The 1153433-nt window shown below is 45.2% G+C and overlaps 4 protein-coding genes across 5 annotated transcripts; 3 read left to right on the top strand and 1 right to left on the bottom strand.

The window, feature by feature from the left end:
* The first annotated feature begins 89239 nt into the window (after positions 1-89239).
* Positions 89240-176938, top strand: AGO2 (argonaute RISC catalytic component 2). Of its 2 annotated transcripts, none has more exons than XM_069731976.1 (19): positions 89240-89452; positions 131006-131204; positions 132039-132159; positions 136337-136521; positions 136627-136763; positions 138375-138509; positions 143667-143754; positions 144037-144184; positions 146403-146522; positions 147561-147683; positions 150124-150257; positions 167883-168067; positions 168315-168474; positions 172004-172094; positions 173777-173971; positions 174076-174210; positions 174343-174444; positions 174549-174748; positions 175233-176938. In XM_069731976.1, the coding sequence occupies exons 1-19, from the start codon at positions 89431-89433 to the stop codon at positions 175339-175341; spliced, it is 2589 nt and encodes an 862-aa protein (XP_069588077.1). In that variant the 5' UTR covers positions 89240-89430; the 3' UTR covers positions 175342-176938. The 2 variants fall into 2 exon arrangements, with proteins under 2 accessions (XP_069588077.1, XP_069588076.1); XM_069731975.1 differs by having other exon boundaries at positions 147561-147710.
* Positions 176939-238575: 61637 nt separating this feature from the next.
* On the top strand, positions 238576-253067 carry CHRAC1 (chromatin accessibility complex subunit 1). Its single transcript, XM_069731954.1, has 3 exons — positions 238576-238732; positions 245913-246039; positions 252504-253067. The coding sequence occupies exons 1-3, from the start codon at positions 238610-238612 to the stop codon at positions 252758-252760; spliced, it is 507 nt and encodes a 168-aa protein (XP_069588055.1). The 5' UTR covers positions 238576-238609; the 3' UTR covers positions 252761-253067.
* A 42016-nt stretch (positions 253068-295083) lies between these two features.
* Positions 295084-940926, top strand: TRAPPC9 (trafficking protein particle complex subunit 9). The gene is made up of 23 exons (XM_069731953.1): positions 295084-295300; positions 337730-338330; positions 343608-343753; positions 351417-351545; positions 353761-353787; positions 354978-355099; positions 355342-355467; positions 358862-359078; positions 361643-361786; positions 413384-413510; positions 415006-415148; positions 425672-425757; positions 440676-440802; positions 447402-447534; positions 450602-450762; positions 465044-465196; positions 503283-503410; positions 571975-572117; positions 572408-572518; positions 632860-633013; positions 689452-689542; positions 937895-938118; positions 939783-940926. Exons 2-23 carry the CDS (start codon positions 337747-337749, stop codon positions 939960-939962), a joined length of 3456 nt encoding a protein of 1151 aa, XP_069588054.1. The 5' UTR covers positions 295084-295300; positions 337730-337746; the 3' UTR covers positions 939963-940926.
* LOC138643467 (high mobility group nucleosome-binding domain-containing protein 5-like) lies at positions 337013-337393 on the bottom strand. Its single transcript, XM_069732372.1, has one exon. The coding sequence runs from the start codon at positions 337391-337393 to the stop codon at positions 337013-337015; it is 381 nt and encodes a 126-aa protein (XP_069588473.1).
* Positions 940927-1153433: the final 212507 nt, after the last annotated feature.

Genomic DNA, 1153433 nt, shown 5'->3' with positions numbered 1-1153433 from the left:
AGTAGACAGGTCAGTGGAGGCCTAGTGGAAGGAGGGACCGCAGACAGGCTTAGAAGCCCTAACATAATAAATTGGGCTGGCTGTAGGCAATTTAAAATTGGTTCCAGGGGAACCCGGGCAGCAGTAGACAGGTCAGTGGAGGCCTAGTGGAAGGAGGGACCGCAGACAGGCTTCGAAGCCCTAACATAATAAATTGGGCTGGCTGTAGGCAATTTAAAATTGGTTCCAGGGGAACCCGGGCAGCAGTAGACAGGTCAGTGGAGGCCTAGTGGAAGGAGGGACCGCAGACAGGCTTCGAAGCCCTAACATAATAAATTGGCCTGGCTGTAGGCAATTTACAATTGGTTCCAGGGGAACCCGGGCGGCAGTAGACAGGTCAGTGGAGGCCTAGTGGAAGGAGGGACCGCAGACAGGCTTCGAAGCCCTAACATAATAAATTGGCCTGGCTGTAGGCAATTTACAATTGGTTCCAGGGGAACCCGGGCGGCAGTAGACAGGTCAGTGGAGGCCTAGTGGAAGGAGGGACCGCAGACAGGCTTCGAAGCCCTAACATAATAAATTGGCCTGGCTGTAGGCAATTTACAATTGGTTCCAGGGGAACACGGGTGGCAGTAGACAGGTCAGTGGAGGCCTAGTGGAAGGAGTGACCGCAGACAGGCTTCGAAGGCCTAACATAAGAAAAATGTCAATACAATGGTATTGACAGTGCCAGGCATTGAAGGATGTCAGCGCATAGACTAAACATTGGTGGAGCTGTGAGAGAAAATTTTGCAAGTGGTAGAGCACTGTTTGACCTGGGGGGGGGGGACTGTCTTGTGGCCGGCGGTACAGGCCCAGGGCCCCTCATATTACAACGGGGTGTCTGACGTTGGGTGCGCACCACCACCGCCAGACACTTTATTGTACTATGAGGGACCTAGTGGCAGTGCCGTCGACCAAAAGCGGGCACACCCACCTCTTCAGACAAACAGTACTCTCACGGGTGCTGGCGCCAAGTGGCGATACCACGGCCCCGTGTGGGGACTTTGGCCATTTAGGGAGGTGTTAACATGTCGGATGCTGAACAATCAGGTGCTGCAAATTACGAGATTGGAAAAGTCGTTCAGAATAGTCCACAGGCAAGACCTTTACATAGGAAAGCTAGGTGTCAGCCGGGCAAGGTGGGGCAAAAGATTTCGAAATCCAGTTGTGGTTCATTTTAATGAAGGTTAGATCATCTACATTTTGGGTAGCCAGACGAGTCCTTTTTTCTGTTAGTATTGAACCTGCAGCACTGAATACTCTTTCTGATAGGACACTAGCTGCCGGGCAAGCAAGCTCCTGCAATGCATATTCTGCCAATTCTGGCCAGGTGTCTAATTTTGATGCCCAGTAATCAAATGGGAATGACGGTTGAGGGAGAACGTCGATAAGGGATGAAAAATGGTTAGTAACCATACTGGACAAATGTTGTCTCCTGTCACTTTGAATTGATGCTGCAGTACCTGTCCTGTCTGCGGTCATAGCAAAATCACTCCACAACCTGGTCAGAAAACCCCTCTGGCCAACGACACTTCTGATTTCTGCCCCTCTAACACCTCTGGTCTGCTGGCCCCTGCAGCTCGTGTGAGAACGATCACGGGCGCTGTGTGCAGGGAATGCCAGAAGCCAACGGTCAACAAGAGTTGATTGTTTGGTTGCTAATATTAGTTCCAAGTTCTCATGTGGCATTATATTTTGCAATTTGCCTTTATAGCGAGGATCAAGGAGGCAGGCCAACCAGTAATCGTCATCGTTCATCATTTTTGTTATGCGTGTGTCCCTTTTGAGGATACGTAAGGCATAATCCGCCATGTGGGCCAAAGTTCCAGTTCTCAAATCTGTGGTTGTGCTTGGTTGAGGGGCAGTTTCAGGCAAATCCACGTCACTTGTGTCCCTCAAAAAACCAGAACCCGGCCGTGCCGCGCCAACAATTTCCACTGGCCCCGGAAAAGCTTCCTCATTAAAAATATAATCATCCCCATCATCCTCCTCGTCCTCCTCCTCCTCTTCGCCCGCTACCTCGTCCTGTACATTGCCCTGGCCAGACAATGGCTGACTGTCATCAAGGCTTTCCTCTTCCTCAGCTGCAGACGCCTGATCCTTTATGTGCGTCAAACTTTGCATCAGCAGACGCATTAGGGGGATGCTCATGCTTATTATGGCGTTGTCTGCACTAACCAGCCGTGTGCATTCCTCAAAACACTGAAGGACTTGACACATGTCTTGAATCTTCGACCACTGCACACCTGACAACTCCATGTCTGCCATCCTACTGCCTGCCCGTGTATGTTTATCCTCCCACAAAAACATAACAGCCCGCCTCTGTTCACACAGTCTCTGAAGCATGTGCAGTGTTGAGTTCCACCTTGTTGCAACGTCTATGATTAGGCGATGCTGGGGAAGGTTCAAAGAACGCTGATAGGTCTGCATACGGCTGGAGTGTACGGGCGAACGGCGGATATGTGAGCAAAGTCCACGCACTTTGAGGAGCAGGTCGGATAACCCCGGATAACTTTTCAGGAAGCACTGCACCACCAGGTTTAAGGTGTGAGCCAGGCGAGGAATGTGTTTCAGTTGGGAAAGGGAGATGGCAGCCATGAAATTCCTTCCGTTATCACTCACTACCTTGCCTGCCTCAAGATCTACAGTGCCCAGCCACGACTGCGTTTCTTTCTGCAAGAACTCGGACAGAACTTCAGCGGTGTGTCTGTTGTCGCCCAAACACTTCATAGCCAATACAGCCTGCTGACGTTTGCCAGTAGCTGCCCCATAATGGGAGACCTGGTGTGCAACAGTGGCAGCTGCGGATGGAGTGGTTGTGCGACTGCGGTCTGTGGACGAGGTCTCGCTTCTGCAGGAGGAGGAGGAGGAGGGGGTGCGAATGGCTACAGCCAACTGTTTCCTAGACCGTGGGCTAGGCAGAACTGTCCCAAACTTGCTGTCCCCTGTGGACCCTGCATCCACCACATTTAACCAGTGTGCCGTGATGGACACGTAACGTCCCTGGCCATGCCTACTGGTCCATGCATCTGTTGTCAGGTGCACCTTTGTGCTCACAGATTGCCTGAGTGCATGGACGATGCGCTCTTTAACATGCTGGTGGAGGGCTGGGATGGCTTTTCTGGAAAAAAAGTGTCGACTGGGTAGCTCGTAGCGTGGTACAGCGTAGTCCATCAGGGCTTTGAAAGCTTCGCTTTCAACTAACCGGTAGGGCATCATCTCTAACGAGATTAGTCTAGCTATGTGGGCGTTCAAACCCTGTGTACGCGGATGCGAGGCTAAGTACTTCCTTTTTCTAACCATAGTCTCATGTAGGGTGAGCTGGACTGGAGAGCTGGAGATCGTGGAACTAGCGGGGGTGCCGGTGGACATGGCAGACTGAGAGACGGTGGGAGATGGTATTGTTGCCGCCGGTGCCCTAGATGCAGTGTTTCCTACTACGAAACTGGTGATTCCCTGACCCTGACTTCTTTGGCCTGGCAAAGAAACCTGCACAGATACTGCAGGTGGTGCAGAAAATGGTGGCCCTACACTGCCGGAAGGGATGTTGCGTTGATGACTGGCTTCATTGGCCGAGGGTGCTACAACCTTAAGGGACGTTTGGTAGTTAGTCCAAGCTTGCAAATGCATGGTGGTTAAATGTCTATGCATGCAACTTGTATTGAGACTTTTCAGATTCTGCCCTCTGCTTAAGGTAGTTGAACATTTTTGACAGATGACTTTGCGCTGATCAATTGGATGTTGTTTAAAAAAATGCCAGACTGCATTCTTTCTAGCATCGGATACCTTTTCAGGCATTGCAGACTGAGCTTTAACCGGATGGCCACGCTGTCCTCCAACAGGTTTTGACTTTGCTACGCGTTTTGGGCAAGATACGGGCCCGGCAGATGGAACCTGTTGCGATGTTGATGCCTGCTGCGGCCCCTCCTCCTCCGCTTCAGAACTGCTGCCGCCTGCACCCTGTTCCCCCAATGGCTGCCAATCGGGGTCAAGAACTGGGTCATCTATTACCTCTTCTTGTAGCTCGTGTGCAACTTCGTCTGTGTCACCTTGTCGGTCGGTGGTATAGCGTTCGTGATGGGGCAACATAGTCTCATCAGGGTCTGATTCTTGATCAGCACCCTGCGAGGGCAATGTTGTGGTCTGAGTCAAAGGACCAGCATAGTAGTCTGGCTGTGGCTGTGCATCAGTGCACTCCATGTCAGATTCAACTTGTAATGGGCATGGACTGTTAACTGCTTCACTTTCTAAGCCAGGGACGGTATGTGTAAAGAGCTCCATGGAGTAACCCGTTGTGTCGCCTGCTGCATTCTTCTCTGTTGTTGTTTTTGCTGAAGAGGACAAGGAAGCGACTTGTCCCTGACCGTGAACATCCACCAACGACGCGCTGCTTTTACTTTTACCAGTTTCACGAGAGGAGGCAAGAGAGCTAGAGGCTGAGTCAGCAAGATAAGCCAAAACTTGCTCTTGCTGCTCCGGCTTTAAAAGCGGTTTTCCTACTCCCAGAAAAGGGAGCGTTCGAGGCCTTGTGTAGCCAGACGACGAACCTGGCTCCACAGCTCCAGACTTAGGTGCAATATTTTTTTTCCCACGACCACCTGATGCTCCACCACTACCACTACCCTCATTACCAGCTGACAATGAACGCCCCCGGCCACGACCTCTTCCACCAGACTTCCTCATTGTTTTAAAAACGTAAACAAACTAACGGTATTTGTTGCTGTCACACAACTTACACGGTGAGCTATAACTTCAGTATGATTTAGCTACCCCTTTACAGGTGGGTGAGACCACAACGAAAATCAGGCAGAATGTTACACACTCTGTTGTTGGTGGCAACAAATGAGAGAGATGCCACACACGCAGGACTGTCACTGAAGCACAAATGTAAATATTAATCTCCCACTGATTTGTGTTTTTTTTTTTTAAAAAGGAGACTTTAGAAAAAAAAAAAAAAAATGATTTTTTTAAGGAAGAATTTATAAACCAAATAAAATGAAATGATTTTTTTCAGGGAGAATTTAGAAAACAAATAAAACATAAAATAGCCTTTCTAGGGCCCAGTGAGTGAGAGAGGACGCACACAGGAGTCAGGAGTGGCACACAAGCCCAGAGGCCAATATTTATCTCCCACTGATTGATTTAGTGATTTTTTTCAGGTAGATTTTGGAACCCAAATCAAGCAAAAAAATAAATAGGCTTTCTATGGCCCACAATTGGAGAGAGAGAGATGGCACACCCAGGAGTCAAGACTGGCACACAAGCAGAAAGGCCAATATTAATCTCCCACTGATTGATTTATTGATTTTTTCAGGTAGAATTTAGAACCCAAATCAACCAAAAAAATAAATAGGCTTTCTATGGCCCACTATCTGAGAGAGAGAGATGGCACGCTTAGGACTGGCACACAAGCCCAAAGGCCAATATTAATCTCCCACTGATTGATTTATTGATTTTTTCAGGTAGATTTTGGAACCCAAATCAAGCAAAAAAATAAATAGGCTTTCTATGGCCCACTGAGTGAGAGATGACACAGACAGAGATGGCACTCTAGCAGAAATGTCAATCTTAATCTCCCACAAAAAAAAAAAAAAAAGGAACTGTCCTTCAATTACTATCTCCCTGCAGTAATCTCAGCCACGTATGGCAGGCAGCAATAAGGAGTGGACTGATGCACAAATTAAATAAAAAGTGTGGACAAACAAACAAGATAGCTGTGCAGAAAGGAAGGAACAAGAGGATTTGTGCTTTGAAAAAAGCAGTTTGTTTGCACAGCGGCGTACACACAGCAATGCAGCTATCAGGGAGCCTTCTAGGGCAGCCCAATGAGCTACAGCGCTGAGGGAAAAAAAAAAAAAAAATGTAGCTTCCACTGTCCCTGCACACCGAAGGTGGTGTTGGGCAGTGGAAATCGCTACAGCACAAGCGGTTTGGTGGTTAATGGACCCTGCCTAACGCTATCCCTGCTTCTGACGAAGCGGCAGCAACCTCTCCCTAGGCTCAGATCAGCAGCAGTAACATGGCGGTCGGCGGGAACGCCCCTTTATAGCCCCTGTGACGCCGCGGACAGCAAGCCAATCACTGCAATGCCCTTCTCTAAGATGGTGGGGACCAGGACCTATGTCATCACGCTGCCCACACTCTGCGTTTACCTTCATTGGCTGAGAAATGGCGCTTTTCACGTCATTGAAACGCGACTTTGGCGCGAAAGTCGCGTACCGCATGGCCGACCCCGCACAGGGGTCGGATCGGGTTTCATGAAACCCGACTTTGTCAAAAGTCGGCGACTTTTGAAAATGTTCGACCCGTTTCGCTCAACCCTGCCCTCCACACCTTTAGTCAGGTGTGGAGATTTTTTGTAAACTCTGCGTGGATTTTTGTTGTGTTTTATACTGACAGGACAGGATGGAATACTGTGCGATCTATTTAGTTAGACTGGCCTCCTGTGCTCATCCTGGTTTCATTCTGTGTATGTCTTTTCCCTCTCCACTCACAGTCATTATTTGTGGGGGGCTAATCTATCCTTTGGGGATTTTCTCTGAGGCAAGATAGCTTTCCTGCTTCTATCTTTAGGGGTAGTTAGCTCTTAGGCTGTGACGAGGTGCCTAGGGAGAGTTAGGAGCATTCCACAGCTACTTCTAGTGTTGTGTTGAGCTTAGGGACTGCGGTCAGTACAGTTACCTCTTCCTTCAGAGCTCGTTCCATGTTGCTCCTAGACCACCGTATCATAACAGCTGTGTATCTAGTCCTTTCCTGTGTGATACTGACTGCTGAGCCGTGTATCTAATCCTATCCTGTGTGATACTGACTGCTGAGCTGTGTATCTAATCCTTTCCTGTGTGATACTGACTGCTGAGCTGTGTATCTAATCTTATCCTGTGTGATACTGACTGCTGAGCCATGTGCCTAATCCTATCCTGTGTGGTGTGATGAGCTGTGTATCCAATCCTATCCTGTGTGATACTGACTGCTGATCTATGTATCTAATCCTATCCTGTGTGATACTGTCTGCGGAGCCGTGTATCTAATCCTATCCTGTGTGATACTGTCTGCTGAGTCATGTATCTAATCTTATCCTGTGTGATACTGTCTGCTGAGCCGTATATCTAATCCTGTCCTGTGTGATACTGTCTGCTGAGCAGTGTATCTAATCCTATCCTGTGTGATACTGTGTGCTGAGCTGTGTATCTAGTCCTCTCCTGTGTGATACTGTCTGATGAGCTGTGTATCTAATACTATCCTGTGTGATACTGTGTGCTGAGCTGTGTACCTAATCCTCTCCTGTGTGATACTGTCTGATGAGCTGTGTATCTAATCCTATCCTGTGTGATACTGTGTGCTGAGCTGTGTACCTAATCCTGTCCTGTGTTATACTGACTGCTGAGCTGTGTACCTAATCCTATCCTGTGTGATACTGTCTGCTGAGCCGTATATCTAATCCTATCCTGTGTGATACTGTCTGCTGAGCTCAGTATCGGCTTCTGTGTATCTAGTTAACAGACCTGTATTTTTTCAAGGAAACCTCCGGGAGCTGCTGCACTTTGCCTCAGTGCCACTTCCTTTGCTGTCTTAGGGTCCCCACTAGTCCTCCGTGGTGCCGCTCCTGGCTCCATGCACATCTGATCCACTGTCCTTTTCTGCACTTCATCTCTTTCTTAGGGCTCCAGCTTTTTACTTCTTGTGCAGTGACTGACAATGTGACGCTCCTCATACCGGTGGCTTCTTGCTATCCCTCCTAGCTTTGTGTCATCAGTAAATTTAATCAGTTTACCCTCAATTCCTTTATCTAAATCATTGATATTTATTTTGAACAATACAGGGCCCAGGACAGAGCGCTGTGGTACCCAACTTGAGACATTCTTCCAACTGGATGTGCAGCCATTTACAATTTTGTTATGGCTGGATGTGCAGCCATTACGATTTTCTTTGGGTCCGATTACTAAGCCAGTTATGAATCCACCTAACAGTTGCCTTGTCCATTCCATACTTAGTCATTTTTTCAATAAGGATTGTGTGAGACACTTTGTCAAATGTTTTGCTGAAGTCAAGGTATACTATATCTACAGCATTTCCCTGATCCACCTAGTCAGTGATTCTGTCATAGAAGGAATTTAAGTTAGTCTGACATGACTTATTAGTTACAGACCCATGCTGACTCTGGATAATCACTTCATACTCTTCCAGGTACTTGCATACATGTTGTTTAATAATTTGCTCAAAGATCCTTCCTGGAATAAACGTCAGGCTCACCGGCCTATAGTTCCCTGGGTCCATCTTATTCCCCTTTTTGAAGATTGGAACAACATTTGCTTTTCTCCAGTCTTCTGGACATCTGTTCTCCGAAAATTTTCAAAGATTATGGAGAGTGTTTCAAAAATGTCTTCTACTTTCTCCTTCAGTACTCTGGGGTGTGATTCATCTGGACCCCGGGACTTGAATTCATTTATGTTAGCTAAGTGTTTCCTCACTGTCTTTCTGTTTCTAGATATCCTGGATTCTTCTATTCTCTTAATAGGACAGTGAAGATCAGTTGATGTTACATTTCCTTTCTGAGAGAAAACAGATGCAAAATAGGAATTTAAAAGTTCGACTTCTCAACATCCTTTCTTACCATTTCATCATTTTCATCCTGTAAAAATCCTATAGCTTCTTTGACTTAACTTTTACTTTTGACATATCCCCAAAATCCTTTTTTATTGCGTCTCTTGCAAGCCTTAATTCATTGTCAGCTTTAGCTAATCTGATGTGTGCCCTGCAGGTTCTGCAAACATCATTATATTCTTCTTTAGATATGCCTCCCTCTTTCCATTAGATAAACATTTCTTTCTTCCTTTTTAGCATGTGTTTAAGTTCTGTGTTCATTCATCCTGGTTTCCTTAAATGCTTCCTATTCTTCCCTCTTTTTGGAATTGTTAATGATTGTGTTTTGAGAATCTCATTTTTCAAGATTTCAAAACCTTCCTGGACATTTTTGTCCTTAAGGATATCCAGCCATTGGATTCCTCTGATTCTCTTTCTGAGTCTTTTAAAATCTGCCTTTCTGAAATCTAACCTTGAAGTCTCAGTCTTCACATGTCTTTGTCTTCTAGTTATCCAAAGTTCTAAAATATCATGGTCTTTACCTCCTAGGGTCCCAGCAACTCTTAGGGTACCGTCACACAGTGGCATTTTGATCGCTACGACTGCACGATCCGTGACGCTCCAGCATCGTAACAATATCGCCCCAGCGTCGTAGACTGCTGTCACACTTTGCAATGTACGACGCTGGAGCGATAATTTCATGACGTATGTGCGATGTAGAAGCCGTTGGTCACTATGTGCACATCGTATACAATATCGTGCACACCTTTGTTACACCATGCGATCATGCCGCCACAGCGGGACACTAGACGACGAAAGAAAGTTTCAAACGATCTGCTACGATGTACGATTCTCAGCGGGGTCCCTGATCGCAGGAGCGTGTCAGACACTGCGAGATCGTAACTATATCGCTGGAACGTCACGAATCGTGCCGTCGTAGCGATCAAAATGCCACTGTGTGACGGTACCCTTACCTCCTCTACCATTTCCTCTCTGTTTATAAGGATTAGATCTAAGGTAGCAGATCCCCTTGTTTTCTCTCCTACCTTTTGGTAGATAAAATTGTTAGCAAGAGAGTATAAGAATTTGTTTGATCTGTTAGTTTTGCCTGAGATAGATTCCCAACAAATGCCTGGATAGTTGAATTATGTCATATTTTTTGGAGCACTTGGCCATTTGATGCATAAAGAGTTCATCCATATCTTCAGCTTGCACAGGCGGCCTGCAGTAAATGCCTTCAATGGTGTCCTTTCCGTTGTTCTCTCCTTGTATTCTTACCCAAACAGTTTCCACAGAACTCCCTGTCTCTGAAGCTTCAATCTCTGTGCAGATATATGCTTTTGTAACATACAATGCGACACCTCCTGCTCGTTTATCAAGTCTGTTTCTTGCAAATAAGTGGTATCCTTCTAGCCTTGTTTTCCAATCATGTGTATCGTCCCACCAAGTTTCAGTGATTCCAATGACATAATATTTCTTCTCCTGCGTTAGTAGTTCCAATTCTCCTTGTTTTTGCCCAGTGTTTGTGCATTTGTATAGAAACATTTTAGTTTGTGATTGTTTTCTCTTTCTCCAATATTTTTATTATTTAGATTTTTTTTGTCTTTGTTCTTCCCTTCCACTTCTAGTAGCAGAGTTCTCAATAGTATTTGTCATGTGTATGGCTTTTTCTGGCCTTTTGCTTCCCTTCCCACATTGCTCTAGTTTAAACCTTTCCTGATGAGTGTAGTAAGGCGACTTCCAAATACATGTTTTCCAGTTGTCGTAAGGTGCACCCCATCTCTAGCAAGCAGTCCATCGTATAGGTAATTCACTCCGTGTGACACGACCCAGCGGGTGGTCAGTCACAAAACGACAAGACTCACAAGGGAACACCGGGGATACAATAACAACGGTGGGCCCTGCGATAAGGAACAGGGAAATGGGCACCTCCTGCACTCTCCTAAGGATGTGCCCTAATCTTCCTGACGTCCCTATACCGGTTCTTTCAACCTGTCGCCGAGCAGGATACCTCAGCCCTTGCTCGCCCTGCACCTATCTCTTGATTGGGAATCAGCGAGTGAGAACACTGGTCCCACCGCTGCCCTAATAAAACACCAAGGGAAGGATAGACAGTCAAGGTAAAATAAAACAACACTTAGCTTTCTCTGCTGCAAAGCACCGAACAGCAGAGTAAGGCACCAGATAAGAATTCCGCTGAAGAAGCGCAGCACTCAGCAAGCTCCTTCTCCACCCAAGTTGGTCTCTAGAAGGACCTGCATAACCAACCGTAGGCTGATGCATCAGGTGACCTTAAGAAGGATGGTGGGGGTGTTCACCACCCACATCAGCTGATCCAGTAGCGATGCAATGCAATAACACCAGCGGCCACCCGGGGGAGGAAACTGCATTAACCCCCGATGACCAGAAAGGAAAAAAAGTTTTAATTAGTGATGAGCGAGTGTACTCGTTGCTCGGGTTTTACCGAGCACGCTCGGGTGACCTCCGAGTATTTATGACTGCTCGGAGATTTAGTTTTCATCGCCGCAGCTGAATGATTTACAGCTACTAGCCAGCCTGAGTACATGTGGGGATTGCCTAGCAACCAGGCAACCCCCACATGTACTCAGCCTAGCTAGTAGCTGTAAATCATTCAGCTGCCGTGGTGAAAACTAAATCTCCGAGCACTAAAAAATACTCGGAGGACACCCGAGTGTGCTCTGGAAAACCAGAGCAACGAGTACACTCGCTCATCACTAGTTTTCCAGTGATCCATAAATCCAAATCCTTGCTGATGGCACCATCGACGTAGCCAGTTGTTCACCTGCAGAATCTTACTCCACTTCCTCGCTCCATGGCCATCCACTGGGAGGGTGGAAGAGAAGACCACCTGCGCTCCCAGTTCTTTCACTTTCTTACCTAAGTTTTCAAAGTCACTGCAGATGCTTTCCAGGTCCTTTCTTGCGGTGTCATTTGTCCCCACATATATTAGCAGGAATGGGTGGTCGTCTGATATCCTATCAGACACATCTTTAATTTTTGGACCTGGAAGACAGCACATTTCTCTTAAGGTTATATCCGGTCTGCAGGTAGCGGCCTCTGTTCCTCTCAACAGGGAATCCACCATGACAACAACTGTCCGTTTCGTCTTCACAACACCTTTCTTTCTCCATCCAGGAGGACTCTGAGGGCGTCCAAGGTTGTTCTTTGTGGGCAAAGTCTTATCTTGATGTATTTCTTCGTCGTTCTCCTGCGTGAGAGCCCGGCACTGGTTCCTGAGCAGTATGGGTGCCGACTGCCTCCCGATCCTCCTGCTTCTCCGTGTCACATGCTTCCATTTCTCTGTTTCTTCAGGTGCACTTCGAATTTCTTCTGTTTCTGACACATGAAGAGATAATTCTGCTCTGTCTAAGAACTCTTCACCTTCCTTAATGGTTTTCAATGTAGCTAACCTCTCTTCTAGATTTTGCAGCTTTTTCTCCATCAGGGACACAAGCTTGCATTTCCGGTATGTGAAGTTTGGCTTTTCCACTGGTAAGTCTGTGAACATGTAGCAAGAAATGCAGCTCAGCAAATGGCTCCTGGCTTCTTCCATGTTCTTATTCTTAAAAAGATATGAAAGCGGTGAAAAATATGCCAAAATTGAAAATGAAAAATTTGATCTCGCGGAGACTCTTCACTTATCCCAGAAGGCGCTGGGAATATGCAAATTCTCTCCCCTGGTTTTGATGGTGCAAGGTGTTTTTTGTGCATAATAAAAAAACGCAACAATCATCTTGGGAACTTAGCCAAAGGCCCACGTTGCGGAATTGCCTGTGGAATTTTTTGTCTGGCTTTTGCATTTCTTGACAGAAAACGCAGGTGCGGATTTGATGCGTTTTTTTAATGCGGATTTTGTGCGGATTTGCTGTGGATTTACTGCGGATTTTGTGCGGATTTCTTGCGTTTTTTACCGCTGCGGATTTCTATAATGGAATGGGTACAAAGACACTGCAGAGCCGCAAAAAAGAAGTGACATGCTACTTCTTTTAATCCGCAGCGTTTCCGCACGGAATTTTCCGCACCATTAGCACAGTGTGTTTTTTTTCTCATTGATTTACATTGTACTGTAAATCACTTGTGGATCTGCAGCGTTTCTGCGCGGAAAAAAACGCTGCGGATCCGCAGGAAATCAACGTGTGCACATACCCTCACACTGCACTTGTAGAAATCACAGTACAGACATTTCAAGCAAGTTTATAAAACTGGTGCCAATACACGTGAAAGAAGTGTAAAATGCAAGGTTTTTAGTGCATAGATCTTCTAAATACAATACAGCATCGAAAATCTCCTGATGAAGCTGCGGTGAAACACACCGAGGAAAATTCCAGTTTCTGGTGCAGTGCCCAGGGTAGGATATGAAAGTTTTTATGATTGAATGTTACCCGCCTTGGTTACATTACTCAGCACTTGAATGCAGCCTATATAGGGTTAATTGCTATTTTTGTATCTATGTTTTTCATGGGTAAAAAAAAATATTAAATTTTTTTATTTTTCAGTCTGTAAAGCAGTGATTCTGTCGGCGGTTTCCACTCTGAAGACGTTCTGCACTTTACAATACAAGTGAATGGGAAATGTGAAAGAGACCTGGAAGACGACGGGACATTTTTTGCAGAGTTTTTCTATTGTTTTTGCTTACAAAAACACTAATGGTTTATTCACTATTCAATGGAGTGAAGAAAAAAAGAAACGACCAGAAAACAACAATAAAAAAAAAAGTCTCAAAAACCATGAAGATACCCTCCAAATAAATGCCGGCTGTAAAAAAAAAAACGTACTAAAAACGATCAGGAAACGGGCAAAAATATGCTTCAGGAAAAAAAGCTCCAGAGTTTCCTGAAGTGTCTTCTGATTGAAAAACTCTTCGGGTTCGCATGGGTTTAAAATATGTCATGTGCACATAGACAGTTTCTGCTCCTAAAGTTCTATAAAAAAAATGCACAAACTCTAAGGCTATGTGCCCACAGAGTTTTTTTTGCTGAACTTTCGGAGTCAATGGGAAATCCGAGCATTTTTTTGGCATACCCTACAATGAGGGTCTGGGGCCAGTGATAATATTGAAATGCATGGAAAAAATGCTGAATGGAAGGAGAACAGGATGGGGAAGACCCCTGGAATAGTATCACACTTTTACTCCACTTTAAGGACTGACAATAAAACATTCAAAATCGAAGAGAAATTCCATTTTATAGGAAAAAAATGTTAAGAAACTTTTCTCCTGTATAATAACTTTTATATTAGGCAAAATGTAAAAACGATTAAAATATATATATATATATATATAATTTAAGTAAACCAAAATTGATTTTTTTATTAAAATATTGGAAATGTCAGTGTAGTTTATGAAGAAAGCAAGAGCTGCCAAAAATTAGGGGCTCAGAGGGTCTTAGATACACCTGTATTAGACATAAAGGAGGGTGTCATACACATTCTGTTCAAATTAGTATGTATTGGTACTACTAGACTCATAAAGGCTATGAACTAAGTGCAAATGGTGCCAAAAATTACAAGCAGGGTCATCCATACACCCTTGATGGTACCAAATGTATTTCTTCAATCAAATATTGTAAACAAAGTGTAGTTGTGGTACTACTACACTCATAAAGGCTTTGCCTAAGCTGCAAAGCCAGGAAAAAATTATAAGTAGGGTCATCCATAGACTTTAGAAGACAACAACTGGTGAGCTTCATTTAAATATGGAACATTAAATACATTTTATGTGCTGCTATCATCTAGTGGTGTGTAAAAGACAGGTCTAAGTCAGGTTTTGTTCACTGCTATCAGAGTGAGCCTGTCAGCACTGTTGACAGGCGAAAGCGTCTGTCTGTTATGACCCCCCCAATGACACTAAAAATCTGCTCAGACAAGACGCTAGTCTCAGAGCAGCACAACAACTCCAAAGCATGCAGAGACAGCTCATGCCAAGTGTTCAGCTTTGAGACCCAATAGATGAAGGTTGCAGAGAAATTAGCGAGTACGCTGGTATGTACAGGTATTGCTTGACCATCTTTTAAAACTATTCCCTCCCTGTTAAAAATGCCCAGTCATGAGGACATGGATGTTGGGAGGGTGTCATGAAATTGGCCCAGGCCTTTGATAGTGTACCCCTGCCTCTGCTGTACCTGGTGCATGTCTCCTTCACCTCTCCTTCTTGGTTGGGCAAGGAAGTTTGCTCCCTGCCGATAGTGTTGTCTGATGGGAATTTTTTAAACATGTTTTCCACAATGACCTTCTGGTATAGAACCATTTTAGAAGTCCTCTCTGCCTCAGGAAGGAGAGATGCAAGGTTCTTCTTGCATCGTTGGTCTAGAAAGGTGAACAACCAGTACTCTTTTCTGTCCAAAATGAAAGTAGCGAGAGGGTCACGGGAAAGGCAGCGGTTCATAAAGTCTGCCATACGTGCCAACACTTCCCTGTCTCCACCATGATGAGGACTCTCCATCTGCTCCTCCTCCCTCTCTTCCTCCTCATTCACCTCCTCACTCCATACACATAGGAGAGAAGGGACGAAGGTTGTTCTCGCCACCAGATTCTGTTCCTTCACCTCTTCATTGATGCCCAATCTGCACTAAGCAGATGAGGCTGGGCTGGGTAGTATCTCCCTGTCTCATGTCTTCCTCATTCTCCACCTTGTCCACAAGCAAAGTTCCATGTTTAATTGTCAGCAGCGACTGTTTAAGTAGGCACAGAAGCGGGATTGTTTCGCTGATTAAGGCATCATCACCATTCACCATCTTTGTGGAGTCTTCAAAGTATTGGAGAACTGCGCAAATGTCAGACATCCATGCCCACTCTTCAGTTGTTATGTGTGGAGGCTGACCAGAATACCATGTTGGAGCTGGTACTCAACAACTGACCTCTGCTGTTCACAAACCCTTGCCAACATGTGCAGTGTGGAGCTCCAACGTGCACGTCGCACTCCGGTCAGTGAGCTGGCACTTGCATGCGCTGCCAGAGCACTGTCAGAGCGGTGGCAGCTGTAGTCGACTTGCGGAAATGGGCACTGATACAGCGCCCCAGAGATCTGGTCGTTGCAGTAAAGTCGCACTGCCACTAAGGGGAGTGATGGTACGTCTGATGGCACTAAAGGAGTTCTTCTGACCAGGTATCACCAGCACACATTACACTTCACACTCCGGCCACCAGGGGGAGAAAAAGGCTTTATTTATTGGGCCACTCCTCACACTGGTAAAACTAGGGGTTGGATAGTTAGTGAGATCAGAAGCTGACTGGGTTGGATTCAGGCAACATCCCGTGGTAGGGGTTGTTGAAGGGAGAAGATTCAGGGGGGGGTCCCTGTCAGGCGTGGGAACCTGGCAGGTACCTAGCGACCGGAATAGAACGTTACGGAACCGCGCCTGCACTACCTTGCGGCGATATCCTAAGAAAGAGACACGAAGCGAAGGATATTGTGGAACAGTGAGAAACGAGATCAAGCACAAAGGAAGAGCCAGTAGGAGTCGTGCCCCGAGAACGGCAACTTCCTACTGAGGCACGTAGCCGGTGGTCGGAACACCGAGGAAGTAACTGACTCTATGCCTTACTTCAAACTCCGCAGGTGTTATGTTTGCTAATGACAGGTGTTATGAAGGCAATCCAGAAACACAGTGTGCTTAGCGATCAGAGCGCACACAGTGATCTGACAAATACCCAAAAATACAAGAACGAGCTCTGAGACGTGGAAACTCTGTAGACTGCACACCTGATCCTATCCTAAACACAACTAAAAGCGGCTGTGGATTGCGCCTAACAACTACCTAGGCAACTCGGCACAGCCTAAGAAACTAGCTAGCCTGAAGATAGAAAAATAGGCCTGACTTGCCCCAGAGAAATTCCCCAAAGGAAAAGGCAGCCCCCCACATATAATGACTGTGAGTAAGATGAAAAGACAAAACGTAGGGATGAAATAGATTCAGCAAAGTGGGGCCCGATATTCTAAGACAGAGCGAGGACAGTAAAGCGAACTTTGCAGTCTACAAAAAACCCTAAAGCAAAACCACGCAAAGGGGGCAAAAAAAAACCACCGTGCCGAACTAACGGCACGGCGGTACACCCTTTGCGTCTCAGAGCTTCCAGCAAAACAAAAGACAAGCTGGACAGAAAAAAAGCAACAAAAAAGCAAAAAGCACTTAGCTATACAGAGCAGCAGGTCACAGGAACAATCAGGAGAAGCTCAGATCCAACACTGAAACATTGACAAGGAGCAAGGATAGCAGCATCAGGTGGAGTTAAGTAATGAAGCAGTTAACGAGCTCACCAGAACACCTGAGGGAGGAAGCTCAGAAGCTGCAGTACCACTTGTGACCACAGGAGTGAATTCAGCCACAGAATTCACAACAGTACCCCCCCCTTGAGGAGGGGTCACCGAACCCTCACCAGAGCCCCCAGGCCGACCAGGATGAGCCGCATGAAAGGCACGAACAACATCGGAAGCATGAACATCAGAGGCAAAAACCCAGGAATTATCTTCCTGAGCATAACCCTTCCATTTAACCAGATACTGGAGTTTCCGTCTAGAAACACGAGAATCCAAAATCTTCTCCACAATATACTCCAATTCCCCCTCCACCAAAACCGGGGCAGGAGGCTCAACAGATGGAACCATAGGTGCCACGTATCTCCGCAACAACGACCTATGGAATACATTATGTATGGAAAAGGAGTCTGGGAGGGTCAAACGAAAAGACACAGGATTGAGAACCTCAGAAATCCTATACGGACCAATAAAACGAGGTTTAAATTTAGGAGAGGAAACCTTCATAGGAATATGACGAGAAGATAACCAAACCAGATCCCCAACACGAAGTCGGGGACCCACACGGCGTCTGCGATTAGCGAAACGTTGAGCCTTCTCCTGGGACAAGATCAAATTGTCCACTACCTGAGTCCAGATCTGCTGCAACCTGTCCACCACAGAATCCACACCAGGACAGTCCGAAGACTCAACCTGTCCTGAAGAGAAACGAGGATGGAACCCAGAATTGCAAAAAAATGGAGAAACCAAGGTAGCCGAGCTGGCCCGATTATTAAGGGCGAACTCAGCCAACGGCAAAAAGGACACCCAATCATCCTGGTCTGCAGAAACAAAACATCTCAGATATGTTTCCAAGGTCTGATTGGTTCGTTCGGTCTGGCCATTAGTCTGAGGATGGAAAGCCGAGGAAAAGGATAGGTCAATGCCCATCCTACCACAAAAGGCTCGCCAAAACCTTGAAACAAACTGGGAACCTCTGTCAGAAACAATATTCTCAGGAATGCCATGCAACCGAACCACATGCTGAAAGAACAAAGGTACCAAATCAGAGGAGGAAGGCAATTTAGCTAAGGGCACCAGATGGACCATTTTAGAAAAGCGATCACAGACCACCCAAATGACTGACGTCTTTTGAGAAACGGGAAGGTCAGAAATGAAATCCATCGAAATATGTGTCCAAGGCCTCTTTGGGACCGGCAAGGGCAAAAGCAACCCACTGGCACGAGAACAGCAGGGCTTAGCCCTAGCACAAATCCCACAAGACTGCACAAAAGTACGTACATCCCGTGACAGAGATGGCCACCAGAAGGATCTAGCCACTAACTCTCTGGTACCAAAGATTCCAGGATGACCAGCCAACACCGAACAATGAAGTTCAGAGATAAGTTTATTAGTCCACCTATCAGGGACGAACAGTTTCTCTGCTGGACAACGATCAGGTTTATTCGCCTGAAATTTTTGCAGCACCCACCGCAAATCAGGGGAGATGGCAGACACAATGACTCCTTCCTTGAGGATACCCGCTGGCTCAGATAAACCCGGAGAGTCGGGCACAAAACTCCTAGACAGAGCATCCGCCTTCACATTTTTAGAGCCCGGAAGGTACGAAATCACAAAGTCGAAGCGGGCAAAAAATAACGACCAACGGGCCTGTCTAGGATTCAAGCGCTTGGCAGACTCGAGATAAGTCAAGTTCTTATGATCAGTCAATACCACCACGCGATGCTTAGCTCCTTCAAGCCAATGACGCCACTCCTCGAATGCCCACTTCATGGCCAGCAACTCTCGATTGCCCACATCATAATTACGCTCAGCGGGCGAAAACTTCCTGGAAAAGAAAGCACATGGTTTCATCACTGAGCAATCAGAACCTCTCTGTGACAAAACCGCCCCTGCTCCAATCTCAGAAGCATCAACCTCGACCTGGAACGGAAGAGAAACATCTGGCTGACACAACACAGGGGCAGAACAAAAACGACGCTTCAACTCCTGAAAAGCTTCCACAGCAGCAGAAGACCAATTAACCAAATCAGCACCCTTCTTGGTCAAATCGGTCAATGGTTTGGCAATGCTAGAAAAATTACAGATGAAGCGACGATAAAAATTAGCAAAGCCCAGGAACTTTTGCAGACTTTTCAGAGATGTCGGCTGAATCCAATCCTGGATGGCTTGGACCTTAACTGGATCCATCTCGATAGTAGAAGGGGTAAAGATGAACCCCAAAAATGAAACTTTCTGCACACCGAAGAGACACTTTGATCCCTTCACAAACAAAGAGTTAGCACGCAGGACCTGAAAAACCATTCTGACCTGCTTCACATGAGACTCCCAATCATCTGAGAAGATCAAAATGTCATCCAAGTAAACAATCAGGAATTTATCCAGATACTCACGGAAGATGTCATGCATAAAAGACTGAAACACAGATGGAGCATTGGCAAGTCCGAACGGCATCACTAGATACTCAAAATGACCCTCGGGCGTATTGAATGCAGTTTTCCATTCATCTCCTTGCCTGATTCTCACCAGATTATACGCACCACGAAGATCTATCTTAGTGAACCAACTAGCCCCCTTAATCCGAGCAAACAAGTCAGATAACAATGGCAAGGGATACTGAAATTTAACAGTGATCTTATTAAGAAGGCGGTAATCAATACACGGTCTCAGCGAACCATCCTTCTTGGCTACAAAGAAGAACCCTGCTCCCAGTGGTGATGACGATGGGCGAATATGTCCCTTCTCCAGGGATTCCTTCACATAACTGCGCATAGCGGCGTGTTCGGGCACGGATAAATTAAATAATCGACCTTTAGGGAATTTACTACCAGGAATCAAATTGATAGCACAATCACAATCCCTATGCGGAGGTAGAGCATCGGACTTGGGCTCTTCAAATACATCCTGATAATCAGACAAGAACTCTGGGACCTCAGAAGGGGTGGATGACGAAATCGACAAAAATGGAACATCACCATGTACCCCCTGACAACCCCAGCTGGATACCGACATGGAATTCCAATCCAATACTGGATTATGGGTTTGTAGCCATGGCAACCCCAACACGACCACATCATGCAGATTATGCAACACCAGAAAGCGAATAACTTCCTGATGTGCAGGAGCCATGCACATGGTCAGCTGGGCCCAGTATTGAGGTTTATTCTTGGCCAAAGGTGTAGCATCAATTCCTCTCAATGGAATAGGACACTGCAAAGGCTCCAAGAAAAACCCACAACGTTTAGCATAATCCAAATCCATCAGATTCAGGGCAGCGCCCGAATCCACAAACGCCATGACAGAAAACGACGACAAAGAGCATATCAAGGTAATGGACAGAAGGAATTTGGACTGTACAGTACCAATGACGGCAGACCTAGCGGACCGCTTAGTGCGCTTAGGACAATCAGAAATAGCATGAGTGGAATCACCACAGTAGAAACACAGACCATTCAGACGTCTGTATTCCTGCCGTTCAACTCTAGTCATAGTCCTATCGCACTGCATAGGCTCAGGTTTAACCTCAGGCAGTACCGCCAAATGGTGCACAGATTTACGCTCGCGCAAGCGTCGACCGATCTGAATGGCCAAAGACAAAGACTCATTCAAACCAGCAGGCATAGGAAATCCCACCATGACATCCTTAAGAGCCTCAGAGAGACCCTTTCTGAACAAAGCTGCCAGCGCAGATTCATTCCACTGAGTGAGTACTGACCATTTCCTAAATTTCTGACAATATACTTCTATATCATCCTGACCCTGGCACAAAGCCAGCAAATTTTTCTCAGCCTGATCCACTGAATTAGGCTCATCGTACAGCAATCCGAGCGCCAGGAAAAACGCATCGACACTACTCAATGCAGGGTCTCCTGGCGCAAGAGAAAATGCCCAGTCTTGAGGGTCGCCGCGCAAAAAAGAAATAATAATCAAAACCTGTTGAATAGGATTACCAGAAGAATGAGGTTTCAAGGCCAGAAATAGCTTACAATTATTTTTGAAACTTAGAAACTTAGTTCTATCTCCAAAAAACAAATCAGGAATAGGAATTCTTGGTTCTAACATAGATTTCTGATCAATAGTATCTTGAATTTTTTGTACATTTATAACGAGATTATCCATTGAAGAGCACAGACCCTGAATATCCATGTCCACACCTGTGTCCAGAATCACCCAAATGTCTAGGGGAAAAAAAAAAAGTGAACACAGAGCAGAAAAAAAAAAAATGATGTCAGAACTTTTTCTTTCCCTCTATTGAGAATCATTAGTTAGGCTCCTTGTACTGTTATGTTTGCTAATGACAGGTGTTATGAAGGCAATCCAGAAACACAGTGTGCTTAGCGATCAGAGCGCACACAGTGATCTGACAAATACCCAAAAATACAAGAACGAGCTCTGAGACGTGGAAACTCTGTAGACTGCACACCTGATCCTATCCTAAACACAACTAAAGGCGGCTGTGGATTGCGCCTAACAACTACCTAGGCAACTCGGCACAGCCTAAGAAACTAGCTAGCATGAAGATAGAAAAATAGGCCTGACTTGCCCCAGAGAAATTCCCCAAAGGAAAAGGCAGCCCCCCACATATAATGACTGTGAGTAAGATGAAAAGACAAAACGTAGGGATGAAATAGATTCAGCAAAGTGGGGCCCGATATTCTAAGACAGAGCGAGGACAGTAAAGCGAACTTTGCAGTCTACAAAAAACCCTAAAGCAAAACCACGCAAAGGGGGCAAAAAAAAACCACCGTGCCGAACTAACGGCACGGCGGTACACCCTTTGCGTCTCAGAGCTTCCAGCAAAACAAAAGACAAGCTGGACAGAAAAAAAGCAACAAAAAAGCAAAAAGCACTTAGCTATACAGAGCAGCAGGTCACAGGAACAATCAGGAGAAGCTCAGATCCAACACTGAAACATTGACAAGGAGCAAGGATAGCAGCATCAGGCGGAGTTAAGTAATGAAGCAGTTAACGAGCTCACCAGAACACCTGAGGGAGGAAGCTCAGAAGCTGCAGTACCACTTGTGACCACAGGAGTGAATTCAGCCACAGAATTCACAACACGCAGGACAGTTAATCATAGGTTGGCTGTCTACCTTACATCACCTAAGCAGACATAGGGGGCAACGCGTGGAGAGGGGCGTCTCTAGGGTCCCGGAAGAGCTCCGAGCCTACCCGTCAAACGGGTGCGTCCTAGCCATAACATACCTGGGGGACGGAGGACTAGAAAGAACTGGAACGAATTAGAAAGAACAAGAATAGAAGTTGTGAAGACTATCCCGAATGCTCAGCAGGGAAGCACTGCAACACACAGGCGCTAATGGTAGGCACTGATTTCCACCTGCAAAGAGAACTCTGGATGTGCCATCGGACCGGCCGGTCTCAGACAGCCCTGTTAACTGTGCTTTGCTCCGTCTCTGCTCTTGGCTCCACCTCCAGCGTCTCCGCTCTTGGCTCCGCCTCCAGCATCTCTGCTCTTGGCTCCGCCTCCAGCATCTCTGCTCTTGGCTCCGCCTCCAGCGTATTCGCTCTTGGCTCCGCCTCTAGCGTCTCCGCCCTTGGCTCCGCCTCTAGCGTCTCCGCTCTTGGCTCCGCCTCTAGCATCTCCGCTCTTGGCTCCGCCTCTAGCGTCTCCGCTCTTGGCTCCGCCTCCAGCGTATCCGCTCTTGGCTCCGCCTCCAGCGTCTCCGCTCTTGGCTCTGCCTCCAGCGTCTTCGCCCTTGGCTCTGCCTTCTCCTTCTCTTTTCTTAGTTCCACCTTCTACTTGTTACTTGGTCCTCCTGTGTGAACAGGTCCCTACCTGTTTCTTCATACCTCATTCCTTTCTGCTTGTTTCCTTTCCTGCACCTCCTGTGTGTACAGGTCCCTACCTGTTCCTTCATTCTCCTTTCCTTCTGGCTTGTTTCCGTACCTGCATCTTCTGTGTGTACAGGTCCCTACCTGTTCCTTCATCACACTCACAATAGGACTGCACTCGGGTGTCATCTGAGTGCAGCCTGATTCATACACCACATCAACCAGTCCTGTGTATCCTGTGTTCCTGCCAGTCCTGCCGTTCCTGCCCTGCCTTCCAGTCCTGTGTTCTCTGCAGTGCCTCCCAATCCTGTGTTCCTGCCAGTCCTGCCGTTCCTGCCCTGCCTTCCAGTCCTGTGTTCCTGCTGTCCTAGCCAGTCCTGTTTCCTGCCGTGTCTCTGCCAGCCCTGAGTTCTCTGCCGTGTCTCTGCCAGCCCTGTCTCAGCTGTGCCAGCCTACTCGTCTGTGTTCCAGCCGTGCTCTTCTGCCAGTCCTGCCTAATGCCCGCACCAATCCTGGCGTTCCTGTCTCCCAAGTGGGATCAGCAGCCAAAGCCAGACACCACCCTGGAGTAGCACCTGGCAGCTGCCTGCTGCACAAGCCTGTCCTCACCATCAGAGGCTCCAGTGAAAACCCAGGCAGCTGTCATAGTCACGCCCCTTCCAGGGTAGTCTGGTTTGTGGCACAGTGGGGCCACAAACCCCCCGAGCTCACGCCCACCAGTCTGGGCGCGTGCGTGACATCTATTTCATCTCTGTGTTTGTATTTTCATCTTACTCACAGTCATTATATGTGGGGGGCTGCCTTTTCCTTTGGGGAATTTCTCTGAGGCAAGGTAGGCTTATTTTTCTATCTTCAGGGCTAGTTAGTTTCTCAGGCTGTGCCGAGTTGCATAGGGAGCGTTAGGCGCAATCCACGGCTACCTCTAGTGTGGTGTGTTAGGATTAGGGATTGCGGTCAGCAGAGTTCCCACGTCTCAGAGCTCGTCCTTTGTTTTTGGTAATTGTCAGGTCACTTTGTGTGCTCTGAACTTCAATGTCCATTGTGATTCTGAATTACCTGATCATAACAGGCCCCAAGGTGAGTAGCGGTACATCTGATGGCACTAAAGAGTTCTCCTGACCAGGTATCACCAGAACACATTACACTTCACACTCCGGCCACTAGGGGGAGCAAAAGGCTTTATTTATTGGACCACTCCTCACACTGGTAAAACTAGGGGCTGGGGAGGAAGTTAGTCAGAAGCTGACTGGGTTGGAACCAGGCAACATCCCGTGGCAGGGGGTGTTGCGGGGAGAAGACACAGGGGGGTCCCTGTCAGGCGTGGGAACCTGGCAGGTGCCTAGCGACAGAGCAGAACGTTACGGAACCGCGCCTGCACACCTTGCGGCGGTATCCTAAAGAAGAGACAAGAGGGGAAGAATATTGTGGAACAGTGTAAACGAGATCAGCACAAAGGAGAGCCAGTAAGGGTCATGCCGAGAGAGGAAGGCAACATCTTACTGAGGCGCGTAGTCGGTGGCCGGATCACCGTAGGAGTAACTGACTTCAGGCCTTACTTCAAATTCCGCTGGACAGTTGATTATAGGTTGGCTGTCTACCTTTTACACCTACGAAGACATAGGGGGCAAAATTGGGAGAGGGGCGTCTCTAGGGTCCCGCAAGACCTCCAAGCCTTCCCTAAACGGGTGGCGTCCTAGCCATACTTTATCTGGGGGATGTTAGAAACTAGCAACATCTGGAACCAAAGAACGAGAAAAGTTGTGAGGACTATTCCGAATGCTCAGCAGGGTAGGACTACAACACACAGGCGCTATTGGTAGGCAACGATTTCCACCTGCGAGGGAAACTCTGGATGTGCCCATCGGACCGGCCGGTCTCTGATAGCCCGGTTGAACGTGCTCTGGACTGAGTGTACTGAAGCCTTCAGTAAAAGGTAAAGAGACTGCAACCCTGTGTCCTCGTTATTGCCTGCACCTCACACCATCACCATCCACCTTACTGGGAAGCCCTGGGGACATACTTCACCTGTGGGAAGGTATACCATCTGGCTGCCATTCCATCACCCCAGCGGACCCCACAGCAGCGTCGGTCGCCCTGACCGAACACCACAGCTGGCGTCACGAACTACTGACAGACTGTACTACCGTTCCCATTGGACGCCCCTTAGCAGGGTCACGACCGGGTCCAGCCACCGTGACAACCGCAGAACAGAAGGAGAAGGGACCGGTACCGAGTGACTTGTGGCCCTGTGTCTGGGGGCGCTCCACCTGCACCTCACACCATCACCAACCATCTTACTGGGAAGCCCTGGGGACATACTTCGCCTGTGGGAAGTTTCACCATCTAGCTGCCATCACATCACCCCAGTGGACCCCGAGCAGCGTCGGTCACCCTGACCGAACACCACAGGTGGCGTCACAAAACCTTGACAGACTCCCATCACCTTTCATTAAACGCCCCTTAGCAGGGTCACGGACCGGGTCCAGCCACTGTGACATCCCCAGAACTGAGCCAGCAGAGGACCGGTACCGAGTGACCCGCGGCCCTGCGTCTGGGGGCGCTCCACTGACGTGGCGTACCTTGACCAGAATCTCTGTCAAATCTGGGTAGGTTTTCAGAAACCACTGAACTACCAAATTGAACACATGTGCCAAGCATGGTACATGTGTGAGCTTGCCAAGCTTCACAACCGGCACCAGGTTACGCCCATTATCACACACGACTATGCCTGGTTAAAGGTTCAGCGGCAAAAAACACAGATCTGTCGGGTCTGTTATTCCTTTAAAGGGAACCTGTCACCCCCAAAATGGAAGTTGAGCTAAGCCCACCAGCATCAGGGGCTTATCTACAGCATTCTGTAATGCTGTAGATAAGCCCCAGATGTATCCTGAAAGATGAGAAAAAGAAGTTAGATTATACTCACCCAGGGGCGTTCCCGCTGCGGTCCGTCTGATGGGTGTCGCGGTCCGGGGGCCTCCCATCTTCTTACGATCACGTCCTCGTCTTGCATTCACGCTCCGGCGCAGGCATACTTTGTCTGCCCTGTTGAGGGCAGAGCAAAGTACTGCAGTGCGCAGGCGCCAGGAAAGGTCAGAGAGGCCCGGCGCCTGCGCACTGCAGTACTTTGCTCTGCCCTCAACAGGGCAGACAAAGTACGCCTGCGCCGGATCTGCGGCGTGAAGACAAGAAGAGGACGTGATCGTAAGAAGATGGGAGGCCCCGGACCAGACCGCGATGCCCATCGGATCTGACCGCCCACCCAGGTGAGTATAATCTAACATCTTTTTCTCATCTTTCAGGTTACATCGGGGGCTTATCTACAGCATTCCAGAATGCTGTAGATAAGCCCCTGATGCCGGTGGGCTTAACTCAACTTCCATTTTGGGGGTGACAGGTTCCCTTTAAGTAACTCTACTGCAGTGTTCGGTTTGTTTCCTAGACAAATTAGCTTCAGCAGAGCTGCTTCGCTGAGGCAGTGCTTCAGAGCTTCCAGCTGATGTGTGCGCTAAGCTAGGACGTCAGAGATAGAGGATGAGGAGGAGCAGGAGGGGCTGCAGGAACTCTTGTAGCAGGTGAAGGACACCATGATAGAAGTAGGAGTAGCAATCCTTGGCATCAGTAGAACATGTGCCTGCAAGGGTGGGACTCGGTCCCTGCCTCCACAACATTTACACAGTGTGTCGTCAAGGAAATGTAGCATCCCTGACCACAAGAGCTTGTCCATGTGTCCGTCGTTAAGTAGACAATACCAGTAACCGTGTTGGTAAGGGCTCAGGTGATGTTCCTGGACACGTGCTGGTACAAGGTGGGGACACCACAACGGGAGAAATAGTGGTGGCTGGGGACTGAGTACCGAGGGATCAAATTTCTACACCTGTACCAGGCCAAATTTTTTTTTAATTTGAAACAGACGAAATTTCACACAAACTACGTTCTAGAGTATACAGCTCTGGCAAAAATTAAGAGACCACTGCAAAATGTTCAGTTTGTCTGATTTTTCTCTTTATAGGTACCGTACTTTTTGAACTATAAGACGCACTTTGCTCCCCAAAAATTTGTCTTATATGCACTTACCAGGAGACCAGGCTGATGCGCGGCAGTTTTGCAGATGATTGGTGGTGCGGGGGCTCCGCAGTCATTAGTGAGAATCCCAGAGCCACCACACATCCATCCCAGGCTGGTACGCACACTTTTGTAGAGGCTCGGTGGTGCGGGGGCTCCGCCGACATTTTATGAATGGCTGGAGCCCCCGCACTTGTTCCATCGCTGTAATGAGTTGGTCTCCATGAAAATGGCCACTGGAGGTGGCGCATGCACAGAATGAGATCTCGGGAGACGATTTCCACAAATGCCGGTGGAGCCCCCCCACCACCGATCATCTGTGAAACTGCCGCGCATCAGCCTGGGTTGGATGTGTGGTGGCTTTCACAAAATGGTTGAGCCCCCGCACCACTGAACCCTCCTGCTCCAACCCAGGATGAGCCAGACCACCGAACACCTCCTGTGAACCCGCTCCACCAGCGCTCCCTATCACACCCTGCCCCCCAGGTAACCTGAATAATTCTGACTGTAAGACGGACCCTCGTTTGACGCATTCATTTTTTCCCCTATTTTTTTTCTGAAAAAATTGGGGTGCGTCTTATGGTCCAGTGTGTCTTATAGTCCAAAAAATATTGTATATTTTCACAAAAATGTAAATTGTTCTTTTATTCTATAAACTTCTGACAACATGTCTCCGAATTTCCAAGCAATACATTTTGTATTTTTTTCTGACAAAGAAAAATGGTCAAAATAAAAATTAATACAAAGAAAACAAGTTCATAATCATTTAGAAACAACAATACTAATGTTTTAACTCAGGAAGAGTTCAGAAATCATTATTTTGTGGAATAACCATGATTGTTAATCACAGCTTTCATGCGTCTTGGCATGCTTTCCACCAGTCTTTCACACTGCTTCTGGTGCAAAAATGTAAGCAGTTCTTCTTTGTTTTATGGCTTGTGACTATCCATCATCCTCTTGATTACTACAGAGGTTTTCAATGGAGTTCAGGTCTGGAGAATGGGCTGGCCATGACAGTGTTTTGGTGTGATGGTCTCTTAAGTTTTGCAAGAGCTGTTTATAAGAAAATACAATTTTGGAACAATCAAATTTCTACACCTGTATCAGGCCAATTTTGGATTTTATTTTAATCCAAAAAAAATCACACAAACCAAGTTGTAGAGAGTATATGTGAAAATAGTCAATTTTTGGAACACATTTTTTTTAAAGCGGTTTTTAAACATTTTAACACAACGCACATAAAACTGTATGGTCACTAACTGAATCAGGAATTTTTTTGGGGAAATGTTGTATACCACCTGTTATGGCTGGCAATCAGGCAACACAGCGTGCAGTAATCAGCGCACATACAGAGATCTGGCAATAACCAAAAACAATAGGACGAGCTCTGAGACGTGGAATCTCTGTAGACTGCAGTACCTGATCTATCCTCACACAACTATAAGCAGCAGTGGATTGCGCCTAACAACTACCTATGCAACTCGGCACTGCCTGAGGAGCTGACTAGCCTGAAGATAGAAATACAAGCCTGACTTACCTCAGAGAAATACCCCAAAGGAATAGGCAGCCCCCCACATATAATGACTGTTAGCAAGATGAAAAGACAAACGTAGGAATGAAATAGATTCAGCAAAGTGAGGCCCGATATTCTAGACAGAGCGAGGATAGCAAGAGAACTATGCAGTCTACAAAAAACCCTAAAACGAAAACCACGCAAAGGGGCAAAAAGACCCACCGTGCCGAACTAACAGCACGGCGGTGCACCCCTCTGCTTCTCAGAGCTTCCAGCAAAAGACAATAGCAAGCTGGACAGAAAAAAACAGAAAACAAACTAGAAGCACTTATCTAGCAGAGCAGCAGGCCCAAGGAAAGATGCAGTAGCTCAGATCCAACACTGGAACATTGACAAGGAGCAAGGAAGACAGACTCAGGTGGAGCTAAATAGCAAGGCAGCCAACGAGCTCACCAAAACACCTGAGGGAGGAAGCCCAGAGACTGCAATACCACTTGTGACCACAGAAGTGAACTCAGCCACAGAATTCACAACAGTACCCCCCCCTTGAGGAGGGGTCACCGAACCCTCACCAGAACCCCCAGGCCGACCAGGATGAGCCACATGAAAGGCACGAACAAGATCTGGGGCATGGACATCAGAGGCAAAAACCCAGGAATTATCTTCCTGAGCATAACCCTTCCATTTGACCAGATACTGGAGTTTCCGTCTAGAGACACGAGAATCCAAAATCTTCTCCACAATATACTCCAATTCCCCCTCCACCAAAACAGGGGCAGGAGGCTCCACAGATGGAACCATAGGTGCCACGTATCTCCTCAACAACGACCTATGGAATACATTATGTATGGAAAAGGAGTCTGGGAGGGTCAGACGAAAAGACACCGGATTGAGAATCTCAGAAATCCTATACGGACCAATAAAACGAGGTTTAAATTTAGGAGAGGAAACCTTCATAGGAATATGACGAGAAGATAACCAAACCAAATCCCCAACACGAAGTCGGGGTCCCACACGGCGTCTGCGATTAGCGAAAAGCTGAGCCTTCTCCTGGGACAAGGTCAAATTGTCCACTACCTGAGTCCAGATCTGCTGCAACCTGTCCACCACAGAATCCACACAGGACAGTCCGAAGACTCAACCTGTCCTGAAGAGAAACGAGGATGGAACCCAGAATTGCAGAAAAATGGAGAGACCAAGGTAGCCGAGCTGGCCCGATTATTAAGGGCGAACTCAGCCAACGGCAAAAATGACACCCAATCATCCTGGTCAGCGGAAACAAAACATCTCAGATATGTTTCCAAGGTCTGATTGGTTCGTTCGGTCTGGCCATTAGTCTGAGGATGGAAGGCCGAGGAGAAAGATAGGTCAATGCCCATCCTACCACAAAAGGCTCGCCAGAACCTCGAGACAAACTGGGAACCTCTGTCAGAAACAATATTCTCAGGAATGCCATGTAAACGAACCACATGCTGGAAGAACAAAGGCACCAAATCAGAGGAGGAAGGCAATTTAACCAAGGGCACCAGATGGACCATTTTAGAAAAGCGATCACAGACCACCCAAATGACCGACATTTTTTGAGAAACGGGAAGGTCAGAAATGAAATCCATCGAAATATGTGTCCAAGGCCTCTTCGGGACCGGCAAGGGCAAAAGCAACCCACTGGCACGTGAACAGCAGGGCTTAGCCCTAGCACAAATTCCACAGGACTGCACAAAAGCACGCACATCCCGTGACAGAGATGGCCACCAGAAGGATCTAGCAACCAACTCCCTGGTACCAAAGATTCCTGGATGACCGGCCAGCACCGAACAATGAAGTTCAGAGATAACTTTACTAGTCCACCTATCAGGGACGAACAGTTTCTCGGCCGGACAACGATCAGGTTTATTAGCCTGAAATTTCTGCAACACTCTCCGCAAATCAGGGGAGATGGCAGACACAATGACTCCTTCCTTGAGGATACTCGCCGGCTCAGATAACCCCGGAGAGTCGGGCACAAAACTCCTAGACAGAGCATCCGCCTTCACATTTTTAGAGCCCGGAAGGTATGAAATCACAAAATCAAAACGAGCAAAAAATAACGACCAACGGGCCTGTCTAGGATTCAAGCGCTTGGCAGACTCGAGATAAGTCAAGTTCTTATGATCAGTCAATACCACCACGCGATGCTTAGCACCCTCAAGCCAATGACGCCACTCCTCGAATGCCCACTTCATGGCCAGCAACTCTCGGTTGCCCACATCATAATTACGCTCAGCAGCAGAAAATTTCCTGGAAAAGAAAGCACATGGTTTGAACACTGAGCAACCAGAACCTCTCTGTGACAAAACCGCCCCTGCACCAATCTCAGAAGCATCAACCTCGACCTGGAACGGAAGAGAAACATCAGGTTGACACAACACAGGGGCACAGCAAAAACGATGCTTCAACTCCTGAAAAGCTTCCACGGCAGCAAAAGACCAATTAACCAAATCAGCACCCTTCTTGGTCAAATCGGTCAATGGTCTGGCAATGCTAGAAAAATTACAGATGAAGCGACGATAAAAATTAGCAAAGCCCAGGAATTTCTGCAGACTTTTTAGAGATGTCGGCTGAGTCCAATCCTGGATGGCCTGAACCTTAACCGGATCCATCTCGATAGTAGAAGGGGAAAAGATGAACCCCAAAAATGAAACTTTCTGCACACCGAAGAGACACTTTGATCCCTTCACGAACAAGGAATTAGCACGCAGTACCTGGAAAACCATTCTGACTTGCTTCACATGAGACTCCCAATCATCTGAGAAGATCAAAATGTCATCCAAGTAAACAATCAAGAATTTATCCAGATACTCACGGAAAATGTCATGCATAAAAGACTGAAAAACAGATGGAGCATTGGCAAGTCCGAACGGCATCACCAGATACTCAAAATGACCCTCGGGCGTATTAAATGCCGTTTTCCATTCATCTCCCTGCCTGATTCTCACCAGATTATACGCACCACGAAGATCAATCTTAGTAAACCAACTAGCCCCCTTAATCCGAGCAAACAAGTCAGAAATCAATGGCAAGGGATACTGAAACTTAACAGTGATCTTATTAAGAAGGCGGTAATCAATACACGGTCTTAGCGAACCATCCTTCTTGGCTACAAAAAAGAACCCTGCTCCCAATGGTGACGACGATGGGCGAATATGTCCCTTCTCCAGGGACTCCTTCACATAACTGCGCATAGCGGTGTGTTCAGGTACGGACAAATTAAATAAACGACCCTTAGGGAATTTACTACCAGGAATCAAATCGATAGCACAATCACAATTCCTATGCGGAGGTAGGGCATCAGACTTGGACTCTTCAAATACATCCTGAAAGTCCGACAAGAACTCTGGGATGTCAGAAGGAATGGATGACGAAATAGACAAAAATGGAACATCACCATGTACTCCCTGACAACCCCAGCTGGTTACCGACATAGAGTTCCAATCCAATACTGGATTATGGGTTTGTAGCCATGGCAACCCCAACACGACCACATCATGCAAATTATGCAGTACCAGAAAGCGAATAACTTCCTGATGTGCAGGAGCCATGCACATGGTCAGCTGGGCCCAGTACTGAGGCTTATTCTTGGCCAAAGGTGTAGCATCAATTCCTCTCAACGGAATAGGACACCGCAAAGGCTCCAAGAAAAATCCACAACGTTTAGCATAATCCAAATCCATCAGATTCAGGGCAGCGCCTGAATCCACAAACGCCATGACAGAATACGATGACAAAGAGCACATTAAGGTAATGGACAAAAGGAATTTGGACTGTACAGTACCAATAACGGCAGAGCTATCGAACCGCCTAGTGCGTTTAGGACAATTAGAAATAGCATGAGTAGAATCACCACAATAGAAACACAGTCTGTTCAGACGTCTGTGTTCTTGCCGTTCTACTTTAGTCATAGTCCTGTCGCACTGCATAGGCTCAGGTTTACTCTCAGGCAGTACCGCCAGATGGTGCACAGATTTACGCTCGCGCAAGCGACGACCGATCTGAATGGCCAAGGACATAGACTCATTCAAACCAGCAGGCATAGGAAATCCCACCATTACATCCTTAAGAGCTTCAGAGAGACCCTTTCTGAACAAAGCCGCTAGTGCAGATTCATTCCACAGAGTGAGTACTGACCATTTCCTAAATTTCTGACAATATACTTCTACATCATCCTGACCCTGGCATAAAGCCAGCAGATTTTTCTCAGCCTGATCCACTGAATTAGGCTCATCGTAAAGCAATCCGAGCGCCAGGAAAAATGCATCAACATTACTCAATGCAGAATCTCCTGGTGCAAGAGAAAACGCCCAGTCCTGTGGGTCGCCGCGCAAAAAAGAAATAATAATCAAAACCTGTTGAATAGGATTACCAGAAGAATGAGGTTTCAAGGCCAAAAATAGCTTACAATTATTTCTGAAGCTCAGGAACTTAGTTCTGTCACCAAAAAACAAATCAGGAATCGGAATTCTTGGTTCTAGCATCGATTTCTGATCAATAGTATCTTGAATCTTTTGTACATTTACAACGAGATTATCCATTGAGGAGCACAGAGCCTGAATATCCATGTCCACAGCTGTGTCCTGAAGCACTCTAATGTCTAGGGGAAAAAAAAGACTGAAGACAGAGCTAAGAAAAAAACATGATGTCAGGATTTCTTTTTTCCCTCTATTGGGAATCATTGGTGAGGCTCCTTGTACTGTTATGGCTGGCAATCAGGCAACACAGCGTGCAGTAATCAGCGCACATACAGAGATCTGGCAATAACCAAAAACAATAGGACGAGCTCTGAGACGTGGAATCTCTGTAGACTGCAGTACCTGATCTATCCTCACACAACTATAAGCAGCAGTGGATTGCGCCTAACAACTACCTATGCAACTCGGCACTGCCTGAGGAGCTGACTAGCCTGAAGATAGAAATACAAGCCTGACTTACCTCAGAGAAATACCCCAAAGGAATAGGCAGCCCCCCACATATAATGACTGTTAGCAAGATGAAAAGACAAACGTAGGAATGAAATAGATTCAGCAAAGTGAGGCCCGATATTCTAGACAGAGCGAGGATAGCAAGAGAACTATGCAGTCTACAAAAAACCCTAAAACGAAAACCACGCAAAGGGGCAAAAAGACCCACCGTGCCGAACTAACAGCACGGCGGTGCACCCCTCTGCTTCTCAGAGCTTCCAGCAAAAGACAATAGCAAGCTGGACAGAAAAAAACAGAAAACAAACTAGAAGCACTTATCTAGCAGAGCAGCAGGCCCAAGGAAAGATGCAGTAGCTCAGATCCAACACTGGAACATTGACAAGGAGCAAGGAAGACAGACTCAGGTGGAGCTAAATAGCAAGGCAGCCAACGAGCTCACCAAAACACCTGAGGGAGGAAGCCCAGAGACTGCAATACCACTTGTGACCACAGAAGTGAACTCAGCCACAGAATTCACAACAACCACCAAAATGTACCTGAGAACATGTAATACTGTATGAATGAGCAATATAATACCGATAACATTTTTGAAGAATTTTTGAGGCTTATATACCACTGAAATCTACCCCAGAGCACGTTATACCGTGTGAATGGGCAATATAATACCAATAAATTTTTTAACAAGTTTTCTTTTATTATTATTCATTCAAACCAGGGATTCAAGCTTGAGGAGGCTAATTTGCATATTCCAGGTGCCTTCTGGGAAAAGCGAAGAGTCTCCCTAAGCTAGAAGATCGTTGGGTACAGCCGGGACCAGCTGCTTGGAAAGAATCACCAAACCAGGGATTCAAGCTTGAGGAGGCTAATTTGCATATTCCAGGTGCTTTCTGGGAAAAGCGAAGAGTCTCCCTAAGCTAGAAGATCGTTGGGTACAGCCGGGACCAGCTGCTTGGAAAGAATCACCAAACCAGGGATTCAAGCTTGAGGAGGCTAATTTGCATATTCCAGGTGCCTTCTGGGAAAAGCGAAGAGTCTCCCTAAGCTAGAAGATCGTTGGGTACAGCCGGGACCAGCTGCTTGGAAAGAATCACCAAACCAGGGATTCAAGCTTGAGGAGGCTAATTTGCATATTCCAGGTGCCTTCTGGGAAAGCGAAGAGTCTCCCTAAGCTAGAAGATCGTTGGGTACAGCCGGGACCAGCTGCTTGGAAAGAATCACCAAACCAGGGATTCAAGCTTGAGGAGGCTAATTTGCATATTCCAGGTGCCTTCTGGGAAAAGCGAAGAGTCTCCCTAAGCTAGAAGATCGTTGGGTAGAGCCGGGACCAGCTGCTTGGAAAGAATCACCAAACCAGGGATTCAAGCTTGAGGAGGCTAATTTGCATATTCCAGGTGCCTTCTGGGGAAAGCGAAGAGTCTCCCTAAGCTAGAAGATCGTTGGGTACAGCCGGGACCAGCTGCTTGGAAAGAATCTGCAAGAGAAGTATGCTGCCTTCCAGGTGCGATGATCAAGGATGTGACCGATAGGATACCAAAGCTCTTTAACTCCAAGGACGTCCACCCATTTCTTCTGATACATGTTGGCACCAATGACACGGCAAGGAAGGACTTACCGACAATCTGCAAAGACTTTGAAGAGTTGGGGAAGAAAGTAAAGGAACTGGATGCACAGGTAGTTTTTTCTTCTATCCTTCCGGTAGACGGGCATGGCACCAGGAGATGGAACAGGATCCTTGATGCAAACAACTGGCTAAGACGATGGTGCAGACAACAAGGATTCGGATTCCTGGACCACGGTGTGAATTACTTGTACGATGGACTCCTCGCCAGAGACGGACTACACCTCAACAAACCTGGGAAACACACATTCGCCAGAAGACTCGCTACACTCATCAGGAGGGCGTTAAACTAGAAGAAGAGGGGACGGGAAGAAAAACATTAGACTTGAACAAAGAAGATCCAGGAAAACATACTCAGAAGGGAGGTAAGAACATTTCTAAAACAATCCACAGCGAGGAGATTGGAACAAAACAAAATCCTCTAAACTGCATGCTCGCAAACGCCAGAAGCCTGACAAACAAGATGGAAGAACTAGAAGCAGAAATATCTACAGGTAACTTTGACATAGTGGGAATAACCGAGACATGGTTAGATGAAAGCTATGACTGGGCAGTTAACTTACAGGGTTACAGTCTGTTTAGAAAGGATCGTAAAAATCGGAGAGGAGGAGGGGTTTGTCTCTATGTAAAGTCTTGTCTAAAGTCCACTTTAAGGGAGGATATTAGCGAAGGAAATGAGGATGTCGAGTCCATATGGGTCGAAATTCATGGAGGGAAAAATGGTAACAAAATTCTCATTGGGGTCTTTTACAAACCCCCAAATATAACAGAAACCATGGAAAGTCTACTTCTAAAGCAGCTAGATGAAGCTGCAACCCATAATGAGGTCCTGGTTATGGGGGACTTTAACTACCCGGATATTAACTGGGAAACAGAAACCTGTGAAACCCATAAAGGCAACAGGTTTCTGCTAATAACCAAGAAAAATTATCTTTCACAATTGGTGCAGAATCCAACCAGAGGAGCAGCACTTTTAGACCTAATACTATCTAATAGACCTGACAGAATAACAAATCTGCAGGTGGTTGGGCATCTAGGAAATAGCGACCACAATATTGTACAGTTTCACCTGTCTTTCACTAGGGGGACTTGTCAGGGAGTCACAAAAACACTGAACTTTAGGAAGGCAAAGTTTGACCAGCTTAGAGATGCCCTTAATCTGGTAGACTGGGACAATATCCTCAGAAATAAGAATACAGATAATAAATGGGAAATGTTTAAGAACATCCTAAATAGGCAGTGTAAGCGGTTTATACCTTGTGGGAATAAAAGGACTAGAAATAGGAAAAACCCAATGTGGCTAAACAAAGAAGTAAGACAGGCAATTAACAGTAAAAAGAAAGCATTTGCACTACTAAAGCAGGATGGCACCATTGAAGCTCTAAAAAACTATAGGGAGAAAAATACTTTATCTAAAAAACTAATTAAAGCTGCCAAAAAGGAAACAGAGAAGCACATTGCTAAGGAGAGTAAAACTAATCCCAAACTGTTCTTCAACTATATCAATAGTAAAAGAATAAAAACTGAAAATGTAGGCCCCTTAAAAAATAGTGAGGAAAGAATGGTTGTAGATGACGAGGAAAAAGCTAACATATTAAACACCTTCTTCTCCACGGTATTCACGGTGGAAAATGAAATGCTAGGTGAAATCCCAAGAAACAATGAAAACCCTATATTAAGGGTCACCAATCTAACCCAAGAAGAGGTGCGAAACCGGCTAAATAAGATTAAAATAGATAAATCTCCGGGTCCGGATGGCATACACCCACGAGTACTTAGAGAACTAAGTAATGTAATAGATAAACCATTATTTCTTATTTTTAGGGACTCTATAGCGACAGGGTCTGTTCCGCAGGATTGGCGCATAGCAAATGTGGTGCCAATATTCAAAAAGGGCTCTAAAAGTGAACCTGGAAATTATAGGCCAGTAAGTCTAACCTCTATTGTTGGTAAAATATTTGAAGGGTTTCTGAGGGATGTTATTCTGGATTATCTCAATGAGAATAACTGTTTAACTCCATATCAGCATGGGTTTATGAGAAATTGCTCCTGTCAAACCAATCTAATCAGTTTTTATGAAGAGGTAAGCTATAGGCTGGACCACGGGGAGTCATTGGACGTGGTATATCTCGATTTTTCCAAAGCGTTTGATACCGTTCCGCACAAGAGGTTGGTACACAAAATGAGAATGCTTGGTCTGGGGGAAAATGTGTGTAAATGGGTTAGTAACTGGCTTAGTGATAGAAAGCAGAGGGTGGTTATAAATGGTATAGTCTCTAACTGGGTCGCTGTGACCAGTGGGGTACCGCAGGGGTCGGTATTGGGACCTGTTCTCTTCAACATATTCATTAATGATCTGGTAGAAGGTTTACACAGTAAAATATCGATATTTGCAGATGATACAAAACTATGTAAAGCAGTTAATACAAGAGAAGATAGTATTCTGCTACAGATGGATCTGGATAAGTTGGAAACTTGGGCTGAAAGGTGGCAGATGAGGTTTAACAATGATAAATGTAAGGTTATACACATGGGAAGAAGGAATCAATGTCACCATTACACACTGAATGGGAAACCACTGGGTAAATCTGACAGGGAGAAGGACTTGGGGATCCTAGTTAATGATAAACTTACCTGGAGCAGCCAGTGCCAGGCAGCAGCTGCCAAGGCAAACAGGATCATGGGGTGCATTAAAAGAGGTCTGGATACACATGATGAGAGCATTATACTGCCTCTGTACAAATCCCTAGTTAGACCGCACATGGAGTACTGTGTCCAGTTTTGGGCACCGGTGCTCAGGAAGGATATAATGGAACTAGAGAGAGTACAAAGGAGGGCAACAAAATTAATAAAGGGGATGGGAGAACTACAATACCCAGATAGATTAGCGAAATTAGAATTATTTAGTCTAGAAAAAAGACGACTGAGGTGCGATCTAATAACCATGTATAAGTATATAAGGGGACAATACAAATATCTCGCTGAGGATCTGTTTATACCAAGGAAGGTGACGGGCACAAGGGGGCATTCTTTGCGTCTGGAGGAGAGAAGGTTTTTCCACCAACATAGAAGAGGATTCTTTACTGTTAGGGCGGTGAGAATCTGGAATTGCTTGCCTGAGGAGGTGGTGATGGCGAACTCAGTCGAGGGGTTCAAGAGAGGCCTGGATGTCTTCCTGGAGCAGAACAATATTGTATCATACAATTAGGTTCTGTAGAAGGACGTAGATCTGGGTATTTATTATGATGGAATATAGGCTGAACTGGATGGACAAATGTCTTTTTTTCGGCCTTACTAACTATGTTACTATATTTATATAACATTGATTCAATGGTGCTGTACATGACGAGGGGTACACACAAATTACATATATCACTTACAGTAAACAAACTGACAGTGATAGACTGATACAGAGGGAAGAAGTTGAGGCAGGAGATGATGAGAGCATGCACAAGCATTTTAGAAGATTGAAGGTTGAGGAAAAGACCGATTCTGGAAATATTTTTGAGGAGGAGGTGGCGAGAGCATGGATGTGCAGTCTGAAGGACAGGGCAGAGTCAAGAGTTACTCCAAGGCAGCGTATTTCCAGTACAGGGGAAAGGGTAATGTCATTTATTGTGATAGACACGAGGGGTGTTCATTAAAGATTGCCCCTGACCCACTTCCTGTGGACTGAGAGCAATGAAACTTGGCACAGTTATTAGTCCTTCTCTACATCGGTACCACCTAGGGACACATGATTCTCCCATCTCTTTAAGCAACTGTAAACACATCGCTTGTAGAAGTCGACAGGTTGCTCTAAAAGCCACGTTGGAAATCAGAGTCTCATCATCTGGAAAATGCTTGCCCTTCAAAAATAACTTCATTGTTGGGAAGAGGTGAAAGTTCGATGATGCAAGGTAAATTAAGGGGTTGCGGTAGAATTTCAAAGCCATAGGAGCATGCTTCCGTTTGGGCAACATGTGAGTTGTGAACTGGTGCATTGTCTTGCAGAAGGCGGACATCTTTGGAGAGCATGCCATGCCTCTTGGTTTTTATGGCCTCCCGCAATTTCCGCAGCAGTAAAGCAAATTATGCACCAGCGATCATGGTACCCTTTGCTAGGAAATCCATCAATACTACTCCATGCTGGTCCCAGAATACTGTGAGCATGACTTTGCCTGCCGTGGGTTGGGCACATGCCTTCTTTGGAGGCGGTGAGTCATGATGCTTCCATTGCATCGACTGGACTTTAGTCTCAGGATCACAGTGATGGACCCCAGCTTTCATCCTGTGTGATCAGTCTGTTGGAGAAGTCCTGGTTTCCGTGGCACATCGTCAATAGAGCCTGAAAGCATTCGACTCGTTCCTGATTCTGGAAAGGTGTGAGCAGCCGGGCAATCCAGTGAGCGGATACCTTGTGCTTGTGAAGATGGTGTTGGATGATTTTATCTTTACACTATGGGCTAGATGGAAGATGGTTACGTGGTGATTTTCCAAAGTGGCGACCTCCACTTGCTGGGTGGTGTGTTCATCAGTAGCAGAGTGGAGTCACCCTGGAATTGGAGCTGCTTGTACTGAAGTCCGACCACATTTGAATTGACTATGCCAGTTCTTGACTACATCATACAATGGGGAATCTGTTATGAACTGGTGGTTTAGGAGCAACATGGGACGAGCTCTGAAGGAGGTGGTACCTGTACTGACCGCAGTCCCTAAGCTCAACACAACACTAGAAGTAGCCGTGGGATGCTCCTGTCACTCCCTAGGCACCTCGTCACAGCCTGAGAACTAACTACCCCTAAAGATAGAAACAGGAAAACTATCTTGCCTCAAAGAAAATCCCCAAAGGATAGCCCCCCACAAGTAATGACTGTGAGTGGAGAGGGAAAAGACATACACAGAATGAAACCAGGATGTAGCACAGGAGGCCAGTCTAGCTAGATAGATAGGACAGGATAGAATACTGTGCGGTTAGTATTAAAAACTACAAAAATCCACACAGAGTTTACAAAAATCTCCACACCTGACTGTGGAGGGTAAATCTGCTTCCCAGAGCTTCCAGCTTAACTGAATTAATCCATACTGACAAGCTGGACAAAACATAGAATGCACAGATCGAATAAGTCCACAACATGTGGACAGAAAAGAGCAAAGCAAGGACTTAACTTTGCTGAACTGGTCAGGATATCAGGGAAATCCAAGAGAGATGTGAATCCAACCAGGAACCATTGACAAGTGGCACTGGCTGAAGGGAGGAGCCAGGCATAAATAGCCGAGCAGAAAGACAATCAGTGGAAGCAGCTGCAGACTGCTAAATCCAAGGAGCAGCCATACCACTTAAAACCACCGGAGGGAGCCCAAGAGCAGAACTCACAAAAGTGCCACTTACAACCACCGGAGGGAGCCCAAGAGCGGAATTCACAACAGGAATCATCACCATAAACCTCTTTCATCTCATCGAACGTCTCCTTTGGCGTGCGGCCTTTCAAGTAAAGGAACTTGATGACTGCTCTGTATTCCACTTGGTCCATTATCAAACCTCACACCACTTCAGCACCTGTGAAATCAAGACCATTATCAGTTCTGAGTTGCAAATTGGCAAGTAACCTATAGAGACTCATATCATTATACGTGCAGTTTCAGCGTCCTGTGATAAATAGAAGTAGATCAGGGGAGATCTTTAATGAACGCCCCTCGTAGATCAGATAGGGAAGATACATGAGATGGAGGAAAGATAATGGTTCAGAAATGTCCACATTGAGCTTGAGGAAGCCAGAGGAGTAGAAGGAGGATACGGCTGATAGACGGCTGATAGCCATTCCAGGATTCTGGACAGCAGAGAATTGACGTCTGGGCCAGAGAGGTAGATCTGAGTGTCATAAGAATTAAGATGGTACTGGAAGCCATGGAACTTCTTTGGAGCGAGTTATATGAGAGGTGGGAAGATAGTTCAGCGTGAACATACTGCTCAAGGAGTTTAGAAGCGAATGAGAGCAGCGATGTGGGGCGATAACTTGACATAGCGGTTGGGTTGAGGGATGGCTTTTTGAGGATAGGCATGACTGTGGGATGTTTGAAAGCAAAGGGGAAGGTACCAGAAGTTAGTGATCGGTTGATGAGATGGGTTCGAGATGGGATAAATGTGGTGGTAAGGTTGGGGAGGATGTGGGATGGTAACGCTTCCCACAGGTGAAGCGGGGTCCCCAGGGCTCCCAAGGTGTGTGGCAAGGATGGTGTATGCCGACGAATAAGTGGAGGACACAGAGTTTGCAGTCTTTTACCTGGTTTACTGATGGTAGCAGTCAGCCTCTGTCCAGGGTACCAAGTGCAAGGTAGCTGTGGTCTGGTCGGCTTGGAGGCAGTAAGGGATCCCACTTCCAGGTGAGGTCCGTAAGCCTTAAATACTTGCGCTACTTTAGCTGGCGAGGTCCCTGCTGCTTAAAGCTTGGTTGCAGAGTCCCCTCTCTCCTGTCCAAGGACAGTTGTCTGTACGATAGGCAGTGCAAGTCTGTTTATAGGATCTCTTAGATGACCCAGATCTCAGTTTACTGCTTCACTTCAGACTAGTTGCGGGCAATTGACATGTAGTCCTATGTCCTCCAGTTCTGTCACGCATCCTGGAGAACACGACCTCGGGCTCCCGGTCCCCGGTTTCTGCGCTCTGGCTCCTAGGGTGTCCTTCTACTGTTCCCCTCCTGAGCCTCTTCCTCCTCTGTGCTTCTTCCCTCTAAGCTCCTCTGCAGCGCCCCAGAGATCTGGTTGTTGCAGTTACGTCGCTCTGCCACTAAGGGGAGTGATGGTACGTCTGATGGCACTAAAGGAGTTCTTTGACCAGGTATCACCAGCACACATTACACTTCACACTCCGGCCACTAGGGGGAGAAAAAGGCTTTATTTATTGGGCCACTCCTCACACTGGTAAAACTAGGGGTTGGATAGGAAGTTAGTCAGAAGCTGACTGGGTTGGATTCAGGCAGCATCCCGCGGCAGGGGGTGATGCAGGAAGAAGATTCAGGGGGGTCCCTGTCAGGTGTGGGAACCTGGCAGGTACCTAGCGAACAGAACAGAACGTTACGGAACCGCGCCTGCACTACCTTGCGGCGGTATCCTAAGAAAGAGACACAAAGCGAAGGATATTGTGGAACAGTGAGAAAGGAGATAAGCACAAAGGAGATCCAGTAGGAGTCGTGCCCCGAGAACGGCAACATCCTACTGAGGCGCGTAGCCGGTGGCCGGAACACAGAGGAAGTAACTGACTCTATGCCTTACTTCAAACTCCGCAGGACAGTTAATTATAGGTTGGCTGTCTACCTTAAATTTCCTACGAAGACATAGGGGGCAACGCGTGGAGAGGGGCGTCTCTAGGGTCCTGGAAGAGCTCCGAGCCTTCCCGTCATACGGGTGCGTCCTAGCCATAACATACCTGGGGGACGAGAAACTAGTAACATCTGGAACGAAATAGAAAGAAAGAGAAAGAACTAGAAAGAACGAACGAACCAGAACAGAAGTTGTGAGGACTATACCGAATGCTCAGCAGGGTAGCACTACAACACACAGGCGCTATTGGTAGGCAACGATTTCCACCTGTAAAGGGAACTCTGGATGTGCCATCGGACCGGCCGTTCTCCGACAGCCCTGTTAATCGTGCTCTGGATTGAGGATCCTGAAGTCTTCAGTAAAGAGGTAAAGAGGTAAAGAGACTGCAACCCTGTGTCCTCGTTATTGCCTGCACCTTACACCATCACCATCTACCTTACTGGGAAGCCCTGGGGACATACTTCACTTGTGGGAAGGTTTACCATCTAGCTGCCATCACATCACTCCAGTGGACCCCAAGCAGCGTTGGTCACTCTGACCGAACACCACAGGTGGCGTCACGAAACCTTGACAGACTCCTATCACCTTTCATTGGGCGCCCCTTAGCTGGGTCACGGACCGGGTCCAGCCACCGTGACATCCCCAGAACTGAGCCAGCAGAGGACCGGTACCGAGTAACCCGCGGCCCTGCGTCTGGGGGCGATCCACCTCCACTATTCACCTACTTCAAGTTCTACCTCTTTCCAGAGGCGGCAGCTCCCTCGTGGCTGCTGGCCTCTGTCTGCTCTCAGTTCCAGACTTCCTTCGCCTCTCCTCACTCCTCTACAGCTGGCTGACTCCTCTGTTTTGAATTCTGTGGCAGAGCTCCCTCCTGTGGTCACAAGTGGTACTTCGGCTGGTTCTCTCTGTGAGCTTCCGTTGGTGGAGGAAAGTGGTACTGCGGCTTCTGAGTTTCCTTCCTCAGGTGATGTGGTGAAGTCGTTAGGTGCTTCTCTATTTAACTCCACCTAGTGCTTTGATCCTGGCTTCCAGTCAATGTTCTAGTATTGGACCTGTTTCCTCCTGGATCGTTCCTGTGGCCTGCTGCTCTGCATAGCTAAGTTCCTCTTTGCTATTTGTTTGCTGTTTTTTTCTGTCCAGCTTGTCAATTTGTTTTTTTCTGCTTGCTGGAAGCTCTGGGACGCAGAGGGTGTACCTCCGTGCCGTTAGTTCGGTACGGAGGGTCTTTTTGCCCCCTTTGCGTGGTTTTTGTAGGGTTTTGTGTTGACCGCAAAGTTACCTTTCCTATCCTCGCTCTGTTCAGAAAGTTGGGCCTCACTTTGCTAAATCTATTTCATCTCTATGTTTGTCTTTTCATCTTAACTCACAGTCATTATATGTGGGGGCTGCCTTTTCCTTTGGGGTATTTCTCTGAGGCAAGGTAGGCTTATTTTCTATCTTCAGGCTAGCTAGTTTCTCAGGCCGTGCCGAGTTGCATAGGCAGCGTTAGGTGCAATCCACGGCTGCCTTTAGTGTGGTTGGAGAGGATTAGGGATTGCGGTCAACAGAGTTCCCACATCTCAGAGCTCGTTCTTGTTTTTTGGGTTATTGCCAGGTCACTGTATGTGCGCTGACCTCTATGTCCATTGTGGTACTGAATTACCTTTCATAACAGTACTGGAGGCCCCAAGTACTAATGATTCTCAATAGAGGGAAAAAAGAAGTTCTGAGACCATTTTTTTTCTTTGCACTGTGTTTTGCCTTTTTTTTCCCCTAGACATTTGGGTGGTTCAGGACACAGGTGTAGCAATGGACATTAAAGGTCTGTCTTCATGTGTGGATCAGCTCACGGCAAGAGTGCAAAGTATTCAAGACTTTGTGGTTCAGAATTCTATGTTAGAACCGAGAATCCCTATTCCTGATTTGTTTTTTTGGAGATAGAACTAAATTTCTGAGTTTCAAAAATAATTGTAAGCTATTTCTGGCTTTGAAACCTCGCTCCTCTGGTGACCCAGTTCAACAAGTTAGGATCGTTATTTATTTTTTGCGTGGCGATCCTCAGGACTGGGCATTTTCCCTTGCGCCAGGGGATCCTGCATTAAGTAATATCGATGCATTTTTCCTGGCGCTCGGATTGCTGTACGATGAGCCTAATTCTGTGTGGCTCTGTGTCAGGGTCAGGATGAAATAGAGGTATATTGTCAGAAATTTAGAAAGTGGTCCGTGCTCACTCAATGGAATGAAGGTGCGCTCGCGGCTGTTTTCAGAAAAGGTCTCTCTGAAGCCCTTAAAGATGTCATGGTGGGATTTCCTATGCCTGCTGGTCTGAATGAGTCTATGTCTTTGGCCATTCAGATCGGTCGACGCTTGCGCGAGCGTAAATCTGTGCACCATTTGGCGGTATTACCTGAGCTTAAACCTGAGCCTATGCAGTGCGATAGGACTTTGACCAGAGTTGAACGGCAAGAACACAGACGTCTGAATGGGCTGTGTTTCTACTGTGGTGATTCCACTCATGCTATCTCTGATTGTCCTAAGCGCACTAAGCGGTTCGCTAGGTCTGCCACCATTGGTACGGTACAGTCAAAATTTCTTCTGTCCGTTACCTTGATCTGCTCTTTGTCATCGTATTCTGTCATGGCATTTGTGGATTCAGGCGCTGCCCTGAATTTGATGGACTTGGAGTATGCTAAGCATTGTGGGTTTTTCTTGGAGTCCTTGCAGTGTCCTATTCCATTGAGAGGAATTGATGCTACGCCTTTGGCCAAGAATAAGCCTCAGTACTGGATCCAGCTGACCATGTGCATGGCTCCTGCACATCAGGAGGTTATTCGCTTTCTGGTGTTGCATAATCTGCATGATGTGGTCGTGTTGGGGTTGCCATGGCTACAAGTCCATAATCCAGTTTTAGATTGGAAATCCATGTCTGTGTCCAGCTGGGGTTGTCAGGGGGTACATGGTGATGTCCCATTTCTGTCTATTTCGTCATCCACCCCTTCTGAGGTTCCTGAGTTCTTGTCTGATTACCGGGATTTATTTGATGAGCCCAAGTCCGATACCCTACCTCCGCATAGGGATTGTGATTGTGCTATCGATTTGATTCCTGGTAGTAAATTCCCAAAAGGTCGACTGTTTAATTTATCTGTGCCTGAGCACGCCGCTATGCGGAGTTATGTGAAGGAGTCTTTGGAGAAGGGGCATATTCGCCCGTCATCGTCGCCATTGGGAGCAGGGTTCTTTTTTGTAGCCAAGAAGGATGGTTCACTGAGACCTTGTATAGATTACCGCCTTCTAAATAAGATCACGGTTAAATTTCAGTACCCCTTGCCATTGTTATCTGATTTGTTTGCTCGGATTAAGGGGGCTAGTTGGTTCACCAAGATAGATCTTCGTGGTGCGTATAATCTTGTGCGTATTAAGCGAGGCGATGAGTGGAAAACTGCATTTAATACGCCCGAGGGCCATTTTGAGTATCTAGTAATGCCATTCGGACTTGCCAATGCTCCATCAGTGTTTCAGTCCTTTATGCATGACATCTTCCGAGAGTACCTGGATAAATTCCTGATTGTGTACTTAGATGACATTTTGATCTTCTCGGATGATTGGGAGTCTCATGTGAAGCAGGTCAGAACGGTATTTCAGGTCCTGCGTGCTAATTCTTTGTTTGTGAAGGGATCAAAGTGTCTCTTTGGTGTTCAGAAGGTTTCATTTTTGGGGTTCATCTTTTCCCCTTCTAATATCGAGATAGATCCTGTTAAGGTCCAAGCCATCCATAATTGGACTCAGCCGACATCTCTGAAGAGTCTGCAAAAGTTCCTGGGCTTTGCTAATTTTTATCGTCGCTTCATCTGCAATTTTTCTAGTATTGCTAAACCATTGACCGATTTGACCAAGAAGGGTGCTGATGTGGTCAATTGGTCTTCTGCTGCGGTGGAAGCTTTTCAAGAGTTGAAGCGTCGTTTTTCTTCTGCCCCTGTGTTGTGTCAACCAGATGTTTCGCTTCTGTTCCAGGTCGAAGTTGATGCTTCTGAGATTGGAGCAGGGGCTGTTTTGTCGCAGAGAAGTTCTGATTGCTCGGTGATGAAACCATGCGCCTTCTTTTCCAGGAAGTTTTCGCCTGCTGAGCGAAATTATGATGTTGGCAATCGAGAGTTGCTGGTCATGAAGTGGGCATTCGAGGAGTGGCGTCATTGGCTTGAAGGAGCTAAGCATCGCGTGGTGGTCTTGACTGATCATAAGAACTTGACTTATCTCGAGTCCGCCAAGCGGTTGAATCCTAGACAAGCTCGTTGGTCGTTGTTTTTTGCCCGTTTTGACTTTGTGATTTCATACCTTCCGGGCTCTAAAAATGTGAAGGCGGATGCTCTGTCTAGGAGTTTTGTGCCCGACTCTCCGGGTGTATCTGAGCCGGCGGGTATCCTCAAAGAGGGAGTAATTGTGTCTGCCATCTCTCCTGATTTGCGGCGGGTGCTGCAAAAATTTCAGGCTAATAAACCTGATTGTTGCCCAGCGGAGAAACTGTTTGTCCCTGATAGGTGGACGAATAAAGTTATCTCTGAGGTTCATTGTTCGGTGTTGGCTGGTCATCCTGGAATCTTTGGTACCAGAGAGTTGGTGGCTAGATCCTTTTGGTAGCCATCTCTGTCGCGGGATGTGCATACTTTTGTGCAGTCCTGTGGGATTTGTGCTCGGGCTAAGCCCTGCTGTTCTCGTGCCAGTGGGTTTCTTTTGCCCTTGCCGGTCCCGAAGAGGCCTTGGACACATATCTCTATGGATTTTATTTCAGATCTTCCCGTCTCTCAAAAGATGTCAGTCATTTGGGTGGTCTGTGATCGCTTCTCTAAGATGGTCCATTTGGTACCCTTGTCTAAATTGCCTTCCTCCTCTGATTTGGTGCCATTGTTTTTCCAGCATGTGGTTCGTTTGCATGGCATTCCGGAGAATATCGTTTCTGACAGAGGTTCCCAGTTTGTTTCGAGGTTTTGGCGAGCCTTTTGTGGTAGGATGGGCATTGACTTGTCTTTTTCCTCGGCTTTTCATCCTCAGACTAATGGCCAGACCGAACGAACCAATCAGACCTTGGAAACATATCTGAGATGCTTTGTTTCTGCTGATCAGGATGACTGGGTGTCCTTTTTGCCTTTGGCTGAGTTCGCCCTTAATAATCGGGCCAGCTCGGCTACCCTGGTTTCACCGTTTTTCTGCAACTCTGGGTTCCATCCTCGTTTCTCTTCAGGGCAGGTTGAGTCTTCGGACTGTCCTGGTGTGGATACTGTGGTGGACAGGTTGCAGCAGATTTGGACTCATGTGGTGGACAATTTGACTTTGTCCCAGGAGAAGGCTCAACGTTTCGCTAATCGCAGACGCTGTGTGGGTCCCCGACTTCGGGTTGGGGACTTGGTTTGGTTATCTTCTCGTCATATTCCTATGAAGGTATCCTCTTCTAAGTTTAAACCTCGTTTTATTGGTCCGTATAGGATTTCTGAGGTTCTTAATCCTGTGTCTTTTCGTTTGACCCTTCCAGATTCATTTTCCATACATAACGTATTCCATAGGTCATTGTTGCGGAGATACGTGGCACCTATGGTTCCATCTGTTGATCCTCCTGCCCCGGTTTTGGTGGAGGGGGAGTTGGAGTATATTGTGGAGAAGATTTTGGATTCTCGTGTTTCAAGGCGGAAACTCCAGTATCTGGTTAAGTGGAAGGGTTATGCTCAGGAAGATAATTCCTGGGTCTTTGCCTCTGATGTCCATGCTCCCGATCTTGTTCGTGCCTTTCATATGGCTCATCCTGGTCGTCCTGGGAGCTCTGGTGAGGGTTCGGTGACCCCTCCTCAAGGGGGGGGGTACTGTTGTGAATTCTGTGGCAGAACTCCCTCCTGTGGTCACAAGTGGTACTTCGGCTGGTTCTCTCTGTGAGCTTCCGTTGGTGGAGGAAAGTGGTACTGCGGCTTCTGAGTTTCCTTCCTCAGGTGATGTGGTGAAGTCGTTAGGTGCTTCTCTATTTAACTCCACCTAGTGCTTTGATCCTGGCTTCCAGTCAATGTTCTAGTATTGGACCTGTTTCCTCCTGGATCGTTCCTGTGGCCTGCTGCTCTGCATAGCTAAGTTCCTCTTTGCTATTTGTTTGCTGTTTTTTTCTGTCCAGCTTGTCAATTTGTTTTTTTCTGCTTGCTGGAAGCTCTGGGACGCAGAGGGTGTACCTCCGTGCCGTTAGTTCGGTACGGAGGGTCTTTTTGCCCCCTTTGCGTGGTTTTTGTAGGGTTTTGTGTTGACCGCAAAGTTACCTTTCCTATCCTCGCTCTGTTCAGAAAGTTGGGCCTCATTTTGCTAAATCGATTTCATCTCTACGTTTGTCTTTTCATCTTAACTCACAGTCATTATATGTGGGGGCTGCCTTTTCCTTTGGGGTATTTCTCTGAGGCAAGGTAGGCTTATTTTCTATCTTCAGGCTAGCTAGTTTCTCAGGCCGTGCCGAGTTGCATAGGCAGCATTAGGCGCAATCCACGGCTGCCTTTAGTGTGGTTGGAGAGGATTAGGGATTGCGGTCAACAGAGTTCCCACGTCTCAGAGCTCGTTCTTGTTTTTTAGGTTATTGCCAGGTCACTGTATGTGCGCTGACCTCTATGTCCATTGTGGTACTGAATTACCTTTCATAACACTCCTCCTCTAGACCAGGACACATAAAGTCTAAGGAAGCTCCCCTGAAACCGGGTCCTGAGCTCCCCCTCCTGGCCTAGATTCAGATGTGTTGAATGTGAGTGCCTTACCTGATAGAAAGAATCTCCTTTGCCTCCAAACGTGATATTACCCTCCCAAAAGGAAGGCAACATCACTGCAGCAACCGGTTACCTGGGGTGCTGCATAAGCTTTCCTCCAGTGATGTTGGAGAGGAAGGTTATGAGGTTAGGGCATTGGTCTGGTATACAAAGGGTTTGTGATGGTTGAACAATAAAGACTTGCCTTGTTTGCTCCATTTTATTTTTGAAGTATGTGGCAAAGTCCTCAGCAGAGATAAGGGAGTCGGAGGGGGAAGTGGAGGGCGGAGGGAGTTAAAAGTTTTGAATAACTGTTGTTCGGGGTTAAAAGATAAGGAAGATGCGAGGGTTGCGAAGTGGGCCTGCTTAGCAGAGGTGAGGGCTGATTTGAATGCGAGTGTTGCTTGTCTGAATGCGGTGTACTCGTCTTGCAAACATGTTTTTTTCCAATGCTGCTCCGCAACCCTCGACACTTGCCAAACCTCTTTAGTGAGGTTATTGTGCCAGGGTTGTCTATTGATTCGTCGCACTCTGCCTTGCAAGAGAGGTGCGACCGCATGAATAGCTGATGCGAGAGTGGCATTGTAGAAAGCAGTAGCACTGTCTGTCGTGGAATGAAGATATGGATGCCAGTGGTAGAATAGAGTCAGAGAGTGTCTGAGTGTCTAGGTGTGTGAGGTTTCTGCGGGGATGTGCTAGTAGCAGGACATGGGTGACAGTTGAGGAAGACAGGGATGAGAACGTGAGTGGATGGTGGTCAGATAGAGGGAAAGGTGAGGTTATGAGATTAGATAAGTAGCAGAGTTGGGTAATGATAATGTCTAATGTGTGTGGGTGGCTGAGGAGTACCACTGAGTAAGTCCAAAACACAAAGTTAGCGCAGGAGTTTGGAGGCTGCTGTCTGGCTGGTGTCAGTGGGAATGTTGAAGTCACCCATGATGATGATGGGAAGGTCAGCAGAGAAAAAGTTAAGCCAGGTTGAGAATTGGTCAATGAAGGCAGTGACCAGGCCTTTAGGTTGGTATATGATGGCCACTTGGAGGTTGGAGGGAGAGTGAGAGGACAGAGTGGACTTCAAAAGAAGGGAAGATAAGGGATGGTAGAGGTGGGAGAGGGTTAAAGGTGCAAATGGTATATAGAAGACCCATTCCCCCACCATGTCTGTTGCCAGGGTGAGGAGTGGGTAAAGTGAAGTCCATCCTAACATAGTACAGAAAGGGAGGCAGTGTCAGAGGATGTCAGCCATGTTTCGGTGAGGCCCAGGAAGTAAAACTTGCGAGATATAAAAATGTCATGAATCACATGGAGCTTATTACAGACTGAGCGGGCGATCCAGAGTGCTCCAGCGAGAGGTGTAAGGCGTTGGATGTGAGGGGCACGGGTTTTACATAGGAGAGATAACGGTGGTTGATATTAGGTTGGGAGCTATAAGAGGGGGAATTATTTGGAAGAATCAGCTGTGGGGGGCCAGGATTGGGAGATATGTCGCCGGCATGAGGGGAAGCAGAGAGAGGAAAAGCAGGTGGAAGAATGACAATGGCTGCCTGTATAATGTTTTAGTAGGAGAGATCTGAAGTTGAGGAGCAGGTCTGCAGTTGCGGTAAAGTTGGGAGGTAAGAGGGAAGGAGAGATAATTATTTGGTTAGAGGGTGCTGAGGTTTGGGGATAGCAAATGAGCGTGAAGACTAGTGGAGCAAAAATTGTAATGGCATAGGTAAGCATGGGGAAAGAGTAAGTGTGGGGGAAATAGAAAAGCAAAGTTCATTTAATAAACAGTGGTTAATAGCACCTACTGGATAATTTCTGGCATATTTTAGCTGTAAAGCTAACCCTAGACCCAACCGCTATGTTCAGCTATCGTCCAATATTATTATTATTATTATTATTATTTATTTATATAGCACCATTGATTCCATGGTGCTGTACATGAGAAGGGGTTACATAGAAATTACAGATATCACTTACAGTAAACAAACTAACAATGACAGACTGATACAGAGGGGTGAGGACTCCATTCTACAGGATGTTGGGGAAGGAGACAGCAGGTTTGGGGTTTGCAGCAGCTCCGGTGTTGTTGAGGCGGTATAGTGGTGAGGAGGCAGTGGGGTCAGTGCAGGCTGTAAGCTTTTCTGAAAAGGTGGGTTTTCAGGTTCTGTCTGAAGGATCCGAATATGGTTGATAGTCTAACATGTTGGGACAAAGAATTCCAGAGAATGGGATATTCGGGAGAAGTCTTGGAGGCAGCAAAGTGAGGAGCGAATAAGTGGGGAGGAGAGAAGGAGGTCTTGGGAGGACCAGAGATTACGTGAGGGAAGATATCGGGAGATTAGTTCGGAGATATATGGAGGAGACAGGTTATGGTTGGGTTTTTAGGTCAGTATTACTAATTTGAACTGGATACACTGAGAGAATGGGAGCCAATGAAGAGATTTGCGGAGGGGAGAAGCAGGGGAGTAGCGAGGAGAGAGATGAATTAGTCGGGCAGCAGAGTTACGGATGGACTGGAGAGGTGCAAGGGTGTTAACAGGTTAGGCCACGGAAAAGAATGTTGCAGTAGTCGAGGTGGGAGATGATGAGGGCACAAACATTTTAATAGATTGAGGGTTGAGGAAAGGACAGATTCTGGAGATATTTTTGAGCTGGAGGCGACAGGAGGTGGAAAGAGCTTGGATGTGTGGTTTGAAGGACAGGGCTGTTATGATCTGGTGGCCTAGGAGCAGCATGAGATGGACTCTGGAGAAGGTGGTCCCTGTACTGACCGCAAACCCTGAACCTAGCAGCGCAACTAGAAGTAGCCGTGGGGGGTACCTAACACTCCCTAGACCCCTCGGCACAGCCTAAGATCTAACTACCCCTAAAGACAGAAACAGGAAACCTATCTTGCCTCAGAGAAAATCCCCAAAGGATAGGTAGCCCCCCACAAATATTGACTGTGAGAAGAGAGGGAAATAACATACGCAGATATGAAATCAGATTTTAGCATAGGAGGCCATACTAGCTAAAAAGAAAGAAAAGAACAGAGTACTATGCGGTCAGTATAAAAACACTAGAAAATATCCACCGCAGAAAATACGGATCACCATATCTGACTAAAGACATGGGGGGTATATCTGCATCTCCAGAGAAATAGCTAGGCTGCAAAAAATCCTTCACAGACTAAGCTGGACAAGACAAAAACATGAAAAAGCACAGAACTATAAGGTCCACTGCAGGTGGACAGCAAAAACAAAGCCTGGACTTATCTTTGTAGAAAAGCACAGCAAACTGGAGAGACCAGCAGGGAAGTGAATCCTTCCAGAACAATGGACAACTGGCACTGACTAAAGGATCCTGCAAAGCTATATACCCCAGTCAGTTTTGCAATTAGTAGATACACCTGTCCATTCCTGCAGTCCAGGCACAACTGCATTACCCTCTACAACCACCGGAGGGAGCCCAAAAGCTGAATTCACAACAGTACCCCCCCTTGAGGAGGGGTCACCGAACCCTCACCAGAGCCCCCAGGCCGATCAGGATGAGCCCGATGAAAGGCACGAACCAAATCAACGGCATGGTCATCAGAGGCAGAAACCTAAGAATTATCCTCCTGGCCATAACCCTTCCACTTGACAAGGTACTGAAGCTTCCGCCTTGAAAAACGGGAATCCAAAATCTTCTCAACAACATATTCCAACTCCCCATCAACCAATACAGGGGCCGGAGGATCAACAGAGGGAACAACGGGCTCCACATATTTCCGCAACAAAGATCTATGGAAGACATTATGAATAGCAAAAGAGGCCGGAAGCGCCAGGCGAAAGGACACCGGATTAATAATCTCAGAAATCCTAGAAGGACCAATAAATCGAGGCTTAAACTTAGGGGAAGAAACCTTCATAGGAACATGACGGGAAGATAACCAAACCAGATCACCAACCCGAAGCCGGGAACCAACATACCGACGACAGTTAGCAAAACGCTGAGCCTCCTCCTGAGACAGCACCAAATTGTCCACCACATAAGCCCAAATCTGCTGCAACCTGTCGACCACAGAATCCACACCAGGAAGGTCAGAAGGCTCAACCTGCCCAGAAGAAAAACGAGCATGAAAACCAAAATTACAAAAAAAAGGCGAAACCAAAGTAGCCGAACTAGCCCGATTATTAAGGGCAAACTCGGCCAATGGCAAAAAAGCCACCCAATCATCCTGTTCAGCAGTCACAAAGCATCTCAAATAGGTCGCCAAGGTCTGATTGGTTCGCTTCGTCTGGCCATTTGTCTTAGGATGAAATGCAGAGGAAAAAGACAAATCAATGCCCAGCTTGGCACAAAAGGCCCGCCAAAACCTGGAAACAAATTGGGAACCTCTGTCGGACACAATATTCTCCGGAATAACATGCAAACGGACCACATGCTGAAAAAACAATGGAACCAAATCAGAAGAAGAAGGCAATTTAGGCAAAGGCACCAAATGAACCATCTTAGAAAATCGGTCACAGACAACCCAGATAACCGACATTCTTTGGGAAACAGGAAGATCGGAAATAAAATCCATAGAAATATGCGTCCAAGGTCTCTCAGGGACCAGCAATGGCAAAAGCAACCCAATAGCGGGGGAACAGCAAGGCTTAGCCCGTGCACAAATCCCACAGGACTGCACAAAAGAACGCACATCCCGTGACAAAGAAGGCCACCAAAAGGACCTACTAACAAAATCTCTGGTACCAAAAATCCCAGGATGGCCAGCCAACACAGAACAATGAACCTCAGAAATCACTTTACTAGTCCATCTATCAGGAACAAACAGTTTCCCCACAGGACAGCGATCAGGCTTATCAGCCTGAAATTCCTGAAGAACCCGTCGCAAATCAGGGGAGATGGCAGAAAGAATCACCCCTTCCTTCAAAATGCCGACCGGCTCAAGAACCCCAGGGGAATCAGGAAAAAGACTCCTAGAGAGGGCATCCGCCTTAACATTCTTAGTACCAGGAATGTACGAGACCACAAAATCAAAACGGGAGAAAAACAGGGACCATCGAGCCTGTCTAGGATTCAGCCGTTTGGCAGACTCGAGGTAAATCAGATTCTTATGATCGGTCAGGACCACAATACAGTGCTTGGCCCCCTCAAGCCAATGTCGCCACTCCTCAAATGCCCACTTCATAGCCAACAACTCCCGATTGCCGACATCATAATTGCGTTCCGCAGGCGAGAACTTCCGAGAAAAGAAGGCACACGGTTTCATCACGGAACCATCAGAATTCCTCTGAGACAAAACGGCCCCTGCCCCAATCTCAGACGCGTCAACCTCAACCTGAAATGGAAGAGAAACATCTGGCTGACGCAACACAGGGGCAGAAGTAAATCGGCGTTTAAGCTCCTGAAAGGCAGAAACAGCCGCCGAGAACCAATTCGTCACATCAGCGCCTTTCTTGGTCAAATCGGTTAGAGGTTTAACCACACTGGAGAAGTTGGCAATGAAACGACGATAAAAATTAGCAAAGCCCAAGAATTTCTGAAGGCTCTTCACAGATGTGGGCTGAATCCAATCATGAATGGCCTGAACCTTAACCGGATCCATTTCTATAGATGAGGGAGAAAAAATGAAACCCAAAAAAGAAACCTTCTGCACTCCAAAGAGGCACTTTGACCACTTCACAAATTAAGCATTATTACGGAGGATCTGAAATACCATCCTGACCTGTTTCACATGAGACTCCCAATTATTGGAAAAAATCAAAATATCATCCAAATATACAACCATTAATTTATACAAGATAACTCCGAAAGATATCATGCATGAAGGATTGGAACACAGATGGGGCATTAGAGAGTCCGAATGGCATCACAAGGTATTCAAAATGGCCTTCGGGCGTATTAAATGCAGTTTTCCATTCGTCACCCTGCTTGATACGAATAAGATTATATGCCCCTCGAAGGTCAATCTTAGTAAACCAGCTAGACCCCTTAATCCTAGCAAACAAATCAGTAAGCAAAGGCAAGGGGTATTGAAATTTAACCGTGATTTTATTCAAGAGGCGATAATCAATACAGGGTCTCAAGTAGTCATTCTTCTTGGCAACAAAAAAGAACCCCGCTCCCAACGGTGAAGAAGATGGCCGAATATGCCCTTTCTCCAAAGACTCCTTAATATAGCTCCGCATGGCGGTATGTTCAGGCACAGACAGGTTAAAAAGTCGGCCCTTAGGGAACTTACAACCTGGAATCAAGTTAATAGCACAATCACAGTCCCTATGCGGTGGAAGGGGACTGGATTTGGGCTCATCGAATACATCCTGGAAGTCAGACAAAAACTCAGGATCTTCAGAAGAGGGGGAAGAGGAAATTGACATCAAAGGAACCTGATCATGAACCCCCTGACAACCCCAACTAGTCACAGACATGGATTTCCAATCTAACACCGGATTATGTAGCTGCAACCATGGAAAACCCAGCACAATATCATCATGCAAATTATGCAACACCAGAAAACGACAATCTTCCTGATGGGCTGGCGCCATGCGCATGGCCAGCTGTGTCCAAAACAGAGGCTTATTTTTAGCCAACGGTGTAGCATCAATGCCCCTCAAAGGAATAGGGTTCTGCAAAGGCTGCAAGGGAAAACCACAACGTTTGGCAAATTCTAAGTCCATTAAGTTCAGAGCGGCGCCTGAATCCACAAATGCCATGACAGAAAATGATGATAATGAGCAGATCAAGGTCACGGATAACAGAAATTTAGGTTGTATAGTACTGATGGCAACAGAACTAGCGATTCCCTTAGTACGCTTAGGGCAATCAGAAATAACATGAGCAGAATCGCCGCAGTAAAAACACAACCTATTCTGACGCCTGAATGTTTGACGTTCAGCTCTAGACAAAATCCTATCACTCTGCATAGGCTCAGGGCTCCGCTCAGAGGGCAACGCCACAGTGTGCACAACTCTGCGCTCACGCAAGCGCCGATCAATCTGAATGGCCAGAGACATAGAATCACTCAGACCAGCAGGCGTAGTGAACCCCACCTTAACATCTTTAACGGATTCAGAAAGACCCTTTCTGAAAATTGCCGCCAAGGCATCCTCATTCCATTTAGTCAGTACAGACCATTTTCTAAATTTCTGGCAATACAATTCTGCCACTTCTTGACCTTGACACAGGGTAACAAGATTTTCTCAGCCTGATCCACAGAATTAGGCTCATCATTCAACAACCCCAATGCCTGAAAGAACGAATCAACATTAAGCAAAGCAGGATTGCCAGATTCCAGGGAAAATGCCCAATCCTGTGGGTCACCACGCAGCAGAGATATGATGATTTTAACCTGCTGAATAGGATCACCAGAAGATCGGGGTCTTAATGCAAAAAAACAGTTTTCAGTTATTTTTGAAACTCAAAAATTTGGATCTGTCACCAAAGAATAAAACTCCTGATTTATTCAGGAGTGGGAATCTTAGGTTCTAAGGCAGGAGTCTGAACAATGAAATCTGAAATACCCTGTACCCTAGCAGCAAGCTGATCCACCCGAGAAACTAACTCCTGAACATTCATGTTAATACTAGACTCCGTAGCCACCCAGAGGTAAAGAGGGAGGAAAATACCAAACAGGCTAAGGAAAAAAAATGGCTTAAAAGCTTCCCGCCCTTCTTCTGAGATGCAATTAACTAATTGTTGGCCAGTTGTACTGTTATGATCTGGTGGCCTAGGAGCAGCATGAGACGGACTCTGGAGAAGGTGGTCCCTGTACTGACCGCAAACCCTGAACCTAGCAGCGCAGCTAGAAGTAGCCGTGGGGGTACCTAACAGTCCCTAGACCCCTCGGCACAGCCTAAGAACTAACTACCCCTAAAGACAGAAACAGGAAACCTATCTTGCCTCAGAGAAAATCCCCAAAGGATAGATAGCCCCCACAAATATTGACTGTGAGAGGAGAGGGAAATAACATATGCAGATATGAAATCAGATTTTAGCATAGGAGGCCATACTAGCTAAAAAGAAAGAAAAGAACAGAGTACTATGCGGTCAGTATAAAAACACTAGAAAATATCCACCGCAGAAAATACGGATCACCACATCTGACTAAAGACATGGGGGGTATATCTGCATCTCCAGAGAAATAGCTAGGCTGCAAAAAATCCTTCACAGACTAAGCTGGACAAGACAAAAACATGAAAAAGCACAGAACTATAAGGTCCACTGCAGGTGGACAGCAAAAACAAAGCCTGGACTTATCTTTGTAGAAAAGCACAGCAAACTGGAGAGACCAGCAGGGAAGTGAATCCTTCCAGAACAATGGACAACTGGAACTGACTAAAGGATCCTGCAAAGCTATATACCCCAGTCAGTTTTGCAATTAGTAGATACACCTGTCCACTCCTGCAGTCCAGGCACAACTGCATTACCCTCTACAACCACCGGAGGGAGCCCAAAAGCTGAATTCACAACACAGGGCAGAGTCAGGGGTTACTCCGAGGCAGCAGACTTCCGGTACGGGGGAAAGCATGATGTAATTGATTGTGATAGATAGGTCAGGTAAGGAAGATCTGTGAGATGGAGGAAAGATGATGAGTTCAGATTTGTCCACATTGAGTTTGAGGAAGCGAGAGGAGAAGGAGGATATGGCTGATAGACAGTCTGGGATTCTGGACAGCAGAGCGGTGATGTCTGGGCCAGAGAGGTAGATCTGAGTGTCGTCAGTATAAAGGTGGTATTGGAATCCATGGGACTTTATGAGTTGTCCCAGGCCAAGTGTATAGATTGAGAAGTGTAGGGGTCCTAGAACAGAGCCTTTGGGGACTCCAACAGAGAGAGGGTGGGATGAGGAGGTAGTGTGGGAGTGGGAGATGCTGAATGTGTGGTTGGAAAGGTACGAGGCGATCCAGGATAGGGCGAGGTCTTTGATGCCAAAGGAGGAGAGGATCTGTAGCAGGAGGCAGTGGTAAACTGTGTCGAAAGCAGAGGACAGGTCTAGGAGGAGGACTATAGAGTATTGTCTTTTAGCTTTGGCTGTAAGTAGGTCATTAGTAATTTTGGTCAGGGCTGTCTCAGTGGAGTGATGGGGGCAGAAACCAATATCGCTGCTCCCTTTCGCTTCCAAACTCCTGGAGCAGCACGTCCATGCTGAATTTTCCTACCACCTCTCATCTAACTTGCTCTTTGACAATCTACAATCTGGTTTCCGTCCCCATCATTCCACTGAGACTGCCCTGACCAAAACTGCTAATGACCTACTTACAGCCAAAGCTAACAATATTCTATACTCCTCCTTCAGACCTGGTGTTCTCACTCCTTCCTCCTGCCGGTCTGTGTCAGCTTTGCATGTGCCTTAGGTCGCGGGCGCGCTCTCCTCTGTCCTCTTAACCCTCTCTGCACCTTCCCAGAGGCGTTAGCGCTCCTATCAGGTGTCAGCACAGGGTAAATCAGGCGGCTCCTCCATATTGTAGGCGCCTGATTACCGTGTGCTTACTGTATGCTTTTTTGGCCCTTTTCCTGACTACCTGTCCGGTCCTGACAACCTGTCCGCTCCTGACTACCTGCCCCCTCCTGACTACCTGTTCCGTCCTACTCCTCTGTTTCACCCTGTTACCTAGCCTGTACTTCCGTCTGAGTATTCCGTCTTGGTGGTTACGTCTCCCTAGCTCCGGTCCAGTCCAGTTTACTTTCTCTCCTTGGTCCGGTCTGCGGTCCTCCTGTCTTCTCTTGAGCCACCCCTCTTGGTGCCAGCTGTCGCGGTACTTGACTCCCTTGGGTCTGCCCCTAACGATCCCTGTATATAGGTCGGCTCTCCCAGGTCCGCTTGCTCGTGGGAGCTTTAGTGCCGCAACCCAGAGGTTCCACTCTCGTAGCACATCCCTCCTTAGACGTCACACCTTGCCCTATCCTGGATCTCCTCATACCTTTCCAACCACACATTTAGCGTCTCCCACTCCCACACTACCTCCTCATCCCACCCTCTCTCTGTAGGAGTCCTCCAAGGTTCTGTTCGAGGACCCTTACTCTTCTTAATCTATACACTTGGCCTGGGACAACTCATAAAGTCCCATGGAATCCAGTACCACCTGTATGCTGATGACACTCAGATATACCTCTCTGGCCTAGACATCACCTGTCTGCTGCCCAAAATCCCGGATTGTCTATCAGCCATATCCTCCTTCTTCTTCTCTCGCTTCCTCAAACTCAATATGGACAAATCTGAACTCATCATCTTTCCTCCATCTCATAGATCTTCCTTACCTGATCTATCTATCACCATTAATGACATCACACTTTCCCCAGTACCGAAAGTCCACTGTCAGAGTAACCTTTGACTCTGCCCTGTCCTTCAAACCGCACATCCAAGCTCTTTCCACCTCCTGTCGCCTCCAGCTCAAAAATATCTCCAGAATCCATTCTTTCCTCAACCTTCAATCTACTAAAATGCTTGTGCATGCCCTCATCATCTTCCGCCTTGACTACTGCAACATCCTTTTCTGCGGCCTCCCTGCTAACACCCTTGCACCTCTCCAGTCCATCCTTAACTCTGCTGCCCGACTATTCCATCTCTCTCCTACCTACTCCACCGCTTCTCCCCTCTCCAAATCTCTTCACTGGCTCCCATTCCCTCAGCGTATCCAGTTCAAATTACTAATACTAACCTACAAAGCCATCCACAACCTGTCTCCTCCATATATCTCTGAGCTAATCTCCCGATATCTTCCCTCACGTAATCTCCGGTCCTTCCAAGACCTCCTTCTCTCCTCTACACTTATTTGCTCCTCACCTAATCGCCTCCAAGACTTCTCCCGAATATCCCCCATCCTCTGGAATTCTTTGCCCCAACACGTCAGACTATCAACCACATTCGGATCCTTTAGACGGAACCTGAAAACCCACCTCTTCAAGAAAGCCTACAGCCTGCACTGACCCTGCTGCGTCCTCACCACCACCGGAGCTACCACCTCACCAACAATGGAGCTGCCGCAACCCACCAACACATTGTCTCCTTCCCCATCATCCTGTAGAATGTAAGCCCGCAAGGGCAGGGTCCTCTCCCCTCTGTATGAGTATGTGATTGTTAGTTTGCTTACTGTAAGTGATGTCTGTAATTTGTATGTAGCCCCTTCTCATGTACAGCACCATGGAATCAATGGTGCTATATAAATAATAATAATAATAATAATAAACTTAAAAAGCCACACTTAAGGTACTGTCACACTAGACGATATCGCTAGCGATCCGTGACGTTGCAGCGTCCTCGCTAGCGATATCGTCCAGTGTGACAGGCAGCAGCGATCAGGCCCCTGCTGGGAGATCGCTGGTCGGGGAAGAAAGTCCAGAACTTTATTTCGTCGCTGGACTCCCCGCAGACATCGCTGAATCGGTGTGTGTGACACCGATTCAGCGATGTCTTCACTGGTAACCAGGGTAAACATCGGGTAACTAAGCGCAGGGCCGCGCTTAGTAACCCGCTGTTTACCCTGGTTACCAGCGTAAAAAAACAAACAGTACATACTTACATTCAGCTGTCTGTCCCTTGCCGTCTGGTCCCTGCACTGACTGCTGGCCGCAAAGTGAAAGTGAAAGCACAGCACAGCGGTGAGTCACACAGCGGTGACTCACCGCTGTGGCTGTGCTCTGCTTTCACTTTACGGCCAGCAGTCAAGGCAGGAACCAGACGGCAAGGGACAGACAGCTGAATGTAAGTATGTACTGTTTGTTTTTTTACGCTGGTAACCAGGGTAAACATCGGGTTACTAAGCGCGGCCCTGCGCTTAGTTACCCGATGTTTACCCTGGTTACCGGGGACCTCGGGATCGTTGGTCGCTGGAGAGCTGTCTGTGTGACAGCTCTCCAGCGACCAAACAGCGACGCTGCAGCGATCCGGATCGTTGTCGGTATCGCTGCAGCGTCGCTTAGTGTGACGGTACCTTTATGGAGCCAGGCCACGGTCAGTCAGACATGGGACTCAAAATGTACACAACTTTGAATGCGCATAAAATAGGCCAGGTGTGAGCAGGAGGGAGAAATCTCAAGGAGACAGCTCACAGAAACACAGGAGGGGTTCATTAGGAGACAGGAGCTAAAATGCATTCAGGATTAATTGCTTTCAGGAAATAGACGTACCCATGTGAAAAGATCTAGACAAGTGTGTAATTGAGCTGATAAACATGCAGGAAGCCACATACCAGCAAAGGCAGATAAATACAGAGTGAAACAGATTCAGGGAATATGCATGATGATTGCGGTTTTTGATGGTTATATACAGGGCCGGTTTTAGGCAAAGTGGGGCCCTAGGCAAAGTTTAAAATGGGCCCCAAATGCTAACATATTGCACATCACACAGAAGCATTTCGGTTGTACTTACATGCGCTGATCTCAGGCCGCTAAACGAGTGTGATCGACAATACTGAAGTCGTTGGACGCTTGTTTCCCGGCTTCTTTCCACCGTCTAAGGAATAATGATGGGACAGAACCATCACTAATAGACCACTAACAGATCACCATACAGTATCATGTTATCAGCAGCACATCTACAGTTTACACCGGCGATGTGCTGCTGAGAACAAGGATTTTTATTCCGGCATAAACAATCCAATCACCCAATGAATATGCTGCATTTTGCTTGTTTGGTAAAATACACCCCATAGTCCTCCATATAGTATAATGTGCACCACAGTCCTCCATATTGTAAAATGTATAATACACTCCTCATAATCCTCCATATAGTATTATACACTTCCCATAGTCCTCCATATAGTATAATACACTCCTCATAGTCCTCCATATATTAAAATATACTCCTCAGTCCTCCATATAGCATAATACACTCCTCACAGTGCTCCATACAGTATAATGCACCGCCATAGTCATCCATGTAGGACAATTCACTTCCCATTGTATAATGCACCCCATAGTTCTTCATATAGTATAACGTATTCTCCATAGTCCTCGATACAGTATAATACAGCCCACATATAGTATAATGCAGCCCACATATAGTATAATGCAGCCACCACCCCACAGAGTATAATGCAGCCACCCCACAGAGTATAATGTAACCTCCCTATAGAATATAATGCAGCCCCCCACAGTAGGGGCAGAGGGACGCCGAGGTTTATCCCCATCTGGCTGACTATAAGGTATATCCTTAAATAATATGTATATTTACGTTTACTCATGAGGGTGCATAACTTACCGGGATATCAGGAGGATTAGCGTTTAGCTACCCAGTTATGGTAATGTTTAATAGCCAGGCAGGCATGTCCACCATTGGTATATTATATTGTATGGATTGTATTATATACTTTTGATACACCAAATGTATTCATTCCATTGAGTCAGTCAGTATTGTTGGAGGATTACTTATGGCAGAGTTGTCCCTTTCTTTGTGGTTCCAGTACTCTTGTCTTTTGTAAATTACAAGTTGTTTTTATGAAGATTATTTCAATAAATATGATTTTAATATAGTACCATGGTGAGGTCAGTTTATATTTTGTGGTCACACCTTTAGTGATATATTTAAGTGTTTATGGTACAGTGTTCCCCATATAGAGGGACGTTGAGAAATAGTATAGAGCAAATTTTGTGGATATATATAGCCCCCCACAGTAGTATACAGCAGAGCCCACAGTAGTATACAGCACTGCCCACAGTAGTTTATAACACAGCCCACAGTAGTATACAGCAGAGCCCACAGTAGTATACAGCAGAGCCCACAGTAGTGTACAGCACTGCCCACAGTAGTATACAGCACTGCCCACAGTAGTATACAGCACTGCCCACAGTAGTATACAGCAGAGCCCACAGTAGTATACAGCATAGCCCACAGTAGTGTACAGCACTGCCCACAGTAGTATACAGCACTGCCCACAGTAGTATACAGCAGAGCCCACAGTCGTATACAGCACTGCCCACAGTAGTATACAGCAGAGCCCACAGTAGTATACAGCATAGCCCACAGTAGTATACAGCAGAGCCCACAGTAGTATACAGCAGAGCCCACAGTAGTATACAGCAGAGCCCACAGTAGTATACAGCACTGCCCACAGTAGTATACAGCACTGCCCACAGTAGTATACAGCAGAGCCCACAGTCGTATACAGCACTGCCCACAGTAGTATACAGCAGAGCCCACAGTAGTATACAGCATAGCCCACAGTAGTATACAGCAGAGCCCACAGTAGTATACAGCAGAGCCCACAGTAGTATACAGCAGAGCCCACAGTAGTATACAGCACTGCCCACAGTAGTATACAGCACTGCCCACAGTAGTATACAGCAGAGCCCACAGTCGTATACAGCACTGCCCACAGTAGTATACAGCAGAGCCCACAGTAGTATACAGCATAGCCCACAGTAGTATACAGCAGAGACCACAGTAGTATACAGCAGAGCCCACAGTAGTATACAGCATAGCCCACAGTAGTATACAGCAGAGCCCACAGTAGTATACAGCAGAGCCCACAGTAGTATACAGCAGAGCCCAAGGTAGTATACAGCACTGCCCACAGTAGTATACAGCATAGCCCACAGTAGTATACAGCAGAGCCCACAGTAGTATACAGCAGAGCCCACAGTAGTATACAGCACAGCACACAGTAGTATACAGCAGAGCCCACAGTAGTATACAGCACTGCCCACAGTAGTATACAGCACTGCCCACAGTAGTATACAGCACCGCCCACAGTAGTATACAGCACTGCCCACAGTAGTATACAGCAGAGCCCACAGTAGTATACAGCAGAGCCCACAGTAGTATACAGCACAGCACACAGGAGTATACAGCACTGCCCACAGTAGTATACAGCAGAGCCCACAGTAGTATGCAGCAGAGCCCACAGGAGTATACAGCAGAGCCCACAGTAGTATACAGCAGAGCCCACAGTAGTATACAGCAGAGCCCACAGTAGTATACAGCACCGCCCACAGTAGTATACAGCAGAGCCCGCCGTAGTATACAGCACTGCCCACAGTAGTATACAGCACTGCCCACAGTAGTATACAGCAGAGCCCGCCGTAGTATACAGCAGAGCCCACAGTAGTATACAGCACAGCACACAGGAGTATACAGCACTGCCCACAGTAGTATACAGCAGAGCCCACAGTAGTATACAGCAGAGCCCACAGTAGTATACAGCACAGCACACAGGAGTATACAGCACTGCCCACAGTAGTATACAGCAGAGCCCACAGTAGTATGCAGCAGAGCACACAGGAGTATACAGCACAGCCCACAGTAGTATACAGCAGAGCCCACAGTAGTATGCAGCAGAGCACACAGGAGTATACAGCAGAGCCCACAGTAGTATACAGCAGAGCCCACAGTAGTATACAGCAGAGCACACATGAGTATACAGCAGAGCCCACAGTAGTATACAGCAGAGCCCACAGTAGTATACAGCAGAGCACACAGTAGTATACAGCAGAGCACACAGGAGTATACAGCAGAGCCCACAGTAGTATACAGCAGAGCACACAGGAGTATACAGCAGAGCCCACAGTAGTATACAGCAGAGCCCACAGTAGTATACAGCAGAGCCCACAGTAGTATACAGCAGAGCACACAGGAGTATACAGCAGAGCCCAGAGTAGTATACAGCAGAGCCCACAGTAGTATACAGCAGAGCACACAGTAGTATACAGCAGAGCACACAGGAGTATACAGCACAGCTCACATCCCCCCTTCCCTGCCCGCCTCTCTCCTCCCGAGAAAGGCCACACAGTCCAGTAAAAAAAAACACAAGCTCCTTACCTCTCCCCAAGCCCACGCTGCTCCCTGCTCCTGTGTCGGCGGCTGCCGCTGCCGTGCCTGGGTCACAGTGAGTGCGCGCGCACCCGCTGTGTCAGAGGCAGAGCGGGTAATGATGGGAGAGGGAGCATCAGGTGACGCTCTCTCCTCCATCATTGCTTTGAACTGTACAGGCAGACGCCGGTATAGTTCAATGCGGCGAGGGAGTCGGCGCTGTCTCACAGGGGCCCCATAGCGGCTGCGTGACTTGCCGCTAGCTGGGGGCCCCTGGGGGAGTGGGGGCCCCAGGCAGCTGCCTGGTCTGTCTGCCCCTAACGCCGGCCCTGGTTATATAGCAACAAAATTTACCCAAGAAGAAGTAATACCCTTTGGATGAGCAATATAATACCAATACATTTTTTAACAATTTTATTTAAGGTTATAGAGTGATGCTCAAAAGTTTACATACCCCAGCAGAATTTTTGCTTTCTTTGCATCTTGTTTCAGAGAATATGAATGATAACACCAAAACTTTTTCTCCACTCCTGTTTAGTGGTTGGGTGAAGCCATTTATTGACCAGCGATTTCTGATTTTTCCAACAAAATTTACAAAGCCATTTTCCCTGGGGACCACATTACATTTGAAGTGACTTTGCGGGGTCTATATGACATAAAGTACCCAAATGTTACACCATTCTAAAAACTGCACCCCTCAAAGTGCTCAAAACTACATTCAAGAAGTTTATTAACCCTTAAGGTGCATCACAGAAATTAATGCAATGTGGAAGGAAAAAATGAACATTTATTGTTTTTCACAAAAATTTTACTTTAGACCCAAACTTTTATATTTTCGCAAGGGTAACAGGAAAAAATGGACATCAAAATTTGTTGTGCACTTTCACCTGAGCATGCCGATACCCCATTTGTGGGGGAAATCTACTGTCTAGGTGCACGGCAGGGCTTGGAAGGGAAGGAGCGCCATTTGACTTTTTAAATGTAAAATTTGCTGGAATAATTAGCTGATGCCATGTCGCGTTTGGAGAGCCCCTGATGTGCCTAAACAGTGGAAACCCCCCACAAGTGACAACATTTTGGAAACAACACATGTCATGATTAAGGGAGCTTAGTCTCCAGAAACGCGTTGAGATTCTTACCCATATGGTTTGTGCTGAAGTTTGTATCCTCCACGTTTAAGTTTGTGAATAAAGAAAAAAAATTTTCACGGATTCGGTGAAGCTGGACATTTTTTTTCTTTTGGATTACTACAAGACGCAGAGCAAGATGGAGCATTACTATAGGATGAGGACTAGGATGGGCACATTACTACAATATGGGGACCGGGATGTGGCATTACTCCAAGAAGGGGATCAGAAAGGAGCATTACTACAAGATGCGGACCAGGATGGGGCATTACTATAGGATGAGGAGCAGGATGGGGCACATTACTACAAGATGAGGAGCAGGATGGGGAACATGGGCCCATCCATCTGGCCCATTAAGAGTCTCTCTCATCTCAACAGTCTATAAAACTTTTGAAAAATCTGTTTTGAGATACTTCTAGGCTCAATCTTGACGTTTCCACTTTTGTGACTTGTTTAGTGATGGTCGGGTTCAACCCCGTCACGTCAGCCGTGTCTCTGATCGCTGAACACCTTGCACTTCTGGGCATCCATGGAGGCTTCAGCTCTGGAATATGACATTTTTGCTAGTTCTGTGATCGCGCCACAATATCTTAGCAATTTCAAGAGTGCTGCATCCCCGTGCAAGACTTTTAGCAATTTTTTACTTTACTTTTCAGAATCTGTTAAATATTTTTCGACCCATTTTGCCTGAGGAAATTAAGCTGACTAAAAATTCTGTACACCTTTATAAAAGGGCGTTGTATCCTTAGGCTGGACACCCCTCATTACACAAATACATATAACCTGATCTGCTTCATCCAATAAACCTTCAAGTTTCTACAGCTCGGAGTTGGAAAATCTGCATAAAAATGATGATATGGTCAAAATACTCTCTGCCTAATAATTGTGCACACAGTGTACTAACCGCTAAATCTAATGACCACTACTCTTTTCTGATTCTTCTGGATCTCTCTGCTGCACTTGACACTGGATAACCAACTCACTATGCTCCTCTCTAACCGTCTCAAGTACAGATACAACCCTCTCTTGGTTCTTCTAAGGCTACTTTCAAACTAGCGTTAACTGCAATCCGTCACAATGCGTCGTTTTGCAGAAAAAACACATTCTGCAAAAGTGCTTGCAGGATGCGTTTTTTCCCCACAGACTTGTATTGACGACGCATTGCGATGGATTGCCACACGTTGCATCCGTCGTGCGACGGATGCGTCGGGCTTTGGTGGACCGTCGGGAGCAAAAAACACTACATGTAACGTTTTTTGCTCCTGACGGACCGCTTTTTCCGACCGCGCATGCGCGGCCGGAACTCCGCCCCCACCTTCCCGCACCTCACAATAGGGCAGCGGATGCGCCGGAGAAATGCATCCGCTGCCTCCGTTGCGCAGTGCGTTAAATGCTAGCGTTGGAATCTCTGCCCGACGCATTGCGACGGGGAGATTCCGACGCTAGTGTGAAAGTAGCCTTACTCTCACACTGCTCTTTTGGTGGATTTTTTGCTGGCTCGCCTTCCCAGACTTTTTTCCTTTTGGAGTTCCTCAAAGTTCAGTCGTTCATCGGCCCCTTTTTTCTCTATACGCCGCCCCTCGGACACATCAACAGATTTGGATTTCAGTACCATCTCTATGCTGATGACCTTTAATTTTACACATCTTCTCCTGACATCACTACTGCAATATACTAATAATTGTCCAATGTCTCTAATATCACGTACTCTCTGAATCTTAATCTTTCCAAATCTGAACTTGTTATGTTTTCCCCCTTTAATAGACTTAGATCTTTCCTTCACTCCCTAAGTGATCACATGTCTCTGCACCTCAAGAGCATCAGTCCTTTTGCTCAACTTTGAGATTTCGAAAACTCTAAAAGGTACCTTCACACTGAGCAACTTTAGAATGATAACGATAGCGATCCGTTACGTTGCAGCTTCCTGGATAGCGATATCGTTGTGTTTGACACGCAGCAGCGATCAGGATCCTGCTGTGAGATCGCTGGTCGGAGCTAGAAGGCCAGCACTTTATTTTGTCGCTGGATCACCCGCTGTCATCGCTGGATCGGCGTGTGTGACACCAATTCAGCGATGTCTTCACTTGTAACCAGGGTAAACATCGGGTTACTAAGCGCAGGGCCGCATTGTAAATGTAAAAAAAAAAAACCAGTACATACTTACATTCCAGTGTCTGTCGCGTCCCTCGCCGTCAGCTTCCCTGCACTGTCAGCGCCGGCCGGCCGTAAAGAGGAGCACAGCGGTGACGTCACCGCTCTGCTTTACGGCCGGCGCTTACACAGTGCAGGGAAGCTGAAGGCGGGGGACGCAATGTAAGTATGTAGTGTTTTTTTTTTTTACATTTACAATGGTAACCAGGGTAAACATTGGGTTACTAAGCGCGGCCCTGCGCTTAGTAACCCGATGTTTACCCTGGTTACCAGGGGACTTCGGCATCGTTGGTCGCTGGAGAGCTGTCTGTGTGACAGCTCTCCAGCGACCACACAACGACGAAACAGCGACGCTGCAGCGATCGGCATCGTTGTCTATATCGCTGCAGCGTCGCTTAATGTGACGGTACCTTTAGTGTTGCTCTTATTCATTCTCGTCTAAGCTATGACAACCGTCAGTTAATCAGTCTCCCTTTTATTAAACTCTCTCCTTTCCAATCCATCCTGAACGCAGCAGCCAGGTTTAAATATTTCTATCCAGCTGCTACACTGATGCCTCCACCCTGTGCCAGTCATTGCACTAGTTGCCCATCTGCTACAAAATACAATATGAACTTATCACTCTCACCCACAAAGTTGTCCACAGGTCTGCACCACCCTACATGTCCTCCCTCATCTCTGTCTACCACCCTACCTGTGGTCTCCCTTCTGCTAATGATCCTCTATAATTCGAACCTCACACTTTCATCTCTAAGATTTCGCTATGCACCTATCAGCACTTTATAGCTGTAGTTATAAAGATACTAGGTGATGAATGGTTCATGCAGCATTATTTATTATAATCATGACTGTGTGAGGGGTGTACCGGGACCGTGTAATGCTCCACTCCCTTTCTTCATATATTGCCTTATATGTATTATTGTATAGTTATTGCTGTATATAGCTATTTGTACATTATTAATAGGGAAAGTGCAGTACCTCATACACTAGATTGGGGTACATTAGTCAATATAGTTATTTAGGAGGAGACAACCGTGGATAAGAAAGAGGGTTTTTCCTGTTTATAGGAGTAGGGCCTTAGAGCCTGTACAGTGTGGTTGCCTCCGCAACATTCGAAGTAAGAAGCCCAGCCATCCAGGGCTAGTGGGCCAGAAGGGCAGCAGTGGGAAGAGAAGCTGTAGCCAAGGCCACAACAGTACAGGGACGCAGGTCGCTCAACATGTGGCAGCTTACTTCATGCGCAGATGCCCTCTTGTCTGGGGAAAAGTGGACGAAGGAACTCCTGAAAGTACTAAAGCTGAACAGGGAGTACGCTGCGGTACCGGATGTAATGGTACTACCCGGGCACCCACTGATAAGTGTAGGGAAGAGTACAGGGAAAGTGAAAGTCAAAGAAAGGAAAGAAGTAGTTATTTGTTTACAGTTGAAATTGGACTGTGTCTCTGTTTGTGAGCAATCGTATGGAGGGGGTCATCAGCAACAGAGGAGACCCTGAAGGTGCAGAGAGGCAAGTACATTGACAAAAGGACATTGTATGTGGTGGGAGACCAGGGTGCACAAGAGCCATTAGTCTCAGCCACAGCTACGGCCCTGGCACTCCCCCACAGCTGGACCATACCTGATGAGCATTTTTTTTACCTTTTGTGTCCCCTTCCCTTAGATTGTAAGCTTGGAAGCGGGCAACGTACTGCTATGTTAGGCCTTATATAATTTGTACATGTCTCCCCTTGTTTGTAAAGTGCTTCTCAATATTTTGATGTTATCTAAATAAAATTATTAATATACTGTACAATTGAAGTTAATGGGTATTCTCAAAAGAGGCCCAGGTATCTTTTTGAGAATTTTGCCAGCATTTTTGCTTAAAAAAATGCTAGCGGTTTCTTCTATGTTAAATGGCGTTTAAAAATACAGGTCCTAAAACACCAGTAAAAAATAAGCCTCAAAAATGGTGGGAAAAAAGCTTACAAAAATCACCGTCAACCAAAACTTTCAAAAAAGTGCTCAGAAGACAGCAACAATAAAAAAAACAAAAAAAAAACAACAACCAAAGGTTGAAAAAATGCTGATGTTTCCTGAAGCATTTTCCTCTTGAGAAACTTGGAAGGTTTTCCAACCAGAATGAAAAAGTTGTGTGCACATACCCTAAGGGTACTTGCCCACAATCAGGAATTGCGGTGGTTTTGCGGCCAGCTGTGACAGCATAGTGTACCCGTGGCATGGGTTTACGAGCCACAGCATGTCAATTTCTGTTGCGGAAACGCTAGTCTCCGCAAAAGAAATTTGATCAACAGAAAATATTGGATGCGGTAAATCCGCATGGTTCAATGAGCACAAGCAGACTTACCTGTGTTCAATACAGAACAATGTTTTGGACACAGCGAAATATGCTGCAACCAAAACGCTGCTACTACCAGATCGAGGGCACATACCCTTAAGGTCCCAGAAGAATCATATCACAAGGCACAACAGGTCAAGAAATACAGGTTCTGAAGTGGAGAACTTTAGCATAATTTTGCTAACATGACGCCACAGCTTTGACAAGCCATCACACTGCCCACCCAACAGATAAGTGAACAGAGAAAGAGAGACATATCAATATCATCTGTATACATACATAGTGTATTTTGTTCATTTTCATGCCTGTAAAAGACTACATGACAGCCGTTCCTCTTCCAGTGTACAATTGTTCGTGATTGTGCTGAAAGCCTTTGCATGAACTGCTGATTGATGCATATATTTCAGTGATACATACATATCAGTGAGTATAAATAGTTGCAAAAATCCTAAGAAGTTGTAAACCTATATGACTTATGTTTAAAGGGGTTGTCCAAAACTTTAACATTGATGGCCTATATTGGGACACAGCATTTTATCTTAATTAAACAGATGTCTATTTTCAGCCAGCCAGGAAGAATAGACTGTTATCTATATGTTAACTTTTGAATTTATGCGTTGTTGTTCAGTTAGGCAGAGTCTGAAATGTTGACTCTTCTTTCATGCAGGGTCATGGAACAATTATGTTTGCTGATATGCCAATTACACATTGTCAAGGCCAGCTAGTTTGTCCACGTTCAAAACAGAGAAGGAAAAACTATGGAAATAAGTCACCATTCTTTCTCTTTACCTGAGAGTGCTGGTTTGAGGTTTGAAGGACATTTGTTAACTATAAAAGGTGAAATACTTCCAGATATACAGAGAGAGACAGATATTTAGTCAAGACACCCAAACATCCAAAGGATCAGATACTCTTACAGGACAGCAGCCAAGACATCATGGCACCATCACGAGGGACACCGATTTGTCATTCTACAGGATGCAAGGTTAGAGGACCTTGGCCCCGTCTGGAAGAATACAGATATGCTCCATTGACCATCGTAAATCCATGGATATGTTTGGAGAAAGTAGGGATTGGGACCCGCCGATCGCCCAGCTCCATGGAGATGTTCGGAGAAGCCAGGTTCTGACCCTCTGGTCAACTGGCCTTGTACCCGAATGGACTGTCATCTTTCTAAGCTTGTCATTGCCTTCTCCGTGTGCGTGCCACAGGTGGAGCAGTCGGCTCTGGAAGCTGAAGCCAGGTTGTGACCCTCCGGTCAACTGGCCTTGTACCTGAATGGACTGTCATCTTCCTAAGCTTGTTGTTACCTTTTCGCTGTGCATGCCACAGGTGAGGTAGTCGGCCCTGGGAGCTGAAGTCAGGTTGTGACCCTCCGGTCAACTGTCTTTGTACATGAATGGGCTGCCATCTTCCTAAGCTTGTTTTTACTTCCTCTTTGTGCATGCCACAGGTGGGGTAGTCAGCTCTGGAAGCTCTGAAGTAACAGCTGCTCTTATCCCGGTGAGTCAGCGGAAGGGTGAGACTCTGTAGTGTGCACCATCTTGGGGTATTTTGCTGGGACTGTTCAACATGTTATCTGCCTGTTTTGTGGTTCAATAAAGTATTGCCACACTGTTTTACCCTCACCCTGTGTTGTCTGAGTAGCATTACACTCACAGTAAAAGGAAAGCGGGCGTTTGGTGGGATGATCCCTGGTCCATACTTTTTCGGCTATCGGACCAGGGCACTTGCTGACCCCCATGTCTCCACAGCCTATCCTTAGGATAGGTTGTCAAAGTCTGATCGTGGTGGTGCGACACCTGACATCTCGGCCGATCAACTGTTCCCGGTATCAGCCGGAACTGCTCAGTTGCAGAGCTGCGTAGCACAGCTCCGTCGACTGAATAGTAGCCGTGGCCGGGTACTGCACATCCCCACCTATTGAAAATACACCGGGAACAACTGATCTCTGGATAGGCCATTGATGCTAAAGTCTTGGACAATACCTTTAAAACACAATAGCTTTAAATCACTACAAATTATTTCATTTTAAGGTATTTTTTTCAGAATAAGCTGTCATGTAGAAGTATAGGAGTCATTGTGCAGGAGGAAGAGGAGGAAGAAGAGATCTGTGACATCACATATTGTGAATGGTCAATTGTGTGTTATCTACTGTATATACAGGTGTTATCAGTCATTGTACGGGAGGAGGAGGAGGTGAGCTGTGACATCAGCTATAGTGAATTGTGGATCCGATGTTATCTACTGTATATAGAGGTGTTATTAGTCATTGTACAGGAGGAGGAGGAGGTGAGCTGTGACATCACCTATTGTGAATGGTGGATTCTGTGTTATCTACTGTATATAAAGGTGTTATCAGTCATTGTACAGGAGGAGGAGGTGAGCTGTGACATCAGCTATTGTGAATGGTGGATTGTTGTGAATTCTGCTCTTGGGCTCCCTCCGGTGGTTGTTGATGGTAATGCAGTTATTCCTGAGCAGCAGTCTTGGACAGGTGTTTCTGCTAATTGCAATTCTGACTGGGGTATTTAGCTGTGCAGGACTCATAAGTCCTTGCCAGTTGTCAATGTTCCTTTGGAAGTGTTGGTCCTTTGCCTGGCCTCTCCTGCTTGCTGCCAATTCAGCTAAGATAAGTGTTTGCTTCATTTTTTTAGACACACTGCTGTGTGTTTATTTTTCTGTGCTGATCTTGTTTCTATTTTGTTCCTGCTAGACTGTGCCTGATGTTTTTCTCAGTCTAGTTGGACTCGCTGGAGTCGCAGATATACTCTCCACATCTTTAGTTAGGTGGTGGAGTTTTTGTATTTTTCTGCTGTGGATATTTTGTAGTGTTTTATGCTGACCGCATAGTATCCTGTACTATCCTTTCCTATCTAGGTAGAAGTGGCCTCCTTTACTTATCCCTGTTTTCTGTCTGCGTGTGTCTTTTCCTCTCCTTCTCACAGTCATTATTTGTGGGGAGCTACCTATCCTTTGGGGATCTACTCTGAGGCAAGAGAGTTTTCCTATTTCCATCTTTAGGGATATTTAGTCCTTAGGCTGTGTCGAGGTGTCTAGGTCTGGTTAGGCACACCCCACAGCTACTTCTAGTTGCGGTGATAGGCTCAGGGTTTGCGGTCAGTAAAGTTACCACTGCTCCAGCGAAGGTCTTTTCATGCTGCTCCAAGGCCACCTGATCATAACAGTACAACTGGCCAACAATGAGTTAATTGTATCTCAGAAGAAGGGAGGAAAGATCTTGAGCCATTTTTTTTTCTCCAGTCTGTTTTGTCTTCTCCTCCCTCTTTATCTCTGGGTGGCTGAAGAGCCTTGTGCTAGCATGAATGTTCAGGAATTAGTTTCTCGTATAGACCAGCTTGCTGCTAGAGTACAGGGTATTTCTGATTACATTGTTCAGACTCCTGCTTTAGAACTGAAGATACCTACTCCTGATTTGTTTTTTGGTGACAGGTCCAAATTTTTGAGTTTTGAAAACAACTGTAAACTGTTTTTTTGCATTGAAACCTCGATCCTCCGGTGATTCCATTCAACAAGTTAAAATCATCATTTCCCTGCTGCGTGGTGATCCACAGGATTGGGCATTTTCCCTGGAATCTGGGGATCCTGCTTTGCTTAATGTAGACTCCTTCTTTCAGGCGTTAGGATTACTGTATGATGAACCTAATTCGGTGGATCAAGCTGAGAAGACCTTGTTGGCCCTGTCTCAGGGTCAAGAGGCGGCAGAATTGTATTGTCAGAAATTCAGAAAATGGTCTGTATTGACTAAATGGAATAATGATGCTTTGGTGGCAATTTTCAGAAAGGGTCTTTCTGAATCCGTTAAAGATGTTATGGTGGGGTTTCCCACACCCTCCAATCTGAGTGATTCTATGTCTCTGGCCATTCAGATTGATCGGCGCTTGCGGGAGCGCAGAACTGTGCGCGCTATGGCGTTATCCTCAGAGCAAATTCCTGAGCTAATGCAATGTGATAGGATTCTGTCTAGAACGGAACGACAAGGTTTTAGACGTCAGAATAGGTTGTGTTATTATTGTGGCGATGCTTCACATGTCATTTCTGTCTGCCCTAAGCGGACCAAGAGGATCGCCAGTTCATTTACCATCAGTACTGTACAACCTAAATTTCTGTTATCTGTGTCCTTGATCTGTTCATTGTCATCATTTTCTGTCATGGGGTTTGTGGATTCAGGCGCCGCCTTGAACTTAATGGACTTTGAGTTTGCCAGGCGTTGTGGTTTTCCCTTGCAGCCTTTGCAGAACCCTATTCCTTTAAGGGGCATTGATGCTACACCCTTGGCTAAAAATAAGCCCCAGTTTTGGACACAGGTGACCATGCGCATGGCGCCAGCCCATCAGGAAGATTGTCAATTTCTGGTGTTGCATAATTTGCATGATGCTATCGTGCTGGGTTTTCCATGGTTGCAAGTACATAATCCTGTTTTGGATTGGAAGTCCATGTCTGTGACTAGTTGGGGTTGTCAGGGGGTTTATAATGATGTTCCTCTGATGTCTATCGCCCCTTCTCCCTCTTCTGAAATTCCGGAGTTTTTGTCTGATTTTCAGGATGTATTCGATGAGCCCAAGTCCAGTTTCCTTCCACCACACAGGGACTGCGATTGTGCTATTGACTTGATTCCAGGCTGTAAATTTCCTAAAGGCCGACTTTTCAACCTGTCTGTACCTGAACATATCGCCATGTGGAGCTATATTAAGGAGTCTTTGGAGAAAGGGCATATTCGGCCATCTTCTTCACCGTTGGGAGCGGGGTTCTTTTTTGTTGCTAAAAAAGATGGTTCCTTAAGACCCTGTATTGATTATCGCCTCTTGAATAAGATCACGGTCAAGTTTCAATATCCTTTACCTTTGCTTTCCGATTTGTTTGCTAGGATTAAGGGAGCTAGTTGGTTTACTAAGATTGACCTTCGGTGGGCTTATAATCTTGTTCATATTAAGCAGGGTGATGAATGGAAAACTGCGTTTAACACGCCCGAGGGCCATTTTGAATACCTTGTGATGCCATTCGGACTCTCTAATGCTCCATCTGTTTTTCAGTCCTTCATGCATGATATCTTCCGGGATTATCTTGATAAATTCCTGATTGTATATTGTTTATTTGGACGATATTTTGATTTTTTCCGATGATTGGGAGTCTCATGTGCAGCAGGTCAGGATGGTATTTCAGATCCTTCGTGACAATGCCTTGTTTGTGAAAGGGTCTAAGTGTCTTTTTGGGGTGCAGAAGGTTTCCTTTTTGGGCTTTATTTTTTCTCCCTCGTCTATAGAGATGGATCCGGTTAAGGTTCAGGCCATTCATGATTGGATTCAGCCCACATCCGTGAAGAGCCTTCAGAAATTTTTGGGTTTTGCTAATTTTTATCGCCGTTTCATTGCTAATTTTTCCAGCGTGGTTAAACCCTTGACTGATTTGACGAAGAAGGGCGCTGATGTGGCGAATTGGTCCCCTGTGTCTGTCTCTGCCTTTCAGGAACTTAAGCATCGTTTTACTTCTGCTCCTGTGTTGCGTCAACCGGATGTTTCTCTTCCGTTTCAGGTTGAGGTTGACGCTTCTGAGATTGGGGCAGGGGCTGTTTTGTCTCAGAGGTATCCTGTTGGTTCCTTAATGAAACCGTGTGCCTTCTTTTCCCGTAAGTTTTCGCCTGCTGAACGCAATTATGATGTCGGCAATCGGGAGTTGTTGGCTATGAAGTGGGCGTTTGAGGAGTGGCGACATTGGCTTGAGGGAGCTAAGCACCGTATTGTGGTCTTGACCGATCATAAGAATTTGATTTACCTCGAGTCTGCCAAACGGTTGAATCCTAGACAGGCTCGATGGTCCTTGTTTTTTTCTCGTTTTGATTTCGTGGTGTCGTACCTTCCGGGTTCTAAGAATATTAAGGCTGATGCCCTCTCTAGGAGCTTTTTGCCTGATTCTCCTGAGGTCTTGGAACCAGTCGGTATTTTGAAGGAAGGGGTGGTCCTTTCTGCCGTTTCTCCTGATTTACGACGGGTTCTTCAGAAATTTCAGGCTGACAAACCTGATCGTTGTCCTGTGGGGAAGCTGTTTGTTCCTGACAGATGGACTAGTAGAGTGATTTCTGAGGTTCACTATTCTGTGTTGGCTGGTCATCCTGGCATTTTTGGTACCAGAGATTTGGTTGGTAGGTCATTTTGGTGGCCTTCTTTATCGCGTGATGTGCGGTCTTTTGTGCAGTCCTGTGGGACTTGTGCGCGGGCCAAGCCTTGTTGCTCCCGTGCTAGTGGGTTGCTTTTGCCATTGCCGGTCCCTGAGAGGCCCTGGATGCATATTTCTATGGATTTTATTTCCGATCTTCCTGTTTCCCAGAGGATGTCTGTTATCTGGGTTGTTTGTGACCGATTCTCTAAGATGGTTCATTTGGTGCCTTTGCCTAAATTGCCTTCTTCTTCTGATTTGGTTCCGTTGTTTTTTCAGCATGTGGTCCGTTTGCATGGTATTCCTGAGAATATTGTGTCCGACAGAGGTTCCCAGTTTGTTTCTAGGTTTTGGCGGGCCTTTTGTGCTAGGCTGGGCATTGATTTGTCTTTTTCTTCTGCGTTTCATCCTCAGACAAATGGCCAGACAGAGCGTACTAATCAGACTTTGGAGACTTATTTGAGATGCTTTTTGTCTGCTGATCAGGATGATTGGGTGGCTTTTTTGCCATTGGCCGAGTTTGCCCTTAATAATCGGGCTAGTTCGGCTACTTTGGTTTCGCCTTTTTTTTTGTAATTTTGGTTTTCATCCTCGTTTTTCTTCTGGGCAGGTTGAGTCTTCTGACTTTCCTGGTGTGGATTCTGTGGTTGACAGGTTGCAGCAGATTTGGGCTCAGGTGGTGGACAATTTGGTGTTGTCTCAGGAGGAGGCTCAACGTTTTGCTAACCGACGTCGCTGTGTTGGTTCCCGGCTTCAGGTTGGGGATCTGGTTTGGTTATCTTCCCATCATGTTCCTATGAAGGTTTCTTCTCCTAAGTTTAAGCCTTGGTTTATTGGTCCTTATAGGATTTCTGAGATTATTAATCCGGTGTCTTTTCGATTGGCGCTTCCGGCCTCTTTTGCTATCCATAATGTCTTCCATAGATCTTTGTTGCAGAAATATGTGGAGCCCGTTGTTCCCTCTGTTGATCCTCCGGCCCCTGTGTTGGTCGATGGGGAGTTGGAATATGTGGTTGAGAAGATTTTGGATTCTCGTTTTTCGAGGCGGAAGCTTCAGTACCTTGTCAAATGGAAGGGTTATGGCCAGGAGGATAATTCTTGGGTTTCGGCCTCTGATGTCCATGCCGCTGATTTGGTTCGTGCCTTTCATCTTGCTCGTCCTGACCAGCCTGGGGGCTCTGGTGAGGGTTCGGTGACCCCTCCTCAAGGGGGGGTACTGTTGTGAATTCTGCTCTTGGGCTCCCTCCGGTGGTTGTTGATGGTAATGCAATTATTCCTGAGCAGCAGTCTTGGACAGGTGTTTCTGCTAATTGCAATTCTGACTGGGGTATTTAGCTGTGCAGGACTCATTAGTCCTTTCCAGTTGTCAATGTTCCTTTGGAAGTGTTGGTCCTCTGCCTGGCCTCTCCTGCTTGCTGCCAATTCAGCTAAGATAAGTGTTTGCTTCATTTTTTTAGACACACTGCTGTGTGTTTATTTTTCTGTGCTGATCTTGTTTCTATTTTGTTCCTGCTAGACTGTGCCTGATGTTTTTCTCAGTCTAGTTGGACTCGCTGGAGTCGCAGATATACTCTCCACATCTTTAGTTAGGTGGTGGAGTTTTTGTATTTTTCTGCTGTGGATATTTTGTAGTGTTTTATGCTGACCGCATAGTATCCTGTACTATCCTTTCCTATCTAGGTAGAAGTGGCCTCCTTTGCTTATCCCTGTTTTCTGTCTGCGTGTGTCTTTTCCTCTCCTTCTCACAGTCATTATTATGTGGGGGGCTACCTATCCTTTGGGGATCTACTCTGAGGCAAGAGAGTTTTCCTATTTCCATCTTTAGGGATATTTAGTCCTTAGGCTGTGTCGAGGTGTCTAAGTCTGGTTAGGCACACCCCACGGCTACTTCTAGTTGCGGTGATAGGATCAGGTTTTGCGGTCAGTAAAGTTACCACTGCTCCAGCGAAGGTCTTTTCATGCTGCTCCAAGGCCACCTGATCATAACAGTGGATCCTGTGTAATCTACTGTATATAGAGGTGTTATCAGTCATTGTACAGGAGGAGGAGGTGAGCTGTGAGATCACCTATTGTGAATGGTGGATCCTGTGTTATCTACTGTATATAGAGGTGTTATCAGTCATTGTACAGGAGGAGGAGGTGAGCTGTGACATCAGCTATTGTGAATGGTGGATCCTGTGTAATCTACTGTATATAGAGGTGTTATCAGTCATTGTACAGGAGGAGGAGGTGAGCTGTGACATCACCTATTGTGAATGGTGGATCCTGTGTTATTTACTGTATATAGAGGTGTTATCAGTCATTGTACAGGAGGAGGAGGTGAGCTGTGATATCACCTACTGTGAATGGTGGATCCTGTGTTATCTACTGTATATAGAGGTGTTATCAGTCATTGTACAGGAGGAGGAGGAGGTGAGCTGTGACATCACCTATTGTGAATGGTGGATCCTGTGTTATCTACTGTATATAGAGGTGTTATCAGTCATTGTACAGGAGGATGAGGTGAGCTGTGACATCACCTATTGTGAATGGTGGATCCTGTGTTATCTACTGTAGAGGTGATATCAGTCATTCTACAGGAGGAGGAGGAGGTGAGCTGTGACATCACCAATTGTGAATGGTCAATTGTGTCTTATCTACTGTATATACAGTTGTTATCAGTCACTGTACATGAGGAGGAGGAGGTGAGCTGTGACGTCACCTATTGTGAATGGTGGATCCAGTGTTATCTACTGTATATAGAGGTGTTATCAGTCATTGTACAGGAGGAAGAGGTGAGCTGTGATATCACCTATTGTGAATGGTGGACCCTTTGTTATCTACTGTATATAGAGATATTATCAGCCATTAAACATGAGGAGGAGGTGAGCTGTGACATCATCTACACACGTGGTCAAAATTGTTGGTACCCCTTGTTTAACTTGAATCTGACAAAAGTAATAATAAATAAAAAATCTATGAAAATGAACAAATTAAAGTCAGACATTGCTTTTCAGCCATGCTTACACAGAATAATAAAAAAAAAAAAACTAATGAAACCGGCTTGGACAGAAATTATGGTACCATTAACCCCTTTCTGCCATTAGACGTACTATTCCGTCCATGTGGGGTGGGCTTTACTTCCCAAGGACGGAATAGTACGTCATAGGCGATCGGCCGTGCTCACGGGGGGAGCGCGGCCGATCGCGGCCGGGTGTCAGCTGCTTATCGCAGCTGACATCCGGCACTATGCGCCAGGAGCGGTCACGGACCGCCCCCGGCACATTAACCCCCCGGCACACCGCGATCAAACATGATCGCGATGTGCCGGCGGTGCAGGGAAGCATCGCGCAGGGAGGGGGCTCCCTGCGTGCTTCCCTGAGACCCCCGGAGCAACGCGATGTGATCGCGTTGCTCCGGGGGTCTCCTACCTTCCTCCCTGCAGAAAGTCCCGGATCCAAGATGGCCGCGGATCCGGGTCCTGCAGGGAAGGAGGTGGCTTACCAAGTGCCTGCTCGGTGATCTGTCAGAGTGCTGTGCAAACTGGCAGATCACCGATCTGTATTGTCCCCCCCTGGGACAAAGTAAAAAAGTTAAAAAAAATTTTTACAAGTGTGTAAAAAAAAAAAAAAAATCCTAAATAATGAAAAAAAAAAAATTATTATTCCCATAAATACATTTCTTTATCTAAATAAAAAAAACCTAACAATAAAAGTACACATATTTAGTATCGCCGCGTCTGTAACGACCCGACCTATAAAACTGTCCCACTAGTTAACCCCTTCAGTAAACACCGTAAGAAAAAAAAAAAAAACACGAGACAAAAAACAATGCTCTATTATCATACCGCCGAACAAAAAGTGGAATAACACGTGATCAAAAAGACTGATATAAATAACCATGGTACCGCTGAAAGCGGCATCTTGTCCCGCAAAAAACGAGCCACCATACAGCAACATCAGCAAAAAAACAAAAAAGTTATAGTCCTCAGAATAAAGCGATGCAAAAATAATTATTTTTTCTATAAAATAGTTTTTATCGTATAAAAGCGCCAAAACATAAAAAAAATGATATAAATGAGGTGTCGCTGTAATCGTACTGACCCGAAGAATAAAACTGCTTTATCAATTTTACCAAACGCGGAATGGTATAAACGCCTCCCCCAAAAGAAATTCATGAATAGCTGGTTTTTGGTAATTCTGCCTCACAAAAATCGGAATAAAAAGCGATCAAAAAATGTCACGTGCCCGAAAATGTTACCAATAAAAACGTCAACTCATCCCGCAAAAAACAAGACCTCACATGACTCTGTGAACCAAAATATGGAAAAATTATAGCTCTCAAAATGTGGTAACGCAAAAAATATTTTTTGCAATAAAAAGCGTCTTTCAGTGTGTGACGGCTGCCAATAATAAAAATCCGCTAAAAAACCCGCTATAAAAGAAAATCAAACCCCCCTTCATCACCCCCTTGGTTAGGGAAAAATAAAAAAAATTAAAATAAATGTATTTATTTCCATTTTCCCATTAGGGTTAGGGCTAGGGTTAGGGCTAGGGTTAGGGTTAGGGCTAGGGTTAGGGCTAGGGCTAGGGCTAGGGTTAGGGCTAGGGTTAGGGCTAGGGTTAGGGTTAGGGCTAGGGCTAGGGTTAGGGCTAGGGCTAGGGCTAGGGTTAGGGCTAGGGTTAGGGTTAGGGTTAGGGTTAGGGCTAGGGCTAGGGTTAGGGCTAGGGTTAGGGCTAGGTTTAGGGTTAGGGCTAGGGTTAGGGCTAGGGTTAGAGCTAGGGTTAGGGCTAGGGTTAAGGCTACAGTTAGGGTTAAGGCTACAGTTAGGGTTGGGGCTAAAGTTAGGGTTAGGGTTTAGATTACATTTGCGGTTGGGAATAGGGTTGGGATTAGGGTTAGGGGTGTGTCTGGGTTAGAGGTGTGGTTAGGGTTACCGTTGGAATTAGGGTTAGGGGTGTGTTTGGATTAGGGTTTCAGTTATAATTGGGGGGTTGCCACTGTTTAGACACATCAGGGGCTCTCCAAACGCGACATGGCGTCCGATCTCAATTCCAGCCAATTCTGCGTTGAAAAAGAAAAACAGTGCTCCTTCCCTTCCGAGCTCTCCCGTTTTTCCAAACAGGAGTTTACCCCAACATATGGGTTATCAGCGTACTCAGGACAAATTGGACAACAACTTTTGGGGTCCAATTTCTCCTGTTACCCTTGGGAAAATACAAAACTGGGGGCTAAAAAATAATTTTTGTGGGAAAAAAAAAAGATTTTTTATTTTCACGGCTCTGCGTTATAAACTGTAGTGAAACACTTGGGAGTTCAAAGTTCTTACAACACATCTAGATGAGTTCCCTGGGGGGTCTAGTTTCCAATATGGGGTCACTTGTGGGGGGTTTCTACTGTTTAGGTACATTAGGGGCTCTGCAAACGCAATGTGACGCCTGCAGACCATTCCATCTAAGTCTGTATTCCAAATGGCGCTCCTTCCCTTCCGAGCCCTCCCATGCGCCCAAACGGTGGTTCCCCCCACATATGGGGTATCAGCGCAGTCAGGACAAATTGCACAACAACTTTTGGGGTCCAATTTCTCCTGTTACCCTTGGGAAAATACAAAACTGGGGACTAAAAAATAATTTTTGTGGGAAAAAATTTTTGTTTTATTTTTACGGCTCTGCATTATAAACTTCTGTGAAGCTCTTGGTGGGTCAAAGTGCTCACCACACATCTAGATAAGTTCCTTAGGGGATCTACTTTCCAAAATGGTGTCACTTGTGGGGGGTTTCAATGTTTAGGCACATCAGTGGCTCTCCAAACGCAACATGGCGTCTCCTCTCAATTCCTGTGAATTTTGGATTGAAAAGTCAAACGGCGCTCCTTCCCTTCCGAGCTCTCCCATGCGCCCAAACAGTGGTTTACCCCCACATATGGGGTATCAGTGTACTCAGGACAAATTGTACAACAACTTTTTGGTTCCAATTTCTTCTCTTACCATTGGGAAAATAAAAAATTGGGGGCGAAAAGATAATTTTTGTGAAAAAAAAATGATTTTTTATTTTTACGGTTCTGCATTATAAACTTCTGTGAAGCACTTGGTGGGTCAAAGTGCTCACCACACCTCTAGATAAGTTCCTTAGGGGGTCTACTTTCCAAAATGGTGTCACTTGTGGGGGGTTTCAATGTTTAGGCACATCAGTGGCTCTTCAAACGCAACATGGCGTCCCATCTCAATTCCAGTCAATTTTGCATTGAAAAGTCAAATGGCACTCCTTCGCTTCCAAGCTCTGTCATGCGCCCAAACAGTGGTTTACCTCCACTTATGGGATATTGGCGTACTCAGGACAAATTGTACAACAAGGTTTGGGGTCCGTTTTCTCCTGTTACCCTTGGTAAAATAAAACAAATTGGAGCTGAAATAAATTTTTTGTGAAAAAAAGTTAAATGTTAATTTTTATTTAAACATTCCAAAAATTGCTGTGAAACACCTGAAGGGTTAATAAACTTCTTGAATGTGGTTTTGAGCACCTTGAGGGGTGCAGTTTTTAGAATGGTGTCACACTTGGGTATTTTCTATCATATAGACCCCTCAAAATGACTTCAAATGAGATGTGGTCCCTAAAATAAAATGGTGTTGTAAAAATGAGAAATTGCTGGTCAACTTTTAACCCTTATAACTCCCTAACAAAAAAAAATTTTGGTCCTAAATTGTGCTGATGTAAAGTAGACATGTGGGAAATGTTACTTATTAAGTATTTTGTGTGACATATCTCTGTGATTTAATTGCATAAAAATTCAAAGTTGAAAAATTGCAAAATTTTCAAAATTTTCGCCATATTTCCATTTTTTTCACAAATAAACGCAGGTAATATCAAAGAAATTTTACCATTATCATGAAGTACAATATGTCACGAGAAAACAATGTCAGAATCACCGGGATCCGTTGAAGCGTTCCAGAGTTATAACCTCATAAAGGGACAGTGGTCAGAATTGTAAAAATTGGCCCGTCATTAACGTGCAAACCACCCTTGGGGGTAAAGAGGTTAACTTAATATTTTGTTGCACAACCTTTTGAGGAAATCACTGCAATCAAAGGATTCCTGTAACTGTTAATAAGACTTCTGCACCTCTCGACAGGTATTTTGGCCGACTCCTCAAGAGCAAACCGCTCCAGTTGTCTCGTGTGTGAAGGTCGCCTTTTCCAGACGGCAGGTTTCAGCTCTTTCCAAAGATGCTCAATAGGATTTAGGTCAGGGCTCATAGAAGGTCACTTCAGAATAGTCCAATGTTTTCCTCTTAGCCATTCTTGGGTGTTTTTAGCTGTGTGTTTTGGGTTATTATCCTGTTGTAAGACCCATGACCTTTGACTGAGACCAAGCATTCTGACATTAGGCAACACATTTCTCTCTAGAATCTCTTGATTGTCTTGAGATTTCATTGTACCCTGCACAGATTCTAGACACCCTGTGCCAGATGCAACAAAGCAGCCCCAGAACATAACAGAGCCTCCTCCATGTTTCACAGTAGGGACAGTGTTCTTTTCTTGATATGCTTCATTTTTCTGTCTGTGAACATAGAGCTGATGTGTCTTGCCAAATGTTCCATTTTTGTATCTTCTGTCCATAGGACATTCTCACAGAAGCTTTGTGGTTTGTCCACTCTGGCTTTTTTATGATTTTGTTTTTCAACAATGGTGTCCTCCTTTGTCGTCTCCCATGATATCCACTTTGGGTCATACAATGACGGATGGTGCGATCTGACACTGATGTTCCTTGAGCCTGAAGTTGACCTTTAATCTGTTTAGAAGTTTTTCTGGCTCTTTTGATACCATTCGTATTATCCGTCTCTTTGATTTGGCAATGTTCCTCCTGCGGCCACGTACAGGGAGGTCGGCTACAGTCCCATGGCTCTTACATTTCTGAATATTATGTGCAACTGTAGTCACAGGAACATCAAGCTGCTTGGAGATGGTATTATGACTTTTACCTTTAACATGTTTGACTATAATTTTCTGTTTAATCTCCTGAGACAACTCTTCCCTTCGCTTCCTCTGATCCATGCTGAGTGTGATACTCACCGTGTCACCACACAGCACAGTGAGTATCTGTAGCCCTATATACCGGCCACTCACTGATTCCAGGATTGTAGACCCCTGTGAGGCTAGTTAGTGGACACACCGCGATCTAACATGTCCCTTTTGTCACATTATTTTCAGGGGTCCCATCATTTCTGTCCAGGCCTATTTCATGAGTTTCATTTTTTTTTTTTTTTTATTCTGTGGAAGCATGGCTGAAAAGCAATGTCTGACTTTCATTTGTTCGTTTTCATGGATCTTTTATTTATTATTACTTTTGTCGGATTCAAGTTATTTCTGTAACCATTGTGGGTTAATCTGTCATTAAACGAGGGGGACCAACAATTTTGGCCGTGTGTGTACTGTTATTGGGAATGGTGGATTCTGTGTTATCTACTGTATATACGTATATACAGGTGTTATTGGTTATTGTACAGGAGGAGAAGGTGAGCTATGATATCACCTATTGTGAATCTTGTGTTATTTACTGTGTATAAGGGATTTTTGAGGGTATTTTTTAGCAAATTTCCTCTCCAAAATCCACCTCAAAAACGGCATAAAAAACTCTTGGAAACCTCTTAGGGTATGTGCACATGCTGTGGATTTCCTGCGGATCCACAGCTTTTTTTCCGCGCAGATTCCCTGCAGATCCGCAAGTGATTTACAGTACAATGTAAATCAATGGGAAAAAAATGCTGTGCTTATGGTGTGGAAAAATCCACACGGAAAACGCAGCAGATTAAAAAAAGGAGCATGTCAATTCTTTTTGCGGATCTGTGTTTCTGCACCCATTCCATAATAGAAATCCGCATGGGTAAAAAACGTATGAAATCCGCACAGAATCTGCAAAAAAACGCACAAAATCCACAAAAAAAGGCCGGATTCTGACCTGCGTTTTCTGCCAAGAAATGCAGAATCTGCACAGAAAATTCCACAGTCTAATCTGCAACGTGTGCATATAGCCTTAGGGACTAAGTGCACACGACATCCTTTAAACAAAGGTGAACTCAAAGAGATTTTCAAACAGAAGATACCTCAGGAAACTTTAAAGGTTTTTTTCCATGAGGAATCTTATGCGTTTTTACGTCACTTTACATTTGTTGTTTTTTTCATTCCATTGAATAATGAAGTAACTGCTAGTGGTTTTAGAAGCAAAAACGATGGCAAAACACTACAAAAAAAAAAGTTTGTTCTTCAGGATTACTTTTGAGCCTTCCCATTCACTTGTATTGCAAAGTATAGAATGTCTTCCTAGCGGAAAATGTCAAAAGAAAGCAGATAAAAGAAATACTCATTACTTCTCCTGATGGAATCCGTTCCAAACTAGGCACTGGCCAATCAAAAGTCTGCAAAAAATGCTCCATCAGTTCCATTACCTTTTTCCAGCTGTGCTACACTTTATTGCTACACCAAACTCAGCTTTGCTGCATTGGTTTCACTCCAGTGTCCCTGCTTTGCTGTACGGCCACTGATAATTTAGCTGTTCTGCATTGGTTCCACTCCACTGCTCCAACTCTGCTTTTTCAGTCACTGTTTTTCTAGATCTTCTACATCAGCGGCCTATCATGTTCCCTAATCAGTTATTTTGTTTGTGTGTAGCCCATTCACTACTTCCATCTATCCCCCACCCCCTGAAGATGGCCGGACCATCATTGTAAATACATAATTGTAAATACATACCTGTACATTGTATTTCCCCTCCTCATTGTAGATTGTAAGCTCTCAGGAGCAGGGGCGGCTTGTGTTGCTTTAATTATTGTATTGTTAACACTGTTACTTATGACTGTTGTGTTTGAAGCTGTTAAACTGTAAAGCGCTGCGGAATATGTTGGCGCTATATAAATAAAGATTATTATTATTATTATCAGCCACCACTGCAACAACTTCCCTAGTCCAATCACCATTGTTCTAGGACTGCTATATCATGCAACGCTGCTACAACACTGCTACTCCTATCATTGTTGTTCTAGCTTTGCTACAGTAGAATTCGCTGTTTCAGCTCAGAAACATTAGTCTCCACTGTTTCAACTTCAATACATCAGAAACCGTTGTTCCATTTCTGCTACATCAGACTCCATTGTTTTTGCTCCACTGTATTAGTATTAGTTTTTTTCTGTTCCAGATCCACGGTATCAGACTCCACTGTTCCAGCTCTGCCACAGTAATTTTCAGTGTTCCATCTTTGAAACATCAATCTATGCTATTTACCCTCCTCAACATCAGTCTCCATTTTCCAGCTCCCCATCAGTCTCCACTATTCCAGCTCAGCTACATCAGTCACCGATGTTCCATCCTTGCCACATAAGTCTCCACTGTTCCATCTCTGCCACATCATTCTCTGCTGTTCCATCCCTGCCACATCAGTCTCCTCTGTTCCATCAGTCTCTGCTGTTCCATCCCTGCCACATAAGTCTCCACTGTTCCATCTCTGCCACATCATTATCTGCTGTTCCATCCCTGCCACATCAGTCTCCCCTGTTCCATCAATCTCCTCTGTTCCATCCCAGCCACATCAGTCTCTTCTGAACCATCAGTCTCTGCTGTTCAATTCCTGCCACATCAGTCTCCACTGTTCCATCTCTGCCACATCAGTCTCCACTGTTCCATCCCTGTCACATCAGTCTCCTCTGTTCTATCAGTCTCTGCTGTTCCATCCCTGCCACATCAGTCTCTGCTGTTCCATCCCTGCAACATCAGTCTCCTCTGAACTATCAGTCTCTGCTGTTCCATTCCTGCCACATCAGTCTCCTCTGTTCCATCTCTGCCACATCAGTCTCCTTTATTCCATCTCTGCCACATCAGTCTCCTCGGTTCCATTCCTGCCACATCAGCCTCCACTCTTCCATCTCTGCCCCATCAGTCTCTACTGGTCCATCTCTGCCACATCAGTCTCCTCTGTTCCATCCCTACCACATCAGTCTCCTCTGTTCCATCCCTGCCACATCAGTCTCCTCTGTTCCATCCCTGCCACATCAGTCTCCACTGTTCCATCTCTGCCACATCAGTCTCCGCAGTTCCAACTCTGCCACATCAGTCTCCGCTGTTCCATTTCTGCCACATCAGTCTCCGCTGTTCCATTTCTGCCACATCAGTCTCGACTGTTCCATCTCTGCCACATCAGTCTCCTCTGTTCCATCCCTGCCTCATCAGTCTCCACTGTTCCATCTCTGCCACATCAGTCTCCACTGTTCCATCTCTGCCACATCAGCCTCCGCAGGTCCATCTCTGCCACATCAGTCTCCGCTGTTCCATTTCTGCCACATTAGTCTCTAATCTTCCATTTCTGTCACATCAGTCTCTACTGTTCCATTTCTGCCACATCATTCTCCACTGTTCCATCTCTGCCACATCAGTTTCCATTGTTCTATCTCTGCCACATCAATCTCCTCTGCTCTATCTCTACCACATCAGTCTCCTCTGCTCTATCTCTGCCATATCAGTCTCCTCTGTTCCATCTCTACTACATCAGTATCCTCTGTTCCACTATTCTAGCAGGGGCAGCACGGTGGCGCAGTGGATAGCACTGCAGCCTTGCAGCGCTGGAGTCCTGGGCTCAAACCCCACCAAGGACAACTTCTGCAAAGAGTTTGTATGTTCTCTCCGTGTTTGCGTGGGTTTCCTCCGGGCACTCCGGTTTCCTCCCACATTCCAAAGACATACTGATAGGGAATTTAGATTGTGAGCCCCATCAGGGACAGTGATGATAATGTGTGCAAAAATGTAAAGCGCTGCGGAATATGTTAGCGCTATATAAAAATAAAGATTATTATTATTCTAGCTCGGCAACATCAGTCTCCACTAATCCAGCTTGTCCCTTCTCCCCACCTTTACTGTAGTGCAAATAGAAAAATCTAAAAAAAAACAGAAATAGTATTGCCATGTATGTAAATTTCCAAACAAATAAAATATATAATATTTATTTTATACTGTGGACACAGAAAAAAAATATCAAAATAGCAGAATCATTTCCACAATGAAAATGGACTAAAAGGAGATCAGAAAGTCGTGTGGACTCGAAAATGGCACCAGTAAAAATGACAGCGCGAGCTACACCCCCTCAAAAAATACATAAAAAATACATAAAAAATACAAGCCTTCACACAACTCTATAGATGAAAAAAAAAATTGAACATGAAGCCTGAAAAAAGTATTTTGCACAGTTTTTATACTATAGTGGCTCGTAAAACAAAGTTACTGGGTCAAATTTACCCCAAAGTGAACATAAAAACAAAAAAAAAAACAATGGGATAATTGGTATTGTTTTACTTTAAATTTTTTTCACTGTTTTTCAAAGCAACGCCTAAAAAAACAAGTGATCGTACGGCGACCGGAAAAAGAAAATAGAGTTCCAAAAATGGAAAAATTGGCCGTGTCGTTACGGAGTTAACAATAAATGCGACACATCGGCTGCAAGAGGGATCCAACCGGTGGCCGAGGAGCGTTCCTGACATCGGTAGGGTCACGGTTTACGTCGGTAAGGGCATCTCCGGCACCGATTCCGTCATATCTGACAGGAAAAATTTGGCGGCACCAATTCTAAGCCATTGTTTTCTGTCACGGATTGAGGGGGCACTACACGGGGTAAGATTTCACGTTAATTTAAAGGCGATTATAAGCTCAGAAGTCTCTCAGGGGACAGTTTGCCCACATCAAAGATGGCGGCGAAGATCATCAACAGTTGTTGCTGCTGTTGACCGAGTAACCATAACCGCCTTTTTTTTTTTTTCACGCTTCCCTTTGGGTGACGTCATTGAGTCGGCGTCGTGACTCCGCCTCCAAAAAAAGAGACGTAGCCAATGGGAATCCGATCACTGCCCCCCCATGACGTCGTCGTCCCGCCCCCCGCCTTTCTCTCCTCAGTTCAGGTCGCTCACAGTCTAGAGGGAGACGACGGCGGCGGCGGCGGCGGAGGAGGAGGAGGAGTGCGCGGAGCTCGATGGAGACCTGACTGAGGAGAGTTTACCCGCCAGGAGCCGCCATTACTGCTCCGTCAGGAACTTTATCGCTTTCATTTCCTCCCTTCTGTGAGACTGTACTGGTGGAATCAAGATGTACGCCGGAGCCGGCCCTGGTGAGTCCAGTGTGAGGGGTTACGGGGGGCTGCTCCGGCACGCGGCTGCTCGGCTCCCGTTCTATCGCCCCCCTCTCCTTCCGTTACCGGAGACTTTCCGGCGCCATCTTGAATTTATTTATTTATTTTTACATCTTAACGGTCGCGGCGCGTAAAGTCCCGCTTGAGGAGATTTGGTCACGTGCCAGTCGTCCCGGGGCATTCTGGGTAAATCCATCTTAAAGGGCCAGAGGTGCTGCTTTTTAGGCCACTTTTTTTCCCCCCTGTTATTATCTTTTTGGCTCTTGTGTAATGGGAAATGTTATAGATTTTACCCTTTTTCTTGTCGGTTGGGGGAAGGGATTATGCTTTTTTGTCATCGTTGCTCACGTCATATTACAGTTACTGGTTATTTTAGGATGTTTTCTACAATGAGTCCATGCTGGTAAGAAATGCAGTATGTAACTGGAGGGTTGAGAAAAACTTGCTATCACAGGTTAGCACCGTTTTTTGCTTGGGTAATGCAGTTTACCCCTGTATTTACTGGATCAGTCGGGCACCATTGATCCATCAAATTGCTATTATTATTTATTTATATAGCACCATAAATTCCATGGTGCTGTACATAAGGGGGTTACATACAAAGTTATAGATATTGTTTATAGTAAACAAATTTACAATGATTGTAGAGTGCTGCGGAATATGTTGGCGCTATGTAAATAAAAATTATTACTATTATTATAACAAATGACAGACAGGTACAGAGGGGAGAGGACCCTGCCCTTGCAGACTTACATTCTATGGGATAGTGGGGAAGGGACAGAAGGGTGGTGAGGCGGCAGCTCTGGCGGTTGGTGAGGCGGCAGCTCTGGCGGTTGGTGAGGCGGCAGCATGGTTATTGCAGGCTGTAGGCTTTCCTGAAGAGATGGGTTTTCAGGTTCTTTCTGAAGGATCCGAGGGTGGTGGATAATCGGATGTGTTGAGGCGTGGAATTCCAGAAGATGAGGAATATTCGGGAGAAATCTTGGAGGCGCTTGTGTGAGGAACGAATAAGTGTGGAGGAGAGTAGGAGGTCTTGGGAGGATCGGAGGTTACATGAGGGAAGATAGTGGGAGATTAGTTCAGAGATATAGAGAGGGGACAGGTTGTGGATGGCTTTGTAGATCAGTGTTAATAGTTTGAACTGGATTCGCTGGGGAATTGGGAGCCAGTGGAGAGATTTGCAGAGGGGAGAAGCAGGGGAGTAGCGAGGAGAGAGGTGGATTAGCCGGGCAGCAGAGTTGAGGATGGACTGGAGCGTTGCGAGAGAGTTAGCGGGGAGGCCACAGAGGAGGGTGTTGCAGTAGTCGAGTCAGGAGATGATGAGGGCATGCACAAGAGTGTTAGTAGATTGTGGGCTGAGGAAGGGACGGATTCTGCAATATTTTTGAGTTGGAGACGACAGGAGGTGGCAAGAGTTTGGACGTGCGGTTTGAAGGACAGGGCAGAGTTGAGTTACCCCGAGGCAGCGGATATCAGGTGCGGGAGAGAGCGTGATGCCGTTTACCATAATAGATCGGGTAGGGGAGATACGTGACATGGGGGAATGATGATGAGTTTGGTTTTGTCTGCATTGAGTTTTAGGAAGCAAGAGGTGAAGGAGGATATGGCTGACAGACACTCCGGGATTCTGGACAGCAGAGAGTTGACATCTGGGCCAGAGAGGTATATCTAAGTGTCGTCCGCCTACAGGTGGTACTGGAAGCCATATGACTCTGAGTTGTCCTAGGCCAAGGGTATAGATGGAAAAAAAAGTTGGGGCCCCAGGACAGAGCCTTGAGGGACTCCAACAGAGAGAGGGCAGAATGAGGAGGTGGTGTGGGAGATGCTGAATGTGCGGTATCTTTAGCAGTAGTCGACTGTGTTAAAGGCAGAGGACAGGTCGAGGAGGATGGAGAACTGTCCAGCTTTGGCTGTAAGTCATTGGTAATTTTGGTCAGGACCGTTTCAGTGGAGTGGTGGGGGCGGAATCCATACTGGAGGTTGTCAAGGAGAGAGTTAGATGAGAGGTGGGATGAAATTTGACCATGGACGTGATGCTCAAGGAGTTTTGAAGCAAATGGGAGCAGTGATATGGGACGATAGCTGGGCATAGCAGTTTATTATTATTTGTATAGCACCATTAATTCCATGGTGCTGTACATGAGAAGGGGTTACAAATATACAAATATCACTTAAAGTAAACAAAACGAACAATGACAGACTGGTACAGAGGGAAGAGGACGCTGCCCTTGCGGGCTTACATTCTACAGGATGGTGGTTAAGGAGACAGTAGGTCGAGGGTTGCAGTAGCTCCAATGGTTTTGAGGTGGCCGTGTGGTCTTTACAGGCTGTAAGCTTCCTTGAGGAGGTGGGTTAAGGTTTGTTTTTTCAAGGATGGGTGTGATGGTGGCATGTTTAACCCCTTCCCGACCTGTGACACAGCGTATGCGTCATGAAAGTCGGTGCCAATCCGACCTGTGACGCATATGCTGTGTCACAGAAAGATCGCGTCCCTGCAGATCGGGTGAAAGGGTTAACTCCCATTTCACCCGATCTGCAGGGACAGGGGGAGTGGTAGTTTAGCCCAGGGGGGGTGGCTTCACCCCCTCGTGGCTACGATCGCTCTGATTGGCTGTTGAAAGTGAAACTGCCAATCAGAGCGATTTGTAATATTTCACCTAAAAAAATGGTGAAATATTACAATCCAGCCATGGCCGATGCTGCAATATCATCGGCCATGGCTGGAAATACTAATGTGCCCCCACCCCACCCCTCCGATCGCCCCCCCAGCCCCCCGATCTGTGGCCCGCTCCCCTCCGTCCTGTGCTCCGCTCCCCCGTCCTCCTGTCCGCTCCCCCGTGCTCCAATCACACCCCCCCGTGCTCCAATCAAACCCCCCCGCACTCCGATCCCCCCCCGTGCTCCGAACCACCCCCCCTGCACACCGATCCCCCCCCCCTGCACACCGATCCACCCGCCCGCACACCGATCACTCTCCCCCATGCTCCGATCCCTCCCCCCCCGTGCTCCGACGCCCCCCCGTGCCCTGATCTCCCCCCCCTGTGCCCTGATCTCCCCCCCTTATACTTACCGATCCTGGCGGGGTCCGTCAGTCTTCTTCCCCGAGCGCCGCCATGTTCCAAAATGGCGGGCGCATGCGCAGTGCGCCCGCCGAATCTGCCGGCCGGCAGATTCGTTCCAATGTGAATTTTGATCACTGTGATATAATCTATCACAGTGGTCAAAATAAAAAAACAGTAAATGACCCCCCCCATTTGTCCCCCATAGATAGGGACAATAATAAAATAAAGAATTTTTTTTTTTTTTTCACTAAGGTTGGAGTTAGAACTAGGGTTAGGGTTAGGGTTAGGGGTAGGGGTAGGGTTAGGGGTAGGGTTAGGGGTAGGGTTAGGGGTAGGGGTAGGGTTAGGGGTAGGGTTAGGGTTAGGGTTTCGGTATGTGCACACGTATTCTGGTCCTCTGCGGATTTTTCTGCAGCGGATTTGATAAATCCGCAGTGCTAAACCGCTGCGGATTTATGGCAGATTTACCGCGGTTTTTCTGCGCATTTCACTGCGGTTTTACAACTGCGATTTTCTATTGGAGCAGTTGTAAAACCGCTGTGGAATCCGCAGAAAGAAGTGACATGCTGCAGAATGTAAACCGCTGCGTTTCCGTGCAGTTTTTCCGCAGCATGTGTACAGCGATTTTTGTTTCCCATAGGTTTACATTGAAATGTAAACTCATGGGAAACTGCTGCGGATCCGCAGCGTTTTCCAAAGCGTGTGCACATACCTTTAGAATTAGGCTATGTGCACACGGTGCGGATTTGGCTGCGGATCCGCAGCGGATTGGCCGCTGCGGATCCGCAGCAGTGTTCCATCAGGTTTACAGTACCATGTAAACCTATGGAAAACCAAATCCGCTGTGCCCATGGTGCGGAAAATACCGCACGGAAACGCTGCGTTGTATTTTCCGCAGCATGTCAATTCTTTGTGCGGATTCCGCAGCGTTTTACACCTATTCCTCAATAGGAATCCGCAGGTGAAATCCGCAGGTAAAACGCAGTGCCTTTTACCCGCGGATTTTTCAAAAATGGTGCGGAAAAATCTCACACGAATCCGCAACGTGGGTACATAGCCTTAGGGTTAGGGTTGGGTTGGAATTAGGGTTGTGGTTAGGGTTAGGGGTGTGTTGGGGTTAGGGTTGTGGTTAGGGGTGTGTTGCGGTTAGGGTTGTGGTTAGGGTTACGGCTACAGTTGGGATAAGGGTTAGGGGTGTGTTGGCGTAAGAATTGAGGGGTTTCCACTGTTTAGGCACATCAGGGGGTCTCCAAACGCAACATGGCGCCACCATTGATTCCAGCCAATCTTTTATTCAAAAAGTCAAATGGTGCTCCTTCCCTTCCGAGCCCCGACGTGTGCCCAAACAGTGGTTTACCCCCACATATGGGGTATCAGTGTACTCAGGACAAACTGGGCAACAATTACTGGGGTCCAATTTCTCCTGTTACCCTTGAGAAAATAAAAAATTGCTTGCTAAAACATCATTTTTGAGGAAAGTAAAATGATTTTTTATTTTCACGGCTCTGCGTTGTAAACGTCTGTGAAGCACTTGGGGGTTCAAAGTGCTCACCACATATCTAGATAAGTTCCTTGGGGGGTCTAGTTTCCAAAATGGGGTCACTTGTGGGGGGTTTCTACTGTTTAGGCACACCAGGGGCTCTGCAAACGCAACGTGACGCCCGCAGACCATTCCATCAAAGTCTGCATTTCAAAACGTCACTACTTGACTTCCGAGCCCCGACATGTGCCCAAACAGTGGTTTACCCCCACATATGGGGTATCAGCGTACTCAGGACAAACTGGGCAACAATTACTGGGGTCCAATTTCTCCTGTTACCCTTGAGAAAATAAAAAATTGCTTGCTAAAACATCATTTTTGAGGAAAGTAAAATGATTTTTTATTTTCACGGCTCTGCGTTGTAAACGTCTGTGAAGCACTTGGGGGTTCAAAGTGCTCACCACATATCTAGATAAGTTCCTTGGGGGGTCTAGTTTCCAAAATGGGGTCACTTGTGGGGGGTTTCTACTGTTTAGGCACACCAGGGGCTCTGCAAACGCAACGTGACGCCCGCAGACCATTCCATCAAAGTCTGCATTTCAAAACGTCACTACTTGACTTCCGAGCCCCGACATGTGCCCAAACAGTGGTTTACCCCCACATATGGGGTATCAGCGTACTCAGGACAAACTGGGCAACAATTACTGGGGTCCAATTTCTCCTGTTACCCTTGAGAAAATAAAAAATTGCTTGCTAAAACATCATTTTTGAGGAAAGAAAAATGATTTTTTATTTTCACGGCTCTGCGTTGTAAACGTCTGTGAAGCACTTGGGGGTTCAAAGTGCTCACCACATATCTAGATAAGTTCCTTGGGGGGTCTAGTTTCCAAAATGGGGTCACTTGTGGGGGGTTTCTACTGTTTAGGCACACCAGGGGCTCTGCAAACGCAACGTGACGCCCGCAGACCATTCCATCAAAGTCTGCATTTCAAAAGTCACTACTTCCCTTCTGAGCCCCGACGTGTGCCCAAACAGTGGTTTACCCCCACATATGGGGTATCAGCGTACTCAGGAGAAACTGGACAACAACTTTTGGGGTCCAATTTCTCCTGTAACCCTTGGGAAAATAAAAAATTCTGGGCTAAAAAATTATTTTTGAGGAAAGAAAACGTATTTATTATTTTCACTGCTCTGTGTTATAAACTTCTGTGAAGCACTTGGGGGTTCAAAGTGCTCACCTCACATCTAGATAAGTTCCTTTCGGGGTCTAGTTTCTAAAATGGGGTCACTTGTGGGGGGTTTCTACTGTTTAGCCACATCAGGGGCTCTGCAAACGCAACGTAACGCCCGCAGAGCATTCCATCAAAGTCTGCATTTCAAAATGTCACTACTTGACTTTCGAGCCCCGACATGTGCCCAAACTGTGGTTTACCCCCACATATGGGGTATCAGCGTACTCAGGAGAAACTGTACAACAACTTTTGGGGTCAAATTTCTCCTGTTACCCTTGGGAAAATAATAAATTGCAGGCTAAAAGATCATTTTAGAGAAAATAAAATTTTTATTTTATTTTCATGGCTCTGCGTTATAAACTTCTGTGAAGCACTTGGAAGTTCAAAGTCCTCACCACACATCTAGATTAGTTCCTTTGGGGGTCTAGTTTCCAAAATGGGGTCATATGTGGGGGATCTCCAATGTTTAGGCACACAGGGGCTCTCCAAACGTGACATGGTGTCCGCTAATGATTGGAGCTAATTTTCCATTTAAAAAGCCAATTGGCGTGCCTTCCCTTCCGAGCCCTGCCGTGCGCCCAAACAGTGGTTTACCCCCACATATGGGGTATCAGCGTACTCAGGACAAACTGGACAACAACATTTGCGGTCCAATTTCTCCTATTACCCTTGGCAAAATAGGAAATTCCAGGCTAAAAATCATTTTTGAGGAAAGAAAAATTATTTTTTATTTTCATGGCTCTGCATTATAAACTTCTGTGAAGCACCTGGGGGTTTAAAGTGCTCAATATGCATCTAGATAAGTTCCTTGGGGGGTCTAGTTTCCAAAATGGGGTCACTTGTGGGGGAGCTCCAATGCATAGGCACACAGGGGCTCTCTAAACGCGACATGGTGTCCGCTAACAATTGGAGCTAATTTTCCATTCAAAAAGTCAAATGGCGCGCCTTCCCTTCCGAGCCCTGCCGTGTGCCCAAACAGTGGTTTACCCCCACATATGAGGTATCGGCGTACTCGGGAGAAATTGCCCAACAAATTTTAGGATTCATTTTATCCTATTGCCCATGTGAAAATGAAAAAAATTGAGGCTAAAAGAATTTTTTTGTGAAAAAAAAAGTACTTTTTCATTTTTACGGATCAATTTGTGAAGCCCCCGGGGGTTCAAAGTTCTCACTATGCATCTAGATAAGTTCCTTGGGGCGTCTAGTTTCCAAAATGGGGTCACGTGTGGGGGAGCTCCAATTTTTAGGCACACGGGGGCTCTCCAAACGTGACATGGTGTCCGCTAAAGAGTGGAGCCAATTTTTCATTCAAAAAGTCAAATGGCGCTCCTTCCCTTCCAAGCCCTGCCGTGCGCCCAAACATTGGTTTACCCCCACATATGAGGTATCAGCGTACTCAGGACAAATTGGACAACAACTTTCGTGGTTCAGTTTCTCCTTGTACCATTGGGAAAATAAAAAAAATGTTGCTAAAAGATAATTTTTGTGACTAAAAAGTTAAATGTTCATTTTTTCCTTCCATGTTGCTTCTGCTGCTGTGAAGCACCTGAAGGGTTAAAAAACTTCTGGAATGTGGGTTTGAGTACCTTGAGGGGTGCATTTTTTAGAATGGTGTCACTTTTGGGTATTTTCATCCATATAGACCCCTCAAACTGACTTCAAATGTGAGGTGGTCCCTAAAAAAAATGGTTTTGTAAATTTCGTTGTAAAAATGAGAAATCGCTGGTCAAATTTTAACTCTTATAACTTCCTAGCAAAAAAAAATGTTGTTTCCAAAATTGTGCTGGTGTAAAGTATACATGTGGGAAATGTTATTTATTAACTATTTTGTGTCACATAACTCTCTGGTTTAACAGAATAAAAATTCAAAATGTGAAAATTGCGAAATTTTCAAAATTTTCGCCAAATTTCCGTTTTTATCACAAATAAACGCAGAATTTATTGACCTAAATTTACCACTAACATGAAGCCCAATATGTCACGAAAAAACAATCTCAGAACCGCTAGGATCCGTTGAAGCGTTCCTGAGTTATTACCTCATAAAGGGACACTGGTCAGAATTGCAAAAAACGGCCAGGTCATTAAGGTCAAAATAGGCTGGGTCATGAAGGGGTTAAAGGCAGAGGCGAAGGTACCGGAAGATAGCCATAGGTTGAAGAGATGGGATAGGGCTGGAATGAGCATGTTAGTGAGGCTGGGGAGCAGGTGGGAAGGGATGGGGTCAAGTGCACAGGTGGTGAAGTGCGATTTGGAAAGAAGGTGAGTAAGCTCTCCTTTAGTGATGAAGTCCTCGGCAGAGATGAGGGAGGTGGCAGTGGTGGACAGAGGAGAGAGTTCAATGTGCCGATCAGTTGCTTTGGGTTGTAGGATAATGAAGATACAAAGTTTGTAAGATATGTCTGTTTGGCAGAGGTGGAAGGATAATTTGAAGGCAAGTGTAGCTCCGCAACCCTGGATGCTATTAACTACAGTATTAAAGTTGACATCCTCTGTAGTCCACCATAAAGTGTATAGATGACTGCTATCTTGCCCGACTTTCCCATACACAGGAGCCCTGAGTGTCCCTGATGGGCATCAAAAGGATTGGCAGTCAGAAATCAGACCTCCTTAGGCTGGGTTCACACTGAGTCTGTGGCTTCCGTTAGACGGACTACGTTACACCGTGGGGTAACGCAGTCCATTAACGCCGCCATTATGTCCTATGTCGGACGCATTGCTAGAGCACGCCGTCATTGAGTGACGGATCCTGAGACACGGGCTGCAGCGTTTCCGGGTCCGTCACCACTAGCGCAGATAGAGCTAGCAGATGCTCTATCTGCACTAGCGTGATGACACATTGGCACTTGTGTTAACAGCAGCCTGTTAACATATGTATTGAATGGACTGCTTTTAACGCAATGTGAACCCGGCCTTACAGATAAAGAATTTAGATTTTGAACCCCATTGGGGACAGCGATGATAATGTGTGCAAACTGTAAAGTGCTGCGGAATATGTTGGCGCTATGCAAGTAGAGATTATTATTATAGAAAGACACCGTGGAGGATCCTGAGAATCGTGACCCCTTGTAAAAGATACAAATAAAATTGAAGGGAATGTGGCTCACTGGGTAATACAGCCTAAAGACACGCCCCAGAGGGTCCTGAGAACAGTGGCCCCTTGAAAAAGATAAGACAAAAATGAAGTGGACATGGCTCACTGGGTAATATAAAACAGCCTGAAGACATGCCCCAGAGGATCATCTGAACATGCCCATTTTGAGAGAGATAAAGAATTAGTCAAGTAGTAAAGGGTAATAAAATATCATCACTTTGATTGGTAGGGGTCAATCTTTTGAACCGCCATTGAGCCTAGGAACTAAGGGATGTCCATACTTGCAGTCTGTGTGACTGCAGTCTTGAGAATTCTTCCAGCGCAAGCGCTGTGTGAGGATCTGCCGGTTTCTGAGCCCGAAACAGCAGTGATGTTTGCGATATTCATACTTGTGGGCAGAAGCCGTCTAGTGGGTGCGACCTCGCTCCATACAAGGAGCATATGGGACCATCACTCCTATAGTGGTCGAACATGCTCCATATACTCCATTCATACATAGGACTTTGGGAATTCCTTTCTTGGGTTCTAGACATCACTGTGGAGGGACAACGGTGAAGTACGGTAGATGCAGTGTTAAACCAGTGGTGTACCCGCTTCTTTACTTAGGTTTGTTGGCGCTCCTATGGTTCAAAACCCCTAGTTTCCCAGTGATAGTCCTTTTACGGGGTTGTCTAGGATTAGAGAAAGATGTCTGTTTTTTTCCAAATATCTGACTGGTTTATGTGAGCAACTTCAGCTCAGGTGCATTCACTAGAGTAGGGCTGAATTGCAAAGCAAGATACAAACCATGTTTCAATGTTGAGCAGACTTGTTCCTCAGGAAGCCAATCGGCTTTGTTGGTTCTCCTGAGGAAAGAGTTTGTTCAACTTTGAAACGTGTTGAGATTAAACTGCACTGATTTTAGCACCAGCAGCGCAGATTGCCAGCTTTCCTTCCAATGCTTGACTATCTTTTTACACAGTGTAATCTCAAAGGGGTTGTCCACTACTAGGACAACCCCTTCTTGATCAAAATGTTTGGCTCCCCAAAAAATACTAAAGCTGCTATGTTTGGGTGTCACATCAACGTTGGCGTCACTGTCCCTGCCTTCTGACTAATTGATCATGAAGAGGAAGTCCGGGTTGCAGCGGATTTCTGACTTCCTCTTCTCAATTTGACGGGAGGCGGGAACAGTGACGCTGAATGGGAGCCGAATTCTGACACTGCGGGAACGGTGTCGGTGTGGGAGGTGAGTTTGAGGACGAAGCGAGTGGTATGAGAGGTTGTCCAAGTAGTGGAGAACTTCTTTAAAGGAGTGTTTTTTTTTTTTTTTTAATTTTATCACTTTAGTGACTGTAATGTAAGATTTCTGACTCTAGTATTATACTTACCATCTGCTGTCTTCAAATCTTCCTGCCACCTCTCCAGTCACAATACTCCATCTTGTGACTTCTGACTGACCGGAAGTAAGAGGGTAAGGCTGGAATCACACCAGCGTATGGCATCGGATACAATCTGCTAATGACACTCGGCTCCTGCTCTGCTGAGAGAATCGTAGCACAGGTGTGGATGAGACAAGAGAAAGAAATTTCTCAATCTCCTCCATGGTCAGACTCTGCATACACTGCGTGCAGAATTATTAGGCAAGTTGTATTTTAGAGGATTATTCTTATTATTGATCAACAACTATGTTCTCAATCAACCCAAAACACTCAAATATCAAAGCTTAATATTTTTGGAAGTTGGAATGGTTTTGTTTTTTTTTAGATTTGGCTATCATAGGAGGATATCTGTTTGTGCAGGTAACTATTACTGTGCAGAATTATTAGGCAACTTAATAAAAACCAAATATATTAACATCTCGCTTGTTTATTTTCACCAGGTAAACCAATATAACTGCACAAAATATAGAAATAAATATTTCTGACATGCAAAGACAAAATCCCCAAAAAATTAGTGACCAATACAGCCACCTTTCTTTATAATGACACTCAGCAGCCTCCATCCATAGATTCTGTCAGTTGCTTGATCGGTTCACGATCAACATTGCGTGCAGCAGCCACCACAGCCTCCAGACACTGCTCCGAGAGGTGGACTGTTCTCCCTCCCTGTAGATCTCACATTTTATAAGGGACAGCAGGTTCTCTATGGGGTTCAGATCATGTGAACAAGGGGGCCATGTCATTATTTTTTCTTCTTTGAGACCTTGACTGGCCAGCCACGCTGTGGAGTAGTTGGAGGCATGTGATGGAGCATTGTCCTGCATGAAAATCATGTTTTTCTTGAACGATACCGACTTCTTCCTGTACCACTGCTTGAAGAAGTTGTCTTCCAGAAACTGGCAGTAGGTCTGGGAGTTGAGCTTCACTCCATCCTCAACCCGAAAAGGTCCCACAAGTTCATCTTTGATGATCCCAGCCCACACCAGTCCCCACCTCCACCTTGCTAGCGTCTGAGTCGGAGTGGAGCTCTCTGCCCTTTACTGATCCGGCCTCTGACCCATCAAGAGTCACTCTCACTTCATCAGTCCATAAAACCTTTGAAAAGTCAGTCTTAAGATATTTCTTGGCCCAGTCTTGACGTTTTATCTTATGTTTCTTGTTCAACGGTGGTCGTTTTTCAGCCTTCCTTACCTTGGCCATGTCCCTGAGAATTGCACACCTTGTGCTTTTTTTGTTACTCCAGTAACGTTGCAGCTCTGAAATATGGCAAAACTGATGGCATCTTGGCAGCTTCACGCTTGATTTTCCTCAATTCATGGGCAGTTATTTTGCGCCTTTTTTGCCCAACACGCTTCTTGCGACCCTGTTGGCTATTGGCCATGAAACACTTGATTGTTCGGTGATCACGCTTCAAAGGTTTTGCAATTTCAAGACTGCTGCATCCCTCTGCAAGACATCTCACAATTTTGGACTTTTCAGAGCCCGTCAAATCTCTCATCTGACCCATTTTGCCAAAGGAAAGGAAGTTGCCTAATAATTAAACACACCTTATATAGGGTGTTGATGTCATTAGACAACACCCCTCCTCATTAGAGAGATGCAAATCACCTAATTTCCTTCATTGGTAGTTGGCTCTCAATCCTGAACAGCTTGGGGTAGGACAACATGTATAAAAAGTATCATGTGATCAAAAATACAACTTGCCTAATAATTCTGCAAGCAGTGTATATCAGACTGTACTGGGATGACATAAGAGTGCAGTCTGATGTTTCACTCGCACCCATAGACTTGTATGAGTGCAAATGAGCAGAGTCCCGCTGCCAATCAGAGAAAATAATCGCAGATCTGAGCTGCCTCATATTATAACACTGGGTGGAGTACAATGCAATGTTTTATCACATAGCACTCGTCCATGTTATACGGTAGTGTGACCTCGACCTAACGCTCACAAGCTCTTCTGGCCTCATAGACCTGCGTTCAATAGGCTCGCCCATCAAAAACACTGGAGCAGTCCAGCGGGTCACAATCTACAGGAGACTTCTGGAGCAGCACTGATAACACAAGACAGAGGCTAAAAAAAAGAAAAAGCCAATCTGTATAAATATAAATAGTTAACCCAATCGGTAAGCACCACAAACAAACTTTAAGAATGCCAAAATAGTTTTTTTTTTTTTTTTGTCTCTTTATTACTACAAGAAAAGGTATAATAAGTGATCAAAATGTCACATCTGTGCTAAAATGGTATCAATAAAAATATTATTCCACCCCCCCTCCCCCGCAAAAAAATGAGCCAGAATACAGCTCCATGGATTGAAAAATGAAAATGTTATGGATCTCATAAAGTGGCAATAAACCCACACCATTTTTAATTTTTTTTTTAAAATGTGAAACTTTTATTTTATTTTTTTCACTAAAATAATAAAATAACCTTTACATGTTTGGTATCACCGTAATTGTCCTGATGAGCAGAATCCTATTGCAGTGTTACAATTCCTAAAAACATCTGAATTGCTACCCACTCTAGTTTTTTTTTTTTTTCATTTTTTTGGTACACTGACATGAATGGTGCCATTCAAAAGTACAAGTCCAACAAAAAAAAAAAACAAGCCCTCATATATCTGTGGACAGAAAAAAAAAAAGCTATGTCTACGGAAGGGAAAAAAACTGAAATAGGTTCACGAAGCGGCCTGTCAGCAGGATTTTGCTCAGTAAACTACAAATAATGTCAAGTTATCTCTGTTCTACTCCCTAAAATCGTCCCTGGGTTGTTGAAATCCGTCTTGTGGTTGTCGCTCTCTATTTTCAGTTGAGATTCTCGTGCTTCAGGGTGGCCTGTGGACGGGGATTTATGTGCGCCTTTGCTTAAATATTCATCCTTATGACAGCTCACTGATCCTTCAGTGACCGCCTCCTATTTTGCATACAACAAATAATATTGGTCAATTTATAATTTTTTTACATCCTGCAAAATGGCAGCGGTGCCTGACATTGTAGTTTACTGTTTATATATTCACAATGATTGCTCTCAAAATTTTAACACTCATACCTCCCGAACGGGAGGTGAAGTACCCACTAGCAATATATCTCTCACATACGGTGTGACCAGAATTATAAATTGATCCACACTATGGTACTGGATAAAAATTACAGTTTATTAAAGTCATATATAAAACATGTAAAATACATAACTACAAGTCAAGAAAGGTGCAGAAAATCCACAAAAAGAGGGACACAAATGCCATAGGCAAATACAAAACCAAAATATGCACTACCACCTACACTAATGATAACCATCTACAAAGGCCAATCTAGGTAAGTAAAAAATGCCCTATGGAAAGGGCTAAAAGAGCCCCAATATAAGGAGAAATATGTTAGTAATCCCAACGGACAATAGCCTATTGGTAATGGTGCTCCTTAACACAAGTGGCTAAGATGGAAGTAACAGCCTGTAGAGGTAGATATAAACTAATTACCTTGTGGTGTGTGCAGGGTGAATGCCCCGACGTCCCTCTGCCCCGACGCGCGTTTCGCGTTCGCTTCTTCTGGAGGCGTAAAAAAACCAAACACTACATATTTACATTCCGGTGTCTGTCGCGTCCCCCGGCGTTCTGCTTCCCTGCACTCTTGAGCGCCGGTCGGCCGTAAAGCACAGCGGTGACATCACCGCTGTGCTCTGCTTTACGGCTGGCGCTTACACAGTGCAGGGAAGCAGAACGCCGGGGGACAGACACCGGAATGTAAGTATGTAGTGTTTTGTTTTTTTTTTGTTTTTTTTTTTTTTTACATTTACACTGGTAACCAGGGTAAACATCGGGTTACTAAGCGCGGCCCTGCGCTTAGTAACCCGATGTTTACCCTGATTACCCGGGGACTTCGGCATCGTTGGTCGCTGGAGAGCTGTCTGTGTGACAGCTCTCCAGCGACCACACAGCGACGCTGCAGCGATCGGCATCGTTGTCTAGATCGCTGCAGCGTCGCTAAATGTGACGGTACCTTAAATGTTTGAGGCAGATAAAATAAAGCCTATTCTCGCCTCCCATGCCAGCAGTGTCTAATCAAAGTAGATCATGCTGTCTGACAAACTGTACATATCTTTCCACTGTAAATTTGCAGTATTTTAGCTCACTTTGATAACACTTTGGTTTTCTCTCGTTAGCCGCACTTCTAGTAAGTCGTCCAGGCAGCATTGTAACCATTTACCTGCAGATGTACCCTCCCCTATATGCAGGTAAATGACATTTTCCAAGGTGATGGGTTCCCTTCAGTGACTTTCTTGTGCAGCAGTAGTAATATATAAAAAAAAATGTCAAAATTGGTAATTGCTTTAATAGTTTCAACCTAGCTCAAGTTACCAGCAGCTCCATTATACTACAGGGTAATCTCTAAAAAATAAATCAAATATATAGGGGAGTCAAATTGGTCTGGCATTGTTTGCTTTCACACATATCACTGATTTAATTATCACCAAAGCACTAATTTAATTAGGCTATGCCTTGGAGTCCAGCGAAACAAGAGGATTGCAAGCTAAATTACAATAAGAAAAATTAATTTGCAAACCTGCCCGAGGAAGCAGTCGCTGTGTTCTGACAGCTTACAAGTACACGTTTCTCGTTAGCCAATAAAGGTTATCACGCTGAGAATACTTTTATTTTTGGCCATAACATTCATGCTCATGTGGTGATACCAAGACATTATGGTTTATACAAAAGTGGGTTTCGCATCCTGCTGTATCTGCGTTTTTTCACCAAAAATGCTGCAAATACTGATATCATTTTAGTGCATATTTGCACTTATTGCTTTCTATGGCTGCAAAAAACGCTGTGCAAATTGAAATGCTGCATTTTTTAAAAAACAGCAGTTTTCCACTTCAGTGAGGGGGAAAAATCAAACAAGTGTGTGCATGAGATTTCTGAAGCTTTTGGTGGTAATGTAAAGAGCAGCTTATATTTTGCATTGCAAAAAACGCAAGGTGTGAACAATAGCCTTGACAGGTTTCAATGTTTTCTGTGGCTTTTACATGTAAATAGAATGAGGTGAACATATCCTTGTCCCCAGTGCACACCTGGTGGCTTCCAGTCACATGCTGCCCCTGTGGCTTTTACCTTACAATGTCTTTGAGCAGGCTGCTTTGGAATATCTAAGCTGTGGTTGAGCTCCAAGTTTTCATATGTAGATTCTTTCAGGGACAGCTGATAATAAGATACAATAGCCTGCATTCAGCGGTACACCACTTTGAAGATAACATTAAGGTATCCAAGCACTTGAATCTTTTTAGTAGTTCAAATGCACACTGGGAACAGGAAAAGGTGTTTTTACAGAACTGTTGAAGTTCAGTATGCCCATACTTTTTTTTTTTTTTTTTTTTACTACTGTGGATAATCAAGTGTATATAAGATGGCCTGCTTGTTTAAGCTGCATGTGTATCGGCTGCTTTTCGTTTCATCAGCATTGTAATTTATTTCATTATGTAGTTTCATTACCAATAGCGGCTGTAACTTTTTCGATGTTTATAATGTGACTAGATGGTGGCCCGATTCTAATGTATCGGGTATTTTAGAATATGTAGGTAGTATATAGCACAGGCTATGTACTATATTGCACAGTGACGTAGTATATAACAGAGCTACGTAGTATGTAACACAGCGTACATAGTATATAGTAGAGCTACGTAGTATAAAACATAGCCACGTCGTATATCGTATATTGCACTGCCACGTAGTATATAACAGAGCCACGTAGTATATAACACGCCCCCTGAGGAAGTGTTACGAAACGCGCGTCGGGGTAAAGGAACGGAGACACGGATATCATACCTTATGTAAGTCATTTTCAGCTTGCCCATGCTCTCTACTGTGTGACCTGCAAGTGTTATGTTATAGGTGTGTCTTAAGAGGTGGTGAATGCTATTACATACATGCCAGTCGGCAGTAATGATTTGATTAATTTAGCCCCCTTATTGTATCACCTGAAATTCACTGAGCTTCTATTTTGGATTGGCTGTCACCTAGATGTCACCTAGATCAGCTAGATGTGGGTTCCTTCTTCATTATGTAGTTGTTATTGTGTGGGCATTTTAGGTATTGATTTTTCATATAGGTTTTCTCTGATGTTATGTGAATAAATCTGCTCCATTACATTTGGAGGTTATTCTCTTGGTGTATTATGTACCGTCCGTTGTTAATTCTACTATGTGAAATATTAATAAAAATTATTGAATTAAATATTACAGGACATTGTGTATTTAGTGTGGTTGAGTTGTATGGCAATTTAGTACTTAGTTTTGGATTTAAAATTTGGTATTATAACAGAATGATATTATAGGGATCAATAAGTGGTTGATTATATAGCACAGAGATGTAGTATATAACAGAGCCCACGCAGTATGTAACACAGCCCACGTAGTATATGGCATTGTGGGCACTATATACGTGGTTAAAAAAGACTTAAAATAAAAAAAATAAACATATACTCACCTTCCGAAGACCCCTTGAAGTCCTGGCACCTGTGTGCAGTGCACGCGGCAACTTCCGGTCCCAGGGTTGGTATGAGCGCAGGACCTGTGATGACGTCGCGGTCACATGATGTCATGGCAGGTCCTTCTCGCATAGCATCCGTTAACTCTGGCATTAACCCTGTGTGAGCGCTCAGCGCTGACTGCAGGGCAGTAAAGCAGCGGCCATTGCTGATTGGTCGTGGGAATGGTCGTAGGCATTTTGCCACGACCAATCAGTGACTTGGATTTCCATGACACAGATGCCGCGATCAATGAATATCCGTGACAGACGGAAGTGACCCTTAGACAATTACGAGTATATAGTAGATTTTTTAACTAATGCAGCAGTTCTCTGATGTCAATGTTCAGTGTTTCAACAATGGACATGATGGTTGCTGTATCAATAGCTTATAATGTATATGTATGTCAATCACAATATAGCAGCAGATGTATTGGGGCACCTCCACATTACACCTACAGGAGCTTTTTGCATCCCATTTTTAAATCCGTAGTCATTAATATATAATCACACATACACCTTTGTAGCTACCGTATGTTTGATTTTTGCGCCTTATTAAATTTGTGCCATTGCCATCATCAAAAGTCTGGTACTTTGGTTTGTTGGAGGAGATGCCCTCTCTGTATACAGGAGTGTGCAGGAGAAGTGCCATAACTGTTTGGACAAATTGATCCGGTTTTCTAGTGGCATAAACCGCCCTGTCTAGATGGGAGTTCTGAACAAAAGCGCCATAATACATACTCCTCTGTCCGTCTTGCTGTTCCTTGTCTTTTCGTTTCTTGCTACGGGTCATAACTTGATGAATGCACCACAGTTTCACCGAGCCGGTATTGTGTGATATGTGTAGCTAAAAACAGCACATCTGCCTCACATGCTGGTCAGGCCAGAGACTCTCCATTTGTAGCTTTATTGGCTTCTGTGTATATATATATATATATATATATATATATATATGCCTCACATGCTGGTCAGGCCAGAGACTCTCCATTTGTAGCTTTATTGGCTTCTGTGTATATATTATTATTATTATTATTATTATTATTTATTATTATAGCGCCATTTATTCCATGGCGCTTTACATGTGAGGAGGGGTATACATAATAAAACAAGTACAATAATCTTGAAAAATACAAGTCACAACTGGTACAGGAGGAGAGAGGACCCTGCCCGCGAGGGCTCACAATCTACAAGGGATGGATGTATATACATATACATATATACACACACACACACACACACACACACACACACACACACACACACACACACACACACACACACACACACACACACACACACACACACACACACATATATACATATACATATATATATACATATACATATACATATACATATACATATACATATACATATATATATATATATATATATATATATATATATATATATATATATAAATAATCTAATTGTCTAAGGGTCACTTCCGTCTTTCTGTCTGTCCTTCTGTCACGGTTATTCATTCGCTGATTTGTCTCGGCAGCTGCCTGTCATGGCTGCTGCGACCAATCAGCGACGGGCACAGTCCGGAAGAAAATGGCCGCTCCTTACTCCCCGCAGTCAGTGCCTGTCGCCTGCATACTCCTCTCCGGTCAGCGCTCACACAGGTTTAATGCCGGCGGTAACTGACCACGTTATGCTGCGGGTAACGTACTCCGTTACCGCCGCTATTAACCCTGTGTCCCCAACTTTTTACTATTTCAAAAACCTGACCTGCACATCCAAACATAGACTGAGTGTGAACAGGTGCTGAACCCAGAGTCGCCAACTCGTATATAGTTAAGTAAAAAGGGCAGCACACTGCAGCGCCAAAACATGCAAACTTGAAAACACGAAATTTGAACTGCATTACTGCACTAGAAATATGAAAAATGAGAGCTTTTAGCGCATAAAAATGGCCATATTTATGTGTACCTCGTAGCCACTTTACGGCATCTCTCTTATACGAGGTCCTACGCTTGACCTACTTCGCTGAGAATAAACGTCTCCATCTGAATGGGTACATGTGAAACCTCTTCTTGGACTCAAATTCTCTCTTTCTGTGGAGGGGTATTGGACCTACTATAATTAAAACACCTGTGGCTAGGAGGCGGGGAGTGCACGATCAGAAGGCTAAAGGCCCCTTCACATTTAGCGACGCTGCAGCGATACCGACAACGATCCGAATCGCTGCAGCGTCGCTGTTTGGTCGCTGGAGAGCTGTCACACAGACCGCTCTCCAGCGACCAACGATGCCGGTAACCAGGGTAAACATCGGGTAACTAAGCGCAGGGCCGCGCTTAGTAACCCGATGTTTACCCTGGTTACCATGCTAAAAGTAAAAAAAAACAAACAGTACATACTTACCTACAGCCGTCTGTCCTCCAGCGCTGCGCTCTGCTTCTCTGCTCTCCTCCTGTACTGTCTGGGAGCCGGAAAGCAGAGCGGTGACGTCACCGCTCTGCTTTCCGGCTCACAGCCAGTACAGGAGGAGTGCAGAGCGCAGCGCTGGAGGACAGACGGCGGTAGGTAAGTATGTACTGTTTTTTTTTTTTTTTACTTTTAGCATGGTAACCAGGGTAAACATCGGGTTACTAAGCGCGGCCCTGCGCTTAGTTACCCGATGTTTACCCTGGTTACCAGTGAAGACATCGCTGGATCGGTGTCACACACGCCGATCCAGCGATGTCTCCAGGGAGTCCAGCGACGAAATAAAGTTCTGGACTTTATTCAGCGACCAACGATCTCCCAGCAGGGGCCTGATCGTTGGTCGCTGTCACACATAACGATTTCATTAACGATATCGTTGCTACGTCACAAATAGCAACAATATCGTTAATAATATCGTTATGTGTGAAGGTACCTTAAAGAATACATTTCAAAAACCTGACCTGCACATCCAAACATAGACTGAGTGTGAACAGGTGCTGAACCCAGAGTCGCCAACTCGTATATAGTTAAGTAAAAAGTAGGTCCAATACCTACTAGGTCAAGCGTAGGACCTCGTATAAGAGAGATGCCGTAAAGTGGCTACGAGGAACACATAAATATGGCCATTTTTATGCGCTAAAAGCTCTCATTTTTCATATTTCTAGTGCAGTAATGCAGTTCAAATTTCGTGTTTTCAAGTTTGCATGTTTTGGCGCTGCAGTGTGCTGCCCTTTTTACTTAACTATATACGAGTTGGCGACTCTGGGTTCAGCACCTGTTCACACTCAGTCTATGTTTGGATGTGCAGGTCAGGTTTTTGAAATGTATTCTTTAGCCTTCTGATCGTGCACTCCCCGCCTCCTAGCCACAGGTGTTTTAATTATAGTAGGTCCAATACCCCTCCACAGAAAGAGAGAATTTGAGTCCAAGAAGAGGTTTCACATGTACCCATTCAGATGGAGACGTTTATTCTCAGCGAAGTAGGTCAAGCGTAGGACCTCGTATAAGAGAGATGCCGTAAAGTGGCTACGAGGTACACATAAATATGGCCATTTTTATGCGCTAAAAGCTCTCATTTTTCATATTTCTAGTGCAGTAATGCAGTTCAAATTTCGTGTTTTCAAGTTTGCATGTTTTGGCGCTGCAGTGTGCTGCCCTTTTTACTTTACTTTACCCAACTTTTTACTATTGACGCTGGCTATGCGGCATCAATAGTAAAAAATGTAATGTTAAAAATAATAATAATTAAAAAAAAAAACCTTCTATACTCACTCACCCTCCGTAGTCGCTCGCGCCGGCCGCCATCTTCCGTTGCAGGTTCTGGTGGCAGAGATGGTATGGGAGAGAGACCTGCCATGACGTCACGGTCATGTGACCGCGACGTCATCACAGGTCCTGCGCTCATACCAACCCTGGGACCGGAAGCTGCCGTGGACTACAAGGTGAAAAGGTGAGTATATGTTTATTTTTTAACCTGTGACAAACCTGGCTGGGCAATATACTACGTGGCTGGGCAACATACTACGTGGCTGGGCAACATACTACGTGGCTGGGCAACATACTACGTGGCTGGGCAACATACTACGTGGCTGGGCAACATACTACGTGGCTGGGCAATATGCTACGTGGCTGGGCAATATGCTACGTGGCTGGGCAACATGCTACGTGGCTGGGCAACATGCTACGTGGCTGGGCAACATACTACGTGGCTGGGCAACATACTACGTGGCTGGGCAATATACTACGTGGCTGGGCAACATACTACGTGGCTGGGCAATATACTACGTGGCTGGGCAATATACTACGTGGCTGGGCAATATACTACGTGGCTGGGCAACATACTACGTGGCTGGGCAATATACTACGTGGCTGGGCAATATACTACGTGGCTGGGCAATATACTACGTGGCTGGGCAATATACTACGTGGCTGGGCAATATGCTACGTGGCTGGGCAATATGCTACGTGGCTGGGCAACATGCTACGTGGCTGGGCAATATGCTACGTGGCTGGGCAATATGCTACGTGGCTGGACAATATGCTACGTGGCTAGGCAATATGCTACGTGGCTGGGCAATATGCTACGTGGCTGGGCAATATGCTACGTGGCTGGGCAATATGCTACGTGGCTGGGCAATATACTACGTGGCTCTGTGCTGTATACTACGTGGACATGCATATTCTAGAATAACCGATGCGTTAGAATATATATATAATTTCCAGTAGAATAAAGGGCCAGGCTTGTAGTCTTCATTCTAGTAAATGGATCCCAAAGGTGTTAGCTTAAGGTACCTTCACACTAACCGATATCGCTAGCGATCCGTGACGTTGCAGCGTCCTCGCTAGCAATATCGTTCAGTTTGACACGCAGCAGCGATCAGAATCCTGCTGTGATGTCGTTGGTCGGGGCTAGAGGGCCAGACCTTTCTTTGGTCGCTGGCTCTCCCGCTGACATCGCTGAATCGGCGTGTGTGACACCGATTCAGTGATGTCTTCGCTGGTAACCAGGGTAAACATCGGGTTATTAAGCGCAGGGCCGCGCTTAGTAACCCGATGTTTACCCTGGATACCATCCTAAAAGTAAAAAAAACAAACGCTTCATACTTACCTTCCGCTGTCTGTCCTCGGCGCTGTGCTTTCCTGCACTCACTGTGAGCACAGCGGCCGGAAAGCACAGCTGTGACGTCACCGCTCTGCTTTCCGGCCGCTGTGCTCACAGCGAGTACAGAGTAGCAGAGCTCCGAGGGACAGACAGGGGAAGGTAAGTATGAAGAGTTTGTTTTTTTTACTTTTAGGATGGTATCCAGGGTAAACATCGGGTTACTAAGCGCGGCCCTGCGCTTAGTAACCCGATGTTTACCCTGGTTACCGGCATCGTTGGTCGCTGGAGAGCGGTCTGTGTGACAGCTCTCCAGCGACCAAACAGCGACGCTGCAGCGATCCGGATCGTTGTCTGGATCGCTGCAGCGTCGTTTAGTGTGAAGGTACCTTTAGGTTAGGGTCTGTGCAGCCAGTCACGTTTTCCATGCCAACCTCTCCTGACCATGCCTTTATGGATCTTGTGCACTGGGACACAGTCATGCTGAAACTGAAAATTGCCTTCCCCAAAGCTGGAAGCTACAGTCATCCAAATTGTCTTGTGCAGAAGCATTAAAGATTTCCACTGACCTAAGTTACCACTTTTTTTGTGGGTTTGTGATTGCTTCTTCTAACTGGAATACTCTTTTAATGGCAGCAGTTATTCATGAAATGAAACTGCTTTTAGCAGGTTGAAAACCACGCTGTAAAATCATTTTTATTTTTTTTTGGTCATGGTTTGGTCATCACAACAAGTAATTGAAGCTTTAGGGTATGTTTCCACGTTCAGGAAACGCTGCGTTTTTGACGCTGCGTTGAGCCGCACCGTCAAAAACGCAGCGTCCAGATGTTGCAGCATAGTGGAGGGGATTTCATGAAATCCCGTCTCCACTATGCAATAAAATACACATGCGGAAGACCCGTGAAAACGCACATGCGGCGCGTCTTTTAGATCGCAGCATGTCCTTACATTGCAGAAAAAACGCAAGGACAATGCAGGTGACCTCAGGTGCAGATTTGGTCAGGATTTTACTTGCATAAAATCCTGATCAAATCCTGATGCAATCCTGAACGTGGACACATACCCTTAGGCTATGTGCACACGTCAGGATTTCTTGCAGAAAGTTCCTGAATAAAACCGGACATTTTCTGCAAGAAATCCGCATGCGTTTTTCTCCAGAGCTTCCCTATGCATTAAATAGCAGCAAAAACCTGAAAAATCCTGAACGTGTGCACATAGCCTAAAGGCCCCTTCACATTAAGCGACGCTGCAGCGATACCGACAACGATTCGGATCGCTGCAGCGTCGCTGTTTGGTCGCTGGAGAGCTGTCACACAGACAGCTCTCCAGCGACCAACGATGCCGGTAACCAGGGTAAACATCGGGTAACTAAGCGCAGGGCCGCGCTTAGTAACCCAATGTTTACCCTGGGTACCATGCTAAAAGTAAAAAAAACCAAACACTAGATACTTACCTACCGCTGTCTGTTTTCCAGCGCTGCGCTCTGCTTCTCTGCTCTCCTCCTGTACTGTCTGTGAGCCGGAAAGCAGAGCGGTGACGTCACCGCTCTGCTTTCCGGCTGACCGACGCTCACAGCCAGTACAGGAGGAGTGCAGAGCACAGCGCTGGAGGACAGACAGCGGTAGGTAAGTATGTAGTGTTTGTTTTTTTTCTACTTTTAGCATGGTAACCAGGGTAAACATCGGGTTACTAAGCGCGGCCCTGCGCTTAGTTACCCGATGTTTACCCTGGTTACCAGTGAAGACATCGCTGGATCGGTGTCACACGCCGATCCAGCGATGTCTCCAGGGAGTCCAGCGACGAAATAAAGTTCTGGACTTTGTTCAGCGACCAACGATCTCCCAGCAGGGGCCTGATCGTTGGTCGCTGTCACACAGAACGATTTCATTAACGGTATCGTTGCTACGTCACAAATAGCAACGATATCGTTAACAATATCGTTATGTGTGAAGGTACCTTTAGGCTACTTTCACACATCAGGTTTTCGCCGTCAGGCTCAATCCGGCTAATTTTGAATAAAACAGATCCGGCAAAAGATGCAGCAGGATCTGTTTTTTTTTGTTTTTTTTTTCTCTCATAGACTTGTATTAGCGCCGGATGGCCATATGTTTCGTGCTTTTTTTTGCCGGATCCGGAGAAAAAAAATGTTTTCCGGCGTTTGAAAAAATGTACACAGTAACGTTTTTTTTTTTTTTGTCTGCGGCGAAAAACCGGACAGCGCTGGAACTGATGCTTCTGGCTTTTTGCTAGAATGGAAAAGAAGCCCATGGGCGCCGGATTCGTCGCATGACAGATTCCGGCGCCGGATTCCGTTATTTTATTTATTTTTTAAATTTTACTGAGCATGCTCCAATTTGTTTTGGATCCAATTGTCTGGATATGCTAGTAGGATCCGTCGAAAAACAGTAGCAGTATTTGGTCAGTATTTTACATCAGTATTTGTAAGCCAAAACCAGGAGTGGAACAATTAGGCCTCTTTTCCACTTGCGAGAAAAACAGACGAGTGCAATCCAATAAAAATCGGATTGCACTCGGACCAATCTTATTCAATTGGTGACATTCCATTTGCCATTTTTTTTTTTTTCCTTTCTCAGCTGAAATCGGACTGAGAAAAAAATAGGAGCATGCTGCGAGTCTCAGACAAGACTCACCAATGCAAGTCAATGGGTGCGAGAAAAAACCTCAAGGAATACAGACCCTCCGTATTCCATCCGTTTTTTACGGATACCTTACCATTCTGTGGCATAGAGCACTGTAAATAGTCCTGTAAATGACTGTATAAAAATAGTTGCAGAGAAAAAAACGGATTGCATACGGATGTCATACGGATGTAAAACGGATGGTGCGATTAAAAAATCGCATTGAACTCGCATGACAAACGCATACTTTTCTCCCCTTTTTTTGGTCCAGATTACGGGCCGTTTTTTTTTCTCTAGTGAAAAAGAGGCCTTAGAGGAAAAGTATAATAGAAACATATGCACCTCTTCTGCATTTATCACCCCCTCCTGGTTTTGGCTTACAGATTCTGATGTAAAATACTGACCAAAATGCTAGTGTGACGGCAAAAACCTGATGTGTGAAAGTAGCCTTACAAGGTAGGTTTTGTGTAGAGAAGTGGCAATACTTTTAGCTGCTTATCCCTGTATCTACTGATGCTTGGCCTAGACTTGCGTGTTTATAATAAAAGACACCAAATAATATCCCTAACAGTACCATGAAGGAACCATAATGAAAATACCAATAAAAAAACCCTTCACAAAAAGGACCAAAAAGTATAACAAAGATATATAAATTTTATTGAATACACATAAATAGAATAAAAACAGGGCAGTAGCCACCAGTGCAGCAGCAATGGTGGGACTCACTCAGGGACAACCTCAGTATAACGGCATATACAGCAATGGTATAAAGATAACAAGTAATGGTGTCTTAGTTATATATGGAATGGCAATTGGTGAAATGCAAATAAATACATGTGGGGCAAATTAACAAAATTAAAAAATATTTAAGGTAGAATATACCAAGTGAGAACTAGTAAACGATAGCCATCCATTACGTATACATAAAAATATACTATCGTTTACTAGTTCTCACTTGGTATATTCTACCTTAAATATTTAATTTTGTTAACTTGTCCCACATGTATTTATTTGCATTTCACTAATTGCCATTCCATATATAACTAAGACACCATTACTTGTTTATAATAATAAGTTGTGTATACTCATCTACAGTCTAGTCTGCAGCGAGGCGCTAACGCTGTCTGCCTGGGATTTCACTGTGTTGGGATTTATGGTGTCTTTAGGATCTGAGAGGAGCTGGCCTTTTTAGCCTTGCTCATTACTCCAGTGATCTGTTTCCCCAGGAATATTTGCTGTGCTGTTTGTTGTGCCTTTCACATGGTGATTTGTATTGTGAGCGCCACTGCATTGCAGGAGTCATCTGAGGACGCGGGCCATATATGGAGGTAGATTTTCATTCACAAGACTCTCTATCTAGTGCAGAATGCTTTACATAACAATACCATCTGCTCTGCTAACAAACCAACCTGACTGGAGGAGATACTGCAGAGGGATCATTCCCGCCTCCCGTTATCTGCGTGTCTGTCCAGCTTCATGTGTATTGTGCATGAACCCTGATTTATCTAAAGAAAACCCATTCCATAGTGTAAATCTACACATAATGTTATCTTACTGCAGTGAACAGCGACGCTGCAGCGATCGGTATCGCTGCAGCGTCGCTTAATGTGAAGGTACCTTTTGTCATGACTGTAAGTGCTTGTGCACTTGTCTGGATGTATACGTGTTGTATATTGCTCTTTATTTCCCCAATTGCCAGCCATAACACTGACTTATCGCCCCTGACCTTAATAATGCGTGCTGTCTTTGCTTTTTAATTCGGAAGGTTGGAAGACCAAAACCACTGTAGTAATATAGAAATGCATTACAACAATATTCGGTGCCTGGTTCTCACAGGTCCTGAATAATGTAGTAATAATAATAATGTAGTCTATATGATTAGCCCCTTACATAGTTTTGCAACTTGACTGTTCAGATCTCACGAAGGAGAAACCTGAATTTTGTTTTGGATGTGAGTGGAGAATAAGGTTATGTGCACACGTTGTGGATTTTGCTGCGGATCCGCAGCGTTTCCGCAGCTGCGGATCTGCAGCAGTTTCCCAAGAGTTTACAGTACAATGTAAACCTATGGGAAATAGAAAACGCTGTGCCCATGCTGTGGAAAAAACCGTGCGGAAAGGCAGCGGATTATTTTCTGCAGCATGTCAATTCTTTTTGCGGAATCCACAGCGGTTTTACATCTGCTCCAATAGAAAACTGCAGCGGAATCCGCAATAGAAAACGTGGTAAATCCGCAGTAAAAACCGCAGCGGTTTTCCAATGCGGATTTATCAAATCCGCCGCGGAAAGATCCGCAGAGGATCATTCTACGTGTGCACATACCCTAAAACTACATACAGAACCAAATCCAAGCTGTGGATTAAGATTTTAACCCCCTAACCTTTTTTCATTTTTGCACATGGCTCTTTCCTCCCCTTCTTAGAATAGTCATAACTTTTTATTTTTTCCTAAGTGGAGATAAAAAATTCAGGAATTTAAACAAAAAAAATAAAAAATTTTGTCTCCATTTTCTGAGGGCCGTAACATCTCTCTTTTTTTCGAATGAGCTGTGTAACGGCTTGATTTTTGTAGTTCTGTGGAGTCGGGGAAATTGAGTAGTCGGAGGTTTGGCTTACCGACTCCACAGCCCTGGATACCTCTGCTCTGTAGTGATGAGCTAACCTGGTGGAATAAGGTGTTATCTGAGCATGCTTGTGTGCTAAGAGTGTGTTCATCGTGCTTGAAACACAAGAATTGCTGGTTTTTGTTTATTCTGCCTCACAAAAATCGGAATAAAAAGCGATCAAAAATGTCATGTGCCCGAAAACATCAACTCGTCCTGCAAAAAACAAGCCCTCAGATGACTGTGGGCCAAAATATAAAAAAATTATAGCTCTCATAATGTGGTGAATGCAAAAACTATTTTTTTTTAAATAAAGTCTGTGTGTGACAGCTGCCAATCATAAAAACCCACTATGAAAAGTAAATCAAACCCCCTTTATTACCCTTTTAGTTAGGGAAAAATAATAAAATTTAAAAAAAAATGTATTTATTTCAATTTTAAATTTTTTAATTAACATTTAAATGTTAGTTTTTTTAAACATTCCAAAAATTCCTGTGACGCACCTGAAATGTTAATCAACTTCTTGAATGTGTTTTTGAGCACCTTGAGGGGTGCAGTTTTTAGGATGGTGTCACTTTTGGGTATTTTCTATCATATAGACCCCTCAAAGTGACTTCAAATGTGATGTGGTCCCTTAAAAAAAAAAAAAAAATTTTTGTAAAATTTGTTGAGAAAATGAGAAATCGCTGGTCAACTTTTAACCCTTTTAAGTTCTCAAAAAAAAATTGTTACAAAATTGTGCTGCTGTAGACATGTGGGAAATGTTATTTATTAACTATTTTGTGCGATGTAACTGATTTAAGGGCGTAAAAATTTAAAGTTGGAAAATTGCGAAATTTTCGCCAAATTTCCTCCCCCCCACACACACAAAAAAAGCAAGTCATATCAAAGAAATATTTACTGCTATCATAAAGTACAGTATGTCATGAGAAAACAGTCTCAGAATCAGTGGGATCCATTGAAGCGTTCCGGAGTTATAACCTCATAAAGGGACAGTGATGAGAATTGTAAAAATTGGCCGGGTCAGAAAGGTGAAAACAGGCTGAGTCTTGAAGGGGTTAATACAACTGGACATGTGAACAGATCAGTCCTGATTTTGACAATAGTTTCTGTCCTTGCTTTATGTAGGAAATTGCCGCTACATTGTAAAGGCTTTGTGTTTCCTGAGCTCCTTGTTACAGTGCAGTTTGTACATTGTAGCAGCTCTGTCATCTTTATGACCGTTTTCCATGTCGGGAAATGTATATATTTTTTTAAAATATAAAATGCCTTTCCCCAGTTAGTCATTACTCATAGATTGTAAGCTTGCGAGCAGGGCCCTAATTCCTCCTGGTATCTGTTTTGATCTGTTTTTATTGTTATTCTGTAATGTCTATTGTCTGTACAAGTCCCCTCTATAATGTAAAGCACTGCGAACTGTTGGCGCTATATCAATAATATTATTATTATTATTATTACTTGGCCTGAGCACAGTCTTTTTGGGTAGTAAGCGTTCTAGAAATCATTCATGTTCGTAAGCTGGTGTCCAGTTATGAACAGAGTGAAGAAGTTTGTACTTTGACCCTTTTAATTATGTTGTGTTCTGTTTTTCCCTAAATACTATATAATAAGTGAAATTACAGGCAGGGGATGAATTTCAGTATACAGTGGTGCCAGACTATATCCCATAGGATTGGAGAATGAAATCTTGCAATTTTAGGTCTTGCTCCCAAATTAAGTCTCTATTTAAAGGGATTCTGTCACAAGGTTTTTGCCACCTAATCGGATAGCCACTCAGTCTTGTCCACTGGGTAGGTACCACATGATTGTTAAAAAGTGGGACCCTCTCGTTTTGGGTGACTATCATCCAAACAGCTTTTAACCACAAGATGCAAAGTACCGTAATATCGAGTGAACACAATTTGTTGTCTGGCAAACACTGTAATTTGTATTTTTGCAGGAGAGCTAGATTTGTTCGTTTTTCAACTAAAAATTAAAAACGAGTTCTTTTCCTTCATCAATTTCTTAGCCTACAGTTATAGGTTAGTCTGAAGTCTTCTGGTAGCAAAACCAGAGAGATGACTGGGTGAGCAAGAGGAAAAAAAATGGCAAATGCTAAACTGGGGCCATCCATTTCCAAAGCATTTCTACTTCTTTCTTTTTTATATATATATGGAGGACTCTAGAGTATTATGGATTTCCAATGTTTAGGCTATGCTCACAGGCAGCATTTATGCATTTAAAAAAAAAAAAAAAAAAAAAAATTTTTCAGCTAAAACCTGTCCCCTTAGGCTACTTTAACACATCAGGTTTTTTGCATTAGGCACAATCCGGCGAATGTTGGAAAAAACTGATCTGGTTAAGATTGTGAAAAACTGATGCGATGGATCCGACTAGCATATCCAGATAATTGGGTAAAAATAAAATAAAATTGGAGCATGCTCAGTTGAAAAACAAAAACCGGAATCCGTCATTTTCCGGATTCGGCACCTTCCGGCTCCCATAGGCTTTCATTCTAGCAAACAGCCAGAAGCGCCGGATACGGCGCTTCTGGCTTTTTTGCCAGAGACCAAAAAACGTTGCTATGGACATTTTTTCCAGAAACTGGAAACTGCAGATTTGCTGGATCCGGCAAAAACAGGACGAAACGCAAGATCATCTGGCACTAATACAAGTCTATGGGAAGGAAACAGATCCGGCGGCAACTTTTGCCGGATCCTTTTTTTTTATTTTTTTTTATTAGCTGGATTGAGCCTGACAGCGAAAACCTGATGTGTGAAAGTAGCCTTTGTAGTAAAACCACTTAGTTCAAAACGCACTTTTTGGGGGGTACGGATTACATGGGTGCCTTGCCTATAGTTACACGTTTATTAAAGATGCTAAACTTTTTTTGTTTTGTTTTTGCATTGTTTCTGCACACTCATTGCATTTTGTGGGTGAAAAAGCGCTGACATAATTGACGCTGTAGATTTAAAAAAACAAACAAAAAAAAACGTTGCAGTTCTCAAATTCTGTTAATAAAAAAAAATTGTGTGCATGAGATTTGTGAAATCTCACAGCTTTTTCTGGTACTGTGAAAAGCAGCTTTTAATTTGCCTTAAAACAAAAACAATCCTGCATGTGAACATGGCTTTTTTTTTTTTGCAGCATATTACAATGTTTATGTGCAATTTGCCTCACTGAAGGCGATTTAACAAGGTCAGCCCCCACAATCGCCGCGGCGTTGGGTTTTGTGCCCCTAAGTGTCATTGGAAGTAGTTTTGTTGATGTCTTGCAGCAGGTGTTTCTTCTTTTGACATTTGGACACTCTGTGATCACCGAGAAGATCTTTGGATTTATTGCTTGCTATAGAGCTTGTATCAGCCTCTAGTAGACAAGCTTTGGCTTACTGTATGTAGATGGTTTCTCTTCAGAGTCCCTGAGTTCTCAACTTATTTACTACAGACATTAAATTTAATGCATCGGTAGTTGTCGCACTTTAGGTGTTTGATTCTAGTCGTTCTGTCTACTTCAAGCACCATTTACATTTTTTTTTTTTTTTTTTTAATCTCCCCTTTGTCCATATTCACAAATTTATGGTCTGCTGTGCAATTTCATTGGAGAAAAGATTGAACATCAGATTGAGTTTTCTTTCAACTGCATTTAATTAGTTTTGCACAGGATTGATTGGATACATTTTTGCATGGGTGTGATTAAAAAAAAAACAAACAAAAAAAACAATGTGGCACGGTGCACGAACCCTTTCAGTGTGCAGAAGTCGTAGACCTTATACCCACACGCAAATTTTTCTGCACCAAAATATGCAATAACAATCTGCTATGGTTAGTTTTTTAATTTTTTTTAAACAATGATTTTTTTTTTTGTGTAGAAAGGCAAATACTTAAAAAGGTGTTTTCCCTTCTCCAAGATTATATCTCAATATGTGGTAGCTGTAGTAATATTAGCAAATACCTCCAATTAGAAATGTAATATAGTTATTCTGATTCACTTTTTCCTCATGTGCAGGACCTTGGGTATCCATGGTTACGACCACTGACGTAGTGACAGCTAGTTGTTAGTGGTCGTAACGATTGATAACTAAGGTCCTGCAATGTCTGCACATGAGGAAAGAGACATGGTGAATGAGAAAAACTGTCCTGCATTTCTAATTGGAGCTATTTGCTAATATTACACCTACTACATGTTGGGATAGGATCTTGGAGATGGCTTTTAAAGGAATGTCTCGCCCCCTTGGATGTACCTAATCTATTAATATGGGCATACAGGTTCTGGAATACCGAAAATGGTCACACCTGTGTCCCTCATCTGTGCTCTTATTCTTCAGAAATCATCTTTTAGTCCTTTGTTAATGTGTTCTTCTAGGCTCACATTAGATATGAGGGTTACAGGTGTGACCATTTTGGGTATTCCAGAACCTGTATGCCCATGTTAATAGATTAGGTACGTCCAAGGGGGTGAGATTCCTTTTAAAGCAATCTCCAAGATCCAATCCCAACATGTATTAGGTGTAATAATATTAGCAAATTGCTCCAATTAGAAATGCAATATGACTATTTTTTAAGTATTCTAGAACCTGAATGCCCATAGTAATAGGTTCGGCTCATACATGGGACAAATTCCCTTTAACGTGTGGACACACCTTTAAACAAAACAAATTTTAGACACAGAAAACGCTGCCAAAAAGTATGCTACTTTAAACCTAACCTAGCCAGTGGGTGAGGGAGCGTTCAGAACAATGCTTGTTCCCCATCATTGGCCTCTGTAAGCTCCCAGTCAGCTGTCCAATGAGTCATTGACCGTTTATGTAGGTGTAAAAAATCTTGTTGTCCTCCTCACATCGCCCCTGTGAATGGGAATGTGCATCGGGCAATATGCAGGCTACATGGGGACGGAACGACTCCATTAATTATATCATTCTGTCCTCCATGTGTATTGGCCTGAGCGATCGACCTTGCCAAATTGTCCTGTTTGAAAACCTTCCTCCACACAAAAGAATTTCTCAGACATAACTAATATGTGATCTAGCAAAGCTTCATTACAGTCCATTTACACCAGTGCTCTCCAACTGCTGCAAAACTAGGATTGCCTGCGTGCTTGGGCACTTGTTGGCATCGCATGCTGGGAGTTGTAGTTAAGCAACAACTGAATGACCAATAATGGTCTAACAATTATTCATTGCAACAATTGCTGAATTAGCGGGTGAGAAAAGTAACATTTGTATGCATTAGATATGAATTTGGTTGCAGAATTTACAGAAAATTCATGGTGAAACTTCCAGTGGATTTTTTTTCTTTTGGAAGTTCCAGCTCAGCCTTCGCAGTGAACCTCTGTTCTCCTACATCTAGCTCATAAAGGCATTGTAAATAGCCTAGTCCTGGATGTTTCCATGGCTTTACTGGCACCACTTGAGACTGTAGTCAAGGTGTTCCCAGTACATGACTCTGCCATAGATACCTTGCTGCTTAGGAGCCTCTTGGGATGAGAATATGTATTCTGGATGTGTGTACAGTCATGGCCAAAAGTATTGACACCCCTGCAATTCTGTCAGATAATACTCATTTTCTTCCTGAAAATTAATGCAAACACAAATTATTTGGTATTATTATCTTCATTTAATTTGTCTTAAATGAAAAAACACAAAAAGAATTGTCCTAAAGCCAAATTGGATATAATTCCACACCAAACATAAAAAAGGGGGTGGACAAAAGTATTGGCACTGTTCGAAAAATCATGTGATGCTTCTCTAATTAGTGTAATTAACAGCACCTGTAACTTACCTGTGGCACCTAACAGGTGTTGGCAATAACTAAATCACACTTGCAGCCGGTTGACATGGATTAAAGTTGACTCAACCTCTGTCCTGTGTCCTTGTGTGTACCACATTGAGCATGGAGAAAAGAAAGAAGACCAAAGAACTGTCTGAGGACTTGAGAAACCAAATTGTGAGGAAGCATGAGCAATCTCAAGGCTACAAGTCCATCTCCAAAGACCTGAATGTTCCCGTGTCTACCGTGCGCAGTGTCATCAAGAAGTGTAAAGCCCATGGCACTGTGGCTAACCTCCCTAGATGTGGACGGAAAAGGAAAATTGACCAGAGATTTCAACGCAAGATTGTGCGGATGTTGGATAAAGAACCTCGACTAACATCCAAACAAGTTCAAGCTGCCCTGCAGTCCGAGGGCACAACAGTGTCAACCCGTACTATCCGTCGGCATCTGAATGAAAAGGGGCTGTATGGTAGACCTAGGAAGACCCCACTTCTTACCCTGAGACATAAAAAAGCCAGGCTGGAGTTTGCCAAAACTTACCTGATAAAGCCTAAAACGTTTTGAAAGAATGTCCTCTGGTCAGATGAGACAAAAGTAGAGCTTTTTGGACAAAGGCATCAACATAGAGTTTACAGGAGTAAAAAAGAGGCATTCAAAGAAAAGCACACGTTCCCTATAACGAAACATGGCGGAGGTTCCCTGATGTTTTGGGGTTGCTTTGCTGCCTCTGGCACTGGACTGCTTGACCGTGTACATGGCGCTCTCTCTCTCTCTCTCTCTCTCTCTCTCGCAATGAGTCCAGACCTGAATCCCATAGATCACCTGTGGAGAGATCTAAAAAATGGCAGTTTGAAGAAGGCACCCTTCAAATATCAGGGACCTGGAGCAGTTTGCCAAAGAAGAATGGTCTAAAATTCCAGCAGAGCTTTGTAAGAAACTCACTGATGGTTACCGGAAGCGGTTGGTCGCAGTTATTTTGGCTAAAGGTTGTGCAACCAAGTATTAGGCTGAGGGTGCCAATACTTTTGTCTGGCCCATTTTTGGAGTTTTGTATGAAATGATTAATTTTTTGCTTCATTCTCTTTTGTGTTTTTTTTTTCATTTAAGACAAATTAAATGAAGATAATACTACCAAATAATTTGTGTTTGCAATCATTTTCAGGAAGAAAATGAGTATTATCTGACAGAATTGCAGGGGTGTCAATACTTTTGGCCATGACTGTATATAATCTCTCGGTTGGTTTGAATCCCCCTTCTTGTCACGTTCATGCGCAGCAGTATAGGTGGTTGCTTTCAGAGGTAAATCGCCACTCCAGCGTGTTTTTTTTCTTTTCTCCTTATTGCTCTGCGGGAGTGATGCAACTAACAGAAGGCCCTGCGTTTAGTCCTATGTTATCGACACCTCTCTGTTGTTCTCCAGCAGTTTGTGACCCGGCAGATTGCTCCAGTGTTTGCTTCAGCGAGCCGGAGGTCACTGTTCAGTTCAAGTCTATGGGAGCTTCATTCTGGCTGATAGAATTGCATTGAGAGCCTGTGACTATTACCTCTGACATCTGGTTACTCAGAAGTTGCAGTCACAAGATGGCGGTGCGGGATTGGAATGGCGCTAGGAATAGATGAAGAAAGCACGTGGTAAGTATATTAGGTGCAAAAAAAAAAAAAGTTAAAGCACAAATAAGGACTAACACAAGTATATAAAATTCTGTATATTATATAAATTGAAAGCGTGATGGAATATCTACCAATGTGGGATTGAAAGAAGACTCTCCAGAATGGCAACAACCCAAATTCTCAGTTTTGTAAAATGGCAAACATAAATGGGTCAAAACAAGCAACCTTTTAATTTATTTACAGTATATACTCGAGTATAAGCCGACCCGAGTATAAGCCGACCCCCCCCACCCCCTAATTTTGCCACAAAAACTGGAAAAACTTATTGACTCGAGTATAAGCCTAGGGTGGAAAATGTAGCAGCTACTGGTGAATTTCAAAAATAAAAATAGATGCTCCATACCGTTCATTATGGCCCCATAGATGCTCCATATAAAGCTGTGCCACATATAAGGCTCCATACATTTCATTATGGCCCCATAGATGCTCCACATAAAGCTGTGCCACATATAAGGCTCCATACATTTCATTATGGCCCCATAGATGCTCCACATAAAGCTGTGCCATATATAATGCTCTGCACCGTTGATTATTGCCCTATAGATGCTCCATATAAAGATGTGCAATATAGAATGCTCTGAACCATTCATTATGGCCCCATAGATGCTCCATATAAAGCTGTGCCATATATAATGCTGCTGCAATAAAAAAATAAAAATGACATGCTCACCTCTCTTGCTGCCCGCAGCTCCTCAGCGTCCCGTCTCGGCGTCTCTCCGCACTGACTGTTCAGGCAGAGGGCGGCGCGCACACTAATACGTCATCTCGCCCTCTGACCCGCACAGTCACTGCAAGAGGACGCGGAAGACGGAGCGGCGCCCGGCGGGTGGAACGTGGACAGGTGACTATGAAATACTCACCTGCTCCCGGCGTCCCTGGCTCCTTATCCCAGACAGATGGTCTCCGGGTGCCGCAGCTATTCCTCTGTCAGCGGTCACTGGCACCGCTCATTAGAGGAATGAATATGCGGCTCCACCCCTATGGGAGTGGAGTCCATATTCATAACTTTAATGAGCGGTCCCACGTGACCGCTGAACAGAGGAAGAGATGCGGCACGCGAAGACCATGGGACAGGCAGGGGGAGCACCGGGACTAGGCGAGTATGCAACAGTCCTCTCTCCCCCTCACCTGCCGACCCCACCGCCGATCATGACTCGAGTATAAGCCGAGAGGGGGCACTTTCAGCCCAAAAATTTGGGCTGAAAATCTCGGCTTATACTAGAGTATGTACGGTAATTAAAAATCCTTTGTCATTAAGAGCGGGAATTTTAATTTTGTGTGTTGCTCGTAGCCTAGGTTATGGCCACTGCTGCAGTGTTTCAGCAGTGGCCAGTCTCTTGGGTAATGACCTGAGAACACTGGTGTGCTTCTCGCACCCTTCCAGCTCCGCCAGTGCTGCAGAGGCGAAGATGTGTCCGCTAGAAACATCAGAGTTCAATGTTCGAGCCAGCGGGGCAACCATCTTGCTTGTCACCGTCCAACTCTTGACTATCTCCCTTTAGGCAGGTTGGGGATCGGCGTGCTTCTGATTGAGAACTTTGCATGGCTGCAAGTTCATCACTGAATAACGGGGGGTGCACAGTTTTCTGTGCGGAAGGGACTGCTGCACAAGCTAATAAGCGTTTTAGTGACCGCAACAATCCTGGCCACTTGCTATGCAGAAACACAGGAATGGCCTGGTCGCCATACAGCTGGACATGGAGACCACCCACCCCGTTCATAAAGTACTGATTGCAGGGTTGCCTTCTTTTCTGATAGCTGGCAGTATGGAGCAGTAGATATGTTTTCTGTCCCATGCTCACTGGATGTGTATATTTATCTATGTAGATAAGCACTGCAGGCTTTTAAGGTGTGACTTCCAAAGTGTTTTGCTTAGATAAGACACTGTCATGAAACTGCCCAAAACCGCAGCAATACAAGCTCCTGTATCTTGTGTTTTGTAGATTTTTAGGCCGCGGATGCATACTGGACATGGGATTTCCAGTAATCCCATCCTCTATGCTGTAACGTCTGGCCGCTGCACTGCGTCAAACCCACGGCGGTTCCTGATCATGGGCACATACCCTTAGTCAAGCGTACCAGGTGGGTGTGCAGAATGCCGACACCAAAGGATTGGACGTGTTTGGGTCTGTGTATTAGCGATTGGTGACCGGCAGCCTACAGACTGAGCGACCTGTAGCAGATGCACATAGGCCGCCATAGTTCTCTATTGTTTTATACTTGGCCATTGAATGTTTTTTTTTTTTTTTTCATTGCTTTGAGGAGCAAAATCTAAAAATGTAAGACCTTTTGCACAAATGATTTACATAACAACCTCCTTTGGCGTTATGGAGCCATATGGAGATGGAATGCATGGGGACTATAGGTCCTTATCTCATTCACAGCATTGGAGCCGCATTCACTCACAGCTGAAGACCACATTCGCACAACAATACATGGGGATGTATTCAGAAAACCGCTTTTGCTTGGCGCTCATGATGCAAATTTATTCTCAATTGCAATGCTCGAACATTGCATTTGCTTTTGTAGCAATTTCCCTAAAATGCAGCAAAACAGCAGTTTTGGAAATGTGGAGCAAAAATGCTAATTTTGCAGCAGATAAGTTAAAGGGAATAAGTTCCTCAGTCAAGAACTTCATTCATTTGCTTTAGCTGCGACAAACTTTGTTTCCATCTTGCGAGGTCCTAAAGGTACCGTCACACTAAGCGACGCTGCAGTGATACCGATAACTATGTTGATCGCTGCAGCGTTGCTGTGTGGTCGCTGGAGAGCTGTCACAGACAGCTCTCCAGCGACCAACGATCCCGAAGTCCCCGGGTAACCAGGGTAAACATCGGGTTACTAAGTGCAGGGCCGTGCTTAGTAACCCGATGTTTACCCTGGTTACCGTTGTAAATGTAAAAAAACAAACACTACATACTTACATTCCCGGTGTCTGGCCATGTCCCTCACCGTCAGCTTCCCGCACTGACTGAGCGCCGGCCGTAAAGTACAGCGGTGACGTCACCGCTGTGCTGTGCTTTACGGCTGGCCGGCGCTCACCAGTCAGTGCGGGAAGCTGAAGGCGGGGGACGTGACAGACACCGGGAATGTAGTGTTTGTTTTTTTACATTTACAACGGTAACCAGGGTAAACATCGGGTTACTAAGCACGGCTCTGCGCTTAGTAACCCGATGTTTACCCTGGTTACCACTGAAGACATGGCTGAATCGGCGTCACCCGCCGATTCAGCGGGAGATCCAGCAACAAAATAGTGTTGGACTTTCCCCATCTCCCAGCAGGGGCCTGATCGTTGGTCGCTGTCACACATAACGATTTCGTTAACGATATCGTTGCTACGTCACAAAATGCAACGATATCGTTAACAATATCGTTATGTGTGAAGGTACCTTTAGACCGAAAACTTCTTGATGATTGTACCTGAGCAACTTTGTATAGGCTTGGAAAGGAATTAATCACTTTGTGCGCCATGAGTACACAGGCTTTCATGTGTTTGCATACAAAACAAGATGGTAATCCACTCCAGTGGTCTATTGTGCTCCTCTAGGTCTTTCCTATTGTGTTATATTAACTTGTGTTCAAAAGATGTGTAATGTTTAGCAGTGACTGGCTCCTACTTATCCTATCCTTGTGACTGGACTTTCCTGCCTTTTACAGGGTCTTTTCATTGCATTTTGCTGCTAATGAGTCTGCTGAAATGTGTTTTATGTCAAAAGGTGGACTTGCAGCTTTTTCCCCACAGTTTTGGACCCACACACAGCTTTATAGCAACTCAGTTTTTTTTATTATTTTGCGATCACACAGCTTGGACGAGTGTTTAATCTGTCCATGTACCTGCAAGTATCTGTAGCGATAGAGGTTTGTGATGCAAAACACCGGATCTGCGCAAAACCTTTTATACTTTAGGGATTGGGGATCATTTATTGTCTTGGATATGTTTTCACGTTGCATTTTTTTCTGCAGTTTGTTTTATTTATTTTTTGCAAGTTAAAAGCTACCCAACAAAAGCAGTGAAATTTCAGAAATCTCATGCACACCGATTTTTTTTATTTTTTTATTTTTTCTTGTCCTGACTGAATTGGAAAACTGTAGCATGCCACTACTTTTTTATTTATTTTTATTTTTTTTGCAGAGTTTAATTTTTTTTTCCCCCTCAAGTTTAAACTAAAATGTCACACTAGACGATATCGCTAGCGATCCGTGACGTTGCAGCGTCCTCGCTAGCGATATCGTCCAGTGTGACAGACAGCAGCGACCAGGCCCCTGCTGGGAGATCGCTGGTCGGGGAAGAAAGTCCAGAACTTTATTTCGTCGCTGGACTCCCCGTACACATCGCTGAATCGGCGTGTGTGACACCGATTCAGCGATGTCTTCACTGGTAACCAGGGTAAACATCGGGTAACTAAGCGCAGGGCCGCGCTTAGTAACCCGCTGTTTACCCTGGTTACCAGCGTAAAAAAAACAAACAGTACATACTTACATTCAGCTGTCTGTCCCTTGCCGTCTGGTTCCTGCACTGACTGCTGGCCGTAAAGTGAAAGCAGAGCACAGCCACAGCGGTGAGTCACCGCTGTGTGACTCACCGCTGTGCTGTGCTTTCACTTTCACTTTACGGCCAGCAGTCAGTGCAGGAACCAGACGGCAAGGGACAGACAGCTGAATGTAAGTATGTACTGTTTGTTTTTTTATGCTGGTAACCAGGGTAAACAGCGGGTTACTAAGCGCGGCCCTGCGCTTAGTTACCCGATGTTTACCCTGGTTACCGGGGACCTCGGGATCGTTGGTCGCTGGAGAGCGGTCTGTGTGACAGCTCTCCAGCGACCAAACAGCGACGCTGCAGCGATCCGGATCGTTGTCGGTATCGCTGCAGCGTCGCTAAGTGTGACGGTACCTTGGGGTACCGTCGCACTATAACATTTTGATCGCTACGACGGTACGATTCGTGACGTTCCAGCGATATCGTTACGATATCGCTGTGTCTGACACGCAGCAGCGATCAGGGATCCTGCTGAGAATCGTACGTCGTAGCAGATCGTTTAGAACTTTCTTTCATCGCTGGATCTCCCGCTGTCATCGCTAGATCGGTGTGTGTGACACCGATCTAACGATCTAGCGATGCGATCCAGCGATGCGTTCGCTTGTAACCAGGGTAAACATCGGGTAACTAAGCGCAGGACCGATGTTTACCCTGGTTACAAGCGTTAAACTAAAAAAAAAACAAACAGCACATACTTAAATTCTGGTGTCCGTCAGGTCCCTTGCCGTCTGCTTCCCGCACTGTGACTGCCGGCCGTAAAGTGAAAGCAGAGCACAGCGGCTGTGCTTTCACTTTCACTTTACGGCCGGCAGTCACTGAGTGCGGGAAGCAGACTGCAAGGGACCTGACGGACACCAGAATGTAAGTATGTGCTTTGTTTTTTTTTAGTTTAACGCTTGTAACCAGGGTAAACATCGGGTAACTAAGCGCGGTCCTGCGCTTAGTTACCCGATGTTTACCCTGGTTACCCAGGGACCTCGGCATCTTGGTCGCTGGAGAGCGGTCTGTGTGACAGCTCCCCAGCGACCACACTACGATTTACCTACGATCACGGCCAGGTCATATCGCTGGTCGTGATCGTAGGTAAATCGTATAGTCTGACGGTACCCTTAGTCTCCTCACCTGAGAATGGCTTTTAGGATTAGTACAATTTAATTAAATTTGTGATATCGTAAAGTAAACATTGCCTGAGCAACTCAATGGCCGACCAAAGTGTGAAAGCAATGTCCGCCCTACAAAATGCACTGCCAACATCTTAGATAAACTATTCTCCACCAATTGAACATCTCTTCCCCCCCCCCTCCCACTGTTAAACTTGTAATTGTCGTTTTTTTTTTTTTTTATTAACTCAATTTTTGCTTGGAATAGTCACTTTTTTTTTTTTTTAGTTTTCAGACATGGTGTAAATCTTTTTACACTAAATAAATTGATCAATTTGCCCTTTTCCCCCCAAATGTTGTATGGTGTCATATACAACTTTGATTGGTGGCCTATCACCTTGCATTGTTCATGCTCGTATGGTGGAAACGAAGCTCAACTTTGGGATCCTGAATAACGCGGCAAAAAAGCAACATGTGATCATAGCCTTACATGAGTGCAGAGGGTTTTTTTTAACTCCTAAATGGTCCTGCTAGATTGGTTTTCTGTGGCATAGGAGGGAGAATTGCTGTGCCATAATGTTAGCAACCAACATTTAACTTTCTCTGTTTTATTGCTTCTCAAAGACGTTCAGAGAGAGGGCGGCGTTAGGAAAAGTGTTCTAATAACTCAAAATGTTCGGATTAATGTACTTCTTAGTGTGACACAGGGTAACGTAAGCGCCTTTATGAGGGGGCCGAGGAAGTGATGCAAAGGAAACAAGCGTGGGAATGAGCGGCTCAGAACTCAGGGCAGAGTTTGATGTGGAGAGGTGGGAGAAGAGCCGAGATGGGGGGCAGAGATTTTACTATGTGATGTGTGGGTTAATTACTGGGTATACAAAAAGAGACAGACCAAAACAAAAAGTGTACACACATTACATAAAGAGAAACCGCAGCTGCTGTATGTGTGTGTGTATTTGTGTATGTAAATATATACTTATTAAATATATAACATTTTTATCCGGCCAGCCATTCCTATGACTAGTCGATGAATTGTAAGGCGAGGGTCAAACACGACTTATTGACCCGCCTATAACAGACATAATATTCTGCATCACCTTAGTAGACACATCCTTTCTGTCCCATAGTTGAACCTGCATGACTATTTGCTTTTTAGTCTCCCATCTATTTCCCTGATTTTTCCTTGCAATCTGTAAGTTCTTGTCTTATATGAAGATGCATGTAGGCAGAGACCGGTCAGTCCAGGGCAGCGGCGGGGAGAAGCTGCCGGTGCCCCCTGTCTGACTACTCTCCAGTTCTGCTCAGGTCTTGTGTTTAGTTTTTTCTTTAACAATTACTGGTTTTTGTTGTTTTTTCTCTTGAAGTGAAGATTTTGACTGTTGTATTTTTTTTTTTTTTCCCTTTCCTAGTGCTTGCGCCTCCACCACCCGCGCCACCTCTCCCAATGCCAGCATATACCTTCAAACCGCCGCCAAGGCCAGATTTTGGCACCTCAGGAAGGACTATCAAGCTGCAGGCCAACTTTTTTGAAATGGACATTCCCAAAATAGAGATTTACCATTATGAAATAGATATCAAGCCGGAGAAATGCCCCAGAAGAGTGAACAGGTAAGAAGAATTTTATATGGACAGATGATGGAACTTAAGGCGTCTGTCTTTTCAGAGTACACCCAAAAACTATCTGGCAAGCAAGTATAATATTAGTGTAGCTAAACCAGGCAATCATTGGTGATGATTATCCAGTGGACAAAAAATTGTTGTCAAATACATAAGATGTCCCTCTCCTCCTAGTACTCTCCCATATTTCTCCATCAAGATTATGGTATGGAGTCTGACACATTGAGACCATTGTGCCGCACTCCTATACCAGTGTTTAGGACGGCTCCGCAGTTTTGCACACCCTGTGTTGCCCAGGAAGCTCCAAACCATTGTTTTAATGCTATTCCCATTCCTTTATAGTAATTCCATGCCTTCTAGGAACATCGTTCTGTGATCGATAAAGGTCTTGAACTCCTGATCTCAGTAATTAACCCTGACTTCTTGTTAATCAGCTTTGCACCATATCTGAAAAATGTTAACAACTTATTAAAAATGTTTACGACAACCATGCTGGTGATAAACCTTAGAGAGGTTGGATCGTACTTGCTAACTACTTTGTCCTCTGGATGTAGTCATTTAGTCAGTGCCAGACCCTTACTGTGTATGTCAAGGTGGTTACATTACCTGATGACCCCATGGCCAACATCAGCAGCGTTTATGGAGGCAGACGAGTGTCATTTTACTCTTAAAAGGAATCCTCTAATTGCAGAAACCCCTTTTTAATAACTTTGAAGGGGCGCACCTCAAATGTCGTGTGTATTGACCTTCTGTGCATGTATGATTCTCGTTGGTCTATTTAGGCTTTATTTTAATTTCCTTCTCTCTTTTTCTTTCTCTCCTCAGGGAAATAGTAGAACACATGGTATTGCATTTTAAGGGTCAAATCTTTGGAGATCGAAAGCCTGTGTTTGATGGAAGGAAAAACCTTTACACTGCAATGCCCCTCCCTATTACCAGGGAAAAAGTACGTATATAACATAGCCATAGTGTGTAGGACGAGAACGTTGCATATTTCCACAAGGTTATAGCTAAATTCACTCAATTTATTAGCCGGGTCTCACACATCCAGATTTGCAGATGCAAATTATTCATCTGAATTATGCTGTTAATTTATACCGGACAAGTTTGTGGCTTCTGCACTTTTAACTACTTTTTGCCATGGTATATAGCTCCACACCCACTTTCTCAGGAAGGTGTAATTAAAAGGGGTTGTCCACTACTAAATTTTGTTTAGCAAATTGGCATATGTTGGTCTTAAAGGGCAAATAAGGGGAAAAAAAACCAAAAAGCAAACTTACATACCGATATTCACCTTGTCTGGCCCTATTTCCCATGCATCAGCGGCTCCTGACTAGCTGAAACACATATGTGATGTCACCCCTCCAGAATAGGAAATGAGAGCACTTCCAGGGTGCATGACAATCGGGGGATAGTAGGCGACTGCTTGAAGATCTCGCTCTTTTACTAAATACTAGATGGTGACCCGATTCTAACACATCAGGAATTCTAGAATATGTATGTATATAGCAGCCACATAGTAGTATATAGCACAGGCCACGACATATTCTTGAATGCCTGATGCGTTAATACTGGCCACGCAGTATGGCACAGTGGCCACGCAGTATGGCACAGTGGCCACGCAGTATGGCGCAATGTGGGCACTATATGCGTGGTTAAAAAGACTTTAAATAAAAATAAACATATACTCACCTTCCGTAGGCCCTTTGTAGTCCTGGCGCCTGTGTGCGGTGCACGCGGCAGCTTCCGGTCCCAGGGTTGGTATGAGCGCAGGACCTGTGATGACCTGAGTCACATGACCGTGATGTCATGGCAGGTCCTTCTCGCATAGCATCCTTAGCACTGGAACCTGCCGCTGTCACCTGCTGTCCTCGGCAGTGCAGTCGGAGGGTGAGAATAACCTTTATTTTTAATTATTATTTGTAACATTAGATCTTTTTACTATTGATGCTGCATACACAGCATCAATAGTAAAAAAAAATTGGTCACACAGGGTTAATGGCTGCATTAATGGAGTGCGTTACACCGCGGTCCATTAACGCTGGCATTAACCCTGTGTGAGGGCTGACTGCGGGGAGGAAGGAGCGGCCATTCTGCAAGCAGACTGTGCCCGTCGCTGATTGGTCGTGGGCGTTTTGCCACGACCACGTGGGCGTTTTGCCACGACCAATCAGCGACTTGGATTTCCATGACACAGAGGCCGCGACCAATGAATATCCGTGACAGAAAGGACAGACAGAAAGACGGAAGTGACCCTTAGACAATTATATAGTAGATAGCTGAAGATCTGCCACTTTCTCATTTCTTCTTCTTTTACATAGCAACATACACTGCTCCAAAATATAAAGGGAACACTAAAATCCCACATCCTAGATATCACTGAATTAAATATGCTAGTTTCAAATCTTTTTTTTTCATCACGCAGATACATAGTGGAATATGTTAAGAACAACAAAACATAAAAATGATCAATGTAAATCAAAATTAAAGGGAACCTTTCACCCCCCCCCCCCCAGGCGTTTTTAACTAAAAGAGCCACTTTGTGCAGCAGTAATGCTGCATTCTGACAAGGTGGCTCTTTTAGTTCTGGGTGCTGTAAGTGCCGAAATAATCAGTTTTGTAATTGGTCCTAAATACCTTTTCTTCAGTCAAGGAGGCAGGCCTTTCCCCCTGCTGCAGATGCCACACAGCCGTCACTCAAATCTTCTTGGCGCCGGGCGCCGCCTCCTCGCCGCTGTTTTGAAATGAGCCAGCGCCTGCGCTCTTTTCTCCTGCCCTGGGCAGGCGCAGTGAGCGCTGCCCATCTGTCCTCATATGCAGTCCAGCTGACTGTGCCTGTGCGGACGCCCTGCCTGTGAATCCCAGCCCCGCAGTATGAATAAATAAGACGACAGGGCAGGAGAAAAGAGCGCAGGCGCCGGCTCATTTCAAAACAGGGCTGAGGAGGCGGCGCCAAGAAGATCTGAGTGACGGCTGTGTGGCGTCTGCAGCAGGGGGGAAAGGCCTGCCTCCTTGACTGAAGAAAAGGTATTTAGGACAAATTTACAAAACTGATTATTTCGGCAGTTACAGCTCCCAGAACTAAAAGAGCCACCTTGTCAGAATGCAGCATTACTGCTGCACAAGGTGTGTGTGTGTGTGTGGGGGGGGAGGGTGACAGGTTCCCTTAATATCTCACAGAGGTCTAGATTTGGAATGATACTCAAAATCAAAGGAGAAACTCAAATTCCAGGCTGATCCAGCTTCAGTGGAAATTCATCAAGACCAGTATATGATGCTCAGTAGTGTGTGTGGCCTCCACGTGCCTGTATGACCTCCCTACAACGCCTGGGCATACTCCTTATGAGGCGGCGGATGATCTCCTGAGGGATCTCTTCCCAGACCTGGATTAAAGCATCATTCAACTCCTGGACAATCTATGGTGCAACATGCCGTTGATGGATTGAACGAGACATGATGTCCCAGATGTGCTCTATTGGTTTCAGGTCTGGGGGACGGGCCAGTCCATAGCTTCAATGCCTTCATCTTTCAGGAACTGCTGACACACTTAAGCCACATGAGGTCTAGCATTGTCCTGCATTAGGAGGAACCCAGGGCCAACGGCACCAGCATATGGTCTCACAAGGGGTCTGAGGATCTCATCTCGGTACCCAATGGCAGTCAGGGTATCTCTGGCTAGCACATGGAGGGTTGTACGGTCTTGCAAAGAAATGCCACCCCACACCATTACTCACCTACTGTCAAACCGGTCATGCTGGAGGATGTTTTAGGCACCAGAACGTTCTCCACGGAGTTTCCAGACTCTCGTCACATGTCCACGGTGTGAACCGGCTCTCATCTGTGAAGAGCACAAGGCGCCAAGGTCAAAGCTGCCAATCTTTTGTGTTCACTGGAAAATGCCAGTCGCCCTACACGGTGTTGGGCAGTAAGCTGTCCACCCACTTGTGCAGGTCGGGCCCTCATACCAATCTCATGGAGTCTATTTCTGACAGTTCGAGCAGACACATGGATGTTAGTGGCCTGCTGGCAGTCTTTTTTGCAGGGCTCTGGCAGTGCTCCTCCTGTTCCTCCTTGCACAAAGGAGGAGGTAGCGGTCCTGCTGCTGGGTTGTGGCTCTTCTACGGCCCCCTCCACGTTTCCTGGTGTACTGGCCTGTTTTCTGGTATACTGGCCTGTCTCCTGGTATACAGCTCTGGCAAAAATTGAGAGACCACCACATCAAAACCTTGTCATGGGCAGCCCAATCTCCCAAGACCGGAACCCCATTTAAAAGCTCTGGAATGTAATCAAGAGGATGATGGATAGTCCTAAGCCATCAAACAAAGAACTGCTTACATTTTTGCACCAGAAGCAGTGAGAAAGACTGGTAGAAAGCATGCCAAGACGCATGAAAGCTGTGATTAACAATCATGGTTATTCCACAAAATATTGATTTCTGAACTCTTCCTGAGTTAAAACCTTAGTATTGTTTCTAAATGATTATGAACATGTTTTCTTTGCATTATTTGAGGTGTGAAAGCGCTTGATTTTTTTAATTTTTATTTTTGACCATTTCTCCTTTTCAGAAAAAAAACCCCAAAATTTATTGCTTGGAAATTGGGAGACATGTTGTCAGAAGTTTGTAAACTAAAAGAACAATTTGCATTTTACTCAAAAATATACCTTTTAAAGAGAAAAATCAGACAAAACTGAACATTTTGCAGTGGTCTCTTAATTTTTGCCAGAGCTGTATGTGCTTCATGCTCTGGACACTGTGCTGACACAGCTACCGTTGTTGCCACAGCTCACATTGATGTGCCATCCTGGATGAGCTGCACTACCTGAGTGTCTTCTGTGGGTTGCAGTGCCACTCCTCCTTTATAGGGGTTGTCTTGCTAATTACCGATCATTTCTTCCTGTTGCCTGTTCCATTTGCACAGCAGCAGGAGAAATTGTTCCACAATCAGTGCTGCTTCATAACTGGACAGGTTGATTTCCCAGAAGTGTGATTGACTCGTCGTTACATTGTGGTGTTTTGTTTCCTTTATTATTTTTTTTGAGCAGTGTACTTTTTCTTCTAGGAGTATAATGTGGAAGATACGTGAATAGAAACTGAACAATTTGCTTCTTGTTACACATTACAGGTGGTGGAGTTGGAAGTTACACTGCCGGGAGAAGGAAAGGATCGCATCTTCAAGGTAGCGATCAAATGGATGGCCTGCGTGAGCTTACAAGCGTTACACGATGCACTGTCTGGACGTCTTCCCAGCGTTCCTTTTGAGACTATCCAGGCCTTAGATGTAGTGATGAGACATTTGCCCTCTATGAGGTATGTAGAATATCATCTTTGAGCTCTGTAATAGATGTCATCGATCTTTAACATGCAGTCAGGTATCTCCTCGCCATTTAATTTCCTGACCTTTGCTCTCCTCAGGTACACGCCTGTGGGCCGCTCGTTCTTTACTGCATCCGAAGGATGTGCAAACCCTCTTGGTGGAGGTAGAGAAGTTTGGTTTGGCTTCCATCAGTCTGTAAGACCTTCCCTATGGAAAATGATGCTCAACATAGATGGTAAGTTTTTGATTCTCAGGATGAGATGAAATGAGTGAAATTAAATTTATGGTTATTAGTCCTCTAACCCGGGATGGGGGCTGTTATGTAAAATGCTATGGAGTTCTGGAGGTTTTGTGTTTGAGGGTTTCATGCTTTAACCCCTTCAAGTCGCGGCCCTTTTTTTCATTTTTGCGTTTTCGTTTTTCACTTCCCTCCTTCCCTGAGCCATAACTTTTTTATTTTGCCGTCAATATGGTCATGTGAGGGCTTATTTGTTGCGGGACAAGTTGTACTTTTGAACGACACCATTGGTTTTACCATGTCTTTTACTAGAAAACGGGAAAAAAATTCCAAGTGCGGTGAAATTGCAAAAAAAGTGCAATCCCACACTTGTTTTTTGTTTGGCTTTTTTGCTAGGTTCACTAAATGCTAAAACTAACCTGCCATTATGATTCTCTAGGTCATTACGAGTCCATAGACACCTAACATGACTAGGTTATTTTTTATCTAAGTGGTGAAAAAAAATTCCAAACTTTGCTAAAAAAAAAAAAAAAGTGCCATTTTCCGATACCCAAAGCGTCTCCATTTTTCGTGATCTGGGGTCGGGTGAGGGCTTATTTTTTGCGTGCCGAGCTGATGTTTTTAATGATACCATTTTTGCGCAGATACGCTCTTTTGATCGACCGTTATTGCATTTTAATGCAATGTCGCGGCGACCAAAAAAGCGTAATTCTGGCGTTTCGGATTTTTTTCTCGCTACGCAGTTTAGCGATCAGGTTAATGCATTTTTTTAATTGATAGATCGGGCGATTCTGAACACGGCGATACCAAATATGTGTATGTTTGATTTTTTTTTTTTTTTATTGTTTTATTTAGGATGGGGCGAAAGGGGGGTGATTTAAACTTTTATATTTTTTATATTTTTTTCATATTTTTAAAAACTTTTTTTTTTTTTACTTGTGCCATGCTTCAATAGCCTCCATGGGAGGCTAGAAGCTGGTATAGCCTGATCGGCTCTGCTACATAGCAGCGATCATCAGATCGCTGCTATGTAGCTGAAATGCAGGTGTGCTATGAGCGCCGACCACAGGGGGGCGCTCACAGCAGGCCGGCATCAGTAACCATAGAGGTCTCAAGGACCTCTATGGTTACCTTCCTGATGCATCGCCGACCCCCGATCATGTGACGGGGGTCGGCGATGACGTCATTTCCGGCCGCCCGGCCGGATGCTGTAGTTAAATGCCGCTGTCTGTGTTTGACAGCGGCATTTAACAGGTTAATGGTGGCAGGTGAATAGCGATTTCACCCGCCGCTATTGCGCGCACATGTCAGCTGTACAAAACAGCTGGCATGTCGCGACTTTGATGTGGGCTCACCGCCGGAGCCCACATCAAAGGGGGTGACACGGCATGCGCAGTACTAGTACGGCGCATGTCGTGAAGGGGTTAAAGTTTAGCATCACAATAAACTAGGTTGTCCAACGTTTTGGGGGAACAGTGCCGAGATAAGGACCTACAATGGCAGCCTCAGTGCCTAAATGGCCAAGCTTCATCCACTTTAGTTTTGGTTGAATGCATTAAAAGTGTAAAATGTTATTGACTAATAATGGATGTATTTTTTTCTCTCTAGTGTCTGCAACAGCGTTTTACAAAGCACAGCCAGTAATAGAGTTCATGTGTGAAGTTCTGGACTTCAAGAGCATTGAGGAGCAACAGAAACCTCTGACTGATTCCCAAAGGGTTAAGTTTACCAAAGAAATAAAAGGTACACAGGAGATTGGTGGCTGGAATTGGAATGAATGTCGGTTTTTACAAGAGGTTGCCTTCCTTAAAAAACAGAACTATCCTTGGCTACATTCTGCTTGGGTGATACACACGTTTCCTCTGTATTCATACATGCCGGGCTCTGCCAAGCACGTGGTTTTATCCCCTTCACAGCATATGACGTGTGTATATATATATATATATATATATATATATATATATATATATATATATATATATATATATATATATATATATATATATATATATATATATATATATATATATATATTATATATATATATATATATATACAGTGGGGCAAAAAAGTATTTAGTCAGTCAGCAATAGTGCAAGTTCCACCACTTAAAAAGATGAGAGGCGTCTGTAATTTACATCATAGGTAGACCTCAACTATGGAAGACAAACTGAGAAAAAAAAATCCAGAAAATCACATTGTCTTTTTTTTTAACATTTTATTTGCATATTATGGTGGAAAATAAGTATTTGGTCAGAAACAAAATTTCATCTGAATACTTTGTAATATATCCTTTGTTGGCAATGACAGAGGACAAACGTTTTCTGTAAGTCTTCACAAGGTTGCCACACACTGTTGTTGGTATGTTGGCCCATTTCTCCATGCAGATCTCCTCTAGAGCAGTGATGTTTTTGGCTTTTCGCTTGGCAACACGGACTTTCAACTCCCTCCAAAGGTTTTCTATAGGGTTGAGATCTGGAGACTGGCTAGGCCACTCCAGGACCTTGAAATGCTTCTTACGAAGCCACTCCTTCGTTGCCCTGGCGGTGTGCTTTGGATCATTGTCATGTTGAAAGACCCAGCCACGTTTCATCTTCAATGCCCTTGCTGATGGAAGGAGGTTTGCACTCAAAATCTCACGATACATGGCCCCATTCGTTCTTTCATGTACCCGGATCAGTCGTCCTGGCCCCTTTGCAGAGAAACAGCCCCAAAGCATGATGTTTCCACCACCATGCTTTACAGTAGGTATGGTGTTTGATGGATGCAACTCAGTATTCTTTTTCCTCCAAACACGACAAGTTGTGTTTCTACCAAACAGTTCCAGTTTGGTTTCATCAGACCATAGGACATTCTCCCAAAACTCCTCTGGATCATCCAAATGCTCTCTTGCAAACTTCAGACGGGCCCGGACATGTACTGGCTTAACCAGTGGGACACGTCTGGCACTGCAGGATCTGAGTCCATGGTGGCGTAGTGTGTTACTTATGGTAGGCCTTGTTACATTGGTCCCAGCTCTCTGCAGTTCATTCACTAGGTCCCCCCGCATGGTTCTGGGATTTTTGCTCACCGTTCTTGTGATCATTCTGACCCCACGGGGTGGGATTTTGCGTGGAGCCCCAGATCGAGGGAGATTATCAGTGGTCTTGTATGTCTTCCATTTTCTAATTATTGCTCCCACTGTTGATTTCTTCACTCCAAGCTGGTTGGCTATTGCAGATTCAGTCTTCCCAGCCTGGTGCAGGGCTACAACTTTGTTTCTGGTGTCCTTTGATAGCTCTTTGGTCTTCACCATAGTGTAGTTTGGAGTCAGACTGTTTGAGGGTGTGCACAGGTATCTTTTTATACTGATAACAAGTTTAACCCCTTAGTGACCGAGCCAAATTTTTGAAATCTGACCAGTGTCACTTTATGTGGTAATAACTCTGCAACGCTTCAACAAATCCCAGTGATTTTGAGATTGTTTTTTTCGTGACACATTATACTTTATGATAATGGTAAATTTTGTTCAACATTTTTGGTGTTTATTTATAAAAAATATCAAAAATTTGAGAAAAATGTTAAAAAATTAGCAATTTTCTAAATTTGAATGATTATCCCTTTAATCCAGATAGTCATACAACAGCAAACCATTAATAAATAACATTTCCCACATGTCTGCTTTACATCAGCACCATTTGTAAAATGTTATTTTATTTTGTTAGCATTTTAGGAGGTTTAAAAATGTAGCAGCAATTTTTCATTTTTTCAAAGAAATTTACAAAATTTATTTTTTTAGGGACTTATCCATGTTTTAAGTGACTTTAGGGGTCCCATATATTGGGAAACCCACAAACGTGATACCATTTTAAAAACAGCACCCCTAAACATATTGAAAACTGCTGTCAGGTAGTTTATTAACCCTTCAGGTGCTTTACAGGAATTAATGCAAAGTGGTATGACAGAAATGAAAATGTGCATTTTTACCACCTAAATGTTGCTAACTTCTAAACAGATTACTACAGCAGGCAGACTCTAAGGCCACTATTTGGTCATGAATTGCCATCGCAAACATCAGGACAACAAAATCATGATCTGAGGGCACCAATTGGGATAAAGAAGAAGCCCCCACACTCTGTTAACCATTTATAATGATGTAGTCACTATTGACAGCAGCATCTAAGGGGTTAAACAGATTTAGATGGTGCAAATACTGATCGTGGCTGGTACAGCAAGTTGTCAGCTATAGTGTACAACCGACAGATGCTGGATTGTCATCTGTATGGGGAGGCCATTCTCCTATATCTCAGGTCAGTTAAAAGACGTATTGGCGGTCATTAAGGGGTTAAACAGGTGCCATTACTACAGGTAATGAGTGGAGGAAAGAGGAGACTCTTAAAGAAGAAGTTACAGGTCTGTGAGAGCCAGAAATCTTGATTGTTTGTTTCTGACCAAATACTTATTTTCCACCATAAAATGCAAAAAAAAGTTAAAAAAACAGACAATGTGATTTTCTGGATTTTTTTTTCTCAGTTTGTCTCCCATAGTTGAGGTCTACCTATGATGTAAATTACAGACGCCTCTCATTTTTTTAAGTGGTGGAACTTGCACTATTGCTGACTGACTAAATACTTTTTTGCCCCACTGTATATGTATATATATATATATATATATATATGTGTATGTATATGTATATATATATATATATATATATGTATATATATGTATATATATGTATATATATATATATATATATATATATATATATATATATATATATATATATATATATATATATATATATATATATATGTGTATATATGTATATATATATATATATATATATGCATCATATCTCCCTCATCCCCCGCATGTTTTTCCAGCACATGACAGCTGATCTGGTCAACTGACATGTGTGTGCCCCTAATAGCCACTGAAGGAATCGCCATCCATCCACAGCTGTTAACATGTTAAATGCCACTGTCAATCTGACAACGGCATTTAGCACGTTTGCATTGGAAGTACGTCATTGGCATCCGCAGTCATGAGATGAGCACCGATGGGTTGGCATGACAACCTATATCTGCATTCACAAACGCCCAATGTATTAAAATATGTTAATCTGATAAACAGTGTAGCGAGAAATGATAAAACTCCAGAATTACGTTTTTTGGGTCTCTGCAACATGGCAACAAAAGATACTGTATGTACCCCAAAATGGTATCAATAAAGTCAGCTCGTTACATAATAAAAAGCCCTCACCCGGACTCAAATTCTGAAAAAATAGAGACTCTACGGGTCTTGGAAAATGGTACTTTCTTTTTTTTTTTTTTATTAACCAGCTATGGATTTTTTTTTCTTCCCATCAATAACCTATACCGTATTTTTCCGACTATAAGACGCACTTTTCCCCCCAAATAATTGTGAGGAAAATGGGGGGTGCGTCTTATAGTTGGAACGCAGGCTTACCGGCATTTTGGCGGCGACAGAGGTGTGGGGATGATGTGGCGCGGTGAGCCTTATGGCGTGAGCAGGGTCCCGTCCACATTTGAGGTGAATCCGTGGTCCGGTATTGAAGGAGAGCAGCAGAGCTGGGTGAGTTACGGTTTTCCCGGTGGCGGCGGCCATCTTCCTGAGGCCGCACGTGCGCAGATTGAGTTTTCTGCTTCCTGGGGCTTCAGGAAAATGGCCGCGGGAGGCCGCGCGTGCGCAGATGGAGATCGTGGCGGCCATTTTCCTGAAGCAGAGTTCGCAGATTGAGATCTTGGCTTCAGGAAAATGGCCACCGCGATCTCCATCTGCGCCCGCGCGGCCTCCCGCGGCCATTTTTCTGAAGCCCTGGGAAGCAGAGTACTGAATCTGCGCACGCGCAGCCTCAGAAAGATGGCCGCCGCCACCGGGAAAACCGTAACTCACCCAGCTCTGCTGCTCTCCTTTAATACCGGGCCGCGGATTCACCTCAAATGTGGAAGGGACCCTGGCCGCCGCCACAGCACTGCCGCAACCTCCCCATGGACACCAGGCCATGGCGTCGCCCACCTAAGCAGGATGGGACCCTGCTCGGGTGCACGCCGTTCCGCCCACCGCACCTCAGCATCACCTCACCTCTGCCACCACCATGCCTCCTGTAACCCTGCTCTGCCGTTGCTTGCCCTCAGGTAAGAGATCTTAAATTCGGACAGTAAGACGAACCCCCATCTTATAAAAAAATCCTTTTTTCTGCAATTTTCACCCCAAATTTGGGGTGCGTCTTATGGTACGGTGCGTCTTATAGTCCGAAAAATACGGTACATGTTTGGTATCTGCAGACTTGTACCATAGTGAACATAGTAAAAAAACAAACAAAAATAAGACAGTTGTGGAATTGCACTCTTTTTTGTTTTGTTTGTTTTTTTGCAATTATGACCGCACTTCAAATTTTTCCCATATTTTTTATTTTTTTTGCCAGGGCAAAATATGGTAAAATCAGCGGTGTTGTTCAAAAGTACATTTCATCCCGCAAAAAAACAAGCCCTCCTAGCCATAATTACTGGAAAATTAAAAAGTTATGGCTCTGGGAGGTAGTGGAGCAAAAAACTGAAAATGGCCCAGCACTTAAATGGTTACAAAGGTTGCATCGTTTTCCACTCCCAAGCATCCTGGCTTCGGTGTGCTGGGATGTGTTGTCCTGACTGGCAGTTTGGACCATCAGCATAGGTGGCGCCTCCTAGTCCAGTGCGCTATCCTCTGCAGCTTGGGGTGGCGGGGGAGGGGAACCTGTGTGGGGGGAGCCTGTGTGGTAAAGTAACAGGCAGGTTTCGGGGCTTGGAAACACAGTAGAGGGACACTTAGGTTGTATTGCTGCTGTTTCCATAATGATGGGATGTGTATAGTAAATTAAAAGGAGAGATTATTTAGGTATATCTGCTTTGCTTATCCTAGGCCTAAAAGTAGAAATTACACACTGTGGACAAATGAAAAGAAAATATCGAGTGTGCAATGTGACGAGACGACCAGCAAGTCATCAAACGTGAGTATTTTTATTGTTTTATGGCAGAATGCAAAATTTCCAGAAGTTTGTGAACTTCCTATACAAAATGTGTAGTATGAGGAATAACCTTGTACATTGCAGCCATTGGCTTAAATTGCCCTCTTTTCTTCTTTTTTTATTTCTTTTTCCAATTAAAAATAATAATTTTTTTTTAGACTTTATTTGTTTTATGCAATTTTGCTTAAATAGTATGTCCTTAAGCTTATTAATCCGAAAAGGAAATTTCCTCTGATTTTTACAATTTTTCTTCCTGTTTTGCAGATTCCCTCTCCAACAAGAGAGCGGGCAGACGGTGGAGTGCACCGTCGCACAGTACTTCAAGGATCGACACAAGCTAGTATTACGTTACTCCCATCTTCCATGTTTACAGGTCGGGCAGGAGCAGAAACATACGTACCTTCCTCTGGAGGTAAGTGCAGCAATTATTGTCTTGTATATATCTGCAACACATGATGTGACTAATCTGTCTGTTGCTAATGGCAAACTTCCTTCTTATATGTGGATTTAACGATTTGCCTTGTACAAGCTCAGGGTATTCTAAATTGACACTATGGATCTAAAATATCCCAATATTTGCCGTTTTTAATCCAATGCAGCACAACTTTTAAAAGGAATCTGTCATCCCAAAAATCGTATATGTGCTAAGGCCACCGGCATCAGGGGCTTATCTACAGCATTCTATAATGCTGCAGAAAAGCCCCCGATGTAACCTGAAAGGTAAGAAAAACAGGTTATATTACACTCACCGAGGGGCGGTCCCGGTTTGTTCCGGGTCCGATGGGCATCGCGGTCCGGCGCCTCCCATCTTCATCAGATGACGTCCTCTTCTTGTCTTCCTCCCGCGTCTCTGGCGCAGGTGTACTTTGTCTGCCCTGTTGAAGGCAGGGCAAAGTACTGCAGTGCACAGGCGCCGGGAAAGGTCAGAGAGGCCAGGCGCCTGCGCACTGCAGTACTTTGCTCTGCCTTCAACAGGGCAGACAAAGTATGCCAGAGCCGCAGCTTATAGGTAAGAAGAGGACGTCATCGTATGCAGATAGGAGGCGCCGAACCGGGACCGCCCCTGGGTGAGTATAATCCTGTTTTTCTTAGGGTACCGTCACACTATAACATTTCGATCGCTACGACGGTACGATTCGTGACGTTCCAGCGATATCGTTACGATATCGCTGTGTCTGACACGCAGCAGCGATCAGGGATCCTGCTGAGAATCGTACGTCGTAGCAGATCGTATGGAACTTTCTTTCATTGCTGGATCTCCCGCTGTCATCGCTAGATCGGTGTGTGTGACACCGATCTAGCGATGCGTTCGCTTGTAACCAGGGTAAACATCGGGTAACTAAGCGCAGGACCGCGCTTAGTTACCCGATGTTTACCCTGGTTACAAGCGTTAAACTAAAAAAAATAAACAGCACATACTTACATTCTGGTGTCCGTCAGGTCCCTTGCCGTCTCTGCTTCCCGCACTGTGACTGCCGGCCGTAAAGTGAAAGCAGAGCACAGCGGCTGTGCTTTCACTTTCACTTTACGGCCGGCAGTCACTGAGTGCGGGAAGCAGACTGCAAGGGACCTGACGGACACCAGAATGTAAGTATGTGCTGTTTTTTTTTTTTTTTTTTTTTTAGTTTAACGCTTGTAACCAGGGTAAACATCGGGTAACTAAGCGCGGTCCTGCGCTTAGTTACCCGATGTTTACCCTGGTTACCCAGGGACCTCGGCATCGTTGGTCGCTGGAGAGCTGTCTGTGTGACAGCTCCCCAGCGACCACACTACGATTTACCTACGATCACGGCCAGGTCATATCGCTGGTCGTGATCGTAGGTAAATCGTATAGTGTGACGGTACCCTTACCTTTCAGGTTACATCGGGGGCTTATCTGCAGCATTACAGAATGCTGGAGATAAGCCCCTGATGCTGGTGGCCTTAGCTCATATACTATTTTTGGGGTGACAGATTCCCTTTAAAAGAATCTGTTTTCAGGATTTTATGCCCACACTAATGACCTGTAAAGGAGCTTTCAACTGTGAATTTCCCAAAACGCAATATGGATTAAGCTCCCCATACACATTACTGTCAGCAAAACCCACCTATATTGATGGGTTTTGCAGACAGTTGAATGTTTGGGAGCCACAAACTTTTTATTGTCGTGGAAACTATCGATTCAGCATGTCTGATTTGGCATGACCGATCGCATTGTCTTCAGAGATAAGCCTCCAGCAGAGATGTCCAACAGTGGCTCGCTCACATGTATTATAAGGGAGCCACTGTGTATGGGAAAACTGTCAACCATTGTTAACCCGACAGCCCTCTAATGTGTACGGGATTGGCAGCAGCTTTACCCGCATGCCACTTTTCTGGGATATGAAATCCTGAGGACAGGTTCTCTTTAAATCTGTTCTGCTTTATTTAACACCTTCCCTTAAATAATAAATTTAGGATGAATTAACACTGGTGCTGGTTTGTGTTAGATTCTTTGTGGAGGACTATTTTAAAAGTAAGCTCCCGGGGCTGCAGCAAATCTGTCTTGTGCGTTCTATGTCCGCTTGTCGATCAACACATCTCAAGTCTTTTCGCTCTGTCCTTATTGTGAGTTGGCCATGTCTAATACCTTTCCTTTTTCTTCCCATTAGGTATGCAACATAGTGGCGGGACAAAGGTGCATTAAAAAACTGACAGACAATCAGACCTCCACTATGATTCGAGCGACTGCCCGATCAGCTCCCGATCGCCAAGAAGAGATCAGTAAACTGGTAAGAAGTTCATTTGTTAGTTTTTTGTTGTTTTTTTTCCCTTACCAAAATTAAAAGTTGGTCTTAATATTTTCAAGATTATGTAGCCAAAAAAACGTAAATCTTATGTCAAACCCCTTATGTATTGATTTTCACATATATGAAGATCTTGCTGTGACTGGCAATTCTTTACTACGTGGATTAGCCGTCTTGACTTTTAACCATGTTGCAAACTTTTAATAAATGGGTTTGATAGTCACTCCTGACTATGAACTCATTAAGGATAGTATCTCGTGCAGTTTTATCTAAACCCTTTTTTTAACATACTTTTATTTATTTTCAAAAAAAATTCTAGGTAAACTTTGGATTTATGAATAGGAATAAATTTAACACACTAGACATGGTAATTTTTTTTTTTTTTTATTTCTTTTTGTTTTTGTGAGGGGTGGGGGATTGAAAGTCAATTGTTTAAAGGGGGAAACTCCCATTTGATCTTGCCACAGTGTGTTGTGACAATGATGATCAAAGGATTTAAGGGGTTGTCCTCTTTCAGCAAATGTCTACTTGCAAGTTCAATTAGGTATATATATATATATATATATATATATATATATATAAAAAAAACACACCCCTGAGTTTTTTCCTTTCCCTCCGTGCCCAGCGTTTTGTCTTCACCAGTGCCCTGGACTTTGTTTGCATGCAGCAGCGGCGTAACATTGACGCTGCTTCCGATTAATGAACTCATCGGCTATGTTGATGGCACAAGACAATGAGCACAGTGATTGGCTGCAGCGCTGTCAATGTGATTTCACCGCCGTAGCAGACTATAGAGATCAGAGTAGTTGCAGAGACATACAGCGGGACCCGGTAAAGGCAGGAAAGCTCGGTTGGTGTATTTTTTTACACTTTGCCATTGCCTGCGTTTACTAGGCCGTGCACAAGAGGAATGTAGAGATTTACGCTGATTTAGCTGTAAATTGAATCGGGGTCTTTGCCGAATGTTTTGTTTGTTTATAAACATGTGCAGAAATGTGATACATCTAACTTTGTTTCCTTCAGATGCGTAGTGCCAGCTTCAATACTGATCCCTTTGTTCGTGAATTTGGCATTATGGTGAAAGACGACATGACCGATGTCACTGGCAGAGTCCTTCAACCTCCTTCAATTCTTTATGGAGGCAGGGTATGGGAAGAGCCAAATGCTCCCTTGGTAGACATCTCCATGGTTCTTGATCTCTTTTTTCTGTGTCTTGTGGTGTTTGTCTTGGCTGCGCTTTGCTTATTAGATTTATGTGTTGTAGAAAATATGACGCTTGTGTGAAAGGAAAACCTCTCATTGCTTTTATTGAACGGTCCATACTGGGTGATGAGGGATTCTCGTGGGAGAATTGTTTGGCATATGGTGTTACGGCTCTAGGGGAAACTTTGCTGTCCCCCGTCCTAATGGCAATTGCTTTACTCCATGGAACGAAGCCAAGCTTTCAGAGGAACCATCACATCCCTTAACCCTATCTGTTAAATTAAAAAAAAAAAAAAAGAAAAATCTATAATTTTTCAAAATAATCATATACATAATTGAGGAGGACAAAAATAAACTTTTATGTTCTGATTTTCATTATGTAAGTTGCCCGACTCACGTCAGGACTTCTACAGCACAGCAAGTTGGCTCTACGAGCGCTGCGTATAGTATTTATTCAGTAGTTGTTGGTGAATATGGACATACAGTTCTATATACATCAACAACTGCTGAATAAATGCTGTATGGGAGTGACATGTATAGTAGTTATTGGGATATGCATATATACAATGATTAATTCTATATCCGGTAAATACTTTTATAACATTCTTTTAGTCAGATTACTGGCCAGGCGCCGGGATGATGCGGGACCAGCGCTATGGATACCTAGATCCTAGACTGAAAGTAAGATCATTAAAAGGAATTGAAAGAAACAAGAGTTTAATGTTTTAATTGTATAAAATATGATAAGTTTTTTTCTATATTCAACTTGTAAACATTATGGGGAGGAGCTGATGAAATTTACCATGAAAACCTAGTGTACTACTAGCTTGTACCACGACTGTAGTAAATGCAGGCAGAATCTGCTCACATGCGTCTCATGTCACTCCTTCCCTCCCCTCCTGGGCATTTAAAGGGAGAACTAAGTTCAGTATCACGCTGCAGGTACATTTTCGTCAAGCGACTGCAAAGTCATACAGAGATTTGGACAGTGTCACTGTGGCAGCTCTGATGACTGGAATTTACAGAGATCTGAGTCCAGCAGTCATATCACTTCAGCAGCGCTCAGATAACAGGAGTTACACAGCTCAGCAGACAGTATCACACATGACAGGATTAAATGCAGTTCAGCAAACTGTATCTCACATGATTAGATGCGTGGCTCAGTGGACAATAGCTATCATCTAAGTGCTGCAGTTATGGCATTGTGGCTCTCAGATCACTGTAATAACTGGTGAACATACACTAGGTCCGGGGACCTGGTGTTCGGAGACGAGCACTCAGGTTATTACTGTGATTTGAGCACAGCAGCTGTAATATCATCATGACTATGGTCAGGTCAGTGGTATTACCAGTGAGTGCTCATTGGGTCCAGGCACCAGGACTGCCATGAGGACTTCATGCCGCGGTGAGTACATGTTTCTGGGTGAAATAGCCGCTGTTGGTGTTCACCGATTATTACTGTAATCTGAGCTCCGCTGCATCTGTCATTCACCCAATACTCCTGTAAAGTATAGACATCCACACTTAGGAGCTTACCAGCAGCTCAGCCCGACGTGCTGCCTTTAGAGGGAAGATAATGGCCGAATCTGTGTCTGCTGACAATGATGCACGCCCCGCTCCTAAACTAGGATCAAAGGGGACATGACAATATATAGTATGTCATAAGTCGGGAAGGGGTTAAACATATTGGGTCAGATTTAGATTACGGGTGAACTACTGCTCACCGATACATTGTGCATCCAGTCTCTGCACACAGCTGCAGTGTAAAGCATAAGGGAGAGACAGAAGCCTGAGCTACGTCACATTGATGTGCAAGTTGCATGTTCATGGCTGACGCCTTACTGAGGCAGAGCAAAATTCCATGGACACAATAAAACTCCTCATGGGTGACTGATGCCTATTAAAAGAAATCCGTCACCAGGTTTTTGCTGTGTAATACGACAGCAGCATAATGTAGGGGCAGAAGCCCTGATTCCAGCTATGTGTAACTTACTGGGCTGCTTGCTAAGTTTTGATAAAAATAGTGTTTTCTGAGCAGGAGAGATGATCACCGGGAGACTAGTAAGGCTGCCAGGTAGATTCCTTCCAACACGGGCTAGACTTGGACGCATTCACTTCTATGTGCACCTACAATGGTGGAAACAGAAAATACCTCAATGAGAATGTCGTTATATTAATGAGTGACGATTAAAAATAAAACCTAAAGGGATTTGATAGTCTAACCGGTGTACGGTTCTCTTCTGGTTTCCTTTCACACGTACGCATTTTGCTTTTGCAGTGTTGTCTGTGTGTTGAATACCGTTGCTTTTTTTTTTTAATTTATTTATTTTTTTCCTCTGTGTCCATAAATATGCATTTAATCAATTTGTTATATAATTTTCAGAATAAGGCCATTGCTACCCCAGTGCAAGGTGTATGGGATATGAGGAACAAGCAGTTTCACACCGGTATTGAAATAAAAGTGTGGGCCATTGCTTGCTTTGCTCCTCAGCGGCAGTGTACAGAACTTCACCTGAAGTAAGTCTTTACTGTACCCAAGTGACTGGTTTTATCTATTTGCTGTAATTTTTATTTTCTGATGTATATACATTGTGTGATCTCACTGCAGTGTCAGCTAAGCAGAACATTTTTTTAAATGAATTGCCCAGAAGAGGAAAATAATTTTTAAATTAACTCCACTTACAACAAAAATAATGCTTGCCCATATCGTGAATGATCCTCAAATGCAAGAGGACTGCAGCACGGATTAGGATCGTGACCTAGCGATCCAGCTATGAGGGGGGCTAGAATGCAGCCCCTTTAACATTGTGAAGATCACCAGTAGGAATGCGCAAACCTGAAATGTAAAGTTTAGGTTTGTACCGGACACATAGTCGAACTCTGAACACTATTTTTTTTTCTTTCTTTCTCATAAGTCCGTTTTACTATTTGGTGCCGAATAAAGTTTGTTGAAAGGCAATCAACAAGTCTTGGGTATTTCCAGAGCAATCACAGCCATGCCAAGAATTGGCAGGCACAACACGTGACCTGGCCCGTATAAATGCCAGATCTCTGGTGGGGCCACCATTGTGCTCTGACTAGCGTAGGGACAAGGACACTGCTTGAGTGAAAGGACACGGTAAAGTCAATATTTAAAAAAAAAAAATTTGATCTGGGGTCCCCCTTATTTTTAATAACCAGCAAAGGGAAGGCAGACAGCTGGGAGCTGATAATCATAGGCTGGAAATGGCCGTTAATATTGGCCCAAACCCAGCCTAATAAGACCAGCCCTCAGCCACCCCTGAAATAGCGCCTCTATTAGATGTGTCAATTTCGGCACTCAACCGTGGCTCTTTCTGATTGCCTTGGTACGATTTATAATTGGGATATTTGTTGTGGTTGAGGTCAGCTGTAAAGTATCAGGCTGCTCTATCTCAATTTTCAGTGGGATACTGCTAATCTGGAACACTAGCTAAGAGATTGCATCCCAGAGTTGCTTTACCTCATGGCAATTTTTCCAGACATGCATCATATCTATGTTATGATCTCCGCGCCTCCATCACACATCTGGGGAGTTGCGGTAGATCAGGGACAATCTGTATGGTGTGAGGTACCACCTATATAGCAGGTGGTTGGTGTCCCCATCATTGAGACGGACATCCGCCATTGCCCTGGGGTGATCACACATTGTAGATCCCTCTCCCATTTGTGGAGGTGCAGGTCTAGAGAGGGGAACGTCTCCTCCAGCATTACGGACAGCACTGTCCTCTGCCGCGCTGGGGTGAGGACTATTGTATATAGTTTTGGAAGGTTGAGAGAGTATTATTTATTTTTCTTCCCCTGTAGAAAATATCTTAATTATAAATATTTATAATAATCTTTTTGTGGAATGTGGTATCTCTCTCTGATCAGAGAGAAGTAGGATAATATTCCCTCCTCATACATGTCCCCGATCAGTAGGACTCCCAGGGATTTCCAGTTTTGGATCTGGAGGTCTGGAATACACAGCTCCAAAGTCTCTATGGGGGCTTTAGATAGCACCAATTTAATAGTGTGTGTGTGTGGTTTGTTAATTAGTATGCTCCATACCCCGGCGCCGCCTCCACAATTACTGGCAGACACAATTTCCTATCATCGCTGGGGTTAGTCCCGACAATGATATGCGACTCAAAAAATAATGCAATATTGGGGGACTTGGAGACGTTTCTTGATTTTTCTATCCAATCTCTGTTATCCTTATCATTCCACATCAATCTTAATTGTTCAAATATGTCTGCTCTATAATATCTCACCACTGAGGGGCAGCCCAGTCCTCCCTCTGTTATTGGAATGTATAATATGTCTGCTCTATAATATCTCACCACTGAGGGGCAGCCCAGTCCTCCCTCTGTTATTGGGGTGTATAATATGGCTGCTCTATAATATCTCACCACTGAGGGGCAGCCCTGTCCTCTCTCTGATATTGGGATGTAAAATATGTCTGCTCTATAATATCTCACCACTGAGGGGCAGCCCAGTCCTTCTTCTGTTATTGGGATGTATAATATGTCTGCTCTATAATATCTCACCACTGAGGGGCAGCCCAGTCCTCCCTCTGTTATTGGGATGTATTATATGGCTGCTCTATAATATCTCACCACAGAGGGGCAGCCCAGTCCTCCCTCTGTCATTGGGATGTATAATATGGCTGCTCTATAATATCTCACCACTGAGGGGCAGCCCAGTCCTCTCTCTGATATTGGGATGTAAAATATGTCTGCTCTATAATATCTCACCACTGAGGGGCAGCCCAGTCCTCCCTCTGTTATTGGGATGTATAATATGTCTGCTCTATAGTATCTCACCACTGAGGGGCAGCCCAGTCCTCCCTCTGTTATTGTGATGTATAATATGTCTGCTCTATAATATCTCACCACTGAGGGGCAGCCCAGTCCTCCTTCTGTTATTGGGATGTATAATATGGCTGCTCTATAGTATCTAACCACTGAGGGGCAGCCCAGTCCTTCTTCTGTTATTGGGATGTATAATATGGCTGCTCTATAGTATCTAACCACTGAGGGGCAGCCCAGTCCTCCCTCTGTTATTGGGATGTATAATATGTCTGCTCTATAATATCTCACCACTGAGGGGCAGCCCAGTCCTCCCTCTGTTATTGGGATGTATAATATGGCTGCTCTATAATCTCACCACTGAGGGGCAGCCCAGTCATCCTTCTGTTATTGGGATGTATAATATGGCTGCTCTATAGTATCTCACCACTGAGGTGCAGCCCAGTCCTTCTTCTGTTATTGGGATGTATAATATGTCTGCTCTATAGTATCTCACCACTGAGGGGCAGCCCTGTCCTCCTGTTATTGGGATGTATAATATGGCTGCTCTATAATCTCACCACTGAGGAGCAGCCCAGTCCTCCCTCTGTTATTGGGATGTATAATATGTCTGCTCTATAATATCTCACCACTGAGGAGCAGCCCAGTCCTCCCTCTGTTATTGGGATGTATAATATGGCTGCTCTATAATCTCACCACTGAGGGGCAGCCCAGTCATCCTTCTGTTATTGGGATGTATAATATGGCTGCTCTATAGTATCTCACCACTGAGGTGCAGCCCAGTCCTTCTTCTGTTATTGGGATGTATAATATGTCTGCTCTATAGTATCTCACCACTGAGGGGCAGCCCTGTCCTCCTGTTATTGGGATGTATAATATGGCTGCTCTATAATCTCACCACTGAGGAGCAGCCCAGTCCTCCCTCTGTTATTGGGATGTATAATATGTCTGCTCTATAATATCTCACCACTGAGGAGCAGCCCAGTCCTCCCTCTGTTATTGGGATGTATAATATGGCTGCTCTATAATATCTCACCACTGAAGGGCAGCCCAGTCCTTCTTCTGTTATTGGGATGTATAATATGGCTGCTCTATAATATCTCACCACTGAGGGGCAGCCCAGTCCTTCTTCTGTTATTGGGATGTATAATATGGCTGCTCTATAATATCTCACCACTGAGGAGCAGCCCAGTCCTCCTTCTGTTATTGGGATGTATAATATGTCTGCTCTATAATATCTCACCACTGAAGGGCAGCCCAGTCCTCCTTCTGTTATTGGGATGTATAATATGGCTGCTCTATAGTATCTCACCACTGAGGGGCAGCCCAGTCCTCCCTCTGTTATTGGGATGTATAATATGGCTGCTCTATAATCTCACCACTGAGGTGCAGCCCAGTCCTTCTTCTGTTATTGGGATGTATAATATGTCTGCTCTATAATATCTCACCACTGAAGGGCAGCCCAGTCCTCCCTCTGTTATTGGGATGTATAATATGTCTGCTCTATAGTATCTCACCACTGAGGGGCAGCCCAGTCCTTCTTCTGTTATTGGGATGTATAATATGTCTGCTCTATAATATCTCACCACTGAGGTGCAGCCCAGTCCTTCTTCTGTTATTGGGATGTATAATATGTCTGCTCTATAATATCTCACCACTGAAGGGCAGCCCAGTCCTCCCTCTGTTATTGGGATGTATAATATGTCTGCTCTATAGTATCTCACCACTGAGGTGCAGCCCAGTCCTCCTTCTGTTATTGGGATGTATAATATGTCTGCTCTATAATATCTCACCACTGAGGGGCAGCCCAGTCCTTCTTCTGTTATTGGGATGTATAATATGTCTGCTTTATAATATCTCACCACTGAGGGGCAGCCCTGTCCTCCTGTTATTGGGATGTATAATATGTCTGCTCTATAGTATCTCACCACTGAGGGGCAGCCCAGTCCTTCTGTTATTGGGATGTATAATATGTCTGCTCTATAGTATCTCACCACTGAGGGGCAGCCCTGTCCTCCTGTTATTGAGATGTATAATATGGCTGCTCTATAATATCTCACCACTGAGGGGCAGCCCTGTCCTCCTGTTATTGAGATGTATAATATGGCTGCTCTATAATATCTCACCACTGAGGGGCAGCCCTGTCCTCCCTCTGTTATTGGGATGTATAATATGTCTGCTCTATAGTATCTCACCACTGAGGGGCAGCCCTGTCCTCCTTCTGTTATTGGGATGTATAATATGGCTGCTCTATAATATCTCACCACTGAGGGGCAGCCCAGTCCTCCCTCTGATATTGGGATGTATAATATGTCTGCTCTATAGTATCTCACCACTGAGGGGCAGCCCAGTCCTCCCTCTGTTATTGGGATGTATAATATGGCTGCTCTATAATATCTCACCACTGAGGGGCAGCCCAGTCCTCCCTCTGATATTGGGATGTATAATATGTCTGCTCTATAGTATCTCACCACTGAGGGGCAGCCCAGTCCTCCCTCTGTTATTGGGATGTATAATATGTCTGCTCTATAATATCTCGCCACTGAGGTGCAGCCCAGTCCTTCTTCTGTTATTGGGATGTATAATATGGCTGCTCTATAGTATCTCGCCACTGAGGTGCAGCCCAGTCCTTCTTCTGTTATTGGGATGTATAATATGTCTGCTCTATAGTATCTCACCACTGAGGTGCAGCCCAGTCCTTCTTCTGTTATTGGGATGTATAATATGTCTGCTCTATAATATCTCACCACTGAAGGGCAGCCCAGTCCTCCCTCTGTTATTGGGATGTATAATATGTCTGCTCTATAGTATCTCACCACTGAGGTGCAGCCCAGTCCTTCTTCTGTTATTGGGATGTATAATATGTCTGCTCTATAATATCTCACCACTGAGGGGCAGCCCAGTCCTTCTTCTGTTATTGGGATGTATAATATGTCTGCTCTATAGTATCTCACCACTGAGGGGCAGCCCAGTCCTTCTGTTATTGGGATGTATAATATGTCTGCTCTATAGTATCTCACCACTGAGGGGCAGCCCTGTCCTCCTGTTATTGAGATGTATAATATGGCTGCTCTATAATATCTCACCACTGAGGGGCAGCCCTGTCCTCCTGTTATTGAGATGTATAATATGGCTGCTCTATAATATCTCACCACTGAGGGGCAGCCCTGTCCTCCCTCTGTTATTGGGATGTATAATATGTCTGCTCTATAGTATCTCACCACTGAGGGGCAGCCCTGTCCTCCTTCTGTTATTGGGATATATAATATTGCTGCTCTATAATATCTCACCACTGAGGGGCAGCCCAGTCCTCCCTCTGATATTGGGATGTATAATATGTCTGCTCTATAGTATCTCACCACTGAGGGGCAGCCCTGTCCTCCTTCTGTTATTGGGATATATAATATTGCTGCTCTATAGTATCTCACCACTGAGGGGCAGCCCAGTCCTCCCTCTGTTATTGGGATGTATAATATGGCTGCTCTATAATATCTCACCACTGAGGGGCAGCCCAGTCCTCCCTCTGATATTGGGATGTATAATATGTCTGCTCTATAGTATCTCACCACTGAGGGGCAGCCCAGTCCTCCCTCTGTTATTGGGATGTATAATATGTCTGCTCTATAGTATCTCACCACTGAGGGGCAGCCCAGTCCTCCCTCTGTTATTGGGATGTATAATATGGCTGCTCTATAATATCTCACCACTGAGGGGCAGCCCAGTCCTCCCTCTGATATTGGGATGTATAATATGTCTGCTCTATAGTATCTCACCACTGAGGGGCAGCCCAGTCCTCCCTCTGTTATTGGGATGTATAATATGTCTGCTCTATAATATCTCGCCACTGAGGTGCAGCCCAGTCCTCCTCCTGTTATTGGGATGTATAATATGGCTGCTCTATAATATCTCACCACTGAGGGGCAGCCCAGTCCTTCTTCTGTTACTGGGATGTATAATATGGCTGCTCTATAGTATCTCACCACTGAGGGGCAGCCCAGTCCTCCCTCTGTTATTGGGATGTATAATATGTCTGCTCTATAGTATCTCACCACTGAGGGGCAGCCCTGTCCTCCTGTTATTGGGATGTATAATATGTCTGCTCTATAGTATCTCACCACTGAGGTGCAGCCCAGTCCTCCCTCTGTTATTGGGATGTATAATATGTCTGCTCTATAGTATCTCACCACTGAGGTGCAGCCCAGTCCTTCTTCTGTTATTGGGATATATAATATTGCTGCTCTATAGTATCTCACCACTGAGGTGCAGCCCAGTCCTTCTTCTGTTATTGGGATATATAATATTGCTGCTCTATAGTATCTCACCACTGAGGGGCAGCCCAGTCCTTCTGTTATTGGGATGTATAATATGTCTGCTCTATAGTATCTCACCACTGAGGTGCAGCCCAGTCCTTCTTCTGTTATTGGGATGTATAATATGTCTGCTCTATAGTATCTCACCACTGAGGGGCAGCCCAGTCCTCCTTCTGTTATTGGGATATATAATATTGCTGCTCTATAGTATCTCACCACTGAGGGGCAGCCCAGTCCTTCTGTTATTGGGATGTATAATATGTCTGCTCTATAGTATCTCACCACTGAGGGGCAGCCCAGTCCTCCCTCTGTTATTGGGATGTATAATATGTCTGCTCTATAATATCTCACCACTGAGGTGCAGCCCAGTCCTCCTTCTGTTATTGGGATGTATAATATGTCTGCTCTATAGTATCTCACCACTGAGGGGCAGCCCTGTCCTCCCTCTGTTATTGGGATGTATAATATGTCTGCTCTATAATATCTCACCACTGAGGTGCAGCCCAGTCCTCCTTCTGTTATTGGGATGTATAATATGGCTGCTCTATAATATCTCACCACTGAGGGGCAGCCCAGTCCTCCTTCTGTTATTGGGATGTATAATATGTCTGCTCTATAGTATCTCACCACTGAGGGGCAGCCCAGTCCTCCCTCTGTTATTGGGATGTATAATATGTCTGCTCTATAATATCTCACCACTGAGGTGCAGCCCAGTCCTCCTTCTGTTATTGGGATGTATAATATGTCTGCTCTATAGTATCTCACCACTGAGGGGCAGCCCAGTCCTCCCTCTGTTATTGGGATGTATAATATGTCTGCTCTATAGTATCTCACCACTGAGGGGCAGCCCAGTCCTCCTTCTGTTATTGGGATGTATAATATGGCTGCTCTATAATATCTCACCACTGAGGGGCAGCCCAGTCCTCCCTCTGTTATTGGGATGTATAATATGGCTGCTCTATAGTATCTCACCACTGAGGGGCAGCCCAGTCCTCCCTCTGTTATTGGGATGTATAATATGGCTGCTCTATAGTATCTCACCTCGTGCCATCAGTGATATTAAATGTCTCTGACGTCATTCCCGACCTGAGGCTGATGGGTTATAGTACAGAGGAGTAATCGCTCAGATAATGTTACTGCCAAAAAGCCAAATCTGGACAATACTTCAAACAGAAACCTCATTGCACCCGATCGAACACCTTCTCGGCATCCAAAGAAAATAGCATAGAGGGGTCCGACCACCAGGATATATGGATGATATCGATCCTCCTCGTACAATCCAAGGGCTGTCTAGATTTAACAAAACCCACTTTATCTTTTTGCACTAAGGCCGTAATTATTTCTGAGATCCTATTATCTAGGATTTTGGTCGATTTTTAGGTCTGTATTCAAGAATATCGGCCTAAAATTGACGGTCCGATCAGAGGTTTTCCTTGGTACCCCGATTTTCAAGGGGTGTAATTGTTGCCTGGATCAATTTCTTTCTGTATTTTCCCGGTCTGCGTACAATTTTGGAAAATTGATGTAATGTGAGGGATTAGTAGGTCTTGAAATGTTTTGAAGTATTCGCACATTAGTCCCGTCTGGGCCGGGGGACTTATTTTTTCATTTCTCTAATTGTTTGCTGTATTTCTGCCTGGGATATTGGTTGGCTTTATATGTAAAATGTCCTCTGGTATTTTGGGGAGTTGTACGGTCTAAGAATTGGTTTGTCAGTTGTTTTGATGTGGTATTGATGTTTTCCTTTAGATTGTAGAGGGATGAGTAGTCATTTGAGAAAATATTGGCGATCACATTAGGGTTATATATGTTTTTTTTTTTTTTTTTGTCATTCTGTATGTGGGATAACCTTTGTTTAGTCATTTTGGCTGTGATTTTGTTGGCTAATATTTTGCCCACTTAGTTTCCCTGCCAGTAATAGTTGGCTTTTCCATAGATTGTGTTCGTATTTGTGTTGAAGCAGTTGGTATCAGTTATACCTTAGTTTCTGTAATTATTGGAGAATTGTGTTTGTGCGTATCTTCTAGTGCGGCTATGTTCTGATCAATTTCCTCTTTGGCGTAATCTTCTTTTTTTTTTATTATTATTATTATTTTGGGACGCTATTTGAAGTAGCTTACCCCGGATGTCGTCCTTGTGAGTGCACCATACTGTTGGTAAGGACACATCAGGTGTGGTGTTGATTGTGAAATATTTTGCTAATATTTCCTGTAATTGGGGCTTAATTTTGTGGGATGTGATTAATTACTCTCCATGGGGAATATGTCGGGTAGTTGTATCCCTCCGTAATTTGGCAGAAGATGGGGGCGTGATCCGACCAGGTGACGTTCCCTATTGTGGCTGTTTGGATATCCTGTAATAACCGTTAGATCAGAGGTGGCAGAACCCGCCAGACATCCGCGTTCCTTCTCCAGGAGGGTCTGAAAGAGTGATCGGTATTGTCTGTCTTTCGAGGGTGTACTGATTTGTCTGAGGCAGGAGGTGATATTAACCCCTTCAAGACCCAGCCTATTTTCACCTTTCTGACCGGGCCAATTTTTTACAATTCTGACCACTGTCCCTTTATGAGGTTATAACTCTGGAACTCTTCAACGGATCCCACTGATTCTTAGTTTGTTTTCTCGTGTCATACTGTACTTTATGATAGTAGTAATTTCCTCGATATGACTTGCGTTTTTTGTGGGGAAAAAAAATGGAAATTTGGTGACAATCTTGAAAATTTCGCCGTTTTCCAACTTTTAATTTTTATGCTCTTAAATCAGTTATATCGCACAAAATAGTTAATACATGTTTTTGTTAGGAATTTGTAAGGCTTAAAAGTTGACTTTTTTTTTTTTCAACAAATTTTACAAAACCATTTTTTTAGGGACCACATCACATTTCAAGTCACTTTGAGGGGTCTATATGATAGGAAATGCTCAACTGTGAGGCTACGTTCACACTAGCGTTGCGCCGCCCTGCGTTGGCGACGCACGAAAAAACGCGCGCGTCTTGCGACGCGTGCGTCGTTTTTTGACCAAAATCGGACGCACAGAAAATGCAACTTGTTGCATTTTCTTGCGTCCGACGCTAGCGTCGGAAACGACGCAAGTGTCGAAAAACGCCACCCTAAAAACGCACGCGTCCGCTATGTTAAACATAGGGGCGCGTCGCCGGCGCAACAGCGACGCACATTGGCGGAACGCCAATGTGAACGTAGCCTGACACCATTCTAAAAACTGCACCCCTCAAGGTGCTCAAAACCACATTCAAGAAGTGTTAATACACTTTTAGGGTTAGCACCCTTCAGGTGCTTCACAGGAACTTTTGGAATGTTTGAAAAAAAAAAAAAAAAAAAAATTAACCCCTTTCTGCCATTAGACGTACTATTGCGTCCATGTGGGGTGGGCTTTACTTCCCAAGGACGCAATAGTACGTCATATGCGATCGGCAGCGCTCACGGGGGGAGCGCCGCCGATCGCGGCCGGGTGTCAGCTGTTTATCGCAGCTGACATCCGGCACTATGTGCCAGGAGCGGTCACGGACCGCCCCCGGCACATTAACCCCCGGCACACCGCGATCAAGATGATCGCGATGTGCCGGCGGTACAGGGAAGCACCGCGCAGGGAGGGGGCTCCCTGCGGGCTTCCCTGAGCCCCCCGCAGCAACGCGATGTGATCGCGTTGCTGCGAGGGTCTCACCTCCCTCCCTGCTCCCTCCAGCCCCGGATCCAAGATGGCCGCGGATCCGGGTCCTGCAGGGAGGGAGGTGGCTTCACAGAGCCTGCTCAGAGCAGGCACTGTGAAGGCTGCAGCGCTGCATGTCAGATCAGTGATCTGACAGAGTGCTGTGCAAACTGTCAGATCACTGATCTGTGATGTCCCCCCCTGGGACAAAGTAAAAAAGTAAAAAAAAAAAAAATTTCAAATGTGTAAAAAAAAAAAAAAAATATTCCAAAATAATGAAAAAAAATAATAAAAATATTATTCCCATAAATACATTTCTTTATCTAAATAATAATAAAAAAACAATAAAAGTACACATATTTAGTATCGCCGCGTCCGTAACGGCCCGACCTATAAAACTGGCCCACTAGTTAACCCCTTCAGTAAACACCGTAAGAAAAAAAAAAAAACGAGGCAAAAAACAACGCTTTATTATCATACCGCCGAACAAAAAGTGGAATAACACGCGATCAAAAAGACAGATATAACTAACCATGGTACCGCTGAAAACATCATCTTGTCCCGCAAAAAACGAGCCGCCATACAGCATCATCAGCAAAAAAATAAAAAAGTTATATTCCTGAGAATAAAGCGATGCAAAAATAATTATTTTTTCTATAAAATAGTTTTTATCATATAAAAGCGCCAAAACATAAAAAAATGATATAAATGAGGTGTCGCTGTAATCGTACTGACCCGAAGAATAAAACTGCTTCATCAATTTTACCAAACGCGGAACGGTATAAACGCCTCCCCCAAAAGAAATTCATGAATAGCTGGTTTTTGGTCATTCTGCCTCACAAAAATCGGAATAAAAAGCGATCAAAAAATGTCACGTGCCCGAAAATGTTACCAATAAAAACATCAACTCGTCCCGCAAAAAACAAGACCTCACATGACTCTGTGGACCAAAATATAGAAAAATTATAGCTCTCAAAATGTGGTAACGCAAAAAATATTTTTTGCAATAAAAAGCGTCTTTCAGTGTGTGACGGCTGCCAATCATAAAAATCCGCTAAAAAACCCGCTATAAAAGTAAATCAAACCCCCCTTCATCACCCCCTTAGTTAGGGAAAAATTAAAAAAATGTATTTATTTCCATTTTCCCATTAGGGTTAGGGCTAGGGTTAGGGCTAGGGTTAGGGCTAGGGTTAGGGCTAGGGTTAGGGCTAGGGTTAGGGCTAGGGTTAGGGCTAGGGTTAGGGCTAGGGTTAGGGCTAGGGTTAGGGTTAGGGCTACAGTTTGGGTTGGGGCTAAAGTTACAGTTAGGGTTTAGATTACATTTACGGTTGGGAATAGGGTTGGGATTGAGGTTAGGGGTGTGTCAGGGTTAGAGGTGTGGTTAGGGTTACTGTTGGGATTAGGGTTAGGGATGTGTTTGGATTAGGGTTTCAGTTATAATTGGGGGGTTTCCACTGTTTAGGCACATCAGGGGCTCTCCAAACGCGACAATCTCAATTCCAGCCAATTCTGCGTTGAAAAAGTAAAACAGTGCTTCTTCCCTTCCGAGCTCTACCGTGTGCCCAAACAGGGGTTTACCCCAACATATGGGGTATCAGCGTACTCAGGACAAATAGGACAACAACTTTTGGGGTCCAATTTCTCCTGCTACCCTTGGGAAAATACAAAACTCGGGGCTAAAACATATTTTTTGTGGGAAAAAAAGATTTTTTATTTTCACGGCTCTGCGTTATAAACTGTAGTGAAACACTTGGGGGTTCAAAGTTCTCACAACACATCTAGATTAGTTCCCTGGGGGGTCTAGTTTCCAATATGGGGTCACTTGTGGGGGGTTTCTACTGTTTAGGTACATTAGGGGTTCTGCAAACGCAATGTGACGTCTGCAGACCATTCCATCTAAGTCTGCATTCCAAATGGCGCTCCTTCCCTTCCGAGCTCTGCCATGCGCTCAAACGTTGGTTTCCCCCAACATACGGGGTATCAGCGTACTCAGGACAAATTGGACAACAACTTTTGGGGTCGAATTTCTCCTCTTACCCTCGGGAAAATACAAAGCTTGGGGCTAAAAAATAATTTTGGGGGGAAAGATTTTTTTTTTTTAATTTTCACGGCTCTGCGTTACAAACTGTAGTGAAACACTTGGGGGTTCAAAGCTATCACAACACATCTAGATGAGTTCCTTAGGGGGTCTAGTTTCCAAAATGGTGTCACTTGTGGGAGGATTCTACTGTTTAGGTACATTACCATTCCAACTAAGTCCTCATTCCAAATGGAGCTCCTTCCCTTCCGAGCCCTCCCATGCGCCCAAACAGTGGTTCCCCCCCACATATGGGGTATCAGCGCACTCAGGACAAATTGGACAACAAATTGTGGGGTCTAATTTCTCCTGTTACCCTCGGGAAAATACAAAACTGGGGGCTAAAAAATAATTTTTGTGGGAAAAAATTTTTGTTTTATTTTTACGGCTCTCCATTATAAACTTCTGTGAAGCCCTTGGTGGGTCAAAGCGCTCAGCACACATCTAGATAAGTTCCTAAGGGGGTCTACTTTCCAAAATGGTGTCACTTGTGGGGGGTTTCTACTGTTTAGGTACATTAGGGGCTCTGCAAACGCAATGTGACACCTGCAGACCATTCCATCTAAGTCCTCATTCCAAATGGAGCTCCTTCCCTTCCGAGCCCTCCCATGCGCCCAAACAGTGGTTCCCCCCACATATGGTGTATCATCGCACTCAGGACAAATTGGGCAACAAATTTTGGGGTCCAATTTCTCCTGTTACCCTCAGGAAAATACAAAACTGGGGGCTAAAAAAATAATTTTTGTGGGAAAAAAATTTTGTTTTATTTTTACGGCTCTGCATTATAAACTTCTGTGAAGCACTTGGTGGGTCAAAGTGCTCACCACACCTCTAGATAAGTTCCTTAGGGGGTCTACTTTCCAAAATGGTGTCATTTGTGGGGGGTTTCAATGTTTAGGCACATCAGTGGCTCTTCAAACGCAACATGGCGTCCCATCTCAATTCCGGTCAATTTTGCTTTGAAAAGTCAAACGGCGCTCCTTCCCTTCCGAGCTCTCCCATCCACCCAAACAGTGGTTTACCCCCACATATGGGGTATCAGCGTACTCAGGACAAATTGTACAACAACTTTTGGGGTCCAATTTCTTCTCTTACCCTTGGGAAAATAAAAAATTGGGGGCAAAAAGATAATTTTTGTGAAATATGATTTTTTATTTTTACGGTTCTACATTATAAACTTCTGTGAAGCACTTGTTGGGTCAAAGTGCTCACCACACCTCTAGATAAGTTCCTTAGGGGGTCTACTTTCCAAAATGGTGTCACTTGTGGGGGGTTTCAATGTTTAGCCACATCAGGGGCTCTCCAAACGAAACATGGCGTCCCATCTCAATTCCAGTCAATTTTGCATTGAAAAGTCAAATGGCACTCCTTCGCTTCCGAGCTCTGCCATGCGCCCAAACAGTGGTTTACCCCCACATGTGGGGTATTGGCATACTCAGGACAAATTGTACAACAATGTTTGGGGTCCATTTTCTCCTGTTACCCTTGGTAAAATAAAACAAATTGGAGCTGAATTAAATTTTTTGTGAAAAAAAAGTTAAATGTTCATTTTTATTTAAACATTCAAAAAATTCCTGTGAAGCACCAGAAGGGTTAATAAACTTCTTGAATATGGTTTTGAGCACCTTGAGGGGTGTAGTTTTTAGAATGGTGTCACACTTGGGTATTTTCTATCATATAGACCCCTCAAAATTACTTCAAATGAGATGTGGTCCCTAAAATAAAATGGTGTTGTAGAAATGAGAAATTGCTGGTCAACTTTTAACCCTTATAACTCCCTAACAAAAAAAAAAATTTTGGTTCCAAAATTGTGTTGATGTAAAGTAGACATGTGGGAAATGTTACTTATTAAGTATTTTGTGTGACATATCTCTGTGATTTAATTGCATAAAAATTCAAAGTTGGAAAATTGCAAAATTTTCATAATTTTCGCCAAATTTCCGTTTTTTCCACAAATAAACGCAGGTACTATCAAATAATTTTTACCATTGTCATGAAGTACAATATGTCACGAGAAAACAATGTCAGAATCACCAGGATCCATTGAAGCGTTCCAGAGTTATAACCTCATAACGGGACAGTGGTCAGAATTGTAAAAATTGGCCCGGTCATTAACGTGCAAACCACCCTTGGGGGTAAAGGGGTTAAACATTTTAATTTTTTTTCCACAAAAAATTAACTTCAGATCCAATTTGTTTTATTTTACCAAGGGTAACAGGAGAAATTGGATCCCAAAAGTTGTTGTACAATTGTCCTGAGTACACAGACACCCCGTATGTGGGGGGGACCACTGTTTGGGCGGACGGCAGAGCTCGGAAGTGAAGGAGCGCCGTTTCAAAATTTGCAGGAATTGAGATCGGACGCCATGTTGCGTTTGGAGAACTCATGATGTGCCTAAACAGTGGAAACCCCCCACAAGTGACACCATTTTGGAAAGACCCCCTAAGGAACTTATCTATGTGTGGTGAGCACTTTGAACTTCACAGACGTTTATAATGTAGAGCCATGGAGACCACAGGAACAATGCGTTGTTCCGGTGGGAGCGTGCAGGGAGCACCCGTCCTGCGCGATGCCCCTCTGTCGCGGTCAGTACTGACAGCGGCATCAGAGGGGTTAAATGCCCACCGATCGTGGGCGTTGCTGCGGGGTGTGAGCTGTCACATACAGCGGACACCCGATCACCGTGTGGTGCTCAGTGTGATCGTGCCGCCGTACCAGTACGGCTCCTGGCAGGAATGCCGTTCCCGCAGCGCAGTACTAGTATGACTGAGGTCGGGAAGGGGTTAAAGTCCCCGCAGACTATAGGGCACCTTTTTTAACCTTTGCTATTAACCCCAGGGTGTCTTTAATAAATAAAACCTGCCTAGAATTAGGGGCGTAAATAGAGACAATTGTGTAGGTCTTGTTGTTTATGCTGCAGACTTGGGATGACGTATTTGCACCCATCGTCCACTGCGCTGCTGATTAGCTGGAAGGCGACCGTGTCAATTACTACTCAATTGCATGGGAGTGAAATACATTAGGGGGGATTTCTATTCTGCAGTCTGTGGGAGTCGGAGCTATTTAGGTGGGTTTCCTGAAGGCATAATACGTCTGCTTTTAGGGATTGGGTATCTTTCCATAGAAGGGATCTTTTGAATGGACTATTCAGCCCTTTTACATTAATGCTGGAGATGTGAAGAAACGTATACAAATTACAGATAATGTCCCCGCTAGACAATTAGGAAAAATGGGGGGAATAGCAAAGAAAAAAAAACAAAAAACCTTAAATTTGTGAAAAACTGGTACAGTTTCAAAAATAGAGTTGGGTTCCAAGTGACCCCCTTGGATATGCTCCGGTATCCAGTACATATGGGGGGTTATTGAGGGAAACGAAAATGTTCCTCTTGTACCTCCTGTAGGCCATTATGAAAAAAATTTTGTATTCTTCTTTGTTGTTCATGTCCACCCCTTCCTCAGAGTAGACGTCGTCTTCAGCGGGGAGCTGGCCTCTCCGTCCACAGTCGCCAGCGACCACTTCTGCGGCAGAGTTATGGCCTCTCGGGGAAGATGTCATGACCGGTGTGTTTCCGTTCTTGGTGACGGTACGCGGTCTTGGTGACTGTGGAGAACTCCCGCCTCCTGTTCAGGGTGACAGCGGAGAGGTCGGTGAACACCAGGATGCCCCTAAACCTCTCCAGGAGCTCTGTTCCGCCAGCTGCTGTTTACTGATGGCTTCTGTGAAGTGGAAAAAGTGAAGTCCTGCAATTACGTCCCTGGGTGCAGAGGCGGGTGTACTCTTGGGTTTGGGGATTCTGTGCGCTTTGTCTATTATGAAGTCTTGTTGCCCGCCTTGGGGACTAGTGCAGTAAAAAAAAAAAAATCTATTAGGAACTCTTTTAATGTGTCTACAGCAACACTTTGTGGTATCCCCCTGAAGCGCAGATTGTTGCGTCTGGAGCGGTCTTCCAGGTCTGGCAGCTTCAGTTTTAGAGCGGTGATCGCCCCATTGTGAGCGTCCACTAAGTGGTTGTGGTGACTCCTCCAGCTTCTCCTCAATGTGGGCTGTTCTGTCCCCTATGTGCACAATAAGGCTGAGATAATGTCACTATGCCTGTTTAGCTCGCCCGCCAGGGGCTGTGTCGGGTACATATACTTGCAGTTTGCTGCCTGATGATTTCTCCGAGCTCCTGGATGGTGGTCTTCCTAGCTCTTGTGCTTGCTCCAGACCGCCGATGCTCCTCTCCGGTGAGGTCTGACCCAATAGCAGGGGATCAGAGCGCTCCACAGTGCTGGCGGCCGCATGTAGAGTACCGCTGCGACCATCTTGCTTTTTCCCGGGCATCGGCATAAAGACCTCGATCCTGCCCTACGCTGTGCTCCTGCTCCTGGTATGGCGACCGGAGTGTGCCCGAGGCTGTGGTAGGTGTTTTATTCTGGCTTTCCCGCTATTATATTCTGCTGTGAGCCGCTGGTGGTTTATGTGATCATGGAGCTAGCGCTGCCTGCGACCGCTCAGCTCCTTATCCGGACACGACCCCTTGAAATGGGTGTTTCAGCAGGACAATGACCCCCCCCTAACGCACCAGCAAGCGGGCAACATCCTTGTTCCATATCAACAAGATTGATGTTGTGAAGTGTCCGCCCGATCCCCAGACCTCAATCCGATTGTGGAGCAATAAAATAAAATACTGTTACTGATACAAAGCCTAAGAATGCAAACGACGTGTGGTCTGTAGTGCAGTCAGCGGGGGCTGGAGTATGCGTCCGCAGGGTCCGATGCCGCACAGATGGAAAGCACTTACCAGAAATAAAGCCGAGACAACTAGATATTAGTCCAGGGATTAACAGAAAAGCCAAGTCTGTGAACAGGTTTCCATTTATACTGGAAATATTCTACTTTCTAAATGAAAATGCAGACCCCGCTATTCCAGCAGCCTTTTGTTTCATTTTCGGTTTAGAAATTGATCGTGTTGATGATTTCATTTGGCTCTGAATGTGCAGCTCCCAGCACCTCTGTGTATGTGGTAATAAATGCTATTATGAGGATTGGGCATTTTCTCTGCAGCTGTAAACCTGCTGCTCTTATTTTGCACATCTTGCACACGTCCTGACAGATATGTAGAGGCAATGTCCTTCCACCACTCTCCTCCAGATGCCGCAGTGGCACGGACGACCCCTGTTAAGGAGAAGCACCGTTATCTAAAATGTTTTGGCTTTTTTTGCCATCTGCATTCACTGGACTGTTGAGATTACGCCAGACCTTGTATTAATCGTTTTTCTTTCTTTCTGTTCTTGTTTAGGACTTTCACTGAACAGTTGCGTAAAATCTCTCGTGACGCCGGCATGCCCATTCAGGGACAGCCATGTTTCTGCAAATACGCCCAAGGAGCGGATAGCGTGGAACCGATGTTCAGACATCTGAAGAACACATACACTGGTCTACAGCTGATCGTCGTCATCCTCCCCGGGAAGACACCTGTCTACGGTCAGTCTTGCGCCTGGAATTAGCTGCTGAACATTGTCTCCTCTGTATCCCTCCGTATGGTGACTGTTTTCATGCCGACCCATTGCGTCCTTTCTGCAATGTAGAAGCGAGGTTACTGATGTTACGGTTTACGTGAGATCCTCATACATGGTGATAAGGCCGTCTTGGCGTGTTATGTAATATGTAAGATATAGCAGTCATCGTATTTCTTACATAAAATTAATTTTTATTATTTTTGGCTTTTCAGCCGAGGTGAAGCGTGTTGGGGACACTGTGTTGGGCATGGCGACGCAGTGTGTACAGATGAAGAACGTACAGAGGACCACGCCGCAAACACTGTCAAACCTCTGCCTGAAGATAAACGTCAAATTAGGGGGAGTGAATAACATCCTGTTACCCCAGGGCAGGTAAGGTCCAAGTGCTGGGGACAATGTGAGCTAGCAACCTATGGTCTGTCTGATTTCCTATGGTTTTTCACTGTAGTGCTATGTCCGATAGTTTGCCAGCGATCCAACCTATCAATTCAGCATCACGTACCAAGACAGCCACATGTTATCTGTAGCGCAGTGGCTTTATTTTCAGCACTATATAATGTCATTTCTATTTTAGGCTAAGTTCACACTAGGCATTTTTGCATTTGTTTTTTTCTTACGCTTTTTTTTTTTTTATGCAAACTTTCAGCTGCATTTTACAGTACCAGCAGCAAAGTCCGAGATTTCAGAAATCTCAATCACACATTTTATTTTTTTTTTAATCAGGCTTTTGTGCTTTGCATGTTTTTCTTTTATCGCTTTATTGGGGGACACAGGTAGCCATGGGTGTATGTTGCTGTCGCTAGGAGGGTGACGCAAGGAGGAAAAAAAAAGGAAGATGGCTCCTCCGCAGTATACACCTACCAGCTGGCACCATGCTCATCAGTTTTAGCTTAGTGTCAGTAGGAGGCAGACCTGGATCTGATCCCAGATCCATCATTTCCTTTTCAGGTCACCTGTTGTCTTTTTTATATTAATCTTTTTCCTTCTACAGGGTATTTTCTCACCCTGTTTTCCCCACAATTGTGCAACTGAGAGCGTAGTGTGGTGTCACCCACATCGCCCACACTTAAACTCGCAAGGCAGGACCTAATCCTGTGTCGCCTCATGGTGCTTCAGGGTAATTGATGACTGCGGTTCACCAGTGGTAGCTTTTCCCCTTCCTTTAAGGGGTTGACAGTCTTCTGCACCGTCCAGGCCCACGACGGTGCAGGAAAGAGGATGTCATGTCCCAGTGACCCTCATCCACCCGGGGGCTTCTGACTTGGATTCGGGACTCACTATTGAGGTATGTCCATGTCCTCCCCATTGTCCCCTTCAGGAACCTTCCGTGTGCTCCCCATGGTCCCCCTTTACAAACATTCCGCCTGCAGTACCTCCATGCAGGTCCGGTCGCAGCGGCTCCGATGTGCTGTGATGTCCTCCGGCCCTCTTCTTCTAATTTAGTCCCCGGCTTGGTCCTTCTCTCTGCACAGCCACCATCTTGTTTTTTTTAGTCATGTACCCCTTCCCGGCTTTCTGGTGAGCGCGCTGTTCTTAATCCAATGAGAGGTCTATTCTCCTCTCTCACTGGGTCACATCCCAGTCATTGTCACTGTTTAGGAGCATTATAATCGCGCGTTATAATCGCACGCTTTTCAAGCCTGTCATAGGGCTTCTTCCTTCAGTACAAATCCACGCCGTCGGCGGGACCCTCGCCCGTATGCTACCTGGCCCGTGCAACTGCCGGCTTACCTACCTCCGGGTGTGACAGTCAGCGCCAGTCCCTGCTGCTCTCATCAGACAGCCTGCACTCAGCTCTTTCGCATCAAAGGATCCAGGGGACCCAACACTTAGTTACAGCTGTACAGTCACTGGTTTCGTGTAGGTCCTCTCATATCTGATCCTACCCTCTTAACCATTATTAACCATTCACAGCAGTACCTTCATTTAAAGGAGGGTCCTGTCCGCACTGCTTCTATTTTAGTACTCTTGGCCTGTGCCCTCTGCATCAATAGGTGCCTTCTATCATCCCTGCATCACAGGAGCCCCCTGCAGCCTGGAGTGAGAGCTGTGGGTGGGCTGTTGCTACGTCACAATCAGTTCTTTCTGACCTGACCACAGTGTTAGTCCCTGATCCAGGTTCGCTTAACAAGTCGCCCACTGCCACCAGTGCTCCAAACGCCTCCCACGGTGATTTGCATGCATCTGACAATCACACTCGGAAGGGCAGATTAAGGACTACTTCCAGTATGCTGACCACACTCCAGCTCTTCGTCCAGCGCTCCGGGTCCCTCTAGATCCTCCAGGATGCCTTCGTTATCCAATGCTTCCTCTTCCGAGGTGACTCTGGGGTCCAACTCTGATTCCCAGTCATTCTCCGATCTCGAAGGGAAACTCCAAAACTACAGGATACGGACGACAATTTTTATATGGTCTTTGAAACAGACGTTTAATATTAGGGACGATGAGGTCTCCCCCAGGGCCTCTACATCTCATTCAAGAAGGAAAGACGTCCTTCCCGGAGAAAAAAAATGACCAGCCACAAGGAATTTCAGGAAATATTTGTCAACGATTGGGAACATCCAGAGAAACCTTTCCCCAGTAGGAAACATCTGGATATTTACCTGGGTAGAACTCCTACAGCAAGGTATTTTATCAGCAACGCCTTCTGTGGGATAACTGACCTTGCGGAACAGGTCGCGCATGCTGGCAAATATTTTCGGACAGTGTCTTTGGTCGCCGCCAGTTCTGCTACAGTTTCCATCAATATCGTTGCCATACAGAGGTTTTCTCTTTGGCTGAGGGTCTAGAATCTGTATTCATCTTCCAAGAAGTCCCTTGCCTATCTCTCTTTCCAGGGTTTTAGGTTTTGGACAAGGGTAATTGTGCCTGTTCCCTCTCATGAAACCCTCCAGGGTTTTATTGCAGCCAGACTTTTAAGTCTTTGGATACCATCTGGTGTTTTTGGGCATGCTGTTCGACACAGCTCGTGCCAAGGACCTTCTTCCAGAAGAAAGAATTTCATCTTTGTCTAAGGATCTGTTCCTTGAGACTGTCGTCTCGACATCGCCTGCTTTTCTGCATGAGTACTGCGAAAGATGATTGCCACCATGAAAGTTGTACCTTTGCTCAGTTCCATGCCCTTTTCTTTCATCAGGCTCTCCCTCGGGGTGTAAGGGCTCGTTCCACCCAGGTGGTTGGGGGCTTCCTGGGCTGTTTGCCACTAAAAAAGAGGGATTTTTGGTACTCAGCATAAAATCTTTCTTGGAGCCTTCATTGGGGGACAACCTCCCTAGTTTTGTGCCTTGGTTGGGCTCCATGCCTTTACTGTAGGTTTTTTACATAGATTTTTCTGTTATCATTGCTTCTCCTACTGTTTTACTACTGACTAGCTTTGTGAAAGTCGGTGCATGTACACTGCGGAGCAGGAGCTATTTTCCTTTTTTTGCATAGTGTCAGCCTCCTAGCAGCAGCAGCGTTCACCTATTGTTACCTGTGTTCCCCAATGAAGTCTCCAATAAAGAGATTTTACTGTGAGTACCACAAATCCCTCTTTTTGCACAATGGAGAATTTTTTTTTAAGTTTTTCACCCATTGAGATGAATGGGTGGTGAAAAAACGTAGTTATCAGTTTTGCTGCGGTTTTTTGTGCCGAAACCGGATTCTATGGAATAGGATTTCTTTTTTCAACACTAAACTTTATTGGCATGCACAAGAGACAAATCATGCCCAAACCACAGCAAAAAAAAAAAGCTAGAAAAAACAAGGAAAACATGCTCTTTTTTTTTTTTTTTTCTTTCCTCTGCAGCTTCTTTTCTGCCAAGAGATCAGGTTTTGTTGCAGAAAAAAAAATGTTGAAAAAACACGTAGTGTGAGCTTGCCCTTAGTCTGTAACAATCCTTTATTTATTTTTTTACCCTAGACCACCAGTGTTTCAGCAACCTGTGATATTCCTTGGAGCAGATGTCACCCATCCTCCTGCAGGAGATGGAAAAAAGCCTTCAATCGCTGCGGTAAGAGACCACGTTTAACTTTTTAGATATTGTTTTGCTTGTATCTAAAATCCACACATTATACCAGTGTACAAAATACTAGCAGTCCAATATGAATTACCAGATTTAATCTGTTTTTGGTATAAATTATATTACCACATGTCAAACAATTTACCAGTTGGTGCAGTAGATTCTAAAAAACCCACCAGGCTCGGCGTTCATGATCTGCAGGTTTCTGAGTCTGTGTATTAGAATGATAAATTAAAAGGGCGAGTATTCATAATAATATCCGTGTGTATTCACAATAATATCCGTGTAGGGATCGATTAGTGCGGTCAATTATTCTGTGAGGTGTGAATCCAGTGGCCCTTATCTAAGGGTGGAGCCAGGACATGTTGTCCATGCATTTCTTCTTGAAAGCCTGGAAATATGGGGCGTTCAAGACATTGTTCAGAAGAACAGCGTACACTGGTTGAAAAGTTGATTGGATCGGGAAAAACTTATAAAGAAGTGCAGACAGTGACCGGCCGTTCAGCTAAAATGGTCTCCAATGCTTTATAATGGAAAAACAAACCAGAGAGACAAGGAAGAAAGTGGAAGACGACCATTCTAATGGATGGAAGAATGGCCAGAATGGCAAAAGCTGAGCCAATGATCGGCTCCAGGATGATCAGACAATCTCACGTTACCTGAGATGGCTGTGACAGAAGATGCCTGTGTGACGCTCATCTCTTAGCTAGAAGTCCCCCCAAAGTCCCACTGTAAAAAGAAAGACGTACTGAAGAGAGTACAATGTGCCAAAGAACACATCACCTAGCCTAAAGTGATGTGGAGAATCATTTTGTGGACTGATGAAAATAAAATTGATCTTTCTCAGTCTAAGGGCCGTAGAGTTCATCAGACGACCCCAAAAGTCTCCATTCAGGCCACAGTACACCCTGCACACAGTGAAGCATGGTGGTGATGCATCAGGTTATGGGCAGGTTTCTCTTACAGTGGTGCCTAGACCTATTTACCGCACAGCACGGATCATGGACCAGTCTGTAGATACTTGATGAGGTCAGATTGTCTTAAGCTGAAGAGGATATGCCCTTGAAATGGGGGTTTCAACAAGACAACGACTCTAAACACAATAGTAAACTAGCAAAATCGTGGTTCCAGGCCAAGAAAAGTGAAGTTATGACGCGGCCGGCCCAAACCCCAGACCTTCATCCGATAGGACACTTATGGGGTCACGTCAAAAATGCTGTTACTGAGGCAAAGGCAACAAATGCCAAAAAATCATGGGATGTAGTCCGAGCATCCTGGGCTGCAACAACCGGTGACAGCGGTCAGATGTTGGTGACTCCGTGCAACATAGATGTGAAGCCGTTCTAAAAATTGTGGCTAACAACTAAATATTAGGTCAGTGATTCACAGAAATGAGAGACCGTTATAAAAAAATAGTAAAGACAAATGCAGACAGTATTTATGAGAACAGCAATGTTCAATTTTTGTTTTCTGTAAAGTAGGTAAAATTCTATACATTTCTCTTCATGAATTAGAGAACAGTGTGCAGTGCCCCAATGCTGGAAACAAAAACTAGTATAAAGATTGTGTGATGACTCCAGTTTCTGAACACACTATTATTTTGAACACTACTGTATGTAAGTGCAGTCTGCAGATTACATAATTGTGATCCAGCTCTTTGGTGTTGTTCATAGGTTGTAGGCAGCATGGATGCTCATCCCAACCGCTACTGTGCCACGGTGAGAGTGCAGCAGCACCGGCAGGAGATCATCCAGGACCTGGCCGCCATGGTCCGCGAGCTGCTCATCCAGTTCTACAAGTCGACTCGTTTCAAGCCCACGAGGATCATTTTCTATAGGGATGGTGTTTCGGAGGGGCAGTTTCAGCAGGTTGGCTTCTTTTTTTTTTATGTATGAGTTTGTAGACTGCTGCATTTCTTCAGATGGTTTAATTGATATTCTGAATATATCTTGTTTTTCTTTTGCTCATACAGGTTTTGCATCACGAGCTTCTTGCAATTAGAGAAGCCTGCATTAAATTGGAGAAGGATTATCAGCCAGGTATTACCTTCATTGTTGTACAGAAAAGGCATCACACCAGACTGTTCTGTACAGACCGGAACGAGCGGGTAAGGTGTCCGTGTGGTGAACCTCTGCCATTTCCCTCTTTCCATTACCCACCACTTGTTCTCATGTCATTGCCAACATCATCTTAGCAAGTGAGAAATTCACGGTGTCTAAATATTGTTCTGTCCACACAGGTTGGAAAAAGTGGAAATATTCCTGCAGGTACCACTGTGGACACCAAGATCACGCACCCGTCAGAGTTCGATTTTTACCTGTGTAGTCACGCTGGTATACAGGTCGGTCATTGATGAGTTGTTCCAATATCCACTTTGTTGGCTCAGAGTGACACAATTTATGGCTGCGATCTAATTTCTTTTATATTTTTTTTCTTACAATGCAGGGAACAAGCCGACCTTCGCACTATCATGTCCTCTGGGACGATAACAGATTCTCCTCGGATGAGCTGCAAATTCTCACTTACCAGCTGTGCCACACTTATGTCCGCTGCACTCGCTCTGTGTCTATCCCCGCTCCTGCGTACTACGCACACTTAGTGGCTTTCCGAGCCAGATATCACCTGGTGGATAAAGAACATGACAGGTACAGTACTTAGAATTATTATTGGGATCACTTCTAAATCCGCTCCTCTACCCTTTTGCCACACATTCAAGACACAAGTTTAGATGCACGGCCACTTTCCAAGTAGTAAACATCAGCTGATTTGTTATCCTTTAGATGTTCTGCCCCCGCCCTTTCTCGGGCGCCCTGCCCCCGCCCTTTCTCGGGCGCCCTGCCCCCGCCCTTTCTCGGGCGCCCTTTCTTGGGCGCCCTGCCCCCGCCCTTTCTCGGGCGCCCTGCCCCCGATATTTTTACACAGCAATTGCTTGCCAGAGGCCACATTTTGATCGGCCCTCACTAGCCTGAATGTTCAGAGTCTCTATTATTTAATGACTAATGCCTTGATTCCCGTGCATTTTATACGGGCGGTGATGGTTTTTGCACTTGAGTTTCTTGCATGGTGTTTGCCTTTATTTTTCTCCCCACATCTTGCAATGATCTAAATGTTGTGTCCTTCTGTTTTTAGTGCTGAGGGCAGCCACACTTCTGGTCAGAGTAACGGCAGAGACCACCAAGCACTTGCTAAGGCCGTACAGGTTCATCAGGACACACTGCGGACAATGTACTTTGCTTAACCAGTGCTAGAACCCAACGATGGCGGCACTATATCCGAAGGAGCATTCACCCAGACCAGCTGCACTTACCTGTACCGTAGCCCCAGCGGCATCCAGCAGAAGTGCCCTCTACCCACAGCCCTGCCAGTGTCATCAGGCCTCAGGATCCCACCAGCCTTCCGTCCACACCCAGAATATTCTTTTAATCATTGAACTTCTTCATCCCCACAATGAATCCATGGGAGGTTTGTGACAATACACACACATAATGAAAGCGTTTACACAAATTACCCTTTTTAAACAAAAAAAAAAAAAAAAAAAAGGTTCAACTTAACCGTTCTCTCAGGGCTCACAAAAAACAAACGCTATGAAATAAATACTGTGTGGGAAAAATTATCAGATAAATGATACGACCTAGGCAAAAAAAAAATCTGAGGAAGGATCTTGACGTTTTTAAAGCCTTAAAGATTTTAACTGAATTTATCAAGATGTTTTATTAAGAATAAAACTTTTTTTTTCTTTTCTTTTTTTATTGACCTTCCTCTGACATTTGTGTCAAATACTCCAGTACGTAAAATGATTCAGCGATTTACTCTTGAGGTCAGGTTTGACCAAAGATGAATTTAATAGTATTTTTAATTTAATTTTTTTTTTTTTTTTTTTTAAATGTGCCATTCAGAAAAAGGTAAAACTGAGACATAGTTTTTAATTGTTGCATTCGTCTGGCTGCACTCGTACTATATATATATTTTTTTTCTCTTCCCCCGAGGTTGCTGACTAATACGGGTCTGTGGCAATGTGGACAGTACAATCATGTTAAGCTAATGTACAGAAAATAATCTATTTTAGCAGTATTAATGTGAGATGACGTGCTATTTATTTTATTTACACAGATCACCCCCTATTTCTATGAAACCTATGTTATGTACTCGGGCTTAAATGGTGTCCTGTTTAACCCTTGCACTGACAATGCGACCTGTATATAGAGCCTTTTTACAGGACCACCGGCAGTGAATGGATTAAGAATCAAAAAAAAAAAATGTAAAAAAAAAAAACAAACAAAAAACCCTAAATAAAACAAAACCTCGTTTTTATGGAACTGCTTCACCCTCAGTGGGCTCGTAATACATTGCAATGCAATAAGAAGCAATGTCTGGCTGATCCCTCTGATTGCAAACAGGGTTATTGTGAGGAGCGACCCCCCCCCCCCAAGGGTTTAAAAATAAATAAATAAATAAATAAAAAAAATTGAAATAACAAAAATAACTTTTTTTTTTTTTTTTTAATTCTTTGATGCAAGCTATTTTCTAAGTACAGATGCTGCACTTTTTCCCCGCAGCGAAGGTCTGACACTTGTGGCCGCACGTACTGACGCTCCTCTCTCTGTACTCCAGTCTTTGCGGCCCCCCGCACTGTGCTTTCTGATTTTTAATGCCCCTGTCGGTAGGGGGTATCCTCATGCTGTCAGGCCTCAGAGACTTACATATGCAACCTGTATTATTGTCTCTTTTTTTTTTCTTTTTTCGCTCTACACTTAATCTTTTCCTGCTCCTCCTACTTTTTAAGGAATATGCAATTCTGTAATGAGATTAAATACAAGAACTCGGTTTTTAAGCAATATCGTGATTTTCTTTTGTACTGCGGCCCTGCGGTTTTATTTCACGCGGTGGCCGTTCTTGCAAGATTGTCGACTTATTGAGCCTTTTCGCTCCGTGTCGGCGGTTCTCACAAGCCGTTGCAGAAACTACAACTCCCAGCATTCCTGGACCGCCATAGCTTGGAGATCACGGCTTTATGAAGTGGTTTCTGACTCGTGGATCTCACGCTGTTAGAGAACTACTCCTGGCATGCTGGGAGTTCTAGTTCTGCAAGTACTGGAGAGCAATACGCTGGGAACCGCTGGATGGTAAATCCTGGAGATAAGACTTGGGGGTTTCTCTTGTCATTTTACCGTTCAGGTAGAAGATCCGAGGGGTGTGATTGTGTCTGATACTTAGGAAGGGGGCACTTGTAAGGTTTTAATGGATTTTTCTAGACTATTCTTCCCTGGATGATCAACCTGCGATGATTTAGGTGCTAAATTTGCAGAGGGTTTTTCGTGACAATGAATGATTGAAATCTGTTTTGTACTTGTATGTGTTCGGGATTAGGAGAACGCGGCGGCTTTAGTCCACAGTATTGTAGCTCGGCGCCATTCACTCCTGCAATGTAGCGGAGCTGCGATATCAGACGCAGTTTTGGGGGGAAAGCAGCCGCATTCTCGAACCCTGGACCCCCTTTAATAGCTCATGAGGGTGTGATGATTTTTTTTTTCTTTTGGTCCGTGTTGTAATTCAGATCATCTTGGTTGTTATATGGATCTATGCACAGGTTGTGTCGGCTTTTCTTTTAATATAGAGAGGTTTTAGATACAGACTCACTGTCCTGTCAAAAAAAATAAAACTATATATTTCTATTAAAAAAAATCCCCCTCATCAGCAAGTCCCAGCACAACGTCCGATCCCAGTCAGCTAGAAAGACCCTTATCGGACCTGATCTCTGAAGTCCGGCGGACCCCCCCCGTGTCATTCACTACATGGTATAAAGGCAGTCATATTTGTGATTGAAAGCCGTGGAACGCCAGTCTTGGGTTTCGCCCCATTAATTAGCTGGATTTTTCATTAGTGGATTTTGTGCGTCTTTGTCGTCCTACAAGCCGTAGGTTCTGTCGGACAGTCCTTTCCTTTCCCATCTTGTGTTCATTGCCAGCTTCAAGGGCTTGTCCACTTGGGTCCGTATATCTAAGCATAGTGTAGTCCGTTAATACAGGCTTTTGGATCATCGTCCCCCAATTAGAGGCTAAGAGAGAGAGTTTTTACGGTGAGTACACAAAAATCTCCTTTTTCCATATCTTTGTACCAGATCTCCTCGTTAAAGTCCAATGCAGGCAGCGACCAAGAAAAAAAAAACCCTCAATAGACAAGTCCTTTACAATTTTTACTAGGAGTTTAGTGCTTTAATTTTTTTTTAACTTTCCTTGTGTATCATTTACCAAGAATCTATGCATTGTACCGTGTTATCGGGGTAGTGATCGGGATTTGTATCCTCCTCTGTTTATTTTTTTTTGGTGTCAGTAGGCAGAATTGCTTCTGTTGAAAAAGTTTGCACACAAATCATTAATGGCAGATATTGTATACATGTATTATATCGTTGCACTAAGTCGGTAAGAAAACTTCTTATTTCAGTTCTTTAATGCAAAGGAGCCGCGTACAACTGTAACGTTTTATAATCGGATCGAATGTTTTCACTATTTATTTTACACCCCAAGTTCTCCGATGAACGGCTGTAATGGTAATAAACTTTATTTAGCTGGAGACTGTAGTTCATTCTGGTGTGTGTAAACGTCTGTGCGGTTTGTTCCCCCCCCCCACTGGCTCAGATAATGGTAGCGCTAATATAGAGGGATGGTTAATGTCTTGGTCTATAGAATATATTTAAAGAGCATTTACACTTTCCCCCCTCCCTAACACCAAAAAATAAACTTTTTCCAAGTTAATGTGTTTTTTTCAGCCCCTACTTGCTAGGATAAGCAGATCATAAAGTTTAGTAAGTGTTTGACTTTCCTGCACTGCCCCCACAGGGGAGATAAAGCATTACAGACAGGTCCTCCAGAGCCACAAATGCTCATAATTAATGCCACCACTGCAGCTAAGGGATGGGTATCCTGAATTACAAGATCCTACAAAAAAAGGCTGCTTTGGGGATTTATTAAAAATGTAGCTCACAAAAAAACACCTTAAACTCTCCACTTCATCATTGCTGCTCCAGTGGTGGCTGCTGTCCCCCGCTTACCTCCTGCAGTGAGCAGCACTGACCTGTACAGTGCCACCGCCGTTGATTGGCTGCAGCGGTCATATAAATCATTATATGAAGTCAGCGGAACACTTGAGCCCCAGAGCTTGTTCTTTACCGCTCACACTCCTCCTTTTTATATTATCACTAGTCCATTAAAATTGCTCTAGGAAATCGTCCTGCTGTGATTTATTTTGGGTGGGCTCCTGCGGTGTTTTTTTTTTTTTTTTGGGTGGGCTCCTGCGGTGGGTTTTTTTTGGGTGGGCTCCTGCAGTGTTTTATTTTGGGTGGGCTCCTGCGGTGTTTTTTTTTTTTGGGTGGGCTCCTGCGGTGTTTTATTTTGGGTGGGCTCCTGCGGTGTTTTATTTTGGGTGGGCTCCTGCTGTGTTTTATTTTGGGTGGGCTCCTGCGGTGGGTTTTTTTTGGGTGGGCTCCTGCGGTGTTTTATTTTGGGTGGGCTCCTGCGGTGTTTTATTTTGGGTGGGCTCCTGCTGTGTTTTATTTTGGGTGGGCTCCTGTGGTGGTTTTTTTTTGGGTGGGCTCCTGCGGTGTTTTATTTTGGGTGGGCTCCTGCTGTGTTTTATTTTGGGTGGGCTCCTGCGGTGTTTTATTTTGGGTGGGCTCCTGCTGTGTTTTATTTTGGGTGGGCTCCTGCGGTGTTTTATTTTGGGTGGGCTCCTGCGGTGTTTTTGTTTGGGTGGGCTCCTGCGGTGTTTTATTTTGGGTGGGGTGGTGAACATGTTTCTGCAGTTTTTCTTTAGAGGTCACTAGTTTGCAGGTAGCTTCAGATTGTCGGACCCCGGCATCTGTTACTGCAGCCCACTGATCTCGCAGAATAGGGGACCCAATATCCATGTGATGGTGATGAGTGGAAACGTGCGTTTCTTACCTGCAAGGTGATTTCTAAATGAAATTCCCAGGTATTTCCATATTTCCAAGCGTCAGATTTTTTTTTTTTAGACAAATACTCCAATACATTTCATATGCTGCCCCCAATCCGGGGTGATTCTCCGTAGTGAGAGCCCCTCGGTAGCCGGGGTCACGTGCCGCACAGTCAGGGTGAACTCCACGTCACTGCTTCACATGAACCCTCTGTATCGTAAAGTTTACTTAAAATATGGAAGTTTGTAGGCTCAATACAAATAAGAATTTGGGTTAAGTCAAGGAAAATTCATTTTGTAGCGAACAGAAAAAAATCTATATATATTTGGCTCTCGTCATCAATATTCATACAATGAATGCAAATAATTATTGAGAAATATTTGCTACTTTTTTTCTTTCCATTTTGGTAATTTTTTGCTGACAATAAGCAGGATATCACTACTTACAATTTTTAATCTGCACTGAAAAAAGAATGATCTGATTCCAACAGGCGGCACTTCACACGTTCCTAATATTTGGTCCTATTGAGTAACGTTGTGGTTGAATTAGGGCCGTTCATGTAGTTCCTATAACTTGTTCTGCAATATGGAAACCATCAGACTTGTTTTTTTTTTTTCCTTAAATGCTTGTGTTTGGGGTTCAAAATAGAAATTTTGCAACTGTTTCAATTAGGGCAGTCTCACAAGTCCAGATAATTCCGGTACTGGAAAAATCGGTACCGGAATTGTCCGTGTGCTTACGCTGAACATCAGTGTGGCACACGTGCGGCAGCCGTGTGCCGACTGAGGACCACACGGACCGTGCAGGAGACAACGCTAGAGTTGAGCGCTGTCCCCTGCATCTGGTGCTGAAGCTGCTAATCATTTCTTCTCTCCAGCATCGTTCGCTGGAGAGAAGATATGAAAACTTTTTTTTTTTTTTTTGTTTAAAAAAAAAAAAAAATTCCTGTCCCCAACCCCCTCCCACCCCGCTGTTAATAAAATACCCGGCTCCCTCGCTGCTTCCTGTCCTCGCCGCAGCTTCTCCTGTATGAGCGGTCACGTGGTGCCGCCTATTACAGTGATGAATATGCGGCTCCACCTCCCATAGGCGAATGATGCTGGAGAGAAGAAATGATTAGCAGCTTCAGCACCACGCGGGGGGGACAGCGCTTACAGTAGCGCTGTCTCCTGCACGGCACACGGACAACATCCGTGTGAGGTACGTGTTTTGCACGGACCCATTGACTTTAATGGTTTCATGTAATACGTGCGCTCCCATGAACACTGACATGTCTCCGTGTTTTCAAAACGGATTTTAATGTGTCTACGTGAGTCAGTGTCTCCTGTACGCGAGGAAACTGTCACCTCACGTACCGGAGCCACTGACATGTGAAACCGGCCTAACAATGTCACCGTTTTACCTTCTGGTTGTGATGCGCGACATTTTGATGTTTGCAGAATGAGTTAACTAGGAAACGATCAGTGAGCTCCTTCTGATGTGACCTTTGTAACTTATCTCTCCTGAGCTCCTAATGGCCGATTAGAGGATTATTCTATGTTTTTGCTCAACTCTTGAGTATAAATCACACGGTCGTCTATTCTTTCAGGTGAGAGAATCCGTCCGATTAACTCTAGACAGAGATTGAGCCGAACATGAGAAAATCGCAGCATCGGTACAGAGAACGTAATGTCTCCATTGTCTCTGCTCGTACATCGGACGGCACTCGGATGACATCCATTATAGTCAGATGTCTCACGCACCCATAGACTTGTACTGGTGCGCACGGTCCGAATATCAGAGACACATGCAACATACTTCACGCCAGAACCAGCTCACTGATGAACTCTCTGTGGACTCATTCTGCAGTCAGCAATGAGCAGGACATTAAAAAAAAATAAAAATATATATATATATATAGTTTTATTTAGATCTAAATTGAAGAAAAAATTTTTTCTTTGTTTCCCTATATATTCATTTTTGTAAAAGAAACAAAAAAAATAGTTTTCAATACTTTTTTCTTTAAAGCAAAGAAGCGTTTTCTGTTGACAAATGTCTGGTCGGACTTACAGAAATGCTAGACAAGGTGTCTAAGTTGTGTCTTCTGCCTTTCGTGTAGAACTAGATCACTGTGATCGTCATTTTGGTAAAAGTCCAGTGAAGACAATCGTGATTGGTGATTAAAGCCATATTTTCTTTGAAAAATAAATAAGTTTTTCTATGGTTGGGGGAGGGGGAATCTCGTGTTTTCACCAATAGACCATATCTGTATTATGTCTCGGTGGGGTTCGCAGTCCTTTGACGTTTTGAGTCTTTGCTGTAAGTGACATTTTGTCGCTCCTTTTTTGGAATCCGGCTGCTGTAACCTGTAGTAGATACTAATGGCCGCCTCCTAACAGAAGGGACAAAGACTTGAGTTTTAGCCAAAACTTAGCAGCCAAAAGCATCGCCTGCAGACCCCGAGCTGAGGCTGGCCGTGCCACTTTACTACATGGCGGAGTGGCGCCACTTGTTCCTATAGGAATGCCAATCCCCCCTTATCCGGGCAGTCGGTGGTCTTCGCGTGCCGGCCTCCAGCGGGGCTCACTCTGTAGGAAGTCCTGACCGATTCTTCCAGTTCCTTTCCTTGCTGCCGTGTTCTCTCCACATGTGACAATCGCTGCTTTGTCTTCTGATGACGCTGGTGACACTATTAATGGTGCTAATCTTTGATATTCCGTGTGCGTCGTTACTGTCGTTGTGTGTGATAGTGATAGGAATGGCGTCGGAGGGGGCGCGTGGACTATAAACAATCGCTGCTGCCAGCATTTAATATTTAGGATATTTCTGTATTTTTAGGCTCTGACTATTTCTAGACTCATTGACGATCCCGGCTTGTATGTTTTGTTTTTGTGTTAATAGGATGTAAAGAAATGTGTCGGCTTTTGCTGTGACGTTATGGGGGCTCCACTGTCCAGAATGAAGGGTTGTGTTTCTGAGATCAATTCATATTCTGTTCTAATCAGCTGTGAATTATACAGAACGTCACTCTTGTCGGTGTCCTCAGATAATTTTTTTTTTTTTTTTTTAACTTTTGATGTCTGATCGTTTGTCAAATATTGGGCAATACTTCACGTAATATTAAGTAGTGATGGGAATGCAAAATTCACATTGACAAGTATATTCGTTAGTCCCATGGATACCCTAACGTGGTGACTTGCAAGCTTCAGTTATTTGGAAATCCTTCAAGACATCAACCATTGCAATTGGTGGATCCTGTGTCATCAGCTGTACATAGAAATGTTACCCATTATTGTAATCCTGACTCTGGTGATAATGAGCCTGCTGAAAACACTTCCAGAAAGGACAGGAAGAGCAAAAAAAAAACAACAACCAAGTGCCAGTGTGAAAATTACAAGACTATGACACATTGGCTGCGGAATGAGTTAACGGAGAATCTATGAACTGAAGACAAATTAATCTGTCACTGTCCGTTCCTGGGCTAATTTACGACTATTACATTACTCGGCTAAAACTGTGGTCATAAATCCGCACACGGAGTTAAATATTACATAAGGGTTACAAACCATCAGAATGAGCTCACTATATGATTCTCAGTTAACTCATTCTCCAAAATTAGTCCAATATACATAAATTTAGTAAAAAAAAAAAAAAATCCTACATCGCCTCTAAATGTGTCCATCTCCTTTAAAGTGGCGACTTGGCATAAACACTAAAGGGGTATTTTGTTCTCAACAAGTTAGATCAATTTGGATCCATTGATGTGACCTCAACCCCCCCAAAATCAGCAGAATCGGAAACTTGTGCCCCCTTTATCCATCTGGCTGCAGAACCATGGATGGCGGGGGCTGAATGGAATATCGGGTTGTGGTCCCGCGCCGAGGGGAGGACGGGGGAGACTAGGTCCTCACTCTAGGGAGAGATTCGGGTTCATTTGGACAACTTTATAGAAGATGTTCTACAATGCAGGGGCCTCTCTGGCTCGGGGGGGCTCTCGGGGGCCTCTCTGGCTCGGGGGGGGGGGGGGGGGGGGCTCTTGGGGGGCCCCTCTGGCAGGGGGGGGGGGGGGTTTGGGGCCTCTGGCTCGGGGGGCTCTCGTCTCACGGGCTCTCACATGGTGCGTAAGAGATTCATTTGTTACCACTCTACAGAGTTATGCCTAAATGACAGATTCTCCCTCAGCCATTTTTACGGGAGATTAAAACCTATCCGAAATAATAAAATCCTAGTTGTGTAGAATCTGCGGCACAGGAAAAAGGGCGACGGGTCAGCTGGTGTCCGTCCGGGCATTGTAGGCCTCGGGCTCTTTTTTTCTGACCACTTGCTTTGTGTTTCTTGCAGATTGCCGGGGGTCTGACCACTGGGGGACCCGCCCGAGATTGGGTGTAGCAGAGGTGCACAGGCTCCTCATTCACAGCCGTCATTGTCTATGGGACTGCTGGAGAGAGTCCCGCGCTCCGCACTTCTGTAGCAGTCTTATAGAGAATGTATGGAGCCTATGCTCGGCTCAGGATGGGGGGCTTCAGTTCACGATGGCATGATCGCAGACCCGGCAGTCAGAAAGCTGGGGGTGACGTCTGACGGACGCTCCTGAGCTACAGACTCGCAGTTTTTAGTTATCGGATTACAATATTTTTGGGGATCCTGCAGAAAAGCTTCAGACTTTATCATGTGAAATCCAGAGCTTCCCTGATGGAAATGTGCGGAATATGCCGGATGTTAGACGGGACCGTCTGCCGTATCCGCTTCTGGGCGGGATATTCGCTAGCGGGGACGGTCCGAGGAGAGGCCGGCGCTGGGTCTGGACATTGCTTAAACTTGTCACCCTTTAAAAAAGGAAAAAGTTCAGTAATCTTTTGTTTTTATTTGTAAGATTTTTTTTTTCCCCAGGAGTTTAACATCTTGGAAGTTTTCTGGCGCGATAGTAAAGGAATTGTCTGGTTGTAGAGGATTGGAGTAGGGCCGAGTGTGGTCTGTGCCCATGATAATGAAGATTTGCACATTGGGACGTGTGCGGCTCCGGCAGGGTCTTGCTCCAGGGCCAGACGGGGGGCATCTGAACTTAGAAGACCCCTTCATATTTGCCGCTCTGCCAGTAGGTGACGTGATGGCCCCAGTTCCTTCCAGATCTAGCCTACCTCAGTTATAGATCCCCGCCGACTGTGGGGGGCCGGGTGTAACAGGAGAGCGCAGCGGCGGCTCACTGCCGGCTACAGGCTGAACACACGGACCCTTTACTACACAATTCAACATTTTTACTTTTTTTTTTTTTCCTTCAAACCCTTGATGAATCTGGGAGAGGAGTTACTGTTGTCCCCTTTGTGCCTTTTGTGTTGAACCCTATAAACTATTGATGTCGCTGCAAATTTTACTGACAATTTTTGTTACAAGCCGGTAAATTGCATTTAATCTTGTACCCAGGACTATAAAAATAGAACAAAAACAAACTTTCACCGGGCAAAATGGATAAAGAAAATTCACGTCTTCCTTAAGGCTTTTTTTTTTTTTTTTTTTTTTTTTTAACTTGAAACCGTCGTATATATTATGGTAAAACTCACCTTGAAAAACCTTAAACCTGAATTAGTTTGTAAACAGTAAGAAAAAATACAAACATTCCTTAACAAAGCGAACTTTAAAGGCATTTTACATTACTTACTAACCTATAAACATTTCTTGAAGATATTCTTTTGTTTTTTAAGGCTGTGATGCTGCACCGTTTGCTCCGTGTAAGCTCTCCGGTGATAAATATCGATTATTACAGGACTTTAATCAGGCATTAAATGCTGCATATCGTAACTTATCCGCATCATTGCACTTTCTCAATGTATGCCCTAGACGGCTTCACGCGTGAGGTTTTTATTTTATTTTTTATTTCAAGTCGGAGCGATCATATTTTGGGCGGAAAAAAAAAAAAATAGTTTATGGAAATTTTAGGTACCTCAAAAAAAAAAAAAAATCCTGAAAATGCTGCATAGTGTTTCCTTATCAGTTTTTTTTTTTTCCTCTAAGAGTTTGCAATCTTGTCTTTTTATAAAATAATGTTTTTACTGGTTTTCGTTTATTATATATGTAGTGTGTGTGTGTATAAAGCGTAGCTGTGTTCTTAGTCTGCTATAATCCGATCGTACTGCCTTTTTACCTGTATTTTTTATTTTTTCAATGTTTTTTTTTTCTGAATCTTACCATTGTATTCTTCTTTCCCAACTACTTTTTTTGACCTAATTTGTTACATTGTTTAAAAAATTCCGTATTAAAAAAAATAGCTCAAAGCCAGTCCAAAAATTCTAAGTCCCTCCTCCAGAGTCGTGTGTGTGTATATATATATATATTCATTCTCCCACACTGGCGCCGTTCCTGCATGGTTCTCGGCAGTCTCAGATGTTCTTCTTTGCTCACACTTCCCTCGGATGAAGCCCCAGTCGTCCATCGTAGGTGTTAGCGCTGCTGTCAGTCATCAGCGGTTGATTGGCTGCAGCGCTCACATGACTTAATAATGTCACACGAGCGCCAGCAGACCCAACGTAACCGGATCGGCGCCAGTTTTAGTCGATAGAGTAGAGCTTTTAGGAAGGGGTTGTCAAAGCCGTGCTCAGCCCCTTTAACTGTGGCAATGGCCTCTGTTCATTTGATCATTATGGCTTCCATTCTTAAAGGGGTTGTCCCATAAAAAAAAAAAAACTGGGCCAGCTACTGATCCTAAATCGGTGTGATCTGTTTCCAAATGGATCCTGATGACTTACAATGGGGTCCATCCTACATTTTAGTTCCTAGAGCAAGGAGCCATGTATCCAATACTATTCTTGACTTCAGGCCCCCAAATGCCAATATTAGGAGTTAGAGAAAAATCCTATTGGGCCATGTAAAGTGGAAGCCATGATGGCAGTGTGACCAGATCCATACGTCCGCTATGCCTTCCCGTCTCCATAGGGGGCAGTGTACTAAGACTAATACTACCTGATGGAAGACAAAGCTGACGAGTAAAATGGCTTATTTGTGCCATCTGAAAGCATTTAGGGTTAGAATGGCGGCTGGCATTCAGAAACAGCGCCACCACTAGTCTGCAGGCTGTGTGAGGTACTGCAGCTCATTTCACGTTAATGAAGCGGAGTTGCAGTGTCAGACACAATCCTGAGACGAGGTGTGGCGCTGTCTGTAGATGAAAGCCGCCCCAGCGTTGTTAGTGCGCTGTTCTACCATTGGCTCTACCCCCGGCGCTGCTGTCCGTGTGCTCAGTCCTATAGGGGGTTAGATTGTGTTCTTCAATCCTTAATATCTATTTTGCAGCAGACCCCAAAGCAAATGAAGGGTTGTTGGAAGCTTCCTAGCTCATAGACTTTGCACTATTACTTTTTTCTTTGCAATAAACTGACTCCTCCATGTTTTACTCCATGTATCCGATTACTAAGAGCTTTACATTCAATGTGGTTTTATCTTCTCCGAATGCTGTAAACTCCTGGAAGAGTGATGTGAATGAAGCGCTCATTTATTTCTATGTTGTCAATATTGTCTCTTTTTCCCTTTGCAAAAAGCTGATGAAAATAAATATCTTACATCTTTAGTTCTTGTTATGGCGTTTTATTTCATGCATGACTATATACAAGAAGAAACATAACTTATACCAGCTGCACATGTAATATACAGAAGATGCCCAGGTTATACCAGCTGCACATGTAATATACAGAAGATGCCCAGGTTATACCAGCTGTGTATATATATGTAATATACAGAAGATGCCCAGGTTATACCAGCGGTATATATGTAATATACAGAAAATGCCCAGGTTATACCAGCTACACATGTAATATACAGACGATGCCCAGGTTATACCAGCTGTGTATATACATAATATACAGAAGATGCCCAGGTTATACCAGCTGCACATGTAATATACAGAAGATGCCCAGGTTATACCAGCTGTGTATATACATAATATACAGAAGATGCTCAGGTTATACCAGCTGCACATGTAATATACAGAAGATGCCCAGGTTATACCAGCTGTGTATATATATGTAATATACAGAAGATGCCCAGGTTATACCAGCTGTACATGTAATATACAGAAGATGCCCAGGTTATACCAGCTGCACATGTAATATACAGAATATCCCCAGGTTATACCAGCTGTGTATATACATAATATACAGAAGATGCTCAGGTTATACCAGCTGTACATGTAATATACAGAAGATGCCCAGGTTATACCAGCTGTGTATATATATGTAATATACAGAAGATGCTCAGGTTATACCAGCTGTACATGTAATATACAGAAGATGCCCAGGTTATACCAGCTGCACATGTAATATACAGAATATCCCCAGGTTATACCAGCTGTGTATATACATAATATACAGAAGATGCTCAGGTTATACCAGCTGCACATGTAATATACAGAAGATGCCCAGGTTATACCAGCTGTGTATATATATGTAATATACAGAAGATGCCCAGGTTATACCAACTGTACATGTAATATACAGAAGATGCCCATGTTATACCAGCTGTACATGTAATATTCGGAAGATGCCCAGGTTATACCAGCTGTGTATATATGTAATATACAGAATATGCCCAGGTTATACCAGCTGTACATGTATCTAATATACAGGAGATGCCCAGGTTATACCAGCTGTACATGTAATATACAGAAGATGCCTAGGTTATACCAGCTGTGTATATATGTAATATACAGAAGATGACCAGGTTATACCAGCTGTACATGTAATATACAGAATATGCACAGGTTACACCAGCTGTACATGTAATATACAGAATATGCCCAGGTTATACCAGCTGTACATGTATCCAATATACAGGAGATGCCTAGGTTATTCTGTTGAGGGAGGATCTAAAGTGATCCTTCACGGTTGACTCAGTGATTTCCAAATTAATCTAAAGGGCGTTGCCGGCAACTGAAAATGACCAGACGGAGACTCGTGCCTCTGTGTGGGGGATCGAGCAGATCTCTGGGCCCCCGTTTATTGTGTATGAGTTTTCATAGTCATAGAAATTATACTTCAACCAATCCGCATAAGAATACGCTCACAGTTCTTAACCTATAAGAATACAGGAAAAACTTAACCCATGAGGATAAAGGAAAAATGGAAACTACAGATATGGTCGTGTCTTTTTGGCATAAAAAAACATATTAGCAGATGCCTCAGTCTTGTATAGCGATACACCCACGAGTCTCTTATCTGGCTCACTCGAGTTAGAATACTCAAGGTCTTTATACCAATTATGAACCATAGACTAGCTGAATAACAAAATGTTATCTTCGTGAGAAACAGGACAGAGTTATTTCATAGCAGCTGTAACCTTCTACCTAAGTAAATAACAGAATTTATCTTTAACCAACAACAAAATGGAGTCAAAGCACAAAATGGAGAATCCTTCTTAATTTGTTCCTTCACATTCCCCCCTAGATAAATTTTGTTAATGTCCAGCATCAGAGGTACTATCCCAAGCTATAAGCTCGAGGGGTACTGTTCTTCACATGACTGGTGCCATGTTACCAGCCATGGCTGTTGCGGCGTACCCGTCCCCCCTGTATACTAGAATTTATGAATAACAATTGTTGATAACGGTGGTGGGGATCTTTTGAAGATAGCCATGCGCTTGGCTTCAACATCTTCATCTGGTAACTTTGTGAAATCGGTGTAGAGAAGAGCAGGGGTGGCAACGCTTTTGGTTTCATCATTAGTTGTCCTAGTGCAGAATTTCCTAATACATACAGAAATATACCAAAGAACAAGTTTTAGTATTACATACATGACAAGGATAAAGGCAGCGATGTGTAACAAACTTTACAAGATTCCAGCTATCCAGCTCCCAAGTCCCTCAAACCAATTGGCTGGATTAAGAAAAGAGAAGGTGTCTGCCCACCAACTGTCCTTATTACGGTCATTGTCTTTATCATATTGATCTCTAAATCTTTGAATATCCTCTAACTTTAACTTTATTGTACTATTGGGATCTATATAATGACAGCATGCGGGTCCAATAATCTGACACATACCACCCTGTGCTGCTGTTAAGTAATCCAGTACTACAGTGTGTTGATTAGTGACTATGATAAGTTGGTTTTGGACAGCGACAGTAGTATTAAGTATATTCAATATATCCCCACATTTGATCATCTGGATAATCTGTGGCCCTAAGCAATTTATCCCACATTTGTGTAATCATAGGGTAAATGAAAATAGAACTGACAATTTTATTGGCTATACTCATCTGTACTATTAATCTTTCATGATATTGTACAAACTTATTATTCAAGGATGTTGGAGAATTTAGGCTGTCCCATTCGGTTATCAATATTATATGGAAATACGAAAAACCAAAACCTCATGTCCCCTTATTTGCCCCTAGTCTGTTTGACCAGCTTGCAGTGCGATACGTGGATCCACGTCGGCCTTCCTTCCAGCTTTACCGACATAGGAATAATGAGGAGGACTTGGTAGGGACCATCATACAAGGGTTCTAGTCCGTGTTTTCTGACATAGCTTTTCACGACCATAAAACCACCAGGCTTCAAATTGTGACAAGTGTCGGTTTCTGCTGAATCTGGAAGGAAAGAAGAAACTAAAACATGGGTGTTGGCAACATTTTTACTAAGCTGAATAACATATTGAACAGCACGGTAAGTTTCTTCTGACAACTACTGAGACTGGAAATTTGCAACTGAGAACCTAGCACCAAACAATATCTCATATGGGGACAGGCCATGTTTTGCAATAGGGGTAGTACGAATGTGTAAGAGCCCTGGCCATGGAGCCGTAGTCTCCTGCATCATTTTGGTCAATTGTCCCTTCAGTGTGCCGTTCAGCCTCTTAACTTTCCCACTGGATTGTGGATGGTACAGAGTATGGAAGGCTACCGTGGATCCAAGCATTGTCAGAACCTCCTGATACACATGAGTAGAAAAGTCCGGGCCTTGGTCACTTTCATCAACTTCTGGAACACCATATCTGCATATAACTTCCATCACCAGTTTCTTTGCTGTGGTCTTTGCAGTCATGTTGGTAACGGGGAATGCTTCTGGCCAACTGGAGAACATAGTAACATAGTAAGGCCGAAAAAAGACATTTGTCCATCCAGTTCAGCTTATATTCCATCATAATAAATCCCCAGATCTACGTCCTTCTACAGAACCTAATAATTGTATGATACAATATTGTTCTGCTCCAGGAAGACATCCAGGCCTCTCTTGAACCCCTCGAATGAGTTCGCCATCACCACCTCCTCAGGCAAGCAATTCCAGATTCTCACTGCCCTAACAGTAAAGAATCCTCTTCTATGTTGGTGGAAAAACCTTCTCTCCTCCAGACGCAAAGAATGCCCCCTTGTGCCCGTCACCTTCCTTGGTATAAACAGATCCTCAGCGAGATATTTGTATTGTCCCCTTATATACTTATACATGGTTATTAGATCGCCCCTCAGTCGTCTTTTTTCTAGACTAAATAATCCTAATTTCGCTAATCTATCTGGGTATTGTAGTTCTCCCATCCCCTTTATTAATTTTGTTGCCCTCCTTTGTACTCTCTCTAGTTCCATTATATCCTTCCTGAGCACCGGTGCCCAAAACTGGACACAGTACTCCATGTGCGGTCTAACTAGGGATTTGTACAGAGGCAGTATAATGCTCTCATCATGTGTATCCAGACCTCTTTTAATGCACCCCATGATCCTGTTTGCCTTGGCAGCTGCTGCCTGGCACTGGCTGCTCCAGGTAAGTTTATCATTAACTAGGATCCCCAAGTCCTTCTCCCTGTCAGATTTACCCAGTGGTTTCCCGTTCAGTGTGTAATGGTGATATTGATTCCTCCTTCCCATGTGTATAACCTTACATTTATCATTGTTAAACCTCATCTGCCACCTTTCAGCCCAAGTTTCCAACTTATCCAGATCCATCTGTAGCAGAATACTATCTTCTCTTGTATTAACTGCTTTACATAGTTTTGTATCATCTGCAAATATCGATATTTTACTGTGTAAACCTTCTACCAGATCATTAATGAATATGTTGAAGAGAACAGGTCCCAATACTGACCCCTGCGGTACCCCACTGGTCACAGCGACCCAGTTAGAGACTATACCATTTATAACCACCCTCTGCTTTCTATCACTAAGCCAGTTACTAACCCATTTACACACATTTTCCCCCAGACCAAGCATTCTCATTTTGTGTACCAACCTCTTGTGCGGCACGGTATCAAACGCTTTGGAAAAATCGAGATATACCACGTCCAATGACTCACCGTGGTCCAGCCTATAGCTTACCTCTTCATAAAAACTGATTAGATTGGTTTGACAGGAGCGATTTCTCATAAACCCATGCTGATATGGAGTTAAACAGTTATTCTCATTGAGATAATCCAGAATAACATCCCTCAGAAACCCTTCAAATATTTTACCAACAATAGAGGTTAGACTTACTGGCCTATAATTTCCAGGTTCACTTTTAGAGCCCTTTTTGAATATTGGCACCACATTTGCTATGCGCCAGTCCTGCGGAACAGACCCTGTCGCTATAGAGTCCCTAAAAATAAGAAATAATGGTTTATCTATTACATTACTTAGTTCTCTTAGTACTCGTGGGTGTATGCCATCCGGACCCGGAGATTTATCTATTTTAATCTTATTTAGCCGGTTTCGCACCTCTTCTTGGGTTAGATTGGTGACCCTTAATATAGGGTTTTCATTGTTTCTTGGGATTTCACCTAGCATTTCATTTTCCACCGTGAATACCGTGGAGAAGGTGTTTAATATGTTAGCTTTTTCCTCGTCATCTACAACCATTCTTTCCTCACTATTTTTTAAGGGGCCTATATTTTCAGTTTTTATTCTTTTACTATTGATATAGTTGAAGAACAGTTTGGGATTAGTTTTACTCTCCTTAGCAATGTGCTTCTCTGTTTCCTTTTTGGCAGCTTTAATTAGTTTTTTAGATAAAGTATTTTTCTCCCTATAGTTTTTTAGAGCTTCAATGGTGCCATCCTGCTTTAGTAGTGCAAATGCTTTCTTTTTACTGTTAATTGCCTGTCTTACTTCTTTGTTTAGCCACATTGGGTTTTTCCTATTTCTAGTCCTTTTATTCCCACAAGGTATAAACCGCTTACACTGCCTATTTAGGATGTTCTTAAACATTTCCCATTTATTATCTGTATTCTTATTTCTGAGGATATTGTCCCAGTCTACCAGATTAAGGGCATCTCTAAGCTGGTCAAACTTTGCCTTCCTAAAGTTCAGTGTTTTTGTGACTCCCTGACAAGTCCCCCTAGTGAAAGACAGGTGAAACTGCACAATATTGTGGTCGCTGTTTCTTAGATGCCCGACCACCTGCAGATTTGTTATTCTGTCAGGTCTATTAGATAGTATTAGGTCTAAAAGTGCTGCTCCTCTGGTTGGATTCTGCACCAATTGTGAAAGATAATTTTTCTTGGTTATTAGCAGAAACCTGTTGCCTTTATGGGTTTCACAGGTTTCTGTTTCCCAGTTAATATCCGGGTAGTTAAAGTCCCCCATAACCAGGACCTCATTATGGGTTGCAGCTTCATCTATCTGCTTTAGAAGTAGACTTTCCATGGTTTCTGTTATATTTGGGGGTTTGTAACAGACCCCAATGAGAATTTTGTTACCATTTTTCCCTCCATGAATTTCGACCCATATGGACTCGACATCCTCATTCCCTTCGCTAATATCCTCCCTTAAAGTGGACTTTAGACAAGACTTTACATAGAGACAAACCCCTCCTCCTCTCCGATTTTTACGATCCTTTCTAAACAGACTGTAACCCTGTAAGTTAACTGCCCAGTCATAGCTTTCATCTAACCATGTCTCGGTTATTCCCACTATGTCAAAGTTACCTGTAGATATTTCTGCTTCTAGTTCTTCCATCTTGTTTGTCAGGCTTCTGGCGTTTGCGAGCATGCAGTTTAGAGGATTTTGTTTTGTTCCAATCTCCTCGCTGTGGATTGTTTTAGAAATGTTCTTACCTCCCTTCTGAGTATGTTTTCCTGGGTCTTCTTTGTTCAAGTCTAATGTTTTTCTTCCCGTCCCCTCTTCTTCTAGTTTAACGCCCTCCTGATGAGTGTAGCGAGTCTTCTGGCGAATGTGTGTTTCCCAGGTTTGTTGAGGTGTAGTCCGTCTCTGGCGAGGAGTCCATCGTACAAGTAATTCACACCGTGGTCCAGGAATCCGAATCCTTGTTGTCTGCACCATCGTCTTAGCCAGTTGTTTGCATCAAGGATCCTGTTCCATCTCCTGGTGCCATGCCCGTCTACTGGAAGGATAGAAGAAAAAACTACCTGTGCATCCAGTTCCTTTACTTTCTTCCCCAACTCTTCAAAGTCCTTGCAGATTGTTGGTAGTTCCTTCCTTGCCGTGTCATTGGTGCCAACATGTATCAGAAGAAATGGGTGGACGTCCTTGGAGCTGAAGAGCTTTGGTATCCTATCGGTCACATCCTTGATCATCGCACCTGGAAGGCAGCATACTTCTCTTGCAGTTATGTCCGGTCTGCAGATGGCTGCTTCTGTGCCTCTCAGTAGTGAGTCTCCCACCACCACCACTCTTCGTTGCTTCTTGGCTGTACTTTTTGCTGTCACTTGTTGCTGTGTGCCCTTTTGTTTTTTGCTTGCTGGTATTGCTTCATCCTTAGGTGTGCCATCTTCATCCTCTACAAAGATTTGATATCGGTTCTTCAGTGGTGTGGTTGGTGATTTCTCCATGGTCTTCTTGCTTCTTTTGGTCACATGCTTCCACTCATCTGCTTTTGGAGGTTCTCTGACACTTTTTTCACCTTCTGTGACCAGTAGAGATGCTTCTGTTCTGTCTAGAAAGTCTTCATTCTCTTTGATGAGTTTCAAAGTTGCTATTGTTTCTTCCAGACCCCGCACCTTTTCTTCTAAAAGGGCCACTAGTCTACACTTCTGACAGGTAAAATTTGATTCTTCTTCTGATCGATCTGTGAACATGTAGCACATGCTGCAGCTCACCATGTAGGTTGTCACATCTGCCATGTTGCTCCTAGATCCTGCTGACTTGCTGTGTGTTTTCCTTCTTGTGTAATCTACTCAGCCAAGCTCTCTTGCAATAATGTCCTACAGGCAAAAATTCGCGCGCCGTAAGGCGCGTGGTTTGGTGATGCTTTCCAAGCAGCTGGTCCCGGCTGTACCCAACGATCTTCTAGCTTAGGGAGACTCCTTGCTTTTCCCAGAAGGCACCTGGAATATGCAAATTAGCCTCCTCTAGCTTGAATCCCTGGTTTGGTGATGCTTTCCAAGCAGCTGGTCCCGGCTGTACCCAACGATCTTTTAGCTTAGGGAGACTCCTTGCTTTTCCCAGAAGGCACCTGGAATATGCAAATTAGCCTCCTCTAGCTTGAATCCCTGGTTTGGTGATGCTTTCCAAGCAGCTGGTCCCGGCTGTACCCAACGATCTTCTAGCTTAGGGAGACTCCTTGCTTTTCCCAGAAGGCACCTGGAATATGCAAATTAGCCTCCTCTAGCTTGAATCCCTGGTTTGGTGATGCTTTCCAAGCAGCTGGTCCCGGCTGTACCCAACGATCTTTTAGCTTAGGGAGACTCCTTGCTTTTCCCAGAAGGCACCTGGAATATGCAAATTAGCCTCCTCTAGCTTGAATCCCTGGTTTGGTGATGCTTTCCAAGCAGCTGGTCCCGGCTGTACCCAACAATCTTCTAGCTTAGGGAGACTTCTTGCTTTTCCCAGAAGGCACCTGGAATATGCAAATTAGCCTCCTCTAGCTTGAATCCCTGGTTTGGTGATGCTTTCCAAGCAGCGGGTCCCGGCAGTACCCAACGATCTTCTAGCTTAGGGAGACTCCTTGCTTTTCCCAGAAGGCACCTGGAATATGCAAATTAGCCTCCTCTAGCTTGAATCCCTGGTTTGGTGATGCTTTCCAAGCAGCTGGTCCCGGCTGTACCCAACGATCTTCTAGCTTAGGGAGACTCCTTGCTTTTCCCAGAAGGCACCTGGAATATGCAAATTAGCCTCCTCTAGCTTGAATCCCTGGTTTCCTCTAGCTTGAATCCCTGTCGACAACCACCAGACAATATTCATAACTTCCAGACTTAGGCAACGTGATGAGGTCCACCTGGAGCCTTTGGAAAGGATAGTCAGGCTTAGCAAGGTGCTTCGGGGGTACACGTTGAAGTTGACCGGGATTGCAGGTCTGACAGATATTACATATACGGTTGAGTGCTGTCAGAACTGTAGAAATACCTGGAGCCCAGTAGAATTTTTGTACCAGGGCTAGGGCCTGTTTTTTTTTTTTTTTTCGATATGTGGGCCCATGTGCCCACGTGGCAATAGCAGGGTACATCCGCTTAGGGAGACACACAAGTTGGTCCTTTTTCCAGAGACCATTGTCCATACATGCTCCATCAGCCTTCCACTGCTTTCCCTCTTCCTTTGGAGATATTCTCTGCATCGTCATTAAGCGGTCTCGCGGGGTCCGGCTGAAAACCTCAGTCTGGCATAGATCATCAGGTTCCTGTAGAGTCAGTGTTTCTTGTAACTGTTTACGCTGAGAGCGTGTGGTCACCATAGCTGGTATGGGCGGTTCAACGGGTAGAAGAGCAGCAGCTTTTGCTTGCATATCCGCAAAGGTGTTTCCACCAGTCTGTGGACTGTTCCTAGGACCGTGCTCCTTAACTTTGATAATGGCCACAAGAGTAGGAAATTTGATTGAGTCCATGAGGGTTTTAACAGCTTCAGCATTCTTCACTGGAGTCCCGGCAGTAGTAACAAATCCTCGATTGGCCCATAGGGCTCCGAAATCATGAGCAATACCAACTGCATACTGTGAGTCCGTGTATATATTAGCCCGCCTGTCTTTGGCCAGAACACATGCAGTAGACAGAGCCTGAAGTTCTACTTGTCCTGACAGGGAGGGAGGGAGTGCAGCTCCGGGCAACACAGTATCTTCCGTAGTAACAGCGTATCCGGTGTGGAATCTGCTAAAATCATATCTTGAACCGTCTTTCAGGGCATTGTAGAGAGGCTGCATTATGCGGGATGCGTCCGGTATTCACTGACAACAATAAGTACATAGTCCAAGAAAACGCTGGAGTGCAGTCTCATCTTTTGGGAAAGGAAGGGAGCTGACTGCTATTTTTCTTTCTTCTGTGAGGTGTCTGGCATCCTGAAGGAGACAGTGACCCAAAAATATCACTTGACCAAGGCAGAACCGAAGTTTCGAGGCCGAAACCCGACAGTTCAGATCTGCCAGATACTTGAGAAGGCGAACAGTGGCAACAATGGCTTCCTGCTCTGTCTGTGCACACAACAAAAGGTTACCCACATACTGAAGCAGCGTGACATAAGGATATTCTAACTGCCAGGGTAAAAGACATTGGCCCATATTTTTTGCAAACTGATTGGGACTGTTTTGGGCCCCTTGTGGCATAACTGTCCACATCAATTGTCATCCCTGATAAGTGAATGCAAACAGAAACTGGCAATCTGGGTGTAATGGAATGCTGAAGAAGGCATTGGCAAGGTCGATAACTGTGAACCAAGCAGCGTCTTGAGGTATCTGGGACAAGAGTATGTGGATTAGGCACCCCTGGAGTTTCTAGAACAGTAGCTGCATTAACTGCCCGTAGGTCTTGTACCAGCCGGTACACAGGGGGTTGGCCGGGTGGGGTCTTTTTCTTAACGGGAAACAAGGGCGTGTTACATGGAGAAACACAGGGTACCAGGGCACCATTATCGACTAACGTTTGTATTTGCCCCTTGAGGCCCTGCTCCTGATCATATTTCAAAAAATACTGATGGACTTTGGGGAAAGGGGCACCAGGTTTGAGAAACACTTTTACTGGTTTTACAGGCATTGGGGGTGGATCTGGGCCTATCAGGGCCATCATAACCGTGGGAAGGGCGTGTAAGTTATACATCTCATTATGTTCATCTGCATAGGGGTTATATAACGTAAATACCATTTGACCATCATCTTGGAATTATATTCTGGAGCGGAACTGTGATAATAAATCTGCCCCCAGTAAATTTACCGGACATGAGGGAGAGATTACAAACTGAGCAGTAACTTCAGGGAAAGGTCCCACAGGGATGGGTTTTGTGAGAGTATATTTATTGGGTCTGCCATCTACTCTAATTAAAACAAGCTCTCGATCTGAGAATTGACATGGCGAGGCTTGGGAGGGAGATTCCCAGACATAGGGTTAAAATGGATATTGGAGTATGGGACTGGATTTGTGTAAGGTGGGAGGAGGGCAGGAGCTGGAGTCTGGTGGGCCACTGATAGGGAACCAGCTGCGTCTTGTCTCTTATCTGGCTCACTCGAGTGAAACCAGGGATTCAATCTTGAAGAGGCTAATTTGCATATTCCAGGTGCCTTCTGGGAAGAGCGAAGAGTCTCCCTAAGCTAGAAGATCGTTGGGTACAGCCGGGAACAGCTGCTTGGAAAGCATCACCAAACCAGGGATTCAAGCTTGAGGAGGCTAATTTGCATATTCCAGGTGCCTTCTGGGAAGAGCAAGGAGTCTCCCTAAGCTAGAAGATCGTTGGGTACAGCCGGGACCAGCTGCTTGGAAAACATCACCAAACCGCGCGCCTTACGGCGTGCAAATTTTTGCCTGTAGGACATTATTGCAAGAGAGCTTGGCTGAGTAGATTACACAAGAAGGAAAACACACAGCAAGTCAGCAGGATCTAGGAGCAACATGGCAGATGTGACAACCTACATGGTGAGCTGCAGCATGTGCTACATGTTCACAGATCGACCAGAAGAAGAATCAAATTTCACCTGTCAGAAGTGTAGACTAGTGGCCCTTTTAGAAGAAAAGGTGCGGGGTCTGGAAGAAAGAATAGCAACTTTGAAACTCATCAAAGAGAATGAAGACTTTCTAGACAGAACAGAAGCATCTCTACTGGTCATAGAAGGTGAAAAAAGTGTCAGAGAACCTCCAAAAGCAGATGAGTGGAAGCATGTGACCAAAAGAAGCAAGAAGACCATGGAGAAATCACCAACCACACAACTGAAGAACCGATATCAAATCTTTGTAGAGGATGAAGATGGCACACCTAAGAATGAAGCAATACCAGCAAGCAAAAAAGAAAAGGGCACACAGCAACAAGTGACAGCAAAAAGTACAGCCAAGAAGCAACGAAGAGTGGTGGTGGTGGGAGACTCACTACTGAGAGGCACAGAAGCAGCCATCTGCAGACCGGACATAACTGCAAGAGAAGTATGCTGCCTTCCAGGTGCGATGATCAAGGATGTGACCGATAGGATACCAAAGCTCTTCAGCTCCAAGGACGTCCACCCATTTCTTCTGATACATATTGGCACCAATGACACGGCAAGAAAGGACCTACCGACAATCTGCAAAGACTTTGAAGAGTTGGGGAAGAAAGTAAAGGTACTGGATGCACAGGTAGTTTTTTCTTCTATTCTTCCAGTAGACGGGCATGGCACCAGGAGATGGAACAGGATCCTTGATGCAAACAACTGGCTAAGACGATGGTGCAGACAACAAGGATTCGGATTCCTGGACCACGGTGTGAATTACTTGTACGATGGACTCCTCGCCAGAGACGGACTACACCTCAACAAACCTGGGAAACACACATTCGCCAGAAGACTCGCTACACTCATCAGGAGGGCGTTAAACTAGAAGAAGAGGGGACGGGAAGAAAAACATTAGACTTGAACAAAGAAGATCCAGGAAAACATACTCAGATGGGAGGTAAGAACATTTCTAAAGCAATCCACAGCGAGGAGATTGGAACAAAACAAAATCCTCTAAACTGCATGCTCGCAAACGCCAGAAGCCTGACAAACAAGATGGAAGAACTAGAAGCAGAAATATCTACAGGTAACTTTGACATAGTGGGAATAACCGAGACATGGTTAGATGAAAGCTATGACTGGGCAGTTAACTTACAGGGTTACAGTCTGTTTAGGAAGGATCGTAAAAATCGGAGAGGAGGAGGGGTTTGTCTCTATGTAAAGTCTTGTCTAAAGTCCACTTTAAGGGAGGATATTAGCGAAGGGAATGAGGATGTCGAGTCCATATGGGTCGAAATTCATGGAGGGAAAAATGGTAACAAAATTCTCATTGGGGTCTGTTACAAACCCCCAAATATAACAGAAAGCATGGAAAGTCTACTTCTAAAGCAGATAGATGAAGCTGCAACCCATAATGAGGTCCTGGTTATGGGGGACTTTAACTACCCGGATATTAACTGGGAAACAGAAACCTGTGAAACCCATAAAGGCAACAGGTTTCTGCTAATAACCAAGAAAAATTATCTTTCACAATTGGTGCAGAATCCAACCAGAGGAGCAGCACTTTTAGACCTAATACTATCTAATAGACCTGACAGAATAACAAATCTGCAGGTGGTCGGGCATCTAGGAAATAGCGACCACAATATTGTGCAGTTTCACCTGTCTTTCACTAGGGGGACTTGTCAGGGAGTCACAAAAACATTGAACTTTAGGAAGGCAAAGTTTGACCAGCTTAGAGATGCCCTTAATCTGGTAGACTGGGACAATATCCTCAGAAATAAGAATACAGATAATAATTGGGAAATGTTTAACCCCTTACCGGCATCGGACGTACTATACCGTCCGATGCCGGCTCCCCTGCTTTGATGCAGGGCTCCGCGGTGAGCCCGCACCAAAGCCGGGACATGTCAGCTGTTTTGAACAGCTGACATGTGCCCGTAATAGGCGCGGGCAGAATCGCGATCTGCCCGCACCTATTAACTAGTTAAATGCCGCTGTCAAACGCAGACAGCGGCATTTAACTACCGCTTCCGGCCGGGCGGCCGGAAATGACGTCATCGTCGACCCCCGTCACATGATCGGGGGTCGGCGATGCTTGTGAATGGTAACCATAGAGGTCCTTGAGACCTCTATGGTTACTGATTGCCCGTCGCTGTGAGCGCCACCCTGTGGTCGGCGCTCACAGCACACGTGCAATTCTGCTACATAGCAGCGATCAGCAGATCGCTGCTATGTAGCAGAGCCGATCGGGTTGTGGCTGCTTCTAGCCTCTCATGGAGGCTATTGAAGCATGGCAAAAGTTAAAAAAAAAAAGTTTAAAAAAATGTGAAAAAAATAAAAAAAACATAAAAGTTTAAATCACCCCCCTTTCGCCCCAATCAAAATAAATCAATAAAAAAAATATCAAATCTACGCATATTTGGTATCGCCGCGCTCAGAAACGCCCGATCTATCAATTAAAAAAAAGTATTAACCTGATCGCTAAACAGCGTAGCGGGAAAAAAACTCGAAACGCCAGAATTACGTTTTTTTGGTCGCCGCGACATTGCATTAAAATGCAATAACGGGCGATCAAAAGAACGTATCTGCACCGAAATGCTATCATTAAAAACGTCATCTCGGCACGCAAAAAATAAGCCCTCAACTGACCCCAGATGATGAAAAATGGAGACGCTACGAGTATCGGAAAATGGCGCAATTTTTTTTTATTTTTTTTTGCAAAGTTTGGAATTTTTTTTCACCACTTAGATAAAAAATAACCTAGTCATGTTTGGTGTCTATGAACTCGTAATGACCTGGAGAATCATAATGGCAGGTCAGTTTTAGCATTTAGTGAACCTAGCAAAAAAGCCAAACAAAAAACCAATGTGGGATTGCACTTTTTTTGCAATTTCACCGCACTTGGAATTTTTTTCCCGTTTTCTAGTACACGACATGCTAAAACCAATGATGTCATTCAAAAGTACAACTCGTCCCGCAAAAAATAAGCCCTCAAATGGCCAAATTGAATAAAAAAGTTATGGCTCTGGGAAGGAGGGGAGCGAAAAACGAACACGGAAAAACGAAAAATCCCCTGGTCATGAAGGGGTTAAGAACATCCTAAATAGGCAGTGTAAGCGGTTTATACCTTGTGGGAATAAAAGGACTAGAAATAGGAAAAACCCAATGTGGCTAAACAAAGAAGTAAGACAGGCAATTAACAGTAAAAAGAAAGCATTTGCACTACTAAAGCAGGATGGCACCATTGAAGCTCTAAAAAACTATAGGGAGAAAAATACTTTATCTAAAAAACTAATTAAAGCTGCCAAAAAGGAAACAGAGAAGCACATTGCTAAGGAGAGTAAAACTAATCCCAAACTGTTCTTCAACTATATCAATAGTAAAAGAATAAAAACTGAAAATATAGGCCCCTTAAAAAATAGTGAGGAAAGAATGGTTGTAGATGACGAGGAAAAAGCTAACATATTAAACACCTTCTCCACGGTATTCACGGTGGAAAATGAAATGCTAGGTGAAATCCCAAGAAACAATGAAAACCCTATATTAAGGGTCACCAATCTAACCCAAGAAGAGGTGCGAAACCGGCTAAATAAGATTAAAATAGATAAATCTCCGGGTCCGGATGGCATACACCCACGAGTACTAAGAGAACTAAGTAATGTAATAGATAAACCATTATTTCTTATTTTTAGGGACTCTATAGCGACAGGGTCTGTTCCGCAGGATTGGCGCATAGCAAATGTGGTGCCAATATTCAAAAAGGGCTCTAAAAGTGAACCTGGAAATTATAGGCCAGTAAGTCTAACCTCTATTGTTGGTAAAATATTTGAAGGGTTTCTGAGGGATGTTATTCTGGATTATCTCAATGAGAATAACTGTTTAACTCCATATCAGCATGGGTTTATGAGAAATCGCTCCTGTCAAACCAATCTAATCAGTTTTTATGAAGAGGTAAGCTATAGGCTGGACCACGGTGAGTCATTGGACGTGGTATATCTCGATTTTTCCAAAGCGTTTGATACCGTGCCGCACAAGAGGTTGGTACACAAAATGAGAATGCTTGGTCTGGGGGAAAATGTGTGTAAATGGGTTAGTAACTGGCTTAGTGATAGAAAGCAGAGGGTGGTTATAAATGGTATAGTCTCTAACTGGGTCGCTGTGACCAGTGGGGTACCGCAGGGGTCAGTATTGGGACCTGTTCTCTTCAACATATTCATTAATGATCTGGTAGAAGGTTTACACAGTAAAATATCGATATTTGCAGATGATACAAAACTATGTAAAGCAGTTAATACAAGAGAAGATAGTATTCTGCTACAGATGGATCTGGATAAGTTGGAAACTTGGGCTGAAAGGTGGCAGATGAGGTTTAACAATGATAAATGTAAGGTTATACACATGGGAAGAAGGAATCAATATCACCATTACACACTGAACGGGAAACCACTGGGTAAATCTGACAGGGAGAAGGACTTGGGGATCCTAGTTAATGATAAACTTACCTGGAGCAGCCAGTGCCAGGCAGCAGCTGCCAAGGCAAACAGGATCATGGGGTGCATTAAAAGAGGTCTGGATACACATGATGAGAGCATTATACTGCCTCTGTACAAATCCCTAGTTAGACCGCACATGGAGTACTGTGTCCAGTTTTGGGCACCGGTGCTCAGGAAGGATATAATGGAACTAGAGAGAGTACAAAGGAGGGCAACAAAATTAATAAAGGGGATGGGAGAACTACAATACCCAGATAGAATAGCGAAATTAGGATTATTTAGTCTAGAAAAAAGACGACTGAGGGGCGATCTAATAACCATGTATAAGTATATAAGGGGACAATACAAATATCTCGCTGAGGATCTGTTTATACCAAGGACGGTGACGGGCACAAGGGGGCATTCTTTGCGTCTGGAGGAGAGAAGGTTTTTCCACCAACATAGAAGAGGATTCTTTACTGTTAGGGCAGTGAGAATCTGGAATTGCTTGCCTGAGGAGGTGGTGATGGCGAACTCAGTCGAGGGGTTCAAGAGAGGCCTGGATGTCTTCCTGGAGCAGAACAATATTGTATCATACAATTAGGTTCTGTAGAAGGACGTAGATCTGGGGATTTATTATGATGGAATATAGGCTGAACTGGATGGACAAATGTCTTTTTTCGGCCTTACTAACTATGTTACTATGCGTTAGAATACTCAAGGTCTTTATACCAATTATGAACCATAGACTAGCTGAATAACAAAATGTTATCTTCGTGAGAAACAGGACTGAGTTATATCATAGCAGCTGTAACCTACCTAAGTAAATAACAGAATTTATCTTTAACCAACAACAAAATGGAGTCAAAGCACAAAATGGAGAATCTTTAATAATTTGTTCCTTCACAATTCCAGCTGTGTATATATATCGTATGTAATATACAGAATATGCCCAGGTTATACCAGCTGTACCTGTATCTAATATACAGAAGATGCCCAGGTTATACCAGCTTTACGTGCAATATACAGACGATTCCCAGGTTATACCAGCTGTACATGTATCTAATATACAGAAGATGCCCAGGTTATACCAGCTTACATGTATGTAATATACAGAAGATGCCCAGGTTATACCAGCTGCACATGTATGTAATATACAGAAGATGCCCAGGTTATACCAGCTGCACATGTAATATACAGATGATGCCCAGGTTATACCACCTGTACATGTATCTAATATACAGAAGATGCCCAGGTTATACCAGTTGTACATGTATCTAATATACAGAAGATGCCCAGTTTATACCAGCTGTACATGTATGTAATATACATAAGATGACCAGGTTATTCCATCTCTACATTTAATATACAGAGGATGCCCAGGTTATACCAGCTGTACAGGCATGTAATATAGAGAAGAAGCCCAGGTTATACCAGCTGTACATATAATTACATACAGGAGATGCCCATGTTATACGAGCTGTACATATAATTACATACAGGAGATGCCCAGGTTATACCAGCTGTATAGGTATGTAATATAGAGAAGATGCCCAGGTTATAGTAGCTGTACATATAATTACCGTATTTTTTCAGATTATAAGATGCACTTTTCCCCAAAAAATTTTGGGGCAAAATGGGGGTGCGTCTTATAATGCGGATATACCTTACCGTCGGCAGGATGGGATAAGGGGGTGTTCGGATGTAAAGTGCCGGTGTCCGGTGCTGTGGGGGCTCTGCCGACATCATGTGAAAGCCCAAAACCCCCGCAGTGACATGGTTTCCTATGACATGGACTGGGCTCCGGAAAAATGGCTGCCGGTCTGGGGCGGCGCATGCGCAGATGGAGATCTCAGCACCGAAATCCCAGCGCTGGGATCTCCTCTCCTGAGATCTTGGTGCAGAGTTCTCCATCTGCAAATGCGCCACCCCCAGTCAGCAGTCCAGTCCACAGCATAGGAAACCATGTCGCTGCAGTGACTCTGGACTTTCACAAGAAGTCGGCAGAGACCCCGCAGCATCGGACTCCCACAGCGGCGCGCCGCACCCCCTCATCCTTGCAGCAATGTCTCCACTCCTGCCTCCTCCAGCGGTGACCCTGGCACCCCGCTTCACCGCAGCCACCATCCCCGGTAAGCAAGAAGGTGCATGGATTCTAAGACGCACCACCATTTTATTAAAGGTTTTCTTTCCTATTTTTCTTACAATTTTGGGGTGCGTCTTATAATCCGTAAAATACGGTATATACAGAAGATGCCGATGTTATACCAGCTCTACATATATGACTATATGTACAATATATGAAAAAGGTTGCAATCAATCGTGCTAAAGCATGTCAATAGGAATAGCAAAATGGCTAGTGAATATTAGAAAAAAATATTTGCGACACTTTGCACAAAATTTTACCAAGTAATGTCTGCCCATCAACCAATGTCAGTTGCCATATATTACATATTGACATGCTTTAACCCCTTAGCGACCGCCGATACGCCTTTTAACGGCGGCCGCTAAGGGTACTTAAACCACAGCGCCATTAATTAACGGCGCTGTGGAAAAAGTGAATAGCGCCCCCCAGAGTCGGATTTTCTCCGGGGTCTCGGCTGCCGAGGGTAGCCGAGACCCCAGAGAACATGATTCGGGGGTTTTTTAACCCACCCCACATTTGCGATCGCCGGTAATTAACCGTTTACCGGCGATCGCAAAAAAAAAACAAAACGCGATCTCTTTTTAATTTTTCTGTCCTCCGATGTGATTGCACATCGGAGGACAGAGAAAGGGGGTCCCAGATAGCCCCCCGATACTCACCTATCTCCCCCGATGCTCCTCGTGTCTCCCGGTGGGCGCCGCCATCTTCAAAATGGCGGGCGCATGCGCAGTGCGCCCGCCGGCCGGCCCCGCGAGATTCTTTGGTGTCTCGGCTGCCGGGGGTAGCCGAGACCCCAAAGAGCATGATCGGGGTCAGTTTTACCGACCCCTGTTTTGCGATCGCCGGTAATTAACTGTTTACCGGCGACCGCAAAAAAAAAAAAAAGTAAAGTGTAATTCTCTGTCCTCTGATGTGATCGCACATCAGAGGACAGAGAAATAGGGGGATTCGGGGACCCTACAATACTCACCTGTGTCCCTGGATCCTCTTGCTGCTCCTCCTGGCCGCCGGCAGAAGAAAATGGCGGGCACATGCGTAGTGCGCCTGCCCTCTGTCTCCATCTGCCGGCCGGCAGGAGAACAGCAGTTGGGGCTAAAATTAGGGTTAGGGTTAGGGCTAGGGTTGGGGCTAAATTTAGGGTTAGGGTTGGGGCTACATTTAGGGTTAGGCTTCTTTCACACTTACGTCTGTACGGGGCCGTCGCAATGTGTCGGCCCGACATACCGACGCACGTTGTGAAAATTGTGCACAACGTGGGCAGCAGCTGTAGTTTTTCAACGCATCCGCTGCCCAATCTATGTCCTGGGGCGGAGGGAGCGGAGTTACGGCCACGCATGCGCGGTCAGAAATGGCGGATGCGACGTACAAAAAAACGTTTCATTGAACGTTTTTTTTGCGCCGACGGTCCGCCAAAACACAACTGATCCAGTGCACGACGGACGCGACGTGTGGCCATCCGTCACGATCCGTCGGCAATACAAGTCTATGGGCAAAAAACGCATCCTGCGGGCACATTTGCAGGATCCGTTTCTTGTCCAAAACGACGGATTGCGACGGAATGCCAAACGACGCAAGTGTGAAAGTAGCCTTAGGGCTAGGGTTAGGGTTGGGGCTAAAGTTAGGGCTAGGGTTGGGGCTAAAGTTAGGGCTAGAGCTGGGATTAGGGTTAGGGTTTGGATTAGGGTTGGTGTTAGGGTTGGCATTAGGGTTACGCTTGGGATTAGGGTTAGGTTTGGGATTAGGGTAAAGGTTAGGGTTGTGATTAGGGGTGTATTGGGATTAGGGTTAGGTTTGAGGTTAGGGTTGAGCTTAGGATTAGGGGTGTGTTGGATTTAGGGTTTTGATTAGGGTTATGGTTAGGGTTGACATTAGGGTTGTTTTGGGGTAAGGGTTGTGATTATGGTTAGGGTTAGTGATTAGGATTATGGATCAGGTTGGGATTAGGGTTAGGGGTGTGTTGGGGTTAGGGTTGGAGCTAGAATTGGGGGGTTTCCACTGTTTAGGTACATCAGGGGGTCTCCAAACACGACAGACAATTTTGCGCTCAAAAAGTCAAATGGTGCTCCCTCCCTTCTGAGCTCTGCCGTGCGCCCAAACAGTGGGTTACCCCCACATATGGGGCATCAGCGTACTCGGGATAAATTGGACAACAACTTCTGGGGTCCAATTTCTCTTGTTACCCTTGTGAAAATAAAAACTTGGGGGCTACAATATCTTTTTTGTGAAAAAAAAAATATTTTTTATTTTCACGACTCTGCATTCTAAACTTCTGTGAAGCACTTGGGCATTCAAAGTTCTCACCACACATCTAGATAGGTTCCTTGGGGGGTCTAGTTTCCAAAATGGGGTCACTTGTGGGGGGTTACTACAGTTTAGGTACATCAGGGGCTCTGCAATCGCAACATAATGCCCACAGACCATTCTATCAAAGTCTGCATTCCAAAAAGGCGCTCCTTCCCTTCCGAGCTCTGCCGTGCGCCCAAACAGTGGTTTATTCCCACATATGGCGCATCAGCGTACTCGGGATAAATTGGACAACAAATATTGCAGTCCAATTTCTCCTGTTACCCTTGTGAAAATAAAAACTTGGGGGCTACAATATCTTTTTTGTGGAAAAAAAAATATTTTTTATTTTCACGACTCTGCATTCTAAACTTCTGTGAAGCACTTGGGCATTCAAAGTTCTCACCACACATCTAGATAAGTTCCTTGGGGGGTCTAGTTTCCAAAATTGGGTCACTTGTGTAGGGTTTCAACTGGTTAGGTACATCAGGGGCTCTGCAAACGCAACATAATACCCGCAGACCATTCTATCAAAGTCTGCATTCCAAAACGGCGCTCCTTCCTTCCGAGCTCTGCCGTGCACCCAAACAGTGGTTTACCCCCACATATGGGGTACCAGCATACTCAGGACAAATTGGACAACAACTTTTGGGGTCCAATTTCTCTTGTTACCCTTGTGAAAATAATAACTTGGGGGCTAAAAAAAATCTTTTTTTGTGGAAAAAAAAATATTTTTTATTTTCACGGCTCTGCATTATAATCTTCTGTGAAGCACTTGGGCATTCAAGGTTCTCACCACACATCTAGATAAGTTCCATGGGGGGTCTAGTTTCCAAAATGGGGTCACTTGTGGGGGATTTCTACTGTTTAGGCACATCAGGGGCTCTCCAAACGCGACATAGCGTCCGATCTCAATTCCAGCCTATTCTACATTGAAAAAGTAAAACGGCACTCTTTCTCTTCCAAGCTCTGCGGTGCGCCCAAACAGTGGTTTACCCCCACATATTGGGTATCGACGTACTCAGGAGAAATTGCACAACAACTTTAGTGGTCTAATTTCTCCTGTTACCCTTGTGAAAATAAAAATTTGTGGGCAAAAAGATCATTTTTGTAGAAAAAATGCAATTTTTTTTTTCACGGCTCTACGTTATAAACTTCTGTGAAGCACATGGGGGTTCAAAGTGCACGCCACACATCTAGATAAGTTCCTTAAGGGGTCTAATTTCCAAAATGGTGTCACTTGTGGGGGGTTTCCACTGTTTAGGCACATCAGGGGCTCTCCAAACGCGACATGGCGTCCAATCTCAATTCCAGCCTATTCTACATTGAAAAAGTAAAACGGCACTCCTTCTCTTCCAAGCTCTGCGGTGCGCCCTAACAGTGGTTTACCCCCACATATTGGGTATCAGCGTACTCAGGAGAAAATGCACAACAACTTTTGTGGTCTAATTTATCCTGTTACCCTTGTGAAAATAAAAATTTGTGGGCGAAAAGATCATTTTTGTGTAAACAAAAGCGATTTTTTATATTCACGGCTCTACGTTATAAACTTCTGTGAAGCACTTGGGGGTTCAAAGTGCTCACCACACATCTAGATAAGTTCCTTAAGGGGTCTAGTTTCCAAAATGGTGTCACTTGTGGGGAGTTTCCACTGTTTAGGCACATCAGGGGCTCTCTAAACGTGACATGGCGTCCGATCTCAATTCCAGCCAATTCTGCATTGAAAAAGTCAAACGGCGCTCCTTCACTTCTAAGTTCTGCGGTGCGCCCAAAAAGTGGTTAACCCCCACATATGGGGTATTGGCGTATTCAGGAGAAATTGCATAACAAAATTTATGGTTACATTTCTGTTTTTACACTTGTGAAAATAAAAAAAATGGTTCTGAATTAAGATGTTTGCAAAAAAAAGTTAAATGTTCATTTTTTCCTTCCACATTGTTTCAGTTCCTGTGAAGCACGTAAAGGGTTAATAAACTTCTTGAATGTGGTTTTGAGAACCTTGAGGGGTGTAGTTTTTAGAATGGTGTCACAATTCATTATTTTCTATCATATAGACCCCTCAAAATGACTTCAAATGTGATGTGGTCCCTAAAAAAAAATGGTGTTGTAAAAATGAGAAATTGCTGGTCAACTTTTAACCCTTATAACTCCCTAACAAAAAAAAATTTTGTTTCCAAAATTGTGCTGATGTAAAGTAGACATGTGGGAAATGTTATTTATTAACTATTTTTTTGTGACATATCTCTCTGATTTAAGGGCATAAAAATACAAAGTTTGAAAATTGCTAAATTTTAAAAATTTTCGCCATATTTCCGTTTTTTTCATAAATAATCGCAAGTAATATCGAAGAAATGTTACCACTAACATGAAGTACAATATGTCACGAAAAAACAATCTCAGAATCAGCGGGATCCGTTGTAGCGTTCCAGAGTTATAACCTCATAAAATGACAGTGGTCAGAATTGCAAATATTGGCCTGGTCATTAAGTACCAAATTGGCTCTGTCACTAAGGGGTTAAAGCCATTGACTGTCAAACTAATGTGTTTTCTCTTTTTTAAATCATAATTACAGCCCAAAACATCCAAATTACTCTGATCAAAAGTTCACATACCCCATTTCTTAATACCGTGTATTGCCCCCTCTAACATCAATGACAGCTTGAAGTCTTTTGTGGTAGTTGTGGATGAGGTTCTTTATTTTCTCAGATGGTAAAGCTGCCCATTCTTCTTGGCAAAAAGCTTCCAGTTCCTGTAAGTTCCTGGGCTGTCTAGCATGAACTGTGCGCTTGAGATCTCCCCAGAGTGGCGCAATGGTATTGAGGTCAGGAGACTGAGATGGCCACTCCAGAACCTTCACTTTGTTCTGCTATAGCCAATGACAGATCGACTTTCCTATCTGTCATTAAATGCCCCTGGGGTCTGTTATATATCGGTGAGACTACACAACATGTCGGACAGGATCACCCATCATAAATCTACCATCAGATGCAAAAATATATATAGTGTATAATATAAAGGTAATACAGTGATCACTCGTGACATTGTACAGAGGACCTCTATAAAGTATACAGCATATAGTGTTAGTGTACAGGTAACACACTGACTCACCAGTGACATCTCTAGGTGAAGTCTTTCATCTTTGCTTTTAATCTTCATCCAGCACAGACCGTCGTAACTTCATCCAGCCACGGCTCACCTCTGCAGCAAATAAGTTATCTAGAGCACCGATTGCAGAACACATTAGTTATTTTTTTCCCAAATTCTAAACTACACCAGATGAAGAAAAAAGAGTGTTGCTCTGCACAGTAATAGGACCGCCCCCCCATTTAAAACCGTATTCTCAAAAAATAAAATAAATACATATGATCTCTCCATCCTGCTTCACCTGTGCTATCCTGCCCATATGATCTCCCCATCCTACCCCATCTGTGCCATGATCCTGCCCCAGCTGTATCCATCCTACCCCATGATCATACACCATCTGTCTCCATCCTGCCCCATGTATTCAATCATGTCCCAGTGTCTCCAATCCTGACCTTACGGCGGCAATGTGTGCACCTACCCTAAGTAAGTTCTTGCAGCGCCCCAGAGTCCTGGTCGTTGCAGTAATGTTGCTCTGCCACTAAGGGGAGTGATGGTACGTCTGATGGCACTGAAGGAGTTCTTCTGACCAGGTATCACAGTCACACATTACACTTCACACTCCGGCCACTAGGGGGAGCAAAAGGCTCTATGTATTAGGCCACTCCTCACACTCTGGTAAAACTGGGGGTTGTGTTGTGAATTCTGTTGTCAGGCTCCCTCCTGTGGTCATGAATGGTACTTCGGCTGGTTCTGTCCATGGACTTTCTCTGGTGCCTGTGGGTGTTTCTGAGGTTCCTTCCACAGGTGATGAGGCTAATTCGTTAGTGGGCTGCTCTATTTAACTCCACTTAGATCTTTGCCCCATGCCAGCTGTCAATGTTGTACTATGGCTCTAGTTCGCTCCTGGATCGTTCTGAGTTCCTGTTGCTCCAGCAGAAGCTAAGTTCCTCTGTGCTATTTTGCTTGTTTGCTATTTTTTCTGTCCAGCTTGCTTTTGTCAATATTGCCTTGCTTGCTGGAAGCTCTGGGACGCAGAGGGGCGCCTCCCGCACCGTGAGTCGGTGCGGAAGGTATTTTTCCCTGCACTCTCTGCGTGGTCTTTTGTAGGTTTTTGTGCTGACCGCAAAGTAACCTTTTCTATCCTCGGTCTGTTCAGTAAGTCGGGCCTCTCTTTGCTAAATCTATTTCATCTCTGTGTTTGTATTTTCATCTTTACTCACAGTCATTATATGTGGGGGGCTGCCTTTTCCTTTGGGGAATTTCTCTGAGGCAAGGTAGGCTTTATTTTTCTATCTTCAGGGCTAGCTAGTTTCTTAGGCTGTGCCGAGTTGCATAGGGAGCGTTAGGCGCAATCCACGGCTATTTCTAGTGTGTTTTGATAGGTTTAGGGATTGCGGTCAGCAGAGTTCCCACGTCCCAGAGCTCGTCCTTATTATCAGTAACAATCAGGTCCATTATTTGTCCAAACCACCGGATCATAACAGTACAGCTGGCCAAAAGTATTGATGCATCTCAATAGAGGGATAAGTGAAGCTCTGAGACCATTTTTTTTTCTTTGCAGCGTGTTCTGTCTCACTTTTCCCCTTTACCTCTGGGTGGTTCAGAACACAGGTGTAGACATGGACATTCAAGGTCTGTCCTCTTGGATGGATAATCTCACTACAAGGGTACAAAACATTCAAGATTTTGTGGTTCAGAATCCGATGTCAGAGCCTAGGATTCCAATTCCTGATTTATTTTTTGGTGATAGATCTAAGTTCTTGAATTTCAAAAATAATTGTAAATTGTTTCTAGCTTTGAAACCTTGCTCCTCAGGTGATCCTGTTCAATAGGTAAGGATCGTTATTTCCTTGTTGCGCGGCGACCCTCAAGACTGGGCATTTTCTCTTGCGCCAGGAGACCCGGCATTGCGTGATGTAGATGCGTTTTTCCTGGCGCTCGGATTGCTTTATGACGAACCTAATTCAGTGGATCAGGCAGAGAAAATCTTGCTGGCTCTATGTCATCTCTGTGTTTGTATTTTCATCTTTACTCACAGTCATTATATGTGGGGGGCTGCCTTTTCCTTTGGGGAATTTCTCTGAGGCAAGGTAGGCTTTATTTTTCTATCTTCAGGGCTAGCTAGTTTCTTAGGCTGTGCCGAGTTGCATAGGGAGCGTTAGGCGCAATCCACGGCTATTTCTAGTGTGTTTTGATAGGTTTAGGGATTGCGGTCAGCAGAGTTCCCACGTCCCAGAGCTCGTCCTTATTATCAGTAACAATCAGGTCCATTATTTGTCCAAACCACCGGATCATTACAGGGTTGGATAGGAAGTTAGTCAGAAAGCAGCCTAGGAGAGCTCCAGGGAGGACCTGTCAGAGGTGGGTTCCTGACAGTTACGGAGCCGCACCTGCACTGTCTTGCGGCGGCATCTTAAGAAAGGACACGAAGCGAAGTATATTGTGGAGAAGTGAGAAACGAGATCACCGCACAAAGGAGATAGAACCAGTAGGAGTCGTGCCCCAAGATCGGCAACATCCTACTGAGGTGCGTAGCCGGTGGCCGGAACGCCGAGGAAGTAACTGACTTCAAGCATTACTTCAAACAGCAGCAGGACAGTTGATTATAGGTTGGCTGTCTACCTTACATCACCTAAGCAGACATAGGGGGCAAACGTGGAGAGGGGCGTCTCTAGGGTCCCAGAATAGCTCCGAGCCTACCCGTCATACGGGTGCGTCCTAGCCAGATAAACTTGGGGGACGGAGAGAGAAAGAACGAATACGAAAGTTGTGAGGACTATCCCGAATGCTCAGCAGGGAAGGACTACAACACACAGGCGCTAGTGGTAGGCACTGATTTCCACCTACAAAGGGAACTCTGGATGTGCCTTCGGACCGGCCGGTCTGTGCGCGGCGACCCTCAAGACTGGGCATTTTCTCTTGCGCCAGGAGACCCGGCATTGCGTGATGTAGATGCGTTTTTCCTGGCGCTCGGATTGCTTTATGACGAACCTAATTCAGTGGATCAGGCAGAGAAAATCTTGCTGGCTCTATGTCAGGGTCAGGATGAAGCAGAGATATATTGTCAGAAGTTTAGAAAGTGGTCTGTGCTCACTCAGTGGAATGAATGTGCCCTGGCAGCAATCTTCAGAAAGGGTCTCTCTGAAGCCCTTAAAGATGTCATGGTGGGATTTCCCATGCCTGCTGGTCTGAATGAGTCTATGTCTCTGGCTAATCAGATCGATCGGCGCTTGCGTGAGCGTAAAACTGTGCACCATTTGGCGGTATTATCTGAGCATGGGCCTGAGCCTATGCAGTGTGATGGGACTTTGACCAGAGCTGAACGGCAGGAACACAGACGTCAGAATGGGCTATGTTTTTACTGTGGTGATTCCACTCATGCTATCTCCGATTGTCCTAAGCGCACTAAGCGGTTCGCTAGGTTTGCCACCATTGGTACGGTACAGTCTAAATTTCTTTTGTCCGTTACTCTAATTTGCTCTTTGTCGTCCTATTCTGTTATGGCATTTGTGGATTCAGGCGCTGCCCTGAATTTGATGGACTTGGAGTATGCTAGGCGCTGTGGTTTTTTCTTGGAGCCCTTGCAGTATCATAGTAACATAGTAACATAGTTAGTAAGGCCGAAAAAAAGACATTTGTCCATCCAGTTCAGCCTATATTCCATCATAATAAATCCCCAGATCTACGTCCTTCTACAGAACCTAATAATTGTATGATACAATATTGTTCTGCTCCAGGAAGACATCCAGGCCTCTCTTGAACCCCTCGACTGAGTTCGCCATCACCACCTCCTCAGGCAAGCAATTCCAGATTCTCACTGCCCTAACAGTAAAGAATCCTCTTCTATGTTGGTGGAAAAACCTTCTCTCCTCCAGACGCAAAGAATGCCCCCTTGTGCCCGTCACCTTCCTTGGTATAAACAGATCCTCAGCGAGATATTTGTATTGTCCCCTTATATACTTATACATGGTTATTAGATCGCCCCTCAGTCGTCTTTTTTCTAGACTAAATAATCCTAATTTCGCTAATCTATCTGGGTATTGTAGTTCTCCCATCCCCTTTATTAATTTTGTTGCCCTCCTTTGTACTCTCTCTAGTTCCATTATATCCTTCCTGAGCACCGGTGCCCAAAACTGGACACAGTACTCCATGTGCGGTCTAACTAGGGATTTGTACAGAGGCAGTATAATGCTCTCATCATGTGTATCCAGACCTCTTTTAATGCACCCCATGATCCTGTTTGCCTTGGCAGCTGCTGCCTGGCACTGGCTGCTCCAGGTAAGTTTATCATTAACTAGGATCCCCAAGTCCTTCTCCCTGTCAGATTTACCCAGTGGTTTCCCATTCAGTGTGTAATGGTGATATTGATTCCCTCTTCCCATGTGTATAACCTTACATTTATCATTGTTAAACCTCATCTGCCACCTTTCAGCCCAAGTTTCCAACTTATCCAGATCCATCTGTAGCAGAATACTATCTTCTCTTGTATTAACTGCTTTACATAGTTTTGTATCATCTGCAAATATCGATATTTTACTGTGTAAACCTTCTACCAGATCATTAATGAATATGTTGAAGAGAACAGGTCCCAATACTGACCCCTGCGGTACCCCACTGGTCACAGCGACCCAGTTAGAGACTATACCATTTATAACCACCCTCTGCTTTCTATCACTAAGCCAGTTACTAACCCATTTACACACATTTTCCCCCAGACCAAGCATTCTCATTTTGTGTACCAACCTCTTGTGCGGCACGGTATCAAACGCTTTGGAAAAATCGAGATATACCACGTCCAATGACTCACCGTGGTCCAGTCTATAGCTTACCTCTTCATAAAAACTGATTAGATTGGTTTGACAGGAGCGATTTCTCATAAACCCATGCTGATATGGAGTTAAACAGTTATTCTCATTGAGATAATCCAGAATAACATCCCTCAGAAACCCTTCAAATATTTTACCAACAATAGAGGTTAGACTTACTGGCCTATAATTTCCAGGTTCACTTTTAGAGCCCTTTTTGAATATTGGCACCACATTTGCTATGCGCCAGTCCTGCGGAACAAACCCTGTCGCTATAGAGTCACTAAAAATAAGAAATAATGGTTTATCTATTACATTACTTAGTTCTCTTAGTACTCGTGGGTGTATGCCATCCGGACCCGGAGATTTATCTATTTTAATCTTATTTAGCCGGTTTCGCACCTCTTCTTGGGTTAGATTGGTGACCCTTAATATAGGGTTTTCATTGTTTCTTGGGATTTCACCTAGCATTTCATTTTCCACCGTGAATACCGTGGAGAAGAAGGTGTTTAATATGTTAGCTTTTTCCTCGTCATCTACAACCATTCTTTCCTCACTATTTTTTAAGGGGCCTACATTTTCAGTTTTTATTCTTTTACTATTGATATAGTTGAAGAACAGTTTGGGATTAGTTTTACTCTCCTTAGCAATGTGCTTCTCTGTTTCCTTTTTGGCAGCTTTAATTAGTTTTTTAGATAAAGTATTTTTCTCCCTATAGTTTTTTAGAGCTTCAATGGTGCCATCCTGCTTTAGTAGTGCAAATGCTTTCTTTTTACTGTTAATTGCCTGTCTTACTTCTTTGTTTAGCCACATTGGGTTTTTCCTATTTCTATTCCTTTTATTCCCACAAGGTATAAACCGCTTACACTGCCTATTTAGGATGTTCTTAAACATTTTCCATTTATTATCTGTATTCTCATTTCTGAGGATATTGTCCCAGTCTACCAGATTAAGGGCATCTATCCTATTCCATTGAGAGGAATTGATGCTATGCCTTTGGCCAAGAATAAGCCACAGTACTAGACCCAATTGACCATGTGCATGGCTCCTGCACATCAGGAGGATATCCGTTTTTTGGTGTTACATAATCTGCATGATGTGGTCGTTTTAGGGTTACCATGGCTACAGGTCCATAATCCAGTATTGGACTGGAAATCTATGTCTGTGTCCAGCTGGGGTTGTCAGGGGGTACATGGTGATGTTCCATTTTTGTCAATTTCATCTTCCACTCCTTCTGAAGTTCCAGAGTTTTTGTCGGATTATCGGGATGTATTTGATGAGCCCAAAGCCAGTGCCCTACCTCCTCATAGGGATTGCGATTGTGCAATTAATTTGATTCCTGGTAGTAAGTTTCCTAAGGGCCGATTGTTCAATTTATCTGTGCCAGAGCACGCCGCTATGCGGAGTTATATAAAGGAGTCCTTGGAGAAGGGTCATATTCGCCCGTCGTCGTCACCATTGGGAGCAGGGTTCTTTTTTGTGGCCAAGAAGGATGGTTCTTTGAGACCTTGTATTGATTACCGCCTTCTTAATAAAATTACAGTCAAATTTTAGTATCCTTTGCCGTTGCTGTCAGACTTGTTTGCTCGTATTAAAGGGGCTAGTTGGTTTACCAAGATAGACCTTCGAGGGGCGTATAATCTTGTGCGTATTAAATGGGGCGATGAATGGAAAACAGCATTTAATACGCCCGAGGGCCATTTTGAGTACCTGGTGATGCCATTCGGGCTTTCCAATGCTCCATCAGTATTTCAGTCTTTTATGCATGACATCTTCCGAGAGTACCTGGATAAATTCCTGATTGTGTATTTGGATGATATTTTGGTCTTTTCGGATGATTGGGAGTCTCATGTGAAGCAGGTCAGAATGGTGTTCCAGGTCCTTCGTGCTAATTCCTTGTTTGTGAAGGGGTCAAAGTGTCTCTTTGGAGTTCAGAAGGTTTCATTTTTGGGGTTCATTTTTTCCCCTTCTACTGTCGAGATGGACCCTGTTAAATTCCAGGCCATTCATGATTGGACTCAGCCGACATCTGTGAAGAGCCTGCAGAAGTTCCTGGGCTTTGCTAATTTTTATCGTCGCTTCATCGCTAGTTTTTCTAGTGTTGCTAAACCGTTGACTGATTTGACCAAGAAGGGTGCTGATGTGGTCAATTGGTCTTCTGCGGCCGTGGATGCTTTTCAGGAATTGAAGCGTCGTTTTTCTTCTGCCCCTGTGTTGTCCCAGCCAGATGTTTCGCTCCCGTTTCAGGTCGAGGTTGATGCTTCTGAGATTGGGGCAGGGGCTGTTTTGTCGCAAAAAAGTTCTGATGGCTCGGTGATGAAGCCATGTGCTTTCTTTTCTAGAAAGTTTTCGCCTGCTGAGCGCAATTATGATGTTGGTAATCGAGAATTGTTGGCCATGAAGTGGGCATTCGAGGAGTGGCGTCATTGGCTTGAAGGAGCCAAGCATCGCGTGGTGGTCTTGACAGATCACAAAAATTTGACTTATCTTGAGTCTGCCAAACGGTTGAATCCTAGACAGGCTCGTTGGTCGCTGTTTTTCTCCTGTTTTGATTTTGTGGTTTCGTACCTTCCGGGCTCTAAGAATGTGAAGGCTGATGCCCTGTCAAGGTGTTTTGTGCCTGACTCTCCGGGTGTTTCTGAGCCGGCAGGTATTCTCAAAGAGGGGATAATTTTGTCTGCCATCTCCCCTGATTTGCGGCGGGTGCTGCAAAAATTTCAGGCTGATAGACCTGACCGTTGCCCAGCAGAGAAACTGTTTGTCCCTGATAAATGGACTAGTAGAGTTATCTCTGAGGTTCATTGTTCGGTGTTGGCTGGGCATCCTGGAATCTTTGGTACCAGAGATTTGGTGGCTAGATCCTTTTGGTGGCCGTCTTTGTCACGGGATGTGCGTTCTTTTGTGCAGTCCTGTGGGACTTGTGCTCGGGCTAAGCCCTGCTGTTCTCGTGCTAGTAGGTTGCTTTTGCCCTTGCCGGTCCCGAAGAGGCCCTGAACGCATATTTCTATGGATTTTATTTCGGATCTCCCCGTCTCTCAAAAGATGTCAGTCATTTGGGTGGTTTGTGATCGCTTTTCTAAGATGGTCCATTTGGTACCCTTGTCTAAATTGCCTTCCTCCTCTGATTTGGTGCCATTGTTTTTCCAGCACGTGGTTCGTTTACATGGCATCCCGCAGAACATCGTTTCGGACAGAGGTTTCCAGTTTGTTTCGAGGTTTTGGCGATCCTTTTGTGCTAGGATGGGCATTGATTTGTCTTTTTCCTCGGCTTTCTATCCTCAGACAAATGGCCAAACCGAACGAACTAATCAGACGTTGGAAACATATCTGAGATGCTTTGTTTCTGCTGATCAGGATGATTGGGTGTCCTTTTTGCCGTTGGCTGAGTTTGCCCTTAATAATCGGGCCAGCTCGGCTACTTTGGTTTCGCCGTTTTTCTGCAATTCTTGTTTCCATCTTCGTTTCTCTTCAGGGCAGGTTGAGTCTTCGGACTGTCCTGGTGTAGATACTGTGGTGGATAGGTTGCAGCAGATTTGGACTCATGTGGTGGACAATTTGACATTGTCCCAGGAGAGGGCTCAACGTTTCGCTAACCGCCGGCGCTGTGTGGGTCCCCGACTTCGTGTTGGGGATTTAGTTTGGTTGTCGTCTCGTTATGTTCCTATGAAGGTTTCCTCTCCTAAGTTTAAGCCTCGTTTCATTGGTCCGTATAAAATTTCTGAGGTTATCAATCCTGTGTCATTTCGTTTGGCCCTTCCAGATTCTTTTGCCATCCATAATGTGTTCCATAGGTCGTTATTGCGGAGATACGTGGCGCCTGTGGTTCCATCCGTTGACCCTCCTGCTCTGGTGTTGGTTGAGGGGGAGTTGGAGTATGTGGTGGAGAAGATTTTGGATTCTCGTATTTCGAGACGGAAACTCCAGTACTTGGTCAAGTGGAAGGGTTATGGTCAGGAGGATAATTCCTGGGTTTTTGCCTCTGATGTTCATGCGGCCAATCTGTTTCGTGCCTTTCATTTGGCTCATCCTGGTCGGCCTGGGGGTTCACGTGAGGGTTCGGTGACCCCTCCTCAAGGGGGGGGGGGGTACTGTTGTGAATTCTGTTGTCAGGCTCCCTCCTGTGGTCATGAATGGTACTTCGGCTGGTTTTGTCCATGGACTTTCTCTGGTGCCTGTGGGTGTTTCTGAGGTTCCTTCCACAGGTGACTAGGCTAATTCGTTAGTGGGCTTCTCTATTTAACTCCACTTAGATCTTTGCCCCATGCCAGCTGTCAATGTTGTACTATGGCTCTAGTTCGCTCCTGGATCGTTCTGAGTTCCTGTTGCTCCAGCAGAAGCTAAGTTCCTCTGTGCTATTTTGCTTGTTTGCTATTTTTTCTGTCCAGCTTGCTTTTGTCAATATTGCCTTGCTTGCTGGAAGCTCTGGGACGCAGAGGGGCGCCTCCCGCACCGTGAGTCGGTGCGGAACGTATTTTTCCCTGCACTCTCTGCGTGTTCTTTTGTAGGTTTTTGTGCTGACCGCAAAGTAACCTTTTCTATCCTCGGTCTGTTCAGTAAGTCGGGCCTCACTTTGCTAAATCTATTTCATCTCTGTGTTTGTATTTTCGTCTTTACTCACAGTCATTATATGTGGGGGGCTGCCTTTTCCTTTGGGGAATTTCTCTGAGGCAAGGTAGGCTTTATTTTTCTATCTTCAGGGCTAGCTAGTTTCTTAGGCTGTGCCAAGTTGCATAGGGAGCGTTAGGCGCAATCCACGGCTATTTCTAGTGTGTTTTGATAGGTTTAGGGATTGCGGTCAGCAGAGTTCCCACGTCCCAGAGCTCGTCCTTATTATCAGTAACAATCAGGTCCATTATTTGTCCAAACCACCGGATCATTACAGGGTTGGATAGGAAGTTAGTCAGAAAGCAGCCTAGGAGAGCTCCAGGGAGGACCTGTCAGAGGTGGGTTCCTGACAGTTACGGAGCCGCACCTGCACTGTCTTGCGGCGGCATCTTAAGGAAGGACACGAAGCGAAGTATATTGTGGAGAAGTGAGAAACGAGATCACCGCACAAAGGAGATAGAACCAGTAGGAGTCGTGCCCCAAGATCGGCAACATCCTACTGAGGTGCGTAGCCGGTGGCCGGAACGCCGAGGAAGTAACTGACTTCAAGCATTACTTCAAACAGCAGCAGGACAGTTGATTATAGGTTGGCTGTCTACCTTACATCACCTAAGCAGACATAGGGGGCAAACGTGGAGAGGGGCGTCTCTAGGGTCCCAGAATAGCTCCGAGCCTACCCGTCATACGGGTGCGTCCTAGCCAGATAAACTTGGGGGACGGAGAGAGAAAGAACGAATACGAAAGTTGTGAGGACTATCCCGAATGCTCAGCAGGGAAGGACTACAACACACAGGCGCTAGTGGTAGGCACTGATTTCCACCTACAAAGGGAACTCTGGATGTGCCTTCGGACCGGCCGGTCTGTGCTAGCCCGGTTGAACGTGCTCTGGATTGCGGATCCCGAAGTCTTCAGTAAAAGGTAAAGAGACTGCAACCCTGTGTCCTCTTTATTAACCGCGCCTCACATCATCACCACCTACACTACTGGAAAGCCCTGGGGACATACTTCACCTGTGGGAAGGTATTCCATCTAGCTGCCATTCCATCACCCCAGTGGACCCCAAGCAGCGTCGGTCACCCTGACTGAACACCACAGGTGGCGTCACGAACCCTTGACAAACTTTCATCACCTTTTATTGGACGCCCCTTAGCAGGGTCACGGACCGGGTCCAGCCACCGTGACAGCCCCAGGACCGAGATAGAGAGGACCGGTACCGAGTAACCCGCGGCCCTGCGTCTGGGGGCGCTCCATTCTGATCACAGATGTATATTACTCTGCAGGTCTCCTCACCTAGGAAAATCACTGCTCATGTTACATTTAGAAAAAAGCAAAAAAAAAGACCGATCACAAGTCCAACAATACACTGAATGAAAATATTTATTGGGAATATCCAACAACGTCTGTGTGTGTGTGTGTGGGGGGGGGAAACCAAAGTAAACGCTATGCCAGGGGACAGAAGACATCATCAGGTACAAAAATAGATGTGGCAATAAATAATTATAATATATTAAATAGAATAAACTGGCAAATTTATATAGCCAAATATTTCATATATATTATTATGCAAATACCACACACCAGCAAGGTAGTATAGCAGGTATATATATATATATATATATGCCAGAGAAAATAGAAAATAAAGTGCAGGTGCAAATACCATAAGTGGCCAAAAGATGGCGCTATATAAATAGTAGAAGTAGACACTAATTATGTGCAAAGGAATGATTCCTGACTAAGGGCCATATAGTAATTACCTGATGCTGGAGTAAAGAGAAGTCCCCTGGATGCGCCAAGCGCCGACGCGCGTTTTGGCGTCTGCCTTCGTCAGGGGGGTGGCGTCATCCAGAGGTGGGGAAGTATTTATGCTAGGAGCAGCCGATGAGAACAGGAGCGGATGTATGGCGACGCGCACTAACCATTGGAGGCAACCATGGAGTTCACCGCCGCCAGCCCACGTGATCCCAGGCGTCGCGATCTGCTGACGCGGCACCCAGGGGCGTATGGCCGGCAGGCGGGAACACCTGGAACACAATGGCAATGTGCGTTCCAACCGGCCCGCTGTTATTGGTAGGAAAAGGTCATGTGGTAAAAAGGTCCTGGAAGGTAAATAAAGAGAAAGAGAAAAACCGGAAGGTCCTTGTATTTGTAAAAAAAAAAAGGGTACTGCGAAATACAGCATAAGAATAAAAATAAAAAGGACAAAGAAATATATATGAAGGACAAAAGAATATATATATGAATTGGACTAAGACGAAAAATGAAAAAATATATGGAAAAAAAGGATGCATGAAAAAATGAATAAGTGCAAACATAATGGAATAAGATTGAAACATAATAATTAATAATAAATAAATGGATGAGTGCACAAAAATACAGCATATGCCTATGAATATATATATATAGGTGCTAAATGGTGAAAAAAGGGGGGGGGGAGTGTATGAATAATATGAAATGTAATGTATAAAATTGAAATTAATTGTGGTAAAAAAAATTAATTACCAACAAGTATGGAAAGATACATATAGTGGCAAAACATTGCATGTGTATATAGACGTATGTACAGACGAATATAATAGTTATCCGTAATATTTATGTAAACATAGAAGGAAATAGTGATGAAATAAAAAATAAATAAAAAATACTAGAATAAGAAATTAATAATAATAATTAAATGATAAATAAAAATAATAAAGAAAATAAATGAATGCTACATACTTAGGCAGTTAACTGGTTCATGCAGCTTTACATGAACACCCGAGCCTTACACTATGGCTGGTCCGAATAACTAAAGCAATTGTTACCATCCACCTCTCGTGTCTCCCCTTTTCCTCATAGTTTGTAAGCTTGCGAGCAGGGCCCTCACTCCTCCTGGTATCTGTTTTGAACTGTGATTTCTGTTATGCTGTAATGTCTATTGTCTGTACAAGTCCCCTCTATAATTTGTAAAGCGCTGCGGAATATGTTGGCGCTATATAAATAAAAATTATTATTATAGTATTGGGGTATCAGGTGCAGTAATAAGGACACACGGCAGCAGCGGCTCAGTATTGGGGTATCAGATGCAGTAATAGGGACACATACGGCAGCAGCGGCTCAGTATTGGTTGGGGTATCAGATGCAGTAATAGGGACACATACGGCAGCAGCGGCTCAGTATTGGGGTATCAGGTGCAGTAATAGGGACACATAAGGCAGCAGCGGCTCAGTATTGGGGTATCGGGTGCAGTAATAGGGACACATACGGCAGCAGCGGCTCAGTATTGGGATATTAGGGGCAGTAATAGGGACACATACGGTAGCAGCAGCTCAGTATTGGGGTATCAGGTACAGTAATGTGGACACATACGGCAGCAGCGGCTCAGTATTGGGGTATCAGGTGTAGTAATAGGGTCACATACGGCAGCAGCAGCTCAGTATTGGGGTATCAGATGCAGTAGTAGGGTCACATACAGCAGCAGCAGCTCAGTATTGGGGTATCAGATGCAGTAGTAGGGTCACATACGGCAGCAGCAGCTCAGTATTGGGGTATCAGGTGCAGTAATAGGGACACATACGGCAGCAGAGGCTCAGTATTGGGGTATCAGGTGCAGTAATAGGGACACATACGGCAGCAGCAGCTCAGTATTGGGGTATCAGGTGCAGTAATAGGGACACATACGGCAGCAGCGGCTCAGTATTGGGGTATCAGGTGCAGTAATAGGGACACATACGGCAGCAGCAGCTCAGTATTGGGGTATCAGGTGCAGTAATAGGGACACATACGGCAGCAGCGGCTCAGTATTGGGGTATCAGGTGCAGTAATAGGGACACATACGGCAGCAGCGGCTCAGTATTGGGGTATCAGGTGCAGTAATAGGGACACATACGGCAGCAGCTGCTCAGTACTGGGGTATCAGGTGCAGTAATAAGGACACATACGGCAGCAGAGGCTCAGTATTGGGGTATCAGGTGCAGTAATAGGGACACATAGGGCAGCAGCGGCTCAGTATTGGGGTATCAGGTGCAGTAATAGGGACACATACGGCAGCAGCTGCTCAGTATTGGGGTATCAGGTGCAGTAATGTGGACACATACGGCAGCAGCGGCTCAGTATTGGGGTATCAGGTGCAGTAATAGGGACACATACGGCAGCAGCGGCTCAGTATTGGGGTATCAGGTGCAGTAATAGGGACACATACGGCAGCAGCAGCTCAGTATTGGGGTATCGGGTGCAGTAATAGGGACACATACGGCAGCAGCGGCTCAGTATTGGGATATTAGGGGCAGTAATAGGGACACATACGGTAGCAGCAGCTCAGTATTGGGGTATCAGGTACAGTAATGTGGACACATACGGCAGCAGCGGCTCAGTATTGGGGTATCAGGTGTAGTAATAGGGTCACATACGGCAGCAGCAGCTCAGTATTGGGGTATCAGATGCAGTAGTAGGGTCACATACGGCAGCAGCAGCTCAGTATTGGGGTATCAGATGCAGTAGTAGGGTCACATACGGCAGCAGCAGCTCAGTATTGGGGTATCAGGTGCAGTAATAGGGACACATACGGCAGCAGAGGCTCAGTATTGGGGTATCAGGTGCAGTAATAAGGACACATACGGCAGCAGCGGCTCAGTATTGGGGTATCAGGTGTAGTAATAGGGACACATATGGCAGCAGAGGCTCAGTATTGGGGTATCAGGTGCAGTAATAGGGACACATACGGCAGCAGCTGCTCAGTAGTTGGGTATCAGGTGCAGTAATAGGGACACATACGGCAGCAGCGGCTCAGTATTGGGATATCAGGTGCAGTAATATGGACACATACGGCAGCAGAGGCTCAGTATTGGGGTATGAGGAGCAGTAATAGGGACACATACGGCAGCAGCGGCTCAGTATTGGGGTATCAGGTGCAGTAATAAGGACACATACGGCAGCAGAGGCTCAGTATTGGGGTATCAGGTGCAGTAATAGGGACACATACGGCAGCAGAGGCTCAGTATTGGGGTATCAGGGGCAGTAATAAGGACACATACGGCAGCAGCGGCTCAGTATTGGGGTATCAGGTGTAGTAATAGGGACACATATGGCAGCAGAGGCTCAGTATTGGGGTATCAGGTGCAGTAATAGGGACACATACGGCAGCAGCGGCTCAGTATTGGGGTATCAGGTGCAGTAATAGGGACACATACGGCAGCAGTGGCTCAGTATTGGGGTATCAGGTGCAGTAATAGGGACACATACGGCAGCAGCTGCTCAGTATTGGGGTATCAGGTGCAGTAATAAGGACACATACGGCAGCAGAGGCTCAGTATTGGGGTATCAGGTGCAGTAATAGGGACACATACGGCAGCAGTGGCTCAGTATTGGGGTATCAGGTGCAGTAATAGGGACACATACGGCAGCAGTGGCTCAGTATTGGGGTATCAGGGGCAGTAATAGGGACACATACGGCAGCAGCTGCTCAGTATTGGGGTATCAGGTGCAGTAAAAAGGACACATACGGCAGCAGAGGCTCAGTATTGGGGTATCAGGTGCAGTAATAGGGACACATACGGCAGCAGTGGCTCAGTATTGGGGTATCAGGTGCAGTAATAGGGACACATACGGCAGCAGTGGCTCAGTATTGGGGTATCAGGTGCAGTAATAGGGACACATACGGCAGCAGCGGCTCAGTATTGGGGTATCAGGTGCAGTAATAGGGACACATACGGCAGCAGTGGCTCAGTATTGGGGTATCAGGTGCAGTAATAGGGACACATACGGCAGCAGTGGCTCAGTATTGGGGTATCAGGTGCAGTAATAGGGACACATACGGCAGCAGCGGCTCAGTATTGGGGTATCAGGGGCAGTAATAGGGACACATACGGCAGCAGCGGCTCAGTATTGTGCTATCAGGTGCAGTAATAGGGACACATACGGCAGCAGTGGCTCAGTATTGGGGTATCAGGGGCAGTAATAGTGACACATACGGCAGCGGCTCAGTATTGGGGTATCATGTGCAGTAATAGGGACACATACGGCAGCAGCTGCTCAGTAGTTGGGTATCAGGTGCAGTAATAGGGACACATACGGCAGCAGCGGCTCAGTATTGGGGTATCAGGTGCAGTAATAGGGACACATACGGCAGCAGCGGCTCAGTATTGGGGTATCAGGTGCAGTAATAGGGACACATACGGCAGCAGTGGCTCAGTATTGGGGTATCAGGTGTAGTAATAGGGACACATACGGCAGCAGCGGCTCAGTATTGGGGTATCAGGGGCAGTAATAGGGTCACATACGGCAGCAGCGGCTCAGTATTGGGGTATCAGGGGCAGTAATAGGGTCACATACGGCAGCAGCGGCTCAGTATTGGGGTATCAGGAGCAGTAATAGGGACACATACGGCAGCAGCGGCTCAGTATTGGGGTATCAGGTGTAGTAATAGGGACACATACGGCAGCAGCGGCTCAGTATTGGGGTATCAGGTGCAGTAATAGGGACACATACGGCAGCAGCGGCTCAGTATTGGGGTATCAGGGGCAGTAATAAGGACACATACGGCAGCAGCGGCTCAGTATTGGGGTATCAGGTGCAGTAATAGGGACACATATGGCAGCAGCGGCTCAGTATTGGGGTATCAGGAGCAGTAATAGGGACACATACGGCAGCAGCGGCTCAGTATTGGGGTATCAGGTGCAGTAATAGGGTCACATACGGCAGCAGCGGCTCAGTATTGGGGTATCAGGTGTAGTAATAGGGACACATACGGCAGCAGCGGCTCAGTATTGGGGTATCAGGTGCAGTAATAGGGACACATATGGCAGCAGCGGCTCAGTATTGGGGTATCAGGAGCAGTAATAGGGACACATACGGCAGCAGCGGCTCAGTATTGGGGTATCAGGAGCAGTAATAGGGACACATACGGCAGCAGCTGCTCAGTATTGGGGTATCAGGTGTAGTAATAGGGACACATACGGCAGCAGCGGCTCAGTATTGGGGTATCAGGAGCAGTAATAGGGACACATACGGCAGCAGCGGCTCAGTATTGGGGTATCAGGTGCAGTAATAGGGACACATACGGCAGCAGTGGCTCAGTTTTGGGTATCAGGTGCAGTAATAGGGACACATACGGCAGCAGCGGCTCAGTATTGGGGTATCAGGTGCAGTAATAGGGACACATTCGGCAGCAGCGGCTCAGTATTGGGGTATCAGGAGCAGTAATAGGGACACATACGGCAGCAGCGGCTCAGTATTGGGGTATCAGGAGCAGTAATAGGGACACATACGGCAGCAGCGGCTCAGTATTGGGGTATCAGGGGCAGTAATAGGGACACATACGGCAGCAGCGGCTCAGTATTGGGGTATCAGGTGCAGTAATAGGGACACATACGGCAGCAGTGGCTCAGTATTGCGGTATCAGGTGCAGTAATAGGGACACATACGGCAGCAGAGGCTCAGTATTGGGGTATCAGGTGCAGTAATAGGGACACATACGGCAGCAGTGGCTCAGTATTGGGGTATCAGGAGCAGTAATAGGGACACATACGGCAGCAGCGGCTCACTATTGGGGTATCAGGTGCAGTAATAGGGACACATATGGCAGCAGTGGCTCAGTATTGGGGTATCAGGAGCAGTAATAGGGACACATACGGCAGCAGCGGCTCAGTATTGAGGTATCAGGTGCAGTAATAGGGACACATACGGCAGCAGCTGCTCAGTATTGGGGTATCAGGTGTAGTAATAAGGACACATACGGCAGCAGCGGCTCAGTATTGGGGTATCAGGGGCAGTAATAGGGACACATACGGCAGCAGCGGCTCAGTATTGAGGTATCAGGTGTAGTAATAGGGACACATACGGCAGCAGCGGCTCAGTATTGGGGTATCAGGTGCAGTAATAGGGACACATACGGCAGCAGCGGCTCAGTATTGGGGTATCAGGAGCAGTAATAGGGACACATACGGCAGCAGCGGCTCAGTATTGGGGTATCAGGAGCAGTAATAGGGACACATACGGCAGCAGCAGCTCAGTATTGGGGTATCAGGGGCAGTAATAGGGACACATACGGCAGCAGCGGCTCAGTATTGGGGTATCAGGTGCAGTAATAGCGACACATACGGCAGCAGTGGCTCAGTATTGCGGTATCAGGTGCAGTAATAGGGACACATACGGCAGCAGAGGCTCAGTATTGGGGTATCAGGTGCAGTAATAGGGACACATACGGCAGCAGTGGCTCAGTATTGGGGTATCAGGAGCAGTAATAGGGACACATACGGCAGCAGCGGCTCACTATTGGGGTATCAGGTGCAGTAATAGGGACACATATGGCAGCAGTGGCTCAGTATTTGGGTATCAGGAGCAGTAATAGGGACACATACGGCAGCAGCAGCTCAGTATTGGGGTATCGGGCAGTAATAGGGACACATACGGCAGCAGCGGCTCAGTATTGGGGTATCAGGTGCAGTAATAGCGACACATACGGCAGCAGTGGCTCAGTATTGCGGTATCAGGTGCAGTAATAGGGACACATACGGCAGCAGAGGCTCAGTATTGGGGTATCAGGTGCAGTAATAGGGACACATATGGCAGCAGCGGCTCAGTATTGGGGTATCAGGTGCAGTAATAGGGACACATACGGCAGCAGCGGCTCAGTATTGGGGTATCAGGTGCAGTAATAGGGACACATACGGCAGCAGCGGCTCAGTATTGGGGTATCAGGTGCAGTAATAGGGACACATACGGCAGCAGCGGCTCAGTATTGAGGTATCAGGTGCAGTAATAGGGACACATGCGGCAGCAGCGGCTCAGTATTGGGGTATCAGGTGCAGTAATAGGGACACATACGGCAGCAGCTGCTCAGTATTGGGGTATCAGGTGTAGTAATAAGGACACATACGGCAGCAGCGGCTCAGTATTGGGGTATCAGGGGCAGTAATAGGGACACATACGGCAGCAGCGGCTCAGTATTGGGGTATCAGGTGTAGTAATAAGGACACATACGGCAGCAGCGGCTCAGTATTGGGGTATCAGGGGCAGTAATAGGGACACATACGGCAGCAGGAGCTCAGTATTGGGGTATCAGCAGGATGAAGAGTTTGTGCAGGTTGGGAATAGATGGTGATGGGGCTGGAATATGAGAAGTGAAATGTGTCTTTGTTGGATTCTCTGCAGGTGAGTTGTTGCTGGATGAAGTTGTCATGTCGGTCTGGGCCAGATGGAAAAGACATGAAAAGTGAACGATTCCATCATAAAGAACGTCAGCGGTAAGTCATTATCTGTAACTGTGCTGTGATCTCTTACATGTTCTGTAGGACTTGTATCTACCACTGACCATATGGCGGTAATATCCATGTTGGTCTTTATACAGAGATTATCTTCAGTAACAGCGCGGTCATCTGCTGAAGTTCTCCACTATTAGGGTGCGTCACCCAGTTATAATCAAAGTTACCTGGTTAGAGGCCCGCTCAGAAGCTTCGCCCCCCCTGAACCAAAACCCTAGCTACGCCTCTGGTGTGGGGACTACTGTGGGGTCATTATACAGTGTGGGAGCTACTATGGAGGCCATTATACAGTGTGGGGACTACTGTGGGGGCCATTATACAGTGTGGGGACTACTGTGAGGGCCATTATACAGTGTGGGGACTACTGTGAGGGTTGTTATGGCTGGCAATCAGGCAACACAGCGTGCAGTAATCAGCGCACATACAGAGATCTGGCAATAACCAAAAACAATAGGACGAGCTCTGAGACGTGGAATCTCTGTAGACTGCAGTACCTGATCTATCCTCACACAACTATAAGCAGCAGTGGATTGCGCCTATCACTACCTATGCAACTCGGCACTGCCTGAGGAGCTGACTAGCCTGAAGATAGAAATACAAGCCTGACTTACCTCAGAGAAATACCCCAAAGGAATAGGCAGCCCCCCACATATAATGACTGTTAGCAAGATGAAAAGACAAACGTAGGAATGAAATAGATTCAGCAAAGTGAGGCCCGATATTCTAGACAGAGCGAGGATAGCAAAGAGAACTATGCAGTCTACAAAAAACCCTAAAACGAAAACCACGCAAAGGGGCAAAAAGACCCACCGTGCCGAACTAACAGCACGGCGGTGCACCCCTTTGCTTCTCAGAGCTTCCAGCAAAAGTTAATAGCAAGCTGGACAGAAAAAACAGAAAACAAACTAGAAGCACTTATCTAGCAGAGCAGCAGGCCCAAGGAAAGATGCAGTAGCTCAGATCCAACACTGGAACATTGACAAGGAGCAAGGAAGACAGACTCAGGTGGAGCTAAATAGCAAGGCAGCCAACGAGCTCACCAAAACACCTGAGGGAGGAAGCCCAGAGACTGCAATACCACTTGTGACCACAGAAGTGAATTCAGCCACAGAATTCACAACAGTACCCCCCCCTTGAGGAGGGGTCACCGAACCCTCACCAGAACCCCCAGGCCGACCAGGATGAGCCACATGAAAGGCACGAACAAGATCTGGGGCATGGACATCAGAGGCAAAAACCCAGGAATTATCTTCCTGAGCATAACCCTTCCATTTGACCAGATACTGGAGTTTCCGTCTAGAGACACGAGAATCCAAAATCTTCTCCACAATATACTCCAATTCCCCCTCCACCAAAACAGGGGCAGGAGGCTCCACAGATGGAACCATAGGTGCCACGTATCTCCTCAACAACGACCTATGGAATACATTATGTATGGAAAAGGAGTCTGGGAGGATCAGACGAAAAGACACCGGATTGAGAATCTCAGAAATCCTATACGGACCAATAAAACGAGGTTTAAACTTAGGAGAGGAAACCTTCATAGGAATATGACGAGAAGATAACCAAACCAGATCCCCAACACGAAGTCGGGGTCCCACACGGCGTCTACGATTAGCGAAAAGCTAAGCCTTCTCCTGGGACAAGGTCAAATTGTCCACTACCTGAGTCCAGATCCGCTGCAACCTGTCCACCACAGAATCCACACCAGGACAGTCCGAAGACTCAACCTGTCCTGAAGAGAAACGAGGATGGAACCCAGAATTGCAGAAAAATGGAGAGACCAAGGTAGCCGAGCTGGCCCGATTATTAAGGGCGAACTCAGCCAACGGCAAAAATGACACCCAATCATCCTGGTCAGCGGAAACAAAACATCTCAGATATGTTTCCAAGGTCTGATTGGTTCGTTCGGTCTGGCCATTAGTCTGAGGATGGAAGGCCGAGGAGAAAGATAGGTCAATGCCCATCCTACCACAAAAGGCTCGCCAGAACCTCGAGACAAACTGGGAACCTCTGTCAGAAACAATATTCTCAGGAATGCCATGTAAACGAACCACATGCTGGAAGAACAAAGGCACCAAATCAGAGGAGGAAGGCAATTTAACCAAGGGCACCAGATGGACCATTTTAGAAAAGCGATCACAGACCACCCAAATGACCGACATTTTTTGAGAAACGGGAAGGTCAGAAATGAAATCCATCGAAATATGTGTCCAAGGCCTCTTCGGGACCGGCAAGGGCAAAAGCAACCCACTGGCACGTGAACAGCAGGGCTTAGCCCTAGCACAAATTCCACAGGACTGCACAAAAGCACGCACATCCCGCGACAGAGATGGCCACCAGAAGGATCTAGCCACTAACTCTCTGGTACCAAAGATTCCTGGATGACCGGCCAGCACCGAACAATGAAGTTCAGAGATAACTTTACTAGTCCACCTATCAGGGACGAACAGTTTCTCGGCCGGACAACGATCAGGTTTATTAGCCTGAAATTTCTGCAACACTCTCCGCAAATCAGGGGAGATGGCAGACACAATGACTCCTTCCTTGAGGATACTCGCCGGCTCAGATAACCCCGGAGAGTCGGGCACAAAACTCCTAGACAGAGCATCCGCCTTCACATTTTTAGAGCCCGGAAGGTATGAAATCACAAAATCAAAACGAGCAAAAAATAATGACCAACGGGCCTGTCTAGGATTCAAGCGCTTGGCAGACTCAAGATAAGTAAGGTTCTTATGATCAGTCAAAACCACCACGCGATGCCTAGCACCCTCAAGCCAATGACGCCACTCCTCGAATGCCCACTTCATGGCCAGCAACTCTCGGTTGCCCACATCATAATTACGCTCAGCAGCAGAAAATTTCCTGGAAAAGAAAGCACATGGTTTGAACACTGAGCAACCAGAACCTCTCTGTGACAAAACCGCCCCTGCACCAATCTCAGAAGCATCAACCTCGACCTGGAACGGAAGAGAAACATCAGGTTGACACAACACAGGGGCACAGCAAAAACGACGCTTCAACTCCTGAAAAGCTTCCACGGCAGCAGAAGACCAATTAACCAAATCAGCACCCTTCTTGGTCAAATCGGTCAATGGTCTGGCAATGCTAGAAAAATTACAGATGAAGCGACGATAAAAATTAGCAAAGCCCAGGAATTTCTGCAGACTTTTTAGAGATGTCGGCTGAGTCCAATCCTGGATGGCTTGGACCTTAACTGGATCCATCTCGATAGTAGAAGGGGTAAAGATGAACCCCAAAAATGAAACTTTCTGCACACCGAAGAGACACTTTGATCCCTTCACGAACAAGGAATTAGCACGCAGTACCTGGAAAACCATTCTGACTTGCTTCACATGAGACTCCCAATCATCTGAGAAGATCAAAATGTCATCCAAGTAAACAATCAAGAATTTATCCAGATACTCACGGAAAATGTCATGCATAAAAGACTGAAAAACAGATGGAGCATTGGCAAGTCCGAACGGCATCACCAGATACTCAAAATGACCCTCGGGCGTATTAAATGCTGTTTTCCATTCATCTCCCTGCCTGATTCTCACCAGATTATACGCACCACGAAGATCAATCTTAGTAAACCAACTAGCCCCCTTAATCCGAGCAAACAAGTCAGAAATCAATGGCAAGGGATACTGAAACTTAACAGTGATCTTATTAAGAAGGCGGTAATCAATACACGGTCTTAGCGAACCATCCTTCTTGGCTACAAAAAAGAACCCTGCTCCCAATGGTGACGACGATGGGCGAATATGTCCCTTCTCCAGGGACTCCTTCACATAACTGCGCATAGCGGTGTGTTCAGGTACGGACAAATTAAATAAACGACCCTTAGGGAATTTACTACCAGGAATCAAATCGATAGCACAATCACAATTCCTATGCGGAGGTAGGGCATCAGACTTGGACTCTTCAAATACATCCTGAAAGTCCGACAAGAACTCTGGGATGTCAGAAGGAATGGATGACGAAATAGACAAAAATGGAACATCACCATGTACTCCCTGACAACCCCAGCTGGTTACCGACATAGAGTTCCAATCCAATACTGGATTATGGGTTTGTAGCCATGGCAACCCCAACACGACCACATCATGCAAATTATGCAGTACCAGAAAGCGAATAACTTCCTGATGTGCAGGAGCCATGCACATGGTCAGCTGGGCCCAGTACTGAGGCTTATTCTTGGCCAAAGGTGTAGCATCAATTCCTCTCAACGGAATAGGACACCGCAAAGGCTCCAAGAAAAATCCACAACGTTTAGCATAATCCAAATCCATCAGATTCAGGGCAGCGCCTGAATCCACAAACGCCATGACAGAATACGATGACAAAGAGCACATTAAGGTAATGGACAAAAGGAATTTGGACTGTACAGTACCAATAACGGCAGAGCTATCGAACCGCCTAGTGCGTTTAGGACAATTAGAAATAGCATGAGTAGAATCACCACAATAGAAACACAGTCTGTTCAGACGTCTGTGTTCTTGCCGTTCTACTTTAGTCATAGTCCTGTCGCACTGCATAGGCTCAGGTTTACTCTCAGACAATACCGCCAGATGGTGCACAGATTTACGCTCGCGCAAGCGACGACCGATCTGAATGGCCAAGGACATAGACTCATTCAAACCAGCAGGCATAGGAAATCCCACCATTACATCCTTAAGAGCTTCAGAGAGACCCTTTCTGAACAAAGCCGCTAGTGCAGATTCATTCCACAGAGTGAGTACTGACCACTTCCTAAATTTCTGACAATATACTTCTACATCATCCTGACCCTGGCATAAAGCCAGCAGATTTTTCTCAGCCTGATCCACTGAATTAGGCTCATCGTAAAGCAATCCCAGCGCCTGGAAAAATGCATCAACATTACTCAATGCAGAATCTCCTGGTGCAAGAGAAAACGCCCAGTCCTGTGGGTCGCCGCGCAAAAAAGAAATAATAATCAAAACCTGTTGAATAGGATTACCAGAAGAATGAGGTTTCAAGGCCAAAAATAGCTTACAATTATTTCTGAAGCTCAGGAACTTAGTTCTGTCACCAAAAAACAAATCAGGAATCGGAATTCTTGGTTCTAGCATCGATTTCTGATCAATAGTATCTTGAATCTTTTGTACATTTACAACGAGATTATCCATTGAGGAGCACAGAGCCTGAATATCCATGTCCACAGCTGTGTCCTGAAGCACTCTAATGTCTAGGGGAAAAAAAAGACTGAAGACAGAGCTAAGAAAAAAAAATGATGTCAGGATTTCTTTTTTCCCTCTATTGGGAATCATTGGTGTGGCTCCTTGTACTGTTATGGCTGGCAATCAGGCAACACAGCGTGCAGTAATCAGCGCACATACAGAGATCTGGCAATAACCAAAAACAATAAGACGAGCTCTGAGACGTGGAATCTCTGTAGACTGCAGTACCTGATCTATCCTCACACAACTATAAGCAGCAGTGGATTGCGCCTATCAACTACCTATGCAACTCGACACTGCCTGAGGAGCTGACTAGCCTGAAGATAGAAATACAAGCCTGACTTACCTCAGAGAAATACCCCAAAGGAATAGGCAGCCCCCCACATATAATGACTGTTAGCAAGATGAAAAGACAAACGTAGGAATGAAATAGATTCAGCAAAGTGAGGCCCGATATTCTAGACAGAGCGAGGATAGCAAAGAGAACTATGCAGTCTACAAAAAACCCTAAAACGAAAACCACGCAAAGGGGCAAAAAGACCCACCGTGCCGAACTAACAGCACGGCGGTGCACCCCTTTGCTTCTCAGAGCTTCCAGCAAAAGTTAATAGCAAGCTGGACAGAAAAAACAGAAAACAAACTAGAAGCACTTATCTAGCAGAGCAGCAGGCCCAAGGAAAGATGCAGTAGCTCAGATCCAACACTGGAACATAGACAAGGAGCAAGGAAGACAGACTCAGGTGGAGCTAAATAGCAAGGCAGCCAACGAGCTCACCAAAACACCTGAGGGAGGAAGCCCAGAGACTGCAATACCACTTGTGACCACAGGAGTGAACTCAGCCACAGAATTCACAACAGAGGGTCATTATACAGTGTGGGAACTACTGTGAGGGTCATTATACAGTGTGGGGACTACTGTGGGGGCCATTATACAGTGTGGGGACTACTGTGGGGGCCATTATACAGTGTGGGGACTACTGTGGGGGCCATTATACAGTGTGGGGACTACTGTGGGGGCCATTATACAGTGTGGGGACTACTGTGAGGGCCATTATACAGTGTGGGAACTACTGTGGGGGCCATTATACAGTGTGGGGACTACTGTGGGGGCCATTATACAGTGTGGGGACTACTGTGGGGGCCATTATACAGTGTGGGGACTACTGTGGGGGCCATTATAGTGTGGGGACTACTGTGGGGGCCATTATACAGTGTGGGGACTACTGTGGGGGCCATTATACAGTGTGGGGACTACTGTGGGGGCCATTATACAGTGTGGGGACTACTGTGAGGGCCATTATACAGTGTGGGAACTACTGTGGGGGCCATTATACAGTGTGGGGACTACTGTGGGGGCCATTATACAGTGTGGGGACTACTGTGGGGGCCATTATACAGTGTGGGGACTACTGTGGGGGCCATTATAGTGTGGGGACTACTGTGGGGGCCATTATACAGTGTGGGGACTACTGTGGGGGCCATTATACAGTGTGGGGACTACTGTGGGGGCCATTATACAGTGTGGGGACTACTGTGAGGGCCATTATACAGTGTGGGAACTACTGTGGGGGCCATTATACAGTGTGGGGACTACTGTGGGGGCCATTATACAGTGTGGGGACTACTGTGAGGGCCATTATACAGTGTGGGGACTACTGTGAGGGTCATTATACAGTGTGGGGACTACTGTGAGGGTCATTATACAGTGTGGGGACTACTGTGGGGGCCTGTAAACAGTTTGGGGCTAATGTGAGGGCACAAAGGAGATATTTTACTATGTAAGGGCACCGTGGTATGCAGCAGTATGCGGGGCATTGCTTTTGTACCACATAGCAGGAGCAGTAATAGGGACACAGCAGCAGCGGCTCAGTATTGGGCTACAGGAAGGATAAGGAGTTTCCCCTTGAAAAAGTTGCATTTGTGCCAGCGAAACGCGCGTCGGGGCTGACATCCTTCCTTGGGTCATCACCTCTTCAATTCACAGGCCTTGGTAAGTTTGTCCCCTCGTATTTTCATGTGTTACCTTGTGTGATTCGCGGCCACTTTATTTGCTGTGGGCACTCTTTTCCGTGGTCTTCTATGCACTATGGCTATGCATTAATGCTTGATATTCGGCATTGCTGAGGTGATGACCTCTTTCCCTGTTTATATCTTCTTGGAGTATGTGTTACCTTATATATTGTGATTTATCTGATCTTTTGATATTTAATAAAGGTTTATACTGTTTTTTATTAAAAATATCACCTAGTACTCCTTTTTCTCCTACTTTGCTAGGATAAGGAGTTTGTGCAGGTCGGGGATAGATATAGACAGTGCGGGAAATGTGAGAAGTCAGATGTATTTTGTTGTAATCTCTGCAGAGGAGTCCTGGCTGGAGAAGTTGTCATGTCGGTCTGGGCCAGATGGAAAAGTGAACGATTCCATCAGAAAGAACGTCCTCTGTAAGTCACCACCCATAACTGTGCTGTAATCACTTGTATGTCCTGTAGGACTGGTATCTACCACCATTTGGTCACGGCGGCATTTAACATGCACGCACAGCAAGCGCGGCATTTCCTCCTCCCTTTGGCGCCCGTGTCACATGACCGCGGGTCACCGATGGGTTGTCATGACAACCAGGGGTCAGCAGGAGACCTCTGTGGTTGTCATTGCTGGATCGCTATGAGCGCCGCCTGGTGGCACATCTGCTACATAGAGGAGGGCTGCAGGACAGCTCTGTGTAACCGCGGTGATCGGACACCTGCAGCTTCTACTCTGCCATGGAGACTATTGAAGCAAGTGAAAAAAACATAATTGTGGCGTTTCGATTTTTTTTCTCGCTACGCCGTTTACCGGTTGGATTAATTCTTTTTATATATTGATAGATCGGGCGATTCTGAAAGCGGCGATACCAAATATTTTTATATTTGATTTTTTTATTGTTTTATTTTGACTGGGGCGAAAGGGGGTGATTTAAACTTTTATACTATTTTTTAAAATATTTTTAAAAACATTTTTTTGGTCGCTGCAAAATTGCAATAAAGGGCGATCAAAAGATCGTATACACGCATAATTGGTATCAATAAAAACCTCAGATCGGTGCGCAAAAAATAAGTCCTCATCCAACCCCAGGTCCCGAAAAATGGAGACGCTACAGGTCTCGGAAAATGGCTTTTTTTTTTTTTTTTTTTCAAGTTTGGAATTTTATTTCATCACTTAGATAAAAAATAACCTAGACATGTTAGGTGTCTGTGAACTAAAAATAAGCCCTCACATGGCCATAGTGACGGAAAAATAAAAAACTGGTCAAGAAGGGGTTAAAGGACAGCTCTCCCACACTGGCTGCAGCCTGTCAACAAGCTTTATTAGTAGCCAGCCGCACACACAGTAAAGCGCCCGTGCTCGGTGTCCGCTCCCTGAACTCTCCGGCTTCCTCCTCCCCAGTAATCCGCCATCTACACGGGGCTGAGGCCTCATTGTGGCCCCTCCGCTCTACACGGTCAGAATGGAGGGGGCTGAGGACCTCACTACAGCAGCTCCATCCTAGTCATGCACCGTGTGACCGGAGCCAGCGGTGAGACCCTCAGAAGACCACCTCCATTGTGGCCGCAGCCCCGCGCTGCTATCATGCCCCCGGATGGAAGAGGCCCCGCCCTCTCCGGTGACATCATCTCTTCACAGGAGCCACTCCATTCTAGACGCTACCCAACTAAGCAGCCGGCACAGGAAGAACTACAACTCCCGTGATGCCAAGCGCTGATGGCTGATAGAGCAGCGCTGTCTGACTCTCCGGCCGCTGCTACTTATCATTTGTGTCAGTGGTGAATGCACGTCGGCACCCGGCTTGGCCTCTATAAGCGCGCCTGGGCGGCTAGTGACTGTGCCCAGCTGTAACTGCCGCCGCAATGCCTCATGGGAGATGTAGTTTCTGCCTTTTGCACGTTGTCTTTGTTGTTTTGAATGCGGGAAACTTTATTGTTCCCGCTCCCACTAGCAGACATGGCGGTGAATGAGACCCGGCTGGTGTCTTTGCCTCTGTCCCGGATCCGAGTGATCATGAAGAGTTCCCCTGATGTGTCCTGCATCAACCAGGACGCGCTGCTCATCACGGCCAAAGCCACGGTACAGGGGTGACGTCAGAGCACGGGGGGCAGTCATGACGTCATGGGACATGTGATGTCAGAGGGGTCATGCTGTGGGCTAATAGTGGAGGGTGAAGGGTCACTGCGGACAGGTGATGGTGATTCCCACAAAGGGGAGGAAAGAGAACCACTCTACAACACTGCACACCACAATATGCAATCAAGAAGGCAAACTTTATTGATGCATAGATAAAAACATTTAAAACCAATGAGAAAAACACCAAATATCCCCACAATGATCCATCAAAGTAATAGTAGCCAGGCAGGGGCATGTACCCTGCAAATAATGCATATAATGGTAAGACAATATAATAAACATAGTTAAGTAAATAAGGCAGCACACTGCAGCGCTAAAACATGTAAGCTTGAAAACACGAAATTTGAACTGCATCACTGCACTAGAAATATGAAAAATGAGAGCTTTTAGCGCATAAAAATGGCCAATTTTATGTGTACCTGGTAGCCCCTTTACGGCATCTCTCTTATACTAGGTCCTACGCTTGCCTTACCTCGCTGAGAATAAACGTCTCCATCTGAATAGGCACATGTGAAAACCTCTTCTTAGGCCGGCTTCACACTCAGCGTATGAAAATACAGTCCGTTTTTTATGGCCGTAATACGCTGAAAAGTCCCGAAAATAGTGGTCCGTAGCTCCTCCGTAGGCAGGATGTTTCAGCGTTTTTTGCGCATGGCATCCTCCGTATGTAATCCGTATGTCATCCGTACTGCGTGGTTTTATCGCAGGCTTGCAAAACCGACATACGGCTATACAAGGGATCCATGTGTAAAAAACAAACAAACAAAAAAAACATATATACTGTCTATATATATATAGTAGTAGAAAAAAACGGAACAGCACAACGCTTTACTTATCTTCTGGGTGCAAAGCCTCCAGGAAGCCCGTCCACCGGCTATCCTTAGTCCATAGATTCAAGCAAAAAACAGGCAGCACTCCATTATATCTTGGTCAACTGTGCAGAGTTTAATCAGACCCACATGTCTTTACCACGACGTTTCGGCTCCAAATGAGCCTTTCTCAAGCCTTGAGAAAGGCTCATTTGGAGCCGAAACGTCGTGGTAAAGACATGTGGGTCTGATTAAACTCTGCACAGTTGACCAAGATATAATGGAGTGCTGCCTGTTTTTTGCTTGAATATATATATATATATATATATATATATATATATAATGTCAGTAGACACATATATGTATATATATTAATATTTCATCCAGCGCGATATAGCAGAAAGCCGGTAATTCAATTGCCGGCTTTTCATTTCTCCTTCCTAAACCCGACATGATATGAGACCTGGTTACATACAGTAAACCATCTCATATCACCTTTTTTTTTTTTGCATATTCCATACTACTAATGTTAGTAGTGTGTCTATGCAAAATTTGGCCGTTCTAGCTAGTAAATTAAAGGGTTAAATGGCGGAAAAAATTGGCGTGGGCTGCCGCGCAATTTTCTCCGCCAGAGTAGTAAAGCCAGTGACTGAGGGCAGATATTAATAGCCTGGAGAGGGTCCATGGTTATTGCCCCCCCTGGCTAAAAACACCTGCCCCCAGCCACCCCAGAAAAGGCACATCTGGAAGATGCGCCTATTCTGGCACTTGGCCACTCTCTTCCCACTCCCGTGTAGCGGTGGGATATGGGGTAATGAAGGGTTAATGCCACCTTGCTATTGTAAGATGACATTAAGCCAGATTAATAATGGAGAGGCGTCAATTATGACACCTATCCATTATTAATCCAATACTAGTAAAGGGTTAAAAAAACACACACACACACACATTATTAAAAATAAATTTAATGATAAAGTCACAAAGGTTGTTGTATTAATTTATTCTACTCTCAATCCACTCACTGAAGACCCTCGATCTGTAAATAAATAAAAAAATAATAAACCAACAATATACATACCTTCCGAGGATCTGTCACGTCCAACGATGTAAATCCATCTGAAGGGGTTAAAATATTTTGCAGCCACGAGCTCCGCTAATGCAGCTGCTCATGTCTGCAAAACCCCGGAGAATGTAGGTAAAGTAGGTCAATGACCTATATTTACCTTCATTTGCAGTGAGGCGCCCTCTGCTGGCTGTTCCTAGATCGTGGGAACTTTCCTAGAAAGCTCCCTGGCTCGAGATCATAAGAGGTCGCCCTCTGCTGGTTGTCCTCATATGAACTCGAGCCAGGGAACTTTCTAGGAAAGTTCCCACGATCTAGGAACAGCCAGCAGAGGGCACCTCACCGCAAAGGAAGCTAAATATAGGTCATTGACCTACTTTACCTACATTCTCCGGGGTTTTGCAGACATGAGCAGCTGCATTAGCGGAGCTCGTGGCTGCAAAATATTTTAACCCCTTCAGATGGATTTACATCGTTGGACGTGACAGATCCTCGGAAGGTATGTATATTGTTGGTTTATTATTTTTTTATTTATTTACAGATCGAGGGTCTTCAGTGAGTGGATTGAGAGTAGAATAAATTAATACAACAACCTTTGTGACTTTATCATTAAATTTATTTTTAATAATGTGTGTGTGTGTGTTTTTTTTAACCCTTTACTAGTATTGGATTAATAATGGATAGGTGTCATAATTGACGCCTCTCCATTATTAATGTGGCTTAATGTCATCTTACAATAGCAAGGTGGCATTAACCCTTCATTACCCCATATCCCACCGCTACAGGGGAGTGGGAAGAGAGTGGCCAAGTGCCAGAATAGGCGCATCTTCCAGATGTGCCTTTTCTGGGGTGGCTGGGGGCAGATGTTTTTAGCCAGGGGGGGGCCAATAACCGTGGACCCTCTCCAGGCTATTAATATCTGCCCTCAGTCACTGGCTTTACTACTCTGGCGGAGAAAATTGTGCGGGAGCCCACGCCAATTTTTTCCGCCATTTAACCCTTTAATTTACTAGCTAGAACGGCCAAATTTTGCACATACACACTACTAACATTAGTAGTGTGGAATATGCAAAAAAAAGGGGGATATGAGATGGTTTACTGTATGTAACCAGGTCTCATATCATGTCGGGTTTAGGAAGGAGAAAGAAAAAGCCGGCAATTGAATTACCGGCTTTCTGCTATATCGCGCTGGATGAAATAATAATATATATACCGTACATATATGTGTCTCACTGACATATATATATATATATATATATATATATATATATATATATATATATATATATATATATATATATATATATATATATATATATATATATACCTATTCTATGTGTACACATTTATTCTACCTATTCTACTGGAAGCTGTCAGTGTGATTTTACTGTGATTTTACTGTACACCGCACTGAATTGCCGGCTTTTCTCTCTAACACCGCTGCGTATTTCTCACAAGTCACACTGCTGGTCCGTGTGTAATCCGTATTTTTGGGGCTTCCATAGACTTTCATTGACGTTTTATTTGCGCAATACGGTGACATACGCAGCATGCTGCGATTTTCTACGGCCGTAGAAAGCTGTATAATACTGATCAGGAAAATACGGCAGATAGGAGCAGGGGCATAGAGAATAATTGGGACGTATTTTCTGCGAGTTTTACGGACGTATTTTCTGCGCTCTTACGTCCGTAAAACTCGCTAGTGTGAGGCCGGCCTTAGACTAAAATTCTCTTTCTCTATGGAGGGGTATTGGACCTGCTGTAATTAAAACACCTGAAGCTAGGAGGCGGAGTGCACGATCAGAAGGCTAGAGAATACATTTCAAAAACCTGACCGGCACATCCAAACATAGACTAAGTGTGAACAGGTGCTGAACCTAGAGTCGCCAACTCGTATATAGTTAAGTGAAAAGGGCAGCACACTGCAGCGCTAAAACATGAAAACTTGAAAACACGAAATTTGAACTGCATTACTGCACTAGAAATATGAAAAATGAGAGCTTTTAGCGCATAAAAATGGCCAATTTTATGTGTACCTGGTAGCCCCTTTACGGCATCTCTCTTATACCAGGTCCTAAACTTGCCTTACCTTACTGTATAGTGTACAACGAATCTGCAGGAGGGGGGCGGTAACCTTGTAGTAGATTCGTTGTACACTATACACAATGCGCTGCGCTGAAATATTCGGGCGCATGCGCATTGTGCAGTTCTGGCAGAGACGTTTGCCGTACATACCTTTCCGCCCTCACAAGCGTCACTTCCGATTCCGGCCCTCGGCATTATGCGCTCATGTCCTGACCTAATTAGAAGGTATTTAAACTGATTTTGATGGCTTGCACAGCACCCTTCCCCTGACGAAGCCGTCCTTGTAACGGCGATACGCGTGGGGTCTTTCCCCACTCTGATCCTTGCCTCCCCACTTTCTGCCTTTCTTACGGCTCTGCTCTTATTGCTCCATATGGCTGGACCTGGAACCTTCATACATATCTTTGGTATACGAGCATTGCAGCTCCATATGTAGAGCGCTGGGCGCATCCACTTTTGTGTTTTGACCCTTATCTGGCGCTGTCCCATCTAGGTGGCTATATAGCTTACTGACATACAGGTACTCACTAGTGTTGGTCACCTTCTTCTACACCTTGGGACAGGGTCTGTTTTCTTGCCCTTATTTTTACATATATTAGTTACTAGCTGAAGAGCCCGGCGTTGCCTGGGCATAGTAAATATCTGTGGTTAGTTATAGCACCTCACTTGTCTTATTTTCCCATCACGCCTCTCATTTTCCCAATCACATCTTTCATTTTCCCCCTCACATCTCTCATTTTCTCCCTCACACCTCTCATTTTCTCCCTCACTCCTCTCATTCCCCCCTAACACTTGTCATTTCAACCTGACATCTGTCATTTTCTGATCACTCCACTATTTTTCCTAACTTCTCTCATTTTGCACTCACACCTTTTCATTTTCACCTCACACCTCTCATTTTCACCTCATCACCTCAGTATATACATGTTTGTCATCTCCCTTATATATAGTATACATCTGTATGTCATCTCCTGTATATAGTATATACCTGTATGTCATCTCCCCTGTATATAGTATATACCTGCTGTGTGTCATCTCCCCTATATATAGTATATACCTGAATGCCATCTCCTTCTATATATAGTATATACCTGTATGTCATCTCCTCCTGTATATAGTATATACCTGTGTGTCATCTCCCCTGTATATAGTATATATCTGAGTGTCATCTCCTCCTGCATATAGTATATACCTGCATGTCATCTTCTATATATAGCATATACCTGTATGTCATCTCCTCCTGTATATAGTATATACCTGTGTGTCATCTCCCCTGTATACAGTATATATCTGAGTGTCATCTCCTCCTGCATATAGTATATACCTGCATGTCATCTTCTATATATAGCATATACCTGTATGTCATCTCCTGTATATAGTATATACCTGTATGTCATCTCCTCCTGTATATATATGTACCTATATGTCATCTCCTCCTCTATATAGTATATACCTGTGTGTCATCTCTCCTGTAGATAGTATATACCTGTGTGTCATCTCTCCTGTATATAGTATATATCTGTATGTCATCTCCTCCTGTATATAGTATATATCTGTGTGTCATCTCCTCCTGTATTAGACCTCGTTCACACGTTATTTGCTCAGTATTTTTACCTCCGTATTTGTAAGCTAAATTGGCACCCTGATAAATCCCCTCCCCCTGGCAGTATATATTAGCTCACACATACACATAATAGACAGATCATGTGACTGACAGCTGCCGTATTTCCTATATGGTGCAATTGTTGTAGTTTGTCTGCTTATTAATCAGATTTTTATTTTTGAAGGATAATACCAGACTTGTGTGTGTTTTAGGGGAGTTTCGTTTGTCAAGTTGTGTGTGTTGAGTTGCGTGTGGCGACATGCATGTAGCGACTTTTGTGAGATGAGTTTTGTGTGGCAACATGCGTGTAGCAACTTTTTGTGTGTCGAGTTGCATGTGACAGGTTAGTGTAGCAAGTTGTGTGCAGCAAGTTTTGCGCATGGCGAGTTTTGCGCGTTGCGAGTATTATGTGTGGTGCCTTTTGAGTATGTGCAAGTTTTGTGTGAGGCAACTTTTGCATGTGTTGCATCTTTTGTGCATGTGGCAATTTTTCCGCGTGTGCAAGTTTTGCGTGTGGCGAGTTTTTCATGAGGAGAATTTTGCACTTGTGGCGAGTTTTGCAAGAGCCTAGTTTTTGCATATGGCGAGTTCTGCGCGTGGCGAGTTTTGAGCGGCGACTTTTGTGTTTCGACTTTTATGTGGCGAGGTTGGTGTATGTGTGGTGAAATGTGTGCTGAGGGTAATATGTGTTCAAGCACGTGGTAGTGTGTGGCGCATTTTGTGTGTGTTCATATCCCCGTGTGTGGTGAGTATCCCATGTCGGGGCCCCACCTTAGCAACTGTACGGTATATACTCTTTGGCGCCATCGCTCTCATTCTTTAAGTCCCCCTTGTTCACATCTGGCAGCTGTCAATTTGCCTCCTACACTTTTCCTTTCATTTTTTCCATTATGTAGATAGGGGCAAAATTGTTTGGTGAATTGGAAAGCGCGGGGTTAAAATTTCACCTCACAACGTAGCCTATGACGCTCTCGGGGTCCAGACGTGTGACTGTGCAAAATTTTGTGGCTGTAGCTGCGACGGTGCAGATGCCAATCTCGGACATACACACATACACACACACACACACACACACACACACACACACACACACACACACACACACACACACACACACACACACACACACACTCAGCTTTATATAGTAGATATATTGTCATCTTGCGGCAGTCTGTGTATATGTAGGAGGCGCTGCCATACAGGGCTACCTTTTATGCGCTGTATTCAGTGTATGTTTATTATATTGTCTTACCATTATATGCATTATTTGCAGGGTACATGCCCTTGCCTGGCTACTATTACTTTGATGGATCATTGTGGGGATATTTGGTGTTTTTCTCATTGGTTTTAAATGTTTTTATCTATGCATCAATAAAGTTTGCCTTCTTGATTGCATATTGTGGTGTGCAGTGTTGTAGAGTGGTTCTCTTTCCTCCCCTTTTTTTTGTTATATTATACCACTCTCCTGCATCCCTTCTATTTCAGCATATAGTACTTGGTAGTGCGCTGGTATTTTTCTCTTTTTACTAGTGATGGTGATTCCCGTCTCCCTTCTCCCGGCAGGAGCTGTTTGTGAAGTACCTGGCGTCTTACTCCTACCGCCACGGCGGCGGCAAAGACACCAACACGCTGACGTACGACGACCTCTCCAGCGCCGCCCAGCGCTCCGACACCTTCCAGTTTCTTTCCGGTGCGTGGATTTTATCTCCCTGCACATCGCTGACTGCAGAAGGAGTCACCAGAGAATCCACCAGTGAGCTCGTCCGGACCGGAGGCCGCGGCTCCTCTGTGTTTCTGGAGTCCTCCGGGCTCAATGGAGAGATCTGTGCTCATAAACCAGAGGAGAGCAGCTGCGCACTGACGGCGGGTCACAGGGGGACATAACCGTCCTGGTGACCACTGACCGTGGGGCAAATGGCGGGACGGTCACCAACATGTGGTGTGGTGGTCACTGACTGCAGGAGGAAATAACAACCGTCCACAGTAACCTCAGGCCTATTACATCTACTCACTTCATCTACTGCTGCTGTATTATACTCCAGAGCTGCACTCACTATTCTGCTGGTGCAGTCACTGTGTACATACATTACATTACTGATCCTGAGTTACATCCTGTATTATACTCCAGAGCTGCACTCACTATTCTGCTGGAGAAGTCACTGTGTACATACATTACATTACTGATCCTGAGTTACATCCTGTATTATACCCCAGAGCTGCACTCACTATTCTGCTGGTGCAGTCACTGTGTACATACATTACATTACTGATCCTGAGTTACCTCCTGTATTATACTCCAGAGCTGCACTCACTATTCTGCTGGTGCAGTTGCTGTGTGCATACATTACATTACTGATCCTGAGTTACATCCTGTATTATACTCCAGAGCTGCACTCACTATTCTGCTGGTGCAGTCACTTAGTACATACATTACATTACTGATCCTGAGTTACATCCTGTATTATACTCCAGAGCTGCACTCACTATTCTGCTGGTGCAGTCACTGTGTACATACATTACATTACTGATCCTGAGTTACATCCTGTATTATACTACAGAGCTGCACTCACTATTCTGCTGGTGCAGTCACTGTGTACATACATTACTGATCCTGAGTTACATCCTGTATTATACCCCAGAGCTGCACTCACTATTCTGCTGGTGCAGTCACTGTGTACATACATTACATTACTGATCCTGAGTTACATCCTGTATTATACTCCAGAGCTGCACTCACTATTCTTCTGGTGCAGTCACTGTGTACATACATTACATTACTGATCCTGAGTTACATCCTGTATTATACTCCAGAGCTGCACTCACTATTCTGCTGGTGCAGTCACTGTGTACATACATTACATTACTGATCCTGAGTTACATCCTGTATTATACCCCAGAGCTGCACTCACTATTCTGCTGGTGCAGTCACTGTGTACATACATTACATTACTGATTCTGAGTTACATCCTGTATTATATTCCAGAGCTGCGCTCACTATTCTGCTGGAGCTGTCACTGTGTACATACATTACATTACTGATCCTGAGTTATATCCTGTATTATACCCCAGAGCTGCACTCACTATTCTGCTGGTGCAGTCACTGTGTACATACATTACATTACTGATCCTGAGTTACATCCTGTATTATACCACAGAGCTGCACTCACTATTCTGCTGGTGCAGTCACTGTGTACATACATTACATTACTGATCCTGAGTTATATCCTGTATTATACCCCAGAGCTTCACTCACTATTCTGCTGGTGCAGTCACTGTGTACATACATTCCATTACTGATCCTGAGTTACATCCTGTATTATATTCCACAGCTGCACTCACTATTCTACTGGTGCAGTCACTGTGTACATACATTACATTATTGATCCTCAGTTACATCCTGTATTATACCCCAGAGCTGCACTCACTATTCTGCTGGTGCAGTCTCTGTGTACATACATTACTGATCCTGAGTTACATCCTATATTATATTCCAGAGCTGCGCTCACTATTCTGCTGGAGCAGTCACTGTGTACATACACTACATTACTGATCCTGAGTTAAATCCTATATTATACCCCAGAGCTGCACGCACTATTCTGCTGGAGCAGTCACTGTGTACATACATTACTGATCCTGAGTTACATCCTGTATTATATTCCAGAGCTGCGCTCACTATTCTGCTGGAGCAGTCACTGTGTACATACACTACATTACTGATCCTGAGTTAAATCCTATATTATACCCCAGAGCTGCGCTCACTATTCTGCTGGTGCAGTCACTGTGTACATACACTACATTACTGATCCTGAGTTACCTCCTGTATTATACCCCAGAGCTGCATTCATTATTCTGCTGGTGCAGTCACTGTGTACATACACTACATTACTGATCCTGAGTTACATCCTGTATTATATTCCAGAGCTGTGCTCACTATTCTGCTGGAGCAGTCACTGTGTACATACACTACATTACTGATCCTGAGTTACATCCTATATTATACCCCAGAGCTGCGCTCACTATTCTGCTGGTGCAGTCACTGTGTATATACATCACATTACTGATCCTGAGTTACATCCTGTATTATACTCCAGAGCTGCACTCACTATTCTTCTGGTGCAGTCACTGTGTACATACATTACATTACTGATCCTGAGTTACATCCTGTATTATACCCCAGAGCTGCACTCACTATTCTGCTGGTGCAGTCACTGTGTACATACATTACTGATCCTGAGTTGCATCCTGTATTATACTCCAGAGCTGCACTCACTATTCTGCTGGTGCAGTCACTGTGTACATACATTACATTACTGATCCTGAGTTACATACTGTATTATACTCCAGAGCTGCACTCACTATTCTGCTGGTGCAGTCACTGTGTACATACATTACATTACTGATCCTGATTTACATCCTGTATTATACCCTAGAGCTGCACTCTTTATTCTGCTGGTGCAGTCACTGTGTACATACATTACATTACTGATCCTGAGTTACATCCTGTATTATACTACAGAGCTGCACTCACTATTCTGCTGGTGCAGTCGCTGTGTGCATACATTACATTACTGATCCTGAGTTACCTCCTGTATTATACCCCAGAGCTGCACTCACTATTCTGCTGGTGCAGTCACTGTGTACATACATTACATTACTGATCCTGAGCTATCTCCTGTATTATACTCCAGAGCTGCACTCACTATTCTGCTGGTGCAGTCACAGTGTACATACATTACATTACTGATCCTGAGTTACATCCTGTATTATACTACAGAGCTGCACTCACTATTCTGCTGGTGCAGTCACTGTGTACATACATTACTGATCCTGAGTTACATCCTGTATTATACCCCAGAGCTGCACTCACTATTCTGCTGGTGCAGTCACTGTGTACATACATTACATTTCTGATCCTGAGTTACATCCTGTATTATACTCCAGAGCTGCACTCACTATTCTGCTGGTACAGTCACTGTGTACATACATTACATTACTGATCCTGAGTTACATCCTGTATTATATTCCAGAGCTGCACTCACTATTCTGCTGGTGCAGTCACTGTGTACATACATTACATTACTGATCCTGAGTTACCTCCTGTATTATACCCCAGAGCTGCACTCACTATTCTGCTTGTGCAGTCACTGTGTACATACATTACATTACTGATCCTGAGTTACCTCCTGTATTATACCCCAGAGCTGCACTCACTATTCTGCTGGTGCAGTCACTGTGTACATACATTACATTACTGATCCTGAGCTATCTCCTGTATTATACTCCAGAGCTGCACTCACTATTCTGCTGGTGCAGTCACAGTGTACATACATTACATTACTGATCCTGAGTTACATCCTGTATTATACTACAGAGCTGCACTCACTATTCTGCTGGTGCAGTCACTGTGTACATACATTACTGATCCTGAGTTACATCCTGTATTATACCCCAGAGCTGCACTCACTATTCTGCTGGTGCAGTCACTGTGTACATACATTACATTTCTGATCCTGAGTTACATCCTGTATTGTACTCCAGAGCTGCACTCACTATTCTGCTGGTGCAGTCACAGTGTACATACATTACATTACTGATCCTGAGTTACATCCTGTATTATACTACAGAGCTGCACTCACTATTCTGCTGGTGCAGTCACTGTGTACATACATTACTGATCCTGAGTTACATCCTGTATTATACCCCAGAGCTGCACTCACTATTCTGCTGGTGCAGTCACTGTGTACATACATTACATTACTGATCCTGAGTTACATCCTGTATTATACCCCAGAGCTGCACTCACTATTCTGCTGGTACAGTCACTGTGTACATACATTACATTACTGATCCTGAGTTACATCCTGTATTATATTCCAGAGCTGCACTCACTATTCTGCTGGTGCAGTCACTGTGTACATACATTACATTACTGATCCTGAGTTACATCCTGTATTATATTCCAGAGCTGCACTCACTATTCTGCTGGTGCAATCACTGTGTACATACATTACATTACTGATCCTGAGTTACATCCTGTATTATACTCCAGAGCTGCACTCACTATTCTGCTGGTGCAGTCACTGTGTATATACATTATATTACTGATCCTCAGTTACATCCTGTATTATACCCCAGAGCTGCACTCACTATTCTGCTGGTGCAGTCACTGTGTACATACATTACTGATCCTGAGTTACATCCTGTATTATATTCCAGAGCTGCGCTCACTATTCTGCTGGAGCAGTCACTGTGTACATACACTACATTACTGATCCTGAGTTAAATCCTAAATTATACCCCAGAGCTGCGCTCACTATTCTGCTGGTGCAGTCACTGTGTACATGCACTATATTACTGATCCTGAGTTACCTCCTGTATTATACCCCAGAGCTGCATTCAATATTCTGCTGGTGCAGTCACTGTGTACATACACTACATTACTGATCCTGAGTTACATCCTATATTATATTCCAGAGCTGCGCTCACTATTCTGCTGGTGCAGTCACTGTGTACATACATTACATTACTGATCCTGAGTTACATCCTGTATTATACCCCAGAGCTGCGCTCACTATTCTGCTGGAGCAGTCACTGTGTACATACACTACATTACTGATCCTGAGTTACATCCTATATTATACCCCAGAGCTGCGCTCACTATTCTGCTGGTGCAGTCACTGTGTATATACATCACATTACTGATCCTGAGTTACATCCTGTATTATACTCCAGAGCTGCACTCACTATTCTGCTGGTGCAGTCACTGTGTACATACATTACATTACTGATCCTGAGTTACATCCTGTATTATACCCCAGAGCTGCACTCACTATTCTGCTGGTGCAGTCACTGTGTACATACATTACTGATCCTGAGTTACATCCTGTATTATACCCCAGAGCTGCACTCACTATTCTGCTGGTGCAGTCACTGTGTACATACATTACATTACTGATCCTGAGTTACATCCTGTATTATACCCCAGAGCTGCACTCACTATTCTGCTGGTGCAGTCACTGTGTACATACATTACATTACTGATCCTGAGTTACATCCTGTATTATACTCCAGAGCTGCACTCACTATTCTGCTGGTGCAGTCACTGTGTACATACATTACATTACTGATCCTGAGTTACATCCTGTATTATACTCCAGAGCTGCACTCACTATTCTGCTGGTGCAGTCACTGTGTACATACATTACATTACTGATCCTGAGTTACCTCCTGTATTATACTCCAGAGCTGCACTCACTATTCTGCTGGTGCAGTCACTGTGTACATACATTACATTACTGATCCTGAGTTACATCCTGTATTATACTCCAGAGCTGCACTCACTATTCTGCTGGTGCAGTCACTGTGTACATACATTACATTACTGATCCTGAGTTACATCCTGTATTATACCCCAGAGCTGCTCTCACTATTCTGCTGGTGCAGTCACTGTGTACATACATTACATTACTGATCCTGAGTTACATCCTGTATTATACTCCAGAGCTGCACTCACTATTCTGCTGGTGCAGTCACTGTGTACATACATTACTGATCATGTGTTACCTCCTGAGCTGTATTAATAATTCTCCACTCTTCAGAGCTCATAGCTCCATATATACCCCGGTCCATTTGTCTGGCCTTATTCACACTGAGGTCAGCTCTGACACATGGTAAGGTGTTTAATATTAGACAGTGTAGGTTCCGTCCCGATCAGAGTCGCCTTGTCGTGGTGAGATGGCTTTTATGTGTTTTTTTTAATGACAATCAGTATTACTGAGAGCCCTGTGTTATTTAGATGCACTTTTGCTTTTTATGTCTTTATTACTGCAGGGTTTTTGCTTATTTTGTTTCTTGTAGGTTTTATTTGCTTTATGGCCAGTGTGAACATGCGTTTATGCGCCTCATGTATACCAGCTTAAACCAAGGTCAATTTTTGTGTTTTTTCTTCTTTCTGCACGGAGATGTCACTGGTGATTTACACTCTAGACAGTGTCCTGTGTAAAGTTACCTGCTGTAGAAGAAGATAACCCGTTCCCCTGTATTGTTGGAGCTAAGCTCGGGGCGTCGGACTTCAGACTTGCTGACTGTTTCCGAAAACAACCATCAGAATCACTGAGGCTTTGTAAGATTATATGTCGTCTGTTTAATTCACAGATATTTTGCCCAAGAAAATCCTGGCCAGTGACTACTTAAAAATATTGGAGAAGGAAGAAGAAGGTGTCCATGATGATAACGATGATGAGGAGGAGGAGGAGGAGCAGGAGGAAGAAGAAGATGAGGATGAAGAGGAGGAGGAGGAGGAAGAAGAGGAAGTGCAGGAAGTGGAGGAGGATGAAGAGGAGAGTGATGAGTGCGATGAAGATGCAGATTACGAGCAGGATGATAACGAGGATGATGAGGATGATCAGTGATGGCGGACGTTCCCTCCGTGTTGTGGACGGTTTATTCTTCATGTTTTTTTGTGGATTTATTTTCTACCTTGGATCCGAGCGACTTTCCATCATTCCCAATAAACTTTCTGAGGTGTTTCTTGTAAGACGTTTTTGTGTGCGCCCCTGACGCCCCCCATCCTCGTGAAGCTCGGGGGCCACATTCAAGTTTATCAGATACTGAGCCGCGGTAAAGACTTGTTTTAAGAGATTGTACATGTTGTAGGACGGTTCCCGCGTTCATGGGAACTGCTGTCATTTATATAAAAATCAATGCGAAACAAGGAAACACTGGCCGCCTATTTCTTCTTCCTTTGTTTTATCCTCTTCACGATTCACAGTAAATAACCGTTTTTAGTTTTTTTCATAAATTAACACTTATTTTTAATTGTAGTTTATATTGGTACCCTGAAGATAATCGCCCCAGGTCAGATCACGTACCCTCACTTTCCGACACCTTGGGTTGTTCTGCCGAGGACGTTGGAGTTTGTCTTCGCAGTTATAGGAAGTTTGGGCGGCTCTTATATTTTCGCTCCTGCATACAGTTGAGCTTTCACGTCCGGGTAGACAAGGGATTGGACAATAGCAGGAGCAATGTATGCAGGGAATGGATTTTCCAGCACCTATTGTACAGGCAGAAATCTGACACCCAATTGAAAAGCGTGTGAAGACAAGTTACAGAGAATGAGCGTCGGGACAGTTCCTGGACACATTCTGATTTGTGCACCAAAAGCAGATTTAAGTTGAGGGAGATGAGGGCAGCGAGACCAAAGGTTTTTACCTATTTTCTGTGAAAGTACAGGTTCATGCTCAGACCCAGCCCCTCTAATGTGCTAGCGCGACAATCAACGTTTACATAGTCGCCGGGTCCAATAACCGCAGGATCATTAACACTTCATCCAGACAGACATCATCTTGCCATGGAAAGGCAAAACAGAACACGGCCGAATGGGAGAGTGCAAGACTCGGAATGAAAGAAAACCAAAGAGGGAATTTTGTATCTCTGTGATTTCGCATCAGTTTCTCAGTCTCGGTGCCTCCTATGTGATGTATATGGCAGTCTCGGTGCCTCCTCTGTAATGTGTATCAGGCAGTCTCGGTGGCTCCTATGTGATGTATACGGCAGTCTCGGTGCCTCCTATGTAATGTATATGGCAGTCTCGGTGTCTCCTCTGAAATGTGTATACGGCAGTCTCGGTAGCTCCTATGTGATGTATATGGCAGTCTCGGTGTCTCCTCTGTAATGTGTATACAGCAGTCTCTGTGCCTCCTATGTGATGTATATGGCAGTATCAGTGTCTCCTCTGTAATGTGTATCCGGCAGTCTCGGTGGCTCCTATGTGATGTATACGGCAGTCTCGGTGTCTCCTCTGTAATGTGTATCCGGCAGTCTCGGTGGCTCCTATGTGATGTATACGGCAGTCTCGGTGTCTCCTCTGTAATGGGTATCCGGCAGTCTCGGTGGCTCCTATGTGATGTATACGGCAGTCTCGGTGTCTCCTCTGTAATGGGTATACGGCAGTCTCGGTGGCTCCTATGTGATGTATACGGCAGTCTCGGTGGCTCCTATGTGATGTATATGGCAGTCTCGGTGTCTCCTCTGTAATGTGTATCCGGCAGTCTCGGTGCCTCCTATGTGATGTATACAGCAGTCTTGGTGCCTCCTATGTGATGTATATGGCAGTCTTGGTGTCTCCTCTGTAATGTGTATCCGGCAGTCTCGGTGGCTCCTATGTGATGTATATGGCAGTCTCGGTGTCTCCTCTGTAATGTGTATCCGGCAGTCTCGGTGCCTCCTATGTGATGTATACAGCAGTCTTGGTGCCTCCTATGTGATGTATATGGCAGTCTTGGTGTCTCCTCTGTAATGTGTATCCGGCAGTCTCGGTGGCTCCTATGTGATGTATATGGCAGTCTCGGTGTCTCCTCTGTAATGTGTATCCGGCAGTCTCGGTGCCTCCTATGTGATGTATACAGCAGTCTTGGTGCCTCCTATGTGTTGTATATGGCAGTCTTGGTGTCTCCTCTGTAATGTGTATCCGGCAGTCTCGGTGGCTCCTATGTGATGTATACGGCAGTCTCGGTGGCTCCTATGTGATGTATACTGCAGACCTCCCTTTGCTTGAGTTATATTAATGTAATGTCAGCAGTGATTGAATTTTCCACTGTGAGGAGAACTGCATTGTAATATACATCTATGTTCGGTACACCTTACTCCTGCGAGTTAAACTTTTGACTAAATATAATAGTGTAATTTTCAAGTTGCTCATTTTCTTTGGCCCCTGAATGATGGTATAAATGTCAAAATGGCCATTGGCAGAAAAAAAGGTTCCCCACCCCTGCTATAAACCAATAAACTTATAAGTACTTGGTGAGTTTATAGACGGTATGTATTACCTAAGAAACATGCCATAAAAAGAGAGACTGCATCTGATTCAGGACCTCAGGACTCCGACGTACGTTTCGCCTTTGGCTTTCTCAAGAAGTTACGCTCCTTGAGAAAGCCAAGGGCAAAACAAATGTCGGTTTCACATAGTAACGAGGGACTGTGGGAACCTACCTGATCCCTCGTATTATGATAATCCTAGTCTATCGCTGTTCCATGAATGGTGGAGGCTCTGGGGTCCTGTATCTTCCTACGCTCCTAACTTAAACCGTATCTGATCCCTCTCCCATCCAGGAAGGTGAGGGGCTGAAGTGTATAGGAAAACACTAACCAAACAGACTGGAATAAAAGAAAACTACAATCATACAAATACACTCACAAAACAACCTAGTGGGAAACCTGGAAATAGAGAGGGGAAAAATAATGTGAGAGGATATGGATAAATACGCAAACAAGTCCACTCGGCAATCTCTAGAAAAGCTCGCCACCTGCCAACTCCAAACACTGAACTTTTTCCTTGGTCTACAGGGAATCTGCAAAGGTGGAAGACCGTCGTATGAGTATGATGGGTCTTAGAATGCGCACAAGTACTGCAGGCAACCACCTACTTCCGAACATCCTGGTGCACAGTAGACCACCAAAAATGAGTAAGAGGGTCTGTGGTGGCTTTACTACCAGGATGTCCAGCCACGACCGAATCATGATGTTCACTCAAACTCTTAAAACTGAGGTTTACAGGAAAAAAACAGTTTACATTAAGGATAGGCAGCAGGGGAATCCCCAGCGCCTCTACGACCTCCTTCTCCAGGTCCGAACATATGCAGTGGGGGAAATAAGTATATGATCCCTTGCTGATTTTGTAAGTTTGCCCACTGACAAAGACATAAACAGTCTGTAATTTTAAGGGTAGGATAATTTTAACATTGAGAGATAGAATATCAAAAATACAATCCAGAAAATAACATTATATAAATGATAAAAATGTATTTGTATTTTGCAGTGAGAAATAAGTATTTGATCCCCTACCAACCATTAAGCGTTCAGGCTCCTACGGACCAGTTAGACTCTCCTAATCAACTGCATTAAAGACAGCTGTTTTACATAGTCACCTTTATGAAAGACTCCTGCCACAGACTCAATTAATCAGTCAGATTCTAACCTCTACAACATGGGCAAGACCAAAGAGCTTTATAAGGATGTCAGGGACAAGATCATAGACCTGCACAAAGCTGGAATGGGCTACAAAACCATATGTAAGACGCTGGGTGAGAAGGAGAAAACTTGGTGCAATAGTAAGAAAAAGGAAGAAATACAAAATGACTGTCAATCGACATCGATCTAGGGCACCATGCAAAATCTCACCTCGTGGGGTATCCTTGATCATGAGGAAGGTGAGAGATCAGCCTAAAACTACACAGAAGGGAACTTTTAATGATCTCAAGGCAGCTTGGACCACAGTCACCAAGAAAACCATTTGTAACACATTACGCCGTAAATGTCTAAAATCCTGCAGTGCCCGCAAGGTCCCCCTGCTCAAGAAGACACATGTGCAGGCCCGTCTGATGTTTGCCAATGAACATCTGGATGATTCTGTCAGTGATTGGGAGAAGGTGCTGTGGTTAGATGAGACAAAAATTGAGATCTTTGGCATTAACTCAACTTGCCGTCTTTGGAGGAAGAGAAATGCTGCCTATGACCCAAAGAACACCGTCCCCACTGTCAAGCATGGAGGTGGAAACATTGTTTTGTGTGTGTTTCTCTGCTAAGGGCACAGGACAACTTCACCACATCAATGAGAGAATGGATGGCGCCATGTACCATAAAATCCTGAGTGACAACTTCCTTCTTTCCACCAGAACATTAAAAATGGGTTGTGGCTGAGTCTTCAAAGGAGTAGTTCAAAAAGAAGCACATTAAGGTCATGGAGTGGTCTAACCAAGCGACAGCGTCAAAATCTTAATGATTTAGAGATGATCTTCAAAGAGGAGTGGACCAAAATTCCTCCTTACATGTTCGCAAACCTCATCATCAACTGCAAGAAACATCTGACTGCTGAGCTTGCCAACAAGGGTTTTGCCACCAAATATTAAGTCTTGTTTGCCAGAGGGATCAAATACTTATTTCTTAGTGCAAAATGCAAATACATTTATATTTTTTATACAATGTGATTTTCTGGATTTTATTTTTGATATTCCATCTCTCAATGTTAAAATTAACATACCCTTAGAATTATAGACTATTCATGCCTTTGTCAGCGGGCAAACTTACAAAATCGGCAAGGGATCAAATACTTATTTCCCCCACTGTACTTGTACAGGTTCCCAGACCTAGACGCGGAGGAAACCATATAAAACCATTGAGAGAGAATCTTTCTGGATTTACACACTACAGACCCTCAAGTCTAAAGGTCTGAATATGATATTGGACTTTTTAACCCATTGACATTTTTTACTTCTTTCTAGCGAAGCTCCTGGTGTGGTGACTATTTAAAATAAAATTTTTCACTTTTTGCATATACCCATGAGTGCAGCTGTTCTTCCTATTGTCACGCTGGACTAAGTCCTGTTCAGCCGGCACCAACCCTCCTTGCTGAGTGCGCACCTTCTGTATTCCGCAAGATAAATAGACATGCGGTCTGGAAATACGTGCCACATGTTCGTCTCCGTGGGAGAGCCGCAGGTGTCTCAATGCATAGTGGGCTTGGGACTTCTTGAAACATCTGAATGCTGCGGGTTGGATGCTGCTCAAGTACGCGCAGCGTCCAACCCGCAGCGTTTGCTGATCATGTGCACCTACCCTAAGTAAGTTCTGATCACAGATGTATATTACTCTGCAGGTCTCCTCACCTGGGAAAATCACTGCTCATGTTACATTTATAGAGGTCCAGCAGTGGGGGAGGGGGCTGCAATACATGCATCATATTTGAAACACATGAGACACCGAGACTTATATATATATATATATATATATATATATATATATATCACATAAGAGATACCGAGACTGCTGTGTATACATCAGATAAGGTAAAGCAAGACTGCTGTATACATCACGTAGGAGATACAGAGACTGCTGCTTTTACATCCCATAAAATACACTGAGGCACATACATCACAGGAGACGCTGGGGCACATATATCACATGATATGCTGGGTACACATACATGAGACAGTGGGGGCACATACATCACAGGAGATGCTGGGACTGGGGAATATACATCACAGAAGATGCTATGGCATATAAATCGCAGAATGGGGGCATGTATTTCACAAGAGGGATTGGTGCATATTGTCACAAGTGTGTCACGTCCTCCTGGGAGATCTGGGGGTAGAAGATCACTACTTGTGAATAGCAGATCTTCCATTTAGCCTGTGTGTTTGCAGAAGTGTGCATAGGTGCTTCACCTGTGCCCACTTCGCAAGTGTGATTTGCACCACGTCTGGACTAATGTTGGCCCAGACTATGCAAAAGCACATAATGCACCAGGGTGGGCACTGCAACATGTGTAGAGTGGATTTCCACTCTGTCAAAGCATCGCATGTCAAACGGTTAACCGGTAGGCCGAAAGACCTATGTAGTGATGCAAGCTGATGACCTGAGGGGTGCGATCGGCGGACGTTGGCACACAGCGACTGTGCTTTCTGCAGCAGCGCATCCAGGCTAGGATAGTGGCGAAGATATTGCTGTACTACCAGGTTGAGGATGTGAGCAATGCCAGGCACGTGTGCGAAGTTGCCCCAACGTAGGGACTCCATCAGGTTTGCACCGTTATCGCACACGACCTTCTCTGGCTCCAGGTTCAGTGGAGACAGCCATTGCTTTATCTCCGTCTGTATAGCTGTCCACAACGCTTGAGCAGTGTGATTGCGATCTCCAAGGCATATTAATTTATACACTGCCTGATTGCCATGAGCCCTGTCTGCGCAGTATGGTAGTGGAGGGATTCTCTCTGCACTGTTGCAACGCGTGTCTCATTAAGGGAGAGGTTGAGGGCGCATGTGGAGGCCCTAGAGGAGGTGGAGGAGTCATAAGCAGTGGAGGAAGTTTTAGATACAGAGGTTTGTCGCCCAAGCTTTGGGAATGCAAAGACTTGTGAAGCAGCCCCTTGACCGCATGCCCACACAGTCACCAGTCACCCAGTGCCCAGTCAGCGAGATGTAACCAGTGAAATGCACCCTGGCAGATATAGATTTTTTCAGGGAATGGGTGTTGTCTGCAACAGGCTGGTGTAGCGCAGGCACAACTTTCTTAGAGAAGTAATGGCGACTGGTACTGGGGAACTTAGACAGCCATCAACTTTTGGAAACCATCTGTATCCACCAGGTGGAAAGGCAGCATTTCTGTGGCCAACAGAATGGAGATGGTGGATTTGAAGCTGTTAGCTTTGGCATGTGTAGGAGGAAACATTCATTTACGTGACCACAACTGCGGGACCGAGGGCTAGCTGCTGTGCTGAGAGAGGGTGGAGTAGGATGAACAGGACACACTGCTGGACTGTGAGTGAGGTGCAGGTGGATATCTTATGGTGGATTGAGAAAGATGTGTTTGCAGGCATGTCCACTTTCGCAACAGCTGACAGGCTCTCACTCACCCCGACTGTATAGGGTAAACAAGTGGACGTTCTGTGGGTTGAGACCTTTGTGAGAACACTTGGCATGGTGACAGAGGAGGAAACAGCAGATGCGGTTGATGGAAGGCATTTTAGCACAGTGTGATTCCCAGATTAAGGGCTCATACTCATATGCGAGAAATTCGGACGAGTCTCGCACTTCAATACCTGGCACAGCCACCGGCACTCGGATCGGAGCACTCAGCTGCATGTATTTCTATGTAGCTGAATGCTCCGACCCGAGTGCTGGCGGCAGTGCCAGGTATTGACGTGCAAGACTCGTCCAAGTTGCTCGCATGTGAGTATGAGCCCTAAGGCATGTTTATCGCGTATGTGCCGGTTCATTCATGTAGTAGTCAAATTATTGCAATCTTTGCCTCTAATAGTCTTTTTTTTGCAAACTTGGCAGATAACGTGAGTTGCGTCATCCTTTACGGTCTCAAAAAAGGCCCAGGCTAAGCAACCATTGTCGCTCCTGCGAACTGCAGACTTGCGAATGGTGGTGGCCACAGCCACCATTGTGGCTGAGGATGCAGTGTTTGTCATGGTTGTATCACTCCGTGACTGCGGCAAGCTGAAACGTAACCTCCTTGTCTTCCTCCTCCACCCCCTCTGCTGAGCTACTGAGCTGCATGCCTCTAAGTTCACACCAAATGGGATCTACAACCTCAGAGGTGGCACCCCAATCACCCTTGTTTCCTCGCACTTGACAAACTTCCAACCGCCAAACTGTGGGGAACCACAGATGGACCATTCTGCAGAGCCATTCACACAGTCTATTGCATAGGCATCAGAGGTCTTCTCCAAAGATTCACAGAAACCAGATGAGGAAGCATCTGTAACGATGTCCAAAATTTTTCCCTGTTGGATCCGGGGCCAACCCCTGAGGGTGGAGATGATGCTGATGAGACTCAGATACCAGAGGCGCATGCAGACTGTACTGTGCTGTCAGGGTAGAAAGAGGTGGAGGGTGACTCTCAGGGAAATGAGTGGGAGAACAGAGAGGATACCCATGAGGATTGTACTGTGTGTGGTGTTATGGTGGAGGAAGACAAGGAGAGGCCACTTGAAGCAGCGCTTTCCGGAGTCGAGCAGTCCGTCCAGGAACAGATGTTGATAGTTGTCTTTGGATAGGATGAGACAGTGTTTGCACACTGCATGGGCTGTGTATTATACTATATGTAAGATATGGGCTGTGTATTATATTATATGGAAGATATGGGCTGTGCATTATACTATATGTAAGATATGGGCTGTGTATTATATTATATGGAAGATATGGGCTGTGCATTATACTATATGGAAGATATGGGCTGTGTATTATATAGAAGATATGGGCTGTGCATTATACTATATGTAAGATATGCGCTGTGTATTGTATTATATGGAAGATATGGGCTGTGCATTATACTATATGGAAGATATGGGCTGTGCATTATACTATATGGAAGATACTGGCTGTGTATTATATTATATGGAAGATATGGGCTGTGTATTATACTATATGTAAGATATGGGCTGTGCATTATACTATGTAAGATATGGTCTGTGTATTATACTATATGTAAGATATGGGCTGTGTATTGTATTATATGGAAGATATGGGCTGTGTATTATATTATATGGAAGATATGGGCTGTGTATTATATTATATGGAAGATATGGGCTGTGTATTATATTATATGGAAGATATGGGCTGTGTATTATACTATATGTAAGATATGGGCTGTGCATTATATTATATCGAAGATATGGGCTGTGTATTGTATTATATGGAAGATATGGGCTGTGTATTATATTATATGGAAGATATGGGCTGTGTATTATACTATATGTAAGATATGGGCTGTGTATTATACTATATGTAAGATATGGGCTGTGCATTATACTATATGGAAGATATGGGCTGTGTATTATACTATATGTAAGATATGGGCTGTGTATTGTATTATATGGAAGATATGGGCTGTGCATTATACTATATGTAAGATATGGGCTGTGTATTATATGGAAGATATGGGCTGTGCATTATACTATATGTAAGATATGGGCTGTGCAGTATACTATATGAAGGACTGTGGGCTGTGTATTATATTATATGGAAGATATGGGCTGTGCATTATACTATATGGAAGATATGGGCTGTGCATTATACTATATGGAAGATATGGGATGTGCATGATACTATATGGAAGATATGGGCTGTGCATTATACTATATGTAACATATGGGCTGTGTATTGTATTATATGGAAGATATGGGCTGTGCATTATACTATATGGAAGATATGGGCTGTGCATTATACTATATGGAAGATATGGGCTGTTCATTATACTATATGGAAGATATGGGCTGTGTATTATATTATATGGAAGATATGGGCTGTACATTATACTATATGGAAGATATGGGCTGTGTATTATACTATATGTAAGATATGGGCTGTGTATTGTATTATATGGAAGATATGGGCTGTGCATTATACTATATGGAAGATATGGGCTGTGCATTATACTATATGGAAGATATGGGCTGTGCATTATACTATATGTAAGATATGGGCTGTGTATTGTATTATATGGAAGATATGGGCTGTGCATTATACTATATGTAAGATATGGGCTGTGTATTATATTATATGGAAGATATGGGCTGTGCATTATACTATATGTAAGATATGGGCTGTGCAGTATACTATATGAAGGACTGTGGGCTGTGTATTATATTATATGGAAGATATGGGCTGTGCATTATACTATATGGAAGATATGGGCTGTGCATTATACTATATGGAAGATATGGGCTGTGCATGATACTATATGGAAGATATGGGCTGTGCATGATACTATATGGAAGATATGGGCTGTGCATTATACTATATGTAAGATATGGGCTGTGCATTATACTATATGTAAGATATGGGCTGTGTATTGTATTATATGGAAGATATGGGCTGTGTATTATATTATATGGAAGATATGGGCTGTGCATTATACTATATGTAAGATATGGGCTGTGCAGTATACTATATGAAGGACTGTGGGCTGTGTATTATATTATATGGAAGATATGGGCTGTGCATTATACTATATGGATGATATGGGCTGTGCATTATACTATATGGAAGATATGGGCTGTGCATTATACTATATGTAACATATGGGCTGTGTATTGTATTATTTGGAAGATATGGGCTGTGCATTATACTATATGGATGATATGGGCTGTGCATTATACTATATGGATGATATGGGCTGTGCATTATACTATATGGAAGATATGGGCTGTGCATTATACTATATGGAAGATATGGGCTGTGCATTATACTATATGTAAGATATGGCAGCACGGTGGCGCAGTGGTTAGCACAGCAGCCTTGCAGCGCTGGAGTTCAAGCCCCATTAAGGACAACATCTGCAAAGAGTTTGTATGTTCTCTCCGTGTTTGCGTGGGTTTCCTCCGGGTTCTCCGGTTTCCTCCCACATTCCAAAGACATACGAATTGGGAATTTAGATTGTGAGCTCCAACCGGGACAGCGACGATAATGTGTGCAACCTGTAAAGCGCTGCGGAATATGTTAGCGCTATATAAAAATAAAGATTATTATTATTATTATTATGGGCTGTGCATTATACTATATGTAAGATATGGGCTGTGCATTATACTATATGTAAGATATGGGCTGTGCATTATACTATATGTAAGATATGGGCTGTGCATTATACTATACTAGAAACCAAAGAGAGACAGCACTACAAGAACCAAGTAAAATGTAATTAATTTTTATTAAGGTATAAGTACAAAAACAGTAGAAAGGCAATTAAAAGACAAGGGAAGGGGACAGGAAAGGACAATGGTCACCAAACTCAGGCAGTGCGGTATCCACAGGTAGTAACTGCATTAAAGACTATTGTGATGAAATACCATGTACTGAGTACTATCACATATCGTAACACCAGAGCTTGGCACAGTGCAAAAGTGCATACCAACTAAGTGTTAAATAACGTCAGTGCCATGTATAGCACCCAACCATGCACAGCAAAGCCAGTGGTGATAGAAACCAAAAGAAATTTTTACATCACCAAAGAATTAGTCCGTCATATTACCTGAGGAGGAGACCACACTGCCAGGAACCCCAATGCGCGTTTCGGCGCGGTGCCTTCTTCCGGGGGCGTGGCATAATACAAACATGAGGAATATTTAAGGGGAATGTCGACCAATCAAATCACCCCTAACAAAAGGATGCAAGCTAGAGAGAACCTACACGCATGCGCAAATAGTAATGTCGGCTGTCCCAATAGTCCGAAGCCACCAATCAAAGCCCAAAATACATAAAAACGAGGGGAGGGAAACTGTGCCTCAGCCGTGCATGCGCAATATCCAAATAGGGTAGGAAAAAAAACAACATTGAGTGATGCAGGACATAGACAGGCAGCGGTGATTACGCCATAGGGGGAGGGAAAGAACCCCAACCAATCCTATCATATAAGACTAAAAATGAACGTGAGTCGGCCGCGCACGCGCAGAGACGGGCAAAACCAGCCCGACTACGCATGCGCACCTAAGTACAAGAAATAATAGTGGTATGTGCGTCCAGAGTGGTAAGAGCGTCACCGGAGGAGGAGACCTAAACCCAACGGGGGACGCAGTGCCACCGCGTCATGCGCAAGGCTGGACTAAAATAGCCCAACCGCGCATGCGCGGGTGATTGCCAAGGTAGCGGTGTAAGCGTCCGGGGAGGCGAAGCCGGGATACCAACCAGGTCACGCCCACCGGTAAGGCGTGAGCCGGAAAGTAAATAATCCCGAACTCATCTCCCAAAAAGAACAAAAACATCGCCCTCCAAACTAAAAATACAAATAAATACACACAGCAAAAACGCTGAAGAGAAAAAGGTAAGGTGACATAGAATGATTGCAATTGTGCAAAACATATGCGGACATAAATCCTGAAAAAAACAGGAAAACGGGGGCCATATTGGCATAATATCATAATTAAGATATAGAAATTAACATAAAAAAACAGAATAATCATAGCATAAATATATATGTATAAATACACAAACAATAGTGACCAATATAAATATACATGCTAAAGTGCAAGTGTGCATGAGGAAGTAAATGGAGATCGCAGCTGCATCAGGAAATGTGCCTTTATGAAGATAAACGGTTCCATATGTCAGAAGATAGGGTTGCCAAAGACAGAGAACTCCGAATCAGCATCAATGTTGCAGCATCCAAATAAGAAAAAGGGAGGTAACTAAAGAAAGGTAGACAAAAAATTAAAACCAATACAAACACAAATTAAAAGCCAACTAAAAAACATTGACTGATGATTCATAGGAATGGGGAGAAACTAAGTGTTTCGTTGAGACCTTGAGGTTGAAGCGTTTTCAGTCGCCAAATCCACCGTGATTCTTTTTGTGCAAGATGGCGGCTAAGATTGCCGCCACGTTGGGTTGTAATTAGATGATCAATGCCTATAATTCTAAAGCCTGAGGGGTCACAATGATGATGGCGTTTAAAGTGGCGGGGAACTGTCTTTAAACTTTCCAAATTGTCTACTTTTTGGGCTGCCAAGATGTCACGGACATGTTCCCGTACACGTACTTTCAAAGCACGTGTTGTAAGGCCGATGTAAATCTTGCCACATGGGCAAGTACCATGGTAGACCACCATAGTAGTAGAACAATTGATCGAATGTGTAATAACAAACTTACATCCATCCGAAGATACAAAATGAGTGGCACTATCGATGTTCTGACAGGCAATGCATTTACCACATGGTTTGCAGCCCCACCGAGGGGGTTTGGGTGGAGTGATAGGTGGAAAATAACTCCGTACAAGATGGTCCCCTAAATTTTTGGATCTACGGGCAACAACGGATGGATATGATGGCAGATATTGTTTAAGAATTGGATCCGCTAAAAGTATAGGCCAATGTTTGGCCAATACCTGTGACATCTCCTTCCACCGAGAATGGTACTGGGTAATCATTCTTACCTGTTGGTTCAACTTGACTTGTGGATTTGAAAATAACAGTTGCTGCCGCTTCGTGTTCCTAGCCCTGTTGTATGCCCTCTTCACGCTCCTTCTGCTGTAACCTCGTGCCAAAAAACGTTGTTTTAGGTCTTCAGCTTGCGATTCAAATGTTTCAACCGATGTACAGATTCTTTTCAGACGAAGAAATTGCCCAACTGGGACTGCATTGATCACATGAGGTGGGTGGGAGGATGAGGCGTGGAGAACAGAGTTCACAGCCGTATCCTTACGAAAAACACTGGCACTCAGAAGACCGTCTGCCTCTCTCTCAACTAGGACATCCAAGAAATCTATATGAAAAAAATCAAATTTGTAAGTAAGACGTATGTTTAAATTATTATTATTAAGCTCCTCAAAAAAAAGATTTTAACTCAAGAGCATTACCCCGCCAGATCAGGAAAATGTCGTCGATGTAGCGGGCCCACAATAGGACCCGCTCCATCGACGAACCCCGATCCGACGAGAACAGCCCCAGGAACAGATTGGCATATGAAGGCGCACATGCCGCCCCCATTGCTGTTCCCTGGAGCTGCAGGAAGAAGGATCCGTTGAAAAGAAAAAAATTGTGTGTAAGAAGAAAATGTAAAAGAACAATCAAAAAATTAGTGTCCCTAGGTGAGAGAGAGGTCATAGACAGAAACTGTGAAACCGCCCCCAAGCCATCCTGGTGTCGAATACTTGTATACAATGACTCAACGTCACATGTGACAAGGAGAGTGTCCTCCTCAACATGGACGGAGTCAATTTTTTTCAAAAAATCAGAAGTGTCTTTAAGATAAGATGGTAAAGTCTCCACCAGGGGCTTGAGGAAGGAATCGATGTACTTGCCAATGCTTTCCGTAAGTCCCCCCACCCCAGAAACAATGGGTCTGCCATGAGGTGTAACTGAGTTTTTGTGTACCTTCGGTAGCAGGTACAGCGTTGGAATGCAGTGATCCTTGCTCAACAGGATATCTCGAACCTGGATAGTAATAATTTCATCCAGAAGTGCTTGTTGTAAAATTTTAGACAACTCTTCTCTAAATGAAATCAGAGGATTATACGTGAGCTTTTTGTAACATGTCGCATCTCCTAATTGGCGATATGCTTCCGCCAAATACAGTTTGTTAGGCCAAATAACAATGTTCCCCCCCTTGTCAGCCGGCTTAAATACTACATCTTTTAATTGTTTGAGTTTTTTCAAACTCTTTTGTTCAACAGTAGACAAATTATTGTGATTTATAGATGTAGAAATAGAGTCAAAATCGTTAGATACAAGTTTTACAAAGATGTCTATATTCGAGCACAGCGACAAGGGGGGGAACTTTTTAGATCTTGGATACAGTGTAGAGGGTACCTTACCCAAAGAGGGGTTTACATGTTCCCGGGCTAATTCCTCCAAGGTTTGAAGAGCCAATTGTTCCTCCGGTAAGGGGAACATCTGTTGCAAATCTTCATTATGATGCCATTTCTTGAAAATCAAAGAGCGTGCAAAAAAGTGTAGGTCCTTCAAGGCCAAAAACGGATCAAACTGCATGTTGGGTGAAAAGGTAAGACCTTTGGTGAGAAGAGAGATTTCATCAGCATTAAATGAGTGTTCCGACAAATTAATTACCTTCGGGGTATCCTTATGTGCCAACTGGTTGGCACTGCGCTTATTCTGAAACGTTTTACGTTCCCATTTCCTTTTGCCCGCATTACCAAAGCGGGTCTGTATAGAATGTTGCGAGGTGTCAGATACATCCCCGGAGGACGATGCTGAAGAGACAGACAGAGATCTACGCTCCTTCACTAAGTACCCAGTACGTCTCCATCTGTAGGCAGTCTTTTTCTGAAAGTCCATCGTGTCACGGGTTAGTTTTTTGGCTTGTGTAGTCTTAATTTGTGATAACCATTCGGTTGAACTTTTGTCCATTGATGTATTGAAAGCTGAAAGTGTATCTCCACTAGCCACTTTCTTAAATTTAGAATATAAATCATCGATCTCACCTTCTATTATGACCAAGGCTTTTTTGTCATAGTCGATCAATAGCTCCATAAATTGTGTGGATGCTTTATTACAAACCTCTTCCCAATTGCCTATAAATTGATCATCCGCAATAGGAAAAGAGGGAAATATTTGGATGCGTAGACCACGTGGAACGAGCCTCTTCTTGATATAATTTTCCAAGAAGGCTTTGTTCCACCATAATTTGGTGCGTCTATGAAGTAACCTCTTAATCTGGGTCTGTAAAGTACTTAGATTCCCTGAATCATCAATCAACATGGGCTGTGCATTATACTATATGGAAGATATGGGCTGTGCATTATACTATATGTAAGATATGGGCTGTGCATTATACTATATGGAAGATATGGGCTGTGCATTATACTATATGGAAGATATGGGCTGTGCATTATACTATATGTAAGATATGGGCTGTGCATTATACTATATGGAAGATATGGGCTGTGCATTATACTATATGGAAGATATGGGCTGTGCATTATACTATATGTAAGATATGGGCTGTGCATTATACTATATGGAAGATATGGGCTGTGCATTATACTATATGGAAGATATGGGCTGTGCATTATACTATATGTAAGATATGGGCTGTGCATTATACTATATGTAAGATATGGGCTGTGCATTATACTATATGGAAGATATGGGCTGTGCATTATACTATATGTAAGATATGGGCTGTGCATTATACTATATGTAAGATATGGGCTGTGCATTATACTATATGTAAGATATGGGCTGTGCATTATACTATACTAGCTGAAGAGCCCGGCGTTGCCTGGGCATAGTAAATATCTGTGGTTAGGTAACGTTCACACTAGCGTTATGCTAGTGTGCGTCGGGTTAGCGTCGGGCGACGCAGCGGCGACGCACGCGTCATGCGCCCCTATATTTAACATGGGGGACGCATGCGTTTTTGTTTGTTGCATTGTGCGACGCATGCGTCTTTTTTGCCGCAAGCGTCGGACCAAGAAAACGCAACAAGTTGCATTTTTCTTGCGTCCGATTTTCAGCAAAAAACGACGCATGCGTCGCAAAACGCAGCGTTTTTGCGTGCGTTTTGCCGCGTTTTTGCGTGCGTTGTGCGTTGCGTCGCCGACGCAGCGGCGCACAACGCTAGTGTGAACGTAGCCTTAGTTATAGCACCTCACTTGTCTTATTTTCCCATCACGCCTCTCATTTTCCCAATCACATCTTTCATTTTCCCCCTCCCACCTCTCATTCCCCCCTAACACTTGTCATTTCAACCTGACATCTGTCATTTTCTGATCACTCCACTATTTTTCCTCACTCCTCTCATTTTGCACTCACACCTTTTCATTTTCACCTCACACCTCTCATTTTCACCTCATCACCTCAGTATATACATGTTTGTCATCTCCCTTATATATAGTATACATCTGTATGTCATCTCCTGTATATAGTATATACCTGTATGTCATCTCCCCTGTATATAGTATATACCTGCTGTCTCATCTCCCCTATATATAGTATATACCTGAATGTCATCTCCTTCTATATATAGTATATACTTGTATGTCATCTTCTCCTGTATATAGTATATACCTGTGTGTCATCTCCCATGTATATAGTATATATCTGTGTCATCTCCTCCTGTATATAGTATATACCTGCATGTCATCTTCTATATATAGCATATACCTGTATGTCATCTCCTCCTGTATATAGTATATACCTGTAGGTCATCTGCTCCTGTATATAGTATATACCTGTGTGTCATCTCCTCCTGTATATAGTATATACCTGTATGTCATCTCCTCCTGTATATATATGTACCTGTATGTCATCTCCTCCTCTATATAGTATATACCTGTGTGTCATCTCTCCTGTATATGGTATATACAGTGGGGCAAAAAAGTATTTAGTCAGTCAGCAATAGTGCAAGTTCCACCACTTAAAAAGATGAGAGGCGTCTGTAATTTACATCATAGGTAGACCTCAACTATGGGAGACAAACTGAGAAAAAAAAATCCAGAAAATCACATTGTCTGTTTTTTTAACAATTTATTTGCATATTATGGTGGAAAATAAGTATTTGGTCAGAAACAAACAATCAAGATTTCTGGCTCTCACAGACCTATAACTTCTTCTTTAAGAGTCTCCTCTTTCCTCCACTCATTACCTGTAGTAATGGCACCTGTTTAAACTTGTTATCAGTATAAAAAGACACCTGTGCACACCCTCAAACAGTCTGACTCCAAACTCCACTATGGTGAAGACCAAAGAGCTGTCAAAGGACACCAGAAACAAAATTGTAGCCCTGCACCAGGCTGGGAAGACTGAATCTGCAATAGCCAACCAGCTTGGAGTGAAGAAATCAACAGTGGGAGCAATAATTAGAAAATGGAAGACATACAAGACCACTGATAATCTCCCTCGATCTGGGGCTCCACGCAAAATCCCACCCCGTGGGGTCAGAATGATCACAAGAACGGTGAGCAAAAATCCCAGAAGCACGCGGGGGGACCTAGTGAATGAACTGCAGAGAGCTGGGACCAATGTAACAAGGCCTACCATAGGTAACACACTACGCCACCATGGACTCAGATCCTGCAGTGCCAGACGTGTCCCACTGCTTAAGCCAGTACATGTCCGGGCCCGTCTGAAGTTTGCTAGAGAGCATTTGGATGATCCAGAGGAGTTTTGGGAGAATGTCCTATGGTCTGATGAAACCAAACTGGAACTGTTTGGTAGAAACACAACTTGTCGTGTTTGGAGGAAAAAGAATACTGAGTTGCATCCATCAAACACCATACCTACTGTAAAGCATGGTGGTGGAAACATCATGCTTTGGGGCTGTTTCTCTGCAAAGGGGCCAGGACGACTGATCCGGGTACATGAAAGAATGAATGGGGCCATGTATCGTGAGATTTTGAGTGCAAACCTCCTTCCATCAGCAAGGGCATTGAAGATGAAACGTGGCTGGGTCTTTCAACATGACAATGATCCAAAGCACACCGCCAGGGCAACGAAGGAGTGGCTTCGTAAGAAGCATTTCAAGGTCCTGGAGTGGCCTAGCCAGTCTCCAGATCTCAACCCTATAGAAAACCTTTGGAGGGAGTTGAAAGTCCGTGTTGCCAAGCGAAAAGCCCAAAACATCACTGCTCTAGAGGAGATCTGCATGGAGGAATGGGCCAACATACCAACAACAGTGTGTGGCAACCTTGTGAAGACTTACAGAAAACGTTTGACCTCTGTCATTGCCAACAAAGGATATATTACAAAGTATTGAGATGAAATTTTGTTTCTGACCAAATACTTATTTTCCACCATAATATGCAAATAAAATGTTAAAAAAACAGACAATGTGATTTTCTGGATTTTTTTCTCTCAGTTTGTCTCCCATAGTTGAGGTCTACTTATGATGTAAATTACAGACGCCTCTCATCTTTTTAAGTGGTGGAACTTGCACTATTGCTGACTGACTAAATACTTTTTTGCCCCACTGTATCTGTGTGTCATCTCCCCTGTATATAGTATATACCTGTGTGTCATCTCCTCCTGTATTAGACCTCATTCACACGTTATTTGCTCAGTATTTTTACCTCAGTATTTGTAAGCTAAATTGGCAGCCTGATAAATCCCCAGCCAACAGGAAGCCCTGCCCCTGGCAGTATATATTAGCTCACACATACACATAATAGACAGATCATGTGACTGACAGCTGCCGTATTTCCTATATGGTACATTTGTTGTAGTTTGTCTGCTTATTAATCAGATTTTTATTTTTGAAGGATAATACCAGACTTGTGTGTGTTTTAGGGCGAGTTTAGTTTGTCAAGTTGTGTGTGTTGAGTTGTGTGTGGCGACATGCATGTAGCGACTTTTGTGAGATGAGTTTTGTGTGGCAACATGCGTGTAGCAACTTTTTGTGTGTCGAGTTGCATGTGACAGGTTAGTGTAGCAAGTTGTGTGCAGCAAGTTTTGCGCATGGCGAGTTTTGCGCGTGGCGAGTTTTATGTGTGGTGCCTTTTGAGTATGTGAAAGTTTTGTGTGAGGCAACTTTTGCATGTGTTGCAACTTTTGTGCATGTGGCAATTTTTCCGCGTGTGCAAGTTTTGCGTGTGGCGAGTTTTCCATGAGGTGAGTTTTGCACTTGTGGCGAGTTTTGCAAGAGCCTAGTTTTTGCATGTGGCGAGTTCTGCGCGTGGCGAGTTTTGAGCGGCGACTTTTGTGTTTCGACTTTTATGTGGCGAGGTTGGTGTATGTGTGGTGAAATGTGTGCTGAGGGTAATATGTGTTCAAGCACGTGGTAGTGTGTGGCGCATTTTCTGTGTGTGTTCATATCCCCGTGTGTGGTGAGTATCCCATGTCGGGGCCCCACCTTAGCAACTGATCGGTATATACTCTTTGGCGCCATCGCTCTCATTCTTTAAGTCCCCCTTGTTCACATCTGGCCGCTGTCAATTTGCCTCCTACACTTTTCCTTTCAATTTTTCGCATTGTGTAGATAGGAGCAAAATTGTTTGGTGAATTGGAAAGCGCGGGGTTAAAATTTCACCTCACAACATAGCCTATGACGCTCTAGGGGTCCAGACGTGTGACTGTGCAAAATTTTGTAGATGTAGCTGCGACGCCTCCAACACTTTTCCTTTCACTTTTTTCCCCATTATGTAGATAGGGGCAAAATAGTTTGGTGAATTGGAACGCGCGGGGTTAAAATTTCGCCTCACAACGTAGCCTATGACGCTCTCGGGGTCCAGACGTGTGACTGTGCAAAATTTTGTGGCTGTAGCTGCGACGGTGCAGATGCCAATCCCTGACATACACACATACACACACACACACATTCAGCTTTATATATTAGATGTAAGATATGGGCTGTGCATTATACTATATGGAAGATATGGGTTGTGTATTATATTGTGTGGAAGATATGGGCTGTGCATTATATTATATGGAAGATATGGGCTGTGCATTATACTATATGTAAGATATGGGCTGTGCATTATACTATATGGAAGATATGGGCTGTGCATTATATTATATGGAAGATATGGGCTGTGCATTATACTATATGTAAGATATGGGCTGTGCATTATACTATATGTAAGATATGGGCTGTGCATTATACTATATGGAAGATATGGGCTGTGCATTATATTATATGGAAGATATGGGCTGTGCATTATATTATATGGAAGATATGGGCTGTGCGTTATACTATATGTAAGATATGGGCTGTGCATTATACTATATGGAAGATATGGGCTGTGCATTATATTATATGGAAGATATGGGCTGTGCATTATATTATATGGAAGATATGGGCTGTACATTATACTATATGTAAGATATGGGCTGTGCATTATACTATATGGAAGATATGGGCTGTGCATTATACTATATGGAAGATATGGGCTGTGCATTATATTATATGGAAGATATGGGCTGTGCATTATACTATATGTAAGATATGGGCTGTGCATTATACTATATGTAAGATATGGGCTGTGCATTATACTATATGGAAGATATGGGCTGTGCATTATATTATATGGAAGATATGGGCTGTGCATTATATTATATGGAAGATATGGGCTGTACATTATACTATATGTAAGATATGGGCTGTGCATTATACTATATGGAAGATATGGGCTGTGCATTATACTATATGGAAGATATGGGCTGTGCATTATATTATATGGAAGATATGGGCTGTGCATTATACTATATGTAAGATATGGGCTGTGCATTATACTATATGTAAGATATGGGCTGTGCATTATACTATATGGAAGATACGGGCTGTGTATTATATTATATGGAAGATATGGGCTGTACATTATACTATATGGAAGATATGGGCTGTGTATTATATTATATGGAAGATATGGGCTGTGCATTATATTATATGGAAGATATGGGCTATACATTATACTATATGGAAGATATGGGCTGTGCATTATACTATATGGAAGATATGGGCTGTGCATTATACTATATGGAAGATATGGGCTGTGCATTATATTATATGGAAGATATGGGCTGTGCATTATATTATATGGAAGATATGGGCTGTACATTATACTATATGTAAGATATGGGCTGTGCATTATACTATATGTAAGATATGGGCTGTGCATTATACTATATGGAAGATATGGGCTGTGCATTATATTATATGGAAGATATGGGCTGTGCATTATACTATATGTAAGATATGGGCTGTGCATTATACTATATGTAAGATATGGGCTGTGCATTATACTATATGGAAGATATGGGCTGTGCATTATTTTATATGGAAGATATGGGCTGTGCATTATATTATATGGAAGATATGGGCTGTGCATTATACTATATGTAAGATATGGGCTGTGCATTATACTATATGGAAGATATGGGCTGTGCATTATACTATATGGAAGATATGGGCTGTGCATTATATTATATGGAAGATATGGGCTGTGCATTATACTATATGTAAGATATGGGCTGTGCATTATACTATATGTAAGATATGGGCTGTGCATTATACTATATGGAAGATATGGGCTGTGCATTATACTATATGGAAGATATGGGCTGTGTATTATATTATATGGAAGATATGGGCCGTACATTATACTATATGGAAGATATGGGCTGTGTATTATATTATATGGAAGATATGGGCTGTGCATTATATTATATGGAAGATATGGGCTGTGCATTATATTATATGTAAGATATGGGCTGTGCATTATACTATATGGAAGATATGGGCTGTGCATTATACTATATGGAAGATATGGGCTGTGTATTATACTATATGGAAGATATGGGATGTGCATTATACTATATGGAAGATATGGGCTGTGCATTATATTATATGGAAGATATGGGCTGTGCATTATACTATATGAAGGACTGTGGATTATACTATATGTAAGATATGGGCTGTGCATTATACTATATGAAGGACTGTGGACTATACTATATGTAAGATATGGGCTGTGCATTATACTATATGGAAGATATGGGCTGTGCATTATACTATATGGAAGATATGGGCTGTGCATTATATTATATGGAAGATATGGGCTGTGCATTATACTATATGTAAGATATGGGCTGTGCATTATACTATATGTAAGATATGGGCTGTGCATTATACTATATGGAAGATATGGGCTGTGCATTATACTATGTGGAAGATATGGGCTGTGTATTATATTATATGGAAGATATGGGCTGTGCATTATACTATATGTAAGATATGGGCTGTGCATTATATTATATGAAGGACTGTGGGCTGTGCATTATACTATATGTAAGATATGGGCTGTGCATTATACTATATGAAGGACTGTGGGCTGTGCATTATACTATATGTAAGATATGGGCTGTGCATTATATTATATGAAGGACTGTGGGCTGTGCATTATATTATATGGAAGATATGGGCTGTGCATTATACTATATGAAGGACTGTGGGCTGTGCATTATACTATATGTAAGATATGGGCTGTGCATTATACTATATGAAGGACTGTGGGCTGTGCATTATACTATATGTAAGATATGGGCTGTGCATTATACTATATGAAGGACTGTGGGCTGTGCATTATACTATATGTAAGATATGGGCTGTGCATTATATTATATGAAGGACTGTGGGCTGTGCATTATATTATATGGAAGATATGGGCTGTGCATTATACTATATGAAGGACTGTGGGCTGTGCATTATACTATATGTAAGATATGGGCTGTGCATTATACTATATGAAGGACTGTGGGCTGTGCATTATACTATATGAAGGACTGTGGGCTGTGCATTATACTATATGTAAGATATGGGCTGTGCATTATACTATATGAAGGACTGTGGGCTGTGCATTATATTATATGGAAGATATGGGCTGTGCATTATACTATATGAAGGACTGTGGGCTGTGCATTACACTATATGTAAGATATGGGCTGTGCATTATATTATATGAAGGACTGTGGGCTGTGCATTATATTATATGGAAGATATGGGCTGTGCATTATACTATATGAAGGACTGTGGGCTGTGCATTATATTATATGGAAGATATGGGCTGTGCATTATACTATATGAAGGACTGTGGGCTGTGTATTATACTATATGAAGGACTGTGGGCTGTGCATTATACTATATGAAGGACTGTGGGCTGTGCATTATACTATATGTAAGATATGGGCTGTGCATTATATTATATGAAGGACTGTGGGCTGTGCATTATATTATATGGAAGATATGGGCTGTGCATTATACTATATGAAGGACTGTGGGCTGTGCATTATACTATATGTAAGATATGGGCTGTGCATTATACTATATGAAGGACTGTGGGCTGTGCATTATACTATATGTAAGATATGGGCTGTGCATTATACTATATGAAGGACTGTGGGCTGTGCATTATACTATATGTAAGATATGGGCTGTGCATTATATTATATGAAGGACTGTGGGCTGTGCATTATATTATATGGAAGATATGGGCTGTGCATTATACTATATGAAGGACTGTGGGCTGTGCATTATACTATATGTAAGATATGGGCTGTGCATTATACTATATGAAGGACTGTGGGCTGTGCATTATACTATATGTAAGATATGGGCTGTGCATTATATTATATGAAGGACTGTGGGCTGTGCATTATATTATATGGAAGATATGGGCTGTGCATTATACTATATGAAGGACTGTGGGCTGTGCATTATATTATATGGAAGATATGGGCTGTGCATTATACTATATGAAGGACTGTGGGCTGTGCATTATACTATATGAAGGACTGTGGGTTGTGCATTATACTATATGGAAGATATGGGCTGTGCATTATACTATATGAAGGACTGTTGGCTGTGCATTATACTATGTGTAAGATATGGGCTGTGCATTATATTATATGAAGGACTGTGGGCTGTGCATTATATTATATGGAAGATATGGGCTGTGCATTATACTATATGAAGGACTGTGGGCTGTGCATTATATTATATGGAAGATATGGGCTGTGCATTATACTATATGAAGGACTGTGGGCTGTGAATTATACTATATGAAGGACTGTGGGCTGTGCATTATACTATATGAAGGACTGTGGGTTGTGCATTATACTATATGGAAGATATGGGCTGTGCATTATACTATATGAAGGACTGTGGGCTGTGCATTATACTATATGAAGGACTGTGGGCTGTGCATTATACTATATGAAGGACTGTGGGCTGTGCATTATACTATATGAAGGACTGTGGGCTGTGCATTATACTATATGAAGGACTGTGGGCTGTGCATTATACTATATGAAGGACTGTGGGCTGTGCATTATACTATATGTAAGATATGGGCTGTGTATTATACTATATGAAGGACTGTGGGCTGTGCATTATATTATATGGAAGATATGGGCTGTGCATTATACTATATGAAGGACTGTGGGCTGTGCATTATACTATATGAAGGACTGTGGGCTGTGCATTATACTATATGAAGGACTGTGGGCTGTGCATTATACTATATGGAAGATATGGGCTGTGCATTATACTATGTGGAAGATGTGGGCTGTGTATTATATTATATGGAAGATATGGGCTGTACATTATACTATATGGAAGATATGGGCTGTGTATTATATTATATGTAAGATATGGGCTGTGCATTATACTATATGGAAGATATGGGCTGTGCATTATACTATATGGAAGATATGGGCTGTGCATTATATTATATGGAAGATATGGGCTGTGCATTATACTATATGAAGGACTGTGGACTATACTATATGAAAGATATGGGCTGTGCATTATACTATATGGAAGATATGGGCTGTGCATTATACTATATGGAAGATATGGGCTGTGCATTATATTATATGGAAGATATGGGCTGTGCATTATATTATATGGAAGATATGGGCTGTGCATTATACTATATGGAAGATATGGGCTGTACATTATACTATATGGAAGATATGGGCTGTACATTATACTATATGGAAGATATGGGCTGTACATTATACTATATGGAAGATATGGGCTGTGCATTATATTATATGGAAGATATGGGCTGTACATTATACTATATGGAAGATATGGGCTGTGCATTATACTATATGGAAGATATGGGCTGTGCATTATACTATATGGAAGATATGGGCTGTGCATTATATTATATGGAAGATATGGGCTGTGTATTATATTATATGGAAGATATGGGCTGTACATTATACTATATGGAAGATATGGGCTGTGTATTATATTATATGGAAGATATGGGCTGTACATTAATACTATATGGAAGATATGGGCTGTGTATTATATTATATGGAAGATATGGGCTGTGTATTATATTATATGGAAGATATGGGCTGTGCATTATACTATATGAAGGACTGTGGGCTGTGCATTATATTATATGGAAGATATGGGCTGTGCATTATACTATATGGAAGATATGGGCTGTGCATTATACTATATGAAGGACTGTGGGCTGTGTATTATATTATATGGAAGATATGGGCTGTGTATTGTATTATATGGAAGATATGGGCTGTACATTAATACTATATGGAAGATATGGGCTGTATATTATATTATATGGAAGATATGGGCTGTACATTAATACTATATGGAAGATATGGGCTGTGTATTATATTATATGGAAGATATGGGCTGTGTATTATACTATATGGAAGATATGGGCTGTGCATTATACTATATGAAGGACTGTGGGCTGTGTATTATACTATATGAAGGACTGTGGGCTGTGCATTATATTATATGGAAGATATGGGCTGTGCATTATACTATATGGAAGATATGGGCTGTGCATTATACTATATGAAGGACTGTGGGCTGTGCATTATATTATATGGAAGATATGGGCTGTGCATTATACTATATGAAGGACTGTGGGCTGTGCATTATATTATATGGAAGATATGGGCTGTGCATTATACTATATGAAGGACTGTGGGCTGTGCATTATATTATATGGAAGATATGGGCTGTGCATTATACTATATGGAAGATATGGGCTGTGCATTATACTATATGTAAGATATGGGCTGTGTATTATATGTAAGATATGGGCTGTGCATTATATTATATGGAAGATATGGGCTGTGCATTTGCATTATACTATATGAAGGACTGTGGGCTGTGCATTATATTATATGGAAGATATGGGCTGTGCATTATACTATATGAAGGACTGTGGGCTGTGCATTATACTATATGAAGGACTGTGGGCTGTGCATTATGCTATATGTAAGATATGGGCTGTGTATTATACTATATGAAGGACTGTGGGCTGTGCATTATATTATATGGAAGATATGGGCTGTGCATTATACTATATGGAAGATATGGGCTGTGTATTATACTATATGGAAGATATGGGCTGTACATTAATACTATATGGAAGATATGGGCTGTGTATTATATTATATGGAAGATATGGGCTGTGTATTATATTATATGGAAGATATGGGCTGTGCATTATACTATATGGAAGATATGGGCTGTGCATTATACTATATGGAAGATATGGGCTGTGTATTATATTATATGGAAGATATGGGCTGTACATTATACTATATGGAAGATATGGGCTGTGTATTATATTATATGGAAGATATGGGCTGTACATTAATACTATATGGAAGATATGGGCTGTGTATTATATTATATGGAAGATATGGGCTGTGTATTTTATTATATGGAAGATATGGGCTGTGCATTATACTATATGGAAGATATGGGCTGTGCATTATACTATATGGAAGATATGGGCTGTGTATTATATTATATGGAAGATATGGGCTGTACATTATACTATATGGAAGATATGGGCTGTGTATTATATTATATGGAAGATATGGGCTGTACATTAATACTATATGGAAGATATGGGCTGTGTATTATATTATATGGAAGATATGGGCTGTGTATTATATTATATGGAAGATATGGGCTGTGCATTATACTATATGGAAGATATGGGCTGTGCATTATACTATATGAAGGACTGTGGGCTGTGCATTATATTATATGGAAGATATGGGCTGTGCATTATATTATATGGAAGATATGGGCTGTGCATTATACTATATGTAAGATATGGGCTGTGCATTATACTATATGTAAGATATGGGCTGTGCATTATACTATATGGAAGATACGGGCTGTGTATTATATTATATGGAAGATATGGGCTGTACATTATACTATATGGAAGATATGGGCTGTGTATTATATTATATGGAAGATATGGGCTGTGCATTATATTATATGGAAGATATGGGCTATACATTATACTATATGGAAGATATGGGCTGTGCATTATACTATATGGAAGATATGGGCTGTGCATTATACTATATGGAAGATATGGGCTGTGCATTATATTATATGGAAGATATGGGCTGTGCATTATATTATATGGAAGATATGGGCTGTACATTATACTATATGTAAGATATGGGCTGTGCATTATACTATATGTAAGATATGGGCTGTGCATTATACTATATGGAAGATATGGGCTGTGCATTATATTATATGGAAGATATGGGCTGTGCATTATACTATATGTAAGATATGGGCTGTGCATTATACTATATGTAAGATATGGGCTGTGCATTATACTATATGGAAGATATGGGCTGTGCATTATTTTATATGGAAGATATGGGCTGTGCATTATATTATATGGAAGATATGGGCTGTGCATTATACTATATGTAAGATATGGGCTGTGCATTATACTATATGGAAGATATGGGCTGTGCATTATACTATATGGAAGATATGGGCTGTGCATTATATTATATGGAAGATATGGGCTGTGCATTATACTATATGTAAGATATGGGCTGTGCATTATACTATATGTAAGATATGGGCTGTGCATTATACTATATGGAAGATATGGGCTGTGCATTATACTATATGGAAGATATGGGCTGTGTATTATATTATATGGAAGATATGGGCCGTACATTATACTATATGGAAGATATGGGCTGTGTATTATATTATATGGAAGATATGGGCTGTGCATTATATTATATGGAAGATATGGGCTGTGCATTATATTATATGTAAGATATGGGCTGTGCATTATACTATATGGAAGATATGGGCTGTGCATTATACTATATGGAAGATATGGGCTGTGCATTATACTATATGGAAGATATGGGATGTGCATTATACTATATGGAAGATATGGGCTGTGCATTATATTATATGGAAGATATGGGCTGTGCATTATACTATATGAAGGACTGTGGATTATACTATATGTAAGATATGGGCTGTGCATTATACTATATGAAGGACTGTGGACTATACTATATGTAAGATATGGGCTGTGCATTATACTATATGGAAGATATGGGCTGTGCATTATACTATATGGAAGATATGGGCTGTGCATTATATTATATGGAAGATATGGGCTGTGCATTATACTATATGTAAGATATGGGCTGTGCATTATACTATATGTAAGATATGGGCTGTGCATTATACTATATGGAAGATATGGGCTGTGCATTATACTATGTGGAAGATATGGGCTGTGTATTATATTATATGGAAGATATGGGCTGTGCATTATACTATATGTAAGATATGGGCTGTGCATTATATTATATGAAGGACTGTGGGCTGTGCATTATACTATATGTAAGATATGGGCTGTGCATTATACTATATGAAGGACTGTGGGCTGTGCATTATACTATATGTAAGATATGGGCTGTGCATTATATTATATGAAGGACTGTGGGCTGTGCATTATATTATATGGAAGATATGGGCTGTGCATTATACTATATGAAGGACTGTGGGCTGTGCATTATACTATATGTAAGATATGGGCTGTGCATTATACTATATGAAGGACTGTGGGCTGTGCATTATACTATATGTAAGATATGGGCTGTGCATTATACTATATGAAGGACTGTGGGCTGTGCATTATACTATATGTAAGATATGGGCTGTGCATTATATTATATGAAGGACTGTGGGCTGTGCATTATATTATATGTAAGATATGGGCTGTGCATTATACTATATGAAGGACTGTGGGCTGTGCATTATACTATATGTAAGATATGGGCTGTGCATTATACTATATGAAGGACTGTGGGCTGTGCATTATACTATATGAAGGACTGTGGGCTGTGCATTATACTATATGTAAGATATGGGCTGTGCATTATACTATATGAAGGACTGTGGGCTGTGCATTATATTATATGGAAGATATGGGCTGTGCATTATACTATATGAAGGACTGTGGGCTGTGCATTACACTATATGTAAGATATGGGCTGTGCATTATATTATATGAAGGACTGTGGGCTGTGCATTATATTATATGGAAGATATGGGCTGTGCATTATACTATATGAAGGACTGTGGGCTGTGCATTATATTATATGGAAGATATGGGCTGTGCATTATACTATATGAAGGACTGTGGGCTGTGTATTATACTATATGAAGGACTGTGGGCTGTGCATTATACTATATGAAGGACTGTGGGCTGTGCATTATACTATATGTAAGATATGGGCTGTGCATTATATTATATGAAGGACTGTGGGCTGTGCATTATATTATATGGAAGATATGGGCTGTGCATTATACTATATGAAGGACTGTGGGCTGTGCATTATACTATATGTAAGATATGGGCTGTGCATTATACTATATGAAGGACTGTGGGCTGTGCATTATACTATATGTAAGATATGGGCTGTGCATTATACTATATGAAGGACTGTGGGCTGTGCATTATACTATATGTAAGATATGGGCTGTGCATTATATTATATGAAGGACTGTGGGCTGTGCATTATATTATATGGAAGATATGGGCTGTGCATTATACTATATGAAGGACTGTGGGCTGTGCATTATACTATATGTAAGATATGGGCTGTGCATTATACTATATGAAGGACTGTGGGCTGTGCATTATACTATATGTAAGATATGGGCTGTGCATTATATTATATGAAGGACTGTGGGCTGTGCATTATATTATATGGAAGATATGGGCTGTGCATTATACTATATGAAGGACTGTGGGCTGTGCATTATATTATATGGAAGATATGGGCTGTGCATTATACTATATGAAGGACTGTGGGCTGTGCATTATACTATATGAAGGACTGTGGGTTGTGCATTATACTATATGGAAGATATGGGCTGTGCATTATACTATATGAAGGACTGTTGGCTGTGCATTATACTATGTGTAAGATATGGGCTGTGCATTATATTATATGAAGGACTGTGGGCTGTGCATTATATTATATGGAAGATATGGGCTGTGCATTATACTATATGAAGGACTGTGGGCTGTGCATTATATTATATGGAAGATATGGGCTGTGCATTATACTATATGAAGGACTGTGGGCTGTGAATTATACTATATGAAGGACTGTGGGCTGTGCATTATACTATATGAAGGACTGTGGGTTGTGCATTATACTATATGGAAGATATGGGCTGTGCATTATACTATATGAAGGACTGTGGGCTGTGCATTATACTATATGAAGGACTGTGGGCTGTGCATTATACTATATGAAGGACTGTGGGCTGTGCATTATACTATATGAAGGACTGTGGGCTGTGCATTATACTATATGAAGGACTGTGGGCTGTGCATTATACTATATGAAGGACTGTGGGCTGTGCATTATACTATATGTAAGATATGGGCTGTGTATTATACTATATGAAGGACTGTGGGCTGTGCATTATATTATATGGAAGATATGGGCTGTGCATTATACTATATGAAGGACTGTGGGCTGTGCATTATACTATATGAAGGACTGTGGGCTGTGCATTATACTATATGAAGGACTGTGGGCTGTGCATTATACTATATGGAAGATATGGGCTGTGCATTATACTATGTGGAAGATATGGGCTGTGTATTATATTATATGGAAGATATGGGCTGTACATTATACTATATGGAAGATATGGGCTGTGTATTATATTATATGTAAGATATGGGCTGTGCATTATACTATATGGAAGATATGGGCTGTGCATTATACTATATGGAAGATATGGGCTGTGCATTATATTATATGGAAGATATGGGCTGTGCATTATACTATATGAAGGACTGTGGACTATACTATATGAAAGATATGGGCTGTGCATTATACTATATGGAAGATATGGGCTGTGCATTATACTATATGGAAGATATGGGCTGTGCATTATATTATATGGAAGATATGGGCTGTGCATTATATTATATGGAAGATATGGGCTGTGCATTATACTATATGGAAGATATGGGCTGTACATTATACTATATGGAAGATATGGGCTGTACATTATACTATATGGAAGATATGGGCTGTACATTATACTATATGGAAGATATGGGCTGTGCATTATATTATATGGAAGATATGGGCTGTACATTATACTATATGGAAGATATGGGCTGTGCATTATACTATATGGAAGATATGGGCTGTGCATTATACTATATGGAAGATATGGGCTGTGCATTATATTATATGGAAGATATGGGCTGTGTATTATATTATATGGAAGATATGGGCTGTACATTATACTATATGGAAGATATGGGCTGTGTATTATATTATATGGAAGATATGGGCTGTACATTAATACTATATGGAAGATATGGGCTGTGTATTATATTATATGGAAGATATGGGCTGTGTATTATATTATATGGAAGATATGGGCTGTGCATTATACTATATGAAGGACTGTGGGCTGTGCATTATATTATATGGAAGATATGGGCTGTGCATTATACTATATGGAAGATATGGGCTGTGCATTATACTATATGAAGGACTGTGGGCTGTGTATTATATTATATGGAAGATATGGGCTGTGTATTGTATTATATGGAAGATATGGGCTGTACATTAATACTATATGGAAGATATGGGCTGTATATTATATTATATGGAAGATATGGGCTGTACATTAATACTATATGGAAGATATGGGCTGTGTATTATATTATATGGAAGATATGGGCTGTGTATTATACTATATGGAAGATATGGGCTGTGCATTATACTATATGAAGGACTGTGGGCTGTGTATTATACTATATGAAGGACTGTGGGCTGTGCATTATATTATATGGAAGATATGGGCTGTGCATTATACTATATGGAAGATATGGGCTGTGCATTATACTATATGAAGGACTGTGGGCTGTGCATTATATTATATGGAAGATATGGGCTGTGCATTATACTATATGAAGGACTGTGGGCTGTGCATTATATTATATGGAAGATATGGGCTGTGCATTATACTATATGAAGGACTGTGGGCTGTGCATTATATTATATGGAAGATATGGGCTGTGCATTATACTATATGAAGGACTGTGGGCTGTGCATTATATTATATGGAAGATATGGGCTGTGCATTATACTATATGGAAGATATGGGCTGTGCATTATACTATATGTAAGATATGGGCTGTGTATTATATGTAAGATATGGGCTGTGCATTATATTATATGGAAGATATGGGCTGTGCATTTGCATTATACTATATGAAGGACTGTGGGCTGTGCATTATATTATATGGAAGATATGGGCTGTGCATTATACTATATGAAGGACTGTGGGCTGTGCATTATACTATATGAAGGACTGTGGGCTGTGCATTATGCTATATGTAAGATATGGGCTGTGTATTATACTATATGAAGGACTGTGGGCTGTGCATTATATTATATGGAAGATATGGGCTGTGCATTATACTATATGGAAGATATGGGCTGTGTATTATACTATATGGAAGATATGGGCTGTACATTAATACTATATGGAAGATATGGGCTGTGTATTATATTATATGGAAGATATGGGCTGTGTATTATATTATATGGAAGATATGGGCTGTGCATTATACTATATGGAAGATATGGGCTGTGCATTATACTATATGGAAGATATGGGCTGTGTATTATATTATATGGAAGATATGGGCTGTACATTATACTATATGGAAGATATGGGCTGTGTATTATATTATATGGAAGATATGGGCTGTACATTAATACTATATGGAAGATATGGGCTGTGTATTATATTATATGGAAGATATGGGCTGTGTATTTTATTATATGGAAGATATGGGCTGTGCATTATACTATATGGAAGATATGGGCTGTGCATTATACTATATGGAAGATATGGGCTGTGTATTATATTATATGGAAGATATGGGCTGTACATTATACTATATGGAAGATATGGGCTGTGTATTATATTATATGGAAGATATGGGCTGTACATTAATACTATATGGAAGATATGGGCTGTGTATTATATTATATGGAAGATATGGGCTGTGTATTATATTATATGGAAGATATGGGCTGTGCATTATACTATATGGAAGATATGGGCTGTGCATTATACTATATGAAGGACTGTGGGCTGTGCATTATATTATATGGAAGATATGGGCTGTGCATTATACTATATGAAGGACTGTGGGCTGTGCATTATATTATATGGAAGATATGGGCTGTGCATTATACTATAAGAAGGACTGTGGGCTGTGCATTATATTATATGGAAGATATGGGCTGTGCATTATACTATATGAAGGACTGTGGGCTGTGCATTATACTATATGAAGGACTGTGGGCTGTGCATTATACTATATGAAGGACTGTGGGCTGTGCATTATATTATATGTAAGATATGGGCTGTGCATTATACTATATGGAAGATATGGGCTGTGCATTATACTATGTGGAAGATATGGGCTGTGTATTATATTATATGGAAGATATGGGCTGTACATTAATACTATATGGAAGATATGGGCTGTGTATTATATTATATGGAAGATATGGGCTGTGCATTATACTATATGAAGGGCTGTGCATTATATTATATGGAAGATATGGGCTGTGTATTATATTATATGGAAGATATGGGCTGTGCATTATACTATATGGAAGATATGGGCTGTGCATTATACTATATGAAGGACTGTGGGCTGTGCATTATATTATATGGAAGATATGGGCTGTGCATTATACTATATGAAGGACTGTGGGCTGTGCATTATACTATATGAAGGACTGTGGGCTGTGCATTATACTATATGTAAGATATGGGCTGTGCATTATACTATATGAAGGACTGTGGGCTGTGCATTATATTATATGGAAGATATGGGCTGTGCATTATACTATATGAAGGACTGTGGGCTGTGCATTATACTATATGAAGGACTGTGGGCTGTGCATTATACTATATGTAAGATATGGGCTGTGCATTATATTATATGAAGGACTGTGGGCTGTGCATTATACTATATGTAAGATATGGGCTGTGCATTATATTATATGAAGGACTGTGGGCTGTGCATTATATTATATGGAAGATATGGGCTGTGCATTATACTATATGAAGGACTGTGGGCTGTGCATTATACTATATGTAAGATATGGGCTGTGCATTATATTATATGAAGGACTGTGGGCTGTGCATTATACTATATGTAAGATATGGGCTGTGCATTATACTATATGAAGGACTGTGGGCTGTGCATTATACTATATGTAAGATATGGGCTGTGCATTATATTATATGAAGGACTGTGGGCTGTGCATTATATTATATGGAAGATATGGGCTGTGCATTATACTATATGAAGGACTGTGGGCTGTGCATTATACTATATGTAAGATATGGGCTGTGCATTATACTATATGAAGGACTGTGGGCTGTGCATTATACTATATGTAAGATATGGGCTGTGCATTATACTATATGAAGGACTGTGGGCTGTGCATTATACTATATGTAAGATATGGGCTGTGCATTATATTATATGAAGGACTGTGGGCTGTGCATTATATTATATGGAAGATATGGGCTGTGCATTATACTATATGAAGGACTGTGGGCTGTGCATTATACTATATGTAAGATATGGGCTGTGCATTATACTATATGAAGGACTGTGGGCTGTGCATTATACTATATGAAGGACTGTGGGCTGTGCATTATACTATATGTAAGATATGGGCTGTGCATTATACTATATGAAGGACTGTGGGCTGTGCATTATATTATATGGAAGATATGGGCTGTGCATTATACTATATGAAGGACTGTGGGCTGTGCATTACACTATATGTAAGATATGGGCTGTGCATTATATTATATGAAGGACTGTGGGCTGTGCATTATATTATATGGAAGATATGGGCTGTGCATTATACTATATGAAGGACTGTGGGCTGTGCATTATATTATATGGAAGATATGGGCTGTGCATTATACTATATGAAGGACTGTGGGCTGTGTATTATACTATATGAAGGACTGTGGGCTGTGCATTATACTATATGAAGGACTGTGGGCTGTGCATTATACTATATGTAAGATATGGGCTGTGCATTATATTATATGAAGGACTGTGGGCTGTGCATTATATTATATGGAAGATATGGGCTGTGCATTATACTATATGAAGGACTGTGGGCTGTGCATTATACTATATGTAAGATATGGGCTGTGCATTATACTATATGAAGGACTGTGGGCTGTGCATTATACTATATGTAAGATATGGGCTGTGCATTATACTATATGAAGGACTGTGGGCTGTGCATTATACTATATGTAAGATATGGGCTGTGCATTATATTATATGAAGGACTGTGGGCTGTGCATTATATTATATGGAAGATATGGGCTGTGCATTATACTATATGAAGGACTGTGGGCTGTGCATTATACTATATGTAAGATATGGGCTGTGCATTATACTATATGAAGGACTGTGGGCTGTGCATTATACTATATGTAAGATATGGGCTGTGCATTATATTATATGAAGGACTGTGGGCTGTGCATTATATTATATGGAAGATATGGGCTGTGCATTATACTATATGAAGGACTGTGGGCTGTGCATTATATTATTTGGAAGATATGGGCTGTGCATTATACTATATGAAGGACTGTGGGCTGTGCATTATACTATATGAAGGACTGTGGGTTGTGCATTATACTATATGGAAGATATGGGCTGTGCATTATACTATATGAAGGACTGTTGGCTGTGCATTATACTATGTGTAAGATATGGGCTGTGCATTATATTATATGAAGGACTGTGGGCTGTGCATTATATTATATGGAAGATATGGGCTGTGCATTATACTATATGAAGGACTGTGGGCTGTGCATTATATTATATGGAAGATATGGGCTGTGCATTATACTATATGAAGGACTGTGGGCTGTGAATTATACTATATGAAGAACTGTGGGCTGTGCATTATACTATATGAAGGACTGTGGGTTGTGCATTATACTATATGGAAGATATGGGCTGTGCATTATACTATATGAAGGACTGTGGGCTGTGCATTATACTATATGAAGGACTGTGGGCTGTGCATTATACTATATGAAGGACTGTGGGCTGTGCATTATACTATATGAAGGACTGTGGGCTGTGCATTATACTATATGAAGGACTGTGGGCTGTGCATTATACTATATGAAGGACTGTGGGCTGTGCATTATACTATATGAAGGACTGTGGGCTGTGCATTATACTATATGTAAGATATGGGCTGTGTATTATACTATATGAAGGACTGTGGGCTGTGCATTATATTATATGGAAGATATGGGCTGTGCATTATACTATATGAAGGACTGTGGGCTGTGCATTATACTATATGAAGGACTGTGGGCTGTGCATTATACTATATGAAGGACTGTGGGCTGTGCATTATACTATATGGAAGATATGGGCTGTGCATTATACTATATGGAAGATATGGGCTGTGCATTATATTATATGGAAGATATGGGCTGTGCATTATACTATATGTAAGATATGGGCTGTGCATTATACTATATGTAAGATATGGGCTGTGCATTATACTATATGAAGGACTGTGGGCTGTGCATTATATTATATGAAGGACTGTGGGCTGTGCATTATACTATATGGAAGATATGGGCTGTGCATTATACTATATGAAGGACTGTGGGCTGTGTGTATTATATTATATGGAAGATATGGGCTGTGCATTATACTATATGAAGGACTGTGGGCTGTGCATTACACTATATGTAAGATATGGGCTGTGCATTATATTATATGAAGGACTGTGGGCTGTGCATTATACTATATGAAGGACTGTGGGCTGTGCATTATACTATATGGAAGATATGGGCTGTGCATTATACTATATGGAAGATATGGGCTGTGCATTATATTATATGGAAGATATGGGCTGTGCATTATACTATATGTAAGATATGGGCTGTGCATTATACTATATGTAAGATATGGGCTGTGCATTATACTATATGGAAGATATGGGCTGTGCATTATATTATTTGGAAGATATGGGCTGTGCATTATACTATATGAAGGACTGTGGGCTGTGCATTATATTATATGAAGGACTGTGGGCTGTGCATTATACTATATGAAGGACTGTGGGCTGTGCATTATACTATATGAAGGACTGTGGGCTGTGCATTATATTATATGAAGGACTGTGGGCTGTGCATTATACTATATGGAAGATATGGGCTGTGCGTTATACTATATGGAAGATATGGGCTGTGCATTATATTATATGGAAGATATGGGCTGTGCATTATACTATATGTAAGATATGGGCTGTGCATTATACTATATGTAAGATATGGGCTGTGCATTATACTATATGAAGGACTGTGGGCTGTGCATTATATTATATGAAGGACTGTGGGCTGTGCATTATACTATATGAAGGACTGTGGGCTGTGCATTATATTATATGAAGGACTGTGGGCTGTGCATTATACTATATGAAGGACTGTGGGCTGTGCATTATATGGAAGATATGGGCTGTGCATTATATTATATGGAAGATATGGGCTGTGCATTATACTATATGGAAGATATGGGCTGTGCATTATACTATATGAAGGACTGTGGGCTGTGCATTATACTATATGTAAGATATGGGCTGTGCATTATACTATATGAAGGACTGTGGGCTGTGCATTATATTATATGAAGGACTGTGGGCTGTGCATTATATTATATGAAGGACTGTGGGCTGTGCATTATACTATATGAAGGACTGTGGGCTGTGTATTATATTATATGAAGGACTGTGGGCTGTGCATTATACTATATGAAGGACTGTGGGCTGTGCATTATATTATATGAAGGACTGTGGGCTGTGCATTATACTATATGAAGGACTGTGGGCTGTGCATTATCCTATATGAAGGACTGTGGGCTGTGCATTATCCTATATGAAGGACTGTGGGCTGTGCATTATCCTATATGAAGGACTGTGGGCTGTGCATTATACTATATGAAGGACTGTGGGCTGTGCATTATACTATATGAAGGACTGTGGGCTGTGCATTATACTATATGTAAGATATGGGCTGTGCATTATACTATATGAAGGACTGTGGGCTGTGCATTATACTATATGTAAGATATGGGCTGTGCATTATATTATATGAAGGACTGTGGGCTGTGCATTATATTATATGGAAGATATGGGCTGTGCATTATACTATATGAAGGACTGTGGGCTGTGCATTATACTATATGTAAGATATGGGCTGTGCATTATACTATATGAAGGACTGTGGGCTGTGCATTATACTATATGTAAGATATGGGCTGTGCATTATATTATATGAAGGACTGTGGGCTGTGCATTATATTATATGGAAGATATGGGCTGTGCATTATACTATATGAAGGACTGTGGGCTGTGCATTATATTATTTGGAAGATATGGGCTGTGCATTATACTATATGAAGGACTGTGGGCTGTGCATTATACTATATGAAGGACTGTGGGTTGTGCATTATACTATATGGAAGATATGGGCTGTGCATTATACTATATGAAGGACTGTTGGCTGTGCATTATACTATGTGTAAGATATGGGCTGTGCATTATATTATATGAAGGACTGTGGGCTGTGCATTATATTATATGGAAGATATGGGCTGTGCATTATACTATATGAAGGACTGTGGGCTGTGCATTATATTATATGGAAGATATGGGCTGTGCATTATACTATATGAAGGACTGTGGGCTGTGAATTATACTATATGAAGAACTGTGGGCTGTGCATTATACTATATGAAGGACTGTGGGTTGTGCATTATACTATATGGAAGATATGGGCTGTGCATTATACTATATGAAGGACTGTGGGCTGTGCATTATACTATATGAAGGACTGTGGGCTGTGCATTATACTATATGAAGGACTGTGGGCTGTGCATTATACTATATGAAGGACTGTGGGCTGTGCATTATACTATATGAAGGACTGTGGGCTGTGCATTATACTATATGAAGGACTGTGGGCTGTGCATTATACTATATGAAGGACTGTGGGCTGTGCATTATACTATATGTAAGATATGGGCTGTGTATTATACTATATGAAGGACTGTGGGCTGTGCATTATATTATATGGAAGATATGGGCTGTGCATTATACTATATGAAGGACTGTGGGCTGTGCATTATACTATATGAAGGACTGTGGGCTGTGCATTATACTATATGAAGGACTGTGGGCTGTGCATTATACTATATGGAAGATATGGGCTGTGCATTATACTATATGGAAGATATGGGCTGTGCATTATATTATATGGAAGATATGGGCTGTGCATTATACTATATGTAAGATATGGGCTGTGCATTATACTATATGTAAGATATGGGCTGTGCATTATACTATATGAAGGACTGTGGGCTGTGCATTATATTATATGAAGGACTGTGGGCTGTGCATTATACTATATGGAAGATATGGGCTGTGCATTATACTATATGAAGGACTGTGGGCTGTGTGTATTATATTATATGGAAGATATGGGCTGTGCATTATACTATATGAAGGACTGTGGGCTGTGCATTACACTATATGTAAGATATGGGCTGTGCATTATATTATATGAAGGACTGTGGGCTGTGCATTATACTATATGAAGGACTGTGGGCTGTGCATTATACTATATGGAAGATATGGGCTGTGCATTATACTATATGGAAGATATGGGCTGTGCATTATATTATATGGAAGATATGGGCTGTGCATTATACTATATGTAAGATATGGGCTGTGCATTATACTATATGTAAGATATGGGCTGTGCATTATACTATATGAAGGACTGTGGGCTGTGCATTATATTATATGAAGGACTGTGGGCTGTGCATTATACTATATGAAGGACTGTGGGCTGTGCATTATATTATATGAAGGACTGTGGGCTGTGCATTATACTATATGAAGGACTGTGGGCTGTGCATTATACTATATGAAGGACTGTGGGCTGTGCATTATATTATATGAAGGACTGTGGGCTGTGCATTATACTATATGGAAGATATGGGCTGTGCGTTATACTATATGGAAGATATGGGCTGTGCATTATATTATATGGAAGATATGGGCTGTGCATTATACTATATGTAAGATATGGGCTGTGCATTATACTATATGTAAGATATGGGCTGTGCATTATACTATATGAAGGACTGTGGGCTGTGCATTATATTATATGAAGGACTGTGGGCTGTGCATTATACTATATGAAGGACTGTGGGCTGTGCATTATATTATATGAAGGACTGTGGGCTGTGCATTATACTATATGAAGGACTGTGGGCTGTGCATTATATGGAAGATATGGGCTGTGCATTATATTATATGGAAGATATGGGCTGTGCATTATACTATATGGAAGATATGGGCTGTGCATTATACTATATGAAGGACTGTGGGCTGTGCATTATACTATATGTAAGATATGGGCTGTGCATTATACTATATGAAGGACTGTGGGCTGTGCATTATATTATATGAAGGACTGTGGGCTGTGCATTATATTATATGAAGGACTGTGGGCTGTGCATTATACTATATGAAGGACTGTGGGCTGTGTATTATATTATATGAAGGACTGTGGGCTGTGCATTATACTATATGAAGGACTGTGGGCTGTGCATTATATTATATGAAGGACTGTGGGCTGTGCATTATACTATATGAAGGACTGTGGGCTGTGCATTATCCTATATGAAGGACTGTGGGCTGTGCATTATCCTATATGAAGGACTGTGGGCTGTGCATTATCCTATATGAAGGACTGTGGGCTGTGCATTATCCTATATGAAGGACTGTGGGCTGTGCATTATACTATATGAAGGACTGTGGGCTGTGCATTATACTATATGAAGGACTGTGGGCTGTGCATTATACTATATGAAGGACTGTGGGCTGTGCATTATACTATATGAAGGACTGTGGGCTGTGCATTATATTATATGAAGGACTGTGGGCTGTGCATTATATTATATGAAGGACTGTGGGCTGTGCATTATACTATATGAAGGACTGTGGGCTGTGCATTATATTATATGAAGGACTGTGGGCTGTGTATTGTATTATATGGAGGGGAAAGACCAATGCATATGGGATTTAAAGTAACAATTTTAATGATATCAAACCAAAACAAAGTAAAACCATTTACAAACATGGGAAGAAGAATGTTCCTCCCTGAGATAAACGTGACAGTAAATGTTCGCTGCAGATGCCAGAAACGTCTGAAGAGAAATAATAGACAAAACGTACGGAAATCACTGAGGCACAAAATGGACAAAAATCAACATCGGGCGTCCAGAGTCGGTATCGAGACCAAAAACGATGGAAAGCGCCTTGTAGAGCAGCCGGTGCAGCCGGAGCACGTGTGAGACGGGGTAATAAGACGGGGCCGTACCTCAGGGGCGGACACTGACAGCTCGGGACCCCGCTGCACCGGCTGCCTCGCGGTACGTCCGCCCCTGGGACCTGACATCAGTGCTATTCACAAGGGGCTGCAGCGGGGAGAGCACAGAACACGTCAGGATCCGCCATGTGTCACCGTCCGCACAGATCCGCGGTCACACCGAAACGGACGACATTTCAGCAAGTAAACGGCGCAGTCCGTCCTGTGCTCATCTACAGCGCCATCTGGTGGCTGATCAGCGCCGCATCAGCTCAACCTGCTCTGCTCGTTTTCGTCTTAGTAACTGATGACGCGTCAACCGGCTAAAATATTATTGGTTCCCAGTCAAAATACAATTCTGGGAGCCGGCTGCTTTGCCCCAATCGTAGCACTTTGGAAGATACCAACTTTTTATAGACCTCAGGGGGAGCTGAGGAGAATAACTTCTTAGTGACTGTAAAATTGCAGCTATTTAATGAAGCGATGGGTGAAATATAGACGCGGCTGCGATCAGTGACGGGACAGAGTGGGAGCAGGTTGTGTAGTTCCCCCCCCCCCGCTCGAAGGATGGTGACTCCTCCTCCGCCCTCCGAAGCCGGAAGTGGCGGGCAGTGTTGTGAGAGAGGAGCAGAGAGACAGGTGGGTGATTGTCTGCTGTGTATGCTGCCCCCTGCTGGTCGCATCACCGCAGTGCAGGCTGTTATGGGCTCATCAGGGGCCCCTGTGCCGCTCTCCGTGGTGGGGCCCAAAATGCTGAGTCCTGGGGTCTGTGCCCGACCCTCACACCCGGTCTGTGAGCTGAGTAACCAGGGGCCCCGATACCGTCACTATGTGGCCCCGATACCGTCACTATGTGGCCCCGATACCGTCACTATGTGGCCCCGATACCGTCACTATGTGGCCCCGATACCGTCACTATGTGGCCCTTACACCTGATATATAGGAGCTGAGTACAGGCGGCTGCTGGGGCCCCTGATACCATCACTATGTGGCCCTTACACCTGATATATAGGAGCTGAGTACAGGCGGCTGCTGGGGCCCCTGATACCATCACTATGTGGCCCTTACACCTGATATATAGGAGCTGAGTACAGGCTGCTGGGGCCCCTGATACCGTCACTATGTGGCCCTTACACCTGATATATAGGAGCTGAGTACAGGCGGCTGCTGGGGCCCCTGATACCATCACTATGTGGCCCTTACACCTGATATATAGGAGCTGAGTGCAGGCTGCTGCTGGGGCCACTGATACCGTCACTATGTGGCCCTTACACCTGATATATAGGAGCTGAGTACAGGCGGCTGGGGCCCTGATACCGTCACTATGTGGCTCTTACATCTGATGTATAGGAGCTGAGTACAGGCTGCTGCTGGGGCCCCTGATACCATCACTATGTGGCCCTTACACCTGATATATAGGAGCTGAGTACAGGCGGCTGCTGGGGCCCCTGATACCGTCACTATGTGGCCCTTACATCTGATATATAGGAGCTGAGTACAGGCTGCTGCTGGGGCCCCTGATACCATCACTATGTGGCCCTTACACCTGATATATAGGAGCTGAGTACAGGCTGCTGGGGCCCCTGATACCGTCACTATGTGGCCCTTACACCTGATATATAGGAGCTGAGTACAGGCGGCTGCTGGGGCCCCTGATACCATCACTATGTGGCCCTTACACCTGATATATAGGAGCTGAGTACACGCGGCTGCTGGGGCCCCTGATACCATCACTATGTGGCCCTTACACCTGATATATAGGAGCTGAGTACAGGCTGCTGCTGGGGCCCCTGATACCATCACTATGTGGCCCTTACACCTGATATATAGGAGCTGAGTACAGGCGGCTGCTGGGGCTCCTGATACCGTCACTATGTGGCCCTTACATCTGATATATAGGAGCTGAGTACAGGCGGCTGCTGGGGCCCCTGATACCGTCACTATGTGGCCCTTACATCTGATATATAGGAGCTGAGTACAGGCGGCTGCTGGGGCCCCTGATACCATCACTATGTGGCCCTTACATCTGATATATAGGAGCTGAGTACAGGCGGCTGCTGGGGCCCCTGATACCATCACTATGTGGCCCTTACATCTGATATATAGGAGCTGAGTACAGGCTGCTGGGGCCCCGATACTGTCACTATGTGGCCCTTACACCTGATATATAGGAGCTGAGTACAGGCGGCTGCTGGGGCCCCTGATACCATCACTATGTGGCCCTTACATCTGATATATAGGAGCTGAGTACGGGCTGCTGGGGCCCTGATACCGTCACTATGTGGCCCTTACACCTGATATATAGGAGCTGAGTACAGGCGGCTGGGGCCCTGATACCGTCACTATGTGGCCCTTACATCTGATATATAGGAGCTGAGTACAGGCTGCTGCTGGGGCCCCTGATACCATCACTATGTGGCCCTTACACCTGATATATAGGAGCTGAGTACAGGCTGCTGGGGCCCCTGATACCGTCACTATGTGGCCCTTACACCTGATATATAGGAGCTGAGTACAGGCGGCTGCTGGGGCCCCTGATACCATCACTATGTGGCCCTTACACCTGATATATAGGAGCTGAGTACACGCGGCTGCTGGGGCCCCTGATACCATCACTATGTGGCCCTTACACCTGATATATAGGAGCTGAGTACAGGCTGCTGCTGGGGCCCCTGATACCATCACTATGTGGCCCTTACACCTGATATATAGGAGCTGAGTACAGGCGGCTGCTGGGGCTCCTGATACCGTCACTATGTGGCCCTTACATCTGATATATAGGAGCTGAGTACAGGCGGCTGCTGGGGCCCCTGATACCGTCACTATGTGGCCCTTACATCTGATATATAGGAGCTGAGTACAGGCGGCTGCTGGGGCCCCTGATACCATCACTATGTGGCCCTTACATCTGATATATAGGAGCTGAGTACAGGCGGCTGCTGGGGCCCCTGATACCATCACTATGTGGCCCTTACATCTGATATATAGGAGCTGAGTACAGGCTGCTGGGGCCCCGATACTGTCACTATGTGGCCCTTACACCTGATATATAGGAGCTGAGTACAGGCGGCTGCTGGGGCCCCTGATACCATCACTATGTGGCCCTTACATCTGATATATAGGAGCTGAGTACGGGCTGCTGGGGCCCTGATACCGTCACTATGTGGCCCTTACACCTGATATATAGGAGCTGAGTACAGGCTGCTGGGGCCCCTGATACCATCACTATGTGGCCCTTACACCTGATATATAGGAGCTGAGTACAGGCGGCTGCTGGGGCCCCTGATACCATCACTATGTGGCCCTTACACCTGATATATAGGAGCTGAGTACAGGCGGCTGCTGGGGCCCCTGATACCATCACTATGTGGCCCTTACATCTGATATATAGGAGCTGAGTACAGGCGGCTGCTGGGGCCCCTGATACCATCACTATGTGGCCCTTACACCTGATATATAGGAGCTGAGTACAGGCTGCTGCTGGGGCCACTGATACCGTCACTATGTGGCCCTTACACCTGATATATAGGAGCTGAGTACAGGCGGCTGCTGGGGCCCCTGATACCATCACTATGTGGCCCTTACACCTGATATATAGGAGCTGAGTACAGACGGCTGCTGGGGCCCCGATACTGTCACTATGTGGCCCTTACACCTGATATATAGGAGCTGAGTACAGGCGGCTGCTGGGGCTCCTGATACCGTCACTATGTGGCCCTTACACCTGATATATAGGAGCTGAGTACAGGCGGCTGCTGGGGCCCCTGATACCATCACTATGTGGCCCTTACACCTGATATATAGGAGCTGAGTACAGGCGGCTGCTGGGGCTCCTGATACCGTCACTATGTGGCCCTTACATCTGATATATAGGAGCTGAGTACAGGCGGCTGCTGGGGCCCCTGATACCGTCACTATGTGGCCCTTACATCTGATATATAGGAGCTGAGTACAGGCGGCTGCTGGGGCCCCTGATACCATCACTATGTGGCCCTTACATCTGATATATAGGAGCTGAGTACAGGCGGCTGCTGGGGCCCCTGATACCATCACTATGTGGCCCTTACATCTGATATATAGGAGCTGAGTACAGGCTGCTGGGGCCCCGATACTGTCACTATGTGGCCCTTACACCTGATATATAGGAGCTGAGTACAGGCGGCTGCTGGGGCCCCTGATACCATCACTATGTGGCCCTTACATCTGATATATAGGAGCTGAGTACGGGCTGCTGGGGCCCTGATACCGTCACTATGTGGCCCTTACACCTGATATATAGGAGCTGAGTACAGGCTGCTGGGGCCCCTGATACCATCACTATGTGGCCCTTACACCTGATATATAGGAGCTGAGTACAGGCTGCTGGGGCCCCTGATACCGTCACTATGTGGCCCTTACACCTGATATATAGGAGCTGATTACAGGCGGCTGCTGGAGCCCCTGATACCGTCACTATGTGGCCCTTACACCTGATATATAGGAGCTGAGTGCAGGCGGCTGCTGGGGCCCCTGATACCGTCACTATGTGGCCCTTACACCTGATATATAGGAGCTGAGTACAGGCGGCTGCTGGGGCCCCTGATACCGTCACTATGTGGCCCTTACACCTGATATATAGGAGCTGAGTACAGGCTACTGGGGCCCCTGATACCGTCACTATGTGGCCCTTACACCTGATATATAGGAGCTGATTACAGGCGGCTGCTGGGGCCCCTGATACCGTCACTATGTGGCCCTTACACCTGATATATAGGAGCTGAGTACAGGCGGCTGCTGGGGCCCCTGATACCATCACTATGTGGCCCTTACATCTGATATATAGGAGCTGAGTACAGGCGGCGGCTGGGGCCCCTGATACCGTCACTATGTGGCCCTTACACCTGATATATAGGAGCTGAGTACAGGCGGCTGCTGGGGCCCCTGATACCATCACTATGTGGCCCTTACACCTGATATATAGGAGCTGAGTACAGGCGGCTGGGGCCCTGATACCGTCACTATGTGGCCCTTACACCTGATATATAGGAGCTGAGTACAGGCGGCTGCTGGGGCTCCTGATACCATCACTATGTGGCCCTTACACCTGATATATAGGAGCTGAGTACACGCTGCTGGGGCCCCTGATACCATCACTATGTGGCCCTTACACCTGATATATAGGAGCTGAGTACAGGCGGCTGCTGGGGCCCCTGATACCGTCACTATGTGGCCCTTACACCTGATATATAGGAGCTGAGTGCAGGCGGCTGCTGGGGCCCCTGATACCGTCACTATGTGGCCCTTACACCTGATATATTGGAGCTGAGTACAGGCGGCTGCTGGGGCCCCTGATACCGTCACTATGTGGCCCTTACACCTGATATATAGGAGCTGAGTACAGGCTGCTGCTGGGGCCCCTGATACCGTCACTATGTGGCCCTTACATCTTATATATAGGAGCTGAGTACAGGCTGCTGGAGCCCTGATACCATCACTATGTGGCCCTTACACCTGATATATAGGAGCTGAGTACAGGCGGCTGCTGGGGCCCCTGATACCGTCACTATGTGGCCCTTACACCTGATATATAGGAGCTGAGTACAGGCTACTGGGGCCCCTGATACCGTCACTATGTGGCCCTTACACCTGATATATAGGAGCTGATTACAGGCGGCTGCTGGGGCCCCTGATACCGTCACTATGTGGCCCTTACACCTGATATATAGGAGCTGAGTACAGGCGGCTGCTGGGGCCCCTGATACCATCACTATGTGGCCCTTACATCTGATATATAGGAGCTGAGTACAGGCGGCGGCTGGGGCCCCTGATACCGTCACTATGTGGCCCTTACACCTGATATATAGGAGCTGAGTACAGGCGGCTGCTGGGGCCCCTGATACCATCACTATGTGGCCCTTACACCTGATATATAGGAGCTGAGTACAGGCGGCTGGGGCCCTGATACCGTCACTATGTGGCCCTTACACCTGATATATAGGAGCTGAGTACAGGCGGCTGCTGGGGCTCCTGATACCATCACTATGTGGCCCTTACACCTGATATATAGGAGCTGAGTACACGCTGCTGGGGCCCCTGATACCATCACTATGTGGCCCTTACACCTGATATATAGGAGCTGAGTACAGGCGGCTGCTGGGGCCCCTGATACCGTCACTATGTGGCCCTTACACCTGATATATAGGAGCTGAGTGCAGGCGGCTGCTGGGGCCCCTGATACCGTCACTATGTGGCCCTTACACCTGATATATAGGAGCTGAGTACAGGCGGCTGCTGGGGCCCCTGATACCGTCACTATGTGGCCCTTACACCTGATATATAGGAGCTGAGTACAGGCTGCTGCTGGGGCCCCTGATACCGTCACTATGTGGCCCTTACATCTTATATATAGGAGCTGAGTACAGGCTGCTGGAGCCCTGATACCATCACTATGTGGCCCTTACACCTGATATATAGGAGCTGAGTACAGGCGGCTGCTGGGGCTCCTGATACCGTCACTATGTGGCCCTTACATCTTATATATAGGAGCTGAGTACAGGCTGCTGGAGCCCTGATACCATCACTATGTGGCCCTTACACCTGATATATAGGAGCTGAGTACAGGTGGCTGCTGGGGCCCCTGATACCGTCACTATGTGGCCCTTACACCTGATATATAGGAGCTGAGTACAGGCGGCTGCTGGGGCCCCTGATACCATCACTATGTGGCCCTTACACCTGATATATAGGAGCTGAGTACAGGCTGCTGGGGCCCCTGATACCATCACTATGTGGCCCTTACACCTGATATATAGGAGCTGAGTACAGGCGGCTGCTGGGGCCCCTGATACCGTCACTATGTGGCCCTTACACCTGATATATAGGAGCTGAGTACAGGCTGCTGGGGCCCTGATACCGTCACTATGTGGCCCTTACACCTGATATATAGGAGCTGAGTACAGGCGGCTGCTGGGGCCCCTGATACCATCACTATGTGGCCCTTACACCTGATATATAGGAGCTGAGTACACGCTGCTGGGGCCCCTGATACCATCACTATGTGGCCCTTACACCTGATATATAGGAGCTGAGTACAGGCGGCTGCTGGGGCCCCTGATACCGTCACTATGTGGCCCTTACACCTGATATATAGGAGCTGAGTACAGGCGGCTGCTGGGGCCCCTGATACCGTCACTATGTGGCCCTTACACCTGATATATAGGAGCTGAGTACAGACGGCTGCTGGGGCCCCTGATACCGTCACTATGTGGCCCTTACACCTGATATATAGGAGCTAAGTACAGGCGGCTGCTGGGGCCCCTGATACCGTCACTATGTGGCCCTTACACCTGATATATAGGAGCTGAGTACAGGCGGCTGCTGGGGCTCCTGATACCGTCACTATGTGGCCCTTACACCTGATATATAGGAGCTGAGTACAGGCGGCTGCTGGGGCCCCTGATACCGTCACTATGTGGCCCTTACACCTGATATATAGGAGCTGAGTACAGACGGCTGCTGGGGCCCCTGATACCGTCACTATGTGGCCCTTACACCTGATATATAGGAGCTGAGTACAGACGGCTGCTGGGGCCCCTGATACCGTCACTATGTGGCCCTTACACCTGATATATAGGAGCTGAGTACAGGCGGCTGCTGGGGCCCCTGATACCATCACTATGTGGCCCTTACACCTGATATATAGGAGCTGAGTACAGGCGGCTGCTGGGGCCCCTGATACCGTCACTATGTGGCCCTTACACCTGATATATAGGAGCTGAGTACAGACGGCTGCTGGGGCCCCTGATACCGTCACTATGTGGCCCTTACACCTGATATATAGGAGCTAAGTACAGGCGGCTGCTGGGGCCCCTGATACCATCACTATGTGGCCCTTACACCTGATATATAGGAGCTGAGTACAGGCTGCTGGGGCCCCTGATACCGTCACTATGTGGCCCTTACACCTGATATATAGGAGCTGAGTACAGGCTGCTGCTGGGGCCCCTGATACCGTCACTATGTGGCCCTTACACCTGATATATAGGAGCTGAGTGCAGGCGGCTGCTGGGGCCCCTGATACCGTCACTATGTGGCCCTTACATCTGATATATAGGAGCTGAGTGCAGGCTACTGGGGCCCCTGATACCATCACTATGTGGCCCTCACACCTGATATATAGGAGCTGAGTACAGGCTGCTGGGGCCCCTGATACCATCACTATGTGGCCCTTACACCTGATATATAGGAGCTGAGTACAGGCGGCTGCTGGGGCCCCTGATACCGTCACTATGTGGCCCTTACACCTGATATATAGGAGCTGAGTGCAGGCGGCTGCTGGGGCCCCTGATACCGTCACTATGTGGCCCTTTACATCTTATATATAGGAGCTGAGTACAGGCTGCTGGGGCCCCTGATACCGTCACTATGTGGCCCTTACACCTGATATATAGGAGCTGAGTACAGGCGGCTGCTGGGGCCCCTGATACCGTCACTATGTGGCCCTTACACCTGATATATAGGAGCTGAGTACAGGCGGCTGCTGGGGCCCCTGATACCGTCACTATGTGGCCCTTACACCTGATATATAGGAGCTGAGTACAGGCGGCTGCTGGGGCCCCTGATACCATCACTATGTGGCCCTTACACCTGATATATAGGAGCTGAGTGCAGGCGGCTGCTGGGGCCCCTGATACCATCACTATGTGGCCCTTACACCTGATATATAGGAGCTGAGTACAGGCGGCTGCTGGGGCCCCTGATACCATCACTATGTGGCCCTTACACCTGATATATAGGAGCTGAGTACAGGCTGCTGCTGGGGCCCCTGATACCGTCACTATGTGGCCCTTACACCTGATATATAGGAGCTGAGTACAGGCTGCTGCTGGGGCCCCTGATACCGTCACTATGTGGCCCTTACACCTGATATATAGGAGCTGAGTACAGGCGGCTGCTGGGGCCCCTGATACCATCACTATGTGGCCCTTACACCTGATATATAGGAGCTGAGTACAGGCGGCTGCTGGGGCCCCTGATATCGTCACTATGTGGCCCTCACACCTGATATATAGGAGCTGAGTACAGGCGGCTGCTGGGGCTCCTGATAGCGTCACTATGTGGCCCTTACACCTGATATATAGGAGCTGAGTACAGGCTGCTGGGGCCCCTGATACCATCACTATGTGGTCCTTACACCTGATATATAGGAGCTGAGTACAGGCGGCTGCTGGGGCCCCTGATACCGTCACTATGTGGCCCTTACACCTGATATATAGGAGCTGAGTACAGGCGGCTGCTGGGGCCCCTGATATCGTCACTATGTGGCCCTCACACCTGATATATAGGAGCTGAGTACAGGCGGCTGCTGGGGCCCCTGATACTGTCACTATGTGGCCCTTACACCTGATATAAAGGAGCTGAGTACACGCGGCTGCTGGGGCCCCTGATACCGTCACTATGTGGCCCTCACACCTGACATATAGGAGCTGAGTGCAGGCGGCTGCTGGGGCCCCTGATACTGTCACTATGTGGCCCTTACACCTGATATAAAGGAGCTGAGTACACGCGGCTGCTGGGGCCCCTGATACCGTCACTATGTGGCCCTCACACCTGACATATAGGAGCTGAGTACAGACGGCTGCTGGGGCCCCTGATACCGTCACTATGTGGCCCTTACACCTGACATATAGGAGCTGAGTGCAGGCGGCTGCTGGGGCCCCTGATACCGTCACTATGTGGCCCTTACACCTGATATATAGGAGCTGAGTACAGGCTGCTGGGGCCCCTGATACCATCACTATGTGGCCCTTACACCTGATATATAGGAGCTGAGTACAGGCGGCTGCTGGGGCCCCTGATACCGTTACTATGTGGCCCTTACACCTGATATATAGGAGCTGAGTACAGGCGGCTGCTGGGGCCCTGATACCATCACTATGTGGCCCTTACATCTGATATATAGGAGCTGAGTACAGGCGGCTGCTGGGGCCCTGATACCATCACTATGTGGCCCTTACACCTGATATATAGGAGCTGAGTGCAGGCGGCTGCTGGGGCCCCTGATACCGTCACTATGTGGCCCTTACACCTGACATATAGGAGCTGAGTGCAGGCTGCTGGGGCCCCTGATACCGTCACTATGTGGCCCTTACACCTGATATATAGGAGCTGAGTACAGACGGCTGCTGGGGCCCCTGATACCGTCACTATGTGGCCCTTACACCTGATATATAGGAGCTGAGTACAGGCTGCTGCTGGGGCCCCTGATACCGTCACTATGTGGCCCTTACACCTGATATATAGGAGCTGAGTGCAGGCTGCTTGGGCCCCTGATACCGTCACTATGTGGCCCTTACACCTGATATATAGGATCTGAGTACAGGCTGCTGTTGGGGCCCCTGATACCGTCACTATGTGGCCCTTACACCTGATATATAGGAGCTGAGTGCAGGCGGCTGCTGGGGCCCCTGATACCGTCACTATGTGGCCCTTACACCTGATATATAGGAGCTGAGCACAGGCGGCTGCTGGGGCCCCTGATACCGTCACTATGTGGCTCTTACACCTGATATATAGGAGCTGAGTACAGGCTGCTGCTGGGGCCCCTGATACCGTCACTATGTGGCCCTTACACCTGATATATAGGAGCTGAGCACAGGCGGCTGCTGGGGCCCCTGATACCGTCACTATGTGGCTCTTACACCTGATATATAGGAGCTGAGTACAGGCTGCTGCTGGGCCCCTGATACCATCACTATGTGGCCCTCACACCTGATATATAGGAGCTGAGTACAGTTGGCTGCTGGGGCCCCTGATACCGTCACTATGTGGCTCTTACACCTGATATATAGGAGCTGAGTGCAGGCGGCTGCTGGGGCCCCTGATACCATCACTATGTGGCCCTTACACCTGATATATAGGAGCTGAGTACAGGCTGCTGGGGCCCCTGATATGTCACTATGTGGCCCTTACACCTGATATATAGGAGCTGAGTGCAGGCTGCTGGGGCCCCTGATACCGTCACTATGTGGCCCTTACACCTGATATATAGGAGCTGAGTACAGGCTGCTGCTGGAGCCCCTGATACCGTCACTATGTGGCCCTTACACCTGATATATAGGAGCTGAGCACAGGCGGCTGCTGGGGCCCCTGATACCGTCACTATGTGGCCCTCACACCTGATATATAGGAGCTGAGTACAGGCTGCTGCTGGAGCCCTGATACCGTCACTATGTGGCTCTTACACCTGATATAGAGGAGCTGAGTACAGGCGGCTGCTGGGGCCCTGATACCGTCACTATGTGGCCCTTACACCTGATATATAGGAGCTGAGTACAGGCGGCTGCTGGAGCCCTGATACCGTCACTATGTGGCTCTTACACCTGATATATAGGAGCTGAGTACAGGCTGCTGGGGCCCCTGATACCATCACTATGTGGCCCTTACACCTGATATATAGGAGCTGAGTACAGGCGGCTGCTGGGGCCCCTGATACCGTCACTATGTGGCCCTTACATCTGATATATAGGAGCTGAGTACAGGCTGCTGCTGGGGCCCCTGATACCATCACTATGTGGCCCTTACACCTGATATATAGGAGCTGAGTACAGGCGGCTGCTGGGGCCCCTGATACCGTCACTATGTGGCTCTTACACCTGATATATAGGAGCTGAGTACAGGCGGCTGCTGGGGCCCCTGATACCGTCACTATGTGGCCCTTACACCTGATATATAGGAGCTGAGTACAGGCTGCTGCTGGGGCCCCTGATACCGTCACTATGTGGCCCTTACACCTGACATATAGGAGCTGAGTACAGGCGGCTGCTGGGGCCCCTGATACTGTCACTATGTGGCTCTTACACCTGATATATAGGAGCTGAGTACAGGCTGCTGCTGGGGCCCCTGATACCGTCACTATGTGGCCCTTACATCTGATATATAGGAGCTGAGTACAGGCGGCTGCTGGGGCCCCTGATACCGTCACTATGTGGCCCTTACATCTGATATATAGGAGCTGAGTACAGGCTGCTGCTGGGGCCCCTGATACCGTCACTATGTGGCCCTTACATCTGATATATAGGAGCTGAGTACAGGCTGCTGGGGCCCCGATACTGTCACTATGTGGCCCTTACACCTGATATATAGGAGCTGAGTACAGGCGGCTGCTGGGGCCCCTGATACCATCACTATGTGGCCCTTACACCTGATATATAGGAGCTGAGTACAGGCGGCTGCTGGGGCCCCTGATACCGTCACTATGTGGCCCTTACACCTGATATATAGGAGCTGAGTGCAGGCGGCTGCTGGGGCCCCTGATACCATCACTATGTGGCCCTTACACCTGATATATAGGAGCTGAGTACAGGCGGCTGCTGGGGCCCTGATACCATCACTATGTGGCCCTTACACCTGATATATAGGAGCTGAGTACAGGCTACTGGGGCCCCTGATACCATCACTATGTGGCCCTTACACCTGATATATAGGAGCTGAGTACAGGCGGCTGCTGGGGCCCCTGATACCGTCACTATGTGGCTCTTACACCTGATATATAGGAGCTGAGTACAGGCTGCTGCTGGGGCCCCTGATACCATCACTATGTGGCCCTTACACCTGATATATAGGAGCTGAGTACAGGCGGCTGCTGGGGCCCCTGATACCGTCACTATGTGGCTCTTACACCTGATATATAGGAGCTGAGTACAGGCTGCTGCTGGGGCCCCTGATACCATCACTATGTGGCCCTTACACCTGATATATAGGAGCTGAGTACAGGCTGCTGGGGCCCCTGATACCGTCACTATGTGGCCCTTACATCTGATATATAGGAGCTGAGTACAGGCTGCTGCTGGGGCCCCTGATACCATCACTATGTGGCCCTTACATCTGATATATAGGAGCTGAGTACAGGCTGCTGCTGGGGCCCCTGATACCGTCACTATGTGGCTCTTACACCTGATATATAGGAGCTGAGTACAGGCTGCTGCTGGGGCCCCTGATACCGTCACTATGTGGCTCTTACACCTGATATATAGGAGCTGAGTACACGCGGCTGCTGGGGCCCCTGATACCGTCACTATGTGGCCCTTACACCTGATATATAGGAGCTGAGTACAGGCTGCTGCTGGGGCCCCTGATACCATCACTATGTGGCCCTTACACCTGATATATAGGAGCTGAGTACAGGCGGCTGCTGGGGCCCCTGATACCGTCACTATGTGGCTCTTACACCTGATATATAGGAGCTGAGTGCAGGCTGCTGCTGGGGCTCCTGATACCGTCACTATGTGGCCCTTACACCTGATATATAGGAGCTGAGTACAGGCTGCTGCTGGGGCCCCTGATACCATCACTATGTGGCCCTTAAACCTGATATATAGGAGCTGAGTACAGGCTGCTGCTGGGGCCCCTGATACCATCACTATGTGGCCCTTAAACCTGATATATAGGAGCTGAGTGCAGGCTGCTGCTGGGGCTCCTGATACCGTCACTATGTGGCCCTTAAACCTGATATATAGGAGCTGAGTACAGGCTGCTGCTGGGGCCCCTGATACCATCACTATGTGGCCCTTACACCTGATATATAGGAGCTGAGTACACGCGGCTGCTGGGGCCCCTGATACCGTCACTATGTGGCCCTTACACCTGATATATAGGAGCTGAGTACAGGCGGCTGCTGGGGCCCCTGATACCGTCACTATGTGGCTCTTACACCTGATATATAGGAGCTGAGTACACGCGGCTGCTGGGGCTCCTGATACCGTCACTATGTGGCCCTTACACCTGATATATAGGAGCTGAGTACACGCGGCTGCTGGGGCTCCTGATACTGTCACTATGTGGCCCTTACACCTGATATATAGGAGCTGAGTACAGGCGGCTGCTGGGGCCCCTGATACCGTCACTATGTGGCTCTTACACCTGATATATAGGAGCTGAGTACAGGCTGCTGCTGGGGCCCCTGATACCATCACTATGTGGCCCTTACACCTGATATATAGGAGCTGAGTACAGGTGGCTGCTGGGGCCCCTGATACCGTCACTATGTGGCTCTTACACCTGATATATAGGAGCTGAGTACAGGCTGCTGCTGGGGCCCCTGATACCATCACTATGTGGCCCTTACACCTGATATATAGGAGGTGAGTACAGGCGGCTGCTGGGGCCCCTGATACCATCACTATGTGGCCCTTACATCTGATATATAGGAGCTGAGTACAGGCTGCTGCTGGGGCCCCTGATACCATCACTATGTGGCCCTTACATCTGATATATAGGAGCTGAGTACAGACGGCTGCTGGGGCCCCTGATACCGTCACTATGTGGCCCTTACACCTGATATATAGGAGCTGAGTACAGGCGGCTGCTGGGGCTCCTGATACCATCACTATGTGGCCCTTACACCTGATATATAGGAGCTGAGTACAGGCTGCTGCTGGGGCCTCTGATACCGTCACTATGTGGCTCTTACACCTGATATATAGGAGGTGAGTACAGGCGGCTGCTGGGGCCCCTGATACCATCACTATGTGGCCCTTACACCTGATATATAGGAGCTAAGTACAGGCGGCTGCTGGGGCTCCTGATACCGTCACTATGTGGCCCTTACACCTGATATATAGGAGCTGAGTACAGGTGGCTGCTGGGGCCCCTGATACCGTCACTATGTGGCTCTTACACCTGATATATAGGAGCTGAGTACAGGCTGCTGCTGGGGCCCCTGATACCGTCACTATGTGGCTCTTACACCTGATATATAGGAGCTGAGTACAGGCGGCTGCTGGGGCCCCTGATACCGTCACTATGTGGCCCTTACACCTGATATATAGGAGCTGAGTACAGGCGGCTGCTGGGGCTCCTGATACCGTCACTATGTGGCCCTTACACCTGATATATAGGAGCTGAGTACACGCGGCTGCTGGGGCCCCTGATACCATCACTATGTGGCCCTTACATCTGATATATAGGAGCCGAGTACAGGCGGCTACTGGGGCCCCGATACCGTCACTATGTGGCCCTTACACCTGATATATAGGAGCTGAGTACAGGCTGCTGGGGCCCCTGATACCGTCACTATGTGGCCCTTACACCTGATATATAGGAGCTGAGTACAGGCTGCTGGGGCCCCTGATACCGTCACTATGTGGCCCTTACACCTGATATATAGGAGCTGAGTACAGGCGGCTGCTGGGGCCCCTGATACCGTCACTATGTGGCCCTTACATCTGATATATAGGAGCTGAGTACAGACGGCTGCTGGGGCCCCTGATACCATCACTATGTGGCCCTTACACCTGATATATAGGAGCTGAGTACAGGCTGCTGGGGCCCCTGATACCGTCACTATGTGGCTCTTACACCTGATATATAGGAGCTGAGTACAGGCGGCTGCTGGGGCCCTGATACCATCACTATGTGGCCCTTACACCTGATATATAGGAGCTGAGTACAGGCGGCTGCTGGGGCCCCTGATACAGTCACTATGTGGCCCTTACACCTGATATATAGGAGCTGAGTACAGGCGGCTGCTGGGGCTCCTGATACCGTCACTATGTGGCCCTTACACCTGATATATAGGAGCTGAGTACAGGCTGCTGCTGGGGCCCCTGATACCGTCATTATGTGGCCCTTACACCTGATATATAGGAGCTGAGTACAGGCTGCTGGGGCCCCTGATACCATCACTATGTGGCCCTTACACCTGATATATAGGAGCTGAGTACAGGTGGCTGCTGGGGCCCCTGATACCGTCACTATGTGGCCCTTACATCTGATATATAGGAGCTGAGTACAGGCGGCTGCTGGGGCCCCTGATACCATCACTATGTGGCCCTTACACCTGATATATAGGAGCTGAGTACAGGCGGCTGCTGGGGCCCCTGATACCATCACTATGTGGCCCTTACACCTGATATATAGGAGCTGAGTACAGGCGGCTGCTGGGGCCCCTGATACCATCACTATGTGGCCCTTACACCTGATATATAGGAGCTGAGTACACGCGGCTGCTGGGGCCCCTGATACCGTCACTATGTGGCCCTTACACCTGATATATAGGAGCTGAGTACAGGCGGCTGCTGGGGCCCCTGATACCATCAATATGTGGCCCTTACACCTGATATATAGGAGCTGAGTACAGGCGGCTGCTGGGGCCCTGATACCATCACTATGTGGCCCTTACACCTGATATATAGGAGCTGAGTGCAGGCGGCTGCTGGGGCCCCTGATACCATCACTATGTGGCCCTCACACCTGATATATAGGAGCTGAGTACAGGCTGCTGCTGGGGCCCCTGATACCATCACTATGTGGCCCTTACACCTGATATATAGGAGCTGAGTACAGGCGGCTGCTGGGGCCCCTGATACCGTCACTATGTGGCCCTTACACCTGATATATAGGAGCTGAGTACAGGCGGCTGCTGGGGCCCCTGATACCGTCACTATGTGGCCCTTACACCTGATATATAGGAGCTGAGTACAGGCTGCTGCTGGGGCCCCTGATACCGTCACTCTATGGCCCTTACACCTGACATATAGGAGCTGAGTACAGGCGGCTGCTGGGGCCCCTGATACTGTCACTATGTGGCTCTTACACCTGATATATAGGAGCTGAGTACAGGCTGCTGCTGGGGCCCCTGATACCGTCACTATGTGGCCCTTACATCTGATATATAGGAGCTGAGTACAGGCGGCTGCTGGGGCCCCTGATACCGTCACTATGTGGCCCTTACATCTGATATATAGGAGCTGAGTACAGGCTGCTGCTGGGGCCCCTGATACCATCACTATGTGGCCCTTACACCTGATATATAGGAGCTGAGTACAGGCTGCTGCTGGGGCCCCTGATACCGTCACTATGTGGCTCTTACACCTGATATATAGGAGCTGAGTACAGGCTGCTGCTGGGGCCCCTGATACCGTCACTATGTGGCCCTTACACCTGATATATAGGAGCTGAGTACACGCGGCTGCTGGGGCTCCTGATACCGTCACTATGTGGCCCTTACACCTGATATATAGGAGCTGAGTACAGGCTGCTGGGGCCCCTGATACCGTCACTATGTGGCCCTTACACCTGATATATAGGAGCTGAGTACAGGCTGCTGGGGCCCCTGATACCGTCACTATGTGGCCCTTACACCTGATATATAGGAGCTGAGTACAGGCTGCTGCTGGGGCCCCTGATACCATCACTATGTGGCCCTTACACCTGATATATAGGAGCTGAGTACAGGCTGCTGGGGCCCCTGATACCGTCACTATGTGGCTCTTACACCTGATATATAGGAGCTGAGTACAGGCTGCTGGGGCTCCTGATACCGTCACTATGTGGCCCTTACACCTGATATATAGGAGCTGAGTACAGGCTGCTGGGGCTCCTGATACCGTCACTATGTGGCCCTTACACCTGATATATAGGAGCTGAGTACAGGCGGCTGCTGGGGCCCCTGATACCGTCACTATGTGGCCCTTACACCTGATATATAGGAGCTGAGTACAGGCGGCTGCTGGGGCCCTGATACCATCACTATGTGGCCCTTACACCTGATATATAGGAGCTGAGTACAGGCGGCTGCTGGGGCCCCTGATACCGTCACTATGTGGCCCTTACACCTGATATATAGGAGCTGAGTACAGGCGGCTGCTGGGGCTCCTGATACCGTCACTATGTGGCCCTTACACCTGATATATAGGAGCTGAGTACAGGCTGCTGCTGGGGCCCCTGATACCGTCATTATGTGGCCCTTACACCTGATATATAGGAGCTGAGTACAGGCTGCTGGGGCCCCTGATACCATCACTATGTGGCCCTTACACCTGATATATAGGAGCTGAGTACAGGTGGCTGCTGGGGCCCCTGATACCGTCACTATGTGGCCCTTACACCTGATATATAGGAGCTGAGTACAGGCGGCTGCTGGGGCCCCTGATACCATCACTATGTGGCCCTTACACCTGATATATAGGAGCTGAGTACAGGTGGCTGCTGGGGCCCCTGATACCGTCACTATGTGGCCCTTACACCTGATATATAGGAGCTGAGTACAGGCGGCTGCTGGGGCCCCTGATACCATCAATATGTGGCCCTTACATCTGATATATAGGAGCTGAGTACAGGCTGCTGCTGGGGCCCCTGATACCATCACTATGTGGCCCTTACACCCGATATATAGGAGCTGAGTACAGGCGGCTGCTGGGGCCCCTGATACCATCACTATGTGGCCCTTACACCTGATATATAGGAGCTGAGTACAGGCGGCTGCTGGGGCTCCTGATACCGTCACTATGTGGCCCTTACACCTGATATATAGGAGCTGAGTACAGGCTGCTGGGGCCCCTGATACCGTCACTATGTGGCCCTTACATCTGATATATAGGAGCTGAGTACAGGCGGCTGCTGGGGCCCCTGATACCGTCACTATGTGGCCCTTACACCTGATATATAGGAGCTGAGTACAGGCTGCTGGGGCCCCGATACCATCACTATGTGGCCCTTACACCTGATATATAGGAGCTGAGTACAGGCGGCTGCTGGGGCCCCTGATACCATCACTATGTGGCCCTTACACCTGATATATAGGAGCTGAGTACAGGCTGCTGGGGCCCCGATACCATCACTATGTGGCCCTTACATCTGATATATAGGAGCTGAGTACAGGCTGCTGGGGCCCCTGATACCATCACTATGTGGCCCTTACATCTGATATATAGGAGCTGAGTACAGGCTGCTGCTGGGGCCCCTGATACCGTCACTATGTGGCCCTTACACCTGATATATAGGAGCTGAGTACAGGCTGCTGCTGGGGCCCCTGATACCGTCACTATGTGGCCCTTACACCTGATATATAGGAGCTGAGTACAGGCTGCTGCTGGGGCCACTGATACCGTCACTATGTGGCCCTTACACCTGATATATAGGAGCTGAGTACAGGCGGCTGCTGGGGCCCCGATACCGTCACTATGTGGCCCTTACATCTGATATATAGGAGCTGAGTACACGCGGCTGCTGGGGCCCCTGATACCGTCACTATGTGGCCCTTACATCTGATATATAGGAGCTGAGTACAGGCTGCTGCTGGGGCCCCTGATACCGTCACTATGTGGCCCTTACACCTGATATATAGGAGCTGAGTACAGGCTACTGGGGCCCCTGATACCATCACTATGTGGCCCTTACACCTGATATATAGGAGCTGAGTACAGGCTGCTGGGGCCCCTGATACCATCACTATGTGGCCCTTACACCTGATATATAGGAGCTGAGTACAGGCGGCTGCTGGGGCCCCTGATACCGTCACTATGTGGCCCTTAAATCTGATATATAGGAGCTGAGTACAGGCTGCTGCTGGGGCCCCTGATACCGTCACTATGTGGCACTTACACCTGATGTATAGGAGCTGAGTACAGGCGGCTGCTGGGGCCCCTGATACCATCACTATGTGGCCCTTACACCTGATATATAGGAGCTGAGTACAGGCTGCTGCTGGGGCCCCTGATACCGACACTATGTGGCACTTACACCTGATGTATAGGAGCTGAGTACAGGCTGCTGCTGGGGCCCCTGATACCGTCACTATGTGGCCCTTACATCTGATATATAGGAGCTGAGTACAGGCTGCTGCTGGGCCCCTGATACCATCACTATGTGGCCCTTACACCTGATATATAGGAGCTGAGTACAGGCTGCTGGGGCCCCTGATACCGTCACTATGTGGCCCTTACATCTGATATATAGGAGCTGAGTACAGGCGGCTGCTGGGGCCCCTGATACCGTCACTATGTGGCCCTTACACCTGATATATAGGAGCTGAGTACAGGCGGCTGCTGGGGCCCCTGATACCGTCACTATGTGGCCCTTACATCTGATATATAGGAGCTGAGTACAGGCGGCTGCTGGGGCCCCTGATACCATCACTATGTGGCCCTTACATCTGATATATAGGAGCTGAGTACAGGCGGCTGCTGGGGCCCCTGATACCATCACTATGTGGCCCTTACACCTGATATATAGGAGCTGAATACAGGCTGCTGGGGCCCCTGATACCGTCACTATGTGGCCCTTACACCTGATATATAGGAGCTGAGTACAGGCTGCTGCTGGGGCCCCTGATACCGTCACTATGTGGCCCTTACACCTGATATATAGGAGCTGAGTACAGGCTGCTGGGGCCCTGATACCGTCACTATGTGGCCCTTACACCTGACATATAGGAGCTGAGTACAGGCTGCTGGGGCCCTGATACCATCACTATGTGGCCCTTACATCTGATATATAGGAGCTGAGTACAGGCGGCTGCTGGGGCCCTGATACCGTCACTATGTGGCCCTTACACCTGATATATAGGAGCTGAGTACAGGCTGCTGGGGCCCTGATACCGTCACTATGTGGCCCTTACACCTGACATATAGGAGCTGAGTACAGGCGGCTGCTGGGGCCCCTGATACCATCACTATGTGGCCCTTACATCTGATATATAGGAGCTGAGTGCAGGCTGCTGCTGGGGCCCTGATACCGTCACTATGTGGCCCTTACACCTGATATATAGGAGCTGAGTACAGGCTGCTGGGGCCCCTGATACCGTCACTATGTGGCCCTTACATCTGATATATAGGAGCTGAGTACAGGCGGCTGCTGGGGCCCCTGATACCGTCACTATGTGGCCCTTACACCTGATATATAGGAGCTGAGTACAGGCTGCTGGGGCCCCTGATACCGTCACTATGTGGCCCTTACACCTGATATATAGGAGCTGAGTACACGCGGCTGCTGGGGCCCCTGATACCGTCACTATGTGGCCCTTACACCTGATATATAGGAGCTGAGTACAGGCTGCTGGGGCCCCTGATACCGTCACTATGTGGCCCTTACACCTGATATATAGGAGCTGAGTACAGGCTGCTGGGGTTCCTGATACCGTCACTATGTGGCCCTTACACCTGATATATAGGAGCTGAGTACAGGCTGCTGCTGGGGCCCCTGATACCATCACTATGTGGCCCTTACATCTGATATATAGGAGCTGAGTACAGGCTGCTGCTGGGGCCCCGATACCATCACTATGTGGCCCTTACATCTGATATATAGGAGCTGAGTACAGGCGGCTGCTGGGGCTCCTGATACCGTCACTATGTGGCCCTTACACCTGATATATAGGAGCTGAGTACAGGCTGCTGGGGCCCCGATACCATCACTATGTGGCCCTTACACCTGATATATAGGAGCTGAGTACAGGCTGCTGCTGGGGCCCCTGATACCATCACTATGTGGCCCTTACACCTGATATATAGGAGCTGAGTACAGGCGGCTGCTGGAGCCCCTGATACCATCACTATGTGGCCCTTACACCTGATATATAGGAGCTGAGTACAGGCTGCTGGGGCCCCGATACCATCACTATGTGGCCCTTACATCTGATATATAGGAGCTGAGTACAGGCGGCTGCTGGGGCCCCTGATACCATCACTATGTGGCCCTTACACCTGATATATAGGAGCTGAGTACAGGCGGCAGCTGGGGCCCCTGATACCATCACTATGTGGCCCTTACACCTGATATATAGGAGCTGAGTACAGGCTGCTGGGGCCCCGATACCATCACTATGTGGCCCTTACATCTGATATATAGGAGTTGAGTACAGGCTGCTGCTGGGGCCCCTGATACCGTCACTATGTGGCTCTTACACCTGATATATAGGAGCTGAGTACAGGCTGCTGCTGGGGCCCCTGATACCGTCACTATGTGGCCCTTACACCTGATATATAGGAGCTGAGTACAGGCGGCTGGGGCCCCTGATACCGTCACTATGTGGCCCTTACAACTGATATATAGGAGCTGAGTACAGGCGGCTGGGGCCCCTGATACCATCACTATGTGGCCCTTACATCTGATATATAGGAGCTGAGTACAGGCTGCTGCTGGGGCCCCTGATACCGTCACTGTGTGGCCCTTACACCTGATATATAGGAGCTGAGTACAGGCGGCTGGGGCCCCTGATACCGTCACTATGTGGCCCTTACACCTGATATATAGGAGCTGAGTACAGGCGGCTGCTGGGGCCCCTGATACCATCACTATGTGGCCCTTACACCTGATATATAGGAGCTGAGTACAGGCGGCTGCTGGGGCCCCTGATACCATCACTATGTGGCCCTTACACCTGATATATAGGAGCTGAATACAGGCTGCTGGGGCCCCTGATACCATCACTATGTGGCCCTTACACCTGATATATAGGAGCTGAGTACAGGCTGCTGCTGGGGCCCCTGATACCGTCACTATGTGGACCTTACACCTGATATATAGGAGCTGAGTACAGGCTGCTGGGGCCCCTGATACCATCACTATGTGGCCCTTACATCTGATATATAGGAGCTGAGTACAGGCGGCTGCTGGGGCCCCTGATACCGTCACTATGTGGCCCTTACACCTGATATATAGGAGCTGAGTACAGGCTGCTGCTGGGGCCCCGATACCATCACTATGTGGCCCTTACATCTGATTATAGGAGCTGAGTACAGGCGGCTGCTGGGGCCCCTGATACCATCACTATGTGGCCCTTACACCTGATATATAGGAGCTGAGTACAGGCTGCTGCTGGGGCCCCGATACCATCACTATGTGGCCCTTACATCTGATTATAGGAGCTGAGTACAGGCGGCTGCTGGGGCCCCGATACCATCACTATGTGGCCCTTACATCTGATTATAGGAGCTGAGTACAGACGGCTGCTGGGGCCCCGATACCATCACTATGTGGCCCTTACATCTGATTATAGGAGCTGAGTACAGGCGGCTGCTGGGGCTCCTGATACCGTCACTATGTGGCCCTTACATCTGATATATAGGAGCTGAGTACAGGCTGCTGCTGGGGCTCCTGATACCGTCACTATGTGGCCCTTACATCTGATATATAGGAGCTGAGTACAGGCGGCTGCTGGGGCCCCTGATACCATCACTATGTGGCCCTTACATCTGACATATAGGAGCTGAGTACAGGCTGCTGCTGGGGCCCCTGATACCGTCACTATGTGGCCCTTACACCTGATATATAGGAGCTGAGTACAGGCGGCTGGGGCCCCTGATACCGTCACTATGTGGCCCTTACACCTGATATATAGGAGCTGAGTACAGGCTGCTGCTGGGGCCCCTGATACCGTCACTGTGTGGCCCTTACACCTGATATATAGGAGCTGAGTACAGGCGGCTGGGGCCCCTGATACCGTCACTATGTGGCCCTTACACCTGATATATAGGAGCTGAGTACAGGCGGCTGCTGGGGCCCCTGATACCATCACTATGTGGCCCTTACACCTGATATATAGGAGCTGAGTACAGGCGGCTGCTGGGGCCCCTGATACCATCACTATGTGGCCCTTTACATCTTATATATAGGAGCTGAGTACAGGCTGCTGCTGGGGCCCCTGATACCATCAATATGTGGCCCTTACACCTGATATATAGGAGCTGAGTACAGGCGGCTGCTGGGGCCCCTGATACCATCACTATGTGGCCCTTTACATCTTATATATAGGAGCTGAGTACAGGCTGCTGGGGCCCCTGATACCGTCACTATGTGGCCCTTACACCTGATATATAGGAGCTGAGTACAGGCGGCTGCTGGGGCCCCTGATACCGTCAATATGTGGCCCTTACACCTGATATATAGGAGCTGAGTACAGGCTGCTGCTGGGGCCCCTGATACCATCACTATGTGGCCCTTACACCTGATATATAGGAGCTGAGTACAGGCGGCTGCTGGGGCCCTGATACCATCACTATGTGGCCCTTACACCTGATATATAGGAGCTGAGCACAGGCTGCTGGGGCCCCTGATACCGTCACTATGTGGCCCTTACACCTGATATATAGGAGCTGAGTACAGGCGGCTGCTGGGGCCCCTGATACCGTCACTATGTGGCCCTTACATCTGATATATAGGAGCTGAGTACAGGCTGCTGCTGGGGCCCCTGATACCGTCACTATGTGGCCCTTACACCTGATATATAGGAGCTGAGTACAGGCGGCTGCTGGGGCCCTGATATCGTCACTATGTGGCCCTTACACCTGATATATAGGAGCTGAGTACAGGCGGCTGCTGGGGCCCCTGATACCATCACTATGTGGCCCTTACACCTGATATATAGGAGCTGAGTACAGGCTGCTGGGGCCCCTGATACCATCACTATGTGGCCCTTACACCTGATATATAGGAGCTGAGTACACGCGGCTGCTGGGGCCCTGATACCATCACTATGTGGCCCTTACACCTGATATATAGGAGCTGAGTACAGGCTGCTGGGGCCCCTGATACCGTCACTATGTGGCCCTTACACCTGATATATAGGAGCTGAGTACAGGCTGCTGGGGCCCCTGATACCGTCACTATGTGGCCCTTACATCTGATATATAGGAGCTGAGTACAGGCGGCTGCTGGGGCCCCCGATACCATCACTATGTGGCCCTTACACCTGATATATAGGAGCTGAGTACAGGCGGCTGCTGGGGCCCCTGATACCATCACTATGTGGCCCTTACACCTGATATATAGGAGCTGAGTGCAGGCTACTGCTGGGGCCCCTGATACCATCACTATGTGGCCCTTACATCTGATATATAGGAGCTGAGTACAGGCGGCTGCTGGGGCCCCTGATACCATCACTATGTGGCCCTTACATCTGATATATAGGAGCTGAGTACAGGCGGCTGCTGGGGCCCTTGATACCGTCACTATGTGGCCCTTACATCTGATATATAGGAGCTGAGTACAGACGGCTGCTGGGGCCCCTGATACCATCACTATGTGGCCCTTACACCTCATATATAGGAGCTGAGTACAGGCTGCTGGGGCTCCTGATACCGTCACTATGTGGCCCTTACACCTGATATATAGGAGCTGAGTACAGGCTGCTGGGGCCCCTGATAACGTCACTATGTGGCCCTTACACCTGATATATAGGAGCTGAGTACAGGCTGCTGGGGCCCCTGATACCATCACTATGTGGCCCTTACATCTGATATATAGGAGCTGAGTACAGACGGCTGCTGGGGCCCCTGATACCATCACTATGTGGCCCTTACACCTCATATATAGGAGCTGAGTACAGGCTGCTGGGGCCCCTGATACCGTCACTATGTGGCCCTTACACCTGATATATAGGAGCTGAGTGCAGGCGGCTGCTAGGGCCACTGATACCATCACTATGTGGCCCTTACACCTGATATATAGGAGCTGAGTAGAGGCTGCTGGGGCCCCTGATACCGTCACTATGTGGCCCTTACACCTGATATATAGGAGCTGAGTACAGGCTGCTGGGGCCCTTGATACCATCATTATGTGGCCCTTACACCTGATATATAGGAGCTGAGTACAGGCTGCTGGGGCCCCTGATACCGTCACTATGTGGCCCTTACACCTGATATATAGGAGCTGAGTACAGGCTGCTGGGGCCCTTGATACCATCACTATGTGGCCCTTACACCTGATATATAGGAGCTGAGTACAGGCGGCTGCTGGGGCCCCTGATAACGTCACTATGTGGCCCTTACACCTGATATATAGGAGCTGAGTACAGGCGGCTGCTGGGGCCCCTGATACCATCACTATGTGGCCCTTACACCTGATATATAGGAGCTGAGTACAGGCGGCTGCTGGGGCCCCGATACCATCACTATGTGGCCCTTACACCTCATATATAGGAGCTGAGTACAGGCTGCTGGGGCCCCTGATACCGTCACTATGTGGCCCTTACACCTGATATATAGGTGCTGAGTACAGGCGGCTGCTGGGGCCCCTGATAACGTCACTATGTGGCCCTTACACCTGATATATAGGAGCTGAGTACAGGCTGCTGGGGCCCCTGATACCATCACTATGTGGCCCTTACATCTGATATATAGGAGCTGAGTACAGACGGCTGCTGGGGCCCCGATACCATCACTATGTGGCCCTTACACCTCATATATAGGAGCTGAGTACAGGCGGCTGCTGGGGCCCCTGATACGTCACTATGTGGCCCTTACACCTGATATAGAGGAGCTGAGTACAGGCGGCTGCTGGGGCCCCTGATACCGTCACTATGTGGCCCTTACACCTGATATATAGGAGCTGAGTACAGGCTGCTACTGGGGCCCTGATACCGTCACTATGTGGCCCTTACACCTGATATATAGGAGCTGAGTAGAGGCTGCTGGGGCCCCTGATACCGTCACTATGTGGCCCTTACACCTGATATATAGGAGCTGAGTACAGGCTGCTGGGGCCCCTGATACCGTCACTATGTGGCCCTTACACCTGATATATAGGTGCTGAGTACAGGCGGCTGCTGGGGCCCCTGATAACGTCACTATGTGGCCCTTACACCTGATATATAGGAGCTGAGTACAGGCTGCTGGGGCCCCTGATACCATCACTATGTGGCCCTTACATCTGATATATAGGAGCTGAGTACAGACGGCTGCTGGGGCCCCGATACCGTCACTATGTGGCCCTTACACCTCATATATAGGAGCTGAGTACAGGCGGCTGCTGGGGCCCCTGATACGTCACTATGTGGCCCTTACACCTGATATAGAGGAGCTGAGTACAGGCGGCTGCTGGGGCCCCTGATACCGTCACTATGTGGCCCTTACACCTGATATATAGGAGCTGAGTACAGGCTGCTACTGGGGCCCTGATACCGTCACTATGTGGCCCTTACACCTGATATATAGGAGCTGAGTACAGGCTGCTGCTGGGGCCCCTGATACCATCACTATGTGGCCCTTACACCTGATATATAGGAGCTGAGTAGAGGCTGCTGGGGCCCCTGATACCGTCACTATGTGGCCCTTACACCTGATATATAGGAGCTGAGTACAGGCTGCTGGGGCCCCTGATACCGTCACTATGTGGCCCTTACACCTGATATATAGGAGCTGAGTACAGGCTGCTGGGGCCCTGATACCATCACTATGTGGCCCTTACACCTGATATATAGGAGCTGAGTAGAGGCTGCTGGGGCCCCTGATACCGTCACTATGTGGCCCTTACACCTGATATATAGGAGCTGAGTACAGGCTGCTGGGGCCCCTGATACCGTCACTATGTGGCCCTTACACCTGATATATAGGAGCTGAGTACAGGCTGCTGGGGCCCCTGATACCGTCACTATGTGGCCCTTACACCTGATATATAGGAGCTGAGTACAGGCTGCTGGGGCCCCTGATACCGTCACTATGTGGCCCTTACACCTGATATATAGGAGCTGAGTACAGGCTGCTGGGGCCCCTGATACCGTCACTATGTGGCCCTTACATCTGATATATAGGAGCTGAGTACAGGCTGCTGCTGGGGCCCCTGATACCATCACTATGTGGCCCTTACACCTGATATATAGGAGCTGAGTACAGGCGGCTGCTGGGGCCCCTGATACCGTCACTATGTGGCCCTTACACCTGATATATAGGAGCTGAGTACAGGTGGCTGCTGGGGCCCCTGATACCGTCACTATGTGGCCCTTACACCTGATATATAGGAGCTGAGTACAGGCGGCTGCTGAGGCCCCTGATAACGTCACTATGTGGCCCTTACACCTGATATATAGGAGCTGAGTACAGGCGGCTGCTGGGGCCCCTGATACCATCACTATGTGGCCCTTACATCTGATATATAGGAGCTGAGTACAGACGGCTGCTGGGGCCCCGATACCGTCACTATGTGGCCCTTACACCTGATATATAGGAGCTGAGTACAGGCTGCTGGGGCCCCTGATACCATCACTATGTGGCCCTTACATCTGATATATAGGAGCTGAGTACAGACGGCTGCTGGGGCCCCGATACCGTCACTATGTGGCCCTTACACCTGATATATAGGAGCTGAGTACAGGCTGCTGGGGCCCCTGATACCATCACTATGTGGCCCTTACACCTGATATATAGGTGCTGAGTACAGGCGGCTGCTGGGGCCCCTGATAACGTCACTATGTGGCCCTTACACCTGATATATAGGAGCTGAGTACAGGCTGCTGGGGCCCCTGATACCATCACTATGTGGCCCTTACATCTGATATATAGGAGCTGAGTACAGACGGCTGCTGGGGCCCCGATACCGTCACTATGTGGCCCTTACACCTCATATATAGGAGCTGAGTACAGGCGGCTGCTGGGGCCCCTGATACGTCACTATGTGGCCCTTACACCTGATATAGAGGAGCTGAGTACAGGCGGCTGCTGGGGCCCCTGATACCGTCACTATGTGGCCCTTACACCTGATATATAGGAGCTGAGTACAGGCTGCTACTGGGGCCCTGATACCGTCACTATGTGGCCCTTACACCTGATATATAGGAGCTGAGTACAGGCTGCTGCTGGGGCCCCTGATACCATCACTATGTGGCCCTTACACCTGATATATAGGAGCTGAGTAGAGGCTGCTGGGGCCCCTGATACCGTCACTATGTGGCCCTTACACCTGATATATAGGAGCTGAGTACAGGCTGCTGGGGCCCCTGATACCGTCACTATGTGGCCCTTACACCTGATATATAGGAGCTGAGTACAGGCTGCTGGGGCCCTGATACCATCACTATGTGGCCCTTACACCTGATATATAGGAGCTGAGTAGAGGCTGCTGGGGCCCCTGATACCGTCACTATGTGGCCCTTACACCTGATATATAGGAGCTGAGTACAGGCTGCTGGGGCCCCTGATACCGTCACTATGTGGCCCTTACACCTGATATATAGGAGCTGAGTACAGGCTGCTGGGGCCCCTGATACCGTCACTATGTGGCCCTTACACCTGATATATAGGAGCTGAGTACAGGCTGCTGGGGCCCCTGATACCGTCACTATGTGGCCCTTACACCTGATATATAGGAGCTGAGTACAGGCTGCTGGGGCCCCTGATACCGTCACTATGTGGCCCTTACATCTGATATATAGGAGCTGAGTACAGGCTGCTGCTGGGGCCCCTGATACCATCACTATGTGGCCCTTACACCTGATATATAGGAGCTGAGTACAGGCGGCTGCTGGGGCCCCTGATACCGTCACTATGTGGCCCTTACACCTGATATATAGGAGCTGAGTACAGGTGGCTGCTGGGGCCCCTGATACCGTCACTATGTGGCCCTTACACCTGATATATAGGAGCTGAGTACAGGCGGCTGCTGAGGCCCCTGATAACGTCACTATGTGGCCCTTACACCTGATATATAGGAGCTGAGTACAGGCGGCTGCTGGGGCCCCTGATACCATCACTATGTGGCCCTTACACCTGATATATAGGAGCTGAGTACAGGCTGCTGGGGCCCCTGATACCATCACTATGTGGCCCTTACATCTGATATATAGGAGCTGAGTACAGACGGCTGCTGGGGCCCCGATACCGTCACTATGTGGCCCTTACACCTCATATATAGGAGCTGAGTACAGGCGGCTGCTGGGGCCCCTGATACCGTCACTATGTGGCCCTTACACCTGATATATAGGAGCTGAGTACAGGCTGCTACTGGGGCCCTGATACCGTCACTATGTGGCCCTTACACCTGATATATAGGAGCTGAGTACAGGCTGCTGCTGGGGCCCCTGATACCATCACTATGTGGCCCTTACACCTGATATATAGGAGCTGAGTAGAGGCTGCTGGGGCCCCTGATACCGTCACTATGTGGCCCTTACACCTGATATATAGGAGCTGAGTACAGGCTGCTGGGGCCCCTGATACCGTCACTATGTGGCCCTTACACCTGATATATAGGAGCTGAGTAGAGGCTGCTGGGGCCCCTGATACCGTCACTATGTGGCCCTTACACCTGATATATAGGAGCTGAGTACAGGCTGCTGGGGCCCCTGATACCGTCACTATGTGGCCCTTACACCTGATATATAGGAGCTGAGTACAGGCTGCTGGGGCCCCTGATACCGTCACTATGTGGCCCTTACACCTGATATATAGGAGCTGAGTACAGGCTGCTGGGGCCCCTGATACCGTCACTATGTGGCCCTTACACCTGATATATAGGAGCTGAGTACAGGCTGCTGGGGCCCCTGATACCATGACTATGTGGCCCTTACACCTGATATATAGGAGCTGAGTACACGCGGCTGCTGGGGCCCCTGATACCGTCACTATGTGGCCCTTACACCTGATATATAGGAGCTGAGTACAGGCTGCTGGGGCCCCTGATACCATCACTATGTGGCCCTTACACCTGACATATAGGAGCTGAGTACAGGCGGCTGCTGGGGCCCCTGATACCATCACTGTGTGGCCCTTACACCTGATATATAGGAGCTGAGTACAGGCTGCTGCTGGGGCCCCTGATACCATCACTATGTGGCCCTTACACCTGATATATAGGAGCTGAGTACAGGCGGCTGCTGGGGCCCCTGATACCATCACTATGTGGCCCTTACACCTGATATATAGGAGCTGAGTACAGGCGGCTGCTGAGGCCCCTGATAACGTCACTATGTGGCCCTTACACCTTATATATAGGAGCTGAGTACAGGCTGCTGCTGGGGCCCCTGATACCATCACTATGTGGCCCTTACACCTGATATATAGGAGCTGAGTACAGGCTGCTGCTGGGGCCCCTGATACCGTCACTATGTGGCCCTTACACCTGATATATAGGTGCTGAGTACAGGCGGCTGCTGGGGCCCCTGATAACGTCACTATGTGGCCCTTACACCTGATATATAGGAGCTGAGTACAGGCTGCTGGGGCCCCTGATACCATCACTATGTGGCCCTTACATCTGATATATAGGAGCTGAGTACAGACGGCTGCTGGGGCCCCGATACCGTCACTATGTGGCCCTTACACCTGATATATAGGAGCTGAGTACAGGCTGCTGGGGCCCCTGATACCATCACTATGTGGCCCTTACACCTCATATATAGGAGCTGAGTACAGGCGGCTGCTGGGGCCCCTGATACGTCACTATGTGGCCCTTACACCTGATATAGAGGAGCTGAGTACAGGCGGCTGCTGGGGCCCCTGATACCGTCACTATGTGGCCCTTACACCTGATATATAGGAGCTGAGTACAGGCTGCTACTGGGGCCCTGATACCGTCACTATGTGGCCCTTACACCTGATATATAGGAGCTGAGTACAGGCTGCTGCTGGGGCCCCTGATACCATCACTATGTGGCCCTTACACCTGATATATAGGAGCTGAGTAGAGGCTGCTGGGGCCCTGATACCATCACTATGTGGCCCTTACACCTGATATATAGGAGCTGAGTAGAGGCTGCTGCTGGGGCCCCTGATACCATCACTATGTGGCCCTTACACCTGATATATAGGAGCTGAGTAGAGGCTGCTGGGGCCCTGATACCATCACTATGTGGCCCTTACACCTGATATATAGGAGCTGAGTAGAGGCTGCTGCTGGGGCCCCTGATACCGTCACTATGTGGCCCTTACATCTGATATATAGGAGCTGAGTACAGGCGGCTGCTGGGGCCCCTGATACCGTCACTATGTGGCCCTTACACCTGATATATAGGAGCTGAGTACAGGCTGCTGGGGCCCCTGATACCGTCACTATGTGGCCCTTACACCTGATATATAGGAGCTGAGTACAGGCTGCTGGGGCCCCTGATACCGTCACTATGTGGCCCTTACACCTGATATATAGGAGCTGAGTACAGGCTGCTGGGGCCCCTGATACCGTCACTATGTGGCCCTTACACCTGATATATAGGAGCTGAGTACAGGCTGCTGGGGCCCCTGATACCGTCACTATGTGGCCCTTACATCTGATATATAGGAGCTGAGTACAGGCTGCTGCTGGGGCCCCTGATACCATCACTATGTGGCCCTTACACCTGATATATAGGAGCTGAGTACAGGCGGCTGCTGGGGCCCCTGATACCGTCACTATGTGGCCCTTACACCTGATATATAGGAGCTGAGTACAGGCTGCTGGGGCCCCTGATACCGTCACTATGTGGCCCTTACACCTGATATATAGGAGCTGAGTACAGGCTGCTGGGGCCCTGATACCATCACTATGTGGCCCTTACACCTGATATATAGGAGCTGAGTAGAGGCTGCTGGGGCCCCTGATACCGTCACTATGTGGCCCTTACACCTGATATATAGGAGCTGAGTACAGGCTGCTGGGGCCCCTGATACCGTCACTATGTGGCCCTTACACCTGATATATAGGAGCTGAGTACAGGCTGCTGGGGCCCCTGATACCGTCACTATGTGGCCCTTACACCTGATATATAGGAGCTGAGTACAGGCTGCTGGGGCCCCTGATACCGTCACTATGTGGCCCTTACACCTGATATATAGGAGCTGAGTACAGGCTGCTGGGGCCCCTGATACCGTCACTATGTGGCCCTTACACCTGATATATAGGAGCTGAGTACAGGCTGCTGGGGCCCCTGATACCGTCACTATGTGGCCCTTACACCTGATATATAGGAGCTGAGTACAGGCTGCTGCTGGGGCCCCTGATACCATCACTATGTGGCCCTTACACCTGATATATAGGAGCTGAGTACAGGCTGCTGCTGGGGCCCCTGATACCATCACTATGTGGCCCTTACACCTGATATATAGGAGCTGAGTACAGGCGGCTGCTGGGGCCCCTGATACCATCACTATGTGGCCCTTACACCTGATATATAGGAGCTGAGTACAGGCGGCTGCTGAGGCCCCTGATAACGTCACTATGTGGCCCTTACACCTGATATATAGGAGCTGAGTACAGGCTGCTGCTGGGGCCCCTGATACCGTCACTATGTGGCCCTTACACCTGATATATAGGAGCTGAGTACAGGCTGCTGCTGGGGCCCCTGATACCATCACTATGTGGCCCTTACACCTGATATATAGGAGCTGAGTACAGGCGGCTGCTGGGGCCCCTGATACCATCACTATGTGGCCCTTACACCTGATATATAGGAGCTGAGTACAGGCGGCTGCTGGGGCCCTGATACCATCAATATGTGGCCCTTACACCTGATATATAGGAGCTGAGTGCAGGCTGCTGGGGCCCCTGATACCGTCACTATGTGGCCCTTACACCTGATATATAGGAGCTGAGTACAGGCGGCTGCTGGGGCCCTGATACCATCACTATGTGGCCCTTACACCTGATATATAGGAGCTGAGTGCAGGCGGCTGCTGGGGCCCCTGATACCATCACTATGTGGCCCTTACACCTGATATATAGGAGCTGAGTACAGGCTGCTGGGGCCCCTGATACCATCACTATGTGGCCCTTACACCTGATATATAGGAGCTGAGTACAGGCTGCTGGGGCCCCTGATACCGTCACTATGTGGCCCTTACACCTGATATATAGGAGCTGAGTACAGGCGGCTGCTGGGGCCCCTGATACCGTCACTATGTGGCCCTTACACCTGATATATAGGAGCTGATTACAGGCTGCTGGGGCCCCTGATACCATCACTATGTGGCCCTTACACCTGATATATAGGAGCTGAGTACAGGCTGCTGGGGCCCCTGATACCGTCACTATGTGGCCCTTACACCTGATATATAGGAGCTGAGTACAGGCGGCTGCTGGGCCCCTGATACCATCACTATGTGGCCCTTACACCTGATATATAGGAGGTGAGTACAGGCGGCTGCTGGGGCCCCTGATACCGTCACTATGTGGCCCTTACACCTGATATATAGGAGCTGAGTACAGGCGGCTGCTGGGGCCCCTGATACCATCACTATGTGGCCCTTACACCTGATATATAGGAGGTGAGTACAGGCGGCTGCTGGGGCCCCTGATACCGTCACTATGTGGCCCTTACACCTGATATATAGGAGGTGAGTACAGGCGGCTGCTGGGGCCCCTGATACCGTCACTATGTGGCCCTTACACCTGATATATAGGAGCTGAGTACAGGCGCCTGCTGGGGCTCCTGATACCGTCACTATGTGGCCCTTACACCTGATATATAGGAGCTGAGTACAGGCTGCTGCTGGGGCCCCTGATACCATCACTATGTGGCCCTTACATCTGATATATAGGAGCTGAGTACAGGTGGCTGCTGGGGCCCCTGATACTGTCACTATGTCGCCCTTACACCTGATATATAGGAGCTGAGTACAGGCGGCTGCTGGGGCCCCTGATACCGTCACTATGTGGCCCTTACACCTGATATATAGGAGCTGAGTGCAGGTGGCTGCTGGGGCCCCTGATACCGTCACTATGTGGCCCTTACACCTGATATATAGGAGCTGAGTACAGGCTGCTGGGGCCCCTGATACCATCACTATGTGGCCCTTACACCTGATATATAGGAGCTGAGTACAGGCGGCTGCTGGGGCCCCTGATACCGTCACTATGTGGCCCTTACACCTGATATATAGGAGCTGAGTACAGACGGCTGCTGGGGCCCCTGATACCATCACTATGTGGCCCTTACACCTGATATATAGGAGCTGAGTACAGGCTGCTGGGGCCCTGATACCATCACTATGTGGCTCTTACATCTGATGTATAGGAGCTGAGTACAGGCGGCTGCTGGAGCCCTGATACCATCACTATGTGGCCCTTACACCTGATATATAGGAGCTGAGTACAGGCGGCTGCTGGGGCCCCTGATACCGTCACTATGTGGCCCTTACATCTCATATATAGGAGCTGAGTACAGGCGGCTGCTGGGGCCCCTGATACCGTCACTATGTGGCCCTTACATCTCATATATAGGAGCTGAGTACAGGCGGCTGCTGGGGCCCCTGATACCATCACTATGTGGCCCTTACACCTGATATATAGGAGCTGAGTACAGGCTGCTGGGGCCCTGATACCATCACTATGTGGCTCTTACATCTGATGTATAGGAGCTGAGTACAGGCGGCTGCTGGAGCCCTGATACCATCACTATGTGGCCCTTACACCTGATATATAGGAGCTGAGTGCAGGTGGCTGCTGGGGCCCCTGATACCGTCACTATGTGGCTCTTACATCTGATATATAGGAGCTGAGTACAGGCGGCTGCTGGGGCCCCTGATACCGTCACTATGTGGCCCTTACACCTGATATATAGGAGCTGAGTACAGACGGCTGCTGGGGCCCCTGATACCATCACTATGTGGCCCTTACACCTGATATATAGGAGCTGAGTACAGGCGGCTGCTGGGGCCCCTGATACCATCACTATGTGGCCCTTACACCTGATATATAGGAGCTGAGTACAGACGGCTGCTGGGGCCCCTGATACCATCACTATGTGGCCCTTACACCTGATATATAGGAGCTGAGTACAGGCGGCTGCTGGGGCCCCTGATACCATCACTATGTGGCCCTTACACCTGATATATAGGAGCTGAGTACAGGCTGCTGGGGCCCTGATACCATCACTATGTGGCTCTTACATCTGATGTATAGGAGCTGAGTACAGGCGGCTGCTGGAGCCCTGATACCATCACTATGTGGCCCTTACATCTCATATATAGGAGCTGAGTACAGGCGGCTGCTGGAGCCCTGATACCATCACTATGTGGCCCTTACATCTCATATATAGGAGCTGAGTACAGGCGGCTGCTGGAGCCCTGATACCATCACTATGTGGCCCTTACACCTGATATATAGGAGCTGAGTACAGGCTGCTGCTGGGGCCCCTGATACCGTCACTATGTGGCCCTTACATCTCATATATAGGAGCTGAGTACAGGCGGCTGCTGGGGCCCCTGATACCGTCACTATGTGGCCCTTACACCTGATATATAGGAGCTGAGTACAGGCGGCTGCTGGGGCCCCTGATACCGTCACTATGTGGCCCTTACATCTCATATATAGGAGCTGAGTACAGGCGGCTGCTGGGGCCCCTGATACCGTCACTATGTGGCCCTTACACCTGATATATAGGAGCTGAGTACAGGCGGCTGCTGGGGCCCCTGATACCGTCACTATGTGGCTCTTATACCGGTAACTTGTAATAATGCCCGTTTCATTATAAATCTTAGTATCCATCACTGTTGTGCTCTGCTGGGACTCTGTATCCCTCTTGCATTGTAGGGCCCCTGAATACTCTGCACATAAGGGCCCATATCACCAATTATATCATTTGCAATAGTTGCCCTCCTACTGCCCTGTAATGACAGGTCCCTGCATGGTGTGGATCCTAAAGCTATGTTCACATGTGGGAAGGGGGCTGCGGGTTTTCCCGCAGCGGATTTGATAAATCTGCAGGGCAAACCCGCTGCGGTTATCCCTGCAGATTTGTCGCGGTTTGAGCTGCGGGTTCCGCTGCGTGTTTATCCTGAACTGGTTTACTATTGATGCTGCATATGCAGCATCAATAGTAATGTTAAAAATAATGATATACTCACCCTCTGACGTCCCGATCTCCTCAACGCTGCACGCGGCGGTCCGGTTCCAGAGATGCTATGCGAGAAGGACCTTCGTGACGTCACGGTCATGTGACCGCGACGTCACCGCAGGTCCTGCTCGCATAGCAAACCTGAGACCGGACGGCCGCGTGCAGCGTTGGGAGGTGAGTATAGCATTATTTTTTATTTTAATTCTTTTTTTTTTTTTTTTTTTTTTACACAAATACGGTTCCCAGGGCCTGGAGGAGAGGAGAGTCTCCTCTCCTCCACCCCGGGTACCACGCGCACATTATCCGCACAACCCCATGTAGGAAGTAAGCAGATCAATGCATTCCTATGGGTGCAGAACCACCGCGATTCTGCACAAAGAAGTGACATGCTGCGGGTTGTAAACCGCTGCGTTCCCTCGCGTTTTTTCCTGCACAGCGGTTTGCGGTTTCCATATTTACATATTACTGTAAACGCAATGGAAGCTGCATCGGACCCGCAGCTGCAAAATCGCTGCGGTTCCGCGGTAAAAACCGCTAAGTGTGAACATGGCCTAAGACTTAAGGACCCCCCCTGTAGGTGCTGCACACCAGTTATCTGTCTGTACGGCTATCTTGGTGCCGACACAGTGAACGTGTACTCTGCCGTTCATAATTTTCGGCCATCTTTTCCTACTGGAGGCGTACACGCAAATACGCCCGAAAAGGGTGCACAGCAGAGCGTTCTCTGTACACACAATTATAATTTATGTGGGGCTTTTGGACGTTAGCCCCTATGTGACCGAGGAACCCTTATTTTATAACTACTTGTGTGCAGTCTGTGATCTATTAGTATACCCAAGTCTTTTTCACACGTGCTGTTACTTAGTTCTATTCCTCCCATTCTGTATATGCTATTTTTCATTTTTCTTACCCAGATGTTGTACTTTGCATTTTCCCCTGTTAAAAAACATTCTGTTAGTTGCTGCCCACTGCTCCAGTTTATTTACATCTTTTTGATTCCTTTCTCTCTCTCTTCTTTAACCCCTTAATGACCGCCAATACGTCTTTTAACTGACCTGAGATATAGGAGAATAGCCTCCCCATACAGGTGACAATCCATCATCTGTCGGCTGTACACTATAGCTGACAACTTGCTGCACCAGCCACGATCAGTATTTGCACCTTCTAAATCTGTTTAACCCCTTAGATGCTGCTGTCAATAGTGACTATATCATTATAAATGGTTAACAGAGTGTGGGGGCTTCCTCTTTATCCCAATTGGTGCCCTCAGATCATGATTTTGTGTTCCTGATGTTTGCCATGGCAATTCATGACCAAATAGTGGCCTTAGAGTCTGACGGCTGTAGTAATCTGTTTAGAAGTTAGCAACATTTAGGTGGTAAAAATACACATTTTCATTTCTGTCATACCACTTTGCATTAATTCCTGTAAAGCACCTGAAGGGTTAATAAAGTACCTGACAGCAGTTTTCAATATGTTTAGGGGTGCTGTTTTTAAAATGGTATCACGTTTGGGGGTTTCCCAATATATGGGACCGCTAAAGTCCCTTCAAACATGGATAAGTCCCTAAAAAAATAAATTTTGTAAATTTCTTTGAAAAAATGAAAAATTGCTGCTACATTTTTAAACCTCCTAAAATGCTAACAAAATAAAATAACATTTTACAAATGGTCCTGATGTAAAGCAGACATGTGGGAAATGTTATTTATTAATGGTTTGCTGTTATATGACTATCTGGATTAAAGGGATAATCATTCAAATTTAGAAAATTGCTAATTTTTTAACATTTTTCTCAAATTTTTGATTTTTTTTATAAATAAACACAAAAAATGTTGAACTAAATTTACCATTATCATAAAGTAGAATGTGTCACGAAAAAACAATCTCAAAATCACTGGGATTTGTTGAAGCGTTGCAGAGTTATTACCACATAAAGTGACACTGGTCAGATTTCAAAAATTTGGCTCGGTCACTAAGGGGTTAATATTCGCTTTCCCTCCTAGCTTTGTGTTATCAGCAAATTTACTCAGTTTATCCTCAATTCCTTCATCTAAATCATTGATAAAAATGTTGAACAGAGTTGCCCTGTGGTACCCCATTTGAGACATTCTTCCAACTGGATGTGCAGCCATTTATGACCACTCTTTGGGTCCAATCACTGAGCCAGTTATGAATCCACCTAACAGTTGCCCTGTCCATTCCGTAGTTGATCATTTTTTTCGATAAGGAAAGTATGAGATACTTTATCAAATGCTTTCCTGAAGTCAAGATATAGTATATGTACCGCTTTTCTCTGATCCACCCAGTCAGTGATTCCATCATAGAAGGAAATTAAGTTAGTCTGACATGACTCATTAGTTACAATCCCATACTGGCTCTGGTTAAGCACTTCATTCTCATCCAGGTACTTGCTTACATGCTGGTTAACAGTTTGCTGAAAGATCTTTCCTGGTATAAAAGTAAGGCTCACTGGCCTGTAATTTCCTGGGACCACCTCTTCTCCAATTTTCTGGGACTTCTCCTGGTCTCCAAGAATTTTCAAACATTGTTGAGATTGATTCAATAATTTCCTCGGCTAACTCTTTCCGTACCCTAGGATGTAACTCATCTGTCCCTGGAGACTTGAATTCTTTTATGTTAGCTCCGTGATTCCTCACCATCTCTCTGTTTATGGATAGTGTGGATTTTTCTATTCCTTCGGTAGTCCAGTGAAAATCAGTTGATGTTACAATTACTTTCTGAGAGAAAACTGAAAATAAGACTTTAAGGCCATGTTCACACAGTGCGTTTTTTACTGCGGAACCGCAGCGGTATTGCCGCTGCGGTTCCGCAGCAGTTTTCCATGCAGGGTACATAACAATGTAACCCTATGGAAAACAGTCACTGCTGTGCACATGGTCCGTAATTTCGTTTAAAAAGCCGCGCAGAATAGCTGCGGCAAAAAAGAAGGAGCATGTCACTTCTTTTTCCTGAACCGCAGCGGTTCTGCACCCATAGACCTCCATTGTGAGGTCAAAATCGCAGTAAAACCCGCAGATCAAAAATATATCTGCGGGTTTTACTGCGATTTGATGTGCAGAACCGCTGCAGCAGGAAGTGCGGGGGAGCGGGCGGAAGTGCGTGGGCGGAGTGTGGCTGCCCCCCCGTGCTCCGATCCCGCCCCCCCGTGCTCCGATGCCCCCCTCCGTGCTCCGATGCCCCCCCCCAGTGCTCCGATGCCCCCCCCGTGCCCTAATCTCCCCCCCTTATACTTACCCGGTGTCCGTCCGGCCGTCTTCTCCCTGGGCGCCGCCATCTTGCAAAATGGCGGGCGCATGCGCAGTGCGCCCTCCGAATCTGCCGGCCGGCAGATTCGCTCCAAAGTGCATTTTGATCACTGAGATATAACCTATCTCAGTGATCAAAATAAAAAAATAGTAAATGACACCCCCCCCACTTTGTCACCCCCATTGGTAGGGACAATAAAAAAATTAAGAATTTTTTTTTTTTCTTTTCACTAAGGTTAGAATAGGGGTAGGGTTAGGGGTAGGGGTAGGGTTAGGGTTAGGGTATTTTCAGCCATTTTAGCCCTAAAAAGCTTCCTAGGAAACACACAGTCTCTGCATAGAAAACTGCATAAAAAAAGGATAAAAAAACGCATCAAAAAACGCATCAAAAAAGGACAAAAAAAGGACCTGCGTTTTCTGCCAAGAGCTGCAGTTTTTAAAAAAAACTGTCCTGAAAAAAAAAGGATGGAAATCCTGAACGTGTGAACATACCCTTAAAGTTCTGCTCCTCAACATACCGTAATTTTTTACCATTTCACCATATTCATCCTGTAAAAATCCTAGAGCATCTTTGACTTTTCTTTTAGTTTTGACATAACCCTCAAATCATTTTGTTTATTGCTTTTATCTCTTGTAAGTCTAAAAGGGGATATCCGTGAAGTAACAAAAAATGTATCTAAGCACTAACAGGCAGGTAATTGCCACTTACCTGTTTGTTGTGCCCGGCGCAGAGATGTCACAGACCGCTCCTGCCGGAGATTCAGAAACCTCTGCTGACATCAGTTCTACAGAGCAGAGGCTTCTTTTCTGGTCCGCTCTATCGACGGGGCGAAACTTCCAATGTCATTCTGATTGATAGCCGGATTCCGCTGTCTAATCAGAATGCCCTCGGAAGTTTCGCCCCGGCATGTCAGCACATGCAGCTGAATCCCCGGCAGGAGCGTTCTGTGACAGCTGTATGCTGGAGAAAAACAGCACCGTGCACAAGAGGCAGGTAAGTAACAACCACCTGCCTGTTAGAGCTTAGCTGGCTAGCAGCCGCAAATCATGCCGCTACAGCGACAGAAACTAAATCTATGTGCACATCCAAATACTCGGAGACCACCCGAGCTTGTCCGGGAAATCTCGAGTAACGAGTATACTCTCTCATCACTAAGCATGGCAAAAGTAAAAAAAAAAAAAATATATATATAAATTAAAAAAAAAAATGAAAAAAAAAAATATATATAAAAGTTCAAATCACCCCCTTTCGCCCCATTCAAACTAAAACAAAACAATAAAAAAAACAAACCTACACATGTTTGGTATCGCCGTATTCAGAACTGCCCGATCTATCAATAAAAAAAAGGATTAACTTGATCACTAAACGGCGTAGCGAGAAAAAAAAATCCAAACGCCAGAATTACTTTTTTTTTTTTAGTCGCCGCAACATTGCATTAAAATGCAATAACGGGCGATCAAAAGAACATATCTGCACCAAAATGGTATCATTAAAAATGTCAGCTCGGCACGCAAAAAAAATAAGCCCTCGCTCAACCCCAGATAATGAAAAATGGAGACGCTACCGGTATCAGAAAACTGTGCAATTATTGTTTGTTTTTTTTTTTAAAGCAAAGTTTGGATTTTTTTTTTTTTTACCACTTGGATAAAGAAGAACCTAGACATGTTTTGGTGTTTATGAACTCGTAATGACCTGGATAATCATAATGGCAGGAGGTCAGTTTTAGAATTTAGTAAACCTAGCAAAAAAGCCAAACGAAAAACAAGTGTGGGATTGCACTTTTTTTTTGCAATTTCACCGAATTTGGAATTATTTTCCTGTTTTCTAGTACACGACATGGTAAAACCAATTGTGTCGTTCAAAAGTACAACTTGTCCCGCAAAAAATAAGCCGTCACATGGCCATATTGACGGAAATATAAAAAAGTTATGGCTCTGGGAAGGAGGGGAGCGAAAAACGCAAAACCAAAAAAAGCTCTGAGGGTTAAGGGGTTAAATCTCTGGAGATATATAATGCGACGCCTCCTGCCCATTTATCAAGTCTGTTTCTTGCAAATAAGTGGTATCCTTCTAGCCTTGTATTCCAATCATGTGTATCATCCCACCAAGTCTCAGTGATGCCAATGACATCATATTTCTTCTCCCACTTTAGTAGCTCCAATTTTCCTTGTTTGTTGCCCATGCTCTGTGTGTTCGTATAGAAAGTTCTTAGTTTGTGGTCGATTTTCTTTCTCCAATATTTTTATTCTGTTTTCTTTTCTTTGCCATTAGAAGTGGAAAGGAAGAACAAAGTTCTCAATAGTATTTTCCGTCCTTCCACCCCTCGCTCTTTTCCCTTCCTTCCTTCTGTTCCTCCTCCCCTCTCTCCTTTCCCTTCTTCTTCCGTCCCTCCTCCCCTCTCTCCTTTCCCTTCCTTTCTTCCGTCCCTCCTAACCTTGCTCCTTTCCCTTGCTTTCTTCTGTCCCTCCTCCCCTTTCTCCTTTCCTTTCCTTCCCTCCTCCCCTCGCTCCTTTCCCTTGTTTTCTTCTGTTCCTACTCCCCTCTCTCCTTTCCCTTCTTTCCCTCCATCCATCCTCCCCTCTCTTCTTTCCCTTCCTTCCATCCCTCCTCCCCTCGCTCCTTTCCCTTTCTTCCTTCTGTCCCTCCTCCCCTCGCTCCTTTCCCTTCCTTTCTTCTGTTCCTTCTCCCCTCTTTCCTTTCCCTTCCTTTCTTTTGTCCCTCCTCCCCTCTTTCCTTTCCCTTCCTTCCCTCCGTCCCTCCTCCCCTCTTTCCTTTCCCTTCCTTCCCTCCATCCATCCTCCCCTTGCTCCTTTACCTTGCTTTCTTCGGTCCGTCCTCCCCACGCTCCTTTACCTTGCTTTCTTCGGTCCCTCCTCCCCTCGCTCCTTTCCCTTCCTTCCGTCCATCCCTCCCCTCGCTCCTTACCCTTTCTTCTCTCTGTCCCTCCTCCTCTCGCACCTTTCCCTTCCATTCTTCCTTTCTTCCTTCCATCCATCCCTCCACCCCACCTTTTACCTTCCTTCCTTCTGTCCCTCCTCCCCTCACTCCTTTCCCTTCCTTCCGTTCCTCCTTCCCTCGCTCCTTCCTTCCTTCCTTCCTTCCTTCCTTCCCTCCTTCCCTCCTTCCTTCCCTCCTTTCCTTTTCTTCCTTCTGTCTCTCCTCCCCTCGCTCCTTTTCCTTCCTTCTCTCCATCCCTCCTCCCCTCCTTTACCTTCCTTCCGTCCGTCCCTCCTCCCCTCGCTCCTTTCCCTTTCTTCCCTCTGTCCCTCTTCCTCTCGCACCTTTTCTTTCCTTCCTTCCTTCCATCCATCCATCCATTCATCCTCCTCTCCCTTCCTTCTATCCCTCCCATCCTTCCTTCCTTCCCCTCATTCGGTCATTACTTACTGTGCTGGTCCTTGGCTTCCTTCTCCCTCCTCCGCGGAGCGTCCACAGATCTTGCTCGCACCTTTGTAGAAATTCCCTTTCATCAGGCGACATGTTCCGGGTCTTTCAGTTTCCATCATGTCTTGCTTTTCATCTTCCCAGGATCTTCAGGTGGCAGAATGAGTGTCCCAGACTACATGCAATGTGCCGAGGACCACCAGACCCTCCTTGTGGTGGTCCAGTTTGTGGGCGTCTTAAAAAGTGACAATTTCTTCAAGATCTACAAACGCATCTCCTCAGTGTCTCAGGTGAATGTCAGCAACTCCCAGCGCGCCCTGTACATCCGCTACCGCCATCAATATCCGGTGGAGAACAACGACTGGGGAGATTTCCAGACCCATCGGAAGGTGGTGGGCCTCATCTGTGTGGCAGAGTGCGGCCTCCTGAACGAGCTGTCCCCCATCCTGCGCAAATACGAGCAGAACAAGGAAGTCTACAGCTCCACCCTGTACGACTCCCGACTCTTTGTGTTTGGGCTGAAGGAAGAGCTGCAGGACCAGTCCCGGACTGATGTAGCCGTCTACCCCAGCTACGAAGACTGTGAATCCCTGGAGAAATGGGTGGAGGATTTTGTCCAGTCCTTGTTCATTGTATTGGAAAGTAAAAGGCTGGACCGGACGAGCGAGAAGTCCGGGGAAAAAATCCCTCTGCTCTATGTGCCCTATGAGAAGAAAGATTTTGTGGGGCTGGATCCGGACAGCAGGTAGGTCTCACTCCAATGTAATCCAAGATACCCTGCATTGTGGGTTCTCAGTGACGCCATCCCCAAAATATTTTGCTAGGCAGCTGCAGTCACTGTCTACATAAATTACATGTCCTGTATTATACTCCAGAGCTGCACTCACTATTCTGCTGGTGCAGTCACTGTGTACATACATTACATTACTGATCCTGAGTTACATCCTGTATTATACTCCAGAGCTGCACTCACTATTCTGCTGGTGCAGTCACTGTGTACATACATTACATTACTGATCCTGAGTTACATCCTGTATTATACCCCAGAGCTGCACTCACTATTCTGCTGGTGCAGTCACTGTGTACATACATTACATTACTGATCCTGAGTTACATCCTGCATTATCCTCCAGAGCTGCACTCACTATTCTGCTGGTGCAGTCACTGTGTACATATGTTACATTACTGATCCTGAGTTACATCCTGTATTATACTCCAGTGCTGCACTCACTATTCTGCTGGTGCAGTCACTGTGTACATACATTACATTACTGATCCTGAGTTACATCCTGTATTATACCCCAGAGCTGCACTCACTATTCTGCTGGTGCAGTCACTGTGTACATATATTACATTACTGGTCCTGAGTTACATCCTGTATTATACTCCAGAGCTGCACTCACTATTCTGCTGGTGCAGTCACTGTGTACATACATTACATTACTGATCCTGAGTTACATCCTGTATTATACTCCAGAGCTGCACTCACTATTCTGCTGGTGCAGTCACTGTGTACATACATTACATTACTGATCCTGAGTTACATCCTGTATTATACCCCAGAGCTGCACTCACTATTCTGCTGGTGCAGTCACTGTGTACATACATTACATTACTGATCCTGAGTTACATCCTGTATTATACTCCAGAGCTGCACTCACTATTCTGCTGGTGCAGTCACTGTGTACATACATTACATTACTGATCCTGAGTTACATCCTGTATTATACCCCAGAGCTGCACTCACTATTCTGCTGGTGCAGTCACTGTGTACATACATTACATTACTGATCCTGAGTTACATCCTGTATTATACCCCAGAGCTGCACTCACTATTCTGCTTGTTGCCATTGAAAACAGCCAGCAAGCAGAATTATAAAAGCAGTTGTGCACTGTCACACTTCCGATTAGGGATATGTGCACACAGTGCCTTTTTGGTGCCTTTTTCGCAGCGTTTTTTTTTTCTACGCGGAAATGGGCCAAAACCGCAATTGAATCCTTATGGAAGGTTATTGGATAACAATCCTGAAGTGTTTTGCACATGATCAGTAAATTTCCGTGCATACTTGCAGTGTTTGTTTGTTTTTTTCCACAGCATGTCAGTTCTTTGTGATTTGTGCAGCGTTTTTCACCCATTGACTTCAATTGAGTCAGTCAAATCCGCAGGTATACAAATGGATTTTTGTTTCCGTTTTTACCGGCTTCCTATGGTATTTTTCACGCTGTCATCTGTGTGGCAGCGTGGGAAATACCGGCGCGGTGGTTCTTATCAGCGGTAACGCTACTGCCGATAAGACAGTCTGTCAGCGCTGCGGGGTCATGCTGGCAGATGTCAGCGTGACCCACAGGCATGGGCTGAGGAGACTACTGCTCTCATCCTCATGTCTGGTTACTGCTGATGGGAGATGTAGTATCATCTGCTGGCACCTCTGCTCACAGTTAAAATAATTACTAATCCACATAAAGCTATAGAATGGGACGGCACTAGAACGATACCATATACAGCAGTCAGGACTTGAGATGGGATCCAGAGTATTAGGCGTCACGCTTACTCCGGGGTATGAGGTGCTCAGCAGCTGAAAACTAATAGTTCATTTGTACTCATAAGTAAGAAAATATGCGGCACTCACCCCAAATTCTGCAGTGGAAAGCGTGAATTTTAATGGAAAACTTCAACAGATAAACATCCGTTACAACATAAGGTAAGCAGGAGGGTGCGGTGTTGGAGCTTGGACCAAGCTCCAACACCGCACCCTCCTGCTTACCTTATGTTGTAACGGATGTTTATCTGTTGAAGTTTTCCATTAAAATTCACGCTTTCCACTGCAGAATTTGGGGTGAGTGCCGCATATTTTCTTACTTATGAGTTAAAATAATTACATACACATTCAAATAAAAATAAAAACTCATTATACTCACCTTAACGTCCAATCCCTGATGCCCTCGTCTCCTAGAAATAATTTGAAATAGTGTCCCATGGCGATCTCACTTGTAGAACAGTCACATCGGGAGATGTGACTGCTCTGCCCGGTTGCTGACGATACACTGACAGGAGGTAATCGCTCCCACAGTATATTACTGATCTGCCATGAGAGGTCATCAGCTCCGGTGATCTCACTTACGTCACCGCTGCGTGCGAACCTTCCTCCACAGCATTAGTGTCGTAAGGGAGATCACCGGAGCTGATCAGCTGATGAACTCCGGCGAACTCTCTCACGGCAGCTCAGTGATACACTGCGGGAGCGCTTACCTCCTGTCAGTGTATCGCCGTCTGTCTTATAAGTGATCAGGATCGTCGTGGGACATTATGGATTATCTTCTCTGCAGACAGTTGAGGAATATTGTGGTTTATTTTTGTTGCAGGAGACATTGGCTTTGGTGGATTAGGCGTTCTGTAAGTATGGTTTAATTAAGATTATTAAAGGAGTCTGTGTCATTATTTCAAATAAAGGACTTTATACTGGGTGTCTGTTTTTACACTATCACTATTGGGTTACTAATGGATAGGTGTCTTAGATGCCTTTACTTTACATTACTATCCTGTGGTCTTGATGTCACCTGACAATACAAAGGTGACCTCAACCCCACAAATATAAACCCCACTTGCCACCATTACAGGGCAAGTGGGGAGAACGAGGCTAAGCGCCAGATTTGTCACATCTTATAGTTGCGCCTTTCCTGGGGTGGTTGAGAGCTGATGTTTTTAGTCTGGGAGGGTTTAATATCCATGGCCCCTTCCTAGGCTATTAATATCAGCCTGCAGCTATCTGCCTATCCTTTGCTGGTTAGATTTTATAGGGGGACCCTATGTTAATTTTTTTTTTCTGTAAACTAGCCAGTAAAGTCTAAGCAAACAGCTGTGAGCTGATATTAATAGCCTGAGAACATTTATGGCTATTGGCTCTTCCCAGAATATTAACATCAGCCATCGGCTTTCCCTCTGCTGGTTATTAAAATTATGCAGGAGCCCACGCAATTTTTTTCTTTCCTTTTTTTTAAGTTAACAGTTCGTGTCTGGTTACAACCCATGTATGTTCCTCCTGTTAATGCAAATACATAGGCTGATGACTATAATATTGTATCATACAATTAGGTTCTGTAGAATGACGTAGATCTGGGGATTTATTATGATGGAATATAGGCTGAACTGGATGGACAAATGTCTTTTTTCGGCCTTACTAACTATGTTACTATGTTACTATGTTATGTGTGGGTTTGTGTTTTCTTATCGGCTTAGTAATGTGGGGCTGACACCTTTTCATTACTTAGCCTGCAGCTAGGTGTCAATGACAGCTGCTGACACCAACCCCTACTAAATGCATCAGCATGAAAAAGGTGGTGATGAACCAATAAATTACATCACAAAACTTTTTTTCAAATATCTTTATTTAGCTCAAAAAAGCATTCAGTGCTGTATAAAAACGCACCAAAAATGCGGCAAAAATGTGCGTCTTTTTTCCACAGCGTTTTTCCTGCCATGAGATGCAGAAATTTCTGCAAGCAAATACTCAACGTGCGCACACAGTCTAAGGCTAGGTTCACATTGCGTTAGTGGGTATCCGCTAACGGAATCCGTTACATAGCGCCACTAACGCAATGTAAAGGATCCGTTAGCACACCCATTGACCGCAATGTATGTAACGCATCCCTAATGCATGCCATTTTTGGCATGCGTTAGCGATGTTCCGTTATTTTGTGATGGACCTCAAACGCTGTCTGCAGCGTTTTTGGGTCCGTTCTCGCTAGCACAGATCGGGCATCTGCGCTAGCGCGTTCGCTAAACACGATCCCTTTTTGGACATTGCGTTAAAGCAGTCCGTTAGTGCAGTCCGTTTAGCACATACGCTAATGCAATGTGAACCTAGCCTAAGAAGGGAATGGGAACAAGCTGTTCCTTTTGTGATTTATAGATGGACTTTCTCCATATCGCTCTGTCAAGGATAACAGAGAGATCCCGCAGATCCCACCACTGCCACCAATTTGTCAAACAACGAACAGGGTAAATCAAGGGCCACCGCCAGTCGTCTATCCGTGCCTGTTGGACACCCGTTACAGGTATTGTATTGCTTCAGGGATGCGGTGTCTAGAGCAATAGAAGGAGCCATTTTATATATTTAATCCACAAAGTAAGCAGTGTTTATAAAAAAAAAATATACAAAACGGACAAAACAATACGATATATGCAATTACATCAAATACAAAGGCTAAACAGAAGAAATGTACTAAAGCTGATGTCGCTGGGTTGCCTTTGGCTTTTATGAAGTGGAACTCTTCTTTTTTGGGGGGTCGATGGACAGATCTAAAGTAAACTGAATCTCTCAGGACTGATAAAGATTATAATTTGGCATTTGTTTTTAATGAACACAAGTAACACACACATGCCTCCCTTCTGGTGACTCGTAACATGGCGGCTCATGCCATGGGGCTCAGTCTCTAACAAATTATGGGATTTCCAAATTCCACGATAACTTCGCCCCTGGAGGTCCCAGGTGGGAGATATTACTGTCATAATTCCTATCGGGATTTTACCTTTTTATATAGATAGGAAACCTGGCATGGATAGCATCATCCATCTGGAGCGTTATTAACTTGAAAGGTGCTGTCTCAACCGCCCAGTGACGTAAGACAATGCATTGTTTGTCACAACCTCGAAAAATATGACAGATATGAAAGTCGTATCTATGCCGTTCATAAAAACCTCAATTCAGAATTTCTATAAGGAGGAAAAGGATTTTAAGGTAATCTACTTGCTTTTCTGTTCAATCATAGGTTATCTCTCTGCCATAAATCGATCGGATTCCAAAAACGCCTATTTCTGGCTACAATCCATCAGATAATCCACTTTAATTACCTGTTCCATGCAAGGGGTCACATAGAGTTTAATAGAGTGCTAGCCTTGGTTCAGTATTCACTATGAGAACTTGATAGATTTTTACAATTCTATCTACTACACCCTCGTTTCTTCAGACTCTTGCGTACCGTATCTTATTAGTGACCCGTCTCGTTCTTCATTCATCCACAGGCATTACAAGAAGCGCTGTCAGGGCCGCATGCGGAAACACGTGGGGGATTTAAGCCTGCAGGCTGGGATGCTGCAGGACGCCCTGGTCCATTATCACATGGCTGTGGAGCTGCTACGAGCCGTCAACGACTTTGTGTGGTTGGGAGGTAAGAGATGGTTTATCACCGATATCCTGGGGTCAATCACAACTGCGCACGTGGGAGGATTATCCCAAGTTTTCGTTTTTTCACAACTTCATGTAATGTATTAAAATATAGGAAAACCCACATATTAGAATATTTATTAAAATTATTTTAGCAAAAAAAGATAAAAAAAAAAATTAAAAATTAAATTCACATCAATCTTTTAAAAAGGAGCAAAAAATATAGAAGTAAAATAAAATACAAATTTAAAAAAATGGTTTTTAGTAAAAGTCCAGGAAAAAATAAACACATTGCTACTGGTTGAAATAGTTTAACTGCACAGGGACATTTTTTTTCTTCTAAATATTAAGAAAACAAATCAATTAAATCCTATTTAATATGTCCAAAAATCTATTAAAAAAAGAACAGATGGCAAAAATAAGGAATGTTAACACATAAAGAATAGCTCCTGCCCTGCAGTATACACCCTCCTGCTGGCTCTAAGTGACCCAGTTCTTGCTTAGTGTCTGTAGGAGGCACTTGGGTCTGCTTTCAGACCCCACCGTTTTTTTTATTTATTTATTTATTTTTTTAATTTTTACTTTTTTATTCTATTTTTTCCCTTAACGGAGCGAATGGGGGCGACGGATCCTTTCTAGGTTCCAATCTCCCCTGAATCATCAACAGGCGAGTACTTGGAGCGTCCCTCCCGTATCCTTTCCTGCAACGTTGGATGCCAGCCCTGATCTCGCCCTACAGGCGACGGTTCCTTCGCGTTCCGATCTTTCCCCTCCATAGCAGGCGACCACATGGAGTAGCCCTCCATCTACCTCTCCTGGAGCCAGGTCATATTATGTATGGCGTTCGTGCAGCCCCCCACTGCATCACCACTGATATAGCGGAAGACGCAAGGCGGCAGAAGCTCTCCACCCCTTCTCTGACTATGGCGACGGTGGATTGAGCATCGGCCCACCGCATCTACTGTGAGTACACTGCGGGGGCCGAGGCGCTGGGGGGTCCTGGTCCCCGGGGTATGGAAGGTCCGCACCTCTAGCAGGGCATAAAGCCCAGGTGCGTGGGTGGTCCGCAGTGCAGCTTTGCTATGAAGGAGCGCGGCTCAGGATGGCACGAATAGCGGTCGCGACGGGGCTGGCCGCAACCGCAAGTTTTTCAAATTTAGTCCCCGACTTTTCCCCTTCATACAGGCCACGCCCACCGGCAATTGCCGCCGCCCATCTTTTCTAGCGCTTCTCGTTCCCTGATAAGCGCTCTCACAGATCTCGGTGGCCATCTTGGGACATCCACAGCGCTGATGCTGCAGCGCTGCTCCAGCCTTCCTAATCTCTGGATCCGGGGTCACAACCGATATACAGCCTTCAGGACCATACATTGCGGACCTCCCCCGGGGACTCAAGACACAGGACCTGTGTAAGCTGCAGATACATAGCTTAACCCTTCCCCTGCTAGTAAGCGCTCTCCTCAAGGCTACTATGTCTCAATCAAGGCCTCACAAAAAGTCTGGGAAAACCCACACTGTATTCTTCGCTGCATGTACCTCTTGTAAGGTCTCATTACCCCGAGGTCACAATACTGCGTTATGCTCAGCTTGTGAACCGGAGACTGCTCAGGAACCACCTGTTACTGATACCGAACCTAGTGAGCCTGGTCCCACTGGGTGGGCTACCTCTCTTACCAGGTCTATGGCATCCCTGGAAAAAGCGTTAGAATCGTTCCGAGACCCCTCCTCTAACCAGGGCACTCTTGTTCGGACGACGCTTCCGATCCTCAAAACCCCTCGTACTCTAGGCGTCGTACTTTGCTAAGGAGCTCTCGCTCCTTCAGGAAAAGGACTCATGCCATATCCCCAGACCATCGCCGAGTTTCAGTTTCACAGGATCCGTCCCGATAAACGATTCACAGGGCAGAAGCCTATGGAATCAAAATATCCCTTTCCCCAGGATCTAAGAAAAGATTGGTCGCCATCTCCCCCGGTAGATCCTCCGGTATCACGCCTGGCTACTAAATCTATTTTCTCTTCGGAGGGCGCCTCTATTAAAAACCCAACCGATCGTCACATCGACAATATGGCGCGTTCAGCCTTTGAAGCCTCAGCAGCCGGACTCTTCCCATCTTTTGCCGCTACGTGTGTGGCTAAGGCTATGACCCACTGGGCTGAGGTCTTGTCTGCAGCGGTGCTGGATACCGATCTCCCTCCCAAGGTAGCAGACCTCGCTACTCAGATAGCTGGAGATTTTGTAGTTACCGCATCCCTGGACGGTGCTAACTGTGCTTCGCAAGCAGCAGCAAACGCCATCACCATCCGAAGGTCCTTATGGCTCAGGGACTGGTGTGTGGATTCGGCTTCCAAAAAGTCATTGACTTCTCTTCCATATCAGAGCGGTGGCCTTTTTGGCGAAAAGCTCGACCAATTAATTTCCGACACCACTGAAGGGAAGAGTAAATTTCTTCCACAACAGAGACCCTTTCGAAACCAGCAGCAGCAGGCTCTGTCCCTATTATTATTATTATTATTATTATATTTTTTTTTTTTTCCCGCTTCAACTCAAATTGGTCCTCTCCTTCCACATCCTCAGGACCTGGCCGGGCATAACGTAGGGATAGGGAATAGAGGTCCTCAGACCTCTTACAAACCTTCCCCTTCTTGGAGAGGCAGGCCTAGGCAGTCAGGGTCCAAGGGATCCAGACCTGGCAGGTCTCCCACACAATGACTCCCTGCGGTATCCGGAGGACCCCCTCAAAGTAGGCGGCCGTCTGCTTTCCTTCAGCGACGCGTGGCTCTCGGTCGTTCACGACGAATGGGTCCGTGGCCTAGTGTCCTCCGGATACATGATAGAATTTTCCTCTCTTCCACCAAATCGCTTTTTCCTGTCTTCTCCTCCTAGGGCAAGGGCATCAGAGTTCTTCCAGGCCATAAGCTCTCTAAAGAAGACGGGGTTATTATCCAGGTTCCTCAAAGTGAAAGGTTTCAAGGTTTTTATTCAAACCTGTTCATTGTTCCAAAGAAGGACGGGACGGTACAGTCCTGCCCATACTGGACCTAAAACTGCTGAACAAGTTCATCAGGGTGCGACGGTTCGGATGGAATCGCTTCGTTCTGTCATCGCCTCCATGGAGTAAGGCGAGTTCCTGGCGTCCAAAGACATCCAGGACGCGTACCTCCACATTCCTATTTTACCTTCTCACCAAAGGTTTCTTCGCTTCGCAGTTCAGGAAGATCACTTTCAGTTTGCTGCTCTGCCCTTTGGCCTCGCCACTGCTCCCAGGGTATTCACCAAGGTCATGGTGGCCGCCGTGGCCATCCTTCATACCCGAAGTGTGGTGGTGTTACCGTAACTAGACGATATCCTCATCAAAGGCCCCTCTTTCCGCACCTGCAAGGAGGCAGTGACCATCACAATAGATACTCTTTCTCGTCTGGGTTGGAAGATAAACTTCCAAAAATCTTCCCCAGTACCGGCTCAGCGAATTTCCTTTCTAGGAATGATACTGGACACGTCCCAGCAGTTGGTACTTCTTCCCCCAGAAAAGATCTGTCTTACAGCGGGAAGCTCAGAAGCTCTCCCAACCTCATACTCTTCAGTATGAGAGTCCTTGGCAGGATGGTAGCAGCTATGGAGGCGGTCCCATTCGCTCAACTACACCTCCGCCCCTTACAAAATGCTCTCCTGGCTGTGTGGAACAGGAACCCGTCCTCTCTCGATCGTTGTTTCCTCCTTCCCCAGCGAGTCAGACAGTCTTTCAGATGGTGGACTTTGAAGTCCTCCCTGAATCAAGGAAAGTCTTTTCTCCCAGTACATTGGCTAGTTGTGACAACAGATGCCAGTCTTCTGGGCTGGGGAGCAGTGTTCCACCATCACGCTGCTCAGGGCCGCAAGTCTCTTCAGGAAGCACGACTGCCCATCAACATCCTGGAAATACAAGCAATCAGGTTGGCTCTTCTCCAATTCCATCCCTTCCTGGTGGGTCGTCCCATCAGGATTCAGTCCGACAATGCAACGGCAGTGGCATACATCAACCGGCAGGGAGGAACACGCAGCAAGGCAGCCATGACCGAGGTAGGCCAAATTCTCCGTTGGGCCGAGGAAAACCGCTCAATGATCTCAGCGGTTCACATTCCGGGAGTGGAAAATTGGGAGGCAGACTTCCTCAGCCATCAAGGTCTCGACTCCGCAGAGTGGTCTCTCCATCCGGAGATCTTCCACCAGATCTGCTGTCGTTGGGGAACCCCGGACGTGGATCTGATGGCCTCACGGCTAAATTCCAAGGTTCCCATTCATAGCTCGGTCCCACAATCCAGCAGCCATCGGGGTAGATGCACTCGTTCACTCGTGGCCTCAGTTCCAGCTTCTGTACATATTTCCATATTTCCCCCTGCTTCCTTTACTGCCGAGAGTCATCAAGAATCAGAGCGGAGGGGATACCAGTAATCCTGATTGCGCCAGATTGGCCGTGCAGGGCCTGGTACGCCGAACTAGTTCAACTAGTCGCCGATGTCCCCTGGCGATTACCGAATCGTTGTCCCAGGGCCCGATTTACCACCAGAACTCTGAGGCCCTGTGTTTGACGGCATGGCCGTTGAGTCCTGGGTGCTAACACAGGCAGGCTTCTCTCAGAAAGTAATTTCTACCATGATCAGTGCTAGAAAGCCTACGTCTATGCATATATATCATCGCATTTGGAAGATCTTCTTCTCATGGTGCAAGGACAGAGGACGCTCTCCTCTTGAATTTTCCATTCCTTCCATCCTCAAATTCCTTCAATTAGGTTTGGACTTGGGTCTCGCCTTTAGTTCTCTCAAAGGGCAGATTTCAGCCTTGTCAGTCCTGTTCCAACGTAGAATTGCCAACAGATTACAGGTGAAGACGTTCATTCAGTGAGTCTCCCATGTGATGCCGCCCTATAAGATGCCGTTGGAATCATGGGGCCTTAATTTGGTCCTCGGAGTCTTGCAGGAGGCCCCTTTTGAACCTCTGCAGAACGTTCCCCTGTCTTTTCTGTCATGGAAAGTTGCCTTCCTGGTTGCGGTCACATCCATCCGACGAGTCTCAGAGCTTGCGGCTTTGTCTTGTCAAGTTCCTTTCCTCATTTTTTCATCAGGATAAGGTGGTTTTGAGAACATCCCCGTCTTTTCTACCAAAAGTTGTCTCATCTTTCCACCTCAATGAGGAAATTGTCTTGCCTTCACTTTGCCCGGCACCAGTACATCGCACCGAGAAGGCTCTTCACACACTGGACTTGGTGAGAGTTCTTAGGAGATGCGTCTCGAGGACGGCGTCTTTCTGCAGGTCAGATACCCTGTTTGTGCTCCTGGAAGGGCCAAGGAAAGGTCTAGCCACTTCCAAGCTACGATAGCCAAGTGGATTCGTTCAGCTATCCAGGAGTCCTACTGAATCAAAGGTCACTCCGTCCCAGCAGGGATTAAGGCTCATTCTACTCGGTCAGTGGGTGCATCTTGAGCCATCCGGCACCAGGAGTCGGCAGCACGTCTGCAGAGCTGCGACTTGGTCCAGCCTGCATATGTTTACGAAGCATCACCATGTCCATTCTCAGGCCTCAGCAGATGTCGGTCGGCAGACGAATTTTGCAGGTGGCAGTGCAGCATCTGTAACTTGTGGGTACACGGAGCAATTGCAGTGGATTGTTTCCCACGAAGGGACTGCTTTAGCACGTCCCATGGTCCTGTGTCCCCCAATGAGGCGTAAAAGAAATAGGGATTTTTGTGTACTCACCGTAAAATCCTTTTCTCCGAGCCAATCATTGGGGGTCACAGCACCCACCCTGTTAGCCTATTGGCTTTAGTTTTTTCTGTGTTGACTTGGTTTTGACAGTTCTTTCTGGTGAAATGTTAAACTCCTACTGCTTTGTTACCGAACTGGTTCACTTAGAGCCAGCAGGAGGGTGTATACTGCAGGGAGGAGTTATTCTTTATGTGTTAACTTCGTGTCCTCCTAGTGACAGCAGCAAAACACCCATGGTCCTGTGTCCCCCAATGATTGGCTCGGAGAAAAGGATTTTACGGTGAGTACACAAAAATCCCTATTTCTTTTTTGTATATGGAATGTAGTCTGGCAAAAAATGAAAAAATAGGCAGAATATTTTATTGCAATAATATATTAAAGGGGTTGTCCACTACTTGGACATTCCCCTTCTTGATCTAAATGTTTGGCCTCCATTAAATAAAAAAAAAAGCCTATATTCACCTTCCGTGCTGGCGCCATCCCAGAGCTCTCATGTGGTTGTTGTTACATGTGACTTTTTCTGGGGCGGCTGAGAAATGATGTTTTTAGTCTGGGAGGGGCCAATATCCATGGCCCCTTCCTAGGTTATTAATATCATCCCACAGCTGTCTGCCTAGCCTTTGCTGGTTAGATTTTATAGGGGGACCCTATGTCAATTTTTTTCTGGTGCCAACCCAGAGCTCTCATGCGGTTGTTATGACATGTGACTCTGGCGCCCAGTCGGCTGATTGGACGCTTGGGTCAAGTGTCACAACAACAGCACGGGAGCCTCGGGCAGAAAGAGTGCCAGCACTGCGGGAACTGCGCTAGCACGGGAGGCGAGTATAGGCTTTTTTATCTTATCGGGGGCAAAGCGTGAGATATGAGAAGGGTTTGTCCTAGTAGTGGATAACTTCTTAGAACTTAAAAAAAAAAAAAAAAAAGTAAATTCAAATAAATCGGTGAAAAATAAAAAAAAGTATGTAAGGTAAGAGTAAAGAAAACTTTTAGAAGATTATTAAAATGTTTTTATTTAGTAAACGTCAAGAAAAATATACATATTGGTATCTCTTTAATTATTTTAACTATAAATGGATACATTTTTTCTTTTTTTCTAAATAGACCCCCCTATTGCTAGTATAAATTAAGTATCACTTAAGATGTCCCAAAAACAATGCAATAAAAACAAGACCAACACATACAAAAACATTGCTTTTATCTTAGTTTTGTATTTAGAGTGTTGTGAAGCAAAAATGGACCTCCAGTTTGAAATGTTGTACAGTTCTGTTCTTCTGATTAGCTATGTTGCTTGCCTCATGTACAGGACATTGCAGTAGCTTAGGTATCCATGGTTATGACCACTCGTACAGTGACAGTTGTTAGTGGTCGTAACCATGGACGCCTAAGCTACTGCGATGCCCTGCACATGGGATGAGCAACGAAGTAAATCAGAAGAACTATACTACATTTCAAATTGGAGGTATTTGCTAATATTTATTATTTTTACCCCTACTGCATTTTGGGATAGGATTTTGGAGATGCAAAAAGTATGGTCTAGACTGAATACATTTGTAGCAAACCCTCAGCAGTGAGACCTATTGGGTCTGTAGGGATTTTGAGCTAAAATAGAATATTCTCATTTGCTGACAGCATGCAGAGCGCTTGGATACAAGGTGTAGACTGCAACTCCGAAGAAGTTTATTACATGGAGAAAAGTTCTAAAAAGTTTTGACTTGTTTTAGTAGTTTTGATCCAGTGTTGGTGGGGGGGTCCAGATCCTGAGAGATCCTCCAGGGGGTCAAATGAAGGACAGATGCGCTCAGCAAAGTGCTGTAAGGGCTGATTTAGTTCTCTTAAAGGTTCCCTGACAGAACAGTGAGGATGTCGCGTGGGAAACTAAGTGCCCCCCATACTCCCTGGACATTGTGATATGTTACTTTTTGTTGCAGCTGCGCTGGAAGGACTGTGCTCTGCGTCTGTGATCCATCACTATCCGACAGGTACGGGAGGAAAGGTGGGCACGCGCCGGACGCAGAACGTGGTGCTATCTGCTGATGCCGGCAAAAGGCACAGACCAGGTATGACGAAGGATCGTAGAGTTTACTCTTTCCAGTCTCCAGCTTTTAAAGGGTTATTCTCATTTCCATAAAGGTGTCCTGTCGGATAGAGCTTGTAAATACAAGTGCTTTCTAAATTTACTGTATGTTCAAATTTTCAGCCATTCTTAAGATATTAACACTTTTGCTTTTGTTTCTATCTCGTTGTCTAGGAGACCGACCACCGCTACAGTCTAGCTGCGGTGGCCAAACATGTGCAGCGTTTACTAGCTCTTTTGTGTTGAGCTTGTAAGTGCTGTTTTGATCGCCGGAACGCACTGTTACCTCCTAATCCTGGGCAGCGTCAGCACAGAGCCTACAGGATAGACAGCAGAGATGGTCGGTCTCCAAGGCAACGAGCTGGAAACAAACAAACAAAAAAGTAAAAGCGATAATATCTCAAGAATGGCTGCAAATTTTATTGAACAGTAAATTGCAAAAGTTCTTATTTTTACAAGTGCTATCAAACAATATGGACCTACGAAGATGGAAAAACCCTTTAAAACCAACACTGGTCGTTGCTCTGTTAAGCTACGTTCACATTAGCGTTTTGCGTGTTTGCGTCAGGCGACGCAGCGGCGACGCATGCGTCATGCGCCCCTATATTTAACATGGGGGACGCATGGACATGCGTTGTGCTGCGTTGTGTGACGCATGCGTTTTTTTTGCCGCAAGCGTCGGGACGCAGTAAACGCAACAAGTTTCATTTTTCTTGCGTCAAAATTTCGGCAAAAAAGGACGCATGCGTCGCAAAACGCAGCGTTTTTGCGTGCGTTTTGGTGCATTTTTATTTGCATTGTGCGTTGCGTTGCCGACGCAGCGGCGCACAACGCAAATGTGAACGTAGCCTTACCTGTATCATGGGCTGATAACCTGGAGATGTTCACACGTCCTCGGCCCTTTTCTAACATGTGAGATATTGGTTCGTCTCATGTTGGGGAAAGGACTTGTCCCTCGGTGTTAAGGGTTTATTCCCATCTTCATAGGTGGCCGTTATCGGATAGTGCTCGGAAAAAAAAAACTTTTTGTAATTTGCTGCCTATTAAAATTTTCATCCGTTCTTGAGATATAAACACTTTAGTTTACAGCTTGTTGCCCAGGAGACCGACCACCGCTGCTATTTAACTTGTAATCACAGCGCTGAAGCTGGAAGGGTTTAGGAGCGAATAACGCGCTCAAATGATCCTGGCCACCCTCCGAGCAGCTCGTAAATGCCCCAAATAAAAAAAAAAAAAGCTTGTAAGCACCGCACATGTTTGTCCAACGCTTCTAGACAGCAGGGGCGGTCGGTCTCCTAGGCAACGAGTGTTGAAAGAAAAGTGGCGATATCTCAAGAACAGCTTCAAATTTTAACAAGCAATAAATTGTAAAAGTGTTTGTTTTTACCAGCTCCATCAGACAATACTTATGTGAGGACAGGAGTAACCCTTTAATGAGGTTAGTGATGAGCGAATAGGATTGTTGCTCGGGTCTCCCCCTCGGGTGGTCTCCGAGTATTTGTAAGTGCTCGGACATGTAGTTTTCCTCACCTCGGCTGCATGATTTATGGCTGCTGGACAGCCTGAATACCTGTGGGAATTCCCCAACAAACAGGCAACCCCCACATGTACTCAGCCTGGCTAGCAGCCGTAAATCATGCAGCTGAGAGGATGAAAACTACATGTCCCAGCAGAACGAAATACTCCATCACCCGAGCAGCAATGCTATTCGCTCATCACTAATAGAGATGTATATAAAAATAAATAATTTTTTTTTTGTTTTTTGTTTTGTTTTTTTAATGTATGTATGTAAAATCCACTGCCAGAAAAGTTTAAATCAACCCTCTTCTCCCATTCTAAAAATAAAAAATTAAAAAATGCGCCCCCAGGTGGTAGGGGTGTACCGTCCTTAGTGGGCATATGGACATGTAAAAAAAAAAAAAAAATACAAAGGTCCCTTTGTCATTAATTAAGAATTATATCAAGCACTCGTCTGTTGGTGTTAGCTGACTTCAAGAGCAGCATGCTTTACACTGCAGCGCTGCTTTTTCAGATTAGCAGTTATATGGCCGGTCAAAGCTGATTATTTTATTTTTTACAGAAATGATTATTAGACCAGATCACCTAAAGATAAACTAACCGTGTATAATCTTTATACCCATGTGGTGTGTATTGTGAGTGGCACTAAATCTGTCTCTTCTTGCTTTTCATGGATCCAGGAGCTCAGGAGGTTCTCATAGATCCAGGTGGGTACAAAAAAATAAATCCTGCACCCCCTGCCGTGTAATGTATGGGCAGCCTAGAAGCAGCTTGTCAATACAAGCCCTTTCTCAATTTACTGCTTCTTAAGTTTTTCAGTCGATCTTGAGATATTAGATTCGTTTTTTTGTTTGTTCCCAACATTAAAAGTCATCACCTATTTATCGTCAGGTTAGGTGATCACTCTGATCGGTGGGGTCAGAACATTAAATCTTTCACCAATCCTTAAACATGGCCCCTCGGATAGAGTGATGGCTGCACAGTCTCTGTGGGACTGCTGGAGACAGATGAGTGTAGTGTTCGGCCTTTTCCAGCAGTAACATAGACAATGAATGGAGCGGCGGTTTGCAAGCACGGCCATCACTTCATTCCGTCACTGCCATTCACTCTCCCCTTCCGTTGACATTATTGACATCCGGAGGTAGCGAGAGATCAACTGCAGTTCTGGCTTCCTTCAGCTATCTGATTGGTCCATAAGAGAGAACTGGAAGCCAGCGCTGATTCGCAGTTTGCCTGTCATAATAATGTCACGGGAGAGCCAGACCCTGCTGAAGCGGCACCGGAGGGGAGAATCATGTCTTTATTTTACTGGGATTGAGAAGGGGTTGTCCAAGTAGTGGACAACCCCTTTAAGCAGCCCCATACACATTAGACTAATGTCAGTTGCACTCTCTGATATTGGGTTCGGACTGATTGTCAGGGGAGATACCCACTAGGCACGTTCAATTTCTGACTACGGATCACATTGTTGTCCAGGAGAAAAACCATTGGTGGAGACCAAAAAAAAAAAAAATAAAATAATAGGCGCGCGTGGCCGAACTGTGTATGGGAACGATCGGCTGCAGCATGATTCAACCGACAGCCATCTGATGTGTATGGAGGCCTTTAACATGCCTGACATCACTAATCTTGGTATATGGAATTGCAGTTAAAGGGATTGTCCACAGCTGTGGGTCCTGCATCCTGCAGCAGCCCTCAGCCCCTCCGGCTATTGCCGCCATATACCCACATACAACGTTCACTGCCCCACTAAACCCTCGGCCTGTAACTGCGTATATAAGGGGGCTCCTTCCACTCCGAACCCCCCAGTCAGCCTTCCCTGAGCAATGGCTGATAACGGAGAGCAATAGATAACACTGATGACGACACGTGCCGTTAATAATCTACGTTTTTCCAGGCGCTCTTTCCACCAGCGGGATAAACATGGACGCCAGCACCGAGATCGGACGCGCAAAGAACTGCCTGAGCCCCGACGATATCATCGAGAAGTACAAGGAGGCCATCTCCTACTACGGGAAGGTGGGCTGCCCTGCCGGGAGGTTTCATTAGAACTCTGGGGGTCCGGGGTTTATCCAGCGCCTCTCACGGCCGTGGGGAGGTGGAGAGACGAGCAGACATGGCGCCCGCCAGATGCTCTGCGCCCTATGGGCACCTCTCCGCTCCCGACACTCTCACAAGGGGCGCTGGATTGCCCCTATATGTTGGGGAGGGGAAGATCTCTGCTATCGGCGACTCTATTCTTAACCGAGTGTTGTGTTCAGTCCAAGGCGGCCGGAGTGATTGAGCTGGAGACCTGCGTGAAGGCCGTCCGGGTCCTGGCCATACAGAAGAGGAGCATGGAGGCTTCAGAGTTTCTCCAGAATGTGGTTTACATAAATCTGCGCCAGGTGGGCCGATATCTCGACAATTTTGCTTGTGAATCTTAATCCGTCACTTTCTGACATTTTCTTGACTGTTTGCAGATGTCGCCTTTTGCAGCTGCAGTGTTAACAGTTGGCCATGAGGTGGCGCCAGAGCTTTATATATTGTGAATTATTATGTAGGGACTATGCTCTGATGTAGGTGCCGATACCTTAACCCCTTGACTGCTGCCTGTATGTGCATTTATGGCAGCTGAATTAAGGGGTCTACAGAATAAGCCATGCATGGGTGTCCCGGTTACCCCAAAGCGGGTGTTCGGCTTTTTTATGACCACCTGCTGCTGTTGTAACTCTTAGAGCATTATAGTTTAGACGGACGGCAGCATGTTTAACCCCTTAGCACATATGGATATAACGGTACGTCTCTTCCTTGGTCAGTGCTGGAGCCCCCTGCATGTGCGGCAGATGCCATCTGTGTTACCCGGCCAGCACACGCCCCTATTAGCAGTGAGTGGAGCTTCATTAATCATTTAGGTGCTGCTGTCAATCACTGATACTGACACATGGATCAGCTTCCATTGCCCCCCCACCATCTCGACATGATCGTGGCGTGCGGAGGGGTCATCATGGCAGCTGAAGGCCCACATGACTGCTAACCTGCGAAGGTCAGCCACTGGCTGGACTTCATAGGAGACAGTGATTTGTCCTATATATTGCCAATACTGCGGTATTTCAGTACAAAGAACCAAGCAATAAAATATCGGGGGCTTAAGGAGACTAAAAAAATAAAGTGTAAATTAAAACAAAAAAAGTTTGAGGAATTATGAAAGAAAAAAATATAAAAATATGAATTGCCCCTGTTTTCATCTGCTGAAAATAAATCAATTAAAAAAAATTATATATTTGATTCAGTAAAAGTCCGTTCTGTCAAAATGTAAAATTAATTAACCCGATCGGTAAACATCATAAAGAGAGGGAAAAAAAACAAAATTCCAGAATTGCATTTTTTCTGTCCCTACAAACTTGCAATTTTTTTTTAACACCACATAGCATAAAAAAATTAAAATGGGAAAATGAAAATTATGGCTCTTGGTCTTAGAAGAGGGGGGAAGAAAAATCAAAATGAAAAAAATAAAAATAAAAATATCGCCTGGGAGTGAAGTTAAAGGGAACACCCTCTCACTATGGGGACCCTGTGCTGTCACCCTGGCTACTTATAACGGCCCCCAGGACTTCCTGTATGTATAGCCGATTATTAGGGTACAGCTGCCATATGGCTAGGGCCGGGAGTGATTGTCGTGGTTTTCAGTCACATGACTGCTGAGCCCTGTGATTAGCTGCAGCGGTCACATGACTGAAGGATGAAGTTACCAGATGCACGCTCCTGTTGCGTCTCGTTCCAGCTTGTGATTAGCTGCAGCGGTCACATGACTGAAGGATGAGGTTACCAGATGCAAGCTCCTATTGCGTCCTGTTCCAGCTTGTGATTGGCAGCAGCGGTCACATGACTGAAATGTGACGTTACCAGATGCACGCTCCTGTTATGTCTTGCTCCAGCTTGTGATTGGCTGCAGCGGTTAGATGACTCGAGCATAAGTCATCATCATTTCTGGGTGGGCGCACAGGGGTTTACCCTGATAATAATTTTGTACACCCCCTCCCTGCATGAAGCGGAGCTTTATACTGCTGCCTCTTATAGATATATCCTTCCTTAAGACCTCGCTGCGGTGCTTGTTACAGTGTGTCAGTGCTCTGCATTGTGAGCTGGACGCCGCCACTAATGCTCTTCAGCCTCCGGATGTAAACATGAAGGATCTCATTCACTGACAGCAAGCAGAGAACATGGCAGATTAGCGAGCATGCTGTCCAGTCATTGTCCTGTTCAGGTGACGAGACCCCCACATCCGGACATTTGAAAGGACAGGACTCCTGCAGTCATTACTGGAAATATAACCTATTGTTCTCTGTTATCAGCAATCTCAAGCCGATGAGAGGTTAATGAATTCCTGTTTTCCACATTGGTGGCTATTTCAGTCAGGGCAATGGTTGGAGGAGGTGTCCGTCAAGGGGATGTTCCATGATCCTGAGCTATGACTATTGTTCCCTGTTATCAGCCAAACCATATCCCAATATACATCAAAATGTCTATTACTAAGACTGTACTGGTTACCCATAGCAACCAATCAGAGCTCAGCTTTCATTTACAAAAAGGCTCTGAAAATATGAAAGCTGAGCTCTGATTGGTTGCTAAGGACAACAGTGAGACTGCCTTGAGAAACGAGGCCTACTGTAAACGGTCTCAAAGATTCACAGTCACTTTCTTTTTTCTTTCTTTTTTACCTTTCTGTCACTTCTCAGCTACTTTGGATGCCAGAGAGGAGGAATAAAAGTACTGTAACTAATAATAAGCTAATATTAATATTAACCTCAGTTCTTACGGCCATCGGACCCCCTGTGAGATGCAGTCAGAGGGTACCGATGGGTTGCCATGGCAGTGGGGGCCCTACCGAAGGCCCCCACGTCAGCCGAGCTGGTGTAGATTTCAGAATACACAACAATACAAAAAAAAAAAAATAGTAATGACAGAATTGCTATATATTTTTGTCACGTCATCTCCCAAAAAAATAGAATAAAAAAAAATCAGAAAGACATCTGGACCCCAAAATGTAAAAAAAAAAAAAAAAAGCCATGATTCTGGCTTCCAGAATATAACACCTGGAGTAATTAAAAAAAAATTTTTTTTTTTGGGGGGAGAAATTTTGTATTAAGTAAAACACAAATAAATTTGGTCTCGCCATAATACTAGACTCCTGTAGTGCTAAGCTACCATAAAGGCAACCTCATAAAAAAAACAAAACCCAAAAAACCAAAATGGCAGGATTATATTTTTTTAAAATTCTTTTTTATTTTTCTCCTCTTTGTGGAATTTTTTTTTTTTTTGTGCCATTTTTCACTACATTATATGGTGAAGTAAATGGTGCAGTTCAAAACTTCAATTCGCCTCCCCCCCCATCCTAAAAAAAAAAAAAAAAAAAAAACACAACAAAAAACAAGCCGCCTTATGGCTATGTACACTGAAGAATAAAAAAAAGTTTTGCCTCTTGGAAGAAAAAGAGAAAAAAAAACAAAAGCACAGGAATTAAAAAATAAATAAATAATTGCCCAGCCATTGAAGGGTTAAAATGGATTTTCTTGTGGGATCCACACTTAAAACCTGCAGAAGTTGTGTGAAACGTACCCTTATTATTCCGTCTGCCTAGGTGCGTTCAGTGTGGAGACAGCGTCTGCTGTGGAAATGTACATTGCTATAGGAAAGAGATGCAGCAGTGTAAAGCATGGAGGAGAAATTAGAAATGGGGAATATCAGACCGGTAGCCATAGTCCTGTAATGATTAATCCCAGTGTTTTGGCTTTTTTGTAGCTTTCGGAGGAGGAGAAGATTCAGCGATACGGTGTTCTCTCCGAGCTTTACGAGCTCATCGGCTTCCACCGAAAATCTGCTTTTTTCAAGAGGGTGGCTGCAATGCAGTGCGTCGCCCCTACGATCCCGGAGCCGGGCTGGAAGGCTTGCTACAAGCTGCTCCTAGAGACGTTACCCGGCTACAGTTTATCGCTGGACCCAAAAGATTTCAGCAAAGGTAATACGCTCATCCAGTCACATCCAGAGTTGCTTCCCAAACAATATACCGCAGCGTTGTTGCAATGCTCCATTTGTGGTCCTTTTGAAAGTTGCTTTCAACTGCTGCTCAGCATGAATCCATTCAGTATATTGAAATAATTGGCATATGGGACTTTCTCTGTCTGAGCCACTCTAAACCCCTCTACCACAGTACAGGCAAATTGCAGTACTTGATCTATTTGAATATTGTTAAGGATTTCTGCTGAGCAGCAATTGAAAGCGGCTATTAAAGGAGAACTGTGCATTGAACCTCCACTGCAGCAGAGTACAGCATCCACCTAAGCAACAACAACTTTTTAGATTAGGTTGCTAAGAAAGCAGTGATATCAACTTTAAACTGTCTTTTTTTCAGTTATGCATAATAAAGCATAAGGAAAAAGTATTTTATTTCCTTATTTTTTATATTTTGAAACATTTAATTGAAAAAAAAGATTTTTGTTCTATTTTCCTCCAAGCATTGCAAGCGTTGAAACTTTTATAATATACTTAATTGCCTTATTTTAGTTTCTTCTCTCCGAAACACTATGCTGTAATTCTGTTTTAATTCTCATTAAAGGCTGCACTTAACTGCTGCTCAGCAAAGTTATCTACACTGTAATCAAACTGTCTGTTTTTGGAATTGCTCTGTCTAATTATGGGGTGGGGATCAGAGAGGCTCAGACATGGAAAGACTCTTCTACTGACCGAATACAATGCATGGATGCATGCTGAGCAACAACTAAAAGCAGCTTCTAAAGGAGCATGAACTTGGCATTGAAACAGCAAGGGGTTTTCCAGGTTTGGGGTTCAAGTTTTCAGTTACTCTATGTGGCTCCAGAATTGTGAATCGAGGATTCTCCATTGTCAGAGACCCTGACACTGAGACTACTGTATATACAAAACAGGAGACATGGGGCTGCGGTATATACATCACATAGGAGACACCGAGACTGCTGTATAGATCACATATGAGACACCGAGACTACTGTATACTCACAATAGGAGACATGGGGCTGCGGTATATACATCACATAGGAGACATCGAGACTGCTGTATACATCACATAGGAAACACAGAGACTACTGTATACATCACATAGGAGACACCGAGACTACTGTATACTCACAACAGGAGACATGGGGCTGCAGTATATACATCACATAGGAGACATTGAGACTGCCGTATACATCACATAGGAGACACCGAGACTACTGTATACTCACAACAGGAGACATGGGGCTGCGGTATATACATCACATAGGAGGCATAAACAAGCAGGAGATGTGGGACTGCGGCACAGACACCACGGCACACATGGGGTTGCGGCACAGAGATCAGGAGGAGATGCTGTAACTATTGTCCCCAGGAACCTGCCCGGGGACCAGGGAAAAGGTCATTGAGGCCTTGGGCCTGAGTTTCCCCACCCCTGTGTTATATGGTCAATGTCAAATATGAAATATGTATATATAAAAAAAATTGTTACCCTAAAGGAGTTGTTCAGGACTATTCTGGTAGGATAGGGCGTAAATATCAGAACAGTCGGGGGTCCCATACCAGGAACCACCACTGATCAGCTGTTATTGAGTCAGTGTGCGGAGTTATAACTCTACAGCGCCGTGCAGTGGACGTTCCTGGGTAATGCAGTTCACTTCTGTAACTATAAAAAGGAAAAAAAAAAGCTACAAAAAAAATAGAAATAAAAAATTGACAAAAAATTAAAAGTAAAAATAAGGAATGGTCTTCTTGTCTCGGTAATTTGTTTTCTGCCTGTAGACACCATGTTTTCCATAGAAACTTGCGCACACAGATATTTCGGCAGCTTTTCTCCGCTCCCTATAATTTCACTTAGGAGCGTTTAATGTTCTTCTTTTGTCAGCGACATGAAAGCCTTCGCCTCGGTTGCTTTCTCATTTTTTTTTTTTTTTTCATTTTTTTTTTATTTTTTTTATTTTTATTTTAAAGGCAGGAGTTGCTGAAGTATAAAAGCTTTTATAAATCTGCGTTTAATATTTTAATTTCATTTTGTGGTCGCCGGCAGCAAAGCGCGGCTCCTAATCTGTTTAAGAAGCAAAACAAAAGCGAGAGCGAGAAGAAAAGCAAAATCATCTCTGGTGTGACTCTGCCCGAGAGAGAGCGCAGCTCCGGAGAAAATTAATTCTGGATTATTGGGGTAGAGAAGCCGGATTGATGATAGAATTTATTAAGACGTTCAGCACGGTGGAACGGAGCCAAGGCGCGGGGTACCGCGGGAGTCGACTCATAAACACAAATGTGAGGAATAAATTGTAATAGATTTTAATTTACCTTTCCTCCTGCCAAAGATGAGTTGACTGTGATGGCAGCTAGCAGCCACTAGGGGGAGCTCATGGTTTCCATTGGTTTATTAGGTGCTGTAGGATACATGTGTTGAGAGCTCCCCCTAGTGGTGGCTACAGGAAGGATTTTTATCATTGCACAAGCTGCTTGATTGGCCCTATTTATGTGCGACCCACTGGGTTCTCCTCATCTTGTCTGATAACAGAGGTTTTTATGCCCCCTCTCCAGGTGCTCACCGAGGATGGGCAGCCGTGCAGATGCGGTTACTGCATGAGCTTGTGTACGCCTCCCGGAGGATGGGCAACCCGGCCCTGTGTGTTCGCCATCTGTCCTTCCTATTGCAGACCATGCTGGACTTCTTGTCGGATCAGGGTAAGTGTCACCATCACAAACACCCTGATGGTAGAGAATGTAGAGAGTCCATAGCCCAGGAGTCGTCACCCTGCAGTATTTCTGCCAGCTAATTTTTTTTTTAAGCCCCAATAAAACTTCAAAAATAAATTCTAACCTTACATCCTGTATTATACCTCAGAGCTGCACTCACTATTCTGCTGCTGGTGTCACAGGCTGTAACTCAGAGTCAGTACAGGATCAGTAATGTATGTACACAGTGCCTGCACCAGCAGAATAGTGAGTGCAGCTCTGGAGTATAATACAGGATGTAACTCAGGGTCAGTAATGTAATGTATGTACACAGTGACTGCACCAGCAGAATAGTGAGTGCAGCTCTGGGGTATAATACAGGATGTAACTCAGGATCAGTAATGTATGTACACAGTGACTGCACCAGCAGAATAGTGAGTGCAGCTCTGGGGTATAATATAGGATGTAACTCAGGATCAGTAATGTAATGTATGTACACAGTGACTGCACCAGCAGAATAGTGAGTGCAGCTCTGGGGTATAATACAGGATGTAACTCAGGATCAGTAATGTAATGTCTGTACACAGTGATTGCACCAGCAGAATAGTGAGTACAGCTCTGGGGTATAATAAAGGATGTAACTCAGGGTCAGTAATGTAATGTGTGTACACAGTGACTGCACCAGCAGAATAGTGAGTGCAGCTCTGGAGTATAATACAGGATGTAACTCGGGGTCAGTAATGTAATATATGTACACAGTGACTGCACCAGCAGAATAGTGAGTGCAGCTCTGGGGTATAATACAGGATGTAACTCAGGATCAGTAATGTAATGTATGTACACAGTGACTGCTCCAGCAGAATAGTGAATGCAGCTCTGGAGTATAATACAGGATGTAACTGAGGATCAGTATTGTAATGTATGTACACAGTGACTGCACCAGCAGAATAGTGAGTGCAGCTCTGGAGTATAATAGAGGATGTAACTCAGGATCAGTAATGTAATGTATGTACACAGTGACTGCACCAGCAGAATAGTGAGTGCAGCTCTGGAGTATAATACAGGATGTAACTCAGGATCAGTAATGTAATGTATGTACACAGTGACTGCTCCAGCAGAATAGTGAATGCAGCTCTGGAGTATAATACAGGATGTAACTGAGGATCAGTATTGTAATGTATGTACACAGTGACTGCACCAGCAGAATAGTGAGTGCAGCTCTGGAGTATAATACAGGATGCATCTCAGGATCAGTAATGTAATGTATGTACACAGTGACTGCTCCAGCAGAATAGTGAGTGCAGCTCTGGAGTATAATACAGGATGTAACTCAGGATCAGTAATGTATGTACACAGTGACTGCACCAGCAGAATAGTGAGTCCAGCTCTGGAGTATAATACAGGATGTAACTCAGGATCAGTAATGTAATGTATGTACACAGTGACTGCACCAGCAGAATAGTGAGTGCAGCTCTGGAGTATAATACAGGATGTAACTCAGGATCAGTAATGTAATGTATGTACACAGTGACTGCACCAGCAGAATAGTGAGTGCAGCTCTGGGGTATAATACAGGATGTAACTCAGGATCAAGTAATGTATGTACACAGTGACTGCACCAGCAGAATAGTGAGCGCAGCTCTGGAGTATAATACAGGATGTAACTCAGAATCAGTAATGTAATGTATGTACACAGTGACTGCACCAGCACAATAGTGAGTGCAGCTCTGGAGTATAATACAGGATGTAACTCAGGATCAGTAATGTAATGTATGTACACAGTGACTGCACCAGCACAATAGTGAGTGCAGCTCTGGGGTATAATACAGGATGTAACTCAGGATCAGTAATGTAATGTATGTACACAGTGACTGCACCAGCAGAATAGTGAGCGCAGCTCTGGAGTATAATACAGGATGTAACTCAGGATCAGTAATGTAATGTATGTACACAGTGACTGCACCAGCACAATAGTGAGTGCAGCTCTGGAGTATAATACAGGATGTAACTCCGGATCAGTAATGTAATGTATGTACACAGTGACTGCACCAGCAGAATAGTGAGTGCAGCTCTGGGGTATAATTCAGGATGTAACTCAGGATCAGTAATGTAATGTATGTACACAGTGACTGCATCAGCAGAATAGTGAGTGCAGCTCTGGAGTATAATACTAGATTTTTGATGGACTAAATGCTATAATATGCTGATAGACCCGTTAAGATGAGGATTTCCTTGGTCTCGTGCTCCTGTATTCCTCAGGTTGGGTGTATTTTATGTAGTATGGCATTGTGAGGATTTGGTGCATGGAATGATGGCTTTCAGTCTCGCCATGGCCGTGATTCAGTAGCCACGCCGTCTCTTATTGACAGGGCTGAGAATTGTTCACATCATGATAAATGAAGTCTCCCATCCCTCATGTTAAATGAAAAGGATAATCACAATTGGGCGATGTTGAGCTTCCCCGTCGCTTCATGTGTGACGTTACCGGCAGAGATCTTCAGCTCCAGTCTCGGGGTTTGTAGGCCGCCGGCCTCGCTTATGTGTTAGATAATCGCCTAAGTAACAATTCCTCAGTGTGTAATATAAGCCGCCCTGGTGAAGTGATTGGTGACGGGTGAGGCTCACGGTGCTGATCGCAGGGCCGGCCGCCCTCTTTTGTCTGCTCTCTGGACCGCCATGTCCCACATCGCTGCCTCCTGATGTCGCTCCTCATATTTTTTGGTGTGACCCCCCCATCTTACACCCGCACATTAACATGGAGTCGCCCCTCTGCAGATCTGACGGCTCTGCTCTTCTGGGGGAGATGTCGGAGGCACATTGTGGGGATTTTTGCCCCTTCATCCAGAAGATGATTTGTGGGGTCAGACCCTGATGTTGGGGGAGGCCGGGGTCACACTCTACAGGATAGGTGTTGGCTGAGGTCCGGGCTCGGTGCGGCCGCTCATGTTCCCCTCCATGTCTGCATGGAGTTGTGCACTGGGCACAGTCATGGGGGGCAGATAAGGGTCTTCCCCAAACTGTTCCCACAAAGATGAAGCTACAAGTGTTCACAATGTCTTGTGCTGAAGATGAAGATTTCCCATCACTGAAACTAAGAACTGGAGGCCGCCCCCTGATAACATCCCCCATAGCATTATCCTCCTCCATTGTATGTACAGGGGGCACAATGCAGTGGGGGGGTAAAGACCACTAAAGCCAGACTCCTCCATCAGATGCAGATAGAGTGCGATCCGTCACTGCACAGAACGCTATTATGGGGCTGTCTCTCCATGTATCTCTATTATCGGGGCTGTCTCTCCATGTATCTATTATCGGGGGCTGTCTCTCCATGTATCTCTATTATCAGGGCTGTCTCTCCATGTATCTCTATTATCGGGGATGTCTCTCCATGTATCTCTATTATCGGGGATGTCTCTCCATGTATCTCTATTATCGGGGATGTCTCTCCATGTATCTCTATTATCGGGGATGTCTCTCCATGTATCTCTATTATCGGGGATGTCTCTCCATGTATCTATTATCGGGGCTGTCTCTCCATGTATCTCTATTATCGGGGCTGTCTCTCCATGTATCTCTATTATCGGGGATGTCTCTCCATGTATCTCTATTATCGGGGATGTCTCTCCATGTATCTCTATTATCGGGGCTGTCTCTCCATGTATCTCTATTATCGGGGATGTCTCTCCATGTATCTCTATTATCGGGGCTGTCTCTCCATGTATCTCTATTATCGGGGATGTCTCTCCATGTATCTCCATTATCGGGGGCTGTCTCCCCATGTATCTCCATTATCGGGGGCTGTCTCTCCATGTATCTCTATTATCGGGGCTGTCTCTCCATGTATCTCTATTATCGGGGGCTGTCTCTCCATGTATCTCTATTATCGGGGATGTCTCTCCATGTATCTCTATTATCGGGGATGTCTCTCCATGTATCTCTATTATCGGGGATGTCTCTCCATGTATCTCTATTATCGGGGATGTCTCTCCATGTATCTATTATCGGGGCTGTCTCTCCATGTATCTCTATTATCGGGGCTGTCTCTCCATGTATCTCTATTATCGGGGATGTCTCTCCATGTATCTCTATTATCGGGGATGTCTCTCCATGTATCTCTATTATCGGGGCTGTCTCTCCATGTATCTCTATTATCGGGGATGTCTCTCCATGTATCTCTATTATCGGGGCTGTCTCTCCATGTATCTCTATTATCGGGGATGTCTCTCCATGTATCTCCATTATCGGGGGCTGTATCCCCATGTATCTCCATTATCGGGGGCTGTCTCTCCATGTATCTCTATTATCGGGGCTGTCTCTCCATGTATCTCTATTATCGGGGATGTCTCTCCATGTATCTATTATTGGGGGCTGTCTCTCCATGTATCTCTATTATCGGGGCTGTCTCTCCATGTATCTCTATTATCGGGGCCGTCTCTCCATGTATCTCTATTATCGGGGCTGTCTCTCCATGTATCTCTATTATCGGGGATGTCTCTCCATGTATCTCCATTATCGGGGGCTGTCTCCCCATGTATCTCCATTATCGGGGGCTGTCTCTCCATGTATCTCTATTATCGGGGCTGTCTCTCCATGTATCTCTATTATCAGGGGCTGTCTCTCCATGTATCTCTATTATCGGGGCTGTCTCTCCATGTATCTCTATTATCGGGGCTGTCTCTCCATGTATCTCTATTATCGGGGCTGTCTCTCCATGTATCTCTATTATCGGGGATGTCTCTCCATGTATCTCTATTATCGGGGGCTGTCTCTCCATGTATCTCTATTATCGGGGCTGTCTCTCCATGTATCTCTATTATCGGGGCTGTCTCTCCATGTATCTCTATTATCGGGGCCGTCTCTCCATGTATCTCTATTATGGGGCTGTCTCTCCATGTATCTCTATTATCGGGGGCTGTCTCTCCATGTATCTCTATTATCGGGGATGTCTCTCCATGTATCTCTATTATCGGGGCTGTCTCTCCATGTATCTCTATTATCGGGGGCTGTCTCTCCATGTATCTCTATTATCGGGGATGTCTCTCCATGTATCTCTATTATCGGGGATGTCTCTCCATGTATCTCTATTATCGGGGGATGTCTCTCCATGTATCTCTATTATCGGGGATGTCTCTCCATGTATCTCTATTATCGGGGCTGTCTCTCCATGTATCTCTATTATCGGGGCCGTCTCTCCATGTATCTCTATTATCGGGGCTGTCTCTCCATGTATCTCTATTATCGGGGCTGTCTCTACATGTATCTCTATTATCGGGGCTGTCTCTCCATGTATCTCTATTATCGGGGCTGTCTCTCCATGTATCTCTATTATCGGGGCTGTCTCTCCATGTATCTCTATTATCGGGGCTGTCTCTCCATGTATCTCTATTATCGGGGCTGTCTCTCCATTTATCTATTATCGGGGCTGTCTCTCCATGTATCTCTATTATCGGGGCTGTCTCTCCATGTATCTCTATTATCGGGGATGTCTCTCCATGTATCTCTATTATCGGGGATGTCTCTCCATGTATCTCCATTATCGGGGCCGTCTCTCCATGTATCTCTATTATCGGGGATGTCTCTCCATGTATCTCTATTATCGGGGATGTCTCTCCATGTATCTCTATTATCGGGGCTGTCTCTCCATGTATCTCTATTATCGGGGCTGTCTCTCCATGTATCTCCATTATCGGGGGCTGTCTCTCCATGTATCTCTATTATCGGGGCTGTCTCTCCATGTATCTCTATTATCGGGGCTGTCTCTCCATGTATCTCTATTATCGGGGCTGTCTCTCCATGTATCTCTATTATCGGGGATGTCTCTCCATGTATCTCTATTATCGGGGGATGTCTCTCCATGTATCTCTATTATTGGGGCTGTCTCTCCATGTATCTCTATTATCAGGGGCCGTCTTCCCCATGTATCTCTATTATCGGGGCTGTCTCTCCATGTATCTCTATTATCGGGGCTGTCTCTCCATGTATCTCTATTATCGGGGGATGTCTCTCCATGTATCTATTATCGGGGCTGTCTCTCCATGTATCTCTATTATCAGGGGCTGTCTCTCCATGTATCTCTATTATCGGGGCTGTCTCTCCATGTATCTCTATTATCGGGGCTGTCTCTCCATGTATCTCTATTATCGGGGCTGTCTCTCCATGTATCTCTATTATCAGGGGCCGTCTCTCCATGTATCTATTATCGGGGCTGTCTCTCCATGTATCTCTATTATCGGGGCTGTCTCTCCATGTATCTCTATTATCAGGGGCCGTCTTCCCCATGTATCTCTATTATCGGGGCTGTCTCTCCATGTATCTCTATTATCGGGGCTGTCTCTCCATGTATCTCTATTATCGGGGCTGTCTCTCCATGTATCTCCATTATCGGGGATGTCTCTTCATGTATCTCTATTATCGGGGGCTGTCTCCATGTATCTCTATTATCGGGGGCTGTCTCTCCATGTATCTCTATTATCGGGGATGTCTCTCCATGTATCTCTATTATCTGGGATGTCTCTCCATGTATCTCTATTATCGGGGCCGTCTCTCCATGTATCTCTATTATCGGGGCCGTCTCTCCATGTATCTATTATCGGGGGCTGTCTCTCCATGTATCTCTATTATCGGGGATGTCTCTCCATGTATCTCTATTATCGGGGCTGTCTCTCCATGTATCTCTATTATCGGGGATGTCTCTCCATGTATCTCTATTATCGGGGATGTCTCTCCATGTATCTCTATTATCGGGGCTGTCTCTCCATGTATCTCTATTATCGGGGCCGTCTCTCCATGTATCTCCATTATCGGGGGCTGTCTCTCCATGTATCTCTATTATCGGGGGCTGTCTCTCCATGTATCTCTATTATCGGGGATGTCTCTCCATGTATCTCTATTATCGGGGATGTCTCTCCATGTATCTCTATTATCGGGGCTGTCTCCATGTATCTCTATTATCGGGGATGTCGCTCCATGTATCTCTATTATCGGGGCTGTCTCTCCATGTATCTCTATTATCGGGGGCTGTCTCTCCATGTATCTCTATTATCGGGGCTGTCTCTCCATGTATCTCCATTATCGGGGGCTGTCTCTCCATGTATCTCTATTATCGGGGATGTCTCTCCATGTATCTCTATTATCGGGGATGTCTCTCCATGTATCTCTATTATCGGGGCTGTCTCTCCATGTATCTCTATTATCGGGGCCGTCTCTCCATGTATCTCCATTATCGGGGGCTGTCTCTCCATGTATCTCTATTATCGGGGGCTGTCTCTCCATGTATCTCTATTATCGGGGATGTCTCTCCATGTATCTCTATTATCGGGGATGTCTCTCCATGTATCTCTATTATCGGGGATGTCTCTCCATGTATCTCTATTATCGGGGCTGTCTCCATGTATCTCTATTATCGGGGATGTCGCTCCATGTATCTCTATTATCGGGGCTGTCTCTCCATGTATCTCTATTATCGGGGGCTGTCTCTCCATGTATCTCTATTATCGGGGCTGTCTCTCCATGTATCTCCATTATCGGGGGCTGTCTCTCCATGTATCTCTATTATCGGGGATGTCTCTCCATGTATCTCTATTATCGGGGATGTCTCTCCATGTATCTCTATTATCGGGGCTGTCTCTCCATGTATCTCTATTATCGGGGCCGTCTCTCCATGTATCTCCATTATCGGGGGCTGTCTCTCCATGTATCTCTATTATCGGGGGCTGTCTCTCCATGTATCTCTATTATCGGGGATGTCTCTCCATGTATCTCTATTATCGGGGATGTCTCTCCATGTATCTCTATTATCGGGGCTGTCTCCATGTATCTCTATTATCGGGGATGTCGCTCCATGTATCTCTATTATCGGGGCTGTCTCTCCATGTATCTCTATTATCGGGGATGTCTCTCCATGTATCTCTATTATCGGGGCTGTCTCTCCATGTATCTCTATTATCGGGGCTGTCTCTCCATGTATCTCTATTATCGGGGATGTCGCTCCATGTATCTCTATTATCGGGGCTGTCTCTCCATGTATCTCTATTATCGGGGATGTCTCTCCATGTATCTCTATTATCGGGGCTGTCTCCATGTATCTCTATTATCGGGGATGTCGCTCCATGTATCTCTATTATCGGGGCTGTCTCTCCATGTATCTCTATTATCGGGGATGTCTCTCCATGTATCTCTATTATCGGGGCTGTCTCTCCATGTATCTCTATTATCGGGGCTGTCTCTCCATGTATCTCTATTATCGGGGATGTCTCTCCATGTATCTCTATTATCGGGGATGTCTCTCCATGTATCTCTATTATCGGGGGCTGTCTCTCCATGTATCTCCATTATCGGGGATGTCTCTCCATGTATCTCCATTATCGGGGGCTGTCTCTCCATGTATCTCTATTATCGGGGCTGTCTCTCCATGTATCTCTATTATCGGGGATGTCTCTCCATGTATCTCTATTATCGGGGATGTCTCTCCATGTATCTCTATTATCGGGGCTGTCTCTCCATGTATCTCTATTATCGGGGCTGTCTCTCCATGTATCTCTATTATCAGGGGCTGTCTCCATGTATCTCTATTATCGGGGCTGTCTCCATGTATCTCTATTATCGGGGATGTCTCTCCATGTATCTCTATTATCGGGGCTGTCTCTCCATGTATCTCTATTATCGGGGCCGTGTCTCCATGTATCTCTATTATCGGGGCTGTCTCTCCATGTATCTCTATTATCGGGGCTGTCTCTCCATGTATCTCTATTATCGGGGCCGTCTCTCCATGTATCTCTATTATCGGGGCTGTCTCTCCATGTATCTCTATTATCGGGGCCGTCTCTCCATGTATCTCCATTATCGGGGATGTCTCTCCATGTATCTCTATTATCGGGGGCTGTCTCTCCATGTATCTCTATTATCGGGGCCGTCTCTCCATGTATCTCCATTATCGGGGCTGTCTCTCCATGTATCTCTATTATCGGGGCCGTCTCTCCATGTATCTCCATTATCGGGGATGTCTCTCCATGTATCTCTATTATCGGGGATGTCTCTCCATGTATCTCCATTATCGGGGATGTCTCTCCATGTATCTCTATTATCGGGGATGTCTCTCCATGTATCTATTATCGGGGGCTGTCTCTCCATGTATCTCTATTATCGGGGGCTGTCTCTCCATGTATCTCTATTATCGGGGATGTCTCTCCATGTATCTCTATTATCGGGGGCTGTCTCTCCATGTATCTATTATCGGGGCCGTCTCTCCATGTATCTCTATTATCGGGGATGTCTCTCCATGTATCTCTATTATCGGGGATGTCTCTCCATGTATCTCTATTATCGGGGATGTCTCTCCATGTATCTATTATCGGGGGCTGTCTCTCCATGTATCTATTATCGGGGGCTGTCTCTCCATGTATCTATTATCGGGGCCGTCTCTCCATGTATCTCTATTATCGGGGCTGTCTCCATGTATCTCTATTATCGGGGGCTGTCTCTCCATGTATCTCTATTATCGGGGCCGTCTCTCCATGTATCTCTATTATCGGGGATGTCTCTCCATGTATCTCTATTATCGGGGCCGTCTCTCCATGTATCTCTATTATCGGGGGCTGTCTCTCCATGTATCTCTATTATCGGGGCCGTCTCTCCATGTATCTCTATTATCGGGGATGTCTCTCCATGTATCTCTATTATCGGGGCCGTCTCTCCATGTATCTCTATTATCGGGGCTGTCTCTCCATGTATCTCTATTATCGGGGCCGTCTCTCCATGTATCTCTATTATCAGGGGCTGTCTCTCCATGTATCTCCATTATCGGGGATGTCTCTCCATGTATCTCTATTATCGGGGGCTGTCTCTCCATGTATCTCTATTATCGCGGCCGTCTCTCCATGTATCTCTATTATCGGGGATGTCTCTCCATGTATCTATTATCGGGGGCTGTCTCTCCATGTATCTCTATTATCGCGGCCGTCTCTCCATGTATCTCTATTATCGGGGGCTGTCTCTCCATGTATCTCTATTATCGGGGATGTCTCTCCATGTATCTCTATTATCGGGGCTGTCTCTCCATGTATCTCTATTATCGGGGGCTGTCTCTCCATGTATCTCTATTATCGGGGGCTGTCTCTCCATGTATCTCTATTATCGGGGCTGTCTCTCCATGTATCTCTATTATCGGGGCCGTCTCTCCATGTATCTCTATTTTTGGGGGCTGTCTCTCCATGTATCTCTATTATCGGGGCTGTCTCTCCATGTATCTCTATTATCGGGGCTGTCTCTCCATTTATCTATTATCGGGGGCTGTCTCTCCATGTATCTCTATTATCGGGGCTGTCTCTCCATGTATCTCTATTATCGGGGCTGTCTCTCCATGTATCTCTATTATCGGGGATGTCTCTCCATGTATCTCTATTATCGGGGCTGTCTCTCCATGTATCTCTATTATCGGGGCTGTCTCTCCATGTATCTCTATTATCGGGGGCTGTCTCTCCATGTATCTCTATTATCGGGGGCTGTCTCTCCATGTATCTCTATTATCGGGGGCTGTCTCTCCATGTATCTCTATTATCGGGGGCTGTCTCTCCATGTATCTCTATTATCGGGGATGTCTCTCCATGTATCTGTATTATCGGGGCTGTCTCTCCATGTATCTCTATTATCGCGGCCGTCTCTCCATGTATCTCTATTATCGGGGATGTCTCTCCATGTATCTCTATTATCGGGGGCTGTCTCTCCATGTATCTCTATTATCGGGGATGTCTCTCCATGTATCTCTATTATCGGGGGCTGTCTCTCCATGTATCTCTATTATCGGGGGCTGTCTCTCCATGTATCTCTATTATCGCGGCCGTCTCTCCATGTATCTCTATTATCGGGGGCTGTCTCTCCATGTATCTCTATTATCGGGGCTGTCTCTCCATGTATCTCTATTATCGGGGGCTGTCTCTCCATGTATCTCTATTATCGGGGGCTGTCTCTCCATGTATCTCTATTATCGGGGCTGTCTCTCCATGTATCTCTATTATCGGGGCCGTCTCTCCATGTATCTCTATTTTTGGGGGCTGTCTCTCCATGTATCTCTATTATCGGGGCTGTCTCTCCATGTATCTCTATTATCGGGGCTGTCTCTCCATGTATCTCTATTATCGGGGCTGTCTCTCCATGTATCTCTATTATCGGGGCTGTCTCTCCATGTATCTCTATTATCGGGGGCTGTCTCTCCATGTATCTCTATTATCGGGGCTGTCTCCATGTATCTCTATTATCGGGGCTGTCTCTCCATGTATCTCTATTATCGGGGGCTGTCTCTCCATGTATCTCTATTATCGGGGGCTGTCTCTCCATGTATCTCTATTATCGGGGCTGTCTCTCCATGTATCTCTATTATCGGGGCTGTCTCTCCATGTATCTCCATTATCGGGGATGTCTCTCCATGTATCTCTATTATCGGGGCTGTCTCCATGTATCTCTATTATCGGGGGCTGTCTCTCCATGTATCTCTATTATCGGGGGCTGTCTCTCCATGTATCTCTATTATCGGGGATGTCTCTCCATGTATCTCTATTATCGGGGGCTGTCTCCATGTATCTCTATTATCGGGGGCTGTCTCTCCATGTATCTCCATTATCGGGGATGTCTCTCCATGTATCTCTATTATCGGGGGCTGTCTCCATGTATCTCTATTATCGGGGGCTGTCTCTCCATGTATCTCTATTATCGGGGGCTGTCTCTCCATGTATCTCTATTATCGGGGATGTCTCTCCATGTATCTCTATTATCGGGGGCTGTCTCTCCATGTATCTCTATTATCGGGGGCTGTCTCTCCATGTATCTCTATTATCGGGGGCTGTCTCTCCATGTATCTCTATTATCGGGGATGTCTCTCCATGTATCTCTATTATCGGGGGCTGTCTCTCCATGTATCTCTATTATCGGGGCCGTGTCTCCATGTATCTCTATTATCGGGGATGTCTCTCCATGTATCTCTATTATCGGGGCTGTCTCCATGTATCTCCATTATCGGGGATGTCTCTCCATGTATCTCTATTATCGGGGGCTGTCTCTCCATGTATCTCCATTATCGGGGCTGTCTCTCCATGTATCTCTATTATCGGGGATGTCTCTCCATGTATCTATTATCGGGGCCGTGTCTCCATGTATCTCTATTATCGGGGCCGTCTCTCCATGTATCTCTATTATCGGGGCTGTCTCTCCATGTATCTCTATTATCGGGGATGTCTCTCCATGTATCTCTATTATCGGGGATGTCTCTCCATGTATCTCTATTATCGGGGATGTCTCTCCATGTATCTCTATTATCGGGGATGTCTCCATGTATCTCTATTATCGGGGCTGTCTCTCCATGTATCTCTATTATCGGGGGCTGTCTCTCCATGTATCTCTATTATCGGGGATGTCTCTCCATGTATCTCTATTATCGGGGGCTGTCTCTCCATGTATCTCTATTATCGGGGATGTCTCTCCATGTATCTCTATTATCGGGGATGTCTCTCCATGTATCTCTATTATCGGGGATGTCTCCATGTATCTCTATTATCGGGGCTGTCTCTCCATGTATCTCTATTATCGGGGGCTGTCTCTCCATGTATCTCTATTATCGGGGATGTCTCTCCATGTATCTCTATTATCGGGGGCTGTCTCCATGTATCTCTATTATCGGGGGCTGTCTCTCCATGTATCTCTATTATCGGGGATGTCTCTCCATGTATCTCTATTATCGGGGGCTGTCTCCATGTATCTCTATTATCGGGGCTGTCTCTCCATGTATCTCTATTATCGGGGGCTGTCTCTCCATGTATCTCCATTATCGGGGATGTCTCTCCATGTATCTCTATTATCGGGGCCGTGTCTCCATGTATCTCTATTATCGGGGGCTGTCTCCATGTATCTCTATTATCGGGGCTGTCTCTCCATGTATCTCTATTATCGGGGATGTCTCTCCATGTATCTCTATTATCGGGGGATGTCTCTCCATGTATCTCTATTATCGGGGATGTCTCTCCATGTATCTCTATTATCGGGGCTGTCTCTCCATGTATCTCTATTATCGGGGCCGTCTCTCCATGTATCTCTATTATGGGGCTGTCTCTCCATGTATCTCTATTATCGGGGCTGTCTCTACATGTATCTCTATTATCGGGGCTGTCTCTCCATGTATCTCTATTATCGGGGCTGTCTCTCCATGTATCTCTATTATCGGGGCTGTCTCTCCATGTATCTCTATTATCGGGGCTGTCTCTCCATGTATCTCTATTATCGGGGCTGTCTCTCCATTTATCTATTATCGGGGGCTGTCTCTCCATGTATCTCTATTATCGGGGATGTCTCTCCATGTATCTCTATTATCGGGGGCTGTCTCTCCATGTATCTCTATTATCGGGGCTGTCTCTCCATGTATCTCTATTATCGGGGCTGTCTCTCCATGTATCTCTATTATCAGGGGCCGTCTCTCCATGTATCTCTATTATCGGGGATGTCTCTCCATGTATCTCTATTATCGGGGGCTGTCTCTCCATGTATCTCTATTATCGGGGATGTCTCTCCATGTATCTCTATTATCGGGGCTGTCTCTCCATGTATCTCTATTATCGGGGCCGTCTCTCCATGTATCTCTATTATCGGGGCTGTCTCTACATGTATCTCTATTATCGGGGCTGTCTCTCCATGTATCTCTATTATCGGGGCTGTCTCCATGTATCTCTATTATCGGGGATGTCTCTCCATGTATCTCTATTATCGGGGGCTGTCTCTCCATGTATCTCTATTATCGGGGCTGTCTCTCCATGTATCTCTATTATCGGGGATGTCTCTCCATGTATCTCTATTATCGGGGATGTCTCTCCATGTATCTCTATTATCGGGGCCGTCTCTCCATGTATCTCTATTATCGGGGCTGTCTCTACATGTATCTCTATTATCGGGGCTGTCTCTCCATGTATCTCTATTATCGGGGCTGTCTCCATGTATCTCTATTATCGGGGATGTCTCTCCATGTATCTCTATTATCGGGGGCTGTCTCTCCATGTATCTCTATTATCGGGGCTGTCTCTCCATATATCTCTATTATCGGGGATGTCTCTCCATGTATCTCTATTATCGGGGCTGTCTCTCCATGTATCTCTATTATCGGGGCTGTCTCTCCATGTATCTCTATTATCGGGGATGTCTCTCCATGTATCTCCATTATCGGGGATGTCTCTCCATGTATCTCCATTATCGGGGCTGTCTCTCCATGTATCTCCATTATCGGGGATGTCTCTCCATGTATCTCTATTATCGGGGCTGTCTCTCCATGTATCTCTATTATCGGGGATGTCTCTCCATGTATCTCCATTATCGGGGCTGTCTCTCCATGTATCTCCATTATCGGGGATGTCTCTCCATGTATCTCTATTATCAGGGGCCGTCTCTCCATGTATCTCTATTATCGGGGATGTCTCTCCATGTATCTCTATTATCGGGGCTGTCTCTCCATGTATCTCTATTATCGGGGGCTGTCTCTCCATGTATCTCTATTATCGGGGATGTCTCTCCATGTATCTCTATTATCGGGGATGTCTCTCCATGTATCTCTATTATCGGGGGCTGTCTCTCCATGTATCTCTATTATCGGGGGCTGTCTCTCCATGTATCTCTATTATCGGGGATGTCTCTCCATGTATCTCTATTATCGGGGCTGTCTCTCCATGTATCTCTATTATCGGGGCCGTCTCTCCATGTATCTCTATTATCGGGGCTGTCTCTACATGTATCTCTATTATCGGGGCTGTCTCTCCATGTATCTCTATTATCGGGGCTGTCTCTCCATGTATCTCTATTATCGGGGCTGTCTCCATGTATCTCTATTATCGGGGATGTCTCTCCATGTATCTCTATTATCGGGGGCTGTCTCTCCATGTATCTCTATTATCGGGGCTGTCTCTCCATGTATCTCTATTATCGGGGATGTCTCTCCATGTATCTCTATTATCGGGGCTGTCTCTCCATGTATCTCTATTATCGGGGCTGTCTCTCCATGTATCTCTATTATCGGGGATGTCTCTCCATGTATCTCCATTATCGGGGATGTCTCTCCATGTATCTCCATTATCGGGGCTGTCTCTCCATGTATCTCCATTATCGGGGATGTCTCTCCATGTATCTCTATTATCGGGGCTGTCTCTCCATGTATCTCTATTATCGGGGATGTCTCTCCATGTATCTCCATTATCGGGGCTGTCTCTCCATGTATCTCCATTATCGGGGATGTCTCTCCATGTATCTCTATTATCAGGGGCCGTCTCTCCATGTATCTCTATTATCGGGGATGTCTCTCCATGTATCTCTATTATCGGGGCTGTCTCTCCATGTATCTCTATTATCGGGGCTGTCTCTCCATGTATCTCTATTATCGGGGCTGTCTCTCCATGTATCTCTATTATCGGGGCTGTCTCCATGTATCTCTATTATTGGGGGCTGTCTCTCCATGTATCTCTATTATCGGGGATGTCTCTCCATGTATCTCTATTATCGGGGCTGTCTCTCCATGTATCTCTATTATGGGGCTGTCTCTCCATGTATCTCTATTATCGGGGCTGTCTCTACATGTATCTCTATTATCGGGGCTGTCTCTCCATGTATCTCTATTATCGGGGCTGTCTCCATGTATCTCTATTATCGGGGATGTCTCTCCATGTATCTCTATTATCGGGGGCTGTCTCTCCATGTATCTCTATTATCGGGGCTGTCTCTCCATGTATCTCTATTATCGGGGATGTCTCTCCATGTATCTCTATTATCGGGGCCGTCTCTCCATGTATCTCTATTATCAGGGGCCGTCTCTCCATGTATCTCTATTATCGGGGATGTCTCTCCATGTATCTCTATTATCGGGGCTGTCTCTCCATGTATCTCTATTATCGGGGCTGTCTCTCCATGTATCTCTATTATCGGGGGCTGTCTCTCCATGTATCTCTATTATCGGGGCTGTCTCTCCATGTATCTCTATTATCAGGGGCCGTCTCTCCATGTATCTCTATTATCGGGGATGTCTCTCCATGTATCTCTATTATCGGGGCTGTCTCCATGTATCTCTATTATCGGGGATGTCTCTCCATGTATCTCTATTATCGGGGGCTGTCTCTCCATGTATCTCTATTATCGGGGGCTGTCTCTCCATGTATCTCTATTATCGGGGATGTCTCTCCATGTATCTCTATTATCGGGGCTGTCTCCATGTATCTCTATTATCGGGGATGTCTCTCCATGTATCTCTATTATCGGGGGCTGTCTCTCCATGTATCTCCATTATCGGGGCTGTCTCTCCATGTATCTCTATTATCGGGGATGTCTCTCCATGTATCTCCATTATCGGGGATGTCTCTCCATGTATCTCCATTATCGGGGATGTCTCTCCATGTATCTCTATTATCGGGGATGTCTCTCCATGTATCTCTATTATCGGGGATGTCTCTCCATGTATCTCTATTATCGGGGGCTGTCTCTCCATGTATCTCTATTATCGGGGATGTCTCTCCATGTATCTCCATTATCGGGGATGTCTCTCCATGTATCTCTATTATCGGGGATGTCTCTCCATGTATCTCTATTATCGGGGATGTCTCTCCATGTATCTCTATTATCGGGGGCTGTCTCTCCATGTATCTCTATTATCGGGGCTGTCTCTCCATGTATCTCCATTATCGGGGCTGTCTCTCCATGTATCTCTATTATCGGGGATGTCTCTCCATGTATCTCCATTATCGGGGCTGTCTCTCCATGTATCTCTATTATCGGGGATGTCTCTCCATGTATCTATTATCGGGGCTGTCTCTCCATGTATCTCTATTATCGGGGCTGTCTCTCCATGTATCTCCATTATCGGGGATGTCTCTCCATGTATCTCTATTATCGGGGCTGTCTCTCCATGTATCTCTATTATCGGGGCTGTCTCCATGTATCTCTATTATCGGGGGCTGTCTCTCCATGTATCTCTATTATCGGGGGCTGTCTCTCCATGTATCTCTATTATCGGGGATGTCTCTCCATGTATCTCTATTATCGGGGGCTGTCTCCATGTATCTCTATTATCGGGGGCTGTCTCTCCATGTATCTCTATTATCGGGGCCGTGTCTCCATGTATCTCTATTATCGGGGATGTCTCTCCATGTATCTCTATTATCGGGGATGTCTCCATGTATCTCTATTATCGGGGCTGTCTCTCCATGTATCTCTATTATCGGGGGCTGTCTCTCCATGTATCTCTATTATCGGGGATGTCTCTCCATGTATCTCTATTATCGGGGGCTGTCTCCATGTATCTCTATTATCGGGGGCTGTCTCTCCATGTATCTCTATTATCGGGGATGTCTCTCCATGTATCTCTATTATCGGGGGCTGTCTCCATGTATCTCTATTATCGGGGCTGTCTCTCCATGTATCTCTATTATCGGGGGCTGTCTCTCCATGTATCTCTATTATCGGGGCTGTCTCTCCATGTATCTCTATTATCGGGGATGTCTCTCCATGTATCTCTATTATCGGGGCTGTCTCTCCATGTATCTCTATTATCAGGGGCCGTCTCTCCATGTATCTCTATTATCGGGGCTGTCTCTCCATGTATCTCTATTATCGGGGATGTCTCTCCATGTATCTCCATTATCGGGGATGTCTCTCCATGTATCTCCATTATCGGGGCTGTCTCTCCATGTATCTCCATTATCGGGGATGTCTCTCCATGTATCTCTATTATCGGGGCTGTCTCTCCATGTATCTCTATTATCGGGGATGTCTCTCCATGTATCTCCATTATCGGGGATGTCTCTCCATGTATCTCTATTATCGGGGCTGTCTCTCCATGTATCTCTATTATCGGGGCTGTCTCTCCATGTATCTCTATTATCGGGGCTGTCTCCATGTATCTCTATTATCGGGGGCTGTCTCTCCATGTATCTCTATTATCGGGGATGTCTCTCCATGTATCTCTATTATCGGGGCTGTCTCTCCATGTATCTCTATTATGGGGCTGTCTCTCCATGTATCTCTATTATCGGGGCTGTCTCTACATGTATCTCTATTATCGGGGGCTGTCTCTCCATGTATCTCTATTATCGGGGCTGTCTCTCCATGTATCTCTATTATCGGGGCTGTCTCCATGTATCTCTATTATCGGGGATGTCTCTCCATGTATCTCTATTATCGGGGGCTGTCTCTCCATGTATCTCTATTATCGGGGCTGTCTCTCCATGTATCTCTATTATCGGGGATGTCTCTCCATGTATCTCTATTATCGGGGCCGTCTCTCCATGTATCTCTATTATCAGGGGCCGTCTCTCCATGTATCTCTATTATCGGGGATGTCTCTCCATGTATCTCTATTATCGGGGCTGTCTCTCCATGTATCTCTATTATCGGGGCTGTCTCTCCATGTATCTCTATTATCGGGGGCTGTCTCTCCATGTATCTCTATTATCGGGGCTGTCTCTCCATGTATCTCTATTATCAGGGGCCGTCTCTCCATGTATCTCTATTATCGGGGCTGTCTCTCCATGTATCTCTATTATCGGGGCTGTCTCCATGTATCTCTATTATCAGGGGCCGTCTCTCCATGTATCTCTATTATCAGGGGCCGTCTCTCCATGTATCTCTATTATCGGGGATGTCTCTCCATGTATCTCTATTATCGGGGCTGTCTCTCCATGTATCTCTATTATCGGGGGCTGTCTCTCCATGTATCTCTATTATCGGGGCTGTCTCTCCATGTATCTCTATTATCAGGGGCCGTCTCTCCATGTATCTCTATTATCGGGGCTGTCTCTCCATGTATCTCTATTATCGGGGCTGTCTCTCCATGTATCTCTATTATCAGGGGCCGTCTCTCCATGTATCTCTATTATCGGGGCTGTCTCTCCATGTATCTCTATTATCGGGGCTGTCTCTCCATGTATCTCTATTATCGGGGCTGTCTCCATGTATCTCTATTATCGGGGATGTCTCTCCATGTATCTCTATTATCGGGGGCTGTCTCTCCATGTATCTCTATTATCGGGGGCTGTCTCTCCATGTATCTCTATTATCGGGGATGTCTCTCCATGTATCTCTATTATCGGGGCTGTCTCCATGTATCTCTATTATCGGGGATGTCTCTCCATGTATCTCCATTATCGGGGCTGTCTCTCCATGTATCTCTATTATCGGGGATGTCTCTCCATGTATCTCCATTATCGGGGATGTCTCTCCATGTATCTCCATTATCGGGGATGTCTCTCCATGTATCTCTATTATCGGGGATGTCTCTCCATGTATCTCTATTATCGGGGATGTCTCTCCATGTATCTCTATTATCGGGGGCTGTCTCTCCATGTATCTCTATTATCGGGGATGTCTCTCCATGTATCTCCATTATCGGGGATGTCTCTCCATGTATCTCTATTATCGGGGATGTCTCTCCATGTATCTCTATTATCGGGGATGTCTCTCCATGTATCTCTATTATCGGGGGCTGTCTCTCCATGTATCTCTATTATCGGGGCTGTCTCTCCATGTATCTCCATTATCGGGGCTGTCTCTCCATGTATCTCTATTATCGGGGATGTCTCTCCATGTATCTCCATTATCGGGGCTGTCTCTCCATGTATCTCTATTATCGGGGATGTCTCTCCATGTATCTCTATTATCGGGGATGTCTCTCCATGTATCTCTATTATCGGGGATGTCTCTCCATGTATCTCTATTATCGGGGATGTCTCTCCATGTATCTCTATTATCAGGGGCTGTCTCTCCATGTATCTCTATTATCGGGGATGTCTCTCCATGTATCTCTATTATCGGGGATGTCTCTCCATGTATCTCTATTATCGGGGATGTCTCTCCATGTATCTCTATTATCGGGGGCTGTCTCTCCATGTATCTCTATTATCGGGGCTGTCTCTCCATGTATCTCCATTATCGGGGCTGTCTCTCCATGTATCTCTATTATCGGGGATGTCTCTCCATGTATCTCCATTATCGGGGGCTGTCTCTCCATGTATCTCTATTATCGGGGCTGTCTCTCCATGTATCTCTATTATCGGGGATGTCTCTCCATGTATCTCTATTATCGGGAATGTCTCTCCATGTATCTATTATCGGGGCTGTCTCTCCATGTATCTCTATTATCGGGGCTGTCTCTCCATGTATCTCTATTATCGGGGATGTCTCTCCATGTATCTCTATTATCGGGGATGTCTCTCCATGTATCTATTATCGGGGCTGTCTCTCCATGTATCTCCATTATCGGGGCTGTCTCTCCATGTATCTCTATTATCGGGGATGTCTCTCCATGTATCTCTATTATCGGGGATGTCTCTCCATGTATCTATTATCGGGGCTGTCTCTCCATGTATCTCTATTATCGGGGCTGTCTCTCCATGTATCTCCATTATCGGGGATGTCTCTCCATGTATCTCTATTATCGGGGCTGTCTCCATGTATCTCTATTATCGGGGGCTGTCTCTCCATGTATCTCTATTATCGGGGGCTGTCTCTCCATGTATCTCTATTATCGGGGATGTCTCTCCATGTATCTCTATTATCGGGGGCTGTCTCCATGTATCTCTATTATCGGGGGCTGTCTCTCCATGTATCTCCATTATCGGGGATGTCTCTCCATGTATCTCTATTATCGGGGGCTGTCTCCATGTATCTCTATTATCGGGGGCTGTCTCTCCATGTATCTCTATTATCGGGGGCTGTCTCTCCATGTATCTCTATTATCGGGGATGTCTCTCCATGTATCTCTATTATCGGGGGCTGTCTCCATGTATCTCTATTATCGGGGGCTGTCTCTCCATGTATCTCTATTATCGGGGGCTGTCTCTCCATGTATCTCCATTATCGGGGATGTCTCTCCATGTATCTCTATTATCGGGGGCTGTCTCCATGTATCTCTATTATCGGGGGCTGTCTCTCCATGTATCTCTATTATCGGGGGCTGTCTCTCCATGTATCTCTATTATCGGGGCTGTCTCTCCATGTATCTCTATTATCGGGGCCGTGTCTCCATGTATCTCTATTATCGGGGATGTCTCTCCATGTATCTCTATTATCGGGGCTGTCTCCATGTATCTCCATTATCGGGGATGTCTCTCCATGTATCTCTATTATCGGGGCTGTCTCTCCATGTATCTCTATTATCGGGGCTGTCTCTCCATGTATCTCTATTATCGGGGCTGTCTCTCCATGTATCTCTATTATCGGGGGCTGTCTCTCCATGTATCTCCATTATCGGGGCTGTCTCTCCATGTATCTCTATTATCGGGGATGTCTCTCCATGTATCTCTATTATCGGGGCTGTCTCTCCATGTATCTCTATTATCGGGGATGTCTCTCCATGTATCTCTATTATCGGGGATGTCTCTCCATGTATCTATTATCGGGGCCGTGTCTCCATGTATCTCTATTATCGGGGCTGTCTCTCCATGTATCTCTATTATCGGGGATGTCTCTCCATGTATCTCTATTATCGGGGATGTCTCCATGTATCTCTATTATCGGGGCTGTCTCTCCATGTATCTCTATTATCGGGGGCTGTCTCTCCATGTATCTCTATTATCGGGGATGTCTCTCCATGTATCTCTATTATCGGGGGCTGTCTCCATGTATCTCTATTATCGGGGGCTGTCTCTCCATGTATCTCTATTATCGGGGATGTCTCTCCATGTATCTCTATTATCGGGGGCTGTCTCCATGTATCTCTATTATCGGGGCTGTCTCTCCATGTATCTCTATTATCGGGGGCTGTCTCTCCATGTATCTCCATTATCGGGGATGTCTCTCCATGTATCTCTATTATCGGGGCCGTGTCTCCATGTATCTCTATTATCGGGGGCTGTCTCCATGTATCTCTATTATCGGGGCTGTCTCTCCATGTATCTCTATTATCGGGGATGTCTCTCCATGTATCTCTATTATCGGGGCTGTCTCTCCATGTATCTCTATTATCGGGGCTGTCTCTCCATGTATCTCTATTATCGGGGATGTCTCTCCATGTATCTCTATTATCGGGGGCTGTCTCTCCATGTATCTCTATTATCGGGGATGTCTCTCCATGTATCTCCATTATCGGGGCTGTCTCTCCATGTATCTCTATTATCGGGGGCCGTCTCTCCATGTATCTATTATCGGGGCTGTCTCTCCATGTATCTCTATTATCGGGGCTGTCTCTCCATGTATCTCTATTATCGGGGCTGTCTCCATGTATCTCCATTATCGGGGCCGTCTCTCCATGTATCTATTATCGGGGGCTGTCTCTCCATGTATCTATTATCGGGGCCGTCTCTCCATGTATCTCTATTATCGGGGGCTGTCTCTCCATGTATCTCTATTATCGGGGATGTCTCTCCATGTATCTCTATTATCGGGGATGTCTCTCCATGTATCTATTATCGGGGGCTGTCTCTCCATGTATCTATTATCGGGGGCTGTCTCTCCATGTATCTATTATCGGGGCCGTCTCTCCATGTATCTCTATTATCGGGGCTGTCTCCATGTATCTCTATTATCGGGGGCTGTCTCTCCATGTATCTCTATTATCGGGGCCGTCTCTCCATGTATCTCTATTATCGGGGATGTCTCTCCATGTATCTCTATTATCGGGGCCGTCTCTCCATGTATCTCTATTATCGGGGCTGTCTCTCCATGTATCTCTATTATCGGGGCCGTCTCTCCATGTATCTCTATTATCAGGGGCTGTCTCTCCATGTATCTCCATTATCGGGGATGTCTCTCCATGTATCTCTATTATCGGGGGCTGTCTCTCCATGTATCTCTATTATCGCGGCCGTCTCTCCATGTATCTCTATTATCGGGGATGTCTCTCCATGTATCTATTATCGGGGGCTGTCTCTCCATGTATCTCTATTATCGCGGCCGTCTCTCCATGTATCTCTATTATCGGGGGCTGTCTCTCCATGTATCTCTATTATCGGGGCTGTCTCTCCATGTATCTCTATTATCGGGGCTGTCTCTCCATGTATCTCTATTATCGGGGGCTGTCTCTCCATGTATCTCTATTATCGGGGGCTGTCTCTCCATGTATCTCTATTATCGGGGCTGTCTCTCCATGTATCTCTATTATCGGGGCCGTCTCTCCATGTATCTCTATTATCGGGGGCTGTCTCCATGTATCTCCATTATCGGGGGCTGTCTCTCCATGTATCTCCATTATCGGGGATGTCTCTCCATGTATCTCTATTTTTGGGGGCTGTCTCTCCATGTATCTCTATTATCGGGGCTGTCTCTCCATGTATCTCTATTATCGGGGCTGTCTCTCCATGTATCTCTATTATCGGGGCTGTCTCTCCATGTATCTCTATTATCGGGGATGTCTCTCCATGTATCTCTATTATCGGGGGCTGTCTCTCCATGTATCTCTATTATCGGGGCTGTCTCTCCATGTATCTCTATTATCGGGGCCGTCTCTCCATGTATCTCTATTATCGGGGGCTGTCTCCATGTATCTCCATTATCGGGGGCTGTCTCTCCATGTATCTCCATTATCGGGGATGTCTCTCCATGTATCTCTATTTTTGGGGGCTGTCTCTCCATGTATCTCTATTATCGGGGCTGTCTCTCCATGTATCTCTATTATCGGGGCTGTCTCTCCATGTATCTCTATTATCGGGGCTGTCTCTCCATTTATCTATTATCGGGGATGTCTCTCCATGTATCTCTATTATCGGGGCTGTCTCTCCATGTATCTCTATTATCGGGGATGTCTCTCCATGTATCTCTATTATCGGGGCTGTCTCTCCATGTATCTCTATTATCGGGGCTGTCTCTCCATGTATCTCTATTATCGGGGGCTGTCTCTCCATGTATCTCTATTATCGGGGGCTGTCTCTCCATGTATCTCTATTATCGGGGGCTGTCTCTCCATGTATCTCTATTATCGGGGGCTGTCTCTCCATGTATCTCTATTATCGGGGATGTCTCTCCATGTATCTCTATTATCGGGGCTGTCTCTCCATGTATCTCTATTATCGCGGCCGTCTCTCCATGTATCTCTATTATCGGGGATGTCTCTCCATGTATCTCTATTATCGGGGGCTGTCTCTCCATGTATCTCTATTATCGGGGATGTCTCTCCATGTATCTCTATTATCGGGGGCTGTCTCTCCATGTATCTCTATTATCGGGGGCTGTCTCTCCATGTATCTCTATTATCGCGGCCGTCTCTCCATGTATCTCTATTATCGGGGGCTGTCTCTCCATGTATCTCTATTATCGGGGCTGTCTCTCCATGTATCTCTATTATCGGGGGCTGTCTCTCCATGTATCTCTATTATCGGGGGCTGTCTCTCCATGTATCTCTATTATCAGGGGCTGTCTCTCCATGTATCTCTATTATCAGGGGCTGTCTCTCCATGTATCTCTATTATCGGGGGCTGTCTCTCCATGTATCTCTATTATCGGGGCCGTCTCTCCATGTATCTCTATTATCGGGGCCGTCTCTCCATGTATCTCTATTTTTGGGGGCTGTCTCTCCATGTATCTCTATTATCGGGGCTGTCTCTCCATGTATCTCTATTATCGGGGCTGTCTCTCCATGTATCTCTATTATCGGGGCTGTCTCTCCATGTATCTCTATTATCGGGGCTGTCTCTCCATGTATCTCTATTATCGGGGGCTGTCTCTCCATGTATCTCTATTATCGGGGCTGTCTCCATGTATCTCTATTATCGGGGCTGTCTCTCCATGTATCTCTATTATCGGGGGCTGTCTCTCCATGTATCTCTATTATCGGGGGCTGTCTCTCCATGTATCTCTATTATCGGGGGCTGTCTCTCCATGTATCTCTATTATCGGGGCCGTGTCTCCATGTATCTCTATTATCGCGGCCGTCTCTCCATGTATCTCTATTATCGGGGATGTCTCTCCATGTATCTCTATTATCGGGGCTGTCTCTCCATGTATCTCTATTATCGGGGATGTCTCTCCATGTATCTCTATTATCGGGGGCTGTCTCTCCATGTATCTCCATTATCGGGGCTGTCTCTCCATGTATCTCTATTATCGGGGGCTGTTTCTCCATGTATCTCTATTATCGGGGCTGTCTCTCCATGTATCTCTATTATCGGGGCTGTCTCTCCATGTATCTCTATTATCGGGGGCTGTCTCTCCATGTATCTCTATTATCGGGGGCTGTCTCTCCATGTATCTCTATTATCGGGGCTGTCTCTCCATGTATCTCTATTATCGGGGCCGTCTCTCCATGTATCTCTATTTTTGGGGGCTGTCTCTCCATGTATCTCTATTATCGGGGCTGTCTCTCCATGTATCTCTATTATCGGGGCTGTCTCTCCATGTATCTCTATTATCGGGGCTGTCTCTCCATGTATCTCTATTATCGGGGGCTGTCTCTCCATGTATCTCTATTATCGGGGGCTGTCTCTCCATGTATCTCTATTATCGGGGGCTGTCTCTCCATGTATCTCTATTATTGGGGCTGTCTCTTCATGTATCTCTATTATCGGGGGCTGTCTTCCCCATGTATCTCTATTATCGGGGCTGTCTCTTCATGTATCTCTATTATCAGGGGCCGTCTTCCCCATGTATCTCTATTATCGGGGATGTCTCTCCATGTATCTCTATTATCGGGGCTGTCTCTCCATGTATCTCTATTATCGGGGCCGTCTCTCCATGTATCTCCATTATCGGGGCCGTCTCTCCATGTATCTCCATTATCGGGGATGTCTCTCCATGTATCTCCATTATCGGGGCTGTCTCTCCATGTATCTCTATTATCGGGGCTGTCTCCATGTATCTCTATTATCGGGGCTGTCTCTCCATTTATCTATTATCGGGGCTGTCTCTCCATGTATCTCTATTATCAGGGGCCGTCTTCCCCATGTATCTCTATTATCGGGGGCTGTCTCTCCATGTATCTTATCGGGGGCTGTCTCTCCATGTATCTCTATTATCGGGGATGTCTCTCCATGTATCTTATCGGGGGCTGTCTCTCCATGTATCTCTATTATCGGGGCTGTCTCTCCATGTATCTCTATTATCAGGGGCCGTCTTCCCCATGTATCTCTATTATCGGGGATGTCTCTCCATGTATCTATTATCGGGGGCTGTCTCTCCATGTATCTCCATTATCGGGGCTGTCTCTCCATGTATCTCCATTATCGGGGCTGTCTCTCCATGTATCTCTATTATCAGGGGCCGTCTTCCCCATGTATCTCTATTATCGGGGATGTCTCTCCATGTATCTATTATCGGGGGCTGTCTCTCCATGTATCTCTATTATCGGGGCCGTCTCTCCATGTATCTATTATCGGGGGCTGTCTCTCCATGTATCCATTATCGGGGGCTGTCTCTCCATGTATCTCTATTATTGGGGCTGTCTCTCCATGTATCTATTATCGGGGGCTGTCTCTTCATGTATCTCTATTATCGGGGCCGTCTCTCCATGTATCTATTATCGGGGGCTGTCTCTCCATGTATCTATTATCGGGGGCTGTCTCTCCATGTATCTCTATTATTGGGGCTGTCTCTCCATGTATCTATTATCAGGGGCTGTCTCTCCATGTATTTCTATTATCGGGGCTGTCTCTCCATGTATCTATTATCGGGGGCTGTCTCTCCATGTATCTCTATTATTGGGGGCTGTCTCTCCATTTATCTATTATCGGGGGCTGTCTCTCCATGTATCTCTATTATCGGGGCTGTCTCTCCATGTATTTCTATTATCGGGGATGTCTCTCCATGTATCTCTATTATCGGGGGATGTCTCTCCATGTATCTCTATTATTGGGGGCTGTCTCTCCATGTATCTCTATTATCAGGGGCCGTCTTCCCCATGTATCTCTATTATCGGGGCTGTCTCTCCATGTATCTCTATTATCAGGGGCCGTCTTCCCCATGTATCTCTATTATCGGGGCTGTCTCTCCATGTATCTCTATTATTGGGGCTGTCTCTCCATGTATCTCTTATCGGGGGATGTCTCTCCATGTATCTCTATTATCAGGGGCTGTCTCTCCATGTATCTCTATTATCGGGGCTGTCTCTCCATGTTTCTCTATTATCGGGGCCGTCTTCCCCATGTATCTCTATTATCGGGGCTGTCTCTCCATGTATCTCTATTATCAGGGGCCGTCTTCCCCATGTATCTCTATTATCGGGGCTGTCTCTCCATGTATCTCTATTATTGGGGATGTCTCTCCATGTATCTCTTATCGGGGGATGTCTCTCCATGTATCTCTATTATCAGGGGCTGTCTCTCCATGTATCTCTATTATCGGGGCTGTCTCTCCATGTTTCTCTATTATCGGGGCCGTCTTCCCCATGTATCTCTATTATCAGGGGCTGTCTCTCCATGTATCTACTATCGGGGGCTGTCTCTTCATGTATCGCTATTATCGAGGCCGTCTATTTACGTCTATTATTGGGGTGTCTATTTTCGACGTTCTCGGCTGTTGCAGCTGCTTGTCGGTGTCTGGCTCATGCGGTGAACGTGTCCGCTGCCTGTCGTGTTGCTGCCTATTTTGGGCAGGTAGCTATCCTCTGTGCTGTGCGCAGCCGGCCGTTCTCTGCTGCCTGTGATCCCTTCCTCGCTCTTTGCTTTCGTGGAGCCGCTCTCTGCTACTGCCGGTGATCCCTTCCTCGCTCTTTGCTTTCGTGGAGCCGCTCTCTGCTGCTTCCTGTGATCCCTTCCTCGCTCTTTACTCTCGAGGAGCCGCTCTCTGCTGCCTGTGAACCTTTTCTCGCTCTTTGCTTTCGTGGAGCCGCTCTCTGCTGTTGCCTGTGATCCCTTCCTTGCTCTTTGCTCTCGTGGAGCCGCTCTCTGCTGCCTGTGATCTCTTCCTTGCTCTTTGCTCTCATGGAGCCTCTCTCTGCTGCTGCCTGTGATCTCTTCCTTGCTCTTTGCTCTCGTGGAGCCGCTCTCTGCTGCTGCCTGTGATCTCTTCCTTGCTCTTTGCTCTCGTGGAGCCGCTCTCTGCTGCTGCCTGTGATTTCTTCCTTGCTCTTTGCTCTCATGGAGCCGCTCTCTGCTGCTGCCTGTGATCTCTTCTTTGCTCTCATGGAGCCGCTCTCTGCTGCTGCCTGTGATCTCTTCCTTGCTGTTTGCTCTCATGGAGCCGCTCTCTGCTGCTGCCTGTGATCTCTTCTTTGCTCTCATGGAGCCGCTCTCTGCCGCTGTCTGTGATCTCTTCCTTGCTCTTCGCTCTCGTGGAGCCGCTCTCTGCTGCTGCCTGTGATCTCTTCTTTGCTCTCATGGAGCCGCTCTCTGCCGCTGTCTGTGATCTCTTCCTTGCTCTTCGCTCTCGTGGAGCCGCTCTCTGCTGCTGCCTGTGATCTCTTCTTTGCTCTCATGGAGCCGCTCTCTGCCGCTGTCTGTGATCTCTTCCTTGCTCTTCGCTCTCATGGAGCCTCTCTCTGCTGCTGCCTGTGATCTCTTCCTTGCTCTTTGCTCTCGTGGAGCCGCTCTCTGCTGCTGCCTGTGATCTCTTCCTTGCTCTTTGCTCTCATGGAGCCTCTCTCTGCTGCTGCCTGTGATCTCTTCCTTGCTCTTTGCTCTCGTGGAGCCGCTCTCTGCTGCTGCCTGTGATCTCTTCCTTGCTCTTTGCTCTCGTGGAGCCGCTCTCTGCTGCTGCCTGTGATCTCTTCCTTGCTCTTCGCTCTCGTGGAGCCGCTCTCTGCTGCTGCCTGTGATCTCTTCTTTGCTCTCATGGAGCCGCTCTCTGCCGCTGTCTGTGATCTCTTCCTTGCTCTTCGCTCTCATGGAGCCTCTCTCTGCTGCTGCCTGTGATCTCTTCCTTGCTCTTTGCTCTCGTGGAGCCGCTCTCTGCTGCTGCCTGTGATCTCTTCCTTGCTCTTTGCTCTCGTGGAGCCGCTCTCTGCTGCTGCCTGTGATCTCTTCCTTGCTCTTTGCTCTCGTGGAGCCGCTCTCTGCTGCTGCCTGTGATCTCTTCCTTGCTGTTTGCTCTCATGGAGCCGCTCTCTGCTACTGCCTGTGATCTCTTCCTTGCTTTTTGCTCTCATGGAGCCGCTCTCTGCTGCTGCCTGTGATCTCTTCTTTGCTCTCATGGAGCCGCTCTCTGCCGCTGTCTGTGATCTCTTCCTTGCTCTTCGCTCTCGTGGAGCCGCTCTCTGCTGCTGCCTGTGATCTCTTCTTTGCTCTCATGGAGCCGCTCTCTGCCGCTGCCTGTGATCTCTTCCTTGCTCTTCGCTCTCGTGGAGCCGCTCTCTGCTGCTGCCTGTGATCTCTTCTTTGCTCTCATGGAGCCGCTCTCTGCCGCTGTCTGTGATCTCTTCCTTGCTCTTCGCTCTCATGGAGCCTCTCTCTGTTGCTGCCTGTGATCTCTTCCTTGCTCTTTGCTCTCGTGGAGCCGCTCTCTGCTGCTGCCTGTGATCTCTTCCTTGCTCTTTGCTCTCGTGGAGCCGCTCTCTGCTGCTGCCTGTGATCTCTTCCTTGCTCTTTGCTCTCGTGGAGCCGCTCTCTGCTGCTGCCTGCTATCCATTCTTTGCTTTTCGCTCTCATGGAGCCGCTCTCTGCGCGCAGATAAAACCTTTTTGTGGAGAGAAGAATCTTCTTGTATCGTTTTTCGTCTCTTTTATGTTTTCCCTCCAGAGATAAGTTGTGTTTGTTTCCAGCCGCTGACGTTAGGACGATCTCATCGTGTCCCGGGCGGATGATTCATAGATCGGGCCGTAGAATGTTCTAACTCCTTTTTGTTTTTCGGTCCTTCCTCAATTTCAGTATCTCTGCGTGCTGTCCATGTAATGCAGAGAAGGTCTTGTAGTCAGGATTGTCCTGTACCTTGTCGTAGATTCTTAGTGCAGTTTCTGCACAAGCTCTGCTTTACTTAATCCTGGCCTAATACTTCTGACAGCTGAGGATTTGTTACACTGTATCCAAGCCAATAAATCATTCTAATAAACTATCAAGACAAAATAAAGCCACTGCCAAAGGTCATGCCCTAAAAGTTGCCGTGCCTTCGTGACCGTGCATTCATTAAGGTCCAATATGGCATCGCAGTACTACGGGACACATTTTGTAGCAAACCTTCAGCTGTGAAAAGAACTGGAGCTGTACAGATTTCTAATCTGTGGATGTAAACAAAATATTTTCATGGCTAACATCAAGCAGAGATTTTAACCCCTTCTCTCATTGCCAGTTCATCAGTTTTTTCACTTCCCCTCTTTCAAAATGGGGAACTTTTTTATTTACTTAAAATCTTTTTTTTTTTTTTTTACTTTATTTTTATTTTATCTTTATTTACTTTATTTTTTATGTTTACAATTTATTTTATTTTTACTTTTAATTTTTTTTACTTTTTTATTTTAAATCTTTTTTTATTTTTTATTTCTCCTTTGCCTCATTGGGGCACACAGCCCGTGGGTGTATGCTGCTGCTGCTGCCACTAGGAGGCGACACTACGTGATACACAGAAAGTTCGCTCCTCCCCTGCAGTATACACCTCCTGCTGGCTCTCAGCTCCTCCCCTGCAGTATACACCCTCCTGCTGGCTCTCAGCTCCTCCCCTGCAGTATACACCGTCCTGCTGGCTCTCAGCTCCTCCCCTGCAGTATACACCGTCCTGCTGGCTCTCAGGTCCTCCCCTGCAGTATACACCCTCCTGCTGGCTCTCAGCTCCTCCCCTGCAGTATACACCCTCCTGCTGGCTCTCAGCTCCTCCCCTGCAGTATACACCCTCCTGCTGGCTCTCGGCTCCTCCCCTGCAGTATACACCCTCCTGCTGGCTCTCAGCTCCTCCCCTGCAGTATACACCCTCCTGCTGGCTCTCAGGTCCTCCCCTGCAGTATACACCTCCTGCTGGCTCTCAGGTCCTCCCCTGCAGTATACGCCCTCCTGCTGGCTCTTAGCTCCTCCCCTGCAGTATACACCTTCCTGCTGGCTCTCAGCTCCTCCCCTGCAGTATACACCCTCCTGCTGGCTCTCAGCTCCTCCCCTGCAGTATACACCTCCTGCTGGCTCTCAGGTCCTCCCCTGCAGTATACGCCCTCCTGCTGGCTCTTAGCTCCTCCCCTGCAGTATACACCTTCCTGCTGGCTCTTAGCTCCTCCCCTGCAGTATACACCTTCCTGCTGGCTCTTAGCTCCTCCCCTGCAGTATACAGCTTCCTGCTGGCTCTCAGCTCCTGCCCTGCAGTATACACCCTCCTGCTGGCTCTCAGCTCCTCCCCTGCAGTATACACCTTCCTGCTGGCTCTTAGCTCCTCCCCTGCAGTATACACCCTCCTGCTGGCTCTCAGCTCCTCCCCTGCAGTATACACCCTCCTGCTGGCTCTCAGCTCCTCCCCTGCAGTATACACCTTCCTGCTGGCTCTTAGCTCCTCCCCTGCAGTATACACCTTCCTGCTGGCTCTTAGCTCCTCCCCTGCAGTATACGCCCTCCTGCTGGCTCTCAGCTCCTCCCCTGCAGTATACGCCCTCCTGCTGGCTCTTAGCTCCTCCCCTGCAGTATACACCTTCCTGCTGGCTCTCAGCTCCTCCCCTGCAGTATACACCCTCCTGCTGGCTCTCAGCTCCTCCCCTGCAGTATACACCTCCTGCTGGCTCTCAGCTCCTCCCCTGCAGTATACACCTCCTGCTGGCTCTCAGGTCCTCCCCTGCAGTATATACCCTCCTGCTGGCTCTCAGGTCCTCCCCTGCAGTATACACCTCCTGCTGGCTCTCAGCTCCTCCCCTGCAGTATACACCCTCCTGCTGGCTCTCAGCTCCTCCCCTGCAGTATACACCCTCCTGCTGGCTCTCAGCTCCTCCCCTGCAGTATACACCCTCCTGCTGGCTCTCGGCTCCTCCCCTGCAGTATACACCTCCTGCTGGCTATCGGCTCCTCCCCTGCAGTATACACTCTCCTGCTGGCTCTCAGGTCCTCCCCTGCAGTATACACCTCCTGCTGGCTCTTAGCTCCTCCCCTGCAGTATACACCCTCCTGCTGGCTCTCAGCTCCTCCCCTGCAGTATACACCTTCCTGCTGGCTCTTAGCTCCTCCCCTGCAGTATACACCCTCCTGCTGGCTCTCAGCTCCTCCCCTGCAGTATACACTCTCCTGCTGGCTCTCAGGTCCTCCCCTGCAGTATACACCTCCTGCTGGCTCTCAGCTCCTCCCCTGCAGTATACACCCTCCTGCTGGCTCTCAGCTCCTCCCCTGCAGTATACACCCTCCTGCTGGCTCTCAGCTCCTCCCCTGCAGTATACACCTCCTGCTGGCTCTCAGGTCCTCCCCTGCAGTATACGCCCTCCTGCTGGCTCTTAGCTCCTCCCCTGCAGTATACACCCTCCTGCTGGCTCTCAGCTCCTCCCCTGCAGTATACACTCTCCTGCTGGCTCTCAGGTCCTCCCCTGCAGTATACACCCTCCTGCTGGCTCTCAGCTCCTCCCCTGCAGTATACACCTTCCTGCTGGCTCTCAGCTCCTCCCCTGCAGTATACACTCTCCTGCTGGCTCTCAGGTCCTCCCCTGCAGTATACACCTCCTGCTGGCTCTCAGCTCCTCCCCTGCAGTATACACCTTCCTGCTGGCTCTCAGCTCCTCCCCTGCAGTATACACCTCCTGCTGGCTCTCAGCTCCTCCCCTGCAGTATACACCCTCCTGCTGGCTCTTAGCTCCTCCCCTGCAGTATACACCTTCCTGCTGGCTCTTAGCTCCTCCCCTGCAGTATACACCCTCCTGCTGGCTCTCAGCTCCTCCCCTGCAGTATACACCTTCCTGCTGGCTCTTAGCTCCTCCCCTGCAGTATACACCTTCCTGCTGGCTCTTAGCTCCTCCCCTGCAGTATACAGCTTCCTGCTGGCTCTCAGCTCCTGCCCTGCAGTATACACCCTCCTGCTGGCTCTCAGCTCCTCCCCTGCAGTATACACCTTCCTGCTGGCTCTTAGCTCCTCCCCTGCAGTATACACCCTCCTGCTGGCTCTCAGCTCCTCCCCTGCAGTATACACCCTCCTGCTGGCTCTCAGCTCCTCCCCTGCAGTATACACCTTCCTGCTGGCTCTTAGCTCCTCCCCTGCAGTATACACCTTCCTGCTGGCTCTTAGCTCCTCCCCTGCAGTATACACCCTCCTGCTGGCTCTCAGCTCCTCCCCTGCAGTATACACCCTCCTGCTGGCTCTCAGCTCCTCCCCTGCAGTATACACCCTCCTGCTGGCTCTCAGCTCCTCCCCTGCAGTATACACCTCCTGCTGGCTCTCAGCTCCTCCCCTGCAGTATACACCTCCTGCTGGCTCTCAGGTCCTCCCCTGCAGTATATACCCTCCTGCTGGCTCTCAGGTCCTCCCCTGCAGTATACACCTCCTGCTGGCTCTCAGCTCCTCCCCTGCAGTATACACCCTCCTGCTGGCTCTCAGCTCCTCCCCTGCAGTATACACCCTCCTGCTGGCTCTCAGCTCCTCCCCTGCAGTATACACCCTCCTGCTGGCTCTCGGCTCCTCCCCTGCAGTATACACCTCCTGCTGGCTATCGGCTCCTCCCCTGCAGTATACACTCTCCTGCTGGCTCTCAGGTCCTCCCCTGCAGTATACACCTCCTGCTGGCTCTTAGCTCCTCCCCTGCAGTATACACCCTCCTGCTGGCTCTCAGCTCCTCCCCTGCAGTATACACCCTCCTGCTGGCTCTCAGCTCCTCCCCTGCAGTATACACCTTCCTGCTGGCTCTTAGCTCCTCCCCTGCAGTATACACCCTCCTGCTGGCTCTCAGCTCCTCCCCTGCAGTATACACTCTCCTGCTGGCTCTCAGGTCCTCCCCTGCAGTATACACCTCCTGCTGGCTCTCAGCTCCTCCCCTGCAGTATACACCCTCCTGCTGGCTCTCAGCTCCTCCCCTGCAGTATACACCCTCCTGCTGGCTCTCAGCTCCTCCCCTGCAGTATACACCCTCCTGCTGGCTCTCAGCTCCTCCCCTGCAGTATACACCTCCTGCTGGCTCTCAGCTCCTCCCCTGCAGTATACACCTTCCTGCTGGCTCTCAGCTCCTCCCCTGCAGTATACACCCTCCTGCTGGCTCTCAGCTCCTCCCCTGCAGTATACACCCTCCTGCTGGCTCTCAGCTCCTCCCCTGCAGTATACACCTCCTGCTGGCTCTCAGGTCCTCCCCTGCAGTATACACCCTCCTGCTGGCTCTCAGCTCCTCCCCTGCAGTATACACCTCCTGCTGGCTCTCAGCTCCTCCCCTGCAGTATACACCTCCTGCTGGCTCTCAGGTCCTCCCCTGCAGTATATACCCTCCTGCTGGCTCTCAGGTCCTCCCCTGCAGTATACACCTCCTGCTGGCTCTCAGCTCCTCCCCTGCAGTATACACCCTCCTGCTGGCTCTTAGCTCCTCCCCTGCAGTATACACCTCCTGCTGGCTCTCAGGTCCTCCCCTGCAGTATACACCCTCCTGCTGGCTCTCGGCTCCTCCCCTGCAGTATACACCTCCTGCTGGCTCTCAGCTCCTCCCCTGCAGTATACACCTTCCTGCTGGCTCTCAGCTCCTCCCCTGCAGTATACGCCCTCCTGCTGGCTCTCAGCTCCTCCCCTGCAGTATACACCCTCCTGCTGGCTCTCAGCTCCTCCCCTGCAGTATACACCCTCCTGCTGGCTCTCAGCTCCTCCCCTGCAGTATACACCCTCCTGCTGGCTCTCAGCTCCTCCCCTGCAGTATACACCTTCTGCTGGCTCTCAGCTCCTCCCCTGCAGTATACACCCTCCTGCTGGCTCTCGGCTCCTCCCCTGCAGTATACACCCTCCTGCTGGCTCTCAGCTCCTCCCCTGCAGTATACACCCTCCTGCTGGCTCTCAGCTAACCAGTTCTTGCTTGGTGTCTGTAGGAGGCACATGGGTCTGGTTCAGACCCCAATGTTTTTATTTTATTTTTTACTTGTCTGTAAATTTTTATTCTTTAATTAATGGAGTGAAGGGGACGACGGATCCTTTCAAGGTTCCGATCTCCCCCGAATCATCAACAGGCGAGAACGTGAAGAGTGCCTCCCCGTACCCTCTCCTGCGACGTGGGAAGCCATGCCTGAGCTCACTTCAGGGGCGATGGTTCCTTCGAGTCCTGATCTCCCCACACCAGCAGCAGGCGACCACATGGAGTGTCGCCTCCATGTATCCTCTCCTGGAGCCAGGCCTAATGCCGGACAACTGGCCCTGTCCACCCGGACTGAACTCTGTGGCTGTACAGAGGCCCCTCTCTATGGCGTCCGAGCAGCCCCCACTGTCCCACCACTGTGAAGGCGGATGGCACAAGGAGGCGGACGGTTCCTCTCCACGTCCCTAACAAAGGGATGATGGATTGAGGTGTATCCCTGTATCTCTGCACCTGCAGCAGAACAATAGTGCGTGCGCTTTCCTCGGTGCTGAAACTCCGTCATCGCGGCGGTTCCATGCCGGGACACGCACCGATGGTGAGTGGATCCTGTCAGCGATGGGCCTCCGCAGTGGAATATTCACATGCTGATAGGTTCCCTGTGGCCCACCTCCCTGAGGTAACGCTTCGACCGGCTGCGAAAATTTAGCCCCCGGCTTCGGCCGATGTGTGTGCCGCATTCCGGGAGCCGCGCCCGCACTATGGCGCTTCTTCCCTGACACTGGAGCGATCGCTTCCCTCAGCAACGCTTGTTTTGCTCACGCTGGCTGCAGAAATTTAGGCCCCGGCTTGGGCCTATTCATGGAAGTCACGAGGCTCCGCCCGCATCACGTCTGTGGCCCCGTCCCCCGAATTGGCGCCTGTAACGGAGTACCACCCCCGCCCTGATTTTGTAGACAATACTTCATTAACATTTCCTACCCTGCTTCTGGTGGGGGACATTGTGTTCCTTTGTTGCTCTCTGCAGGAGGCTTCTCAGACTGGCTGGGACTGGACATCTGGACATTTTTACTTTCAGCTCCAGGTAACAAATGTTTGAGGGTGGGTGTGAGCCCCTCCACCCATCCAAGGGGCTGATCCCTAGAGGCTGGAACAATAAGCCCATGGGTATACTATCATTCTTCTGGGACCTGTGTGGTGTGAGGAGCTAGGATCTGCTGCTGCGGCCAGATCCTGGTGCCTGTCTATGAACTAGTGTTTTGTTTTCCCAGGAGTCGGATTATCGGGTGTCGCCCCGGATTTGTTATTTTGTTGCGGCCTTATTGTAAGTGGAAGAACCTGATCACGGTTTGCCGGAATATTCTCTCAGTTGCAATAAAGGTCTCTTGGATTATTCATCGGTCTGCTGTCCCTGCTTGCTCTGTCGCACACCCCGTCACAGCGCCTCTCGCTCTCTGCGAGACTTTACCACATGACCATTATTCGCATAACCAGTATTCCCTGGTCTTAAAGGCACATGACCAGCATTCACTGGTCTTAAAGGCATATGACCAGTCTGAAGCCGGTCACCCTAAATGAGCTCAGGAGCCCTCCGCCGCCAATCCCAGCTTATCCCCAGAGTACCTAGTTCCTTCATTTGACTTTGTCACTGCCGCAACCCATGGATTCTCTGACAAGAGATTGAATCCCTCCGTGAACCCTCTGTGGCTCGGAGTGCTCGCAGGACCAATATAGATGGTCTCTTTCCTTCAGGCTAGCAGGGGCCACAAGTATTCTAGAAACGTACACGCGCCTAGAAAAGGGAAGTTTCCTGATTTGCTGAGAACAAGTCTCTGAATATGGATCGAATATTGCCTTGGTTTTGGACTTCAGAACTTCAGAAAAGGATGGATTCGCCTATTTATATCATCAACCAATCTCTGTAGATTGATGAGGACTTTGGTTCTGCTCTAGATCACGCAGCGTCCCTCATGAGGAAGCTAAACTATCTCGCAGAGCATTTGCCATGCAGTCCGGATAAGCGATGCACTGGACAGAAACCTCTGCAAGCGCTGTATACTTTTCCAGCCAATATGCAAACGCGTGGTATTCCCACCACGTATTCCCACCTAAGACATGAGATGCCATGCCTGGTCTGATTCTGAAGGGCGACGGGTCCTTTTAAAGGACACCGATCTCCCCACACCAGCAATAGATGAGCACATGGAGTGTCGCCTCCATGTATCCTCTTCTACAGCCAGACCTAACGCCGGACAACAAGCCCTGTCCACCCAGGGACCTTAACTCTGTAGATGTAAAGAGGCTCCTTTTTTTGGCATCCGAACACCCCCTCTGCATCTCCACTATTTAGCAGATGATGCAAGAAGGCGGACGATGCCTTTCCACTTCCCTGTTAAGAGGATGGTGGATCGAGGGTTCATCATTTTAACTCCACACAGTCAAAAGAGCGGCAATAGTAAGAGACGGTTTTTCCTATCCTTCTGCATGCAGCCGCGTATTCTGCTACTTGGCATTTTAGCTAGGTAGAATCTCCTGTGGTATACCTACCAGCATCCCTACCCGATGGGTCATCAATTAAAAATACAACCGACTGTCGGGTAGCAAATCTAGTTTGTTCCGTCTTGCGGCCTCCAGTTCAGCGCTCTACCATTCCTTAGCCGCCACATGTGTTGCTAGAGCAATGGTCTCTTGGTTAGAGACCTTAACTATTTTGATTTCCTATAGACCCAACCAGCAGTGGATCAGTTGTCCAGGACGGTCTAGATCTAAGGGATCTTGGTTCCAAAATGGGGACTGAAAAGTAAGACCAACCCTGAACCTAAAACTTCTACCAAGCTTGACAAGGTCCCCCTTCTTCGGATGGAGTTCCCCCAATCAACCATTACTTCAACGGAAAAAGGGGGAGTTTCTGGCATCCACCGACATTCGGGATGCTTACCTTCACATTCCTATGTTTTTCCCCTCTTCAAAATTCCTTCGCTTTCCCTTTCGCGAGCAGCATTTTCAAATCACAACCTTGTCCTTCGGCCTCACTACCGCACCCAGAGTGTTCACAAGGCTTATGGAGCTGTCATGTTCCTCTTGCACCTTAGAGGCGTGGTCGTCCTGCCCTCTCTGGTCGACTTTCTAGCCGCTCTTTCAGCCCGGCACTGAGTCGTCTATATCTCTTGGGATGCCCTCTTTCTCTTGGGCTGGCATCTAAACTTACACAAGTTTTTTGCTCATTTCCAGCCTAGCAGATATCCTTTTTGAGGATGATCGTGGAATATTCCAGAAGTTTGGTGATTCTCCCTTGAGACAAGGCCGTGGCCATTCAACAGGGAGCTCGCGCACTTGTTCACTCATCCCCTCATTCCATTCGATTTGCTAGGAGTGTTCTGAGGTAAATTGGTGACGACAATGGGAGTGGTTTCCTTCACTCCTCTCGTTTTCTGCAGGTCAATCAGGCTTTCACAGGGTAGTCTCTGAGCTCCTTCCTCATCCAGGGAAGATCCTTTCTCCCAGTTTTTAGTGACTACCGATGCCTGTCCTCTCCTCTTGATCATTGTTCTGGGGATCCGAACGGTACAGCTAGTTCTACAGCAGGTCCACTGCCTTCTGGGGGGGTCACCCCATCCGATTCAATCGGACAATCCCATGTCTGTGCCATACGTCAATCATCTAGCAGGTACCCACGGTCAGGCGTCCTGGCCGAGGTACCTCACATTCTCTGTTGGGCCACGATCTATCATTTGGTGATCTTGGCACTACACATCTCAGGTGTAGAACTCTGGGAGGCGGACGCTGTCTGGGTCCCACCTCATGTGAGTGGGAACTTCACCCGGAAGTCTTCCATCAGATCTGTCTTCTCTGGAGCACTCCAGATGTAGGTCGGATGGCATCCAGACTGAACGCCAATGTACTCGAAGTTCATTGTTCGGCCTCCAGGGCCAAAAGCCATCGCAGTGCATGCTCTGGTTATTCCATGGTACTAGCTTCCTTCACCTCTCTCCCAGTACTTCCGAGATCTTTTCGGAAGCAGGAAGGGCCTCAGGGATCCTGGGAGACCCGCACTGACCATGTCAGCTTTTTTCTCGTTTGCTGAACTAGTATTTTTCCGTCTAATTGCAACAAAACTACAAATATGGACTTCCTTGCAGGGAGTATTCACATGTGGTTCTTCCCTATCGCATACCATTAGATCTTTGGGACCTTAATGATCCTGGGAGTCTTATAGTAGACTCCTTTTGATCCGGACAGACTTTACTATTAAGGAACATCGCCCTTTTTTCTCTGCGATCTCCTCATCCTGACGAGTCTTCGGAGCTAGCCGCTCTGTTCTTTCAGACCTTTTTCCCTTATTACCATCAAGGCAAGGTTGTCTACAGGCAATCCCCGTCCCTTGTTACCTAGGTGTATTGTATTAACACAGTTATGAGGGCATCATTCTTTCCTCATCTCTTTCGGCACCAGTCCACATAACGGAATGGGTTCCCCATATTCTGGACGTGGTGAGTGCTCTGAGTAGGTACGTCTCGAGAACGGCGTCCTTTCGAAGGTTGGACACTTTATTTGGGCTACCTCACTGTAAGAGGAAGGCTTCCTGACGGTTACAGGAAAGGTTTAGCCGTTTCATCGGCCATATTAGCTTGGTGGATTTGTTGCACCATCCAGGAATCCTTCCGTGTTAGATGTCAGCCTTTCTCCCTGTCTACCGAGGGTTCTTGGATTCTAGGCACCAGGCATTGGCACAGCATGACTGCAAGCTTGCGGGTTCGTCCAGTCCGCATGCATTCTTGAAGCACTATAATTCCCAGACTTTCACATATGTGAGTCTGGGCAGGTGGACTCTGCAGGCCGCGGTGTCGCACTTGTAAGTAGCGGTTACACAGGGCGTGATCTGATGTTGTTCCCACCCAGAGACTGCTTTGGGACGTCCCATGGTCTGTGTCCCCCAATGAGTGAGGCGTAGGAGAAATAGGGATTTTTGTGTACTCACCGTAAAAGCCTTTTCTCCGAGCCAATCATTGGAGGACACAGCTCCCACCCTGTTATTAGCTTGTGCTTGTTTTATAATCTGACATGCTATACTCTCATATATATAACTAGCTATTGAACCCGTTCTATGCTCGGGTGGCGAGCATTTCTATTGGTATATGGTCTCGATCCTGTCATGTGCTGCTCCATCCTGCGTCCTCATCCTGTCATGTGCTGCTCCATACTGCGCCCCCATCCTGTCATGTGCTGCTCCCATCCTGCGCCCCCATCCTGTCATGTGCTGCTCCCATCCTGCGCCCCCATTCTGACATGTGCTGCACCCATCCTGCGCCTCCATTCTGACATATGCTGCACCCATCCTGCGCCCACATCCTGTCATGTGCTGCTCCCATCCTGCGCCCCCGTTCTGTCATGTGCTGCTCCCATCCTGCGCCCCCGTTCTGTCATGTGCTGCTCCCATCCTGCGCCCCCGTTCTGTCATGTGTTGCTTCCATCCTGCGCCCCCGTTCTGTCATGTGTTGCTTCCATCCTGCACCCCCGTTCTGTCATGTGCTGCTGCCATCCTGCACCCCCGTTCTGTCATGTGCTGCCCTATTCTGTCATGTGCTGCTCCCATCCTGCGCCCCCGTTCTGTCATGTGCTGCTCCCATCCTGCGCATTCTTTAATTTGCTGCTCCCATCCATATACCCCATACACTGCTCCATAAAGGTTTATGGCCCCCATAAGATGCTCCATAGTATATTCCCTCATACACTGCTCCATTATGGTTGATGGCCCCATAAGATGCTCCATAGTGTATGCCCCGTACACTGCTCCATAAAGGTTTATGGCCCCCATAAGATGCTCCATGGTATATGCCCCCATACACTGCTCCATTATGGTTTATGGCCCCCATAAGATGCTCCATGGTATATGCCCCCGTACACTGCTCCATAAAGGTTTATTGCCCCCATAAGCTGCTCCATGGTATGTGCCCCCGTACACTGCTCCATAAAGGTTTATTGCCCCCATAAGATGCTCCATGGTATGTGCCCCCGTACACTGCTCCATAAAGGTTTATGGCCCCCATAAGATGCTCCATTGTATATGCCCCGTATGCTGCTGCAATATATATATATATAAAAAAAAAAAAACCATACTCGCCTATCGTCGCTGGGGGGCCTGAGCAAGCGGGGACACCGGCGCGCGGTGGGGGTCAGGTGCCCGTATCGCCGCTAGCTCAGGCCCCCGACACTTGCTATATTCACCTGGCCCCGTTCCACCGCTGTGCCAGCTCCTCTGGCTGTGACTGGTCAGTCAGAGGGCGGCGCGCGTCATCGCGCCCTCTGAACTGAACGTCACAGGCAGAGGACCGGGAGACGGAGCCGCACGCAGCGCTGGAACGGGGGACAGGTGAATATAGCCGATACTTACCCTCCTGGCGGTCCCTGCCTCTCCGTTGGAGATCGCGGTGTGCGTTCAGTGTTTACGCATACTGCGATCTCCTGGGAGCATCACTCTGTGGGGTCCAGACTGCGCCGGCGCTTGCGCAGTCTATAAAGGCTTCGGACAGAGTGACGCTCCCAGCGTTATAGATGTGACATGCTATTTGCTCATATGTTGTTATTGATCTCCTACTGCTTTTGCACCGAACTGGTTAGCTGAGAGCCAGCAGGAAGGTGTATACTGCAGGGGAGGAGCTGAGAGCCAGCAGGAGGGTGTATACTGCAGGGGAGGAGCCGAGAGCCAGCAGGAGGGTGTATACTGCAGGGGAGGAGCCGAGAGCCAGCAGGAGGGTGTATACTGCAGGGGAGGAGCTAACTTTCTTTGTATCACTTAGTGTTAGCCTCCTAGTGGCAGCAGCATACACCCACGGTCTGTGTCCCCCAATGATTGGCTCGGAGAAAAGGATTTTACAGTGAGTACACAAAAATCCCTATTTTTCCATCAACACAGCCATGCAAGGGTTTATTTGTGAGAAGTCATAGTTTTCAATGACACCATCCACTTTATTTAATTAATGTATGGTGGCATGAAATGGGGGAAAAAATAAAGCAATTCCCAAATTGTTTATTTTTTTCTTTTCGGTGCACTGTTCATGGTGTCCATTAAGTGTTAAAAATAATTCTTCAGCTCAACACGATTACGGTGATACCAAACTTTTTTTTTATTAATAAAAAATGTGAAAGTTTTTTCTTATTTTTTTCCTCCATGTTTTGATTGATAACCTTGTTATTTTTCTGCTGCTGAAGCTTTGTGAGTCTTAGCTCTGATCACTTCTGTTTGCTGTGCACACAGGTTTTAAAACGTGGGGCGGCTCGGGTCTTGAGCCCGCTTCATACACCTGCACCCGACATTGTGTAATGCTGCATCCTAAGTCGCGTCCAGATAAAATCATGGCTGCAGTTCCCTGACACTGCGCCTAGCATCGAATTGAGCAGCCATTTATACATACTCTTTAAGTATTAAGGGGTTAGAAAAAGGATTTCTATAAAATTTAGCAACCTAATACTTTAGAAAGGAAATGTGCTAATCTGAAAAAGAAGAGCTGCTCTGTAAAGTACTTGAAGATCAAGGCGTTGCAGACACAGAGCTCAGCCCACCTTATATTATAATAGACGGTGCAGCGAATCTGGAGTCACAGATCACAGCCAATCCTTATTACACAAGAGCTGAAGATCAGCAGATGAGGATCGACCCCCCAAGGTGGGGATCATGTAACTATAAAAATTACCTGTGCGCCACTCTTACCCTGTACACTCCCTATCTATGAACCAGCAGGCGCAGGATGAGCGTCGCTGTAACTTGCTGTCAGCCTGTGTATCTTGGGTTGTCTCTTTTCATCCTGGATCGCCTGTACAGAGGATTTTTCTATGCGTAGTACAATTGTCTTTTGTTTGGAAACACTTGACATTTGACTGCCGCCTCTCTCATACAAAATTTACGAGATTTTGTTATTTTTCTGTTTTTGCCTTTTTTTTTTTTTTAAGCTGCTAGATCATATTGTGCTCTGAATCGAGTTGCACTGATTTATCCAGCATAAAGGAAACTCTGTACACTCTGTGGAATGAAAAAAATAAAATAAAAGGGATTGTTGCCACTGCGAGCCAGCAGCGAGTCAGGCAGGCGTTCAGCGTTAACTATAGATTGTCTACATATCCAGAAATCTGTTCATTAGGACGTAACGTGCGTCGGGGGGGAGGGGAGGATCTTTGGGGATCCAAGTGGTTGGACCCATCCCCCGCGATCAAGAAGTTATCCACATCTTGGTGTCTAATCTCGGCGTGTCCAGAGTTACTGATTGTTTGATTCCTCTTGCAGATTCTGATTCAGATTCATGGGTCCTCTCCTCTCTCTTTATGCTGCATCTATTTATTTATTTGCTTCCTCTTCCTCCTGCAGATTCTAAAAATGTTGCTTTTTTGTAGCCTCCCCCACTCCATATTAGAAAGCTATTGTCAACATCTCTTTTGAATAATAGTAGATGATGATAGATGGGATGAGAGTATATGTGATTAGCCCCAAAGTCTGCCATCAACAGGTTTGCACAGCTTGGGGTTAAACGTGTCCCCATCGCGGTACCTTTACATTGTAGAAAACTGAAAGCATTGTTGTTTAGATTGAATTGCATACCCCTGTGGTCTGAGACCTGTTCATCTTTTATGTGGGGATTACTTTCTAGATAATGTTATGGGTTCCTGTCCTGATGTAGGTTTTAAATTGTTGTATAGCTATGAGACGTCTATGGTGATAAATAGCAGGATTTCAGTCTGGGAGTAAATTTGCACTTCTGTAATCAGCTGTGTGGAGTGTTAGAGTTACCGTAACCTGGTAAGGTGCTGATATATTTTTGGAACAGAGATCCAAATAGTGCGATAAATGAATTGTTGGTGAGTGGATGTCAGAGATCAGGGGGTGACTTGAAAGGTTATTGAGTCACTTGTGTATGTTGTATAAATGGTAGAAAAATGGATTCCTTCAGTCAGAGATTGATCAGTCAGTGATGACTCTGGCTGCTGCTATTACAGGACGATGCACAGCCTCCATCTTCCTGGTATTGTGTGGGCTCTGCGCCTGATCCTATTCCGTGCACCAGCACCACACATGTGACTTACGATTATTGCATATCAGGAAACAGGAATAGAAAAACATGGCTGCGTTCTTCCAGAAACACTGCCACCCCTTTCCACAGGCCTTGAGCGGTATTGCTGCTCAGCGGAATTAAATGAAGCCTAACTGCAATACCAGACACGGCCATGTTCAGGTGTGGCGCTGTTCTGGAACAACATCCAGCTTGAAGCTTTTATGGAGTCATTCTTGGAGTGATTGATCTCCTCTGCTCCCTCGTCAGCTCCGATTGCCCGGACATGAGGCTTCCAGTTTCTGTGCCGTCTCCCTTACACTCATCTGCCTTCCTAATTATCCGCAATTAGATCCAATCTCCGCCGCGCGTCACATGACACTTTACTTCCTTGGCTCCTGTCGCTTAAATCAATGGAGCCCATTAGGCGTCTACCAAGTGTCCTTCGGAGCCATCCTCTGACTGTCGTCCAAATGGGATTTTTATTTTTAGGCGTTAATTAATCCTCATGTGGGACACTTGATAAATCCTTCCGGGGGTCGCGGCGCAAAGCGCCCGTCTCATCCCCAACCCTAATATCATGGACCGTGAAGATGTAATGACCTATAAAAAGTGATGTCATTGTGAGAAACTCAGAGGCAATGTTGTTATTGCTCCAGTCTGAGGCCTCACAGCAGCACAGAGTATTTCAGGAGATGACTTTGCCGATGTTATAACTTCAGATGCCGTTTGTGAGAACATGGCTGCATGTGATTGGAGCAGCGGCACCGAGCATTGCTATTGCTATGGAGGTAGAGGTAGTAGATGGGTTCCTGCAGCACAGAGTATTTCAGGAGAAGAGTGTGCTGATCTGGGGGTGGGAGTTATCGTGATGATGCTAATCGGAATACAAGGACATGAGTCAGCCGAAAATAGAGGGGAGGCCACAAGGGTCCCAGCGGCACAGAGTATTTCAGATAAGGAGTGTTTTGATCTCATGGGACGTTACATGGTAGAAAGAGCCCCAGCAGCGCAGAGTATTTCAGAAGAGGAGTGTGTGATCCTGTATGATGTATATCCAATTTGGCTTTAGGACAATTTTTTTTTGTGTTTTTTTTCATTTAAGACAAATTAAATGAAGATAATAATACCAAAGAATTTGTGATTGCAATCATTTTCAGGAAGAAACTAAGTATTATCTGACAGAATTGCAGGGGTGTCAATACTTTTAGCCACAACTGTAAGAAGATGAGACACTTGTGTTTATTACTGATGGCCTATCCTTAGAATAGTTGCAAGGTCTGCAGGAGCACAGAGGATTTCAGGAGCGTGCCAACTTTTTAGGAGGCTGAACGATGCATAGAGGAAGGAGAAGATTGTCCCAGCAGCACAGAGGAATTCAGGAGACGAATGTAATGACTGTAATGAGGACAGAGATGCACGGAGCAGGGGCGAGGTCATGGGAGGAAAGCACGTATGGGCAGGGTCTTCAGCAGCACAGAGGAGATCAGGTGGGGAGTGTGAATGAGATTTACATGGCGGATGAAGCATAGATCCCCGCAGCGCAAAGTATTTCAGGCGAGGAAAGTGCTGATATTGTTATGTCAGTCTGGGGGTTACATGGTTAGGAGGATTGGGATCCCCAGCAGCACAGAGCATTTCAGGACTGGAATGTGGGGTGCAGTGATTGGTCCATTCATATGATGGTCAGGGCTGTATGTGATGGGCGGGGTCATAATGTGAAGAAGGGAATGGACACAGGGTCCCCAGCAGCTCAGAGCATTTCAGGACTGGAGTGTGGGGTTCAGTGATTGGTCCACTCGTATGATGGTCAGGGCTGTATGCGATGGGCAGGGCATGTTGTGAAGAGTGGAATGGACATGGGGTCCCCAGCAGCACAGAGCATTTCAGAAGGGGAGTGTGACTGCTTCATCTGCCATGTAAATCTCAGAGATCCCCGCAGCACAAAGTATTTCAGGCGAGGAAAGTGCTGATCTTGTTTTTGCTCAGTCTGGGGGTTACATGGTTAGGAGGATCAGGGTCGCCAGCAGCACAGAGCATTTCGGGACTGGAGTGTGGGGTGTAGTGATTGGTCCACTCATGTAATGGTCAGGACTGTATGTGACAGGCGGGGTCGTAATGTGAAGAAGGGACTGGACTCGGTTACCTAATGGAAGGAGCAGGGTCCCCAGCAGCACAGAACATTTCAGGCGAGGAAAATGCTGATCATGTGTTAGCTCAGTCTGGGGGTTACATGGTTAGGAGGATCAGGGTCCCCAGCAGCACAGAGCATTTCAGAATTGAAGAATGATGATTTCTATGTTCTATTTTGGGGGTCTGCCCCCTGATGTAATGATGTCAGAGCTTGTGATCGGCACCCAGAGGAGGTTGGGCACTTTATCCTTCTCTCCAGTGTTTTCAGTTACTGCTGTTGATGGATCCCTGTAATGTCTGCTCCTGTGCGGATATTCCGGCCCCGGGATCATTAGATAATGTCATTAATCCCGGATCCCCTTTGCCCCTGATATCTGCAGCTTCCATTATTGCGATGTGTCACCCGCTGATGGCTCCGATGGTTGGTGACATTGACACCCCGCGGTCACTGCTCCTTGACGTTGCCGACACAGGGCTAGCTGATTTATTACTGCCACCCCACGTCTTGTCCTTTACTATTCACCATTGTCCTACTTAGCTGCGGCGAGTATCCGGAGCCGCTCCACCAGGGATGAAGTTATTAATTCCCAGTCCTGTCCGTCCTGCTCCAGACGTTGGGACAATATAGATAAATGCGACTTCATTCCTCTAATTAAATATAGCTGTTTAATGCAGCGGCGCCTGTGTGGAGTCCGGAGCACCCGGCTGCATGCCGCTCCGCCACCCCAGCAATGTCCGCTTATCTGCTGAGCTTGCAGACTGCACAACCTTTGTTCTCGCAGATACATAAAAGGCGTGCAATTTACTTTTGCCGAGCAAATCCATCACACAAGGCGACTCGGGCTCAGATAGGAGAGGTAGATGGAGCGGGCGGCGATTTCGGCAGGAGAGGTAGATGGAGCGGTAGCGATTCCGGCAGGAGAGGTAGATGGAGCGGTGGCGATTCCGGCAGGAAAGGTAGATGGAGCGGGCGGCGATTCCGGCAGTAGAGGTAGATGGAGCTGGCGGCGATTCCAGCAGGAGAGGTAGATGGAGCTGGCGGCGATTCCGGCAGGAGAGGTAGATGGAGCGAGCGGCGATTCCAGCAGGAGAGGTAGATGGAGCGGGCGGCGATTCCGGCAGGAGAGGTAGATGGAGCGGGCGGTGATTCCAGCAGGAGAGATAGATGGAGCAGGCGGCGATTCCAGCAGGAGAGGTAGATGGAGCGGGCGGCGATTCCAGCAGGAGAGGTAGATGGAGCGGCGGCGATTCCGGCAGGAGAGGTAGATGGAGCGAGCGGCGATTCCAGCAGGAGAGGTAGATGGAGCGGGCGGCGATTCCGGCAGGAGAGGTAGATGGAGCGGGCGGTGATTCCAGCAGGAGAGATAGATGGAGCAGGCGGCGATTCCAGCAGGAGAGGTAGATGGAGCGGGCGGCGATTCCAGCAGGAGAGGTAGATGGAGCGGCGGCGATTCCGGCAGGAGAGGTAGATGGAGTGGCGGCGATTCCAGCAGGAGAGGTAGATGGAGCGGGCGGCGATTCCAGCAGGAGAGGTAGATGGAGCTGGCGGCGATTCCAGCAGGAGAGGTAGATGGAGCGGGCGGCGATTCCAGCAGGAGAGGTAGATGGAGCTGGCGGCGATTCCAGCAGGAGAGGTAGATGGAGCGGCGGCGATTCCGGCAGGAGAGGTAGATGGAGTGGCGGCGATTCCGGCAGGTCCATTCACAGTGTGTGACAGTGCAGGAAGAGAGATCGATAAGCCCTTCATCAGGAACAGCCGGGGAAGAGGACGAGATCTGCAGCCCTAACACGGGCCGCGCTGACGGGGACATCATTCAAGGTCACCCAGTAGCTGATTTGCCCTTAAAGGGATTGTTCCATAAACACTGATCAAGGATAGGCGATATATGCGTGATTCGTGAGAGTCCAGCTGCTGGGGTCCCAGAATTCAGTGTGAATGGAGCTGTAGAGTGCATGTACGACCAAGGCTTCATTTACTAATTATATAGGAATGGTGGACGCACACGCTAACTATGCTCCACTCACTGTCTATAGGACTGGTGGTCTCACGCGCTCACTATGCTCCTCTCACTGCCTATAGGACTGGTCATCTCACACACTCACTATGCTGTATCTATAGGACTGGTGGTCTCACATGCTCACTACCGCTCCATTCACTTTCTTATAGGAGTGATGGTCTCACATGCTCACTGTGCTCTACTCTCTGTCTATAGGACTGGTGGTCTCACACGCTCACTACCGCTTCATTCACCATGTACAGGACTGGTGGTCGCACACGCTCACTACCGCTCCATTTACCGCCTATAGGACTGTGGTCTCACATGCTCACTACCACTCCATTCACTTCCTTATAGGGGTGGTGGTCTCACACACTCACTATGCTCCACTCACTGTTTATTGGACTGGTGGTCTCACACGCTCCCTATGCTCCACTCACTGTCTATAGGACTGGTGGTCTCACACACTCACTATGCTCCACTCACTGTCTATAGGACTGGTGGTCTCACGCTCACTATGCTCCACTCACTGTCTATAGGACTGGTGGTCGCACACGCTCACTATGCTCCACTCACTGTCTATAGGACTGGTGGTCTCACGCTCACTATGCTCCACTCACTGTCTATAGGACTGGTGGTCGCACACGCTCACTACTGCTCCATTTACCGCCTTTAGGACTGGTGTTCGCACAGGCTCACTACTAACTCTTCACACTCTATAGGAGTGGTGGTCATATACGCTCACTACCACTTCATTCACCATCTATAGGACTGATGATCGCACACATTCACTATGCTCCACTCACTGTCTATAGGATTGGTGGTCTCACACTCTCACTACCGCTCTATTCACTATCTATAGGATTGGTGGTCTCACACGCTCACTATTCTCCATTCACTGCCTATAGGACTGGTGGTCTCACATGCTTACTACCACTACATTTACAGCCTTTAGGACTGGTGGTCGCACAGGCTCACTACTAACCCTTCACTGTCTATAGGAGTTGTGGTCACACACGTGCACTACCCCTCCAGTCACCGTCTATAGGACTGGTGATCGCACATGCTCACTATGCTCCAATCACCTCCTTTAGTACTCGTAATCTCATATGCTCAGTACTGCTCTAGGGGGAATTGGCCCCTGTTCTCGGGATCATTGGGGGGTTCCTGTAGCCGGGACCCTCAGCAATTATACATTTATCCTATCTGAAGATGGGTGATGATTATTTATGGGACAATCCTGTTTAGTGGCCACAGTTGAGGAATAAGTCAAAGCTCTCTCAATGCACAACTTATAATACCGCCCTGTCTCTCCCCCAACATCATGTGCTGTTTATAATACTGTGGTCTTATTATGTGGCTGAGGATCAGACGAGGGGTTGTTTGGCCAGTAAGTGGAATTTGTAAGGGCTCGGAGTGGAAAAATAAATAAATAGTATTCCCCTCCACCCATCCACAAAACACTCCCATACACTCTGCCTACTTTCCTGCCCATCTACTTTCTATCCAGCCTCCACATACAGGACATGCCCTCTCCTCCACTCACTGGTCGCAACGTTGACCCGCCTGAATGCCTGAGCGGCATTTGTTGTGTGTAAACCGAGAGATGAAAATGAGCCCCGCGACGAAGGAGCACAGGGAAGATCCCGGCAGGGCTCTACATAGACACCACCTAGGTCCCGGCAGGGCTCTACATAGACACCACCTAGGTCCCGGCAGGGCTCTACATAGACACCACCTAGGTCCCGGCAGGGCTCTACATAGACACCACCTAGGTCCCGGCCGGGCTCTACATAGACACCTCCTAGGTCCCGGCAGGGCTGTACGTAAACACCTCCTAGGTCCCGGCAGGGCTCTACATAGAGACCTCCTAGGTCCCGGCAGGGCTCTACATAGACACCACCTAGGTCCCGGAAGGGCTCTACATAGAGACCTCCTAGGTCCCGACAGGGCTCTACATAGACACCTCCTAGGTCCCGGCAGGGCTCTACATAGAGACCTCCTAGGTCCCGACAGGGCTCTACATAGACACCTCCTAGGTCGCTGCAGGGCTCTACATAGACACCTCCTAGACCCCGGCTGGGCTCTACATAGACACCTCCTAGGTTCCGGCAGGGCTCTACATAGACACCTCCTAGGCCCCGGCAGGGCTCTATATATAGACACCTCCTAGGTCCCGGCAGGGCTCTATATAGACACCTCCTAGATCCCGGCAGGGCTCTACATAGACACCTCCTAGGTCCCGGCAGGGCTCTACATGGACACCTCCTAGGTCCCGGCAGGGCTCTATATAGATACCTCCTAGGTCCCGGCAGGGCTCTATATAGACACCTCCTAGGTCCCGGCAGGGCTCTATATAGACACCTCCTAGGTCCCGGCAGGGCTCTACATAGACACCTCCTAGGTTTCGGCAGGGCTCTACATAGACACCTCCTAGGTCTCGGCAGGGCTCTATATATAGACACCTCCTAGGTCCCGGCAGGGCTCTATATAGACACCTCCTAGGTCCCGGCAGGGCTCTACATGGACACCACCTAGGTCCCGGCAGGGCTCTACATGGACACCACCTAGGTCCCGGCTGGGCTCTACATAGACAACACCTAGGTCCCGGCTGGGCTCTACATGGACACATCCTAGGTCCCGGCTGGGCTCTACATGGACACATCCTAGGTCCCGGCAGGGTTCTACATGGACACCTCCTAGGTCCCGGCAGGGCTCTACATGGACACCACCTAGGTCCCGGCAGGGCTCTACATAGACACCACCTAGGTCCCGGCAGGGCTCTACATAGACACCACCTAGGTCCCGGCAGGGCTCTACATGGACACCACCTAGGTCCCGGCAGGGCTCTACATAGACACCTCCTAGGTTCTGGCAAGGCTCTACATAGACACCTCCTAGGTCCCGGCAGGGCTCTACATGGACACCTCCTAGGTCCCGGCAGGGCTCTACATGGACACCACCTAGGTCCCGGCAGGGCTCTACATAGACACCTCCTAGGTCCCGGCAGGGCTCTACATGGACACCACCTAGGTCCCGGCAGGGCTCTACATGGACACCACCTAGGTCCTGGCAGGGCTCTACATAGACACCTCCTAGGTTCTGGCAAGGCTCTACATAGACACCTCCTAGGTCCCGGCAGGGCTCTACATGGACACCACCTAGGTCCCGGCAGGGCTCTACATGGACACCACCTAGGTCCCGGCAGGGCTCTACATAGACACCTCCTAGGTCCCGGCAGGGCTCTACATGGACACCACCTAGGTCCCGGCAGGGCTCTACATGGACACCACCTAGGTCCCGGCAGGGCTCTACATAGACACCTCCTAGGTTCTGGCAAGGCTCTACATAGACACCTCCTAGGTCCCGGCAGGGCTCTACATGGACACCTCCTAGGTCCCGGCAGGGCTCTACATGGACACCACCTAGGTCCCGGCAGGGCTCTACATAGACACCTCCTAGGTCCCGGCAGGGCTCTATATAGACACCTCCAAGGTCCAGAAGAATAAAGCCCCAGGATTTTCTCCAGACAGCAGTTTTCTTATATACCCAGCTCTTTTATTACTCGAATGACTTGACTTTTGCTCACTTGGCTCATTTGATAAGATATATTGAACCTTTTTTACTTTTTTCATTGTTTTCTCCTCCCGTTTTTCAGAGAAGAAGGACGTGGCGCAGAGTCTGGAAAGTTACACTTCGAAATGTGCAGGAACCATGGAACCGATCCAGTTACCCGAAGGCCTGACGCTGCCGCCCGTGCCCTTCACTAAACTGCCCATTGTCAGGTTTGTGCCATTTTTTTAACCTTTTTCTTGGTACTTTTTTTTCAAAACCAGATAACTTTATACAAAGAATTGCCTGATGGTTCTGGACAAAACACTCATCCCCTCCAGAGACCCGGGGCAGCAATACAACAAGAACGGTACAACGGATACCGCTCAGTGCCAGACGACAGGAGGGTTAACGCCATCATAGCTGCCAGGCGGCTCCGCGTCCCATAAGCCGGATCTTTGATCTGCTCATACACAACATTTCTGGAATGGGGTCACCTCTGCAGCGTGTCACCCCCTCTCTGCCTCTCATCGTCACAACAAAGGGGGAAGCTTCGGGAAAGGTGACAGTACCATGTGCAGGCGGCTGCTCCACTTTCCCAGTGTTACCCATTATACGAACAATACGAAATAAAGCCAAGAAGAATGGCCGCAATAAGATGGCCCATCCCCCGACAGTGCGGGTGATCACTGAGAAAAAAGCACATTGGTGCTTAGGGATTCCAACACCTTCAAAGTGAACACCCTGCCGTGAAAATGGGTGCAGAATTCTGTGCCCATTCATTGCCCAATATGTCATTATGGTGGTGATGGCTTTGTGTTACGGATACAAATTCATGTGACATCACTGTGTGTATGATCCCTGTACTGTGACATCACTGTGTGTATTAACCATGTACTGTGACATCACTTTGTGTATTATCCCTGTACTGTGACATCACTATGTATTATCCCTGTACTGTGACATCACTGTGTGTATTATCCCTGTACTGTGACATCACTATGTGTATTATCCATGTACTGTGACATCACTGTGTGTATTATCCCTGTACTGTGACATCACTATGTGTATTATCCATGTACTGTGACATCACTGTGTGTATTATCCCTGTACTGTGACATCACTGTGTGTATTATCCTTGTACTGTGACATCACTGTGTATTATCCCTGTACTGTGACATCACTGTGTATTATCCCTGCACTGTGACAACACTGTGTATTATCCCTGTACTGTGACATCACTGTGTGTATTATCTCTGTTCTGTGACATCACTGTGTGTATTATCCCTGTACTGTGACATCACTGTGTGTATCATCCCTGTGCTGTGACATCACTGTGTGTATTGTCCCTGTGCTGTGACATCACTGTGTGTATTGTCCCTGTGCTGTGACATCACTGTGTATTATCCCTGTGCTGTGACGTCACTGTGTGTATTATCCCTGTGCTGTGACGTCACTGTGTGCATTATCCCTGCGCTGTGACGTCACTGTGTGTATTATGAGTGGCCACAGTAAAGTGGCCCTAGTCCACGTTTTTCCGCGGGGCCCTGTGGTTACTGTCACTGAATCCGGATACTAAATATGAACCTAAATCGCTCAGTTATATCAGTGTTTGCGGCTCCGGACTCCCCATATTACCGGGACTGTCACTGGATTATCAGATGATGGATTACCGGTAGTTCTTGGTTCCGGCATACTGATGATGCCATTATTTCTGTTTTTCTCCAGGTCGATGAAGCTTCTCAATCTGCCGATTATCTTACGGCCTCAGAAGGTGAAGAATTTACTGGGACAGAAACTTTCCACAAAAAGCCCCTTCATCTACTCCCCAATCATCGCCCACAACCGCAGCGAGGAGAAGAATAAGATCGGTGAGTGTCCTGGTTGTATCGTAGATTCCGGCACCTCCTGCTGGTTCAGGGTCTGCTCCAGCCGTGTCCTGCAGCGGTGCATGGGGAGACGGGGAGGTCTTCAGAGTTCTTTTCACTCAGTAGTCCCCTCCATGCATGCAGGGTGGGATACAACGGCCGGGACCTCTCGGCTCCACTATTCTATCTGTTAACCAAAATCAGACAAGACTTTGCAATTCCGATTTAGCAGCACTTAGAAATGGAGGTGTCCTTTACCTAAACCTCTACCATTTGTGGTGAGGGACGAGACAACTTCTTCTCCCCGAGACCTGTTTTCTGCCTCGAAGAACATGACGGAGCAGCGCAATCTTCCCCTCCAGTTAAACGCTCTGCCGCTTTGTATTTTACTTTAACGAGCCTACGACACCTTAATCTGAGCAGAGTTGTAGTGGTGTCGGCGCTTTCATTAAAAGCCGGTACGATGGGATCAATATGGCGGCTGGGGAGCTTGTAGATTGATTTAGCTCTGATTCTGGGATCTCTCTCCAAGAAACCTGTTGATATACATTACACAGGGGGAGAAGGAGAGAAATCACCGCCTGATAGGGATGTAGTCCCAGCGCTTGTTACCTTGCTTCCTAGCAGACTTTATTACCGTCAGATGAAATGATTTACATGGGGGTATAAAGCATCTGGTGGGGACGCAGGATAATTTACCGCACTCCATGATGAGTCCCCGGCTTCTTCTGGGGCAGGGGCTAATCATCTTCTCCAGATTTCACATCCTTCTTATTAAAGGTATAGTGGTTGCTTTCCCACCCTCCCGGGACTGTAGTGGACGCCTCGCCGGGACTGTAGCGTGTGCCATCGGGACTGTGGTGCATTTGGGATTCCAGAGGTGATGTCTTAGTTCCTGTGGCTAGAAATGACTCGACAGGGTTCATTATTTAAAAAAAAAAAAAAAAATGCACACACACACACATACATATATATATATATATATATATATATATATATATATATATATATATATATATATCTATAATATAACGCTGGGAGCGTCACTCCGAAGCCTCTATAGACTGCGCAAGCGCCGGCGCAGTCTGGGCCTCACAGAGCGACGCTCCCGGGAGATCGCGGTGTGCGTTCACACTGAACACACACCGCGATCTCCACCGCAGAAGCAGGGACCGCCAGGAGGGTGAGTATCGGCCTATATTCACCTGTCCCCGTTCCATCGCTGAGCGGCGCCATCTTCCCGGTCTTCGGTCTGTGGCCTTCAGTTCAGAGGGCGTGATGACGCGCTTAATGCGCGCCGGCGCCGCCCTCTGACTGAATAGTCACGGCCAGGAGACCGGGAAGATGGCGGCGCTCAGAGATGGAACGTGGAAAGGTGAGTATAGTAAGTGCTGGGGGGGCCTGAGCTGGCGGCGATACCGGCACCTGACACCCACAGCGCGCCGGTGTCCCCGCCTGCTCAGGCCCCCCAGCACTCGGCGCCGAGCGGGTCAGAGGCAGTATGGGGACGCAGGATGGAGCAGCACATAAGGATGGGGACGCAGGATGGAGCAGCACATAAGGATGGGGACGCAGGATGGAGCAGCACATAAGGATGGGGACGCAGGATGCAGCAGCACATAAGGATGGGGACGCAGGATGGAGCAGCACATAACAGGATGGGGACGCAGGATGGAGCAGCACATAAGGATGGGGACGCAGGATGGAGCAGCACATAAGGATGGGGACGCAGGATGGAGCAGCACATAAGGATGGGGACGCAGGATGGAGCAGCACATAAGGATGGGGACGCAGGATGGGAGCAGCACATAAGGATGGGGACGCAGGATGCAGCAGCACATAAGGATGGGGACGCAGGATGGAGCAGCACATAAGGATGGGGACGCAGGATGGAGCAGCACATAAGGATGGGGACGCAGGATGGAGCAGCACATAAGGATGGGGACGCAGGATGCAGCAGCACATAAGGATGGGGACGCAGGATGGAGCAGGACATAAGGATGGGGACGCAGGATGGAGCAGCACATAAGGATGGGGACGCAGGATGGAGCAGCACATAAGGATGGGGACGCAGGATGGAGCAGCACATAAGGATGGGGACGCAGGATGGAGCAGCACATAAGGATGGGGACGCAGGGTGGAGCAGCACATAAGGATGGGGACGCAGGATGCAGCAGCACATAAGGATGGGGACGCAGGATGGAGCAGCACATAAGGATGGGGGCGCAGGATGCAGCAGCACATAAGGATGGGGACGCAGGATGGAGCAGCACATAAGGATGGGGACGCAGGATGGAGCAGCACATAAGGATGGGGACGCAGGATGCAGCAGCACATAAGGATGGGGACGCAGGATGGAGCAGCACATAAGGATGGGGACGCAGGATGGAGCAGGACATAAGGATGGGGACGCAGGATGGGAGCAGCACATAAGGATGGGGACGCAGGATGGAGCAGCACATAAGGATGGGGACGCAGGATGGAGCAGCACATAAGGATGGGGACGCAGGATGGAGCAGCACATAAGGATGGGGACGCAGGATGGAGCAGCACATGACAGGATGGGGACGCAGGATGGAGCAGCACATAAGGATGGGGACGCAGGATGGAGCAGCACATAAGTATGGGGACGCAGGATGGAGCAGCACATAAGGATGGGGACGCAGGATGGAGCAGCACATAAGGATGGGGACGCAGGATGCAGCAGCACATAAGGATGGGGACGCAGGATGCAGCAGCACATAAGGATGGGGACGCAGGATGCAGCAGCGCATGACAGGATGGGGACGCAGGATGCAGCAGCACATAAGGATGGGGACGCAGGATGCAGCAGCGCATGACAGGATGGGGACGCATGATGGAGCAGCGTATGACAGGATGGGGACGCAGGATGGGAGCAGCGCATCACAGGATGGGAGCAGCGCATCACAGGATGGGGACGCAGGATGGGAGCAGCGCATGACAGGATGGGGACGCAGGATGGGAGCAGCGCATGACAGGAAAGGGAACGCAGGATGGAGCAGCGCATGACAGGATGGGGACGCAGGATGGAGCAGCGCATGACAGGATGGGGACGCAGGATGGAGCAGCACATACCATGATGGAGACAATATACCAATATAAATGCTCGCCACCCGGGCGTAGAACGGGCTCAATAGCTAGTGTATATATATATATATATATATATATATATATATATATATATATATATATATATATATATATATATATATATATATATATATATACATATATATATATATGTGTATGTATGTATGTATGTATGTATATATATATATACACATTTCTTTTCAGTTCCTCAAAGTTGTCAAGCTCGCTCCTTGTGATCAGTGAATGGAAAATTTTCTCCTTGACCTCACAAATGCTAAAGGCCCATTCAGAACTAAAGCAGTTGAGGGGAGTCCTTAGAGTTGTATCCAGTGATTAATACTTTTTTTTTTTTTTTCCCTACATAAAAAAATGCATGCTATGGCCAGAAAATTGCTGCGTAGATTGCAAGCATTTTTTAAATGTATTGTCATGCGTTTTTGATGAGTTATTTTGGTGCTTTGCCATTGCAATTTCAGCTTTTTCCCCATAGATAGATAGGTTTGTGAGCGTAGGTAGGGATATTGAGTGACCAGGGATGGGGCTGTGAGTTAACATGGAGCTGTGAGTGAGCAGTGGTGGGGCTATCAGTGACCATAGGTGGGGCTGTGATTGAAGATGGAGCTGTGAGTGAGCATAGGTGGGGCTGTGAGTGAGCAGGGGTAGGGCTATGAGTGAGCATAGGTGGGGCTGTGAGTGGAGATGGAGCTGTGAGTGACCATAGGTGGGGCTGTGAGTGGAGATGGAGCTGTGAGTGAGCAGGGGTGGGGCTGTGAGTGGAGATGGAGCTTGAGTGAGCATAGGTGGGGCTGTGAGTGAAGATGGAGCTGAGAGTGAGCATAGGTGGGGCTGTGAGTGGAGATGGAGCTGTGAGTGAGCAGGGGTGGGGCTGTGAGTGGAGATGGAGCTGTGAGTGAGCAGGGGTGGGGCTGTGAGTGGAGATGGAGCTTGAGTGAGCATAGGTGGGGCTGTGAGTGAGCAGGGGTGAGGCTGCGAGTGAAGATGGAGCTGAGAGTGAGCAGGGGTGAGGTTATGATTGGAGTGGTGGGAATGGAGCTATGAGTCGGCAGGTGTCCTGCCTTCAAATTAGTGACTGATACTCATAGGCATATATGAGGCTGTAAGGTTAGGGCAGGAGACCTGCGGTCAGTGGATTCATATATGGACTGAGAAATTTGGCCATCTGAACGCAGCCTTAAGCAGTGTTCACACGTTGCATGTTTGTTGCAGATTTTTCCGTAGCATAATTATGGGCTTACCTGGTGAGCTGGATTCTCTGCTTTGTATTTTGGGGTGAGCAACACGGACCAAAGGCATACATACCCGTATGTGGATGGCAGACAAACATGCAGAGTAGGAATCGCCAGAAACCTGGTCAGTCCAGAACTTGCAGCAAATGAAGGGTTAAAGACGGAGTTGGATGTTATCAGCAGACAGGTGGCCCTTGAGAGTAAAGTAGGCAGCAGTGATGAATTGTTGCTTATAGAGAATATATTTTCAGTGAAGCAGTGTTTGCAGCGTGAACAGCACTGGAGAAGAGTTCTTTATGCTTACAGCAGACGAAGGATTAATCAGCAGGTCTGTGCCAGGAATTATATACAGATAAGCAGGAGCTTGCTGAAGAGATGATTAACAACTAAAGGTACTGTCACATTTAGCGACGCTGCAGCGATATAGACAACGATGCCGATCGCTGCAGCGTCGCTGTTTAGTCGTTGTGTGGTCGCTGGAGAGCTGTCACACAGACAGCTCTCCAGCGACCAACGATGCTGAAGTCCCCGGGTAACCAGGGTAAACATCGGGTTACTAAGCGCAGGGCCGCCCTTAGTAACCCGATGTTTACCCTGGTTACCATTGTAAAAGTAAAAAAAAAAAAACAGTACATACTCACATTCCGGTGTCTGTCACGTCCCCTGGCGTCAGCTTCCCTGCACTGTGTCAGCGCCGGCCGGCCGTAAAGCAGAGCACAGCGGTGACGTCACCGCTGTGCTCTGCTTTACGACCGGCCGGCGCTGACAGTCAGTGCGGGAAGCTGATGCCGGGGGACGTGACAGACACCGGAATGTGAGTGTGTACTGTTTTTTTTTTTTTTTAACTTTTACAATGGTAACCAGGGTAAATATCGGGTTACTAAGCGCGGCCTTGCGCTTAGTAACCCGATATTTACCCTGGTTACCAGTGAACACATCGCTGGATCGGCGTCACACGCCGATCCAGCAATGAGAGCGGGTGATCAGCGACCAAAAAAGAGGTCCTGATCATTCCCCAGCGACCAACGATCTCCCAGCAGGGGCCTGATCATTGGTCGCTGTCACACATAACGATTTTGTTAACGATATCGTTGCTACGTCACAAAAAGCAACGATATCGTTAACGAAATCGTTATGTGTGCTACCTTTAGACACACAACGTCTGTCTAGATCAGCCTTAAAAGACCTTGGGTGATGACGGCACAGGAGTATACCTGGCTATCTGAAAAACTGGGCGTGGAGCACAGCAAAGGGCAGCGGCCGTGGGGAAGGGAGCAGAGCCCAACATTTAATCTGAGACACCTCAGTAACCATAATCTGTAGCAAAATCCATGTGTTTTACTCTAAGAACTTGGTGTAAATTTCACCATTTGGGCGAAACCTCTACAAAGAAAAGTTTTTGTCCTGTATCATGGTCGCCGACCTCTCGCCTTACAACCACTGCTGCTTTCCAGACCCTTCCTGGCACTCTGCAGCTACATCGCACCCTGCGGCGACCTTTCTTTATAAATTTTACTTTTTCTTTTTTGTAACATAGTAACATAGTAACATAGTTAGTAAGGCCGAAAAAAGACATTTGTCCATCCAGTTCAGCCTATATTCCATCATAATAAATACCCAGATCTACGTCCTTCTACAGAACCTAATAATTGTATGATACAATATTGTTCTGCTCCAGGAAGACATCCAGGCCTCTCTTGAACCCCTCGACTGAGTTTGCCATCACCACCTCCTCAGGCAAGCAATTCCAGATTCTCACTGCCCTAACAGTAAAGAATCCTCTTCTATGTTGGTGGAAAAACCTTCTCTCCTCCAGACGCAAAGAATGCCCCCTTGTGCCCGTCACCTTCCTTGGTATAAACAGATCCTCAGCGAGATATTTGTATTGTCCCCTTATATACTTATACATGGTTATTAGATCGCCCCTCAGTCGTCTTTTTTCTAGACTAAATAATCCTAATTTCGCTAATCTATCTGGGTATTGTAGTTCTCCCATCCCCTTTATTAATTTTGTTGCCCTCCTTTGTACTCTTTCTAGTTCCATTATATCCTTCCTGAGCACCGGTGCCCAAAACTGGACACAGTACTCCATGTGCGGTCTAACTAGGGATTTGTACAGAGGCAGTATAATGCTCTCATCATGTGTATCCAGACCTCTTTTAATGCACCCCATGATCCTGTTTGCCTTGGCAGCTGCTGCCTGGCACTGGCTGCTCCAGGTAAGTTTATCATTAACTAGGATCCCCAAGTCCTTCTCCCTGTCAGATTTACCCAGTGGTTTCCCGTTCAGTGTGTAATGGTGATATTGATTCCTTCTTCCCATGTGTATAACCTTACATTTATCATTGTTAAACCTCATCTGCCACCTTTCAGCCCAAGTTTCCAACTTATCCAGATCCATCTGTAGCAGAATACTATCTTCTCTTGTATTAACTGCTTTACATAGTTTTGTATCATCTGCAAATATCGATATTTTACTGTGTAAACCTTCTACCAGATCATTAATGAATATGTTGAAGAGAACAGGTCCCAATACTGACCCCTGCGGTACCCCACTGGTCACAGCGACCCAGTTAGAGACTATACCATTTATAACCACCCTCTGCTTTCTATCACTAAGCCAGTTACTAACCCATTTACACACATTTTCCCCCAGACCAAGCATTCTCATTTTGTGTACCAACCTCTTGTGCGGCACGGTATCAAACGCTTTGGAAAAATCGAGATATACCACGTCCAATGACTCACCGTGGTCCAGCCTATAGCTTACCTCTTCATAAAAACTGATTAGATTGGTTTGACAGGAGCGATTTCTCATAAACCCATGCTGATATGGAGTTAAACAGTTATTCTCATTGAGATAATCCAGAATAACATCCCTCAGAAACCCTTCAAATATTTTACCAACAATAGAGGTTAGACTTACTGGCCTATAATTTCCAGGTTCACTTTTAGAGCCCTTTTTGAATATTGGCACCACATTTGCTATGCGCCAGTCCTGCGGAACACACTTCTAATTGGATACAATCTACAATCCTGATGTCATGACTTTTTTCTATTTTTTTGTTGTTCCGTTGTAATTACCCGCCATCGTTTCACCTTTCATCCAGAGAGTAATTTACTCGTTAGCGATATTTTCAGAGTCGTTAATTATTTACGGTATGGCTCTCTCGGCCGCCCTTAGAACAGGAGAAATATGTTGCTACAAACAGGCTTTTTTTATTTTGGTCATAAAAGGCCTCCGCGCTCGGCGGACCGGATCTCCGGCCGTGCCGGGGTAATATCACTCCAGAGTTTTCCTTCTCCGCGGTCAGGAATGGCGCTTCTTCTCTGGAAATAGGTTCACGTGTGACACAGAAGGCGACCCTTCGGCCTCCTGGCCGTCTCTTGTTTAATTCCTTGTCTGAACACGAGGCATTGACGGCTGAGGGGACCTTGGAGAGCCGAGAGCGGCGGCCGCAGCCCCAGGAGCATGTCTTTTTTTTTTTTTTAATCAAACATGCCAGATTTTAAACCCCCTAACAATCTCATATTGATGACTTATCCTAAAAAAGAGGTCATCAATATAAAAGTATTGTAAAAAAAAAATACCTTAAATAGACCTGATGGGACCAGTGTACTTACTTAGAAAATCCATATCTAAGTGGTTTTATCATCCTGATATTAATAGGAGCATTTTGTGAGTCCATGTATATAGTGAGAGAGGTCACGAGACCAGGCGTATTCCTTCTCCACCTGCCCAGCGTGACTTACAGGTACAGCTTGTACTAAGCAGTGAGAGATCTCCGCAGCAGCAGGAAGGTGGGACACTGAGAAACTGTCATAGACTAAGTGGGATGAGACAAAAATATTGAGGAGGGATCCCGAGGAGCTGTCAACCAGGCTAAATGGAGAGAGATTTGGGTGCAGCACAGAGGAGGGACAGTGAGGAGCTGTTAGGTATGTGGAGATTCATCTGCAGCAGGGAGGAGGGACACTAAGGAATTCTCACATATGCAAGCAGATTTCCGTCAGCAGCATGGAGGATGGATGCTGAGGACTACAGCAGGAAGGAGGGACGGACACTAAGAAACTTTCAGCTATGTGGGCAGAGTTCCAGCATTAGCAGGGAGGAGGGTCACTGAGGAGCTGTTAGGATATGTATAGGGAGATTCAGCTGCAGCAGGGAGGAGGGACACTAAGGAATTCTCAGCTACGTAGGCAGAGTTCCAACGTTAGCAGGGAGGCTGAGGAGCTGTTAAAATAGATATGTGGAGATTCAACTGCAGCAGGGAGGAGGGACACTGAGGACCTTTTAGGATAGATATATGGAGATTTAGCTGCAGCAGGGAGGAGGGACCCTCAGCATTTCTCAGCTGTGTAGGCAGAGTTCCAGCGTTAGCAGAGAAGAGGGAGGCCGAGGAGATGTTGGGATAGCTATGTGGAGATTCAGCTGCAGCAGGGAGGAGGGACACTAAGGAATTCTAAGCTATGTAGGCAGAGTTCCAGCATTATCAGGGAGGACAGATGCTGAGTATCTGTTAGGATATGTATGTGGAGTTCCATTATCCGCATGGAGGAGGGATGCTGAGTATTGAACTGGTTACTTAGATGGAGGCTCAACAGCAGTAGAGACAATGGGCACTGATGAGCTGACAGTCAGGCCAGGTAAGCTGAAGTTGATCTGTAGCAGAGAGGAGTGGCACTGAGAGACTGCCAGGTGTGTGGAGGTTCCCACTTTAGCAAGGAAGATGGACATTACAAAACTATTGTGATAAATGAAGCTGGGGGGAGATTCAGCAGCAGGAAGGAGGGTGCTGAGGAGCGGTTAGGATAGGTTTGTGGAGATTCAGCTGCAGCAGGGAGGAGGGACACTGAGGAGCTGTCAGTCTGGGTAATTGGCTGGTTATATAGCAGCAACAACAGGGAAGATGGTCCTAGTCCTAGAATGTTAGAGTTGGAAGGGACCTCCATAGTCGTCGTGTCCAACACCCTGCTCAGTGCAGGATTCACTGAAGAGCTGTCATTGTGGCTCGGTGGGTGGACATTGAGTGTAAATTTATAACAAAACTCTATATCAGAATTGCTATGTAAGTACACCAGCATCATCAGGTCTGAAAGTTCTATGATATTTTATTCCATGTAGTTTGTGTTTAGCATTGTGAACTCTGGTAACGGTTCCGCTTTAACATCCATAATTTAATCACTTCTCGGTGCCACCTCCGGCAGCTTCTGCTTATATCCCCTACTGGTCTGTGCAAAAAATATATTATTCTGCTACTTATTTAGCAAGGACATAACCGGGAATAGTATGGAGAATTGTGTGACCTCCAGAAAGCAGGGCTGGTGTATCTAATCCTATCCTGTGTGATACTGCAGAGCTGGTGTACCTAATCCTATCCTGTGGTACTGTCTGCTGAGCTGTGTATCTAATCTATCCTGTGTGGTACTGTCTGCTGAGTTGTGTATCTAATCCTATCCTGTGTCATACTGTCTGCTGAGCTGTGTATCTAATCTATCCTGTGTGATACTGTCTGCTGAGCTGTGTATCTAATCCTATCCTGTGTGGTACTGTGTGCTGAGCTGTGTATCTAATCCTATCCTGTGTGATACTGTCTGCTGAGCTGTGTATCTAATCCTATCCTGTGATACTGTCTGCTGAGCTGTGTATCTAATCCTATCCTGTGTGATACTGCCTCCTGAGCTGTGTATCTAATCCTATCCTGTGGTACTGTCTGCTGAGCAGTGTATCTAATCCTATCCTGTGATACTGTCTGCTGAGCTGTGTATCTAATCCTATCCTGTGGTACGGTCTGCTGAGCTGTGTATCTAATCCTCTCCTGTGATACTGTCTGCTGAGCTGTGTATCTAATCCTATCCTGTGTGATACTGCCTCCTGAGCTGTGTATCTAATCCTATCCTGTGGTACTGTCTGCTGAGCTGTGTATCTAATCCTATCCTGTGGTACTGTCTGCTGAGCTGTGTATCTAATCCTATCCTGTGTGATACTGACTTCTGAGCTGTGTATCTAGTCCTCTTCTGTGTGATACTGCCTCCTGAGCTGTGTATCTAGTCCTCTCCTGTGTGATACTGCCTCCTGAGCTGTGTATCTAATCCTCTCCTGTGTGATACTTTCTCGGAGTATAGCAGTATAATCCATTTGTGACGTTGCTTTTCCCCTGTTTGCAGACTTCCGGTGGGTGCAGGGGGACGTGTGCGAGGTGCAGCTGATGGTCTACAACCCGATGCCCTTTGAGCTGAGAGTGGAGACCATGGTGAGTCCGTCTGTTACAGCTGATGATAAAAGGTGAAGGAGAACTTATTTAATCCGCGCCTGTGACACTTTTTTTTAAATATATAACATAATGGTGCTTTCCACCTGTGACGTGGTGTACGGCAGAGCAAGAAGGGACAACAGACCAAGGGATGATTCCACAGATTTATTATAAAGAACGCTGGAACAACACATGCAGGTAGATCTACAGAGTCCACAATTAGTCCAACGGAACAGGTTCAGGGCACCTCCCGATAATCCTTGTGCCAGGTAACAAAGCAATAGTCCACAATTAGTCCAATGGATCCCAAAACAATCTCACGAACGACGAGATATGTCCTCAGCTCAAGTCTCGCCCCGTTCGCTTCCACAGTCCTAGATGGACATGGGGTCTTGCCTCAGCTAAGAATCCCCACTCCTTCTCCTTCAATGACCAACTCACATCTGATCTCAAAATAAGAATGGATTGTCTGAGCTCCTGGGATCCGCCCAAGAAGGGGGGTAGGGGTCACACCTTCTATTCAATGGTTGGGTCCACCAGAAGATTCTAGACTGGTGGGCTCCACGTAGTCTATGTAATATGTACATTTGACTAGCCACCTGCTGTGAGGAAGAATGGCTATTCCTCCACTAGTGATGTTGACAAAGCTTAATTACATTAGAGCTGAGGGCTGCAAGTATTGGGGGAAGGAGACATATTGTTACAGGTGATCTCCCAGCACAAGAAAATACATAAATTACAGCTAATAGAAACCAGAGAACAGTTACATACATCAAATGGCATATTATTCAAATACAGGGCAAAAGTACAGATCATGACAATCCCTTCCCCTCCCAATTTGTGTACGTACCAGGGACCTCTACAGGTCGCTGGTTAAGTACACACAGGCAGAGCGTAACTTACATGTGGCTTCATGCAGCCACGAATTGGCATCGTAGCTCTCCCACATCATTGCCCAGGAGAACATCTGCAGGCAGACCACCCATCACCCCAACCACACATCGCCTGACCCCAAAACCAAAGTTCAGATCAACAGTGGCTGTGGGAATAGTCCTCCATTGTCCACCAGCCAGTTCAATGACAATCCCAGGTCCTCGATGGATTGCCTCAGGCCGAACCACTCGGGGATCAGCCAGTGTGAGGAAAGCCCCTGAGTCACAAAATCCAATAAGTCTCTGTCCATCCAGCACGACCTCCTGCAAGTGCTTACCTCGATGAGCAGAAGTCGTCATAGCTGCAGGTCGTACACCATAAACTCCTAGTGGTGCAACATGGGTGGGTGAGGCACAAGGCCAGTCCTCACGTAGTGGTGACACGTCATCCTCCATGGCACTTGGCTGTACATAATTAATAATACGACTGGGTACAGGATTAATCCTCATTTGAACAGCTGGGCAGGAGGCTTGCAGATGCCCTGGCTGTCCACATCGATAGCATCTGTGCTGGGTCTCACTCCATCCAAGGCGTTCTCTTGGGCGAGGGGTAAGGGAACCTGGAGGCCGGCCCCCACCTGAAGGTGCTGTAGGGTTTTGAGGACGACTCCTCCATGGGCTGGCTGGGGATGAGGCCTGCAGATGCCCCAGATGCCCACAACCATAACACCTGCGCTCTGCTACTTCCTCTCCTCGTCGTATTCCAGAAAACGCAGTAGAAGCAACTGGAGGCACATTTACATGGGTATCAGCATGAGGTGGTGGCTTAGAGGAACGGGGAACAATGGGGACAGAAGAACAGGGGGCCACCGGTGTTGTGGAGCTGGTAGGCCTCTCTCCATCCTCCAATAGAACCCTCCACTGAGGCTTGATGGTGAGAGCCTCATCAGCTAGAGCTGCAGCTTCCTCCACAGTGGCTGGTCTCCTCTCACGCACCCATTCCCGGATCTCAGCAGGGCACTTGAAGTAAAACTGCTCTTTTAGGATAACCTGGAGGAAGGTCTCCCAGGTTAAGGCCTCCTCTGCCTCCAGCCAGCGATGACATATTTGTTTGAGTCTGTGGGCATACATCTTGAAAGACACTTCCTCATCACAGGCTAAAGTACAGAACTGAGTCCTGTAAGTGTCTGGGGTAACAGCATAATGTTCTAGAATAGTCCGTTTAATCTCCGCATACTCACAGTTCCCCTGAGGGTCCATAGCTCTATAGGCTGCGGCAGCTCCACCCTCTAAGAGCCCCACCAGATGTCGGACTCGGTCCCTTTCCGGGACTTCCATTAATCGACACTGATGCTCAAAGTCCTGGAAGAAGCCCTCAATGTCGCCTGCAGCCTCATTAAAGGGCTTGAAGTCTTTGCGGGACACTCTGGGGAGTTCCCTCATGGTGGGTGCTGGGGTTAGAGTCTGGAGCTTCTAGCTGCTTCCAAAGCGATCTGCCTCTCCAGCAATGCCATCTCCTGAGCTCTGTCCTCTGCTCTGTGAATGACCTCCCTCTCCCTCTCCTCGGCTCTGTGAATGGCCTCCCTCTCCTCGGCTCTGTGGATGGCCTCCCTCTCCTGAGCTCTGTGAATGGCCTCCCTCTTATCGTCCATGGTGGCCTCTTCTTCCAGCAATGCCAACTCCTCCTCGTACCACATAACCCACTGACTTTTTTGGGTATTTACCTCCGGCTGCAGTCTTTCCTCCATTTGCTGTGAGGATCCTTCCTCAGCGTCATCTTGCAGGCGAACTCCTTCCAAAGCCTCAATAAGCTGCTCCTTGGAGAGTCCCTTAAAACGGACTCCTACTTCACGGGCCTTTGATTGTAGGCTCCCCAAAGTCCAGTTCTTGTACTCTGCGGTGTTGGTTCCCGATGTTGATGGGCCTTTGTCCTCCATTCCTTCTGCTCTGATCCCACTGCTGCCACCAGTTTGTGACGTGGTGTACGGCAGAGCAAGAAGGGACAACAGGCCAAGGGATGATTCCACAGATTTATTATCAAGAATGCTGGAACAACACATGCAGGTAGATCTACAGAGTCCACAATTAGTCCAACGGAACAGGTTCGGGGCACCTCCCGATAATCCTTGTGCCAGGTAACAAAGCAATAGTCCACAATTAGTCCAATGGAACAGGTTCGGGGGCACCTCCCGATAATCCTTGTGCCAGGTAACAAAGCAATAGTCCACAATTAGTCCAATGGATCCCAAAACAATCTCACGAACGACGAGATATGTCCTCAGCTCAAGTCTCGCCCCGTTCGTTTCCGCAGTCCCAGATGGGCGTGGGGTCTTGCCTCAGCTAAGAATCCCCACTCCTTCTCCTTCAAGGATCAACTCACATCTGATCTCAAAATAAGAATGGATTGTCTGAGCTCCTGGGATCCGCCCATGAAGGGGGGTAGGGGTTACACCTTCTATTCAATGGTTGGGTCCACCAGAAGATTCTAGACTGGTGGGCTCCACGTAGTCTATCTAGTATGTACATTTGACTAGCCACCTGCTGTGAGGAAGAATGGCTATTCCTCCACTAGTGATGTTGACAAAGCTTAATTACATTATAGCTTAGGGCTGCAAGTATTGGGGGAAGGAGACATATTGTTACAGGTGAACTCCCAGCCCAAGAAAATACATAAATTACAGCTAATAGAAACCAGAGAACAGTTACATACATCAAATGGCATATTATTCAAATACAGGACAGGGCAAAAGTACATATCATGACACCACCACTGTCTAATAATTCACATATGGTCTGGTGCGTAGCCGCCCGTGGATCCCCATCATTGCTGGTCTTTCCTCCGCTCTTTCCTCCGCTCTTTCCTCCGCTCTTTCCTCCGCTCTTTCCTCCTCCTCGTTCAGCCTGGTCGGAGTGGAGGCTGCTGCTTTAACATGTTAGTGATCGTCTGCAGAAGTCCCCCGCCGATCAGGCCATAAGACAACAGTGAAAGGCATGGTGGAGTACCCGGCCAGCGAGCTGGAGTAGCACAGGGGTCCATAAGCGAATGTCCTACATGGTTCTGACTTGCTCACGTTACCACCAGACAGGGTTTTGTCAATCACAGGATTTAGCACTTCATCCAATATTGAGGTGCACAAATATAGATGACTAGTGGTGAGTACTTCAAAATGGCGCCAACGTGGGCCTGGGCTGACTGTTATGGGGTAGTCCCTCATCACTGGGTATATGAGCGCTCCTTGCGTCACCCGCTCTCTAGGATGGCACCAGTAGGCACTTGGTGCTAAGCTGCAGCTTGAGTCCAGGTAGGAGGACCAGTTGGGCTTTGGAGGGCCATTCAGAGAAGACGCCAATCTAGGTAGATTGCCTTAAAGAATTCCATGTAGAAGACTGCTGGGAAAGTCTGTCCAAGCTTGTTTTCTAATTGGTGGAGTGTTGCCATAGCAAGATGGCTACTCTTAGATTAGGGGCAGTTTTTGGAGGTAACGATCCTTGGGAGGAATAGAAAGGAACCTCACGGTTGCAGAGAAGGGGTCCAATTAGTTGGATTTTACGCAGGATGTAATAGACAGGAGCTCTTCGGAGGCGGGTCTAGCTCCTTCATTTGCTTGGCTCCACCCTCGAGGAAACCAGATGGAGTCCCTGCTTAACCCCCTTGCGCCTGTGGGTGGTGCAGCGTGGAGGGGGCTGAGGAGCGGAGTTCCCTCCACAGTCGGCTGTTGTCTCACTAGTGTCGATGTTACTGGACGATCGGGGGCCCGCTGAAGTCCCGGTTACTGCCGTTTTGGTATCCCTTGGACACTCTGGTACATGCTGACCATGATTTACACTGTATACATCAATGCTGTGGTATTACACAGTATAATAAGCAGGACAATTGCAGGTTCATGGCCCCCAAGTGGAGAAACAAATATGGTAAAAAATACAATAAAAGGCAATAAAAACGTCACATGGACCCCAAGATGGTATCAAGGAAAACGGCTCACTACGCAAAAACCAAGCCCTCGCCCGGCTCCAACGACGGAACAGTAAGGGTATGTTCACACGTTCCTGATTTCCATCCTTTTTTTTTCAGGACTGAAACCGCAGCTCTTGGCAGAAAACGCAGGTCCTTTTTTTGGTCCTTTTTTTGGTCGCTTTTTTGGTGCGTTTTTTGATGCGTTTTTTGATCCTTTTTTTATGCAGTTTTCTATGCAGAGTCTGTGTGTTTTCTAGGAAGTTTTTTTAGGGTTAAAATGGCTGAAAATACCCTACCCCTAACCCTACCCCTAACCCTAACCCTAACCTTACCCCTAACCCTGCCCCTACCCCTACCCCTAACCCTATTCTAACCTTAGTGGAAAAAAAAAAAAATTCTTAATTTTTTTATTGTCCCTACCTATGGGGGTGACAAAGGGGGGGGGTGTCATTTACTATTTTTTTATTTTGATCACTGAGATAGGTTATATCTCAGTGATCAAAATGCACTTTGGAACGAATCTGCCGGCCGGCAGATTCGGCGGGCGCACTGCGCATGCGCCCGCCATTTTGCAAGATGGCGGCGCCCAGGGAGAAGGCGGCCGGACGGACACCGGGAGGCCGGGTAAGTATAAGGGGGGGAGATTAGGGCACGGGGGGGGGCATCGGAGCACGGGGGAAAAACGCACTGTGTGAACATGGCCTAAGAATGTTACGGGTCTCGGGAAAATGGAGGCACAAATCCCTCGTAAGGCCATGTTAGCCTGAAAAATAAAAAAACACACACAAAAAAAATAAGAGCGATTAACAGGAGCTGATGAAGGAGTTGGGCATTTGGCTCCCATGATCCGATTTTATGGGGGAAAGCATCTCCTAGATATTTGCCTCGAGAAGATGACCCTCTTTCATGATGCACATACGCCCTATTAAAAGGAATACGCAGCACTTTTTTTGCTATGTATTGTGAGAGAGGCATAATGTAGGGGCTGAGCTCCTCGTTCCAGCGACGTGTCACTTGCTCATCAGCTTGCTGTGGTTTTAATACAATCATTGTTTTATCAGCAGGAGATTATCACTTCAGGACTAGTTGTCGTGTATCAGGCAGTTCAGCTAATCTGAGTAACCGCTTCTTCCTGTGTACACTGTGTAAGCTGCCAATTAGGGGCGTGGGCGGGGTTATACGCAGCTCAGCAGTCACAGCACTGTCGCATCCAAGGCAGGAAAAACTGTGATTCTATCAAAAGTACAGCAAGCAGCTCAGCAAGTGACACATCGCTGGAATCGGTGTCTCTGCCCCTACACAGCAAAAACACAAACTCTTACACTTTTTTTTTTTTGGGCACAGGTAATAAAAAATAAAAGAAGGTAATCGGCCTGGGGACGGGGACAGGAAGTGTTGTCTGAGGGACACAGGGAACCTGCAACTTGATTTCCAGTATTCTTATCACACTTTTCCAGTTGTCCTTTAAGGCGACGTCCTCCGCTGCCTGACATGGGACTGCTGACGGGATACAATTAGGAGGATAATAGATTTCTCACTTTACAATGAGAGAAGGAAAAAAAAACCCCTTAGTAAGTAGAACAGCGAGCGCCGCTGGTTAATAGGGTGACAAAAAAGCGCAGCGGCGACGTAAACCCAATAATAACGAATGGTCTCGGAGAAGCTTCTCTATGAGGAAGGTTAATTTCAAGCTCCGAGTCCCCCATGATAAAGCCGCCTGTCAGGTTTTTATGGTTCTAATGATCAGAGCAGAACAAGAGCCGTCCCTGGCCGAGGGTATATATATATCTACATGTGTATATAGAGGGCAGGGGAGCCGTTAATGTGATCCTGAGCATGGCCGCCTTTATTGGCCTCCTCTGATCCCGCCGCAACCTCCTCTCTTTTCCTAGAACTCATAAAAAATTTAAAGTAACGCTCCGCAAAACGGATTATCTGCAGCGAGGCCGCGGTAGAGCTGCCGGTCACAGGCCCCCCAGGGGCCAAGTGCAGGGCTTCAGATCGCGGACGTCACCGGCGTTAATGGGCCTGTAATGGATGTCAGCCCCCCGCCCTCCTCGCCTCGCTATCCCCTTACAACACACATATAGAAGCGCTTGACTTCCAGGCAAATAGAAATTACCGCGACGGTCACCGTGACCACCCAGCCGCTCGCCGGCTGATGTGACAATGTCACCAGAGTCCTTCTGCAGCTATTTTTGTTACTTTGTGTCATCTGTAGTATTTATTGCCCAGAGGAAGGAGAGTTTTTTTTTTTTTTTTAATTCCCCTTCCATCCTCGTTTATCTTTGGTTGTTTTAATGTCCAGCCGAGTGATCGGTCCCGCTGCCGACGAGTGGAGAGAAAATCAAAATTAATAAAAAAAAAAAACAAAAAAAAAACATCTTTTGTCACTTTCTAATCTGGGAAAAAATAAATGGGAACATTTTGGGGGCCGCATACATTTTTTTATTATTCAGCCCCTGTAACTTAATACTTTGTTGCGCCACCTTTTGCTGCGATTACAAGTCGCTTGGGGTTTGTCTCTATCAGTTTTGTACATGGAGAGACTGAAATTCTTGCCCGTTCTTCCTTGGCAAACAGCTCGAGCTCAGTGAGGTTTGATGGAGATCGTTTGTGAACAGCAGTTTTCAGCTCTTTCCACAGATTCTCGATTGGATTGAGGTCTGGACTTTGACTCGGCCATTCTAACACCTGGATACGTTTATTTGTGAACCACTCCATTGTAGATTTTGCTTATGTTTGGGATCATTGTCTTGTTGGAAGACAAATCTCCGTCCCAGTCTCAGGTCTTTTGCAGACTCCAACAGGTTTTCTTCAAGAATGGTCCTGTATTTGGCTCCATCCATCTTCCCATCAATTTTAGCAATTTTCCCTGTCCCTGCTGAAGAAAAGCAGGCCCAAACCATGATGCTGCCACCACCATGTTTGACAGTGGGGATGGTGTGTTAAGGGTGATGAGCTGTGTTGCCTTTACGCCAAACATATTTTTTGGCATTGTTGCCCCAAAGTTTGATTTTGGTTTCATCTGACCAGAGCACCTTCTCCCACATGTTTGGTGTCTCCCAGGTGGCTTGTTGCAAACTTTAAACAACACTTTTTATGGATATCTTTGAGAAATGGCTTTCTTCTTGCCACTTTTCCATAAAGTCCAGATTTGTGCAGTGTACGGCTGATTGTTGTCCTATGGACAGACTGTCCCACCTCAGCTGTAGATCTCTGCCGTTCATCCAGAGTGATCATGGGCCTCTTGGCTGCATCTCTGATCAGTCTTCTCCTTGTTTGAGATGAAAGTTTAGAGGGACGGCCGGGTCTTGGTAGATTTGCAGTGGTATGATTCTCCTTCCATTTCAATATGATCGCTTGCACAGTGCTCCTTAGGATGTTTAAAGTTTTGGAAATCATTTTGTATCCAAATCCGGCTTTAACCTTCACCACCACAGTATCACGGACCTGCCTGTTGTGTTCCTTGGTCTTCATGATGCTTTCTGGGCTACACACAGACCCCTGAGACTATCACAGAGCAGGTGCATTTATACGGAGACTTAATTACACGCAGGTGGATTATATTTATCATCATTAGGCATTTAGGACAACATTGGATCATTCAGAGATCCACAATGAACTTCTGGACTAAAAGTAAAGGGGCCGAATAATATTGCACGCCCAACTTTTCAGTTTTTGAATTTCTACAAAAATTTAAAATAACCAATAAATTTCGTTCAACTTCACAATTGTGTTCCACTTGTTGTTGATTCTTCACCAAAAATTTACATTTGGTATCTTTATGTTTTGAAGCATGATATGTGGGAAAAGGTTGAAAAGATCCAGGGAGCAGGATACTTTCGCAAGGCACTATGTATATGTATATGTATGTGTGTATATATATATATATATATATATATATATATATATATATATATATATATATATATATATATATATATATATATATATATATACACACACATAATTGTCTAAGGGGTACTTCCGTCTGTCTGTCTGTCCTTCTGTCACGGTTATTCGTTCGCTGATTGGTCTCAGCAGCTGCCTGTCATGGCTGCCGCGACCAATCCGAGGCCAGGACCAATGAATATCCGTGACAGAAGGACAGACAGACGGAAGTACCCCTTAGACAATTATGTATATAGATATATATTGTATGTATGTATCATGTGCTATTACAGAATGTCATCGAAAACCATGTTCTTGTCCCCGCGGTTGCATGTCTTGACTTGTCGACAGCTGTAACCCGTGCAGATTGCCTAATATTCAGGCCGCGAGACATGCAGATGTCGGGACTCGAACATAGTTTGCGAACACGCCAAAGACACTCGGATAGCGCCTTATCTGAGCAGTATTTACTTTGTTCCCTTTTTAAAAAAAAAACAAGCGAAAAAAACTAAGAAATTAAAAATACAATTAAACATGGATGTGGGCGCAGAGTGATTTATTTCTATAGTTCTCATTAAGCAGACAATAGACACGTGAAATATACAAACACGGAGCGAAGGCGCCGATGATTAGAGGAGACTGAAATATCAGTAATTAGTCATTTGTAACCATCGTGATGAATAAAACATGGGCGAGAAATCTACTCATCAGTTATTTACATGAAGATGAGGGGTGTAGGATAAGGGACCCCTTTAGTCTTAGAATTGGTGCGGTGTAGTGGGGGAGAGGCCCAGATTAGCAGATACATACAAAGTTCTGAATGGTTTTGAGCCTTACTCAGCTGCAGTCTGTTACATTCTTCCAGGGTATATGGAGTTACCGTTACATTATATCAGAGTAGACAATCCTGTGTAAACTTTGTGCAATAGCGGCTCAGTCTCCTGTGTAAACTTTGTGCAATAGCGGCTCAGTCTCCTGTGTAAACTTTGTGCAATTGCGGCTTAGTCTCCTGTGTAAACTTTGTGCAATAGCGGCTCAGTCTCCTGTGTAAACTTTGTGCAATAGCGTCTCCGTTTCCTGGCTGATACCTTTTATCCACAATCATGGAGGGTAGATTCTTTCATACATGAAAGTAATTTTTTATTTGATTTTTTTAGTATTTTCAAAATTTCTGCATGCTGTCATTGTGATCATTTTTGTTATTTCTGAGCACATGGCTCAGGAAAGTGAGAGCTGTGATTATGAGATCTGTTCTGGAAATTGCCATCTGGAGTTTTGAAAACAATTTGGACTTGAAGGTTTTTTTCTAAAGTTGTTGGTGCTCTCACTTACAGCACCGCTGCGTGAGAACTTTCCCACGCAGCAGTGGTGCCATAAGGGAGATAACCTGAGCTGATCAGCTGCTCTCAAAGTGATCAGAATCATCGTGGGACATTATGGATTATGTTATCGGCGGACAGGTGAGGAATATTTTTTTTTTTTTTTTGTAACAAGAGACATTGGCTTCAGTGGATTAGGCGTTCGGTGAGTATTGTTTAATTAAGATTATTAAAGGAGCTTGTGTCATTTTTTCAAATAAAGGACTTTATTCTTTGTATCTGTGTTTTTATACACTATCAATATGGGGTTAGTAATGGAAAGGTGTCTTTATAGATGCCTTTACTTTACATTACTAACCTGTGGTCTTGATGTCACCTGACAATACAAAAGTGACATCAACCCCACAAATATGAACCCCACTTGCCACCGCTATAGGGCAAGTGGGAAGAGCGAGGCTAAGCGCCAGAATTGGTGCATCTTATAGATATGCCTTTTCTGGGGCGGCTGAGAGCTGATGTTTTTAGTCTGGAGGTGGCCAAAATCCATGGCCTCTTCCTAGGCTATTAATATTAGCCCACAGCTGTCTGCATAGCCTTTTCTGGTTATTATAGGGGTACCCTACATCTTTTTTGGGGGGGTTCCCCTTTTTAATGGCCAGTAAAGGCTAAGTATACAACTGTGAATGGATATTTATAACCTGTGAAGCTCCATGGGTATTACCCCCTTCCCAGGCTATAAACATCTGCCTCCAGCTGTCGGCTTTCCCTCTGCTGGTTATTAAAATTATGCGGGAGCCCACAACATTTTTTTTTCTTTAAAATGAACAGTTGCTGTCTGGTTAAGGTACCTTCACACATAACGATATTGTTAACGATATCGTTGCTTTTTGTGACGTAGCAACGATATCGTTAATAAAATCGTTATGTGTGACAGCGACCAACGATCAGGCCCCTGCTGGGAGATCGTTGGTCGCTGAAGAAAGTCCAGAACTTTATTTGGTCGCTGGATCTCCCGTGGACATCGCTGGATCGGCGTGTGTGACACCGATCCAGCGATGTCTTCACTGGTAACCAGGGTAAACATCGGGTAACTAAGCGCAGGGCCACGCTTAGTAACCCGATGTTTACCCTGGTTACCATGCTAAAAGTAAAAAAAAACACACACTAGATACTTACCTACAGCCGTCTGTCCTCCAGCGCTGTGCTCTGCTCTCCTCCTGCACTGGCTGTGAGCCGGAAAGCAGAGCGGTGACGTCACCGCTCTGCTTTCCGGCTCACAGCCAGTACAGGAGGAGAGCAGAGAAGCAGAGCGCAGCGCTGGAGGACAGACAGCGGTAGGTAAGTATCTAGTGTTTGTTTTTTTTTACTTTTAGCATGGTAACCAGGGTAAACATCGGGTTACTAAGCGCGGCCCTGCGCTTAGTTACCCGATGTTTACCCTGGTTACCGGCATCGTTGGTCGCTGGAGAGCGGTCTGTGTGACAGCTCTCCAGCGACGCTGCAGCGATCCGGATCGTTGTCGGTATCGCTGCAGCGTCGCTTAATGTGAAGGGGCCTTTAGTAATGAGTGTCGGGCTGACACCTTTTCATTAATAAGCCCAGAGGTAGATGTTAATAACAGCTGATGACACCAAGCCCTAATCCCATTATTCTGTTGCTACTGCATCAGCATAAAAGGTGGTGTTGAACCAATAAATTACATCGCATAACTTTGTTTTAAATATCTTTATTTATCTATAAAAAAGCATTCATTGCTGTACAAAAAACGCATGTAAAAACGCATACAAAAACGTGAGTTTTTGCCACAGCGTTTTTCCTGCCAAGAGATGGAGAAACCTTACAGAAATTTCTGCAAGCTAATGCTCAATGTAGCCTAAAGGTACCTTCACACATAACGATATCGTTAACGATATCGTTGCTTTTGGTGACGTTGCAATGATATCGTTAAGGAAATCGCTCTGTGTGACAGCGACCAACGATCAGGCCCCTGCTGGGAGATCGTTGGTCGCTGAGGAAAGTCCAGAACTTTATTTCGTCGCTGGATCTCCCTGCTGACATCGCTGGATCGGCGTGTGTGACACCGATCCAGTGATGTCTTCACTGGTAACCAGGGTAAACATCGGGTTACTAAGCGCGGCCCTGCACTTAGTTACCCGATGTTTACCCTGGTTACTGGCATCGTTGGTCGCTGGAGAGCGGTCTGTGTGACAGCTCTCCAGCGACCAAACAGCGACGCTGCAGCGATCCGGATTGTTGTCGGTATCGCTGCAGCGTCGCTAAATGTGAAGGGGCCTTAAGTGACAATTCTGGTCAGGAGCTCTGTCTTGTTAAGTGTGTCAGTGTTTGTTCTAAATCTACACTGTTCTCACAATATTTGCATAGAGATATAACAGGGATTTTAATCAATCACTGGGCTCAGGCAGGTGCAAGCCATGATTAGGAAAACTGCTCTGGAAACTGCCATGTTGGAGGCCAAGGAATTGTAATTATACAGGACTGAAATTGGCACATTTGTCAGGAGTTGAAAAGGAAGTGAGTAGATAACTGTTTAAAAAAAAAAAAGATGGTAAGCTGGAGAGAGCTGACTGGTATCCTATGAATTAACTCATCAGCCTAAAATGTACCTACTGCACACACTGGGCTGGACTCTGATGATTGAGATTTTAGGAAACAAGCTGTACACTATGTAAGACAAAAGCTCTTATTGCAGGAGAAAGATGGCAGGTAGAATAAGCAAGTCAATTGCAAACTTGCTTATTTATCTAAATAACTAAAGCAATTTAATAACTTGAGAACACCCCTTTAAAGGGGTGGTGCTCCTTCTGAAAATGTTTTCCTATCTGCATAGTTTATTAAAAAAAAAAAAATTACAAAAAATCCTGCACTTTACTTATCTTCCCTGGGCCCAAGGCTGTGTCTCCGCCATTGCCCCAGTCTCTGTTTTTTACCCGTTTTACCCGTTTTGGTGTCGTCGTATCGACACCGCTGCAATCAATCGCTGAACTCAGTTGCTCTGTTGATTTGGTCTGCTCGAGCTGCTGAGTTCATCTTTGTCATTTTTTGTTCTTTTTGACCCATTGAATATTTGTCATTTGATTCGTACAGTTTCTGAGCTCTTGTTACATTGTAACAGGAGGTAAAACATCGGATCTCGATTCTGTTCATATAAATCCCCGTGGCATCTTCTCTTCTTTGACATATACATTCGCTGCTCACATCCTGCGCTGTTTTTCTATACTTCTGCTGTGCAGTGACAAGCCTCTGAACGATTGCCGGATCTCACCGAACCCTCGTCTCACCCCCTTATTGATTGTCAGACGCAAGTGAAGTTTTATCTTCTATTTTTTTTTTTATGTTTAATTAGAAGGAATAATCTGTCTTGTTCCCGAACAAGAGACATTGTATTAATAACCATCTCACAATCTCTGCTGGGACAGGTAAAAAATACAGAGACGGCAGAGTGAACTGTACAAGACAAGAATTCAGACGAGAGCAAAACACTTACTTTGTAATAGAAGTGAAGGAATTGTATCAGTCTGTCCATTGTTATAGTAGCTATATTCTTGTACATAGGAGCAGTATTATAGTAGTTATATTCTTGTACATAGGGGCAGTATTATAGTAGTTATATTCTTGTACATAGGAGCAGTATTATAGTAGTTATATTCTTGTACATAGGGAGCAGTATTATAGTAGTTATATTCTTGTACATAGGGGCAGTATTATAGTGGTTATATTCTTGTACATAGAAGCAGTATTATAGTAGTTATAATCTTGTACATAGGATCAGTATTATAGTAGTTATATTCTTGTACATAGGATCAGTATTATAGTAGTTATATTCTTGTACATAGGAGCAGTATTATAGTAGTTATATTCTTGTATATAGGAGGCAGTATTATAGTAGTTATATTCCTGTGCATAGGAGGAGTATTATAGTAGTTATATTCCTGTACATAGGGAGCAGTATGATAGTAGTTATATTCTTGAACATAGGAGCAGTATTATAGTAGTTATATTCCTGTACATAGAGGGCAGTATTATAGTAGTTATATTCTTGTATATAGGGGCAGTATTATAGTAGTTATATCCTTGTACATAAGTGTTATTAGTAAAAATAATTTTGCACAACGAGTTATCAGTTTTTCAGTGGAGGCTGCAGCTGCCAAGGCAAACAGGATCATGGGGTGCATTAAAAGAGGTCTGGATACACATGATGAGAGCATTATACTGCCTCTGTACAAATCCCTAGTTAGACCGCACATGGAGTACTGTGTCCAGTTTTGGGCACCGGTGCTCAGGAAGGATATAATGGAACTAGAGAGAGTACAAAGGAGGGCAACAAAATTAATAAAGGGGATGGGAGAACTACAATACCCAGATAGATTAGCGAAATTAGGATTATTTAGTCTAGAAAAAAGACGACTGAGGGGCGATCTAATAACCATGTATAAGTATATAAGGGGACAATACAAATATCTCGCTGAGGATCTGTTTATACCAAGGAAGGTGACGGGCACAAGGGGGCATTCTTTGCGTCTGGAGGAGAGAAGGTTTTTCCACCAACATAGAAGAGGATTCTTTACTGTTAGGGCAGTGAGAATCTGGAATTGCTTGCCTGAGGAGGTGGTGATGGCGAACTCAGTCGAGGGGTTCAAGAGAGGCCTGGATGTCTTCCTGGAGCAGAACAATATTGTATCATACAATTATTAGGTTCTGTAGAAGGACGTAGATCTGGGGATTTATTATCATGGAATATAGGCTGAACTGGATGGACAAAGTCTTTTTTCGGCCTTACTAACTATGTTACTATGTTACTATGTTAACCAACACAATGTGTCTTTTTATGCATTGTACAGTTGTGCTTTGTGATTGCAGGGACTGCTGACCAGCGGAGTGGAGTTTGAGTCTCTTCCAGCAGCTCTGTCTCTTCCTGCGGAATCCGGTCTTTATCCCGTCACTTTAGTTGGTGTTCCCAGAACCACCGGGCAGATATCAGTCAACGGTAAGCCCCGAGCATGTTTAGTGTGTGTTGTCTATTCAGCAAAGATTTTATTTAGATGCTGTATCTGGGATCTTTCGATGGCGAGTGTGACGACACAGCATTTTTTTCTTAATTAGGCCAGGCATATTTTTCTTCGGTGGGTCAAGAGATATAGGCCATTGTTCATATGATCCTTAACTGTGACTCTTGAATTGATGTGTTTTTCTTTAGTTGGTCATAGCCATTGTTCATATGAGCCTAAATGTTGACTCTTGAATTGATTTTGTTGCTATCCTTGGAGGAAATGGACACTGGATAATTGAACAATTGATGTTTGATAATATGTTGATTAAACATTGTGCCAGGGCATGCATTTTGTTGACTTGCAGTGAAGGGCAAACTATGCATTTGATTAAATACTCAAACAATGAGAATTTACCTCATCCCACCTTTCCCTTGACCTGTCGATGACCTGAAGGCTAAAAAAAGACCTTTAGCCTTCTGCAAAGAGAATCTACAGAACAGCAGCCAACAACAGCAGACACCGTAGCTCCAAACAGAGGGATAAAGATTTGAGACACTCCACAGGAAATCAGCTTAAGGGACCACGGCCCAGTTGGAAGAATACAAATCCGTTCTATTGACCATCACTGAACCCATGGACAGATTCGGAAAAGCCAGTTTTGGACCATCCAGTCACCTCGCCCCATGGAGATGTTCAGAGGTACCTGGTTGGGATTATCTGGTCACCTGGCCCCATGGAGACGTTTGAAGAAGCCAAGTTGGGACCATTCGGTTACTTGGCCCCATGGTGATGTTTGGAAAAACGAGATTGGGACCATCTGGTCACCTGGTCTCAGACTTTGGAGAAGCCAGGTTGGGATCATCCTGTCACCTGGACCCATTGAGACGTTCAGAAAAGTCAGGGTGGGACAATCAGGTCACCTGGCCACGTACGTCTATGGACTCTCAGCTTCTTAAGCTTGTCGTTACCTCCTCTCTATGGGTACCCTTGAAAACCAGGATGTCACTGGTTGGGGTAATCGGCCCTGAAAGCCCCGAAGTCACAGCTGCTCTAATCTCGACGAGCCAGCGTAAGGTGAGACGGTAGTTTCCACCATCTTGTGTTCTTGCTTGGACTTTACTATATGTTATTGACTGTTGGTGGTTCAGTAAAGTATTGTCGCACTGTTTTACCCTCATCCTGTGTTGACTGAGTGGTATTCTGCCCATGTAGAGGGAGAGCGGGCGTTCAGTGGGATGAGCTTTGGTCAATGAGGTCTTTCTAACAACCGGGCCAGCGGACGAGAGCACCCACTGAGCCACGTGTCTCCACAGGGAGTATGGAAAAAAAAAAAATGTTTGTACCCGGTCTGTAGGGAATTCGGGGCTGGATGCGGTGGATGTGAACGCCTGTCAAATTCATGTAAAGTGTCAGCATTTCTTATGACAGAAATGTTTCATAGAGTGACTGCAGGGTTGTACCCTTAAGCCAAACATCCCTTTTAGGGGTAGGTTCTAGATCCAGTGAACCTTTAATAATGATGAAATATATTCTTCTGTCCTTATATATAATCAATAAAAAAAAAGTTTTTTCTCTTATAAAAATAATGATTTGTGGAATAGAATTGTTATAGTTTAAGTTGTGCAGAGCATGGGGTTACAAAAGATTGACCTTAATTGTCAAATTTCCACCACCTTTTCCTCAAAAATATATAAATAAAGTGATTCAATGTATTATATGTACACTAAAGCTACAAGCTATGAAAGCTATTAGTCTCTGAATTTAAAGCCCCCTCCCATACACATCCACACCTGCCAAAATCGACAGGTTCGACGGTCCGACGTATCGACAGGTCCGACGTATCGACAGGTCCGACGTATCGACAGGTCCGACGTATCGACAGGTCCGGCGTATCGACAGGTCCGGCGTATCGACAGGTCCGGCGTATCGACAGGTCCGGCGTATCGACAGGTCCGGCGTATCGACAGGTCCGGCGTATCGACAGGTCAGGCGTATCGACAGGTCCGGCGTATCGACAGGTCCGGCGTATCGACAGGTCCGACGTATCGACAGGTCCGACGTATCGACAGGTCCGACGTATCGACAGGTCCGACGTATCGACAGGTCCGACGTATCGACAGGGCCGACGTATCGACAGGTCCGACGTATCGACAGGTCCGACCTATAACTCTGTGTATGGGGCCACCAGCCGACTGATTGTTGGAGGAGATGTTAATCGGGCATGTCTGATTTCGGATGGCCGATTGGTTTGTTCTCTCGGAGATAAGTCACCATTTGAGGTGTCTGTTGGCCTCTTTCTCATGGGAGAAACTGCAGAGATGGCTGTCATCAGCATAAGCATCGTTTTGCCAAGGGACATCTAATTTATTTGACCGGCTTTATTTTTTTATCATTGTATAGACCTGTATAATAAAAACTGAATTCAGTTTGTTTTGTTTTTGCATCTTCTGCTAAAAAATAATTAATACTATCTTACCGATTAAACTATATGTATCCCAAAATACTTTCAATAACAAAAATTATTTTCCTGAAAAAACTGCCTAATCACCAGGAAAAAAAATGTCATGGTTCTTAGAAAAAAAAAATCTTGGTCCTTAAAGGGAACCTGTCACCCCCAAAATCGAAGGTGAGGTAAGCCCATTGGCATCAGGGGCTTATCTACAGCATTCTGTAATGTTTTAGATAAGCCCCCAATGTATCCTGAAAGATGAGAAAAAGAGGTTAGATTATACTCACCCAGGGGTGGTCCCACTGCGGTCTGGTCCGATGGGCGTCGCAATCCGATCCGGGGCCTCCCATCTTCTTACGATGACGTCCTCTTCTTATCTTCACGCTGCAGCTCTGGCGCAGGCGTATTTTGTCTGCCCTGTTGAGGGCAGAGCAAAGTACTGCAGTGCGCAGGCGCCAGGAATGGTCAGAGATGCCCAGCACCTGCGCACTGCAGTACTTTGCTCTGCCCTCAACAGGGCAGACAAAATACGCCTGCGCCAGAGCTGCAGCGTGAAGATAAGAAGAGGACGTCATCCTATGAAGATGGGAGGCCCAGGACCGGACCGCAACGCCCATCGGATGGGACGGCCTGCCCAGGTGAGTTTAATCTGACCTCTTTTTCTCATCTTTCAGGTTATATCGGGGGCTTATCTACAGAATTCCAGAATGCTGTAGATAAGCCCCTGATGGCGGTGGGCTTATCTCAACTTCCATTTTGGGGGTAACAAGTTCCCTTTAAAACCCAAAATGGACCGTGTGAAGTGTGACTGCCCATACATAAGATTGTAATGAGCTACTATGACCATTTGGACCAACTCTCGTTTTAAAGTTCTCAGAGAACAGACCCCTAAACAGTGATTTATGATGGTGAAAGTTTGAAATCTGAAGACCCTAATGGAGCACAGGTTTTAGGCTCACCAGGTGAGGTGGATTCTTTAAGCCCCTAGTCCTAGTGGGAAGACTGACCTCAGCATGTGGGCAGCGAGCTCTCTGGAACGTCGGGAACAACAGGACAGATCAAGTGGAACCTAACATGTCTGAAAGCAAGTGGATCAAACCAAACCTAGGACTAGAGTCTTAATCCTGAGACACACTTATGTGTCTTATTGGAACGTAAATAGGTCTAAGGAGATTGTCATTGGCGGTCGGCAAAACCTAATGTGGAGCACCACAGAGAGCAGCGGACCCAGGGGAAGGGAATGGAGTCAGGGATACCCAGGGCAGGTGTGTCACAGCAGGACATTCTGATCTGGAGATCACTCAAGTAGGATGGCACATACTTCAGGTCTGATGAGGTCTTACGGTCCATAGAAGTCCCAATGGACATGGCTTATATTGATCACCATTTGGGCTATTTTTTTTAAACCACTGTCTCCATGTGATATATAGCTCCAGATATTTAAACATTTCTTTTATTCACATTTCGAGGTTTCCACCTTCTCTGATCAAGACTCGTAACGAAAATGTCATTTCCCTTTCACACTTGTCTACCGTAAGAGCTGGGTTGGACGAAACCCAATTGTGGACATGTCCAAGCTTAGGAGCGTCACTGTGATCTCTGACTTTTCCTTCTAAGAAGGGAGTGAGGGTTCTCTCCTCTTGCGTGTCCCTGAAAATTTTCCTTAGGCTTCCACCCAGCCGTGAACGGGTGGTTTATCGTTAGCATTTTCTCCCCACGTTGGGTTTGTAGCATCTAAGGAGCAGAACTTCCTGCACTCACACACGTCCCAGCATCTCAATAAATTAATTACAGAGAATAAGATGCAAATTTATGGCCGGAGAACGGATCACAGCTTGGAGACCCAACTATCGGGGAGACGTAATGAGCTGTGCTTCGCGTGAGAGCTTCATGTCCCTTCTATTTAAAGCCGTGTTCACATCACTGAGCAAGACTGGTATTAAAGTATTCAGTCAGCGAAGGATCTCAAGGAGCAGAATTAACTTTTACACCTGGATATATACGTTTTTGCAGATGAAAGATTTTAATGGACTCCTGCAACCATGCAATACTGGGCAATTAATTTTTGTTTGCCTAAGCTTTGGGGTTGTCTTTTTGAAAGGTAACTTTACAAACGAGTGTGCGTGTGGTATTGCAGCTCAGTCCTATTTACTTAAAGGGGTTTTCCAGTACTTGACATAAATTCACAAAAAGTATTTCCTTTTTCTCTAAATGCTTCCCTGCTGCATCTGTCACCGCTTTACCCATTTTATTTTTAAAGGGAGTCTTTTCTGGTGTGGGACTTATTTGGTCCCCTACTCGGGCACATGCCCAAACGCAGGTTGCTCACTTGCTCAGTGGAGACCGTTTCTCCTTGAGCTCATTTTCAAAGGAAAAAGTTCTCATTGGGCGCATGGGGAGAAAAAATATGCTTCTTCATCAGGTCATGAGCAGAGGAAGCAAAGTTTCTCGTTGGGTACATGGGCAGAGGAAACCTGCTGGATGCATGAGTAGAGCAAGCCAAGTTTCTCATCAGACTCATAGGCAGAGAAAAACGAGTTATTCAGTAGGTGCATGTGCCAAGGAAACAAGGTTTCTCATTGGGTGCATGGACAGAGAAAACCAGGCTTGTCTTTGGGTTCATGCGCAGAGGAAGCCAGGTTTTTAATTTGGTTCATGCGCAGAGGAAGCCAGGTTTTTAATTTGGTTCATGCGCAGAGGAAGCCAGGTTTCTCTTTGGGTTCATGTTCAGAGCAAACCAGGCTTGTCTTTGGGTTCATGAACTGAGAAAGCCAAATTTTTCTTTGGCTTCATGTGCAAAAGAAGCCAGGTTTCTTGCTGTGTTCATGGGCAGAAGAAAACAGGTTTGACTTGGGAATAGTGTGCAGAAAAAGCAGTTTTTGGTTTCTCCTTGAAATCATGCACAAAAGAAATCATGCACCAAGGTTTCTCCTTGGGAGCATGGTCAAAGGAAGCTTGTTTCTCCCTGGGAGCATACGCAGAGGAAGACGGTTTTTCCCTGGGAGCATGCGCAAAGGGAGCAGGTTTCTCCTTGGGAGCATGCGCAAAGGAAGCCGTTTTCTCCCTGTGAGCATGCATAAAGGAAGCCGTTTTTTTTCCTGGGAGCATGCAAAAGGAAGCCATTTTCTCCCTGGGAACATGCTTAAAGGAAGCCGTTTTTTTTCCTGGGAGCATGCAAAAGGAAGTCATTTTCCCCCTGGGAGTATGCAGAAAGGAAGCCGTTTTTTCCCTGGGAGCCTGCAGAAAGGAAGCTGTTTTTTCCCTGGGAGCATGCAGAAAGGAAGCCGGTTTCTCTGTGGGAGCATGCAGAAAGGAAGACGTTTTTTCCCTGTGAGCATGCAGAAAGGAAGCCGGTTTCTCCCTGGGAGCATGTAGAAAGGAAGCCGGTTTCTCCCTGGGAGCATGCAGAAAGGAAGCCGGTTTCTCCCTGGGAGCATGCAGAAAGGAAGCCGGTTTCTCCCTGGGAGCATGCAGAAAGGAAGCCGGTTTCTCCCTGAGAGCATGCTCATTCTCACAGGGCGCATTCTCACAGGAATCCAGGTTTCCTGTTGGGTGCATGCACTGAGGAAGCCAGGTTTTTTGTTTGGCTCATGTGCAGATGAGGCTTCTCCAGGGGCTCATACCCATCTCCCTTCCCAAGGGAGAAAAAGGAGCAGAAGAATGTACACAACATAACAGGATCACATGTGAAACTGCTTTGTACAGGGAACTCAACCCCAGGACATGTTAAAAGTATAGATGCTTATGCAATGCCCAGTCAAAGCGAAGCTAGGGGTGCCGCCCTTTTTTAACCTCATTGAGCCAAAATGGTGCAAATTTCACTCAGTCATGCTTGACTCAGGTGGACCATTGCACTTGTCCTTGCCCTGCCAGTTTGTAGCTATAATAAAAAATGATGTTGTCTGACAAGACTTTCCCCTTCCTCTCTTTTCTGGGGATGTGACTTGTGGAGCAGTTATGATCTGGGAGTCTAAATCTATTCATGTGACCAGTGCGTTATGGGGTCACCTGCTCAGGACCACCCTTGTGTATTGGACACCCTCTCTTTAATCCTCATAGGGGAGAACTTTAGCTGATGCATCTGCTGACCATTCATTGTGTTCGCCTTATTCTGATATCCCACCATTCTCTCCTCTGGGGTTACAGGTTATCACACATCTGTATTTGGGGTGTACAGCGACTGTCTTCTCGACAACCTCCCTGGCCTCAAAAACAATGGCTGTACGGTGGACGTAATTCCCGCTTTGCCAAGATTACAGATCAGCACCTCTCTACCCAGGCAAGTATTTACAGCGCTAAAACACTCAGATGCATGCTCCTGCTTCAGTGGTTTTGTCTGGGCTTGGCTGTGCACGCTGGGGTCCTGGGCTCAACAGTGCGTTTCTTCGGGTCCTGGGCTCAACAGGGTGTGTCTTCGGGTCCTGGGCTCGACAAGGCGTGTCTTCGGGTCCTGGGCTCGACAAGGCGTGTCTTCGGGTCCTGGGCTCGATAGCGTGTCTTCGGGTCTTGGGCTTAACAGTGAGTGTCTTCGGGTCCTGGGCTCAACAGGGCGTGTCTTCGGGTCCTGGGCTCGACAGTGTGTGTTTTCGGGTCCTGGGCTCGACAGTGCGTGTCTTCGGGTCCTGGGCTCAACAGTGTGTGTCTTCGGGTCCTGGGCTCGACAGTGCATGGCCTCGGGTCCTGGGCTCGATGGCGTGTGTCTTCGGGTCCTGGGCTTAACAGTGCGTGTCTTCGGGTCCTGGGCTCAACAGGGCGTGTCTTCGGGTCCTGGGCTCAACAGGGTGTGTCTTCGGGTCCTGAGCTCAACAGGGCGTGTCTTTGGGTCCTGGGCTAAACAGTGCATGTCTTTGGGTCCTGGGCTCAACAGTGCGTGTCTTTGGGTCCTGGGCTAAACAGTGCGTGTCTTCGGGTCCTGGGCTAAACAGTGCGTGTCTTCGGGTCCTGGGCTAAACGGTGCGTGTCTTCGGGTCCTGGGCTCCATAGCGTGCACTGGGGTCCTGGGTGTGACAGCGTGCACTGGGGTTCTGGGTACAAATCTGATGTTCTCCTGGGTTTACGCTGGATGCTTCCAAACACTCCACCGTGGAAGAACAGTTTGTGGCTTTTTACTGCATTAAATGCAGTGTCATCAGAAAATGACCCATTATCTAAATCACGCTTTTATTGTTAAGTCATTTTTAGAGATGAATCCTAATATTTTTTTTAAACTTTCCATATCAATATCTTAACAGAAAAATCACAAAATCTTTACATTTTCACTCTGGCCACTAGATCTAATATCAGACTCCTGCTTATTGTTTTGCTCAACTGGCTTTTCAGCAGACTCATTATCATCATATCAAAAAGAGATAACCTTTGGCACTCAAGTAGTCCACGATATATTTGCTTCAAACAAGTGGTTTTTATTGACAATCAGCCGACATTATATAACAGACTATAATAGTATCCAACGTTTCGGCAAAACCTGCCTTTTTCAAGGAAGTCTATAATATTAGAAAAAATATATACCGAATGCCAACAAAATTGAATGGATGAAAACAACGGAAAAAGAAAAATCCCATACAGAGTATGTCAATAAATACGTTGACCCCAACAGTGACACGTCATGTCCAGATGAGTAGTTCAAGAAAAGCACATCCAGCCCATGAATGGCAGCGCTTCCCAGGACTCACATTCAAAGATGATATTTCATATTTTTTTATTTCATAACTTAAAATAGAAGAGATACTAGGTATCTCTTCTATTTTAAGTTATGAAATAAAAAAATATGAAATATCATCTTTGAATGTGAGTCCTGGGAAGCGCTGCCATTCATGGGCTGGATGTGCTTTTCTTGAACTACTCATCCTGTGTGAGCCTTACTCTGGCTCTCTCACTTGGATCCACCCGAGGCAAGCTGCAAGCCCTGTATATTGAAAAGTATCTCAGAGGGAATTTGGAGGATACACGATCTAAAGCCATTTTAGTCTTTTATCAGGTGAGTGCATAAAATTGTGCACCCTTTAAAGACTATAATATTGTGTTTACGCACTTAGGGCGCCGCGATTTGTCTGTTCTTCTCTCCCAAACAGGGTTTTTTTGTATACGTCATGTCCAGAGAAAGAAAGAAAATTTATTTTTTCTTTTTCCGTTTTTTTCATCCTCCTTCCTATGACCTTTATGGATTTATGGCACATGGTTGTGGGAACATTGCTGTCCCTTTTTCCTTTTAGCTTCCTATTTACTTGCATATTTTACATTGGGTTTCGGGTCTATCCTTACTTTACCATTTCACTGGTTATGTCCCTGCCATTGACTTTCATTCAGCCGCATGTCATTTTCTTCATTATGATAACACAGGATCCACCATTCACAATAGATGATGTCACAGCTCACCTCCTCCTCCTGTACAATGACTGATAACACCTCTATATACAGTAGATAACACAGGATCCAACATTCACAATAGGTGATGTCACAACTCACCTCCTCCTCCTCCTGTACATTGACTGATAACACCTCTATATACAGTAGATAACACAGGATCCACCATTCACAATAGATGTCACAGCTCACCTCCTCCTCCTGTACAATGACTGATAACACCTCTATATACAGTAGATAACACAGGATCCACCATTCACAATAGGTGATGTCACAGCTCACCTCCTCCTCCTGTACAATGACTGATAACACCTCTATATACAGTAGATAACACAGGATCCACCATTCACAATAGATGTCACAGCTCACCTCCTCCTCCTGTACAATGACTGATAACACCTCTATATACAGTAGATAACACAGGATCCGCCATTCACAATAGGTGATGTCACAGCTCACCTCCTCCTCCTGTACAATGACTGATAACACCTCTATATACAGTAGATAACACAGGATCCGCCATTCACAATAGGTGATGTCACAGCTCACCTCCTCCTCCTGTACAATGACTGATAACACCTCTATATACAGTAGATAACACAGGATCCACCATTCACAATAGGTGATGTCACAGCTCACCTCCTCCTCCTGTACAATGACTGATAACCCTTTAAAATATTTATGTCAATTGGAATCTGGCCCTCAATAATGAATGCTAGTTATTTACTCCATGAACTGTGTAGAAACAGATTTTTGGCATTTCGATCTCACTGACCTTCATCAGATGTACACATTTCAGTATGTAGATGAAGGAACCTGTTAGTAAACAAGAAGCTAATGATCAGGAGCGCATTGCAAAAACAAGTCTGTGCAGCAGTGTGTGTGCAGTTTCTTGTATAGCAGGTAAAATAACAGTTATGTGTATTAAAATAGGAAGTCGATGGTTGAACGGGCAGTAACATGACTGACTTGTGCCATTCCAGATCGGCGCACTCTTTGCAGCCATCCAATGACGATGTCTCTACCCATGTGTCTGTTCAGCTTTTCAATGGAGAGACCCAAAAGCTTTTGATTAAGCTGGAGAACATTGGAACAGAGCCCCTCGAAACGTTAGAAGTGTCCTCCAAGACGATCAACAACAAAGGTTGGTGACTCTAAAATACGGAATGCGTTTTTTTTCTGTTTCTTATTTTTTCCCCCCTACTTCCTCATTGTTGCTATTTCGATACCCCTTGGATCCCCATTAGGATACTCAGTTTTTTTAGTGGATGACTGTAATTGGGACCATCATTATTTAGTTGGAGCCAAGAGCCGCTACAAAGAGTGTTTGTGGCTTTAGAGGACCCAGTCTTTCCTTACATATCATAAACCGTAGTCCCAACTTGAGTGTTCAGCAGCTATGTAGTCTCCTTATTTGATTTTTGGTCGGGTGGGCTTCCTTCCTTGAGTGACTGTTCTGGTAAGTAGGAGAACTGTAGCAGAACTTGTGCTGAGCTTTATAGTTCTACTGTAAGACATTCATCTATCCGTGGTTTGGTACGGAGCGCACACTGCTATCACTGTCTTTACTTCTAGCGATAACGGGGCATTTAAGCAAGCACACATCTCAGGAAAGTGAGAGCCTTGATTAGGAGAATTGCTTTGGAAACTGCTGTTGCTTTGGGAGTGTGCCGAGCGGCTGGTGTCGTTACAGGATTAATAATTAAATATGGGATAGATGGATAAACAAATACTAGATGGGTATTAGAAATGTAGAAAAATAATCAGATAAATATTATAAAGATACATGTGAGATTGATAGAAACAATGATAAATACTAAATGTAAATAGAGCCTAAAGAGGACCTGTCACAAGGTCAAGAGTGCCCAGGTTATTCCCTTATTTTATTGACGCTTCTCCTCTAAGTATTCCACTTTTCCTTTTTTTGTAAATCTACCATACGGTTCCAGTAATACAGGCTTTTTTATTTTGAGGTCTTGGCTCAATGGATCCTCTGGGGTGTGTCTGTAAGCTGTTCTGTAATACCCTGTGAGCCATGCCCTCTTGTAAAGAGCATACAAATCAGCATAAAATAAAAAGGACCAAATCTCTGGATCCGTTTGGCAGATTTACAAGAAAAAAAAGCAAAAAAGCTGCTGGATTAACTGTAGAACAGTTTAACAGCTCAGGAGCTGAAGCGGAGGGAGGTGAGCAGCTAACTGCTGAATAGAAATCAATGGGCTGGAGAGAGGTGCCTGGGATGTTAGGAGTTAACTCCTTTCTTAGAATGTAACCACTGATCACACAAGGTCTGGTGGTTAAGCCGATTAGAAACCGGCTGTGCACTATGTAAGATCAAAGTAGGAGAAAGACGGCAGATAGAAAAAGTAGCTGTACACTATGTAAGATCAAAGTAGGAAAATTACAGCAGATAGAAAAAGTAAGTTTATTGCTATCCTGCATATTTTCATGCTATCGTACTAACTAAATCAATTTAATATGAACATTTCCCCTATATCTTTTTGGAGGAAACGGAACACTTGCTGTCAGGATGGGTTTTTTTTTTTTTTTTTTTTACATTATTTTAGTCGAAACTGATGGGACCTGGCTCATCTCTGAAATTGCCCAATGGTAAATGTTTGATTAAAAAAGTAGCATTTCCAGTGGTAATAAATTCTGCATCTAGCGGCCAGACCAGATTCTGGATTAGTAAGTTATATTCGATCGTATTTTTTTATTTTTTTTTTTACTTGAATACTGCTAATACTATTAAAACGATAAAATCCTTTTTTTTCTTCTGTATTTTTCAGAATTTTCTATTCCAACCTGATAAACATTAATTTTATGTAGATTGATATGTAGCTTGGACCTTATTACATTTGCGTTCCTGGTGTTGGGCTGAATTTTAATGCTCCGCCAGCCTCTAATTGCTCCTTGTAGCCGGCGTCAGGCCGCGGGAGTCACTTTTTCAGATTTCTTAGTCGATGGCTGTTTTAATTCTCGAAATCTTTATAAAGCTCCCGGCTTTGCGCGCTCTTATATCTTGCAGCTAATTCCTGGCTCCTCGTGTAACTCATGGCTTTTGGAGAGAGGATAGGAGGTTTATAAGTGAAATTAATCCCCGGTGACTTCTCCACTTACCTGATCCGAGAGCTTTGGAAGGCGGAATCCCTAAAGACGTCTGCGGAGATTGATGGGAGGCAACGTCTTATTTTTTTTTTTTCCTCTTTTCCCTGGGTAATGGTCTGCACACATTAAGCTAACATTTCTTAGGCAAAAACTTAGACGGAAACTCTTTTCCTGGAGGAATTGCTGCCTGGTAATAAGGCACCAGACCCTGTGTTTAGTAAAGAGATTTTTTTTAGCAAGTAAGAAGCAAAGATAATTTCTTCTCTTGTGACATTGTTAGATTAGTAACTGGTTTTACCATTTGTGCGTCCATTTTTACTATCGGCGTCATCCGTGTCCGTTTTTACCATCAGTATGTCCATTGTGAGGCAGCGACAGGTGTTATATGCGAGGGTCACTGTGTGTCCCCCAGGCTGCGCACAGAAACATATTGAAACCGCTGGAGTGCATTGCAGTCACAGGCATAGCTGTGATTGCAATCCAAAATAAAAGTAAATTTTGTCCTGGGCAACCTGTTTGCCCAAGGCAGATTTAAGAAAACCCGGCATGGGTTTTTATTTTTGGATCAAACTACAGGATAGTAGTGGGTTTCAGTACGCTCCCTCCAGGCTGGATCTTACAAGTGGCCCGTGGCCACAAATTCCATTTAAAAACACTGCAGTAAAGGGTTTGGGTGTGTCAGTCTTGGTTTTCAAGTTGCAGAACAGGTGGCTCTGCAAAGCTCCACCTGTGTGTAGTAACACAGAGCCATGCAAAGCCGAAAGGCCTGGCACCCCTCAGCGTAGCACGGTGGGGCAGTCGCCCACGGCAACCAGTCTTGGATACGAACTGTCTTGATTCCTGGCTGCGATCCGTAGGATACTATTTGTTTTTCCATTTGTGAGTACGTTAAATATTAAAGAGACTTTGTTTTTTTTTTTTTTTACTTTTCCTGTGGTCACTGCCTGTCTTCCACACAGCACCAACCCGGCTGCACAACATATGGTTGGAGAATGCGGGCACTGTGAACTGAGGCATACCCCAGGGCGTGCTGCATGTCAGTGATTGGGCTTGCAACGCTATAGCCCAAGCCTGCAAACAAAAAGTTTTTGAAGCAGTTGGTCCTCACTCAGCAGCGGAAACAGGAGCAGATACAGTTTCAATGGAAGGAGCAAGAGCAACTGCAGTATCAGCGGCTGGAGCAGCAGCAACAGTAGCAGACAAGCTGTTGATGCTTTAGATTGCAACTATGCGAGAGGTGGCCCCATCAGCAACCTCAATCAGTTAGGAGGCTCGCTATAAAGTTTGGTCAGCCTATAAGAAGATGAGTCCTGTAGATGATTTGGAGGCGTTCCTCACCGTGTTTGAGCGCACAGCCGAGCAGGAGAGTTTGCCGTTGTCCCAGCGGGATGAAGTGGTGGCCCCCTTCCTGAAGGGAGAAGCCCAGAAAAACTACTTGGATCTCAGTCTGGAGGATTCCCTGGACTATGAGAAACTTAAGAGGTGACATCCTTGCCTGACTGGGGGTTAATACATATATGCGGGCTCAGCAAGTGTACCAGTGGTCCTTTGCGGAGTCTCGCCCTGCCAGGACTCAGTCATATGACTTGCTGCAGCTAGTAAAAAAAAATTGCCTTCAGCCTGAAACCTTAACCTCGTTCCAGATGGTAGAGACGGTGGTGGTAGACCGGCTAGTGAGGGCTCTGCCAGGAGCCATACAGCGTTGGGTGGGGCAAGGGGACACGGGCACTCTGGACCAGGTGGTTGAACTGGTTGACCTATATAAGGCCACTCATGACTTTGTACGAGACACTGCTCCACTTCGGCTGTCACGTCGTGCACTGTCAGCCCAGGAGCGCTTGAAAGGTCCTCGACCCTCTGATGTGGCCAACCAGGGCTGAGTCCGTACTGAGGGGGGGGTACCCCGAAGTGAGGGTGACAAAAGTCCCATTTCCCCTAAACTGGTCCTGAGGTCCAGTCGTGCCACCATTATTAGGTGTTGGTGGTGCCAAGGGCCTGGACATGTGGCTGCCAACTGCTTCCTGACGGCTGAACCTATGGACTGTGGGTTTATGCTCATAGTCTCTGTACGCCAAGCCAGTCTGCACCGCAACTACAGGCACTGCCGGTAGCGAACCCCAACTGTGCCAGGTACTCGTCAACGGGTACAAAACGGAGGCTCTTTTGAACTTGGGGAGCTTAGTGTCTCTGATCCATGGGTTACTTGTTGCTGGGGAGAACCCCAATGGACCGAAAATGTTGGTGGTGTGTATCCTTGGGGGACTCCGAGAGTACCCGACCACAGAGGTTACTTTTTCCACACCGTGTGGAGAAATAAAATGTCATGGGAGTGGTTAAGACTCTTCTCTATGGTACTGTGTTGTGAAGAGACTTGCGCCTGTTCTGGTCCCTGTGGGAGACCTAGATTAACCCTCCCAGGGTAAATGTTATTCCGGGCGCGGAACTTGAAGATCCCAAGTCGGGGGTCCCTGCTGTAGGGGTCGCCAACCTAGGGACAGAGTGTATCCCCGATAGGTTTCCCCTAGAGGTATTGGCAGGAGAGGTTGAGGAGACCCCACCGATTCCTGAGCTGGAAGTATCCCCTGATAAATTTGGGACAGCTCAGCTCCAGGATCCCACTCTGGCCTGGGCACGAGAAAGGGTGATGGAAATAAATGGAGTGGCACAGCAACTGGGTGCTGAGGCAGTTTTCCCCTGCACTGCTATCCACCAGGATTTGCTATACAGGGTGGATAAAATCCGGAATGAATTGGTGGAACAACTGGTAGTGCCCCAATCCTACCTTCGGGTGGTTCTCGAATGGCTCACACCCACATGCTAGAAGGGCACTTGGGTGCCATAAAGATGCAGGAGTGCATACTGCAGCATTTTTTTGTGTGGGATTTATGCTGAGGTTCGGAGGTATTGTGAGTCCTGTCCTGAGTGCCAACTTGCCACAGCCACTGCGCATTTCCAGAGTCCATTGGTGCCTCTGCCCATTATAGAGGTGCCATTTGAGTAGATGGCAATGGATCTGGTGGGGCTAATAGTGAAATCCACCCGTGGCCATCAACATATTTTGGTCATAGTGCACTACGTCACGCGGTACCCAGAGGTGATACCTTTCTGCCACACCCTGGCAAAACTAATAGCCCGCGAGCTGTTTGTAGTGTTTTGTCGCCTTGGGCTACCAAAGGAGATCCTTACCGATCAGGGGACTCCTTTTATGTCCAAGGTGACCCGGGAGCTATGTAAGCTGCTCTGGATCCAACAGCTCCGCGCATCAGTATACCAACCACAAACCGACGGGTTAGTAGAGAGGTTTAACAAGACCCTTAAGTCCATGCTTAAAAAGGTGGTCTCCAAGGATTGGAGGGATTGGAACAGGTTATTGCCCTGTCTAATGTTCGCAATCCGCGAGGTACCACAGGCGTCCACAGGTTTCTCCCCGTTTGAGCTATAGTATGGCAGGCATCCGAGGGGAATGCTGTACGTAGCTGAGGAGACGTGGGAACAGGAGCCCACTCCGCGTTGGAGTGTAATAAGAGCACGTGGCGAGCATGCAGGACCGGATTGCGGCAGTACGGCCCATGATAAAGGAGCATCTGATGGATGCCCAGGCCACGCTGAGCCGCACGTGTAATAACTAGTACTAGTGCCCCCCACCAAGAGTAAACTCATGGCCAAGTGCCAAGGACCATATGAGATACGGGGGAAGGTAGGAGAGGTGAATTGTAGGAAGGACCGGGAGTGTCTGGTCACGGAGGCAACTCCGGTCGTGCCAACATGAACCCTCGGTCACCGGCCAAGGACGTGGTCAGGGGTCAGGTTAAGATAAATTACGGTCTCACAACACAGCAGAGACGGGAGGCTCCGGTTCTGGTGCAACAGAATACGGACGTATTCTCAGCTGCCGGGGCGGACCTCGGAGATCCAGCATGACAGTCACCGAGCCCTGGGTAAGGGTGCGGATGAAACCTTACCGACAGCCAGCAGCCCGGAGGCAGGCCATCGCGGCCGAAGTAAAGCCAATGCTTCAGTCGTGAGTCGTCGAGGAATCCCGGAGTGAGTGGGCCAGCCCCATTGTGTATGAATTCCAAAGCCAGGCGGGTCGTTACGCTTTTGTAACGACTTCAGAAAATGAAACATATAACACACGTGTGTAATGTATGTACATACTCTGTATGTAACCCCTTTCTCATGGACAGCACCATGGAATTAATGGTGCTATATAAATGAATAATAATAATAATAATAATGAGGATGCACTTGCAGGGAGCTGGGGGTCTCCCGTCACTGTGGGGTTGCAGTACAGTGCACAAGCGGCTGCAGGATCAAGTCCCTTATAGGACGTATAACAAATATAAAAAAAATTGCCATAAAAAAATAAAGTAATTTAAAAAATAAAAATATTTGCTATCTTCGTGCCTGTAGAAATCCGATCAATCAAAATATATAGTTAATTTATCCATAAAGGGGAAACACTGTTAATGAAAAATCTCCACCTCCCCCAAAGAATGCACTAAAAACCATCAGTAAAAAAAGCTAAACATGCGAAAAAAAATAGCAAAAAAGCAAGCTTCTTACAGCTCCAGAGTCGGGAAAGGAAAAATATAACTAAAAATAAGTTTGTTTCTGAATATTTTATCACAAATTAGAAAATTATTACAATAATAAGGTTTACAGAAAAAATTTATAGGACATAATACAAAGTGTTTCATGGGAATCTGTCAGCAGCTTTAGGCTATGTAATCTGAGAGCAGCGTGATGTAGGGACTGAGACACTGATTCCAGCGATGTGTCACTTACTAGGCGCTGTGTTGCGGTTTCAATAAAATAAAGTGTTTTATCAGCATGAGATTATCACTACAGGACTAGGTGTGTCGTGCCTCCTGGTCCAATTCCGCTTACACTGCTGATTGGCAGTTAAATAGAAAGCACATCTGCCAGTCAGTGGTGTGGGCGGGGTTGTACAGAGATCTGCCAGTCAGTGGTGTGGGCGGGCTTATACAGAGAGATCTGCCAGTCAGTGGTGTGGGCGAGGTTATACAGAGAGATCTGCCAGTCAGTGGTGTGGGCGAGGTTATACAGAGAGATCTGCCAGTCAGCGGTGTGGGCGGGGTTATACAGAGAGATCTGCCAGTCAGCGGTGTGGGCGGGGTTATACAGAGATCTGCCAGTCAGCGGTGTGGGCGGGATTATACAGAGAGATCTGCCAGTCAGTGGTGTGGGCGAGGTTATACAGAGAGATCTGCCAGTCAGCGGTGTGGGCGGGGTTATACAGAGAGATCTGCCAGTCAGCGGTGTGGGCGGGGTTATACAGAGATCTGCCAGTCAGCGGTGTGGGCGGGATTATACAGAGAGATCTGCCAGTCAGTGGTGTGGGCGAGGTTATACAGAGAGATCTGCCAGTCAGCGGTGTGGGCGGGGTTATACAGAGAGATCTGCCAGTCAGCGGTGTGGGCGGGGTTATACAGAGATCTGCCAGTCAGTGGTGTGGGCGGGGTTATACAGAGAGATCTGCCAGTCAGTGGTGTGGGCGGGGTTATACAGAGATCTGCCAGTCAGCGGTGTGGGCGGGGTTATACAGAGAGATCTGCCAGTCAGTGGTGTGGGCGGGGTTATACAGAGATCTGCCAGTCAGTGGTGTGGGCGGGCTTATACAGAGAGATCTGCCAGTCAGTGGTGTGGGCGAGGTTATACAGAGAGATCTGCCAGTCAGTGGTGTGGGCGAGGTTATACAGAGAGATCTGCCAGTCAGCGGTGTGGGCGAGGTTATACAGAGAGATCTGCCAGTCAGCGGTGTGGGCGGGGTTATACAGAGAGATCTGCCAGTCAGTGGTGTGGGCGGGCTTATACAGAGAGATCTGCCAGTCAGTGGTGTGGGCGAGGTTATACAGAGAGATCTGCCAGTCAGTGGTGTGGGCAGGGTTATACAGAGAGATCTGCCAGTCAGTGGTGTGGGCGGGGTTATACATAAATCTGCCAGTCAGCGGTGTGGGCGGGGTTATACAGAGAGATCTGCCAGTCAGTGGTGTGGGTGGGGTTATACATAAATCTGCCAGTCAGCGGTGTGGGCGGGGTTATACAGAGAGATCTGCCAGTCAGCGGTGTGGGCGGTTTTATACAGAGAGATCTGCCAGTCAGCGGTGTGGGCGGGGTTATACAGAGAGATCTGCCAGTCAGTGGTGTGGGCGGGGTTATACAGAGAGATCTGCCAGTCAGCGGTGTGGGCGGGGTTATACAGAGAGATCTGCCAGTCAGTGGTGTGGGCAGGGTTATACATAAATCTGCCAGTCAGTGGTGTGGGCGGGGTTATACAGAGATCTGCCAGTCAGCGGTGTGGGCGGGGTTATACAGAGATCTGCCAGTCAGTGGTGTGGGCGGGGTTATACAGAGATCTGCCAGTCAGCGGTGTGGGTGGGGATATACAGAGAGATCTGCCAGTCAGCGGTGTGGGCGGGGTTATACAGAGAGATCTGCCAGTCAGCGGTGTGGGCGGGGTTATACAGAGAGATCTGCCAGTCAGCGGTGTGGGCGGGGTTATACAGAGATCTGCCAGTCAGCGGTGTGGGCGGGGTTATACAGAGAGATCTGCCAGTCAGCGGTGTGGGCGGGGTTATACAGAGAGATCTGCCAGTCAGCGGTGTGGGCGGGGTTATACAGAGATCTGCCAGTCAGCGGTGTGGGCGGGGTTATACAGAGATCTGCCAGTCAGTGGTGTGGGCGGGGTTATACAGAGAAATCTGCCAGTCAGCGGTGTGGGTGGGGTTATACAGAGAAATCGGCCAGTCAGCGGTGTGGGCGGGGTTATACACTGCTCAGCATTCCAAGCTCTGCTAAATCTGTAGAATAGAAAACCCAGATCCAATCACAACTGCTGCACCCAGAAAGTTAAGTGATACATTGCTGGAATCAGGGTCTTTTCTCCCTCATCATGCTGCTGTCAGATTATACAGTAAAAACCTGCTGACACCTTCCCTTTAAGGTTGAAAAGTAGTCAAGGAATATTTTAAAAATAAAATTATAATTGCAGTTAATCGTAAACAGACAAAAATAAATGGTGCATTAAAATCTGATGTCCCCTGGTGTGGAGCGCGGTGTCCCCGGGTCCTTGTGTGTTATTTCCCAGTGAGCTGATTATGGCGCCGGCCGGTGGACTGTGCTGATAACAATGGCCGCTGCCGTGTCTCCCCAGCTGTAAGGGGACGTCCTGCGGGGCGCTGATAACGCCGCCATCAGCCGCACACCGCTCCGCTCACTGTGGACACAATTTCTAATTTTTTTCCCTACTTTTTTTTTTTTTTTTTAGCTTCTTAGTTGACGTAAATCCTGTGATCGCTTGTTCTCTATACATGACATATCAGGAACATATTTCAGGGAGGTAATGCTTTGCTGCCCTGTACTTTACACCTATCTGTCCATTCACACAAAACTGTTAGAAACATGGGGTCTTGCTGCCATTCTCAAATCTGTTTTTGGTTCACAAACAAGAATAATATAGCCAATAGCTGTAAGTTGCAATCCATTGTGTTTTTTTTTTTTTAAATATCTTAAGTTCTTTCACATGCATTCTGCCAGCACTATAGGTACTGGAACTCCCTTTCACTCTCTTTTCAGCATGTATTGCTCATGTCTATTGCTTTGCCTGCCCTAAACTGAAAGCCTGCCCCTCTGTTATGACTCTATGCAGTTTCAGAGAGCGAAGAGTAGGAACAGATAGTCACAGTCTTCTCCACTTTCTGTAGAGGGACATTCCTGCCCCCATTTTCTGTAGAGAAACAAACACCAGCCCGCACATTATGACAACAAGCATTAAATTAGACAGAAGGAAGTGGAATGATTTTTCATGGATCTATTTCTCCCATGAAATAGAATTTATATTTTCGTAAATAAAACAGCACCACACGTGGTCATATCTGGTATTGCAGCTCCGCTTCATTGAAGTTAACGGGGCTGAGCCGCCGTACCAGACACAAACCTGGCACCGTATCATAAGAAAACATGTATTTTTTATTTTTTTTTCAATTTCTGACCAATCCATTGAATACATTGCAGGCGACATTTTTTTTAACCTCCGATTGAAAACTGGAATAGTTTTATTCTTATTTACATATTATTTGCATCTAAAACTGAATCGATAGACAAGTGGTTTCTGGACAATGTCTATCTGTCTAGGGGCATCATTTACTTACAAGCTGTGAAATGGTGGAATAATAATCTATCCGCTTTACATTACACTGCCTTTTTTATATTGCACAGACTTGTTTTCGATTCGTCTCAATAAGGTAAAACGGGAAGCAGAGAGAAAATGTGAGTTAGTTTCTGGCCGTCTTTGTAGATGGGTGAATAGAGGGAACGTCTGGGAAGGTTTAGCATTTCTCGGCGGTGACTTGATTATCTGGCTCAGCTTTCTCGGAGCAGCGGCGACATCGCTCTCGAGGGTCCCTGCAGTGTATGAATATGACATGAGCTCTCCAGCAGAGCTGTTTGCGGGTTGTGTATGATAGATCGTTATAAGAAGGGACATTTTATCAGCCAGCCACTTCTCTTCCAGTATTATCTAGCACCATGCATACAGTTACACCTGGTTTGCAGGAGACAGATAAAATACCGTAAATCTGCCAAACCGACGGATTTCCATAGAGAGCGGCGCACTCTTCTCTAATGGATGCATTACCGAACAGCTGCTCACCGAATGGATGCACTCTTAAACAATTTACATGATACGCCTGGACAATGTGTCCCTCCAAGGCGATGTCATACGGACATTTTCACAAATTCAGAAGCTTAAAAAAAAAAAAAAGTTATCTCCGTCAGAAAAACCTTTGTCTTTGAGCAGATGTCTGTACCCGTGCAGTAAAATCTGCCTCTTAAGTAAACCTGCAGCTTTGTAGGAAGCGGTCGCACCAGAAGAATGAGAATAATTGGAGAGATTTACAGTAATTTTACACTGGAACAGAAGATCCGAGTTGGAGACCAAATCTTTAGTTTTTCTTTTGTAAAAGATAGAAAGAAAGAAGAAAAAAAACAACTTTGTAATGGAAATAAGTTAACATTAATATTTTGGAAAAACGAGCAGAAATTGATCTCCAGTGGGTGCTTATATTTTATTGTTCTGTTTTTGTTGTAAAGTATTTATATAATTATTTGATAATTTATTCGCATGTAATACGGGCTTAAGAGTAGATATGGTCTAGCCTTTTAGCAGTGGGGTTTCTATAAATGCTTAAAAACCTTTTAAAGAAAAACCACACAGTAAATAGAAGGTAGTTGAGGAGGGAGATGGAGCTGCAGATGGTTTAGTCTATGCACGCTGTGAGAGGGGAGGAAGAGCAGCTAGAAGCTTTCAGAGATAGATCAATAGTTACCGTAATAGTTTATTTTTTTATCAATTTACAAAATAAAAAGTGGAGAAAACTAAATCTCATTAATATTTGGCGGCCGCCGGTCGCCTTCATCAATTTCTTAGATACTTGTCTCCTGTACACAGTTTATGAAGGATGTCAGCCGGAGGTTGTCCCAAACATCTGACCCCAGATCTTCTGTGGATGAGGCTTGTGCAGAAACTTCCAGACAGGCTGGATGATGTGAGATCAGGGCTCTGGGAGGTCGGATCATCACCCCTAGGACTCCTTGTCCTTAATGACATTGGCTGGATGTTGGGGGTCATTGTATGGCTGTAGAATAAATTTGGAACCAGTCAGTCACCTCTCTACAGAATGGATAAGTATCTGCCTGGGTTTCTCAGTATTGAGGGCACCATTAATCCTGACCAACACAAACTTGCAGGACCCTCCACCGAGCGTCACTGTAGACCCTCATTATTGTGCCGCTATGCAGTAAACAAACTGACTTCTGTTGCAGTCAGATATTTCACGTTTTGACCCCTGCTGCCTTTTTCTGCATACAAGTACTTATGTTTATCTGCAAAGGAAAGTCACTTACCTTTGTTGCCATGTTGTAGGCTTGGCTTTTTGACTTCAATTCTTCCATGAAGACCACTAATGGCCAGACATTTGATGGTTGTGGTTAGGTCCCACTGATTGCTGCCAGTTCTGAGCTGATGGCACTGCTGGACATCTTCCAATTTCAATGGAAAGTAACATTATGCATCTTTCATCTGCTGCACTAAGTTTTTATGGCCGACCAGTGCATCAACTTTCTTCAACGTTGCTCATTTCTTGGTGTCCTCAATGCTGAGAAATACGGGTGGATACTTAACCCATCATGTAATACCATCAGGAAGGCTTCTGATTGGCTCCAAATGTATTCTTCAGCCGGACAAAAAAAAACCCAACATCCAGCCAATGTCATTAAGAACAATCTCCAGTGTAATGAAGAGTGATGTGGTGATCCGAGCCGACAAAGCCCTGATCTCACATCATCCATGTGTCTGAGATCACATGAAGAAACACAAGGATCCACTGAAGATCTGGGGTCAAGTCTCCAAGATGTTTGGCACAACCTCCTGCCGAGACCCTCCATAAACTGTGTACAGCGAAAAGTATTGACACCCCTGCAATACTGTCAGATAATTCTCAGTTTCTTCCTGAAAATGATTGCGATCACAAATTATTTGGTATTATCTTCATTTAATTTGTCTTAAATGAAAAAAACACTAAAGAGAATGAAGCAAAAAGCAAAACATTGATCTTTTCACACAAAACTCCAAAAATGGGCCAGACAAAAGTATTGGCACCCTCAGCCTAATACTTGGTTGCACAACCTTTAGCCAAAATAACTGCGACCAACCGCTTCCGGTAACCATCAATGAGTTTCTTACAATGCTCTGCTGGCATTTTAGACCATTCTTCTTTGACAAACTGCTCCAGGTCCCTGATATTTGAAGGCTGCCTTCTCCAAACTGCCATTTTTAGATCTCTCCACAGTTGTTCTATGGGATTCAGGTCTGGACTCATTGCTAGCCACCTTAGAAGTCTCCAGTGCTTTCTCTCAAACCATTTTCTAGTGCTTTTGAAGTGTGTTTTGGGTCATTGTCCTGCTGGAAGACCCATGACCTCTGAGGGAGACCCAGCTTTCTCACACTGGGCCCTACATTATGCTGCAAAATTTGTTGGTAGTCGTCAGACTTCATAATGCCATGCACACGGTCGAGCAGTCCAGTGCCAGAGGCAGCAAAGCAACCCCAAAACATCAGGGAACCTCCGCCATGTTTGACTGTAGGAACCGTGTTCTTTTCTTTGAATGCCTCTTTTTTTTTTTCTTCTGTAAACTCTATATTGATGCCTTTGCCCAAAAAGCTCTACTTTTGTCTCATCTGACCAGAGAACATTCTTCCAAAACGTTTTAGGCTTTTTCAGGTAAGAAGTGGGGTCTTCCTGGGTCTCCTACCATACAGTCCCTTTTCATTCAGACGCCGATGGATAGTACAGGTTGACACTGTTGTTCCCTCGGACTTCAGGACAGCTTGAACTTGTTTGGATGTTAGTCGAGGTTCTTTATCCAACATCCGCACAATCTTGCGTTGAAATCTCTTGTCAATTTTTCTTTTTCGTCCACATCTAGGGAGGTTAGCCACAGTGCCATGGGCTTTACACTTCTTGATGACACTGCGCACGGTAGACACAGGAACATTCAGGTCTTTGGAGATGGACTTGTAGCCTTGAGATTGCTCATGCTTCCTCACAATTTGGTTTCTCAAGTCCTCAGACAGTTCTTTGTTCTTTCTTTTCTCCATGCTCAATGTGATACACACAAGGACACAGGACAGAGGTTGAGTCAACTTTAATCCATGTCAACTGGCTGCAAGTGTGATTTAGTTATTGCCAACACACTTTAGGTGCCACAGGTAAGTTACAGGTGCTGTTAATTACACTAATTACAGAAGCATCACATGATTTTTTGAACAGTGCCAATACTTTTGTCCACCCCCTTTTTTATGTTTGGTGTGGAATTATATCCAATTTGGCTTTAGGACAATTCTTTTTGTGTTTATTCATTTAAGACAAATTAAATGAAGATAATACTACCAAATAATTTGTGTTTGCAATCATTTTCAGGAAGAAACTGAGTATTATCTGACAGAATTGCAGGGGTGTCAATACTTTTGGCCATGACTGTACAAGTGACTAAGAAGAACTAACGAAAGCAAAGTGCGGTCACCAGATAATAATGGGAAATTTAGATTTTTCCTCTGTTCATTCACTTTGCTTTTAAAAATAGTAATGTTGATAATTTATTTTTATCAACTAATAAAATTCATTACTTTGCAGCATTTGTTCCACACATGTCCAAAACTTTCTTCACAGTGTCGTATGTCTCTGTGTGAATGTACCGTATATTTTTTTAGTGACACAGGATCTGGTTATTTGCAGAAAAGCTCTACGGTGACTTCATGATATGGGAGTTAGAGGAGGCTCTCTCCCAGCTGCCGCTGAAACCTGGAAAAACGGCGACTTTCACAGTCTATATCAAGGTGAAGCTAGACTTCTCCTGCCAAGAGAACCTCCTGCAAGATCTGAATGATGGTGAGAGACCAAACTATATCCCATATATTGCATGAACGTGATTTAGACACATGTATATGTGTTAATGACTTATAATATTACTAGATGGTGGCCCGATTCTAACGCATCGGGTATTCTAGAATATGAAAGTATTTTATTTATGAAGTTTTCAGAATAATGCAATTTATACACAGGATTCGGCCGGCCGCGACCAATTAGCGAAGCGTGGTTCAAATTCCGCACCAATTCGTGGGTGGACTGCGCCTGTCGCTGATTGTTCGCGGCCTGGCGTGACCAATCAGTGAAGCCAGGGCCGGCTCCACGTTTTTGAGGGCCCCGGGCGAAAGAATCTCAGTGGGCCCCCCCTCTTTAACACATACCACGATTCATGATGCAGATACAGCAGAGAAATATAGCACAGCCAAGTAGTGTATAACACAGCACACGTAGTAAATAGCACACACGTAGTATTTTGCGCAGCCACGTAATATATTGCGCAACCACGTAATATATTGCGCAGCCACGTAATATATTGCCCAGCCACGTAGTATATTGCCCAGACACGTAGTATATTGCCCAGCCACGTAGTATATTTCCCAGCCACGTAGTATATTGCCCAGCCACACAGTATATTGCCCAGCCACGTAGTATATTGCCCAGCCACACAGTATATTGCCCAGCCACGTAGTATATTGCCCAGCCACGTAGTATATTTCCCAGCCACGTAGTATATTGCCCAGCCACACAGTATATTGCCCAGCCACGTAGTATATTGCCCAGCCACGTAGTATAATGCTCAGCCACGTAGTATATTGCCCAGCCACGTAGTATATTGCCCAGCCACGTAATATATTGCCCAGCCACGTAGTATATTGCCCAGCCACATAGTATATTTCCCAGCCACGTAGTATATTGCACAGCCACGTAGTATATTGCCCAGCCACGTAATATATAGCACAGACACGTAGTATATTGCCCAGCCACATAATATATTGCCCAGACACGTAGTATATTGCCCAGCCACGTAATATATAGCACAGCCACGTAGTATATTGCCCAGCCACGTAATATATAGCACAGACACGTAGTATATTGCCCAGCCACGTAATATATTGCACAGACATGTAGTGTATTGCCCAGCGACGTAGTATATTGCACAGCCAAGTAATATATTGCACAGCCACGTAGTACAGAGACGTAGTATATTGCTCAGCTATGTAATATATACCACAGCCACGCAGTATCTAACACAGCCCACGTAGTATATAGCAATGTGGGCACCATATCCCTGTTAAAAAAAAAATAATTAAAATAAAAAATAGCTATATACTCACCCTCGGTCGACCCCCGGATCCAGCCCAGGCGTTTACCGATGCTACTAGCAATGCTGCGGTCCCAAGCGTGCATTGCGGTCTCGCGAGATAACGTAGCGGTCTCGCGAGACCGCTACGTCATCATCTCGCAAGACTGTAATGCATGGACCAGTCACTGGAGCGTCGTGAGGAGCGGGAAAGGCCTGGGCTGGAACGGGAAAGTGAGAATATAATGATTTTTTTTAAATTATTTTTAACATTAGATCTTTTTACTATTGATGCTGCATAGGTAGCATCAATAGTAAAAAGTTGGTCACACAGGGTTAATAGCAGCGTTAACGGACTGCGTTACACCGCGGCATAAGGCGGTCCGTTAACGCTGCCGTTAATGCTGCCATTAACCCTGCGTGAGCGCTGACTGGAGGGGAGTATGGAGCGGGCACTGACTGCAGCTGAGTAGGGAGCGGCCATTTTGCCGCCGGACTGTGCCCTGTTATGATAAGGTAATTCAGTACCACAATGGACATAGAGGTCAGAGCACATACGGTGACCTGACTATAACCCAAAAACATAGAACGAGCTCTGAGACGTGGGAACTCTGCTGACCGCAATCCCTAATCCTCTCCAACCACACTAGAGGCAGCCGTGGATTGCGCCTAACGCTCCCTATGCAACTCGGCACAGCTGTTGTGAATTCTGTGGCAGAGCTCCCTCCTGTGGTCACAAGTGGTACTTCGGCTGATTCTCTCTGTGAGCTTCTGTTTGTGGAGGGAAGTGGTACTGCGGCTTCTGAGTTTCCTCCCTCAGGTGATCTGGTGAGGTCGTTAGGTGCTTCTCTACTTAACTCCACCTAATGCTTTGATCCTGGCTTCCTGTCAATGTTCCAGTGTTGGACTTGTTTTTCCCTGGATCATTCCTGTGGCCTGCTGCTCTGCATAGCTAAGTTCTTCTTTGCTATTTGTTTGCTATTTTTTCTGTCCAGCTTGTCTAATTGTTTTGCTGGAAGCTCTGGGACGCAAAGGGTGTACCTCCGTGCCGTTAGTTCGGTACGGAGGGTCTTTTTGCCCCCTTTGCGTGGTATTCTTTAGGGTTTTGTGTAGACCGCAAAGTTATCTTTCCTATCCTCGCTCTGTTAAGAAAGTCGGGCCTCACTTTGCTGAATCTATTTCATCCCTACGTTTGTCTTTTCATCTTACTCACAGTCATTATATGTGGGGGGCTGCCTTTTCCTTTGGGGTATTTCTCTGAGGCAAGGTAGGCTTATTTTCTATCTTCAGGCTAGTTAGTTTCTCAGGCTGTGCCGAGTTGCATAGGCAGAGTTAGGCGCAATCCACGGCTGCCTCTGGTGTTGTTTGGAGAGGATTAGGGATTGCGGTCTGCAGAGTTCCCACGTCTCAGAGCTCGTTCTATGATTTTGAGTTATTGTCAGATCACTGTATGTGCTCTGACCGCTATGTCCATTGTGGTACTGAATTGCCTTTCATAACACACAGCCTGAGAAACTAGCTAGCCTGAAGATCGAAAATAAGCCTACCTTGCCTCAGAGAAATACCCCAAAGGAAAAGGCAGCCCCCACATATAATGACTGTGAGTTAAGATGAAAAGACAAACGTAGAGATGAAATAGATTTAGCAAAGTGAGGCACGACTTTCTGAACAGAGCGAGGATAGGAAAGGTAACTTTGCGGTCAACACAAAACCCTACAAAAACCACGCAAAGGGGGCAAAAAGACCCTCCGTACCGAACTAACGGCACGGAGGTACACCCTCTGCGTCCCAGAGCTTCCAGCAAGCTGGGAAAAACAAATTGAGAAGCTGGACAGAAAAAAACAGCAAACAAAATAGCAAAGCGGAACTTAGCTATGCAGAGCAGCAGGCCACAGGAACGATCCAGGAGGAAACAGGTCCAATACTAGAACATTGACTGGAGGTCAGGATCAAAGCACTAGGTGGAGTTAAATAGAGCAGCACCTAACGACTTCACCACATCACCTGAGGAAGGAAACTCAGAAGCCGCAGTACCACTTTCCTCCACCAACGGAAGCTCACAGAGAGAATCAGCCGAAGTACCACTTGTGACCACAGGAGGGAGCTCTGCCACAGAATTCACAACAGTACCCCCCCCCCCTTGAGGAGGGGTCACCGAACCCTCACCAGAGCCCCCAGGACGACCAGGATGAGCCATATGAAAGGCACGAACAAGATCGGGAGCATGGACATCAGAGGCAAAGACCCAGGAATTATCTTCCTGAGCATAACCCTTCCACTTAACCGGATACTGGAGTTTCCGTCTTGAAACACGAGAATCCAAAATCTTCTCCACAATATACTCCAACTCCCCCTCCACCAAAACCGGGGCAGGAGAATCAACAGATGGAACCATAGGTGCCACGTATCTTCGCAACAATGACCTATGGAATACGTTAAGTATGGAAAAAGAATCTGGAAGGGTCAGACGAAAAGACACAGGATTAAGAACCTCAGAAATCCTATACGGACCAATGAAACGAGGTTTAAACTTAGGAGAGGAAACCTTCATAGGAATATGACGAGAAGATAACCAAACCAAATCCCCAACACGAAGTCGGGGACCCACACAGCGTCTGCGATTAGCGAAACGTTGAGCCTTCTCCTGGGACAAGGTCAAATTGTCCACTACATGAGTCCAAATCTGCTGCAACCTGTCCACCACAGTATCCACACCAGGACAGTCCGAAGACTCAACCTGCCCTGAAGAGAAACGAGGATGGAACCCAGAGTTGCAGAAAAACGGCGAAACCAAGGTAGCCGAGCTGGCCCGATTATTAAGGGCGAACTCAGCCAAAGGCAAAAAGGACACCCAGTCATCCTGATCGGCAGAAACAAAGCATCTCAGATATGTTTCCAAGGTCTGATTGGTTCGTTCGGTCTGGCCATTAGTCTGAGGATGGAAAGCCGAGGAAAAAGACAAGTCAATGCCCATCCTACCACAAAAGGCTCGCCAAAACCTCGAAACAAACTGGGAACCTCTGTCAAAAACGATATTCTCTGGAATGCCATGTAAACGAACCACATGCTGGAAGAACAATGGCACCAAATCAGAGGAGGAAGGTAATTTAGACAAGGGTACCAAATGAACCATCTTAGAGAAGCGATCACAGACCACCCAAATGACTGACATCTTTTGAGAGACGGGAAGATCTGAAATAAAATCCATAGAGATATGTGTCCAAGGCCTCTTCGGGACCGGCAAGGGCAAAAGCAACCCACTGGCACGAGAACAGCAGGGCTTAGCCCGAGCACAAATCCCACAGGACTGCACAAAAGAACGCACATCCCGCGACAGAGATGGCCACCAAAAGGATCTAGCCACTAACTCTCTGGTACCAAAGATTCCAGGATGACCAGCCAAGACCGAACAATGAACCTCAGAGATAACTTTATTCGTCCACCTATCAGGGACAAACAGTTTCTCCGCTGGGCAACGATCAGGTTTATTAGCCTGAAATTTTTGCAGCACCCGCCGCAAATCAGGGGAGATGGCAGACACAATTACTCCCTCTTTGAGGATACCCGCCGGCTCAGATAAACCCGGAGAGTCTGGCACAAAACTCCTAGACAGAGCATCCGCCTTCACATTTTTAGAGCCCGGAAGGTACGAAATCACAAAGTCAAAACGGGCAAAAAACAGCGACCAACGAGCCTGTCTAGGATTCAACCGCTTGGCAGACTCGAGATAAGTCAAGTTCTTATGATCAGTCAAGACCACCACGCGATGCTTAGCTCCTTCAAGCCAATGACGCCACTCCTCGAATGCCCACTTCATGGCCAGCAACTCTCGATTGCCCACATCATAATTTCGCTCAGCAGGAGAAAACTTCCTGGAAAAGAAGGCGCATGGTTTCATCACCGAGCAATCAGAACTTCTCTGCGACAAAACAGCCCCTGCTCCAATCTCAGAAGCATCAACCTCGACCTGGAATGGAAGCAAAACATCTGGTTGACACAACACAGGGGCAGAAGAAAAACGACGCTTCAACTCCTGAAAAGCCTCCACAGCAGCAGAAGACCAATTGACCACATCAGCACCCTTCTTGGTCAAATCGGTCAATGGTTTAGCAATACTAGAAAAATTGCAGATGAAACGACGATAAAAATTAGCAAAGCCCAGGAACTTTTGCAGACTTTTCAGAGATGTCGGCCGAGTCCAATCATGGATGGCTTGGACCTTAACAGGATCCATCTCGATAGTAGAAGGGGAAAAGATTAACCCCAAAAATGAAACCTTCTGAACACCAAAGAGACACTTTGATCCCTTCACAAACAAAGAATTAGCACGCAGGACCTGAAACACCGTTCTGACCTGCTTCACATGAGACTCCCAATCATCCGAGAAGATCAAAATGTCATCCAAGTACACAATCAGGAATTTATCCAGGTACTCTCGGAAGATGTCATGCATAAAGGACTGAAACACTGATGGAGCATTGGCAAGTCCGAATGGCATAACTAGGTACTCAAAATGGCCCTCGGGCGTATTAAATGCAGTTTTCCATTCATCGCCTCGCTTAATACGCACAAGATTATACGCACCACGAAGATCTATCTTGGTGAACCAACTAGCCCCCTTAATCCGAGCAAACAAATCAGATAACAACGGCAAGGGGTACTGAAATTTAACCGTGATCTTATTTAGAAGGCGGTAATCTATACAAGGTCTCAGCGAACCATCCTTCTTGGCTACAAAAAAGAACCCTGCTCCTAATGGCGACGATGACGGGCGAATATGCCCCTTCTCCAAGGACTCCTTCACATAACTCCGCATAGCGGCGTGCTCAGGCACAGATAAATTAAACAGTCGACCTTTTGGGAATTTACTACCAGAAATCAAATCGATAGCACAATCACAATCCCTATGCGGAGGTAGGGTATCGGACTTGGGCTCATCAAATACATCCCGGTAATCAGACAAGAACTCTGGAACCTCAGAAGGGGTGGATGACGAAATAGTCAGAAATGGAACATCACCATGTACACCCTGACAACCCCAGCTGGACACAGACATGGATTTCCAATCTAATACTGGATTATGGACTTGTAGCCATGGCAACCCCAACACGACCACATCATGCAGATTATGTAACACCAGAAAGCGAATAACCTCCTGATGTGCAGGAGCCATGCACATGGTCAGCTGGGTCCAGTACTGAGGCTTATTCTTGGCCAAAGGCGTAGCATCAATTCCTCTCAATGGAATAGGACACTGCAAGGGCTCCAAGAAAAACCCACAACGCCTAGCATACTCCAAGTCCATCAAATTCAGGGCAGCGCCTGAATCCACAAATGCCATGACAGAATACGATGACAAAGAGCAGATCAAGGTAACGGATAGAAGAAATTTTGACTGTACCGTACCAATGGTGGCAGACCTAGCGAACCGCTTAGTGCGCTTAGGACAATCAGAGATAGCATGAGTGGAATCACCACAGTAGAAACACAGCCCATTCAGACGTCTGTGTTCTTGCCGTTCAACTCTGGTCAAAGTCCTATCGCACTGCATAGGCTCAGGTTTAAGCTCAGGTAATACCGCCAAATGGTGCACAGATTTACGCTCACGCAAGCGTCGACCGATCTGAATGGCCAAAGACATAGACTCATTCAGACCAGCAGGCATAGGAAATCCCACCATGACATCCTTAAGGGCTTCAGAGAGACCCTTTCTGAAAATAGCTGCGAGCGCAGCTTCATTCCATTGAGTGAGTACGGACCACTTTCTAAATTTCTGACAATATACCTCTATCTCATCCTGACCCTGACACAGATCCAGCAAATTTTTCTCTGCCTGATCCACTGAATTAGGTTCATCGTACAGCAATCCGAGCGCCAGGAAAAACGCATCGATATTACTCAATGCAGGATCTCCTGGCGCAAGAGAAAATGCCCGTCCTGAGGGTCGCCACGTAAAAAAGAAATAATGATCCTAACTTGTTGAACTGGGTCACCAGAGGAGCGAGGTTTCAAAGCCAGAAATAGTTTACAATTATTTTTGAAACTCAGAAATTTAGTTCTATCTCCAAAAAACAAATCAGGAATAGGAATTCTCGGTTCTAACATAGAATTCTGAACCACAAAGTCTTGAATATTTTGTACTCTTGCCATGAGCTGATCCACACATGAAGACAGACCTTTAATGTCCATCGCTACACCTGTGTCCTGAACCACCCAAATGTCTAGGGGAAAAAAAAGGCAAAACACAGTGCAGAGAAAAAAAAATGGTCTCAGAACTTCTTTTTTCCCTCCTATTGAGAATCATTAGTACTTTGGGCCTCCAGTACTGTTATGATAAGGTAATTCAGTACCACAATGGACATAGAAGTCAGAGCACATACAGTGACCTGACAATAACACAAAAACATAGAACGAGCTCCGAGACGTGGGAACTCTGCTGACCGCAATCCCTAATCCTCTCCAACCACACTAGAGGCAGCCGTGGATTGCGCCTAACGCTCCCTATGCAACTCGGCACAGCCTGAGAAACTAGCTAGCCTGAAGATAGAAAATAAGCCTACCTTGCCTCAGAGAAATACCCCAAAGGAAAAGGCAGCCCCCACATATAATGACTGTGAGTTAAGATGAAAAGACAAACGTAGAGATGAAATAGATTTAGCAAAGTGAGGCCCGACTTTCTGAACAGAGCGAGGATAGGAAAGTTAACTTTGCGGTCAACACAAAACCCTACAAAAACCACGCAAAGGGGGCAAAAAGACCCTCCGTACCGAACTAACGGCACGGAGGTACACCTTCTGCATCCCAGAGCTTCCAGCAAGCTGGGAAAAACAAATTGACAAGCTGGACAGAAAAAAACAGCAAACAAAATAGCAAAGCGGAACTTAGCTATGCAGAGCAGCAGTCCACAGGAACGATCCAGGAGGAAACAGGTCCAATACTAGAACATTGACTGGAGGCCAGGATCGAAGCACTAGGTGGAGTTAAATAGAGCAGCACCTAACGACTTCACCACATTACCTGAGGAAGGAAACTCAGAAGCCGCAGTACCACTTTCCTCCACCAACGGAAGCTCACAGAGAGAATCAGCCGAAGTACCACTTGTGACCACAGGAGGGAGCTCTGCCACAGAATTCACAACAGTGCCCATCGCTGATTGGTCGTGGCAGTTGCCGTTTTGCCGCGACCAATCAGCGACTTGGGATTTCCGTGACAGACAGACGAAAGTGACCCTTAGACAATTATATAGTAGACTATACTACTACCTTAATACTCCTATCTACAGGAATATAACTGCTATAATACTGCCCCTATGTGCAAGAATAGAACTACTATAATACTGCCCCTATATACAAGAATGTAACTACTATAATACTGCTCCTATGTACAAGAATGTAAGTACTATAATACTGCCCCTATATACAAGAATATAACTACTATAATACTGCCCCTATATACAAGAATATAACTACTATAATACTGCCCCTATATACAAGAATATAACTACTATAATACTGCCCCTATGTACAAGAATATAACTACTATAATACTGCTCCTATGTGAAAGAATATAACTACTATAATACTGCTCCTATGTGCAAGAATATAACTACTATAATACTGCCCCTATGTACAAGAATGTAACTACTATAATACTGCCCCTATGTACAAGAATGTAACTACTATAATACTGCCCCTATATACAAGAATATAACTACTATAATACTGCCCCTATATACAAGAATATAACTACTATAATACTGCCCCTATGTACAAGAATATAACTACTATAATACTGCCCCCTATGTACAAGAATATAACTACTACTAGATTGTGGCCTGATTCTAACGCATCAGGTATTCTAGAATATACATGTCCCCGTAGTATATGGACAATGATGATTCCAGAATTCGCGGCAGACTGTGCCCGTCGCTGATTGGTCGAGGCAACCTTTATGACATAATCGTCGCCATGGCAACCATTATGACATCTACGTCGATACTGTGCCCGTCGCTGATTGGTCGAGGCGAATTCGCGGCAGACTGTGCCCGTCGCTGATTGTTCGAGGCAACCTTTATGACATCATCGTCGCCATGGTGTGCCCGTCGCTGATTGGTCGAGGCCTGGCGGCCTCGACCAATCAGAGACGCGGGATTTCCAGGACAGACAGACAGACAGACGGAAAAACCCTTAGACAATTATATATATATATATATATATAGATAATACTGCTCCTATGTACAAGAATATAACTACTATAATACTGCCCCTATGTACAAGAATATAACTACTATAATTCTGCCCCTATGTACAAGAATATAACTACTCTAATACTGCCCCTATGTGCAAGAATATAACTACTATAATACTGCTCCTATGTGCAAGAATATAACTACTATAATACTGCTCCTCTGTACAGGAATATAACTACTAAATACCGCCCCCTCTGTACAAGAATATAACTACTATAATACTGCCCCTATATACAAGAATATAACTACTATAATACTGCCGCTATTTACAAGAATATAACTACTGTAATACTGCCCCTCTGTACAGGAATATAACTACTATAATACTGCCCCCTCTGTACAAGAATATAACTACTATAATACTGCTCCTATGTACAAGAATATAACTACTATAATACTGCTCCTATGTGCAAGAATATAACTACTATAATACTGCCCTTCTGTACAGGAATATAACTACTATAACACTGCCCCTATATACAAGAATATAACTACTATAATACTGCCGCTATGTACAAGAATATAACTACTATAATACCGCCCCCTCTGTTCAAGAATATAACTACTATAACACTGCCCCTATATACAAGAATATAACCACTATAATACTGCCGCTATGTACAAGAATATAACTACTATAATTCTGCCCCTATGTACAAGAATATAACTACTATAATTCTGCCCCTATGTACAAGAATATAACTACTCTAATACTGCCCCTCTGTACAGGAATATAACTACTATAATACTGCCCCTATGTACAAGAATATAACTACTATAATACTGCTCCTATGTACAAGAATATAACTACTATAATACTGCTCTTATGTGCAAGAATATAACTACTATAATACTGCCCCTATGTACAAGAATATAACTACTATAATACTGCCCCTCTGTACAAGAATATAACTACTACTAGATTGTGGCCCGATTCTAACGCATCGGGTATTCTAGAATATGCATGTCCCCGTAGTATATGGACAATGATGATTCCAGAAATTGCGGCAGACTGTGCCCGACGCTGATTGGTCGAGGCAACCTTTATGACATCATCGTCGCCATGGCAACCATTATGACGTCTACGTCGATACTGTGCCCGTCGCTGAATCAGAGACGCGGGATGTCTACGTCCTTTATGACATCGTCTCTGTGCCCCTCGCTGATTGGTCGAGGCCTGGCGGCCTCGACCAATCAGAGATTCGGGATTTCTACGTCGATGCTGTGCCCGTCGCTGATTGGTCGAGGCCTGGCGGCATCGACCAATCAGAGACGTGGGATTTCCAAGACAGACAGACAGACAGACAGAAAAACCCTTAGACAATTATATATATAGATAATACTGCTCCTATGTACAAGAATATAACTACTATAATACTGCTCCTATATGCAAGAATATAACTACTATAATACTGCCCCTATGTACAAGAATATAACTACTATAATACTGCCCCTATGTACAAGAATATAACTACTATAATACTGCTCTTATGTGCAAGAATTTAACTACTATAATACTGCCCCTATGTACAAGAATATAACTACTATAATACTGCCCATATGTACAAGAATATAACTACTATAATACTGCCCCTATGTACAAGAATATAACTACTATAATACTGCCCCTATGTACAAGAATAGAACTACTATAATACTGCCCATATGTACAAGAATATAACTACTATAATACTGCCCCTCTGTACAGGAATATAACTACTATAATACTGCTCCTATCTGCAAGAATATAACTACTATAATACTGCCCCATGTGCAAGAATAGAACTACTATAATACTGCTCCTATGTATAAGAATATAACTACTATAATACTGCCTCTATGTACAAGAATATAACTACTATAATACTGCCCCTATGTACAAGAATAGAACTGCTATAATACTGCTCCTATATACAAGAATATAACTACTATAATACTACCCCTATGTACAAGAGTATAACTACTATAATACTGCCCCTATGTACAAGTATAGAACTGCTATAATACTGTTCCTATATACAAGAATATAACTACTATAATACTGCCCCTATGTACAAGAATAGAACTGCTATAATACTGCTCCTACATACAAGAATATAACTACTATAATACTGGTCCTATGTACAAGAATATAACTGCTATAATACTGCCTCTATGTACAAGAATATAACTACTATAATACTGCCCCTATGTACAAGAATATAACTACTATAATACTGCTCCTTTATACAAGAATATAACTACTATAATACTGCTCCTATGTAAATGAATATAACTACTACTAGATGGTGGCCCGATTCGAACGCATCGGGTATTCTAGAATATGCATGTTCACGTAGTATATTGCCCAGTCACGTATTGCCCAGCCACATAGTATATTGCCCAGTCACGTAGTATATTGCCCAGCCACGTAGTATATTGCCCAGCCACATAGTATATTGCCGAGCCACATAGTATATTTCCCAGCCACGTAGTATATTGCACAGCCACGTAGTATATTGCCCAGCCACATAGTATATTGCCCAGCCACATAGTATATTGCCGAGCCACATAGTATATTTCCCAGCCACGTAGTATATTGCCCAGCCAGCGTGGCGACAAGCGGCAAAGGCGGCGGATGGTGAGTATAGCAGTTTTTTTTTTTTTTATTATTCTTTTTAACATGACATATTTTTATTATTGATGCCGCATAGGCAGCATCAATAGTATTTAGTTGGGGACACACAGGGTTAATAGCAGCGGTAACGGAGTGCGTTACACCGCGGGCCGTTACCGCTGCCATTAACCCTGTGTGAGCGGTGAGTGGAGGGGATTACGGAGCGGGCGCCGGGCAGTGAGTGCTTGGGAGTAGGGGAGGGACTAAACGGACTGTGCCCGTCACTGATTGGTTGCGGCAGCCATGACAGGCAGCTGCTGAGACCAGTCAGCGAATGAATAACTGTGACAGAAGGACAGACAGACAGACGGAAGTACCCCTTAGACAATTATGTATATAGATAATACTACCCCTATGTACAAGAATATAACTACTATAATACTGCCCTCTATGTACAGGAATATGACTACTATAATACTGCTCCTATGTACAAGAATATAACTACTATAATACTGCCCTTATGTACAAGAATATAACTACTATAATACTGCTCATATGGACAAGAATATAACTACTATAATACTGCCCTCTATGTACAGGAATAGAACTACTATAATACTGCTCCTATGTACAAGAATATAACTACTATAATACTGCCCTTATGTACAAGAATATAACTACTATAATACTGCTCCTATGTACAAGAATATAACTACTATAATACTGTCCCCTATGTACAAGAATATAACTACTATAATACTGCTCCTATGTACAAGAATATAACTACTATAATACTGCCCTCTATGTACAGGAATATAACTACTATAATACTGCTCCTATATACAAGAATATAACTACTATAATACTGCTCCTATGTACAAGAATATAACTACTATAATACTGCTCCTATGTACAAGAATATAACTACTATAATACTGCCCTTATGTACAAGAATATAACTACTATAATACTGCTTTTATGTACAAGAATATAACTACTATAATATTGCTCCTATGTACAAGAATATAACTACTATAATACTGCCCCTATGTACAAGAATATAACTACTATAATACTGCCCCTATGTACAAGAATATAACTACTATAATACTGCCCCCTATGTACAAGAATATAACTACTATAATACTGCCCCCTATGTACAAGAATATAGCTACTATATAGGTAAAAGTACAGTGTGGTCCAAAAGTAGGTGGACAGTATGTGTAATACGGTTATGAAGGGGAGATTTATCAAACATGGTTTTTGTGGTTCAAAGTTCTCACCAAACATCTAGATAAGATCCTTGGGGGGGTTTAGTTTCAAAATGGGGTCACTTGTGGGGGTGGGTTCTACTGTTTAGGTACATCGGGGGCTCTGCAAACATAACGTGACGTCCGCCGACCATTCCATTAAAGTCTGCATTCCAAAACGTCACTACTTCTCTTCCGAGCTCTGCCATGCGCCCAATCAGTGGTTTCCCCCCACCTAAGGGGTATCGGCGTACTTAAGACAAATTGTACAATAACTTTCGTGGTTCACTTTCTCCTTTTACCCTTGGGAAAATAAAAAAAATTGTTGCTAAAAGATCATTTTTGTGCGTAAAAAGTTAAATGTTGATTTTTTTTTTTCGTTCCATGTTGCTTCTGCTCCTGTGAAGCACCTGAAGGGTTAATAAACTTCTTGAATGTGGTTTTGAGCACCTTGAGGGGTGCAGTTTTTAGAATTGTGTCACTTTTGGGTATTTTCAGCCATATAGACCCCTCAAACTGACTTCAAATATGAGGTGGTCCCTAAAATATGGTTTTGTAAATTTTGTTGTAAAAATTAGAAATTGCTGGTCAACTTTTAACCCTTATAATTTCATAGCAAAAACATATTGTTTCCAAAATTGTGCTGCTGTAAAGTAGACATGTGGGAAATGTTATTTATTAACTATTTTGTGTCACACAACTCTCTGGTTTAACCCCTTAGCGACCGCCGATACGCCTTTTAACGGCGGTCGCTAAGGGTACTTAAACCACAGCGCCGTTAATTAACGGCGCTGTGGAAAAAGTAGATAGCGCCCCCCAGAGACGGATTTTCTCCGGGGTCTCGGCTGCCGAGGGTAGCCGAGACCCCAGAGAACATGATTCGGGGGTTTTTTAACCCACCCCGCATTTGCGATCGCCGGTAATTAACCGTTTACCGGCGATCGCAAAAGAAAAAAAAAAAAAACCGCGATCTCTTTTTAATTTCTCTGTCCTCCGATGTGATCGCACATCGGAGGACAGAGAAAAGGGGTCCCAGGTAGCCCCCCAATACTCACCTATCTCCCCCGATGCTCCTCGTGTCTCCCGGTGGGCGCCGCCATCTTCAAAATGGCGGGCGCATGCGCAGTGTGCCCGCCGGCCAGCCCCGCGAGAATCTTTGGGGTCTTGGCTGCCGGGGGTAGCCGAGACCCCAAAGAGCATGATCGGGGTCGGTTTTACCGACCCCTGTTTTGCGATCGCCGGTAATTAACTGTTTACCGGCGACCGCAAAAAAAAAAAAAAAAAAAAAAAGTCAAAGTGTAATTCTCTGTCCTCTGATGTGATCGCACATCAGAGGACAGAGAAATAGGGGGATTCGGGGACCCTACAATACTCACCTGCGTCCCTGGATCCTCCTGCTGCTCCTCCTGGCCGCCGGCAAAAGAAAATGGCGGGCGCATGAGCAGTGCGCCCGCCATCTGTCTCCATCTGCCGGCCGGCAGGAGAAGAGCAGTTGGGGCTAAAATTAGGGTTAGGGGTAGGGATAGGGGTAGGTTTAGGGGTAGGGGTAGGGTTGGGGTTAGGGTTGGGGTTAGGGGTAGGGTTAGGGGTAGGGTTAGGGGTAGGGTTGGGGGTAGGGTTAGGGGTAGGGTTAGGGCTAGGGGTAGGGTTGGGGCTAGGGGTAGGGTTAGGGCTAGGGTTAGGGTTAGGGCTAGGGTTAGGGTTAGGGCTAAATTTAGGGTTAGGGTTGGGGCTAAATTTAGGGTTAGGGTTGGGGCTAAATTTAGGGTTAGGGTTGGGGCTAAATTTAGAGTTAGGGTTGGCGCTAAATTTAGGGTTAGGCTTCTTTCACACTTAAGTCGGTACGGGGCCGTCGCAATGCTTCGGCCCGACATACCGACGCACGTTGTGAAAATTGTGCACAACGTGGGCAGCGGATGAAGTTTTTCAACGCATCCGCTGCCCAATCTATGTCCTGGGGAGGAGGGGGCGGAGTTACGGCCACGCATGCGCGGACAGAAATGGCGGATGCGACGTACAAAAAAACGTTACATTGAACTTTTTTTGTGCTGACGTTCCGCCAAAACACTGATCCAGTGCACGATGGACGCGACGTGTGGCCATCCGTCACGATCCGTCGGCAATACAAGTCTATGGGCAAAAAACGCATCCTGCGGGCACATTTGCAGGATCCGTTTCTTGTCCAAAACGACGGATTGCGACGGATGCCAAACAACGCAAGTGTGAAAGTAGCCTTAGGGCTAGGGTTAGGGTTGGGGCTAAAGTTAGGGTTAGGGTTGTGATTAGGGGTGTATTGGGATTAGGGTTAGGGTTGAGATTAGGATTAGGGGTGTATTGGATTTAGGGTTTTGATTAGGGTTATGGTTAGGGTTGACATTAGGGTTGTTTTGGGGTAAGGGTTGTGATTATGGTTAGGGTTAGTGATTAGGATTATGGATCAGGTTGGGATTAGGGTTAGGGGTGTGTTGGGGTTAGGGTTGGAGCTAGAATTGGGGGGTTTCCACTGTTTAGGTACATCAGGGGGTCTCCAAACACGATAGCCAATTTTGCGCTCAAAAAGTCAAATGGTGCTCCCTCCCTTCTGAGCTCTGCCGTGCGCCCAAACAGTGGGTTACCCCCACATATGGGGCATCAGCATACTCGGGATAAATTGGACATCAACTTCTGGGGTCCAATTTCTCTTGTTACCCTTGTGAAAATAAAAACTTGGGGGCTACAAAATCCTTTTTGTGGAAAAATATATATATATATTTTTTTATGACTCTGCATTATAAACTTCTGTGAAGCACTTGGGCATTCAAAGTTCTCACCACACATCTAGATAAGTTCCTTTGGGGGGTCTAGTTTCCAAAATGGGGTCACTTGTGGGGGGTTACTACAGTTTAGGTACATCAGGGGCTCTGCAAACGCAACATAACGCCCACAGATCATTCTATCTAAGTCTGCATTCCAAAACGGCGCTCCTTCCCTTCCGAGCTCTGCCGTGCGCCCAAACAGTGGTTTACCCCCACATATGGGGCATCAGCATACTCAGGATAAATTGGACAACAACTTTAGTGGTCCAATTTCTCTTGTTATTCTTGTGAAAATAAAAACTTGGGGGCTAAAAAATCTTTTTTGTGGAAAAAAAAAATATTTTTTATTTTCACGACTCTGCATTATAATCTTCTGTGAAGCACTTGGGCATTCAAAGTTCTCACCACACATCTAGATAAGTTCCATGGGGGGTCTAGTTTCCAAAATGGGGTCACTTGTGGGGGATTTCTACTGTTTAGGCACATCAGGGGCTCTCCAAACGCGACATGGCGTCCGATCTCAATTCCAGACAATTCTACATTGAAAAAGTAAAACGGCACTCCTTCTCTTCCAAGCTCTGCGGTGCACCCTAACAGTTGTTTACCCCCACATATTGGGTATCGACGTACTCAGGAGACATTGCACAACAACTTTAGTGGTCTAATTTCTCCTGTTACCCTTGTGAAAATAAGAATTTGTGGGCGAAAATATCATTTTTGTGTAAACAAAAGCGATTTTTTTATTTTCACGGCTCTACGTTATAAACTTCTGTGAAGCACTTGGGGGTTCAAAGTGCTCACCACACATCTAGATAAGTTCCTTAAGGGGTCTAGTTTCCAAAATGGTGTCACTTGTGGGGGGTTTCCACTGTTTAGGCACATCAGGGGCTTTCTAAACGTGACATGGTGTCCCATCTCAATTCCAGCCAATTCTGCATTGAAAAAGTCAAACGGCGCTCCTTCACTTCTAAGTTCTGCGGTGCGCCCTAACAGTGGTTTACCCCCACATATGGGGTATTGGCTAATTCAGGAGAAATTGCATAACAAAATTTATGGTTACATTTCTGTTTTTACACTTGTGAAAATAAAAAAAATGGTTCTGAATTAAGATGTTTGCAAAAAAAAAGTTAACCCTGCTGTTCTGTTCGGTCTGGGGAGACCTATTTTGAACTTTGGTATTTTTTGGGGTGTTCAAGATGCGGTTCTGAAACTTGTGGTTGATTGACTTAAATGAGGATGGGTCGGTCGGCCACGGGTTTCAGAGCCGCATCTTGAATATTTTAAAGAATATTGAAGTTCAAAGTCGGTCATTTTTGACCAACAGAACAGCAGGGTTAAATGTTCATTTTTTCCTTCCACATTGTTTCAGTTCCTGTGAAGCACGTAAAGGGTTAATAAACTTCTTGAATGTGGTTTTGAGAACCTTGAGGGGTGTAGTTTTTAGAATGGTGTCACACTTCATTATTTTCTATCATATAGACCCCTCAAAATGACTTCAAATGTGATGTGGTCCCTAAAAAAAAATGGTGTTGTAAAAATGAGAAATTGCTGGTCAACTTTTAACCCTTATAACTCCCTAACAAAAAAAAATTTTGTTTCCAAAATTATGCTGATGTAAAGTAGACATGTGAGAAATGTTACTTATTAAGTATTTTTCATGACATATCTCTCTGATATAAGGGCATAAAAATACAAAGTTTGAAAATTGCAAAATTTTAAAAATTTTCGCCATATTTCCGTTTTTTTCATAAATAATCGCAAGTAATATCGAAGAAATGTTACCACTAACATGAAGTACAATATGTCACGAAAAAACAGTCTCAGAATCAGCGGGATCCGTTGAAGCGTTCCAGAGTTATAACCTCATAAAGTGACAGTGGTCAGAATTGCAAAAATTGGCTCGGTCATTAAGTACCAAATTGGCTCTGTCACTAAGGGGTTAACAGAATACAAATTCAAAATAAATAATAATAATAAGTCAAAATAAATGTTATTTTCTGTCCACCTACTTTTGGACCACCCTGTATATTGTGTTCCTGCTGTATAGTGTCGCGCTCTTCTCGTCAGTTGCTGTGTACAGTTTACTGGTAGTTGCGTCTGCTAATATCCATGATATGCTGAGCTCTGTAGTGCGGCCGTACATTGTGTCCTCTGTACCTTTGTTGTATTCGCCGTCTCTTTTTTTGCAGTCTGGCTGCAGTCACATTCTCAGTAATGCATTGTGTCTGCTTTCCCCGCTCTCGTACATCGTCAGTGTTATTATCTCGTGTTATTGCAGCCACTTAATGTTCCCATTGTGTCTGACGTTGTGACGATGGTGAGATTCCAGCTTTTGTTTTGGCTCCTTTCCGGCACTGAAAATTGATGCGTTTTTGCGTTCTGTCTCCTCCTGATCTATACCTGCTGGAGGACGTAGAGTTCTACTCATAGTATCCGGAGTGTCCATGTCAGCAACCCCTTATCTATATGGTAAGTTGTGTGCAGACTGCACCAGCAGAATAGTGAGTGCAGCTCTGGGGTATAATACAGGAGGTAACTCAGGATCAGTAATGTAATGTATGTACACAGTGACTGCACCAGCAGAATAGTGAGTGCAGCTCTGGAGTATAATACAAGTTGTAACTCAGGATCAGTAATGTATGTACACTGTGACTGCACCAGCAGAATAGTGGGTGCAGCTCTGGGGTATAATACAGGATGTAACTCAGGATCAGTAATGTATGTACACAGTGATTGCACCAGCAGAATAGTGAGTGCAGCTCTGGGGTATAATACATGATGTAACTCAGGATCAGTAATGTAATGTATGTACACAGTGACTGCACCAGCAGAATAGTGAGTGCAGCTCTGGGGTATAATACATGATGTAACTCAGGATCAGTAATGTAATGTATGTACACAGTGACTGCACCAGCAGAATAGTGAGTGCAGCTCTGGGGTATAATACAGGATGTAACTCAGGATCAGTAATGTACTGTATGTACACAGTGACTGCACCAGCAGAATAGTGAATGCAGCTCTGGAGTATAATACAGGATGTAACTCAGGATCAGTAATGTATGTACACAGTGATTGCACCAGCAGAATAGTGAGTGCAGCTCTGGGGTATAATACAGGATGTAACTCAGGATCAGTAATGTAATGTATGTACACAGTGACTGCACCAGCAGAATAGTGAGTGCAGCTCTGGGGTATAATACAGGATGTAACTCCGGATCAGTAATGTAATGTATGTACACAGTGACTGCACCAGCAGAATAGTGAGTGCAGCTCTGGGGTATAATACAGGATGTAACTCAGGATCAGTAATGTAATGTATGTACACAGTGACTGCACCAGCAGAATAGTGAGTGCAGCTCTGGAGTATAATACAGGATGTAACTCACGATCAGTAATGTAACGTAATGTACACAGTGACTGCACCAGCAGAATAGTGAGTGCAGCTCTGGGGTATAATATAGGATGTAACTCAGGATCAGTAATGTAATGTATGTACACAGTGACTGCACCAGCAGAATAGTGAGTGCAGCTCTGGAGTATAATACAGGATGTAACTCAGGATCAGTAATGTAATGAAGGTACACAATGACTGCACCAACAGAATAATGAGTGCAGCTCTGGGGTATAATACAGGATGTAACTCAGGATCAGTAATGTAATGTATGTACACAGTGACTGCAGCAGCAGAATAGTGAGTGCAGCTCTGGGGTATAATACAGGATGTAACTCAGGATCAGTAATGTAATGTATGTACACAGTGACTGCACCAGTAGAATAGTGAGTGCAGCTCTGGAGTATAATACAGGATGTAACTCCAGATCAGTAATGTAATGTATGTACACAGTGACTGCACCAGCAGAATAGTGAGTGCAGCTCTGGGGTATAATACAGGATGTAACTCAGGATCAGTAATGTATGTACACAGTGACTGCACTGGTAGAATAGTGAGTGCAGCTCTGGAGTATAATACAGGATGTAACTTAGGATCAGTAATGTAATGTATGTACACAGTGACTGCACCAGCAGAATAGTGAGTGCAGCTCTGGGGTATAATACAGGATGTAACTCAGGATCAGTAATGTAATGTATGTACACAGTGACTGCACCAGCAGAATAGTGAGTGCAGCTCTTGGGTATAATACAGGATGTAACTCAGGATCAGTAATGTAATGTATGTACACAGTGACTGCACCAGCAGAATAGTGAGTGCAGCTCTGGGGTATAATACAGGATATAACTCAGGATCAGTAATGTAATGTATGTACACAGTGACTGCACCAGCAGAATAGTGAGTGCAGCTCTGGGGTATAATACAGGATGTAACTCAGGATCAGTAATGTAATGTATGTACACAGTGACTGCACCAGCAGAATAGTGAGTGCAGCTGTGGAGTATAATACAGGACGTGGCTCGGTATCGGTGCAGTGTCGGTGTGTGACTCGCCATCTCTTTTAGTAATGCCTCCTGTTTGCATTAGGCCCCTTTCACACATCAGTTTTTTGCCATCAATCACAATCCGTTTGCTCAATGGATCCGTCGCAGATTGTGAAAAACTTTTGCGATGGATCCGTTTTTTCGACGGATCCGACTAGCGGATCTGGCGAATAAAATCGTAAATAAATCGGAGCATGCTCAGTTTAAAAAAATAAAATAAAAAATATGGAATCCGTCGCTGGATTCTGTTGTTTGGCGGATCTGGTGCCCATAGGCTTTCATTTAAGCAAACGATGGACAGTAACGGATCCGGCGAACGACTGATGAGACGTGTGGCCAACCGTCGCTAATTCAAGTCTATGAGAAAAAAAACTGATCTGGCGGCATCAGTCGCTGGATTCGGTTTTTTTTCAAAATTTGCCGGATTGCGACTGATAGCAAAAAAACTGATGTGTGAAAGGGGCTTAGATGGGTTTTGTCGGAGCTCTGCGTCCGCAGGTCAGTAGTGAGGGGATCGTGTGTGCATGGTGGGGAAGTGTAGAGAGCGCCCGGCTGTGACGGGCACAGTCATTAGCCGCAGGGTCGTTCCCGCTTTCCCGGATCCTTGCACCGTGTAGTATTATCGCGGCTGTGAATTTCCTTTTCTAGTGTATCTTGTGTGGCAGAGAACAGGTGGGACCGCGGCTTTCATCTCCCAAACTCACAAGGCAACGTTTGATCATCTTGTATGGTCCAATTTGTGCGCTGTCGGGATTAATTGGCAAGCGGGATCAGTACAGCCGCCGGGGCGGACGCGCAGAGCGACTGGACCGTGTGTAGCAGGAGGAAGGGAGGGATGGGGTTAAGTAACAGGCGAGAGCGGCGCCCCTCATTGATTGTCTGCAGTAATTGCATCTGATTGGTGTATTCTGCGCATCTCTTCTGCGGCTCATCGCTGGCGATCACCAGGAGACATGGCGGTTTGTACCACATAATACGGGCACCTCATCCGACTGCTGCCCTTTTTTTTGTTTTTTTCCTGCGTTATTGATTTTTGCATTTGACTTATGGAAATAGACGTATTTTGTACTGAAACTTTCTGCAATTTGGTAATTTAATCTGCGTTTCTGGATGGAAGAGCGGAGCCCGCAGTGTAGAAGGAGGAAGGTGCAGTAATGTCCGAGCAGACAGGGAAGTGGTGGGGAGCTAAGGAGAGGGCAGAAGGTTTCTTCATGGCATTTATTGGGTCAGCGTCCATTACTATAAAAGTTGCTCAAAACGGAGAAAAGTGTCCGACTTTTCATTCTCATCAGTCATTTCTTGGTTTTTATTCAGTCTCTTCACCCTCGACGTATCACCTCCGATCGCCCATCCCCGGTGTATAACCTCTGTGCCTCCTGTGTATCATCTCTGGTCCCCCTGCCCCCAGTATATAACCTCCGGTCCCCCTGTCTCCGATGTGTAAAATCCGGTCCCCCTGCCCCCAGTATATATCCTTCGGTCCCCCTGCCCACTGTGTATAGCCTCCGGTCCCCCTGTCTCCGGTGTGTAACTTCCTTTCCACCTGTCCCCGGTGTCTAACCTCCTTTCCACCTGCTCCCGGTGTGTAGCCTCCGGTCCCCCTGCCTCCCCGGTGTGTAACCTCCAGTCTTCCTGCTCCCTTTGTATAACCTCCTTTCCACCTGCCCCCGTGTGTAGCCTCCGGTCCCCTTGCCCCTGGTGTGTAACCTCCGGTCCCCCTGCCTCCCAGTGTATAACCTCCGGTCCCCCTGCCTCCCAGTGCGTAACCTCCGGTCCCCCTGCCTCCCGGTGCGTAGCCTCCGGTCCCCCTGCCTCCCGGTGTGTAGCCTCCGGTCCCCCTGCCTCCCGGTGTGTAGCCTCCGGTCCCCCTGCCTCCCGGTGTGTAGCCTCCGGTCCCCCTGCCTCCCGGTGTGTAGCCTCTGGTCCCCCTGCCTCCCAGTGTATAACCTCCGGTCCCCCTGCCTCCCGGTGTGTAGCCTCAGGTCCCCCTGCCTCCCGGTGTGTAGCCTCCGGTCCCCCTGCCTCCCGGTGTGTAGCCTCCGGTCCCCCTGCCTCCCGGTGTGTAGCCTCCGGTCCCCCTGCCTCCCGGTGTGTAGCCTCCGGTCCCCCTGCCTCCCGGTGTGTAGCCTCCGGTCCCCCTGCCTCCCGGTGTGTAGCCTCCGGTCCCCCTGCCTCCCGGTGTGTAGCCTCCGGTCCCCCTGCCTCCCGGTGTGTAGCCTCCGGTCCCCCTGCCTCCCGGTGTGTAGCCTCCGGTCCCCCTGCCTCCCGGTGTGTAGCCTCCGGTCCCCCTGCCTCCCGGTGTGTAGCCTCCGGTCCCCCTGCCTCCCGGTGTGTAGCCTCCGGTCCCCCTGCCTCCCGGTGTGTAGCCTCCGGTCCCCCTGCCTCCCGGTGTGTAGCCTCCGGTCCCCCTGCCTCCCGGTGTGTAGCCTCCGGTCCCCCTGCCTCCCGGTGTGTAGCCTCCGGTCCCCCTGCCTCCCGGTGTGTAGCCTCCGGTCCCCCTGCCTCCCGGTGTGTAGCCTCCGGTCCCCCTGCCTCCCGGTGTGTAGCCTCCGGTCCCCCTGCCTCCCGGTGTGTAGCCTCCGGTCCCCCTGCCTCCCGGTGTGTAGCCTCCGGTCCCCCTGCCTCCATGGTGTGTAGCCTCCGGTCCCCCTGCCTCCCGGTGTGTAGCCTCCGGTCCCCCTGCCTCCCGGTGTGTAGCCTCCGGTCCCCCTGCCTCCATGGTGTGTAGCCTCCGGTCCCCCTGCCTCCCGGTGTGTAGCCTCCGGTCCCCCTGCCTCCCGGTGTGTAGCCTCCGGTCCCCCTGCCTCCCGGTGTGTAGCCTCCGGTCCCCCTGCCTCCCGGTGTGTAGCCTCCGGTCCCCCTGTCCCGGTGTGTAGCCTCCGGTCCCCCTGCCCCCGGTGTGTAACCTCTGGTCCCTACGGGATAGGTGTTTTGTACTTGTGTACGGGACAGGTGTTGTGTACTGGGGCAGGTGTTGTGTACTTGTGTACGGGGCAGGTGTTGTGCACTTGTGTACGGGGGCAGGTGTTGTGTACGGGGGCAGGTGTTGTGTACGGGGGCAGGTGTGTACAGGGGCAGTTGTGTACGGGGCCGGTGTGTACTTGTGTTCAAGACTGGTGTTGTATACGGGGCAGGTGTTGTGTACTGGGGCAGGTGTTGTGTACTGGGGCAGGTGTGTACTTGTGTTGAAGACTGGTGTTGTATACGGGGCAGGTGTTGTGTACTGGGGCAGGTGTTGTGTACTGGGGCAGGTGTGTACTTGTGTACAAGACTGGTGTGTACGGGACAGGTGTTCTGTACTTGTGTACAGGGCAGGTTTTGTGTATAGGGGCATTTGTTGTGTATGGACACAGGTGTTGTCTATATCAGGGGTGTCAAACTGCATTCCTCGAGGGTTGCAAACAGGTCATGTTTTCAGGATTTCCTTGTACTGCACAGGTGATAATTTATTCACTAACTCATTATCTGTGTAGGAATGCAGTTTGACACCCCTGGTGTATGGGACAGGTGTAGTGTACTAGTGTACGGGTCAGGTGTTGTGTACTTGTGTACGGGGCAGGTGTTGTGTACTTGTGTATGAGACTGGTGTTGTGTACCGGGACAGGTGTGTACTTGTGTACAGGGGCAGGTTTTGTGTATAGGGTCATTTGTTGTGTACGGGCACAGGTGTAGTGTAGGGGGGCAGGTGTTGTGTAATTGTGTACAGGGGTAGGTGTTGTGTACGGGGGCAGGTGTAGTCTACTTGTCTATGGGGGCAGGTGTAGTATACTTGTCTATGGGGACAGGTGTTGTGTACTTGTATACAGGGGCAGGTTTTGTGTATAGGGGTATTTGTTGTGTACGGGCACAGGTGTAGTGTACAGGGACAGACACAGTGTACGGGTGCAAGTTTAGTGTAGGTGGGCAGGTGTAGTGTACTTGTCTACGGGGGCAGGTGTAGTGTACAGGGGCAGGTGTGTACGGGGGCAGGTGTTGTGTACTTGTGTACGGGGCCGGTGTGTACTTGTGTGCAAGACTGGTGTTGTGTACGGGGCAGGTGTTGTGTACAGGGGCAGGTGTTGTGTACGGGACAGGTGTGTACAGGGGCAGGTGTTGTGTACTTGTGTACGGGGCAGGTGTGTATGGGACAGGTGTTGTGTACTTGTGTACAGGGGCAGGTTTTGTGTATAGGGGCATTTGTTGTGTATGGACACAGGTGTTGTGTACGGGGCAGGTGTTGTGTACTTGTGTATGGGGCAGGTGTAGTGTACTAGTGTACGGGGCAGGTGTTGTGTACGGGGGCAGGTGTTGTGTATGGGGGCAGGTGTTGTGTATGGGGGCAGGTGTTGTGTATGGGGGCAGGTGTTGTGTACTTGTGTATGGGGACAGGTGTTGTGTACTTGTGTATGGGGGCATGTGTTGTGTAATTGTGTGCGGGGGCAGGTGTAGTGTACTTGTGTATGGGGAAGGTGTGTACTTGTGTATGGTGGCAGGTGTTGTGTACGGGGCAGGTGTAGTGTAGTGGTCTATGGGGACAGGTGTAGTGTACTTGTGTACGGCGGCAGGTGTTGTGTACTTGTGTATGGGAGCAGGTGTTGTGTACTTGTGTATGGCACAGGTGTTGTGTACGGGGGCAGGTGTTGTGTACTTGTGTACGGGCACAGGTGTAGTGTACAGGGACAGACGCAGTGTACGGGTGCAAGTGTAGTGTAGGTGGGCAGGTGTTGCGTACTGGTGTGCGGGGACAGTTTTTATGTATGTGTGTACAGGGGCAGGTGTTGTGTAAAGGTGTCACAGGTATAATGCAACAGAAAGGAGCCAGAAGACTGCAGTGTCTGATTTCTCCTACTCCTGCATGGATTAGAATAAAAAAAAGGGAAGAAGCCAGCACTGCTTATGGTCAGAACGCAATAACTGAAGTGCAATTGCACATAAATTCTAACTGTATTTCAAATATGAGACATTTAGCAAACAATTGATCAATTCTTTGAGCCACCCCGCCACTTCACGGCATTCTCATACTGGGGCAGTCCTACTCTACGTATTTTATTTACGTTGTGCCATTATGGCCTCCTGAATGTATAAAGAGTATATATAAAAAATAAAAAAAAAGGACCACATTACATGCGAACTGTACCTGGAGCATTTTCAGAATCACTCCCTTGGTGCCAGGAAAGGCAAGCGCAGGTAAAGGCCGATCAGGTCCAGTGCGGACATTTCAGATCTGGCTTCCACACTAACAAACCCGCACCAAAGATGCGGAGGCCATAATGGCACAACGTAAATAAAATACGTAGATTAGGACTGCCCCATTATGAGATTGCCGTGAAGTGGCGGGGTAGCTCAAAGAATTGATCAATTGTTTGCTAAATGTCTCATATTTGAAATACAGTTAGAATTTATGTGCAATTGCACTTCAGTTATTGCGTTCTGACCATAAGCAATGCTGGCTTCTTCCCTTTTTTTTAATATGGATTAGAATCACTTTACCTTCTTATTAAAGGATGTAAATTTATTTTGTCAGTTCAGGGGTTAATCTGCTCAGTTGAGAGCTCCTGGAGTGTTAAGGCTCTCAGCTGTGCACTGTTAGTCCCTCCTATCTTTTATATAATTTGGACCCTGGCTAGCACTCATTGTCAGAGTTAGCTTATGCTGCATGGCTGGAGGTTGTTGGTGGTTATTATTGGAGAAGGCGTTTGGAGGATTTATCTGTGACTTGCTAGATTTTGAGTGTGTGATAATTCCCTTTCTTCTCTTACTTTGGTTTAACCCCATCTCCCCACTACTTGGTTTATTCTTCTGATATATGTGTTGAGTATATTTGTATGTTTGATATTTTTCTTTACCCCTGTTCGTATAACCTTTTTTGTCGGGATGGTGATTTACGGTATACTACTAGTGATGAGCGAGTGTTCTCGTTGCTCGGGTTTTCCAGAGCACACTCGGGTGATCTCCGAGTATTTGATAGTGTTCGGAGATTTGGTTTTCATTGCGGCAGCTGAATGATTTACAGCTATTAGCCAGCCTGAGTACATGTGGGGGATGCCTAGTTGCTAGCGAATCCCAACATGTGTTCAAGCTGTCTAGTAGCCGCAAATCATGCTGCTGAGGCGATGAAAATTTAATCTCCGAGCAGTCATACTGTAAGTACTCGGAGGTCACCCGAGCGTGCTCTGGAAAACCCGAGCAACGAGTACACTCACTCATCACTATATACTACTACTCCTCTCTTCCCTGGGTTGGGGAGGATAAAGACTGAGGGCGGATTCAGGAGCTAAGACAAGGTACGTGGTCCTGGCGTCTTCACCATCAGAAGTAATCCTGTGAACAAGGCAAGCTAGAGCATTAGGGACAGGAAAGGAGCACCTGGTCCCAGTGTAACAGGCCAGATTAACCCCCCCCCCCCCGCCCAGAATATACCCGGGGTATAAATTGGACTAGTCCAGATTATACCCCTCCAGGTCACAATATACCCCAGCTGCTGTAGATCAGGCAGCACACAGGGCCCCAGGCAGCACACGGGACCCCAGGCAGCGCACGGGGCCCCAGGCAGCGCAAGGGGCCCCAGGCAGCGCACGGGGCCCCAGGCAGCGCACAGGGGCCCCAGGCAGCGCACAGGGGCCCCAGGCAGCGCACAGGGGCCCCAGGCAGCGCACAGGGGCCCCATGCAGCGCACGGGGCCCAAGGCAGCGCACAAGGGGCCTCAGGCAGCGCACAGCGGCCCCAGGCAGCGCACAAGGGGCTCCAGGCAGCGCACAGGGGCCCCAGGCAGCGCACAGGGGGCCCCAGGCAGCGCACAGGGACCCCAGGCAGCACACAGGGACCCCAGGCAGCACACAGGGACCCCAGGCAACGCAGGGGACCCCAGGCAACGCAGGGGACCCCAGGCAACGCACGAGGTGCCAGGCAACGCACAGGGGGCCCAGGCAGCGCACGGGGCCCCAGGCAGCGCACAGGGGGGCAGAGACAGTGAATGGGGCTCCAGGCAGCGCACAGGGGCCCTAGACATCTTAGGCTAGTTTCACATTTGCGCACGGCTGTGTACGCTCTCAGTGAAGCCCCGTCCATTGTCGCGCCCGCCAATTGAGCTCCGTCCAGGTGCGCATGCGGCCGCATGCGGCCTGCGTACCCTATCTTTATCATTGGGTACGCAGGCCCTGCGGATGTTTTCGTTTGCGTCCGCATGCGTTGTTTTGACGATTCGGTGAACGCAAGAAAATTCAGCTTGTTGCCTTAGCCGCGGGTTGCAGCACCGTCAAAAGAACGTCGGCGGAGCTTAACCGGCGGGGTGCAGCAGTGGTCAAGGCTTCACTGAGAGCGTACGCATGCGCACGGCTGTACGCAAATGTGAAACTAGGATTGAGTGATATACTCAAGAGCAGGGTCCCAGACAATGTACAGTGGGCTCCAGATAGCGCACAGGGGTGATGCGCTCTATTTCCCCCCCTTGCATGCTATATCTTACCCCCTTGCTCACTGTGCCCCCCTGTGCGCTATCTGGGACCCCTGCGGGCTGCCTGGGGTCCCTGCGGGCTGCCTGGGGTCCCTGCGGGCTGCCTGGGGTCCCTGCGGGGGCTGCCTGGGGTCCCTGCGGGGGCTGCCTGGGGTCCTGTGCACTGCCTGGGGCCCCTGTGCGCTGCCTGGGGCCCCTGTGTGCTGCCTGGGGTCCTGTGCACTGCCTGGGGCACCGTGCGCTGTTTGGGGCTCCGTGCACTGCCTGGGGCCCCTGTGTGCTGCCTGGGGTATAGTTTGGGCTAGGCCAGAGTATACCCGGGGTATATGCTGCCCCAGAGGGGTATAAACTGGACTAGTCCAATTTATACCCCGGGGTATAGTTTGGGCTAGGCCAGAATATACCCGGGGTATAATCTGGCCTAGGCCACTTTAACCCCGGGTATATTCTGGGCGGGGGGTTAAACTGGCCTGTTACACCGGGACACCCGACAACAGTCATGACCACGGGTGTATAGGGGCAGGTGTTTCATTTGGGGGTTCAGAGCTGAGCAGTTGCTGCGCTCGTGGGTACAGAGAGGAGTCTGTGCCACCAGGTGATTTGCCCTATGGGGTCATGTCCCCCTGTAAGGAGGCAGGATGCAATATACGCTCATATATATCATGTCTTGAGCCGGCGCTGTATGCAGGAGGAGGGTGATATTGTCCTGCGCTGCAGCGCTCATTATCTCCACCTCTGATATCTGCAATACTCAGGACATTTACACACCGTTCTTTTTGTGCTTGTTATATCCCTAGCTGGACCTGCTTCTGCCACTTCTGCCATTATTGCCTGGTGCCGCCAAATTCACTGTATGGGCAGAGCTGGTAATGGGGGAGGCCACATTCCAGGTATTGCTTGGTAGTGCAGCTAAGAGTACTGGTGTGGCTGTGACTTATAGTGCCCCCCAGCAATCTCCCTGCAGTACCACACCCTATGTAAACCACGCCCTACCATGCCCAATTTATACCATGCCCTATGTACACCACCCACATGTACACCACGCCCTATTTATACCACATTCTTCTTTTCACACTCTTTATACCATGCCCTATTTATAACATGCCCTATTTATACCACACCCTATTTATAACATGCCCGATTTATACCACACCCTATTTATAACATGCCCGATTTATACCACACCCTATTTATAACATGCCCTATTTATACCACGCCCTATTTATACCACACCCTATTTATACCACACCCTATTTATACCACACCCTATTTATACCACACCCTATTTATAACATGCCCTATTTATACCACACCCTATTTATAACATGCCCTATTTATACCACACCCTATTTATAACATGCCCTATTTATGCCACACCCTATTTATAACATGCCCTATTTATACCACACCCTATTTATACCACACCCTATTTATAACATGCCCTATTTATACCACGCCCTACCATGCCCAATTTATACCATGCCCTATGTACACCACCCACATGTACACTATGCCCTATTTATACCACATTCTTCTTTTCACACTCTTTATACCATGACCTACTTATACCACGCCCTATTTATACCACACCCTATTTATAACATGCCCTGTTTATGCCACGCCCTTCGTTTCACACCCTATTTATACCACATCCTTCTATTCCACACCTTGTTTATACCACACCCTATTTATACCAGGCAAAATTTATGCTACATCCTTCTTTTCATGCCCTCTCTATATCACGCCCTATTTATTCCACACCCTGTTTATTCCACATTGTATTTAACCCCCTAGCAGTCTACTCGCTGTTGTTCTTGTTCACTCCCTGATAACTGCTGTTACTTCTGTTATCACCCATTTTTGCTCCTTGCGCGCACAGTTTTCCGTTCTGTTTGGTGCTGGGAAGGTAGCTGAATTTTGAATGCTGCTCTGGATCTTTATTTGCTCCAGTTACTCCATTGGCTGTATTCACATTGCTTCCAATTAGCCTTAGTGTGGGATTATCAGGGATCTAACACTGACGTCGTCAAATGATCTCTAACAATGGCTTTCTCTTTATTACTGATGGGCAGCAGAAGTGTGAATGCAGCTCTGCAGGTCAATGTGCTCCATCCACACCCGTTCTGCAATCACAGTTCTTCTGATTGGCTTTCAAACATCGATTCCCCTCTGTGGTTAGACCTGGCAGCATGTTTGTCCCCCGCGGTCCCATTTTTGCCCTGCTCTTTGGTAATAGGAAGCCAGTAAAGTTTTAGTTGCCGCCTTGTGCCGCCTCCTCGCGTCTTTTCGCTTTTCCTTACATCTCCGCTCATGTAAGTCAGCAGCGTCTTATTTCTGCCGCGTCGGGTTTTCATTTCATACAAGTTTTTCTTCTGATAATTCTCCTTTATTGCTTTCCCCACTTAACCACACGGCGCCTGTAATTACCGCACGGGACACAATGGGCTTTATATAGTGTCCGCTCCCTCGCTGCCATTCATTGCAGGCGTCTTCTGTTCACCGGATCATGCTGAGGCCGAGGGCGGCCGTAACCCTGGTCATAAGCGGGCAACCATACCCCCCCAGAGCAGGGCAAGTCCTCTGCGGGCAGGTCTGTGTCATAACTGGCATCATCCAGCTTTTCCTGGGCACTGAGCGACCGGTTACTGCAGATCGCCACCAAGAGGATCAGGATGAGCAAAAATATATGCACCAGGAGGATGAGCAAAAGTATAGACACCAGGAGGATGAGCAAAGTATAGGCACCGGGAGGATGAGCAAAAGTATAGGCACCAGGAGGATGAGCAAAAGTATAGACACCAGGAGGATGAGCAAAGTATAGGCACCGGGAGGATGAGCAAAAGTATAGGCACCAGGAGGGTGAGCAAAAGTATAGGCATCGGGAGAATCAGGATGAGCAAAAGTATAGGCACCAGGAGGGTGAGCAAAAGTATAGGCACCGGGAGGATGAGGATGACCAAAAGTATAGACACCAGGAGGATGAGCAAAAGTATAGGCACCGGGAGGATGAGCAAAAGTATAGGCACCGGGAGGATGAGGATGACCAAAAGTATAGACACCAGGAGGATGAGCAAAAGTATAGACACCATGAGGATGAGCAAAAGTATAGGCACCAGGAGGGTGAGCAAAAGTATAGGCACCGGGAGGATGAGGATGACCAAAAGTATAGACACCAGGAGGATGAGCAAAAGTATAGACACCATGAGGATGAGCAAAAGTATAGGCACCAGGAGGATGAGCAAAAGTATAGGCAGCGGGAGGATGAGCAAAAGTATAGACACCAGGAGGATGAGGATGAGCAAAAGTATAGGCACCAGGAGGATGAGCAAAAGTATAGGCAGCGGGAGGATGAGCAAAAGTATAGACACCAGGAGGATGAGGATGAGCAAAAGTATAGGCAGCGGGAGGATGAGCAAACGTATAGGCACCGGGAGGATGAGCAAAAGTATAGACACCAGGAGGATGAGGATGAGCAAAAGTATAGACACCAGGAGGATGAGCAAAAGTATAGGCACCAGGAGGATGAGGATGACCAAAAGTATAGACACCAGGAGGATGAGGATGAGAAAAAGTATAGACACCAGGCGGATGAGCAAAAGTATAGGCACCAGGTGGATGAGGATGAGCAAAAGTATAGGCACCAGGAGGATGAGCAAAAGTGTAGGCACCAGGTGGATGAGGATGAGCAAAAGTATAGGCACCAGGAGGATGAGCAAAAGTATAGGCACCGGGAGGATGAGGATGAGCAAAAGTATAGGCACCGGGAGGATGAGCAAACGTATAGGCACCGGGAGGATGAGCAAAAGTATAGACACCAGGAGGATGAGGATGACCAAAAGTATAGACACCAGGAGGATGAGGATGAGCAAAAGTATAGGCACCAGGAGGATGAGCAAAAGTATAGGCACCAGGTGGATGAGGATGAGCAAAAGTATAGGCACCAGGAGGATGAGCAAAAGTATAGACACCAGGAGGATGAGGATGAGCAAAAGTATAGGCACCAGGAGGATGAGCAAAAGTATAGGCACCAGGTGGATGAGGATGAGCAAAAGTATAGGCACCGGGAGGATGAGCAAAAGTATAGACACCAGGAGGATGAGGATGACCAAAAGTATAGACACCAGGAGGATGAGGATGAGCAAAAGTATAGGCACCAGGTGGATGAGGATGAGCAAAAGTATAGGCACCAGGTGGATGAGGATGAGCAAAAGTATAGACACCAGGAGGATGAGCAAAAGTATAGGCACCAGGTGGATGAGGATGAGCAAAAGTATAGGCTCCAGGAGGATGAGCAAAAGTATAGGCACCAGGTGGATGAGGATGAGCAAAAGTATAGACACCAGGAGGATGAGGATGAGCAAAAGTATAGGCACCGGGAGGATGAGGATGAGCAAAAGTATAGACACCAGGCGGATGAGCAAAAGTATAGGCACCAGGTGGATGAGGATGAGCAAAAGTATAGACACCAGGATATTCAGGCTGAAGGGAGATATATGCACTAGAATGAGCAGGATGAACGCAGGTATAGGGAGTAGGACAAGGATGATCAGGCTGAGTAGAGGTATAGGCACCAGGAGAGCAGGCTGAATGGAAGTATAGTCACCAGGATGATCAGGCAGAGTAGAGGTATAGTCACCAGGATGAACAGGCTGAACAGAGACATAGACACCAGGAGGATCAGGCTTAATTGAAGTATAGGCGCCATTATGAGCAGGCTGAAAAGAGGTATAGGCACCAGGGGGACCAGGCTGGACAAAAGTATCATCCTGGTGCTTATAACATGCCCTGTTTGTGCCACACCCTTCTTTTCACACCCTATTTATACCACATCCTTCTATTATTCCACACCTTGTTTATACCACACCCTATTTATACCAGGCAATATTTATGCTACATCCTTCTTTTCACGCCCTCTCTGTATCACGCCCTATTTATTCCACACCCTGTTTATTCCACATTGTATTTAACCCCCTAGCACAGAGGTCCCCAACTCCAGTCCTCAAGGCCCACCAACAGGTCATGTTTTCAGGATTTCCTTTGCATTGCACAGGTGATGCAATTATTACCTGGGCAAGACTAAGGAAATCCTGAAAACATGACCTGTTGGTGGGCCTTGAGGACTGGAGTTGGGGACCTCTGCCCTAGCAGTCTACTCGCCGTTGTTCTTGTTCACTCCCTGATAACTGCTGTTACTTCTGGGTTACTAAGCTGGACAAAAGTATCATCCTGGTGGTTATACTTTTGTCCAGCCTGGTCCTCCTGGTGCCTATACCTCTTTTCAGCCTGCTCAAAATGGCGCCTATACTTCAATTAAGCCTGATCCTCGTGGTGTCTATGTCTCTGTTTAGCTTGATCACCTGGTGCCTATATTTTGGTTCAGCCTGTTCATCCTGGTGCCTATACCTCTGTTCAGCCTGATCATCCTGGTGACTATACCTCTACTCTGCCTGATCATCCTGGTGACTATACTTCCATTCAGCCTGCTCTCCTGGTGCCTATACCTCTGCTCAGCCTGATCATCCTTGTCCTACTCCCTATACCTGCGTTCATCCTGCTCATTCTAGTGCCTATGTCTCCCTTCAGCCTGAATATCCTGGTGCATATACCTTTGTTCAGCCTGGTCCTCCTAGTGCCTATACCTCTTTTCAGCCCGCTCATTGTGGTGCCTATACTTCTATTCAGCCTTATCCGCCTGGTTCCTATACCTCTGTTCAACCTGATCATCCTGGTCCCTATACCTCTGTTCATCCAGCTCGTCCTATAGGCACTAGGAGTATCAGGCTGAGCAGAAGTGTAGGCACCCAAATAATAAGGCTGAAAAGACGTATAACCACCAGGATGATCAGGCTGAACAGAGGCATAGGCACCAGGAGGATCAGGTTGAACAGAGGCATAGGAAGCAGGTTGATCAGGCTGAACAGAGGTATAGGCACCAGGATGAGGAGTCTGAATGGAGGTATAGGCACCAGGTTGATCAGGCTGAGAAGTGGTATGTGCACCAGGAGAACAGGCTGAACAGACGTGTAACCACCAGGTTGATCAGGCTGAACAGAGGCATAGGTGCCAGGATGAGCAGGCTGAATGGAGGTATAGGCACCAGGATGAGCAGGCTGAACAGAGGTATAGGCCCCAGAATGACCAGGCTGAGCAGTGGTATGTGCACCAGGAGAACAGGCTGAACAGTGGTACATGCACCAGGATGAACAGGCTGAACAGTGGTATAGGCACCAGGATGACCAGGCTGAGCAGTGATATGTGCACCAGGAGAACAGGCTGAACAGACGTGTAACCACCAGGCTGAACAGAGGCATAGGTGCCAGGATGAGCAGGCTGAAGAGAGGTATAGGCCCCAGAATGACCAGGCTGAGAAGTGGTATGTGCACCAGGAGAACAGGCTGAACAGACGTGTAACCACCAGGTTGATCAGGCTGAAAAGAGGCATAGGTGCCAGAATGACCAGGCTGAGCAGTGGTATGTGCACCAGGAGAACAGGCTGAACAGTGGTACATGCACCAGGATGAACAGGCTGAACAGTGGTATAGGCACCAGAACCCAGGCTGAGCAGTGATATGTGCACCAGGAGAACAGGCTGAACAGACGTGTAACCACCAGGCTGAACAGAGGCATAGGTGCCAGGATGAGCAGGCTGAAGAAAGGTATAGGCCCCAGAATGACCAGGCTGAACACAGGTATAGGAACCAGGAAGATAAGGAAGATTGTGCTGATGACCTGGCCTCCCGCTTTATAGAGAAAATAGACAATATCCGTCAGGAAATCCGCTCCCAATCACCAAGTTCAGTGACTCCCATCCCTCCCTGCATCTCCCCTGGCTCACTCTCCGCATTTGATCCCATCACAGAACAAGTCGTCTCCAGGCTCCTCTCCTCTTCTCGTCCGACTACATGCACCACCGACCCCATTCCCTCACATCTCCTCCAGTCTCTCTCTCCAGTTGTCACTACTCACCTAACTACAATCTTTAATCTCTCCCTCTCCTCTGGCATTTTCCCCTCCTCCTTAAAACACTCTATCATTACTCAGTTACTAAAGAATCCCACCCTCGACCCATCCTGCACAAACAACTACAGACCAGTCTCCAATCTCCCCTTCATCTCTAAACTCTTGTAGCGTCTAGTCTACTGCCGCCTTACCCGTTACCTCTCCATTGACTCCCTCCTAGACCCTTCACAGTCCAGTTTCCGCCCCCTACATTCGACAGAATCTGCACTCATCAAGATGACCAACGACCTCCTGACAGCAAAATGTAACGGTGACCACTCTCTGCTCATTCTCCTCGACCTCTCTGCAGCTTTCGACACTGTTGACCACCCTCTCCTTCTCTCTAGGCTCCAGTCACTTGGCATTAAGGACACTGCTCTCTCCTGGTTCTCCTCCTATCTTTCTGACCGCTCCTTCAGTGTTCTGTTCTCTGGCTCCACTTCATCTCCTCTTCCTCTCACTGTCGGGGTACCTCAGGACTCAGTCCTTGGCCCCTTCTCTTCTCCCTCTACACGGCCCCAATTGGACAGACCATCAGCAGATTTGGCTTTCAGTACCATCTTTATGCTGCTGACACACAACTATACACGTCATCCCCTGACCTTACCCCCGCTGTACTACAGAATGCCACTGACTGTCTGTCCGCAGTCTCCGACATCATGTCCGCTCTCTATCTGAAACTCAACCTCTCCAAAACTGAACTTCTTCTGCTCCCACCATCTACTAACCTCCCTAAATCTGACATTTCCCTCTCCGTGGGTGGCACCATAATAACACCACCTTCACCTCCCATATACAATCTCTTGCCCACTCGTGTCGCTTACACCTAAAGAACATCTCTAGAATCCGCCCTTTTCTCACCATAGAAACAACAAAAACCCTCACTGTCGCCCTGATCTATTCCCGCCTGGACTACTGTAATGCTCTATTAATTGGCCTCCCTCTCACGCGACTTTCCCCTCTCCAGTCTATCCTTAATGCGGCAGCCAGGGTCGTCCATCTGGCTAATCGTTACTCAGACGCGTCCGCTCTTCGCAAGTCGTTACACTGGCTGCCCATTTATTACAGGATACAATTCAAAGTACTTGTTCTCACCCACAAAGCTCTCCACAGTGCGGCACCCCCTTAGGCTACGTTCACATTTGCGTTGTGCGGTGCAGCGTCGGCGACACAACGCAAATGTAAACGCATGCACAACGCAGCGTTTTGTGACGCATGCGTCCACTTTTGCATGGTTTTTGGCGCAGAAAAAACTGCATCATGCAGCGTCCTCTGCACCCTGACGCATGCGCCACAGTGACGAAACGCAAGTGCAACGCATGTCCATGCGCCCCCCATGTTAAATATAGGGGCGCATGACGCATGCGTCGCCGCGGCTGCGCCCGACGCAACGCTAATGTGAACATAGCCTTACATCTTCTCCCTCATTTCTGTCTATCGGCCTAGCCGTCCGCTGCGCTCTGCAAATGACTTTCGACTAACCTCTGCAACTAATCCGTACCTCCCACTCCTGAATCCAAGACTTGTCCTGTGCTGCGCCAATCCTCTGGAGTGCTCTACCCCAAGATATTAGGACCATCCATAATTTGCATAGTTTTGGGCGCTCACTCAAAACACGTTTGTTCAGAGCGGCCTATCACATTCACTAATCAAAGTCATTTCATGTTTGTGTGTGTGTGTAGCCCATTCACCATCTCCATCTATCCCCCACCCCCTGAAGATGGCTGGACCATCATCAATATACCCAAAAACATAGACCAATAAATACATGTGGGGTACCACCAGAAAAATATTGTATATCCAAAAAAGGGGGGAGTACCAACCAAATATAAAACGAAGATTATTTTATTGATAACAATTAAAATACATACAATGCAGGGAAAAAATGGGGACAAGGCAGAGTAACCCCAAAGCAATCCGTATACAGGTTAAATAACCAAGTATATGTACAAAAAGGAGACAATATGATGGAGCTATATAAACACTTGCACACATATACATATACACACATACTACCTCATTGTGTTTATAATTACTACCAATCCTGAGCCTGCTGATGCATGAGCATTTATTTATTGTCTCCTTTTTGTACATATACTTGGTTATTTAACCTGTATACGGATTGCTTTGGGGTTACTCTGCCTTGTCCCCATTTTTTCCCTGCATTGTATGTATTTTAATTGTTATCAATAAAATAATCTTCGTTTTATATTTGGTTGGTACTCCCCCCCCCTTTTTTGGATATATATATTGTAAATACATCATTGTAAATACATCATTGTAAATACACACCTGTGCTTTGTATCTCCCACCTCATTGTAGATTGTAAGCTCTCACGAGCAGGGGCGGCTTGTGTTGCTTTAATTATTGTATTGTTAACGTTGTTACCTATGGCTGTTGTGTTTGAAGCTGTTAAACTGTAAAGCGCTGCGGAATATGTTGGCGCTATATAAATAAAGATTATTATTATTATGATAATATGAGCAGCTTTGTGCCAAGACATACAGCGCCCCCCACAGGTCAGCGTCTGAACATTTGAGTTGTGTTGGGGTAGCACTGTGTTCCCCATCTCCGGTCCTCAAGAGCCACCAACAGGTCATGTTTTCAGGATTTCCTTAGTATTGCACAGGTGATAATTGCATCACCTGGACAGGCAAGCATTCAATCGCCTGGGCAATACTAGGGAAATCCGGAAAACATGACCTGTTGGTGGCTCTTGAGGACCGGAGTTGGGGAGCACTGGGGTAGCAGCAGGCGGCAGAGCACAATCCGCTGCACATTTTCACGCCTGCACTATAGAAGGGGCGCCCGTGGATTGCGCGGACATGTCAGGATGTAAGACACTCTGCTGTTGCACGTATGGGCTCTTTACTGCCAACCTCAGCGCCTCCATTGCCCGCGGTCGTGTCTACTGTGGTCTGCAGTAAATGGAGCTGGAGATGTGGTTTTCATGTGTCGGCTTAGGAACCGCTCCTGTGAACAGCGCCCTCTACAAAGAAAAGAACAGGATATTCCTCTGCTGATGGTAACCTTTTCTTCACGGTATTTTCCAGACGGCATCAGTGTCAGCGGCCTGCCGGTGTCCAGTCCCTTCCGACACATTGTCAAACCCAGAATGGAAAGCAACAAACCCATCCTACCCCTGGACAGCAAGCGGAGCAGCGACTTCACCCACATCAAGGTCAGTGGTGTTAGGAAAAATCACAAAATGTCCAGGACCCTGAATCCAAGCAAGGGGACGTCTGCCTGATGCTCCTCCTGCCCATTCATGGCTGCTCCTCCTGCCTGCTGCTGCTCCTCCTGCCTGCTGCTGCTCCTCCTGCCTCCTCCTCCTGCTGCTCCTCCTGCCTCCTCCTCCTGCTGCTCCTCCTGCCTCCTCCTCCTGCTGCTCCTCCTGCCTCCTCCTCCTGCTGCTCCTCCTGCTGCTCCTCCTGCCTGCTGCTGTTCTTCCTGTCTACTGCTTGCTGCCCCTACTGCTGCTCCTACTGCCTGCTGCTGCTCCTCCTGCTCCTGTTGCCTGCTGCTCCTCCTACCTCCTCCTCCTGCCTCCTCCTGCTGCTCCTCCTGTCTGCTGCTGCTCTTCCTGCCTCCTGCCTGCTGCTCCTCCTACCTCCTCCTGCTGCTCCTCCTGCCTCCTCCTGCTGCTCCTCCTGCCTCCTCCTGCTGCTCCTCCTGTCTGCTGCTGCTCTTCCTGCCTGCTGCTCCTCCTGCCTGCTGCTACTCCTGCCTGCTGCTACTCCTGCCTGCTGCTCCTGCTGCCTCTTCCTCCTGCTGCTCCTCCTGTGTGGTGCTGCTGCTCTTCCTGCCTGCTGCTCCCCGTGTCTGCTCCCCGTGTCTGCTGCTCCTCCTCCTGCCTGCTGCTCCTCCATCAGCAGCACAGAGTGTTTCAGGAGAGGAGTGTGCTGATCCTATAGGAGGGTACATTGTGGAAGGTGCAGATTCCTCCAGCAGCACAGAGTGTTTCAGGAGAGGAGTGTGCTGATCCTATAGGAGGGCACATTGTGGAAGGTGCAGATTCCACCAGCAGCACAGAGTGTTTCAGGAGAGGAGTGTGCTGATCCTATAGGAGGGTACATTGTGGATGGTGCAGATTCCACCAGCAGCACAGAGTGTTTCAGGAGAGGAGTGTGCTGATCCTATAGGAGGGCACATTGTGGAAGGTACAGATTCCTCAAGCAGCACAGAGTGTTTCAGGAGAGGAGTGTGCTGATCCTATAGGAGGGTACAGTGTAGAAGGTGCAGATTCCACCAGCAGCACAGAGTATTTCAGGAGAGGAGTGTGCTGATCCTATAGGAGGGTACATTGTGGAAGGTGCAGATTCCACCAGCAGCACAGAGTGTTTCAGGAGAGGAGTGCGCTGATCCTATAGGAGGGCACATTGTGGAAGGTGCAGATTCCTCCAGCAGCACAGAGTGTTTCAGGAGAGGAGTGTGCTGATCCTATAGGAGGGTACAGTGTAGAAGGTGCAGATTCCTCTAGCAGCGCAGAGTGTTTCAGGAGAGGAGTGTGCTGATCCTATAGGAGGGTACATTGTGGAAGGTGCAGATTCCACCAGCAGCACAGAGTGTTTCAGGAGAGGAGTGTGCTGATCCTATAGGAGGGTACATTGTGGAAGGTGCAGATTCCTCCAGCAGCACAGAGTGTTTCAGGAGAGGAGTGTGCTGATCCTATAGGAGGGTACATTGTGGAAGGTGCAGATTCCTCAAGCAGCACAGAGTGTTTCAGGAGAGGAGTGGGCTGATCCTATAGGAGGGCACATTGTGGAAGGTGCAGATTCCTCTAGCAGCGCAGAGTGTTTCAGGAGAGGAGTGTGCTGATCCTATAGGAGGATACATTGTGGAAGGTGCAGATTCCTCCAGCAGCACAGAGTGTTTCAGGAGAGGAGTGTGCTGATCCTATAGGAGGGTACATTGTGGAAGGTGCAGATTCCTCCAGCAGCACAGAGTGTTTCAGGAGAGGAGTGTGCTGATCCTATAGGAGGGTACATTGTGGAAGGTGCAGATTCCTCAAGCAGCACAGAGTGTTTCAGGAGAGGAGTGGGCTGATCCTATAGGAGGGCACATTGTGGAAGGTGCAGATTCCTCTAGCAGCGCAGAGTGTTTCAGGAGAGGAGTGTGCTGATCCTATAGGAGGGGACATTGTGGAAGGTGCAGATTCCACCAGCAGCACAGAGTGTTTCAGGAGAGGAGTGTGCTGATCCTATAGGAGGGCACATTGTGGAAGGTGCAGATTCCTCCAGCAGCACAGAGTGTTTCAGGAGAGGAGTGTGCTGATCCTATAGGAGGGCACATTGTGGAAGGTGCAGATTCCACCAGCAGCACAGAGTGTTTCAGGAGAGGAGTGTGCTGATCCTATAGGAGGGCACATTGTGGAAGGTACAGATTCCTCCAGCAGCACAGAGTGTTTCAGGAGAGGAGTGTGCTGATCCTATAGGAGGGCACATTGTGGAAGGTGCAGATTCCTCCAGCAGCACAGAGTGTTTCAGGAGAGGAGTGTGCTGATCCTATAGGAGGGCACATTGTGGAAGGTGCAGATTCCACCAGCAGCACAGAGTGTTTCAGGAGAGGAGTGTGCTGATCCTATAGGAGGGCACATTGTGGAAGGTGCAGATTCCTCCAGCAGCACAGAGTGTTTCAGGAGAGGAGTGTGCTGATTCTATAGGAGGATACATTGTGGAAGGTGCAGATTCCACCAGCAGCGCAGAGTGTTTCAGGAGAGGAGTGTGCTGATCCTATAAGAGGGCACATTGTGGAAGGTGCAGATTCCTCCAGCAGCACAGAGTGTTTCAGGAGAGGAGTGCGCTGATCCTATAGGAGGGTACATTGTGGAAGGTGCAGATTCCACCAGCAGCACAGAGTGTTTCAGGAGAGGAGTGTGCTGATCCTATAGGAGGATACATTGTGGAAGGTGCAGATTCCCCCAGCAGCACAGAGTGTTTCAGGAGAGGAGTGTGCTGATCCTATAGGGGGGTACATTGTGGAAGGTGCAGATTCCCCCAGCAGCACAGAGTGTTTCAGGAGAGGAGTGTGCTGATCCTATAGGAGGGTACATTGTGGAAGGTGGAAATTCCACCAGCAGCACAGAGTGTTTCAGGAGAGGAGTGTGCTGATCCTATAGGAGGATACATTGTGGAAGGTGCAGATTCCTCCAGCAGCACAGAGTGTTTCAGGAGAGGAGTGTGCTGATCCTATAGGAGGGTATATTGTGGATGGTGCAGATTCCTCCAGCAGCACAGAGTGTTTCAGGAGAGGAGTGTGCTGATCCTATAGGAGGGTACAGTGTAGAAGGTGCAGATTCCTCCAGCAGCACAGAGTGTTTCAGGAGAGGAGTGTGCTGATCCTATAGGAGGGTACATTGTGGAAGGTGCAGATTCCTCCAGCAGCACAGAGTGTTTCAGGAGAGGAGTATGCTGATCCTATAGGAGGGCACATTGTGGAAGGTGCAGATTCCACCAGCAGCACAGAGTGTTTCAGGGGAGGAGTGTGCTGATCCTATAGGAGGATACATTGTGGAAGGTGCAGATTCCTCCAGCAGCACAGAGTGTTTCAGGAGAGGAGTGTGCTGATCCTATAGGAGGGCACATTGTGGAAGGTGCAGATTCCTCCAGCAGCACAGAGTGTTTCAGGAGAGGAGTGTGCTGATCCTATAGGGGGGTACATTGTGGAAGGTACAGATTCCCCCAGCAGCACAGAGTGTTTCAGGAGGGGAGTGTGCTGATCCTATAGGAGGGTACATTGTGGAAGGTGCAGATTCCACCAGCAGCACAGAGTGTTTCAGGAGAGGAGTGTGCTGATCCTATAGGAGTATATATTGTGGAAGGTGCAGATTCCCCCAGCAGCACAGAGTGTTTCAGGAGAGGAGTGTGCTGATCCTATAGAAGGATACATTGTGGAAGGTGCAGATTCCTCCAGCAGCACAGAGTGTTTCAGGAGAGGAGTGTGCTGATCCTATAGGAGGATACATTGTGGAAGGTGCAGATTCCACCAGCAGCACAGAGTGTTTCAGGAGAGGAGTGTGCTGATCCTATAGGGGGGTACATTGTGGAAGGTGCAGATTCCTCCAGCAGCACAGAGTGTTTCAGGAGAGGAGTGTGCTGATCCTATAGGAGGGCACATTGTGGAAGGTGGAAATTCCACCAGCAGCACAGAGTGTTTCAGGAGAGGAGTGTGCTGATCCTATAGGAGGGCACATTGTGGAAGGTGCAGATTCCTCCAGCAGCACAGAGTGTTTCAGGAGAGGAGTGTGCTGATCCTATAGGAGGGTACATTGTGGAAGGTGCAGATTCCTCCAGCAGCACAGAGTGTTTCAGGAGAGGAGTGTGCTGATCCTATAGGAGGGTACATTGTGGATGGTGCAGATTCCTCCAGCAGCACAGAGTGTTTCAGGAGAGGAGTGTGCTGATCCTATAGGAGGGTACAGTGTAGAAGGTGCAGATTCCTTCAGCAGCACAGAGTGTTTCAGGAGAGGAGTGCGCTGATCCTATAGAAGGATACATTGTGGAAGGTGCAGATTCCTCCAGCAGCACAGAGTGTTTCAGGAGAGGAGTGTGCTGATCCTATAGGAGGATACATTGTGGAAGGTGCAGATTCCTCCAGCAGCACAGAGTGTTTCAGGAGAGGAGTGTGCTGATCCTATAGGAGGATACATTGTGGAAGGTGCAGATTCCTCCAGCAGCACAGAGTGTTTCAGGAGAGGAGTGTGCTGATCCTATAGGAGGGCACATTGTGGAAGGTGCAGATTCCTCCAGCAGCACAGAGTGTTTCAGGAGAGGAGTGGGCTGATCCTATAGGAGGATACATTGTGGAAGGTGCAGATTCCTCCAGCAGCACAGAGTGTTTCAGGAGAGGAGTGGGCTGATCCTATAGGAGGATACATTGTAAAAAGGTGCAGATTCCACCAGCAGCACAGAGTGTTTCAGGAGAGGAGTGTGCTGATCCTATAGGAGGGCACATTGTGGAAGGTGCAGATTCCTCCAGCAGCACAGAGTGTTTCAGGAGAGGAGTGTGCTGATCCTATAGGAGGATACATTGTGGAAGGTGCAGATTCCATCAGCAGCACAGAGTGTTTCAGGAGAGGAGTGTGCTGATCCTATAGGGGGGTACAGTGTAGAAGGTGCAGATTCCTCCAGCAGCACAGAGTGTTTCAGGAGAGGAGTGTGCTGATCCTATAGGAGGGTACATTGTGGAAGGTGCAGATTCCTCCAGCAGCACAGAGTGTTTCAGGAGAGGAGTGTGCTGATCCTATAGGAGGGGACATTGTGGAAGGTGCAGATTCCTCCAGCAGCACAGAGTGTTTCAGGAGAGGAGTGTGCTGATCCTATAGGAGGGTACATTGTAGAAGGTGCAGATTCCTCCAGCAGCACAGAGTGTTTCAGGAGAGGAGTGTGCTGATCCTATAGGAGGATACATTGTGGAAGGTGCAGATTCCACCAGCAGCACAGAGTGTTTCAGGAGAGGAGTGTGCTGATCCTATAGGAGGATACATTGTGGAAGGTGCAGATTCCTCCAGCAGCACAGAGTGTTTCAGGAGAGGAGTGTGCTGATCCTATAGGGGGGTACATTGTGGAAGGTGCAGATTCCACCAGCAGCACAGAGTGTTTCAGGAGAGGAGTGTGCTGATCCTATAGGAGGGCACATTGTGGAAGGTGCAGATTCCCCCAGCAGCACAGAGTGTTTCAGGAGAGGAGTGTGCTGATCCTATAGGAGGGCACATTGTGGAAGGTGCAGATTCCCCCAGCAGCACAGAGTGTTTCAGGAGAGGAGTGTGCTGATCCTATAGGAGGATACATTGTGGAAGGTGCAGATTCCACCAGCAGCACAGAGTGTTTCAGGAGAGGAGTGTGCTGATCCTATAGGAGGGTACATTGTAGAAGGTGCAGATTCCTCCAGCAGCACAGAGTGTTTCAGGAGAGGAGTGTGCTGATCCTATAGGAGGATACATTGTGGAAGGTGCAGATTCCACCAGCAGCACAGAGTGTTTCAGGAGAGGAGTGTGCTGATCCTATAGGAGGGTACATTGTAGAAGGTGCAGATTCCTCCAGCAGCACAGAGTGTTTCAGGAGAGGAGTGTGCTGATCCTATAGGAGGGTACATTGTAGAAGGTGCAGATTCCTCCAGCAGCACAGAGTGTTTCAGGAGAGGAGTGTGCTGATCCTATAGGAGGGCACATTGTAGAAGGTGCAGATTCCTCCAGCAGCACAGAGTGTTTCAGGAGAGGAGTGTGCTGATCCTATAGGAGGGTACATTGTAGAAGGTGCAGATTCCTCCAGCAGCACAGAGTGTTTCAGGAGAGGAGTGTGCTGATCCTATAGGAGGATACATTGTGGAAGGTACAGATTCCTCCAGCAGCACAGAGTGTTTCAGGAGAGGAGTGTGCTGATCCTATAGGAGGGTACATTGTGGAAGGTGCAGATTCCACCAGCAGCACAGAGTGTTTCAGGAGAGGAGTGTGCTGATCCTATAGGAGGGCACATTGTGGAAGGTGCAGATTCCTCCAGCAGCACAGAGTGTTTCAGGAGAGGAGTGTGCTGATCCTATAGGAGGATACATTGTGGATGGTGCAGATTCCTCCAGCAGCACAGAGTGTTTCAGGAGAGGAGTGCGCTGATCCTATAGGAGGGTACATTGTGGAAGGTGCAGATTCCACCAGCAGCACAGAGTGTTTCAGGAGAGGAGTATGCTGATCCTATAGGGGGGTACATTGTGGAAGGTGCAGATTCCTCCAGCAGCACAGAGTGTTTCAGGAGAGGAGTGTGCTGATCCTATAGGAGGATATATTGTGGATGGTGCAGATTCCACCAGCAGCACAGAGTGTTTCAGGAGAGGAGTGTGCTGATCCTATAGGAGGGCACATTGTGGAAGGTGCAGATTCCTCCAGCAGCACAGAGTGTTTCAGGAGAGGAGTATGCTGATCCTATAGGGGGGTACATTGTGGAAGGTGCAGATTCCTCCAGCAGCACAGAGTGTTTCAGGAGAGGAGTGTGCTGATCCTATAGGAGGATATATTGTGGATGGTGCAGATTCCACCAGCAGCACAGAGTGTTTCAGGAGAGGAGTGTGCTGATCCTATAGGAGGATACATTGTGGAAGGTGCAGATTCCTCCAGCAGCACAGAGTGTTTCAGGAGAGGAGTGTGCTGATCCTATAGGGGGGTACATTGTGGAAGGTGCAGATTCCTCCAGCAGCACAGAGTGTTTCAGGAGAGGAGTGTGCTGATCCTATAGGAGGATATATTGTGGATGGTGCAGATTCCACCAGCAGCACAGAGTGTTTCAGGAGAGGAGTGTGCTGATCCTATAGGAGGATACATTGTGGAAGGTGCAGATTCCTCCAGCAGCACAGAGTGTTTCAGGAGAGGAGTGTGCTGATCCTATAGGAGGGCACATTGTGGAAGGTACAGATTCCACCAGCAGCACAGAGTGTTTCAGGAGAGGAGTGTGCTGATCCTATAGGAGGGGACATTGTGGAAGGTGCAAATTCCACCAGCAGCACAGAGTGTTTCAGGAGAGGAGTGTGCTGATCCTATAGGAGGGCACATTGTGGAAGGTGCAGATTCCTCCAGCAGCACAGAGTGTTTCAGGAGAGGAGTGTGCTGATCCTATAGGAGGATACATTGTGGAAGGTGCAGATTCCTCCAGCAGCACAGAGTGTTTCAGGAGAGGAGTGTGCTGATCCTATAGGAGGGCACATTGTGGAAGGTACAGATTCCACCAGCAGCACAGAGTGTTTCAGGAGAGGAGTGTGCTGATCCTATAGGAGGGGACATTGTGGAAGGTGCAAATTCCACCAGCAGCACAGAGTGTTTCAGGAGAGGAGTGTGCTGATCCTATAGGAGGGCACATTGTGGAAGGTGCAGATTCCTCCAGCAGCACAGAGTGTTTCAGGAGAGGAGTGTGCTGATCCTATAGGGGGGTACATTGTGGAAGGTGCAGATTCCTCCAGCAGCACAGAGTGTTTCAGGAGAGGAGTGTGCTGATCCTATAGGAGGATATATTGTGGATGGTGCAGATTCCACCAGCAGCACAGAGTGTTTCAGGAGAGGAGTGTGCTGATCCTATAGGAGGATACATTGTGGAAGGTGCAGATTCCTCCAGCAGCACAGAGTGTTTCAGGAGAGGAGTGTGCTGATCCTATAGGAGGGCACATTGTGGAAGGTACAGATTCCACCAGCAGCACAGAGTGTTTCAGGAGAGGAGTGTGCTGATCCTATAGGAGGGGACATTGTGGAAGGTGCAAATTCCACCAGCAGCACAGAGTGTTTCAGGAGAGGAGTGTGCTGATCCTATAGGAGGGCACATTGTGGAAGGTGCAGATTCCTCCAGCAGCACAGAGTGTTTCAGGAGAGGAGTGCGCTGATCCTATAGGAGGGCACATTGTGGAAGGTGCAGATTCCACCAGCAGCACAGAGTGTTTCAGGAGAGGAGTGTGCTGATCCTATAGGAGGATACATTGTGGAAGGTGCAGATTCCTCCAGCAGCACAGAGTGTTTCAGGAGAGGAGTGTGCTGATCCTATAGGAGGGTACATTGTGGAAGGTGCAGATTCCTCCAGCAGCACAGAGTGTTTCAGGAGAGGAGTGTGCTGATCCTATAGGAGGGTACATTGTGGAAGGTGCAGATTCCTCCAGCAGCACAGAGTGTTTCAGGAGAGGAGTGCGCTGATCCTATAGGAGGGCACATTGTGGAAGGTGCAGATTCCACCAGCAGCACAGAGTGTTTCAGGAGAGGAGTGTGCTGATCCTATAGGAGGATACATTGTGGAAGGTGCAGATTCCTCCAGCAGCACAGAGTGTTTCAGGAGAGGAGTGTGCTGATCCTATAGGAGGGTACATTGTGGAAGGTGCAGATTCCACCAGCAGCACAGAGTGTTTCAGGAGAGGAGTGTGCTGATCCTATAGGAGGGCACATTGTGGAAGGTGCAGATTCCTCCAGCAGCACAGAGTGTTTCAGGAGAGGAGTGTGCTGATCCTATAGGAGGATACATTGTGGAAGGTGCAGATTCCACCAGCAGCACAGAGTGTTTCAGGAGAGGAGTGTGCTGATCCTATAGGAGGATACATTGTGGAAGGTGCAGATTCCACCAGCAGCGCAGAGTGTTTCAGGAGAGGAGTGTGCTGATCCTATAGGAGGATACATTGTGGAAGGTGCAGATTCCTCCAGCAGCACAGAGTGTTTCAGGAGAGGAGTGTGCTGATCCTATAGGAGGGCACATTGTGGAAGGTGCAGATTCCACCAGCAGCACAGAGTGTTTCAGGAGAGGAGTGTGCTGATCCTATAGGAGGATACATTGTGGAAGGTGCAGATTCCTCCAGCAGCACAGAGTGTTTCAGGAGAGGTGTGTGCTGATCCTATAGGGAGGCACATTGTGGAAGGTGCAGATTCCTCCAGCAGCACAGAGTGTTTCAGGAGAGGATTGTGCTGATCCTATAGGAGGGCACATTGTGGAAGGTGCAGATTCCTCCAGCAGCACAGAGTGTTTCAGGAGAGGAGTGTGCTGATCCTATAGGAGGGCACATTGTGGAAGGTACAGATTCCACCAGCAGCACAGAGTGTTTCAGGAGAGGAGTGTGCTGATCCTATAGGAGGGTACATTGTGGAAGGTGCAGATTCCTCCAGCAGCACAGAGTGTTTCAGGAGAGGAGTGTGCTGATCCTATAGGAGGGCACATTGTGGAAGGTGCAGATTCCACCAGCAGCACAGAGTGTTTCAGGAGAGGAGTGTGCTGATCCTATAGGAGGGTACATTGTGGAAGGTGCAGATTCCACCAGCAGCACAGAGTGTTTCAGGAGAGGAGTGCGCTGATCCTATAGGAGGGTACATTGTGGAAGGTGCAGATTCCACCAGCAGCACAGAGTGTTTCAGGAGAGGAGTGTGCTGATCCTATAGGAGGGGACATTGTGGAAGTTGCAGATTCCCCCAGCAGCACAGAGTGTTTCAGGAGAGGAGTGCGCTGATCCTATAGGAGGATACATTGTGGAAGGTGCAGATTCCACCAGCAGCACAGAGTGTTTCAGGAGAGGAGTGTGCTGATCCTATAGGAGGGCACATTGTGGAAGGTGCAGATTCCTCCAGCAGCACAGAGTGTTTCAGGAGAGGAGTGTGCTGATCCTATAGGAGAGTACATTGTGGAAGGTACAGATTCCACCAGCAGCACAGAGTGTTTCAGGAGAGGAGTGTGCTGATCCTATAGGAGGATACATTGTGGAAGGTGCAGATTCCTCCAGCAGCACAGAGTGTTTCAGGAGAGGAGTGTGCTGATCCTATAGGAGGGTACATTGTGGATGGTGCAGATTCCCCCAGCAGCACAGAGTGTTTCAGGAGAGGAGTGTGCTGATCCTATAGGAGAGTACATTGTGGAAGGTACAGATTCCACCAGCAGCACAGAGTGTTTCAGGGGAGGAGTGTGCTGATCCTATAGGAGGATACATTGTGGAAGGTGCAGATTCCTCCAGCAGCACAGAGTGTTTCAGGAGAGGAGTATGCTGATCCTATAGGAGGGCACATTGTGGATGGTGCAGATTCCCCCAGCAGCACAGAGTGTTTCAGGAGAGGAGTGTGCTGATCCTATAGGAGAGTACATTGTGGAAGGTACAGATTCCACCAGCAGCACAGAGTGTTTCAGGGGAGGAGTGTGCTGATCCTATAGGAGGGCACATTGTGGATGGTGCAGATTCCTCCAGCAGCACAGAGTGTTTCAGGAGAGGAGTGTGCTGATCCTATAGGAGAGTACATTGTGGAAGGTACAGATTCCACCAGCAGCACAGAGTGTTTCAGGGGAGGAGTGTGCTGATCCTATAGGAGGATACATTGTGGAAGGTGCAGATTCCACCAGCAGCACAGAGTGTTTCAGGAGAGGAGTGTGCTGATCTTATAGGGAGGGCACATTGTGGAAGGTGCAGATTCCACCAGCAGCACAGAGTGTTTCAGGAGAGGAGTGTGCTGATCCTATAGGAGGATACATTGTGGAAGGTGCAGATTCCTCCAGCAGCACAGAGTGTTTCAGGAGAGGATTGTGCTGATCCTATAGGAGGGCACATTGTGGAAGGTGCAGATTCCACCAGCAGCACAGAGTGTTTCAGGAGAGGAGTGTGCTGATCCTATAGGAGGGTACATTGTGGAAGGTGCAGATTCCTCCAGCAGCACAGAGTGTTTCAGGAGAGGAGTGCGCTGATCCTATAGGAGGGCACATTGTGGAAGGTGCAGATTCCTCCAGCAGCACAGAGTGTTTCAGGAGAGGAGTGTGCTGATCCTATAGGAGGGTACATTGTGGAAGGTGCAGATTCCTCCAGCAGCACAGAGTGTTTCAGGAGAGGAGTGTGCTGATCCTATAGGAGGGTACATTGTGGAAGGTGCAGATTCCTCCAGCAGCACAGAGTGTTTCAGGAGAGGAGTGTGCTGATCCTATAGGAGGGCACATTGTGGAAGGTGCAGATTCCACCAGCAGCACAGAGTGTTTCAGGAGAGGAGTGTGCTGATCCTATAGGAGGGTACATTGTGGAAGGTGCAGATTCCACCAGCAGCACAGAGTGTTTCAGGAGAGGAGTGTGCTGATCCTATAGAAGGGTACATTGTGGAAGGTGCAGATTCCACCAGCAGCACAGAGTGTTTCAGGAGAGGAGTGTGCTGATCCTATAGGAGGATACATTGTGGAAGGTGCAGATTCCTCCAGCAGCACAGAGTGTTTCAGGAGAGGAGTGTGCTGATCCTATAGAAGGGTACATTGTGGAAGGTGCAGATTCCTCTAGCAGCGCAGAGTGTTTCAGGAGAGGAGTGTGCTGATCCTATAGGAGGATACATTGTGGAAGGTGCAGATTCCTCCAGCAGCACAGAGTGTTTCAGGAGAGAAGTGCGCTGATCCTATAGGAGGATACATTGTGGAAGGTGCAGATTCCACCAGCAGCACAGAGTGTTTCAGGAGAGGAGTGTGCTGATCCTATAGGAGGGTACATTGTGGAAGGTACAGATTCCCCCAGCAGCACAGAGTGTTTCAGGAGAGGAGTGTGCTGATCCTATAGGAGGGCACATTGTGGAAGGTGCAGATTCCACCAGCAGCACAGAGTGTTTCAGGAGAGGAGTGTGCTGATCCTATAGGAGGGTACATTGTGGAAGGTGCAGATTCCACCAGCAGCACAGAGTGTTTCAGGAGAGGAGTGTGCTGATCCTATAGGAGGATACATTGTGGAAGGTGCAGATTCCTTCAGCAGCACAGAGTGTTTCAGGAGAGGAGTGTGCTGATCCTATAGGAGGGCACATTGTGGAAGGTGCAGATTCCTCCAGCAGCACAGAGTGTTTCAGGAGAGGAGTGTGCTGATCCTATAGGAGGATACATTGTGGAAGGTGCAGATTCCACCAGCAGCACAGAGTGTTTCAGGAGAGGAGTGTGCTGATCCTATAGGAGGATACATTGTGGAAGGTGCAGATTCCACCAGCAGCACAGAGTGTTTCAGGAGAGGAGTGTGCTGATCCTATAGGAGGATACATTGTGGAAGGTGCAGATTCCACCAGCAGCACAGAGTGTTTCAGGAGAGGAGTGTGCTGATCCTATAGGAGGATACATTGTGGAAGGTGCAGATTCCTCCAGCAGCACAGAGTGTTTCAGGAGAGGAGTGTGCTGATCCTATAGGAGGATACATTGTGGAAGGTGCAGATTCCACCAGCAGCACAGAGTGTTTCAGGAGGGGAGTGTGCTGATCCTATAGGAGGGCACATTGTGGAAGGTGCAGATTCCTCCAGCAGCACAGAGTGTTTCAGGAGAGGAGTGTGCTGATCCTATAGGAGGGTACATTGTGGAAGGTGCAGATTCCACCAGCAGCACAGAGTGTTTCAGGAGAGGAGTGTGCTGATCCTATAGGAGGATACATTGTGGAAGGTGCAGATTCCTTCAGCAGCACAGAGTGTTTCAGGAGAGGAGTGTGCTGATCCTATAGGAGGGCACATTGTGGAAGGTGCAGATTCCTCCAGCAGCACAGAGTGTTTCAGGAGAGGAGTGTGCTGATCCTATAGGAGGGTACATTGTGGAAGGTGCAGATTCCACCAGCAGCACAGAGTGTTTCAGGAGAGGAGTGTGCTGATCCTATAGGAGGATACATTGTGGAAGGTGCAGATTCCTTCAGCAGCACAGAGTGTTTCAGGAGAGGAGTGCGCTGATCCTATAGGAGGGGACATTGTGGAAGGTGCAGATTCCTCCAGCAGCACAGAGTGTTTCAGGAGAGGAGTGTGCTGATCCTATAGGAGGGGACATTGTGGAAGGTGCAGATTCCTCCAGCAGCACAGAGTGTTTCAGGAGAGGAGTGTGCTGATCCTATAGGAGGGTACATTGTGGAAGGTGCAGATTCCTCCAGCAGCACAGAGTGTTTCAGGAGAGGAGTGCGCTGATCCTATAGGAGGGTACATTGTGGAAGGTGCAGATTCCTCCAGCAGCACAGAGTGTTTCAGGAGAGGAGTGCGCTGATCCTATAGGAGGGTACATTGTGGAAGGTGCAGATTCCTCCAGCAGCACAGAGTGTTTCAGGAGAGGAGTGTGCTGATCCTATAGGAGGGTACATTGTGGAAGGTGCAGATTCCTCCAGCAGCACAGAGTGTTTCAGGAGAGGAGTGTGCTGATCCTATAGGAGGATAAATTGTGGAAGGTGCAGATTCCTCCAGCAGCACAGAGTGTTTCAGGAGAGGAGTGCGCTGATCCTATAGGAGGATACATTGTGGAAGGTACAGATTCCCCCAGCAGCACAGAGTGTTTCAGGAGAGGAGTGTGCTGATCCTATAGGAGGGTACATTGTGGAAGGTGCAGATTCCTCCAGCAGCACAGAGTGTTTCAGGAGAGGAGTGCGCTGATCCTATAGGAGGATACATTGTGGAAGGTGCAGATTCCTTCAGCAGCACAGAGTGTTTCAGGAGAGGAGTGTGCTGATCCTATAGGAGGGGACATTGTGGAAGGTGCAGATTCCTCCAGCAGCACAGAGTGTTTCAGGAGAGGAGTGTGCTGATCCTATAGGAGGGCACATTGTGGAAGGTGCAGATTCCCCCAGCAGCACAGAGTGTTTCAGGAGAGGAGTGTGCTGATCCTATAGGAGGGCACATTGTGGATGGTGCAGATTCCCCCAGCAGCACAGAGTGTTTCAGGAGAGGAGTGTGCTGATCCTATAGGAGGATAAATTGTGGAAGGTGCAGATTCCACCAGCAGCACAGAGTGTTTCAGGAGAGGAGTGTGCTGATCCTATAGGAGGGCACATTGTGGAAGGTGCAGATTCCCCCAGCAGCACAGAGTGTTTCAGGAGAGGAGTGTGCTGATCCTATAGGAGGGCACATTGTGGAAGGTGCAGATTCCTCCAGCAGCACAGAGTGTTTCAGGAGAGGAGTGCGCTGATCCTATAGGAGGGTACATTGTGGAAGGTGCAGATTCCTCCAGCAGCACAGAGTGTTTCAGGAGAGGAGTGTGCTGATCCTATAGGAGGGGACATTGTGGAAGGTGCAGATTCCTCCAGCAGCACAGAGTGTTTCAGGAGAGGAGTGTGCTGATCCTATAGGAGGGTACATTGTGGAAGGTGCAGATTCCACCAGCAGCACAGAGTGTTTCAGGAGAGGAGTGTGCTGATCCTATAGGAGGGCACATTGTGGAAGGTGCAGATTCCCCCAGCAGCACAGAGTGTTTCAGGAGAGGAGTGTGCTGATCCTATAGGAGGGCACATTGTGGAAGGTGCAGATTCCTCCAGCAGCACAGAGTGTTTCAGGAGAGGAGTGCGCTGATCCTATAGGAGGGTACATTGTGGAAGGTACAGATTCCTCCAGCAGCACAGAGTGTTTCAGGAGAGGAGTGTGCTGATCCTATAGGAGGGCACATTGTGGAAGGTGCAGATTCCTCCAGCAGCACAGAGTGTTTCAGGAGAGGAGTGCGCTGATCCTATAGGAGGGTACATTGTGGAAGGTGCAGATTCCTCCAGCAGCACAGAGTGTTTCAGGAGAGGAGTGTGCTGATCCTATAGGAGGGTACATTGTGGAAGGTGCAGATTCCTCCAGCAGCACAGAGTGTTTCAGGAGAGGAGTGTGCTGATCCTATAGGAGGGGACATTGTGGAAGGTGCAGATTCCTCCAGCAGCACAGAGTGTTTCAGGAGAGGAGTGTGCTGATCCTATAGGAGGGTACATTGTGGAAGGTGCAGATTCCACCAGCAGCACAGAGTGTTTCAGGAGAGGAGTGTGCTGATCCTATAGGAGGGCACATTGTGGAAGGTGCAGATTCCCCCAGCAGCACAGAGTGTTTCAGGAGAGGAGTGTGCTGATCCTATAGGAGGGCACATTGTGGAAGGTGCAGATTCCTCCAGCAGCACAGAGTGTTTCAGGAGAGGAGTGCGCTGATCCTATAGGAGGGTACATTGTGGAAGGTGCAGATTCCTCCAGCAGCACAGAGTGTTTCAGGAGAGGAGTGTGCTGATCCTATAGGAGGGTACATTGTGGAAGGTGCAGATTCCTCCAGCAGCACAGAGTGTTTCAGGAGAGGAGTGCGCTGATCCTATAGGAGGGTACATTGTGGAAGGTACAGATTCCTCCAGCAGCACAGAGTGTTTCAGGAGAGGAGTGTGCTGATCCTATAGGAGGGTACATTGTGGATGGTGCAGATTCCCCCAGCAGCACAGAGTGTTTCAGGAGAGGAGTGTGCTGATCCTATAGGAGGGCACATTGTGGATGGTGCAGATTCCCCCAGCAGCACAGAGTGTTTCAGGAGAGGAGTGTGCTGATCCTATAGGAGGGTACATTGTGGAAGGTGCAGATTCCACCAGCAGCACAGAGTGTTTCAGGAGAGGAGTGTGCTGATCCTATAGGAGGATACATTGTGGAAGGTACAGATTCCTCCAGCAGCACAGAGTGTTTCAGGAGATGAGTGTGCTGATCCTATAGGAGGATACATTGTGGAAGGTGCAGATTCCACCAGCAGCACAGAGTGTTTCAGGAGAGGAGTGTGCTGATCCTATAGGAGGATACATTGTGGAAGGTGCAGATTCCCCCAGCAGCACAGAGTGTTTCAGGAGAGGAGTGTGCTGATCCTATAGGAGGGTACATTGTGGAAGGTGCAGATTCCTCCAGCAGCACAGAGTGTTTCAGGAGAGGAGTGTGCTGATCCTATAGGAGGGTACATTGTGGAAGGTACAGATTCCTCCAGCAGCACAGAGTGTTTCAGGAGAGGAGTGTGCTGATCCTATAGGAGGGTACATTGTGGAAGGTACAGATTCCTCCAGCAGCACAGAGTGTTTCAGGAGAGGAGTGTGCTGATCCTATAGGAGGGTACATTGTGGAAGGTACAGATTCCTCCAGCAGCACAGAGTGTTTCAGGAGATGAGTGTGCTGATCCTATAGGAGGATACATTGTGGAAGGTGCAGATTCCACCAGCAGCACAGAGTGTTTCAGGAGAGGAGTGCGCTGATCCTATAGGAGGATACATTGTGGAAGGTGCAGATTCCCCCAGCAGCACAGAGTGTTTCAGGAGAGGAGTGTGCTGATCCTATAGGAGGGTACATTGTGGAAGGTGCAGATTCCTCCAGCAGCACAGAGTGTTTCAGGAGAGGAGTGCGCTGATCCTATAGGAGGGTACATTGTGGAAGGTGCAGATTCCTCCAGCAGCACAGAGTGTTTCAGGAGAGGAGTGTGCTGATCCTATAGGAGGGTACATTGTGGAAGGTACAGATTCCTCCAGCAGCACAGAGTGTTTCAGGAGATGAGTGTGCTGATCCTATAGGAGGATACATTGTGGAAGGTGCAGATTCCACCAGCAGCACAGAGTGTTTCAGGAGAGGAGTGTGCTGATCCTATAGGAGGATACATTGTGGAAGGTGCAGATTCCACCAGCAGCACAGAGTGTTTCAGGAGAGGAGTGTGCTGATCCTATAGGAGGGTACATTGTGGAAGGTGCAGATTCCTCCAGCAGCACAGAGTGTTTCAGGAGAGGAGTGCGCTGATCCTATAGGAGGGTACATTGTGGAAGGTGCAGATTCCTCCAGCAGCACAGAGTGTTTCAGGAGAGGAGTGTGCTGATCCTATAGGAGGGTACATTGTGGAAGGTGCAGATTCCCCCAGCAGCACAGAGTGTTTCAGGAGAGGAGTGTGCTGATCCTATAGGAGGATACATTGTGGAAGGTGCAGATTCCTCCAGCAGCACAGAGTGTTTCAGGAGAGGAGTGTGCTGATCCTATAGGAGGGTACATTGTGGAAGGTGCAGATTCCTCCAGCAGCACAGAGTGTTTCAGGAGAGGAGTGTGCTGATCCTATAGGAGGGTACATTGTGGAAGGTACAGATTCCTCCAGCAGCACAGAGTGTTTCAGGAGAGGAGTGTGCTGATCCTATAGGAGGGTACATTGTGGAAGGTGCAGATTCCTCCAGCAGCACAGAGTGTTTCAGGAGAGGAGTGTGCTGATCCTATAGGAGGGTACATTGTGGATGGTGCAGATTCCCCCAGCAGCACAGAGTGTTTCAGGAGAGGAGTGTGCTGATCCTATAGGAGGGCACATTGTGGATGGTGCAGATTCCCCCAGCAGCACAGAGTGTTTCAGGAGAGGAGTGTGCTGATCCTATAGGAGGGCACATTGTGGAAGGTGCAGATTCCTCCAGCAGCACAGAGTGTTTCAGGAGAGGAGTGTGCTGATCCTATAGGAGGATACATTGTGGAAGGTGCAGATTCCACCAGCAGCACAGAGTGTTTCAGGAGAGGAGTGTGCTGATCCTATAGGAGGATACATTGTGGAAGGTGCAGATTCCACCAGCAGCACAGAGTGTTTCAGGAGAGGAGTGCGCTGATCCTATAGGAGGGCACATTGTGGAAGGTGCAGATTCCTCCAGCAGCACAGAGTGTTTCAGGAGAGGAGTGTGCTGATCCTATAGGAGGGTACATTGTGGAAGGTGCAGATTCCTCCAGCAGCACAGAGTGTTTCAGGAGAGGAGTGTGCTGATCCTATAGGAGGGCACATTGTGGAAGGTGCAGATTCCACCAGCAGCACAGAGTGTTTCAGGAGAGGAGTGTGCTGATCCTATAGGAGGGCACATTGTGGAAGGTACAGATTCCACCAGCAGCACAGAGTGTTTCAGGAGAGGAGTGTGCTGATCCTATAGGAGGGCACATTGTGGAAGGTGCAGATTCCACCAGCAGCACAGAGTGTTTCAGGAGAGGAGTGTGCTGATCCTATAGGAGGATACATTGTGGAAGGTACAGATTCCTCCAGCAGCACAGAGTGTTTCAGGAGAGGAGTGTGCTGATCCTATAGGAGGATACATTGTGGAAGGTGCAGATTCCACCAGCAGCACAGAGTGTTTCAGGAGAGGAGTGTGCTGATCCTATAGGAGGATACATTGTGGAAGGTGCAGATTCCTCCAGCAGCACAGAGTGTTTCAGGAGAGGAGTGTGCTGATCCTATAGGAGGGTACATTGTGGAAGGTGCAGATTCCTCCAGCAGAACAGAGTGTTTCAGGAGAGGAGTGTGCTGATCCTATAGGAGGGCACATTGTGGAAGGTGCAGATTCCACCAGCAGCACAGAGTGTTTCAGGAGAGGAGTGTGCTGATCCTATAGGAGGATACATTGTGGAAGGTACAGATTCCTCCAGCAGCACAGAGTGTTTCAGGAGAGGAGTGTGCTGATCCTATAGGAGGATACATTGTGGAAGGTGCAGATTCCTCCAGCAGCACAGAGTGTTTCAGGAGAGGAGTGTGCTGATCCTATAGGAGGGTACATTGTGGAAGGTGCAGATTCCTCCAGCAGCACAGAGTGTTTCAGGAGAGGAGTGTGCTGATCCTATAGGAGGGCACATTGTGGAAGGTGCAGATTCCTCCAGCAGCACAGAGTGTTTCAGGAGAGGAGTGTGCTGATCCTATAGGAGGGCACATTGTGGAAGGTACAGATTCCACCAGCAGCACAGAGTGTTTCAGGAGAGGAGTGTGCTGATCCTATAGGAGGGCACATTGTGGAAGGTGCAGATTCCCCCAGCAGCACAGAGTGTTTCAGGAGAGGAGTGTGCTGATCCTATAGGAGGATACATTGTGGAAGGTGCAGATTCCTCCAGCAGCACAGAGTGTTTCAGGAGAGGAGTGCGCTGATCCTATAGGAGGATACATTGTGGAAGGTGCAGATTCCTCCAGCAGAACAGAGTGTTTCAGGAGAGGAGTGTGCTGATCCTATAGGAGGATACATTGTGGAAGGTGCAGATTCCACCAGCAGCACAGAGTGTTTCAGGAGAGGAGTGTGCTGATCCTATAGGAGGATACATTGTGGAAGGTGCAGATTCCTCCAGCAGCACAGAGTGTTTCAGGAGAGGAGTGTGCTGATCCTATAGGAGGATACATTGTGGAAGGTGCAGATTCCACCAGCAGCACAGAGTGTTTCAGGAGAGGAGTGTGCTGATCCTATAGGAGGATACATTGTGGAAGGTGCAGATTCCCCCAGCAGCACAGAGTGTTTCAGGAGAGGAGTGTGCTGATCCTATAGGAGGATACATTGTGGAAGGTGCAGATTCCTCCAGCAGCACAGAGTGTTTCAGGAGAGGAGTGTGCTGATCCTATAGGAGGGCACATTGTGGAAGGTGCAGATTCCTCCAGCAGCACAGAGTGTTTCAGGAGAGGAGTGTGCTGATCCTATAGGAGGGTACATTGTGGAAGGTGCAGATTCCTCCAGCAGAACAGAGTGTTTCAGGAGAGGAGTGTGCTGATCCTATAGGAGGGCACATTGTGGAAGGTGCAGATTCCTCCAGCAGCACAGAGTGTTTCAGGAGATGAGTGTGCTGATCCTATAGGAGGGTACATTGTGGAAGGTGCAGATTCCTCCAGCAGAACAGAGTGTTTCAGGAGAGGAGTGTGCTGATCCTATAGGAGGATACATTGTGGAAGGTGCAGATTCCACCAGCAGCACAGAGTGTTTCAGGAGAGGAGTGCGCTGATCCTATAGGAGGATACATTGTGGAAGGTGCAGATTCCTCCAGCAGCACAGAGTGTTTCAGGAGAGGAGTGTGCTGATCCTATAGGAGGATACATTGTGGAAGGTGCAGATTCCTCCAGCAGCACAGAGTGTTTCAGGAGAGGAGTGTGCTGATCCTATAGGAGGATACATTGTGGAAGGTACAGATTCCTCCAGCAGCACAGAGTGTTTCAGGAGATGAGTGCGCTGATCCTATAGGAGGGCACATTGTGGAAGGTGCAGATTCCACCAGCAGCACAGAGTGTTTCAGGAGAGGAGTGTGCTGATCCTATAGGAGGATACATTGTGGAAGGTACAGATTCCTCCAGCAGCACAGAGTGTTTCAGGAGATGAGTGCGCTGATCCTATAGGAGGGTACATTGTGGAAGGTGCAGATTCCTCCAGCAGCACAGAGTGTTTCAGGAGATGAGTGCGCTGATCCTATAGGAGGGTACATTGTGGAAGGTGCAGATTCCCCCAGCAGCACAGAGTGTTTCAGGAGAGGAGTGCGCTGATCCTATAGGAGGGCACATTGTGGAAGGTACAGATTCCTCCAGCAGCACAGAGTGTTTCAGGAGATGAGTGTGCTGATCCTATAGGAGGATACATTGTGGAAGGTGCAGATTCCTCCAGCAGCACAGAGTGTTTCAGGAGAGGAGTGTGCTGATCCTATAGGAGGATACATTGTGGAAGGTGCAGATTCCACCAGCAGCACAGAGTGTTTCAGGAGAGGAGTGTGCTGATCCTATAGGAGGATACATTGTGGAAGGTGCAGATTCCCCCAGCAGCACAGAGTGTTTCAGGAGAGGAGTGCGCTGATCCTATAGGAGGATACATTGTGGAAGGTGCAGATTCCCCCAGCAGCACAGAGTGTTTCAGGAGAGGAGTGTGCTGATCCTATAGGAGGATACATTGTGGAAGGTGCAGATTCCTCCAGCAGCACAGAGTGTTTCAGGAGAGGAGTGCGCTGATCCTATAGGAGGATACATTGTGGAAGGTGCAGATTCCTCCAGCAGCACAGAGTGTTTCAGGAGAGGAGTGCGCTGATCCTATAGGAGGATACATTGTGGAAGGTGCAGATTCCCCCAGCAGCACAGAGTGTTTCAGGAGAGGAGTGTGCTGATCCTATAGGAGGATACATTGTGGAAGGTGCAGATTCCTCCAGCAGCACAGATTGCTTATGGAGGATATTATATAGAAGTACTGAGCAGTGTAGCTGTGGATCTATCTCATGGCAGACAATATATAGCAGTGTAGAGAAGCAATGAAGTGAGAGAAAACACCTGAAAGTGGCAGCTGGGACTGTGGGTCTGTCTCACTAGGCTTTCCCGACCCTTTCCATAGACTTTAATAGGAATCAGTCACTTCTCTATAGACTTCTGTAGGCCGCATTATTAATTTGATCCTTTACTGAAGACAGATCTGTGGACAGATTTGAGCAGGTTGCTGCGAATGATAAATATAGCAGACACAAAGTGACGAAGAAAGTGGCAATAAATGTGGTTCCTATTTAACATGTTGTGTCTGTGTTAATATGACGTTGAGCCAGTATCGCTGTAAACTGTTGCTGGACTCCTCATATAGAACGATATATAAAACCAGCAGTAATGGAAAAGGGAAGACAAAATATCGTCTATTTTAGTGTAGTTAATGCTCTTTTGTAGTCCTAGAAGAAATGTGAAGAACAGACTTGTTTAATTTTCTTCCTTTACATTTTCCCCCTCACTCCCAGTATCGGTAAAAATATAAAAACATAAATAACCTTTTTTTTGCAATTCAATTTTTATTTAGTATTTTTCACTGTTTTGATTTTCCCTGCTTTCTGTAAAACTGTGAGCTCAGAAAAAGACAAAATAAACAATTGCAAACTTCCAGACATCCAACCTGCACGGGCTCACTGACAGATTATCAGTTAACTCATTCTACCGTATCAGCCAGCAATAGACAATGTCGCCACTGAAAATGGGAAATGGTTCAAAATTTTTAATGACACTCAAATATATATATATATTTTAACCTAAATTAAAAAAAAAAAAAAAAAAAAGTAACCAAAAGTGGACAACCCCTTTAAATGATTTGGTTACAGCTTTAACCCCGCAGTACCCAGGATCATGTCTGTTTCGGATGGAAGCTCTTAGCCATCACTGTTCCCTATAACCAAGGTGTTTGCTCCACTGCAGTATTCCACATGATCACATTTTAGTTCAGCTTTGGATTTAATTTTGCAGTAAATGTCAGCCATTAATTATGTGAGTGCGTGTTTAGGTGGACGGCAGACAGTGATGGATGCACGGCCCGAGGTTGTCAGCGACTCGGAGATCCACGAAGATGAGTCTTGACAGAATGAATACACAGGGCCATGTGCGTTAGCCTCCCAAATAACATCCAGTCACATAAAGGGCAACTCCAGTCACAGGTGATACCCCGCTCAACCGATCAGTTAATAATCCGGCTATAAGGTGTATATCCCATAGGTAAGGGGAAATGTACCTGCTGTAATACTGCTCCTATGTACAAGAATATAACTACTATAATACTGCTCCCTATACACAAGAATATAACTACTATATACTGCTCCTATGTACAAGAATATAACTACTATAATACTGTCCCCCTATGTACAAGAATATAACTACTATAATACTGCTCTTATGTACAAGAATATAACTACTATAATACTGCCCCTATGTACAAGAATATAACTACTATATACTGCTCCTATGTACAAGAATATAACTACTATAATACTGTCCCCCTATGTACAAGAATATAACTACTATAATACTGCTCCTATGTACAAGAATATAACTACTATAATACTGCTCCTATGTACAAGAATATAACTACTATAATACTGCTCCTATGTACAGGGATATTACTGCTATAATACTGCCACTATGTACAGGAATATTACTGCTATAATACTGCCACTATGTACAGGAATATTACTGCTATAATGCTGCTCCTATGTACAGGAATATTACTACTATAATACTGCTCCCCCTATGTACAAGAATATAACTGCTATAATACTGCTCCCTATACACAAGAATATAACTACTATAATACTGCCCCTATGTACAAGAATATAACTACTATAATACTGCCCCTATGTACAAGAATATAACTATTATAATACTGCTCCTATGTACAAGAATATAACTACTATAATACTGCCCCTATGTACAAGAATATAACTACTATAATACTGCCCCTATGTACAGGGATATTACTGCTATAATACTGCCACTATGTACAGGAATATTACTGCTATAATACTGCCACTATGTACAGGAATATTACTGCTATAATGCTGCTCCTATGTACAGGAATATTACTACTATAATACTGCTCCCCCTATGTACAAGAATATAACTGCTATAATACTGCTCCCTATACACAAGAATATAACTACTATAATACTGCTCCTATGTACAAGAATATAACTACTATAATACTGCCCCTATGTACAAGAATATAACTACTATAATACTGTTCCCTATGTACAAGAATATAACTACTATAATACTGCCCCTATGTACAAGAATATAACTACTATAATACTGCCCCTATGTACAAGAGTATAACTACTATAATACTGCTCCTATGTACAAGAATATAACTACTATAATACTGCCCCTATGTACAGGGATATTACTGCTATAATACTGCCACTATGTACAGGAATATTACTGCTATAATACTGCCACTATGTACAGGAATATTACTGCTATAATGCTGCCCCGATGTACAAGAATATAACTACTATAATACTGCTCCCCCTATGTACAAGAATATAACTGCTATAATACTGCCCCTATGTACAAGAATATAACTACTATAATATTGCCCCTATGTACAGGGATATTACTGCTATAATACTGCCACTATGTACAGGAATATAACTACTATAATACTGCCCCTATGTACAAGAATATAGCTACTATAATACTGCCCCTATATACAAGAATATAACTACTATAATACTGCTCCTATATACAAGAATATAACTGCTATAATACTGCCCCTATGTACAAGAATATAATTACTATAATACTGCCCCTATGTACAAGAATATAACTACTATAATACTGCCCCTATGTACAGGGATATTACTGCTATAATATTGCCACTATGTGCAGGAATATTACTGCTATAATACTGCCCCCTATGTACAGGGATATAACTAATACAGCCCCTATGTACAAGAATATATCTACTATAATACTGCTCCTATGTACAGGAATATTATTGCTATAATACTGCCCCTATGTACAAGAATATAACTACTATAATACTGCCCCTATGTACAAGAATATAACTACTATAATGCTGCCCCTATGTACAAGAATATAACTACTATAATACTGCCCCTATGTACAAGAATATAACTACTATAATACTGCCCCTATGTACAAGAATAGAACTACTATAATACTGCCCCTATGTACAAGAATATAACTACTATAATACTGCCCCTATGTACAAGAATAGAACTACTATAATACTGCCCCTATGTACAAGAATATAACTACTATAATACTGCCCCTATGTACAGGGATATTACTGCTATAATACTGCCACTATGTACAGGAATATTACTGCTATAATACTGCCCCCTATGTACAGGGATATAACTACTATAATACTGCTCCTATGTACAAGAATATAACTTCTATAATACAGCCCCTATGTACAAGAATATAACCACTATAATACTGACCCCTATGTACAGGAATATTACTGCTATAATACTGCCCCCTATGTACAGGGATATAACTACTATAATACTGCTCCTATGTACAAGAATATAACTACTATAATACAGCCCCTATGTACAAGAATATAACCACTATAATACTGCCCCCTATGTACAGGGATATTACTGCTATAATACTGCCCCCTATGTACAGGGATATAACTACTATAATACAGCCCCTATGTACAAGAATATATCTACTATAATACTGCTCCTATGTACAAGAATATAACTACTATAATACTGCCCCTATGTACAAGAATATAACTACTATAATACTGCCCCTATGTACAAGAATAGAACTACTATAATACTGCCCCTATGTACAAGAATATAACTACTATAATACTGCCCCTATGTACAGGGATATTACTGCTATAATACTGCCACTATGTACAGGAATATTACTGCTATAATACTGCCCCCTATGTACAGGAATATTACTGCTATAATACTGCCCCCTATGTACAAGAATATAACTACTATAATACAGCCCCTATGTACAAGAATATAACCACTATAATACTGCCCCCTATGTACAGGGATATTACTGCTATAATACTGCCCCCTATGTACAGGGATATAACTACTATAATACAGCCCCTATGTACAAGAATATATCTACTATAATACTGCTCCTATGTACAAGAATATAACCACTATAATACTGCCCCCTATGTACAGGGATATTACTGCTATAATACTTCCCCCTATGTACAGGGATATAACTACTATAATACAGCCCCTATGTACAAGAATATATCTACTATAATACTGCCCCTATGTACAAGAATATAACTACTATAATACTGCCCCTATGTACAGGGATATTACTGCTATAATACTGCCACTATGTACAGGAATATTACTGCTATAATACTGCCCCCTATGTACAGGGATATAACTACTATAATACTGCTCCTATGTACAAGAATATAACTACTATAATACTGCCCCCTATGTACAGGGATATTACTGCTATAATACTACCCCCTATGTACAGGAATATAACTGCTATATTACTGCCCCTATGTACAGGGATATAACTACTATAATACTGCTCCTATGTACAAGAATATAACTACTATAATACTGCCCCTATATACAAGAATATAACTACTATAATACTACTCCTATGTACAGGGATATAACTACTATAATACTGCTCCTATGTACAAGAATATAACCACTATAATACTGCCCCTATATACAAGAATATAACTACTATAATACTACTCCTATGTACAGGGATATAACTACTATAATACTGCTCCTATGTCCAAGAATATAACCACTATAATACTGCTCCTATGTACAAGAATATAACTACTATAATACTGCCCCTATGTACAAGAATATAACTACTATAATACTGCTCCTATGTACAAGAATATAACCACTATAATACTGCCCCTATATGCAAGAATATAACTGCTATAATACTGCCCCTATGTACAGGGATATAACTACTATAATAATGCTCCTATGTACAAGAATATAACTACTATAATACTGCTCCTGTATACAAGAATATAACTACTATAATACTGCTCCTATGTACAAGAATATAACTACTATAATACTGCTCCTATGTACAGGAATATTACTGCTATAATACTGCCCCTATGTACAAGAATATAACTACTATAATACTGCTCCTATGTACAAGAATATAACTACTATAATACTGCCCCTATGTACAAGAATATAACTACTATAATACTGCCCCTATGTACAAGAATATAACTACTATAATACTGCCCCTATGTACAAGAATATAACTACTATAATACTGCTCCTATGTACAAGAATATTACTGCTATAATACTGCCCCTATGTACAGGAATATTACTGCTATAATACTGCCCCTATAGATACATGTGTCAGGTTATCCTGTGTCCTGCTGCAGTCTTGCTGCCGGTCATACAGGACAGGCTGCGGAGCGATGCCGGTGATGTAATGGCCTCTCAGGATATAGTGACTGTAGCGGGTGAGGATCATCTGGCCTCTCTGATCTGTGACTGAAGTGGATGAGATTTATCAGTGATCCATATGACGGTACTTCACCCCTCAGAGCTGGAGGTCCGTGCTCTCCCACCTGTCACCATTGCCTCATTCTGTTGTACGTCGCCCTGCCGTGATTTTGTTGGCTGCAGTAAGTCTGTAATAATACAACTTGCTGAATGAGTTCACACCGGAGGGCGCACTGGTGCTGAGCGGAGTTTTGTGACGGCATCAGTAAATATGAAGGGTGAAAACCCCAAACCGCTGTGTCAGCATCGGCCTTCTATAGTTACTAAATCACTCGTTGGCACCACAAGGGGCAGTAGTGAGCCCTGTTAGTTTTTAAATGTTTATTACTGACCTTTTACTGTAAACAAGATCCATATGATGAAAACTTACATTAGGATGAACATAGGGATAAGGGCTAGCAGTGAACGTACAGAAAGTATTCACACCCTTTGGTTTTTTATCTATTTTGTTACTTTACAACCTAAGTGTAAATATTTTTGTAATCTGATTTGTGCGTGATGCATCAGCACTGAATAGTCTAAGTTGGTGAAATGAAGTGAGAAAAATGTATGCAAAAATTCAATTAATGGGATCAAATAACTAGAAGTAGGCATGTGCATATGTATTCACCCCTTTTGCTATGAAGCCCTAAAAATGTGTAGTGCGTGCAATTCCCTTCGTAAGTCCCATGCTTAGATTGCACACAGGGGACGTCATGTTGCTAAGTGTCATATGTCTGTCAATATACACACTTTACCTTTTCTGAAAGGCCACAACAGCATTAACAATAGGCGCCACTAACCAAACCCCACCATGAAGACCAAGGAGATCTCCAAACAACACTATGAAGACCAAGGAGATCTCCAAACAACACTATGAAGACCAAGGAGATCTCCAAACCCCACCATGAAGACCAAGGAGATCTCCAAACCCCACCATGAAGACCAAGGAGATCTCCAAACAACACTATGAAGACCAAGGAGATCTCCAAACTACACCATGAAGACCAAGGAGATCTCCAAACCCCACCATGAAGACCAAGGAGATCTCCAAACAACACTATGAAGACCAAGGAGATTTCCAAACTACACCATGAAGACCAATGAGATCTCCAAACACCATGAAGATCAGGGAGATCTCCTAAGAAGATCATGAAGAACAGGGAGGTCTCCAAACAACACCATGAAGATCAGGGAGATCTCCTAAGAAGATCATGAAGAACAGGGAGGTCTTCAAACAACACCATGAAGAACAGGGAGATCTCCAAACAACACCTTGAAGAACAGGGAGATCTCCAAACAACACCTTGAAGAACAGGGAGATCTTCAAACACCACCACGAAGAACTCGGAGATCTCCAAAGTACACCATGAAGATCAGGGAGATTTCCAAACACCATGAAGAACAGGAAGATCTCCTAAGAATATCGTGAAGAGCAAGGAGATTTCTAAACTACACCATGAAGACCAAGGAGATCTCCAAACAACACTATGAAGACCAAGGAGATATCCAAACTACACCATGAAGACCAATGAGATCTCCAAACACCATGAAGATCAGGGAGATCTCCTAAGAAGATCATGAAGAACAGGGAGGTCTCCAAACACCATGAAAAACAAGGGAGATCTCCAAACAACACCATGAAGAACAGGGAGATCTCCAAAGAATACCATGAAGAACAGGGAGATCTCCAAAGAATACCATGAAGAACAGGGAGATCTCCAAAGAATACCATGAAGAACAGGGAGATCTCCAAAGAATACCATGAAGAACAGGGAGATCTCCAAACAACACCATGAAGAACAGGGAGATCTTCAAACACCACCACGAAGAACTCGGAGATCTCCAAAGTACACCATGAAGATCAGGGAGATTTCCAAACACCATGAAGAACAGGAAGATCTCCTAAGAATATCGTGAAGACCAAGGATATCTCCAAACACCATGACACCTTGAAGAACAGGGAGATCTTCAAACAAGATCATGAAGACAAAGGAGATCTCCAAAGATATTAGGGACAAAGCTGTTGAGAAGTACAAGTTAGGGTTGGGTTATTAAAATAAATAAATATATATATATATATATATATATATATATATAATAATATATAATCTCTATCTATCCCAGTCTCTGATGATCCCCTTCCCTCAGAACCCCATGAAATCCGTTATCATTGAATGGAAAGAACATGGTACGACAACAAACCTGACGATAGAGGGCGCCCACCATAACTCTTCGCTCGGGGCAAGGAGGACATTAATCAGATAGGCAGCACAGAAACTAAAGGTAACTATGAAAGGAGCAAGAGAGATCCCTAGCAGACTGGAGTATCTGTCCATACGACCACAATAAGCTGTACATTCCATAGAGGTGGCCATGTGGAAGAGTGGGCAGAAAAAAGCCTTTACTTACATACAAAAATTGTAAGGCTCAATTTTGCCAAAAGACATGAGGGAGTCTCCACAAATGTATGGAGGAAGGTGCTGTGGTTACAAGACCAAAATTGAACTTTTTGGCCACGAAGGTAAACACTGTCTGGTTTCAAGCCAACACACTTCATCACCCCAAGAACACCATCCCCACAGTGAAGCATGCTGGTGGCAGCATCATTCTAAAGGGATGCTTTTTGGGCAGCAGGGACAGGTAAAATGATCTGAGTCAAGGGGAAGTTGGATGGTGAAAAATACGGGGATATTCTTGAGAACAACCAGTTTGTCAGTGATTTGAGATTGGGACGAAGCTTCACCTTCCAATAAGACAATGACCCAAAGCATACTGGTAAAGCAACGCTCCAGTGATTTAAGGGGACACATGTAAATGTTCTGGAGTGGCCGAGTCACAGCCCGGACCTTAATCCAATGGAGAATCTGCGGTGAGACTAGAAGATCGCTGTTCACCAGAGGAAACCATCTAACTTCATGGAGCTGGAGCAGTTTTGCTTTGAAGAATGGACAAAAATCCAAGAGGCAAGACGTGAAAAGCTCATAGAGAATTATCCAAAGGGACTTGCAGCTGTAATTGCTGCAAAAAGAGGCTCTACAAAGTACTGACTTTAGGGGGGTGAACAGTTTTGCACACTGAAGTTTTCAGTTATTTTGCCCGATTTGTTATTTGTTTCACAATAAAAATAAAGCCCAATGTTCCCAGTTGTAGACATGTTCTGTACATGAACTGATGCCAACCCTCAAAAAACCGTGAGACTCCAGGTTGTGAGATAGCAGAGCATGAAGTATGCCAAGGGGGGGTGAGTACTTTTGCAAGCGGCTGCACTCGTTCCTGTAGATGGAGGCCAGTGATGCAGATTCCCGTGCGGCGGGTGGAGCGTGGGGAAAGGTTTTCCTGAGGACAGCGTTGCTTCCTGCGCGCAGTTTATTTTTAGCCTCGGTTCGCTCCCGTTGCGCTGGTTAATAGGTGTATTTATAACCGCTCTGTCACCGGCGGAGTCGGTGCGCGGCCCTGATGGATGGCGGCTCTGCGCTTGGGACTGGCTGGTTAACCCTTTATCTGCCGCTCGCAGATTTGATAGCCGTCACCGCAGCCTGCGCAGCGCCTCATCCGGCCAACTGTCCCGAGCAAATGTGCAATCATCTCCTTCCACCATGTCTTTGTGCTTTCTGGTTCTCTTTCTCCAAGATTTCATTTCTTGGAGGAGGAGCGGCATCCAAAAAAAACGCAATTCGTAAATTATTACTATTTTTTTTTTTTACTTTTTAAACCAGTTTCCATGTAGGTGAAATAATGGAATATTTTGAGCGATCCGACCTGCAGAAGCCGCGATACCAAATAAATTATTTTATTTTTTTTTGTTTTCTTTACGAATGCGGAGAAGAGGCTGATTTGTATTTTGTTGTTTTTATTTAAAAACATTTTTTTTAACTTTATTTTTTTCTCACTTTACATTATAATTTTTTTTTATTTTTGATAGTTCGATCGCTTGTTTTATACGCTGCGATACTTTAGTATTTAGTTAAAAAATAATGGTTTCCTATTGAGAAGTAGAAGTTTCCCTTTTTCACTTGCATCGTAGGAAACATATCCGTCCTGTGACACAGCGGGCTCCAGACGGAGGAGAACACCTTTGGTTCGGCGACCATCAATGTAACAGTAATAAAAAAAAATATATAAAATTTAAAAAAAAAATAAAAAAAATAAAAAAATGATGTAGCAGACTCCAACACACGTGTGAACTTTGCCCTATCTGCATCCATACATTGTAGCAGGAGCGGATGATGATGGTTTCAGACTGTTGTCCAGACTGGATACAATTGTAGCAAAGTCTCAGACGTGTGATGGTCCAGATCTTTATGGCTATACAGCTTGTAGATCCAAAGAAGACGATTCACCCTCAGCAATCACGGTTTGTATTCACTGACAGCAAGTGTAGATCTAGGAAAACATAAGAAAGTCTGCGAAAAACTTTCAGGACTTTTTATAATAGAATTCCACTTTACAGCATCACCAATTCTCTAAGTATGTTCCTAAAGATGCCGTTGACATGAAATTCTCACCAGATGTCGGTAACAGCCCATCCAATCCAGTCAGGCAAAGAATTCAAACCATAGATGTCCATAAATTGTGTGATAATGAGAAATGACAGAGGGAATAAGTATTGAAGACGCTTACCGAAATGTAATTAATACTTTTCACAAAAGCCATTCTTGGTGATGAGGCTTCCAGGCGTCTGGTGTATAGAGAAACTAGTCGCAGGCATTGCTCAGGTGTGACACTCTTCACATCCTGAAGCTACGATGGTCTCCTATACATTCTGGAGCCCATCCGAAGCTATGCTTCGCAGCCTGATGCAATTAATGCAGGGAAACACAATCTCCCTGTTCTAAGTCCCTTTGTTCTGTAGACCGCAGATTGCTTTAAGCTTGCGGTCTGCAGGACGATCGAGGAGCCATTAAGTCTTCTAGGTCTGGAATGAACAAGTTGGCAACATCAAGAATGCGCTTTTCTACAGCCTGGATGCTGGATAGAGAGTGGTGACACCTTGTGTCTTCAGTATTCCCCATAGATGTTCGGATGGGGTCAGATTAGGAGACACATGGCCACTGAATAACTGACACTATTCTTCTTCAGGATCGCAGCGGTGGCCTTAATATGTGTGTGTATGGATCATTGCCATGTTGGAAAGTTCACATCTACCAAGGGCACGGACTGACGGCCGCATCTTTTTTAACAATTGAGCTGTATATATACCTTTGTAATACTATCAATGATATGTAGCCTCCGACACTAGCAGCTCATGTGCCCCTACATAAGGACACAGCCTCCACCATGTCTCACTGTAGGCAGCAGGCATATTTCTTTGTTCTCCTCTCCTCACCTTTTTTGATGCTATATAGAATCCATCAGTGCGAAAAACATTTCTTTTGGTCTCCTCACTCTAGATTAGACAGTCCTCGTAGCTTCATATTTCTTCATCTTGAGCCCTGGCAAATTGTTGGCAGCTTTTTTTGTGCATGGCCTTTAGGAGAGTCTTCATTCATGAATGACCCTCATGCTTGTCGTTCCTCTGTAGTTTATACCATATTGTGTCACAGGGAACGCTCGCCCCCATTTGGCTTTCTATTTTTTTTAAATACCTGAATTGAACTTGCTTGCCGATTTTTTTTTTTTTTTTTTTTTTTTAAATTTATTTATTTATTTATTTTCCCCCTCAACTCTTCTCATCAGAAACCGCTTCTGTTTAGGTGGTAACTTCTGTGGTTGGCCTGGACATCTCGCTAAGATGCTGCAGTTCCATCTTTGTTCAATTTTGCTGCAATATTCTCACTGATGAGTAAAGCTTTGCTGATCTTGTTGCCTTCACCTTTTCTTCCTCAGTTATCGTGTCATTTCTCTTCCGTGTGGTACCATTGCTGACAGCATGAAATGGGAAGGGGTTTTATTTAAGTAACACCCTTGTTTAGGACACCTGTGTATGAAAGATTACACTTTGCTGTACCTATAGTTGAATTCTTACTAATTCGAATTTTGTAGTTTAAACTTTAACTTTTGCTCCCTGCTGTTCTGTTCGGTCTGGGGAGACCTATTTTGAACTTTGGTATTTTTTGGGGTGTTCAAGATGCGGTTCTGAAACTTGTGGTTGATTGACTTAAATGAGGATGGGTCGGTCGGCCACGGGTTTCAGAGCCGCATCTTGAATATTTTAAAGAATATTGAAGTTCAAAGTCGGTCATTTTTGACCAACAGAACAGCAGGGTTAAGGTTTTCCTTGGGTTGTACTCATTTTTTACAACTAGATCCTGAATTAATTTGTTAGGAAAATAACTTTTTTTTTTTTTTGCTGTGCAAACTAGAAAATCTTGTTTGCAATCAATGGACCATATTTCTGGGAACATTTTACAATACGGTATCCCATATAAAATGCGGATTGTGAAAAGGAAACAAAAGGTTTTCTGACAAATCTGTTGGGGTGTACTCATTTATTCTAAGCACTGTAGAGAGGTAGAAAGAAAAGGAAACAGACCGAAAATACATAATTAGATGTGAGGTACATAAATAAACATCAGGCTAATGGCTAAGGATTTTATATATATATATATATATATATATATATATATATATATATATATATATATATATATATACATATATATACATATATATATGAGAGAGAGAGTGAGAGATACAGATATATATTTATAGATATGTGTATATATATATATATATATATATATATATATTATATATAATATGGGACAGGCAGAATATAAAAATGAAAGGCGAGAAATTACTAGAAATATCAATATGAGATAAGCGACGTGTTCGAGATAGATATATATATATATATATATATATATATTATACAAAAAAATAAAGAGATGAGAGATGTCATAGGAATAGATATTTAGATAAATCTGCGATACAGATCCATAAATATTAACTAGTGGATGGTAGACAGGTGGATATATGCGAGATACATTCATAACTAGATTTAGAGAACCTGATCGATATTCGATCCATGGATTTGACAGATAAATGAGATTTGGGATAGATGGATCGATAAATACCAGATAGTTATTAGAAATGTAGGAAGATAATCAGATAGATATTAGAAAGATACATGAGATAGAAATAAAGGTAGAAACAAAAAATAAATGAAGCCTAAAGAAGACCAGTCACCTAGTCAAGTGTCCAGTTTATTCTCGTATTTTATTGACGCTTCTTGTCTGAGTATTCCATTGTTTCTTTTTTGCACATCCGCCATACAGTTCCAGAGATCTGGGTCTTTTTATGTAAAGTTCGTGGCTCTCCGGATCCTCTGGGGCGTGTCTTTAGGCTGTTCTGTATGAACCACGCCCCCTTGTATAAGCCAGAAAAATCAGACCTTTGCAACCGTATGGTGGATTTACAAGAAAGAAAAAAAAAGAGAGCTGCAAGAATAAAATATAAAAAAAAAGGCCACTTTTGACCTGGTGACTGGTCCTCATTATTTAGTAAGAACCCTCCTCCTATTTGTAATCTGCTTTGTGTCTCAGTTCCTCACTATTTCTGCTTGGAGTCTGTGCGGTCACATTTTTGTTACTGCACGAAAACAGCAGAAAGAAAGCTCAAATACAGTATATACTTATAATGAATGGTTGGTGTGTCAGGACAAGCACGAGCCTGTGTTCTGCCTGACACACGTGAAGGGTTAATCCCGTGCTGCTCTCGCTGTGATCTTTGCAGCCTTCGGTCAGGACATCGGTATCAGCAATTGGGTATTGAATGCAATCTAAGGCTCAGGAAAATAGATTTGTTTTTTGTTTATTAATTTTTCCCACCCGCAGCCCCTGTGTGACCAGAGCGCTGATATCAGACGATGTAGCGGTATAAGAGCTTCAGGGAGCGCACACCCGACTCTGCAGCCGTCACTCACACCGTCAATATTCTGTTGACACTTGTGAACGTCAGAGTATCGAGAAAAGTCCATTATTCACCGCACGAGAGAAAGGCGCTAATAAAAACATCTGTTATACTGCACTGAGGGGTCGTATTATTTGGGTTAGATCTTAGTAATCATTTTCTTGTACGTAGGGGCAGTATTATAGTAGTTATATTCTTGTACATAGGAGCAGTATTATAGTAGTTATATTCTTGTACATAAGAGCAGTATTATAGCAGTTATATTCTTGTACATAGGAGCAGTATTATAGTAGTTATATTCTTGTACATAGGAGCAGTATTATAGTAGTTATATTCTTGTACATAGGGGCAGTATTATAGTAGTTATATTCTTGTACATAGGGGCAGTATTATAGTAGTTATATTCTTGTACATAGGAGCAGTATTATAGTAGTTATATTCTTGTACACAGGGGCAGTATTATAGTAGTTATATTCTTGTACATAGGAGCAGTATTATAGTAGTTATATTCTTGTACATAGGGACAGTATTATAGTAGTTATATTCTTGTACATAGGGGCAGTATTATAGTAGTTATATTCTTGTACATAGGAGCAGTATTATAGTAGTTATATTCTTGTACGTAGGAGCAGTATTATAGTAGTTATATTCTTGTACATAGGGGCAGTATTATAGTAGTTATATTCTTGTACACAGGGGCAGTATTATAGTAGTTATATTCTTGTACATAGGAGCAGTATTATAGTAGTTATATTCTTGTACATAGGGGCAGTATTATAGTAGTTATATTCTTGTACGTAGGAGCAGTATTATAGTAGTTATATTCTTGTACGTAGGAGCAGTATTATAGTAGTTATATTCTTGTACGTAGGAGCAGTATTATAGTAGTTATATTCTTGTACATAGGGGCAGTATTATAGTAGTTATATTCTTGTACATAGGAGCAGTATTATAGTAGTTATATTCTTGTACATAGGGGCAGTATTATAGTAGTTATATTCTTGTACATAGGGGCAGTATTATAGTAGTTATATTCTTGTACATAGGGGCAGTATATAGTAGTTATATTCTTGTACATAGGAGCAGTATTATAGTAGTTATATTCTTGTACATAGGAGCAGTATTATAGTAGTTATATTCTTGTACATAGGGGGCAGTATTATAGTAGTTATATTCTTGTACATTGGAGCAGTATTATAGTAGTTATATTCTTGTACGTAGGAGCAGTATTATAGTAGTTATATTCTTGTACGTAGGAGCAGTATTATAGTAGTTATATTCTTGTACATAGGGGCAGTATTATAGTAGTTATATTCTTGTACATAGGAGCAGTATTATAGTAGTTATATTCTTGTTCATAGGGGCAGAATTATAGTAGTTATATTCTTGTACATAGGAGCAGTATTATAGTAGTTATATTCTTGTACATAGGGGCAGTATTATAATAGTTATATTCTTGTACATAGGAGCAGTATTATAGTAGCTATATTCTTGTATATAGGGGCAGTATTATAGTGGTTATATTCCTGTACATAGGGGCAGTATTATAGTGGTTATATTCTTGTACATAGGAGCAGTATTATAGTAGTTATATTCTTGTACATAGGGGCAGTATTATAGTAGTTATATTCTTGTACATAGGGGCAGTATTATAGTGGCTATATTCTTGTACATAGGGGCAGTATTATAGTAGTTATATTCTTGTACATAAGAGCAGTATTATAGTAGTTATATTCTGGTACGTAGGGGCAGTATTATAGTGGTTATATTCCTGTACATAGGGGCAGTATTATAGTAGTTATATTCTTGTGCATAGGAGCAGTATTATAGTAGTTATATTCTTGTACATAGGGGCAGTATTATAGTAGTTATATTCTGGTACATAGGGGCAGTATTATAGTGGTTATATTCCTGTACATAGGGGCAGTATTATAGTAGTTATATTCTTGTGCATAGGAGCAGTATTATAGTAGTTATATTCTTGTACATAGGAGCAGTATTATAGTAGTTATATTCTGGTACATAGGGGCAGTATTATAGTGGTTATATTCCTGTGCATAGGGGCAGTATTATAGTAGTTATATTCTTGTGCATAGGAGCAGTATTATAGTAGTTATATTCTTGTGCATAGGAGCAGTATTATAGTAGTTATATTCTTGTGCATAGGAGCAGTATTATAGTAGTTATATTCTTGTACATAGGGAGCAGTATTATAATAGCTATATTCTTGTACATAGGAGCAGTATTATAGTAGCTATATTCTTGTACATAGGGGCAGTATTATAGTGGTTATATTCTTGTACATAGGGGCAGTATTATAGTGGTTATATTCCTGTACATAGGGGCAGTATTATAGTAGTTATATTCTTGTACATAGGAGCAGTATTATAGTGGTTATATTCCTGTACATAGGGGCAGTATTATAGTAGTTATATTCTTGTACATAGGAGCAGTATTATAGTAGTTATATTCTTATACATAGGAGCAGTATTATAGTGGTTATATTCCTGTACATAGGGGCAGTATTATAGTAGTTATATTCTTGTACATAGGAGCAGTATTATAGTAGTTATATTCTTGTACATAGGAGCAGTATTATAGTAGTTATATTCTTGTACATAGGAGCAGTATTATAGTAGTTATATTCTTGTATATAGGGGCAGTATTATAGTAGTTATATTCTTGTACATAGGGAATAGTATTATAGTAGTTATATTCTTGTACATAGGAGCAGTATTATAGTAGTTATATTCTTGTACATAGGGGCAGTATTATAGTAGTTATATTCTTGTACATAGGAGCAGTATTATAGTAGTTATATTCTTGTACATAGGGGCAGTATTATAGTAGTTATATTCTTGTACATAGGAGCAATATTATAGTAGTTATATACTTGTACATAGGAGCAATATTATAGTAGTTATATTCCTGCACATAGGGGCAATATTATAGTAGTTATATTCTTGTACATAGGAGCAGTATTATAGTACTTATATTCTTGTACATAGGGAATAGTATTATAGTAGTTATATTCTTGTACATAGGGGCAGTATTATAGTAGTTATATTCTTGTACACAGGAGCAGTATTATAGTAGTTATATTCTTGTACATAGGGAGCAGTATTATAGTAGTTATATTCTTGTACACAGGAGCAGTATTATAGTAGTTATATTCTTGTACATAGGGGCAGTATTATAGTAGTTATATTCTTGTACATAGGGGCAGTATTATAGTAGTTATATTCTTGTACATAGGGGCAGTATTATAGTAGTTATATTCTTGTACATAGGAGCAGTATTATAGTAGTTATATTCCTGCACATAGGGGCAGTATTATAGTAGTTATATTCCTGTACATGGGGCAGTATTATAGTAACTGTGAGCTTGTACATAGCAGGTTAGTTGTAGCACTAATGCTCAGAATATACAGTAATTTTCATATATACAGTATGTGTTATCTTGCTGAGATTTGTAGTGCCTTTGCAGTGCTCCTCTGTTGCTGTCCAGTGATCCTGGTACTTGTAGTGCTTGCCGCTCTGTCCCGTATGTACGTCGGGTGCCTGTTTCGCCTGTAGTCGGTGTTTTCTCGGTAATGTAGATGCTGTTGTGGTACCGTCTCGCCCCGTTCTTCATTAATCTTTGAATTTTAAGCCTTCTCTTAAAGGGCAGGGAAATAAAGAGTTTCCCAGAGAGAAATATTGTAAAATGTCATGAATTTTAAAAATGTTTCAAATGTTCTTTGACTTGTATAAATTTTTCATTACTGAGCCGTCGCCCTGGGACTCGGCTCCGTGCGATTTCGGCTCTATCCCCCAGATCAAAGTCACACGAACAAAAGTTTAATTTGACGTTTTTCTTTCGTGATCCCTATGTGGCGCTTACATTTTGGTTAAAAAAGGGAATAATGAAGCTCTCTTTCTAAGCTATAAAGGTTAATGGACGGCCGGCACTCACGCACTCACATTTTGCCTGACTTAATATCTGTAACTTCTACCAAAGTTGTGTTTTTGGCTAGAAAACATTTTGGGTATTTGTTTTTTAATGCGTTATGTTATTTTCTTGTGTAACAATTAGTATTGGGTTACTAAGGGCTAACTTACTTGTGAAAACCCATTTAACTCCTCTTTTTTATTTTCGGGTGCATACAACGTTTTTATCAACTTTTTGTCGTAAATGTTTTACAAAAATTCTGCGATAAATATGAAAAAAAACATTTTTTTCTGTCTATTTTTTTTCTTTTTTAAGTACAGCGTGGCAGTCCCATAGAGAATGACTTGAGTAAAGTCGAGTATGCTAAACTCTGCTCCGTTCATTTTCTATGGGACTGTTGGAGAAATTCAAGTACAGTGTGGCAATCTCATAGAGGATGATTGGTGTTGAGATGCACATGCTCGACCTTCATTTCATTAATGGTCTGTTGGAGGAAGACAGTACAGCGTGGCAGTCCCATAGAAGATGATTGGTGTTGAGATGCACATGCTCGACCTTCATTTCATTATTTATCTGTTGGAGAAAGCCAATACAGCGTGGCAGTCCCATAGAGGATGATTGGTGTTGAGATGCACATGCTCGACCTTCATTTCATTAATGGTCTGTTGGAGGAAGCCAGTACAGCGTGGTAGTCCCATAGAAGATGATTGGTGTTGAGATGCACATGCTCGACCTTCATTTCATTATTTGTCTGTTGGAGAAAGCCAATACAGCGTGGCAGTCCCATAGAGGATGATTGGTGTTGAGAAGCGAATGCTAGACCATCATTTCATTATTTGTTGGAGAAAGCCAATACAGCGTGGCAGTCCCATAGAGGATGATTGGTGTTGAGATGCGCATGCTCGACCTTCATTTCATTATTTGTCTGTTGGAGAAAGCCAACACAGCGTGGCAGTCCCATAGAGAATGATTGGTGTTGAGATGCGCATGCTCGACCTTCATTTCATTAATTGTCTGTTGGAGAATGCCAAGTACAACTTTGCAGTCCCATAGAAAATGATTGGTGTTGAGATGCGCATGCTCGACCTTTGCTTTATTTATTGTCTATTGGTCTCTTGGAGAAAGCGAAGTACAGTGTGGCCATCCAATAGAGAATGATTGGCATCAAGATGCACATGCTCGACCTTTGTTTCATTTATTGTCTATTGGTGTCTTGGAGAAAACCAAGTACAGAATGGCAGTCCCATAGAGAATGATTGGCATCGTGATGCACATGCTCGACTTTCCCTTCATCTATTCTTTATGGGTCTATTGGAGACAGTCAAGTACAGCGTGGCAGTCCCATAGAGAGTGATTGGCGTTGAGATGGACATGCTCAACCTTCTCTTCATTTACTGTATTGTCTATCGGTCCGTGCGAGAAAGTCAAATGGTAGTCCCATAAAGAATGAACGGAGTGAAGTTGCTCATGCTCAGTTTTTTGCTCCATTCCTTGTCTATTGGTTGAAAGCGGAATGCAGCGTGGCAGTCCACTAGAGAATGAACGGAGTGGAGATGCACATGCTCAACCTTTGTTTCATTCATTGTCTATGGTACTGTTGGAGAAACTGAAGTACAACGCAGCAGTCCCGCATAGAAGTAATGGAGCAGATGTCGAGCATTCTCACCTCTGCTCCATTCAAGATGTCTTCAGAGTCTCATGATGTCAGGACGTGATAGAAATCGGAACACCTCCAGCAATCAGTAAGTTATCCCCACTTTTTTTTTTCACGGATTGTGTCTATTGTTACAGTACAGACCCATCACTTCATTGGAGCTAGAGCTGCAATATCAGGCACAGCCTATAAACAGGGGAGGCGCTGTGTCCTATGCTTTGTATCATGTGTGGATCATGAGCACACGTGATTGCGTTTGCCAGTCTTATAACATTAGTATGGTAATTCTTGTTTAACGATAAAAGTAAAAAAAAAAAGTTGCAGCCTTGTGAGCCGAGCGTGTCGTTACGAGGGAGCAGGACCTGTTGATTGCAGCGTTAATTACATTTCATTAGGACGTCTCGCTGCTTCTTGTGTACATTGTCTTTAATTATCCTCCACCACCGCGCTCATTTTATTAAGGTTTTTTCATTAAGTTTCTTCATGGGAGCTGAAAGAGCGGACGCCTCATGTATCTGCATTTATGGAGGGATTTTATATCCTTTCCCCAATTTATGACGTCCTGTTCAATAATTTATCTCTTTAATCGTCTCTGGTAATATAAGATGTGAGCGGGCTGGGGTGATGTGCCGCCACGTGACTGCCATGGTATACAGCTCGCTGGGAAAGTCTCATGTTTTCCTCTAAGAAATATTTTTGAGTTTAATTAACCTTTGCTCCAAAATTAGAAGTTTCCTAAGAAACCCTTCATTACATCTCCAGCAGGCCATGCACTTTACAGAGATATTCCCCCTGATTCCCCCCGTATAAATGTGCTGTCAGCTGTTCCTCCTGATCCCTCCATACACATACACGGTCAGCGACGGCTATTTCTCCTGATTCCTCCCTACACATGCACGGTCAGCGACGGCTATTTCTCCTGATCCCTCCATACACATACACGGTCAGTGACAGCTATTTCTCCTGATCCCTCCATACACATGGACGGTCAGCGACGGCTATTTCTCCTGATCCCTCCATACACATGCACGGTCAGTGACAGTTATTTCTCCTGATCCCTCCATACTCATGCACGGTCAGCGACGGCTATTTCTCCTGATCCCTCCATACACATACACGGTCAGTGACAGCTATTCCTCCTGATCCCTCCATACACATACACGGTCAGTGACAGCTATTTCTCCTGATCCCTCCATACACATGGACGGTCAGCGACGGCTATTTCTCCTGATCCCTCCATACACATGCACGGTCAGTGACAGTTATTTCTCCTGATCCCTCCATACTCATGCACGGTCAGCGACGGCTATTTCTCCTGATCCCTCCATACACATACACGGTCAGTGACAGCTATTCCTCCTGATCCCTCCATACACATACACGGTCAGTGACAGCTATTTCTCCTGATCCCTCCATACACATGGACGGTCAGCGACGGCTATTTCTCCTGATCCCTCCATACACATGCACGGTCAGTGACAGTTATTTCTCCTGATCCCTCCATACTCATGCACGGTCAGCGACGGCTATTTCTCCTGATTCCTCCATACACATGCACGGTCAGTGACAGCTATTCCTACTAATCGCTCCATACATATGAACGGTCAGTGACTGCTATTCCTACTAATCCCTCCATACACATGCACAGTCAGTGACTGCTATTCCTCCTGATACCTCCATTCACATACACGGTTAGTGACAGCTATTCCTACTAATCCCTCCATACACATGCATGGTCAGTGACAGCTATTCCTCCTGATCCCTCCATTGACATGCACGGTTAGTGACAGCTATTCCTACTAATCCCTCCATACACATGCATGGTCAGTGACAGCTATTCCTACTGATCCCCCTCATGCACATGTACAGTCAGTGACAGCTATTCTTCCTGATCCCTCCATACACATTTACAGTCAGTGACAGCTATTCCTCCTGATCCCCCTCATGCACATGTACAGTCAGTGACAGCTATTCCTCCTGATCCCCCTCATGCATATGTACAGTCAGTGACAGCTATTCCTCCTGATCCCCCTCATACACATGTACAGTCAGTGACAGCTATTCCTACTGATCCCCCTCATGCACATGTACAGTCAGTGACAGCTATTCCTCCTGATCCCCCTCATACATTTTTTGCAAAAAACGTATCAACCAAATACCCTGTTTTTTACACCTTTTACTAGCACTTGCGGATTACTGCAACATTTTTTCAAACTGAGTGTTTTTGGTTTTACTATTCTCTTTTGTGTCTTCAGGTTTCTTGGTGGTGTGTGAACATGATCATACAGACTTGTTCACTGTGCAAGTAGCCCATGTGTTCCTGATCCCCCTCATGCACAGTCAGTGACAGCTATTCCTCCTGATCCCGCTCATGCATATGTACAGTCAGTGACAGCTATTCCTCCTGATCTCCCTCATACACATGCACAGTCAGTGACAGCTATTCCTCCTGATCCCTCCATACACATGCACGGTCAGCGACGGCTATTTCTCCTGATTCCTCCATACACATGCACAGTCAGCGACGGCTATTTCTCCTGATTCCTCCATACACATGCACGGTCAGTGACAGCTATTCCTACTAATCGCTCCATACACATGAACGGTCAGTGACTGCTATTCCTACTAATCCCTCCATACACATGCACAGTCAGTGACTGCTATTCCTCCTGATCCCTCCATTCACATGCACGGTTAGTGACAGCTATTCCTACTAATCCCTCCATACACATGCATGGTCAGTGACAGCTATTCCTCCTGATCCCTCCATTCACATGCACGGTTAGTGACAGCTATTCCTACTAATCCCTCCATACACATGCATGGTCAGTGACAGCTATTCCTCCTGATCCCTCCATTCACATGTACAGTCAGTGACAGCTATTCCTCCTGATCCCCCTCATACACATGTACAGTCAGTGACAGCTATTCCTCCTGATCCCCCTCATGCACATGTACAGTCAGTGACAGCTATTCCTACTGATCCCCCCATACACATGTACCGTCAGTGACAGCTATTCCTCCTGATCCCCCTCATGCACAGTCAGTGACAGCTATTCCTCCTGATCCCGCTCATGCATATGTACAGTCAGTGACAGCTATTCCTCCTGATCCCCCTCATACACATGCACAGTCAGTGACAGCTATTCCTCGTGATCCCTCCATACACATGCACGGTCAGCGACGGCTATTTCTCCTGATTCCTCCATACACATGCACGGTCAGTGACAGCTATTCCTACTAATCGCTCCATATACATGAACGGTCAGTGACTGCTATTCCTACTAATCCCTCCATACACATGCACAGTCAGTGACTGCTATTCCTCCTGATCCCTCCATTCACATGCACGGTTAGTGACAGCTATTCCTACTAATCCCTCCATACACATGCATGGTCAGTGACAGCTATTCCTACTGATCCCCCTCATGCACATGTACAGTCAGTGACAGCTATTCTTCCTGATCCCTCCATACACATTTACAGTCAGTGACAGCTATTCCTCCTGATCCCCCTCAAGCATATGCACAGTCAGTGACAGCTATTCCTCCTGATCCCCCTCATACACATGTACAGTCAGGCCCAGCTATTCCTACTGATCCCCCTCATACACATGTACCGTCAGTGACAGCTATTCCTCCTGATCCCGCTCATGCATATGTACAGTCAGTGACAGCTATTCCTCCTGATCCCCCTCATACACATGTACAGTCAGTGACAGCTATTCCTACTGATCCCCCTCATACACATGTACCGTCAGTGACAGCTATTCCTCCTGATCCCCCTCATACACATGTACAGTCAGTGACAGCTATTCCTCCTGATCCCCCTCATGCACATGCACAGTCAGTGACAGCTATTCCTCCTGATCCCCCTCATACACATGTACAGTCAGTGACAGCTATTCCTACTGATCCCCCTCATACACATGTACCGTCAGTGACAGCTATTCCTCCTGATCCCCCTCATACACATGTACAGTCAGTGACAGCTATTCCTCCTGATCCCCCTCATACACATGTACAGTCAGTGACAGCTATTCCTCCTGATCCCCCTCATGCATATGTACAGTCAGTGACAGCTATTCCTCCTGATCCCCCTCATACACATGTACAGTCAGTGACAGCTATTCCTACTGATCCCCCTCATACACATGTACCGTCAGTGACAGCTATTCCTCCTGATCCCGCTCATGCATATGTACAGTCAGTGACAGCTATTCCTCCTGATCCCCCTCATACACATGTACAGTCAGTGACAGCTATTCCTCCTGATCCCCCTCATGCACATGCACAGTCAGTGACAGCTATTCCTCCTGATCCCGCTCATGCATATGTACAGTCAGTGACAGCTATTCCTCCTGATCCCCCTCATACACATGTACAGTCAGTGACAGCTATTCCTCCTGATCCCCCTCATGCACATGTACAGTCAGTGACAGCTATTCCTACTGATCCCCCTCATACACATGTACAGTCAGTGACAGCTATTCCTACTGATCCCCCTCATACACATGTACCGTCAGTGACAGCTATTCCTCCTGATCCCCCTCATACACATGCACATTCATTGACAGCTATTTCTACTGATCCCTCCATACACATGTACAGTCAGTGACAGCTATTCCTCCTGATCCCCCTCATACACATGTACAGTCAGTGACAGCTATTCCTCCTGATCCCCCTCATACACATGTACAGTCAGTGACAGCTATTCCTCCTGATCCCCCTCATGCACATGTACAGTCAGTGACAGCTATTCCTCCTGATCCCCCTCATACACATGTACAGTCAGTGACAGCTATTCCTACTGATCCCCCTCATACACATGTACAGTCAGTGACAGCTATCCCTCCTGATCCCCCTCATGCACATGCACAGTCAGTGACAGCTATTCCTCCTGATCCCCCTCATGCACATGTACAGTCAGTGACAGCTATTCCTCCTGATCCCCCTCATGCACATGTACAGTCAGTGACAGCTATTCCTCCTGATCCCCCTCATGCACATGTACAGTCAGTGACAGCTATTCCTCCTGATCCCCCTCATGCATATGTACCGTCAGTGACAGCTATTCCTCCTGATCCCCCTCATGCACATGTACAGTCAGTGACAGCTATTCCTCCTGATCCCCCTCATGCACATGTACAGTCAGTGACAGCTATTCCTCCTGATCCCCCTCATGCATATGTACCGTCAGTGACAGCTATTCCTCCTGATCCCGCTCATGCACGTGCACGGTCTGCCACCAGTTACTCCTCCCATTCCCGCCATACATGTGAATGTTGAGCTTGGAGATAATCCTTCCGATCCCAACCATACTGGTGCACAGACTGCTGACCGATATTTTCCCCGGTTCACCCTTATACACATGGATACTTGGGTCACTCCTGATGTCCTCCTATACATGTGCACACTTGTCTCAGTTGGGGTTTTATGGCGATAAGCTGTCAGATAGACTCTTCTGACAACTCTTTATCTCCAATGAGAACACTAGCATCGGGCACGCTAAAATCCAACATGTTTCAACTGTTATTGGTGAATAATCCGGAGCCCCCTGTACACATAAGATAGCTGGGTGGTCTTGTCATAGGTCTGGCTATCATTAATTTAATGTAAATGAACACCTTATCGGATAGTCTTCTACATGGAGTCCTAACACCCCTAACTGATACTTGGTGGCATCATTAATGATCAATGCAGGATTATAGACCCAGTTTCCCTGTTTTTCACAGACCTTGTTACCCTTTCCAAACACATTAATTTCCTTGTTTGCTCTCCTTCCTGCTCTATTATGACCCTTAGGCAAATTTGAGAAATATCTCCCAATCCCAAACCTGAAGATTTTGAGTCCACAACATTCCAATATCTCCTTCATTCCAAATAGGTGTCACATCTCATCTGTCTGTGGGTATAATAATTGGGATGCCTAAAGGTGTCGACACCAGATGTCAGTAACAACCCATCCAATCCACATAGGCAACTAAATTAAGCCATAGATGTCCATAAATTGTGTAATAATGAGACATGACACAGGAAAAAAAGTATTGAACATGCTTACCAAAATGTAATTAATGCTTCGTACAAAATCCTTTGTTGATAATGACAGCTTCAAAGTGGTCTCTTGGACAACTCTTCTAATAATTCTATGGACTTCTCTGTCTGATATCTTGAAGGGAGTACCTGGTTGTGGTCGATTTATGGTGAAATGTGGTTCTTTCCACTTCCGAATTATAGTCTCAACAGTGGTCACTGGATCCTTCAGTAGTTTACAAATTCTTCTGTAACCAATACCATCAGTATGTTTTGCAACAATAAGGTTGTGAAGGTCTTGAAATAGCTCACTGGTTTTGCCCATCATGAGATGTTTCTTGCGTGGCACCTTGGTAATGATACAATTTTTTTTTATAGGCCGTCAGGTGAACCAGCTGATATTATTTGTCACTAACTGGCAGTATTGCTTTCTATTTACCGATAGATTTCAGCTGGTGTCATGACATTCCATGGCTCTTTATTCATGTGTTCAATACTTTTTTCCTGTGTCATTTTTTATTATTACACATAAGTTAATTTATGGATCTCTATGGTTTGATTTCTTCATGTGGATTGGATGGGTTGATATCAACATCTGGTAAAAAAAATCATGTCAATAGCTCCTTTAGAAATAGATTTACTTAGAAAATTGGTGACGTGTTCAATACTGATTTCACCCACTGTGTATATATACATATATATATATATATATATATATATATATATATATATATATATATATATATATATATATATATATATATATGTATATATACACAGTGCTAAAAAAAAAATAATGGGAAAACTAAAATGCTACATCCTAAATATCCGTGAATGAAAGATTACATTTGTAAATCTTTAGTCCTAACATTGTGGAATTAGTGGAGCGGCCCTCCAAAGAAATGCCTCCTCACTCCATTACTGACCCACTTCCAGACTGGTCATGTTGCAGGCAGCAGAACGTTCTCCACTGCGTCTCCAGACTGTCACGTCTGTCACATGTGTTCAGCGTGAACCTGCTTTCATCCGTGAAGAGCACACGGCACCAATGTTGAATCTGCCAATCTTTGTGTTCTATTGCAGATGCCAATTGTCCTACATGGTTTGGGGCTGTAAGAGCAAAACCCACTTGTGGATGTCTGGCCCTCATACCCTTCATGGAGTTTGGTTTGTTTCTGACAGTTTGAGCAGAAACATGACTATTAGTAGCCTGCTGGAAGTCATTTTGCAGGGCTCTGGCACTGCTCCCTCCTGTTACTCCTTGCACAAAGGAATAGGTAGCGGTCCTGCTGCTGGGTTGCTGCCCTCCTTCGGCCCTCTCCACGTCTCCTGGTGTACTGACCTGTCTCCGGGTATCTGTTCCATGCTCTGGACACTAAGCTGACAGACACGGCTATCCTTCTTGCTACAGCTCGCATTGATGTGCCATCCTGGATGAGCTTCACTACCTGAGCAACTTCTGTGTTGTAGACACCACCTCATGCTACTGTACAGAACCTCTAGGGGTCAGAGCAAAACGCAAAAGTGACCAAAACAGTCATAAAGGATGAGATCAGAGAAATGGTCTGTGGTCACCACCATTTAGAACCGCTCCTTTATAGGGATTGTTTTGCTGATTGCCGATCATTTCTACCTGTTTACACAACCGCAGGAGAAATTGATTCACAATGAGTGTTACTTCATTACTGGACAGATTGGTTTTACAGGAGTGTGATTGACTTGGAGTTACATTGCGGTGTGGAAGTGATCCCTTTATTTGTTTTGAACAGTGTATATGTATGAATGTGTATGTGTGTGTATATGTATATATATATATATATGTGTGTGTGTGTGTGATCAGTATGTAAAGCATGAGATTTAAATAAAACAATACATAGATACATTTTGTCGCTCTGTCTTCTAATATCCGTGTGTGGTCCTTGTGTTGGGATTTATATTGAGGATATGTTTGCAGCATTTGGTGATCAGTAATTGATGAGCCTCTTCGCCTTACGCTTATATCCCCATCTCTGAGGCCTACTCTATAGGAGAGACCATGAAAGGTCACTCTGTGACGCTCGGCAGTGACCGCGCATAGGAGAGAAGAAGCCGCTGTGTAAATGTGAATACATTGGACGTAGCAGGAGGGAACACAATGATGGATGCATTCAGGCCAGGTGTATTTGTTAAAGGGTGACCTTATAATAGACTCTGATCCCCCCATAGGCGGCCGCGGACCTCACCACATTGCAGCAGTAAAATGTGCAGAAGAGCTTTCATTTCAAGTTTTTTTATTAAGCGTTACGTTTTCTTTGTCTTTATTCTCACTGCTCCCTTCGAGGCGCGAGTGGAGGAAGTAAAAAAACAAACAAAAACAGTCTTGGTTCTGAGTCGAAATTGGTGCATCTTAAAGTAGCCGTAATAAATTATCCCTTGGAAATAACTTATCGAAGCCATTAATCTTACTGTCGGCCGTGCAGTCAGTCTCAATTACGTTTTACTCGCAGGCTTTGGGGACAATACGGTGCGCGGTGAGGGGCCTTCTCATCCAAGCTTCATTGCTTGGCAGAATATTTCAAGGAGAGGATGTGAGTGATAATTATCTAAGGAACATTTGGTAATTTTTGCCAAAATTATTGGATTTTGTCAAATTTTATTTAAATTAATACTAGTTCTTAGGAAATAGTTTAATGCTATAAATACACAGAATACACATCACAATTTCAAAATCTTGCCATGTACGGGACTGGTGATTTGCAATTGCCCACCGCAAAAATAATACATAAAAAAATGAAATATATATATATAGTAGTAAAGGGGCAAGGGAAAGAGCCTGATGAGTAGGATGGGCGAACCCAAACAGTAAAGTTTGGGGGCCTTACTGAGCACATACTGTTCGGGCACGGACACCGAACATTGATTTTGCTAGGCAGTCCGTGTTACTGTTTGGGTTCAGCCCCCCATACACCGGGTGTTTCTGACACTGTCATGTACATGGCAGCGCAGCAAACATTTGCCTCTGATCGGCGGTACAATTATAATCAGTCAGCCACGGTTCCCACGCTGTCAGATGACAGCGAAAAGTTTACCTCCGGTAACTGCCATAGGCTGATGGGACTACTTCTCCCATCAGCCTATGCCTGTCGCTGCTAATAACAGCGAGAGCAGGCGGCGACTAATGGGAGTATTCATCAGCCTGCGCTCTAAATAATTTTAAAAAAACTGTGTGGGTTCCTCTGTATTTTTGATAACCAGCCAGGCAAAACTGACAGCTGCGAGCTGCAACCCTCAGCTGTCAGATTCAGCAAGGTTGGATATCAAGAATAGAGCGGTCCCACACTATTTTTTTTATCGTTAATTATTTATTATTTAAATAATTTAAAAGAAAAGTTGTGGGGTCTCCCCATTTTTGACAACCAGCCTTGCTAAAGCAGACAGCTGGTGGGCTGGTATTTTCTGGCTGGTAAAGGGCCATGGATATTGACCTCCTGCAGCCTAAAAATAGCAGCCTGGTGACATCAATCCCACGGATTAATAATGGAGAGGCGTCTATAAGAGACTTATCATTACTAATCCTATAGTAGTATGTTAAACAAAGATACAGCCAGTATAAAGTCCTTTATTTGGAATAAAAAAACACACCTTTCCTTTCTTATTTAGCAATATCAAGCACAGTTATACTCACCTAACGCCTAATTCCATTGAAACCCTCGTTTTCTGTAATAAAATATAAAACCACAATATCCTCCATCTGTCCGTTGTTCTGTCCCACGCCGTAATCCCTGTCTGGGGATAAACAGTTTTCAACCTGGACGGTGCCAAGATGCGACCGTTCAGGCCGAGAACCACTGAGGAAAGCGCTGCTGCGAGTGCAGCTTCAGTGACCAGCGGTGATGTCATTGAGGTTACCGCCGGTCACTGAGGCTGCATTCCCAGCTGGGAATTTAACTGCGGTGACCTCTGTGAGATCCCCGCTAGCACCGTGAGAAAATGTCCCGGTGCAGAGGCGAGTTCACCAGGAGAAATTTCTCATTTGTCCCCGTGAACTCTGAGCTCAGGACAGCGTGGTAAACACTGGACGTTCGGTGCCCCCATTCATGTGAATGGGGTTCGGGTACTGTTCTGGTAACCAAACCCGAACTTTTTTTTTTTTTAACTGTTCTGCCGGACCCAAACATCCAGGGGTCCGCCCATCTATACTGATGAGGTGTCTGGTTTTTTTTTTCTGGGGGAAAAAATGCTATTTTTTTCCAATAAAATGGTGAACGCGATTTCATCTTATTTCTGTTTTGCACCTACAGACTCAGACAAGGGTTATTACCTTTCCCCCACCAGTGGTGCTCTGGGAATTGCTGCACAGCCCCATTCAAGCAAATGCTTCATTTAAATGATGCGCAGGAACGCTGCGGTCCAAAGGGGGGTACACATACTCATGATTTTTAGGATTAGTGAGGGACCCATAGATCGGAGCTAGTGATGTTCTCTTTGCACCAATGACTTTTGTTACCGAAAGTAACAGCGATGAATAATCACAAATAAGACGTGCAGAACACCAAGCAGAAGATTAATGACTGCTAAACCACTTGCAAAACTTTCGCAGGTTCTAATAGGACTGAGCCCCCCAGAGACTTTCATTACAGACCGCGGCACCCGGCAAATTCATTACCAATGGAGAATCTGATGACTCGGCCCGGACCGTGCCAAGGGTGTACGAGAAAGCCAGAAACATCAGTGCAGAGTAACACTATAACAGACCATTGTACTCACATTGAACGTCAGGATCAGTGTTTCTAAAGGGACTGGAGGCTTCATAACGGCAGCAGAGAATATAGGTTCCTGGCGCACAACATTTGAGGCTCTTGGGCATCAATTACCAAATCTGGAACCATCATCTACCATTTGTCTTCATATGTAGCAGAAGGACCTGGAACGTCAGAGCACAAGGGCAGCTGCTACCACTGCGCCCCTATAGCTGCTCCCCTGTATCTGCACCCCTGTATCTGCACCCCTGTAGCTACGCCCCTATAGCTGCGCCCCTGTAGCTGCGCCCCTGTAGCTGCGCCCCTGTAGCTGCGCCCCTGTAGCTGCACCCCTGTAGCTGCGCCCCTATAGCTGCGCCCCTATAGCTGCACCTCTGTAGCTGCGCCCCTAATAGCTGCGCCCCTATAGCTGCACCCCTGTAGCTGCGCCCCTAATAGCTGCGCCCCTAATAGCTGCGCCCCTAATAGCTGCGCCCCTAATAGCTGCACCCCTATGACTGCGCCCCTATAGCTACACCCCTGTAGCTGCGCCCCTATAGCTGCGCCCCTGTAGCTGCGCCCCTATAGCTGCACCCCTAATAGCTGCGCCCCTATAACTGCGCCCCTAATAGCTGCACCCCTAATAGCTGCGCCCCTATAGCTGCACCCCTATGACTGCGCCCCTATAACTGCACCCCTGTAGCTGCGCCCCTATAGCTGCGCCCCTGTAGCTGCTCCCCTATAGCTGCACCCCTAATAGCTGCACCCCTAATAGCTGCGCCCCTATAGCTGCGCCCCTATAACTGCGCCCCTAATAGCTGCACCCCTAATAGCTGCGCCCCTATAGCTGCACCCCTATAGCTGCACCCCTATGACTGCGCCCCTAATAGCTGCACCCCTAATAGCTGCGCCCCTATAGCTGCACCCCTATGACTGCGCCCCTATAGCTGCACCCCTGTAGCTGCGCCCCTGTAGCTGCTCCCTATAGCTGCACCCCTAATAGCTGCACCCCTATAACTGCGCCACTAATAGCTGCACCCCTAATATCTGCACCCCTAATAGCTGCGCCCCTATAACTGCGCCCCTAATAGCTGCACCCCTAATAGCTGCACCCCTAATATCTGCGCCCCTATAGCTGCACCCCTTTGACTGCGCCCCTATAGCTGCACCCCTGTAGCTGCGCCCCTAATAGCAGCACCCCTGTAGCTGCGCCCCTGTAGCTGCGCCCCTGTAGCTGCGCCCCTATAGCTGCACCCCTATAGCTGCGCCCTTAATAGCTGAGCCCCTAATAGCTGCGCCCCTGTAGCTGCGCCCCTATAGTTGCGCCCCTAATAGCAGCACCCCTGTAGCTGCGCCCCTGTAGCTGCGCCCCTAATAGCTGCGCCCCTATAGCTGCACCCCTATAACTGCGCCCCTAATAGCTGCACCCCTAATATCTGCGCCCCTATAGCTGCACCCCTTTGACTGCGCCCCTATAGCTGCACCCCTGTAGCTGCGCCCCTAATAGCAGCACCCCTGTAGCTGCGCCCCTGTAGCTGCGCCCCTGTAGCTGCGGCCCTGTAGCTGCGCCCCTATAGCTGCACCCCTATAGCTGCGCCCTTAATAGCTGAGCCCCTAATAGCTGCGCCCCTGTAGCTGCGCCCCTATAGCTGCGCCCCTATAGCTGCGCCCCTAATAGCTGCGCCCCTGTAGCTGCGCCCCTAATAGCTGCGCCCCTGTAGCTGCGCCCCTGTAGCTGCGCCCCTGTAGCTGCACCCCTATAGCTGAGCCCCTAATAGCTGAGCCCCTAATAGCTGCGCCCCTGTAGCTGCGCCCCTGTAGCTGCACCCCTATAGCTGCACCCCTTTGACTGCGCCCCTATAGCTGCACCCCTGTAGCTGCGCCCCTAATAGCTGCGCCCCTGTAGCTGCGCCCCTAATAGCTGCGCCCCTGTAGCTGCGCCCCTGTAGCTGCACCCCTATAGCTGAGCCCCTAATAGCTGAGCCCCTAATAGCTGCGCCCCTGTAGCTGCGCCCCTATAGCTGCACCCCTTTGACTGCGCCCCTATAGCTGCACCCCTGTAGCTGCGCCCCTAATAGCAGCACCCCTGTAGCTGCGCCCCTGTAGCTGCGCCCCTATAGCTGCACCCCTATAGCTGCGCCCTTAATAGCTGAGCCCCTAATAGCTGCGCCCCTGTAGCTGCGCCCCTATAGCTGCGCCCCTAATAGCTGCGCCCCTGTAGCTGCGCCCCTAATAGCTGCGCCCCTGTAGCTGCGCCCCTGTAGCTGCGCCCCTGTAGCTGCACCCCTATAGCTGAGCCCCTAATAGCTGCGCCCCTGTAGCTGCGCCCCTAATAGCTGCGCCCCTGTAGCTGCGCCCCTGTAGCTGCGCCCCTGTAGCTGCACCCCTATAGCTGAGCCCCTAATAGCTGAGCCCCTAATAGCTGCGCCCCTGTAGCTGCGCCCCTGTAGCTGCGCCCCTAATAGCTGCGCCCCTCCTCGCTTACCCATGTCTATGTGTCACATAGTGCGTAATTTAGAGAGCGCTCGGTTATAATTCTTATCCTAAATTCTAGAAGGTTTTGCCATGAGAAGGGACTGGGCTGTAAGGAGGCCTACACTGAGTGTCTGCGACTACTCCATGTTGTTATAGTTGGGTGTCCCACTAGAACTATCCCTGGCCATATACCCCATATATGAGGTTAGGAAGAAAATGGCAAACTGTCATGCCGTTGCTGCCGCCGCCTCTCCCCACTGCAGCTCGCCGGGTGCGCGCGCGCGTCGCATTCAGCTCTGCGCGTGCGCACATCTGATTCCTCTGTTGGCGCTCTTTCCTGTCCTCTCCGTCATCCTGGAGGACTGTAACCCGGAAGTAGCTCCCATGCTGCTATGTAAACTGCTTCCTGCTGCTTCTCTGTGCCTGATGTTCATTTGTGTTTACAAGTGCTTCTGGCTACCTGTGGTCTCTGAGCGCTCCTAGCTCTCTGACTTTGGGTCTCCTCCGCCCTCTGCAGTGCCTGCCTGTTTCCTGTGTTCCTGCCTTGTTCCTTCAGTTCCTTTCCCTCTGCAGTGCCTGCCTGTTTCCTGTGTTCCTGCCTTGTTCCTTCAGTTCCTTTCCCTCTGCTGTGCCTGCCTGTTTCCTGTGTTCCTGCCTTGTTCCTTCAGTTCCTTTCCCTCTGCTGTGCCTGCCTGTTTCCTGTGTTCCTGCCTTGTTCCTTCAGTTCCTTTCCCTCTGCTGTGCCTGCCTGTTTCCTGTGTTCCTGCCTTGTTCCTTCAGTTCCTTTCCCTCTGCTGTGCCTGCCTGTTTCCTGTGTTCCTGCCTTGTTCCTTCAGTTCCTTTCCCTCTGCTGTGCCTGCCTGTTTCCTGTGTTCCTGCCTTGTTCCTTCAGTTCCTTTTCCTCTGCGGTACCTGCCCGGCTCCTATATCTTTTCCTTGCTCCCGTCAGCCTCGGTGTCTCCATATTGTCCTGCCAGCCTCCGTGCCTCCGTAGCGTTCCCATCTTCTCCCTTGTCTCAGTAGTTCCTCTCTGTGCCCTCTTTCCCTTTGTGCCTGCTGTGTTCCCATCTGTTCTCAGTCGACCCTCCAGCTTCCGTGGCGATAGTCCCTCACGGGCCTGCCCCTAACTCTCCCTGTATAGGGGGCGGTCCACCTGGTCAGCTCGTCCGAGAGGGGTTCGTCATCACGGTCCAGTGGGTCCACTCTCCGTTTTTCACTGTTTGAATCTACATGCTCTAATAGGACTGCACTCGGGTGACATCCAAGTGCAGCCAGATTCTTACAGCGTCACACAAACAATGGACCTTTTTGACTTTCGACCAATTCAGTTAGCGGTGGGGTGGGTGGTAGAGAGTAGTAAAATAAACATTGAAAATGGTTAGTTGTCTATATGTCGCGCTTCTCATCCATGTGCTGTACTACCTACCTAGCAGCCCCCTCCTCTGGCTGATTGACAGCGCAGCGGCCAGCATAGAGGAGCAAACGACCGGTAAAGAGCTTTACAATCATCTTAATGGTTTGGAGAGGTGTTAGATTCTGACAGGTTCCTATTGAAGGTTATGGAAAACTTCAACATGTAAAAAAAAATTTTTTACGGAATTTAGCGATTACTTTTAATTAATATAGTTGTACTTATTATCATTTTGCGATCTTCATTCATTTTCAGACCCCCTGATATGGTTTACATCCTGATCCAAGTTTCAGATTTTTCTCTGTTGTGAGTGTCCCTATCAGTAATATAGGCTGAATGTGAAGTGTGTGTGTGTCTACCAGAAGTATAGGTTGGATCTGAGGTCTTTGTGTCTCTCCTAGTAATATTAGCTGGATTTTAGGTCTGGGTGTCTCTCCCAGTAATATAGGCTGTATGTGAGATCTGTTTGTCTCATCCAGTAATAAAGGGTGAATGTGAGGTCTGTGTTTCTCTCTCTTAGTAATTTAGGCTGGGTATGAGGTCTGTGTATCTCCCCCTGTGATATTGGCTGGATGTGAGCTCTGTGTGTCTCTCCCAGTAACATAGGTTGGTTGTGAGGTCTGTGTGTCTCTCCCAGTAATATAGGCTGGATGTGAGGTCTGTGTCTCTCTCAGTAATATAGGATGGTTGTGAGGTCTGTGTCTTTCCCAGTAATATAGGCTGGATGTGAGGTTTGTGTATCTCCCAGTTATATAGGCTGCATGTGAGGTCAGTGTGTCTCTCCCAGTAAGGCCGGTTTCACACGTCAGTGGCTTCGGTACGTGAGGTGACAGTTTCCTCACGTACCGGAGACACTGACTCACGTAGACACATTAAAATCAATGTGTCTCTGCACATGTCAGCGTGTTTTCACAGACCGTGTGTCCGTTTGAAAAACACGGAGACATGTCAGTGTTACGGATCACACGGACCCATTAAAGTCAATGGGTCCGTGTAAAACACGTACTGCACACGGATGCTGTCCGTGTGCAGTCCATGTGCCGTGAAGGAGACAGCGCTTACAGTAAGCGCTGTCCCCCCAGCTTGTGGTGCTGAAGCCCCATTCATTTCTTCTCTCCAGCAGCGTTCGCTGGAGCGAAGGAATGAAGAATCAGGGTTTTTTTTATTTTTTTTCCGGTGTAAATAAAGTTCCTGGTAAACTCCCCCCTCCCTCCTCCTGTGCGCCCGCCTGCTGGCATTAAAATACTTACCCAGCTCCGTCGGCGCATCCTCTCAGCGTCGCAGCTCTTCCTGTATGAGCGGTCACGTGGTGCCGCACATTACTGTGATGAATATGCGGCACCACCTCCCATAGGGGTGGAGCCGCATATTCATCACTATAATAAGCGGCACCACGTGACCGTTCATATAGGAACAGCTGCGACGCTGAGAGGATGCGCCGAGGGAGCTGGGTAAATATTTTAATGCCAGCATGCGGGCGTACAGGAGGAGGGAGGGGGGAGATTACCGGGAACTTTATTTACACCGCATAAAAAAATAAAAAAAAACCTGATTTTTCATTCCTTCGCTCCAGCGAACGCTGCTGGAGAGAAGAAATTAATTCTGGATTCAGCACCCAAAGCAGGGGACAGCGCTTAACTGTAGCGCTGTCTCCTGCACGGTGCGTGTGGTACCCAGTCGGCACACGGCTGCCGCACGTGTCCCACACTGATGTGCCACGTGAGCACACGGACACGGATAACTCCGGTACCGGAATAATCTGGACGTGTGGGACAGGCTTAATATAGGCTGGATGTGGGCTCTTTGTGTCTCTCCCAGTAATATAGGCTGGATGTGAGGTCTGTGTGTCTCCCCCAGTAATATAAGTTGGATGTGAGGTCTGTGTCTCTCTCAGTAATATAGGCTGGATGTGAGCTCTGTGTGTCTCTCCAAGTAATATAGGTTGGATGTGAGGTCTGTGTCTTTCCCAGTAATATAGGCTGGATGTGAGGTCTGTGTCTTTCCCAGTAATATAGGCTGCATGTGAGCTCTGTGTCTCTCCCAGTAATAAAGGTTGGATGTGAGGTCTGTGTGTCTCTCCCAGTAATATAGGTTGGATGTGAGGTCTGTGTCTTTCCCAGTAATATAGGCTGGATGTGAGGTCTGTGTGTCTCTGCCAGTAATATAGGCTGGATGTGAGGTCTGTGTGTCTCTCCCAGTAATATAGGCTGTATGTGAGGTCTGTGTGTCTCTCCCAGTAATATAGACTGGATGTGAGGTCTGTCTATCCCTGTTATATAGGCTGCGTGTGAAGTCTGTGTCTTTCCAAGTAATACAGGCTGGATATGGGCTCTTTGTGTCTTTCCCTGTAATATAGGTTGGATGTGAGGTCTGTGTCTTTCCCAGTTATATAGGCAGGATGTGAGGTCTGTGTGTCTCTCCCAGTAATATAGACTGGATGTGAGCTCTGTGTCTCTCCAGTAATATAGGCTGGATGTAAGGTCTGTGTGTCTCCCAGTAATATAGGCTAAATGTGAGGTATGTGTCTCTCCCAGTAATATAGGTTGGATGTGAGGTCTGTGTGTCTCTCCCAGTAATATAGGTTGGATGTGAGGTCTGTGTGTCTTTCCCAGTAATATAGGCTGAATGTGAGGTCTGTGTGTCTTTCCCAGTAATATAGGCTGGATGTGAGGTCTGTGTGTCTCTCCCAGTAATATAGGCTGGATTTGAGGTCTGTGTGTCTCTCCCAGTAATATAGGCTGGATGTGAGGTCTGTGTCTCTCCCAGTAATATAGGCTGGATGTGAGGTCTGTGTCTTTCCCAGTAATATAGGCTGGATGTGAGCTCTGTGTGTCTCTCCCAGTAATATAGGCTGGATGTGAGGTCTGTGTCTCTCCCAGTAATATAGGCTGGATGTGAGCTCTGTGTGTCTCTCCCAGTATTATAGGCTGGATGTGAGGTCTGTGTGTCTCTTCCAGTAATATAGGCTGGATGTAAGGTCTGTGTGTCTCCCAGTAATATAGGCTAGGTGTGAGGTCTGTGTCTCTCCCAGTAATATAGGTTGGATGTGAGGTCTGTGTGTCTCTCCCAGTAATATAGGTTGGATGTGAGGTCTGTGTGTCTTTCCCAGTAATATAGGCTGGATGTGAGGTCTGTGTGTCTTTCCCAGTAATATAGGCTGGATGGTGAGGTCTGTGTGTCTCTCCCAGTAATATAGGCTGGATGTGAGTTCTGTGTGTCTCTCCCAGTAATATAGGCTGGATGTGATGTCTGTGTCTTTCCCAGTAATATAGGCTGGATGTGAGGTCTGTGTGTCTCTCCCAGTAATATAGGCTGGATTTGAGGTCTGTGTGTCTCTCCCAGTAATATAGGCTGGATGTGAGGTCTGTGTCTCTCCCAGTAATATAGGCTGGATGTGAGGTCTGTGTCTTTCCCAGTAATATAGGCTGGATGTGAGCTCTGTGTGTCTCTCCCAGTAATATACGCTGGATGTGAGGTCTGTGTCTCTCCCAGTAATATAGGCTGGATGTGAGCTCTGTGTGTCTCTCCCAGTATTATAGGCTGGATGTGAGGTCTGTGTGTCTCTTCCAGTAATATAGGCTGGATGTAAGGTCTGTTCGTCGCCCAGTAATATAGGCTAGGTGTGAGGTCTGTGTCTCTCCCAGTAATATAGGTTGGATGTGAGGTCTGTGTGTCTCTCCCAGTAATATAGGTTGGATGTGAGGTCTGTGTGTCTCTCCCAGTAATATAGGCTGGATGGTGAGGTCTGTGTGTCTCTCCCAGTAATATAGGCTGGATGTGAGGTCTGTGTGTCTTTCCCAGTAATATAGGCTGGATGTGAGCTCTGTGTGTCTCTCCCAGTAATATAGGCTGGGTTTGAGGTCTGTGTGTCTCTCCCAGTAATATAGGCTGGATGTGATGTCTGTGTCTTTCCCAGTAATATAGGCTGGATGTGAGCTCTGTGTGTCTCTCCCAGTAATATAGGCTGGATGTGATGTCTGTGTCTTTCCCAGTAGTATAGGCTGGATGTGAGCTCTGTGTGTCTCTCCCAGTAATATAGGCTGGATGTGAGGTCTGTGTCTCTCCCAGTAATATAGGCTGGATGGTGAGGTCTGTGTGTCTCTCCCAGTAATATAGGCTGGATGTGAGGTCTGTGTGTCTCTCAGTAATATAGGCTGGATGTGAGCTCTGTGTGTCTCTCCCAGTAATATAGGCTGGATGTGAGGTCTGTGTGTCTCTCCCAGTAATATAGGTTGGATGTGAGGTCTGTGTGTCTCCCAGTAATATAGGCTGGATGGTGAGGTCTGTGTGTCTCTCCCAGTAATATAGGCTGGATGTGAGTTCTGTGTGTCTTTTCCAGTAATATAGGCTGGATGTGAGGTCTGTGTGTCTTTCCCAGTAATATAGGCTGGATGTGAGGTCTGTGTGTCTCTCCCAGTAATATAGGTTGGATGTGAGGTCTGTGTGTCTCCCAGTAATATAGGCTGGATGGTGAGGTCTGTGTGTCTCTCCCAGTAATATAGGCTGGATGTGAGTTCTGTGTGTCTCTCCCAGTAATATAGGCTGGATGTGATGTCTGTGTCTTTCCCAGTAATATAGGCTGGATGTGAGGTCTGTGTGTCTCTCCCAGTAATATAGGCTGGATTTGAGGTCTGTGTGTCTCTCCCAGTAATATAGGCTGGATGTGAGGTCTGTGTCTCTCCCAGTAATATAGGCTGGATGTGAGGTCTGTGTCTTTCCCAGTAATATAGGCTGGATGTGAGCTCTGTGTGTCTCTCCCAGTAATATACGCTGGATGTGAGGTCTGTGTCTCTCCCAGTAATATAGGCTGGATGTGAGCTCTGTGTGTCTCTCCCAGTATTATAGGCTGGATGTGAGGTCTGTGTGTCTCTTCCAGTAATATAGGCTGGATGTAAGGTCTGTTCGTCGCCCAGTAATATAGGCTAGGTGTGAGGTCTGTGTCTCTCCCAGTAATATAGGTTGGATGTGAGGTCTGTGTGTCTCTCCCAGTAATATAGGTTGGATGTGAGGTCTGTGTGTCTCTCCCAGTAATATAGGCTGGATGGTGAGGTCTGTGTGTCTCTCCCAGTAATATAGGCTGGATGTGAGGTCTGTGTGTCTTTCCCAGTAATATAGGCTGGATGTGAGCTCTGTGTGTCTCTCCCAGTAATATAGGCTGGGTTTGAGGTCTGTGTGTCTCTCCCAGTAATATAGGCTGGATGTGATGTCTGTGTCTTTCCCAGTAATATAGGCTGGATGTGAGCTCTGTGTGTCTCTCCCAGTAATATAGGCTGGATGTGATGTCTGTGTCTTTCCCAGTAGTATAGGCTGGATGTGAGCTCTGTGTGTCTCTCCCAGTAATATAGGCTGGATGTGAGGTCTGTGTCTCTCCCAGTAATATAGGCTGGATGGTGAGGTCTGTGTGTCTCTCCCAGTAATATAGGCTGGATGTGAGGTCTGTGTGTCTCTCAGTAATATAGGCTGGATGTGAGCTCTGTGTGTCTCTCCCAGTAATATAGGCTGGATGTGAGGTCTGTGTGTCTCTCCCAGTAATATAGGTTGGATGTGAGGTCTGTGTGTCTCCCAGTAATATAGGCTGGATGGTGAGGTCTGTGTGTCTCTCCCAGTAATATAGGCTGGATGTGAGTTCTGTGTGTCTTTTCCAGTAATATAGGCTGGATGTGAGGTCTGTGTGTCTTTCCCAGTAATATAGGCTGGATGTGAGGTCTGTGTGTCTCTCCCAGTAATATAGGTTGGATGTGAGGTCTGTGTGTCTCCCAGTAATATAGGCTGGATGGTGAGGTCTGTGTGTCTCTCCCAGTAATATAGGCTGGATGTGAGTTCTGTGTGTCTCTCCCAGTAATATAGGCTGGATGTGAGATCTGGGTGTCTCTCCCAGTAATATAGGCTGGATGTGAGATCTGGGTGTCTCTCCCAGTAATATAGGCTGGATGTGAGGTCTGTGTGTCTCTCCCAGTAATATAGGTTGGATATTTCACTGCACCTGGAATTATTTTCCATTACACTATATGGTAAAATCAATGGTGCCACAAAAAAAACAAGCCCTCATACAGCTATAGTGTTGGGGGAAAAAAAAAAAATGGTTTCGGCTCTGGGAAGAAGGGGAGCGAAAAATGAAAGCGCGAGAATGTAAAATGTCAGTGTGGTGAAGGGGTTAAGCCTGGCTGTGCTCTGCACTAAACTCTTCATACAATCAGATAGAATCCGATACAAGGTTCCGCGTGTTTTTCTAGTGTTTGTCGTGCAGCGATTCTCCGGGGATCCATAATAAATGGCTCCGTCTCCTTTGTCTTCCCGCAGTTTGTAGACACAGAAGCTTTCAGGACGTTGGCGGTAAATAAACTCCGCTTTAACAAGCCACATTTAATCTCCGCTAACCTCCCGGGGAATATCTATTAGTGAAAAAGCGAATAATCTGCGCTCGTCGTCGTCCTTCCCTGGAGACCGCGAGTAAACAATGTTTGCAATACAAGTGATTTATTTAATTTTTTTTAACATTTTTATTGTATTTTTTGGCTACAAGTATGGATACCCGGGCGGCGGCTTTATCACCCCGCGGTCATCTACGTGTTTCGCCGTCTGCCGCTGAACTGATTCCGATCACATCTCCTCTTCCATTACACGGCGGCTATTTTTAGCTTTACAATCCGCCTCCTAATCTCTCCTGAATTTATTGAACGCCTTTTTTTTTTTTCCTCTCGTTCAGAATTGTTCCGCTGAGTGGACGGACTCGGAGAAAAAAAAAAGCGAAAGCCCTGCTGCATTATTCATGTCCTCGGCTCCGGCACGGTCTATTCTTAGCCACGACTGCATGTTACTGTCACCGCATTGCTGTCGTGTGATGTTACTTAGCAATTTCACCGCTCGCTGACTCGCGGCCGCGCCGGACGCCGCGGCTTTACAGGGCCGAACCCAACACCAGAAAGTGCATTTATTTCATTTATTTTCATACAATATCCGCCCCACGTCTCCGTCTATTATTATTGGTTATGGGGCGGTACGGTGGAGACATTTTTATTTTAGTTTTTCCTACCGGCGGAATCTATGGTGGAAAAAAAAATTGCGGCATCGTCTAGTTCCTTAAGTAAATCAGAGTATACTCGCCCAATTAAGTCTATGGGTCCCAAAACAATACGGATTCGGCACGTGCAGCTTCCGATTTTTACGCTTATTCTTAAATGTAAATGGTCTGATGAATTATTAATAGCGGATTGTGCACGGAGTGATGAGAAAATAATGGGCCGAGTTTTCTGGATGATTTTTTTTTATGTGAACCTGTCCTAAGGCTACGTACATAGCCACGGGCAACCCAGGCTAGGTGATCGGATGAGAAGAAAGACGCATGATGTAGAACTAATGGCCAGAAGGAAAGATGTTCTGCAGCAGCCAGTGTTTCATTCGGGGCCCCAGTATCTCACAGAAGTGATATAAATCCGCCCTTCCCTCCTCTCGAAGATGTTCTGCAGCAGCCAGTGTCTCATTCGGGGCCCCAGGATCTCACAGAAGTCATATAAATCCGCCCTTCCCTCCTCCCGAAGATGTTCTGCAGCAGCCAGTGTCTCATTCGGTGCCCCAGGATCTCACAGAAGTGATATAAATCCGCCCTTCCCTCCTCCCGAAGATGTTCTGCAGAAGCCAATGTCTCATTCGGGGCTCCAGTATCTCACAGAAGTGATATAAATCCGCCCTTCCCTCCTCCCGAAGATGTTCTGCAGCAGCCAGTGTCTCATTCGGGGCCCCAGGATCTCACAGAAGTGATATAAATCCGCCCTTCCCTCCTCCCGAAGATGTTCTGCAGCAGCCAGTGTCTCATTCGGGGCCCCAGAATCTCACAGAAGTGATATAAATCCGCCCTTCCCTCTTCCCGAAGATGTTCTGCAGCAGCCAGTGTCTCAATCGGGGCCCCAGAATCTCACAGAAGTGATATAAATCCGCCCTTCCCTCTTCCCGAAGATGTTCTGCAGCAGCCAGTGTCTCATTCGGGGCCCCAGGATCTCACAGAAGTGATATAAATCCACCCTTCCCTTATCCCGAAGATGTTCTGCAGCAGCCAGTGTCTCATTCGTGGCCCCAGGATCTCACAGAAGTGATATAAATCCACCCTTCCCTCCTCCCGAAGATGTTCTGCAGCAGCCAGTGTCTCATACAGCGCTCCAGTATTTCACAGATGTGACATAAATCTGCCCTTCCCTCTTCCCGAAGATGTTCTGCAGCAGTCAGTGTCTCATTCGTGGCCCCAGGATCTCACAGAAGTTATATAAATCCGCTCTTCCCTCCTCCCAAAAATGTTCTGCAGCAGCCAGTGTCTCAAACGGGGCCCCAGGATCTCACAGAAGTGACATAAATCTGCCCTTCCCTCCTCCAGAAGATGTTCTGCAGCAGCCATACTGTGCATTATATGGGAAAAAAATGTCTGTTCCACATTCCCAGACGCGGCATTAATGTCTGTAATTGGCGCTCGTCGGGTTTTTCTATTTTGGGTGGCATTTTGTGATCTTCTTTTTTCTGCCTGTGGCTGGGGCGAGCTGCGTTGCGGCGCTCAGGTTCCTTTCTGCTCGGCTACATCTATATAATCAGATATTCTCCACCCAGCGCAAATTACAGGGACACATGAGCGCAGATGGCTGCGGGGGGCTGCGCTGATGGATGCGGGGGGCTGCGCTGCTTTTTGCTGAGTTTCCAGCTAATTTCGATTCCCCATTACAGCTCTTTATTATAATGCAAAGCTCTCTGCGTAATGAGAGGCTGGAGACGGACGCACCGTCCTGCTGCTCCAATCACGGGCCCACCGCACCCGATGTGTTATGCTATAATGGATGTCACAGTGAGTCCCCAGCCAGTACTCCGTTACCTGTCCCCGGGTGCTCCGGGATCCATCATCACCTCTGTCGCCTTCATCATCACCATACTCATCAGTCTTGATAAATTCCCCCCAATGGGTAATTTATGGAGTATTCCGAAAGGATAAAAAAATTGGTACTTATATCTTCCAACTCGTTTTTGTTTATCTGCATCAGTGACCTCATCGAGCACGATCCTCCGTTCCCAATAGATGGTCACAGCTCACCTCCTCCTCCTGTACAATGACTGATAACACCTCTATATACAGTAGATAACACAGGATCCAACATTCGCAATAGGTGATGTCACAGCTCACCTCCTCCTCCTGTACAATGACTGATAACACCTCTATATACAGTAGATAACACAGGATCCACCATTCACAATAGGTGACATCACAGCTCACCTCCTCCTCCTCCTGTACAATGTCTGATAACACCTCTATATACAGTAGATAACACAGGATCCACCATTCACAATAGGTGACATCACAGCTCACCTCCTCCTTCTGTACAATGACTGATAACACCTCTATATACAGTAGATAACACAGGATCCACCATTCACAATAGGTGACATCACAGCTCACCTCCTCCTCCTCCTGTACAATGACTGATAACACCTCTATATACAGTAGATAACACAGGATCCACCATTCACAATAGGTGATGTCACAGCTCACCTCCTCCTCCTGTACAATGACTGATAACACCTCTATATACAGCAGATAACACAGGATCCACCATTCACAATAGGTGACATCACAGCTCACCTCCTCCTCCTCCTGTACAATGACTGATAACACCTCTATATACAGTAGATAACACAGGATCCACCATTCACAATAGGTGATGTCACAGCTCACCTCCTCCTCCTGTACAATGACTGATAACACCTCTATATACAGTAGATAACACAGGATCCACCATTCACAATAGGTGACATCACAGCTCACCTCCTCCTCCTCCTGTACAATGACTGATAACACCTGTAGGAATAAAGTTCAACTGACAAGATTAGCGGAACAGAAGTGTTTTACAAGATTGGAAACCTATAGCTGTGCTCTTGTACATTGGCCATACGTGGTATTGTAGCTCCGTCCCAATCTCAGTAATTAGGGTCGAGCTTCAACACCAGACTAATCAGTACTGATGAGAAGAGGTCTCCTGCGGTGGATATGACAGGTGACACATCGCAGGGCCATAGAAGAGTCCACATGGTGCAGAGCCGTCTGTGTGGTCAGGAGCCGGTGGTTCGGGATGTTTTTCATCGGAGCCTTCGCTTTGATAACAAATTGAGTTTTTGCTTGTATTGATATTTTAGAAACAAAGAAACAAGGACATTGATTTCCTCCTGATAAATGACCGAGTCAGTGACGCTCTCCGGCCGCCGAGCGGGAATAGCAAAGCGAAGCAAATTAATCCCAGCGGGAATTCCACATTCTCGGGTGTTTTATTTTCCAGTGGATTCCATTAGTCTTAATTAAGTGCAGGGGGAGTTATGTATGGGATCCATTACGAGTCGACATCGGGATTGAGGCCTCATGCTGGAGACTAATTTCTGGAATTGTCTCGTAAGTTAGGCTTCTTTCACACTTGCGTCGGTACGGGTCCGTCGCTAAGCGTTGGCGCGACGTACCAACACACGTTGTGAAAATTATGCACGACGTGGGCAGCGGATGCAGTTTTTCGACGCATCTGCTGCCCATTCTAAAGTCCCAGGGCGGAGTTCCGGCCACGCATGCGCGGTAGTTAATGGCGGATGCGACGTACGAAAAAAAGTTCCCTTGAACGTTTTTTCGTGAGGACGGTACGCCAAAACACAACGCATCCAGTGCACTATCGACACGACGTATGGCCATACGTCGCGAACCGTCGGCAATACAAATCTATGGGAAAAACACGCATCCAGCGGGCACATTTGCAGGATGCGGTTTTTTCCCCCAAAACGACGCATTGTGACGGAGGCCAAACGGCGCAAGTGTGAAAGTAGCGTTAGTTCTCTCGTAAGTTACCCGGCTCCATAACTTGTGACTTATGACAGCCGCAGACTTTTGTTTCCGATAACTGGAGGTGATCCATGACGTTTTTATAGTGTCAGAGGGTCGGTCGGCATTATCATACATGGTGTATTATGTTACATTTTATATACTGTTATATACCTAAATGATGAGCGAGTTAGAGTCTTGGCACCCTGAAGTTGTTTAAGAAAATTAAAATTATTGCAATTACACACTTTTTTTTAATTTTTATTTGCATGTATTGGAAAAACACAAAAAAGAGAAAAAAGGGCAAATTGGACAGCATTTTACACAAAAACCCCAAAATGGGCTGAACAAAATTGTTGGCGCCTTTCCAAAATGGTCTGTAAACAACTAGTGGTGGTCACACGTGCTCAGTGCTGCTCTCTTCACTGTCCATACTAGTGGTGGTCACACGTGCTCAGTGCCTCTCTATTCACTGTCCATACTAGTGGTGGTCCCACATGATCAGTACTTCTCTATTCGCTGTACATACTAGTGGTGGTCACACGTGCTCAGTGCCGCTCTCTTCACTGTCCATACTAGTGGTGGTCACACGTGCTCAGTGCCTCTCTATTCACTGTCCATACTAGTGGTGGTCACACATGATCAGTGCCGCTCTCTTCACTGTCCATACTAGTGGTGGTCACACGTGCTCAGTGCCTCTCTATTCACTGTCCATACAAGTAGTGGTCCCACATGATCAGTACTTCTCTATTCGCTGTACATACTAGTGGTGGTCACACGTGCTCAGTGCCGCTCTCTTCACTGTCCATACTAGTGGTGGTCACACGTGCTCAGTGCCTCTCTATTCACTGTCCATACAAGTAGTGGTCCCACATGATCAGTACTTCTCTATTCGCTGTACATACTAGTGGTGGTCACACGTGCTCAGTGCCGCTCTCTTCACTGTCCATACTAGTGGTGGTCACACATGATCAGTACTTCTCTATTCGCTGTACATACTAGTGGTGGTCACACGTGCTCAGTGCCGCTCTCTTCACTGTCCATACTAGTGGTGGTCACATGTGCTCAGTGCTGCTCTCTTCACTGTCTATACTAGTGGTGGTCACACGTGCTCAGTGCTGCTCTCTTCACTGTCTATACTAGTGGTGGTCACACGTGATCAGTGCCGCTCCCTTCACTGTCCATACTAGTGGTGGTCACACGTGCTCAGTGCCTCTCTATTCACTGTCCATACTAGTGGTGGTCACACGTGCTCAGTGCCTCTCTATTCACTGTCCATACTAGTGGTGGTCCCACGTGATCAGTGCCGCTCTCTTCACTGTCCATACTAGTGGTGGTCACACATGATCAGTGCCGCTCTCTTCACTGTCCATACTAGTGGTGGTCCCACGTGATCAGTGCCGCTCTCTTCACTGTCTATACTAGTGGTGGTCACATGTGCTCAGTGCTGCTCTCTTCTCTGTCCATACTAGTGGTGGTCACACGTGATCAGTGCCACTCTATTCACTGTCCATACTAGTGGTGGTCACACGTGATCAGTGCTGCTCCCTTCACTGTCCATACTAGTGGTGGTCACACGTGATCAGTGCCGCTCCCTTCACTGTCTATACTAGTGGTGGTCACACGTGATCAGTGCCGCTCTACTTACTGTTCATAATAGTGGTGGTCACACATGATCAGTACTGCACTCTTCACTGTCCATACTAGTGGTGGTCACTCGGGCTCAGTGCCTCTCTATTCACTGTCCATACTAGTGGTGGTCACACATGATCAGTACCTCTCTATTTACTGTCCATACTAGTGGTGGTCACACATGATCAGTAGCTCTCTATTCACTGTCCATACTAGTGGTGGTCACACATGATCAGTACCTCTCTATTCACTGTCCATACTAGTAGTGGTCACACATGATCAGTACCGCACTCTTCACTGTCCATACTAGTGGTGGTCACTCGGGCTCAGTGCCGCTCTCTTCACTGTCCATACTAGTGGTGGTCACACGTGATCAGTGCCTCTCTATTCACTGTCCATACTAGTGGTGGTCACACATGATCAGTACCTCTCTATTCACTGTCCATACTAGTGGTGGTCACACATGATCAGTACCGCACTCTTCACTGTCCATACTAGTGGTGGTCACTCGGGCTCAGTGCCTCTCTATTCACTGTCCATACTAGTGGTGGTCACACATGATCAGTAGCTCTCTATTCACTGTCCATACTAGTGGTGGTCACACATGATCAGTACCTCTCTATTCACTGTCCATACTAGTGGTGGTCACACATGATCAGTACCGCACTCTTCACTGTCCATACTAGTGGTGGTCACTCGGGCTCAGTGCCGCTCTCTTCACTGTCCATATTAGTGGTGGTCACACGTGATCAGTGCCTCTCTATTCACTGTCCATACTAGTGGTGGTCACACATGATCAGTACCTCTCTATTCACTGTCCATACTAGTGGTGGTCACACATGATCAGTACCGCACTCTTCACTGTCCATACTAGTGGTGGTCACTCGGGCTCAGTGCCTCTCTATTCACTGTCCATACTAGTGGTGGTCACACATGATCAGTACCTCTCTATTTACTGTCCATACTAGTGGTGGTCACATGATCAGTGCCGCACTCTTCACTGTCCATACTAGTGGTGGTCACGTGATCAGTGCCACTCCATTCACTGTCCATACTAGTAGCTGTAGCTCTATTCACACAGGGGACTTTGACTTTTTATCTTCAGTTTCAGAATAATTGGGGTCTCAGACGCCAGACCCCCAAGATCACACATTAACCAGAGAAGATCAGGCTTCACAAGGAAGGATTGTGTGGGCTTTTCCTTCCTGACCTCATGTAGTATTGTTTGATTCCCATTACATTATTTCCCTTTGATCATCAGTGACCTTAATCTATTGTTTATGTGATGAGCAGTCCTGTAGAAACCTCTTCCACAGTCACATTACTTTTACTATAAAGAATCCTTTCCGCTTTTGGAGATAAAACAATGAACATTCACTTCAGTTATTTTGTATGAAAATATGATGACTCAAAATGTAAGAATCGCACATGGCCCCAAAATACAAGGCAGCGATGCCCCCCGCCCTACGGCCAATTAATGGAAGGTGACGTTACTCTCTACCCTTCCCTCCACAGACCCTTGAAGGAGTTTTGAACTTCAAGTACTCGGGAGGATCGGGTCACGCCGAGGGTTACTACAGGAACATCTCCCTCGGCCTCCACGTGGACGTAGAGCCTTCCGTGTTCTTCACCCGTGTCAGCACACTCCCGGCAACCAGGTGAGGCTCGAGGCGTTCAGGTGTCCACGTTTGAGTTAAAGGGATCGTCCATTCTTTTGTTTATTATACGTCGTGTCACATTATATTGTTGTAGAAATGGCCCATGGTGGTCCTGAAAAATCAAAACCCCACAGATTTCAGGAATGTACTGTAAGAAGTGGCGTGGATGCCCATGGCTGCTGGGTGTAGGTGCCCACGGGCTGCTGCTAGGTGTCGGTGCCCGGTTGGCATTGTTGCTTTTGCCATCCTTCGCTAAGCCATTGGTTCTCACTTCCCTCTTTATCCCCCAGCACAAGACAATGTCATCTGCTCCTCGATGTCTTCAACTCCACAGAACACGAGCTCGCCATCAGCGCCAAAGACAACGAGGACCTGATCCTGCACGCCGGAGAATGCCAGCGGTAAGTGCTGGGCACGCCGTCCTCTGCGGATTACAGTGGTCCCTTATCGTCTTCACCTAATGGCGCCTGCTGCTTATTACTGTGCTGTCACTGGTCATAGAGGGCAGCGTGCTGTCACTGGTTATAGAGGGCAGCGTCCTGTCACTGGTTATAGAGGGCAGTGTCCTGTCACTGGTTATAGAGGGCAGCGTACTGTCACTGGTTATAGAGGGCAGTGTCCTGTCACTGGTTATAGAGGGCAGCGTGCTGTCACTGGTTATAGAGGGCAGCGTGCTGTCACTGGTTATAGAGGGCAGTGTGCTGTCACTGGTTATAGAGGGCAGTGTGCTGTCACTGGTTATAGAGGGCAGCGTGCTGTCACTGGTTATAGAGGGCAGCGTGCTGTCACTGGTTATAGAGGGCAGCGTCCTGTCACTGGTTATAGAGGGCAGTGTGCTGTCACTGGTTATAGAGGGCAGTGTCCTGTCACTGGTTATAGAGGGCAGTGTGCTGTCACTGGTTATAGAGGGCAGCGTCCTGTCACTGGTTATAGAGGGCAGTGTGCTGTCACTGGTTATAGAGGGCAGTGTCCTGTCACTGGTTATAGAGGGCAGTGTCCTGTCACTGGTTATAGAGGACAGTGTCCTGTCACTGGTTATAGAGGGCAGCGTCCTGTCACTGGTTATAGAGGGCAGTGTGCTGTCACTGGTTATAGAGGGCAGTGTCCTGTCACTGGTTATAGAGGGCAGTGTGCTGTCACTGGTTATAGAGGGCAGTGTCCTGTCACTGGTTATAGAGGGCAGTGTGCTGTCACTGGTTATAGAGGGCAGCGTGCTGTCACTGGTTATAGAGGGCAGCGTACTGTCACTGGTTATAGAGGGCAGCGTGCTGTCACTGGTTATAGAGGGCAGTGTGCTGTCACTGGTTATAGAGGGCAGTGTGCTGTAACTGGTTATAGAGGGCAGCGTCCTGTCACTGGTTATAGAGGGCAGCGTCCTGTCACTGGTTATAGAGGGCAGCGTACTGTCACTGGTTATAGAGGGCAGTGTGCTGTCACTGGTTATAGAGGGCAGTGTGCTGTCACTGGTTATAGAGGGCAGTGTGCTGTCACTGGTTATAGAGGGCAGTGTCCTGTCACTGGTTATAGAGGGCAGTGTCCTGTCACTGGTTATAGAGGGCAGTGTCCTGTCACTGGTTATAGAGGGCAGTGTCCTGTCACTGGTTATAGAGGGCAGTGTCCTGTCACTGGTTATAGAGGGCAGCGTGCTGTCACTGGTTATAGAGGGCAGTGTGCTGTCACTGGTTATAGAGGGCAGTGTACTGTCACTGGTTATAGAGGGCAGCGTACTGTCACTGGTTATAGAGGGCAGTGTCCTGTCACTGGTTATAGAGGGCAGCGTACTGTCACTGGTTATAGAGGGCAGTGTCCTGTCACTGGTTATAGAGGGCAGTGTCCTGTCACTGGTTATAGAGGGCAGTGTGCTGTAACTGGTTATAGAGGGCAGTGTCCTGTCACTGGTTATAGAGGGCAGTGTGCTGTCACTGGTTATAGAGGGCAGTGTCCTGTCACTGGTTATAGAGGGCAGTGTGCTGTCACTGGTTATAGAGGGCAGTGTCCTGTCACTGGTTATAGAGGGCAGTGTCCTGTCACTGGTTATAGAGGACAGTGTCCTGTCACTGGTTATAGAGGGCAGCGTCCTGTCACTGGTTATAGAGGGCAGTGTGCTGTAACTGGTTATAGAGGGCAGCGTCCTGTCACTGGTTATAGAGGGCAGCGTCCTGTCACTGGTTATAGAGGGCAGCGTACTGTCACTGGTTATAGAGGGCAGTGTGCTGTCACTGGTTATAGAGGGCAGTGTGCTGTCACTGGTTATAGAGGGCAGTGTGCTGTCACTGGTTATAGAGGGCAGTGTCCTGTCACTGGTTATAGAGGGCAGTGTCCTGTCACTGGTTATAGAGGGCAGTGTCCTGTCACTGGTTATAGAGGGCAGTGTCCTGTCACTGGTTATAGAGGGCAGTGTCCTGTCACTGGTTATAGAGGGCAGCGTACTGTCACTGGTTATAGAGGGCAGTGTGCTGTCACTGGTTATAGAGGGCAGTGTCCTGTCACTGGTTATAGAGGACAGTGTCCTGTCACTGGTTATAGAGGGCAGCGTGCTGTCACTGGTTATAGAGGGCAGTGTGCTGTCACTGGTTATAGAGGGCAGTGTGCTGTCACTGGTTATAGAGGGCAGCGTGCTGTCACTGGTTATAGAGGGCAGCGTGCTGTCACTGGTTATAGAGGGCAGTGTCCTGTCACTGGTTATAGAGGGCAGTGTGCTGTCACTGGTTATAGAGGGCAGCGTCCTGTCACTGGTTATAGAGGGCAGTGTCCTGTCACTGGTTATAGAGGGCAGCGTCCTGTCACTGGTTATAGAGGGCAGCGTCCTGTCACTGGTTATAGAGGGCAGTGTGCTGTCACTGGTTATAGAGGGCAGCGTCCTGTCACTGGTTATAGAGGGCAGTGTCCTGTCACTGGTTATAGAGGGCAGCGTCCTGTCACTGGTTATAGAGGGCAGTGTCCTGTCACTGGTTATAGAGGGCAGCGTACTGTCACTGGTTATAGAGGGCAGTGTGCTGTCACTGGTTATAGAGGGCAGTGTCCTGTCACTGGTTATAGAGGACAGTGTCCTGTCACTGGTTATAGAGGGCAGCGTGCTGTCACTGGTTATAGAGGGCAGTGTGCTGTCACTGGTTATAGAGGGCAGTGTGCTGTCACTGGTTATAGAGGGCAGCGTGCTGTCACTGGTTATAGAGGGCAGCGTGCTGTCACTGGTTATAGAGGGCAGTGTCCTGTCACTGGTTATAGAGGGCAGTGTGCTGTCACTGGTTATAGAGGGCAGTGTCCTGTCACTGGTTATAGAGGGCAGTGTCCTGTCACTGGTTATAGAGGGCAGCGTGCTGTCACTGGTTATAGAGGGCAGCGTGCTGTCACTGGTTATAGAGGGCAGCGTCCTGTCACTGGTTATAGAGGGCAGCGTGCTGTCACTGGTTATAGAGGGCAGTGTGCTGTCACTGGTTATAGAGGGCAGCGTGCTGTCACTGGTTATAGAGGGCAGTGTCCTGTCACTGCTTATAGAGGGCAGCGTGCTGTCACTGGTTATAGAGGGCAGCGTGCTGTCACTGGTTATAGAGGGCAGCGTCCTGTCACTGGTTATAGAGGGCAGCGTGCTGTCACTGGTTATAGAGGGCAGTGTGCTGTCACTGGTTATAGAGGGCAGCGTGCTGTCACTGGTTATAGAGGGCAGTGTCCTGTCACTGCTTATAGAGGGCAGCGTGCTGTCACTGGTTATAGAGGGCAGCGTGCTGTCACTGGTTATAGAGGGCAGCGTGCTGTCACTGGTTATAGAGGGCAGCGTGCTGTCACTGGTTATAGAGGGCAGTGTCCTGTCACTGGTTATAGAGGGCAGTGTGCTGTCACTGGTTATAGAGGGCAGCGTCCTGTCACTGGTTATAGAGGGCAGTGTCCTGTCACTGGTTATAGAGGGCAGCGTCCTGTCACTGGTTATAGAGGGCAGTGTCCTGTCACTGGTTATAGAGGGCAGTGTGCTGTCACTGGTTATAGAGGGCAGCGTCCTGTCACTGGTTATAGAGGGCAGTGTCCTGTCACTGGTTATAGAGGGCAGCGTCCTGTCACTGGTTATAGAGGGCAGTGTCCTGTCACTGGTTATAGAGGGCAGCGTACTGTCACTGGTTATAGAGGGCAGTGTGCTGTCACTGGTTATAGAGGGCAGTGTCCTGTCACTGGTTATAGAGGACAGTGTCCTGTCACTGGTTATAGAGGGCAGCGTGCTGTCACTGGTTATAGAGGGCAGTGTGCTGTCACTGGTTATAGAGGGCAGTGTGCTGTCACTGGTTATAGAGGGCAGCGTGCTGTCACTGGTTATAGAGGGCAGCGTGCTGTCACTGGTTATAGAGGGCAGTGTCCTGTCACTGGTTATAGAGGGCAGTGTGCTGTCACTGGTTATAGAGGGCAGTGTCCTGTCACTGGTTATAGAGGGCAGTGTGCTGTCACTGGTTATAGAGGGCAGTGTCCTGTCACTGGTTATAGAGGGCAGCGTCCTGTCACTGGTTATAGAGGGCAGTGTCCTGTCACTGGTTATAGAGGGCAGTGTGCTGTCACTGGTTATAGAGGGCAGCGTCCTGTCACTGGTTATAGAGGGCAGTGTCCTGTCACTGGTTATAGAGGGCAGCGTCCTGTCACTGGTTATAGAGGGCAGTGTCCTGTCACTGGTTATAGAGGGCAGCGTACTGTCACTGGTTATAGAGGGCAGTGTGCTGTCACTGGTTATAGAGGGCAGTGTCCTGTCACTGGTTATAGAGGACAGTGTCCTGTCACTGGTTATAGAGGGCAGCGTGCTGTCACTGGTTATAGAGGGCAGTGTGCTGTCACTGGTTATAGAGGGCAGTGTGCTGTCACTGGTTATAGAGGGCAGCGTGCTGTCACTGGTTATAGAGGGCAGCGTGCTGTCACTGGTTATAGAGGGCAGTGTCCTGTCACTGGTTATAGAGGGCAGTGTGCTGTCACTGGTTATAGAGGGCAGTGTCCTGTCACTGGTTATAGAGGGCAGTGTCCTGTCACTGGTTATAGAGGGCAGCGTGCTGTCACTGGTTATAGAGGGCAGCGTGCTGTCACTGGTTATAGAGGGCAGCGTCCTGTCACTGGTTATAGAGGGCAGCGTGCTGTCACTGGTTATAGAGGGCAGTGTGCTGTCACTGGTTATAGAGGGCAGCGTGCTGTCACTGGTTATAGAGGGCAGTGTCCTGTCACTGCTTATAGAGGGCAGCGTGCTGTCACTGGTTATAGAGGGCAGCGTGCTGTCACTGGTTATAGAGGGCAGCGTGCTGTCACTGGTTATAGAGGGCAGCGTGCGGCCACTGGTTATAGAGGGCAGCGTGCGGCCACTGGTTATAGAGGGCAGCGTGCTGTCACTGGTTATAGAGGGCAGCGTGCTGTCACTGGTTATAGAGGGCAGCGTGCTGTCACTGGTTATAGAGGGCAGTGTCCTGTCACTGGTTATAGAGGTCGGCGTCCTGTCACTGGTTATAGAGGGCAGCGTGCTGTCACTGGTCATGGAGGGCGGTGTCCTGTCACTGGTTATAGAGGGCAGTGTGCTGTCACTGGTTATAGAGGTCGGCGTCCTGTCACTGGTTATAGAGGGCAGTGTGCTGTCACTGGTTATAGAGGGCAGCGTCCTGTCACTGGTTATAAAGGGCAGCGTCCTGTCACTGGTTATAGAGGGCAGTGTGCTGTCACTGGTTATAGAGGACGGCGTGCTGTCACTGGTTATAGAGGGCAGTGTCCTGTCACTGGTTATAGAGGGCAGCGTGCTATCACTGGTTATAAAGGGCAGTGTGCTGTCACTGGTTATAGAGGGCAGCGTCCTGTCACTGGTTATAAAGGGCAGCGTGCTGTCACTGGTTATCGAGGGCAGTGTCCTGTCACTGGTTATCGAGGGCAGTGTCCTGTCACTGGTCATGGAGGGCGGTGTCCTGTCACTGGTCATGGAGGGCGGTGGGCTGTCACTGGTTATATAGGGCGGTGGGCTGTCACTGGTTATAGAGGGCAGCGTGCTGTCACTGGTTATAGAGGTCAGTGTCCTGTCACTGGTTATAAAGGGCAGCGTGCTGTCACTGGTTATCGAGGGCAGTGTCCTGTCACTGGTTATCGAGGGCGGTGTCCTGTCACTGGTCATGGAGGGCGGTGGGCTGTCACTGGTTATATAGGGCGGTGGGCTGTCACTGGTTATAGAGGACGGCGTGCTGTCACTGGTTATAATGGTCAGTCTTCTGGCACTGTTTGTAGAGGGCAGAGACCAAGCACTGGTTATAGTGACCAGTCTGACACTGTTAACGGGTGTGGTCCGCTAGCTTGTGTATTGGGACACTTTTTCTTGTGAGCTCTGACTGCTTTTTCCTATCCTGCAGTAACTTCTGCAGCGACATTGCAACCAACTTGCAGCTTTGTGAATAGGGCTGAACTTTTTTCACTACCTGAATTTTCTGTTCACTGGCAGCAAGCTGAGATATTTATCAGTGGTGAGGAGCTGAAAATAGAGAACTTCTCCTGGGTGCAGTTGGATTTCTGCTCCGTCCTCACTGTATGCACTTTTCAGCGTCGTTCTTGCACATCATGGCCCAAGATCTTATAATTGACTCCTAATTGCCGCCATCTGCATGTAGTCAATTAGTACATAATGCAAACAGCACCATGTGTGCGCCGGCTCCATAAACACGGGCGAGGCGCTGGGGCATGGCGCATACACGTGTTTCCCTGGAAGAGAGCAATAAAGGAACTTGTTGACCGACGCAGGGTAAATATGGAGTAAAACCAGGAGTAATAAGGCTGTGACCCTGCAGTGTACAAACATCACCTGGGAGATGGGCGACACACCCAACCGTGCACAGTGATAAATGTATTACTGCAGCCGCCATGAGCGCAGCTCTGGAGTATAATGCAGGATGTACCTCAGGACCACTACAGGATCAGTAATGTAATATATGTACACAGTGACTGCACCAGCAGAATAGTGAGTGCAGCTCTGGAGTATAATACAGAATGTAACTCAGGATCAAAAATTTAATGAATGTACATAGTGACTGCAAAAGCAGAATAGTGAGTGCAGCTCTGGAGTTTAATACAGGATGTAACTCAGGATCAGTAATGTAATGTATGTACACAGTGACTGCACCAGCAGAATAGTGAGTGCAGCTCTGGAGTATAATACAGGATGTAACTCAGGATCAGTAATGTAATGTATGTACACAGTGACTGCACCAGCAGAATAGTGAGTGCAGCTCTGGAGTATAATACAGGATGTAACTCAGGATCAGTAATGTAATGTATGTACACAGTGACTGCACCAGCAGAATAGTGAGTGCAGCTCTGGAGTATAATACAGGATGTAACTCAGGATCAGTAATGTAATGTATGTACACAGTGACTGCACCAGCAGAATAGTGAGTGCAGCTCTGGAGTATAATGCAGGATGTAACTCAGGATCAAAAATTTAATGAATGTACATAGTGACTGCAAAAGCAGAATAGTGAGTGCAGCTCTGGAGGATAATGCAGGATGTACCTCAGGACCACTACAGGATCAGTAATGTAATGTATGTACATAGTGACTGCACCAGCCGAATAGCGAGTGCAGCTCAGGAGTATAATACAGGATGTAACTCAGGATCAAAAATGTAATGAATGTACATAGTGACTGCACCAGCAGAATAGTGAGTGCAGCTCTGGAGTATAATACAGGATGTAACTCAGGATCAGTAATGTAATGTATGTACACAGTGACTGCACCAGCAGAATAGTGAGTGCAGCTCTGTAGTATAATGCAGGATGTAGCTTAGGATCAGTAATGTAATGTATGCACACAGTGACTGCACCAGCAGAATAGTGAGTGCAGCTCTGGAGTATAATGCAGGATGTAACTCAGGATCAGTAATGTGATGTATGTACACAGTGACTGCACCAGCAGAATAGTGAGTACAGCTCTGGGGTATAATACAGGATGTAACTCAGGATCAGTAATGTATGTACACAGTGACTGCACCAGCAGAATAATGAGTGCAGCTCTGGGGTATAATACAGGATGTAACTCAGGATCAGTAATGTAATGTATGTACACAGTGACTGCACCAGCAGAATAGTGAGTGCAGCTCTTGAGTATAATACAGGATGTAACTCAGAATCAGTAATGTAATGTATGTACACAGTGACTGCACCAGCAGAATAGTGAGTGCAGCTCTGGAGTATAATACAGGCTGTAACTCAGGATCAGTAATGTATGTACACAGTAACTGCACTAGCAGAATAGTGAGTGCAGCTCTGGAGTATAATACAGGATGTAACTAAGGATTAGTACAGGATCAATAATGTAATGTAGGTACACAGTGACTGCACCAGCAGAATAGTGAGTGCAGCTCTGGAGAATAATACAGGATGTAACTCTGGATCAGTAATGTAATGTATGTACACAGTGACTGCACCAGCAGAATAGTGAGTGCAGCTCTGGAGAATAATACAGGATGTAACTCTGGATCAGTAATGTATGTACACAGTGACTGCACCAGCAGAATAGTGAGTGCAGCTCTGGGGTATAATACTGGATCTAACTCGGATCAGTACAGGATCAGTAATGTAATGTATGTACACAGTGACTGCACCAGCAGAATAGTGAGTGCAGCTCTGGGGTATAATACAGGATGTAACTCAGGATCAGTAATGTAATGTATGTACACAGTGACTGCACCAGCAGAATAGTGAGTGCAGCTCTGGAGTATAATACAGGCTGTAACTCAGGATCAGTAATGTATGTACACAGTGACTGCACCAGCAGAATAGTGAGTGCAGCTCTGGAGTATAATACAGGCTGTAACTCAGGATCAGTAATGTATGTACACAGTGACTGCACCAGCAGAATAATGAGTGCAGCTCTGGGGTATAATACAGGATGTAACTCAGGATCAGTAATGTAATGTATGTACACAGTAACTGCACCAGCAGAATAGTGAGTGCAGCTCTGGAGTATAATACAGGCTGTAACTCAGGATCAGTAATGTATGTACACAGTGACTGCACCAGCAGAATAATGAGTGCAGCTCTGGGGTATAATACAGGATGTAACTCAGGATCAGTAATGTAATGTATGTACACAGTAACTGCACCAGCAGAATAGTGAGTGCAGCTCTGGAGTATAATACAGGCTGTAACTCAGGATCAGTAATGTATGTACACAGTAACTGCACTAGCAGAATAGTGAGTGCAGCTCTGGAGAATAATACAGGATGTAACTCTGGATCAGTAATGTAATGTATGTACACAGTGACTGCACCAGCAGAATAGTGAGTGCAGCTCTGGAGAATAATACAGGATGTAACTCTGGATCAGTAATGTAATGTATGTACACAGTGACTGCACCAGCAGAATAGTGAGTGCAGCTCTGGGGTATAATACTGGATCTAACTCGGATCAGTACAGGATCAGTAATGTAATGTATGTACACAGTGACTGCACCAGCAGAATAGTGAGTGCAGCTCTGGGGTATAATACAGGATGTAACTCAGGATCAGTAATGTATGTACACAGTGACTGCACCAGCAGAATAGTGAGTGCAGCTCTGGAGTATAATACAGGATGTAACTCAGGATCAGTAATGTAATGTATGTACACAGTGACTGCACCAGCAGAATAGTGAGTGCAGCTCTGGGGTATAATACAGGATGTAACTCAGGATCAGTAATGTATGTACACAGTGACTGCACCAGCAGAATAGTGAGTGCAGCTCTGGAGTATAATACAGGATGTAACTCAGGATCAGTAATGTATGTACACAGTGACTGCACCAGCAGAATAGTGAGTGCAGCTCTGGGGTATAATACAGGAAGTAACATAGGTTCATTAACCCCTTGTTTACCATAGTCTGTTAGTCCTGGTGTCTGATCTGCTGGGTCCTGTGAAGTGTTATTGGTGCCTGTGGGTATAATACATCTCTGCGCTTCCGGCTGTCAGGATCACAGATTGATTTAGCAGTTAACCTTTTCAGTGCCGTGATCATAGACCGAGATGTTACGGCCCACCTGTATATCAGAGGTGCCTGTGTATACTTCTATGTATGTCTCTTACATGTGATCACGTTGTGGATTCTCCTCCCTCCTCGTAGTAGATATTTATACTGTAAAAGTCAGTTTTATTTCCCTCTTTCTTTAATAATCTTTACATTAAGCAGCCGAGCTCCGGCACTAATCCATTAAAAGCAATTCCTCTCGCCAGCACTAAAAATAGAAGGGCTTTAAATTGAGGAGGTAAAGTGTGTCACCCTGTTATAGAGAGGCGACGTCTCATTATGGCAGGCGACGCAGAGGTCACACTCCTTAAACAGCCGCTTTGGTCGTGAGTGCCCACAGAGGAGCCATTACAGCGTGTACAATAAGGCCGTCGTCCTCTGCTCATTCGGCCCCCGGTGTCTGTGTTATTCTTAATCCTAACGAGCAGAAATCCTACAGATATCATCTGTGTTAGTATGAGCAGCGCCCCCATCAGGCTTTAAAGTTTTCACGTGGTTTCAGGTGACTTTTCTGAATAAGCTGTCATGTATGTACATGAAGAATATCACCATTTACTATTTGTGACCATTATGACTTGTTTTCTTCATTTTTCACCAGTTTTGCCCCTCTGCAGGCTTTAGTTTTGATTTTCAGTTGTCTCTGAGCTAGTGTGGGGAGACGAGTTGCTGTGATGTCTCTTATACACAACCTCTTCACAGAGGAAAAGAGCAGGATCTCCAGCGCCACCTATTGGAAGCAGGAATCGCTGTGCAACATGACATGATGTACAGCCAATCCAGAACACCCATTTGCAGTCACATGTTTTGGGGATTCTGTGCAAAATGGGAGATCAAGTAGGGTGTGTGAGATGCCCATACACAGCACACCCAGACATAAGTGGTTCCTGCTCTTCTATCTCTTTGTAGAAAATTTTGACAAGCACCCATGTTGGCGAAGACATTATCCAACAGTTTTGTACAGTGTAGTTGTGATTCCAGCTTTGGGGTGAGAGGAAACATTTTTCAGAAGCAGCTGCATGGATGACATTAAACAGTAGTACGGAGCAGTCTAGCTATGAATCCAGTTCTGAGCTGAGGCAGAACACTTATAGAAAGGATCAACATCATGTATCTAATACACTAGTACTGAGAATTGTTGCTGTGAATCCAGTTCTGGGGTGACATAAAACACTTAACAAAAGCTGCATGGAATGACATTATATAGCAGTTCTGAGCAGTGTTGCCGTGAATACAGTTCTGGGTTGCGATAAAACACTTAAATTAACACTTGATGCAGCAGTACTGAGAATTGTAGCTGTGACTCCAGCTCTGGGGAGAGATAAAACATTTAACCGAATCAGCTGCTTTGATGACATTACACAGTAGGACTGAGCATTGTAGTTATGAATCCACTTCTAGAGTAAGACAAAAGACTTACAGAATGGTGCATCATGGATCTGATACAGCAGCACTGAGAATTGTTGCAGTGAATCCAGCTCTGGGGTGACACACTAACCTAAAGTAGCATGCAAGGATGTTATATATCAGTACTGAGCAGTGTAGCCTGTGAGTACATTTCTGGGATGAGATAAAACAGTTAAATTAAAAGACTGATACAACAGTACTCAGAATTGTAACTGTGATTTCAGCTCTGGGGTGAGATAAAACATTTTGCATAAGCCGCAATAGGGAGGACATTATACAGCATTGTGCCTGTGACGCCAACGCTGGGGTGAACACAGCTGCACCATTAGGGTATGTATTTTTTCCTCTCCCTTTCATTTTACTCCAACTTATCCTCCCTTCCCCAGACACTTCAATAGGAGGCTGTAGTCTGATCACTCAGTGAGCGGACACTAAGATTCTGAAGGAATCTTCACACTGCATTCATCATTACCATCTAAATTCCTCAATAAATGAGCTCAGACATGCCTCCGACAGCCAGTAAGGTTAATGAGACAAGCCGAGTTTACTTTGGACTCCACTTTGCTCCTTTCTTTCTGGCACTGTCTGTTTTTTAATGTATGTAATGTAATGTAGTAGATACAGATCATGCTGGTTTGGGTAAAGACTTGGATGCAGAAGACCACTTAACACACTGGAAATACTGGAAATCTGCTGAGTCTGAATAGTCTTCATGTCTTCTGCACTCGAGATCAGAATTTGGCATAAAGCAGATGATTGTTAGCCTACTGGACCACAGTGCACAGCCTACTGGACCACAGTGCACAGCCTACTGGACCACAGTGCGCAGCCTACTGGACCACAGTGCACAGCCTACTGGACCACAGTGCACAGCCTACTGGACCACAGTGCGCAGCCTACTGGACCACAGTGCACAGCCTACTGGACCACAGTGCCCAGCCTACTGGACCACAGTGCGCAGCCTACTGGACCACAGTGCGCAGCCTACTGGACGACAGTGCGCAGCCTACTGGACGACAGTGCGCAGCCTACGGGACCACAGTGCGCAGCCCACTGGACGACAGTGCACAGCGTACAGACCACAGTGCGCAGCCTACTGGACCACAGTGCACAGCCTACGGGACGACAGTGCACAGCCTACAGACCACAGTGCACAGCCTACTGGACCACAGTGCACAGCCTACTGGACCACAGTGCACAACCTACTGGACCACAGTGCACAGCCTACTGGACCACAGTACACAGTCTACGGGACCACAGTGCACAGCCTACTGGACCACAGTGCGCAGCCTACTGGACCACAGTGCACAGCCTACTGGACCACAGTGCACAGCCTACTGGACCACAGTGCACAGCCTACTGGACCACAGTGCACAACCTACTGGACCACAGTGCACAGCCTACTGGACCACAGTACACAGTCTACGGGACCACAGTGCACAGCCTACTGGACCACAGTGCGCAGCCTACTGGACCACAGTGCACAGCCTACTGGACCACAGTGCACAGCCTACTGGACCACAGTGCACAGCCTACTGGACCACAGTGCACAACCTACTGGACCACAGTGCACAGCCTACTGGACCACAGTGCACAGGCTACTGGACCACAGTGCACAGCCTACTGGACCACAGTACACAGTCTACGGGACCACAGTGCGCAGCCTACTGGACCACAGTGCGCAGCCTACTGGACCACAGTGCGCAGCCTACGGGACGACAGTGCACAGCCTACTGGACCACAGTGCACAGCCTACTGGACCACAGTGCACAGCCTACTGGACCACAGTGCACAACCTACTGGACCACAGTGCACAGCCTACTGGACCACAGTACACAGTCTACGGGACCACAGTGCACAGCCTACTGGACCAGAGGGCACAGCCTACGGGACCACAGTGCGCAGCCTACTGGACCAGAGGGCACAGCCTACGGGACGACAGTGCGCAGCCTACGGGACCACAGTGCGCAGCCTACTGGACCACAGTGCGCAGCCTACTGGATCACAGTGCACAGCCTATGAGACCACAGTGCACAGCCTACTGGACCACAGTGCGCAGCCTACTGGACCACAGTGCGCAGCCTACAGACCACAGCGCGTAGCCTACTGGACCACAGCGCGTAGCCTACGGGGCCACAGTTCTTCAGCTCATAATGCAATGACTGAGTGTAGGCTCCCGTGTGCGAGTCCCCCTCCCCCATGGCTTTTTTGCTCTCCTGCTGTTATTCAGCGCTCCTTCAGACCATCTCCCTGTGATTTATATATTGTGATAATGGTAGAATAGTAATTATATCATGTTCATTTCTATGCGGCTAATTTTTTTACCGCTCTCATTACGACGTAATGTAAGAATTAATCACATATTGTTCTGAGACGATTGGAGCCATTCACTGCGCAGCTCTCAGTGACATGAAGTCCTCTCCATTACTGACACTTCCATCTTCTGCTAGATCCTTGTCTGATTCAGGAGTGTTACAGAAAGTTCTACAAAACTGAAGTTAGTAAGAATTAAGGACGAGCAAAGTCAGAGATGTCCTCCCTACACAAGGGGTTAACAAGTAGGACCCCGGGGCCCCAGAGATCAGGAGTGGGAACATCTGTGGTGATTGTGGTCTTCACTCTCCACTTTCTTCTCGTCATTGTAGATGTTTTCCATTTTGCCCTAATCATCTTTCACCTATATAAGTAAGGGTACCGTCACACAGTGCAATTTTGATCGCTACGACGGCACGATTCGTGACGTTCGAGCGATATAGTTACGATATCGCAGTGTCTGACACGCTCCTGCGATCAGGGACCCCGCTGAGAATCGCACGTCGTAGCAGATCGTTTGAAACTTTCTTTCGTCGTCTAGTGTCCCGCTGTGGCGGCATGATCGCATGGTGTAACATATATCGTATACGATGTGCGCATAGTAACCAACGGCTTCTACATCGCACATACGTCATGAAATTATCGCTCCAACGTCGTAGATTGCAAAGTGTGACAGCAGTCTACGACGCTGGAGCGATATTGTTACGATGCTGGAGCGTCACGGATCGTACCGTTGTAGCGATGAAAATTGCACTGTGTGACGGTACCCTTAGGCTCGGTTCACACCAGTGCGAGAACTATCACCTTCCAACAAGACAATGACCCTAAGCACACAGCTAAAATAACAAAGGAGCGGCTTCAGAACAACTCTGTGACCATTCATGACCGGCCCAGCCAGAGCCCTGACCTAAACCCAATGGAGCATCTATCGAGAAACCTGAAAATGGCGTCCACCAACGTTCACCATCCAACCTGATGGAACTGGAGAGGATCTGCAAGGAAGAATGGCCGAGGATCCCCAAATCCAGGTGTGAAAAACTTGTTACATCGTTCCCAAGAAGACTCATGGCTGTACGAGCTCAAAAGGGGCTTCTACTCAATACTGAGCAAAGAGGCTGAAGACTTATGACCATGTGAGATTTCTGTTTAGTTTTTTTTTTTAAACAAATTAGCCAAAATTTCTACATTTGTTTTTTTTCAGTCAGGGGTGCAGAGTGTACATTAATGAGAAAAAATGAACTTTTTTGAATTTACCAAATGGCTGCAATGAAAGAGTGAAAAATTTAAAGTCGTCTGAATACTTTCCGTACCCACTGTAGACCCTGCTCTTCACGTGTTCATTGTTTGACATATGCCCGTCACCTTCATTTGTTGATTTACCGTTGCGCATGCATTCATGGATACTTAAAGGGAACCTGTCACCCCGTTTTTTCAGTAGGAGATAAAAATACCGTTAAATAGGGCCTGAGCTGTGCTTTACAATAGGGTATTTTTTGTCCCCTGATTCCCTACCTATGCTGCCGAAATACCTTACAAAAGTGGCCTTTTTCGCCTGTCAATCAGGCTGGTCAGGTCGGATGGGCGTGGTCACAGCGCTGTTTCTCCCCCACATCTTGCTTATGTTCCCGTTGGTGGCGTAGTGCTTCTCGCATGCGCAAGTGCCGAATGCACTGCGCAGCTGTAGAAAAAGAGCGCCCTAGCCGCTATTCAGCGGTTTCTCGGTGGGCGCGGCCATCTTCCTGAGGCCGCGCGTGCGCAGATGGAGTCTCCTGTTTCCCGGGGCTTCAGGAAAATGGCCGCGGGATGCCGCGCGTGCGCAGGTGGACATCGCGGCGGCCATTTTCCTGAAGCCGAGTTCGAATCTCGGCTTCAGGAAAATGGCCGCCGCGATGTCCATTTGCGCACGCGCGGCATCCCGCGGCCATTTTCCTGAAGCCCCGGGAAACAGGAGACTCCATCTGCGCACGCGCGGCCTCAGGAAGATGGCCGCGCCCACCGAGAAACCGCTGAATAGCGGCGAGGGCGCTCTTTTTCTACAGCTGCGCAGTGCATTCGGCACTTGCGCATGCGAGAAGCACTACGCCACCAACGGGAACATAAGCAAGATGTGGGGGAGAAACAGCGCTGTGACCACGCCCATCCGACCTGACCAGCCTGATTGACAGGCGAAAAAGGCCACTTTTGTAAGGTATTTCGGCAGCATAGGTAGGGAATCAGGGGACAAAAAATACCCTATTGTAAAGCACAGCTCAGGCCCTATTTAACGGTATTTTTATCTCCTACTGAAAAAACGGGGTGACAGGTTCCCTTTAAGGTCCTGCAATGCCTGCACATGGGGAAAGAGACATAGCAAATCAAAATACTACATTTCTAATTGGAGCTATTTGCTAATATTAGTTTTACACATAATACATACTGGGATAGGATCTTGGAGATGGGAATATCCCTTCAAGTTCCTCGATCTTCTCAGACTGGAATACTGAGTAGTGGAAATTAATGGAGAAGTCAGTTGCGCTTGCATCTTGCCCCTTCATTCATTCATTGTCTGACAGTTGTGCCTGCATCTTGCCCCTTCATTCATAAATTGTTTGACAGTTGCACCTGCCCCTTCATTGTATCACAGTTGCGTCTGCACCCTGCCCCTTAATTAATTCATGTCTTAGTTGCGCCTGCACCCTGCCCATTCATTCATTCTTACAGTTGCGTCTGCACACTGCCCCTTAATTCATGTCTTAGTTGCGCCTGCACCCTGCCCATTCATTCATTGTCTTATAGTTGCGTCTGCACCCTGCCCCTTCATTCATTCATTGTCTGACAGTTGTGCCTGCACCCTGCCCCTTCATTCATTCATTCATTGTCTGACAGTTGTGTCTGCACCCTGCCCCTTCATGCATTCATTGTCTGACAGTTGTGCCTGCAACCTGCACCTTCATTCATTCATTGTCTGACAGTTGCGCCTGCACCTTCATTCATTCATTGTCTGACAGTTGCGCCTGTACCCTGCCCCTTCATTCATTGTGTGACTGTTGCGCCTGGATCCTGCCCCTTCATTCATTGTCTGACAGTTGCGCCTGCAGCCTGCCCCTTCATTCATTGTCTGACAGTTGTGCCTGCTCCCTGCCCCTTCATTCATTGTCTGACAGTTGTGCCTGCACCCTGCCCCTTCATCCATTCATTGTCTGACAGTTGTGCCTGCAACCTGCACCTTCATTCATTCATTGTCTGACAGTTGCGCCTGCACCTTCATTCATTCATTGTCTGACAGTTGTGCCTGCTCCCTGCCCCTTCATTCATTGTCTGACAGTTGTGCCTGCACCCTGCCCCTTCATCCATTCATTGTCTGACAGTTGCGCCTGCACCCTGCCCCTTCATTCATTGTCTGACTGTTGCACCTGCATCCTGCCCCTTCATTCATTGTCTGACCGTTGCGCCTACACCCTGCCCTTTCATTCATTGTCTGACAGTTGTGCCTGCATCCTGCCCTTTCATCCATTCATTGTCTGACAGTTGCGCCTGCACCCTGCCCCTTCATCCATTCATTGTCTGACAGTTGCGCCTGCACCCTGCCCCTTCATTCATTGTCTGACTGTTGCACCTGCATCCTGCCCCTTCATTCATTGTCTGACCGTTGCGCCTACACCCTGCCCTTTCATTCATTGTCTGACAGTTGTGCCTGCATCTTGCCCCTTCATCCATTCATTGTCTGACAGTTGTGCCTGCATCCTGCCCCTTCATCCATTCATTGTCTGACAGTTGTGCCTGCATCCTGCCCCTTCATCCATTCATTGTCTGACAGTTGCGCCTGCACCCTGCCCCTTCATTCATTGTCTGACAGTTGCTGCACCCTGCAGCTTCATTAATTATTTGTCTGACAGTTGCGCCTGCACCTTGCCGCTTCATTAATTGTCTGACAGTTGCGCCTGCACCCTGCCCCTTCATTCATTCATTGTCTGACAGTTGCGCCTGCACCCTGCCCCTTCATTCATTAATTGTCTGACAGTTGCGCCTGCACCCTGCCCCTTCATTCATTCATTGTCTGACAGTTGCGCCTGCACCATGCACCTTTATTCATTTTCTACGAGAGTTACGATGATAGGTGCAGTACTCGGCACACCGGGTCGCATGTGCAACCTGCCGCTCTACTCAGCACCTAACCACTGTCTTTCAGCCAGAGTAGAATTGAGAACTTGCCTCCTGGCTGCTTTTCGGAGCTGGAGGAGAACAAATGACATACCGTAACTCTCCAGCTTTGGTGACAGATGGGGTGCCAGTGGTAAGACTATCTCCGATGTAACAGATGTCATCTTCACGGTGGATCGGTGATGATTTTTTTCATTTTTTGACTAGCACTTGCTTATTTACTGTGACTTTTTTACAACAGAGTATTTTTGACCTCTCTGTGCGTTTTTGTGTCTTCAAGTTCTTTGGTGGTGTGAACAGGTTTCTACAGACTTGTTCACTATGCAAGTAGCCCATGTGTTTTTGGTTCTATAATAGGGACGGTCAGCAGACCGCCATCGACAGGTTAGGTGAACTTTACTCTTAGAATTCTTCCCTTTCTCAGAAACGGTACCACAGCCATTGTTATCGACTCCTTCCATCAGAGAAGCGTGTAACGGTAGAGGTTGGGCCCCATACCGGCTCCTTAGCCTTTGTATCTAAAACTGACGTCCTTGGACAACTAAACCGCCGGTGGGATGGAGACCGTGACTAATAATGTGACCCGAGACTCGCTGGATTCTCTGCGGTTAGTGCGGCTCGGCACGGTGTCATTGATCTTTACGAGCCTTGTTCTTGTGTGGACAGTGGCTCCGAGGACTCGCTTACTTGGGTCTTAGCAGCTTGAGGTTCTTCTATTCAGCCGTCAGATATTTTGACATCTTTTATGTCCTATTGATCTTGGAGTTTCCATTCCTCCGTTGACAGCAGCGTGAGATGGAGCGACGGCGCCAGTGACAGGTGTTTGTTTCTTGATAGTCTTGTGAGGGTTCTTTCGTCATTTGACATGAAGGCGACCTGTGTGTCTCATGAGCTGGTGCTTAAGATTCGGTGTACGCGGCTCCGAGGTTTTTGGTTATTCATTGGCTTCACACCAAGCATATAAAAAGTTATCAATAACATCAGAGAACAGCTTTAATGATGATTTCAGAGCCTTTTATAAATACTGGGTGACTTCACATTTTGCAGTTTACTTATTATACAGATTATGTGCGGATTCAGATATAGACTACGTTTTTTGTATACGCTGTGCCACTACGGCCTCCTAATACGTTGGCAGTGTGGATGTCAGATCTGAAATGTCCGGACCTGGTCGGCATCTATCTGCGCTTGCCCTTTTGGCTCCTTGGGAGTGATTCAGAAATGCTTCAGGTACGGTTTGCATTTAATATAGTCTTGCTTTTAATACATTTAGGAGGCCGTAATGGCACAGCGAATATAAAAAAACGTAGAGTTAGGACTGCCCCTATCTGAGAATGCTGTGACGTGGCGGGGTGGCGCAAAGAATTGATCAATTGTTTGCTAAATGTCTCAGTTTAAAGTACAGATAGAAATCAATATGTGCATATGCACTTCATGTATTGCGTCCTGACCATAGGCAGCGCTGGCTTCTTGTTTTTTGTGTACTGTAATACTGCGCCTATGTACAAGAATATAACTACTATAATACTGCCCTTATATACAAGAATATAACTGCTATAATACTGCTCCTATGTACAAGAATATAACTACTATAATACTGCCCTTATATACAAGAATATAACTACTATAATACTGCCCTTATATACAAGAATATAACTACTATAATACTGCCCTTATATACAAGAATATAACTGCTATAATACTGCGCCTATGTACAAGAATATAACTACTATAATACTGCCCTTATATACAAGAATATAACTACTATAATACTGCCCCTATGTACAAGAATATAACTACTATAATACTGCCCTTATATACAAGAATATAACTACTATAATACTGCTCCTATGTACAAGAATATAACTACTATAATACTGCTCCTATGTACAAGAATATAACTACTATAATACTGCCCCTATGTACAAGAATATAACTACTATAATACTGCCCCTATGTACAAGAATATAACTACTATAATACTGACCTTATATACAAGAATATAACTGCTATAATACTGCGCCTATGTACAAGAATATAACTACTATAATACTGCCCTTATATACAAGAATATAACTACTATAATACTGCCCCTATGTACAAGAATATAACTACTATAATACTGCCCTTATATACAAGAATATAACTACTATAATACTGCTCCTATGTACAAGAATATAACTACTATAATACTGCCCCTATGTACAAGAATATAACTACTATAATACTGCCCCTATGTACAAGAATATAACTACTATAATACTGCGCCTATGTACAAGAATATAACTACTATAATACTGACCTCTATGTACAAGAATATAACTACTATAATACTGCTCCTATGTACAAGAATATAACTACTATAATACTGCTCCTATGTACAAGAATATAACTACTATAATACAGCTCCTATGTACAAGAATATAACTACTATAATACTGACCTCTATGTACAAGAATATAACTACTATAATACTACTCCCTATGTACAAGAATGTAACTACTATAATACTGCTCCTATGTACAAGAATATAACTGCTATAATACTGCTCCTATGTACAAGAATATAACTACTATAATACTACTCCCTATGTACAAGAATGTAACTACTATAATACTGCTCCTATGTACAAGAATATAACTACTATAATACTGCCCTTATATACAAGAATATAACTACTATAATACTGCTCCTATGTACAAGAATATAAATACTATAATACTGCCCCTATGTACAAGAATATAACTACTATAATACTGCCCCTATGTACAAGAATATAACTACTATAATACTGCCCCTATGTACAAGAATATAACTACTATAATACTACTCCCTATGTACAAGAATGTAACTACTATAATACTGCTCCTATGTACAAGAATATAACTACTATAATACTGCCCCTATGTATAAGAATATAACTACTATAATACTACTCCCTATGTACAAGAATGTAACTACTATAATACTGCTCCTATGTACAAGAATATAACTACTATAATACTGCTCCTATGTACAAGAATATAACTACTATAATACTACTCCCTATGTACAAGAATGTAACTACTATAATACTGCTCCTATGTACAAGAATATAACTACTATAATACTGCCCCTATGTATAAGAATATAACTACTATAATACTACTCCCTATGTACAAGAATGTAACTACTATAATACTGCTCCTATGTACAAGAATATAACTACTATAATACTGATCCCTGTGTACAAGAATATAACTACTATAATACTGCCCCTATGTACAAGAATATAACTACTATAATACTGCCCCTATGTACAAGAATATAACTACTATAATACTGTTCCTATGTACAAGAATATAGGTACTATTATACTGCCCCCTATGTACAGGAATATAACTACTATGATACTGCCCCTATGTACAAGAATATAACTACTATAATACTGCTCCTATGTACAGGAATATAACTACTATAATACTGCCCCTATGTACAAGAATATAACTACTATAATACTGCCCCTATGTACAAGAATATAACTACTATAATACTGCTCCTATGTACAAGAATATAACTACTATAATACTGCCCCTATGTACAAGAATATAACTACTATAATACTGCCTCTATCTACAAGAATATAACTACTATTATACTGCACCTATGTACAAGAATATAACTACTATAATACTGCCCCTATGTACAAGAATATAACTACTATAATACTGCTCCTATGTACAAGAATGTAACTACTATAATACTGCTCCTATGTACAAGAATATAATTACTATAATACTGATCCCTGTGTACAATAATATAACTACTATAATACTGCTTCTATGTACAAGAATATAACTACTATAATACTACTCCCTATGTACAAGAATATAACTACTATAATACTGCTTCTATGTACAAGAATATAACTACTATAATACTGCTCCTATGTACAATAATATGACTACTATAATACTGCCCCTATGTACAAGAATATAACTACTATAATACTGCTCCTATGTACAAGAATATAACTACTATAATACTGCTTCTATGTACAAGAATATAACTACTATAATACTGCTCCTATGTACAATAATATGACTACTATAATACTGCCCCTATGTACAAGAATATAACTATTATAATACTGCTCCTATGTACAAGAATATAACTACTATAATACTGCCCCTATGTACAATAATATAACTACTATAATACTCCCCCTATGTACAAGAATATAACTACTATAATACTGCTCCTATGTACAAGAATATAGGTACTATTATACTGCCCCCTATGTACAGGAATATAACTACTATAATACTGCCCCTATGTACAAGAATATAACTACTATAATACTGCTCCTATGTACAGGAATATAACTACTATAATACTGCCCCTATGTACAAGAATATAACTACTATAATACTGCCCCTATGTACAAGAATATAACTACTATAATACTGCTCCTATGTACAAGAATATAACTACTATAATACTGCCTCTATCTACAAGAATATAACTACTATTATACTGCACCTATGTACAAGAATATAACTACTATAATACTGCCCCTATGTACAAGAATATAACTACTATAATACTGCTCCTATGTACAAGAATGTAACTACTATAATACTGCTCCTATGTACAAGAATGTAATTACTATAATACTGATCCCTGTGTACAAGAATATAACTACTATAATACTGCCCCTATGTACAAGAATATAACTACTATAATACTGCCCCTATGTACAAGAATATAACTACTATAATACTGCCCCTATGTACAAGAATATAACTACTATAATACTACTCCCTATGTACAAGAATGTAACTACTATAATACTGCTCCTATGTACAAGAATATAACTACTATAATACTGCCCCTATGTATAAGAATATAACTACTATAATACTACTCCCTATGTACAAGAATGTAACTACTATAATACTGCTCCTATGTACAAGAATATAACTACTATAATACTGCTCCTATGTACAAGAATATAACTACTATAATACTACTCCCTATGTACAAGAATGTAACTACTATAATACTGCTCCTATGTACAAGAATATAACTACTATAATACTGCCCCTATGTATAAGAATATAACTACTATAATACTACTCCCTATGTACAAGAATGTAACTACTATAATACTGCTCCTATGTACAAGAATATAACTACTATAATACTGATCCCTGTGTACAAGAATATAACTACTATAATACTGCCCCTATGTACAAGAATATAACTACTATAATACTGCCCCTATGTACAAGAATATAACTACTATAATACTGTTCCTATGTACAAGAATATAGGTACTATTATACTGCCCCCTATGTACAGGAATATAACTACTATGATACTGCCCCTATGTACAAGAATATAACTACTATAATACTGCTCCTATGTACAGGAATATAACTACTATAATACTGCCCCTATGTACAAGAATATAACTACTATAATACTGCCCCTATGTACAAGAATATAACTACTATAATACTGCTCCTATGTACAAGAATATAACTACTATAATACTGCCCCTATGTACAAGAATATAACTACTATAATACTGCCTCTATCTACAAGAATATAACTACTATTATACTGCACCTATGTACAAGAATATAACTACTATAATACTGCCCCTATGTACAAGAATATAACTACTATAATACTGCTCCTATGTACAAGAATGTAACTACTATAATACTGCTCCTATGTACAAGAATATAATTACTATAATACTGATCCCTGTGTACAAGAATATAACTACTATAATACTGCTTCTATGTACAAGAATATAACTACTATAATACTACTCCCTATGTACAAGAATATAACTACTATAATACTGCTTCTATGTACAAGAATATAACTACTATAATACTGCTCCTATGTACAATAATATGACTACTATAATACTGCCCCTATGTACAAGAATATAACTACTATAATACTGCTCCTATGTACAAGAATATAACTACTATAATACTGCTTCTATGTACAAGAATATAACTACTATAATACTGCTCCTATGTACAATAATATGACTACTATAATACTGCCCCTATGTACAAGAATATAACTATTATAATACTGCTCCTATGTACAAGAATATAACTACTATAATACTGCCCCTATGTACAATAATATAACTACTATAATACTCCCCCTATGTACAAGAATATAACTACTATAATACTGCTCCTATGTACAAGAATATAGGTACTATTATACTGCCCCCTATGTACAGGAATATAACTACTATAATACTGCCCCTATGTACAAGAATATAACTACTATAATACTGCTCCTATGTACAGGAATATAACTACTATAATACTGCCCCTATGTACAAGAATATAACTACTATAATACTGCCCCTATGTACAAGAATATAACTACTATAATACTGCTCCTATGTACAAGAATATAACTACTATAATACTGCCTCTATCTACAAGAATATAACTACTATTATACTGCACCTATGTACAAGAATATAACTACTATAATACTGCCCCTATGTACAAGAATATAACTACTATAATACTGCTCCTATGTACAAGAATGTAACTACTATAATACTGCTCCTATGTACAAGAATGTAATTACTATAATACTGATCCCTGTGTACAAGAATATAACTACTATAATACTGCCCCTATGTACAAGAATATAACTACTATAATACTGCCCCTATGTACAAGAATATAACTACTATAATACTGCGCCTATGTACAAGAATATAACTACTATAATACTGACCTCTATGTACAAGAATATAACTAATATAATACTGCTCCTATGTACAAGAATATAACTACTATAATACTGCTCCTATGTACAAGAATATAACTACTATAATACTGCTCCTATGTACAAGAATATAACTACTATAATACAGCTCCTATGTACAAGAATATAACTACTATAATACTGACCTCTATGTACAAGAATATAACTACTATAATACTACTCCCTATGTACAAGAATGTAACTACTATAATACTGCTCCTATGTACAAGAATATAACTGCTATAATACTGCTCCTATGTACAAGAATATAACTACTATAATACTACTCCCTATGTACAAGAATGTAACTACTATAATACTGCTCCTATGTACAAGAATATAACTACTATAATACTGCCCTTATATACAAGAATATAACTACTATAATACTGCTCCTATGTACAAGAATATAAATACTATAATACTGCCCCTATGTACAAGAATATAACTACTATAATACTGCCCCTATGTACAAGAATATAACTACTATAATACTGCCCCTATGTACAAGAATATAACTACTATAATACTGCTCCTATGTACAAGAATATAACTACTATAATACTGCTCCTATGTACAAGAATATAACTACTATAATACTGCTCCTATGTACAAGAATATAACTACTATAATACTGCCCCTATATACAAGAATATAACTACTATAATACTGCCCCTATGTACAAGAATATGACTACTATAATACTGCTCCTATGTACAAGAATATACCATATATACTCGAGTATAAGCCGAGATTTTCAGCCCAAATTTTTGGGCTGAAAGTGCCCCTCTCGGCTTATACTCGAGTCACGGTCGGCGGCAGGGTCGGCGGGTGAGGGGGAGAGGGCGCTGAGGCATACTTACCTGTTATGGCAGGCAATCAGGCAACACAGCGTGCAGTAATCAGCGCACATACAGAGATCTGGCAATAACCAAAAACAATAGGACGAGCTCTGAGACGTGGAATCTCTGTAGACTGCAGTACCTGATCTATCCTCACACAACTATAAGCAGCAGTGGATTGCGCCTATCAACTACCTATGCAACTCGGCACTGCCTGAGGAGCTGACTAGCCTGAAGATAGAAATACAAGCCTGACTTACCTCAGAGAAATACCCCAAAGGAATAGGCAGCCCCCCACATATAATGACTGTTAGCAAGATGAAAAGACAAACGTAGGAATGAAATAGATTCAGCAAAGAGAGGCCCGATATTCTAGACAGAGCGAGGATAGCAAAGAGAACTATGCAGTCTACAAAAAACCCTAAAACGAAAACCACGCAAAGGGGCAAAAAGACCCACCGTGCCGAACTAACAGCACGGCGGTGCACCCCTTTGCTTCTCAGAGCTTCCAACAAAAGTTAATAGCAAGCTGGACAGAAAAAAACAGAAAACAAACTAGAAGCACTTATCTAGCAGAGCAGCAGGCCCAAGGAAAGATGCAGTAGCTCAGATCCAACACTGGAACATTGACAAGGAGCAAGGAAGACAGACTCAGGTGGAGCTAAATAGCAAGGCAGCCAACGAGCTCACCAAAACACCTGAGGGAGGAAGCCCAGAGACTGCAATACCACTTGTGACCACAGAAGTGAACTCAGCCACAGAATTCACAACAGTACCCCCCCCTTGAGGAGGGGTCACCGAACCCTCACCAGAACCCCCAGGCCGACCAGGATGAGCCACATGAAAGGCACGAACAAGATCTGGGGCATGGACATCAGAGGCAAAAACCCAGGAATTATCTTCCTGAGCATAACCCTTCCATTTGACCAGATACTGGAGTTTCCGTCTAGAGACACGAGAATCCAAAATCTTCCCCACAATATACTCCAATTCCCCCTCCACCAAAACAGGGGCAGGAGGCTCCACAGATGGAACCATAGGTGCCACGTATCTCCTCAACAACGACCTATGGAATACATTATGTATGGAAAAGGAGTCTGGGAGGGTCAGACGAAAAGACACCGGATTGAGAATCTCAGAAATCCTATACGGACCAATAAAACGAGGTTTAAATTTAGGAGAGGAAACCTTCATAGGAATATGACGAGAAGATAACCAAACCAGATCCCCAACACGAAGTCGGGGTCCCACACGGCGTCTGCGATTAGCGAAAAGCTGAGCCTTCTCCTGGGACAAGGTCAAATTGTCCACCACCTGAGTCCAGATCTGCTGCAACCTGTCCACCACATAATCCACACCAGGACAGTCCGAAGACTCAACCTGTCCTGAAGAGAAACGAGGATGGAACCCAGAATTGCAGAAAAATGGAGAGACCAAGGTAGCCGAGCTGGCCCGATTATTAAGGGCGAACTCAGCCAACGGCAAAAATGACACCCAATCATCCTGGTCAGCGGAAACAAAACATCTCAGATATGTTTCCAAGGTCTGATTGGTTCGTTCGGTCTGGCCATTAGTCTGAGGATGGAAGGCCGAGGAAAAAGATAGGTCAATGCCCATCCTACCACAAAAGGCTCGCCAGAACCTCGAGACAAACTGGGAACCTCTGTCAGAAACAATATTCTCAGGAATGCCATGTAAACGAACCACATGCTGGAAGAACAAAGGCACCAAATCAGAGGAGGAAGGCAATTTAACCAAGGGCACCAGATGGACCATTTTAGAAAAGCGATCACAGACCACCCAAATGACCGACATTTTTTGAGAAACGGGAAGGTCAGAAATGAAATCCATCGAAATATGTGTCCAAGGCCTCTTCGGGACCGGCAAGGGCAAAAGCAACCCACTGGCACGTGAACAGCAGGGCTTAGCCCTAGCACAAATTCCACAGGACTGCACAAAAGCACGCACATCCCGTGACAGAGATGGCCACCAGAAGGATCTAGCAACCAACTCCCTGGTACCAAAGATTCCTGGATGACCGGCCAGCACCGAACAATGAAGTTCAGAGATAACTTTACTAGTCCACCTATCAGGGACGAACAGTTTCTCGGCCGGACAACGATCAGGTTTATTAGCCTGAAATTTCTGCAACACTCTCCGCAAATCAGGGGAGATGGCAGACACAATGACTCCTTCCTTGAGGATACTCGCCGGCTCAGATAACCCCGGAGAGTCGGGCACAAAACTCCTAGACAGAGCATCCGCCTTCACATTTTTAGAGCCCGGAAGGTATGAAATCACAAAATCAAAACGAGCAAAAAACAACGACCAACGGGCCTGTCTAGGATTCAAGCGCTTGGCAGACTCAAGATAAGTAAGGTTCTTATGATCAGTCAAAACCACCACGCGATGCCTAGCACCCTCAAGCCAATGACGCCACTCCTCGAATGCCCACTTCATGGCCAGCAACTCTCGGTTGCCCACATCATAATTACGCTCAGCAGCAGAAAATTTCCTGGAAAAGAAAGCACATGGTTTGAACACTGAGCAACCAGAACCTCTCTGTGACAAAACCGCCCCTGCACCAATCTCAGAAGCATCAACCTCGACCTGGAACGGAAGAGAAACATCAGGTTGACACAACACAGGGGCACAGCAAAAACGACGCTTCAACTCCTGAAAAGCTTCCACGGCAGCAGAAGACCAATTAACCAAATCAGCACCCTTCTTGGTCAAATCGGTCAATGGTCTGGCAATGCTAGAAAAATTACAGATGAAGCGACGATAAAAATTAGCAAAGCCCAGGAATTTCTGCAGACTTTTTAGAGATGTTGGCTGAGTCCAATCCTGGATGGCCTGAACCTTAACCGGATCCATCTCGATAGTAGAAGGGGAAAAGATGAACCCCAAAAATGAAACTTTCTGCACACCGAAGAGACACTTTGATCCCTTCACGAACAAGGAATTAGCACGCAGTACCTGGAAAACCATTCTGACTTGCTTCACATGAGACTCCCAATCATCTGAGAAGATCAAAATGTCATACAAGTAAACAATCAAGAATTTATCCAGATACTCACGGAAAATGTCATGCATAAAAGACTGAAAAACAGATGGAGCATTGGCAAGTCCGAACGGCATCACCAGATACTCAAAATGACCCTCGGGCGTATTAAATGCCGTTTTCCATTCATCTCCCTGCCTGATTCTCACCAGATTATACGCACCACGAAGATCAATCTTAGTAAACCAACTAGCCCCCTTAATCCGAGCAAACAAGTCAGAAATCAATGGCAAGGGATACTGAAACTTAACAGTGATCTTATTAAGAAGGCGGTAATCAATACACGGTCTTAGCGAACCATCCTTCTTGGCTACAAAAAAGAACCCTGCTCCCAATGGTGACGACGATGGGCGAATATGTCCCTTCTCCAGGGACTCCTTCACATAACTGCGCATAGCGGTGTGTTCAGGTACGGACAAATTAAATAAACGATCCTTAGGGAATTTACTACCAGGAATCAAATCGATAGCACAATCACAATTCCTATGCGGAGGTAGGGCATCAGACTTGGACTCTTCAAATACATCCTGAAAGTCCGACAAGAACTCTGGGATGTCAGAAGGAATGGATGACGAAATAGACAAAAATGGAACATCACCATGTACTCCCTGACAACCCCAGCTGGTTACCGACATAGAGTTCCAATCCAATACTGGATTATGGGTTTGTAGCCATGGCAACCCCAACACGACCACATCATGCAAATTATGCAGTACCAGAAAGCGAATAACTTCCTGATGTGCAGGAGCCATGCACATGGTCAGCTGGGCCCAGTACTGAGGCTTATTCTTGGCCAAAGGTGTAGCATCAATTCCTCTCAACGGAATAGGACACCGCAAAGGCTCCAAGAAAAATCCACAACGTTTAGCATAATCCAAATCCATCAGATTCAGGGCAGCGCCTGAATCCACAAACGCCATGACAGAATACGATGACAAAGAGCACATTAAGGTAATGGACAAAAGGAATTTGGACTGTACAGTACCAATAACGGCAGAGCTATCGAACCGCCTAGTGCGTTTAGGACAATTAGAAATAGCATGAGTAGAATCACCACAATAGAAACACAGTCTGTTCAGACGTCTGTGTTCGTGCCGTTCTACTTTAGTCATAGTCCTGTCGCACTGCATAGGCTCAGGCTTACTCTCAGACAATACCGCCAGATGGTGCACAGATTTACGCTCGCGCAAGCGACGACCGATCTGAATGGCCAAGGACATAGACTCATTCAAACCAGCAGGCATAGGAAATCCCACCATTACATCCTTAAGAGCTTCAGAGAGACCCTTTCTGAACAAAGCCGCTAGTGCAGATTCATTCCACAGAGTGAGTACTGACCATTTCCTAAATTTCTGACAATATACTTCTACATCATCCTGACCCTGGCATAAAGCCAGCAGATTTTTCTCAGCTTGATCCACTGAATTAGGCTCATCGTAAAGCAATCCCAGCGCCTGGAAAAATGCATCAACATTACTCAATGCAGAATCTCCTGGTGCAAGAGAAAACGCCCAGTCCTGTGGGTCGCCGCGCAAAAAAGAAATAATAATCAAAACCTGTTGAATAGGATTACCAGAAGAATGAGGTTTCAAGGCCAAAAATAGCTTACAATTATTTCTGAAGCTCAGGAACTTAGTTCTGTCACCAAAAAACAAATCAGGAATCGGAATTCTTGGTTCTAGCATCGATTTCTGATCAATAGTATCTTGAATCTTTTGTACATTTACAACGAGATTATCCATTGAGGAGCACAGAGCCTGAATATCCATGTCCACAGCTGTGTCCTGAAGCACTCTAATGTCTAGGGGAAAAAAAAGACTGAAGACAGAGCTAAGAAAAAAAAATGATGTCAGGATTTCTTTTTTCCCTCTATTGGAAATCATTGGAGGGCTCCTTGTACTGTTATGGCAGGCAATCAGGCAACACAGCGTGCAGTAATCAGCGCACATACAGAGATCTGGCAATAACCAAAAACAATAGGACGAGCTCTGAGACGTGGAATCTCTGTAGACTGCAGTACCTGATCTATCCTCACACAACTATAAGCAGCAGTGGATTGCGCCTAACAACTACCTATGCAACTCGGCACTGCCTGAGGAGCTGACTAGCCTGAAGATAGAAATACAAGCCTGACTTACCTCAGAGAAATACCCCAAAGGAATAGGCAGCCCCCCACATATAATGACTGTTAGCAAGATGAAAAGACAAACGTAGGAATGAAATAGATTCAGCAAAGAGAGGCCCGATATTCTAGACAGAGCGAGGATAGCAAAGAGAACTATGCAGTCTACAAAAAACCCTAAAACGAAAACCACGCAAAGGGGCAAAAAGACCCACCGTGCCGAACTAACAGCACGGCGGTGCACCCCTCTGCTTCTCAGAGCTTCCAGCAAAAGTTAATAGCAAGCTGGACAGAAAAAAACAGAAAACAAACTAGAAGCACTTATCTAGCAGAGCAGCAGGCCCAAGGAAAGATGCAGTAGCTCAGATCCAACACTGGAACATTGACAAGGAGCAAGGAAGACAGACTCAGGTGGAGCTAAATAGCAAGGCAGCCAACGAGCTCACCAAAACACCTGAGGGAGGAAGCCCAGAGACTGCAATACCACTTGTGACCACAGAAGTGAACTCAGCCACAGAATTCACAACACTTACCTGCTTCCGGGGCTCCTGGCGCTCCCCCTGCCCGTCCCACAGTCTTCGGGTGCTGCAGCTCTTCCCATGTTCAGCGGTCACCGTTACCGCTCATTAAACTTATGAATATGGACTCCACTCCCATAGGGGTGGAGCCGCATATTCATTTCTCTAATGAGCGGTAACGGTGACCGCTGATAGAGGAAGAAGCTGCGACACCAAAGACCAGCTGTCCGGGGGAAGGAGCGGCACGCCGGGAGCAGGTAAGTATTACATATTCACCTGTCCGCGTTCCACCCGCCGGGCGCCGCTCTGTCTTCCGCGTCCTCTTGCACTGACTGTGCAGGTCAGAGGGCGCGATGACGCATATAGTGTGCGCGGCGCCCTCTGCCTGATCAGTCAGTGCGGGGAGACGCCGGGACGGGACACTGAGGAGCTGCAAGCAAGAGAGGTGAGTATGGCATTTTTTTTTTATTGCAGCAGCAGCAATGGCACAGCTTTCTATGCTACATCAATGGGGCAATAATGAACGGTGCAGAGCACTATATGGCACAGCTATGGGGCAATAATGAACGGTGCAGAGCACTATATGGCACAGCTATGGGGCAATAATGAACGGTGCAGAGCACTATATGGCACAGCTATGGGGCAATAATGAACGGTGCAGAGCACTATATGGCACAACTATGGGGCAAGAATGAACGGTGCAGAGCACTATATGGCACAGCTATGGGGCAATAATGAACGGTGCAGAGCACTATATGGCACAGCTATGGGGCAAGAATGAACGGTGCAGAGCACTATATGGCACAGCTATGGGGCAATAATGAACGGTGCAGAGCACTATATGGCAGAGCTATGGGGCAATAATGAACGGTGCAGAGCACTATATGGCACAGCTATGGGGCAATAATGAACGGTGCAGAGCACTATATGGCACAGCTATGGGGCAATAATGAACGGTGCAGAGCACTATATGGCACAACTATGGAGCAAGAATGAACGGTGCAGAGCACTATATGGCACAGCTATGGGGCAATAATGAACGGTGCAGAGCACTATATGGCACAGCTATGGGGCAAGAATGAACGGTGCAGAGCACTATATGGCACAGCTATGGGGCAATAATGAACGGTGCAGAGCACTATATGGCAGAGCTATGGGGCAAGAATGAACGGTGCAGAGCACTATATGGCTCAGCTATGGGGCAAGAATGAACGGTGCAGAGCACTATATGGCACAGCTATGGGGCAAGAATGAACGGTGCAGAGCACTATATGGCACAGCTATGGGGCAATAATGAACGGTGCAGAGCACTATATGGCAGAGCTATGGGGCAAGAATGAACGGTGCAGAGCACTATATGGCTCAGCTATGGGGCCATAATGAACGATATGGAGCATCTATTTTTATTTTTGAAATTCACCGGTAGCTGCTGCATTTTCCACCCTAGGCTTATACTCGAGTCAATAAGTTTTCCCAGTTTTTTATGGCAAAATTAGGGGGGGTCGGCTTATACTCGAGTATATACGGTAACTACTATAATACTGCCCCTATGTATAATAATATGACTGCTATAATACTGTCTGTATCTTGTCCATTTTTTGCGTTAAGTTTCACCCTCCAGTGATGATGTACCTAGGATAATATATAGCGGTATATCCTTTTCTCGCCCCGTTCTGCTGTCCTAGCTGTGAATTATTTTAATGCTCTCACAATACAGATATATATATATATATATATATATATATATACACACATACATACATACGTAGATGTATCGGAGACTGATTCTGTTTTTCATTTTTTCTAATTTCAGAATTATTTTTTCTTTTTCACTTTTTTTTGTCGCGTTTTGAACAACATTTTATTTATTTTTACTCCTATAAAAGAAGTAATCATGTGAAGCCTGTCACCCCCCAATGCTTCCGTCCTCCAGACCTTCAGCTGCTTATCGTCTGGACTCCGGTTCTGGCCTTGATGGCGGGCTGGCGTCCTGTTCGGTTTTGGCAGCGTTGAGGCGGCGCGAGCTGCTGGATGTGACAGGCGGCACAGGATGATTTATAGCAGCGTTTGTGTATCAGGGCTGGAGATGGATTGCGGAGAAGCCTTAGTGGAGCTCGGGATTCTTGCTGCGCACGTTCTGCATTCAGCCGGTTGATTTTTTTTTTTTTTTTGTGTATTTTCACTCGTCCCTGGGGACCTGACAACGGCTTCACTCTATTTTCGTAAAACATTTGGCTTTGAAACATCACCGATGTTTTATTCTGACCCCCTGAATCCACCCTGTAGATCCAACACCTTCTCATTCCGCTTCATAGGAGCCTTGGCTCCCGCTGTCTTCTGCGTTTTTTTACGGCACAGGCATTCGCTGTCCGTGGATGTCATGGTACTTAAAGTTCCTATAGGACCTGGCCATATTCAGACTAGACAATGCCGTGCCAGCGAGTATATAGTGTATATCTTATCTCTTCTGTTTTATCTAGGCCTCTCATGATACAGAGCTGTCATCTATTTTCTGATGATCATGAGATGACTCTGCTCATTCTGTCCCAGTCTATACAGTAAAGCTGATACATTTGTTATTTTCTGATATACCATAAAAAATGAAGTGTAACCAGATAGGGTTGGGTCCATCTGTGCTTGGTATGTAATATACCCAGTATATATACCAGGAAGCCCCTCGTTTCTTCTCCTCTGTATCAATCAACTTCGTAATAGAAGGGGCCAAAAAGATGTGGTTAGAGCTTTTTTTTACATGTAACATCCAGGTTATGGTTTCGGCTGTGTGTATTACACTTATTGCTGTGCTCTTGATGATAATACAGGCGCCAACTTCAAGGGTATGAATACTTGCGCAACAGAGTTTGTTTACTAAAAGCAACTTCTTTTAAAGGGGTTTTCTGAGCAAAATAAAACTTGACCCAAACTAGATATGTAAAACATAACATAATAAGTCGTACCCCCCTAAGGTACCTACCTGGATCAAGCGCAGGCCTCTCTGCGGTCTGATCAAAGACATAAAGTGATGATGTCATTGTAATCCCGGCCGCTGGACCTCTGCGTCCTGTGATTGGCTGCAGCGGTCAGGTGATTTAAGCAGTGCATCAGCTGACGTTTTGTGCAGGGCTGTGGAGTTGGTGTCATGGAAATTGAAGAGAAGGCTGGAGAAGCAAATGTTTAATGAAACCCATCGCACTAATGATTTCTGGCCTAACATGTATTTTCAAGTAAGAAAAATAAAATTGCTTCCCAAAAATGGACTGCCCCTTTAAGGAGAAACGGCTTCCCCTTCAACAAAGAGGCATCGAGATATATGAATTGTTGCTAAATTGTGCAACCTTTACCAATTGTTGAGAAGATTCCTCATTAGCGCGGCTATGAAATCCTGTTGAAATGTCAAGTTACCACCATAATTCTTAAATAAGTTTTCTGTTCTCCGGGGAGCGAACCTTCGTCAGTCCAGACAAATGGATTGTGAAACTTCCTGCGATCCAGGAGTTTTATTGCTAAGAAGCCGTTTAGAGTTTTATCACGACACCTCTCTGCATGTGTCCTGTCTGCATACCCCACCTGGTGATTATACTTCATATATTTGGGGGAGCGGGATGCATGGAGCCTAATTCTCTCTCCTCGGACCCATCTACCTTATTACATGCCCCTCTCCTCATAACCATACTTTTACCCATCTCTGGCCTCATAGCCAGCCCCTTTATTCAATACCAGCCCCCTCTTATAAGAAGCCCCTCTCCTCATACAAGCTCCCCTCTTTATAACCTTTAATTATACCAATACTCCAAAAAAATGCATTATCGGGAAATCTAATAAGTCTTTCAATACAAATTTATTCATAACGTTCATGGCCAGCCCCTCTCTTCATGGCCAGCCCCTCTCTTCATGGCCAGCCCCTCTCTTCATGGCCAGCCCCTCTCTTCATGGCCTGACCCTCTCTTCATGGCCTGACCCTCTCTTCATGGCCTGACCCTCTCTTCATGGCCTGACGCTCTCCATGGTCTGACCCTCTCTTCATAGCCTGACCCTCTCTTCATGGCCAGTCCCTCTCTTCATGGCCTGTCCCTCTCTTCATGGCCAGCAACTTTCTTCATGATCAGCCCCTCTCTTTATGGCCTGCCCCTCTCTTCATGGCCAGCCCCTCTCTTCATGGCCAGCCCCTCTCTTCATGGCCAGCCCCTCTCTTCATGGCCAGCCCCTCTCTTCATGGCCAGCCCCTCTCTTCATGGCAAGCCCCTCTCTTCATGGTCTGCCCCTCTCTTCATGGCCAGCCCCTCTCTTCATGGCCAGCCCCTCTCTTCATGGCCAGCCCCTCTCTTCATGGCCAGCCCCTCTCTTCATGGCCAACCCCTCTCTTCATGGCCAGCCCCTCTCTTCATGGCCAGCCCCTCTCTTCATGGCCTGACCCTCTCTTCATGGCCTGACCCTCTCTTCATGGCCTGACCCTCTCTTCATGGCCTGACCCTCTCTTCATGGCCAGCCCCTCTCTTCATGGCCAGCCCCTCTCTTCATGGCCTGCCCCTATCTTCATGGCCTGCCCCTCTCTTCATGGCCTGCTCCTCTCTTCATGGCCAGCCTCTCTTCATGGCCAGCCCCTCTCCATGGCCAGCAACTTTCTTCATGATCAGCCCCTCTCTACATGGCCTGCCCCTCTCTACATGGCCAGCCCCTCTCTTCATGGCCAGCCCCTCTCCTCATGGCCAGCCCCTCTCTTCATGGCCAGCCCCTCTCTTCATGGCCAGCAACTTTCTTCATGATCAGCCCCTCTTCATGGCCTGCCCCTCTCTTCATGACCATCTCTCTATAACAAACTCAATACTTCATAACCAGCTCCCCCCCTCATATTCAACCACTCCCCTCATAACTAGCCCTTCTTTTATTGACTAGTCCTTTTCCCCTTGACCAGCCCCCTCACCATATTCGGCCCCTCTCCTCATAATCGTCTCTCTCCTTATATCCAGCCCCCTCATAACGATTTTGCTTGGCTTAACTATCTCACTCCTCATCCCAGGTCGCTCCTCGTAACGATTCATTACACCAATGCTCCAGAAAATGTCATGTTAATTATCAGGAAATCTAATTAGTCTCTGCTCCAATACATGTGTCTAGGAGTATTTACAGTGCAGCCTGGTGGCCGACGCACATGACGGTCATGGTTTCCTCAGAGCATGTCTGAGGTGGAGAGATCAGCTGTGAGGGGAACCTCGAGGATATAATGGTCTTCCCTGTGATAATATAGAGTTTTCTCCCTTGAGCTGCAGGAATATTCATTGATAATTTTACTATCTGAGCGTCCTACAAGTCCATCACGGCTGCTTTATCCTACCCAACTATAATAAAGTGGATCCTTACATTTCTCTGACTCCAGTTTAGCTGCATTGTCTTTTGAAGTTCAGAGGTTGTCTGGAGGCCGCCTTCAGGTATAGGCTAAGGGTGATTTCAGACTGAGGTTTGTTACTGAGTTTTTGGAGTGGAAACTGAGCAAAAACTCTCCAAATCTTTATCACTATGGGTGAAGGATAAGTAAGTGCACAACAACAGGAAGAGGGAAGGTGGAGCTCAAACACTGGGGAAGAGGGAAGTGGAGACCCCTATGCAGATCTAAAATCGCCCTGTCTGCCCTAAAAGTCCATAAATAGGTTCTGTACCTATCACCGAGCAGGAACCTAATTCCTGCTTGACCCTAGTGATAGGCCCTACAGGGAGGGGACAGGGTATGCACTAGTCAGTCCCCACTAGCACTAAAGACAAAGGGTAGACGGATGGAGAGAAACACTTGGCTTGAGAAGACAACCGAGACGTCACGCCAGCGATCCTCCATGGGTCCTTAGGGAAGACACTAACTGACTCCTAGAACTTCCAACAAGAATGAGGCAAGTATGATCTAATCCCCGCTCCATGCAGCACAATTGAATTTATTTAAACCTTCAGCACAGGTGTGTGATTAGCAGCCAGAAGGTGGAGGTAACTGTTGGGTCCTAGAGGGTGAAGGATATCACTCCTTATCAGACATGCAAAAATCAAGAAGGTACTTGAGCTAAACGCAAAGACCTTCTGCAACTGGATCCAGGATGACTGTCTATCATACCTGACATACCTGTGTCAATCCTCCTTTAAAAGCAGAAATGTCCTCAAAATATTGGAGCTCCTGCTCCAAAAAACTCAGCGTAAAAATCCATGTCTGTGTGCAATTTGCATTCTTCCAGCCACTTACTCACTAGACGTGATTGGCCTTGCTCAATGGAAGAAAATTCCAGTGAATCCTGACAGCCGACATATTAGTCACCATTCTCTCTCAATACCATTGAATACCGGAGAATCCTGACAATGTGCGCAACACAGGCCTTCAGGATCCAGCAGTCACGTAGCGTCTAAACAACCCTTTTAAGCTTTTCCTTTACTCATCATTATATAGCGATATTATTTAGACCCTTGGTATTTTTGCCTGTTTTGTATATGCGCCTTATTCTTTTAATTTGCGCTTTTTTTTTTTTAAAGTTTATTTTATGTGTTTGCTTATTTTTTTCTTTTACGTTCATCACTGTTGGCGAGGATTGGCATTTACAGATGTTTTTTGGCCGATTCATCAATTTCAACTCTTTAAAAAGTCACAAAATTTTGGCTTTGCGCAAAATTCTGGAATCATGAAGAACTTGGCTCAAAATCGTTAAAGTATGCCACAAGACAAAGAGCAAAAGTGAATTAAAAAAAAAAATTACATGAGGAATAGGGCCCTGAATATTTTATTTGGGTTATCCAAAAAGTAAGAAAAAGCAGCACGTTATATATACATATATATATGTACCATATATATATATATATATATATATATATATATATATATATATATATATATTTATCGTACAGACCAAAAGTTTGGACACACCTTCTCATTTACAGGTTTTTCTGCATTTTCAGGACTATGAAAATTGTACATTCCCACTGAAGGAATCAAAACTATGAATTAAAACATGTGGAATTACATACTTTACAAAAAAGTGTGAAACAACTGAAATTATGTCTTATATTGTCGGTTCTTCAAAGTAGCCACCTTTTGCTTTGATGACTGCTTTGCACACTCTTGGCATTCTCTTGATGAGCTTCAAGAGGTAGTCACCGAATAATGGTCTTCCAACAATCTTGAAGGAGTTCCCAGAGATGCTTAGCACTTGTTGGCCCTTTTGCCTTCACTCTGTGGTCCAGCTCACCCCAAACCATCTCAATTGGGTTCAGGTCTGGTGACTGTGGAGGCCAGGTCATCTGACGTAGCACCGCATCACTCTCCTTCTTGGTCAAATAGTCCTTACACAGCCTGGAGGTGTGTTTGGGGTCATTGTCCTGTTGAAAAATAAATGGTGGTCCAACTAAACGCAAACCGGATGGAATAGCATGCGGCTGCAAGATGCTGTGGTAGCCATGCTGGTTCAGTATGCCTTCAATTTTGAATAAATCCCAAACAGTGTCACCAGCAAAGCCCCCCCCACACCATCACACCTCCTCCTCCATGCTTCACGGTGGGAACCAGGCATGTAGAGTCCATCCGTTCAATTTTTCTGCTTCGCACAAAGACATCGTGGTTGGAACCAAAGATCTCAAATTTGGTCTCATCAGACCAAAGCACAGATTTCCACCGGTCCAATGTCCATTCCTTGTGTTCTTTAGCCCAAACAAGTCTCTTCTGCTTGTTGCCTGTCCTTAGCAGTGGTTTCCTAGCAGCTATTTTACCATGAAGGCCTGCTGCACAAAGTCTCCTCTTAACAGTTGTTGTAGAGATCTGTGTGCTGCTAGAACTCTGTGTGGCATTGACCTGGTCTCTAATCTGAGCTGCTTTTAACCTGCGATTTCTGAGGCTGGTGACTCTGATAAACTTATCCTCAGAAGCAGAGGTGACTCTTGGTCTTCCTTCCCTGGGGCGGTCCTCATGTGAGTCAGTTTCTTTGTAGCGCTTGATGGTTTTTGCCTCTGCACTTGGGGACACTTTCAAAGTTTTCCCAATTTTTCAGACTGCTTGACCTTCATTTCTTAAAGTAATGATGGCCACTCGTTTTTCTTTACTTAGCTGCTTTTTTTCTTGCCATAATACAAATTCTAACAGTCTATTCAGTAGGACTATCAGCTGTGTATCCTCCAGACTTCTGCACGACACAACTGATGGTCCCAACACCATTTATAAGGCAAGAAATCCCACTTATTAAACCTGACAGGGCACACCTGTGAAGTGAAAACCATTCCCGGTGACTACCTCTTGAAGCTCATCAAGAGTGTGCAAAGCAGTCATCAAAGCAAAAGGTGGCTACTTTGAAGAACCTAGAATATAAGACATAATTTCTGTTGTTTCACACTTTTTTGTTAAGTATATAATTCCACATGTGTTAATTCATAGGTTTGATGCCTTCAGTGTGAATGTACAATTTTCATAGTCATGAAAATAAAGAAAAATCTTTAAATGAGAAGGTGTTGCATGATGTAACATACCATATTGCATGTGACGGCTGCATCGATCACTGGCCTGAGCAGTCACATGCTGGAATCACTCACCATCACATCATTGCCGGCAGTGTCTTAGGAAAAGCCCACCGGACCATCGTTGGATTGGTTGGAGATTCTAGGGATAATATTGATTGTTTTGTAATTTTATCACATGCCATATTCTTTATTATTTTTTTTTCGCTTTTCCAAACTTTTTGAAAATCCCTTTTAAGTAAACTTTTTCTTTTTTTAATATATATAAAGTTTTTTTAGTATAAGCAATTTCCTTAACCTGATGCACAGGCTGAAAAATACGAGGAAAGACACGGGATAAAACAAATAGAGGAAACCATTACGGTTTCTAATAGGTTAATCAGCCTCATAAACTTTTATCTCATCCGGTTTGATTAGTGCATATCCCGTCTACACACGGTCCCCGGTCTAGCCGCATTTTCCACCATTCAGTCCAGCAATCCCCTTTCTGTTTGACGTAGTCCAATTTGCTTCATTACTTTTATCCACTGCACTTCCCCCATTTTCCGTTTTATTAAAAGCTCAATTTTCTTGAACATGACCGGAATGATTATGGGTAATTTTGGGATAGAGCTTCTTGTCTTTCATCTGAGAGTCCCGCCAGATGCAGCTTTTTCATGTGCGACCAGTTCCGGGACGCGGTGACAGCCACCATTACTGGTTTATGCTTCCACTTTACTTAGGACCGTCTGATCCTCGCTCATTAATCCTGACCCGCTCTTTTCTTCTCTAAAGCTCTTTAGGACGGGTAATAGATACATTTCTTTCTGGCTTTCAAAACCAAAATAGTGCCGGCGAGATCATTGGTTGCCCATTTCAGTATCCCCCCTCAAAAATCTCGGCTGATATTTTCTTGTTTTCTGTAGTACCGTACTTATAATTTGCCTAGTAGTTGCCAGCTGTAATACTGGAAAAGTATTGTGTACGATCTCGAAGACCGTGCCTAATGTCCGATGAGTAGTTACCCGTGGGCTTAACTTTTATGTAAGTCTATGGTCCCCCATGGATCTGAACTGATCTTATACAGTTTTGTCTTGACTGTCCTAATTCACCAGTAAGGTCCAAGGATGTCACAGAAGGAATCCGCCACTCACGGTCCACTCTGTAAGCCACAGTACAAAGCTGTTCTGCAAGGGCTACTCTTTTTAGTCAAATGTTTGCCTAGTTGGACTTTCTCCAAAACCTAATGGTGTGTTTTCAGTTCTTTCCAGTGGTTGATTGCATGCGGTTAAATAGACAAAGATGAAAGAGCAATCGACCAGGAATTCGTCCAGTAAGTAGAGATCATGTATGTGTTGATTTCTACTTTGTTTTATGACTGCCTGGAGGCTCAAAAGTTGCAACCATTCTGAACGAGAAGACACTCTGCATGGCGAAAGGAGTCCGAACTAAGGTTCTTCTGTTTCCATTGGTAAACAAGGCTCTGATCCTTCATGAAAATCACCGACTTTGAAAGTAAAGATAGGAGAGATGAACCTGAATATCATCAGTCTATTCCCGTCAACCAGAGATGATCCAATGGTAAAGAAATACCCAACTGTCCAGTTTTTTGGTATGAACCAGCACTGGGAGGATGCACCACTTTATTTTGTGCACGTATAGGTGAAGGACATCTCGCTGATTGGTGATCTATGAATAAAGCATTCAATGACTTAGACCTAAAACCATTGTGGTCCAGAGTGTAAGTTATACAAGCCAATGTGGATTCATTGTGCACACCGTTCACCAGTGTGCAGCTATTGTGCACACCTGTCGCCATTGTGTACACCGGTCGCCAATGTGCATCCATTGTGCCTACCGATCGCCAATGTGCTTACTAGTCGCTAATGTGCAGCCATTGTGCTTACCGGTTGCCGATGTGCAGCCATTGTGCCTACCGGTCGCCAATGTGCCTACCGGTCGCCGATCGATGTGCAGCCAATGTGCAGCCATTGTGCCTACCTGTCGCCAGTGTGCTGCCATTGTGTCTACCGGTCGCCAGTGTGCAGCCATTGTGCATACCGGTCGCCAGTATGCAGCCATTGTGCCTACCGGTCGCCAGTGTGCAGCCATTGTGCCTACCGATCGCCAATATGGAGCTATTGTGCACACTGGTCGTGGATTGTACACATGGCCCACTTATGGGATTCGGGCACGGGGTTTTTCTGAAAACTCATTGCAAGCACTGAAAGAATAGCTATTACCACTCTCTGAATGAAATCATAGCCATTCGAGCAAGAAAAATGTATGTAAGAAGGTTGCCAGAAAAACACAAGGGGGAGAGCGTATGAGCCAAGTAAATTAAGGCTGGAGCACATTATACGAGACGCTCAGGTGGCCAGTCTTTGCATGCAACCAAGTGTTACACAGAGAGGCCCGAGGTTGGTGGAACGTCAGTGAGATGTGAAGGCTTTGACCTTCTTAACCCATAAGTTTCCTTATGTTTTACCATTTAGGCTACTTTCACACTAGTGTCGTGCACTGCAGGTCGCAATGCGTCGTTTTGCAGAAAAAACGCATCCTGCAAAGTTGTCTGCAGGATTAGTTTTTTCTCCATAGGCGTGTATAAGCGACGCATTGCCACACGTCGCAACCGTCGTGCGACGGTTGCGTCGTGTTGTGACGGACCGTCCGAACAAAAAAACGTCGTGTCCGCATGCGTGGCCGGAACTCCGCCCCCACCTCCCCGCAACTCACAATGGGGCAGCGGATGCGCTGGAAAAATGCATCCGCTGCCCCCGTTGTGCAGCACTTCCACAGTATGCGTCGGTACGTTGGCCCGACGCACTGCGACGGGCCGAGTACGACGCTAGTATGAAAGTAGCCTAAGATTCCTGGTCGATGTATACCGGTACATCTGGGTGCAAGTACAAAAAAAAAGCCCCATTTCAAGAGGGGGTCACAACAATGTCTTGCAGACCTTTTTTGTTTTAATGTAGAGAAAAGTATTTGAATGATGAAAACTTCTTCAACTTTTTAGTAATGCATTGTGGAGACATCTGTCCACTCCATCACCTGGTATTATTATTTACGATGCCAGAGTTGGTATTTTCTCATCCGTTGTTTTCAGACTTTGCCAGTCGCTCCTTTTTTTCCCGTTGCCCCCTAAGTTTGATTTACTGACCATAAGAGCCTCTTGCTGTTCCTGCCTCCTCCACAGTCAGTTCCTCCCGTGTTCATCATAAGTTCTGACATTACGCATTCGCACTAGAGCCGAAAATAAGGAAACAGAATAAACAACCCCTGGTGAGAGCTCGCTGAAAAACATTATTTTGGAGATGCTCTGAGGCAGTGGTGGCTCTCGCCTCTTTGTTAGTCCTCCTGACTGAATGCTTGGTGCACACGATGATGAGTACTGCTGTCCTAAGGTATGAGTATACAAGTTTGATCCAGCCAAAGACTTGTAAAAACAATTCACATCTCTCAGAATTTTAACACTTGAACTACAGTGTTACTGATATTATAAAAGGCTGTCCACCTATGGGGACAATTTATTCTCTCCCTTAAATGTATGTATTTTTGTACTCCTAGTAAGCCTGATGAAGAGACCTGAGTAGTCTTGAAAGTTTGCTATTTATTGCCATCTTTTCAATTAGCCATGAAAAGGCATCAACCTTTTAAAATTGTAATATTTTTCTATCTACTGGCTAACACAAAGATATGTTTTTTACCTGTATTTATTGGCGATGAAGCTTCAAGACTCCTCAGTTATGGAGAAACTAGTCGCAGGCATTGATCAGGTGTGATTTTGACCCATTCTTCCATGGGTTCCTTTGAGTTTTAGTTCCTTCCATACATTTTGTGTTGGATTCAGGCCAGGTGATCGGCTCGGCCATTCTAGCAGCTTTATTTTCTTTATCTGATGCCAACTGAGAGTTTGCTTGGCTGTGTGTTTGGGATCATTGTCTTGCCGAAATGTCCACCCTCATTTCATCTTCATCCTGGTAGATGGCAGTAGGTTTTTATTGAGAATTAGTGATGAGCGAGTGTACTCGTTGCTCGGGTTTTCCCGAGCACGCTCGGGTCACCTCCGAGTATTTGTTAGTGTTCAGAGATTTAGTTTTCATCACGGCAGCTGGATGATTTACAGCTATTAGCCAGGCTGAGTACATGTGGCTGGTTGCTAGGTAATCCCCACATGTAATCAGCCTGGCTAATAGCTGTAAATCATGCTGCTGAGGCGATGAAAACTTAATCTCCGAGCAGCTATAAATACTCGGAGATCAACCGAGCAACGAGTACACTCGCTAATCACTATTGAGAATGTCTCAGTACATTTGTTCATTCATCCTTCCTTCAATTACATGAAGTTTGCCAGTGCCGTATGCAGAAAAACAGCCTCGCACTATGATGCTCCTACCTTCAAACTTCACTGTTGGTATGGTGTTTTTGGGGTGATATGCAGTGCCCTTTTTTTTTCCTCCAAACATTGTGTGTATTATGGCATCCAACCCTAATCTTTTCAAGTTACCACAAGTCTGCATGGCCAACTGTGTTAAAGAGGTTGTCCTATGAAAGGGGGTTATTTCCAAATAACAAAATTGGTAATAACTGGTGGGGGTCCGACCGCTGAAGACACGCACTAATCGGCAGAATTTTTATCCCCGTTAGAGTGGCAGTTCACTCTTCATTATGAGGCTGATGAGCGCGTTGCTCAGCTTTTTCTGACAACCCCGTAGAGAATGAATACATTTGCAGTCGGGTGTCCAACCTTCAACCTATTTGTAACCGGGATACAAAAAATTCCTATTGATCGGTGCTGGTCCCAGCTCTCAATGCCCCCACCGTTGAGTAAGCTGTGGTTTATTAGCTGCTTGTTTTTAAGTCTTTTTTTCCATTACTTCGGAGGTTGAACGCTCGCTACTAAGAATGGTGCAGTACTTTACTTCCCCTGAGGTGGTGCTTCAGAAACGCTGATGAACAGATCACAGCCGATCGCTTTGGATCCAGTCAGAACGACGTCCTATTATTGGGCAGCCTCACGTCACGTGCGTGCTGTGCTGACACTGTATGTGAACGCACCCCAGGACTAACGTGTTTGCTGCAGGGTGTGAATAATTTATCATGGATACAAATTACAGCCAATATCTTGCCGCGTACGGTTTATCTGGATTCAGCAGCGGTAAAGCACTCGCCACTTATCCTTCCTAAATCCTCCCGGATCACTATTGCTTTGCCATTTGGGTCATTGATCGCGGAGCCTGTGACTGATCGATAATGAGCAGCTATTATAAATCTCATGCTTTATTTAGCGTCCATTGGGAGAGTCCGGAGTCTGCCCATTAAATGAGAAATCACTCACACTTCCACCAGCGGCTTCCTAACCGGCACAGTAGGCGATGCGGCGGTACAAAGCCAGAACTGTCACATCTAGATGCCGTCTGTAGCTGCGGTACATATTATTTTACATTTTCCATGCAAGTCGGTGGTACATGGATGAGGTTGGCAGTGCCTGGCTCTTTGGTTGGCGGCACTATGTAGTAAAGTTTAGGCACTAGCTGCACTCATTTTTTGTGTATTATTCAGTATTGGCCATTTTTGTGTGCTTTATGGTAATTTATACTGTGGGCACTGTAGGACAGTATTTGCACAAAGTGCGGCACTCTGAGCAGGGTGGAATGCTTTTTGTGTTTTGGTGGTAAGTGAACACTGTAAATCTCATTGACACCGTCACTCTGTAAAGTGTGCATTATTTATCTGGGCACCGTGACACTGTTAGCACTGTATTTGTGTACTTTGTGGTGTAAATGGGTTCCCCCTTCTATCTGGGGTCCATTACTAAGTTAATTTGTGCTATTTATCTGGGCACTATATAAGGTAGCATTACCTGTATTTCTTGGCAACGCATGACAAGATGTATGTATTGCAATTGTCCACTATGTGTATTAATATATTGCTCCAAAACTTTGACTGAGCTCTTCAGCATTATCCATCGGTAATATGTACATTATTTATCTGGGCGCTGTATGCCCTGGTAGCATGCTGTATGTCTCTTGGCAACCTATGGCATTACATGGCATTTTATTTACGCACTCTGTCATATATGAGTTCTCCATAACACTCTCTGGGCACCACACTTCTGTCTCTAAGAAATGTTTGCATTATTTATCTGGGCACGGTATGCCTGGGTAGCATGCCATATGTCTCTTGGCATCTTATGACACTACATGAGAATTTTATTTACGCACTCTGTCATATATGGGTTCTCCATAACACTGTCTGGGCACCACACTTCTATCTCTAGGTAATAAAAAACCCCACAAAATTGAGCTTTAAATTGAGTTGGTACACATGCAGAGGTTAAACGCATGTTCACATTGGCCACAAAACATTGAAACCTACAAGAGAAAAAAGTAAACAAAAACCCTGATGTAACTAAGTAAAAAAGCAAAAGTGCATTTAAATAATACAGAGTTTTTAGTAATACTGTTTTTTTATAAAAAAAAAATAGCACAAAAGCCATCCCACCTCGTCACGGTAACTCTGATTGACACAGTCCTACACTACCTCTAGGTAATGTGTACATTATTTATCTGGGCACTGTATGCCTGGGTAGAATGCTCTGACTCTTGGCAACCTATGGCACTATATGAGCTTTTTATTTACGCACTCTGACTCTGTCATATATGGGTTCTCCATAACACTGTCTGGGCACCACACTTCTATCTTTAGGTAATGTGTGCATTATTTATCTGGGCACTGTATGCCAGGGTAGCATGCCATATGTCTCTTGGCAACTTATGGCACTACATGAGCATTTTATTTACGCATTCTGTCATATGAGTTCTCCATAACACTCTCTGGGCACCACACTTCTGTCTCTAAGAAATGTTTGCGTTATTTATCTGGGCACTGTATGCCTGGGTAGCATGCCATATGTCTCTTGGCAACTTATGGCACTACATGAACATTTTATTTACGCACTCTGTCATATATATGGGTTCTCCATAACACTGTCTGGGCACCACACTTCTACCTCTAGGTAATGTGTACATTATTTATCTGGGCACTGTATGCCTGGGTAGAATGCTCTGACTCTTGGCAACCTATGGCACTACATGAGCATTTTATTTACGCACTCTGACTCTGTCATATATGGGTTCTCCATAACACTGTCTGGGCATCACACGTCTATCTCTAGGTAATGTGTGCATTATTTATCTGGGCACTGTATGCCAGGGTAGCATGCCATATGTCTCTTGGCAACTTATGACACTACATGAGAATTTTATTTACGCACTCTGTCATATATGGTTCTCTATAACACTCTCTAGGCACCACACTTTTATCTCTAGGTAGTTTGTGCATTATTTATCTGGGCACTGTATGCCAGGGTAGCATGCCATATGTCTCTTGGCAACTTACATAGTAACATAGTAACATAGTTAGTAAGGCCGAAAAAAGACATTTGTCCATCCAGTTCAGCCTATATTCCATCATAATAAATACCCAGATCTACGTCCTTCTACAGAACCTAATAGTTGTATGATACAATATTGTTCTGCTCCAGGAAGACATCCAGGCCTCTCTTGAACCCCTCGACTGAGTTCGCCATCACCACCTCCTCAGGCAAGCAATTCCAGATTCTCACTGCCCTAACAGTAAAGAATCCTCTTCTATGTTGGTGGAAAAACCTTCTCTCCTCCAGACGCAAAGAATGCCCCCTTGTGCCCGTCACCTTCCTTGGTATAAACAGATCCTCAGCGAGATATTTGTATTGTCCCCTTATATACTTATACATGGTTATTAGATCGCCCCTCAGTCGTCTTTTTTCTAGACTAAATAATCCTAATTTCGCTAATCTATCTGGGTATTGTAGTTCTCCCATCCCCTTTATTAATTTTGTTGCCCTCCTTTGTACTCTCTCTAGTTCCATTATATCCTTCCTGAGCACCGGTGCCCAAAACTGGACACAGTACTCCATGTGCGGTCTAACTAGGGATTTGTACAGAGGCAGTATAATGCTCTCATCATGTGTATCCAGACCTCTTTTAATGCACCCCATGATCCTGTTTGCCTTGGCAGCTGCTGCCTGGCACTGGCTGCTCCAGGTAAGTTTATCATTAACTAGGATCCCCAAGTCCTTCTCCCTGTCAGATTTACCCAGTGGTTTCCCGTTCAGTGTGTAATGGTGATATTGATTCCCTCTTCCCATGTGTATAACCTTACATTTATCATTGTTAAACCTCATCTGCCACCTTTCAGCCCAAGTTTCCAACTTATCCAGATCCATCTGTAGCAGAATACTATCTTCTCTTGTATTAACTGCTTTACATAGTTTTGTATCATCTGCAAATATCGATATTTTACTGTGTAAACCTTCTACCAGATCATTAATGAATATGTTGAAGAGAACAGGTCCCAATACTGACCCCTGCGGTACCCCACTGGTCACAGCGACCCAGTTAGAGACTATACCATTTATAACCACCCTCTGCTTTCTATCACTAAGCCAGTTACTAACCCATTTACACACATTTTCCCCAGGCCAAGCATTCTCATTTTGTGTACCAACCTCTGGTGTGGCACGGTATCAAACGCTTTGGAAAAATCGAGATATACCACGTCCAATGACTCACCGTGGTCCAGCCTATAGCTTACCTCTTCATAAAAACTGATTAGATTGGTTTGACAGGAGCGATTTCTCATAAACCCATGCTGATATGGAGTTAAACAGTTATTCTCATTGAGATAATCCAGAATAACATCCCTCAGAAACCCTTCAAATATTTTACCAACAATAGAGGTTAGACTTACTGGCCTATAATTTCCAGGTTCACTTTTAGAGCCCTTTTTGAATATTGGCACCACATTTGCTATGCGCCAGTCCTGCGGAACAGACCCTGTCGCTATAGAGTCACTAAAAATAAGAAATAATGGTTTATCTATTACATTACTTAGTTCTCTTAGTACTCGTGGGTGTATGCCATCCGGACCCGGAGATTTATCTATTTTAATCTTATTTAGCCGGTTTCGCACCTCTTCTTGGGTTAGATTGGTGACCCTTAATATAGGGTTTTCATTGTTTCTTGGGATTTCACCTAGCATTTCATTTTCCACCGTGAATACCGTGGAGAAGAAGGTGTTTAATATGTTAGCTTTTTCCTCGTCATCTACAACCATTCTTTCCTCACTATTTTTTAAGGGGCCTACATTTTCAGTTTTTATTCTTTTACTATTGATATAGTTGAAGAACAGTTTGGGATTAGTTTTACTCTCCTTAGCAATGTGCTTCTCTGTTTCCTTTTTGGCAGCTTTAATTAGTTTTTTAGATAAAGTATTTTTCTCCCTATAGTTTTTTAGAGCTTCAATGGTGCCATCCTGCTTTAGTAGTGCAAATGCTTTCTTTTTACTGTTAATTGCCTGTCTTACTTCTTTGTTTAGCCACATTGGGTTTTTCCTATTTCTAGTCCTTTTATTCCCACAAGGTATAAACCGCTTACACTGCCTATTTAGGATGTTCTTAAACATTTCCCATTTATTATCTGTATTCTCATTTCTGAGGATATTGTCCCAGTCTACCAGATTAAGGGCATCTCTAAGCTGTTCAAACTTTGCCTTCCTAAAGTTCAATGTTTTTGTGACTCCCTGACAAGTCCCCCTAGTGAAAGACAGGTGAAACTGCACAATATTGTGGTCGCTATTTCCTAGATGCCCAACCACCTGCAGATTTGTTATTCTGTCAGGTCTATTAGATAGTATTAGGTCTAAAAGTGCTGCTCCTCTGGTTGGATTCTGCACCAATTGTGAAAGATAATTTTTCTTGGTTATTAGCAGAAACCTGTTGCCTTTATGGGTTTCACAGGTTTCTGTTTCCCAGTTAATATCCGGGTAGTTAAAGTCCCCCATAACCAGGACCTCATTATGGGTTGCAGCTTCATCTATCTGCTTTAGAAGTAGACTTTCCATGCTTTCTGTTATATTTGGGGGTTTGTAACAGACCCCAATGAGAATTTTGTTACCATTTTTCCCTCCATGAATTTCAACCCATATGGACTCGACATCCTCATTCCCTTCGCTAATATCCTCCCTTAAAGTGGACTTTAGACAAGACTTTACATAGAGACAAACCCCTCCTCCTCTCCGATTTTTACGATCCTTTCTAAACAGACTGTAACCCTGTAAGTTAACTGCCCAGTCATAGCTTTCATCTAACCATGTCTCGGTTATTCCCACTATGTCAAAGTTACCTGTAGATATTTCTGCTTCTAGTTCTTCCATCTTGTTTGTCAGGCTTCTGGCGTTTGCGAGCATGCAGTTTAGAGGATTTTGTTTTGTTCCAATCTCCTCACTGTGGATTGTTTTAGAAATGTTCTTACCTCCCTTCTGAGTATGTTTTCCTGGGTCGTCTTTGTTCGAGTCTAATGTTTTTCTTCCCGTCCCCTCTTCTTCTAGTTTAACGCCCTCCTGATGAGTGTAGCGAGTCTTCTGGCGAATGTGTGTTTCCCAGGTTTGTTGAGGTGTAGTCCGTCTCTGGCGAGGAGTCCATCATACCAGTAATTCACACCGTGGTCCAGGAATCCAAATCCTTGTTGTCTGCACCATCGTCTTAGCCAGTTGTTTGCATCAAGGATCCTGTTCCATCTCCTGGTGCCATGCCCGTCTACTGGAAGGATAGAAGAAAAAACTACCTGTGCATCCAGTTCCTTTACTTTCTTCCCCAACTCTTCAAAGTCCTTGCAGATTGTCGGTAGGTCCTTCCTTGCCGTGTCATTGGTGCCAACATGTATCAGAAGAAATGGGTGGACGTCCTTGGAGCTGAAGAGCTTTGGTATCCTATCGGTCACATCCTTGATCATCGCACCTGGAAGGCAGCATACTTCTCTTGCAGTTATGTCCGGTCTGCAGATGGCTGCTTCTGTGCCTCTCAGTAGTGAGTCTCCCACCACCACCACTCTTCGTTGCTTCTTGGCTGTACTTTTTGCTGTCACTTGTTGCTGTGTGCCCTTTTCTTTTTTGCTCGCTGGTATTGCTTCATTCTTAGGTGTGCCATCTTCATCCTCTACAAAGATTTGATATCGGTTCTTCAGTTGTGTGGTTGGTGATTTCTCCATGGTCTTCTTGCTTCTTTTGGTCACATGCTTCCACTCATCTGCTTTTGGAGGTTCTCTGACACTTTTTTCACCTTCTGTGACCAGTAGAGATGCTTCTGTTCTGTCTAGAAAGTCTTCATTCTCTTTGATGAGTTTCAAAGTTGCTATTCTTTCTTCCAGACCCCGCACCTTTTCTTCTAAAAGGGCCACTAGTCTACACTTCTGACAGGTGAAATTGGATTCTTCTTCTGGTCGATCTGTGAACATGTAGCACATGCTGCAGCTCACCATGTAGGTTGTCACATCTGCCATGTTGCTCCTAGATCCTGCTGACCTGCTGTGTGTTTTCCTTCTTGTGTAATCTACTCAGCCAAGCTCTCTTGCAATAATGTCCTACAGGTTTGGTGATGCTTTCGAAGCAGCTGGTCCCGGCTGTACCCAACGATCTTCTAGCTTAGGGAGACTTCGCTTCTCCCAGAAGGCACCTGGAATATGCAAATTAGCCTCCTGAAGCTTGAATCCTTGGTTTGGTGATGCTTTCGAAGCAGCTGGTCCCGGCTGTACCCAACGATCTTCTAGCTTAGGGAGACTTCGCTTCTCCCAGAAGGCACCTGGAATATGCAAATTAGCCTCCTGAAGCTTGAATCCTTGGTTTGGTGATGCTTTCGAAGCAGCTGGTCCCGGCTGTACCCAACGATCTTCTAGCTTAGGGAGACTTCGCTTCTCCCAGAAGGCACCTGGAATATGCAAATTAGCCTCCTGAAGCTTGAATCCTTGGTTTGGTGATGCTTTCGAAGCAGCTGGTCCCGGCTGTACCCAACGATCTTCTAGCTTAGGGAGACTTCGCTTCTCCCAGAAGGCACCTGGAATATGCAAATTAGCCTCCTGAAGCTTGAATCCTTGGTTTGGTGATGCTTTCGAAGCAGCTGGTCCCGGCTGTACCCAACGATCTTCTAGCTTAGGGAGACTTCGCTTCTCCCAGAAGGCACCTGGAATATGCAAATTAGCCTCCTGAAGCTTGAATCCTTGGAAACTTATGACACTACATGAGAATTTTATTTACGCACTCTGTCATATATAGTTCTCCATAACACTCTCTAGGCACCACACTTCTGTCTCTAAGAAATGTGTGCATTATTTATCTGGGCACTGTATTCCAAAATAGCATTCTCTGTCTCTTGGCAACTTATGGCACTACATGGGCATTTTATTTATGCACTCTGTGCAATATATGAATTCTCCATGACACTGTCTGGGCACCACACTTCTATCTCTAGGTAATGTGTGCATTATTTATCTGGGCACTGTATGCCACGATAGCATGCCCTATGTTCATTGGAAACATATGAAAGTACCTGAGCACTGTATCTAGTGAATGATGCTCCTTTGCTTGAGCTCTGCAAGGACTACTCTTGGTAACCTGTGCACTGTTTATCTGGGCACTAAATGCCTCAGTCCTAACCCTGTTTGCAATGCACAGTGCTAAACGAGCACGGAAAGCATTGATTTTATGCAGTATATTGTGCCGTGAGATATTGTAGGAGCTCTGCGAGGATAACACCATGTAAAATGTGCACTATTTATCTGGGCAATATATGCCTCCCAATTTCGAAGCTCCCCCTCTTTTTTATTGTGACTTATGATAAAGTTCTAAACCCTGTATCACTTCAAAGCTTAGTGATCATTTAGGAGACAAGAGAATATTTCTGTGGTGGGAAGAAGAGGAGAGATTTTTCCTTACTATAGGTCATTGATATCAGATTAAGGAGGGGTCCAATATCCGGTAGAGGCCACACTGTAGCCCCATTCGTCTCTCCACACAACTGTGCCACACATAGAAGAACCTCATGCCCACCCGCACAACCGTCAAGGCTAGCTCCCCACCACACAAGACACAACTTCTTGTGAGACCAGACATGCCGCCTATCTCCCAGTTGCTGTAGACAGTTAGAACGCTCTGTGACGGAGAAGGAGGCGCATGACCATCAACTACCTTACTGGTAGCCCTAATGCATATACCAAGTAGTAAGTAAATAATAATAGAACATGTGAATATCATAGGGGACGTAGTTAACGTGCGTAAAAGCCATCCCACCACGACAAGGTGAACCTGAACCAAGACAATCCTATCCTGTCTCTAGTATTAATACCTCACCTTGTGTCAGACGACCACCCTGTACAAACGTGATCATGGCCCCTCTCTGAGCTAGGCATTTCATCTACCGTATATAGCTGAACAGTCGGGCTCCGGTCCTGCAAGGCCCTTATCTACACTGAGGTCCGCTGACAGGAGGGGAGGTTTTAATACTAGAGATAGGATAGGACCATCCCCATTGGGTACACCTTGTCACAGTGGGATATCTTTTAGGGTTTTATTTTTTCAAAATGGCGTTAACCAGGTACCTAATAGTACATGTAAATAACATAACTATATACGTACCACATGGTATATGCTCATTTTTATTTTCGTCTGTGAGATGTCCGCAGTGTGAACATGTTCCTACACATTGCACGTTATACCACCTTATGCTCTGGGCTCATTCCTTTAGCTTCATTGTATGGAATATTCATTGAGTCCTAGTCATTGAGGTGGAGAAGCATACAGTAGTCCAGCTGGCCCTGCCCTAGACCTCCCATATCAGTTTTGATTGACCTCCCTGAGGCTTTTGATTTTCTGTTGAGCTGGTGGCTTCAAGGTACATGGTGAGGTGATAGTCTCCCTGCTGCATACTCGCCAGAAGCCAGGAGGTCACCAGAAGAGGACTAGAACTTGGAGATGACAACGGCGCATGCGCACAACTTCAGATCTGCTTTGGATGACGTACCATGTCCGCCATTATGTCAGTTATGGTGTCTCGGAGATTTGGAACTGTGCCATTTTCTTATATTGAATCGGCCCTTTATTTGTCCTGAGTGCTTCCCTTAAAGGGATCTCTTGACAATACATACACCAAAGCTCAAATTAACGGTGGTCCATCCACAAATTCCAATACCAATTGGTTCCCTTGCCTGTTGAACTGGAGTCAGTCACCTACCAGTAAGAGAAACAAAATTGACAATTCTTTTTTTTTGTTATAGTTAATAGTGATGAGCGAACGTGCTCGGATAAGGTGTTATCAGAGTATGTTCTTGTGCTAATAGTGTCTTTTGCGCTCTCGAATAATATTTTCGAGTCCCCACGTCTGTTCGACGCCCGCAACACATGTAGGGATTCCCTAACAAACAGACAGTCTCTGTATGTGTTGCGGCTGTCGAACAACCAAGAGACATGCAGGTGCAGGGACTCGGACATATTATTCGAGCACGCCGAAGACACTCTGTTAGCACTCGAGCATGCTCGTGTAATGCCTTATCCGAGCACGTTCGTTCATCACTAATAGTTAATAAACTTGGGAATTTATGTTGCACTTTCCCTTTTATTTATTTTTTTTATTAAGCTTTTTGTAAGTTGTAGAAATTTTATACCATTAACCTATAATAAAAGACCGTAATCTGTGGGGAAAAAAATAAGCGCCTCACCGAGTCCTACATTTTATATTAATTTTTAATTTCTTTATTATCTCGTTCTCTACGTTTTCTGTTTGCAGAAGGCAGTCCAGAAGCAAACATTATCTTGCGCAGTTTAATTAGCTTTTAATTGCTTGTTAAACATCGCCGGGACGGACAATATCACTTTTTTCACATCCATCGGCCGCGCTCTGTGCCTCATCTGCCTTAATTATTATCCAAATATACACCTTTATGATTTTTAATACAGTTCATTTATTACGTCGCGCTCCTGTAATTTTTACATTTTTTTTTTTTAATCCTGAGGGCAGTACTTTTAATGATAACGAATGGCAGTATTTATTTATATGATAGCCAGAGAATGATCCAACTGGAATGCAAAATTTCGAGTCTAGCTAAAACCTTTTCCCATAACTGTTTAGGGTTGAGGTACACTCGGCTGGTCACAGGTGTTACAATGGTTGTCACATCTTGGACATTTATGGTTCATGAACAGATTAATGCCTAATAAATGCAAGTTGGACGGATTGGACCTGCATTTGTCTGAGCTACCTCTCCATATGTGCGGCTCACTTTACTCATCTCTACGAGAAAAATGCCAAACCTTACTCATCTCCATTCCTGAAAACAGGTGACCGGGTGTGACGACACAGCATTTGATCTTAATTATCCAGATGTAAATTCAGGAGGCCCACAGACATAGGCTTCTATCTTTATGTCGACTTTTGAATTTGTGTTTTTGTTTGATCATGAATCAGACTATTGCGCTTAATGAGCCTTTAACGTTGATGTTTCTTGTAACTTATTTTCTTTTATCTTAGATGACAGGGATGCAGGGTAATTGAACAGTAGATGTTTGTTAATATGTTGATTACACATTGTCCAAGCCAGCTAGTTTGTTGACCTGCAAAACAGTGAAGAACGCACTATGCAGACTGATTAAATACTCAAACAATGAATTAAACTGATAATGACGAACCTAATACTCTCTAAATAAGGTCAAGAAGACCTACAGTCGTCAACAAGTTGTGATGCATAAATGCGGTTGGGTAATAATAATAATAATCTTTATTTATATAGTGCCAACATATTCCAAAGCGCTTTACAGTTTAACAGCTTCAAACACAACAGTCATAAGTAACAATGTTAACAATACAATAATTAAAGCAACACAAGACGACCCTGCTCGTGAGAGCTTACAATCTACAATGAGGTGGGGAGATACAAAGTACAGGTGTGTATTTACAATGATGTATTTACGATGATGGTCCAGCCATCTTCAGGGAGTGGGGGATAGATGGAAGTAGTGAATGGGCTACTGTCACGATTCACACCGTGACCGTCACCCCTACGTCACGGATCGGGGTGACTTTAGGCCAACAGACGACTAACACATGTGCAGGGGGCTTATCTTAGTTACCCCACCACTGCTACAATGTGATGAAAAAACACACACAAGGCTATTGACCTCTTAGTTTACAGCAGGGGCTTATTTTAGGTATCCCACTGCTCTTCAATATACCACGAACTGCAGGGATTTATGTATATCCCGCTTTACAGTTCCGCTTGAACTTGCAGCTCTCTGGCGCCCTCTTACCCTCAGGTCAGATTAGGTACTGCACTTAGGGTAATTAGTCGCCAGAAAGGCTGCCTGCTATGTACTGGCTATTGGGCACGCTGCAGCGAGGCGATTTAACTACTCCCACTCAGGCAGGAACAATAATTATCAACACCGCAGTAACTACAACGACTCCCAAAGGCACAGCACACGGTATGCTGCCACCAGCTTCGATTAAACGGGTCCGAAGCTAACCCAAAACAGTAGCATAATTCCCTTCAGAAGACTTAGGGTACGTTTTAGAGCAGGAAGAACGAAAACTAGTAATTTATATATTTTACTCCGAAAGAAGGCAGTGTTTGTAAAAAGGCATATAAAGATGTTACAATATGAGACAATTGAAAATATGTACAAGGTAAATTATAAAATAAACAGGGATTAAATAAGAAAAGGTACAACTCACATGTTCTCAGTTTATTTCAGGCAAAACCATGCTGGCGGGCAGAGCTCCCAAATGTCTCAATGCATCAAGTCTGGCAGTGAGGGCTCCTCTGGTAAAGCTCAGACTCAGACTGAAGGCTGGGTTAAGGGTAGAGACTTTTAAACCCCAGCCTTGTGACATCACTAAAGGGGTTGGTTTCCTCGGACCCTCCCATCTCCTCAAACATACCAAATTTAACAAAGTTTTATAATGCTCGTATCTCCGCTCCAGAACATGCCAGAATCCCAGCACACCCCTCATTCAGCTTATTTTAAAATTGGCTTCCTAATGAAACCAAATTTTGGCTATTTGGGACATACAGTTCCAGAGAAATCCATACTTTTTTACCTGGAGGAATTAGAGGCTCGGGTTTCCAGTGGCTGATAGATCCACCGATGGAGGTTAGCAATATGTACTTATTATTTTTCTAGCCCAAATCTGTGGCCCAATATCTTACTATAACAGAACAAAGAGCTGCATGTCTGATCAGACCAGCTTCAGCTGAAGGGAGAATTGTGCCGCCACAAGCGCAATAGACCTTCCTGGGCTTGGGGGCAGGGCAGAGCATTGAGAAGAATAGTTTCACACACACACAGAAACAAAGAGAGACAGAGAGAGAAAGGGTTTTTTTTTAGCCCGCAGCATGGGTCTAACAGGCAAGCTACAAAATCATATCACATTTCATACAATATCATGACAGCTACACACAAACAAAATAACTGATTAGGGAACATGATAGGCCGCTCTGAACACATGTGTTTTAAGGGAGCGCCTAAAACTATGCAAATTGTGGATGGTCCTAATTTCTTGGGGTAGAGCATTCCAGAGGATTGGCGCAGCACGGGAGAAGTCTTGAAGTCGGGAGTGGGAGGTACGGATTAGTTGCAGAGGTTAGTCGAAAGTCATTTGCAGAGTGCAGAGGTCGGTTTGGCCGATAGACAGAAATGAGGGAGGAGATGTAAGGGGGTGCCGCACTGTGAAGAGCTTTGTGGGTGACAACAAGTACTTTGAATTGTATCCTGTAATGAATGGGCAGCCAGTGTAATGACTGGTGAAGAGTGGACGCGTTTGAGTAACGATTAGCTAGATAGACAACCCTGGCTGCTGCATTGAGGATAGACTGGAGAGGGAAAAGTCGAGTGAGGGGGGGGGCCAATTAATAGAGCGTTGCAGTAGTCCAGGCGGGAGCGGATCAGGGCGACAGTGATGGTTTTTTGTTGTTTCTATAGTGCTGAGAAAAGGGCGGATTTTAGAGATGTTCTTTAGGTGTAAGCAGCATGAGCGGGCAAGAGATTGTATATGGGATGTGAAGGAGAGATCGGAGTCAAACGTAACACCCAGACAGCACGCCTGCTGCCGGGGTGTTATTATGGTGCCATCCACGCAGAGGGAAACGTCAGGTTTAGAGAGGTTAGTAGAAAGTTTAGAGAGGTTAGTAGATGGTGGGAGCATAAGAAGTTCAGTTTTGGAGAGGTTGAGTTTCAGATGGAGAGCGGACATGATGTCGGAGACTGCGGACAGACAGTCAGTGGTGGTCTGTAGTACAGCAGGAGTAAGGCCAGGGGATGACGTGTATAGTTGTGTGTCGTCAGCATAAAGATGGTTCTGAAAGCCAAATCTGCTGATGGTCTGTCCAATTGGGGCCGTGTAGAGGGAGAAGAGAAGGGGGCCAAGGACTGAGCCCTGGGGTAACCCGACAGTGAGAGGAAGAGGAGATGAAGTGGAGCCAGCGAACAGAACACTGAAGGAGCGGTCAGAAAGATAGGAGGAGAACCAGGAGAGAGCAGTGTCCTTAATGCCAAGTGACTGGAGCCTAGAGAGTAAGAGAGGGTAGTCAATAGTGTCGAAAGCTGCAGAGAGATCGAGAAGAAAGAGCAGAGAGTGGTCACCATTACATTTTGCTGTCAGAAGGTCATTGGTCACTTTGATGAGTGCAGTTTCTGTCGAGTGTAGGGGGCGGAAGCCGGACTGTGAAGGGTCTAGGAGGGAGTGAATGGAGAGGTAACGGGTAAAGCGGGAGTAGACTAGGCGCTCCAAGAGTTTAGGGATGAAGGGAAGGTTGGAGACCGGTCTGTAGTTATTTGTGCAGGATGGGTCGAGGGCGGGTTTCTTTAGTAATGGAGTAATGATAGTGTGTTTGAAGGAAGACGGGAAGATGCCTGAGGGGAGTGAGAGATTAAAGATTGTAGTTAGGTGAATAGTGACGACTGGAGAGAGAGACTGGAGGAGATGAGAGGGAATGGGGTCGGTAGTGCATGTAGTCGGACGAGAAGAAGAGAGGAGCCTGGAGACTTCTTCTGTGATGGGATCAAATGCGGAGAGTGAGCCAGGGGAGATGCAGGGCTGTTTCACTCTGTGTTTGGAGGTTCTGAGGGTGAGGGGGAGCTACTTGGTCAAGGGTGCTTCTAAGAGTGTCATTGTAGTGATGAGTGTAGGGAGTCTGAAAGTGTGTGAGGGTTAATGGCTTGTAGATTTCTGACTGAATGATAGGTTGGAGGGTGGTGGGGTGAGCGAGGATTTGTGAGCATGAAGGAGAGAATGTTGTGGTCAGAGAGGGGAAGCGGTGAGTTATTTAGGTAGGAGATTGAGCATAGCCGGACAAAGACCAGGTCAAGGGTGTTACCGTCCTTGTGTGTCTCAGAGGTTGAGAGCTGTGAGGCCGAGCAAAGTGGTCAGTGATAGAAGCTGGGATGCAGATGTGGAAGTGAGGCTGTTAGTCGGGATGTTGAAGTCTCCCAGGATAAGGGTTGGGAGTTCTGAGGACATGAAGTGCGGCAGCCAGGCAGAGAAATGGTCCAGGAAGTGGGTGGGTGAGCCTGGGGGTCGGTATATGACCGCTACTCTGAGGGAGAGGGGACGGAAGAGCCTGATGGTGTGGACCTCAAAAGAAGGGAATGAGAGTGATGGAGTTGGTGGGATGACCTGGAAGGTGCATTGTGGGGAGAGGAGTATACCGACTCCACCACCAGGTCTGTTTGTGGGTCTCGGGGAATGGGAGAATTGTAGGCCACCATGGGAAATGTCAACAGGGGAGACAGTGTCAAAATCCTGGATCCAGGTTTCAGTGAGGGCCAATAGATTTAGAGAGTTGTTCAGAAAGTAGTTGTACAGGAAAGGAAGCTTGTTACATAGGAAGGAGATGAGGGAGTGCAAGTAATATTAATAAGGTTAGAATGGTTTTGATGTGAGGTCGGGTAGCTGTTGAGGTTGTGGGATGGTGGACCAGGGTTGGGGGAGATGTCTCCCGAAATCAGTAGGAGTAGGAAGATAAAAAGCAAGAAGTTTTTGGAATTGTAAGAATTTTTTTTGTGCAGTGAGTTTTGGCAAGACGGTCTGAGGTTTTTCAAGAAGGTGAGAAGTGCATGGGGAGCTGTACATGGGAGAGGGAAGGAGAGAGGAGCTGATGTATGAGTCGTGATGGAGGGGGGATTGGGCAGTGGATGTGGATTGCAAGGGAAGAAAGGAGGATAGGAATATAGCACATGGATAGAAGGGAGAGCAGAGTGTATGTTACCTGACTCCTGCCCTGACTAACTGCTATGGAATAACTGCTATAACTTGATGCTTAGCTAATGCGATGCTTTGCTGAATGTGTGCGACCCCACACATGCGTGCACCCCTAAGAATGAATCTTAATTTATAGGCCCCCAGTGCAGGGAGAGGACAGCAGGATTATGAGAGCTGGTTAGTTATAAATTAGGGACAGCTGCTCAACACATCCTGGTGTGGTTAGATGATCAAAGATGCAGTCCTGATAACATCTCTGTACTAACACCTCTCCTGTGATATGCATTTACAGAGACCCCCCCTGGAGCTACAACAGTGAATACTGAAAACCATGTAACTGATGATGAATTCTAGCAAAGGAGTTAAATGACATGAAGTTACCATTCAGGGTGCTTGCTGACACACAGAAAATCATTGCAAAATACAAAGGCATTCGGTATCCAGGGAGAGCTGGGGATATTCACTGCATACCATTCACGGTGCTTGCTGACACACAGAAAATCATTGTAAAATACAAAGATATTCAGGATCCAGGGAGAACTGGGGATATTCACTGCATACCATTCATGGTGCTTGACGACACACAGAAAATCATTGCAAAATACAAAGATATTCAGGATCCAGGGAGAGCTGGGGATAGTCACTGCATATCTGTGTGAGGAGAGAATATGGATATTAGTTCTTTGCCATGGAATAACTGCTATAACTTGATGCTTAGCTAATGCGATGCTTTGCTGAATGCGTGCGACCCAACAGATGCGTAGCCAGCAGCTGCAGAGCACTGGATTTGGTGGGTAGCGGTGACAGAAAGCACCCCCTTGAGCACCTCTTTTTACATTGACCATTTGGTCTTTCTGTCGCCTGTTCTTTTCTTCAGCAAGGAAAAATTAACTGAAAAGTAAAAAAAAAAAAAAGTTGATAGAATTTACATCTGTGTCTTCTAGTCCACATTTCCTCCTGTGTGTTTCTCCTCAGGATGGCCATCCAGGTGGACAAGTTCAACTTTGAGAACATCTCGGAGCCTTTAGAGGACAACACGCAGTTTGCCAATCCGAAGGAGGTGGAAGAAGAGCGACAGCAAGCCAAGGGTTTGGAGATCAACAACAAGCTGGACATCCGCTGGAAGATCATATCCTTTCCTAAATCCATGTCACTGCACTGGATTAAGGTTTGTGTTTTTGAAACTCAAGTATCTGCCCAGGGCCGGACTGGGACTAAAATTCAGCCCTGGCATTTGAAGTTAATATCTTTGCCTAAAACCGGCCCTGCCTACAAGTGTACAAAGTGGGGCCCTAGGCAAAGTTTAAAATGGGGCCCCAAATGCTAACATATTGCCCATCACACAAAAGCATTTTGGTTGTACTTACATGCACTGAGTTCAGGCCGCTAAATGAGTTTGATCAACAATACTGAAGTTGTTCAACACTTGTTTCCCGGCCTCTTTCCACCAGCTGAGGAATAATGATGGGACAGAAAGATCACTAATAGATCACGAACAGATCACCATACAGTATCATGTTATCAGCAGCACATCTACAGTTTACACCGGCGATGTGCTGCTGAGAACAATTATTTTTGTTCCAGCAAAAACAATCTGAATATGCAGCATTTTACTTGTTTAGTAAAATACACCCCATAGTCCTCCACATATTATAATGTGCACCACAGTCCTCCATATAGTATAATACACTCCCTATAGTCCTCCATATATTAAAATACACTGCTCAGTCCTCCATATAGCATAATACACTCCTCATAGTGCTCCATATAGTATAATGCACCGCCATAGTCATCCATGTAGGACAATTCACTTCCCATAGTATACTGCACCCCATAGTTCTTCATATAGTAGAACGTATTCTCCATAGTCCTCGATACAGTATAATGCAGCCCACATATAGTATAATGCAGCTACCACCCTACAGAATATAGACGCCGGTATAGTTGAATGCGGCGGCGGCACTGCTGGGGGGGTGAGTAGGCGTTCAGCGGCCCACTACTGGCACCGGCCCTTCTGGCATTTGCCAGAAGTGCCCGATGGCCAGTCCGGCCCTGTATCTGACCAAAAACCACATTAAGAATCACTACATTTTTAATGGTATCTGTCGCTGTATTTATATATTTTTAATAACGTTCAGCTTTTCAACCAAATTTTTATTCATAAAAAAAAGAAAAAAATATAAGATTTTAATTTGAAAGACTTTGTCATTTTGTGTCATTGACTCCTGTGCAAAACTAGGTATCTCCATGGCTACAGACTACAAACAAACTATGTAGTCAGATTCTAATGTCACATTATCATCTTTGTATTTTTTTACTTTTATGAAGGGATCTTGGTAGAAGATTTGACTTTATTAAGCTTCTCATAATGCAGTATTGGTGATGAGGTGGGCAGTTGAAACAAATCTAAGTGCCAGATCATGCAGGTTGCCTGACTGATGAATCTTAGTTTTATCCCTCTTGCGCTGTGGTCACAAGTCGCCAGTGGGCAGCCTCTTCATTTGAGGTCTCCTGGCTCACTAGGCTAGCCAGTTCCTTCCATTTGCCCTCAGTATGCGATAGGGTGGACCATTACAACTATCAATCAAGACCAGAAGAGAGTAGTCTAAGAGCATTCAGCGCAGAGAGTGGAAAGAGACCACCCATCGGACTCTTGTAATCTCAGTGCGAGTAGAGTGAACATTTGGATTCCTCGGGTATGCAACCTGCATGACCAAGGGCATAGGCATGTCTCAGCTGCTTACATGGACAATACTGCTGACTGATCTAGATTAACAAATTTAGATTTGTTAGGTTATCCACCAATAGTCTGTACCCATGGAGACACATTGTTTAGCTTCTACAGTACATATCCAATGCAGACCTACAGTGTGTGTCTGGAGAATCTGAAGCCTGTAAATCATGCGAGTCCGGTAATGTTGCCTTAAGGTAAGATGATATATTATTTCTGCTTTGTACTGTTTTTAGGCTATTGATAGAGAAATCCGCCATTTTCCAATCTAGCCCATATCTGCTAGAGAAATCTGCCATGTGCCAATCCAGCCTGTATCGGCTAAAGAAATCCGCTATTTACCAATCCAGCCCATATTGTCTAGAGAAATTTGCCATTTGCCAGTCGAGTCCATATTGGCAGAAGAAATCCACCATGTGCCAATCCAACCCCTATTGGCTAGAGAAATCCGCTATTTACCAATCCAGCCCGTATTGACTAGAGAGAAATCTGCCATGTGCCAATCTATCCTGTATCGGCTAGAGAAATCTGCCATTTACCAATCCAGCCCGTGTCAGCTAGAAAAATCCACCATTTGCCAATCCAGCATGAATCGGCTAGAGAAATCCGTCATTTGCCAATCCAGCCAATATTGGCTAGAGATATCCACCATGTGCCCATCCAGCCTGTATTGGCTTGAGAAATCCACCATGTGCTCATCCAGCCTGTATCGGCTAGAGAAATCCGCCATGTGCCCATCCAGCCTGTATCGGCTAGAGAAATCCGCCATGTGCCTATCCATCCCGTATTGGCTAGAGAAATACACCATGTGCCAATCCAGCCCATATAGGCTAGAGAAGTCCGCCATGTGCCAATCCAGCCCATATTGTGAGAGAAATCTGCCATGTGCCAATCCAGCCCATATTGTGAGAGAAATTCGCCATGTGCCAATCCAGCCCATATTGTCAGAGAAATTCGCCATGTGCCAATCCAGCCCATATTGTCAGAGAAATCCGCCATGTGCCAATCCAGCCCGTATCGGCTAGAGAAATCCGCCATGTGCCTATCCATCCCGTATTGGCTAGAGAAATACACCATGTGCCTATCCATCCCGTATAGGCTAGAGAAGTCCGCCATGTGCCAATCCAGCCCATATTGTCAGAGAAATCTGCCATGTGCCAATCCAGCCCATATTGTGAGAGAAATTCGCCATGTGCCAATCCAGCCCATATTGTCAGAGAAATCCGCCATGTGCCAATCCAGCCCATATTGTCAGAGAAATCCGCCATGTGCCAATCCAGCCCGTATCGGCTAGAGAAATCCGCCATGTGCCAATCCAGCCCATGTTGTCAGAGAAATCCGCCATGTGCCAATTCAGCCCATATTGTCGGAGAAATCCGCCATGTGCCAATCCAGCCCATATCGGCTAGAGAAATCCACCATGTGCCAATCCATCCCGTATCGGCTAGAGAAATCCGCTATTTACCAATCCAGCCCATATCGGCTAGAGAAATATCATTTCATATACAATGTATCATTAAACTTTCTTGTTATTCTCCAGTCTGCGCTGCTGGTAACTCGCCCCGTATGACGCCCGCTGAGAAAAACACATCCCTGCCGCACCAAATGGGTTTATTACAGAACAACAGACCCTGAATTGCATCTGGTGAGCGGAGCGCTGAAAGGGCATCATCCTCTCCACCGAGTCCTCCATTCACAGTCTAATCAGTTTAGTCTGCCCTGCGAGTCCTTCCCGGAACGTCACCGTTTGCGGTTCTTTCCCTCAACACTTCTTTTGAGCGATTTAAAGTGTGTGTGTGGGGGGGGGAATAAGAAGCAAACGAAAAATAAAAATCTCATCCTTTTAGTTTTCTGGTGCTGTACAGGCAGCGGCACACTGTTCTGTTCTGTCGTCGGCTGGGTCAGTTCGGCATAGTAAAGGCGCAGTCTCGTTGACATACATTTCCACACCGTTCAGGATTTGACACTAACCCGTTTAAGCAAGTTCCGAAGAGAAGAAACTTTTCAGGATAGGAAAACAAAAGAAGCGTTCTATTTATTTTTCTTCTAGTTTAGGTAAATCCTAAAGGAATAGTGTAAGCAAAGCAAAGAACTGCTTTAAACATACCTGTCATTTTTAGATGACTTTTTTGGAATAAGCTGTTGTGAGTGAGTACAGCAGTTTTGCTAATTTCAGATTTTTTTTAGCAATTTTTCAGTTGTCTCTAAGCTAGTGGGTGTAAACTAGCTGCTATGTTGTCTCCCATACACAGCACATATGAGAGTGGTTCCTGCTCTCCTACCTTAAAGGGACTCTGTCACCTGAATTTGGCGGGACTGGTTTTGGGTCATATGGGCGGAGTTTTCGGGTGTTTGATTCACCCTTTCTTTACCCGCTGGCTGCATGCTGGCTGCAATATTGGATTGAAGTTCATTCTCTGTCCTCCATAGTACACGCCTGCGCAAAGCAATCTTGCCTTGTGCAGGCATGTACTACGGAGGACAGAGAATGAACTTCAATCCAATATTGCAACCAGCATGCAGCCAGCGGGTAAGGAAAGGGTGAATCAAACACCCGAAAACTCCGCCCATATGACCCAAAACCAGTCCCGCCAAATTCAGGTGACAGGTTCCCTTTAATGTCGTACACGTTCAGAAGCCGCATGGAGGACATTATTCAGAATTACTAAGCAGTGTAGCTGTGAATCTAGATGTGGGGTGAGATAAACACTTACTATAAAGCAGCACCATGTGTGTGTCTCTGCTTCTGTTTTTTACGCTACTGTCTCTATGGAGCGCCCTTCAGCCCCAATGATTTGTTTTTCTCATACACCCTCCGCCCCCCGTGAAACTGTTAAAATTAATGATTCTTGATGAAGGTTTTTTTCCATGACTCAAACCATCGTCTTAATATACTGCAATTTGAGTGATTTCCGGCCACATATTGTATGGCTCTCAAATGTAGTCACTATGGTAAAATGTATCTCTCAGTTCATGAGGAATAACACTATTTCTGGCTATTGGATGATTTGCATCCTGTATTTTTCACCAGTTTTTCCCAGTTTTGACTTTCAGTTTTTCCCCTTGTAGGATCTATCTTTTTTTTTTCAGTTGTCTCTGAGCTAGTGGGTTTAGACAAACTGCTTAGATGTCTCCCATACACAGCACACACGGACACAAGGGAGTCCTACTCTCCTGTCTCTATGTAGGGAAGAGAGTGGCCAAGTGCCAAAATAGGCACATCTTCCAGATGTGCCTTTTCTGGGGTGGCTGGGGGCAGATGTTTTTAGCCAGGGGGGGGCCAATAACCCTGGACCCTCTCCAGGCTATTAATATCTGCCCTCAGTCACTGGCTTTCCCACTCTGGCGGAGAAAATTGCGCGGAAGCCCACGCCAATTTTTTTCCGTGATTTAACCCTTTATTTTAACAGCTAGAGCCCCCAAATTTTGCACACAAGACACTTGGAACATCCCCACTTCCTGTAGAAAAAACAAAACAAAACAAAAAACAAAGATCCAAAGAAATTAACCCCTTAGTGACAGAGCCAATTTGGTACTTAATGACCAGGCCAATTTTTGCAATTCTGACCACTGTCACTTTATGAGGTTATAACTCTGGAACGCTTCAACGGATCCCGCTGATTCTGAGATTGTTTTTTCGTGACATATTGTACTTCATGTTAGTGGTAACATTTCTTCGATATTACTTGCGATTATTTATGAAAAAAACGGAAATATGGCGAAAATTTTTAAAATTTTGCAATTTTCAAACTTTGTATTTTTATGCCCTTAAATCAGAGAGATATGTCATGAAAAATAGTTAATAAATAACATTTCCCACATGTCTACTTTACATCAGCACAATTTTGGAAACAAAATTTTTTTTTGTTAGGGAGTTATAAGGGTTAAAAGTTGACCAGCAATTTCTCATTTTTACAACACCATTTTTTTTTAGGGACCACATCACATTTGAAGTCATTTTGAGGGGTCTATATGATAGAAAATAATGAAGTGTGACACCATTCTAAAAACTACACCCCTCAAGGTTCTCAAAACCACATTCAAGAAGTTTATTAACCCTTTACGTGCTTCACAGGAACTGAAACAATGTGGAAGGAAAAAATGAACATTTAACTTTTTTTTGCAAACATCTTAATTCAGAACCATTTTTTTTATTTTCACAAGTGTAAAAACAGAAATGTAACCATAAATTTTGTTATGCAATTTCTCCTGAATACGCCAATACCCCATATGTGGGGGTAAACCACTGTTAGGGCGCACCGCAGAACTTAGAAGTGAAGGAGCGCCGTTTGACTTTTTCAATGCAGAATTGGCTGGAATTGAGATCGGACACCATGTCACATTTAGAGAGCCCCTGATGTACCTAAACAGTGGAAACTCCCCACAAGTGACACCATTTTGGAAACTAGACCCCTTAAGGAACTTATCTAGATGTGTGGTGAGCACTTTGAACCCCCAAGTGCTTCACAGAAGTTTATAACGTAGAGCCGTGAAAAAAAAAAATTGCATTTTTTCTACAAAAATGATCTTTTTGCCCACAAATTTTTATTTTCACAAGGGTAACAGGAGAAATTAGACCACTAAAGTTGTTGTGCAATTTCTCCTGAGTACGTCGATACCCAATATGTGGGGGTAAACCACTGTTTGGGCGCACCGCAGAGCTTGGAAGAGAAAGAGTGCCGTTTTACTTTTTCAATGTAGAATTGGCTGGAATTGAGATCGGACGCCATGTCGCGTTTGAAGAGCCCCTGATGTGCCTAAACAGTAGAAATCCCCCACAAGTGACCCCATTTTGGAAACTAGACCCCCCATGGAACTTATCTAGATGTGTGGTGAGAACCTTGAATGCCCAAGTGCTTCACAGAAGTTTATAATGCAGAGCCATGAAAATAAAAAATATTTTTTTTTCCACAAAAAAGATTTTTTAGCCACCAAATTTTTATTTTCACAAGGGTAACAAGAGAAATTGGACCCCAAAAGTTGTTGTCCAATTTGTCCTGAGTATGCTGGTACCCCATATGTGGGGGTAAACCACTGTTTGGGCGCACGGCAGAGCTCGGAAGGAAGGAGCGCCGTTTTGGAATGCAGACTTTGATAGAATGGTCTGCGGGTATTATGTTGCGTTTGCAGAGCCCCTGATGTACCTAACCAGTAGAAACCCTCCACAAGTGACCCCATTTTGGACACTAGACCCCCCAAGGAACTTATCTAGATGTGTGGTGAGAACTTTGAATGCCCAAGTGCTTCGCAGAAGTTTAGAATGCAGAGTCGTGAAAATAAAAAATATTTTTTTTTCCACAAAAAAGATATTGTAGCCCCCAAGTTTTTATTTTCACAAGGGTAACAGGAGAAATTGGACTGCAATAGTTGTTGTCCAATTTATCCCGAGTACGCTGATGCGCCATATGTGGGGGTAAACCACTGTTTGGGCGCACGGCAGAGCTCGGAAGGGAAGGAGCGCCTTTTTGGAATGCAGACTTTGATAGAATGGTCTGTGGGCATTATGTTGCGATTGCAGAGCCCCTGATGTACCTAAACTGTAGTAACCCCCCACAAGTGACCCCATTTTGGAAACTAGACCCCTCAAGGAACTTATCTAGATGTGTGGTGAGAACTTTGAATGCCCAAGTGCTTCACAGAAGTTTAGAATGCAGAGTCGTGAAAATAAAAAATATTTTTTTTTTCACAAAAAAGATTTTGTAGCCCCCAAGTTTTTATTTTCACAAGGGTAACAAGAGAAATTGGACCCCAGAAGTTGTTGTCCAATTTATCCCGAGTACGCTGATGCCCCATATGTGGGGGTAACCCACTGTTTGGGCGCACGGCAGAGCTCAGAAGGGAGGGAGCACCATTTGACTTTTTGAGCGCAAAATTGGCTGTCGTGTTTGGAGACCCCCTGATGTACCTAAACAGTGGAAACCCCCCAATTCTAGCTCCAACCCTAACCCCAACACACCCCTAACCCTAATCCCAACCTCATCCATAATCCTAATCACTAACCCTAACCATAATCACAACCCTTACCCCAAAACAACCCTAATGTCAACCCTAACCATAACCCTAATCAAAACCCTAAATCCAACACACCCCTAATCCTAATCTCAACCCTAACCTCAAACCTAACCCTAATCCCAATACACCCCTAATCACAACCCTAACCTTAACCCTAATCCCAAACCTAACCCTAATCCCAAGCGTAACCCTAATGCCAACCCTAACCCTAATACCAACCCTAATCCAAACCCTAACCCTAATCCCAGCTCTAACCCTAACTTTAGCCCCAACCCTAGCCCTAGGGCTACTTTCACACTTGCGTCGTTTGGCATTCCGTCGCAATCCGTCGTTTTGGACAAGAAACGGATCCTGCAAATGTGCCCGCAGGATGCGTTTTTTGCCCATAGACTTGTATTGCCGACGGATCGTGACGGATGGCCACACGTCGCGTCCGTCGTGCACTGGATCAGTTGTGTTTTGGCGGAGCGTCGGCACAAAAAAACGTTCAATGAAACATTTTTTTGTACGTCGCATCCGCCATTTCTGACCGCGCATGCGTGGCCGTAACTCCGCCCCCTCCTCCCCAGGACATAGATTGGGCAGCGGATGTGTTGAAAAACTACAGCTGCTGCCCACGTTGTGCACAATTTTCACAACGTGCGTCGGTATGTCGGGCCGACGCATTGCGACGGCTCCGTACCGACGTAAGTGTGAAAGAAGCCTAACCCTAAGTTTAGCCCCAACTCTAACCCTAAATTTAGCCCCAACCCTAACCCTAAATTTAGCCCCAACCCTAGCCCTAACCCTAGCCCTACCCCTAACCTAACCCTACCCCTAACCCTACCCCTAACCTAACCCTACCCCTAACCCTAACCTAACCCTACCCCTAACCCTACCCCTAACCTAACCCTAACCTAACCCTACCCCTAACCCTACCCCTAACCCTACCCCTAACCCTACCCCTAACCCTAATTTTAGCCCCAACTGCTGTTCTCCTGCCGGCCGGCAGATGGAGACAGATGGCGGGCGCACTGGGCATGCGTCCGCCATGTTCTGCTGCCGGCGGCCAGGAGGAGCAGCAAGAGGATCCAGGGACCTAGGTGAGTATGCTAGGGTCCCCGAATCCCCCTATTTCTCTGTCCTCTGATGTGCGATCACATCAGAGGACAGAGAATTACACTTTACTTTTTTTTTTTGCGGTCGCCGGTAAACAGTTAATTACCGGCGATCGCAAAACAGGGGTCGGTAATACCGACCCCGATCGTGCTCTTTGGGGTCTCGGCTACCCCCGGCAGCCGAGACCCCAAAGATTCTCCCGGTGCCGGCCGGCGGGCGCACTGCGCATGCGCCCGCCATTTTGAAGATGGCGGCGCCCACCGGGAGACACGAGGAGCATCGGGGGAGCTAGGTGAGTATTGGGGGGCCACCTGGGACCCCTTTTCTCTGTCCTCCGATGTGCGATCACATCGGAGGACAGAGAAATTAAAAAGAGATCGCTTTTTTTTTTTTTGCGATCGCCGGTAAACGGTTAATTACCGGCGATCGCAAATGCGGGGTGGGTTAAAAACCCCCCAAATCATGTTCTCTGGGGTCTCGGCTACCCTCGGCAGCCGAGACCCCGGAGAAAATCGGCCTCTGGGGGGCGCTATGGACTTTTTCCACAGCGCCGTTAATTAACGGCGCTGTGGTTTAAGTACCCTTAGCGGCCGCCGTTAAAAGGCGTATCGGCGGTCGCTAAGGGGTTAAGACTTGCCTTCACTTACTGTAAATAAATCAAAACCCACCCTCACCATAAAGAGATGAAACCCCCCCACTTACTGTAAAGGGATAGACTCACCCCCACTTACTGTAAAGGGATAGACCCACCCCCACTTACTGTAAAGGGATAGACCCACCCCCACTTACTGTAGCATGACAAAGACCTGCCCCCACTGTAAGGAGATAAAGACCAGCCCCCACTTACTATAGAGAAACAAAGACCCACCCCCACTTAATGTAGAGAGCTAAAGTCCTGCCCCACTTACTGTAGTGACAGACCCACCCCCACTTACTGCAGAGCGACAAAGACCTGCCCCCACTTGCTGTAGAGCGACAAAGACCTGCTCCCACTAACTGTGGAGCGACAAAGACCTGCTGCCACTTACTGTAGAGCATTGAAGTCCTGCCCCACTTACTGTAGAGTGACCGACCCACCACCACTTACTGTAGAGGGACAGACCTGCCCCCAATTACTGTGGAGTGACAGACCCACTGCCACTTACTATAGAGTGACAGACCCACACCCACTTAATGTAGTGTGAAAAAGACCCACCCCCACTTACTGCAGAGAGACAAAGACCTACCTAACTTTCTGTATAGCGACAAAGTGCTCCCACTGTAAGGAGATAAAGACCTGCCCCACTTAATATAGAGCAATAAAGACCTGCCACCACTTACTATGGAGCAATAAAGACCCACCCCCACTTACTGTAGAGTGACAAAGACCTGCCCCCACTGTAAGGAGATAAAGACCAGCCCCCACTTACTATAGAGAAACAAAGACCCACCGCCACTTACTGTAGAGTGACAAAGACCTGCCCCTATTTACTATAAAGCAACAGACCTGCTCCCACTTACTGTAGAGCACTAAAGTCCTGCCCCACTTACTGTAGAGTGACAGACCTGCCCCCACTTACTGTGGAGTGAAAAACCCACTGCCACTTACTGTGGAGTGACAGACCCACCCCCACTCGCTGTAGTGTGAAAAAGACCCATCCTCACTTACTGTAGAGCGACAAAGACCTGCTCCTGCTGCAAGGAGATGAAGACCCTCCCCACTTACTGTAGAGCGCTGAAGTCCTGCCCCACTTACTGTAGAGTGACAGACCTGCCCCCACTTACTGTGGAGTGACCGACCCACCACCCCTTACTGTAGAGTGACAGACCCACCCCCACTTGCTGTAGTGTGAAAATGACCCACCCTCACTTACTGTAGAGTGACAGACCTGCCCCCACTTACTGTGGAGTGACCGACCCACCGCCACTTACTGTAGAGTGACAGACCCACCCCCACTTACTGTAGTGACAGACCTGCCCCCACTTGCTGTAGTGTGAAAAAGACCCACCCTCACTTACTGTAGAGTGACAGACCTGCCCCCACTTACTGTAGAGTGACAGACCCACCCCCACTTACTGTAGAGTGACAGACCCGCCCCACTTACTGTAGAGTGACAGACCTGCCCCCACTTACTGTAGAGTGACAGACCCACCCCACTTACTGTAGAGTGACAGACCCGCCCCACTTACTGTAGAGTGACAGACCTGCCCCACTTACTGTAGAGTGACAGACCTGCCCCACTTACTGTAGAGTGACAGACCTGCCCCACTTACTGTAGAGTGACAGACCTGCCCCACTTACTGTAGAGTGACAGACCTGCCCCACTTACTGTAGAGTGACAGACCTGCCCCACTTACTGTAGAGTGACAGACCTGCCCCACTTACTGTAGAGTGACAGACCTGCCCCACTTACTGTAGAGTGACAGACCTGCCCCACTTACTGTAGAGTGACAGACCTGCCCCACTTACTGTAGAGTGACAGACCTGCCCCACTTACTGTAGAGTGACAGACCTGCCCCACTTACTGTAGAGTGACAGACCCACCCCCACTTACTGTAGAGTGACAGACCTGCCCCACTTACTGTAGAGTGACAGACCTGCCCCACTTACTGTAGAGTGACAGACCTGCCCCACTTACTGTAGAGTGACAGACCTGCCCCACTTACTGTAGAGTGACAGACCTGCCCCACTTACTGTAGAGTGACAGACCTGCCCCACTTACTGTAGAGTGACAGACCTGCCCCACTTACTGTAGAGTGACAGACCTGCCCCCACTTACTGTAGAGTGACAGACCTGCCCCCACTTACTGTAGAGTGACAGACCTGCCCCCACTTACTGTAAAGCGACAGACCTGCCCCCACTTACTGTAGATCGACAGACCCGCCCTCACTTACTGTAGTGACAGACCCGCCCCCACTTGCTGTAGAGTGACAGACCCGCCCCCACTTACTGTAGAGTGAAAGACCTGCCCCCACTTACTGTAGAGTGAAAGACCCGCCCCCACTTACTGTAGAGCGACAGACCCGCCCCCACTTACTGTAGTGACAGACCCGCCCCCACTTGCTTTAGAGTGACAGACCTGCCCCCACTTACTGAAGAGTGAAAGACCCGCCCCCACTTACTGTAACATAGTAACATAGTAACATAGTTAGTAAGGCCGAAAAAAGACATTTGTCCATCCAGTTCAGCCTATATTCCATCATAATAAGTACCCAGATCTACGTCCTTCTACAGAACCTAATAATTGTATGATACAATATTGTTCTGCTCCAGGAAGACATCCAGGCCTCTCTTGAACCCCTCGACTGAGTTCGCCATCACCACCTCCTCAGGCAAGCAATTCCAGATTCTCACTGCCCTAACAGTAAAGAATCCTCTTCTATGTTGGTGGAAAAACCTTCTCTCCTCCAGACGCAAAGAATGCCCCCTTGTGCCCGTCACCTTCCTTGGTATAAACAGATCCTCAGCGAGATATTTGTATTGTCCCCTTATATACTTATACATGGTTATTAGATCGCCCCTCAGTCGTCTTTTTTCTAGACTAAATAATCCTAATTTCGCTAATCTATCTGGGTATTGTAGTTCTCCCATCCCCTTTATTAATTTTGTTGCCCTCCTTTGTACTCTCTCTAGTTCCATTATATCCATTATATACTGTAGAGTGACAGACCTGCCCCCACTTACTGTAGATGGTTGTAGATGACGAGGAAAAAGCTAACATATTAAACACCTTCTTCTCCACGGTATTCACGGTGGAAAATGAAATGCTAGGTGAAATCCCAAGAAACAATGAAAGCCCTATATTAAGAGTCACCAATCTAACCCAAGAAGAGGTGCGAAACCGGCTAAATAAGATTAAAATAGATAAATCTCCGGGTCCGGATGGCATACACCCACGAGTACTAAGAGAACTAAGTAATGTAATAGATAAACCATTATTTCTTATTTTTAGTGACTCTATAGCGACAGGGTCTGTTCCGCAGGACTGGCGCATAGCAAATGTGGTGCCAATATTCAAAAAGGGCTCTAAAAGTGAACCTGGAAATTATAGGCCAGTAAGTCTAACCTCTATTGTTGGTAAAATATTTGAAGGGTTTCTGAGGGATGTTATTCTGGATTATCTCAATGAGAATAACTGTTTAACTCCATATCAGCATGGGTTTATGAGAAATCGCTCCTGTCAAACCAATCTAATCAGTTTTTATGAAGAGGTAAGCTATAGACTGGACCACGGTGAGTCATTGGACGTGGTATATCTCGATTTTTCCAAAGCGTTTGATACCGTGCCGCACAAGAGGTTGGTACACAAAATGAGAATGCTTGGTCTGGGGGAAAATGTGTGTAAATGGGTTAGTAACTGGCTTAGTGATAGAAAGCAGAGGGTGGTTATAAATGGTATAGTCTCTAACTGGGTCGCTGTGACCAGTGGGGTACCGCAGGGGTCAGTATTGGGACCTGTTCTCTTCAACATATTCATTAATGATCTGGTAGAAGGTTTACACAGTAAAATATCGATATTTGCAGATGATACAAAACTATGTAAAGCAGTTAATACAAGAGAAGATAGTATTCTGCTACAGATGGATCTGGATAAGTTGGAAACTTGGGCTGAAAGGTGGCAGATGAGGTTTAACAATGATAAATGTAAGGTTATACACATGGGAAGAGGGAATCAATATCACCATTACACACTGAACGGGAAACCACTGGGTAAATCTGACAGGGAGAAGGACTTGGGGATCCTAGTTAATGATAAACTTACCTGGAGCAGCCAGTGCCAGGCAGCAGCTGCCAAGGCAAACAGGATCATGGGGTGCATTAAAAGAGGTCTGGATACACATGATGAGAGCATTATACTGCCTCTGTACAAATCCCTAGTTAGACCGCACATGGAGTACTGTGTCCAGTTTTGGGCACCGGTGCTCAGGAAGGATATAATGGAACTAGAGAGAGTACAAAGGAGGGCAACAAAATTAATAAAGGGGATGGGAGAACTACAATACCCAGATAGATTAGCGAAATTAGGATTATTTAGTCTAGAAAAAAGACGACTGAGGGGCGATCTAATAACCATGTATAAGTATATAAGGGGACAATACAAATATCTCGCTGAGGATCTGTTTATACCAAGGAAGGTGACGGGCACAAGGGGGCATTCTTTGCGTCTGGAGGAGAGAAGGTTTTTCCACCAACATAGAAGAGGATTCTTTACTGTTAGGGCAGTGAGAATCTGGAATTGCTTGCCTGAGGAGGTGGTGATGGCGAACTCAGTCGAGGGGTTCAAGAGAGGCCTGGATGTCTTCCTGGAGCAGAACAATATTGTATCATACAATTATTAGGTTCTGTAGAAGGACGTAGATCTGGGTATTTATTATGATGGAATATAGGCTGAACTGGATGGACAAATGTCTTTTTTCGGCCTTACTAACTATGTTACTATGTTACTATGTTACATTGCTAAGGAGAGTAAAACTAATCCCAAACTGTTCTTCAACTATATCAATAGTAAAAGAATAAAAACTGAAAATGTAGGCCCCTTAAAAAATAGTGAGGAAAGAATGGTTGTAGATGACGAGGAAAAAGCTAACATATTAAACACCTTCTTCTCCACGGTATTCACGGTGGAAAATGAAATGCTAGGTGAAATCCCAAGAAACAATGAAAACCCTATATTAAGGGTCACCAATCTAACCCAAGAAGAGGTGCGAAACCGGCTAAATAAGATTAAAATAGATAAATCTCCGGGTCCGGATGGCATACACCCACGAGTACTAAGAGAACTAAGTAATGTAATAGATAAACCATTATTTCTTATTTTTAGTGACTCTATAGCGACAGGGTCTGTTCCGCAGGACTGGCGCATAGCAAATGTGGTGCCAATATTCAAAAAGGGCTCTAAAAGTGAACCTGGAAATTATAGGCCAGTAAGTCTAACCTCTATTGTTGGTAAAATATTTGAAGGGTTTCTGAGGGATGTTATTCTGGATTATCTCAATGAGAATAACTGTTTAACTCCATATCAGCATGGGTTTATGAGAAATCGCTCCTGTCAAACCAATCTAATCAGTTTTTATGAAGAGGTAAGCTATAGGCTGGACCACGGTGAGTCATTGGACGTGGTATATCTCGATTTTTCCAAAGCGTTTGATACCGTGCCGCACAAGAGGTTGGTACACAAAATGAGAATGCTTGGTCTGGGGGAAAATGTGTGTAAATGGGTTAGTAACTGGCTTAGTGATAGAAAGCAGAGGGTGGTTATAAATGGTATAGTCTCTAACTGGGTCGCTGTGACCAGTGGGGTACCGCAGGGGTCAGTATTGGGACCTGTTCTCTTCAACATATTCATTAATGATCTGGTAGAAGGTTTACACAGTAAAATATCGATATTTGCAGATGATACAAAACTATGTAAAGCAGTTAATACAAGAGAAGATAGTATTCTGCTACAGATGGATCTGGATAAGTTGGAAACTTGGGCTGAAAGGTGGCAGATGAGGTTTAACAATGATAAATGTAAGGTTATACACATGGGAAGAGGGAATCAATATCACCATTACACACTGAACGGGAAACCACTGGGTAAATCTGACAGGGAGAAGGACTTGGGGATCCTAGTTAATGATAAACTTACCTGGAGCAGCCAGTGCCAGGCAGCAGCTGCCAAGGCAAACAGGATCATGGGGTGCATTAAAAGAGGTCTGGATACACATGATGAGAGCATTATACTGCCTCTGTACAAATCCCTAGTTAGACCGCACATGGAGTACTGTGTCCAGTTTTGGGCACCGGTGCTCAGGAAGGATATAATGGAACTAGAGAGAGTACAAAGGAGGGCAACAAAATTAATAAAGGGGATGGGAGAACTACAATACCCAGATAGATTAGCGAAATTAGGATTATTTAGTCTAGAAAAAAGACGACTGAGGGGCGATCTAATAACCATGTATAAGTATATAAGGGGACAATACAAATATCTCGCTGAGGATCTGTTTATACCAAGGAAGGTGACGGGCACAAGGGGGCATTCTTTGCGTCTGGAGGAGAGAAGGTTTTTCCACCAACATAGAAGAGGATTCTTTACTGTTAGGGCAGTGAGAATCTGGAATTGCTTGCCTGAGGAGGTGGTGATGGCGAACTCAGTCGAGGGGTTCAAGAGAGGCCTGGATGTCTTCCTGGAGCAGAACAATATTGTATCATACAATTGGGTTCTGTAGAAGGACGTAGATCTGGGGATTTATTATAATGGAATATAGGCTGAACTGGATGGACAAATGTCTTTTTTCGGCCTTACTAACTATGTTACTATGTTACTATGTTAGAGTGACAGACCTGCCCCCACTTACTGTAGTGACAGACCTGCCCCCACTTACTGTAGAGTGACAGACCTGCCCCCACTTACTGTAGAGTGACAGACCTGCCCCCACTTACTGTAGAGTGACAGACCTGCCCCCACTTACTGTAGAGTGACAGACCTGTCCCCACTTACTATAGAGCGCTAAAGACCCACCGCCACTTACTGTTGAGTGACATACCTGCCCCCACTTACTGTAGAGCGACAAAGGCCCTCCCCCACTTACTGTAGAGTGACAAAGGCCCTCCCCCACTTACTGTAGTGACAAAGGCCCTCCCCCACTTACTGTAGAGTGACAAAGGCCCTCCCCCACTTACTGTAGAGTGACAAAGGCCCTCCCCCACTTACTGTAGTGACAAAGGCCCTCCCCCACTTACTGTAGTGACAAAGGCCCTCCCCCACTTACTGTAGTGACAAAGGCCCTCCCCCACTTATTGTAGTGACAAAGGCCCTCCCCCACTTACTGTAGTGACAAAGGCCCTCCCCCACTTACTGTGATCCTCATTGGTGGCACTGCTGAGCTAGACATATTACACTTGACAACAGATGCAGAAAGTGAGACACCGGGTGATGAAAGTGCCTGAAAGTGTAGCCCCCTTTAAGACCCGTGGCTGTACAACATGCTCACGGTGGAGTGGCTGTGATTGAAAGCTGCACACTTTAGCTGCCTGGTTGGGAAGGGGTTGTCAAAAGAAACTAATACCTTAAATAAAAAAAATTAAAAAAATAAAACATTTCTTTCTGTCCTATACGCAAAAAATATTTGGGTTGGAAAGAGTTAACATATTGCAAAATAAAAAAAATAACATCTGCACAAAATAAAATTCTGCTATTTAAATTATTCAAATGGCGACTTATCAGGGCGCCCTCAAGAACAAAAATGAAGCCGGAGCAGTGTGGAAATCCCCGTTTATATCCGGTAATGTCGTTCTCTGCTGTGCGCAGCGCAGATTATCTTGAAAGCAGAGCAGCTTTTTTTTTCCTGCAAATAATTGGTTTGGAGTCTGAAAATATCTATTTGTAACGCAGAAAAGCAAATGCCAGTTACAGATGATATTAGCAACGGAGAGAAGCAAAGGGACAGATTTTTCCTTCACTTCATCTGACTATCTGCTAACTTGGAGATAAGAATGGAATAGAAACAAGGGAAGATCCGCTGCAGCGTGGAAAGCAGAACTCACTGCTGGGGTTACCGGAGAAGGCTCCTCCACAGCACAGACTCTGACTACTCTGGGGATTATTGTATTCTCTAAAATGGTTGTCAGGCATTATCAGAGAGATAAGTGATGTACAGTATGTACACAGGACTGCACCAGCAGAATAGTGAGTGCAGCTCTGGGGTATAATACAGGATGTAACTCAGGATCAGTAATGTAATGTATGTACACAGTGACTGCACCAGCAGAATAGTGAGTGCAGCTCTGGGGTATAATACAGGATGTAACTCAGGATCAGTAATGTAATGTATGTACACAGTGACTGCACCAGCAGAATAGTGAGTGCAGCTCTGGAGTATAATACAGGATGTAACTCAGGATCAGTAATGTAATGTATGTACACAGTGACTGCACCAGCAGAATAGTGAGTGCAGCTCTGGAGGATAATACAGGATGTAACTCAGGATCAGTAATGTAACGTATGTACACAGTGACTGCACCAGCAGAATAGTGAGTGCAGCTCTGGAGTATAATACAGGATGTAACTCAGGATCAGTAATGTAATGTATGTACACAGTGACTGCACCAGCAGAATAGAGAGTGCAGCTCTGGAGTATAATACAGGATGTAACTCAGTATCAGTAATGTAATGTATGTACACAGTGACTGCACCAGCAGAATAGTGAGTGCAGCTCTGGGGTATAATACAGGATGTAACTCAGGATCAGTAATATAATGTATGTACACAGTGACTGCACCAGCAGAATAGTGAGTGCAGCTCTGGAGTATAATACAGGATGTAACTCAGGATCAGTAATGTAATGTATGTACACAGTGACTGCACCAGCAGAATAGTGAGTGCAGCTCTGGAGTATAATACAGGATGTAACTCAGTATCAGTAATGTAATGTATGTACACAGTGACTGCACCAGCAGAATAGTGAGTGCAGCTCTGGGGTATAATACAGGATGTAACTCAGGGTCAGTAATGTAATGTATGTACACAGTGACTGCACCAGCAGAATAGTGAGTGCAGCTCTGGAGGATAATACAGGAGGTAACTCAGGATCAGTAATGTAATGTATGTACACAGTGACTGCACCAGCAGAATAGTGAGTGCAGCTCTGGGGTATAATACAGGATGTAACTCAGGATCAGTAATGTAATGTATGTACACAGTGACTGCACCAGCAGAATAGTGAGTGCAGCTCTGGGGTATAATACAGGATGTAACTCAGGATCAGTAATGTAATGTATGTACACAGTGACTGCACCAGCAGAATAGTGAGTGCAGCTCTGGAGTATAATACAGGATGTAACTCAGGATCAGTAATGTAATGTATGTACACAGTGACTGCACCAGCAGAATAGTGAGTGCAGCTCTGGAGGATAATACAGGATGTAACTCAGGATCAGTAATGTAACGTATGTACACAGTGACTGCACCAGCAGAATAGTGAGTGCAGCTCTGGAGTATAATACAGGATGTAACTCAGGATCAGTAACGTAATGTATGTACACAGTGACTGCACCAGCAGAATAGTGAGTGCAGCTCTGGAAGATAATACAGGAGGTAACTCAGGATCAGTAATGTAATGTATGTACACAGTGTCTGCACCAGCAGAATAGTGAGTGCAGCTCTGGGGTATAATACAGGATGTAACTCAGGATCAGTAATGTAATGTATGTACACAGTGACTGCACCAGCAGAATAGTGAGTGCAGCTCTGGGGTATAATACAGGATGTAACTCAGGATCAGTAATGTAATGTATGTACACAGTGACTGCACCAGCAGAATAGTGAGTGCAGCTCTGGAGTATAATACAGGATGTAACTCAGGATCAGTAATGTAATGTATGTACACAGTGACTGCACCAGCAGAATAGTGAGTGCAGCTCTGGAGGATAATACAGGATGTAACTCAGGATCAGTAATGTAACGTATGTACACAGTGACTGCACCAGCAGAATAGTGAGTGCAGCTCTGGGGTATAATACAGGAGGTAACTCAGGATCAGTAATGTAATGTATGTACACAGTGACTGCACCAGCAGAATAGTGAGTGCAGCTCTGGAGTATAATACAGGATGTAACTCAGGATCAGTGATGTAATGTATGTACACAGTGACTGCACCAGCAGAATAGTGAGTGCAGCTCTGGAGGATAATACAGGAGGTAACTCAGGATCAGTAATGTAATGTATGTACACAGTGACTGCACCAGCAGAATAGTGAGTGCAGCTCTGGGGTATAATACAGGATGTAACTCAGGGTCAGTAATGTAATGTATGTACACAGTGACTGCACCAGCAGAATAGTGAGTGCAGCTCTGGAGGATAATACAGGAGGTAACTCAGGATCAGTAATGTAATGTATGTACACAGTGACTGCACCAGCAGAATAGTGAGTGCAGCTCTGGGGTATAATACAGGATGTAACTCAGGATCAGTAATGTAATGTATGTACACAGTGACTGCACCAGCAGAATAGTGAGTGCAGCTCTGGGGTATAATACAGGATGTAACTCAGGATCAGTAATGTATGTACACAGTGACTGCACCAGCAGAATAGTGAGTGCAGCTCTGGAGTATAATACAGGATGTAACTCAGGATCAGTAGTGTAATGTATGTACACAGTGACTGCACCAGCAGAATAGTGAGTGCAGCTCTGGAGTATAATATTGGATGTAACTCCGGATCAGTAATGTATGTACACAGTGACTGCACCAGCAGAATAGTGAGTGCAGCTCTGGAATATAATACAGGCTGTAACTCAGGATCAGTAATGTATGTACACAGTGACTGCACCAGCAGAATAGTGAGTGCAGCTCTGGGGTATAATACAGGATGTAACTCAGGATCAGTAATGTATGTACACAGTGACTGCACCAGCAGAATAGTGAGTGCAGCTCTGGGGTATAATACAGGATGTAACTCAGGATCAGTAATGTAATGTATGTACACAGTGACTGCACCAGCAGAATAGAGAGTGCAGCTCTGGGGTATAATACAGGATGTAACTCAGGATCAGTAATGTAATGTATGTACACAGTGACTGCACCAGCAGAATAGTGAGTGCAGCTCTGGGGTATAATACAGGAGGTAACTCAGGATCAGTAATGTAATGTATGTACACAGTGACTGCACCAGCAGAATAGTGAGTGCAGCTCTGGGGTATAATACAGGATGTAACTCAGGATCAGTAATGTAATGTATGTACACAGTGACTGCACCAGCAGAATAGTGAGTGCAGCTCTGGGGTATAATACAGGATGTAACTCAGGATCAGTAATGTAATGTATGTACACAGTGACTGCACCAGCAGAATAGTGAGTGCAGCTCTGGAGGATAATACAGGATGTAACTCAGGATCAGTAATGTAAAGTATGTACACAGTGACTGCACCAGCAGAATAGTGAGTGCAGCTCTGGAGTATAATACAGGATGTAACTCAGGATCAGTAATGTAATGTATGTACACAGTGACTGCACCAGCAGAATAGTGAGTGCAGCTCTGGAAGATAATACAGGAGGTAACTCAGGATCAGTAATGTAATGTATGTACACAGTGTCTGCACCAGCAGAATAGTGAGTGCAGCTCTGGGGTATAATACAGGATGTAACTCAGGATCAGTAATGTAATGTATGTACACAGTGACTGCACCAGCAGAATAGTGAGTGCAGCTCTGGGGTATAATACAGGATGTAACTCAGGATCAGTAATGTAATGTATGTACACAGTGACTGCACCAGCAGAATAGTGAGTGCAGCTCTGGAGTATAATACAGGATGTAACTCAGGATCAGTAATGTAATGTATGTACACAGTGACTGCACCAGCAGAATAGTGAGTGCAGCTCTGGAGGATAATACAGGATGTAACTCAGGATCAGTAATGTAACGTATGTACACAGTGACTGCACCAGCAGAATAGTGAGTGCAGCTCTGGGGTATAATACAGGAGGTAACTCAGGATCAGTAATGTAATGTATGTACACAGTGACTGCACCAGCAGAATAGTGAGTGCAGCTCTGGAGTATAATACAGGATGTAACTCAGGATCAGTAATGTAATGTATGTACACAGTGACTGCACCAGCAGAATAGTGAGTACAGCTCTGGAGGATAATACAGGAGGTAACTCAGGATCAGTAATGTAATGTATGTACACAGTGACTGCACCAGCAGAATAGTGAGTGCAGCTCTGGGGTATAATACAGGATGTAACTCAGGGTCAGTAATGTAATGTATGTACACAGTGACTGCACCAGCAGAATAGTGAGTGCAGCTCTGGAGGATAATACAGGAGGTAACTCAGGATCAGTAATGTAATGTATGTACACAGTGACTGCGCCAGCAGAATAGTGAGTGCAGCTCTGGGGTATAATACAGGATGTAACTCAGGATCAGTAATCTAATGTATGTACACAGTGACTGCACCAGCAGAATAGTGAGTGCAGCTCTGGGGTATAATACAGGATGTAACTCAGGATCAGTAATGTATGTACACAGTGACTGCACCAGCAGAATAGTGAGTGCAGCTCTGGAGTATAATACAGGATGTAACTCAGGATCAGTAGTGTAATGTATGTACACAGTGACTGCACCAGCAGAATAGTGAGTGCAGCTCTGGAGTATAATATTGGATGTAACTCCGGATCAGTAATGTATGTACACAGTGACTGCACCAGCAGAATAGTGAGTGCAGCTCTGGAATATAATACAGGCTGTAACTCAGGATCAGTAATGTATGTACACAGTGACTGCACCAGCAGAATAGTGAGTGCAGCTCTGGGGTATAATACAGGATGTAACTCGGGATCAGTAATGTATGTACACAGTGACTGCACCAGCAGAATAGTGAGTGCAGCTCTGGGGTATAATACAGGATGTAACTCAGGATCAGTAATGTAATGTATGTACACAGTGACTGCACCAGCAGAATAGTGAGTGCAGCTCTGGGGTATAATACAGGATGTAACTCAGGATCAGTAATGTAATGTATGTACACAGTGACTGCACCAGCAGAATAGAGAGTGCAGCTCTGGGGTATAATACAGGATGTAACTCAGGATCAGTAATGTAATGTATGTACACAGTGACTGCACCAGCAGAATAGTGAGTGCAGCTCTGGGGTATAATACAGGAGGTAACTCAGGATCAGTAATGTAATGTATGTACACAGGACTGCACCAGCAGAATAGTGAGTGCAGCTCTGGAGTATAATATAGGATGTAACTCCGGATCAGTAATGTAATGTATGTACACAGTGACTGCACCAGCAGAATAGTGAGTGCAGCTCTGGGGTATAATATTGCGCATGCTGAGACAATTCTGTGTTATTCCCATAGTTCATAGTTCTGCTGACTTTTGTCTCAAGCCCGGACAACACTGCAACTTTTTCTACTATATGTGTCATGTGACAAGTGACAGTATCCTTAAAAAATAAATAAAATACAATGATAAAATAACTAGAAAAATAAAATAAAGAAAAATTCCTGAAAATATAAAGTCGCAAAGACATACGTGGCCCCATAAGGTCATCAGTTATCAATATTTCTGTGTTGCAGTTTAAAAAAAAAAAAAAAAAAAACACCTATATACATGTCCTAACTAAAGGCCATAATATTGAATCATAAACACCTACAAGTAATGGCAACGCCAGAGAGAACAATATCATAAAAGATATAAGTTTATTGAAAAACAGAAAAAATAATATTAAAATACAAAAGTACAATACAGGTGCGGGTCACATGAACAGAAAAAGAAAAGGTGGAAAACGCCTGGAACAAATCTATATATAATATAATCTACAGCTGACCTGCCATCTGTGCAAGCAAGAAGCTACAACCAATAAGAACCAAGTAAAAAGGGACCTTATGTCTAATAAGCCTGTATATGTATGGAGGAATATAGCCAATACATATACACATAAAGGCCGACAAGGGTCCTATAAGCTAGTAAAGTAGCATGTTACAAATGGCAACAACATTACATAGTACACATATTTACCAGGTCAGGTGCAGGATAACCAGGCGTCCACCACACCCGACGCGCGTTTCGCATTGAAATGCTTCGTCCAGGGGTTTCAATGCGAAACGCGCGTCGGGTGTGGTGGACGCCTGGTTATCCTGCACCTGACCTGGTAAATATGTGTACTATGTAATGTTGTTGCCATTTGTAACATGCTACTTTACTAGCTTATAGGACCCTTGTCGGCCTTTATGTGTATATGTATTGGCTATATTCCTCCATACATATACAGGCTTATTAGACATAAGGTCCCTTTTTACTTGGTTCTTATTGGTTGTAGCTTCTTGCTTGCACAGATGGCAGGTCAGCTGTAGATTATATTATATATAGATTTGTTCCTTTTCTTTTTCCTGTTCATGTGACCCGCACCTGTATTGTACTTTTGTATTTTAATATTATTTTTTCTGTTTTATTTCTGTTTTTCAATAAACTTATATCTTTTATGATATTGTTCTCTCTGGCGTTGCCATTACTTGTAGGTGTTTGTGTTGCAGTTTTGTAAAACCCCTGTGCAGATTGTATAAAAAAAAAACAAACACACTGTGTTTTACTCACCCTCCCTGAGTCTGCGCCACTAGTCCTGGTATATCTCATTGTCTACATCATTGTTGACATATCTACAGCGCTGCAGCCAATCATTGAGCTCAGCAGCTAAGCCTGAGTTGATGGCACAAGCCGCTGAGCTCATTAATTGTCTGCAGCGCTGTCACCATGATGCCAGGTCTACAGACTGTATCAGACATTGTGTGCAGCAGCAGAAATCAGCAATGGACCGGGGGAAGAGGAGTAAAGCGCATTTTTTTTTTTTTTTTTTTTTACATGTTTCATTTGGTCGACAGGGTTTTTTTAAACTATAAAACTCTTTTAAGCATTGCTCCTTTGGGTACTATGTTGCTGCAGAGTCAGGTGACCAGTGACATCACTGATTTCAGGTAAAAATTGGACAGTTTGTTCTTTTTTATTCATATATTTTTTATTTCCACCATTCCTGTGAGTTTTAATTTTTTTTAAATCTTATGTACGGTTCCATAGATAGGGGCTTTTTTATAGTCTTTAATAAGAGGGCGGGGCTCGTGTGACTCCTCAGAGGCGTGTCTTAGGATTTCTATGAGCCACGCCCCCTCGGTACAGAGTATAAAACTGAGCACTGATTAAAAAGCCCCATATCTCTGGAACCATATGGCGGATTTAAAGAAAAAAAAATCTGAATACTCTGTGGATCCACCGTAATAAAACTAGAGCAAACACCGTCCACGTTTAACTTGTTGACAACTCCTCTTTAAGTTGCCACATGCTTTGCCCTTATCCTGTAGAACATCTGTCGTCCATGTTTGATGCAGTCCCGCACTACTACACATTTCTGCATGGATCATTGTGTTCCTGGTCAGTGTTCTTTGTTGTGTATTGGACTTTTGCTGACTTGCTCATAAACTTATGTAATAACCTTGCTGCTGTGTTGCTTCGTTCGGCATAATCTGATTGCATTAATAATGCATCACCGCCATGTTTGCGGGCAGACTGCACTGCTACTGTCATTTCCTTACGTGCGAGAAACAAAGACTTGTGGCGCCAAAGCACTTAATGGGTCTAAATTTAGAAATTCTGATGGAAGTGGTTTTATTTTGATGACAGGTTAACACTGGATGTTGCTATTTACAGAATTTGGCCCTTGTGGCTGCACAGCTCACGTGGCCTTATTCTATTTTAATCGGTCACTTTATGAAGCTCTTAAGGTTTCTGACTTGTTAACCACAATTCAAATGTACAAAGTATTAAACAACTGCCCTATATAGAGGAAAATATCACTGCTATACGGTAATAATGAACTGCTTGTACTAGAGTATAACGAATATTATACTGTCCCCTATGTACAAGAATATAACTACTATAATACTGCACCTATATACAAGAATATAACTACTATAATACTGCTCCTATGTACAGGAATATAACTGTTGTAATACTGCTCCTATGAACAAGAATATAACTGCTATAATACTGCTCCTATGTACAAGAGTATAACTACTATAATACTGCTCATATGTACAAGACTATAGCTACTATAATACTGTCCCTTTGTGCAAGAATATAACTACTATAATACTGCCCCTATGTACAAGAATATAACTACTATAATACTGCCCCTTTGTGCAAGAATATAACTACTATAATAATGCCCCTATGTACAAGAATATAACTACTATAATACTGCTCCTATATACAAGAATATAACTACTATAATACTGCCCCCTATGTACAAGAATATAACTACTATACTACTGCTCCTATGTACAAGAATATAATTACTATAATACTGCTCCTATGTACAAGAATATAACTACTATAATACTGCCCCTATGTACAAGAATATAACTACTATAATACTGCTCCTAAGTACAAGAATATAACTACTTTAATACTGCTCCCTATGTACAAGAATATAACTACTATAATACTGCCCCTATGTACAAGAATATAACTACTATAATACTGCCCCTATGTACAAGAATATAACTACTATAATACTGCCCCTTTGTGCAAGAATATAACTACTATAATACTGCTCCTATGTACAAGAATATAACTACTATAATACTGCTCCTATGTACAAAAATATAACTACTATAATACTGCTCATATGTACAAGACTATAACTACTATAATACTGCCCCTTTGTGCAAGAATATAACTACTATAATACTGCTCCTATGTACAAGAATATAACTACTATAATACTGCTCCTATATACAAGAATATAACTACTATAATACTGTCCCTATATACAAGAATATAACTACTATAATACTGCCCCTATGTACAAGAATATAACTACTATAATACTGCTCCTATGTACAAGACTAGAACTACTATAATACTGCCCCTATATACAAGAATATAACTACTATAATACTGTCCCTATATACAAGAATATAACTACTATAATACTGCCCCTATGTACAAGAATATAACTACTATAATACTGCTCCTATGTACAAGAATATAACTACTATAATACTGCTCCTATGTACAAGAATATAACTACTATAATACTGCTCCTATGTACAAGAATATAACTACTATAATACTGCTCCTATGTACAAGAATATAACTACTATAATACTGCCCCATGTACAAGAATATAACTACTATAATACTGCCCCTTTGTGCAAGAATATAACTACTATAATACTGCTCCTATGTACAAGAATGTAACTACTATAATACTGCTCCTATGTACAAGAATGTAACTACTATAATACTGCTCCTATGTACAGGAATATAACTGTTGTAATACTGCTCCTATGAACAAGAATATAACTGCTATAATACTGCTCCTATGTACAAGAGTATAACTACTATAATACTGCTCATATGTACAAGACTATAGCTACTATAATACTGTCCCTTTGTGCAAGAATATAACTACTATAATACTGCCCCTATGTACAAGAATATAACTACTATAATACTGCCCCTATGTACAAGAATATAACTACTATAATACTGCCCCATGTACAAAAATATAACTACTATAATACTGCTCCTATGTACAGGAATATAACTACTATAATACTGCTCCTATGTACAAGAATATAACTACTATAATACTGCTCCTATGTACAAGAATATAACTACTATAATACTGCTCCTATGTACAAGAATATAACTACTATAATACTGCTCCTATGTACAAGAATATAACTGCTATAATACGGCCCCTATGTACAAGAATATAACTGCTATAATACTGCTCCTATGTACAAGAATATAACTACTATAATTTGTGCCCTATGTACAAGAATATAGCTACTATAATACGGCCCCTATGTACAATTATATAACTGCTATAATACTGCTCCTATGTACAAGAATATAACTACTATAATACTGCCCCTATGTACAAGAATATAACTACTATAATACTGCCCCATGTACAAAAATATAACTACTATAATACTGCCCCTATATACAAGAATATTACTACTATAATACTCCCCTTATGCAGAACAATATAACTACTGTAATACTGTTACTATGTACAAGAATATAACTACTATAATACTGCCCCTTTGTGCAAGAATATAACTACTATAATAATGCCCCTATGTACAAGAATATAACTACTATAATACTGCTCCTATATACAAGAATATAACTACTATAATACTGCCCCCTATGTACAAGAATATAACTACTATAATACTGCTCCTATGTACAAGAATATAATTACTATAATACTGCTCCCTATGTACAAGAATATAACTACTATAATACTGCCCCTATGTACAAGAATATAACTACTATAATACTGCCCCTATGTACAAGAATATAACTACTATAATACTGCCCCTTTGTGCAAGAATATAACTACTATAATACTGCTCCTATGTACAAGAATATAACTACTATAATACTGCTCCTATGTACAAAAATATAACTACTATAATACTGCTCATATGTACAAGACTATAACTACTATAATACTGCCCCTATGTACATGAATATAACTACTATAATACTGCTCCTATGTACAAGACTATAACTACTATAATACTGCCCCTATGTACAAGAATATAACTACTATAATACTGTCCCTATATACAAGAATATAACTACTATAATACTGCTCCTATGTACAAGAATGTAACTACTATAATACTGCCCCTATGTACAAGAATATAACTACTATAATACTGCTCCTATGTACAAGACTATAACTACTATAATACTGCCCCTATATACAAGAATATAACTACTATAATACTGTCCCTATATACAAGAATATAACTACTATAATACTGCCCCTATGTACAAGAATATAATTACTATAATACTGCTCCTATGTACAAGAATATAACTACTATAATACTGCTCCTATATACAAGAATATAACTACTATAATACTGTCCCTATATACAAGAATATAACTACTATAATACTGCCCCTATGTACAAGAATATAACTACTATAATACTGCTCCTATGTGCAAGAATATAACTACTTTAATACTGCTCCTATGTACAAGAATATAACTACTATAATACTGCCCCTATGTACAAGAATATAACTACTATAATACTGCCCCTTTGTGCAAGAATATAACTACTATAATACTGCTCCTATGTACAAGAATATAACTACTATAATACTGCTCCTATGTACAAGAATATAACTACTATAATACTGCCCCTATGTACAAGAATATAACTACTATAATACTGCTCCTATGTACAAGAATATAACTACTTTAATACTGCTCCTATGTACAAGAATATAACTACTATAATACTGCTCCTATGTACAAGAATATAACTACTTTAGTACTGCTCCTATGTACAAGAATATAACTACTATAATACTGCCCCTATGTACAAGAATATAACTACTATAATACTGCCCCTATGTACAAGAATATAACTACTATAATACTGCCCCTTTGTGCAAGAATATAACTACTATAATACTGCTCCTATGTACAAGAATATAACTACTATAATACTGCCCCTATGTACAAGAATATAACTACTATAATACTGCCCCTTTGTGCAAGAATATAACTACTATAATACTGCTCCTATGTACAAGAATATAACTACTATAATACTGCTCCTATGTACAAGAATATAACTACTATAATACTGCTCCTATGTACAAGAATATAACTACTATAATACTGCTCCTATGTACAAGAATATAACTACTTTAATACTGCTCCTATGTACAAGAATATAACTACTATAATACTGCTCCTATGTACAAGAATATAACTACTTTAGTACTGCTCCTATGTACAAGAATATAACTACTATAATACTGCCCCTATGTACAAGAATATAACTACTATAATACTGCCCCTATGTACAAGAATATAACTACTATAATACTGCCCCTTTGTGCAAGAATATAACTACTATAATACTGCTCCTATGTACAAGAATATAACTACTATAATACTGCTCCTATGTACAAGAATATAACTACTATAATACTGCCCCTATGTACAAGAATATAACTACTATAATACCGCTCCTATGTACAAGAATATAACTACTTTAGTACTGCTCCTATGTACAAGAATATAACTACTATAATACTGCCCCCATGTACAAGAATATAACTACTATAATACTGCCCCTATGTACAAGAATATAACTACTATAATACTGCCCCTTTGTGCAAGAATATAACTACTATAATACTGCTCCTATGTACAAGAATATAACTACTATAATACTGCTCCTATGTACAAGAATATAACTACTATAATACTGCCCCTATGTACAAGAATATAACTACTATAATACCGCTCCTATGTACAAGAATATAACTACTTTAATACTGTTCCTATGTACAAGAATATAACTACTATAATACTGCTCCTATGTATAAGAATATAACTACTATAATACTGCTCCTATGTACAAGAATATAACTACTATAATACTGTCCCTATGTACAAGAATATAACTACTATAATACTGCTCCTATATACAGGAATATAACTACTATAATACTGCCCCCTATGTACAAGAATATAACTACTATAATACTGCCTCTATGTACAAGAATAGAACTACTATAATACCGCTCCTATGTACAAGAATATAACTACTTTAATACTGCTCCTATGTACAAGAATATAACTACTATAATACCGCTCCTATGTACAAGAATATAACTACTATAATACTGCTCCTATGTACAAGAATATAACTACTATAATACTGCCCTTATGCACAACAATATAACTACTATAATACTTTGACTGCGATGCTGGGACTTGTAATTTTGTAATAGATTTGTGGCTACCATATACATCCACTTAGTGAACATATATACGGTATATTATTATGTATGCAGAGTGTTTTATTCCTCCTCGGAGGGAAAAGTGTTACTCCGCTCGCACAGAACTCATGGCGTCACACAGCTGGCTAGGCAGCACTTGAGATCTGAGCACAATTATGCATGTTTGGAAAATTGGACTAATAAAATAAGCCGAGAGAAATCAGAGCAATTATAATTACGATATTCGGAGGATTTTATTTTTAGCTCGGATTGTCTTTGCCGTTCAAATTTACATCAGTTAAATGGTCGCATTGTAATCTTCACCTGCAGAGAGATGATTTATTCACAAAGCTGCAGCCGTTTCTATGCCTCCCTTTTATTCTCCAGTGATTAATCTTAACGTGAGCAGTGACCTTAGTTTAGGGCAAATTTATATATTGCTTTTTTATGCGATTTTGAAATCTGCCTCCTTTTTGCCTTTTTTTCACAGAATTCTTAGCAGCGTGTTTTTTTTAATCCACCTCAATAATATCTGATAATTAATTTATACTAGATATTATAGTTGAGGAATCAGCAGGTAGAGTAGTCAGGAATAGCCAGAGGTCGGTACACGGGAGCAGCAGTATAGTCGAGGGATCAGCAGGTTGCGTATTCCAGAATAGAAGAACAAAGAACCAACACAGAAAAAATACAGTGAAAAATAGTCCAGATACATATACAGTGGGGCAAAAAAGTATTTAGTCAGTCAGCAATAGTGCAAGTTCCACCACTTAAAAAGATGAGGCGTCTGTAATTTACATCATAGGTAGACCTCAACTATGGGAGACAAACTGAGAAAAAAAAATCCAGAAAATCACATTGTCTGTATTTTTAACATTTTATTTGCATATTATGGTGGAAAATAAGTATTTGGTCAGAAACAAAATTTCATCTCAATACTTTGCAATATATCCTTTGTTGGCAATGACAGAGGTCAAACGTTTTCTGTAAGTCTTCACAAGGTTGCCACACACTGTTGTTGGTATGTTGGCCCATTCCTCCATGCAGATCTCCTCTAGAGCAGTGATGTTTTTGGCTTTTCGCTTGGCAACACGGACTTTCAACTCCCTCCAAAGGTTTTCTATAGGGTTGAGATCTGGAGACTGGCTAGGCCACTCCAGGACCTTGAAATGCTTCTTATGAAGCCACTCCTTCGTTGCCCTGGCGGTGTGCTTTGGATCATTGTCAGCCACGTTTCATCTTCAATGCCCTTGCTGATGGAAGGAGGTTTGCACTCAAAATCTCACGATACATGGCCCCATTCATTCTTTCATGTACCCGGATCAGTCTTCCTGGCCCCTTTGCAGAGAAACAGCCCCAAAGCATGATGTTTTCACCACCATGCTTTACAGTAGGTATGGTGTTTGATGGATGCAACTCAGTATTCTTTTTCCTCCAAACACGACAAGTTGTGTTTCTACCAAACAGTTACAGTTTGGTTTCATCAGACCATAGGACATTCTCCCAAAACTCCTCTGGATCATCCAAATGCTCTCTAGCAAACTTCAGACGGGCCCGGACATGTACTGGCTTAAGCAGTGGGACACGTCTGGCACTGCAGGATCTGAGTCCATGGTGGCGTAGTGTGTTACTTATGGTAGGCCTTGTTACATTGGTCCCAGCTCTCTGCAGTTCATTCACTAGGTCCCCCCGCGTGGTTCTGGGATTTTTGCTCACCGTTCTTGTGATCATTCTGACCCCACGGGGTGGGATTTTGCGTGGAGCCCCAGATCGAGGGAGATTATCAGTGGTCTTGTATGTCTTCCATTTTCTAATTATTGCTCCCACTGTTGATTTCTTCACTCCAAGCTGGTTGGCTATTGCAGATTCAGTCTTCCCAGCCTGGTGCAGGGCTACAATTTTGTTTCTGGTGTCCTTTGACAGCTCTTTGGTCTTCACCATAGTGGAGTTTGGAGTCAGACTGTTTGAGGGTGTGCACAGGTGTCTTTTTATACTGATAACAAGTTTAAACAGGTGCCATTACTACAGGTAATGAGTGGAGGAAAGAGGAGACTCTTAAAGAAGAAGTTACAGGTCTGTGAGAGCCAGAAATCTTGATTGTTTGTTTCTGACCAAATACTTATTTTCCACCATAATATGCAAATAAAATGTTAAAAAAACAGACAATGTGATTTTCTGGATTTTTTTTTCTCAGTTTGTCTCCCATAGTTGAGGTCTACCTATGATGTAAATTACAGACGCCTCTCATCTTTTTAAGTGGTGGAACTTGCACTATTGCTGGCTGACTAAATACTTTTTTGCCCCACTGTATATATATATATATATGTGTATGTACCAGTACAGACCAAAAGTTTGGACACACCTTCTCATTTAAAGATTTTTCTGTATTTTCATGACTATGAAAATTGCACATTCACACTGAAGGCATCAAAACTATGAATTAACACATGTGGAATTATATACTTAACAAAAAAGTGTGAAACAACTGAAATTATATCTTATATTCTAGGTTCTTCAAAGTAGCCACCTTTTGCTTTGATGATTGCTTTGCACACTCCTGGCATTCTCTTGATGAGCTTCAAGAGGCAGTCCCTGGGAAAGGTCTTCCAACAATCTTGAAGGAGTTCCCAGAGATGTTTAGCACTTGTTGGCCCTTTTGCCTTCACTCTGCGGTCCAGCTCACCCCAAACCATCTCGATTGGGTTCAGCTCTGGTGACTGTGGAGGTCAGGTCATCTGGCGTAGCACCCCATCACACTCCTTCTTGGCCAAATAGCCCCTACACAGCCTGGAGGTGTGTTTGGGGTCATTGTCCCATTGAAAAATAAATGATGGTCGAACTAAGCGCAAACCGGATGGAATAGCATGCCGCTGCAAGATGCTGTGGTAGCCATGCTGGTTCAGTATGCCTTCAATTTTGAATTAATCCCCAACATTGTGACCAGCAAAGCACCCCCACCCCATCACACCTCCTCCTCCATGCTTCACGGTGGGAACCAGGCATGTAGAGTCCATCCGTTCACCTTTTCTGCCTCGCACAAAGACACGGTGGTTGGAACCAAAGATCCCAAATTTGAACTCATCAGACCAAAGCACAGATTTCCACTGGTCTAATGTCCATTCCTTGTGTTCTTTAGCCCAAACAAGTCTCTTCTGCTTGTTGCCTGTCCTTAGCAGTGGTTTCCTAGCAGCTATTTTACCATGAAGGTCTGCTGCACAAAGTCTCCTCTTAACAGTTGCTGTAGAGATGTGTCTGCTACAAGAACTCTGTGTGGCATTGACCTGATCTCTAATCTGAGCTGCTGTTAACCTGCGATTTCTGAGGCTGGTGACTCGGATAAACTTATCCTCAGAAGCAGAGGTGACTCTTGGTCTTCCTTCCCTGGGGCGGTCCTCATGTGAGCCAGGTTCTTTGTAGCGCTTGATGGTTTTTGCCTCTGCACTTGGGGACACTTTCAAAGTTTTCCCAATTTTTCGGACTGACTGACCTTCATTTCTTAAAGTAATGATGGCCACTCGTTTTTGTTTACTTAGCTGCTTTTTTCATCCCATAATACAAATTCTAACAGTCTATTCAGTAGGACTATCAGCTGTGTATCCACCAGACTTCTGCACAACACAACTGATAGTCCCAACCCCATTTATAAGGCAAGAAATCCCACTTATTAAACCTGACAGGGCACACCTGTGAAGTGAAAACCATTCCCGGTGACTACCTCTTGAAGCACATCAAGAGAATGCCAAGAGTGTGCAAAGCAGTCATCAAAGCAAAAGGTGGCTACTTTGAAGAATCTAGAATATGACATATTTTCAGTTGTTTCACACTTTTTTGTTAAGTATATAAATCCACATGTGTTAATTCATCGTTTTGATGCCTTCAGTGTGAGTGTAAAATTTTCATAGTCATGAAAATACAGAAAAATCTTTAAATGAGAAGCTGTGTCCAAACTTTTGGTCTGTGTATGTATGTATATATATATATATATATATATATATATATATATATATATATATATATATATATATATATATATATATATATATATATAGTTGCCTAGAATACTACCTCCTGCAATTTGTGCCAACTTCCGTGGCTTTGTCCGGAGCTAATGTCCGGAGCTAATGTCCGGAGATAAGTGACGTCAACAGTGTCCAGTGTCTGATTGGTTGCCGCCTGCTGCGAGCGACCAATCAGAAACGTGCCGTACTGTGACACACTCCGCCCGCCATTTTGGTGTGATTTTTGAATTTTTACCTCACAGCAAGTTTCTACTGCGTGCAGGCGGGCCCAGTGACGTTGCTCTTCAAGCTCCTGCCGAATTTCAAGTATATATGGATTCTAGACTCCCGATTCTTTAGAATCGGGCTGCCATCTAGTATATATATATATATTGCAAAAATGAATTTATTAGTAATACAGGTAAATGACAAACCACAAAGCTAAAAAGTGACAGACAATGCCGCATAAGTAAAGACGGTAGTTACAGCGTGGAAATCCCTAGATGTTCCAGAAAATGCAGGCTTAGAAATACATCCTGAAAAATGATTTTAGTAACAGTATATGCACAAGTAATGGAGATCAAGCAAACATACCACGGTATGAAAGTGAGGGGATCCCACGCTGTATCCCGCCCACCCCCAGAATAGCCAAAGGTCAGTACACGGGAGCAGCAGTATAGTTGAGGGATCAGCAGGTAGAGTAGTCAGTAATACCCAGAGGTCGGTGCACGGGAGCAGCAGTATAGTTGAGGGTTCATCAGGTAGAGTAGTCAGAAATAGCCAGAGGTCGGTACACGAGAGCAGCAGTATAGTTGAATGATCAGCAGGTACAGTAGTCCAGAATAGCCAGAGGTCAGTACATGGGAGCAGCAGTATAGTTGAGGGTTCATCAGGTAGAGTAGTCAGAAATAGCCAGAGGTCGGTACACGAGAGCAGCAGTATAGTTGAATGATCAGCAGGTACAGTAGTCCAGAATAGCCAGAGGTCAGTACATGGGAGCAGCAGTATAGTTGAATGATCAGCAGGTACAGTAGTCCAGAATAGCCAGAGGTCAGTACATGGGAGCAGCAGTATAGTTGAGGGATCAGCAGGTAGAGTAGTCAGGAATAGCCAGAGGTCGGTGCATGGGAGCAGCAGTATAGTTGAAGGATCAGCAGGTAGAGTAGTCAGGAATAGCCAGAGGTCGGTACACGAGAGCAGCAGTATAGTTGAAGGATCAGCAGGTAGAGTAGTCCGGAACAGCCAGAGGTCAGTACACGGGAGCAGCAGTATAGTTGAGGGATCAGCAGGTAGAGTAGTCCGGAATAGCCAGAGGTCAGTACACGGGAGCAGCAGTATAGTTGAGGGATCAGCAGGTAGAGTAGTCCGGAATAGCCAGAGGTCGGTACATGGGAGCAGCAGTATAGTTGAGGGATCAGCAGGTAGAGTAGTCCGGAATAGCCAGAGGTCAGTACATGGGAGCAGCAGTATAGTTGAATGATCAGCAGGTACAGTAGTCCGGAATAGCCAGAGGTCAGTACATGGGAGCAGCAGTATAGTTGAGGGATCAGCAGGTAGAGTAGTCAGGAATAGCCAGAGGTCGGTGCATGGGAGCAGCAGTATAGTTGAGGGTTCATCAGGTAGAGTAGTCCGGAATAGCCAGAGGTCAGTACATGGGAGCAGCAGTATAGTTGAATGATCAGCAGGTACAGTAGTCCGGAATAGCCAGAGGTCAGTACATGGGAGCAGCAGTATAGTTGAAGGATCAGCAGGTAGAGTAGTCAGGAATAGCCAGAGGTCGGTGCATGGGAGCAGCAGTATAGTTGAAGGATCAGCAGGTAGAGTAGTCAGGAATAGCCAGAGGTCAGTACACGAGAGCAGCAGTATAGTTGAATGATCAGCAGGTACAGTAGTCCGGAACAGCCAGAGGTCAGTACATGGGAGCAGCAGTATAGTTGAGGGATCAGCAGGTAGAGTAGTCCGGAATAGCCAGAGGTCAGTACACGGGAGCAGCAGTATAGTTGAGGGATCAGCAGGTAGAGTAGTCCGGAATAGCCAGAGGTCAGTACACGGGAGCAGCAGTATAGTTGAAGGATTAGCAGGTAGAGTAGTCAGGAATAGCCTGATGTTGGTACACAGGAGCAGCAGTATAGTTGAGGGATCAGCAGGTAGAGTAGTCAGGAATAGCCAGAGTTCGGTACATGGGAGCAGCAGTATAGTTGAGGGATCAGGGGGTACAGTAGTCAGGAATAGCCAGAGGTCGGTACACGGGAGTAGCAGAAGATTTGAGGGATCAGCGGGTACAGTAGTCAGGAATAGGCTTGAGCGAAACGGATCGGACAAATTCAAAAGTCGCCGACTTTTTCATGAAACCCGACCCGATCCTAGTGTGGGATCGGCCATGCGGTCGGCGATCTTCGCGCCAAAGTCACGTTTCGTATGATGTTTTTGGCGCCATTTTTTCAGCCAATGAAGGAGCATGGGCAGAGTGATGACACAGGTCTTAGGGGCGTGCACGCCTATCGCCATCTTCTCGCTTGTGCGCTGTAGCGATTTGAGAGAGCGAGAGAGACTTTTTGCGATAATCGGCCGATTTCACTCGACTCGACTTTTGAGATAGTCGGGTTTCGCGAAACCCGACTCGACCCTAAAAATGTTAAAGTCGCTCAACCCTAGTCAGGAATAGCCAGAGGTCGGTACACGGGAGTAGCAGTATAGTTGAGCGATCAGCAGGTACCGTAGACAGGAATAGCCAGTACATGGGAGCAGCAGTATATTTGAGGGATCAGCGGGTACAGTAGTCAGAAATAGCCAGAAGTCGGTACATTTGAGCAGCAGTATACTTGAGGGATCAGCAGGTACAGTAGTCGGGAATAGCCAGAGGTCTGTACACGGGAGCAGCAGTATAATCTTGAGGATAAGCAGCAGGTGGAAAGAGAGCTTGACTAAAGGCTTGGGAGCTCAATAATCTTACAAGGAAGGAATGCAATTCCAGATTTAAGGAGGGTGCTCAATCAGGAGATCACAGGGTGGAGACAATCAGGAATAACACATATTAGTGTCTGGGTTAGCATGGAACTGTCCAGCGAGCTGAATAGCTCCCAGAGAAGAGCTGCTGCCTGTTGCACAATAGCTGCTAGGTTCGAGTCCTGACATCCTATGTAGACAACTGTGTCTCCTTGGTTACAGACTACATACAACCTCTGTGTAGTCTGATGCTGCAGTCGCATCACTCTCTTCTGTCCGTCTTCTCTTCTTCTGTTTGTGGGTTGTAAAGCAGGGCTGTGGAGTCGGTAGGCCAAACCTCCGACTCCTCAATTTCCATGACTCCTACTTCACCAAAATGGGCTCCAACTCCACAGCGGGCTGTAGAGTCGGTTAACCAAACCTCCGACTCTGACTCCTGAGTTTCCATGACATCGACTCCTACTCCCCCAAAATAGGCTCCTGCTCCACGACTCCGACTTCAAAGCCCTGTTGTAAAGAAGAGGGAGTCTGGGATCCGACTACACAAGCCTTGTTTGTAGTCTGTAACCAAGGAGACAGATTTGTACGCATAGGAGCTGAGAACAGAGAAAGTTAGAAGAATTGTGATCTGCAAAAGCTTTTCCGTTCTGCTCATTGGGAAAAATGCAGAGCCTCTGAAGTAATTTGGCAGTACAGCAGAGAAAAAACTTTTTTGAGGAGGAAGAGAGAAGGGGTTATATTTTCAGCTGCCAGAGGGAGAATTAAGAAAGGGCTATATTGTAAGCTGCCAGAGGGAGAAGGAGACTGATTCTGTCATTTACATGCTACAGACCCTACAAATGATGTAATATAGCTACATGATTTTTTTGAGAAATGTATTAATGTGATAACCTGTTTCAAGAATAATAAAATATGGCTGTTTACTTCTAGTAACTGCGACACCTCTCCATTGTTTGTGCCTGGTATTGCATCTAAGCCCTTTGAAGGTAATAAGGTTGAGCTTTAATAGTACACACCACATGTAGGGGATATGGTGCTGTTTTTAGAAGAAAGTGGCCATGTTTTTTCTATATCCATAAAACTCCTAACTACGGGATAGGTGTTCACTTGCTGATCATTGGGGGGTCCGACCACTTATGTTGAGTACGGGGCTCTGATAGAATGGAGCTGCTCTTAGTAACCTGGCATCAGAGAGTTAAATCAGTACTCCGTGACGTTCCGCGGCACCACATGCGAGGTCGGATGCTCGGCCGTACTCCTCGGGTAGTTGACTCGCCATCGATCAGCGCGGTGTCCACATGGAGGGGTGCAGGTCAGAAATGTAATTGAGTCAGATCTATCTCCACTGTCACAGTCATTTGCAGCCCTCGTCCTGACTCTGGAGCTTCACATCAATGCCTGCTGTCTATAGACTCCAGGAGGTCACCCCCGGCCCTCGGGGCCGCCGTGTGCGGGCAAGGAAGGGTCGGCCGGTATATTGAGTTACTTTTTCATCATTACATGACGGGCCTCCAGCAGCTCGCTTCCATTTACTGTGCTGAGATGAGCACGAGAGGAGCCGAGCGCGACCGATAAATATTTCATGTAATCCCTGATACAGCCGTGATAAATATCAGATCGTTACAGGTCATATCAGTCCCCCGCATGCAGACCACCGGCTTCATATATCAATCTGTGGCACAAACTACCCACCGCTACTAGCATAATGCGCCTTTCGTCATCTTATTTTTGTGTTTATTTTTTATATATTTTTCTGTTTTTTTTTTTGTTATTTTTGTATTTATTTTATATTTTTCAGTTTGATTTTTATTTTTGCATTTATTTTTTATTTTTCTATTTTTTTGTTATTTTTGTGTTTGTATATTTTTCTCTTCTTTTATTTTTGTATTTTTATACTGTATTTTTCTATTCTTTTTTGTTATTTTTGCATTTATTTTATATTTTTCTATTTTTTTTTTATTTTATATTTTTCTATTCTTTTATTTTTTGCATTTTATATTTTTTCTATTCTTTTGTGTTATTTTTCCATTTGTTTTATATTTTTCTATTCTTTTTTTGTTTATTTTATATTTTTCTATTTTTAGTTGTTTTTGTATTTATTTTATATTTTTCTGTTCTTTTTTATTTTTGTATTTATTTTACATTTTTGAGTTTGATTTTTATTTTTGTGTTTTTTCTATGTTTCTGTTGTTTTTTTTTAACTTTTATATTTTTCTGGTTTTTTTTTTTTGCTATTTTTGTGTATTTTATATTTTTCAGTTCACTTTTTATTTGGTTTTTGTTTTATATTTTTCTATTTTTTTATTTTTTTTTTGTTTCCGATCTTTCAAAATCAGTTTTTGTGACCAATTAAGAAGTAACTGACATTTTAATTTTTGTGTTATAAATTAATATCACACATGATAATAAGCAACTTTTTAATATATTTCATCAGAGGAATCCGCTTCTTTCTGCTCCTGTGTTGATTTTTCATTCTCATTTCAGGGGTATAATCAGTATTTCGTGAAGACAGATTTTCCCATTCCTGAGATAGGACATGGCAGTTGGTGTTTTTAGACATTGTTGGAGGGAGCTGGAGACAACACACATTGTGCTGCAAGCTCCATAGAACTTTATAAGAACCAACTGTCATCTCCTATCTCAGTAACGGTAAAGTCCGTATTCACGGAAGACACATTTTACTTGCGAGTTGACAACGACAGATCAGTCCAGGAGGAGAAAGAAGCAGATTTCTCTGATGATATATTACAAAATGTCTTATTTTCACAAGTGCTATTGAAAAAAAAAAACTTTCATTGACTGTTACTCTTTAAGTTGGGTAATTTAAGGGTCACATTATACGTTTGTGCCACATAAAGGGGAGACAAAAAATGTTAAATATGTATTTCCCCCTCGATGTTAACCAGCCACAAACCTATGAAAGTACCATTCACTTACTGCTCTGTTATAACCGTTCTACCCTCGCAGGGCCCCACTATAACAGAACCATTTACACCCTGCCTCTTTATGATGGTACCACACAGTTTGCCCCTATAACAGTGACGGCCTATCTACAAACGCACAAGCTTCAGAATACAATGACTCTCCTTAAGGCTACTTTCACACTTCCGCAAAAAAAAACGGATCCTGCAAAGTTGCCCGCAGGATGCGTTTTTTTGCCATTCACTTTTATTGACGACGGATTGCGACGAATGGGCACACGTCAATGTAACGTTTTTCTTCGTCCGTCGAAACCACCATTTCCGACCGCACATGCGTGGCCGGAACTCCGCCCCCTCCTCCCCGGAACTCATATAGGGCAGCGGATGCGTCTCAAAACTGCATCCGCTGCCCACGTTGTGCACTATTTGCACAATGTCCGTCGGGCCGACGGTTTGCGACGGCCCCGTACCGATGGAAATGTGAAAGAGGCCTAAACAGGCCTAGCCAAACAGTGTCCATGGCCACCATGACAATACTTCCATATTACAGTGCCTTATTAAAGTAGTAACCTTACAACGTCCTACAGTGCTGGCCACACACTGCCCCACCGTAACAGTACCAACCACACACTGCCCCACCATAACAGTGCCAACCACACACTGCCCCACTGTAACAATGCCAGCCACTCACTGTCCCAGCATAACCGTGCCAGCCACACACTGTCACAGCATAACAGTGCCAGCCACACACTGTCACAGCATAACAGTGCCAGCCACACACTGCCCCACCGTAACAGTGCCAGCCACACACTGCCCCACTGTAACAATGCCAGCCACACACTGTCCCAGCATAACAGTGCCAGCCACACACTGCCCCACCGTAACAGTACCAACCACACACTGCCCCACCATAACAGTGCCAGCCACACACTTCCCCACTGTTACAGGTCCAGCCACACACTGCCCCACTGTAACAATGCCAGCCACTCACTGTCCCAGCATAACCGTGCCAGCCACACACCGTCACAGCATAACCGTGCCAGCCACACACTGTCACAGCATAACAGTGCCAGCCACACACTGCCCCACTGTAACAATGCCAGCCACACACTGTCCCAGCATAACAGTGCCAGCCACACACTGTCCCACCATAACAGTGCCAGCCACACACTGCCCCACTGTAACAGTGCCAGCCACACACTGCCCCACCATAACAGTGCCAGACACACACTGCCCCACCATAAGTGCCAGCCACACACTGCCCCACCATAACAGTGCCAGCAACACACTGCCCCACCGTAACAGTGCCAGCCACACACTGCCCCACCGTAACAGTGCCAGCCACACACTGCCCCACCATAACAGTGCCAGCCACACACTGCCCCACTGTAACAGTGCCAGCCAAACACTGCCCCACCATTACAATGCCAGCCACACACTGCCCCACCATAACAGTGCCAGCAACACACTGCCCCACCGTAACAGTACCAGCCACACACTGCCCCACCGTAACAGTGCCAGCCACACACTGTCCCAGCATAACAGTGCCAGCAACACACTGCCCCACCGTAACAGTGCCAGCCAAACACTGCCCCACTGTAACAGTGCCAGCCACACACTGCCCCACTGTAACAGTGCCAGCCACACACTGCCCCACTGTAACAGTGCCAGCCACACACTGCCCCACTGTAACAGTGCCAGCCACACACTGCCCCACTGTAACAGTGCCAGCCACACGCTGCCCCACTGTAACAGTGCCAGCCACACGCTGCCCCACTGTAACAGTGCCAGCCAAACACTGCCCCACCATTACAGTGCCAGCCACACACTGCCCCACCGTAACAGTGCCAGCCAAACACTGCCCCACCGTAACAGTGCCAGCCACACGCTGCCCCACTGTAACAGTGCCAGCCACACACTGCCCCACTGTAACAGTGCCAGCCACACACTGCCCCACTAACAGTGCCAGCCACACACTGCCCCACTGTAACAGTGCCAGCCACACACTGCCCCACTAACAGTGCCAGCCACACACTGCCCCACTAACAGTGCCAGCCACACACTGCCCCACTAACAGTGCCAGCCACACACTGTCCCAGCATAACCGTGCCAGCCACACACTGCCCCACTGTAACAGTGCCAGCCACACACTGCCCCACTAACAGTGCCAGCCACACACTGCCCCACTAACAGTGCCAGCCACACACTGCCCCACTAACAGTGCCAGCCACACATTGCCCCACCATAACAGTGCCAGCCACACACTGCCCCACCGTAACAGTGCCAACCACACACTGCCCCACCGTAACAGTGCCAACCACACACTGCCCCACCGTAACAGTGCCAGCCACACACTGCCCCACCGTAACAGTGCCAGCCACACACTGTCCCACCGTAACAGTGCCAGCCACACACTGTCCCACCGTAACAGTGCCAGCCACACACTGCCCCACTGTAACAGTGCCAGCCACACACTGCCCCACCGTAACAGTGCCAGCCACACACTGCCCCACCATAACAGTGCCAGCCACACACTGCCCCACTGTAACAGTGCCAGCCACACACTGTCCCACCGTAACAGTGCCACTTACATGTCTGGCTACAGAGCAATAAGCAGAGTCGATGTCTAGGAACTGCCCCTATTCTGAATCCTCAGGATGGTACATGTGCCGTTCAGAGATTTCATCTTGCCAAGTCCCCTAGTACCGCGGGGCCATCCTCTTACGTCCTCCTGTTATGGCAGTAGTATGACTCCAGCCTGCAGCCACTTCACGGCTGATTCGGTCACATCTTGGTTCCCATTTTCCACAGTTTCTCTCCTTTTTTAAGATTGACAGTTGCACTTTTGGCACAACCTGGCCCCCATGAAGCAAAGCTAAATCGTAATTACAGCAGTTACTTCTGAATGCAATACATCATTTTTTTTGGCTCCTTCCTGTTACTCGTCCCCTCCTTCCCTATTTTTAATTGCCGTACTTTCCATTCTCCGATCCCTCTCCTCCATCAGCTCCTCCACCCCACCTGCCGTGCCGGGAGGCCGCTATTAAAGGTTCTGAGCAACATCTGTTTATTTTTCCATCTCCATCCTCGTGCGCCGGACTCCCCAGCCCATCTGCTCCGTACACATTATAGGAAGGTGTAATGAGCCCTGAGCGCGAGGAGACAAGTCACCGCTATATGGTCCAGAATCGCCGCATACTATTTGTATCAGTCTCACATCCTTACATTTGGTGAATGGGAATCGGAATGATTGATGTAGCGAGGGAAATATTGGAATATGGTTTCCTCGCTGCCTTCCAGATTTTAAATTTAAGGGGAAAGAATACAATTTCCCCCTAAATTAACCAAGCAAGATTGTAAAAGTAGTCCTAATTTTTTTTTCTGTCTTTTTGCATCTTCCTCTTCTATCCATTTATGCTGGGAGATGGCGACTTTGGCTGCGACGCAGGTCATCTCACAGTTAAATGGTCTGTGTAGTAGTATTGGTTGTGCCGATTTGACTACCAGGAGCCACGGAAAACTGGGTGGTGACTCCAGCAATGTCTCCTTTGTCATGTGTCCGCGCTCCGGCAATGTCTCCTCTGTCATGTGTCCGTGCTCCGGCAATGTCTCCTCTGTCATGTGTCCGCGCTCCAGCAATGTCTCCTCTGTCATGTGTCCGCGCTCCGGCAATGTCTCCTCTGTCATGTGTCCGCGCTCCGGCAATGTCTCCTCTGTCATGTGTCTGTGCTCCGGCAATGTCTCCTCTGTCATGTGTCTGCGCTCCGGCAATGTCTCCTCTGTCATGTGTCTGTGCTCCGGCAATGTCTCCTCTGTCATGTGTCTGCGCTCCGGCAATGTCTCCTCTTTCATGTGTCCGCCCTCCGGCAATGTCTCCTCTGTCATGTGTCTGTGCTCCAGCAATGTCTCCTCTGTCATGTGTCTGTGCTCCGGCATTGTCTCCTCTGTCATGTGTCCGCGCTCCGGCAATGTCTCCTCTGTCATGTGTCCGCGCTCCGGCAATGTCTCCTCTGTCATGTGTCTGTGCTCCGGCAATGTCTCCTCTGTCATGTGTCTGCGCTCCGGCAATGTCTCCTCTGTCATGTGTCTGTGCTCCGGCATTGTCTCCTCTGTCATGTGTCCGCGCTCCGGCAATGTCTCCTCTGTCATGTGTCTGTGCTCCGGCAATGTCTCCTCTGTCATGTGTCTGTTCTTCGGCAATGTCTCCTTTGTCATGTGTCCGCCCTCCGGCAATGTCTCCTCTGTCATGTGTCCGCCCTCCGGCAATGTCTCCTCTGTCATGTGTCCGCCCTCCGGCAATGTCTCCTCTGTCATGTGTCTGCGCTCCGGCAATGTCTCCTCTGTCATGTGTCTGTGCTCCGGCATTGTCTCCTCTGTCATGTGTCCGCGCTCCGGCAATGTCTCCTCTGTCATGTGTCCGCGCTCCGGCAATGTCTCCTCTGTCATGTGTCTGTGCTCCGGCAATGTCTCCTCTGTCATGTGTCTGCGCTCCGGCAATGTCTCCTCTGTCATGTGTCCGCGCTCCGGCAATGTCTCCTCTGTCATGTGTCTGTGCTCCGGCAATGTCTCCTCTGTCATGTGTCTGTGCTCCGGCAATGTCTCCTCTGTCATGTGTCCGTGCTCCGGCAATGTCTCCTCTGTCATGTGTCTGCTCTCCGACAATGTCTCCTCTGTCATGTGTCTGCGCTCCGGCAATGTCTCCTCTGTCATGTGTCTGTGCTCCGGCATTGTCTCCTCTGTCATGTGTCCGTGCTCCGGCAATGTCTCCTCTGTCATGTGTCTGCTCTCCGGCAATGTCTCCTCTGTCATGTGTCCGCGCTCCGGCAATGTCTCCTCTATCATGTGTCTGCGTTCCGGCAATGTCTCCTCTGTCATGTGTCTGTTCTCCGGCAATGCCTCCTCTGTCATGTGTCTGTGCTCCGGCAATGTCTCCTCTGTCATGTGTCCGCGCTCCGGCAATGTCTCCTCTGTCATGTGTCTGCGCTCCGGCAATGTCTCCTCTGTCATGTGTCCGTGCTCCGGCAATGTCTCCTATGTCATGTGTCTGTGCTCCGGCAATGTCTCCTCTGTCATGTGTCTGTGCTCCGGCAATGTCTCCTCTGTCATGTGTCTGTGCTCCGGCAATGTCTCCTCTGTCATGTGTCCGCGCTCCGGCAATGTCTCCTCTGTCATGTGTCCGCGCTCCGGCAATGTCTCCTCTGTCATGTGTCTGTGCTCCGGCAATGTCTCCTCTGTCATGTGTCCGTGCTCCGGCAATGTCTCCTCTGTCATGTGTCCGTGCTCCGGCAATGTCTCCTCTGTCATGTGTCCGTGCTCCGGCAATGTCTCCTCTGTCATGTGTCTGTGCTCCGGCAATGTCTCCTCTGTCATGTGTCCGTGCTCCGGCAATGTCTCCTCTGTCATGTGTCTGCGCTCCGGCAATGTCTCCTCTGTCATGTGTCCGTGCTCCGGCAATGTCTCCTCTGTCATGTGTCCGTGCTCCGGCAATGTCTCCTCTGTCATGTGTCTGCGCTTCGGCAATGTCTCCTCTGTCATGTGTCCGCGCTCTGGCAATGTCTCCTCTGTCATGTGTCTGCTCTCCGGCAATGTCTCCTCTGTCATGTGTCTGCTCTCCGGCAATGTCTCCTCTGTCATGTGTCTGCTCTCCGGCAATGTCTCCTCTGTCATGTGTCCGCGCTCCGGCAATGTCTCCTCTGTCATGTGTCTGCTCTCCGGCAATGTCTCCTCTGTCATGTGTCTGCTCTCCGGCAATGTCTCCTCTGTCATGTGTCTGCTCTCCGGCAATGTCTCCTCTGTCATGTGTCCGCGCTCCGGCAATGTCTCCTCTGTCATGTGTCTGTGCTCCGGCAATGTCTCCTCTGTCATGTGTCCGCGCTCCGGCAATGTCTCCTCTGTCATGTGTCCGTGCTCCGGCAATGTCTCCTCTGTCATGTGTCTGTGCTCCGGCAATGTCTCCTCTGTCATGTGTCCGCGCTCCGGCAATGTCTCCTCTGTCATGTGTCCGTGCTCCGGCAATGTCTCCTCTGTCATGTGTCTGTGCTCCGGCAATGTCTCCTCTGTCATGTGTCTGTGCTCCGGCAATGTCTCCTCTGTCATGTGTCTGTGCTCCGGCAATGTCTCCTCTGTCATGTGTCTGAGCTCCGGCAATGTCTCCTCTGTCATGTGTCTGCGCTCCGGCAATGTCTCCTCTGTCATGTGTCTGCGCTCCGGCAATGTCTCCTCTGTCATGTGTCCGTGCTCCGGCAATGTCTCCTATGTCATATGTCTGTGCTCCGGCAATGTCTCCTCTGTCATGTGTCTGTGCTCCGGCAATGTCTCCTCTGTCATGTGTCTGCTCTCCGGCAATGTCTCCTCTGTCATGTGTCTGCTCTCCGACAATGTCTCCTCTGTCATGTGTCTGCGCTCCGGCAATGTCTCCTCTGTCATGTGTCCGTGCTCCGGCAATGTCTCCTCTGTCATGTGTCCGTGCTCCGGCAATGTCTCCTCTGTCATGTGTCCGTGCTCCGGCAATGTCTCCTCTGTCATGTGTCTGTGCTCCGGCAATGTCTCCTCTGTCATGTGTCTGTGCTCCGGCAATGTCTCCTCTGTCATGTGTCTGTGCTCCGGCAATGTCTCCTCTGTCATGTGTCTGAGCTCCGGCAATGTCTCCTCTGTCATGTGTCTGTGCTCCGGCAATGTCTCCTCTGTCATGTGTCTGCGCTCCGGCAATGTTTCCTCTGTCATGTGTCCGTGCTCCGGCAATGTCTCCTCTGTCATGTGTCCGTGCTCCGGCAATGTCTCCTCTGTCATGTGTCTGTGCTCCGGCAATGTCTCCTCTGTCATGTGTCCGTGCTCCGGCAATGTCTCCTCTGTTATGTGTCTGTTCTCCGGCAATGTCTCCTCTGTCATGTGTCCGTGCTCCGGCAATGTCTCCTCTGTCATGTGTCTGTGCTCCGGCAATGTCTCCTCTGTCATGTGTCCGTGCTCCGGCAATGTCTCCTCTGTCATGTGTCCGTGCTCCGGCAATGTCTCCTCTGTCATGTGTCTGTGCTCCGGCAATGTCTCCTCTGTCATGTGTCTGTGCTCCGGCAATGTCTCCTCTGTCATGTGTCCGCGCTCCGGCAATGTTTCCTCTGTCATGTGTCCGTGCTCCGGCAATGTCTCCTCTGTCATGTGTCCGTGCTCCGGCAATGTCTCCTCTGTCATGTGTCCGTGCTCCGGCAATGTCTCCTCTGTCATGTGTCTGCGCTCCGGCAATGTCTCCTCTGTCATGTGTCCGTGCTCCGGCAATGTCTCCTCTGTCATGTGTCTGTGCTCCGGCAATGTCTCCTCTGTCATGTGTCTGCTCTCCGGCAATGTCTCCTCTGTCATGTGTCTGTGCTCCGGCAATGTCTCCTCTGTCATGTGTCTGCGCTCCGACAATGTCTCCTCTGTCATGTGTCTGCGCTCCGGCAATGTCTCCTCTGTCATGTGTCCGCGCTCCGGCAATGTCTCCTCTGTCATGTGTCTGTGCTCCGGCAATGTCTCCTCTGTCATGTGTCTGCGCTCCGGCAATGTCTCCTCTGTCATGTGTCTGGGCTCCGGCAATGTCTCCTCTGTCATGTGTCTGCGCTCCGACAATGTCTCCTCTGTCATGTGTCTGCGCTCCGGCAATGTCTCCTCTGTCATGTGTCCGCGCTCCGGCAATGTCTCCTCTGTCATGTGTCTGTGCTCCGGCAATGTCTCCTCTGTCATGTGTCTGCGCTCCGGCAATGTCTCCTCTGTCATGTGTCTGTGCTCCGGCAATGTCTCCTCTGTCATGTGTCTGCGCTCCGGCAATGTCTCCTCTGTCATGTGTCTGTTCTCCGGCAATGTCTCCTCTGTCATGTGTCTGTGCTCCGGCATTGTCTCCTCTGTCATGTGTCTGTGCTCCGGCAATGTCTCCTCTGTCATGTGTCCGTGCTCCGGCAATGTCTCCTCTGTCATGTGTCCGTGCTCCGGCAATGTCTCCTCTGTTATGTGTCTGTTCTCCGGCAATGTCTCCTCTGTCATGTGTCTGCGCTCCGGCATTGTCTCCTCTGTCATGTGTCTGTGCTCCGGCATTGTCTCCTCTGTCATGTGTCCGTGCTCCGGCAATGTCTCCTCTGTCATGTGTCCGCGCTCCGGCAATGTCTCCTCTGTCATGTGTCCGTGCTCCGGCAATGTCTCCTCTGTCATGTGTCCGTGCTCCGGCAATGTCTCCTCTGTCATGTGTCCGTGCTCCGGCAATGTCTCCTCTGTCATGTGTCTGTTCTCCGGCAATGTCTCCTCTGTCATGTGTCTGTGCTCCGGCATTGTCTCCTCTGTCATGTGTCTGTGCTCCGGCAATGTCTCCTCTGTCATGTGTCCGTGCTCCGGCAATGTCTCCTCTGTCATGTGTCTGTGCTCCGGCAATGTCTCCTCTGTCATGTGTCTGTGCTCCGGCAATGTCTCCTCTGTCATGTGTCTGTGCTCCGGCAATGTCTCCTCTGTCATGTGTCTGCACTCCGGCAATGTCTCCTCTGTCATGTGTCCGTGCTCCGGCAATGTCTCCTCTGTCATGTGTCTGTGCTCCGGCAATGTCTCCTCTGTCATGTGTCTGTGCTCCGGCAATGTCTCCTCTGTCATGTGTCTGTGCTCCGGCATTGTCTCCTCTGTCATGTGTCTGTGCTCCGGCAATGTCTCTGTCATGTGTCCGTGCTCCGGCAATGTCTCCTCTGTCATGTGTCCGTGCTCCGGCAATGTCTCCTCTGTCATGTGTCCGTGGTCCGGCAATGTCTCCTCTGTCATGTGTCTGTGCTCCGGCAATGTCTCCTCTGTCATGTGTCTGTGCTCCGGCAATGTCTCCTCTGTCATGTGTCTGTGCTCCGGCAATGTCTCCTCTGTCATGTGTCCGCGCTTTGGCAATGTCTCCTCTGTCATGTGTCTGTGCTCCGGCAATGTCTCCTCTGTCATGTGTCCGTGCTCCGGCAATGTCTCCTCTGTCATGTGTCTGTGCTCCGGCATTGTCTCCTCTGTCATGTGTCTGTGCTCCGGCAATGTCTCCTCTGTCATGTGTCCGTGCTCCGGCAATGTCTCCTCTGTCATGTGTCTGTGCTCCGGCATTGTCTCCTCTGTCATGTGTCTGTGCTCCGGCATTGTCTCCTCTGTCATGTGTCTGTGCTCCGGCAATGTCTCCTCTGTCATGTGTCTGTGCTCCGGCAATGTCTCCTCTGTCATGTGTCTGTGCTCCGGCAATGTCTCCTCTGTCATGTGTCTGTGCTCCGGCAATGTCTCCTCTGTCATGTGTCTGTGCTCCGGCAATGTCTCCTCTGTCATGTGTCTGCGCTCCGGCAATGTCTCCTCTGTCATGTGTCCGTGCTCCGGCAATGTCTCCTCTGTCATGTGTCTGCGCTCCGGCAATGTCTCCTCTGTCATGTGTCTGTTCTCCGGCAGTGTCTCCTCTGTCATGTGTCTGTGCTCCGGCATTGTCTCCTCTGTCATGTGTCTGTGCTCCGGCAATGTCTCTGTCATGTGTCCGCGCTTTGGCAATGTCTCCTCTGTCATGTGTCTGTGCTCCGGCAATGTCTCCTCTGTCATGTGTCTGTGCTCCGGCAATGTCTCCTCTGTCATGTGTCTGTGCTCCGGCAATGTCTCCTCTGTCATGTGTCTGTGCTCCGGCAATGTCTCCTCTGTCATGTGTCTGTGCTCCGGCAATGTCTCCTCTGTCATGTGTCCGCGCTTTGGCAATGTCTCCTCTGTCATGTGTCCGTGCTCCGGCAATGTCTCCTCTGTCATGTGTCCGTGCTCCGGCAATGTCTCCTCTGTCATGTGTCTGTGCTCCGGCAATGTCTCCTCTGTCATGTGTCTGTGCTCCAGCAATGTCTCCTCTGTCATGTGTCCGTGCTCCGGCAATGTCTCTTCTGTCATGTGTCTGCGCTCCGGCAATGTCTCCTCTGTCATGTGTCTGCGCTCCGGCAATGTCTCCTCTGTCATGTGTCTGTGCTCCGGCAATGTCTCCTATGTCATGTGTCTGTGCTCCGGCAATGTCTCCTCTGTCATGTGTCCGTGCTCCGGCAATGTCTCCTCTGTCATGTGTCCGCGCTCCGGCAATGTCTCCTCTGTCATGTGTCCGTGCTCCGGCAATGTCTCCTCTGTCATTTGTCCGTGCTCCGGCAATGTCTCCTCTGTCATGTGTCCGCGCTCCGGCAATGTCTCCTCTGTCATGTGTCTGTGCTCCGGCAATGTCTCCTCTGTCATGTGTCTGTGCTCCGGCAATGTCTCCTCTGTCATGTGTCCGTGATCCGGCAATGTCTCCTCTGTCATGTGTCCGTGCTCCGGCAATGTCTCCTCTGTCATGTGTCTGTGCTCCGGCAATGTCTCCTCTGTCATGTGTCTGTGCTCCGGCAATGTCTCCTCTGTCATGTGTCTGTGCTCCGGCAGTGTCTCCTCTGTCATGTGTCCGTGCTCCGGCAATGTCTCCTCTGTCATGTGTCCGCGCTTTGGCAATGTCTCTTCTCAGTGATAATCTCCTGCTGATAAAACACTGATTGTATTGAATCTACAACAAACGGCTGAACAAGTGTCATGTTGGTGCAATCAGGGTCTCCGCCTCCACATTATGGTTCTCACAAACACCTTCTGTCAGATTCGCTTTAAAGGGGATATCCATGATTAATAAAAAGATGACGTCTTGATATCAGACCCAATAGAACAACCCAGGCCATGACTCGCGTGTGGTGTTGCAGCTCCGCTCCATTCTCTTCAGTTGGGGTTGAGTTGCAGTGCCACACACGAGCCATGGTGAGGGGGGCAGTATTTCTTAGGTACTGGACAGCCCCCTTAAATGTGATTTTTCTCACTAATGGATGCAGCTCTGGTGTGGGGTCGCATTTGCTGCTTTTGGGGGGCTTTTTAGCGCACTGACGCCCCATTTAAATAAATGCAGCTATGAAGGGAAAATTAAAAGTAGATGTGGCACAGAGCTGCCTTTCCTTATATCCAGAGTTGTGAGGCCCAGGGACGTGGGACGCTCGGATTTTCTTTCATGCTTTTACTTGTTGTGTTTTCAACAAGGCAGAGTAAGGGTTAAGGACGGTGGCGTATTTAGCCATAGCAACGCGGTGTAATGGGTATATTTAGCAGCCGCAGGAGGGTGCACGGCAGGCCGGCAGGTATAAGGTCCACCACACGGGCCCAGCTAGTGTGTTACCATAGATACACATTGCTTCGCTGGAGAGCATTATGGTCAGCACCAGGGAAACTGCAGCGTCTGACACTACTGAGCCTTTGTGCTTAGTTTCTGAACTGGAAATAAGCCGCCCCCTCCACAACCACCACAACACCAAAATAACAAGCTGCCTATGCCGGAGCGCTCTGCACAACGCCGGCGGAACCGGTCCACATGGAGCCGGGATGTGCTGAGAGCAAGCTCCATGCCCAGTCATGTCCTGAGTGAGGTATAAGCCTGACGCTGTAGGCAGCTGGGAGGTACAGGACACTGGTCTGACATCTAGACATGTCATCACCAAGTTACATCACTATGCAAATGTATTACATTACTGATCCTGTATTATACTCCAGAGCTGCACTCACTATTCTGCTGGTGCAGTCACTCTGTACATACATTACATTACTGATCCTGAGTTCCATCCTGTATTATACTCCAGAGCTGCACTCGCTATTCTGCTGGTGCAGTCACTGTGTACATACATTACATTACTGATCCTGAGTTACATCCTATATTATACCCCAGACCTGCGCTCACTATTCTGCTGGTGCAGTCACTGTGTACATACATTACATTACTGATCCTGAGTTACATCCTATATTATACCCCAGACCTGCACTCGCTATTCTGCTGGTGCAGTCACTGTGTACATACATTACATTACTGATCCTGAGTTACATCCTATATTATACCCCAGACCTGCACTCGCTATTCTGCTGGTGCAGTCACTGTGTACATACATTACATTACTGATCCTGAGTTACATCCTGTATTATACCCCAGAGCTACGCTCACTATTCTGCTGGTGCAGTCACTGTGTACATACATTACATTACTGTCCCTGAGTTGCCTCCTATATTATACTCCAGAGCTGCACTCACTATTCTGCTGGTGCAGTCATTGTGTACATACATTACATTACTGACCCTGAGTTGCCTCCTGTATTATACTCCAGAGCTGCACTCACTATTCTGCTGGTGCAGTCACTGTGTGCATACATTACATTACTGATCCTAAGTTACATCCTGTATTATACCCCAGAGCTGCACTCACTATTCTGCTGGTGCAGTCACTGTGTACATACATTACATTACTGATCCTGAGTTACATCCTGTATTATACTCCAGAGCTGCTCTCACTATTCTGCTAGTGCAGTCACTGTGTACATATACAGTGGGTATGGAAAGTATTCTGACCCCTTAAATTTTTCACTATGTTTTATTGCAGCCATTTGGTAAATTCAAAAAAGTTATTTTTTTTTCTCATTAATGTACACTCTGAACCCCATCTTGACTGAAAAAAACCCAGAAATGTAGAAATGTTTGGAAATTTAATAAATAAGGACATCTAAAATATCACATGGTCACAAGTATTTAGGCCCTTTGCTCAGACACTCTTATTTAAGTCACATGCTGTCCATTTCCTTGTGATCCTCCTTGAGATGGTTCTACTCCTTCATTGAAGTCCAGCTGTGTTTAACTAAACTGATGGGACTGGCCAAGGAGCTCAGAGACAGAATTTTGGCAGGGCACAGATCTGGCAAAGGTTGCAACAGAATTTCTGCAGTACTTAAGGTTCCTAAGAGCACAGTGGCCTCCATAATCCTCAAATGGACGAAGATTGAGACCACCAGGAGTCTTCGTAGACCTGGCCGTCCAGCCAAACTGAGCAATCGTGGGACAAGAACCTTGGTGAGAGAGGTAAAGAAGAACCCCAAGATCACTGTGGCTGAGCTCCAGAGATGCAGTAGGAAGATGGGAGAAAGTTCCACAAAGTCAACTATCAATGCAGCCTCCACCAGTCGGGCCTTTATGGCAAGAGTGGCCCAATGGAAGCCTCTCCTCAGTGCAAGGCATATGAAAGCCCGCGTAGAGTTTGCTAAGAAACACATGAAGAACTCCCAGACTATGATAAATAAGATTCTCTGGTCTGATGAGATGAAGATAGACCTTTTTGGTGACAATTCTAAGCGTTATGTGTGGAGAAAACCAGGCACTGCTCATCACCTGCCCAATACAATCCCAACAGTGAAACATGGTGGAGGCGGCATCATGCTATGGGGGTGTTTTTCAGCTGTAGGGACAGGACGACTGGTTGCCATTGAAGGAAACATGAATGCGGCCCAGTACAGAGATATTCTAGATGAAAACCTCTTCCAGAGTTCTCTGGACCTCAGACTTGGCCGAAGGTTCACCTTCCTACAAGACAATGACCCTAAGCACACAGCTAAATTAACAAAGGAGTAGCTTCAGAACAACTTTGTGACCATTCTTGACCGGCCCAGCCAGAGCCCTGACCTAAACCCAACTGAGCATCTCTGGAGAGACCTGGAAATGGCGTCCACCAACGTTCACCATCCTGTTGTGAATTCTGTTGGCAAGCTCCCTCCTGTGGTCATGAATGGTACTTCGGCTGGTTCTGTCCATGGGCTTCCTCTGGTGGTTGTGAGTGGAGCTGCGGCTTCTGAGTTTCCTTCCACAGGTGACGAGGTTAATTCGTTAGCTGGCTGCTCTATTTAACTCCACTTAGATCTTTGCTCCATGCCACCTGTCAATGTTCCAGTATTGGTCTAGTTCTCTCCTGGATCGTTCTTGTGACCTGTCTTCCCAGCAGAAGCTAAGTTCCTGCTTGTTTTTCTCTCGTTTGCTATTTTTCTGTCCAGCTTGCTATTTTGATTTTTGGTCTTGCTTGCTGGAAGCTCTGGGACGCAGAGGGAGCGCCTCCACACCGTGAGTCGGTGCGGAGGGTCTTTTTGCGCCCTCTGCGTGGTCTTTTTGTAGTTTTTGTGCTGACCACAAAGTTACCTTTCCTATCCTCTGTCTGTTCAGTAAGTCGGGCCTCACTTTGCTAAATCTATTTCATCTCTGTGTTTGTGATTTTCATCTTTACTCACAGTCATTATATGTGGGGGGCTGCCTTTTCCTTTGGGGAATTTCTCTGAGGCAAGGTAGGCTTTATTTTTCTTTCTCTAGGGCTAGCTAGTTTCTTAGGCTGTGTCGAGTTGCATAGGGAGCGTTAGGAGCAATCCACTGCTATTTCTAGTGTGTGTGATAGGATTAGTGATTGCGGTCAGCAGAGTTCTCACGTCTCAGAGCTCGTCCTATATTATTAGTAACTATCAGGTCATTCCGTGTGCTCTTAACCACCAGGTCCATTATTGTCCTTACCACCAGGTCATAACACCATCCAACCTGACGGATCTGGAGAGGATCTGCAAGGAAGAATGGCCGAGGATCCCCAAATCCAGGGGTGAAAAACTTGTTACATCATTCCCAAGAAGACTCATGGCTGTTCTGGCTCAAAAGGGGCTTCTACTCAATACTGAGAAAAGGGTCTGAGATTTCAGTTTTTCTTGTTTAAATAAATTAGCAAAAATTTCTGCATTTCTGTTTTTTTTCAATCAAGGTGGGGTGCAGAGTGTACCTTAATGAGAAAAAATGAACTTTTTTGAATTTTCCAAATGTCTGCAATAAAACAGAGTGAAAAATTTAAAGGGGTCTGAATACTTTCCGTACCCACTGTTCATTACATTGCTGATCCTGTACTGATCCTGAGTTACATCCTCTATTATATATTGCTCAAAAAATAAAGGGAACACTTAAATAACAGAATATAACTCCAAGTAAATGAAACTTCTCTGAAATCAAACTGTCCACTGAGGAAGCGACACTGATTGACAATCAATTTCACATGCTGATGTGCAAATGGAATAGACAACAGATGGAAATTATCATCAATTATCAAGACACCCTCAATAAAGGAGTGGTTCTGCAGGTGGGGACCACAGACCACATCTCAGTACCAATGCTTTCTGGCTGATGTTTTGGTCACTTTTGAATGTTGGTTGTGCCTTCACACTCGTGGTAGCATTAGATGGACTCTACAACCCACACAAGTGGCTCAGGTAGTGCAGCTCATTCAGGGTGGCACATCAATGCGAGCTTTGGCAAGGTATTTTTTTCTGTGTCTGTCAGCGTAGTGTCCAGAGGTTGGAGGTGCTACCAGGAGTCAGGCCAGTACACAGGGAGACGTGGTGGGGGCCATAGGAGGGCAACAACCCAGCAGCAGGACCACTACCTCAACCTTTGTGCAAGGAGGAACAGGAGGAGTGCTGCCAGAGCCCTGCAAAATGACCTCCAGCAGGCCACAAATGTGCATGTGTCTGCACAAACTGTTAGAAACCGACTTCATGAGGATGGTCTGATGGCGCGACATCCACAGATGGGGGTTGTGCTCACAGCCTAACACTGTGCAGAACGCTTGGCATTTGTCACAGAACACCAGGATTGGCAAATTCGCCACTGGCGCCCTGTGCTCTTCACAGATGAAAGCAGGTTCACACTGAGCACATGTGACAGACGTGGAGAGCGATCTGCTGCCTGCAACATCCTTTAGTATGACTATTTGGCAGTGGGTCAGTAATGGTGTGGGGTGGCATTTCTTTGGAGGGCCGCACAGTCCTCCATGTGCTCGCCAGGGGTAGCCTGACTGCCATTAGGTACCAAGATGAGATCCTCAGACCCCTTGTGAGAGTATTTGCTGGTACATTTGGCCCTGGGTTCCTCCTAATGCAGGACAATGCCAGACCTCATGTGGCTGGAGTGTGTCAGCAGTTCCTGCAAGATGAAGGCATTGAAGCTATAGACTGGCCCGCCCGTTCCCCAGACCTAAATCTGATTGACCACATCTGGGACATCATGTCTCGCTCCATCCACCAACGTCACGTTGCACCACAGACTGTCCAGGAGGTGGCGGATGCTTTAGTCCAGGTCTGGGAGGAGATCCCTCAGGAGACCATCCACCGCCTCATCAGGACCATGCCCAGGCATTGTATGGAGGTCATACAGGCACGTGGAGGCCACACACTACTGAGCATCATTTCCTTGTCACGAGCCATTTCCACTGAAGTTGGATCTGCCTGTAATTTGATTTTCCACTTTGATTTTGAGTATCATTCCAATTCCACACCTCCGTGGGATATTCATTTTGATTTACAGTGACAATTATGTTTTATTATTATGAACACATTCCACTATGCAATGAATAACAATTTGCAGCTGGAATATTTCATTCAGAGATATCTAGGATGTGGTATTTTCGTGTTCCCTTTATTTTTTTGAGCAGTTTACTTCAGAGCTGCACTTCTCAAAAGTAGTTTTGATCTTTCTTCAATGGAGATGGTTTGTCAGAGTTCAGACCAGAACCAATCACGCTTTTTTTTTATACATTTTCTTTTTGTCATAAATACAGTGATATCACTCATTCTTGATGCTTTTTACTCCTATGGAGTCAGATATGTTTAGTCTTTTGGAATAAATGTTTTTCTTTTTAGATTTTCATATTATTTCTATTAAACCTTAACTTCTTTTCACCCGTCCTTGAAGCGAGATGGAGAGGCGAGCGTGGAGGGGGTGTTGAATCAGCTCGTCCTGGAACACTTGCAGCTGGCTCCTCTACAGTGGGGTGAGTGACATTTGCATGGCTCTATTTACATTCATGAATGTTATAAAGCACATGAAATAATCTGAGCCTGGATTATATAATGCGGTAAGCCTAACCTATAGTTTAAGTTTTGCGTTTTGAATGAGCTTTGTTTCTAGGATCTTTTCAATCGACACAAACTCCTCAATGGAAAGCAAACAACCTTCACCCATGTGTGCTGAAGGAGTTTAGTTCGTAAATCTGTTTTTCTGTGTTGTTTTCTTAGTTTAAATTTTAACTGGATTAATGTGGCGGGCTTTCTTAATGTAAATGTACTTTCTGTGAATGACATGCAATATTCTAGATCACCTGTAGTTTTCTATGAGTCACTGAAGTGTTGTTGTCGCCCTCGGCACATTGCCTGTTGTGAGAGATCCAGTTCGGCCATTATGATACAATATTAATATGTTATGCTAATCTTTATCTCCCTGGGTGGAAGGCGAGGCCAAGTAGATAATTTGATGAGTCTTTGGGACTCTCAGATCATTGACTCGAAATTGCGATTTGAATCACTGTTGATAGAATCGAGCAAAATAATGTACAGGACAGTGGCCCAGCGACCTCGTCAGCAGATTGTGATGGCTGGACATGAGCCCTGTAAGACTCCTCCTCCGGGGTTGACAGTGCGACATCATGCGGGAAGACTGCTTCCATAGTAAGGGAAGAATAGAGTCCGGCTCACCCACATGCACTGTTAGAAGATCTGGAAGGTAGAATCTGCCACTGCTTCCATAGTCAGGGAAGAATAGAGTCCGGCTCACCCACATGCACTGTTAGAAGATCTGGAAGGTAGAATCTGCCACTGCTTCCATAGTCAGGGAAGAATAGAGTCCGGCTCACCCACATGCACTGCTAGAAGATCTGGAAGGTAGAATCTGCCACTGCTTCCATAGTCAGGGAAGAATAGAGTCCTGCTCACCCACATGCGATGTTAGAAGATCTGGAGCAGAGGATCTTCCACTGCTTCCATAGTCAGGGAAGAATAGAGTCCGGCTCACCCACATGCACTGTTAGAAGTTCTGGAGGGGAGGATCTGCCACTGCTTCCATAGTCAAAGATGAATAGAGTCCGGCTCACCCACATGCACTGTTAGAAGATCCGGAACAGAGGATCTGCCACTGCTTCCATAGTCAGGGAAGAATAGAGTCTGGCTCACCCACGTGCGATGTTAGAAGATCTGGAGCGGAGGAGCTGCCACTGCTTCCATAGTCAGGGAAGATTAGAGTACAGCTCACCCACATGCACTGTTAGAAGATCCGGAACGGAGGATCTGCCACTGCTTCTATAGTCAGGGAAGAATAGAGTCCGGCTCACCCACATGCACTGTTAGAAGTTCTGGAGCGGAGGAACTGCCACTGCTTCCATAGTCAGGGAAGAAGAGTCCGGCTCACCCACATGCACTGTTAGAAGATCGGGAGCAGAGGATCTGCCACTGCTTCCATAGTCAGGGAAGAATAGAGTCCGGTTCACCCACATGCACTGTTAAAAGATCGGGAGCAGAGGATCTGCCACTGCTTCCATAGTCAGGGAAGAATAGAGTCCGGCTCACCCACATGCACTGTTAGAAGATCTGGAGTGGAGGATCTGCCACTGCTTCCATAGTCAGGGAAGAATAGAGTCCGGCTCACCCACATGCACTGTTAGAAGATCGGGAGCGGAGGATCTGCCACTGCTTCCATAGTCAGGGAAGAATAGAGTCTGGCTCACCCACATGCGATGTTAGAAGATCTGGAGCGGAGGAGCTGCCACTGCTTCCATAGTCAGGGATGAATAGAGTACAGCTCACCCACATGCACTGTTAGAAGATCCGGAACGGAGGATCTGCCACTGCTTCTATAGTCAGGGAAGAATAGAGTCCGGCTCACCCACATGCACTGTTAGAAGATCGGGAGCGGAGGATCTGCCACTGCTTCCATAGTCAGGGAAGAATAGAGTCCGGCTCACCCACATGCACTGTTAGAAGATCGGGAGCAGAGGATCTGCCACTGCTTCCATAGTCAGGGAAGAATAGAGTCCGGCTCACCCACATGCACTGTTATAAGATCTGGAGTGGAGGATCTGCCACTGCTTCCATAGTCAGGGAAGAATAGAGTCCGGCTCACCCACATGCACTGTTAGAAGATCGGGAGCGGAGGATCTGCCACTGCTTCCATAGTCAGGGAAGAATAGAGTCCGGCTCACCCACATGCACTGTTATAAGATCTGGAGCGGAGGATCTGCCACTGCTTCCATAGTCAGGGAAGAATAGAGTCCGGCTCACCCACATGCACTGTTAGAAGATCTGGAGTGGAGGATCTGCCACTAGTTCCATAGTCAGGGAAGAATAGAGTCCGGCTCACCCACATGCACTGTTATAAGATCTGGAGTGGAGGATCTGCCACTAGTTCCACAGTCAGGGAAGAATAGAGTCCGGCTCACCCACATGCACTGTTAGAAGATCTGGAGCGGATAATCTGCCACTGCTTCCATAGTCTTTTTCTTTTTCGGTTTCTTAATTGATTGATTTTTGTTTTTCTATTTCTGGCAATCACTTACACCTCAATCTCGAAATCCACTGCTGGTGAAAAGAGTCCATTATTATTATTGCTGAACTTTCAGTACAACTGGCATAGTCCAGAAGTGATGCACATTACATGGAGCAATTCGTCTCGTTCCTCACCCTCACTTTGGACAGGAAAAGTCACACTTTTAACATTCTGCTCACAAGCATACCCTGGCCCCCGGCCTCATCCACAATGGAGCTTCAGAGCCCATTAGTATTAGAAGTAGTGTCTGGGATTCTCACTGCCGAGTTCAAGTCATAATGTATGGCTTTGATGTTTGCTGCTTGGTATGTGTCCATACCAGGACTATGGGTGGTGGGGACAGGAGAGGTTCATATTCATCAGCCATTACTTTCATTATGAACAGGTGATCACATCCTTACGCCAGCCTTGTATGTTTCCACTGTGGATCTAAAAGATCCAGCAGTCCACTGACTCATAAAGTGGTTTTCATTAGATCATCCACAATGCTCCGTTGACTGGAAGACCAGTTATAAAGTTCACAATACTTGGTTGACCCCATGACAGTTTGCATTACCTTGTGCCACAATAGAGTTGACCGGAATTTGCTACAAACAGAATTCCCATTCTTATAAACTTGAAGATTGTTTTCAAATACTTGATTTTGGAATCAGATCCCATCCCCTTTGCATATACCACACTAATCTTCTGAATTATAATCTCTATCTAAGGTAAAATAAGATTTACAGGTCTCAGATGATTGTGGCACAACTCAAATTCCTTTGGCAATGTTCAAAAAATTTTTAACCACGAAGCTAGAAAAATTTTAAAAAAATCTGTCCAGGTTTTGGCATTGCCGAAAACATACAAACTCGGAGACTTATGTTGTGGGGTCATGTTTACCATAGAATGAGCTGTTTAAGAATTAAACCAAAAAAATACTGGTGGAATTCTCTTTTTTGTTTTCCATTTCAATCCACATGGTTTTTTTTTGTGAGTTGCGCAATTTTTCCAGAGGAGCATTGCAAGGCTTTAAAGTCTCCTCACCTTCTTTTGTCAGTCCTGACATGTGAGTGTCCGCATGGAGAAACGTTATCCCTTGTATCCCTTTGTGATTCATATCATTCAAAACCAGTTCCTCCCCGTAAACCCCTTAAGATTCTTGGAAGGAAGGTAGCAAAAAAGTAAAACGAAATATTGAAAAATCGGGAAGGGGTTAATAGGCTGGAATCCGGGTGGATACATTTAATAAAATGTATCAGTTCAGGTATTAATTGAACTAACTGATGGCATTATTAAAGTTTTACTTTGTAAGTGGATGAAGGGGCTTTTTCGTTAGTTATACACGGCAAAACAGGTAGAAGCAGCGGCATATGTTGGTGATACTCACACCACAAATAGCTGAAGTAGGTAATTAGAGGCGGACATGCCAGCTGCGAGCAATTTGTGCAGAGCGGAGGAATCTGCTATATGGTCACAGAATCCTCGTTACCACCTATTATTCATGTGACCTTTATGGAAATGTTAGTGCGCGTTTGGTATGGAACATGGCATGTCACACAATGCCTCTTATACCTGTATAATTGGCTCCACGTCACCTCCTGCTTCGTCCTACTGGAGGACAAGGATTAGTAGGGAACGGAAAGACTTATTGCGCAAAGGCAGATGAACCGACCACAAATTCTACTTTTCTTTGCAGTTTGTGCCAGGGCCAAACTTGAAGACATTGCTTCTATCGCAACCTATGGTCTTAAAGAGAACGTGTAAGGAGGATCTTACTGCAGAAACTAGCAGTACGGTTGTATAGGTTATAGCATAACAATTAAAATGACACCTGTCTTGTAGTAATCCGATGTGCCAGTGCCGAGATATCAAGCTTAGAGGATGTATGCAGATTGTATCTGCACGCCCCTAATGCACTTCCTGGTAATTTGCATGTAGCTTCAAAGCCTGATTTCTCAGCAATACTACATCGGATTACTACAAGGCAGGTATCATTTTTATCGTAGCAGTAGAACCTATGCAGCCATACCGATAGTTTTAGTAGTAAAATTGTAATGAATGATTCCCTCTAAGATGGCTGTGCATGTCTGTACTGTAAAGATGCACTGTCGGCCTTTTGTTGTTTCTTGCATGTCTTCCCTTAATGAAATAGGTGAGCTTGATATTCTAACCGATGCCATTTCTGCCCCTTTACCTCCCGTCATAAGTTCTTGGAGCAAAGTTCATTCTATTCTCAGCGTGGAGGAATGAGGCTACCCCTGTTTTTAGCTGATCTGGCCTGATCCGCCACATGTCCTAGAATCCTCCGCTAACCACATCCTAATTATTGCCTTGATGATTATATCCTTGCAAAGCATTAGCAGCGGTTTGTAATCCTGAACTCCATTATGAAGCGATTATGAATAATTAACCATACAGTAAAGAAACGCTTGATGTGGAAACCGCCAAGTGCGCCGCCGCTGTATCCAAAGGAAAAGTGTATTTTTAATGTGCAAGTGTTCATGAAAAGCGTACAAGCTCCAGAACATCCAAACTTGCTACACAGTGCAGTCCTCCACTCAAGGATAGCTACATGCATGTGTTGTGGCTGTCAATTAGGCGTAAGACATGCAGCCGCGGGGACTTGAACATAGTATTTTGAGCACTCTGAAGACCATCGGTTAGCACCTGAGCATGCGCTCATCACTAGTCATAAGCACTCCCCTCCCCATGGGCAAGTAAATAGCACCAGACAATCCCTTTCAATTATCTGCTACATCAGATCACTTTGGTCGTGCTTGGCCTCGGACACCACTGATTTCTATATGTGCAGAGATTTCCTTCCAAATTCTCTTACTCTGCACAGTAAGAAGAGGATCTTCCAGATTAATGGTGTCTTATCAGTGGTTGTTGCTACGGGAGGCCCAAAAAGTTATTAGGTTTAGGGGGCAATCTTTTTCCCACAGGACCCTGTAGGTTTGTATTTCTTTAACCTTTAACAATAAAAACCTTTAATTTATAAACAGGATTTTTTGGCTACTTGTGTAATCCTTGTCTAATATTTACATTTGCTTGGTGATCGGAAACATTTAAGTCCGACAAACACTAAATAGGAAATCAGGAAGGGAGCAAACACTTTTTCCACACTGAGAACAAGGATGAACTCTCATCGCCATACAATAAGAGAAAAAAAAGAATGGATCTACCTGTGGCAATACATTTTTGTCTCCCTGATCATAGCATTATGGACATGAAATTACTTGTATTAATAGGCAATTTCAAATCTCAGAGAGACAGAAGAGTCTGGGAATATAAGCCGATGAGGACCTTTGACAGTCTCAGTGCAGGAGTGAATGTGTTGCATGGATTTGTCTTTTTACATCCACTAAGGAATTTGCTCCTCAGACCATGTGGGGTCACCATGACATAGAACCAGACCCCAATCAGAGAACAATAAAACATTCACATTGGTGGTTCTGCTTCACGTCAGCTGTCTAATATATGGCATTTTTCTGTGCTGTGTTGTGCATAAATGTGTTTTTTTCAGAATTTATATTAGACTATGCCTGATGAAGAGACCTGTGTAGTCTTGAAAGCTTGCAATTTGTTACCATCTATTCAGTTAGACATTAAAAGGTATCAACCACCGAGGACTCTCCATTCTAAATATTTTTCTTTACACAACTGTATATTTATATATCTCTGCAAATGTGTTCTTCCGTATTTTTGTCAACAAAACCTCTAGTTTCCTTTCAGAAACAGCATTTTCTACGGAATGATAAAATTCTCCCATAAAGGTGGTCCATTGATAACAATCAAGAATTATTTTGCGCTTCCAAAAAAAGTAATTTTCCTAACAAATTCGTTTAAGACCATGTTACAAAAGTGAGTGCACCCCAATGAAAGAATGAAAGTCTTAAGAGCGAAGCTAAAGTTTAGACTACAAAATTCTAACTACCGTAACTAGAATTTAACGACCGGTAAGTCTAATAATTTATTACGCAGGTGTCCAGCAGATGGGATGAAGGGGGGGGGGGACTATAAAAGCTATGTAACAAAGAAAACCCCTTCTCATGCTGTCAGTAATGGCACCACATGGAAGAAAAATGTCACAAGACCTGAGAAATGAAATACATTTTTTTACAGAAGAAAGATAAAGGCTGCAAGAAGCTTTCCATATCGGTTAGATACTGGAGCAAATGTGATACAAAAAAAATTAACAAAGCTGGAACTGGAGCATCTCACAGAGACGCCCAGGCGAGCATGGAAGTTACCACCTAAACTGGAGCTTCTTCTGATGAGTAGGGTTGAAGAAAATCCACGTGCAAGTTACCTGCAATTAGCTAAAGAAATAAAAGGCCAAAACGGCATGAGTATTTCCCATGACACAATCCGGCGTACACTGCAGAGGAACCACATTCGTGAACGTTATTCACGCTGCCCTTAAATATGGAGGTCATAGAAAATACTAGTTGTAGTAGTTTTTGATGTGGGGTGTACTCATTTTTGTATCAGCTAATTTGAGTAAACCTGAATAGTTAACATTTTCTGCAAGGCTCTCCTCACCACTTTCCAGATAGAAAAATCATCATCATCTGACCTTGAAGTTGGAGTGACCGCAGTGCCACGAACTGCCTCTATAAGCAAATCAATCTGCTGCTGGTGCTGCTGCTGGAGCTGTTGCATAAGCAGGTTACTTGTCTCCTGTTGTGCCAGCTGTAGCTGTTGGGCTTGCACCAGGTGTTTAATCAGTCCTACATGCGGTCTGACATTGCTCCCCGGCCTATAGCCGCCTTTACCCAAACATGCAGTACTTCTGTAGCAGTTACACGTGTTTCCTGGTAACCTCGCCCGCATTCTGCACCAAATGTGGTAGGTTGACTCAATTGGCTTCTCAAGAGGTAGACACAGGAACGCTTTCAATTTAAAGTGCGGATGGTTTATTGCAATCCTCATAAACCACGTCGCCAGAAAACGTAAATACAGCCTTTATCTGGCAAAAGGTAAAATAAAAAGGAACAAGTCCATATAATAGTGCTGATTAGCTCTCCTGGCTTAGAATCCAGCTTCTTAGTCCTTTTAGCAAAGGCACTCAATCCAGGAGATCTGCACACCTCCATACACACAGGTCCCCTGTGAGACAACAGGTTTTAATTTTCCCAAGTGAAGCACAACTAGTGGATGAGATGTGGTGAGCAGCCATCTCTGCCAACTCTTCATCTGCTCACAATCAATCTGTCATGGCCGATTCAGGCTAAGTTCACATTTGCATTCGGGGGCTTTACGGAGGGCTGCATATGTCCTCCGTTAATCCCAGCCTACTTCCGCATACTTCTGCATGCGTCCTGCGTACCTATCTTTAACAATGGGTACGCAGGACATGCGGATGTATGTGGATGTATGCGCATGCGTTGTTTTGACGCGCCCTTCGACCGCACGGGAACGCAACAAGTTGTGTTTTCTGCGGACGGCGCTTGCATCTAAACAACGCATGCGCATACATCCACATACATCCGCATGTCCTGCGTATCCAATGTTAAAGATGAGTACGCAGGACGCATGCAGAAGTTTGCGAAAAAAGGTGGGTCTTAACGGAGGACGTACGCAGCCCTCCACAAAGCCACCGAACGCAAATGTGAGCCCGACCTAACCCCTGTGAGTAATTTGTGTGCTGGAGCATTTTCCCATATCTCCTAAAGCATTGCTTCAAATTTATCTTCCAACCGGTTTGTGTCCAACAGCAGCTTAGTGTGTGCAGTATGCGCATTTGTACTGTATATGATGCTATATCTGTGTGTATATAAAGTCTGTATATATTGTGTGTATATGATATATTTGTGTATGTACAGTATGTGTATGTATTGTTATATCGGTGTATATGCACAGTATGTATGTGAATGTATTGTATATGAAATATCTGTGTGTAAATAAGGCATGTATGTGTATGTTATATATACAGTGGGGCAAAAAAGTATTTAGTCAGTCAGCAATAGTGCAAGTTCCACCACTTAAAAAGATGAGAGGCGTCTGTAATTTACATCATAGGTAGACCTCAACTATGGGAGACAAACTGAGAAATAAAAATACGGAAAATCACATTGTCTGTTTTTTTATCATTTTATTTGCATATTATGGTGGAAAATAAGTATTTGGTCAGAAACAAAATTTCATCTCAATACTTTGTAATATATCCTTTGTTGGCAATGACAGAGGTCAAACATTTTCTGTAAGTCTTCACAAGGTTGCCACACACTGTTGTTGGTATGTTGGCCCATTCCTCCATGCAGATCTCCTCTAGAGCAGTGATGTTTTTGGCTTTTCGCTTGGCAACACGGACTTTCAACTCCCTCCAAAGGTTTTCTATAGGGTTGAGATCTGGAGACTGGCTAGGCCACTCCAGGACCTTGAAATGCTTCTTACGAAGCCACTCCTTCGTTGCCCTGGTGGTGTGCTTCGGATCATTGTCATGTTGAAAGACCCAGCCACGTTTCCTCATCAATGCCCTTGCTGATGGAAGGAGGTTTGCACTCAAAATCTCACGATACATGGCCCCATTCATTCTTTCATGTACCCGGATCAGTCGTCCTGGCCCCTTTGCAGAGAAACAGCCCCAAAGCATGATGTTTCCACCACCATGCTTTACAGTAGGTATGGTGTTTGATGGATGCAACTCAGTATTCTTTTTCCTCCAAACACGACAAGTTGTGTTTCTACCAAACAGTTCCAGTTTGGTTTCATCAGACCATAGGACATTCTCCCAAAACTCCTCTGGATCATCCAAATGCTCTCTAGCAAACTTCAGACGGGCCCGGACATGTACTGGCTTAAGCAGTGGGACACGTCTGGCACTGCAGGATCTGAGTCCATGGTGGCGTAGTGTGTTACTTATGGCAGGCCTTGTTACATTGGTCCCAGCTCTCTGCAGTTCATTCACTAGGTCCCCCCGCGTGGTTCTGGGATTTTTGCTCACCGTTCTTGTGATCATTCTGACCCCACGGGGTGGGATTTTGCGTGGAGCCCCAGATCGAGGGAGATTATCAGTGGTCTTGTATGTCTTCCATTTTGTAATTATTGCTCCCACTGTTGATTTCTTCACTCCAAGCTGGTTGGCTATTGCAGATTCAGTCTTCCCAGCCTGGTGCAGGGCTACAATTTTGTTTCTAGTGTCCTTTGACAGCTCTTTGGTCTTCACCATAGTGGAGTTTGGAGTCAGACTGTTTGAGGGTGTGCACAGGTGTCATTTTATACTGATAACAAGTTTAAACAGGTGCCATTACTACAGGTAATGAGTGGAGGAAAGAGGAGCCTCTTAAAGAAGAAGTTACAGGTCTGTGAGAGCCAGAAATCTTGACTGTTTGTTTCTGACCAAATACTTATTTTCCACCATAATATGCAAAAAAAAATGATAAAAAAACAGACAATGTGATTTTCTGGATTTTTTTTTCTCAGTTTGTCTCCCATAGTTGAGGTCTACCTATGATGTAAATTACAGACGCCTCTCATCTTTTTAAGTGGTGGAACTTGCACTATTGCTGACTGACTAAATACTTTTTTGCCCCACTGTATATATATATATATATATATATATATATATATATATACATGATAGGTTTGTGACTGGTACAGTATGTATATTCCTATATTGTATATAAATTATATATCTGTGTATGTACAGTATGTGTGTATTGTGTAGACATGGTTGTGTGTATGTATTGTGTATAAATGATTGTGTATGTATTGTTTAAATGATTGTGTATGAATCATGTATATGTATTGTGTATAAGTGATTGTGTATGTATGGTATATACATGATTGTGTATGTACTGTGTATAAATGATTGTGTGTATTGTTTAAATGATTGTGTATGAATCATGTATATGTATTGTGTATAAGTGATTGTGTATGTATGGTATATACATGATTGTGTATGTACTGTGTATAAATGATTGTGTATGTATTGTATATACATGGTTGTGTGTATGTATAGTGTATAATTGTGTATGTACAGTGTGTATTTTTTAGTACGTGTGTGTGTGTGTATATGTAACCTGTTTGTGAATGTTGATGTGTGTGTATATTTCATGTGTACGGTATATATAGACGGTGCCTTGTGTCTTTCCTGGGATACATACATCTCAGTCTGCAGTCGTGTTTCCGCACTAATTCTTCACCTTTCATTAGTAGCGATGAGATTTATGATCGGTTCCCGGATTAGTGTGAATTTGCCGCAGGAGTTAAGCGACGCTTCCGGGTAAATGACAAATTAAGGAATTAAAGTGGACTTCTTTATTGAGCTGGGCAGAGGCGGTAAGGCGGAGATGTTAGTCCTTGTCCGCGTTGTCTCTGGTCCCGGGCTTCAGCGCTCATGTCCTATTGTACCCGCGGATGTAATAATTGCGCATGTTACACATGTACAGCCCGCCTCGTCTGTCACACCCACCGCAGCCTATAGTCCAGCTCATTCTCCAGCACACACGTCGCTTTTTTTTCTCTCTTTTGCACTTTTCGTCACGATATAGAGATTTTCTTTTAAGAGAAAATAAAAATCTGCCCCCAATTGAGGTTGGTGCCGGCGATGTGAGATGGATCATTTATGGAATCTCCTGGAGATGGAGGGCTGATGACATCTCCCGCGCTCTCATTCTTTCTTATCGTCAGTCTCACTTTATGGCGACACTCTCTGGACGTCTGACGGGAAAAATCGCGCGAAACCGCAGAAGAGTTTGGTCTTGAGATGCCTGAACTGTGACCAATTTACTAAGAAATGTATCTCTGATAGAAATTAGGAACATTTTCGGCTTTAGTAAGAGTTCTTCTTTCACCCTATTCACTCGTACTTGTTACAATTTTTTGCTTCCTTTTGCCGCCACTAGGGGGCGCTTTCTGTCTACACGGCTTCTAACGACCGGATTAGTAGCAGCGGTTCATGTCCTGGATACGGGCTCTTCAGGGACACACAAAATGTATCTGATAACGCTCGCCTAACTAACACCCGACTTATGTACGACGCCAAGCTATGAATATAAAAAGACAAAACTAATGCCAAATTGTTGACCACTCTGCCCGCCATCGGGTTCTCTTCCTTCTACCTTCGTGTACCAAATCACCAAAACTATAGGCAAGGACTTGCAGTCGCATCCAGGCATTAAGACGTGCACGGAGACCTTCAAGGCCTGGACACGGTCAGACGTCCTGGAGTATAGTGACGAGGCCATAGATGTGAAAACTAAAGGACCAAATGGCAAACAATGGGATTTCGGAAAGGTCAGTATTAGTTTTTTTTTGTTTTGCCGGCCTTTATCCAACTTTTGTACAAATTTGGCTTACTAACAAACCTACAGAACCTACGGCGTTCTGCCAACAACACTATTCTTGCCGTATTATAGCGGGTTCCAGTTTTAGAAGCTCCGTTTCTGCCGACTGCAGGTGGTTTAGGAGAAAAAAAAAAAAGCTTTGCACTCCCTCCCCAGGTCCATCATTGAGTCGCCGACATTTTCTGTTACTGTCTGCAGCGCTGATGTTCCGCTGACAGCCCTGCAGCCAATCAATGAGCTTAGCAGCTTGTGACTTCAGTTCAGGCAGTGTTCGTCTGCAGCGCTGTCGATGTGACATCAGCACTGCAGACAATAAGAAACACCAGGGACTCAGCGCTGGACCTGGAGAGGGGGAATAAAGCACAGTTAATTTTTCCACAACAACCTACAGCGCTTAGAGGGTTTGTCCAGTTTCGAAAACCCATTTTTTACACCTCAATAGTAAATTCTGAATTCATAGAAGGGTCTTCTGTTTTGTTGGCCGGGTGCAGAGCCGAGCACCTGTCCTGCATCTGTGTAATACCTCATTTCCCCTGCGGAGGCGCTGTAGGGAAAGTGGAACAGCTTTCCTCACCGATTAGTTGATCGCTAGGGATTTTAGCAGGAGACCACTGTAAGGAAAGTCCAAAGAGGAGATTGCCAGCAGAGCGTCTGGCGTTTTGAAAGGAGGCTCATGAAGCTGAAAGATGTCGATCATATATTTACTTGCTGTTGTTTTGATGGAATCACGGTTTTATCAGCAGGAGATTATACTAGAGGATTAGTAAACCTCCTGCCATGTTTATGAGCTCTGCATAACCCCACCTCTGATTGGCTGCTTTCTGCCTATGCACAGTATACACAGAAAGCTGCTTATCAGGGGTGTGGGTGGGGTTATACTGAGCTCAGCATTCAGAGCACTGCCAGATCTGCAGCAGAGAAAACAGTGATATTATCAAAACTGCAGTAAGCAGCCCAATAAGTGACCCATCGCTGGAATCGGCTACTCTTTCCTTACATAATGCTGCTGTCAGATTACATAGCAAAAACTTGCAGGCAGATAAGTAGCAGTATATATGGTTGTGTCCAGATTAAACGCTGGGAAAAAGCTGCAATCGTCATTGTAACAGCTGCATACAGACACCTAGAACGTAAACCTCTCCCAACAGAGTACCGCGATGTCACGCCTTTATTTTTATATTTTTACATTCTCCTGTCACACGTGTTTTAAGATCTAAGGTTAAGAAGGATATCAGTGTGTTTTGGTAGTTGCCATTTTTATGATGGGTCTTCCCGCCCCCCCCCCAACCCCCATATTTTACAATGAAGCATGGACTTGCCATAAGATTTATATGTTCTCCCGCCTCCTCATGAGGTTTCCCGCCAGTTTCCTGCACCCCAAAAATATACTGATAGGGAATATATCTTTTGTGATGAACTTGGTGATACTTTGATACATTGAACTCCTGCTGAAGGTTCAAATTGGCGAAACGCTTTGGATTCTTCATTATCGAGTCCTGGTGCATTTGAACATTGTTTCGATTACTTTTTTTTTTAAGCCGCCCAGCCAGATTAAGGTGCTGAGATAGCAATCGATCAGGTGCGTGTTCGGCTAGCGTGTCCCCTGACCCCTCTGTACACATGCACGCTCATGTCGCCCAGGTGAGAGGACAGTGAGCTGCTGCCAGACCTCCCTGGCACTGACTTATAAGAGGATCAGACGTTATCATTTATCATATCCGATCCTTCTCTTTCCCAGCATCATCTACCAGGGCGGAGACAGAGGATCCTCGTTCCCATAGATGGTCGGTCGGTCCTGCTACAATCATTGGGTTGGACCCAAAGTCGGGGTCTGACAACGTTTTTGTGATCGCTGAGCTGGAGCGGATTTTCATTTCCATTTCCGTCTCTGACTTCGGCTGCACTTTATGTTGCTAAGTTTTTCAACTTTATTGTAACTTTTTGCCATGGGTGCGCATTTTTTTTTAAGGAAATAAAAGATCTTTGAGGTTTGTAGAGCTTGTAGTCCTTTGGCTTAAAGATCAGAATGTTCTCCGCTGGAAGAAAACCTGGTGGCAAAAGCGTTTTGTGGCTGAGCGATTGCATCTGCTCGGAATCCCATTACACCGTATGGTTTGGAGTATGGCGAGCGCAATAATGAGCGAGTAACCGGCTCTTGTGTAATGTCATCAGATCTCGCACCCGATGAAGCGTGGACTTATCCACTGTCTGAATTCCCCGGACACAGAACTCGGCTGCTGAAACACACAAGGCCGCCGTCCCTTTAAATCCTCCTGATTTCATCGACCTTCTGCATGTGATACAACGTATTGTCTCCTTCAGGGGAAGCGCGCTGGGTGGAAATCTAAAGCTGATCTGGTCATCTTAGCGCCTTATTGTAGTGGGGTGTACAGGAAATGGCAGAGACGGAGAGATCCCCTTAAAACCGGACTTCTAGCGACTATAGCAAGTGAAAATCAGCATTTAGAGAAGAAACCTAGCCGACCATCAACATCTGAGTGAAGCTGCTAGTGGGGTCATTACTATGGAAGCTTCTCTATAACCCTCCTGGGACCTTTCACACAGCCATATCTCAGTTTAGTAGATCATTCTCTATAACCGTCCTGGGACCTTTCACACAACAATCTCATAGTTTAGTCATTTACTCTGTTACCCTCTCAGGAATTTGCGCACGGCAAACTCAGTTTAGTAGTTAATTCTCTATAACCCTCCCGGGACCTTACACACAGCGATCTCATAAGTTAGTAATTTATACTCGTATAACCCTCCTGGGACCTTACACACAGGGATCTCACAGTTTAGTAGATTATTCTCTAATACCCTCCCGGGACCTTACACACGGCGATCTCACAGTTTAGTAGATTATTCTCTAATACCCTCCCGGGATCTTTCACACGGCTATCTTATAGGTTATTTTTTCATAGACTTTGGCAATGAAAAGGAATAAGGTCCCCTCCATTCCCTCCATCACAAGGGAACACCGTGAAATCATAAAAGGTTTATAAAGCAAATGTCCGTCCTGTGAATAGTTACCATGTCATTTTGATATGCTAATCCAGTTCACAGATTATATCTCATGGTACAGTTGTGGCCAAAAGTATTTACACCCCTGCAATTCTGTCAGATAATACTCAGTTTCTTCCTGAAAATGATTGCAAACACAAATTATTTGGTATTATTATCTTCATTTAATTTGTCTTAAATGAGAAAACACAGAAGAGATGAAGGAAAAAGCAAAACATTGATTATTTCACACAAAACTCCAAAAATGGGCCAGACAAAAGTATTGGCACCCTCAGCCTAATACTTGGTTGCACAACCTTTAGCCAAAATAACTGCGACCAACCGCTTCCGGTAACCATCAATGAGTTTCTTACAATGCTCTGCTGGAATTTTAGACCATTCTTCTTTGGCAAACTGTTCCAGGTCCCTGATATTTGAAGGATGCCTTCTCCAAACTGCCATTTTTAGATCTCTCCACAGTTGTTCTATGGGGTTCAGGTCTGGACTCATTGCTGGCCACCTTAGAAGTCTCCAGTGCTTTCTCTCAAACCATTTTCTAGTGCCTTTTGAAGTGTGTTTTGGGTCATTGTCCTGCTGGAAGACCCATGACCTCTGAGGGAGACCCAGTTTTCTCACACTGGGCCCTACATTATGCTGCGATATTTGTTGGTAGTCTTCAGACTTCATAATGCCATGCACACGGTCGAGCAGTCCAGTGCCAGAGGCAGCAAAGCAACCCCAAAACATCAGGGAACCTCCGCCATGTCTGACTGTAGGGACTGTGTTCTTTTCTTTGAATGCCTCTTTTTTTTCTCCTGTAAACTCTATGTTGATGCCTTTGCCCAAAAAGCTCTACTTTTGTCTCATCTGACCAGAGAACATTCTTCCAAAATGTTTTAGGCTTTTTCAGGTAAGTTTTAGCAAACTCCAGCCTGGCTTTTTTATGTCTCGGGGTAAGAAGTGGGGTCTTCCTGGGTCTCCTACCATACAGTCCCTTTTCATTCAGATGCCGACGGATAGTACGGGTTGACACTGTTGTGCCCTCAGACTGCAGGGCAGCTTGAACTTGTTTGTATGTTAGTCGAGGTTCTTTATCCAACATCCGCACAATCTTGCGTTGAAATCTCTTGTCAATTTTTCTTTTCCGTCCACATCTAGGGAGGTTAGCCACAGTGCCATGGGCTTTACACTTCTTGATGACACTGCGCACGGTAGACACAGGAAAATTCAGGTCTTTGGAGATGGACTTGTAGCCTTGAGATTGCTCATGCTTCCTCACAATTTGGTTTCTCAAGTCCTCAGACAGTTCTTTGGTCGTCTTTCTTTTCTCCATGCTCAATGTGGTACACACAAGGACACAGGACAGAGGCTGAGTCAACTTTAATCCATGTCAACTGGCTGCAAGTGTGATTTAGTTATTGCCAACACCTGTTAGGTGCCACAGGTAAGTTACAGGGGCTGTTAATTACACTAATTACAGAAGCATCACATGATTTTTCGAACAGTGCCAATACTTTTGTCCACCCCCTTTTTTATGTTTGGTGTGGAATTCTATCCAATTTGGCTTTAGGACAATTCTTTTTGTGTTTTTTTCATTTAAGACAAATTAAATGAAGATGATAATACCAAATAATTTGTGATTGCAATCATTTTCAGGAAGAAACTGAGTAGTATCTGACAGAATTGCAGGGGTGTCAATACTTTTGGCCACAACTGTAACTATAAAAGACACTTTAATCTCTGGCCGTTTACAAGGGCTAAATCAGTGTTTTTTTTTTATTTGCATAACGTGTAACTGTATCTCCAGACTGGATCTCACTACTCCTCCTATGGAGGAGAAATCTCTGGGGGAGGGAGCAGCTAATGGTGTAATAATCACACAATTAATGGAGAACAGGGAATAATTATTCATTAGTGACAACAAGGTTTATTTAAAGTTTGTCGCACTATCGCAACACAGAAATGTCTATAATTAAGGAGAACTGTGGATCTAAAACGCGTTGGATTTTTGGAGGGGCTTTTTACACCATACATTTATTTCTCGTGCAGTGGCCACTTTAGAGTCAGGGAAGACTTCTGTCTTCCAATGAACATTTGCATGACCAGCAGCCCTATGCGCACCCAGTGGCCCTATGCGCACCCAGTGGCCCTATGCACCCAGTGGCCCTATGCGCACCCAGTGGCCCTATGCGCACCCAGTGGCCCTATGCGCACCCAGTGGCCCTATGCGCACCCAGTGGCCCTATGCGCACCCAGTGGCCCTATGCGCACCCATTGGCCCTATGCGCACCCATTGGCCCTATGCGCACCCAGTGGCCCTATATGCACCCAATGGCCCTATGCGCACCCAGTGGCCCTATATGCACCCAGTGGCCCTATGCGCACCCAGCGGCCCTATGCGCACCCAGCGGCCCTATGCGCACCCAGCGACCCTATACGAACCCAGCGGCCCTATACGCACTCAGTGGTCCTAAGCACAAATAATGGTCCTAAACCCACCCAGCGGCCCTGTACGCACCCAGCGGCCCTATACGAACCCAGCGGCCCTATACGCACTCAGTGGTCCTAAGCACAAATAATGGTCCTAAACCCACCCAGCGGCCCTGTACGCACCCAGTGGCCCTATGCACACCCAGCGGCCCTATACGAACCCAGCGGCCCGATACGCATCCCTTGGCCCTATGCGCACCCAGTGGCCCTATGCGCATGGAGTGGCCCTATACGCACCCAATGGCCCTATGCACACCCAGTGGCCCTATACAAACCCAGCGGCCCTATACACACTCAGTGGTCCTAAACACAAATAACGGTCCTATACCCACCCAGCGGCCCTATCCACACCCAGTGGTTCTATACTCACCCAGTGGCCCTATACACACCCAGCGGCCCTATACGCACCCAGCGGCCCTATACGCACCCAGCGGCCCTATACGCACCCAGCGGCCCTATAGGCACCCAGCGGCCCTATAGGCACCCAGCGGCCCTATACGAACCCAGCAGCCCTATACGCACTCAGTGGTCCTAAACACAAGTAACGGTCCGAAGCACAAATAACGGTTCTAAACCCACCCAGCGGCTCTATACGCACCCAGTGGACCTATGCATACCGAGCGGCCCTATACGCACTCAGTGGTCCTAAACACAAATAACGGTCCTATACCCACCCAGCGGCCCTATACGCACCCAGCGGTCCTATATGCACCCAGCGGTCCTATATGCACCCAGTGGCCCTATATGCACCCAGTGGCCCTATACGCACTCAGTGGTCCTAAACACAAATAACGGTCCTATAACCACCCACCTGCCCTATACGCACCCAGCGGCCCTATATGCACCCAGTGGCCCTATACCCAGCCAGCGGCCCTATACTCACCCAGTGGCCCTATATGCACTCAGTGGTCCTAAACACAATAACGGTCCTATATGCACCCAGTGGTCTTATATGCCCCCAGTGGTCCTATATTCTCCCAGTGGTCCTTTGTGTGTTATCTCTCGTGCTGTCCATATACAATCCTCGTACCCCTGGCCAATGTGGTCATTGGACTGGATCCACAAGTATCGCACATGGTCAACTGAGGAATAAGTAAAAACCTGATCTGTGCATAATTTATAAACAAAATATATCAGATTAGTAATACCAAACCACCCGCCATTCCAAATCCGATATTTGTTTCCGCATTACCATTCCAGAGCCGAATGATGATTGTTCCATTGAGTTTATTTGTCTGAACGGCAATTAAATATGCATGATTCCAATAATCTCACCGCTGTCAGGGAATAGTCTAACACGAGCCCCCAGGCTCCCACCCAGCCACGTCCTATATTATAGAAATAATATTGTTTTTCTTGCTGATCAGAAGGCCACACGTCTCCCATCGTTTGCATTATTAAAGAGTCCTGTCCCTGCCCCAAGGCCGTGCAATGATTTAGTTACGGCGCTGCTCATATTCTTGTTAAATAGTAACGTTTTGATTCAAATTTTCTTATAGTAATCGTGTGATATGGTTTGTAATAAGTTTGGTTTTTGACCAAAGTGCCATCATTGTTCTCGATGAATCTGCCATTGTTCTTGATGACCATGTATCCATGTACCGTTGTTCTAGATCGACACATGTCAATGTGCTAATGTCCTAGAGTAATGTCTCCCAATTACCACTACCGTCTCTTTTTCTGATGCCGTGAAGTGTTGAAGGTACTGGATGTTGGAAGCTGAAGACCGCCATTCTAGATCATTGGGTCTCATAGCCACCTGAGGAACAACAGCTAGAGGTCCACAGTTTTCTGATCCTGGTCTAGATAATACATCGTCCGCGTGCTATTAATCTAAGTCATCGCGTGTTCTTGTGTTAATTAATGAAGTGGTGGTGTTCTAGATCACAACACATTTATACTATTTGTCTACATGACTGAATACTGAATCATTGGGACCTTGTCAGAGGTTACTAGGCTTAAGCAAGTCCTTGGTCTAGGGTAAAGCGTCTAAAGGCATATTTCTGAGCCAAGTAGCCCTTTATGTTGCCTTCAAGGGCTTAATCAGACATGGTTGTGATGGAGAATAACATAACAGTGTGAGTAGACATAGGGCTTGGGCTTATAATTTGCCGTGTACTTGTTCTGTAAGTTGAGAAGGCTGGCTCTAGATCATCAAGTTCCAAAATGGAATTTTTCTAGGTCGTAAAGTATTCAGTGTTCTGAAACCTAAAATGTCAGTGGTACTTCTTCAATAATTTGACTATGTTCTTGGTCATCAATTTTCAGTGTGATTACGTTCCCGATAATCATGGATCAGTGTAACATTGTTCTCAGTCATATTGCTAATTGATGACCGCAAACATAGTCAGACCTATACATGATGACCTAGAACATGGTCAAACTGATAGATTTAATGGTAAAATTTATAAGCCATCTCTTAAGAAGGGATGTGTCACTCTCGTGTTGGAACATGGAAGCATGGCTTAATTATAACTTGGGAAAGGAACAAGAGCTAGCACTTCATCTGACCGCAGTTACTTTATCACCTGCTGTGAACAGGTCATTAAAGTGGGTTATCTGCTAAAGAGTAGACACGGAGTCTGGGCTCAGTGTATACAAGAGGCTGGGAGGTGTGACTTTCCTCCCCGGTGGAATTATGTTTCTTCTCTTCAATTCCACATTTGGCCAAGAATATCAGACATTAGAGCACCAAAGTCCAAGTTATTAATATTGTTTTTTTTGTGACCGGCATAGGCCCTACAGTTACGGGAGACATATTTTCGGCGTTGTAACAAACTGGAGAGAGTGACACATTTACTTACATCACTGGGCAGCCTATCAGCCCAAACTAATATCGGATAGATGGATAATGATATATAGGCCATGTTCCCTATATATGGAAAGCTAAAATCATAATAGGAAATCTGGTATTAATATCTCCCACCTGGGACACCTAAGTGAGCAGATATCTTGAAAGTTGGGGATCTCCTAAATTTTTAGGACTACAGCCATTGAGCAGTCCCAGGGGAGGAAACCCAGGGGAGGTATGTGGGCCTGACTTTTATCCAATGAAAGCAAGTTCTGGATTATAACCATTGTCAATCCTGGAAGATACAGCTGTAGATCTGTACCATGTTCCTAAAATGAGAGCCTCCCTCCTCTAAGTTTTGCGCAATTTCCATTACAAAGGTCCATTACTTTTCTTCTTTCATTATTCCTTTTTATTTTATGTAATTGTTTATATTGTATTGTTGTGTCCCCTTTGGGTATCAACTTTGTATATTTTTATAAACACTGCCTTCTTTTCGGATTAAATTTATAAATTTAATAGCTGTGTTCCTTTTGCTCTGTAAACCGCACCCCTGAAGCCATATGCTACCTATAAGGCTGCTGTCACACTAGCAGTATTTGGTCAGTATTTTACGTCAGTATTTCTCAGCCAAAACCAGGAGTGGGTGATAAATGCAGAAGTGGTGCATATGTTTCTATTATACTTTTCCTCTAATTGTTCCACTCCTGGTTTTGGCTTACAAATACTGATGTAAAATACTGACCAAATACTGCTAGTGTGACGCAGCTAGATTTCTTGGGTTATTTCGTAGCTTGTATGTACGTATAATATACTATATATTTTCCATGTTTTGGAATCAGAGATGTATGTAATATATGTTCACTGTGAGGTCCCCAATAACCGGCCTAGTAGTGGAAGCAGCTTCCGCCTCGTCCATCACTAGTCAGTCAGTTGCGTGACTGCCCCGACGATTGGAGGCAGCGGAGTGGTGGTCACATGATTTGGTTGCAGCAGTGGGTTATCTGCGAGATCCCCTGGCTGACTTGTGGTGACCATGTTTTAGGTCAACTGTTCTCAGTAATCAATTATGAGTGTGACTATGTTCTAGGTAATCATGTACTGATGTAACTGTATTCTCATCATCAATTAGAAGTATGACTATGTTCTAAGTCATCATGTGTTCTTGTGACTATGTTCTAGGTCAACAATTTGCAGTATGAATATGTTTTAGGTCATCATGTATTAGTGTGACTGTTCTAGGTCATCAGTTAGAAGTATGATTATGTTCTAGGTCAGTGGTTCTCAACCTTTCTAATGCCGTGACCCCGCAATACAGTTCCTCATGTTGCGGTGACCCCCAACCCAAAAAATAATTTTGGTGGCTACTTTAAAACTGTAATTTTATTAGTTATGATTCGGAATGTAAATATCTGATATGCATTATGTATTGTATTCTCATTGCTACAAATTAAACATAATAAATAATCACAAAAACAATTACCGTATATACTCGAGGAGGCTGCGGCACCACTATACCAAGACCAATAATATCACACAGGAAGAAACACCACCACACCATGACCAGACCACATAGGGACCAAATAATACTATATACAAGGGACAAATACCGCCTCACCATGACCAGATCACATATTACCACCACTTGGTGACCAAATAGCACATACAAGGGACAAATACCACAACACCATTTCCAGACCACATATTATCACCACATAGTGACTGAATACTACAATACTGATCAGTAATAAAAAAAAGCACAATACTATCACCATAAGTGCCATTATACACAGGAGATCTGTACTTAGTATGCAGTGTCTGTGTAGAGAGGTAATACAGAGATCACTGGTGACATTATACACAGGACCTCTATATAGTATACAGTGTATAGTGTCAGTGTATAGGTAACACTGACTCACCAGTGACGTCTCTAGGTGAAGTCCTTCATCTTTCATCCAGCACAGACCGCCATCATTTCTTCTAGCCAGGACTCGTTTCTGCAGGAAATAACACAGTTATCTCGAGCTCCGCTTGTAGAACACATTACTTAATTTTTAACAACTTCTACATTACACCACGAAGAAAAAAAGGCGATATAGTGTCACTCTGCACAGTAACAGGACCGCCCCCCATTTAAAACAGTATACTCAAAAAATAAAATAAATACATCACTGCAGTAATAATATCCCTTAATTAGCCCCTATGGTAATAATATTCCCCACCCTGGCCCCGTTTATCTCATTCCTGGCTCCAGCCATATGTTCTCGCATCCTGCCCTCATGAGTATCCATTCTACCCCATATGATCTCCCCATCCTGCCCCATCAGTCTCCATCGTATCCATCCTGCTCCATGTCTTTCATTCTGCCCCGTGTCTCTAATCATGCCCCGTATCTACATTCTGCCCATGCCTCAAGTCCTGCCCCCAGTGTGTCCAGCAATCTGCCCCAGTGTCCAGCATTGCCCAGTGTGTCCAGAAATCTGCCCGTCTGTCCAGAAATCTGCCCCAGTCTGTTCAGAAATCTGCCCCAGTGTCCAGCATTGCCCAGTGTGTCCAGAAATCTGCCCCAGTGTCCAGCATTGCCCAGTGTGTCCAGAAATCTGCCCCAGTCTGTCCAGAAATCTGCCCGTCTGTCCAGAAATCTGCCCCAGGCTGTCCAGAAATCTGCCCCAGTGTCCAGCATTGCCCAGTGTGTCCAGAAATCTGCCCCAGTCTGTCCAGAAATCTGCCCCAGTGTCCAGCATTGCCCAGTGTGTCCAGAAATCTGCCCCAGTCTGTCCAGAAATCTGCCCCAGGGTCTCCAGCATTGCCCAGTGTGTCCAGAAATCTGCCCCAGTCTGTCCAGAAATCTGCCCCAGGGTCTCCAGCATTGCCCAGTGTGTCCAGAAATCTGCCCCAGGGTCTCCAGCATTGCCCCCAGACAGACATAAAGAAAAAAAAAAAAAAGTAAAATCCTCACCTCTCCCGTTCCCAGTGCAGGTCCGGTGCAGTCAGCGTCTCTCCGGCTCTGCAACGCTCAGGACAGAGAGGCAGAGCGCGCAGTGATGACGTCATCGCACCCTCTTCCCTGAGACATCGCAGAGTCAGAGGGCGCTGAAGACGCTGGCTGCAGCTACCGCGCAGCCGCAGGAACCAGGAGAGGTGAGTATTAGAGCTGGCACCGGGGGAAGGGGGCGGGCGCCCGAAGACTTAAAGGGCCCACAGTTTTTTTTTTTCTCCTCCTTCTGCAGCGCCGGCCGACCCGCCCCCCGCAGTGTGCCGCCCGGGGCGGCCCGCCCCCCCCCCCCCGCACCCCTCTTCCTACGCCACTGGGAAGGTGGATGGGGAGGTGAGAGAGGTGGCGACCCCTGTGGTTTGGTCGTTCGACCCCCCTCGGGGTCGCGACCCCCAGGTTGAGAACCGCTGTTCTAGGTTATCATTAATTGGTATGTCTGTTCTAGGTCATCAGTTCGAAGTATGATTATGTTTTAGGTTATCATTCATTGGTATGCCTGTTCTAGGTCATCAGTTAGAAGTATGAATATGTTCTAGGTTATCATTCATTGGTATGCCTGTTCTAGGTCATCAGTTAGAAGTATGAATATGTTCTAGGTTATCATTCATTGGTATGCCTGTTCTAGGTCATCAGTTAGAAGTATGAATATGTTTTAGGTCATCATGTATTAGTGTGACTGTTCTAGGTCATCAGTTAGAAGTATGATTATGTTCTAGGTTATCATTCATTGGTATGTCTGTTCTAGGTCATCAGTTCGAAGTATGATTATGTTCTAGGTTATCATTCATTGGTATGCCTGTTCTAGGTCATCAGTTAGAAGTATGATTATGTTCTAGGTCATCATTCATTGGTGTGACTGTTCTAGGTTATCAATTAGCAATATGACTATGCTCTGGATCATCATGTATTGGTGTGATTATGGTGTAGTTCATCAACTAGCAGTATGACAATGTTCTAGGTCTTTCATCTAGTGTGGAACAGGGTGTCGACAACATATTTTGCATAATTGATGTTTCACGTTGATAAACTCAAGATGGCGCCATGTGCAAAGTGTTTGGAGAAGGGATTCGTGTGACGAGGATGTTTTCTGTTATGTAACCCTGGTAAGAACATGGATTTTCTCTCTGGCACTTCTACATTGTTTATTACAATTCTATTTCGTCACAGTGGCTTTGTGTGAACACGCCGTGTAGGGAGAATAATCTACAAAATTGGTAGTAAGGAGACTGATAAAAGATTTATTGGGATTTTGATTCCTTTGAAGGTCACATAAATTTGGTCTTAGCTTCTTTGTCACCTGGAAACCCTTTTCTTCCACATTCTTCACCACACGTCCAGAACTTAGAGCTCCAACTTTGGATAAATGTGAATATTGTATCGCATGACAACTACCGTCCATGGCCACAGCCTGCCGGAAGACATCCAGGGATCAATGTGGATCTTGAGGGTGAGAATTTGGAGAGCAGGTGGGTAGCTTTACTCAAAAGTTACGTTTTTTTTTTTTGCTCAAAGTTTAATTCTTTGAGATAATTACTCAAAATGGCAGTAAGAGATTTTATTCCAGACTTGTAGTCCTTTCAAAGAAGAGGACAATATCAAGGCATTGATTGTAGCTTTGGAGTAGTCTAGGGGGGTCTTTCTGAGAGACGTTGTACTTGCTGTATTGACTTTCCGAAAGACATTCAGTGCCTTGTTTCTCGTGAGTTACAGGGTGACACCCATAAAATCATATTTCTTGTGTCCATCTAATATTCTGTGAATGGAGAGAGAGTCTATGTAAGCCCACCTTGTAGATGAGAGACCCACAGTTTACTTCTACAGTTTACTCTACCAGCACCTACAGGACTGGAACTGTTCACCTAACTCATTAAAGGACTTAACCATTTTTCATTTTTGCTCTTTAGATTTTTCCTCCCCACATTGCAAAAGCCATCATTTTTTTATTATTATTTCACCCTCTACTTCGCCATACAAGGGCTTGTATTTTTCTGGACGAGTTGTAATTTTCAATGACACCATGCATTTTACGATACAATAAACTAAGGGGTGGAAAACTTCATTCAATGCAAAAACTTCCACTCCAGGTTTCCTGCCTTTGTGATGTATTGCATTTTATGGCTAACCTACCTAATACAAAGTAATACAGATGATTACCAAAAACTATAGCATTGGACCTCTCAAAGAAGGTCAATATGACTATTCTTCTCTCGTGTCACTCTTGCAGCCTGCTGGCACCTACAGGTCTGGAACTGTAGATCTATCCCCATATAAATATTGCAATATCTCGTTTTTGCACTTTTCCCTCCTTCTAAGAATCATAACTTTTTTTTTTTTACATTTCTGCTACCAAACATCTGGTTAAGATCTTGAATTGTGGGTCTTCTCAAGAGGAGATGTTTTGGAGACATCATGGATGTTTGTCATTGATGATGGCGGTGGTTGGGTGGTGGCTCCAGGTTTAGCTTTTTGACCCAAACCCCAGAAATGCGACGTGTCCATGTACCGCTATGATCTCCTTGTTCACTCCTGTACATCTCCCTGTTACTCTCCTCCAGGTCAGATGCTGGGTGGTCTCTTTTGGCCCCAGGCTGTCCGTCATTGGATCTAGACGTCTGCACGTGTTCTGAGAGTCTATAAATAGCCAGATTCCACTCCGGAGCCGTTTCTGTCTGTCATTGATACTCTTACCATCTCCATGGAAACTGGGGTGGAAAAAAAAAAGAAAACGTCGAATTTACTTACCCTGGGGAGAGACAAACAGATTGAGTTCTATTTTTGGAAATTATGCAAACAGCAGCCCGAAAAAAAAGGTTGGATAATCTCAGAAGAGAAGGTCTTCCACGCCTTGAATTAGACGGCCCGCCGCCACCGCCGAGAGCCACGCACACATTGAACCATCAAATTAAATTGTTGCACATATTGGAAACGTATTGTTTCCATCGCACCCAAAGAAGCTGAAGCTCGGAGTCGGAGATGGCTTGGGAACGGAGACGCTTTTATGGCCACATCAAATATACTTTTCTTCAAAATAACTCAAGTAAATCTGTTGGAGAATTGGTAAATCTGCCGTGATCGACGTCTAAATCGGAGCTATAATTGACGGTATCTGGCATAAAGTAAATAATTTAGAAAACTGCTCAAGTGGAGACCATCGTGGAGGAAGATCAGATGGTTTTATAAAGCCTTGTAGATAGTGGTGTAGTGTCTGATGGGCCTCAGGTCAAAATTTGGACATGGGTTCCTCCCCTCTCCCACATGTCGGTGAGATGTGTTGGTCCTTGTAGTATACTAATTCCTATAAGGATATACGTGTTGCCCCCCTCACCCTCCCTTAATATGTTGTAATGTCCCCCATCCTGGGCCCTTTCCAGATTCCGTATATATGTCCTCCATTCTGAGCCCTTCCTGGTGTATATGTCCCCATCCTCATAAATATGTCCCCAATCCTGGGCTCCTTCATGGTAAAATGTCCTCCATCCTGGGCCAAACCTGGTATATTTGTTGCCTATCCTGGTATACATGTCGCCAATTCTTTTAAACATGTCGCCCATACTGGTATACATGTCGACCATCCTGGTGTATATGTATCCCATCCTCTTAAATCTGTTGGAGAATTGGTAAATCTGCCGTGATCGACGTCTAAATCGGAGCTATAATTGACGGTATCTGGCATAAAGTACATAATTTAGAAAACTGCTCAAGTGGAGACCATCGTGGAGGAAGATCAGATGGTTTTATAAAGCCTTGTAGATAGTGGTGTAGTGTCTGATGGGCCTCAGGTCAAAATTTGGACATGGGTTCCTCCCCTCTCCCACATGTCGGTGAGATGTGTTGGTCCTTGTAGTATACTAATTCCTATAAGGATATACGTGTTGCCCCCCTCACCCTCCCTTAATATGTTGTAATGTCCCCCATCCTGGGCCTTTTCCAGATTCCGTATATATGTCCTCCATTCTGAGCCCTTCCTGGTGTATATGTCCCCATCCTCATAAATATGTCCCCAATCCTGGGCTCCTTCATGGTAAAATGTCCTCCATCCTGGGCCAAACCTGGTATATTTGTTGCCTATCCTGGTATACATGTCGCCAATTCTTTTAAACATGTCGCCCATACTGGTATACATGTCGACCATCCTGATGTATATGTATCCCATCCTCTTATATAGGTTTCCCATCCTGGTATATATGTCGCCCATCCTGGTATATATGTCGCCCATCCTGGTGTATATATGTCACCCATCCTGGTATATATGTCGCTCATCCTGGTATACATGTCGCCCATCCTGGTATATATGTCGCCTATCCTGGTATACATGTCGCCCATCCTGGTATACATGTCGCCCATCCTGGTATACATGTCACCCATCCTGGTATACATGTCGCCCATCCTGGTATACATGTCGCCCATCCTGGTATACATGTCGCCCATCTTGGTATACATGTCGCCCATCCTGGTATACATGTCGCCCATCCTGGTATACATGTCGCCCATCCTGGTATACATGTCGCCCATCCTGGTATACATGTCGCCCATCCTGGTATACATGTCGCCCATCCTGGTATACATGTCGCCCATCCTGGTATACATGTCGCCCATCCTGGTATACATGTCGCCCATCCTGGTATACATGTCGCCCATCCTGGTATACATGTCGCCCATCCTGGTATACATGTCGCCCATCCTGGTGTACATGTCGCCCATCCTGGTGTACATGTCGCCCATCCTGGTGTACATGTCGCCCATCCTGGTGTACATGTCGCCCATCCTGGTGTACATGTCGCCCATCCTGGTGTACATGTCGCCCATCCTGGTGTACATGTCGCCCATCCTGGTGTACATGTCGCCCATCCTGGTGTACATGTCGCCCATCCTGGTGTACATGTCGCCCATCCTGGTGTACATGTCGCCCATCCTGGTGTACATGTCGCCCATCCTGGTGTACATGTCGCCCATCTTGGTGTACATGTCGCCCATCCTGGTGTACATGTCGCCCATCCTGGTGTACATGTCGCCCATCCTGGTGTACATGTCGCCCATCCTGGTGTACATGTCGCCCATCCTGGTGTACATGTCGCCCATCCTGGTGTACATGACGCCCATCCTGGTATACATGTCGCCCATCCTGGTATACATAGATTGCCTTGTGCAGGCATGTACTGCGGAGGACAGAGAATGAACTTCAATCCAATATTGCGGCCAGCATGCAGCCAGCGGGTAAGGAAAGGGTGAATCAAACACCTGAAAACTCCGCCCATATGACCGAAAACCGGTCCTGCCAAATTCAGATGACAGGTTCCCTTTAAGCTCAGTGTTTGTTTGTTTAAGGCTAAGTGCACACGTTGCAGAATTGCCGGGAAATTTCCGTGGCAATTCTGCAACTCCTGCCGCGGGTATATCGCATGCAGAATTGGCATGCATATTCCTGCTAAAAACTAGCGTTTTGCAAGCATAATTAGCTAATAATTATATGGTGCCCAGTCCGTGGATGAGAGTCTCCTCTCCTCCAGCCTGGGTACCAACCGCACATACTCTGCTTACTTCCCGCATCGTGAGCATAGCCCCATGCGGGAAGTAGGCAGATCAATGCATTCTGCAAAAACCCCAGTCCATGCCCTCATCATCTCCCACCTCGACTACTGTAACCTCCTGCTCTGTGGCCTCCCCTCTAACACTCTCGCACCCCTCCAATCTGTTCTAAACTCTGCTGCCCGACTAATCCACCTGTCCCCCCGCTATTCCCCGGCCTCTCCCCTCTGTCAATCCCTTCACTGGCTCTACATTGACCAGAGACTCCAGTACAAAACCTGTCTCCTCCATACATCTGTGACCTAGTCTCCCGGTACTTACCTACACGCAACCTCCGATCCTCACAAGATCTCCTACTCTACTCCCCTCTTATCTCCTCTTCCCACAATCGCATACAAGATTTCTCTCGCGTATCAACCCTACTCTGGAACCCTCTACCACAACACATCAGACTCTCGCCTACCATCGAAACCTTCAAAAAGAACCTGAAGACCCACCTCTTCCGACAAGCGTACAACCTGCATTAACCACCGATCGACCAAACCGCTGCACGACCAGCTCTACCCTCACCTACTGTATCCTCACCCATCCCTTGTAGATTGTGAGCCCTCGCGGGCAGGGTCCTCATTCCTCCTGTACCGGTAAGTGACTTGTATGGTTTAAGATTATTGTACTTGTTTTATTATGTATACCCCTCCTCACATGTAAAGCAACATGGAATAAATGGCGCTATAACAATTAATAATAATAATAATTATAATTCCTATGTGTGCGGAATCCCAGCGATTCCACAAATTTAATGAACATGCTGCGTTTTTTTCTGGAGTGCAATTCCGCTCAGGAAAACAACGCAGCATGCGCACAAAAAATGCGGATTGCATTCTATTAAATAGGATCCTTAATGTGAGCGTTATTTTCGCGGTTTTATAGCGAAAAACCGCAAAAAATCTGCTATGTGTGCACACAGCCTAAATGTCCATGTGTCACACCTTCCTGTGCTCCTTACTGTATATAATTGGGTTTCTTCAGATATTTTGTTATACCACCCTGATGAAGAGACATAAGCCGTCTGGAAAGCTTGCTATGTAACATCACTCACTCTATTTTCTTAGCCATTAAAAGGTATCACACCCACAAGGTTCCTATTTTGGTTCTTCCACTGAGAGCGCTCTTTATAAATCATTAGTGATCATAAAAATAAGAAACTTTGTAATAACTCTTAATAGATAAATCTGCTTCTTTTTCCTCTTGGACTGTTCCTTCAATCTCAAAATTCTCAATTCACAGGTAAAATCTTTCTTCAGTTCTCACCAGTCTTCCCCATTACTGAGATAGAAGATTGCAGTTGGTGCTCGTGAAGTTTTATGGAACGCTGTACCCGTCGGCTGCCGGCTCCGCCTCCTCCATAGAATTTTAAAAAAAAGCTCCAACTGTCATTTCCTATCTCCGTAATGGAGAATTCTGACTTCACTGAATACAGATTTTACCCATGAATTGAGAGTGAAAGATCCATCCTGGAGGAGAAAGAAGCCGATCTGCCTGATAAGATTTATTGCAAAGTTTCTTATTTTCATGTGTAATATTGATCTATGGAAAATGACGGCTACCAAGCGCCTGATACAAGTGATGGGGATTTTCTTCAAATTATTATTATTATTTATTTATTTATTTTTTTAGCAAAAATGAAGCTTGGCTTAGATGTCATTTCTATTGTACTGACACGTGATACTCTCCTAAATTTTAATGTTAATGATTTAATTTAAGTTAGGAAGTTTCAGCGCGCAGGATGGTCCTCGGCACTCTGGAGACCGTCCATCCTCTAGAGGTTGCCGTACAGCGCGGCAGATCATCCGGGTGAAAGCGTCGCCATCCTGTCGTTACCGCAGCGCTCCAGCCCGTCGCGGTCTCTGCCATGGAGAGAGCGATGATGTAAGCCACCGAGTTTTCATTTATTAATGTGTAGCAGTGTAGCATATGGCGCTGCGTCTCTCCGAGGAGCGCTGTGTGGCGGCGCGGGGTTCTGGAATTGAACAGAATTCACAAACTATTCTCTGGGGTTCTGTCTGCAAGCTGGAGAGGCCTGCGTGTACCGTCCGATGGCGTCATCCCAGCCGGGGGACACTGGAGGAAAAACACGGAAAACTGAGAGCCATGTTTCTTTTACTTAAAATGTAATTATCTATCTATCCAACTCATATGTCAGACATGGGCAAAGTGCGATTATCTGATTGTTGGCGGTCCAGCCCCCCGCTAAAAGTGCAGATTGTACCGAGGCGGCACACAACAGCTCCATACACCATGTAGTGGCCAATCTCAGGTACTGCAGCTCACATTCCATACACTTTAGTCTGTAAAAATAATTCTGAGGACAGGCTATCCGTATCCAAAGTCTTGATCAACCCTTTTAATTTTATGATTATGTATCTGTAAAACTACGCAGGGGTCTCAAACTGCATTCCTCGAGGGCTGCAAACAGGTCATGTTTTCAGGATTTCCTTGTACTGCACAGGTGATAATTTAATCACCTACACAAATAATCAGTTGGTGATTAAATTATCACCTGTGCAGTACAAGGAGATCCTGAAAACATGACCTGTTTGCAGCCCTCGAGGAATGCAGTTTGACACCCCTGTGTAAAAGCACAGAATATTGGATATAAAAAGCTGATAGTAAATGGTGGACTTTCACTTTAAGCCTCTGTTCATACTGTTCAGCTCACAGGCGAGTCATGGACTCCTTAGGATCTCTGCTCACTTGCCGTAGTATCCCATTTTCCCCCTGTGTCATAGAGCAGCTCAATAACCACAACTCGAGAAAATAAAAATGCTATTAAAAAAAAAAAAAAAAAGATTTCTTTCTTTCCGGCTGCGTAATTGAAGAGTAAGTAGCGGTCCTGATCTGAGGAATCGGTGATGAGGTCTCCCCTAAGGCGATCCCTCTACAGAGACCCTTCAAATTGAATTGTTGCAGTTGAGAATATATGGAAACAACGTACAGTATGTGTAGCATCCATACGAGCCTCCAGATGGAAACCACTGATCCGGTAAATGATCCGCTGGTTTAATTTGGCTGAAAATGAACAAAATAAAAAATAGAAATGAAACAGACGTCCCCCCCCCATTCCATATTTATCACTACCTGAGACATGTAGCACGGAAACCCGTCTATTCTACATCTTCCCTCCGACCTTTGTTTTCTAGATGATATTCCAAGAAATAAAAAGTAATTTTTTGCAGCCAAGAAAGTAATCGGAACGTTTTGGAGAGTTTGTGGTTTTAATATTTTATTGTATAAATGAAAAGTTTCACAACTTTCTAACAAACTTTGGACCAAACTTTGTATTTTTTCCTGTTTTTGCTGTTTTTCACCTCTTCTTTTTTAACTTCCTTTTTTTTCGTAATATAGTCTTGCGCAAAAACTATCTGTTCCTTGTACCTAAAAAGAAATATTTGTAGTTGTCCTGTTTCTTAAAAGTTGGTGTCATCGGTCACACGGGTATCGGTACTGTTATGTCCGCGTAGTAGGCGCAACTCCAAAGCTTTTTTTTTTTTCATCTCTTTTGTTTTGCTTCTATTTTTGCCTTTCTGTAATTTTTTTTCTTTAGCTGCACAACTTACAAAATAAATAAAGCAACCCATACTGCTTTGTTTTTTTTTTCTTTATACATCCCTTATTATTTTGTACTTTTTCTTTGTTTCACCTCGAGTTCGGAAAAACAGCGAGTTCTCCTCAGATATGATTGTAATAGTAAAAGCATCGGCACAGGGCGGGTGCGCGCAGCGGGGTGCTGACTTTCGGCTGCATTGAAGTGAGGGTACGGGGCATTCAGAGTCTAGTGTTCTGCTGGAAAACCCCACCGTCTTCTCATTGTTCGGTGCCAGCGCCAATGCTTATGTTATTGTTCGACAGAAACGGCTCTGGCTGCCAAAAGGAATTAGCAATTAAAGGTCTTAATTAACAAAAAACAGTGATAAATCGTTGGGAACAGAGCACAATTAAGTTGTAATTAGAGGGGGCGCTGGTTGAAGTTGTTTATTGCGTCTTCGATACATTCTTCCAAGTTGGCGTCTGCAGTGCGAATGCCCCTCTTATGGGGTGATCACAGAGATGTTGTCTCATCACCTTGACCACTTAGTAAACATTTTTACAAGGCTCATCCCAAAAATGACTCTTCCTGAAGTCAGATCGAAAGGTCGTAGACGTTTCTGACCTAAAACTAGTTGGAGTACCAGGCAATACATGTTCTATGCTCAGGGCCGTGGTTGAAGGCCTTGACCCGAAACTTTGATTTTTTGGTACTTCATATCTGCTCTGTCCGACCTCCATTAAGTGATTTCAACCAGAAGATGTTATCATAGTGTCCTTGAGCCATGATGCTCATCAGCCTCATGAGCTCCATGTTCCTTATAGCGCACTTGTCAAAGGGTTTGACCGATATGAGATACGGCCACCACCATTCAGCCCTGATATACAAGAAAAGAATTATGCCCTATATGAGATACGGCCACCACCTGTCAGCCCTGATTTACGTGAGGGAAGTATGCCCTATATGAGATACGGCCACCACCATTCAGCCTTGATTTACAAGAGGGAAGTATGCCCTATATGAGATACGGCCACCACCATTCAGCCCTGATATACAAGAAAAGAATTATGCCCTATATGAGACACGGCCACCACCATTCAGCCCTGATTTACAAGAGGGAAGTATGCCCTATATGAGATACGGCCACCACCATTCAGCCTTGATTTACAAGAGGAGAAGTACGCCCTATATGAGATTCGGCCACCACCATTTAGCCCTGATTTACGAGAGAAGTATGCCCTATATGAGATACAGCCACCACCATTCAGCCCTGATATACAAGAAAAGAATTATGCCCTATATGAGATACGGCCACCACCATTCAGCCCTGATTTACAAGAGGGAAGTACGACTGCGCAGGAGCGTGATGTCGGGGAGACTGTGTGGATGACGTAGGGACATGTCATCCACAAGAAGGACGACGGCATCACAAGAAGAAAGGACATGCTGGACGAAGACCAGTGATACCCATCGGACCGAACTGCCCTGCAGGTGAGTATAATGAAAGGTCTTTTTCTTGTCTTGCAGGTCGGGTTGGGAGCTCCATCAAGGGGGCTTCTGTCCAATTTTTTCAGAGCTTTAGGCTGAAGCCCCTGACAGAGCTAAAAAATATGGTAGAACTTAATTGGGACATTGAGAGTGGGAGAAAACCACAACACTTGGAGAAACCCTTGAAAACACAGAGGGGAATATACAATCTCCATTCAGATATTGCCCTGGGTTGTTTTTTTATTCATTTCAATGCTATAAAACCATAGTCCTAGCCACTAAGCCAACATACACATGAAGACCACCTTACTTTATATGCTTCATCAGGGGATAGTGCCAGTGCTATATGATTCATTAGTGAGACTTATCTCTACGATTGGCTCCCATTTTGTCAGACTCGAGACTTATTAATACGAACCACATTATGCTACTTGTCCCCTACATTTGGCTGACCCTAGTTCTCCCTAACAAATTCAGCTTTTTGTGGGGAGCGAGCTGGTGATCCATGACCACATTTTAAGAGGGGTTGTCAAGAGCTCTTACATTATATGTTTATCAGTAGTACTTGGTGGTGACAATTACCTATTTATATTCCTCAGCGTTTCTTCCTTGGCCTCTAAACCTCCTTAGAGCAGAGCTGTGATCTCTGACTCCAGCTTTGGTGCAGTGCCTAAAGGGAGTGTGTGGTAGATTTAGCCACACCCACTGCCTTCTCATTGGTTCAGGCTGCTGTTTTCCCGCTTCACATTAGAGCTGTTCCTCTTCTGATTGGCGGCTGTGTAAAAATAGGAGTGCATCCAAGCCCGGCAGGAAGTCAGTGCAGGGATACACGGGAAGAGCAGACCCCTTTAGCTGTATATTCTCCCATTATCCATCTGTGACCATGGACCAAAAGAGAAACTTGCTTCTTTTAACAACAAGACTTACAAACTTTTCGCAACCTTAAAGTTCTAAAAAAAATTTCTTATCTGTCACCGGTCAGCCATGTATTTATGGAGCCCTAGAGACACACTTGCCGTGTGTGTTCCACTTCTGTGACAAATTACACAAGGAAATATATTGATTTTTCCTTGTAAAAAGCAAAACACTACAGAAAAGTACAAACTCTGGTGTCGTGAGCGGTGCAGAAATGAAGTGAGGGCTTTAACAGGTGTTTTAAAATACTACCTGGCATGTGAAGTATTTTTCATTGATTGGAAACGTGGGTTGTCCACGATGAGCACAGCACAGACCGAGGAACATACAGCAATATGGGCTACGTCCTCGTCATGGTGTAGATTCTACCATCAGGATAGGGCAAGGAGAATGCCAGTGGTTAAGACTGTATAGAAATCTGTGTTTGGAATGACCAGGAGTTGATAAATGAGTGTTCTGATGAACTTCCGATTGTGCAGCTTTAGTTCATGTAATTTACTGGGCGTGGCAAAGCTGATGCCATAAGTTAATTTGCATTGATTTTCCCGCCCATGAGGAGCCAGTGATTGTTTAGCCTCTAAGATTCACTAATTTATAGGCAAGTAAACGGGAACAAAAAGGAGAATTACTCAGAGGTTAATGAATGTTACGAATAGAGGGTAACAAAGTGTACTGTAGGTAAACGTACGCAATGACAACCAGTCCAAACTGAGAATTAAAAAAGAATCAACCGTAACATTTCCCCCCTTACGTCCCACCTACTTATTTGTGTGTATGAGATTTAATTTGACAAACCCTTCAACAAACTCCAGAATTAATGCAGAAACTGGACCAGACCCTCAAAATAAAAAACTTAAGTTCTTTAACCCCTTAGTGACCGAGCCAAATTTTTGAAATCTGACCAGTGTCACTTTATGTGGTAATAACTCTGCAACGCTTCAACAAATCCCAGTGATTTTGAGATTGTTTTTTCGTGACACATTATACTTTATGATAATGGTAAATTTTGTTCAACATTTTTTGTGTTTATTTATAAAAAATATCAAAAATTTGAGAAAAATGTTAAAAAATTAGCAATTTTCTAAATTTGAATGATTATCCCTTTAATCCAGATAGTCATACAACAGCAAACCATTAATAAATAACATTTCCCACATGTCTGCTTTACATCAGCACCATTTGTAAAATGTTATTTTATTTTGTTAGCATTTTAGGAGGTTTAAAAATGTAGCAGCAATTTTTCATTTTTTCAAAGAAATTTACAAAATTTATTTTTTTAGGGACTTATCCATGTTTGAAGTGACTTTAGGGGTCCCATATATTGGGAACCCCACAAACATGATACCATTTTAAAAACAGCACCCCCTGACATATTGAAAACTGCTGTCAGGTAGTTTATTAACCCTTCAGGTGCTTTACAGGAATTAATGCAAAGTGGTATGACAGAAATGAAAATGTGTATTTTTACCACCTAAATGCCGCTAACTTCTAAACAGATTACTGCAGCCGTCAGACTCTAAGGCCACTATTTGGTCATGAATTGCCATGGCAAATATCAGGACCACAAAATCATGATCTGAGGGCACCAATTGTGACAAAGAAGAAGCCCCCACACTCTGTTAACCATTTATAATGATGTAGTCACTATTGACAGCAGCATCTAAGGGGTTAAACAGATTTAGATGGTGCAAATACTGATCGTGGCTGGTACAGCAAGTTGTCAGCTATAGTGGACAGCCGACAGATGCTGGATTGTCATCTGTATGGGGAGGCTATTCTCTTATATCTCAAGTCAGTTAAAAGACGTATTGGCGGTCATTAAGGGGTTAAGAAATATCCACTCCAAATAGACAGATATCAAATGCAGATTCTCCTAATCTAAAACAAATCCCAAACTTAAGACCTCCACTAAAATTGACACCAGACCCCTAAACTAATACAGACCTAAGATTAGACTCCTAAACAATCACAGATATTCAGATCCCCTAAAATAGCACAATCCCCAGAACAAACCCAAACGTACAGTGGGGCAAAAAAGTATTTAGTCAGTCAGCAATAGTGCAAGTTCCACCACTTAAAAAGATGAGAGGCGTCTGTAATTTACATCATAGGTAGACCTCAACTATGGGAGACAAACTGAGAAAAAAAATCCAGAAAATCACATTGTCTGTTTTTTTAACATTTTATTTGCATATTATGGTGGAAAATAAGTATTTGGTCAGAAACAAACAATCAAGATTTCTGGCTCTCACAGACCTGTAACTTCTTCTTTAAGAGTCTCCTCTTTCCTCCTCTCATTACCTGTAGTAATGGCACCTGTTTAAACTTGTTATCAGTATAAAAAGACACCTGTGCACACCCTCAAACAGTCTGACTCCAAACTCCACTATGGTGAAGACCAAAGAGCTGTCAAAGGACACCAGAAACAAAATTGTAGCCCTGCACCAGGCTGGGAAGACTGAATCTGCAATAGCCAACCAGCTTGGAGTGAAGAAATCAACAGTGGGAGCAATAATTAGAAAATGGATGACATACAAGAACACTGATAATCTCCCTCGATCTGGGGCTCCACGCAAAATCCCATCCCGTGGGGTCAGAATGATCACAAGAACGGTGACCAAAAATCCCAGAACCACGCGGGGGGACCTAGTGAATGAACTGCAGAGAGCTGGGACCAATGTAACAAGGCCTACCATAAGTAACACACTACGCCGCCATGGACTCAGATCCTGCAGTGCCAGACGTGTCCCACTGCTTAAGCCAGTACATGTCCGGGCCCGTCTGAAGTTTGCTAGAGAGCATTTGGATGATCCAGAGGAGTTTTGGGAGAATGTCCTATGGTCTGATGAAACCAAACTGGAACTGTTTGGTAGAAACACAACTTGTCGTGTTTGGAGGAAAAAGAATACTGAGTTGCATCCATCAAACACCATACCTACTGTAAAGCATGGTGGTGGAAACATCATGCTTTGGGGCTGTTTCTCTGCAAAGGGGCCAGGACGACTGATCCGCGTACATGAAAGAATGAATGGGGCCATGTATCATGAGATTTTGAGTGCAAACCTCCTTCCATCAGCAAGGGCATTGAAGATGAAACGTGGCTGGGTCTTTCAACATGACAATGATCCAAAGCACACCGCCAGGGCAACGAAGGAGTGGCTTCGTAAGAAGCATTTCAAGGTCCTGGAGTGGCCTAGCCAGTCTCCAGATCTCAACCCCATAGAAAACCTTTGGAGGGAGTTGAAAGTCCGTGTTGCCAAGCGAAAAGCCAAAAACATCACTGCTCTAGAGGAGATCTGCATGGAGGAATGGGCCAACATACCAACAACAGTGTGTGGCAACCTTGTGAAGACTTACAGAAAACGTTTGACCTCTGTCATTGCCAACAAAGGATATATTACAAAGTATTGAGATTAAATTTTGTTTCTGACCAAATACTTATTTTCCACCATAATATGCAAATAAAATGTTAAAAAAACAGACTGTGATTTTCTGGATTTTTTTTTCTCAGTTTGTCTCCCATAGTTGAGGTCTACCTATGATGTAAATTACAGACGCCTCTCATCTTTTTAAGTGGTGGAACTTGCACTATTGCTGACTGACTAAATACTTTTTTGCCCCACTGTATACAATCCCAAGACCAGATGCCTTAAATAAATAAAGACCCGGGACTAAATTTGTAAATTTAATACAGATCCAAACCTAATCCCAGGCAAAAATAGATCAGAGACAAGACAACCTGATCTGATACAGACCTCGGACTAGACCCCCTAAGCAATTAGAGACCTTAAAATCCCTTAATCTTATACAAATCCTAGAACAAACCATCTAAACTACTGTAGTTATACCGGCCCAAGACCACATGCCCTACAAAAATACAGACCCTGAACTAGTTCCTAAAACTAATACAGATGCCAGACCTAACCCCAAAACAACAATTAAATCCGAACCAGACAATATAAACTTAGTCTCCTCAGGCCAAACTCTTTAAACTAATACAAACCTCAGAGATGATGTCCTAAACAAGCACACTGTACAAATACAGACCCAAAAATAAACCCTCTACATTTTTTCACCATCCACCATCTCGTGTCTCCCCTTTTCCCCATAGTTTGTAAGCTTGCGAGCAGGGCCCTCACTCCTCCTGGTATCTGTTTTGAACTGTGATTTCTGTTATGCTGTAATGTCTATTGTCTGTACAAGTCCCCTCTATAATTTGTAAAGCGCTGCGGAATATGTTGGCGCTATATAAATAAAAATTATTATTATTATTATTTTCAGACCCTAGAACAGATAACCTTAATAAATACAGACCTCGGAAATTCTTTTCAACTACTGCACACCCTAAACTACTTAAACCTTATAAAAAGCCAAGACCGAATCCAAGACTAAGCCCCTTAAACTAGTATAGATTACAGACTAAACTCCAGATAAAAGTAGAAAACTCAGACTAAACCTCCTAACAAAATATAGATCAGTCTAAACCACGAATACATATACAAACCCCAGACTAAACCACCTAACAAAATATAGACCACAGACTAAACCACGAATACATATACAAACCCCAGACTAAACCACCTAACAAAATATAGACCACAGACTAAACCACCAATACATATACAAACCCCAGACTAAACCACCTAACAAAATATAGACCACAGACTAAACCACGAATACATATACAAACCCCAGACTAAACCACCTAACAAAATATAGACCACAGACTAAACCACGAATACATATACAAACCCCAGACTAAACCACCTAACAAAATATAGACCACAGACTAAACCACCAATACATATACAAACCCCAGACTAAACCACCTAACAAAATATAGACCACAGACTAAACCACGAATACATATACAAACCCCAGACTAAACCACCTAACAAAATATAGACCACAGACTAAACCACGAATACATATACAAACCCCAGACTAAACCACCTAACAAAATATAGACCACAGACTAAACCACCAATACATATACAAACCCCAGACTAAACCACCTAACAAAATATAAACCAGAGACAAAACCACCAGTACATATACAAACCCCAGACTAAACATCTAACAAAATATAGACCAGAGACTAAACCACCAATACATATACAAACCCCAGACTAAACCACCTAACAAAATATAGACCACAGACTAAACCACGAATACATATACAAACCCCAGACTAAACCACCTAACAAAATATAGACCACAGACTAAACCACGAATACATATACAAACCCCAGACTAAACCACCTAACAAAATATAGACCACAGACTAAACCACGAATACATATACAAACCCCAGACTAAACCACCTAACAAAATATAGACCACAGACTAAACCACGAATACATATACAAACCCCAGACTAAACCACCTAACAAAATATAGACCACAGACTAAACCACCAATACATATACAAACCCCAGACTAAACCTCCTAACAAAATATAGATCAGTCTAAACCAGACCCCTTACCTGCCCCTTCTGTACACAATGAAAGGGATCTATTGCAGACCTCTCCTTTCTTAAACCTGTGAGCTCCAGTTTTATTACATAATTCTACCAAATTGGATTGTTGATTCTGGGATACTTGTAGATTAATTGCAAATTGTTTTTTTTTTTTTTGCATTTTTTTTTCAAGCGATGTCTTACATGTGGTTTTACATAGGACTGCAGGTAAGTCTATTTAGGCCAATGGTTCTTCACCATTCCAGCTCTTCTATACTAATTACTTCCCTAATTTTTCGGAGATTCGATCTAACATTCTCGACGCCTCCGTTATTCCCCCAAACTTCGGCGTAGTCTATTGCGGAGCCGTTTCCTAATCATTCACCGATGCGGAACGCTCATTGAACCCCACTCTTGTATCTCGTTGGGGAAGTCATCCATCTCATTAACATCTGATGGATAGTTGGAGCCTGGATCGATGAGACAAGTCGCCATATGGCTGTCGCTTTCCTGAGGGTCCGTCCCCGCGTGTTTCATCACATCGGACCATGAGAGAGGATGTGATACATGTTTGCTTGATGCGGGACATGGTGTTCTGTGGTCTCCTGCGCTCCAGGCCCGGGAGGAATAAGGATGGCGACCGTCGTCCTAATCCGTGAGCTCCGGAGCTGGAAACATCGTTCCCGTCTCATCTGGAGAGGAAAAAAAAAAATCAACAAATGCCATTTATTTCCTTGTCTCGTAACAGGATTTGGGAAAGCTGAGAATCTGCATTTTAAAAGGTCAACATGATGGGGGTTTTTTTCTCTAAAATTTGCATAACGAGGTAGAATACGTCCAGCTTGCATTTTCTGATTTATTTTTGCCTTGCAGGTTTAAAAGGTCCGATCGGTTCCTGGAGAAAATCCAGCATTTGTTTTGCATAATGCTCATTAAATACCTGCAGCAACCAGGAGAAAAAAAGACTTGAGTTTGGTTTTAAACAATACTTTGGCAACTTTTGTTTTTTTTTTCTTCTGATCTCCCATTTTGTGTTTACAGCCTTCTTGCAGACCTCGGAGTTTCCATGGATACAGACAACAAAGATAACCTGTGCCCTCATGTGTCACTCCGCTCCATCAGCCTGATAACTGTCAGCAGATCCAGAGGGCCAGGGAAGCAGAGGAACACCTGACTGCAGGGTCAGACTACACAGGGCCTCATTGTAGTCTGTCACCATGGAGACACATTGGTCTGAACAGCACCAGTGCACACAAAATTGGAAAAATGTAATCAGACAGTTGACATTTATTTTGAAGCATTGTACAATGTGTATGTAGTAATGTATGTCCACAGTGACTGCACCAGCAGAATAGTGAGTGCAGCTCTGGGGTATAATACAGGATGTAACTCAGGATCAGTAATGTAATGTATGTCCACAGTGACTGCACCAGCAGAATAGTGAGTGCAGCTCTGGAGTATAATACAGGATGTAACTCAGGATCAGTAATGTAATGTATGTACACAGTGACTGCACCAGCAGAATAGTGAGTGCAGCTCTAGAGTATAATACAGGATGTAACTCAGGATCAGTAATGTAATGTATGTCCACAGTGACTGCACCAGCAGAATAGTGAGTGCAGCTCTGGAGTATAATACAGGATGTAACTCAGGATCAGTAATGTAATGTATGTACACGGTGACTGCACCAGCAGAATAGTGAGTGCAGCTCTGGGGTATAATACAGGATGTCACTCAGGATCAGTAATGTAATGTACAGTGGGGCAAAAAAGTATTTAGTCAGTCAGCAATAGTGCAAGTTCCACCATTTAAAAAGATGAGAGGCGTCTGTAATTTACATCATAGGTAGACCTCAACTATGGGAGACAAACTGAGAAAAAAAAGTCCAGAAAATCACATTGTCTGTTTTTTTAACATTTTATTTGCATATTATGGTGGAAAATAAGTATTTGGTCAGAAACAAAATTTCATCTCAATACTTTGTAATATATCCTTTGTTGGCAATGACAGAGGTCAAACGTTTTCTGTAAGTCTTCACAAGGTTGCCACACACTGTTGTTGGTATGTTGGCCCATTCCTCCATGCAGATCTCCTCTAGAGCAGTGATGTTTTTGGCTTTTCGCTTGGCAACACGGACTTTCAACTCCCTCCAAAGGTTTTCTATAGGGTTGAGATCTGGAGACTGGCTAGGCCACTCCAGGACCTTGAAATGCTTCTTACGAAGCCACTCCTTCATTGCCCTGGCGGTGTGCTTTGGATCATTGTCATTTTGAAAGACCCATCCACGTTTCATCTTCAATGCCCTTGCTGATGGAAGGAGGTTTGCACTAAAAATCTCACGATACATGGCCCCATTCATTCTTTCATGTACCCGGATCAGTCGTCCTGGCCCCTTTGCAGAGAAACAGCCCCAAAGCATGATGTTTCCACCACCATGCTTTACAGTAGGTATGGTGTTTGATGGATGCAACTCAGTATTCTTTTTCCTCCAAACACGACAAGTTGTGTTTCTACCAAACAGTTCCAGTTTAGTTTCATCAGACCATAGGACATTCTCCCAAAACTCCTCTGGATCATCCAAATGCTCTCTAGCAAACTTCAGACGGGCCCGGACATGTACTGGCTTAAGCAGTGGGACACGTCTGGCACTGCAGGATCTGAGTCCATGGTGGCGTAGTGTGTTACTTATGGTAGGCCTTGTTACATTGGTCCCAGCTCTCTGCAGTACATTCACTAGGTCCCCCCGCGTGGTTCTGGGATTTTTGCTCACCGTTCTTGTGATCATTCTGACCCCACGGGGTGGGATTTTGCGTGGAGCCCCAGATCGAGGGAGATTATCAGTGGTCTTGTATGTCTTCCATTTTCTAATTATTGCTCCCACTGTTGATTTCTTCACTCCAAGCTGGTTGGCTATTGCAGATTCAGTCTTCCCAGCCTGGTGCAGGGCTACAATTTTGTTTCTGGTTTCCTTTGACAGCTCTTTGGTCTTCACCATAGTGGAGTTTGGAGTCAGACTGTTTGAGGGTGTGCACAGGTGTCTTTTTATACTGATAACCAGTTTAAACAGATGCCATTACTACAGGTAATGAGTGGAGGAAAGAGGAGACTCTTAAAGAAGAAGTTACAGGTCTGTGAGAGCCAGAAATCTTGATTGTTTGTTTCTGACCAAATACTTATTTTCCACCATAATATGCAAATAAAATGTTAAAAAAACAGACAATGTGATTTTCTGGATTTTTTTTTCTCAGTTTATCTCCCATAGTTGAGGTCTACCTATGATGTAAATTACAGACGCCTCTCATCTTTTTAAGTGGTGGAACTTGCACTATTGCTGACTGACTAAATACTTTTTTGCCCCACTGTATGTACACAGTGACTGCACCAGCAGAATAGTGAGTGCAGCTCTGCAGTATAATACAGGCTGTAACTCAGGATCAGTAATGTAATGTATGTCCACAGTGACTGCACCAGCAGAATAGTGAGTGCAGCTCTGGAGTAGAATACAGGATGTAACTCAGGATCAGTAACGTAATGTATGTACACAGTGACTGCACCAGCAGAATAGTGAGTGCAGCTCTGGGGTATAATACAGGTTGTAACTCAGGATCAGTAATGTAATGTATGTACACAGTGACTGCACCAGCAGAATAGTGAGTGCAGCTCTGGGGTATAATACAGGATGTAACTCAGGATCAGTAATGTAATGTATGTCCACAGTGACTGCACCAGCAGAATAGTGAGTGCAGCTCTGGAGTAGAATACAGGATGTAACTCAGGATCAGTAACGTAATGTATGTACACAGTGACTGCACCAGCAGAATAGTGAGTGCAGCTCTGGGGTATAATACAGGTTGTAACTCAGGATCAGTAATGTAATGTATGTACACAGTGACTGCACCAGCAGAATAGTGAGTGCAGCTCTGGGGTATAATACAGGTTGTAACTCAGGATCAGTAATGTAATGTATGTACACAGTGACTGCACCAGCAGAATAGTGAGTGCAGCTCTGGGGTATAATACAGGAGGTAACTCAGGATCAGTAATGTAATGTATGTACACAGTGACTGCACCAGCAGAATAGTGAGTGCAGCTCTGGGGTATAATAGTGATATAGCACAAGATATATACAAGTAGTGTACAATATATCCTTATACTTTTTTGTGGAGTGTTCTGGATTTAGCAGAGGAAGGTTATTCATTGCGGTGTGAGAATACATTTTTCCTATTATCGTTCTTATAATTGCACGCCTTTGTAGAGATCTCTTCTTGCCGCCATTGGATGCTTCATGTGTCGGTCTCACAGTCGCTCGTCTCCTAACAAGACACAACTCCAATAACTGAGAATAAACTAGAAAACTTCCTATTAAATGACATCTGCAGATTGCAATGCTTTTATGAAATCTTACTCTGATTATTACCCTCGGTCCAAGGCTTTATTCGGTTGCGGGGAATTCAGTGTTTTGTTTTTTTTTTTGTTTTTTTTTTATGCTGCGTCCTTTTTTTTGCTCCTAAATGTCTTCCCATCCCCCCCTCCCCCAGAACGGAAAGTGAAGTAATTGGGCCTGACAAGCTGTATTCGTTTGCTGAATCTGCCTGTAAGCTGGCGCACTGTTGCTGTGGAAATATACAGGAGAAATGATCAGCTGGCCCTAATGTGATCTGATCACCGCTGTCTATTATTCTCTAACAATGTATGCGTTTCATTATAATATTTATGCTCTTTAAGGCAGAATTTCCTCGTCCCCCAAGTTTTTTTTTTTTTTTTTGCTGTTCTAATAATACTTTCTTCTTGAAAAAATCCATAACAAAGCTGAAATATTCAATTTGCATCATAAACTGTAAAACGTTCGGATAGAAGGTGCGGAAAAATGTCAGATTGAGGTAAAAGTTGGAAGATCCCATTGGTCATTTTTAGCTGTACTCTATAAGAGGCAGGACAAAAAGTAAGAAGTGGTCGTAAAATGACTTGTGCTGTATCGGTCCTAGAAACTGGATGCACCGTCTCGCGAAGACGTTGGACGCAAGAGTTGGGTTGTGTGCCTTGGGCCTTTAGAGGAACATCTTGTATACAGAGAGTTTAAGCTCACCTAGTGAGATGTATCCTCTAAGCCTCAGGTCCAGGTGGGCAAACGGACCCTGGGTGTCGATGCATCATGCTCGAAGCCACGTGGGCAGTGAAAATTTGGCACCCTCAAGAATATCAGAAGCAGCAGGATGGATGAAGGGGAGCCCAGCATGGATGGAAGCAAGTAAAGCACAGTATGCACAGAAGATGGAGGACACCAAATGTGAACATCTAGAAACTCAAACCCAATATAAAGGTGTGTGTTTGCCGTAAATAGGTCTTGAGAGATTGTCATTGGTCTACGTTGAGCAACTTAAATAAAACTGATGTGGAGCACAGCAGAAGGCAATGAACCCAGGGGAAGGAAACATAGCTCAAGATATCATGGACTGCACAGGTGTGTAACACGGAGGAGCTTAGTGGTTGATCCTCCTTTTCTACCACTAACCGTTGACTGGTCAGGCATTTCACGTGGACACATTGTTGTCCCTCTTCTAAGCAGTTAAGGGATTAGATGGACTAGACCAGGGGTTCCCAACCTGTAGCTCGGGAGCCACATGTGGCTCGCGGTCCCATGAATTGTGGCTTGCGACTGTCTGCCAACTTGTTGCATTAGGTCCAGGTCTACCAAACAGGTATGAAGAGTACATCTCAAAATGTTGAATTTTGTGAGTAGCCCTCTACAGAAGTGCAGATCTGGATGCACATCTACTGGTCTTTGGGGTTTAGAGATGTTTTAGGTATGGTACATGTTAGAGGAGGTGCTCAAAGCTGGATGTGACAGTGTGTTGGGAGTCCTTGCTGGGAGAATACTGAATGGGGGTATTGTGGGAACCTCTAGATCTCAGTCTACTGCTTTGGAGTGATTTCTGTGGAAAAGCTTCGGTTATCATTATACCCGTAATGGGGGCTTTGGTTGACCCTACTTTGAAGGGTGTGGGAGCTGGATGTGGCTTACGACCCTCTCTCAGTGCTGAATGTGGCTCACGACCCTCTCCCTTAGCTGAATGTGGCTCTCAAGGTCAGAAAGGTTGGGGACCACTGGACTAGACTTTGTATATTCACCAATGGCTGACTGCCAGGATTGGTGGTCTCCAAGGATATCAGGCTGATTGAAAAGGTTTGTTGCCTACTCAAGATATCCACTCTTTAGAGCTTGATCGAGCTGGACTGGCACAGTGCCGACAGAAAAGTAGCCTGGAAGAAGACTCATCGTGCCATTCCTGTCTCGGGCTGCTGGATTGATCAGATTTTTTTTAATTTTAAAGGAAGAACTTATTACAAAAACAAAGCTTTAAAAAAAAAAAAAAAAACTTGATCCAGTCCAGTGATCAGCTGTTTTCTGCTATAGGAACCCCCGAGAAGTAGCTGGTTTTGCCGGGCAAGACTTGCTTGGCGACCTTTCTTCTTCATTGAAGTCTTGTGTTTCATGGTGCCAATGGCTCTGCCAAAGCGAGAATCACTCGTTCCTAGCCATGCTCTGGGAGATATCTCTTTGATATCCATACGCCATCTTCCTTTTAGCACTCACAAGAAAAACTACTCTTAAGGGTTGTGTGTTTCATCTCTTCTGACGAGATCTTTAAAAGGAACCTGTCACCAATTTTGTCCTATATCAACTAAAACTCTCACCGTATTCGGCGCCTCTGCTGCATTCTATAAATGCTTATATAACCTCCTGATTCCCCTTTATAACCTCAAAAACCTTATGTTCTCCCGCACTGTATGGTAATCTTGTCGGTCCAGTCCGATAGACATGGTTTCCGGCCTCTTCATCCCTCCCTCCTCCTGCTGCTCGCCGTCCTCCTTTAGTTGACGTGTATGATGCCTCTCGTCATTGACAATGCAAACGAAATCTTGCGCCTGCACACTCAAATTTCGTCTTGCGCCTGCGCACTATGCTTTGCCCTACTACCGACACATGCGCACTTATGTTTTTGGCTCTGCCCGCATTAGGGCAAAGCATAGTACGCAGGCGTGAGTCAGGATTTCTGTGTGCAGGCGCAAGATTTCATCCGCAAAGTTAAAGGAGGATGGCGAGCAGCAGCCGGGAGGGATGGAGGGGCCCTAAACCAGGCCCATTGGGCTGGATCGACTGGATTACCATACAGCGCTTACATACAGGGTTTTTGGGGGGAGTCAGGGGTCTATATAAGCATTTATGGAATGCAGCACAGGCGCTGAATACGGTGATCGTTTTAGTTATAACACAAAACTGATGACCGGTTCCCTTTAAGTGGTGAGCATACTCTAGAAAGGATTGCAGGCCTTGCTTGGTTGGTGGACTAGAACCTATCCTTGCTTTATTATTTTTTTTTTATTTTTTGACATCCTCCTAGTGTTGCCAGATTTTACATACTGGAGTTTGCAATGTATGATTACGCCCCTTGTGGCATCATTAGGTAGTGCAGTTTTGTTTCAGTCTGCTGCACATACATAATCATTCTTCATCCTCTTTAAACTTTCAGATTCCTGTCTCTATCCGGCTGCCGATCTATCCCTCTGATGTTGTTCACAACTGCGCAATTGCTGATGCATTTCACACTTGCTTACCGGAATGGTAAGCACAAATTAGTCAACGGAGACAAATGTATAGGAGTAAACAAACTCCGAAGCCGGCTAAAAATAATTCCGTATTCTCAGCAGGTACATTGCTTTGTTTTTGTAGAACCAGGATCCGTTATCGCAGACTCCTCGTAAGTCGAATGGTAGTATCTCCATCCGGAGAGGCGCCTGTCGGTGCTCTTAGGTGTTTTTTCATAACCAAATAATGGTTTTATGTAGGATTTACGACCTCTCAAGTGTGACTGGCATCTTTGGAAAAGAAACCAGTCATTGTTTTTTACATTTCTGTAGCTAAGCAGTAGCCAGCAGATCTGTAAATCATTGTTGTCTCTTCTGATCACTCAAGTCTTTGTCCGGCGCCTCCTTTGGAAATTCTGTCCAAATGCCGGCTAACTCGACAGAACCCGATTTATCTTGTAGCTTATTTGGCTCTCTCTGACGTGCGACATCCAGATTTGTGTTGTAGTTTCGTGAAAAATGCCTTAGACTCAATTATGTTCCATCCGTTTTGTGGACACACAAAATTGTGTCTATGAACCACATTCAAAAAGTTCCAGGGCTCCAAAAAAGTTCTCCTTGATCTTTTCCTGGGTGGAGAATCCTTGTCACCCTTGAGTCTTGATTCAACGACGAATGAAAATCAAGAGGAATGTTACTAAAATCATCAAAAAGAATAAAAGTGTTAATAAGATAGTCATGTTTCTTAGACTGCTCTGGAGTCATATATCCAAAGTTTTCATCCATCATCTATGACTCACGAGTTAATATATGGTTGGTTGAGAACATATGACCACATTGAAAGTTAGAGTACATTGATGATTGGGTAAAAATATATGGCCATATGGTAACACATGGTTTTCTAAGAATACACCAGCACATAGTAAATTAAAAATATAAATACGCTTGAGTGAGATAATTTTGAGCGAAAAGAAAATTATAGGTTAACCGGTGGTTGATAAATGTAAGACATAATAATGTTACATAGTCTGTTCCCACATCATTTTTGCTGAAAATAACGGAGTTTCTGGGTTGCGCTAGAACATTTTAAAGATGGGAGAGAGTTTGGTAAGGGGTAGCAAATTCCAGAGCATGGGGACAGCACAGGAGAAATGTTTTTGTTTTGTGAGAAACAGACATGAGGAGAGGTGAGAAAGTGGTCTTATGGACTCCAGAAATTACATGTAGCAGAAGATTCTGAATAAAGGAGGTAGGTTATGGATGGCCTTGGTACATTGTCTGGGTAATCGGCAGCCAGTGAAGAGAAGAAAGGCAGAATCAAGAAGAGAGGTGCAATATTCGGACTTCAGCGTTACGGGTAGATTGAAGTGGCACAAGATGGAAGACCACAGAGAAGGATGTTGCAGGAGTCTAGGCTGGAGACAATAAGGGCATGCACAAAGATTTTTGTAAGTTCAAAGTTCAGAAAGGAGCAGATTCAAGAAATGTTTTGAGTTAGAGGTGGCAGGACATATTAAGGTTTTATGGACAGGCTGGAGTCAAAGGTTGCTCCAAGACATCAGACTTTGGAGACTGGAGAAATTGTGGAGCCATTAACTATAATTAAGTCTGGTGAGGGGTAAAGATAATGAATCCAGTTTTCTCCTAGTTAAGGTTAAGGAAGCTGGAGGAGAAGTTATAACTTGTAGGCACTCTGGCATTCTGGACAGCAGAGAGACAACCACTGGGCCAAAGAGTTAAATTTCAGCAGCATGAAAATGGTATTGTAAGTCACGTGATTCTTTGAGGAGTCCAGGATCAAATGTATAGATGGAGAAAAGTAGGGATCCAAGGTTAATGCTTTGAAGAACACCAACAGAGAGAGTGTGAGATGATGGGGGGGTGAGAATAGAAGATAGTAAATATGTGGTTATTGATGAACGAGAAGATCCAAGAGAGTCTGCGATGTCAAGTATTGAAAGGATTGTAAATGGATGGAGTGATCCACTGTGTCCAAGACAGAAGACCAGTCAAAAAGTTGTTTGACTTTTTCAGTTAGTAGGTTGTCAGTGACTTTGGTTTAGGTGGCTTCAGTAGACTGTTGTGACCGGAAGTCTCATTGTAGCATATCAAGTATAACCTTGTGTGAGAGTTGGAAAGACCGTTCAAGGTGGGCGTGGTGCTCAAGGAGTTTAGAAGAAAAAAAGGTTTGAGATACCTGGGAAAAGAGGACCTATCAAGGGATGACTTTAAAAAAAAATGGGCCTTGATTGTTGCTTGTTTGGAGGAATGAAGTTGCCAGTGGTTAGATCTGGGGTAAAAACCATAGTATGTTGCAGTTTGAGGTGAGATGAAATAATGTTCACTAGAGTGTGGTGGGATTCGGAGAATAGGGTGATAGTTTTTCCTTTATAATGATAGTAGTTTTAGGTTTACTGTTCCTACGTTGGAAACTGCTATTCTATGGTCATCTTAGCTCTGTTACAGTAACTAGACTTAGCCAGTATTGAAGAACCAGTAATGACTGTGATGACCGTGTCCATCGAGTTCAACGTCGAGAACCATTCTAACGCCTCCTCCAAGCCCTGTTCTTTTTCTACTACCCATTCAGAGCAAGTGTCACAGGTAATCTCGCAGCTCTGGTGGCATAATCATGAACCAAGCAGCTCCGAAAGATCACAGTTATATGTCCTTTCACATAAGGAGTGAAGTGTTTTGTACATGTGAGAAAACACCGCTAGATCGCGTCTGAAAACCCTTGTGGAATCGCTCCCCGTAATTTTCCTTCAGTGTCAGCATCTTATGTCTCCTCATTGACACAATAATGAAACCTTCCATGAAAATACAAAGTCCTCGCAGTGACAACCTGTCTTGACAACCAGTTGCCCATTGTCTGGCTGACGTGACAGCATGCAGCACGAAAGGTCACAGTTTTATAAGCTCGTTCGTTCTCTCACCCCACTTCGCTGTTTAGATTTTTTTTTTTATCTTTTCATCTGACCTTTGGAAGAGGCTTTTTGCTCAGAAGGAAGGATTTGGGAGGTATCATGTGCTGAACAGATATTTTAATAATGTTCAATCATTTCTTCTGTGTACAGATCCGTCATTGCAGCCTCCATTCGGGCCCTAGTTTTACAGCGTTCTGCTCTATTAAATTTTATGTTACTGTTTTGTAGCTTTACATACGTCATCACCTAAATGTGGAACTGCGACTCACAAAAATAAGTTTTTATTTTTACTTCTCCCATTAACAATTTTTGACGTCTGACGTCTGCTCGTATGAAATGGGAGCTGATTTGAAATGATCACTATTGTTTTAATAACTTTTACCATCTCAAATAGTACGTGCAAACATAAACTTTATGTGCTTCTTTCCCCTTTTATTTACCACTTCTCCTCCTGTTTACTGAACTTATTAACTTAAAAAAAAAAACAGCTAAAATCCATTTCACTCACTGAGAGATCAGATTACACCAATCTATTGCAGTCTAGAGAGGTAAGGAGAATTAGAATGAAAGATAGACAGTAACTGTCCTAGCAAACCCCAGAGCTGGATGCACAGTTGCGCTGGTCAGTACTACTGTATATAATCCTCTATGCCACTGCTGCAACTTCTGATCGTCTGCTACATAGGGAGGAGAGCAGGAATCCCGCGTGTCTGTGTGTGCAGTGTATGGAAGATGTCATAGCAGTTAGTTTCTACCTAATAGCTCAGAGACAACTGCAAGTTAGAGATCTAACATAACAATAAACATAATTTTAAATCAACTAAAACTTTATATTGATGTTGGTAATAAATGCAAATTATCTCAAGTTTGTTAAAAATTAAAAGAATCAATTAGGCTGAGTTCTGTAATAGTGACTAGCGAATGTGCTGGGATAAGGTGCTATCTGAACATGGTCTGTGCAAACCAAGTGATTTCGACGTGCTCGAAAAATGTTTGAGCATGCCGAATCCCTGCTCAGTCATGAGATATGTAGGTGCGGGGACTTGAACATATTTTTCGAGCACTCCGAATCCTTGCACATCCATGAGACATTTAGGTGCGGAGACTTGAACATATTGTTCGAGCACTCCGAATCCTTGCACAGCCGTGAGACATGTGGGTGCGGGGACTTGAACATATTTTTCGAGCACTACGAAGACATTTGGTTAGCTCCCGAGCGTGGCCGATAAAACCTTATCCGAACACGTTCACTTATCACTATTCTGTAACATTAGACTAGAAGACTTACACTGTATGTCACTCTTTTCCATCAAACGAATCCCAACGCACCCTAGTGCCCTCTTTTTGGCACTGACTGTGTCTCCTGGTGGTGCCCAATTATCTGTCCTGGCAGTAGATCCATGATTAGTTGTCCATGCCGGGAAGCTTGCCAGAGTGAGCGCCTCATTTGGCACTGGCTCATTGGGGGCCCCATTGTGGGGAGGACTAGAGAGGTCCGTCATCTTCTACCTTCACATAACCTTTTTATTATGTGACTGAAGAAGTTGTCTCTTCACAGAACACCACAGGATTAGCTTCTGGGATCACTGGCAAAATTAGGGGGTCTTGGAAGGCCTTTTCCCCCGATACTGGCTCTCAGATTAAAAGGGTTAATTTTTCTGAGTGTATGATGCTGCAGAGGAAACACCATATTACATGGTGGTCGATGAATGGTCGACCATGTACTAATACAAGTCTGCCAGTGGGTCACCGTTATTTTGGTTGGACGGTTTTGGGCAGTGTCTTTTATCGTGATAGATTATGGCACGTCATGCGGGCGATAATTTAATAAAGGGTTAATGACGCATTCAGCTCATACTTTTAATTTTGCAGTATAGTTGCCCCCACCCATTAAATTTTAGGAGCACCGCGACTATGTCTAATTTCTACCCAAGATAATTAAACTGATAAATGAAAGTGACTGCAGTAATAAGCGAGAATGCAGAATCCTCCCCAGCCGGGAATTCAGGTAATTGTTTCTGCCTTGACAAATCATCTGCTGAGTTTTTGTATGTCTTTTTTTTTTTTTTCTCTTTTCTATCATCTAAAATCGTAAAATCCGAAGACGTCTCCCTCGAATTACAGACATTTAGACAGTGAGCGGGAGACAAATTGGCGAGGTGTCCAAATATTGACTGTGATCTACGTTCTAAGCATAAATCGTGTATCTACGCCTCACGCGGCGCCTTCTATATCTTTCATCCAGATATTAAAAGCTGCGACTGATCATGAAAAAGGGCAAGAATCTTTCCAGCCAGGATCCCAAAATATGTAATAGCCACATTTTATAGAACTCCAACCCTACCAAAAATTGGGACTGTTGATGTATCTATAGCTCAGTAACCTCCATCAGTCCCATAGACAGTGGAGCAGTGGTACGTGTCCTCAACCACCGTGACTTTCATACAAGGGATTTGGAACCCCTGCCCTTATAGTGACCTACCTGAACAGATGAATAGTCTCAATCGGAATGCTCCTTTAAGGAAAGAAGTCAAACACTACTTACTCAGGCTTTTCCCAGTGAATGCAAGTGTGACTACTTATCCATGGAACTTTTGAAGCTCGTACTTATCAGGTGTCACTTGCATTTCCTAAAGTGGTTGTTCTCCAACAACAGGTTTCCTCTTCAGACCTACTTGTGTCTCAGACCGGCCATGTCGTATTTTCACACACCGATGACTGGATCTTCTTGGTTCGGTCCTCGTTGACGTTTCATGACGTTCCAGCAGAAAATAACGCAAGTTCTCGTCTGCAGCGATGAGTTACGGCAGCCGGTAGAGGCGATGAGGCTATGCATTGACCTACTTACCTGGAGCGAGAAGTCACAGCCAGAAGAGCCATCTCTCTGCTCGGAACATCTTCATGGCATCCTACTGCGACACAAAACATTTGACCCTAATGATGCACTTTATATTCAGCATTTTTTTCTCTGTAACTTTTATTCCTGTAACCAAATAATTCGTTAATGGAATTTTAACTCCACACGCAGCAAAGCAGCCATCAATACCGAGAGGTAATGAGGCGTCTGAATGTAGCAAAAACTTCGTCTGGAGTTCTAGGTAGACCTCCACAGAGACATTTGTAGACGTATGTGATGGCGTGCCTTGTGCTACCTGCTCCTGACTGATGTTTTCCAACTGGATTCTTGGTGTAAAGGTTTCCTCAACCTCATCATTATATTGAGGTGATAAATATGGCCATAAGAGATACGTCGATGTCCTTCCAAGTCTTTGTATCTCTTCTCAGCCCCTAATTTTCACAGGTTTTTGGTCAACCCCTTACTGTGGTTAGTGTTTTCCTGATAACTAGTCTGTCAGCTATTAAGGGATTGCTATGGACGGGGCTGGCGTGTTATGTGCCCTGGGTGTTGGGAAGGTGGCAAAAAGCCAAAGTGCCCCGTCTGTTGTATGTAGAGACAAATGGCGACAGGTTTTGCTACCACAGACGTTAAAGGAGTTGTCTAGGTCTATGATACTGGCCACCTACATATAGGATACAAGATGTTACCCCAACCCGTGGCCGCCAGAGATACAGTGTATGGAGCCAGAATATCACAGCTCCTTCCAGTTGCCCTTCTGGGGTGATGCAGCTCTACTCCTGCTGAAGTGAATAGTACCTGAAAGCGACCACTACACGGTGTACGGAGCTGTGGTGTTCTGGCTTTGCGCACTGTTGTCCATTCAGCAGCTACGGTACCTGGTAGGGGTTGACCATAGGGGGTGTGATGCTGAACCCCTCCTGATATATTCATCATTAGGGGGGTGTCTGATGCTGGACCGCTGCTGATATACGGATCATTGGGGCGCCGGGTGCTGGATCCGTACTAATACAGTGAGAAATAAGTATTTGATCCCTTGCTGATTTTGTAAGTTTGCCCACTGACAAAGACATGAACAGTCTATAATTTTAAGGCTAGGTTAATTTTAACATTGAGAGGTAGAATATCAAAAACAAAATCTAGAAATCGCCTTGTATAAATTACACTTGTCTACATAAAAAAAAAAAAAAAATATTCTGGCATGGACTTTAACCCCTTCATGACCTTGAGATTTTTTGTTTTTCCGTGTTCGTTTTTCACTCCCCTCCTTCCCAGAGCCATAACTTTTTTATTTTTCCGTCAATTTGGCCATGTGAGGGCTTATTTTTTGCGGGACGAGTTGTACTTTTGAACGACATCATTGGTTTTAGCATGTCGTGTACTAGAAAACGGGAAAAAAAATTCCAAGTGCGGTGAAATTGCAAAAAAAAGTGCAATCCCACACTTGTTTTTTGTTTGGCTTTTTTGCTAGGTTCACTAAATGCTAAAACTGACCTGCCATTATGTTTCTCCAGGTCAGTACGAGTTCATAGACACCTAACATGACTAGGTTATTTTTTCTCTAAGTGGTGAAAAAAAATTCCAAACTTTGCTAAAAAAAAAAAAATTGCGCCATTTTCTGATACTCGTAGCGTCTCCATTTTTCATGATCTGGGGTCAGTTGAGGGCTTATTTTTTGCGTGCCAAGATGATAGCATTTCGGTGCAGATACGTTCTTTTGATCGCCCGTTATTGCATTTTATTGCAATGTCGCGGCGACCAAAAAAACTTAATTCTGGCGTTTCGCATTTTTTTTCTCGCTACGCTGTTTAGCGATCAGGTTAATGCTTTTTTTTAATTGATAGATCGGGTGATTCTGAGCGCGGCGATACCAAATATGTGTAGATTTGATTTTTTTTTATTCATTTATTTTGATTGGGGTGAAAGGGGTGATTTAAACTTTTATATTTTATTTTTTCACATTTTTTTTTACTTTTTTTTTTTACTTTTGCCATGCTTCAATAGCCTCCATGGGAGGCTAGAAGCAGGCACAACCCGATCGCCTCTGCTTCATAGCAGCGATCTGCTGTTCGCTGCTATGTAGCAGAATTGCAGGTGTGCTGTGAGCGCCGACCACAGGGTGGCGCTCACAGCTGCCGGGGATCAGTAACCGCCGCCGGAGCCCGCATCAAAGCAGGGGATCTGACCTCGGACGTACTATCCCGTCCGAGGTCAGAAAGGGGTTAAGAACGGTTTTAGACTAATTTGAGGGTGCTGAATTCAAATCTGATCTTATAATTTCTCTATCACATCACGTTTTTGCACTATAGGTATATAGCCCATTTTCATGAATTCCATGATAAATATAAGTAGTGTATGAAAAGTGCCGGTTTATACGGTTCACTAAGGTAAATTTCGTTTTCATTTAGTCTCCCAATAAATGTGAGAATATCTTTGTTTTCTTTGAACATGCATAATTTCCATTTGTTATGATAACCCCCTTGTTTTCTGTGCTACTGGGACAGTAGAGCTACAGCAGAGCATTGGGTGAAAACTGAATTGCCTCAGCGACAGAGTTTGGCATCTGGCGATAAGAATGTCATCCATGATCCTCTAGTGGATAGGAAGGACATTGTCTTTCCTCCCTTACACATAAAACTTGGATTGATGAAGCAGTTCGTCAAAGCTCTCAATCACAGTGGAGAATGCTCTAACTATATATGTTCAACTTTTCCTGGTCTTAGTGAAGAGAAGAAAAAGGCTGGAATATTTGATGGACCTGAAATATGAACACTTATGAGAGACCCAAATGTTATCACATCAATGAATGAGACAGAAGAAAAGCTTGGAATGCATTGTGTAATGTGGTGCAGAATTTTCTAGGGAATAAGAAAGCAGACAACTATGAAGAGATTGTGGAAGAGCTACTAACGAGTCTGCGGAATCTTGGATGGAGAATGAGGATCAAGATTCATTATTTACACGGCCATTTGGACTTTTTTTCCAGAGACCCTTGGGGATGTGAGTGAGGAAGAAGGGGAGCGTTTTCATCAGGACATTAAAACAATGGAAGAACGATATCAAGGCCGGTGGGACTCGCATATGATGGCTGACTATTGCTGGAGCTTGATGAGAGACAAAACCCAGAAGCCGCACACCACAGATCAGCCAAGAAAAGAAAGTTCACATAACGGCCATTTGTCATTCATCTGTGTGCCATATATATGTGTTTTTATATTTTGTAGTTTAATTCTGTAAGTATATTTGATTTGCTGTACATAGACTTTGTAATCTTTGTTATTCCTTGATTAAAAAATATACAAAATGTAGTACCGAAAATCATGTGTTTTTATCATAAAACATTAGGAGTAATTTTCATCAAAAATTGAAAATATCTCGAAATCCTGATGTGATAGCCAAAAACGGAGTTCGTATTCGTAATCAGCAGCCAAAATTGACGTAAAATATGTTTCAAAACCTTTTGCCAGAAAAATTGCGTTGACCAGTGTTATATAAATTTATTTGTATTTTGAAATGAGAAATAAGTATTTGATCCCCTACCAACCATTAAGAGTTCTGGCTCCTACAGACCAGTTAGACTCTCCTAATCAACTCGTTACCTGCATTAAAGACAGCTGTCTTACATACTCACCTTTATGAAAGACTTCTGTTCACAGATTCAATTAATCAAGCAGACTCTAACCTCTACAACATGGGCAAGACCAAAGCGCTTTCTATGGATGTCAGAGACAAGATCATAGACCTGCATATAGCTGAAATGGGCTACAAAACCATAAGTAAGACGCTGGGTGAGAAGGAGACAACTGTTGGTGCAATAGTAAGAAAATGGAAGAAATACAAATCACTGTCAAACGACATCGATCTGGGGCACCATGCAAAATCTCACCTCGTGGGGTATCCTTGATTATGAGGAAGGTGAGAGATCAGCTTAAAACTACACGCTGGGAACATGTTAAGTATTTCAAGGCAGCGGGGACCACAGTCACCAAGAAAACCATTGGTAACACATTGCGCCATAAAGGTTTAAAATCCTGCAGTGCCCGCAAAGTGTCCCTGCTCAAGAAGACACATGTGCAGGGACGTCTGATGTTTGCCAATGAACACCTGGATGATTCTGTGAGTGATTGGGAAAAAGTGCTGTGGTCAGATGAGAAAAAAATGGAGGTCTTTGATATTAACTCAACTCGCCGCGTTTGGAGGAAGAGAAATGCTGCCTATGACCCAAAGAACACCGTCCCCACTGTCAAGCATGGAGGTGGAAACATTATGTTTTGGGTGTGTTTCTCTGCTAAGGGCACAGGACTACTTCATTGCATCAATGGGAGAATGGATGGAGCCATGTACCATAAAATTCTGAGTGACAACCTCCTTCCCTCCGCCAGGACATTAAAAATGGGTCGTGGCTGGGTCTTCGAGCAAGATAATGACTCAAAACATCCAGCCATAGCAAAAATGGCATGGCTCAAAAAAAAGCACAATAAGGTCATGGAGTGGTCTAGCCAGTCTAAAAACCTTAATCCCATAGAAAGATTATGGAGGGAGATGAAGCTCAGAGTTCCCAAGCGACTGCCTCAAAATCTTAATGATTTAGAGATGATCTGCAAAGAGGAGTGGAGCAAAATTCCTCCTGACGTGTGCAAACCTCATCATCAACTGCAAAAACATCTGACTGCTGTGCTTGCCAACAAGGGTTTTGCCACCAAGTATTAAGTCTTGTTTGCCAGAGGGATCAAATACTTATTTATCACTGCAAAATGCAAATGTGTTTATATAATTTATACAATGTGAATTTCTGGATTTCACTTTTGATATTCTATCTCTCAATGTTAAAATTAACCTACCCTTAGAATTATATACTCTTCATGCCTTTGTCAGTGGGCAAACTTACAAAATCAGCAAGGGATCAAATACTTATTTCCCCCACTGTGTACGGATCATTGGGGGTGTTGGATGTTCGACCCCTACTATTATACAGATCATTGGGGTGGCGGTTGGTGGACCCCTACTGATATACAGATAATTCACAGGTCTGCGACTAAAAAGCTGTTTGATTATTTTCATCTAATTTCCATGTATTTTGGTGTGCTGAAAATGAAAAAAATATTGAAAAAAAATCCTGGACATCAGGATTTGCCACAAAATGCAATATTTTTCTAAATTTTTGGTATTTTTATCTTAGGGTTTTGATAGTCAAAATTACTATTAATTAATTCACATCAATGCATTGAAGATATGCAATGCCAAAAAAATATAACTTTCAAAGAAAAGAACTTTCAGAGTGAGCTAATAGTAACATAGTAACATAGTAAGGCCGAAAAAAGACATTTGTCCATCCAGTTCAGCCTATATTCCATTATAATAAATACCCAGATCTACGTCCTTCTACAGAACCTAATAATTGTATGATACAATATTGTTCTGCTCCAGGAAGACATCCAGGCCTCTCTTGAACCCCTCGACTGAGTTCGCCATCACCACCTCCTCAGGCAAGCAATTCCAGATTCTCACTGCCCTAACAGTAAAGAATCCTCTTCTATGTTGGTGGAAAAACCTTCTCTCCTCCAGACGCAAAGAATGCCCCCTTGTGCCCGTCACCTTCCTTGGTATAAACAGATCCTCAGCGAGATATTTGTATTGTCCCCTTATATACTTATACATGGTTATTAGATCGCCCCTCAGTCGTCTTTTTTCTAGACTAAATAATCCTAATTTCGCTAATCTATCTGGGTATTGTAGTTCTCCCATCCCCTTTATTAATTTTGTTGCCCTCCTTTGTACTCTCTCTAGTTCCATTATATCCTTCCTGAGCACCGGTGCCCAAAACTGGACACAGTACTCCATGTGCGGTCTAACTAGGGATTTGTACAGAGGCAGTATAATGCTCTCATCATGTGTATCCAGACCTCTTTTAATGCACCCCATGATCCTGTAATGAAGCCAGCATCAACATGTTGCACGCTGAGCAAGCAGGCTCTTCAATAGACTAAAAGGAGCGCACTACCAATATTGAATGGTGCAAAAACACCAAACAGGGTGCAAACCAGCGGCTAATGTCATAAATCTACACAAAAAAGAAAAGAAGCCACTCAAACGAATGCACACCACAAAACCAATAAATGACAATATACAAAATATAACAACAGGAATTTTATTGACAAACAGCAACTTCAAGAAAACCATAAAACATACTTAAAAACAATAGTACATGAAAACCATGGTCCACATACATATATAAACTGTACAATACACATATATAATATAATATAAACCTGCACACCCTAGTATATAGCGGGACACTCCACCATCTGGCTCATGGGCATATATGCACAGACAAGGGGGGGCAAGTGTGAATACTGCAATAAGTATAACCCTAAAGAATCAGGAACAAGCCCTAAAGCAAGGGGAACATCCCCTAGTGGAATAAACACAGAGTCAAGCCACCCAATTATGGAAAAAAAGGGAAGCACTCTGAACCAAGGGCCAGAAGATAACCCACAGCGGGGTATCAAACCCACCTACAGTGAGAGCCCATAATAGGGCACCAAGGATTATACCATTACCCACATGGTCGGAATGAGAGGAGGAGGAAACTTCGCCGTCCCCTAAGTGCAGGTAAAATGTGGACCAAGAGACACACGGCCCAACGCGTATCGCCCTGCTAGAGAGGGCTTCGTCAGGGGAAGGTGTTGTTTGTCAGGCACCCCCTGTATAAATAGTACACAAATGGCTTACCTAATGAGGCACAGATGAACGACATGCCGGCGCAACCGGAAGTGCGGCACTAGGAAAAGAAGAGCGCCTATCACAGGATGGGGCACAGAATAGACACGCCCCCCATCTGAGTGAGGGGCGCGCAAGCGCAAGCGAACCGCTGAGAGGGGCAGAGCTCCCCCTGTAGCCGGAGATGTGACCGGCCAAAGTGAGACACAAATAACTTGCCCAATGAGGCGCAGGTGAGCGACATGCCGGCACAACCGGAGGTGCGGCACTTAGGGAAAGGAGAACGCCTGTCATAGGACGGGACACAGAATGGACACGCCCCCCATCTAAGTGAGGGGCGCGCAAGCGCAAACGAACCGCTGAAAGGGGAAAAACTCCCCCTGTAGCCGGAGATGTGACCGGCCAGTAAGTATCTAGATATGGGGTGCGCAAGCGCAGTCGAGCAGCTGACAGGAACGCAGTTCCTCCCATAGCCGGAGGTGTAACCGGCCAGTAACAGTGTCCGCAGGCACCGGGGAATCATAGCACCACAGCAGGCTAGGGTAACTAAAGCAGGAATGCGCCACCCATATAAGGGGCGCAAACCGGGGAATGAAAGTATACCCAGTATAGAACCACATGTGTGCTGCAGCAATAAATTTATAAGGCATAACCCACAGATGGAAAGATATATATACAGCCAATCAAGACCATATATAAATACTGCAGTCCTAAAAACTGCAGACATAAACCTACCTATATGCTGCAGTCCTGAAACTGTAAAGTAGGGGTAACCCATAGAGCGCCAAGCACGAAGGACCATATGGTAGTGGCCAATCGCGGGGCATTTATATGGTCCACCAAAAAATCTTGTGTGAAGACCCCTATAATCATACTCAGGCACACATGCAGAACCCAGGCACACCACATCCCATTCAACCCCCGGGGGCATACCACCACTCATGTCATACAACACAGAGGAATTCAAGGGTAATGTAAAGCAAATAAGGGAGATTATTGACATAAAAATTTAGTCCAAAGTATGCACAATTTTATTAAATACAAACCTTTCACATATCAAAGTGTAACCCAAGAATATATCCAAATTGCACAAAGCCCCCAATTATGGCCTCATTTATAAAATTTGAGAACATTGAAGACCCTGAAACCAATGTGTTTGTAAGGCATGAACCTAATAGCAATCCAAAAGGAAAGCCCTCAAATGGACTGTCTGAGAGAACTCCAAAGACCGGGAGATTGAACGAAATGACAAAAACCCATGCGCCAACGTAACCCCATGAGCCATGCAAGGATGACATAATGAACCCAATGGGTAGAACCGACTAAAAAGCCACATGAGCCAGATAAAGGTAATACAATAAGTCCAACAAGACCAATGAAACCCGATCCGCCCAGCAACCCGTAGATGATAAAAATATAAAGAACAATTTATAAATGATACAATTCAACCGATGCAACAATATGAGACCAGATGGATACCCTCAGACGAGGGCAAATATTCTTTCAAATATGGAGTCCACATAACCAGCAAGCAAATATACGAAGGGTCCCGAACATTCTTCAACTGCGGATCCAGGAAGTGTCCATCCGTGCACGTATCAAATCCAAGTGCAAGTCCATAAACCATGAAAGATATTACCTAAAGGTGGCAGAAAAAGAGGTAAGTTAACCCAAAAAGCCGGTAAATAGTAGCTCCTCATTGAGCCCCGCCGGGGCTACCGAACCTAATTGGAAAATCCATCGGGCCTCAGACCTGAGAAGCTGAGGTTTAATGGGACCACCCCTATTGGAACAGCGAATTCTATCCAGACCTATCACCTGTGTATTAACAATCCGCCCAGCATGATGGGTCAAAAAATGGGCAGCCACTGGGGTCAAAGTCCTACCTTTAGCCAAATCATTGGATGCCACATGAATAGTGGAAAAATGTTTCTGCACCCTACGCCGTAATTCCTGTGTGGTTTGACCCACATACACAAGGCGGCAGGGGCAAATAAGGGCATAGATCACACATGAGGTCCTACAATTAATGTAGGAACAAAGCCTATGCCGTTTACCGTCAAGGGGATTGATGAAGAAATCCTTAGTCGTGATCATATGAGGGCAAACGTTACACTCTCCACAGGCAAAAGAGCCTTGGAGTCTAACACCCTGACCCGTCCGAGTGGTTTGTCTGACATAATGACTCCTAGTAAGAAGGTCTCTGAAATTCGGAGCCCGTCTGGCGGTTAATAAAGGACGGTCACCTACAATTTTTGAGGTGCTGAGGTCAGTAGCCAATATCCCCCAATGTTTACGCAGGATATTACCAAGGCCATCCCAACTGTTGTTAAAAGTCGTGATAAACCTAGGCTTATTATCGCCTACCTTGGCCCTTGGCTCTAGCAAAGAATCCTGCGTCTGAGTGCTGGCCCGTTGGTAGGCCCTGGAAATACTTCTGCGGGGGTAATGCCGATCCTTGAACCGCTGAGTCAGATCTCTTGCTTCCATTTGAAAATCCAGATCATTGGTGCAATTCCTTCTGGCCCGAAGGAATTGGCCCATAGGGACCCCCGTCCTAGTATGGAGTGGATGGAAACTCCTAAAGTCAAGCAGGCTGTTAGTGGCCGTAGGCTTCCGGAACAATTTAGTCATGATTGATCCATTATCCAGTGAAACCTCCAGATCCAGGAACGTCACTGTGGACAATGACATAGTGTATGTGAGGAGAATGTGATGGGTATTAATATTCAAAAACTCAATAAATTGACCACATTCTTCCTCAGAGCCGGTCCAAATAAAAAATAGATCATCAATATATCGTGACCAGTGACGAACCTTATCCCTGAAAATCAAAGAAGGGAACACCTGGGTAGCCTCCCACCACCCTAGAAACAAATTTGCTAGGGCAGGGGCACATCTCGCACCCATGGCCACCCCAGATACCTGTAGATAATAGGCCCTATCAAACAAAAAGTAGTTATGCCTAAGTATGAAATCCAACAGGTCCACTACCAGGGAGTCATGCATACGGTCTGAATGGTTCAACTGGTCTAGAAAAAATAAAACCGCCAGGATGCCATCCTCATGACTAATATTGGAGTACAATGACTCCACGTCACAAGTCACAAGCAAGGCCCCTGGTGGTATTGACAGGTATTGATAGGGCCTATTATCTACAGGTATCTGGGGTGGCCATGGGTGCGAGATGTGCCCCTGCCCTAGCAAATTTGTTTCTAGGGTGGTGGGAGGCTACCCAGGTGTTCCCTTCTTTGATTTTCAGGGATAAGGTTCGTCACTGGTCACGATATATTGATGATCTATTTTTTATTTGGACCGGCTCTGAGGAAGAATGTGGTCAATTTATTGAGTTTTTGAATATTAATACCCATCACATTCTCCTCACATACACTATGTCATTGTCCACAGTGACGTTCCTGGATCTGGAGGTTTCACTGGATAATGGATCAATCATGACTAAATTGTTCCGGAAGCCTACGGCCACTAACAGCCTGCTTGACTTTAGGAGTTTCCATCCACTCCATACTAGGACGGGGGTCCCTATGGGCCAATTCCTTCGGGCCAGAAGGAATTGCACCAATGATCTGGATTTTCAAATGGAAGCAAGAGATCTGACTCAGCGGTTCAAGGATCGGCATTACCCCCGCAGAAGTATTTCCAGGGCCTACCAACGGGCCAGCACTCAGACGCAGGATTCTTTGCTAGAGCCAAGGGCCAAGGTAGGCGATAATAAGCCTAGGTTTATCACGACTTTTAACAACAGTTGGGATGGCCTTGGTAATATCCTGCGTAAACATTGGGGGATATTGGCTACTGACCTCAGCACCTCAAAAATTGTAGGTGACCGTCCTTTATTAACCGCCAGACGGGCTCCGAATTTCAGAGACCTTCTTACTAGGAGTCATTATGTCAGACAAACCACTCGGACGGGTCAGGGTGTTAGACTCCAAGGCTCTTTTGCCTGTGGAGAGTGTAACGTTTGCCCTCATATGATCACGACTAAGGATTTCTTCATCAATCCCCTTGACGGTAAACGGCATAGGCTTTGTTCCTACATTAATTGTAGGACCTCATGTGTGATCTATGCCCTTATTTGCCCCTGCCGCCTTGTGTATGTGGGTCAAACCACACAGGAATTACGGCGTAGGGTGCAGAAACATTTTTCCACTATTCATGTGGCATCCAATGATTTGGCTAAAGGTAGGACTTTGACCCCAGTGGCTGCCCATTTTTTGACCCATCATGCTGGGCGGATTGTTAATACACAGGTGATAGGTCTGGATAGAATTCGCTGTTCCAATAGGGGTGGTCCCATTAAACCTCAGCTTCTCAGGTCTGAGGCCCGATGGATTTTCCAATTAGGTTCGGTAGCCCCGGCGGGGCTCAATGAGGAGCTACTATTTACCGGCTTTTTGGGTTAACTTACCTCTTTTTCTGCCACCTTTAGGTAATATCTTTCATGGTTTATGGACTTGCACTTGGATTTGATACGTGCACGGATGGACACTTCCTGGATCCGCAGTTGAAGAATGTTCGGGACCCTTCGTATATTTGCTTGCTGGTTATGTGGACTCCATATTTGAAAGAATATTTGCCCTCGTCTGAGGGTATCCATCTGGTCTCATATTGTTGCATCGGTTGAATTGTATCATTTATAAATTGTTCTTTATATTTTTATCATCTACGGGTTGCTGGGCGGATCGGGTTTCATTGGTCTTGTTGGACTTATTGTATTACCTTTATCTGGCTCATGTGGCTTTTTAGTCGGTTCTACCCATTGGGTTCATTATGTCATCCTTGCATGGCTCATGGGGTTACGTTGGCGCATGGGTTTTTGTCATTTCGTTCAATCTCCCGGTCTTTGGAGTTCTCTCAGACAGTCCATTTGAGGGCTTTCCTTTTGGATTGCTATTAGGTTCATGCCTTACAAACACATTGGTTTCAGGGTCTTCAATGTTCTCAAATTTTATAAATGAGGCCATAATTGGGGGCTTTGTGCAATTTGGATATATTCTTGGGTTACACTTTGATATGTGAAAGGTTTGTATTTAATAAAATTGTGCATACTTTGGACTAAATTTTTATGTCAATAATCTCCCTTATTTGCTTTACATTACCCTTGAATTCCTCTGTGTTGTATGACATGAGTGGTGGTATGCCCCCGGGGGTTGAATGGGATGTGGTGTGCCTGGGTTCTGCATGTGTGCCTGAGTATGATTATAGGGGTCTTCACACAAGATTTTTTGGTGGACCATATAAATGCCCCGCGATTGGCCACTACCATATGGTCCTTCGTGCTTGGCGCTCTATGGGTTACCCCTACTTTACAGTTTCAGGACTGCAGCATATAGGTAGGTTTATGTCTGCAGTTTTTAGGACTGCAGTATTTATATATGGTCTTGATTGGCTGTATATATATCTTTCCATCTGTGGGTTATGCCTTATAAATTTATTGCTGCAGCACACATGTGGTTCTATACTGGGTATACTTTCATTCCCCGGTTTGCGCCCCTTATATGGGTGGCGCATTCCTGCTTTAGTTACCCTAGCCTGCTGTGGTGCTATGATTCCCCGGTGCCTGCGGACACTGTTACTGGCCGGTTACACCTCCGGCTATGGGAGGAACTGCGTTCCTGTCAGCTGCTCGACTGCGCTTGCGCACCCCATATCTAGATACTTACTGGCCGGTCACATCTCCGGCTACAGGGGGAGTTTTTCCCCTTTCAGCGGTTCGTTTGCGCTTGCGCGCCCCTCACTTAGATGGGGGGCGTGTCCATTCTGTGTCCCGTCCTATGACAGGCGTTCTCCTTTCCCTAAGTGCCGCACCTCCGGTTGTGCCGGCATGTCGCTCACCTGCGCCTCATTGGGCAAGTTATTTGTGTCTCACTTTGGCCGGTCACATCTCCGGCTACAGGGGGAGCTCTGCCCCTCTCAGCGGTTCGCTTGCGCTTGCGCGCCCCTCACTCAGATGGGGGGCGTGTCTATTCTGTGCCCCATCCTGTGATAGGCGCTCTTCTTTTCCTAGTGCCGCACTTCCGGTTGCGCCGGCATGTCGTTCATCTGTGCCTCATTAGGTAAGCCATTTGTGTACTATTTATACAGGGGGTGCCTGACAAACAACACCTTCCCCTGACGAAGCCCTCTCTAGCAGGGCGATACGCGTTGGGCCGTGTGTCTCTTGGTCCACATTTTACCTGCACTTAGGGGACGGCGAAGTTTCCTCCTCCTCTCATTCCGACCATGTGGGTAATGGTATAATCCTTGGTGCCCTATTATGGGCTCTCACTGTAGGTGGGTTTGATACCCCGCTGTGGGTTATCTTCTGGCCCTTGGTTCAGAGTGCTTCCCTTTTTTTCCATAATTGGGTGGCTTGACTCTGTGTTTATTCCACTAGGGGATGTTCCCCTTGCTTTAGGGCTTGTTCCTGATTCTTTAGGGTTATACTTATTGCAGTATTCACACTTGCCCCCCCTTGTCTGTGCATATATGCCCATGAGCCAGATGGTGGAGTGTCCCGCTATATACTAGGGTGTGCAGGTTTATATTATATATGTGTATTGTACAGTTTATATATGTATGTGGACCATGGTTTTCATGTACTATTGTTTTTAAGTATGTTTTATGGTTTTCTTGAAGTTGCTGTTTGTCAATAAAATTCCTGTTGTTATATTTTGTATATTGTCATTTATTGGTTTTGTGGTGTGCATTCGTTTGAGTGGCTTCTTTTCTTTTTTGTGTAGAGCAAGCAGGCTCTGACATGCCCGGGCGTAATTCAATTGTTTTATCTTGGTTCTCGCCTGTTCACACTTTTTTCATCTCCGTTTGTGTTAGCTCGTCATATTCAACCGTGTTTCCCAAAATTAGCATTATGGCTCAGCGGAAGTGTATTAATTCACCTGACAGTTTCTGTTACATTTGTGGTGACTATCCTCAAAAAGAAGGGTGGTTTGCATTTAAAGAGATCGTAGAGAAATTTTTAGGCAATAACAAAGACCCTGACTACAAAAAAAATCGTCGGACGAATGCTGAAAGCATTTCAAGCTTTAGGTTGCCTGATGAGTTTGAAAGTGCATTTCCTCCATTCCCACCTTTCCTGAAAATGTGGGAGCTGTGAGTGAAGAGCAAGGTGATTGATTCCACCAGGACATTAAAGAGATGGAAAGAAGATACCAGGGAAGATGGAGCATTACAATGATGGCAGACTACTGTTGGACGCTTCAGAGAGACCTTCCAGATGCTTTTCACAAGCGTAAATGTACCAAGAGAAGCCTCACCGGGAAGAAGAATCGATTTTAGTGTGTTAGTGAGCTCATTGCAGTTAAAACATGATTTTCATGAAACATTTGTAATAAAAAATTAATTTTGAGTCTATTTTCATTTATTTTGATTTTTATGATTGGTTAGGGTCCAGATCCTGAGAACACAGGGGGCCTCAGTGCTATGTCAGCATTGCGATTCTGATAACTTTTTACAGCACTGCTTAATTCGCCAACACTACAGCACTTTATCCTCAGGACCAATGGGGTCCAAGAGGTCTTTAAAACAAGACAATAACTTTTAACATTATTTATAGGGGTTAGATCTGAACATTCACATTCTAAACCCCATCACATCTCCAGCTACCATCATTTTTATCAACCAGGCAAGATAAATAATTAAAAATGCAAATAGTCATGGCCAACGCAAGGATTGGAGAGCCCTGGAAAGCTTGTCCCATCAGCGGTCAATGCTCTGAGACTGCAGTGGGTTTGGCTATCTGCACCGCCGATTTTGCCTGGTGAAGCCGCTGATTGCTGAACATTTCTCCTGTAGTGGCCACTGGTGGAGAAATGTAGTCTCACGCTTTGGCCAGTGAGATGACACCTGAGCATCTCTCCATCCTGACTCGAAAACAGAGGTCTCCCAGAGCAGAACTACATTTATGGTGTCCATTGCGCAATATCATATCAGATTTTTTACGAGATTGATAATTGTTCTCATGCTGGAGACTACAAAGCCGTCCATCCCACTCATCTCTTCCACTCTGCATTCCCTTTTGATATTATTTCAAGAATTCTTTTTTTCATTGTTACGTAGCCTTTTACTTGTTCGTAAGTAACGCTGAGTTCTTGTTATTCTGAACTCCAGGATAGGAGATTTTTACTTTTCATAAGTTTTCAAAAGAATACAAACTACTTACTTGTTTCATGTGTTGCAGAACCTGCAGGCAATGTTCCGGATGATAAGGTGAAGAGGGTGAAAGGCAGCCATGAGGCCCTATAACTTGGCTTTATTAAAGGGTTGTCTCATTTTGAAAATTTTCCATTACATTGAATCTGATACGATGGGCAGCTGGTCTCCTCAGATCCAACTTCAGAAACTCTTCGCTATTGGTTGTTGTAGGTGGATTCTATTCTCCATTCTTTTTTCCCAGTCATGGCCCCGATTGGGGAAACATAGTATAGCAAGCCATAATTTTTGGTTATTACAGAGGGGGAGAAGCCTTTTAGAACCTCCCTTTATGAACCAGAAGTAAGCGCTCCTATGAATTAGGAATTTCTGTTCTGGCAGACTCGAGCAGTCCATGTATTACAAGGGTGTCCTTTTGATGGTCACCATTACAGATGGACTGATTCGTTCATTGGAATCTGGTCCATCAGCAAATCCAGTAGTCTCTTACCGCTGAACTGGAGCTCTGTGAATCTCCTTACCTCCCAGTATCCTTGGCACAGCTTCTGATTAGCCAGGCTGGCATGTCATCTATGAGGCGTGACAAACACACAAATTCATAGCAGCCCTGCTAGTTTAAAGCCACGCCAGGGATCCCAGAAGGTAACAGATTCACAGAGCTCCAGTTCAGAGGACGGAGATATGTCCAACTCTATTTGCCAGATAATACTACATGTACTCCACTGAGGCCACTTCATGTGAAATGGGTTTCTTTCAGCAAAATCAGCTCCTTGCCTGTTGTTCTAGGTGCCGGTCCTGAGGGCTGTCTTTTTTTAGATATCATAGACCTTGCAGGTTCATGTGGTAGGACTTTGTATCTTTACAGGAAGTGAGGGTGGGACTTTGCCTGTATACAGGAAGTGAAGGCGGATGTTTGTTTCTCTACAATAAGTGGGGGTGGATGTTTGTCTCTCTACAGGAAGTGGAGGGCGGGTCTTCATCTCTCTACAGGAAGTGGGGGTGGGTCTTCATCTCTCTACAGGATGTGGGGTGGGCCTTTGTCTCTTTACAGGAAGTGGGAGTGGGTCTTCATCTCTACAGGAAGTGGGAGTGGGTCTTCATCTCTACAGGAAGTGGAGGGCGGGTCTTCATCTCTCTACAGGAAGTGGGAGTGGGTCTTCATCTCTACAGGAAGTGGAGGGCGGGTCTTTGTCTCTTTACAGGAAGTGGGGTTGGGTCTTTGTATCTCTGCAGGAAGTGTGGGGTGAGTCTGTGTCACTCTATAGGAAGTGTGGGGTGAGTCTGTGTCTCTCTATAGGAAGTGGGGGTGGGCCTTTGTCTCTTTACAGGAAGTGGGGTGGGCCTTTGTCTCTTTACGGTAAGTGGGAGTGGGTCTTTGTTTCTTTAAAGGAAGTGGGGGTGGGATTTGTGTCTCTATAGGAATCAGGGCAGGACATTGTCTCACTACAGGTAGTGGGAGCAGTTCTTTATTTTTTATAGGAAGTGGAAGTGGATCTTTTTCTCTACAAGAAGTGGGGGTGATTTTGTCTCTACAGGTAGTGGGGGGTGGATCTTTGCCTCTCTACCGGAGGTGGGGGTGGATTTTTGTCTCCATAGGAAGCAGGGGTGGGTCTTTCTCTCTGTACAGGAGGTGGAGGGTGTCTTTTTGTCTCTACAGGAAGCAGGAGTGGGCCTTTATATGTCTACAGGAAGTGGGGGTGAGCTATTGTCTCTTTACAGGAAGTGTGGGTAGATCTTTGATTCTTTGGGTAGAAGGGGCAGGTTTTCCTCTACAGGAAGAGGGGGTGTCTTTTTCTACAGGAAGCAGGATTGGATCTTTATCTCTCCACATAAAGTGGAAGCGGATCTTTAAATTTTCTACAAGAAGTGAGGGTGGATCTTTGCGGCTGTACAGGAACTAGGGGTGTGTCTTTGTCTATATACAGGAAGTGGGGTGGGTCTTTATTTTTCAACAGGAAGTAGACATGGGTTTATGTCCTTAGAAGAAGTGGTGTCAGGTTTCTGTATCCCTACAGGAAGTCCAAGTTGGGGCTGGTCTTTTTTTTATCTTTACAGTAAGTGGGGCCAGTCTACAAAAAGTAGTAAACGATACTTGTCTTTCTACAGGAATTATAGTGAGGATAGGTCTTTGTATCTTTACAATAAGTTTGAAAGTTGGGGGACTGGTCTTTTTTTTTCTCTAACGAAAGTGGTGCTAGTCTTTGTCTCTACAAGAAATAGTGTCAGAACTTTATCTCTTTGCAGGAATTGAGGGTGGGTTTTTATCTACAGGAAGTGGGGCGGGGTCTTTATCTCTCTACAAGAAGTGGGGGTGGGGTCTTTATCTCTACAGGAATTGGGGGTGAGTCTGTACAGGAGGTGAGGCGGGGTCTTTATCTCTACAGGAAGTGGGGGCAGGGTCTTTATCTCTCTACAGGAATTGTGGGTGAGTCTTTACAGCAAGTGAGGTTGGGGTCTTTATCTCTACAGGAAGTGGGGGCAGGGTCCTTATCTCTCTACAGGAATTGGGAGTGAGTCTTTACAGGAAGTGAGGTGGGGTCTTTATCTCTACAGGAAGTGGGGGCAGGGTCTTTATCTCACTACAGGAAGTGAGGGCGGGGTCTTGATTTTTACAGGAATTGGAGGTGGGTCTTTACAGGAAGTGGAGGCAGGGTCTTTATCTCTCTACAGGAAGTGAGGACGGGGTCTTGATCTCTACAGGAATTGGGGGTGGGTCTTTACAGGAAGTGGGGGCAGGGTCTTTATCTTTGTACAGGAAGTGGGGGCAGGGTCTTTATCTCTCTACAGGAATTGGGGGTGGGTCTTTACAGGAAGTGAGGCGGGGTCTTTATCTCTCTACAGGAAGTGGGGGCAGGGTCTTTATCTACAGGAAGTGAGAGCAGGTATTTAGCACATGCAGCTCATGGCAGGTGAGGTATTGGATAATGGCTGGAGCAGTGCATGCTGTGAAGTAAAAGAAAAGTTACAGCACCTATAGTGCAGGCAGAATGCTGATGAAGAGCAAAAAAATTGAATAATTGGAAAAAAAATACTGAATGACAAGGGTGAGAATCAATGTAAGGACCCCAGCATACAACACCTACAGTTTCTGCTGGAATTGTTTATTTGAGCATTCACTCTGATTTTTGAGGTTTTGTATGTTAAATTCCATATTTTGAAGTCTAATTTTCGCCTGGTTTTAATATTGGACTTTGTGCTCATAATGCATTATGTGATTTAGCATTTTCTTCCCTTGCGGCTCTAGTCCTCGCCATTGCTCCCCTGGCTGCAGATTTGGATGATTCCTGATTATCACAAATCCTCCATTCACATTGCAGGCGGCACTTTCAGCGACACTAATGGAGACCATATGCTTTCCATGCATGCCTCTCATGTGAATGATGAGCCCAGGACGGGAGGCGGCACACGCCTGTAGGTAGCGTTTACCCGCTGCTCTGCCCGGGGTCGGACCGGCGCTCCGGCAGAGCAGATGCGCGGCTTAATAGAATTCAGTAAAATGAAAAGAGCAAGAGGAAATGATGCTGATTAAAATGGAAGCAAAATAAAATCTGATTTCCAGAAAATAAGTAAACATATGCAGATTGAGCAATGTCACACCCGAGACGAGGGCAGTGTGGGAGTCGTACGCCAAGCACACAGTGTCTGCGGATAGGAGCCATCAATTAAATTGCAATGGTGAATTACAGCAAGTTATATTTAGCCGGACGGCTCTGACTGTGGATGTAAATTAAACTGTCTCATTAATGCTCCTCTCCATCACCTTTTTAATAAGCCGTAATAATATGTCATGCTGTTCTTTTCTGTAGCAAGCAGATAAATTCATACCTGTTGTAATAGTTTCTGTTATTGGTCTTAAGTGAGAAGTTCTCTACTGGCGGTGGGATGAATGGCGTCCCGAGTCAGCAAAAATCCAGCAAGGGGGTTTAGGGTCTTCTCAGACGGCTCAATTTTGTCTGCTCAATTTGCTGCAGACAAAGCATAGAGTTCGATGGGAAAGTAGTGGTTGAGGGCTGCTGCCCCCAGGAGGAATTCTCTGTATATAGATATTTACAACTTCTATGGAACGCCATTATCTCTGTCTTCGGTAAGCAACAACTGGCAGATAGAATTCTATCATTTAGCTCCTTGTGAAGAGAATGAGCTTGTTTGGAGGTCTATCAAAGTGTACTCAGCAATAAAACTTCCCAATAAGTCCTCTTATGGAGCTACATTTTTAGAGCTTAGTGGGTCTTCACTATGGAGCTGCTTTGTTAAAGCTTAGTGGGTCTAAACTATGGAGCTGCGTTGTTAGAGCTTAGTGGGTCTTCACTATGGAGCTGCGTTGTTGGAGCTTAGTGGATCTTCACTATGGAGCTGCTTTGTTAGAGCTTAGTGGGTCTTCACTATGGAGCTGCGTTGTTAGAGCTTAGTGGATCTTCACTATGGAGCTGCTTTGTTAGAGCTTAGTGGGTCTAAACTATGGAGCTGCATTGTTAGAGCTTAGGCTACGTTCACATTTCGGAGACGCAACGCACAACGCAACAAAACGCACGCTAAAATGCAGCGTTTTGCGAAGCATGCGTCCTTTTTTGCCGAATTTTGGACGCAAAAAAAATGCAACTTGCTACATCCTCTGCGCCCTACGCTTGCGGCAGAAAAAACGCATGCGTCGCAAAACGCAGCACAACGCATGTCCATGCGCCCCCCATGTTAAATATAGGGCGCATGACGCATGTGTCGCAGCGGTTGCGCCGACGCAACGCAAATGTGAACGTAGCCTTAGTTTGTCTTCACTATGGAGCTGCGTTGTTAGAGCTTAGTGGGTCTTCACTATGGAGCTGCGTTGTTAGAGCTTAGTGGGTCTTCACTATGGAGCTGCATTGTTAGAGCTTAGTGGGTCTTCACTATGGAGCTGCATTGTTAGAGCTTAGTGGGTCTTCACTATGGAGCTGCATTGTTCGAGCTTAGTGGGTCTTCACTATGGAGCTGCCTTGTTAGAGCTTATTGGGTCTTCACTACGGAGCTGCATTGTTAGAGCTTAGTGGGTCTTCACTATGGAGCTGCGTTGTTAGAGCTTAGAGTGTCTTCACTATGGAGCTGCGTTGTTAGAGCTTAGTGGGTCTTCACTATGGAGCTGCGTTGTTAGAGCTTAGTGGGTCTTCACTATGGAGCTGCGTTGTTAGAGCTTAGTGGGTTTTCATTATGGAGCTGCATTGTTAGAGCTTATTGGGCCTTCATTATGGAGCTGTGTTGTTAGAGCTTATTGGGTCTTCATTATGGAGCTGCATTGTTAGAGCTTAGTGGGTCTTCACTATGGAGATGCATTTATAGAGCTTAGGGGGTCTTCACTATGGAGCTGTGTTGTTAGAGCTTATTGGGACTTCATTATGGAGCTGTGTTGTTAGAGCTTATTGGGTCTTCATTATGGAGCTGAATTGTTAGAGCTTAGTGGGTCTTCACTATGGAGCTGCGTTGTTAGAGCTTAGAGTCTCTTCACTATGGAGCTGCGTTGTTAGAGCTTAGTGGGTCTTCATTATGGAGCTGCGTTGTTAGAGCTTAGTGGGTCTTCACTATGGAGCTGCGTTGTTAGAGCTTATTGGTCTTCACTATGGAGCTGCGTTGTTAGAGCTTATTGGTTTTCACTATGGAGCTGCATTGTTAGAGCTTATTGGTCTTCACTATGGAGCTACAGGTCTAGAGTCCCGTCATAGTTCTTTGCCCAACCTGTCATGTCTTATTGTTTCTAGGCTGCACCCAACCTTATGATATTACGGTTGTCTAAGGATGTGTGTGATATTGTCATACAGCTATTATAATGAGAATCTGTGATTGTAGCGTTTTGCAGTAGGGTACTTAATTACCTACATTTTTTTTTCAGATATTTTGTATAGCCACTGATTTATTCAAGCCTGCTGTATAACCCCCAGTGTACGGGGTGAACACTGTATAGCTTACTTTTAGCCTCATACAACTGTATGCGTTCGCGTTGGTTGTTCAAGTTCACATGACATGACTTTAAGCAAATAGCAGATTTCAGGTCACCTACTATGGACTGCGATCCTGAATGGTGGTTCAATTAATCACTTTACTACGTTCATTATCTTGATACAGATATTTATATTATGAAATGGTGATCTCTTGAAATTGAGTACCGTATATTTCTGTGCACGTAACACTTTTAGTTCACTAGTTTTATTATTAATACTATTAAAAGTTATATTTTAACCTCCACCGCTATAAATTCAGAACTCAGTGGACAATAAATCTGAAGGTTCCGAGCTCAGTGGGTGTTCAGCGATTAATCTGAAGATTCTGAGCTCATTGGATGTTCAGTGGTAAATCTGAAGGTTCCGACCTCAGTGGGTGTTCAGTGATTAATCTGAAGATTCCGAGCTCAGTTGGTGTTCAGTGGTAAATCTGAAGGTTCTGAGCTCAGTGGGTGTTCAGTGCTTAATCTGAAGGTTCTAAGCTCAGTGGGTGTTCAGTGCTTAATCTGAAGGTTCTGAGCTCAGCGGGTGTTCAGTGGTTAATCTGAAGGTTCCAAGCTCATTGGATGTTCAGTGCTTAATCTGAAGGTTCTGAGCTCAGTGGGTGTTCAGTGGTTAATCTGAAGGTTCCAAGCTCATTGGATGTTCAGTGGTTAATCTGAAGGTTCCGAGCTCAGTGGGTGTCCAGTGGTTAATCTGAAGGTTCCAAGCTCATTGGGTGTTCAGAGGTTAAACTGAAGGTTCTAAGCTCAGTGAGTGTTCAGTGGTTAATCTGAAGGTTCCGACCTCAGTGGGTGTCCAGTGGTTAATCTGAAGGTTCCGACCTCCGTGTTCAATGCTTGTGAAGCTGATGGCTCCAAAGTCAGTGTGTGTTCAATGCTTGTGACGCTGATGGTTCTGAGGTCAGTGGGTGTTCAATGCTTGTGAAGCTGATGTTTCCGACGTTGTTGGGTGTTCAGTGCTTGTGACACCGATGGTTCCGAGGTCGGTGGGTTTTCAGTGCTTGTGAAGCTGATGGTTCCGAGGTCGGTGGGTGTTCAGTGCTTGTGAAGCTGATGTTTCCGACGTCGTTGGGTGTTCAGTGCTTGTGAAGCTGGTGTTTCCGACGTCTTTGGATGTTCAGTGCTTGTGAAGCTGATGGTTCAGAGGTTGTTGGGTGTTCAGTGCTTGTGACGCTGATGGTTTCGAGGTCAGTGGGTGTTCAATGCTTGTGACGCTGATGGTTCCAAGGTCGGTGAGTGTTCAGCGCTTGTCACACTGATGGTTCCGAGATCGTTGGGTGTTCAGTGCTTGTGATACTGATGATTGAGAGCTGATTGGGTGTTTCAAAACTCTGTGTGGTGCTTGAAGGTGCTCAATTCCCCCTTCTATCTTTCACTGTCTGTTGTAGCTTGTGTTCTCATGTCACCTGCCTCACTCTTCCACGCCAACATGTCTGTCAGATTTTTAGGAGACTGTGCAACGCTGGAAAATAGAACCGACCAGCTTTGACCAAAACATTTTAGTGCTCAGGAAAAGATAAATCAAGTCAAGTTTGCAATCATAGAGCTACAGCTATAACTACCTTCAACTCAAAGATCTGCATGAGAGCTGCATAAACAAAACAGTAGATTTCTTCTTAAATTATTTAATCAAGACTATTTGAAGATGTGGTGGTCTTCGAGTGATGAATCAATGGGTCATATGCAATCATTGGAGCTTCCAGGCTCCCAGACCCCAATTCATGACTGTCAGGGTATGTACATGCGTTCAGGTTTTTTCGCATTTTTTTTTGCGATAAAAACACTATAAAAACTCAATAAAAATGCATGCATTATGCATCCTATTATTTAGAATGCATTCTGCAATTTTTGTGCACATGATGCGTTTTTTCCGCAAAAAAAACGCATTGCGGTAAAAGCAGCATGTTCATTAATTTTGCGTTTTTTTCACGTTTTTTCCCGCTATTCTGTGCATTTGGAAAAAACGCATAAAAAACGCGCAAAAAACGCATCAAAAATGCATGCAGATTTCTGGCAGAAATGTTCGGTTTTTGTCAGGAAAAAATTTCTGCCAGAAATCCTGACGTGTGCACATAGCCTCATGATTTACTGGGAGGATTGTTATGAACTGGTGATTCAGAACCACAATGGACTTAGTGGTTAAGAGCACACAAGTGACCTGATAGTTACTAACATAGGACGAGCTCTGAGACGTGGGAACTCTGCTGACCGCAATCCCTAATCCTATCATACCACACTAGAGGTAGCCGTGGAGCGCTCCTGACCAGACCTAGGCGCCTCGGGCACAGCCTGAGAAACTAACTAGCCCTGAAGATAGAAAAATAAGCCTACCTTGCCTCAGAGAAATTCCCCAAAGGAAAAGGCAGCCCCCCACATATAATGACTGTGAGTAAAGATGAAAATACAAACACAGAGATGAAATAGATTTTAGCAAAGTGAGGCCTGACTTACTGAACAGACCGAGGACAGGAAAGATAGCTTTGCGGTCAACACAAAAACCTACAAACAACCACGCAGAGGGCGCAAAAAGACCCTCCGCACCGACTAACGGTACGGAGGTGCTCCCTCTGCGTCTCAGAGCTTCCAGCAAGCAAGAAAAACCAATATAGCAAGCTGGACAGAAAATATAGCAAACAAAAGTAACACAAGCAAAACTTAGCTTATGCAGGGCAGCAGGCCACAAGAACGATCCAGGAGAGAGCAAGACCAATACTGGAACATTGACTGGAGGCCAGGAACAAAGAACTAGGTGGAGTTAAATAGAGCAGCACCTAACGACTTAACCTCGTCACCTGAGGATGGAAACTCAGAAGCCGCAGCCCCACTCACATCCACCAGAGGAAGCTCATAGACAGAACCAGCCGAAGTACCACTCATGACCACAGGAGGGAACTTGACCACAGAATTCACAACAGAGGATACCCTTATCTTCCCCACCGCTCACACCAATTTGTCATGAACCAGGGTTGTTTGGTTGCCCATGGTTCCTTTCTGAAGGGGATTTATCTATATCCCAGTTCCAGTTTGGAACGTGCAATTCTCTGATGCCCCTTACCCTCAGGTCAGACAAGGTACTGCACCTAGGGTAATTAGTCGCCAGAAAGGTTGCCTTACTTTGTACTAGCTAATGGGCACACTGCAGTGAGGGCGATATAACTACTCCCACTCAGGCGGGAACAATAATTATCAACGCCGCCGTCGCTAATCTGCTAATCTGCTGCCACCAGCTCTGATTTCCTAATACCAAGTTAGTAGCTGAATTCACTTCAGAGGACGTGACAGTTTGTTATAGAGAAAGGAGTGACAAAGCTAGTAATTTTATATATTTTGCTCCAAAAAAAGAGGTAGGCAGTGTTTACAGAAGTATGAAAGGTATTATAAAAGTAGACAAGTTATATGTACAGTACAATTACAAATAAAATGGGATTAAAGTTGAAAAACACTTACATATCGTTCATATCATCTCATCTCATGGCTGACCATGTGCTGTGGAGGAGGGGCACACATCTAGATGCATATCACACATCTGTCTCGCAGCCAGACTCAGGACAAAAGACTAGTGAAGACTGATGTCTTACTCGCTTATCTCCCAGCCCAAAACCAAGAAACTCCCGCTGTGGTGACCTCACTCAGAAGCTGAATCCTCACTTTTCTTAGAGTTATGACAAACCTTTTCTATACATAACTTGCTGTATGAACCTCGTATGAGAACGACAGAATGATCAGGATGTTCACCACGTCAGGGGGGTTCTTTTAAGTAATCACGGCACAGATACATGACCCGCTTACGAAGAATTTTGCTCCTTGCAACTCGTTGGGTTTAGCTCCTAGCCATTTTCAGTGAGCTATAGATCTCTCGATGGACATCAGGAATATATAATCCTTATATCTCTAGCCCGGATCGGTGCCAGTATACATAACTTTAAAAGAACAATAGAGTCCCATGCCTTCTGGAACAGGCTGTGCCAGTTTTGGTTGGTATTAGGCGGGAGGGAAAATGAGGGGTGTAGGGAGACTGGCTTTTGCAGCTCAGAGCCATAAGTATTCCTCACACTAGGGCTATATAGCAGGAGGGAGGGGGAAAGAGTGGCTTAGAATTCCAGCCTTGGCAGAGGAAACTGCAGCTGAGAGAACTGTATGTGTAATTGAAGTAATCAGAACTTTTTCCTATTTCCTGACAATAACATGTTATGAGTGTGAACTCAGTCTGATAGACTGGGACGCGATCCAGCACCCCCTTAATGACGTTTCTAATTTACATCTAGCTCCAGCTAACCTTTTGTGTCCAGAGCACCTTGATCTGCCCCCATCCCCCCGCTCTTCTAATGTAATTGCACAGAAATCTCTTACTTCTTTGGTAAATGACACTTTTGGCAGGAGGCACAATTGCGCTGCGGCTCTGAATGAATAAATAACAGCGCGTTTCATCCTACATTACCTGTGATCTAAGACCCGACAGTTTTTTATCTGAGGCAGCAAAGTACGTCAGAGTTAACTACTGGCAGCCAGCGTCAGATTGCCGACTCAGCAGCTCCCGGAGGCGACACTTTTACTGCTTAAATGATGTGCACTGATACAAAATACATTTTGGTGCTGTAAAGCAATGAAAACCTGCCCCGTGCGGCATTTCTGGAGTTTGAGCACCATCTAATATTTATAATCAATTTAATGCGCTGGAAAAAAAAAAAGTCAGACTGGAAGCCAGGAAGTGTCATCAGTCATGAGCAAAGCGCTCCTCCAAAATGTCCAAATCACTGGGATCTGACATTAGCCGAAATGACTCCGCCAGCTCTTCTATCTGTGTGATCATCAGGTATTCTCAGCCTGTTCTAGAGGTTGCATGCACACCATTAAAAATACATGGCCGCCTGCTTCCCGTAATAGCGCCATGTCTGTCCTCAGGTGGGGACTGGTATTACAGGAAACTTGGCTGAACTGCAATACCAGTCTCAACCTGAAGACAAGAGTGTCGCTGTTCCTGGAAGATAGCGTCCATGTTTTTTCCAGTTACATAGATTTCGTTAGGAATGTAGTTGGACTGTATTTTACACAATTACCCCAATTGCCTACTTTTAGCCGCAGCCGATATCCGGGGGTCATGCTAAAATTATTCCACAGATTTGCAGATTGTTCTCCCTTCATACTTGCTAAGAGGGGTCTCCTGCAGGAGAACCCACTATATAACCTATTGAGACATGTGGACAGTTTATTGTTGGGGGATGACCACCTTATGTCCCATGATTTTTCCTTTTTTTTCAATTTTATGATGGCAAAAGTGTCAATAAACTCTTACTGGTTTGGTTCAGTATCACTGGGGAAAGGTAAAGGCTCTAAAACTTTTTTTTTTATTATTTATTGCGCCCCCCCTTTCTATTATTGTAATTTTTCTGTAACAGATTTACTGTTTTGGATCCTCAGGGGTGGGGCTACTGTCAAGTTTGGCGTCACTGGGGAAAGGTGAATGCAGTCGGGTTGCTTTTTCGATTGGAGTAAAAGTCAAAAAATACATGAAGGTTGCAAAATCTCTTTGCCAATAACACTCTGCTGTGGCTAATTGAGAGGTGTTTCATACAAGGGAACCCACTATAGAAGCTATTGAGACCTATGGCGGTTTATTTTTGTGGAGAGACTGCCTTACGTCTCAAGATTTTTCCTTTTTTTTTTAATTTTATGCTGCCATAAAGTGACACTAAACTTTTCTTTTTTAAATTGCATCCCCCCTTTCTATTATGGTAATTTTTATAGAATCGATTTACTGTTTTGGATCCTCAGGGGAGGGGCTACTGTCTAGTTTGGTATCAATGGGGAAAGGCAAGTGTAGTCTGGATGCTTTTCGAATGGACAAAAAGTCAAAGAAATACATGGATTTGGCAAGATGCTTTTTGCTGTGGCTAATCAGACTGGTCTCATTCAAGTGAACCCACTATATGACCTATTGAGATATATGGCTTTTTTTTGTGCCCCGACTGCCTTCCATCTCATGATTTTTCCAATTTTATGCTGGCACAAAGTGACATTAAAATCCTTTTTTTTTTTTTATTGCACCCTCCTTATGGTCATTTTTTATGAGAGATGTATTGTTTTGGGTCCTCAGGGGTGGGACTACGAGTCGGTTTGTGTTAATGTTGACATTCTTTTTGTTTGTTTTTACTTTGTTACTTTTTTTTTCCTGATTCTCTCTGGAAATGTCCTCCCATGTTCTAGAGCAAATGCAGAGTCCCGAGAAGGACTAAAGAGCTGATACAAGGCTGCTCCTGTAGGTCCCCGGCCCATGAACACCAGGACTGGAGCAGTAAGCGACACCGCCGCTTCCCGATCAGTGTTCTAAAAAGGGGAAGGAAAGGTGGTAATATTTTGCATCGTCCTGTTCCCTGGAGGGTCGATCGCTGCCTCTCCTCTCTGACTCTGCAGAAGTGTTTGGAAATGTCTCTGTAGAGTTCACAGGCGATGTCTTAAGAAATTGGGGCGGTTAAAGAAGTCCTCCAATTTTTTTTTTGTAGATAAGTCTCACAAGTTTATAAAACAATTTGGCAACACTTTGTAAAACCCATGTTCTCTGGTGGCAATTTGTTTTGGAGAAAAAAAAGGAATCTACTCACCATCCCCAGGTCCAACCCTGAGTCTCCACCGCTGCTGCCACATGTCTGTTATTGTCAGACAATAATTTACCTCAACGGCGGCTGGATAAAGCTGCTGAGCTCACTGATTGGCTCTCGGCCTGGAACAGTGGAGGAGACCGTGTTAGACCTGGGGAGGGTGAGTTTACAACTTTTCTTTTTTTTTTTTTTTTTCAAAAACAAGCTCCAGACAGAGAAGAAAGGGGTGGGGGGGGGGTGAAACTGAAGTACACATTTAATGAAATATCTTAAATATGGGTCATTAATATTAGATTAATTGAAGTCCGACACTGATCGACTGTGGCCAGTGGAAGTTCGCTGTGTGCAGAGCTGGAACAGCACAGCGCCACACAAAGTGCACTGACCGTTCTTCTGTGCTCTTCCGCTTCCTGGCTGCGGGACCTGTTGAAAGCTGATCGGTGGGAGTACTGGGCGTCGGACCCTTTCCAATCTGACATTTACAGCCTTTCCTAATTAAAGGTACCGTAATCGTTATCTTTGCGCTGGACCAGCCCTTTAATTGTCTGGGATTGGAGCTCTTCATCACACCCTTGCACTGTGGGTGTTCATATGTGCGGTAAAAACATCATAAATGTACGTGGCCGGATGCACAGTATCAGGTCAAAGGGGTTAATGCTGCTCGAGTCTGGATTTTCTATGGAAACAGTTGGCTCTGTGGACACTAATGGTCGCTATAAACATCGCCCATCTGTCTAGGTACCAGCAAGTGAAAATATTCCCACCCCGCAACCTGTGACCATCCTCACCATCACACAGCAACGTATAGGGCGCGGGCGGAGGAGGCATGCAGAATAGATCTCATTATTGGAAGTTAATTGCCGGGTCCCCGGGAGGAGGCGTCGGGAGGATGGGGATACGCTAGGAGGAGGTGGATGTTCCGGGAGGAGGGGGATGCGCTGGGAGGAGGGGGATGCGCTGGGAGGATGTGGCCGTTCTGGGAGGAGGGGGATGAGCCAGGGGGAGGTGGACGTTCTGAGGAGGGGGACACACTGGGAGGATGGGGATGTGTCCTGGGAGAGGGGACATCCCTGGCGGAGGTGGATGTGTCCCGGGAGGAGGGGGACTCGCCAGGAGGATGAGGGGGATGTTTCGGCAGGAGGGGGATGCCCCGGAAGGATGGGGATGTGTCTCGGGAGGAGAGGGACTCGCCAGGAGGATGAGGGGGCACGTCTGGAGGGGGATGTGTTGGGAGGAGGGGGACGCCCCGGAAGGATGGGGAAGTGTCCCAGGAGGATAATAATATATAATAATAATAATAATAGGAGGAGGGGGACTCGCCAGGAGGAGGAGGGGGCGCGTTTGGAGGGGGATGTTTCGGGAAGAGGGGGACGCCCCGGAAGGATGGGGATGTGTCCTGGGAGAAGGGGGACTCGCCAGGAGGAGGAGGGGGCGCGTCTGGAGGGGGATGTTTTGGGAGGAGGGGGACATCCCAGAAGGATGGGGAAGTGTCCCAGGAGGAGGGGGACTCGCCGGGAGGAGGAGGGGGCGCGTCTGGAAGGGGATGTTTTGGGAGGAGGGGGATGCCCTGGTAAGATGGGGAGGTGTCCTGGGAGGAGGGGGATTTGCCAGGAGGATGAGGGGGATGTTTCAGGAGGAGGGGGACATGCCGGGAGGATAGGGATGTGTCCCGGGAGGAGGGGGACGCGCCGGGGATGGGGATGTGTCTCAGGAGGAGGGGGCTCGCTGGGAGGAGGGGGACTTGCTGGGAGGAGAGGGTCGTGCCATTCCGGGGAAATCTTTGTGCTTTTCAACATCTTGCTATTTTTAGCTGACGTTATTGTAGCTCTGATGAGATTCTCCCCGAGGACAGTATGTGACACTGTGACAGCGTGTGACTCGTGGCGCACACTGGCATTTCATTTGCTCTGACTGTAGCCTAAGAGCAATATCAAAGGGGGGCATAAATGTGTCGTAAAGACACCAAATAATGACTTGAGACCTGATTTAATAAAAATAAATCATTGTAAATTCTTAAGGTCTGAAAAGAAATCTTGAACTGGCAAAAAAAAAAGGGTGATGCAATGCCAGGTGCGTCCTGCAGGCAAGAGTGGCGCTATCACTGGAAAATCAGATTTTTTTTTTTCCTTGTCTGGAGATCAATTTTCAGTGTCACAAGGTAGTGGGGGGAGCAGAGACAGAATAAGGTTGTCCGATTTTGGACATTTACGACATCCAGTCTGCTAAATACAAGTCTCAAAATTCATCTCAAGGGTGCGGCACAACTTTTCATCATGAATGGAAAGGTGGCGGCACAAGTTTTCTTGGCTGTTTTCTGAACTCCGAGATTCATCATTTGCAGGCTTTTCTTTTTTTTTTACTATGCTTTTTTTTTGTCTTGTGATCTTCATTGAGTTTTTTGGCACCAAACTTTTTCAAAATGAGGCACATTTGTACAAACTCAGAAATTCTCTCTGTCGTATTTATTCATTTTTACTTTTTTTTGCTCCTTTTTAAAGCAAAAAGTTGCATATTCCTTGAAAACGTTTTTGTTTCTTTATCTCTTCCTGAATTGGATAATTATAATTTTAATAGTTAAATATTAAAAAATCTTAGTTCGTAAATCAATCCTTTCAACATTTCTGCAGCTTTTTTTCACCCACAGAAGGCAATTAAAAACTTGAAATAGAAATTGCCAAAAACACAACCTTGCATTTTTGCTACTTTTTTGGTGAATAAACAAAATAGAATCTGCACCAAAAAAGCAGAAAAAAGTGGAAAAACTGCTTTTTGTAAGTAGCTTCTTTACTGCCAAGAGAGCGGGGGTTTTTCTGCGGAAAAAAAAATGCTGCCAAAATGCAAAGTGTGAACATAGTGTTATTGTAAAAATTAGAGAGTTTCTTCCCATCAGTGCTGTGTTCTGATAATGTGATGTCCAGCCTCCAAAAGTGGTGTTAAAATGCCAAAACGTTAAGTATATTTCTTTATGTTCCCTAAGGCTGGTTTCACACTTGCGTTTCAAAACGCATGCGTTTAAAAAAAAAACGCATGGTGAAAAAACGCATGCAAACGCTGCGTTTTTTTGACGCATGCGTTTTTGCATGTGGTGAAAAAATGCGGCGTTTTGACGCATTTACATGCGTTTTTTCATGCGTTTGCGTTTTTTAAACGCACGCAGATAAATGTGTGACAGCTGCCAATCATCAAAATAAAGTAAAAAACCCACTATAAACATAAAGAGCTAGGGTTAGGGGTAGGGATCCTAACCCTAAAGGGATCCTAACCTCAACCCTAACCCTAAAGGGATCCTAACCCTACCCCTAACCCTAAAGGGATTCTAACCCTACCCCTAACCCTAAAGGGATCCTAACCCTACCCCTAACCCTACCCGTAGCCCCCTACCCTTAAAGGGGTTAGGGGTAGGATCCCTTTATCAATTTTATGGTGTGGGGTGGTTTATCAGTGTGTTTTTTGTTTTGTTTTTTAAAAAACGCATGCGTTTTTAACGCATGCAAACGCATGTGGTTAAAAACGCATGCGTTTACATAGACCGCAATGCATTTTTTTGCCACAAAAAAAGCATGCGTTTTTTTGCGGCAAAAAAAACGCAGCTAAAAATACTACATGTTGCATTTCTGCAACACAACGCATGCAGAATAAACGAATGCGTTGCAAAAACGCACCAAAATGCATACAAAAAACGCATGCGTTTTTAATGTTAAATATAGGGAAAAAAACGCATGCTTTTTTTTTGCGTTTTTTACCGCAAAAATGCAAAAAAAAAACCCCGCAAAAGTGAAACCACCCTAAGTGCAGTCCGTTTTAGGTGGTAGTTATTACATTAAGGTAAAAAAAAAAAAGTTGAATGTTTAAAGAATTTTTCATTTTTATATTTACTTTTTTTTTAATGTTTCTTAACATTTTCTGTTACTTTTTTAACTTTGAAACTGTCTGATACCGTGACGTCAGAAGAAAACGTCGGCCTCACCTTTTATATGTAGTTTGTGTTGCTGGTGATAAAGTTCTGAACGGTGAAAAGCTTTTACGCTAAAAGCACATTATTTTATTATAATATTATTGTTTCTCCGTCTTCTCTCCACTTTCTCCCAAGAACTTATGTAAAGAAATGGAAGGCATTGAAAAACTGGGTCATTAGGCTGCTGAAAGTCGTATTTTACATCGTTTACGTCTCCTGCTATTCTTGGTATGAGCTACGCGTAGATTTTTGTATTCCAACTTTTTTTTTTTATCAAGTTTTTTTTTTTTATTTCTTTTATCGCTACTGGAAATATACTGAGCACTTTGTACAATCGGCTCTTTCACGCTCCGCTGCTTCCTGTACTCGACTCGATCCGCTGTTCACTCACTAAATAACCCAACATTTAGTTTTCATTCAGCGAGACGTTGCTTTGTTATTTTTAGTAGAAGCCGCCATTTTTAATCAGAGTCCAGAAGGCTGAGGGTGAAAATTAGCTATTTCGAAAGCAGCTTATGTTTTTGTTTTTACTTTTTATTTAAAATGTGCCTTATTTCTGGACACTTTTAACATGTTCAAAAATGTGATCGGTGGAATCCGGGTGTTTAGTGCCCCACCAAGGGGGTGGAAGGGCTCAAGTTGATCACTGCTCTTCTCTGAGACTGACGCACAGATTTACTTTCTACTGAGTCAGTTTGAGCATGGACTTTGCCAAACTCACCTGCTCCTCCATTTTAGCAATTGTTGTGGGTATCATCTTCATTGATCAAAACTCTAGACCTGTCAAAAGTTTCTTGCACTAGATTTTGCTCTTTAAACTTTTCTTTTGTTGCCTACTACAAGCCTCTGCGTTCCAATGTCTGTTGCTTGATAAAGACCTTTTTAGGTCAAAACGTTGCATTATGGCAGAATAAAGACATTGGATTTTTTTTTATCACCTGGACTGGGTGCTGTTCCTTTTACTTTGAAGACTGTTGCTGTGTAACGGTCTTGAGAATCGGTCAGTGACTTCATTCTAACTGTCTTTCTGATCTGGACACTGTGGTCTTCTCTGGGCACTGTGGTCTTCTCTGGGCACTGTGGTCTTCTCTGGGCACTGTGGTCTTCTCTGGGCACTGTGGTCTTCTCTGGGCACTGTGGTCTTCTCTGGGCACTGTGGTCTTCTCTGGGCACTGTGGTCTTCTCTGGGCACTGTGGTCTTCTCTGGGCACTGTGGTCTTCTCTGGGCACTGTGGTCTTCTCTGGGCACTGTGGTCTTCTCTGGGCACTGTGGTCTTCTCTGGGCACTGTGGTCTTCTCTGGGCACCGTGGTCTTTTCTGGGCACCTTGGTCTTCAATGGGTACCGTAGTATTCTCTGGGCACCGTGGTATTCTATGGGCACCATGGTCTCCTCTGGGCACCGAGGTCTTCTCTGGGCACCGTGGTCTTTTCTGGGCACCGTGGTCTTCTCTGGGCACCGTGGTCTTCTCTGGGCACCGTGGTCTTTTCTGGGCACTGTGGTCTTTTCTGGGCACTGTGGTCTCTTCTGGGCACCGTGGTCTTCAATGGGTACCGTAGTATTCTCTGGGCACCATGGTATTCTATGGGCACCATGGTCTCCTCTGGGCACCGAGGTCTTCTCTGGGTACCGTGGTCTTCCCTGGGCACGTGGTCTTTTCTGGGCACCGTGGTCTTCTCTGGGCACCGTGGTCTTTTCTGGGCACCGTGGTCTTTTCTGGGCACCGTGGTCTTTTCTGGGCACCGTGGTCTTTTCTGGGCACCTTGGTCTTCTCTGGTCACTGTCGTCTCCTCTGGGCACCGCGTGGCCATGGGAGTGTTCGTTGTCACATTCATAGTCACAATCTGTATCGTCCCGTTGCTCCTTGTAGTGCAAACCTCGTACATAACATGCAAAACTAGATTCAGATTTGACCTTTGCTTGACCATTCTGCCACTGTCAGCACATGGATGAAACCGCGGTATACTTACAGAAAGCCAATAGCGCTGAGTGATCATTAACATATTATTGGGGTTTGACACTTACTACTGAGAGGTGGACATTGAGCCGCCCCCCCCAGATGGTAAGCTCCTGGATATTAACCCTTCATATTCATGTTCTCATCATCAAGGTCGAAGGAATGAAGCTTCTCCTTTGACCTCATTATATCCATGAGGTTAAGGAATTATGAAAGTACGGCCAGATATTTAGTAACTGAGGTTGTTGGATGTTCGCTTCATACAGTGGCTTGCAAAAGTGTTCACCCCCTTGACATTTTTTGTGTGTTTTTCTCCCTCACAACCTGGAATTTCACTGTTTTTGTTTTTGAGGGTTTGCATTAGTTCATGTAAAGAACATGCCTACAACTGGGAACATTTGTTGTTTGCTTCACAATAAAACGAAAACCAAATAGGCCAAAATAACTTTAGACTTCAGTGTGCATAACTATTCACCCCCTAAAGTCAGTACTTTGTAGAGCCTCATTTACAGCTGCTAGTTGCTTTGGATAAGTCTTTATGAGCTTTCCACATCTTGCCACTGTGATTTCCTTCATTCATTGGATTAACCCCTTTATCACCTTGAGGTTTTCAGTTTTTGAGTTTCCATTTTTTTCTCCGTTTTTTTAGGCAGTATGGCCATGTGAGGGCTGTTTTTTTGCGGGCCGAGTTGTACTTTTGAATGACACCATTAAAAATAGAAAAAGTCTCCATTTTCCTAAACTCATGACGTCCCCACTGGACCGAGCTCATAACTATCTGGCAATGATAACCACAGGGGTCTCCTGCAGACTCCGGGTTGTCATGCTAACCCATTGGTCATGTGACGCGCTCCTTTACGATCATGTTAAATGTCGCTGTCAGATATTGACAGCAGCATTTAGCATGTTAACAGCTGCGGGTGGATCGCGATTCCACCCACGGCTGTTAGAGGCACAAATCAGCTGACGTGTCGTAAAAATTGCGAGCTCATCACAGGAGTCTGCAGCAAACAGGGTGAGGCAACCTTGGATGTACCAATGCATCCAAGGTCGTAAAGGGGTTAAGGTCCGGACTTTGAATAGGCCATTCCAAAACATTTACACGGTTTCCCTTAAACCACTCGAGCATTGCTTTAGCAGTATGCTTTGGCTCATTGTCTTGTTGGAAAGTGAATCTCCATCCCAGTCTCAAATCACTGACAGACTGAAACAGGTTTTGCTCAAGAATATCCCTGAATATCCCATCCAACTTTCCTTCAACTTGGGCCGCTTTCCCTGTCTGTGCTGCCGAAAAACATCCCCACAGCATGATGCTGCCACCACCATGTTTCACTGTGGGGTCGCTGCTTTTGGGTTGAGGATGATCTATGTTGGTTTGGTGCCAAACATAGTGTTTACCTTGGTGGTCAACTCCTGGTAGAGCAGTTCTTTGTTTGATGGCTTGTGACTATCCATCTTCCTCTAGATTACTACAGAGGTTTTCAATGGGGGTCAGGTCTGGAGATTGGGCTAGCCATGACAGGGTTTTGATGTGGTGTTCTCTTAATATTTGCCAGAGCTGTATACGAACAGAAATCGTCCACTTTGATCCTGGTGACAAGTCCCCTTTAAGTGGAAAAAAAACGGCTTTGTTCCAGCACTCGTTGAAATATTCATCAATACAAACACTTTTTTATTATAAAATGTTAATATCTATTAAAAAAACATCTTTTAGTGGAGTGTTTCCCATTTCGAACCTGGAAATAAAAGTCCTAAACTCGTAACTCCACTAAAACATGTTGGTAAGAATGGACGGTCGAATTTTAAGGAATGTCCGTAAAACTTGTGTTTATCCATGGAGTTTGCAACAAGTGTCGGAACAATTTTTTTTCTTTTTTTCATTTAGATGTATCCATCGTTGCCTTTCCTTTCGTCTTCAGATATCCAGACATTAGCGGCATTGAACAAGCTATAGTGATGGCGTTAGTCTATCCGGCGTTGTTTACGCCGTATGTGCCTGCGTGAGATTGCAGCATGATAGTTTGCTGGCAAGTAAGACTCTTGATTAACGTATCTAAGCACATTGCCGCTGACGCCGCACAATCCCAGGACTTTGTCGGGGGCAGTTTTCCACTCTGGGAGTTTGCTGCTCTCTGATAATGACACTTTAGAAGCTGCTGGATTTAACATTGTGTTGGGTTGGGAGTGATCTCCACCTCACGTGAACTCGCCTGCAGGATCGCTGGCAATGGGAATTTGCGTCATGTTTGCCTTTGAAAGTTTCCGAGGTCCGGATCACCTCGGGCCATGTCACCACAATGAGGGGAAAGTGACACATGGGGAGATTTAGTCAAAGTCCTGCCAGGCATTAGATCTAAAATAGAATCATGTGCGCCATTGTGTTGTAGAGGAGTCTTATCCAATGGAGTCGTTGGAATAGAAAGCGCAGCTTCACACCATATATTCTCCTGTCCGGTGATATTACGTAGCTGCAAACACAAACTGCAGGCGTTATTATCTCAATCTGGAATAAAGAATAGGTCACTTGTTACTGCCTAGGTGCTATAGTATTAGAAGCCCAAAACATGCCATGAAAGACAATATCACTGCTATAATACTGCTCCTATGTACAAGAGTATGACTACTATAATACTGCTCCTATGTACAAGAGTATGACTACTATAATACTGCTCCTATGTACAAGAATATAACTACTATAATACTGCCCCTAAGAACAAGAATATAACTACTATAATAGTGCCCCTATGTACAAAAATATAACTACTATAATACTGCTCCTATGTACAGGAATATAACTACTATAATACTGCCCATATGTACAAGAATATAACTACTATAATACTGCTCCTATGTACAGGAATATAACTACTATAATACTGCCCCTATGTACGAGAATATAACTACTATAATACTGCTCCTATGTACAAGAATATAACTACTATAATACTGCTCCTATGTACAAGAATATAACTACTATAATACTGCCCCTGTGTACAAGAATATAGCTACTATAATACTGCTCCTATGTACAAGAATACAACTACTATAATACTGCTCTCTTTGCACTAGAGTATAACTACTATAATACTGCACAACATTTGCACAAAATACTAGTTATACTAAGAGCTCTCTGCTCCTTACAGAATATTATCTTTTATTTTGGTGAGAAATGCAGTATAAGTATCTTGATATATTGGGGAGCTGCAGTAATTACCGTAATTGTGTGCTGATTGCAGGTATGAGGTCAGTGCAGGAATTTTGGCAGTTGCGGCTTTAGCCAAAGCAGGAAGTGATGTCGGTGACATTTTTTTGCGCTTCTCCGGTCCAGATCAATTGCACGCCGCCACCTGGTGTAAATTATAATGTAAATGTTATAAGCAGACGATGAACCCTTTAATATTGAAATTAATTTCCCTAATATTTCTTGCACTTTGGATAACATTTTGGAGGATCGGCTTCTGTCCCTAGGCGGTTGTCAGTCCCCGCTGACTCACCCGATTGGCCGTGAGCTGCTGATAGAGCTTTGTCTTTCCTCTGATCTTGTAATGATTTTTATTTCCGGATGTCAGGAGAAAACTTTTTTTTTTTTCCTTTCTGTGTTTAACTTTTTGAGTGCAATCACTTTGTTCGTGTTAAGGACACAATCCCGGGGAGATTCTGATCCCAGATCATACAGCGCATTATGGTAATTGACAATCGCAGGTTGATGCGCCGACTTCTTGTCTTCATAATCAGCGTCAGCGCTCGGTTCCAAGTGGGCTGAATGCAATGAGGAAGAGCGAGTGAAATCGAGGAAGAAAGAGAAAAATGCTCTGATTTTCATATCAAAATGAATCGAGTGTTTTACATAATCCTGACAGGTCTGCGTGACTCCCAGCTCCCATCATCAGAGGACTTCTCTGTAAAATGCCTGATATGTATTGCCGGCTCGTTATATATCCCGGGGTGCAGACATTTTGTCAAAGATCAAAGGGCCGATTACTTTTCTTTGACCGTCGAGGTCACCTCCACATTCCCTAATTGCCCGCAGTCATATGTAACCTGTTCTGTTGTCAGACATCTTGTCTTTGCAGTGACTCACTTTTTAATGTCAAAATCTAGATGAGCACGAATTCCTATAAAATTGCCCTTTAAGAAAGTTTCCCTCACCTTTAAGGGGTTCTTCCCGTTTTCAACAATCGGTATAGTCGGATAGCGCTTGTAAAAACAAGCACTTTTGCAATTTACTATTAAAATGTCCAGCCGTTCTTGAGATATAGCTTTTTTTCTTTTGTTTACACCACATTGCCTAGGAGACCGACCACCGCTGCGGTCTAGTTTAGTGTAGTGCGCCCTACATTGAAGCTGGTAACATCGTGCTCCAGCGATCCAGGTCAGCTTCTAAGAAGCGCTCGCAAGTTCCATAGGAAGGAGCTTGAAAGCACTTTACGTATTCTGCTGTCTAACAGCGGTGGTCGGTTTCCTAGACAATGAGCTGTAAACACAAGAAAAGTGTTAATATCTCATGAACGGCTGCAAATTTTAATAATTAGTAAATTGCAAAAGTGCTGGTTTTTACGAGCACTATCCATCAATACCCTTGTGTGAAAATTGGGAAAACCCTTTAAGGTTGGGGTTTTTGCCCGTTTGTTGTTTTTGAATTGATTTGTTTTTTTCAAATTCGATACTTCAAATACAAAAACGTCTTCTTTCCTGAGGACTTGATATGAACTTGACCAATATGTTGACTGGCATCAAGACGGAAGGCTCATTCCGCCCTTAGTGCTTTGTGGATCTCACACAGCAATTTTTCCACTTTCTGCTGAAATTGCCCCAAAGAGCTCTTTAGTTATTGAACCATAAAATTCTATTTTTAGTGTTACGTGCCCCCCCCATCCTCACTCCTCATTGTAATAATTATCAGTGTCCCGAGCTGTTAACTCTCAATCTGATGGCACAACAAAGGCTAATTAGTAGAAGTGCCTGCTGGCTCGCTCCCCAGGAAAACCTCCTCCTCTCCCAGATTGATTCAGGCAACTTGCCTTTTTTTTCTAGAGGCAAGGTAAGGGCAAAGAGTTTCTGAAAATAGCTCCGCTTGTCATTGCTGTTATGTATTGTTACGGGGAAGTGGTGACACATTATCCGTCACATCTCTTCGTCCTTTGAGGCAACCAATTAACCGACTCTCTTGTTGGTTAGGACCTTTGAGAACAGAGTAGGGGTCTTATAAAGTTTTTGACAGCTGTTATCATTAATTTTATCGCCACCAATGTCTCCGAGGCTTAAACACATCATGCTAACGTTAACCAAAATTTGCCTAGTGAACACCCATTTTGGAAAACTTATTATAGACCGCCATCGTCTTCAAAGTAGACTACATTCGAAATTAAGAAATGATCATTCTATGAAAGATCGTTCGTTGTAAGATAGACCTCTTGGCTTTCTATGCTTGTAACTCGTCCAATATAGTCTATCTTGAATGGCCAATTGTTTCGGCAAACATCAGCTGAAATTTGCATGGCTGAATCCTCAAAACAAACTTTTATTAGGCAAATGTTCTTTCAAAAGTTGTTCAATTTTTATCTAATATGTCTGTCCACCTTAATCCCGTCAACTGTGTGTGGTGGCACTGGCCGACTGATGATCTGGAGAAATGTCGATAAGGCATGTCCGTCCAATTTTGGATTGCCGATTGCCTTGTTCTCTTTGAGCTGCCGGCCCACATGTCAGCTGCAGATTTTTCACAGAGAACACGGGAGCGCTTGGCCGAACAAGGCCTCCTGTGTATTAGAGATAAGGCTGAGATGGCTGTCCGCCAAACGATTGGCTGAAGCATCATACGGCCAACGACCATCAAATGTGTACGGCCAGCCTAAGAGTCGTTGAAGAGAAAGTTTGATAGTTTTCAACCGACAAACCGCAAACTGGAATGGGGCAAGTAGGAAAGGTCCGGTTGGGCAACTCATTTCTCTGATAAAACAGAGAAAATTCATCATTCTAGCTCTTGAATCTTCTACTTCTTGGACCCTTCGAGATAGTACTTTTATACATAGTGTTTTGTTACACTCTGTTTCACAGTCCCTTTTGTTAGAAATCAATATGAAATCTAAACAATTGTTTGCAGATAAAAGCCCATTACTGTAAAAGTAAGTGCACCCGCCTCCAGGCTTCACTGCTGACACCGATTGATTAACCCTGTTAGCACGGCTAAAAGGGACATTTGTCTGTTTAGTAATCTCATTGCCGGAGTGTCCTGAGACAGAGGGGCAGGCTTTGCATGTCCTTGAGGCGGACACACAGGGAAAGGGATGCCAAAACTGCCAGTGTAAATTACATAAAGAGGCCCACAGGAGGAGTGCTGACCATTTTACATCTTTTAAAGGGAACCGGTCACCAGTTTTTTTGCCTATCAACTAAAAATATCATCTAATAGAGTGTGAGCTATACATTCCCCAACTACTTGTGAAACCCCCCGACTCCCCATGAATCCCCCATAAGAACCTTTTATATTTCTCCCGCGCTGTATGGGAATATCCTCGGTCCGATCCGATGGGCGTTGGTTCTGGCCCCTCTCCCCACCCCAAATCGGCGTGCTGTACGCATTCTGTTCTGTGAATAGCGTTGTTCGCATACAGGTCCTGAGCGTGCGTCTTCAAATTGCCTTCTGCTCACGCGCAGTATGCTTTGCCCAACTGCAGGCACAGCCGAAAAGCATTCGTGCGCATGCTCCGGAAGTACTATGTCCCTGAAGTCTTTTGTTGTGTTCCGGGACATAGTTTACCGGTGCATGCGTACTAATGCTTTTCGGCTTTGCCTGCAGTTGGGCAAAGTATACTGCGCATGCGCAGAAGGCAGTTTGAAGGCGCACGCTCAGGAACTGTACGCGAACAACGCTATTCACAGAACGGAATGCGTACAGCATGCCGATTTTGGGTGGGGAGAGAGGCCAGAACCAGCACCCATCGGACCGGACCGAGGATATTCCCATACAGCGCGGGAGAAATATAAAAGGTTCTTATGGGGGATTCATGGGGAGTCGGGGGGTTTCACAAGTAGTTGAGGAATGTATAGCTCACACTCTTAGATTATATTTTTAGTTGATAGGCAAAAAAACTGGTGACCGGTTCCCTTTAAAGACTGTCATTATTAGTGATGAAGGAGCATTAGAACAGTATTCGCAAATCCCTCCATCCTCCCCAAAAAAATGCAACTGCAGTATTTTTTGTTCAAAAGGTCAAAAACATAAATTTCACGTATACGTAATTTAATACCCCAAAACATATGATTTTAGTCTAAATAAAGAATAATCTCATGTGACCTATAATATAAGAATATAAAAAAATTATGAAAAATATTAGAATATTCCAGGATGATCAAGTTTAGGGAACTGTTCAGCTTTTAGAACTGGCTTCGGAGCTCATCTGAATTAATAAACCCAGACTTTGTTTTTTTAAGCTTTGGTTCTGATGGGCACCTTCCAATTTTTTCCTGTTAGACCTTTAAGCTTCCGTAGGACCTCCCAAATATGTAATTTGCTGCCCAACCTTTGTAAGGTTTGTAAACAGGAGATAACGTGGCTCAAAAGAGGGAAACATTGAATATGTCAGTCAAAAATGTAGGCCGTTCGTCCCAGGGCTGTGAAGTTGGTAAGCCAAACGTCTGACTCCTCAATTTTCCTGAATTCCAACTCAGCCTTACCTCACTACTGAGAATCTACATAAAGATTCATCTCAACTAAAAGCCGAGATCCGTACACCAGGAACAAAACAAACATTTATAGGACTTCTCATAACTTCTTATGAAAACATTTACAGCACATCCTACATTGAATTACTGAACCCAACTTATTAAATATTTTAGGAGTCAGCGTCGGTCCATTTTATACCGACTCTGACTTTACCAAAATGGACTCTGACTCCCCAGCTCTGGTGCCTCCAGCTTCCTTATATTTTCAAATCTGATTTCACATGGTCCATCAAATCTATTTTTCAACATTAGGAAAATAAACGTTTTTGTAAATAATTTCCTTGATGAAAACGGGCCAAAATAGGAAGATAATACACTATTAACACTCTCCTGCTCCTGAAATTTGTTTTTGGAGTTAGTAACCTCAAGTTTTGGAAGTTACGAAACCAATCAATTAAAACTGAAGATTATCTACGGAATATAATATTCCATAAACTGGATTACCAGATTAAACATTTTTCTGCCTTTCCTTTTTTTAACGTAACCACAGTCATAAAAGGGGTTGTTGTGGCATTTTTTTAAGGGATTTAGTGAAACAGGAGGTAAGGTCCTATATAGAAAGCATGTGTCACCGAGGTGGCTGATCTCGGTGATATAGGTCCACGGAAAGAGTGCTCTGGGAACAGTAAGTTTCTGAGAGAGATTTTTAGTGGACTGGATTTTGGGTCCGGGATTTAGGAATGACCAAACGAGGTTGGATGGGAAAGGTTGCTCCTGTACATTCCAGTCTGAGCCTTGCTTGTCATGGGTAAGGCAGGTGGGTCTGGTTTTGGACCGGAAAAGATTACTAATGGTGGACAGACTGTGATTTAGGATAAGCAGTGCCTATCATTGGCCTTGGTGGGTCACGGCTGGGGTAAGTGAATGGCTGCACAGTCCTTTCCAATTTTTTATCTATGTCTATGATCAACATATATCTCCGAAGGTATCACTTTCCTTGCCTGTTAGGGGTTAACACATGGCGGTGGGATCTTTCCGCTTTTTGTGTGGATATAACCCCTTTCTTTCCTTGTGCAGCTGGATATAATTTCCTGATCATTGCTGCTGCGGAGTTCAACGTGCGATTTTCTGAGTGACTGCATCAGCCTTTCATCTCGCCTCTGTCTCTCCCAGGCATTTTCTGTTCCTCGCCAACAGCTCTGCTGCGCTGTGTCCCAAAATAACACAGTTACTAAAAAAAGCCAATATGCCTTATGTGCCATGGCGTCCTCTCAAGCGTGCGGCTGATGCCTTTCAATGGTCTGCCAGGACGGATACGGTTAATGACCAGTTATTGACTTACATACAGATGATAGATACCGATACCGTGCCAGGCCGATCAAGCTGCTGCTTCCACAAATATCCCACCAGATAAAATCTCAAAAATTCTACGGTTATAAGAAACAAAGGAAAAATAAAATCTTAATTTGTCCTTTGGATTGTTACCATTGATGAAAAAGTAGGATAAAAGTAATTGTATCCCCTCCCTAACCAATGCAAACATCCATGAGATAGGTTTTTTTTCAACCCCCCGCGAATGAAAAATTGCACTTGCGCGCAATTTTTGAAAAATCTCAAAACATATTTTAGACTCTCCATCTTTTACAAGGTATCGTGGGGGTTTTGAGCTGGAACAAATGAACGGACGTAGAGTTTGGTATCAAACCTTTTGTTCTTATGGTACTTTTTAAATTTTTTTTATGTTCTTGAGGGTGCAAATATTATTTTTCATCCTCCATAGAACCTCACAAATTTGACGTTTTGACACCTACTTTTTCTACAGTTTGAAAACAAGAGACACTGTGGTCAATGGAGGTAAACATTGAACATTTTGGTAAAAATTCTCGTTTCTTGGTTGGAGCAAGATCTTCGGTGCTGATTATTCTACTGGGTCTTGGGTCAGGACAGTTTTGTTGTACTCAATGAAAAAAGTTAGTTTTCCCTGTATGAAAATCGCTCTCAAAGACAATAATCCTCCGCATTAGGAGTTAATCAGGGCAGCTCGCTCTTCTCAAACAGTCCCGGACTTCTCGCTCTATGGAGATATTGATTTCTCATCACAACCTAATGAGGCCCAAATACAGTAAAGAGTAACTTTGAATGGTGCTCAGATATCAATTAAATCGCTCATTAGCTCAGAGGAGATTTTCCTGGTTCTTGGAGCAGAGTATTTACTCACGGCTCCAGCTTTTATTAATCTAAGTTTATTTTTGGGGATATAATTTTGCCAATGAACACAGAAAATAAAGTAATGATAGTCTCATGAGAGCAATACATCATTGCCTGATTTATTGGTGAAAATTAGGCAGGACCTAAGTGTCTGGATATGCATGTATCACGGCCCCGGTCCCGATCTGATGCAGTCCATGGTACTTCTTGCTTGCACAATGTTATTGACATCATTAGTCCCATTTTGAGTCCCCATTGCTAATTTAGTCTGTCCCTGTAGTATTTCTCAGTCACACATGACTCCTACCTGTAAATTTCCAGCTATATCACAATTTACCTTCTATCTTGAGGAGCACCGACTTCTACTTTTAGGAAGACCTTTCGAAGCAATAGATGATATCAAATATATCAACTGATCACAGGCCATGCTATTTTTCAGATCAACTCTAGAAAAGGGTTTTTGTAAGAGAGATCGTTGAATATTCATTGCTGTTAATATCTGATTAGTGGGATCCCGGTACCCAAGCCACTTAACTGATTAAAGGATCCCTGTTGTGAATTCCGCTCTTGGGCTCCCTCCGGTGGTTGTAAGTGGCACTTTTGTGGGTTCTGCTCTTGGGCTCCCTCTTGTGGTTTCTAGTGGTATGGCTGCTCCTTGGAGTTAGCTGTCATCAGCTGCCTCCACTTATCGTCTCTTCTGCTCGGCTATTTAGGCCTGGCTCTTTCTTCAGCCAGTGCCACTTGTAAATGGTTCCTGGTTGGATTCACATCTCTTTGGAGTTCCCTGTTATCCTGACCAGTTCAGAAAAGCTAAGTTTTTGCTTGCTCTTTTCTGTCCATAGATTGTGGACTTATCCATTCTGTGCTTTCTATGTTTGTCCAGCTTATCAGTGTGAATTAATTCTGCCTTGCTGGAAGCTCTGGGAGGCAGATTTGCCCTCCACACCTTTAGTCAGGTGTCGAGATTTTTTGTAAACTCTGCGTGGATTTTTGTAGTGTTTTATACTGACCGCACAGTATTCCATCCTGTCCTATCTATTTAGCTAGACTGGCCTCCTGTGCTCATCCTGGTTTCATTCTGTGTATGTCTTTTTCCTCTCCACTCACAGTCATTATTTGTGGGAAGCTAATCTATCCTTTGGGGATTTTCTCTGAGGAAAGATAGCTTTCCTGCTTCTTTCTTTAGGGGTAGTTAGCTCTTAGGCTGTGACGAGATGCCTAGGGAGAGTTAGGAGCATTCCACGGCTACTTCTAGTGTTGTGTTGAGCTTAGGGACTGCGGTCAGTACAGTTACCACTTCCTTCAGAGCTCGTTCCATCTTGCTCCTAGACCACCGTATCATAACAGATCCCCAGTACAGCACTCTACATTAGGTGTGCCAGTACCACATCTCATTTCACCCCATCCTTCCCTTTTGAGCATGAACAATGATAAGAGAAAATGTTGCACAGAGCCTAGAAAACCAAAGTGCCGATTCACCTTCGGTCAACTGATCATTTGGATCTAAATGGCCTGCACTGATCAGATATTAGTGGCTTAGCGCATTTTTATGAGGGGCTGCTGATAAGTCTTTGGCTTTACCTAGAAAGAAACGAGTTTGGAAGATGAAACTTTAAATCTATTCCACATACTCTCCACCGATGTCAACACACTTCTTACATTGGTCTTCCAAGTTCTGTAAGCCTTGCAAAAATGATTTCAAATGTGCCTCAAACGAGGCATCCGTAACAGCCATGGCATCAGAAATGGTGTGAAATTTGGTACCCTTGACATGTTTTGGAAACAGATGATAGTCGGAGGGATCTAGATCTGGTGGAAACAGGTTTGGAAACAGATGATAGTCGGAGGGATCTAGATCTGGTGAATAAGGTTGGTGGTCAACCAGCTGGAAGCCCAGCTCTGCCAGTTTTGCCTTTGTCGCTTGTGCAGTGTGATTGGAGACGTTATCATGCAGGAACAAAATTCCTTTGGACAGCTTGCCACACCTTTTGACCTTCAGAGCTGCCTTCAATTGTTCCAAAAGTTCAATGTAATACCTTGCATTGATGGTGGAACCCTTTTGAAGGTAGTCCACTAGCAGCACACCCTCCTTATCCCAGAACACAGACGCCATCACCTTAGTGGCTGATTTTTTGCACCTTGGACGAGGAGAGCGACTGTGCTTCCACTCTTTTGACTGCTCCTTGGTGTCAGAGTCATACAAATAAATCCAGGTCTCATCCATAGTGACCAGTCAATCCGGGAAGTTGTTATCAGACTGGAAATGCTAACAAATGGACCAGGAAGCACTCGCATGCTTCTGATCTATTGTCAAACATTTGGGGACCCACATTGCAAATCACTTCTTCATGTCCAAATGTTCATGGATAATTACACAAACACGTTCACCGGAAATCCCCATGATGTCTGCCATTGCTTTAGCTGAAATATGCTTATTCTCCAGTATGAGGTTGTGCACAGCATTGACGATCTCGGGAAAAACAAACACTCTTTGTCGTCCAGGACGTTCCTCATCGTTATTGCTAAAGTGGCCCGTTTTGAATTTGGCAACCCAGTTCTTAACTGTAGCATATGAAGGATATTGATCCCCCAATGTCTGCTACATATCACCATGAATATCCTTTGCAGACTTTCCTTGCAGAAACAAGAACTTTATGACTCCTGTGCTCTCATTTGCTGTGAATATCGCATTAGACTTAGCCATTTTGTTTTCCCGCGTGTGTAGAACACTGTTGCCGTAAGCTAAAAACCAAAACATTTTGAAAACATATATTACATACACACAAGGCTTTCATGTGATGTAACAAAAAAGAAAAAAATAGAAACAAAAAAGATCACAAAGCCAAAGATTTATCAGCAGCCCCTCGTATTTCGAATAACTTCTTTTAACAGCTTGTTTCATCACAGTGTGGCTCAGAATGGTTGTTGGGTTGATCCCATTCTTGGTATTAGAGGCAAACTGCTGATTTTGCATGGGAAAGCCATAACCAAATTGGAATTTTCTATGTAGCATCACATGATGGCTATGGATGAAATAATATTATGTAATGATGGCTCATCTCCACCCAAGTTGTGGCAACTCCATTCTGGCTAACAGAAAAGGATCCCCTCTTTGGTGTCTTTATGCCGTAACATAGTATATGAACAGCATTTGCCTTCACAAGACAACTCCTTTGTCATCTCAGTGGGAAAAAGTTCCAACTCTCAAAGCATAAGTGTAGTTTTGCAGTTAATCTATTTGGAAAAGCTCAGTTTGAAGCTTGAGAGATTTAATAAGTGTCCAAATGTCTTAAAATTAGACCAAATTTCTTCACGAGACGACTGCTTTGTCTTCTTTTAGGCCATCTTACCGATCTCCTAATTTAGCGGAATTTCAATGTCGAAAGGATCCAACTCTATGCATACTGTCACAGGTGTGTCAGATGCAACAGACAGTCACTCTGCATCTGGCTGCAGAAAGTCTCTGGCATTGCAGACGCCTTCTTAATCCTTCTGACTTTTGGACCCAGTGGCAACCTCCCTCCTGCTCTAATTGACACGCCTAGTCTGCTTCAGGGAGCCGTCGGCGATATTAACATTTTTCCTTGTGAAGGCTTGGTGTGTTAGCGGTTGGCTTACTTCCTCTCTGGTGCTCTTAAAGAATGTTTGGTGTTACCTCTCTAGAGTCTGCTTAAGCTAAGTTTCTCCTCCCTTGTCTTCCTTCTTGTCTTTAGTGTACAGTGGGGACTGGCCAGTGCTCATCCCCCCCTCTTCCCTATTCAGAGCCTTGCTCTAGGAATATACAGGGCTTAGGTTTACTGATCAGTGTGGAACCAATATAGGGATGGTATGGTAGGCAGAGTGCTTTTATATCTGCCTAGGGGTCTCCAATCTACCACTCCCTAGCCTTTGGGCTTCCTTCCCATCATCCCTTCGTGTTGCACTTAGTCTTCCCACACTGTGCGTGACACATACATGTAATTTTACAGTTAATGTACTAGGGAAAGCTTGGTTTTAAATTTGAGAAAGAGGTTTAAGAATGTAAAAAGTGTCTTAAAATATGCCCAAATGTCTTCATGAGACAACTGCTTTGACTTCTTTTATACCATTTTACCAGTATCCTAATTTAACATTATTTTGATAGGTTCTAACTTTCTAATCATATGTGTAGTTTCTTTTAGGTGGTGTTAGGAAAAGTCGGTGACTCAGTGTTAAGTTTGAGAAAGATATTTAAGAAGATGTGCCTAAATGTCTAGAAATGTCTTGCAAGTGGGGGGCTCACTTAGTAAGATATGATTACCATAACTGGGAAAATATGTGCATATCAGATGGCTTAATGTTCTCTCTCCCTGCTGGGCCACCACCGTTACGAGGGCCTCGTAGACATGTGAACAGTTTATTAGGTACATTGTGCATTAGTCACACACATTAAGTACATGTCTCCTTCATTACACAACATATGCCCCAAAGGGGAAGGGTGATGAAGAGCTCATATCGAATTCCACGCACAACCCTCTCTCTCTTCGAAGACTATAGCGTTGAGAAGATGAGTCATCTCTTTCATCCTTCGTAGGGTGGAGATGCTTCGTTTCTTGTAGTGTCACTCTAGAAAATTAAACGGGTAAAAATAGAAATTCATCAGTTGCCATCAATGTTCGCGGCTAAAGACTCACCGATGACGCCACTTAAATTGGAGATATTGTCGCATAGATAACACTGAATGGGGGAAGATCTCCAGTCAACCAAAGCGGATGCCTTACGTTGAACCTTGTCACTTAGCCATGAAGTTTGGAATGAAATTAGGTCTACTTTTCCTAGGTGGACGCTCTTGAGAACCCAAAATCATGTAAGAAAGAACATCCTGAAATCATGGTCACATTTGGAATTATGAGGACTTCATTTCCAACATCATCCATGTTTGTGAGGACAAATGTTGCGACAACTACTCTGGACATGTTGGTCCTTTCTAATAGTAATAACATACATTGTTATTTTTAGTATGTTCACATTCCCTCAAGTTTTTTACATGGATTGTTCTGGTATAAAGATCGGACTGTTCCTTTTTTAGGTGGTTTTGTTTTTAGGCATTTTTATGGTTCTGGCTTCTGGGACATTTTTCAATGTTTCCACTTGATTTCAATGTGCATTAGAAGCAATTCCCGTGCTGAATATGCCTCAAGAACTGACATTGTGCTTCTTATTTTTCTTCACATGGAAAAGTGGAAAAAAAATCACTTCACGTACACTATAAGTGAATCATCCAATTAATAGGAAGCTTGCTTAAAGAACGAGGATTTTGGAGTGAAATTTGTTCCAAAATTCACCTGAATAACTCTGTGAACATAACCTTAAATTGCTCCTCAGTTTGAGAGTTGAATGTTGAATGGTCATACTCTTGTAAACAAGAAAAAAGACCTTTACATAAATCAATACTACATGGCACTATAAGACATTTTTTAATTTATCTCCACTTACCAGCCACTTCTTCTGTCCACCAACTTCCTGCACTTATCTTTCTGTTTAAAACGCTGCTAAAATCAATATTGCTCAAGTCTACTTGTATTACCAGCTCACTAAGGTATCAGATTACTGTTAACTATTGTAGGGGGAGGACAAGAAGGAGGTGGGAAAAGCAAAGCACTACCAGCTCACTGAAGGATCAGATTACAGCTCTTAGAGGGGAAGAGCGAGAAGGAGGAGGGAAAAACAAAGTACTACCAGCTCACTGAAGGATCAGATTACAGCTATTAGAGGGGAAGAGCGAGAAGGAGGAGGGAAAAACAAAGTACTACCAGTTCACTGATGGATCAGATTACAGCTATTAGAGGGGAAGAGCTAGAAGGAGGAAGGAAAAAACAAAGCACTACCAGCTTACTGAAGGATCAGATTACAGCTATTAGAGGGGAAGAGCGAGACGGAGGAGGGAAAAGCAAAGCACTATCAGCTCACTGAAGGATCTGATTACAGCTATTAGAGGGGAAGAGCAAGGAGGGAAAAACAAAGCACTGCCAGCTCACTGAAGGATCAGATTACATCTATTAGAAGGGAAGAGTGAGAAGGAGGAAGGAAAAACAAAGCACTAGCAGCTCACTGAAGGATCAGACAGCTGTCTATTGTAGGGTGAGGGTGGGAAGGAGGAGGGAAAAACAAAATACTACCAGCTCACTGAATGATCAGATTACAGTTGTCTATTAGAGGGGAAAGGAAGAAGAAAGAGGGAAAAACAAAGTACTGCCAGCTCACTGAATGATCAGATTACAGCCCTGTCTATAGGAGGAAACAGAGAAGGGGGAGGGAAAAGAAAAGTGAGACAGCAGCACAGGCACACAAATACAGGTGCTGTTGCTTTCTAGTAAGTGTTGTGTCAGAGGCACTGGCAAACAGATAATGCTGCTTTCTAGTGAGTGTTTTATCTGACCACAGAGCTAGATTCACAGCTACACTTCATAGTATTGCTGTATAATAGCCTCCCTGCTGCTGCTTGTGAACTTGAGCTACATAGAAATAAGAGAGACGAAATCCCTTGTGTCTGTGTGTGCAGTGTATAGGAATCATCATAGTAGCTAATCTACACTCACTAGCTCAGAGACAACTGAAAGCTAGAGTGAACAGATGGGAAAACTAGTGAAAAATGCTGGATACAAGTCACCTAATGGTCAAAAATTTTATTTGTCACATATACACTGCTTATTCTGCAAAGTCACGTGGAACTATAAGTAAGCTTTAATGAATTTTAGTGGAAAATGCTCTTTTTTGGGTACAGTGTTGATGTAGCATCATGGAGATCGGAACCGTTTTTAAATCATCATTATCACTTTGGGTGTCTGGACGCCACTAAACATAAAAATAAATGGAAGATTAGTGTTGGGTTGGTCCTGTGAACACTGCTCTGATGACTCCTCCGAGGTCCGTTTTCTGCTTTTGTTGAGCACCCCTTCTAGAACGACCTTGTCGCTGATGGCCGCCCCTGTGATTCCGCCGGTAACTCAGCATTCCCTGTTTTGTCATTTTGTTTAATTATCCAATTTTGTTGCTGCAGAAAATGTTTGCGGTTTATAAATAAATTATAATAATAATATCAGGCTGCATTAATATGTAATGCCCGTGACCTGGAAGCACCCATGGGAGCGCTGGCGTCATAAGCCTGAAACACGGCAATGTTCAGTCTCCACGCCGGCCGCGTTCACCCATCAATTACCTTCTTCTATTCATCACAGATTTGTTTTTTTTTTATTAATGAATTTTTTATTTAATAAGCGTGGGGCAGATGGAATATTTTAAGCAAATTAATTGTGTCAGAGAGGGGATTGGCTTGTATTATGTGGATTAAAGACGCTGCTTTTAATTTCCTACTCAGAGCAATTTGCTGCCCCAGTAATCAGGAACACAGAGCGCCGCTTTTAACCCTAGGCGTGCCAGTTTTCAGCAGTACGCCTACCTCTCGTGGATGTAAGACTGCCGTGCCCGTCTTCCGCTCCTCGAACGCTGCTTACTATAGTTCCTGAAATATCTCATGTTCCTGTTGTTTTCTTTGCTCTGTGTCACTTTGCATTTTATTTTTGCATCTATCGTTGTTTCTTTCAATCAAGTAAAGAAGAAACTGCAACAAAAATAAACGTCTCGCAGGCGGGCGATAACGCTGCCTCAGCAGAGAGGACTCGCTGCAATGACATGTACTAAGTATTGTAGAGAACAGCAGAACAATGGAGAGATCTCCAGACCAGTTGTAATAATAATGGAGAAGATTATCTTCCCTCTTCTTCTCCTACATTCTCACCAACTTCCTTCCCTCCCACATTCCTTACTTTCTTCACTCTGTACTTACCTTCATCCCTTCCCTCAGCATCCTCTATACTTATCTACCTCTTTCCCACCCTTTTTCCTTCTTACTCTTTCTTTCCTACCTTCTCTCCCTTTCTCCCTCCTTTCTTCACTCCTTTCCTAATTTCTTCTGCTCCCTCCCTCCACCTTTCATTTTTTCTCTTCCTGGTTCCTCTTCTTCCTTGTTCCTTTTTTCCTTACATCCATTCTTCCTTCCTCCCTTCATCCCTTGTCAACCTTGCTCTATCTTCCCCTTCTTTCCTTTGTCGTCCCCTTCCATTCACACTCTTCTTTTTTTTTTCCTTCCCCCTCCCTCCATTGCTACCTTCTCTACCCCTCTACAAAAATTACTCCCTGTATTTCTTCTTTTCTACCCTCCTTCAAAACTTTTTACTCTTGCATGCTCCTTTATTTTCTTCTCAATTTCCTTCCTTTCCCCACTTTCTTCCTCCTTCCATAATCCCTACTTTTTCTTCTTCCCCCCACCATTCTTCCTTTCCTCGCCACCATCCCTTCTTTCCTTCCTTCCTTCTTTCCTTTCTTCCTCCCCTTCCCCACTTTCCTCTTCCTTCCATAATCCCTACTTTTTCTTCTTTTTCCCTTGCCATTCTTCCTTTCCTTGCCGCCATCCCTCCTTTCCTTTCTTCCTTTCTTCCTACGCTTCTCCACTTTCTTCCTCCTTCCATAATCCCTACTTTTTCTTATTTTTCCCCTACCATTCTTCCTTTCCTTGCCACCGTCCCTCCTTCCTTCCTTCCTTTCTTCCTCCCCTTCCCCACTTTCTTCCTCGTTCCATAATCCCTACTTTTTCTTCTTTTTCCCTACCATTCTTCCTTTCCTTGCCACCGTCCCTCCTTTCCTTCCTTCCTTTCTTCCTCCCCTTCCCCACTTTCTTCCTCGTTCCATAATCCCTACTTTTTCTTCTTTTTCCCTACCATTCTTCCTTTCCTTGCCACCGTCCCTCCTTTCCTTCCTTCCTTTCTTCCTCCCCTTCCCCACTTTCTTCCTCGTTCCATAATCCCTACTTCCCCCCCCCCCCCCTACCATTCTTCCTTTCCTTGCTACCGTCCCTTCTTTGCTTCCTTCCTTCCTGCAGTTCTTGTTCTAAACTTCTGAATTTTAATGCTTCTAAATTTTCTTCAGTCAATTCCTATTTCTTTGCCTGGCCGTGTTTCCTGCCTCTCCTATTTTTATTCAAAAGTTCCTTTATTTTGCTTTTATTTCCTTAATCTTTTTCCTTCCTGTTTTACCTTCTCCCTTCTTCCTTCGAAGGGTTGAACACCACTGTTGCCCCCTCTGATTTCCTGTTCCAATAGGGGAGGCACCGTGTGACTTTTTCAGTACATCAGCCTCCGAGTACAGTCACTCGAGTGCTTTCCTCTAGTTTCTGTTTATTTCCCTACAGCAATCTCTTGCTGACCACTGCAGCCAGTCACTGATTGCTGCAGCTTGACAGCGGACTAACCAGGTAAGTAATGGCTATAGGGCATCTACTGCTGTTAGCCAAATCTTTGGTACTCCTAGAACATCCCTTCAAGTCGCCCTATTGCTATTTCACTTCCACAGACCCCACTTCCCTCCTTTTTCCTTTTCTTCTTTTTCTCCCTTTCTCCTGTTTTTCTCCTTCTGTCTTTGTCTCTTCTTTCACAGCTTCTTTCTGTTTCTCACTCTCCAAAGCTTCTCCCTTCTGGCCCTCCATGGCTGGTGTGTGTTTTATTTCGTTCCCATGGAGCATTACCTTGAAAAAAAATCTCTGTACCAAGTTGGGTCTCTTGAACAAGAGGCAAAATCCTCCATTTCCTAATTTTGAAATGTTGTTTTTGAAAACATTTCCAAATACTGAACCTGCAAATCGAAAGCAAATTTACCAATCAGTATTTTTGGGATGTGGGAGCTGAGGGGTAATGTTTCTCCTTGTGGGATGGCCAAGCCTGGCCTGTCAGAGTGAGGAGACTTATAAGCCATGCATGTATTTCTGGGAAATTTAATATGCAATTTGCATATGGAATGTGTTACCCACACCCAGGACCCCAGACACTCATCACCCCCACTTCATGATCATTGTTACGGAAGTCATCATGGTGTCTGGTAAGATCCTCCACCATGTCCTGTGATGTTTTTCCACTAAGTATGAGAAATTGTGAATGAATCCATGACTGATGAATACATTGCGTCATGCCATTTAAGGTTTCCATGCACAGCATATAATATTCACAAAAAGGGGCACTTTTGGGCAGATGTGATAAATACAGTAGGAGCAGATTTATCCTTGCATTAATTCCAGTGCCATATTAATGAAGCACGTGAACCACCTTCTTTAACACATGCGATATTTCCGGGGCGAGTTCAAGAAAAACTTTAGTTTTAGCCATGTCGGTTAATTTTGCACATGTTCCATGAAAAAGAGGCACTGGCGCCCCATAGCCATATTAAGGATCGCTCCTTATAAAGAAGTGACGGCGCTTCGGAAGGATATTCCATCGCTTCTCAATTAGTTGTGGTCAAACTGCTGGAAAACCTTCTGATTCTCCAAATATAAGAGCTGCTCCTCTGATTTTCCTTCCCCAGTGGAGTTCCCAATCATACTCTGCATGGAGTATCCTTTCTCCCATCCCTTCCTTTCTCCCATCCCTTCCTTTCTCCCATCCCTTCCTTTCTCCCATCCTTTCCTTTCTCCCATCCTTTCCTTTCTCCCATCCCTTCCTTTCTCCCATCCCTTCCTTTCTCCCATCCTTTCCTTTCTCCCATCCTTTCCTTTCTCCCATCCCTTCCTTTCTCCCATCCCTTCCTTTCTCCCATCCCTTCCTTTCTCCCATCCCTTCCTTTCTCCCATCCCTTCCTTTCTCCCATCCTTTCCTTTCTCCCATCCCTTCCTTTCTCCCATCCCTTCCTTTCTCCCATTCCTTCCTTTCTACCATTCCTTTCTTTCTCCCAATCCTTTCTTTCTCCCATTCCTTTCTTTCTCCCATTCCTTTCTTTCTACCATTCCTTTCTTTCTACCATTCCTTCCTTTCTACCATTCCTTCCTTTCTACCATTCCTTCCTTTCTACCATCCCTTTCTTTCTACCATTCCTTCTTTCCCCTCCCTTCTTCTGTCTTCTTTCCTGCCATTCTTTCCTATCAAACTTTTAAATATTAATGGATCTAAATTATTTACCCCTTCCATATCTTTTTTTTTTTCTTTGTCCCTCCTTTTGACCATCATTTTAAACTATCTTGCCTTGCTTGCTCTTTTCTTTCTTTTCTCCTTCCTGCATCACCATCTCCCGATTTCCTTCCTTCCTACCCTCCCTTCTTACCTGGCGTTCCTCCTTTGCCATCCTGCCTTCTTTCCTCCTTTCATGCCATCCTTCTCCAAAACTTTGAATTACTTGAACCCAAACTTAGAAGTTCGGGATTCATACCAGATAGTTAGTGGCCGGCTCTAGGCGCTGAACACGGTCTTCTCCCAGAAGTCTGTTGCAAAGTTTGGAGTTAAGCGAGAAGTCAATTGCAGAAAGGAAGAGCGATTTTTTTTCCAGATCCGAAGTTCAGATCTCCATTGTTTTCATTGGGCTTCGGGTTCTGATACCTGAACCGAACCCTAACTTCCACGAGTCTACCCATGCCTACCCATGACTCTAAATCATTCCTCCATTTCTGCTTCTTTCCCTTGTTCCTCTTCCTGATTTCCTCCCTTCCACCACCTTCCAATCACCCTTTCCTTACTCATTTCTTCCCTTTACCTTCCTTCTTTTCTTCATTCTGTCTCTCCCTCCTTCTTTTATCTTCCACTTTGTCCTTTTTACTTTCCTTTTTTTCCCTGTCTTTCCTTATTCTTCCTCCGTTTCCTTTAAAAGGTTTTCCAGGATCAACAAAAAGTTAGTACGCACCATTAAATAACCATTGCTTATCCTAGTGAATCCCCTGTTGCTCCAACGCAGTCGCTCCAGTGCTCTCCTCTACTCAATGTTTATTTACCTGCGGCAATCACTTACCGTATACCCGCATGACCACTGCAGCCAATCACTGGTCCCTGCAGTCCGGCAGTGGATTGATCAGGTAGTTATTTTTTATTATTTTTAATCACTCAGGGTATCCTTAGATAGAAAATTCCTTTAAGAAGTTGATAAACGTGTTTGTAAGAAATCATCCATGCCACATATATATCTCGAGGTCTGTGTACCGCCCATCTCCACATCTGAAACTTTTGGTCACATTTTTGGCAGGCAGGACTAGACGTGACTCGGGGGCACCTGTATATTGGTTGTTTACTCCACGTTTTTTATTATAATAGTCCAATGATTAGTATCGGCTCATTCGGAGCGGGCAGTGGAGCTGCGGGGGAAATATTTCTGGACACAAATAATATGTAAACAGATTCAGAATGTGAACTCCGTCCTAACCCGGATGATGAATTATGCATCTCATCTAATAATAAGATCGTACGTGCTACCTACTCTCAACCCCCAATGTTAGTTTTAACCCTGCTGTTCTGTTCAGTCTGGGGAGACCTATTTTGAACTTTGGTATTTTTTGGGGTGTTCAAGATGCGGTTCTGAAACTTGTGGTTGATTGACTTAAATGAGGATGGGTCGGTCGGCCACGGGTTTCAGAGCCGCATCTTGAATATTTTAAAGAATATTGAAGTTCAAAGTCGGTCATTTTTGACCAACAGAACAGCAGGGTTAATAGGAAATTCAGCATGAATTTTTCATATTTTGGTGGGTTTTTTTTGTTTCTTTTCTTAAATAGCATTTTATTTTTGGCTGTCCTGCTGTTTTATATGCATGCAGCAAAGGAGATTATTCCATATTTTATTTTTATCGATCTGCCTCTCAAATCTGCTGCTGCCAATGTGTTGCATTGGGAAAATCAATGACTCTTTTTTTTTAACCACAACTCGAGTGAATCAAAGCTTCCATCTCTAACCGTCACCATCCAGTATGTGTCCCCACTCAGATATAAAGTGCAAGGTGATGCATTGCGGGTAAATTAAGGCCAAGAGTGGAGTAAAGAGCAGCGCGTGGATCACGAACTTTCCATGGTTTCCGTAGCTCAACTTACAGTGGTCGATGCTGGGACAGAGTTATCGTCATCTCTGTTTTTTCCCTATTTTTTTACCCTTCCATCCCACAGATATTTTTTTTCCAATTTTTCAGAACATGGTATTTTAAATTGTGGCATTGAGAACTTGAATTTTTCCCCCAATATATTTGTCTATAAGTCTACAAAAAGACAATGCAAATGAAAAAACAAACACAGCAACAAAACAAGCAAAGTAAAAAAACAAGCAAACAAAGCAACAATGAAATAAACAAGCAAAGTAAAAACCAAACAGGCAAACAAAGCAACAACAAAACAAATGAGTAAAGCAAAAAACAAGCAAACAAAGCAACAACAAAACAAAAGAGCAAAGCAAAAACCAAACAAACGAAGCAACAAAAAACAAAAGAGCAAAGCAAAAAACAAGCAAACAAAGCAACAACAAAACAAAAGAGCAAAGCAAAAAACAAGCAAACAAAGCAACAAAAAACAAAAGAGCAAAGCAAAAAACAAGCAAACAAAGCAAAAACAAAAGAGCAAAGCAAAAACCAAACAAGCAAACAAAGCAACAGCAAAAGAGCAAAGCAAAAACCAAACAAGCAAACAAAGCAACAACAAAACAAAAGCGCAAAGCAAAAAACAAGCAAACAAAGCAACAAAAAACAAAAGAGCAAAGCAAAAAACAAGCAAACAAAGCAAAAACAAAAGAGCAAAGCAAAAACCAAACAAGCAAACAAAGCAACAACAAAAGAGCAAAGCAAAAAACAAGCAAACAAAGCAACAACAAAACAAAAGAGCAAAGCAAAAAACAAGCAAACAAAGCAACAGCAAAAGAGCAAAGCAAAAACCAAACAAGCAAACAAAGCAACAACAAAACAAAAGAGCAAAGCAAAAACCAAACAAACGAAGCAACAAAAAACAAAAGAGCAAAGCAAAAAACAAGCAAACAAAGCAACAACAAAACAAAAGAGCAAAGCAAAAAACAAGCAAACAAAGCAACAGCAAAAGAGCAAAGCAAAAACCAAACAAGCAAACAAAGCAACAACAAAACAAAAGCGCAAAGCAAAAAACAAGCAAACAAAGCAACAAAAAACAAAAGAGCAAAGCAAAAAACAAGCAAACAAAGCAAAAACAAAAGAGCAAAGCAAAAACCAAACAAGCAAACAAAGCAACAACAAAACAAATGCGCAAAGCAAAAAACAAGCAAAGCAACAGCAAAACAAAAGAGCAAAGCACTGTATGGTAGTTCACTGTATGGTAGTTCAGTGGTTAGCACTGTTGCTTTGCAGCAATGGGGTCCTGTGTTCAAATCCCACCAAGGACGACATCTGCAAGGAGTTTGTATGTTCTCCCAGTGTTTGCGGGGGTTTCCTCTAGGTTCTCCGTTTTGAATGGGAAACCACTGGGTAAATCTGACAGGGAGAAGGACTTGGGGATCCTAGTTAATGATAAACTTACCTGGAGCAGCCAGTGCCAGGCAGCAGCTGCCAAGGCAAACAGGATCATGGGGTGCATTAAAAGAGGTCTGGATACACATGATGAGAGCATTATACTGCCTCTGTACAAATCCCTAGTTAGACCGCACATGGAGTACTGTGTCCAGTTTTGGGCACCGGTGCTCAGGAAGGATATAATGGAACTAGAGAGAGTACAAAGGAGGGCAACAAAATTAATAAAGGGGATGGGAGAACTACAATACCCAGATAGATTAGCGAAATTAGGATTATTTAGTCTAGAAAAAAGACGACTGAGGGGCGATCTAATAACCATGTATAAGTATATAAGGGGACAATACAAATATCTAGCTGAGGATCTGTTTATACCAAGGAAGGTGACGGGCACAAGGGGGCATTCTTTGCGTCTGGAGGAGAGAAGGTTTTTCCACCAACATAGAAGAGGATTCTTTACTGTTAGAGCAGTGAGAATCTGGAATTTCTTGCCTGAGGAGGTGGTGATGGCGAACTCAGTCGAGGGGTTCAAGAGAGGCCTGGATGTCTTCCTGGAGCAGAACAATATTGTATCATACAATTAGGTTCTGTAGAAGTACGTAGATCTGGGGATTTATTATGATGGAATATAGGCTGAACTGGATGGACAAATGTCTTTTTTCGGCTTTACTAACTATGTTACTATGTAAGACAAGCAAACAAAGCAACAAAAAAACAAGCAATGCAAAAAAAAAAAACAAGGAAACAAAGCAACAACAAAACCAAAAACAGCAAAGCAGAAAAAAACAACAACAAAGCAAGACATGACTCTGGTGGGACAAGGTTGAAGAAGTAAATATTTAAGGCACTAGTTGGAAATTTTAGCAGCATATCCAAGGGAATGAGTCCCGCACAGTGGGTGCAGTGCAGGAGAAGTCCTGGATTTTCTTTGTTATTTTACACTTTGTTGTCCCAACCACCCAATCATTACACAAACCTCAGATATCTTTCCAAAATCATCTCCTTGACTAGAGGCCTTTTCTTGCAAGCAATTTTTCAGGGGTTTTTTTTTCTTCTTTTTTTTTTGTATTAGAGTATCTGAACCTTTTATAGAAAAGGAACATAAAAAAGACACCTATGATAGATTGTTCTGGCCTCAAGCACAACTGGAATTCCACATCCAGAGATCAAAGTAACGATTCTCCCGAGAACTTGGAAGGACTTTTATACCAGAACAATCCCTAACTCCCAATATGGTCTCCATTGGGACTCCTTTTTCCAGTCCACATCCTTATTATTAGATGTTCTAGTATTTGATAGATGTCTTAGAAAATGATATAAAAACTGCCTGCTATTTTTATGTTGACTTTCTGTTTCCTTTGCACTCGGCAAATAAAAAAAAGAATAAAGAGAAAGAAAAAAAAACAATAGAAAAAAAGAACACCTACCACAAATACTGACAAAATTTCTTCAATCGCTCAGTGAAGTTTTTGGATCAAACATGTGCATCATGAGGACTGTGATGTGTCTCGTGTGATGTACATGGTGTATTATTTATTTAGAGCCTTGTAGGAGAGCAAGAACACCGGCTGCTACCCGGAATGCAAATTCTTGTGTACAGATAACGTGGCTCCACTTACAGTTGTGTTCAAAAGTTTACATACCCCAGCAGAGTTTTTGCTTTCTTGGCCTTTTTTCAGAGAATATGAATGATAACATCAAACGTTTTTTCCACTCATGGTTGGTTAGTGGTTAGGTGAAGCCATTTATTGTAAAAATACTGTGTTTTCTCTTTTTAAATCATAATGACAACCCAAAACATCCAAATGACCCTGATCAAAAGTAAATGAAAGTAAATTTTGCTTTTCATTTGAAAAACGAGGTCCCAGAGTCTGGAGGAAGAGTGGAGAGGCCACAGTCCAAGCTGCTGGAGGTCTAGTGTGAGGTCTCCACATCTGCTGGTGTAGGTCCACTGGGATTTATCAAGACCCAAGTCAGTACAGTCATCTACCAGGACATTTTAGAGCACTTCATGCTTCCCTCTGCCGACAAGCTTTTTGGAGACGGAAATGTCATTCTCCGGCAGGATTTGGCCCCTGTCCACACTGACAAAAGTACCAATACCTGGTGTAAACACAACAGTATCACTGGGCTTGATTGGAAGCAAACTCGCCTGACCTTAACCCTATAGAGAATCTATTGTCAAGAGGAAGATGAGACACCAGACCCAACAATGCAGACGAGCTGAAGGCTGCTATCAAAGCAACCTGGGCTTCCATAGCCCCTCAGCAGCGCCACAGGCTGATCTCCTCCATACCATGCCGCATTGATGCAGTAATTGATGCAAAAGGACCCGACCAAGTACTGAGAGCATTTACTGAACATACATGTCAGTAGGGAGCATTTCAGATTTTAAAATCATTTTTCAAGCTGATGTTATAAAGTATTCTAATTTACTGAGATAATGACTTTTGGGTTTTCAACGACTGTAAGCCATAATCATCAACATTAACAGAAATAAACACGTGGAATAGATCACTCTGTGTGTAATGACTCTATAGAATATAGGAGATTCACTTTTTGTATTGAAGAACTGAAATTAACTATTTGATTGTCTAATTTTGTGAGAAGCACCTTTAAGTTCGAAGGTGACCATTTACTGTACACTTGACGGTGACCATTTACTCTTGACGGGGACCATTTACTCTTGACGGTGGCCATTTACTGTTGACGGTGACCATTTACTGTTGACGGTGACCAACTTTCTGCTGTTCGCACTACAATGTATCAGTCGGGAGCTGAGGATGATTGAATAGACCAGATACAATTGTCACAGACCATCAGCAGTGAAAAGTAGCAATAGATCTATGTAGGTTTTCATATAAACAAGGATCTATTATCTAAGCAGAGATTTTTCCAAACAAAGAAAAATAAAATAAAAGTCTGTCTAATTGCTGATTTTTTTCCTTAAATGGAGAGGATGAACAGGAAACCTCAATAAAGTCGCTGCCTTCCTTCTCCTCGGACTGCGCTCTATCTGTGGTTTTGTGAATCTCGGTGGTGGTCTTGCCGATGACACTGTCCATAGACGTCGACCTCCGGTCATCAAGTTTATAATTAAAAGAGAAAATCAATTTTCCATCTTATAGAATAAAGCGTAAGACGAACGCTCGTCAGTGTGAGACGATTGCCTCACTGCAGGGCTGGAAATGGTGATTTATGTTCACCGCCCAGTATACTGCCCGGACAAGACACAGCGGTAATCCAGCCTGACCTCTCCTCCGGGCAAGGTTTGTGCTATGTTGGGTAAATCGGATGATTTGGATGTTGCTACGTCTTTTTTTTCCGTTACTTATTACTTGTTTTTTTACAGAATAGAGAATTTAGATTTGTGTTTGGCAGCAGGGCCGTCATTAGGGCTTCCCCCTTTTTGCTTCTCTCACTGGGCCCTAGGGGCAGGATCCTGCAGGTTCAAGTAACTGAGCATGCCTCCTCAGACGCACATTCAGTGCAAATCTATTGCCATGCGGGAAGCCATCAGCATCCTTCACAGCAATGGTTAACAGCTGTCAGCCAATCAGAGGGCGCCAGCTGACTTTGGTGCACACGTTGCCGGAGCATGACATCATTGCCATGCGTCGGCTTGTCTTGTCTGTTCCTCAAATGGATGAACGAGAGGATGCAGGTGGACCACGGCCTTTTAAGGAGAAACTTTTTTTCTTTGTATTGAAAGCTGCAATATGGAAGAATGAATGGGAGATCATATGGGGAAGGAAGGGAGGCAGAAGGGGCAGAATGGGAGATCAGATGGGACAGGATAGGGACATCTAGGGCAGGATGGAGACACCTGGGGCAGGGTGGAGGCACTTGAGGCCAGGATAGGAGTACATATGGGGGCAGGATGGGAGGGCACGTGGGTTGGATGGGAGGACACGTGGGCATGATGGAGACACCTGGGGTAGGATGGAGACACCTGAAGCAGGATGGAGACATTTGGGGCATAATGGAGACACTTGGGACCAGGATGGGAGAACACATGGCTGCAGGATGGGACGGCACTTGTGGGCAGGATGGGAGGACACGTGGGCATGATGGAGACACCTGAATCAGGATGGAGACATTTGGGGCATAATGGAGACACTTGGGACCAGGATGGGAGAACACATGGCTGCAGGATGGGAGGACACGTGTGGGCAAAATGGAGACACCTGGGGCAGGGTGGAGGCACTTGAGGCCAGGATAGGAGTACATATGGGGGCAGGATGGGAGAACTAATGGCTGCAGGATGGGAGGGCACATGTGGGCGGGATGGGAGGACACATGGGCATGATGGAGACACCTGGGGTAGGATGGAGACACCTGAAGCAGGATGGAGACATTTAGGGCATAATGGAGACACTTGGGACCAGGATGGGAGAACACATGGCTGCAGGATGGGAGGACATGTGTGGGCAGAATGGAGACACCTGAGGCAGGATGGGAGATCATATGGGGCAGGATGGAGACCCCTGGGGCATGATGGAGACACCTGGGGTAGGATGGAGACACCTGGAGCATATAACACCGGTCACTGCCTCACACATGTTATCAGCAGCTCATCTAAAGTTTTCACAGGGCGATGTGCTGCCGAGCACAATGATTTTTGTTACGACATAAACAATCCAATCACTCCATAAATAGGCGGCATTTTGCTTCTTTAGTATATTGGTCCCTGTAGTACCCCATATGGTATAATACACACTCCATAATCCATCATAGTATAATGTGCCCCATAGTTATCCACATAGTATGATGTGCCCCATAGTACTCCATATAGTTTAATATACTTCCCATAGTGCTCCATATAGTATACTACACTCCCCATAGTCCTCCATATAGTATACTACACTCCCCACAGTCCTCCATATAGTATACTACACTCCCCATAGTCATCCATATAGTATAATACACTCCCCATAGCCTTCAGTATGGTATACTACATTCCCAATAGTCCTCAATATAGTCCAATGCACACGCCATAGTCCTCTATACAGTGTAATGCACCCCACAGGCCTCCACATAGTATAATAAACTCCCCAATGAACTCCATATAGCATAATACACGCCTCATATTCCTCCATATGGTATAATGTACACCCCATAGTCCTCCATACTGTATAATGCACTCCGTATAGTCCTTCATATAGTATAATAGACAAATGCATAGTTTGCCTGTTTCTAGTGCCGGCCCTGGAGTGGAGGACATATGGGGGCAGGACTTGAAATATGGGGCCAGGAATAAGACCCATGGGGACGGGATGTGGGTTGTTATTACAGGAAAGGACCAGAATGTGGGACCATTATTACTGTAGGAGCTAATTAAGGGATATAATTACTGCTGTGATGTGATACCATTTTTAGTGGGGAGGGAGGTCACTGTTACTTTTTTCTTCATCTGGCGCTGTGTAGAAATTGGGGAAAATTGTTGAATGTTGTCTAGATATTGTGTTGTAGGTATTTAGGCGTTATTTTCTGCAGAGACGAGTCCTGGCTGGAAGAAATTATTGTGGTGTGCACTGGATGAAAAAGACAAGAAAGGTGAAGGATTTCAACTAGAGATGTTACTGGTGAGTCAGTGTGTTACCTGTACACTTACACTATACACCAGGGGTGTCAAACTGCATTCCTCGAGGGCTGCAAACAGGTCATGTTTTCAGGATTTCCTTGTACTGCACAGGTGATAATTTAATCACCAACTCAATATTTGTGTAGGTGATTAAATTATCACCTGTGCAGTACAAGGAAATCCTGAAAACATGACCTGTTTGCAGCCCTCGAGGAATGCAGTTTGACACCCCTGCTATACACTGTTTACTATTTAAAGAGCTCCTGTGTATAATGTCACTTGTAATCCCTGTATTAACTAGACACTATGTACAGAGCTTTTGTGTATAACTGATAATCCTTGTATTACCTGTAAACTATACGCTATATGCAGAGCTCCTGTGTATAATGTCACTGGTGATCACTGCATTGCCTGTACACTATACACTATATACAGATCTCCTGTGTATAATGTCACCGATGATCACTGTATTACCTGTACACTGACACTATATACAGAGCTCCTGTGTATAATGTCACTGGTGATCACTGTATTATCTGTACACTGACACTGTATACAGAGCTCCTGTGTATAATGTCACTGGTAATCCCTGTATTACCTGTACACTGACACTATAGACATAGCTCCTGGGTATAATGTCACCGGTGATCACTGTATTACCTGTACACTGACACTGTATACAGAGCTCCTGTGTATAATATCACTGGTAATCCCTGTATTACCTGTACACTGACACTATACTGTATACATAGCTCCTGTCTGTCATAGTGTGGTGGTATTTATCACTAGTATGTGGTATTATTTGGTCAGTATGTTATGTATCATGATCTGGGTATGGTGTGGTGGTATTTGTTCCTTGTATGTGGTATTCGGTCGCTATGTGGGGGTAATATGTGATCTGGTCATGCTGTGGCGGTATTTGTTCCTTGTATGTGGTATCATTCGGTCACTGTGGTGGTAATATGTGGTCTGGTGATGGTGTGGTGGTATTTGTTCCTTGTACGTGGTATTATCCGGTCACTGTGGTGGTAATATGTGGTCTGGTCATGTTTCAACCCTCATAGGGCTTCTGGCGGACAGTGTCAGCTAACAATTGTAGTCCATCAGCAGCAGCTGATTGGCTGCAGCGTTGAGATTCTGTAAAAGCTCAAGAAACCAGTGTTTTCAGTGGTCAACTATAACCTACAGCTGACACCTTAATGTAATGGCCATGATTGGAGTTCACGTTGATCCCTTAGCCATCATGATAAATAATGACCATTTTCTTCCTGGCAACGTGATCACTGGGTGTTAATAAGTTGCCGATATGAGTTGAGTGTGCCTGTTCTGGTTAGATCTGAGGCCAGGTGAGTAGCAGCACAGGGGAGTGGCTGGCGAGGAAAATGTGTCTACACGAGTGCCTAATAATATTTGTATGAAGCACGACCAGACCTGGTAACTACTTAAAATAATGAGGATACACAGCCATCCCCTATAGTAGGATACACAGCCATCCCCTATAGTAAGGAAATCTTCCATACATGACATATTGATGGCATTGGAGGGTTAGAGTTGAGAAATATTAGAATTTCCTTATGTCATTGGACTTTGTACGAGACCCTCGGTGCTGAACACCCTGGTGCTTACTCTGCAGATATAAGTCCCGCTCTGGCGTGGGTGCTCTTCCTTTCACATTCATATGGTCGATAATTTTTATTGCGTTGCCTTTCGAGCTGAATCGTTTCTTGATTTTTCTTGTATTTTATTTACTCCAGTCCATTATTACCATACATCGCAGCGCTCCACAGCAGTGTAATAAAGATCAGCTCGGCGCTTCAGCTTATTCATTAAATGCAAAGTGAATCTCATTTGTTAATCGATAACTGTAAGAGCGGCTGGACAATTAAAGGATTAGCACAGCGCAGCTCCCTTGTGTGTGCTCCAACCAATACTGCACTAATAGAATCATTCCATCCTGACTGATTCCCCCATGTGGTAGTCTTAAGGGGTCTTCTACGTGGGTAGTCCATCCCCAGAAATACAATGTGCAGTACGTGGACCGAAGACCACCACTCCTATACCGTTCCAAATTTTGGGTGTTTGTATAGAGTTGTACCTTTTCTGTGCCTACACCAATCATTCGTCTTCTGAGAAGGATTTTCAGTTCACAGGTGGGAATTTTGTGCCAATTCAGCTGATGTTTGCACTCGTCTGCTGAAGATTTGCGATTAATTCCACAGATGTTATGTTGGGTTGTAGACGGGACTTTATGCCGCCAGTTGGGTTTTTCCACCAAATTCATCATTCCATGTCTTTTTGGAGCTCAGCTGTGCTGAGACAGCACCCCAAACTTTGTCACATGCCAACACAAGACTGGAGCAGTGACCTGTTGATCAGGGCCCTGGGAATAATAGGAATTAATTAGTAAGTTGTCCTGGATTTCATAGGGAAAAGTCCTCACTATTCCATCATTGCAGTCTGATCCCCGGCCATCCCACCCATCTGCTGTTTGGAGGTCCCACTGCGGTCGCATGTGTACAGAGATGGAACAGTTTGGCTCTGGAGTGCAGTAGCAGTTCTTGTGTACTGCACTTTAGTTCCCATTCAGTTGAATAAGAACTGCATACTTTTAAGACAGGAGGCAAAATGGATCTTACGAACGAAAGCCACCGGTCCAGCTGGCTTAAATGACAGAGTCGATATGTCGGTGGTTCTGTAGTTTCGTGGCTGTGCATGTTTCTCGCTTTTTTATTTCTGTTATTGTTCTGTTTTCTTTTGAAAGTATTTAGTACTGCTATACCGTTGTATCCTTTAAATATATATTTTGGATATAACTCTGGTAGGAGTGTGTATGATACCACCTTCCTTCCCCCGGGTTCCAGATGGACTTTGCGGGCAATAGATTCGAGTAATGTCCGAGCAATAGCATATTATATATTATATACTGATTTCATATTTTGATTGTAGGATTGCATATATACACCCTTCCCATCTCAGTAATATGCGTTTGTTTTTAATTGTTTTTAATACACTGTGCACTTTTTTTGTCCGACGGGTTGATGACACAGGTGGAGTTCGTATTCATTTACCTACTTAACCTGGCGTCACTTCCCTTTCGGTCATGGACCCGTAGAAGCGCTCTTGTGTAGTGCGAAACGGCCGTCGTCTCGTCTGCCGCACTCTGCCTGGTTATCCTCCACTCCCCCGTGCCGTGAAGATGTACCGCTTTGTGTTTAAATAAAGAACACCTTCAACAGTAGTTAGTGAGTTCATTTGCATTTCTTGTTGCTGTGGATTTTGAATGGACTTTCTTCACGCAAATAGCACCTCCTTTTCTTTCTCGGACTGCTATATATCTCCCATGTGCCTATATTGATTTTCTCTGTTTGGTGAGCTGTGCTGCTCCTCTTCCCTTTTGTTGAACTGCATTTGCGCACACCAGGCCTCTGCACAGTGTACGCTGCTGTGGAGCTTTATCTCTGGTAACAAAACTGATAGGTGGAGGTGTCTGTTGTCAGATCACCACCAAATTGATATCAGATAAGTCTGCAGTCACATAGAAAGACTGCAGACTTGTATCCTAAAGCCGAACCACCCCTTTAAGGGGTTAAGATTATGTACAGTGCCTTAAAAAAGTATTTATACCCTGTAAACTTTTTCACATATTTTTACGCTAGCCCCACAAACTGCCCCTGTATTTAGCTCTATCTATCTTCCCATCAACTCTGACCAGCTTCCCTGCCCCTGCTGAAGAAAAGCCTCCCCACATCATGATTCTGCCATCACCATATTTGATGATGGGGAAGGTGTAATGTGCAGTGTTAGTTTTCTGCAAAATATAACATAATATTTGGCATTTATGCTAAAAAGTTCTACTTTGGTCTGTTCAGAAGACCTTCCTCTGCATGCCAGGTAGAGGACACAGCAAGCATGTGGAAAAAGGTGCTCTGCTGTGATGAGACCAAAGTAGAACTTTTTGAGTTCAATGCAAAATCCTATGCGTTGCAGAAAACCAACACTGCACATCACCCTGAAAACACCATCCCCACCGTCAAACATGGTGATGATGCATCAAGCATGCTTTGGGGAGACTTTGGGGAGACTTTTTGGGGAGACTTTTCTTCACCTCAATACAGGGTAATCCTGGAAGAAAACCTGTTGGAGGCTGTAAAAGACTTGAGACTGGGGCGTAGGTTCACCTTCCAGCAGGACAACAACCCTAAACGTACTCCCAGAGTTACAATGTTTATTTTATGTTAATGCATAGTCATGTGGATGAATGGAGGAGTCACAACCCAGACTGAAATCCCATTGAAAATCTGTGACAAGACGTGAAAATTGCTGTTCACAGACCTCTTCATCCACATGTCACATCTACATGAGACCGAAATATCTTTTCACCAGGCCGTAAAGTGTGATTCTAGAATAGCGCGAGCCTCCGTCTGTTCCCAATTCACACTATTGGCCGGGTGCAAAGATATCTGAGCCGTTCAACATGTTTACAATTTATTATTCTTTAAATAGATGCCTACCACGGACGCCGGGATCTTTTAATAGATTTTTGGTTGGGTGGCAGCAGCACAGCAGTGATTTCTCTTTGTGCTGCTCTGGCGGCAGGAGGTGAGTGTTCTCATGGTATGCTACAGTGGCAAGATGGAAATCAGCGGTCAGGCGCGTAATTTGCGGAACTTGCTGCTGCGCCGAGTCGAATATGAGGAACGCTCCTGGCGCGCGGGGCCGAATATGAGGAGCGCTCCTTGGTGAATATGAAGAGCGCTCCTGGCGCGTGAGGCCGAATATGAGGAGCGTTCCTGGCTGAATATGAGGTGCGCTTCTGTCCGAATATGAGGAGCCCTCCTGGTCGAATATGAGGAGCGCTCCTGGCCGAATATGAGGAGCGCTCCTGGCCGAATATGAGGAGCGCTTCTGGCTGAATAGGAGGAGCACTTCTGGCGTGCGCGAGGCCCAATATGAGGAGCGCTCCTGGTCGAATATGAGGCGCGCGCGAGGCCCAATATGAGGAGCCCTCCTGGCCGAATATGAAGAGCACTCCTGGTGCATGAGGCCGAATATGAGGAGCGCTCCTGGTGCGCACGAGGCCGAATATGAGGAGCGCTCCTTGGTGAATATGAAGAGCGCTCCTGGCGCATGAGGCTTAATATGAGGAGCGTTCCTGGCCGAATATGAGGAGCGCTCCTGGCGCGCGCAAGGCCGAATATGAGGAGCCCTCCTGGTCGAATATGAGGAGCGCTCCTGGCCGAATATGAGGAGCGCTACTGGCCGAATATGAGGAGCGCTTCTGGCTGAATAGGAGGAGCACTTCTGGCGTGCGCGAGGCCCAATATGAGGAGCGCTCCTGGTCGAATATGAGGCGCGCGCGAGGCCCAATATGAGGAGCCCTCCTGGCCGAATATGAAGAGCACTCCTGGTGCATGAGGCCGAATATGAGGAGCGCTCCTGGTGCGCACGAGGCCGAATATGAGGAGCGCTCCTTGGTGAATATGAAGAGCGCTCCTGGCGCATGAGGCTTAATATGAGGAGCGTTCCTGGCCGAATATGAGGAGCGCTCCTGGCGCGCGCAAGGCCGAATATGAGGAGCGCTCCAGGCTGAATATGAGGTGCGCTTCTGTCTGAATATGAGGAGCGCTCCTAGCCGAATATGAGGAGCGCTCCTGGCGTGCACGAGGCCGAATATGAGGTGCGCTTCTGTCCGAGTATGAGGAGCGCTCCTGGCGCGCGGTGCACCATGTGCAATGTACTGTTTTCACCTCACCTGCTTTTCTACACGTCTACTCAGTGCCGTAGAATCTGCAACATTGATTTCCGTCTCTTTGGTTTTCTCTATCCTCAGACTGGACAAGCACAGCGAAAGGGCAAGATGTGGCCTGACTTAGAGGATACATGCCTCAAACCGGTATCACTTGAGGGCTACCGCCCAGGAGGAGAGCTTATTTGCATATCTTTCCCCCAAGAAGCATTGCCTGACCTATAAGCCTCCCTAAGTAGAATCCTTATCCTCCGGGTCTCCTTGTCTTGTCCTCCAATCAGATTCTTCTTCTCACGCGTCGTCGCCATGAATCTTCTCCCAGTAGACCACGTTGTAGACCTCTTCAGCCTCATTACCGATCCTTAAAACTATCCGTTTTCTCATTTTCTTAAGGATCACAAAAGGAAAAGCCAAGAAAGTCATGACTCAGCCGACCGTGTATCCAGGTCTAATCTCCGGGAAATTTTCTTGAATAATACTGTCGATTCTTGAAGGATAGATGCGGCCTCACTTGTGGTGTGAGGGATTTCAGAGGCTCCGAGAACGTTCTTTTCTTCTGTGCTGTGGGCCCTGGTGCCGAGGCTCGAATGCGCTAATCAGACCTTATTTATAGGGAGATGTCTGAGCTAATTATCTTGAGCCCCTTTTATCCTCCTGGACCCGTTGGTCAGATGGAGTTAAGTCTATCAGATGTTGCCACACGCGACTCTGATCCTCCAGAAATAACAGATGTTCTTTGTCTAATTAACAACTTGGATTTCTTTTATTTGTTTTTATCAAAAGGATTTTTTTTGCAATTTTTTTTATAACACGAAAACTTAGGAACTGCGGCGCAGATCAGCAGAAAGGAACAGAATAATGAACCAGACTTTTATAGGGGATCATAGGGATTATTGTAAGCTCAGTATATATAGGTCAAAACCGGGGTGTCCTGCTCTATTGGCCGGAGCACAGCAGCCCCTTGTAGCACCGTGCCCCCCGACCTTGAGAATAAGCACTTGTAATACAGGACTGCTTTCAAAGGAATCCGTTTTTGCTATTTAGTCCCACAGCAGAGTAATATAGAGTAGGAAAGCCTGATTCCAGCGATGCACCACTAATTATACCATGTGTTATAGTTTAATTACAATCAGTGTTTTATCAGCAGGAGATTGTCACTGCCTGACAAGGTCTCACATGCAGGACAGTCCAGCTAATCTGTGTGACCCCGCCCCCACCACTGATTGGCAACTTCCGGATAATGTACAGTGTATACCACAACAGGAGGAAGAAAAAAGAGGAAAAAACACCCAATATTCTTGGAAAAACACAGAAAAACAGGCAAAGGTGCTTACCTGTCTCGGCCTCAAATCAAATGCACCATCATGGTATGTACACAGTGACTGCACCAGCAGAATAGTGAGTGCAGCTCTGGAGTATAATACAGGATGTAAGTCAGGATCAGTAATGTAATGTATGTACACAGTGACTGCACCAGCAGAATAGTGAGTGCAGCTCTGCGGTATAATACAGGATGTAACTCAGGATCAGTAATGTAATGTATGTACACAGTGACTGCACCAGCAGAATAGTGAGTGCAGCTCTGGGGTATAATACAGGATGTAACTCAGGATCAGTAATGTAATGTATGTACACAGTGACTGCACCAGCAGAATAGTGAGTGCAGCTCTGGGGTATAATACAGGATGTAACTCAGGATCAGTAATGTAATGTATGTACACAGTGACTGCACCAGCAGAATAGTGAGTGCAGCTCTGGAGTATAATACAGGATGTAACTCAGGATCAGTAATGTAATGTATGTACACAGTGACTGCACCAGCAGAATAGTGAGTGCAGCTCTGGGGTATAATACAGGATGTAACTCAGGATCAGTAATGTATGTACACACTGTGTGCACCAGCAGAATAGTGAGTGCAGCTCTGGAGTATAATACAGGATGTAACTCCGGATCAGTAATGTATGTACACAGTGACTGCACCAGCAGAATAGTGAGTGCAGCTCTGGGGTATAATACAGGAGGTAACTCAGGATCAGTAATGTATGTACACACTGTGTGCACCAGCAGAATAGTGAGTGCAGCTCTGGAGTATAATACAGGATGTAACTCAGGATCAGTAATGTAATGTATGTACACAGTGACTGCACCAGCAGAATAGTGAGTGCAGCTCTGGAGTATAATACAGGATGTAACTCAGGATCAGTAATGTAATGTATGTACACAGTGACTGCACCAGCAGAATAGTGAGTGCAGCTCTGGGGTATAATACAGGATGTAACTCAGGATCAGTAATGTATGTACACAGTGACTGCACCAGCAGAATAGTGAGTTCAGCTCTGGGGTATAATACAGGATGTAACTCAGGATCAGTAACACATGGGAACAATTTGAAAAAAAATTTCTGTTGAGTTAGGTTTTTGCGCTGATTTATACTAAAATTGGCATGCTGATTCCAAAAATGTAGTTAGTTTTTTTCTAGCACGTCAAGTTTTTCCTACACAACTTACCTGCCAGTGAAGCACAATTGCACTGATATCTGTAATAAGACTTGTTATCTGATTACAATTCGACTCATATAGAGCTACGTGGCAACTTGTAAGAGTAGTCACAACTTTGTCATGCCTATTTCTTATATATTTCATTTTTTGTTCATATTTGTACTATTTAAAAAAAAACAAAAAACACTTTTTAGGTACAGTAGTTTACATAGTTTTGAGAAGACAAAAATCCTATAGTTCAAAAACTTGACGTGATAGAGAAAAACTGAGATCATTTCTGGATTCAGCATCCAAAAATTAATTAAGAACAGTTGTCTGACCTAACTCTTAAAAAATTGTGTTCCCCAGTGTAATGTAATGTATGTACACAGTGACTGCACCAGCAGAATAGTGAGTGCAGCTCTGGAGTATAATACAGGATGTAAGTCAGGATCAGTAATGTAATGTATGTACACAGTGACTGCACCAGCAGAATAGTGAGTGCAGCTCTGCGGTATAATACAGGATGTAACTCAGGATCAGTAATGTAATGTATGTACACAGTGACTGCACCAGCAGAATAGTGAGTGCAGCTCTGGGGTATAATACAGGATGTAACTCAGGATCAGTAATGTAATGTATGTACACAGTGACTGCACCAGCAGAATAGTGAGTGCAGCTCTGGAGTATAATACAGGATGTAACTCAGGATCAGTAATGTAATGTATGTACACAGTGACTGCACCAGCAGAATAGTGAGTGCAGCTCTGGAGTATAATACAGGATGTAACTCAGGATCAGTAATGTAATGTATGTACTCAGTGACTGCACCTGCAGAATAGTGAGTGCAGCTCTGGGGTATAATACAGGATGTAACTCAGGTCAGTAATGTATGTACACACTGTGCACCAGCAGAATAGTGAGTGCAGCTCTGGAGTATAATACAGGATGTAACTCAGGATCAGTAATGTATGTACACAGTGACTGCACCAGCAGAATAGTGAGTGCAGCTCTGGGGTATAATACAGGATGTAACTCAGGATCAGTAATGTATGTACACAGTGACTGCACCAGCAGAATAGTGAGTTCAGCTCTGGGGTATAATACAGGATGTAACTCAGGATCAGTAATGTATGTACACAGTGACTGCACCAGCAGAATAGTGAGTTCAGCTCTGGGGTATAATACAGGAGGTAACTCAGGATCACTAATGTAATGTATGTACACAGTGACTACACCAGCAGAATAGTGAGTGCAGCTCTGGGGTATAATACAGGAGGTAACTCAGGATCAGTAATGTAATGTATGTACACAGTGACTGCACCAGCAGAATAGTGAGTGCAGCTCTGGGGTATAATACAGGAGGTAACTCAGGATCAGTAATGTAATGTATGTACACAGTGACTGCACCAGCAGAATAGTGAGTGCAGCTCTGGGGTATAATACAGGATGTAACTCAGGATCAGTAATGTAATGTATGTACACAGTGACTGCACCAGCAGAATAGTGAGTGCAGCTCTGGGGTATAATACAGGATGTAACTCAGGATCAGTAATGTATGTACACAGTGACTGCACCAGCAGAATAGTGAGTGCAGCTCTGGGGTATAATACAGGAGGTAACTCAGGATCAGTAATGTAATGTATGTACACAGTGACTGCACCAGCAGAATAGTGAGTGCAGCTCTGGGGTATAATACAGGAGGTAACTCAGGATCAGTAATGTAATGTATGTACACAGTGACTGCACCAGCAGAATAGTGAGAGCAGCTCTGGAATATAATACAGGATGTAACTCAGGATCAGTAATGTAATGTATGTACACAGTGACTGCACCAGCAGAATAGTGAGTGCAGCTCTGGAGTATAATACAGGAGGTAACTCAGGATCAGTAATGTAATGTATGTACACAGTGACTGCACCAGCAGAATAGTGAGTGCAGCTCTGGAGTATAATACAGGAGGTAACTCAGGATCAGTAATGTAACGTATGTACACAGTGACTGCACCAGCAGAATAGTGAGTGCAGCTCTGGAGTATAATACAGGATGTAACTCAGGATCAGTAATGTAATGTATGTACACAGTGACTGCACCAGCAGAATGGTGAGTGCAGCTCTGGAGTATAGTACAGGAGGTAGAATGATAGGGATCACCAGCTTTTCTGCGATACTTTATAGTCCTCCCATGATTCTCCTGCCATTGATCGCTCTCTGCTTTATTGGGGCCGGCATAATTTCCATATTACTGACTTCCGCACTAAACTCGATTTTTCTGACCGCTGGTTGCTTTTCTCCTTTTTTCCATAACTAGCTGAAGTTTCTGCTCTCTGTAACTAATAGATTTTCAAGCTCATTTAAACTCCATCATGGTAAATGACCAGTCAGCGTCGTGTGCGTGCGAGGAGACCCTGCCAAGTGCTCGATGCTCTGGGAGAGGCGGCCGGCCATCAGTACAGACCTCACATTCTCGCATGCAGCTCCTGGCGCGGCCTTTTGTGTGTCGGATACAGATTCGGACAGAGTAACAGGAATGCAATATTAATTACTTCAGCTATACTGAGAGGTTTCCACCAGTGGAATCAAATATAATGTTAGCAGTCATGTGCGGCCCCTCCGGACAGGCAGTCAGGCCCCGAAAGTCGCTATTGTGGGGGACGGCGTGATTGTGCTGACATGACATTCCTCTTTTCATGTCGTTATCGATACAAAGAAATACATATCCTGAAATCTTTACATTATTCATCTATATACTAAATCTGCTAAATTAATGAACATGCTGCTTTTTTTTACCGCAATGCAGTTTTTTTTTTGCGGAAAAAAACGCATCATGTGCGCAAAAATTGCAGAATGTATTCTAAATGATAGGATGCATATGTAGACGTTTTCTAATGCGTTTTTATCGCACATACGCTTAGGCTGTGCGCACACGTGGCTAATTTTTTGCGTTTTTTTTTATAGATAAAAACGCTATAAAACCGCAAAAAAAGCATACAATAAGCATCCCATCATTTAGAATGAATTCCGCATGTTTTGTGCACATGATGCGTTTTTTTCCACGAAAAAAGCGCATCACAGTAAAAAACGCAGCATGTTCATTAATTTTGCGGGTTTTTTTTGCTGATTTCCCACTATAAGGCTATGTGCACACGTTCAGGATTTCTTGCAGAAAATTCCTGAGAAATACCTGAAATTTTCTGCATGCGCGTTTTTGCCGTGTTTTTGGTGCGTTATTGATGCGTTTTTTTTCCGTATGTCTCCCAATGCATTTTATAGTGGGAAATCCGCAAAAAAAACCCACAAAATTAATGAACATGCTGCGTTTTTTTTACCGCGATGCGTTTTTTTCGCAGAAAAAAAATCGCATCATGTGCACAAAACATGCGGAATTCATTCTAAATGATGGGATGCTTATTGTATGCTGTTTTTTTTTTTTGCGGTTTTATAGCGTTTTTATCATAAAAAAAACCGCGAAAAATCAGCAACGTGTGCACACAGCCCTAAAATGCATTGGGAAATGTCCGGAAAAAAACACGGCAAAAACGCATGCAGATTTCTTGCACAAAATTTCAGTTTTTTCTCAGGAATTTTCTGCAAGAAATCCTGAACGTGTGCACATAGCCTTACTCTCTTCTCATTGCACGGAGCTCTCTGCACATGTCACTGAGCATGCCCACAATAAGTCCACATGAGTGTTTTATCCTGAGCTTTGGCTTCTGTCCAGGTGTCTGACAACATATAACATTAGAGCTGATGGAGACAGTTCAACCTCAACCTCATTTCTCAGTGACCTCTGCAAATGTCACACAGCATGCCCACAACACTCGCCCATCGTAGAGGTTCATGTGTTTGTTCTTATACTTTTCACTTATGTCGAGGAGCCTGACAACTGATTACACAGGATCACAGCAGTGATAGAAAGCAGTAGGGAAGATTTCTCTTTCTTGTCGTTGCACAGTGACCTTTGCACTTACTATTAAGTATGCCCACAACACTTTATATTTTTTACTTTGATTTCTCATGTCCTGTTTCTTGACTACAGGTAGACAGAACACATGATTGGACCACTGGAAATCAATCATCAGTGACCTCTGCACATGTCATAGAGCAGGGGGGTCAAACTGCATTCCTCGAGGGCTGCGAACAGGTCATGTTTTCAGGATTTCCTTGTACCGCACAGGTGATAATTTAATCACCAACTCATTATTTGTGTAGGTGATTAAATTATCACCTGTGCAGTACAAGGAAATCCTGAAAACATGACCTGTTTGCAGCCCTCGAGGAATGCAGTTTGACACCCCTGTCATAGAGCACGCTCACAACACCGTCCCATCTTAAAAGCCAAGTTATTTCCTTTTAATTTATGTCCAGGAGCTTGTACGACTCTCTGGAACTGATGATGCACCATCTCCGACAATATGGTTTGCCCAATCATTCAGCAAAAAAAATAAGAACTAATAAAAATGGAAATTAGGAAGAAAAAAAACAAAACAAAAAAAAGTGGCAAACACGTTTTAGCAGATGCCATAAGAAGTCAGGTCTGTAGATGTGGCCCACGGAAGCTCTCGTAGGGGTCTAGTAAGCATGCCCTCCTTGCTGATTGAGTGTCTTCTCCGCACCCCAGGCTGGAGCACATGGCGTCATTCACTGTACTTTAGTCTGTAATTTTGGCAATTATGAGGAGCAATTACTGGCTTATTTTCCATAGGACATTGCTAGCAGCATCACCTGTTGATAGGAAGTGGAGGGCGGAGCTACGGCTTTTTACAGGAAGTGAGGGAGGAGCTTTGTCTTTTGCCAGGAAATGGAATCACACCTTTTTCTCTCTGCTCCTGTTCTAAAACTGCAGACAGTCATAACCGAGAGGTGAGGTTTTCACTTTGGGAAATCATTGGACAATGGCAGGTACAATGCATGCTGGGATGTGAGAGGAAAGGCAGCTCCTGCACCTGTAGTCCTGGAAGAATGCCTATTAAGAGTGTATGGCAATCAGTAGAGCATGGAAATCAGGACAGTTCCAGGAGATATTACGCTGGCATATGCATTAATCAAAAAGGTGAATACACTTTCTATTAAAGGGATCTTTTCTAAATTTTTTAAATTGCAATACATTGTGAAAGGTTCTCTCCTACCTCCAGTATAAGTGTTATATACAGTGGGTACGAAAAGTATTCAGACCCTTTTAAATTTTTCACTCTTTGTTTCATTACAGCCATTTGATAAATTCAAAAAAGTTCATTTCTTTCTCATTAATGTACACTCTGCACCCCATCTTGACTGAAAAAAACAGAAATGTAGTAATTTTTGCAAATTTAATAAAATAGAAAACCTAAAATGGTCATAAGTATTCAGACCCTTTGCTCAGACACTCATATTTAAGTCCAATGCTGTCCATTTCCTTGTGATCCTCCTTGAGATGGTTCTACTCCTTCATTGCAGTCCAGCTGTGTTTATTAAACTGATAGGACATGATTTGGAAAGGCGCACACCTGTCTATATAAGACCTCACAGCTCACAGCGCGTGTCAGACCAAATGAGAATCATGAGGTCAAAGGAACTGGCCGAGGAGCTCAGAGACAGAATTGTGGCAAAGCACAGATCTGGCCAAGGTTACAACGGAATTTTTGCAGTACTCAAGGTTCCTAAGAGCACAGTGGCCTCAATAATCCGTAAATGGAAGAAGTTTGGGACCGCCAGAAGTCTTCATAGACCTGGCTATCCAGCCAAAGTGAGCAATCGTGGGAGAAGAGCCTTGGTGAGAGAGGTAAAGAAGAACCCCAAGATCACTGTGGCTGAATGCGGCCAAATACAGAGATATCCTGGATGAAAAGCCTCTTCCACAGTGCTCTGGACCTTAGACTTGGCCGAAGGTTCACCTTCGAACAAGACAATGACCCTAATCACACAGCTGAAATAACAAAGGAGCGGCTCCAGAACAACTCTGTGACCATTCTTGACCGGCCCAGCCAGAGGCCTGACCTAAACCCAATGGAGCATCTCTGGAGAGACCTGGAAATGACGTCCACCAACGTTCACCATCCAACCTGACGGAACTGGAGAGGATCTGCAAGGAAGAATGGCAGAGGATCCCCAAATCCAGGGGTGAAAAACTTGTTGCATCGTTCCCAAGAAGACTCATGGCTGTACTAGCTCAAAAGGTGCTTCTACTCAATACTGAGCAAAGGGGCTGAATACTTATGACCATGTGGTATTTCAGTTTTTCTTTTTTAATAAATTAGCAAACATTTCTACATTTGTTTTTTCAGTAAAGATGCGGTTGTAGAGTGTACATTAATGAGAAAAAATGAACTTCTTTGAATTTACCAAATGGCTGCATCGAAACAAAGACTGATTTTTTTGAAGGGGTCTGAATCATTTCTGTACTCACTGTACAGTGGTGCTGTATTTGTAGCCCTGTATGGAGGATTGTAGTGGTGGAATATTGTGGAGAAGAAGACTTTACAGTATTTTTACACCATTGGCGCTTTAGTTAGAGATCTAATTGAAATGTAAGAGGCTGTAAATGAGAGTTTGAGGACTTGCTCTGATCCTTTAAGCTTTCTCATACCGGGGTCCTTTATGTAATGGCCTTTCTTCTGTCAGCGGCTGAAACGCCACTCTCGCCTGAATATAGCACAACGGTGACGGCACAGAAAGCCACATGAAATAATTCTTCCGCTCTTCTTGAACGTTCGCTCTTCCATAAAAGCCCGATTGTATTCTTACAAGTGTATAATCACTGCTTGAAGTTCACATTGTGATGGTTCTCCCTGCAAGATTGTGTCAAGCTCAATTTCTTATCTCTCGCCATCTACGCCAACGTGAACGCTCGGAGCGGAGATCGGCAATACATTTTAATGTAAAAGTGAATTTCTAGATATTTAAAAAAAGGAAATCTTCAGAGCGGTGAGAAACCTTCACATCTTCATCTGTATGACTCCCACGGGAGTAACAAAGTCTTGTGTGGTCCAATGTAGGATGATCAGAAGTCCCCAACGTGCAGCAGTTCTCATGAACATTACATGGTCACACTCACCAAAATCGGTACTTCTAGTCTACCTGCCCGACTGCTGGTGATTGGTGGAAATCTCTGTACAGATCAGTGGATCTAAGGTTATAACCTAACCTTAGGCTGGTGGCGGCTTTCTGGACCAGAAATCTTTGTCCACTGATATGTCTGCAGCGGAGCCACCCTGAAGACCGATGATGGCAATTTATTTGGTCAACGCGTTTTGAGACCAAACTGGTCCCTTTTTGAAGGCGAACCACAAGTTTCACTTAGAGCAGTGGTCCCCAACTCCGGTCCTCAAGAGCCACTAACCGGTCATGTTTTCAGGATTTCCTTAGTATTGCACAGGTCATTGAATGGTTGTCTATAATAGATAAACGTGTGCACAACCTAAAGTGGTGCATGGGTAGGTTCCCAAACCATTAGACCAAACAATAACAAAACCCAGCACTCAACTTAGTTGTGAAAAGAAAAACGGGTGATTTATTGTATCCCAAGCAAAACGTTTCGGTCACACATGGGACCTTCGTCAGTAACAAGAACTGGAATGGAGGTGAATGCTAGTGGCTATATATGCTGCCAATAATTTCCTGAGTGCAGCGCCAATTTAAATGAGAGTCTCCTGATGCAGCCTTATAGATGGCTGATTCCGCGGTGTCCACCGCTGTATGAGCACTCAGGAAATTATTGGCAGCATATATAGCCACTAGCATTCACCTCCATTCCAGTTCTTGTTACTGACGAAGGTCCCATATGTGACCGAAACGTTTTGCTTGGGATACAATAAATCACCCGTTTTTCTTCTCACATCTAAGTTGAGTGCTGGGTTTTGTTATTGATTGAATGCTTGCCTGTCCAGGTGATGCAATTTCCACCTGTGCAATACTAAGGAAATCCTCAAAACATGACCTGTTGGTGGCTCTTGAGGACCGGACTTGGGGAACACTGACTTAGAGCATATGAGTGTGGAAATTGACCAGTGTTTTTGATTTTGTGTCAATTTTTGCTGCAGATTTTAACTTTTGATTCCTCACTTTGCAGATCACAGAGTGAAATGTGTGGCAAATCCATGTAATTTGTGTAATCCTCCGCAAAATTCAGTCAAATCTTTCTACATCTTGGCACACTAAGGCTGGGTTCACATTACGTTATAAGCAGCATATCGCGGTGTAACGCAGTCCGTTAACGCTGCCATTAAGCCCTATTTCAGGAGCCAAAATGGGTGTGCGCTAGCGATGTGCCGTCATTGAGTGACGGACCCTGAGACGCGGGCTGCAGCGTTTCCGGGTCTGTCACCGCTAGTGCAGATAGAGCATCTGCTAGCTCTATCTGCACTAGCGCGATGGCATGTCGGCACTTGGGTTAACGTAGCCCGTTTAAGGCATGTGTTGAACGGGCTGCTTTAACGCAATGTGAACCTAACCTAAGGGTTTGTGGATGAGTGAATATGCCCGGATAAGGTCTTGGCATGGATGCTAACTGAGTATCTTCAGCGTACTTGAAAAATGTTGGAGTTCCCGCGACTGCATGTCTCACGGCTGTTTGACAGGCGCAACACATGCAGAGATTCATTAACAAACAGACATTCCCCTCTTGTGTTGCGGATGTCGAACAACCACGAGACATACAGCCGAAAATACATGACTAGAGCATATTTTTCGATTACGCCGAAGACATTTGGTTAGCACTCGAGCATGATAAATCGTTATCCAAGCACATTCGCTCATCACTATTTGTGTCCTTTGGTTGAGTATTTACCATCACATTGGAATAAGGACGTTGTGTCAACAGACCCTAAAGAGTACACAGCTTTTTCAAAAAGGTTTTCAAGCAAAAAGTGAGCGGAAACTCAAGGTTTTTGAAGAGGATTTAGAGAGTTTCTGCTTCAAACATCCTGATAAATACTGTATGCACATATTTTAAGCGTGTCTCCTATCACTCAGGGGAATCCACTCGAGAGAGTAGACTTCTTGCCCAGTTCGTGAAGTCACAAGCGCGTAGATCCTCCACTTTCCTGATAGGAGCCATCACAGGCACTACATAACTGTAATCATTGCCTGTCCGCATATTATTATTATTACTAGATGGTGGCCCGATTCTAATGCGTCGGGTATTCTAGAATATGTGTGTAGTTTATTTATGAAGTTTTCAGAATAATGCAATTTATACACAGGATTTGGCGGCTGTGACCAATTAGCGAAGCGTGGTTCAAATTCCGCTCCAATTCGCGGACGAACTGCGCGTGTCGCTAATTGTTGGTGGCCGGGCGTGACCAATCAGTGAAGCCAGGGCCGGGTCCAGGTTTTTGAGGGCCCCGGGCAAAAGAAGTCTCAGTGGGCCCCCCTCTTTAACACATACCACGATTAATGATGTACAGATACAGCAGAGAAATACAGCACAGCCAAGTAGCGTATAACACAGCCCACGTAGCATATAACACAGCCCATGTAGTATATAACACAGCCACGTAGTATATAGCACAGCCAAGTAGTATATTGCCCAGCCACGTACTATATTGCCCAGCCACGTAGTGTATTGCCCAGCCACGTAGTATATTGCCCAGCCACGTAGTATATTGCCCAGCCACGTAGTATATTGCCCAGCCACGTAGTATATAGCACAGACACGTAGTATATAGCACAGACACGTAGTATATTATTATTATTATTAATAATTTATATAGCACCATTAATTCCATGGTGCTGTACATGAGAAAGGGGTTACATACAGGGTTATAGATATAATTTACAGTAAACAGGTTTACTGTGACAGACTGGTACAGAGGGGAGAGGACCCTGTCCTTGCGGACTTAAATTCTATGGGAATAGCACAGACACATAGTATATTGCACAGCCACGTAATATATACTGCACAGCCGCGTAGTATATTGCACAGCCACGTAATATATACCACAGCCACGTAGTATATAGCACAGCCCATATAGTGTAGAGCACAGAGATGTAGTATATAACACAGCCCACGCAGTATCTAACACAGCCCACGTAGTATATAGCAATGAGGGCTCCATATCCCTGTTAAAAAAGAATTAAAATAAAAAATAGTTATATACTCACCCTCCGTCGGCCCCCCAGATCCAACCGAGGCGTTTACCGATGATCCTCACGACGCTTCGGTCCCAAGAGTGCATTGTGGTCTCGTGAGATGATGATGTAGCGGTCTCGTGAGACCGCTACGTCGTCATCTCACCAGACCACAATGCATGGACCGGTCACCAGAGCGTCGCGAGGAGCGGGAAAGGCCTCGGCTGGATCCGGGGGCCCACTGAAGGTGAATATATAAAAAAAATGTTTTAATTATTTTTAACATTAGATCTTTTTACTATTGATGCCGCATAGGCAGCATCAATAGTAAAAAGTTGGTCACACAGGGTTAATAGCTTTAACGGAGTGCGTTACACCGCGGCATAACGCGGTCCGTTAACGCTTCCATTAACCCTGTGTGAGCGCTGACTGGGGGGGGTGTTGTGAATTCTGTGGCAGAGCTCCCTCCTGTGGTCACAAGTGGTACTTCGGCTGATTCTCTCTGTGAGCTTCTGTTGGTGGAGGGAAGTGGTACTGCGGCTTCTGACTTTCCTCCCTCAGGTGATCTGGTGAGGTCGTTAGGTGCTTCTCTACTTAACTCCACCTAATGCTTTGATCCTGGCTTCCTGTCAATGTTCCAGTGTTGGACTTGCTTTTCCCTGGATCATTCCTGTTGCCTGCTGCTCTGCATAGCTAAGTTCTTCTTTGCTATTTGTTTGCTATTTTTTCTGTCCAGCTTGTCTAATTTGTTGCTGGAAGCTCTGGGACGCAAAGGGTGTACCTCCGTGCCGTTAGTTCGGTACGGAGGGTCTTTTTGCCCCCTTTGCATGGTTTTCTTTAGGGTTTTGTGTAGACCGCAAAGTTACCTTTTCTATCCTCGATCTGTTAAGAAAGTCGGGCCTCACTTTGCTGAATCTATTTCATCTCTACGTTTGTCTTTTCATCTTAACTCACAGTCATTATATGTGGGGGCTGCCTTTTCCTTTGGGGTATTTCTCTGAGGCAAGGTAGGCTTATTTTCTATCTTCAGGCTAGTTAGTTTCTCAGGCTGTGCCGAGTTGCATAGGCAGAGTTAGGCGCAATCCACGGCTGCCTCTAGTGTTGTTTGGAGAGGATTAGGGATTGCGGTCTGCAGAGTTCCCACGTCTCAGAGCTCGTTCTATGATTTTGGGTTATTGTCAGATCACTGTATGTGCTCTGACCGCTATGTCCATTGTAGTACTGAATTGCCTTTCATAACAGGGGGGTATGGAGAGGGCACTGACGGCAGGAGAGTAGGGAGCAGCCATTTTGCTGCCCGACTGTGCCCATCGCTGATTGGTCGTGGCCGTTTTGCCGTGACCAATCGGCGACTTGGGATTTCCATGACACAGACAGACAGAAGGACAGACAAAAAGACAGAAGTGACCCTTAGACAAATATATGGTAGATTATTATTATTACTAGATGGTGGCCCGATTCTAACGCATCGGGTATTCTAGAATATGTATGTATGTGTGTATATAGCAGCCACATAGTATATAGCACAGGCCATGTAGTATATAGGAGCCATGTATTATATAGCCGACAAATACTACGTGGCCTGTGCTATATACTATGTGGCTGCTATATACATACATACATATTGTAGACTACCCAATGCGTTAATACAGGCCACGCAGTATATAACAGTGGCCACGCAGTATATAACACTGGCCACGTAATATATAGCACAGCCCACGCAGTATATAACACAGCCCACGTACTATATAACACATGCTACGCAGTATATAACACTGGCCACGTAATATATAGCACAGCCCACGCAGTATATAACACAGCCCACATAGTATGTAACACTGGTTAGGTAGTATATAGCAGCCATGCGGTATATAACACAGCACACATAGTGTATAACACAGCCCACGCAGTATATAACACAGCCCACGTGGTATATAACACAGCCCACATAGTATATAGCAGTGTGGGCAGCATATCCCTGTTAAAAAAAAAAAAGATTTTATACTCACCCGCCGGGATCCCGCGAAGCTGTGCCGACGCGCGCGGCTGCCGCCATCTTCCGTTCCCAGGATGCATTGCGAAATTATCCAGATGACTTAGCGGTGCCACGAGACCGCTAAGTCTTCTGGGTAATTTCGCAATGCATCTCTGGAAACTGAAGATGGCGGCAGCCACGCACGGGCCTCGGCGGACTAAGTAAGGTGAGAATAGCAGGTTTTTTGTTTTTTTATTATTTTTAACATGACATCTTTTTACTATTGATGCTGCTGACCCCTTAGACAATTGTATAGTAGATTGTACATTTTTATAGCGCCATTTATTCCATGGTGCTTTACATGTGAAAAGGGGGCAAATATAGACAAATACAACTAAACATGAGCAAAAAACAAGGCACACAGGTACATTTGGAGAGAGGACCCTGCCCGCGAGGGCTCACAGTCTGCAGAGAATGGGTGAGGATACAATAGGAGAGGGTAGAGCTGGTTGTGCGGCAGTTCAGTAAGTTGAGGATTACTGCAGGTTGTAGGCATTCACGCCCAGTCCAGGACTCCACAACTTGTGCCCTTAGGTGAGCATCCTAACCTCAGGACTATTTAGTCTGATAAAATGTGGTGACATTAGGTATGGGGTGTTTTGGTATGCCGCCTATATGTAATGCTGATATTGCACTTGCACCTTATGCTATGGAATTATATTTTTTAAGCCTGGCATTTAGTATGGAGTCCCTGGTGCTCTATGGTGTCTTTTCCTGCAAAAAATTTTTGTTGTGACTGTTGTTAAGATTTAGTGTTAAATTTGTACCAATAAATTTTCTACATTTATTATACCTGATTGTTCTTTTGTCCTCCACAATTACAATTGTTATTTTTGAGCGGGTGTTGTTGCTTGTTGTTTTGGCTTGTTTGTATACAGCCATATATGTGACATTTACATAATGTCATTGAGGTTTTTGTGTCTATTGTCGGAAGAGGTGGGTCTTGAGGTTCTTTTTGAAGATTTCCGTGGTAGGCGAGAGTCTGATGTGTTGTGATAGAGAGTCCGAGTAGGGAGGAAGCACGGGAGAAGTCTAGGATGCGGTTGTGGGAAGAAGAAATGAGAGTGGAGTAGAGAAGGAGATCTTGAGAGGATCGGAGGTTGTGTGTAGGTAAGTACCGGGAGACGAGGTCGCAGATGTATGGAGGAGACAGGTTGTGGCTTTATATGTCATTGTAAGGGTTTTAAACTAGAGTCTCTGGGTGATAGGAAGCCAGTGAAGGGCTTGGCATAGGGGAGATGCTGGGGAATAGCGGGGAGACAGGTATATTAGTCGGGCAGCAGAGTGTAGGATGGATTGGAGGGGTGCTAGAGGGGAGGCCAGAGAGTAGGAGGTTGCAGTAGTCAAGGCGGGAGATAAGGGTGTGCACTGGTGTTTTTGTGGTGTTGCGGTCAAGGAATGCGCGGATCCGGGAGATATTTTTGAGTTTGAGATGGCAGGAGGAGGCAAGGGCTTGGATATGTGGCTTGAAGGAGAGGGCAGAGTCAAGGATCACCCCAAAGCACTGGGTGTATGGGACTGGGGAAAGTGAGCAGACATTGATAGATAGGTCTCGTGGAGGGGTAGAGTGAGATGGGGGAAAGATGATGAATTCTGTTAGAAAGCTCGATCTGACTGCAAACCGCTTCTTCCTAAATGTTTAGGGCAATTAATAAAAAAGATTGTTGGAATAATGCAATTACCTTTTGCTGAATTGTGCGCGTGAAATCGATAAACGTTTAGAATTTCACAGTATGGATTCAATTAATATGTGTTGAAGGAAACAGAAGCCCCCTCTCCTTCCACTCTAATAATACACCAGCAAAGTGAAGTCAGTGACTGCGAGTTACACACCGGAATAAGACATAAAGCTGTCTGTTATTAGACCATTTACCAATTCAGCAACCTGGATAGAAAAGTGATAATATCACCCTAAACGTAAAACTGAAAAATATCAACAGTACAACCTGTGGGAGGTAGGAGGTTAGTCTGGTGTGACAGGGGGTGTCACGCTGTAAGCGGCGATAAAGGGGCAGGAAGGCGAACTGGGACCCGCACCTGTCACTATTACTATAATGGGGCCCTGGCTTTCCCTTATCTCAGGGGTACCTATGATGGTTAGGAGACCTGAGCCGCCAGTGTATTTCTGTCTCCTGTGCAGGCCCTATCAGTGGCCCCCTCTCCCCCGAAAGGAGGTGGACTGCACCAGTGTAATAATACAACAAATAACAGGGTATACAGGCAAGGTAACTAAAAGTCTCAAACTCACCAAATAGTCACACAACCACAGAGGGTACACATAAAAGGGAAGAGAAGGAGAAAACTAGGAAGGAAAACAGGTTTAACATGCAACCAAAACAGCAGACACCAATCTCTGTAAATAAACCTCCAACACCAACACTACACTCCTTCAACCTCCAAGCCAGGCAGTAGAACTGATCACTGACAATAGCTGAAGTCAGGACTGGGTCTATATAGAGGATCAGATTACAAAATCCACTTCAGCTGAGAGAGACCCAGCTCTCAGCAACTTAGCAATAAGGTTAACTCCTGCACTGCTGGCACAAAGCAGCCAGATCAGAATACAGGTGAAGAGCTTCTGTTCACTGTGTGTGAACGAGGCCCAGAGCGCTGCAGTTCTCTGGAACCTCTCTGTCGCGGTAGCCCCGTGACAGGGGGACAGCTTTCTGAAGAAGCCTGCCCCTTCTGCATTTTTTGATGGGTGTACTATTTCAACACAGAGTGCAAAAGGAAAGTAGGCTGATGCAAATGTTTGGACACCCTTGTAGATTTTGTGTGCTCAGATCAAAGTTTCAGACCTTTAATTACCCCATTAGAGTTATGGCTTGTTCACTATCATCGTTAGGAGAGGTCAGGTGAGACAAATTTCCCAGCGTCATAAAACCCATAGTTGGGTTGTTTGTTGGAGAACATGGAAACTGCCTATTAATATGTAAGGTCTCCCTTGTGCCAACAAACAGCTCCGACTGTTAAGGTATGGACTTCACAAAACCTTTGAAGCTGTCCTGTCTAATGTGGCATCAAGAAATTAACCACAGATCCTTCAAGAGTCATGTAAATTGTGAGGCCTCCATAGATGGACCTGTTTTTTCACAACATCCCACAGATGATTGAGCGGATTAAGATTGAGGAATTTGGAGACCTAAGGCTGGATTCTTCAAGACCAGTGATTTTCTCGCTGGTCTTGAAGGGTGGAGTCAGACATTCCTGATTCATTAGGAAGCACTGCACCACAAATCTTACTCCAGTAAGTGACTAGAGTAAGATGTCTGGAGTAAGGAACATCACAGCACTTAATAATTTAGAAGAGCAGAGGCTTCACACCCCAGTGGCCAAAAGGAACTCCGAGTTATGCAAAAATGTCGAGACTTTTCAAACCTTATGTCATTTTAATTGTGTTAAAGCTTTGGTGAATCAGGAACCAAGAGTTTAAACTCTTTTTGACTCGGGCACTATCTTGGTGGACTTTTCCTACGTCAAATATCCACATCACTACTTTGGAGTAGGCTGCGACCAATATGAAAATTGTACAAGGGTCGTGTGCGGTAGACTGGCAAGGGTCAGGGCAGAGAGCAGCCGGGACGGTAATTGGAATATTGGTAATCACCATCAAATAGCAGGAACCTAATAGACCTTATTTTTTTTTTAAGGCCACACTGATGGTGAGGGAGCACACAAAACCCAAGGGTCTTGAAGTTTTCATGGCCTGATGCCGGTGGATGGCTGTGGCCAGAGTAAAGATCCTAGGCGCTGGAGAGGGAAGACTGAACAGTGTGTAAGGGTGGCTTAACTGGGTTGTCCAGAATAGACAACTTTTTGACAAACGGAGGCTGACATCTGTCTGAGATGGTTTAATGAATCCTGCATTGAGCAGTGGGTTGGGCCCTGGAGGTCCCTTCCAACTCTTAACATTCTAGGATTCTATGGTGAGTTCTCCTTCAATGGAAGTCGTCAAACAGAAGCTGGACAGACATCTGTCTGAGATGGTTTAATGAATCCCGCATTGAGCAGGAGGTTGGACCCGATGACCCTGGAGGTCCCTTCCAGCTCGAACATTCTATGATTTGTGGTCCTTTATTATCAGGGAAAATGATGGTTTGTGAGATAACATCAATTATCAATGCTAACCTTCCCTTTACGTGTGACATTCTCTTTTGATTTTTTAGGTATGCGATTGCTGCACTGATGCCTTTGTTAGCAAATAGAAACCCTTCACATCTTCTCCATTGTCACCTGAATGGCAATGCGTGGGGAATACAGAATACCCACTCCCATATAAATATCAATAGAAGCGCAAATTAAAAGCACTTAAAGAATTCGTGGACGTGACATTTCAAAAGAGAAGTTACATTCCAATCAACTTTTTTTTTTTTTAATCTGAGCACGGAGTTGAACGTTTTCGGTAATGTAATTATTGACTGCCGTTGTAGTACAATAAGAAAACATTATCTCGAAAACCCTTTTTAAAGGTAACTCATATCCCCTCCCTCGTTCATGCCCCATCATCCATGAATGCACCTATCTGTATTAAAAACATTGGTAGAGATAAAGAGAGGAAGGAGTAAATCGCTCGGTTCCTGATAAGTGATACAATTAAACGTTCTCCAGATCTGTCGGGGAACATTAACTTATGCTCTCGGAGCCGAGATTGACTGTTTAGTAACGAGATGTATAAATGCGCCTCTACCGTTTCCAATTATACAGTAACTTGTCAGTGAGCGTCACTTTTGAGTTCTCTGCTAACACTCTTCATCTATTTGTCTCCTTTCCCATCTCCTTGTTTGATCAAAGAACGTTCTCATCCCGCTATCAGCACTTAATGATTTGTGTTGTGTATTGAATTTGCCATGTAACGAAGTGTCGAGATCCAGCAGAAATTACCTGGCGGGATGTTTTCTTAGGGGACTAGCAAAATGTATCCTGTCTGTTTCATCTTTACATATATGACAGGTAATGCGATGATATTGCTATCCATGAAGAGCATAAAACATCACTTTGAGCACTTCTTTTATGACTTTTTTCTCCAAAACCATTTTTTTTGCATATGATCTACATTATTAATTTAATATGTTGGCGTAATCTAGTCATATGTTCCATGGTAAAGCACAGGGAGAGAAAATGCAGACATAGAGGATTAGCCCATTAAGTGGTAATTCACTAAGCCTACTGAGAAGCGAATCGCTAAGTTAAAAGAGTAAACCACCATGCCCAATACAATGGAAACCACTACGTTTAAGGCGCAAACCACCAAATGCAGCAAAGAAAATTATCAAGTGTAATAAGAAGCTTATAGAGTGAACCATGAAACCAAATAAGAGGAATCTACTAAACTCAAGGAGGGAAACATCAAGTTTATGAACTGAACCACTGTGCCCAATAAGTGGGGAGCCACCAAGTACACATGAAACCACAAAGCCTAATAAGAGGGGCACCAGCAAGTGTACGAGAAACTACAAAGTTTAATGAGGGGAACTACTAAGTATACAATAAACCACCAATCCTGATGAAAGGCACCTCGATGTGCATGAGAAACAACCAATCCTAACGAGAGGAACTACCAAGTACACAAGAAACCACCAATCCTAACTAGAGGAAACACCAAGCCTAATGAGAACCATCAAGTGCACAAGAAAACATAAATCCTAACTAGGGGAACCACTAAGCCTAATAAGAGGGGAACGAACCACCAAGTTCATGAGAAGCCATCCAAACTCATAAAATGGGTCTTTTTGAAGGAAACCACCAAGCCTTATAGGAGAAAATCCCTAAATTAAAAGTAATTTGAAGAGACATCAAGTTTAAAGATGAGACCATCAAGCCACATACAAGGGGGCATCACTAAGTTTAAAGATTGAAACACCATGTTTATGAAAGAAAACCACCAAACTTAATAGGTGGGAATGACTATGTTTACAAAGGTAACAACAAATGGTAACAAGAATGAACCACCAATATTGCGAGAGAATTCACTAAGCCTTAGTGCTTTCTCCCTTAATATTGGTGATTCCATCTCGTTAAGAAAAAAAAAAGGGAACCACCAACCCTAAGAAAGGGGACCCAGTAATAATAATAATAATTTTTATTTATATAGCGCCAACATATTCCGCAGCGCTTTACAAATTATAGAGGGGACTTGTACAGACAATAGACATTACAGCATAACAGAAATCACAGTTCAAAATAGATACCAAGAGGAGTGAGGGCCCTGCTCGCAAGCTTACAAACTATGGGAGTAGTTTTGAGATGAGAAACATAGGGCAACCACAACATTTTGGGGAGAAATCACTAAGTTTAACCAGAGGGAACTTCAAAGCTTAAAGGGGGACAACAACATTTTAAAGAAATTAGTAAGAAGGAAAACACCAAGAGGGGAACCTTTTTCCTTACATAGTAAACCCCTAAGCTTAACAGTGAATTCATATAATTTCCTTACAGCCTTATTTTCTCATTATGTATACAAATACTGGCCGACTGTACGTCCCTGCTTTCCCTTAGCTATGTTTCTGACTACGCAAAAGTTTCATGAGCACTCTGTGACTTTGGAGTCCCAAATGGAATGTTCTTCTGGGCATTAAGGGTGAAGAAAGGGGAGTCTAGGCAATGCCAACGCAATTGAAGAGATTTTACTTCTCAGATGAAAAACCCAAGATAATGCTATCCTCAAAGCCTCCAATAGTAGTCAGTGGACTTAAAATGGTCTCTTCTTACTGCCACTGGACCTTTCGGTTGGTTTTTCTGAAATTACATCAAAACAATCACAGGAGAGGCCATAATAAGTATGTATCAGCTCTGCATAAAACACAGTGATAAATTAATTTTTGATCATAGGACAACCCATGAAACACCCGTGAACATACATGTGAACTTAGGTTGTGGATTGTATTAATCTCCTAGGCAGGTTAACGATGGAATTAGTTTTATTTCTTTCGTCTACGGTCTTACATCAACTCCGGGTAGAGGGCTACAATGAGATGCCCCCAGTCCCCAAGATCTCAACCTGAACCAGTAGTTCCACTGCCCCTGTACCATTCGGTATCCACCATCTCCCAACTTTCAGTTGGCCCACAGCTTTTGTATCTCCTGCCCGTATAGTCTTCAGTCACAAACTATGTTCCTCCAGATGACTAATACCATGACCGTATCACGTGTATCCAGCTCAAGCCAACAACCACCACCCTGGAATTGAGCACGGCCCTCGGGAAGCACCTCTCCAAAGCGAACTGTGCATTGGTGGATGTGTTTTATTGAGACTGAGCCCCTCACCTAGTACTGCTTGTGAGATTCCCTGTGGTGACTTCTACACTCGATCTACTATCCCCATCATGGGACTTGTGACTTGGAGAACAGCGGCTTAATTGAGACCCCTAAGACATGAACAAGAGTAGTGGAATGATTGCTTTACCTGTTAGGCTACGTTCACATTGGCGTTCCGCCAATGTGCGTCGCTGTTGCGCCGGCGACGCAGCGGCGACGCGCCCCTATGTTTAACATAGGGGACGCGTGTGTCGTTTTGGTGGCGTTTTTTGCCATGTGCGTCGTTTCCGACGCTAGCGTCGGACGCAAGGAAACGCTACATGTAGCATTTTCTGTGCGTCCGATTTTAGTCGGAAAACGACGCACGCGTCGCAAAACGCGCGCGTTTTTGCGCGCGTTTGCGTGCGTTTTAGCGTGCGTCGCGCGTTGCATCGCCGACGCACGGCGGCGCAACACTAATGTGAACGTAGCCTTAACCAATGTCGTGTCTGGCCTTATGTATATATAAGATCCTACCCTCATGTCTTCCTCTGCTTACTGTCACTGAATGGAAACAATGACTCCTGAGGCTAAACACTTTCCAGGAGAGATTTGTGCACTTTAAAATGACAAGAAAGCAAATCTCTAATAAAACACAAGAATAAGATTGACGTAACCGGTGCTTTATGCTGGAAAAAGTCTGCATCCCTTAGAGCCTTGGACTCTGCCCTACGTCCATAGGTCCAATAGTCTATAGTCCATGTGTAGCTCCTCACAATACGGCTTTTGCTTATATTTCCAATCAACTTTTTACTTACAGATTGCAACAGGCTCATGAGGAAAAGACTAAAGGTACCTTCACACATAACGATTTTGTTAACGATATCGTTGCTTTTTGTGACGTAGCAACGATATCGTTAACGAAATCGTTATGCGTGACAGCGACCAACGATCAGGCCCCTGCTAGGAGATCGTTGGTAGCTGGGAATGATCAGGACCTTTTTTTTGGTCGTTGATCACCCGCTGTCATCGCTGAATCGGCGCGTGTGACGCCGATCCAGCAATGTGTTCACTGGTAACCAGGGTAAATATCGGGTTACTAAGCGCAGGGCCGCGCTTAGTAACGCGATATTTACCCTGGTTACCATTGTAAAAGTTAAAAAATAAAAAACAGTACACACTCACATTCCGATGTCTGTCACGTCCTCCGGCGTCAGCTTCCCTGCACTGACTGTCAGCGTCGGCCGTAAAGCAGAGCACATCGGTGACGTCACCGCTTTGCTCTGGTTTACGGCCGGCCGGCGCTGACACAGTCAGTGCGGGAAGCTGACGCCGGGGGACGTGACAGACATCGGAATGTGAGTATGTACTGTTTTTTTTTTTTTTTAAACTTTTACAATGGTAACCAGGGTAAATATCGGGTTACTAAGCGCGGCCCTGCGCTTAGTAACCCGATGTTTACCCTGGTTACCCGGGGACTTCGGCATCATTGAAGACAGTTTCAACGATGCCAAAGTCTTTCCCCTGATCGTTGGTCGCTGGAGAGAGCTGTCTGTGTGACAGCTCCCCAGCGACCACACAACGACTTACCAACGATCACGGCCAGGTCGTATCGCTGGTCGTGATCGTTGGTAAGTCATTTAGTGTAACGGTACCTTAACAGATCTTTTCCAGCCCTAAATTACCCAAGCATAACAAAAGGAAATGGACAAAGTAGTTTGTATAATGTGGTGGACAACGATACCCATCCAAAAACATATCCATATTTTCTGAAGAATTCATGGTGGACCTCTCCAAAAAAATTATAATATAGGATAAGGAGTATATTGAGCTCTCAAAGGAACACTTGGATATCAGCTTATTGCTTTGGTAAACAATCACCATTTTTAGTCAACCATTGATGAAGACTTCCTTTCCTGTCAATTAATTGGGAGGAAAATCAAACTAATTAGAGTATAATGAGCCCTCAGTTTACTCTTCTAACGACCGGGGCTTGAGTTGATCTTGAGATATAATTTAACAATAAAGCCCAGGATGTGTATATTCTGTTTCCAGAGCAGCTCCTGACATTTGAATAGATGAAACCCACTCGTCAGATAAGTCAGCCAGTGTTTAGTTTTCATCTCTCGAGCACTTCCAATATGAAATGGCAATCACTGCTCATTATACCGCTGATCGATAGCAGCTCAACCCACACATTTTCTGCTCCGTAATTGGCATCTCCAGACGTTGTGCAACCAGCCTGATATTATTCAGCGCAGATGATTTGTCGCGTAAAGGTTTTGAAAATAGAAAAAGATCTAATATCTGTCAAAATGCTCAGCTGTATTTAGATATGTGGAGTTGGTTCATGTAGAGGAACCGCAAGAATACCTTGCTGGACCTTAGCCCTTTCCTTCAGTTTGCTCATCATTCTTTGTCTTCTTTGCATCATTGACAGTTTTGTCCACTTGCGCAACATAGTTGGGTTGTTTGTTGGAGAACATGGAAACTGCCTAATAATATGGCAGACAGCTTTCACTAGAAGGGCATCGACTCAACGAAACCCTGGAAGGTGTCTTGTCTTTTATGTGGAGCAAGACATTAGCGACAGATCCTTCCAAAGTCCTGTCCTTTTTCAGGTGCATCCTCCATATAGTTACTTGTTTTTTCACCACATCCCACAGATGATTGAGCAGATTAAGTTCTGAGAAATTTGGAGACCTAAGGTCAGAATCGTCATAACCAGCTATTTGCTTGCTAGTCCTTAAGGGTGGAATCAGAAACTCCTGATTCATTCAAGAAATTAACAGATCCTTCAAAATTCCTGTAAATTGTGAGGTGAGGCCCCATAGATGGACCTGTTTTTTTCACCACATCGGATTAAGATCTGGGGTAATTTGGAGACCAAAGTCCGGATTCTTCAAGACTAGCAATTTTCTTGCTAGTCTTGAAGGGTAGAATCACACTTCTGATTAATTAAGAAGCGCTGCACCACAAATTTTACTCCAGTAAGATTTCTGAAGTAACAAACGTCACAGCACTTAATAAATTAGAAGCGCAGTCGACAAAAGGCACAACATTTTTGCGCAACTCCGAGCAAAAATGTTGAGACTTTTTACACGCGAAATAGCTTTGGTAAATCGAAGCCTAAAACTTAAACTTTTTTTTTAATGTTCCTCAATCCATTGTGGAACAAGTGTTATCCTTTCGAAAGAGGCACTGCCAATATTTGGACTATTCACTGTCACAAGGGGTTGTATTCGATTTGCTGCAGTGTTCACCTTCCTGAACTTTCGATGGTGAACATGGGTCAGCATGGGCTCTCTAAACAATCTGTGTCTGTTCTGCCCCCAACACAGCAGGGTCCAAATCCCTATGGTCCTGAATCATTAAGACTGGCATTGTACATGATTGTCCTAATGAAGGGCTATGCAACGATAAGAGGAGCCTGATTCATTAAGAGGCACATGCCATTTAATGGATCAGGCACATCTTACAAGTGGCGTGTGCTTCTGGCATAAAGTACACCACATGTGGTAATGAATTAGGCTGCTCGTGATTGCCGTGTCCCACCCCACCACAGCTCCACCCAGAACTGCAATGAAACTACAAAAGTCTTGCAACTTTTTGAAGTGTTTTATGCCAGTTTGTAAATAATTTGATGCTTCGGCTCCTATGTGTTTTGATATTTTTGTATCATAGCCAACATTTATCATCTGTTTGAGCTATGATAGCTCTTTATCAAACTAGGCAGGCTAGCCTTTGTGGATCAATGAGCCTTGGACAACCATGAAACTTTCGCCTGTTCACTTTTCTTGGGTCTTTTATGGTAGGTTCTATGAACTACTACGTACTGGGAATTCCTCACCACAAGACGAACCATGTAGCCTTCACCTGTCATTGATCTGGGAATGTTAGCTCAGGGTCAATGGCTATAGAACAAACTCGGAAACCCTATAATCCGTTCATAGTGATGATGGCAGCAGTAGGGCAGGACTGCGATGATCTTACGAGCTTAGAGTTGAGTAGTCTACACTTTTATTAATGCTAATACTGCCACATATTTATCTTGGCTTCAATGCTGTTGGTGGCTACAGCACATGCAAGCATTGCCACTATCAGGGCATAGGGTGTTGTGAATTCTGTTGTCGGGCTCCCTCCTGTGGTCATGAATGGTACTTCGGCTGGTTCTGTCCATGGACTTTCTCTGGTGGCTGTGGGTGTTTCTGAATTTCCTTCCACAGGTGACGAGGTTAATTCGTTTGCTGGCTCCTCTATTTAACTCCACTTAGATCTTTGCTCCATGCCACCTGTCAATGTTCCAGTATTGGTCTAGTTCTCTCCTGGATCGTTCTTGTGACCTGTCTTCCCAGCAGAAGCTAAGTGACTGCTTGTTTTTCTCTGGTTTGCTATTTTTCTGTCCAGCTTGCTATTTGGATTGTTGTCTTGCTTGCTGGAAGCTCTGGGACGCAGAGGGAGCGCCTCCGCACCGTGAGTCGGTGCGGAGGGTCTTTTTTGCGCCCTCTGCGTGGTCTTTTTGTAGGTTTTTGTGCTGACCGCAAAGCTACCTTTCCTATCCTCAGTCTGTTCAGTAAGTCGGGCCTCACTTTGCTTAATCTTTTTCATCTCTGTGTTTGTAATTTTCATCTTTACTCACAGTCATTATATGTGGGGGGCTGCCTTTTCCTTTGGGGAATTTCTCTGAGGCAAGGTAGGCTTTATTTTTCTATCTTTAGGGCTAGCTAGTTCCTTAGGCTGTGCCGAGTTGCATAGGGAGCGTTAGGAGCAATCCACGGCTATTTCTAGTGTGGTTGATAGGATTAGGGATTGCGGTCAGCAGAGTTCCCACGTCCCAGAGCTCGTCCTATATTATCAGTAACTATCAGGTCATTCCGTGTGCTCTTAACCACCAGGTCCATTATTGTCCTGACCACCAGGTCATAACAATAGGGACACCGTAGCGAGGACCCCCTATTGATCTTCGTCTCTTTGCGTTATTTTCAGAACACAACAAACTCTTGTTCGCAAGTTACTTAGTGCTGCATAATACATCTCATTTTGCCTGGTTCCTGTACAGTGGTTATCGGTTTTACAAAAATACATTTTTGGGCTAACTTTTAGTACATATTCTAAATTAATTACGTGGACTTCATTTCAGCATCTTTATCTTTTACCCAGAGCACAAGTCAGGGAGACCTGACAATTATGCAACACCTTTTTTGACCTGCGGAGGCACTGTGTAGGAATTGAGCACTTTACATGTTACCCTACAGCTAATTGCTGGGTTCCTATCAGTGAAATACCCTGTCATCAGCTTATCGTTAGTGGTACCCATCTTAGAAAACTGTCCACATCACATAATCCCAGGTCCATGTGCTCGGAAACTCGAGCCAGTAAGAAAAACTATAATTTAGGCAAATCTATGGATCCGTAATTTTTACATACCTGCGCTATCCCTGGTGTCGAGATAGGACATTTCTTCCGAGGAGTTTTAAAAATGCAATCTTTTTGTTTTTCCTCCTAATTGTAACGCTGCTCTGTTTTGTCTGCTCCTAATTTTTATTTTTCACTTTTAGAGCTCCTTGTGACCTTACTGTATGCAGACGTTAGCTCTCTGTCTCTTCGCAGCTTCTTGGAGCCGCCGTTTAATCTCTGATATCATTCATACGTTGCCTGCACTGTTTTAGGATCACTTTGCAGTGACGCAGGCTTTTTCCTTCCTCCTCCAATCAACTATAATGATTTTCTATAATAAACACATCCCACGATGAACAGCAATATAGTGGATTTCATACACATACTAGTGGTATAGTGTCAGGGAAAGTACCCGTGCTAGAAATCCTTCAACTCGGACACTCCAAAATATATAAACAACCCAAAAAGACACATGGAGCATATGTCCCAAAATATAAAAAATGTACGTTTTTATTATAACAAAATTTAAAAACATATCAAATCAAAATACTCATAGAAATATATAGAGCATACAGTAGGAGAACACTACGGAAAACACTGAAAGTCTAAAAAGACGGATGACCCCAATATGCCGCTAATACGGCTTAGTAATCTTAATGCCATAAAGTGCACAGTTTCAGGGAAGAAAACCACCACTTCCACACATCAATAGGTGGAATAATACACTTCCCCAAGTGGAGTGCCGCTACTCATAACGCGGCCCACATTGTGGGCCGCGTTATGAGTAGCGGCACTCCACTTGGGGAAGTGTATTATTCCACCTATTGATGTGTGGAAGTGGTGGTTTTCTTCCCTGAAACTGTGCACTTTATGGCATTAAGATTACTAAGCCGTATTAGCGGCATATTGGGGTCATCCGTCTTTTTAGACTTTCAGTGTTTTCCGTAGTGTTCTCCTACTGTATGCTCTATATATTTCTATGAGTATTTTGATTTGATATGTTTTTAAATTTTGTTATAATAAAAACGTACATTTTTTATATTTTGGGACATATGCTCCATGTGTCTTTTTGGGTTGTTTATAATGATTTTCTACTAGCGAGTGGCTTTATGAGAATAAAAAGAAAAGTTTAATACCTTTAAAGCAGTAAGTGAGCTATTGCTGACGTCTGTAGTCATAAAATGATACCGGGGGTTATTTTAGGAGTGCTGGTATTGTTACCTTGCCGGATTGAGTCTAGCCTATTCTGTAGGGACTTAAGTCAGTCTCCCGATAGGATTACGTCCTAGTGACATTTGGCGGAACTCTGGTATTTGATGTCAGATGCTTAAGACGTTTGCTTAACAATGTCCCAAAAAGTCCTTCAAGTTTTCCTCTTAAGTAACTTCTGACTTTTTCTAGAGCAGTTTTTAATGTTGAGCGCTGTGGGTGTCTGTAAAGATCAATGTGCTATGACCTCTTCGAGGACTGAGGGCTGGAATTTAGGAAAATAAACCCTGGCTGCTTCCATACTTGGAAATATTATGCGTTAATAGTCTAGTCTCCTTTAGAGGGGTTGTCTCAAGTGTGGAAGTTATACCCTATCCAGGGACAGGGAATAATAACAATAATAATAATTTTTATTTATATAGCGCCAACATGTTCCGCAGCGCTTTACAAATTATAGAGGGGACTTGTACAGACAATAGACATTACAGCATAACAGAAATCACAGTTCAGAATAGATACCAAGAGGAATAAGGGCCCTGCTCGCAAGCTTACAGACTATGAGGAAAAGGGGAGACACGAGAGGTGGATGGTAACAATTGCTTTAGTTATTCGGACCGGCCATAGTGTATGGCTCAGGTGTTCATGTAAAGCTGCATGAATCAGTTAACTGCCTAAGTATGTAACAGTACAGACACAGAGGGCTATTAACTGCATAAAGTGTATGAGAACATGATGCGAGTAACCCAATTGTTTTTTTGTTTTTTTTAATGGGCCACACAGGGATAGTTAGGTTAATGCGTTGAGGCGGTAGGCCAATCTGAACAAATTAGTTTTTAGGGCACGCTTAAAACTGTGGGAATTGGGGATTAATCGTATTAACCTAGGTAGTGAATTCCAAAGAATCGGCGCAGCACCTGTTAAGTCTTGGAGACGGGAGTGGGAGGTTCTGATTATTGAGGATGCTAACCTGAGGTCATTAGCGGAGCGGAGGGCACGGGTAGGGTGGTAGACTGAGACCAGAGAGGAGATGTAGGGTGGTGCTGAGCCATGGAGTGCTTTGTGGATGCGGGTAGTAGTTTTGTACTGGATTCTGGAGTGGATGGGTAGCCAGTGTAATGACTGGCACAAGGTAGAGGCATCGGTGTAACGGTTGGTGAGGAATATGATCCTGGCTGCAGCATTCAGGACAGATTGGAGTGGGGAGAGTTTGGTAAGAGGGAGGCCGATTAGTAGAGAGTTACAATAGTCCAGACGAGAATGAATAAGTGAAACAGTAAGAGTTTTTGCAGAGTCGAAAGTAAGAGAAGGGCGATTTTCTAGAAATGTTTTTGAGATGCAGATAAGAGGAGCGAGCCAGTGATCGGATGTGGGGGGTGAATGAAAGCTCGGAATCAAGTATGACCCCAAGGCAGCGGGCATGTTGCTTTGGAGTAATGGTGGAACCGCACACGGAGATGGCAATGTCAGGCAAAGGTAGGTTAATAGAGGGAGAAAACACAAGGAGTTCAGTTTTTGACAGGTTCAGTTTCAGATAGAGGGAGGACATGATGTTAGAGACAGCGGTAAGACAATCACTGGTGTTTACTAATAAGGTCGGCGTGATAACAGGAGAAGTGTATAATTGGGTGTCGTCAGCATAGAGATGGTACTGGAAACCAAATCTACTGATTGTTTGTCCAATAGGGGCAGAATACAAAGAGAAGAGGAGGGGTCCTAGGACTGATCCTTGAGGAACCTCAACAGTAAGGGTACCGTCATACAGTGGCATTTTGATCGCTACGACGGCACGATTTGTGACGTTCCAGCGATCTCGCTGTGTCTGACACGCTCCTGCGATCAGGGACCCCGCTGAGAATCGTACGTCGTAGCAGATCGTTTGAAACTTTCTTTCGTCGTCTAGTGTCCCGCTGTGGCGGCATGATCGCATGGTGTAACAAAGGTGTGCACGATATCGTATACGATGTGCGCATAGTAACCAACGGCTTCTACATCGCACATACGTCATGAAATTATCGCTTCAGCGTCGTACATTGCAAAGTGTGACAGCAGTCTACGACGCTGGAGCGATATTGTTACGATGCTGGAGCGTCACAGATCGTGCCGTCGTAGCGATCAAAATGCCACTGTGTGACGGTACCCTTAGGGGAAGGTGAGAGGAGGAGGAACCAGCAAAAGATACAGTGAAGGAGCGGTCAGAGAGATAGGAGGAGAACCAGGAGAGAACGGTGTCCTTGAGGCCGATGGAGCGGAGCATAGTGAGGAGGAGCTGATGATCCAGTGTTGAATGCTGCGGAGAGATCCAAGAGAATTAGCATGGAGTAGTGACCATTAGATTTAGCTGTTAGTAGGTCATTAGAGACTTTAGTGAGGGCAGTTTCAGTAGAGTGTAAAGAGCGGAAACCAGATTGAAGAGGGTCTAGAAGAGAGTTATCTGAGAGATAGCGGGTAAGACGGGAGTGGACCAGGCGCTCGATGAGTTTAGAGATGAAAGGAAGATTAGAGACAGGTCTATAATTAGCGGCACCGTTTTGATCGAGGGATAGTTTTTTAAGTAAAGGATGTATGATGGTATGCTTAAATGAGGATGGAAAAATACCGGAAGTAAGAGAAAGGTTGAATATTTTTGTTAGGTGAGAGGTGACAGCCGGGGAAAGGGACTGGAGGAGATGTGACGGAATGGGGTCACTGGTGCAAGTGGTTGGGCGAGAAGATGCAAGGAGCCTGATTACTTCTTCTTCTGTAACTGGTTCAAAGTCAGAGAATGAACTAGATGCAGTGGGGGAGGGGGAGATGATTTCCTGTCTTATGTGGTCAATTTTTTTCTTTGAAGTAATTGGGCAGATAGTCAGCGAGGAGATCTGTGGTTGGGGCCTGCACTCTTGGGTTGAGTAGGGACTTTAAAGTGTCAAAGAGACTTTTAGGGTTATTGGACAGAGAGGTGATGAGGGTGTTGAAATAGGTTTGCTTGGAGAGGTGAAGGGCAGAGTTGTATGTTTTTAGCATGAACTTATAATGGATGAAATCTTCGGGTAGATTAGATTTTCTCCACAGACGTTCGGCGCACCTGGAGCACCGCTGCAGGAAACGTGTTTGCAGTGTGTGCCACGGTTGTCGCCGTCTGTGCTGAGTTGTTTTATTTATAGGTGGAGCAGCTTCATCCAGGGCACTTTGCAGGGTTTCATTGTAATGCTTCAGAGCAGAATCAGGACATGAGATGGAGGAGATTGGGGCCAATGAGGACTGCAAGATCTTCATAAGTAAGAATAACTTCCCAACCGCTGTGGGTCTCATCACTAAGGCCTCCAACAATCCTGAGAACCGGGGACCTGAAGGTCCCCATGTGAATTGCGCTGTGGTTGACCATGTGCACTGCTGCTCTATTCATTTCAATTGGGGGAGCCGAAGAGCAACCGAATACAGCGCTCTATGTCCACTCTGTTTTCTCCGATGGTCGCATTAAGAATGGAGCAGATGTACACCACTCCATTTACACGGGGCACTTCAGAACCCCGGTTCTTGAGATTGGTGAGGCACCCGTAGTGTTTAGTGCTTATAGTTGATCATGCTCAGCGCAGTATCTCTCAGCCTTCCTGCCAGCATAACTATGGTCTTCCTCCACTTTGGACCTCTATTCTCCTGTTCATTGTATGTGTGCCTAGTCAATTTTATCTTCTGCCATCTAGATCAGTATAGCTGCCTGTGTGATTTTGCATCATTGCACTGCTGGTTTTCAGCAGAGATCAACAATCCAAACAGAGCTGACCTGTGTTTGTTGCGTGCTGTTGCCAGAATAGTGCAGTGAAACTGCAAATGACCCTCTAGTGATGCATATGCCAGAAAATAATCTTTTGCCATATGCATCAACAGAGCAGCATTTGAGGTTTCACATCACTGATCTTTCTGCTTCAGACATCAAACACAGGTCAGCTCTGCAGTGCCTAGTTATTTCAAGCTCTGTTGGGGAGGATGGTTTGGACAGTCAGAAGTTCACAGGAGAGGAAGGGGGAGCACTGAGAAGCAAGTGCTGCTGGGAAATGGAATTTTAGCAGATAGGAATAGAACTGCCTAATCAACTATGTGAAGCTAGATACACAGAGGGGCAGACAAAGATGAAAAAATTTAAAAAGGTACAAGAAATAAATCTTATGTCATGCTTCGTCTGTATAAAAGTAATATTATTTGCAATACAGTAAAAAAAAAAAAAGAGCATAGACCGCACCTCCAAAAAAATCATACATGTACAGTGGGGCAAAAAAGTATTTAGTCAGTCAGCAATAGTGCAAGTTCCACCACTTAAAAAGATGAGAGGCGTCTGTAATTTACATCATAGGTAGACCTCAACTATGGGAGACAAACTGAGAAAAAAAAATCCAGAAAATCACATTGTCTGTTTTTTTAACATTTTATTTGCATATTATGGTGGAAAATAAGTATTTGGTCAGAAACAAAATTTCATCTCAATACTTTGTAATATATCCTTTGTTGGCAATGACAGAGGTCAAACGTTTTCTGTAAGTCTTCACAAGTTTGCCACACACTGTTGTTGGTATGTTGGCCCATTCCTCCATGCAGATCTCCTCTAGAGCAGTGATGTTTTTGGCTTTTCGCTTGGCAACACGGACTTTCAACTCCCTCCAAAGGTTTTCTATAGGGTTGAGATCTGGAGACTGGCTAGGCCACTCCAGGACCTTGAAATGCTTCTTACGAAGCCACTCCTTCGTTGCCCTGGCGGTGTGCTTTGGATCATTGTCATGTTGAAAGACCCAGCCACGTTTCATCTTCAATGCCCTTGCTGATGGAAGGAGGTTTGCACTCAAAATCTCACGATACATGGCCCCATTCATTCTTTCATGTACCCGGATCAGTCGTCCTGGCCCCTTTGCAGAGAAACAGCCCCAAAGCATGATGTTTCCACCACCATGCTTTACAGTAGGTATGGTGTTTGATGGATGCAACTCAGTATTCTTTTTCCTCCAAACACGACAAGTTGTGTTTCTACCAAACAGTTCCAGTTTGGTTTCATCAGACCATAGGACATTCTCCCAAAACTCCTCTGGATCATCCAAATGCTCTCTAGCAAACTTCAGACGGGCCCGGACATGTACTGGCTTAAGCAGTGGGACACGTCCGGCACTGCAGGATCTGAGTCCATGGTGGCGTAGTGTGTTACTTATGGTAGGCCTTGTTACATTGGTCCCAGCTCTCTGCAGTTCATTCACTAGGTCCCCCCGCGTGGTTCTGGGATTTTTGCTCACCGTTCTTGTGATCATTCTGACCCCACGGGGTGGGATTTTGCGTGGAGCCCCAGATCGAGGGAGATTATCAGTGGTCTTGTATGTCTTCCATTTTCTAATTATTGCTCCCACTGTTGATTTCTTCACTCCAAGCTGGTTGGCTATTGCAGATTCAGTCTTCCCAGCCTGGTGCAGGGCTACAATTTTGTTTCTGGTGTCCTTTGACAGCTCTTTGGTCTTCACCATAGTGGAGTTTGGAGTCAGACTGTTTGAGGGTGTGCACAGGTGTCTTTTTATACTGATAACAAGTTTAAACAGGTGCCATTACTACAGGTAATGAGTGGAGGAGAGAGGAGACTCTTAAAGAAGAAGTTACAGGTCTGTGAGAGCCAGAAATCTTGATTGTTTGTTTCTGACCAAATACTTATTTTCCACCATAATATGCAAATAAAATTTAAAAAAAAACAGACAATGTGATTTTCTGGATTTTTTTTTCTCAGTTTGTCTCTCATAGTTGAGGTCTACCTATGATGTAAATTACAGACGCCTCTCATCTTTTTAAGTGGTGGAACTTGCACTATTGCTGACTGACTAAATACTTTTTTGCCCCACTGTATCTAATGCCGCTAGGCAAAATGTATAACTGAACATGAGGTCCTTAGTTTACCTTTCTGATCAGACTGTGTGAAGCTCACTGCCACGTCACGGAGAACCTCTAAGTGGGTCCTAACTTCTTCCGCCTTAATGGAACGTCGTCGTGCACTAACCACCACCGCAGCGACAATGCACCAGCAGGGCGGGCGGCTTGGTGCCTCACAGCGCCCATACTGCAAGACTGGGTACCCATGACCCCAGACCGCTCGGCTCCACCAGCACAAATCCACAGCAACAATGGCCGCCACACAGCACCAACACCAAATGAACTGAGCATTGAAACTCCCCTTCCTCAAACTCCCGGTGCTCATGTCTAGAATTAAGCTAATATGTTCGGAAACGATTGCTGAATTCGCCCAACTCTAATACCATGGACTCCAATGACGTTCGGCTGTGTTCTGCAAATTTTCCAAAGCAAAATATCTCCCTGGAGATCGTTATCCAAACCAAATTTTGCAAAATTAGCTTAACTCTACTCATGTCAGATGGGTCGGGGAAACAGCGATGACTACAGAGGAACGGTATCGGCCCAAGAGGTGAATAGCGTTATTTATTTTACTTTTATCCAACTCCCTGGACCCATTAATAAGGCGACATTCACCATTTTAATGTATCAGGTGGATCAATGGATTAACCGAAAATAAACTTCTCTCCGTTTCCCAGTTGAGCCATTCTCAGAGCCATACATGACCGTAGTTATGACAGCGCCGATGCAAACGACTTCTGAGGCCGTATGAATGTCTCACGTCATAGACGGTTGAGTGGAATCCATTACCGACCCTTGTGAGGCCCCCGAGCCCTCCGTCCTGTTAATTGGCTGCATAACATGATCTGAGTAATACGCATATTAGAAAGCCCTTGTGAGTCAGTATTATTCCTCCCGTCCTCATGACCGCCACCGATATTGTTTTCATGGCTCCCTGTAATTATTCTGTACAGTATTTCAGTAACATCCTTCAAAGAAGAAAAGGAAAATATTAGAGCAGCAGGTTATTATCTCAATTGCCTGAGCTACACAATAGATCAAATGCTCTTTAAAGCCGACCTGGACGTGGGTCGCAACGCAGATCATTAAAATAACACAATAAAAGCCTGGTAGATTGTTGCCTGGTTATTAAGCCTGCCGGCATTTAATGAGATTGTTTGCATAACTTTTTTTTTTTCTTTACTTAAAAATATATTTAATTTTTTTCTTCAACCACTCCTGAAGAAAATGGATGAAGAGAAAACTTGCATGAGATCGTGCTGTACAAGTACGGTGCATGTCAGAGCGGGTTCAGGAGCTGAGCCTGCTCCGCACACAATGATCTCCGGCTGTATTACACAGCCAGCACCTGCCGCTAATGAGCCTGCCCAATTGCTTCCGTTGAACCCTTAAAATGCCATTTATCAAATTATTGCAGATTCAGGTTCTAAAAAATTTAAGCTGGGGAAAAAAAAACTTTTTACACATAAAACTTTGACTTCACTTTTCCCCATTCATGAATGGAAAAAAAATATTTTCGGCATTGCCAAGTTCCCAAAAGTACAGTTTTCCAAAATATACATTTATTTAATGCATACAGTAAATGCAGTAAATCAGAAAAAGAATCATAATGACAAAGCTGTTTGTTTTAGTCACTGTATTATCTCCAAAAAATACACTAAAAAACGATCAAAGCGTACCTACCCCAAAATAGTAAAGTGTAAAACTAACGCTCGCCATGCGAAAAACAGCTCTGTCATCAGATGCATTAAGTAGTTACGAGTCTCAGGAAATGGCAATGCAACAAAACAACATTTTTTTTATTAAACATTTTTTTTTTGCCATTTTAAACAAACAAAAAAAATATCAATGGTGCAAATCAAGACGCAGGACCCAGTCCAGCAGCCAGATGTCACTACTATATTGTTGGGTGTTACCAGAACCAGGGGTTCCTTCCCTTACCCTAACGCTAGGGGCACCCTAGCTTGCCTTGTTCCCCAGATTATTTCTGATGGTGAAGATGCCGGGGCCATGTACCTTGCCTTAGCTCTTGAATCCTCCTTCAGTTTGTGCCCTTCCCCTAGCCAGGGAAGAGGGGAGTAATAGTGTACCGTAATACATCAATCAGACTAACAAGGTAATACAAACAGGGATAAAGGAAAATACCAATCATACAAATATACACACAGAAGTAAACACCGGGGAGTGGCGAATGGGGTTAAACCAAAGTAGGAGAAGAAAAGGAATGATCACACACTCAAAACCTAGCAGCAGTCACACATCAATCCACCAAACGCCTTCTCCAATAAAAACCAACAACATCCTCCTGCCATGCTGAGCTATCACTGGCAATGAGTGCTAGCCTGGGCCCACATTATATATAGACGATGGGAGTGCCTAACAGTGAACAGCTGAGAGCCTTAATGCAGGAAAGTTTCCAGGAGCTCTCAACCGAATTTACACCATTTAATATGAAAGTGAAGTGCTTCTAATCAGTGCAGAAGTAGGAGAAATCAGATGCTGTGGTCTTATGGCTCCTCTTTGTCGTAGTAAACCTGTGGCACCCTATCAGTGATCTCTGGCTGCCGGACATGATCTGGCATTCTCTGCTTTTCTTTAGATTAGTGGGGCTGATCCAAAGCTACATGTGGGTCATGCCGCAAAGATGACGTCGCCGACTAATCAAAAGAAAAGCTGCAGATGCTGGGAGGTAAAAGGTGATTCTCAGGACACCCATCCGAAGGCCAAAGATTATTTTCCCGGCCGGTGGACTCGATTTTCACATACTTTATAAACAATGAATGCTGTAAAAACGAAACTCCCAAACAATGGCAAATTAGCTTTTTTTTTTCTCTCCCATTTCACTGCATTTTTAATTTTTTGTCTGTGGCAGGAAGGGGTTAATATGAATGTACACTGTAATACCTCCTTTCTCCTGTGGAGGCACTCTTTGCTAGGCTAGAGATGATTGTGGGCGGTCACTGCAGGGGGGATTTTAGTGATCAGCATAATAACCAGGGATTCTTCCAACAGCACAGTAGAGATCTATACGGTGTAAGAATGATGTCCTATGGCTGACAAAAAATATCATGGTCCAGTTATCCAAAAATATCTTCTAAGATCGAATTCCAGATTTCTATGGACTGAGTAGGGTTAAGTTACCCACTGTGTGGAATCAAGAGCACCTGATAGTGTCACATCTGCCGCCTCACTGTGGGAGACCTCCAGAGCTGTGAGAGAGGAGCTGAAGATGGTATTTCTTGCTTCTCTATCTTCTGGAGTCATGTTCTGGAATTGTCACTGTGTGTCTGTAGAGAAAAGAACGGTACTTTATTTTTCCTTCCAGTAAATAGATATGAGTTCAAGCCTGGTTATGTGTATGTCACCCTATCTGTGTGCTATCTCCATCAGAAAATGAGAAGTTGCACACATAGTATTATAGTAGTTATATTCTTGTACATAGGGGCAGTATTATAGTAGTTATATTCTTGTACATAGGAGCAGTATTATAGTAGTTATATTCTTGTACATAGGGGCAGTATTATAGTAGTTATATTCTTGTACATAGGAGCAGTATTATAGTAGTTATATTCTTGTACATAGGAGCAGTATTATAGTAGGTATATTCTTGTACATAGGGGCAGTATTATAGTAGTTATATTCTTGTACATGGGGCAGTATTATAGTAGTTATATTCTTGTACATAGGGGCAGTATTATAGTAGTTATATTCTTGTACATAGGAGCAGTATTATAGTAGTTATATTCTTGTACATAGGAGCAGTATTATAGTAGTTATATTCCTGTACATAGGAGCAGTATTATAGTAGTTATATTCCTGTACATAGGGGCAGTATTATAGTAGTTATATTCTTGTACATAGGGGCAGTATTATAGTAGTTATATTCTTGTACATAGGAGCAGTATTATAGTAGAAAAAGCAGAAGTCCAGCGCGGGTGATGTCCATAAAAAATACCTTTTATTCCATATTCGTTAAAAGCACATAAATCCAAAGTCCATCTTCATATCCATAGACACAAAAACGGGTGATTCATACCAGTGACAGTCACAGGCTTAAAGCCTGTGACTGTCACTGGTATGAATCACCCGTTTTTGTGTCTATGGATATGAAGATGGACTTTGGATTTATGTGCTTTTAACGAATATGGAATAAAAGGTATTTTTTATGGACATCACCCGCGCTGGACTTCTGCTTTTTCTTCAAACTACTTGCTGCACTGCATGATCCGTGCGCTGGGCCTGAGAGGAGGTGAGCTGATCTTCGTTGCTTTTTCTTTTCCAGTATTATAGTAGTTATATTCTTGTACATAGGAGCAGTATTATAGTAGTTATATTCTTGTACATAGGAGCAGTATTATAGTAGTTATATTCTTGTACATAGGAGCAGAATTATAGTAGTTATATTCCTGTACATAGGAGCAGTATTATAGTAGTTATATCCTTGTACATAGGGGCAGTATTATAGTAGTTATATTCTTGTACATAGGGGCAGTATTATAGTAGTTATATTCTTGTACATAGGGGGCAGTATTATAGTAGTTATATTCTTGTACATAGGAGCAGTATTATAGTAGTTATATTCGTGTACATAGGAGCAGTATTATAGTAGTTATATTCCTGTACATAGGAGCAGTAATATAGTAGTTATATTCTTGTACATAGGAGCAGTATTATAGTAGTTATATTCTTGTACATAGGAGCAGTATTATAGTAGTTATATTCCTGTACATAGGAGCAGTATTATAGTAGTTATATTCTTGTACATAGGAGCAGTATTATAGTAGTTATATTCTTGTACATAGGAGCAGTATTATAGTAGTTATATTCTTGTACATAGGAGCAGTATTATAGTAGTTATATTCTTGTACATAGGGGCGGTATTATAGTAGTTATATTCTTGTACATAGGAGCAGTATTATAGTAGTTATATTCTTGTACATAGGGGCGGTATTATAGTAGTTATATTCTTGTACATAGGAGCAATATTAGTACCGTAGTTTTATTCTTGGTACATAGGGGGTAGTAATAAAGTAGTTGTGTTCTTGTACATAGGGGCAGTATTAGTCGCACTTGCACTTCAGGTCTATTGTATTTCCGAGATACGGCCAAGCTTGGTGTTTGGTCTTGTTTCTTCTCTAATGGTGAAAAGTTTCTCCTACAGTAAAAAATCTTTCTAGAAATAAAAGCAAACAAAGTTGACGCTGATTTTCCTATACTTTCTTGACTCCAGCACTAGGAGGAGAAGACTAAATGAATTGTGAGCCTCGAGGGAAAGATTTTTTTTATTTTCCATTTTGGTGCTATTAAATTGTGTTGCTGTTTTTGTGGAGCATGTAGTGTGTTTTATATCCAGGAGGATCCCTTATCACTTTCCACATTTATTTCCATCCCTCATTGGTGTCCGGAGGTCACTCTTCTCTCGCTTTGTGTAAGATTACCTCTGCATTGGGTTATTATAGAGCCATGGAAAGAAATGGAAATTGCATTACTAAGGGACTCTTGTAAGAAGTAGAGATTTCACGCTGGAGGAGAATGGGAAATTGTTATAAGTGACGCCAGGTTAACCGGCTGCAGTTTCTGTACAGCTCGGGGGCTGTTGGGGATTGTGTTCCCCAGGATTCTACTTGAGGACTTATATTGGAAATCGAATGCCGAAATTTCGCCTGTTATATTCCTTTGGGTTCTTTTGGTTTTTCATTTCTTTATATGTTTTTATGTTGTGTTTAACCTTTTAGTGATTTTTATCCAATGTTGGGTTTGGCCTGGGATTGGATGGTTCCATTCCGAATAGTTTTGAAATAACGTTGCCTTATGGCGCTCAATCAGTAAACTAAACCGTTCTCCTTCCTTATGTTCCTCAGCAGTTGGAGTTTCAATCTCCGGTTGCCCAGGTCTTCAGAGACACTGGTGCTATATCTTCTCTGGTCATGGACCTCAAAGATCCTGCCGAGACGAGCACCACTGTGGTCCATCGGATGCGTCCATGATTGTGGTTTAGCCCTATACGTTTTTTTTTTGTAATTCAATATTTTTGTACTTCCATGCCTTTCAGTATTTGATATAAAATTTTAGAGGTCGTAGGGAGGCAGCTGGATCCTGAATGGAAACCGGGGGAGCGCTGCTACAGTCTTTGTATCGTAACTCAAGATGAACAATTTGATTCATCTCATCCAGCGTCCAGACCGCCATCCGGCGCATGTTGGACGCCGCTTTTGCTTTTTAGCCTGTGCGAAATCAGGTCGACACTGGGCCTGGTAAGGGCCAGGTTAAGAGGGTGCTGAAGTGAAGATCGACGGCCGTGAAAGACCCGAATGGACACCGGACCAGAGCTTCACAAATCAAATTGCTCATCCTTGAAATGGAACTCAGTAACTGTCTTACGACCAGTCCCCTCGAACCATGTACAATGGGACTATCAAGTGGTCAGAAATGGGGTAACACTGGTAGTGCTGGCTGTAGGTACTGGCATATAGGCTCAACAAGTAGATACTCCCCTTTAACCTTAAGTCAGTGGTTTTGGCTACTAACCTTGCTTGGGCCGCACTCATGGTAGTTTCAGTAGTGTCGGGTACTGTGCAATGTCTTCTTTCATCTCCTGATTAGGCACCATGAATATTAGATGTCGCTCCAATGCTGCTTTTATAATCCACCGACGCTTACGGTTTTGGCTTTCCTGCTCTAAAATTGGCGTTTCCAGACGTTGAAATTAGCGGGCGTCCTGGACACTCGGCCTTTGATATCATATGGCAATAAACCTCATGAGAAGATGTCAGGTGTCGGATCCCCACTCATCTGATATTGATGACTAGATATTGATGTGTATAGTGGATTAACACAGAATACAAACAAAATTATGCACAGAAATGGCAACAAAGTTACAAGAAAGCAAAGTCTAAAATATCTGTGCAGATAAATCATATACTTCATACATCCCCACTGTGCCAAGATGTCTCGCTGTCTCGGGAGGTCGGGGGTATGTCCCGATTTCATCTGTATCTGCATCCTCAGGAGACAAAATATATTTACATATAATGGTGGAACCGTGGGCTCTCTGTTTCACCATTTTAGCCTGTATGTCTGCATCTTGGGACACTTAGTGGGGCACAGTGCTATATGTAATGTATTGTGGGGACATCATAGTGTATGGGAGACACTGTGGGGGCTCCGTAATGTGTGAGGGGCACTGTGAGGACATAATTTATGGGAGACACAGTGAAGGCTTCATAATGCGTGAGGCGCCTTGTGGGGACTTCTTACTGTATGGAGGATACTGTGGAGCCCTCATAATGCGTGAGGCGCCCTGTGGGGACATCTTACTGTATGGGGGATACTGTTAAGCCTTCATAATGCGTGAGGCGCCCTGTGGGGACATCTTACTGTATGGTGGATACTGTGGAGCCTTCATAATGCATGAGGTGCCCTGTGGGGACATCTTACTGTATGGGGGATACTGTGGAGCCTTCATAATGCATTAGGCGCCCTGTGGGGACATCTTACTGTATGGGGGATACTGTGGAGCCTTCATAATGCATGAGGCGCCCTGTGGGGACATCTTACTGTATGAGGGATACTGTTAAGCCTTCATAATGCGTGAGGCGCCCTGTGGGGACATCTTACTGTATGGGGGATACTGTGGAGCCCTCATGATGCGTGAGGCGCCCTGTGGGGACATCTTACTGTATGGGGGATACTGTTAAGCCTTCATAATGCGTGAAGCGCCCTGTGGGGACATCTTACTGTATGGTGGATACTGTGGAGCCTTCATAATGCATGAGGCGCCCTGTGGGGACATCTTACTGTATGGGGGATACTGTGGAGCCTTCATAATGCATTAGGCGCCCTGTGGGGACATCTTACTGTATGGGGGATACTGTGGAGCCTTCATAATGCATTAGGCGCCCTGTGGGGACATCTTACTGTATGGGGGATACTGTGGAGCCTTCATAATGCATGAGGCGCCCTGTGGGGACATCTTACTGTATGGGGGATACTGTTAAGCCTTCATAATGCGTGAGGCGCCCTGTGGGGACATCTTACTGTATGGGGGATACTGTGGAGCCCTCATAATGCGTGAGGCGCCCTGTGGGGACATCTTACTGTATGGGGGATACTGTTAAGCCTTCATAATGCGTGAAGCGCCCTGTGGGGACATCTTACTGTATGGGGGATACTGTTAAGCCTTCATAATGCGTGAGGCGCCCTGTGGGGACATCTTACTGTATGGGGGATACTGTGGAGCCCTCATAATGCGTGAGTCGCCCTGTGGGGACATCTTACTGTATGGGGGATACTGTTAAGCCTTCATAATGCGTGAAGCGCCCTGTGGGGACATCTTACTGTATGGGGGATACTGTTAAGCCTTCATATTGCGTGAGGCGCCCTGTGGGGACATCTTACTGTATGGGGGATACTGTGGAGCCCTCATAATGCGTGAGGCGCCCTGTGGGGACATCTTACTGTATGGGGGATACTGTTAAGCCTTCATAATGCGTGAAGCGCCCTGTGGGGACATCTTACTGTATGGGGGATACTATGGAGCCTTCATAATGCGTGAGGCGCCCTGTGGGGACATCTTACTATATGGGGGATACTGTGGAGCCTTCATAATGCATGAACAGCCCTGTGGGGAAATCATACTTTGTGGGAGATACTGTGGGGGCTTGATAATGTGTTTGGGGGGACTGTGGAGACATTATGGGAGACACTGTTGAGACTTCATTATGTGTGAAGGGCACTGTGGGGACATCATACTTTATGGGAGATACTATGAGGGCTTTATAATCTGTGAAGGGCACTGTGGGGACATCACACTGTATGGGACACATGGTGGAGGCTTCATAATGTGTGAGAAGCATTGTGGAGACATCGTACTTTATGGAAGATACTGTGGCGGCTTCATAATGTGTGAGCAGCACTGTGAGGACATACTTTATGGGCGACATGGTGGAAGCTTCATAATGTGTGAAGAACTGTGAGGACATCATATTTTATGGGGTTACTGTGAAGCCTTCGTAATGTATGAACAGAAACAGCACTGTGGGGAAATCATACTTTATGGGAGATACTGTGGGGGCTTCATGATGTGTCAGGGGGACTGTGGAGACCTACTTTATGGGAGACACTGTGGAGGCTTCTTAATGTGTGATGAGCACTGTGGGGACATCATACTTTATGGGAGACATGAAGGCGTCATAATGTGTGAGGGAGACTGGGGGGACATAATCATTTATGTGAAATACTGTGGGGGCTCCAAAATGTGTGAAGAGCATTATGGGGACATCATACTTTATGGGAGATACAGTGAGTGCTTCATAATGTGGGAATAGCACTGTGGCGACATCATACTCTATGGAGACACTGGGGGGCTTCATAATGTGGGTATAGCACTGTGGCGACATCATACTTTATGGAGACACTGGGGGGATTCATAATGTGGGAATAGCACTGTGGCGACATCATACTTTATGGAGACACTGGGGGTTTCATAATGTGGGAATAGCACTGTGGCGACATCATACTTTATGGGGGACACTGGGGGACTTCATAATGTGTGTGGGGCACTGTGGGACATCATACTTTATGGGATACGTGAAGGCTTATGTGTGGTGGAGACTGGGGGGGACATCATCATTTATGTGAAATACTGTGGGGGCTCCATAATGTGTGAAGAGCATTGTGGGGACATCATGCTTTATGGGAGATACAGTGAGTGCTTCATAATGTGGGAATAGCTGTAATAGGCACTGTGGGATCTCATACTTTATGGGAGACACTGGAGGACTTCATAATGTGTGCGGGGCACTGTGGGATCTCATGCTTTATGGGAGACACTGGGGGGCTTCATAATCTGTGCAGGACACTGAGGAGTCATTAGGAGGCTTCATAATGTGTGCGGGACACTGTGGGACCTCATACTTTTTGGGAGACACTGGGGGGCTTCATAATGTGTGAGAAGCACTGTGGGACATCATACTTTATGGGAGACACTGGGGGCTTCATAGTGTGTGATAGGCACTGTGGGACCTCATACTTTTTGGGAGACACTGGGGGCTTCATAATGTGTGCGGGACACTGTGGGACATCTTACTTTATGGGAGACACTGGGGGGCTTCATAGTGTGTGATAGGCACTGTGAGACATCATACTTTGTGGGAGTCATTAGGGGCTTTATAATGTATGTGGGGCACTGTGGGACATCATACTTTATGGGAGACATTGGGGGCTTCATAGTGTGTGAGAGGCACTGTGAGACATCATACTCTATGGGAGACACTGGGGGCTTCATAGTGTGTGATAGGCACTGTGGGACCTCATACTTTTTGGGAAACACTGGGGGCTTCATAATGTGTGAGAAGCACTGTGGGACATCATACTTTATGGGAGTCATTTGGGGGCTTCATAATGTGTGTGGGACACTGTAGGACATCATACTTTATGGGAGACACTGGGGGGCTTCATAATGTGTGAGAAGCACTGTGGGACATCATACTTTATGGGAGTCATTTGGGGGCTTCATAATGTGTGTGGGACACTGTAGGACATCATACTTTATGGGAGACACTGGGGGCTTCATAATGTGTGAGAAGCACTGTGGGACATCATACTTTATGGGAGTCATTTCGGGGCTTCATAATGTGTGTGGGACACTGTGGGACATCATACTTTATGGGACACACTCGGGGCTTCATAGTGTGTGATAGGCACTGTGAGACATCATACTTTGTGGGATTCATTAGGGGCTTTATAATGTGTGCGGGGCACTGTGGGACCTCATACTTTGTGGGAGTCATTAGGGGCTTTATAATGTGTGCGGGACACTGTGGGACCTCATACTTTGTGGGAGTCATTAGGGGCTTTATAATGTCTGCGGGACACTGTGGGACCTCATACTTTGTGGGAGTCATTAGGGGCTTTATAATGTGTGATAGGCACTGTAGGACCACATACTTTGTGGGAGTCATTAGGGGCTTCATAGTGTGTGAGAGGCACTCTGCGCGCACATAATGTGTGTAGGAAACCACTCTACAGTGTGAGGTAGATCTGTGAGGGGCTTCAGACTATATTGGAAGCATTGTAGGAAGCATCGTGTGACTTGTGACTGGCACAAAACAGTGTTGGGGGCACTTTTTGGAACATTATGCTGCTTGGGGAGGTGTTGTATTATATGGAGGCCATGATAAAGGAAGTATCCTAGTAGATGGCAATGAAGGGTTTTACCAGGGGCACCAATTCTGTGTGTACAACAGAAAGGACTGGGTGGGGTTAGTGGTTGTGTTTATTGTCATTGTTTCCGGTCTTTAAAGGTCTTGAAAACACGAGAAAGTTAGTAAATCTGTGATTTTGAGTGCTGCGCCACCACCTGAGACGCCGCTGTCGGCCCGGATTGTGCGCGGAGGACGTGATGTGTGCTTGTGTTCTCCTCAGGGCGATCACTAAGGATTGATAGAGTAGAACCTCTTTCTACGTCTCTCTTCCTATTTTCTGTAGACAAGACTTATAAAGTGGAGGTGATGAAAGGAGCAGACTGTGCAGTCCCCGAGGCCCTCTGCCATCACCCACAGGCACAGATCTGTCATGCCCACATAGCCCATGCCCGCTCTGCAAGAGTGAAATCACAACCCCCGGCTACAAGGCTCCATTTCTGCTCAGTAGGCACAAGTTCAATAAACTAATATTTTAAACAGCATCTATTAATGCGAACCCCAGGGGAGGACGCTGGCGTGTGCACAAAATGACTCTTATATTTATTCCACAAAGCTCGCTGGCGGTTGTATCACTTTCTGGAAGTGAGTGGGTGTAGAGTCACCTCCCCTCTCGTAGCCTGTCATCCTGAGAGTCTCTGGTGTAAGGAGACAAGTCACTCTGAGACTTGGCTTACAGGTAATAAAGACGGGTAATGAGTACCAACGTCAGATTATGGAGAGGTTACAGGGGGGGATCGTGCCCCAGGGCATTCATCACTTTGGGGGCCACCATCAACCATCCTCTATGTATCAGCTAGTTTTCGCTTTGTTGTCTCTTGCTTACACTATGTCTTGTTTGTGCTGTCTCTTTACTGCTCACTCTCTTTCTTGCTCTTTCTCTCTTGTTCCCTTCCTCTCTCAACCTTATTCCCTCTCTCATGCTCTTTTTTTGCTTTTTTTCTTGCATTTTTACTTATTCTTCCTTGCACTCATTACCTTGCTTGTGTCACGCTGCTGCAATGCAGGTAGGTGTAGGCTCCACTAGATGGCAGTAGAGTGGAAGCAGGTCTGCACCTAACCAGAGCAGGCCTGCAGTACAGCAGTGAGGCTACCACAAGAGGCAGCAGAATAGTAAAACAAGCCGGGTCAAATCCTAGACTGTAGCACAGTACCAAAGGAATAAGCAAACTCAGAGTCAGAGACAAGCCAGGGAGTCAGTAATGGTCAGGAGCTGATAAGCCAGAAGACAAATGACAGAAGCAGGTCAGGATACAAGCCAAATCAAAACCAGGGAGTCGGCACACTAAAGGGAAACATTGTTATGTATGCTAATGACAGGTGTTATGAAGGCAATCCAGAAACACAGTGTGCTTAGCGATCAGAGCGCACACAGTGATCTGACAAATACCCAAAAATACAAGAACGAGCTCTGAGACGTGGAAACTCTGTAGACTGCACACCTGATCCTATCCTAAACACAACTAAAAGCGGCTGTGGATTGCGCCTAACAACTACCTAGGCAACTCGGCACAGTCTGAGAAACTAGCTAGCCTGAAGATAGAAAAATAGGCCTGACTTGCCCCAGAGAAATTCCCCAAAGGAAAAGGCAGCCCCCCACATATAATGACTGTGAGTAAGATAAAAAGACAAAACGTAGGGATGAAATAGATTCAGCAAAGTGGGGCCCGATATTCTAGGACAGAGCGAGGACAGTAAAGCGAACTTTGCAGTCTACAAAAAACCCTAAAGCAAAACCACGCAAAGGGGGCAAAAAAAACCACCGTGCCGAACTAACGGCACGGCGGTACACCCTTTGCGTCTCAGAGCTTCCAGCAAAACAAAAGACAAGCTGGACAGAAAAAAAGCAACAAAAAAGCAAAAAGCACTTAGCTATACAGAGCAGCAGGTCACAGGAACAATCAGGAGAAGCTCAGATCCAACACTGAAACATTGACAAGGAGCAAGGATAGCAGCATCAGGCGGAGTTAAGTAATGAAGCAGTAAACGAGCTCACCAGAACACCTGAGGGAGGAAGCTCAGAAGCTGCAGTACCACTTGTGACCACAGGAGTGAATTCAGCCACAGAATTCACAACAGTACCCCCCCCTTGAGGAGGGGTCACCGAACCCTCACCAGAGCCCCCAGGCCGACCAGGATGAGCCGCATGAAAGGCACGAACAAGATCGGAAGCATGAACATCAGAGGCAAAAACCCAGGAATTATCTTCCTGAGCATAACCCTTCCATTTAACCAGATACTGGAGTTTCCGTCTAGAAACACGAGAATCCAAAATCTTCTCCACAATATACTCCAATTCCCCCTCCACCAAAACCGGGGCAGGAGGCTCAACAGATGGAACCATAGGTGCCACGTATCTCTGCAACAACGACGTATGGAATACATTATGTATGGAAAAGGAGTCTGGGAGGGTCAAACGAAAAGACACAGGATTGAGAACCTCAGAAATCCTATACGGACCAATAAAACGAGGTTTAAATTTAGGAGAGGAAACCTTCATAGGAATATGACGAGAAGATAACCAAACCAGATCCCCAACACGAAGTCGGGGACCCACACGGCGTCTGCGATTAGCGAAAAGTTGAGCTTTCTCCTGGGACAAGATCAAATTGTCCACTACCTGAGTCCAGATCTGCTGCAACCTATCCACCACAGAATCCACACCAGGACAGTCCGAAGACTCAACCTGTCCTGAAGAGAAACGAGGATGGAACCCAGAATTGCAAAAAAATGGAGAAACCAAGGTAGCCGAGCTGGCCCGATTATTAAGGGCGAACTCAGCCAACGGCAAAAAGGACACCCAATCATCCTGGTCTGCAGAAACAAAACATCTCAGATATGTTTCCAAGGTCTGATTGGTTCGTTCGGTCTGGCCATTAGTCTGAGGATGGAAAGCCGAGGAAAAGGATAGGTCAATGCCCATCCTACCACAAAAGGCTCGCCAAAACCTTGAAACAAACTGGGAACCTCTGTCAGAAACAATATTCTCAGGAATGCCATGCAACCGAACCACATGCTGAAAGAACAAAGGTACCAAATCAGAGGAGGAAGGCAATTTAGCCAAGGGCACCAGATGGACCATTTTAGAAAAGCGATCACAGACCACCCAAATGACTGACATCTTTTGAGAAACGGGAAGGTCAGAAATGAAATCCATCGAAATATGTGTCCAAGGCCTCTTTGGGACCGGCAAGGGCAAAAGCAACCCACTGGCACGAGAACAGCAGGGCTTAGCCCTAGCACAAATCCCACAGGACTGCACAAAAGTACGTACATCCCGTGACAGAGATGGCCACCAGAAGGATCTAGCCACTAACTCTCTGGTACCAAAGATTCCAGGATGACCAGCCAACACCGAACAATGAAGTTCAGAGATAAGTTTATTAGTCCACCTATCAGGGACGAACAGTTTCTCTGCTGGACAACGATCAGGTTTATTCGCCTGAAATTTTTGCAGCACCCGCCGCAAATCAGGGGAGATGGCAGACACAATGACTCCTTCCTTGAGGATACCCGCTGGCTCAGATAAACCCGGAGAGTCGGGCACAAAACTCCTAGACAGAGCATCCGCCTTCACATTTTTAGAGCCCGGAAGGTACGAAATCACAAAGTCGAAGCGGGCAAAAAATAACGACCAACGGGCCTGTCTAGGATTCAAGCGCTTGGCAGACTCGAGATAAGTCAAGTTCTTATGATCAGTCAATACCACCACGCGATGCTTAGCTCCTTCAAGCCAATGACGCCACTCCTCGAATGCCCACTTCATGGCCAGCAACTCTCGATTGCCCACATCATAATTACGCTCAGCGGGCGAAAACTTCCTGGAAAAGAAAGCACATGGTTTCATCACTGAGCAATCAGAACCTCTCTGTGACAAAACCGCCCCTGCTCCAATCTCAGAAGCATCAACCTCGACCTGGAACGGAAGAGAAACATCTGGCTGACACAACACAGGGGCAGGACAAAAACGACGCTTCAACTCCTGAAAAGCTTCCACAGCAGCAGAAGACCAATTAACCAAATCAGCACCCTTCTTGGTCAAATCGGTCAATGGTTTGGCAATGCTAGAAAAATTACAGATGAAGCGACGATAAAAATTAGCAAAGCCCAGGAACTTTTGCAGACTTTTCAGAGATGTCGGCTGAATCCAATCCTGGATGGCTTGGACCTTAACTGGATCCATCTCGATAGTAGAAGGGGTAAAGATGAACCCCAAAAATGAAACTTTCTGCACACCGAAGAGACACTTTGATCCCTTCACAAACAAAGAGTTAGCACGCAGGACCTGAAAAACCATTCTGACCTGCTTCACATGAGACTCCCAATCATCTGAGAAGATCAAAATGTCATCCAAGTAAACAATCAGGAATTTATCCAGATACTCACGGAAGATGTCATGCATAAAAGACTGAAACACAGATGGAGCATTGGCAAGTCCGAACGGCATCACTAGATACTCAAAATGACCCTCGGGCGTATTGAATGCAGTTTTCCATTCATCTCCTTGCCTGATTCTCACCAGATTATACGCACCACGAAGATCTATCTTAGTGAACCAACTAGCCCCCTTAATCCGAGCAAACAAGTCAGATAACAATGGCAAGGGATACTGAAATTTAACAGTAATCTTATTAAGAAGGCGGTAATCAATACACGGTCTCAGCGAACCATCCTTCTAGGCTACAAAGAAGAACCCTGCTCCCAGTGGTGATGACGATGGGCGAATATGTCCCTTCTCCAGGGATTCCTTCACATAACTGCGCATAGCGGCATGTTCGGGCACGGATAAATTAAATAATCGACCTTTAGGGAATTTACTACCAGGAATCAAATTGATAGCACAATCACAATCCCTATGCGGAGGTAGAGCATCGGACTTGGGCTCTTCAAATACATCCTGATAATCAGACAAGAACTCTGGGACCTCAGAAGGGGTGGATGACGAAATCGACAAAAATGGAACATCACCATGTACCCCCTGACAACCCCAGCTGGATACCGACATGGAATTCCAATCCAATACTGGATTATGGGTTTGTAGCCATGGCAACCCCAACACGACCACATCATGCAGATTATGCAACACCAGAAAGCGAATAACTTCCTGATGTGCAGGAGCCATGCACATGGTCAGCTGGGCCCAGTATTGAGGTTTATTCTTGGCCAAAGGTGTAGCATCAATTCCTCTCAATGGAATAGGACACCGCAAAGGCTCCAAGAAAAACCCACAACGTTTAGCATAATCCAAATCCATCAGATTCAGGGCAGCGCCCGAATCCACAAACGCCATGACAGAAAACGACGACAAAGAGCATATCAAGGTAATGGACAGAAGGAATTTGGACTGTACAGTACCAATGACGGCAGACCTAGCGGACCGCTTAGTGCGCTTAGGACAATCAGAAATAGCATGAGTGGAATCACCACAGTAGAAACACAGACCATTCAGACGTCTGTATTCCTGCCCTTCAACTCTAGTCATAGTCCTATCGCACTGCATAGGCTCAGGTTTAACCTCAGGCAGTACCGCCAAATGGTGCACAGATTTACGCTCGCGCAAGCGTCGACCGATCTGAATGGCCAAAGACAAAGACTCATTCAAACCAGCAGGCATAGGAAATCCCACCATGACATCCTTAAGAGCCTCAGAGAGACCCTTTCTGAACAAAGCTGCCAGCGCAGATTCATTCCACTGAGTGAGTACTGACCATTTCCTAAATTTCTGACAATATACTTCTATATCATCCTGACCCTGGCACAAAGCCAGCAAATTTTTCTCAGCCTGATCCACTGAATTAGGCTCATCGTACAGCAATCCGAGCGCCAGGAAAAACGCATCGACACTACTCAATGCAGGGTCTCCTGGCGCAAGAGAAAATGCCCAGTCTTGAGGGTCGCCGTGCAAAAAAGAAATAATAATCAAAACCTGTTGAATAGGATTACCAGAAGAATGAGGTTTCAAGGCCAGAAATAGCTTACAATTATTTTTGAAACTTAGAAACTTAGTTCTATCTCCAAAAAACAAATCAGGAATAGGAATTCTTGGTTCTAACATAGATTTCTGATCAATAGTATCTTGAATTTTTTGTACATTTATAACGAGATTATCCATTGAAGAGCACAGACCCTGAATATCCATGTCCACACCTGTGTCCAGAATCACCCAAATGTCTAGGGGAAAAAAAAAAAGTGAACACAGAGCAGAAAAAAAAAAAAAATGATGTCAGAACTTTTTCTTTTTCTCTATTGAGAATCATTAGTTGGCTCCTTGTACTGTTATGTATGCTAATGACAGGTGTTATGAAGGCAATCCAGAAACACAGTGTGCTTAGCGATCAGAGCGCACACAGTGATCTGACAAATACCCAAAAATACAAGAACGAGCTCTGAGACGTGGAAACTCTGTAGACTGCACACCTGATCCTATCCTAAACACAACTAAAAGCGGCTGTGGATTGTGCCTAACAACTACCTAGGCAACTCGGCACAGCCTAAGAAACTAGCTAGCCTGAAGATAGAAAAATAGGCCTGACTTGCCCCAGAGAAATTCCCCAAAGGAAAAGGCAGCCCCCCACATATAATGACTGTGAGTAAGATGAAAAGACAAAACGTAGGGATGAAATAGATTCAGCAAAGTGGGGCCCGATATTCTAGGACAGAGCGAGGACAGTAAAGCGAACTTTGCAGTCTACAAAAAACCCTAAAGCAAAACCACGCAAAGGGGGCAAAAAAACCCACCGTGCCGAACCAACGGCACGGCGGTACACCCTTTGCGTCTCAGAGCTTCCAGCAAAACAAAAGACAAGCTGGACAGAAAAAAAGCAACAAAAAAGCAAAAAGCACTTAGCTATACAGAGCAGCAGGTCACAGGAACAATCAGGAGAAGCTCAGATCCAACACTGAAACATTGACAAGGAGCAAGGATAGCAGCATCAGGCGGAGTTAAGTAATGAAGCAGTAAACGAGCTCACCAGAACACCTGAGGGAGGAAGCTCAGAAGCTGCAGTACCACTTGTGACCACAGGAGTGAATTCAGCCACAGAATTCACAACAAAACATAGAGTCAAGACAGGAGTAGGGGAAAACAGAGACACGGGTTCAGACAGCAGACGCAGCAGGACAAATCAGAGCAATCTGAGTCAGCTACAGCAACACTAGGTAAAAACTATAACTGACATCGCCTGCAGGAAGCTGCGGCGATAAATATCCAACTTGACCCCAGACAGAGGCTGAGAAAGGTTAATTCTTGACATGACCAGACTGGGAAAACAGGACTGGAAATCCCGGTCTGGATCATGACAGCTTGTTCTTTATCACTCTTCCTCTTTCTTGCTCTCTCTTGCTTGCTTTCTTATTCCCTCGCTTTTGTTCTTTTATGCTCTCGTATTTCCTCTCTCTTGGTTTCTCTCAGTCATATTTTATGTATACATTGTTCATCTCTAAGACCTCTCTTTTGGCATTTTGTCCATCCTCTTCTGAAAAATTGATTGTGGTGGTCACACATTCATGTGTTCTCTGCTTCATAATTCTCATAGAGTTTAGTGGATGCATGCTCAACCATTTCTTCCATATGCGCACGCCGTAGTGGAGTTTTGCTTCCAGATCCACCACAGGCTAAAAATCACATCCAAACCACTAGGTGGTCACATGTAGAAACATACGGCATAACCAACCTCCCGACAGAGTATCACAAAATCATGTTTTTCCACTTGTTTATCCATATACTCTCCATAAATTAGCTAATTAAGCTCCGTCTAGTGGTGGCAGCAGGCAGCCAGAATTTACACGTCTATGCATGGGATTTGGAGCTCAGAACAAAATTTTGGACATCATTTTAAAGGGCTGGACATTCCCTTTAAGGCAAACAGAACTGTATAAGCTCTAAAGACAGCTGTCAAGATCTATACCGAACCTGCACAACAAGTCATTCCAAGTCTTGGTCTCAACTCTACGGCCGAATACACTGTATCGCCTAGAAACCGAGTCGGTTCTGCTCCTTGTAAGATTTCGGATTCTGCTTCTGTCCATAAAAAGCGCGGCCTGTGTTAAGGAGCCAATTCTAGCTAGATTCCCTATACAATTTGCTCTAAAAACAAGAGCCATGATCCATGACAGGTAGGCTCTGCAGCATACAGTGCGGAAAGATTAATACGTTCGGTTACGGTATTGTAAGAGGCTTATAATGCTCGCGCTCCCTTGTATATGGCCAAACCAATAACCGCCGTCTATTAAACCTCCGCTGTCCCTGAACGTGCAAAGATAACAAGAAGCAATGACTTCTCTGGCCCTTTACTGCCTAGTCCGCTATGATTGTAAACTCTTCGTATCGATTGCTTGTTTTTGTTGGTTTTTTTATGATTGACTCCTACTTTCACGCATGCCATTTTGTTACAAGCGCACACAAGCCAACATGATGAATTTCTCGCCACTGATTTAGTTTTTCGGCTACACTATAACCACGTAGGGGTCCTCCCAATGCGACAAACGGTATATTTGGTATAGGAATTGAGTGTTCATTAATAACATGTCAGCGTACAGAAGGTGTGCAGACCTCGTGTGCTGCCTGACCATGGCAGAGACAGGGGGAGAAGAACCATTTTTAAGTTGCCACTGATGTTTCCACAAAGTTTACATGAATCAATAATTCAAACAAATAAAAGAAACTTTCTAAAATATCTGCCTCCTAAAGTTATTTTTCTATCTGAAAAATAGCTAAAAATTCATCTTGGTCAAAACAAACGGACTGTCAGCTCACTGAGGGATCAAATTACAGCTAAGTAGTGTAGTTTATGGAGAGGGTAGGGGAGAGAAACAAAGTGGACCAGAGAGGCCGAGATACAGATCAAGCTGCTCCTTCTAAATGGTTTATCTTTTTTCAGAGCTGGATTCACAGTAACACTGCTCAGTGCTATTGTAGAATGACTTCTATGCTGCTGCTACTTCTGCTTTTGTACACGTGCTACATAGAGACCGAAAAGCGGGATTTCCTTATGTCTGTGTCACGAGATTACCGCAACAGTGTGGAGCCAGAAGACCGCAGCGTCTGATTGCTCCTACTCCGGCACTGAGAAGAAGCACTTCTCCCTCATTTTAAATGGTGTATGGCAGAACTGGCAGCTGAGCTCAGTTAGCTACTCCCTTCCCCTTAATAATCTGGGCTCTGATGCAAATCCATGTCAGAGCTAGCATTTGCTGCATGGCTTCAGGAGGAAGAGGTGTTCATATGAGGAGTGTTGGAGGAGTTATCTGTTGCCTGGTTTGTAAGTGTGGTAATTCCCTTCCCGTCTCTACTTTTGTTTATTCCCCATCTTCCACTCCTTGGTGCATTCCTTTGTTATATGTGAGTGAATATTTTTTATACCTGGAGTTTTCTGTTAACCCTTGTTTGTGTAGCCTTATTTGTCTCAGTTGATGTACTGCTGTGCACAATAGCGCCCTCTTCCCTTGGTGGGAGAAGAGAGCAGACGGAGGGCTAACTCAGGAGATAGGGCAAGCTAGGGCGCCCCCTAGTGGTAGGGTCAAGGCAGGAGCCTCTAGTCCTGGGTCACCCGACAGCTGTGTCGTCGTGACAGTATGTGTGTTGTATATTGTAGACTTCTTAGTAACTAGTTTTCATCCACTAGCTCAGAGAAAACTGAAATGTCAGAAGAAAGCCTGCAGAGATGGAAACTGGTGAAAAATGCAGGATTCATGGTATATAATGGTCAGTGATATTGTTATAAAAGAAAAAAAAAACAAAAGAGCATGAACCGCACATCCCAAAATCATACGTTGATCTAAAGCCGCTAGGCAAAAATTAATATAACTGAATATGAGGTTTTCAGTTTAACATTCTGATCAGACTGTATGAAGCCCACTGCCCCTTCACGGCAAACCTCGTAGTGGGTCCTATCGCCCTAACGGAGCGGAGCCGTGCGGCGCCCACCGCCACAGCGGCCATGCACCAGCAGGGCGGACGGCCTGTTGCCCCACAGCACCCATGCTGCAAGACTGAGTCCCCAAGACCCCAGACCGCGCCGCCCCACCAGCACAAAGCCACAGCAACAATGGCCGCCACACAGCACCAACACCAAAATGAAAGGAGCACTTAAACTCACCTTCTTCCAGCTCTTCAGCTCATATTCAGTTATATTAATTTTTGCCTAGCGGCTTTAGATCAACGTATGATTTTGGGATGTGCGGTTCATGCTCTTTTTTTTCTTTTTTGCAAAGCATGTTCTAGTCTTCTTCTTGGACCAGCACTCCTCCCATTTGGCTCAGGTGATTTTAATTAGCAGGAGACTGCAAAGTAAGGGGTCTAGCCCATTTTGGCTCTCACTGAAGAGCTGGAGGAAGGTGAGTTTAAGTGCTCCTTTCATTTTGGTGTTGGTGCTGTGTGGCGGCCATTGTTGCTGTGGCTTTGTGCTGGTGGGGTGGCGCGGTCTGGAGTCTTGGGGACTCAGTCTTGCAGCATGGGTGCTGTGGGGCAACAGGCCGTCTGCCCTGCTGGTGCGTGGCCGCTGTGGCGGTGGGCGCCGCACGGCTCCCCTCCGTTAGGGCGATAGGACCCACTACGAGGTTTGCCGTGAAGGGGCAGTGGGCTTCATACAGTCTGATCAGAATGTTAAACTGAAAACCTCATATTCAGTTATATTAATTTTTGCCTAGCGGCTTTAGATCAACGTATGATTTTGGGATGTGCGGTTCATGCTCTTTTTTTTCTTTTTTGCAAAGTGATATTGTTATTGCACATGCATGAAGTTCTGTTAAAGACTAAAATGGTTGACAACTTTGACAGTTAATAAAATATTGAATGATCCTGAGTAAAGAGCCTGTTACAAAGAGTGTCTTTGCGCTGGAGGACCTGTCCTATTTTGCCTTACACAGGCAACTTGTTAGTTTGATTGCATACTGTGTAACACTTAATGTATTTTGAGAAGATGCTGCTGTAAAATTGAACCCCTATTGCCAGGTCTTCTGTATTACAGCTGATCGCTTGGGGATTTAGCGTGGGTCATCAGCTTCTGCACATGGGATTCTTTCAATAAGTAGGAATTGTCCAATCTTAGACTTAAAGGGAATCTGTCAGCAGGTTTTGCTATGTAATCTGAGAGCATCATGATAGAAGAGCTGAGACCCCGATTCCAGTGATTTGTCACTTACCGCGCTATGCTTTGTTGTTTCTGTAATATCAGTGTTTTATCAGGCGGAGATTATCACTACAGGACTAAGTCTCATGCCCCCCCTGGTCCAACCACACACTGACCACTGATTAGCAGCCACCTGTCAATATACAGTGCACACAGAAAGCTTCCAATCTGTGGTGTGGGCGGGGTTATACACTAAAAGCTGCCATTCATAGGTGTGGGCGGAGTTATACTCAGAAAGCTGCCAATCGCGGATGTTGTTGTGGTTATATACAGAAAGATGCCCCAATCACAGTTGCGGGCGGAGATATACACAGCCACTAATCAGTGGTGTGGGCGGGGTTATACACAGAAAGTTGCCAATCACGTGTGTGGGCAGGGTTATACACAAATCCACCAATTGATGGTGTGGGCGGGGTTATACACCAAAATCCACCAATTGGTGGTGTGGGCGGGGTTATACTCAGAAATCCACCAATTGTGGTGTGGGCGGGGTTATACACAGAAATCCGCCAATTAATGTGGGCGGGGTTACAATACTGAGCCTCTGCTAGATGTGAGATTCTAGCACAACTGCTGCACCCAGTAAATTAAGTGACACATTGCGGGAATCCTGATCTTATTTCACCATAAGAGACAGTCAAGTAATAAGTCCAAAATACTTCCCGTGACGAAGCTGCCCTGGCAGCGATACGCGTGGGGCTTCCCAAACACCCCTAGTCCCAGGACTGGCTACCTGCCATGGTAATTGCTGACCTTTTGGACTTATTACCCGACTGTCTCTTACGGTGACATACCTTTGTTTCCTTATATATTTGTTTTTCTTTTTTACATCTCTACTTGATCTCTCTTGCAGCTGCTGGGGTTTCTTTTCATCTAACCCATTCATGTCCGATCACCTCTATATAGGTTCTTCGATTCATGTCCCCTCTGTGCTTTTCTATACACTGATTACCATCTGTTGGGGATCCTCATGATACTCACCTCCTTATACACACATGCACATTGGGGGCGCACAATATAGGACTTATTCGTATATACAGGTCCTTCTCAAAAAATTAGCATATAGTGTTAAAGTTCATTATTTCCCATAATGTAATGATTACAATTAAACTTTCATATATTATAGATTCATTATCCACCAACTGAAATTTGTCAGGTCTTTTATTGTTTTAATACTGATAATTTTGGCATACAACTCCTGATAACCCAAAAAACCTGTCTCAATAAATTAGCATATTTCACCCATCCAATCAAATAAAAGTGTTTTTTAATAACAAACAAAAAACCAACAAATAATAATGTTCAGTTATGCACTCAATACTTGGTGGGGAATCCTTTGGCAGAAATGACTGCTTCAATGCGGCGTGGCATGGAGGCAATCAGCCTGTGACACTGCTGAGATGTTATGGAGGCCCAGGATGCTTCAATAGCGGCCTTAAGCTCATCCACAGTGTTGGGTCTTGCGTCTCTCAACTTTCTCTTCACAATATCCCACAGATTCTCTATGGGGTTCAGGTCAGGAGAGTTGGCAGGCCAATTGAGCACAGTAATACCATGGTCAGTAAACCATTTACCAGTGGTTTTGGCACTGTGAGCAGGTGCCAGGTCGTGCTGAAAAATGAAATCTTCATCTCCATAAAGCATTTCAGCCGATGGAAGCATGAAGTGCTCCAAAATCTCCTGATAGCTAGCTGCATTGACCCTGCCCTTGATGAAACACAGTGGACCAACACCAGCAGCTGACATGGCACCCCACACCATCACTGACTGTGGGTACTTGACACTGGACTTCAGGCATTTTGGCATTTCCTTCTCCCCAGTCTTCCTCCAGACTCTGGCACCTTGATTTCCGAATGACATGCAAAATTTGCTTTCATCAGAAAAAAGTACTTGGGACCACTTAGCAACAGTCCAGTGCTGCTTCTCTGTAGCCCAGGTCAGGCGCCTCTGCCGCTGTTTATGGTTCAAAAGTGGCTTTACCTGGGGAATGCGGCACCTGTAGCCCATTTCCTGCACACGCCTGTGCACGGTGGCTCTGGATGTTTCCACACCAGACTCAGTCCACTGCTTCCTCAGGTTCCCCAAGGTCTGGAATCGGTCCTTCTCCACAATCTTCCTCAGGGTCCGGTCTCCTCTTCTCGTTGTACAGCGTTTTCTGCCACATTGTTTCCTTCCAACAGACTTACCATTGAGGTGCCTTGATACAGCACTCTGGGAACAGCCTATTTGTTGAGAAATTTCTTTCTGGGTCTTACCCTCTTGCTTGAGGGTGTCAATGATGGCCTTCTTGACATCTGTCAGGTCCCTAGTCTTACCCATGATGGGGGTTTTGAGTAATGAACCAGGCAGGGAGTTTATAAAAGCCTCAGGTATCTTTTGCATGTGTTTAGAGTTAATTAGTTGATTCAGAAGATTAGGGTAATAGGTCGTTTAGAGAACCTTTTCTTGATATGCTAATTTATTGAGACAGGTTTTTTGGGTTATCAGGAGTTGTATGCCAAAATCATCAGTATTAAAACAATAAAAGACCTGACAAATTTCAGTTGGTGGATAATGAATCTATAATATATGAAAGTTTAATTGTAATCATTACATTATGCGAAATAATGAAATTTAACACTATATGCTAATTTTTTGAGAAGGACCTGTATAAATACCGTATGTTATTTGTACCAACTTTGGGGACGCCCAAGCTTGTCTGCTTGTATATATCTATATCTGCTTTGTGCATTTTTGCAAAGTCTCATTTGGCTTTTGTGGTGATCATTTATCGTTGTATAGATTTTCTCTTATTGTATGAATACCTATATTTTTCCACTTGGACTTTTTCCGGAGGTAGGGGCATTGTATTGTTGCTATTGTTGTTTTTAATGTTTTTGGTGCTAATAAAACGTGTTACTAGCTTTCATACTTCGGGTGTGCACACGCTATGTGCTATGGTCTTTCACCTACTTTCCAGCCCATCTGCCGATCAGACACCATTTTCCAAAATGACATGTTCCTGTAAGGATTTCATGATGGCAGAGCATATTCTCTATTCTTTATCTTTCCGGTACTAATCAGTTCCCTTTTGATTAATATTTTCTATTGGCTTAGATACGTTTGCTAAACGTACGCCGATGGTAAAGTTTCACCGTTTTTGGAGCAGCTTTCGTTAATCCCTCAAATCTGCCCAATAAATTCTCATAAATGATTGAATCCTATTTAGATTTTTCAGTCCATTTTCCGCACCGTATGAACCGTTAAGTGCCAAGATTCAGAAGTGGAGAAACTCTCTGCTCTTCCTTTTCCCCGCTGCTTCTACTCATGTCACCATGTTATTTTTAAACCATCAGATCCATCTATAATTTTTCAGCTTATGCTTTTATCAGCAGCCGCGAGAGCTGCTTGAAATCAGAGTTTTCCATGACACGCGGCCTCGCCAAGTCAGAAATTGCTCACGAGTGCCTTCCCTGCGCAGCTCCCGAGATTCCTATCAAATGAAGGGAATTCTCACTTAATGAGAAGTGCCTCGTTTATGTTAAGGATAAAGGGGGGCATCTGCAGTGTCTTATCTGCGGTCTCGTTCTTCCTGGAACTCCATTGCCTTTCATCATGTGGAGAGCATGATAGACGCTATGGATTCTGGCATGTCGATGATGAGCCTGTTTAGAATCCACTTTCCCAAGTACAGTTAATGGAAATGAAAATTCTCTAGCTCAGAGAACGACTGCAAGTTCCTCGGTGGCCGCCTACGTAGAGACTGCAAAATGATCATCTACAACCATCAAGAGAGTAATGCTTCTCCGCCTGTAGAAAAGCTGTCGAGGTGGAAGGTCAACTGATTGGGGGAAGAGAGCAAGATGAACCATGGCTGATAAGAAGTAATCAAGATGGACCTGGAAACAAGACGAATATCAATCCAATCTTCTCAAAGCCCTTGAGCTTGAGGAGACTCCAAGTAGAGAAGTGTCGGAGAAAAGACCAACATCCAAGTATTTTTTAAATTCTCTACCGAACTCCGTTAAACCGAGAAATCCATTTCAAGTTATTGTCTTATGAAGACTTTTTTAAGAATACGGACATGATCTGATGAAGCTCTATTCTTTTCAGAGGCTTACATTTCCCTCGCAGTAGTAGAAATATCTCTCGCGATGGGCGACCATCATGTCAGGTCAAGAAAGGTGAGGTAGTGGCTGCAGCTGGGTGGTCTCCTCAAAGTTCCTTTCCCTGACTAGGCGTTCTTGTAGGGTGGAAAAAAAATCTCAAAACTCTTCGGAGGAAAATCAAGACTGGCAACAGTTATCCTGACACTATACAGGTACAATTTTCAGCGTGAAGTCCCCACCATACAACAACACATATCTCCACTTTCTGCAACCCTTTCAGCTTGGGATGGGGCAGAATGGGTACTGTGACAACTACATTCACCTTGTTCCTTAAACTTGAGCTGATGTCTGGCTCTTGGTAAAATGATGCCATTTCTGCTCTACACTACTGTGGACAGGTGAACCTGTCGATTTTCACACCCTATTGCTCAGTGTCTTTAGCTGGAGTCACACATAACGATATCGTTAACGATATCGTTGCAATGTCACGCTTTTGGTGACGTAGCAACGATCCCGCTAACGATCTCGTTATGTGTGACAGCGACCAACGATCAGGCCCCTGCTGGGAGATCATTGGCCGTTGGGGAATGATCAGGACCATTTTTTGGTCGCTGATCACCCGCTGTCATCGCTGGATCGGCGTGTGTGATGGCGTCTGTGACATCAGAATGTGAGTATGTAGTGTTTTTTTTTTTTTTAACTTTTACAATGGTAACCAGGGTAAATATCGGGTTACTAAGCGCGGCCCTGCACTTAGTAACCCGATGTTTACCCTGGTTACCCGGGTGCTGCAGGGGGACTTCGGCATCGTTGAAGACAGTTTCAACGATGCCGAGGTCGTTCCCCTGATCGTTGGTCGCTGGAGAGAGCTGTCTGTGTGACAGCTCCCCAGCAACCACACAAGGACTTACCAACGATCACGGCGAGGTCGTATCGCTTGTCGTGATCGTTGGTAAAGCTGGAGTCACACATAAGTCACGCTTTTGGTGACGTAGCAACGATCCCGCTAACGATCTCGTTATGTGTGACAGCGACCAACGATCAGGCCCCTGCTGGGAGATCGTTGGTCGCTGGGAATGATCAGGACCATTTTTTGGTCGCTGATCACCCGCTGTCATTGCTGGATCGGCGTGTGTGACGCCGATCCAGCGATGTGTTCACTTGTAACCAGGGTAAATATCGGGTTACTAAGCGCAGGGCCGCGCTTAGTAACCCGATATTTACCCTGGTTACCATTGTAAAAGTTAAAAAAAAAATTCCAGAATCCAAAATCCAGTCCAGAAATCATCCCAATGGAAGGCAAATGCATCATGTGTAGACTCTAAGGATAAGGTCACAAGTTCAGATTTTTCCTTCGCATTTTTCCAGCTTATCTGCAGCAGATTCCTCACCTCTTACATGCAGATTTTGTTGCTGATTGTGTTGCAGTTTTGGTTCAGACTTTTCTCATTCCATTGCAAAGGGTGAAATATGCGCTGAACGCCACTCAAACAATACACCTGTTGCAAATTGTAAAATGCACTCTGCATGTTAATTTCCTCGAATAAGTTTTCAATATCCGAAGCCTAAAGTAGTACCAACTAACGTGGAATATCCACAGAGTAGTACAGTACCGGCTAATGTGGAATATCAGCAGCGTAGTACAGTACCTGCTAATGTGGAATATCTGCAGCGTAGTACAGCACCGGCTAACGTGGAATATCAGCAGCATAGTACAGTACTGGTTAACGTGGAATATCCACAGAGTAGTACAGTACTGGCTGATGTGGAATATCCGCAGCGTAGTACAGTACCGGCTAATGTGGAATATCTGCAGCGTAGTACAGTACCGGCTGATGTGGAATATCCGCAGCGTAGTACAGTACCGGATGATGTGGAATATCCACAGCGTAGTACAGTACCGGCTAATGTGGAATATCTGCAGCGTAGTACAGTACCGGCTGATGTGGAATATCCACAGAGTAGTACAGTACTGGCTGATGTGGAATATCCGCAGCGTAGTACAGTACCGGCTAATGTGGAATATCTGCAGCGTAGTACAGTACCGGCTGATGTGGAATATCCACAGAGTAGTACAGTACTGGCTGATGTGGAATATCCGCAGCGTAGTACAGTACCGGCTAATGTGGAATATCTGCAGCGTAGTACAGTACCGGCTGATGTGGAATATCCACAGAGTAGTACAGTACCGGATGATGTGGAATATCCACAGCGTAGTACAGTACCGGCTGATGTGGAATATTCGCAGCGTAGTCCAGTACCGGCTGATGTGGAATATCCTCAGCGTAGTACAGTACTGGCTAATGTGGAATATCTGCAGCGTAGTACAGTACCGGCTGATGTGGAATATCTGCAGCGTAGTACAGCACCGGCTGATGTGGAATATCCACAGCGTAGTACAGTACCGGCTAATGTGGAATATCCGCAGCGTAGTACAGTACCGGCTAATGTGGAATATCCGCAGCGTATTACAGTACCGGCTAACGTGGAATATTCGCAGCGTAGTACAGTACCGGCTAATGTGGAATATCCGCAGCGTAGTACAGTACCGGCTAACGTGGAATATTCGCAGCGTAGTACAGTACCGGCTAATGTGGAATATCCGCAGCGTAGTACAGTACCGGCTAATGTGGAATATCCGCAGCGTAGTACAGTACCGGCTAACGTGGAATATTCGCAGCGTAGTACAGTACCGGCTAATGTGCAATATCCGCAGCGTAGTAAAGTACCGGCTGATGTGGAATATCCGCCGCGTAGTACAGTATCGGCTGATGTGGAATATCTGCAGCGTAGTACAGTACCGGCTAATGTGGAATATCTGTAGCGTAGTACAGTAGCGGCTGATGTGGAATATCCGCAGCGTAGTACAGTATCGGCTGATGTGGAATATCTGCAGCGTAGTACAGTACCAGCTAATGTGGAATATCTGTAGCGTAGTACAGTAGCGGCTGATGTGGAATATCCGCAGGGGTTTACAGCACCGGCTAACGTGGAATAGTCGCAGCGTAGTACAGTATCGGCTGATGTGGAATATGTGCAGCGTAGTACAGTACCGGCTAATGTGGAATATCCGCAGCGTAGTACAGTATCGGCTGATGTGGAATATCCGCAGCGTAGTACAATACCGGCTAATGTAGAATATCCGCAGCGTAGTACAGTATCGGCTGATGTGGAATATCTGTAGCGTAGTACAGTACCGGCTAATGTGGAATATCCGCAGCGTAGTACAGCACCGGCTAATGTGGAATATCCGCAGCGTAGTACAGTACCGGCTAATGTGGAATATCTGTAGCGTAGTACAGTAGCGGCTGATGTGGAATATCCGCAGCGTAGTACAGTACCGGCTGATGTGGAATATCCGCAGCGTAGTACAGCACCGGCTAATGTGGAATATCCGCAGCGTAGTACAGCACCGGCTGATGTGGAATATCTGTAGCGTAGTACAGTATCGGCTAATGTGGAATATCCGCAGCGTAGTACAGTACCGGCTGATGTGGAATATCTGTAGCGTAGTACAGCACCGGCTAATGTGGAATATCTGCAGCGTAGTACAGTACCGGCTGATGTGGAATATCTGCAGCGTAGTACAGTACCGGCTGATGTGGAATATCTATAGCGTAGTACAATACCGGCTGATGTGGAATATCTATAGCGTAGTACAGTACCGGCTGATGTGGAATATCTATAGCGTAGTACAGTACCGGCTGATGTGGAATATCTATAGCGTAGTACAGTACCGGCTAATGTGGAATATCCGCAGCGTAGTACAGTACCGGCTGATGTGGAATATCTATAGCGTAGTACAGTACCGGCTGATGTGGAATATCTATAGCGTAGTACAATACCGGGTAATGTGGAATATCCGCAGCGTAGTACAGCACCGGCTGATGTGGAATATCTGTAGCGTAGTACAGTACCGGCTGATGTGGAATATCTGCAGCGTAGTACAGCACCGGCTGATGTGGAATATCTGCAGCGTAGTACAGTACCGGCTGATGTGGAATATCTGCAGCGTAGTACAGTACCGGCTGATGTGGAATATCTGCAGCATAGTACAGTACCGGCTGATGTGGAATATCCGCAGCGTAGTACAGCACCGGCTGATGTGGAATATCTGCAGCGTAGTACAGTACCAGCTGATGTGGAATATCTGCAGCGTAGTACAGTACCGGCTGATGTGGAATATCTGCAGCGTAGTACAGTACCGGCTAATGTGGAATATCTGTAGCGTAGTACAGTACCGGCTGATGTGGAATATCTGCAGCGTAGTACAGTACCGGCTAACGTGGAATATCCGCAGCGTAGTACAGCACCGGCTAATGTGGAATATCCGCAGCGTAGTACAGCACCGGCTGATGTGGAATATCTGTAGCGTAATACAGTATCGGCTAATGTGGAATATCTGCAGCGTAGTACAGTATCGGCTAATGTGGAATATCTGCAGCGTAGTACAGTACCGGCTGATGTGGAATATCTGCAGCGTAGTACAGTACCGGCTGATGTGGAATATCTGCAGCGTAGTACAGTACCGGCTGATGTGGAATATCTGTAGCGTAGTACAGTACCGGCTGATGTGGAATATCCACAGCGTAGTACAGTACCGGCTGATGTGGAATATCTGTAGCGTAGTACAGTACCGGCTAATGTGGAATATCTGCAGCGTAGTACAGTACCGGCTGATGTGGAATATCTGCAGCGTAGTACAGTACCGGCTAATGTGGAATATCCACAGCGTAGTACAGTACCGGCTGATGTGGAATATCTGTAGCGTAGTACAGTATCGGCTAATGTGGAATATCTGCAGCGTAGTACAGTACCGGCTAATGTGGAATATCTGCAGCGTAGTACAGTACCGGCTGATGTGGAATATCCGCAGCGTAGTACAGTACCGGCTGATGTGGAATATTCGCAGCGTAGTACAGTACCGGCTAACGTGGAATATCCGCAGCGTAGTACAATACCGGGTAATGTGGAATATCCGCAGCGTAGTACAGTACCGGGTAATGTGGAATATCCGCAGCGTAGTACAGTACCGGCTAATGTGTAATATCCACAGCATAGTACAGTACCGGCTGATGTGGAATATCTGCAGCGTAGTACAGTACCGGCTAATGTGGAATATCCACAGCGTAGTACAGTACCGGCTAATGTGGAATATCCACAGCGTAGTACAGTACCGGCTAATGTGGAATATCCACAGCGTAGTACAGTACACATTGTTATTTTCATGGATTTCACACTTTTTAAACGAAAAGTGAAATCTGCACCAAATCCTCAAAATCCACACGTGACACACACGAAATTGGCTACAGATAATTTGCCCAAAAATCTGTGTCAAATATTCAACCTGTGATCCCAGACCCCATACCACTGTAGTAGCTATACCCCGGCATCGCTGTGAGTTCCTGCACGGACTTTCCGCTCTTGACGTGCCCAGTAGTTACCGGCATCACAAGGTTCTGATCATTTTTCTCAGGAGAGCTCACGCACCATTTCCAAGTCGTCTATCGATTGTTATGTGTAACTGCACGATTAAAGCTGAAGATGAATGTGATCCACAAGCCCCATTATGATGCCTCTCGTCACCCCCGTGGTGGTTTAGCTCGCAGCAACCTCAGCTGGTGGTAAATGAAGCGAGTTCCATACAGTTCTTGGAAAGAAACTCGTACAACAGGCGGCAGCGCGGATTCCGCAGCGCATTGTGCTCGATGTTAATGCTTGTTTTGTATTTCACTTATTGCCTGTAGTAGGTTTGCAGCCCACTCGCTCTATTGATATAGTGGAGCTACATGAAAGGTTTTAGAGGGCCCTCCCTAAATGCTTTTATTTCTTGATGATCCTTATATTGTGTTTTGTACACTTTGTACTACTTCTCTGTGTGGAGCTACTGACGTCTGTAACCCATTAGTTGCCTCTTTGCAGCACAATGCACTTGCGTACCTAGGTGCCTCTGCAAGGGTGTAGGTAGACGGGTCTACAAGGCGTTTGCCCTCATGCTAGTTTGGGGGCCAAACCAAGACACAGGGCTAGAAACAGTTGACCTGAAAAATTACCAGTTCTCCATATTGAGAGGTGATATCCATTTTGGCTAAAAGTTGACAGTTCAAAACAGTGGTTGGTTGAAGAGGTTCTCCACTCCTTGAAAAGGTAACCTTATTATTCCCGAGGTCTTGTAAGAAAAGAAAATTATCCTATATTCACCTACTGAACCGGTGCCGCTCTATTGGTGATTACAGGTGACCCCTGCATGTCTCCCGGCATTAAGATCCGGTGAAGGTGCATAGCCGGTCAGTGGCCACTCATAGGCTGCAGCCTTCACATTTCTTGTAGACAGAACGATATATCTTCTTGTTCCTTACGAAAATTGATACCTCAGCTAATCTGTGGTCGCAATTTGGCTGCTGCAGTCATAGGACGTCCCCAGAGTAGGACGTCCCCAGAGTAGGACGTCCCCAGAGGATCTTGATGCCAAGAAACCAATGCGGAACACACTATGGAGTATGGAGCAGGTCTGGTTGATGACTATCTAGGGTTTTTTTTTACTTCTTACAACATTCTGGGCTCATTTAGGTTAACTTTTTAAAGGAGTGGATAACACCTTTAAATTGGAACCTTGTTTATTAATCCACACAACTCAATATTGAAATATTCTCTCGTGAAGACAGCCCACTTTTTTTAGAAGAATCCATCAGATCGTTGAGGATTTTGCTTATCTAGGCTTCATATTTGTGTGCGTTTCTGGTCCATATTCGTTCTCCAAGTAAGGAAGGACCATTCACAACATCAATATGTCTAATAATTCAGATGAAGTGGGGTGGTCCTAAGAAAGCCCCACAGGTGTGCAATACAGGGACTGCCCAGGTCTCCCACAGTGAGATTGTTCTTCGTAATGGCCCTCTACTCAGGCAGAAGGAGGAGGGTCCACCTTCACCTCCTTATACACGCACATGCCTTGTCTTGTATTCATTGGACATTCATTCTGATCTTGCCAAACATCTCCTAAACATTTTATCTGCCACCATCCAATTTTTGTAGTTTGGAATGCAGAATGTGTTTTTCTCCCAGTGAGAAAATTTTGTCTTCTGTGACCGTAACTAATAATAAAAAAAAAAATAAGTGACTGGACCCGTTTTAATGATGGAGGAGGAGTGAGTGTAGGATTATTAGCCTAAACAGTATTTGTCTTCCGAGCTCTCCCAAAGGTGAGGAAACGCGTGCAGCGCAGCGAGAGGCTTTGGATATTCTCAGCACTTCATGTATATTATTCAGAGGTAATAACCCTTGTGCTATTTCGGCATCTGATGGATTATACTCTCTGCTCTATGAAAATATTCGCATACTTCATCAAAAATAATGTGTCTGTGCAACGCCGAGAGAATTCCATTCATTTAGCAAAACCAAACTCCTCTAGCGAACGGTCCTGCGTTCCTCTTCCGTCCATATTAAATGAGCTGCTTTATGTTGGAGCGTAGTTTAGCCAGGTTGAATTCGGAGAGGGATGCTAGTGGGGCTGCACCCCGGTGCCAACAAACCACTTTGCTTTGGCCAGAGAATTTAAAAGGTCACTACCAACCTAGCCAAAGGATAGGCATTATGTTTTGGATCTGTGGGGGACGGACTGCTGGGACCCCTACTGATCATGGGAACTGGTTACTAAAATGTCCCATCAGGCGTGGAGCAGTATCGTGCATGGATGACCACCACTTAATGTGGCAACGAATCTCCGACCCTAGTAAAACAAAATGTTGAACCATGTTGTTCCTGTACAGATGTAGCATTCGCCACCTTGACGGACAACAGCCTATTGTATCAGTAGCATTTTCTGCACAATTTATGCAGCCCCATTGTTCCCACTCAATGTTAATAGACACCCTACTACGACACAGGCAGTGTAGGCTCACTACCCACTACGGTATTACATTGTGCTCCGCAGCTGACATACTGCATTTTGTAGTCTTATTTTTGCATTTTCCATAAAGTTTAATGCATATTCTCAAGGTGTGACCAAAACTTTTTACATCAGAAGAAGAGAAGTGTCAGAAGTTTTGATCTGTAGGATGCCAGATGCTGAGACCCCCACCGATCAAATGCTGCACTGTGCCAAGACTGGAGGCGGACTTCTTTGACTGAACCTTTCTTCAAAGTCTTGTCGGACAGCAGTGTTCGGCTGGGTGCTTCTGATCCTCATTTAAGTGATCATTGGAGTCTTAGCTCTTGGACCAATCAAAACCTCTGCTGTGTCTGTATGAAGTTTTGCGAAATTACAGGTAAGCTGCATTCACACATCCCTGGGTCAGTGATGCGCAGATCGGCCGCAGGTCTCTTGACCCAAACTCAGCAGCCATATGCAAGGCTGGCAAGTTCAGATGAGGAGACCCTCGGCCGGTCCAGTCTGTGCATCTGGGGTACATACACGGACCACAACACATGGATATATGATTCCTGCCTTAAACCTTAAGGCTCTTGTACGCTAATCACCTTTGCCCACTTTTTTTGTCCCTATGGTTTTTTTGTAAATATTTTTTATCCAAAATATTCCTTATGTCATCACAAACACTTTTCCACCACTTTAAATTCCTTAGGAATTGCTAAATATTAGTAGTTTTCTCACTACTGTCACATAAGTAGAATCAGATTGTTACCTTAATCTGGCCATACATTGTACATTAATAGCTCGGGTGACATTGCATTTTATGGCTTGGTATCATGGACCCTCAATGTGGACAGACCTGGTATTCTTGGGTGGCCACCTAAAAATATATTATCATCTACTTTCGTTTATCAGTATACCTTGACTTGTCTAATTTAAAGGTGATCATAGAAATGAGATAAAAGTTGGCCTAATTCCTTAGAACCGGATGACCATCTCATAGTATTGGTGTGCCCTGACTTTCTTCAGATTGACGATGTTCGGGGATCAAAGGATTGGACATGAGAAATTTTAACACACTGAATCCTTTTGTTCTTGCATGGGATAATCTACTGACAGAGGTTTATTCTGTTCTTTCTTGGCAGAGCGTGCATACTATGGGGGTTAAAAGGAATAGTTGTTTGATGACCGAGTATTTTGGCCAACTGCTATCTGAAGTGTATGATTAACTCAGCACCTTTATTTCTGGCTTACAAATTCTCCTTTCTTTCCTTTTACTGACAACTCTTCAGTTTTTCCCTTCTGAAATTCAACTTTTCCCCTCAAACCCTCTATCATAGTCCATCAATGTTTTCCTAGATTCCCAGTTAGGAAATCTGCCTGGGATCATGATTGGAGCTACCACCTCCACTTTCAGTCTTGATGATGGATAGCGTTGGCTTTGAATGTACTGTCCTCAATCTGCCTGGTGTCGTAATTGGAGCCACCACCTCCACTTTCAGTCTTGATGATGGATAGCGTTGGCTTTGAATGTACTGTCCTCAATCTGCCTGGTGTCGTAATTGGAGCCACCACCTCCACTTTCCGTCTTGATGATGGATAGAATTGGCTTTGAGTGGATAGTCCTCAATCTGCCTGGAATCATAATTGGAGCCACCACCTCGACTTTCTGTCTTGATGATGGTTAAAGTTGGCTTTGAGTGGACTGTCCTCAATCTGCCTGGGATTATGATTGCTGCCACCACCTCCACTTTCAGTCTTGATGATGGTAAGAGTTGGCTTTGAGTGGACAGTCCTCAATCTGCCTGGGATCATAATTGGAGGCACCACCTCCACTTTCAGTCCTGATGATGGATAGAGTTGGCTTTGGGTGGACTGTCCTCTATCTGCCTGGGATCATAATTGGAGCCACCACCTCCACTTTCAATCTTGATGTTGGAGATAGTTTTTTCTGAGTGGACAGTCTTCAATCTGCCTGGGATCATAACTAGAGCCACCATCTCCACTTTCAGTCTTGATGATGGATAGAGTTGGCTTTGAGTGGACAGTCCTCAATCTGCCTGGGATCATGATTGGCGCCACCACTTTCAGTCCTGATGATGGATAGTTGACTTTGAGTGGACTGTCCTAGCAGATTAAATTTGAGCTGTGTAATTTCTACAAAAAGCTCCTATGTAGGAATAATACGTCGCCCGTAGACTCCTGCTTTTGTATGGAAAGTTACTACTAGTATGAATTTTGGGATCTTATAAGACATCAAGAATTAAATCCTTGGAAAGGGAAAGAGGAAGTCCTGGAGGAGTAAGATATTTTTGCTTGTAGACTCGTCTGATGTTTCTTTCCTCCAAGATGAATCTCTTCCCATTGTCCTTTATCCAGTGATTAATAGTTGAACAGTAATAAGCATTGTCACTTCTCCTCTACAGGCGCAGAATGTGCTTTTTGTCCACAGCTTGGCAGCTCTTCCCGGCACAATGGCTCTGGGATATTACTTGCTCGCAGAGATGATCAGAGCTCGTTGTGTTCCAGGGTTATTAGTTTCTCCTGTTTGGTTTTGATAAACTGATCCACGGTGTTTGTCTTTCCATTATATCCTATAATTGTGCTGCGGCCGTGGTTGTGGTATTGTGCACTGCTCCTTCCGGGCTTTGCAAATAATATTGTCACAAAGAGTCCTTCTCCTCCACCAAAATAAGCAGAGCCCGCCTGTGGCCCTACGCGGGGAGCAGGTCCTGTGATGACCACTCACGTGGGTGTGATACTTAGACTTTGTGCATTATTCCAAATTCATCAGTTTGCACATTTGGAAATGGTTTTAAACGTGCAGTATGTTTTATTATGGAGCGGCTCGTACTTATACGAGGATTCCTGGAATATCTCAGAACAATGGCACAAATTCGAAGATTCAGATATTAAACGGAGGCTCCCTGCACAAAGTGCATGCAAAATGCCAGCGGTGTCACGCGACACAAAAAACAAGTGTATATATAAAATAGCACATATATAAATCTTATCCTAGACATTTTCCAAATGTTTGTGATTTTGTGACTTCCCGTGGCCCAGAATTTCACACTGGATTACTAGATTATGAATATTCGTATTTGTACCTGCGCTCGCTCCAAAAATAGTAACGCCACATATTGGGACTTATTAAAATAGTGATGTCACACACTGTTCCCTCTGTAAAATAGTGGCCCCTGAATATAATAAAGCCACCCAGAATGATCTCTGAAGGATGCCAAGATAAGGAAACTGACACTTGGGGTACAAGATGATGACACTCGGGGTACAGGATTATGACACTGACACTGGGGGTACAGGATAATGACACTGACACTCGGGGTACAGGATAATGACACTGACACTCGGGGTACAGGATAATGACACTGACACTCGGGGTACAGGATAATGACACTGACACTCGGGGTGCAGGATAATGACACTGACACTCGGGGTGCAGGATAATGACACTGACACTCGGGGTACAGGATAATGACACTGACACTCGGGGTGCAGGATAATGACACTGACACTCGGGGTACAGGATAATGACACTGACACTCGGGGTGCAGGATAATGACACTGACACTCGGGGTACAGGATAATGATGCTAACACTCGGGGTACAGGATGATGACACTCGGGGTACAGGATAATGACACTGACACTGGGGGTACATGATAATGACACTGACACTCGGGGTACAGGATAATGACACTGACACTGGGGGTACAGGATAATGACACTGACACTGGGGGTACAGGATAATGACACTGACACTGGGGGTACAGGATAATGACACTGACACTCGGGGTGCAGGATAATGACGCTGACACTCGGGGTGAAGGATAATGACACTGACACTCAGGGTGCAGGATAATGACACTGACACTCGGGGTGCAGGATAATGACACTGACACTCGGGGTGCAGGATAATGACACTGACACTCAGGGTGCAGGATAATGACGCTGACACTCGGGGTGCAGGATAATGACGCTGACACTCGGGGTGCAGGATAATGACACTGACACTGGGGGTACAGGATAATGACACTGACACTGGGGGTACAGGATAATGACACTGACACTGGGGGTACATGATAATGACACTGACACTCGGGGTACAGGATAATGACACTGACACTGGGGGTACAGGATAATGACACTGACACTGGGGGTACAGGATAATGACACTGACACTGGGGGTACAGGATAATGACACTGACACTCGGGGTACAGGATAATGACACTGACACTGGGGGTACAGGATAATGACACTGACACTGGGGGTACAGGATAATGACACTGACACTCGGGGTACAGGATAATGACACTGACGCTCGGGGTGCAGGATAATGACACTGACACTCGGGGTACAGGATAATGACACTGACACGCGGGGTACAGGATAATGACACTGACACTGGGGGTACAGGATAATGGCACTGACACTCGGGGTACAGGATAATGACACTGACGCTCGGGGTGCAGGATAATGACACTGACACTCGGGGTGCAGGATAATGACGCTGACACTCGGGGTGCAGGATAATGACACTGACACTCGGGGTGCAGGATAATGACGCTGACACTCGGGGTGCAGGATAATGACACTGACACTCGGGGTACAGGATAATGACACTGACACGCGGGGTACAGGATAATGACACTGACACTGGGGGTACAGGATAATGGCACTGACACTCGGGGTACAGGATAATGACACTGACGCTCGGGGTGCAGGATAATGACACTGACACTCGGGGTGCAGGATAATGACGCTGACACTCGGGGTGCAGGATAATGACACTGACACTCGGGGTGCAGGATAATGACGCTGACACTCGGGGTGCAGGATAATGACGCTGACACTCGGGGTGCAGGATAATGACACTGACACTCGGGGTGCAGGATAATGACACTGACACGCGGGGTGCAGGATAATGACACTGACACGCGGGGTACAGGATAATGACACTGACACTGGGGGTACAGGATAATGACACTGACACTGGGGGTACAGGATAATGACACTGACACTCGGGGTACAGGATAATGACACTGACACTGGGGGTACAGGATAATGACACTGACACTCGGGGTACAGGATAATGACACTGACACTGGGGGTACAGGATAATGACACTGACACTGGGGGTACAGGATAATGACGCTGACACTGGGGGTACAGGATAATGACACTGACACTCGGGGTGCAGGATAATGACGCTGACACTCGGGGTGAAGGATAATGACACTGACACTCGGGGTGCAGGATAATGACACTGACACTGGGGGTACAGGATAATGACACTGACACTGGGGGTACAGGATAATGACACTGACACTGGGGGTACAGGATAATGACACTGACACTCGGGGTGCAGGATAATGACACTGACACTCGGGGTGCAGGATAATGACGCTGACACTCGGGGTGCAGGATAATGACGCTGACACTCGGGGTGCAGGATAATGACGCTGACACTCGGGGTGCAGGATAATGACACTGACACTCGGGGTGCAGGATAATGACGCTGACACTCGGGGTGCAGGATGATGACGCTGACACTCGGGGTGCAGGATGATGACGCTGACACTCGGGGTGCAGGATGATGATACTGACACTCGGGGTGCAGGATGATGATACTGATACTCGGGGTACAGGATGATGATACTGACACTCGGGGTACAGGATAATGACACTGACACTCGGGGTTGTCGGTTCATAGATATGGTGTGTTATGGCAGGATGTGTTTTTCTCTGTGCCAGCAGTCGGCCCCCCGGTACCGGATCACTTTGCTCTTCCATGTGTCCCCTGCTCCTGTGTATATTGTGATTGTCCCCAGACGTGTCATACTTCTTTCTCTCAGATTGAAATGTCTTTTGGCAGCGGAGAAATGTGTCACTTTCACTGTGCAGTTCTCCAGCCGGCGGGCACGGACATATTTCAGAGAGAACAGGAGATGACGCCATGGTCGGCGAGGACCCTCCTGATATTCACTGGATTTCCAGAGGCAGTCGTATGTCACAGGAGAGGGAACAAGAAAACCGATCATTGTTATCTATCATCTATCTATATATTATCTATCTATTATCTATTTATCATCTATATATTATCTATCTATATATTATCTACTAGCTATTGAACCCATTCTACGCCCGGGTGGCGAGCATTTATATTGGTATATTTGTCTCCATCCTGGTATGTGCTGCTGCATCCTGCGTCCCCATCCTGTCATGAGCTGCTCCATCCTGCACCCCCATCCTGTCATGTGCTGCTCCCATCCTGCGCCCCTGTTCTGTCATGTGCTGCTCCCATCCTGCGCCCCCATTCTGACATGTGCTGCTCCATCCTGCGCCCCCATTCTGACATGTGCTGCTCCATCCTGCGCCCCCATTCTGACATGTGCTGCTCCCATCCTGCGCTCCCATTCTGACATGTGCTGCTCCCATCCTGCGCCCCCATTCTGACATGTGCTGCTCCCATCCTGCGCCCCCATTCTGACATGTGCTGCACCCATCCTGCGCCTCCATTCTGACATGTGCTGCACCCATCCTGCGCCTCCATTCTGTCATTTGCTGCTCCCATCCTGCGCCCCCATCCTGTCATGTGCTGCTCCCATCCTGCGCCCCCGTTCTGTCATGTGCTGCTGCCATCCTGCGCCCCCGTTCTGTCATGTGCTGCTCCCATCCTGCGCCACCATTCTTTAATTTGCTGCTCCCATCCATATGCCCCATATGCTGCTCCATAGAGGTTTATGGCCCCCATAAGATGCTCCATAGTATATGCCCCGTACACTGCTCCATAAAGGTTGATGGCCCCCATAAGATGCTCTATATTATATGCCCCCGTACACTGCTCCATAAAGATATATGGCCCCCGTACACTGCTCTATAAAGGTTGATGGCCCCATAAGATGCTCCATAGTGTATGCCCCGTACGCTGTTCCATAAAGGTTTATAACCCCCATAAGATGCTCCATAGTATATGCCCCCGTACACTGCTCCATTATGGTTGATGGCCCCATAAGATGCTCCATAGTATATGCCCCGTATGCTGCTGCGATATATAAAAAAAAAATACCATACTCACCTATCGTCGCTGGGCGCCGAGTGCTGGGGGGCCTGAGCAGGCGGGGACACCGGCGCGCTGTGGGGGTCAGGTGCCGGTATCGCCACTAGCTCAGGCCCCAGACACTTGCTATATTCACCTGTCTGTCCCGTTCCAGCACTGCGTGCCGCTCTCTTCCGGGTCCTCTGGCTGTGACTGTTCAGTCAGACGGTGGCGCGCATTAAGCGCGTCATCGCGCCCTTTGAACTGTGAACGTCACAGGCAGAGGACCCGGAAGAGAGCGGCACGCAGCGCTGGAACGGGACAGACAGGTGAATATAGCTCATACTCACCCTCCTGGTGCGTCCCTGCTATCCATTGGAGATCGTGGTGTGCGTTCAGTGCTTACGCATACCGCGATCTCCTGGGAGCGTCACCCTGTGGGGTCCAGACTACGCCGGCGCTTGCGCAGTCTATAAAGGCTTCGGACAGAGTGACGCTCCCAGCCTTATATTATAGATTTATTATCTATCTATTATCTATCTATCAATTATCTATCTATATATTATCTATTTATCATCTATCTATTATCTATCTATTATCTTTCTATTATTTATCATTCCATGTATCCTTTTACCCTTGTCTCTCTATCCTTTTACACTTCTCTCTTTCTATCCTTCTCTCTTTCTATCCTTTTATACTTCTCTCTCTCTATCCTTCTCTCTTTCTATCCTTTTACTCTTCTCTTTTCTATCCTTTTACTCTTCTCTTTCTGTCCTTTTACCCTTCTCTTTCTATCCTTTTACTCTTCTCTTTCTATCCTTTTACCCTTCTCTCTTTCTATCCTTTTACACTTCTCTCTTTCTATCCTTTTACCCTTCTCTCTTTCTATCCTTTTACTCTTCTCTCTCTCTATCCTTTTACCCTTCTCTTTCTATTTTTTTACCCTTCTCTTTCTATCCTTTTACCCTTCTCTCTTTCTATCCTTTTACCCCTTTCTCTTTCTTTCCTTTTACCCTTTTCGCTTTCTATCCTTTTATCCTTCTCTTTCTATCCTTTTACTCTTCTCTCTCTCTATCCTTTTACCCTTCTCTTTCTTTCCTTTTACCCTTCTCTCTCTCTAGCCTTTTACCATTCTCTTTCTCTCCTTTTACCCTTCTCTTTCTATCCTTTTACCCTTCTCTTTCTATCCTTTTACCCTTTTCTTTCTATCCTTTTACCCTTCTCTCTTTCTATCCTTTTACTCTTCTCTTTCTATCCTTTTACTCTTCTCTCTTTCTATCCTTTTGTCCTTCTCTTTCTTTCCTTTTACCCTTTTCTCTTTCTATCCTTTTGTCCTTCTCTTTCTATCCTTTTACCCTTCTCTCTTTCTATCCGTTTACCCTTCTCTCTCTCTATCCTTTTACCCTTCTTTTTCTATCCTTTTACCCTTTTCTCTTTCTATCCTTTTACCCTTTTCTCTTTCTATCCTTTTACCCTTTTCTCTTTCTATCCTTTTACCCTTTTCTCTTTCTATCCTTTTACCCTTTTCTCTTTCTATCCTTTTACCCTTTTCTCTTTCTATCCTTTTACCCTTTTCTCTTTCTATCCTTTTACCCTTTTCTCTTTCTATCCTTTTACCCTTTTCTCTTTCTATCCTTTTACCCTTTTCTCTTTCTATCCTTTTACCCTTTTCTCTTTCTATCCTTTTACCCTTTTCTCTTTCTATCCTTTTACCCTTTTCTCTTTCTATCCTTTTACTCTTCTCTCTTTCTATCCTTTTACCCTTCTCTTTGTATCCTTTTACCCTTCTCTTTCTATCCTTTTACCCTTCTGTTTCTATCCTTTTACCCTTCTCTTTGTATCCTTTTACCCTTCTGTTTCTATCCTTTTACCCTTCTCTCTTTCTATCCTTTTACTCTTCTCTCTTTCTATCCTTTTGTCCTTCTCTTTCTTTCCTTTTACCCTTTTCTCTTTCTATCCTTTTGTCCTTCTCTTTCTATCCTGTTACCCTTCTCTCTTTCTATCCATTTACCCTTCTCTCTCTCTATCCTTTTACCCTTCTTTTTCTATCCTTTTACCCTTTTCTCTTTCTATCTTTTTACCCTTTTCTCGTTCTATCCTTTTACCCTTTTCTCTTTCTATCCTTTTACCCTTTTCTCTTTCTATCCTTTTACCCTTCTATCTTTCTATCCTTTTACTCTTCTCTCTTTCTATCATTTTATCCTTCTCTCATCCCTGTTTTGCAGTGATATAGTCCTACAGCAGGTAGATGAGAGACGGCTCACACATTAATTTGCCTTTTCCTCGCTATAACACCTGCTCTCGGGTTGTTCGCTGCAGTCACAGACTGTTCTTCTCCGTGATGTTTGTACGAGAACTCGGGCTCCTAAATTATTCCATCCTTTTGCTTTAGAAACCTGTTATCAGGAGATTAGTGCAATGACGCCGTGAATATACCTCCAAATTACAGCCATTTTCTCCGACAGGACACGCGGCTCCGGTGACAGGCGTATTTGCTCTCTGCTGATATTTTTTTTCTTTGTTGCTTTGGGAAAATATTTGAATTTCCATTTCGCCGACAATCGGATGTTCTCGTAAATGGCTTAACGATGTGCCGGCCGCGCTGATGCCATGTACTTTGCTCCATGTATATTTTTCTAGATCGATCTCCTGACAGGTTCATAGTCATGTATCTGGATCTAATGTAGCAGCGGGAAGCATCTTTGGATTCTGTGCAACTACAAGTCCCAGGATGGCATGTGAAACATAAACTTACAGCCTGTCCTACTGTGCTATGCAGATGTCTCCCTATTTATTTGTGATTTAATGTATTTTTTCTTAAAGGCAACCTCTTCTACAGAGATGGCCATTTTTGGCGATCAGGTGATTGTGGTGGTTCTGGCCAATGACTACAGCTCTTATAATCTGTTTTTTTTCCCAGATATAATACCACTTCTGACCATATGATGTGTTTGGTAATATAAACCATAGCAATAAACTTGGGTTTGAGCTGCAATACCAGATGCAACTGATGGACAAGATGGCACTATTTCTTAAAAAATGCAAACCCTATACCTAATGCCTTTAATCCCTTCGTGGATTAAAAATGAGGACTCCTTGGACTTCAGATTATAGCTGAAGTCCAAGACCAGCATGACCCTCTCTGTATATGGTGGCCGCTCCACTTTTCTTCAAGAATAGATGATGGGAAAGATGAGGATGTGATGTTGGATGTTGAATCCTTTCCTTCTGCCTGGACACAGGTGCCACCAGAGCCGTGTCAGCAGCTTACTTTTTTCCCCATAAATATTACATATAGTAGAACTGATTGTGCTTTTATATGAGGGAGTCAGAAATGATGACTGTCAACAGAGCTGAGCGTGCATGTGTATATTGAAGGTGGAAAAAATGGCTATCGGCAGAGCTGAGCGTGCATGTGTGTGGAATAGATGGGTGTCAGCACAACTGAGCGTGCATGTAGGACGTGGAATCTCAGCAGAAATGAGCATGTATGTCTATATTGGAGATGGAAAAAATTGCTATCACCAGAGCTGAGAGTGAATGTGCTTGTAGGAGGTGGCAAAGTTAGTTTTTAGCAGAATTGAGTGTGCATGTGTATGTGGGAGTTGGTAAAGATTGCTGTCAGCAGAACTGAGTGTGCATGTGTATTGGGGAGAATGAAAAGATCACTGTCAGCAGAACTGAGTGTACATGTATATGTGGGAGGTAGAAAAGATCACTATCAGTACAACTGAGTGCATGTATATGTGGCAGGTGGGAAAGATCACTGTCAGCAGAACTGAGTGTGCATGTATATGTGGCAGGTGGAAAAGATCACTGTCAGCAGAACTGAGTGTGCATGTATATGTGGGAGGTGGAAAAGATCACTGTCAGCAGAACTGAGTGCATGCATATGTGTGAGGTGGAAAAGATCAGTGTCTGTGCATGCATATGTGGGAGGTGGAAAAGATCACTGTCAGCAGAACTGAGTGCATGTATATGTGGCAGGTGGGAAAGATCACTGTCAGCAGAACTGAGTGTGCATGTATATGTGGCAGGTGGGAAAGATCAGTGTCAGCAGAACTGAGTGTGCATGTATATGTGGGAGGTGGAAAAGATCACTGTCCGTAGAACTGAGTGTGCATGTGTATGTGGGAGGTAGAAAAGATCATTGTCAGCAGAAGTGAATGTGCATGTGTATGCGGGAGGTGGAAAAGATCACTGTCAGCAGAACTGAGCGCACGTATATGTGGGAGGTAGAAAAGATCACTGTCAGCAGAACTGAGTGTACATGTATATGTGGGAGGTGGAAAAGATCACTGTCAGCAGAACTGACTGTGCATGTATATGTGGGAAGTGTAAAAGATCAGTGTCAGCAGAACTGAGTGCATGTATATGTGTGAGGTGGAAAAGATCAGTGTCAGCAGAACTGAGTGTACATGTATATGTGGGAGGTAGAAAAGATCAGTGTCAGCAGAACTGAGTGCATTCATATGTGGGAGGTGGAAAAGATCAGTGTCTGTGCATGCATATGTGTGAGGTGGAAAAGATCAGTGTCATCAGAACTGAGTGTGCATGTATATGTGGGAGGTGGAAAAGATCAGTGTCAGCAGAACTGAGTGCATGCATATGTGTGAGGTGGAAAAGATCAGTGTCTGTGCATGCATATGTGGGAGGTGGAAAAGATCACTGTCATCAGAACTGAGTGTGCATGTATATGTGGGAGGTGGAAAAGATCAGTGTCAGCAGAACTGAGTGCATGCATATGTGTGAGGTGGAAAAGATCAGTGTCTGTGCATGCATATGTGGGAGGTGGAAAAGATCACTGTCAGCAGAACTGAGTGCATGTATATGTGGCAGGTGGGAAAGATCACTGTCAGCAGAACTGAGTGCATGTATATGTGGCAGGTGGAAAAGATCACTGTCAGCAGAACTGAGTGCATGTACAGGTCCTTCTCAAAAAATTAGCATATAGTGTTAAATTTCATTATTTACCATAATGTAATGATTACAATTAAACTTTCATATATTATAGATTCATTATCCACCAACTGAAATTTGTCAGGTCTTTTATTGTTTTAATACTGATGATTTTGGCATACAACTCCTGATAACCCAAAAAACCTGTCTCAATAAATTAGCATATCAAGAAAAGGTTCTCTAAACGACCTATTACCCTAATCTTCTGAATCAACTAATTAACTCTAAACACATGCAAAAGATACCTGAGGCTTTTATAAACTCCCTGCCTGGTTCATTACTCAAAACCCCCATCATGGGTAAGACTAGCGACCTGACAGATGTCAAGAAGGCCATCATTGACACCCTCAAGCAAGAGGGTAAGACCCAGAAAGAAATTTCTCAACAAATAGGCTGTTCCCAGAGTGCTGTATCAAGGCACCTCAATGGTAAGTCTGTTGGAAGGAAACAATGTGGCAGAAAACGCTGTACAACGAGAAGAGGAGACCGGACCCTGAGGAAGATTGTGGAGAAGGACCGATTCCAGACCTTGGGGAACCTGAGGAAGCAGTGGACTGAGTCTGGTGTGGAAACATCCAGAGCCACCGTGCACAGGCGTGTGCAGGAAATGGGCTACAGGTGCCGCATTCCCCAGGTAAAGCCACTTTTGAGCTACAGAGAAGCAGCACTGGACTGTTGCTAAGTGGTCCCAAGTACTTTTTTCTGATGAAAGCAAATTTTGCATGTCATTCGGAAATCAAGGTGCCAGAGTCTGGAGGAAGACTGGGGAGAAGGAAATGCCAAAATGCCTGAAGTCCAGTGTCAAGTACCCACAGTCAGTGATGGTGTGGGGTGCCATGTCAGCTGCTGGTGTTGGTCCACTGTGTTTCATCAAGGGCAGGGTCAATGCAGCTAGCTATCAGGAGATTTTGGAGCACTTCATGCTTCCATCGGCTGAAATGCTTTATGGAGATGAAGATTTCATTTTTCAGCACGACCTGGCACCTGCTCACAGTGCCAAAACCACTGGTAAATGGTTTACTGACCATGGTATTACTGTGCTCAATTGGCCTGCCAACTCTCCTGACCTGAACCCCATAGAGAATCTGTGGGATATTGTGAAGAGAAAGTTGAGAGACGCAAGACCCAACACTCTGGTTGAGCTTAAGGCCGCTATTGAATCATCCTGGGCCTCCATAACATCTCAGCAGTGTCACAGGCTGATTGCCTCCATGCCACGCCGCATTGAAGCAGTCATTTCTGCCAAAGGATTCCCGACCAAGTATTGAGTGCATAACTGAACATTATTATTTGTTGGTTTTTTTGTTTGTTATTAAAAAACACTTTTATTTGATTGGATGGGTGAAATATGCTAATTTATTGAGACAGGTTTTTTGGGTTATCAGGAGTTGTATGCCAAAATCATCAGTATTAAAACAATAAAAGACCTGACAAATTTCAGTTGGTGGATAATGAATCTATAATATATGAAAGTTTAATTGTAATCATTACATTATGGTAAATAATGAAATTTAACACTATATGCTAATTTTTTGAGAAGGACCTGTATATGTGGCAGGTGGGAAAGATCACTGTCAGCAGAACTGAGTGCATGTATATGTGGGAGGTGGAAAAGATCAGTGTCAGCAGAACTGAGTGTACAAGTATATGTGGGAGGTAGAAAAGATCAGTGTCAGCAGAACTGAGTGTGCATGTATATGTGTGAGGTGGAAAAGATCAGTGTCTGTGCATGCATATGTGGGAGGTGGAAAAGATCACTGTCAGCAGAACTGAGTGCATGTATATGTGGCAGGTGGGAAAGATCACTGTCAGCAGAACTGAGTGCATGTATATGTGGGAGGTGGAAAAGATCAGTGTCAGCAGAACTGAGTGTACATGTATATGTGGGAGGTAGAAAAGATCAGTGTCAGCAGAACTGAGTGTGCATGTATATGTGGGAGGTGGAAAAGATCACTGTCAGCAGAACTGAGTGTACAGTGCCTTGCAAAAGTATTCGGCTCCCTGGAACTTTTCAATTTTTTCCCACATATCATGCTTCAAACATAAAGATAACAAATGTAAATTTTTGGTGAAGAATCAACAACAAGTGGAACTGAAAAGTGGGGCGTGCAATATTATTCTGCCCCTTTAACTTAATACTTTGTTGCGCCACCTTTTGCTGCGTTTACAGCTGCAAGTTGCTTGGGGTATGTCTATCAGTTTTGTACACCGAGAGACTGAAATTCTTGCCCATTCTTCCTTGACAAACAGCTCGAGCTCAGTGAGGTTTGACGGAGATTGTTTGTGAACAGCAGTTTTCAGCTCTTTCCACAGATTCTCGATTGGATTGAGGTCTGGACTTTGACTTGGCCATTCTAACACCTGGATACGTTTATTTGTGAACCATTCCATTGTAGATCCAACAAAAGAGAAAAAAGCAGATGCACTCACCAAATGCAGTTTCAAGCGTCCTTTATTTCAAGCGGTACATTCTTCACGACACGGGGGAGTGGAGAGTGAACAAGGAGAGTGCGACAGGTGAGATGGCCGTTTCGCGCTACATCAGAGCGCTTCTACGGGTCCATAGCTATGGACCCGTAGAAGCGCTCTGATGTAGCGCGAAACGGCTGTCGTCTCACTTGTCGCACTCTCCTTGTTCACTCTCCACTCCCCCGTGCCGTGAAGAATGTACCGCTTGAAATAAAGGATGCTTGAAACTGCATTTGGTGAGTGCATCTGCTTTTTTCTCTTTTGTTGGATCTCTCTTGGACTTTTTTCGTGCCGATTGCACCTCCATTTCTATCTCTCGGACTGTTATACACATTCGTTGTGTGCCACCTTCTTTCTCTGTTTCAAGGGCTGTGCATCTCTCTTTCTTCTTCTAGGCATTCCATTGTAGATTTTGCTTTATTTTTGGGAACATTGTCTTGTTGGAAGACAAATCTCCGTCCCAGTCTCAGGTCTTTTGCAGACTCCAACAGGTTTTCTTCAAGAATGGTCCTGTATTTGGCTCCATCCATCTTCCCATCAATTTTAACCATCTTCCCTGTACCTGCTGAAGAAAAGCAGGCCCAAACCATGATGCTGCCACCACCATGTTTGACAGTGGGGATGGTATGTTCAGGGTGATGAGCTGTGTTGCCTGTACGCCAAACATATACTTTGGCATTGTTGCCAAAAAGTTTGATTTTGGTTTCCTCTGTCCAGAGCACCTTCTTCCACGTGTTTGGTGTGTCTCCCAGGTGGTTTGTTGTAAGCTTTAAACAACACTTTTTATGGATATCTTTGAGAAATGGCTTTCTTCTTGCCACTCTTCCATAAAGGCCAGATTTGTGCAGTGTACGACTGATTGTTGTCCTATGGACAGACTGTCCCACCTCAGCTGTAGATCTCTGCAGTTCATCCAGAGTGATCATGGGCCTCTTGGCTGCATCTCTGATCAGTCTTCTCCTTGTTTGAGATGAAAGTTTAGAGGGACGGCCGGGTCTTGGTAGATCTGCAGTGGTATGATACTCCTTCCATTTCAATATAATCGCTTGCACAGTGCTCCTTTGGATGTTTAAAGTTTTGGAAATCATTTTGTATCCAAATCCGGCTTTAATCTTCTCCGCAACAGTATCACGGACCTGCCTGTTGTGTTCCTTGGTCTTCATGATGCTCTGTGCTTCACACAGAACCCTGAGACTATCACAGAGCAGGTGCATTTATCCGGAGACTTGATTACACACAGATGGATTATATTTATCATCTTTAGGCATTTAGGACAACATTGGATCCTTCAGAGATCCACAATGAACTTCTGGAGGGAGTTTGCTGCACTGAAAGTAAAGGGGCCGAATAATATTGCACGCCCCACTTTTCAGTTTTTGAATTTCCACAAAAATTTTAAATAACCAATAAATTTCATTCAACTTCACAATTGTGTCCCACTTGTTGTTGATTCTTCACCAAAAATTTACATTTGGTATCTGTATGACTGAAGCATGATATGTGGGAAAAGGTCGAAAAGTTCCAGGGAGCCGAATACTTTCGCAAGGCACTGTGCAAGTATATGTGGGAGGTGGAAAAGATCGCTGTCAGCAGAACTGAGTGTGCATATATGTGGGAGTCTGAAAAGATGGCTGATGGCGGAACTGGTCATACATGTGTATGGAGGATGCTGTAAAGATCACTGTCAGCAGAATTGAGCGTACATGTATATGTGGGAAGTGGAAAAGATAATATGGAGCGCACAACTGCCCACTTTACACGTTCATATGGAGAGATATTTATATTTTTATTAAATTATACAAATAAACATCTATATGGGGAATATGAACTTGTTCCCAGCTTGATATTGAATAGATAAGTGTTTTTATTTGCAGTTTCATTGCCAAACTTTATTTACTCCTGGGCTGACCGTGATGGATATTGTTTGTGGTTCAGCCGTGTAAAGTGAGCAGTTGCGCGTTCCATATTATCTCTGGTGGACCTGCTTTGGATTATGCGGTTCATAGACGGGAGGAGAGCACGTGTATTGGGTGACATGCGCACCCGTCACTTACGGTGTACCTGCGTTCCATGATGTGGCTCATGGACCGGAGGCCATTATGGATATCGGGAGGTATGTGTGATTTGCGTTCCGGTGCATGAGTGGAAACCGGAAATGATGAAAGACGTGAAGTAATTAAGGGGAAGTAGGAAACTACTTAAGGAGGGCATTCTTAATGGGGATTTCATCCTTACCAGGCATAAAAAAACCAGTCCAAACCTACACTGGTGGGACTGGACATGTGAGCTACCTGCCAATGCAGGAGCTTTTGAATTCCCACATTTTTCATATTTCTCTCCCCTGATGAATCTCCCGAATGGGGGAGGAAACGCGTAGGGAGATCCTACATGGTTTGGTGGGTACAATTTAGTAGCCTTACTTGGGGACTGTCCTTGTAAGGGTAGGAGCACTGCAGGGGCACGACTGGGGTACAGTAGAAACTCTTCCCTTCTCCCTGAGTCATATAATCGTCATATGTGCTCCTGCATATCTGCAACCGGCAGAAAGAGACTACCAATTTGGTGAGATGAAACCAGTTTTATTGAGCACTGGTAAATATAAGCCCTTTTGCACTTTATCACCGGTTTGTTTGTTTTGAATTATCCATTGTTTTTAGAAGGATATACGTACAGTACAGACCAAAAGTTTGGACATATCTTCTCATTTAAAGATTTTTCTGTATTTTCATGACTATGAAAATTGTACATTCACACTGAAGGCATCAAAACTATGAATTAACACATGTGGAATTATATACTTAAAAAAGTGTGAAACAACTGAAAATATGTCTTATATTCTAGGTTCTTCAATGTAGCCACCTTTTGCTTTGATGACTGCTTTGCACACTCTTGCCATTCTCTTGATGAGCTTCAAGAGGTAGTCACCGGGAATGGTTTTCCCACAATCTTGAAGGAGTTCCCAGAGATGCTTAGCACTTGTTGGCCCTTTTGCCTTCACTCTGCGGTCCAGCTCACCCCAACCATCTCGATTAGGTTCAGGTCTGGTGACTGTGGAGGCCAGGTCATCTGGCTTAGCACCCCATCACTCTCCTTCTTGGTCAAATAGCAATTACACAGCCTGGAGGTGTGTTTGGGGTCATTGTCCTGTTGAAAAATAAATGATGGTCCAACTAAAGGCAAACCGGATGGAATAGCATGCCGCTGCAAGATGCCATGGTAGCCATGCTTGTTCAGTATGCCTACAATTTTGAATAAATCCCCAAAAGTGTCACCAGCAAAGCACCCCCACACCATCACACCTCCTCCTCCATGCTTCACGGTGGGAACCAGGTATGTAGAGTCCATCCATTCACCTTTTCTGCGTCGCACAAAGACACGGTGGTTGGTACCAAAGATCTCAAATTTGGACTAATCAGACCAAAGCACAGATTTCCACTGGTCTAATGTCCATTCCTTGTGTTCTTTAGCCCAAACAAGTCTCTTCTGCTTGTTGCCTGTCCTTAGCAGTGGTTTCCTAGCAGCTATTTTACCATGAAGGTCTGCTGCACAAAGTCTCCTCTTAACAGTTGTTGTAGAGATGTGTCTGCTGCTAGAACTCTGTGTGGCATTGACCTGGTCTCTAATCTGAGCTGCTGTTAAGCTGCGATTTCTGAGGCTGGTGACTCGGATAAACTTATCCTCAGAAGCAGAGGTGATTCTTGGTCTTCCTTTCCTGGGTCGTTCCTAATGTGAGCCAGATTCTTTATAGTGCTTGATGGTTTTTGCCACTGCACTTGGGCACAGTTTCAAAGATTTCTTAAAGTAATGATGGCCACTCGTTTTTCTTTACTGAGCTGCTTTTTCTTGCCATATTACAAATTCTAACAGTCTATTCAGTAGGACTTTCAGCTGTGTATCCACCAGACTTCTGAACAACATAACTGATGGTCCCAACCCCATTTATAAGGCAAGAAATCCCACTTATTAAACCTGACCGGGCACACCTGTGAAGTGAAAACCATTACCGGTGACTACCTCTTGAAGCTCATCAAGAGAATGCCAAGTGTGTGCAAAGCAGTCATCAAAGCAAAAGGTGGCTACTTTGAAGAACCTAGAATATAAGACATAATTTCAGTTGTTTCACACTTTTGTGTTAAGTATATAATTCCACATGTGTTAATTCATAGTGTTCAGTATGAATGTACCGTTTTCATAGTCATGAAAATACAGAAAAATCTTTAAATGAGAAGGTGTGTCCAAACTTTTGGTCTGTACTGTATTAAAAGTTATAAACAATAAAGCAAGTGGAGTCAAAGAAGGCTCATTTGTGAATAAAAAGGTATAACATTTATTAAATACATTATCATAAAACAATCTCAGTATATCGATACAAATGTTCGTTATACAAAAGGAGGGTTTCTCACTATTTGTGCAAGGATCACGGTAAAAATGTTCCTACACCCACACAAACATAATGTGTAACGGCCAGAGGTTCAAGTTCTCAGCACCATGTCTATTACTGTTATAAATAGCCACTACAGCAAAGGCTATCGTTCCCAGATGATAAAGATATTAAAAAGAATGAACCTCACCCATGTTTGCCGCAGTGTGGACGAGGAAACGCCAGCCCCTACGCGCGTTTCACGTAGGCTTCTTCAGACGGCCCCCTGGCTATTTATAACAGTAATATACAAATGAGCCTTCTTTGACTCCACTTGCTTTATTGTTTACAGACTATTGGGAGTTGCTCCGTATCAGATTATATGTTGCTCTAATCTATATATTTACATGTATTAAAAGTTATGTTTTAGTTTAGAACGGTCTCTCCTGGCTACTTTGGATATTTGTATAGAGAGGACATTCAGGTGTGTCAAATAGACTACGCCTTTTTGCTGATTCTTACTTGGTAAAGATGGCTGATGGCAGAACTATTCATACAATTGTATGGAGGAGCTAGAGGAGGCGTCAGTTAGGCTGACAGTTATATTATGGGTCGGTTAGGCTCACAGTTGGGTTATGGGTTGGTTAGGCTGACAGTTATGGGTTGGTTAGGCTGACAGTTATGTTATGGGTCGGTTAGGCTGAGAGTTATGGGTTGGTTAGGCCGACAGTTATGTTATGGGTCGGTTAGGCTGACAGTTATGGGTCGGTTAGGCTCACGGTTAGGTTATGGGTCGGTTAGGCTGACAGTTATGTTATGGGTCGGTTAGGCTGACAGTTATGTTATGGGTCGGTTAGGCTGATAGTCATGTTATGGGTCGGTTAGGCTGACAGTTATGTTATTGGTCGGTTAGGCTGACAGTTATGGTTATGTTATGGGTCGGTTAGGCTGACAGTTATGTTATGGGTCGGTTAGGCTGACAGTTATGTTATGGGTCGGTTAGGCTGACAGTTATGTGTACAGCCACTTTACCTCCTCCGAGTCCTTTGTGGCGTAGAGGACGGTGAGTAGGGTGCATGGCTGCTGTGCTGTGGTCCTCTGCCTGGAGGTCCGAGCTTGTAAAACTTCTTATTACCCATGATTTATAAGGGACGGGATTCTTAATTATCATTTTGTTCATAATTTTAGGATGATACTTTTTGTAGCTTAAAAAATATGATTACATTTCTCATCTCTTGGAAGAAGTAAAATATTAATTTAGGCGATCGTAAAACTTCTTGATAATAGACGAGTCCATTAATAATGAATGGCAGATTAGCACTGTTTGCAAATTCTGTTCTGGGGGATTAATATCACATTGCTCTGGATGCATCTCACTTGCTCACTGCTGCTCGAGAGGAGAGTGAAAAATGCAGCAAAAGTTCAAAATCTGCTCAGTATCAAAGCGTTCTTATACGCATGGCTATACGTAGTTACATGGCGAAACGTAAGAGCTGCTCCCATCTGGCCGAGTCGGACCCTTATCATTGACAGTTATTCATCTCAATGTCTGCCATGCAATACTACAGATCATTACAGATGAAACGATTTGGCTACCTGCAGCTGCCCCCTCTCACTGGGAAAAAATGCCCGATGCACAGTGATGACAGTGCACTGCGCCTCCAAATTGTGACAAGAGTGGTGGTAGGAGAAGCATGAAGGAGGTTTAAGCGCCAATGGAAAAGCGTGCAGGGGTGTTTTTCTGCGACGCTTATTAAAGCCACAGTTGGCTTTTGAAGTAGCTATGCCGGAGGCTTGTTCCTCCAGGGAGGATCTCTGTATGCTGGTGGTGGACTGAAAGCAGAGGATTGCCCTCAGAGGATTAGTGCCCGGCAGGAAGCTGAACCGAAAGTAACGTAGGCCTAAGAGCAGCTCAGATTTCCCCAACAGATTTAAGGCAGGGTCTAAAACAAATTTAAAAAAATACAGCGGGGCCTAAGAACAATGAATATTGGATCCTGGTGGGCAGGGTCTAGTAAGAGATGACTCGAAACTTCAGAGTAAAGGGCCAGGGTGGTAAAAGGAACAAGACCCTAAAGAGTGGGTTTGAGACAGGACAATAAGGCTCTTTACAGGGCCTGGCTGTTGTCAGAATTAACATCTGCATGATACCAGCAAATCTTGCACTTGTGCCATCGACATGTACAACTTGGTTATTGTGATGTACCAACTAATGGTTTATGGAGAGACAGGTATGTATCGCACAGACAGAGCTCTGCTGCGATCTGAATCCAGGACAGGTCTTTGGGTCTTGTAGACCCACAAACTTGCATTTTGTGGTAATGGACTGGGTTCAAGGGTTAACCAGATAGTGATGGGTGGGACTGGTTAACCACATACGTCCTAGGGGGTGTGCTCCTGTGAACACAGGAAGGTACTACATATTTCCTGTGTGCAGCACATGGGGAAGGCCCATGTGTGAGACTGGAGCTGTCTGTAGCTCGTGAAGGTCCAGGAAGCACCAAGAATCTGGACTACTAACAGGAGCCAAATGAAGACAAGCTGGGGAAAACTTGAGGTGCTGCTAACCAGGTAACTCCGAGCCTGGGGATTTGTGTCCTGACGGACGTCAGGAATTTGAACTGTGCAAATGGAACCGAACTGGAATGGACTGTTTGTGGGTTCTGTATTGTTCACATACCCTACCACGGGTTATGGAGTGGTTTATGATTCTGTAATAAACCTGAGTTGAACTTGTTTAAAGGAAGAATCTGCTCCTGTATAGTTGACTTTTGCTGCCAAGCGAGTATACCCCAACCCGCTCAGCGGGTGCGTCACATTATGCTTAAGCCAGTAACCTATACTGTGAATAGCTACAATGTGTTCTGAAGAAAGAAGTTCAGAAGTATAGCGGAGTACTGTACAACTGCATTGTGCATGCCCGCATTGAAAATGTCAATGGCGCATGCACGTGTTCTTTGGAGGTTGCCGGTGATATCCAGAGCACGAGGCAAATGCCCCTGTGTTCTGTTGAGGCTGGTGGTGACGTACAGAGCATGAGGCACATGCCCAAGTGATCTGTTGAGGCTGCTGGTGATGTACAGAGTATGAGGGACATGCTCAAGTGTTCTGTGGATACTGATGGTGACGTACAGATCATTGAGGATGTTGCACACCTGTCACTGGTCTTGGCTCTGCTCCCTACACTCTGGTCTGCTAAACTTTCCTGTGCTCCGCGTCGGGCTTTGCAAGTTGTTCATGCTTCCATGTGTTGAGCTTCTTAGGCTTATATAAGGCCTACTAAGATGCACACTTTAAGACTTTTCGTTTGTATGTGCACAGCAACCTGTCTGCGTTCTTGAGTATGTATCCTGGTTACCTACATCTTCCAGTCCCTCAGTTACCTGTCTGCCTGTTGCTTTCAGTATCTCTGAAACATGTCTATGGTCTTCAGGACGTCTCCTGTCCACCTGTGGCTTCCAGTTCCTCAGCTACTTATACGCATGCGGATTCCAGGATATCTCCTGTCCCCCTGCGGCGTCTAGTAATTTTGCTTCTTGCCTGCAGTCTCCTGGCCGTCTCTGGGCTGCCTGCGGCTTTCAGTACCTTTGCAAGCTGTCTACAGTCTTGAGTATGTCTCCTGCCCGTCTACAGCTTTGATTCTTCAGTTACCTGTCTGCCTACGGTCTTCAGGATTTCTTCTGTCTGCCTGTGGCTTCCAGTACCCCAGCTATCTGTTTGCCTGCAAATTCCAGGTTGTCCCCTGTCCGCCTGCAGCTTCTAGTACTTCTGCAACCTGTCTGTGGTCTCCAGGATGTCTCCTGGGTACCTGTAACTTCTAGTTCCTCAGTTGCTTGTCTGCCTCCCGCCTTCAGTGCCTCCGCTAACGGTCTTTTGTCTGCTAACTGTGTCCTATGTGCCTCAACTGTCTGCTGCTCAGACGCCTGTAGCCCGTCTGCCCACCCGAACCTTGGGCTTAGAGGATCCACCTTACCTAGTGAACACCTTTAATAGAGGGACATTCCCAAGTGTTCTGTGGAGGCTTTTGATGATGTACAGAGCATGTGGGGCATGCACAAGACTACTTTGGAGCCTGCAAGGTGACATACAGTGCATGAGGGACATGCACAAGTGTTCAGTGGAGGCTACTAGTGACATCAGAACACAAGGGACATGCCCAAATGTTTGTTTGAGGCTTCTGGTGACATCCAGAGTATGAGGAATGTGCCCAAGAGTTCTGTGAAGGTTGCTATTCAAGCCAGGAGGGTGGGGTTGGAGCCAGGACAGTGTGACTCCTCATCTGGACACCACCCACATGACTTTTCAGCACTAATTTACATATAACAAGCATTGTTTTAAAAAGTGATTTCTGGCGTTTATTACAAAAGATTTCTACTTTATCCGGTTCTCTTGCCCCTTTTATTCTCGAAGACATTCCCTAGTAAGTAGAATGCCCCCTGCCCTGACCAGTAACAATTATGACCCGGCTGGTGGTAAAAGGTCTGTTTCCTTCTTCTTTCTTTTGTATAGCCATCATTCTGTAATCCAGTGGTGTTATAACTCTCACACCTACACTGTTTGCTTTGACATGTAAATTTTGCCGAGCTGTTAAATGAGCCGCCCGTAATGTGTTGGTTTTTTTTTTTCTTTTCTAACAAGTGCTAAATGTAAGAAAATTGTGCCGGATTCCTCAGGCCATGTAAATGTGTACAGCAAATAGATGAGTCAAACATAAACATTTACATGTATTAACATGGGAATTATTATCTCAACACGTTTTATTTGAAGGTTTGCAGTCACTAAGACTCAAGGCAAAGCTAATTTTCTCAATGCAGGACCTGAGGGGTGGAGCATGGCACAAAGGCCTCGACGCGTTATGACTGCCACTTTGTACACCAGTCTCAATACAGGGCGCTCGGGAGTAAAATGCGTCAAATTCATTAAGAGTATAGTGAGTGGACCCTTGAAAGTTTGGGTCTGGTATGTTCAACTGAAGTTAGGTTTGGGTGACAGAGCTTGACCTTGGACCCGAACCCCTTTTACTGTTTTTTTTAAAAAGGGGGGTACCCCAAGAAATGACTCAGAATCCCCCTATTTTTAATAACCAGCAAAGGCTAAACAAACAGCTGTGGGGTGATCTTAATAGGCTGGGAAGGAGCCGTGGATATTGGCCCCCTCCCAGACTAATACCACCAACCCTCAGCCGCCCCAAAAAAGACGCATCCATTAGATGTGCCAATTCTGGCACTTAGCCTCCTATAGTTTACAGCCACTGGGTCTCCCGGCAGCTGAGACCCTTAAGGTAGCCTTTGATGGAGACTGTAAGGTTACTGGAGTTTCCAGCTGTTGGAACACCTGGAGGCTGGGAACGAAGGTTACCCTAGGGTGTGTATTTTACTGTACTTGTTAATAAATGAAAGAAACAATGGGGATGGGTCACACAAAGCCACCAGGTGCAGCATGAATTGGATTTGGGAGAGTAATAGGATTAGAACCAGTATTTGGCGGGTGATCAGCCAAGTATTTGTACAGCTTGAGCGGGAAACGAGGCAACCCCTTTAATTAATGATTTACTAATTTATCCATTTATCCATCCACTCCTGATAATCAGCAGGGAGAAAATAAAGGGCTCAGCTCCATATTGAAATTAAAGGAGTCAATATTAGGTTGATGGGGGTCCGACGTATGCCCCCCCCCCCTACCGATCACCTGTCAGCCTGTGGATGATAGAAGTCTCATCTATATTTTTATTCTAGATTAGTAAATGGTTATGTGCACGCCGAGGGGCATGTCCTGAGGGTTTTTATGTGGATTTCTGGAGGTACCTGCTGCCAACTTGTCTACGGCTTCTCTGCACTTTTACATCTTTGTGACTTCACGCAAACGTCTGTAATTTAGTGGATATTTCTTCACCCCTCGGTTCTGTGTCTTGTTCCAGATGAGCAAAATTGCTATAAATAACCAGTTAAACTACTGTATAAATGGTTCAGTGGCCGCGCAGAATGGACGTTCTTGCAGGTTTGCTTGGTTTGAGCGCAGCTGTCTGCTTTCAGGCTGACTAAAAGTGTTAACTGACTTTTTTAAAGAGGTTAATGGAGTTTTTGATGCGGCACAGAAATTGGAAAAATTCAAGCTGCTCAGTGGTCTCCCCGGCTGGCTGTTGAGTAAATAGAGGTTTTACATTAATGCATTTGGTCTTTCTTATAAATCCAGACAGTGAAAATGCTAGCATGGAAGTTCAGTGCTTATGCCCTATCCTCTAAGGGTACCGTCACACAGTGCCATTTTGATCGCTACGGCGGTACGATCCGTGACATTCCAGCGATATCGTTACGATATCGCTGTGTCTGACACGCAGCAGCGATCAGGGATCCTGCTGAGAATCGTACGTCGTAGCAGATCGTTTGGAACATTCTTTCGTCGCTGGATCTCCCACTGTCATCGCTAGATCGGTGTGTGTGACACCGATCTAGCGATGCGTTCGCTTGTAACTAGGGTAAACATCGGGTTACTAAGCGCAGGGCCGCACTTAGTAACCCGATGTTTACCCTGGTTACCAGCGTAAATGTAAAAAAAAAAAAAAAACACTACATACTTACATTTCGGTGTCTGTCCCTTGCCGTCTGCTTCCCGCACTGTGACTGCCGGCCGTAAAGTGAAAGCAGAGCACAGCGGTGACGTCACCGCTGTGCTGTGCTTTCACTTTACGGCCGGCAGTCAGTGAGTGCGGGAAGCAGACGGCAAGGGACAGACACCGGAATGTAAGTATGTAGTGTTTGTTTTTTTTTACGCTGGTAACCAGGGTAAACATCGGGTTACTAAGCGCGGTCCTGCGCTTAGTAACCCGATGTTTACCCTGGTTACCCGGGGACCTCGGCATCGTTGGTCGCTGGAGAGCTGTCTGTGTGACAGCTCTCCAGCGACCACACTACGACTTACCAACGATCACGGCCAGGTCGTATCGCTGGTCGTGATCGTTGGTAAATCGTATAGTGTGACGGTACCCTTAGAGTACACAGCCTATCTACTAAAGTGCAGTGATGTCACCTACATTACCGCCTATCCATTCATTAAAGAGTCGTGACATCACAGGCCATTCAGCCTAGAAATTTACGGGAGACTGGTGACTGTACTGGAAATGGAAGCTTTCCATTCACTAGAAAGCAGTAACATCCCTAGAAATGCAAACTATCTATGCACCAGGGACTAATTACATCATTGGAAATGTAGCATATTCATTTCCTCGACGACTGATGACATCACTGAGGAATTCAGTCTTGCTAGAGATCAGCGGTGACATCACTGAGAATGCCTCCTATCCTTCACCAGAGATCAGCGGTGACATCACTGAGAATGCCTCCTACCCTTCACCAGAGATCAGAGGTGACCACTGAGAATGCCTCCTACCCTTCCCCAGAGATCAGCGGTGACATCACTGAGAATGCCTCCTACCCTTCACCAGAGATCAGAGGTGACATCACTGAGAATGTCTCCTATCCATCACCAGAGATCAGCGGTGACATCACTGAGAATGCCTCCTACCCTTCACCAGAGATCAGAGGTGACATCACTGAGAATGCCTCCTATCTTTCCCCAGAGATCAGCGGTGACATCACTGAGAATGCCTCCTACCCTTCACCAGAGATCAGAGGTGACATCACTGAGAATGTCTCCTATCCATCACCAGAGATCAGCGGTGACATCACTGAGAATGCCTCCTACCCTTCACCAGAGATCAGAGGTGACATCACTGAGAATGCCTCCTATCTTTCCCCAGAGATCAGCGGTGACATCACTGAGAATGCCTCCTATCCTTCCCCAGAGATCAGCGGTGACATCACTGAGAATGCCTCCTATCCTTCACTAGAGATCAGCGGTGACATCACTGAGAATGCCTCCTATCCATCACCAGAGATCAGCGGTGACATCACTGAGAATGCCTCCTATCCTTCACCAGAGATCAGAGGTGACATCACTGAGAATGTGGACTATCCATCTAGTAGAGACTGGTGAATTCACTCAGAATGTGGACTATCCATCTACTAGAGACTGGTGACATCACTGGGAATGTGGACTATCCATTTACTAGAGACTGGTGACATCACTGAGAATGTGGACTATCCATTTACCAGAGACTGGTGACCTCACTGAGAATGTGGACTATCCATTTACCAGAGACTGGTGACCTCACTGAGAATGTGGACTATCCATCTACTAGAGACTGGTGACCTCACTGAGAATGTGGACTATCCATCTACTAGAGACTGGCGACCTCACTGAGAATATGGACTATCCATGTACTAGAGACTGGTGATGTCACTGAGAATGTGGACTATCCATTTACTAGAGACTGGTGACATTACTGGGAATGTGGACTATCCATCTATTAGAGACTGGTGACCCCACTGAGAATGTGGACTATCCATCTATTAGAGAGTGGTGACATCACTGAGAATGTGGACTAACCATCTACTAGAGACTCGTGACATCACTGAGATTGTAGACTATATTAATCTACTAGAGACTGGTGACATCACTGAGAATGTGGACTATATATTTACTATAGACTGGTGACATCACTGAGAATGTGGACTGTCCATTTACTAGAGACTGGTGACATCACTGAGAACGTGGACTGTCCATTTACTAGAGACTGGTGACATTACTGAGAATGTGGACTATCCATCTACTAGAGAGTGGTAACATCACTGGGAATGTGGACTATCCATCTACTAGAGAGTGGTAACATCACTGGGAATGTGGACTATCCATCTACAAGAGAGTGGTGACATCACTGAGAATGTGGACTATCCATCTATTAGACCAGACTGGTGACATCACTGAGAATGTGGACTATCCATCTACTAGGATTGGTGACGACATCTGAGAATGTGGACTATCCATTTACTGGAGACTTGTGACATCTTCTGAGAATGTGGACTATCCATCTTCTGGAGACTGGTGACATCTTCTGAGAATGTGGACTATCCATCTACTTGACCAGACTGGTGACATCACTGAGAATGTGGACTATCCATTTACTAAAGACTGGTGACATCACTGAGAATGTGGACTATCCATCTACTAGGATTGGTGACATCACTGAGAAAGTGGACTATCCATCTACTGCAGACTGTTGACATCACTGAGAATGTGGACTGTCTATCTACTAGAGATTGGTGACCTCACTGAGAATGTGGACTATCCATCTACTAGGATTGGTGACATCACTGAAAATGTGGACTATTCATCTACTGGAGACTGGTGACATCACTGAGAATGTGGACTATCCATCTACTAGATATAGATTGTATTCTCAGTGATGTGAACACTCTAGTAAGAGGTCGCGTTTATAGGGAGAGCGATATCCATCGCTGGTAGATATGGTGCTACCTTTAACAGATATCGCTCCCCTTGTAAAGCGTGGTTGGGGTCTTCTTTTTTGTGTGTCTCATTTTGGAGTCGTATCCTACCCGTGCACCCACTAGGACGGAGTGACATGTATCCTACAAATTCTGTGATAATTGATATCGTTCTCCCTATGGACGTCTTTATTATCACAGTATCTGTTTCTGCGGTACTTTATACAAGAACATGGTGACAGATTCCCTTTGAATCTTAATGCCTTTATTGCTGATTGACCACATGTCCATACCTTTTTCTGATCACCGGTGGTCCATGACATCTCATGACCACAAATAATATCCTGTAATTTCTTTGGCATAGCCCCTTCCCCAGTACTCTAGAACCTTTTCACTTCACTCTTCTATTGTTTCAGTTCCTTCATTGTTTTATCTTTTTTCTCCAGCACGTTACATTTTGACGTCATTCATCTTTGTCTTTTTATCCTTCTTTTAATCTTATCCCCAGAAGTGCGTAATACCAGCATAAAAAACTCTACAACCCTCCGGTAACAATGTGTCATGGGATAGTATATTAGAGGCGGGGGTCGGCGAAGAGTCAATGCATGGCGCTGGTAGATCTACACCTCGGTATTACGCCATTCTGCCTTTCTGGCCAGCTGCGTCTCTATCTTCCAGAAGAGATGCTCAGTTTACTGAATTTCATCTTCCTAATCTCTCCCTATCAGCCACCTCTCGTAGTATCTGCATATATAGATGTAAATATAGCCCTGGATTTCCGAGTCTCTTCTGAAGTCTAAAAATATCAGCAGCCGCAGGTTGCTAGCTACGATCGCCACGGACGTCCTATTGGATGTAGTCTTCCGTTATAATGACGTAGGGACAAGGAAAGATGACCCCTGAAGTAGCCGCTAAAGTCCCTTCAGATACAAAATGCTGTCGATGTGTCTTCTTGCTGTTTAATCCTCGGCTCTTTTTAGAGAAGGGCTTCAAGGAACGTTCCTGTCATTTAAGATCTCGTCATCCTGTAAGACATCCCAAATTCCTTATCGTTTCCAGCAGTGTTGTCACGGTCATCACGGGGTCTGTCGGAGACTTGCTGAAGCTGGCGTTCCACATGGCAATTTGCTCTTTGAGGATTCTGTAGACCCCATCGGCATTCAGACCCAAGGGCGGTTGCAGACTGGATGACCGTTGTTGTTGGATGCTGATGAGTGGTAGAGGGAGAAGTGTGTTTTACTATAAGACGGGGACTAAGATTTGTACTACTTTGGCTTCTTTGAGACAAATGTTATTTTGCTCAAGTCGAGTTTCACTATCTCACGAATGGTTTGTCAGCCGTTAGAATACACTGATGAATCCATTCCTTAGATTACAGTCTTGACGACATGAACAGGAGTTTTTAAGCTCAAAGATTAATGGGGTTGTCAGCTAAATAAAATATTTGTTTGTTAGTTTATAAAAATATACAATTTTAATAATTTAGAGAGATTTCCCGATGTTGGGATATCAGTTCCACTTCTGGTTCTCAGTAGCTCATCTTCTGGCTTGGGTTTAAAGCCAGTAGCATCATGGAAGGGACCAGCTTACTGCGTCATCTTGATAGGCAGGCCGGCCAATTCTATCCCATGGCTAAGTCATAGACAAAAGGGGGATGGCTTGGCTACAGAGTAAAATCAGTCAGCCGCTTCATACAGTGGTCATGTGGCAACACAGGAAACTCTCCTGTGTCCAACCCAATCTGGAAGTGGACCTGCCAGGACCCGGTTGTCACGCTCATATTTTGAAACACTTCTAATGCCTTTTTTTTCTCAATCTTGACAAACCCATTAACCCAACATTCATCATGGCACCAGCACTGCATGGACCCGTCACTGTTTCCTATCTTCAGTTTGGATTATTTCAGTTGACAGAGGTGCTGCCACCTCCTCTGCGTCTTCTATTGCTTTGATCCATATGTTCCTTACAATGTCATAGACTAACCTATTAGTCACGGTTGGATGGTTCAGTGCTGGGAAGATTTCCTGGAGAATTAGAAACCATATTAACAGTGACACACTATTCTGTCTGCACACAGTGACATGTGTGTGTAGGGTACGGAACTATTTATATTGTGCTGTAAAGTAGAAGCCTCTGATCTGTGATGGTCCGATGGTCTGCCTCACATGATCACTCAGCTGACTGTAGTTTCAGGGTTATATTTTTCACTCCGTTCTTAGTTAGTCCCTTGTATTATGGAATATCTGAAGAGAAGGGCATTACATAGTGAGTTATATAACCGTACCAAAGCCAGTATTGGAAAATCAATCCATAATTCTGATTGTTGAACTATATGAGTTTTCAAACTGAAGTCAAAGAGAAGCAGTAATGTAGTGATGCCTTTAGGCATCAAATAGCATTGTGAAATGTCAGATAGTGCAATACTTAATGAACCAATGGTCAGTTATAAAGGTGAAATTCGACAAATTAGCAGAGTGCCCAGGCAGCTTCTCAAGCAGGGAACACCCACTGTGACCTGAAGCTTCATTTACTGACCCTTAAAACTGCAATTTCACAAGCAGGAAGCACCCACTGAGCCCTGAAGCTGAAGTTCCACCAACAGGGAACACAGACTGTGCTTTGAAGATGCAGTTTCATAAGCAGGGAACACCCAGTGAGCTCTGAAGCTTCAGGTCCACTATCAGTGAACACCCAGTGAGCAACCAGTAAGTCTAAAGATTCAGTTCCACAAGCAGGAAGCACCGATTGAAGCTGAAGCTGCAGTTTCATGATCAGGGAACACCCTGTGAGCTCTAAAGCTTCAGTTACACAAGCAGGGAACATCCACTGTTCTCTGAAGCTGCAGAGCTCTACAAGCAGGGACAACTCTCAAAGCTCTGAAGTTGCAGTTCCAGAAGCAGGAAACACCCACTGAACTCTGAAATAGCAGTTCCAGAAGCAGGAAACACCCACTGAGCTCTGAAATTGCAGTTCTAGAAACAGGAAAAACCCACTGAGCTCTGAAGTTGCAGTTCCAGAAGCAGGAAACACCCACTGAGCTCTGAAGTTGCAGTTGTAGAAGCAACAAACACCCACTGAGCTCTGAAAAAGCAGTTCCAGAAGCAGGAAACACCCACTGAGCTCTGAAATTGCAGTTCTAGAAACAGGAAAAACCCACTGAGCTCTGAAGTTGAAGTCCCAGAAGCAGGAAAAACCCACTGAGCTCTGAAGTTGCAGTTCTAGAAGCCGAAAACACTCTATGAGCTCTGAAATTGCAGTTCCAGAAGCAGGAAACACCCATTAAGCTCTGAAATTGCAGTTCTAGAAGCAGGAAACACCCACTGAGCTCTGAAATTGCAGTTCTAGAGCAGGAAACCCCCACTGAGCTCTGAAATTGCAGTTCTAGAAGCAGGAAACACCCACTGAGCTCTGAAATTGCAGTTCTAGAAGCAGGAAACACCCACTGAGCTCTGAAATTGCAGTTCTAGAAGCAGGAAACACCCACTGAGCTCTGAAATTGCAGTTCTAGAAGCAGGAAACACCCACTGAGTTCTGAAATTGCAGTTCTAGAACCAGGAAACACCCACTGAGCTGTGAAATTGCAGTTCTAGAAGTAGGAAACACTCTCTAACCTATGAAGTTGCAGTTCCAGAAGCAGGAAACACCCACTGAGCTCTGAAATTGCAGTTCTAGAAGCAGGAAACACCCACTGAGCTCTGAAGTTGCAGTTGTAGAAGCAGCAAACACCCACTGAGCTCTGAAAAAGCAGTTCCAGAAGCAGGAAACACCCACTGAGCTCTGAAATTGCAGTTCTAGAAACAGGAAAAACCCACTGAGCTCTGAAGTTGCAGTCCCAGAAGCAGGAAAAACCCACTGAGCTCTAAAGTTGCAGTTCTAGAAGCCGAAAACACTCTATGAGCTCTGAAATTGCAGTTCCAGAAGCAGGAAACACCCATTGAGCTCTGAAGTTGCAGTTCCAGAAAAACAAAACACCCACTGAGCTCTGAAATTGCAGTTCTAGAGCAGGAAACACCCACTGAGCTCTGAAAATGCAGTTCTAGAAGCAGGAAACACTCTCTGAGCTCTGAAGTTGCAGTTCTAGAAGCAGGAAACACCCACTGAGCTCTGAAGTTGCAGTTCTAGAAGCAGGAAACACCCACTGAACTCTGAAATAGCAGTTCCAGAAGCAGGAAACACCCACTGAGCTCTGAAATTGCAGTTCTAGAAACAGGAAAAACCCACTGAGCTCTGAAGTTGCAGTTCCAGAAGCAGGAAACACCCACTGAGCTCTGAAGTTGCAGTTGTAGAAGCAACAAACACCCACTGAGCTCTGAAAAAGCAGTTCCAGAAGCAGGAAACACCCACTGAGTTCTGAAATTGCAGTTCTAGAACCAGGAAACACCCACTGAGCTGTGAAATTGCAGTTCTAGAAGTAGGAAACACCCACTGAGCTCTGAAGTTGCAGTTGTAGAAGCAGCAAACACCCACTGAGCTCTGAAAAAGCAGTTCCAGAAGCAGGAAACACCCACTGAGCTCTGAAATTGCAGTTCTAGAAACAGGAAAAACCCACTGAGCTCTGAAGTTGAAGTCCCAGAAGCAGGAAAAACCCACTGAGCTCTGAAGTTGCAGTTCTAGAAGCCGAAAACACTCTATGAGCTCTGAAATTGCAGTTCCAGAAGCAGGAAACACCCATTAAGCTCTGAAATTGCAGTTCTAGAAGCAGGAAACACCCACTGAGCTCTGAAATTGCAGTTCTAGAGCAGGAAACCCCCACTGAGCTCTGAAATTGCAGTTCTAGAAGCAGGAAACACCCACTGAGCTCTGAAATTGCAGTTCTAGAAGCAGGAAACACCCACTGAGCTCTGAAATTGCAGTTCTAGAAGCAGGAAACACCCACTGAGCTCTGAAATTGCAGTTCTAGAAGCAGGAAACACCCACTGAGTTCTGAAATTGCAGTTCTAGAAGCAGGAAACACCCACTGAGCTGTGAAATTGCAGTTCTAGAAGTAGGAAACACTCTCTAACCTATGAAGTTGCAGTTCCAGAAGCAGGAAACACCCACTGAGCTCTGAAATTGCAGTTCTAGAAGCAGGAAACACCCACTGAGCTCTGAAGTTGCAGTTGTAGAAGCAGCAAACACCCACTGAGCTCTGAAAAAGCAGTTCCAGAAGCAGGAAACACCCACTGAGCTCTGAAATTGCAGTTCTAGAAACAGGAAAAACCCACTGAGCTCTGAAGTTGCAGTCCCAGAAGCAGGAAAAACCCACTGAGCTCTAAAGTTGCAGTTCTAGAAGCCGAAAACACTCTATGAGCTCTGAAATTGCAGTTCCAGAAGCAGGAAACACCCATTGAGCTCTGAAGTTGCAGTTCCAGAAAAACAAAACACCCACTGAGCTCTGAAATTGCAGTTCTAGAGCAGGAAACACCCACTGAGCTCTGAAAATGCAGTTCTAGAAGCAGGAAACACTCTCTGAGCTCTGAAGTTGCAGTTCTAGAAGCAGGAAACACCCACTGAGCTCTGAAGTTGCAGTTCCAGAAACACAAAACACCCACTGAGCTCTGAAATTGCAGTTCTAGAGCAGGAAACACCCACTGAGCTCTGAAATTGCAGTTCTAGAAGCAGGAAACACTCTCTGAGCTCTGAAGTTGCAGTTCCAGAAGCAGGAAACACCCACTGAGCTGTGAAATTGCAGTTCTAGAAGTAGGAAACACTCTCTAACCTATGAAGTTGCAGTTCCAGATGCAGGAAACACCCACTGAGCTCTGAAATTGCAGTTCTAGAGCAGGAAACACTCACTGAGCTGTGAAATTGCAGTTCTAGAGCAGGAAACACTCACTGAGCTGTGAAATTGCAGTTCTAGAAGTAGGAAACACTCTCTAATCTATGAAGTTGCAGTTCCAGAAGCAGGAAACACCCACTGAGCTCTGTAGTTGCAGTTCTAGGAGCCGGAAACACCTACTGAGCTCTGAAATTGCAGTTCTAGAGCAGGAAACACCCACTGAGCTAAAAATGCTGTAGTTCTTCAAACTGAGAATGCATACGGAGTGAGGCCTACTAGGACCTACCTGGAAATGACATTATTACTTTGATACTGCATTTATAGATTGTATGGTGGTATTTGTTGTCTAGATGACTGTATTGTTTTTTCACCTTATCTGATAATTTGTAATACTGCCATACATATTAGATTTACGTTGGCCAATCCCACCAATTTTGGCATGACTGGTTGACCAGTTTGAAACAGGTTCAGCCTATTTATTAAAAAAATGGAATGGGACATTTTTACATAGACTCCCATTACATAGACTCCCATGTTGAGCACCATTGTCGTTCTTCCGCATTCCCCGTGATCCATTGTATCTGTAGGTTCTGTTCTTTTTTCTGCTTATCCTGGGTACATCTCCGACATAAAAATGTCTGCTTACAATTTTGCCTAGAAAAGAACAAATGCTGCAGGCAGGCTGAATACCAGTCATCTCAGACAGATACACTAAACATGGCCCTCATCTGCTGGCCTCAGAGTTTTGTGGAGTTTTACTGTGTTTTTTTTATTTTGCGGCCGAGTTGGCCAGAAGCAAGTCCAATTAAAATAATGTGCTGTCAGCTATTGAAATACTGTCTGCACCTGTAACTGTACATGTTTCCTACTAGAGTCTTATCATTCCGACATAGTGAATGTGACGCCTGACAACAACCTGGTTCACCTCTTATATCGCTGTCCTTACTATAAATGATTGGAGGGTGATGGGAGAATGTGTAGAGGGCATCGAGAAAAGCAAATCTCCCCATCGATCAATCAAAACATTACACAGAACGAACACTTTTGAATATCACTTTGTCATTTTTTTAATCTACATAGGTCCAAAACTGTGTGATAATTAATATTTTATTATATTTTTTTTATCTTTAGTCAGAGCTCCATATGTCCTCTGTCTGCAACCACCACTTGGTGGAAGAAGGGTTACTGTTATTTCTCTTCAAAATCCCTGATTGTACATCTATGTCGGTGTAAAGGCCCCTTCACATTAAGCGACGCTGCAGCGATACCGACAACGATCCGGATCGCTGCAGCGTCGCTGTTTGGTCGCTGGAGAGCTGTCACACAGACCGCTCTCCAGCGACCAACGATGCCGGTAACCAGGGTAAACATCGGGTAACTAAGCGCAGGGCCGCGCTTAGTAACCCGATGTTTACCCTGGTTACCATGCTAAATGTAAAAAAAAACAAACACTAGATACTTACCTACCGCTGTCTGTCCTCCAGCGCTGCGCTCTGCTTCTCTGCTCTCCTCCTGTACTGTCTGTGAGCCGGAAAGCAGAGCGGTGACGTCACCGCTCTGCTTTCCGGCTCACAGACAGTACAGGAGGAGTGCAGAGCACAGCGCTGGAGGACAGACAGCGGTAGGTAAGTATCTAGTGTTTGTTTTTTTTTACATTTAGCATGGTAACCAGGGTAAACATCGGGTTACTAAGCGCGGCCCTGCGCTTAGTTACCCGATGTTTACCCTGGTTACCAGTGAAGACATCGCTGGATCGGTGTCACACACGCCGATCCAGCGATGTCAGCAGGAGTCCAGCGACGAAATAAAGTTCTGGACTTTATTCAGCGACCAACGATCTCCCAGCAGGGGCCTGATCGTTGGTCGCTGTCACACAGAACGATTTCATTAACGATATCGTTGCTACGTCACAAATAGCAACGATATCGTTAACAATATCGTTATGTGTGAAGGTACCTTAAGACAAGGAGATACAGTAGTGTGTAAAAGTTTTGGCACCCCTGGTCAAAATTACTGTTATTGTGAAGAGTTAAGTAAGTAGAAGATGAAATGATCTCTAAAGGGGTAAAGTTAAAGATTACACATTTTCTTTGTATGTTGCTTGTTAAGAAAGCCCAGGTGATGCAAATTTCCCAGCTTTATAAAAACCCAGCCTTCTCTAACCTTGTGCCAAAAAACAGCTGCGATGGGCTCTTCTAAGCAGCTGCCTAGCACTCTGAAAATTGTGGAGGTCCACAAAGCAGAAGAAGGCTATAAGATGATAAAATAAGGGTTTTTCAAGTTGCCCTTTCCTCAGTTCTAAATGTTAAGAAATGGCAGTTACAGGAGCAGTGGAGGTCAAGATAAGGTCTGGAAGACCAGGCAAAATTTCAGAGAGAGCTTTTCGGAGGATTGCTACAGAGGCAAATCAGAACCTCCCGCTTGATTGCAAAAGACCTTCAGAAAGATTTAGTAGACTCTGAAGATGTGGTACATTGTTCTACTTTTAAGACGCTTGCACAAATATGGCCTTCATGGAAGACTAATCAGAAGAAAACCTCTCCCGCATCCTCACCATAAAATCCAGCGCCAGAAGTATGCAAAAGCACATCTAAACAAGCCTGATGCATTTTCAGAGCAAGTCCTGTAGATTGATGACGTTAACGGCTTAATCTCATATGACGTACAATCCTGTCGAGGTGACCTGGGACTTAATTTCCAGTGACGGGATAGTACGTCTTATGCGATCGGCCGCGCTCATGGAGGGAGCGCGGCCGATCGCGGCCAGGTGTCATCTGACTATCGCAGCTGACATCTGGCACTATGTGCCAGGAGTAGTCACGGACCGCTCCTGGCACATTAACTCCCAAAACACTGCGATCAAACATGATTGCAGTGTTTCGGCGGCATAGGGAAGCATCGCGCAGGGAGGGGGCTCCCTGCGTGCTTCCCTGAGACCCTCGGAGCAACGCGATGCCAGGGCAACATGGTGGCTCAGTGGATAGCACTGCAGCCTTGCAGCGCTGGAGTCCTGGGTTCTAATCTCACCTTGGACAACATCTGCAAAGAGTTTGTATGTTCTCCTCGTGTTTGCGTGGGTTTCCTCCGGGTACTCCGGTTTCCTCCCACATTCCAAAGACATACTGATAGGGAATCTAGATTGTGAGCCCCAACGGGGACAGCGATGTTAATGTGTGCAAACTGTAAAGCACTGCGGAATATGTTAGTGCTATATAAAAATAAAGATTATTTATTTTATACACCCCTCAAAATGACTTCAAATGTAATGTGGTCCCTAAAAAAAATGGTGTTGTAAAAATGAGATATTGCTGGTCAACTTTTAACCCTTATAACTCCCTAACAAAAAAAATGTTGGTTCCAAAATTGTGCTGATGTAAAGTAGACATGTGGGAAATGTTACTTATTAAGTATTTTGTGTGACATATCTCTGTGAGTTAAAGACATAGAAAAATATTTAGAATTGAGAGTCCTCAGTGGAATCAAAGAAACAATTACACTAGCAGGGAACACTCACTGATCTCTTAACCTGAAGTTACACAAGCTGGGAACACCCACTGATCTCTTAACCTGAAGTTACACAAGCAGGGAACACCCACTGATCTCTTAACCTGAAGTTACACAAGCAGGAAACACCCACTGATCTCTTAACCTGAAGTTACACAAGCAGGGAACACCCACTGATCTCTTAACCTGAAGTTACACAAGCAGGAAACACCCACTGATCTCTTAACCTGAAGTTACACAAGCAGGGAACACCCACTGATCTCTTAACCTGAAGTTACACAAGCAGGAAACACCCACTGATCTCTTAACCTGAAGTTACACTAGCAGGGAACACCCACTGATCTCTTAACCTGAAGTTACACAAGCAGGAAACCCCCACTGATCTCTTAACCTGACGTTACACAAGCAGGAAACACCCACTGATCTCTTAACCTGACGTTACACAAGCAGGAAACACCCACTGATCTCTTAACCTGAAGTTACACAAGCAGGGAACACCCACTGATCTCTTAACCTGAAGTTACACAAGCAGGGAACACCCACTGATCTCTTAACCTGAAGTTACACAAGCAGGAAACACCCACTGATCTCTTAACCTGAAGTTACACAAGCAGGGAACACCCACTGATCTCTTAACCTGAAGTTACACTAGCAGGAAACACTCACTGATCTCTTAACCTGAAGTTACACAAACAGGGAACACCCACTGATCTCTTAACCTGAAGTTACACTAACAGGGAACACCCACTGATCTCCTAACCTGAAGTTACACAAGCAGGGAACACCCACTGATCTCTTAACCTGAAGTTACACTAGCAGGGAGCACCCACTGATCTCTTAACCTGAAGTTACACAAGCAGGAAACACCCACTGATCTCTTAACCTGAAGTTACACAAGCAGGAAACACCCACTGATCTCTTAACCTGAAGTTACACTAGCAGGGAACACCCACTGATCTCTTAACCTGAAGTTACACAAGCAGGAAACACCCACTGATCTCTTAACCTGAAGTTACACAAGCAGGAAACATCCACTGATCTCTTAACCTGAAGTTACACAAGCAGGGAACACCCACTGATCTCTTAACCTGAAGTTACACAAGCTGGGAACACCCACTGATCTCTTAACCTGAAGTTACACAAGCAGGGAACACCCACTGATCTCTTAACCTGAAGTTACACAAGCAGGAAACACCCACTGATCTCTTAACCTGAAGTTAAACTAGCAGGGAACACCCACTGATCTCTTAACCTGAAGTTACACAAGCAGGGAACACCCACTGATCTCTTAACCTGAAGTTACACAAGCAGGGAACACTCACTGATCTCTTAACCTGAAGTTACACAAGCAGGGAACACTCACTGATCTCTTAACCTGAAGATACACAAGCAGGAAACACTCACTGATCTCTTAACCTGAAGTTACACAAGCAGGGAACACTCATTGATCTCTTAACCTGAAGTTACACAAGCAGGGAACACTCATTGATCTCTTAACCTGAAGTTACACAAGCAGGGAACACTCATTGATCTCTTAACCTGAAGTTACACAAGCAGGGAACACTCATTGATCTCTTAACCTGAAGTTACACAAGCAGGGAACACTCACTGATCTCTTAACCTCAAGTTACACAAGCAGGAAACACCCACTGATCTCTTAACCTGAAGTTACACAAGCAGGGAACACTCATTGATCTCTTAACCTGAAGTTACACTAACAGGGAACACTCACTGATCTCTTAACCTCAAGTTACACAAGCTGGGAACACTCACTGATCTCTTAACCTGAAGTTACACTAGCAGGGAACACCCACTGATCTCTTAACCTGAAGTTACACTAGCAGGGAACACCCACTGGTCTCTTAACCTGAAGTTACACAAGCAGGGAACACCCACTGATCTCTTAACCTGAAGTTACACAAGCAGGGAACACTCATTGATCTCTTAACCTGAAGTTACACTAGCAGGGAACACCCACTAATCTCTTAACCTGAAGTTAAACAAGCAGGAAACACCCACTGATCTCTTAACCTGAAGTTACAGAAGCAGGGAACACCCACTGATCTCTTAACCTGAAGTTACACAAGCAGGAAACACCCACTGATCTCTTAACCTGAAGTTACACTAGCAGGGAACACCCACTGATCTCGTAACCTGAAGTTACACTAGCAGGGAACACCCACTGGTCTCTTAACCTGAAGTTACACAAGCAGGGAATGCTCACTAATTTCTTAACCTGAAGTTACACTAGCAGGGAACACTCACGGATCTCTTACCTGAAGTTACACTAGCAGGGAACACCCACTGGTCTCTTAACCTGAAGTTACACAAGCAGGGAATGCTCACTAATTTCTTAACCTGAAGTTACACTAGCAGGGAACACTCACTGATCTCTTAACCTGAAGTTACACTAGCAGGGAACACTCACGGATCTCTTACCTGAAGTTACACATGCTGAGAACACCCACTGATCTCTTAACCTGAAGTTACACTAGCAGGGAACACCCACTGATCTCGTAACCTGAAGTTACACTAGCAGGGAACACCCACTGATCTCGTAACCTGAAGTTACACTAGCAGGGAACACCCACTGATCTCGTAACCTGAAGTTACACTAGCAGGGAACACTCACTGATCTCTTAACCTGAAGTTACACAAGCTGGGAACACTCACGGATCTTTTACCTGAAGTTACACATGCTGGGAACACCCACTGATCTCTTAACCTGAAGTTACACTAGCAGGGAACACCCACTGATCTCTTAACCTGAAGTTACACTAGCAGGGAACACCCACTGATCTCTTAACCTGAAGTTACACTAGCAGGGAACACCCACTGATCTCTTAACCTGAAGTTACACTAGCAGGGAACACTCACTGATCTCTTAACCTGAAGTTACACAAGCTGGGAACACTCACGGATCTTTTACCTGAAGTTACACATGCTGGGAACACCCACTGATCTCTTAACCTGAAGTTACACTAGCAGGGAACACCCACTGATCTCTTAACCTGAAGTTACACTAGCAGGGAACACCCACTGATCTCTTAACCTGAAGTTACACTAGCAGGGAACACCCACTGATCTCTTAACCTGAAGTTACACTAGCAGGGAACACCCAATGAGCTCTGAAATGCAGTTCACCATTTTTGGTGTTTAGGAGTCTCCTGTCCCAGAAGGCAGCTTTGCACAAATAGTTTCTCGGTGTCCCAGAGGAAAGCAGCACAAAGACCCTTAATGGTCTCTCTATTCCACAATGACTGAACCTTAATAGGAACGAAAGTGGAAGGTTCAAACTTGTAGTAGTTTGAATCTTTTTGCCTATCTCTTATGGGGTCCCCAGCAGTCCTCCAGAGATAGGGCTGTTAGGAGCCATGCACAGAATAGTTGGAAGATCACTGGGACCACCTCCAATCATAAGAGCAGAGGTCCCATGTTTCCCGTTTGGATGGAGCCATGGTGGCACATGCGCACTACTGCGCGATTCAGGGCCTGTGAACCAAAAGGAGCTAGCCCAGCTGAATGGAGCACTGGTTGGATCACCACAATGGGAGTCCCAGTTGTGAAATCATCTGCAATCTTGTATTTTGTAACTACTTTATGGACAGGTGAGAAATGTTTTTGATTGGTCAGCCTTTTTAAATCCCGTTATTATTCTCCGTAAGCTAGGCTTTACCCAATGCTGCGGAGTTTTTTTTATTTCCATTGATGAGGACCACCAGCATCGATGGCTTATCATAAGGATCCATTGTTACGTATTTTGGGCAGCCAATTTACACGGTCTTTAACCCTTTGTTGATGGGATGGTAACTTGCTCCATGTTTTGTTGCTGTGTCCGGTACTTGGAGCAGAATCTGCTTCCCCGGTTTTGGTTACATCATATAATATTTAGAAATGGATTATAAAGTTGTGGTAATAAATCCATGGGGAGCCTCCTCTTTACCCTGAACGCCGTGCACACTGCTAATTGTGCCGTAAGAGCAGGACAGAGCAGCCGCACACAGCGAGGTGGAGGTCCCGTCACCGCCAGGCCTTGCTGCGGCCACTTCTGTCAGTTTGCGGGATCACTTGGAGACCTTCATGGATGTTATAGCACTAGTTTAGTCTCTTATTTTAAGACAGAAATTAATTGGAAGTGCTCCACATCCACCTCTCATCCTCCAACCATTAATATGGACTTGCCCTCCAAAAATATAACTGCTCCTCTCTTCTTGGAAGGATTTCTACTACATTTTGGAGATGTCTTTGGCAACTTTTGCCCCTTCATCCAGAAGATCATTTGTGGGGTCAGACCCTTATATTGGGGGTAGGCCGGGGTCACACTCTCCAGGATAGGTGTTGGCTAAGGTCCGGGCTCGGTGCGGCCGCTCATGTTCTCCCCTTTGTCTGTATGGACCTTGTACACTGGGCGCCATCATGTGGAAAAGTCTTCACCAAACTGTTCCCACAAAGCGGAAGCTGCAATTATCCACAATGTGACGGTTCCAATCTGACCTTTGAAAACATCCCCCATAGCATTATCCTCCTCCACCATCTGTACAGAGGGCACAATGCAGTCAGGGGGTAACGTCCTCCTGGAATCACCAAACCCAGACTCCTCCATCAAATGCAGATAAAGAAGTGCGATCCGTCACTGCACAGAACATGTCTCCTCCAGAGTCCAGTGTTGGCTCCATCTGACGCTCAGCATTGTTCTTCATGATGTAGCCTGCATGTAGCTGCACCGCTATAAAGCTCTCGGTGTTGGCGCAGTGTTTGTGCTCCTGTTATACCAGAAGAGCTCTGGACTCTGCAGTTATGGGGTCAGCAGAGCGGTGGTGACTAGGCTTGAGCGAAACGGATCGGACAAATTCAAAAGTCGGCGACTTTTGGCAAAGTCGGGTTTCATGAAACCCAACCCGACCCGATCCTAGTGTGGGATCGGCCATGCGGTCGGCGATCTTCGCGCCAAAGTCGCGTTTCGTATGACGCGTTTGGAACCATTTTTTCAGCCAATGAAGGAGCGTGGGCAGAGTGATGACATAGGTCTTAGGGGCGTGGACGCCTATCACCATCTTGTGGCTTGTGCGCTGTAGCGATTTGCAATGTGTAACACCAGCTTTTCTGTTCAGGGACGAGGGAGAAGGAGAAGAAATTTTCCATTGACTTTGCATTGGGTTACGTGTTTCGGTCGATCCCCGACTTTCCGCCATAATCGGCTGATTTCACTCGACTCGACTTTTGAGATAGTCGGGTTTCGCGAAACCCGACTCGACCCTAAAAAAGTAAAAGTCGCTCAACCCTAGTGGTGACTTTTTTTTACCCTCTGCTCCTCGGCACTCGGCCCCCCCACTCTGTAAAGTTATGGGGTCTCCACTTCGTGGCCGATTTGCTGCCATTCCTTCCACTTCTCAATAATATCACTCACAGGTGAAGGGAGTTAATGGCAGACACTGTATCACGGTATAGTCCTGTGCCAAACAAGGGCGCTGCACATGTATTTGTCCATTCCAAGACACCTTGTCCCCGATTCAACCCTTGCGGCTTTTTTTTTTCCGTGTTTGACTTTTTTTTTGTGCCAAGATCTTCATTTTGGCACCCACAGTTCATCACATTTGTGCAAAATAAAAAATGCTTTTTTTATTATTTTTTTCTGTCCTTTTTCGAGCAAGAAATCACATGAAAATGTTAAAATGTTGCAAAAATGTTATCACAACCTTCAGATGTACATAAAATCACTCCTGGAGGGAGGGACAGGAATACATTTGAGAAAAAAAAATAGCCTTAAAACAAATTCCGCAATCATAATGACAAACCTAAGAAACAGGAGAAAAAAAAAGACTGAAAAAGGAACAAACTATTAGAAAAATTTAGAGAAAATAAAAAGCGAAAAACAACCAACAGCTAGACAAAAGAAAAGAGAAATAAAGACTGGTGCTCCATATGTTGTAAGTAGCCCGGCGGCTGTGTCAAAGGCAAGGTGTAAGGAGACTTAATGGCCGTGTTGTGCTCAATTTTTTCCCTATGAAACTGTGTTCTTTGGATTGTTGTGATTGTGCTACTAATGAGTTAATGGATACATTCAGCTCCGTGGCTTCTGTATATTCTCTGATTTTAGCCACTCGCGCTCCATCTCGCTACCCCCACACGCCTCGATTTTCTGCGCACATTATCTCCTGGATTTCATCCAAATGAATACCCTTCTAATTACTTCCGTAGAGATTGCCTTAATGTACATCTTAATAATGGCCATAAACTTCATGACATAACGGCCGGCGTGCGCGCTGCGGCTCGCGGCTGTACGGCAAGGCGAAACGAGCCGTGACATATTTACATAACGGCGCTGATTCATGGAGCTTCGCTGCCGGAGATTAGAAGGATCTTACAGTCGTACAATGTGGAATCTTGGGGTTTCGTGCGGATTTTGTCATCAGAATGTAAAATCCACAGGTCAACGATTAGATGAGAATTCTAAAATCTCATTTATTGAGCTGAAGCTATATAACAAATTCTCGCGTAAGATTCGCACCTTTCTGTATTTTTTTTTCCCCAATGCATAAATACTCGTGCTGTACAACCATATTGAATAGTTATTTTTATTTTATCATCAGGTTATTTATTTGTTTTTTTGTTTTTTTTAAACCTTCAGAAAAAAACAAAAAAAGTCTATGGGAGGGTGTAGTGAGCGTGCTCTGTGCAGAGAGGGGGAGGAGGGAGATGCAGCTGATCTTATGTAATCTGCATTTACGTGTCTCACCTCTGTCTGCTAGCCGGTGCTAAAAGTACATGTCAGGAACATAGGCTTTCCAAGCTGCTGGTAGATGGCTCTTGTTTTATTAAAGCAAATGATTAGCTGCAGACGCGATGAGTGCGAAGAGAACAACAAATAAAACCGTCACTCTGTGCTGTGTAACAGGTCGCCCTCCTCCCTGGGCTGCATTCATTGTGTTGGGAGAGCCCAATATAATGATCTGATATAACGCTATTAACCTTTTATACATACGGTAACCTTTCATCATAGGTTTCCAGCATCTACCAAAATGTCTTGTAAGGCCAATCTCCTGCTCCATTAAACTTTATTGCAAGTTATCAGGAAACTTACTCTCCTGGGACCAAACCATCAGTGAGTAAAGCAGAGTAAATTACACAGAGCTCAGTATGTAGAGAGGTCTCACTGATTATCCAGATTCCTGTTCACTCTTCTCAAGGTATCATTTACAGATATATGGGACTAAATATAACTACTATGATACTGCCCCTATGTACAAGAATATAACTACTATAATACTGCTCCTATGTACAAGAATATAACTACTATAATACTGCTCCTTATGTACAAGAATATAACTACAATAATACTGCCCCTATGTACAAGAATATAACTACTATAATACTGCTCCTATGTACAAGAAAATAACTACTATAATACTGCTCCTATGTACAAGAATATAACTACTATAATAGTGCACCTATGTACAAGAATATAACTACAATAATGCTGCTCCTATGTACAAGAATATAACTACTATAATACTGCTCCTATGTACAAGAATATAACTACAATAATACTGCCCCTTATGTACAAGAATATACAGTGGGGCAAAAAAGTATTTAGTCAGTCAGCAATAGTGCAAGTTCCACCACTTAAAAAGATGAGAGGCGTCTGTAATTTACATCATAGGTAGACCTCAACTATGGGAGACAAACTGAGAAAAAAAAATCCAGAAAATCACATTGTCTGTTTTTTTAACATTTTATTTGCATATTATGGTGGAAAATAAGTATTTGGTCAGAAACAAACAATCAAGATTTCAAGCTCTCACAGACCTGTAACTTCTTCTTTAAGAGTCTCCTCTTTCCTCCACTCATTACCTGTAGTAATGGCACCTGTTTAAACTTGTTATCAGTATAAAAAGACAACTGTGCACACCCTCAAACAGTCTGACTCCAAACTCCACTATGGTGAAGACCAAAGAGCTGTCAAAGGACACCAGAAACAAAATTGTAGCCCTGCACCAGGCTGGGAAGATTGAATCTGCAATAGCCAACCAGCTTGGAGTGAAAAAATCAACAGTGGGAGCAATAATTAGAAAATGGAAGACATACAAGACCACTGATAATCTCCCTCGATCTGGGGCTCCGCGCAAAATCCCACCCCGTGGGGTCAGAATGATCACAAGAACGGTGAGCAAAAATCCCAGAACCACGCGGGGGGACCTAGTGAATGAGCTGCAGAGAGCTGGGACCAATGTAACAAGGCCTACCATAAGTAACACACTGCGCCACCATGGACTCAGATCCTGCAGTGCCAGACGTGTCCCACTGCTTAAGCCAGTACATGTCCGGGCCCGTCTGAAGTTTGCTAGAGAGCATTTGGATGATCCAGAGGAGTTTTGGGAGAATGTCCTATGGTCTGATGAAACCAAACTGGAACTGTTTGGTAGAAACACAACTTGTCGTGTTTGGAGGAAAAAGAATACTGAGTTGCATCCATCAAACACCATACCTACTGTAAAGCATGGTGGTGGAAACATCATGCTTTGGTGCTGTTTCTCTGCAAAGGGGCCAGGACGACTGATCCGGGTACATGAAAGAATGAATGGGGCCATGTATCGTGAGATTTTGAGTGCAAACCTCCTTCCATCAGCAAGGGCATTGAAGATGAAACGTGGCTGGGTCTTTCAACATGACAATGATCCAAAGCACACCGCCAGGGCAACGAAGGAGTGGCTTCGTAAGAAGCATTTCAAGGTCCTGGAGTGGCCTAGCCAGTCTCCAGAGCTTAACCCTATAGAAAACCTTTGGAGGGAGTTGAAAGTCCGTGTTGCCAAGCGAAAAGCCAAAAACATCACTGCTCTAGAGGAGATCTGCATGGAGGAATGGGCCAACATACCAACAACAGTGTGTGGCAACCTTGTGAAGACTTACAGAAAACGTTTGACCTCTGTCATTGCCAACAAAGGATATATTACAAAGTATTGAGATGAAATGTTGTTTCTGACCAAATACTTATTTTCCACCATAATATGCAAATAAAATGTTAAAAAAACAGACAATGTGATTTTCTGGATTTTTTTTCTCAGTTTGTCTACCATAGTTGAGGTCTACCTATGATGTAAATTACAGACGCCTCTCATCTTTTTAAGTGGTGGAACTTGCACTATTGCTGACTGACTAAATACTTTTTTGCCCCACTGTAACTACTATAATACTGCCCCTTATGTACAAGAATATAACTACTATAATACTGCCCCTATGTACAAGAATATAACTACTATAATACTGCCCCTATGTACAAGAATATAACTACTATAATACTGCCCCTATGTACAGGAATATAACCACTATAATACTGCCCCTATGTACAGGAATATAACCACTATAATACTGCCCCTTATGTACAAGAATATAACTACTATAATACTGCTCCTATGTACAAGAATATAACTACAATAATACTGCACCTTATGTACAAGAATATAACTACTATAATACTGCTCCTTATGTACAAGAATATAACTACAATAATACTGCCCCTATGTACAAGAATATAACTACTATAATACTGCTCCTATGTACAAGAAAATAACTACTATAATACTGCTCCTATGTACAAGAATATAACTACTATAATACTGCCCCCTATATACAAGAATATAACTACTATAATACTGCCCCATATGTACAAGAATATAACTACTATAATACTGCTCCTATGTACAAGAATATAACTACTATGATACTGCCCCCTATGTTCAAGAATATAACTACTATAATACTGCTCCTATGTACAAGAATATAACTACTATAGTACTGCCCCCCATGTACAAGAATATAACTACTATAATACTGCTCCTATGTACAAGAATATTACTACTATAATACTGCCCCCTATATACAAAAATATAACTACTATAATACTGCCCCATATGTACAAGAATATAACTACTATAATACTGCTCCTATGTACAAGAATATAACTACTATAATACTGCCCCATATGTACAAGAATATAACTACTATAATACTGTCCTATGTACAAGAATGTAACTACTATAATACTGCTCCTATATACAAGAATATAACTACTATAATACTGCTCCTATATACAAGAATATAGCTACTATAATACTGCTCCTATATACAAGAATATAGCTACTATAATACTGCCCCTATGTACAAGAATATAACTACTATAATACTGCCCCTTATGTACAAGAATATAACTACTATAATACTGCCCCTATGTACAAAAATATAACTACTATAATACTGCCCTATGTACAAGAATATAACTACTATAATACTGCTCCTATGTACAAGAATATAACTACTATAATACTGCCCCCTATGTACAAGAATATAACTACTATAATACTGTGCCTGTGTACAATAATATAACTACTATAATACTGCCCCTATATACAAGAATATAACTACTATAATACTGTTCCTGTGTACAATAATATAACTACTATAATAGTGCCCCTATGTACAGTAATATAACTGTGATACACATATACAGGATAGATCTAGTGTTTCTAGGTTGTGATGATTCCCGTGTTTTCCTTTGTATATTACTCTGTTTTTCTTTTGCATATTTACTTCTTGACCACTGAACATGAGCAGAGATGGGAACTAATAGGTAATTAATAGCAATGTGCGGACACTGGTTTTTTGGCTTAAAAAATGAATTCCGTACAATATTCACTTTCAGGTTTTGATTTTTTTAACCCCTTACAGTCAATTATAATTGGACTGTTTTTCAGGTTTTCGGTGGCCATTGACTTTGCAGTTACAGCGATAGTCATTTATTTTGATGGCAGAGACGCCTTTGAAATCAATGAAAAAAATCAGATGAAGTAATTAAGATTGTGTTATTGTGATTTGTGGAGTAGAAGGGTTTGTTGCAGCTCAGGTGGTGACTTGTGTGTCAGCGAGGAGCAGACACGGAGCATTGTCTGAGCTGAACAGATGCAGCGCTCCTCTTATCTGCCATACCTTACCTGTGCCGATTGAGAGGAGAGCGCAGCACCTGCTGTATCCAGCTCTCCATTGCTTCACGGCAGACGATGCTGTCCTTGTTCTGCACGATTTGTTCCAGCTATGATCTCAGAAGCAGCAGTTTATCCAGTCTACTTCCATGTATACACTGCTGCTATCCTGTACGGCAAAATATTCCTGTTATCTCAGGTTATAATCAATGAACAACAATAAAAAGTATTTTCACTGTGTGCATACATTACCTCACCGATCCTGAATTACATCCTGTATTATTCTCCAGAGCTGCACTCACTATTCTGCTGGTGCAGTCACTGTGCACATACATTACATTACTGATCCTGAGTTACATCCTGTATTATACCCCAGAGCTGTGCTCACTATTCTGCTGGTGCAGTCACTGTGTACATACATTACTGATCCTGAGTTACATCCTGTATTATACCCCAGAGCTGCACTCACTATTCTGCTGGTGCAGTCACTGTGTACATACATTACATTACTGATCCTGAGTTACATCCTGTATTATACCCCAGAGCTGCACTCACTATTCTGCTGGTGCAGTCACTGTGTACATACATTACATTACTGTTCCTGAGTTACATCCTGTATTATACTCCAGAGCTGCACTCACTATTCTGCTGGTGCAGTCACTGTGTACATACATTACCTCACCGATCCTGAATTACATCCTGTATTATTCTCCAGAGCTGCACTCACTATTCTGCTGGTGCAGTCACTGTGCACATACATTACATTACTGATCCTGAGTTACATCCTGTATTATACCCCAGAGCTGCACTCACTATTCTGCTGGTGCAGTCACTGTGTACATACATTACTGATCCTGAGTTACATCCTGTATTATACCCCAGAGCTGCACTCACTATTCTGCTGGTGCAGTCACTGTGTACATACATTACATTACTGATCCTGAGTTATATCCTGTATTATACCCCAGAGCTGCACTCACTATTCTGCTGGTGCAGTCACTGTGTACATACATTACATTACTGATCCTGAGTTACATCCTGTATTATACCCCAGAGCTGCACTCACTATTCTGCTGGTGCAGTCACCGTGTATATACATTACATTACTGATCCTGAGTTACATCCTGTATTATACCCCAGAGCTGCACTCACTATTCTGCTGGTGCAGTCACTGTGTACATATATTACATTACTGATCCTGAGTTACATCCTCTATTATACTCCAGAGCTGCACTCACTATTCTGCTGGTGCAGTCACTGTGTACATACATTACATTACTGATCCTGAGTTACATCCTGTATTATACTCCAGAGCTGCACTCACTATTCTGCTGGTGCAGTCACTGTGTACATACATTACTGATCCTTAGTTACCTCCTTTATTATACCCCAGAGCTGCACTCACTATTCTGCTGGTGCAGTCACTGTGTACATACATTACATTACTGATCCTGAGTTATATCCTGTATTATACCCCAGAGCTGCACTCACTATTCTGCTGGTGCAGTCACTGTGTACATACATTACATTACTGATCCTGAGTTACATCCTGTATTATACTCCAGAGCTGCACTCACTATTCTGCTGGTGCAGTCACTGTGTACATACATTACATTACTGATCCGGAGTTACATCCTGTATTATACCCCAGAGCTGCACTCACTATTCTGCTGGTGCAGTCACTGTGTACATACATTACATTACTGATCCTGAGTTACATCCTGTATTATACTCCAGAGCTGCACTCACTATTCTGCTAGTGCAGTCACTGTGTACATACATTACATTACTGATCCTGAGTTACATCCTGTATTATACCCCAGAGCTGCACTCACTATTCTGCTGGTGCAGTCACTGTGTACATACATTACATTACTGATCCTGAGTTACATCCTGTATTTTACCCCAGAGCTGCACTCACTATTCTGCTGGTGCAGTCACTGTGTACATACATTACATTACTGATCCTGAGTTACATCCCGTATTTTACCCCAGAGCTGCACTCACTATTCTGCTAGTGCAGTCACTGTGTACATACATTACATTACTGATCCTGAGTTACCTCCTGTATTATACCCCAGAGCTGCACTCACTATTTCTGAGCACTATATTGACGTTTCTCTTGTTATAACTCGTCGTTATCGCTTTCCGCCGGCCCACCCCTCGTTCTCCTCTCATCATGGCGCCTCTTATCTGTGCAGTAAAGTCAGGAGACATTGTGGCCTTGTTAAACATTAGCGCTGCGGTGCACTCCATCTGCCGGAGGAGCCATGACTGATCTGAGGCATATGTTCCTGTTCTTATTGTCACATGTTTAACTCCCTCTTGCCTGGACGGTAACAGATTGTCGCCCCCCTGGAGCTCGGCAGCCGCCTCTCGCGTTCTGCATGGTAGCAGCGAAAGGCGGAAGATGAGTTCATGTTGCACAGATTTCGCCTGTGTTACCGAGTAGCCTCATTATCTCTCGTCGCAAGAAGCGCTCCGCCTTTATACCACACTTCTAGGACATCTCTGACCTTACACAAGGCACTTGGCTTACCAGCAGTCCTATGTAAGATCTTGGAAGAAACTCATTTTATGGAGAGCCATTGATACAATCCAGACTTGTTTTCAGGTATAACTGAAAATTGCTTGTGCGCAAACATCCCGTACACTCCGCCGCCGTCATCACGATCAGTGTCGGTGTGACCTCTGCACCCACAGGAATGAGGGTCCGCCGTGTGAAGAGCATGCCTGATCCCCCATCTATTCAGAGAGCCATGGTCAGTCATTCTCACTACCTATCATTTTGCACAGGACTCCACCCTGGAAAAGCGTCAAATTGATTTTGCTCCTTGCAAAGTTTTGAACGGTCCCCACTAAAGATGGTGGCGTCCACATTGGGTCCTATTCCACCGACTTCGCCCTCTGTTTACCCCAAATCAGTAAAGTCCCCCCCGTGGAGAAGCTTCCATCTCTGGTGTAGGGCTTCAGCATCATTGACTCTGCAAACAAATAAGCGTTCTGCGTCCCTCCAGATGGTCCGTGGTTGCAGCAGTGCCCCGCCGCGCTCTCCGAGGACCAGATCCCGTGACATACGCCCGGTAATCTCGGCTCCTGCTCTGTGTAAATTGGTGATAATGTCATTATGACTCCAGTATTTCCATGGGTGCTTCATGCTCTATAAGTGCCTGGTAATAGATGACACGTGGTGATTGTTCCCTTTTATGGGACACTGCTGTTCTCAATTAAAGGGTCTGTTTTCATCTTAATCTTATTTGCGCTATCTACCTACCGCCTTAACCCTTACATGGATAAGAAGCCTTACACACCAGACATCTTGCTCTGTTTACTTGTGTTCTCCGTGAAATTACAATTCGAGTGTAGACTGTTTCTTTTGTAAAGTGTCCACTTTTGGCCGGCCCACCTAAAGCAATTTTCCATGAGGTTTTCTGATCTATTGGGTCCCATTTACACAACTGTCCACGTCCATCAATTAATGAGTTAGGAGCTGCCTGGCATCAGGGAGTTAATGGTCCTTCAAAGCCAAAGATACTGTGAAAGTTGGCTGAGCCTGTCGATTTGGTGGGAATGGTCTTGCCTTCTCTTGATAACACATACTGACATAAAGAAGGATGGCGCATGTCGTATTTGAACAGTAGAGGATTCTGACATTGCATTATTCCCACCTGTCTATTGAGAATACATGCACACTTTGGTGGAGCATGCACGTATATAGGAGTCAGGAGGAATAGCTCATTGCCATCTATTGTCTATGGGTATCTTTTTCTCTCAGCTATAACTTTTATAGGGGTTCTTCTTACCCATAATTTTGATGTCTTTGGGTCCAAACTAAGGTATCATCCTAAGATCAACTACGTGGTTTTTGTACTTCATCCATACTTTCCCATTTTTGAAAATAAGGCCTCCATCTTGCCATCCAATCTAAGATGTCATCTAAAGTAAGGTGCTGTTCTCATTGGGAAGAAAGAACCTGACCAAGAATGTAATAAAATGCCCCCGTCATGTAATTAAAACAGCAGCCTATCCTAGTCAGAATGGTTTGCAGTCTGAAGAAACACAAATCCCAAGACCTGTGTCTCAACTGACAGAGGAGCTGTGTTGTAAGCACACATACCTCTGAATAACTAGTAGAAAGGCTGTGAAAGGAGAATAAATTAATCTTTTTTTTTTTTGACTGAGCACAAAAACTTTTTCCACCAGTCTCAGTCCTCTATGCACAGCCTGCCAAGGAGAAGATATTTTTTTCTCTTGTCACTTCCCTTTTCCTTGTCTCATGGAGGCATGTGTGCTTATGATACAGGTCCTCGATCAGTTGAGACAGAGGTCTCGGGTGTTGTGTTTCCTCAGACTCTAGTCCGTTCCGTCACGTGACTAGGATGGCCTGCTGCTTGAATTACATGACAGAGCTATTTTATTACATTCCTTGAGAGTCGCTTTAAAGGGATTGTTGCAAGGGCAAAGGAAAACTTGGCTCAGGAGACTAAATATGTAAAACATAACAATCTTAGTCCTACTCACTTACCGGCATCAACAAGAATCGAACACCGGCTACTCCGTGGTCTAAATAGAGACATGAAGCAGTGATTTCACCGTTCCACCAACCATTGGACCACTGCTGCTGGTGATTAGCTGCATCAGTCACGTGATTTCAGCAGTGCTGCAATGGATGTTTTATGGTTATGTGCTGCTAAAAGTCACCTAACAGTTACAGCCAAACACATGCCGTAGCTGTCTGGTTGAAGAGTGATATCACCGCTTCCTTTTTCCTCGCAGAACATAGTGTCTTGCTGAATTTAGGTGGATGCCAGTAGATGAGTAAGATAAATTTATATTATGTTTTACATACAGTATTCAGTCCACTGGGCAAAGTTTCATTTTGGCCAAACAACCCCTTGAAATCCCACAAAGACATTAACGTAGTCTGAACCCACCAGACAATCTGATGTATGATGGATGGTCTCTGCCCTGTTCGATTGTGTCGAGGAAGTGAAGCATTGGTCAGTGGGGGTTGGATAAGATTGCAGTCGGCCAAATGTGCATTCAACCCACCTCTATCTGATATATTTTGGTCTTGTCTACATTAAATATATAGTCTCTCTCATGAAGCCATCCATCTCTGTCTACTTGTTGGTAGGTGCAGCCTCGTCTTCGTCCTTTGGCCCAGAGCAGGGGAGGCTTCATGATATCATCAATATTGCTTCATTTATTTGATTGCTTTGGCCTATTTTTATCCAGCACTTTCCTGCCTGCTGCAAAAATTACTGAGGCTCTGAAACTTCTATTAAACATTAAACCAGAGCGATTTAGAAGTGAAAGAAGTTCGGCTACTCCCTTGTGTTTTTATCCAGTAATATAATTAAATTCACCTTCCAGCTGGGATATAGCGGTTGGGAGATAGAAGCTACAGAATTTGTCATGATTACATGTTGAGAATAGTCTTCAGCGTAGTTAAAGAAACACTCCAGGAAAGTTTGATATACTGATAAATGGCCAGTGCAGGGGCAAAGTCTGCGAGGGCAGGGCGTGCATGACCAGGCAGAAGTCATGCTCCGCCCCCGCAGATCTACAATTTTCATTCTTACACCTACTACATATTAAGAAAGGATCTTGGAGATGGGAATACCCCTTTAATGTTAATGTTTAGGGGGCAGATTGGCTAGAGCCCCCCCAATGGAAAATAAGATGAGCCGGTAGATTATGATGTTGGATATTGTAGACTTCTTACGACTGTCCTGAAACACATGAGCCCGGGCGAACTCAGTAATTTCTCTTACCTATAACTTACTTGTTTCTTTAGAAGTGAAACTTTCAAGTTTTATCAAAACCCATCGATTCCGGGAGAAATCTCCACTTCAGACAGATGTCGCAGAAGACTCTCATCCCGACATCATACACTTTATCTTGAGTTCATTAGAGTAGATTGTAGTTCACACGAGTATTTGTACTGAATATACATCAAGTAGAGCGGGGCGCGTGAGACGCCAAGGCTATGATGCCGCCGGTACATGACGAGTCAGAGGATTTGTCTTTATCGACATTGATTCCCAGGGATAATGTTTCCGGAGCGAGATATTGTAAACTATAAAGAAGTAATATTGTAATAAACCCATCTGATGAGCGTCCCGGAGAGTTTATGGTGGTGGAACAGAGCCAGGAAATGGCTTGTCGTGTGTGCTCGTTATTTTTGCAAAATTTCTCAGCCCTTACGTGTGGGGTTACCAGGCGCATCCCTACAGTTCCAAGGAGTCCACTTCTGATCCCTTTTTGACCAAGAGGTGCAACTTGAGATTTGTGTTAAGGGAGTACCACCAACTATTACAGATCATTTCTTGTATTGGTCTCCTCTGGTGGAACAGAAGGACCTTTTGAGGCACCATAGTTTCCGTGGTTGGGTGCATTAAGTCATCTGGGGCATTCTGGTGGGAAATTAAGCAAGTTCTCTGGTCAGAAGACCCCTCTATTCTCTCCAAGGGTTGAGGTCACGGGTGGGAACTCCTATCTATCAGATGTTCATGGATCATCCTAGGAGGTACCTTAGTTGGGAAAACCAACCTGATGGTAACATCCCATGGTTAGTGGTTGGGTGAAGCCATTTATTGTCAAACTACTGTGTTTTCTCTTTTTAAATCAAAATGACAACCCAAAACATCCAAATGATCAACCGTTCACATACCCAATTTCTTAATACATGTAGTCCTGGTGGCTATGACCAGACATCATTTCTGGCTAGCAAGGGAGCAACAGGGTGGATCTAGGGGTTGCCATCATTGAGAGGGGACGCCACTATTGCGTTCAAGGTAGTGTGCCAACCTCTGCAGTAGGTAGGGGGCACATTAGGGAATTATAAGGAAAATGAAGACCTGTGCTATTGTTTCTTTTGGATACCATCACAAGAAATTCTGACTAGTGTATATGGCCTGGTTACGTGTAGTAGAGTCGCTTTTTGCTGTGTATTTTTATTGATAATAATTAAAAGTTACATTTTATGGTAATGAGTTTTTTGTGAGCAGCAGATTATGTATCTAGTGAGCAGCAGATTATGTATCTAGTGAGCAGCAGATTATGTATCTAGTGAGCAGCAGATTATGTATCTAGTGAGCAGCAGATTGTGGCTAGTGAGCAGCAGATTATGTAGCTAGTGAGCAGTAGATTATGTGGCTAGTGAGCAGCAGATTATGTATCTACTGAGCAGCAGATTATGTAGCTACTGAGCAGCAGATTATGTGGCTATTGAGCAGCAGATTATGTAGCTGTGAGCAGCAGATTATGTAGCTACTGAGCAGCAGATTATGTATCTAGTGAGCAGCAGATTACGGTATGTGGCTATTGAGCAGCAGATTATGTAGCTGGTGAGCAGCAGATTATGTAGCTAGTGAGCAGCAGATTATGTATCTAGTGAGCAGCAGATTATGTAGCTAGTGAGCAGCAGATTATGTATCTAGTGAGCAGCAGATTATGTATCTAGTGAGCAGCAGATTATGTATCTAGTGAGCAGCAGATTGTGGCTAGTGAGCAGCAGATTATGTAGCTAGTGAGCAGTAGATTATGTGGCTAGTGAGCAGCAGATTATGTATCTACTGAGCAGCAGATTATGTGGCTAGTGAGCAGCAGATTATGTATCTACTGAGCAGCATATTATGTAGCTACTGAGCAGCAGATTATGTAGCTACTGAGCAGCAGATTATGTATCTAGTGAGCAGCAGATTATGTGGCTATTGAGCAGCAGATTATGTAGCTGGTGAGCAGCAGATTATGTAGCTAGTGAGCAGCAGATTATGTAGCTAGTGAGCAGCAGATTATGTATCTAGTGACCGGCAGAGTATGTGGCTAGTGAGCAGCAGATTATGTAGCTAGTGAGCAGCAGATTCTGTATCTAGTGAGCAGCAGATTGTGGCTAGTGAGCAGCAGATTGTGGCTAGTGAGCAGCAGATTATGTAGCTAGTGAGCAGTAGATTATGTGGCTAGTGAGCAGCAGATTATGTGGCTAGTGAGCAGCAGATTATGTATCTACTGAGCAGCAGATTATGTATCTAGTGAGCGGCAGATTATGTGGCTAGTGAGCAGCAGATTCTGTATCTAGTGAGCAGAAGATTATGTGGCTAGTGAGCAGCAGATTATGTGGCTAGTGAGCAGCAGATTATGTAGCTAGTGAGCAGCAGATTATGTAGCTAGTGAGCAGCAGATTATGTAGCTAGTGAGCAGCAGATTATGTATCTAGTGACCGGCAGAGTATGTGGCTAGTGAGCAGCAGATTATGTAGCTAGTGAGCAGCAGATTATGTAGCTAGTGAGCAGTAGATTATGTGGCTAGTGAGCAGCAGATTATGTGGCTAGTGAGCAGCAGATTATGTAGCTAGTGAGCAGCAGATTATGTAGCTAGTGAGCAGCAGATTATGTAGCTAGTGAGCAGCAGATTATGTATCTAGTGACCGGCAGAGTATGTGGCTAGTGAGCAGCAGATTATGTAGCTAGTGAGCAGTAGATTATGTGGCTAGTGAGCAGCAGATTATGTGGCTGGTGAGCAGCAGATTATGTATCTACTGAGCAGCAGATTATGTAGCTACTGAGCAGCAGATTATGTAGCTACTGAGCAGCAGATTATGTAGCTAGTGAGCAGCAGATTATGTATCTAGTGAGCGGCAGATTATGTGGCTAGTGAGCGGCAGATTATGTAGCTAATGAGCAGCAGATTATGTAGCTAGTGAGCAGCAGATTATGTAGCTAGTGAGCAGCAGATTATGTATCTAGTGAGCAGCAGATTATGTGGCTAGTGAGTAGCAGATTATATATCTAATCTTTTATGTAGATGCACTTCCCGACTCCTGGAAGGAGACCCCCAAATGCTCCAATAGGATAAGTGGACAACTTTTTTAAGCCTGGAGATAAACTAGAACTTTCTTTACCCAGGCTTGTAATGATTTTATAGCGAAGCACACAACAAAACAGTATTCTCTTGGCAATCCTTACTGGTGAAAGGGTATATAGGTGGGCTACATTACTGTATCGGGGTCACTTTATTTTATGAAGTAAAAAATAAAATTAAAAAATGTTCACAAATATTCATACTTCAATGTTTTTGTGTTACAGATGTGTTGGTGGACGGGAAACCTTGTGACTGTGACATCATTGCGGACTGTAGGGTTGGCGATCCCATACACCTCGAAGTTAAATTGACTAATTGCAGTACCACCGTGGTGGGCCCGTTTGCCCTTTCCGTCATCCCGTACCAAGACTATCAGAACGGGGTCCATAACTACAACCTGAAAAACATTGTCACATTCGTCGGCTCCAGCACTTTCTTTATTGGTTCTGTGAGTATTTTCCGAGGTCGTTGATCCATTCCCGAGACTAAAGTTCTGAATGTATAAAATACCTAAACTTCAATGTGGGGTCAGCTAAAAGGTGTTCCAGCTTTGTACCGTATTTTATACTTGTGTGCCATACAAATTTTAACCTGTTCATGTTACTCCTTAGATGTGGGCTTGGGGTCTGAGGAGTAACATTTTTCCTTGTAGAGAGTGACAAGCCAAGCCTGAGTGAGGAGACTTATAGGCCACGCATGCTTTTCTGATAAATTAATTATGCATATTGTCCCTTCAGAGAGAAAAACGACTAAAACTCTAGTACCACCTAATGAAAGCAGCAACCCTAAAAGTCAATATTGACCCTTTAACGAGCCTTGCAATATGTCTTAGGATTGAAGCCGAACCAGATTCTCAATTTGCAAACACGTGTTTCGGGGTGTTGAAGCCTCAGCAGTGCAAAGTATGAGATCTGATTTGGCTAGGTGAGACGCTTTGGACTGTGGTCTAAAGAGTAACGTTTCTCTTTGTGGTGAGTGACAAGTCAAGCTTGGCATGTTATAGTGAGGAGACTTATAGGCCATGCATGCTCCTCTGGGAAATTAAATATGCAAATTGTCTCTTCAGAGAGGAAGAAGACAAGAATTCTAGCACCACCTATTAAATGTGGGCTTGAAAGTTTTAAAGGGTTTGTTCTCTGAAAATGAGTTATCATCACCTCTCCTATTACTTTTATCCCCATTAGAAAATGGAGTCACAGGTGGGGGCCCGACTACCATTCCATTAATTTTCTATACAGCTGCCGAAAAACGACAAGCGCAGAGCCCCCTAGATAGTGAATGGATCCAGCATGCGCACTGCTGCTCCATTTCGACAGTTGCCTGCTCTGCTAACTGGTGCGGGTCACAGTATTCGAACCACCACAGATTTTATAGGTTTTTGTCTTGTTTTCATTGGACAATCCCTTTTAAAGTTTTTGATCGTTTAGGTCTTTTTTTGTGTTACACTAGGCTTTATTTTTCAGTCATTATATTTTAGTGTTTTTTCGCGATATCAGAAGAAAAAGTCCAAAAAATTGTAAAAAATATTTCACATTTTTCTTTTTCATCTTTTTTTTTTAAAAAGTGAATCTGTCAGTACGATCAACCCTCTTCAGCTTCCATGACACAGGCAGCCAGTGTGTGTGTGTGTGTGTGTGTGGGAGCAGTACAGCTGAGCTGACAGCACTACAGGAGGAGAGCTGCAGCTGCAGAAGTGTTTGTAATGAGAGAAAGTTCAGCTCTGCTGTACTGTTAGTTGTAATCACACTCAGCTCTGCACTGATCAGGAGAGCCGACTATCAGTCATTACATGTCTCACACTGATAACTCCCCCTTTCAATTGAAATAAGCTCTTAATGCAATTTCTCAGGGAGATCTATGTACGGCCCTTAGATCTTAACAGCTTAAGAAAAAGATATCAGATTATAGATATCAAGGTATCATTTTAGTCACCATCTTATGACCTGCATGCCCATATAGACGGTTTAGGAAGGAAGATCCTACTGACAGATTCATTCAGACATTATGGTTATTTTTTTGAAAGAAATGTTTAGTTTTAAATTGTTGAAGAACAATGAGTTCAGCTCTGGAGTATAATACAGAATATAACTCAGGATTCCCTCTTTTCTGCAGGTCGAGCCTACAGAACATTCTGTCTGCTTCGGTTCTCTACTGTTTCTATACACTGGTGATTTTTACTTGGACATAAAGTTTCAAGATGACAACTCCGGACGAGAACTGCCCCTCTCATGGTTCTGCCTCCCCAGCGTCCACATCCGTGCCATTGACACTGTCAGTGAAACTCACTTTTGAGGGAACCTCAGGGGCCGGCCACATCTGTGTATATAAATGTGACATTATAAGCCGGTGTCTGTCATTGTAGCTGCACTGTGAGATGAAACTTAGATGAAGCATGGATGTCCTCCAGATACCCATTTCCAATGATTACACGTCTACAAGTCTCCACATTGTGAAGTAGAAAAGCCTTCCCTGTACTGAGCGGCTGCATTTCGTCTTCTGACGGTCTGGTCTTGTCTACTCCCATTTTGCGTTGATGGGAGGTGCCTGTCTCTATTTCTCCCTTTTAGCCGAGCCGGTGGTTGAAGATTTCCAGACACGTCTTGTGTTTGCAGCTAGGATATAATTGTGGTTCCTTCACCGAGACCCATCGTACGTTCAAAGGTTCAGAAAACAATCATCACTACTGACTACAACTCCTTGTTTTCTAAAGGAGCCCAAACATTAGATGTACGTCAGCCAAGCCGATCGATTTAGGTGGGATCAGAAGACTATACGTAGGCGCAAAAGTCCTCTGCCGTCAGGAAGAAGAAAGATCAGACATGTTGGAAGTCCTGCTGGACATTTCCCGAGGTGTCTTCAGCTGCTTATTGCCCTCTCCCCGTTGGGAAGTCATGACTGCCAATCCAAGTGTACATGAGTTTGTGGGACTCGGGTGGGGAACCTGTCAGCCAAAGTCTCTGGCTTTCAGTGTGGACCCCTTTTATCTGTCTCCTTGGACCAGTGAGACGTATGGGTCCAATTGGTGTCTTAACCTGCTCGCCAGTTACCACAATAGTCCCTTTTACAGTATTTTTGGCAGCTCCTTTTTAGTAGTAGTTGAAGTGATTTCACTCCTCTCCAGTAAAGTAGTGCTATGGGGGCGACTGTGTGATTACCCCCCCTCGAAATTATCACGTCGGCACAAGTGTTGGAAGAATTAGTGATGGTCGCTTCTGTATCTTACCCTGATTTAACTGTATTAAATGAATAAAGCATGGCGGAGTGGTATCATTTATTATTATGGTATTAGATTGCTGCCCATTGCCGGTGCGAGCAGCAGTCACGCGATTCGCACACTTGCGGTTAAGAGCTACTAGCACCGTATTCAAGTCGCATACATGCCGTTACCCGACCACCATCGTCTGTATCCTCAGGGAATTAGTACTTGTCCTTGACTCTGTGGGGGTGATAAAGTGAGATCTCAGTGATTGCCTGGCCCTGACCTAATAAATATGAGCCAAGTGCACGCATAGAAGAATTACATCGGACACAGAGGTCAGATACGTGCTCCTCTCTCAGCAAAGTCTGGCACACAACTGATTGTATTAGTACAGAACAAAAGATCATGTAACAGGCAGAAAAAGGGTGTCGCACATCTCCTGAACAACCATCATGTCAGTCTGTGATGGGTCCATGTTAGGTCTGCTCCATATATGGCCGACTCTCCAGTGTATCCACTTCACATTCCAAGAATCCCTTCCAGGGCGTTGTTCCAGGATGCAGACGCCATCTTGCCTCACTACATCTGAAGTTAATAATTGATTTAATTAGCCATTCTCTCCTTCACAATTAATAGGTGGGCTACGGCCAAGAGGAGATTAATTATATTCCTGGTGGCTCAAGGCAATGAAAGGATTAATGAGAACATCCCTGATGGGCTAGGGCAGTAAAGAGATAAATGATAATATTCCTGGTGGGCCAGGGCATTTCTGGTACTAATGATAACATTCCTGATGGGCTAGGGTAGTATTGATGATTGAACTTCCTATGATGAACACTGCAGGTTTCTTATTTTTGGACTCCTTTGTTTTTGTCTCCTTTTGACCCATCAGCCCTCCCTCCTTCACCGGAGTCCGCTCCCTGTGTTCCCCTTCACAAGCTAAATGTCGCCATTTGCAGTCAGGTGACTACTTGTTTTGGGCAACCACCATTTCAGTCCGTTGACAAAAGGGTTCACAAAAAGTCCTTGTTGCCATTCAGGGGACAAGTAATGATGTGAATTCAGGGTAAAACATAATGGAATAGGACTCCACTTCTCCTTGATGACCTTAAAGGGGTGTCTTTATTTTTTTCCCTAAAGAGGCCCATTGTTGTCCATGGTGTACATATTCCAATTAATGAAACTGAATACTAAACTCAGACCATGGAGAAGAGCGGCACCGTTTCTGAGAAAAAATTAGAAAAATAAACAGACAAGCTTTAGCCACCCGTTTAAGTAGAAGATAAAGGATATCGCAGAAATGTCTCACATGTGTGGTCCCACCTCATGTATTGCCATTGGTAAGGCAGAAGCTATGGGCTATGCATTATACTATATGTATGACTGTGGAATATACATTATACTACATGGATGACTATGGGCTGTGCATTATACTACATGGATGACTATGGGCTGTGCATTATACTACATGGATGACTATGGGCTGTGCATTATTCTACATGTATGACTATGGGCTGTACATTATACTACATGGATGACTATGGGCTGTGCATTATTCTACATGTATGACTATGGGCTGTACATTATATGACATGGATGACTGGGCTGTGCATTATATGCAGGGGTATGTAGTACATTACACTACATGGATGACTATGGGCTGTACATTATTCTACATGGATGACTATGGGCTGTACATTATGCTACATGGATGACTATGAGCTGTGCATTATTCTACATGTATGACTATGGGCTGTGCATTATTCTAAATGTATGACTATGGGCTGTACATTATACTACATGGATGACTATGGGCTGTGCATTATACTACATGTATGACTATGGGCTGTGCATTATTCTACATGTATGACTATGGGCTGTACATTATACTACATGGATGACTATGGGCTGTACATTACACTGCATGGATGACTATGGGCTGGCTGCTCATTATACTATATGGATGACTATGGGCTGCGCATTATATTACGTGGATGACTATGGGCTGTGCATTTTACTACGTCGATGACTATGGGCTGTGCATTATACTACATGGATGACTATGGGCTGTGCATTATACTACATGGATGACTGTGGGCTGTGCTTTATACTACATGGATGACTATGGGCTGTGCATTATACTACATGGATGACTATGGGCTGTGCATTATTCTACATGTATGACTATGGGCTGTACATTATATGACATGGATGACTGGGCTGTGCATTATATGCAGGGGTATGTAGTACATTACACTACATGGATGACTATGGGCTGTACATTATTCTACATGGATGACTATGGGCTGTACATTATGCTACATGGATGACTATGGGCTGTGCATTATTCTACATGTATGACTATGGGCTGTGCATTATTCTAAATGTATGACTATGGGCTGTACATTATACTACATGGATGACTATGGGCTGTGCATTATACTACATGTATGACTATGGGCTGTGCATTATTCTACATGGATGACTATGGGCTGTACATTATACTACATGGATGACTATGGGCTGTACATTATACTGCATGGATGACTATGGGCTGGCTGCTCATTATACTATATGGATGACTATGGGCTGCGCATTATATTACGTGGATGACTATGGGCTGTGCATTTTACTACGTCGATGACTATGGGCTGTGCATTATACTACATGGATGACTATGGGCTGTGCATTATACTACATGGATGACTGTGGGCTGTGCTTTATACTACATGGATGACTATGGGCTGTGCTTTATACTACATGGATGACTATGGGCTGCACATTATACGATATGGATGACTAAGGGCCACGCATTATACTACATGGATGACTATGGGCTGTGAATTATACTAAATGGATGACTAAGGGCTGTACATTATACTACATGGATGACTATGGGCTGCACATTATACGATATGGATGACTAAGGGCTACGCATTATACTACATGGATGACTATGGGCTGTACATTATACTGCATGGATGACTATGGGCTGGCTGCTCATTATACTATATGGATGACTATGGGCTGTGAATTATACTGTATGGATGACTATGGGCTGTGCATTATATTACATGGATGACTATGGGCTGCGCATTATACAATATGGATGACTAAGGGCTACGCATTATACTACATGGATGACTGTGGGCTGTGAATTATGCTGTATGGATGACTAAGGGCTGTGCATTATACTATATGACATCTACCTTGAAAAAGACACTGTGTGTCGGATCACGTAGGTCCATGTACCCTCCAGACAGGACTTCTTATTGGGGGACCATCTGACTGTTTCAGGGCTGAGTATGGACCATTGTCTCTATATTTTTTGTCCATGACCATAAATGTGCAGTGTTCTTGGTTCCATTATTTTTAACTGGGAACACAGTGCACTAGGACTTTACTCCACACAGCCCTTATCTCATAGAACGATTACACGCTTTGCATATAGATTTATTGTTACCTTTCACACATAGGGGTGTTCTATGTTTGTTATACTGATTTTTTCACAGGCCCTGTTGGGCTGGTAGCATCAGCGCAGTAGATAGTTTTCATATGTATTGATTTTGTCATTTATTTGGATTTGGTCTATGGGTATTTGAGAGTATTTAACTCTTCATTATGAATCATTGTTTTGTGTGTAACTTATCCCAAGTGGACTTAAAAATGTTTTTGTGTGTGTGTATTTTTTGGTCTTGAAATAAAAATTTGTATCTTGGTTTAAAATATCTGGGTGATCCCTGTTCGTATGCATGTACTTTTTTTTCCTTGTTGTTCACATGTATCATGAGATCTTAACATGCATCAGGAGATCCCTGTATAATTATATTATTGGTCGATGGTGCCCACTTATATTATACTATATGGATGACTATAGGATGTACATTATACTATATGGAGGACTATGGGCTGTGCATTATACTATATGGATGATTATGGGATGTTCATTATACTATAAGGATGACTATGGGATGTGCATTATAGTTTATGTATGACTGTGAGCTGTGAATTATATTAAATAGATGACTATGGGCCGTGCATTATACTATATGGATGACTGGGCTGTGCATTATACTACATGTATGACTGCAAAGTGCATTATTCTTTATGAAGGACTATGGATATTATATGGAGGACTATGAGATGCATTATACTATATGGAGGACTATGAGCTGTGCAGTGATTTATATGGAGGACTAGGAGATGCATTATACTATATGGAGGACTATGGGCTGTGCAGTGTATTATATGGAGGACTAGGAGATGCATCATACTATATGGAGGACTATGGGCTGTGCAGTGTATTATATGGAGGACTATGAGATGCATTATACTATATGGAGGACTATGGGCTGTGCAGTGTATTATATGGAGGGCTAGGGGATGCATTATACTATAGGGAGGACTATGGGAAGCGTGATATAGTATATGGAGGACTATGAGGAATGCATTATACTTCTGCTATGGGGCCTAATTACTTCTATGTACTCCCCTGGGGGCCAGGATGAGGGGCACATATAGCATTTATTCAGGATGGGGGCTACCCAGTTCAAATCCTGCATCCGGCCCCGTCAGATCATAGTTACGCCACTGGTTTCCATACACATGCTCCTATTCAGATTGGAACCACACTTATGTATAATTTAGGGGTCCAGAGACCATCCTGGTGGGGCTGTCGCATCCGGGTAGTGATATAATGGAGAGGTGGCTACACAAGTGCGCAGTTCTCTCTCTTCACCTACGGAAACCGCTTACTATATGCACTTCTCTGTGCACATGTACAGCCACCTCTCCATTCACACACTGCCTGGTTACAGAGTCTACCTTCCTATCTTGAAGAAGGTGCCTCTTCTAGGTGCAGAGACTGTCTCCCTTAGTTGCAGAGATTGCCTCCCCTAGTTTAAGAGGCTGCCTCTCCTAGTTGCAGCAGATGCCTCTACTAGTTGCAGTGAGTGGTTGCCTCCCTTGGTGGCAGATGTTGCCTCTCTTGTAGAAGGCGCTGCCACCTTTGGTTTTAGTATCTGCCACCTTTTGATTGCAGAGGCTGCCACCCCTGGTTGCACTGTCCGGCTCCATTGGTTGTAGCAGTTGCAGCTTCTGTTTGCAGGGGCTGCTTTTCTTGGTTGCAGAGTCTGCCTTTCAATTGCAGAGGCCGCCTCCCTTAGTTGCTTAGTCTGCCATCCCTGTTTGTGGAGGCTGCCTTTCCTAGTTGCAGAGGCTGCCTTCCTTAGTTGCTTAGTCTGCCACCCCTGTTTGTGGAGGCTGCCTTTCCTAATTGCAGAGGCTGCCTCCCTTAGTTGCTTAGTCTGCCATCCCTCTTTGCAGAGGCTGCCTTTCCTAGTTGCAGAGGCTGCCTCCCTTAGTTGCATAGTCTGCCATCCCTCTTTGCAGAGGCTGCCTTTCCTAGTTGCAGAGGCTGCCTCCCTTAGTTGCATAGTCTGCCACCCCTGTTTGCATAGGCTGCCTTTCCTAGTTGCAGAGGCTGCCTCCCTTAGTTGCATAGTCTGCCACCCCTGTTTGCATAGGCTGCCTTTCCTAGTTGTAGAGGCTGCCTCCTTTTGTTGCAGAGACTGCCTCCTTATTCTCATGCAGATGCAGATCCCGATGATGGTCTAGATATCCTTTCCGGTTTGGAGATGCCGTTTCGCCCTTTCACCCGTTCTCTGGAGATATCCAGAGTCATTTTACATTGCAGCAAGAAGCAGCAGAATATCGCACCGAGCGTTTTTCTGGCATATTTTGCATCATTCAGAGTCATTCCACTGGAAGGAGGCGATGATAATAACATTGTCCCGGTGACAGTGACGTTCCGCGGGGGTGACCTCCAACCTCCCCGAATTATAGGATGTTTTTTTCCTTTTGCATTTGCTGTCGTACAGCAAAGAAGTGAATTTTGTCGCGCGACCTCCGGACCTGTCCTGTAATAACCTCATTAGTGGCAGCACTTTGTAATAGATCCATTATGCAGACGACACAACAGGGAATAATCCGTCCTGTGAGACATCATTATCTTAATAATCTCTGCGCCTGGAATAATATTGCACCCAAGTCCAAAGGTTTCGGGGGGGAGGAGATGGTGTAATTACATTGTCGCTCTTTTTCTGACATGTCCGCAGCTAATTTTAGTCGGCGCAAATCTATTTATATCGGGTGAAAAGTCGCAGAACAGAATCGTCCCTCTGCTGTCAGTCACGGGAAGAGCAAAAAAAAAAAAAGAGTTCTGTTCTCGATATTTCAGCAGATAAGTCATTGATTGTGCGCTCTGCTTACTGTAACAATTCCTTATACTTTCCAAATTCTCAGCAAAAAAGGAACCTTTTGTTATTGACTTCGTCCCTCTCATTGTATAAAACAAGCGAATCTAAGAAACATAAGAAATCTTAGAGCAATCTGCTTCTTTCTCCACTTATGAGTCACTTCCCCTCCTCCCCGACTTCCTAAATTATCATTGACTCTGAAAAACTGCTAAAATCTGTTTGTCACACATGTAATTTTTCCTTGTATTCTGATCAAAGTTTGATCATTGTCGTCCATTTTTCTGAAATGTGGAGAAACAAAAAAGAAAGTTTCTCCACTCTCCATGCCATGTGATTTTTTTTTTTCATGGACCCATAGACTTGTGTTGCCCTCAGATCAAAATCAGACAAGTCTCTGCGATTTTCAGCGGACTACTCAGTCCACTAAATATCTAGGACATATACAGGTGCTTCTCACTAAACTAGAATATAATCAAAAAGTTCATTTATTTCAGTTCTTTAATACAAAAAGTGAAGCTCATGTATAGAGTCATTACACACAGAGTGATCTATTTCATGTGTTTATTTCTGTTAATGTTGATGATTATGGCTTACAGCCAATGAAAACCCAAAGGTTATCTCATTAAATTAGAATAATTAGCAAAAAACACCTGCAAAGGCTTTCTAAGCATTTATAAAGGTCCCTTAGTCTGTTTCAGTAGCTCTACAATCATGGGGAAGACTGCTGACCTGACAGATGTCCAGAAGGCGTCACTGACACACTCCACAAGGAGGGGAAGCCACAGAAGGTCATTGCTAAAGAAGCCGGCTGTTCACAGAGTGCTGTTTCCAAGCATATTAATGGAAAGTGGAGTTGAAGGAAAAAATGTGGTAGAAAAAGGTGCAAAAGCAACCGGGATAACCGGAAAGGATTGTTAAGAAAAGGCCATTCAAAAATGTGGGGGAGATTCACAAGGAGTGGACTGCTGCTGGAGTCATTGCTTCAAGAGCCGCCACACACAGACGTATCCAGGACATGGGCTACAAGTGTCACATTCCTTGTGTCTGGTCACTCATGACCAATAGACATCACCAGAAGCGTCTTTCTTGGGCCAAGGAGAAACAGAACCGGACTGTTGTCAGTGGTCCAATGTGTTGTTTTCAGATGAAAGTAAATTTTGCATTTCATTTAGAAATCAAGGTCCCGGAGTCTGGAGGAAGAGTGGAGGCCACAATCCAAGCTGCTGGAGGTCTAGTGTGAAGTCTCCACAATCAGTGATGGTTTGGGGAGCCATGTCATCTGCTGGTGTAGGTCCACTGTGTTTTATCAAGACCAAAGTCAGCGCAGCCGTCTACCAGGAGATTTTAGAGCCCTTCATGCTTCCCTCTGCCGACAAGCTTTATGGAGATGGAAATGTCATTCTCCAGCAGGACCTGGCCCATGTCCACACTGCCAAAAGTACCAATACCTGGTGTAAAAACAACAGTATCACTGGGCTTGATTGGCAGCAAACTCGTCTGACCTTAACCCCATAGAGAATCCTATGGAGTATTGTCAGGAGGAAGATGAGACACCAGACCCAACAATGCAGACAAGCTGAAGGCTGTTATCAAAGCAACCTGGGCTTCCATAACCCCTCAGCAGTGCCACAGGGTGATCGCCTCCATACTACGCCGCATCGATGCAGTAATTGATGCAAAAGGAGCCGCGACCAAGTATTGAGTGCATTTACTGAACATACATTTCAGTAGGGAACATTTCAGATTTTAAAATTATTTTTCAAGCTGGTGTTATAAAGTCTTCTAATTTACTGAGATAATGACTTTTGGGTCTTCATTGGCTGTAAGCCATAATCATCAACATTAACAGTATTTAACGCTTTAAGTAGATCACTCTGTGTGTAATGACTCTATATAATATAAGATTAATTTTTTGTATTGAAGAACTGAAATAAACTCACTTTTTGATGATATTCTAATTTAGTGAGAAGCACTTGTAAATTGCCTCATAGACTATCAGAGGGATGAAAACCAGGTAGCATTCATATGAGGGAAACGGATGTCTGAAGGAGGCCTTAGGCAAAATAAGAGGTCTGCCAGCTCACTCAGATATCAGATTACAGCTGGATTCTATAGAGAGGGATGAGCAGAGTGAATGACAGAGGCTTTGTAGTGAGTTTTATCTCACCCCAGAACCGAATTCACAGCTACACTGCTCAGTACTGTTTGTATAATGCCCTCCATGCTGCTGCTGAGGATGCAATATCTAGTGGGGTTTCCCGATCTCCCATCTCGATCTCAGAGACAGCTGAAAATTAGAGAGAGAGAACGCAGAGCGGAAAACTGATGAAAAATGCAGGATACAGGAAATAGCCTTATTCCTCATGTACTCACACACGACCGCTCATTCTGTAAATCCATGACGATTGCCATTCAGTGCATAAGATTCCATTGCAGAAAGTGGAATACTCTAATCCGATTTCACGAACATTGGTAATCGCTGTGTGGCCGATTCTAATCTCTTTGAAATTTCCATAAATTACAGGGTGAATTCATTAAGGAAAAAGAACGTTGAAAATTATCTTGTGGCTTTTGCACAACTTTTCATACAGTCACAACTTTTACAATACTTTCACGGCCGCTTGTGACTTATTTAAAATTGAATTGAAAGTAATTGAAATTTTATAGAGACGGAGAACGTGCCGCCATTCACACTGCAGTATTATCAAAGAAAATCTGTCTTCAGCCTCCACAAAGCTCAAAGTAAATTACGGGAAGCAATGATTTCCTACTTATGCAGTTGTCCTTGACAGTCCTGAAATTCGGGTATATATTATTACTCTAGGGAAGCACAGCATGAATACAACTGTCTGTGCTGCAGTAGTGACATCAACCACAGCATTTTATGTTCAGGTTGCAAGTTATCACTGCTTTGGAGTATATTAGCATGAGATTTCTGGATCCTACTGTAAGGACAACCTCAGTATCACCATAGGCCTTCCAGCCCATCAGTATCATCACAGCTCCTCCAGATCATCAGTATCACCACAGGTTCTCCAGCCCATCGGTATCACCACAGGTCCTCCAGTACATCAGTATCACCACTGGTCTTCCAGCCCATCAGTATCAAAGCAAGTCCTCCTGCCCATCAGTATCACCACAGGTCCTCCTGATCATCAGTATCACCACAGGTTCTCCAGCCCATCAGTATCACCACAGGTTCTCCAGCCAATCAGTATCACCACAGGTCCTCCTGTCCATCAGTATCAACACAGGTCCTCCTGATCATCAGTATCAACACAGGTCTTCCAGCCCATCAGTATCAGAGCAAGACCTCCAGCCCATCAGTATTGTTACAAGTCCTTCGGATCATCAGTATCGCCATAGGTTTTTCAGCCCATCAGTATCACCACAGGTCCTCCTGCCCATCAGTATCACTACAGGTCCTCCAGCCCATCAGTATCACCACAGGTCCTTCTGCTCATCAGTATCACTCCTCCATCCCATCAATATCACCACATCTCCTCCAGTTCATCAGTATCACCACAGCTCCTCCTCCCCATCAGTATCACCACAGCTCCTCCAGCTCATCAGTATCTCCATGGGTTCTCCATCCCATCAGTATCACCACAGGTCCTCCAGCCCATCAATATCATCACAGGTCCTTCTGCTCATCACTATCAACACAGCTCCTCCATCCCTTCAATATCACCACATCTCCAGTTCATCAGTATCACCACAGCTCCTCCTCCCCATCAGTATCACCACAGCTCCTCCAGCTCATCAGTGTCTCCATGGGTTCTCCATTCCATGAGTATTACCACAGGTCTTCCAGCCCATCATTATCACCACAGGCCCTCCAGCTCATCAATATCACAGGTCCTTCTTCTCATCACTATCATCCCAGGTCCTCCAGCTCATCAGTATCACCACAGCACCTCCAGCTCATCAGTATCACAACAGGTATTCCTGCACATCATAGAATGCTAGAGTTGGAAGGGACCTCTAGGGTCATCATGTCCAACCCCCTGCTCAGTGCAGGATTCACTAAACCATCCCAGATGCATGGATTTCTGTCCAGCCTCTGTTTGAAGATTTCCATTGAAGGAGAACGCACCACCTCTCATGGCAGCATGTTCCACTTACTGATCACAGTCACTGTCAATTTTTTTTCTAATATCTAATCTATAGCTTTTCCATTTTAGTTTCATTTCATTGCATCTTGTGTTTCCATGTATTAATGATAATAAGGATGAACTTTCTACACTGTGACAGCCCTTCAGATATTTATAAACAGCTATTAAGTCTTCTCTTAGCCTTTTTTTGCAAGCTAAACATTCCCAAATCCTTTAACCGTTCCCCGTAGGACATAGCTCTTCTCTGACCTTGCTCCAGTTTTCCAATGTCTTTTTTAAAATGTGGTGCCCAGAACTGGACACAGAATTCCAGATGAGGCCTGACCAAGAAGGAGTAGAGGGGAATAATGACTTCATATGACCTAGTCTCTATGATTCTCTTAATACATCCTAGAACAATGTTTGCCTTTTTTGCTGCTGCATCACACTGTTGACTCATGTGCAGTCTGTGATCTATTAGTATACCCAAGTCTTTTTCACACGTGCTGTTGCTTAGCTCTATTCCTCCCATTATGTAGATGTAATTTTTGTTTTTCTTGCCTAGATGTAGAATCTTGCATTTCTACCTTTTAAATACCATTCTATTAGTCGCTGCCCATAGTTCAAACTTATCTAGATCCGTCTGAATCCTTTCTCTGTCTTCTCTAGTTTTAGCTATCCCTCCTAGCTTTGCATCGTCTGCAAATTTGATTAGTTTACCTTCAGTTCCTTTATCTAGATCATTTATAAAAATGTTGAATAGCAATGGGACCAGGACGGAGCATTGTGGTACCCCACTTGAAACACTTTTCCAATGGATGTGCAACCATTTATTACTACTCTTTGAGTATGATCACTGAACCAATTCTGAATCCACCTAACCATAGCCTTGTCAGTCCCATACTTGGTCATTTTTTCAATAAGGATAGTATGAAATACTTTATCAAATGCGTTGCTGAAGTCGAGATATACTATATATATCTACTGCATTTCCCTGATCCACCCAGTCAGTGGATCCATCATAGAAGTTAATTAGATTAGTCTGGCATGACTTGTTTGCTACAAACCCATGCTGGCTCCTGTTAATTACTGCATTCTAATCCAAGTACTTACATGCTGTTTAATAATGTGTTCAAAGATCTTTCCTGGTACAGAAGTAAGGCTCACTGGGCCTGTAATTTCCTGGCTCCATCTTCTTTCCTTTTTTGAAGATTGGGACAACATTTGCCCTTTTCCAATCTTCTGAGACTTCTCATGTTTTCCAGGATTTTTTTTAAAAAAATTGGCTAGTGGTTTTGCAATTTCCTCTGCTAACTCTTTCAGTACCGTAGGATGTAATTCATCTTGACCACGAGATTTAAATCCATGTAAATTAGCTAAATGTTCCCTCACCATGTGTCTATTTATTGATAATGTAGTTTCTATTATTCCTTAGATGGCACCATGAAGATCAGTTGATCAATTGCTCTCTTGGAGAACACAGATGCAAAATAGAAATGTAAAAGTTCAGCTTCTCAATATCATTTTTGACCACTTCACCCTTTTCATCCTGTAAAAATCCTATAGCATCTTTGACTTTTCTTTTGCTTTTGACATACCCCCTAAATCCTTTTTTTACTGCTTGCAAGCCTTACTTCATTATTGGCTTTTGCTCTTCTAGCTCTTGCCCTGCATTCCCTGCAGACAGCATTTTATTCTTCTTTAGATCTGACCCCCCTCTTTCTTTTTAATATACATTTCTTTTTTTCCTTTTTAACAAGGGATTAAGTTCTGTGTTCATCCATCCTGGTCTCTTTAAATGTTTGCAGTTTTTTCTTCTTTTCAAGATTGTTACTGATTGTGCAGTGAGGATTTCAGTTAGCAAATTCTCCCAACATTCTCGGACATTTCTATCCTTTAGTACATCTCACCATTGGACCATTCTTATCCTCTGAGTCCAACCTTAAAGGGACACTGTCACCTGAATTTGGAGGGAACAATCTTCAGCCATGGAGGCGGGGTTTTGGGGTTTTTGATTCACCCTTTCCTTACCCGCTGGCTGCATGCTGGCTGCAATAATGGATTGAAGTTCATTCTCTGTCCTCCATAGTACACGCCTGCGCAAGCAAGATTGCACCTTGTACAGGCATGTACTACGGAGGACAGAGAATGCACTTCACTCCATTATTGCAGCCAGCATGCAGCCAGCGGGTAAGGAAAGGGTGAATCAAAAACGCCGCCTCCATGGCTGAAGATTGTTCCCTCCAAATTCAGGTGACAGTGTCCCTTTAAAGTCTGAGTCCTCGCTGGTCTTCCTCCTCTTGTAATTCAAAATTTGAGGATAGCATGATTGTTGCCTCCTAAATTCCTAGCCACCTTTACTTTCTCATGCATTTCCTTCCTATTGGTAACAATTAGGTCCAAGATTGCTGATCCTCTTGTTCTTTCATCTAACTTTTCAAAGATGAAATTGTAAGCTTGAGAAGATATGAATTTTTTGGAACTGTTACTTTTGCCTGAGAGAGATTCCCAACAAATATCTGGATAGTTAAAATCTACCATGATCACTATGTTGTACTTTTTTGAGAACAGAGACATTTAATGTCAGAGTTCATCCATATCTTCAGTCTGTACAGGTTCCTATAGTAAACACCTAGAATAGGGTCTTTTCTGTTCGTCTCTCCTTGTATTCTTACCAAAACATTATCAGTATCACCACAGCTTCGCCAAACAATCAGTAGACCCAAAGTTTGTCCTGCCTATCGTCAAGTCCTCCAACCCTTTAGTATAACCAGAAGCCCTCCATCCCTTCAATATAACCGCAATTAATTACACGTTCAACTGGGCGTTGTGATGTAGAGATCACTAAGCGGGTTAGGGTCCACTCACTTGGCAACAATATTCAAAACATACAGCAACCGGTTCTCCATTTAAATAAGTCCAGTTCTGGTTTATTACATCATCATAAACCACGGTAGGCCATGTAAACCTCACAGACCTGACATACAGTCCATTCTCAATTGCGGTTCAATAACTAACCCCCATCAGTGCACACAGTTCGCCATGCTCTGCGTTACCTGCTTAACGGGCTGGCTTTATATTGCTCCTGTCACTAGTCCAGACCCTCAGTAGCTTCCTGGACTTTCAGGAGCTCCAGCCAGCTCCAGACTCCCACATGGCCTTTTCCTCTCTCTCTCTCTGTGACGTCCAACCAGGAAGCATATAGAACCTTTCTGAGCTCACAGGAACAGACCCCCAGGAAGGTATGTGGTTAACCAGACCTGCCCATCACTTTCTGGTTAACCGTTAAATCCAGCTCTTTTAAATATACAGGTTTTTGGGGCAACAAGACCCAGCAACCTGTCCTGGATTCAGATCGCAGCAGACCTCTGTCTATGCGATACATACCTGTCTCTCAATACACTAGTTGGTACATCACAACGTATATTACATAATTTCTCTGTGGGTGCGTTTTGATTGGATAGCATCAGAGGAGAAAAAGCAAATTCCCCATGAGAAGTTCTGTGGTATACGCCCAGATAGTTGAAAGGACAATTTGAGCCATTATTATCGGGAACATTACTTTAGAATGGAGGAGCAAAGAAGAAAAATAAAAACTGCCCCAGAGTCAGGGGAGCAGCGGCAAATGGAGGAGGTACTTAGTTTAAATTAAAAAATCTAAAGTAAAAAGTTCCATTTAAAGGTGACTTGATCACCAAGCTCAGCAAATAGTTGTTACTTTGAAGAATAAAAGAATAAATGTATCAGGAATGATTGGAATAGTTACATAACATGGGTACACAATGTAGACATCTACACTGTCAACCTTTACTAAGTACTTCTACACTATTTATTTTTTCTAAACACACCTTTAAAATTATGTTATATGTTTCTTTCCCTGGTGTCAACTTCTACTGAAATTATTTTGACTCTAATTCCTAGGTGCCATCAAGGTAAAATAAGACCTAAAGCTGCAATCAGTTGGAAAACCAAATATAAGGGGCCCCAGAGCCACGTTAGGCTTCCAGGTAGAGTAACACTGATTTCTCGAATGGTGAAGAACCATGGAGTCCTCTGGACGCTAGGAACGACCTGGTGATTTCCATTGCCCCATTTTGGGCCGGTTTTATATCATCTGATCCATGAGGAGGGACAGTTTAGTTGAGGTTGTGCAACCTATGAATTGTTTTGTTTTGTTGAGCAGGTATTTCGGGGAATTATGTTAAGGCAGGGAGTTTGTTTACCCTTTTTATGACCCTTTTGTTAATTTCTACGTCTTTTGTGCTTACGATACAGTTGCCCCAGAGAGGGAAGTCGTGTTCTTGTCAAAAGCTATTGCAGAACCCCTTACCGGTAGGACCCCAATGCAACTACCCTTATAGTTTGCATGCTCTTGGCTACAGGCAGTCGTATATTGTCCCTGCAGTGCGGGTGCCAAGTCCACCGATACTGGATCTGCTCTCCATGATGCTACTATGCTGGGGATCTCTGTAACATGTATTATTATCCACTTTTGCATGTTTTGTCTGCCTTATATTGGCAGCAATGAGCGTTCTGCGGTCATTTATATCATAGTTGGGTTTAGGACTGACATGTTCCATTAGCTTCCCAAAATGATCTCCGTGTGGGGCCCCTGTGCGGTGCTCCTGTTTTTCACCATGCTCATATTGCGTCACCCATGCGGTAATGGATGTTATGTGTCATGTTCTTAATGGCATAATTATTCAAATGAAAAAAACATCAGTGGCTGTCAGATTTGTAATGTGGTCCATAAATTCTCCGGGAACAGTACAAGTAGTTTACAAACATCGATATTTACCACTAAAAACATCTGTGCACGTCAAGCATCAGAAGTGACTTTCCAGACCGGACTTTTGTACCCGATGCCTTACTAAACAGATGGGATTTTGTTTTCACGCTAATATTGACATTTAGCGGTTCCACAATTCAATCAGCCCTTTGCATATGATCTGTCCGGCACAGGAGGGGGACCGTTTCTTGTGGCCCGTCTATGTACCAGAGGTGACAGCTCTTATTCAATGTCTCAATGAAACACTTCCCCTATGGTGGCCACCCTAACTAGAAATTGATTACCCACAATTAACTGATGTCTGAAGGTCCCATTTTGTGAAGCAATCACTGAAACAGGGGTCCTAATTCCACATTCTGGAGGAGCCTGAACGATGGTCACGTTGGCACTACTGCTCCAATGAGAAGGTACCATGCTCTGCTTTCTCCATCAGTCTCATTGACCGTGAATCTAGCGTTAGTGCGACCAATGCTCTGCTCAAACTCCCCTGGAACGGGGAAGAGGGTCCCAGCAGCTAAATCCCCAGTAACTATAAAATGGATCATCTTGTGGATAGGTGATATATGTTTTCTACGTACCAACCCCATAGTTTTACCTGGTTCTAACCTCACATAGTAGTTACCGTTACACATCTATTTAGAATATCCCAGGCTCCATTTCCTTCTCCTGGATCCGATGCCCTCTGCTGTGCTCCACATCAGATTTTGTAAGTTGCCCATGAGTGGATCAATGGCATCATCTCCCTAGAAACATGCCTGTGTCTTGGGATTGAGACTCTAGTCCTGTGTTTGGTGTGTTCCAACGTCTGTGCTTTTTGTTGTTGTTTGCGCTTGTTTCCATCCCTACTGGGCTCCACTTCATCCATCCTGCTGCTGCTGAGATTCCTGAGTGTGCCAAGTCCCCTCTGACCGCGTTCCTTTCTGTTTGCTCCATCTACACCCAGGATCCTTGTGCCCACCTGCACGTAAAGCTTAGAGGATCCTTGTGCCCACCTGCACCTAAAGCTTAGAGGATCCACTTTACCTGGTGAGCCTTAACAGTTACACTGAGGCTCATTAACACATTACCACTGACATTCACTTAGACGCTATGGTAGGACATTGTAAAGCTGGTACTTTGCAAGCACTAGGACTCAGGACACTAAGGTATTACACCATTATGCTCAAGAAAGAAGAGAAAAGAATGGACTAATACAGGCCCGCACAACCATATAATATAGAAAAGTAACAAACGTTTTATTAGACACCACAACATGAACATAAAAACACTTAAAATACAACAAGTGTATACACAACACCCCTATTAAATCGTAATATGTCTGCAGAGAATATATATAGTTATATGCACAAACAGGCTTACATTTACATATAGCACCACATGCTAACAAGTATATATGCCATGACCTTAAGGGAGATCTATATGGTAGATACCATAAACAAGTGGATAGAAAAAATCCAAGGAAATGTATGCTAAGATCCTATACTCCCTATTGGTGAATAAATGCACCGGAGTGACACAGCAAAGATAAGTACTTGACATGTAAATGTCCGAACAGAGCTCACTAGATGGCACACATGTGGGATGTAGCCCAGATAGAGAAGCAAAGCTCCCATATAAACAATAAGAACGGCATCGCGCCAGAAAAATACTCAGCTGAATCTGAGAAGGAGCAGGTTGGAGCCAAAAGGCTACTAAGCTACAATAGCTCTGCAGATCCGCATGTCATAAATGACCGGTATGTAGCAAAGAGCGGGTGTGAGGAGCCCCACGCGTATCGCTGCCGCAGCAGCTTCGTCAGGGGAGGAGCTTTGCTTCTCTATCTGGGCTACCTGCTCTCACATGTGACTTGAGGTTGTGCCTGCAAGGGTTAATCTATCTCCCCACTCTCAGTCCCAGCATTCAACCTCTGTCCTATGCTGTAATGGGAGCATAAATCACACAGCGACCCAGGCCACACACCCGCTCATACGCTCTGCCACCACTCATCGAATACACAGGCGATGAGTCTTGGAACTAACAATAATAATAAAAATATGTCTATCACTCATAAGGCTCACACACCTTTAGGCTATGGATTCTTTTAGAACATTCAAGGTTCAACTTGTTCAAGTTTTATACTTTAATAGCAAAAAGTTCAATGCTTACAATAAGAAAAAGGTATAAAAATATGATAATAAAAAGACATACAACTTATGCAAAACAGTGTCAAAATAAACAGGAGAAAACTTACAGAAATCATCTAATTGGTAGTTTGCTTTCTGCTCCCTGAGGGTGGGGTGAATGGAGTTGGTGGAACACATCAGCTTCTCAGGCTGCCCTCACATGTGAACACAATTCTCTGTCTGCAGCCTAAATTTATAACTTTGGTCTGAGGTCAGGTTTCTAGACCGGCCTCCCAGGTTAATATCATAATTGCGGTCTTTTTGATTGGGCACGGCCACTCTACTAATGAATATATATTATTTTCCTCTGGAGACACTTGTGAGGTGGTTCCCAGGGATAGCTAGCCCTCAGGCCGCAATTAGCGTCTCCCCTCCAAAACCTGGAAGGTGCCAAATGTTGCTTTTCTTCTCAGCCCTAGCTAGACACCCTGGTAAGATATGGAGACAGAATTTCTACTAGTCCCAAGGAAGTACCTATTAACACCTAGGTGCGACTTGCCTTCAGGACAGATGTTACATTATCACTAGTCACACATATAACCCTATATATAACGATGCAGAAGGTGCTCACTAATTCGTAGGTGCTCTGGAAAAAATCAATAATACTCTGAAAAAACTCCGGCACACTATAAAATACTAGAAAAGTCTCTTATTCATCCATCAAAAGTGTTTATTACAGGAAAACATAGGTGAATTTCCAGGATATACTCAAGATATTCTTATATTTCAAAACAGCAGTGTGATTTCCAAAAATACGTTTCTTATACTCCGTATGGACATATAATTAATCATCTCATCTCAACGTTTCGGCTGTGAAGCCTTTTTCAAGAGATTCAAGTTCCTTGAGAATGCGAACAAAGCTGGTATAGGGAAATCCCCTTAAGAATACAATCACGCCGTATCGGTGCTGGCTGCGACCACAAGACGAACAGCTGAAGGGAGGCAGTTTTCAGAGTACACATATAACCCTAGACATATGTCCCTACACACATATATATATATATATTTCACCACAGAGGTTATAGTAAACAGTCAGCCAGGTATACTTACACGCTGCCGCCTTGCCACCCGACCATGACCCCGCTGCTCCTGCTCACCCTCTGCCGCAGTGGAAGAAGTGCTCTAAAAAAAGGAAAAAAAATGTCACATGTGTAGATGTGACAGTGAATACTTACCAATCTGAGGAGGTGAGTACTCACTTCACTGACATGTTCGGCTTGAGAAGGCCCAGGACGTTGCTTCTCATCAGAAGAAGAAGACATTCTGATGCATGCAGAAAGAAAGAAATGGCAGAATTTAGGACATGTAGAGACAGAAAATAGAAAATAAAGGCATTGGCTAGGATATACTTACATTGTTCTGAGTGTAGATTCCTTCCTGTGTCTGCTCTGCTGCCTCTGTAAAGCTTCTCTGTCTGCTGCGTAGTGACCTGCAACTGCCCACTCCCTCCCTTTATCACCTTGTATGTGGGGGGTGGCTAATCAGTGTCTAGACATGTTTTTCTCTGGTGCAACGCATGCGTTCACAAACTCAAGCAAACGCATGTGCTTGCGGCTGCATGTTTTCACATAGACAGCAATGCGTTTTTTTGCCGCATTCCATCCGCTAACAACCACATACGTTTCTAGGCGGCAAATTGACACCTCTAAAATTACTACATGTAGCATTTACCGCGCCAAACCACAGACGACGAAACGAAGCATGCGTCGTCAAACGCGGCAAAACGCAATCGATCACAGACACATGCATCTCTAATGTTAAATATAGGAATACACAACGCATGCGGATAATTGCAGAAGAAACGCTGCGGACACAACTGCAAATGTGAAACCAGCCTTATACTGGTACTACTGTGAAGGCACTGTGATATTATACTCTCATACTGGCACTACTATGGGGGCCCTGTGATTAATGCTGTTATTCGTGGCACTGTTATCGGGGCTGCTGGTGTCCCTATTTTCGGTGGCCGCTTCCTTATGACATACCTGTAGCTCATACTATGCGGAGCGGAGCACATTTTTCATCTTTTAGCAGAATTTCTAATAGTTGGGCTAATTTAATTTTTTGTTACTTGTAAATCCATTTTGTCATTTCCGTCTTCTCTGATTTGTGAAGTTTTATCGACTTTTATTGGGTAAATTTGATCAATCATGATAATTTTCGCTTTCGGGATTTTGCTTTTGACAAGTGTCCAGACATCAGTTCATCTCGAGCAGTGAGTGATATTGAGATTGATGGCTCTGTGCTCTTCCATACGGCTCTGCTCCCCGCTGGATCCGTCTTCACAATCCTCCTTCATACCCTCCCCGGTCTATTAAGCCTAAAAAGTTAGCCCATTGTAACAGAAAGTGTCTCTGTCGCCCTTGGGGGCTTCTTTCTATCCCATCTCTTGCCATGACTGGTACTGAGGTTCCTCACATTGTCTGGTGTCTCTAAAAGCGAGTTGTATCCAACAGGTCCAGATCTTAGATTAGGCATCTTCTCTGCTGCAGGGATCAGAGGAGGCTCCGATCCCAGCTATTAACACTTTCAGGTCACCTACCTCATCAGATATTACTAGTGTTTCCAGATGGGAACAGGAAGTAGACACCGAGAGGGAACTGGAAAGCACTGGAATATTGTCTGTGGGTGATCAATAATAGAAATTATTACTTCTTCCATAGCCACTGGACTGGCCCTTTTCAGGCCCTTTTAGGCATGATTGTAGAGAAGTGAAATTCTATATACAGTTTACAGTGCACTGAGCACAGCATTGGCATGGCGATAATTTACAAATACACTGGGGCTGTTGGGTCCCAAAAGTACTGCTAAACCTACCATATTTACTGTATATGAGGGACCGTACTGTGGGGACATCATACCGTGTATGAGGGAATGTTCTGAGGATGCATCCTACTGTGTGGGGACATGTATGTTTTGAGGGGATATGGGAATGTGCATATGAATGTACTGTGAGGACATCATATTGTGTATGGGGTCATCATACTGTATGTGGGGGAATGTACTGCGGGGACATCATACTGTGTGCGGATATGTACGTGTGGGGACATCATACTGTTTGTGTGGGAAATATGATGTGGGGACATTATACTGTGTGTGGGGGAATGTACTGTGGGGACATCATACTGTGTGTGGGGAATGTACTATGGGGACATCATACTGTGTGTGGGAGAATGTACTGTGGAGACCTCATACTGTGTGTGGGGAATGTACTATGGGGACATCATACTGTGTGTGGGAGAATGTACTGTGGGGACATCATACTGTGTGTGTGGGAATGTACTATGGGGACATCATACTGTGTGTGGGGAAATGTACAGTGGGGACATCATACTGTGTGGGGAAATGTACTATGAGGACATCATACTGTGTGTGGGGAAATGTACAGTAGAGACATCATACTGTTTGTGGGGGGATGTACAGTGGAGACATAATACTGTGTGTGGAGGGATGTACTGTAGAGACTTCATACTGGGCGTGGGGGAATGTACTGTGGGGACATCGTACTGTGTGTGGGGAAATGTACTGTGAGGACATCATACTGTGTGTGGGGGGATGTACAGTGGAGACATCATACTGTGTGTGGAGGGATGTACTGTAGAGACTTCATACTGGGCGTGGGGGAATGTACAGAGGGGACATCATACTGTGTGTGGGGGAATGTACTGTGAGGAAATCATACTGTGTGTGAGGGAATGTACTGTGGGGACATCATACTGTGTCTGGGGGAATGTACTGTGGAGACCTCATACTGTGTGTGGGGAATGTACTATGGGGACATCATACTGTGTGTGGGAGAATGTGCTGTGGGGACATCATACTGTGTGTGTGGGAATGTACTATGGGGACATCATACTGTGTGTGGGGAAATGTACAGTGGGGACATCATACTGTGTGGGGAAATGTACTATGAGGACATCATACTGTGTGTGGGGAAATGTACAGTAGAGACATCATACTGTTTGTGGGGGGATGTACAGTGGAGACATCATACTGGGCGTGGGGGAATGTACTGTGGGGACATCGTACTGTGTGTGGGGAAATGTACTGTGAGGACATCATACTGTGTGTGGGGGGATGTACAGTGGAGACATCATACTGTGTGTGGAGGGATGTACTGTAGAGACTTCATACTGGGCGTGGGGGAATGTACAGAGGGGACATCATACTGTGTGTGGGGGAATGTACTGTGAGGAAATCATACTGTGTGTGAGGGAATGTACTGTGGGAACATCATACTGTGTGTGGGGGAATGTACTGTGGAGACCTCATACTGTGTGTGGGGAATGTACTGTGGGGACATTATACTGAGTGTGGGGGGAATGTACTGTGGGGACATCATACTGTGTGTGAAGGAATGCACTGTGGGGACATCATACTGTGTGTGGGGGAATGTACTGTGAGGAAATCATACTGTGTGTAAGGGAATGTACTGTGGGGACATCATACTGTGTGTGGGGGGAATGTACTGTGGGGACATCATACAGTGTGTGAAGGAATGCACTGTGGGGACATTATACTGTGTGTGTGGGGGAAAGTACTATGGGAACATCATACTGTGCACAGAGGAATGTACTGTGGGGACATCATACTGTGCATGGGGGATGTACTGTGGGGACATCATACTGTGCATGGGGGATGTACTGTGGGGACATCATACTGTGCGTGGGGGAATGTACTATGGGTACATCATACTGTGTGTGTGGGGGAATAGACTGTGGAGACATACTGCGTGTGCGTGGATGTACTGTGGGGACATGATACTGTGTGTGGGGGAAAGTACTATGGGGACATCATACTGTGCGTGGAGGAATGTACTGTGGGGACATCATACTGTGTGTGGGGGGAATGTACTGTGGGGACATCATACTTTGTGTGGGGAATGTACTGTGGGGGAAATCATACTGTGTGTGGGGGGAAAGCACTGTGGTGAGCTCCATATTTTGTGTGTGGGGAATGTACTGTAGGACACCATACTGTGTGTGGCGAATATAACTGTGTGTGGGGAATATACTGTACTGACACTATACTGTTTGTGCGGGAATGTGCTGTGGTTGCAGCATATTGTGTGGGAACCCTAGGGAGCTTCACTGGGGGCACTATTCCTGGGTGGGTGCACAAAACGGACTGGACTGAAATAGGGAACAGCCATAACTGAAAAATTAATCCACAGCACACTGCGGATGGCAGTATGTATCCCCTCTTTCCTGTCCTTCATAGTTGGGAGGTATGTGATACCTATATAATGTCACTGTAGAGCCCATATAGCCCATCTAATAATAAACCCATTATGGAACCATATTGTTCGTTTCGGTTTTCTCTCCCCATGTTTTACGGTTCTCCGCTTCGTCCATCTTTGATCTGTGAGTCAGGGAGAATCTATACGTCTCCGGTTCTATACCAGCATTGATATGTCAGGAGCTGCAGGCCGGGCCCGGATTATCCATCACAATTACTAGGTCTCTGTCCCTTGGGACACGACTCACCCGCATCAATCACAATGTATTAGCTGACGTCTTCTGATGGAGATACATCTTGGTGCTCATCCGGGGGTAGTCACTTGTACTAAAGTCTTGCTCACTGTCATACATACATAATCCTCTGCTCTGGGACCAGAATACAAATATGCTCGCAATGCTTAAGTCTTGATTTGCAGCCACGATCACTTAGTCTTTTTGGTGACCATTTGTAGTCAATTCTTCAAAGTGCTTTGACTGAAGTGGCCACGTGTTTTCACAGCAGTCTGATGGCTTTCATCTTCTTTATTTATATACGTGGTGTTCCTGTTGATTTCTCGTTACGAACCATGATGGAAATATGATATGTCATGGAACAGCTCGGATCCAGCTGTGTCCTTCAGCCGGCACCTACCTCCAATAGCCGCGATCAGACCTACCTCCAATTACTGTTGTTAATCCGTTCATTGTCTGTGTCAAATAGGGCATTTAGGGTGTGCGTTCCTGCCTCCAGACATGAAGACCTTCAGAAGGGGGATACAATGGGGATCAAAAAGCACATCTACCTCCGTTTCCAACTTCGTAAATGCTGCTTTCATGTTTGATAGATGCATCTAAGAAGTTAAACTGCAGCTATCGGACACAAGTCTCTTCTATACGCTATATACAGAGAACTTATAGGTGTAATATGTTCCTCTTTGTCTAGACATTAGGTCATAGTTATCTACATTAGTGTTAGCAGTATAAGGACAATTAAGTCCCATTCAAATCCCACCCACGAATGCCTCCGATCCACCTAGGAGCATCCACTTTTGGGTTGAGCTTAAATCCCATCACTTTTTCTGTCCCCAATGTTACAAGATTGTATTTTAAAAACCGAGACAATCCTGGGTAAATTTGGGACTGCAATAACAGGGTCTTCCTTGATGTTATGTACAAGTTTTCCTTGAATATTATTTATAGGGCTATCGGAACATAAATAACATATAAAATCACATATTTGGTGTCGCCACGTGCATAACTGTCCAAAGAAATAATATATCATAAAATTATTTCAATACGGTGAACAGGGAGCCAAAAAGAAAAAAAAATCAATTTCAGAATTGCTGTTTTTTTCCACTTTGCCTCTGAAAAAATGGAATTAAAAGAGATCAGAAAGTCGTATGGACTTTAAAATGGTACCAATAAAAACTACAGCTCGTGCTGCAAAAAAAAAAACCCTGATTCAATCATGTGGACTGAAAGATAAAAAATATATAGCTCTTGGAAGGCGAGGAAGAAAAATAGCACAGAAGGGCCACTTGGAGCTGACCATGGTTCGGAAAACCTCTGTATATTATGTCTAGGGAACCTGTATAATATCCAGAGGTCACGTGTACTGGTTCAGGAGACCACTAGAGTTCTCCGAGCTTTCTCCATGTATCTCCATAGGGGGGTTAATTAAATTTATGAAGAGGTTGATTTATTGTAGAGATGGGTGAAGATTGGTGAATCATCAGAACCTCGGACCGTTCGATAATTGTTAGCTTGCACCCGTTTACCTTATTATCTCGGAAAGGCCAGTCGTGATCAAAGGTCACGTTGTATGATAAAAATTTAATTACACAGCATCATCTTTCTCATTAGCATTTGCTGATATATATTTTTTTATTTTCTCAGAAGGTCACCGAGGATCATCCTCATCATTGTATAAGATGTACTTACTATAGATTGGGAGGTGATAATCTAAAAATAAAAAAATACAATTAGAACATTTTTTTGATTATTTTTATGCTCACGCGCTATGTATGGTATCAGGTAGGGTGTCACCCGCAGAATAATGTATTGATTTAGATGTGGCATTTTTGCAGATATGAGTTGTTAATTGTGGTCCAAACAAGTTTAGGTCAAAACTTGGAAACTCTTTCGACATTGGTTGGGATCCATGAATATAAGCAGAGCGGCAGTGTAAAGTATAAGGGATAAACAGAGTAGTAGCTCTGATGAGACGGAAAATGGATTTCAGACCACCTTAGATACGAACAGACAATAAAGCTGGACTGGAGTCACTATTTGTAGTGTTTTTAGTACAGATATTCTAAGCTTTAATAAGGATTTCTTCCTCTTGGGCAGGGTCCTCTCTCCTTCTGTACTTGTGTGTGCCTCCTTGTTTTTGCTCATGATTATTGTACTTGTCTATACTTGCCCCTTTTCACATGTAAAGCGCCATGGAAAAAATGGCGCTATAAAAATGTCTAATAATAATATTTTCTGACTACCTCAGACTCCCAACAGACAATGCAGCAAGGCTGGAGTCATGGAACATAGCTTCGTCCTAACGGGAGGGATAGAGCAGATGCCTGAGCCTCAGATGGGTCAATAGGATTATTTCAGCCTACCTCTGACTCCAACAAACAATGCTGCTGATCTGGAGTCACTTATCATGGCTGTGTCCTAATGAGAGAGGTACAGAGCATGTGTCCTAGGCTCTGATAATAAAGGAGGATTCTGACTACCGCAAACTCCAACAGACAATGGAGCGTAACTGGAGTCACTGATCAGAGCTTTGTCCTAATGGGGGGGTGGAGAGAGAGCAGCAGCCACGAATTTTGATGATGGAGGTGGATTTCAGACTACTGCAGACTCCAAGACATGAGGCACCTGGGGTCGCAGTCAGACTGCCTTTTAACATGGATGATGATTGCATTGCAATGCTCGGAATGGCTGGCTGCTCTCCTGACCCGAATGTGACAATCTCTATTTCACACAGTCTCTATTTCTATGCAGCTGTCACACTGTGGTCAGGAGAGCTGTCAGCCAATTCGTACACTGCGATGCGATCTTTGTCTGTGTTATACGGCCATCCGACTGCGCCCTAAGGGAGAGTCAATGATCATAGTTGTCTCCTGATGATGGAGGGGCAAAGCAGTCGTCTGAGCATCTGAGGAAGAAGGATGACAAGCTACCTTTAAGGTACCTTCACACTGAACAACTTAACAACGATATCGCTAGCGATCCGTGACGTTGCAGCATCCTGGATAGCGATATCGTTGTGTTTGACACGCAGCAGCGATCTGGATCCTGCTGTGAGATCGTTGGTCGGAGCAGAAAGTCCAGAACTTTATTTCGTTGCTGGATCTCCTGCAGACATTGCTGAATCGGCGTGTGTGACGCCGATTCAGCGATGTCTTCACTGGTAACCAGGGTAAACATCGGGTTACTAAGTGCAGGGCCGCGCTTAGTAACCCGATGTATACCCTGGTTACCATTGTAAATGTAAAAAAAAACAAACACTACATACTTACATTCCGGTGTCTGTCCCCTCACCGTCAGCTTCCCGCACTGACTGTGAGCGCCGGCCGTAAAGCACAGCGGTGACGTCACCGCTCTGCTTTATGGCTGGCGCTTACACAGTGCAGGGAAGCAGAACGCCGGGGGACAGACACCGGAATGTAAGTATGTAGTGTTTGTTTTTCTTTACATTTACTATGGTAACCAGGGTATACATCGGGTTACTAAGTGCGGCCCTGTGCTTAGTAACCTGATGTTTACCCTGGTTACCAGGGAACTTTGGCATCGCTGGTCGCTGGAGAGCTGTCTGTGTGACAGCTCTCCAGCGACCACACAGCGACAAAACAGCGACGCTGCAGCGATCGGCATCGTTGCCTATATCGCTGCAGCGTCGCTTAATGTGAAGGTACCTTTAGACTCCAACAGACAATGCAGATAAGCTGGAGTCACAGATAATAACCGTGCCATAATAGATGGGCAGAGTAGAAGTCTTGGCATCTGATGAGGAAGGAGGTGGGCTTCTGGTTACCTTAGACTCCAACAGACAATGCAGATAAGCTAGGGCCTAGCTTATGGTCCTAGAGCCCCTGCTCTTCTCCATTTACACTTTTGGCCTGGGACAGCTCATAGAATCTCATGGCTTTCAGTCTCACCTCTATGCTGATGACACACAGATCTACATCTCTGGACCAGATATCACCACCCTACTAACCAGAATCCCTCAATGTATGTCCACTATTTCATCCTTCTCCGCTAGATTTCTGAAACTTAACATGGACAAAACAGAATTCATTGTCTTTCCCTCATCTCACGCGACCCCCCCAACGAACCTATCCATTACAGTAAACGGCTGCCCACTCTCCCCAGTCCCACAAGCTCGCTGCCTTGGGGTAATCCTTGACGCTGATCTCTCCTTCAAACCACATATCCAAGTCCTTTCCACTTCCTGCTGACTTCAACTCAAAAATATTTCACGAATCCGTTCTTTCCTCAACCATGAATCTGCAAAAACCCTAGTCCATGCCCTCATCATCTCTCGCCTTGACGACTGCAGCCCCTGCTATGTGGCCTCCCCTCGAACACTCTCGCACCCCTCCAATCTATTCTAAACTCTGCTGCCCGACTAATCCACCTGTCCCCCCGCTATTCCCCAGCTTCTCCCCTCTGTCAATCCCTTCACTGGCTCCCCATCACCCAGAGACTCCACTACAAAACCCTAACCATGACGTACAAAGCCATCCACAACCTGTCTCCTCCATACATCTGTGACCTCGTCTCCCGGTACTTACCTACCCGCAACCTCCGATCCTCTGAAGATCTCCTTCTCTACTCCCCTCTTATCTCCTCTTCCCACAATCGCATACAAGATTTCTCTCGCGTATCACCCGAACTCTCTACCACAACACATCAGACTCTCACCTAACATCGAAACCTTCAAAAAGAGCCTGAAGACCTACCTCTTCCGACAAGCCTACAACCTGCAGTAACCACCGATCGACCAAACCGCTGCATGACCAGCTCTATCCTCACCTACTGTATCCTCACCCATCCCTTGTAGATTGTGAGCCTTCGCTGGCAGGGTCCTCTCTTCTCCTGTACCAGCTGTGACTTGTATTGTTTAAGATTATTGTACTTGTTTTTATTATGTATACCCCTCCTCACATGTAAAGCGCCATGGAATAAATGGCGCTACAACAATATATAATAATAATAATAATAATAATAATAATAATAATAAGCTGGAGTCATTGGTAATAACAGTGCCATAATGGAGGAAGGCAGAGTAGAAGTCTCGGCATCTGATGAGGATGGAGGTGGGCTTCTGGGTACCTTAGACTCCAACAGACAATGCAGATAAGCTGGAGTCACTGATCATAGCTGTGCTCTGGTGAAGGAGAGGCAGAACGGATGTTTTGAGACCCCAGATGCGGTAACACAAGACTAAAGGTACCTTCACACTGAGCAACTTTAGAACGATAACGATAGCGATCCGTGACATTGCAGCGTCCTGGATAGCGATATCGTTGTGTTTGACAGGCAGCAGCGATCTGGATCCTGCTGTGCCATCGTTGGTCGGAGCTAGAAGGCCAGAACTTTATTTCGTCGCTGGATCACCCGCTGACATCGCTGAATCGGCGTGTGTGATGTCGATCCAGCGATGTGTTCACTTGTAACCAGGGTAAATATCGGGTTACTAAGTGCAGGGCCGCTCTTATTAACCCGAGATTTACCCTGGTTACCATTGTAAATGTAAAAAAAAAAAACACTACATACTTACATTCCGGTGTCTGTCGCGTCCCTCGCCGTCAGCGCCCTGCACTGTGTCAGCGCCGGCCGGCCGTAAAGCAGAGCACAGCGGTGACGTCACCGCTCTGCTTTTGTGGCCGGCGCTTACACAGTGCAGGGAAGCTGACGCCAGGGGACGCGACAGACACCGGAATGTAAGTATGTAGTGGTTTTTTTTTTACATTTACAATGGTAACCAGGGTAAACATCGGGTTACTAAGCGCGGCCCTGCGCTTAGTAACCCAATGTTTACCCTGGTTACCCGGGGACTTCGGCATCGTTGGTCGCTGGAGAGCTGTCTGTGTGACAGCTCTCCAGCGACCACACAACGACTAAACAGCGACGCTGCAGCGATCGGCATCGTTGTCTATATCGCTGCAGCGTCGCTTAATGTGACGATACCTTTACTGTGCAGATCTTCACAATCTTTTGGAAATTGTATGAACAGAGTTTTTTACTTTTATGTCTTATCTCAGAGACGATGAGAAATGTTCTGAATATTCTGTTTCTAGCACTGGAAATGTCTGTGACTCCCATCCCGAATCACAGGAGCAGGGTTGTCTGATCTGCAGCATTCCTCACTGTGGATTATTGATTCAGACTTAAGCCGATATATTAATAAGTAAGCGGCCAAAAATTACACAGAATAATTTACACCCTGCGGTGGGCAGCAGGTAAAAGAATAAGACCGCAGGAACTTAAATTCAGACCATGTGGAGATATCAAACCAAAGCTCTCTCCATCCATACTCGCTCTTTCTCTCTATGTACTGCCGACTTTGCAAGTTTTCCCAACTACAAAGAATGGAGAGATCTGTAATTTTTATCGTAGGTACACTTCAACTGTGAGAGACAGAATCTAAAAATGACAATCCAAAAAATCACATTGCATGATTTTTACATAATTAATTTGCATTTTATTGCATGAAATAAGTATTTGATAACCGACCAACCAGAAAAGTATTCTGGCTCTCACATACCTGTTAGTTTTTCTTTAAGAAGCCTCCTACTCTGCACTAATTACCTGAATTAATTGCAACTGTTTGAGTGTGTGGGCAGTTATCTTTTATACAGGAAACACATTCAACCACACTTCATCCTCTCCACCATGGCCAAGACCAAACAGCTGTTTAAGGTCACCAGGGACAAAATTGTAGCCCTGCACAAGGCTGGGATGGACTACAGGACAATAGGCAGCAGCTTGGTGAGAAGGCAACAACTGATGGCGCAACTATTAGTAAATGGAAGAAACACAAGATGACTGTCAATGTTCCTCAGTCTGGGGCTCCATGCAAGATCTCGCCTCGTGGGGTAAGGATGATTCTGAAAAGGTCAGAAATCAGCCCAGAACTTCACGGGAGGACGTGGTCAATGACCTGAAGAGAGCTGGGACCACAGTCTCAAACAGTACTTTTAGTAACACGCAACACCGTCATGGATTAAAATCCTGCAGGGCACATGAGATTTGTAGTTCTCCAATGACCATCTGGATGATCCAGAGGAGGCATGGGAGAAGGTCATGTGGTCAGATGAGACCAAATAGAACTATTTGGTATCAACTCCTCTTGCCGTGTTTGGAGGAAGGAGAAGGAATGAGTACAACCCCACGAACACCATCTCAACCGTGAAGCATGGTGGAGGAAACCTCATACTTTGGTTGTGCTTTTCTGCAAAGATGATAGAACCACTGCGCTGTATTGAAAGGAGGATGAATGTATGCATGTATTACGAGATTTTGGCCAACAATTTCCTTTTCTCAGCAAGAGCATTAAAGATGGGTCATGGCTGGGTCTTCCAGCATGACAATAACCGGAAACACACAGCAAGGGCAACTAAGGAGTGACTCCATGAGAAGCATTTCAAGGTCCTGGAGCGGCCTACCTAATCTCCAGACCAGAACCCAATACAAAAATGTGTCTCTACAGGAAGTTGTGGGTGGATCTGAGTCTCTACAGGGAGCGAGGGCTGGTCTGTGTTTACAGGAAGTGAGTGTGGGTCTGTCTCTCTACAGGAAGTGGAGGTGGTCTGTCTCTTTATAGGATGAGGTGGTGCGCCTTTTTGTCTCTACGTCTAGTGGGGCGGGTCTGTGTCTCGAAAAGAGGAGGAAGTGGGTCTTTGTCTCTCTATACAAAAGATGGGCCATGTCTTTATCTCTCTACAGGAAGGGGTTTGTCTCTCTGTAAGAAGTGGGGGCGCATCTGTGTCTCTCTATAGAAACTGGTGGCACATCTGTGTCTTTCCACAGGAAGTGGAGGTGGGTACCATAGTTCTTTCTAAAGGAAGACTGGGGCAGGTGTTTGGTTCTCTACAGGAAGTGGGGTGGGGGGTTTTCTACAGGAGTGACGGTGATTTTTGTCCTTCTGATTTCATGTCGGTCAAACTGCATTCAAGCAGTACAACAGAGAACTGGAGTGTCAGTTCATGGCAAACAAACCATTGGACAATGGTAGACACAATGCATGAATGTCCATGTGAATAAAAATGGCGCAATGCGCTATTCTTTTCACTACATCTGACGAAACTCGCCTATTCAAGTTTATGGATGCGCAAAAACGGGTCACCCATATGGCATCTGATTTTTATGGATATGTTGCAATTATTAGTATAGGAAAATGTATATGTTCTGGTATAAAGCAGTTAATGTATGTAAACCGCCATGCAGGTGAAATACACATAGCACATGGATGAAAGTCAGTCATTTTTTCTGCATGAAAATCGGACGATTTTTCATGCGCTCGTCCACACCCGGCCTTAGGCGGCATTCGTACATCTATGTGAGAATACATGGACGCAAAGAGATTCATCTCCTACCCCCTCCTCAGCACGCCATAGAGCGCACACTAAACTCTCCCATACAAGTGAGTTGTCTGGATGTATAGAAAGGTGGGTGACAGCCCTTATGGGTGCTGTACTGGTGGTCACCGGAGCAGCTGCCCGATCTGGCAGCATTAATTCTGACTCATTTGCATATCGCTCGCCTCCGAGCATACCAACACATTTATTTATTGATGGAATTTACTCTCGGGGAAATTGATTGATTCAGAAATCTCCATGAGTCAGAAAAGCAAGAGACTGCGTGGAGAAGCAATATGCAGAGCGGATCTGCTGGGAGCGGAGTTTTCCCTATCACTCACCCTATAGAAGCTCTACGTGCACGAAGGATAATCAATAGTCTATGACTAATCCTCACGGCATTCACCGCGCTCATATTTATCAGCCGCAGGGAAAGAAATTACACAGAATAAAACATGGGAGACATAAAATAAAGCCGCAGTGATAACACGCAATAAGGGTGTCGCCTCCTTGGACAAGATCACAAACATTTTGCTTCTCAAAGAACTTATGATAGTGATTAATAAATACCGTATACTAAAAAAATAGTCACACCCCAATATAGGATGAATTAATCTATACACACATATTATAGGACCTACATTCTTGTACATAGGGAGCAGTTTATAGTAGTTATATTCTTGTGCATAAGGGCAGTGTTATAGTAGTTATATTCTTGTACATAAGGGCAGTATTATAGTAGTTATATTCTTGTACATAGGAGCAGTATTATAGTAGTTATATTCTTGTATATAGGGGCAGTATTATAGTAGTTATATTCTTGTACATAGGGGCAGTATTATAGTAGTTATATTCTTGTACATAGGGTCAGTATTATAGTAGTTATATTCTTGTACATAGGGGCAGTATTATAGTAGTTATATTCTTGCACATAGGGGCAGTATTATAGTAGTTATTTTCTTGTACATAGGGGCAGTATTATAGTAGTTATATTCTTGAACATTGGAGCAGTATTATAGTAGTTACATTCTTGTACATAGGGAACAGTATTATAGTAGTTATATTCTTGTACATAGGAGCAGTATTATAGTAGTTATATTCTTGTACATAGGGGCAGTATTATAATAGTTATATTCTTGTGCATAAGGGCAGTATTATAGTAGTTATATTCTTGTACATAGGGGCAGTATTATAGTAGTTATATTCTTGTACATAGGAGCAGTATTATAGTAGTTATATTCTTGTACATAGGGGCAGTATTATAATAGTTATATTCTTGTGCATAAGGGCAGTATTATAGTAGTTATATTCTTGTACATAGGGGCAGTATTATAGTAGTTATATTCTTGTACATAGGAGCAGTATTATAGTAGTTATATTCTTGTACATAGGGAACAGTATTATAGTAGTTATATTCTTGTACATAGGAGCAGTATTACAGAAGTTATATTATTGTATATAGGAGCAGTATTATAGTAGTTATATTCTTGCACATAGGAGCAGTATTATAGTGGTTATATTCTTGTATATAGCAGTAGTATTATAGTAGTTATATTCTTGTGCATAGGGGCAGTATTATAGTAGTTATATTCTTGTACATAGGGGCAGTATTATAGTAATTATATTCTTGCACATAGGGGCAGTATGATAGTAGTCATATTCATGTATATAGGAGCAGTATTATAGTAGTTATATTCTTGTTCATAGGGGGCAGTATTATAGTAGTTATATTATTGTACATAGGAGCAGTATTATAGTGGTTATATTCTTGTGCATAGGGGCAGTATTATAGTAGTTATATTCTTGTACATAGGAGCAGTATTATAGTAGTTATATTCTTGCACATAGGGGCAGTATGATAGTAGTCATATTCATGTATATAGGAGCAGTATTATAGTAGTTATATTCTTGTTCATAGGGGGCAGTATTATAGTAGTTATATTATTGTACATAGGAGCAGTATTATAGTGGTTATATTCTTGTATATAGCAGTAGTATTATAGTAGTTATAGTCTTGTACATAGGAGCAGTATTATAGTAGTTATATTCTTGTACATAGGGGCAGTAGTATAGTAGTTATATTGTTGTACATAGGGGTAGTGTTATAGCAGTAATGTTAAGTGCCCAGGGCGGTATCCATGAGCAGCTGCTGCTTGTCCACACCCTGACCTGACACCCCACAAATAAACCGTGTCCCAGTCCATCAACGTTGTGCTGTGTACAATGCAGTGTACTGTCTTACAGGCCAGCGGCCTCCATGGCATTTGCTTCCTTTGGTCCCAGATCAGCCACACACACACATCAGGACAGAGACACCCCGATCGTTATAACTAGGGTTGAGCAACCTTGACCTTTTTAGAGTCGAGCCGTGTTTCGCGAAACCCGACTATCTTAGAAGTCGAGTTGAGTGGAATCGGCCGATTATCGCGAAAAGTCGGGTATCGACCGAAACACGAAACCCAATGCAAGTCAATGGGGGAGCATAGTCGGCAGTGAGTGGAGGCCAGGAAAACACCTACACTGCCCATTTTAATGGCAAAAACATCCATTCTTGTTACAGAAGCTTGTCAATCGTAATTTAGCTTATAATAATTGGAAGGCATTTGAAATTGGGGGTCATTTGGCTAAAGTTGTGGGGGGTAGGGCTGGTTCAAGTAATTAGTGGGCCCTGTATATCTGGACCACGTCACGGCAGTGGAGCAGGGAGAGGTAAGTATTTCAACTTTGCAAGTGCTGTGATCCTGAGCAAGCAGGGGGGGCCCACTAGTTGGCATTGGCACTGGCACAGGGCCCCTCAAAGTACGGCGGTGTGTTTGCACGGCGGGGGCGCCTCCCACCGGCAGCAACACTTTTGCGTACTATGAGAGGCCCTGTGCCAGTGACGTCGCCAACTAGTATTCCTCCCCCCACCTGATGAAGGAACCTGCACTTCCATCTGCACCTTCCTCTTTGTCCCCGTGTAAGGTGGTATGGTATGCGGGAAGGGGGACCTGACTTTCAGCAGGGTCACAATCTTGCAGTGTAGCGTGCACGGGAAATGTTGTGTTATGGGTCAATGTACCAGCAGACTCATCTATCACTGGCTGGGCAATGGGCAGGATGAGGAGGAAACACAGATATAGGCCCAAAGAATAAAGTGGGCTAAATGCAGTTCAAAATTGGTAACACAGGAGTAACCAGGGGGCATTGCAGTGAAGGACAACTGGAATGAGAGGCTGACACAGAGAGTAGGCCCAAATCAGTAAGTAGTCGAAATGCAGTTCAAAATTGGCAACAGTAGTAAACGGGCGGCACAGCTTTGTTCAGTGGAGGAGAACAGCAAGGAGTGGCAGACACCGATAGAAGGCCCCAACCCAACTAGTAGGCCAAATGCAGTCTAACATTAACAACTACTTAACGAGCGCCTGAAAATGGAATTTCAGGACAGGAAACCAGGAGAACAGCAATGAGCGGCAGACACTGTTAGTAGGCCCCAAACCAAATAGTACGCCAAATGCAGTTGTTCCATTTAACCACTATTTAACAAGAGCCTGAAGATAGAAGCTCAGGAAAGGCAACCTGGAGAACATCTTGGAGCGGAAGACACCGTCTCTACACCCCAGACCCAACTTGTAGGCCTAATGCAGTGTAGTTTTCAACAACTACTAAACGAGAGTCGAAAGACCCAAGCAATGTGGACGAAACCTGGGGAACACCTTGGAGTGTAACACACCGTCTCTCTACACCCCATACCAAATTTGTAGGCCTAATGCAGTGTAGTTTGCAACAACTACTAAACGAGAGAGGGAAGATCGAAGCAATGTGGACGAAACCTGGGGCACACCTTGGGGTGGCAGACACCGTTAGTAGGCCCTACGAAAGTTGTAGCCGCAATGCAGTTTTAAAATTCCTAGAGGCTGAAAACAAGACTATTGACGCTCAGCTTTTTTCAAAGGAACACAGCTGTATTGAGTGGCGCAGACAGACACAGGTAGTAGGCCTTAAACCAAAAATGTGGCTCACTGCAGTTTAAAAAAGGTTACAGGGGTACACAGGCAGCATTGCTCTGGGCAGTGGAGGACAATTTCAATAGTGGACCGCAGACAGACTTTGTACGCCAACTATTAAAAAAAAGGATGCTCTATGCAATTAAAAATAGGTTCCAGGGGTACACGGGCAGCAGTGGTCTGGTCAGTGGAGGAGTAGTAGAAAGAACGGGCCGCAGACAGGCTTCGAAGGCCTAACATAATAAAATATTGGGCTGCAGGCACTTTTAAATAGGTTCCAGGGGTACACGGGCAGCAGTGGTCTGGTCAGTGTAGGAGTAGTAGAAAGAACGAGCCGCAGACAGGCTTCGAAGGCCTAACATAATAAAATTGGGCTGTAGGCACTTTTAAATAGGTTACAGGGGTACACGGGCAGCAGTGGTCTGGTCAGTGGAGGAGTAGTAGAAAGAACGGGCCGCAGACAGGCTTCGAAGGCCTAACATAATAAAATATTGGGCTGTAGGCACTTTTAAATAGGTTCCAGGGGTACACGGGCAGCAGTGGTCTGGTCAGTGTAGGAGTAGTAGAAAGAACGGGCCGCAGACAGGCTTCGAAGGCCTAACATAATAAAATATTGGGCTGTAGGCACTTTTAAATAGGTTCCAGGGGTACACGGGCAGCAGTGGTCTGGTCAGTGTAGGAGTAGTAGAAAGAACGGGCCGCAGACAGGCTTCGAAGGCCTAACATAATAAAATTGGGCTGTAGGCACTTTTAAATAGGTTCCAGGGGTACACGGGCAGCAGTGGTCTGGTCAGTGTAGGAGTAGTAGAAAGAACGGGCCGCAGACAGGCTTCGAAGGCCTAACATAATAAAATATTGGGCTGTAGGCACTTTTAAATAGGTTCCAGGGGTACACGGGCAGCAGTGGTCTGGTAAGTGTAGGAGTAGTAGAAAGAACGGGCCGCAGACAGGCTTTGAAGGCCTAACATAATAAAATTGGGCTGTAGGCACTTTTAAATAGGTTCCAGGGGTACACGGGCAGCAGTGGCCTGGTCAGTGGAGGAGTAGTAGAAAGAACGGGCCGCAGACACGCTTCGAAGGCCTAACATAATAAAATTGGGCTGTTGGCACTTTTAAATAGGTTCCAGGGGTACACGGGCAGCAGTGGTCTGGTCAGTGTAGGAGTAGTAGAAAGAACGGGCCGCAGACAGGCTTCGAAGGCCTAACATAATAAAATTGGGCTGTAGGCACTTTTAAATAGATTACAGGGGTACAAGGGCAGCAGTGGTCTGGTCAGTGGAGGAGTAGTAGAAAGAACGGGCCGCAGATAGGCTTCGAAGGCCTAACATAATAAAATATTGGGCTGTAGGCACTTTTAAATAGGTTCCAGGGGTACACGGGCAGCAATGGTCTGGTCAGTGTAGGAGTAGTAGAAAGAACGGGCCGCAGACAGGCTTCGAAGGCCTAACATAATAAAATATTGGGCTGTAGGCACTTTTAAATAGGTTCCAGGGGTACACGGGCAGCAGTGGTCTGGTCAGTGTAGGAGTAGTAGAAAGAACGTGTCGCAGACAGGCTTCGAAGGCCTAACTGTCATGATCCCAATGGCAGGGGATCACAAAATGGACAAGCACAGATACAAACAAGCTCTAGGGCGATGGAACCTGAGCTGACCGCGACCCTGAACCTAACACACAAATAAAAGTAGCCGGGGAACGTGCCTACGATGATCCTAGACGTCTCGCTCCAGCCGAAGATCTAACTTCCCCTATCAGAAGAAACACAGACCTCTCTTGCCTCCAGAGAAATACCCCACAGCAAATAGCAGCCCCCCACATATAATGACGGTGAAATGAGAGGAAAGCACATACGTAGTATGAAAACAGTTTCAGCAAAATGAGGCCCGCTAAAGCTAGATAGCAGAGGATACAAAAGTGAACTGCGCGGTCAGCGAAAAATCCTTCAAAAAACCATCCTGAAATTACTTGAACTCATGTGCCAACTCATGGTACATGAAAAGCAATTTCAGCCCACTAGAGCAACCAGCAGCAGAGAATCACATATCTGCAGGCTGGACTAAAAACCAAATTAAGCAAAACACAAAACAGGAAAATCCAAACTTAGCTTGTCCAGAAGGTTCTAGGAGCAGGGAGCAGAGGTAACAAGACACACTGGATACATTGATAACCGGCGAGGAAATGCCAGCAAAGCCAGGTTAAATAGGAAACTCCCATATGCTGATGGAACAGGTGGAACCCAGAAACCCAGGAAAGACAAGTCACCCAGTACCATCAGTAACCACCAGAGGGAGCCCAAAAACAGAACTCACAACAGTACCCCCCCCTTGAGGAGGGGTCACCGAACCCTCACGAGAACCACCAGGGCGACCAGGATGAGCCCTATGAAAAGCGCGAACCAAATCATCAGCATGAACATCCGAGGCAACCACCCAAGAATTATCCTCCTGACCATAACCCTTCCACTTGACCAAATACTGGAGTTTCCGTCTGGAAACACGAGAATCCAAGATCTTCTCCACAACATACTCCAATTCTCCCTCCACCAGCACTGGAGCAGGAGGCTCAAGAGAAGGAACAACAGGTACCTCATACTTCCGCAACAACGACCGATGAAACACATTATGAATAGCAAACGATGCCGGGAGATCCAAACGAAACGACACAGGGTTAAGAATTTCCAAGATCCTATAGGGACCGATGAACCGAGGCTTGAACTTAGGAGAAGAGACCTTCATAGGAACAAAACGAGAAGACAACCACACCAAGTCACCAACAAGAAGTCGAGGACCCACGCGGCGACGGCGATTAGCAAACTGCTGAGCCTTCTCCTGGGACAACTTCAAATTGTCCACCACATGACTCCAAATCCGATGCAACCTATCCACCACCATGTCCACTCCAGGACAATCAGAAGGTTCCACCTGACCAGAGGAAAAACGAGGATGAAACCCCGAATTACAAAAGAAAGGAGAAACCAAGGTAGCAGAACTAGCCCGATTATTAAGCGCAAACTCGGCCAGCGGCAAAAAGGTAACCCAGTCATCCTGATCAGCAGAAACAAAACACCTTAAATAAGTTTCCAAGGTCTGATTAGTTCGTTCAGTCTGGCCATTCGTCTGAGGATGGAATGCAGACGAAAAGGACAAATCAATGCCCATCTTAGCACAGAAAGTCCGCCAAAATCTAGACACAAACTGGGATCCCCTGTCAGAAACGATGTTCTCAGGAATCCCATGCAAACGAACCACATTCTGAAAAAACAGAGGGACCAACTCAGAGGAGGAAGGCAACTTAGGCAAGGGTACCAGATGAACCATTTTAGAAAAGCGATCACACACAACCCAGATGACGGACATTTTTTGAGAGACAGGGAGATCCGAAATAAAGTCCATGGAAATGTGCGTCCAAGGCCTCTTCGGGATAGGCAAAGGTGACAACAATCCACTGGCCCGAGAACAGCAAGGCTTAGCCCGAGCACAAACCTCACAAGACTGCACAAAAGAACGCACATCCCTCGACAAGGAAGGCCACCAAAAAGACCTGGCCACCAAGTCTCTAGTACCAAATATTCCAGGATGACCTGCCAACGCAGAAGAATGGACCTCGGAGATGACTCTACTGGTCCAATTATCCGGAACAAACAGTCTCTCAGGCGGACAACGATCAGGTTTAGCCACCTGAAACTCCTGCAAAGCACGTCGCAAGTCTGGGGAGACAGCAGACAAAATCACCCCATCCCTAAGGATACCAGAGGGCTCAGAATTTCCAAGGGAGTCAGGCACAAAACTCCTAGAAAGAGCATCCGCCTTCACATTCTTTGAACCTGGCAGGTATGAAACCACAAAATTGAAACAAGAGAAAAACAGTGACCAACGAGCCTGTCTAGGATTCAGACGCCTGGCAGACTCAAGGTAAATCAAATTTTTGTGATCAGTCAAGACCACCACACGATGTCTAGCACCCTCTAGCCAATGACGCCACTCCTCAAATGCCCACTTCATGGCCAAAAGTTCCCGATTACCAACATCATAATTCCGCTCAGCCGGCAAAAACTTTCTAGAAAAAAACGCGCATGGCTTCATCACTGAGCCATCGGAGCTTCTCTGTGACAAAACCGCCCCCGCTCCAATCTCGGAAGCATCAACCTCAACCTGAAAAGGGAGCGAAACATCTGGCTGACGCAACACAGGAGCAGAAGAAAACCGGCGCTTAAGTTCCTGAAAGGCCTCCACAGCCGCAGGAGACCAATTAGCAACATCAGTACCCTTCTTAGTCAAATCCGTCAAAGGCTTAACAACACTAGAAAAATTAGTTATAAAACGACGATAGAAATTAGCAAAGCCCAAGAACTTCTGTAGACTCTTAAGAGATGTAGGCTGCGTCCAGTCACAAATAGCCTGAACCTTGACGGGATCCATCTCAATAGTAGAAGGGGAAAAAATATACCCCAAGAAAGAAATCTTCTGAACTCCAAAGAGACACTTTGAGCCTTTTACAAACAAGGAATTGGCCCGCAGGACCTGAAACACCTTCCTGACCTGCTGAACATGAGACTCCCAGTCATCAGAAAAAACCAAAATATCATCCAAATACACAATCATAAATTTATCCAGATATTCACGGAAAATATCGTGCATAAAGGACTGGAAGACTGAAGGAGCATTAGAAAGTCCAAAAGGCATTACCAAATACTCAAAATGGCCCTCAGGCGTATTAAATGCGGTTTTCCACTCATCACCTTGCTTTATTCGTATAAGATTATACGCACCCCGAAGATCAATCTTAGTGAACCATTTAGCCCCCTTAATGCGAGCAAACAAATCAGTCAACAATGGCAAAGGATACTGATATTTTACGGTAATCTTATTCAAAAGACGATAATCTATACAAGGCCTCAAGGAACCATCTTTCTTGGCCACGAAAAAAAAACCTGCTCCCAAAGGGGACAAAGATGGACGGATATGTCCCTTTTCCAAGGACTCCTTAACATAATCCCGCATAGCAGTATGCTCTGGCACTGACAGATTGAACAAACGACCTTTAGGAAATTTACTGCCCGGAATTAAATTTATAGCACAATCGCAATCCCTGTGAGGAGGAAGCGAACTGAGCTTAGGCTCCTCAAAAACATCCCGATAGTCAGACAAAAACACAGGAATCTCAGAAGGAGTAGATGAAGCGATAGAAATCGGAGGTGCATCATCATGAACCCCCTGACAACCCCAGCTTAACACAGACACTGATTTCCAGTCAAGGACTGGATTATGAGTTTGTAACCATGGCAGACCAAGTACTAGAACATCATGCAAATTATACAGTACCAGGAAGCGAATCACCTCCTGATGAACGGGAGTCATACGCATGGTCACTTGTGTCCAGTACTGAGGTTTATTCATAGCCAAAGGTGTAGAGTCAATTCCCTTCAAAGGAATAAGGACTTCCAGAGGCTCCAGACTAAACCCACAGCGATTGGCAAATGACCAATCCATAAGACTCAGGGCAGCGCCTGAATCCACATAGGCATCGACGGAAATGGATGATAATGAACAAATCAGAGTCACAGACAAAATGAACTTAGACTGTAAAGTACTAATGGCAACAGACTTATCAACCTTTTTTGTGCGTTTAGAGCATGCTGATATAACATGAGCTGAATCACCACAATAAAAGCACAACCCTTTTTTCCGCCTATACTTTTGCCGTTCACTTCTGGACTGAATTCTATCACATTGCATTATCTCAGGTGACGGTTCAGACGACACCGCCAAATGATGCACAGGTTTGCGCTCCCGTAAACGCCGATCAATCTGAACAGCCATAGTCATAGACTCATTCAGACCAGCAGGCGCAGGGAACCCCACCATAACATCTTTAATGGCCTCAGAAAGGCCATCTCTAAACTTTGCAGCCAGAGCGCACTCATTCCACTGAGTAAGTACCGACCACCTCCGAAATTTTTGACAATAAATTTCTGCTTCATCTTGCCCCTAAGAGAGTGGGCCAACAAAGCTTTTTCAGCCTGAATCTCTTGGTTAGGTTCCTCATAGAGCAAACCCAATGCCAGAAAAAACGCATCTGCATTAAGCAACGCAGGGTCCCCTGGTGCCAATGCAAATGCCCAATCCTGAGGGTCACCCCGCAGGAAAGATATAATTATCTTGACTTGCTGAGCAGGATCTCCAGAGGAGCGAGATTTCAAAGAAAGAAACAACTTGCAATTGTTCCTAAAATTCAGAAAACGAGATCTATCTCCAGAAAAAAACTCTGGGACAGGAATTCTAGGTTCAGACATAGGAGCATGTACAACAAAATCCTGTATATTTTGAACCTTAGTGGCAAGATTATTCAGGCTGGAAGCCAAACTCTGGACGTCCATGATAAACAGCTGAGATCAGAGCCATTCAAAGATTAAGAGGAGGAGGAAGTAGCCAGGCTGCAATAAGGCTAGGCAGCAAACTCTGAGGGGAAAAAAAAAAAAAAAAAAACTTCCTCAGACTACTTATCCTCCTACTTCAGCCAATACAATTAACACTTTGTGGGCCGGTTATACTGTCATGATCCCAATGGCAGGGGATCACAAAAAGGACAAGCACAGATACAAACAAGCTCTAGGGCGATGGAACCTGAGCTGACCGCGACCCTGAACCTAACACACAAATAAAAGTAGCCGGGGAACGTGCCTACGATGATCCTAGACGTCTCGCTCCAGCCGAAGATCTAACTTCCCCTATCAGAAGAAACACAGACCTCTCTTGCCTCCAGAGAAATACCCCACAGCAAATAGCAGCCCCCCACATATAATGACGGTGAAATGAGAGGAAAGCACATACGTAGTATGAAAACAGTTTCAGCAAAATGAGGCCCGCTAAAGCTAGATAGCAGAGGATACAAAAGTGAACTGCGCGGTCAGCGAAAAATCCTTCAAAAAACCATCCTGAAATTACTTGAACTCATGTGCCAACTCATGGTACATGAAAAGCAATTTCAGCCCACTAGAGCAACCAGCAGCAGAGAATCACATATCTGCAGGCTGGACTAAAAACCAAATTAAGCAAAACACAAAACAGGAAAATCCAAACTTAGCTTGTCCAGAAGGTTCTAGGAGCAGGGAGCAGAGGTAACAAGACACACTGGATACATTGATAACCGGCGAGGAAATGCCAGCAAAGCCAGGTTAAATAGGAAACTCCCATATGCTGATGGAACAGGTGGAACCCAGAAACCCAGGAAAGACAAGTCACCCAGTACCATCAGTAACCACCAGAGGGAGCCCAAAAACAGAACTCACAACACCTAACATAATAAAATATTGGGCTGTAGGCACTTTTAAATAGGTTCCAGGGGTACACGGTCAGCAGTGGTCTGGTCAGTGTAGGAGTAGTAGAAAGAACGGGCCGCAGACAGGCTTCGAAGGCCTAACATAATAAAATTGGGCTGTAGGCACTTTTAAATAGGTTCCAGGGGTACACGGGCAGCAGTGGTCTGGTCAGTGGAGGAGTAGTAGAAAGAACGGGCCGCAGACAGGCTTCGAAGGCCTAACATAATAAAATATTGGGCTGTAGGCACTTTTAAATAGGTTCCAGGGGTACACGGGCAGCAGTGGTCTGGTCAGTGTAGGAGTAGTAGAAAGAACGGGCCGCAGACAGGCTTCGAAGGCCTAACATAATAAAATTGGGCTGTAGGCACTTTTAAATAGGTTCCAGGGGTACACGGGCAGCAGTGGTCTGGTAAGTGGAGGAGTAGTAGAAAGAACGGGCCGCAGACAGGCTTCGAAGGCCTAACATAATAAAATATTGGGCTGTAGGCACTTTTAAATAGGTTCCAGGGGTACACGGACAGCAGTGGTCTGGTCAGTGTAGGAGTAGTAGAAAGAACGGGCCGCAGACATGCTTCGAAGGCCTAACATAATAAAATTGGGCTGTAGGCACTTTTAAATAGGTTCCAGGGGTACACGGGCAGCAGTGGTCTAGTCAGTGTAGGAGTAGTAGAAAGAACGGGCCGCAGACAGGCTTCGAAGGCCTAACATAATAAAATTGGGCTGTAGGCACTTTTAAATAGGTTACAGGGGTACACGGGCAGCAGTGGTCTGGTCAGTGGAGGAGTAGTAGAAAGAACGGGCCGCAGACAGGCTTCGAAGGCCTAACATAATAAAATATTGGGCTGTAGGCACTTTTAAATAGGTTCCAGGGGTACACGGGCAGCAGTGGTCTGGTCAGTGTAGGAGTAGTAGAAAGAACGGGCCGCAGACAGGCTTTGAAGGCCTAACATAATAAAATTGGGCTGTAGGCACTTTTAAATAGGTTCCAGGGGTACACGGGCAGCAGTGGCCTGGTCAGTGGAGGAGTAGTAGAAAGAACGGGCCGCAGACACGCTTCGAAGGCCTAACATAATAAAATTGGGCTGTTGGCACTTTTAAATAGGTTCCAGGGGTACACGGGCAGCAGTGGTCTGGTCAGTGTAGGAGTAGTAGAAAGAACGGGCCGCAGACAGGCTTCGAAGGCCTAACATAATAATATTGGGCTGTAGGCACTTTTAAATAGATTACAAGGGTACAAGGGCAGCAGTGGTCTGGTCAGTGGAGGAGTAGTAGAAAGAACGGGCCGCAGATAGGCTTCGAAGGCCTAACATAATAAAATATTGGGCTGTAGGCACTTTTAAATAGGTTCCAGGGGTACACGGGCAGCAATGGTCTGGTCAGTGTAGGAGTAGTAGAAAGAACGGGCCGCAGACAGGCTTCGAAGGCCTAACATAATAAAATTGGGCTGTTGGCACTTTTAAATAGGTTCCAGGGGTACACGGGCAGCAGTGGTCTGGTCAGTGTAGGAGTAGTAGAAAGAACGGGCCGCAGACAGGCTTCGAAGGCCTAACATAATAATATTGGGCTGTAGGCACTTTTAAATAGATTACAAGGGTACAAGGGCAGCAGTGGTCTGGTCAGTGGAGGAGTAGTAGAAAGAACGGGCCGCAGATAGGCTTCGAAGGCCTAACATAATAAAATATTGGGCTGTAGGCACTTTTAAATTGGTTCCAGGGGTACACGGGCAGCAATGGTCTGGTCAGTGTAGGAGTAGTAGAAAGAACGGGCCGCAGACAGGCTTCGAAGGCCTAACATAATAAAATATTGGGCTGTAGGCACTTTTAAATAGGTTCCAGGGGTACACGGGCAGCAGTGGCCTGGTCAGTGGAGGAGTAGTAGAAAGAACGGGCCGCAGACACGCTTCGAAGGCCTAACATAATAAAATTGGGCTGTTGGCACTTTTAAATAGGTTCCAGGGGTACACGGGCAGCAGTGGTCTGGTCAGTGTAGGAGTAGTAGAAAGAACGGGCTGCAGACAGGCTTCGAAGGCCTAACATAATAAAATTGGGCTGTAGGCACTTTTAAATAGATTACAGGGGTACAAGGGCAGCAGTGGTCTGGTCAGTGGAGGAGTAGTAGAAAGAACGGGCCGCAGATAGGCTTCGAAGGCCTAACATAATAAAATATTGGGCTGTAGGCACTTTTAAATAGGTTCCAGGGGTACACGGGCAGCAATGGTCTGGTCAGTGTAGGAGTAGTAGAAAGAACGGGCCGCAGACAGGCTTCGAAGGCCTAACATAATAAAATATTGGGCTGTAGGCACTTTTAAATAGGTTGCAGGGGTACACGGGCAGCAGTGGTCTTGTCAGTGTAGGAGTAGTAGAAAGAACGGGTCACAGACAGGCTTCGAAGGCCTAACATAATAAAATATTGGGCTGTAGGCACTTTTAAATAGGTTCCAGGGGTACACGGTCAGCAGTGGTCTGGTCAGTGTAGGAGTAGTAAAAAGAACGGGCCGCAGACAGGCTTCGAAGGCCTAACATAATAAAATTGGGCTGTAGGCACTTTTAAATAGGTTCCAGGGGTACACGGGCAGCAGTGGTCTGGTCAGTGGAGGAGTAGTAGAAAGAACGGGCCGCAGACAGGCTTCGAAGGCCTAACATAATAAAATATTGGGCTGTAGGCACTTTTAAATAGGTTCCAGGGGTACACGGGCAGCAGTGGTCTGGTCAGTGTAGGAGTAGTAGAAAGAACGGGCCGCAGACAGGCTTCGAAGGCCTAACATAATAAAATTGGGCTGTAGGCACTTTTAAATAGGTTCCAGGGGTACACGGGCTGCAGTGGTGTGGTAAGTGGAGGAGTAGTAGAAAGAACGGGCCGCAGACAGGCTTCGAAGACCTAACATAATAAAATATTGGGCTGTAGGCACTTCTAAATAGGTTCCAGGGGTACACGGGCAGCAGTGGTCTGGTCAGTGTAGGAGTAGTAGAAAGAACAGGCCGCAGACAGGCTTCGAAGGCCTAACATAATAAAATTGGGCTGTAGGCACTTTTAAATAGGTTACAGGGGTACACGGGCAGCAGTGGTCTAGTCAGTGTAGGAGTAGTAGAAAGAGCGGGCCGCAGACAGGCTTCGAAGGCCTAACATAATAAAATTGGGCTGTAGGCACTTTTAAATAGGTTACAGGGGTACACGGGCAGCAGTGGTCTGGTCAGTGGAGGAGTAGTAGAAAGAACGGGCCGCAGACAGGCTTCGAAGGCCTAACATAATAAAATATTGGGCTGTAGGCACTTTTAAATAGGTTACAGGGGTACACGGGCAGCAGTGGTCTGGTCAGTGTAGGAGTGGTAGAAAGAACGGGCCGCAGACAGGCTTTGAAGGCCTAACATAATAAAATTGGGCTGTAGGCACTTTTAAATAGGTTCCAGGGGTACACGGGCAGCAGTGGCCTGGTCAGTGGAGGAGTAGTAGAAAGAACGAGCCGCAGACACGCTTCGAAGGCCTAACATAATAAAATTGGGCTGTTGGCACTTTTAAATAGGTTCCAGGGGTACACGGGCAGCAGTGGTCTGGTCAGTGTAGGAGTAGTAGAAAGAACGGGCCGCAGACAGGCTTCGAAGGCCTAACATAATAAAATTGGGCTGTAGGCACTTTTAAATAGATTACAGGGGTACAAGGGCAGCAGTGGTCTGGTCAGTGGAGGAGTAGTAGAAAGAACGGGCCACAGATAGGCTTCGAAGGCCTAACATAATAAAATATTGGGCTGTAGGCACTTTTAAATAGGCTCCAGGGGTACACGGGCAGCAATGGTCTGGTCAGTGTAGGAGTAGTAGAAAGAACGGGCCGCAGACAGGCTTCAAATGCCTAACATAATAAAATATTGGGCTGTAGGCACTTTTAAATAGGTTCCAGGGGTACACGGGCAGCAGTGGTCTGGTCAGTGTAGGAGTAGTAGAAAGAACGGGTCGCAGACAGGCTTCGAAGGCCTAACATAATAAAATTGGGCTGTAGGCACTTTTAAATAGGTTACAGGGGTACAAGGGCAGCAGTGGTCTGGTCAGTGGAGGAGTAGTAGAAAGAACGGGCCGCAGACAGGCTTCGAAGGCCTAACATAATAAAATATTGGGCTGTAGGCACTTTTAAATAGGTTCCAGGGGTACACGGGCAGCAGTGGTCTGGTCAGTGTAGGAGTAGTAGAAAGAACGGGCCGCAGACAGGCTTCGAAGGCCTAACATAATAAAATATTGGGCTGTAGGCACTTTTAAATAGGGTCCAGGGGTACACGGGCAGCAGTGGTCTGGTCAGTGTAGGAGTAGTAGAAAGAACGGGCCGCAGACAGGCTTCGAAGGCCTAACATAATAAAATTGGGCTGTAGGCACTTTTAAATAGGTTACAGGGGTACACGGGCAGCAGTGGTCTGGTCAGTGGAGGAGTAGTAGAAAGAACGGGCCGCAGACAGGCTTCGAAGGCCTAACATAATAAAATATTGGGCTGTAGGCACTTTTAAATAGGTTCCAGGGGTACACAGGCAGCAGTGGTCTGGTCAGTGTAGGAGTAGTAGAAAGAACGGGCCGCAGACAGGCTTCGAAGGCCTAACATAATAAAATTGGGCTGTAGGCACTTTTAAATAGGTTCCAGGGGTACACGGGCAGCAGTGGTCTGGTCAGTGGAGGAGTAGTAGAAAGAACGGGCCGCAGACAGGCTTCAAAGGCCTTACATAATAAAATATTGGGCTGTAGGCACTTTTAAATAGGTTCCAGGGGTACACGGGCAGCAGTGGTCTGGTCAGTGTAGGAGTAGTAGAAAGAACAGGCCGCAGACAGGCTTCGAAGGCCTAACATAATAAAATTGGGCTGTAGGCACTTTTAAACAGGTTCCAGGGGTACACGGGCAGCAGTGGTGTGGTAAGTGGAGGAGTAGTAGAAAGAACGGGCCGCAGACAGGCTTCGAAGACCTAACATAATAAAATATTGGGCTGTAGGCACTTCTAAATAGGTTCCAGGGGTACACGGGCAGCAGTGGTCTGGTCAGTGTAGGAGTAGTAGAAAGAACAGGCCGCAGACAGGCTTCGAAGGCCTAACATAATAAAATTGGGCTGTAGGCACTTTTAAATAGGTTACAGGGGTACACGGGAAGCAGTGGTCTAGTCAGTGTAGGAGTAGTAGAAAGAGCGGGCCGCAGACAGGCTTCGAAGGCCTAACATAATAAAATTGGGCTGTAGGCACTTTTAAATAGGTTACAGGGGTACACGGGCAGCAGTGGTCTGGTCAGTGGAGGAGTAGTAGAAAGAACGGGCCGCAGACAGGCTTCGAAGGCCTAACATAATAAAATATTGGGCTGTAGGCACTTTTAAATAGGTTCCAGGGGTACACGGGCAGCAGTGGTCTGGTCAGTGTAGGAGTAGTAGAAAGAACGGGCCGCAGACAGGCTTTGAAGGCCTAACATTATAAAATTGGGCTGTAGGCACTTTTAAATAGGTTCCAGGGGTACACGGGCAGCAGTGGCCTGGTCAGTGGAGGAGTAGTAGAAAGAACGAGCCGCAGACACGCTTCGAAGGCCTAACATAATAAAATTGGGCTGTTGGCACTTTTAAATAGGTTCCAGGGGTACACGGGCAGCAGTGGTCTGGTCAGTGTAGGAGTAGTAGAAAGAACGGGCCGCAGACAGGCTTCGAAGGCCTAACATAATAAAATTGGGCTGTAGGCACTTTTAAATAGATTACAGGGGTACAAGGGCAGCAGTGGTCTGGTCAGTGGAGGAGTAGTAGAAAGAACGGGCCACAGATAGGCTTCGAAGGCCTAACATAATAAAATATTGGGCTGTAGGCACTTTTAAATAGGTTCCAGGGGTACACGGGCAGCAATGGTCTGGTCAGTGTAGGAGTAGTAGAAAGAACGGGCCGCAGACAGGCTTCAAATGCCTAACATAATAAAATATTGGGCTGTAGGCACTTTTAAATAGGTTCCAGGGGTACACGGGCAGCAGTGGTCTGGTCAGTGTAGGAGTAGTAGAAAGAACGGGTCGCAGACAGGCTTCGAAGGCCTAACATAATAAAATATTGGGCTGTAGGCACTTTTAAATAGGTTCCAGGGGTACACGGTCAGCATGGTCTGGTCAGTGTAGGAGTAGTAGAAAGAACGGGCCGCAGACAGGCTTCGAAGGCCTAACATAATAAAATTGGGCTGTAGGCACTTTTAAATAGGTTCCAGGGGTACACGGGCAGCAGTGGTCTGGTCAGTGGAGGAGTAGTAGAAAGAACGGGCCGCAGACGGGCTTCGAAGGCCTAACATAATAAAATATTGGGCTGTAGGCACTTTTAAATAGGTTCCAGGGGTACACGGGCAGCAGTGGTCTGGTCAGTGTAGGAGTAGTAGAAAGAACAAGCCGCAGACAGGCTTCGAAGGCCTAACATAATAAAATTGGGCTGTAGGCACTTTTAAATAGGTTACAGGGGTACACGGGCAGCAGTGGTCTGGTCAGTGGAGGAGTAGTAGAAAGAACGGGCCGCAGACAGGCTTCGAAGGCCTAACATAATAAAATATTGGGCTGTAGGCACTTTTAAATAGGTTCCAGGGGTACACGGGCAGCAGTGGTCTGGTCAGTGTAGGAGTAGTAGAAAGAACGGGCCGCAGACAGGCTTCGAAGGCCTAACATAATAAAATTGGGCTGTAGGCACTTTTAAATAGGTTACAGGGGTACACGGGCAGCAGTGGTCTGGTCAGTGGAGGAGTAGTAGAAAGAACGGGCCGCAGACAGGCTTCGAAGGCCTAACATAATAAAATATTGGGCTGTAGGCACTTTTAAATAGGTTCCAGGGGTACACGGGCAGCAGTGGTCTGGTCAGTGTAGGAGTAGTAGAAAGAACGGGCCGCAGACAGGCTTCGAAGGCCTAACATAATAAAATTGGGCTGTAGGCACTTTTAAATAGGTTACAGGGGTACACGGGCAGCAGTGGTCTGGTCAGTGTAGGAGTAGTAGAAAGAACGGGCCGCAGACAGGCTTCGAAGGCCTAACATAATAAAATTGGGCTGTAGGCACTTTTAAATAGGTTACAGGGGTACAAGGGCAGCAGTGGTCTGGTCAGTGGAGGAGTAGTAGAAAGAACGGGCCGCAGACAGGCTTCGAAGGCCTAACATAATAAAATATTGGGCTGTAGGCACTTTTAAATAGGTTCCAGGGGTACACGGGCAGCAGTGGTCTGGTCAGTGTAGGAGTAGTAGAAAGAACGGGCCGCAGACAGGCTTCGAAGGCCTAACATAATAAAATATTGGGCTGTAGGCACTTTTAAATAGGGTCCAGGGGTACACGGGCAGCAGTGGTCTGGTCAGTGTAGGAGTAGTAGAAAGAACGGGCCGCAGACAGGCTTCGAAGGCCTAACATAATAAAATTGGGCTGTAGGCACTTTTAAATAGGTTACAGGGGTACACGGGCAGCAGTGGTCTGGTCAGTGGAGGAGTAGTAGAAAGAACGGGCCGCAGACAGGCTTCGAAGGCCTAACATAATAAAATATTGGGCTGTAGGCACTTTTAAATAGGTTCCAGGGGTACACAGGCAGCAGTGGTCTGGTCAGTGTAGGAGTAGTAGAAAGAACGGGCCGCAGACAGGCTTCGAAGGCCTAACATAATAAAATTGGGCTGTAGGCACTTTTAAATAGGTTCCAGGGGTACACGGGCAGCAGTGGTCTGGTCAGTGGAGGAGTAGTAGAAAGAACGGGCCGCAGACAGGCTTCAAAGGCCTTACATAATAAAATATTGGGCTGTAGGCACTTTTAAATAGGTTCCAGGGGTACACGGGCAGCAGTGGTCTGGTCAGTGTAGGAGTAGTAGAAAGAACGGGCCGCAGACAGGCTTCAAAGGCCTAACATAATAAAATTGGGCTGTAGGCACTTTTAAATAGGTTACAGGGGTACACGGGCAGCAGTGGTCTGGTCAGTGTAGGAGTAGTAGAAAGAACGGGCCGCAGACAGACTTCGAAGGCCTAACATAATAAAATTGGGCTGTAGGCACTTTTAAATAGGTTACAGGGGTACACGGGCAGCAGTGGTCTGGTCAGTGGAGGAGTAGTAGAAAGAACGGGCCGCAGACAGGCTTCGAAGGCCTAACATAATAAAATATTGGGCTGTAGGCACTTTTAAATAGGTTCCAGGGGTACACGGGCAGCAGTGCTCTGGTCAGTGTAGGAGTAGTAGAAAGAACGGGCCGCAGACAGGCTTCGAAGGCCTAACATAATAAAATATTGGGCTGTAGGCACTTTTAAATAGGTTCCAGGGGTACACGGGCAGCAGTGGTCTGGTCAGTGTAGGAGTAGTAGAAAGAACGGGCCGCAGACAGGCTTCGAAGGCCTAACATAATAAAATATTGGGCTGTAGGCACTTTTAAATAGGTTCCAGGGGTACACGGGCAGCAGTGGTCTGGTCAGTGTAGGAGTAGTAGAAAGAACGAGCCGTAGACAGGCTTCGAAGGCCTAACATAATAAAATTGGGCTGTAGGCACTTTTAAATAGGTTACAGGGGTACACGGGCAGCAGTGGTCTGGTCAGTGGAGGAGTAGTAGAAAGAACAGGCCGCAGACAGGCTTCGAAGGCCTAACATAATAAAATATTGGGCTGTAGGCACTTTTAAATAGGTTCCAGGGGTACACGGGCAGCAGTGGTCTGGTCAGTGTAGGAGTAGTAGAAAGAACGGGCCGCAGACAGGCTTCGAAGGCCTAACATAATAAAATATTGGGCTGTAGGCACTTTTAAATAGGTTCCAGGGGTACACGGGCAGCAGTGGTCTGGTCAGTGTAGGAGTAGTAGAAAGAACGGGCCGCAGACAGGCTTCGAAGGCCTAACATAATAAAATTGGGCTGTAGGCACTTTTAAATAGGTTCCAGGGGTACACGGGCAGCAGTGGTCTGGTCAGTGGAGGAGTAGTAGAAAGAACGGGCCGCAGACAGGCTTCGAAGGCCTAACATAATAAAATATTGGGCTGTAGGCACTTTTAAATAGGTTCCAGGGGTACACGGGCAGCAGTGGTCTGGTCAGTGTAGGAGTAGTAGAAAGAACGGGCCGCAGACAGGCTTTGAAGGCCTAACATAATAAAATTGGGCTGTAGGCACTTTTAAATAGGTTCCAGGGGTACACGGGCAGCAGTGGCCTGGTCAGTGGAGGAGTAGTAGAAAGAACGAGCCGCAGACACGCTTCGAAGGCCTAACATAATAAAATTGGGCTGTTGGCACTTTTAAATAGGCTCCAGGGGTACACGGGCAGCAGTGGTCTGGTCAGTGTAGGAGTAGTAGAAAGAACGGGCCGCAGACAGGCTTCGAAGGCCTAACATAATAAAATTGGGCTGTAGGCACTTTTAAATAGATTACAGGGGTACAAGGGCAGCAGTGGTCTGGTCAGTGGAGGAGTAGTAGAAAGAACGGGCCACAGATAGGCTTCGAAGGCCTAACATAATAAAATATTGGGCTGTAGGCACTTTTAAATAGGTTCCAGGGGTACACGGGCAGCAATGGTCTGGTCAGTGTAGGAGTAGTAGAAAGAACGGGCCGCAGACAGGCTTCAAATGCCTAACATAATAAAATATTGGGCTGTAGGCACTTTTAAATAGGTTCCAGGGGTACACGGGCAGCAATGGTCTGGTCAGTGTAGGAGTAGTAGAAAGAACGGGCCGCAGACAGGCTTCAAATGCCTAACATAATAAAATATTGGGCTGTAGGCACTTTTAAATAGGTTCCAGGGGTACACGGTCAGCAGTGGTCTGGTCAGTGTAGGAGTAGTAGAAAGAACGGGCCGCAGACAGGCTTCGAAGGCCTAACATAATAAAATTGGGCTGTAGGCACTTTTAAATAGGTTCCAGGGGTACACGGGCAGCAGTGGTCTGGTCAGTGGAGGAGTAGTAGAAAGAACGGGCCGCAGACAGGCTTCGAAGGCCTAACATAATAAAATATTGGGCTGTAGGCACTTTTAAATAGGTTCCAGGGGTACACGGGCAGCAGTGGTCTGGTCAGTGTAGGAGTAGTAGAAAGAACGGGCCGCAGACAGGCTTCGAAGGCCTAATATAATAAAATTGGGCTGTAGGCACTTTTAAATAGGTTCCAGGGGTACACGGGCAGCAGTGGTCTGGTAAGTGGAGGAGTAGTAGAAAGAACGGGCCGCAGACGGGCTTCGAAGGCCTAACATAATAAAATATTGGGCTGTAGGCACTTTTAAATAGGTTCCAGGGGTACACGGGCAGCAGTGGTCTGGTCAGTGTAGGAGTAGTAGAAAGAACGGGCCGCAGACAGGCTTCGAAGGCCTAACATAATAAAATTGGGCTGTAGGCACTTTTAAATAGGTTACAGGGGTACACGGGCAGCAGTGGTCTGGTCAGTGTAGGAGTAGTAGAAAGAACGGGCCGCAGACAGGCTTCAAAGGCCTAACATAATAAAATTGGGCTGTAGGCACTTTTAAATAGGTTACAGGGGTACACGGGCAGCAGTGGTCTGGTCAGTGGAGGAGTAGTAGAAAGAACGGGCCGCAGACAGGCTTCGAAGGCCTAACATAATAAAATATTGGGCTGTAGGCACTTTTAAATAGGTTCCAGGGGTACACGGGCAGCAGTGCTCTGGTCAGTGTAGGAGTAGTAGAAAGAACGGGCCGCAGACAGGCTTCGAAGGCCTAACATAATAAAATATTGGGCTGTAGGCACTTTTAAATAGGTTCCAGGGGTACACGGGCAGCAGTGGTCTGGTCAGTGTAGGAGTAGTAGAAAGAACGGGCCGCAGACAGGCTTCGAAGGCCTAACATAATAAAATATTGGGCTGTAGGCACTTTTAAATAGGTTCCAGGGGTACACGGGCAGCAGTGGTCTGGTCAGTGTAGGAGTAGTAGAAAGAACGAGCCGTAGACAGGCTTCGAAGGCCTAACATAATAAAATTGGGCTGTAGGCACTTTTAAATAGGTTACAGGGGTACACGGGCAGCAGTGGTCTGGTCAGTGGAGGAGTAGTAGAAAGAACAGGCCGCAGACAGGCTTCGAAGGCCTAACATAATAAAATATTGGGCTGTAGGCACTTTTAAATAGGTTCCAGGGGTACACGGGCAGCAGTGGTCTGGTCAGTGTAGGAGTAGTAGAAAGAACGGGCCGCAGACAGGCTTCGAAGGCCTAACATAATAAAATATTGGGCTGTAGGCACTTTTAAATAGGTTCCAGGGGTACACGGGCAGCAGTGGTCTGGTCAGTGTAGGAGTAGTAGAAAGAACGGGCCGCAGACAGTCTTCGAAGGCCTAACATAATAAAATTGGGCTGTAGGCACTTTTAAATAGGTTCCAGGGGTACACGGGCAGCAGTGGTCTGGTCAGTGGAGGAGTAGTAGAAAGAACGGGCCGCAGACAGGCTTCGAAGGCCTAACATAATAAAATATTGGGCTGTAGGCACTTTTAAATAGGTTCCAGGGGTACACGGGCAGCAGTGGTCTGGTCAGTGTAGGAGTAGTAGAAAGAACGGGCCGCAGACAGGCTTTGAAGGCCTAACATAATAAAATTGGGCTGTAGGCACTTTTAAATAGGTTCCAGGGGTACACGGGCAGCAGTGGCCTGGTCAGTGGAGGAGTAGTAGAAAGAACGAGCCGCAGACACGCTTCGAAGGCCTAACATAATAAAATTGGGCTGTTGGCACTTTTAAATAGGTTCCAGGGGTACACGGGCAGCAGTGGTCTGGTCAGTGTAGGAGTAGTAGAAAGAACGGGCCGCAGACAGGCTTCGAAGGCCTAACATAATAAAATTGGGCTGTAGGCACTTTTAAATAGATTACAGGGGTACAAGGGCAGCAGTGGTCTGGTCAGTGGAGGAGTAGTAGAAAGAACGGGCCACAGATAGGCTTCGAAGGCCTAACATAATAAAATATTGGGCTGTAGGCACTTTTAAATAGGTTCCAGGGGTACACGGGCAGCAATGGTCTGGTCAGTGTAGGAGTAGTAGAAAGAACGGGCCGCAGACAGGCTTCAAATGCCTAACATAATAAAATATTGGGCTGTAGGCACTTTTAAATAGGTTCCAGGGGTACACGGGCAGCAATGGTCTGGTCAGTGTAGGAGTAGTAGAAAGAACGGGCCGCAGACAGGCTTCAAATGCCTAACATAATAAAATATTGGGCTGTAGGCACTTTTAAATAGGTTCCAGGGGTACACGGTCAGCAGTGGTCTGGTCAGTGTAGGAGTAGTAGAAAGAACGGGCCGCAGACAGGCTTCGAAGGCCTAACATAATAAAATATTGGGCTGTAGGCACTTTTAAATAGGTTCCAGGGGTACACGGGCAGCAGTGGTCTGGTCAGTGGAGGAGTAGTAGAAAGAACGGGCCGCAGACAGGCTTCGAAGGCCTAACATAATAAAATATTGGGCTGTAGGCACTTTTAAATAGGTTCCAGGGGTACACGGGCAGCAGTGGTCTGGTCAGTGTAGGAGTAGTAGAAAGAACGGGCCGCAGACAGGCTTCGAAGGCCTAATATAATAAAATTGGGCTGTAGGCACTTTTAAATAGGTTCCAGGGGTACACGGGCAGCAGTGGTCTGGTAAGTGGAGGAGTAGTAGAAAGAACGGGCCGCAGACGGGCTTCGAAGGCCTAACATAATAAAATATTGGGCTGTAGGCACTTTTAAATAGGTTCCAGGGGTACACGGGCAGCAGTGGTCTGGTCAGTGTAGGAGTAGTAGAAAGAACGGGCCGCAGACAGGCTTCGAAGGCCTAACATAATAAAATTGGGCTGTAGGCACTTTTAAATAGGTTACAGGGGTACACGGGCAGCAGTGGTCTGGTCAGTGTAGGAGTAGTAGAAAGAACGGGCCGCAGACAGGCTTCAAAGGCCTAACATAATAAAATTGGGCTGTAGGCACTTTTAAATAGGTTACAGGGGTACACGGGCAGCAGTGGTCTGGTCAGTGGAGGAGTAGTAGAAAGAACGGGCCGCAGACAGGCTTCGAAGGCCTAACATAATAAAATATTGGACTGTAGGCACTTTTAAATAGGTTCCAGGGGTACACGGGCAGCAGTGGTCTGGTCAGTGTAGGAGTAGTAGAAAGAACGGGCCGCAGACAGGCTTCGAAGGCCTAACATAATAAAATTGGGCTGTAGGCACTTTTAAATAGGTTACAGAGGTACACGGGCAGCAGTGGTCTGGTCAGTGTAGGAGTAGTAGAAAGAACGGGCCGCAGACAGGCTTCGAAGGCCTAACATAATAAAATATTGGACTGTAGGCACTTTTAAATAGGTTCCAGGGGTACACGGGCAGCAGTGGTCTGGTCAGTGTAGGAGTAGTAGAAAGAACGGGCCGCAGACAGGCTTCGAAGGCCTAACATAATAAAATATTGGGCTGTAGGCACTTTTAAATAGGGTCCAGGGGTACACGGGCAGCAGTGGTCTGGTCAGTGTAGGAGTAGTAGAAAGAACGGGCCGCAGACAGGCTTCGAAGGCCTAACATAATAAAATTGGGCTGTAGGCACTTTTAAATAGGTTACAGGGGTACACGGGCAGCAGTGGTCTGGTCAGTGGAGGAGGAGTAGAAAGAACGGGCCGCAGACAGGCTTCGAAGGCCTAACATAATAAAATATTGGGCTGTAGGCACTTTTAAATAGGTTCCAGGGGTACACAGGCAGCAGTGGTCTGGTCAGTGTAGGAGTAGTAGAAAGAACGGGCCGCAGACAGGCTTCGAAGGCCTAACATAATAAAATTGGGCTGTAGGCACTTTTAAATAGGTTCCAGGGGTACACGGGCAGCAGTGGTCTGGTCAGTGGAGGAGTAGTAGAAAGAACGGGCCTCAGACAGGCTTCAAAGGCCTTACATAATAAAATATTGGGCTGTAGGCACTTTTAAATAGGTTCCAGGGGTACACGGGCAGCAGTGGTCTGGTCAGTGTAGGAGTAGTAGAAAGAACGGGCCGCAGACAGGCTTCAAAGGCCTAACATAATAAAATTGGGCTGTAGGCACTTTTAAATAGGTTACAGGGGTACACGGGCAGCAGTGGTCTGGTCAGTGTAGGAGTAGTAGAAAGAACGGGCCGCAGACAGACTTCGAAGGCCTAACATAATAAAATTGGGCTGTAGGCACTTTTAAATAGGTTACAGGGGTACACGGGCAGCAGTGGTCTGGTCAGTGGAGGAGTAGTAGAAAGAACGGGCCGCAGACAGGCTTCGAAGGCCTAACATAATAAAATATTGGGCTGTAGGCACTTTTAAATAGGTTCCAGGGGTACACGGGCAGCAGTGCTCTGGTCAGTGTAGGAGTAGTAGAAAGAACGGGCCGCAGACAGGCTTCGAAGGCCTAACATAATAAAATATTGGGCTGTAGGCACTTTTAAATAGGTTCCAGGGGTACACGGGCAGCAGTGGTCTGGTCAGTGTAGGAGTAGTAGAAAGAACGGGCCGCAGACAGGCTTCGAAGGCCTAACATAATAAAATATTGGGCTGTAGGCACTTTTAAATAGGTTCCAGGGGTACACGGGCAGCAGTGGTCTGGTCAGTGTAGGAGTAGTAGAAAGAACGAGCCACAGACAGGCTTCGAAGGCCTAACATAATAAAATTGGGCTGTAGGCACTTTTAAATAGGTTACAGGGGTACACGGGCAGCAGTGGTCTGGTCAGTGGAGGAGTAGTAGAAAGAACGGGCCGCAGACAGGCTTCGAAGGCCTAACATAATAAAATATTGGGCTGTAGGCACTTTTAAATAGGTTCCAGGGGTACACGGGCAGCAGTGGTCTGGTCAGTGTAGGAGTAGTAGAAAGAACGGGCCGCAGACAGGCTTCGAAGGCCTAACATAATAAAATATTGGGCTGTAGGCACTTTTAAATAGGTTCCAGGGGTACACGGGCAGCAGTGGTCTGGTCAGTGTAGGAGTAGTAGAAAGAACGGGCCGCAGACAGGCTTCGAAGGCCTAACATAATAAAATTGGGCTGTAGGCACTTTTAAATAGGTTCCAGGGGTACACGGGCAGCAGTGGTCTGGTCAGTGGAGGAGTAGTAGAAAGAACGGGCCGCAGACAGGCTTCGAAGGCCTAACATAATAAAATTGGGCTGTAGGCACTTTTAAATAGGTTACAGGGGTACACGGGCAGCAGTGGTCTGGTCAGTGGAGGAGTAGTAGAAAGAACGGGCCGCAGACAGGCTTCGAAGGCCTAACATAATAAAATATTGGGCTGTAGGCACTTTTAAATAGGTTCCAGGGGTACACGGGCAGCAGTGGTCTGGTCAGTGGAGGAGTAGTAGAAAGAACGGGCCGCAGACAGGCTTCGAAGGCCTAACATAATAAAATATTGGGCTGTAGGCACTTTTAAATAGGTTCCAGGGGTACACGGGCAGCAGTGCTCTGGTCAGTGTAGGAGTAGTAGAAAGAACGGGCCGCAGACAGGCTTCGAAGGCCTAACATAATAAAATATTGGGCTGTAGGCACTTTTAAATAGGTTCCAGGGGTACACGGGCAGCAGTGGTCTGGTCAGTGTAGGAGTAGTAGAAAGAACGGGCCGCAGACAGGCTTCGAAGGCCTAACATAATAAAATATTGGGCTGTAGGCACTTTTAAATAGGTTCCAGGGGTACACGGGCAGCAGTGGTCTGGTCAGTGTAGGAGTAGTAGAAAGAACGAGCCACAGACAGGCTTCGAAGGCCTAACATAATAAAATTGGGCTGTAGGCACTTTTAAATAGGTTACAGGGGTACACGGGCAGCAGTGGTCTGGTCAGTGGAGGAGTAGTAGAAAGAACGGGCCGCAGACAGGCTTCGAAGGCCTAACATAATAAAATATTGGGCTGTAGGCACTTTTAAATAGGTTCCAGGGGTACACGGGCAGCAGTGGTCTGGTCAGTGTAGGAGTAGTAGAAAGAACGGGCCGCAGACAGGCTTCGAAGGCCTAACATAATAAAATATTGGGCTGTAGGCACTTTTAAATAGGTTCCAGGGGTACACGGGCAGCAGTGGTCTGGTCAGTGTAGGAGTAGTAGAAAGAACGGGCCGCAGACAGGCTTCGAAGGCCTAACATAATAAAATTGGGCTGTAGGCACTTTTAAATAGGTTCCAGGGGTACACGGGCAGCAGTGGTCTGGTCAGTGGAGGAGTAGTAGAAAGAACGGGCCGCAGACAGGCTTCGAAGGCCTAATATAATAAAATATTGGGCTGTAGGCACTTTTAAATAGGTTCCAGGGGTACACGGGCAGCAGTGGTCTGGTCAGTGGAGGAGTAGTAGAAAGAACGGGCCGCAGACAGGCTTCGAAGGCCTAATATAATAAAATATTGGGCTGTAGGCACTTTTAAATAGGTTCCAGGGGTACACGGGCAGCAGTGGTCTGGTCAGTGTAGGAGTAGTAGAAAGAACGGGCCGCAGACAGGCTTTGAAGGCCTAACATAATAAAATTGGGCTGTAGGCACTTTTAAATAGGTTCCAGGGGTACACGGGCAGCAGTGGCCTGGTCAGTGGAGGAGTAGTAGAAAGAACGGGCCGCAGACACGCTTCGAAGGCCTAACATAATAAAATTGGGCTTTTGGCACTTTTAAATAGGTTCCAGGGGTACACGGGCAGCAGTGGTCTGGTCAGTGTAGGAGTAGTAGAAAGAACGGGCCGCAGACAGGCTTCGAAGGCCTAACATAATAAAATTGGGCTGTAGGCACTTTTAAATAGATTACAGGGGTACACGGGCAGCAGTGGTTTGGTCAGTGGAGGAGTAGTAGAAAGAACGGGCCGCAGACAGGCTTCGAAGGCCTAACATAATAAAATTGGGCTGTAGGCACTTTTAAATAGGTTCCAGGGGTACACGGGCAGCAATGGTCTGGTCAGTGTAGGAGTAGTAGAAAGAACGGGCCGCAGACAGGCTTCGAAGGCCTAACATAATAAAATTGGGCTGTAGGCACTTTTAAATAGGTTCCAGGGGTACACGGGCAGCAGTGGTCTGGTCAGTGGAGGAGTAGTAGAAAGAACGGGCCGCAGACAGGCTTCGAAGGCCTAACATAATAAAATATTGGGCTGTAGGCACTTTTAAATAGGTTCCAGGGGTACACGGGCAGCAGTGGTCTGGTCAGTGTAGGAGTAGTAGAAAGAACGGGCCGCAGACAGGCTTCGAAGGCCTAACATAATAAAATTGGGCTGTAGGCACTTTTAAATAGGTTCCAGGGGTACACGGGCAGCAGTGGTCTGGTAAGTGGAGGAGTAGTAGAAAGAACGGGCCGCAGACAGTCTTCGAAGGCCTAACATAATAAAATATTGGGCTGTAGGCACTTTTAAATAGGTTACAGGGGTACACGGGCAGCAGTGGTCTGGTCAGTGGAGGAGTAGTAGAAAGAACGGGCCGCAGACAGGCTTCGAAGGCCTAACATAATAAAATATTGGGCTGTAGGCACTTTTAAATAGGTTCCAGGGGTACACGGGCAGCAGTGGTCTGGTCAGTGTAGGAGTAGTAGAAAGAACGGGCCGCAGACAGGCTTCGAAGGCCTAACATAATAAAATTGGGCTGTAGGCACTTTTAAATAGGTTACAGGGGTACACGGGCAGCAGTGGTCTGGTCAGTGTAGGAGTAGTAGAAAGAACGGGCCGCAGACAGGCTTCGAAGGCCTAACATAATAAAATTGGGCTGTAGGCACTTTTAAATAGGTTACAGGGGTACAAGGGCAGCAGTGGTCTGGTCAGTGGAGGAGTAGTAGAAAGAACGTGCCGCAGACAGGCTTCGAAGGCCTAACATAATAAAATATTGGGCTGTAGGCACTTTTAAATAGGTTCCAGGGGTACACGGGCAGCAGTGGTCTGGTCAGTGTAGGAGTAGTAGAAAGAACGGGCCGCAGACAGGCTTTGAAGGCCTAACATAATAAAATATTGGGCTGTAGGCACTTTTAAATAGGTTCCAGGGGTACATGGGCAGCAGTGGTCTGGTCAGTGTAGGAGTAGTAGAAAGAACGGGCCGCAGACAGGCTTCGAAGGCCTAACATAATAAAATTGGGCTGTAGGCACTTTTAAATAGGTTACAGGGGTACACGGGCAGCAGTGGTCTGGTCAGTGGAGGAGTAGTAGAAAGAACGGGCCGCAGACAGGCTTCGAAGGCCTAACATAATAAAATATTGGGCTGTAGGCACTTTTAAATAGGTTCCAGGGGTACACGGGCAGCAGTGGTCTGGTCAGTGTAGGAGTAGTAGAAAGAACGGGCCGCAGACAGGCTTCGAAGGCCTAACATAATAAAATTGGGCTGTAGGCACTTTTAAATAGGTTACAGGGGTACACGGGCAGCAGTGGTCTGGTCAGTGTAGGAGTAGTAGAAAGAACGGGCCGCAGACAGGCTTCGAAGGCCTAACATAATAAAATTGGGCTGTAGGCACTTTTAAATAGGTTACAGGGGTACAAGGGCAGCAGTGGTCTGGTCAGTGGAGGAGTAGTAGAAAGAACGTGCCGCAGACAGGCTTCGAAGGCATAACATAATAAAATATTGGGCTGTAGGCACTTTTAAATAGGTTCCAGGGGTACACGGGCAGCAGTGGTCTGGTCAGTGTAGGAGTAGTAGAAAGAACGGGCCGCAGACAGGCTTTGAAGGCCTAACATAATAAAATATTGGGCTGTAGGCACTTTTAAATAGGTTACAGGGGTACACGGGCAGCAGTGGTCTGGTCAGTGTAGGAGTAGTAGAAAGAACGGGCCGCAGACAGGCTTCGAAGGCCTAACATAATAAAATTGGGCTGTAGGCACTTTTAAATAGGTTACAGGGGTACACGGGCAGCAGTGGTCTGGTCAGTGGAGGAGTAGTAGAAAGAACGGGCCGCAGACAGGCTTCGAAGGCCTAACATAATAAAATATTGGGCTGTAGGCACTTTTAAATAGGTTCCAGGGGTACACGGGCAGCAGTGGTCTGGTCAGTGTAGGAGTAGTAGAAAGAACGGGCCGCAGACAGGCTTCGAAGGCCTAACATAATAAAATTGGGCTGTAGGCACTTTTAAATAGGTTCCAGGGGTACACGGGCAGCAGTGGTCTGGTCAGTGGAGGAGTAGTGGAAAGAACGGGCCGCAGACAGGCTTCGAAGGCCTAACATAATAAAATATTGGGCTGTAGGCACTTTTAAATAGGTTCCAGGGGTACACGGGCAGCAGTGGTTTGGTCAGTGTAGGAGTAGTAGAAAGAACGGGCCGCAGACAGGCTTCGAAGGCCTAACATAATAAAATTGGGCTGTAGGCACTTTTAAATAGGTTACAGGGGTACACGGGCAGCAGTGGTCTGGTCAGTGTAGGAGTAGTAGAAAGAAAGGGCCGCAGACAGGCTTCGAAGGCCTAACATAATAAAATTGGGCTGTAGGCACTTTTAAATAGGTTCCAGGGGTACACGGGCAGCAGTGGTGTGGTAAGTGGAGGAGTAGTAGAAAGAACGGGCCGCAGACAGGCTTCGAAGGCCTAACATAATAAAATATTGGGCTGTAGGCACTTCTAAATAGGTTCCAGGGGTACACGGGCAGCAGTGGTCTGGTCAGTGTAGGAGTAGTAGAAAGAACAGGCCGCAGACAGGCTTCGAAGGCCTAACATAATAAAATTGGGCTGTAGGCACTTTTAAATAGGTTACAGGGGTACACAGGCAGCAGTGGTCTAGTCAGTGTAGGAGTAGTAGAAAGAGCGGGCCGCAGACAGGCTTCGAAGGCCTAACATAATAAAATTGGGCTGTAGGCACTTTTAAATAGGTTACAGGGGTACACGGGCAGCAGTGGTCTGGTCAGTGGAGGAGTAGTAGAAAGAACGGGCCGCAGACAGGCTTCGAAGGCCTAACATAATAAAATATTGGGCTGTAGGCACTTTTAAATAGGTTCCAGGGGTACACGGGCAGCAGTGGTCTGGTCAGTGTAGGAGTAGTAGAAAGAACGGGCCACAGACAGGCTTTGAAGGCCTAACATTATAAAATTGGGCTGTAGGCACTTTTAAATAGGTTCCAGGGGTACACGGGCAGCAGTGGCCTGGTCAGTGGAGGAGTAGTAGAAAGAACGAGCCGCAGACACGCTTCAAAGGCCTAACATAATAAAATTGGGCTGTTGGCACTTTTAAATAGGTTCCAGGGGTACACGGGCAGCAGTGGTCTGGTCAGTGTAGGAGTAGTAGAAAGAACGGGCCGCAGACAGGCTTCGAAGGCCTAACATAATAAAATTGGGCTGTAGGCACTTTTAAATAGGTTCCAGGGGTACACGGGCAGCAATGGTCTGGTCAGTGTAGGAGTAGTAGAAAGAACGGGCCGCAGACAGGCTTCAAATGCCTAACATAATAAAATATTGGGCTGTAGGCACGTTTAAATAGGTTCCAGGGGTACACGGGCAGCAGTGGTCTGGTCAGTGTAGGAGTAGTAGAAAGAACGGGTCGCAGACAGGCTTCGAAGGCCTAACATAATAAAATATTGGGCTGTAGGCACTTTTAAATAGGTTCCAGGGGTACACGGTCAGCAGTGGTCTGGTCAGTGTAGGAGTAGTAGAAAGAACGGGCCGCAGACAGGCTTCGAAGGCCTAACATAATAAAATTGGGCTGTAGGTACTTTTAAATAGGTTCCAGGGGTACACGGGCAGCAGTGGTCTGGTCAGTGGAGGAGTAGTAGAAAGAACGGGCCGCAGACAGGCTTCGAAGGCCTAACATAATAAAATATTGGGCTGTAGGCACTTTTAAATAGGTTCCAGGGGTACACGGGCAGCAGTGGTCTGGTCAGTGTAGGAGTAGTAGAAAGAACGGGCCGCAGACAGGCTTCGAAGGCCTAATATAATAAAATTGGGCTGTAGGCACTTTTAAATAGGTTCCAGGGGTACACGAGCAGCAGTGGTCTGGTAAGTGGAGGAGTAGTAGAAAGAACGGGCCGCAGACAGGCTTCGAAGGCCTAACATAATAAAATATTGGGCTGTAGGCACTTTTAAATAGGTTCCAGGGGTACACGGGCAGCAGTGGTCTGGTCAGTGTAGGAGTAGTAGAAAGAACAAGCCGCAGACAGGCTTCGAAGGCCTAACATAATAAAATTGGGCTGTAGGCACTTTTAAATAGGTTACAGGGGTACACAAGCAGCAGTGGTCTGGTCAGTGTAGGAGTAGTAGAAAGAACGGGCCGCAGACAGGCTTCAAAGGCCTAACATAATAAAATTGGGCTGTAGGCACTTTTAAATAGGTTACAGGGGTACACGGGCAGCAGTGGTCTGGTCAGTGGAGGAGTAGTAGAAAGAACGGGCCGCAGACAGGCTTCGAAGGCCTAACATAATAAAATATTGGGCTGTAGGCACTTTTAAATAGGTTCCAGGGGTACACGGGCAGCAGTGGTCTGGTCAGTGTAGGAGTAGTAGAAAGAACGGGCCGCAGACAGGCTTCGAAGGCCTAACATAATAAAATTGGGCTGTAGGCACTTTTAAATAGGTTACAGGGGTACAAGGGCAGCAGTGGTCTGGTCAGTGGAGGAGTAGTAGAAAGAACGGGCCGCAGACAGGCTTCGAAGGCCTAACATAATAAAATATTGGGCTGTAGGCACTTTTAAATAGGTTCCAGGGGTACACGGGCAGCAGTGGTCTGGTCAGTGTAGGAGTAGTAGAAAGAACGGGCCGCAGACAGGCTTCGAAGGCCTAACATAATAAAATATTGGGCTGTAGGCACTTTTAAATAGGGTCCAGGGGTACACGGGCAGCAGTGGTCTGGTCAGTGTAGGAGTAGTAGAAAGAACGGGCCGCAGACAGGCTTCGAAGGCCTAACATAATAAAATTGGGCTGTAGGCACTTTTAAATAGGTTACAGGGGTACACGGGCAGCAGTGGTCTGGTCAGTGGAGGAGTAGTAGAAAGAACGGGCCGCAGACAGGCTTCGAAGGCCTAACATAATAAAATATTGGGCTGTAGGCACTTTTAAATAGGTTCCAGGGGTACACAGGCAGCAGTGGTCTGGTCAGTGTAGGAGTAGTAGAAAGAACGGGCCGCAGACAGGCTTCGAAGGCCTAACATAATAAAATTGGGCTGTAGGCACTTTTAAATAGGTTCCAGGGGTACACGGGCAGCAGTGGTCTGGTCAGTGGAGGAGTAGTAGAAAGAACGGGCCGCAGACAGGCTTCAAAGGCTTTACATAATAAAATATTGGGCTGTAGGCACTTTTAAATAGGTTCCAGGGGTACACGGGCAGCAGTGGTCTGGTCAGTGTAGGAGTAGTAGAAAGAACGGGCCGCAGACAGGCTTCAAAGGCCTAACATAATAAAATTGGGCTGTAGGCACTTTTAAATAGGTTACAGGGGTACACGGGCAGCAGTGGTCTGGTCAGTGTAGGAGTAGTAGAAAGAACGGGCCGCAGACAGACTTCGAAGGCCTAACATAATAAAATTGGGCTGTAGGCACTTTTAAATAGGTTACAGGGGTACACGGGCAGCAGTGGTCTGGTCAGTGGAGGAGTAGTAGAAAGAACGGGCCGCAGACAGGCTTCGAAGGCCTAACATAATAAAATATTGGGCTGTAGGCACTTTTAAATAGGTTCCAGGGGTACACGGGCAGCAGTGCTCTGGTCAGTGTAGGAGTAGTAGAAAGAACGGGCCGCAGACAGGCTTCGAAGGCCTAACATAATAAAATATTGGGCTGTAGGCACTTTTAAATAGGTTCCAGGGGTACACGGGCAGCAGTGGTCTGGTCAGTGTAGGAGTAGTAGAAAGAACGGGCCGCAGACAGGCTTCGAAGGCCTAACATAATAAAATATTGGGCTGTAGGCACTTTTAAATAGGTTCCAGGGGTACACGGGCAGCAGTGGTCTGGTCAGTGTAGGAGTAGTAGAAAGAACGAGCCGCAGACAGGCTTCGAAGGCCTAACATAATAAAATTGGGCTGTAGGCACTTTTAAATAGGTTACAGGGGTACACGGGCAGCAGTGGTCTGGTCAGTGGAGGAGTAGTAGAAAGAACGGGCCGCAGACAGGCTTCGAAGGCCTAACATAATAAAATATTGGGCTGTAGGCACTTTTAAATAGGTTCCAGGGGTACACGGGCAGCAGTGGTCTGGTCAGTGTAGGAGTAGTAGAAAGAACGGGCCGCAGACAGGCTTCGAAGGCCTAACATAATAAAATATTGGGCTGTAGGCACTTTTAAATAGGTTCCAGGGGTACACGGGCAGCAGTGGTCTGGTCAGTGTAGGAGTAGTAGAAAGAACGGGCCGCAGACAGGCTTCGAAGGCCTAACATAATAAAATTGGGCTGTAGGCACTTTTAAATAGGTTCCAGGGGTACACGGGCAGCAGTGGTCTGGTCAGTGGAGGAGTAGTAGAAAGAACGGGCCGCAGACAGGCTTCGAAGGCCTAACATAATAAAATATTGGGCTGTAGGCACTTTTAAATAGGTTCCAGGGGTACACGGGCAGCAGTGGTCTGGTCAGTGTAGGAGTAGTAGAAAGAACGGGCCGCAGACAGGCTTTGAAGGCCTAACATAATAAAATTGGGCTGTAGGCACTTTTAAATAGGTTCCAGGGGTACACGGGCAGCAGTGGCCTGGTCAGTGGAGGAGTAGTAGAAAGAACGAGCCGCAGACACGCTTCGAAGGCCTAACATAATAAAATTGGGCTGTTGGCACTTTTAAATAGGTTCCAGGGGTACACGGGCAGCAGTGGTCTGGTCAGTGTAGGAGTAGTAGAAAGAACGGGCCGCAGACAGGCTTCGAAGGCCTAACATAATAAAATTGGGCTGTAGGCACTTTTAAATAGATTACAGGGGTACAAGGGCAGCAGTGGTCTGGTCAGTGGAGGAGTAGTAGAAAGAACGGGCCACAGATAGGCTTCGAAGGCCTAACATAATAAAATATTGGGCTGTAGGCACTTTTAAATAGGTTCCAGGGGTACACGGGCAGCAATGGTCTGGTCAGTGTAGGAGTAGTAGAAAGAACGGGCCGCAGACAGGCTTCAAATGCCTAACATAATAAAATATTGGGCTGTAGGCACTTTTAAATAGGTTCCAGGGGTACACGGGCAGCAATGGTCTGGTCAGTGTAGGAGTAGTAGAAAGAACGGGCCGCAGACAGGCTTCAAATGCCTAACATAATAAAATATTGGGCTGTAGGCACTTTTAAATAGGTTCCAGGGGTACACGGTCAGCAGTGGTCTGGTCAGTGTAGGAGTAGTAGAAAGAACGGGCCGCAGACAGGCTTCGAAGGCCTAACATAATAAAATTGGGCTGTAGGCACTTTTAAATAGGTTCCAGGGGTACACGGGCAGCAGTGGTCTGGTCAGTGGAGGAGTAGTAGAAAGAACGGGCCGCAGACAGGCTTCGAAGGCCTAACATAATAAAATATTGGGCTGTAGGCACTTTTAAATAGGTTCCAGGGGTACACGGGCAGCAGTGGTCTGGTCAGTGTAGGAGTAGTAGAAAGAACGGGCCGCAGACAGGCTTCGAAGGCCTAATATAATAAAATTGGGCTGTAGGCACTTTTAAATAGGTTCCAGGGGTACACGGGCAGCAGTGGTCTGGTAAGTGGAGGAGTAGTAGAAAGAACGGGCCGCAGACGGGCTTCGAAGGCCTAACATAATAAAATATTGGGCTGTAGGCACTTTTAAATAGGTTCCAGGGGTACACGGGCAGCAGTGGTCTGGTCAGTGTAGGAGTAGTAGAAAGAACGGGCCGCAGACAGGCTTCGAAGGCCTAACATAATAAAATTGGGCTGTAGGCACTTTTAAATAGGTTACAGGGGTACACGGGCAGCAGTGGTCTGGTCAGTGTAGGAGTAGTAGAAAGAACGGGCCGCAGACAGGCTTCAAAGGCCTAACATAATAAAATTGGGCTGTAGGCACTTTTAAATAGGTTACAGGGGTACACGGGCAGCAGTGGTCTGGTCAGTGGAGGAGTAGTAGAAAGAACGGGCCGCAGACAGGCTTCGAAGGCCTAACATAATAAAATATTGGGCTGTAGGCACTTTTAAATAGGTTCCAGGGGTACACGGGCAGCAGTGGTCTGGTCAGTGTAGGAGTAGTAGAAAGAACGGGCCGCAGACAGGCTTCGAAGGCCTAACATAATAAAATTGGGCTGTAGGCACTTTTAAATAGGTTACAGGGGTACACGGGCAGCAGTGGTCTGGTCAGTGTAGGAGTAGTAGAAAGAACGGGCCGCAGACAGGCTTCGAAGGCCTAACATAATAAAATATTGGACTGTAGGCACTTTTAAATAGGTTCCAGGGGTACACGGGCAGCAGTGGTCTGGTCAGTGTAGGAGTAGTAGAAAGAACGGGCCGCAGACAGGCTTCGAAGGCCTAACATAATAAAATATTGGGCTGTAGGCACTTTTAAATAGGGTCCAGGGGTACACGGGCAGCAGTGGTCTGGTCAGTGTAGGAGTAGTAGAAAGAACGGGCCGCAGACAGGCTTCGAAGGCCTAACATAATAAAATTGGGCTGTAGGCACTTTTAAATAGGTTACAGGGGTACACGGGCAGCAGTGGTCTGGTCAGTGGAGGAGTAGTAGAAAGAACGGGCCGCAGACAGGCTTCGAAGGCCTAACATAATAAAATATTGGGCTGTAGGCACTTTTAAATAGGTTCCAGGGGTACACAGGCAGCAGTGGTCTGGTCAGTGTAGGAGTAGTAGAAAGAACGGGCCGCAGACAGGCTTCGAAGGCCTAACATAATAAAATTGGGCTGTAGGCACTTTTAAATAGGTTCCAGGGGTACACGGGCAGCAGTGGTCTGGTCAGTGGAGGAGTAGTAGAAAGAACGGGCCGCAGACAGGCTTCAAAGGCCTTACATAATAAAATATTGGGCAGTAGGCACTTTTAAATAGGTTCCAGGGGTACACGGGCAGCAGTGGTCTGGTCAGTGTAGGAGTAGTAGAAAGAACGGGCCGCAGACAGGCTTCAAAGGCCTAACATAATAAAATTGGGCTGTAGGCACTTTTAAATAGGTTACAGGGGTACACGGGCAGCAGTGGTCTGGTCAGTGTAGGAGTAGTAGAAAGAACGGGCCGCAGACAGACTTCGAAGGCCTAACATAATAAAATTGGGCTGTAGGCACTTTTAAATAGGTTACAGGGGTACACGGGCAGCAGTGGTCTGGTCAGTGGAGGAGTAGTAGAAAGAACGGGCCGCAGACAGGCTTCGAAGGCCTAACATAATAAAATATTGGGCTGTAGGCACTTTTAAATAGGTTCCAGGGGTACACGGGCAGCAGTGCTCTGGTCAGTGTAGGAGTAGTAGAAAGAACGGGCCGCAGACAGGCTTCGAAGGCCTAACATAATAAAATATTGGGCTGTAGGCACTTTTAAATAGGTTCCAGGGGTACACGGGCAGCAGTGGTCTGGTCAGTGTAGGAGTAGTAGAAAGAACGGGCCGCAGACAGGCTTCGAAGGCCTAACATAATAAAATATTGGGCTGTAGGCACTTTTAAATAGGTTCCAGGGGTACACGGGCAGCAGTGGTCTGGTCAGTGTAGGAGTAGTAGAAAGAACGAGCCACAGACAGGCTTCGAAGGCCTAACATAATAAAATTGGGCTGTAGGCACTTTTAAATAGGTTACAGGGGTACACGGGCAGCAGTGGTCTGGTCAGTGGAGGAGTAGTAGAAAGAACGGGCCGCAGACAGGCTTCGAAGGCCTAACATAATAAAATATTGGGCTGTAGGCACTTTTAAATAGGTTCCAGGGGTACACGGGCAGCAGTGGTCTGGTCAGTGTAGGAGTAGTAGAAAGAACGGGCCGCAGACAGGCTTCGAAGGCCTAACATAATAAAATATTGGGCTGTAGGCACTTTTAAATAGGTTCCAGGGGTACACGGGCAGCAGTGGTCTGGTCAGTGTAGGAGTAGTAGAAAGAACGGGCCGCAGACAGGCTTCGAAGGCCTAACATAATAAAATTGGGCTGTAGGCACTTTTAAATAGGTTCCAGGGGTACACGGGCAGCAGTGGTCTGGTCAGTGGAGGAGTAGTAGAAAGAACGGGCCGCAGACAGGCTTCGAAGGCCTAACATAATAAAATATTGGGCTGTAGGCACTTTTAAATAGGTTCCAGGGGTACACGGGCAGCAGTGGTCTGGTCAGTGTAGGAGTAGTAGAAAGAACGGGCCGCAGACAGGCTTTGAAGGCCTAACATAATAAAATTGGGCTGTAGGCACTTTTAAATAGGTTCCAGGGGTACACGGGCAGCAGTGGCCTGGTCAGTGGAGGAGTAGTAGAAAGAACGGGCCGCAGACACGCTTCGAAGGCCTAACATAATAAAATTGGGCTGTTGGCACTTTTAAATAGGTTCCAGGGGTACACGGGCAGCAGTGGTCTGGTCAGTGTAGGAGTAGTAGAAAGAACGGGCCGCAGACAGGCTTCGAAGGCCTAACATAATAAAATTGGGCTGTAGGCACTTTTAAATAGATTACAGGGGTACACGGGCAGCAGTGGTCTGGTCAGTGGAGGAGTAGTAGAAAGAACGGGCCGCAGACAGGCTTCGAAGGCCTAACATAATAAAATATTGGGCTGTAGGCACTTTTAAATAGGTTCCAGGGGTACACGGGCAGCAATGGTCTGGTCAGTGTAGGAGTAGTAGAAAGAACGGGCCGCAGACAGGCTTCGAAGGCCTAACATAATAAAATATTGGGCTGTAGGCACTTTTAAATAGGTTCCAGGGGTACACGGGCAGCAGTGGTCTGGTCAGTGTAGGAGTAGTAGAAAGTACGGGTCGCAGACAGGCTTCGAAGGCCTAACATAATATAATATTGGGCTGTAGGCACTTTTAAATAGGTTCCAGGGGTACACGGTCAGCAGTGGTCTGGTCAGTGTAGGAGTAGTAGAAAGAACGGGCCGCAGACAGGCTTCGAAGGCCTAACATAATAAAATTGGGCTGTAGGCACTTTTAAATAGGTTCCAGGGGTACACGGGCAGCAGTGGTCTGGTCAGTGGAGGAGTAGTAGAAAGAACGGGCCGCAGACAGGCTTCGAAGGCCTAACATAATAAAATATTGGGCTGTAGGCACTTTTAAATAGGTTCCAGGGGTACACGGGCAGCAGTGGTCTGGTCAGTGTAGGAGTAGTAGAAAGAACGGGCCGCAGACAGGCTTCGAAGGCCTAACATAATAAAATTGGGCTGTAGGCACTTTTAAATAGGTTCCAGGGGTACACGGGCAGCAGTGGTCTGGTAAGTGGAGGAGTAGTAGAAAGAACGGGCCGCAGACAGTCTTCGAAGGCCTAACATAATAAAATATTGGGCTGTAGGCACTTTTAAATAGGTTCCAGGGGTACACGGGCAGCAGTGGTCTGGTCAGTGTAGGAGTAGTAGAAAGTACGGGTCGCAGACAGGCTTCGAAGGCCTAACATAATATAATATTGGGCTGTAGGCACTTTTAAATAGGTTCCAGGGGTACACGGTCAGCAGTGGTCTGGTCAGTGTAGGAGTAGTAGAAAGAACGGGCCGCAGACAGGCTTCGAAGGCCTAACATAATAAAATTGGGCTGTAGGCACTTTTAAATAGGTTCCAGGGGTACACGGGCAGCAGTGGTCTGGTCAGTGGAGGAGTAGTAGAAAGAACGGGCCGCAGACAGGCTTCGAAGGCCTAACATAATAAAATATTGGGCTGTAGGCACTTTTAAATAGGTTCCAGGGGTACACGGGCAGCAGTGGTCTGGTCAGTGTAGGAGTAGTAGAAAGAACGGGCCGCAGACAGGCTTCGAAGGCCTAACATAATAAAATTGGGCTGTAGGCACTTTTAAATAGGTTCCAGGGGTACACGGGCAGCAGTGGTCTGGTAAGTGGAGGAGTAGTAGAAAGAACGGGCCGCAGACAGTCTTCGAAGGCCTAACATAATAAAATATTGGGCTGTAGGCACTTTTAAATAGGTTACAGGGGTACACGGGCAGCAGTGGTCTGGTCAGTGGAGGAGTAGTAGAAAGAACGGGCCGCAGACAGGCTTCGAAGGCCTAACATAATAAAATATTGGGCTGTAGGCACTTTTAAATAGGTTCCAGGGGTACACGGGCAGCAGTGGTCTGGTCAGTGTAGGAGTAGTAGAAAGAACGGGCCGCAGACAGGCTTCGAAGGCCTAACATAATAAAATTGGGCTGTAGGCACTTTTAAATAGGTTACAGGGGTACACGGGCAGCAGTGGTCTGGTCAGTGTAGGAGTAGTAGAAAGAACGGGCCGCAGACAGGCTTCGAAGGCCTAACATAATAAAATTGGGCTGTAGGCACTTTTAAATAGGTTACAGGGGTACAAGGGCAGCAGTGGTCTGGTCAGTGGAGGAGTAGTAGAAAGAACGTGCCGCAGACAGGCTTCGAAGGCCTAACATAATAAAATATTGGGCTGTAGGCACTTTTAAATAGGTTCCAGGGGTACACGGGCAGCAGTGGTCTGGTCAGTGTAGGAGTAGTAGAAAGAACGGGCCGCAGACAGGCTTTGAAGGCCTAACATAATACAATATTGGGCTGTAGGCACTTTTAAATAGGTTCCAGGGGTACACGGGCAGCAGTGGTCTGGTCAGTGTAGGAGTAGTAGAAAGAACGGGCCGCAGACAGGCTTCGAAGGCCTAACATAATAAAATTGGGCTGTAGGCACTTTTAAATAGGTTACAGGGGTACACGGGCAGCAGTGGTCTGGTCAGTGGAGGAGTAGTAGAAAGAACGGGCCGCAGACAGGCTTCGAAGGCCTAACATAATAAAATATTGGGCTGTAGGCACTTTTAAATAGGTTCCAGGGGTACACGGGCAGCAGTGGTCTGGTCAGTGTAGGAGTAGTAGAAAGAACGGGCCGCAGACAGGCTTCGAAGGCCTAACATAATAAAATTGGGCTGTAGGCACTTTTAAATAGGTTACAGGGGTACACGGGCAGCAGTGGTCTGGTCAGTGTAGGAGTAGTAGAAAGAACGGGCCGCAGACAGGCTTCGAAGGCCTAACATAATAAAATTGGGCTGTAGGCACTTTTAAATAGGTTACAGGGGTACAAGGGCAGCAGTGGTCTGGTCAGTGGAGGAGTAGTAGAAAGAACGTGCCGCAGACAGGCTTCGAAGGCCTAACATAATAAAATATTGGGCTGTAGGCACTTTTAAATAGGTTCCAGGGGTACACGGGCAGCAGTGGTCTGGTCAGTGTAGGAGTAGTAGAAAGAACGGGCCACAGACAGGCTTTGAAGGCCTAACATAATAAAATATTGGGCTGTAGGCACTTTTAAATAGGTTCCAGGGGTACACGGGCAGCAGTGGTCTGGTCAGTGTAGGAGTAGTAGAAAGAACGGGCTGCAGACAGGCTTCGAAGGCCTAACATAATAAAATTGGGCTGTAGGCACTTTTAAATAGGTTACAGGGGTACACGGGCAGCAGTGGTCTGGTCAGTGGAGGAGTAGTAGAAAGAACGGGCCGCAGACAGGCTTCGAAGGCCTAACATAATAAAATATTGGGCTGTAGGCACTTTTAAATAGGTTCCAGGGGTACACGGGCAGCAGTGGTCTGGTCAGTGTAGGAGTAGTAGAAAGAACGGGCCGCAGACAGGCTTCGAAGGCCTAACATAATAAAATTGGGCTGTAGGCACTTTTAAATAGGTTCCAGGGGTACACGGGCAGCAGTGGTCTGGTCAGTGGAGGAGTAGTGGAAAGAACGGGCCGCAGACAGGCTTCGAAGGCCTAACATAATAAAATATTGGGCTGTAGGCACTTTTAAATAGGTTCCAGGGGTACACGGGCAGCAGTGGTTTGGTCAGTGTAGGAATAGTAGAAAGAACGGGCCGCAGACAGGCTTCGAAGGCCTAACATAATAAAATTGGGCTGTAGGCACTTTTAAATAGGTTACAGGGGTACACGGGCAGCAGTGGTCTGGTCAGTGTAGGAGTAGTAGAAAGAACAGGCCGCAGACAGGCTTCGAAGGCCTAACATCATAAAATTGGGCTGTAGGCACTTTTAAATAGGTTACAGGGGTACACGGGCAGCAGTGGTCTGGTCAGTGGAGGAGTAGTAGAAAGAACGGGCCGCAGACAGGCTTCGAAGGCCTAACATAATAAAATATTGGGCTGTAGGCACTTTTAAATAGGTTCCAGGGGTACACGGGCAGCAGTGGTCTGGTCAGTGTAGGAGTAGTAGAAAGAACGGGCAGCTGACAGGCTTCGAAGGCCTAACATAATAAAATTGGGCTGTAGGCACTTTTAAATAGTTTACAGGGGTACACGGGCAGCAGTGGTCTGGTCAGTGTAGGAGTAGTAGAAAGAACGGGCCGCAGACAGGCTTCGAAGGCCTAACATAATAAAATTGGGCTGTAGGCACTATTAAATAGGTTACAGGGGTACACGGGCAGCAGTGGTCTGGTCAGTGGAGGAGTAGTAGAAAGAACGGGCCGCAGACAGGCTTCGAAGGCCTAACATAATAAAATATTGGGCTGTAGGCACTTTTAAATAGGTTCCAGGGGTACACGGGCAGCAGTGGTCTGGTCAGTGTAGGAGTAGTAGAAAGAACGGGCCGCTGACAGGCTTCGAAGGCCTAACATAATAAAATATTGGGCTGTAAACACTTTTAAATAGGTTCCAGGGGTACACGGGCAGCAGTGGTCTGGTCAGTGTAGGAGTAGTAGAAAGAACGGGCCGCAGACAGGCTTCGAAGGCCTAACATAATAAAATATTGGGCTGTAGGCACTTTTAAATAGGTTCCAGGGGTACACGGGCAGCAGTGGTCTGGTCAGTGTAGGAGTAGTAGAAAGAACGAGCCGCAGACAGGCTTCGAAGGCCTAACATAATAAAATTGGGCTGTAGGCACTTTTAAATAGGTTACAGGGGTACACGGGCAGCAGTGGTCTGGTCAGTGGAGGAGTAGTAGAAAGAACGGGCCGCAGACAGGCTTCGAAGGCCTAACATAATAAAATATTGGGCTGTAGGCACTTTTAAATAGGTTCCAGGGGTACACGGGCAGCAGTGGTCTGGTCAGTGTAGGAGTAGTAGAAAGAACGGGCCGCAGACAGGCTTCGAAGGCCTAACATAATAAAATTGGGCTGTAGGCACTTTTAAATAGGTTCCAGGGGTACACGGGCAGCAGTGGTCTGGTCAGTGGAGGAGTAGTGGAAAGAACGGGCCGCAGACAGGCTTCGAAGGCCTAACATAATAAAATATTGGGCTGTAGGCACTTTTAAATAGGTTCCAGGGGTACACGGGCAGCAGTGGTTTGGTCAGTGTAGGAGTAGTAGAAAGAACGGGCCGCAGACAGGCTTCGAAGGCCTAACATAATAAAATTGGGCTGTAGGCACTTTTAAATAGGTTACAGGGGTACACGGGCAGCAGTGGTCTGGTCAGTGTAGGAGTAGTAGAAAGAACGGGCCGCAGACAGGCTTCGAAGGCCTAACATAATAAAATTGGGCTGTAGGCACTTTTAAATAGGTTCCAGGGGTACACGGGCAGCAGTGGTCTGGTCAGTGGAGGAGTAGTAGAAAGAACGGGCCGCAGACAGGCTTCGAAGGCCTAACATAATAAAATATTGGGCTGTAGGCACTTTTAAATAGGTTCCAGGGGTACACGGGCAGCAGTGGTCTGGTCAGTGTAGGAGTAGTAGAAAGAACGGGCCGCTGACAGGCTTCGAAGGCCTAACATAATAAAATTGGGCTGTAGGCACTTTTAAATAGTTTACAGGGGTACACGGGCAGCAGTGGTCTGGTCAGTGTAGGAGTAGTAGAAAGAACGGGCCGCAAACAGGCTTCGAAGGCCTAACATAATAAAATTGGGCTGTAAGCACTATTAAATAGGTTACAGGGGTACACGGGCAGCAGTGGTCTGGTCAGTGGAGGAGTAGTAGAAAGAACGGGCCGCAGACAGGCTTCGAAGGCCTAACATAATAAAATATTGGGCTGTAGGCACTTTTAAATAGGTTCCAGGGGTACACGGGCAGCAGTGGTCTGGTCAGTGTAGGAGTAGTAGAAAGAACGGGCCGCTGACAGGCTTCGAAGGCCTAACATAATAAAATATTGGGCTGTAAACACTTTTAAATAGGTTCCAGGGGTACACGGGCAGCAGTGGTCTGGTCAGTGTAGGAGTAGTAGAAAGAACGGGCCGCAGACAGGCTTCGAAGGCCTAACATAATAAAATATTGGGCTGTAGGCACTTTTAAATAGGTTCCAGGGGTACACGGGCAGCAGTGGTCTGGTCAGTGTAGGAGTAGTAGAAAGAACGAGCCGCAGACAGGCTTCGAAGGCCTAACATAATAAAATTGGGCTGTAGGCACTTTTAAATAGGTTACAGGGGTACACGGGCAGCAGTGGTCTGGTCAGTGGAGGAGTAGTAGAAAGAACGGGCCGCAGACAGGCTTCGAAGGCCTAACATAATAAAATATTGGGCTGTAGGCACTTTTAAATAGGTTCCAGGGGTACACGGGCAGCAGTGGTCTGGTCAGTGTAGGAGTAGTAGAAAGAACGGGCCGCAGACAGGCTTCGAAGGCCTACCATAATAAAATATTGGGCTGTAGGCACTTTTAAATAGGTTCCAGGGGTACACGGGCAGCAGTGGTCTGGTCAGTGTAGGAGTAGTAGAAAGAACGGGCCGCAGACAGGCTTCAAAGGCCTAACATAATAAAATTGGGCTGTAGGCACTTTTAAATAGGTTCCAGGGGTACACGGGCAGCAGTGGTCTGGTCAGTGGAGGAGTAGTAGAAAGAACGGGTCGCAGACAGGCTTCGAAGGCCTAACATAATAAAATATTGGGCTGTAGGCACTTTTAAATAGGTTCCAGGGGTACACGGGCAGCACTGGTCTGGTCAGTGTAGGAGTAGTAGAAAGAACGGGCCGCAGACAGGCTTTGAAGGCCTAACATAATAAAATTGGGCTGTAGGCACTTTTAAATAGGTTCCAGGGGTACACGGGCAGCAGTGGCCTGGTCAGTGGAGGAGTAGTAGAAAGAACGGGCCGCAGACACGCTTCGAAGGCCTAACATAATAAAATTGGGCTGTTGGCACTTTTAAATAGGTTCCAGGGGTACACGGGCAGCAGTGGTCTGGTCAGTGTAGGAGTAGTCGAAAGAACGGGCCGCAGACAGGCTTCGAAGGCCTAACATAATAAAATTGGGCTGTAGGCACTTTTAAATAGATTACAGGGGTACACGGGCAGCAGTGGTCTGGTCAGTGGAGGAGTAGTAGAAAGAACGGGCCGCAGACAGGCTTCGAAGTCCTAACATAATAAAATATTGGGCTGTAGGCACTTTTAAATAGGTTCCAGGGGTACACGGGCAGCAATGGTCTGGTCAGTGTAGGAGTAGTAGAAAGAACGGGCCGCAAACAGGCTTCGAAGGCCTAACATAATAAAATATTGGGCTGTAGGCACTTTTAAATAGGTTCCAGGGGTACACGGTCAGCAGTGGTCTGGTCAGTGTAGGAGTAGTAGAAAGAACGGGCCGCAGACAGGCTTCGAAGGCCTAACATAATAAAATTGGGCTGTAGGCACTTTTAAATAGGTTCCAGGGGTACACGGGCAGCAGTGGTCTGGTCAGTGGAGGAGTAGTAGAAAGAACGGGCCGCAGACAGTCTTCGAAGGCCTATCATAATAAAATATTGGGCTGTAGGCACTTTTAACTAGGTTCCAGGGGTACACGGGCAGCAGTGGTCTGGTCAGTGTAGGAGTAGTAGAAAGAACGGGCCGCAGACAGGCTTCGAAGGCCTAACATAATAAAATTGGGCTGTAGGCACTTTTAAATAGGTTACAGGGGTACACGGGCAGCAGTGGTCTGGTCAGTGTAGGAGTAGTAGAAAGAACGGGCCGCAGACAGGCTTCGAAGGCCTAACATAATAAAATTGGGCTGTAGGCACTTTTAAATAGGTTCCAGGGGTACACGGGCAGCAGTGGTCTGGTCAGTGGAGGAGTAGTAGAAAGAACGGGCCGCAGACAGGCTTCGAAGGTCTAACATAATAAAATTGGGCTGTAGGCACTTTTAAATAGGTTACAGGGGTACAAGGGCAGCAGTGGTCTGGTCAGTGGAGGAGTAGTAGAAAGAACGGGCCGCAGACAGGCTTCGAAGGCCTAACATAATAAAATATTGGGCTGTAGGCACTTTTAAATAGGTTCCAGGGGTACACGGGCAGCAGTGGTCTGGTCAGTGTAGGAGTAGTACAAAGAACGGGCCGCAGACAGGCTTCGAAGGCCTAACATAATAAAATATTGGGCTGTAGGCACTTTTAAATAGGTTCCAGGGGTACACGGGCAGCAGTGGTCTGGTCAATGTAGGAGTAGTAGAAGGGAACGGGCCGCAGACAGGCTTCGAAGGCCTAACATAATAAAATTGGGCTGTAGGCACTTTTAAATAGGTTACAGGGGTACACGGGCAGCAGTGGTCTGGTCAGTGGAGGAGTAGTAGAAAGAACGGGCCGCAGACAGGCTTCGAAGGCCTAACATAATAAAATATTGGGCTGTAGGCACTTTTAAATAGGTTCCAGGGGTACACGGGCAGCAGTGGTCTGGTCAGTGTAGGAGTAGTAGAAAGAACGGGCCGCAGACAGGCTTCGAAGGCCTAACATAATAAAATTGGGCTGTAGGCACTTTTAAATAGGTTCCAGGGGTACACGGGCAGCAGTGGTCTGGTCAGTGGAGGAGTAGTAGAAAGAACGGGCCGCAGACAGGCTTCGAAGGCCTAACATAATAAAATATTGGGCTGTAGGCACTTTTAAATAGGTTCCAGGGGTACACGGGCAGCAGTGGTTTGGTCAGTGTAGGAGTAGTAGAAAGAACGGGCCGCAGACAGACTTCGAAGGCCTAACATAATAAAATTGGGCTGTAGGCACTTTTAAATAGGTTACAGGGGTACACGGGCAGCAGTGGTCTGGTCAGTGTAGGAGTAGTAGAAAGAACGGGCCGCAGACAGGCTTCGAAGGCCTAACATAATAAAATTGGGCTGTAGGCACTTTTAAATAGGTTACAGGGGTACACGGGCAGCAGTGGTCTGGTCAGTGTAGGAGTAGTAGAAAGAACGGGCCGCAGACAGGCTTCGAAGGCCTAACATAATAAAATATTGGGCTGTAGGCACTTTTAAATAGGTTCCAGGGGTACACGGGCAGCAGTGGTCTGGTCATTGTAGGAGTAGTAGAAAGAACGGGCCGCAGACAGGCTTCGAAGGCCTAACATAATAAAATATTGGGCTGTAGGCACTTTTAAATAGGTTCCAGGGGTACACGGGCAGCAGTGGTCTGGTCAGTGTAGGAGTAGTAGAAAGAACGGGCCGCAGACAGGCTTCGAAGGCCTAACATAATAAAATTGGGCTGGCTGTAGGCACTTTACAATTGGTTCCAGGGGTACACGGGCAGCAGTGGTCTGGTCAGCGGAGGCCGATTGTAATGAGTGTCTGCCAGTTAGTAGTCCAAAACAATACATAAATGTGAATGTCTCGCATTAAAACAAAACGAAAACACTAAAGGGTGCAATCATTAGGTACAGGGGTGGGATCCTCTGCGTAGTTTCAGACCTACTAATTTTGCGCAAAGTATTTACTTGTGTAAAGAGAGGACACTGCCCCTGACTATGTTAAGTACCATCATACATGTCAACACAATGGTATTGTCAGTGGCAGGAATGGAAGGACGTCAGCGCATAGACTAAACATTGGTGGAAGTGTGAGAGATAATTGTGGAAGTGGTAGAGCAATGTTTGACCTGGGGGTGGGTGAACTCTCTTGTGGACGGCGGTACTGGCCCAGGGCCCCTCATGTTACAACAGTGTGTCTGACGTTGGGTGCGCACCACCACCGCCAGAGACACTTTATTGTACTATGAGGGACCCTGTGGCAGTGCTGTCGACCAAAAGCGGGCACACCCACCTCTTCAGACAAACAGCACTCTCACGGGTGCTTGCGCCAAGTCGCGATACCACGCCCCCGTGTGGGGAGTTTGGCCATTTAGGGAGGTCTAAACATGTCGTATGCTGGACAATCAGCTGCAGCAAATTAAGACATTAGAAAAGTAATTCACAGTAGTCCACAGGCAAGAGGTTTTCATAGGAAAGCTAGGTGTCGGCCGGGCAAGGTGGGGCAAAAGAATTCGAAATCCAGTTGTGGTTCATTTTAATGAATGTTAGATCATCAACATTTTGGGTAGCCAGATGAGTCCTTTTTTCGGTTAATATTGAACCTGCAGCACTGAATACTCTTTCTGATAGGACACTAGCTGCCGGGCAAGCAAGCTCCTGCAATGCATATTCTGCCAATTCTGGCCAGGTGTCTAATTTGGATGCCCAGTAATCAAATGGGAATGACGGTTGAGGGAGAACATCGATAAGGGATGAAAAATAGTTTGTAACCATACTGGACAAATGTTGTCTCCTGTCACTTTGAATTGATGCAGCAGTACCTGTCCTGTCTGCGGTCATAGCAAAATCACTCCACAACCTGGTCAGACAACCCCTCTGTCCAACGCCACTTCTGATGTGTGCACCCCTAACACTCCTGGTCTGCTGCCCCCTGCAGCTCGTGTGAGAACGATCACGGGCGCTGTGTGCTGGGAATGCCTGAAGCAAACGGTCAACAAGAGTTGATTGTTTGGTTGCTAATATTAGTTCCAAGTTCTCATGTGGCATAATATTTTGCAATTTGCCTTTATAGCGAGGATCAAGGAGGCAGGCCAACCAGTAATCGTCATCGTTCATCATTTTAGTAATGCGTGTGTCCCTTTTGAGGATACGTAAGGCATAATCCGCCATGTGGGCCAAAGTTCCAGTTGTCAAATCTGCGGTTGTGATTGGTTGAGGGGCAGTTTCAGGCAAATCTACGTCACTTGTGTCCCTCAAAAAACCAGAACCCGGCCTTGCCACGCCACCAATTTCCAGTGCCCCCGGGAAAGCTTCCTCATTAAAAATATACTCATACCCATCATCCTCTTCGTCCTCCACCTCCTCTTCGCCTGCTACCTCGTCCTGTACACTGCCCTGACCAGACAATGGCTGACTGTCAACAAGGCTTTCATCTTCCTCTGGTGCAGACGCCTGATCCTTTATGTGCGTCAAACTTTGCATCAGCAGACACATTAGGGGATGCTCATGCTTATTATGGCGTTGTCTGCACTAACCAGCCATGTGCATTCCTCAAAACACTGAAGGACTTGACACATGTCTTGTATCTTCGACCACTGCACACCTGACAACTCTATGTCTGCCATCCTACTGCCTGCCCGTGTATGTGTATCCTCCCACAAAAACATAACAGCCCTCCTCTGTTCGCACAGTCTCTGAAGCATGTGCAGTGTTGAGTTCCACCTTGTTGCAACGTCTATGATTAGGCGATGCTGGGGAAGGTTCAAAGACCGCTGATAGGTCTGCATACGGCTGGAGTGTACAGGCGAACGGCGGATATGTGAGCAAAGTCCACGCACTTTGAGGAGCAGGTCGGAGAACCCAGGATAAGTTTTCAATAAGCACTGCACCACCAGGTTTAACGTGGGAGCCAGGCAAGGAATGTGTTTCAGTTGGGAAAGGGAGATTGCAGCCATGAAATTCCTTCCGTTATCACTCACTACCTTGCCTGCCTCAAGATCTACAGTGCCCAGCCACGACTGCGTTTCTTGCTGCAAGAACTCGGACAGAACTTCCGCGGTGTGTCTGTTGTCGCCCAAACACTTCATAGCCAATACAGCCTGCTAACGCTTGCCAGTAGCTGGGCCATAATGGGACAACTGGTGTGCAACAGTGACAGCTGCCGATGGAGTGGTTGGGCGACTGCGGTCTGTGGAAGAGCTCTCGCTTCTGCAGGAGGACGAGGAGGAGGAGGGGGTGCGAACGCCTACAGCCAACTTTCCTAGACCGTGGGCTAGGCACAACTGTCACGAAATTGATGTCCCCTGTGGACCCTGCATCCACCACATTCACCCAGTGTGCCGTGATGGACACGTAACGTCCCTGGCCATGCCTACTGGTCCATGCATCTGTAGTCAGGTGCACCTTTGTACTCACAGATTGCCTGAGTGCATGGACGATGCGCTGTTTAACATGCTGGTGCAGGGCTGGGATGGCTTTTCTCGAAAAGAAGTGTCGACTGGGTAGCTCGTAGGGTGGTTCAGCGTACTCCATCAGGGCTTTGAAAGCTTCGCTTTCAACTAACCGGTAGGGCATCATCTCTAACGAGATTAGTCTAGCTATGTGGGCGTTCAAACCCTGTGTACGCGGATGCGAGGCTAAGTACTTCCTTTTTCTAACCAGAGTCTCATGTAGGGTGAGCTGGACTGGAGAGCTGGAGATCGTGAAACTAGCGGGTGTGCCGGTGGACATGGCAGACTGAGAGACGGTTGGAGACGGTATTGTTTCCGCCGGTGCCCTAGATGCAGTATTTCCTCCTACGAAACTGGTGATTCCCTGACCCTGACTGCTTTGGGCTGGCAAAGAAACCTGCACAGATACTGCTGGTGGTGCGGAAAATGGTGGCCTTACAGTGACGGCAGGGATGTAGCGTTGCTGACTAGCTTCATTGGCCGAGGGTGCTACAACCTTAAGGGACGTTTGGTAGTTAGTCCAGGCTTGCAAATGCATGGTGGTTAAATGTCTATGCATGCAACTTGTATTGAGACTTTTCAGATTCTGACCTCTGCTTAAGCTAGTTGAACATTTTTGACAGATGACTTTGTGCGGATCAATTGGATGTTGTTTAAAAAAATGCCAGACTGCACTCTTTCGAGCCTCGGATCCCTTTTCAGCCATTGCAGACTGAGCTTTAACCGGATGGACACGCTGTCCTCCAACAGTTTTTGGCTTTGCCACGCGTTTTGGGCCAGATACGGGCCCGGCAGATGGAAACTGTTGCGATGTTGATGCCTGCTGCGGCCCCTCCTCCTCCGCTTCAGAACTACTGCCGCCTGCACCCTGTTCCCCCAATGGCTGCCAATCGGGGTCAACAACTGGGTCATCTATAACCTCCTGTTCTAGCTCGTGCGCAACTTTGTCTGTGTCACCGTGTAAGTCGGTGGTAGAGCGTTCGTGATGGGGCAACATAGTCTCATCAGGGTCTGATTCTGGATCAGTACCCTGCGAGGTCAATGTTGTGGTCTGAGTCAAAGGACCAGCATAGTAGTCTGGCTGTGGCTGTGCATCAGTGCACTCCATGTCAGATTCAACTTGTAATGGGCATGGCCTGTTAACTGCTTCACTTTCTAAGCCAGGGACGGTATGTGTAAAAAGCTCCATGGAGTAACCCATTGTGTCGCCTGCTGCATCCTTCTCTGTTGTTGTTTTTGCTGAAGAGGACAAGGAAGCGACTTGTCCCTGACCGTGAACATCCACAAACGACGTGCTGCTTTTACATTTACCAGTTTCAGAAGAGGAGGCAAAAGAGCTAGAGGCTGAGTCAGCAAGATAAGCCAAAACTTGCTCTTGCTGCTCCGGCTTTAAAAGCGGTTTTCCTACTCCCAGAAAAGGGAGCGTTCGAGGCCTTCTGTAGCCAGACGACGAACCTGGCCCCACAGCTCCAGACTTAGGTGCAATATTTCTTTTCCCACGACCACCTGATCCTCCACTACCACAACCATCATTACCAGCTGACAATGAACGCCCACGGCCACGACCTCTTCCACCAGACTTCCTCATTGTTTTAAAAACGTAACCAAAGTAACGGTATTTGTTGCTGTCAAACAACTTACATGGTGAGCTATAACTTCAGTATGATTTCGATATCCCTTTACAGGTTGGTGAGACCGCAAGGAAAATAAGGACAATGTTACACACTCTGTTTTCTGTGGCACCAAATCAGAGAGATGCCACACACGCAGGACTGTCACTCAAGCACAAATGTCAATATTAATCTCCCACTGTATTTTTTTTTTTATTTCAGGGAGAATTTAGAAAGCAAAAAAATAAATAAATTGCCTTTCTATGGCCCAGTGCCCACTATTTGAGAGAGAGAGATGGCACACCCAGGAGTCAAGACTGGCACACAAGCAGAAAGGGCAATATTAATCTCCCACTGATTTTTTTTTTTTTTTTTTTTCAGGGAGACTTTAGAAACAAAATAAAATAAAATGATTTTTTCAGGAAGAATTTAGAAACCAAAAAAAAGTAAAATGATTTTTTCCGGGAGAATTTAGAAACCAAATTAAAAAAAATTTGCCTTTCTATGGCCCAGTGCCCACTATTTGAGAGAGAGAGATGGCACACCCAGGAGTCAAGACTGGCACACAAGCAGAAAGGGCAATATTAATCTCCCACTGATTTTTTTTTTCAGGGAGACTTTAGAAACAAAATAAAATAAAATGATTTTTTCAGGAAGAATTTAGAAACCAAAAAAAAGTAAAATGATTTTTTCCGGGAGAATTTAGAAACCAAATAAAAAAAAATTTGCCTTTCTATGGCCCAGTGCCCACTATTTGAGAGAGAGAGATGGCACACCCAGGAGTCAAGACTGGCACACAAGCAGAAAGGGCAATATTAATCTCCCACTGATTTTTTTTTTTTTTCAGGGACACTTTAGAAACAAAATAAAATAAAATGATTTTTTCAGGAAGAATTTAGAAACCAAAAAAAAGTAAAATGATTTTTTCCGGGAGAATTTAGAAACCAAATAAAAAAAAATTGCCTTTCTATGGCCCAGTGCCCACTATTTGAGAGAGAGAGATGGCACACCCAGGAGTCAAGACTGGCAAACAAGCAGAAAGGGCAATATTAATCTCCCACTGATTTTTTTTTTTTTTCAGGGACACTTTAGAAACAAAATAAAATAAAATTATTTTTTCAGGAAGAATTTAGAAACCAAAAAAAAGTAAAATGATTTTTTCCGGGAGAATTTAGAAACCAAATAAAAAAAAATTGCCTTTCTATGGCCCAGTGCCCACTATTTGAGAGAGAGAGATGGCACACCCAGGAGTCAAGACTGGCACACAAGCAGAAAGGGCAATATTAATCTCCCACTGATTTTTTTTTTTTTTTCAGGGACACTTTAGAAACAAAATAAAATAAAATGATTTTTTCAGGAAGAATTTAGAAACCAAAAAAAAGTAAAATGATTTTTTTCCGGGAGAATTTAGAAACCAAATTAAAAAAAAATTGCCTTTCTATGGCCCAGTGCCCACTATTTGAGAGAGAGAGATGGCACACCCAGGAGTCAAGACTGGCACACAAGCAGAAAGGGCAATATTAATCTCCCACTGATTTTTTTTTTCAGGGAGACTTTAGAAACAAAATAAAATAAAATGATTTTTTAAGGAAGAATTTAGAAACCAAATAAAATAAAATGATTTTTTCTGGTAGAATTTAGAAACCAAATCAACAAAAAAAATTAATAGGCTTTCTATGGCCCACTGAGTGAGAGATGGCACACACAGGAGTCAGGAGTGGCACACAAGCCCAGAGGCCAATATTTATCTCCCACTGATTGATTTATTGATTTTTCCAGGTAGAATTTAGAAACCAAATTAACAAAAAAAATAAATAGGCTTTCTATGGCCCACTGAGTGAGAGATGGCACACACAGGAGTCAGGAGTGGCACACAAGCCCAGAGGCCAATATTTATCTCCCACTGATTGATTTATTGATTTTTCCAGGTAGAATTTAGAAACCAAATCAACAAAAAAAATTAATAGGCTTTCTATGGCCCACTGAGTGAGAGATGGCACACACAGGAGTCAGGAGTGGCACACAAGCCCAGAGGCCAATATTTATCTCCCACTGATTGATTTATTGATTTTTTCAGGTAGAATTTAGAAACCAAATCAACAAAAAAAAAAAAAAGGCTTTCTATGGCCCACTATGTGAGAGAGATGGCACACACAGGGATGGCACTCTAGCAGAAATGCCAATCTTAATCTCCCACAACTTATTTTTTGTAGGGAGAATTAAAAAAAATAAAAAAAATAAAAGGGACTGTCCTACAATTACTATCTCCCTGCAGTAATCTCAGCCAGGTATGGCAGGCAGCAATAAGGAGTGGACTGATGCACAAATTAAATAAAAAGTGTGGACAAACAAAAAAGATAGCTGTGCAGAAAGGAAGGAACAAGAGGATTTGTGCTTTGAAAAAAGCAGTTGGTTTGCACAGCGGCGTACACACAGCAATGCAGCTATCAGGGAGCCTCCTAGGGCAGCCCAATGAGCTACAGCGCTGAGGAAAAAAAAAATGTAGCCTCCACTATCCCTGCACACCGAAGGTGGTGTTGGACAGTGGAAATCGCTACAGCACAAGCGGTTTGGGGGTTAATGGACCCTGCCTAACGCTATCCCTGCTTCTGACAAAGCGGCAGCAACCTCTCCCTATGCTCAGATCAGCAGCAGTAAGATGGCGGTCGGCGGGAACGCCTCTTTATAGCCCCGGTGACGCCGCAGACAGCAAGCCAATCACTGCAATGCCCTTCTGTAAGATGGTGGGGACCAGGACCTATGTCATCACGCTGCCCACACTCTGCGTCCACCTTCATTGGCTGAGAAATGGCGCTTTTCGCGTCATTGAAACGCGACTTTGGCGCGAAAGTCGCGTACCGCATGGCCGACCCCACACAGGGGTCGGGTCGGGTTTCATGAAACCCGACTTTGCCAAAAGTCGGCGACTTTTGAAAATGAACGACCCGTTTCGCTCAACCCTAGTTATAACAAATCCAACTTTGCTCGACAGTTCACATACAACAGTCTTTATCACGTAAATTTGGGCACAGCACCCTCCAGATTAATTAGTACAGTACATTTCAAGCCTTTGCTTACGTTCAGCCCCAGTGATTTCCCATCCAGTCCCACAGCCCTCCCGAGATCCACTACATTTCCCTCACATGTTTCCCCGTCTGGCTTCCTCTGTATGGAATGCATTAAGGCACACTCCTTAGTGCCTAGTTCGGGTAATGGGTCCCCCTGGATGTTACAGGAAGGTCCACAGGAAACGTAGTACGACCTCATGAAGATATGTACTCAACTTGCCTCCAGCCCACTGCATACTGAACCCGAGCTTCACACAACCTCTCACTAACTCAGACTGAATAAACCAGGAAATGCTTCCCCTTGTTGCTTGACCGTTCACCCTCCCATGCTGGACTGGTCCCAAACTTTTAACTTGTTCCTGCAGTCTGTTGCTGGGATGATCTAACCTTTCACCTACATTCCAGCACACCGCTTCATTGAAATCCTAGAAAGCTTGCAAAACTTTCCTACATTAACACGATACTAATAATACATATACTAACACACTTATGAGCCTGTAGAAGAACAGAGCACAGGGCATAAAATGCTGCAATGCTGTGTGTCTTCTAGGCCTGAACAAAACCTTGCAGAACTGATCAGAAGGAGAAAAGTTACAGGAGGGACAGAGTTAGGCAGTGCTCAGATGACGAAGTCAGGCTTCGATGTAAAAAGCCAGTCCTCCAAAATGGGAAGATATTTGGCACCAAGGGAAGTAGCATGTGCTCCTGCTGCAGCTCCAACAGCTGAGACAATAGGCCGCAGCTGCATGTACCAGACTCAGATGATGGTGGTGAAGCATCGAAGACCAGAGCAACACCAGTCAAGGTCCAGACTTCACCCAACAGTGGTCAAGCATCGAAGACCCAAACAATGCCGGTCAAGGTTCCTGATCAAGATGATGCTGATCACAGTTAAGGACCAGGCCCCATCGAGACACTCCTCGGCGGTCAAGTACTGAAGAGGCCCTGAGGATAGGCAGCCAGAGACTTGAGCCTGAGCCATTGATCGGGGAAGATGTGTGAGATTGGCCATCACTTTCAGCACGGATTTACAGTATTAGGCATGGGCAGGGGGAAGGCTACAGTCCAGACTGGGTCCGGCTGAAGCTAAAGCGGCCCAGAGAGCGACGATAGATTTGAATTGGAAAACGTACGGTAATGAGATGGAATAGCGGCCCTTGTCAGGACCTGAAAAGCCATGGACGTTCTGAAGGTCTGTTCCCACCACACACGGTGTTTGCCTGCCTCCCAACTAGAACTAGGTTGGACTGTAAACCCTGAGATAATCCCGAGACTCTTTATTGTATGCTAACCAATATATCTATTTATATAATTGTTTTGTCAGTAATTCTGTGAATGTTGTTTCAGTGGGATTTGCCTTTAACCCTGCTGTTCTGTTGGTCAAAAATGACCGACTTTGAACTTCAATATTCTTTAAAATATTCAAGATGCGGCTCTGAAACCCGTGGCCGACCGACCCATCCTCATTTAAGTCAATCAACCACAAGTTTCAGAACCGCATCTTGAACACCCCAAAAAATCCCAAAGTTCAAAATAGGTCTCCCCAGACCGAACAGAACAGCAGGGTTAACAACAACCTTCTTCCTCACGAAGTCCTGGTAAGTGAATAAAGTAAATTGTTGTTTGCGCCTGGTGTTTCCGCTGTTGCGTTCAGTCCACCTGCTTACATTCCCCCCACTGAATATCTCAATCTATCTGTAACTATTCTGGGTCCTAAAGTTCCTATCTTTCACTATTGGTGATGAGCAAACTTGCTTGGATGAGGCGTTATTTGCGCTTGCTTGTGTACTGAGTGTCTTCGGCGCGCTTGAAAATATGTTCAAGTTCCCGCGGCTGGTCGACAGCCGTAACACATGCAAGGATTGACTAACAAACAACGTAATGTCATATGGAGAATGGACGCTCATGTTGAGTTCCATCATGCCGTCTCCGTCTTCTCTCTCTTTAGAAAATTTTTGCCAGTAGTGTCTGAAGCTTACTCCTCTTTCTCTATTAAAGGAGTAGTCCGGGATTGAGACATTGACGACCTATTCTGAGGATCTGTACGTGGCACTGACCCTGGTCTCGGCAGTATAGACTGATTTCTAGTCCTCTGGCAGATCACCAGGTGCTCCAGGCCACATCTCTATCCACTCTGCACATCCACAGGGTTCTCCAAGGACTCCAATTAATTAATGCAATTAATTACAGCTACAATGAAGAGCTGGAGAGCTGCGTTAACTCAGGATATATGTGAGCGCTGCTGCAACTTGGTTTTATTTCTCCAAGGTACAGTAACCGCCAGATAAACCTCAATGACCCCAAACTTGTAAGTAAAACAGCTCATAGAGATCATTAAAGCGACAGAGAGCCAATACCTGAGACTTTTCATATGTGCTATATGTACAAACGCATTGGACAGAAAAATGGTTTCCATTCAGTCCCATTGGCCTCGGTGTAAAACGTCCATTCCCCCGCATTGCCATCTGCTTTTAATAGCATACAGTATGACAGAATGGCCGATGGTGCAGCGCTCACTGATACCAGAGCAGTCCTGTAATAGGAGCCACAAGCAGCCGTACATCACCAAGCACAATGCAAAGCATCGGATGGAGTGGTGTAAAGCCGCCACCACTGGACTCTGGACGAGACGTGTTCTGTGTAGTGATGGATCGCACTTCTCTCTCTGCTTCTTTTTTTTAGTTAAATTTGTGTGGGGGAGCAAATAATGATGGATTGAGGGTGGGGGACAGCAAACAATGATGGATTGAGGGTGGGGGACAGCAAATAATGAAGGCTTGAGGGTGGAGGACAGCAAATAATGATGATTGAGGGTGGGGGACAGCAAATAATGATGGATTGAGGACGGGGGACAGCAAATAATTGGGTGGGGACAAGGACAGCAAATAATAATGGATTGGGAGTGGGGGACAGCAAATAATGATATATTGGGGGCGACGTGGGTCAGCAAATAATGATGGATTGAGGGTGGGGGATGGGGGCAGCAAATAATGAATTAAGAGTAGGGGACAGCAAATAATATTGGATTGAAGATGGGGTACAGCAAATAATGATGGATTGAGGGTGGGAGACAACAAATAATGATAGATTGAGGGTGGTGGACAGAGGACAGCAAATAATGACGAGTTAAGGGTGGGGGGCAGCAAATAATGATGGATTGAGGGCGGGGGACAGCAAATAATGATGGATTGAGGGTGGGGGCAGCAAATAATGAATTAAGAGTAGGGGACAGCAAATAATATTGGATTGAAGATGGGGTACAGCAAATAATGATGGATTACGGATGGGGAACAGCAAATAATTATGGATTTGGGATGTGGGAAAGGTAATAATGGATTGAGGTTGGGTGACAGCAAATAATTATGAATTGAGGATGGGGGACAGCAAATAATGATAGATTGAAGGTGGGGTATGGGGCAGCAAATAATGATGGATTGAGGGTGGGGGGGCAGGAAATAATGATGGATTGGGGTGGGGGAAGGGGGACAGCAAATAATGGTTGAGGAGTGAGGACAGCAAATAATGATGGATTGAGAGTGGGGGACAACAAATAATGCATCGAGAGAGGGGGATGGGGGCAGCAACAAATGATGGATTGGAGTTGGGGATGAGGACAGCAAATTTTGGATTGAGGTTGGGGAACAAGGACAGAAAATAATGATGGATTAGGGTGGTGGATGGGGGGCAGCAAATAATGATAGATTGAGGACAGGGGACAGCAAATAATGATTGAATGAATGTGGGGGATGAGTGACAACAAATACTGATGCATTGGGGGTTGAGGAAGGGGAACAGTGAATGATGAATTGAGGATGCAGTTGGCGAGTGCAAATAATTATGGCTTGAGGGTGAAGAACAACAAATAATGATCGGTGGGGAATTTGAAATATTGATGGATTGAGGGTGGGGGACAGGGTACAGCAAATAATGATGAATTGAGGATGGGGACAACAAATAATGATGGATTGAGGGTGGGGGTGGGAGATGCGGAACAGCAAGGGAATGATGGATTGACGGTGGGGAAGGGAGACAGCAAATAATGATAGATAGAAGTTGGGGGATGGGGACAGCAAATATTGATGGATTGAGGGTGTGGGGCAGCAAATAATGATGGGTGGGGCATAGCAAGTAATAATAAATTGGGGTGGGGGCAGTGAATAATGATGAATTGAGGGTAGGGGACGGGGTCAGTGAATGATGATGGATTGAGGTGGAGCAACGCAAATAAAGATGAATTGAGGTGGAGGACAGCAAATTAATTTGGCATGGGGACAACAAATGATGACTTGAGGGTGGGGTTAGAGCAAGTAATGATCAATTGAAGGTGGGGTACTGCAAATGATAATGAATTGAGGATGAAGGGAGAGAGATGAAATGATGATAAATTGAGGGTGGGAAGAGTAAATAATGATCTATTGAGACGGGGAGTTAGGGACAGTAAATGATGATGAATTGAGGGTGGGGAACAACAAATGATGATGAATTGGATATTTAGGAGAGTAAATGATGAATTGAGTGTGGTGTAGAGCAAATGATGCTTCACTGAGGATGGGGAAAACAAATGATTAAATGAGGGTGTGAGAGAGGGAGGGCATGATATAATGAATTGAGGCGAAGGGCGTCATGTAGATATAATGTATCAGGGGAGTGAGAGGTACAGAGTGGGGAGTGTTGAGGATGCAGAAGTGTGACTGGTAGTAAATAGGGGGTGGAAAGTGTCTATTTATTGTTAGTGGGGGAACAGTGGTGGGTTACAATTTATATTTGGAATGGTTTGTTGAATAATTAATTATACATTAATGGTGGGTGCACGTCGTGTGTAAGTCGGTGTGTTACCTGTACACTTACTCTATGCACTGTATACTATGTACAGAGCTACTGTGTATAATGTCACTGATGATTAATATATTACCTGTATATTGACAATATACATAAAGCTCCTGTGTATAATGTCACTGGTGACCACTGTATTACCTGTACACTATATACAGAGCTCCTGTGTATAATTCCACTGGTGATTACTATATTACCTGTATACTGACACTATATACAGAGCTCCTGTGTATAATGTCACTAGTGATTACTCTATTACCTGTACACTATAAACAGAGATTCTGTGTATAATGTCACTGGTGATCATTGTATTTTCTGTATACTGACACTATATACAGAGCTCCTGGGTATAATGTCACCAGTGATCCCTGTATTATCTGTACACTGACACTGTACACTGACACTGACCTGTACACTGACACTATATATAGAGCTTCTGGGTATAATGTCACTGGTGAACACTGTGTTACCTGGACACTGACACTAAATACAAAGTTCCTGTGTGTAATATCACCGGTGATCATTGTATTACCTGTACACTGACACTATATACAGAGCTCCTTTTTATAATGTCACCGGTGATCACTGTATTACCTGTACACTTACGCAATGCACTATGTACAGGGCTCTTGTTTATAATGTCACTGTTGATCACTGTATTATTTGTACACTGACACTATATAAAGAGCTCCTGTGTATAATGTCACTGGTGATCACTGTATTACCTGTACACTATATACAGAGCTCCTGTGTATAATAGCACATATTGGTAGCATTAATATTGTGTTGTTTTTTTTACTAATTATCAGTATTGTAGTATTCAATCACTATGTTTGGTCATGGTGTGGCAGTGTTTGCTCCTTGCACGTGGTATTATTCAGTTACTATGTGGGAGTAATATCTGGTCTGGTCATGGTGTGGTGGTATTTGTTCCTTGTATGTGGTATTATTTGGTCACTATGTGGTGGTGATATGTGGACTAGTCATGGTGAGTCAGTATTTGCTCCTTACATGTGGTATGATTCGGTTACTATGTGGTGGTAATATGTGGTCTGGTCATGGTGTGGTGGTATTTTTTCCTTGTATGTGGTATGATTTGGTCACTATGTGGGGATAATATGTGGTCTTGTCATGTTGTGGTGGTATTTGTTCCTTGCATGTGGTATTATTCGGTCTCTGTGTGGGGTGAAAGTGGTCTGGTTATGGTGTGGTGGTATTTGTTCCTTGTATGTGGTATTATTTGGTTACTATGTGGGGGTAATATGTGGTCTGGTCATGTTGTGGCGGTATTTGTTCCTTGTATGTGGTATTATTCGGTCACTATGTGGGGTAATATGTGGTCTGGTCACGGTGTGGTGGTATTTGTTCCTTGTATGTGTGTTTTATTCTGTTACTATGTGGGAGTAATATGTGGTCTGGTCATCTTATGGCGGTATTTTTTCCTTGTATGTGGTATTATTTGGTCAATATGTGGGGGTAACATGTGGTCTAGTCTTGGTGTGGTGGTATTTGTTCCTTGTATGTGGTATTATTGATCATTTTAAAAAATGTATGTGACACATATCCTTAAAGAAAAATAAAGAAAATTATACCTAAAAAGAGTACTGGATATTTTAAGAAAATTTTAATAGGTCAGAGTAGAGTAGGAGGTAGCTCAGGATCAGTAATGTAATGTATGTACACAGTGACTGCACCAGCAGAATAGTGAGTGCAGCTCTGGGGTATAATACAGGATGTAACTCAGGATCAGTAATGTTATGTATATACACAGTGATTGCACCAGCAGAATAGTGAGAGCACCTCTGGAGTATAATACAGGATGTAACTCAGGATCAGTAATGTAATGTATGTACACAGTGACTGCACCAGCAGAATAGTGAGTGCAGCTCTGGAGTATAATACAGGATGTAACTCAGGATCAGTAATGTAATGTATGTACACAGTGACTGCACCAGCAGAATAGTGAGAGCAGCTCTGGAGTATAATACAGGATGTAACTCAGGATCAGTAATGTAATGTATGTACACAGTGACTGCACCAGCAGAATAGTGAGTGCAGCTCTGGGGTATAATACAGGATGTAACTCAGGATCAGTAATGTAATGTATATACACAGTGACTGCACCAGCAGAATAGTGAGAGCAGCTCTGGAGTATAATACAGGATGTAACTCAGGATAAGTAATGTAATGTATGTACACAGTGACTGTACCAGCAGAATAGTGAGTGCAGCTCTGGAGTATAATACACGAGATAGCTCAGGATCAGTAATGTAATGTATGTACACAGTGACTGCACCAGCAGAATAGTGAGTGCAGCTCTGGAGTATAATACAGGAGATAGCTCAGGATCAGTAATGTAATGTATGTACACAGTGACTGCACCAGCAGAATAGTGAGTGCAGTTCTGGGGTATAATACAGGATGTAACTCAGGATCAGTAATGTAATGCATGTACACAGTGACTGCACCAGCTCTGGAGTATAATAAAGGATGTAACTCAGGATCTGTACAGCATAATTAGTAAAATCATTTATTTTTATTAATTTATCATTTTTCATTTATTTAATCTTTTTGACAGCACTGAATTACATAAATACACTCCTCAACATTGAATTTGGAACACTAAGAAGGCAAAGTTTACATGATGGAGACATGTTATTGATATGTAAATGCTAGAAATATGAAAACTAGATCATGAGGTGACAGTATGGTGAGCAGGCAGGAAATGTGAGGAAACAGTATTAGGACCAAGGGAAGGGTAATGTGTGAGGATACAGTATGTGGAGGGACGATGGGAATATGTGAGGAGTCAGTATTGGGAGGAGGGGGTATGTGTGAAGAGACAGTATGGGAAGCGGTAGTTAATGTGGGGGAAGACAGTATAGAGAAGGGGAAATGTGTGAGGAAATAGTAAGGGGGAGAAACGTATAAGGGAGAAGTGCGTGACGGGATAGTATGGGGGGAGAACGGTGTCAGAGGGCACACTGTAGAGAATGGATAGTGTGGTGGGGCAGTATAAAGAGGAATCGGTGTGGGGAATCATTGTGAGGACACAGTATGGTGAGAACAATATGCCAGGAGGGTGTGGGAGTGTGATAGAGGCACAGTATAGAGATTTGGCAACATAGAGGGGGCACAGCGTGAGAGAGCAGTGTGAAGAGAGTGGCCTAGTATGGAAAGGAGGAGACAGTGTGGAGGCCATGTAGCATAAGAGGGACAGTGTGGGAGTCATATTTTGGGCAGGGATCATAGTGAGTGGCAGTTATTTAGGTGCAAAGAGTTGGGCAGATATTTTTACTCTGGAACAATATAATCACACTGATATTTTAAGGGCACAATTTCAGTATGTGATGCAGAAGACTGGAGAAAAGAGAAGTTTGCAGAGACTAACTGTCAATGTGGAAAGTTATCATGGTGTCTGGACCAGATGGAGAAGAAAAGAAGGAGAACAATCTCAATCAGAGAAAATTACACTTTCACGGTATCGTGATGTAAATGGTTATTTCTGATACTGACTGCATTTCATCAGTGCTGTAGTTCCTGTATGGTTTGCCATCTGAGAATGAATGTTAACAACAATTCCCGGCATCTCATTACTATTGTTAATGACTAACTGGGTGTTGTATGTTCAGGTGATACAATTGTTTATGAGGCTGACCCGACATTACAATTAATCACTGTAGTAAGCTTGGTGCTGTATTTCTGTACTGATGGTTTTTCAGGTGATGTATTCCTGTACTAATGGTGTTCTGGTGCTGAATTCCTGTAATGATAGTGGTTCTAGCCATGTATTCCAGTACTGATGGTGGTTCTGGTGATTTATTTATGTACTGATGGTGGTTCTGGTGATTTATTTCTGTACTGATGGTGGTTCTGGTGATATATTTCTGTACTGATGGTGGTTCTGGTGATTTATTTCTGTACTGATGGTGGTTCTAGTGATATATTTCTGTACTGTTATTGGTGCTGATCCCGTATAAATGTAACAACCCATAACTTGTAGGATAAGATGATACACGGCTATGTTAATAAACTATTGTGTTGTTTTACAAGTTAAGTGTTACTACATTTGTATTTTTATTGGGAGCATTAAAGGGATTGTCCAGGTTTATGATTCTGCAGTCACTTTCTGTGAAAATAGAATATAAAGGCCGGAAAAGAACATAGAACACTTGTGCATGTAAAACAAGTGTACGTGGGACACATAGATTTCTCTATATGACAGAGTTATAACAGTACGGCATATGTTTAATGATGCGTATCAGTATAGATAACCCTGCAATTCTAACCCAGTGGTATGATGTCAGACAGGTCATATGGACATGGGCTTTCCATTACACAACAAAGGTAAGTAAATATGATGGTAATCCTATAATGATGGCAGGAGATTATAGCACCAGAAGTACCTGGAGCCCCTGCACTCATCAGTGTCTTTTCGTAGGTATTACATTTGCTATCCATTTGCGTGAATCTGATGGTACTTCTGCCGCTTTAATCTTCAGCGTGCGCCCTGCATACCATCAGCATTGTACTTTGTTGGCAGTGAGAGCATGAGCTCACATTTGCATACATGCTGTTACTTGCCAACTAGATGTGCCTGGCCTTCGTAAATTTACTTGCATAATGTGCACATCTAGTCTGAATGTGTCAGGAATTATGCAACTGACCGGACGCTCTTACTGCCAGCACCAGAGAATCCTGACAGCGTGCAGGGTGCAACCTGTGAGGATTCAGAAGTTTGCAGTCGCTTAGAGTCATAGACCTGGAAACCCTTTTTAATTATAAAATTAAGAACCGTTGCGTGCCCAATCCTAACGGCGTGTAATATGCTCACTGTCAGGATTTGACTCTGCTTGTAAGTTCCAGCATCACGAGCCAATCAGCTTCTCTACCTATTTTGTCACCCTAATAGGAGCTGTAATATTTCACTGAATATTGAGGGAATTATGAAGAGCAGTTCGTCGGTCCTCGACTGTAAGTGCGCAAATTGCAAATGAGCGGTCACATGACGACTACGCAAACCACTCACGCTGTGTATAGGAGGAGGCGCCAAATGGAATTTTTGCCCCAAGTGCCGGAATTTCGACATCCACCTCTGGATGGGATTCAGATTTCTCTTTTATTAATTCACTTTTTGTTAATTGATAACAAAAACTATTATCACAAAACATTATCACTTTGCATCCTTTTTCCACAGGTGCAAAACGTTGCGCACAGTACTGTAATATATACAGTACAGACCAAAAGTTTGGACACACCTTCTCATTTAAAGATTTTTCTGTATTTTCATGACTATGAAAATTGTACATTCACACTGAAGGCATCAAAACTATGAATTAACACATGTGGAATTATATACTTAACAAAAAAGTGTGAAACAACTGAAAATATGTCTTATATTCTAGGGTCTTCAAAGTAGCCACCTTTTGCTTTGATGACTGCTTTGCACACTCTTGGCATTCTCTTGATGAGCTTCAAGAAGTAGTCACCGGGAATGGTTTTCACTTCACAGGTGTGCCCTGTCAGGTTTAATAAGTGGGATTTCTTGCCTTATAAATGGGGTTGGGACCATCAGTTGTGTTGTGCAGAAGTCTGGTGGATACACAGCTGATAGTCCTACTGAATAGACTGTTAGCTGCTTTTTTCTTGCCATAATACAAATTCTAAGTAAAGAAAAACGAGTGGCCATCATTACTTTAAGAAATGAAGGTCAGTCAGTCCAAAAGATTGGGAAAACTTTGAAAGTGTCCCCAAGTGCAGTGGCAAAAACCATCAAGGGCTACAAAGAAACTGGCTCACATGAGGACCGCCCCAGGAAAGGAAGACCAAGAGTCACCTCTGCTTCTGGGGATAAGTTTATCCGAGTTACCAGCCTCAGAAATCGCAGGTTAACAGCAGCTCAGATTAGAGACCAGGTCAATGCCACACAGAGTTCTAGCAGCAGACACATCTCTACAACAACTGTTAAGAGGAGACTTTGTCCAGCAGGCCTTCATGGTAAAATAGCTGCTAGGAAACCACTGCTAAGGACAGGCAACAAGCAGAAGAGACTTGTTGGGCTAAAGAACACAAGGAATGGACATCAGACCAGTGTAAATCTGTGCTTTGGTTCCAACCACCGTGTCTTTGTGCGACGCAGAAAAGGTGAACGGATGGACTCTACATGCCTGGTTCCCACCATGAAGCATGGAGGAGGAGGTGTGATAGTGTGGGGGTGCTTTGCTAGTGACACTGTTGGGGATTTATTCAAAATTGAAGGCATACTGAACCAGCATGGCTACCACAGCATCTTGCAGAGGCATGCTATTCCATCCGGTTTGCGTTTAGTTGGACCATCGTTTATTTTTCAACAGGACAATGACCCCAAACACACTTCCAGGCTGTGTAAGGGCTATTTGACCAAGAAGGAGAGTGATGATTTGCTACGCCAGATGACTTGGCCTCCACAGTCACCAGACCTGAACCCAATCGAGATGGTTTGGGGTGAGCTGGACCGCAGAGTGAAGGCAAAAGGGCCAACAAGTGCTAAGCATCTCTGGGAACTCCTTCAATATTGTTGGAAGACCATTCCCGGTGACTACCTCTTGAAGCTCATCAAGAGAATGCCAAGAGTGCAAAGCAGTCATCAAGGCAAAAGGTGGCTACTTTGAAGAACCTAGAATATAAGACATAATTTCAGTTGTTTCACACTTTTTTTGTTAAGTATATAATTCCACATGTATTAATTCATAGTTTTGATGCCTTCAGTGTGAATGTACAATTTTCATAGTCATGAAAATACAGAAAAATCTTTAAATGAGAAGGTGTGTCCAAACTTTTGCTCTGTACTGTATATATATATATATATATATATATATACGCTGTAGAGCTGAATATGTCCTATTTTCTTACACCGTGTATATTCTTTTCAGCTACATCAGTAGACATCAATTCGTCTTTGCTATAGATACAGTATATCTGTACATGTCTCCTGTTTTCCATTCTCTAGTCTAGAAAATAAAAGTTGCTCTGGAATATTAAATCCTATCTTTCTTTCTCAGAGTTGAATAATTTAGTAGCCCCCTCCGCGGCAAAACTAATATGTCTGTCATCAGATTGCAGCCCCTGTGGGCATTCAGTCTAAAAGAGACATTAGCGTCAATTTGGCTTTTCTGCTGTCAATTTGGTGCGGCTTAGTCATGAGCGCTCGTCTCCTGCATTCTCTCCTGTCTCCAGCGCGGCACATCCAGGATTTCACGTGTCGCTGCACCGTGGGATCAGGCCACTTTGGGGTTCACATGTCAGGAACTGCACGATTGTTGGGGATCCCAGAGGCCCCTACAGGTTTGCAATGAATGTTTTCCACTAGTGATGAGCGAATATACTCATTACTCGAGATTTCTCGAGCACGCTCGGGTGTCTGCCGAGTATTTTTTAGTGCTCGGAGATGTAGTTTTCCTCACCTCAGCTGAATGATTTACATTAGCCAGCACAAGTACATGTGGGGATTCCCTAGCAACTAGACAACCCCCACATGTACTTATGCTGGCTACCAGATGTAAATCATTCAGCTGAGGTGAGGAAAACTACATCTCCGAGCACTAAAAAATACTCGGCAGACACCCGAGCGTGCTCGAGAAATCTCGAGTAACGAGTATATTCGCTCATCACTATTACCCCCCATCAGCAGGTTGTTGACGTTCTATAGGTTGGGGTTGGTGAGGTGTTACTCCTCTAAATAGATATCAACAAAAACTAAGGGACATGATGACCAAGCCTGTTATCAGACTTCCTTAACAGCTTAGTAGAGAAACCATAATACAGGAGAATGCAGAGTTTTACTATTAAAGCAACCATTAATAACAGTGAATAAACTAAACATTTACAGTATGTACTTTTGCAAAAAAAAAGCTTATTTACATCCTGTATTATACTCCAGAGCTGCATTCACTATTCTGCTGGTGCAGTCACTGTGTACGTACATTACATTACTGACCCTGAGTTGCCTCCTGTATTATACTCCAGAGCTGCACTCACTATTCTGCTGGTGCAGTCACCGTGTACATACATTACATTACTGATCCTGAGTTACATCCTGTATTATACCCCAGAGCTGCACTCACTATTCTGCTGGTGCAGTCACTGTGTACATACATTACATTACTGATCCTGAGTTGCCTCCTGTATTATACCCCAGAGCTGCACTCACTATTCTGCTGGTGCAGTCACTGTGTACATACATTACATTACTGATCCTGAGTTACATCCTGTATTATACTCCAGAGCTGCACTCACTATTCTACTTGTGCAGTCACTGTGTACATACATTACATTACTGATCCTGAGTTACCTCCTGTATTATACTCCAGAGCTGTACTCATTATTCTGCTGGTGCAGTCACTGTGTACGTACATTACATTACTGATCCTGAGTTACCTCCTGTATTATACCCCAGAGCTGCACTCACTATTCTGCTGGTGCAGTCACTGTGTACATACATTACATTACTGATCCTGAGTTACCTCCTGTATTATACTCCAGAGCTGCACTCACTATTCTGCTGGTGCAGTCACTGTGTACATACATTACATTACTGATCCTGAGTTACATCCTGTATTATACCCCAGAGCTGCACTCACTATTCTGCTGGTGCAGTCACTGTGTACATACATTACATTACTGATCCTGAGTTACCTCCTGTATTATACCCCAGAGCTGCACTCACTATTCTGCTGGTGCAGTCACTGTGTACATACATTACATTACTGATCCTGAGTTACCTCCTGTATTATACTCCAGAGCTGCACTCACTATTCTGCTGGTGCAGTCACTGTGTACATACATTACATTACTGATCCTGAGTTACATCCTGTATTATACCCCAGAGCTGCACTCACTATTCTGCTGGTGCAGTCACTGTGTACATACATTACTGATCCTGAGTTACATCCTGTATTATACCCCAGAGCTGCACTCACTATTCTGCTGGTGCAGTCACTGTGTACATACATTACATTACTGATCCTGAGTTACATCCTGTATTATACCCCAGAGTTGCACTCACCATTCTGCTGGTGCAGTCACTGTGTACATACATTACTGATCCTGAGTTACCTCCTGTATTATACTCTAGAGCTGCACTCACTATTCTGCTGGTGCAGTCACTGTGTACATACATTACATTACTGATCCTGAGTTACCTCCTGTATTATACTCCAGAGCTGCACTCACTATTCTGCTGGTGCAGTCACTGTGTACATACATTACATTACTGATCCTGAGTTACATCCTGTATTATACCCCAGAGCTGCACTCACTATTCTGCTCGTGCAGTCACTGTGTACATACATTACATTACATTACTGATCCTGAGTTACATCCTGTATTATACCCCAGAGCTGCACTCACTATTCTGCTGGTGCAGTCACTGTGTACATACATTACTGATCCTGAGTTACCTCCTGTATTATACTCTAGAGCTGCACTCACTATTCTGCTGGTGCAGTCACTGTGTACATACATTACGTTACTGATCCTGAGTTACGTCCTGTATTATACCCCAGAGCTGCACTCACTATTCTGCTGGTGCAGTCACTGTGTACGTACATTACATTACTGATCCTGAGTTACCTCCTGTATTATACTCCAGAGCTGCACTCACTATTCTGCTGGTGCAGTCACTGTGTACATATATTACATTACTGATCCTGAGTTACCTCCTTTATTATACCCCAGAGCTGCACTCACTATTCTGCTGGTGCAGTCACTGTGTACATTAATTACATTACTGATCCTGAGTTACCTCCTGTATTATACCCCAGAGCTGCACTCACTATTCTGCTGGTGCAGTCACTGTGTACATACATTACATTACTGATCCTGAGTGACATCCTGTATTATACCCCAGAGCTGCACTCACTATTCTGCTGGTGCAGTCACTGTGTACATACATTACATTACTGATCCTGAGTTACATCCTGTATTATACCCCAGAGCTGCACTCACTATTCTGCTGGTGCAGTCACTGTGTACATACATTACATTACTGATCCTGAGTTACATCCTGTATTATACCCCAGAGCTGCACTCACTATTCTGCTGGTGCAGTCACTGTGTACATACATTACATTATTGTTCCTGAGTTACCTCCTGTATTATACTCCAGAGCTGCACTCACTATTCTGCTGGTGCAGTCACTGTGTACATACATTACATTACTGATCCTGAGTTACATCCTGTATTATACCCCAGAGCTGCACTCACTATTCTGCTGGTGCAGTCACTGTGTACATACATTACATTACTGATCCTGAGTTACATCCTGTATTATACCCCAGAGCTGCACTCACTATTCTGCTGGTGCAGTCACTGTGTGCATACATTACATTACTGATCCTGAGTTACATCCTGTATTATACCCCAGAGCTGCACTCACTATTCTGCTAGTGCAGTCACTGTGTACATACATTACATTACTGATCCTGAGTTACATCCTGTATTATACCCCAGAGCTGCACTCACCATTCTGCTGGTGCAGTCACTGTGTACATACATTACTGATCCTGAGTTACCTCCTGTATTATACTCTAGAGCTGCACTCACTATTCTGCTGGTGCAGTCACTGTGTACATACATTACGTTACTGATCCTGAGTTACGTCCTGTATTATACCCCAGAGCTGCACTCACTATTCTGCTGGTGCAGTCACTGTGTACATACATTACATTACTGATCCTGAGTTACCTCCTGTATTATACTCCAGAGCTGCACTCACTATTCTGCTGGTGCAGTCACTGTGTACATACATTACATTACTGATCCTGAGTTACCTCCTGTATCTCTTTTTATTATAAAAGTACCAAACAAAACTTACAGGCAAAGCTTACAGACAAACTCAAAACAAATTATTTACAATCCCCAAAAAGTCCAATGTCCAGCAGATTTATACAAACAAAATGTTCCTCCATTTCATTAATACCCCCAGCAAGGGAAGAGACCTCAACCTATATCCTTTTTCCCCCTCATACACACATACCCACGCATTCATCCCTAGAAAAATAAACAAGTCGGCCAACTGCCCTAAACAAAGTAAATAGGCCACCTGGCCGAAACTTAATCATATATTTTTATATATTTTTAAATTTTATATATATATTTTTTTTTTTATAATTTTTTTTTTTTCCTCCTAAACTATACCACCACCATTCCCCCAAAGGTCCCACGAAAGTTTGTGGCCTATCACACCAGGTCCCACGAGAGTTTGTGGCCTATCACACCAGGTCCCACCAAAGTTTGTGGCCTTTCCTATACAGCAAGGTCCATAAAAGTTTATGGCCTTTTTTTCCTCTTCTTGGCATCCCGCCGGACGTCCATTCTCCAAAACCCATCCCCCCACCCCCCAAGAAACCCCCCACCCCACCTAAACTAAATCCCCCTACACGCATCATAATACACATGTAACATATATATACAACCTTATAATAACATATCAATAATAACATAATAATAATAACCACTACACACCTTAACCATGACCAAAGAACAGGCCCAAGTTCAATGCTTGCAAGCCCTATACCCAGGTTACCAATTACAAAACAAAAATCTGTAAGTGAGGGTTACAGTCCACCACCAGGAACTGGAGACCAGAGAGGCTCTCACCCTAATCTTCCGCACATCACCCTGACCCTCCCTAACAACACAAAAGAGAAAATCCTGTCCCTATAACCCTACCAATCTCTCCCTACCTGCCCCTATCTGTCCCTCACTGACCCTCACTATAAACCTAATACTAACTACCTGTCCCTAAAGACTGTCCCTATCTGTCCCTCCCTGTCCCTACACATCTATCTGACCCTACAAAATAAAGATAAAAGGATAAAACTCAACCCTATCACAGGCACACAGAACCTAATTCTCCCTAGGGCACATTAAAGGAGAAACCCCTCCATAGAAGAGAGGCCCTCCCTGCACCCAGCCTCTCAAACTCCAGCAAGCGCACTTTTGCCAGGTCACCCAGGATGTTCCTAATCACCTCTTCCCTGGGGAGGACTTTCCGCTGAGTAGACACTAGACACCGTGCATTCCACGTGTGGAACCTAGTTACTAAACTAACTAAGAAAACAGTGCCCCGATCTCGGCCACCAAGGGACCTGAATGCCCCATAGGCCCACTCCGCATAGGAAAGGCCTGCCAGCCTGGGCCAGCCAATGGAAGCACCCACCCTGCTATAGACCTCTGTATTAAAAGGGACACCGAAGCAGGAAATGCTCCATGCTTTCAAGCATGCCGCCACACTCCTCGCGGGGACAATCCCGGTCATCAGAGCGTCTGCACTTCAGGTTGTCCCTCACATGCAGCTTCCCATGGAAGCAGCGCCAAGCCAAGTCCCAAAACTTCAAGGGGATCCGCTTAGAGTTCAATAACCCGAGCCCCACCTCCAGATCCCAGCTTGGGCAATCCCTGAGCGCCAGGGGCTTCTGAAAGTGGGTCAACAGGACCCTATTGTCAAGAAACCTTCTCAACATGGTCCTGATCTCCCACACTCCCAGACCCCACCGACGGATCACCTTCAGAACTGGGGTAGCATAAGCCGGAAGATGCCCATGAGGTGTACGAAGGTCCTTCACCTGCCCTCCTGTCTCCCATTCCTGGAAGAAAGGCCGAAACCACCCCCTACAGGAGAATACCCACAGAGGAGCCCTCTCTAACCAGAGGTTGGCGATGTTTGCCTTAAGAAAGGTGTTTACTAGAAACACCACTGGGTTGACCATACCCAACCCTCCTAGTCTCCTCGTGCGGTACGTGACCTCCCTCTTGATTAGGTTCAGCCTATTTCCCCATAATAATTGGAAAAACAGGCTGTAAACCCGTGTCCAAAGAGGCTCTGGCAAGATGCAGACGCTGCCCAGATATATTAGCAAAAGAAGCAAATAGCCCTTGGCAAGACTAACCCTTTCCCTTAGGGTCAAAGACCAACCCTTCCACTGATTCACCTTCTGAGCGGCAATCTTAAGTCTGCCCTCCCAGTTTTGCTGGGGATAGTCCCCCGGGCCGAAACTGATGCCTAATATTTTTGCTGTGGCCTGAGGCCCTGGAAGGGTGTCCGGGAGATCAAAACTTGGATCTCCCCCTCCCAGCCAGAGACTCTCACACTTGTCCCGGTTGATCATGGATCCGGATGCCACCGAGTAGCGTTCAACCTCAGACATCACCCAATCTGCCTCCTCTCTCGAGGATACAAAAAGGGAAACATCGTCAGCGTACGCCACTACCCTCAAGGCGGCCTCAGGATCCGCCTGGTCCATCCTGACTCCCACCAACGGTCCACGCTCCACCCTCCTTAAAAGGGGGTCGATCGCAAACACGTATAACAGTGGGCTCAGAGGACAGCCCTGGCGGACACCAGACCTCACCTCAAAAGGGTGTCCGACCCAACCGTTCACGAGCGGAAAAGTCTCTGCCCCATTGTATAAAACTCTCAACCAATCAACAAACCTCCCAGGCAGACCATATCTCAGAAGGACGGACCAGAGGTACTCATGGTTAACCCGGTCAAAGGCCTTCGCCTGATCTAAGGACAGCAAGTACCCCTTCCAGTGACCCGCCCTGCCCTGCTCCACTGCCTACCGGACACCGAGCACAGCACTAAATGTACTGCGGCCTGGAACAGAGCAGTGCTGGGCCCCCGAAAGGAGCCGGGGCGCAAACTGCACCAACCGATTAAAAAGCACCTTTGCCAGAACCTTTCGGTCCGTATTGAGAAGCGCTATGGGACGCCAATTCTCAATACGGGACGAGTCTTTACCCTTTGACAGGATAATCAGGGCCGACTGCCTCATTGAACTGGGCAGAATGTCCGAGGAGAGACACTCATTAAACATCTCAGTCAAGAGGGGGACCAAAGAGTCCCTAAAAGTCTTGTAGAACTCGGATGTTAAGCCATCCGGACCGGGCGACTTTTTGGGCCGGAGCCCATCAATCGCCCGTCTCACTTCCTCTTCCCTGATTGCTTCTGTCAAAACATGAAGAGAGGGGTCATCCCCTGGCTCAGGGATGGTTTCAGTCAGGAAAGCCGACATCTCATCTCGATCAGGATCCCTCCTCCCCAAGAGGTGCAAGTAGAAGGATCTGACCACCTCCAGAATCCCCGATTTGGATCTGTTCAGGGACCCCGTACTGTCAATCAGTCCTCTCACCATCTTACAATTCACTGACAACCTGCAGTTTCTGTAAGGGTCGGGCGAGCGGTACCTCCCGAAATCCCTCTCAAAAACCAAGGATGTGTGCCTATCATACTGGCACCCCTTGAGCAAGGTCTTCACCCTGGAGATTTCCTCTCGGTCCCCTCCAGTCGAGACGAGCTGCTCGAGTTTCCTCCCCAGCTCCCGATACAGGCGGTACCTGTTCAGGCCCCTGAGGCTCGAGAGCTGACGGAAGAACCCCGCGACCCTTCTTTTGAAGATCTCCCACCACTCAGACTTACTGCTACAAAGACCCAAGAGAGGTACCTGGCTCTGAAGAAATTCCTCAAAGGACTGTCTTACTTCCGCCTCTTCCAGAAGGGACGAATTCAGCTTCCATAGGCCTCTCCCCATGCCCCTCTGTAACATTCAAAGTAAAGAAAATGAAACAGTGATCGGAGAATTCCACCTCAACAGCGGACACTGCAGAAGAGACGGCTTCCTCCTTTAAAAAAAACCTATCTATCCTAGACCTACTGCTTCCCCTAAAAAAGGTGAAACCCCCGTGACCTGGGGTGTGCCGGATGTGGACATCCACCAGGCGAGCTTCGCTTACTATGCTATTCAAGGCTACGCTATCATAAGCCAGCCGGTCTCCGGGGCCTCCCCTATCACGGAGTCTGGTTACAGTATTAAAATCCCCACCGAAGACCACCTGCCGGCTTGTAAAAAGATAGGGCTTGATCCTCAGGAAGAGACATTTACGGTCCCACTTAGATTGCGGGCCATAGATATTGATGAGCCGAAGCTCCTGTCCCCTCATGAAGACGTCAAGGACCAAACATCTCCCCATTTCTACCTCAATCACCCGTCTGCATTCCACCTCCGCGGTCTTAAAAAGGACCGCTACCCCGCTATACGGCTCGGCCGCAAGAGACCAGTATGAGGGCCCACTCCTCCATTCCCTCTTTGCTTTGTAGATGGACCCCAGGTCCGTTAGTCTGGTCTCCTGCAAAAATAAAATATCAGCCTCAACCCGGGTGAAAAAATCAAAGGCCATAAATCTAGCCGTATCTGACTTTATGCTGGCGACATTAATTGACGCCAGAGTCAACGGGGTAGGTTCCGCCATCATGGGTGATTGAGTTAGATGGCCTGTTTTTTAACCGTACCCCCTGATTTCCTCTTCCCCTCTGAGGAGGAGCCCGATTCACCCCTCCTCTTTAAAGACACCGAGGTGTCCATATCCTCCTTTACAGTACAGGACTTCCCAGAAATAGATTCCTCGCCCCTGGACCCCGAGGTAGTCCCCCCCCCAGAGGAGTGTGAATCCCCCGGAGGACAGACCTCACCATTCCCCGAAGGCACCCCAGATGTTGCGTCCGGCCCCTCACCCCCGACCTCCGACACAGCAGAGTCATCGAGGGCTTGGAACCGATTGGAGAGGGGGATCAGAGGGGAGTCGGTGAGCCCTTCCGTAGGCACCCCAGTGGCCAGGGGGGGGGCTTAGATTTTTTAGCCTTGTTCTTCTTCTTCTTCCGACTCTTACCGGTACGATTGTCACCCGTTTTTTTAGGCTGCTCCACCACCTCTTCATCCAGACTTTCATACTGGGAAGAGTTATCAGAAGCAGCCAACTCCTCCCTCTCCATCCTCCGGATCTCCTCGCTCACCGCCTTCTCCCCCAGGGCCTCAGAGGCTTCGGCTGCCGCGTCCAGGCTGGGGGCAGTCATCACCCCAGTTGCCTGAGGCTTATCCTGCCCCCTGCCCTTACGGCGCCTCACCTGTTGCCACTGCTGGGCAGATGTACCAGCCTCGCCTTTCCTCACTGACCCCTCAGCTCCCCTCAAGCCTCCACCCTCAGCCCCAGCAGAAGCTGCACCACCAGGGACCCCCCCGGGGCTCCCCCCTGCCGGGCCAGAGATGGTGCTGGAAAAGGAACGGGGGCAGCGGCTATACGGGTGACCTAGGTCACCACACAGGTGACACCTAATGTCACCACAGGCTGCGGCAAGATGGCCTACCCCGCCACACAAGGCACATTTCTGCACCTTGCAGCCTGCGCTGAAGTGGCGGGGATCACCGCACCTGTGGCAGACCTTCGGTTGCCCCTGGTAGAAGATCTGGATTCTGTCCCTCCCCAGAAATGCTGAGGAGGGGATGTGGGTGACCGTACCTCCTGAAACCTTCAACTTTACCATGAAGGTCCAGCCCCCTGACCAAATGCCAAACTCGTCCCTATTTTTCTTAGGGACCTCGGTGACTTCCCCATAACGGGAAAGCCACGTCATTATGTCGACCCCAGAGAGTGACTCGTTACCTGTCAGAACGGTCACCCTCTTTACACTATTTTGACGAGACACCGCCTGCACGGCAAAGTCTCGCCAGCCGGGCTCCCCCTTTGCCAGTTCAAAATTCGACCAGAAAAGCTCCAAGCCCTCCGGCCGAACAAAACTGACATCGAAGAAGGAGGTGCCAAACAGATGAATCAGGGCAAAGATGTCCGTTGCCCTGAAGTCCATCTTCAGAAGGAGCTCCACAACCCTCGCTCTTGGCGGGCACGCTTCACTGCCCCTCCACCGAAGACGGACCACATTCCGCCTGGCCACCCCCTGCCCGGCTGTCGGGAGGGACCAAACCGTTTCCCCTTCCCTTTTATCTTGGAAGGCAGCCAGGCCGTGTCTATCCAGCTAAAAGGCCAAGTCCACCACTCTTCCCTCTACTTCGATCGTCCGTTCTCCCTTTTTGAGGGCCTCCAGGAAACGGCGCCGCAAGACGCTATCCCTGAGGTCCAGAGGCGAGGAAACCCCTTGATTAGGCCCCGAGGCTCCAGCCACCACCCCCGAATAACTCAGAGGACCTGTGGCCGGGGAGGCAGATGGACCGACCCCCTCCCCCCTTCTCCCACTACCATCAGACACCGTACTCACACTTGCCACGATATTCACACTTGCCACCTCAGACGCACTACCACTTGCATCCTCAACCACAGACACTTCCATACCCACACCCTCCTCATCCACTCCATCAGTCACCCCACTCTCACTCACATGCACACTGGGGTCAGTATTATTTTGCCTCACCTTTTGGGTATTTCCAGGTTTTGTTTTCCCACTGCTACCGCCACCTACTGGTGGCATCTTCCCTGCTGGGGGGTTTGGAACACACAGTGCTACTGTCCCTTTAAGAGTCCTGCTGCCATTGGGTTTAAGCAGCACTGTCTTACCTTCCACCACAGCAGGCACAGAGCTTCCTCCCTCACTGGCAGGTAGGAAGTCAGGAGCAGACCCGCCTCCAGCTCCATCCTGCCTTGTGGCCAGAGCCCCCACCGCAGGTAAGCCCCCCGACACAGGGGACCCCGCCAGGCAGGCGCCCTTGCTGCTATCTGCTGCAGCTGCAGTTCCTGCACCATTGCTGACCGCAGCTAAGACCATTTTTTTTCCTTTGGCTTGGGAAGCCACACCCCCAGCCTCCAGCCGCACAGCACAGCTATCCAAAGCTGCTCCTACATGGGCAGCAGGTGCCGAGGAGGCCACGCCCCCTGAGACCGGCCGCAGCGGGACCCCCAGAGCCGACCCAGAGCTGGATCCACCCCCAGGAATCCCCCCAGCGGTACCAGTCCCCCGAGGCACAGCACCCCCCACCACCACACCCTGGGCCACAAACAGCCTGGCCACAGCAACTCCAGCGGCTGGCCCCAGGCTAGGCCACTCCCCCTCAGCATCCACCAGCGGCGGTGCCCCCAATGCAGGAGACCCCGACTTCACCGCAGACCCCGCCAGGGGAGCTTCCACCATTTTCTTTTTATGAGCCTGTTCAGCCGGAGCCGCAGGCCCCTCACCCTTTACTTTACTAGGTGCCTGGGTCCCCAGAAGCGATCCAGCTTTAACGGATCCGTAAGTGGGGGACCCGGACACCCCAGCGCTCACCGCCGGAGATGCGGTCCCGGCTGTCACTCTCCTGCCCACCACTGGGCCGCCCTCCACATCATGCTCCATATCAGACACATCACTACCCCCTCCGTTACCACAAACAGAGGCAGCGCCCTGCGTGTCATGGCCTGTAATCTCCCCGCTCCCTCGCTGCGGACCCACAACAGAGGCCGAGCCGGGGTGGGTAGCGGGTGCCGCACAGCGGGACCGGGGGGCCCCAGAGAGGGGGACATACACAAATTTCTGCACAGTAGATGTTTTCTGCATTTTCCTCTTCTTAGCCTTTCTCTTCATCCCCCTCCTGGTTGCCTCGTCCTCGCAGATCTCATCCCCGAACCTCAGCTGGTTAAAACGGACCGGGGACTCGATCTGCCGGATCTGCTGCATGACGAGGCAGCCCCCCTCACTGCTACTACTCCCACCATCCTCATCCTCCCCTTCGCTCCCGCTGTCCCCTGAAGGGCCAGAATCTGATGGGAGAGCCACCTGCTCGGGGGCTATCCCGCTATGCGACGCCTGGAGATCTCTTACCAGGCCACCAGGCGGTGGGTAGGGCACGACCTCCTCCTCGCATTCCTCTTCCTCATCATCCTCCTCCACCACCTCCTCCACCACCTGGCCGGAGCTCCGTGACCCCTCCAGAGCCCCACCGGCCATGGCTCTGAACCGGTCATCGTTCTCCAGCTTTTCACGGAAGGCCCCGCTACCATCCAGGATCTCACATCTCCGGCTTTCCAGGTCTTGTATGGATTTCTTGATCTTCTTGACCGCGGCGGATAGCTCGGCCTTCTTATTGCCGGAGGCCCTGTCAGACCTCTCCTTAGCTACCCTCAACTCCCCCCAGAGGGACTTTAGCTTCCTTGAGGCGTCCTCATACTCGCAGAGGTGCGCATGGACGCGGGAACCATAGACCAGGGCGGATTCTCTAGCCGCCTTGGTGCCCCAACCAAGAGGCACCGCTGCAGCACCCCTGCTCGTACTCGGCCTACCTCCGGGGGAAGGAGCCGCCGCGGCCTCAGGGGTCCTACGGGTCTTCATGTTGGATCCTTGGCCAGATCTTGTGGCCCTAGCCGAAGTTGGAGTCCTCCCACCCCCCGCCGACTTGGACCGGGAGGTGGGAGCCGGGGGCCCAGCCCCGGAGGCCAGTCCCAAAATGAGCCTTCTTTCCTGGGAAGGGGCAGACAAAAAGTCCTGGATGGAAAACTTTACCTCCCTTCCCAGGAGCTCTCTCTAGGCAGCACACAGAGCACACGGCAAGCAGGCTCCGCCTCTTCCTGTATGACACTCCAGAGCTGCACTCACTATTCTGCTGGTGCAGTCACTGTGTACATACATTACATTACTGATCCTGAGTGACATCCTGTATTATACCCCAGAGCTGCACTCACTATTCTGCTGGTGCAGTCACTGTGTACATTAATTACATTACTGATCCTGAGTTACCTCCTGTATTATACCCCAGAGCTGCACTCACTATTCTGCTGGTGCAGTCACTGTGTACATTAATTACATTACTGATCCTGAGTTACCTCCTGTATTATACCCCAGAGCTGCACTCACTATTCTGCTGGTGCAGTCACTGTGTACATACATTACACTACTGATCCTGAGTGACATCCTGTATTATACCCCAGAGCTGCACTCACTATTCTGCTGGTGCAGTCACTGTGTACATACATTACATTACTGATCCTGAGTTACATCCTGTATTATACCCCAGAGCTGCACTCACTATTCTGCTGGTGCAGTCACTGTGTACATACATTACATTACTGATCCTGAGTTACCTCCTGTATTAAACCCCAGAGCTGCACTCACTATTCTGCTGGTGCAGTCACTGTGTACATACATTACATTACTGATCCTGAGTTACCTCCTGTATTATACTCCAGAGCTGCACTCACTATTCTGCTGGTGCAGTCACTGTGTACATACATTATATTACTGATCCTGAGTTACATCCTGGCTTTATACCCCAGAGCTGCACTCACTATTCTGCTGGTGCAGTCACTGTGTACATACATTACATTACTGATCCTGAGTTACATCCTGTATAATACCCCAGAGCTGCACTCACCATTCTGCTGGTGCAGTCACTGTGTACATACATTACTGATCCTGAGTTACCTCCTGTATTATACTCATACTCTAGAGCTGCACTCACTATTCTGCTGGTGCAGTCACTGTGTACATACATTACGTTACTGATCCTGAGTTACGTCCTGTATTATACCCCAGAGCTGCACTCACTATTCTGCTGGTGCAGTCACTGTGTACGTACATTACATTACTGATCCTTAGTTACCTCCTGTATTATACTCCAGAGCTGCACTCACTATTCTGCTGGTGCAGTCACTGTGTACATACATTACATTACTGATCCTGAGTTACCTCCTGTATTATACCCCAGAGCTGCACTCACTATTCTGCTGGTGCAGTCACTGTGTACATACATTACATTACTGATCCTGAGTGACATCCTGTATTATACCCCAGAGCTGCACTCACTATTCTGCTGGTGCAGTCACTGTGTACATTAATTACATTACTGATCCTGAGTTACCTCCTGTATTATACCCCAGAGCTGCACTCACTATTCTGCTGGTGCAGTCACTGTGTACATTAATTACATTACTGATCCTGAGTTACATCCTGTATTATACTCCAGAGCTGCACTCACTATTCTGCTGGTGCAGTCACTGTGTACATATATTACATTACTGATCCTGAGTGACATCCTGTATTATACCCCAGAGCTGCACTCACTATTCTGCTGGTGCAGTCACTGTGTACATACATTACATTACTGATCGTGAGTTACATCCTGTATGATACTCCAGAGCTGCGCTCACTATTCTGCTGGTGCAGTCACTGTGTACATACATTACATTACTGATCCTGAGTTACATCCTGTATTATACCCCAGAACTGCACTCACTATTCTGCTGGTGCAGTCACTGTGTACATACATTACATTACTGATCCTGAGTTACATCCTGTATTATACCCCAGAGCTGCACTCACTATTCTGCTGGTGCAGTCACTGTGTACATTAATTACATTACTGATCCTGAGTTACCTCCTGTATTATACCCCAGAGCTGCACTCACTATTCTGCTGGTGCAGTCACTGTGTACATACATTACATTACTGATCCTGAGTGACATCCTGTATTATACCCCAGAGCTGCACTCACTATTCTGCTGGTGCAGTCACTGTGTACATACATTACATTACTGATCCTGAGTTACATCCTGTATTATACTCCAGAGCTGCGCTCACTATTCTGCTAGTGCAGTCAGATTATATATACAGCTTTTGGGTAATTGATGCTTTTCATCTGTGTTTCCCTCCTTGTGTATTGCAGGCTACTTGCTCTATAATATTACACTCTAGGACAATTTTTTATTTTATTTTCTTCTACAAAAATCACAAAGTAAAAAAATATAAACAAATCATTGGAAACTGATCTATAATGCAGATGAATTTACTAATTGTTGCTAAACCCACCCTGTATAATGGATAGAGATGAGCATTCTGTATGTTGTTCTCGATGCTGCACCCAGATCTCCACCATCTACAGGAGAAGACGTCTTGGTCAGGAGTCTCCCCGCTGTGCATCCAGTAGATGGTTTGCTTGGTGATCTCAGCAGCAGATGCTTGTGATGTGGCCTATGAGCACTGACATGTAACATCCCAACCTGCCGGCCTCTGTTTTACATGTGCTCCTATAATTAACCCATCTATTGCACTGCAGGTTGTTTTGGCAAAAAGGGTGCAACCTGCGTCCACACAGCACTGCGCAGCGCTGTGCGAGATTGTAATGACCCGTGCTCGCCTATGAATGACAGATAAGAAATGACTGCGGTAGTCTCTGCTTTCTTTAGAATCAGGGGTAACATAAAGCATCGGTGCACAGAACTCTCCATATTCTGACATTGATTAATCCTGAGTTACTGCTTCATGGCCGTCACCCCTGTGCAAGGTGGACATTGTCACCAGTCGAGTAATGTAGTCATGCATTAAGATTTCCATGCAAGAAATATCCAGCAGATATGAGACAATCTTCTGAAGTTTTCCGCTCTCACCAAATATTTTCCTTAAATTTGATCTGCAACAATTGGTTTCCACAAATTTATAACACTCTAACTCTTCCAATTGCCCTGAAAGGCATGCGTAACACTCTGAGGTTCCCTAGGACTGTATCCAACCCCTTTAAAGCTCTAACAGAGTTAAGCGATTTTAAAGTGACCTCCAGTTATAGTCCTTTTATGTTTTATGACTTTCTCTACCTATCTCTACTGCTAATTGTGAGCTGCCACGTTTTCTCGCTCTCCAGATTCACCGTAAAATGGCTGCTGCATTCCCTGTCTCTGCTTTTATACTGGCTATAATAGTCCCTCCTGTTTTGCACTGCAATATCATGTCAGGTGATAACTGCAGGGCATTCTATGGAAGCCCCCCAGCCGCGCCCAATGTTATATGATCCTTCTTTGGCTGGGTTCGACGACTACTTAAAAATTCAACACAAATTTGATTTCCATCAAATCGCTCCGCTCAACTCTTGCTTTCCTTCACCGGGGGGGGCAAATACTTATAGTTAGTGGCTGAAACACCGACTAGTCGTGCCCCAGAAAGTTTTATTCCCAGTGGCCATGGAGTGTGGGCTGCTCACGTATGGTGTATTCCATTGAATGGGACTTATTGAATGTGGCTCAGGATCATAAACCACAAGAAACCCGCACCCATTATTTTCTGGCCATTTGATTTTTTATTTCCTGTGTACTTATAGTTGGTAGAGGACAACACCTTAGCACAGAAAAAAATCCCTGAAACATGCCCTGATCTTCGGAGAACTCATTGCCTGGATTCTTATGATCACCTATGGTCACCAGGATTGGAATGGTCTACCTTGCACCCACCTTGGAGACATTATACCAGGATGTGGGACATTATTACTGGAAGGGCCTCAGGATGGGGGACATTATACCTGGAAGGGACTCAGGATGGAGACATTATTCCAGAATGGTGGACAATATTACTAGGAAGGGCCCAGGATGAGGGACTCTATACCAGGAAAAAGCCCAGGATTCTTATGATCACCTATGGTCACCAGGTTTGGAGTGGACTAACTTGCGTTATTAACATTATGCCTGGAAGTGACCCAAGATGGAGACATTATACCAGAATGTTGAACATTATTACTGGAAGGGGCCCAGGATGGGGGACATTATTATTATTATTATTATTTATTTATATAGCACCATTGATTCCATGGTGCTGTACATGAGAAGGGGTTACATACAAGTTACAAATATCACATACAGTAAACAAACTAACAATGATGGACTGATACAGAGGGGCGAGGACCCTGCCCTTGCGGGCTTACATTCTACAGGATTATGGGGAAGGAGACAGTAGGTTGAGGGTTGCAGGAGCTCCGGTGTTGGTGAGGCGGTAGCTCCGGTGTTGGTGAGGCGGTAGCTCCGGTGTTGGTGAGGCGGTAGCTTCGTTGGTGATGAGGCAGCAGCGGTGTCAGTGCAGGCTGTAGGCTTTCCTGAAGAGATGAGTTTTCAGGTTCCGTCTGAAGGATCCGACTGTGGTTGATAGTCGGACGTGTTGGGGCAGAGAGTTCCAGAGGATGGGGGATATTCGGGAGAAGTCTTGGAGGCGATTGGATGAGGAGCGAATAAGTGTGGAGGAGAGAAGGAGGTCTTGGGAGGACCGGAGGTCACGTGAGGGAAGATATCGAGAGATTAGTTCAGAGATATATGGAGGAGACAGGTTGTGGATGGCTTTGTAGGTCAGTATTAGCAATTTGAACTGGATACGCTGAGGGAATGGGAGCCAGTGAAGAGATTTGCAGAGGGGGGAAGCGGAGGAGTAGCGAGGAGAGAGATGGATTAGTCGGGCAGCAGAGTTAAGGATGGACTGGAGAAGTGCAAGGGTGTTAGCAGGGAGGCCACAGAAAAGGATGTTGCAGTAGTCAAGGCGGGAAATGATGAGGGCGTGCACAAGCATTTTAGTAGATTGGGGGTTGAGGAAAGGACGGATCCTGGAGATATTTTTGAGCTGGAGGCGACAGGAGGTGGAAAGAGCTTGGATGTGTGGTTTGAAGGACAGGGCAGAGTCGAAGGTTACTCCGAGGCAGCGGACTTCGGGTACAGGGGAAAGCATGATGTCATTGACTGCGATAGATAGGTCAAGTAAGGAAGATTTGTGGGATGGAGGAAAGATGATGAGTTCAGATTTGTCCACATTGAGTTTGAGGAAGCGAGAGGAGAAGAAGGAGTATATGGCTGATAGGTACTCTGGGATTCTGGACAGCAGAGCGGTGACGTCTGGACCAGAGAGGTAGATCTGAGTGTCGTTAGCATAGAGGTGGTACTGGAATCCATGGGACTTTATGAGTTGTCCCAAGCCAAGTGTATAGATTGAGAAGAGTAGGGGTCCTAGAACAGAGCCTTGGGGGACTCCAACAGAGAGAGGGTGAGATGAGGAGGTAGTATGGGAGTGGGAGACGCTGAATGTGCAGTTGGAAAGGTACGAGGCGATCCAGGATAGGGCGAGGTCTTTGATGCCAAAGGAGGAGAGGATCTGTAGTAGGAGGCAGTGGTCAACTGTGTCGAAAGCAGAGGACAGGTCTAGAAGGAGGAGGACTATAGAGTATTGTCCAGTAGCTTTGGCGGTAAGTAGGTCGTTAGTGATTATAACTGGAAGGGACTCAGGATGGAGACATTATTCCAGAATGGTGGACAATATTATTGGGAAGGGCCCAGGATGGGGGACTCTATACCAGGAAAAAGCCCAGGATGGAGAACATTATACATGGAACGGGCCTAGGATGGGGAGACTATTATAGAAACGGGGCACATGATGGGGACATTATTACAGAAAGGGGCCATAATTGAGACCATTATCACAGGATGACGGACATCGTTCCATAAGAGGGCAAACACAGTTATCTTCACAGGATCTGGAAAGTTATAAGGGACCATACGTCTGGAAAACATGCAGTCGGGGGCCCAGGTCCAAATTTTACATCGGGACCTATCGAACTCCAGTTACTCCACTAGCTGCGGCCAATGCAAACTGTTGGGAAGTCATCACTTTCTATGCAGAAATCGAGCATTACTACTCATCCAAACCACGTCCACCAGCTTTAGGTCTACTCTTTGCAAAGGCTTCTTTCTCCGGCTAATAAAAGAAGGGGTTGGCTGGAAGTCCATAACTTTATCAAGTCAAACCTTTGATCGATCGTCCATATAAGATGGACCAGAGTTGGGGTTTCGCTCTCCCCTGGAGAAGGGATCAGTTCTTTGTTTTATCCCTTTACTTTTTCTAAGGCTAAGTGTCTTTTTTTGGCCAAGCCCTGCCCGGAACACATGACCTTGGTAAACCCCTGAGGGTCAGTACATCTGAAAAACACACTCACATGTTGGTGTCCTTGTTGGCCATCAACAATTTTTGCATCTTCTATTAAAGTTTCAAGAATGAACACTCATCTGGAAGTGGTTGTGATGGGACCACATTTTGGTCAAGAGACTTTCGAAAAGGCTCAATGTTGACCTCACAGATATGAAATTGGGCAAATTCAATTTCTGCAACTTTTTTAACCAAAATTTTGTTTTAGAGGGAAATCTGTTGAAATGATATGTTCACCTCGGCTGCATCAAGAAGTCAGGATAAGCCACATCTGTGTGTCCTTGATGTAAACTTTTTCCATCAGTTTGGCGGTTTAAAGAAAACATATTGTTCAGAAGGAATCAATGCAGAATAAAAAGCCTGTGTCAGATGTACCTGTTACTTCACCTTAATTATACGTACAGATGGACAGCTGCTTTTATCTGCGCAAGTGGAAAAATAAATTGGAAGCTGAAGAACTGATAGAGAGACACTAAAATCAATGAAAATGTAAACGGTGACTCGTATCAATCCATAAAATCATTAATTTTTTCCAGAACATTCAAAATCCTTCCCAAACCCCTTCCCGTATCTGTATACATCGATAAGAATATAAATCCCCGGAGATACATGAAATTGTATAATTGAGGTAGTTATAAAAATGTATGTCTACTAAAGAACTGAACTATGCTTATAAAATATTGAAAGTTTATTTTAATTTGTCCGTTTTCAACAAAATCATGCAGTAAAGTGTAAAAATGACAAGTTTTACCGTCCAACTAATATTAAATCCTGTGAACACTGCAAATCTATCTGCAATGACCTTGTGAATGAAACCTCTGTATGACGCCATATATAACTGAAGGATCAGGGAGGAGAGTTATCAGCCCCTAGCAGGATAAGGACAATATATTGAATATTAAATATTTTCATTTATAACATATATAATAACCTAAAAGCAGAGGTGTAGTAATTTATAATACTGCCCTCATATACAAGAACACAACTGCTATAATACTGCCCCTATGTACAAGACTATAACTACTATAATACTGCCCCCTATGTACAAGAATATAACTACTATAATACTGCCCCTATGTACAAGAATATAACTACTATAATACTGCTCCTATGTACAAGAATATTACTACTATAACACTGCTCCTATGTACAAGAATATAAGTACTATAATACTGCTCCTATGTACAAGAATATAACTACTACAATACTGCCCCTGTGTACAAGAATATAACTACTATAATACTGCCCCATATGTACAAGAATATAACTACTATAATACTGCTCCCTATGTACAAGAATATAACTACTATAATACTGCTCCTATGTACAAGAATATAACTACTATAATACTGCCCCATATATACAAGAATATAACTACGGTACTATAATACTGCCCTTATGCACAAGAATATAACTACTATAATATTGCCCCTATGTACAAGAATATAACTACTATAATACTGCTCCTATGTACAAGAATATAACTACTATAATACTGCCCCCTATGTACAAGAATATAACTACTATAATACTGCTCCTATGTACAAGAATATAACTACTATAATACTGCTCCTATGTACAAGAATATAACTACTATAATACTGCCCCTATGTACAAGAATATAACTACTATAATACTGCTCCCTATGTACAAGAATATAACTACTATAATACTGCTCCTATGTACAAGAATATAACTACTATAATACTGCTCCTATGTACAAGAATATAACTACTATAATACTGCCCCCTATGTACAAGAATATAACTACTATAATACTGCTCCTATGTACAAGAATATAACTACTATAATACTGCTCCTATGTACAAGAATATAACTACTATAATACTGCCCCTATGTACAAGAATATAACTACTATAATACTGCTCCCTATGTACAAGAATATAACTACTATAATACTGCTCCTATGTACAAGAATATAACTACTATAATACTGCTCCTATGTACAAGAATATAACTACTATAATACTGCCCCTGTGTACAAGAATATAACTACTATAATACTGCCCCTATATACAAGAATATAACTACTATAATACTGCTCCTATGTACAAGAATATAACTACTATAATACTGCTCCTATGTACAAGAATATAACTACTATAATACTGCCCCTGTGTACAAGAATATAACTACTATAATACTGCCCCTATGTACAAGAATATAACTACTATAATACTGCTCCTATGTACAAGAATATAACTACTACAATACTGCCCCTGTGTACAAGAATATAACTACTATAATACTGCTCCTATGTACAAGAATATAACTACTATAATACTGCTCCTATGTACAAGAATATAACTACTATTATATTGCTCCCTATGTACAAGAATATAACTTCTTATAACTTATTTTCTTTTTTCATATTTCTTATGCCCATCTGCTGTTGCTATGTAGCCTTTGTCATGTATGAATGAATATTATGTGTTCCTGTATGGTTAATGGGCTTTTGGATGTGCGGCATGTGTATTCAGTGGTCTTTTGTGGCGGCTATAGAGTTTGTGCACAGTATACCACATTATACGAATAATGGGTTATTTGCCCTTGTATGTGCGATATTTGTGTACAAGTAGCGGCTACAACATTTAATGCACAAAGTTTTATATTGTTCTAGCGACCTACTGTGTTATGTTATATTATATATGCATCCAGTACCCTCTTGTATGCCCTTACTGAATATGGCGTCCATAATCTGTCTCGGCGCAGGCGCCGCCCTTCGGGCTGTCCTCCCTGACGTCTGCGGTCATGTGGTGCTGGATCACGTGGGCCCGCGTGTTTCCGGTTCCGGATTGCAGCAGCGTCTTGGTTGGCGGTGTCCGCGGATGGTGCGCCATGCGCTGGTGATTAGATCCGGCGCTATGGTATATAAAACCGCTGTGGACACTTACGCCTCACACCCCCTGAGGAAGGAGCCGTGGTTGCGCTCCGAAACGCACGTCGGGGTGGGCTCTGGATCCCCCTCTGCTGGCGCACATTAGGTAAATACCTGGGTTATATATGTGGCTACTTTTATATAAGTTTGTGTATATAGGATCAGCTATGGACAAATTGGGCGACAGTGTTCCTCTGCATTAGCAGTATACTTTTTGTATAGGTCCATTGCTGACTCTTGCAGGTCATCACTACTAGATACTATTACTCTAGGCCCATATTCCCGTTATAGACTACTTCATTCTTATGTGCTGACGCAGTGGGGGGGTACCATGTAGCCTTTAGTGTACGATGGTGTTGCAATGCAGTTGGTCTTACCAGCCCCATTTTACTGTATGTACTTGTTCTTCTGTTATGTTTTTTATATATATATTTAATAAAGGTTGTTATTTTATGGGACATAGTGACTGTGTGTTCTCTGTGGTACATTAAGAATATAACTACTATAATACTGCCCCTATATACAAGAATATAACTACTATTATACTGCTCCCTATGTACAAGAATATAACTACTATAATACTGCCCCTATGTACAAGAATATAACTACTATAATACTGCTCCTATGTACAAGAATATAACTACTATAATACTGCTCCTATGTATAAGAATATAACTACTATTATACTGCTCCCTATGTATAAGAATATAACTACTACTAGATGCTGGCCCGATTCTAACGCATCTGGTATTCTAGAATGTGTATGTATGTATATAGCAGCCACATGGTATATAGCACAGGCCACATAGTATATAGGAGTACTTCATGGCCTGTGGTATATACCATGTGGCTGCTATATACATACATACATACATATTGTAGAATACCCGATGCGTTAATATAGGCCACGCAGTAAATAAAACAGCCCACGTAGTATATAACAGAGCCCACACAGTATATAGAAGCCACGCAGTATATAACACAGCCCACGTAATATATAGCACAGCCTACATAGTATCTAACAGTGGCCACGTAGTATATGGCATGCAGTATAGAACACTGCCACGTAGTATATAACACTGCCCACGTAGCATATAGCAGCCATGTAGTATATAACGCAGCCCACACAGTATATAACACTGGCCAGGTAGTATATAGCAGCCACGCGGTATCTAACACAGCCCACGTAGTGTTTAGCAGTGTTGGCACAATATCCCTGTTAAAAAAATAATTAAAATAAAAAATAGTTATATACTCACCCGCCAGCGGGATCCAGCGAACATCTGGCGATGCGTGCGCGGCTGCCGCCATCTTTCGTTCCCAGGATGCATTGCGAAATTACCCAGATCACTTAGCGGTCTCGTGAGACCGCTAAATCTTCTGGGTAAATTCACAATGCATCTCTGGGAATGGAAGCTGGCGGCAGGCGCGAGCGTATCGTCGGACTACGGAAGGTGAGAATAGCAGGTTTTTGGGTTTTTTTAAATTATTTTTAGCATTAGATCTTTTTACTAATGATTCTGCATAGGCAGCATCAATAGTAAAAACTTGGTCACACAGGGTTAATAGCGGCGGTAACGGAGTGAGTTACCCTCGGCATAACGCGGTCTGTTACCGCTGGCATTAACCCTGTGTGAGCGGTGACTGGAGGGGAGTATGGAGTGGGCGCCGGGGACTGACTGCAGGGGAGTAGGGAGGGACTAATCGGACTGTGGCCGTCGCTGACTGGTCGCGGCAGCCATGACAGGCAGCTGGCGAGACCAATCAGCGACTTGCATATCCATGACAGACAAAGGCCGCGTCCAATGAATATCCGTGACAGACAGACAGAAAGAGAGACGGAAGTGACCCTTAGACAATTATATAGTAGATAATACTGCGTCTATGTACAAGAATATAACTACTATAATAATGCCCCTATGTACAAGAATATAACTACTATAATACTGCTCCTATGTACAAGAATATAATTACCATAATACTGCTCCTCTGTACAAGAATATAACAACTATAATACTGCCCCTATGTACAAGAATATAACTACTATAATACTGCTCCTATGTACAAGACTATAACTACTATAATACTGCTCCTATGTACAAGATTATAACTACTATAATACTGTCCCTATATACAAGAATATAACTACTATAATACTGCCCCTATGTACAAGAATATAACTACTATAATACTGCCCCCTATGTACAAGACTATAACTACTATAATACTGCCCCTATGTACAAGAATATAACTACTATATTACTGCCCCTATGTACAAGAATATAACTACTATAATACTGCCCCTATGTACAAGAATATAACTACTATAATACTGCCCCTATGTACAAGAATATAACTACTATAATACTGCCCCCTATGTACAAGAATATAACTACTATAATACTGCTCCTATGTACAAGAATATAACTTCTATAATACTGCCCTTATGTACAAGAATATAACTACTATAATACTGCTCCTATGTACAAGAATATGACTACTATAATACTGCTCCTATGTACAAGAATATAATTACTATAGTACTGCTCCTATGTACAAGAATATAACTACTATAATACTGCCCCTATGTACAAGAATATAACAACTACAATACTGCTCCTATGTACAAGAATACAACAACTATAATACTGCTCCTATGTGCAAGAATATAATTACTATAATACTGCCCCTATGTACAAGAATATGACTCCTATAATACTGCTCCTATGTACAAGAATATAATTACTATAATACTGCCCCTATGTACAAGAATATAACTACTATAATACTGCCCCCTATGTACAAGAATATAACTACTATAATACTGCTCCTATGTACAAGAATATAACTTCTATAATACTGCCCTTATGTACAAGAATATAACTACTATAATACTGCTCCTATGTACAAGAATATGACTACTATAATACTGCTCCTATGTACAAGTATATAATTACTATAGTACTGCTCCTATGTACAAGAATATAACTACTATAATACTGCCCCTATGTACAAGAATATAACAACTACAATACTGCTCCTATGTACAAGAATATAACAACTATAATACTGCTCCTATGTGCAAGAATATAATTACTATAATACTGCCCCTATGTACAAGAATATGACTCCTATAATACTGCTCCTATGTACAAGAATATAATTACTATAATACTGCCCCTATGTACAAGAATATAACAACTATAATACTGCTCCTATGTACAAGAATATGACTACTATAATACTGCCCCTATGTACAAGAATATAACAACTATAATACTGCTCCTATGTGCAGGAATATAATTACTATAATACTGCCCCTATGTACAAGAATATGACTACTATAATACTGCCCCTATGTACAAGAATATAACTCCTATAATACTGCTCCTATGTACAAGAATATAATTACTATAATACTGCCCCTATGTACAAGAATATAACAACTATAATACTGCTCCTATGTACAAGAATATGACTACTATAATACTGCCCCTATGTACAAATATATAACTCCTATAATACTGCTCCTATGTACAAGAATATAACTACTATAATACTGCCCCCTATGTACAAGACTATAACTACTATAATACTGCTCCTATGTACAAACATATAACTACTATATTACTGCCCCTATGTACAAGAATATAACTACTATATTACTGCCCCTATGTACAAGAATATAACTACTATAATACTGCCCCCTATGTACAAGAATATAACTACTATAATACTGTTCCTATGTACAAGAATATAACTTCTATAATACTGCCCTTATGTACAAGAATATAACTACTATAATACTGCTCCTATGTACAAGAATATAGCTACTATAATACTGCTCCTATGTACAAGAATATAACTACTATAATACTGCTCCTATGTACAAGAATATAACTACTATAATGCTGCTCCTATGTACAAGAATATAACAACTATAATACTGCTCCTATGTGCAGGAATATAATTACTATAATACTGCCCCTATGTACAAGAATATGACTCCTATAATACTGCTCCTATGTACAAGAATATAATTACTATAATACTGCCCCTATGTACAAGAATATAACAACTATAATACTGCTCCTATGTACAAGAATATGACTACTATAATACTGCCCCCATGTACAAGAATATAACAACTATAATACTGCTCCTATGTGCAGGAATATAATTACTATAATACTGCCCCTATGTACAAGAATATGACTACTATAATACTGCTCCTATGTACAAGAATATGATTACTATAATACTGCCCCTTTGTGCAAGAATATAACTACTATAATACTGCTCCTATGTACAAGAATATAATTACTATAATACTGCTCCTATGTACAAGAATATAACAACTATAATACTGCTCCTATGTGCAGGAATATAATTACTATAATACTGCCCCTATGTACAAGAATATGACTACTATAATACTGCTCCTATGTACAAGAATATGATTACTATAATACTGCCCCTTTGTGCAAGAATATAACTACTTTAATACTGCTCCTATGTACAGGAATATAACTACTATAATACTGCTCCTATGTACAAGAATATAACTACTATAATACTGCTCCTATGTACAAGAATATAATTACTATAATACTGCTCCTATGTACAAGAATATAACAACTATAATACTGCTCCTATGTACAAGAATATAACTACTATAATACTGCTCCTATGTACAAGAATATAATTACTATAATACTGCTCCTATGTACAAGAATATAACAACTATAATACTGCTCCTATGTACAGGAATATAACTACTATAATACTGCTCCTATGTACAAGAATATAACTACTATAATACTGCGCCTATGTACAAGAATATAACTACTATAATACTGCTCCTATGTACAAGAATATAACTACTATAATACTGCTCCTATGTACAAGAATATAACTACTATAATACTGCTCCTATGTACAAGAATATAACTACTATAATACTGCCCCTATGTACAAGAATATAACTACTATAATACTGCTCCTATGTACAAGAATATAATTACTATAATACTGCTCCTCTGTACAAGAATATAACTACTATAATACTACCCCTATGTACAAGAATATAACTACTATAATACTGCTCCTATGTACAAGCTTCTTTAGCAATGTCCTTTTGTGGATTATCCTCCTTGTGGCGTTTGTCATTCAGCAGTCTTCCCCATGATTGTGGAGCCTACTGACACAGACTTTATAAATGCTTAGGAAGCCTTTGCAGGTGTTTTAGTTAATTATTCTAATTTACTGAGATGATGACTTTTGGGTATTCATTGGCTGTAAGCCATAATCATCAACATTAACAGAAATAAACACATGAAATATATCCCTCTGTGTGTATTGACTCTATATAATATATGAGTTTCACTTTTTGTATTGAAGAACTGAAATAAATTCACTTTTTGATGATTTTCTAATAAAGTGAGAAGCACCTGTACATCACTTGACATATGATAAGGTTTTAATATTAGAGGTTAGAACCCTCTCAAATAAGATCACCTGGCACGGGGTGGTGGTGGGGGGTAATTTTACGTTTTTTCTTCAATCAAAATTTTGTTAGCTAAGTGCCCTATTATATTTTCATGCACTATTGCTATTATTTTTTTTCCAATACACACAAAGGAAATAGACATGTCTAACAATACATGTAATTGCAATAGTTTTCTGGGAGAAATATTTCATTTTCTGGAACAATTTCAAGGGTGCCAATACTTTTGGCCATTATTGTAATTAAAAACTAAGTGGTAAAATTAGTGCTGGAGTGTAGTGAAGGAGGCAACTGTAATTTATATGTATTGTATAAATTATGTCATGTCTAAGTCCCCACTGACTCCCGAATGTCTAATGATCCCTGTGTAAATGTCTTCCTCGTCCTTCTTGTGAGAAGATAATTAGGATGTAATCTTGTAGAAGTATACGGCTGCTACAAGAAATAAGTAACATCCTGAAAATCCCGGGACTGTAACATCTTTTAGGCAAGATTCATATTATATACTAGATGGTGGCCCGATTCTAATGCATCGGGTATTCTAGAATATGCATGTCCACATAGTATATTGCCCAGACACGTAGTATATTACCCAGCCACTAGTGTATTGCCCAGCCATGTAGTATATTGCCCAGCCACGTACTATATTGCCCAGTCACGTAGTATATTGCCCAGTCATGTAGTATATTGCTCAGCCATGTAGTATATTGCCCAGCCACGTACTATATTGCCCAGTCACGTAGTATATTGCCCAGCCACGTAGTATATTGCCCAGTCACGTAGTATATTGCCCAGTCACGTAGTATATTGCTCAGCCATGTAGTATATTGCCCAGCCACGTAGTATATTGCCCAGCCACGTAGTATATTGCCCAGCCACGTAGTATATTGCCCAGACACGTACTATATTGCCCAGCCACGTAGTATATTGCCCAGCCACGTACTATATTGCCCAGCCACGTACTATATTGCCCAGCCACATAATATATTGCCCAGACATGTACTATATTGCCCAGCCACGTAATATATTGCCCAGCCACGTAGTGTATTGCCCAGCCACGTAGTATATTGCCCAGTCACGTAGTATATTGCCCAGTCACATAGTATATTGCACAGTGACGTAGTATACAGCACAGAGCCACGTAGTATATTGCCCAGTCGCGTAGTATATTGCACAGTGACATAGTATACAGCACAGAGCCACGTAGTATATTGCCCAGTCGCGTAGTATATTGCACAGTGACATAGTATACAGCACAGAGCCACGTAGTATATTGCCCAGTCGCGTAGTATATTGCCCAGTCACGTAGTATACAACACAGACACGTAGTATATTGCCCAGTCGCGTAGTATATTGCCCAGTCACGTAGTATACAACACAGACGCGTAGTATATTGCCCAGTCGCGTAGTATATTGCACAGTGACATAGTATACAGCACAGAGCCACGTAGTATATTGCCCAGTCGCGTAGTATATTGCACAGTGACATAGTATACAGCACAGAGCCACGTAGTATATTGCCCAGTCGCATAGTATATTGCCCAGTCACGTAGTATACAACACAGACACGTAGTATATTGCCCAGTCGCGTAGTATATTGCCCAGTCACGTAGTATACAACACAGACACGTAGTATATTGCCCAGTCGCGTAGTATATTGCACAGTGACATAGTATACAGCACAGAGCCACGTAGTATATTGCCCAGTCGCGTGGTATATTGCACAGTGACATAGTATACAGCACAGAGCCACGTAGTATATTGCCCAGTCGCGTGGTATATTGCCCAGTCACGTAGTATACAACACAGACACGTAGTATATTGCCCAGCCAGGCAGTATATTGCCCAGTCATCTATGTAACAGGTTAAAAAATAAAAAAGAAACATACTCACCATCCGAAGAGCCCGTTGTAGATCCGGCGCTTGTGAGCGGTGTCCGGTCCCAGGATTGGTATGAGCGCAGTACCTTCCATGACGTCGTGGTCAACTCCTATGGTGTTCAGACTTGGTCAACTATGGGGGTAGTAGAAGGTGATTTTCTTGCCACCATGCGGGATATAGTAGGAGTAATTGTCTTAATAAAAGAAAAACCAATACTTCTGCAAAACGCCTCTTGGCCATAAATACATAGCTAGTAGAATTCTCCGACATTGAACGGGTTTATTTGGTTCAACTAAAGTTCTCCTACTACTGATATGACACCGACATAACTGAGTTATGTGCAGAATTTTGATATCTCTCTAGTGGTGTTCTTACGAGATTTCAATTAACATATGCCCTTGTATTGATCTTTTTCCGAAAATGTAGAAATCTGTGGGTCCTAGAGAACTGAAACCTGGTGTAAAACCTTCAGAAGCACCTGATTTATCTGTGTGGCAGATTTGGGGTCCAGTCGTTTGGCAGTAAATTAAACTTTGCTTTCGCAGTCCATTTTTTTGTTGTTGCAAATATCTAGAGAACCGTAGGTTTTAGAGGGACGAAATCTGGCCAAAACTTTTCCCAGTGGCCTGATTTACTTACAGTGTGTGCCAATGTTGGAGCAGAATGGCCCAGTCGTTTGGCCATAAATTATTACTGCTTTTGTAATCCTTTATTTTTGTGTGAATATGTGGAGATCTGTACCTTGGTCTAAAAACCTTTTGAAGTTCTTCGTTTTCCTGTGTTGGAAATTTAGGAATTTAGGTCCCGTGGTTTGGTCGTAAATTAATATTTCCCATTGTGTTCTTTTTTTTGGTGAATGTTGAGAATAATAGGTCCTAGATATCTGAGACATGGTCTTAAACCTGTTGAAGCGTCTGATTTACCTATGTGCCAAATTTAGTGCCGATTGCTGCGGTCGTTTGGCCTCCTATATAGAACTGTCAACAGAAAGTCATTTTTAGATATATAAAGATTAATTTTTGGAAGCTAATAGAAGAGTTTGGCTTTTTTCTCTTTTTTTTATTGTAGATATCTTGGCTTTTCTCCTCTTTTGTGAGTTGATAAAAGGGTGATTGGCCATCGATATCAGATTGGTGGAGTCCTCCACCCGCCACCCTCACCGATTAGCTGCTCTGAACTGGTCCTTCCTGTCCCCATGTGGACACCTTCGGTTGCAATGGATTTCACTTGGGGCCAAAGTGAAATCCTTTTTAGGCCGGCGTCACACACAGCGTAAAACAATACGGTCCGTATATTACGGCCGTAATACGCTGAAAAATCCCGAAAAAAGTGGTCCGTTGCTCCTCCGTAGGCAGGGTGTGTCAGCGTTTTTTGCGCATGGCATCCTCCGTATGTAATCCGTATGGCATCCGTACTGCGTGGTTTTCTCGCAGGCTAGCAAAACCAACATACCGCTATAGAAGTGATCCATGTGTCCCAAAAAGAAAAGAAAATATATATATACTGTCTATATATATATATATATATATATATATATATATGTCAGTAGACACATATATTAGAGAGAAAAGCCGGTAATTCAGTGCGGTGTACAGTAAAATCACACTGACAGCTTACAGTAGAATAGGTAGAATAAATGTGTACACGTAGAATAGGTATATATATATATATATGTCAGTGAGACACATATATGTATATATATTAATATTTTTTCCAGCGCTATACAGCTTGAAAGCCGGTAATTCAATTACCGGCTTTTTCTTTCTCCTTCCTAAAACCCGACATGATTTGAGACATGGTTTACATACAGTAAACCATGTCTTCTCTCCATTTTTTTTGCAGATTCCACACTACTAATGTCAGTAGTGTGTATCTGCAAAATTTGGCCGTTCTAGCTCTTAAAATAAAGGGTTAAATGGCGGAAAAAATTGGCGTGGGCTCCCGCGCAATTTTCTCCGCCAGAGTAGTAAAGCCAGTGACTGAGGGCACATATTAATAGCCTGGAGAGGGTCCACGGTTATTGGCCCCCCCCTGGCTAAAAATATCTGCCCCCAGCCACCCCAGAACAGGCACATCTGGAAGATGCGCCTATTCTGGCACTTGGCCACTCTCTTCCCATTCCCGTGTAGCGGTGGGATATGGGGTAATGAAGGGTTAATGCCACCTTGCTATTGTAAGGTGACATTAAGCCAGATTAATAATGGAGAGGCGTCAATTATGACACCTATCCATTATTAATCCAATTGTAGTGAAGGGTTAAATAAAACACAAACACATTATTTAAAATTATTTTAATGAAATAAAAACAATGGTTGTTGCAGTATTTTATTCAACGCCCAATCCAGTCACTGAAGACCCTCGTTCTGTGAGTAAAAAAACATAATAAACCAACAATATACTTACCCTCCGCAGATCTGTAACGTCCAACGATGTAAATCGTTCTGAAGGGGTTAAAACATTTTGCAGCAAGGAGCTGTGCTAATGCAGGCTGCTCCTCGCTGCAAAACCCCAGGGAATGAGGCTAAAAATAGATCAATGATCTATATTTAGCTTTATTTGCGGTGAGGCGCCCTCTGCTGGCTGTTCATAGATCGTGGGAAATTACCTAGAAAGCTCCCAGGCTGGCTGGCTGTTCATAGATCGTGGGAAATTACCTAGAAAGCTCCCAGGCTTTCTAGGTAATTTCCCACGATCTATGAACAGCCAGCAGAGGGCGCCTCACCGCAAATAAAGCTAAATATAGATCATTGATCTATTTTTAGCCTCATTCCCTGGGGTTTTGCAGCGAGGAGCAGCCTGCATTAGCACAGCTCCTTGCTGCAAAATGTTTTAACCCCTTCAGAAGGATTTACATCGTTGGACGTTACAGATCTGCGGAGGGTAAGTATATTGTTGGTTTATTATGTTTTTTTACTCACAGAACGAGGGTCTTCAGTGACTGGATTGGGCGTTGAATAAAATACTGCAACAACCATTGTTTTTATTTCATTAAAATAATTTTAAATAATGTGTTTGTGTTTTATTTAACCCTTCACTACAATTGGATTAATAATGGATAGGTGTCATAATTGACGCCTCTCCATTATTAATCTGGCTTAATGTCACCTTACAATAGCAAGGTGGCATTAACCCTTCATTACCCCATATCCCACCGCTACACGGGAATGGGAAGAGAGTGGCCAAGTGCCAGAATAGGCGCATCTTCCAGATGTGCCTGTTCTGGGGTGGCTGGGGGCAGATATTTTTAGCCAGGGGGGGGCCAATAACCGTGGACCCTCTCCAGGCTATTAATATCTGCCCTCAGTCACTGGCTTTACTACTCTGGCGGAGAAAATTGCGCGGGAGCCCACGCCAATTTTTTCCGCCAGTTAACCCTTTATTTTAAGAGCTAGAACGGCCAAATTTTGCAGATACACACTACTGACATTAGTAGTGTGGAATCTGCAAAAAAAATGGAGAGAAGACATGGTTTACTGTATGTAAACCATGTCTCAAATCATGTCGGGTTTTAGGAAGGAGAAAGAAAAAGCCGGTAATTGAATTACCGGCTTTCAAGCTGTATAGCGCTGGAATAAGTATTAATATATATACATATATGTGTCTACTGACATATATATATATATATATATATATATATATATATATTCTTTTCTTTTTGGGACACATGGATCACTTCTATAGCGGTATGTTGGTTTTGCAAGCCTGCGAGAAAACCACGCAGTACGGATGCCATACGGATTACATACGGAGGATGCCATGCGCAAAAAACGCTGACACAGCCTGCCTACGGAGGAGCAACGGACCATTTTTTTGGGGACTTTTCAGCGTATTACGGCCGTAATATACGGACCGTATTGTTTTACGCTGTGTGTGACGCCGGCCTAATACTGATCAGTAAAATACGGCAAATAGGAGCAGGGGCATAGAGAATAATTGTGCCGTATTTTTTGCGAGTTTTACGGACGTAGATTCTGCGCTCTTACGTCCGTAAAACTCGCAAGTGTGACGCCGGCCTCACACATCACCTTTTGTTTCAGGCTCTATCCAAATCTAATCGTGACACAGAGGGTACATGCTCCTGTCTATCTTCTACCTTCTCTATGTACAAAGCTCCGGAAAATGAAAAAATGCCTAGAAAAATTCCAAGTTCAAAATAGAAATTCCCATTTAGATGCATAAAGAGCGTGCGGTGGGAATTGGGAAGATTTAGAGCAAATACAACATGTTCTGCTTGCTCAGTTTTGCCTGAAGGTCCTCACATCACCTCAGTCTGTTTTATACAATTATTATTTGAGAAAAGAAGAATTGACTTTTTCTTGCATATTTTTACTTTTATTTTAGTTAATAGAAATGTGAAATGAATATTATCATATAATTAGCTTAGACTTGGTTGCAGTGGGGTAACTACGAAGTTATGGGCCCCGCTGCAAACTTTCAAATGGGGCACCCCATGCCAAAATATTTTCCACCCAAATTCACATTTTCCCTATTCATTTTGCACACTATAGCTTTGTTGCAATGTTGTATAGTCTTACCTCAGTGGCATAGCTAGGCCGCCGGTGCCCCATCCTGGTATAAATTTGTCTTCCGCACTGCCGCTGTTCTGTAATGTATAAAAGAAAATAAATCATTATACTCATCAGAGGCTTACATAGAAGTCATGGGGATCCATATAAGAAGTATAATGCACTCCCCACAGGCCAGTACAGTATAATGCACCCCATAGACATGTATAGTATAATGCACTCCCCATAGGCATGTATAGTACAATGCACTCCCCATAGGCATGTATAGTATAATGCACTCCCCATAGACATGTATAGTATAATGCACTCCCCATAGGCCTGCATAGTATAATGCACTCCCCATAGGCCTGTATAGTACAATGCACTCCCCATAGGCATGTATAGTATAATGCACTCCCCATAGGCCTGTATAGTATAATGCACTCCCCATAGGCCTGCATAGTATAATGCACTCCCCATAGGCATGTATAGTATAATGCACTCCCCATAGGCCTGCATAGTATAATGCACTCCCCATAGGCCTGTATAGTATAATGCACTCCCCGTAGGCCTGTATAGTATAATGCACTCCCCATAGGCCTGTATAGTATAATGCACTACTCATAGGCCTGCATAGTATAATGCACTCCCCATAGGCCTGTATAGTATAATGCACTCCCCATAGGCCTGTATAGTATAATGCACTCCCCATAGGCCTGCATAGTATAATGTACTCCCCATAGGCCTGTATAGTATAATGCACTCCCCATAGGCCTGTATAGTATAATGCACTCCCCATAGGCCTGTATAGTATAATGCACTCCCCATAGGCCTGCATAGTATAATGTACTCCCCATAGGCCTGTATAGTATAATGCACTCCCCATAGGCCTGTATAGTATAATGCACTCCCCATAGGCCTGTATAGTATAATGCACTCCCCATAGGCCTGCATAGTATAATGTACTCCCCATAGGCCTGTATAGTATAATGCACTCCCCAAAGGCCTGTATAGTATAATGTACTCCCCATAGGCCTGTATAGTATAATGCACTCCCCATAGGCCTGTATAGTATAATGCACTCCCCATAGGCCTGCATAGTATAATGCACTCCCCATAGACCTGTATAGTATAATGCACTCCCCATAGGCCTGTATAGTATAATGCACTCCCCATAGGCCTGTATAGTATAATGCACTCCCCATAGGCCTGCATAGTATAATGCACTCCCCATAGACCTGTATAGTATAATGCACTCCCCATAGGCCTGTATAGTATAATGCACTCCCCATAGGCCTGTATAGTATAATGCACTCCTCATAGGCCTGCATAGTATAATGCACTCCCCATAGGCCTGTATAGTATAATACACTCCCCATAGGCCTGTATAGTATAATGCACTCCCCATAGGCCTGTATAGTATAATGCACTCCCCATAGGCCTGCATAGTATAATGCACTCCCCATAGGCCTGTATAGTATAATGCACTCCCCATAGGCCTGTATAGTATAATGCACTCCCCATAGGCCTGCATAGTATAATGCACTCCCCAAAGGCCTGTATAGTATAATACACTCCCCATAGGCCTGTATAGTATAATGCACTCCCATTAGGCAGTTGTATAGTATAATGCACCCCCATTAGGCAGCCTGTAAAGTATAATGCACCCCCATTAGGCAGTCTGTATAGGATAATGCACCCCCATTAGGCAGTCTGTATAGTATAATGCACCCCTATTAGGCAGCCTGTATAGTATAATGCACCCCCATTAGGCAGTCTGAATAGTATAATGTACCCCCATTAGGCAGCCTGTATAGTATAATACACTCCCATTAGGCAGTCCGTATAGTATAATGCACCCCCATTAGGCAGTCTGTATAGTATAATGCACTCCCCATAGGCCTGTATAGTATAATGCACCCCCATTAGGCAGCCTGTATAGTATAATACACCCCCATTAGGCAGCCTGTATAGTATAATGCACCCCCATTAGGCAGCCTGTATAGTATAATGCACCCCCATTAGGCAGTCTGTATAGTATAATGCACCCCCATTAGGCAGTCTGTATAGTATAATGCACCCCCATTAGGCAGTCTGTATAGTATAATGCACTCCCATTAGGCAGTTGTATAGTATAATGCACCCCCATTAGGCAGCCTGTAAAGTATAATGCACCCCCATTAGGCAGTCTGTATAGGATAATGCACCCCCATTAGGCAGTCTGTATAGTATAATGCACCCCTATTAGGCAGCCTGTATAGTATAATGCACCCCCATTAGGCAGTCTGAATAGTATAATGTACCCCCATTAGGCAGCCTGTATAGTATAATACACTCCCATTAGGCAGTCCGTATAGTATAATGCACCCCCATTAGGCAGTCTGTATAGTATAATGCACTCCCCATAGGCCTGTATAGTATAATGCACCCCCATTAGGCAGCCTGTATAGTATAATACACCCCCATTAGGCAGCCTGTATAGTATAATGCACCCCCATTAGGCAGCCTGTATAGTATAATGCACCCCCATTAGGCAGTCTGTATAGTATAATGCACCCCCATTAGGCAGTCTGTATAGTATAATGCACCCCCATTAGGCAGTCTGTATAGTATAATGCACCCCCATTATGCAGCCTGTATAGTATAATGCACCCCCATTAGGCAGCCTGTATAGTAAATGAATCCTCATTAGGCAGTCTGTATAGTATAATCGACCCCGATTAGGCAGCCTGTATAGTATAATGCACTCCAATTAGGCAGCCTGTATAGTATAATGCACTCCCATTAGGCAGCCTGTATAGTGTAATGCACCCCGATTAGGCAGTCTATATAGTATAATGCGCCCCCATTAGGCAGCCTGTATAGTATAATGCACCCCCATTAGGCAGGCTGTATAGTATAATGCACCCCTATTAGGCAGTCTGTATAGTGTAATGCACCCCGATTAGGCAGTCTATATAGTATAATGCGCCCCCATTAGGCAGCCTGTATAGTATAATGCACCCCCATTAGGCAGTCTGTATAGTATAATGCACCCCCATTAGGCAGTCTGTATAGTGTAATGCACCCCGATTAGGCAGTCTATATAGTATAATGCGCCCCCATTAGGCAGCCTGTATAGTATAATGCACCCCCATTAGGCAGGCTGTATAGTATAATGCACCCCTATTAGGCAGCCTGTATAGTATAATGCACCCCCATTAGGCAGCCTGTATAGTATAATGCACCCCCATTAGGCAGCCTGTATAGTATAATGCACCCCCATTAGGCAGGCTGTATAGTATAATGCACCCCTATTAGGCAGCCTGTATAGTATAATGCACCCCCATTAGGCAGCCTGTATAGTATAATGCACCCCCATTAGACAGTCTGTATAGTATAATGCACCCCCATTAGGCAGTCTGTATAGTATAATGCACCCCCATTAGGCAGTCTGTATAGTATAATGCACCCCAATTAGGCAGCCTGTATAGTATAATGCACCCCCATTAGGCAGCCTGTATAGTATAATGCACTCCCATTAGACAGTCTGTATAGTATAATGCACCCCCATTAGGCAGCCTGTATAGTATAATGCACCCCCATTAGGCAGTCTGTATAGTATAATGCACCCCCACTAGGCAGCCTGTATAGTATAATGCACCCCCATGAGGCAGCCTGTATAGTATAATGCACCCCCATTAGGCAGCCTGTATAGTATAATGCACCCCCATGAGGCAGTCTGTATAGTATAATGCACCCCCATTAGACAGTCTATATAGTATAATGCGCCCCCATTAGGCAGCCTGTATAGTATAATGCACCCCCATTAGGCAGGCTGTATAGTATAATGCACCCCTATTAGGCAGCCTGTATAGTATAATGCACCCCCATTAGGCAGCCTGTATAGTATAATGCACCCCCATTAGGCAGCCTGTATAGTATAATGCACCCCCATTAGGCAGCCTGTATAGTATAATGCACCCCCATTAGGCAGTCTGTATAATATAATGCACCCCCATTAGGCAGTCTGTATAGTATAATGCACCCCCATTAGGCAGTCTGTATACTATAATGCACCCCCATTAGGCAGTCTGTATAGTATAATGCACCCCCATTAGGCAGCCTGTATAGTATAATGCACCCCCATTAGGCAGCCTGTATAGTATAATGCACCCCCATTAGGCAGTCTGTATAGTATAATGCACCCCCATTAGGCAGTCTGTATAGTATAATGCACCCCCATTAGGCAGTCTGTATAGTATAATGCACCCCCATTAGGCAGCCTGTATAGTATAATGCACTCCCATTAGGCAGTCTGTATAGTATAATGCACCCCCATTAGGCAGGCTGTATAGTATAATGCACCCCTATTAGGCAGCCTGTATAGTATAATGCACCCCCATTAGGCAGCCTGTATAGTATAATGCACCCCCATTAGGCAGCCTGTATAGTATAATGCACCCCCATTAGGCAGGCTGTATAGTATAATGCACCCCTATTAGGCAGCCTGTATAGTATAATGCACCCCCATTAGGCAGCCTGTATAGTATAATGCACCCCCATTAGACAGTCTGTATAGTATAATGCACCCCCATTAGGCAATCTGTATAGTATAATGCACCCCCATTAGGCAGCCTGTATAGTATAATGCACCCCCATTAGGCAGTCTGTATAGTATAATGCACCCCCATTAGGCAGTCTGTATAGTATAATGCACTCCCATTAGGCAGCCTGTATAGTATAATGCACCCCCATTAGGCAGCCTGTATAGTATAATGCACTCCCATTAGGCAGTCTGTATAGTATAATGCACCCCCATTAGGCAGTCTGTATAGTATAATGCACCCCCATTAGGCAGTCTGTATAGTATAATGCACTCCCATTAGGCAGCCTGTATAGTATAATGCACCCCCATTAGGCAGCCTGTATAGTATAATGCACCCCCATTAGGCAGTCTGTATAGTATAATGCACCCCCATTAGGCAGTCTGTATAGTATAATGAACTCCCATTAGGCAGCTGGTATAGTATAATGCACCCCCATTAGGCAGTCTGTATAGTATAATGCACCCCCATTAGGCAGTCTGTATAGTATAATGCACCCCCATTAGGCAGCCTGTATAGTATAATGCACTCCCATTAGGCAGTCTGTATAGTATAATGCACCCCCATTAGGCAGCCTGTATAGTATAATGCACCCCCATTAGGCAGGCTGTATAGTATAATGCACCCCCATGAGGCAGGCTGTATAGTATAATGCACCCCCATTAGGCAGCCTGTATAGTATAATGCACCCCCATTAGGCAGTCTGTATAGGATAATGCACCCCATTAGGCAGCCTGTATAGTATAATGCACCCCCATTAGGCAGCCTGTATAGTATAATGCACCCCCATTAGGCAGCCTGTATAGTATAATGCACCCCCATTAGGCAGGCTGTATAGTATAATGCACCCCCATGAGGCAGTCTGTGTAGTATAATGCACCCCCATTAGGCAGCCTGTATAGTATAATGCACCCCCATTAGGCAGGCTGTATAGTATAATGCACCCCCATGAGGCAGTCTGTATAGTATAATGCACCCCCATTAGGCAGTCTGTATAATAATAATCTTTATAATAATCTTTATTTTTATATAGCGCTAACATATTCCGCAGCGCTTTACAGTTTTGCACACATTATCATCGCTGTCCCTAATGGGGCTCACAATCTAGAATCCCTGTCAGTATGTCTTTGGAATGTGGGAGGAAACCGGAGTACCCGGAGGAAACCCACGCAAACACGGAGAGAACATACAAACTCTTTGCAGATGTTGTCCTGGGTGGGATTAGAACCCAGGACCCCAGCGCTGCAAGGCTGCTGTGCTAACCACTGCGCCACCGTATAGTATAATGCACCCCCATTAGGCAGCCTGTATAGTATAATGCACCCCCATTAGGCAGTCTGAATAGGATAATGATCCCCATTAGGCAGCCTGTATAGTATAATAAACCCCCATTAGGCAGCCTGTATAGTATAATGCACCCCCATTAGGCAGCCTGTGTAGTATAATGCACCCCCATTAGGCAGGCTGTATAGTATAATGCACCCCCATGAGGCAGTCTGTGTAGTATAATGCACCCCCATTAGGCAGTCTGTATAGTATAATGCACCCCCATTAGGCAGTCTGTATAGTATAATGCACCCCCATTAGGCAGCCTGTATAGTATAATGCACCCCCATTAGGCAGTCTGAATAGGATAATGATCCCCATTAGGCAGCCTGTATAGTATAATAAACCCCCATTAGGCAGCCTGTATAGTATAATGCACCCCCATTAGGCAGCCTGTATAGTATAATGCACCCCCATTAGGCAGTCTGAATAGGATAATGATCCCCATTAGGCAGCCTGTATAGTATAATAAACCCCCATTAGGCAGCCTGTATAGTATAATGCACCCCCATTAGGCAGTCTGTGTAGTATAATGCACCCCCATTAGGCAGTTTGAATAGTATAATGCACCCCCATTAGGCAGCCTGTATAATATAATGCACCCCCCTTAGGCAGCCTGTATAGTATAATGCACTCCCATTAGGCAGTCTGTATAGTATAATGCACCCCCATTAGGCAGTCTGTATAGTATAATGCACCCCCATTAGGCAGTCTGTATAGTATAATGCACTCCCATTAGGCAGTCTGTATAGTATAATGCACCCCCATTAGGCAGTCTGTGTAGTATAATGCACCCCCATTAGGCAGTCTGTATAGCATAATGCACCCCCATTAGGCAGTTTGAATAGTATAATGCACCCCCATTAGGCAGCCTGTATAGTATAATGCACCCCCATTAGGCAGCCTGTATAGTATAATGCACCCCCAATAGGCAGTTTGAATAGTATAATGCACCCCCATTAGGCAGCCTGTATAGTATAATGCACCCCCATTAGGCAGTCTGTGTAGTATAATGCACCCCCATTAGGCAGTCTGTATAGTATAATGCACCCCCATTAGGCAGTTTGAATAGTATAATGCACCCCCATTAGGCAGCCTGTATAGTATAATGCACCCCCATTAGGCAGCCTGTATAGGATAATGCACCTCCATTAGGCAGTCTGTATAGTATAATGAACTCCCATTAGGCAGCCTGTATAGTATAATGCACTCCCATTAGGCAGCCTGTATAGTATAATGCACCCCCTTTAGGCAGCCTGTATAGTATAATGCACCCCCATTAGGCAGTCTGTATAGTATAATGCACCCTCATTAGGCAGCTGGTATAGTATAATGCACCCCCATTAGGCAGCCTGTATAGTATAATGCACCCCCATTAGGCAGCCTGTATAGTATAATGCAGCCCCATTAGGCAGCCTGTATAGTATAATTCACCCCCATTAGGCAGCCTGTATAGTATAATGCACCCCCATTAGGCAGCTGGTATTGTATAATGCACCCCCATTAGGCAGCCTGTATAGTATAATGCACCCCCATTAGGCAGCCTGTATAGTATAATGCACCCCCATTAGGCAGCCTGTATAGTATAATGCACCCCCAATAGGCAGTTTGAATAGTATAATGCACCCCCATTAGGCAGCCTGTATAGTATAATGCACCCCCTTTAGGCAGCCTGTATAGTATAATGCACCCCCATTAGGCAGCCTGTATAGTATAATGTACCCCCATTAGGCAGCTGGTATAGTATAATGCACCCCCTTTAGGCAGCCTGTATAGTATAATGCACCCACTTTAGGCAGCCTGTATAGGATAATGCACCTCCATTAGGCAGTCTGTATAGTATAATGTACCCCCATTAGGCAGCTGGTATAGTATAATGCACCCCCTTTAGGCAGCCTGTATAGTATAATGCACCCCCATTAGGCAGCCTGTATAGTATAATGTACCCCCATTAGGCAGCTGGTATAGTATAATGCACCCCCTTTAGGCAGCCTGTATAGTATAATGCACCCCCTTTAGGCAGCCTGTATAGTATAATGCACCCCCATTAGGCAGTCTGTATAGTATAATGCACCCTCATTAGGCAGCTGGTATAGTATAATGCACCCCCATTAGGCAGCCTGTATAGTATAATGCACCCCCATTAGGCAGCCTGTATAGTATAATGCAGCCCCATTAGGCAGCCTGTATAGTATAATTCACCCCCATTAGGCAGCCTGTATAGTATAATGCACCCCCATTAGGCAGCTGGTATTGTATAATGCACCCCCATTAGGCAGCCTGTATAGTATAATGCACCCCCATTAGGCAGCCTGTATAGTATAATGCACCCCCATTAGGCAGTCTGTATAGTATAATGCCCCCCCATTAGGCAGTCTGTATAGTATAATGCACCCCCATTAGGCAGTTTGAATAGTATAATGCACCCCCATTAGGCAGCCTGTGTAGTATAATGCACCCCCATTAGGCAGCCTGTATAGTATAATGTACCCCCATTAGGCAGCCTGTATAGTATAATGCACCCCCATTAGGCAGCCTGTATAGTATAATGCACCCCCATTAGGCAGCCTGTATAGTATAATGTACCCCCAATAGGCAGTTTGAATAGTATAATGCACCCCCATTAGGCAGCCTGTATAGTATAATGCACCCCCATTAGGCAGTCTGTATAGTATAATGCACCCCCATTAGGCAGCCTGTATAGTATAATGCACCCCCATTAGGCAGTCTGTGTAGTATAATGCACCCCCATTAGGCAGTCTGTGTAGTATAATGCACCCCCATTAGGCAGTCTGTATAGTATAATGCACCCCCATTAAGCAGCCTGTATAGTATAATGTACCCAAATTAGGCAGTCTGTATAGTATAATGCACCCCCATTAGGCAGCCTGTATAGTATAATGCACCCCCATTAGGCAGCCTGTATAGTATAATGCAGCCCCATTAGGCAGCCTGTATAGTATAATGCACCCCCATTAGGCAGCCTGTATAGTATAATGCACCCCCATTAGGCAGCTGGTATTGTATAATGCACCCCCATTAGGCAGCCTGTATAGTATAATGTACCCCCATTAGGCAGCCTGTATAGTATAATGCACCCCCATTAGGCAGCCTGTATAGTATAATGCACCCCCATTAGGCAGCCTGTATAGTATAATGTACCCCCAATAGGCAGTTTGAATAGTATAATGCACCCCCATTAGGCAGCCTGTATAGTATAATGCACCCCCATTAGGCAGTCTGTATAGTATAATGTACCCCCATTAGGCAGTCTGTATAGTATAATGCACCCCCATTAAGCAGTCTGTATAGTATAATGCACCCCCATTAGGCAGCCTGTATAGTATAATGTACCCCCATTAGGCAGTCTGTATAGGATAATGCACCCCATTAGGCAGCCTGTATAGTATAATGCACCCCCATTAGGCAGTCTGTGTAGTATAATGCACCCCCATTAGGCAGTCTGTGTAGTATAATGCACTCCCATTAGGCAGCCTGTATAGTATAATGCACCCCCATTAGGCAGTCTGTATAGTATAATGCACCCCCATTAAGCAGCCTGTATAGTATAATGTACCCAAATTAGGCAGTCTGTATAGTATAATGCACCCCCATTAGGCAGCCTGTATAGTATAATGCACCCCCATTAGGCAGCCTGTATAGTATAATGCACCCTTATTAGGCAGTCTGTGTAGTATAATGCACCCCCATTAGGCAGTTTGAATAGTATAATGCACCCCCATTAGGCAGCCTGTATAGTATAATGCTCCCCCATTAGGCAGCCTGTATAGTATAATGCACCCCCATGAGGCAGTCTGTGTAGTATAATGCACCCCCATTAGGCAGTCTGTATAGTATAATGCACCCCCATTAGGCAGCCTGTATAGTATAATGCACCCTCATTATGCAGGCTGTATAGTATAATGCACCCCCATTAGGCAGTCTGTATAGTATAATGCACCCCCATTAGGCAGCCTGTATAGGATAATGCACCTCCATTAGGCAGCCTGTATAGTATAATGCACCCCCATTAGGCAGCTGGTATAGTATAATGCACCCCCATTAGGCAGTCTGTGTAGTATAATGCACCCCCATTAGGCAGCCTGTGTAGTATAATGCACCCCCATTAGGCAGTTTGAATAGTATAATGCACCCCCATTAGGCAGCCTGTATAGGATAATGCACCCCCATTAGGCAGCTGGTATAGTATAATGCACCCCCATTAGGCAGCCTGTATAGTATAATGCACCCCCATTAGGCAGCTGGTATAGTATAATGCACCCCCATTAGGCAGCCTGTATAGTATAATGCACCCCCATTAGGCAGCCTGTATAGTATAATGCAGCCCCATTAGGCAGCCTGCATAGTATAATGCACCCCCATTAGGCAGCCTGTATAGTATAATGCACCCCCATTAGGCAGCTGGTATAGTATAATGCACCCCCATTAGGCAGCCTGTATAGTATAATGCACCCCCATTAGGCAGCCTGTATAGTATAATGCACCCCCATTAGGCAGCCTGTATAGTATAATGCGCCCCCATTAGGCAGCCTGTATAGTATAATGCGCCCCCATTAGGCAGCCTGTATAGTATAATGCACCCCCATTAGGCAGCCTGTATTGTATAATGCACCCCCATTAGGCAGCCTGTATAGTATAATGCACCCCCATTAGGCAGCCTGTATAGTATAATGCACCCCCATTAGGCAGCCTGTATAGTATAATGCACCCCCATTAGGCAGCCTGTATTGTATAATGCACCCCCATTAGGCAGCCTGTATAGTATAATGCACCCCCATTAGGCAGCCTGTATAGTATAATGCACCCCCATTAGGCAGCCTGTATAGTATAATGCACCCCCATTAGGCAGCCTGTATAGTATAATGCACCCCCATTAGGCAGCCTGTATAGTATAATGCACCCCCATTAGGCAGCCTGTATTGTATAATGCACCCCCATTAGGCAGCCTGTATTGTATAATGCGCCCCCATTAGGCAGCCTGTATAGTATAATGCACCCCCATTAGGCAGCCTGTATAGTATAATGCACCCCCATTAGGCAGCCTGTATTGTATAATGCACCCCCATTAGGCAGCCTGTATTGTATAATGCGCCCCCATTAGGCAGCCTGTATAGTGTATTACACCCCTATTAGGCAGGCTCTATAGTATAATGCACCCCCATTAGGCAGGCTGTATAGTATAATGCACCCCCATTATGCAGCCAGTACAGTATAATGCACCCTCATTAGTCAGCCAGTATAGTATAATGCACCCACATTAGGCAGTCTGTATAGTATAATGCACCCCCATTAGGCAGTCTGTATAGTATAATGCACTCCCATTAGGCAGCCTGTATAGTATAATGCACCCCCATTAGGCAGCCTGTATAGTATAATGCACCCCCATTAGGCAGTCTGTGTAGTATAATGCACCCCCATTAGGCAGTTTGAATAGTATAATGCACCCCCATTAGGCAGCCTGTATAGTATAATGCACCCCCATTAGGCAGTCTGTATAGTATAATGCACCCCCATTAGGCAGCCTGTATAGTATAATGCACCCCCATTAGGCAGCCTGTATAGTATAATGCACCCCCATTAGGCAGCCTGTATAGTATAATGCACCCCCATTAGGCAGCCTGTATAGTATAATGCACCCCCATTAGGCAGTCTGTATAGTATAATGCACCCCCATTAGGCAGTCTGTATAGTATAATGCACCCCCATTAGGCAGTCTGTATAGTATAATGCACCCCCATTAGGCAGCTTGTATAGTATAATGCACCCCCATTAGGCAGTCTGTATAGTATAATGCACCCCCATTAGGCAGCCTGTATAGTATAATGCACCCCCATTAGGCAGGCTGTATAGTATAATGCACCCCCATTAGGCAGTCTGTGTAGTATAATGCACCCCCATTAGGCAGCCTGTATAGTATAATGCACCCCCATTAGGCAGCCTGTATAGTATAATGCACCCCCATTAGGCAGTCTGTATAGTATAATGCACCCCCATTAGGCAGCCTGTATAGTATAACGCACCCCCATTAGGCAGCCTGTATAGTGTAATGCACCCCCATTAGGCAGTCTGTATAGTATAATGCACCCCCATTAGGCAGTCTGTATAGTATAATGCACCCCCATTAGGCAGTCTATATAGTATATTGCACCCCCATTAGGCAGTCTGTATAGTATAATGCACCCCCATTAGGCAGTCTGTATAGTATAATGCACCCCCATTAGGCAGCCTGTATAGTATAATGCACCCCCATTAGGCAGTCTGTATAGTATAATGCACCCCCATTAGGCAGTCTGTATAGTATAATGCACCCCCATTAGGCAGCCTGTATAGTATAATGCACCCCCATTAGGCAGTCTGTATAGTATAATGCACCCCCATTAGGCAGTCTATATAGTATATTGCACCCCCATTAGGCAGTCTGTATAGTATAATGCACCCCCATTAGGCAGTCTGTATAGTATAATGCACCCCCATTAGGCAGTCTGTATAGTATAATGCACCCCCATTAGGCAGCCTGTATAGTATAATGCACCCCCATTAGGCAGTCTGTATAGTATAATGCACCCCCATTAGGCAGCCTGTATAGTATAATGCACCCCCATTAGGCAGCCTGTATAGTATAATGCACCCCCATTAGGCAGCCTGTATAGTATAATGCACCCCCATTAGGCAGTCTGTATAGTATAATGCACCCCCATTAGGCAGTCTGTATAGTATAATGCACCCCCATTAGGCAGTCTGTATAGTATAATGCACCCCCATTAGGCAGTCTGTATAGTATAATGCACCCCCATTAGGCAGCCTGTATAGTATAATGCACCCCCATTAGGCAGTCTGTATAGTATAATGCACCCCCATTAGGCAGTCTATATAGTATATTGCACCCCCATTAGGCAGTCTGTATAGTATAATGCACCCCCATTAGGCAGTCTGTATAGTATAATGCACCCCCATTAGGCAGTCTGTATAGTATAATGCACCCCCATTAGGCAGCCTGTATAGTATAATGCACCCCCATTAGACAGTCTGTATAGTATAATGCACTCCCATTAGGCAGCCTGTATAGTATAATGCACCCCCATTAGGCAGTCTGTATAGTATAATGCACCCCCATTAGGCAGCCTGTATAGTATAATGCACCCCCATTAGGCAGTCTGTATAGTATAATGCACTCCCATTAGGCAGCCTGTATAGTATAATGCACCCCCATTAGGCAGTCTGTATAGTATAATGCACTCCCATTAGGCAGTCTGTATAGTATAATGCACCCCCATTAGGCAGCCTGTATAGTATAATGCACCCACATTAGGCAGCCTGTATAGTATAATGCACCCCCATTAGGCAGTCTGTATAGTATAATGCACCCCCATTAGGCAGTCTGTATAGTATAATGCACCCCCACTAGGCAGCCTGTATAGTATAATGCAGCCCCATTAGGCAGCTGGTATAGTATAATGCACCCCCATTAGGCAGCCTGTATAGTATAATGCACCCCCATTAGGCAGCCTGTATTGTATAATGCACCCCCATTAGGCAGCCTGTATAGTATAATGCACCCCCATTAGGCAGCCTGTATAGTATAATGCACCCCCATTAGGCAGCCTGTATAGTATAATGCACCCCCATTAGGCAGCCTGTATAGTATAATGCACCCCCATTAGGCAGCCTGTATAGTATAATGCACCCCCATTAGGCAGCCTGTATTGTATAATGCACCCACATTAGGCAGCCTGTATAGTATAATGCACCCCCATTAGGCAGCCTGTATAGTATAATGCACCCCCATTAGGCAGCCTGTATAGTATAATGCACCCCCATTAGGCAGTCTGAATAGGATAATGCACCCCATTAGGCAGCCTGTATAGTATAATGCACCCCCATTAGGCAGTCTTTATAGTATAATGCACCCCATTAGGCAGCCTGTATAGTATAATGCACCCCCATTAGGCAGCCTGTATAGTATAATTCACCCCCATTAGGCAGCCTGTATAGTATAATGCACCCCTATTAGGTAGCCTGTATAGTATAATGCACCCCCATTAAGCAGCCTGTATAGTATAATGCACCCCCATTAGGCAGTCTGTATAGGATAATGCACCCCCATTAGGCAGCCTGTATAGTATATTGCACCCCCATTAGGCAGCCTTTATAGTATAATGCACCCCCATTAAGCAGCCTGTATAGTATAATGCACCCTCATTATGCAGGCTGTATAGTATAATGCACCCTCATTATGCAGGCTGTGTAGTATAATGCACCCCCATTAGGCAGTCTGTGTAGTATAATGCACCCCCATTAGGCAGTCTGTGTAGTATAATGCACCCCCATTAGGCAGTTTGAATAGTATAATGCACCCCCATTAGGCAGCCTGTATAGTATAATGCACCCCCATTAGGCAGCCTGTATAGTATAATGCACCCTCATTATGCAGTTTGAATAGTATAATGCACCCCATTAGGCAGGCTGTGTAGTATAATGCACCCCCATTAGGCAGTTTGAATAGTATAATGCACCCCCATTAGGCAGTTTGAATAGTATAATGCACCCCATTAGGCAGGCTGTGTAGTATAATGCACCCCCATTAGGCAGTTTGAATAGTATAATGCACCCCCATTAGGCAGTTTGAATAGTATAATGCACCCCATTAGGCAGCCTGTATAGGATAATGCACCTCCATTAGGCAGTCTGTATAGTATAATGAACTCCCATTAGGCAGCTGGTATAGTATAATGCACCCCCATTAGGCAGCCTGTATAGTATAATGCACCCCCATTAGGCAGCCTGTATAGTATAATGCACCCCCATTAGGCAGCTGGTATAGTATAATGCACCCCCATTAGGCAGTCTGTATAGTATAATGCACCCCCATTAGGCAGCCTGTATAGTATAATGCACCCCCATTAGGCAGTCTGTATAGTATAATGCACCCCCATTAGGCAGCCTGTATAGTATAATGCACCCCCATTAGGCAGTCTGTATAGTATAATGAACTCCCATTAGGCAGCTGGTATAGTATAATGCACCCCCATTAGGCAGCCTGTGTAGTATAATGCACCCCCATTAGGCAGCCTGTATAGTATAATGCACCCCCATTAGGCAGCTGGTATAGTATAATGCACCCCCATTAGGCAGCCTGTATAGTATAATGCACCCCCATTAGGCAGCCTGTATAGTATAATGCACCCCCATTAGGCAGCCTGTATAGTATAATGCAGCCCCATTAGGCAGCCTGTATAGTATAATGCACCCCCATTAGGCAGCCTGTATAGTATAATGCACCCCCATTAGGCAGCCTGTATAGTATAATGCACCCCCATTAGGCAGCTGGTATAGTATAATGCACCCCCATTAGGCAGCCTGCATAGTATAATGCACCCCCATTAGGCAGCTGGTATAGTATAATGCACCCCCATTAGGCAGCCTGTATAGTATAATGCACCCCCATTAGGCAGCCTGTATAGTATAATGCACCCCCATTAGGCAGCCTGTATAGTATAATGCAGCCCCATTAGGCAGCCTGTATAGTATAATGCACCCCCATTAGGCAGCCTGTATAGTATAATGCACACCCATTAGGCAGCTGGTATAGTATAATGCACCCCCATTAGGCAGCCTGTATAGTATAATGCACCCCCATTAGGCAGCTGGTATAGTATAATGCACCCCCATTAGGCAGCCTGTATAGTATAATGCACCCCCATTAGGCAGCCTGTATAGTATAATGCACCCCCATTAGGCAGCCTGTATTGTATAATGCACCCCCATTAGGCAGCCTGTATAGTATAATGCACCCCCATTAGGCAGCCTGTATAGTATAATGCACCCCCATTAGACAGTCTATATAGTATAATGCACCCCCATTAGGCAGCCTGTATAGTATAATGCACCCCCATTAGGCAGCCTGTATAGTATAATGCACCCCCATTAGGCAGCCTGTATTGTATAATGCACCCCCATTAGGCAGCCTGTATAGTATAATGCACCCCCATTAGACAGTCTATATAGTATAATGCACCCCCATTAGGCAGCCTGTATAGTATAATGCACCCCCATTAGGCAGCCTGTATAGTATAATGCACCTCCATTAGGCAGCCTGTATTGTATAATGCACCCTCATTAGGCAGCCTGTATAGTATAATGCACCCCCATTAGGCAGGCTGTATAGTATAATGCACCCCCATTAGGCAGCCAGTACAGTATAATGCACCCCCATTAGGCAGTCTGTATAGTATAATGCACTCCCATTAGGCAGCCTGTATAGTATAATGCACCCCCATTAGGCAGCCTGTATAGTATAATGCACCCCCATTAGGCAGCCTGTATAGTATAATGCACCCCCATTAGGCAGTCTGTATAGTATAATGCACTCCCATTAGGCAGCCTGTATAGTATAATGCACCCCCATTAGGCAGGCTGTATAGTATAATGCACCCCCATTAGGCAGGCTGTATAGTATAATGCACCCCCATTAGGCAGCCTGTATAGTATAATGCACCCCCATTAGGCAGCCTGTATAGTATAATGCACCCTCATTAGTCAGCCTGTATAGTATAATGCACTCCCATTAGGCAGCCTGTATAGTATAATGCACTCCCATTAGGCAGCCTGTATAGTATAATGCACCCCCATTAGGCAGCCTCTATAGTATAATGCACCCCCATTAGTCAGCCTGTATAGTATAATGCACCCCCATTAGGCAGCCTGTATAGTATAATGCACCCCCATTAGGCAGCCTGTATAGTATAATGCACCCCTTTTGGGCAGCCTGTATAGTATAATGCACCCCCATTAGGCAGCCTGTATAGTATAATGCACCCCCATTAGGCAGCCTGTATAGTATAATGCACCCCCATTAGGCAGCCTGTATAGTATAATGCACCCCCATTAGGCAGTCTGTATAGTATAATGCACCCCCATTAGGCAGCCTGTATAGTATAATGCACCCCCATTAGGCAGCCTGTATAGTATAATGCACCCCCATTAGGCAGTCTGTATAGTATAATGCACCCCCATTAGGCAGTCTGTATAGTATAATGCACCCCCATTAGGCAGCCTGTATAGTATAATGCACCCCCATTAGGCAGACTGTATAGTATAATGCACCCCCATTAGGCAGTCTGTATAGTATAATGCACCCCCATTAGGCAGTCTGTGTAGTATAATGCACCCCCATTAGGCAGTTTGAATAGTATAATGCACCCCCATTAGGCAGCCTGTATAGTATAATGCACCCCCATTAGGCAGCCTGTATAGTATAATGCACCCCCATTAGGCAGCCTGTATAGTATAATGCACCCCCATTAGGCTGCCTGTATAGTATAATGCACCCCCATTAGGCAGTCTGTATAGTATAATGCACCCCCATTAGGCAGCCTGTATAGTATAATGCACCCCCATTAGGCAGTCTGTATAGTATAATGCACCCCCATTAGGCAGCCTGTATAGTATAATGCACCCCCATTAGGCAGCCTGTATAGTATAATGCACCCCCATTAGGCAGCCTGTATAGTATAATGCACCCCCATTAGGCAGTCTGTGTAGTATAATGCACCCCCATTAGGCAGGCTGTATAATATAATGCACCCCCATTAGGCAGTCTGTATAGTATAATGCACCCCCATTAGGCAGCCTGTATAGTATAATGCACCCCCATTAGGCAGTCTGTATAGTATAATGCACCCCCATTAGGCAGCCTGTATAGTATAATGCACCCCCATTAGGCAGTCTGTATAGTATAATGCACCCCATTAGGCAGCCTGTATAGTATAATGCACCCCCATTAGGCAGGTTGTATAGTATAATGCACCCCCATTAGGCAGCCTGTATAGTATAATGCACCCCCATTAGGCAGCCTGTATAGTATAATGCACCCCCATTAGGCAGGTTGTATAGTATAATGCACCCCCATTAGGCAGCCTGTATAGTATAATGCACCCCCATTAGGCAGCCTGTATAGTATAATGCACCCCCATTAGGCAGCCTGTATAGTATAATGCACCCCCATTAGGAAGGCTGTATAGTATAATGCACCCCCATTAGGCAGCCTGTATAGTGTATTACACCCCTATTAGGCAGCCTGTATAGTATAATGCACCCCCATTAGGCAGTCTGTATAGTGTATTACACCCCTATTAGGCAGCCTGTATAGTATAATGCACCCCCATTAGGCAGCCTGTATAGTATAATGCACCCCCATTAGGCAGCCTGTATAGTATAATGCACCCCCATTAGGAAGGCTGTATAGTATAATGCACCCCCATTAGGCAGCCTGTATAGTGTATTACACCCCTATTAGGCAGCCTGTATAGTATAATGCACCCCCATTAGGCAGTCTGTATAGTGTATTACACCCCTATTAGGCAGCCTGTATAGTATAATGCACCCCCATTAGGCAGCCTGTATAGTATAATGTACCCCCATTAGGCAGCTGGTATAGTATAATGCACCCCCTTTAGGCAGCCTGTATAGTATAATGCACCCCCTTTAGGCAGCCTGTATAGTATAATGCACCCCCATTAGGCAGTCTGTATAGTATAATGCACCCTCATTAGGCAGCTGGTATAGTATAATGCACCCCCATTAGGCAGCCTGTATAGTATAATGCACCCCCATTAGGCAGCCTGTATAGTATAATGCAGCCCCATTAGGCAGCCTGTATAGTATAATTCACCCCCATTAGGCAGCCTGTATAGTATAATGCACCCCCATTAGGCAGCTGGTATTGTATAATGCACCCCCATTAGGCAGCCTGTATAGTATAATGCACCCCCATTAGGCAGCCTGTATAGTATAATGCACCCCCATTAGGCAGTCTGTATAGTATAATGCCCCCCCATTAGGCAGTCTGTATAGTATAATGCACCCCCATTAGGCAGTTTGAATAGTATAATGCACCCCCATTAGGCAGCCTGTGTAGTATAATGCACCCCCATTAGGCAGCCTGTATAGTATAATGTACCCCCATTAGGCAGCCTGTATAGTATAATGCACCCCCATTAGGCAGCCTGTATAGTATAATGCACCCCCATTAGGCAGCCTGTATAGTATAATGTACCCCCAATAGGCAGTTTGAATAGTATAATGCACCCCCATTAGGCAGCCTGTATAGTATAATGCACCCCCATTAGGCAGTCTGTATAGTATAATGCACCCCCATTAGGCAGCCTGTATAGTATAATGCACCCCCATTAGGCAGTCTGTGTAGTATAATGCACCCCCATTAGGCAGTCTGTGTAGTATAATGCACCCCCATTAGGCAGTCTGTATAGTATAATGCACCCCCATTAAGCAGCCTGTATAGTATAATGTACCCAAATTAGGCAGTCTGTATAGTATAATGCACCCCCATTAGGCAGCCTGTATAGTATAATGCACCCCCATTAGGCAGCCTGTATAGTATAATGCAGCCCCATTAGGCAGCCTGTATAGTATAATGCACCCCCATTAGGCAGCCTGTATAGTATAATGCACCCCCATTAGGCAGCTGGTATTGTATAATGCACCCCCATTAGGCAGCCTGTATAGTATAATGCACCCCCATTAGGCAGCCTGTATAGTATAATGCAGCCCCATTAGGCAGCCTGTATAGTATAATGCACCCCCATTAGGCAGCCTGTATAGTATAATGCACCCCCATTAGGCAGCTGGTATTGTATAATGCACCCCCATTAGGCAGCCTGTATAGTATAATGTACCCCCATTAGGCAGCCTGTATAGTATAATGCACCCCCATTAGGCAGCCTGTATAGTATAATGCACCCCCATTAGGCAGCCTGTATAGTATAATGTACCCCCAATAGGCAGTTTGAATAGTATAATGCACCCCCATTAGGCAGCCTGTATAGTATAATGCACCCCCATTAGGCAGTCTGTATAGTATAATGTACCCCCATTAGGCAGTCTGTATAGTATAATGCACCCCCATTAAGCAGTCTGTATAGTATAATGCACCCCCATTAGGCAGCCTGTATAGTATAATGTACCCCCATTAGGCAGTCTGTATAGGATAATGCACCCCATTAGGCAGCCTGTATAGTATAATGCACCCCCATTAGGCAGTCTGTGTAGTATAATGCACCCCCATTAGGCAGTCTGTGTAGTATAATGCACTCCCATTAGGCAGCCTGTATAGTATAATGCACCCCCATTAGGCAGTCTGTATAGTATAATGCACCCCCATTAAGCAGCCTGTATAGTATAATGTACCCAAATTAGGCAGTCTGTATAGTATAATGCACCCCCATTAGGCAGCCTGTATAGTATAATGCACCCCCATTAGGCAGCCTGTATAGTATAATGCACCCTTATTAGGCAGTCTGTGTAGTATAATGCACCCCCATTAGGCAGTTTGAATAGTATAATGCACCCCCATTAGGCAGCCTGTATAGTATAATGCACCCCCATTAGGCAGCCTGTATAGTATAATGCACCCCCATGAGGCAGTCTGTGTAGTATAATGCACCCCCATTAGGCAGTCTGTATAGTATAATGCACCCCCATTAGGCAGCCTGTATAGTATAATGCACCCTCATTATGCAGGCTGTATAGTATAATGCACCCCCATTAGGCAGCCAGTACAATATAATGCACCCCCATTAGGCAGTCTGTATAGTATAATGCACCCCCATTAGGCAGCCTGTATAGGATAATGCACCTCCATTAGGCAGCCTGTATAGTATAATGCACCCCCATTAGGCAGCTGGTATAGTATAATGCACCCCCATTAGGCAGTCTGTGTAGTATAATGCACCCCCATTAGGCAGCCTGTGTAGTATAATGCACCCCCATTAGGCAGTTTGAATAGTATAATGCACCCCCATTAGGCAGCCTGTATAGGATAATGCACCCCCATTAGGCAGCTGGTATAGTATAATGCACCCCCATTAGGCAGCCTGTATAGTATAATGCACCCCCATTAGGCAGCTGGTATAGTATAATGCACCCCCATTAGGCAGCCTGTATAGTATAATGCACCCCCATTAGGCAGCCTGTATAGTATAATGCAGCCCCATTAGGCAGCCTGCATAGTATAATGCACCCCCATTAGGCAGCCTGTATAGTATAATGCACCCCCATTAGGCAGCTGGTATAGTATAATGCACCCCCATTAGGCAGCCTGTATAGTATAATGCACCCCCATTAGGCAGCCTGTATAGTATAATGCACCCCCATTAGGCAGCCTGTATAGTATAATGCGCCCCCATTAGGCAGCCTGTATAGTATAATGCGCCCCCATTAGGCAGCCTGTATAGTATAATGCACCCCCATTAGGCAGCCTGTATTGTATAATGCACCCCCATTAGGCAGCCTGTATAGTATAATGCACCCCCATTAGGCAGCCTGTATAGTATAATGCACCCCCATTAGGCAGCCTGTATAGTATAATGCACCCCCATTAGGCAGCCTGTATTGTATAATGCACCCCCATTAGGCAGCCTGTATAGTATAATGCACCCCCATTAGGCAGCCTGTATAGTATAATGCACCCCCATTAGGCAGCCTGTATAGTATAATGCACCCCCATTAGGCAGCCTGTATAGTATAATGCACCCCCATTAGGCAGCCTGTATAGTATAATGCACCCCCATTAGGCAGCCTGTATTGTATAATGCACCCCCATTAGGCAGCCTGTATTGTATAATGCGCCCCCATTAGGCAGCCTGTATAGTATAATGCACCCCCATTAGGCAGCCTGTATAGTATAATGCACCCCCATTAGGCAGCCTGTATTGTATAATGCACCCCCATTAGGCAGCCTGTATTGTATAATGCGCCCCCATTAGGCAGCCTGTATAGTGTATTACACCCCTATTAGGCAGGCTCTATAGTATAATGCACCCCCATTAGGCAGGCTGTATAGTATAATGCACCCCCATTATGCAGCCAGTACAGTATAATGCACCCTCATTAGTCAGCCAGTATAGTATAATGCACCCACATTAGGCAGTCTGTATAGTATAATGCACCCCCATTAGGCAGTCTGTATAGTATAATGCACTCCCATTAGGCAGCCTGTATAGTATAATGCACCCCCATTAGGCAGCCTGTATAGTATAATGCACCCCCATTAGGCAGTCTGTGTAGTATAATGCACCCCCATTAGGCAGTTTGAATAGTATAATGCACCCCCATTAGGCAGCCTGTATAGTATAATGCACCCCCATTAGGCAGTCTGTATAGTATAATGCACCCCCATTAGGCAGCCTGTATAGTATAATGCACCCCCATTAGGCAGCCTGTATAGTATAATGCACCCCCATTAGGCAGTCTGTATAGTATAATGCACCCCCATTAGGCAGTCTGTATAGTATAATGCACCCCCATTAGGCAGTCTGTATAGTATAATGCACCCCCATTAGGCAGCTTGTATAGTATAATGTACCCCCATTAGGCAGTCTGTATAGTATAATGCACCCCCATTAGGCAGCCTGTATAGTATAATGCACCCCCATTAGGCAGGCTGTATAGTATAATGCACCCCCATTAGGCAGTCTGTGTAGTATAATGCACCCCCATTAGGCAGCCTGTATAGTATAATGCACCCCCATTAGGCAGCCTGTATAGTATAATGCACCCCCATTAGGCAGTCTGTATAGTATAATGCACCCCCATTAGGCAGCCTGTATAGTATAACGCACCCCCATTAAGCAGCCTGTATAGTGTAATGCACCCCCATTAGGCAGTCTGTATAGTATAATGCACCCCCATTAGGCAGTCTGTATAGTATAATGCACCCCCATTAGGCAGTCTATATAGTATATTGCACCCCCATTAGGCAGTCTGTATAGTATAATGCACCCCCATTAGGCAGTCTGTATAGTATAATGCACCCCCATTAGGCAGCCTGTATAGTATAATGCACCCCCATTAGGCAGTCTGTATAGTATAATGCACCCCCATTAGGCAGTCTGTATAGTATAATGCACCCCCATTAGGCAGCCTGTATAGTATAATGCACCCCCATTAGGCAGTCTGTATAGTATAATGCACCCCCATTAGGCAGTCTATATAGTATATTGCACCCCCATTAGGCAGTCTGTATAGTATAATGCACCCCCATTAGGCAGTCTGTATAGTATAATGCACCCCCATTAGGCAGTCTGTATAGTATAATGCACCCCCATTAGGCAGCCTGTATAGTATAATGCACCCCCATTAGGCAGTCTGTATAGTATAATGCACTCCCATTAGGCAGTCTGTATAGTATAATGCACTCCCATTAGGCAGCCTGTATAGTATAATGCACCCCCATTAGGCAGTCTGTATAGTATAATGCACCCCCATTAGGCAGCCTGTATAGTATAATGCACCCCCATTAGGCAGTCTGTATAGTATAATGCACTCCCATTAGGCAGCCTGTATAGTATAATGCACCCCCATTAGGCAGTCTGTATAGTATAATGCACTCCCATTAGGCAGTCTGTATAGTATAATGCACCCCCATTAGGCAGCCTGTATAGTATAATGCACCCACATTAGGCAGCCTGTATAGTATAATGCACCCCCATTAGGCAGTCTGTATAGTATAATGCACCCCCATTAGGCAGTCTGTATAGTATAATGCACCCCCACTAGGCAGCCTGTATAGTATAATGCAGCCCCATTAGGCAGCTGGTATAGTATAATGCACCCCCATTAGGCAGCCTGTATAGTATAATGCACCCCCATTAGGCAGCCTGTATTGTATAATGCACCCCCATTAGGCAGCCTGTATAGTATAATGCACCCCCATTAGGCAGCCTGTATAGTATAATGCACCCCCATTAGGCAGCCTGTATAGTATAATGCACCCCCATTAGGCAGCCTGTATAGTATAATGCACCCCCATTAGGCAGCCTGTATAGTATAATGCACCCCCATTAGGCAGCCTGTATTGTATAATGCACCCACATTAGGCAGCCTGTATAGTATAATGCACCCCCATTAGGCAGCCTGTATAGTATAATGCACCCCCATTAGGCAGCCTGTATAGTATAATGCACCCCCATTAGGCAGTCTGAATAGGATAATGCACCCCATTAGGCAGCCTGTATAGTATAATGCACCCCCATTAGGCAGTCTTTATAGTATAATGCACCCCATTAGGCAGCCTGTATAGTATAATGCACCCCCATTAGGCAGCCTGTATAGTATAATTCACCCCCATTAGGCAGCCTGTATAGTATAATGCACCCCTATTAGGTAGCCTGTATAGTATAATGCACCCCCATTAAGCAGCCTGTATAGTATAATGCACCCCCATTAGGCAGTCTGTATAGGATAATGCACCCCCATTAGGCAGCCTGTATAGTATATTGCACCCCCATTAGGCAGCCTTTATAGTATAATGCACCCCCATTAAGCAGCCTGTATAGTATAATGCACCCTCATTATGCAGGCTGTATAGTATAATGCACCCTCATTATGCAGGCTGTGTAGTATAATGCACCCCCATTAGGCAGTCTGTGTAGTATAATGCACCCCCATTAGGCAGTCTGTGTAGTATAATGCACCCCCATTAGGCAGTTTGAATAGTATAATGCACCCCCATTAGGCAGCCTGTATAGTATAATGCACCCCCATTAGGCAGCCTGTATAGTATAATGCACCCTCATTATGCAGTTTGAATAGTATAATGCACCCCATTAGGCAGGCTGTGTAGTATAATGCACCCCCATTAGGCAGTTTGAATAGTATAATGCACCCCCATTAGGCAGTTTGAATAGTATAATGCACCCCATTAGGCAGGCTGTGTAGTATAATGCACCCCCATTAGGCAGTTTGAATAGTATAATGCACCCCCATTAGGCAGTTTGAATAGTATAATGCACCCCATTAGGCAGCCTGTATAGGATAATGCACCTCCATTAGGCAGTCTGTATAGTATAATGAACTCCCATTAGGCAGCTGGTATAGTATAATGCACCCCCATTAGGCAGCCTGTATAGTATAATGCACCCCCATTAGGCAGCCTGTATAGTATAATGCACCCCCATTAGGCAGCTGGTATAGTATAATGCACCCCCATTAGGCAGTCTGTATAGTATAATGCACCCCCATTAGGCAGCCTGTATAGTATAATGCACCCCCATTAGGCAGTCTGTATAGTATAATGCACCCCCATTAGGCAGCCTGTATAGTATAATGCACCCCCATTAGGCAGTCTGTATAGTATAATGAACTCCCATTAGGCAGCTGGTATAGTATAATGCACCCCCATTAGGCAGCCTGTGTAGTATAATGCACCCCCATTAGGCAGCCTGTATAGTATAATGCACCCCCATTAGGCAGCTGGTATAGTATAATGCACCCCCATTAGGCAGCCTGTATAGTATAATGCACCCCCATTAGGCAGCCTGTATAGTATAATGCACCCCCATTAGGCAGCCTGTATAGTATAATGCAGCCCCATTAGGCAGCCTGTATAGTATAATGCACCCCCATTAGGCAGCCTGTATAGTATAATGCACCCCCATTAGGCAGCCTGTATAGTATAATGCACCCCCATTAGGCAGCTGGTATAGTATAATGCACCCCCATTAGGCAGCCTGCATAGTATAATGCACCCCCATTAGGCAGCTGGTATAGTATAATGCACCCCCATTAGGCAGCCTGTATAGTATAATGCACCCCCATTAGGCAGCCTGTATAGTATAATGCACCCCCATTAGGCAGCCTGTATAGTATAATGCAGCCCCATTAGGCAGCCTGTATAGTATAATGCACCCCCATTAGGCAGCCTGTATAGTATAATGCACACCCATTAGGCAGCTGGTATAGTATAATGCACCCCCATTAGGCAGCCTGTATAGTATAATGCACCCCCATTAGGCAGCTGGTATAGTATAATGCACCCCCATTAGGCAGCCTGTATAGTATAATGCACCCCCATTAGGCAGCCTGTATAGTATAATGCACCCCCATTAGGCAGCCTGTATTGTATAATGCACCCCCATTAGGCAGCCTGTATAGTATAATGCACCCCCATTAGGCAGCCTGTATAGTATAATGCACCCCCATTAGACAGTCTATATAGTATAATGCACCCCCATTAGGCAGCCTGTATAGTATAATGCACCCCCATTAGGCAGCCTGTATAGTATAATGCACCCCCATTAGGCAGCCTGTATTGTATAATGCACCCCCATTAGGCAGCCTGTATAGTATAATGCACCCCCATTAGACAGTCTATATAGTATAATGCACCCCCATTAGGCAGCCTGTATAGTATAATGCACCCCCATTAGGCAGCCTGTATAGTATAATGCACCTCCATTAGGCAGCCTGTATTGTATAATGCACCCTCATTAGGCAGCCTGTATAGTATAATGCACCCCCATTAGGCAGGCTGTATAGTATAATGCACCCCCATTAGGCAGCCAGTACAGTATAATGCACCCCCATTAGGCAGTCTGTATAGTATAATGCACTCCCATTAGGCAGCCTGTATAGTATAATGCACCCCCATTAGGCAGCCTGTATAGTATAATGCACCCCCATTAGGCAGCCTGTATAGTATAATGCACCCCCATTAGGCAGTCTGTATAGTATAATGCACTCCCATTAGGCAGCCTGTATAGTATAATGCACCCCCATTAGGCAGGCTGTATAGTATAATGCACCCCCATTAGGCAGGCTGTATAGTATAATGCACCCCCATTAGGCAGCCTGTATAGTATAATGCACCCCCATTAGGCAGCCTGTATAGTATAATGCACCCTCATTAGTCAGCCTGTATAGTATAATGCACTCCCATTAGGCAGCCTGTATAGTATAATGCACTCCCATTAGGCAGCCTGTATAGTATAATGCACCCCCATTAGGCAGCCTCTATAGTATAATGCACCCCCATTAGTCAGCCTGTATAGTATAATGCACCCCCATTAGGCAGCCTGTATAGTATAATGCACCCCCATTAGGCAGCCTGTATAGTATAATGCACCCCTTTTGGGCAGCCTGTATAGTATAATGCACCCCCATTAGGCAGCCTGTATAGTATAATGCACCCCCATTAGGCAGCCTGTATAGTATAATGCACCCCCATTAGGCAGCCTGTATAGTATAATGCACCCCCATTAGGCAGTCTGTATAGTATAATGCACCCCCATTAGGCAGCCTGTATAGTATAATGCACCCCCATTAGGCAGCCTGTATAGTATAATGCACCCCCATTAGGCAGTCTGTATAGTATAATGCACCCCCATTAGGCAGTCTGTATAGTATAATGCACCCCCATTAGGCAGCCTGTATAGTATAATGCACCCCCATTAGGCAGACTGTATAGTATAATGCACCCCCATTAGGCAGTCTGTATAGTATAATGCACCCCCATTAGGCAGTCTGTGTAGTATAATGCACCCCCATTAGGCAGTTTGAATAGTATAATGCACCCCCATTAGGCAGCCTGTATAGTATAATGCACCCCCATTAGGCAGCCTGTATAGTATAATGCACCCCCATTAGGCAGCCTGTATAGTATAATGCACCCCCATTAGGCTGCCTGTATAGTATAATGCACCCCCATTAGGCAGTCTGTATAGTATAATGCACCCCCATTAGGCAGCCTGTATAGTATAATGCACCCCCATTAGGCAGTCTGTATAGTATAATGCACCCCCATTAGGCAGCCTGTATAGTATAATGCACCCCCATTAGGCAGCCTGTATAGTATAATGCACCCCCATTAGGCAGCCTGTATAGTATAATGCACCCCCATTAGGCAGTCTGTGTAGTATAATGCACCCCCATTAGGCAGGCTGTATAATATAATGCACCCCCATTAGGCAGTCTGTATAGTATAATGCACCCCCATTAGGCAGCCTGTATAGTATAATGCACCCCCATTAGGCAGTCTGTATAGTATAATGCACCCCCATTAGGCAGCCTGTATAGTATAATGCACCCCCATTAGGCAGTCTGTATAGTATAATGCACCCCATTAGGCAGCCTGTATAGTATAATGCACCCCCATTAGGCAGGTTGTATAGTATAATGCACCCCCATTAGGCAGCCTGTATAGTATAATGCACCCCCATTAGGCAGCCTGTATAGTATAATGCACCCCCATTAGGCAGGTTGTATAGTATAATGCACCCCCATTAGGCAGCCTGTATAGTATAATGCACCCCCATTAGGCAGCCTGTATAGTATAATGCACCCCCATTAGGCAGCCTGTATAGTATAATGCACCCCCATTAGGAAGGCTGTATAGTATAATGCACCCCCATTAGGCAGCCTGTATAGTGTATTACACCCCTATTAGGCAGCCTGTATAGTATAATGCACCCCCATTAGGCAGTCTGTATAGTGTATTACACCCCTATTAGGCAGCCTGTATAGTATAATGCACCCCCATTAGGCAGTCTGTATAGTATAATGCACCCCCATTAGGCAGGCTGTATAGAATAATGCACCCCCATTAGGCAGGCTGTATAGTATAATGCACCCCCATTAGGCAGCCTGTATAGTATAATGCACCCTCATTAGGCAGCCTGTATAGTGTATTACACCCCTATTAGGCAGCCTGTATAGTATAATGCACCCCCATTAGGCAGTCTGTATAGTATAATGCACCCCCATTAGGCAGGCTGTATAGAATAATGCACCCCCATTAGGCAGGCTGTATAGTATAATGCACCCCCATTAGGCAGCCTGTATAGTATAATGCACCCCCATTAGGCAGGCTGTATAGTATAATGCACCCCCATTAGGCAGGCTGTATAGTATAATGCACCCCCATTAGGCAGCCTGTATAGTATAATGCACCCCCATTAGGCAGGTTGTATAGTATAATGCACCCCCATTAGGCAGCCTGTATAGTATAATGCGCTCCCATTAGGCAGCCTGTATAGTATAATGCACCCCCATTAGGCAGCCTGTGTAGTATAATGCACCCCCATTAGGCAGCCTGTATAGTATAATGCACCCCCATTAGGCAGCCTGTATAGTATAATGCACCCCCATTAGGCAGTCTGTATAGTATAATGCACCCCCATTAGGCAGGCTGTATAGTATAATGCACCCCCATTAGGCAGCCAGTACAGTATAATGCACCCTCATTAGTCAGCCAGTATAGTATAATGCACCCCCATTAGGCAGTCTGTATAGTATAATGCACCCCCATTAGGCAGTCTGTAAAGTATAATGCACCCCCATTAGGCAGCCTGTATAGTATAATGCACCCCCATTAGGCAGTCTGTGTAGTATAATGCACCCCCATTAGGCAGTCTGAATAGTATAATGCACCCCCATTAGGCAGCCTGTATAGTATAATGCACCCCCATTAGGCAGTCTGTATAGTATAATGCACTCCCATTAGGCAGCCTGTATAGTATATTGCACCCCCATTAGGCAGCCTGTATAGTATAATGCACCCCCATTAGGCAGTCTGAATAGTATAATGCACCCCCATTAGGCAGCCTGTATAGTATAATGCACCCCCATTAGGCAGTCTGTATAGTATAATGCACTCCCATTAGGCAGCCTGTATAGTATAATGCACCCCCATTAGGCAGCCTGTATAGTATAATGCACCCCCATTAGGCAGCCTGTATAGTATTATGCACCCCCATTAGGCAGTCTGTGTATTATAATGCACCCCCATTAGGCAGACTGTATAGTATAATGCACCCCCATTAGGCAGGCTGTATAGTATAATGCACCCCCATTAGGCAGCCTGTATAGTATAATGCACCCCCATTAGGCAGCCTGTATAGTATAATGCACCCCCATTAGGCAGTCTGTGTAGTATAATGCACCCCCATTAGGCAGCCTGCATAGTATAATGCACCCCCATTAGGCAGCCTGTATAGTATAATGCACCCCCATTAGGCAGCCTGTATAGTATAATGCACCCCCATTAGGCAGTCTGTGTAGTATAATGCACCCCCATTAGGCAGCCTGCATAGTATAATGCACCCCCATTAGGCAGCCTGTATAGTATAATGCACCCCCATTAGGCAGTCTGTATAGTATAATGCACCCCCATTAGGCAGCCTGTATAGTATAATGCACCTCCATTAGGCAGTCTGTATAGTATAATGCACCCCCATTAGGCAGCCTGTATAGTATAATGCACCTCCATTAGGCAGTCTGTATAGTATAATGCACCCCCATTAGGCAGCCTGTATAGTATAATGTACCCCCATTAGGCAGTCTGTATAGTATGATGCACCCCCATTAGGCAGCCTGTATAGTATGATGCACCCCCATTAGGCAACCTGTATAGTATAATGCACCCCCATTAGGCAGTCTGTATAGTATAATGCACCCCCATTAGGCAGTCTGTATAGTATAATGCACCCCCATTAGGCAGCCTGTATAGTATAATGTACCCCCATTAGGCAGTCTGTATAGTATGATGCACCCCCATTAGGCAGCCTGTATAGTATGATGCACCCCCATTAGGCAGTCTGAATAGTATAATGCACTCCCATTAGGCAGTCTGTATAGTATAATGCACCCCCATTAGGCAGCCTGTATAGTATAATGCACCCCCATTAGGCAGCCTGTATAGTATAATGCACCCCCATTAGGCAGTCTGTGTAGTATAATGCACCCCCATTAGGCAGCCTGTATAGTATAATGAACCCCCATTAGGCAGCCTGTATAGTATAATGCACCCCCATTAGGCAGCCTGTATAGTATAATGCACCCCCATTAGGCAGTCTGTATAGTATAATGCACCCCCATTAGGCAGCCTGTATAGTATAATGCACCCCCATTAGGCAGGCTGTATAGTATAATGCACCCCCATTAGGCAGCCTGTATAGTATAATGCACCCCCATTAGGCAGGTTGTATAGTATAATGCACCCCCATTAGGCAGCCTGTATAGTATAATGCGCTCCCATTAGGCAGCCTGTATAGTATAATGCACCCCCATTAGGCAGCCTGTGTAGTATAATGCACCCCCATTAGGCAGCCTGTATAGTATAATGCACCCCCATTAGGCAGTCTGTATAGTATAATGCACCCCCATTAGGCAGGCTGTATAGTATAATGCACCCCCATTAGGCAGCCAGTACAGTATAATGCACCCTCATTAGTCAGCCAGTATAGTATAATGCACCCCCATTAGGCAGCCTGTATAGTATAATGCACCCCCATTAGGCAGTCTGTATAGTATAATGCACCCCCATTAGGCAGTCTGTAAAGTATAATGCACCCCCATTAGGCAGCCTGTATAGTATAATGCACCCCCATTAGGCAGTCTGTGTAGTATAATGCACCCCCATTAGGCAGTCTGAATAGTATAATGCACCCCCATTAGGCAGCCTGTATAGTATAATGCACCCCCATTAGGCAGTCTGTATAGTATAATGCACTCCCATTAGGCAGCCTGTATAGTATATTGCACCCCCATTAGGCAGCCTGTATAGTATAATGCACCCCCATTAGGCAGTCTGAATAGTATAATGCACCCCCATTAGGCAGCCTGTATAGTATAATGCACCCCCATTAGGCAGTCTGTATAGTATAATGCACTCCCATTAGGCAGCCTGTATAGTATAATGCACCCCCATTAGGCAGCCTGTATAGTATAATGCACCCCCATTAGGCAGCCTGTATAGTATTATGCACCCCCATTAGGCAGTCTGTGTATTATAATGCACCCCCATTAGGCAGACTGTATAGTATAATGCACCCCCATTAGGCAGGCTGTATAGTATAATGCACCCCTATGAGGCAGTCTGTATAGTATAATGCACCCCCATTAGGCAGCCTGTATAGTATAATGCACCCCCATTAGGCAGCCTGTATAGTATAATGCACCCCCATTAGGCAGTCTGTGTAGTATAATGCACCCCCATTAGGCAGCCTGCATAGTATAATGCACCCCCATTAGGCAGCCTGTATAGTATAATGCACCCCCATTAGGCAGTCTGTATAGTATAATGCACCCCCATTAGGCAGCCTGTATAGTATAATGCACCTCCATTAGGCAGTCTGTATAGTATAATGCACCCCCATTAGGCAGTCTGTATAGTATAATGCACCCCCATTAGGCAGCCTGTATAGTATAATGTACCCCCATTAGGCAGTCTGTATAGTATGATGCACCCCCATTAGGCAGCCTGTATAGTATGATGCACCCCCATTAGGCAGCCTGTATAGTATAATGCACCCCCATTAGGCAGTCTGTATAGTATAATGCACCCCCATTAGGCAGTCTGTATAGTATAATGCACCCCCATTAGGCAGCCTGTATAGTATAATGTACCCCCATTAGGCAGTCTGTATAGTATGATGCACCCCCATTAGGCAGCCTGTATAGTATGATGCACCCCCATTAGGCAGTCTGAATAGTATAATGCACTCCCATTAGGCAGTCTGTATAGTATAATGCACCCCCATTAGGCAGCCTGTATAGTATAATGCACCCCCATTAGGCAGCCTGTATAGTATAATGCACCCCCATTAGGCAGTCTGTGTAGTATAATGCACCCCCATTAGGCAGCCTGTATAGTATAATGAACCCCCATTAGGCAGCCTGTATAGTATAATGCACCCCCATTAGGCAGCCTGTATAGTATAATGCACCCCCATTAGGCAGTCTGTATAGTATAATGCACTCCCATTAGGCAGCCTGTATAGTATAATGCACCCCCATTAGGCAGCCTGTATGCGGGGGGGGGGGGGCGATTGTGGTTATGGATACTTCAGTCTATTTATCATTGGTTCATCACCATCTTGATGACACAGACACTTACTTACCAGTCAGTAGGGATCCTTCTGGTGACATTTTTAGAGAGATACAACAACTAGTTGAAACATACAGGGAGAGTAAGGGAGAGTAACGTTATTGATGTTAGATTGGGGGAATTTTTGCTTAATACACATCCAGTGTTGCCTGTGTTTTATGCACTATCGAAAATCCATAAACATATGACTAGGCCTCCTGGACGACCTATTGTGGCGTCCACAAATTCGTTACTTTCTCCCTTGGCTAGGACAGTAGAGAAAATTCTGACCCCCCTGCTAGTTCACATAACCTCATTTATTAGAGATACCTCAGACTTTCTAGAGGGCCTTAAAATGATTGGCAAATTACCAACTAAATGTCTTCTTGTGACAATGGATGTCAATTCTTTATACACAAGTATTGGTCATTCGGAGGGCCTTAATGCTGTTCATTGGTTTCTTGACAAATATACTGACTTTTCCTCTATTCAAATTGACTTTTGCCTGTCATTGTTGAAATTAATTTTAACAAAAAATTTTTTTCTTTTTGCTGACCAATATTACATACAGAAAATCGGGACCGCTATGGGGTCAAATGTGGCACCCCCATATGCAAATATTTTCATGGCGGCTTTTGAGGAAAAGTTTGTATATACTCATTATCTCTTTCAGCAGCATTGTCTTTGCTGGAAGAGATATATTGATGACGTTTTTCTAATATGGAGGGGCGATGAGATATCTTTATCACAATTTTTCAATGAGATGAATCTGTGTATCCCCAATTTGACGTTTTCAATTACCAAAGATTTCCACAGTGTGAGTTTTCTAGACACATTAGTGATGGCAAGGGATGACGGTTTCTTGGAAATTGATCTCTATACGAAACCGACGGATAAAAATGGACTGTTGCTCTATTCTAGCTGTCATCCCTCACACGTAAAAAAATCGTTGCCCAAATCTCAAATACATCGTGTGAAATGTATAGTGACCAATCCTGAACTGAGAGTACAGCGGATTCAGGAAATGAATAGTAAATTTTCAGCACGGGGCTATCCACCCTCGATTCTGGAACAAGCCACACATATGATAGAAAGACATTCAGAGAAACAGAAGAGGGTCACTTTTGTCACCACTTATCCTTACACGAGTTTATTTAGGAATTGTGTGTTAGAACATTGGCCGTTGCTTAGTAAAGCATATCCCTCCATTGTAGAATTTTCTATTCCACCTCTTGTTTGTTACAAGAGACCACAAAACCTTAAGAACATGTTGATACGAGCAGATGTAGGTTCATCCAAGACATCACAGCGACAGGCCCTCCTAGCCACACAGAGACAGGGCACATTCCCCTGTCTACATTGCCCTCAGTGCTCGAATGTAACTAAGGGCAACACTTTTTCTCATCCCAGATCGGGGAAACTTTTCCCGATCAAAGGGTTCTTCACATGTAATTCCTCTCATGTGATATATCTTATTAAATGTCCATGCGGTCTCGGATACGTTGGGGAGACTACCCAACGTGTCCGAGACCGCATTTCTCAACACAAGTCTACTATACGGTGCCAACGCACCATGTTACCAGTGCCATTCCACTTTATCTCAGCGGGACATTCTATTTCTCAATTAAAGTTCCAGGTACTAGAGTGTATTTCCTCCTCTAGACGTGGGGGTAATAGAATCCAGAGATTGAAAGAACGGGAAGCATTCTGGATTTTCACTCTCCAGACGCTTCACCCACGAGGCATGAACAGGGAATATGAGGCTATATAATTATTATGTGGGTAGATGGTTTCAATTTTGTACCCTTATGATTGTTAATGCTGATTATGTATTTTTATCTTCTCATTATTCCTTTCTCTTAGGTGCCATCATGATTGCTATGTTTCTCTCGAGTTTTCTTGCTGGGTTACATCTTCCTTTCATCCCCTATAGAGAATTCCACTTTTCCATATCTTTCCTATGGGATTTGGTTCCTATTTGTCTCCACTACTATGGTGATATTCCCTATTGGAGGTATCTTTACTATAGTTATGCGTGTATTTTCTTTCTGTGATATTTTGATTCTACCCTTTTCTAGTTAGGCCCCTATGTATATGCTTTATATTTCATTTATATTTCATATTATATTATTTTTTATTTTTATTTTTGCTATTTCTTTGTGTATTATTTTCAGTTATTTTTGTTCCCTTATTCTTATCTTATCTTATTTTATTTTTTTTATTCGTACTCCTTATTCTTTCTTTTTTCTCCCTCCCTTGTGGATTATTCGTTCCCTTCATGTAGGTTGCGCTTGTTCTTTTGTCTAGGGGATCAGTGTTCGGCAATGTTTGCCGGCTATGCTCCGTATATTCTAGCTGCTCGCTCCTTCCGACTCCACTAGTCTTCTACTGCGCATGCGCTCCTCTCCGCGTATTCAGCTTTTCTCGGGCTCGATACGAACGCTTTCCTATGAGCGGAAGTGATCTCACTTTTTTTCGACATTTATACCGGCTTTGCGGCTCACTTAGCGTCCTCTCGCCTTTGAGCCGCGGGACACGCGCTGGCTTCCCCGATATGTGTAAGTACTGGGAGTTTTTATATATTACTCTAGGGCGGCTTTTATAGATTTTCTTATCGCATGCAACCTGACTTGTGTTCCTTCTTTTTGGGGGGTTGACATCTCGGTGTTCATTTATGGTTGTTATATCATCTATGCGTCTTGACATGGTGTTTACCGCTGGGGAGCTATCATTCTGCCTCCATTTAGGATCATTGGGGGACCGTATTTTCGGTTCTTCCTAGCATCTGGACTATGTCTCTTAGTTTACATTTGACATTATAGTGGAGTTATTATTTGATTATTGTATTCTATTTTGTTCTATTTCATTCTCTTTGATAGTGGTCCTTCCACACTAGCTGTTACTGACACGTGATTTATTCATAATTATATACAGGTATTGGTTTTTATTTCATATTGGGATGCCTATCTATTTGTATATATGTGTGGGTTTGCACACATATGTATACACATATGAAACCCATCAGGAAAAGAATGATGCAACTGGTCAATAATATAGAAAAAATCAATATAAACTTTATTCAATAACTATTAAAAACACACAACATCAGACCAAATTGGGAAAAAGGGTGAAACTAGAACACCCAATACACTCTGAGTAGTACATAGGTGACTGACACCCTCACCCGGCACTACAGCCAAACATCCGGTATCTATATACAGATATGTGTTTAGTCCAAATATGTGGACTGATACCAGCCGTAGCTGCTATAAAGATAATGGCATTGCACAATCTCCTGCTATCCTAGCACTTTCCACTGGTGTAGCTATAACACACCCCCCCACATAACATATAAACTGAGGGCCCAAAAAGAGCGCCGTAAAATCAGCAATAAATATTACCTCTATAGTGGGGGTACCAGGGTAAGGTGGGAGTCCGGGTGAAAGCGTCTGCCCCGACGCGCGTTTCGGACCTAATTCCTTTCTCAAAGGGCCTGGTTGCATTACTTACGGCCGGTCTTAAATAGTATCCTTTCAGCGTGCATGGTGACAACGTCACCGGAAGTTGCGCGCCCGGCCCGGAAATGACGCGCCCCGTCGCCGAGGTAACCGCAGTAGCAGCCGGCGCCGGCGTCACAGGGAGGAAGGATCACATGACCCAACCTCCGTGTAAAGATACCGACAAGCCCGCAGACACCACGGCACCCACGCGGCGAGCGCGTACAAGGCAGGGACCGCAACTATCTGGCTCAACAAGAGCATAATACCCGATCTGCACATACTTAACCTAAAAACAACACCTTTAAAAAGCGCAACCAAGATCTATGGGGATGAATACGTGGATCTGTACATAATATGGGGGCATACTAGATATCTAACGACAAGGGCTCACTGGTACACATCACTACTACATGGTAGGGAGTATCTAATACCTAAACCAGATGTCAGATATACATATACATATATACATTGTATACAACGCTTACAACCGCGTACTCAATAATAATAACAAAAGTAACCCTAAAGCAACACAACGCACACATATATACGCATAATCAAAGAACTGGCATATCTAACATATATAACATAAAGGCAGGACATATAACAGGTTCAGACCATGCGTAACATAATCTTCGCATGTAGAGGTGTCAGTAATAATTCATTCTTCCATGCCTTTATGATCTTCCTCTCATATAATAGCCCGATGTGTCCAATGAAAGGTAAGCCACTCCACATGCTCCACGATGTCTCCCCCAATACTTGTAGCTAAGATAAAATAAAAACAAATTAAAATATGCACACACAGAATGGATCGTGTTCCATGTGACACAGAGCGGAACTCAGAGAAACGGGGTGAAACTAAGGTTCTCATTGAGTCCAGATGGATGGACTGTACCCAATGTCCATATCCACCTGGACTCCAATTGGGCTAACCTTTTGAACATTCCACCACCTCAAATATTAGCGTCAAGCATATCTATGCCCCTGAGCCGAAGTTGCCTAACATCACAGCCATGAAACCTGCTGAAATGTCGAGGCATTGTTTTAAGTAATGTCACGTCTTCAGCGGTAGCCGCTGCCTCAATCACTAGCACATGCTCTCGAATTCTGATCTTCAGCTGTCTGGTGGTCATCCCCACGTAGATCATATTACATGGACAGACAGCATAGTAAATTACATTTTTGCTTGTACATGTAATATTCATTTTAATGTTGAATTCCCTAGAGCCTTCCTGATTTTTAAATTTATCTGTGCGATCCATATTCGAGCAGGCCACACAATGGCCGCATGGGGCACTTCCATAGCGTCTTTTGAATTGATCCAAGAAGGTAGTAGATGGCTCACCCGTGTAGTGGCTACGGACCAATCGATCTCTTAGATTTCTCGACCTCCTGGCTGTAATAACGGCCCTATCTGGGATAAATCTAGAGATCACTGGGTCCGCTGTTATGATAAGGTAATTCAGTACCACAATGGACATAGAGGTCAGAGCACATACAGTGACCTGACAATAACCCAAAAACATAGAACGAGCTCTGAGACGTGGGAACTCTGCTGACCGCAATCCCTAATCCTCTCCAACCACACTAGAGGCAGCCGTGGATTGCGCCTAACGCTCCCTATGCAACTCGGCACAGCCTGAGAAACTAGCTAGCCTGAAGATAGAAAACAAGCCTACCTTGCCTCAGAGAAATACCCCAAAGGAAAAGGCAGCCCCCACATATAATGACTGTGAGTTAAGATGAAAAGACAAACGTAGAGATGAAATAGATTTAGCAAAGTGAGGCCCGACTTTCTGAACAGAGCGAGGATAGGAAAGGTAACTCTGCGGTCAACACAAAACCCTACAAAAACCACGCAAAGGGGGCAAAAGACCCTCCGTACCGAACTAACGGCTTGGAGGTACACCCTCTGCGTCCCAGAGCTTCCAGCAAGCAGGAAAAAACAATAGACAAGCTGGACAGAAAAAACAGCAAACAAAATAGCAAAGCAGAACTTAGCTATGCAGAGCAGCAGGCCACAGGAACGATCCAGGAGGAAACAGGTCCAATACTAGAACATTGACTGGAGGCCAGGATCAAAGCACTAGGTGGAGTTAAATAGAGCAGCACCTAACGACTTCACCACATCACCTGAGGAAGGAAACTCAGAAGCCGCAGTACCACTTTCCTCCACCAACGGAAGCTCACAGAGAGAATCAGCCGAAGTACCACTTGTGACCACAGGAGGGAGCTCTGCCACAGAATTCACAACAGTACCCCCCCCTTGAGGAGGGGTCACCGAACCCTCACCAGAGCCCCCAGGACGACCAGGATGAGCCATATGAAAGGCACGAACAAGATCGGGAGCATGGACATCAGAGGCAAAGACCCAGGAATTATCTTCCTGAGCATAACCCTTCCACTTAACCAGATACTGGAGTTTCCGTCTTGAAACACGAGAATCCAAAATCTTCTCCACAATATACTCCAACTCCCCCTCCACCAAAACCGGGGCAGGAGGATCAACAGATGAAACCATAGGTGCCACGTATCTCCGCAACAATGACCTATGGAATACGTTATGTATGGAAAAAGAATCTGGAAGGGTCAGACGAAAAGACACAGGATTAAGAACCTCAGAAATCCTATACGGACCAATGAAACGAGGTTTAAACTTAGGAGAGGAAACCTTCATAGGAATATGACGAGAAGATAACCAAACCAAATCCCCAACACGAAGTCGGGGACCCACACAGCGTCTGCGATTAGCAAAACGTTGAGCCTTCTCCTGGGACAAGGTCAAATTGTCCACTACATGAGTCCAAATCTGCTGCAACCTGTCCACCACAGTATCCACACCAGGACAGTCCGAAGACTCAACCTGCCCTGAAGAGAAACGAGGATGGAACCCAGAGTTGCAGAAAAACGGCGAAACCAAGGTAGCCAAGCTGGCCCGATTATTAAGGGCGAACTCAGCCAAAGGCAAAAAGGACACCCAGTCATCCTGATCAGCAGAAACAAAGCATCTCAGATATGTTTCCAAGGTCTGATTGGTTCGTTCGGTCTGGCCATTAGTCTGAGGATGGAAAGCCGAGGAAAAAGACAAGTCAATGCCCATCCTACCACAAAAGGCTCGCCAAAACCTCGAAACAAACTGGGAACCTCTGTCAGAAACGATATTCTCTGGAATGCCATGTAAACGAACCACATGCTGGAAGAACAATGGCACCAAATCAGAGGAGGAAGGTAATTTAGACAAGGGTACCAAATGGACCATCTTAGAGAAGCGATCACAGACCACCCAAATGACTGACATCTTTTGAGAGACGGGAAGATCTGAAATAAAATCCATAGAGATATGTGTCCAAGGCCTCTTCGGGACCGGCAAGGGCAAAAGCAACCCACTGGCACGAGAACAGCAGGGCTTAGCCCGAGCACAAATCCCACAGGACTGCACAAAAGTACGCACATCCCGCGACAGAGATGGCCACCAAAAGGATCTAGCCACTAACTCTCTGGTACCAAAGATTCCAGGATGACCAGCCAACACCGAACAATGAACCTCAGAGATAACTTTATTCGTCCACCTATCAGGGACAAACAGTTTCTCCGCTGGGCAACGATCAGGTTTATTAGCCTGAAATTTTTGCAGCACCCGCCGCAAATCAGGGGAGATGGCAGACACAATTACTCCCTCTTTGAGGATACCCGCCGGCTCAGATAAACCCGGAGAGTCGGGCACAAAACTCCTAGACAGGGCATCCGCCTTCACATTTTTAGAGCCCGGAAGGTACGAAATCACAAAGTCAAAACGGGCAAAAAACAGCGACCAACGAGCCTGTCTAGGATTCAACCGCTTGGCAGACTCGAGATAAGTCAAGTTCTTATGATCAGTCAAGACCACCACGCGATGCTTGGCTCCTTCAAGCCAATGACGCCACTCCTCGAATGCCCACTTCATGGCCAGGAACTCTCAATTGCCCACATCATAATTTCGCTCAGCAGGTGAAAACTTCCTGGAAAAGAAGGCGCATGGTTTCATCACCGAGCAATCAGAACTTCTCTGCGACAAAACAGCCCCTGCTCCAATCTCAGAAGCATCAACCTCGACCTGGAACGGAAGAGAAACATCTGGCTGACACAACACAGGGGCAGAACAAAAACGACGCTTCAACTCTTGAAAAGCTTCCACAGCAGCAGAAGACCAATTGACCACATCAGCACCCTTCTTGGTCAAATCGGTCAATGGTTTAGCAATACTAGTAAAATTGCAGATGAAGCGACGATAAAAATTAGCAAAGCCCAGGAACTTTTGCAGACTTTTCAGAGATGTCGGCTGAGTCCAATCATAGATGGCTTGGACCTTAACAGGGACCATCTCGATAGTAGAAGGGGAAAAAATGAACCCCAAAAATGAAACCTTCTGAACACCAAAGAGACACTTTGATCCCTTCACAAACAAAGAATTAGCACGCAGGACCTGAAACACCGTTCTGACCTGATTCACATGAGACTCCCAATCATCCGAGAAGATCAAAATGTCATCCAAGTACACAATCAGGAATTTATCCAGGTACTCTCGGAAGATGTCATGCATAAAGCACTGAAACACTGATGGATCATTGGCAAGTCCGAATGGCATTACTAGATACTCAAAATGGCCCTCGGGCATATTAAATGCAGTTTTCCATTCATCGCCTCGCTTAATACGCACAAGATTATACGCACCACGAAGATCTATCTTGGTGAAACAACTAGCCCCCTTAATCTGAGCAAACAAATCAGATAACAACGGCAAGGGGTACTGAAATTTAACCGTGATCTTATTTAGAAGGCGGTAATCTATACAAGGTCTCAGCGAACCATCCTTCTTGGCTACAAAAAAGAACCCTGCTCCTAATGGCGACGATGACGGGCGAATATGCCCCTTCTCCAAGGACTCCTTCACATAACTCCGCATAGCGGCGTACTCAGGCACAGATAAATTAAACAGTCGACCTTTTGGGAATTTACTACCAGGAATCAAATCGATAGCACAATCACAATCCCTATGCGAAGGTAGGGTATCGGACTTGGGCTCATCAAATACATCCCGGTAATCAGACAAGAACTCTGGAACCTCAGAAGGGGTGGATGACGAAATAGTCAGAAATGGGACATCACCATGTACCCCCTGACAACCCCAGCTGGACACAGACATGGATTTCCAATCTAATACTGGATTATGGACTTGTAGCCATGGCAACCCCAACATGACCACATCATGCAGATTATGCAACACCAGAAAGCGAATAACCTCCTGATGTGCAGGAGCCATGCACATGGTCAGCTGGGTCCAGTACTGAGGCTTATTCTTGGCCAAAGGCGTAGCATCAATTCCTCTCAATGGAATAGGACACTGCAAGGGCTCCAAGAAAAACCCACAACGCCTAGCATACTCCAAGTCCATCAAATTCAGGGCAGCGCCCGAATCCACAAATGCCATGACAGAATACGATGACAAAGAGCAGATCAAGGTAACGGACAGAAGAAATTTTGACTGTACAGTACCAATGGTGGCAGAACTAGCGAACCGCTTAGTGCGCTTAGGACAATCAGAGATAGCATGAGTGGAATCACCACAGTAGAAACACAGCCCATTCAGACGTCTGTGTTCTTGCCATTCAACTCTGGTCAAAGTCCTATCGCACTGCATAGGCCCAGGTTTAAGCTCAGGTAATACCGCCAAATGGTGCACAGATTTACGCTCACGCAAGCGTCGACCGATCTGAATGGCCAAAGACATAGACTCATTCAGACCAGCAGGCATAGGAAATCCCACCATGACATCCTTAAGGGCTTCAGAGAGACCTTTTCTGAAAATAGCTGCGAGCGCACCTTCATTCCATTGAGTGAGTACGGACCACTTTCTAAATTTCTGACAATATACCTCTATCTCATACTGACCCTGACACAGAGCCAGCAAATTTTTCTCTGCCTGATCCACTGAATTAGGTTCATCGTACAGCAATCCGAGCGCCAGGAAAAACGCATCGATATTACTTAATGCAGGATCTCCTGACGCAAGAGAAAATGCCCAGTCCTGAGGGTCGCCACGTAAAAAAGAAATAATGATCCTAACTTGTTGAACTGGGTCACCAGAGGAGCGAGGTTTCAAAGCCAGAAATAGTTTACAATTATTTTTGAAACTCAGAAATTTAGTTCTATCTCCAAAAAACAAATCAGGAATAGGAATTCTCGGTTCTAACATAGAATTCTGAACCACAAAGTCTTGAATATTTTGTACTCTTGCCGTGAGCTGATCCACACATGAAGACAGACCTTTAATGTCCATCGCTACACCTGTGTCCTGAACCACCCAAATGTCTAGGGGAAAAAAAAGGCAAAACACCGTGCAGAGAAAAAAAAATGGCCTCAGAACTTTTTTCCCTCTATTGAGAATCATTAGTACTTTTGGCCTCCAGTACTGTTATGATAAGGTAATTCAGTACCACAATGGACATAGAGGTCAGAGCACATACAGTGACCTGACAATAACCCAAAAACATAGAACGAGCTCTGAGACGTGGGAACTCTGCTGACCGCAATCCCTAATCCTCTCCAACCACACTAGAGGCAGCCGTGGATTGCGCCTAACGCTCCCTATGCAACTCGGCACAGCCTGAGAAACTAGCTAGCCTGAAGATAGAAAACAAGCCTACCTTGCCTCAGAGAAATACCCCAAAGGAAAAGGCAGCCCCCACATATAATGACTGTGAGTTAAGATGAAAAGACAAACGTAGAGATGAAATAGATTTAGCAAAGTGAGGCCCGACTTTCTGAACAGAGCGAGGATAGGAAAGGTAACTCTGCGGTCAACACAAAACCCTACAAAAACCACGCAGAGGGGGCAAAAGACCCTCCGTACCGAACTAACGGCACGGAGGTACACCCTCTGCGTCCCAGAGCTTCCAGCAAGCAGGAAAAAACAATAGACAAGCTGGACAGAAAAAACAGCAAACAAAATAGCAAAGCAGAACTTAGCTATGCAGAGCAGCAGGCCACAGGAACGATCCAGGAGGAAACAGGTCCAATACTAGAACATTGACTGGAGGCCAGGATCAAAGCACTAGGTGGAGCTAAATAGAGCAGCACCTAACGACTTCACCACATCACCTGAGGAAGGAAACTCAGAAGCCGCAGTACCACTTTCCTCCACCAACGGAAGCTCACAGAGAGAATCAGCCGAAGTACCACTTGTGACCACAGGAGGGAGCTCTGCCACAGAATTCACAACAGTCCGCCTTCAAAATATGCCACGACCTATCAAGGATTCTCCTCGTTTTCGGGAAATGTGAGTGGAAATTAGTAACAAATCTAACGTCACCCACCTTTTTAGATTGACGTGTACCATATAATAAATCGTTTCTGGAGGAACTCCTCGCACGGTTATATGCTTTTTTAATCATGCGGTTACTGAAACCCCGCTCTTTAAGGCGTTGTTTGAGATCTTCCGCCTGTTTGCAGAAATCACTATCCATGGAGCAAAGTCTCCGCAACCGCAGGAATTGTCCGGTGGGGACCGATTGAATCATATGTCCCGGATGGGAGGACGTCGCGTGCAACAACATGTTCGTGGAAGTGGGCTTACGATAGATATCCGTCTGTATCTCACCCCTCATGTCTTTCTTAAGTGTGACATCAAGAAATTCTATAGATGAAGTGTCACACTTGTAGGTGATAAAGATATTCTGGTCGTTGTCATTCAATGATCCCATAAAAGTATGTAGATCATCACATGATCCCTGCCAGATCAGCAAAATGTCGTCGATGTACCGCGTCCAAGAGAGGACGCGGCACATCGGCGACGGCTGATCCGGCAGGATGAGGTCTCTCTCCCACAGCCCCAGGAACAGATTGGAATAAGCCGGGGCAAAAGAAGCCCCCATTGCTGTTCCCTGGAGCTGCAGGAAGAAAGACCCCTTAAACACAAAGAAATTATGTGTTAATGTAAAATTTAATAACTCAACGACCAGATCTCTAATATCACCCGGTAAATTGGACATAGCGAGGAAGAATTTAACAGCACGGATACCATCAACATGTCTGATACTGGTGTAGAGGGACTCGACATCCCCCGTCACCAGCACCATGTCCTCTTCCAAATGAAGGCCATCAACCCGTCTTAACAATTCTCCTGTGTCTTTTAGAAACGATGGCAAACCTTCGACCAGCGGTTGAAGTTTGGCGTCAATCCATCTATTTATATGTTCGAGATAGTTCCCTCGTCCAGAAATAATAGGGCGACCCGGAGGCGTCTGCGCGTCCTTATGTAGTTTGGGCAATAAATAAAAGGTGGGGACAATAGGATCAGATACAATTAAGGCACCAGCCAGTTCTTTTGTAATCGTTCCCACCTCCCTTGCCCCATCGATAATGGCCCGCAACTGCGCGGAGTAGGCGGACAAGGGGTTGAACGTGAGTTTTTTATAGCATGTGGCATTGCCAAGTTGGCGAAATGCCTCCTTCTCATATAACACCTTAGGCCACACCACTACGTTCCCCCCCTTGTCCGCCGGTTTAAATACTACATCTGTAAGATTTTGAAGGACACGCAGACGCTCCCGTTCATCCCTAGTGAGATTATCATTATGAATGTAACGTGGTATCTCACATAATTCCTTACTAACTATCTGTACGAACAGATCCACATTAGGGCAGGTTATCAATGGGGGGAACTTTTTAGACTTTGGACGAATGGACACCGGGATCTTACCTCCCTCTGTCGTATTATGTTCAACCACTAGGTCTTCCAGAGCTTGTAATGCTATTTGTTCTTCTTCTGTAGGGAACAATTGTAATAGGTTGCCATCAAAAAAATGTTTCTTAAAGATTAATGAGCGAGCAAACAGATGTAGATCCTTGATTGCCAAAAAGGCATCAAATGGTGCGGCTGGTGAAAATGAAAAGCCCTTCTCCAATAGTGCTAGATCTACATCTGTGAACTCATGTGTACTCAAATTTATTACCTTTTTTCCAAAGCGAGTGGACACAGGAGAAAAGTTAGTCCTTCTATATGGATGAAATGTATGTTCCCTTCCATTACGTCTTGTCTGTCCAGACCCAGATGCCCCCGATCTCTCAGAAGCATCTGACATCTCACTAATAGAGGATACTGAAGAATACGATGGAGTACGTTTCAGCTGTTGGCCCTTTTGTACTGTTTTCCTCCACAGATAGACATGATTAGTATCATAATCTCGTCGATCACGGTTCAGTTTATTCAATTGGGTGGTCTGGATTTTTTTGACCACTGCTTCTAATGTCTTATCTGTTTGGCCATGAAAGGCTTTCGCTTTTTCAGTCATGTTGGTCACACCCAATTCATCCTCCATAGTCTTAATTGATGAATCAAGTTGGGTCATTAACATCCCATTATGTTCACATAATAACTGCATCGGTTTTAGAACAAGTGTTGCACGCCTCCTCCCATCTAGACACAAATCCAGGGTACTCTCAACCCTCTTGGTATCATATTTTTACTCAAATATTTTTCTAGGAATGTACGGTTCCACCATAATTTAGTTCTTTTTACTATCATTTTCTGTAAGGCAAGTGCCTGCTCATCCCAACTCCCTTCGCCGCTCTGTTGGATGCTGGACCCCTCTCCCCCAAATACTTGGTCGATGTGTGACAGCCAAGTCTTCTCCTTGGCTTGAAAGTCCATGTCAAGTCTGAATCCTGTGCAAAACAGCAACATTTAACCATATAAAGCAAACATGACCAAGGCACATGATCCCAATAAACTGCCACATATTATCCTTTGATCAGAAAATGATAGTAAAAAGAACTAAATTATGGTGGAACCGTACATTCCTAGAAAAATATTTGAGTAAAAATATGATACCAAGAGGGTTGAGAGTACGTGTTATCCCTACGTTTCCGGTGGAGGACCCTGGATTTGTGTCTAGATGGGAGGAGGCGTGCAACACTTGTTCTAAAACACTGATGCAGTTATTATGTGAACATAATGGGATGTTAATGACCCAACTTGATTCATCAATTAAGACTATGGAGGATGAATTGGGTGTGACCAACATGACTGAAAAAGCGAAAGCCTTTCATGGCCAAACAGATAAGACATTAGAAGCAGTGGTCAAAAAAATCCAGACCACCCAATTGAATAAACTGAACCGTGATCGACGAGATTATGATACTAATCATGTCTATCTGTGGAGGAAAACAGTACAAAAGGGCCAACAGCTGAAACGTACTCCATCGTATTCTTCAGTATCCTCTATTAGTGAGATGTCAGATGCTTCTGAGAGATCGGGGGCATCTGGGTCTGGACAGACAAGACGTAATGGAAGGGAACATACATTTCATCCATATAGAAGGACTAACTTTTCTCCTGTGTCCACTCGCTTTGGAAAAAAGGTAATAAATTTGAGTACACATGAGTTCACAGATGTAGATCTAGCACTATTGGAGAAGGGCTTTTCGTTTTCACCAGCCGCACCATTTGATGCCTTTTTGGCAATCAAGGATCTACATCTGTTTGCTCGCTCATTAATCTTTAAGAAACATTTTTTTGATGGCAACCTATTACAATTGTTCCCTACAGAAGAAGAACAAATAGCATTACAAGCTCTGGAAGACCTAGTGGTTGAACATAATACGACAGAGGGAGGTAAGATCCCGGTGTCCATTCGTCCAAAGTCTAAAAAGTTCCCCCCATTGATAACCTGCCCTAATGTGGATCTGTTCGTACAGATAGTTAGTAAGGAATTATGTGAGATACCACGTTACATTCATAATGATAATCTCACTAGGGATGAACGGGAGCGTCTGCGTGTCCTTCAAAATCTTACAGATGTAGTATTTAAACCGGCGGACAAGGGGGGGAACTGTTGTGAATTCTGTGGCAGAGTTCACTCCTGTGGTCACAAGTGGTACTTCGGCTGATTCTCTCTGGGAGCTTCCGTTTGTGGAGGAAAGTGGTACTGCAGCTTCTGAGTTTCCTCCCTCAGGTGATCTGGTGAGGTCGTTAGCTGCTTCTCTACTTAACTCCACCTGATGCTTTGATCCATGCTTCCTGTCAATGTTCCAGTGTTGGACTTGTGTTTCTCTGGATCATTCCTGTGGCCTGCTGCTCTGCATAGCTAAGTGCTTCTTTGCTATTTGTTGCTATTTTTTCTGTCCAGCTTGTCTATTTGTTTTGCTGGAAGCTCTGGGACGCAAAGGGTGTACCTCCTTGCCGTTAGTTCGGTACGGAGGGTCTTTTTGCCCCCTTTGCGTGGTTTTCTTTAGGGTTTTGTGTAGACCGCAAAGTTATCTTTCCTATCCTCGTTCTGTCTAGAATATCGGGCCTCACTTTGCTGAATCTATTTCATCCCTACGTTTGTCTTTTCATCTTACTCACAGTCATTATATGTGGGGGGCTGCCTTTTCCTTTGGGGTATTTCTCTGAGGCAAGGTAGGCTTATTTTTCTATCTTCAGGCTAGTTAGTTTCTCAGGCTGTGCCGAGTTGCATAGGGAGCGTTAGGCGCAATCCACAGCTGCCTCTAGTTGTGTTTGGAGAGGATCAGGAATTGCGGTCTACAGAGTTTCCACGTCTCAGAGCTCGTTCTATTATTTTGGGTTATTGTCAGATCACTGTATGTGCTCTGATCGCTATGTACATTGTGTTACTGAATTGCCTAGCATAACAGGGAACGTAGTGGTGTGGCCTAAGGTGTTATATGAGAAGGAGGCATTTCGCCAACTTGGCAATGCCACATGCTATAAAAAACTCACGTTCAACCCCTTGTCCGCCTACTCCACGCAGTTGCGGGCCATTATCGATGGGGCAAGGGAGGTGGGAACGATTACAAAAGAACTGGCTGGTGCCTTAATTGTATCTGATCCTATTGTCCCCACCTTCTATTTATTGCCCAAACTACATAAGGACGCGCAGACGCCTCCGGGTCGCCCTATTATTTCGGGACGAGGGAACTATCTCGAACATATAAATAGATGGATTGACTCCAAACTTCAACCGCTGGTCGAAGGTTTGCCATCGTTTCTAAAAGACACAGGAGAATTGTTAAGACGGGTTGTGTCATGATCCCAATGGCAGGGGATCACTAAAGGACAAGCACAGATACAAACAAGCTCTAGGGCGATGGAACCTGAGCTGACCGCGACCCTGAACCTAACACACAAATAAAAGTAGCCGGGGAACGTGCCTACGATGATCCTAGACGTCTCGCTCCAGCCGAAGATCTAACTTCCCCTATTAGAAGAAACACAGACCTCTCTTGCCTCCAGAGAAATCCCCCACAGAAATAGCAGCCCCCCACATATAATGACGGTGAAATGAGAGGAAAGCACATACGCAGTATGAAAACAGTTTCAGCAAAATGAGGCCCGCTAAAGCTAGATAGCAGAGGATACAAAAGTGAACTGCGCAGTCAGCGAAAAACCCTTCAAAAAACCATCCTGAAATTACTTGAACTCATGTGCCAACTCATGGTACATGAGGAGCAATTTCAGCCCACTAGAGCAACCAGCAGCAAGAATCACATATCTGCAGGCTGGACTAAAAACCAAATAAAGCAAAACACCAAAACAGGAAAATCCAAACTTAGCTTGACCAGAAGGTTCTAGAAGCAGGGAGCAGAGGTAACAAGACACACTGGATACATTGATAACCGGCGAGGAAATGCCAGCAAAGCCAGGTTAAATAGGAAACTCCCATATGCTGATGGAACAGGTGGAACCCAGAAACCCAGGAAAGACAAGTCACCCAGTACCATCAGCAACCACCAGAGGGAGCCCAAAAACAGAACTCACAACAGTACCCCCCCCTTGAGGAGGGGTCACCGAACCCTCACGAGAACCACCAGGGCGACCAGGATGAGCCCTATGAAAAGCGCGAACCAAATCATCAGCATGAACATCCGAGGCAACCACCCAAGAATTATCCTCCTGACCATAACCCTTCCACTTGACCAAATGCTGGAGTTTCCGTCTGGAAACACGAGAATCCAAGATCTTCTCCACAACATACTCCAATTCTCCCTCCACCAGCACTGGAGCAGGAGGCTCAAGCGAAGGAACAACAGGTACCTCATACTTCCGCAACAACGACCGATGAAACACATTATGAATAGCAAACGATGCCGGGAGATCCAAACGAAACGACACAGGGTTAAGAATTTCCAAGATCCTATAGGGACCGATGAACCGAGGCTTGAACTTAGGAGAAGAGACCTTCATAGGAACAAAACGAGAAGACAACCACACCAAGTCACCAACAAGAAGTCGAGGACCCACGCGGCGACGGCGATTAGCAAACTGCTGAGCCTTCTCCTGGGACAACTTCAAATTGTCCACCACATGACTCCAAATCCGATGCAACCTATCCACCACCATGTCCACTCCAGGACAATCAGAAGGTTCCACCTGACCAGAGGAAAAACGAGGATGAAACCCCGAATTACAAAAGAAAGGAGAAACCAAGGTAGCAGAACTAGCCCGATTATTAAGGGCAAACTCGGCCAGCGGCAAAAAGGTAACCCAGTCATCCTGATCAGCAGAAACAAAACACCTTAAATAAGTTTCCAAGGTCTGATTAGTTCGTTCAGTCTGGCCATTCGTCTGAGGATGGAATGCAGACGAAAAGGACAAATCAATGCCCATCTTAGCACAGAACGTCCGCCAAAATCTAGACACAAACTGGGATCCCCTGTCAGAAACGATGTTCTCAGGAATCCCATGCAAACGAACCACATTCTGAAAAAATAGAGGGACCAACTCAGAGGAGGAAGGCAACTTAGGCAAGGGTACCAGATGAACCATTTTAGAAAAGCGATCACACACAACCCAGATGACGGACATTTTTTGAGAGACAGGGAGATCCGAAATAAAGTCCATGGAAATGTGCGTCCAAGGCCTCTTCGGGATAGGCAAAGGTGACAACAATCCACTGGCCCGAGAACAGCAAGGCTTAGCCCGAGCACAAACCTCACAAGACTGCACAAAAGAACGCACATCCCTCGACAAGGAAGGCCACCAAAAAGACCTGGCCACCAAGTCTCTAGTACCAAATATTCCAGGATGACCTGCCAACGCAGAAGAATGGACCTCGGAGATGACTCTACTGGTCCAATTATCCGGAACAAACAGTCTCTCAGGCGGACAACGATCAGGTTTACCCGCCTGAAACTCCTGCAAAGCACGTCGCAAGTCTGGGGAGACAGCAGACAAAATCACCCCATCCCTAAGGATACCAGAGGGCTCAGAATTTCCAAGGGAGTCAGGCACAAAACTCCTAGAAAGAGCATCCGCCTTCACATTCTTTGAACCTGGCAGGTATGAAACCACAAAATTGAAACGAGAGAAAAACAGTGACCAACGAGCCTGTCTAGGATTCAGACGCCTGGCAGACTCAAGGTAAATCAAATTTTTGTGATCAGTCAAGACCACCACACGATGTCTAGCACCCTCTAGCCAATGACGCCACTCCTCAAATGCCCACTTCATGGCCAAAAGTTCCCGATTACCAACATCATAATTCCGCTCAGCCGGCGAAAACTTTCTAGAAAAAAAACGCGCATGGCTTCATCACTGAGCCATCGGAGCTTCTCTGTGACAAAACCGCCCCCGCTCCAATCTCGGAAGCATCAACCTCAACCTGAAAAGGGAGCGAAACATCAGGCTGACGCAACACAGGAGCAGAAGAAAACCGGCGCTTAAGTTCCTGAAAGGCCTCCACAGCCGCAGGAGACCAATCAGCAACATCAGCACCCTTCTTAGTCAAATCCGTCAAAGGCTTAACAACACTAGAAAAATTAGTTATAAAACGACGATAGAAATTAGCAAAGCCCAAGAACTTCTGTAGACTCTTAAGAGATGTAGGCTGCGTCCAGTCACAAACAGCCTGAACCTTGACGGGATCCATCTCAATAGTAGAAAGGGAAAAAATATACCCCAAGAAAGAAATCTTCTGGACTCCAAAGAGACACTTTGAGCCTTTTACAAACAAGGAATTGGCCCGCAGGACCTGAAACACCTTCCTGACCTGCTGAACATGAGACTCCCAGTCATCAGAAAAAACCAAAATATCATCCAAATACACAATCATAAATTTATCCAGATATTCACGGAAAATATCGTGCATAAAGGACTGGAAGACTGAAGGAGCATTAGAAAGTCCAAAAGGCATTACCAAATACTCAAAATGGCCCTCAGGCGTATTAAATGCGGTTTTCCACTCATCACCTTGCTTTATTCGTATAAGATTATACGCACCCCGAAGATCAATCTTAGTGAACCATTTAGCCCCCTTAATGCGAGCAAACAAATCAGTCAACAATGGCAAAGGATACTGATATTTTACGGTAATCTTATTCAAAAGACGATAATCTATACAAGGCCTCAAGGAACCATCTTTTTTGGCCACGAAAAAAAAACCTGCTCCCAAAGGGGACAAAGATGGACGGATATGTCCCTTTTCCAAGGACTCCTTAACATAATCCCGCATAGCAGTATGCTCTGGCACTGACAGATTGAACAAACGACCTTTAGGAAATTTACTGCCTGGAATTAAATTTATAGCACAATCGCAATCCCTGTGAGGAGGAAGCGAACTGAGCTTAGGCTCCTCAAAAACATCCCGATAGTCAGACAAAAACACAGGAATCTCAGAAGGAGTAGATGAAGCGATAGAAATTGGAGGTGCATCATCATGAACCCCCTGACAACCCCAGCTTAACACAGACATTGATTTCCAGTCAAGGACTGGATTATGAGTTTGTAACCATGGCAGACCAAGTACTAGGACATCATGCAAATTATACAGTACCAGGAAGCGAATCACCTCCTGATGAACGGGAGTCATACGCATGGTCACTTGTGTCCAGTACTGAGGTTTATTCATAGCCAAAGGTGTAGAGTCAATTCCCTTCAAAGGAATAGGGACTTCCAGAGGCTCCAGACTAAACCCACAGCGATTGGCAAATGACCAATCCATAAGACTCAGGGCAGCGCCTGAATCCACATAGGCATCGACGGAAATGGATGATAATGAACAAATCAGAGTCACAGACAGAATGAACTTAGACTGTAGAGTACTAATGGCAACAGACTTATCAACCTTTTTTGTGCGTTTAGAGCATGCTGATATAACATGAGCTGAATCACCACAATAAAAGCACAACCCTTTTTTCCGCCTATACTTTTGCCGTTCACTTCTGGACTGAATTCTATCACATTGCATTATCTCAGGTGACGGTTCAGATGACACCGCCAAATGATGCACAGGTTTGCGCTCCCGTAAACGCCGATCAATCTGAACAGCCATAGTCATAGACTCATTCAGACCAGCAGGCGCAGGGAACCCCACCATAACATCTTTAATGGCCTCAGAAAGGCCATCTCTAAACTTTGCAGCCAGAGCGCACTCATTCCACTGAGTAAGTACCGACCACTTCCGAAATTTTTGACAATAAATTTCTGCTTCATCTTGCCCCTGAGAGAGGGCCAACAAAGCTTTTTCAGCCTGAATCTCTTGGTTAGGTTCCTCATAGAGCAAACCCAATGCCAGAAAAAACGCATCCGCATTAAGCAACGCAGGGTCCCCTGGTGCCAATGCAAATGCCCAATCCTGAGGGTCACCCCGCAGGAAAGATATAATTATCTTGACTTGCTGAGCAGGGTCTCCAGAGGAGCGAGATTTCAAAGAAAGAAACAACTTGCAATTGTTCCTAAAATTCAGAAAACGAGATCTATCTCCAGAAAAAAACTCTGGGACAGGAATTCTAGGTTCAGACATAGGAGCATGTACAACAAAATCCTGTATATTTTGAACCTTAGTGGCAAGATTATTCAGGCTGGAAGCCAAACTCTGGACGTCCATGATAAACAGCTGGGATCAAAGCCATTCAAAGATTAAGAGGAGGAGGAAGTAGCCAGGCTGCAATAAGGCTAGGCAGCAAACTCTGAGGGAAAGAGAAAGAAAAAAAAAAAAAAACTTCCTCAGACTACTTATCCTCCTACTTCAGCCAATACAATTAACACTTTGTGGCCGGTTATACTGTCATGATCCCAATGGCAGGGGATCACTAAAGGACAAGCACAGATACAAACAAGCTCTAGGGCGATGGAACCTGAGCTGACCGCGACCCTGAACCTAACACACAAATAAAAGTAGCCGGGGAACGTGCCTACGATGATCCTAGACGTCTCGCTCCAGCCGAAGATCTAACTTCCCCTATTAGAAGAAACACAGACCTCTCTTGCCTCCAGAGAAATCCCCCACAGAAATAGCAGCCCCCCACATATAATGACGGTGAAATGAGAGGAAAGCACATACGCAGTATGAAAACAGTTTCAGCAAAATGAGGCCCGCTAAAGCTAGATAGCAGAGGATACAAAAGTGAACTGCGCGGTCAGCGAAAAACCCTTCAAAAAACCATCCTGAAATTACTTGAACTCATGTGCCAACTCATGGTACATGAGGAGCAATTTCAGCCCACTAGAGCAACCAGCAGCAAGAATCACATATCTGCAGGCTGGACTAAAAACCAAATAAAGCAAAACACCAAAACAGGAAAATCCAAACTTAGCTTGACCAGAAGGTTCTAGAAGCAGGGAGCAGAGGTAACAAGACACACTGGATACATTGATAACCGGCGAGGAAATGCCAGCAAAGCCAGGTTAAATAGGAAACTCCCATATGCTGATGGAACAGGTGGAACCCAGAAACCCAGGAAAGACAAGTCACCCAGTACCATCAACAACCACCAGAGGGAGCCCAAAAACAGAACTCACAACAGGGTTGATGGCCTTCATTTGGAAGAAGACATGGTGCTGGTGACGGGGGACGTCGAGTCCCTCTACACCAGTATCAGACATGTTGATGGTATCCGTGCTGTTAAGTTCTTCCTCGCTATGTCCAATTTACCGGGTGATATTAGAGATCTGGTCGTTGCGTTATTAAATTTTACATTAACACATAATTTCTTTGTGTTTAAGGGGTCTTTCTTCCTGCAGCTCCAGGGAACAGCAATGGGGGCTTCTTTTGCCCGGCTTATGCCAATCTGTTCCTGGGGCTGTGGGAGAGAGACCTCATCCTGCCGGATCAGCCGTCGCCGATGTGCCGCGTCCTCTCTTGGACGCGGTACATCGACGACATTTTGCTGATCTGGCAGGGATCATGTGATGATCTACATACTTTTATGGGATCATTGAATGGCAACGACCAGAATATCTTTATCACCTACAAGTGTGACACTTCATCTATAGAATTTCTTGATGTCACACTTAAGAAAGACATGAGGGGTGAGATACAGACGGATATCTATCGTAAGCCCACTTCCACGAACATGTTGTTGCACGCGACGTCCTCCCATCCGGGACATATGATTCAATCGGTCCCCACCGGACGATTTCTGCAGTTGCGGAGACTTTGCTCCACGGATAGTGATTTCTGCAAACAGGCGGAAGATCTCAAACAACGCCTTAAAGAGCGGGGTTTCAGTAACCGCATGATTAAAACAGCGTATAACCGTGCGAGGGGTTCCTTCAGAAACTATTTATTATATGGTACACGTCAATCTAAAAAGGTGGGTGACGTTAGATTTGTTACTAATTTCCACTCACATTTCCCGAAAATGAGGAGAATCCTTGATAGGTCGTGGCATATTTTGAAGGCGGACCCAGTGATCTCTAGATTTATCCCAGATAGGGCCGTTATTACAGCCAGGAGGTCGAGAAATCTAAGAGATCGATTGGTCCGTAGCCACTACACGGGTGAGCCATCTACTACCTTCTTGGATCAATTCAAAAGACGCTATAGAAGTGCCCCATGCGGCCATTGTGTGGCCTGCTCGAATATGGATCGCACAGATAAATTTAAAAATCAGGAAGGCTCTAGGGAATTCAACATTAAAATGAATATTACATGTACAAGCAAAAATGTAATTTACTATGCTGTCTGTCCATGTAATATGATCTACGTGGGGATGACCACCAGACAGCTGAAGATCAGAATTCGAGAGCATGTGCTAGGGATTGAGGCAGCGGCTACCGCTGAAGACGTGACATTACTTAAAACAATCCCTCGACATTTCAGCAGGTTTCATGGCTGTGATGGTTGGCAATTTCGGGTCAGGGGCATAGATATGCTTGACGCTAATATTCGAGGTGGTGGAATGTTCAAAAGGTTAGCCCAATTGGAGTCCAGGTGGATATGGACATTGGGTACAGTCCATCCATCTGGACTCAATGAGAACCTTAGTTTCACCCCGTTTCTCTGAGTTCCGCTCTGTGTCACATGGAACACGATCCATTCTGTGTGTGCATATTTTAATTTGCTTTTATTTTATCTTAGCTACAAGTATTGGGGGAGACATCGTGGAGCATGTGGAGTGGCTTACCTTTCATTGGACACATCGGGCTATTATATGAGAGGAAGATCATAAAGGCATGGAAGAATAAATTATTACTGACACCTCTACATGCGAAGATTATGTTACGCATGGTCTGAACCTGTTATATGTCCTGCCTTTATGTTATATATGTTATATATGCCAGTTCTTTGATTATGCGTATATATGTGTACGTTGTGTTGCTTTAGGGTTACTTTTGTTATTATTATTGAGTACGCGGTTGTAAGCGTTGTATACAATGTATATATGTATATGTATATCTGACATCTGGTTTAGGTATTAGATACTCCCTACCATGTAGTAGTGATGTGTACCAGTGAGCCCTTGTCGTTAGATATCTAGTATGCCCCCATATTATGTACAGATCCACGTATTCATCCCCATAGATCTTGGTTGCGCTTTTTAAAGGTGTTGTTTTTAGGTTAAGTATGTGCAGATCGGGTATTATGCTCTTGTTGAGCCAGATAGTTGCGGTCCCTGCCTTGTACGCGCTCGCCGCCTGGGTGCCGTGGTGCCTGCGGGCTTGTCGGTATCTTTACACGGAGGTTGGGTCATGTGATCCTTCCTCCCTGTGACGCCGGCGCCGGCTGCTACTGCGGTTACCTCGGCGACGGGGCGCGTCATTTCCGGGCCGGGCGCGCAACTTCCGGTGACGTTGTCACCATGCACGCTGAAAGGATACTATTTAAGACCGGCCGTAAGTAATGCAACCAGGCCCTTTGAGAAAGGAATTAGGTCCGAAACGCGCGTCGGGGCAGACGCTTTCACCCGGACTCCCACCTTACCCTGGTACCCCCACTATAGAGGTAATATTTATTGCTGATTTTACGGCGCTCTTTTTGGGCCCTCAGTTTATATGTTATGTGGGGGGGTGTGTTATAGCTACACCAGCGGAAAGTGCTAGGATAGCAGGAGATTGTGCAATGCCATTATCTTTATAGCAGCTACGGCTGGTATCAGTCCACATATTTGGACTAAACACATATCTGTATATAGATACCGGATGTTTGGCTGTAGTGCCAGGTGAGGGTGTCAGTCACCTATGTACTACGCAGAGTGTATTGGGTGTTCTAGCTTCACCCTTTTTCCCAATTTGGTCTGATGTTGTGTGTTTTTAATAGTTATTGAATAAAGTTTATATTGATTTTTTCTATATTATTGACCAGTTGCATCATTCTTTTCTTGATGTGTTTCATATGTTATATATGATGATGGGTCTGCTAGTCCTAATGGACACTTGATCAAAGGATAATATGTGGCAGTTTATTGGGATCATGTGCCTTGGTCATGTTTGCTTTATATATGTATACACACACAGATGAGATTTTCCATAGATATATTAGTTATGCCTACCTGCACCATTGTGTGCAGACTTGTCTCCTTTAGAATAGACTTCTATAGGGATCTTCGTTTCTGATATTTTTGTTCACTTGTTATTTTGTTTTTCTTTTTATTTGCACATCCCCCTCTTCCTGGCTTCTGGGACATATGGATCTTTATTAATAAAGGACTTTCCTTTTCTGACTTGGTGTTGTTTTATCACATGATTCTTTTCGGTGTCCCCCTTTAATTAAAATTCTTTTCCTTTTGGATGGGATTTATTTTGTTTTAAATACCCATTTATGTATCTAAAATTGTTGTTATATTTATTTTGTTCTGCCACTACAGATTTCCTTGAAAAAGCGATACGCCGAAACGTTGGAGTTTTGTCTGTCATCCATTTTTTGCTGGCTATCCATGAATAAATTTATCTTCATTAAGGACATTTGAGTGTGGACTTGTTGAGTGCCGGAGGTTATTCTTTTCTCATAGTGCTATTTTTTCCTTCGAGCACCATTCTCTTTATAGAGTGCACCAATCTTGACCTGTTTATTCATTGTTACTGTTTGTTTTGGTTGCACCTTGGCGGACCTGAAATTATGTCGTTTAATATGTTGTCCTATGGGCAGGCAGAGGCGGATGAAATTATTTCCCAAGTCAAGATTCCTGGTGAATTCCTGCATACTCCGGTTGAGGAGATTCGCTCACGGGACTGGGAACGTGAACTCAGGAAGAAAACTTCTTTGGAACTACATTATGTGACATTGGCTGAGTACCACAAAGTCAAACGCATACCTCGTGGCCTACGGGTATCTTTAAGACCTACGTTATTTAATGAGAAACCGGACTTCTGTACTAAATTTGAAGGGATTCTAAACAAATGCTCTATGGACATTATGTTATTAACCATCGAGTATCTCCAAAAGGAGATCTCTGAGATGGATAAACAAATAGAGGCTATACAGCAGCAGTTAATTAATACTCTTACTAATGATAAATTTGAGAGTTTAAAACAGAAAATTGATAAAACCATTGATGAGTTCAGAAATGTATTACAAGACTGAAAGCGTTCTAAATTTTTACGTGACACAGAGGATTACCATCGTAGATCGGTATATAGATGGCGTGACACTAATACTCAATATAATCGACGCCAATATAGGCGTGATGTCTCTTTCACATCTTCTAGCTCTGACAACGATTCTATTCCTCGGGCTGCCACTCCTTCTTTTTTAGAACAGAGACGAGGTCGGCCATACAAAAGCCGACGAGGAGGGGCTCCGGAAAACGTAAACGACAGTGCTCGTATCAGAACTCGATCACAGGTAGGGACCAGTTGGTCTATAATATCTCCTCCTACAATCTCTCACCTGCTGAAATAACTGTTTTACAGAAAGGCCTTTCATTTTGCCCCACTCCAGCGTTTAATGGGTTCCAATTAGATCAAGAACTCCAGAGGTTTTTTAGAAACTTACATCTTAAAGCACATTTTGCTACAAGTGATTTGGGTTCCACCATAGAGCAGTTGTCTTCATCATCTAATTCTGATAAAAGTATCTTTAGTCTAAAAGAATTGGATCTGTCGATACCCAGCAGATATAATCCCCCTAAATTTTACCATCCAGTGGAGACTTACATCTCACTAGTAACTCAGGACATACAGAAGGAATGTGCTCGGATTGACTCAGGCTCACTGCCGATCAAACGTAATTATACTACTCTTGATAAATGGGCCCTTGATAGTCTTAAGAGGAATAGTTCCATTACGATAAAACCGGCGGACAAGGGGGGGGCGATTGTGGTTATGGATACTTCGTTCTATTTATCAATGGTTCATCACCATCTTGATGACACAGACACTTACTTACCAGTCAGTAGGGATCCTTCTGGTGACATTTTTAGAGAGATACAACAACTAGTTGAAACATACAGGGAGAGTAACGTTATTGATGTTAGATTGGGGGAATTTTTGCTTAATACACATCCAGTGGTGCCTGTGTTTTATGCACTACCGAAAATCCATAAACATATGACTAGGCCTCCTGGACGACCTATTGTGGCGTCCACAAATTCGTTACTTTTGTTAAATTCTGACCTCCCTGCTAGTTCACATAACCTCTTTTATTAGAGATACCTCAGACTTTCTAGAGGGCCTTAAAACGATTGGCAAATTACCAACTAAATGTCTTCTTGTGACAATGGATGTCAATTCTTTATACACAAGTATTGGTCATTCGGAGGGCCTTAATGCTGTTCATTGGTTTCTTGACAAATATACTGACTTTTCCTCTATTCAAATTGACTTTTGCCTGTCATTGTTGAAATTAATTTTAACAAAAATTTTTTTTCTTTTTGCTGACCAATATTACATACAGAAAATCGGGACCGCTATGGGGTCAAATGTGGCACCCCCATATGCAAATATTTTCATGGCGGCTTTTGAGGAAAAGTTTGTATATACTCATTATCTCTTTCAGCAGCATTGTCTTTACTGGAAGAGATATATTGATGACGTTTTTCTAATATGGAGGGGCGATGAGATATCTTTATCACAATTTTTCAATGAGATGAATCTGTGTATCCCCAATTTGACGTTTTCAATTACCAAAGATTTCCACAGTGTGAGTTTTCTAGACACATTAGTGATGGCAAGGGATGACGGTTTCTTGGAAATTGATCTCTATCCGAAACCGACGGATAAAAATGGACTGTTGCTCTATTCTAGCTGTCATCCCTCACACGTAAAAAAATCGTTGCCCAAATCTCAAATACATCGTGTGAAACGTATAGTGACCAATCCTGAACTGAGAGTACAGCGGATTCAGGAAATGAATAGTAAATTTTCAGCACGGGGCTATCCACCCTCGATTCTGGAACAAGCCACACATATGATAGAAAGACATTCAGAGAAACAGAAGAGGGTCACTTTTGTCACCACTTATCATCCTTACACGAGTTTATTTAGGAATTGTGTGTTAGAACATTGGCCGTTGCTTAGTAAGGCATATCCCTCCATTGTAGAATTTTCTATTCCACCTCTTGTTTGTTACAAGAGACCACAAAACCTTAAGAACATGTTGATACGAGCAGATGTAGGTTCATCCAAGACATCGCAGCGACAGGCCCTCCTAGCCACACAGAGACAGGGCACATTCCCCTGTCTACATTGCCCTCAGTGCTCGAATGTAACTAAGGGCAACACTTTTTCTCATCCCAGATCGGGGAAACTTTTCCCGATCAAAGGGTTCTTCACATGTAATTCCTCTCATGTGATATATCTTATTAAATGTCCATGCGGTCTCGGATACGTTGGGGAGACTACCCAACGTGTCCGAGACCGCATTTCTCAACACAAGTCTACTATACAGTGCCAACGCACCATGTTACCAGTGCCATTCCACTTTATCTCAGCGGGACATTCTATTTCTCAATTAAAGTTCCAGGTACTAGAGTGTATTTCCTCCTCTAGACGTGGGGGTAATAGAATCCAGAGATTGAAAGAACGGGAAGCATTCTGGATTTTCACTCTCCAGACGCTTCACCCACGAGGCATGAACAGGGAATATGAGGCTATATAATTATTATGTGGGTAGATGGTTTCAATTTTGTACCCTTATGATTGTTAATGCTGATTATGTATTTTTATCTTCTCATTATTCCCTTCTCTTAGGTGCCATCATGATTGCTATGTTTCTCTCGAGTTTTCTTGCTGGGTTACATCTCCTTTCATCCCCTATAGAGAATTCCACTTTTCCATATCTTTCCTATGGGATTTGGTTCCTATTTGTCTCCACTACTATGGTGATATTCCCTATTGGAGGTATCTTTACTATAGTTATGCGTGTATTTTCTTTCTGTGATATTTTGATTCTACCCTTTTCTAGTTAGGCCCCTATGTATATGCTTTATATTTCATTTATATTTCATATTATATTATTTTTTATTTTTATTTTTGCTATTTCTTTGTGTATTATTTTCAGTTATTTTTGTTCCCTTATTCTTATCTTATCTTATTTTATTTTTTTTATTCGTACTCCTTATTCTTTCTTTTTTCTCCCTCCCTTGTGGATTATTCGTTCCCTTCATGTAGGTTGCGCTTGTTCTTTTGTCTAGGGGATCAGTGTTCGGCAATGTTTGCCGGCTATGCTCCGTATATTCTAGCTGCTCGCTCCTTCCGACTCCACTAGTCTTCTACTGCGCATGCGCTCCTCTCCGCGTATTCAGCTTTTCTCGGGCTCGATACGAACGCTTTCCTATGAGCGGAAGTGATCTCACTTTTTTTCGACATTTATACCGGCTTTGCGGCTCACTTAGCGTCCTCTCGCCTTTGAGCCGCGGGACACGCGCTGGCTTCCCCGATATGTGTAAGTACTGGGAGTTTTTATATATTACTCTAGGGCGGCTTTTATAGATTTTCTTATCGCATGCAACCTGACTTGTGTTCCTTCTTTTTGGGGGGTTGACATCTCGGTGTTCATTTATGGTTGTTATATCATCTATGCGTCTTGACATGGTGTTTACCGCTGGGGAGCTATCATTCTGCCTCCATTTAGGATCATTGGGGGACCGTTTTTTCGGTTCTTCCTAGCATCTGGACTATGTCTCTTAGTTTACATTTGACATTATAGTGGAGTTATTATTTGATTATTGTATTCTATTTTGTTCTATTTCATTCTCTTTTATAGTGGTCCTTCCACACTAGCTGTTACTGACACGTGATTTATTCATAATTATATACAGGTATTGGTTTTTATTTCATATTGGGATGCCTATCTATTTGTATATATGTGTGGGTTTGCACACATATGTAAACACATATGAAACCCATCAGGAAAAGAATGATGCAACTGGTCAATAATATAGAAAAAATCAATATAAACTTTATTCAATAACTATTAAAAACACACAACATCAGACCAAATTGGGAAAAAGGGTGAAACTAGAACACCCAATACACTCTGCGTAGTACATAGGTGACTGACACCCTCACCCGGCACTACAGCCAAACATCCGGTATCTATATACAGATATGTGTTTAGTCCAAATATGTGGACTGATACCAGCCGTAGCTGCTATAAAGATAATGGCATTGCACAATCTCCTGCTATCCTAGCACTTTCCGCTGGTGTAGCTATAACACACCCCCCCACATAACATATAAACTGAGGGCCCAAAAAGAGCGCCGTAAAATCAGCAATAAATATTACCTCTATAGTGGGGGTACCAGGGTAAGGTGGGAGTCCGGGTGAAAGCGTCTGCCCCGACGCGCGTTTCGGACCTAATTCCTTTCTCAAAGGGCCTGGTTGCATTACTTACGGCCGGTCTTAAATAGTATCCTTTCAGCGTGCATGGTGACAACGTCACCGGAAGTTGCGCGCCCGGCCCGGAAATGACGCGCCCCGTCGCCGAGGTAACCGTAGTAGCAGCCGGCGCCGGCGTCACAGGGAGGAAGGATCACATGACCCAACCTCCGTGTAAAGATACCGACAAGCCCGCAGACACCACGGCACCCAGGCGGCGAGCGCGTACAAGGCAGGGACCGCAACTATCTGGCTCAACAAGAGCATAATACCCGATCTGCACATACTTAACCTAAAAACAACACCTTTAAAAAGCGCAACCAAGATCTATGGGGATGAATACGTGGATCTGTACATAATATGGGGGCATACTAGATATCTAACGACAAGGGCTCACTGGTACACATCACTACTACATGGTAGGGAGTATCTAATACCTAAACCAGATGTCAGATATACATATACATATATACATTGTATACAACGCTTACAACCGCGTACTCAATAATAATAACAAAAGTAACCCTAAAGCAACACAACGCACACATATATACGCATAATCAAAGAACTGGCATATATAACATATATAACATAAAGGCAGGACATATAACAGGTTCAGACCATGCGTAACATAATCTTCGCATGTAGAGGTGTCAGTAATAATTCATTCTTCCATGCCTTTATGATCTTCCTCTCATATAATAGCCCGATGTGTCCAATGAAAGGTAAGCCACTCCACATGCTCCACGATGTCTCCCCCAATACTTGTAGCTAAGATAAAATAAAAGCAAATTAAAATATGCACACACAGAATGGATCGTGTTCCATGTGACACAGAGCGGAACTCAGAGAAACGGGGTGAAACTAAGGTTCTCATTGAGTCCAGATGGATGGACTGTACCCAATGTCCATATCCACCTGGACTCCAATTGGGCTAACCTTTTGAACATTCCACCACCTCAAATATTAGCGTCAAGCATATCTATGCCCCTGAGCCTGAGCTTGTACATGTAATATTCATTTTAATGTTGAATTCCCTAGAGCCTTCCTGATTTTTAAATTTATCTGTGCGATCCATATTCGAGCAGGCCACACAATGGCCGCATGGGGCACTTCCATAGCGTCTTTTGAATTGATCCAAGAAGGTAGTAGATGGCTCACCCGTGTAGTGGCTACGGACCAATCGATCTCTTAGATTTCTCGACCTCCTGGCTGTAATAACGGCCCTATCTGGGATAAATCTAGAGATCACTGGGTCCGCTGTTATGATAAGGTAATTCAGTACCACAATGGACATAGAGGTCAGAGCACATACAGTGACCTGACAATAACCCAAAAACATAGAACGAGCTCTGAGACGTGGGAACTCTGCTGACCGCAATCCCTAATCCTCTCCAACCACACTAGAGGCAGCCGTGGATTGCGCCTAACGCTCCCTATGCAACTCGGCACAGCCTGAGAAACTAGCTAGCCTGAAGATAGAAAACAAGCCTACCTTGCCTCAGAGAAATACCCCAAAGGAAAAGGCAGCCCCCACATATAATGACTGTGAGTTAAGATGAAAAGACAAACGTAGAGATGAAATAGATTTAGCAAAGTGAGGCCCGACTTTCTGAACAGAGCGAGGATAGGAAAGGTAACTCTGCGGTCAACACAAAACCCTACAAAAACCACGCAAAGGGGGCAAAAGACCCTCCGTACCGAACTAACGGCACGGAGGTACACCCTCTGCGTCCCAGAGCTTCCAGCAAGCAGGAAAAAACAATAGACAAGCTGGACAGAAAAAACAGCAAACAAAATAGCAAAGCAGAACTTAGCTATGCAGAGCAGCAGGCCACAGGAACGATCCAGGAGGAAACAGGTCCAATACTAGAACATTGACTGGAGGCCAGGATCAAAGCACTAGGTGGAGTTAAATAGAGCAGCACCTAACGACTTCACCACATCACCTGAGGAAGGAAACTCAGAAGCCGCAGTACCACTTTCCTCCACCAACGGAAGCTCACAGAGAGAATCAGCCGAAGTACCACTTGTGACCACAGGAGGGAGCTCTGCCACAGAATTCACAACAGTACCCCCCCCTTGAGGAGGGGTCACCGAACCCTCACCAGAGCCCCCAGGACGACCAGGATGAGCCATATGAAAGGCACGAACAAGATCGGGAGCATGGACATCAGAGGCAAAGACCCAGGAATTATCTTCCTGAGCATAACCCTTCCACTTAACCAGATACTGGAGTTTCCGTCTTGAAACACGAGAATCCAAAATCTTCTCCACAATATACTCCAACTCCCCCTCCACCAAAACCGGGGCAGGAGGATCAACAGATGAAACCATAGGTGCCACGTATCTCCACAACAATGACCTATGGAATACGTTATGTATGGAAAAAGAATCTGGAAGGGTCAGACGAAAAGACACAGGATTAAGAACCTCAGAAATCCTATACGGACCAATGAAACGAGGTTTAAACTTAGGAGAGGAAACCTTCATAGGAATATGACGAGAAGATAACCAAACCAAATCCCCAACACGAAGTCGGGGACCCACACAGCGTCTGCGATTAGCAAAACGTTGAGCCTTCTCCTGGGACAAGGTCAAATTGTCCACTACATGAGTCCAAATCTGCTGCAACCTGTCCACCACAGTATCCACACCAGGACAGTCCGAAGACTCAACCTGCCCTGAAGAGAAACGAGGATGGAACCCAGAGTTGCAGAAAAACGGCGAAACCAAGGTAGCCGAGCTGGCCCGATTATTAAGGGCGAACTCAGCCAAAGGCAAAAAGGACACCCAGTCATCCTGATCAGCAGAAACAAAGCATCTCAGATATGTTTCCAAGGTCTGATTGGTTCGTTCGGTCTGGCCATTAGTCTGAGGATGGAAAGCCGAGGAAAAAGACAAGTCAATGCCCATCCTACCACAAAAGGCTCGCCAAAACCTCGAAACAAACTGGGAACCTCTGTCAGAAACGATATTCTCTGGAATGCCATGTAAACGAACCACATGCTGGAAGAACAATGGCACCAAATCAGAGGAGGAAGGTAATTTAGACAAGGGTACCAAATGGACCATCTTAGAGAAGCGATCACAGACCACCCAAATGACTGACATCTTTTGAGAGACGGGAAGATCTGAAATAAAATCCATAGAGATATGTGTCCAAGGCCTCTTCGGGACTGGCAAGGGCAAAAGCAACCCACTGGCACGAGAACAGCAGGGCTTAGCCTGAGCACAAATCCCACAGGACTGCACAAAAGTACGCACATCCCGCGACAGAGATGGCCACCAAAAGGATCTAGCCACTAACTCTCTGGTACCAAAGATTCCAGGATGACCAGCCAACACCGAACAATGAACCTCAGAGATAACTTTATTCGTCCACCTATCAGGGACAAACAGTTTCTCCGCTGGGCAACGATCAGGTTTATTAGCCTGAAATTTTTGCAGCACCCGCCGCAAATCAGGGGAGATGGCAGACACAATTACTCCCTCTTTGAGGATACCCGCCGGCTCAGATAAACCCGGAGAGTCAGGCACAAAACTCCTAGACAGGGCATCCGCCTTCACATTTTTAGAGCCCGGAAGGTACGAAATCACAAAGTCAAAACGGGCAAAAAACAGCGACCAACGAGCCTGTCTAGGATTCAACCGCTTGGCAGACTCGAGATAAGTCAAGTTCTTATGATCAGTCAAGACCACCACGCGATGCTTGGCTCCTTCAAGCCAATGACGCCACTCCTCGAATGCCCACTTCATGGCCAGGAACTCTCGATTGCCCACATCATAATTTCGCTCAGCAGGCGAATACTTCCTGGAAAAGAAGGCGCATGGTTTCATCACCGAGCAATCAGAACTTCTCTGCGACAAAACAGCCCCTGCTCCAATCTCAGAAGCATCAACCTCGACCTGGAACGGAAGCGAAACATGAGGTTGACACAACACAGGGGCAGAAGAAAAACGACGCTTCAACTCTTGAAAAGCTTCCACAGCAGCAGAAGACCAATTGACCACATCAGCACCCTTCTTGGTCAAATCGGTCAATGGTTTAGCAATACTAGTAAAATTGCAGATGAAGCGACGATAAAAATTAGCAAAGCCCAGGAACTTTTGCAGACTTTTCAGAGATGTCGGCTGAGTCCAATCATGGATGGCTTGGACCTTAACAGGGTCCATCTCGATAGTAGAAGGGGAAAAGATGAACCCAAAAAATGAAACCTTCTGAACACCAAAGAGACACTTTGATCCCTTCACAAACAAAGAATTAGCACGCAGGACCTGAAACACCGTTCTGACCTGATTCACATGAGACTCCCAATCATCCGAGAAGATCAAAATGTCATCCAAGTACACAATCAGGAATTTATCCAGGTACTCTCGGAAGATGTCATGCATAAAGGACTGAAACACTGATGGATCATTGGCAAGTCCGAATGGCATTACTAGATACTCAAAATGGCCCTCGGGCATATTAAATGCAGTTTTCCATTCATCGCCTCGCTTAATACGCACAAGATTATACGCACCACGAAGATCTATCTTGGTGAACCAACTAGCCCCCTTAATCCGAGCAAACAAATCAGATAACAACGGCAAGGGGTACTGAAATTTAACCGTGATCTTATTTAGAAGGCGGTAATCTATACAAGGTCTCAGCGAACTATCCTTCTTGGCTACAAAAAAGAACCCTGCTCCTAATGGCGACGATGACGGGCGAATATGCCCCTTCTCCAAGGACTCCTTCACATAACTCCGCATAGCGGCGTACTCAGGCACAGATAAATTAAACAGTCAACCTTTTGGGAATTTACTACCAGGAATCAAATCGATAGCACAATCACAATCCCTATGCGGAGGTAGGGTATCGGACTTGGGCTCATCAAATACATCCCGGTAATCAGACAAGAACTCTGGAACCTCAGAAGGGGTGGATGACGAAATAGTCAGAAATGGGACATCACCATGTACCCCCTGACAACCCCAGCTGGACACAGACATGGATTTCCAATCTAATACTGGATTATGGACTTGTAGCCATGGCAACCCCAACACGACCACATCATGCAGATTATGCAACACCAGAAAGCGAATAACCTCCTGATGTGCAGGAGCCATGCACATGGTCAGCTGGGTCCAGTACTGAGGCTTATTCTTGGCCAAAGGCGTAGCATCAATTCCTCTCAATGGAATAGGACACTGCAAGGGCTCCAAGAAAAACCCACAACGCCTAGCATACTCCAAGTCCATCAAATTCAGGGCAGCGCCCGAATCCACAAATGCCATGACAGAATACGATGACAAAGAGCAGATCAAGGTAACGGACAGAAGAAATTTTGACTGTACAGTACCAATGGTGGCAGAACTAGCGAACCGCTTAGTGCGCTTAGGACAATCAGAGATAGCATGAGTGGAATCACCACAGTAGAAACACAGCCCATTCAGACGTCTGTGTTCTTGCCGTTCAACTCTGGTCAAAGTCCTATCGCACTGCATAGGCCCAGGTTTAAGCTCAGGTAATACCGCCAAATGGTGCACAGATTTACGCTCACGCAAGCGTCGACCGATCTGAATGGCCAAAGACATAGACTCATTCAGACCAGCAGGCATAGGAAATCCCACCATGACATCCTTAAGGGCTTCAGAGAGACCTTTTCTGAAAATAGCTGCGAGCGCACCTTCATTCCATTGAGTGAGTACGGACCACTTTCTAAATTTCTGACAATATACCTCTATCTCATACTGACCCTGACACAGAGCCAGCAAATTTTTCTCTGCCTGATCCACTGAATTAGGTTCATCGTACAGCAATCCGAGCGCCAGGAAAAACGCATCGATATTACTTAATGCAGGATCTAATGACGAAAGAGAAAATGCCCAGTCCTGAGGGTCGCCACGTAAAAAAGAAATAATGATCCTAACTTGTTGAACTGGGTCACCAGAGGAGCGAGGTTTCAAAGCCAGAAATAGTTTACAATTATTTTTGAAACTCAGAAATTTAGTTCTATCTCCAAAAAACAAATCAGGAATAGGAATTCTCAGTTCTAACATAGAATTCTGAACCACAAAGTCTTGAATATTTTGTACTCTTGCCGTGAGCTGATCCACACATGAAGACAGACCTTTAATGTCCATCGCTACACCTGTGTCCTGAACCACCCAAATGTCTAGGGGAAAAAAAAGGCAAAACACCGTGCAGAGAAAAAAAAATGGCCTCAGAACTTTTTTCCCTCTATTGAGAATCATTAGTACTTTTGGCCTCCAGTACTGTTATGATAAGGTAATTCAGTACCACAATGGACATAGAGGTCAGAGCACATACAGTGACCTGACAATAACCCAAAAACATAGAACGAGCTCTGAGACGTGGGAACTCTGCTGACCGCAATCCCTAATCCTCTCCAACCACACTAGAGGCAGCCGTGGATTGCGCCTAACGCTCCCTATGCAACTCGGCACAGCCTGAGAAACTAGCTAGCCTGAAGATAGAAAACAAGCCTACCTTGCCTCAGAGAAATACCCCAAAGGAAAAGGCAGCCCCCACATATAATGACTGTGAGTTAAGATGAAAAGACAAACGTAGAGATGAAATAGATTTAGCAAAGTGAGGCCCGACTTTCTGAACAGAGCGAGGATAGGAAAGGTAACTCTGCGGTCAACACAAAACCCTACAAAAACCACGCAAAGGGGGCAAAAGACCCTCCGTACCGAACTAACGGCACGGAGGTACACCCTCTGCGTCCCAGAGCTTCCAGCAAGCAGGAAAAAACAATAGACAAGCTGGACAGAAAAAACAGCAAACAAAATAGCAAAGCAGAACTTAGCTATGCAGAGCAGCAGGCCACAGGAACGATCCAGGAGGAAACAGGTCCAATACTAGAACATTGACTGGAGGCCAGGATCAAAGCACTACGTGGAGTTAAATAGAGCAGCACCTAACGACTTCACCACATCACCTGAGGAAGGAAACTCAGAAGCCGCAGTACCACTTTCCTCCACCAACGGTAGCTCACAGAGAGAATCAGCCGAAGTACCACTTGTGACCACAGGAGGGAGCTCTGCCACAGAATTCACAACAGTCCGCCTTCAAAATATGCCACGACCTATCAAGGATTCTCCTCGTTTTCGGGAAATGTGAGTGGAAATTAGTAACAAATCTAACGTCACCCACCTTTTTAGATTGACGTGTACCATATAATAAATCGTTTCTGGAGTAACCCCTCGCACGGTTATATGCTTTTTTAATCATGCGGTTACTGAAACCCCGCTCTTTAAGGCGTTGTTTGAGATCTTCCGCCTGTTTGCAGAAATCACTATCCGTGGAGCAAAGTCTCCGCAACCGCAGGAATTGTCCGGTGGGGACCGATTGAATCATATGTCCCGGATGGGAGGACGTCGCGTGCAACAACATGTTCGTGGAAGTGGGCTTACGATAGATATCCGTCTGTATCTCACCCCTCATGTCTTTCTTAAGTGTGACATCAAGAAATTCTATAGATGAAGTGTCACACTTGTAGGTGATAAAGATATTCTGGTCGTTGTCATTCAATGATCCCATAAAAGTATGTAGATCATCACATGATCCCTGCCAGATCAGCAAAATGTCGTCGATGTACCGCGTCCAAGAGAGGACGCGGCACATCGGCGACGGCTGATCCGGCAGGATGAGGTCTCTCTCCCACAGCCCTAGGAACAGATTGGCATAAGCCGGGGCAAAAGAAGCCCCCATTGCTGTTCCCTGGAGCTGCAGGAAGAAAGACCCCTTAAACACAAAGAAATTATGTGTTAATGTAAAATTTAATAACTCAACGACCAGATCTCTAATATCACCCGGTAAATTGGACATAGCGAGGAAGAATTTAACAGCACGGATACCATCAACATGTCTGATACTGGTGTAGAGGGACTCGACATCCCCCGTCACCAGCACCATGTCCTCTTCCAAATGAAGGCCATCAACCCGTCTTAACAATTCTCCTGTGTCTTTTAGAAACGATGGCAAACCTTCGACCAGCGGTTGAAGTTTGGAGTCAATCCATCTATTTATATGTTCGAGATAGTTCCCTCGTCCAGAAATAATAGGGCGACCCGGAGGCGTCTGCGCGTCCTTATGTAGTTTGGGCAATAAATAAAAGGTGGGGACAATAGGATCAGATACAATTAAGGCACCAGCCAGTTCTTTTGTAATCGTTCCCACCTCCCTTGCCCCATCGATAATGGCCCGCAACTGCGCGGAGTAGGCGGACAAGGGGTTGAACGTGAGTTTTTTATAGCATGTGGCATTGCCAAGTTGGCGAAATGCCTCCTTCTCATATAACACCTTAGGCCACACCACTACGTTCCCCCCCTTGTCCGCCGGTTTAAATACTACATCTGTAAGATTTTGAAAGACACGCAGACGCTCCCGTTCATCCCTAGTGAGATTATCATTATGAATGTAACGTGGTATCTCACATAATTCCTTACTAACTATCTGTACGAACAGATCCACATTAGGGCAGGTTATCAATGGGGGGAACTTTTTAGACTTTGGACGAATGGACACCGGGATCTTACCTCCCTCTGTCGTATTATGTTCAACCGCTAGGTCTTCCAGAGCTTGTAATGCTATTTGTTCTTCTTCTGTAGGGAACAATTGTAATAGGTTGCCATCAAAAAAATGTTTCTTAAAGATTAATGAGCGAGCAAACAGATGTAGATCCTTGATTGCCAAAAAGGCATCAAATGGTGCGGCTGGTGAAAATGAAAAGCCCTTCTCCAATAGTGCTAGATCTACATCTGTGAACTCATGTGTACTCAAATTTATTACCTTTTTTCCAAAGCGAGTGGACACAGGAGAAAAGTTAGTCCTTCTATATGGATGAAATGTATGTTCCCTTCCATTACGTCTTGTCTGTCCAGACCCAGATGCCCCCGATCTCTCAGAAGCATCTGACATCTCACTAATAGAGGATACTGAAGAATACGATGGAGTACGTTTCAGCTGTTGACCCTTTTGTACTGTTTTCCTCCACAGATAGACATGATTAGTATCATAATCTCGTCGATCACGGTTCAGTTTATTCAATTGGGTGGTCTGGATTTTTTTGACCACTGCTTCTAATGTCTTATCTGTTTGGCCATGAAAGGCTTTCGCTTTTTCAGTCATGTTGGTCACACCCAATTCATCCTCCATAGTCTTAATTGATGAATCAAGTTGGGTCATTAACATTAACATTATCTTCTCATTATTCCCTTCTCTTAGGTGCCATCATGATTGCTATGTTTCTCTCGAGTTTTCTTGCTGGGTTACATCTTCCTTTCATCCCCTATAGAGAATTCCACTTTTCCATATCTTTCCTATGGGATTTGGTTCCTATTTGTCTCCACTACTATGGTGATATTCCCTATTGGAGGTATCTTTACTATAGTTATGCGTGTATTTTCTTTCTGTGATATTTTGATTCTACCCTTTTTTAGTTAGGCCCCTATGTATATGCTTTATATTTCATTTATATTTCATATTATATTATTTTTTATTTTTATTTTTGCTATTTCTTTGTGTCTTATTTTCAGTTATTTTTGTTCCCTTATTCTTATCTCATCTTATTTTATTTTTTTTATTCGTACTCCTTATTCTTTCTTTTTTCTCCCTCCCTTGTGGATTATTCGTTCCCTTCATGTAGGTTGCGCTTGTTCTTTTGTCTAGGGGATCAGTGTTTGGCAATGTTTGCCGGCTATGCTCCGTATATTCTAGCTGCTCGCTCCTTCCGACTACACTAGTTTTCTACTGCGCATGCGCTCCTCTCCGCGTATTCGGCTTTTCTCGGGCTCGATAAGAACGCTTTCGTATGAGCGGAAGTGATCTCACTTTTTTTCGACATTTATACCGGCTTTGCGGCTCACTTAGCGTCCTCTCGCCTTTTAGCCGCGGGACACGCGCTGGCTTCCCCGATATGTGTAAGTACTGGGAGTTTTTATATATTACTCTAGGGCGGCTTTTATAGATTTTCTTATCGCATGCAACCTGACTTGTGTTCCTTCTTTTTGGGGGGTTGACATCTCGGTGTTCATTTATGGTTGTTATATCATCTATGCGTCTTGACATGGTGTTTACCGCTGGGGAGCTATCATTCTGCCTCCATTTAGGATCATTGGGGGACCGTATTTTCGGTTCTTCCTAGCATCTGGACTATGTCTCTTAGTTTACATTTGACATTATAGTGGAGTTATTATTTGATTATTGTATTCTATTTTGTTCTATTTCATTCTCTTTTATAGTGGTCCTTCCACACTAGCTGTTACTGACACGTGATTTATTCATAATTATATACAGGTATTGGTTTTTATTTCATATTGGGATGCCTATCTATTTGTATATATGTGTGGGTTTGTACACATATGTATACACACACAGATGAGATTTTCCATAGATATATTAGTTATGCCTACCTGCACCATTGTGTGCAGACTTGTCTCCTTTAGAATAGACTTCTATAGGGATCTTTGTTTCTGATACTTTTGTTCACTTGTTATTTTGTTTTTCTTTTTATTTGCACATCCCCCTCTTCCTGGCTTCTGGGACATATGGATCTTTATTAATAAAGGACTTTCCTTTTCTGACTTGGTGTTGTTTTATCACATGATTCTTTTCTGTGTCCCCCTTTAATTAAAATTATTTTCCTTTTGGATGGGATTTATTTTGTTTTAAATACCCATTTATGTATCTAAAATTGTTGTTATATTTATTGTGTTCTGCCACTACAGACTTCCTTGAAAAAGGCGATACGCCGAAACGTTGGAGTTTTGTCTGTCATCCATTTTTTGCTGGCTATCCATGAATAAATTTATCTTCATTAAGGACATTTGAGTGTGGACTTGTTGAGTGCCGGAGGTTATTCTTTTCTCATAGTATAATGCACCCCCATTAGGCAGTCTGTGTAGTATAATGCACCCCCATTAGGCAGGCTGTATAGTATAATGCACCCCCATTAGGCAGGCTGTATAGTATAATGCACCCCCATTAGGCAGTCTGTATAGTATAATACACCCCCATTAGGCAGCCTGTTGTTGTGAATTCTGTTGTCAAGCTCCCTCTGGTGGTTGTGAGTGGAGCTGCTGCTTCTGAGTTTCCTTCCACAGGTGATGAGGTTAATTCGTTAGCTGGCTGCTCTATTTAACTCCACTTAGATCATTGCTCCATGCCACCTGTCTATGTTCCAGTATTGGTCTTGTTCTCTCCTGGATCGTTCTTGTGACCTGTCTTCCCAGCAGAAGCTAAGTTCCTGTTTGCTTTTCTCTGGTTTGCTATTTTTCTGTCCAGCTTGCTGTTTTGATTTTGTCTTGCTTGCTGGAAGTTCTGGGACGCAGAGGGAGCGCCTCTGCACCGTGAGTCGGTGCGGAGGGTCTTTTTGCGCCCTCTGCGTGGTCTTTTTGTAGTTTTTTGTGCTGACCGCAAAGTTACCTTTCCTATCCTCTGTCTGTTCAGTAAGTCGGGCCTCACTTTGCTAAATCTATTTCATCTCTGTGTTTGTAATTTTCATCTTTACTAACAGTCATTATATGTGGGGGGCTGCCTTTTCCTTTGGGGAATTTCTCTGAGGCAAGGTGGGCTTTATTTTTCTATCTCTAGGGCTAGCTAGTTTCTTAGGCTGTGTCGAGTTTCATAGGGAGCGTTAGGAGCAATCCACGGCTATTTCTAGTGTGTGTGATAGGATTAGGGATTGCGGTCAGCAGAGTTCCCACGTCTCAGAGCTTGTCCTGTATTATTAGTAACTATCAGGTCATTCCGTGTGCTCTTAACCACTAGGTCCATTATTGTCCTAACCACCAGGTCATAACAGTACAGGTGGCCATGAAGTGGGCACTCGAGGAGTGGCGTCATTGGCTTGAAGGAGCCAAGCATCGCGTGGTGGTCTTGACGGATCACAAGAATTTGACTTATCTCGAGTCTGCCAAACGGTTGAATCCTAGACAGGCTCGTTGGTCGCTATTTTTCTCCCGTTTTGATTTTGTGGTTTCGTACCTTCCAGGCTCTAAGAATGTGAAGGCTGATGCCCTGTCAAGGAGTTTTGTGCCCGACTCTCCGGGAGTTCCTGAGCCGGCGGGTATTCTCAAAGAGGGGGTAATTTTGTCTGCCATCTCGCCTGATTTGCGGCGGGTGCTGCAAAAATTTCAGGCTGATAGACCTGACCGTTGCCCAGCGGAGAAACTGTTTGTCCCTGATAAATGGACTAGTAGAGTTATCTCAGAGGTTCATTGTTCGGTGTTGGCTGGTCATCCTGGAATCTTTGGTACCAGAGATTTGGTGGCTAGATCCTTTTGGTGTCCGTCTTTGTCGCGGGATGTGCGTTCTTTTGTGCAGTTCTGTGGGACTTGTGCTCGGGCTAAGCCCTGCTGTTCTCGTGCCAGTGGGTTGCTTTTGCCCTTGCCGGTCCCGAAGAGGCCCTGGACGCATATCTCTATGGATTTTATTTCGGATCTCCCGGTCTCTCAAAAGATGTCGGTCATTTGGGTGGTTTGTGATCGCTTCTCTAAGATGGTCCATTTGGTACCCTTGTCTAAATTGCCTTCCTCCTCTGATTTGGTGCCATTGTTTTTCCAGCATGTGGTTCGTTTAAATGGCATTCCGGAGAACATCGTTTCGGACAGAGGTTCCCAGTTTGTTTCGAGGTTTTGGCGATCCTTTTGTGCTAGGATGGGTATTGATTTGTCTTTTTCCTCGGCTTTCCATACTCAGACAAATGGCCAAACCGAACGAACTAATCAGACTTTGGAAACATATCTGAGATGCTTTGTTTCTGCTGATCAGGATGATTGGGTGTCCTTTTTGCCTTTGGCTGAGTTTGCCCTTAATTATCGGGCCAGCTCGGCTACTTTGGTTTTGCCGTTTTTCTGCAATTCTGGTTTCCATCCTCGTTTCTCTTCAGGGCAGGTTGAGTCTTCGGACTGTCCTGGTGTAGATACTGTGGTGGATAGGTTGCAGCAGATTTGGACTCATGTGGTGGACAATTTGACATTGTCCCAGGAGAAGGCTCAACGTTTCGCTAACCGCCGGTGCTGTGTGGGTCCCCGACTTCGTGTTGGGGATTTGGTTTGGTTGTCGTCTCGTTATGTTCCTATGAAGGTTTCCTCTCCTAAGTTTAAGCCTTGTTTCATTGGTCCGTATAAGATTTCTGAGGTTCTCAATCCTGTGTCGTTTCGTTTGACCCTTCCAGCTTCTTTTGCCATCCATAATGTATTCCATAGGTCATTGTTGCGGAGATACGTGGCGCCTGTGGTTCCATCCGTTGATCCTCCTGCCCCGGTGTTGGTTGAGGGGGAGTTGGAGTATGTGGTGGAGAAGATTTTGGATTCTCATATTTCGAGACGGAAACTCCAGTACCTGGTCAAGTGGAAGGGTCATGGTCAGGAAGATAATTCCTGGGTCTTTGCCTCCGATGTTCATGCTGCCGATCTGGTTCGTGCCTTTCATTTGGCTCGTCCTGGTCGGCCTGGGGGCTCTGGTGAGGGTTCGGTGACCCCTCCTCAAGGGGCGGGTACTGTTGTGAATTCTGTTGTCAAGCTCCCTCCTGTGGTCATGAATGGCACTTCGGCAGGTTCTGTCCATGGGCTTCCTCTGGTGGTTGTGAGTGGAGCTGCTGCTTCTGAGTTTCCTTCCACAGGTGACGAGGTTAATTCGTTAGCTGGCTGCTCTATTTAACTCCACTTAGATCATTGCTCCATGCCACCTGTCTATGTTTCAGTATTGGTCTTGTTCTCTCCTGGATCGTTCTTGTGACCTGTCTTCCCAGCAGAAGCTAAGTTCCTGTTTGCTTTTCTCTGGTTTGCTATTTCTCTGTCCAGCTTGCTGTTTTGATTTTGTCTTGCTTGCTGGAAGCTCTGGGACGCAGAGGGAGCGCCTCTGCACCGTGAGTCGGTGCGGAGGGTCTTTTTGCGCCCTCTGCGTGGTCTTTTTGTAGTTTTTTGTGCTGACCGCAAAGTTACCTTTCCTATCCTCTGTTCAGTAAGTCGGGCCTCACTTTGCTAAATCTATTTCATCTCTGTGTTTGTAATTTTCATCTTTACTCACAGTCATTATATGTGGGGGGCTGCCTTTTCCTTTGGGGAATTTCTCTGAGGCAAGGTAGGCTTTATTTTTCTGTCTCTAGGGCTAGCTGGTTTCTTAGGCTGTGTCGAGTTGCATAGGGAGCGTTAGGAGCAATCCACGGCTATTTCTATTGTGTGTGATGGGATTAGGGATTGCGGTCAGCAGAGTTCCCACGTCTCAGAGCTTGTCCTGTATTATTATTAACTATCAGGTCTTTCCGTGTGCTCTTAACCACTAGGTCCATTATTGTCCTAACCACCAGGTCATAACAGCCTGTATAGTATAATGCACACCCATTAGGCAGCCTGTATAGTATAATGCACCCCCATTAGGCAGTCTGTGTAGTATAATGCACCACCATTAGGTAGCCTGTGTAGTATAATGCACCCCCATTAGGCAGCCTGTATAGTATAATGCACCCCCATTAGGCAGTCTGTATAGTATAATGCACCCCATTAGGCAGCCTGTATAGTATAATGCACCCCCATTAGGCAGCCTATATAGTATAATGCACCCCCATTAGGCAGTCTGTATAGTATAATGCATCCCCATTAGGCAGGCTGTATAGTATAATGCACCCCCATTAGGCAGTCTGTATAGTATAATGCATCCCCATTAGGCAGTCTTCTGTAGTATAATGCACCCCCATTAGGCAGGCTGAATAGTATAATGCACCCCCATTAGGCAGCCTGTATAGTATAATGCACCCCCATTAGGCAGGCTGTATAGCATAATGCACCCCCATTAGGCAGTCTGTATAGTGTAATGCACCCCCATTAGGCAGCCTGTATAGTATAATGCACCCCCATTAGGCAGTCTGTATAGTATAATGCACCCCCATTAGGCAGCCTGTATAGTATAATGCACCCCCATTAGGCAGTCTTCTGTAGTATAATGCACCCCCATTAGGCAGCCTGTATAGTATAATGCACCCCCATTAGGCAGGCTGTATAGTATAATGCACCCCCATTAGGCAGCCTGTATAGTATAATGCACTCCCATTAGGCAGGCTGTATAGTATCATGCACCCCCATTAGGCAGTCTGTATAGTATAATGCACCCCCATTAGGCAGGCTGTATAGTATAATGCACCCCCATTAGGCAGCCTGTATAGTATCATGCACCCCCATTAGGCAGGCTGTATAGTATAATGCACCCCCATTAGGCAGCCTGTATAGTATAATGCACCCCCATTAGGCAGCCTGTATAGTATAATGCACTCCCATTAGGCAGCCTGTATAGTATAATGCACCCCCATTAGGCAGTCTGTGTAGTATAATGCACCCCCATTAGGCAGTCTGTATAGTATAATGCACTCCCATTAGGCAGCCTGTATAGTATAATGCACCCCCATTAGGCAGTCTGTGTAGTATAATGCACCCCCATTAGGCAGCCTGTATAATATAATGCACTCCCATTAGGCAGTCTGTATAGTATAATGCACCCCCATTAGGCAGCCTGTATAGTATAATGCACTCCCATTAGGCAGCCTGTATAGTATAATGCACTCCCATTAGGCAGCCTGTATAGTATAATGCACCCCCATTAGGCAGCCTGTATAGTATAATGCACCCCCATTAGGCAGTCTGTGTAGTATAATGCACCCCCATTAGGCAGCCTGTATAGTATAATGCACCCCCATTAGGCAGTCTGTATAGTATAATGCACTCCCATTAGGCAGCCTGTATAGTATAATGCACCCCCATTAGGCAGCCTGTGTAGTATAATGCACCCCCATTAGGCAGCCTGTATAGTATAATGCACCCCCATTAGGCAGCCTGTATAGTATAATGCACCCTCACTAGGCAGCCTGTATAGTATAATGCACCCCCATTAGGCAGCCTGTATAGTATAATGCACCCCCATTAGGCAGCCTGTATAGTATAATGCACCCCCATTAGGCAGGTTGTATAGTTAATGCACCCCCATTAGGCAGCCTGTATAGTATAATGCACCCCCATTAGGCAGCCTGTATAGTATAATGCACCCTCACTAGGCAGCCTGTATAGTATAATGCACCCCCATTAGGCAGCCTGTATAGTATAATGCACCCCCATTAGGCAGCCTGTATAGTATAATGCACCCCCATTAGGCAGGCTGTATAGTATCATGCACCCCCATTAGGCAGCCTCTATAGTATAATGCACCCCCATTAAGCAGCCTGTATAGTATAATGCACCCCCACTAGGCAGCCTGTATAGTATAATGCACCCCCATTAGGCAGGCTGTATAGTATAATGCACCCCCATGAGGCAGTCTGTGTAGTATAATGCACCCCCATTAGGCAGCCTGTATAGTATAATGCACCCCCATTAAGCAGCCTGTATAGTATAATGCACCCCCACTAGGCAGCCTGTATAGTATAATGCACCCCCATTAGGCAGTCTGTGTAGTATAATGCACCCCCATTAGGCAGCCTGTATAGTATAATGCACCCCCATTAAGCAGCCTGTATAGTATAATGCACCCCCACTAGGCAGCCTGTATAGTATAATGCACCCCCATTAGGCAGGCTGTATAGTATAATGCACCCCCATGAGGCAGTCTGTATAGTATAATGCACCCCCATTAGGCAGCCTGTATAGTATAATGCACCCCAATTAGGCTGCCTGTATAGTATAATGCACCCCCATTAGGCAGCCTGTATAGTATAATGCACCCCCATTCGGCAGCCTGTATAGTATAATGCACCCCCATTAGGCAGCCTGTATAGTATAATGCACCCCCATTAGGCAGGCTGTATAGTATAATGCACCCCCATTAGGCAGGCTGTATAATATAATGCACCCCCATTAGGCAGTCTGTATAGTATAATGCACTCCCATTAGGCAGCCTGTATAGTATAATGCACCCCCATTAGGCAGCCTGTGTAGTATAATGCACTCCCATTAGGCAGCCTGTATAGTATAATGCACTCCCATTAGGCAGCCTGTATAGTATAATGCACCCCCATTAGGCAGCCTGTATAGTATAATGCACCCCCATTAGGCAGCCTGTATAGTATAATGCACCCCCATTAGGCAGTCTGTGTAGTATAATGCACCCCCATTAGGCAGCCTGTATAGTATAATGCACCCCCATTAGGCAGGTTGTATAGTATAATGCACCCCCATTAGGCAGCCTGTATAGTATAATGCACCCCCATTAGGCAGCCTGTATAGTATAATGCACCCCCACTAGGCAGCCTGTATAGTATAATGTACCCCCATTAGGCAGGTTGTATAGTTAATGCACCCCCATTAGGCAGCCTGTATAGTATAATGCACCCCCATTAGGCAACCTGTATAGTATAATGCACCCCCATTAGGCAGCCTGTATAGTATAATGCACCCCCATTAGGCAGCCTGTATAGTATAATGCACCCCCATTAAGCAGCCTGTATAGTATAATGCACCCCCATTAGGCAGCCTGTATAGTATATTGCACCCTCACTAGGCAGCCTGTATAGTATAATGCACCCCCATTAGGCAGCCTGTATAGTATAATGCACCCCCATTAGGCAGCCTGTATAGTATAATGCACCCCCATTAGGCAGGCTGTATAGTATCATGCACCCCCATTAGGCAGCCTCTATAGTATAATGCACCCCCATTAGGCAGTCTGTGTAGTATAATGCACCCCTACTAGGCAGCCTGTGTAGTATAATGCACCCCCATTAGGCAGCCTGTATAGTATAATGCACCCCCATTAAGCAGCCTGTATAGTGTAATGCACCCCCATTAGGCAGCCTGTATAGTATAATGCACCCCCATTAGGCAGGCTGTATAGTATAATGCACCCCCATGAGGCAGTCTGTATAGTATAATGCACCCCCATTAGGCAGCCTGTATAGTATAATGCACCCCAATTAGGCTGCCTGTATAGTATAATGCACCCCCATTAGGCAGCCTGTATAGTATAATGCACCCCCATTCGGCAGCCTGTATAGTATAATGCACCCCCAATAGGCAGCCTGTATAGTATAATGCACCCCCATTAGGCAGCCTGTATAGTATAATGCACCCCCATTAGGCAGCCTGTATAGTATAATGCACCCCCATTAGGCAGCCTGTATAGTATAATGCACCCCCATTAGGCAGGCTGTGTAGTATAATGCACCCCCATTAGGCAGCCTGTATAGTATAATGCACCCCCATTAGGCAGTCTGTATAGTATAATGCACTCCCATTAGGCAGCCTGTATAGTATAATGCACCCCCATTAGGCAGTCTGTATAGTATAATGCACTCCCATTAGGCTGCCTGTATAGTATAATGCACCCCCATTAGGCAGCCTGTATAGTATAATGCACCCCCATTAGGCAGCCTGTATAGTATAATGCACCCCCATTAGGCAGTCTGTATAGTATAATGCACTCCCATTAGGCTGCCTGTATAGTATAATGCACCCCCATTAGGCAGCCTGTATAGTATAATGCACCCCCATTAGGCAGCCTGTATAGTATAATGCACCCCCATTAGGCAGTCTGTATAGTATAATGCACTCCCATTAGGCAGCCTGTATAGTATAATGCACCCCCATTAGGCAGCCTGTGTAGTATAATGCACCCCCATTAGGCAGCCTGTATAGTATAATGCACCCCCATTAGGCAGCCTGTATAGTATAATGCACCCCCATTAGGCAGTCTGTATAGTATAATGCACTCCCATTAGGCAGCCTGTATAGTATAATGCACTCCCATTAGGCAGCCTGTGTAGTATAATGCACCCCCATTAGGCAGCCTGTGTAGTATAATGCACCCCCATTGGGCAGTCTGTAAAGTATAATGCACCCCCATTAGGCAGCCTGTATAGTATAATGCACCCCCATTAGGCAGCCTGTGTAGTATAATGCACCCCCATTAGGCAGCCTGTATAGTATAATGCACCCCCATTAGGCAGCCTGTATAGTATAATGCACCCCCATTAGGCAGTCTGTATAGTATAATGCACTCCCATTAGGCAGCCTGTATAGTATAATGCACTCCCATTAGGCAGCCTGTGTAGTATAATGCACCCCCATTAGGCAGCCTGTGTAGTATAATGCACCCCCATTGGGCAGCCTGTATAGTATCATGCACCCCCATTAGGCAGTCTGTATAGTGTAATGCACCCCCATTAGGCAGCCTGTATAGTATATTGCACCCCCATTAGGCAGCCTGTATAGTATAATGCACCCCCATTAGGCAGCCTGTATAGTATAATGCACCCCCATTAGGCAGCCTGTATAGTATAATGCACCCCCATTAGGCAGTCTGTGTAGTATAATGCACTCCCAATAGGCAGCCTGTATGGTATAATGCACCCCCATTACGCAGCCTGTATAGTATAATGCACCCCCATTAGGCAGCCTGTATAGTATAATGCACCCCCATTAGGCAGTCTGTATAGTATAATGCACTCCCATTAGGCAGCC

The sequence above is a fragment of the Ranitomeya imitator genome, chromosome 6 (genome assembly GCF_032444005.1).
Source record: "Ranitomeya imitator isolate aRanImi1 chromosome 6, aRanImi1.pri, whole genome shotgun sequence".
Taxonomy (NCBI): Eukaryota; Metazoa; Chordata; class Amphibia; order Anura; family Dendrobatidae; genus Ranitomeya; species Ranitomeya imitator.
This window is presented reverse-complemented; position numbering and strand designations above follow the sequence as displayed.

What these genes read in the sequence shown, in the direction of transcription:
- LOC138643467 (XM_069732372.1), bottom strand. Translation starts at nt 337,393, where the DNA reads ATGGAGAGAAGGAAGGAAAAGGAGCGAGGGGAGGAGAGACAGAAGGAA.
- AGO2 (XM_069731975.1), top strand. Translation starts at nt 89,431, where the DNA reads ATGTACGCCGGAGCCGGCCCTG. An exon ending in AATGATGCTCAACATAGATG is followed by an intron (nt 136,764 to 138,374) that starts GTAAGTTTTTGA and finishes TTTTCTCTCTAG; the next exon opens with TGTCTGCAACAGCGTTTTAC. An exon ending in ATCCTGTTACCCCAGGGCAG is followed by an intron (nt 168,475 to 172,003) that starts GTAAGGTCCAAG and finishes TTTTTACCCTAG; the next exon opens with ACCACCAGTGTTTCAGCAAC.
- CHRAC1 (XM_069731954.1), top strand. Translation starts at nt 238,610, where the DNA reads ATGGCGGTGAATGAGACCCGGCTGGTGTCTTTGCCTCTGTCCCGGATC. An exon ending in TCATCACGGCCAAAGCCACG is followed by an intron (nt 238,733 to 245,912) that starts GTACAGGGGTGA and finishes TTCTCCCGGCAG; the next exon opens with GAGCTGTTTGTGAAGTACCT. An exon ending in CACCTTCCAGTTTCTTTCCG is followed by an intron (nt 246,040 to 252,503) that starts GTGCGTGGATTT and finishes TTTAATTCACAG; the next exon opens with ATATTTTGCCCAAGAAAATC.
- TRAPPC9 (XM_069731953.1), top strand. Translation starts at nt 337,747, where the DNA reads ATGAGTGTCCCAGACTACATGCAATGTGCCGAGGACCACCAGACCCTC. An exon ending in CCCAAAAGATTTCAGCAAAG is followed by an intron (nt 359,079 to 361,642) that starts GTAATACGCTCA and finishes CCCCCTCTCCAG; the next exon opens with GTGCTCACCGAGGATGGGCA. An exon ending in GGACTTCTTGTCGGATCAGG is followed by an intron (nt 361,787 to 413,383) that starts GTAAGTGTCACC and finishes CCCGTTTTTCAG; the next exon opens with AGAAGAAGGACGTGGCGCAG.